This window comes from Mus musculus, chromosome 15, assembly GCF_000001635.26.
Source record: "Mus musculus strain C57BL/6J chromosome 15, GRCm38.p6 C57BL/6J".
NCBI classification, from domain to species: domain Eukaryota; kingdom Metazoa; phylum Chordata; class Mammalia; order Rodentia; family Muridae; genus Mus; species Mus musculus.
In genome coordinates this window covers 31,721,909-32,703,595 of record NC_000081.6, presented here as the reverse complement: position 1 = coordinate 32,703,595, position 981,687 = coordinate 31,721,909, and the positions used below count along the sequence as shown (strand labels likewise).

Genomic DNA, 981,687 nt, shown 5'->3' with positions numbered 1-981,687 from the left:
GCTTGCCTCCTGACATTTGATTATCTCAAGTGCTTGTTGCCCTCAATATATCTGATTGGAGCCTGTCCTTCCTATAATCCCAGTTGATTCAGGACTCCCCTGAGTCCAGCTTTCTCTGTGATCCTTTGATTGTGGGCTCCTGTGAACCTGAAATTCTGGGTGTGTCAGAGTTCTTGGCAGTCAAGCTCCTCTGAGACCCTGACATACTGGTGTGACCCAGCTCCTGTTATCCTGGGATCCTGTTGTCTTAAGATCCTGGGCATGTCACAGTGCCTGGAAGTGGTGTCTCCTTTGAGGACCGTGGAGCTCTCTGGTCTGTTTGAAACCAAGGTAAACCAGAACTGATCAAAAGGAACCTGAGCCTCTGGTAAGGAAGGGCTCAGGTGTCCTTGTTCCTGCTGTTACAGGCCTGTCACAATTGGGTTGGAACTGATGTTGTGTTCTGCTCACCAGTGATCCTAAGATCGAGTGGAGAGTCCTTTAGGGACTGTGAGGGTGTCTGCTGACTGCGCCCAAGGTGACCCGGTGCTGGAGCTGCCCGGTAGGGACTTGTGCCCCTGCTCAGGCCAGTTTTCTGCCTCCCTAATGCTGTCTCAGGTCCCGTGCGATTGGATTGGAACAAAAGTTGTGTTCCACTCACCAGTGATCCTAAGATCACGTGGAGAGTCTGCTGGGGACTGTGGAGGTGTCCACCAATTCTGCGCCCAAGGTGACCCCTACCTCCAACTCTTCTGTAGCTCCCTAAAAACTCTTATATTTCCCCTCTTTACCTACAAATCTTTTTAACCTTCATATCTATTCATTATGTTTGTGACTTAATGAGTTTAACCAGGGTCATCTCTGTCACTATGCATCTGGAAACTGTTATATATGGCATGGTGTCTCAGGAGTGGGTATACAACTGAAATCATGACTCTCCCTCTCCCAGAATCTACCAATAGCCAATAATTTAGCAATAAGTGGGAGGGCCGCATTAGTCTCTCTCCCTGTCTTAGTCAGGGTTTCTATTCCTGCACAAACATCATGACCAAGAAGCAAGTTGGGGAGGAACTTACAATTAGCTTACAATTCCATACTTCTGTTTATCAACAAGGAAGTCAGGACTGGAACTCAAACAGGTCAGGAAGCAGGAGCTGATGCAGAGGCTATAGAGGGATGTTCTTTACTGGCTTGCTTCTCCTGGCTTGCTCAGCTTGCTCTCCTATAGAACCAAGACTACCAGCCCAGAGATGGTTCCACCCACAAGGGGCCTTTCCCTTTTGATCACTAATTGATGAAATACCTTACAGTTGTATCTCATGGAGGCATTTCCTCAACTGAAGATCCTTTCTTTGTGATAACTCCAGCTGTGCCAAGTTGACACAAAACTAGCCAGTATACTCCCATTCGTGACTGATTGCCGAGAAGCCAGTATTGTGCGTGTCCAGTGTGGGAAGTCACAGGTATCCATGATTGCTGATTGTAGAGAGTCTAGGGGTTGACATATTATAGCTACCTACTCTATTTTCTAGTTTTTTCATACTTTCTGCCTATCTTCTGCAATATTGCTTGAGCCCTTGAGAGGATTGTGCAACCACCACTTATTCTCAGTATCTCAGGCAGCCATGAGCCTCTGCATTTATTAATGTTCACTGCAGAGAAAGACTTCTCTGACTAAGGCTAGGCATAGCTGTTATCTGTAGGTATCACCATAGATATCTACAAGGTAGTTTTAGGCTATGCCAGTTTAATTAAACAATAGTAGTAAGTTGCCATTTCAAGGTTATGGTATAATAGATTGCTAACTAGACTTACAGTACCTGGGATGAGGAGAGAGGTCAAAGGCTGGTTGATTATCTCCATATCACTATTTCAAAGGATAGGACTATTGATTCTTTTCCTCCCCAGTAGCAAGCATAGCATCTCCTGCAACTGTGAAAGCTAGCTTGGAGAAAAAGGTTTTCTCAGTTCCAGCTTACTATCTAGTAAATGATGTGTGTAGAGTCTTCAACAATCTCCAAACCATACTTCTGAAAACTCTGACTCATTTTTTCCCTGTCACAAACACATATATGTTTGACATTCACTTTAAAAATATATCTCCCTTCTTCATATACTGTGAGGTTTAAAATTGGAGTTGGCATAAGTGTTTAAATATAATACCACTTCCTTAAACACCACTTATATTTGCTTCTTTGTTGTGGAATATGCAGTCATAGGAATGCCCGTATTTGGGGAGCACTTCTGACTGAAACAACCATTTTTAGATCAGCTTTGTATGTGTTAGGTCATTGAAAGAACCTTGAGGTATAAGATCCTTTTTTAAAAATCTTTGTTCTGTAGATCAGAGACTGAGAAACATAAAGCCAGTTAACATCACCAAGGCCATCTGGAAGATTTGAGACTGTGACACAGCCCAGGACCAACTCAGTACCTCTTCCTTGCAGTGAGGACCTTGAAAAAGAGCTACATCCATAGTTACCACATTCCATTCACAGTGACACTAAAACCATGTGTTTCACTTTGCCCAAAAATAAATTCAAAATAGACCCAGTAATTTAATGAAAGACCTGAAATTCTAAAACCATTAGTGGAAAATACTTATATAACCATTAAGCAAATCCTTTCTGAAAAGAACTCTAAGCATGGGAAATAGTCCCAAGGACTGACAAATGTGATCACAGAGGATCAAAAAGCTTCTACACAGTGAAGGAAACATCACCAGACTGAAGAGAGAGGCTGTAGAATGGGAAAGAATCTTTGCCAACTTTATTTCAAATGTTGAATTAGTATCTGAATTTCACAGATGATTACAGAAAGTTAATTACAAATTAAAAATTTCACCCAATCAATAAATAACCTAATGGATTCAATAGACATCCCTCAAAAGAGAAAGATAAAGTAACCAATAAATATTTGAAAAATTGTTCTACGTTGTTGGCCACCAGGGAATCAAATACTAAAACTACACTGATACTCTACTTCAGGCCAATAGGGATGACTGTCACCAAGAAAACAAGCAAGGACAAAATGCTAGTTAAAACATAGAAAAATGGGTCTCTTATTAACTGTGGATGGGGAAGTGTCACCTACTCTGGTAATCAATATGCGGTTCCTCATCAAACTGAAAACACGTGTACCACTCCTGGGAATATACCTAAGGGGCACTACATCAGGACCCCACAGCAACCCTTGCATGTGAATGTTTATTGCTTCACTATTCAAAATAGATAAGAAAGGAGATGAGCCTAGACAGCCATCAACAGTTTAGTGAATAAATGTGTTACATTTGCACGCTAGGATTTTATATCTCCTTAGAGAGAGATGAAATCATGACAGTTTTAGGGAAATTGGTTGATGTGGAAATCATTATGTTAACAGTCAGCCAGAATCACTAAGACAAGTAACATATTTTTATCTTATACACGGAATCTAGATTTAAATGTTTATTGGCTAGATACAGGGGCCATGGAGAATCTTCCTTGCTTGAGTTCATGAGTATACCAAATGTTTACAAAAATTCTTTATGATTTGTCCAATATTCTCAATGTAAAATACATTATTTAATGATATTTCCCAAAGAATTATGATTTAATTGATTTCAAATACAAAAAGTTTGAAGCTTCTTTAGACAAACACTAAAATGGTGATAGCCAGTTGTATGCTCTGAGATGAAGCTTCGTATTTGTTAGTAACTGACAATACTCCATTACCGGGGCTGGTTCTCTGCATGCTAACTCCTGCTAAAAACTGTCTGTCTTTTCTTCAAACAAAATGTTTATGGAACTAACAGGCTCAAAATATTAGGCCTCAGTCTCAGGTACCATATTTAGACTAAGTAGTACATGTGTCAGTAAATTGAACATGACCCAGTAAGGACACTATCTTTGTCACTGAGAAAACTCTGAGAAGTATGGGTCCCAGAATACACTTTGGCCACAGTACAGTAACCTAAGTCAGGCCGTTCTCTTTGTTTCCCTCTGGGACGGTTGAAGATGAGTTAAAAAGGACCCAGGTAGTAAGGAGAGAGGTGGGAGCAAAGCATACACTTACATTTATTCTAATTTTATTTAATTAATACCTACTTATATAATTTTCTTCCCTCCCTGTCCAAGTCAGAGCCTCATCTCTTTTATTGTTGCTGCATAGACACATAAAAGAATAAAAGCATGAAAACAACCTGCTGAGTCTATCCAATGTTATCTGAATATATGTTTCTAGGGCTGACCACTTGATACTAGATAGCCAGTCCAGGGGCTGCTCTCTGAAGAAAACGAAATTTCTCTCTCTCAGCAGTTGATAATTATATGTAGCCCTTAATTTAGGGGTGGGGCCCTGTGAGATATCTCCCATCTCCATTCGTGTGTTAGTTGTTGTTGGAGTCTTGCTTAGGCAGCCATGTCATTGAGATTTCATACGCATAGCTTCCCTGTCATAGACAGAAGGCAGAATGTTATGGCAGAAGTCTTACAAACTTTCCACTCCAACTTGCTTAATGTTCCTTGGACTTTGGGTGCAGGAGTGTTGCTGTAGATGCATCCATGGCTGGGCACTCTATGATCACTTGCTTTCTGAACTTTGACTACTTGTGGCTTTTATAACAGTCTCTTGGTGCAACAAGAAGGTTCTTGGATGAGGAATGAGAGTTACACTTCTCTGTACCCCTGTTAGATGATATTCTTCCTTGTTACATGCCATTCCTCTTTTAACTTGGTTCTGAATTTGGAGGTACCAGGTGATCTAAAATGTAAGTGAGTGATCCTCTGGCTGTTATGCATGTGTTTACTATATGCTTCAAATCTCATGAGCTTGTTTCCTTAGAACTGTTTTCATAAAGATTCAAAAACCCAAAAACAAAACAAAACAAACACAAACAAAAAACAAATAAAACCAACCAACCGAACCAAAAAAAAAAAAAAAAGTCCATGAAAGGGCATGGACCACACCACCCATTGATTTATGACCTCACTTTGGATTACTGAAGGCTTTCTAATGTTGTGAACCGTGCAGTTCTAGAATAAGAATAGAACTCCCTCCTAAATGCAGGGGGAATGGGGCAAATATGCTAACATGAAACAGTTTCTAAATAAATTAGACACTACTGATGCTGTGGGCATTCTCAGAGAGGATGCGGAAGTTCATTTGCCTTTCCAGTTGAAGAGAAATCTATAGAGGCAAAGGTGAGAGAGCAGAGCATTCTTGGTAGGAGTCTCCAGGCTGGATTAGAACCATGATGGTACTTGGTCATGGTCCTCAAACCATCTTTCTCCCATTTGTAAAGGACTTCCATAGCCCCTATCAGTCCATTTCATGATAAAACTGTGCCCAAAGGAAAGCTCTTTTCTTTTTCTTTTCTTTCTTTTTTTTTTTTTTTTTTTTTTTGATTTTTAGTTAGAGAGGAAGCCAGATATAAAGGGGGCGACAAAGGAAAAGATGATATTTTGTGATATTGGGTGCAGAAAACTTGAGAGATGTGTCATCTGAAACCTTCTCCCAAAAGGAGCACATATATGGTCCTGATAGCTTCCTGGACACTATTGTGTTGCTTCCATTACCGCCCTTCTCTCAGAGTAAGAGAGAGATGGCCATTATGAAATGGGAAGATTCCATAGAGACCCAGAGAGATCATGAAACATGCATGTACTAACAGGAAACAGGAGGTGACTCAGCAATTCTAAGTGGAATAAAAGAATGTAAAGGGGGAAAAAAACATGTGTGTTTTTTTTCTTCATGTCACTGTGATAAGCAATCCAAGAACAGACCTTCACAAATACCTGACTCATATAAGCCTAAATAAAGTTGAAAAATCATAATTCAGGTGTCAGTGCTGAGTTTATGCTAAGACTGTTTTAAAACATAAATAGAATTCCTTGATACTAGAGATTTTCTGGGAGTTCTGATTTATTCTGTTGGGAGAAAACTTCACGTGAGTTATCATTGAGCTTCCTTTGTCCTGAGTTTAGTACTTACGTTCTTACATATTTGTTGTACTCAAGACTCTACTTCCCAAATGTCAACGTGGGGCTCTAACTCCTAGCTCTGGGATTGCTGAAATGGGGTAAAAGCTGCAGGCAACTGTATGAAAGCAAAATAACGAGAGAAGGTCCTTTCAGACACCGTTCCTCTGTGATTTAATAAAAGCACCACTTAAGAACAATAATGTGAGGAAATGATACTTTCAGAGATTATCTTAAGGTTAATTTCCTCTTCCATTAACTATTTAGAGCTGTGGAATCACGGCATTCAATCATTTCTGCCGTTCTTCTCACACTCAGCTGAAGAGACACTTTAAATAGAAAATTGCATTATAAATTTCTAAGAGGTGCAGAGTTATTCAATTCATATTTCAACTTTATTTTTTAAAGATCAAGTGAAGAACATTTTAAGAGGATTAAGATATAGGAGTAATAAGAAGACATCTAAATATCAATATATATATATATATATACATATATATGTATATATGGTGATCACAAATGTTAAAAAAGTAAAAAAGAAAATTAGTCAATAGTATGCATTTCCTAATTTTTAAACTAATAACTAAAATGAGATTCTTCATGGGATGCTTTAAATTTTAAATAGTTTATTTCTTGGGTTAAAATACTTTAATCTTTATAACTATTGATAGGTTAAGTTTATATAGCTTTATTTTATTATGTTAATATTTTACATCTATATTAATTGAGGTGTCTTGGACTTTTGATTCATTGAAATATATACATATATGTATATATAAAATAGGAGCTGTATCTGTTTATAGATACATATCATATGTGCACATATATATAAATATATGCATATCTTTTATATGTATCAAATAAATGTAAATATACTGAAATATTGAATGGATATTGAAATATGGCTCTTTCTGCAGAGCGTGGATTTCCCAGATCAAGATCTAGCTATGCTTGTGCTGACTCTTTGTTATCATTTCATTCAGGAAAAAAAAATGACTAACATCTAGAGTACTACAGAAGGACAAGCCTATACTCAGTACACCCATCATAGTCAGCATCTGATACTCACCCCTCAAACAGAAAATTGGCTTTCCTTACACACAGCTCCCATTTGCCACAGGAGTATTGATAAAAGTTGATAATGTAATCTGTGTGCATCTGTGTGGTTGTTCTGCCTATTCTTCAAGAGGCCCGAGAAGGCCAAACATGAATATCATGGAGGTTCATGCAACAGGTCACCCATACCTTTCTTCTGATGAAACTCGATCCTCAAGTGGATTAGTGCACTTTGGGAGACTGAAAAGAAAAATGCCACCAATTGTTTCTTAAATGGCAGGGTTTATTTCAATACTCACATACAACTGAACAAGGCAAACTATTTACACAAAACATTAAGTACAAAAAATATAATACAATTTTTATCTGTACATAATTAGGATTCTTTTAGTTTTCACAAAACGTTGGCAGAGAGACGATGAGCGGGATGGAGAAGGAGGTCTAGGTGGGGAGCAATGCTGTGCTCTTGGCAAAATGCAGGACCATTTTATGACTTCATTGTTAAAAGTAATGAGGAAGGTGGAGACATTGATCCTGGAATGTGTCTAGGGCAGATACAAAGAGACATTTCCACTGCTGTAATAATGGTTCATTCGTATTAATGTTTGGTTAGACAGGTGTGAGTTTGGTTTGGTTGATTGGTTGGGAAGTGCCCCTGCCCACCCCTTTTGGAACTTCCATAATTGGTTCCATGAAAGACAGAATTAGTTCCCTGCCTGGGTTGACATAATTAGGGTCTTAAACTCATTTCTGAAAACAAGATATCTGCCAGGTGTCATTAAGTAAAATTTGAGGTAAGGGCCTGGCCAGCTCTCAGGAAGAATATCAATCCAGTGGGTTAATGAGTGAAACAGAAAAATGATAGCTTCAGAAAATACCAATGCACATGGCTATTGAGACTTCAGGGCAAATACTGACAGCCAAACACAGGGGCTTAATAGTGTGGCTTGCCTATTGTAGCAGGGAGAGAATACTCACTAGCCAGCAGCAGTCCCACACAGAACCAAGTGGCTGTTCTTTCAGAAAACTGTCAGGGAAATACAGAGCTATCTCACTCTTGAAATGGCTCTGTGGTAACTAATATATATTGCCTTTGAAGTTTTAATCTTAAGATCGGTAACAGTCTGCAAGTTTACCAAGGGCTGAAGTTGGCCTAGAAGAAATTTCAATGAGTGAGCAATCCTAGACAATTTTATTTTCTATCACAAAACAGGCAAGGAAGCGTAGCAGGTGTCAAGTCAAAACCAAGTGGTCACAGGTTCTGCAGAATCTTACACTGGGAAAAGCTGGTGCATCTTATTGGCAGATGAGGTGAGCATCATGGTGATTCAGTGGTTGGAGAATCCCACTGTGCATGCTTTCGAAGCAGATCTATCAGCTGATTTGAGTCCACAGTAACAGTGTAAGAGATCAGTGGTCAACTTCAGCATAGAACACACTACTAATTTCTTAAACCCAGGCGAAAAGTAATAATTTTGTGAACTTTTGAGCAGTTCTGATACTGGATTTGCAAAATATGACAAAACAGCCCAAATGATGTTCTAGTTGGTTCTCACTTCACAATATGTGTCACTGTAAGTAGCCTGCATCTGTTTCCCTCATACCTATGTCCGTGCATGAAGAGCAACAGAAACACCCATTGACTTCTACAGAAACAGAGCTGACTCTCATACCACAGGACAGTCTCTAATAAAGTTCCATGAAGATGTAAAAAATTAAAGCAACATCAGTTTCTTACAGGCTGGAACAGGGCCACTTCATCTGGACACAACACACTCTTGATCTGTTTTGAGAGCAAAACCACACTTGAACATGAGACATTTCTCTCATTTCCTGTTCCTGAGTTCAAAGAGACGACACACAGAATAGATTTCCTCAAAGTGTAGACAACCAATGCATGGCTTCTAATTGGAACAATCAATAACCAGGAAGAGCAACAGCACATAGCTTATAAAAGGCACTAGCAACTTTGTACAGGAAGGTCAGTATCACCTTCTGCAGATAACAGGCCTCCTTTATTGTCTAGATGGAAGAACAGTTTTGTTTAACAGAGCCTAGGCTTTTTGTTTTACTTGTATTTGTCTAACATTGGAACCTGTCGGTATTAAATTCCCAAGAAGCAGATAAAGATGAGAATTATGGCTAATCTCCTGGTTTTAGGTCCTTGATGGATTATGAAGGGGTGGAGATTTTCCTGCCTTATTTGTATTTTAGTGATTCCCTATTGCTGCTTTTGTCTTTCTGATCAAAGAGTATCCTTGATCAGTTTAGTTACATGTACAGTATGTTCCCAGTAAAGCATTTCTGCTTGGGAACAGAGTTGATAAAGGCTCTGGTCATGGATAATAAGCATAAATGGCAGGACATCGTCTTTCAAAGAGATCATGTTTCAGGGCTGAGTTTTTTTTTAATGAAATATACTATTTGCACCAGGCTCTGAATTTGGTATCCAGGAGACTGCATACAGTCTTTGCAGTCTGAGCTATTTTAAGAGACAGGTTTCCATGTTGCTTCAGCAACGTGTATCAAATTTCTGTTAATACAACATTATGATATGAAGTCTACAAGGAAGAGAAACTTTTGCAACTTCTATCAATAGTTCAATGTGTACATTAATAATCCACAGGATTTTTGTTACCTAAAAGGAGAAGTAGCAAACTGGAAAGCAACACATTTCCTTCATTTTATAAGATTATCTAGAGAGACTACCTCAAGGCCATAGATTAGTATGTATAGATCTTGGAAAATCTCCTTACATCACTTTAATTAATGATAACAACTGGAAAGATAAGCTGCAGAGATTAAACAATCCCTAGGCCCTGGACTGTAATCTCTCATACATCATTCCCTGTGGTACATCTCTTAGGTTAACAAGAATATTAAGTTAAGTTTTCCCATTTCATATGCATTTCCCAAAGAAGCAGAGTACTCACAATGCTCTGCAGTAACTGCTAGAAGACAGTATGACATACCCATGGTACTAACAGGCTTTGGAATCTTGACAATAGTGTATTAACATAAGTCTCTAGATGCTTCATGAAGTAGTAAGAATGAATGGATGAACTGGGCATGCGAATCTTTAGACTCTAGAAAGACACCAGAGAACTTGAAAAGGAGTCTAAGTGCACTGTTTTGATATCTCCATGGAAACTGATATTTTTGATCCAGGAGACTTGGACATAACCTGCCACCAGATGATCTAATGCTGACACAGTCTACTGTACCACCCATTGGTACATAGTGTCTGCTACTTCCAGTTGGAGCTCCCCAACTGTGTTTTGACACAGTAGCACTGAAGTTAGTGTACTCCAAAGTGTGATTTAAAACTTGAACGGCCCACTAAAGAGTCTAGGAAAAGTTTAAAAAGTTGATGACTCTGGGGAAAAACTGATGAAGAATTTGGCTTGATTTGTTGGGGAAATATTTGTGGTTATTCAAAAAGGGAAAATAGTCAGAAAAGAAACATGTGGATATAGCCAAATTCAATTACCAGTAGGCTGTGCTTAGGCAAACTGACAGAGTACAAGTCTGATGCATATTTAGGATGACATCTCTTGAGCTATTCAGCTACGTAATAATATAGTCCATAGGTGGAATTCCCTTTGATGAGAAATTGCCTACAGTATTGAAGGCAAGACCTGATTCTATCAATGATTAAGGTGGAACATTTGCTGACATGGGGGTCAGTCAACACTGGCAGTTTTCATTCCTTTGTAGATAAATAAGGAGATAACGATGCCCTTGACTAAGACCCATGCACCCAGGACACTTGATTATGGATACGTCCAAATGCCAGAACCTCAGTACTTGGTTGTGGGCCAGATCCTTACCAGAGGGCACGCAGCAGCATAATTAGCAGAGAGTAACATGACTCTTGCTTTTTCATATCACATTCCACATCTTTTTTTTTTTCTTTTCAGTATTACCTGTTAGTCAACAGGGTCCAGATCAAACACATGGATTGGTCCTTCCTAGGGACAGAGACATTTCCATAGCAGATGCTATCACAGCCATTCAGTTTATGGCTTCTCTTCAATTCCTTTAGTGTCTCTGTCATTCCATCATGCACTCAAGAAACCCTCTTCTCTTCCATCAACATACATGTTAATGTCAGGTAGAATCTACTTTAATATGCATTTTGATGCATCCAACAGGACAAAGGTACTAAGGTGCTATGAGTAAGTCTTAAGGGGCAGAGGCATAAAGGTGCCTAGCTTGCACTGGATGGTTTTGAAGAAAAAGTCTAGGACTATGTTGACAGAGGTTTTTCTGTGAAGCAGAGCTTCACCCAATGTCCCAGAGTTTCTTAGGACTCACTGAGATAGCTTCAGTCAAAGGTGACAAACCCCCAGTTCCAAGAAAGTCCCCAGGGTATTTGGAAATACTTCTGGCTATACAATGTGCAAAAATTCTCTTCTTTTTTTTTTCTGCAGAATGTCAGCACATAGAATGATTGATGACAGTCTAATCAGAGAGAGGACGCCAAAATTGAACCCTAACTCTAGAAAATAAGTTGATTAATGTCATTTAGCAACAGGTTCAGCCAGATGTAGCTTAGAATATTAATTCCTCCGTGTGTTTCTTTCATCAAAAGGCAAAAGGAAAGAAGAAAGAGAGGGAATAAAGAAGGCAGAAAAGAAAAGAAGAAGGGTTATGGGGAGGAAGTAGGGAGGGAAATAAAAATGTTTGTGTGTGTGTGTGTGTGTGTGTGTGTGTGTGTGTGTGTGTGTATGCGTGTATGGTATGCATGTGTTTGTGTTGTGCCAGTGAAAGGTCTGGAGTGTGGCATACACTGCACCAGGGGCCGCAGCTGTACACCTACAGAAAATAAGCCACACAGCAGGTAGTGAAAAGCAGAATATAGCTCAAGGCATTCCTAAGGAATTGCTCCAATTGTTCAGCAAAATAAGAGAAAGGGACCCGTGGTGGTTGGAGGTGGGGATTTGAACAGAGAAGGAGGCAGTCAAAAATGAGACTTCAAAAAAGCAATACTAGTATCAGAAAACTGTCTTGTTTCAAACTCTGGGGTGGGGTTACTATATCAAATTGATGAAGGCCAGATTACAGGTCATTTAGAAAGCATTTCCTATCAAGTGTAGCCATACGTTCTTGAAATATTTGTACTCTTTTTCCGAGGGGAAAGAGAGTGACCTTTTAAACTAGAGAAATATTCAAGAAGGGGAGATTATTTTTAAAACAGTAAAATAGTGCTATGCCAGGAGGATTTATTCTTTTCTTAAAAGAAAGTAATGAGATGAGTTGAAGCAGCCACTAAAAATCCACCCTAGAGACAATGAATAAATCATCTGACACATTCTGTCTGGTGAGTGAGGATTTTAAAAATGTGTGTGCAATGGAGGCCTCATACACTGTAGAAAAAGTGTGTGAAATGCCACATAATGTCCCACTCCAATATTCCCATATGCCATTTCTTCACAATCTGACACATCTCCCAGAGCCCATCTGCTGTTTTAATTTCAATTTTAACACAGAGTTATGTCTGAAAAATGTGTTTATAGGAGAATAATTTGTGATTAATCATAAGATTTTTTGGAATGTGTTCTGAGATTGCTTCTTTATATTCCATGGGGGAAAACATATACTCATTAAAAAAAAAACTGTAATCTTCACTCCCTGTGCTCTATATCTGCATAGGCATGAAAGTTTATATATTCATAAGAACACATGAGTGCCTACCCAGGCCTTTATCATAGTGACCATTGGTGTAGACAAACCTTTTGTCCTCACCTTAGAAAGCATTAGATCAGATGCTAACCACTCTTTACTCCTCTGAGGACCTCAAGAGTAGCCTTAGAACATTCAACCATTAGGATGAGAGAGGAGGGTCACTGAAACCCTAATCTTCTCCATTACCTCTCATGATACATTCTGACAGCTACTGTCTTAGAGCAGAAGTGGGACTCAGTAAGCCGGAGGACAAGGAAGGCAGCAACTGAGGTAAAGCACACCAGAGCCTTTCCCTCCTCTGGTCTTGGGGCAGCAGGGGACAAATGAGGAGAGCATGGTACTGGAGTGCCACTCCAGTGTGACTGCAAGGAGGAACAGCTTTACACACCTTTAATGCTCTTGATAGGGGCCTTGCTGCACATTAGCCACATCAGAGATGCTGAGTACAAAAGAAAGCCATTAACAGCACTGCATAACACAAAAAAATAAAAAATGAAAAGTAGCTTTCAATTACATCAGTTAATTAAACACTGCATAACACACAATTTTTTTTAAAGTCGCTTTCAATTACAGTTTGGTACTTTCATTATTTTCCATCATAAATGTTGAAGAATTTTCTCCTCATGGAGGGAGGGAGGAAAGGGTGTGGAGTCTACCCAAATGCTCAGAGTGGCTCTTCAGCCAGGAAGCTCACTGTCTGGGAAGTTGGTCTTCAGGCTCACAGCGTGGCAAGGAGCTTCCTGGGATGACATGGAATCCAAAAGTCAGAGTAAGGTTAGTTTCACTGCAAGCTGTAGAACACTGTTGTGTGTCTCACTCGCTGCTCTCTGCTTCATGTGTTCACCAAACAGTGATGACAGTCACTGCCCCAGACCAAAGCAGCGGGTCTCAGTAGACCACGACTTGGTGCTCCAGGGCAGGTGGAATCCCTAGGCAGAATCACTCCAAGTGCAAACAAGCTGTTTCTAAGAACCTAGAGTCACCAGGTTGGGGGAGTTGGCATTAGCCACACCTTCATTCTGTGAATTACTCTGGACTCTGTGTGTGTGTGGGGGGGGGGCAGGGGGGGAGGCATCTCTCAGATTAAAGTGCCTGGTTATTTGTTTGTTTGTTTCCAAGTTAAAACATCCTGATCCTCTACACTCAAAAGCATGACGATGCTATGTTTCCAAAGACACTTTTCAATATGGTTGGCACATTTATGAAATAAAACTCCTGAAAAACAGTAGACCAGTTAGAGTTTAGGATGAGCACAATACAAAATGTCATACCATGGCTCACTTCGCAACAACCAAATGTTTTCTATAGACCAGATTTTCACAACACCACATTTAGGCATTTAAGGGTGTGCACTTTTTTGGTAGCGATGGGAAAGTCCTGGTTTGAAATGCACTTGAAATGGTTCCACACGTCATCTCTGAAGCCTCAGAAATATGGGCAGCCATGGAGCACGGTTTTGAGGAGCAGCGAGTTTACAACGAGCCCAAAGTATAAGAGCTGCTAGTATTCATCATAATTGTTGAGATCTGTAAAGTAGGCGTTGGAATAGGTCTTCCCAGTGAGATGTGGGTTGAAGTATTTGTTTCTCTCCTCTAGGATCAAGTTGTTTTTGTTAAATGCCTGTAAAATATGTTTGAAAAGATTTAGAATGCTCAGTAAATAGTGCTTCAAATGAATAAAATCAGGAGATGCAGTGTGGAATTCGAGCTCTATCCGAAGGCTCTATTTAGCTTCAAAAGTGCCTTCTCATTTACTGCCTTCTTAGCTCATTTGCCCCAAGGAAGACTTGGCTAATAACTGAATGAGGGTGGCTGTCTTCAACAGCATCTGGCCTACTTTAGCACTTTAATCAGGATGGAACTGAGGGAGCAAGAATCAGAAATCCAAAGTCTGACTTTCTGGAAAATCCCTAAGACTCATGCAAATTTACGTGCACGGTCCAACTTACCATCCATATCTGGGATACACCAATGTGCTTCTAGACTTCCAGAGAGAGCTGCATTTAATGTAATGATTTCACTAATCCTTTGAGAAATTTGTAAGTGTATTTTAATCATATTCATCTTCTATTTTTTCCTATTATTTTCTCAGATATTTTCCTACCTCCCAAACCATCACCTTAATATTCTATTTTTAAGTTTTTTAAAATAAATAATCTAGTGGCTTCAATTTATGTTACCTATAGATTTCTGAGAGCAAGGTCATTAACTGGAGTGTGGACAAGGAGCCATATGCTTAAAGAAATTAGTCTTCTGGCCCAGGTGCCATCATAATTTACCAAAGACTTTACAGAGATTATTTGAACAAGGGAATCTGACTTAGAGGCCTTAATCTCTTTTTAATCTGTGCTTGTTAAATGGTGTCGTGTCTGCTGTTGCTCTCTGTGACTCAGATTAAAGACAAAGAGCCAAATTCTTCCAGGGGGAAGGCAAACACTGAGAAGAACAAGATAAAGATGAAACAGAATAACAGAGGCTAACTTCAAACAATTAGTCAAACAGAGTCACTGAAGTATCCACTGCAGACTAGGCAGACACCCACACACATGGGGTCCTTCCTGTCATGGTAGTGACATATCTAATATCATCTCACAATGAAAGACTGCACCCAAGGTAAGAACCCATGCAAGTTCAGTTACCTACTACTGAGTAAAATAGCAAGACCACAGAGTCGATGATGTGTCCGCATCAAGCTACACTAGGTCTGCAGATTTGTTTCAAAGGCCAGTAGCTCAGGTTTTCCCTCAACTCTATAGCCCATTTCTGATAGACTGTGAGTGAACGCTCCATAGATCACTTTCTCCTTGATCCATCATCTTTTTAAAAAACTGTATTTAAAATTTTATACAATGTTAAAATTTTCCCACAATAAAATGATATCTGCTCCCCCTCTCCTCACTCCAACTCCTCCCTCATCACCCCAACACTTCTCCTTCTTCATGTTTCCATGTCTGCTTGTTTGTTTGTTTATTAACCTACTAGGTTTAGTTATTCCTGCCCATATGTTCATGAGTATAAGAAAGGAGCATGAGAAACCTACCATGGAGCATATACTCAGTAAAGAGTGATTCTTCCTCTCCCAGAAACAACACACTAGCATAGCTCCTCAGTATGTAGTAGACTATACCCTATTTATGCTCAGACTGCAGCTGTTTGATCTTGTATAGATAAGCAGAGATGCTGTGGGACCGTGATGGTGATAGCGGTAGCACAATCATCAGACAGTATTTCACAGCACTCCTCCCAACTCTTCCCTGATTCCTGGTGTTGAGTGTGCTATGTATTCTTACATAAGGGAATGCCATTTTAAAGTTAGCCATCACAGCAGAAACAGGCTATGCCAGCATTTTCTAAGAATGTTAAGGGAAACAACTAACTCAACAGGAATACAGAAGATGAGTCAGTCTTAGGTTAGGAGAATTACCTTCATAACCATGGAAAATAGCCAAAGATGAGTACAGTAGACAAAAGCCCCCATGTCTTTCCAGCTATACCTTGACCTCTTATCCTGGTCCTCGAGTGATGTCATTGAAACTTCATAGCATGGAGTTATGCATTACTATATCCATTTTACATAGGAGCATACTGAGACTGAAGGGAACTCTGCTCATTTCCTGAAATGCACATGGACATCTGAGTGCTATACTGTGGCCTTTAGATTGCTGCCCAGTCCTTGGCTGGAGGTCAGTTGTTGAAAGATCTCTTTTCAAAGGCAAGCTAGCTAGACACCCTCCAAGATTTACTATCTACTAGTATTTTACATCATTTTTTCCTCTTATTTCCAATAGGAATAGGCAAATAATGGGACAAAATTCCAAAGACCTTCCCTCCACCCCCAAGAGTATCCAGCCACTACTCATAGGCTTCCTACAACTACTACAGGGGACATACCAAAACCTACACTGTTTGTACTCACCAAAGAATATCCAGCCAATACCCAAAAGTCTAGAGTAGCTGGGCTCTCTCTATCCATCATCAGGACCACCACCACTGAGCCTGGCTGGCAGCCCCCAGTGTCACCTGCCTTTGTGGCCTCCCTAGCTGCAGCTGTTACTGTAGATTCCTTACCTTGATGGCCTCCACAGAATCATATTTGTCCAGTTTGTTGATGTGGTTAGTTATGCTGCTGTTGAGGGCGGCAGGAGAGACAGGGTGGATGACAGTTGCATCATGGGACTGCTGCTGGTACCTCTGGCAGTAGGTGTAGACAAGCAGTGTGAGGAGGCAGCCAAGAATGGAACTGCTAAGCCCCACGGCCATCATGTGGAACATGTTGAACTCTGTGGAATAGGGCCAATGTCATATCACTCTTGAGAAGAACATGCTACTTGACTCTCAAAGTGTCCAAGTGAAAGGAAAGCCAAGAGGAGGTACTGCGTATCCCAAGGTATAGATGTCATAGTAGTTTAGTTCTTGGGAATGTCAGGGTCTAGAAAAACTTGTCCACAGTGAGCAGTCTGGTTCTAATTAGTGCTCTTACAGATTTAGATAATTTCCTCAAACCCCTTGAACATTGTTGGTATTACAATGAAAACACATTTGCTTTTTTCTGAAGATCTCAGAGAGTCTTCAAGAGCATGGTAACGATTGGCCTGTGAGTTTTCTACAGGAAGTGTGTCTTTGGACTTTAACAGAATGAGAATCTATCTATCTAGCATGACTGTAGCCTATGAAGGAAGAATTCACTTGGGGCTCTGAAGTGCTGCAATCCTGTAAGCCAGGCTGTTTCCTCCTTTGTGTTTCATTTAATTTAAAATGTTTTCCATTTATATGAATTCTAATATTGTCAATTGTAGTTTTGTAAATACAACTGTTGTCAGTATTAGAAGGCTATGAAGGAAATAAATGTCTTCTCTGTCTCTTTGTCTCTGCTCTCTCTCTCTCTCTCTCTCTCTCTCTCTCTCTCTGTGTGTGTGTGTGTGTGTGTGTGTGTGTGTGTGTGTGTGTGCGCGTGTGTCTCCCCCTCTCTCCTCTCTCTCTGTTTTTCAACACAGGGGTTCCCTGTGCATATCTGGCTGTCCTAGTTGTTCCTGTAGACCAGACTGACCTCAAACTCAGTGATCCATCTGCCTCTGTCTCCTGAGTGCTAGAATTAAAGGTGTGTGCTATCACCACCCAGCTCTATCTTCTTTCTCAAACAGTTACTGTAGTTTTGGCTATATCTTTCTAGAGATGATGCACAGCCTTATTCCTCTCTGTCTCTCTTTCTCTGTCTCTCTCTCCTCCCTCATTGCATATTAACCTGTAGAGTACCTTTTCTAACTAGCATATAGGTGATCTTTTTAAAAAGTTTTATTCCAAGAAACAAAGGATTCATGCTAAAGGAATCAAAGATAATCTTTAATCTGGACTTGAATTATTCTCTTTTGATCCACTGTTTGTCTCTTTAATAGGCACCTATTTTCTTTGAGTTTCTTTTCCTTGAGTTTTTGGCAGTAGAAACTCAAAAAGTGCGTTGCAATGATGTGTATCTTGAGAACAAGAACAGTTTGATTGGCATGCTGGCAACACACCAAGAGTTATGGAGTGCCTAAGAAACAACCATCTGGAAACCTCCATGTTTGTTGGGAAAACACTGCTGCTGAAGTCCCCAACCTCCCTGCAGTGCTCAGAGCAGGGCTAAGTGAGAGTCACGTGAAGCAGACAGTGGCTTCCTTTCTCCTACTCTGCATGGCACAAGGGAACTAACTGTATTCCGGTTGTTAACCTTCTGTCCTCGCAGCTCAGGAAGCATGGGTAGGACCCCTACTGTCTCCTACAAATATCTTCATGGAATGCCACATCACCTGGTGGTTTTTCATAATCTGCCAACCCCAGAATCCAGTGGGACTGTGGATGAGCTACTTAGCATCAGTGTGGACATGGAGTGACACCCCTATTGTAGAGGAAGCCCCTGAGAGCATTAGAGAAGACAGAGTTCTCTACAACCCCAGGGCCTGTGGTGTTTACAACTGACTCCCTTCCTTCCTAGAAGTCTGCAGAGCTACCTTCCCTCCATGCCCATTCCTGACACTTGCCAAGTAGCAGAAGCTCCACCCTAGCATGAGGCCAACTATGACACTTGTGAAAAGATCACTTGCTAGAATTCATCAATGGACATTGGGTCCTTAGAGCTCTATCAGTATCCATGGTCCAGGTCAAGAAAACCAGGGCAGAAGTTGAGCCTCAAAATACAAAACATGTCATCAGAGCCTGACCTGTGATAGATGGTAGAAGTTAAAACTCTCTTACATGCCCTCTGACCCTGAGTTTCCTACTGTACAATGCTTCTGCCTGCTTCTGGACACCATATTCTAAGAATTCAGATCCCTGAAAAATTGACCTCCCTTATTTGGTCCACTACCAGCAATGATCAATACATATTCCTATATGCACTGAAATTCTAAACCAACAGTGAAGTTCCTACCATAGAAGTCTACAGCGCTATGGCTGGATAATGTATTGAGAACATCCTACATGAATGTCCAATGGTAAGACCAAAAAGGGAAGTTACAAACCTTGGGCATTTCTTGCTTTGTTATAGAGACTGTAGTGGGACAGGACTCTTAGCATGTGACTGTGGCATAAAGCATGCTGCCTCTTTCTACCAGCAACCACTAGAACTGTGCTGTTTTTACTGAAGATTGTGGCTATAGTGATGATAAGCAAGGCTGATCTCACATGAGTTCTCATTTCTGTCTATTTTAGCTGTTAGGACTCCCCTGAGTCAGTGCCACATACTGATAAAAATACTCTCTACTGCCCTGATAACTCATATTTCATTGCTGCATATGGGAGATGTACAATGGTCTCCTTATGCAGATGTGCGTCATTAGTCAGATGAGTTATTCCTGCAGGTGCCTGGGGAAGCTGTGGCCAGCTGACATCTTTATGACGAGACTATTCAGTCTTTGTGTCTCCTGCAACTAAAAATAGCTAAGTGGAAAGAACTCTCAATAGGAGCACATCTTCTGCAGAAAGAAAAATGGTGCCTACTAAATCTCTTAAGATCCTGCACAATGTGGCTATTCCCTAAAAATATTTGTCTTTTTAACATTTACTTATGGATTGTGTGTGTGAGTGTGTGCATGTGTGTATATGCAAGTATGTGAGTGTGTGCTTATGTGTAGGTTTGAGAGAGAGAGACAGAGGGAGACAGAGAGACAGAGGGAGATAGAGAGACACAGAGAGAGAGACAGAGAGAGAGAGACAGAGACAGAGAGCGAGCTCATACATATGTGGAAGGACCAAGGACAAAGAACAATTTTTAAGAGGAAGTTTTCTCCTTTCACTATGTAGGATCTTGGGATGGAACTCTGATTATTAGTCTTGGCAGACCCCTTTCTCTACTAATCCTGGTTATTCACCCCCTCCCTTTTTTTTCTTGGTTTTGGACAGTAAGAGTAGAATGGAGACTAATCAGCCAGTTGGTTCATTTGGATTGCTTTCTGCACAACATTTGAGTGATTTTTCACTAATAAAGATAAAGCATATATAAAATTTTTCTAAACCTACCCAAATACTCATGCTAGGAAATCAGTTAAACCCATCAGCTATAGCCTAAGATCCATTTACCTGCTTATGCTGGAACGTCAATGATAGTAGCTTAAAGGTTACAGTAGTCAGTTTCCTAACAATTCAGAGTAATCACACTTTCTGAGATCTAGCCAATAACATCACCAGGCTAGATTCTGGACTTGCTCAAGACTCACCTATTCTTCCAGAGCTAAAAGAAATTGAGAGACCCTGGCAGCAAACCAGAGGTGCCACCAATGAGACTCTTGGGTCTGTATTGACCTATCTAAAGACAGAAAACAAAATGTGTGCTTCTGCCTTCCTAACCTGCATTCCCTGAAGGTCAGCATGCCATCTGGTTGAAAGCTAGTGCTGACCAAGAGTGTGCCCAGACAGGTAGGTATACATGCCTGTCATACATACAGACTCATGCATATCTCTCAGGGATCTACTGGGATCCATTTTCTATGATCAATTTCCAACTTGAAATCCCCATGCATCCCGCTATGAGGATAATCAGCCCTTACTTATGACTCACTTGGACATGAGACAGTAGCCTCACATCATTGAATTCTATGGTCCCCACATACACAGTGCAGATTAAAACCAATGTGCATTACTCTTTTAGTACAATTCCCAATATAAAATCCCTGAAAACTGCTATTCTTCATTCATCTGGCTGCAGTGACATGCTGACTGATTGACTCCTTTAGCTTATACCCAATGTGTAACCAGAATTACAGTATGACCAGAGAAGCAGATTCTAAACAGCACCAGAGCCTGTGCTGGGCAACCATTAGCATATGCCCTATGCCTCCCTTCTGGGACTGGGAAAATGTTAATTTCCAAAGCCTGTCTCCAAGTCTCCCATTGAGAACTGTAGACTGTGGCAACTTTGGAAGATGCTGATAGGATATGTCTGACTCTAGAAGCATTTAGTGCAGGGTCTAAGATAGTATGATCAACTTTAGGGGATAATCAGGGGCGTCCCCAATGGTGGAACATGCTGGAAAGATAACAGTTGCCATATGTCAGAGTCCCCACAAGAGCTCTGTTAACAGAACTCACCTCCACACCTTTTTTCTTCTACGCTGCTGGATCTTGCCACAGATACTTCTGGAAAACAAAAATCCAATCACAATGCACAAAGGCTTTGGGAGGGAAATGTGCATCCATGCTTCATTTGCAAGCACCAATGATTTAATTCAATATGAGTCTAAGGTTCAAAAGCTTGGTTAATTTTCACGGAGTTGGTTAGTTATGCACAGAGTTGGTGTTCAGGGGTTTATATACATAGAACACCATACCCACAGGATCAGTGTGACAAGTGGTTGTCCCCTATGATAACTGAATGCTGAATTTCCATTAAAAAAAAGAAGCCTGTGGAAAAAGGAACAATCAACCTAGTTTTCAAGAAGTCTGCCACACTAGTGACTGACATCTGTGTTCCCTGCTATATTGAGAGTTACATGAAGAGAATGGCCCTTTTCTCTGTGCAGTCATATTTTCATAGTAAAGAATTTAAGGTGATTCTAAAACAAGCAATTAGTTTTCAAAATTTGTAGTGAAATCCTCAGACTATATTAGAATTAATAAATTATATAAGGCATAGTGTTAAATTCCAGTCTAGTTACCTGTAAATCTATATTCCAGTCACCTTGAAACCACAACAGTTGACAGGATCATTTTTAATTCATCAAAGACAGCCTCAAAGAGCAGATAAAAGACTGACCCAATGGGTCATTTCCTCTGTGGATATTACAATGACTCTGCTCACACTGATAAACATCTCTGCCCTTACCTGGGATGAAATTAGAGTCAAATACACAAGGCCGGCTCTCTGTAGTATTTCCAGAACATTGGCTGCCCACTGGAAACAGAAGGATGCACTGCCGAGCACGGACCTGGGTACCAGATGCATCGCACACAGACCAGTCTGACCACTCTGACCAGCTTTCTGCAGAGACCAGAAGAGGGGAGAGGCAGGGCTACCTGATGATATTGACCAATAGGAAATCACTGTGAAGTGCTCATTAGACTCTCACACTTTGTTACTAATGGCTCTGTGCATAAATAAGATATGGTCACAGTTTCTAACAACCTAGTAAATAAATCCACATGAGGATGAGGAAGAATGCTAATAAATTTAAACCAGATATAATGTATATAAACTAAGTGTTCTAAATCTAAGTCCCATATCATTTCTATTCTGTGAGTGATTTTGTTTAAATAGTCAATAAACTATCTCTTGATACAAATGTAACTTCTGGGAGTGAGAAATCACCAATACAGCCACCATTACCTACAGAGCAAGCCCCTTATAAAGACGTCCTCAGATTATTTCCTGGACATTTCCCACAGGACCCATGTTGGCCAGTGTCTCATGCTAATGGAAAGAAACCAGGGGGCTTCTAAACAAAAGTTTAAAGTATCTTTATTTTGCAATAAAAACGACTCTGAAAAGTCACTATGCCAAAGCCAGGCTGGCCTTGAGGCCGAGTTCATTTTATTTCCGTCCTGGTGACATGAATAAAGTCAATTCCCATGTCCTGAGTCAAGGCCAAATGATAAGTACTGACAGAACGTTTCTGCTCTAAGGTGGAGAGCTTGCTGGAATACTTTTCAATCCACCCAGATGGACAGCTACTCAAAAGTAGGAATAGGACTCACATATTAAATTAAGGAGTGAACTCTCCATATTACTTACTCACCAATATATTTACCAATATAAGAAAGACATTTTCCTATATAACGTTTTTGGGGGCAGACACCTAGAAATCCAAGCTGTGCACTGACTCACACAATTGGTTTACTTTTTCTTTCAAAGGCATAAAAGACTGGCTTTCGGAATGATTAGAAGAATTTGGTTTCAAGTCCCTTTAAATGTACCTGTGTATACATATTAATGAAGTATTTCACTATTAAAATTAAATCTAGGAAAGTATTCTGTTTTCACCCCAAGTGGTTCTGTATGTCAGAGTGCCAGGTCTTCGGTAAAGGGCTGTCTGATACATTCTATGACAACCACAGGGCCCAGAGTTCCCCCAGCCATGGTCTTAAAGAGGCTTACTCCCTCCTATCACCAATTTCCTGTTGTTTGCTTTGCTTTGATTCTCTGACAGGTGACTGGAAGTACTGGCTGGTTTTGTGTGTCAACGTGACACAAACTGGCGTTATTACAGAGAAAGGAGCCTCCCTTGAGGAAATGCCACCATGAGATCCAGCTGTAAGGCATTTTCTCAATTAGTAAATGAGGCGGGGAAGGACTCATTGTGAGTGGGCAGGTAGACCTTGGTTCTATAAGAAAGCAAGCTGAGCAAGCCAGGGGAAGCAATCCAGTAAGCAGCACCCCTCCATGGCCTCTGCATCAGCTCCTGCTTCCAAGTTCCTGCCCTCTGTGGGTTCCTGTCCTAACTTCCTTTGATGATAAACAGCAATATGGAAGTGTAAGCTGAATAAACTCCTTCCTCCCCAACTTGCTTCTTGTTCATGATGTTTTGTGCAGAAAGAGAAACTCTGACTAAGACACTGGACTTCATCCATTATATTTTATTCCATTGTATTACCTCTGAGTATAACCCTGACCCTTAGGGAGGTGTCCTCCCCCAGTGCCCAGGGCTCCCCTGGAACATTTCTGGACTTGTTCTAAGCATCTAACACATGCTTGGATAATTTCTGGACTTGTTCTAAGCATCTAACACATGCTTGGCAGGGATAGGCTGTATAATATGGACCCACAGGTGATTCTCCCACTGAGTCCAACATATCAGTGTGGGGACATGACAAATGTTGGCTTGCTTTCCATTTATTTTCTATAATCTTCTCTCTAATCCAGCAAAGCAAGTTGCTACGTAAGAGTCACCAGTGTAAGCTAACAAGGTCAAAGTTGAGCTATTTCCTAGGTAGGTAGCTTAGATGCTCCCCCCAAATGTATATGCTTTCCCATCTGTAAACTGAAGATAGTACAACGTGAAAACTATTTTTGCTGTAGAACAATGTGTTATTAAATCACATTAGGGGGCAGCAGTGTGAGATCGACTTGCCACTCGCTCTATTTCCTAAGTATTTATTGTGACTTGCCATCCTTCATTCCATCATTCAAAATTAAGAAAGGTGAGTTTGCAGTAAAGCAATGTAGTTTCCAATGCTTTATGTACCTGGGCAGGTCTGTGTGTTGCAGAGTGCCTCTTCTGTGTGCAGTCCCAGGCAGATGTCCCCTCCATATGCTGGGGCTGGATTCGAACAAGAACGGGTTCTCATGTAGTGGCCACCTCCACAGGTTGCTGAACATTTAGACCAGGATGACCAGCAAGACCACACACCATCCACTGGAAAAGGACACAAAACCATGGAGCTTCTTAAGTCCCCACCAGACCAATATGACACACATAAAGATAGGATATACCACATAGAAGACAGTGGTATACACAGAAAAAGCCACACATGGTGTGGGGGCATTTGATGCTTCCTACTTGGTGGTAGATACAGATTTGAAGAATCTTTCTAGCACCATCCTCTATTAGTTCTCCAGAAAATATTTCTCAACATATAATTTCTAAGCACCATCAAAGTAAGTGACTTGAAGCTTCTAGCCCCGGAACCATGAATCGCGTGTCATAATAATTAACTAGCTAGTTCTCACCTTGGTTGTTCTTATTGTCTAGCTGGCTTGAAAAGTCCTAAAGCTAAGGATCAATAATTTAGGCAACTGACCTCCTTACAAGTCACATAATTCCTGCCATCCATGTTGGATTCTGCCCATGGCTTGAATTACCACTTAATATATCCTAAGTAAGACCAGTTTATGAGGTGATTAGACAAACACCTTGAAGCTTAGATCTTTATTCTTTCAAAGAAGGAAAGCAATTAATTACAAAGAATTATTCTGGTTGAAATGAAGGTTATATATTAAATAATTCAATAAAAGTTAAAAAAAAAAAAGGTGTTGGAATTCTAGTTAAATACGCCACTGCTACAATAAGAGAAAACAGAGTACGGTCAGCATTGAGGAAAGAGAGCAAGATAAAGCTGCATGATTGACCCCCAAGTGCCAGGCACACTGTGGGTGTTCAGAGGGGTAAAGTGGTGCAGTTACAGCCTGTCAGCGCATGAAGAACACGTGGTGCCGATTCTTCGTCATTCTGAAGCCTGGGTCACACAGTTCTACACTGAGGAACAGTAGGGCCTTTTCTTCTCCAGAGAAGCACTGAGTAGAAGTTCTGTACTCTCCATCTCCCGGTGTGAAGGTCCAAGGACATAAAGATGCTACAGATAGGACGCATAGTGTCCCCAACATACCACAGGTTTCTGTATTGTTCTTCAGAGAGCACACGTCTGTCAGAGTCACTACTTTGAGTCACTGTGCCCTTGTTTATTTTCCCTGGGCCTTATTGTTTACAGAGGAATGACAAATGGAACCTTGTGAATTAAATCTTATCAAAAGAACTTACGCTTACTGTGCTGAGTTTTATGGGTGACTCTGAAGTTACTTTCTTCTCATTTGAATACACATAGCAACAAACAACCATCTGTTGTCTCTAGCTTTGCAGTCAAGGTCTACAGTTTAGAGTCGTTATAGCTGCATCAAATTCCAGCAGAAAAATAGCAGGATGAACAGAAACAGTCACGTGACTCTCAATGTTAGGACAAATTACTTGGGAGCGGGTTCTGAAGGTAAAGAATAATCATTTTACTATGTGTTTGACTTTATTATTTACTTCCTTCCTTATTTACTTATATTAGTGACACAGATAAAGCCACATCCTCCAGAATTCAAGATAAGAACTCCTGTGCTCAGCTATCTCCCCAGCCCAGCTATACCCTCATGGGCTTGCACACAAAGGCCAGAGTAGGAAATTAGTAGGAAATGCTTTCATGCTCTCTCTGTCTTATTGCTTTGACATGGGATCTCTCACTCAGATTACCATTTTGACTAGGCTTACTGGCCAGGGAGCTCTTGGGATCTGCCTCTCCCTTTTCTCAGTGCTAAGGTTGCAGGCACATGCAGATAAGCCTATTCACATGGATTTCGAGGGTTCAAACTTAAATCCCCATGCTACATAGCAACCGGTCTTACCCAGTCGTCTGTCTGCAATATCTGAGAAGATTAATAAATGATAGTGCATTTTATAATTGATCACTAGGAACCTAGTAGGGTTAAAATGCATGTTTATATGGAAGAAAATGCTCTAAATTAGGTAAAATTGCCCTAAATATGGTTTCCTTTGGCTGTAAAGCTCAGCCTACAGAATGCAGCACTTCCCTCCAGCTCTTAGCTGAGTTACACATTATAGCATTTTTAGGAATTTTTAGAATGTGGGAGAAAAAGGTTATCATCACACATTCAACCTTGAATTTGCCTAGTCCCTGGTTGAAAGATATGGACAATTCCACAAAGGAATCTTGGCTTTTGAAAGAAAATGAGGACAGAGTTATTTTAAGATATCCAGGTCATGTACACATAATCTTGGCTCAACAGCAAATCAACAAAAATAAAATTAAGACTATCCAGAGATGATGCTTGTCCTTGATATGGACAAGAAACATTTACCCTCGAGGACCATGACCACATCCAAGCATCTCTAGGAATCCAGATAGGCTACTAATGCACATAAGAAATTAAGTTTAGAGTCTAGAAAAGAGGGAATGACATTCCTATGACATTCTCTTTGGCTTAAGTTCATAGTCCTGATTCAAATCTAGTGATAACACCCACGCTGCCTCCAAGTACCCAGGGGAGGAATCTTTCCACATGGGCTGTGGGAAAGAGCAACTCTGTGACCTTTCCCAGCATCTCAGCATCAGTTTGGCTGGGAAAGTTGTGTGGTCTGAAGAAGAATATCCTGAGGCTGGAGAAATTCAATCATACAAACCTTGGGGGACTAGCACAGCTGCAGGACCAAAGACATCATTGAAAACCTTGGCTACTGATAAATGGGAGGAACTAGAAAAGATCATATTGAGTAGTGTAACTCAGACCTAGAAAGACAAATGTTCTTTCTAGTTTGAAGTCTGTACATCCAAATTGTCAGCTACGAGTATATTACCTGAAGTAACTACAGAAACCAAGAAAGTAGAAGGGGGGCATTGTGGAGTGGTGATGACCAGGAGAAATAGAAGGGAATAGAAGACTACATGTTATCGGAAAGTGGTGGGAAAATGGGGACTTTAATTACGGAGAGGAGAGGGGAGTAAATCAGAAGGCAGGTAAAATAACAATAAAATGTCTGAAAAACTCAGAGGAAATCATAACTACTAACTATATACTTACAAATAGCTATAATATGTATAATACATACATCTGTTTGTATATATTCACACACATACTTTATAGTATATACTATATAAACTATTTACTGCATATAATGTAAATAAAAATTTCTCATCTGGGCTGACAATACTCTCCACAAGAGCTATAAATTATCTATAGACTATTGAACCCAATAATAGTTCTAAAAAGACTTCTTTTGAGTTCTTAGTCAGGGTTGTCCCAGAGACTCTCAAAATATGGGCATTTATTGTTGTACCTGGTTGCTTTCCAGAGATGTAAGGTGCCCTACTTCTGAAGATACCCATCTACTTCAGACACAGGGCCCAGAGGTCCCTAGGAAGATCTAACCCCAAGCCCAGATTCCTGAGAACTAGTTTTCAGGTGCCACGAAAATTTCTAAAGAAGAAAAGCAACCAATAGTCCTACTCATCTATGAACTACAATAATTAACATCATGACTCCATAACTCTATAGGTACACTAGTAGTATACACATACTTGTCAACAACAAGAAGCTCTCTAACTGGACTTCAGGCTGATGCAATAAGAGGGGAAAATACCTAGCATTGGAAGCTACCCAACTATTCAGGGTTAGTGAAGTCTTGGATCTTGGAGAAGCAAAACATACAATTGTCCCTTTCTTAAACCAGCACAATTCCCAAATATATTCCAAATATTTATACTAATAGCCAAAGATAAGTGGCTATAGATTGTTTTGCTTTGCAATAGACAGAGAGTATCACAGAAAACCAAAAGGGATCAAAATAGAGATTTGTGGAGCTCCGTCATAATAGATAATATTTACAGCATAACTACTGCATTCAAGGCTGAGAGAATATTGTCAGCAGGTGGGGTTGAGGGCTATAAGAGCACAAAGATCAGGGAATTAAGTGTGAGGCTGTGCCTCTTAGTAACATAGGATGTAGTCAGAACCTATGTTCTTAAAATCTCACCAACCTGATGCCTAAATATGACCTGAACAAGGATGATATTGCTGGCAGTGTGGAAGGAGAAAAGCTCAGGAGTCCACTACTTTATACAAATAAGAAATGCTGCGAGCAGGAGAAATAGTTTTCCCCAAGGAAGAGTATACTAATTGACTATCAAAAACCAAGTGACAAGCCCTGAAAACATATAAACACAATATTATATAGATTGAACAGGTTGTATTTAAGTACTTAAGGACATATTCAATAAAGTTAAAGACATGATTTAAAAGAGAGCAAGGAGTGCAGGGGGCATTGAAGGGAGAAAAGAGAACAGGTGGAATGGTATAATTAATCATGATCTCAAAATAATTGTTATTTACAAAAGGAAAATCATGTGACACAAAGCTGGGAATGTTGATTTCAACTTTACTGACATGTTTATCAATCCATTACCATCCATCAACCTATTTGTTCACATATCTATCCATCCATCAACTATCCATCCATTCACCCACCCATCCAAAGAATAACCCTGACAACCATCTATCCATCTATCTAGTCATTCATCCACTTACCATCTCAGCCACAAAGGCTTATTCAATTCTTATAAGGCAGTTTATTACTCAAATGGTCCAGAAAGTTCTATTTATCTACAGGAATAGAAGCTAAGAATTCTATGCCCTTAAAACCAATCTACCCAATATTGGAATGAATCTCTCCTACACAGGAAGCTGTGACTCTATGGACTTGGCAGAGGCCATATCAGAAAGGCTAGATCTGTCTGTATCCTGGAAGCAATTAACACTTATTTTGGAGTCAACATGTATTTCTGCAAACTACTCCAAAGAACCATCATCACTATTAGTGACAGGGCTAAGATCACAAGATCTGAGTATATGTTGACTAGTTCTATGTCAACTCGACACAAGCTAAAGCCATCTGAGAAGAGGGAACCTCAATTTAAAAAGTATCTTCATAAGAGCAGGCTGCCATAGGCAATCCTGTAGGGTATTTTCTTAATTAATGATTAATGGGTGAGAGCCTAGCCCATTGTGGGTGGTGCCATCTCTGGACTGGTGGTGCTGTGTTCTATTAGAAAGCACGCTGAGCAAGCCCAAGAAAACAATCTAGTAGGCACCACACCTCCATGTCCTCTATATCAACTCCTGCTTTCTAGTTTACATCCTGCTTGACTTTCTGCCCTCACTGCTTTTGATGATATGGAAATGTGAGTGAAATAAACCCTTTCTTCCCCATGTTACTTTTGGTTGTAGTGTTTCATCTCAGCAACAGCATCTATAACTAAGACAAAGTGGACCCTGGGAATACTGTGCTTTCTTGTAAAATATAAGATGTAATTCATTTCATATTGTATTTGTCTCTGTTTGCATCAAACAGGATGGGAAGGGAACCCTGCTAGTCGCAGGCTAGCTGCCTGCATGCCTGAAGGAAGACTAAAGGGAGATTTTCAACCAGTGGTAATGATTTTGGTCTAGAACAGCGAGGATGAGTTAGGAATCCAGGGATCCTTTTCCTTTCATCTTGTCTAGTTCCCAACAGGTACTGCAATAACTGCACACACTTCTAAGAACATATCTCTCAAAAAGGGAGTGGTCTCCAGTGGCTTCAGTACTTAAAGGCTGCAAGCACACAGCTTTCCCAGTCTTTTCTGCATTGTGAACCACTTACCTGGACAAGGTAAAATGTTGCATTCCTGGAACTCCAGCGATGGGCCAAGGCATGGCATGCCCCCAAACTTGGGTTCTGGGTTGTTGCAAACACGCTTCCGGTTCCGAATGCCCCTGCTGCAGTCTCTGCTGCACTGTGACCAGGAAGTCCAGGCTGACCATGCCCCATTGACTGTATGAGCAGAGTATCTCCCAGCTCTTAGAAAGTCTCCAGAAAGTCCTGCCAAGGAAACCCAAAGTGTGATTCTGTAGGAATTTTAATTCCTGTATAGGCTGTGTTTTATGTCTAGAATTACCCTAATAGTCAACTGAACCCTTTCATACTTCAATAGCCAAAACCCACTGCAGCTGAATGGCAGCTTCCAATATGTTGGAAGACTCAAGACTCCTTCCTGCAGTCACTTTCCAATTAGGATGCACATGGCACTCCATCTGAATGTGCTAACGCATTTGAAGGTAGCAAGGCCACATTGGTAATTCTTGCCCTTTTTTGTAGATGCCTCTAAAGTATGATCTCACTTCCCTTCCCTTAAGAGTTCTACTGTAAACTGTCCTCTTGCACCATGGGACTGGTGTTACAGAAAAGATTTTCATCTGGACAAGGGGACATACTTAGGCCTGTTTCTTCACAGTTACCCTTTTCAGTGTGTATCCATGCTGTGAAAGGGTCAGAGTTAATCCCCCTTCAATCCAAAGGCCATGGAGATAGCCTTTTGCTCCAGGGAGTTTGCCCAGATCCCATTCCCAAATAAGCAGGCCTGCTAACAAAACAGAGCAGTGGGGAGCAGGGGTGTTGGTGGGGGTGGGGTGAGGGAAGGTGAGCATTACAAGAATATGGAATTGACTTTTGAACACTCCTTGGATGTCAGGCCTGCTCTGAGCATTTTAACTTATTTAACCAGACCTAGTCACCTTTTGTTTGAGGAAGATGCAGCCCAGTATGACCCTAAGCCCATTCACTCACTGTCTCTAGGACCCTGGTGCTTCCATGAACACCTCCCCAGAAACCAAGCCCCCAACTCCAGCAACCCAGCCTCAAACAGGCCAGCTCCAAACCCCATCAACCCAGCCCCCAATCCCAGAACCCAACCCCAACCACCTCATATAATCTTTAGCAACTTCCTTGTTTGCTTAGAAATGGTGAAGTACAGGCAGAAGGATCATCTGAGAGAAGGCATTAGGAGCAGCTTTCTGGAATGATCCAGAGCTTTGTGGGCTAGCAATAAACAAACAATGATGGATGGACAGTTAAGCCTCCTGTTGTGTGGTCAGAAGCACAGCAGTCCAATTTTCAGTTTTCAAGCTATCAGTAACATGACATAAGGATGATCATTAGAAGTCACGACCATCAAATCAGACTGTTTGTCTTTCTTTGTGCCATGGATAATGCTTACAGTTTTAAAAAAATTTAGGGTATCTTTTTAAAATGTGTTTTATAAAAATTCATAATTTTGCATAAAATTATTTTTAAAAATTATAGGTTTTTTTTCCTGAATATATACTATTAATCTTTAAAACATACTGGCTTTGGTTTTGGACAATGGAAGGAATTAAAAAAATATGTGTTTGGGAAGGAAAATAAAGTCAGTTACAAAGATATGTCACGATTCATTTTCTTTTCTTTTTTTAAATTTTAATCAAATAGAAGCATCTTTTTTTAATTAGATATTTTCTTCATTTACATTTCAAATGCTATCCTGAAAGTCCCCTATACCCTCCCCCCACCCTGCTCCCCAACCCACCCACTCCAGCTTCCTGGCTCTGGCATTCCCCTGTACTGGGGCATATGATCTTTGCAAGACCTCCTCCCATTGATGGCCAACTAGGCCATCCTCTGCTACATATGTAACCAGAGACACAATTCTGGGGGTACTGGTTAGTTCATATTGTTGATCCTCCTATAGGATTGCTGACCTCTTTAGCTCCTTGGGTATTTTCTCTAGCTCCTTCTTTAGGGGCCCTGTGTTCCATCCAATAGATGACTGTGAACATCTACTTCTGTATTTGCCAGGCATTGGCATAGCCTGATTAATTTTCAACTTTTCATTTTGATTCCTCAATAAATAAATGTTTATGGCCAGAACAGAAAAAGTTAGTCAGTGACTTGGTGAAAAGGTCAGCATATCTGACAAATGAAATGAAGGACGATCAGTTAAACATTAATTTAAGATGAAGAATTAATAATATTTTAGGATATGTGTTTTCCACGTAGACTTCAAAAAACTTCACAGGGTGTATGTAGGTCTACTTATGAATTACAGGGGATATAATTATACTGAAATCACAAGATTAAATAGGAAAAAGTGAAATAATATCTGAAATTCATCTTTGAATTCTAATTCCCATATTTTATTTAATAACCTTGATTGAAATGACAAGATCATCCATTATAGAATGCATGTTTTCAGTTAGTTCTCCTTTATCCTTCTCTTGGAATTTCCAAGTACATCTTTTGTTCAAGCAACAGTAGGTTTTTACAAAAGAAGCAAGACTGACTGTTCTTTGTTGCTCATCTTTCAGGTGATGTTATTAGTTCTAAGCGATATGCTTATTTTCATAAGACCCTTTATCAGAATAGACTTCCTTTTAAGAAAGTGTTCTGTTAAACTCTACGGCAATCTTCTGTTAAACTCTAGAGCAATCTGAGCTATGTCAATACTTGCAAACACAGTGGATGAAGAGGTGTGCTTTGAGAGTGAAGAGTGCATGATAATAAAGGCTATTCTTCAGATATCCAGGTAGGCTACCTTCTCCCAGCGAGGGCTTGGGGACATGAGAGCAGTGTGGCCCATCTCTTAAAGCTTGACTTGAATAGGAGAAACTCACAGTGCCCTCTCTAAATGTACTCTATCATAGCATTTCTTCTAGGTTTCACCAGTTACCTAGCAACAGTCAAGTATAAGCCTGGTAGAAGAAATGTTTAGCCTCTCTCCCCCTCCCCTCCCCTTCTCCCCTCCCTTCCCCTCCCCTCCTCTCCTCTCCTCTTCTCTCTTTCTCTGTCTCTACTCCCTTTTCAACCCCCCTTTCTCATGCCCCCAAATAAACTTCACTTTTTCATATAGCTCAGGGTGGGGGACACCTCAGCATGGGCCCACTGAGGCACCCCTCTCCCACCTCATCATGCTACCACACTTTACAAAACATATCCTATTTGCATGTTCCAATAAGTAATCCTTATTAGAGGAAGGACCCTCCCCATGTCTGAAGAGCAGTCTCTGAAAACAATTGTTCTAGGACATTCTTTGTTACACTTGTGCTGGGAGGATCGCTGAGAAATGCCTGTGAATATTCTGTCATGAGATTCAACTGTCTTTCTCAAAATGTCATCCTCTAAGGACTTCTCCATGAGTGTCTCTTTTAAGAACTAGAATATATTTTGTGCAATTAGATACAAGTATTGGGGAAAAGGAAGAAGAAAGAAAATAATGAAGCAATCAAGAGAAAGTCTCAACCATTCCTGTAGTGGAGACAGATGAACTCCAGGAGAGATCTGCCTGAGGTACCATCACAGGTAGCACCTAGGTCAGGCAGTGGGTGGGACTGGCTCTACCTTGGGCTTTCTACAATCACACTGAAGGGATTAACAAGACCACTAGGGCAAAGCACTATTAGTCAGATCAAATGTGCTATTTAACAGAAAATTCACTTTATGGTATAAAAAAGGAAATGTACTTCTACTGTCTTTGTTTACTTTGAGTTTTTTTAAAGAATGGGGAAATCTAATGTTCTGCTACTATTTTTATTCCAACTACTATTTTCATCATGTTCTTTTATGCTAATTAAGTCGCACACAACCTATTTTGGATCTACCATAAACAGAACATTATTTGAACAGGGGCTCCCCCTATTTTTATATTTCTTAGAGAGAAGGTCAAAGGCTTTTCATGGAATGGCCAGTCCCCTTACCGTCTGTGGAGCAGCCACTGGTTCCATCGCTGGAACAGTACCGCATTTCTATCCTCTGTCTTCCTACTTCCAGCAAATTTGGATCTGGCAGGCGAGCTTTACAGGTATAGCGGAAACGCTGCTCATAGTGACCTCCATTGTCAGAGATGTTGACAGGGGTCCAGGGTGTCCAGGGTGTGGTCTTCTTCAGCTCCGGGCATGCATTGGTGTTACAAGGCTGGTATTCCTGGAGGTGAGGAAGCATAGCATGTTTTACCCCTACAGCACATAAGTAGCTGGAGGAGTGGGGATAGCTCCTTTCTCACTATGTCAGGGGAGCCTCAGAACTTTGGAATCTTAGGTACTCAAAACTATATAACCTAAATCACATTTATGTTAAACGGTTCCCCAATAGAGTATTTAATTCTCAAGTCGTCTCTAAAAGTAACCTGTGTTTTCTCCTGTAACGACAATGGCATGAGATAGTAAACAGAACTGCATGGCAACTTCTTAAAAAGACATCTACCTTTCACATGATAAGTTATTCACAATGTTGTTTATCTTGGTGTTTGTTTGGCTATTTTATTAAAGTGCTAGAACTATAATACACTCTTTAGAGATTAAATGGCTTAATTTGAGATTAGTGGACATTAGAAGCCTTGAGAGCACATTCATAGCTTTGGGGTAATGGACTATCCAGACAGCCCCGGGCATGATGTCCAACCTGTAAGGTTTTCCCCTCTATTCCTCCTATTAATTTATAATATTTCTCTGTTTCTCTTCCATCATTTCATGCCTACATGTATCTACAAGTTGGAGGGGTCTGGAAACTCAGTAGAGAATAGTTTTGAAGATCTATCAAGTGAGGCATACTGACCGGATAGGATAGAAATAGGTGATAAAAAATATGCCTGTCACATTTATCTATGCACTTGGTAATAAATACTATCAATACAGAATGAGGAATAGACAGTGGACCTTTGAGACAGTTCTGTGTCACAATTCTTCCATTTAGCCATAAAGGCTATTTCATTAGGAGAAAACTGACAACACATGCACCTATTTATGAGCATACCGTAAAGATTTAAATTGATGTTAAACAAATACAAAGCAAGAGCTAAGGCATTTTCAGGACATGGCAGCACTGCTGCACTCATGAACGCATCCTGCCTATGGCTGTGTGCACAAGACCTGCACAAAATCGAGCCATCCAACCCCAGCATGGGTGATGCAGACACTAATAAAGTTCTACCCTTATCTGAGGAAGTACTGGCACTTTATAGCTGCTGGGGGTAAGAAGTCAGTTTTACTTATAGATGTGGCCTGTGAGAAGTTGCTTATGCTCCAATAGATGGTCCTATACCCACACATGTATTGCAAACAGTAAGTGGACACAGCCCCCTTTCTAAAATACAAGCACATGATGTTTGGAGGGAAACGAGGTCTGTATATAACGGAGGAAATGACAGGAGGGAATTTGGGGTAGGTTCGATAAAGAAGAACATATTCATGTATGGGACAAGGAAGTCTTAATAGAAAGGCAAGCATAGTTATACTGGACACTCTGCATTTCTGTGCTAGCAGAAGGGTTTCCTCTTTTCTGTTTCTTGTTGGGAAAGCCATCATTCTCCTTACTCCTCTCCCTTTCTGCTGGTGTAAGTTCTGTAATGGCATTCATAAGGAAGGATGGCTTCAAGACAAACACTTCATGCCTTGTTGTCATCACATAACATCTACATGCCACTGTATTGAAATACTAGTAGAAATTTTAAGTTGAAAAGAAATTTCCTTTAGAAAGGAACATTTTCTGTACTCTTATCATCTCTTGGCCCAAAGTTACTTCATCAGCTACCTGTATTTGGGTTATTTTGGAAACCTATTTCAATCTATAAATTGATGCTTATTTATTTATTTATTTATTTATTTATTTTTTGCTGTTGATTTAGAAATTTTCTTGGTGGCTTTGTTATGTGTTTGCTATCACTGTCCTTTGTTCCTACTGGAGTTTCTATCACCTGGATATGATCTCTTAGCTTTAACTTTTAATATCTCATCTTTTCTCTCTTACATTTTTACTTCTTTATTTCCCCTGACATTTTAGGGGAGTTCCTAATTTATTAATTTCTGTGCTGGTTCCATAAATAGTTTGGGTACAGAGAGTCAGCTCTTCTGATCCATCTGGAAATTCCTGAAACACAGTTTCTCAATGCCAAGCTTTAGGCACCTAGGAAGCAGGTCACTCTGAGCTCAATGTCTAGCTTGGTGGCAACGGTAACTCTTCTCTGCACAGGTCCATCTCTGTCAGTCTAGATTCATTTACTCTTTTCACTGAAAACAATAAAATCTGGTCCTTATTTTTTCTATTTTCTGGTTTAGGATGTGAAAAACCAATCTTCCTATTACAAAAATAAAGAGTATCTAGCAGCAGAAGAAACGGTCATCCCTGTGTGCCTATGACAGCAGCTTAAACTGGAAGACTAATGTGGCTCTTTATCTTGCTTGGTCTAATTATTTTAAGTAGACTTCGCATAGTTTTCTTCCTTTTTCACAATGAGAATTACTTGGGAGTCATGTTTGTAACAAGAGGAATTTAACACAGAACACATAAGACTACTACAGCTGTTTCTCTCACTTAATACTCCTAGCCATTCCTACCAATTCACACCATCCGCACTCCAACAAACAGAAAGATAAATGACTTCATTTTTCTCTAAGGACAGTAAAATTTGGGATACTGCCTGCTAAATGGAAAAACAGCCTCAGTAAATACTATAAACCCACTTGGGTGAGCAGGTGGATACAGCACGTCTCTCCTGTACAAAGCATAAAGGCTATCTAACAGAAGAGGAGTAAGCCTCCATCTGAACCCTTCTGTGCCGTTATGAGAAATGCTGGATTGAAAACCGTACAACACTATCATCTGATACCACATGAGCAAGTGTTCAGTTCAGGAATTCTTTGATAATGTAGACTTAAAGTGCAGTTGTGGGGGTTGATTTGTGATTGTGTGGTGTTTCAGCACCAGGGGCTTTAACTTTGCTGTAGAATAGTTAGGTCCTTATTTGTTATGCGGCTACCCCCAACAGTCCCTAGCTTCTTCACACCAGGATATCCAGCCTTTGAAATCTGTGGGTGGTACTCGCATTTGAAAGCAGGCTGCCATGTCTGGGTTGGCATCTACCAGAAGTACAGAATGTCACACATTCCTTGCAGTGACTGTGGCCCACTGTCCCCAAACATCAAGTTGGGCTCATTGTGTCTAAGTCTCCAAGGACTGCACCTATGTCCACGTTTGTTATCTCCTCAAAAGTTTAGCATGCAACTCAGGACTTGGTTTACCAGCCTCTGAGGCTGGATTCTGCCTGCATTTGTATCTAATTATGAAAGGTTAGGATATGGTGAGGCCAGTCTGCTTAATCTTAATTTTCCAAATTATGTATTGATTCAATTCAGTTGTGATCCCTTAGGCAGTTCAGCTGAATCTATATGCTCCAGCTTACTGCTGAAAAGACCCCAAATTTGAAGGACTAGCACACAATTAAACAATAAAGAAATATTGATTTAAAAAAAAACAAGTTTGAGGACTTAATTAGTATTATTTGCCACACATGAGTCTTACTATTCTGATAGAAATGAATAGATAAGAAGAGCTAGTAAGTTTTAAGAAATTTCTCATAACGTGCTCTCCATGGATTCTCTATCTCAGCCAGCAAAGATAAAACAATCCATTTAAATTTTTAATCCAGAAATCTGTGAGACCCTCAGCTGCCCCACCTCTGCTTTTCGTCACTTACAGAGTAATATAAGTGTAGCCTCTTGGGTTCATTTCCTACCCCATGTTAACCATGTCTCTTTTCCTTCAGGGGAAAGTGAACATTGCATCACTTCAGGCTCATGTTGGAGAAACAAGGCGAACACTTCACTAAAACTTAATTCTCGGTCTAAATTCTGCCTTCATTATACACTGCAACTTTGCAGGGATTAAAAAAAGAAGCTTTCACATTTTATCTTACATCACCAGTGTGAAGCAGTTACATGACTTGCCTGGTAAATGGGTAAAACCAGTTGATCATGGTTCAGATAAACCTATTCAAGAGGAATTCATATAAATTTGGTTAGCAAATTCAGATGGTTAAGTAGAGCCTCCTGTTTTGCCGTATATTTTTCCTTGGAGAAAACTAAAAGCATTTTGTAAATTAAAAATAAAGTAGAGAGATGGAGATGATCCAAGAAGAATTTCCATGCCGCATGCTCAGTACAAGGCAGGAGAAGAATCTTTAAAGTCTTTTCATCAATAGCTGAATACACAAACCAATTTATGCTTATACGGAATGTTTGTGGTTCTCATTCAGTAACCAAGCTTGGCGTGCAGAAACAGAAAGCTAGCTGCCATAAAAGAAACTAAAATGCAGTTCAACTGTGAGAGTGAAGTGCGCAACTGTGGGTGCTTCTGCAGTCAAATGGACCTGGAACCACCAAGGAAAGATCAAAAGGAAGTTTTGAGAATTAATTCCGTAATACCTAGGAAGGTAGACAGGCCAAGGTCATTGATTCAGACTAAGGTGGTCACAAAGTACCCTGATCACCACCAAGACAGAGCAACAGAAAGGAAGTCTTTTGTCAAAATAGCCCAAAGTAACATGGAACAACCATTTTTGAGATGCTAGCGACCAGGCAAGGAGAGAGTAATGACTGCATGGTGATGAAAATGGAGGGAACCTCAGGAGGATGGCAGCAGTACTAAAGAGGTTCCCTGAGAGAGGCAAAGGGAATGGAAAAGCACCTTAGGTTCAAACCTGGAAAGAAGTGGAGGAGATATAGATTGGATATAGTCAGAAAGGAGAGATACACACAGAAATAACAAACAAACAAATAAATGAAAACCTAGAGATATATACAGCTCCCTTTCCAAGCATTCATTTGAATGAAAATGAGCAAACATATTTTAAGAGAGTCCATAGAGGTGAGGATGACCTAAGAGAAACACAGGAGAAAGAAAATGGCCTATCTAAAAAGATGAACCAATACTGGCAGGAAATTGTGCTGGCTTTCACAAATGGCGAGGAGGGAGAGCAAGCTTTGAATCCTCAGGCCACTGTTTGGGTACCAGGAAGAATCTTTCCTCTTCAGGGAGGAAAACAACTTACCAGAGACCTAATGTTGCCCTGCTCCAATGAACAGCTGTAAAAGGAAGAACCTAAATCACCAAACATGATTCACACAGTTTAGTCAGATCCCAGCCCTCTGTTATATTTTCCTAATGACAAGCAGCATAGAACTAGGTCAAGCTTACACTATCAAGCATCCATCCTAAAATTATGGTTTACAATGAGTTAAAAACCCATAACCTACTATGAAAAGTCAGTCAGTTGAAACTGATGTAGAAACAACACAGGTGACAGAAACTCCAGTCAACAATATTGACAGACTTATTCTAACCTTGTTCCACATGTCTCATATGCCAGGAGAAATATCGAACATATTAAGTAGTGAGGTGAGGATATGAAGAACTATGACAGTGATATGCTGTTTACAATACTTGCAAAGTACTGCAAAGGAGAGAGTGAACCCTAGAATACTTTATGGGAACAACTGTAATATGACACCAAAACCAGATGAAAATTCAAGTGTGCCTCTTCAAAGATGTTGGCTTGAAAGTTCTTATCAGGACATTACTAAATCAAATATAAATGTGCATATGTATACATTCTGTGTCCATACATAGCAAGTGTGTGCACATGTTGATATCACAGTATTTCTCATGTCTTTAGTATTTGGAAGTTTGGAACTGAATAGACCTATTAAGCCATTGTGGGCAAATGCTTGTTTTCATTCACTTGGATACTTGGAGAGGGAGCTGTTTGTATCTCTGGTTTTTTATTTGTTTGTTTGTTTGTTTGCTATTCCTGTGATATCTCTCCTTTATGACTATATCCCATCTATTTCTCCTTCACAAGTACAAAGCCTGCACCATCCTTTCCACTGTCATTTGGACAAATGCTTTATATGTGTTTATGTTACAATGACAATATCTGTCCTAATACAAGTGGTGCTGTTTTCCACCACATAGCCACTCAAAGCACCAACTTCATATCACACAATTCCTTTATAGCCTATGTTGTTGTCTATTTTCCATTTTATGCTGGTTCAGGACCTGAACACGAAGGAGTCACAACCACCTTCCGTAGGAACCTGAGCAGTTCACAAACTGCTGTGTGGCAAGAGAAGAGCACGCCTCTGGGTCAGTTCTTACTTCCTATGTAACCATCCTGTTGTCATTAGACATTGGGAACTCATCACTTGCCAACTGAGTGCTCAGGCATGATGGTGAGGATGAGGTGCTTCTGCACACCAAGGAGCTTCTGCACCCTGACTCTTAGAGCTGTGGGTTTAGACAGCTGTTCCAAACCAAAGTGCGCGCCTTTGAATGAGGCTCAGAATGTGAAAGGGCACCCCAGCAATCAACACTATCTCTACACCCAGCTCCCACAAGTAACAGACAGTGATGTTGTAAGGAGCCTACAGGCTGTTCCTACATTCTTGCTACACGGCCATAGACCAGAGAAGTATAGTGGAAGACAAACTGAATGTGAAATGGTGAGTGATTATACATGGGAATCCACTCACGATTTCCCTGTCCCTCACAGAAGCGGATATTTCAGTACCGTCTCCTGGGTAACAGTATATGTTATGATATATTATAGGCTTTAAAATTTAAAATTAGCACATGGAGTGTTAAAAATCACAATGGAATTTTCAAATAATGTGTGACTTGTAATTTCTCCTCCAACCTCAGCACCTCCCAGGCATTCCCATTGGTATCTTCCCCCAGTCTCATGTCCACTTTATTCCCACATAAAAACTCATAGTCAACATTATATTAAACAGGGCAGTCTGAGATATTTGCCTTCGAACCAGGAAAGAGAAAAGAATGCCCACTCTCATCTCTCTTATGCGATATAGTGCTTGGAGTCTTAGACAGAGCCATAATGCAAGAAAAAGATGTAAAGGGGTAAAAATTTTAAAAAGAGGATACAGATGAAATAATTTTACAGTTAAAAGGCCTTAAGGATTCCACCAGAGAACCCTTAGGTATAATGCACATTTTCAGGAGAGTTGTAAAACTACATACAGCACTGCCCCCCCCACCCCACCCCCCGCCCCAACTAGCCCTCCTAGGTCTTTGATATGTCCCTTACCTACCTGCAAGGTAATTTTGTGAGCCTGTGAGCTTCCTTGGCAAGCTGTGGGGGCAGTGGGTATCATAGCTATTCCAGAGAAGCATGAACTGAGCCCCACACCTCAGGGGCTTCTGTGGTGTGGTGGTTTGAATAGGAATGGCCCCATGTGTTTGGATGATTGGCCTATAGGGAATGGCACTATTAGAAGGTGTGGCTTTATTGGAGTAGGTGTGACTTTGTTGGAGGAAGTGTGTCACTGAGGGATAGGCACCTCAGAATGTAAATACTCATTCACTTTCTACCAGTAGCAAGGCTGGTGCATAATAACAAAGAAGAACTCCTGTGCTTTCTTACATAGAAAAGCTGTGGAGCATGTATGTGTGGGTGCATGTATCTATGTGCAGTAGAATATATATGCATGTACATAACAAACAGTAAGCTGGTTTTCTTTCTCTCACACTGCTTTAGACACTCTTTTTAGAACACTGCTATCGACAGATCAAGAGAATAAGAAAATCCACGGTGCTGCTGGAGTCCTTCTTTGTGGCCAAGGCTGTGATTTGTAGGTACTTTTGCCTCTACGAAGTTGCCTCTCAAATGAGAAGATCCATCTATCCACTTTATTCTCTCACTAAAATGGCTGTAAATTCTTCATCTCCAGAAGTGAAAGGCAAAGATGCACACATCTTTTCTCTGGCAAATATCTTGCAATGAGATGAGAAATTCCCTTTGGGTAAAAGTGAACACATAGCCTTGAGGGAAGTAAACAGGAGACCTTAAGTCTGTTTACTTTCCCTGGACTCATATGCTCTCCCAGGAAAAATGTTTGGTATGCTATGCCCACTTGAGAGAATTCACAGACTTTAAACATTCTTATGAGGAGTTCAGTGGGGTTCTACATGATATGATAGAAGGTTAGTTAATGAGATAAGTTGACAGAACTATATCAGATCTTGTTTTTATAGGGATACTTGGGAACCACAACTGCAGATTACTTTAAGGAAATAAACAAAAATAGAAGACCAAAATATCACCTGTGTGGTTTCTTGCCAGAAAATTATGTTGGCTGTGAGTACTTCCACATACTTATAGACATTTTGTCTTCCTTAGTTTCGAAAGGTTGTATATATGCATGTAATGTGCTAGGCAATCCCTCATAAAACCATGGAAACAGTGGTCTATGTAGCATCTTATCTGGTACAGGCCCCTTGACAACTTGACTATGGAGCCAAGGCTCTGATCCTAAGAGCATTCACAAGGTAGCCACTCAGTGTGAGAGACAGGTTCTAAGATATCTTCAGAAGTCCTCTCCCATTGGCACAACAACTGTGGGGAGAATGTTGGTGAGACCTGTGATGATGATGGGTAGTGGATTATTGATTAGGTCACAAGATCTATGGTTTTCTACCAGAGGGAGATCTTTTTGTTCTTTGAAGAACCAAGCATCCCATTTCAAAGCTGTTGCTAGAGTGGGTCTCTATACAAAGCTAATCAATGCTACAGAGGCATTGAGAAACATTTATTTTATTTACTTTATTAGTGTTTATCAATTGTAAGAACCACCACGAATATTTTGTACTATAGTCTTATTATAGTAATCCCCTATTCTCCTATCCAGTCTCCTGACCCAACTGTTCCCCTTCCTCTGCTTCCAAGCCCCCCTTCTATACCCAAAGACATCCACTGTCAAGCAACATCAAGAAGCACTGACTTAAATTAAGATATGTGGGGATTCTTAAAATGAGAAATAATAGAGTTGGTATGGGAGCCATATATTCTCAGAGATGCCCATTGGGGTCAAATGACTACAGCAACTCATCTAAGAGCCATCAGACATGATGCTACTTCGCAATATACAGGTTCTTCAAAAGGACCACTGATTCTATTGTTAGGCTGATTCCACAGTTGGTTTCAATGGCTCAAACAAACAAAAAAAATCAAGATTATAATCCTATAGAACTGAGAGAGAGAAAAGTTAGCATTTTCTCCCAAATATATCTAGAATTTCAAAGATTGAAAATGAAACTATTTCTCTATCAAGTTCTTAGCCTTCTGACTCTACATTCTGATGAGGAAAGCTATCTAAAGAATCTTCCCTTCCTCTATGACTGCCCACTGAGTGATAGACATTCAGGGAAGCTGCACTTTATAGTCTTTACTCCCAATGGGGTTTCTCTTCTGAGTCAGATTATTCAACTCTGCCAAAGATGCAAGGTTGGTCATTCTTTAATACTTTGTCTTCACCCCTAAGCTTATCTTTGGCAAGCAGGAGAGCCTAGCAGCTCCATCCAGCTCTCTATGCCCCTATAACCCCATCCTTGTGCCTCAGCTATATCTTCTGTAAAAAGAAGTAATAACATCATCAAAGAATAATATAATTGTGATTAGTACTTGTCAAGCACAATAATGAAGTTATTCCAAATAGTACACTGCCCAGTACATATAACACCTTTGTTCTGTACAATGGGTCAGACAGAGGCAGACACATCACATAGAATATGGAACTATTGGGCATTCTTCAGATGTGGTGACTAGAGGAAGAGCTATCTAAAAAAGTAAGTTGTTACAATAACAGATAGTTGTTCTGTAAGGGCTACATGTACTAGAATGTATTTATCTAGCAGGAAAGCAAGTTCAAATTTAACTTGTACCCATGTTCCTATGAGAATCATCTCAGTCTTTCTGTGATGGGATTATGTGGTAGAAATTGATTGTCTTTTAAATTGATTTTCATCTGAGTTTACATAAAGCTGTCTTCTTACAGGCTCATAATTTAGATAAAGATTTCATGCCCTAAGAGACAGCAGTAAGAATATTTAATCTAAAAGCTTCGCATCACGAATGATGTATCTTGAGTGTGCACAGCTAAGGTCAAGTCCTTGATGCATTTCATTTCATTGTTGGGAAACACTGAAACTTTTCTTTTGTGCTCTATGCTAAGTTAAGTGTATTTGGGAAACTAAGAACATACTTTTATAATTGACATACATATTTCTCCATTAAAAATCCCATGGAGGTACATTTTTTTGTTCTATTGGAAATTTTACTATGGGAAATTATGTTCTTTTTAAATAAGAATACTCAAATGACCTTCTTTTTATAATGACATTGATTAATGAGAATCCTATTGCCTAGGCAATTGTTCCTGCCAGGACTAACATAATGATCTGAATATATAACCTTAAGCTTTGATATCTTCAAACTACAAGTCCAAGTAATATTGCCTAAATGATACTCTTTTTAACAACATTTAAGAAAATAAAAATTCATGCTTTTCCACCATCAACCCGTCAAACATGTCTCTTTCCACTCCGTTGGGGCATCTATACTATGTGACAAGCTCTGAGCTCCATACTCAAGGGCTCTTAAACATTAAAAATGAAAATAAATATATACTGTCCCAGGGACATGCTTGAGAGTGTGGTGAGCTGCACTGGTGTGCATTAGGGAATCCAGAGGAAAGGAACATTCGATATTGTATTAACAAAAACTCCAGCGAGTCTCATGCAGCACTTCTCCTGGCATTCTGTATCTAGCAGGCAAACCATGTTTTTGTGCTAAGGTGATACAGTCTTGGTCAATCCCAAAAGTAGAGACTGGATACAGTCAACATCGTATTTGTTCTGTGCAGTCAGTTCTGGTTAAGGAACCTTGCTTGCTGCGACTGATGCTAACACAAACAAATGGAAAAACCTCAAACAATCTTTGGCACCTTGAGAAACTTTTAAGTCTTCATATCAGAAAATAGGTTTCTCTAATTAAACTAATAAGCTGCCAAAATAGTTAAGGATATGTATTAATTTCATCCCACAAGGATAAAAGCACCTGGGATCTGATTTTTATAAACGTTGAGGTCTGAGGAATGTCCATGCAGGATCCAGATGGAAACACTGAAGGGTGAGGGTAGGCGGTCCTGGTCCTCACTCACCACAAAGAATCAGGGGTAATTCCGATACCACTGTCCTGGATGGGGTTACCTCTCCCTATCATGCTCAGGGCTTTTCTCTGTGAGATGAGTGTGGCTTGTGATCTGCATGCAAGGGATGCTTCTTCACGGCATCAGTAGTCTGTCTATAGGAAGTGACAACATCATAAGAGAACAATTTGTCTGAGCATTCTTGATGGATATATTTCTTCTCTCTCTCTCCCTACCTCCCTTAAGTCTTTGTGGTTACATTGGGGTTGGGCTTACTCATTCCAGCTAATCTTCCATAGACACGGGTTCCATATGGCAGATTGAATAAATTTTAAAAAACTGACACCTGTAATACAACATGTAGTTTTTGTTCTTGCCATTGACCATCAAACAACAAACTACAAGTGTTTACTGAGCATTTACATTGGATTAGGTATTAAAATCAACCTAGAGATTTTAAAGTATCCAGGATGATATGTACAGATTATATGTAAATGCTATGCCATTTCAATTCATACATGCAGGTATCCTTGGATTTTAGTATGCAAGGTGTGTGTGTGTGTGTGTGTGTGTGTGTGTGTGTGTGTGTGTGTGTGTTTGAACCAATCCCCTTCGATTACAGAAGGAACACTGTACTGACAATAATATTGATACATTGGATTTTTATTTACATTTGCTATAGCATGCTCTTTGTGTCCATTTAAATTTTACTTTAATTTATTTTAATTTGTTGGTCAGCATTTCTGCCAAGTTCTGTGATCTCATATTCATGGTCTCTGTATCACGCCCGTGTAGTACTGTCGTGTATTAGTTACTTTTCTGCTGCTGTGACAAAATACATGAACAAAAAACACTTAGAGGTGAGCCAGGTTTATGTAAGTTTAAGGTTCAAAAAATGTTCAGTGCAACACAGTAGGGAGGCATGGCCACAAGAATGTGAGTCTGGTGGGCCCATTGAGGGTACAGAAAGATCAACCATTCCACCAGGAAGCAGAGATACACGGAGAAGAGAAAGTGGGGAAGACTATAAAACCTTAAAGCTAGACCTCAGGAATGCTTCCCCCCTGCCCCCCACAAGGTTTTGTCTCTTACGGGTTCTATGACCTCCCCAAATAGCACCAACAATTGAGACAAAGGTTCAAATATGTGAGCCTGTGGGGCACACTTTCCACTCAAACCACCATGCTAGGAATTTGATGCTTATGTCTGTTGGAGCAAGATTCAAAAGAAAAGTCAGACAGCCAGATGTAAGGGCATCTTAGTTTTTTGCCCCACTCTGAGAGTCAGCAAAATCATCGCCAGTCACCTGCTTTCTTTACTGAGCCAGATGCTGGCTGCCATCTTCAGTGTGGGATGTGGCTACTCTTCTACAGAGGATGCATCTACTTGGGATGCTTAAGATGCTTCACTTGAATTTATATGCTAAGCATTTCCAGACTTTAAAATCCTTTGCATATGGCAATGATATAGACCAGCTATTATTGATCTAGACATTTCCTATAAGATAATTGTCCAAATTAATGTTTACAGGCTATTCTGCACAATGGATTTTTATCTCTTTAAATATGATTTGGGACTCTTTCTACTCTACACTCCTAGAACATAAAGTGGTGATTAAATAATTAAATAAACTTATTCCAAATCCACATTTTAGTCACAGATATCTATCATAATGTTTTCTGTAAGTAAATTCCAAATTTTGAGTTGTATAAGACTTCTCCCTTTTCTTACACACACATGCACACACGCACACAAACACACATGCAAGACACGTCGCCCACAATTACTTTCATATACTGAAGCATAAAGGCTAATGGAGATCATTCATTCATGATTTTCTATACTTGGAAAATGGGCAGAAATCTATCTTAGAACGTTCTTTTTAATAAGCATAAAGTGCATTTTCCTTCAAGATCATCTTTCAGATCTATGGAAAGTGCCCCAGTTGATATACTTAGAATTCTGACTTTGGATCGCTTTTAAATTTATTCTTTTTTCTAGGAAAATACTGTAAAAGTTAAGCAACTATGTTCAATGTTTTTGTTTCAATGCTGTTCAATAAGACAAAATTTCCATGGGGTGGTGGTATAAAAATATATGCTCTTCCAAAGTAGGAACACAGTGTCTCTAAATTGCTTCATATTCTTACAAATATCCATATATAAAAATTAAAAATAAAACTTTCTTGGTGAGTGTGACAATCTGTTTTTCATTCCTACTGCTGCTTCGAGACCATTGGAAAGAATGCCCACAGAGCTGTCTGCACAGGCATCTCTTCCATGGATTCTGAGATTCAGACTGTGACAATCTGTTTTTCATTTCTCTGTTTCTAGCCAAGCACTGCATACTTGCTATTTATCAGTACAAACTTGGCAAGCACTAGTACTCAGAGCCCCCCCTTCCCCAGTCAAACATGACACTAATGGCGTCCAGACTCCAGAAGACGAGCCAGAGTTCAATGGGTGACTTGTGGTAACTTCACAATGGTATCCAAGAGCTTGGGACGTACTAACTCATCAAACAGTCAAAGGAAACAAAGATGAAGCTACTATGGGCCAAATGGGAAGAGTCGAGAAGTCCATCTATTTAGAAGCCCCCTACCAACGGTGACCAGGTAAGGCTCAGCATGGTCCTATTCAGCAGGGACTGTAGTCTAGAAGAATGGCACGTGCCATCTAATGAACAACCGTTACCCAGTAATCTCCAGCCTTTGAGGCACAGGCAAGAGAGCTAGCAGGAATCTCTTGGACAGGTAATTGTCAACCTTCACAGGCTTACTCCTTTGCCCTTGTCTTGATAAACTGAGTTTTCTGTGGTCTCCGGCATTAGCAGTGAATACTGCCAATCCTGGCAGGGAACATCATCCCTTTCTTTGCTTTAACAGAAAGGCTTCTATTGCTGCAAACCTGCCTTAGGCATCCTTCATGACCTAGGAGAAGTGGCTCCCATTCTTTATTGAGCTTTTTCTTGGTTACCTGTAGTGCAACCAATTTAAGGTTATCCCCAACTAGCTTACAAATAAAAATGAGACTCAGGCTATGGTTATTTTATATGGGTTGACAATAGGTAACCTCTAAACTATTCTTCTAACTGCTGGTCTGACTATGTGCCCTGTGGTGTAGCCCAGATACTTGCTGTTTCTCCTGGTCATGTGCTCACTGTCTATCTCCCCTCACGGTGGGTGGTTTCCTCTCGCCTCCTCCTTCTTTCTTCTTCTCCCCCTCGTCTCTCCTCCTCCAACCAGGTCACTTCAAACCCACCTACCTCTAATCCTCCAGTATTTGGCTGTAGTCACTTTTAATTTAACCAATTGTTTTAAATCAAGGAACAAGGTTTACACAACAAACGCTTATAAACATGGGAAGTACCTTATGGGCCTAGACCTTCAGGTAGAGAATTTAGCATTACAATGCATAGCAATAGGCCAATCCTCAACAGTAACCTCTTATGAATGAATGTTGAATTTTATTAAATGTTTCTTCTAGATTTATTGAAATTACTATAGCATTTTTTCTCCCCAGGTTATTACTAGAAGATACAGTCTTTACAATAGCACTCACTTGGGATGCTATTGTATATATACTTGCATGTGTGTGTATGTGTGTTTGTGTGTGTAAAACCTGGTGAATTTGTTTTGTGCAAGATATCTACAGTTTGTGCACTTCATAAAAGAAGATCCTTCAGGTAGACGTGAATGAGGGCAGGAGCTAAGAGAGCCATGAGATTTGTGTAGGGAGATCTGTACTCAGAGAGATCACACTAACCTTTGTTGTAGAACATGCTAACTATTGCCAAGAACTAGGTCTGTGGTGTTGGGACATTTGGCACAAGAGATGTGTTTTTTAATATATTAACATATACTACCCTGAAGATTAGTTGTGTTCCTGGTCACATCTACTTCTAATCCCCAAGACAACATTATTTACTTAATCCCCATCAACACTCCATCCTTGGTCAAACCCTCACCTGTTACAGAAGGCTTTGCTTTCAGACAAGATTCTTTTTCTCTGCTTGGGCTGCTACAGCTAGTTTTGTTAACTAGCTTTTCAACATCGAATGCATTAATCAACTGTGGTCCAAAGGTGCCCAGGAAAAAGGTTCCCAACAGCATAAATGAGGCAACTTTACGTTAAAATGTTGCAACAACTGTCAGCATGCCTCCTTACAAAGACAGTGGATGTTTGGATAATGTGGAAAGACCATGGATTTGCATTGTTGGTCCCAAACAAGGGGCATTTCTACTTCAGTTGGAATAATGTTGACCTTCTCACATGACACTTAACAAATCACTCACTGTGCAATTACTTCATGCTGGGAACTGGGAAATTTTAAGGGTGTGAGTGAGCAGAAGAGACAGGGTGCCTGCACTTGGGAACCACTAAGGCTCTAATGGTAAAACACAGAGGTTAGTTCTGCCTTCTCCTGTCTTCTCCGTTTCAGTTAACTGATCTTGAAACAGTCAAAGGCATACGGTTATGATTTAGAGATGTGACAAGGACATGTCTGTCACACACAGAGCCCGACTGAATAGGAAAAGTCCCTGTTGTAATACTAGTCCTGTTCTAGATGTTCATATAGAAAGCCCCACTCCCAGCTCTCTCCCTGCCCAATGTACTTATGCCTGAGTTTAATGCAGATTCTCTCCAACCAAACACAAACAGAAGAAGAGCAGCAGTGAGTTCAGACATCCTTACAGACCTACTTACTTTATAACTTTACAGCTGTATGGAGTTGAAATAGGTTTTTTCTCACACAAGTAGCCCTGGCCATGCTGAGAACCAAGTGCTGAGGATTACAGACAAGGCCTCCTAGAGAGCGGGACAGCTGTGAGGACTGGAAAAGCCAGCTAAAGGCCTCCCAGTGAATTCCATCTGCTTAAAGGCATTAGATAGTGTGCACTACAGAACTCCAAAATGATGCCAATGGTGTTGTGTTTGTAGTTCCATGTTGAACAAGCATTTGTTAAATTACAGCTAGGAAATGTGGGTGTTTTTGTTTGTTTCTTTCAGTTTGTTTTGTTGTTGTTTTTATTTTTATTTATTTATTTTCAAATTCTGTTGCTGCTTTTCAGTGAGATGCAGAGCATGGGAAACCTGCAGGCAAGTTCCTTTTCAGTAAACCAGGGCCTGTTCCTCAGTAAATTTTGAATGGACCTGTAGACTCTTCAGTGCAGAGGCAGATTACTTTCAAGGACTCACTGAAAGTATGGATCTGTATCTGTATAGAAAGTACTTATCTGTACACTGCGGAAAAGTAGTATGACTACATGTATATGTATGTAGGTGTACATGCCACATACACATACACACATATACATACATGTACATATACACATTCATACACACACATACACACATACATATACACTCATACACACACACACACACACACACACACACACACACACACACCATTTGATAGGTTCTTTTAAATCCAACGTGATTTTGTTTGTATTACAGGAAAATAATTTGAAGTATGATGCAGCTTCATCTGTTAGTACATGGAAGGACTTCTACTATAGAAACATGAAGTAGAATATGTCAGATCTTCCATTAGTATAGAGCCTCCTCAGAGTGAGCAGGTGAAAGGCCTGCTCAGGACCCCCGTAAATGTTGTGACTTACTCTCAAAGGTTGAGTGCAGAATATTGTTTTTGCATATATCTTGGAATGGTATAGGTCATACTTATGGTCTAAATCTCAGTGTGGACAGATCCTGCACATGCTCACTAGCCTTGTTTCCCACCCACAAATGACACACCCCTCTCAGCTCTTACTATCTCTCCTAATGGTTCCACTGCATCTGTGACCTCACTATTTCCAAACTGTCTTGTATTCTTTTTCCCCAAGCTGGAAAGCAGGCTTCTTCACATTCGCAAACTTCCTTTATTCACCTGCTTCACTCACACAGCACTGATTGTTTACAGAGTGCGGGTGTAAGGCACTCCCTGGTGACTAAATACAAGGAGAGTGAATTGCCCATCACGGGACACCTCACAGATACGAATCCATCATTGAGAATTTCTTTTCTTCCACATGTAAAACTTTTAAAAAGTAATCAGTACCAGCTGAGGTCACTCCAAGGAGGAGATAATTTAATTTTCAAAGAAGGTACATGTAGGAGACGGAGTTCTTTTCCTCTTCTTCAGTTTCAGATGTCAAGGCCTTATCACCAAAAGCTATTAGCAGTTGCAAGCAGATAAGAGAAAGAAATACATTAAGTAAGCCTTCTACTGGAATTACCTTGCAAACGTGAGCGGGTTCTGCTTGATGCCTGGGTTTGCTGTTCCTGCCACTTTTGTCCCATACTCTGTTAACTTTGAATGCTTCGGCGCATGTGCTTCTGGTTTCAGTGGTATAATAAACATTTGGGAAGATTCCAGATTTTGCTCCTTGAGATACAACCATTTCTTTCTCTTGAAAGATGACAAGAGTTTCTTCCTTCATGGATTTTTCTCTAATAGTCTCGGATTGAGTAGGACCTGGGATCAGTATATCCCAGGACATACATAGATCTTGTCTTGCCTCACAACAGAAGCGAGATGCCAAAGGTATGGATGCTTCTGTCTCATACGATGTGGCTTATAAAACGATGTAAGAATGTGACATGGTGTGAGCCAACTCCTTCTCCAACCGTCTTCCTTGCAGTTTTGAAGCGGAAGACCATGAAATCTTGCCAGTAAGATTTAAAAATATGGTGTATAATGTGAAATAAGGAGATGCCTGAGCTCAAAATGTTGGGTATCATGATGTCAGCTATCACAAGATTGACACCAGATGGAACCACTGGGCCCCAGAGCAGCATGACTCATCATTTGGATTTTAACTGACAATGTTTAATTGCTTCTAAAAATTAATATGGTATTCCAACTAAAAAATATTAATGAAACAAGATGAAGAGAGCAGCTGTGGCTAGACACTTCTGTGTGTGTTCACATTACAAGGGTTTGGAATCAGGCTTGGGTTGTTAGAATGCCTTAGGATTATTAAAGTGAAGCATTGGGAAAGCAGAAATGACGGCATCTGTGGAAAATATTCAATGTATTAAAGCATTTTTTTCATGCTCCAACATCTGTTGCTTCCTTCTTTAGTTAATTATAAGTTGCTTTGAAAATTATTATGTATGTGAATTACTTTTAACAACTTAAATTATACACGTTAAATAATAGCACAAGAGGCATTGAAGTGAAATGAAAACAAAGATAAAACCTTAAGCAAAATACATATTAAATTGCATTGTAGATGTAATTAAACATTTAAGTTACATCTGCAACAGAAGAGTGGTCTGCCAAGGAGCCAAACCAAGATCCATCTACAGTGCTATCAAACTTATTTTAAGATCCTCTGGGTACATCTGCCTTTGCGGGAGCTATTTTCCAGCATGTCCTCATCTTTATCAATTGAAACAAGTGTTCAACCCCAGCACTGTTGCATGAATTCTGTCATGATGCCACTGTCTCCTAGGCCACTTTGGTTAAGAATTATGTGTGATATTTCCCTGTCTATCCCTCTGGTTTTAACACCACCCACTTCTGAGACGAGGGCTGAATATTTTCTGTGTAAATGATAGAACATGAGGAAGAGCCATGGTACTCAGAATGTAGGGAGAGGAGTGTAAAGTTCAGGCAAATATCTAAGATTGTGAGACACACAGGCTTTTCCCAGAGAGAGGAAGACTGCAGTGTAAACGGCATGGTAGCCCAGGGGATGGCAATTCTCTAATCAGAGGGACACCTGCTTTGCTTTGCTCATGCTTGGTTGTAGGAATGTGTCATTGAGGCAGTGTGGTGGTCCCTAAAGCTTGGGACCTACAGGAGTCATGGCTTTCCTTGTCTTCACAGATTCCTGTACATTGACGGAGCAGAGTTACTATCCATGCCTTGGCTAAGACCACCCAGTCCAAGCTGCCATAAGACTGGAAAATGCAGGGTAGCACCTTGGCCCCAGTGTGAGGAGCTGCAGGATAAACTGAAGTATTTAAAGACACAGCCTATTGAAAAGGATGAAAGAAGTATCCTCTATATTACAAATTGTGTAGTAGAACAGGAAGTCCTATTCTACTTGTGTGTCCACAAGAAGGGCGCAAAGGTCTACTTGGGTTATATGAATATCTTGTTAGAAATCCATTTTTTAAAAAAAGCACTGCAAATGTAATTTCTTCATTTAATTAACAATTGCCCTGTACGAACAGAAGCAGATAGGATGAGAAAATAAGCGCCCCCCCCCCCCAATTTGGACATGAGACTTTAAATGGACTAAAAATTGCAGTGGATGCTCTACCCAGATCACCGACAATTATCACAACATTGTCAGCAGAGAGTAAGTCAAAGATGAAGAACATGACTGGAAAAGAAGATGGTTTGAATGTACTTAAATTTTCTTCAGAGCACTTAAATAAAGAGCAAAACCACTTTACCTACTCATGTAAAATATTCATGAAACCCCACTCACTCCTCATTGAAGAGCTATTGACAGTTAATGGATGCGACAGAGAGGTACTCAGTTTTCAATTTTTCTTTAAAGGGTAATCATGTTCTAATGAATGGGCCCATACTCATACATATATGGGCAACACAAATTTTACTCAGTGATGTGTGTAGGTATGTATGTGTGACACATGGGAGGTGTTGTTAGTAGAAGGAATTATAGAAAGAATTGTAGGTGATTATGATCAAAATACATTCTATGCATTCATGAATTAATAAAGATTATATTAAAATGATAAGGATTCTCTTAAGCTGAGCATTGTATATGTTGCGGCTTTATAAGATTTACTCATTCTGTAGGCATTATGTATTCACAAAACCTAAAATATTGTGCAAACACGAGGAAGTACTACCGCCAGGCTTCTTCAACTGAACTTTATGTATTTTATCATTAAGCATTAAAGAATCTCTGTCACAAAATTGATTAGTGAACTCTAAAAGGGAAGTGTGTGTGTGTGTGTGTGTGTGTATGCACACACACATGAATTTATGCATGTGTGCAGTATGTATATGATTTATATCACTTATACATTAGAATACATTTCCTTCATGAAAATTCTTTTTAATTAGTTTTACCACCACAGTATTTGAATCACTGTAGACAGAAAAAAAAAAGTATTCTTTTATTTACAGAAAGAAATCTGTGCAGCAGAGCTTTCTAACTCTATAAATAAAACATTTTTGTGAAATATTCCAGATCTCAATACCAACAGCAATTTCCAAAGATTGTAGATGATTATTTATATGTCCTAGAGGCAGAGTTGTGATGGATTAATTCCTGTAATCCATCATTTTTCCTTTTCTCTCCATCTGTATTATGCATCATTCTTAAACTTGATTGCCAAACTTTCGGATGCTAGATTTGAGAAAATGTACACTTCTGTGGCCATCCACCCCACTACTCAATTTTGTGTACTGACATTAACTTTTACAAAATGCACCAGCCTCTTCTAACAACATGTGGAGGCTTTATTCTGACAATCTTTCATATTTTCAAGCTTTTCACAGAGCTATTTCATAACAAAGGAAAGCAAGCTTCACATTGCCGTGCTTATAAAGATGTAATTTTCAGTTCCTGCTAGGGTTATCGATCATTCCTCTTGAGAAGAATACTTGCAAATCTAAGTAAATGCCCCTTACAAACAGCACAGTGCTGTAGTTCGTCATCTGATCTTCATCTCGAAGGTCAAGATCATCTGTTTAGTCTTCCTAATAACACATCATGTGAAAATCCTTGTACTAGCTCATTCAGTTACAGTCATTGCTCAGGGAGCACACACCTTTTCTTATCAGTTATTAATGTCATTAGAAGGGCAGCTTCCTTAAAAAGAAGGCAGCTAAAATGAATTGGATTCAAACTAGCTGAAGCCATGAAACACTTTTGATCCCATGCCTCAAATCTCATCTTGTGGATAGCAAGGCTGGCTTCTAGGAAGTGAGGCCCATTACAGCCTGCTGTTCTGTCTTCTGTCTTTGTTTCTGATCCCTTCAGGATGATAGTGAGTGGGCAGCGGCTACAGTTCCACTTCCTGATACTAACTTCTGGAATAAAGGGCTCTCACCTTCCTGGGTCTCTTTTTAAGAATCAAAGTGACCTGGTCTGGAAATTCCAAGCAGCTTTTCCTTGTATATAGCCAAGGAAAGAAACAGTTTCAAAGGATGGAGAATCTCTATAATGCATAATAATGTCTGGTAGGAAATGAGATGATATAGCCTAATAGTAAGTACTCACAGGTATTTGATGGATGGAAATTTCCCAGGGGTCTCAGGGATTTTGCAAGGGAAAGGAGCCTCAGCAGCACTAAATCCCAACCAGTGGACTCTGTTCTCATTGATTTGTCCCAGCCTTCTCAGACTTTATTTTCATGAAGTCAGATGTGGAAAGTAACTCGAGGCAAATCATCTCTGCCCTTAAGGCTTTGGAAAGGCGGTGGGTATTTTACACCCACCCTTACTCACCAGGGTACAGATAGCTCTTTATGTTGGTTGGGTCTTCTCTACATTCTCCAGACACTGTGAAGTACAGTCTAGTAGCATCCTTCATCCAAGGGATCCATGAAAATCAGGAGCTTTTAAAAGGCACCTTCTGACTTTTCTGTTTTAAAAGGCAATCAGATCCCTGTTGTCCATCCCAATGACATTAATCTCAGTCATCAAAAGGAGTTTTTCCTTCCTTCTTCTCTCCCTTCTTTCTTCCTCATTGCTGTAAATTTATCCCTCAATCTTTCTTCTCTAAGGCCTTGTCTTAGTTCAGACTACTAGTCTCCAGTTCTACTTTACATAGAACTCAAACCAAGATGTGAGGTTTGCTTCTCTCAGTAAACTGATACATAGTAGGACTCAATATGAAGCTTGGGGCCAAGATGTTTCTGAGGTTTTGAAGAAGTCATTAAGATTTCAAGCATTCAGAACAGGACTGGAGTGGTACCAGTGGTACACTCTTCATCATCAGGATTCTGCCAATGTCCATTCTGCCAAAACAATACCTCCTTGGCATAATGCAGTGCATGACCTGGCTGATGTATGCAGTAGCTTTGTGGAAGAGGGCTGAATTCAGTATCACGTGGGTCCTGACAAGAACCCAAGTTATGTGGACACTGCACTCTGGACTCACTATGTGATTGATGTTTCTTCAGCTTTTAATATTGCTCACCTCATGAAATTTGGTATGGATCAGAATCAAGTGATTAAAGTTGATTTCTGCATGTAGAGATCTAATGGTAAACTTGAATTTTTTTACTCATTTTAATTACTTTCAAGATATCACATGATGCAGAGGAGAAACACATGGCCCTGTCAGAGTAAGTATCTGGCCTTGAGCCTGGATACACCACAACTCAAGCCATCTTTCTTTTTGGTGCCAAGTTTCCAGACCCTCAAGATAGGGATTCTAACAGAAATTGCACATCTGTGAGTCACTGAAATAAGTAATAAATTCACTTGTAATTTCTTTAAGCAAACCCCACCAGTAGCATTTATGATGACAAATAGTAATAGAATATTACTTTATCTATAAATTTTGTTTGAATATAATTAGAATTAACTAGCTCACTGTAGTTATCAAACTTTATTTAGGAAATTTGCTTTTTTAGGCTTATAAAATAGTATTGTTACAAATCATAGATAAAATTTGTTATAGCTAAACAGAAAGGTCACTGAGCTCATTAATGAAAGGTTTCCAGACACTGACAAAGGCAGCGACTGAGAACAACATAGGCAAAAGAATTCATGAGAGTGAATTTCTAGGGCAGCATTTAAAGATTCAGAGGTTGATCTAGTCTCAAAGCTTTGCCGTTATCAAGTAACTAGGCATATATAATGTAAACTGCTGGAGGCTAGTACTTACAGCCTACAGTTCCATCTTATAAAGGTAACCCAAAGAAACAAGAGTATAGAACGTTTCCCATGCTAATCGTTGTAGGATTTCTTCTCCCATCCAAGGTAGAACCAAGGTTCCCTGGGAACTGTTCTGGGTGAGGAAGCACCTAACATCATATAAAGGACACTAATTGTGCTCACTTCCTGTCACTTCCTGGGATAAACAGAAAGGGATTATGTTAACTCCTAATTTCAGAGATTTCAGATCTTGGTTAGCTTGTCACTCTGGACCTTGAGGTGTGGCAGGATGTCATAGTAGAAACAGATGAGCAAACTTTATGTCACAGAGAAGTGGAGGAGAAGATGAAAGAGGGGTCTCCCCAGTATCTCCTTCAAGGGTACAACTCCAATAGCATAACTTTCTCACACAAGCCTCACCTCTTAAAGGTTCTATCACATCCAATAGCACTGTGGGCTAATCTTCATCACGTAGACTGCAGGGCATTTAAGACCCACACTATATTATTGAACTCACTAAAAGTAAACCACCAAGCAATGTCCAAACCCTGCTCAAATGTATAAATGTCAGTCTCCCAGGTTCTTGGCTTCTCTATTTGTGACACAGGGAAGCAGTACTGTCCTATTCAATAAAAATGCTGCAGAGAAAACATTGTAAATTGATGACATTTTAGTCCTAAAATTTAAATGGATGCTGCCAACTGGTTTAACAACCTTGGAAGAAGGAAGAGAGATTTTCTTAATATGGGCATGACTTTTCTATAGAATAATATTATGTTGCCACCTGATCCAGAAAAGGTAGAGAATTCAACAACAAATGTCCTAGATGTCAAAATTCTGTCAGATTATAATAAGCTATAAATATCCAATGAAATATGCTATAAAAATACCCCATTTATACTATTCTATTAGACTATTTACACTCAGCAAAATGCTAGTAATATCAGAATTTGGGATGAAAATAGCTTTATTAATAAAATTATAAAAATGGTCTCCAGTGTCCTTCCGAATATTGCCAACTTACAGGCAGCACAAATATTGCAAATTTTCGAGTATACATTAGTGAGGTAATAAAAACATCAGGTGACTTGGTTATGAACTCTAATTGTGAGGATGAACAGGAAGACCTATGCGGTGAACAGAGGACACTGTATGCAACTCAGACTTTAAAGAAAATGAGTATCACGAACATCTCAAATAAGTTCTATTCTGATCACGAGGCCTTTTAAAACTAAACTGGTTTAAACATTTCTGTCTTGAGGAAACGCGTCTACAGACACTCAAGAAATACGTAAAAAGTACAACTCGTGGCCAAAAAGGAATGTGCCTATCTAGCTTCTTTCCCCTGGACTGCTGGAGTGGGCATGGGACAGGAGCTAAGAGCTAACCACACCACGCAGTCCTCAATGTTTTGTGTTCTCGAAGCATGCACACACACGAGCACACACACACACACAGACACAGACACACACACACAGACACACAGACACAGACACACACACACAGACACACAGACACACAACCACACGGGCACTGTTCAGGAGCAGAGTAGAAAGACGGAATGGGGTCTTTCTCTCCCATCTTCAGGGACTTGCCAGCTTCAGGGACTTAACTGTTTTTCCATGGGTTTTGATTATTTCATTTGTTGAACCGGGAATATATGAGGGAATTTTGAAGATTCCAACACGCTAACACAAAAATAAGGGCTATATAATCCTCTCATTATTTTGTCTATCAAAAGCCACCTAAGATCTACTTGCCAGTTTTACCAGCTTCAGAATTGATCTACAGTGCCATTCCTGAATACAAGCACATTTGAGTGTGTTCAACCAGCTCTGATTAACTTTCACAAAACCTCTTTTGATGGTATTGATTTCAAGGTCTTTATTGTCAAACTTACTGGGACATTTGTGACCCTTTCTTATATATAGGACATAAATATGTCCTCTGTTCCCTGTTGATATTTTAGATCATAGCTTCTGTTCCATTGCTTCATCCTTTTTATGATATTTCAGTAACAAATATAATACAGGTAACACAAGGTCTGTTGTAGTCTTTGAATTATTTTTGCTGTATGTGAGACAGCCTTTCTCTCTGCCTTATAAAGCATCTACTGCTTTTTCAGGGGGTTGGGGTTGTATTAACTTAAGTGATCATATTCATACAATACAGCTTTGGGAATTTTGTATTTTCTTTTTTTCCTCTGTTTTCACCATTAGTCAGACCATGAGATCGATGTTTTTCATATGTGCTCATTTCCTTTTAATTTTTATGCTCATCGCCTTATAATGTTGCCATGGTTGGAAGGGTGATATTATTACTAAAAATCAAGGGTGTTGAGCCAAGGAGCTACTAGAAATGGGCAGTTGCTGACAAGGAGAAATTATTCTTTATTGAGGGTATGGTCACTGGTAGTTTTCCCTCAAGTGGATTACCCCACACCTCAGAAATATGGGTAGCAGTGTCTGGATTTAGTGGGCTATAAAAATCAGGACAAAGTTTTGAGAAGTGAGGTATATTGGGAAATACAGGGAGAACTGGAGGTAATAATAAGGTATATACATATACACATATTTATTACATGTGTAATAAATTGCATTGTATGCATGCATGTAATTCTCAAAATAAAGAAAAATATCAGTCTTGCTTATGAATGATAGATCAAAACACATCCCCAAAGAAAAGCACAATATCTTATGTAAATTATGTCTTAGTGTTTCTCAAATGCTAGAGCCGTATGCTTTAATAGAAACTGCCATCATAAAGTTGTGCAGCAGCCCTCAGTCAGGTCTGCAGTGAATTCTGAAGCAAAATCTGGGGTAGGTGGGCTCTAGGCATATACCTAGCTCTCTCATTTGCCTTGTGAGGCATGCAGAGAAGAGCCAAGAAGCTCTAGTGATTCACTAGCTGGGAGTTGGGTTGTAACTGACACCTGTGTACGTATACCAGTGTCTAGGTACATCACATTCTAAGGTCTTCAAAGAGCTCAGTCACCAGGGAGGGACACTGTTAGATATGGTCATTCTTTCAGCTGGAGATGTGTACCCCAGCGTCCACAAAAGGAATTGAGAATTTCATGCATGCATACAATGCAATTTATTACACATGTAATAAATATGTGTATATGTATATGTATACACCTTATGCCTGAGTCATCAAAGCATTCATTCCGGACAATGACTTGATGCTTGAGGATACAGTGATCCAGAGGCCAGTGAGAATGACTTAGATGCACACATGAGGTGTAGGCCTCCCCTCTGTGTCAAAAATCTGCCCTTCAAATATGCTAGTGTTTCTATAACCACTGTGCTATATCATAACAATAAACAAACGCTAATGTTTTGGAATACCATCAGTATTTGCATTGGCAATCAAACCTATCACATAAATTGGAAATTTCACAAGGGCAAAATTTCACTTCCTTTCATATGCCTTTCTGTGGAATGATCTGTCTATGATTGTCATTATTGACATCAACTTACAATAAGGATGCTGTGTACTGCTTTCCAAATTCTGTGGCCTGTACAGTGTTTAGAATGTAGGTACAGGATCAATTCTCTCATGGATTTCTACAGAAAAATTTTATGTGCAAGAACAGAGCCCACACAGATAGCAGAATAGGAGAAAATGAATTAGTTCAGCAAAGACCGAAGGTTCTTCATTAGACACAAATGTCTTCAGGGGCTTATCATTTAGATATAATATGTAATTTTAAATTTTAGCACCAGGAATTCTATCTATCTATCTATCTATCTATCTATCTATCTATCTATCTATCTATCTATCTTCTTTATCATCATTATCTAATCATCCATCTATCCATCCATCCATTCATCCTTCTGTCTATCCAATCTTTCCATTATCTTTCTCCCCTACTTTTCTTTCTCTTTCCTTCTTTTCTTTTCTTTTCTTTTCTTTTCTTTCTCCCTCCCTCCCTTCCTTCCTTTTCATCCATCCATCCATCCATCCATCCATCCATCCTTCCATCTATCCAATCTTTCCATTATCTTTCTCCCCTACTTTTCTTTCTCTTTCCTTCTTTTCTTCTCCCTTCCCTTCCCCTTCCCTTCCCTTCCCTTCCCTTCCCTTCCCTTCCCTTCCCTTCCCTTCCCTTCCCTTCCCTTCCCTTCCCTTCCCTTCCCTTCCCTTCTCTTCTCTTCTCTCTCCCCCAACCTCCCTCCCTCCCTTCCTTCCTCCCTCCCTTCCTTTCTTTCCTTCTTTCTTTCTTTCTTTCCATCCATCCATCCATCCATCCATCCATCCATTCATCAATCCATCCATCCATCCATCCATCCATCCATCCATCCATCCATCTATATATCTATACAATTTACCTATACTACATGAAGATTTTTTTCATGGTCCAATGTGAGCTCAGGTTCACTAATATGTTTTATTAGCAACAGTAAAATAGCTTTAGCCCTATGAGGTAAAAGAAACCTACTTGCAAATCCTAGTAAGGAAATCCTCCTTCTTTGGCATAAGAACTGATACAGTACCTCATAACCCTTTTCCTGTCCCCAAAGTCCCATTGGTTCTCTGGAGTCATTCAGGTTATATATTTCATAAAACAAGCTTTACAGCAGCATAAAAGACATTGCTTAGTCTCAGGAAACAAGAGGTGGAAGTATCAAAAATTCAACAGCAAAGGCCATTGACAGAGAATGCCAAGTCAGCACTTGCCACGTTGAGTTTCACCCAGCATTTACCAACACAACTCATCCAGCTTGTGGTCGGCACTGGGAACGTGAGTGAGGTGAGCTCCCAGCCAGACTCAGTGCTCAGCCACCCCGACAGAAAAGGTAGGATACACAACAATGGGCCTTTTGAAAAGAATCTGCACACATGAATTTTTAGTTGGCAGTTTAAAGTGTTAAAAGAAATATGATCTGCTAAGGCAGAAGAAAAACAAAACCATAAGTGATCTTTTGTTCCTTTTGATGTGTTACCAACTCACTTTGACAATTTCTCTGTCACTTTGACAATTTCTCTGTCACCACACAGTATCATATGCACATTGTATTCTGTGGTCCTGGGAGTCCAGGACAAGAGAATCATTAATGAGACCAAATGGAGTGACCAAAGTTATCTAGGCACAAGATTTTGTCATAGTTCTCTATGTAGACCTAGACAATTCTTCAGCCAGTTTATTACATATGTGAATGATTAATTCGTGTACTTTAAATTTCCACCATGCCATCCACATTCTTGTTCATGTGAACCACTTGTATGATTGATGCCCCCTACAACTTCAGAGCTACAGGAACATGAACAAAACTTAACCAGTATTTAAAGAGCACTTAATGTTTATAAAACATATAGTGTCTACAGAGTTGATGTTTAAACAGAAGCTGGTGTTTAGAACATTTTATGCCTTCCCATTTTATGCCCATATAGCATGCAAGCTGTGCAAATCATAAAGATAGTGTACAACATATTGAGTGTAGGCAGTGGATCAAGTGTGAGCACAGTCCCTGGTGTGTGTAGATGGCCTAGTGTAGCATCTATCAGGAGTGGTGAGCATCTAGCGTGCTGGAAGCATCTTGCATGTGTAGGACATCTAGGAGGTTTCAAGTCTGTGTTCTCCATGATGGGCTGTGGGAGTAAGGTGGCTACTTACCACATTGCATCCTGCACAGTCAGGCCCATTTTCACAGGTCCTCCGGCGGGCTTGAATGCCACCCCCGCACTGGGCTGTGCACCGTTCCCAAGGTCCCCAGCCTGTCCAGAACACGTGTGGTGGGCAGAGCAAATGTTCATTGCAGTATCTGTAATAAGGAAACCCAGAGGAAAAGAGGCTGTTTAGTGCTCAAGAGGCCACCAACCCTTTCACTTCCCATCCCTGTGCCAGATGTTGAACAAATGGGCATGCTCTGCATGAGGGGCTTTCTGTGTCTGGAGTGCTTGCACCATACAAGGGGGCAGATGTGGTGCTGGCCATGCTGAATGTGCACAGACAATGGAATGCGTGGCAGACAGCGAAGAGGATGCCAAACTCACAATGCAGGATGGAACTTCCTGTGCAGCCAAGTAAAGGAGAAACAAGACAGAACAACACCCTTCAATAGACACCCCAAAATAGGAGTATACAGAAAATATCTAGGTAGGGAGTTTATCTGCTAGGCATAAACATCAAACGATAACGGAGGTTATGAGTTCAAAGTCAACACAGCTTCAATTGGAGTTTCTTATCTTTCAATCGAGTAAGCCGACAATCTTCTGAAGACAAAGAGTTTAAGCGTAAGCTTGGCCTGAAGGCCTGTGACCCTTTCTGCTTAGCTTATGTTTTTAAGTTTTTAGGCTCTGAGAACAACTTCAAGGGATTTACAGTTAAAAGACCACAACTTGCTAAATATCTGATTATTCTATTTTTACAAATGTTAGAATTATTTTTACAGTAGTTAATTTCTGCACTTTTATACATACATCCATTTTGTGAGTTTTGAAGCTAAATACGCCAGTTCTTTTTTAGGCCTATGATGACTTAAGTTCTAAAAATCTTTGTAACTATATATGAAATGGAATGAAATGGAATGAAATGAGAGAAACAAACATAAGAGGGAAATGGACTGGCATTCTACAAGTGATAGAACATATGGAAGAAGAATGTAATTATGAATGTAGCCAAATTTAATGATATCTTTGGTGATTTATGGGACCATTTTAAATCCATTTGTCCATTTACTAAATATAGACTTAGCCTCTGGGGAGTATTAGATTATAAGACTCCCCCCATACCACATCCTTCCATTTGCAAGGCCATCTTCCTTAAGAAACAGGCAGTAAAGATTTAGACCTACTGGGCTAAGCTAGTGACCTGCATGACACCATTGTTAATAACAACTGGATTTTGTAGAGTGCAAAGGGAGTTAAAAAAAGGGTTGCTGACTAGGTGCTCACAGCCTCAGAAGGTTGGAGAAAAATAGACACACTCTCAAAATGTGCACAGCATAAAATACTATCATGATTACTTCTGTTACTTTATTATTTACTGAACACCAAAACTGAACTTGGTTCTCCAAGTGGATGCATTCTGGGGTAGAAAAGAAGAGTAAATGGTAACCAAAAAGCGAAAAAGGAGTTATGTGATTCTCTGACAGATAATCTTATAAGGTCCAGTTGTTTTCCATCAAGTAGATGGAACCCTGGTGGAAAACAAGACATTAAGAGGGAACACAGGATGCAAAGAGGAAAGGCCAAGCTGAAATATAAAGATAGGGTGAGGGGCAGAGAATGGCTACCTGCTGGGGTTTTGGATGATAATCAATGCCCAGAAGGGAGACTGGAGCAAGAAAGGTAACAGTGTTGACAAAACATAAGGAGAGAACATGAGATGGAATGATCCACCTTTGTCAAACAGTAGAAAACCAAGAAACACCTCATAGAATTCTACAAGTAAAATAGCACCATCAGAGTGAGGCCAAAGACTCCTTCATGTCTGGTGCCTCATCACACTGGTGGCTGAAGCCCAAAGACACTAGAAGTTCTCTGAGCTCAGTCTGGAGTCTGAACCTTAGTAAGGGGCAGTCACGAGCAGGAAGAGCCCAGGGAGCAAACATTAGCCAGTGGTGTCTGACTGTGGCAGTGAAAGTGAGAAACAGTATGGGTTAGATAAACAGGATAGTGCTGGAGAGCTGGATGGCACTGGGCATGGTGGAAATATCCTAAAGCAACTGTGTGACTGTATAAAGGATGGGCAGTGGAGTCCAGATTGCCCCATCTCACTTGTAGGGAGAGGCAGTGGACAATGTCACGGACAAAGGAATCTCTTGATACTTTAGTACCATCCTAGAAAGCAGGTTAGCATCTAAAATCATGGACAAACTGGCCCTGTGCAGTTTGCATTCTTTGTCTTTTCAGTATTTGCCATGGGAAAAAAATGTGGCATTGCTGTAAAGATGGCAGCACATACTCCAAAATGTGTGGGCTCTGAGGATCAATGTCACTGAACACTCTTATGTACTCTACTGGAGGAGGGACCTTCTAAACAGAAGAGAGAGGCACAGAGAAAGACAGAGAGAAACAGAAAAGAGACAGAGATACAAACACAGAGATACAGAAACACAGAGAGACACACACACACAGAGACAGAAACAGAGACATCTCTAGGTATAAACGAGAGTTAAGAAAAAGGTAAGGACAGAATTTCCTTGTAGCAAGTCTGGAGTTACAATAGTAAATATTCATGTATAATTTGATGTCTGGAGAGTTCCAGGAAGAAGCTGCTGTTTATTTTTGAGAACAGGTTAAGGGAAGTCAAGAAAACTCAGAATTCAGAACAATTCATGTTTAATTAAAAATACCTGCATGTAGCTCACAAGAGGGAGAACAAGGGATAAAAGGGCGTCTTGCATTTAGAAGATGGCTCACTAATATCTTAAATGTGAGGGCTCTTTCTACTGCTCTTCCCTAGTTTCAATTTCCAATTAATATGGGTACTCACAGACACACAGACACACAGACACACAGACACACAGACACACACACACACAGCAAAGGCAAAGGAAATCCTACTAAAATTGCCTATAAAGCCCTTGACTTTTAATAAAGAGCACAGCAGCTGTGCTATAATATCCCCAGAGCAAAATAAATCAGCGTGCACAAATACTTTCTTGTATTCGCCTACAGCAGGCCACCTCGGAGAATGCTCAGCATGTTATTACAGTTAAAAATCTCCTGCAAGGTTACCTGTGCATGGAGCTCTGGACTTTGAACCAGTGTTAATCAATTACCCCTTGGGACTTAGGGCCACCAACAACCCACATCTCCCTTTCTTTCTTTCTTACTCTGTATTTCTGTGAAACAAGCTACATGAAGATTAGTAGAGCTGAGACCCTGTAGCAGGAATGGCCAGGGAAATAAAAATGTCTAGGCTATCTCTTTATGGAGAATTCCAGCTTAGAACTGTTAGCTAGCATCTGGACCCTGCCAAGGCCCTGAGTCTGGATTCTCTGCAAAGATGAGAAGAGCATTTTCTCTGGGTACCCTGGGCTGACCCAGGCTTCCACAGGCAGCCGCTTCCGTGAGCTGGACAAGCAAGAGTGAGATGGAAAGCAGTCACTACGATATCTCAGGCTGCTTAGATTGTTATTAATTATAGATAAACATTTGCCCAATGGGTCAGCATTTGATTCCCATCTCACCAGTCTGCTGGCTTATAAAAACAATGGGCTAATGTCTTTAACACATTACTGGCTCCATTAGGTCTTCAGTGTCTGAAATCATGGAGAGTCACAGACACATTTTATGATGCATTAAAAATTAAGATTTTAATTTTTCTCATGATTACTGTTATTTTCCATTTAAAAGCTAACTAATGACCTAGCATCGTCTTTGTATAAACTATCAATTTTTCCATAAGGCCACTTTCTCTAAAATTAACTGTATTCTGCAATTGTATTGAGGCTAGGTTTACAGCACCAATTCTGTCTCCTCACTATATTTCCTTCTAATCTGTTTCAGCCTATGCAGGTTCCTCATGACAATCTGCTAGCCCAACCTATCAGAAACCTATGGTGGAACAGTTTTGCTTGATTCGCCTTTACTGGTCATCCCTTTATAGGACATTCTGGAAGAACTAAGCCTTTCACGGCATCAGAGAACTGAGTATCCGTTAAACACACCCCAGGATGTTTAAGATAGTACACCAGAAGAGAGCAGTAACTCCCACATTGAGTATCACGTTACCTCATCACAGAACAAAAAACATTTCCATAAAGGTAAGATGTCATTTGATATATTCTCCTTAGACACTGAGATCCTTATCTTGATATCATATTGGGCAATCTCTGATATGAGCCTATACACTTCACATTTTAGAACTCACAATTTATGTACTCCACTGAATATGGGAAAGGCTTATAGCTATCAGGACAGGGCGATGTCACTTCTGTGACTATGTCAGATAATAGTAGCTTTATTTCAAAACCATCTCTTCCTTTCTAACTTTAACTGGCAGTGGCCTCTAATAAAGATGCACCAAGAAACTGCAGTCCTCAGCCTGACAGCCTACTAAACATGTAGGCTTCCCACAGCAGCACAAACTAGGAAGCAGATCTGGACCCAGGCATGCTTCTGAGGCCAAAGCCAGGGCTTCTTTACTGCAGCCTCCTGACAGCCTGCATTTACAGAAGCAGGGGAGTTACATCCAGTCTGGGAACTCACAGAAACACAAAGACTTTTATACAGACAAGGTACCATGGAGTACAGTGCTAAGAGGTACGAAAACAACAGCAAAAAATTCACTCAAAATGGCTCTGCGGCACAGAAGTAGGTGGAAGTGGGAATTTTGAGAAGCAGAGGTAAAGTCTAAATCATTATATATTGAATATTAGGAGCTTAGACTTTGTAGAACCTGACAGAGAAGGTTTAGAAGGAAATAGACTGCAGAACTACAGCAGAAAAAATAAGCACAGTTAGAAAACTGACTAACAAGGGGAATAGAGACGTCTTCCAACGAGATAGAAAGTAAGCACAGGAGAGGGTGCTCAGCATCATGTAGATGCTAGTAGAATCTAAATCTAAAGCACAGTGAGATACCAATTCTTCACATCCAGTAGGATGGCTCCAAACCCAACCCAGCAATAATAAGCACTGGCAGGAATGTGAGCAAACTGGAAGTCTATGGTTTCTGGTGAGAACAGACCATGGTGAAGCCACAGTGGGCATCCCTCTAAAGCAGGACACCCAAGCTGCACGTCCTTTCGTAGTGACTTATGCAAGATAATTGGAACAGGAAATTCAACAAGCCAGTGTTCATTCTAGCCCTGTTTAAATAGGCAAGGGGAAGAGATGACCTGTGTTCACTGATTGGAAACTGATTAAACAAAAGATGTAGTCAGACAAGAGGATACCACCATGCATCCAGAAAGAAATAGAGTTCTGATATAAGCTGCAATACTAATGGAGCTTAAAAACATTATGCTAAGTAAAGTAAGCATGGCACAAAGGGATGGACGTTACAGCTTTCCAGTTATATGAGATACACAGAATGCAAATTAACAGGCAGAATAGTCAACAGTATTTCCAGGGACCTGGAGAATGATGGTATGGGATAATATTGCTTAGTGGTAATGACAAAATTCTGGAAATGAGGAGTGGTAATTTTTGCACAAAAAAATGAGAGTTTAATTAATGTCAATGAATTCTGCACTGAAAATGGTTAAGTAACTAATATATGTTGTTTATTATTTTAACATAATAAAATTATAAAAATGGGACAGTATTTTTATAAAATAAAGAGTATAATGTAGTTCCAGAATGCTACAAACCTTCTAAAATCGCTCTTTATAGTGATATGAGAAGTAGAACAAAGACGTGTGAAAGAAGTTACATGTATATGGACATTTCAGAGCAAAGTGTTAAAGTGCTACTGTCTTCCTGCAAGTCATGGTATAGAAAGAGAAAAAACAAGGAGTTGACTATTAAAAGAACAAGGTTCAGGTGGCACATAGATCAGACTTTGCTGATGGCAAAAATTAAGAAGTAGCTCCCTAGTACTCAAGTACTGTATCTTAGTTAATGTTTTGTTGCTGTGAAGAGATACCACGACCAAGGCAGTTTACAGAAGAAAGCACTTAATTGTGGCTTGTTTACAGTTTCAGAGGTTTAGTCTATTATCGTCATGGTTGGGACACGGAGACATGCAGGCATTAGACAGTAGCTTAGAGCATCCTGATCCATAGGCAGAAAGACATGGAGGAAGTGGAGAGGAATATTGGGTCCAGCATGGGCTTTTAAACTATCAAAGCTCACTTCCCATAGCAGACTTCCTCCAACAAAGTCGTAACTCCCAATCCTTCTAATTCATTCAGACTTCTACTCCATAGTGCCTAAGCACTCAAATATAAGATTTCCCAGACATCAAGCTTATGCAAACCATCATACACTGCCAGGGAAAGCTGGGGCATGTCTGTTTAACTTCTTGAGGAAACCCCAACAAGATCGAAGAATGAGGACAGACTGTGGCAATGCACAGAGTCTACTAGAGTCCAAGAGCAAGAGTGTAACTCAGGGACCCCCTTGGTCACCCAGAAGGAGCATAACAAGCTGCCAGTTGCTGTTTTCTAGCCACCTCAGCAGGACTGTAAGCCAGAGGACTGCTCAGAAAGGTCTGGGATCGCCTTTTGTTTAGAACAAATCCCAAGGAGGGGACCATGGGAACTGCTAAGGTGATGCTATTGGGCATATTATACTAGCAGGAAGGATGGTGATTCATGTTTTACCAGCTCTGGTGAAACTTCCCAGCTGCAAACATCTGCTGACTTTATGAGAGAGGAAAGAGATTTCAGGGAGCTGAGCTAAGAGTGCAAAGGCTGATCTAAGGACCATGGAGCAGGATACCCACATCCTAAGTAACTCCCAACACTCACCTGGCTACACTCCAGGATTCCTTTGGAGAAAATATTGAGGTAACTCTCATTTCTACTTTTTTATTCTTTGGAGAAGGCATGGTCATAGCTATCGGTTGTTGCCCACTACCACTGCTGTATAGTGTGAATGTTGATGGCATTTAACTTTTTTTTTTTGTATTGAGATTTATAGACCTTTGAGCTTTTGGGGTATAATTTAATGACATTTGGCTTTGGGGACCCTGTAAATAGATGAAAGGCACATGGTAGGGCATGAGTGATTTGGGAACAGAGACTTTGTCTACAGTAGGCAGAATCCAAAGTGACACCAACGAGACGCGCTCTATCACACTACAATCCCCTTCTCTGGAGTGTGGGCAGGGTCCATGATATCCTTCATACTGAGCCACTATGGATAGATGAGTGAATATGGTAATTAGTTCATATGTTCAGTTTGCGCCGAGTTGGAGGCAACACTAGGAAGGCTCAGTTGTCAAGGGCTTGGTGCAGTATTTGGCTGACAAATACGGACGCCCTGGCATGAGGTTCTACTGAGAGAGCGGAGCAGTAATTGCATGTTGTTTTTGTTTTAGTTGATGGAGCCATAGTGACAGAGCAGGATAAAACTATCCCAATTGCATTTTGGTACTTGTAACAAGGTCTGCCTTATCCCACCTTATGGGTGACCTTTGGAGAGTTGATGTCTCTACTATGTTCTTGCCCCTCAAGATATTTGTTCCAAGAAATATTAGAAAAAGAAAGAGTATTCATACATCTTATAACACATGTAAAAAAATGATGTAAAAATTCCCAGGAGATTGTACTTGAGGCTAAGTTCCTACTAAATCAGGCCACACATTGAAAACCTTTTTGCAGAAATCATTAACTATACTGCTGGCACTAATCGAATTTGGGGAGAGAATCAATTTGTTCTCTTGTCACCATTTTAGGCTTCTTTGAGTTTAAAGCTATTTAAATATCACAAAATTCTATCAATTATTTCATATGCCTGGCCCTAAAATTGTGCACACCATCTCCCTTAATCCAATCATCAAGTATCGCCACTGCCAGATCAGGGCAGGTTTTCTTGGGTGTGGTGATCTCCCCATTTAACATTGCAGGAAATCTAAGATATTTTTGTTTACAGAGATCACTTGGTGTTCTTTGTTTGTTTGTTTTCTTTCAGGGACTCCTGTTAGTTCCTTAGAAGTGTATTCAATAGAGACGTATCAGTTTACAAAAACCATACAAAGTCCACATTCTTAACACCATCTCTTTATAATTTGAAGTAAAATTTTCCTCTATCAAGCAATCCTTCTCTAACCCCACCCAAAACATGTCTCCTGTAAACAAAAACATGTTAGGTGTAGGACACCCAAACACACTAACCAATGTTTATAAAATCCATTTGTGAAAGTATGGCTTTATGAATGGTTAAGTATAGAGACAGAACACAGTGCATTTGGTCACAGAGTTACACAGCTTTGTCCTTCCTGTGTCTGTGCAATACCTGGACTCAGAGAAGGGTTTGCACAGACAGAAGTGATTTCACTCAAGTGGGATGTTGGAAAATACATTAAGAAGAGTTCTCACTGGTCAGCTTTCTCACCTATCAAGTGGTGTTAGATGGAACACTACACACAGCCTGCACAGGACTGTCTCAGGGGACCTTTTCAGAAATGACAAACCCTATCTGTGTGTGACAGCAGCCTTCCTTTCTTTCTTAGTCAAAAGGAACAAAATCGTAACTGGTAAGTAAGAAACTAGATGGCTAAAGAAGAGAAATGGTCTTTTGAGTTGCTATCAAGGTTTACTCGATACCCACTGTACAACTATGTAAAAACCAGGAACCCTGCTCTTTGTTTATAAAAGTATATGGCCACAGACAGACATATGGTATTTTTGTTTTTAACTTTTTCAATTTTTTATTAGATATTTTCCTCATTTACATTTCAAATGATATTCGGAAAGTCCCCTATACCCACTCCCCACCCTGCTCCCCTACCCATTCACTCCCACTTCTTGGCCCTGACGATCCCTTATACTGAGGCATATAAAGTTTGCAAGACCAAGGGGCCTCTCTTCCCAATGATGGTCGACAAGGCCATCTTCTGCTACAGACATATAGTATTTTTATGAGACTCCCTGAACCTGTAATATTAAGTAGGATTCTCTATTTTTTTTTTTCATTAGAAGGCACTGGTAGCCTTTCAAATAAGTGTGTGTGTGTGTGTGTGTGTGTGCGCGCGCGCGCGCACATGTATGTGTCCTAAAAATGCTGTGAACTTCACCTATAGCTTTTCACTCACAATAGTGACAGAGTAGAATATGCATTCAGTAGGCAAGGGAAAGAAAAAGGAACAAAGAATAGATTTTGGAGTCAATGGAAAATGATTAATTCTATAACAAAACAATAAAAATACCATGTTAGATCCAAGTCTTAGATGGGACATTTAGATGGGAGCACTGAACCCTGAAACTCTTCATGAAAACCAGCTTGCACTGTGGTTGACTAGAGGGTACACAGATAAAGCCTCCCCTGGGTTTCTTCTCACTTGGCTGCCCCCCCACCCCCACCCCCCACCCCCGCCCCCAGCCTAATGGGAAATTCTTTATCACCAGGACCTGCTGGGATTTGCAGCTCCTGAGACAGGCTAACTAAAATAACTCAGCACACATTCTCCAGCAGGCAGCTTCACTTTCTGGGTATACAGAAGCCCAGCATACAGGTGCCCTCGGTTTCTGAGCAATCTTAAGTGACTTGAGATTGGATTCCCAGTTCAAACATGCAGGGGAACTGGATCATAATGAAGCTCTTCATGGGAACCTCAGGTCAAAATTGAAAGATGTCAGAAAAACAAGGTGCGGATTAGCTTAGCTGAGAAGAATGCTGTAGATAAACTAAGCTAGATCCCAAAGTGGAACCGGCCCCACCTGAATGACAGGAAGTGCATGGATGCTGGTACAGGAACACAGCTAGAACCTACCTTTCCTCCCTGTTCTGGCCCACGCACACGCGCCCGCCATGCCTGGGCGTGGGGTTGCTGCAGGATCGCTGCCGCACTTGGAAGCCAATGCCACAGGTCGTGCTGCACGGAGACCAGGAGGTCCAGGGAGTCCAGCCTCCATTCCTGCAGGAGAGGAAGTGATTCAAATACCTCAATCAAGCCAGCTCAGTCAAGCCCCATCTGCATCTGTTGTCAATGCCTTTGTACTAGGGGTGAACCATTTGGTTGTGTGGCCTCAGGGAGGAGGGAACAGTCTTTGAGCACACAGAGCATACTGGTAACCTCTGTGGCTTTGAGTTCCCTTACAGTTGGCCTTAAATGCAAAAACTCAAACCATCCCAAATGTACCTACTATGTTTGTAACTGTTAAGGAACTTTAGTTATTAAAATTTCAGCCTATTAGAATGGTATTTAACTGCACAGTATTAGAACTGAATCCTTAACCTATAAAATTTCCAATTTTACTTGACTCCTGACACATCTGCTATAACACACGAAAGTGTCCCTGAGAAAGAAGAAAGACCCGAAGTTACATACAGCACACTCTATTAAATCTAAAAGCAGTGTGCATGCACAGTCCTATAGAAAGCCTTCATGTTGAGAACAAGTGGAACTTTTGTCAATTATTTCAAGCCAATTTTGTTTTAAAAAATGAAATGGAGTATTTAATTCAGAATCACACAAAGCCATATGCAACCAAGCTATTGTACATGTAGAATAATAAAGTATATTTAGAAATAAAAGACAACCAAAATGAACCTATTTCACCAAAGTCATTCACAACATTGACTACTATTGATACACATTTTTCAGTAGTGTAATTTTTTTCAAAAAGTGAAAATATATTCAGAGTCTTTGTAATTTAATTCTCTCTTAGAAGTTTTCCTGGGCTATTAAAAATAAGCTGTGGGTATTTTATTATTTGGGGCATTAGAACATTCATTGTAGATCCTGGTCTGAGCTCCTATGAATATTGTGTGTGGAACTTCTTTTTGTTCTTTTCTTTTCTTAAAGATTCATTTGTTTGTTTTCACGTTTTGCCTGCATATACATCTCCACACCAGAAGAGGGCATCAGATCCTATGGGATTACAGGTACAGACAGCTGTGAACCATCTGTAATGCTGTGGGTGCTGGGAACTGAGTTCAGGACCTCTGGAAGAGCAGCCAGTGCTCTTAAACTCTGAGCCTTCTCTTCAGTCTCAGAACTTTAATTTGTTAATCACACTGACATCCCCATAGGCATTCTGTATCCTCAGCTACTCTATTTTCATGAGTTTGGGACAAGATCAGTTCATACCAGCCTTCATTTTCCTTTCATACATTCCCTTAAGAACACAAAAGTACGTAATGATAATACTAAAGATAACGGTTTAAATATATAAGTTGATACAATTAACAAACTATGTAGTTAAGATGAAGCTTTCCATGAAGTTTTAAATATATTTTGTAGTTTCCTAGTTTACCAGCTGAAATCTTCCACTAACAGAAACAAAACAGATATAGTTTAAGGCATGGTAAATTGTTGATTGTTGATAATTTTATCAAACCAAGACCACCTCCAACATCACTCATAAAAATAACAAACCATATTTTTATACCCTTCTACCCACAGCCGTACACGTGGCCAAAATAATTCACAGGGTTAATGAAACTTTACACCATATTTTAATATTCTTTTAAAACTCTTAATTTCCTAAGCTTTTGAAAATATTTGACTTTACGATGTATTCAATTGATAATATGCAGAACATGTTATCTGTGCAGTGATGGGTAAATAAAAGTGCTTAAAACCAGCAGGACTGTAGGAAATCAGACAACAAATGAAGCAAGTTTATCAGTAACTGTTTATTGTACGGACTTGGTTTTGCATACTTGTAGAAGCTGTTCAGAGGCAGAGTAAGGGATAACCAACCACAGAGCCTCATGGGATAATCACAGGGAGCGTGGGAGATGCTGATACTTGGTCATCAGCTTACACTTCTACAGCATCCCTGAAACAGGCTGGTTTGCTTATGACTTTAACCTGAAATAAGCTGCTTAAGCTTGTTTAGAGGGTAACTTTCCAACTGGAATAAGAGCTGAAGCCCAAGTGCGAACAACTGCAGCCCAGCACTCCAGTCTTTCCATAATAAATAGCTCATTGCCATCTTCAATGTAAGTCCGGTAACTATGTCGTGTTTTTTGTTTTATTACATAAACTTATCTTTGTGGCCCTCCTTGGCTTCTGTAAACTTTATGTGGTGATAGAACCCACCTTGAAACTGCTATAGATAGAAACCCACTATGAAAAGTACTGACAAGGACAAACTTGCCTTTTTTTCTCTGAGCACCTTGCTCTGCCCACCCTTCCTGTTCTGGGCTCTCACACAATTCAATTACCCACTCTGATCTTCAGCCAGTTGCTTCATAGACAGTTTCCCTCATTGCTTCTGCATCTTAGGCTCATGAAAACCAGCTACACTGTTAAGAAATGGCCTGTTTGTAATCAAGTGAAGAAAGAACTTGCAAATTGACCCAAGAAGCTCTCCAGGTGCTATGGTCTACAGAGGAAGCAGGCAGGACAAGTGAGTGTATAGTTAAGAGAAGAACATGAGGCAACTCAGATGACCCCGGCAGATCACAACATCTGGACTGTTCTGGTTTCTAACGGTCTGGGGTCAGAGAGCTGGGGTATGCCGAGTTCTGAACTAACACAGCATAGAGAAAAGATGCATCCCAGGTAATGCATCCATCATACTCTACAAGTAGGGATTAACGGTTACATGTTTCAGGAAGACCTTAAGTAATGGATATTTTCATCAAAGAAGCCAATAATATTGCGTAAAGTAGTAATATTTTCCTATTCAGTGATGAACTTATAAACAGTTTAAATTTATAACTTAACAGTTTGAATTTTTCCCTACAAATGATGTAATTGCTAAGTGATGGGTGACCCTTTCTTTTGCCACCTTCATCTACTAAAGGATAGCTTGTGTTAAGAAGGGCTGCCCAGATACCTCCACAATCTGAGATGAAACGAGGCTGTACATTAGCATGATCTGAGGCACACACCTGGAACAGTTGGTGATCTCCATTCTAGGGCCCTCACACTGCCAACCACCACACTGAGGAGCTGGGCTGTCACAGGAGCGGGACCGGCAGAGGCAGGAGCCCACAGCAGTGCCATCAGTGTGTGTACAGGGTGTCCACGGTGACCATGGGCCAAAGCTCCCATCTACAGTGAGATTTCTGGTCTGGAAGGCAAATACAAGCATCATTGTCAGAAAGGGTAAAACTGAAGAAGAAGAAAAAAAAAAAGACACAAAGCCAAAAGGTATCTCTCTCAAGTGGCAATCACAACTCTTTTAAAATTTTAAGAAAATTAAAGTTGGCATTATGTATGGGAAGATTTCAAAGTTATGCAGGATAGGCCACTGCTAGAGATGATGAGAAAGAGGGAGTGGGGAGGAAAAGAAGCAGAAAGAGGAAGGAGTGAGGAACAGAGGGAGAGGAAGAGCAAGGAGGCAGAAGAAAAGTGGGGTAGTAAAGGTTAATGACTCAGGAATGAGGTTTTGGTATAACTGCCCACCAATATGGGTAACCCAAGGAACAGAAGCCCATGGACATACATATCTGATGCAGAGCTTTATACACCTTAAAACAACGAAAGCCCATGAAAGATTAATCCAGGCTAGGCTCAAATGTTACCTCTCAGTGACAATGTTTGATACTAAGCACATCTCAGTGCTCCCATGAGCAATGAGATCGATACAGTTCTCAGGATTCTTCTTCTTCCTCTTCCTTCTCCCTTCTTTCTTCTCCTTCTTCGATATTTTCTTTATTTACATTTCAAATGTTATCCCTTTTCCTTGTTTCCCCTTTGAAGCCCCTTATCCCATTATCTCCCCACCTGTTCACCAACCCACCCACTCAGCTTTCTCTGTCCTGGCATTCCCCTACACTGGGGCATTGAGCCTTCACAGGACCAAGGGCCTATCCTTCCATTGATTACTGATTAGGCCATCCTCCGCTACATATGTATCTGGAGCCATGGGTCCCTCCATGTGTACTCTTTGGTTGATGGTTTAGTCCCTGGGAGCTCTGGGGGTACTGGTTAGTTCCTATTGTTGTTCCTCTTATGGGACTGCAAATTCTTTCAGCTCAGGCTTCTTCTTGCCAAAGCTATACTATGAACACCTCTCAGAGTTTGTATGCTGACCAGGAAGGTCTTGGCATCTGCTCAAGACTATATGTAACAGCTACTGAGGGCATAGCAGGGATGCTGCTGAGGATGGGCAACAAGCTTGTGCAATGCTTGTGTTGAGTTGTACAGAGTGGAAAGGAACCTATAAAGCAGCTGGATGGGATGCTTGCTGTCAAGGACAGCTTCGTGATGTCAGAGGAATAAATGTGTCAGAGGGTCACATGACTGGGTTGTTCCCTGTCACCGAGAGCCAGCGACAGACACCTTATTGCCATTGGGTTTTGAAAAAGAAATGCAAGGCAGAGACACTGAGAGAGAGCTGAGGGTACAGTCTCGGAGACTCCTGCAGGTCACTGCAGACAGAATGCTGAATGATGGGTCTGAGTGTGGTTGGGACATAAATAACACTTCTGGCCACAGTTCCTACTTGGACCTCAGGGTTCCCTGGAAACCACATGCTTCTACAGAGCAACATGCCTCGCATGACAAGATGATACAAGCTTCTGACTTTCCAGGTGCTCTTGTTAAATCAGTGAAGTTCTTACTTTGGACATTTTTCACATTGATGCCCAATATCTTTATTGCTTTAATCCATTACTTAACTGGGTCTATGATAATACTCGTACACGGACCCTTGCCTGAGACATAAACATGGTTATTCTTGTTTTTGATGTAAAAAGCCCATGTCTCTTGTTCAGAGACTAGGCATCAATTAAGCAGGGCGATTTGTATCATATCCATATATACACAACCCACGCTATCTTGACTATTCATATAGGCCACTGCTGTTCTTTGTAGAATGTGTTGACTCTCTGAGACAGGGAGGAGCTATCCTGGACTGTGCCCCAGGATCATGAATAGGGACAAGACTCTCATGGACTCTCCTGCTTGCCTGCCCGAGGTGGGGAATCCATCAGTGGAAATGAGAAGTGATAAGAAATGTCTACCTATGAGGTATGCTGGGAGCTACCTACAGGAAATGGCACACCTGTGCCTGCCAAGCAGATAGCCCAAGGCTGCCCTGAGTAACACACGTAATCAGGTAGGATGTTGCTTCCATTCTGATTTCACAGATGAATGAGAGCTATATGCTTCTGCACTGGTATTCCTGTGAGTGTCTCAAAGCAGACTAGATACAGATGAGAAGAAACTGCTCAAATGTCCACAGACCTGGCCAGAGGCATTTTTCTGGGAAGAGGAATTTGGGACAAAAACTCTTACTATAGATGAGAAGATGAAGGTGAGCTACTGCTATTGTGGGCATTTTCACATGGAAAATACTGTATACTTTTAAAAAGCACAGGCAGGTTTATACCATTGGCTGTCAATGTTCAGGAATGAAACAGACAGCTGAAAAGTTTGAGTTTTTGGTGAGCAGATAAACTAGGAACGAAAGGACTGTAGAGCTCAGAGCTGCACGATGCCCCGTGGTGGTGGGGTCTATGGCTTGCTTCTCTGTGCATGGCAGACAGATGCCAGGCCCCCTAGGCAGGCCAACTCCATATGAAAACAAATCTGATACAGATAACTAAACAGTGAATCTAAGCAAATGTATAAGTCAAGATAAGTTGAAGAGCTTCAAACAGTGATATGCAGAACAAAGACTTTCAGGGAGGTTAACACATTACCCCAGCTGTAACATTTTACATAAAATGACTTCCTCATGGACAGATGAACTTTTCTGTTTGAGACTCTGAACTAGTCCTAATGTTGGAGAAGGAAGCAGAAGCCTCTAGAACATTACTTCTAGCTTAGGAAAAAGCAAGCCTACACACACACACACACACGCACACACACACACACACACACACACACACACACACGCAAAGGTCACAGAAAGAAATGTAGCTATAATAGTTGGGGCATCACACTGAAGAATACATGTGTGAGTTTGTCATGATCCCACCAGGAGGCAAAATGGGAGTTTATAGGATTATACATGGAGGCAATGAGACAAGAGAGCATTAAGCAAAGTCCTGGAGATGCTGTGTAACCCAGGGACCATCTGTGCAAGGAGCTTCAGCCATCCTTAGTTGGCGGGTGGGAAAGTTGGTAGGAGTGCTGGAGTCAGGTGAGTCAGAGCTTGACAGACACTGCCAGCCATAGCCGAAGTCATCTCACCATGGAACCCTGGCAGAAACGTAGTCCTGAACTGAAAGGAGGGCAAAGGAAAGATACTCCAGGCTCCCTCCACACACCATGACAGTTATCAGCTGAATCCAGGACGGGTGGGAGTGACAGGCTGAACTGTCCTGACCAAGGACAGACAGCTTTGGTAAGGAGATTCAGTGAAGAAACTGAGTTCCTGAATACAGTTGGCCACTTATATTCCTCTCACTTCTCAGAGAAGGAGGAAAGGATAGCGTAGGGTAAAGACATTTTTTTCTTTTTTAATTTCTTGGTCCTCTAAATACTGGTTAGAACTTCTAGAAGAAGAGATGATTGGAGGAAAATTATAAGACTTGGGGCAACGAGTATTCCCTTCAGGTCCACCTGCATTGCATGTCACCGTGAGAATACAAAGGCGTGAGGCAGAGCAGTGACTTGGACATGTAGCTGTCTGCATGCTGTACAGCAAAATCCAGTGTTTATAACTGGCAAAGAAGAAGTAGTGTCACAATTATGAAGAAAAGAAAATGGAAAATAAACCACCCACAAGGCTAACCTATGTGTTTCCTTGAAATGAATTGCTTGCTCTGTGGGGAACATGAAATTCCCAGTTTTGTAATTCAAAGAGATTTGGATAAGAATACCCGAGTAAGCAAGATTTTATGAAAGAAACCTTCTGAATAGGAGGGGTTTGAGAGTCTTTATTCCAATGATCCCCCAGAATTATCCAGATGTTTGTACTCAAGCCCAGCGCTAATGGTGGGCCCTAGCCTGTTGAAGGCAGTCACAGTTTGAATATAAATATCCTGAACACTCACATGTTAAAAACCGGGTTCCCAGATGGAGCAGGATTCAGAAGTGAATAGACTGTGAGGACAATAGCATTACTAATGGGTCACTACATCAAGTTTATCACTCAATGAACTATAAGTAAGGCCTATCGAAGATGCTGCCTCTCCTGTATGCAGCTTCCTCACCACCAGACAGGCCACAGCTACCTTCTTTCTTGGGGAATTTGTTACTATGGCTACAATCAGTAGGTCACGGGATGTGGTTTAACCCCTGGACCCTGTCTTCTTTCTGCATTGACTTCCAGGAGGTTAGCATCTTTGACCATTGACATGTTCTCCCTGCCATCGTGGTTAGAAAGCCTTGCCTCAGGCCCAGAATCAACAGATGCTAGAGATGGTGGACTGAAACCGTGTGGCACAATAAATTTGTTTCCTTTAAAAGTTTGCTTTCACAGTTGTTCTGTCACAGCAGTGAAAAGGTAAATGACACACATGGGCTCCTGGTGACTTTGGTCAGGGCTTGATCCTAGGATAAACATAGGACCTAATTCTTGTGGATGATCTAACATGAGTGTGTAAGGAACGTCTATAAAAAATATTTTTCTCCAGCTGAGAGAGAAATGAGTTTCTGCTTTTTAAGTCCCTCCTGGCTTGAGCACTGGCATATGAAGGTAGAATGTAATGTAACATTCACCTTTTATGACATCTGAGCCATGTCCCTAGGTATTTCTAGTTGTCCCTGGCAACCATCCCACTTGTTTCCTATTGAGATCCACCACACTTGCCAGTCTCTGCTCTTTCTGTGGGTCTGGCTTGACATGAGGGTTTTAGGCAGAGAGATGCTTTTAGAATTCTCTTCCTAAATATACACGCAAAGAAATGGGTTAATAACAATGGCAACAGAAAAGGAGCGAAGGGGTTACTCAGCATGCGTGACAGCAAATAAAACGCACAGAAGTCGTTTTCATAAGCCAGTGGAAGAGGAAGGAACGCCATTGAGCAGCCACTGGTTGGAACACAAACAAGATAAGAATGTGGCGACGGTGACTAATTTACAAGGAAAGAAGGTAGTTTCATTTCTGTCCAGCAGGGAGGAAGCTGCAGGTAGGAGAGGCAACCTTTTCAAATCTCGTGGAGGTTTGTTAGTTATGTGACATTCTGGAAGAACTTGCAGGCCTCAGGTACCCTGAGCAGATACTTGGCTCGAATAGGTAAGGTCTGAGTCCTATCTCAGTACTGGGAAAGACGGAATGAAAGAAAGCACTTTAAACTGTCCAAAGTTCTCTCCAGGTTTCTCCTATGTGATTTTCTTCTTGAAGCATGTGCTTTATACTAATACATACAAAGTCAGACTGAAACATGCAACACAGATCAGCGGTGCATGACAACCATGGGAGGATTCGATGTGTCACCTCCCAAGTCCTATCCAATGATGAGCGCAAACAAGGTGGTTCAGGAGCCTGTGAAGTGCACTCAGCTGCCCTTCTGGTTCTGTTATAGCCTTCTCCTACAAGAGGCTCTCGAGAGTCAGGTGCACCCTACTTTACCTCCCCTGACACTGAGGAAATAGGGAATTTCAAAGGGCTGGCTACAAAGGATCCAAGTCTGTTACGAAGAATAATATTTTCATGTTGATCTATTCCGGTGCTAATTCTCAGCTGGCCTAGTGTGTACACACTTTAGTTGCATACAGGAGTCCCCAGCACATCTTTATATATTTCTTATGTCTTGCCATTTTTCTTTATACTTATGTTCTTGTGTGTGTGTGTGTGTGTCCCCATGTAAGGGAATGTTACATGTGTGTGTCCACAGAAGGCAGAAGAATTCATTGTATTATTTGGAAATAAAATCACAGGTAGTTGTGAGAGAAGTAGCAAGTTTTTAACCATGGATCCATCCCTTCAGCTCCTATAAGTACTGTTTTTTTTTTTTTTTATGACTAAATTGAAGTCTTAAATTTTTATCTGGACATCGTTTCTTCAGAATTACTAGATCTCCCTTTATTTTCAAGGTCTTTTATATCTCCATGCAGTGACTGCATGAAACAGGATATTGGATAAGCTCCCCAGGAAGTTTTGCCTTATGTTATGACATCAATTTAATATCCACCCTATGCTTATCTCTCCAGATGAATTATAAGGCAAGGCTGTACCTTTGCAGAAGACTAAGATATAGTCTTGTGTAGCCTCTAGCAGTCTAGTGAATAGGGACAATCTGTATTTAGTGCCTGTGACACGTAGGGGACATCCCTTCTTAGGTGCACGTTTCCACATGTGGGGCCCAGAAAGAAATTCTCATCACAACAAATTCTGGTGCCTTGATATTGTGCATTGTTGGCTTCCAGAACTGTGGGTAATACATTTCTGTGCTTTATAAAGGACTCAGTGTTGGGTATTCTCCTATAGCATCACAAGCAAGGAAAAGCAGGTGTCAAAGATACACAGTGTGAGAAGTTTGAGTGGAACGTCCCTGTAGGAACTCACTGGCACCACGTCACAGACCCCGAGTCCTTTAAAGACAAGAGTTTTAAGTTTTAGCTATTTGTATATGTGTATCAGTGTGAGCAGAGGTGCAGGTGCCCATATGGGCCAGGAGGTGTCATTAAGGAAGTTGTGAGCCTCCTAATATGGGTGGTAGAAACCAAACTTGGGTTCTCTGCAAGAGCACTGCATGTTCTCTAACTGCTGCCGCACCTCTCCAGTCCCTGACCTAGGTGTTTGGGGATTTAGGTTTTTTTGGTGGGTTCACACAAGTGTGTCTGGGGTGTCACTTCCTGTCAATATGTCTTTAACTAAATGAACTCAATCTAATAAGGCCATGTTCTTTCAACATATACTTTTACATAAAATATAAAATGCCTGTTTTTCTTTCAAAGGCCTTAGATTATACAAATTAGCAAGTTCCACTTGCTTGGGTAAAGATGTAGGTAAGCAACCTTCAGAAGGAATGAGAAGTATTTGCCGATTGCAAAAACCTCTTGGCATTTGCTATTTCTAAAATCAGTCGGCATCTTAGAACTTATTTAACACTGAACCTACAAGGTCACCATCCTCTGGCAATCCAGCTCTGGCCCAGCAAGTGAGAACTCCTGGGTTTGGGCCTCAGTACAGAAAATACAACCTAAGAGACCATCTTAAAGTGACAGCGACATTATAGCACATTTTAAAGCCAATATTATATCAATATCATGAAATTCTGGATACCACTTATCTAACAAATAAGATATATTATTTTAGTGAAAGAAAAGAACAAATAACATAGAAGTGACATTTTAAAGTAAAAGTCTTAAAACCTAACAAGATTATTACTGCTTTATTATTATTATTATTATTATTATTATTATTATTATTATTATTAGCTTGCCAAAAGTATACCTCAAGGTGAGCAAATCCATCAGGTAAAAGGACAAAGCTCTTCACAATAGACACATCTCATGTCTAGAGAGTCAGACCTTGCTATGTGTGACTGACATTGGGTCTGAAGTCATATCTCAGAGCTATGGTTAAGCCTCACCGCATGCCCATGTTGCCCTGCAAAGTTAACAGGACCTGTCATCCTGATATGAGACAATATGGGTGACAACTGTTTGGTCGATCCTTCCCTTTCATATTTTTACTGTAAAATATTCAATACGTGCATCTGTAATAAAGCAAATGCATGGGGGAAAATTTCCCTCCGCATAATCATCTTAGCTGTGATGAGCATATGTGTAACAACGGGTGGAGGGAGAAATGTTCTTCCCATTTAAGAGAAACCACAGTTATGCTGCCCGCTTCTTACACACATTATTTAACCATTAAAAATGCAAGGACAAAAGTATGCAGAAGGATGCATTGACTCTTCGTGAGGATGTGACTGCAGACAGACGTTTTGGATACTGTTCATTATGTTTTTTACCTTCTGCAAAAATGTTTAGGGTGACTGCCTTTGTGCTCTTAACAGGTTCAGCACTGAAAAGGGGATTTCTTCAGTTCTTGGTATTTTTCAAGCCATTTTTAAAGATATGGAAGAACATTTCCCCATTGAAATCAAAGACCTAGCACTACGCAGCCAAGTGGTTCTAAGATATGGTTCTCAACCTTCCTAATGCTGTGACCCTTTAATATAGTTCTGCATGTTGTGGTGACCCCCAGCAAAGATTATTTTTGTTCCTACTTCATAATTATACTTGCTACTTCCTTGCTACTGTTATGACTCATAATACGAATATCTGATATGTAGGCTACCTGATATATGTCTCCCGTGAATTAAAGGGTCATTTGATCCCCCCAAAAGATCACAACCCTCAGGTTGAGAACCTCTAATCTAAGCCCAGATGGGAGCTATGCATGCCTAGAAGCGATGATGTCCACACAGGGTCCTTTGTGTAATGGACTCACCACCCACAGCAACATCTGTCAAGGATGCTGACATTCCAACTTTCTCTCTGCTCCATTTCCTTCCAAGTTGAAGAACAAGCATCATTTGCATATTGTTTGGATCTGGAAGGAGCAGCTTCTGGAAGTTGCACTGAGAAATCAGAAGCCGGAGGTATGTCTAATACACTCAGGAACAGTAAATGTGTAGATTCTGTTTCTGTTTCTGCCTTGCAGAGGTGCTTACAACCAACAGGCAGAGATCCACAGCTGGCTCACACAGAGGGACAAACTGCTCCACTACCTACTTCAAGTATATAACTGCTAACATTTTAGCAGTTTTTGGTTCATATGCTAGAACACAAGGAAGAAATGTCTTGCTGCCTGAGACAGAAATAAAGGAAAACTGTTTTCTGCAAGCAAGGACCCAAGCAGACGAGCTGAGAAAACAGTGAGCTTTGCTTTTCTTGGATTCAGGGTCTGGTTGTAAATGCAGGCCCGTTTCTCTTTGTTCCTCAGGGTCCTGCATAGTAATGCACACAGGGCTGCTGCTGCCAGGCTTTCTCATGATCCTGACCAAGGTCTGTGAATCTGACCCACATGGTGCCACAGTAATATCCTTTAACTCATTCTTCAAATCTTCACTTAGGCCAGCTTCTGGAATTATAGCCCCCAAGGGAAATGAATGAGTGTGGAAGTTCACATTTTATTAGTGTAACAGGGACAAGAATTCACACCAAACTATAAAAAAGGCAAAAACTGTAAAAACCACAATCTTATGCTCAACAGGGCGTCAAATCTTAAGAATTTCAAATCAATGTAAAACAGGTAAGAGCATCCTACAAACTCTGTAGAGGCTTGTGTGGTCCTCCTACAAGCCAGGAATAGATCAAGTATAGATACACAAATTTGTTTTGGGTTTGCAACAATGGATCTACTTTGAAAGGTAAGCTATGCAGGTCTGCCTCCCGTGGACAATACTTTTGAATCTGGAGAGGGCGTGCACATACCGGACAGGTGGGGATGCTCTGATCCCACTGGGTCATGCTCAGACTCTCCTCCAGGCTGGTGCATTTCTTCATCACCGCATCCCAGCCACAGTAAGGGTCCTGAGCGCCAATGCAGGCACTGAAAGCACACATGAAAATACACTGACTGCGTAGTTCCTTCACTGTAAGAAAATATCCACAGGATGTTCTTGGGAATGGAGATCATTCAAGCATGACCTATGAAACAGACCTAGGTGAGGTGGGGACTCAGTGAAGGACTGAAAATCTCCTGCCTCCTGCCTTGACATTAACTTGCTGTGATAACACTGGAACTGGGAGGGACCCAATACTGAACTAGCTCAAGGTAACACATTTATGTTCGTAGCTTCTGAGAAAGGGCAAGGAGTCATTGTTCACTGACAGAATGACATGTTCAGCATGCACCTCACCTTGGGATTTGCTCTGCCTGTGACCCCATTTTCACAATTATGGGTGACTACAGCACAGCTACACTTAGAGAACCATTCAAAGGGCTCACGTTCCTTTTATGTTATATATATATATATAACTTGACCACTAGGCTAAATCCAGCTTTCCAAAGGGGAGACATTTAATGAACTCCTTCTTCTGCTCAGGGCCTTCCTCACCGGCAAAGCCACCTGGAGACCTAAAACAAGCCTTCTGGATTAGAGTGAAGGTTTAGGGCTCTGAAACTCTGCCTGTAATAACAGTTTCGTCTTTCTACAATGTTGAAGGTTCTGGTTGTTTTAGAATTCCATTACTCCTTAAATATTACAGCTGCTATCCTAACACAAATGCCTATTCAACAGAAAGACCCCATACTTATAATTTCCTCTTGGTCTACACCAAACCAATCATTAGGACTTATTATTTTTGGAAGTTGGGTCTCTTTAAGAGGCCATGTGGAAAAGAAGAGTTTCCAATGAATGTAGCCATGGTGAAAGTGGCATTTAGGTTTTTTCTTTCTTGGTTTTTATTTCTTCTTAAACTCAATAAGAATAAAGATGAAAAAAATCAATGAATTTAAGGTACTTCATTAGAAAAAGTCACACCAATACTGTAAAAAAACTTGGGTAAAACTTGTTATTAGTATTATTTAATCTTCTCTCCTGACAATAATTTTTTCACTTAGATTTAAATATTCTCTATAGTAAAATCAAATATTAATATTTGATATACTATAGCATAATTATCAACTTTAGAATTGTTACCAGGCCAGGAAAACTACAGCGGTAGGATTTAAAACTGATTCTTAGGAAAATAGCATCGTACTGTTGAACACAATCAAAAACAATGCTTCCCACAAATTTTTATTTTTCCTTGCTCCACATCAGAAAAGACAGACGATTTGGTCAAACAGTCAGGTGAAAGGAGCTCAGCTGGATGGGGCACTAGACTCTGAAGCAACAGAGGCTAGTCTCCAAAGTCTGAGGACTGAATCAAGAACCTTTGAGGTCCATTAAAGACCCAGGCTGCCCTGTAAATACCTCATACTTCAAAGGGAAAGCAGAACGCTGACAAGCAAGCATGTTTCTTTCACACACTTGAGTCTCTTATTTATTCAGACAGACAAATATCTCGTAAAGATCTTGCTCTACAGAGCAGGATCTAGTACAGTGGGTTCAGCTGTGTAAAAGCAATCTATGGACCTGTCGGTTTATCTTCCACTTGGCTCAGACTGCCATAACTTATTGTATTTTATGTGGCACATTGTCTGCTTCTAGACATGGCTGATCTTGAATTGGATATTCTACTACCTTGCTATTCCAGGGCCTGGGACAGTAAGCAAGCACTCCCATGTAGTGTGTTTGATTTTGGACTTGTATGTGAAGCACAGGGCTGCTTTCACCCAACTTTCAGTGGACTATGCATACCGAATAAGGATGGGAAATGGCATCTCAGAAAGACCTGCATTAACTGACAGTAACCCTTCATCAGGAAAGACAAGGAACCATGCTGTACTGAATTCTTATTCCTATTGCTAACCTATTGCATAACTTCCATCTCTTTTATCACTCTTATGATCACATACACAGAGAATCTGAGTTCTTGCTCATTGTCTCTATCCGGGGTTCAAATGAGTCCCAAGTTCATAATATTTTTATATGCAGAGTGTTTTTTCAGTATGTGGGAATGGTTATATTCTAAAATGGTGGGTTCAGTAAATTAAACAGCAATAAAATTCTTAGGGGGAGCTCAGGCACTGCTGCTATTGAGAGTTCGGGGGCAGGTTTAGAGACAAAGATGATACTGAGGCCCAGGTTTTCCATGGAACTGTGTGCCCAGCTGTGCCCCTGAAGCTCAAAGGTAGGAGGCTTGTGGCATAGGTATCAGATGGGGGCCTGTATTATTAGTAAGGCCTTTCAGCTGTGCTTCTCCAATGACAAATAAAACTATCTAGCTGACTGGTTAGAATACACCAATTACTTAGATTTTCATTTAGGCCAGACAGCAACATGCTGTCTTTAAATATGAATCAGAAAGAAGACTCCCCAAACTGTTGGTTAGCTACAGCACTACTAAGGGAAACTCAGAGCCTACAGGAGTCAGTTTTACCTATGGATTATTTTTAGCACACTTGGCTAAGCTTAGACACCTGTGTGCCACTTCTACCACTGTGGTGGTAACATGACTACACTGAAATAGCTCACAAATAACAGACCAGGGAGAAAAACACTTAAGATTCAGAGCTTGGCACTGTAGAATACAAGTAGACTACAGCGCATCTATAGGACGCTGGGCGTACAATATTTTGTTTTTTACTATGTAGCCAAGGTTGCTATATGTGTTATTATTGCCAGAAGTAGATCTATCATGAATTGTAGGTCTACTTCGTGTGATTCACTAAAATGATGAATATTAGCGATTTTGCACGTATCATACATACTATCTTTAGTGAGACACCTCTCAAATTGGGCATGCTTCATACCCTGCATAATGAAGCCTGTGTGCTTTCCTGATAATTGCGCAATGAGCAGTAATGTAATGTACAGTTATTAGCAGTAGTGGAGGTCACAGAGGTTTATGTTCTGCTTTCCATCACAGTTTGAGAGTTTCCACTTCACCTCGGGAGGGTTCAAGGGGTATTCTAATAATGCTAAAGGACATTGTGTTCCAGCCTGACTCCTCCTGGGATCCCTCTTACAGAGAGCTCTGTACTGTTGTACGTAGCATGTGGGTACATAGGATGCCTCTTCCCCTCTATATTTAAACAGTTACAATCATTGCATGCATACAGAAGTTGCCAGTCACCATTTAATAGCCCCAAATTCACCCACTGAGTGAAAAATTTATTGAATGTGTTGCCATGACCTGGTGCTTAGTTCTGGAAGCTGAGAATTAGAATACCAGTACTAATTCAGATAAGGCTTAAGAAATAATTGGACATTAGGTGAAGGGATTGGTTCCTAGCATGGTATAGAATCAGGTATAATGATAAATCCATTGTGGGATAAAATGTAATACAACCCCAGGAACCTTTGACTCAATTCTACATTAGATATTCAGATAATTTTATTTATGGCAGAATTTCTCATTAGTCTCTGAGCCCCACACAGGCAGGGTCAGGGATGCATCATTTGTCATCATACACTCAGGAACTGGCTTCGTGTTTAGAATGTATTAAGCATTATAAATACATTGCGAATGAACTGACGAAGGAAAGCCATAGACTTGCCAGCTAAGCCAATGAATGCCACTGTGGTTAAAGTTTCAGGACATTGAGTTTTGGAAATCAATAAACTAATTGTGGAAGGGGAATATTTACTTTGTAAAGTTAATGTTCACCAAAAGCTCCTCCTGGATGCTTGCATGAGAGCAACTAGTTGACTGAAGGTGTCTCACTGGGAACATGGAGGGTGATGCTATTTTCTCAGCATTTGGTAAACTTTGCAATTGGGCAGATGGTGTCTGTAGAACACTTAATTAATAATGGTGTCAACCTATTTATGTCTACCTTTGAAAACTTTGCCCTTTAAAGCAACTGATGTCCTACAGTACTTAATTTCCATACTAATTTTCTTAATGAGGTATTAGTTCCTTTACCTTAATGATACCATTACAGTGATTGAACTAAGAGTGGGTCAGACACTAGCTCTGCCCAGTGAAGTCCAAGATTTTTTTCTTAATGGTTCCATCTTTCCTTCCAGTTTTGTGAAACACAATTCTAGAGGCATTTCCTGATTCACCTATGGCTGTATCTGTTTCTGGGCTGGCTTTCCTTCTAATCTCAACTATATCACACAACAGAAGTACCAAAGAATCACAGACTTCTACTCTTTTTACTACTTATATCACCTTACCTTTCTAGTTCTCTATATGTTTGCCACCCTCCACTAGGCTATGAGAAGACAGCAGGGAATTCAGAACAGGGCCCACATGGCAATTCATCAAATATATACTGAGCCTCTTTGGAGGTGTACATGGTGCTGGAAACCAAAGGAACCTGAAAGCAGAGGTCAAGCCAGGCCTTGGTGCTAAAGATGATGCAGCAGGATAGAACCTGTGCTATTCTTAGTTTCTGCTCTAAGGCTATAATCATTGCTGTTTACACATGCTCTCTGAGATTCAAGTGGATCTCTCATATACACAATGCAAGCTCTATGACCTGGGGCGCTAATCTGATGTTACATAGGTAAAGAGTGTAAAAAAATAAAGAGAGAATACACAATAGTTTCCAAAGTAATGAAATTCTACAAAATTCAGAAAATATTAGGTTTTGTAATACATCTTTGCAATTTAATCATTTTACAAAGTTTAATAATTTGTTTCTGTATTAACATATGTGATAGAAGTACATCCAGGCAAAAGACATACTGCTTTAACTCAAGAATTAGTGGATGAAAGTCCATAGACTACATGTACCCTGCTGAGTTTTACCTAAACAGAACAAACACAGGGATGTTTTCACTCCAGCACCATGACAACTGTTCTTAAGTCCATGAAGCCAAGCCATATGATATGGCTCGGTAGCAACAGATGGACTACATAAGCTTCAGCAGAATGCTGCAAAATATTCGGATCCTGGAACAGCGGGAATGCGATAAAGTCATTCCCTTTCTACCTCCCTCCTCTGAGAATTCTAGGGCTGACCTCATGAAGTTGTACTCCATCGCTTAAGAGACCGTTGCAAGTTCTCTAATGGTCCAGCATCTAAGGGAAGACCTCTACCTGAGCAGGTGCCTTGGCTATTTCATGGCATCAGTCCCAGACTCTACTCTTTGGTGTCTTTCTGTGGAGTACTGTGTCTAAGAGATGATTTTTTTCTTGTCTCGATTGGTTGTCTAAACTCTCTGAATCCAAAAGCAGCTCATATATTTGACATGTCTATTTACTGTCAAGCTCTGCTCAGCCCATAGCCTTGGCTTGTCATGATGACCACACATCAGGGAAAAGCTCATTCTTTGTAACAGAAATTTTATACTTGGGGGTATTTTCCTTCCTTGTCCAAGGAACATTTCCTGAGCTGAGGATCTAGATGGTGAATATATACTTCTTAAAATGACTTTAAAAACGTGTGTCCACGGCCCTCCCACTAATCTTCCACACTTTCACTTGGTGAGAGTTGGAGAGATTTAACTATCTTAGGACTTGCAAGACTTCCAGAGGCGGGAAGGCAGAATAGCCTGACTTCTAGATATGGCTAGGAAAGCCTGAGTCCTGTGGTCACCTCTGCCTCCTGACTCAGTGAAATGGGAACTCTCCAAGTCCAGTGTCAGAGTCTATCAACACCCTAAGTACCAGGTTATGATTTCATATTGATGGATAAGCCAGAAAGAGATTAGTTAGTAGCTGTTGTGTCAGGTCCACCCTGTGCTCTGTCATCTAGAACTTTTCTTTCTTCCAAGGCTACAGATGAACACTGGGAGTGGACACCAAGAGCAAAGGGCCCAAGAGGTGGCACTCATGAGGTATTGTCAAACACTGACCTACAGCTGGGATGTTAGATCCTTGGTACCTCAGAACCTTGAAAATATCAGCTCATGTTAGGAAAGAGATAAATATGTGTGCTCAGTCATCACATAGAAATGATATTCCCAGAGATGACTGCCACTCCAAGAACCTCGGTTTGGCTTCATCATTTGAGTGATTATCTATAAGATTTATTAAATGGCAGCATCGAACCATGTTCACATTAAAATAAGTCAGGTTTGTGATAAAACCTGACTAAAGTATAACTTTAAGATATTTTTCTTCTAAAATAACTTCTAGATAAGTGCTCGTGCCAGCAGGCTGTTTTCTGAGCTACAGTGAAGATGAACAGTGGACTGGCAGCAGCCTCCCCCAAGGATGTATGGTCACCCTGAGAACAACTGGGATAGATACTCAGTTTGGGATGCTTTGGGAGCCTGTTCTATGCTGGTTTCATCTACCACAGGGCAAGGGCAAAGATGAGGAAGCTGATAGAAGACAGCATAGCTAAAACATCTGGTGTTCTTGGTCCTAGAGCAGCAGTTCTTCATCTCCCCAAGTGTTGCGATCTTTAATAGTTGTAGTGATCCACAGGTATAAAATTATTTCCTCACTACTTTATAACTACAATTTTCTACTGTTATGATTCATAACATAAATATCTTTGTTTTTCAATAGTCTCTTGGGGTGTTGCGACCCATAGGTTGAGAACCTCTGACCTAGACAGTATATCTTGAAAAACAATTGTAGTAGAAAGTGAACTCAGTGGCTCACAAGATCAGACCCTATCTGTGGCAACTTCTCTGCATAGAGGGAACCATCAATATAGCATGGATGTGGGGGCAGACAGGCTGGCCCTGGTCTGAGTGAGTCACTGAAGGAGGTATGTGACCTTGAGTAGGACACTAAACTGACATCTGGACTTCCTACCTTCATGTGAACAATGAGAGTTTCAGACTTGACTCAATAATAAAGGAAAATGTGGCAGAAATGTAAAAACTACTGTGAAATTACATAAATAGTCTTTGAAAAACAGATAACCAACAAAATGAAAAATATAAAGATTCTCATGAGACAATTTTCTCCTTCAAAAGTATCATATTTACATTTGAAGCACATTATTTGCATAAGATCACTTTCTCTTTTTAAATATTGCAAAGTTCCATTTATGAAATAGAGTTCCTAAGAGTACAACCAAATTATTGATAGTTTACTAAAGAATGTATTTGGCAAAAAAATTTTTTTTTACATAATCCTATTATTAGCTCATTCTTAATCAATGTGCTTCACTAAGCATATTTATGGAGAATTAAAATTGTTTCTCTAAAAAACAAAGTACTATATTTTCCATAAATAATTTAAAAAATCCAAGCATGCTGTGTTTACCAGATAGAGTCTTCTTGTGAGTTCTAACTGGGGATGCTTTCTCGTCCTTCCATAGGAAGAGGACACTTGGAAAAGCACATTGGAAGACACACAGAGAGATGCTTGGTTCATAGTGTTTAGAATTTCCTTCTCAGAGGGAATACTAAGAGCCAAACACAAGCATACCAACTGTGGCACACAGAAGCCCAGTGTATGGGCTCACAGTGGAGCTGTGCTCGCTTGTCGTTTAGCTGTGAGCAGGTGAAAAATAAACAGAGGGGAGATTCAGCCACATGAGCGTCTCTTCTACCATGGAGGCTGAGGATGCACTTAAACAAGAACCATTCTCTTATTGCATCTGCACCTGGTGGCTCCAGCCACTGTGGATTCCAGATAGTTGATGGACGATAGCGTGACAGACAGCGGGCACCATACCTCTGTTGGTACTCCTACCCATGATTTAGGTGGTTTAGTTTCCTGAGCTGAAGAAGCTGAGGTGACCTGAACTCACTGAATGAAAGCACAGTGAAAATAATGAGTTATCTCATGCTTTGCAACTACACTCCTAGTCAATGAATGCAAGCAATGCCACACATGGCACAGACCCATGTTGTCCCGCCTGTGACCCTGTCTTGACCCCAGCAAGTCCTAGGAGAATTTGGATCTAACAGAGTAACTTGGGAAACTGGTTTCCTTCCAGCTATGCTTGGCTAGCAGATGTCTCTTGGCTACACCCCAACCATCCCTGTTATACAGTGAATGATCAACACTCAGAAGGGAGTTACATCTGCCTCAAACTGGGCTTGCACAAACATGCGCAGAACAAGTTTCAAACAGTCTTTGGTTAAAGTTAGAAATCAAAGACATATAAAAGAGGATCACTAATAACTGTCACTGTGTACTAACAACATTCACACTACAACTCATAAAACTATCCCTGTACTGTTCTTCAGCTCTTTTTGATATCAGAGAAATGTTATACAGATTTCATTTCACAGTACCATCCTGCAGGAAACATTGTATAACCATGTTTACACATAATGTATAACAATGGTTACACATTTAAAAAAGAAAGAAAGGAAGAAAGAAAGAAAGAAAGAAAAGAAAAGAAAAGAAAAGAAAAAGAAAGAAAAGAAAAAAAACCATCTACATTAAGAACATGCAGAGACCTTTCGACTTTATAATGTATACATCATCCCATTTGATTCTAGAGCAAGTCACATGTGTGAGCTGAGACAGTGAGGATGAAGTACATTGGAGCCATGGTCAAAATGATCAGTGACAGGTGTGTACTATGAATTTCCTGCCTCGGGCTCCCTGTATAGAAACAGAATGGCCTGAGCACTGCAGGGGTTTGCAAATAGTATAGTAAAAATGTCACTTCTACATAAGCCTTCCGGTATGTCTTGCTTAGGGGAATTGCTCTAAGCAAAGCTACCAAGCTCCTCTAGAGCAGAACTCTGTCAGAGTCCAGAATTCATTTTCAGTTTCCAACACTATAAACATTACAGAGCTAGTCAACTAGTGTTCATAGTCCTCTTCCATTTCCTAAGCACCTGGGCCTAAGTGCTTCCAAACCAACCCAACTAAACTTAAAAATACATTGTAGACAACACTGGACATTCCCTAGGAAAAAAAGAGGGTAGGGCTGGAGAGATAGCTTGTAGCTGGGAATTGGAAAGCATTTATGACATTTGGCTTTCCCTGTACCTCCAAGATTTCCTTCCCCTCACTAATTGATTATATAACAATGGGACCTTTGGAATAAACTGCAAGGGTGTTAGGAACAAGACATATCCTATAGATGATCCGGAATGATGGAGTTTTGGGACAGCATTGATGTTTCTTCTTAGGGGCATGAGCCTACTTTATCTTATATTCTCTCTCTCTCTCTCTCTCTCTCTCTCTCTCTCTCTCTTTCTCTCTCTTTCTCTGTATTCAAATAAAATATTAGCTTATCCTGGGGCACTAGATCCTAGCACTACCACTGAGAGTTATCATATACTGAATAATTCATTTTCACACCTATTACTGCTCACAATTGTTAGCCACATGGTTCCTCCATAGATATCCAGAGGTTAGTGGCATCACAAAAACCCATTTCAATGAAGACCCTGTGTCCCAGAATATAATAAGCCCACAGATGTATGGTTTTACAGCCTTTTGACTGCCAGAGATTTGAAAGGCTGGCACAGGTGCCCTCACCCTTGGGATTCCTTACCTGCGTGTTTGATGGAAGTGGCACCTCTTCAGGGGGATCTTGGCCACATGCTCCTGTAGTCCCACAAATAGGACACTCTGGCTGTGGAGGATCTGCAGGCTCCTGATGGGCTCACTCCTCCTCTCTGGGAAAAGCTCAATCTCTTCCAGCAAACAGCTGCCTGAGCTCTGACTCAGGGGAGCTCGTACTTTCTTAATGGTGCCATAATCTGTGAAGACAAGACAGGAAGAAAATAGAGCACACAGGTAGCACAGCTGTCTTCAGTTAGGCAGAATGTGTACAGAGCACACAGCCATAATTCTTCAGCCCATGAAGTCATTTGAGCATCTTCCAGTAATGCAGAGGCCTCTCGCGTGGGCCACACTGGATGGAGAATTCAGGTCCCGATGTCCTTTAAAGCTCTGCAGTGATATTTCACTGTAGCCAGTGGTGAGAACTCCTGATCTGCCATTTGTCTCTGCAGTTGCAAGCCTGAGAACAAGAGGCACGCTAAACCTTACTGAAGATTAAAATAGCTGCAGAATACCAGGAGAAAAAAAAAAACCAAATCTCAGATCACTGATGACAGCGTGGTGATTGCTACCCATTCACAGAAGAAGCAAAGTGACTTGGAATGTAAATACAAGGTCATTTTTGGTATTTTGAACTTGACACATGTTGGAACTGATTCAAGTCTTCCTGGACTCAGGTTCATGCATTTAATATTGCCTGTGCTGAGGACCTCTGCACCATGCAACTCTACAGATAGGCTATGAGGGATGTGGAGCAAGCTCCTTTTAGGTCAGTGGTTTTCAACTTTCCTAATGTTTTTACCATTTAATACAGTGTTTTGGTGACTGGTGACCCTACCTCCCAAACATAAAATAATTTTTGTTGCTACTTCATTACTGTAATTTTGCTACTACTATCAATCATGATATACATATCTGATACATGGCTCCTGCAAAAATTCAACCTTCAGTGGAATCATGACTCACTACTGTTTTAGTTCACCCATCAAGGACTTAAGGGAGGACAGATAACACTTCTGTGAGGGAGAGGCACAGGAGCTTAAAGGACACTGTTGCTTGCCTGCAAAATCTTGAAGCACCACCAATAACTATCAGTTCTATCTGAAGCTATCTTGAAAGTACAAACTGAATAATCCCACCAGGATATCATGCTTTAAATCATAGTGATTCTTATTTGATAAACACGGAAGCAGCTTTAGAGGTTATCTTAAAAGCAGAAATGAAACTCAGAAGCTTTGGCTTGAAGGAGCTTCAACCAAATAAGTCGAAAAGTCTGAAGAGATAATACTTTACACCTGGCATCTTTATGGAAGTCTTAGATAATAGGACCATCTACATTTAAAGAGAAAAGACATGGACACAATATATTAGTCTGGCTTTACTTAAAATGTAAACTGGAAATAGCTCCATTTTCTCGAAATCTCTCTTTCATGTCATATACACAGTGTAACAACTGCTTAAGTTTCCTTCAAGATAGCTGGCTAAATATTAGTGTTGAAAAATATCCAGCAAACATAGAATTTCTGACAGGAGTGTCTACATGCACTAAAAAACAGGCAATGATGGCCATTCAGAAAGCTCATGGCTCATAAAGCATGAGCAAGACCATTTTGATAAAGCCTTTACTCTATAACAAAACTTCCTTCTGATTTGGTGACTAGAGATCATAAGCTTGTGAAAAACAAGCAAACAACAAACAAACAAACAAACAAGCCCCCCGCCCCAGCTTTGGTGATTACAGTTCAACCTGCACAAGACAATAGAAGGCATCAGTAACCAAAGCTCGGAGGACTACACATGGTACAATGGGAGCTTCAGGGACAAGAGGTGACTTCAGTTCTGATATCTCAGCTACAACAATCTGAGACAAACAAAACAAAACAAAACAAAACACCCACACACTGGCAGATGGAGCTGTCAGCTTCCCAAGGAGCAACAGAACATTCCACTCTGTAGGATATCACAGTAACATGAGTATTGTCAGTTCAAGTCAAAGATTGGGGAGAAGCCAGCGTGGCTAACCTTGGTAAGTGGGATGGCTCAAATAGTTTTAAAAATATCACTGTGATAAAGCTGGACCTCCTAACCAATGTCTGAGTCAGTGAGGGGCAGGACGGATGGGAGTCCAACAGGAGAGTGACTATGACTACTTTGTGAATGTGGCTGTTAACATGGTGTGCAAAAAAAATAGGTCTAAACTAGAACATATTCAACAGTTAACATTCTGAGAAACCTGCCAAAATTAATAATAACCCTGGAGTCAACTTAGTTGGTGCTTAAAATTCTTACAAAATTGCAGAAAGCACTAAATTTTAATAGAGCTTTAATAATTTGATTCCAGTAAGATGTCAGCGATGTAAAACATTCAACGTATGCTTTCTTTCACACCCTATACCCAGTACTCCAGCCTGCTGGTTCTTAGCATTTGAATGAAAGATGGTAAATGAAGATTCTGTGACCCAGGGCTCTGCTGTCTCTTCTTATCTGTGAACATCTGGTAACATGACAAGTTCCTTATAAATCCTCATTCCATCCCTGTTGAGATTACCATAGAGTGATCCCGAGCTCAAGTCTGTATCCTTGCTGCCTTTCCCTCCCTTGCCTGAGCCTCACCCTTACTCTGTGCTCACACTCCCTCTGTCATGACTCCCTCTCTTATAGTGATCTTGAGAATCAGGGCACGAGGTAAGAAGCCATGCCAGTTCCCTATACTCACCTTAATTTTAATTGTATTTTTGCCTCTTGTTATACACCAGCTCTTCTCAGTTTCCGATACACTATTATTTTGACCTTATTTAATATTTGAAAAACTAGTATTCTTTGTTCTCGCCCTTCTCATGTTTATGCAGTTTTGCTGTCACTTTTCTCTCTATCCATGCAGCCTTTCTTACCCCCATGTTCGTTGCTTAGCTACTTCATTCTTCCTCTCCAGGGCCTGTGCCTCCCAATCTTTTACTTATGCGTTGTTTTCCTTCACTAACCTTGTCCCTTATGTCACTCAATTACTAATGTTTTCAATGACTAATCTTATTTTCGCTTTAAATGATATTTTTATTAATTAGAGAATTAATAAAATGTTTATCATATCCAGTTCTCCTTCCCTAACCCCTCCCAGATCCAACCTCTTTATCCCCATGGGCTTACCTACACAAATATAAGTTCTCTTCTTATTCCTGTACATATTTTTTAAAAAGAATTATTTATTTATTTATTTTTGTATGTGAGTACTCTGTAGCTGTTTTCTGACACACCATAAGAGGGCATCAGATCCCATTACAGATGGTTGTGAGCCACCATGTAGTTGCTGGGAATTGAACTCAGGATCTCTGGAAGAACAGTCAGTGCTCTTAACCACGGAGCCATCTCTCCGGTCCCAAGTTCTCTTCTTTTATCTTTAAATGCATTGAATACAATTTATGTTGCCCAACTACTCTTGGCAGTGGTCTATGAAGTACGGTTGGTCTAAAAGGAGTCAAATTATAAAAGAAAATCCATTTTCCTTCTCCCAACAGATGACAAATGCCAAGAGCCCTGTAGCCAGTGGTGGCATTTTTGCACCCGTCTCTCCCCTGCACAACTTCTGTGCTACAATTTCATTTGACTTAAACTAACACAGGCCTTGGGTATACTGTTTCAACTGCTATGAGTTCCTAAGTGCATGCCTTGTGGTGTCTGGAAAACACTGTTTCCTCTGAGTTATTTCTGGCTCTCCTGATCTAACATACTGTACATTATTGATGCTGCTTTCTCTCCTCTGTTCATTCATGATATAGTAGCTGGCTTTAACCACGTAATTAAACCAACCAAACAATCAACAGACAAACATAACCACAACTTTATGGTTGATCACTGGGATATGATCAAGAGAACAAGTATAAAAATCTTCAGTGAGGACATAGCATACCTAGTTGCTGAAATTAACGCAGAAATATTTCAAGAGCATGGAAATAAGTGGAAATGTAAAAAATTTTAATATCTGGTATATTATATATAAATAAAACTTTGAATACAAAATAGATGTGGTTAGGTCTACATGATACATCATAGTTAAAATTGAACAACTATAGAATAAAGCAAGATTATTAAAATCTACCAAAAAATCCCACAGATGTATAAAGACTACCCAATCAGAATAACATCAGACCCCTCAGTAGTAACCCAAAGACAAGCACACTTTGAAAGAACAAAGTCCAGTTCCTCAAAATAAGCAGAGAACCACCAACCAGGGTCATTTCCTCCAAACATGTTCTAATTTGAAATTGATGGGGAGCAAAGATATTTCAAGAAAAGCACAAACTGGAGCAATTTACGGTTAACCTGATACCGCAAAGGAAACAAACAAACAAACAAATCAGAGGAGGAAGAAAGTCTTAATCTTGGGTCACAGAACATATACATTTTGTAGAAATAATAAAAAGAATCAATCATGACCGTATCAGCAAACTGGAAAACTGCTTATATAGATGGAGAAGAAGAAAAACTATGCATTTGAATCATTCAGAGAAGCAACCGATAAAATGTAAAGAATCAGTCAACAATCTTTCAGTAATAATCCAGAATGTAAATGGTCTTAACTATTTAGTTAAAACACACAGTCTAGCTGATTGGATAAGAAGACCAGCCAATTGTTTGTTGCCTACAGTTTGTGCTCTGCTCTATGTGCCACAGTACAGCTGAAGATAGGCACTGACAAAACAGTAAGACGCTTCTGTGCACACACACACACACACACACACACACACACACACACATCAAAATCACACATGCAGGCTGTGGGAGAGGATCCTTTCCCCAGCTCTCCACCCCACTACAATTATTCCATAGTAAGTGGTCTCTATTACTCTCTACTTCTGTTTCTAAGGAATCATGAAGCATGCAGTGAATCAGAGGCATCCCTGGCAGTACTTGCCATGCCACATTGTAGAATTTGACTGCAACTTTGATTCTCACCACACATCATGAGTATTTTACACTATCCATGCCTCCATGCCATTAATAAAAAAAAAAAAAAACAAAAAAAAACCAACAGATGCTACTTGAAACAACTTTGCTAGGATTTCAGACTACTGTATGTTATGAATTGTGTTTTTACTGGACTTAAAAAGCTTTCTGCCTTACAGAGACACAGTGGTCTATTTATAATAAATAGTTTTAATAACTTCCTACAGTTACTCCTCAACATGAAATTACCAAATCATTTTACCACTGTATTATATTGTATTGTATTGTACTGTACTGTATTGTATTGTATTGAATTGTAATGTTTGATTTTAAAAATTGCTACTTCAGTTTGCTGATGTGTTTTATTAAAAACTTTAAAATAAATTTTGACTTTGAATTTCAACAGAATTTCCAACCATTTCTGAAGTGGCAAGATGTAGACATATTTGTCATGTATACTATATATTTTTTAAAACAGCATTCTTAGCATTGATTATTATGAAAGCAAACTAGTAATTAAATATGGAAAAAATATTTTATATATGTGTATATATACATATATATGTATAAATAAATAAAGCATAAATAAATGTGTTGTAAAACAAAGTATATACACATATACATACATATATATATGTATATATACACATATATGTATATTATATGAAAATATATATGTATAATATATATGAAAATATATGTGTGTATATATACATATATATGTATGTATATGTGTATATACTTTGTTTTACAACACATTTATTTATGCTTTATTGCCAGTGAATGTTTAATTTGTATATCTATTTCTTATATATATATATATATATATACCTTGAGTCACTTGAAAATTTCTCAAGTGAAATGGGGGTAATTATTGGAATTAGGTTAGGAAGTACTACTCTATAAGAAACACATTTCACTGGCAAAGATACATAAAGACTCAACAGCAAACACTGAAAGTGAATGTACCAATAAGATTGGAGAAAACAATAGAAGTAAATATTGTTGCATATCTTAACATGTACAAGATAAAGTTAGAAGATATAAAAGGTCACATTATATCAATACAGGGGACATTCTACAACATTGCAGGCCCACTCAGACAGGCATGGTGGCTTTCCCATTTGTATGTTTAAAAATGATTATACATGAGATGAACATTTCTAAGAGTAAGGGAAGAGGGCAATGGTCTGAAGAAGTAAAGACAATACTGTGCTGTGTCTCTAGACCAGTCATCTAAAAACTGGATGGCTTCCTTGATATGCCTCATAATGGTAACAGTGGAATTTTTGACAGAGCTCAATACAGGACAGGAACAATATTCACCATTGGCTTTTGATAGTGATACATCTTGAAGACATGGAAGACCAGACCATAGAAAATGTCTTGCTAAAGGGAATTCCTGTAACAACAAAGCATAATTTTTCTTCTCAACAATCCCTACCCTTAGAGAATGAACAAAGGGGAAAACAAAGAGAAAATGCAATGGTGTAAATGTAAAGTTTTCATAGTGTCACAACAAATACAGTAAGTTTAATTTCAACCTGACTACTCTGAAAGAAATATTTCAAAATCCCTACAAAGAATTCTAGATGTGAGAAATGGTCCTTGAACCTCCAAGCCTTGTTTTCCATAACTTCCACGACAGGGAAATAGATTCACATCTTGGAACAAATAAGCTACTGAACAAGCTGTGCAAAGATTAACTGAAAACAAGGCTGAGATTTTCAGGAGGTTTAAATGAAATTATATTCTAGGAGCAGAGTTTGGCTATCTAACAGTGAACTCTACCTAGTCTTTGTGTGAAGATGTGGGAATGCACAGGTTATCTAGACCATCACCATGCAGTGGAGACAGCTACAATCCATAGAAATAATTTAAAATATTTGCCACCAGCTATAGGTTAAAATTGGCTCAAATATTGATTTTTGTTTTATATTTTATTCAATACTATATACATTATTTATTCAATATTTTGTATATAATCATAAAATCACTAGAATATTATAATTTTATATAATCTTTGAAATCCATATGTATATATATATGTGTGTGTGTGTGTGTGTGTGTGTGTGTGTGTGTGTATACATTTTAATTAATTCTAGCCACTTGTGATGCTGTAATAGACAACTTCAGGATATACATGATATCTTGATTTTGTCAACAGAAAGCCAAGTGCCAAGCATCCCCACCCATAAATAAAGGACAAGTCCAAACTCCCCAATACGAGAACTTCATTTTTTCTGCATCACATATTAAACCTTGCTGCATTATTTTATTCCAATAAAAGGTTCTTTTTCTACAAACGTTTGATCATCTGTGAATGTGATAGCTGCTCTTCATAGTTAACTTGACTGGATTCAGAATCACCAAGAAGACATATCTCCAGGTATGTCTGTGAAGATTTTAGAGATATTCACCTGGGAATGAAGACACCCCACTTTGAATGTGGGCAGCACCTTTCCAGGAGTTGAGATCTCAGACCAAATAAAAAGAACAGGGAGAAAGTGAGCCATTCCCTGCTCTCTACTTCCCAATCCATGACTCCCTCCTCCAGATCTTCCTTGCCGTGATGAATTGTATCTTTGGAATAATTCCTCCCCTAAGTTATTTCTTGTTAGTCATTTGTTACAACCTGACAACTAACACACTGAACGGTACCAAGTGCTCTGTGCTCCAAGTAAAGTAATGGAACATCATCAAGCTTAAAGAGCAGTGTATGAGCTATGTAGCTGGGGAATGCAGCCAGGAGCCCAGAAGCTAGACTGCAACCCTTGTGAGTGAAGTGATCACAGGCAGGTATCAGGTGCTCCATGAGAGTGGAAGCAATCATTGTGAGGTCATTTCAGAACCTGACAGATGTGCACCAAGCAACCATGACCTAAGAGACTGTTCTATCTGCTCCTCATTGTCCAGCGTTTTCCATTTTCCTAGACATGAAGCTCCCATCACTCTCCCTTGGAATGTGGCCCTCTACCACAGCTTTGGAAAGACATTGAAAGGATGGATGGCCACAGCCTGAATACAACACTCATTGTAGTTCAGATCGTAATGTACTGTAAAGGCTGACACAACAGGACAATACAGATGGAAATCAATAAAAACAAAACAAAACAAAACAAAACAAAACAAAAAACAACTTAGTGTTATGTCAACATGGTACAAACTAGAGTCATCTGAAAGAAGGGAGCCTCATTTGAAAAATGCCTCCATAAGATCCAGCTTTAGAGCGTTTTCTTGATTAGTGATTGATATGGGGGGTGGCCTCAGACCATTGTGGGTGGTTCCATCCTTGGACTGGTAGTCCTGAGTTCTATAAGAAATCAGATTAAGCAACCCATGATGAACAAGACAGTAAGCAACATGCCTCCATGACTTCAGTATCAGCCTCTGCCTCCAGGTTTCTGCACTGTTTGAGTTCCTGTCCTGACTTCTTTGATAATAAACTATGACTTAAATAAGCCCAATACTTCCCTCTCCAGTTGCTATTGGTCCTGGTTTTTCTTTGTGTCAATAGTAGCCCTAACTAGGACATATGATATGCTATTCCTACATTATGCTAAAGGGGGAATACAGATTTATAGCATAATGTACAAAGACAAAATTATGTAAAATGTTGGTAAAATTCCCTTCTAATGTAGGGAATGAGGTCATCTTTTTTCTTGGAGAATACAAATGCTGAGTTTCATCTTTAGTCTTCTCTAAAAGGAAACCACTGTCTAAATAAAATTTTCAAGTGACATGACAGGGCACTTGAATATACCAACAGTTTTGCAGTTAAGGAGATCAGGGTTCAACCAGGCTCTGTAAGTTCAAAGGTCAGGATACCAAACCAGTATGTAGAATCCTTTTACATGGACAAAGTGTTTGGTCTAGATTTATTTTAAATGTTGTTCTGAAAGTACTGGGAGAATTAACAGAGAATCTCTCTAGTTCAGCAGCAGCAGTGTGGCTGATGGGTCAGTCAATGCCAGATGAGGATACAGACCCTTTGGTAAGTAGTGAGGATCCAAGACAGAGATGAAGCTCTGATTGGTAGATCTGTGTTGGTCTTCTGGAATTCACTGTAGGACGAGCCGGTGCTCAGGTGATACCAACTCCAGGACATGTCTGACTGACCCATAAGACTCTTAGCTCCCATCACCATCATGAGAAAACGAAGGAAGCAGAACAACAAAACCACTTCAAAAAAGGAGCCAATGAACGACCACCACCACCACCACTACCATCAAAAACAAAAAAACAAAAAAAGGAAGTACTTCTGGTTCATTTTTTTAAAAAAAAAATAAAGGCTTAAAGATTCGAATAAATGCTAAAAAGGTAAAATATGGCTTTTCTGTAACTAATCTCTCTGATACATAAGGTGTTATGTGCAAAATTTAATTATTAGTGACTGGGATTTAATTGTATTTTTGACTTGAGGGGAAATAGTAGGTCTTTTCTAATATTTAATGTTGTGGTAGCTGAAGTGGATTTGATAGTTTCAACAATATTCTATTTTTTTCATTTAGAGAGCACTAATCAATTTCAATACAATCAATTGCAACTCTCTCTCCCTAGTGAGCAAGCATGACATCTAATGAAATGGGGACTGCTATGAACCCAGTTCTACCCATTCATGATTTGGACATTGAAATCTCCATTCTCATTACTTCAGGATGCAACTGTGTTTGGATACACCATGTCCTAAAAGATAGCAGGCATATAAAATGTGGTCAGTGTAGGTTCTCAGTTGTGTCCTTCCAGAAACAGGAGGCCAGCACACACACAGGCACAGGCATAGAGGATTATGAGAAGATCCACAGAGATGGAGGCATTTACAAAGCAAGGGTAGAACAGGTAGAAGAAAGAAATCTGGAGGCATTTCACCTTGGAATTACAGCCCCAACAGGTGTTGTTAACTCTTGAATCTCCAGTATTTACTCTGAAGTTCTCAGCAGATTGATAATTGCATCAAGAAACACAAAATGTAGAGTTGGTTTTCCAGAAAAATTTCAAACTATATTTTTTTCCTAAAATACTATAGTTCAAATTTTAATACATTAGGAAAGAGGAACACAATGCTAGACACCCACCATGCCCATGGTAACACCAGTGCAATAATCAATAAAACGGTAGATGAAATGGTTTTAACTGTGCACAATTGCAGGGTTCATACTTAGAAGCAGCTTATTATTTTAAAATTTTGTTCATATTATCACATATTTAAACGTCTAAATATACATAAGTATAATTCTGACACATTATCTGTTTGAATTAAAATATAAAAATTTACATAGAAGATGCTAGTTTTCAAACCTTTGTGTTAATGTCTATTTTGGCCTTTGAGGGAAAAATCAGTACTAAATGAGCGTTCACTAGTGAACCGTGAAATACTTGAGGAAAACATCTCTGTTCATAACATTTCATTTGGGGGTGGGCGGGGAGAAAGAGGAGAGAGAGGGAGAGAGAAGGAGAGAAAAAGAGAGCGTCCTGGTAGGTGTTTATGCCTGTGTGTGTGTGTGTGTGTGTGCGTTTGTGTGTGTGTGTGTGTGTGTGTGTATGTATGTGCGTCTCCGTGTGTGTGTGTAGATCTGCAACTACATGGACACACACACACACATGCTGAGGATGATCACGGTTATCTACTCTAGCAGTGTGCCTCATTTTCTAGAGTCAGGGACCAGGCTTCCTCCTGAATCAAGAGGTAGGCTGGCAGCCAGCAATCTCAAGCACTTCTCCTGTTTCTGGTCACCAAACTGGTGTCAACAGGTGAATGTTAAACTACCAGCTTTTTACATGGTTTCTGGGGATTTGAACACTATCTCGTGCAGTGAGCACTGTTACCTGGCTAAGCTAATTCCCCAGCCCTAGTGTAAACTTCTTAGGACAGAGTTTCTAGAAATTTAGTTTTGTAAGCATTTCACAAAAAAGCATCAAAACATATTTTGCAGGAAGAGAGCAGAGACATTAAGGATGGAGAGAGGAAAGGGAGGGAAAAGAAATACAGCCAATACTCAACATTTGCTGTCACTGTGTGGAAACTACACTTGCCTTGATGCTTGCCTATGACCAGATAGTTTTCAGCTCACTGCAGTGTAAACACGATGAGATGGAAGTGACAACCTTACAGTAAAGCCACTCGACTTCATGTGAAAATGGCTTCATCCTAATACACCTATGATCTCTGACCAATTAAAGATGTCTTGGAAAATTTAATATATTTTAAAAATGGTAGTGAAATATGCTTTCAAGACATAGGATAGTGGGAGGCTATGCCAGTGCCTGGCAAATACAGAAGTGGATGCTCCCAGTCATCTATAAGATGGAACACAGGGCCCCCAATGGAGGAGCTAGAGAAAGTACCCAAGGAGTTGAAGGGGTCTGCAACCCTACAGGTGGACCAACAATATGAACTAACCAGTGCCCCCAGAGCTCGTGTCTCTAGCTGCATATGTAGCAAAAGATGGACTAGTTGCCATCATTGGGAAGAGAGACCCCTTGGTCTTGCAAACTTTATATGCCCCAGTACAGGAGAACTCCAGGGCCAAGAAGAGGGAGTGGGTGGGTAAGGGAGCAGGGCAGGGGGAGGGTATAGGGAACTTTGAAATGTAAATAAAGAAAATATCTAATAAAAAAATAGGATAGACATGTTTTGTCTGAAATGTAGTAAACATTTTAGGAGATGGGCATGTTACTCATTTAAGACATGGATACATTCCTTTAGTTTGTAAGGAAAGAACAATAATCCGGCCAGCAAAGGCAGCTAGATTGCTTCAGGACTACAGATAAGGATGGAGGGATTGTCACAAGGTGATAGTTTATCATTTGTGCTCTATCTAGAGTCTGTCATATTTCTAAGGGAAGGTTTTCTATTCAAGATTCCAATCACCAAATACAGAACAGAAGTAAAACCCCTGAAAGGCATGCCACACCTTGGACAATGACCCTCTGTGATGGTCAGAGATTCACTGTGGATTCCAGGACCACTCAGCAGGGAGCTAAGTGATTTTATTTCACTGCACACTAGGCTCCGGTTGCTTCTGTGCCACTGTAATTCAGAGGCATTTTTTTGTGTTTGTCTCATCGACCCAGTTACAGCAAAGTTATAGAAAGCCTTTGTATTTGCATCTGCTACCAGCCAAGCATTACCAGTGCGGTAATGATGAAATACCATCTCCCACTCACTGGGCAGCCTGTTGCTATAGCAACAGATCATTATATAAAGTTCATCAATTTAGCTCAGTGCTATCCCAATGTGGCAGACAACTAATACATTACCAAAGTTCTTTTTCTTCACTTGAAATTTGAACAAATGGATTAAATTGTTCTTGGTACTCGGGAGTCAGCATTACATCTATATAGCAAAGGGGAATTCAGGGCAAAAAAATAAAAATAGGTCTTGCTGGCCAGTAGATGTCTGAAAAACAGATTTTAATGAACACTCTTATCAGATTTAAGTTATTATTTATTTTTTTTTTGCCTAAAAAAATATGATCACCAGCTGAGAAATTTTGGTCATGTATTTCACATAGCAGTCTTTAATTTCAAAGAATTATATTCAACTACAGTCTACAAATCTAGATGTTACAGTACACAGGCTATCTTGTTCATTACAGCCTTCGTGGCTTGCAAAACAGTACCTGGCACACAGTAGGGACTGACAAAGTGCACACAGTTCCGTGGGTAGAACATTCACCAACCAGGCCACTGGCGCTAACATTTACAAGTTGTGTAGACTCTGTCTCTCATCCTGCTTCCCAGTTCCCAGTGTAGGGGCGATTCGTAATGTGATGATGAACAGGAATCAGGCATCATTCCTACCTCACTGCTGCTTGGCCTGGAGCCGAACAGCAAGCACAGTTAGCTTCCTAACTCCATTTGTACTCAACACACACAAGCAGAGGGCAATGCCACTTCTTTTATAGCAAATTTGACTGCCTTGCAAAACAAAACTTCAACGGCCTTTTCGGTAGGCTGAATCTAAGCTGGTGCTTACAGGAAATTTACCACTGGAGTTTCCTGTGAATAAAAAGCATATTACATTAAAAACAAGAGTGCAATTAATAGAGCCCCATGGGTATCCCTTCTGAAGCTCTTGGCTAACCTCACAGCTTAAATCTAGCTCCAGCCATTCTGTTAAGGAAGCAATTCGGGGTTCTAAAAGGAAATTACTTTCCTTGGATTTATTGTGTCCGAATTACAAAACAACCACCCAGCTGGCAGCCCTTGTCTGACATGGACCAGGCAATACTGCAGTCTAAATTATCCCCTTGCCCCCAGTGGTGGGATTTACAATGTGTCAGCTCCTATTAGTTGTCGATTAAGATAGTTAAGAAAAATCTGTGCTAAGTGCGTTTGCACGCATGAAACATTAAATTAGAAGAATGATTACTCCTCCTTGGAAAAGGAAAATTATTTTGTCATTCTTCTGAGTTGCTTCCTTATGCCTGTCATAAAATGATGCGTGATGCACCAGGCTCTTTGGAACTCTGAGTCTGTGATTTCTCTTCAAGAATGGTTGTATACATTCTTATAGCCTTAAAGATAACCTTAGGTCTCTCTTGTTGGCCTTGAACTTTTCACACAGGTTCCTCAGTGTGTTGGAACCTCACACTGTGTCCTATAATACACAAGACCTCAAGGGATACAGAATAGCACCAGATATGAAGAGTGTTGGTGCTAGGATAGAACACTCAGTGGGAGCCATCCCACCTGCTAGCAGCTTTAGCTTCATCCTTCCCACCCACAATTCCAGGAGATCGATTGCCTTACCTTGACTTACCAAACACTCAGACCCCTTACCCAACTTTATGTATTGTTTATTCTGCATTTTATCCCAAGAAGGCTCCCCCTCCCCCTATCCTCCAGAAAGCATGTCTAGGGAGCTGTTACCTCTCCTCGGTTCCAAGAGGCTTCTTACCTGCAATCTGTACAGCCATGCAAAGCAGTTCTTGCACCAGTGCAGGCAGTTTGTGAAATCAAACTACAGAACACAAGCACCTGTACTTTTATATGGTGTCGGGTTCTCTGGACATTAAGTGACAAGCCTCATTCCCATCCCTGACACTTTGTCTACTGACCACACAATCAGGCACCAAGAGGGGTGCCTTCCTAAATGAAGGAATCTACTGTGGTTACTATTTCTGCCTTAAAAAACTTTCCTGTAAGTTCAGCTTTGATCTGCTCACTCCTTTGTTGTTGTTAATCATGAATAATAGTAAAGAACCACATAGTTAAAATGCTGCCACTTGTTTGAAGAAATCAGGCAGATACATTGTCCACTGACTTCTACCTACCTCTCATGTTGTGCTCTTCCTGAAACACATCAGAAAGGCAAAGAGCTGATGTGGTTAGTGATTTGAAAAGGAAGTTGTAGTGAGAGCAGCTCTCTCAGTGTAGCAGGCTAGTTCCCAATATTATCAGAATGTACACTCAGTTGTTCCTGAAGTGGATATTCCCCTTGCAGCCCTGGAGACAGGGATTCAGCAGGGATGCAGTACATCAGAGGTTGATGTAACTAATGACAGCTCCAGGTGTACCTACACAAGGAGTCTAAGATAGTTACATAATTACTGATTAAGGGCCATTGATTTCAGTCCACATCACCACATATGGCAACAGGCCGGAGAGGTGCAGCAGAGTATAGGCATCTAAAAAAGCAAATTTTTGAATATTGGTGTCTCCCAAATGATACATCATGTAAAGCAATTGGCTCATTTCTTCTTACAATGAACCTTCTGTACATTAGTCATAATCATGACATTGATGATGATGATGATGAGGAGGAGGGTGACATGACCAAGAGGACTCCCTCTATTCCAGAAATACTGCCTTATGTGTTAAACCTCCTACAGAATCAGGAAAGGCCTGTAGGCAAGGTGTGGAAATCTACTTTTGGGTGGTATGAAATGGACAGACATTTCTTTTCATTCCAGTGAAAAACTCTATGACAGTGAGACTTTTCAAACTGGATGTCTTCCAGAAGCTCGTGTGTTTGAACAGTTGGTCCCCAAATGGTGTCATGGTTTTGGAAAGTTGTGGTATCTTTGGTATATGGGACCTAGTGGGAAACACAAGGCTTTCGAGGGGTTACTGAAAGGTTAAAGCCAAGCTTCAGTTCCAGACCAAATTCTCTCTCTGTTTCTTGGCTTCCAAAAGGTTTCCAGGATTCATTGCAGTCTAGCTCCTTGGGTCTTAAGCAGGCATGAATCCTTCCTCTCTTTGTCATACAGTGATTAGTGATGATAATACTTCCCATCGTCTTGTAGCCCATACGTGATAAAGCTAACTCAATGTACTCAGTGTATGCTTAAAAAGTAGGCTAAAATATTTCTCTGAACCATATTGTCCATTTGTTTTTACAAAGACTTCATTTTATATGAATGTCCTCCTTGTGATGAGGTGCATTACCTAATGTTAGAGAAATTACATTTAGCACGAATTTGATTCAATCCTCAGAGATGTGTTGCAAATCTCTCAGCCACTCGGCTTGCGAAGTCCTTCAAGTTAAGGGTTCAGTCCTTCAGTTACACTTAGTTGAAGATTTACCACAATAGTTACCAATAAGCTACTGGCTACTTGCCATTTCTCAAGAAGAGTCATGTGTCCTTTACATTTAACCCAAAAAGAGAAAGCCATTACAAAAACAAGGCGATGGGCATATTTATTAGCCCGATAGTGTAATTTCACAGTGTACAGTGTACATACATGTCAGAATATCAAGTGGTGCACCTTACATACAATTTTTCTCTAAAGTGTAGCAGATGGAACCCAGTGTCTTACCATGAAACTAAGAAAATGCTCTATCACTCATCCAGATGTCTAACTCTCTCTCTCTCTCTCTCTCTCTCTCTATATATATATATATATATATATATATATATATATATATATATATATATATATATATATATGTATACACACACACACACACACACACACACACACACACACACACACACATACATCTTTGGGATGGGTGAAAGCTCACCCTGTAAAAGTGTTTGTCATACAAGCATACATGGCTAAGTTGGATCCCCAAACCCATTTTAAAAAGCCAGGAAGAAATATGTGTGCTTAGAATCCCAGCACTGGGGATGTAGAGACACATGGATCTCTGGGTCTTGCTGGCCAGCAAGCCTAGTCTAGCCAGCAAGTTCCAGGCTAATTGATGTCTCAAGCCAAAGTAGATACCACTTGAGGACAGATATAGAAGACTAAACTATGGCATGTACATGCACCAGCATGTATACATGTGCACAAACACACACTTAAATATGCACATACATATGAATATACACACAGAGATTATATATGAACTCTGATCAAGGCTGATAGCCTAGTTGCCATTCCCATTTCCCCAAGAAAGAACAGAGCTATTCTATAACAAAGGACCCATAGATCCTTCAGTTGCTTAAGCCAACCACTCAATAATGGTTTACTACCTGACACGGCCCAAGTTCACTTCTGGTGCAGAATGGTCAAGCATTTGCCCTTATACAAGAATGAACCCATTCGTTAGTTTATTTACTGGTATCTGGATCACACAGTTGCTACAATAACTTCGACTTTCAACTTCAATTTCAACGGTTGTTTGAACCCTCAGGTCCATGCTTCCTGATTTCTTGGACCCACGAAAGCTATACCCTGGCTGAATTACTTTCCACTTCCTAGCTCTGTATGTGGGAGGTGTGAACTGCAGTAAATGTACTACACAGTGGTGTTTGGGTCAATAATGGAGCTGAACAGTTTTTATTATCTAGTACTTCTGCAGAGGTTTTGAGGTTCAGATAAATATTTCCTAGTGTTACTGTTGCCTACAGCTCAGTACGATCTTGTGCCATTACCTTGGTGCAATGGGTCCCATGTGTAATGGGCTATGCCATCCAGGTTTAGGTGTCTACTGAAGGACAAGTACATGGTAGAGTATGTATATTCTATGCCAGTTGTTTTCCCTGGGTACTACTAGCTTTCTATAACACTGGCATAGAGTCCCCACATGCTCCTTTTCTCAACAGTAAAAATGGATAGAGTTTGGGGATAAAGAGATTGGAGTCAAGAAAAGGCTTCATATGGGCATGGATTGGGATTTCATTGCCTTCTCCCTAAGAGAAACAGGATTAACACATGGGAAAGGTGGGAGTAAAAATTAAGCGAGATAGCAGATCGCTAACTATAACTTAGTAAATCCAAAATGGTCCAGAGCTGTGTGTGGCAGTCAGAGAAACAACTTTACTGAATGTGTTCAGGGCTGATGAACATAAACCAAAGGATTCATTACCACAGTATCTGGGAAGCCTTGTGTATATCCTGCTCATGGAATCGGGAGCCTGAGATGGGTGAAACAAGTATCTGAGAGTCAGGACAACCCTTCTGCTCCCTAGAGGACAGGCATGACACATGAGGTTAAATGTTTCACACGTGCAGAAGAGCTCTAAAGTGTGACATCACTGTTCCTAAGAGGAAAAGCTGGAGTATTCACCCACTAAATCAAGGGTCCCACAAGTCATTGATTTCAGTGCTGATTTCCCTTTGTTTCTCCAAATCCTGTTGTGGCTGTAGGTTTATTAGCATTTCCAGTATGTGGGAACTCTAAACCAGCAGCATACAGAGGTAAAGTTACAAGTGATGTAGCGATTTCTAGTTTCTTTCGAGACTCAGTTGTGCCACATGATGTTTTTCTGGAAACTTGACCTATGAGAGGATCTTTTTGCTGCAGCAGACACATGAGAGTATGTTTTGGTGAAAACAGATATGTGATGTTTTTTTCTGGAAATAGGGTACATAATTTTGCTACAGCGGATGTTTGCAAGAACGCATTGTGTTTGGAAAGTGTATAAATATAACCAAAAAGATAGTGGGTGATGCTGTATGGTATTGGTTTGCCTTGCCACTCTTTGCTGATCTTCACTGGGCTTTGCTGACACTGGTCATCCTGGATCACCATGCCTTCTTTGGTTATGATATTTGTCGTAACTTTGTAAAGAAAAAAAGCACTAAAGAACTTCTAGTGGTATTCTTCTGATAGTTTCTTGATGTTTTTGCTAACTTTGACTTGGATTGATTGGCAGAGCCTTGAGGCTTCTTCTGGGCTGAACTGCCATTATTGATTTGTGAATGGTGTTTGCAATTGGATTGAGCTACTACTGCTGCTGATTTGTGTGAACCAAACTGCCGATTCCTTGACAACACAGTTTGGATTTGCCCCAAAGAACTATTTCTAGACAAGTCCATGTCCTTCTTTGCCCTATTAATCTCTCCTTTTCACTACATCTGGTGGTTGGTGGTCTACAAGGGAGGTTACAGCATTTAAGTACCCTTATTAAAGTAGCTTTTAAAAAAATATAAGCCTATATACAAGTCTTAACCAAATTTGCTATTTTTGTTAACTGAAATTTGGAATTCGGATAGCTGTGCAAGTACCTTTGATTCAAATCAGGCATGTACGGACACAAAGGACATCTTCAGGATCAGAAAGTAAGATGCAAGGTGGGACAGAAAGATGGCCAGTACCCACAGGATAGAGGAATGTTTCTCTGTTTCCTGACACAGCATGAACCAGAGTTCACAGAACATTTTGTACTCAGAGAATTTTCCACAGAACTATAGGACACAGGGTCAGAAGTCAAATCCCAGGTCACTGAAACTAGGTAAGAAGTCAGAGCTGAGAGCAGACAATGATGAGCCAGCGTTACATCTGGGACTGACTGCATACTGTACACTGATGGGGAGGGAGGTTCTAGAATCTGAGAGCCTCAGCTATAGAAATTACAGCATCCATGAAACAAGCTGTCAGAGCTTTGGCCTCATGTCAGGAATTTAATAAAGGCCAACCTAGGCAGTTCTTAATTCACAAAGAGGCGGGAAAGGCACCCAGAGATGCTGTAAAATGCTGACAATATTTAAGTAACATGATTCTGAACCAGAGGGAAAATTATACTTTATTCCAAGGAACAGCAGGTAGTTGTAAAGACTGGCCTTAAAAGATCCAATTTACCAAGGGCAAGTCCAGCCCTCTGAAGCTGAAACTATTTCTTTCCACTTTCAACCAGTGTTCTGATAAGCACAAGGTCAGAGCTTTAAAATTAATTAAATGATTATATCGCCGAGGGTCCAAGTGAAGCCCCTGCCCTAGTAATTAACTTGGAAGATCACTTTTAATACTGGGAGAATTCCATGAGGTTGTTCACATATTCAGATAGTGGCCAGATTTTCATTATTGTCCTAAAGAAATGAGGAAAATTGACACAAAAATCTCTACTCAGTTCTGCAATGTAAACACTGTTTTTTTATGGGACATAGTGGGAATTGCTTTTGTGGGCTCTTACTAACCACAGACAACACCCAGTCATTGGTACCCACATGTTAATAATGACATGCCCATGAGCTAGCGCTCTCTCTGTCTTTCTCTTTCTCTCTCTCACTCACTTATTTCAGAGTTCTAGATCCTTCAGAACAGACTTCTTTTCTTACTGGTAATTCTGACCCCAAATGAAGTATTCCTTTCTAAGTTTTACTCTAGCAATGCTATTTTATCACAGAAAACTCCAGGGCTTCTTACATTGTTTCCCCATTCATAGTCTCCTTTTTCCTGATAAAACTGTACCTGGCCCATAAGGTATCTAAAACATGTACTCAAATTAAACATTTGCTGACAATAAATCACGATGACTTTTGAAATGCAATCCCTTACTATACATATGATTTTTACTAGTTAGTAATTATGAAAGCAAAATTTGCACAAATGAAACAGATATGCTTATTTTTATATAAGGTATTAAATTACCCCTGAATTTTTGCTGCATTTTCATTTTCTCAGATATTTTGATTTTATAATTATCCATTTCTAGAACATTACTTCACATAAGTATGCCCACAAAATGGCAGAAGTATGTTCGGACTGTTTTAGAAATTACATTTTAATGGTTTCTTATGAAGCTCCCGTCAGCTAGTCGAATCACAATTTTTCAGATAGTCAATCATAATTCAAGCCAAAGATATACTGATAAGTGCTGAAGAAGGCTAGTGATAAAAAGCAATGAAAAGGATTTGTTCTCTATAAGTAAATTAGGTTCTGTATTGTCAGTAAATTTCACATACATAGGCAGACCACATCTATTTTCACAGCTATGTGGCAGTGTTTTGGGCAGCATTCCTGGGTGTACATGGCATGTTGAAAAGCATGCACAGTGCAAAGGTTTCATGATGTACATTCAGAACTGAGGCTGGAATCCAGCTGCACAACGAGACAGGGCAATTGCTCACAAAATGCCTCAGGTTCACAATGAACTTGATTTTGAATTCATTTTTGGTCGTGGGTTAGGAAAACTTTTACCACTTCCAAATTTTCTGTAACACCTACATTCAAATGCACAGTGGTATTTATAATTTAAGAAGCCCGACTAAATAGCAAATGAGGAAACAGAGAGGAAATGCACCTCAAAAATGTAGCTCATTACTTGCACTATCCAAGGGTCACCTATTCACCAAAGAACCCATTTTTAACTGGAATAGAAGTATCCAGTCAGGATGATAAAGGCTTGTTTCCCTGAGCCTGGGTCTAGCAGTGATTGACATTCTAGCAGCATCAATGACACAGTGCCAGAAGCTGAGAAGGGAGACAAGAAAAGAAATAATAGAGATTATCCATTGGAATAATAGTGTTGGAAATATATCTGGGCAGATAAGCAGTTATGTAAAAACTGAAAAAAAATTCAGAGCAGGTACAGATGGACCATACATGTATTTAGATACCATTCTTCTACAGAGGAGAGCTGAAGATATAGCTTACAGGACAAGAGGAAGAGGAAGAAAGGTGAGTGAGTATGATAGTTACTTTCTATGGCAACATGATTGGATGGGCAAATGTCTAGTGAGGTGGTGAAGCACCTCTCTAGTTGTTGAGGACATTTCTACACATAGATCCTGAGGGCAACGGCCTCATCTATGGAGTAAACTCCTGATGAATTGAAGATACCACAGGCATATGGGGAGACAGTGAAAAGTAGGGTATAGACAGAGCATATCACCAGGGAGGTGTCCTTAGGACTCCAACTTGCCCTAGTGTTATCTCCCTCCTCCTTTTCGGTCTCTTATATCCCAAGAAGTAATGGGCAGCCACTGCCTCAGCACGGTACCCTATATCTGCTTTGCTTTAAAGATGTTCTTATCATATTCTACCATTCATGCTCACATCTGATCAGAGTTACGTCAAAGGGAAAAAAAAATGTATTTTAAGACATGTTATTAGTTTGCATGGAAGAAACAGTTACCATATGCTGTTTATGACAGTAATATGGGATGGGCTTAACTATGGCAGATGGACTGATGGGGCACTTCATGGGGGGATCTTTGTTACCTTTGAACCTGAGGAATCCTATCATTATATTATTTTGTGGATTGTTCAGTAAACTAATAGTCTCCTTGGCCTGCTCTTTAACTGAGTTTCCCCAAGATAAAAAGACGTGTCCGAATGTCTCAATTGAGTCTTACCCTAGAGACTCTAGTAATTTGTATGCCACACGGGAGCTGCTCTCGAAGATTTCTACAAGGAAAGAAGTTAGAATGGCCTTTCACATTAGTAGAGGTCTAGATCAGGCACAACAGGAAACTGTGGGATACTGCTCATTAAAATGTCTCAAAGGTATGACATCATCTCACACAGAAGCACAGCATGATATCCAGGACTGTTGACATACCAGGGGACAACTCTTTGATAAACAATAGACTACCCTTCTCTCCTGCTTAATGGTCTATCAATTTGCAGTAAGCCTAAAGGGGTTGTTTAAAAATTATCTATTGTGAAAGAGCTATATAAAAAGAAGTAAGGAGTAACAATTTGTATTCTTAGATTTGGTTATTGTTCAAAGACCAGTCTTTACTACCTGAGGCAATAATCAATACTGATCAAGTGAAACAATAGCAAAGAAAATCAGAGAGTGAGAAAGCAGACCACACAGCAAACAGGAAAAGTACCCTCTCCATAAATAGACATCATCTCCATCACATTTAAAACACAGTGAGAAAATTACTAATTCATAGCTAATAACTTCATATTATTCCATTGTTAGGAAACAAACACTTAGGCTACCAAAATTATCCAGGAAATGTGCTTGAAAATCAAACATTAAAATAAAAGATGTAATGTCCATATATTTACTCAAACAATTAGCTGTTTGTATGGTATTTTAAGTAGTTTGTTATATATTACACTGTTTTCTGTAGTAGAGTTTTTGTTCTCAGTAGGCCTAATATAAACTAATTTTGTTCACTGAGTGCAGGACATTGAGCAATATTGTAGAACAAATAAAGCAAGGGTACACTCTACATTTGGCTATAGGACAGATCCAAAGTGGTGCTTTTTATGGACCTATCAGTGTGCTGGGGCTGCTGTAAGAGTTTACATTCTATTGCTGGTCTGATGGCCCATCATGTAAGTTAAGCACTTACATCGTAAGCTTTAAGATCATTTTTCAGACTCCAGTCTCTGTGTAACTCTCTTGTGTGTAACAGATGGGATTCCCGAGGAAGCTGTGCATCTTAGCCCAATCAGTAAACTCTGGGTTCTAGTGCTCGACCCTGCCTATGGAGGGTGGGGGAGGGTGGGGGAAGCAGGTATCACAGAAGGTGTCTTATGTCTCTGGTCCTCATTAGATCACCCACATCTACAAATGGCCTCACATATGCAAACATGAATACACACCCATTCCTTTCACACACATGCAAATATACCACATTCTGGGGGAGTTAGGGTGACAGGCACTTGATCTCACAGTTCTGGATGCCATGATATGGAAATGAAGTCTTGAAGAAACCATGTGCCCTGAAGTTCTCAAGAGAAATGTATCTCGCCTCAACTTAGTGATGCCCTTGGCCGTGCACTCCTAGTGTCTGTGCCTTGTAGCTGGGCCTCTACAGCTTGGCTTGTGTGGTCACTTGATTTAATCCTGATTATCTCACTTACTGTGTAAGCCATCCATTTATATTAGAGTAGAGGTAACCTACAACTTAAGTTTAACCTCATCTTAGTTTAACTAAGCACATCTTCCCATTAAGTTCACACTTGAGATTTTGGGAGCAGTCAGAAACTGTAGCATATTTATGAGTGTGGGAGGGGACACCCAGTTTGATTATTTAATAATATTTAATTATTAGATTTCTTTTCTGCACTTATATTAATTGATGCGAGTATTCTCAACAAATTCAATCTTCCTGTATTGAATAGGAACTCATATTAAACAGTGACCTCTTTTAATATACAAGAATCTCTTGCATAAAACCCCATTCATATTTTCATAAAAATATGAATTAGGCATGAATTTATAATTTCTACTGAAAAGGACAGAATCCCGTGACTCTCTTAAAAACTAATTTCAGTATGAGTGTTGAACAAACACCAATGCTTTTTCATGTTTTTTAACTAGTTGTCAACTGCTTGCAAATACTGAGAGTTTTCATCAAGTGTGGCCATAGTAAGTAGACTAGTTGATATCTGTTCCCCCAAAGGAAAGGGAAGGGTGGGGCTTACTCTTATCATGTATCCTCCCATAGCCTTCCTTAGGAAGGAAACAAAAGCTCCACAGTGAGTACCAGAAACAATACACAGATGTCAAGTCAGGACTGGGACTTTAGCATTTGCTGAACTTGTTGGAAAATTCATCCTGCGCAGAAGAAATTTTTGGAACGTTGTTTGTCTGCTACTAATGTACACGATCACATTGGAAGACACTGATTTCTTGACTTTAATAATGATTAGTAAAAAGTAGCAATAAAAATGTCATGTTTCATATTTAAAGTGCACTTGGAAAGGAACAGAAGGAGCATGGGTGGGAGTCATTCACTGTATTGCATCTGTGATAACCCACAGCAAAGCAAAGCAAAGAGGCAGAGTGAGTCTGGGATTCATCTGAACAAAGCCATCTCCTTTCTCTTCCCTGTGTGTATTTCATGCTCCTTGAAGCCTCTGCCTCACATTTTCCCACATTCTTCCCTCTCAGGTAGATGCTGTCCATTGTCAATCAGATTCATGGGTTCTATTTTCTGCAACAGATAGTCAAAGCCAACCTTTCCCTAAACCAAAGACCTCAAGGGGAATGCTTCTCTTCTTCCTTCTCTTCTCCCTCTTCTTCCTCTTCTTCCTCTTTCTCTTCTTCCTCTTCTTCAGCTTCATCTTCTTCCTCTTTCTCCTCTTCTTCCTCTTCTTCATCTTCATCTTCTTCCTCTTTCTCCTCTTCCTCTGTTTCTTCCTCTCCTCCTCCTCCTCCTCTTCTTCTTCTTCCTCTTCCTCCTCCTCTCCTCCCCTCCTCCTCTCCTCCTCCTCCTCTCCTCCTCCTCTCCTCCTCCTCCTCCTCTTCTTCTTCTCCTCCTCCTCCTCTTCTTCTCCTCCTCCTCCTCCTCCTCCTTCTTCTTTTATTTTCTCTCTAGTAGTTGGTCTTTCTCATTGTAAAATTCCTTACAATCCTTATCCTGTTGTTTATGCTGAACAAAGGCACCATCTTGCCTCTTCCCTGTTGTCACAGCTGCTGCATTCTATGGACTGCCCTGACAAGTCCTCCTCTTCTTTGGGCTCACTGCCCAGGGTGTAGATGGCCTGGGAGAGAAAGAGCCTCCTCTCCAGCCTCCAGGGAGGGATGCAAGATTCAGCAAGTATAGGTGACAGCAGAACCATAAGTGGATACCTTTATAAGTGTCCTTTCCTGTGTCAGGTTCACTTTAACTGATGCTGTCCCTTATGTGAACTGATTCTGCAAACATCACATCTTCCCCCATCATGCTTCTTGTGTGACATACAAAAATATCTTCTGAGGTGTCATCTTGCCAGGTCTTGACCCCCATCACTTCCTCAATTTACCCTGTCTATCTTCATCTTGGCTATCCCATGGGAAATATGTTCCTGCAAATACCACCAGAACTTGAATGCACTCTGTATTTTCTTTCCATCATCCTCTTGTATAAATTCCAACTACTGAGGCCCTCACCTCCCCATTCTGTCTTTCACTTTCCCTTCCCTCTTGACATTTAATTACTGACTTAATTGTTTGGCCTTTTCTGTAAAGGAACCTCTTGAAGGTAGGATACCTATCTGCACTCTTCAGGGCTGAACCCTCTCAGGTGAGTTTTGAAGTAAAAAAGCTCTATTTTTCACATTATTTATGAAAGCTTATCTGTTAGCCACATCAAGAACATTCACGTATCATTCTGGGTTGGACCCATTCCTGTACATCAAAGCACCTCTGAAACCTACCTGATTGGCTACTTTCTCTTCATTGACTTAACCCATACCTGCCCTTATCTAGTTGATAAGTGCCTCACCCACCCATAAGACTTCTATTTTCCTTAACCCCTTACAAATAAAACTTATACCTCAGATATACTATATGTTTGTGAATTGTTTGAATTTGTAACTTGCACTTGAATTTGTTTTTCTTCCCAATCACATTTTACCTTGGTATGGGTGGATGGGTGGATATTAATCTTGTTACAAGAATCTACACCCTGGCTGGGTATGGTGGTGCACATATTTAATCGCAGCATTCTAGAGATAGAGGTTGATTGAGATCTTCAACCTTCAGTGAGGCCAGCCTTGTCTAAACAGTGAGTTCCAGGACAGCCAAAAAAAAAAGTATACCACAGTCATATCACTATTGCCTAACTGCTAGCCATGCCTGCCAAACCCGCCTTCTCTTGGATTGTTTATGAGAGAAACAGCCTTGTTCACAGTCTAGACTTTATTATCTAATTTAGTACAGTGACATCTAAAGTGCCTATTTATTTTATATAATAGTCTAGTATTATGGCAAATAGACTGGAAGGCATAGATACTACTTAAGAACTCTTGGCCACATTTCACCTTGTGTCTATACTTGCTGTTCCTTAATTCTTCTCCAGGACTTACAACAAGCAATTGCTAGACTCATGAAATATTTCCCTTTACTTATTTGCTTTAAAATTTTGTCAGTTATTATTAAACTTAAATAAAATATCCAAGTTTTTTTAACATGATAAGTTAATATGTTATTAATATGTGCACATAAGAAGCCATGATACCTTACATGTCCTCATGGCTTCTAGCAATTTCTGGATCCCTTATTGTAAGTACATGGAAAACACTGATGATGTGTCAATATTAATACAAGCTCAGGGTTATATGAGTAAAAGAAAAAGGGATATCTGTCTGTCTCTCTTCTGTCGAGAGAGAGAAAGAAAGAGAGAGAGAGAGAGAGAGAGAGAGAGAGAGAGAGAGAGAGAGAGAGAGAGAGAAGCAGGAGAGTAATGCTATGTGTTTGGGTCCCACCAAGATACCCTTTATGGTGATCCACAATGAAGCATCTATTTGTTCATTCTACTAGGACCCTTGGTTCAGACAAATGGCCCAGACCATTGGGAGGACCTGAGAAAGGGTAATGTACTTGCTAGTCTCTGAATGGCACAAGACCACTCTACAATCAATACATCCATATCTTATAAGTTTCATGCTCAGTGTTGGGGTGTGTCTTAGAGTTTTGCTTCTATGAACAGACATCATGACCAATCCAAGTCTTATAAAGGGCAACATTTAATTGGGGCTGGGTGACAGGTTCAGAGGTTCAGTCCAGAATCATCAAGGAGGGAACATGGCAGCATCCAGGCAGGCATGGTACAGGAGGACCTGAGAGTGCTACGTCTTCATCAGAAGACTGCTAGCAAAATATTAGCTTCCAGGCAGCTAGGGTGAGGGTCTCAAGCCCACACCCACAGGGACACATCTACTCCAAAAAGGCCACACTTACTCCAACAGGGCCACACCTTCTAATAGTGTCACTCCCTGGGCCAAATATATGCAAACCATCACAGGGTGTTTCATCCAGGCCCAGGCATTACAGGAAGAATCAGAGACTTTTGGCCACCAGTTATCCAGCATCATCTGGAAAAATGTAGATATTCCCTGGCCACAGCTGAGGCAGAGAAAATAGCTGAGGATGAAGAAGAAATGGAGTGGAAAGAAGCCGAGGACATCCTTATGGTCTAATAAGCTACCCTTCCCTATGCTTCTGTGTGTACTGTATTTATCCCAGGCTAAAGTCCTCTTCCCATCATTGGTCTAACACAACACCTTCATCCTTTGCCAGCTGAGAAACAGATTCTCAGCCACCAACGATTTACTTGATGATTATGGTTTTTTATTCATTTCATTCTTTTTCTGTTATGTCTAGAAGTAGAAACATGCTGGTTTTAAAAGTAGTTAGGTGTTATGTCCATAATTTCTCAATGCATATTTACTTTTGAAAGAAAGATTAGCTTATAATAAATCTCTTGAGAAATGTTAATTTTTTGTGTGATTTTAAATGTTCTGTTCTGTTTAAAATCTGGTATTTAGTTCTCTTATTCTTTCCGTCTCAAATCTCCATCCCTGGCTGAATTGAGACGCTAATTAGTCTCGCTTCATGTTCCTGAAGATCCTTGATATTCCATTGCTCTAAAATTTCATTTTCCTTCTGGTTTTCCCTATTCTCAGAGAGATTATAATATTTTTGAATTACATTTTAGTTTTCTTAGAAAATTTTTTGATGGTTCATGGACTTAGCCAGCTGCAGAATATTTGGAGATTCCTCTGGACATTTTTTAAAAAATTGTAAGCATTTTAATCTCTAAATATCTGTATAATTCTTTTCCTTTATAATTTAAAATATCTTAAAATTATTTGAAATCATTATTACTGAGATATAGTATGTGTTGATATATGAGGACTCAATTCTTTTGTCTCAGGAAATTTTCTTTAATGACATCTTGAGAGAGATTTATTAGTTCTCTATGTGGATGTGATATATAGCTGAGAGAAATTATCTAAATAGCCATCTTTTTCATCCTAGTGGAGTGAGTTTCTTAATTATCAGCAGGCAAATGTAACAAAATAAATAGCAAGTAGCAGGCAGTCAGGTAGGTAAGTAGATAGGCAGAAAAGTGTCACCTTGGATAGAGGTTTGAATAAGAATGTTTCCCATAGTTTCATGTATTGCAACATTTTGTCCCCAGTAGAGAGTACTGTTTGGTGAGACTTAGAAGGCATGGCCTTGCTAGAGGAAGTGTGTCACCAGAGGCAGGCTTTGAGTTTAAAATAGTAGTTCTCAACCTTCCCAATGCTGTGACTTTTTAATACAGTCCCTCATCTTGCGGTGGCCAACCCCAACTATAAAACTATTTTCACTGCTACTTCATAAAGTATTAATTTTGCTACTATTATGAATCACAATGTAAATTCTTTTGGAGCTAGAGAATTGCCAAAGAGGTCACAACCCAGAGGTTGAAAACTATTGATGTAAATACTCATGTCATTCTAGTTTGGTTTCTCTGCCTTGTGCTTGTGAGTCAGGATATGAGCCATCAGATTCAACTCAGTCACCTTGACTGCCACCTCTGCCTCTACTCCACCATCATGGAATCGAATCCTTTGGAACCCAAATAAACATGTATAGAAGAATATACTGCCTTGATCATGGTGTTTCCTCACACCAACAAAAAAGTCACTAATACAATAACCAAATCAGGCACTTAAAATATTCATCAGAAATCAATGGAAAAGACTCTAAGGCATCCAAGCAGGATTTTCATAGAGTGAGTCTCAGGCATTGCAGCGCCCCTTCTAGTGTGCTTCTAAGTAAAGAGCAAATACCAGCAAGGGACAGATAATAATGGTCTCCATGGGAAATGGTTCACCTTCTTGTTGTTCTCAAGGGTATAGGGTTTCTCTCTGTGGCTGTTCTCTGCTCCATGTCTCTGACAAGGGCCCGTAGAGTACACTTAAAGACAAGCATGCTTCGGTCTGTAATGGAGGTGGAGATGATTCCATCCCCAGAACTAGCTTCTTGGGAAGCTTAAACAGCACATGACCTTTTACAGTTTCATAGACATTGTCTGTGGGCCCTGCCCATGTAGAATCCACACTATTTCTCATTGCACACACCCATTCTAGACACCTTCATCTTTGAGTCAGTTGCCATGGTGTTAGAATATAATCATTTCCCTTACAGTAGGATAGATCTCCCAGAATTCCCTTCTTTCTAGGAACTTTTAAAACAAATCTCCTTCTATGTGTTTCATCATTCCATCCCCCTCTCTCTTTCTCTCTCAATCTCTCTCTCTCCCTCTCCCCCCTCTCCTTCCTTCTCCCTCTCCCCTCCCCCTGTGCATATTTTGTCACTAATGGACTTTCAATCAATCCTTCAGTGGATGATTCTGTGCAGTCCATTTTTCTGTAGCCTGGTGAGCTCAGGGTCTCTCTGTTAAAGACTCTGAGCCAGGTCCGTTTTCTAAAACTTTTTAATAAATATTTTATTCTAAGATAAAAATACACAGCTGGAAAAAGAGGATTATCATGCTAGCAAACTTAGCACAAGTCGCTATTCAAACAGCTAGAAGCATTTAAACCTGTGGGAAGAGGGTACACTGTGTGTGTGTGTGGGGGGGGGGGGAGTGAGACTCCTTTTTGGCCCATTTATATCCTGCTCTGATTTTCTAAGGGAATTTTGCAAGTTCATAATAAAAAAAAAACTACAACATTGAAAATGTTTATGTGTTTTCTTCATTTGTTTAAAATCATGGGCCTTTTATATAAATGTTTGTGAATAATCCATTATTAGCGTATTATTTGCATGACAGAAAATTGACTTTGATTTTCACAATATTCTGAGTTGTACAATAATTACTACAATCTACATTTAACCCATGTTGAAGTGATATATAATTTAAACCCAGTATAATTTTGAATAGATCAGAATTGTGGCCAGAAAAACTAAAACTGTAATAACCAATCCTGGAAGGAAAGGAAAACTGTGAGACGGGGCCCATGAGAAGAAATGTGGAATGGAACACCAGATGCCGAAGGCAAAGCCCAGAGTCTGGTCCACATGAGACAAAGGACACAAGTGAGGTCCATGAAGTGCTTTTACATAGCCAGGACGGGGCTGCCAGAACATCTGGCGTGCTGTAGGCAAGGAAGCAGGGGAATCCCAGACTACAATGCTCAACTGGACTTGGGTGTAGTCTCTGTGACAAACTGGGAAGCAGATGCATTTAAGATTCAATCACTTTGAGAGTTCCTGTCCTAATTGTTCTGTCATTGGGAATGTACAGAGGCTCCAACTCAGATAACCTTCAAAGAAGTGACTGGCAAATTGTTGGCAGGGTCAGGCCTAGGTAACAGGCTTCCCTTTGCTGAGATTCAGAAGGGAGAGATGGATACATAAGAAACAGACCTTGAAGGATCTTGGGAAGGAGGTGGGCGGCAGGGAAATGACATTGAAATTAACTGGGCACACAATATTGCCACTAGGAGGAAACTCTGGATATCTGTGGGTAGTGCAATAGGGGCAAAATAAACCAGTTTCTCGGATGGCCACTGACAGCAGGTGGTCTATTTGCATTTATTTGAGCTGAGAGAATATACACTTTCACCAAAGGAGAAATCTGAAAGCTAATCAGAGTCTGTTTTCAAGCTCATCACCTCTACTCCTGTGAGTGGTACAGCCATGCTCTATCCCTTGAGAATTTATAGTCAAGTGGTAGCAAGGGAAACTGCACACTGACGATTCGGGCTCTACTGTCCAAGGAAATGAGTGTCCTTGTCTTTACACAAGGATAAGATACAGAGAAGACACCAGATAAGCAACAGCCTCGAGAATCAGGAAAGTCAAAACTGCTGCTTTTTACAGGTCAGGGTATCAAGAGCCAGCCAATATATGTGCAGTAAAAAGGAACTTGTAGCTTGTTTTTCAAAATACTGCTTCTCATAACACATTTATATATTTTATTACCTTAGAAATAAGATAGATACTGCACTTGGTTACTAAAAATAATATGTATAAAATTAAATTTTACTGAAAGTTAAAATTTTAAAACAAGGAAATTTCCTTGAAAATACACACGCATGCTGTAAGAGTAACTAGCCTGCTTAGAAGTTAATGGAACATGTGGGTAATTTATAGAAGGTCCAAAGCTAAACTTGTTAAATGAGTCTAACAGCCCTCTAGCTTTCAGGAGAATGTTCCGTGTTCCAACCTGAGTTATGCATAAGGTTTAAAGCAGGACACCATCTCTCCAGGCTGCATTCTTAGTAGCAAAACTCATTTTTAGGAAAACAAGCAATGGAAACTTACTAAGGACAGTTACACACACACACACACACACACACACACACACACACACACACACACACACATACATCACATACAACCTTCGTCTACAAAAAGAACTTGTCATTATAACTAGTACTACTTAGGTGCATTCAAAGATTCAGGATTTAAAAAGGCAATAGACTAAAGCAAAAGGTAAACATGAAACCAGTAGAACCAAAGAGGGCATTGCCTTGTGACTCAGTCGGTACAAAAGGGTGAGGACAGAGTCAGTAAGCCTGGGCTCCTTTGTAGCTCCCAAATCTAAGCGAACACTAACCCACAAAACCCAGAGATACTAATGGTTTGGGACCAGACATTACAATAAGGTAATACCACAATACAGCAAGTTATAGACTCAGGGTTTCCCAATGACTGTCAAAGTTATACTATAGTCTGCACTATACTATACTGCCACAGCAGTTGTCCTAAAAATGCACAAGTTTGATTAAAGTGCTTTATCCAATACTTTTAATCATATGAACTGCGAGAACAAAGTCACAGGTAGACTTGCTCAAGGCAGGACTGTCTGCTGTGGATCATCTATCTGTGGATTTAAGGTTAAAATGCAATTAAGTAAGGTACATTTATGATATGGGGGATGGGGGAGTAGTCAGTCCACAAGATCATTTAAATCAGACTCCCATATGAAACTTTCTAGATGTACCATTTAAAAGCTAATTGATGCTAGCTGTGGTTTTTGTCTCAGCCCTGTAATTTCACTGTGTTGGACTATTTTTACACATGTTATTTTTAATAAAGACCCTCAAATATTATACTCCTATGGGTATGAATTTCTTTGTATCATGCAAGGTCGTATGTTGATGGCCTCAACATTAATGTAAATGTATTAGGAAACAGTGCCTCCTAAAGCTGAGGCAGTAGGGTCAGGAGTTTGAGATCAGTTTAGGCTATGCAGTGGGTTTCAGACTAGCCTGGCTATTCAAGTTTATTTTCAAAAACCTAAACAAAGAGACATATCACAGAAATTCCTCTCTACTTATATGGATGGTGTGAATAGGTGGCCATCTCCAAGCCAGGAAGACAGCTTTCCTCAGACACCATTCAGCTCACACTTTACTGTTGAACCTAGCCCCCAGAACTAGGAGATAAATGATCCTGAGACCCTGAGCTCAGGCACAGTCTGGCTCAGCTCTGCCTCTCAGCATCTCTTACCACAGAGCCAGGTGAGACCTCAGTTGTCTCTAGAAATCCAAAGAGAAATTATGTCTATCTTGTACTAACATGAACATTTATGATGTAAAGGCCAAGAATACCTTTGGGAAGATCCAATCTACTTACTTTTAAAATCTGCCATGTGTCAGGAAGCCTTCTGGTTTTAAAGCACAAACAAAGCCAGAAAGAAACACAATCCCTCACTGACAAGCAATTTTTTAGTCTCTCAAAATAAACAAACAGGAAGGAGGAGGAGTAGGAAGGAGGATGAGGAAGAAGAAAAGGAAGAGGAGTAGGAACAAGAATTAAAATGAAGAGGAAGAAGGAGGAGGAGGAGGAGGAGGAGGAGGAGGAGGAGGAGGAGGAGAACTCTCTTCTTGACTTCCTATGACAACTAGATACCTTAGCACTCACTCCTTTTCTGAGTCAGTTCTGCAAACTGTTTTTCTGAGCAGTTGTTTCACATGACTTTGTCAGTATGATCCTTCTGCAACTCTCCAGTCTTCCCACTGACTGTCCTTCACCCATCATGCCCTCATCCAATGGTCTGTCTGTCTCCTTGCATTACTAACCACTCAGTAGCACTGGTCCAAGCTAACCAACCCTACATCTCCCAGTGTTCAGTTTCCCTCTATAGTGTGCAGCATCCAATGCTTCAGGCACTGGAAGATCCTACCCAGCCAAGAAACAGGACCCATCCCCAGGCACATCCATCAACACATTCCTCCTCTGGCTCCCATCTCATTGGTTCTTCATCCTTTGGGTGATGCACTTTACTTATTGGTTGGTTAATTATCTGCCTATCCCTTTAAGAATGTGAGCATAGGAGGGCAGGGCAGGATGGAACCAGCCTGCTCACCACAAATAACCAGTGTGCCCAATAAATTCAAGACAGTGGAAAGCCAGCAAATCATTGCAATCTCATGAGTGATTAAAAAAAAAACAAGTATAAATTGAGAAATTCTATGAAGGAATAATACAGTATTCACAGCCACACAAAAAGGTAGCCATGCATTGTAAGGAAGTGGCAAGTATACACCACACTACTCAAAGGGTGGGAGGAACCCACTGCACAGTGAAATCACTCTGTATGGGGATAGGAAGGCGGAGCTGAGATAGTTCCAGAGGCAGGGATATGCGCCCTACACTGTCAGAGTAGTAAAACACGATAGAGCCTGCTTTCTGCTCCACATTTACTTTGGAATCTAAAGAAGTCTAGTTGTTATCTACAGTTTGGTAAGCACAATAGCCTGTCCTACATATGAAACGCTGTGTGCATCTGCTTCATTCTTCAAATGTTTCCCTGAACCTTTGTCAGGAACAGCTTGAGATGAGCACTGTTGTGCTTCAATCAGAAATCAGCATGAAAATCTCCAGAAAACATTTTTCCCAGCAGTATCTCCTAATAAAACGTTTCATTGTCTTAAACTAGCCAGATGTAAATAGTCTTGCCAAGAACCACTGACAGACAGAAATAGTTAAGAAAGGAGCCATTGTCTCCCTAGTTAAAATTCTAACAGTATAGTAAGAGTGTTTCATGTAGCTTTCACTACCCCACCAGTAGGTTGCATGCTCTCACCTGCACAGGAGTTATCTCAGATCTGTTGTTTGAAGAAACACACACACACACACACACACACACACACACACACACACACACACACACACACCAGTTATTCTCAAAATGCCTTGGCTAGCAATGACTGGGCATACCTAATTCTTCCTGTTACTCCAGGCACAGTCCAAAGGTCACTTACCAGAGTTCTTACATCTCTGGTGGCTCTGTGTCCCTCCAAGGACGGTAATAAAACTCTTTCCTGCCTCTCCTACCTTCAGGAACCTAGAAACCCCGCCTTTTTCACCCAGCCATTGGCCAACATCTTTATTGATGGATCAAGAACCAATTGGGGAACAAGAACTTTAGAGTCAGTACTCCCAGATTACCAATTAAATCAAAGTATTAGAACCACCCCCTACATAAGGGTACAAATATGGTATCCAGGAAGAGTAGACAGGTTGACAAAGATAAGCGTGCATTGTGGGTTCCACTTGTCATGACAATACAGGTCCATGGCTGTGCTTAAAGATGAGTGTTTGGAATTTAAGACATGAATGAGAAGACAAGAAAACCATCTGAAAGAAGCACGAGTTCCTACCTGTGGCCAGATAAATGATGTGGACCAGAGTCTCCCTGCCTTGCACAACATCAACAGCTAAGTGGGAGAAGCGGCTGTTGTCCTCCATGAAAGAGGGCACTGTGGTCACTGGCTGCACCACTTCATGCATCAGAATGAACTTCTGAGCATCCTGTAGGTTTCTTTCCGTCAGGTTTACGTACAGGCCCTGGTCCATGGTGCCGCACTGCAAGAGAAGACAGGCCAGGTTGTAAAAGCTGGATGCCCACCGCTCACGTGGCTACCAGATGGAGGCGAAAATGGAACAAACTACAAACTGAATAAGCCATGATGTATTACTGAGTGTGCAACCGAATCAATCCTTCCATCTCCCTCGACTGGCATCCTCCTGTTCTCCCACTGTGGATGGAAAGTCAACATATTTGCGATCTCTCAATGTATGGTAAAGAGAATATGAGACATTTTAAATTGGAGCAGGCACTGTTGTTGACTCTAGTTTGAACAGCAGATGGGAAGAATTGCCTCCTGTTCTGTCGGGTCTCTAGGGAGTAGCTGTCTGTCAGCTTGCAATACGATTGCATCTGACTGATGAAGCTGAGCTGACATTGACCATGAAGCAGTTGGGCTCATACAGATGGATGCATTTCCTGGCTATCACAGCGGGTTGGTTCATAAGCAACCCTGAACTCCATGGTGACACCTTGGTGCTTAACTAAATCTGTAAACATTATCTCTCACGTGGGCTACACAAATAACTGTGAATAACTGTGGCTGGTCTAAATTTATTTGTATTTCTGATTTCAGGAGAATTTAAAGTAATAGGTGAGAACCTGGGAATTTGCAAAGTAAGATAGCAAGTTGGTAATGAGAGAAGAAAAAAGCAGTGAGGAAAAGAGGGCTGAGAAAGGTGGGGAGGAGGAGATGGAGAGAGGAAGGAAGGAGCAATTTGCAGGGAGTGTCAATTTCATGAGACTGATCTGGGATACACAGCAAACACAGAAATTGTTGTGGATTAATCTCAGAGTCGTGTGGAAGGCTGCTGGCAGGTGTTATAAACAACAGGAGGTGGCAAGGACAAGGTAAGAGGGCAGGTGAGAAAGAGAGAACCGATTTCTCAGAGCCCAGCTCAGGACCAGAAAATCTATCACCAACCTCTCTCATTTCCTTTATAAACTTTAAAGGCTGGTATAGGAAATGAGGTTCCTCTGCTCACTTCCTAAAGCAGGGGTGACGGGGTCCACACTGCCTGAAACTACTATTTATAACATGTCATTTCCAATACATGTTTTTTATAACAGGTTAGAGTTTCAGGAGTAGAAGATGGAAATTACTTTTTGAAAGTCAATTATGTTTTTGTAGCATTTGATAAAATATCCTATATTCCATAAAATGATAGGCCGATTGTGGAATTAGAGAAACCTGGAGTTAAGTGCACTGAGCATAACTAGTGAGCAATGAATTTAATTTCACATCCTAGTTTTGAGCACCTTTTACTTTGACATCATGTAAAGGATGTGTTCAGGGTAAAGCTGAGGCCTGCAGAAGATGGCCTGTGGCCTCCAGGGAGTTCCAGCCTCTCGGTTTGTCTCCTCAAATGTTAAATTGTTGGAACACACCGGCTGTGCTCCAGGCTCATCTCTCATGGCTGATGTAAAGTAATGAGAGGAAAGCATTTGTAAATTAAAGTCCTTGTAAATGCCGGGAATCAGACAACATTCCTGATAGCTCAGAAGCTAGGCAACCAATTGTAAATGCATCTGTCTTAAAGCAGGAAGGACATCCATGGTCCATGGAGCTGTGGTATCCAGAGAGAAGTAAGTGAATGAATAATGGGACAGAGAAATGGACAGATATTGCCACATGCAGTTGTTTTGGGGTCTGAAAAGACTGTACCGATAGATTTTATATGAATAGCACTTTAACATAATAACACTCTAAGCATGGGCACACTGACTATCAGGAATGTATATGTGTGTTTTAATATTTTAATTATTACCTTTAAGTGTCTATATGTGCATGTGTATGTATGAGTGTATGTGAGAATATGTGTGAGTGTGTGTATATGTGTTTGTTTTTGAGTGTGTGTGTGTGTGTGTGTGTTAAGGTTCTTCATATGGGTTCTGGGAATTGAATTTGGGTTCTCTGGAAAGGCAATGTGTGCTCTTAACAGCTAAGCCATATTTCCAAGCCCCCAGAAAACAGTTTTTTAAAGCAAAAGAAAAGATCACCACTTGGTCTGAAACCTTTCCAGTTGACAGCTAATTCTGAAGGTGATTGTGTGTTGTGATCAACTTGTATTGAAGTCAAAGACAATACTTGAGGTGTGGGTAGCAACAATGGCTTACCTGCTGGCTTCAATCGCATAAAAGTAGTGTTTGTATGTGCATGCTGTTTTAAGACAAATGGCATGCTGAAAACCAGCAGGTATAGTCTAAAAGCAAGGACCTCCACTCCCCTTGAAAACAGATATAGGAGCTTAAGGGGCAGAGTGCTAAAATGGATCATGTCTCCTGTAAGCTGTTTGCCTGTTTTGTCATGAGCTATATTTGAACTGTCTTCTACTGCTTCTTCCTGACACCATCTTATAATAAATATCTCACCCAAGGATTCTCTTTCCCATATTTGGAACCTATTCAACATTACTGCATGTATTTCTTGCTGCATAGCAACTCATCAAGCTCTCTAAGGGCTGCGAGTTTTAGAGTTGAACCTTACTCACTGGTCTGCCCTAGTTACTGTCAGGTACTCACTACCCTCGGGACCCCATACAAGAAGAAACTGCAAAAACTGGAAAGAAATACATTGCTTGTGTTCTCATGTGGCTTACAGCCCTCAATAACTGTCATGCCAATGCCTGTTCAAACAAGATCGGTAATTCTATAATTGCTAGGAAAATAATAAATGCTCAGATGGTATCTATTTCAAGGGTAGCATGTTAATCCCTATTCTAAATACCCATACTTGAAGATCAAGCTCAAAATAGGCCAACTTCATCCCAGACTACATGTTCCTTGGTGTCTATGCCCACTGGATCCCCTGTCCCTTCCCACTTTGCTGCCAAGACATGAGTGTATTCGTGGATTCTCAGGATGCAGCTGCATCTCAGCCCGAGTCGCAAGCAGTCTTCCCCAACTACTCCTACACGACGATATTTTCCTTTTGGCTGCATCATTTCTCATTGTTGGTGATAAAACCTGTGGAAGGTTTTGGAGCCTGTCACCTAGCTGTTCTCCATCTGAGTCCCACAGTATTTTCAATAGCTGATGATTTCATAGGGTTTAAGATCTACCTCTACTAGGGCAGACAAATGCCACTGGGGGTGGCTTTGAGACTGTGGCTGATCAGGGTGACTAGTAGCCTTTGTTGTGTTCTGAGGTTTACTGAGCTTTTAAAGTATGATGTATTTCTCTTCCTAAATCATTTTCCTGAATCGGCTCCTTCAGTTATTTCATTTTTCCTATTGTAAAAGTGTCACATAAAATTCTAATTGTCAAGGTGAAAACCAAAACAATAACAGTAATAACAACAATAACAAATATAAATATTATGTTTAGTTATTGTCAATGTTGGGACCCTTAGGTCTAAAAGACGGCTCATCGGTTGAAAATGAGTTTCTACTCTCTGCCAGTCTGGGTGAGAGCTCGACCATCAATCAGGAACCTATGACAATGTGGCTATTAGGCAATCTAGAAATGGAAACACCTATGTGTAGTTGGGAACACACATACACACATATCACCACCACCATAATCTGTAACTTTAGTTTCCTGGAAGTGTTAAATGTATGCTCAGAGGATGATGTAAGCTGAGCTAGCTTAGTGCTTGTCATGTGTGCCACTTCTGTGCATGTCTCCTTCATTGTTCAGCATGGACCTAATTCCACTAGTAAACAAAAGCAAGTCTTTCAATGTTATTCTGATATAATAACACACGAGGGTACTTAGATGTGCTATGGATATATACAGATGCATGACCTAAAAGATACACATTGTTTGGAATCCGTAAAGGATTATAAGTTTGCCTAATCACCCAGTTCATTGTGGAAAGCTGCAATCCAACAGACAATGCAAAGGAGGATGCTCTGAATCTAAATGTCTTTGTTCATTTTCTTAAGCTTCAGGTCTTAATAAAACAGATTTTTAAAGGTGGTAATATATTTTCTTCTTTATATTGAATAGAAAATCCAGTCGAAATATGTAATTACTCAACATGAAAGACACAGAAGACTTCAGACAGGTTGTTCTCATGAGTCTTTTCAATCAAATGTACTGTTTAGTAACCATGCACACTGGCTGACATTTGCAAAGTTTACTTGTATCCCTCCCTCTCCTGTGTATCTAGGAAGTAATGAGAAGATGCTAAACATTTTGTCCAAGAAAAGCAATGCAGTGCAAATATGATACTCAAACTACTTATCTTATTCTTAGCCTCATTCTCTGATAAAAGTCTTAAAATATTGAAAGGAAAAAATTCAATTGTAATTGATTGATGATTACCAAAATCTACCTGTAAAAATTTAAACTTTTTCTAAAGCTCAGTTTTCTTGGAAGTCATGAGTTTTATGATTTGGGATGTTAAACCACCCAAAATTGGAAGGAAGGACTGACTGTCTTATATCACTAGTCAATGATTGCTACTAACAGGAACTTAGTTGATTGAGATTGGGATTTTTCCTTTGCTGGCAGTGGTAAGATCCAAGCTTAACCACTAAGCAGCTGTGGCCCTGGCTATTTGACCTGCCTGGAGACGCTATGCCCCTCTCTATACATAGAACAGTGTCATTCATGTGACACTGATGCCACATGTATAGTCACAAAAATGACACATCAGACCAAGTATCTGGAACTTGATGATGTTAAATATTTTGCCTGTGTTGTTAGTAACAGACCCACAGAGAAGGCTGCTCTTGTGTGTGCTGCATTAAAATTCTTATGTCGAATCTATCTCTCGGCATGGCAGTAGTTGAAGACAGGACCTCTAGGAAGCATTCCATGCCATAGGAGTCTGACCCAGTAGGATGGAGGAAGAAACACCAGGGATGAGTCTTTCTTCTAAGGGATGATGTAAGGAAAATCTTGTCATCTTCAACACCTTTGGTGGTTTGAATATGCTTGGCCCAGGGAATGGCACTATTAGGAGGTATGGCTTTTTTGAAGCAGGTATGGCCTTGTTAGAGGAAGTGTGTCCTTGTAGGGGTAGATTTTGAGGCCCTTCTCCTAGCTGCCTTGAAACCAGTCTTCTGTTAGCCTTCAGAACAAGATGTAGAACTCTCAGCTTCTCCAGCCTTGTCTTCCTGGATGCTGCCATGGTTTCCACCATGATAATAAGGTACTGAACCTCTGAAACTATAAGCCAGTCCCCATTAAACGCTGTCCTTTATAACAATTACCTTGGTAATGGTATATCTTCACAGCAATAAAAACCCTAAGCAAGACAACACCTCACCAGAAAATGATCCTGCTGTTACATTGATCTTGAAGATATAGTCTCCAAACTGTGATGAAACAGGGGACTCTTTTTTTTTTTAATACTATCTAAACTGCAGTATTTTGTTACAGTAGCTTAAGCAGATGAATAGAGCTGTGGTCTGAACTAACAAAATAAACAGCACCATTGCCAGGTCTCTGCTTCTTCTGAGCACTGGAGGTGGGATGCTTCACAAAGACATCACAGCTTGAACATTCTAATTGGGTGACGGAAAGATGAATCCACACCAGTCAGATCTCTTTTCCCAGCAGCCACTGCCACAGTCCCCCTTCCCAACAGGAAGCCTCACCATACTTGCCAATTAGAGCTCGAATTCTGTTTGTCAAGACCCATTGCTCTGTGCCCTGGGCCCTATTCATTGGAACATCATTCATTAAGGATCAGAGATTTGGGGCACACAGTCCATCATCATTAGCACTAATTGAAGCCTGGATTCCTAGCCTACTGCAGAAGACTGCCCTTTTTCGGTTAAGGATCAGTCACCACAACTCACAAAAGCCCCCCTTTTTCTTTTCTAGGCGCCATAGTCCACAAAAGGCTGTGTTCTATTGATACTCGCTAAGCACAGGATGGTGCTGTGCTGTGGGGGGCAGGAGACCGCAGCTGCACTGTGCATGAAGCCAAGGTTTAATTGCTCAAGCTCACTATGTTGAGTTTCTTCATTCTTAAAAGAGGATTCTTGTAATGCCCTCTTCCCCTGAGATTACCTGAAAATTGGGGTTGGGGTTGGGATAAGGCAGCCAGGCTGAGCGAGAGTTTTCTTGGTACTTGAAGGGTCCATTGAAGGCCTGTGAGATGGCGCTCAGGTTGAAGACACAGACAGCAGAGGCAGCGATGCTGTTTCTGGAGAATGAGAAAGGAGAAGGAACAGGCTGGTCAGAGCCCACAGTGACTGTTGACCTCCACTGATCCCAGGGTAGCATCTACCTTTAGCTATTTCAAGCTCACTTGAGGCTCTTATATATAGCAAGAGGTGAAGGCAGGGCAACACCCAGGGCTTCCTTGGGATTTCCTCATGTGAAAACAAACATCCAGATAATGAAGTAGGGATCCATAGCAGATATGACCCTACCAGCTGGGACTAAATTCACACAGCTACAAGAGGAGCAACAAGGGATTTTGAAAAGCTTCCTGAATTTTTAATTCCAGAGATGACAGGCTTTGTCTTCCAGTAGGTGGAGCTACCCATCCATTTTGCCACCTCTCTTCCACCTGTATCTCTGGCTACTTTAGGTGGCCATTGGCCAACCTCTGATTTCTATTAATTCTCCAGGTGTTTGTGTTTGTCATTCTCTAAAAAAATAATAAACTGAATGTATCTTGCAGGGAGTGCCTGTCAGATTTGTCTCATTTATTATTTAAAGGGAATTATAAATCTAAAGGCAAGAAAAAAATTAAGAAAGTACTGACATGAAGTTGGGAAGCCTTCATTCAGAATTCAGGCTCCACTAGAAAGCTGCAGACAGAAGGCTCAGCAAGGTCAGTGCCCTTTGACTAAGCATGGGGATGGCAAATGCTTCTTTCTCAAATTTGCATTTCAAGCGGGCTATCGCTCTCAGAGGAAAATGAAGACCAAATGAGGGGCACGAATGTATTTTCCATATTAATGCACTGAGCCAATATTTGGTCAGAAATAAGTCAGTTTTTTTTTTTCTACATCTTAGAGAAAAATCACAAAACTTTTAGAACTTCACATCTAACTATCTGAAAAAGCAATGAGGAGGGGGAAGGGCAGAGCCCAAAAGACTTCTCTAATTTCAGTACAATCTCAGAATCTTCTTAAGGTAAAAGACATGACCCTGTAAGGGAAATGAAGCCTACTCATTGAGATCCTGACACAGGCCCATAGATGGGGAGCGGCACCCTGACTACTTTGTAACAAAGATCTGGATTTGAATTCTTTGTGATATTTCTGTGAGAAGTGTATAGTGTCAAAGAACATCTCATAGAAGATGGTGTTTGTTCTGGGAGTCTGGCCCTGAGAAAGGAGATTAAAAGGAACTGGATGCTTTATGTGCATGTATTCAGACTGCTGCTCTTATCTTCCTTTCCACTATCTTTGGAAAAGTAGAACATGAACATCTCCTAAATTCAAGGAGGAAACCGACTTGGGGCATATGGCTAGACTTTGGTAACACTCAGAGACGCAGCTACCCTGGGTCAGAAGCAGACACACAGCAAGGACTAGCCTCAACTAGTTACCTGACAGATAATGGGCAATCCATAGTAATCATAATATCACCTTGAGCCTCCTGCTAAGCTTTTGTGCATATACCATCTACTTCTTCACAAGGAGTCTACAGACCCTAAAAAGACCCTAAGGTTCTAGACAGAGAGTGAGTTGAATCAGCCCATGCCATAGACCATAGAGGGTGAAGCAGATATCTCCTACTTTCCACATGGTCCCCAAGTCCATTTGCTTGGCCAAGAAGCCAAGTGCAATAACAACTACATCCTCTTCTAGACAGAGACACTAATTTACTCTGAACTGAGATGACATGGGCATGGCTATCAGCTCAGGGACTCCCTAGGAAGTCCTGACAGCTGATCATCTGAGCTGGCAAAGGATAAATTTCTCTATGACCCTGTTGGGCATAGTGCCTTTGTTAAAGCATCTACCCTCTGTCTTTTCTCTGTTCTACTTACTCTGAAAGAGACAGGTGGGGAAGAAAGGGCTTATATGAGCTACATGAGGACCCTACCCCTATTATTTTTTTCCAATCTATCCTCTTGAGTCAGATCAACATACAGAAATTAAAGTGCATACCCAGTTTCTTTTGTAGCATCTCCCTCACAGGCATGCGACCCCATCCAGCTATGCACTACTATATCAGCCTCTGAATAAGTTACTGAAAACTGGAAGCAATAATGGTCAACATATCTTTGGAACACAGGTATTCCATCTGGCCTCCATGAGCAATCAAGCAGATTGTGTAGTGTAGTCAATACTGTATATTAACTATCTCAGAACTTTATTTAGAGACTCGGTAGATGAGAATGATGCAGGAATGGGGGCTTGCTGGAGAGGTGACTCAGCAGTTAAGAGTGGTTACTGCTCTTGGAGAGATTCTGAGTTTAATTCCCCGCACCCTCATTGGGTGGCTCACAACTGCCTGTGTCTCCAGTTCTAAAGGATCTGAAACCTTCTGGTCTTTATGGGCACCTGCATGGATTTGATGCACATAAGCACACACATATACATAAAAAATTTAAGAAGTAATAATAATTAAATTTTATAATGATGCCAGGGACACAATTGGTTAGTCCAGAATTATGAGGACTTAAATTTTTGTTCCAACTAATGTAGAAGAGGTTTCAAAAGGTTCTTAATCTTATCAACTCACTTAGAAGAAACAGTACAATAAAATTTTTTTTCTAAGGCCCCCAAAACAACTTTATTCTATATATACCTATACTGAGATATAATTAAACTATACTATGTAGGTCACATACTCTCTATACTATACACAGCTATAGTGGTGTGACACTAACTTTAAAAGAAGCATTACTCATTTTTACATTTATGAGTGTCTGTCTGTATGTATCTATGCATGCCTGATGCCCACAGAGACCAGAAAGGGCATTAGATTGTCTGTAACTAGGGTTAAAGACAGTTGTGAGCTGCCATGTGAGTGCTGGGAACAAAACTTTGTTCTTATGCAAAAGTTTCTAATGTTCTTATGTGCTGAGCTATCTCCTAGCTCTCTGTCATGATAGAAAATATAAAAACCTTCAAATCAAATAAACAGATAGACAAACAAACATTCCAGTGGTAATCCAACTCATGAAGTCTACCTTATGCCTAAGGTGAAGAAAACTCCAGAGTCCCCAGTGGAGGAAATGAGCCTGAACAGAGACATTCCACCCTTTAGTGCTAAGAGACAGCCACACAAAGTCATAGTTTCTAATTGAAGTCAGGAGGGGATCTCTATTTCCCTCCTCAGTCCTCCTCTCTCTCCTTCCTTTACTTCCTCTCCCTACCTCTCCCTTTCTCATCCCCTCTCTTGCTCTTCAAGAATGTTGCCTCATGCAAGAAGGTAAGATGGAAGCCAGGGAAGGGGAGAGCTGGAGCCCATCATGAAGTTGGTGAACAGCTGAAAGTAAGTGTGATGAGGAATCTTGTCTGTCTGGAGAGAGTTGATGTTGGGTGGCTTCTGAGATGGTGAACATTTGCAGTCCTGAACAGTACTTGAAACATTTTGACAACTCTAAATCAGTTGTTCTCAACCTGTGGCTCATGACCCTTTTGGGGGTTGCATATCATATATCTTGTATATCAGCTATCTACATTACAATTCACAACTAGCAAAATTATAGTTATGAAGTAGCAATGAAATAATTGTATGGCTGGGAGTCACCACAACATGAGGAACTGTTTTAAAGTACTGCAGCATTAGGTAGGTTGAGAAGCCACCTAGAAATGGCACAGGCAGGCATGGAACCTATAGAACTTTGCAAATGGGAGCTTTTGCTGCTGTTATTTTTGTCTCAGAGTCAGCAAAGGGAGAGCTATGTAAGGCAAACTCCCAGAGTGTATAAAATTGATGTCAGTTGAGCAACTGAGCATTCATCTTGTGAGGCTGACTCTATTTCTTAAACAAGGTTTTGAAAAGCAAATCAACTTTAGAAACCAGAAATTGGTTTTTTTGTTTTGTTTTGGTTTTGTATGAAAAAGAAAATCTTCAAGTAGTAAAACTGATTCTGGGTCTGAGAAGCAAATCTACAATAGAAATGGCCACTGAGAAGTGGGTGGCAGCAAACTATCCATACTACAGTTTTCTAACGTCAAGTTGAAGTAAGACAGTCAGTGTGGTGAATGTTTACATCCAGTGAACATAAACACTCATCAATAGTGGTGAGAATAGAGAAAAAGGAAGCAGGAGTCCATGGGCACGGGGCTCTTCAGCACACCATTTGTAGGCAGGCTTCTTCTGATAGCAAAGTGATGTAAAGCAAAGGAGAGGATGGAGGGATGATTCAGTAGATAAAGCACTTCCTGTTCTAGTGTGAGGCTTGAAGACTGGGACACAGAACTCCTGAAAAGCCAGGCAAAACACCTGGCTACCTATAATCCCAGCACTTAGACGGCAAAGACTGGGACCCCTGAGACAGGCTGACTAGATAGAAAGCCAGGATTGGCTAGTTCTAAGTTCAGTGAGAGTCTGTGCTTCAATAAATAATGGAAATTGGGGAAGATATCCAACATCAGGTTTGAGCTTCCAAACTCATGCAGATGCATACGCTGGAAAACATGTATACCCATACATACATGCATACACATATACACCCATATCATTCATTCATGTATATATATATATATATATATATATATGTATATATATATATATACACACACACACACACACACACACACACACACACACACACACACACAAATGTTAAAGGAAATTATATATAGAGAGGAGAAGACATCACAGGGTAATCCAATGACTACTTTGGGCAGAGATAAGATTTTCCAGGATGCAAGTCAGTCATCAACAATGAAACAGAACTAAAGCCATGGACGTGGGTGGGTCAGTATTCCACCTATGAGCACTTTTCTGGCATCTACTTCGAATTATGGAAGCAACTGTTTGACTTTTGTGTAGATTGTTAGATCTCCAGATTGGAGCTCCAAGTCAGAACCTGCACTATAGAACTATACCTGGCACCGCTCATTTAGAGAAGTACTTACCAGAGTTCCTCAATGGTCCTTAATACCCAGATGGGCAGTAGATACTCGAGATCTTCTCACAAAACCACAGCTAAAGAAAGGCAAGCCAAATGCAGGCTCACGAGACATCCCACCAAGGAAAGGCTGAGTGAGAGCTCAGAAACTTCCCAAGCTTTCCTAAGCCAGATACTATCTGTTGTGAGGTTAGAAACATCTTCCCAAGAGAAAAACACAAAGTGCCATGACAGGAAAATAGCCACTGCATTTCAGGTAACTGCAGAGATCCAGGCAAGAATAATGTGATCACAAAGCTCAGACTTTCCAGACAACACTCTTTTTATTATGCAAAAATATATGACTCTTCTACAAAAAACCCACCACCACCACCAACAACAACAACAAAAACCAAACATCTGGTGAAGGCTCAATGTCCCAGTGTAGGGGAATGCCAGAATGGGGATATCAGGGGCTGGGGGGGGGGGGGCACCCTCATAGAAGCAGTGGGAGGGAGGATATGAAAGGGGGTTTTCAGAGGGGAAACCAGGAAAGGGGATAACATTTGAAATGTAAATAAAGAAAATAACTAAAAAAAAATTAAAGCACACCTATACATTGCATTTTCAGGAGTATTTTCCATACTGTACTCCTACCCAACAACTGTGAGAACAGTTCAAAGAGAACTGCAGCGATGAGAATATGTAAAAGTGCCAAAGGGTTTGATGTGCATGTGGTAGACCTAGGACTTATTTGGTTAAAAAAATAGCTCTGATATGCATCAGCACTTCCTATAGTGTCTAGAGCACACTCACTCATCAGGAAGGTGCAATCCAAAATACAATAATTCAATACTCCTTTTTCCTAAGGACAAAAGAAAAATATTTGGAATGAGCTTTCCTTTCCTAAAGCGAGTCCTGCAAAGCATATATCTTTACCTAATACTGAATCCACACTGAAAAGACTCTTTTTGTGGTTCTTTGGCTGTTGGCCCAGGAAAATAAGAAAGACTTCCTCTAGAGCAACTTTAAACCCTCAGAGGTCAGAGAACAAAAGGCCCATTCAGGACAAGTGGCAGAGCGAGCAGAGGGGACATTTGCAGCTACTTACACATTGGTGGTGAAGATACCATAGATCAGATCCAGCTCCGGCAGGAAGAAAGTACCCTGCAGCTCATTGTAGTAGAAGGGCACCTCACCAGGCCGGGAGCAGTTGAGGCGAGCCTTCATGAAGGTAGTCCAGGTGTCCTCCAGAAGAAATCGCCCTCCAATGTCATTTTTACAGACCCGGGCAGCCCTGGAGAACACCGTCTTCCCACAGTCATGTTCCACGGCGTTTTCTCGGAAGAAGAAGTAGGTGAAATTTCCGATGTCGTAGGAAGACACAAAGTTTGGTTCTGAAAACAAGAGGAGAAAAATCTCAATATCATATGCCATTCCTGTTGTTTAACTCTTCTCTGATAATCTTTTTTTTTTTTTTCTCAAAGGAAATATTGTTATGGTTGACAACAAATAGTGCTTACAAGAAAGAAAAAAGAGAGGGGGAAAACTGTAAGATTCTGAAAGCACCTTACTGTTGCTTACTGTTGCTTACTGTTGCTTACTGTTGCATGCTATATTGCTTCCATGCATGTTTTTGCATGTCTTAATATGAGATCAACAGTGTGATTTTCCCTCAGTCATCTTGAGTTAAGTCTGCACTCAAGTTCACAAGGCAATAGGTGCCATTTAGGAATTTATTTAGGAATTTAGATATATACATTTGCACGTATGAATGGAACAACAATTAATGACAAAAGAGGCCATGGATTTGAAAGAGCAAGGAATGCTATATTGGAGAGTTTGCAGGGAGGAAAGGGAAGAGGGAAATGATCTAAGTATATTGCAATCCCCCAAAAGAAAAGAAAAGGAATTAAAAAATGAGACAAAACAAACCAAAGAGAAAGTAGCACATGTTCACAGATCAATATGTGTTCGACTGTTGGAAAATCCTTCCTTATACATGAGAAAGAGAGGAAGAAAATAAGGACTGAATACGTATGGGGAATTCTGGACTCTACAGTAACACTTGAGCATAACAATGAAACCTATGAACGTTACTGGACATAATTTATGAGCTTTCACTAGGGCCCTAAAAATGATTTTTTGAAGATGAAAACGGAGTCAAAAATACAAACCACAAGGTTGATAGCCTGAATTAGCTTTAGCATCCACTGTTACTATAGTGACCCGGTAACTGTGACAATCAAGCCTTGTTTTCTGATTTCTAGGTCACCAAGGGAATCCATGGAGAGAGAAAATGAGTGTTGAAATAGTCTGGAAGCATTATGGTCTCATAGTCAGTGGAAATATGAGAATATACAAATGCTAAAATCATGGTGAAGCCATGATTTAAGCATCAGGCTTATTAGGAATTTAGGAATCAGAATTTTACACATACCACCTAGAGTACTATCTTCTTAACTTGGTATTGATCCTAATGATAATAGAAGAGCTGTGTTCACACACACTCATGCCCTAATTATTTTCTCTAAAACCCCCAGGAACCACTTCCACCTCTCTTTTGTTTATTTTCAAGGCATCTCAATTCATTCAGTAAACACCAGAATTTTATGGTGTAATTAGGATAATCATGGCAGTAACCTTTGATGTTCAGAATTAATGGAGAGACACAGCAGCTATATCTACAAGGATCCACTTTTTAGGGACAATTGCTTTGTTATGGGGCAATTCACCTGGCCTTGTACTTGACAATATTTGATTGATTGCACCAGTTTGAATTCTATTGACAAGATGACTAAGAATAGTCTTGCAAGCAAGATAAGCCCTCAATGTTAATAGGACACACAGAAGCTCATCTAGGAGCTGGAATAGTCAGGACACAACACTAACACTGACCCAACTTTAAGCATGTCCAGGAGAACTGTCACCAATTTTCAATCATCTCTCTATCATCAAAAATGTCCTAACACAGCTTTACATTTTAAAAACATAAAAACACAACAATTAGCATATCTATTCTGCTTTTCCTTCATCTCTTTATATCATTCTTAGGCTAATTAAATAAATAAAAGCATACACACAAATCCTGACAAATGATTTAATTTCTATGCCACCAAGCATTTGTTTTTAGGTCACTGTTGCTTTAACCTGAAGCAGATACATTAGGAATCAACAAACTAAATTGCACTAAAGAATGACATGATAATAGATATATGCACAATTACTGAACACTTTAGGATCCTGGAGATACACCCACTAAGGCAGGTGTTTGTATGGTACACAAATAAAGTCCTGAAGGGTTTTTAAAAAGTAATGCTAATTAAGAATCTCCAAGAGAGAACTATTACAGAAACAGATGCCAAAATCAAAGACAAATGGCAAAACTATACTTAGTGTTTGAAGAAAAGAGTCATCTGTATGCATAGCTTCATTTCAGGATGTATCCTGTACCCAGGTTCACATGGCCAGATCACAATGTGAGAGTATAGCAAAAATAGGCAAATCTCCCACTGCCAGCATCAATAGCAATAGTAAACTTCGTGTGAACTGGAAACGATTAGGGCTGAAGAGATGGTCCAGCAGGTAAAAGCTCACACTGCTCTTCCAGAGAATTCAAGCTTGGCTTCCAGTGTCCACATTAGGAGGCTCACAAATACCTACAACTCAAGGTTCACGGTACCCATGTGTGTACATATACACACATGTGCACAGAACTAAAAACAAATGTTAAAAATAAACCTGACAAGATATAGGGAGCACTTGAATGTGTATGTGTCCTTCTGGGGCTAAGGTTAACAGTAATCAATTGGAAAGCTTGAGGCGGACTCACCAACATTTATCAAACATACTCACTTCTGCCATTACTGTGGGGTCAGATATATGACAAAATGTGGCATCTATCTCTAGTACATCACAGTGGTAGAGTAGGAGAATTCTCACGAAGGAAGTGATCTATCCTGTTTCTTCCACTTAAGTTTATAATAAAAATTAACTCTACTCTGAGGAACTTATTCTTGCACTAATCTGTGAGCTATGCTCTGGGCTGCTAAACTCACAAGAAACAGAGATAGGTGATGTGTTACAGATGTTGCTTTATAGTGAAGGATACTAAAGGGTTTAATGACTCAGCCAAGTTCACAAGCCAGCATTGTGAACGGTGAAGAAGCCCCAAATCAGACTGTCTAAGCTTAGGGCCTGCACATTCATTAATAGTTACAAAGGAGTGAAAAAGAAATGCCATAAAACAAAGCAGAACAAAACAAAACATAATATTCTATCAGTTCCTTAATATACGACCAGTGGACCAAGCAGATATCTCAGTAGGTAAGAACACTTGCTAAGAAAGTAAAAGGAACTGGGTTCAAACCCCAAGGACAGTAGGAAGTGCAGGGCACGCTATTCAAGGGACTAATTAGCAAGAATGTAGTTGGGAGGGTGTAAGCAGCAACAGAGCTGGAGGTTTAAGTGGAACATCTACAACTGACCACTCAGTGCTCTCCTAGGGCCCGGCCCATATGCCTCATGCAAGTTTCTCATAGGAAGGTCAGCATATTCGCCCATAGCTTCTTCCTTCTTCCATAGAAATCCTTCCTAAGCCTGAAAACCACTGACACACTTCAATAGAAATGCTCAGACTCACCCCCTTTCTGTCTTGTTTGAGAAAACAGAACTTGGGTTGAGCCTGTAGTAGTTATTGTTCTGCAGTTTACTACACTGTATGGTCATGCTGGTATCAGAACCAAGTCCATTTGGAAACAAGCCCTGCTGCCCCACAGTGAACCTTGGGATGATGACCAGTCCCTGCCTGTGTGACCAGCTGCTAGATCAGGAAACTTCATGTTTTGGAGAGCAGGACTTTTGAAACTCATCTAGCATCATGTTGCATTTCCAAATGCAATGAAAATACCAAAAATAACCGTTAAACGGGCAGTCAAATATCTTGTGTTTATAGATGTAAATCTGGAAGAAGAGGACACCAATCTCACCAGGAAGAATCATAAGATACATACTGTCTTCCTCCACTATTTGATTTTTGTCTCTTGTTAAAGTGTGATTCACTGCAAACTACTACGTGTCGTTGTTGAAGGAACCAAACAAGCTATAAATCGGGCATTGCTGTCTTATCTCTGATGGATATTAGAGAGAGCAATCTGAGAGATCATTTATACATCATTACTATCAGAGCTATCTATCAATGAATAGAAGATTTCATGTTGACTAATTCAGAATGGGAAGAAACATAGCTCTATGTGAGCATGTATAAAAGTATGGGAGTGGAGAAATTGTCATTTCTCATATTTGTGAATTACAGATTGTGAATTACAGATTACAGAATATTATGCAACATATGTCAGAAAGTAGATGAAGACTGCCCACTGTGATCTAAGAATAGTGTTACAATTTACAAAATGATGACTGTGCAGTTGGCAGCACCAAGAAGTGACTCTCAACATGAATACATGTGTGTGATGAGAGGATGCCAGTGACAAGCCACAGAGAGGAGTCTGGCCCCCAAATCAAACAGCATCCATCTGATTGAAGTCTTTCAATCTACTCTTTCTATTCTAGTGCCCAAAATATCAGCCCGGGAATGTAATATTCTTAAATGGGTTAATCTGGGGGCTGCTTCACTGGTAGTTACTGACATAGAATCAATGAGAATATCCATGAAAGATATGAAAGAATCCTAATGTGTCAAGCTTATACAATGTGTACTAGAATCAAAATCCATGAAAAATCACTTGAAAAGGCCACCTTGCAAAATGCTTGTGAAAAGCAAAGTTGACATGACTGGGCATGGAGCCCATGTGTGCTGCAGCTCTGCTCTGGACTGAACCATTGGCATGTGCCATGTACTGTCATCCTACATGAGTTCTGAGAGCACTGAAGATGTACTCTGAAGGACTGTCTGATGAAGGGCTGGCACTTAGTAAGATCACAATAGATGATGGCAAATGCTTTTGTCTCATTCTTTGTGCTTCCTGTTCCTTTCACATTAATTTGTTTTTGACAGAACTTCAAATAATACTAACAATGAATGATCAAACGTATCCTGCATATATTGTGCTTAAAGATGATCAGGATCTGAGAAGCATAAATGCATCTAGGCCGAGTTTTACCAACAGGAAGCTGCTTCACTATTAGGAAAATGCATTAATGAAAACATTCTTTCCATATGACAAACAGCAAATCACCCTAATTTATACGTGTCACGATGAAGCAGTTTCCTTATTTATACCTTTTAGTCCCACCACACTATGTTTCCTTTGTCATAACTATAACAAAATGTCCTGTAGAAACTTTCAAAACAAAGTTGAACTCCACTTAGGTATTTATTTAGACCACCCAGTTTCATGTAGGTACTTATGTCACTTAATTTAAAGTTAATTAAATGTCCCTTAACCCTTAATGAGTGACCATAGACATTTTCCTAAGATTTCAACTAGATCTGAGATAGATTTTTTTTCATAGATGACACACATCTCTGTGTGCACGTGCAATGTAGGTTCATGTGTATCACATACATGTAGTACTGAGGTATATGTATGCATGGCTCAATACTTCCATCTACTGTCTGTATGAACTTTTATTTAACTTATATGACCATTATATTCTCTGATTTAGAATGGCAATAATGATACACCACTTTAAGTATCGCTGTGAGATTCAAAGGGAATGCATGCCAAGTGCCAAGCGCTTGGTTGGCAATAATCAAAACGCAGAACAAAAGTTATAACTGTTTCGTTATGTAGATTGAAGAAACACATACTACGGTAAATGGATCATCTCTGTTTATGTGACAACCCTCCTCCATTCTGCATAAGAAATTAGGGCACTACTGCTTTCAGTTAGTCTGGGACGATATGGCTATAGAGACTGTGCAGTACACAAAGCCTTCAATGCCATCTGTAGAAAGCCTCCCTCACCAGCTCACTGAACAGCTCCTATACTGCCCTGGGTATTCATTGGATCCTTTTAAACAGATAGACACTGCCCATTTCCTGGACCAGTGCAAATGCACCGAGACAGAGCCAGTTAGTAACTGCAATGGTGACTAGGACCCTGGATATCTACAGCAGTAGCCAGAAAAAGGAGACGGAAGGGCAGGAGTGAGGTCAGAAAGGACCACAGACCAAGGATAGGATAAATGCTCAATCGAGGGACCAGCTTAAGAGACCATGAGGGTAGACAGGATTGGAATGGAACCAGGGTTGGGACATAAGATTTGGGGCAGAAAATCAGGACAGACTAATAATCCATAATGGAGAGTTGGGAGGCAGGGATATTCAACTTTCTGTGGAATTTGAAGTGGCCGCAAGAAAGCAGAGTGTGCATAACCCTGCTTATCCTGTACAGCCACGTGACCATCTACTCTCAGAAGGCAAGGCAGAAGGAAAACCGAAACACTGGTTCAAGAGACTATTCTCTACAGGACTGTGGGGAGTATGACCAGCTGCAGTGCATTGTGGGGAGTGTGACCAGCTGCAGTGCATTATGGGCAATATGAACAGTTTCAGTGCATTGTGGGAGAGTAAGCCCAGCTGCAAGGCATTGTGGGGACCACAATCAAGCGCAGTGCATTGTTTACAGGGGTTTAAGGATTCCCGAAGGAATAACTTACAATCCGTTCCACCTTCCTACTAACAGAGAACCACACACACTCGTGCCCAGTCATCTAAAGAAGAGCTAATCCCGTTTAGACTTCCCCAGCTTAGGGGAACTTGGCTGAGATATTCCTTCTCAAAGCAACATAGCCACTGGTGGTGTCCACTGCGCTGACTACCTTCAGCCTAGGTGCAGCCTCTGGTTGCTTTACCACCATGCTTATCACATCTTCCAAGCTGCAGGACTCCAGGTTCATTAACTAGAGCTCATTTTCTAAGTATGCCTAAGCACTTTTAAAGTGGGGCATTTCTAGATGCAATGCTCCTTTTTTTTTTTTTTTTCTTTCTGATGCTCTTTTGGCTTTTTTAGAATCCCTTTTTTTTTTTTCCAAAACAGGAGATAATTTAATCTCTACTATATCTAAGTATCTATATCTATATGATTTTTACATTCAATGCTTAGTTGAATTCAAAGATAATGAGAAATATTAGAATGTGATATATACATATATATGTATATATATATATATATATATATATGAAGTAAAACGCATGAAATTCATTTGAAAGACACTCTCTGCAGCAACACTGTATTTTATTTTATATCAATTTTTCTTCTTGACAAGCTACAACAGAATAAGTAATACCACATGATGGTTCTATCTGTTTCCTTGTTTGACTGGGTCCAAAGGAAAGCACAAACAAAACGAATAAAGATAAAACCACAGAGAGCGAGCTGCCTTTCATAGATTGTGATGAGTGCACTAAAGCTGGAAGCCATCCACTGGGGGGAAAAATGCTCAACAGAGGGAGAGAAACAGAACTGTGCATCTTACAAGAAGGATAACTAGGATTTGGATCAAGAAGATGGTCCACAAAACTACCCCGGGCAGACAGAAAGGAAGCAATATTAAGAGCCAGCAAGGGAGGAATGCAAGACTCTCATTAGGAGTGGCTAGCATTGTGAGACAACGAGCATGGAACATTACTCTAATTTACGTCAGCGCTAGTAAATGTCTGCATAGTTTCTCTGGAGGCAGATGTCTCTCCTCCTGTGTGGATCTTAATGTGAAGTTTCATGTAAACCGGTGCACAGTTTGTGCCTTTACTGCAATGTATCACCCATTCTCCTTTGAGATGTACAAATCAAAACTCACAGGTTCTAAGTGACTTGTTGGCAAGTACAGAAACTCCTTAGAGAACCACGGGCTCTGGGGCTCTGGAGCTTTCAGACACTCGGTGCTCCGTTAATGTCATGTAATTTCAAAAGGCAGTATCAAAATTGATTTCTTACATCTCATAAAGGGCTGTGTTAAATCATTCTGCCGACTTGTTGTCTTTTGCTGGGTAATTTCAGCTCATTTTATCCTTTTTGCAATGGTTCAACAACGAAGAAAATTATCAACCTTTTCTGAAAGTACACATGGCTCTCTCCCACAGCAGTTCTGCACATAGATATATGTATCAGTGAAAAGGAACAGCCTCGGTATGATGCTAGTATATCCTAATGTGAGTCTAAACGCAGAGAGGGTTGGTAGCATGTGGTAGGCAAGGGGTGCAAGCTATGAAGTGGAATCTGTTTTTAAATCCTAGGTCTTCACTAGGTGTGGTCAAGATGTCATCTGGGTATTAAGGGCCAGGATCTCCTTTGGAGGACTGCAGGGAAGACTGCTAATGGGTTGGATGTGGGTGTCCCTTCTACGTGAAGTGTTCTCCCTAGTCTTTGAGATTTTCCCATGTACCTTGTATGGTAACAAGACTACAGCAGCTGTGCCAACAGGCAGATTATACGTAAAAAGAACTTATTAAGTTCTTTACATATACCATAAGGATAATATATAATTTGTAAGAATTTCCAAACTACATTAAATCAAGTCTCCATAGCATATTCATCCAGATCCATCTTGCTGAGGAACAAAATTTGGGAGGAACATTAAAAATTTCACTGTACTTCTGTGTGCCACATATCACAGAACATGATACTTGTATTATGAATGATGTTTATGGATCTCATGAGTCCTCCATAGGCAACCATGGGTAGAATCTTATATTCAAGGGAACTCAGGAATTTGCATGTCAGCCAAGCAAATGGTTCCTCAAATGAGGAAACAAGCGAGTCCCTGGGTGTTAATAAGATGCCATCCACACCGAGCTCATGGTGTGTTTTTAAAGTTCACTCAGGCACTTGTTTGCCATGTCCTATGTAGACACACAGTCACTTCAGTTTCCAAATCTGATCACACAGTGCTGTCTTGTACATGCCCTCTCCTCTTTCTTTCATAGATTTACTGTTTTCCTCAATCTGACTTGTCACTTTCATGAAGACGAGTTTTACAGCTTCTATTTTAAGTTTTGGCTATTAAACATTTATTGCCCTGCCTTACAGTAATCATTTAATAAGGGTTAGTAATGATTAATATTTTAATGCATTAAAGCTGTTAAGAAATTTCTCTAAACACATAAATTTGTTTTAAGAGTGGTTTTGACACAAAGGAAAAAAAAATCTGGTTTTGAAAATTATGTTCGCCTTCAAACACACAAGTTAATGTTCCAGATGCCGGCATAATGTTAGTCCATCAATTACACTGGCTTTGATAAGTGATTATACAACGGCTGAAGTGGGGGCAGATGAGCTGGAGGTGAATGTTTGGATCCAGAGTCAGTGTGAAAGATACAATTCTTGGTTTTTGTTTTGTTTTGAGGGTTTTTTGTTGTTTTTTTTTTTTTTTGTTTTTTGTTTTTTTGTTTTTGTTTTTGTTTTTTTTTTTTTTTGCTTTGTTTTGTTTTTATGATTCTAGGTTACAGCCGAGATATTTGCCTTATATAACAACACTATTTATTCTATTTAAGAGATGCTCTATTCTCCTACTCTTTCAATAAGCACTGACTGAACCTAAGGCGATAAGACCACAAGGATGACCCTACCTCACCCTTGCCCTCAAGAGAGTCACAAACTAATGAGGGAAACAAAAATGTCAGGTATTCTTTTTTATTTTTTTCCAGTCCATTCAGATTGCGATTAAAAAAAAATACGAATTTGCTTATTATAAAGAGCAGAGATTTTTTTTCTCAAAGGGCTGGGGGATGAACACTGCCAACCCAGCATGCTTCATGTTGGGTGAAAATTTATTTCTAACCTCACAGATCTCAAATGATGAAAGAGGGGAGACAGCTCTCCTCACTGTGATTCTTTTAAGAGGACACTAATCCCTTCATGGGAGCTCCACCTTTGGGACAGAGTTGCCCTCTACATATTTCATATAGGGTGTGGGTAAGATTTTATTCTGTGACCTCTAGGACACAGACTATGGCATTTGCTAACTCATTTACTCAGTTATCATCAACCACACCCAAGTACATAACCCTGCAAGTGTAAAAGAAAGCAGTGCACAAGAGAGTTTCACTCCAATGATTGACAAATGCCCCTTTTGTTCAAAGGTAGAAGCAAGATGGTAAAAGGCTATAGTGACTAATGTTAAAAATTGAACATGGCGAAGGACTATGAGGACTAGAGAGCAAAAGATGTGAATTTTAATAACGTGGTCAGGATGATGGTCCATGGAGAAGGGAATATTTGAAGAAAAACTCAGATCAAAGCAGTTAGCCAATAGGAAAAAAAATAGTGGATTTTCAACTGCACACAATGCTCAGCCAGTGAAAATTGGCAATACATAGAAAAACAACATTAAGATACACAATACAGGCTTCAGGGACAGCAGTGGACTGTCTACAGGGCATAGGTGGGTTGAGTTGAAATGAGTTCAAAAGAAGGGGTGTTAATGAGAGAAGTCCAGGTGCTGCTTCAGTTCAGAAAACTTTCACATTGCTCTCTGGGAACAGTAAGTCAGCAAGGCTACTAGAGGCTCAGTGGTGATAGCATAGATTTTTCTATGTGTGCTCTAAGTCAAACTGGGATGCTTGGGTTGACTGTATTATTTAGCAATTGCTCGTGAAAGATAGATGACAGACAGATGACAGATGATGGAAAGATGAAAGATGGATAGATGACCTGTAGATGACAGATACAAAAATACACACAGACAGACGGATGGATGATGGTGTGCCTAAGTGAAAGCAGTAGGTCTCAAAAGGCGACAACTTCCCCTGGGCAATATTTGAGAATGTATGCATGTGTTTTTTATTTTATAAGTTAAGGATGTGGGAATACTGCTAGGATCTAGTAGGCAGGGATTATAGATGACACTAAACAATCTCCACATAGACAATAAATACCTTTGCCATAACAAAGAATTATCTGAACACATAAGTAGCCTTAATGAGGTGAGGATGTATACCTACACAAATAATTTGAGTTGGGCATAAGGCAACCCAATCTTTGAAGATCTTGAAGAAGCAAAACAATAAGTATTATACTGTGGCAGGATTTTCCCTGTCCAATTAATTTAAATATTGGTGCAGCAGGAGACCTGTGATTGGACAGGGAAAAGGGAGGTGGAGCTAAGAGTTGCAGAGAGAGCAAGACTGAGGAGACAGGGGTGGAAGGAAGATGGAACAGGAGGAAGATGATCCAAATTTCACGTGGCTTTAAATAACCACAAATAGCTATAAATACCATAAAGTATAGAATTTGTCTAATCTTGGTGGGCAGCTTGTATCATTATCAATTTTTTTCTGCAATTAATGTGTGGGCATATTGTATATTGAGAATTTATTGGTATATAAATCTGACTGGTTAATGGTAACTTCTAGATTTTAATTTACTGGATTAAGGGGATGTGTGACAACTAATAACTGGAGGTAAATGGCTGAGAAGGTACGGGTGGCACTGAGACAAGTGAATCAGAGCTGGGAGGACGTCGATCTGTCGCTGCTGGGGCTAAATAGAGACAGAGACAGTGAGACCACCGCCAGGGCAGAGAGTAGCTGGGTGTAGCTCAGGAACAGACAGTTCTTTTTAATATTTCCTGCCACATTATACTAGCAAAAGCATCATGATTCGCCTTCTGCAAACTATCACATGAGTTCGCAGGCGATGAATCCCACAGCATGAATAGACCCTGCCCTCATGAATGTGGCAATGTTCACATGAGCATACACTCAGACACACAGGGACGATGGCTGAGAGCACACAGGACATTCACACAGCCATACATTTCTGTACAGCTGCCTCTGTCCATTCTCTGGCTGTTTATTTAACAGGGAATTTGTTTCTTGCTTGTAATTGACTGGTACTTCCTCGTAATTTTCAGTTTCTTAAAAGAGGAATGGACATGAGTGTGGTACTTCTTCCAGGGGATGTTGACACAACTGCAAACAAGCCAGAAACTACAGCGTTGATTTTGCCTTCATGAGCTGAGCATGGAGGCTCTTAGGACCAACGTGGCAAGCTGTGGGTAGCAGAATCTAAACTGACAAGATCCCGATGAACTCTCCATGCATTGAATTAAATCTGAAGATGCTTGCCCCAAAGTGATAGACACATATACTGGAAACATTTTTTTTTTACATTGTCAAATTACTTTGAGTTAATTGTACGCAAATAGGTTCTTGATACTGCTGAAAATGTCATATATTAATTGTGTTTATTCAAAATATATTAAGTAGACATTAAGGAAGAGTACATATGAGCCTACATGTGTCTATGACCCAACATTCAACTTGCTAGATTTTAAACAGCAACACATAGAAGAAACAGCAGAACACAGATAGTACTGCTATTTATCAGTACTAAATGCATTATACCTTGAAGATGAAGATTTTGTTTTTCTTTATGAAGTGTGACTGAAGTTTTAAGCAATAACTAACCAAGCACAACAAACAAAACAACGTGAGGCTCAGGGGTGACTCAAAGACTTACCATTGAGCCATTTGGAGTTGTACTGTGCAGTTCGAAGAGGAGGCAAAGTGCCCAGACTTCGGTAAATGGCTGGATCTCGCCCTGGGAAATCCATGGCTGTTGCAGCATAGAGCTCACCACTGGCAGTGAGTAGGGCGGTAGAATTGTGCTGGGGACTGTAGGGACAGCGGGCCATGCCACTGATCTGATCATGGATCTCAGTCAGGTTACTTAACTGTGGGTGAAGATGAGAAGAAAACCAGTGAATCCAGAAAAATCCCCTTCAATGCGCTCATGTACCATTTTACCACTGTTAGACACATGTGTACTGTGCATGTTCTGGGGTATGTGAGAAGAAAACCTTTCATAACTCTGACTATATGAAAACAGTTCTCTATAATCTTGGCCAGAGAATCCTTCCTGTAGTTACAGAAAATCATGCTAGTGATACAACATAAAGCAAGATTATTATATAGATGGCCTTGCCATAGGATATGTGAATGTCAACTGATTTCTACTTTAATGAAGAATCCAAGTTTAATATTTATAGATATGTGAAACACAAAAAGGAACTATCTTCATAGTATTAATCTGACAAAAAGATGTCCTTAAATATTTAGTGATAAGCATGTGTCAATATTCTGTACCGTGTAGTACATATTTCTTATATTTTTCTTACTTCCTATTTAGTCCTGAGAAATCTGCATGCATGTTAAGTTTCAATTGTCTTACAAGATTCTTTTTGCCATCTAATAAAACATAAGTATAGCTTTTATTTTTCTTCTTTTGTATTGGAGAATTTTGACAAGATTAAATTTCAATTTGGTTTTTGACTTTTAAATGAGTTAGAAAAATAGTGAAGATGGTTTATGCAGGAATAGTAGGTTCACCTTCTTTGCTGCTGTTGGAAACATAGTCCGTGGGAAGTTACAGCAAGTCTTTACATCTCAGCATCTTCCTTTTAAAAAACAACTCCCTCCCTTCAAATACCAACCTCATGGCATAGATGAGAATGAATTTAAAATTTAAAATAATGAACACTAAGCCTAGATGATAAGTTAAGGTTTTAAGAGGAGTTATAATACCCATAAATTAACATAATGGTGTTTCCTAGTTATATTTCTCAAAGAAGATTAAGTTAATATCCTGAATTAAGAAGATAGCATGCATGTCTAATGGCCTTGCCATGCTTCTACAGGGAGATGAGTAGGATGAAAGTCCACATCTATAATAACAGTTGTAACATTACATTGCATACGAACATTTGTTCATTTTATTTTTGGCATACCTTGTATCCAGTTTATAGATATTTTCTTCCCATATGAGTTGTGATTTTATACCACTTTTAGTAATGGATAACATTTCTACCACTATGAAAATAAGAAAGATGTGTTTATGATCGATTCTTAGGGCCATTCATTGAGAAAATGCTGACTGAAATAATTTCAAAGCATCCTTCAATATGTAGTGTCCAATTAATTTTTGCTTTTTTATATAAATGACAGTCCTGGTTGATTAGCAGCAAACATATCAGATATTTGTTTAATGCAGCAATGCTGCAAAGGTACTTTCCCTTAGTAAACAGAAACATTTTCACAATTGGGCTTTGAAAAGCATCATGCTTGGCTGCTCCTGGAGTAAGTTTGTTAAAGCTCAACATGGACACATACCGAGCGGATGGTACAGACAGGTGTGAAGGCATTGGTCCCACAGGTGAATAGCCGGTCCCCACCAACTAAGAGCACTCGTATGTAGTTCTGACATTCCTCCTGAAAATCAAAAGTATGAGAAACACATTAACAAGTTCTAAAACCAAGAGGGATAGTGAGTGTGGACATACTATGTCTGCCATGCAAAGAAAAAATATAGACCTTCCCAAATGTTGACTAAAGCAGCAAGGAAGCTGTTAACCTTATATCTTTACCCATAGATATAAGGGTTCTGTAGATAGTTGGTACCCAGACACTTGTTCTGTAGATTGTATTTACAAAGGTAAATGTGTATATGATTATATCTTCCATACGTATGCTTTCTTTTGATGAACATGAATTCATTTTGAATTGTACTACAGATTTTAAGGTTTTTTTGGATACATATAAGAAAATAAGTAAAATCAACTCATCTGATGTTCTTTATGAAAGCATTGATTGCTTTAAAAAGCTCATGAGGCCTCATCCTTATGCAAAGAAATTCATTCAACTAAGGAATACTGAGAAAGGGAGAAATAATTTTCCCCAGGGAAGAGCACCCCGATTGGTTATCTGATACTAAATGATCAGTCCTGAAAACATAAACACAAGTAACATTATATGGACTGGGTAGGTTGTGTTTATATATTTAGGAATACACTCACATATACACACAGATACACATAGTTATGTACACACCAGTGAATGAAACACTGGCCATGAACTTGGAAGAGAACTAGAACAGGTATATGTTAGATCAAGGATAGGTATATGTGAGAGTTTGGAGGGGAAAAAGAAAGGGGGAAATGACGTAATTAGAATAATTAAGACAAATAATTTTAAAAAGAAAAGAGAATTCACAAGCCTTTTATAGACATGCTGTAGATGTAACATTTTCCCACTCAGAAGGTTGTATATGGAAACTACACATTGGAACAAGTTGATGGTTATGGGCTCAGACTAATCAAAGTGTAATATATGCATGCATAGAAGTGTTATAATGAAACCCATTTGGTGTAATTAATACATATTAAAACTACATTAAATACATAGCAAGTGTCTATAAACAATTTTAACTCCTTTACAAGTAATGGTATAACTAGCAGGGAGATATTGCTCAACAGAATATCTGAGGAGGAACCTTGGGCTGAGGAATATCCTACAGGTGCTTTCACAGCAAAGAGCCCATATCTTCATCGCAGTGATAGATATGCTAGCAAGAGGCTACTTAACAGTAGGAGAAGAACAAGGAAAGAGAATGGAACATTGTTTTAATGGGAGAACATAGGGAGAGCTGTCAATAGATAGGGTCATGTGACAGAAAGCTCCCCTCCATTCAGAACTCACTGATTTGACACTCTGTGTACTAGAAGTTACAGTTTAAACAGGATAACCAGAACTATAACATCTACTGCATAGCTGCCCACATGGTAAAGTTAGGAGACACGCTCTCTACTACTCTAAAAGGGAAGGGAAGGCAAGGGTATGGGATGATTCCCTGGAGAGGAAGTTTAAGGGGAGACCATGATTTGCTGGGGCTACCAGGTGGAGGTGCATGGAGGACCCATGCAGGACTGCACTGGACAAAGGACAGAGGCTATACTGGGTCAGGAAGATGGACTATGCCTGGGCACATCACCTATGCTGGAGATTCCACGGGATATGGAACATTCACTGTGTGCAGCAAAGGCCATACAGTCCAGGGTAATAAGGCCGTGCTATACTCTGAGCATGAGTTAGCCTCATGTTTGTTGTCAAAAAACTACTCAAGAACCCACGTGGCAGAGTGAGGTGAGGTGGGCAGAGATGCTCTCCTATAGCTGAGTTCTTTCCCCTCTGTGGCTGGACCGAGTTAAGCTGTGAAAGGACAAGGACAGAATGTGACACATCAAAAGGATCTCCCAATAGGACTAGCACAGAATGCCAGGATGCTGGAACGATTTAAATCTCATAGAAACCCTGACAAAATAGATTCACTAGTACAGCGATTCTGCTCTCTGGTCACATAAGCTTCGCTTTCAGTAGCAGTGTGAGTTTGCATTATCTGATCTGCTGTATAGCCTGGCTCATACAATGCAAATTGCTCACTGGCATGAACTTGTTCTATAAGGGAAGTGAGATATCAAATATATGATGCTTTTTGCTCCATTGCTAATAAAAACAGCACAGCATGATGGGCTGACAAAACTGTTTGAAAAAAAAAAACAATTAAAAAAGCCAAGTAAACAGACAATTTTGAAATATAAGTATAAATAATTGTAAATGTTTGGGAACTGCGACAGTTAGAAAAGTTTGGAGGAGCCAAGCTTGTTTTGTTCCCAAATCCTTTCCTGACTGGGGAAAGGAAAGGAACCTTCCACCCAGCAAAGAACAGCATTAAAGGCCTCAAAGAATCACACAGTCGCTCATGCCAGGGGTGAGGACACCAGAACTAAGAAACCTAGGAGTTTACCATGAAAGGATCAAAAGGAGGACAAACACAGGAAACCGAGGCCTGTCTGTTTGAACCATCTCCACCTAGACCTTCAAGAACACAGGGCTGAGTGTTCTTGGTGAAATGAGTGGACACACTGTCATGTTAATGAAGACTGGAATGGAAAATTACAAACGGTGTACAGGGCTCAGAGTGCATCCATTTCCATTTGCTGCTCTTTGAATTGTTTCAAGAACAATATGAGATGTAAAAGAAATTTTCTTCTTATAGCAAGAGGCCACCCCAAGGAGAGTCTCACTAGAGAGAACAACTCTGCTATAAACAACAAGGCCAAGGGGAAATTGTTCCAATTGAAAAGATGTGACCCACTGCTGATTTCTGCAGACCCAGCAAAGAGAAAACATGCAATCCAGTCAATTATGAAAGAGAAGGGAGCAACAGAGATAACCAACCAGGGTGTTTATGCAAATCCCCCAAATAGAAATCCAGTGTTAATGAGACAGAAGGCTGTCACCTTCCTGAAGGCATGTTCCAAGCCTGGTAGAGAAGTGGGAGGTCAGAAGGGATGTGGGATGCAGAAATATCCAGAGGCACAGAAAGCTCAACTGGTTCTTTAAACCAGGAGACAAGGGGGAGAAAAAACAGGAAACTGTTTCAACTGGAGCAGAGGGTAATGGGGCGTGCTCTGATAATTAGGACTTTGTGAAAGTTCATTAGGCCTTGACCAGTTTTCCCGACTGAGTTTCAGGAAGGAAGGAGGTCATGGAGCGGACTGAGGTGGCCAGAGGAGGAGGCCAGTGCACCATTCATCTTTCTGACTTGATGGGAGGCAGACACAACCTATAGACACCCCAGAGGGCTTGTGATGAATGCAACCTATTGAGGACCATAGAAAATATTCTAGAAGATCTCAGTCATATGGACGCCCATCCTCTTGGCATAGTAGAGGTCAGTGAAGAAGGCTGCTTAGTCACCAGGTGGATCAAATCAAGCTGAGCTTCCTTGCAGGCCCTTTAAGCATGACATGCAGAGGCGGGCCACATCTATATGTCTTCATCATAGCTCACCCATGGATTAGGTCAGCTCACAACCTTCCTCTGTGCTTCTCTTAATGATTCTCTCCTCTTTAATTGATGGACTACCACCTCTGATTTGAAAAGAATTGGGTGTGAAAAATGTATTCTTAAAGCACTTTTTTTTTTAAAGAAAGGCTGAGACAAGTTCAAGTTAAAAAATGCAAAAATGAAAAGGAACAAAGTAGACATACTTAGCATCGAGTCACAAGATGCATCTCAGGGTCAGAGAGTTGAATTTAAGAATGAACAAAATTGGCATAGAGTCCCAGCATATTAACAGTCAGTTAATGTCAGCAGCAAACTTAGCTCTTTATAGGTTACTTGGCCTTGCTCAAAGTAGTACTTGGGATCAGCACTTTGAAATATGGGCAGATGTGTGGTTAAGTGATACTTCAGGGGGCTCTTAACTGTTTTCTTTTACAGAGAAGCATATTGAAATGTCTATGGTTTCCACATTTTATCAACTTCTCCCCTTATTATTCCATTTCTTTACTGTGGAAACGGATGAAGATGACTTATTGAATTCTGATTCTCCAGCAGTCATAGGGCTGGAGGCCCTATCTCAGAGGCCATCCAAAGCCAGCTGCCACACGGCCTCTGTGATTGGTAATCAGAGTCATCCGTCTTTGTTTGGATAATTCTACTTCAATAGTAAAATGGCACATATGTGCCTGTGGTCCATGCATGGATCAGCTTGTTTTTCATTTTCAGAAGATCCTATTTCAATTGGGAGCTGAAAAACATAGTTTAGTTGCAGAAAAGACTTCCTAATGGGGAATAAACAATACCAACTTGGGATCATGGGCACAGCCTTCAGGCTTCAAGTGAGAAAACGTGTTTTAGGGTTCTTTTATTCTGAATTATCTGGTTTATCTTACAACATCTCATCATTTCCTCTTCCCCTATCAAATATGTTGTGCTTATCAAAGAATGTATAGCTATGTGCAGATATGACTGTCAAGCAACTCGAACCCTCTAGTGCCCCCTCACAGCACATGGACCACTAATGAATTCCAAAGAGGAGAGAGCACAGTCGGAAGCTGACAGCTTTATGTTACCCACAGTGCTCTCAGAGAAAACAAACTGTCTTCCTTTTAATGATATATTACCTTTATGTACATTTCAGGTGATGAAGAGGAATAATATATATCTGTGTATCTATATTTGTGTGTATGTACAAATACATGTTTATGATGCCATCCAGGATCAACTCTATAGGAATATAAGGATGCTCAAACCCCTCGTACCAAAAGATGTAGAATTTGCCTCTAAGCTTCACATATCTTGCTATAGGTTTTTTCATCTATTCATTAGTACCTATTTAGTATGAATGCTATGCAAACAGATCTTTTGTTATTTAGAGAACAGTGTAGAGAAAAATACTTTTAGTTAATAAAAATCACACACATAGAGTACCTGATAAGCATAATCTACATAAGGCGCCTCTGTCCAAGATGAAGGGTCTTAGTTCTTAAAGCACAGAGGTGGATCTAGAGTATCCTACACACATGGTGAAACTGACCGCCATTCCAACATCAGCATTTCAGGTAACAATGTCAAGCTCCAGCCCTTCAGCACTAGGCCTCCAGGCGGAAGGCAGCATGTCTTCCTCTCCTTAGCCACTCGGAGTTGGGCTCTTTAAAAGCATACTTTGACTTTGACAACCGAGAAAGCAGGACTACTGGACACAAAATGAGTAACAATAGACAGAGCTTTGGATTCTAATCCAAATTCTCCCGCTGATTAGCACAATAATTCTAAGAACTTAGTGTCAAAAATACTGAAATGAGATCATAAACAAGAGCATTTTGAAGATTATGAAATGCCATAAAGGCACAAAGTAACTCTTTCATTCCCTTAATAATTAGTTATGTTTCCTTTGTGTAGCCCTTAAACGCCACAGGGGGTGGCGGGTTGCTGGGGGAGGAGGCAGCTGAGTCCAGACACAAGAACCCACAACAGACAAGGCATTCTTGTTAGATGCTGAGACAATTGGCTATTTGTGTCTAAAATAATATTTATGTGAAATGTATTTAAAGAGCTCTACAGTTTGATTTCAGTAACACATATTTCATAGACAATGAAATGCAATGCATCTTGTTATACTGCTCTTTTGCATCAATAAGAATGGATTCTCTCCCCAGCTGTAATGCATGTGGAGCACTGGAGACAGAGTGAGTGGAAAAATCTAGAAGTAAATTAAAGGTTGGACCTTATTCAGAATCCACAGTCTCAGCATCTACTTCCCTTGCAAGCCTCCATCAAAGGTTTGGGTAACTTCTCATGACCTTGGCTCCCTAGATTATAAATTTCATGTCCCTACTCCATGGAAGGTGGCTTGCACTTGACCCAGAAATGTCAGGGGAGAAAAGTTGTCATATTTATTATCCTGAGCTCAGCAGTCAGTTGAGGAATGTTCTCGCTAGAGAAGAAGTGGGTGCAGGCAGTAGCTCCCTGCAGGTTCAGCCACCTCCTTCCAGACATCATATCTTAGTGGCTGCACAGTGAAATGCAGTGTGCCATATAGCACACACAAGTATAGCACACACAACTTTTCGGGAGAGTAGGAACAAACTGAGTTCAGTCAAAACGCCTGCATGTTTTATATTTTTTAAATGTCACATTTTCACATTGTTCTTTTTATTACAGGGAGAAGGGAGACTTTGTAATTCTGAGCACATTCCCAGAATACTACAGCACAAGCAAATTTATTAAAGTATTTGAATTTTCCTTATAAATTCATGACCACTACGAAAAGCCCTGAATTCCATTCCTCCAAAGAGATACTATATATTAGTCAAATGGAAACATTACTTGTCTTATATCCTAGAACCTGTCAGCCTGAAGATCTCTGGGATGCCTGAAATCTGAATTCAGGGATGGTGCATTGATAGCGATCTTGGTATGCTTTCTCCCTTTCTTAGACATTACTCTGCTTTTGTTCTTCTATGTGTCCTGGGAGCTGAGCTTGGTCTCCTCACTGGATAGTAATCATTCCAGTTCCCATTTGAGGGAAGATAAAGAGAATAAACTAAGGAAAGAGGACTTTTTTTGGGTAGGGAGATAAGGCATCCTTTGCTCTCCCCTCCTGGACCAGGCTACAGTGTTATCTACTCTAACATGTTAATGAAGCTAGCACCTCAGTTTGTAAACATGAGTTCCTACTGTACACCATTCCTGGTTTTTTGGTTTTGCTGTTTTGTTTTTGTTTGTGGCCTTACTTTTACTCCAGACTGTCCCCAATCTCCCAGGGACTCTAATGTTCCTAACTCAGCCTCTTCAGGAATAAGAATCATAGGCAGGGACCAACTCAACAAGCAGCCGCATAAACTAAATTCGATTTCACTGGAACACTGCCTTTTAAAACTCTAGATAAATTCATCATTATACTTAATGCAGCCTAAAATAAAACATAATTGATCTTGCACATAATATATAGTGTATGAAATTTATCTTCATTTATTTTAATATATGTCTTAAAGATCCAACACACACAGTTAGAATTACCATAATTACCAAAATTTGCCATTACCCTTAATCCATTAAAACCAAAATATACGAAATATAATAGGATGATTTGATGTAAGTACATTTGTTTTCATTTCCCTTATTGGTACTAGGAAAACTCGATTTTGTGTATTGAAAATTGGTCCCTTCATTGGATCAGGAGTGTATTCCTACTGGGCATGAATAATACTATTCTAAAAATTTATTTAAATTCTAAATACAAAATTAACCATAGGTCACAGCTGGAGGTGAAACATGGCCTGGTGGGTTCAGTTGAGCAATTTCCCTAAGTAGCAATAATACACGAGAAAATGAAAACTAGCTGAATGCTTTGATTAAGGGTTTGTAGACAATGCTGCAGAGACACCCCAGAAACCCCATGGCTCAACAAGTCTTGGTGTTGTTTTTCTAAATCACAAGGACCACATAGAGACTGAAGTCCAGGAAGAAGAATAGAATTAACTATTAGCACTTTTTGAAAGTCTGTTAACCAAATATGTAAGTAGATTCCTGGTGCAATAAAATATATATATATATATGCTTCAGGGGACAGGAAAAAAATGAACAATGCAAAAATTTCTAATTTGTGTATATTAAATAAATGAAAGCACAGATTCTCCAGATAATGTCGGATGTCGGGAGCAGATTTGGTTATTTTGGGTTGTCATGCCATGGTGGGCACAGGTAGATAAGGTGCTAAATCTACTGTATGGAAAGAAAGGATGAAATCTTGTCCCCATCATCAAAAGCGGTGAGGATGATCAGAGGAATACCTTAGTGTATTCATGTACTCATACCCTATTGCTAACTTCCACACTGTGTGCCAAAGGCCTTCAAAAAGGCACACGAGCCATAAGGAAGCCATTGCCACAGCTCGTGGTCCAGGGCTGGATGGTTAGCTTCACAGGGCAAAGACCGATGGCCACAGGGATTTCCACGACTGATAACTGATGGAATGAAGGTTGGAACACCAAACCTGTGCCCTAAGAGTTGAACCAGGCAGTCAAGGAACAGTAGTCATGGAAACAGGGGACTGACAGGAGAGAATTCTCAGAAGAGAACAGGGTTCTCCTGAATGCAAGGACCATATCGGGGTGGAGTCTTCATGTCTCAGGTTATCAAAATCTAAACCAAAATCCGCATTTACAGACACAGACTCAGTGACTTGTCAACAAAGTCCACCTCAGGCTTACTGCTTCCTGGTGCAAATCCATGACCCAGAAAATAAGAAAAGAAGTAAGAGAAAGTTGCTGAAAGCAAAGTGAAGATAAAAAGGAAAGACCACGGGGGCGGCGGGGGGAGGGGGGGTGATACCAAAGGAGGAGCAAGTTTATCCAGGTTACCAGCTAGCTCCCAGGCCTTCTGCATGGTGACAGTGTCACCAGGCTGAAACCCTGGAAAGAAAGTCCAGTGTGCCCACCAGTGACTTTCACTATCTCCTCCTGATGTAGCCTACCTGCCTCGGCTGATTGCTTAGGATACAGGGTTTCAGGGAAACCTATAGGAGGAACTTTAGGGAAAGGTGCCCATCCCCTCAAGACTGCGACCTTCCCTAGTAAGGGGAAGACCATGACGTGTAAGATTCAGGAAACGTCCAAGGTTCATGACCCCATTCCTTGAGGTTTGGGAGATGTCTGTTCATGACTCCTCAGGAAAAGTCACACACGAGAATGGTTCATGCTCTGAAAACCTGGCTAGTGGAGATAAATACCAGTTTTATGACATATCCACTATATGGAGCCTCAACTTCTACAGGGAGGCAGAGGCCTTGTTCACATAGAAATCCCCAAGCATAACTGGGTTTTATAAATCTCACTAAGCAGGTTACAGACTCCTCTGGTGTGCTTTTATTTATACCATAATACACCCATTTATTTGGGAGTATTTCATATTCTGGTCCTTTGCAACCTGGAGCTAGGATTATAGTTTGGTAAATTTTTTAATGATTTAGCTCTGAGGTATTTCTGATGATTAAATATCCTTTGATAAAGAATGTCTATTAATTTCTAGATTCTTTCCACTATTCCCTCCCCCCTTCTCCTCTGCCTTCTTTTTCTCATTATTTCATCCCTCACTCCCTCTCTGTATTCATGTATTTTATCCTGGCTAAGTTTATGATTTATTACTACTATGTTTTCTTCTATATCGCTGAGATCTGCATCATCACCCAACTCTCAGAACCACTCTCCTAAGGGGCAAGAAGCAAGTACCATAACCAGAGGTAGACAAAGCATTGCACTCATTATTGACACACCGTTGAGAACCCCTTGCTAACCACTGACTCTACTGGATTGGTTCTATGCTCTTGGCCCTGAAGCCAATGCTGCCCCTCTGCATGTACCCACATTTCCTCATGAACTAAAGTATAGTCAGCATTGGAGAGGCAGAACCACTGACAGAACCAGAGCTGCAAGGCAATTTCCTCAGGAAGTAGAAGATTCTTCTTCAAAAGACAGAGCGAGTTTCTGGAAAGATAAAGTCCTGTGCATGTTACCAAACCCTCATTGTGTGGGAGGTGTGGATGTGAGCGTGACAGTGCACTCCCCTCTTCAACTCTCAGTGCACTATGTATGAGAATTTGGGAATGTAGACTTCAGCACTGATGGAGATAGAGGAGATCATCAAGAATCTACCTCAGGTCATTTTGATGTAGTGATTCTATTGAGCACGTATCCTATACTTGTTTGGTACATACAAGGCCCTGCACTCCTGGTACTGCAAACATAAGATAATACAAGTATTCAACTACTGTCTGTAGTTAACTACAAAATATAGGAGAGGCAAATTAAATACTATTTTAAAATTATTTCCTACATTTTTCTAACGTTGTCATAGTTTATTTTGAATCTTATATAATGACTGAAAGTACAAATTAGGTCTTAGCTTGCTTTCTGACCCTCTGTGAAATGCCTGTTTATTGTGAACATTTACACTAAATTTTGAAACATGGAACATATCCTCTTTATATATGCCTCATTTTGCAGGAAACCAGATATGTTATACACAGTCCTCAGTGCACAGTGGGGTATCTGTATATTTCTCTGTCCTTACCTTCGATTTGCCCTTGCTGTAACAGGCCTTCTTGGTGGCTTCGTCACACTCCCACTCCACAGCCTACAAAGAGACCAAACAAAAGTTAGGGCCTTTTTTCCGGAAAGGTGGGAAATAATTGGGTCCTGGTGGCTAGATTAGATCATTTCAGCTCACTCTTGTGCCAGCACCTTCAGTCTGGCATAAAATTAATACCAAATACAGGGCATCCAGTCATGGGCTTACATTCAACTTTCAAATTAAGACATTTAAAGAGGACAAGTCCTCTTTAAAGTCTGCTTCACAGTCAAAACAGCAGTACCTTTAGTCACAGTTACTGGTAAACAAGATTGATTGCCTCTGGAAAACAAGGACAAGCTCCCAGCAAAGGAGACCATGAAGCAGAGTCACCTGAATCATTCAAAACTACAGAGCTTATTGCACAGTGTGTCATGCATCAACACTCGTGGATAATGCCAGGGATAACTGCATATTCTAGCTACCACAATCCTTGTATACATGCCAGTCAGGGCATGACTGGTCCATGCCCAGAATACTGGCTCGATTTAAAACCATGATGCTTCATACATTACAAACTTTTCAAAGCTAACTCATGCTGATCAAGTTGACAGGTAGATTAGCACGTCTAGTCCCACAGAGAACTTCGATACTTAAGATGATAATGCCAGTTTTGAAGACAGAGGTGATTTACAACTTAAGTTTGTGAGTCATTTAACACCAGTCCAAACACTGACTTTTGTTCTTTTCTACTATTTTTGTGGTATGTAGACTTTTTATGTGGGAAGTCTATATATTTTTTCATATCTTCTTCTTGTAATTTTTCCCCTAGCTGTTAAAATTAGATTTCTGAAGATTCAGTTATGGACCAGTGACGTTATTTTCAGGAAATCTTGTGAGGAACAATCTTTTTTGGGTCAGAAAATGTCAAAGAAGAAACTACACTCAACCCAATATAAACCAAAGTAAAATAACATGCAGGAAAATACCAGCCTCCACCACCTGCCAGGAAGAATTGTTTCTCAAGTTTCCAAACCTAGGAGAATATAAGGTCAGGCTGCTGTTGCCAAACACTGATACACAACCAAGGCAGTCATAACAACTGTGCAGGATGGCTCATCCCTCTCAACAAACACAAGACAATGAGAAAACAATCCACACAGAACCCACTTGGTGTTTCGCAAACAGGAACAGTGCCATGTCTGTTTATTATGATCGTGTGGAATCATCAAGAATGCAGTTGTTATTGATGACCTCTGATAAGAGAGTGTGTTAATTCTGAGGTCCTTTCCTGGGTCAGGGTGCCATGAGGGCAGCGTCTCACACAAGAACTGCCTTGGATTCCATCCAGGACGGCACATATTTCCAAAAACAGTGAAGATACCAGCACAGAGGTAAGAGCTGTACACACAGCACTGTGACGTGCAGACTCCAAAAATGAAAATAAACTCACTGCTACCCTTGTGTGAACTTTAATAGGCTTCTTTCTTACATCTGTTTATAGAAAACTCCCTGTTGCACCTTTGCTCTTATTTAAATATAGAAGAGAATCAATGAGCTGATACATTCCTTTAGCAACAAAGAACTCATTATGAATTTAAGCTTTTATTACCAAAGGGGTTGATGTCATTGAACAGAAAAAGGGGTTCTGGTTACATAGCTATGAGCACTTCTGTATGGTGAAACACTTCAGCAGAGGAGTTGCCCACAATGGCTCTTGTTGAGTTGGTATTGTTGTTAAAGTTAAATATTGGGGAATGGAGAGAGAGCTATGTTAGTAAAGTGCTTGGTATGAAAGCAATGCAGGAGGGCAGGAGCTTCAGCACTGTTTCAAAAGCCGGGTGTGAGTGCACTTGCTTACAGTCCCAGTTCTGAGGAGGTAGCATCAGGCAGGACTGCCTGACTGCCCCGGTGGTCTAGCTTCACCGGGGAGTTTTAGGCAAGTTAAGAAAGCATGGTAAAAAGAAAGTAAGATACTTTCTCTAGCTCTTTCATTAGGGGACCTGTGTTCCATCCAATAATTGACCGTGAGCATCCACTTCTGTATTTGCCAGGCACTGGCATAGCCTTACAAGAGATAGCTATATCAGGAAACACATGGCTTCTAATGAAGGAGCTAGAGAAAGTAACCAAGGAGCTAAAGGGGTCTGCAACCCTACAGGAGGAACAACAATATGAACTAACCAGTACCCCCCAAAGCTGTGTCTCTAGTTGCAAATGTAGCAGAGGATGGCCTAGTCGGCCATCAATGGGAGGAGAGGCCTTGGTCTTGTGAAGATCATATGCCCCAGTACAGGGGAATACCAGGGCCAGGAAGTTGGAGTGGGTGGGTTGGGGAGCAGGGGAGGAGAAGGGTATATGGTACTTTCAGGATAGCATTTGAAATGTAAATGAAGAAAATATCTAATTAAAAAAAATAAGACCCACCAGGGTAGGTGGTACCAGGGTACAAGAAAAATGATACTCAAGGTTGGCTCTACCACCCCTCTGTCTTCCTCTCTTTTTTTCACCCTCTCTAACCTTGTTTCTCTGTCTCTGACACACACACACACACACACACACACACACACACACACACAGAGAGAGAGAGAGAGAGAGAGAGAGAGACAGAGACAGAGACAGAGACAGAGACAGAGACAGAGACAGAGACAGAAACAGACCTGCATAAATCTCAATCAAGGACATATATGGAGACACACATGAAATATATGTTGATGTATGTGATGCACGTCTGAGAAGAAAGATGATGAGTGTCGAGCCTGCCTGGGCTATAGAGGAGTTATGCTTAGGATGAGTGACCTGGTGGGACCTTAAACAGAGAGCTGAGGATGGAGCTCTTGTCTACCAAGTAGGAAACCTGAAGGGAATGCAAAAAAGGGAAAATATTAATATTCTCCTGAATAAACACAAGAGGTCTGGGCAGCAGGGTGAGCCCCAGGATTAAGAGAGAATATGAATCAAATGCCATCAAAGTTCTTAGATCTCCATCCATGCTGCTGCTGCTGGTAAACAAACAGCTTCTCAATTCTAGCGGGTGCTCAAGTAGCCTTCACATTTTCAAGATAAATATTAGCCAAGGACAAGGAGAAGAAATTGCAAAAAGAAAAAGAGTATGAGTTTTCATAAATATTTCATTACTTTGTCCAGAATACTGAAAAACAGCAACTACTCATACATGTTTATTAGACAATAGTGAAACAGGACCCATTGATGTTTCTCTGCTTTGAAGTAGAGGGGAAGCTTCGGGAGATCCTGCTGCTCTATCAACCAGACTCAAATCCAGACTTAATTAGAAAGCACAGCTTTTCTAAGGCTTCACATTATTCATGAAGAGAGGGAAAAGGAAATCATATATTAATGGTGGGAATATATTCACCATGAGAAGATAGTGAGGAACATATGTTATTAGGTATCGCACAACTGTGTAAGACGTGAAGTTGGAAAGGAGACTCTTCTAGATTTACAAGAGGATTAAGAGTTCTGGATTAATTTCATAGCAGTTTTCTTTTCGTTCACCAAACTAGACGTTACTTTGCTGGTCTTCTGGCAGCTATGGAAAACATGTTTCCACAGGAGAAAACCAGAGAGGCGAATGGAATTATCTGGCATTAGAGTTTGTTCTCGAAGTTTCTTCTCTTTTGTTCAAGCTCAGCTTCCCGTGGAACTCATTGCTGTCTCTTATTATAAGGACCTGTCCTTGTGGATGAAAGACCTTTGGCTCTAACTTGATTCTAGTCTCACTGAAGCTGGTTATTTGTACATGTATCATTATTGTGCAGCAAAGCCTACAATTGACGTAGGAAGTGTTCTATATACTTGCCTTCACATTCACTCCAGCTACGTTTGGGCTCTCCGCCCCCTAACCTATTTTTCTGGCAGTCAAAACAAATGCTAAGGCACTGCACATTTCCAATGCCAGTACAACTCAGTCATACATTCTCAAAATTAAAAAAAAAATCTTGACTTTTAGTTACCTTTTTTCTTTTCTACTATAGGAGAGGAAAGAAACACAAATATTCTATTATTCAATGTTTAATGTTCATTAGACATGTCAGAAGCAAACATAAAATAATAGTAGTGGTAACTTGGATACTCATGGAATCAATGATCTTGAAGATCTACATTTTTAAAAACTTAGGTTTCCTAGAGGTAGCCCATTTTTCTATAAAGACACATAAATATCATCTATGATATGAAATAAATTTAAAAGTTTGGCTGTGGTTCTTACATGACATCTCTTTTTCAGTTAATATTCATTAAATATCTACTAAGTATACTACATCCTGCTAGGTGGACAAAGATAGATAATATGTGTGCAATAAATTTGTGAAATAAAATTATTTCAAAACCTTAAAGAAAAGAGTTTACTGCATACTTGAGCAGAGCACACAGCAGCACCTGCATCCTTCTCCTGGTAGCTTCATGTGGTGTTTCTCAAGTCCTGTGGTAATGCCTGGGCTGACAGCCTTCTCAATCAATATTTGGCAAATGGCAGTGCTACAACCACACCAATAGAGAAGAATTCAGGACAAACAGAACACTGATTTTTAGAACTACAGAAACCCAGGGATGTAAAAAACAATCTGTTGTTTCACAGTAGACTATAACATGTCTCCTCATTCTGCACAGAGACATGCTCCCGTCATGACAAATGGAGCTGTGATCTCAAGAGTAAGTCAGATGTTGGGGAGAAAAAGATTGGTTCCTTTTATGTACTTCTTCCATACATATAAATCTACAGTTCTCAGAAGTGTATAAACAAATCTGTGTATTATCACATTCCACAGCAAGAGAAGTTAATTAGACTGGGACGAGCAGTGGTGGATGCTTTTCATAACAATGAGGAGAACAACATTCTAAGCAGATGGGCCACTGCTCTTTCAGCAGATGGCTTTGCTAATTAGATACTGGCAAAAGATAACATTTAAAAAAACTAGTTTAATTACACAGCACCAAAAATTAACAACCACCTGAGGGCTTTGTGGGAGTGTGTGTGGTTTTCCTATGTTTGTATTCATATTCTTATGTCATGTATTTCTGTGACACACTGGAGAGTGTTACATTGTCACCACCATTATAAACAAATTGTCAGGGACTGTGGGGCCATACCTTTGTTCAAAACAAGCAAAACTCAAATGAAACTCAAAACTAGTGGGGATTTCACAGTGTCTGAATAGATCATCTTTCTAGCCAACCTTGAATTTGGTTGTCTTCACTACTTACTTTTATTTGGCTGTTATGTCTATTCCAGAGTGACATAAATCTAATTTTACAGAGGTAAAATATTTTAGTCACTTTGGTAGAGCTGCCCAATGCTCAACATTGTCTTTATGTCTAAGGTAAAAGGCGATTGTTCATTTTCAAATGAATCCATAGCATACTTGCCTCCCTGATTATGTTAGAGACTCCAGTTGTTTCCCATGGGCAGTTCCTCAAAATCATGAGGCAACAAAGGAACTAATTTAACTAATATCTTCTTACAAATATCTTTCTACAAAAAACCCCCTAATATCTTGTTTTTAATTCTTATTGCACCAACATCATTATGCAATTCAGTGATATATCTTATTCTTAGAGCTCTGGTAAGTATTAAAGTATTTTTAACTACTATACATTGAGTCCTTTATTGTTCTTCACCTAATACCAAGTCAAAGTCACTTTGGCTAAGTGCATAATGGCTCCAAACATGTTGAATGTTCCTCGTGTATTTGTTTTCTTAATTCGTAAAGATAACACTGTAGTTTTCCCCAGGCTGTATGAAAAACTGTGTAATTTTAACAAAATAAACATGGTCTTACAGATTTGGAGGCTGAGTGTCTTAAAGCAGGGCAGTAACGGGTTGCTCCTTTAGAAACTGAGAGGACTCTGCCTAGGCCACCGTCCTAGCCTTTAGCAGGGAAAAGGTCTTTGGTATTCCTTGGCTTGCACTTACAACAATTCTCAGATAACACAAGGTCTTCTGTATTTGAGACAAAATTCCCTCTTCTTGTAAGGTCACTAGCTACTGGATCAGAGCCCAACACAAATCAGTAATGACAAGCTCATACTAATTTTAGTACATGTGCAAGATGTATTTCCAAATAAGGTCACAATTTGAGATTCGTATGGGTTTTGACTGGGGTGGCTAATAGTAAACCCAGTACCATGTCACATTTGAACTGACAATGACATACCAATAAGGGTGATTGCTCTGGGTGAAATTAATTCCCAAGTCGAATGCAATAACTGACAATTCCTTGACCTTGGATGCACTAGTGACAATAGAAGGGGGGTTTTTACACATTTATCTTACTTTGCTGTCTATAATTCATGTGATAAGCAGAATCACTATATGATTTTGGATGAAGGTACTGTCTGGGTATTTGCCAAAGTCCCACTGATTTCAGGTGGTTCACTAACACTGAAATTTCATGGCTTGGATTTGTGCCTATCCTGTCCTGCTCCTGGGATAGTCAAGTTAAGTGCTTCTTGGTTATTTGGCTCGTGTGGTTTCTTTTGTTTCTCTTTGCTGTGATTCAGAAAAAATACATACCTGAAGTATACAGATTTGTGCATGTCTAAGGTCAGAGCTGTTGGCATTCAGTATATATTAATCACAAAATCCATTGATTCACATGTCATAGAAGGTATTCATTTTTAAAACTCTGGACCCACTCACAGAACAAGTATTGATTCTAAGCAGCTTGTGATTCATCTAATGCAACAATTGCCTGGCCAGGGTGTGACCTACAGAAGCTGGGCTGGTTTTAAGAACTCAAACACAGACTGATTTTGATATGATAGCAGAGTTCTGTTTTTTCGTAGATGTGAGAACCCATCATTGCCACCCCCATTCCACCAGCAATAGAAACCAAGGATATCTAGAACATCCTATCATCTTTCCTACTGCCTCTGTCCATTCTGCTCCAGATGGCTTGCATGGCCATTGAAAGCAGCCCTGATTTGGACAGCCTGGTATGTAGCCTGTGGACTACCTGATCTCCTTTCTGGAATTGCCTTACTCAAGGAGCCCATACAGCCATGGCCTATGCCTCCTGCAATCTTATGCTCACCTCTTTATAATCATAAACATGTGTAAACTTTGGTCTGCGATGGGGATTTACTTCTGTGGAAATCACTTGTGCAGCACGTTGGACCTTTTCTTCACTGGAGAAGATACCAAAAGCAAGCCCTAAATCCCAAAGACAAAAGCATCTACCTGTCTCTCCTTTCTTCTAAATGTCAAACTGTGCTTGGTCAGGAGGCTGAGTTGCCCAGTTCACTTACTTTATTACCTAGAACAATAACACACACACACACACACACACACACACACACACACACACACACACACACACACACACAAACACACACACACACACACACACACAATCAACAAGCACTGCATAGTTGCTATAAAAATGAATATAAATGTTCTACACCAGCAGGCTCCAGACCATCCCACCAGCTCCCAACCTCCACCACAGGGAAGAGCCACATGGGAGATCAAGCCTGGGAGATGGTTGAGTGACTTCATCACATATGGCCACCAACACAGTTCCTCCAGACTTTGGACAAGAAGTACACAGGAGCTGCCACATGAAGAGTGGGAAGGGATCATCTAGAACATTGATTCTCTCAATGAGAGAGCAGTAATTATATTATTAAACTGGTGTTGTAAACAGCTCATAAAAAAAGAAGATGAGTGTAAAGCTAGGCTATGGGTGGGCTGTAGGTACTGTGTTACAATAAATCTTTAGGAAAGTGTGAGGCTAAGATAGTCGTCACCTGTCAGAGTGCTTGCACTATCTACTTACCTGTTTGCTTTGTTCTGGTTTCTACTCCTGAAAACATACACATGCATACTACTTAGGGAGTTGGCAGTTAAGCTGTATTTGAATCTCAGTATGTGTGGGTGAGATCTGAGATGGTACTGGATCCCTTTCCCCCAGGCTGTACAGTAAACAAAGATACCCAGACACTGCAACAACAAAGCCTACATATCGAGGGAGCTATGCCCAAGTTTAAATTTTTGTACAAGTCATTCGCTGGTGTCAAAAACTCTTAAACTTCTTGAAATCAGGGATCTAAGGACGCACAAATGATGAACCAGGGCTTTGGGGAAATAGATGCTTCTAGTGACTGAGCCACTCCAAGTATGGGGACTAGACCAGGGGATAAAAGAATTGACTAAGATGGGGTGAGTTCCCACAGACTCATTCCTCAACAAGCATGAACCTGCTGCGGGGGTGCTGGGAATGAAAATAATTAGTAACCATCCCCATGTCAAAAAAAAATATTACTCTGTCTAGTACAGAACCTGAAGTCATGGTGGCCAGCATAGAGGCACGCAACAGGGGTGGCACTTCAGAAGTCTTTCCATTAATGAAAGCCATACGTGAAGGTAAGGGTGGTCACAGAGGCGGCTCGTAGCTACAGGTTCAGGGAAATACTCTTGCCTCCAGAGTTTCAAATAAATTATTCCTATGAGTTCAAGTAAGACTGTCTTGAAATATGGTCTTGTCCATTCTGTAAGCTTAAATTTAGTGAAATTCCAATTACTAGAGGCATGAGTAGTTTTATACAGGAGTTCTTAAAAGTGTCTGTATGTACATGACACAATGAGAGCTCCATCAAGCTTGAGAGTCCCGACATCACAGTAGTTGAGTACCAGGACTGCTCTGCTTATGTTCATAGTTGCCCAATGTATGTCTTTAAAAAACATTTAATTATAAGGGACTGAAGGATCTGAGGGGATTTGCTGCCCCATGGTGGGAACAAGAGTGACAATCAGCCAGACTCCCTAGAGCTCCCAGGGACTGAATCACCAACCAAAGACTAGACATAGAGTGACCCATGGCTCCGGCTACATATATGGCAGAGGATGCCCTTGAACATCAGTTGGAGGATGGGAGGAGTGGCCCTTGGGCCTGAGGGTGTTTGATGCCTCAGTGTAGGGGAATGCCAAGGCAGGAAGGTGGGAGTGGGTGAGCAGGTGGGTGGGTGGGTGGGGGAGCACCCTCATAGAGGCAGGGAGAGGGGATGGGGTAGGGGGTTTCCAGAGGAGAGACCTGGAAAAGGGATAACATTTGAAATGTAAATAAAGAATCTATCTAATACAAGATAGTGAAAATATGATATTTGCTAAATATCTAGCAGATGAAACTTATGGTTTTTCTTTTGAAATAATATTCGTTGGGCATGTAAAGAGAAGTATCCTGAAAGGATTAAGCTGTGAAAACTTTCAATCACACATGAGTCACCTAAGATTATTTGAATAATGGCATATGGGCTACTCTATGGAACAAGTAACTTGGTACAACAAAGCCTGCATTACAGTTGTCTTTACAATGGTGACGTTGTGTGGTCTCGGGTCTGTTCCTTTCACAGACATGAGGAGTTAAGGCAATCATAAGCTGACATCGTTAAGAAAATAAGTGGAAATGAACAGGCTTGACCTTAGTGCAGGGGTGAATTCTTGAGCCACGTGATGAGATTCATTTCACAATATGGTTAAAGAGCTTTAAAGGGACGGTAGCTAGCAAGAATCCTGAAGGCCCTCATCGGGAGGCAGCATGGAAACTGTAGGAAGGGTCGTGCAGAGCTTGAGGACGGTGGTGATGCAGGTGTCCCATGTGCTTTGCTTGTCCTCACCTTTTATTTTATTGATGGTATTAGAGTGTCTTAAGTTTTCACGAAGACTGTCTTATTTTTCATTTTTGTGTGATCATTTCTCAGTTGTAATGTAAAGTCGCCAAAGCTATAGTCACCAGTTTATTTTATTTTATTTTATTTTTTATTATCAAGTATCCTGGCTGAATCCTAGCAAAATGCTTCTGGTGGGAACTCTCAGATCAATAACCAATATAGATGCAAATATATGGGCTTTTGTTTCCAGCTTTTCTGTGAATCTTTTATATTTTTCTTTCTTTCTTTTTTTTCTTCTGACATTGGCTTCAGGAAAACAAACAATTCTCAAGATCTCATTAATTTTCCTCTGGGAATCTGGGACAGAGTGGGCACTCTATATTTGCCAGAGCACTTATAAAGACAAAATTATGCATCTTTACTGGGGAAATATTTTATGCTCAGTGAGCCACTCAGAATCCATTATTCAACTCTCACACACATACTTTTTGAGACACAGCTTCTACAAAGATTGTCTTTACTTCCAGCTTGAGAACATATCAATCTACTTGTTTTCAAGATATTTGGAAAGCACTTCTCATGAGCTCTACACACTCATATTCCTAATAGCCTCTACTTTCAACTAAGAGATCTGGACATGTATCTCCTGGTATATATTCAGCAGTCATATTTTACTCTTATATTTTGAAACAATATATATTTGGGTGATAACTTCTGGCCGAGGAAAGCATTACTTACAATTATGTAAAGATGTTGGGTGAGAACTTCATAACAATTATGGATATGCCTTTTGGCAAGCTAACATTTAATAAAATCATAACTTGATTGGTATCTCTTTGCCCACCCTGCATATTCCATTTGTTAAACAAGTGCATCACCTACAATGAAAAAAATTTTGTCATTTTCTTTATCAAATCTTTTTTCATTTATATTGTAATCTGACTACTTTTATGCCAGAATTCTTAAAATATTATCCCTACTAGGAAGAGTTTTGTTCACAAAGAGCTCTTAAAAACTAAAACTCCTTGAAGTAAAAGGAAACAAGGATTTGGTGATTTTTTTTTAAATATTCATGTCTATTATACTTCTATTGACAATGCATACTTTTTTTTTATTATTAAATTCATCCTCCTCTAATTCTACCTCTTGGTTATGTGATGGGCTATAATTTGACAATTAACTGTCAGATTTTTCATCCTAACCCAATCTCCCATGAAATGAGTTTAACTTGGAGTAAATTAATGGCATGCAGTAATGAATTTTGGTATATGGCTATGAGTAGACTGTAAAATATAGGACAAGATCTGAAAGTATAAAACTGTTGGGCTAGATAAAGGCTGCCCCTGGAAAACACCCACACCGACAGCCCAGATCTAGGAACAGCACAGTGAGGGCAGAGAGAAGATATTACAGATGTGATTGGAGTCTAGGTTTTCAGTTGGAGCCATGAGGCGATGTAACTTTCCCACAGGAGGAAGCCATGTGGAGGGAGACCGGCTAGGGGTTCATAGAGCCATAATCAGAGAAGTTTCTGTGTACCCCAAACTAAGAGAAACATAAGAGGGGCTGCACCAAAATCCTAGGGGATACCACTCAGCTGCCACTTTGGTTTTGTATCACAAAGATCTCCTTTAAATTTCTGGTAAACATGAGTTTATGTTGTGATAAGCCTCCAAGTGTGTGGTAATTTGCTGTAGAAACTCCTAGACACTCATATAGGAGCATGCCTTGAATTACATACAGTCTATGAAGGAGTTCCAGGGCCACTATAGAAACCAGTGGTGTGTTTGTGTGTTTGTGTGTGTGTGTCTACTCACACACACATGCAGGACATTTACTGTGAGATTAGTAACAAAGAAAGAGGTTTCAAAGAAGGCCTGAGAGGAGTAGAGATAAAGAGAAGACTGTATTGAAGCCACTGTAGGTATGCACAGTCAGACACAGGCGAAGGAAAAGAAGGGAAGAAAAATAACAGAGCACCAGGTATGTCAGGGACAGAAGAAAACTGTCTTTGGAAAACTTAGAAACAAGGACAATGAAATTTCAAGTCTGGCTGAAGTGAATTCCCATCTCTCCCATGCTCAGCTTTGCCAGTTGGATTTGAGTGACAGGTAAAATATGCCTTCTCTTCACCCCATAAGTAACTCTCCTCTGCTCATTGTTTCTAAGAAAAATATGATAGGAAGGCAGATCTATTTCCAAAATGGTTAATTGAAAAGGACCCAACTCACACAAATTCATCACACTTTTGAAACAAGCACACATTTAGTACTTGGTAATAAATTCTAGCATTCAGGGCAAAAGAGAGAGAGAGAAAAAAAGCACAACACAAACCGTATTAATCACATGACAGGTACCCCTAGCATCAGAGGAATTCAAAATAGTTCGGCACAAGACCTTTTCTTCAAAGTCACACCACAGTGATTTATTTGCTTGGAATTTCATGTCTTAAGTCAAGCAAATGAGATGATATAAAAAATGACACAAACAGAAATGAAAAATGAGGGGAAACTTGTAACTCGCCATCTAGGACATGCACTGAAGCTAAGGAGGTTGGAATTTATGAGCGGCAAAATGAGGAACGCAGAGCAAATTATGTTCTACGTCTGGGAGTCTTACATTTCTCTCAGAATTCTGAAAAGAAAATGTTACTAAATGCTAATATTTTTTTCTGCCTCCAATCTAGTCAGAAAAGGGCATTTGACCTTAGCCAGCCAGCATCACAGTTCTCAGGAGAATTTAGAATTTTCATAGAAAGCACGTCCCCATTACAACCCTGAATGTCAACAGCAAATACGCAAGGCTCGTTATAAGTGATACTGGGAATAACTCTGACTTCTCAAAGTTTGACTGTGAATGTTGAGTCCCCACTCTCTGCTTTCACAGCAGTATTATGGATGTAGCCCGACTCAGCATATGGATGTATGAAGCTAGGATTGGCGGAATGTCTCAAGGGAAATGGTGCAAGAATGAGCAAGGCAAACGGTGCGACACCGTACAAGGCTGGCAGGACAACAGGCAGGAGAAAGCATTCCAGCTTGTACACAGATCCAAATGACCTGAAATGGTGCTGGTGTCTCTCCACCCATCCGCATATTTTATCCTCCCAGCAACGGTTGGCCCCATCATGAGTTTTACATCCAAGTGATAGGTGCAGGTGGAAAGATGTACTTCAAGGCTGTTGGGTGACTGAATAACAGACTTCAGAGTCAGAGCTGCCTGGTTCTGAGGTCTGTTAACTCACCTGCAATGGTGTTTCCATCAATTAATTGTCTGAGTGTGCTTGGCCCCCATTCCCTCCCATTTTAACAAAGCTTTGTTGAAAGGCTGGGTGTGCCTGCTTTGAATGTGTTGTAACAAGAAACATGTGTTGTTTTCTCCTTGTAATAAAAGACAGACCCTGGCTGAGAAGGTTGATAGGGAGATATCAGCCTCTTTATGTTTTCATTTTATCACTGCTGATTCTTCCCCCATTTAAGCGCTCAAAGTTCATGTAAAACACAAAAACAAACTTAACTCAGGCAATGTTATCACAATTCTGTATGCTTACCCAAAACTCCTTGGCTCGATACATAGCCCCAAGACACAGAAATCTGTCACTGTGGTACTAGCAGCTTACATGATGCATTCCTGAGATAGTTTTTTTCTTTATCTTCTCTAATGTGATACAGAAACCCAGTTTGGGAATAGACTCCAGTTTGATTTTCTGTCTAAAGTTCCATAATACATATTTTGTATTCAGATGTGATAAGTCACCAGATGGAACTGTGTCTGCAACTGGAGCTGGGAGGATTATCAGACCAAGATAGCCTACTGATGTTCCAAGCTGTGAGCCTGAAACTCCATATTCTTCTTAAGTGACGAAAGTCAGGTTCTAGCATACACTAAAAAAGATGGTAGCCACGCCCACCCATCCTCCCATATCCCCAAGAGGAAAGACAGTAGCATGCCCATCCTCTCACTGCACAGAGCGGTGATTGGGGAGGAGGATGTCACTGTCTATGAGAAACATCCCCTTCCTCTGTCGTTTGTAATTCTCCTGCTGTCCTCCACAACAGGAGTTTCCCTCTGAGGTATGATGCTGATTAGTTAACACCCTGGGTAAGTGCTAAAGGTTAGGGGGATAGTTGTGGATTCCTTAGGGACCCTACAGAGTCTGTAATAGCTCTGAAGTCTTTAATACAAACAGCTGTATGCCTCATTCCCTAAGGGCTACCAGTATGATTAAAGTGGATCATTAAGGAAATCTGTATACAATTCTCAAATTATAAGAAGAATGTATATTTTAAAAGATAGTTTATATGTCAAATACACTAACTTTCTCCTATATATTTCCATACATGTTCTTACTTGGTGGCAATGACTTAATGAATTTTGATGACAGATGATTAGGTCTCTCAATTATACATGGAGAATATTATAGCTGTGAAAATCAGACTCCACGTACATATGCTCAAATAACAATGATAAAGTATGAGATGGATTTTTAATTTGTTTTCTTTAATTTTTTGAGAGTTCCATACATAGATTCAATGAAATATGATCCTGGCTGACACCATTCTTTTGTTCCAGGTCTCTCCATGCTCCACAACATAGTCCTTCCAATTTCAAGTCATTATATTACATTATTTTTATACTATTGTTGTTAATAATAATAATAATGATGATGAATAATATAATCTGCTACATCCAGTTAGTGCTGCCCTTAAGTGCAAGTCTGTGGGGTAACTAATGGAGCATGGGCTCTTAATCAGAATTATAGTACCAGGCATAAAACTGCTTCCTATGGTACAGGCCTTAAATCTAATCAGAAATCAGCTCCCTTATACAGTCATGCCAGTATTGTACTAGTGGAAACATACTACCCGGCAGACTGGTATTGTAGCATACAGGTGTTAAGCACTGGGTAAGACCTAAGGCTATTACCTTTGTTTTGTTGTTGTTGTTGTTGTTTGTTTGTTTGTTTGTTTTTTGTTTTTAATCAGTAGCCTACATATTATTTTCAGACACTAGGAAAACTATCCAGAAGAGAGAAAATTTCCAAGTTAGTTTAAAATGACTTCTCTATGTGTAATAGCCAAATATCTGGTATCATCATCAGGAGGGTTTTACCATGTAGTTACAGTAGGCAACTCGGGGCAACAGTAATAGCCCGTTGTGTTTTGGAGTCCTCTAGTCCTTCTGAAATGATTACTGGTTTTGCAAACTATCTCTGTCCTCAGTGTTTTCAATGATTTTCTTTTCACAAAGACTTTCCAAATCTATTTTGGTCAATCTACCTTCAATGGTGTTTAGACAAATACCATTATAACCTATTAGATTTATAGTCACACAAATATACAATCCACATGCTTAGCTGGCCCGTTTTAAGATGATCATATAAAATAAAGGTCTGGCAATTCTAAATGTGGTATTGGAAAAAATTAAAAAAAAAACCCTCCTCATCTCACAATTCTTATCATTTCTAGATTTCTGATATGGCCACTGCCAAAATAAGATGACCTTTGTAGGCATTTCAGCCAATCCCTGCATGTCCTTCAAATAACCACGATTCTCAGAAAAGTAAGTTCTTATCATGATAAAGTGGGTTTGGCACTGCCTTTATATCAGAGTTAAAAAATTACTATAGTGTCGCAGTCCTTAGATGAAAAAGTAAATCTATGCTTTTCCGTGACAAGTAGGAATAAAGACATCCCCATCTATGTTTAATACTAAAACACTCATACTATATAACACATAAATATAAGCCTCATCTCATCATTTCATCAACTTTATGCCAGGAAAATATTAAAAAGTCAGGCACTGTCAGCTATTAGTGAAAATGGAAGAGAGAGAGAGAGAGAGAGAGAGAGTGTGTGTGTGTGTGTGTGTGTGTGTGTGTGTGTGTGTGCTTGCACCGTTCTAACTGAAAAATGCATTCAACTAATGTTTACTGAGATCCTATTATGAGAAAGGATTCAGGATATTACAAAGGCCGTGGTGCCTGGTAGAAATTCTTAGCCAACTGTAGATAACAGATAAATAATTCTAAGTTGAAAAGTAAAGAGATAGAGTTGTCCTTTGGTATCTGAGACAGATGCATTCCAGATTCCCCATAAATGCCCAAGTACACAGATGCCCAGATCCCTAGATAAAATAGCGCCATAGCTCCATGCAACCACCACATACTTTTCCATATATTCTAAACAATCTGCTGGTGACCTGTAATATCTACAGTGCTGTAATAATTATTACAGTACATAGTTTAGGGATTAATGACAACAAGTCTATACATACTCAGTATAGAAGCATTTTCTAAAAGCATTTATGGCACTGGGTTGAATCCACTGATGCAGATCCCCTGAACATGTGGCCTGGCTGCATTTCATGAAAATAGATAACTCTGCAGGAGGACAGGGCTGCTAGCACAAACAAAGACAGGGTGGGGGTTGGGGTGTGAGCAGGGATGGAGGGATAGGGGGTGCTGGTAGAATATGATGATTGCTAGAAGTTAGGAACAGCATGGTTAAGGTATGAGAAGCAGACATGCATATCGAGTTCAAAGAATCCACAACATGTTTGTGACTGAAACTCGGGAAGGGTTGGATGGAGGGGAACGTCCAATCCTGAAGCTGGAAAGTCATAAAATGGGACACCAGGAAGTTTCTTATATGATGTGCTGTAAAATTAGATTTTTAAAAACTGCTTAAGGGTTTTAAGCAGTACAGTGTGAAAACAGTTTTCTTATATTAAGACAGTCAACGCTGTCTAAGGAAAGAAAAACCGAGGAACATTACAGACAACTGGTTGGGTCAAGAAAGAGCTAAGTTTCTAACAGAATCCCATAGAAAACTCAGAGGGAAAGCAAGGCAAACAAGAAAAAACAAGCCATAACCATTGCTGGTTTTACTAAGAGGCCACATTTAAGAAACAGCGGTGAGACACAATGAGACACAGGCTGGGCAGAGTGGTACAAGGATGCACACAGCTACTGTGAGCTGCGCAGGCACTGGCAGAGGCATCTGCTGCTCCAGACTGAACCAGTTAATGGGGGGATAATGATAAGTTATCAATTATCTTCCCATCTTATATGTATTTTTGCTTGAGAAACAGGGAGTGTCTATTGAGGTACATGTGGCTCTCATGCTTATTTGAGTTTATGTTTGGGGGAAGTGGAAACAGAGGAACCGAGTCACAGTTCCTTGCTAACGGATGGAATTGATTTCCATGTGACTGATCAGTAGACAGGGTCTACATCAAGGAGCTGCTCATGATACTCCTATATAAAGTTAAAACAAGGGTCTCATGTAAAACTCCTGGTCGGAACGAAAAATGATTTAACCCAACACATGACATTAAGATCAGGAAACCCATTACATTATCATCACCTTCCCTGGAGAACAATGTCCAATCTGATATTTGACTCTTCCATGAAGCTTTTTCCCAAGAATTTTCTCAGCTTTGAGAAAGCAGAAGGGTCTCCTTCTGAAACCACTCGTTCCTTGCTCTGCAGCCATCCTTCCTGGGTTTTCGTCCTCACCCTCAGGCGCTGCTTCCCCAGTTGTTAAACACTCCCTAAATTCTTGATTCCTCTTGCTTTCATGTTACCATTAATTCTGACTATAATAAAACAATAAACAAAGGCACCCAATTATGTCACTCCTACATCCAAATACAATGAGATAGATCCTTTCCAGTGTCCTTTCCCCAATCTCCAAGTGGGAATAACACTTCCCAACTTTAAGTACTTTTTGTAGATGGAAATCAGATGACGGCAAGTTGCCTTCTAGTAAATTACCACAGTCTTGCAGTTGAACTGTGGAGCCCACAGCCTCACTCACAGAGCCTGGTAAGGTTCTGCCTTCAGTGTCTGTTTAATGGCATTTCTCTGCCACTTTAGCACAAGGGAGCATTTCAAAACCCTTTAGGTGCTTTCAGACTGCCACACTCCTTCCCTGTTCTATACCTGTATATTTACTGGCTCCTTCACCTTTCCTTCACCTCTGCCTAAAGCCCTACCAGCTAGTCATAAGATCTAACCCCAGGTACTGGGTGTAGTCTTTCATTGTGAGCATCTTTAAAGTCCATCAGGGTCACTTCTGCCACTTTCAGCTTCTTTGTGGCTTGCTTGCAATCATCATTCATCAATGCTTTTCCTAATTACTGTTAATTGATTAAATGTTTGTGTGACTATACAACTTCTCACAGGAGACCTGTAATGCCATTCAATAATTTATTCTCAGGCATTTAAAATCTGGCTGCCCCAGAGTGCACTTTCAATAAATCCATGTTGAAAGAATGACTAATCTGGTAGCTTGAGAAGACACAGTGAATCTCTTTCAAGGTGGCAGAACCTGAAGACTTTAACGTGAGAGGTCCATTATATTCTTCAGTAGAAACACTGGGTATTGCATCTTATATTCAAGTGGATGTGAAGTCTGGGCCAATCCACTTGCATTTCTGAACTCATCTGAACTCATTGGACTTCTATGAGAGCAGGAATATCACCTCTCTTTTCCTAGGTTATAGTGAAATCATCAAGGTGCATTTGGCCGCCCTGATAAACTCTAGCCCAATGTTTCTCAGTACAGTCAACATGGAATCTTCTGTGGTCAGCAACTAAAGACATCAATAAAGGAACTGGCTGGTTGACTTGTTGTTGCCAATGGACACAATGTGGGAAAATGAACACACACACACTTACATAGCTCTTCTAATGGGAAAGCTCCGCCCATCTGACAAAAGAGTTCAGAAAACTTCATTTTATTAATCCCCATAGATCCTCACCTAAAGATTCAAATGCAGTATAAACAATTGTTATCCTCACTGAAAATACATACATGATTTGTGTATTTTCTATGCAAGGAGAGCTTTGGGGACCTAAGCAATTGACCACAGTCTCCTTGTGGCACAGGGAGCCAGTGAGAAACAGTGAAAATGGAAGAAATTCTCGTCACCTCCCTCCTCTTTAGTCAAAAGCATCACATGTGGTCCATAACCTAGTATTAGGGTTAGTCAGCACTGCATCTTGGTGCTGGGCATGGTTTCAGATGCTTTCTATTTGACAAGAGCAACAGGGCTATCCAAAGACATTTACACAAGCTTCAGAAACATCTTGGAAATGAGCAAGGATGTGGGATTCCCCTAGAGAGATTCACTCCAGTAACCACAGCAGGTCCTGGAGGTAGCAAGGAACTCATCCCAGTGTCAGCAGTTTCCTTCTCCATCATAGGCTGCAGATGAACAACAGAGAAATGCTGGGAGGCCATTGATGATGAGCTGAGGCAGGATGCTCACCTGAACTAAGTACAGAAAACTAACTAAAGGTCTGAGAAGGGGCACTGGGGAGATGAGACGCCATGCAAGGCGTTATGTCACTAATGGAAAACAGAAATATTCTTAATGATTTGGAAAGAATATGAAAAGGATAAGTTATAGACATTTCCCTCTTTACTTCATAGAGCTACTTTGATGGATAAGCACATTTTCATGGACAAAAAGGCTCATAGAATCAAAATTTTACTATGTCATAAAAATTTTGGCATATCAGATAAAAATGCATCGATCAGACTTACGGAGTCTTGGGATTGGTTTTATGTTAGCAAATGAAGATGGATAGCCAATTGGGCAAGCTGTTGATAAGGAAGGCTTGTGGTTCAATCCATCTTCTCTCTTTCAGGCTAATAGGCAGGTCATTAGCATCCTTGGGGAACTGACACTTATCAAGGACAATGGGAAAAGAAACAAGACCATACCCTGGGGTATGGATATGTAGGCTAGACACCGACTAGAAATATCAATCCAATCTCTTCAGTTCTCTTTCCCTCACTTTCTCTCATTGGTTGCTGGACACAATACATAGCAATGACATCAAAGAGTCTTGCTGAGGACTTTATACGTAGCCTCTAGTACTGTGTCTGCACATAATAAGCTTGCAATGTTGTTAACTGTGTAATTACTTTAATTGTTTAAAGAAAAGCCCCCTTTAATACCATTCTAATCCTTTATTTTATCTGTCTGTAATGTGGAAGAACAGCGACAGTGGGAGGGAGGAATGCAAACCGCTACTGGGAAAGATTTGGTTTTAATATTCACAGAAGGTCCGTAGTAACAATATTTCCACACGTGTTCACTAGAAATTATTCTTTGCTTTGAGGGAGCTTTAAAAATAAAATTCCAAATAAATGCCCGTGGGATTCCAAATGACTTAAAAAGCTAAATCCATTCAGTCAGGAGGGGGTGGGGATACAGATGTCTGCCAACCAAACAAAAAATCTGTTCAGAATATTAAGTTACTTATTGAAATATTTTGAGAAAGCTAGAGTAATGCCATGCATTGAAAATTTGCTACATGTGAAAAGAACAGAACTGAGTGTTAGCTTTCTACTCCACGAATAAAGTTCTTGATGTCATTACAATGTTGGGTCCTATATACTTCTATTCTCTCTTTCTCTCTCCCCCCCCCCTCTCTCCCTGTGTGTGTGTTTCTCTGTCTCCCCTTTATCTCTTTGTATGTCTGTGTCTGTATCCGTGCATGCACAAGTCCACATAATTGTGCAATTGGAAGCCCAATGTCAACCATGGGTTTCATTTCCTAGGAAATATCTTGTTTTTTTGTTGTTGGTTTTTGTTTGTTTGTTTGTTTGTTTGTTTGTTTTAGACAGTCTCTTACTAGCGTGGGCCTCTCCAGAAAAATGGGACTACATGACCTGCAAGGTTCAATGATGCCCTGCTTCCATCTCCCTAGTGTGGGGACTATAGGCATGCCATCAACAAAACCAGGTTTTAGTATGGATGCTGGGGATCAAACACTGTTCCTCCTGGTTGTGCAGAGAGCACTTAACAACTGAGCTACATCCACAGCCTCCAACTCAGTCCTTACCTATGACTTGAGTTGGCTCCATCAAGGTACTAAAACACTGTTCCTTACCAACAATGATCTGCATGAGTGCTCCCAGTGTTTGCACAAGCGTGATCAGATCATGTTACCCGCACAGGATCCCCTTTACTGTTAAGCATGCCAGCTACTCTTTAGTGGTGGCTTCACTCAGCCTAGCTTGCCCTTTCCCTGGTACTCATTTTTGTGTGTCCTTTTCAAAGAGTGATCATGAACTGTAATGATTTATCTTTTCTCAAATGCATTCTTGCCTTGTCTCATCCAATTGCCCCTGCAGAGCTTGATAAGAACTGAGCTTAGCCGGACAACCTATTTTTGCAGTTCCTGTCAAGCTAATTTTAAAGTTGGAAACTCTTAAAGGGTGGCTTTGTGCCTAGTTTCCCTTAAGGAACTATGGAATTAAAATGACAGGTATAAACAAGCTTAAACTGAAGACTATTCGGAGGAACTGTATTGCATGACATGAAAAAAAATCAAACGGCAGTGAGGTCCACTACTTTCAGCTTGGCTCCATTGTCTGCCACTCAAGAATGCAGTATATTGGTGGAGCACATTTCCACATCCAAGAGTAATCCAGCTTATAAAACCATTCAAAAGCAAGGAGGTGAGAGGAGAAAGAAAGACTCTGGGATGAACAGGAGAAATGGGCATAGTGGAAGGAAAGGGGTGCAAAGGACCTGAGAAAATTTCAAAGGCCCCCACTGCCATTGAGGTCCAGTGGTGTTCACTTCAATAATGCTTTAGGTAAACCCTAAAACTGTGCCTCTAGCTCTTGTGATTAAACAAGGCCATTCTTATTTTTTAAAAGTGAAATCAGTATTTGTTCAGGTGAAGATGCTCCAGAGTTCTCATGCTAGCAGCCCCAGATTATGGCTGGGAACATGGGTTCCTCCTAACAGTACTACCTTCCACTGTGGGTTTAGTTGCGGGTGTATTCAGTACAGATCAAGAGTGAAATTACGCAAGAAAGAAAGCACATGTCTGAGTTTATAACTTTATACAAACATTTGAAGGCAGTTAACTCTAATTACTGAGTATAGCTCTTATATAACACATCTAACCATTGGCCATTACAAAACATGTGACCTGCTACAGATACTTGCTACCTTGGACATGGGGAAAAATACACCTGGATTCATGGACTGTGGACAAGAATCATATAATAATCTTTATTCTGAGCCCTGGGAAGATAAATAGGAATTATCCTCATTTGAAATTAATTAATTAATTAATACTTAATTTCTTTCTAATTTAATTATTGGTATTCTTGGTATATATGCATGTGAATATCAGGAAGAAAAAGTGCAAATGTTCATATGTGAGCCAAGTATCAGAGGCTCTGTCTGTTATGAATGCAAATAAGCATATCCCCCTCCATCTGTGATATATGCTAAGTGTTGCCTCAGACCTTCCAGAAACCAGGAGGAGCTCAAAGCATGCCCCTGATGGCCTCATCCTAACACAGATCTTCTCTGCCTGGTAAGATCTGCTAGCCAAGGAGTTCTCCTTGTTAAATGACCAAGTCCAGTTGATTTTACCCATGAATAGAGAACCATGAGATTTATCCAAACAAATTAATTACATCTTCCAGTGGATATAAAGGCCAACTCATAGAGCCTCCTTACAATTGTTGGTTGATAGCTATGTTTTTAGCCATAACTGGCATGTGTCCATGCAGAGTGTGTAGCCTCTTCCGGGTCCAGGGATCCAGTCAATGTGACTCATAAAGTGTTGTCTACTTTTGGGTATTTTTTTTTGTATATTTAGGATATTTGGATACTTTTGGATATTTGGCTATATTGACACCTGTCTTTGGATTGTGTGTCAATATTCATGATCCCTATGATCTTAGGCAGGTGACCACTGCCAGAAGAATGAGTAGAGGGTCAAATCCAAGTGAGCTACAGGCTCAGGTTCTTTTCAGGTCATCCCAAGACTCTGCCTACCTCCTCTGTATTTCTAGGATCCACACAAGGCTCTACCAAGTGAGATTTGCCTGGTGAGAATGTGAAACCCTCATCTGGAGTGCTGTTTTCTGTTGAAGTCTGGCATCTGAGAAATGCTGGGAGGAGAAGGGCAGATTTTTGTGGAGGAAGACCAAAGAGGAATTACTAAGTTTTAGCATTCCCTGCCCCACAGTTCCTCTCCTTCCAAACCACTCCCACATCGTCTATTACCACCATAAAACATCCACTCAGTGCACATTTCCCAAACCATGAACGAAAGGCATCTGTGTTCAGTGCGATACTGGGTGAGCTTTACACACTGATTCTTTGTATCTGCCCCGATGGCATCTTAGGACAGCAAGGAATCTCTATGTGGGATGGAAATGCAGGCTGATGGTGCCACAGAAGAGAAGGTCTGAGTGGAATTCCACATTTGTTTTGATGCTAGATGAGGACTCATTTCATAGCACAATCTTTTCTCTCCTTCCTAGGCATCCTGGAAGGAGAATGCCTATCTTGGAGTCTTATTAATAAAGAGAACTCACAGAGACATGATTTTTTAGAGTATTGTGTGATTTTTAACTATCTCTAGAGGGCTGTGACTCCACAGATTTTTAAATGTCTCTATCATTATAATGATGTAATGCTTGGCTGAATAAACTATCATTGTCTAGTGTAGAGTTATATTAAAATAGAAATGTTTATCAGGTCACTTAGAATAGTATAATAAAATATTGTTTTCTTTTTTAAGCAACCACTTCCTTGAGAAAAAGAATATAAGATGCTTAAGAGATATGAAATAATTATGACTACTCTCTCAATGGAAAGGGGTTGGCACAGTATAATATTTTTACCAGTATAATGAGGAGAGATAGATCAGTATAGGGTGTTCTCAAAATTCTAGCCAAGTGCAGAAGAAAGCTTGGATATCTCACCATTGCACCTCTAGGACTGCAGAAGAAATCCATCAAAATTCATGTATACCACAGGAGTTTTAATGTGGGAAACTTGTGAGACTCAGGCTGTGATCACAAGTAGCCTGAGAGCAGATATGAAGCACTAACTGTAGCACAGAGGAAAGGAGAGAGAGTCTCATTATTGCTGTTAACTTAACCTCCAGACAGTTCCTTAAACATCCTGATTGCAGATTAGGAAGCTTAGATTCAGTGAATGTCTATGCTTCATGGAATGTGTGCTCTGCTGAGCTGGCACATGACTGATCCAGGGAAGCCTCGAGGTTACTGGCTCAAATTCCAGGACCTTGAGGCAGTACTCTTTTCCACACCAGAAAGATGAAGGCTTTTACAGGGCTTTAATATGCACAACATAGTAGATTCTTGGCTTTCAAAAAAACTAAGGAGTTGAAGCAGAGTCAGGGGGGTGCATGTTTAAGACTGACTCTGAAGGGGAGCAAAGTCCTCTGGGAGACTTAGATGAGCCTCGGTTCAGAATACACCAATTGGTTATATAATATAAAATGGTCAGCCTGAAAGTAAGATTATATAGACTCACTGTGTTGTACTTACATATGTAGGAGTACACACATACACAAATATATATATAATTATATACATATATAATTTATAGCAACAAAAAATTAAAAGGGGCTATAAATTTGAAAACAAGCAAGGATGGATATATGGGAGGATTTGAATGTAGGAAAGGATAATGATGTATTTACATTATAATATAAAAAATAAAAACAAGTGATGCGTGCTTAAGAGCTGAGGGTATAACTCTGTGGTAGAGAACTTATTAGCATCTGAGATGCCATGGGGTTCAAATAGTCAATGTACTTAAAAACAAAACAATAACCATTTGAAGCTAACCTGAGAACTGAGCTGTCTATATAACCTCAGACTTGGAGATAGGCACATCACATCAAATCTCACTTTAATCTCCCCCACCTTACTAACCAGCATGCTGACCCCTCATCCGCTAAAACAGTCCCAGTTGTCTGAAAATACCAGTTCATCATAACTGTCACATACATCCTTGGTCAACATGATAAAAGCAAGTCCTTCATTAGACAGAGCTGGCATTTATCACTCATACTTTTTACTCATGCTTTCTGCTTCTGTGCTTTGCAGACACAGATGAATTCTTTACCTCTGTCCATATTTATATTCTTTGTATATATATATACATATATATATATGTGTGTATATATATATATATATATACACACACACACACACACACATACATACACATATGTGTGTGTGTATCCTCAAGTCACCCTCCTTCTCTCTGGCCATGGAACTCAAACTCCTCTTTAGTTTCCCAGACCACAGCATCTGATTCATCCCCAAGTTTTGCTTCCTTCCTTCCTATTAGTTACACTTTCAAGTATAGACCTCAACCACCTATTAACATGAGAGATTACACATCCTTTAGGATGGGTTTCTAGGCAACCTGGGACCAAGAGTGAACATGGAAATAGATAAAGCAAGATTTGCAAAATATGACATTGATGGCCTTTTAATTGGCTGCTGAGTACAAAGAGTTTTAATATAGATCATACTCATTTTATTTCTTTGTACAGTTCTTACCTTAAGCATCTTGGTTTTTTAATGTTTCATTCAAAACCAGGAGTAATCCTTCAGATCTGACAAGGTCTATTATAGAATGGTAACATGCCATATTCAATATCTTAAAATTATATGCTGTTTAAGAAATAATGTAAGAAACTTTTCAACGTCTAATCTTTTTTTTTTCTTAGACATCTGTGCTATCAGCTACCCTTTCTTGATGAATGTAGTAGGGTTTAACCATGTTCCATATCCATATCCATCTGTTGGCAATGGATATCATACTGACTATATTATGATTTGCCCTTGCAAATCTATTGGCAGATTTTATCTGTTGAGACTTGATAAATACTAAAACTGCCAATCAATGAGTTCACTTGGGATTGCGCACAAATACTTTCAACACAATGAAAAAACTATATTGAGACAGGCTGAGAGAAAGAAATGATTTATTTTTCTGTGCATATAAGATGTAGAAAGTGAGCTGATTCTGTAAGGAGGATGCTTGCACAGACACTGTAAGACCATCTATTTATTGAGGAAAAAGTCAGAGAAAATGGTGTCCTGAAACTCCCAGACAATGAAATAAAAACTTGTGTTTTATCATTTTTATTTTGCAATGATGTCTGGACTTTGTCAGTAAATGGTAATATGACAGTGCCATCCTGGAATGTGAATGAAACCTAATTATGTTGGGAGTAAAAATGCCATCATAATAAATATCATTGTCCCTAGCACTTAGAGTCAACACAAAAGTAAGACATATTGAGTACCAAAGTGAGAGAAAGATAATTGGCTATTAATAAGGAATTTATTTTCCTTCAACTGCAGTGAATTTCATTTACATCACACTTCATAAATAATCTCCTCTAACACTTCAAGAGATTACAGCAATTTATCACAGATTCTTAAATGCTACTTAGTATAGATAATTAATCAGCAAAGACCGATTGATTTGTAACTGTCTAATAAGTTAAGGATAAATTTTGTTTGTGTTCTAAGCATCGTGACTTAGTTTTCAAGAAGGGATTATTTCAATTCGTTTAAGAAAGGACAGCAAGCCCATGGGAAGGCATGAGTGTTGTGTGTGTGTCTACATCGGGAGGTGTTTTGTGGATGTTACATCAAAACACTGTTTTTATTCACGCTGTGCAGAAAGAACTGTGTGATAAAGAGTGAGCCCCTCACCCGCAGCATGTGAGTTTCCCAGGACCCAGTGTCTGCTACCCAGGATGCACACAGATATGTTGGTGCTTAAGAACAGAGGGTGTACCCTGGTAGATAATATGGGTGGTGGGTGACATATGGCAGGTAGATAATATGGAGGGTGGGTGACATATAGTTCCAATAAAGCATTCATTCCAGGATCCCTTGGATCTTGAAATATGAGGATGCTCAGGGCCTTTATATAGACTCATATAGCATTTGCATACAACACTCTCTCTGTATTTTTACATCCTATCATTATCTATATTTCAGTAAAGCATTTCCTCTATAAGTGCTTGCCATAGTCTCTTCTTAGGTGCGGAAGAAAAAGATCCATAAACATTCAGCCCAGTGATATTTTGTTTGTTTGTTTGTTTTTATTCTTGAGCATTGTCAATCTGAGGTTGGCTGAATCAACATATGTAGAATCTGTAAATATAGAAAAGACCAATTGTGCTATGTTTTGTTGACATGGGAACAATGACAAAATCCACACGGTGATAGCAACCTACTTGTATTGGAGGTGTGACTACTGTGTGACTCAATAGGCAGACTCTGAGAAAGCTGTGAAATTCATAAACAGGAAAATGGTACATGCACTCCAGTTTTGCTTTTATCAGCCACACAAACGTGGGCATTTTTTCTAAAATGAATTTGTTTGCTCACCTGAAAATATGGTGAAAATATCAAAGAACACAATGTCCTTGGGATACCTGTAATGCTAAAACAGAGCATAAATATTCACAGTATAGTTTCCCACGAAATGGTAACAAAAGACAGATTTGTCCAATAGTAGTCTCAGGGTTTCAATGAGATCTACCTTTCTATATACCAGTCTTCTATATGTAAGATATTAGAACACGTTAGGTCTATACAAACACAATAGGTTAGGTCTGATGTGGGAATGCAATCCCATTGATAACACACTACACTGAGCTCTGAGCATATTCTAATAACTGCAGAGCTGCATCAGAAGAGAATGCTGGCTTTGCAGTCCAGAGGAGCTGAGCCTGAGCTGGTACCTAGTGCTGAAATTACAGCAGCCAGCATCATTTTACATCAGGTATAGTTCAGTCTGTCTAAAATGCAAAGCAGATCACTAAAGAATTACTTCTATTTGTTGACCTACTACAACCTGAAATTTTAATACCTTCCAGAAAAATAGACTTATGTGTCCAGTCCCCAGCAGAAGTCCTGGGCTTGGGTTATATCTGGCAGAAAGCATTCTCCACAAAGCCCAAATGGGTAGCCCTATAGGGGACTTGGAAGCTTGAGCCCCTTTGCCCTGCAGCCACTCAGCTTTTGTTTCCTATCTGTCACCTGTAAAACTCCATCATTAAATGGACCCCATGCTAAGATACTGGATTTCCTAGAGAATCACTAAACTTTGGCACAGACTCTCAATGTCCAACCCCCCCCCACACACACACACACGTGATCACTCTAGGTGAAAAGAAAAAGAAGGAAGAGAGAGAGAGAGAGAGAGAGAGAGAGAGAGAGAGAGAGAGAGAGAGAGAGAGACCTGTTTGGTGCTGAGAGTGTGGAAAATGGAGGCTGTACAGAAAGAGTTCAGAAACACAGTGCTTGCTGATTTGAGGGGCACATCCCCCAGTCCTTTTAAAATTGACTAGAGGCGGCTATGATTACGACATGAAGAAGAGCTCCAGATGCACTTGACCTAGATAGCGCTACAAATTGTTGTTTAACCTGCAACTTCTTGTTAGAAGAGGAAAGAACATGACAGACAAAATCTGAGAATGAAAATGAAATCCAGTGAGTAGACTTTGTACTATAGTTTAGGTAGCAAATGCATCACTCTTAGTCTGTCCGCCAACTAAGAATGATTTGAAGTTTCTAAATTATCACTAATGGTTTTGAATCAACTGTTTTCTTGAGACAAAGGGGTATCTTTGACGGTCAATAAGACAAAAAGGCCACCAATAGATTGGGAAATTTTTTTTACCAATCCTAAATCTGATAGGGGACGAATATTCAATATATACAAAGAGCTCAAGAAGCTAAACTCCAGAAATTCAAATAACCCCATTAAAAATTGGGGTACAGAACTAAACAAAGAATTCTCAACTGAGGAATACTGAAGGGCTGAGAAGCACTTGAAAAAATGTTCAACATCCTTAATCATCAGGGAAATGCAAATCAAAACAACCCTAAGATTCCACCTCACATCAGTCAGAATGACTAGGTTCAAAAATTCAGGTGACCACAGATGCTGGCGAGGATGTAGAGAAAGAGGAACACTCCTCCATTGATGGTAGGATTGTAAGCTTGTACAACCACTATGGAAATCAGTCTGGCGGTTCCTCAGAAAACTGGACATAGTACTACCAGAGGATCCGGCAATACATCTCTTGAGCATATACCCAGAAGATGTTCCAACTGGTAATAAGAACACATGCTCCACTATGTTCATAGCAGCCTTATTTATAATAGCCAGAAGCTGGAAAGAACCCAGATGTTCCTCAACAGAGGAATGGATACAGAAAATGTGGTACATATACACAGTGGAATACTACACAATTATTAAAAACAATGATTTTATGAAATTCTTAGGCAAATGGATGTATTTGAAGGATATCATCCTGAGTGAGGTAAGCCAATCACAAAAGAAGTCACTTGATATGCACTCACTGATGAGTGGATATTAGCCCAGAATCCAAGAATACCCAAGATACAATTTCTAAAACACAAGAAAATCAAGAAGGAAGACCAACACGTGGATACTTCATTCCTCCCTAGAATAGGGAATAAAATACCCATGGAAGGAGTAGCAGAGACAAAGTCTGGAGCTAAGACTAAAGGATGGACCATCTAGAGACTGCCCCACCCGGGGGTTCATTCCATAATCAGCCACCAAACGCAGACACTATTGCATATGCCAGCAAGATTTTGCTGAAAGGACCCTGATAACTGTCTCCTGTGAGGCTATGCCAGTGCCTGGCAAATACAGAAGTGGATGCTCACAGTCATCCATAGGATGGTACACAGGGCCCCCAGTGGAGAAGCTAGAGAAAGTACCCAAGGAGCTGAAGGGGTCTGCAACTCTATAGGTGGAACAACAATATGAACTAACCAGTACCTCCAGAGCTCATGTTTCTATCTGCATATGTAGCAGAGGATGGCCTAGTCGGCCATCATTGGGAAGAGAGGCCCCTTGGTCTTGAAAACTTTATATGTCCCAGTACAGGGGAACGCCAGGGCCAAGAAGTGGAAGTGGGTAGGAGAACAGAGCAGGGGGGAGGGTCTAGGGGACTTTTGGGATACCATTGGAAATGTAAATGAAGAAAATATCTAATAAAGAAAAGAAGAAAGGGGGGGGTATCTTTGGACTGACTTCTGGACTGACTTCTTGGTTTGCAATGTTTGAAATGTTAATTTCTCACCATAAAAATGGGCCATAGAATCCCTAAGCAGCCTGAGGCATGCCAGAGACATAGCGTCCTGAAACTGTTTCCTTGAATATGTGCCTTTCCCACAGGCTTTCCAGGCTTGGAACAGGGGGAGGGACACATACACTCAAAGCGAATCTTTTTTTTTTTGTTTCTTTGTTTCTTTGTTTGTTTTTGTTTTTTCAAGACAGGGTTTCTCTATGTATCCCTGGCTGTCCTGGAACTCACTCTGTAGACCAGGCTGGCCTCGAACTCAGAAATCTGCCTGCCTCTGCCTCCGAAGTGCTGGGATTAAAGACCTGTCTTAATTATGAGTTTTATACATTGATTAGTCTCAGGTCCTGGATTGTAGGGATGGGTCTTTATTTTATACCAGTTGTAACAAGTATTTTCCTACTTGATATTATCAGGTGCATTGCTAATAGAGAAGTCAAGCACCACTTACAGTAAACAACGATTTCTAGACTCTGGCCAGACATACATTCCTTGGGCTTGTCATTTGTGATCAGTGAATCACATAAAAGTCTAAGAGGAAGAGACCTTTAGGATCACCAGCCAGCACCAATCCTCATGGTGAGAAAACAGAATGTATTTTGCAGCCATGTTAGACATGTTCAAAACTGAGGCACACTAAGCCTGAGGCTCTGCTTCCTGGGTGGATCCCTGCTCTCATCAGCACCAGTGGCTGCATGAAAGATGCCAAGCCTTATCTATTGGACCAGACTCAAGCCATGCCAGAAATAGAGACATAAACACAACACCCAAAGTCCAGTCACTAATTGTAAAAATATACAGTGCCTAAGACTGTAGTGTCTTTGATGGGCTTGTAAACAAGATACCTCTGAAATAAATAGAAATTAGGATATGAAAAGCAAAGTAAGATTTTTTAGGTAGAGAATACACAGATAAATTCAGTTTGCTAAAATGTGATGTTGCATCCCTCCATCTTCCCCAGACCTGGATATGACTGATCTGATTGATAAAAAACATAATTTTAAAAAGACACAGTCCATCTGTGTGGTATCAACATTATAGAGTGTCATTTAATACTCTAACTCAGTTCTTCATGAACAGTATTAGTTATGAACTGGAAGCTTTTAGGCAGCATGAAAATAACCTTAAAAATCTCGTTCAAGTTGTGCAAGTACCCATGGGGTATGTATCATTATCAACTCTGTTTTTATAGAAGAGAAGCTAAATTTATTAATACAACTGAATTAAGAAGAGTTATCAAAATTTAATTTCTAATATTCAATGCTCCAAGTAGGATTTAAAATACATAAAACACAGAATAATTGTACTTTGATAAGGTATCTTTATTATCATTAGAATAAAATTTCCATTTTTCCCTCTAGCACAGCCTTTATCTGTACTAAAAATAAGTACCTTTACTTCATTCAGACACTTAATTCAACCCAGCTGACAGCTCCCATTCAAAATCTGTTTTCTCTGTACTAAAATTAGGTTTATAGTGGTGGTCCCATGAGTGGATGGTTGATTTGCCAGTGTCCTCATTGTTTGTTCTCACAGCTCACTGAGGGGTGGGTATCACAGACATCTAGTATATCGAGGCTGGAGATGCTGCTGACAGCCTGCAGTGCTCATGCAGAGCTCCACAGCCAAGAATCAACCAGCCTCCAGTGCAAAACTCTACCACTTTGATTCGGAATATTATGCTGGCTTATCGGCTGGGTTTAAAGCTTTACCCACGCTTCCTTGCAATATGGACTCTTGCCTCATCAATGTCAAAGACAGAATATCTGCCATTATACTCCTGAAGAATGGCATTGGTAAAAAACCCTGCCCAGGAGAACTAACCCTGATTATTATAGTATTGATATCAACTCTTATTCCTACTCAAAGGGAGAAACTCTAGAGAGCTTATTCACCAAAGACTGAATCCCAGACAAAGCATATCACACCCCTCGGCTGGACACCACAGTACCTTGTTAACTGGGACCTGCCTAATTATCTTTAATCAATTCTCTCAACACACGCAAGATAGTGAGTTATATGTGGTGACACAGAAATGCTGTGTTAGACATAACATGTCCAATAAAGTCATATCCTCTCAATCCAGTGACTATTCCTTAGTTGCTGTCTTTTAAGTTTCTATGAGTAATTAAAGATTATCTCACGGGTACAGCAAATAGCACAGAAGTCAGGGATCATGTGACTGATTAGTACAAAAAGTGTGTACATGAATCGTGGTGTAATATATACACACACTCTCTATCTATCTGTCTGTCTGTATATCTATGTATCTATATAATTACTTTGTTTTTCTGAAATTTATTCTCCCTATTGAATACTCCTACTCAAATAAAATGCATTGCAATGAATTTAGCAGTACTTTTCAGTTGACCATAAAACAGTAGCTTATACAGCATCTTGAAAGAAACTAATCTGGACAAGGAGAAAACAAAGGGTCTTAATTTTCATAATGAAAATTCAAACCCAGATTAGCTTGCTTGAAGGTTCAGTGTAGACACATCTTGAATGTATTGTGCTTTAAAAAAAAAAAAAAAACATCATGTGGGAGTGAAAAAAGAGACAGTGAAGACAGAACTGAAAGACTATAATTACTTCCATTCCCTCCTTAAAATAATGGACTGGTCTGATTTTAAACTGTCCAGTTTATCAATTACTTATAACAATCATCAGTGTTTGGGCTGTCCCCCTCTACTTTAAAACTCAAGAATTCTTCCTTGGGGTAGAACTTTGAGATGCTCACAAACTCAAAGGACCTAATCATGGACCAGGGCCCACACAAAGTTCTCTACAGACATCTAGGAAGAGCTTTCTCTTCTGTTTTACTGGACTTAACTCCTGGTACAAAAAGGATGAGCTTAAATAAATGACTGTCATCATGCCAGTCCCACTCACTGCTTCAATTGGTGTTCTATTCTAGGAATGGGGGAGGGAGGGTCACTGTCACAGCCAGGTCCTTGTATCAGGAAGCAGGACCCTGGCACAGGAAGGGGCATTCTCTCGCAGCCAGATAAAGTCCAACAGCGTAGGGTACAGTGTACATGAAGACAATCCTTCTCACATCCTTCTATTCCAATAATAACAGCAAGGCAAAGGGAGGAGGAAGATATGTCTGCAGCTGTGTGCTAAATTCCTAGTGCCTCCAACACAATACAAGGCTCCTCACTGTTATTAGAAGCATTTAGACATGATCCCACAGTCTCCTTCTCCATCCAACTATTGTCTAGGATGCCTTTTGATCCAGAAGGCATTTGTATTGTTTCTTGTTAGAAAATAACTCTGCCCACAAGGGGAAAAAAATAAAGAAAACCTGCTCCTTACAAGGCAAGTGATGCAACCCCATGGTATAGGATTGCATTCTGAAAACCACAAAGGCGTCATCATCAACACCTTTCTTCTCATTCTGGATGAACCTCAACTATCTTATCTGAATCGCCTTGAAAGGCCTGGAGAACCTGAAGCTTGTCCCCTCTCAAAGAGGCATGCCATTAACAAAAGAGTCTACTCTCTCAAAACACTAGCATGAAAAGTAACACAAAGTCAGAAGTCAGGAGAAGCTAAACCCCTAAACTGAGTGCTTCAACCCGCTACACTGAAGCAGCTCTCATCATGTTCCCATAGCAGCTGTTGCCAGGTGTTCAGTCTATGTGTCTGCCCTTCATTCTCTTAAGGAATGGATCATGGTACCTGTGGGGGATTCTACAAGGTCCATTTCTAGCATAAGGTGAAGACCATCAAGATGGGGAGTAAGTTTTAATCCAGCCTGAGTGGCAGGGACCTCATCAAGAATCTCAAACCAAGTGCTTTACAGACTACAGAAAAAGCAATGATTAAAATGTACCAGTGTGGCAGAAAACCTGAGGCCAGACATACAGTTTTGAGAGAAGCCTATCCCAGCATCATCAGCTGTTACTTATCTTTTGTATAATGCTTACAGGAATGCTGGTGGTCTGCCCCACCTCCTTGAGCAACATGATTGTAAGGGTAGGGTACTGCATAGCATCCCATAATCATGGGAGTGGCTATGGACCCTAATTAGACAGTGTACTTGCTACCTATACCCTATTCAGTGAGTTGTTTGGACAAGTAAAGATACACTTTCAGGTCAGTACATTGTAAAGGCTGATAGTTTAGTTAGATTTATATTACACCGAATGAATCTTTTTTTTCCTGTTACTTCTTGTTAATTTGTTTTCTCCAAGCTCTGGTGTGCGAGCTCATTCTTTCCACTGTCTATCTGGACATATTAACCAGGTTCAGCAATATTTACATGGTGTCTGGTTTTCATTTCCCATGTGCTTCATTAGAAACGTGAAGCAAGCATCTAAGGTTCTCTCTACAGTTTACAATGCTCATGGCTGGGAAATGCTCCTTCATAGGAGACCGTAAACCACATATATGTGCACACAATACACACATATCCATATCCATATACACAGATGTGTATATGTGTATACAAATTCACAGACACACACAGAAAAACATGTACACACAGTCAAACACAAACTCACAAAGCATACATACACATGCACAAATACACATAGATACACACTCTTACATACACACACAAATATACTAACACACACAGAAAAACACACTCAAATACACACTCATATATATACTGTGTGCTAAATTAATATAGATATCCATTTCTCTACTAGCCTAAGCATGAATATAATTTACAAAATACTATGTAACAACACTTGCTAATTAAGCTTAATTAAGACTTTCTTAAGTATTAACTCTACCCAATCTTATTTTTAGACATAGCATCCTCTTCAATTAAGCTTAATTCACAAAATATTACTAATTATATCACAATAGATATTTAAGTCCATATATATGCATATATTATGTAGCACATAATATAACATTTATCTGCTGGTGCATTTTTAGTAAAATACTAAGTTTGTACTATGACAAGTAATTTCAGTGTTAAAGGATTTAAAATTTTATCCATTGTTCAGATTTATAATTTACCCAACTTTAAAGAGAAATATTCATTTCCTGTGCTCCTCTACCTTCCTCAAGGAAGGCAGAGCAGAGCCAGGAGTACAAAACTGGCCAGCAGCGGACAAAGTGTTGTTAGCACTCCAACCCACTGACATATTGGCTGTGTGGGTGGCTTTGCACCATAACAGTTTAGTTCAATGGAGATCAAGTAACTTTCGAACCCTCAACACGCGCAATCTGCCCCTTTACAGCTTGAGTCGGCCCATTTCTATTCCAAAGAAATAAGTCAAAGCATTTTAAAAATTATTTTTTCTCAAACTCTAAATTAAAAAAAAAGACGCCCCCATGTTCAAAAAAGCTATGTTATTTCTAAATCCCTCTTTCTCCCTTCAAAAACTTCAATGGAAAGACAATAAATGCTATGAAATAAATTTAGAAACTTAGAGCATGTATACTATCTAAAAAAGACTTTAAAAAGCTAGGAAGAGTCTTAAAATATATTTATACAATGCTTCATTAATCCAGGGGCACTGTGCTCACAGGATAATTTGAAAATGAGGTCTAACAAGAAAAGTATACACAAAGATACAGGTAGGGAGAAGGAAAGAGAAGGGTCTCCAGGAGCCTCAAAGGACATTTGGAGGAGTCTGGTGCCTTAAGTAAGGGCCAGGCAGAGGACAGGGGAGGACTGAACCTGGAGACACTGATCATCTGTTAGGGCCCACAGCAAACTTAATGCTCTTCTGAAGGGGAAGGTGGGCAGAAACAAAATGTCCAAGGAGGCTACATAAGTGTTGAGCTTTTTTCTCTTGGTCCCGAAAAATGGGGTAGGAACCAGGCTGTGGCCATACAGGCTACCTGGTGGTGAAGGATAAAAACAGCCAGAAAAGAGGAGATAGAGTCTGAAGGTACAGAGAAGAAAAAAAAAAAAAAAAAGTGAAACTGTCAGAGAAGGTTATATATCTGCAAGCAAGTGCAGTTTCATGAATGGAGTTCATTTTCTATAATTAGGGTAAGGGTGGGTGTGATTCTTTCTAAATATTAAAATAGAAACAAACAGCAGAAAGCAGTTAGGAGATGAACGGGCTGGAGTGGAAAGTAAAGAATGAGAGGTCCCGATGAGAGGAACCCAGCAGAGGCTGATGCATCTGTTTCATCTCACTGAAGACAGACATTGCTGCTGAAACAGAGCTGAAGAGAAGAAACAAAGCAAAGGCCACTTCCATGTCTGCTTTCTACAAATGAGATACATTCCTGCTGGGACAAATTAGATACATTCTCGCTGGAAAGAGACTTTTAGCCAATTGACATTTTCATCCATTGTTAAAGCTTCCAGGAGACAGGTTGATGGTGGTCATAACATCTTTATTATGAGTCCTGTCTTACAGATATTTTCCAAATTCTGGCTTTACTTCCCATCACACCTGAAGTTCGTTTTCAATCAACTATTGAAATTTCCTTATTAACATAGTACAGGTGCCTATAATTATGCATTTAAGCACACAGCTGTTCGGGTAAACAGACAACTTGGCAAATATATGTACATAGTCTAGTAACAGTGTATCTGGTTTTAAAAGAAAGATATGAAGATACAATGGAAGATATTATAACATAAATGTTATTTTAGATTCTAATTAACTAAACTTTTTTTTAATCTCCACTTAACAGCATGACATGATGGCACAGTGACTTAAAATTCTGTTTAGTCATTTGTATTTTACAATCAATTTGTTTTGAGTTTAGTTTAAAATGCAATTACAAGTAGTTGCCACAACCCGACATGCAGATGTAATTTCACTGTTGGCAGTTTGTCTTAAATTCAATAAACTACTTTTTCCAGTGTTATCTACAAATACATAATTCTTCTTGCCTAAAAATGCCTAACATATCCCAATTCTCAGCAACATGAAAATCTTTCATTCAAAATTTGTCTGACTTTTATAAAAATGAGCTTAAGCTACAGAGAAACCTTCCATTTGCGCTTTAAAAGCACGGGCTAAAGCATATATGAAATATTTGATATGCTAATTTCATAAATTTCTAAATCTGTTTTACAAGATTGTTACTGTCACAACAGCTGTCACTTTCAACAAAGGATTCATTAAGTCCAAAACCTTGAAAATTGTGACTCCTCCTCTAACCAGGCTCACTACTCCCAGCTGCCCAGAGCAACAACAGTGGTTAGGTGATGTCAAACATTAAAATGATAATAAAGTGCATAAGCTTTGTGGTCATTTGAATAAACATGGCTCCCATATGTCCATAGGGAGTGACACTATTAGGAGGTGTGGCTTTGTTGCAAGAAGTGCATCGCTAGAGGGTAGGCCTTGAGGTCTCAGAAACTCAAGCCTGCCTAATGGCACACAGTTACCTTCTGCTGCTTGCAGATCAAGATGAAAAACTCTTAGCTCCTCCTCCACTATCATGTCTGTCTAAATGCCACCATGCTCCCCACCATGACCATAATGGCTAAACCTCTGAAACTGTAAGTAACGTCCAATTAAATGTTTTCCATTACAAGAGTTGCCATGGTCATGGTGTCTCTTCACAGCGCTAAAACTCCAACTAAAACAAACGTCATTTCTCCTTATCAAATGCCATCTCATGTTTACACATCCACTGTACAAACTTCAAGCCATATACTTTCACTCTTTTGTGAAAGTATATCAGGGGATTCCAAACTTAGCAGCTGCTAGTATGAACCTGATAATTTGAAATTCACAAATCTAGCAGGTATACTGAGAACAATGCCTCAAAGAAATCTTTTCAAGAATTAATACACTGTCCAAAGCCATGTGCCCAGTAAATTGAGGAAGAATGAACTTAGAGAACAAAACATGCTTCTTTGTGTATGAGTTTGTGTGTCTGCATGTATGTGTGTGTGTGTACATCTATGTCCATTCCTGTGTGTGTGTGTCTGAGTGTGTGAATGTATGTATCTGACTGTATATTTATATGTATGTAAGTGTGTGTGTGTGTGTGTGTGTGTGTGTGTGTGTGTGAAGTGCCAGGGGAGCATACACATTGCCTGTGGAGGTCAGAAAATGACCTTGTGTTGGTCTTTGTCTTCCATCTTATTGAAGACAGCATCTTTTTATATCCCAGACTAGCTTGCCTACAAGCTTGCAGGGATACTCTGATCTCTACCTCCCACCATAACTTGGAGTATAGGGATTAAAAACTCAGTGCTCCTGTGCCTATAACCATGTTACATGGTTGCTGGAGTTCTGAACACAGTCCTTCATGAATGTATGACAAGTGCCTTACCCATTGAACAACCTTCTAGGTCCTCCGTGCTTTCTATTTTCACATTATTAAGAAATTAGAGAGGGGCAGATGAATTAAAACTTGCTCCATCTCCATAAACCAAAGGGAATTTTTAGCAAAAGGAACCCCAGAAGAATTCTTGATGGGAAATTTGTTTTCCTGCTGATTTATTAATGAAAGTTGGTGTGGAAAAATCATATTTGTTTGAAAATTTCCACTCATTTCCTTAGCAGTACAAAGAGCAATCATCTGTGTCAGGTTTATGGATAACTGAAAACTGGTGTCGGTGTGAAGCAGTGACTCTCAAGGAGGGGAAATGTCATCCCAGGAACACATGGGCACATCTAGAGGCATCATTATCATGATAAGCATATTGAGGCGTTACAGGGACCTACTAAGTAAAAGCCAAAAGATGCTGATTAACATCCTACAATTCATAGGCATTTTCCCATAGCCAGAAACATTCAAGCCAAGAATACTTATGAGGGTCTAGGCTTTAGGGAGGAATTAAGCGACATATACACTGCCCCAAGGTGACAATCCTGCCTGTGGCCATTTGCTGTCCCTCAGCCCCTCTGGTACCATTTTATGCCATAATCTAGAAGTTAATCTTGGAGAACCCCTCATCAACATCTCCACAATCACGGTTAGTGCTTGAAGTTCCTGAACCCTGTCTATTAGAAAAGGGACACCTAGAGAGCCACGGTTGTGCCTTTCACTCTTGGCAGAACAGGAACACCTAGAGATCTCCCCGTGTGTCTTTCATTCTAGGCAGAATGCAGTCTATTTGCCAAAACAATTTACCTTATAATTTCTAAATTCTGAAAGACTTCAAATGAACAAATTGAAGAAATTCAGGAAAACAATTACTTTTGAGAAAACACCTTGACTAAGTTTCTTTCACCAAGTGGCCATTTATACTATCTCTTCCCATAAGGCCAGGGAAAAATCAAATGTTCTCACATTTCAAATCACCACAGGAGAAACACATATGTGGACTTCTGAGCATGGACTTGTCAACATTCTAGTTTCACGGTGACTGGGTTGGTAATCTGTAATTGCTACTTTTAGCAACAGTATGAATCTAATTTGTGTCTTGAAATTCTGCATGCCTCTTGATCTCAGTTGGCCTCAGCTTGCACACATAGATTTTTGCTTGCCTACATCTGGGTATTATTTAGTCACATAATATCTTTTGTTATTTTCCTTTCTTCCTTTCCAAAATTAAGACAAATTTAAATCAATTTTTGACCCACCACATGCATGTTAGCTTAAGCACATATCGCAGCTATGAGATTAAAAGATGATTTCCTAGTTTTAATATAAAATATCTCCAAAGAATCTCATTATACATATTCAGAAGATTTAAGTGGAAACCATTTTAAACCAACAAATACCACCATGCTATTTTAAAAAGGGGGTGTTGCTGGATCAAGAAAACAGAAAAGTACACACACAAGGAAATGGAGTCTACAAACATCAAATGTTTCTAAACATTATAAAAATCCCTGCACATGAAATACAGTCAATTTCTAATCTCTATGGCTATAGAGAAGCTATTAATATCTTCAGTACAATCTAATTGACCCTCAAACATATTAGCTATAACATATAGCCATCTGTATCAAATAGATGAGACAGCAACCTGTAAAATTCCAGTTACTTGAAACCAGTTAAATGTCACGTATTTATGGAATCCCCCCCGGCATCAGGCTGAATGTGTGTGTGACAAAGCTCAGAGTATTGTATTCAAAGTTCCTATGGAAATCGGAATTTTTTTATGTTCTATTTAAGAAAAAATATTCTTTCTAGAAATACATATTTCAAAAACTGTAAGTATTGAAATTCTCAAAAATTAAAAATTAAAAATTTTAATTAAAAATTTAAAAAATTAATTATTTTTTAAAAAGCCATCTATTAAGCACAAACTGCATTCACACATCACCTTAGCAAATTGTGAACAATTTCCTCTTGCTGCAGAGTCACAGCCACAGCATCTTATGACAGTAGAGCTAAATAAACCACCATGACCAGCTTCCTCTTGTAAAAAGTAAATAGGACCCTGAGGCAGACACACACAAGGGATGATGGTGAGAAGATGCTCTGCAAGGAGGTGGCCAAGTGACTGGAGTTCTGGGTCTATAAGCATGACATCAAGCCAAAGCTAATAGCCACTGGAAGATGGAGGTGCAAAAGGACCCTCTGAGTTGCCCCTTGGAGGATGGGCTCCCAGTAAGACCCAGACTTCTTTTTTTTTTTAATTAATATTTTTTTTACGTATTTTCCTCAATTACATTTCCAATGCTATCCCAAAAGTCCCCCATACCCTCCCCCCCCACTTCCTTACCCACCCATTCCCACTTTTTCTTTGGCCCTGGCGTTCCCCTGTACTGGGGCATATAAAGTTTGCGTGTCTAATGGGCCTCTCTTTCCAGTGATGGCCGACTAGGCCATCTTTTGATACATATGCAGCTAGAGCCAGACTTCTGATTATTACCTCTTTAGCGATGAGACAGTGAATCCCACCTAAGTGATCTAGTTTTGTTACTTTATTACAGCTTGGCTAGCAACAGGATAGAGATGGGTAGAATAGAGAAGTCCTAATCCAATTATCCTCCTGTTTTAATTTTTATCAGCTCTTTCCCAAATAAAAATATAAAATCTAGTATAGTACACATTGTTTTGGTAATGATGAATAATAAATGAGGTCTGTTATAGTTGGCACAGAATTTGAACAGGGTTTAAATAAAAATATCTGCAGATTCAACTTCACTTTCACTTTTAAGACCTCTGGGATGGGAACTGAAATGTGTACACAGTACTGGAGCTTTAAATAGAGGTGATAAAATTCAAACACTTTAAAGTGGCCCCAATATATGATCTTCAAATGTCATTATCATTACAACTTTAGTAATGAACTTCCGGCCTTCCTAGTATTGAAAACAACCTACCAGCCTAGGAAAATTCATCCCTCCTGGAGCTCCTAGTGTTGCAGAAATACATTTAGAGAGTCTTTTAGACAAATCAAGCCACAAACAACAGGACATTCAAAGCACACAGTGAGTTAGAATTGTTGGAACTTCAATATTAACTAAACACTCATGGTGACCTTAACTGGTAAAGGTGGGGGACACATTGATAGTAGCTGGACACTCACACATCAACATTTTAGAGTTAAATGGAGCCTTGAACACCAGCTGGTTAGCTTTCTGTGTTGGGGCACAGAAAGCTGATTAGAACAGGGAACAGGAAAACTGTTGGAAAGTTTGAATTTAGCTGGAAGAGATCAGGCAAAAACCAAAGTTAGAGAAAAACTGGGACTGAAAAACTAGAGGACACCCTGGGATCTTCAATGAAAACTCTCTCCCATCAGCTCCTGTATTCAAGTACTTGTCTCATTGATGACAATGTTTGTGGAAGTTTATGAAATCATTTGGAGGTTTCCTTGCAGGAGGAAGGACATCACTAGGAGGTGGGATTTAAGGGTTTATAGCTCTATTCCATTCTATCTCTGCTTCCTTTGCATGGATAGAAATGTGATCAGCCAGTTTCCTGCACCTGCTACTTCAACAAGCCTTCCCTGCCATTGTGAACTCTATCCAGTTAGGGACATAAGTTTAAACCAACCCTTTCTTCCTTAAGTGGCTTTCGCTCCTGGCAGTTTATCATAGCAACTAATATAGCAACCTTGCCCTGAGAAATGTTGTCAGAGACAACCTCTCTTTTTATCAGCCTCCTACCCATGTGGATGCTGAGCAGGAAGTGGGGAGGATCCTCACAGGAGGAGTTGGCAGGAGAGATATACCAGTGTTCCAACTTAACCTTGGCAAGGGCCAGGATCCAGTATCAACATTGGGCATCATTTTATGTAAAGACTCTGGCCGAATTTCATTATTTGCAAACACTTGTCACTGGAACAGATTTCGGGAGGGAAGCCATTGATGTGTGACTCCTCTCTCTGCCCTCTTGGCAGAAAGTATAACAAGCCAAAGCCGATTCACAAGGAAGATATGGCAACATTCACTGTGAAGGTGACAGACAGGGACAGCGCTGAATACCTGCTTCTTCCCTTATGGGGATTAGCTACGGTTGCCCAAAGGCAAGTGAAATGTCACTAGAGTGTTCTTAAGACTCATCAAGGGACCAGTTCGGGTGACAACCTGAGGTTCCCAATACTGCCACATTATGGAAGTGACATTTAGAGAGAAAAGAGAAATTTGCCACTGTCAAAGAGAGTTAATATTGCACTACCCCTATCTCAGAGACTCTGAAACCCTGCAGTGCCCTCTGTGCAGCGTAGTGAGCCCAAGCCTGTCTCCCTGGGAGGACCTTCAGAATCCTACTCCAGGATGTCTGAGACAAATAAGCTCTGAGGGATCATTAGTTGAAGGAGAATGCACTCAAAGAAAGGTTCTGGGTGGGCTGCAATTACACTCACATTCCACTGCTGTCTTGTTTATCCAGAGAATTCATCCCTCCTACTTTAAGTCTGAAGAAGGTAGAACTCGAATTGGTCCCAGTGCCCTCCAACTCCCTGCCTCTCTTATCTTTTTGACTTTCTCCCAGCAAACATTTGCTGCCTTGGTGATGAAATGCCCACACTTCATCTCCAGGTTTCTCTAAAGAAACATTGGCTATATCTGGAAAGATTGTTTTATGTAACAGTGTCATCAAGGATTTAGCCTTCTCTACCTTACATCTGATAGTGGAGCAAAGCAGCACCAAAACATAGAATTGGCATTCACGACCACGTCAGTGAGGAGACAGGCACACAAAGAGGAGAAACCTTTTTGTATATTCTTGTAATCCTGATCCAAAGAGAATCCTCCTGTCACCAGAAGTTAGTAGGATCTTTCCCAAACAACCAAGCATGGGGCAAGAGTGTCTTCCTGAGGATTCTCCCCAAATTATTAGAACCAGTTGGAATACCTACCAAAGACACACTCATTTTGAACCTATCAATGTGAGCCTATTTCTATGTAAGATCTGTTTCATGGTAGTCATATACAGGACATAACCTTAAGATCATCATGAGTTGGTCTGGTGAATCTACTTCCAGTGAACTGTGTACTAAAAGTAAAGGAAGTTTTGCGATACTGTGACATGGAGAAGTTCCTATGAAGACAATAGGGGAGCTGATACAATAAATGAAATCACAGGCCAAGGAATATCTGGAGCTGGAGTAGGTAAACAATTCAACCGTCTCCATCCTGATTTCAGACTTCTGGTGTCTGGAACTGTAAACGAACAAGTCTGTGTAGTTGCTAGACCCAGAATTTGTGATACACTTTGTTATGGCAACCTTAGGAAAATAGTATTTCCTAATGAACTATGAATTCAGATCTACTTTGCATTCTTTCTTAAGATCAAAACTGGTTTGAATATGACTTCCAAATAAGCCATATTTACAAGCTGAGTGTGTTGCTTATGAGCTAAAAGACTCCCTCAACCAATGATGAATTCCAGCAGAAGAAATTTACACATGGAACATAGATTAGACCCAGCACTAAAGACAAGAGTCTGATTTCAGAATTGACAAATTACAGGGAATAAACTTACGTTTCTAAGTTATGTGAACAGTGCCAGTAAAACCACCTTAGGAAGGTTTAATGTGAATGTCTTCCAGAAGAAAAAACATATTATCCAAACCCTTAAGCTTCCCTTTCTGGCAGGTGTTTCAAACTTCAAATGAAAAACAGCATGAGGGAAAAAAATTAATATTGTGTAACTGAAAAGCACAAGTTGCAAAAACAAGATTCAAGCTCAGACAGACCCATAGAATTCCAAGTATCCCACAAGGAGTCTAGGCTGCCAATTCCTAGAAACAATGACCTTGTTGAGTCTGATTGCTGAACAAACTCCACACGGTGACAGGAAGGCTGCAAAGTGTCTACAGCTGGTCTCATATTTCCAGCTCAGGTCTGCAAAATGAGGAGAGCCATCCTGTTTTTAAGGCCATATTGCAGTGTCATTAACAACAAGTAGTTAGCTAACTTACAGTTGTTTATAGCAACCCAGACTAAGAGAATTCTCTGACAAACATGAATGTGAGTTGATACTGGTTTCTGTGATAAATTACCATTATCATGGTGGTATAAGTGAATGTAATTATATTCTTTCGCAGCTCTAGGGAGGAGAAATCAGTATGACAGGGTCATAGTTAAGGCGCTGGCAGAGCTCTACTCTGTCAGGATTCTTGAATAGGGAGCCCCCTTCTTGCCTTGCCTTCTTAGGCTCTAGCTTCTGCTATAATGTTACTGTGGACCACCATTCCAATTTTCATGCAATGTCTCTTCAAGTCTCTGTTGCATCCCCCCCTTGTATTAGTGTGTGATTCACCCTTGCATGGTTATCAGAAAGACTACTGAAATGTGCTCAGGGGCATCATAAGTACCCCAAGATGCCCTTTGAAACTCAAGCTCTTTAACGGGGTCCCATGTGGACCACACACAGACACATTCCAGGTTCCAGGGATTCTGGCACAGGATCTGTTCGAGGGCCATTTTCCTGTCTGCTGTAATGTGTCCTTGGGAATCCTGCCAGCATCACGGGACCCTGCACAAACTGGGAAGATCAGAGATAGGCAAGAACAGATGCCTCACACCCATACTAGATGAAGCTTGTGAGTTTCTCAGTTATCCCTGATACTGTTTTGTCGATGCTAAGAGACCCCTATAGATGTGACCCAGCACGGGGCCAAACTGCATCCAGCATCTCCCTTTCCTTTTCAGTATGGCCAAAAGGCTAGTGACTGAAATAACACATCTCATTCACCTCTCATTTCCATGCAGATATCTCTTCTGTTAATGAACCTGGCTCATTCACGGTAGTGCCTAGGGCAGCTGTCATGAACCATGAAGAAAAACTACCATTGATACTGGAAACACTTAGACAAAGAAAAACCTTTATAAACCAATACAGAATCAGATGCTATAAAGATTAGAAGTCTCAGGTGGTGCACGCCTTTAATCCCAGCACTCTTTAATCCCAGGATGCAGAGGCAGGCAGATTTCTGAGTTTGAGGTCAGCCTGGTCTACAAAGTGAGTTCCAGGACATCCAAGACTATACAGAGAAACCCTGTCTCGAAAAAAAAAAAAAGAGAGAGAGAGATTAGAAGTCTCAAGTTCATGTGCCAGCATCTATGTGAGAAGACATGAGCTATTGACACACTATAAAGTTTTACATTTTTATTAACTTGTAAATTATGTATCCATGTGCATCTGTCACAACATAGATAACGTTTGTCATTTGGGACATTATAATGAAGTATAAGAAGACATTCCAAACCATGAAAGAAATAGACATGGCCACTTAACATTTACTTTAGGTTACAGTGGTTCTCAGTCTTCCTAACTCTGCAACCCTTTAATACAGTTCCTCATGTTGTGGGGACTCAACCATAACATTATCATTTTTGGCAATCTCATAACTATAATTTCACTACTATTATGAATTGTAATGTAAATATCTGATATGTGATTCCTGTGGAGGTCATGACCCACATATTGAGAAAGACTACAGTTCAGGAAACAGAAAGGAAGAGGGAGACCGGAAAGCAGAGAAGGAAGAAACGAGGAAGGGATGGAGGGACAGAAACAGAGAGGAAGAAAGACAATACAGAGTCAGCTTGACAAGATGGGTTGCATTTTGTACTTCTTAGTCATACATATCAGATCCTAAAATGTTTATAATACACAATAAACAAAAAGAATCTGAAAAATAGGATGTCATGTAATAGAGGATGTGGATTGCCTTTTAATCACGACCTTTTATAGAACACATTTATGGCTGCTATTTAGTCACAGTTGAAAGAAACCAAAATCAAACTTTGAAAACTACATTTAGCAAACACTGGAGACTTTCAAGAAGAGGTGTGGAAGCTTGCTTGCTTTTAGCATGTTTCTCAAAGAGACACAGAGGAAAGACTGAGCCCGGCTGAGGCAAAACATCCCATTCACTAGACAGAAATCACATGTTGGGGAAAAATAAAGCAGACATCATGGAAAATTGATAGTATCACAAACTATAATAAAGCCCGAGAAGCCACACAGAGATAAATACCGGAATCTTTATATTCTGCACAAATTTGCTCTTGTTGCTTATATCCAAACAAATGCTGAACATTATCACCTGTGAAATTTGCATTTGGGACACACGTTTCCGGTGTAGCTACTTTCTCTGATATAGTTTTTCATCTCCATTTCCCAAGGATAATGTGTAATTGCATTTCAGTGCATTTGCGTTGACAAAATATAATCTTTACAAAATTTGCCACTCTCCCATTCTGAGCCTGTGACATGGGTAAAAGCTTACACTTTCTTCATCAAGCCAATTTCAGAAACCACCTAATTTCCTTTAACTTCACTGCTAAACCGTCCGCACAGAGTATATTTTGTCTCTTGTATGTGTTTCTGTCATTTCAAAGAAGCCTCTGCACATATTACTGAGAGAATATCTTCTTCATATTATTGCTTTCACTAATGCAAACCCTATACTTAATTTAAATTAAATCTATATGATATGAAAAATACGTGTGCACCCTTAAAGTTGTAGCTCATCTATTATTGTTCACAGTAAGAATTCTCAATTTTTTACTGGTTATCTTTAACCTTTTACTTGAAATATACACAATAATGTTGGCATTATTAACAAAATCGTGTTGCTTTTTATTAAGTTGGAAATATTATTTACTCCTTTGAAATCGACTTCATTTTCTCATAAACACATCTCCATTTCCAAAATCCTCAATGTTGATCTAACTTTATGCTGTGTAGACATGCTGTGTTTACCCACCTGCAATAATGTATGTACATATTATCCACAGATGGTCTTGGATGGATGTTCTTCCTAGAGTTAATGCCAATGCTGTGTATGTAGTCACTTCTGATATATCTGACCAAGCCCACAAGCAAGTTGGTTTTTCTTCAAATGCATGCTAATACTTCCGGTACTGATTATTGTTGGTTTCCTAGAGAAGCTCTTGGTACGTTTGAAATCCATATTGTCCTAGGGCCTTAGTGCACCCCTCTGATTCCATCCTGTGTGTAACCCAACTATCTACTTTCATTTCCTTAGTGAGACAGTCATAGACAAAGCTAAAGTTTCACTTACAATGGGTTATCAATTGGAGATACCTTCTAGGTTAGAGATGGGGCTTTTATTGTCTGGCTGTGGATCTTTGTATTTGTTCCCTTCTGCTCCAAGATGAATCTTCTCTGATGATGGCTGAGCAAGGCATGGATATGCCTGCCTAGCTAGAGTGGGGTACCTTCATTTTCCATTGAACAATTTGTGTTCCTCTTTGGAGATTTTACTAAATTTATTTTCCAAACTTGCCATTGGAATTGGTGCCTGAAGGATTTCCAAATAAACTGAGTGCTTGCATGAATGCATGTGTGTGTGTGTGTGCTCTGGGGGTGGTGGTGGTTGTGGTGGTGGTGGTACATTTTTGTGACAGTTTTCCCGGTGAAATTCTCCATTTTAAAATCAGTTTTATCTAAAATTTCCTCTGTTTCCTTGCTTTTGTTGAACAATGTTCTTGGAAGTCATTCCTGCTAACTCAGCTGGTTGGGTTAACTACAAACATCACTGGATTGCTTGTTTACATCTGTCATACAGTTCTGCATCTTCTTGCATCCACTCTGCTTTCCTACCCTGACACAATACAAATGAAAAATCTCAAGAGTGGTTTGCCCTTTGGTTAGGTTGACTATGCTAGGTGCTAGTGAGGCGAAGACAGGGCACAGCAGAGTCCCCCTAGTCGAGCGTGGAATGAATGAATCCCAGACAGGTTTAATCAGGGGATTTGATATTCACTGGACTCTTTTCTGTTGTTTTGCTTCCCAAGATTTTGGTTACATGAAAGTGCCTGTGGTTTGAAAATATTAGATGGAAAGCTTCCAGAAATACAAAATGAATGAGTCTTTTTAAAAAATTTAAAAACATCTTTACTTTTTAAGTTAAAATATGACTACATCATTCCCTCCCTCCTCCAGGCAGCCCCTCCCATGTGTCTTCCTCCTGATCTTTTCAAACCTGTGGCCATTAATACTTATTGTTACATAATGCATATATAAACCTGCTGAGGCCATTTTGTGTTGCTTGTATGTTTATTTTTTAGGACCGATAAGTCTGCTGCAAGACTGTGTCTTCTGTATATGACAGCATAGCTCTGTCCACAAAATCTCAAGAATATGACTGGTCAAACAAGATCTGAACAATTCCAATGCTGACAGTCCAGCATGGACAGAGAGAATTGCATCAGGCGAGGTGATAGGTGGTCTTCATCTACAGGCAATTAACAAATGCTCATAGAAGAGGAATTAGACTTCCCCAGGGATAAGCACACTAAATTATCATAATGATGAAATCCATGCTTTCTCTATGGATGACATGTTCCTCCTACATGCATGGGGGTATTCTCTCAAACCGTAAGGTACTTACTATTCATCTCAGTTATGAGATAGAGAGAGGTGGTTTGGGGGTACCTATTACATTGGAAAGGTAGAGACAGTATTCACATGATTCATATGTATTTATGACAGCTTATACTTATAATTGTCCAATTCTCATCTGGGTATAAGTATAAAGGAGTGCTGTGTGTATGTGGAATGGGGGGTGGTATGAAACCATTATGGCCAGAAGTCAATATCCGATGCCTTGTTCTGTTACTTTCCAGCATATTGTGGTTTTTTATTCTGAACTTGGTTGACCGGGCATCCTTCTGACTCAACCCCAAGTGTTGGGGTCATGTACTTGTATACAAGCCCAACTTTAACATGGAGTCTGGGGATCAAAACCAGGTCTTAACATTTGTACAGAACTTGCTTTAGCAGTTGGGCCATCTCGTCAACCAACTGTATTACTTCCCTAATGCTTTTGCTAATCAGATGTCCACCCAAGTCAGATGTCCACTGGAGACTTGGGATGTATTTCCTGGGATAAAGGGCCTAGCAGTGCTCCTCACTCAGCCTAGTTTCTACAATCTGGCTTTTTAGTTTTCATTCAAGAATTTATATCTTAAGAATTCCAGTAACATAGCGAATTAGTTCTACCCTGTTTCAGGCTAGAAATTCTACTGTTGGACCCATATAATTTCAAAGTTTAGAATCTCTTCAAAGAAAGAGACACCATGTGTTCACAAGGCATTGAGACTTCAGCTCACACTGTCAGCACACTGCCTTTGTCAATATATGGTTCCTCTTCATCAGAAGCTGCTGTCTCATCAAGGCTTAGCTTCAAAAAAAAAAAAAAAAAAAAAAAGCCTAACAGACTTTTATCTTGCTTTAGTTTCTACTGCACGGTAATGACCTCTAAATCTTTTCTATTGCTTCAACATGACATAACTGGTGAGAGCCATGGTACTCATTGACGTTCCGTCTTCCATCTTGCACTGAATTGCTGGAGCACTTAGCTGGATGCTATGGAATGTGAGGCTCTTAATTTATGTCATTTCATATTATTTCCAGTGTTTCTCTTTCTTCTGAAGTAATTACTCTGGGTGTTATCAAGCCTGTTCAGTGTATTTTAGTTTACACTTTTCCCCATTTCATTTCCGATGAAACGATGCTTTCTCTTCTTGAAAATGTTCACATCTATCACCTGGCTGTCTATCATTTCTCTAGCTGACCTGCTCTCTCTCTCTCTCTCTCTCTCTCTCTCTCTCTCTCTCTCTCTCTCTCTCTCTCCACATATATTGTGTGTATGCACTCAAAATATGAAGACTTTTTAAAGTATATACATTCATATGTGTGTAAATATAAACATATACATGTGCTCCTTTTCTTATGTTCCTAGAAGTTTCCATTGTTATTCAAAAGTTTTAGAGTAAAATTATTTATTGACAAATGGTGATCAGACAGATTTTCCTCCACAATCTTCAATCATGGGTATGTTTTCTTGAAAATCAGATATATTTTAATTTTGCCCATTTGTTTAAATGGCGACTGAATTTTACTTTACCAAAGGGCTGTATAAGTACTCTATGAAAAATATTAACATAATCTTCTAATTTATGTGAATGTTTGGGCATAATACACTACTCTCAGTGAGGAATGCCTTCAAGCAAACTTCACTGTTTGTGCTCTAGAACATATCTACATAAAATTTGAATACTCCTAATATTTGAAAATATGAATAAACTAAAATAGTTAATTTGTTCAGCCAACCCATGTAATACAATGTGGTGCCACTTGGTGGTCATATTAGAATTACTATTATAATGGCATAACATAATCAAAAACAACTTAGTGAGGAGTGTATTTCATTCACAGTTCTATTCATTATCAAGAGCAGTGAGGGTGGGAACACTTAAGCAGGGCAGTAACCTACAAACAGGAGCTGATGCAGAGGACAAGGAAGGATGCTGCTTCCTGGTTTGCAAATCATGACTTCCTCAGTTTGCTTTCTTATAGAACCCAGGACCATCAGTCTAAGGATGACCACCCCCACAATGGGCTCGGCCCTCACATGCCAATCACTAATTAAGAAAATGCCCTATGGCTGTATCATATGGAGGCATTTTCTCTACTGAGGCTCTACCCTTCCAGTTGACTCTGGTTTGTGTCAAGTTGACATCAAATTTGTCAGAACACTTGGTCAAAGGCTGATAACACCAAGGCCAATGAGAGCTGATGTAAACAGATGGAGCATTTTTATCTAATAAAGAAGTAACATACACTCTTAAAGCTTCAACACAGGGCAAGGCAGAAATCATACTTGACAGACATGCTAAATAAGGATAGTGCACAAGACAGCTGTATCTACAGTTGCTCTGTCCAATTCTGTCATGGTTCTGAATAAATTCTGGAAGACAAATGACTCAGGGTTTCACAGTCCTCTCATGAGGAGTTTCAATCCATTCAGTCTAAAGAAGTTAGAGCAATGTGACCCATATTTTCTCATTTATTTTTCTCGGGAGCTTCCCTTTCACTTCTTACTCACCCTCTAGGTAACTGCATGCCTCCAGCTTCCACTGTATGTAATCTCTTACCCAAATAAGAAGTGTATTATTTAAGTTAGGAACAATGGGATTTCCTGGTGTGCCAGCTCATTCATCAGTGTCAACATTTGGGGAGGGATAGCAAAAGTAAAGGAAATGGAAGAAGGGCAGAGAATTTTAAGCCTGCCCCATCCTTCAGCAGTTATATCAAGTACCAGGCCATTTCCTTTAGATGAACATAGAAGCATTCAGATAGCTGAAAGAACCCTCCATTTATCTAGTGCCTGCTGATTGGTGAACATCAGACAGTGTCTATTGGCTTATAGACATTTCCTGGCCTCATTTAGTTAAACTAAATGGTGGAGACAACTGAGAAAAAATGTGCACCTATTTTCGATTTTATTTATTTATTTATTTACTTTGAGATTGCTCAAAAAGAAGAAATTCAAAATGTGGCCAGAAACAAAGACATAAAAATACTTCGTTTACTTCCTTTATTTTGATGTTTTTGTTTGTTGGTTGGTTGGTTAGTTGGCTGGTTGGTTGGTTGCTTTTGAGTAGAAGTGACTGTCTGTGAAGTCAGGCTCTAGAACATTTGAACAAACCTAAACAATATTCCTGAAACTCTTGAGCAGTGTCTATCATAGGGAAAAAACTGGCACCTTGCTCAGGTCTGTGCTAAGAGCAGGGTACCCTATCTTTGGCTGCCTCAGCATTGGCTGAGACCAGACCCCTCCTCTGGGAAATTAGTCTTGGCTGATCAAAGTCACTGCACTGAAACGCTATGCCGCTATATTGCCAAGCAAAGCAGGAATTAAAGTTAATTGAAGGGCATGAGGAATTGTGTGTAATTGCCTTAACCTCATGAGCCATGGACCTATTCATGATCTTCACTTGCCCAAGTGATCTGGCTGAGGGTACACTCCAGGTAAGAGGAGCCTGGCATGTTCCCTTTCTCAGTCATATTCTCCAGCTTCCATGTCCTGAAACCTTACCTCAGTAGAGCATGCATTATAAACGTATGTGTCAGAGAGGGCTCCATGGAATCTGACTTTAAACTCCAGTGTAAATTATAATTACTAGTTAACATCTGTAGTCATTATAACCCAAGGATCAAATCACAAACAGTACAAATGAGTGTAATACTAGGCACAGATGAAGCAGCCACCTTTCCTATGCAGTCCTCCATACACCAGCTGAAACTGACCTCAACTACATATGACATGAGTGCCTTGATGGAGTCACATGTGACCTGACTCTGAACTACTCTGTAAGATTAGGATGCCATCCAAATCTCAGTGACTCTCTACCAATGAGGTGATGCTTTCTAATAGCTGAACACATAGCAGGGACTCAATAAATGTGTGGTCAATCTTTTGTTGTGATTGGCAGCACTACTTCACCATGGATTACATTAAAACTTGACCAAGTAAACATCACAGCAAGTTAATAAGGACAGCTTTGCTTGAGGACGCAGAAATATGAATCTTTCAAACCGAAGGGAAAGTTAGCAGGGTAGTGATTAAAATTCCAATACAGACAAGGACTTCAGGGATAATCCCCATGTCTTCAATCTCCTCTTCAAAATATATTGTGGAGAAAATTGAGGTCTGGATAGGTTAAGTGGCTTGTTCAGGGTACCATGCTTATTATTCACAAAAATGTCAGTGCCATGAATAAATCTGTTTGTATACAGTGAAAATTAAAATACCTAGAGGAGGAGAACAGAGAAGCACATCCTTGGGGCCCATCTTGTCCTCCTTCCTAGCTGGTCATTGTTTCCTGCTCAAGCTCACTGTGGCACCATACTATGGTAGTGGAATTTGACTAAGAATGGATGCTCAAATAGATCTCTAATCACCCCCCTACACTACTCTGAGATATGCAAGGTGAAGATGGAGATGGTATTAGCTAAAACTCACTCTCAAATGACATGACACAGAGCCCTTCAAAGCCTGCTCTGGACTGTTGGACATGAGAAATGAGTATCTTATATGTATCCACCAAGCGAGGGGAAGAGATTATCTCTTCAGAGGAGTCCATCCAACTGGAACCAGTGAAAGCTCACCCAGGCTCATGGAGAGCACACCTAAGTTGCTCAATGGCAAATCCTCCAAGAAGTTCTGAAGGGGGAGGAGATGAAAGGGTTAGAACGAACTGTTAGATACGATACAGCACTGCTTGACAGTTATCCGGACTGGTGAGTAAGACACAAGAGACTAGAAGCAGATGATGGAGGAGGGGCTGTATGGGTTCCAGGCTATTAGTCTTCATCAGACTCTTTGAGTATCATACAAGAGTACACAAAGAAACTCATCAACTGAACACGGTGTGAGAAAGTGAGAAAACTGTAACAACAAAAACATATAACCCTGACCCACATTGCATTCATTCAACCCTTCATTCTGCCAGGAAACACTCACTGAATACTTCCTATCACTCAGGAGAATAAAACACATTTTCTTAGAAGATTTAAAACATAAATACTTCAGGCTCTGATTATCTGTGCTGGAACTGCTCAAGGCATCTGATTAGCAGCCACCGACAGCCATGATTGCATGCTGATGACATGCAAATGAGCAGGCATACTTATGTGTATTACAACTGTATGATCGACATGCCTTAGTTCTCTGACCCTTGAAGGGATCTAATCAAATCTTTCTGCTTCCAGCAAACTAACATTTTAAGAACACGTGATACAGAAAGACAAATGGGCAATGGTGCATTGGAGCCATGATTTCTTAGAGCCACAGGGGAGGCCAGGCTCTCCCAACTCAATAAATACAAAACATAATTTAAAAAATTAATCAATGTGACTATCTCATTGGAATAATTATTCTAAATTATTAATTAGTTAATCATTCTTTAGATTCTAGAGCTTTCCAGCCGAGGGTAGTTATATCAGAGTGTTATGACCCATTAGAGTGTATATTATAAATTGACTTAATTCATTTTTAAATTTAATCTCATATTAATAAATGGATGCGATTTAAACCCAAGAATCAGAGCAGATTCTTTAGACATGGTCATCAATGGTTTAAATATGTTTAGGACATAAGAAACTCTAAAAAGATAATTTTCCCAGACTAGCACAAAGCTTCTAGATGAAATCAAGCACTAATCCTCAGTTCCTGGATCATTGTCTGACTTATTGGAAATATGTGGTAACAGAGGGAGAAATCAACTGGCACCATTGCACCATCGGCAGTAAATCATGCAGAACGAGATGCTTTTCTGGGTGGGGAGGTGCTGTTGTGTGCAGTGCAGGATATATACAACCATGACCATGAAAAGTGTCCCTAGGTGCTGTCAAATATCTCAGGAGGAAAAATTGCCCTGCCTGGGCATAGCTTAATCACCAACACAAGTTAAAAGTCAATTCCCAATCACAGATACACAGAAAAAGAAAAAAAAGAAAAAAAAATCCTAACGCCTGTCTTAGCTTCTGACAATGTTTTCTACAATAAAGACCAAGAGGTGAGAGAGATCAAAACATTTCAAGTTTAGAAGTCATAAGGAAGCCGATGGTGAGTTAGAATATATATCTCTATTTTTCTCCTTGTCCTTGCTGTTGTGAAGAGCAGTCAGTGAATTCCTTTCTTTTGCAAAGGATGGGGCAAAAAGCAGAATGTGTGCAAATTCCCCAAAAGATGGTGAGGGGTGAGCCAAGTTTGCTCTTCCTCCTCTTCCATACCTGTCCAGTGGGATCAGATCAGTGGGTCCCTGACCAGAAGCAAGCTCCCAGGTTGGCAAATGTGGTGATCAGTGCTCTGTGCTCTCATGATTTTCTGAAACTGTTTTTCTTCTGGAACAAATGTCATCACTGAGGCAAGAACAGACGTGATGACAGAGTTTTGAAGCTGTTATTACAACACAAAGCAGAAGAAATGCAGACATATAATGGTAGACTCTCACTCTGCCTGGAAATGACTGGTCTTCAGTGGGCATGGCTGAATTACAGCATGTAATGGCAGGACGTCTGCCTCTAGCCCTAGGTAGAAAGATGGTCTGTAAGTGATCCAACACTAATGCTGGATACTCACCGCACTGATGAAAAACACATTTTATTTCTGTGATTAAAAGCAGCTCTTGGGTGTTGCCCCTTACATATTAAAGTATGCCAGCTGGAACTCATGGTGAACAACCAAACATAGCTGCTTCCTGGGATTTGTATATGTGACTATTCCTCTGGAGAGAGTGGAGGTTTATATCAAATACATCATTTACTCAGAGGAAGTAAAAGAGTGGCTGTATCCTAATCTCTGCTCAAGGCTTCTCAAGATGTTTCTGAAGACTCTATTGACCAGTGCAATGAGTGCTACATGGGCGGAAGTACCCTCAGATTGGAAGATTTTGTTTATTCTGTTGCAGCCGCTTGCACCAGGTCTCTCAGGAATGATGACCTCATAATGAGGTTTTATGTAACAATCTCACAGAATCCTTAAAATTTCACTAGAGATCCACAAAGCTATATCACCACTGATAATAATGTTTAACAGACAACAGTGCAGTACAGAACAACCAGCCACAGCTGGAGTTTCTCAAAGTCTATGAAAGTCAATAAAGATGAGAGGAGCGTCATTCCATATGTATTGGCTCAGCAGTGATGCTCATCCAAAGTTAAGACTTAGAGGCAGAGGAACTGTATAGGACAGTAGAGAGCATAGAGAACATAGGGGCTGATGTATAACAGAGAACTTACACTGAGAGAAGAGAGCATAGAGAACATAGAGGCCAATGTATAAGAGAGAACCAACTGAGTCAGGATTTGACTATTCACCCTAGTACTGAGATTTCCACAGAGCAAGAGTGGACATTTTCAAATGCCTCTTTCAGAGCCTTTCTGAGAAGCCTATCTCATATCCCAGTAATGTGAACTTTAAAAAGACAAAGGAGGAACTGGCAAAATGGCGCAGTTGTTACAGATGATTGCCACCAAGCCTGAGGGCATGGCTTCCATTCCTAGGACCCAAATGGCGCAGGAGAACAACTGACTTTCGGGGGTTGTCTTCTGACCTCCCCACATGTCATGGTATATGCACAAATACCCTCCCCTTGCACAGTAAATAAATGTAATTTAAGGGAAGATAAAGGAGGAATGGAGCATATTGCACGTTGAGGAATTAAAACATTTATGGCAATTGTTTGAAGGCTGCCATCTGCCTGGTATCCTAATGCAATGAATCAGCACACAGAAATAAAGCACAGAATGATTGCCTCGTGAGGAGTGAAGACTAGTGGGATACAAAAGCTATACTACAGAGAAACCCCTCAAAGCCACCTGCCAACCTTCCTCGAAGGAATCCAAAGCAAAATGCTTGAAAATGAGGGTGGAAGTGCCAATTATTTTTGTAGATGAAGTAGGCAAGGTCAAGGAAGAGGCTGCCAGAGAAGGTACTTGACTGTGGGAAACAGCCAGTGATTGTGGAACTAATAAACAGCTTGACACTGAAGGTAGAAGTATTCAAGGTGATGGAAGAGATGAGTTAGAACCAACCACATGAACGAGCCATGGCATCTAGCAGGAACAGAGGGAGCAAGACAACATTTAATGGTTACACAGGAACTAATTTCATTTGCATACACTTTTTTCCCCCTTCCTCCCTTCCTTTCAAAATTGAGGAAAGGTTCTTATGTTGGTTTTTGTCTGTTTGCTTTTGGTTTTTTGTTTGTTTCTGTGCTGGTTTTTGTCTTTGGAGAGAGGAGGAAAAAACTGTTAACCTGAGGTCTATAAGTCTCTAGGAGATAAGAATCTTTGCATAAAGTAACAGAAGTTATAACCATCCTACTTCTCACTACAAGTGCCCGGTCCAGTAGCAGCGCTAAGTACCTGAGCACAGCGATTGAGTCAAAGCAGGCTAGAGGTTCAAAATGCACAAGATTTGATACTTAAACAATGAATTCGGATTATTAATGATCCCATCTTAGATTGGCAGTATTAGGATATAGTAATATGAACCTCTTTCCCATAGATTCTTATGTTTTCCCATTGAGAATAGCAGATAATCTAAGACATAATATGTCATTTTATCCCTCCACTCTTTCTCTTCTCTGTGTGTGTGTGTGTGTGTGTGTGTGTGTGTGTGTGTGTGTGTGTGTGAGAGAGAGAGAGAGAGAGAGAGAGAGAGAGAGAGAGAGAGTTTGTGTATGACTGTGTATGTATGTGATTGTGTCTGTACATGTGTGACTGTCTGAATGTGTGAGACTCTGTCTATGTATGGGTGTGTGAGACTGTATCTGTCTGTGTGAGTATGTGTGTTAGTGTGCCCTGTCTATATGTGTGTATGTGTATATGTGACTGTGTTTGTGTGCATACATGAGTGGATTATGTGTTTGTGTCCAAGTGTATCTGTGTTTCCGGATATGTGTGTGACTGTGTGTATGACTGTGTACGTGAATAACTGTGTGTATTTTGTGTGTTTCCATGTGTGTGTGTCTCTCTCTCTTTGTGTGTGCATGTGTATAACCATGTGTGTGCATATCTCTTTCTCTGTGTGTGTATTAGTGTGTCTGTCTGTCTCTGTCTCTGTCTGTCTGTCTGTCTGTCTGTCTCTCTCTCTCTCTCTCTCTCTCTCTCTCTCTCTGTGTGTGTGTGTGTGTGCATGTGAGAGTTTGTATTTAACCTTGTGTGTGTTGTGTGTCCATGGGTGTGTCTACGGGTGTGTGTGTATGCTTACCATGCAATTCCCAAGATCACACACTGTGTATTGGGTTTGTCAGTAAGTGTTGTTAAGGCCTGCACCATCCCAGGGGCTCTCAGATAACCCATTTATAAGAACAATGCAGACCTTTGTGTGCCAGTGCCACTATTTTCTTTTTCACCCTTGGAAGAAGTAATTTAAATAAAAATAAAATATTCATAGAAATCAACAAGACTTGTTTCCTAGGGACACATGAGAAACAAATAGCATTGAAAAGAATTTAGCTTTATCTCTTTTAACACTGAGTAAGCAACAAGCTATAGTCCTGCAGACATAGACACAGACACAAAACAGGAGAGCCTCACTACTGGGCATGGCCAGGCAGGGTCAGGGGTGAGGAGGATAATTGGCTCCTGTTATCAGAGCTGTATTGAAAACCATCATTCAGATGTCACCATCTCCCTCAGTCTGTGTGAGCACACTGAGGGTGTTCTAGGTAACCAGACTGACACACTTGACTTTTTGAGTAACTGTTCACTGCTGTTGGCAACCTACATGTGACCTTGTCACAGGTAGTCCTGGCAAAATGAAGTGATGGCTGGAAAGGCAATTAGTGTCTCCTTGCCTAACAGCACTCACAGCTTAACAGCAGTCGCTAGCCTGGAGCTTTCTGCATTTATTATGATATAAAGTCAAGAAATGTTAAAGAGTATTTGTGATATTTATCCTGATTTCCTCATTAATGCATTATCAGGCTTGATTTTGTTTAATTTATTCACTTTGTGTTTGAAGCAACTATACACATACACACATACACACACTCACACTCACACACACACACCTTAAGCTGCTCATGAGTCACTAACAAACACTATGCTCTTTATCCCCTCCCATTAGCTACTTTCCATTTGGCTTTGATAAAATACCTGAATGAGGATGTCTGAGTGACAAAGGCTTCATTCTGGCTCCAAGAACCACATGCCATCATGGATCTTGGGAGGAAAGCCTTGCCAGCAAGACCAGGAGTACAGTAGTAGGTCATGCTGCATCCAGAATCAAGAAGCAGAAAGTGAACAGAAAGTGGAGCTGGCTTATAAAACCCTATCCCCAGTCTACACCCACACCCATAATCTGCTTCCTCCAGAAAGCTCCTATCTCTAAATATCCAGCAACTTTCCCAAATAGTACCAGAAGCTAAGGAAAAGTGTACAGACACACAAGCCTATTGGTGTGTGTTTGCAAGGTGGGGGTGGGAGGGGAGAGGACACTAGATGTTCATAGTAACCAAAGAAAAAGTTAATTCCCACACTCTCTTCCATAATACTTATCATAATTATACATATCAAGGATTTAATATTTGTATATTTATAAGAAACAAAGATTCTATCTCATCTACGGACCTTCAAATTTTTCAGTTGTCTCAAAAGTGTCACTTAGAAAACACAGAAGATGGCTTAGTCAGCCATCACTGGGAAGAGAGGCCCCTTGGTATTGCAAAATTTATATGCCCCAGTACAGGGAAATGCCAGGGCCAAGAAGGGGGAGTGGGTGGGTAGGGGAGCAGGGCGGAGGGAGGGTATAGGCATTGGGATAGCATTTGAAATGTATATAAAGAAAAAAATTCCACCAGAGAACTCCTAAGCCTGATAAACAGCTTCAATGAAGTAGCTGGATATAAAATTAACTCAAACAAGTCAATGGCCTTTCTCTACACAAAGGATAAACAGGCTGAGAAAGAAATTAGGAAAACAACACCCTTCTCAATAGTCACAAATAATATGAAATACCTTGGCATGACTCTAATTAAGGAAGTGAAAGATTTGTATGATAATAACTTCAAGGCTCTGAAGAAAGAAATTAAAGATCTCAGAAGATGGAAAGATCTCCCATGTTCATGGATTGGCAGGATCAATATAGTAAAAATGGCTATCTTGCCAAAAGCAATCTACAGATTCAATGCAATCCCCATCAAAATTCCAACTCAATTCTTCAATGAATTAGAAATGGCAATCTGCAAATTCACCTGGAATAACAAAAAACCTAGGATAGCAAAAAATCTTCTCAAGGATAAAAGAACCTCTGGTAGAATCACCATGCCTGACCTAAAGCTGTACTACAAAGCAATTGTGATAAAAAACTGCATGGTACTGGTATAGCAACAGACAAGTAGACCAATGGAATAAAATTGAAGAACCAGAAATGAACCCATACACCTATGGTCACTTGATCTTTGACAAGAGAAGAAAAACCATCCAAAGAAAAAAAGACAGCATTTTCAACAAATGGTGCTGGCACAACTAGCGGTTATCATGTAGAAGAATGCGAATTGATCCATTCCTCTCTCCTTGTCAAATCTAAGTGGATTAAGGAACTCCACATAAAACCAGAGACACTGAAACTTATAGAGGAGAAAGTAGGAAAAACCCTTGAAGATATGGGTACAGGAGAAAAATTCCTGAATAGAACAGCAATGGCTTGTGCTATAAGATCGAGAATCGACAAATGGGACCTCATAAAATTGCAAAGCTTCTGCAAGGCAAAAGACACTGTCGATAAGACAAAAAGGCCACCAAGATATTGGGAAAGGATCTTTACCTATCCCAAATCAGATAGGGGACTAATATCCAATATATATAAAGAACTCAAGAAGGTGAACTCCAGAAAATCAAATAACCCCATCAAAAAATGGGGCTCAGAGCTAAACAAAGAATTCTCACCTGAGGAATACTGAATGGCAGAGAAGCACCTGAAAAAATGTTCAACATCCTTAATCATCAGGGAAATGCGAATCAAAACAACCCTGAGATTCCACCACACACAAGTCAGAATGGCTAAGATCAAAAATTCAGGTGACAGCAGATGCTGGCGTGGATGTGGAGAAAGAGGAACACCCCTCCATTGTTGGTGGGATTGATTGTAAGCTTGTACAACCACTCTGGAAATCAGTCTGGCGGTTCCTCAGAAAATTGGACATAGTATTACTGGAAGATCCTGCAATACCTCTCCTGGGCATATATCCAGAAGATGTTGTAACAGATAAGAAGGACACATGCTCCACTATGTTCATAGCAGCCTTATTTATAATAGCCAGAAGCTGGAAAGAACCCAGATGTTCCTCAACAGAGGAATGGATACATAAAAATGGTACATTTACACAATGGAGTACTACTCAGCTATTAAAAAGAATGAATTTATGAAATGCCTAGGTAAATGGATGGACCTGGAGGGCATCATCCTGAGTGAGGTAACCCAATCACAAAGGAACTCACACAATATGTATTCACTGATAAGTGGATATTAGCCCAGAACTTAGAATACCCAAGATATAAGATACAATTTGCTAAACACATGAAACTCAAGACGAACGAAGACCAAAGTGTGGACACTTTGCCCCTTCTTAGAATTGGGAACAAAACACCCATGGAAGGAGTTAGAGACAAAATTTGGAGCTGATACGAAAGGATGGACCATCTAGAGACTGTCATATCCGGGGATCCATCCCATAATCAGTTTCCAAATGCTGACACCATTGCATACACTAGCAAAATTTTGATGAAAGGACCCAGATATGGTTGTCTCTTGTGAGACTATGACGGGGCCTGGCAAACACAGAAGTGGATGCTCACAGTCAGCTATTGGATGGATCACAGGGCCCCCAATGGAGGAGCTAGAGAAAGTACCTAAGGAGCTGAAGGTATTTGCAATCCCATAGGTTGAACAACAATATGAACTAACCAATAATCCCCCCTCCGCCCCCCCTCCCCGGAGCTCAAGTCTCTAGCTTCATATGAATCAGAAGATGGCCTAGTCGGCCATCAGTGGAAAGAGAGGTGCATTGGTCGTGCAAACTTTATATGCCTCAATACAGGGGAATGCCAGGGCCAAGAAATGGGAGTGGGTGGGTGGGGGAGTAGGTGGGGGAGCATGTGGGGGACTTTGGGATAGCATTGGAAATGTAAATGAAATAAATACCCAATTAAAAAAAAAAGATTGGCCTGTAAGCAATTCTGTAGGACATTAGATAAAAAGAAAAAAGAAAAAAAAAAAAGAAAATATCTAATAAAAAAAAAGTTTAAGAGTCAATTTGGAGTAAGTATCACACTTGATAGATATGTTAATGTGATCTCTTCCTGGATGAAGAATCTTTATTTGCACACAAACCAATATTTGAAAGGCTAAAACCAGATTTTTGTAAGATTTTTACCTGGGCTTAAGTGATGTTTCCTTATGATGAGATTGGTGATAAGTTTTCGTAGGTTGTCGTGGAAACCCTGCTGCATCCTCAGTACAACAAATCACAGGCATTTGGTCCATCACTACTGATATTTACACAGTTTGGTTATAGACACATAGTAGGGTTCTTCACTGACAAGGTACTAGTTTTCCAAGTGCAATTAGGAACTACTATCTAGCTAAGTACCAGGAGAATATCAGCATCCTGGTTGCCATCAAACCTGCAGGACAAATTGGCCACCTGAAGGATCTTGTTTCCATGGCTCTGTTTTCAGTGTGAGTGTTGCTAATTCCTAATATTCTATCAGATTTCTCCTTCAATGTTTTAGTTGGCTTTTTTCCCTCCGTTTTTTATTTTAATGTTAACATATGTTCATGAGTTCTTATCTGATTCAATGTTCAATAATCTGCCACTTTTACTGTTTCTTGGTAATCAATTTCTTCACTTAGTGCCATGAGCCCGCTCCCAGCTTACTCCTGGGTCCAGGCATCTCATTGCCAGCCTTTGAACCCTTCCTCCCTTTGTAAAACAAACTCCTTCAGTCTGATCTTATACTATTCTCTCTCTGCCCTACAGCCATCATTTCCCCAAGAAACACTGGCTTCCCACAGTGGAGATGTCTGCTTGTAAATTGTGCTCACTTTCCTGGAATTTAATGCTCCTAGAATCTTAAACCCAGACAGCTAGGACAGGAATAAATAAATAAATACATTTTTTTCCTGTGCATACTCCTCTGCACACACTTGTTTTAGTAGTAAAACTCTGTACCTATTTTAGGGTGTGTGTACGTACTTATATTTGTACGGATACACAATTCTGTGAGAGTCCTTGCGTTCATGCATGTGTACATATGGGGAAGCCAACAAACCACCAAAAGGACAGTGTCAGGCAAGATCTCTACAGCCCTGGAATTCATCAAGTAGCCTAGCAGTCAGACAAGGCCCAGGAATCCATCGGTCTGACTCCAATCTCCTACCATTGAGATTCCAAGTGCACAAGGCCACACTTACCATATTCCATAGGTTCTAGGATTGAACTCAGGCCTTATTGAGCTAACTCGTCAGCTCACAGCCCACATTTCACAGACATGATCCTAGATACTGCCTGATACCATGAGAATAGAAGTGAGCATATCCTATATTGAATGGCCCATATTCCATAAGGTTATTTTATAATAATTTTTACAATTGTGTTTAAACTTTTAAAGTGTTGCTTAGTTTTCAGTAAAAATTAAATGACTGATATTTTTGAACACAACATGGTTTCATTATGTGTGTATACACCGTGAAATAGCTTCAAGCACCATAACCTGTATATTACCAAATGTAGCACGATCCCGAGGAAAGAAAACTTAAAACCTGCTTTCAACAATTTTAAAGTACACAGTATACACAGTACAGGTATTGCAACTGTAATTATCAAGCTGTATCTCTTAGAATTATTCCTGATGTTAGCTGGAATGATGTATACTTTGGCCAAGGCCTTTCCAAGCCTTTATATATTTTCTAAGCCTTCGGTAGCCATTATTTTACTCTCTGCTTCTTTGCATTGTTTATTTTTAGATCTAAATATAAGTGACATCATTCGAGCTATGTTCATCATTGTTCTGTTTAACATAGGAGGGAGGATATCTGTAGCTTGACCACTCTGATGGCCTATTAATAAATTCACAATTTTAGCAAACAGCTCAGCCGAAGACTCCAGTTACAAACCAAACTGCAACATGCAGGTAATTTGTTGTCCAATATGATAAAAATTTCATAAGTATTTATTCATTACCACAACTTAAAAAGCAAAAGCAAACACAACTGTTGAACAATAGCTGTGCCTCATCTCGTTTGAATGACTTTGCTAATTCTTAGGCAGTTAGCATATGGTCTTGGTAGGTTGTAGCCACTTTGCCATTGAAGAGACCAATAAGTATTAATAAGCCTGGAGTCTGGTGACCAGTGCAGAGTTAAGAAGCACAATATTGGCTGATACAGAGTTGTCTTATTTTAAGACACTGGCAAGGAAAAGAACGGATCTGATATTAAATTCTAGTTCTCGTGTTTTGGAATGTTTAAAAGCAACAACATTCTAGACAGAAAGGATCAACTTCTCCTCAGTCACTTCTTAGAGCACAGGACGCTAGGGTATTATTGAAATTGTTCCAAGTCTATTTTCCAAACTATCCAAAGCTTAAGTATCCTAACAGTCTCCAGGAAAAGCCTTGGAATACTGGTAGGGGAGATATTTGTATCTCCCTCATTTTCCCTCTAGAAGACCCTGCCTGGCACACTCTCTAAAAAAACTAGAGGAAGCAAAGAAGCCATGCGGATTAGACTGGCCCCTACAGTAAACATTCAAGCATAAGGATATTAAAAGCTCAGTCTTCATGTGGCAACAAAAATAAATTCATTTTTAGAGGTTAACATTTTTCTCTTTGCTTTGTGGGGCTTTTAAGCCATGTCCTTCCCACTGTCACCACCAGAAATCCAGGGAGTAAAGTGACCATATGCAGGAGGAAATGGCTAATTGGGAATTAAAGGAGGCGGTGACTCAAATCAGATAAGGCTGCTAAGAGTCCCAGGGGCCTGGCCACTGAGGAAATGAACCTGCTCACCCTGATTAACAACTTTACAAGCACCTGTCTTCTGATCCTTGAGGTGGAAAATGAAAGCTTAAGCAAAATAGATCACACCTACCTGGATGAGAGACAGATCCTCAAGCTCTAATCTGAAGAGATAGTTTCTGCAAAATACAAACAGAGATCCAGTTACCTTCAGTAGGTTCACCCCCCAAACCAAAGCATCCATGGTAAAAAGAGGTAATGATGTGGTAGACAAAATATCCTGTTACTAGTAAGGGTAATGCAACACCCGGAACCAGAGACCAGGGCCATCCGACTTATCAAGAGATGTGTGGCTGAGACCTGTGAGAGAGCTGGGGACCATGCAATGTGTCAATGAGAGACAGACATAAGCTCCCATTGACTCTTAACGCCTTCATTTCTGTGACTGTGATCTGACCATGATGGGCTTCCCCATTAAGAGAGCAGGCTGGTCTCTCTGATATGATTACATGGACCCCCCCCACGCCCCCCACCCCCGCAATCACCCCCACTATACTGTTAATTGCTTCTCTAAACTACTTGCCCACATTGCATTTCAGCAAGGGACCAAGCTGTGAACTTGTGAAATGAGATTAAAATATAGTTAAACCGTCTCCCCCTTCCTTTCCTCCCTTCGGATCCTTCCAGGTACACACACCCCTGTTTTATTTTGAAATTAATTACCTTTTTCTTTAATTGTTGTTATTGCTATTAGTGTTGTGTGTGTGTGTTTGTGTGTGTGTGTGTTTGTGTGTGTGCATCTGTGTTTATTCCTAAGTCGCATTCCTTATTACTAAAAGGAACCACGGTGTATGGATGTAGGATGAGCCCATTGTGTGAGCATGAGAACCAGAGTCCAACCAGAGTCCTTATACCCAGTAACCCTGTAAATCACTGGGTATGGTGCTGCGCCACTACAGACCTACAGCTTCTATGGGGAGAAGGTTGGAGACAGGGGATGCCTAGAACTCATTTGCTAGTCTATCCAATTGGTTAGCTTTAAGCTCAGTGAGAAACATAATCTCACAAAGTGAATTAGAAAACAATGAAGGATGCCTTCCTGTGTCAGCCTCTGGCCTTACACACTCACACATACACCAATTATACATAAAAACTAATTAAGTAAATAATTAAACAACATTTTAAGCCACTGATTTAATAAGCAACAGAGATGCCTGAGCATCCGACCATTTCTATAATTTGGATAGACAGTTTATTCTCTTGGTCCATGTGCTGAAGCCTTGGTTCCCAGCTGTAGCACTATTGTGAGATAGAAGTGTTAGGGAACGAGGCCTTGTAGTAAAAAGTTAGGTCACTGCTGAAGAAGATACTGGATCCCTGGGCAGCTTCGTCTATCTCTTTGCCTAGTCTACATAAGGTGCTCAAGCCTTGTCTACTACAGTCTCCATCAACAAGAAAAAAAGAGTCAGATGGACACACATGAAAGTTCTGAAGTTGTGCCCAAAGGAAACTTGTCCTTACACTATTAATGATTCCAAGCAGTTTGTTACATTAATGGAAAGGTAAACAACAGCCATTTAAAAAATAGTATAAATAAAATTAAATTTAAAAAACAAAATTGTTAAGGTGAATTTTAGTAACTTCTGGAAACCAGTTTAAATGTTTATATTTCTCTCAACTAACATTGCAAAACAATCTTAGCAGATATGATTACAACTTCATCATATAAAACAAGAAATGATGTCCTTATTTAAGTCCAGTTAATAAGTACAATATTAATAAGACAATATTAATAAGCCATCGTCTGTTTTTCTTTTATTTTTGAAATTATAATTATAATTACATCATTCTTTCCCCCCTCTTTACTCTCTCAAATACTCCCACAACTCTTTCTCTATTTCAAATCTTTTGCATTAATTTACTAATTGTTACATACTTGTGTGTGCATATCCATAAATATAACCTGTTCGGTCTGTATAGTGTTGCTTATATGTATGCTTTCGGGGCAGAGCATTTGGTATTAGAAAACCAACTATATACCATAGTCTTGATAACAAAGGACTTGGACAATCTGAAGCTGAAGTTACCTGAACTGTATATAAGTCTTACATATTACCAGTGTCTATGTAAATGTCTGTTTTCAAGTTGGTTGATTGTATTTCCCTAGCAATTGGTCTTTTTGCTTTTTTTTTTGTGGGTTTTGTCTGGTTGTTTGTTTTTGTTTTGAAGGACACTGTGTAGTAGTTGCTTTTAAATGTTTGGTTAATAAATAATGCATTGCAGAAAACCCAAGTCGTCTCTCAAATGTTCTGATGGTTCTTTGTGTACTGCAAATGTGTAACACTGCACATTTTGGTATTACAACAGTGCCACCTATTTCAAGATTATTTCACCCCATAGAATACCAAGTGAAATGTTGATGGGATTCTTTTAATCCCTCCCCTCCACTGGACCAATGGATCTGAAGAGACACCTCTAACCTCTTTCACAAACCACTTTTCTCCAAACTTAGACCTAAGACTACTTTGGCTGCACAAAAATTCCAATCCTGCTAGGCAACAAGAACGTCCTTAAATCTCTCAAGACAAGTTGATCTATTGCAGTTTGGGTCAGTGACCTATGAAGTTAAAGGTTACAAAAAGAAAGAAAATCGTCTAAAAGGAATAAAAAATTGATACTCGCAGATGTTGGGCCGCTCACACCACAAAGTAAGATCTATGTCCCCAGCAAATGGCTGTTCTCCAGGGCACCTCGGAAGAAGCAAGCACTTTATCTTGCAATTGTGTGAGCACAGAGGTGGGAAAACAATATATGTGAGGTCCAGGAGAAAGGCCACCACCCTTTCCAACATGAAAGAGTAATGATTTGGGCTCACAGCCAACCAGTGATGCTAACCAAATGTTGCTCTTAGCATCTGTTTCTTTAATGGGGCAATTTGGGAGAAGCTCAAAGCGTTAAGTATTCCCATTAATCTTCATAACACCTCTAGATGTAAACAGGTAGTAATGAAGGCCATGGTCATTCTTCAAGAGCAAGAAGCATTGGTACAAAAGATTAAGATGTTAGACTGTTCTGTGTATGGTGACACAATTTAAAGGAGCTATTCTGCTCCCTCCCATATTTTCTTCTCCTTATGGAAATAGGAAGTAACAGTTTGCTGAGGGGTAAACTTGGTTTGGTTTTATTGCTATGCTGGATAAAAATATGGATTTGTTTCTCCTTAGTATTTCTGGAGTAAAATTAGACATTTGTTCCCAGGGTCTTGAAATAAAATTAGACATTACACATTCAAATGCAATAAGACAGATCACTTTTATGAGGAATGTGATTGGAGAGTCCACAGATGCAGATGACTAATTCAAATCACAAAGCCATTGCCTTTGGCAGAAGCCAAACGACAATGCTAAAGCCTGTTCATCCTTTCCCCCTCTAGATGGCCAAATGTGTTTTCTCTGTCTCGGAGTTTATGTCTTATTGACTCTAGGACTGAAGACCCATCACTGTGTCACATCTCATCCCCCAGTGGCATATTAGCAACAAATCACAAAACGCAACAATCCAGTCTCTGAGGGAACAGTGCAATCCTTACCAGATGAAGTTGAATGCCCTGTTGTCATCATGTAAAGTACTGCAATTCAGAGGGCGTTAAAGAAAAGGGTGAACCATCAAAAGCATATTAACTGAAAAGCTTATCTCATCTAAAGACACCATAAAATGTAACTGTGACCTCCATTAATTATGAAAGACATAGGGGTTTTAAGATGACATCCTTTTAGAATAACTCAATAGGCCTTTGATGAATATGACTATAAAAGCAAAGAAAAAAAGACTACGTTGTTATTTAACGTGTTAGTGCGGAGGTGTGCTTGTAACTGAGAAGGCATTGTTTAAGGGAAAAAGGCATGGGCATGTCCCTGAGAGAAGTGGGGACTGAGATGCAAGCGTATTCGTAGAAAACATGCTAACAATGGAGACAAGAAACTCTTGCAATTTAACAAAAGCTTGGTCTGACGTTAGTCCTTGAACAATTTGAAGATAAAATATGTTTCATATAAATTGTCACAACACAATTATATGTAAGTCTGAGAAGGTTCTACTAACTGAAAACTGAATGACCTGTATCCAAATCTAGATCATTCGCTCAGCTTTGGCAACAGCACATTTCCTTCAGGACGTCTGTCGGTATCCCACCAGCACACTGTTTGACACAAGGGTATTTGACAAGATAACCAGGTTTTCAGTTACATTAGTAGATTTGAGAGTTTAAATACGTGAATTGGCTGGAAAGATGGTAGATATACAATACAAAACATAAAAATGCTCCTTAAAAAAATTAAGATGAAATCCTTAACAGATCAACCATTTTAACAAACATAAATAATTTGTAGGGATCTTAATGACAGCTCTTCAACCTGTTTAAAATGGCTATTTCTTTTCTTTTTTTTTTTTTTAAAGATTTATTTTATTATTATATGTAACTACACTGTAGCTGTCTTCAGACACACCAGGAGAGGGAGTCAGATCTTGTTACAGATGGTTGTGAGCCACCATGTGGTTGCTGGGATTTGAACTCTGGACCTTCGGAAGAACAGTCGGGTGCTCTTACCCACTGAGCCATCTCACCAGCCCCAAAATGGCTATTTCTAACTCTGTGTTTACTGACTGTATGTTAATTCTAAAACACCTGTATCTTTTTGTGTGCATGTACTCAGAATTATTCTAGAAGACATTTCTTCCCTGTGCTTTTTCACATGTGTTTAACAAGCCAAACTAAATTACATGTATATTTTAAGTAATATGCTTTCATTCTTGGGTAGTTCCATGCATTTATACAATATATATTGATCATATCCATCCATCACTTCCTCCCTCCAGCCCTGCCTAGTGCTCCTCACCCTAGCTTTCTCCCTGCTCAAGGCCCTTTGTTTATGTGCTGTCAATAACAACCCTGAATAGAATTAGCCCTGCTGTCTATGTGCATGGGGATGTGGCTATGCACCCAAGCATGAGCCACCTACTAGAGACCAGCATAGATGACTCCATGCTGACTGACCAAGGGCAACACCGACATCTACTTTCATGAGTCTGGTACACGTGTGATTTGCAGTGGTGCTAAGTACACTAGCTCCTCTGATAGAAGTGGAAGCTCAGGGACATATGGTTCAAATACAATGAGAGCATTTTGTAACTGATAGTATTTATGTTGTAGATTTTTAATTCTGGGAGGTTTTGATAATATATGTTCTAGATATGATAACAAGTAAAGTCAGTCTTTATTATTTCTAAACATCTTTATAACCTCTAATCATTGGGGGATGAATAGATAGATGACTCAGTGTTAACCTCAGACTTTTCTGTCAGGAACCAATTACCTATGACAAGAGATTCACAACTTCCTGTATTGCTAGTTCTGTGGGATCGGACAGCCTCTTCTGTGCCTATGTGAACAAACCTATACTCCTCCATAATAGTAAAATATTTTTTTATTTTAAAGAAAATATTTAAAAATATATAGTAAATACATTATTGTTACTAGAAAAATTTTAAGTGGTTCTGATTTTATCTATTTATTTTCTGATCTCTATGTCTAGTACTCATGAAGCATATTGGATCATTTAATTTTCTATTTACAAAAGGGTATTTCAATTTAACTCTTAAAAGTATCACATACTAGAAATAAGTTTCAAAAATTAAATTTATACCAAACCATGCCCGTCACATATTAACACATTTAAATGATGCATTTATAAAGTATAAGCAGACAAGGCTCAGTGGTAAGGCACTTATTTGTCATGATAACAAGGCACGAGGCTCAATCCCTCCAACTGCAAATGGAATCAGAAGATGGAAAGACAACTCAGTGTTCGACCACTTCCCAACATGTGTAAGACCTCCAATCCCAATGGCATGACAAGGCAAAAGGAAATAATAAGATCTTGTCAGATATTGTGGTGCACACATGGAATCCTAGCACACAGAAGCACAAGACAGGATGGCCAAGTGAGTATGAGGCCAACCTGGGGCACAAAGCAATACAAAACAAAACAAAACAAAACAAAACAAAACAAAACAAAACAAAACAAAACAAAACAAAACAGTGAAAAGAATCAGAACAAAGTGAAGCAAACCCACAAGAATGTTTTTAAAATAACAATAAAAGGCTTCAGAAATAGAGGGGCACCTTCTCATTTAGCAAGAAAGAAGTGATGAAGGCAGATTTCAATGCTTCCAATAGCAAATTTCACAGGTTGAGAGAAAAAAATCAGAGAAAGCTTTTCTGGAGAAAATATATTGAACAAGAGTTACAAGTCAATGCAGCTAACGGCCACTTTAATCATTTAAACCTCCTTATGCATTAAATATGGCTTGTAGATCTCTCAGGGTTGGACGACCCCATGCTGATGGAATACACTAAAGTCACTGCTGACTTCTACTTTCATGCATCTGATACATATGTGACTTGCTATTTCCCATTTTCTAGTCAACATAGAAACTCAATGGCTCAAAACAATTTCACCTGAGTATTTCTGCCTCTTTTAGCCTATGATTTCCTAGGAGTTGTCACTTTAATTATTTACATGTAAAATAATTTCTCTGGGCTCTGTTCAGTTATTGAAACATAAGCTTTAGTCCTCATACAGTTTTAAATAACAGACGATTCATTGCTCATTCGCCTACATGTGCCTTCCCACTGAGTCCCACTGAAGTCTCCTTGGACTCTGACCCTCAGACACCCACATCCGTTTTGTCATGAATCTCATTGTCAAGCCCAATTCTGAAAAATGTTTCTACCTGTTCCTCTTCTGTCTATATTCTGAAGGCCTAACTTCAAGTTCTTTCTGACCTGATCACAGCCCCCACCAGGAACTCTCCTAACCCTGGCACAGTGTGCACACTGTATGGCAGCAGCATCTCCTTAGGCATGTATGAGCACGTGAACCCACGGGTGTGGGAATCCGGGCATCTCTCTGCTGTCAGAAAGGGCTCTTCATTGCCACACAGAAAATGATCTGAATAGACTAAACAGTGAGTCTGGAAGGACTTCCACTGTCTACAAGGACCAGGTAAGAGCTCTTGGCCTGAGTGAAAGGTTGCCAAACTCTATATTAAAAGGCTAATTCCCAGCTCTGCCTTTGATCCAGGGTCCCCACCCATAGTCACTTTCCATTGTGAGTCACCTATGGGTACTTGCATTCCAAGTTGTTCCTTCCCAGACTCAAAAGTCCTGTAGTTTTCCTGTGAGAACTCTCTACTGGTGTTCAAAGCATGTCCAAGTCCCACTTGGATGGGAGCCTTCTCAGTGAACCCTTCCTCAATCTCTTTATTGTTATTGTCCTTAAGGTTAGTGAAGCTGTTAACAAAGAAATTACTAGTTGACCTATCACTCTCGCTAATCCCAAAGTCAGGAAGTTTCTATAAACCAGAGGAAAATATATTAATATTTTATCTTTGCACTTATAGCTCCAAACTCTCTATAGTCAAGGTGTAAATGGACAGACATGGCTGTGTCTCAATAAAACTTTATTTGTAAAAGACAGAAAACGAACTCAAAGGCCACTGTCAACCAACTGTTGTACTTGGAGCTGAACATACTTCAGTTCCCTGACACCTAAGATACTGCACAGCATACTATAGCTACTAGTAATTCACCTGGTAAATACACTAGGTAAATTAAGGGTCCTAAGAAGAAAGTACCTAGTTAATACATTTTTATGAGCCCCACCCAGAACTGGCTCAGAAGAGAGTTCTCCTGGCACTCCAAGAATATCATATCCACAAAACTTAGTCACATCCACAACCTGCAATAAAGAGGCAGTGCCTGTGTAGTAATAGTTGACTAAAGAAGCCAGAGTTAGGTCCCTAGTTCAAAGAATTAATTATTCCAGTTATCTCAAGCTTATTACCCCTGAGTATTAAATCCTCAACTAGCCTATCCAGTACAAATATAAATTAATTTTGACTAAATATATAGTCTTTAAAAACCAGCAGAAAAGTGTAACCAAAGACTAAGAGAATTGGTCACATTCCAAGGGGATACACTCTCAAGACAAGTTTACATAAGCTATCATTTGGATGACAAGATCTCACTCATATGGCCCAGATATAAGACTTCAGACTTTAGCTCACTGAAGCAGCTGCAGGCAGCCGAGGGAGACAGAGCCACTGTTGTTTTAACCTAAAAATTAAATGATGGCTCACCTTAAACCATGCGAGTGAAGCAAAGACTGTTAAGCACCAGTACACGTAATACCAGCCCCAAGGAAGAAAAGATAGGAAAAGAAAATGTAATTAAGTCTCACAGTAAAGGTTCAGGGGAGGTCAGAGAACAGAAAGGAGAAGGAAGGAGCAGCAGCACCCCTCCTTCATCTCAACCTCGTAAGTCATAATTAATGAGAACACAGCATCCTTATGGCCATCCTCTCGGGGTGCTTTGCACGGCAAGGCCACTGTTCCTTGGATTCACCCCCAATCATTGGTTTCATCCCCCTGGCATGTATTACCTCTAATTTCATAAGCTCAACTAAAATACATCCTCCAAAATCAGGAAGAGACATGTCTGCTGGAAACTGAACTGTTGATCCTATAAGCATTTCTACGTTTGCTTTTAATGGTAAAATACTTCCAGCAAGTTAAATCTCCAGTAAAGTTTTAAAGCAAACACAAAGATTACAGCTATCTTGAAAAAAACAAAACAAACACACAAACAAAAAAAACCCAAACAAACAAAAAACCACAGAGAATGGTATTAGGCAATTTTAGAAAACTGAACGAATCTAAAATAGCCTCTCTCCCTGACACACCTTCATTAGAAGGAGTAGAATGTTTGTTTTGTGAGGAGAGGAAACAAATAAAAAAAAAAAACAACAACAAAACAAAACCAAAAAAAAAAACCCAACCCTAATTTTAATTAAACAGAAGCCTGCCTTGTTAGTTGGCATAGCCTTATGAGAACACATACTCACTTAAAATAATTCATTGGGAGGTTATTAGGGACACGAAACTCCAATGCCCTGGGATCTCATGGGAAAAGTTAGAATCAGCTTAAGACAAACCATCAAGAGAACCTGCTCTCCCTACTAGAAACTGTTAGGTAACCATGGTCTAGGAAGACTCAGTTTAACCAACTTTATAGATTGTTTTCTTGATTAAAAGAACAATTTATAAATATGTCATTTTTCATCTCCCAGACATGCACATTAAAAAGCTAAATTGTTGGTGGTCTGTGATACAGAACATGAATCAGTGAAAGTCCTCTGTAAACACAGAATTTTAAGGTGTTTAAGATTTTTAACAGTTCTGGATACATAAAGCAAATTCAGCCAAAGGGAGAGTGTGTGACTATTTCCTTCAGTTTTAATTCTCAGTTTTGAACATTAGGGAAACAAATGGTTAAAAATACACCGAAATTATTCAACCAATCCCCGTGATTTCTAAAGAAAATTAACCTCTTCCTTTGGAGCACTCAGGTTTTCAGCTGAATTAATGACTTTTACTTTTTTTTTCCTGTTAAAAAAAAAAACAGAACAAAGCAAAAGGCAATGCTGATTGGTAATCTATACTCTTTCCTATGCAGGAATAGAGATATCTAGAAGCATATGTACTGATTAAAAAGGTGATCCAGAGACGTCTCTGTGTTGCTGTCAAGTATGAGTTGTAATGATCAATTGTGCAGAATAAGTATCCATAAAGTGGCCCTGACACCTGGTCAGTGTACAAGGTACGCTGCTATGCTCTGATCTACACTGAAGGCAGGCGTGTAAGGTGTGGCACTATTGGTTGTTTTCCCATTAAATCATGTGTGTTAGGAGACTTATCCAGACCCAGAATCTGTCTACCTGGTGTGGTCATAGTATTACTGTTTCCTGACAGAATTCTGATAGAATAAAACCCAAATATTTCCAGAAAAATAAGTCACTAAATTTGTTATCAGTCGAAGTTATTATCTGATACACTGACTTCTGGATTTCAATTTCACCACTATACATAACAAGTGGTTGAGTCAGCTGGACTATGGATGAGGCTTGGTTTGTGAGCACTATCTGGGTCCATTCTGACTAAAACACAGCAGGTAAAAATGTACCCTTCACTAGGTATGTCTATATTACATTGAAGACTGTAGAAGAGGAATAAAAGTCTGGGATGTTAAATATGGAAAGTAAATAATCAATAGCATATGAAACAAATAGAATTTAAAGTAAAAATATCTTTAAAAAAGATACAGGTGAAAAGATGCTTACATTTTGAGAGCCATCTTGAAGAAGTGTCCAAATAGCCCCAAAGGAAACCTTGATGTCTTCCCTGTTCAATGGCGAAGGCCCTACAGAAGTTTTCATGATGGATTCTCTCATGACAAGTGCTCAGCATTTTGTAGTATTAAATGTAGCTAACTAGAAAATGACCAGTACTACACACCACATTGTGTACATCAAGTCAAGTATCATAGATAATCACCATTCAAATTCAACGTGTCACACAGATGCCTGTGTCTCGAGATCATTGCTTGCCACCCCTAAGACTGAATCCAAGGCACAAGAAGAACTCATTTGCAAAATATAAATGTTATCACCCTCTCCTACATCTGCTGCTACATTTGTATCTACAGCAAAACGGAGTCTTTTAGCTTGTGTAGTATTATTAGTGCCATTCCTTTTACAATTATCCACACAAACACCACAAGTGATTGCACATTCTTTTGATTGATTTTCCTTTCTTCTTTCATTCCATGAAATTGATTTTGGTAGGTTTTGTGACAAGAAATATACATACACAAGACACACATTATACTAAGAAAAGAAACACAAGGAAGTAAAATACCAGAAGCAAATACAGGAAAGGTGAATTGTGGCTGTCTTTGCAAGTGCTGCTGCCCTGACGTCTTGCAGCAGTTTCCACATTTCCTCCAAGGGAAGATGGCCAAGTATGAGAGATGCAAAGGTGAACAGTATTAAGTTGTAAAGGAGCAAGAGTAAAGCAGGATTTGAACATCAATGCACTTAAATTCATGTGAAAGTCAATGTACATCTTGGAAATCATTAGTGAATGAATCCTTCAGGAAATTGCATGGATTCCTATTCATATCCCTTCTGGTTATAGATAAGCACAGTGTGCCTGAGGACTTATTTTCCTTCTTCAGCACAATGAGCTCATTTTATCAAAGAGTGCTAAGGATCTCTGACTTCAATCTTGGTGACATAGAGCATCAACGGAATAGAGGAAAGCAACATCTTCCCTAGAAGGAAATGTAGAAAACCCTGGAAGCTCATATTTCTAAACCATTCCTGGTTTCTGAAAAACACATGTTATACAAACGTGTCTTGCTAGGTCATTCCTTCCCAAATAAGAACCTGAGGGCTAGGCTATTTTTAAAGTGTAATAAGTGGTCAGACTCCCTCTCAAACGTTTTGAGCCTAATTCCACTAAATTTCCTCGATGAAATTTCTCCCTTCTTCCTTTGGGGTTATCTGCCTGAAAGGCTGATGTGTATGAATGTGGACTCATCTGGAAAGTGCGTGGTTTCGTCACACTGCAGGCTTGCTGGGAGCTTGTTAATGAAGCTAGAGTCTGTAATGGACTATTTCATTAATCCTTACAATAGCTGGAAGGGGTGATAATAATCATACTAACTTTAAATTTAAGAAAACCAGGCTCAGAAGCAGGCTTTGGGTCACAGGGCTTGGGAAGTCCAGCTTAGCCCTCTCTTTCTCATTTATCAAGTAGCTACAATGTATTAAACATTGTTGTAAATTACAAACTGTAGCCCTTGCTCCTAGGGTCTCCAGGCTCCCGAAGCATACTTCCTATAAAATATCATGTTTTGATTACCTGAAATTCAGGTGTCACTGAGCATACTGTATTTCATTGTCTTTATTCTAGAAACCACACCACATTGCCCACCAGGGTGACTCGGCTACTGGTCCATTGGAAAGCAATGCTAGGGAGAACAGCAGAGCTGCTCAGGTGAAGATGACCAAGGATGGTTTTCCATTGAGAACCATCCCTAGTTGCTACTGCACCCAGAGCAGGCACAGAAGTGTGTAACAATCTATGGTTTACTCTGTGTCCTCTTACATCCCTTAAGAGAAGCTGGTATCTTGACCAAATGCCAAATTTTCCAGTACTCCAGAGATGGTGGAGACTCTTGAGTCAAACTAATAGAAAGCCTTTAAGAATGGTTTGAAAGATAACTAGGGGATATAAGATCAACACTGTTTGAGACATATTTGTACCTGCTTTTGAGGAAAGGGCCTCTTCTGCTTGGGTTACAGTTGAGACTTGGGTAAGCCTTGAGATATATAACCCATTACCTTTTCATGTTTGTTCCAAATGTAACTATGTGGAATAACCTGAGGTCATTCTAAATCTGTTTTCTTAAAATTTTCTCAGACATACACAGTGTTACAAATCAAATCTTAGTGTTAAGCTTGTCACTGAGTCTTTGGGTTTCTACAAGGAGGAAGGAAATGTGCTACACTGTAGGAAACCAAACAAACAAAGAAGGCTTGACACATCTGTTATCTAGGAAGAGGGTGAAACGTGTAAAGAAATAATACAATGCCCTTAACATTGCAGTGTTAACAATTGAGCCTTGGTACTAATGGAACTATGTAAAGTAGGCAATATGGAGGTTCAAAACCAGTAGAGGATATTGGGTCAGGACCTACTCTAAGAAAAAGATTTCTACAGAAAGAAAATTTGGCATGGGCTGACTGAGCAGTAGCCAGTATTCTGGAAAAATTCAAACCTAATCCCAGAGGCAAGAGAATACACTTAATAGCTTGGGGAAGTTTAAATAATTCCATAGGCCTAGACCATTTGGGAAATTATGAGGGGCATTGAGACATCAAGGCAGATGCTGGCAGTCAAACCAGACACTCAACTTTTATCCAATGGTGCTCCCAAGAGCAGTCATTATATAAAAGACAATTTTGTTAACTGTAGTTTCAAAAGGAAAAGAAAAATCTAGACGTCAGGAGGCCAACCTAAAACCCTTGCAAATATACAGCCCACACTCTCAGTTAAAGAGTGGGCTGAGATTAATATCAGGAACTCCATTGTCCTATTGATGGGAGAGTGAGGAAAAAGGCATGAGGAATCAATCTGGCTGGCTCACACCCACACTTTCATCCAAATTGCCACCTAGCCAGCACTATGACTGCAGGCCACCTTCTAGCCATTCACTGACAATTTGGTTACATAACTAAACATTGGAGCATATATTAGGGCTCCTCAGAACCTACAGGTGAGCAGTGGTGTATAGAGTCCATGACCCCTCATGTCTTCCCCAATGCTCTGGAATAGGATCTGAAAGAAGATGATTCTAGGAGACATACTATGTTTAACTAGAAGACCCAGAACACAATTTAAATTGAGCTTCACTCAGGTCTATATAGGAATTTTACAAACTCTCGATCTAAAATTGCTGTCTTACAATGTAGAAAAGCATTTCATATGACAGAGATGCGAACAACCGGTTGCTCCAGGTGCCTTCCTCTGGTTCCAGAGGAATTCATATTTACATATGGCAGGTTTCTGAGTGTAGGAATTACACACATGTTCAGAGGAGATATCAGAGAGGACGAGGGAGACAACTCTAAATGTGTGGGTTGGGCTCCTGTTTCCAGATGCACACAGATACTAACTCCACAAAGAAACCTGCTGTCTCTCCTCAGGGTGAGCAGAATCATGAAGAATTACCCTTGATTTCTCAGCTTCCTGGCAATGGGCAATTCAATGTCACCAAAATGACAATGGAGGGTATTCAGAAGCACATAGAGGGCTGGCTGTGGTCTCTAGAACTTTATGGATAAACATGCAGATAGGTCAAGAACATGTTTCACTGGATCAGACTGCCTGGGTTTGAAACTGAGGCCTATCACACAGGGTCCATGGCTCTGAATAAATTGTACTCCCTTTTCTCATGTCTGAAGTAACTTTACCTCCTTTAAAGAGCAGAACCCTGCTAGAAATCTCTGCTGAAATTCTGGACTGACCTCTTTCATGAATTCAGGTCTAAAGAGTTGCTAGAGCTGGGGGGAGGGGGTGCTGGCTCAGGCTTGCAGTGAGAGCACATGTGCTCCCTCTCTGAGGATGGACCCCGTGACGTGTATATAGCAGTACATTCTTAGATAAAATTACATTATTCAGTTCACATTGACTTCAGCCAAGAAACCCAGGTGTCACGCATAGATGTACAGTGAAATCAGAAAATGCCTGTGGAGGGAAAACAGCATCTCTCACCTCGCTCCTACGACAAGTTCTTTCTGTCCTGGGTCAAATGTTAACCTCGAGAAATCCACAGCATTCTCGGCTCTGAACTCCCGTAACCAGGGGCCAATTTCTAAACATGAAACAAAAAAGAAACAAATAAAAAAAGGTAAAAACAAAAAAATGAAACAAAACCTAAAGTATGACCTGCCTCCAGGATGGCAGAGAGGCCAGGTCCTGAAGCAGACAGTGCAATGAAGACTTGGAGGTTCCCTGGTGCCATCATGAGAGGCCCCTTGAGCCTTGTGTCAGGACATCACATAATTCATACATTAACCTGTAAAACACAGAGGGCGGCCACCCAATAAAGAACAACGCAGACGGCGAGGCTTGGCTGTGATTTACAAGCCAGATGTGTGATTTCCTTTGGCTGCAGATAAGCATTCACAGGACCCATCCAGAATGCGAACAACCATTTCTTGTGAGACCCCAGGGCTTGAGGCTTACATACTCCCTAAGCCCATAGGGCTTAGAATCAAGGACAAAGCATGGGTATCTTTGCCTTTCCAAATAAGTATTTCCATACTGGATCGTTTTGATTTCTATTTTGGCCATGCCATTAGAATTGTTAAACGCATTTAGTCCTTTATAGATGAGAAATGTGCAGTTACTCCTAGCACTCATTTGCAGTATTTCTAAGGGAAATCAGGAAACAACCACTCGAAAGATACATGTGCTTTTTTTAAAAAACAAGCACCGTTAACTCGTCTTAGAAGGCCTCCAGCCTAGCATCTTATGATTCTGAGTTTGGCTTCCTCTCGAGTTGCCCAGGCACTGTGGCACAGAGGGTGGAGAAAGGGAGATTCACGGTGATTTCACTAAATGTCACTAGGTGACATTCCTCAGGTAGAGGACATGGTGATTGGGCTCTCCAGAGAAGATCAGGTAGAGAAGAGAAACCCCTGAGGAAAAAGGGAGTTACCCATTTTTGTCTGGACACAGGGTCTCATTGTGATAAAATGAGAGCTCTAAGAGCAATGTACGACTCCTTTGAACCATGCCTCTTTCCTGGCACTGAGGAAGCATGCAGTGCATTGCTTGCCAATTTCAGGATACCTTCTCCTCTTCCTTGGCAACCAACCATATAATCAGATGCTCGTTTTCTTTGATTTAGTGTTTGAATAATATCATACTGACTAAATGGGCATATGCCAACTGTCAAACCAATGCATTATCAGTTGAAAGAAAGGCAATAACATATTTCAACAGACACTGAAGATAAAAACAGATCTACTATGGAAAATTTGTCACATAACACATGAAGCAGAGGTAGCCTTGTGGGTGGATAGTAAAATATCTTCATTATCAGTTACTGGGAAATTGATATTGATTGAAAGGTATTTTGGTCTAAGATTATAGAAATCTTGTTTTTGAAAATTTAATGTAAATGCTACCCTGGTTTCTTTTTGGTATTTTGCACACATTTTTCCATGTTTACCACAAATTGATTAAAACAACTATTCATTTAAAACTATGTAAATACAAGATAGCAGTACTATAAAACTTTATTAGCAAATGATCCTTCGAAGAACTTATAATACGCTTAGGGCAATAGTGCTAATATCTCTATAAACATAAATATAGTTTATAAGTGTTTATAGGGCTGTAGGAATTTTACAACTACAGAACGAAGAGGCTACTGGGCCCAATGGAAGGAATGAGTCATCCAAAATCATAGGGCAGATGTCATGGAGGAACAGGCATGGGAGAAATATGGAGACCACAGTATTCCACTGTCCTGATCTCATGTAGTGATGCTTTCTCCAATAAGGAGACCACATTTTTTAAAAAATACATTTGGTTTTGTTTTAATGATTTTTATTTACTTTTTATTTTATATGCATTGGTATTTTATTTACATGTAGGTTTGTATGAGGATGCTGGGTTGCCTGGAACTGGAGTTACTGGCAGTTGTGAGTCTCTGTGCAGGTGTTGGAAATTGAACCCAAGTCCTATGAAAGAGCATCCAGTGCTCTTAACTGCTGAGCCATCTTTCCAGACCATCATCTAACCATGTTTATTCTAACATGAAGACCATGTTTTCACTCTAGCCTTACTTCATCTACCCACACCTTCTCCAACATAATGACCATGGTTCCTCTCTCTCTCTCTCTCTCTCTCTCTCTCTCTCTCTCTCTCTCTCTCTCTCTCTCTCCTCCCCCCCCCCCTTTTTGCCTGTCTGTCATATGATGCCCATTGAGTAAGGTCTGAATTTAAAGACTAAGGATGAGTGAGTCCATTCAAGAGTCAGTGAATGAAGCAGGAAGAATCCAGAAAAAAAGAAAGTAATAGCAGCTTAAGAAACACTGGACTGGAAATCATACTTACACAAAAGCTATGGGGAAACTCACATTCAGTTTGGACTTGATAACAGATGTAACAAGAAAACTTTTACAAGTTTTCAAGTGAGCACATAACTTACTGAATCAAAGATCCTGAAAATAGACACAGGACACTGACAGAGAGGGTGCTGTGGAAAGTATAGAGAGGGAGAATAAGGCACTAGATATTAAAACACTAAATACCAAAGACTTTAGGTGGCAGGCATGAAAAGAGAAATGAAATGCAAGAGGTGTGTGAGGGTCTCTTTACCCAGACTGATCATTAGAGTGAGACCAAAGTGGAAAAATTAAAGAAACATTTTCAGGTTAAACCAAGGAGTCAATGTTCAGGGGGCATGACTTGACTTACTGACAGATCATAGATCAGCAACCATGAGAAAATCTCCCACTAAAGCTGACAGGTAGAAGGCAGATTGCAGAGATGTTTTCATAATCACCCAGACCAGAAGAGCTGACATGATACGTAAGTTCCAAAGCATCAGCACTCAGATAGAAACCCACAATGCCCTGATATAGTCTTGCAGGCTGAAGAGAGTGTATCACTTCATCCACAGTAAGTTCCAGGCTTGAGAGCTGAGGACTCAGTTCCTCTTCCAAATACAAGAGGGGATAAAAAAAAAAATCACAAAGTCAAGGCTGACCTTGCTGCTGCTGCTTGGTGATATACAAGCCAAGTAAATACATGAAAACTTATTACAAATATCAGAAAACCATCAGCTAGCTTCTTTGCCACGCATCCATCAATTAAAAGTGGATCAAAGACCGATAGTAATGAGATCAAGAGAGTCACTTCAGGTTGAGTTTCTAGTCTGAGGCAAACAAAGACAACAACAAAACAATGATGCTTCTGAAAACACCCTCAAGACACATCAAGAAGCTGAGGAAAGAAAGAAAATGAGTTAACAATCTATCAGTCAATGCTTTATTTCATTAATCGAAGCTCAAATATACTCTTCATGCCCACCCCGCCCCCCCAAAAAAACAAACTGTCTCCTTTTCAGGCAACACCCACTTAAAATGGACCAAACAGTACCATTTCTTCATTATGACTGTCCATTGCACTCTCATCCATCTTGGTCTGCCCCAACTTTGTACACCATATACCCTTATTTCTCTGCAACAAAGCCCTGCATGAGAAACCACAGCCTCTGTGTGTTCCCTGCAGGCCAGAGTCATAAGGCACTATCCCCCCCTGAAGACCAGGGCCCTGAATTCCCCCACAATCTCCTCTCTTTACATTTCCTTATTCCCTTCCTAAGTCAGTCCTTTTCCCTTTAATGTCTCTTGTATAACTAAGTAACTCCCAGCCAACATATACAACTCTATCTAGTGTTCTCAGTTTAAGAAATACTTTAGAGCTTATTTGGTTGTGCTAATTTGCTATTAACAGCACATCAACTAATTGGATAATGATCTCCAACATGTGGCATGCTTAAGAAATAACAAGATTGGGTTTATGTGCATTAAGACAAAATCTATAAGGAACATATAATGCAAACATTTGAGCAATTATTTCAGACAAAAAGGTAAAACTTCCCAACTCAGTTTGAGGTTGTAATTATCACAATAATCTACATAGTATGGCTGACTCAATAGCATTATATGAGATAGGATGGCTGACTCAATAGCATTATAAGAGGAATCTCAGAGATCAACTGAAAACACACCTTAAATTGAAGAAATGTATATGGTATCAGCAATCAGAAATATGTGTGTACATACAAACACATATAAAAACATACATATATACATGTACACAAAAATACCTATGGTCACATAAATATACAAATATATACATTTACATACATATGCATGTGCTATGAGACACAGGACATATCTAATTAGGCCTATCTAATAAACATAAGAATGACCCAGCAATCCAGGCATCATAAATTATACAATTTACTTTTGTGATAACAGATGTCAATAACAGCAACAAGTCATTATCAATATTGACATCAAAGATTCATAAAATGAAGAGAAACAGAGTATCTAGGCAAATTTAAGTCAATGTGGGTCAAGAGAGGAGACTCTAGAGCCTGGGCAGTGGGTAGAAAACAAGCTTTGCAGTTGGCCAAGAGAGACAAAGAAGAAAGTAGAGAGAGAAACAGCCCAGAGCACTCCTTCCTCCTCTGATACTGCTGGAAGATTTATATGACAAAAGGGAACTTGAATAAAATGGCTAAGGAGGCCATTGTAGGAAGGGAAGTGACACAAAATCTACAAATTCAAACTGAATACCTCCTGTATCATTTGTGACACTGGAGGAACACCCTGGAAAACCTAAGCTTAATACAAATATAAATACTGACACATGTCCTCTAATGATTATCTACCAAAGTCAGGCATGTTAATTTGTGTGCCTCATGGTGACATAAGCTCAAGGGTGATATTTTGTCAATATTTTACCAAAAGTGTACAATTTCTGCTTTTAAAAGAAATGTTGCTTGGACTTTCAAGAAAACTATTTTTAGCAACATGAATTAATAAATTTTGTCAAAAGTAATTGGGGGGCTTTAAACTGCATGCTGAATAGTCATGCAAGTCAGTACCCCTTCATTACACATGAGGGAAAAATAGGAAAAAAAATAAGTTATCTCAAACAAGCAAAAGGCATTCTAGGTAATGATGCCCTAAGCTGAGAAACTTTTGAAATCTGAAAATGTGGCCACAAAGGGGGATCTTTGTGCTGAGGAGCAGCTCTTGATCCAAACATGACAGTGAATCCAGGCTAGGTGGGCGACAGCCTGCAGCACGAACTCTAAGCAGCCCAACCTCGATTGATTTGTCAAAATGGATAAGGGTGGATAAGGACTGGCACGTGGCAGTTCCAATTTCCTCCCTCACTCTTTCACTCTTCAGTCTATTGTGGGGACAGAGAAAATGTTTCAAAAAAAATCTATACAAATTTGAAATTCAGGCTGGAATTAGAATCACAATGAATGCTCAGTGAGGACAGGGGATAATAGGAAAATCTTCCCTAAGCCACAGAAAGAAAGCGACACGCATCAGATGAAGATGTTGTAGCATAAAGCTCAACCTACTATGTGTATGTCTCCTGAAGTTACTTGCCTGACTCTCTGCCATTGAAGCTCTGCATAGAGAATATGTAATAGGACAACCAGCTCCAAACTAACTAATGCAAAACCTCTGCAGGACGGTTGGTTCTAGGTCCTATTAGCAAAGCTCATGACTCTGAATCTCCATATTTCTCTCACTGCTGCTTCATCATAGATGTGAAAATTGAGGCATGATGAGAGAAGTCATGCTTAGATCAAAAACCAATGACACATAAACTCAACTAGTCATGCAGCTCTATGATGAAATCTAACAGACATCAAAATGCAGCAGCACATTTCCAAAGCAGGGAAAGGAAAGACAGCAACCTCTTCATTTCAAGAGGACATTTGGTCCTATTGATGCATAGTTAAGCAAAATCAATCCCCGCTTGGTTTTCAACTGCAGACTAGGCAATAGTGAATCGCAACCTCAGGAAGCTGGGCTCACAAAGCTGGGCTTCTTCAGCTTGCACACAGCAGCCACTGCTTTTCCTATTGCTAATATTAATAATGATCTGAATGCTAATTAGGATCTGAAGGGGAGCACTTTCAGAGCTGGGAAGAAGGCTCATGCATGTCTGACACCCTGAGTTCTTCTGATGCCCAGAAGCCACATAGAAACTCCTACACATCAGGCACACATTTATAATGTTGGTACTCCTACAGAAAAGTAGGAGGTAGAGGCAAAGAATCTTCGGAAGATTTGAGGCCAGGTTTCCTTGCCTACTCAGTGATAAACAACAAGGGACATTTTTGTCACACAATGTGGAACACAAAGATTGGTACCCAATGTTGTTCTCTGACCTCTATGTTAATGCTATGATGTACTCTCTCTCTCTCTCTCTCTCTCTCTCTCTCTCTCTCTCTCTCTCTCTCTCTCTCTCTTTCTCTCTCTCTCTCTCTCTCTCTCTCTCTCTCTCTCTCTCTCTCTCTCTCTCTCTCTCTCTCCCTCTCACACACACACACACACACACACACACACAGCATTTACCATGCCCATTCTCCAGGTTTTACAATCCAAATGTTTTGTCAGTATTAAGGATGAAAATGCCTACCATGTACAGATCTGCTTTATTGAGATGTGGAAAGTTGTGCTAGAAGACAGGATTGAATAAGTTGAGCTCAGTAGCTACAGATCTATGCAGTTAACCCTGAGTTCCTGATGTGTAAGTCTAGCACATGGGCGATAAGTGAACCAGACACTTTGCTGAAAGTGTAAGAACTGGCTCTTGGCTATTGTTGGCACACCAGAAAACAGACTGCAGGGTTGGGAACACAGAACATTTTGGAAAGTCTTTTGCTCACTTTTCCTAAGGTATAAAATAGCAATCTTACCTCAAGGATAGTTAATACCCTTTAAAGTTGGCAAGGCTCTTTCTTTTGTGAAGTTCGTTTGCAGATTCAGTGCATTACATAACTTGCCCTATCGACATAATCTAGGCTAAGACTATGATTAAAAACCAAGGGAGTGAAATGTTTTAAGCCCATAACAAGAATAGGACAGCAGGTCTGTGCTGGTTTGCTTTATTATAACCTGCTGGCTAAATGTTACCCTTTCTCTTATAGTTCACATTTCTAGACAAAATCCCATGTCATATGCCAAAGTCAAGTTCCCTTTGAGCAGGAATCAGTGTTACACAACAAGAATCACCCCTAAAAATTGACTCACAAGGACTTCAACCCCCAAAGCTCATGGATGTGTCTATCTTGAAGAAAGTCAGAACAAAATATTTCATCGGGGACCAGCCATTCCTCACTTAATCAGCTGAGAAGGATCACTACCTTCTGAAACCACTATTAATCCGAGATTCTCTTCATTTTTTATAATTTCTCTTACCCTAATGACAAATACTTAAAATACCTTAGGAGCTAAACGTTAACAATGGACGAGTTTCAGGTAACTAGTGGCCCAGGTACTTCTAAGTTCTACGTGGTTCGCTCAGACACACCTGTCAAGAGTTAATACTACAAAGTTCTCAGGAAGATGCTTCATGGAACATCTTGTGAATAGCCTTGCCTTTTCTTCTTATAATTGTTTAGACGTTTGTAATTTTCAATTTTACTAAATCACTCGAAGCAATTTCCTTAAGATATGGATCAACTTGGCAGGCCGCTGGTTTTAATTGCTGGTAACTCTCACAAGAAGCAATGTATGGCCAACATGTTAGAAAACAGTAGTGGGAATACAAATACAAAGTGAGACCTTGAAATTCTAGGCTAGGATTAGCCTGAAACCACCAGCCATCCCTGATACAGCTAGTGCCCAGACTGTCTGTCTTAAATTTGTGAGTCTGTCCTGCAGAAGAGTCTTCATTTTGCATTGTGACCCATAACATATGACTGTAAGCTATAAAATCTAATTGCAAAATCTTAATGTTGTGCCAGGGGACATTAAAAAGTAATTTCCTTTAGATTTATGACTTTAGAATTACAAACGCTGCTAATATGACTAGAATCAGAAAAATGTGCACTTTCTATTGAATGTGTACTATCTTCCTCTGCCACCTCTCCCTTCCCACCCTCATGCTAGGAGTAGCCAGAAAGGCTGCCATGTGAGCCACAATAACTTCAAGTCTGACTAGGACTAAGAGTGTCAATCAGCTCTAAGTAATATCAGGGATTGCAGAGAAGTGTTTGAAGGCTCCTTAGTTCACATCATCAACTGAGATTCACATTGCCACACTCACAACCAACTTCAGCTTTAAAAACTCCCCTTGCTTAAGCCATGATGCTCCCCTTCTGCCCCATCCACAATCCTTCTGTTCAGGTTTTTTCTTTCGCTTGTTACCTGGAAATCACACTCCAATGTAATATACCGCTTCTGCAGAATTCAGAAGCAAGCTATGAGAACTCAAGAGACACACCACATTACTAAAAGAAGTCTCCCTGCTTGGAGAAATGTCTAATAAGTCCCAAGGTGGCCTCTTTGAGTAGTAGAGTTCCAGGTATATACTAGATCTAGAAGGGAACATGTTTTCTAAGACAGGCCCACATTTTTCCCAGAACTTATCATTATGACAATCTGCAAAAACAATTGTGGGAATTCCAGTTATTCATTTATGTGGTCATGAATATTTATTAAGTCCCTGCTATATAAAAGAGACTACTGTAGTTACTGACTAGGAAACAAAGTCACATTTATAATTTAGCTTCAAAAGAATAGATGCATACACAAGAAATGTAAGCTGAAGAAGATATTAATGGGTCCCATGAGGACAAGTGAAGGTAATAAGTGCTTTCCTGATGTCTGTCCAACAAAAATATTATACATGCCATTTGGAACTTTTTAGTGGCCACATAATAAGGCTAATAACTAGGTAAATTAATTCTAGACTTTAACTCAATTTACTTAGAATATTTTGATGTTACCCAAATAAATCTCGATGTGCTATTTTTATTGCTTATCTAGAATGTATTTGAAGTTCAATGAGTATATTCTTTGGGGGCAGAGAGAGCATGCTTGTACAGGGATGTTAAATGTGTAGGCATACACATGTGTGAGGGTGCTGTGAATACATGAGGCCAGCCTTGGTTTCTAAGGAGCTATACATGGTGGTTTTTGAGGCATGCTCTTACCAGGAACTGGAATATTCTGATTAGTCTAGGCTTGCTGGTAGGCAAGCACCAACAATCAGTTCTCTTTATCTCTACAGCACTGGAATTAAAGTGTATGCACCCATGCCCAGCTTTTCCTATGAGTTCGAGAATCAACCCTCATGTCTGCACACCAAGGACTGCATACACAGCATTCTTCCTACACACTCCCAGTGTGTTTCTCATACTTCACCTCTTCAGTTAGAGTGGCCACATCTCAAACTCCAACCCTGTATATATCTAGTGTCTTCCAGGTGGCACAATGACCATTAAAGATTGCAAAAGCAAACTTCCTGGATAACCCAGAGGAATCTTGATCTATGATTTCAAAATAGATGAACTAGACATTTTCTGAACCAACTACCATTGAGGCCAGTAAGATTGAATTAGTGGCTTATCACAATCAAAACTTCCCCCATTCATCACACACATTGTTGAAACAAGTGGTCCTTTGAATTATGCCAAGTTTGTCCAGAAGCTCATGAGCAGATCTTCATACCTTGGGGTGAATCAATCAAGTTAAAAGTTGGTTCTTAACATGCTAATTCACAGGTCAAAGGTATTTAGACAAAATGCACTAAAGAAGAAACTAAATTTTAACTGAGTCCTTGAAATGTCCCCCTGTCTGGTTTTACTGTTTTTCCCTTAATTGACCTGCGAACATTAATCTATGTTGTATAATTTACATTATCCAATGTAAACATGGTTGCCTTTGGCTATGTTGTCTCAGTATGATCTCTGGATGCGCTAGAGAGATATGAACATAGATATTCCAGACAGATGATCCAGGCCCAGCAGATAGTCCTTCAATGAAAACCAGATATGAAAGCAAAAGTAAGTAATTGACATTTTGCAAACACTTTATTAACTATGACTTTGGGGAGAGCAGAGTTCTATGTGTACCAAACAGTCTATAGCATCTCCTGGACTTTGTCAGATGCATTTGTGCTGCTTAGTGTTATCAACTTGACACAAACTACAGAACCTCTGAAAGATACTACCGTTAGTACAATTCCTCATTCAGGCTATCCTGTGTGTCTGTCTGTGGGACATTTTCTTGATTAGCAATGGATGTGAAAGAGCACAGCCCACAGGGACAATGCCACCTCTAGACAAATGGCTCTTAGTGGGTATGACAGGTAGCAGAATATGAAGCTAGAAGCAAGCTAGTAAGCACCATCCTCCATTTGTCCCCGGCTACTGCTTTAGTTCCTGAACTGACATCCCTCATTGGTAGACTGGGACTGAGATGTGTAAAAAAACAATAAGCCCTTTCTTCTACCTGTTGGTAGTGGTCATGGTGTTTATCTCATCCACAGAAAGCAAACAAGGATGGTACCTTTTATCACTGATAATTTTAATCAACATACTATCAATTTAGGAAAACATGTTTGAAAAAGTAACAGTTTTCATAGTACTGCTTTCTTGTTGATTATCAAATGTGGAAGTCTTGGAATTTCCTATAAGTCATCTATTCTTTTTATGATAATCACTGTATATAAGAAAACTGCATATGTTTTTCTGTACGGTATTCAAATACTATTAGTTGGTTTAAATGAGTCGGGAATATATACAAATTACTGACTTAGGTGATTATTTAAATTAAATATTTAATAATTTAATGTTTACAATTAATTATTTAATTAAATTATTTAAATTAAAAAGAGATTCAAGTTCTCTTTACTAGTATCACAATGCACATTATCATGCTAAGGGAAATAAGCCAGATGCAGACAATTATTACATGCTCAATTAGTTACTTTTATGTCCCTCTGATAAAATGCCATGATTGTGGAATCTTATAGAAGGAAGAGTTCATTTAGGCTTATGGTTAAAGAATGATAAGTGTCCATCATTATCACAGGGAAACATTAGGCATGGCAGGAGAAACAGAGGCTGGAGCAGCCAGCTAAGAACTCACATCATGAAGCCATGCGCACAAAGCAAGAACACCAATGAGAAATTCCAGCCTTTAAAATCTCAAAGGCAATATCCATTGACACAGATGACTGTTCAAATAGGTGAGCCCATGAGAGACATTTTCTCTCAAACCACCATATGTGTTTTCTTTCACACAAAGGAACTAAGTTTAAGTGTAGAAGGAAACTGTGTGATGTGGTAAGATGTTTAAAGGGGGGGAAAGAGGGGGAGTGACAAAAGCAACACATAGAGGTGCAAATGTTCAGTGTCACAGACTTTCTTTCATGTGGAGATGCTACACAGATTACAGATATATATGTTAGATGGATAGGTAGATAGGTAGATAGGTAGATAGGTAGATAGGTAGATAGATAGATAGATAGATAGATAGATAGATAGATAGATAGATAGATAGATAGGTAGATAGATAATAGATACATTGATAGATGGTATATACATGATAGATAGTGATATAGAATAGATGATATACATAGATAATAGACAAACAATAGATGATAGATTGATAAATTACAGATAGATAGTGAGATAGATAATAAATTCATTAATAGATAATACATTGATAGATATGTGATAGAATAGATGATAGATATAGATAATAGGCAAATAAGAGATAATAGATTGATAGATGACAGATAGATACATTGTAGATAGAAAGATGATAGATGTAAACATGTATCTATATCTGCATAGATATATGCATACTCATATACATGTATACATAAACAGACAGACATAGAAACAGTAAGAGACATAACTCAGAGATTAAGCACGCATACTACTCTAGCAGAGAATCTGAGCTTGGTATCACAAAACACATCAGGAGTTTCACAACCACATGCAACCCTATCTCCAAAAGATCCAACACCCTCTTCTGGTTTCTATAGGCACATACACTTGTGTGCAGATACTCTCCCCAAACACACGCATATACATATAATTTTTAAAATCTTTATAAGGTCTTAAAAAGAAGGAGTTGGAGTAAGGGATGAGTACAAGTGAAGACCAATGTTATGTGTGTATAAAGAGGTCACAGTGAAACCTTTTATGCCGAATATTTAAAAAAATAGAGAAAAATAAATAAAATTAAACATATAAACCTTTAGGGGCTAGTCCATAGATTTATGAGACCTCCTGTCTCTTGAGACCCAAGGCAACCACCTTCTTTCTAGGAGGTGACAGGTTTATGACTGCAAAACAGGGCAATGCCATCCATCACATACTTAGTAACATTCATTGTTATGTCCCTTCATACGAGTTATAGAACTCCCCCTTTTAGGAATGGAATAAGACAGATTCGATACTTATTTTTTCTTCAGACACTTGCATAAAAAAAGGTAAATCACCAACAGTATACAATAATTAACTCATACTTCATTCTAATACCCATTATTCTACTGAGTAAGCACCGCTAATATTCAGGAAAGAAAGCTAGACTGCAGTCTGGAACAGATAAATCTTTCAAGGGAGTTGAAAATGAGCACAGTTACATCCATTGCCATGTGTGCCCCAATTCATTATGAAAGCCACACAGAGAGAAGAAATCACATTCCTGGACTCGGTTGGCCCCATGAACCCCCCCCCCCAACATATGGACTTACTCAAATGCAGCCAATCCCCAGCTGTCAAGCTGTACTCTCTGCTTACGCTGGCTTTCTTTGTTCTCAGAATACAGGCAGCACCATGGTCTGCTGTTCAGTGGCTCTCACGGCTACTTTTCACTGTTCTCCCATCCTACCCCCAAAAGACCACCATAAAAGTGATGGGATGAAGCACTCTACTATTGTGACTGTCAATCACTGCCAGATGCTATGTGATAATGTTTAGGTATCTGGTGATCTGGACACTTTCTACATCTGTGGTGATACCTAGTTGTGTGAGTTTCAGCAAGCTCTTATTTGTATCCATTACTAAGACATTTGAATAGACATGTCCAGTGTTTGTTTGTTTGTTTATGTCTCTTGCTAAAAAGACATATCAATTATTCTTATCTGTAATATCTCTGTAATACACACACACACACACACACGCGTGTGTGTGTGTGTGTGTGTGTGTGTGTGTGTGTATGTGTGTTCAAAAAATTTTAAAGCATCTGGGATGTTTAGCTTGGGGATATTGCTATTAAGAAAGCTGGGAACAAGACATGGATATTATGGGACTATAAATAACAGTATAATATTTTGTACACATACACACAATGATCTTGCATGATATATAGGTCTGTATGTTTGGGATGTTTGGGCTTTTTTGAGACAAGATAAAATAGAAAATGTTTTAGGCTTTGCATGTTAAAGTCTTCTTCTAATGTATTATAAACATAGCCATGACAGTCTATGGACATAATTGTGTCCCAATGAAATTATAAGTAATCACTACAGATTAATTTAGAAAGAGCCTGGATCGCCAGCCCTATCTACGTTATCACATACCATATGGCAACCACTGGCAGTGGGGACTGCAGAATGCCTTATGCCAACAGATTTATAGAATTTTTCCTCTCTTCTATCAGAAACGAGAGCCATGGACAGAATCATTACCCTATCATTACCCAGAATCATTTCATAAAACCAACAAAAAAAAGTCACTGCTCATTCTCAGCAGTGACATACAAAATCATTTGAAACCTCAGCTAATTGCATTGTTCCATTTCGTCTGAGAGAAGAGACCAAGCTGTCTGGGGCTCCTAGCACAGCCTACTGGTTACTGTTATCTATAGTCCCAAAAGAGGCATGCCTTGTTCCCAGCTTGCTTGGTAGCAGCAGCCTCAAGCTAAACACCCCAGATGCTTTAAAAAGAAAATCTTTCTGAACATGAAACGTAAAGCTGATATTTACAGCTTCAGAAGACTTATTTCCAGTAGAGGTGGACTTCTGCCCTAGCTTAGCATCCCCAAGAGAGCTCTCTGCCTGCCCCACTCCCTCAAATCATTGAGTACCACAAAGAGGTCCACAAAGAGATGTGGAGAGGAAATGAAATTGTGCTTCTGCCCTACTCTTTAGGTTTATTTTGGCGAATCTGTGCTTGTTTTCATTTCCAGGTACCAACCTGACACGATCCATAAGCCTGGCTGTATAACAACCACTCCTCTGTCTCAGCAGAGCACACAGCCATCAGAAAGACAAACTAGAAGCCTTATTTATGGCATGGCCGAGCTCCTTAGGGTGCTGTGAATTCTATGTCACAGTCTCATTCCAAAGCTCCTGTTTAGTTCTTGACACGCTCACATACTTATGTCTTGACCCATCCCAGAGGACTTCAGGGGCTTCACAGCTCAGAGCTTCTTTGTAACTGTATTTATCATGGTCACTGCCCCATCCCACTAACGTTTGCTCAGTAGACCAGGCCCCACCAGACACCATGGCTAGACATCAGTTCAACCTTTTATACAGTCAATACTTGACATCACTCTAGAAACTAGAGACAGCACAGGAAAATAAACAGAGACTACTGCTGCCCTCACAGCCTGAGACACCCAAGGAGAGAGGCAGATCAATGAAAGACAGTAAATGCCATGATGGTTACAGAGAAGGAGGTGGGGTCATAGTGTGATGTGGATGAATGTAAATCAGAGTACACAGAGGGGACACCTTCCACAGGTGCATTTGAGACAAAATAAGGATAGAAACAAATAGTTGCATGGAGGTCTATGATAGAGGATCCCAGAAGGTGCTCCTTGGTGAGTGGATCCATGGGTAATTGAATGGGGGAGGGGCAGGGAGAGAAGCACTGAGAGGGAGGCAAGGCATGTGCTCTCTTGCAAGTCAAAGCAAAAGACCCAGTTTTCTGTCTCTGACAAAGACACAAACTCACTCCTAAAAAGTTAGTCATTATCTTGACTCACCAGTAATATGGTCATGACTGCTAATACTCAATTATACTGTTGTTGAGTGGGTTTATCTGGGTTCTAAATAATTAAGATCTGTAGTAATCAGCAGTGTGTATTTGTCTTCATTTCCTGTTGCAAGGCCCTGAGAAGGCAACGTGTATATATGAGGGGAAGGAAGACCTGAACTGCATGAACTGTTAAAAGTTATGATGGCTGACCTATAGGGTATAATCCCAGAAGGCAGAATGCAGGAGACAGGGCAGCAGGGAGTCTGGGAAAGATGTGAGGGAAGGGAGCAAGTTTCGGGGCATGCTGTATTAAATGATTAGGGATCTTTGGGTGGTACCCATGCTTTGCAATATAGCTGTTCCATCTACAGTTCGTCTTCTGAGATAGGGTGGTAAAAACAAAGAGCAGACTGGGGAACAATCCAAACACTCTTTCTCACAGGACTGAATGGAGCAGAACAGCCTTCTAGAAGTCCCAGTGGGTATATGACTTGTGGATGTTCATTGCTTCTGCAACTCTGGAGTAGATGAACAGAAAGAAAAGATTTGATAGATGCCAAGACACAGACAGTCTTTACTAAGGTGGCACATAGGGTACCCATAGGGGCAGGTCAGAAGGAGAACAGGGTTAGTGAGTTAGAAAAATTGACATATGTATCACTGAACAAAAAAAAACAAATGAATAAAAACAAAAACGAATAAACAAACACCGCATACTTCGTATACTTCATGACAAGGCTCAATTTATCCTCTGTAATTACCCACAACTTCTATAGTTCACAGAAGAACTTTAGAATGAGTAATCGCCATGATATTGATCTGAGAAGTAATCTAATTGTTTGATCCCACCCACAGACCAGTATGCCATTTTTCTCCATATGTACATTTGCATGCTTCCAAATTGAATTCTGTTTCTAGACATAAAGGTTCTTTTTCTTTTTAAAGATTTATTTATTATTATATGTAAGTACACTGTGGCTATCTTCAGACACACCAGAAGAGGGCATCTGATCTCATTACAGATGGTTGTGAGCCACCATGTGGTTGCTGGGATTTGAACTCAGGACATTTGGAAGAGCCGTCAATGCTCTTACCCACTGAGCCATCTCTCTCCAGCCCCTGTAAAGATTCTAAGATGCTCCCTCATCCTAACTTTCTCCAGAATCCCATTCCCAGACAAGTCCTCAACTACCTTGCCAACTCTATTTCTTGCCCCTGGGCTACCAGGGAAGGAAAGTTCTGGGCATGGTACTTAGACGCATCACTAACGTCAGTTATACACCCATTGCTAGCCATTTGTTCTCATTTGCTTCTGTCTTCTAGCCAACCAATTTTAGTACATAAACAAACAAACAAACAAAAAGAATGGGGATTGCAAACAGAGACATTGATTTCTGCCTCCCTGGCCCTTAGGGTATGAAATTTGATAGATTTTTTTTTTCAATTAAAAAAAAAAAAAAAGACAGCAGGTGAGGCAGGCTGACTTGTTGACACTTTAGCTTCCAAATCAAACCCAGAGAAGAAGGAAAAAAGAGTAAGAAGATAACTCCATAATGAGTTACAAGAAAGTATAAGTGGAAACGAACCCCCATGGAGTTCAAAGGGACTTGTGTTTAATCAGAGAAAAACAATTCTTCATAGCCTCCGGAGCCCATGTGTTGTGTAAAGAAGCTGAGCCATGGGATGGATTGGGCATGCGAGCCTGCTTGCATTGTATTATTATTTTTTTTTCTTCCTTTGTTTGCAACTAGTGTTCAAAGAAAATTGAAGTACAAGACAGACCCTTCAGGGTCTGAAGCAGGTCAGACCCACTAATTAAGATTGTCATGAAAGGCAGCTTCGTGTTCTGAGCACAATTCCAAGTGGCCCATCAAGCAGAGGTACTGAGTGACAACAGAACGCCTTTATTCCATGGGCTCCAGGATTTCACTGTTCTGCTGTTCCGATGACTCTCTAGTGCACTTGACAGGGCCTCAAAGCTGCCTCCTTTCCTGGAGGACGGGAAGGCCGAGTTAGCAAGGTGGAGAGAATCCCTTACTTTTGCAAAAGCACTCTCCTCCTGAACCCACTCACAGACGATTCTGTCTGCTTCTTTACCTGAAGGTCACATGCATGGCCAAATCCCCATCTCATTAATTATAACTCTTGGCAAGCCATTAAAAATCTCATTTCATTTTACCATTCACCCTCCCTTTTAACTGACTTTCCATAATTATAATTCTATTTTTGATATACTAGCCCTATTAAATTTAATGCCATACAGAGATTTGAGAACTCCTCAAGTAAAGATGAATTCTGCACTGTGTCTACTGAAGGCTAAAAGGGAACTTGCTTAGGACCGTGACATGGGCAAAACTGCTGTGCATTCTATTTTCATACAGAGAGGGAGGAAGGTCTGGTTAATTACATATGGTCAGTATAATAATACAGCCCTTGTGCGATGACTATAATTAGCCAAAACTGTCTTCACAAACAAACCAACCAAGCTGATGACTCCAGCCTGCGTTTGTTATTTCTTCTCTTAGCAGTTATAAACATTTCTATTTTTGTTCTTTTTAAAGCATAAACATGACTACAGTAAAGATGTTTGGGGTCACGGGGTCCTGACAATGTTGCGTTACCCTTGCTGGACAATGATTAGCTTTCTCTTCAAATGCTGCTCCCACCAAGGGGATCAGGTCATGAAAAGAAGTTGGGGAGAGCTGTTGGAGAGAAGTAGCCCTTAACCAAGCACACAGAGGTGAAAGGCTCCAGGAGAGAGACTTCCTGTGGTGATGTGAGCATGCAGATACCCAGGGGACAGTCAGAGAGGAATGCAACCTGAACTGCTTTGAAGAGAACACTGTCTTTCAAGCTCACATACACCGCTAATGTTATTTGACCAGGTGTTACATGGTATGGTACTGATGGATAACAGAAAAAAATTCTAGTCTCTCTTATTTTGGGGTGTGGGGGTAGGAAAGAGTTTATTTAGCTTACATGTCCTGAACAGTGCCCATCACTGAGGGAAGTCAGGGCAGGAACTCAAGCTAGAGACAGAGGTAAAAACTACAGAGGAAGGCTGCTTACTGGCTTGCTCTCTCTAGAGCTCTCAATTTACTTTGTACATACCCAGGACCACCTGCCTAGGTATAGCACTACGCACAGTAGGTTGGGCCTTCATCCATTAATCAATCAAAGAAATGTCTCACAGACCTGCCCACAGATAGTCCCAGCTGATGGAGGCAATTCCTCAACTAAGGGTCTTTTGTAGGCTTAGCTTTTTCAACCTACTTTATTAAGGGATCTCAAACACTTTGACTCCCCTCCCCAGTTCTAGCCCACCATCTAAAGGTAGGGATAAAAAGATGGTAAATACAACAAGAGGATGCGGACCTGTTTAGAAGTAGTTCCTTGGGGGTGACTCTAATCTCTGTTTGTCAGGATACCAGGAGTCCAGTACAGTAGTGTCAGGATACCAAACATGAATTAGCAGTGGCAGCACTATTCAGCAGAAACAGGCAGGCCTCCACTGAATCTGTGCCAGTCAGTGGGAGCAACCAGGACTAGTGTGAATGCCAGGAGAAGTTCTCTCAAAGTGGAAATCAGTGAAGATGAAGAGTTGAAGAGTTGCTAGCTATGCAAGCACCCGGTAACTGTCAGTCGTCTCCCTATTTCTAAAGTCAAATTTCTAATGCATTATTTGGTCAGGGAAGATGAGCACTGCTCTTTCCAGGACTTTCAGTGACACTGTCCTGAAGACATAGATGGTCCTGAACGTATTTCAGTGACACTCTACTAACATGCAAGCACAGTACTCTTGTTAGAAGCCTTTAACATACACCTCTCCTCTGTACTGCCATGATGTTGGCTTAGGCCATCCTTATTTCTCATCACACACTGGGCACCTGCATGAAACCAAAAATAACTTCCTTAGTGCCATGGCCCTCTCTCTGGCTCCCTACCCTTGTAATGCTACCACAGCATTCTTATGCTGAAACTTCCCCAAACTCTACTCACATGGCTTCTTAAACCCAATCCTTCTCATTAACACCCAGTGGATTCCTTTGTCCAATTACATCAAGTACTTCAAGGCCAGAGAACACGGAGAGATTCCTTCACCCTCTCTTCCCTTTATGCAGCGTTCCATAATCTTTTGTTCAGATACCTCCTAGAATGGCAGTTGCCATAGATAGACTGTACACATTTATCTGAACAAGAGATAGAAAGAGAGGCAGAGAGACAGATACTTCCCAATACACATAAAGAGTCTAAACCTTGTCTGGAACATAGGATTCCATTTAGCTGTTCAGACATTTTGTCATTTTTCATAAAGAAAAAAGGAACTGCCAAGTCAAGCTTACCCAATAAATAATATGACTAACAAGTGCCACAAACAGGCACCCAATTCAGCTGCATTTAAAGAGCAAGTTGTAGGGATGGCTTAGTGGTTAGAAAAGAGTATATAGTTCTCTGGCAGAGAACCTAAGTTTGCTATCCAGATCCCAAGCTGATTAGTTACAACTGCCTGCAGCTCTGGCTTCAGGGGAGCCAATGCCTCTAATTTCCCCAGCAAACATGGCACTCACATCCAAAATCTCTTTGCCACACACTCACAGGTAAATAAAATGAAATCTTTAAGGAATGAGGGAACACTGGCTGTCTCATTGTCTATCTGAGTGCATGCGGATGACTAGACAGACATTAGTCAGGAAGTGCCTGCTGTATGAGCAAAGAAACAAAACTGAAAAGTCAGGCAGCAAAGCTTAGCTGTTAGAGCAGAGTGCTTGCAACTAGACAATTGGAAACTCCTTTCTTGCATTTCACTCCTTCATCTGTAACCTCAAAAAGATGTCTCTTGCCTTAGGCATTGAAGCCTGCCAGACCTGTGCAAAGAGCAAATCTCTGATTTGAGCGTTGTTGCAATTCAGCCTATGAGCAAGTGGAGTGCCCTGGGAACCTAGAGAGTGAGCATGGTGAGAATGTGGAGGTTAACTAGGGCTTAGTACACTCACCTTCTGATGCATGGCCCAGATGCTCCACACCAGCAAACAACACCATTCACTACCCCCCAGAATACACGCATGTGGGCACATGCATGAATGTACGTACACACACATATACACACACACATTCTCTACAATGTCAGCTCCTGTACATCACAACTAAGTGACTGTTCATATTGAACAACAATATGAACTAACCAGTACCCCGGAGCTCTTGACTCTAGCTGCATATGTATCAAAAGATGGCCTAGTCGGCCATCACTGGGAAGAGAGACCCCTTGGTCTTGCAAACTTTATATGCCCCAGTACAGGGTAACACCAGGGCCAAGAAGTGGGAGTGGGTGGGTAGGGGAGTAGGGAGGGAGGGTATGGGGGACTTTTGGGATAGCATTTGAAATGTAAATGAGGAAAATACCTAATAAAAATATTTAAAAAAAAAAAGATGTGGCCATCAGATACACCAGCATTATTTTCGCTGTCCCATTGAGAGTATACCATTGGCTGGTAGGAAGATTATGTCTCCTGGTTATGTCACATCCTCAGCTATATAACTGGAGGAAAAGATAGTCTCTGGGGAAGAGAATATGTGGTCACTGGTGGGAGCTGGGGGGAGTTGTATGCATGTGGGTGTGAAACAATACCTTGTAAATTGTAAAAGAACAATTTTTTGGAAAGTATTTTTCACATAGTGACACCAGGATTTTATAACCTGACCCTACTTTGCTTTCCTCCTGTGTGACAAGGTGGCCAGAGAGGGGGTGTTCCTGCTGCAGAGCTTGTAACAGGGCTAGCATGGATGGAATCTGAAATGACCCAACCCTTCCTCTCTTGCAGGCTTCTGTGTAACCTTTAATCTATAAATATATCCCTCCACTTCTCATCTTGCCCATCCCATTAGAAAATTCAAATTAAGCTACTCACAGCTTCTTTTGTCGTCTATAATTCCTACCATACTCTGTTACCTTGTGAGGCATTAAAATATTCACATTAGCAGGACACTTCAAACAGTTGCCTCCTTGAAAATAAAGGGGGAAATGAACTAGAGAAGTTATATTCTGAGAGCAAAGGGCTAATGTAGTTCAAGATTAGCACCATGGAGGCAGAGGACAAAATTGTCCTGGAAATAAGAACTGTGTTGACCTGAAACATTTGTGTTAGATATTGCTTGGGAGATTATTTTCTTAAGATTACTATGGTAGGATTTATCATTTGCGTGAATCGCCTGCATTATGGATTATGTAGGCTTATGATAAAATTTTGTTTGCTTGCTGTTTCTGTTTGTTTGTTTGTTTGTTTTAATTCAAGATAAGGAGTAAACTCAACTATGACATGATCCCTCTCAGAATTGGTGTAAATGAACCTCAGGGTAGGGACATCTTGTCTCACCCAGGTGGTTGCTCATCCATCTAAGGGAAGCATCAAGCATGCAAATAGCCCAGGAGTTAACACAGGGAACATCATCCAGAGATATGCAGCTTGCTTGAATTAATGATACTGATATGGACAGAATGCATCGGGCAATATGAAGAAATTTGCCATGGTGTATACTGATATGTATTCAATATTTTAAGAAGAGGCAAAGGTATTTTTTTTCAAGTACACATGATTAAAGAAATGGAAGCACTCTAGTAAAGAGAAAGCAGGTTAAGGGATAACAAAAATAGTTAGTAGGATTCCCCCAAGAAAATGTATCTTTACTAAGTTCTGCAACATGCAGTAACAAGACGATAGCTCTCAAAGGAAGGCATCACCTTTGAATCTATGCTCATGAGGAGTGTCATTCAGATTGTGCCGATAATAAAAACAACAATGAACACAGCAGCAGAAATCACTGCACTGAGTCCGTATGGAATCTGGAGTTCGATAATCAAATGGGGGCATCTACATGCAAACATTTTTCACACCTTTATCTGTGGAATAAAAGGCCAAGTGGAAGGAGAAGCAGACACTGTAAATTCTTTCACTGTATTTGATAATCTTGTTTACTGGCTTGTGATTTGTCTTGTGAATGCCAAATGCCCTATGTCCCTTCCTCCGACAGAGAAAGTAATGTGTTTCTCAGCCGTGGATCATTTAACATGTGGCCATTCTTCCCATTTATGTCTGTGAAGAATGCTTTGAGGAGCCAAAGTGTCACAAGAATCTCAGTCATTAGGTCTAGTCTAATCTAATCTATCTCCATACTTTCCTCCTTAAAATAACAGAATGTATGGTTTTGTTTTCAGAGAAGGGGGCGGGTTAAAAATACAATATGGCCTCTCCCTTTCTCAGTATCCAGGCCTAAGTCATTTATTTTCGATTGCCTTGAGACTTAGGTAAAGGATTATATGGCACCCTACTTACTATGCATTCATCTACGACTTAATCCATGCTTCTTTACACGGTGCGTCGTGATCATAACCCTCAGAATTTCCTTCCGACTCAGAAACTCTGTCCCTGCGTCTGTTTTCATCCATCCACATCTGCCGCTACCCCGGCCCTGATCATTCTGACTTTACATGTGTATCTTTTGCATTTTCCACATTGTTCAGGGCTGATCTACCAACGGTCTGTCAATGAAGTCTGGGGACTTACTCACCAAGCCACGCACTGCTCCCTCCATCAGTATATATAGTCTTTGATTCTGAGCCCATCACCACCCAGTTGTGTCTCCACCAGCCCAGATCCAGGAACTATGGAAGCACTGTCACGGAGGCGAACACTAGAGGGCGCAGGCTAATCCTACAAATGTGGTGCTGCTGGTGTAGCCCTCCTCCCAGAAGAAAGGGATTTGTTCTGGTTCCCTGTGGAAATCCACAGAGAAACCTCAGTGTCCCAGTTTCTCTTCTCTTCGTTTGATAATTTCTACTTCAGTCAGGTCCCTCTCCTCTTCCTAGGAAGTCAATAGGTGTTTTTGTTTTGTTTTGATATTTTCTTTATATTCATTTCAAATTTCAAGTGTTATCCCGAAAGTTCCCTATACCCTCCCCTCGCCCTGCTCCCCTACCCACCCACTCCCACTTCTTGGTCCTAGCATTCCCCTGTATTGGGCATATAAAGTTTGCAAATACCAAGGGGCCTCTCTTCCTAGTGATGGCCAACTAGGCCATCTTCTGCTACATATGCAGCTAGAGACATGAGCTCTGGGGGTACTGGTTAGTTCATATTGTTGTTCCACCTATAGGGTTGCAGACCCCTTCAGCTCCTTGAGTACTTTCTCTAGCTTCTCCATTGGAGGCCCTGTGTTCCATCTTATAGATGACTGTGAGCATCCACTTCTGTATTTGCCAGGTACTGGCATAGCCTCATCAAGACAGCTATACCAGGGTCCCTTCATCAAAATCTTGCTGGCATATGCAATAGTGTCTGGGTTTGGTGGCTGTTTATGGGATGGATCCCCGGGTGGGGTAGTCTCTGGATAGTCTATCCTTTCGTCTTAGCTCCAAACTTTGTCTCTGTAACTCCTTTCATGGGCATTTTGTTCCCTATTCTAAGGAGGAATGAAGTATCCACCCATTGGTCTTCCCTCTTCTTGATTTTCTTGTGTTTTGCAAATTGTATCTTGGGTGTTCTATGTTTCTGGGCTAATATCCACTTATCAGTGAGTGCATATCTAATGCTTCTTTTGTGATTGGGTTACCTCACTAAGGATGATATCCTCCAGATACATCCATTTGTTCAAGAATTTCATAAATCCATTGTTTTTAATAGCTGAGTAGTACTCCATTGTGTAAATGTACCAGATATTCTGTATCCATTATTTTGTTGAGGGACAACTGGGTTCTTTCCAGCTTCTGGCTATTATAAATAAAGCTGCTATGAACATAGTGGAGCATGTGTTCTTATTACCAGTTGGAACATCTTCTGGGTATATGCCCAGAAAAGGTATTGCTGGATCTTCCAGTAGTACTATGTCCAATTTTCTGAGGAACTGCCGGACTGACTTACAGAGTGTACAAGCTTGCAATCCCACCAGCACTGGAGGAGTGTTCCTCTTTCTCCACATCCTCGCCAACATCTGCTGTCACCTGAATTTTTGATCTTAGCCATTCTGACTGGTGTGAGGTAGAATCACAGTTGTTTTGATTTGCATTTCCCTGATGATTAAGGATGTTGAACATTTTTTTCAGGTGCTTCTCAGCCATTCGGTATTCCTCAGTTGAAAATTCATTGTTTAGCTCTGTACCCCATTTTTAATAGGGTTGTTTGGTTTTCTGGAGTCCAACTTATTGAGTTCTTTATATATATTAGATATTTTATCGTATTTAGGATCGGTAAAGATTTTTTCCCAATCTGTTGGTTGCCTTTTGGTCTTATTGAAAGTGTCCTTTGCCTTACAGAAGCTTTGCAATTTTATGAGGTCCCATTTGTCAATTCTTGATCTTACAGCACAGGCCATTGCTGTTCTGTTTAGAAATTTTTCCCCATGCCCATATCTTTGAGGCTTTTCCCCACTTTCTCCTCTATAAGTTTCAGTGTCTCTGGTTTTATGTGCAGGTCTTTGATCCACTTAGACTTGAGGTTTGTCCAAGGAGATAAGAATGGATCAATTTGTATTTTTCTACATGATAACCTCCAGTTGAGCCAGCACCCTTTTTTGGAAACGCTATCTTTTTTCCACTGGATGGTTTTAGCTCCCTTGTCAAAGATCAAGTGACCATAGGTGTGTGGATTCATTTCTGGGTCTTCAATTCTATTCCATTGATCTACCTGTCTGTCGCTGTACCAGTACCATTCAGTTTTTATCACAATTGCTCTGTAGTACAGCTTGAGGTCAGGCATGGTGATTCCATAGGTCGTTCTTCTAAACTTCTAGTTTGCAGCTAGAACAGCAGCTTGTAGGTTGGAATTCCATAGACAGGGATGGTGAGCTTCTGCTCTCTGTGGAATCATACTCTGCAAACACACACACACCACACACACACACACACACACACACACACACACACACACACACCACACACACACACACACACACACACACACACACACACACACACACCACACACACACTATGCTGCTCTCATCTCTAAACACATTTTAAAGCTCCAGCCAGTAAAGTCTTGAAATTGTGCCTCTCCTAAGGATTCCAGGCTGCCTACTACTTGATTTCTGTCTCCTAGTACTTTTCTTCCCATGCATTTGGGTAACATTTTATATGTGTTTTAAGGCTCTGACTGAAGAGATTCCCTAGCTGTCTTGCTGAATATCCTATATGGGGACTGTCTGTTCTGCCTTCCAATCAATTTCAAAGTAACTTATACATTATGCCAAATGTGTAGAGAAGCTTAATCTCCATGCTATTCCAATGTTTTCTTGTTGATAAATAATATTTTGAACCTCATGGGAAGAATATATGTTTTTATAGCCTACTCCCTATGCATGATTCCTTAAAATAGAGCATGAGCTATTAATAACCTCTGCTAACAGTTCAGTCTATCTAAAAGGGAAACTGAGACACTTCAGAGAACGCATGCTCATCCACTCGCTCTGATTTTGAGATCTAGCCCACACATTGCCTAGTCACTTCAGTATGTTCCAGTGCTGGATAAATGTAAAATATTAGGTGATTTGTGTGGTGCATAGGTGAAGTTAAATCAGAAATGGTTATTTTTTTATCCAGCTACCTATAATGCTCAGTCAAGAAATGCCAGGTTAGAAATGATAAAATATCTTATGTGACCCCTAGGGATTTCCCTATTACTGTCTCATCAAGTGATCTTAGTTTTGAATACAATAAAATTTCCAGTCCATTGAAGGAAAGGTGATCCAGTAACTGGCCCAACTTGTGGTACATCTCATGGAGGGAGCAGGCACCAAGGTCTAACACTGATGCTATTACGTGTTTACCGATGTGTGCCTAGCATGACTGTTCTCTGAGAGGCCCTACCAGCATCTGATGGAGACAGACCCAGATACTTACATCCAACCATTGGACTGAAGTTGGGGACCAATATGCTTGAATTAGGGGAAGGATTGAATAAGTTGAAGGGGAGAGCAACCCCATAGGAAGACCAGCAGTCTCAACTAACCCAGATGTCTGGGAGCTCCCAGAGACTGAACCATCAACCAGGCAGCATACACTGATCCTAGGCCCAGGGCACATACATAGCAGAGGTCTGCCTGGTCTGGCCTCAGTGGGAGATGTGCCTAATCCTCAAGAGACTTGAGACTCCAGGGAACAGAGATGCCTAGTGGTGGGGAGCACCCTCTCAGAGGCAAGGGGTGGAAAACTGGAATAAAGAACTGTGGGAGGAGGGACCAGAGGGGAGGCAATGGCTGGAATGTAAATAAATAAAATAATTTAAAAAAAAAAAGAAAAAAGAAAAAAAAATCCAGTCTAGTATTTTTAATTAATTTAATTTATGTAGGTAGAAATTTTGGCAGCATATTTATCTGTACACCATATCCCTGTGTATCTTCCATCCCTGTGGAGTCAGGAAGACAGTTACAAGATAACATGTGGGTGCTGGAAATAAAATCTAGGTCCTCTGAAAGAGCAGCCAGTGCTCTTAACTGCTGAGCCATCTCTCCATCCCAGAGTCTCTATACATACACTGTTAGAAATCTCACCACCAAGACTGTAGTACTCCAAAGCTCATTACACATTCATGAGATTCCCTTGTCATATGCTCTGCACAGACAACCTGATGAGGCCATGTGGTCAGAGAAGCTTGGTCTCTGGCTATAAGGGGAGTAAACCTTTTAGTGTGTGAATGAAAACACACAGGACAAAGCCAACTCTCATGGCTTGCAGAGAGATGACTTGTGTTTTGCTTTATCTGATCAAAGCCCCCACCCTATTCACACACACCCAACGGTTAACGCACAGACTATGAAAAACAAACAGAGCAAGAAGCAGCTGCAGTTGTGAACTGATTTGCACATTACACAGTTAGGGACTGTTCCCCCAATTCCAGCAGCGGGAAGGCAGGGGTCATGATTCTCAGGCAGGGTAAGAATAAGTCTGAACCATATTACTTGGATGTGGACAGTTCTGGAAAGTCAGAGAGTAGGGTTATTTGAAAAAATAAAATATCTCCAGAACACGGAAATATTTTTAACTTTGCTCAAAGTCGAGTTGTGGCTGCACAACAGAATTACACATCCTTAGGGAGATATCTTCCCTTCACTTGGAGTGTGAAATGCTTGGCGATATCAACCAAAGCTTCACAAATGTATGAAGGCAGAGAAAACTGGAGACTCTGAGAATTACAAAGCAAACCACGGAATACCATCCAACCATATCGCTCCCACCCATGCCCCTCAAGCAACAGCTACATGGCCCTTGCCAAGAGCCACAGTGCTGCGAAGGGTCAGCGACTCTGTTGCAGCCAAAACTATTTTTAATTTGTGCACTGGGTGGCTGAATCAAAGAAAAACAAAAAAAGGCATCTCGGGAGGCTAGGAAAAAAGGGGCATATGGAAGTAGGCAGGATGTAGCAAGATAGAGCTAGAGAAAACACAGTATTTCATTGGCTGCCTTAAAATTGGTTGCTAAAAAAATCCCTAGGATGTCCATGTTTGGCTTTGGAGGAAGGGAAGTCTTAAATAAGGATGGTAATGACAAACACGTGCGACATTCACTACAGAGTTTCCACCCCAGTTCTCACTGCTGTGTAAGTTAAATTTTTTTCATAGCAGGCATCTTTAATAACCAACCGTATAAATTTATTATTTCCATATGTTCTCCTTTTTTCTTTTTGCTCTAAATTCCAAACATTGACTTCAAGAGCTTTCAAAAGCTGAATTAAATCAGAAGAGACAGTGAGCAATTTTGCACAAATACCTTGAGAATAAGAAACTTGCATCATATAAAAAACGGTGTGAATAACGCATCTGGCCTCTAATACAAACTTATTTTGTACCATTCAGTTCACCAATCAGGCTTCAAAATGTAGGTGAGTTTTTTTTTTTTTTCTTTACATAGATCTTTCTTGAGAGAGCATCACATACTCACAAGGATTATCCCAATTGCATTTTAAAGCTTTTCCACTGAGAAATATCTTGCTTTTAACATGTCCCTTGAGGGAAAACCAGCTTAAGAGGTTTCAAATAAATAGCTTATCAACATCAAACACTATTTAATCAGATCAAAGATGTAGTGTGATTTAAGCTGTAGAAAGGGTAAATTACTTTGTATTGGGTTTAACATTGTTTAATTATACTGTACACAGTTTTGTGCCTTGGGTTCTTTAAGAATATGCTTAGCTATTTTCCCATTATCCCTTCCATAAGGCACTGACAATTACCCACGGATCACTCTTTTCTCCCTAGTTGTTCATGTATAACCATTGGCACTTCCAGCCACTCTGGATTCATTTTAATATATAAAACACAAGAATGGGGAATTACCACTGTCCCTGTTGACATCTCACATTTAGTTGAGAATCATCTGCTTGGGCTACTCTCTGGGTCTGTTTAATAGAGTGTCTTCCCAGCCATTTAGCAAAAAGTGTACTAAGGAGTCTTCTCAGAAAATACCCTGTGTGAAATGTAAGGTACAGTGTCCTTTAGAGACTCACCAGGGTTCAGATACAAAAGCAAAGATGGCTGTGTTCCATGAGGACAAAAGACACTCTATGGATATTCAACAAGCAGGAACACCAGAAAATACACAGACCACTACAAGCTGGGGGGTCCTAGGAAGTTTCTTCTCTGATAAGAGAAATCAATTTGTTAAACAGGGCTGGTATAAGAGCAATGCTGAAGGCTTCACCCTGACAAGAATACATAAAGGGTACTCCCAAACGTAACGACCGAGACAAACAATGTTGCTACAATATTATAAAGATGAACATTGTGCAATGATGACCATGCTGTGTAGGGAATGATGAAGGTGTTATGAGGCCCTGGAGCCATAACAGGGCTCAGTGGAAGCCTGCACTGATCGTGTCCTTATTTGAATGCTTGTATCCTCATAAATTTTCTTATGTGTTTTTATTCTAAATAGTGCTTAGGCTAAGTTGCTGAGTGATTTGGCACACAAACGGGTGTACCCAAGGGACTGCCTCTCCTGTCTCACCCAAGCCCCAGGCTCATTGGAGTCAGAAGATGCAAAAATAATTTCTCTCGTTCCTTCCTAGCAGACACTTCCTTCCCACTAACACCTACGGGCAACCATGCATCATAGCCCTGGACACCTATAAGTAAATAATCCTGTTTCCAGGGGGAGATGTGGCATGTGTTCTCATTTCAGACTTGAAAGAGATGACTAAAGACATTGGCAATGCCTGACACCTGCTGATGGCTGGCTCCAAATGCTTCCAGCAGCCATCCAAAGTTGAAATGACAATAAGAAGCAGGGGTCAATTCCATGTGGGTTCCTGAACAAATTACAGAGCTTGAGACCTCAGTGGCACTGTTGAGATTAGGATCTAAGCACAGACAGCCTGCCTTTCATCCAGTTAGGGGGCCATCCCCATGATTGTGATTGAGATTGCTGTCAAATCAATTGCATGTGGACCACAGCCAATAATAGCTTAGCAGCCAAAGGACATTCAGGCCAAGGTTTTCTAAACCTTAGTGCATTGATGAATTAAAATGTTTTTTCGTATTTCACTACTGTATTGTTTGAGGCTAGGTAACAAAAAGATATACTAACTTTGGAGAAGAATGCAATTCTCTTGGTATTAATTAATTTGAAAATGCAACAAATGAAAGGTCAAACAATCTTTCATATATAAAACCTTAATTTCCTACTAAACGTTTGTGATAAAAATGCCAACATCAACAATGCTAAGAAAATACCAATTTATATCTCATTTTACAATACAGGATTTTACTGTTAGTAGTTGAATGGATGACCAAACAAGTTTTTCATCATTTCCAACAACGTATGGATCACAGTGGACAGAGTGGGTCCTGCCCCTTGAAGTCCTATTTATCCACTGTGCGGTCATCTCTAAGGCTGGGGAGTGTTATGGCTTCAGTGGGAAGCACTGCAACAGACTTTCTAAAGCTCACACAGTTTAGATGCTAGCGGTAATGATCTAAGTTGATTTTCTGTTCATGTTTGATATCACATTCAGAGCATTGGTTTCCTCCTGTTTACTCTGTACCTTGAAATTATGAGAAGCTCATTTGCTTCAAACAGTTTCTGAAAAACATCAATTAGGATATTCCATACAGGAAATCCTTCTATACAAATCTTAGCTTTAATGCTTCCTTCCAAATCTAATGTCACTTATTGAATTTCTATTTTTTACTGGGTTTGACAGTGACAGAAAGCACTAACACCAAAGAGGAGACTCCTCTGTGGGAAAAGCATTCACTCCACCTTGTGCATGATGCTAGATTCTGAGTCTTAGAAGTGCCTTTCCAGCTGTCAAAGCAACATCTCCACCCCCTGCTTTTACTACATATGCATTGAGAATTGTATGGTTTCTATCGACTGAGACGGATTTATTATCATTTTAGTTCAATAAGGATTTAATTGCATTGATTTGTTTCTCAAATATAAACCTTTGAAATGCCTCCCATCCTGCATTTACAGAATGAAGCCAACTTGGGCAGGTGTATCATCCTTTGTACAGATAACTAGGTTCAGTTGTGTAAGTGGGAGTAAGGCTTTCGGGCCTCTGCTGATGGGAAATTTGGGTCTGTGGTTTTACATCTTGGGCTAACTTCTCTGGCTTTAATATCAAGACAACACAATGCGCTTATGGTGGTTAGAAGGTATTCTGTCCCTTTCTGCTCTCCGGAAGACCTTATAGAATTGATGCTTTTTCATCACAAGTTTCTAGTAAAATCCACAATATAAGTGATGTGAGTTTGAAGTTACATTAGTGGTGTGTGTGTGTGTGTGTGTGTGTGTGTGTGTGTGTGTGTGTGTGATATTAAAGTTGAACCCAGGACTTTACACAAGCTAGGAAAGTGCTGTATATATGTACTTATAGCCTATGCCCTGTTTTAATTTTTCACTTTTGGAGAATTGGTGGTTTTTCTTACGTTTCTAATGGAATCCATAATGTAAGTCATGTGAGTTTGAAGGTACATCAGTGATTCTTTTATAGTATTAAAGTTGAACCCAGGGTTTGACTCGTGCTAGGAAAGTGCCCTATCATATAGTTTGTCCGTGCCCTGTTTTTCCTGTTCATGCTGAGACATAGTGTCCTGTAAAACAAAGTGCTCTTAGCAAAGGCCTTGAACTTGAGACCCTCCTGCTTCAACCTCTTAACATCTTGTCAGAGAATTCTGAGCTATCAATTTAATTTTTCTTTACTAACTCTAGACTTAGTATCACTATGTTGTATGGACGAACTCAAACCCTAATTTGGTGATTCCTTCTCCATTCCCAATTTTCAAAATCAGGTCTCTTCTATTTTCTCTCTTCGATTTGTCGAGACACAAGACAGTTGTTTATTTCTCTAGTTTTATCCAAAAAGAAAGGTTTAAAGTCCCTATTGCCTTTTTCCCTTTTATTTTTTATAGTTTACTCCCATGTTTGAGGAGTGTGTTTGTGTTTGGTGAATAGATAGATAATAGAGATAGAGTTAGAGATAGAGATAAAGATAAAGATAAACAGAGATAGAGAAAGACAGACAGACAGACAGACAGACAGAGATAGAGACAGAGAGAGATAGATGAAGATCAGAGGACAGCCTCAGGTGTCAGTCCTTTCCTGCCACCTTGTTGGCTCCAGGGTGTCTCTTTACTCAAAATAATATTGTCATTGTCTTGTGGTCCAGACTGGTTGGCCTGAGAGCTTCTAGCGATTCCCTTATTTCTGCCACCCCTCCCATCCTACGAGTGCTGGGAATACAGCTTTGAGTTGCCATGACCTGCCTCACGCAGGTTCTGGATTTGAACTCAGGTCTTCACATAAGTATGACAAGGTCTTTGCCCACTGGATCAGCTCTCCAGCCCCTCTTTAATTCGCTTTTTAAAAATGTCTTCAGTTTACATATGTTTAACTTGTCATTTAAAACATCTCCCTAGACATGCCTAAAACCACTGATAGAAGCAATAAGTGCAGACGGTGTACACCAAGGATTGGGATGAATAATGTTCCTAGCACTATTTGGAAGGGAATAATTCAGATTTCCCCTTGAGATTGTTCTGACCTGTTGGTGATTTAGAACCACATTGGTTAACTGCAAAAGTGATTTTCACATGCTACTCTGTAGTTGAGTTTTAGATTGACTCTAATAAGATTGGCCCAATCCACCTTTAGCATGGCAAACCAAGTGATCCTTTGAAATATCAAAAATTAATTACATTATTACATGACCCAAAATCATCCACACAGTGTCAATCTCTCCAAAATAAAAACCAAAGTAACTAATGATCCCAGTAGACCACAAACTTGGGAGCCTATCTCTGCTAACCTCTAGAAGCTGCTTCAGACGAGAACTGTGGAGTCTGGGGTCAGCCTGCAGCTGGAAACACACAGGCTGTGCCTCTCTCACCTCTTTTGCTTCTGTTGGTGTCCTGTGCTACTTAAAAATCTTAACAGGAATCCAGAAGGTAAGGACCCTGAGCTTTGTGGTCCTTGTGGTCAGGGTCCTGACCAGCATCCAGAACAGGACAAAAAAAAAAAAAAAGGTGGCAAAAAACAATGTGTCAAGTATTGTAGAAAGAAGAAATGAAAAGAGGTTTGCCCCAAGGTTTGTTAACTTAAACAAATGGTAAATGTTTAAGGAGCAGAAGCTGTCAATCATGCACTATATATTTTTGCATTTCACACAGTAAACAAATATGGGCAAAAATTTCCTGCTGGTTATAAAAAATGGATAAACAGAAGTAAAGATCAAATGGGGGCTGAGAGGCAAAGGGATGCCATCTGATACACCTAGTTACCATGGTGACAGCCTCAAGCCCCTCCCTTTATGACATCACTGTTTTGCATTCTCTCTCAGTTCCACAAGAGAGCCCACTTAATATCAGCCTATTATTGCCTGTCTCCCTAATAGAACAGAAAGTCGGTGCGGACCAGGATTTATCTCTACTTTGCTGACTGGGGTAACCCCAGTGGCTAAAACAATTTCCAACACATAACATAAACTCACTAAATATTGATTGAATTATTAATGAAATGGACCTCTCCTTTTATCTTCAAACAAGCAGAAGCTTAAATGCTCCCTGTGCATTGAGTGGAACAAAAATCAAAACTACCAACAAGAATGATAATCGTTAATCACTGTCTGATGGCCACCAGGAGCAGTCGGCCAGGCCACCCTGGGCATCGGGATCTTGCTTCATTGATTTTACTTAATAGGCTTTGTAGTCTATCTAGCATGATGTCCAGATGTACTTCCAAGGTGGGAACGGTCAAATATCACACAAATCGTTGTTGAGCCTCAGACAGGAGGAATCCATCCATTTGGCTCCTGAGCACACACTGCCATTGTGAATGTCATCATAAGGTAAGAATTGCTCTTGTTTATGAGATGAACAATTCCTGGCCTAGAAGAGGGATCTGTAGAAAATTCTGAAGTTGAATGTTTTCAAAGAGGAAGAGTCTCCCTCATGGTTCTCCCTCATTCCATATGGAAAGAGACTAAAGAAAATAAAAGTATCGGTGGCCTTAGAAAACCTGCCAGTAATATTTAGCAAGTAGCTAGCCCTTTACTTGTGCCTGTGGTACTGGACCTGTCAGCCCTCTCATATGTACAGTAGAGTCAAACTTTGCCTCTCAAGTCAATCACAGACACTGGCTTTTGCTCAGCTACTATGAGAAGAGAAACACGACAGGATCCAAGAAAGCACTACCTAATTAAAACTTACTCTGCATTCATCCCTGGTTCTTCCCTCACACAGAACGGGAAGGCTTTTTTTAATCCTTAGTATAAGAAACAGGCAAACTGTGCACATAATGCTTAGAAAGACCACAATATGCTTAAAGATAAACAAAATGCAATCATGTGTGCAAGTCAAAGGAAGTTGTTTTAAATCAGAAGCCTGATGATAGGATTATAAAATCTTCATCCTGGTACAAGTTTGACCAACTTCACTTATAAAACCTGGGGATCCATCCCATATACAGTTACCAAACCCAGACACTATTGTGGATGCCAACAACTGCTTGCTGACAAAAGCCTGATATAGCTGTCTCCTGAGAGGCTCTGCCAGTGCCTGACAAATACAGAGGTGAATGCACACAGCCATCCATTGGACTGAGCACAGGGTCCCCAGTGGAGGAGCTAGAGAAGGACCCAAGGAGCTGAAGGGGTTTGTGGCTCCATATGGTGAACAATAATATGAACTAACCAGTACCACACGCCCCAGAGCTCCCAGGGACTAAACCACCAACCAAAGAGTATATATGGAGGGACTCATGGCTCTAGGCACATATGTAGCATATGTAGCAGAGGATGGCCTTGTGGGACATCAACAAGAGGAGAGACCCTTGGTCTTGTGAAGGGCCCCAGTGTAGGGGAATGCCAGGACAAGGAAGTGGGAGTGGGTGGGTTAGTAAGCAGGGGGAGGGGGGAGGGTATTTTGGAGGGGAAATGAGGAAAGAAGATAAAATTTGAAATGTAAACAAAGAAAATATCTAATAAAAATAAAAATAAATAAATAAAGCAGACTATTGGAAGTCATAACATAATCTTATATTTTTCCTAGTGATAGAAAGCAACCAAATAGCCTTCAAAATGTATCTGAAGACTGAGTATAGATTCAGGGGCTATAAAATTCGAAGTAACATGAAAAATTATCAATATTTTCAAAATTCCAGGAAGAACAAGCAGACCTTTCACCCGAGGCTTCCGTGCCTTCGTGGTCTGACTCATACTGAGGCTGAAGAGATAATGTCTGACACTCCATTTTTGCAGACAGAACACTGGTAACATATTCTGAAATCAGAAGTGCTTTTCAAACACTGTGGCTTAACCAGTGGGCACTCCAGTTATACCTTAGTGACTTCCTTTGCAAATCGCTTTGCGCATCATGACCTTGTGAGCTTGGCATCTTATCACATGAGGGTTTGAGTACTACATACAACCACAAAGGACAATTTATTCCTGGAATGAGGGGCTTCCTGAAGAGCCTTGGTGACTGTGCCCTGCCCTAAGTAAGCATTTATGGCCTGCACTGACATCAAAAAGCAAACATGGTTTACGAAATCATAAATTTCTACAGAGGAAAACAAATTTCACTTAGGACCACTGTCAGCTCTAAGCAGATTCTTCTTATACATTGATTCACTTCATATGAAACTGCTATGTTATATATAGGGTGACCTGGAGTTTTGTAATGCAGTACAAGATGATATTAAACCTTCAATTCTCCTGCCTCAAACTCCTGAGCTTCGAGGAATACAAGCATACATAACTATTCCCAAATATATACAAATATTAAAAAGCATTAAAATTAATTACTGTGATTTTATTACATTTTAACTTAATAAAATTCCTAATTCCTCCCCCTAGAGAATAGCACACCACCATGCAACCAGCCATTCTGATAGGGAATGAGACAGGACAGAGATGGATACTGTAAGAAATATAACCACTGGCCTATCAATCTTAGGGGTATGAAAATTGTATAACATTGCATGGATTCTCAAAGTCATCTGTTTCAGCCCCTCTCCTGCACTCAAGATCATTTGATTCTATAAGGAAAGCTAAAACTAGCCATGACTTGACTCCATATGATAATGGTAAGACTCCAGTCATGTTTTGGTCTTTTTCATGTTATTTGTTGTTGTTGTTGCTGTTGTTTATTTGCTTTTATTCTTACTTTTGTGTTTGAAAGACACAAAGAACATGAAGTTCGGTGTATAGGGAAGTTCTTGGAAAAGTTGTAGGAGGGAAAATAAGATCAAAAAATATATTTTTACTATATCTATCTATCTATCTATATAGGTGATATAGATATAGATGTAGATATAGATAGAGTAAAGAATGCAGCCATCCAAATACCAGAAGGGAAAAAAGTGTTGTTGAAATTTGTATGACATGCACAGAACCATGGGATATTCAACAAGCCATAAACAATAGAGTCAAGAAAATGTAGAGATGAGAATCCAGGAGACAATTATGAAACCATGGAAGCTAGAAGACATGAATTCATGAAAATATGGAGCCAGGAGACACACATGGAATCTAGGGAGCAAGAAAATGTATATGTACCTGAGAGACAAATGTGATTACAGGACATGAGTATATCCAGGGACACACATAGAGCCAGAAATTCTGCACAGAACCAGGGTATGCACATGGAGTCAGGAGATAAGCATGGACGTGAGGGTACAGATGAAGCCAAGTGATGTGCATAGACCATGGAAGGACATACAGGAAGCCTGGACATGTGAATGGAACCAGAGAACACATATAGAGTTAGGGAATACACATGGAGTCACACATACACATAGAGTCAGGAGAGACAGAATAAAACCGGGCTCATACACAGAGCTAATAAACATACATAGATTTCTAAGACACACATGGAGCTGGGGCACATGCATGAATCCCAGCACAAGACAGTGTTCTTGTCACATCTGTCACTGACACTCCTGTTTGACATTGGAGATAGCTGATGCTGACTAGTTTATATTTTCTCTAGCCATAATGGTAAAAGATAGATGGAGCACAGCCAGTACCAGCAGGCACAGAGTCTGGGGATGTCAAGGGAATAGTGAGTGGGAGGAGGTGAGAAAGTGGGCAGATATGGCAGTTAATGGGGACAAGAACAGGACCTCAGCATCCTGGTGAGAAGTAGAAAGCAGCTCTCAGATGAGAAGGGTCTGCTCCTCCCCATCACCAAGCACAAAGGGCTAGCATATTAAAAACATGCTCAGTGCTCTTCTCGTCTGACAAAGCAATGCTTATAACACATGCGTAAATGTGATGAAATAATTACATGATTCAAAAGAAAAATACAGGATCCATGAAAAACCCTTGCCCATTCTGTAGTACAGGAATAAAAGTCCAAGTTTAAAATTATTTGACCACTTAGGGTCCCCTGTACAGATAAGGTACCACTTCCAGCCTAGTAATCACAATGGCTCAAAAAGACAATTCCCCTTATTGTCCTTCCCAGTCTCTTGGGGCAAGGCATCACTCATCCTCTATCGAGCATCCATAAGCTTTTCCATAAATTGTGAAATAATTCTTGGGTCAATCAATAAACTTGTAAGTAGTAGGACCTTCTACAAGATCACCAAAGAGTTAAAAATAAAGATCGCTGGGTCCTGAGAGTTGAAATCAATAGTGCCCTGCCTGGTTCTGTAGACAGAAGCAATCTTAGGCATTAATACTAAATTCTTCCAATCAAGACCCTGATGAAATGTCCCAAGTCGGTCATGATTTTACGGCCTGAGGCTTTGCAGAGCGTGGACTGATTCACTCATCAGGGCTCTTTCTGACTGCATAATGATAAAGCACTTGCTGTAAGTCCGTTTCAATCAGTGGAACACACTTTCTACATAGCCAGCACGCTGGGTAAACTTTAATCAATAAACAAACAGAAACAGAATAAGGTACAATTGCCTCAAGTAGACTTGAAACATTTAAGGCTAATTCCAGTGATGGTTATAGGACTCAGTGAGCAAGCTAGGAAATACGCTTTGTGAAGGGCCACTCTATTTTCCCATTTATTGGAACAAATGTTTAGGGAAAGGACAGGCACCTCGGTGGGAAGGGAATTCTGGCAATGGGTCAGGGTATTTTAGTCACCACTGCACATTCAAAGATAAATCTTCCAGAGCATACAGCCAAGGCGGCAGCCTTCAGACACAGCAAGCTGCCAGCGCTTGTGAGACAAAGCGCTCAGTGAGAATGGAGGAGCCCACAGAGGCAAGTACTTCACTGAGGCTGGGGAGCAAGACTGCCAGAATCTTCAGCCCAGCCAGGTAGGCCCAATCATGACACAGACAAACTGTGCTGCATGGCATTAAAGTGTTGGCTTTGGCATACGAGTCACTTCATTCACAACCTCTTATACAGAATGCTGCCACAGCGGAACAGTAAACCATGATGTTTAAAAGCAAGTGGAAATCAAGATTTTAAATAAGACTATCCAATCCCTTCACCTTCATCAGTGTTTTGGGACAGTTTCTCAAACATTCAAACACAGTTGGTTCTAAGTTACAAAAAAAAAGTGTTCTTGTGATACAGTGCTGACCAACTCCAGCACGAGCTACTCTGAGGCCTCCTTACACCCACAGGGAATCTTTTGTATGTTTTTTCTACAGTCTTATCTTTTTTCAGAGTGCAACGTCCTTCCTTCCGAGAGCCCCCTGGTCTCTTGGGCATCACCTGTCTACTCCCCAGGAACTCTAACCCCACCTCGACCCACTCTCTGTCCAGCATCCTGGGTGCCGCTTCAGTCTAGCTCAGTGGAAGTGGAATGTGCTTCCTACCAGCTAACCTGTCACCTGTTCTCGGGACCTCCCCCACTCCCATAGAGCAGTGGGCACACTGATTCCCCCCCACCCCCACTCCACTTTCTTTCTTTAGCCTCTTCCTTCACCTGGCTTCTTCCACCTTCACTAGGGCTTATTCAATAATGCCCCTTTCAAAGCTCTTTCCTGTCTTCCTGCCCCTGCACAACTAACATTTTTGTCTCCTTGGATCTACACAGTTATCTGTACATGAAATGTGTTTCACTTTCTCCCCCCCCCCCCCCCCCCTGCACAGCCCTGGTTAAGCAACATGATATGGTCTGTGCTGGGCCTACACAAAAACATCCCCTTGAGTCTTAAAGGCACCTGTGGCTGTGCCACAGTTGGAAAATTGCTTCTCCAGGTGAACTGTTTGAGCCCAGGTGATACAGGATTTGGGTTAGCCCTAATACAAAGTGGCATGGTACAACAGAAGACAGAAAGATACAGAGAGAAAGTGTAGAGTGTGTATAGCCTAAGCCTAGGAGACTGAACAATGCAACCAAGGCAGTCTGTTGCTGACCACAGAAACAAGTCTTCTCTGGAGTCATCAGAGAGCACACAACCTCATTCACACCATCAGAGGAGACTGCTGGGTAGCACATAGAGAGAGAGACGCCATCAAGAAATTACCCAGTTGGTGGTAGTTTTGCACCAACCCTGGGAAAGCAACGGCCTGATATACCCATACTGAGAGAACTGCTGGATTGAATATCAACTGTCCAGATTTTCAAATGAAAAATTTTCAATGCTAGAAGAAAAGGCCCAGGTAACCCAGGACAAGATGACTCCTCTGGGTTCTGGCCCATACTGAACCTGAACACCGCATTATCAGACTTTCATGGCCAACTCCATCTTTAAAGAATCCCTCACTGAGGCCTGGAGTTGCTCTCATCTAGATTCTTCTTTCTGGGGCTCAGAGGAATGCAGGATTTTCAGTCCACAAGTATTATATCCTTCACATCTGCCTCCCTTGTTGACCATATTTGGACTGAAGATCCAAGATCCTAGATATCAACAGAGCTTCCTCATCTCTTGGGTCCTCCATGCATTATATCATCCACCATAGCTCTCTTCAATTTCTAGGCCCACCCACCCCCACTTCTGCTTTCCTGTACTTGCTACCAGTCAGACCTCAGTTTCGCCTTCTCACTGTCTCTGATCACAGCAGCAGCCCCAGAATGGGCTTGCCTCCCTCCCAGTGGAGGCTGATCTTCAGATATCACCTTGCCATGCGTATCTAAGCTCTCCCTAGGTCAGCCTTTCCCTCTTCACCTCATTCCCTTTCACCTAGATACGGATGCTGTGATTCACTCTATGCTGGGCATTTTCCAGGACCTGTGATGCACATTTCCCCATTTGAGCACTTCTTAGTGCTATTCATTTCCTTTCTTTAGAATGTCTGTCCCTTCATGGGATTCATAAACTACTTCTGGGAGCTCTTTGGGACTCAGCTCTGCCTCGAGCATTTCTCGGAAACCTTCCATAAATGGTGCTGGTCCTATGGCTATCTTACTCCCATGGTCCTCTCCTGGGTTCCATGCACGTGACAAAGACACCTAACAGACTGTGCTGTGAGAAGCTGCTGGTTCTCAGAGACAGGAGCTTGGCCTCTATGGAATCAAGACAGCACAGGTGTAGATGTTGTTAGTAACAGGCAATCATTATATGTTTATTACATGATCTCCCAAAACTAAAAATAGGCAACTTAAGAGGTGGGGAAATAACTCAGCAGTGGAGGGCTTGCCTAGCACTGGGAGAAAAGATAATTTGCAATTCTCTGAGATATCATTTACAAACTGTGAGGTAGACTCAGATCCCAAACCCTGACAGAATACTCTGCTGGCAAGGCTGCTGGGAACAGATCCTCAGACAATGCTACCTTCGTCAGACATAGTCTGAAAAGTGCAGCCAAACCACCCAGGAATTTTTAACCTAGAATTCCCAGTCCTTGAAATCTTTTCCAGTGCATCTCTCGGTGATGAGTTGTTGACAGGAATGGATAACGTCACAGCAGAGAGCCGCACCACAAGAACAACACTGGTGTGAACGTGTTCATCCTAATACAGGCGTTTACCAAACTGTGCCAAGTTGTATGTACCTTTTACGAAAGATTACCCCCTTCGATTATGTTTGTGTGTGTAAGAATGTGTGCATCTTTGAGGTATGAAAAAATAAAACCCATGAAATGTAAGTAAAGGTTTATGTAAATGCAGAGGGAAACTCAATGCAGAAAACAGAAGAGAGATTTCTACGATCACTCATTCCACTGATTTCACTTTGAGTCTCTGAAGAGCAAAAGTAAAATCTAAGGATCAGAATAACCTGAGCTAGAGGTTGTCGCCATAACTATACAGAATGAGATGGCTTTCCAGGTCTTTAAAGTGGTAATTTGGATTTAATTCCTAAGTGAAGTACATACACAGAAAATCAAAGAAAGTGAGAATAAATGCCTTGAAGGGTTCCAATGACTACTAGGAAATAGTTTGCATAGAGCTACTCCTCTGGAAATGACTGAATGGGAGAGCAGATGCTGTAACATTTTACAGTGGTGGGCACACACTGTAATGATGGAGTGGTGGGCACACACTGTAATGATAGAGTGGTGGGCACACACTGTAATGATAGAGTGGTGGGCACACACTGTAATGATGGAGTGGTGGACACATGCTGTAATGATGGAGTGGTGGGCACACACTGTAATGATGGAGTGGTGGGCACACACTGTAATGATGGAGTGGTGAGCACTCACTGTAATGATGCAGTGGTGGGCACATACTGTAATGATGGAGGGGCAGACACTCACTATATAAAAAGAAAGGAATTGAGTGTTGCCCTCCAGAAGGATAAAGACTCTGTCCACAGGAAAAAGAAACAGAGGGTAAGGTGTCAGAGGTTTATACTCTCAAGCCTAAAGATGGCCTGGATTCGTTAGGAGTTCATAGGATTTATTTTTGTAAATGCTTTCTTTAATGCCTTTCTAAAGAGCCTTAAGTGCTAGCGCTCCAAGCAGAGGGAAGGACAATCCCCAGACCTATATGAGGAAGGAGGTCAGAGTACAGGCGTATCTTTGATCCAAGAGACTAAAAGTTATGGAGCTCAGATCCAACCTCTCGATGTGCCTCGGCTGAAAGGGCATCGTTCTAACATCCCCATGGCAAAAAAGTAGCAGTGAATTAAAACCTATTAAAAATATGAAAAGTCACATGTTAATATGATGCTGATTAATAGAGTAAGAAAAACAACAGGAAACATAACTTCTCAGATCTCCTGTAATGACAAATGGAGGAGCAGCTAGATGTCAGGAAAGCCAGCCTACCAGAGTAAAAAGAAAACACAACAGACGCTGCGGTGTCAGGAAGCCAGGGCCATGCCTGTCCTGTTCCAGATGTGCTGCAGGGGTGTTCAAAGAACAGGCAAAGGACAGCTGCTTTATATAGAAGTTTCTAACTGTTAGATGGAGAAAAGATGCTAAAACCAGAACAGCTCCGGCATGCTTCCATTAGCCAGTGACTGTGACTAACTGCCTGCTGCCTACAGGATGCTCGCTGCCTCACAGGAAGAGTTGACAGGCACTGGGACATCAAAAAGATGCCAGTGTGACTTCCATCAGGGCTCATGTCACTTCAGAATTACAGGGACTGGGGGGATACACAAAAACTCTAAAACACTCGGGACGTGCAGAAGCCAAACTGGGTAAGAAATTCTTTAAAAGAAAAAGTTTTTTTCATGGGAAATGAACAAAAATGTAGTAAAAATTTTAGACATCCAAGAACTAAGAAAACTCTACTTTTTGCACTTCAGGTAGATCCTTGTTTGACCCAACATAATTTATGACCTCATGAGGCCATGCACTACATAGTTTAGGAAATTTGTCATTTGGGAGCTTTTTGTTGACTGGCATAATAATAATAATAATATCAGAAAGTCCCTTAAACTAATAGCTAAAAAAGGAATTATATGATATTCTGAATTTGCATCAAAAAATTTGACAAGTGTGGGCAAATCATGGATAGAAATGAGAAAAAATAGAATGAAAATTTATAAGTGTGGGGCTTAGATTATTATTTCTACTTCACATCTATATAGGAAATCTGAGATACAAAGTTTTAAAACTAATGAAAAATTATTGGAAAGAGTTAATGCAATGTCTGATTTGGGCTGAGAGTAGCCACTTGCTGAGTGGAGAGGCATAGTTTATGTTTTCCCACTGTGAATGGTTCAAGTGTCCAGGCCATGAAGACCTTCCATAACTTCTGGGAGATACTAGAAGAGAGAATGTGCAATCAACTCTCTAACACTACCGCACTGAAAACACATTTCACACATAATGGACTCCACTGCATTAGGACACTGGTTAAGGACAAAGGGGTTCTTCAAGACAAGTCCCTGGCTTCCCTGAGAAATGCCAAAAAATTCTTTTCTTCCCTGTCTTATTAATGTTTAGTGCAGTGCTGATGTCAGGGTTTCAGCCGCTGACCTGAATGGCTGGGAGGCCTACAGCACCCAAATGAAGACAGGACAAAAACATCCACAGAAATCCAGTCTGGGATGCTCTATGAGGAACTACTACTCCTAGATATGAAACTCTTACATTTTATCTTCATTCAAACAATTACCCAGGGGAAGTCACAGAAATAAAGCAATATCCATGGGATATTACATTAAACATGGGATTTGAATTTAAGCTATAGTCTTGTAATCAATATAGCCAATTCCTTACCTTTGTAAGAGACGACAGGGTGCTCAGCTCTCTGGCACTTGGCAGGGTCCTGGGTCTCGGGCCTAGCAAGTCTCCACACTCCCAGGCTTGAGAACAGCCATGCAAGGATGCAGGCTCCCTTCATGGTGGGCAAGGGGTCTCTGACTCTGGGAACGTGTCTTCTGCGAAGCTCACCTTCTCCTCATGTGTGAAAAGTACCTACAACATACAAGAGAATGATCCTATAAATATGAGCTCAGGTTTTGTTTCCTGGTGGGTAGTGTTTTGGAAAAGTCCTACTATGAACCTTTAAGGTTGCAACATGTGATGACATGTGATGTTAGAAAACACAAACAGCTGATCTTGAAACTAGGTGATGTTTCAGCGTTTCTTCCCCCCCCCCCAACACCGTGTGTGTGTGTGTGTGTGTGTGTGTGTGTGTGCTTGTTAGTGTATGCTTGTGTGGGGGGGGTGTATGTATCTGTCTGTCTGTCTGTGGGAGGGATGGGGTTTGTGTGATGTGTATGTATATGTATGCATATAAGGCTGTGTGTGTATAAGGGTGTAGGGGTATATGAGTGAGTGTAGATGTACAGTATAGATGTATTTTGTGCATTTGTGCTGTTGTGTATGGATGTGTGCATATATGTATAGGTATAGATATGTGTGTTCATATGTGTGTTTATTGGTGTGTGTGTGTGTATGTATGGTGGGTATGTGTACATACATAGTATAGATTGTGTGTGTATGGTATAGATGTGTGTGTACCGGTATGTGTATGTGTGGGAGGGAATGGGTGTGGTCATATGTGTAGGAGTGGAAATTCTGTTAATTTAAGTTGAAGTCCTCTAGGACTGCATAGCCTCTGGGCTTGGTGCAATTTAGGAGACTCCCTTCATTGGCAGGGTTTCTCCTTCGCTGACCTTGTCTAGGGAATTCTAACCCCACATCTATGCCTCTACCTGAGGAATGTCAGGTAGCCTTAATTAGATTACAGGATCAATTTTCTTTCTCCTAAATACCAGTTCAGCTAGCACCTGAGATTCCTGAAATGCTTCTCCATTCTAATGAGGCATTCCAAGTAGCCTAAGCCCGGAGCCAATGACCTTTGTTCATCTTGGATGTCCCTGCCTTCAGTGCCACCAAACTTTATAAACCTTGAATCACTCTAAGTAAAGTTGATCCTACTGACTGCTCTTCCAGGTGTGGTCATTCACACAACTTACTCAGGGCTTTTGAGCCCCGCTCCCACCTCACTGGCTCTGCTCCCACTGCCCATGTGAATTGCATCAGCTGACAATCTATGAGAGTGCAGAGACCCACAGGTGTGTATGTATATAGTATAAATTTTGTGTGTACAGGTTTGTTGTGTGTTTAGTAGTAGTAGTAGTAGTAGTAGTAGTAGTAGTAGTAGTAGTGTGTGTGTGTGTGTGTGTGTATAGTATAAATTTTGTGTGTACAGGTTTATTGTGTGTTTAGTAGTAGTAGTAGTAGTAGTGTGTGTGTGTGTGTGTGTGTGTGTGTGTGTGTGTGTGTGTGTGTGTGTGTGTATAGGTGTGTGTGTGTGTATAGGTGTGTATGTGGAGGGGGGTGTACTGGCTTGTTTTATGTGTCAACTTGACACAAGCTGGAGTTATCACAGAGAAAGGAGCCTCTCTTGAGGAAATGCCTCCATGAGATTCAGCTGTAAGGCATGTTCTCAATTAATGATCAAGGGTGGAAGGACCCATTGTGGGTGGTTCCATCCCTGGGCTGTTAGTACTGGGTTCTATAAGAAAGCAAGCTGAGAAAAATCAGGAGAAGCAATCCAGAAAGCAGCATTCCTCCATGGCTTCTGTATTATCTCCTGCCTCCAAGTTCCTACCCTATGTGAGTTCTAGTCTTGACTTCCTTTGGTGATGAACCACAATGTGGAAGTGTAAGCTGAAGAAACCCCCAACTTGCTTCTTGGTCATGATGCTTTGTGCAGGAATAGAAACCCTGACTAAGACAGGGTGTGTATGGGTATGTGTGAGTAAATGAACTAAAACTGAGACGATCCAAGTTTAAGCCCTCTTAGGCCACACCCTTCTTAAGTAAGGGTGATTAATTGCTATGATAGTTATTGGGTCTTTCCTGGTAAGTCTGTCTTGGCCTGCTTATGCAAATAGAGTTGACATGTTAGTAACTCAGTCACTCATTATCATCCATAAGACCCTATTTAATAATTCTAGAGTCTTTGCCTTTCCCAATAATCTGATAAATGTTATAGCTCGCAATCCATATCAATCATTCCAATGACATTATAAATTTATAGGTTATATATCTGCAACCCCTGTGGCCAAGTGTGCTTCAAAGAGAACATACATAGAGCAACTACCAGGTAGAACAACAGGATGTGGCTAGACACTTTTAAGACTATGAACAAAGCATGCTCTAAAATAAGGCAGGCTTTTACAAATAACTGTAACCCAACCTCTTAGCTTTAAAAGAAGTGAGAGTGCTTTGGGAGTAAGGAGGGTGCCCCTGCCACTTAGAGGGACCAAGGATAGGCTCAAATAGGGGTCAGATTTTAGTTTAATATTGAATAATAAAGAGGATTTCAAGAGATAGGGATTGCTGGAAAGTTGTTCCATATCAAGGGGAGAGGATGAGAGGACATCTGTGAAGTGGGTAAACAGGTAAAAGGTGGCCATAAGCACACTCAGGAATGCTTTGTTGTACTTGGTAAAGAAAGCAGGCAATGCAAAGGGGTCAGAGGAAGAGCAGAGTATAGCTTATGGTATGGAAAGTAAATTTGGTAAGGTGTGAGGTCTGTTAACTGTTAGGCCATGAATCAGTCTGGACAGGAAGTTGTAGGCAGAGCAACAGAAGGGTGATTTAAATTTACAGCAGTTGTTCAAAAAATTACAAAAAAAAAAAAAAAGAAAGAAGAAGAAGAAGAAGAAGAAGAAGAAGAAGAAGAAGAAGAAGAAGAAGAAGAAGAAGAAGAAGAAGAAACAACAACTGTGGCTTTAGACTTTGTAAATAACGATCAAAAAGCAGAGGCAAACAGTAGCTAAGAGTATGGCTGGCCAAATGGCTACAGATGCCAACTTGCCCCCTGCCCCATCAGGACTGGGGCCTCTACCCTGTAAGTCTGAGCTGCTTTGTAGCACCCTGCTAAGCAAGCCACACAACAGAAGTCACAAATTCTAATTACCAATCTAGGTCCTACAGCATGGTGACCACTTCCTGCCATGTAGTACACATCCTTGGAGAATGGAGGAACCAGTTCAAAAGTCAGTTTTCCTGGGCTTGTCTCAAGAGAGAGCAGGTAGGTAGTTTGAGGGCTAGAACCCATAAAACCCAGCTTGTCAGCCACCATTGCTGAGATTAAACCTGGAACATACTGAGGGTCTTCAGCATGTATCACAAGCACAGAAAAATACCCCAACTGAGCCCTTTCCAAATCCCTGAACACCAATATATAAAATATATTTAAAATGTCTATTGTTCTAATGTACTAGATTATGGAAACAGATACATATAAATATCAGGATATGACTACTGCTATTCATTTAAATAGTATGCACAGATGGCCTCACATAATGAAAATATAATTATTTGTTGTTGTACATGCCAGGATAGAGAAACTGAATGGATACTTTAGAATATCCCATAAATTCCAGGTCAGGTGACAAGGTCAAAAATCAGAATTAGCACATAAAACCGAGAAAGGTTTAAATGATAAACGAGGTTGATCTTCATTAAAGGGAGACATGATAGACAAGGAGGAGGTGACAGTACATGATAAAGGTCTCTGTTTTCCGACCAAAGGTAATCAATCAACAGGTAGCATGTAGGGGTTCCACAGAACAAGAAAAACAAAAACAAAAACAAAACAAACAAAAGAACAAAACAAACAACAACAACAAAAACCTGAATTGAGAAAAGGGAAACAAAGTATAGCCCTCTTACATTAGAAGGCCAGAGAAAATGTAATCAGTTCACACTCAAAGGCTGGGAAATTCCAGGACTGAGAAAGCAACTCGACAATCAAACACATACTACTATGCAGTGGTCAAGGCAACAGTATGCTGTACAGGGCATTTAAGAGCAATCAGGCTGTTTTCACAAGAGGGATTGCTTACACTGAGAGTGGCCTGCTGGAGAGCCCCCGCTGCCTCCTGGGCTCTCTTCCCTCATGCTCTTGTTAACATCCCCTTGCCTTGGTGTGCATGCCACAGTGGATGATGCAGCAGAGAGAGCCTCATCCATCACCACCCTTTGACTTCAGACTTCTAGCCTCCAGCAAAAATAATTTATTTTCCTGGAGCAATTACCCAATTTCTGAGATTATTTTACAAGGGAGGAAAAAGGACGCACCCACTGGTAATTAAGTACAGTCTGTCTTCTGAGAAAGTTAAGTGTGGAGAAGAGATTGAAGATTTAAGAGGGGAGGGTGAAGGTGGTCCCTGCCTGGCAGGTGAGCACTTGGGAAGCTTGGCCAAAGGATTCTGAGGTCAATACCAGCATGGGCTGCATAATGAAACACTGTCAAATAAGTAAGTATATACAGAAATAAAAAAGGACTAGAGAAGTGGTATATGAGAGAAGAGACAGAAACATTTGAAATGAGAAGGTACTAGAATAAAGAAATTAGTTAATGAAGGGAGAAAAGGTTTCATCCTTAAAAAACAGGGATATTTTTATATTATGATATATATATATTACACATATTATAAGATTTATATACAATTACATATAATATATATGATATTATAATAGATAATAATATTTAGATGTAGAGGAATACATCAAGTCAGTAGTCTATCTAATGTAAATGTCTCAAAGTTTTTTAGTCAAATAAATAGGAATTTCTGCTGACTAAATAATTGATGATCAGAACTTTAAGCACTAGAAAATGTGAAGGAGCTAAACTTTGGAGTTGATAAAAGTAACCAGATCTGAGTGTTTCTCATTCACTATTCTTTACTGAATGTCAACCACACACATCGCTACACGCATGTATAAATATGTAAAGGAGCCAAGCAACTTAGTTAAGAAGAGGCAAGCCTTAGAGTATTGGTTAGCAGCAATGGGGGCACAGATATGAAGAAACATAGCAGTGAGACTAAGATGAAGAGTCCCAAAGCAGGTCAAAGGTTAAGGTCCACAATAATGTAAACGATTCTAGGAGTTCTCATTGGATGAAATGCTCAGGCAGAGCAAGAAGCAAATGAAGGGACTATAAACCAAAGAACGCAGTAAGGAAAGGGCTTCCAGGGGAGGAAGAGGTAAAGAGATTGGGGGAGTGGGGGTGAGAATGGATATCTGTCCCACCACTGAAGATTCCTCAGACACATAGCATTTTATATATATTATATATATTATATATATAGGTTCATAGCTGCTAAGTTTTCTTGAGTTAAAATATAAAATGTATTTTTTCCCATTAAACAACAATCTAGAACTCCACTCTGAAAGCATATCTTCCATTTTCCTCCTGCTGTGAGATTGAAGCCATAAAATGTCATCAATGGATGGATCTTAAAATACACGTGACTGAGGAAGCATTCCCTGGGAACTTGCTAACCACACAGTATAGGGAGTTAGGTAGCCTTAACTGAAGATTTTTCACCTATCAAAATCCAATCCCCAGTCACACACATTCAGCTCTGTAGCAGACCACTTGCAGCACCCCTTCCCTTTCTGCCCTAATCTCTAGCATATCACAGAGATTGATCTTTCCCCCCTCCAGCCTTCCCTTCTCCCACTCCTCTCCTTATCCCAGCCAACATCAGCAGCAGACACTCCCTGGGAACCCTCAGGCCACAGGGGTCAGGAAAGAGGGTGGCCTGATTGCACATGTTTGCCTCCCCTTCCCTGCCTCCAAATGCAATGCCCCAGTCACACCCATATTTTGTTTTGTTTGCTTGTTTTGTTTTTTAGCAGAACACCTGCTTTGGACTCTCCTTCCTGCCTGATCCCCTCTCCAAGGAGATCACACAGATCTTCTCCTTCAACCATTCTCCCCATTCATTCCTTTGTCTCAGCCCTCAATTCCAAAAGGAACTACCTGGGAGCTCTCCAGCCAAGCCTGCCAGAGAAGCAAGTAGGCCCATGAAACAGGTAAGTAACTTACAGATCTTTCACCCTTAGTGCCTCCATATTCCTATTCCATTCCCACCACCAGCTCTGTAGCCAGCAGACTGCATGCTGTGGCCTCTCCTTTCCTTCTGCCCACATTCTCAGAGAACTAAGCAGATGGGGTGGAATATCCCAGATTTCCTCCCTCCTGTGGACCCCCTGGTAGGCCCTTCCCATTCCTAAGTATCAGCTCCCAACTCACATGAAAACTTTGTTTACCTGGAATCCCCCATGGACATACCAAACAGAATCCCAGAAGCATTCCCTACCAGGTAACACAGAAGCTAAGGGCCACATTTTCCTAATAATCAGAGAGGGCAACAGAAACTAAAAAACAAAATGCCCACCAAGTAAAGAAAAGACCAGACACAAGCACCTACAAATACAATCATCCCAAACCCAGAAGCCCAGACACCAATGTAAAAACAAAGTCAATAACCAGGACAACATGCTCCCACTAGAGCCCAGCACTCCCTGGGAACCCTCAGGCCACACAGGTCAGGAAACTCAGTAGACTCTTAGAAAAGCAGCAGAGCTGAAGCACAAGAAAAGGACCCTAAAATGGCCTTTATGAATATAATAGAGGCCCTCAAAGGGTAAATGCATAAATCCATTAAAGAAATCTATGAAAACACAAAAAGTGGAAGGAAATTACTAAAACAGCTAAAAGGGGAGGTATAATCAATAAAGAAACCCCAAACTGAGGGGAATCAGGAAATAAAATAGGATCTCAAACAGGAGTCTAAGAGGCAACAGAATATAAGGGATGGAAGACAGAATCTCAAGTTGCATATGAGGGGTGGCTTATTAGAAAAATGCCTGACTTCTCAATGGAGCCTATATGGAGTTTTACAAACTCTAAGAGACCACAGATGCCAGGCCAAACTACTATAACCAGCAAAATTTCCAATCACAATAAATGTAGAAAGAAAGACATTCCAAGACAAAACCAAATCCATCTGCATAGAAGGCACTAGAGGAAAATATCCACATAAGAGATGATAAACCATGAGAGAGAGAAAGAGAGAGAGAGAGAACACAACCATAATGAATATTCCATTCATTCCATACCTACAATCAAAACAAAAAGTAGAAAAGGTTATGGTAACAAAAATAATAGGATCCAACAGACAATGGCTATTATTGATAACTCTCTAGGTAAATTGACCTAGCAACCAAACCTGTGTAGCCATTTTAATATCTGAACAAATAAACTTCAAAACAAAACTAATCCATAGAGCTTGGGGAGGACACTCCAAACTTACCAAAGGAAGAACACACCAAGAAGATACTGAAATTCTTAACCTCTGTGTCATGCATACGTGCACCAAGTTTATAAAAGAAACAGTAATACAGATGACATCACACACTGACCTGACCCTCACACACTCAGGAGACGTCAATGCCACCCTAATCATGCCAATAGGCAAGTCTCAGAAACAGATACAAGAAAATTGAAAGAACACCTTGCAATCTATCTGACTACTGTCGATTAAAGTTGGAGAGCCACAATAAATGAAACAACATAAAGCTTACAAACTCGTGGAACCACTCACAAATGAATGAAAAATAGGACAAGAGAGAAAGTAAAACATTTCTAGAATCAACCTGAAAACAGAACATACAAGTTTATAGGACTAAGTGCATCCGTGAAGGATTTGGAAAGATCTCATACTTGTAACATAACAGCACATCTGAAAGGTCTAGGAAAAGGAAAAATCATACCTTGAGGGAGGAAAAGGCAATAAATAATCAAACTTAGGCATTAAATCTAAATAATTGAAACAAACAAAAACAATACATGGGATCCACAAAACAAAGAGTTGGTTCTTCCAGAAAATCAGTAAGATTGACAAATCCTTAGCTAAATTAACTAAAGAGAGAAAAGAAACAAATTAACACCATTAGATATAAAAGAGGGTGTATACCAACAAATACCAGCAAATTGTAAGAACATATTTAAAAAACCTGTATGTCACCAAATTGGAAAAATATTAAAACAATGGATAATTTTCTTGAGACATGCCACCTGTCAAAGTTAAATCAAGATCAAATGATTAATATAAAAAAAAAAACATGATTACTAGTGAAATACAAGCAATGATTAACTTTCCTAACCAATAATAGCCCAGGGCCAAATGATTTCAGCACAGTTTTTTTAACAGACTTTCAAAGCATCAGAATAAATTTATTTGCAAATGATATGATAGTATACATAAGTGATCCTGAAAATTCTACCAGGAAACTATCACTGATAAATACTTTCCAAAAAGTAAAAGGATGCAAACTTTCCTCAGAAAAATCCATAGCCTTCTATATACAAATGACAAATAGATGGAGATAGGAATCATGGGTGAAACACCTTTCTCAATCACCTCAAAAAATAAAAAATATATTGGGGTAATTTTAACCAAGCAAGCATAAGACGTGCTATATCATAAAAATTTAAGATATTTAAGAAGATATCGGAATATGGAAAGATCTCCCTTGTTTATGGGTTGGCAGAATTAACTAACTGGTAGAATTAATATAAATTGATATCCTACAAAAAGCAATCTGCAGGTTGAATGCAATCCCCTTCAAAATTATAGCATAATTCTTTAGAGACTTTGGAAAGACAGTTTTCAGCTATAGTAATGAAACAACACGGTCCTAAATAAAAACAGACATGGTGATGAATGGAATCAAATCAAAGACCAAGACAGAAATCCACACACCTATGGCACCTGATTTTTGATACAGAAGTCAGAAATACACACTGGAACAAAAACAGCATCACGAAGACACGATGCTGGTCAAACTGAATGGTTGCATGTAAGAATCTGAAAAAACTTACCACCCTGAACAAAATTCAACTACCAATGGATCACAGACTTCAACATAAGACCAGATACACTGAACCTGATGCAGGTAAGCACAGGGAATATCCATGAACTCATTGGCACAGACTTACTGAAGAGAACATTGGCACAGGAACCAAGATCAACAGTTAATAAATGGGACCTCATGAAACTGAGAAGCCTTCTCACAGCAAAGGACATCATTGTTTGGAAAAAGAGAGAAGCTGCAGAATGGGAAAGCGTTTTTACCAACTATACAGAGATAGAGGGCTAATACCCAAAATATATAAAGAATTAAAAAAACAACTGAACATCAAGAAAACAGGACCCAATTTCGAATGGGGTACAGATCTAAACAGTGACTAAAAGATGAACCTAAAATAGCTGAGAAGTATTTAAAGTAATGTTCATCTTTACTTATCAGAGAAATGCAAATCAAAACATCTTGGAGATTTTGTCTTACACTGGTTAAAATGGCCAAGATCAATAAAGCAAGTGACGGCTCGTGAAGGCAGGAATGTGGCATAAGAGGACACTCATGCATTGCTGGAGGGAATGCAGACACACACAACCACTATTGAAATCAGTGCAGCAATTCCTCAGAAAGATAGGAATCAGTTTTCCTCACAATCCATCTATACCACTCTTGGGCATATAGCCAAAGGACACTTCATCCTACTTCAGAGACACTTGCTCAACCATGTTCATCATTGTTACATTCGTAATAACCAGAAACTGGAAGCAACCTAGATGTTCCTAAAAGAAGAAATGAATTTTTAAAAGTAGTACAATTACACAATGATATATTACTCCATCTTCAGAAAATGAAATCATAAAATTCAGGTAAATAGATGGAACTAGGATCGTCATTCTGAATGAGGTAACCCAGACACAGAAAGACAAACACAGTATGCATTTGCTTATATTGGATGTTAGCTATTAAGATAAGGATAGGCAAGTTACAATCTGTAAAATCTTAGAGGTCAGATACAAAGTAACTGGGAAGAAGAACACATCTCCCTAGGAAGAAGATAGAACAGATAGTGATGGATGGATGAGAAATATTAACTGGACCAAGAGGAACAAATGGGGAAGTGTAGAAAAGAGGGCGACAAAAGAGTGAATATAGGGAGGGTCAACTAAAATTAAGAGCCACTTCAGGGGTCATATGGAAACCTAATGTAGAAGAAGCCTCCTAAATTCTGAATTAAATTGCCCAATAATGAAGACATGGCCACAATTGGACCTATCTTTTCACCAAATGACACTTCAGTAACAAGAGTGAGTTACAAATAATTCTGTTGTTCCCCAAGATGGTCCCATAGAAACATACAAATGACCCAGGCTGCTGTCAAGTCTGTAAGTTGTTCTACACAAACTGAGAGCAAAGCCCTCTTTCTGAAAATAACACCTACGCAACTCACTGAACACAGAGAGATCAAGCCAGAGCCTGTCTAGAGCTTCACACCTACAGGCTAGTGTACTTGGGACCAGGAAATACTCTGCTCCCTGTAAAAGGAGCAGAAACACAAGTGCCAACCTAGCTACAAACCCTTCGATCTACAATGGTCTCCTACTCGTAAGACATGCTAGTGTGATGCTGGCACAAAGCTTGACATGCTGCTCTATCCATCGATCAGTACTTTGTTCAACTATCATCAGAGAAGCTTCCTCCTGCAGTAGTGGGGAACACATGCAGAGATAGATCCACAGCCAGACAACATGCAGAGTGTAAGAGACCTAGAAACTCTCTGCCCTCCAACAGGATGTCTCCATCAAATCCATGCCCCCTGACCTCAGGGAACCACAATGAAGAAGAAGCAGAAAGAATATAAGAAACAGAGAGGTTGGAGAATGCCGGGGGAGGGGGGAAGACCCTTTAAATCAGCAAGATCAATGTGCATGTGAGTCACAGGAACTAAGGCAGTCTTCACAGGGCCTTCACAGGTCTGCACGGGAGTCCTAAGGCTAAAAGGAGACTTGTACACATGCCCATGTCCCAACCCAGAGCTATTTCCAATTGATAACCACTTGCAAGTGAAAAATTAGTTTTCTTCAAGGTGTTCTGTAGTTGTTTGAATATATTTGGCCCAGGGAGTGGTACTATTAGGAGGTGTAGCCTTGTTGGAGTAGTTGTGGCCTTGTGGAGGCATTGTGTCACTGTGGGAGTGGGCATTGAGACCCTCCTCCTAGCTGCCTGGGGAATAGATAGTCCTCCTAGTTCTCTTTGGAACAAGACGTAGAACTCTCAGCTCCTTCTACAGGACCATGCCTGCCTGAATGTTGCCATGTTTCCAGCCTTGATAATAATGGACTTAGCCTATGAACCAGCCCCAATTAAATGTTGTCCTTTATAAGAGTTACCTTGGTCATTTTATCTCTTCACAGCAATGGAAACTCTAAGTCAGGGTCTCAATAGAAAACAAACTATTCTTAGGGGAGGGTCAATGGTAGACAGCCAAGAGTAAACAAACTCGGAGGTATCTTTGAAAGTTCCTTGTCTCACAATTTTGGGTCAGTGATTTTTTTTTAAATAATTTTTATTTTCACTTTCCTTTTTTATGCTATGGGTTTTGCATATATATGATGGGATTCCTGAATGTGCAAAGCAGTAGGTTTCTGCATCTATATCTATTTTTGTGCCTTTTCTTGGGCTCTCTTCCTTCAGTCTGTTTTGTCCTATTTTGATTTTATTTTCTACCTTGTATGTTATTTTCAGCCCTTAGAAACCTGCTTGGTTTTTAGCCAGATACAGAAAGAGGGTAGATATAGATCGGGGAGAGGGAGGTAGGGAGGAACTGGGAGGCATAGGGGGAAGGGGAAATGATTGTAAGAATATAATGTATGCAAAAAAATCTATTCTAAAGGAAAGAAAAGGAAAGGGAAGGAAAGGGGAGAGCACTGGAGGGGAGGGGAGGGAAAGGGAAAAGGGAAAAGGGAAAAGGGTAGGGAAAGGGGAAGGAAAGGGAAAGAGGGCAAAGAGGGCAAAGAAGGCAAAGAGGGGAAAAAGGAAAAAAGGGAAAAGGGAAGGGGAAGGGAAGGGAAAAGGGAAGGGAAGAAGGAAAGAAAAGAAAAGAAAAGGAAAGGAAAGGAAAGGAAAGGAAAGGAAAGGAAAGGAAAGGAAAGGAAAGGAAAGGAAAGGAAAGGAAAGGAAAGGAAAGGAAAAGAAGAGATTGCATAGATATGGCTTGGTTCTGTTAAGACCAATGATATTTGGAGTATTTATACTGGCTGCTCTAGAAGGGTTACATAGAGCTCTCTCAGCTCTATATGAAAACAAATCCAACCTAATGATAAGATAAACCAAGAAGAGATGCAAGTGGTCCCAACCCCAGTTCATCCTAACTACATGATAGGTGTGATGCCAGCATTTATAACCATGCCTGCCACCCAAAACAGTATCACCACTGAAGTCTCACAGAGGAAACTCTGCAGAGTGATGCCGTTTTTACCTCCAAAATGGAGCCAACAGAGAATACTGTTAACTATTAGATTAGTCAGGTGCCTGTTATTGGGACAAAAATATCTGCAATAATATTCACACAAAAGGAAAGACTATTTTTGGCTCAGTGGTTTCCAGTTTGATCACTCAGTTTGACTGCTTTCAGTCTATGACATCAGCATACCTCATAAGCTGCTGACAGAGGGGACCTCTGACTCCATGAAAGCCTGGACAAAGAACTTTCAAGGAGCCAGGTACTAATATCCTCATGAGGACATATACCAGCATTTAACTTCCTTCTCTTAGGTCCTACCTCCTAAAAATTCTTCTATTCTTCATTATTGCCATAGGCAGAGGGCCAAGCCTTTTATATACTGGCCATGGGAATAGTCACTATCCAACCAGCATCAAGTGAAGCAGGCCATATCTATCATATCTACCAGCATCCTTTGCTTATAATAAATCTTAAGTGTGCTAATCTGATCCTTAAAATCTCCTGGATGAAAGGAGGAGACTAAGAACAGTGCAAGTGGCTGCACTGTCTGGGACTTGGGGAGTGAGGGAAATGTCATAGAGACTGGAGCTAAATGGAACATGAATTCTGGGATGATCTGAGGAGATTACACGCTTGTCACAGGAAACCTCAGAAGCGCTGTCAATGAGGTTCTCCTAACAGTTTAATTTTCAGAATATAATGTTACTATTTTTTTCCCTGTGAATGTCTCTGGGGTAAAGTGACAAAGACATTCATGCAGACACTTGAGTTTTCTGAGCCTTCATCCTAGAGACGCTGCTCTTCAGGCGCAATAGTGAGTAGCAGGTAGGTCTTTCTTCTTAATGGCTGAAATCACATATCTTAAGGAGGCATGGACTCTCTTGCCTCAGCAATTGAAGTTCTATCTATTGCAGAGTACTCAGTGTTAGTGCTACTAACAATGCAACAAGGTGATTATTGGTCCAGGGCAGCTAGGCACATTAAACAACATCACACATCTCTATCTATCTTTGCCAACCAAAACAAATAAACAAACAAACAAAACCAACTTCCAGGCATTGCCAAAAGGGGTACTTTGCTGGAAGTCCTTCATTTACATTTGTCAAAGTCTTTCTTTCCTTAGAACTTGAGCTATCATCATTATATAAAATATACTTACATACATGTCCCATGTGAGTATGTATTACTGTATCATTTACTGAAATGATTTAGAAATTTTACTTTGTCAGTAAAACTGAAAACCATGTTAATTATAACTATTTGCTGCATTTTAAGAACTTTATTTTGAAAGCCTTTTTAAAGAATCAGTATCACCAATGTTTTTCCCCCTCTGATACATCCTACCAGCCCCACAATATTAAATATATTCTAAGCAACTTAATAAAAATGGCTTTGTTGTGATGATGATGTTTTATAGAAGGCAAACCTGGACTGTGACATCTACGCATTTTGGAGAATTTACTTCAAAATCCCTCAAGTTTTCCTTTGGTTTCCTTATGTGGGAGGATCGCTCTATAAGCTGGATCTAAATAAGCACGGCTCTGGATAGAAGTGTTTGTGCGATAAATAACATTTCCAAATCTCACCCACACTGCAGCTGAATAGACGTGGGGGGACAGGAAAATAACTGTTCCTTTTAGAAAATAAAAAATGCTGTCAGATCAAAAAGGAATCAAAAGAATGAAAGCTTACCCGGGGAGCTTTCCTCGGGGAGTGGTAGCTAACCAGTTATTAATAAAAACAGATCCAGCACAAGCTTAATGTACATCCTTCCAGGGGAGGCTGCGTGGCTTCCAAGCTGTACTGTAAAAATAGATATATTCAGATGTTCTGACAGGACTCAGAGACACAAAGCCTTCTTTGCCTTATGCCTTATGCCTTACACGGTGGCATCCACAGTTGCCCCGGCGGAAGGACAAGAAAGTCAAGGGAGTGAGCTGATCCAGAAAGGTGGCCTCAGCAAGGACTCAAAGCCATGCCCCAAACTTGCCTGGAATGCAGCAATCCTCTCACCAGAACGTGAAGCTGATGCAGGAAGTTCTGGCTGTACTCATACCACCTAACTGCAAGCTACAGATCCTGTCACCTCAGACACACAAAGAAGCAGATTTATAAAGGGGGGCAGAGAACACTGCTGAAGTGGCCATATCTCAATCAGTCGTTCCATTCCTTGGCACTGTTCAGGAGGATTGGGTGAGCCACCCGTCATGCACCGTCCAAATCCGTGCCCCAGACCATGCTCTGCATCCAATTTGCCCCGATGTCAGGGAAAGAGCCTGCCCTGTCCCAAACCCTCTGAATTCCTCTCCTGCTTCTTTGAGCCCTTTAAAAGCTTCTGCGCCTTTTACCAATCACCAAGTCCCTGCAAACTCCATCTCCACCATGCATCCAGAAAAGCCTCCTAGCTTTCACCCTCTCTGGAGCAACTCACAGGAAACATTGCAGTCTAGTTTGTATGTTGCTGATGCCATGGCTCTTACCTCAGATCAGGTTATCCACTGGTCAAGGAGAAAGCAGTTATCTATTTCCAGACACAGCAAGCACCTGCTTCAGCCAGCCTGGCAGCTCCTGCCTAGAACCTCATCTTAACAACTCCAGTGCCTGACACTTAAGTACTTTTCATCAAAGACTTATGTGAATAGTCTCATAACGGTTAGGTGTCTACCGTTCTATTTCTTTTTATCACAAGCTATGGTTTGAACTCATTGTCTGGGTGCCAAGTTCATGTGCTCCTGCATATGGAAAGTGCTGCTTTGACCAGTCAGAAGAAACAGAGCTAATCTTTAGTTATCAAAAATGACTCAGCATTGGCTTGCCACTGAGAGTCACACTGTGAGTCTGCTTAGCCCCCTGGTCCACATGAGACAATTAATGAATTAGTCACTCCCAGAAGTTGGGTAGTCAAAGGAGATTTCATAAAACACCTGCCTAGCCACTCCCTTTGTAGCTGACAAAGCCAGCCTTTAACCACATTCCATAACATATGTAAGGTCAGATGTGAGTAGTAAGTCATGTCCAAACGGGGCCTGCAGCCCCCTGGCTTTGTGCAGATTAAGTTGGCCTTTCTGTTTGAGTCTATAATGAACTGAGTCACTTCAGTCATGTCTGCAGAGTAAATACAATGAGGTGAACCACAGGCCCAGAGAGGAGATGTACTCTCAGGGCATTGTTAATCCAGGCAGCAAAATTCAAAGATGTTGTTCTGTGGTGCCGTGCACCAGGGCTCGGGTGAGGGTGGAAAGGACTCAGTACTCCCAGGCAGGGTTTATGGTTGTCAAACAGGTAAAAATTTATTTCTTATGCTTCATATTCACCTTTTTAGTTTAGAACTATTAGTGTGCACATTGGTAAATATAAAACAAAAGTTCAAACTAGATCCGCCAAGGAGGGATTCCTTTGAATGGAAACAAAGACAGAAGCTGTGCTTTTTAAGACAAGATTGAGGTGAAAGTTCAGAGCAACAGGTAAAAATGATCCAGGAAACTCAAAGCCTTGCATGCTCAGCACAGGCAGGAAGGTACCAAGTGGCTCCCTGCTTTCTCTTCGCTGCAATACCAGATATTCTAGATACTCAGCAAAAAAATGGAATTCAATGAAGAGTTGGTAAAGCCATAACACTAAGTTAACATAGTGTTCCAGCCAAATAGCTATCCTGACATGTATCCAAAATCATGACTGGACACTATTATTACAGAAATGCATGGAGATTAAATTAAAGCTTCCATGCGCTTTGTTGATCGTAAAGGGGGAATCAGGTTGGCCATGACACATTAAACCTTCAATTTTTATGTACATTGAACAAAAATATCAAACACTTTTGTATTGTTTTAATGCATGCACCCTAACTGTCAAGGTTCAGCCTAAAGCAATTTTCCATACATGATTAGTGAAATGACTTTAGGAATATGTTAACCTAAAAACACTTATCAGACTTATACAGAGAATGACAACAGGCTGCCACCCTCAGCTATTGAATAGGAACAGACTGTTATCCAGAGAGTTCCACCATATATGAACTCCGATGAGGAGGAATTTTATGGCTATATAAAATAACCTTATAGTATAAAATGGGGAAAAGAAAACATTAAACGATTTTATACATTTCAGTAATAGTTCAGCTCCAGTGACCTTATTTTATACCTCTCTTCAAATGGAATTGTTATTACGCTCTTGCTTCCTTCCCCCTGTTTAGCTCTAGATTGCCCCGAGGAATGATAAAAATAAATGGAGTCCATTAGATAAAATTATTATTTGCTCAAAGACAATATTAATTTTATCTGTCAGCAGGTTTTAAAACTAAGTGAAAGTTCATCCATTCTGCTTCTGTTAGCTAGACCAACAAGAGCATTTTCTGGGGAAAAAAATATACTTAAGTAATGGAGACTTCAGGCAACATAGCCATATGAACAATTTCTAAAGGACTTACGCAGCTTCCTTTTCTAAGGCAAGAAAATCATATGGCCCATTACAGTAATCATGCTGTAAGTGACTCTCAGTAGTGCAATAGTACAGGTCACAGGCCACACAGGGACAGCACCTTCTCCTGACAATCACTATGTGTATTCTTTATAAGAACATGCAAGAACAGATTGCCACGTCTGGGAGAAAAAACCGTTGTGGGTTCAACAGCACTAGTCTCTGTTTGACTGGCACATGCAGTGATCTTATGTAACTGGGCCCCGGTGATGCCCCCGATGCAGAGACCTTCCTAACACCCCCTTCCCTGGGATCCACAGTACCTTAATCTCCCTCTCTCTTTACTTTATCTGAAACTGTATGTAAGCCTTCCTATAAGTGAAGGTGCACTTCCTGGCCACAATGTTCCCTCCCTCCTCTTTATGGACTGTCTCTGTCACACCTGTTATTTATGATAGACAAGAACATATGTATTCAGGCATCCAACTCATAATGCAGGGACCCACTGACCACTCCTATTCTTTTGTCTTTCTAAACCCTAGCCTTGCTTCTCTGTTTCTTCTAGTTTTCTCGCTATTACATCCTCTAGATCCAATCTGTAAGCATCATATCTTGGTAGCCATTCTTAGATTTTTTTTTTGCCCCTCCCCACATCTACCTAAGCAAATTAGCACTTATTTCTGCTATAGACTTTATCATCCAAAGTTACAATTACTACTCTCAGCCTCATTTTCAAGCCAGGCAGTGAAGTTTCTGGACTCATTCAGTGTCTGAGGGCTGAGTGTGTGGATGCAATGCACACTACCACTGTCAGGATGCCTACTCTGCTATTAAAATGCTTTGCATGCGTCCCTTTCTTCCATGGCTCTGCCATTCATTGTCACAGATGTTTGATCCCCTATTAAAATTCTCTTAACATCTGGTCCAAATACATGAATTCCCATGGTTTTGAGAAATGTCCTTTCTAAATGTCATAATTTTCCAGTTAATGGTCAAAGGGATGAAGGGATTATTATAGGCAGACGAGCTGAAAAGGGGAGTTCTCGGGGACCTGGAACTGTGAGAACAGAAGGAGCTGTGGCCATGCACAAAAGCCCTGGGGGTCTAGATAAGTGATTCCAGTTCTCATCATTCCCCAGAACCACATGAAAAAACAAGGACAAAGAAGAGACATTACCATTCAAGGCAGAGTAACTTTATTAAGGTAATTATTCTAGGTTGAAATATAAATATCATGTAATGTTATGAGATAAAATCAGACCTCTAGTGCACTTAGAAAAACATGTAGACTAGTTAGTGGAAAAAGTTTTCTTACTTGATATTTTCAAATTCTACCTGGGATGGACTCTGTGCCTATCTGACACCAGACATAGAAAGTTGACACATGCGTACTTGAATTTATTACAGTTCTATCTGTCAAAACATAGTCAGAACTTAATGACATTAATATATGTGTGGCAAGTGTGCCCATAAAGTATGCATAAAACATGTGTTATAAAGTGAAAATTAGTAAGATTATAATAAAAACAAAGATCCTAGTAGCTAATGATTAATAATGTCTATTAAATTACAAAATAGGTTTGTCAATGGAATTTATATATGTATTTCCTGTAAATAACTTTATAGTATGTATACTTTCACCCTTTCTTACTTTCCACATGTGGAGACATAAGTCAATGAAGTTTTAGTTAGTATGCCTCCTGCCTTGCTGCTGTCATGAATGTGTCTGGTCCTCATTTCATACACTGGCAATGAAACTTGAACAAGTAGCTGAAGAATCATTAGCAGATCTTGGAGCCAGTGATCTCACTGACCAAGCTTTAGCCTACCTGTGTTAAGGCCTTTCAGAGTTCCAGCCCATCAGCACTGCAAAGGCCAACTCAAATGCTCTGTTGCCTTTTATCATCTGGCAACCTATGCCCGAAATCTGTCTATTCACTTCTTCACATACACTTACTTAAAACATTGGATATGTTTAACATGGAAAAGAATGTTCTCATATACATACACTATGTGGTTAAATTATGGGGATTATTACCTCTTTTTAAATAAATCTTTTTTGTTACAGGTTTTAAAACACCCCACAAATCATCAAGCACATGTAGTTTTACAAAATCTCCACTAATACCACCTTAGCTCAGATTTCTGCCCAAGTTTCTCACTTAAGAGTTGGAGTCCTATTTTGGATTATTCTAGCATGCCCACTAATAGGCAAACCCATGAATAAACGTTGCCATTCTTGTTCCAAATAAGCACCAAACAGTGCCCTTTGCTCGCCTTCGTGGCTACAGTCTCAAGCTTACAATGAATGCCCTCTTGCTTCAACCTCTTTTGGGTTAACCCTGCCCTCTCACGTTGACCTCCCCTGGGTTTGCAGAAAGCCTTGCCATCGATCATTGGGCTTTGTACTCCAGTCCTCGAAAATGCTTTTAGTTTTGGTTTTTGGTGCTACAATCAGAGAAAACTACAAAGTCATTATAGTTGCTTAAAAACCTTCAGTAGTTCCCCAGGGAGCCTCCCAAAAGCTATAACCACTGACTCCATCAAAAACCCTTTTTCTCTGGCCAGTGCAGCCTTCCTGAAACTTCCTTTTTGAGCTCTCACCTTCACTACAGGCCAGCTACACACAAGCACACAAATACACATGATCTTCTACATCCTCTGACCTGGCCAAAGCTCTGGCTGACTCTTAGGGCTTAAATCTTCTCTAGGTTCTTCACAGTGCTTTCTCCTGTGACTCAGCCTTTATTCACTATAACTTCCAAGCCAACTAAACCTTCTTTTTACTCCTACCAGAGGCTGTTAACATCTCTGTTTCATAGCATTTTAAACTATGTGAAACTGCTTGCTTGATGATTTGTGGAGTGTTGTAAAACCTGTAACAAAAGATTTATTTAAAAAGACGTCACAATCCTCATAATTTAACCACATAATATATGTATATAAAAACATTATTCTTCCATTTTAAACATATCCAATAAACAACAAATATATTAAAATATTTCACAAGGGCATAGACAAAAATATTCAGTACCTGCAAAGAAGGAAAATGAAGCCAGGAAGAATACAACTGAGAGAATGAATAAGAATAAGATAAAACATCATTTGCTGGTCATCGACAGCAAAATACTTCCCAATCGCTTTGTCGTCACTCGTCAAAAGGATACTGAAAGGACCTATAAAGTTTATGTTTGGCAATCAATTGATATCTTTGATTAAATACTATTTAACACATTGCAATATAAACAAGTGGAGACAAAGACTTTTTTATTCTAAACATAGATCCACAGGTCCCAAGACATAGCAGCATGCATTAAGTCTTATGAACTTTTTTGAAGGCACTGAAAGGTGTGGATGTTAAGATTTCTAGTTGAAGGCTTAGCTCGCTGTGAAGGTCTAGGCACTTCCTTCCAGATCAAGGCAAAGAAGCCTCTCAGTTTATTATAGTCAATGAATCATACTTGCAGTGAGTTTCACAATAGAATCGACAGAAAACTGCCAGATCTCTAATAGCCTACATGTAAGACTTCAAAAGCAGGTCAAAATAGACCTTAACCAAGTGGCCACAAAGTATCTAATTATTAGCCCATTACGCTCTGCTGTGACATGTATATGTGCTGGGAACAGAAGGTACTGTGTTCTTCAGTTCATTATCCTAGAATGTGGAAAGGTCACCGTGGATACTGCAGGATAGGTCATTATGGTTTAAAAGTAATTTCGACATATTTTTGCATCTACATTTCAAAATATTAAAAGCCAAATGATGGTGTAGAAGTTAATGACAATACAAAAAGAGTAGCTCAAAGATACAATTCCTAAGGAGGTAATGAAACAGTGCAGAGCTTGTCAAAGAGCTCCTAAACAATGAAGATCATAAACACTGTTGCAGGATAAATAAATGATGTTTGTGCCACCCAAATGTTAAGGAGCAGCCATGGAGAAACTCAGTCTCAAAGCCCCCTGCCATTGAGTTCTCTGCCCATGAATGAGTGCTGCTGCAGAGTAGGCTATACTACAGAAAGCAACCAGCTGGCCAGACCCACAGGGTGTGAGGTCACCATGGCTGCTTTTCTCTGGTCTCAGTTCCCATCGTCCATAACACATTTTAAAAAGAACACGTAGCTTAAAATCATATAAGCCAACTTGAAAAATAAGGCAGTGTATTCCTCAGGAATTACGAAGCTGTAAATAAGATTTAATGAATATAAACAAGTAAGACTACAGACAAAAGAAAATGTGTTTCATAGGAAACAAATTACTACCCTCCTAGACAGAGACAATAGGAGCAGTTCAGGGTCTCACAACAGCTGTGAGCTGCCTCCTTGGTGTTGGGAAAACTCCACATCTGCTCCAGAAACAAATAAAAATTCATAACTGTACTGTTCATAATAGGAAATTCTTAGAAGCAACATCAGAGTCTACTGTCTACTGAAAGCAGGGTCATCTTCATGGTATATCTTATCACTCAATGTATGGGCAACAACAGCTCTGTGGAACACACATAAATGCCCAAAGAGAAAACTAACATAAAATTAGAATAATATATAATATAATCAATTTTTTAAAATAAAAAGAATAAAAATTAAAAGTTTTGACTTCAATAAAACTATACAAAGCCAAGTATATAGAAATAAGAACCCGATGTTGCTAATGTGAAAATAGATTCGAGCAGCAGCGGTCGCCATCTTGGTCCGAGACCCACCGAACTTAGGAAATTAGTCTGAACAGGTGAGAGGGTGCGCCAGAGAACCTGACAGCTTCTGGAACAGGCAGAAGCACAGAGGCGCTGAGGCAGCACCCTGTGTGGGCCGGGGACAGCCGGCCACCTTCCGGACCGGAGGACAGGTGCCCACCCGGCTGGGGAGGCGGCCTAAGCCACAGCAGCAGCGGTCGCCATCTTGGTCCGAGACCCGCCGAACTTAGGAAATTAGTCTGAACAGGTGAGAGGGTGCGCCAGAGAACCTGACAGCCTCTGGAACAGGCAGAAGCACAGAGGCGCTGAGGCAGCACCCTGTGTGGGCCGGGGACAGCCGGCCACCTTCCGGACCGGAGGACAGGTGCCTACCCGGCTGGGGAGGCGGCCTAAGCCACAGCAGCAGCGGTCGCCATCTTGGTCCCGGGACTCCAAGGAACTTAGGAATTTAGTCTGCTTAGGTGAGAGTCTGTACCACCTGGGAACTGCCAAAGCAACACACTGTCTGAGAAAGGTCCTGTTTTGGGCCTTCTTCTTCGGCCAGGAGGAGGTCCAAATACAAGATATCTGCGCACCTTCCCTGTAAGAGAGCTTGCCAGCAGAGAGTGCTCTGAGCACTGAAACTCAGAGGAGAGAATCTGTCTCCCAGGTCTGCTGATAGACGGTAACAGAATCACCAGAAGAACAATCTCTAAACAGAGTCAACTATAACTACTAACTCCAGAGATTACCAGATGGCGAAAGGTAAACGGAGGAATCTTACTAACAGGAACCAAGACCACTCACCATCACCAGAACCCAGCACACCCACTTCGCCCAGTCCAGGGAACCCCAACACACCTGAGAACCTAGACCTAGATTTAAAAGCATATCTCATGATGATGGTAGAGGACATCAAGAAGGACTTTAATAAATCACTTAAAGAAATACAGGAGAACACTGCTAAAGAGTTACAAGTCCTTAAAGAAAAACAGGAAAACACAATCAAACAGGTAGAAGTCCTTACAGAAAAAGAGGAAAAAACATACAAACAGGTGATGGAAATGAACAAAACCATACTAGACCTAAAAAGGGAAGTAGACACAATAAAGAAAACTCAAAGCGAGGCAACACTAGAGATAGAAACCCTAGGAAAGAAATCTGGAACCATAGATTTGAGCATCAGCAACAGAATACAAGAGATGGAAGAGAGAATCTCAGGTGCAGAAGATTCCATAGAGAACATCGGCACAACAATCAAAGAAAATGGAAAATGCAAAAAGATCCTAACTCAAAATATCCAGGAAATCCAGGACACAATAAGAAGACCAAACGTACGGATAATAGGAGTGGATGAGAATGAAGATTTTCAACTCAAAGGTCCAGCAAACATCTTCAACAAAATTATTGAAGAAAACTTCCCAAATCTAAAGAATGAGATGCATATGAACATACAAGAAGCCTACAGAACTCCAAATAGACTGGACCAGAAAAGAAATTCCTCCCGACACATAATAATCAGAACATCAAATGCACTAAATAAAGATAGAATACTAAAAGCAGTAAGGGAAAAAGGTCAAGTAACATATAAAGGCAAGCCTATCAGAATTACACCAGATTTTTCACCAGAGACTATGAAAGCCAGAAGAGCCTGGGCAGATGTTATACAGACACTAAGAGAACACAAACTGCAGCCCAGGCTACTATACCCAGCCAAACTCTCAATTATCATAGAGGGAGAAACCAAAGTATTCCACGACAAAACCAAATTCACGCATTATCTCTCCACGAATCCAGCCCTTCAAAGGATAATAACAGAAAAAAACCAATACAAGAACGGGAACAACGCCCTAGAAAAAACAAGAAGGTAATCCCTCAACAAACCTAAAAGAAGACAGCCACAAGAACAGAATGCCACCTTTAACAACTAAAATAACAGGAAGCAACAATTACTTTTCCTTAATATCTCTTAACATCAATGGTCTCAACTCGCCAATAAAAAGACATAGACTAACAAACTGGCTACACAAACAAGACCCAACATTTTGCTGCTTACAGGAAACTCATCTCAGAGAAAAAGATAGACACTACCTCAGAATGAAAGGCTGGAAAACAATTTTCCAAGCAAATGGTATGAAGAAACAAGCAGGAGTAGCCATCCTAATATCTGATAAGATTGACTTCCAACCCAAAGTCATCAAAAAAGACAAGGAGGGACACTTCATTCTCATCAAAGGTAAAATCCTCCAAGAGGAACTCTCAATTCTGAATATCTATGCTCCAAATACAAGAGCAGCCACATTCACTAAAGAAACTTTAGTAAAGCTCAAAGCACACATTGCGCCTCACACAATAATAGTGGGAGACTTCAACACACCACTTTCACCAATGGACAGATCTTGGAAACAGAAACTAAACAGGGACACACTGAAACTAACAGAAGTGATGAAACAAATGGATCTGACAGATATCTACAGAACATTTTATCCTAAAACAAAAGGATATACCTTCTTCTCAGCACCTCATGGTACCTTCTCCAAAATTGACCACATAATAGGTCACAAATCAGGCCTCAACAGATTCAAAAATATTGAAATTGTCCCATGTATCCTATCAGATCACCATGCACTAAGGCTGATCTTCAATAACAAAATAAATAACAGAAAGCCAACATTCACATGGAAACTGAACAACACTCTTCTCAATGATACCTTGGTCAAGGAAGGAATAAAGAAAGAAATTAAAGACTTTTTAGAGTTTAATGAAAATGAAGCCACAACGTACCCAAACCTTTGGGACACAATGAAAGCATTTCTAAGAGGGAAACTCATAGCTATGAGTGCCTTCAAGAAAAAACGGGAGAGAGCACATACTAGCAGCTTGACAACACATCTAAAAGCTCTAGAAAAAAAGGAAGCAAATTCACCCAAGAGGAGTAGACGGCAGGAAATAATCAAACTCAGGGGTGAAATCAACCAAGTGGAAACAAGAAGAACTATTCAAAGAATTAACCAAACGAGGAGTTGGTTCTTTGAGAAAATCAACAAGATAGATAAACCCTTAGCTAGACTCACTAAAGGGCACAGGGACAAAATCCTAATTAACAAAATCAGAAATGAAAAGGGAGACATAACAACAGATCCTGAAGAAATCCAAAACACCATCAGATCCTTCTACAAAAGGCTATACTCAACAAAACTGGAAAACCTGGACGAAATGGACAAATTTCTGGACAGATACCAGGTACCAAAGTTGAATCAGGATCAAGTTGACCTTCTAAACAGTCCCATATCCCCTAAAGAAATAGAAGCAGTTATTAATAGTCTCCCAGCCAAAAAAAGCCCAGGACCAGACGGGTTTAGTGCAGAGTTCTATCAGACCTTCAAAGAAGATCTAACTCCAGTTCTGCACAAACTTTTTCACAAGATAGAAGTAGAAGGTATTCTACCCAACTCATTTTATGAAGCCACTATTACTCTGATACCTAAACCACAGAAAGATCCAACAAAGATAGAGAACTTCAGACCAATTTCTCTTATGAACATCGATGCAAAAATTCTTAATAAAATTCTCGCTAACCGAATCCAAGAACACATTAAAGCAATCATCCATCCTGACCAAGTAGGTTTTATTCCAGGGATGCAGGGATGGTTTAATATACGAAAATCCATCAATGTAATCCATTATATAAACAAACTCAAAGACAAAAACCACATGATCATCTCCTTAGATGCAGAAAAAGCATTTGACAAGATCCAACACCCATTCATGATAAAAGTTCTGGAAAGATCAGGAATTCAAGGCCAATACCTAAACATGATAAAAGCAATCTACAGCAAACCAGTAGCCAACATCAAAGTAAATGGAGAGAAGCTGGAAGCAATCCCACTAAAATCAGGGACTAGACAAGGCTGCCCACTTTCTCCCTACCTTTTCAACATAGTACTTGAAGTATTAGCCAGAGCAATTCGACAACAAAAGGAGATCAAGGGGATACAAATTGGAAAAGAGGAAGTCAAAATATCACTTTTTGCAGATGATATGATAGTATATATAAGTGACCCTAAAAATTCCAACAGAGAACTCCTAAACCTGATAAACAGCTTCGGTGAAGTAGCTGGATATAAAATTAACTCAAACAAGTCAATGGCCTTTCTCTACACAAAGAATAAACAGGCTGAGAAAGAAATTAGGGAAACAACACCCTTCTCAATAGCCACAAATAATATAAAATATCTCGGCGTGACTCTAACGAAGGAAGTGAAAGATCTGTATGATAAAAACTTCAAGTCCCTGAAGAAAGAAATTAAAGAAGATCTCAGAAGATGGAAAGATCTCCCATGCTCATGGATTGGCAGGACCAACATTGTAAAAATGGCTATCTTGCCAAAAGCAATCTACAGATTCAATGCAATCCCCATTAAAATTCCAACTCAATTCTTCAACGAATTAGAAGGAGCAATTTGCAAATTCATCTGGAATAACAAAAAACCGAGGATAGCAAAAACTCTTCTCAAGGATAAAAGAACCTCTGGTGGAATCACCATGCCTGACCTAAAGCTTTACTACAGAGCAATTGTGATAAAAACTGCATGGTACTGGTATAGAGACAGACAAGTGGACCAATGGAATAGAATTGAAGACCCAGAAATGAACCCACACACCTATGGTCACTTGATCTTCGACAAGGGAGCCAAAACCATCCAGTGGAAGAAAGACAGCATTTTCAACAATTGGTGCTGGCACAACTGGTTGTTATCATGTAGAAGAATGCGAATCGATCCATACTTATCTCCTTGTACTAAGGTCAAATCTAAGTGGATCAAGGAACTTCACATAAAACCAGAGACACTGAAACTTATAGAGGAGAAAGTGGGGAAAAGCCTTGAAGATATGGGCACAGGGGAAAAATTCCTGAACAGAACAGCAATGGCTTGTGCTGTAAGATCGAGAATTGACAAATGGGACCTAATGAAACTCCAAAGTTTCTGCAAGGCAAAAGACACTGTCTATAAGACAAAAAGACCACCAACAGACTGGGAAAGGATCTTTACCTATCCTAAATCAGATAGGGGACTAATATCCAACATATATAAAGAACTCAAGAAGGTGGACCTCAGAAAATCAAATAACCCCCTTAAAAAATGGGGCTCAGAACTGAACAAAGAATTCTCACCTGAGGAATACCGAATGGCAGAGAAGCACCTGAAAAAATGTTCAACATCCTTAATCATCAGGGAAATGCAAATCAAAACAACCCTGAGATTCCACCTCACACCAGTGAGAATGGCTAAGATCAAAAATTCAGGTGACAGCAGATGCTGGCGAGGATGTGGAGAAAGAGGAACACTCCTCCATTGTTGGTGGGATTGCAGGCTTGTACAACCACTCTGGAAATCAGTCTGGCGGTTCCTCAGAAAATTGGACATAGTACTACCGGAGGATCCAGCAATACCTCTCCTGGGCATATATCCAGAAGAAGCCCCAACTGGTAAGAAGGACACATGCTCCACTATGTTCATAGCAGCCTTATTTATAATAGCCAGAAACTGGAAAGAACCCAGATGCCCCTCAACAGAGGAATGGATACAGAAAATGTGGTACATCTACACAATGGAGTACTACTCAGCTATTAAAAAGAATGAATTTATGAAATTCCTAGCCAAATGGATGGACCTGGAGAGCATCATCCTGAGTGAGGTAACACAATCACAAAGGAACTCACACAATATGTACTCACTGATAAGTGGATACTAGCCCAAAACCTAGGATACCCACGATATAAGATACAATTTCCTAAACACATGAAACTCAAGAAAAATGAAGACTGAAGTGTGGACACTATGCCCCTCCTTAGAAGTGGGAACAAAACACCCATGGAAGGAGTTACAGAAACAAAGTATGGAGCTGAGATGAAAGGATGGACCATGTAGAGACTGCCATATCCAGGGATCCACCCCATAATCAGCTTCCAAATGCTGACACCATTGCATACACTAGCAAGATTTTACTGAAAGGACCCAGATGTAGCTGTCTCTTGTGAGACTATGCCGGGGCCTAGCAAACACAGAAGTGGATGCTCACAGTCAGCTAATGGATGGATCACAGGGCTCCCAATGGAGGAGCTAGAGAAAGTACCCAAGGAGCTAAAGGGATCTTCAACCCTATAGGTGGAACAACATTATGAACTAACCAGTACCCCTGAGCTCTTGACTCTAGCTGCATATGTATCAAAAGATGGCCTAGTCGGCCATCACTGGAAAGAGAGGCCCATTGGACACGCAGACTTTGTGTGCCCCGGTACAGGGGAACGCCAGGGCCAAAGGGGGGGAGTGGGTGGGTAGGGGAGTGGGGGTGGGTGGGTAAGGGGGACTTTTGGTATAGCATTGGAAATGTAAATGAGCTAAATACCTAATTAAAAAAAAAAAAAAAAAAAAGAGAAGTAAATAATGATAGGACAGGTTTTCCAAATCTGATTGTTCTTGCGAACGGATTGCTGTTGTCGGCTGTGGCTGAGGCTGTAAAGAAAGTAGATCATGCCGTGGCTGTTGTCAGGAGCAAACATGAATACAAAATTTGGGGGAACTATTTGGCATTATCTAATCAAATACATTTGCATATCCTTTGCTCAAAAAAAAAAAAAAATAGATTCATGTTGCATGAACAAGAAGCATTGGTCATGAATGGAGCACACCAACAGTGCTGTCATGCTAACTGTTCCCAGGCCTCTCTACCTTCTACCTAGAATGCATTCCACGAGGTCTATATCATAACTGAATTGACTTTCATGCTTGGAAGCCCAGATCAGGTACCAACTCTCCCATTTCCATCCTTGCTCTTCACTTCCCCCAGTGAGAGCTTTGATAGAACTAACAAACTACCCTTAGTGTCACTGTCAGCATGTTTTACATTCCCTTCTGTGGGGTGGGAAACACCCTTAGAAGGTGTCTCCATGTTGACTAGTTTCGTCTGACTTGTGACTTAATGTCCTCTCAGCATGGAAATGGTTGCTCATTATTGTGGGCCCCCACCTCTCAGCATTTGTCTCACAAAGAAAATCTCTAGTATTTGTTGAAAGAACCCATTATGCAAGCAACAACAACAGAAATAAGGTACAGGCTAATGGGGAAGGAGGCTGTAGAGCCAGTGAGCTTTGTAAGTAGAGGAACCATCTCAATGGGCTGGAAAAAAAAATAGCATCCTCCTGGCAAAGCAATGCAATAATGTCTCAGATTAGAAGTTGGCGGGATAAGGGGAAGCAAACACGTTTACTTGTTTGAAATGAATAGACCAAGGTTCTAAGTAATGAGATCAAATAAATTATGATATATCCATACCATTAGATATCGTGCAGCCTGTAAAACCAACGCAGTAAAACTTGATATTCTGGCATTTAAATCCAGCAACAATATAGAGTGTAAACAAAATATGAACATTTATCAAGTGAGGGAGGGAGGGAGGGAGGGAGAGAGAGACAGACAGACAGACAGAGATCCAATTTTTGACTGTAAGAAACCAAATAAATATTTTACACTTTATATTTGTGGGTAAAAAAATCCAGGAACTCCAAGGTAATAATGTGTTTTAAAATATTCTTACATGTTGACTGGATTTCAATGAGCATTCACTAATTTTGTAGTTTAAAGCAAGGAAATTATTTACCTGTACACTTAATGAGTGAGGAAAGGTCATTTTATCAGACAACTTAAGGCATAGGATATCCTGATGCAGTTCAAGCCTGCCAGGCTGATAGGAGGAACTGAGTCATAGATTGAGAGTTACTGTAAGGTGATGAAAAATCTCAGTAAGTCTGCATTAGAGTGGCCAGGATCTTCACGTTCTGATAGGCAGAGCCAAACCATGTGCTTGCCCAACAGAATAGGGAGTTCCCATCTGCAGGTGGGTAAAGAATAGCTCCAAGACTATTTGCCATTTAGGCAGGAGCTAGGTGCCATTTCATTTACATTGAAAAAGTGGTTAAAGGCTGAGTGTGGTGGCTAGTCTTTAATTCCAGCACTTGGGAGGCAGAGGCAGGTAGATCTCTGTGAGTTCAAGGCCAGGCTGGTATATATACATACTTACTCATGAGATTCCTCATATGAGTTCTAGGACACCCAGGTCTAAAATAAAAGACCATATCATAAAAAGGGGGGGGGGGGAATAAAACAAAACAACACACACAAACATGGGAATGGGGAGAGAGACCGAGAGACAGGGAGAGACAGAGAAAGAGGGAATAAGAGATATGTGCCCCCTGTAAAATCCTGGATAGACGGAAGATCATTGGTTCCCATGTTAGCATACAGAAAAACACCTAGTTTCCTCTGCTTATGGCCACAGCCATGTGAGCAATGACTTACTAACCACAAAGAAGAAAGTGGACCCAATTGGTTCTGCCTTCAGCAGCAAACACTTTACTCCCACAGGTGAGATGTGTCACAAGCACAAGTGTGACCCCCATGAGGTCACACCTTGCACAGGCAGATCAAATATCCAATGCCAAGGCATTGGCCTGACTTTCTCACCTCCATTCTTTAGTAACCCTGATAAAGTCGTAGGTGATGGTCTGCTCTGTGCTCTGTTCTACTTCTCAGTGTTCCCTTCCCTAAATGGCCCTGCCTGGATACAGTGGTATCTTCTATGTCTTTAATTTTTACAACACCCATTTCCCATCTTCTGTCTTACTGTCATTGATTAAAACTAAACCCTGGTGCAGTTTTAACACAGATGGCAACAAGCACTTAAATTGAAATATATCATCCTTGTCAAATTACGTGGTGCTAAGATGATCTGGAAGTGTCTACAGACGGGCACAGACTTCCAGTGGTATGACAATGAGTTTTCAGTGTTAAAATGATACAAGAGAGATGCTTGTTCAGTACAAAGAAGCAGCACTTTAGATTATGGATTTAGATCTTCTCCCTGTTTGGTCCAATACTTTCGTGAGATTCTGGCAAGCAGCAGTAGCTCTAAGCTCTATATCAGACCCACAATCACTAAGGGAAACAATCAAGATATTATAGTGTACATATTGCTAAGCTATGGTGCTTGGTAACTTAGGGGCACTGTATGCATGTTTGACTGACACTATCTTAAATACAAATACTGAGCCCTGACCTCCCCCATAAGCAGAGTAGAAACTGGATGAGTAGACACAGAAAGAAGACAGGGTATTATCTTAAGATGAAATTTCATTATATATACTCAAGTTATAATAGTACATGCTTAAGTTAGAAATAAAATACTGTATACAGCATGTTAAAAAATTATTCATGGAGCTGGAGGGATGGTTCAACAGGTATCAAGCCTTTCTTGGCATGAAAGAGGAATTTGATTCTTGGACATCCACAAAGGAAGCTGGATATAATTGTGTGCATCTGTAATTTCAAGCATTGGGGGATGGAGCATAAAAAGATGACTCCCAAGAGGGTGATGGTCAGGTCAGCCAGTCTACTCCTCCCACAAAGAACATGGTTATGAGTGACTCTATGGTAAGGCAAAAATGTGTCAAATAATAAAGGAAGACATCCAATATCTTTCTCTGTCCTTGACATGAGTGCACATAGGCACATACACCCACACCCTTAAATGAGTGCAAACAGAGAGAGAGAGAGAGAGAGAGAGAGAGAGAGAAAGAGAGAGAGAGCCATATATGTAGCCAGATGCCCACATGTATGTGCATGCACAAACATTTTTAAAATTCCTTTAAATCTATAAGCACCCAGCCTCAAGCTCGAAATACCAGTACTCAGGGGCTAAGGTCAGCAAACTGGTGTAAGTTCTGGACCAACAAGGATGACAGAATGAACTCCAGAACAACCCAACTAGAGAATGAGACCATGTCTAGAAATCCCTAAGAAATTCTTAAAATGCCTAGTGTCCTGGTCTTGGGCTGTGACTCCTAGGTTACAAGTTCCAGCTGAAGTACTAACTGATGGAGTGTCTTCTATTCCCATCTCCAAATAGAGACAATCCTTGAGCTTCTCCTATACTCATGAAAGGATCTACCTAACAAATCTGCATGAAGCACAGACGTGCAGGGCCCACCCACTGGAAGAGCATTAGACATGGCAGGGTGGACCTTAACTGCTTTGATTAATTTGTGGGGGAAAATATGTCTGGTCACCAGAGTGTTTTAAGATGTGCAAGTATGTATAAGCTGTGGTGTTTGGCGTGTTTTGGGACATTTAATCCAAGTAGGAAGGTGAAATACCAAATATAGTATTTATATATGATCAATATAAAGTGCATGATGTTGCTATGAAAGTGATGTAGAAAACAATCATGATATAATGGGATCCTAAGCCCTCTCTAATTACCATTACATAAGGGAAGCCTCTACAACTCCCCTCCTTAATAAAATGTGTGACCCGTGGTTATTTTTAATTGGCCAGAAGTTGGAAGATGGTTTCAAAGATATTTTTCTTTTTAAGAAAATATTCCATTATCTTGTCAAAGATGGATGGTGAACCAAAAGACATCATCCTAACTCAATGGTACCAAGACACCCAGTACCCTACGGGTTGATATCTGCCTGTTTCTATTGGCTGTGGGGGTGGATGAAGGCTGTTCCATTATTAACAAGGAGAGTTAAAATATAAGCACATGTTATATCTTCTCTCAAGAAATTCTACAGAAATACAGAGGGAAACTGGAATTTAAATTAGTGGGTTTTTTTTTTTTCACTCAACAAGTATATTGATCACAAACCCACTCAGGGAAGCAAAGTAGCAATACACAAATTAAAAAAAAAAAACATTATGAAGCCCAGAAGCCTAGAGAAAATATGGCACTAGTGTGGGACCAAATTCCAGACCAAATTAAGTGTATTGGTGGCATCCACCAGCAAGTCCCTAAGTAAAAGTCAGAACCAACCTGTTCCACACATCATGGTCAGCAGCTCCATTTGTTACATGAATTTTCCCTTCATATCATGCTGTAGATAAAATAAAATGTGCTCAAAACCCTCAAAAGTGCTTTATTGTCCACTTTCTCTCTCTAGTGTTTAATGGTGGGTTCTGACAGATTACAGGAGAGAAGCTTAGAGGCACAGTCAAGGCTGCACTGAGAAATCAAGCTCTTAGGAGTCTCACGGTGGGCACAAATGTGCAACGTGGCTGTGGCTGCAACTCAGTTCTGCCAGTTGCAAACACCTTCAGTCTGCCAGGTGAAAGTCTTCTAAACATGGCCATTAGCATTTTACACCCCCTCCCCACACACACACATACATACATACACACACACACACACACACACACACACACAAAACACACAGAAACACATACACGTACTCACACACACACACACAGACACACACAGAAACAGATACACACACACACACACACACACACTCACCAATAATTCTCTTCATGCAAAGGCATGGATATGGTAAGAAAAGTTATGCTAATTTGAGAAAGACAGACATGTTTTAATCTAGACAAGAAACCGACTCCGGGAAATCAGTCGCCTAGCCCCTGGTGTTAAGCTGTTTACAAAGTACACCATGAAGCCTTTACAAGGCTGTGTTTTACTGAGAACTACTGTGAAATCCTGTGTCTTCTATGCATAAAGATGTATTTACTTAGGTAGTCTGATAATCTTGTGAAAAGACTGCACCATCAACACTGGGGAAAAGGTTATACTTTTCAGCTTTATACAATACATAGTACATTTTAAATGTAAACTAATATTAAATAATATCAAATTATTTGTCCTGGGAAGTAGAGAGATAAGAACCCAAGTTTGATTTCCAGCACCTACATTGGGCAGCTCAAAATCAGCTGTAACTCTGGATCCACAAAATCTGATACCCTTTTCTGGTCTCCATGGTTACACATACACATGCTGTGTATGTGTGTGTGTGTGTGTGTGTGTATCTGTTTCTGTGTGTGTCTGTGTGTGTGTGTGTGTGTATCTGTTTCTGTGTGTGTCTGTGTATGCTACAAACACAGATAGATAGATAGATAGATAGATAGATAGATAGATAGATAGATAGATAGATATGACAGATATGTATAATCCCTGTATATATACAATCTGATGGCCTCATAATCCCACTCCTATACACATACCTACAATAAATAAAATATCCATACAAAACTTCCATGAATATTCATAACAGCTATTGATTTATAAAGCAGTCAGATGTCCATTTAAAAATCAGTGCAAACTTGACAACCTTATTCAATAATTTTAGCTCAAAGCATATTTTTAACTGCATTTTATCAACAAATTTGTTAACACATACATATTCATGAACTGATTTACCCAATTAGTTTAAACACCTTGCAGTACTTTAAATTGCCAATTATGTTAAAATTTGTATTAACTAAAGTTAAAAATTACCTGATAATTTATGTTACCTATTTTTGTTATTTTCTTAATAGTTGTGCTGGTAGAGTCTCAGCTTTATGCTCAAGCACTCATTTCCCAAACATGTGCCACGCAATCCCTCAGACAATCCCCAGTGCCTATATGCAGAGTTCTTGATCACATTCAACACAGTAGCAATTTCCTCCTTCCTTCTGGCCTCTTTCTTGAGTTAAAAGAAATGAAAGCAGATGACTTTTTTTTTCTATTCAGTACTTCATGGAGAACAAAATGGTTACCATGGATAGGCTATACCCTTGAAGCTGTACCCAAGTCTGTAGACATCCTACTTCCCCATGAGTCAATCACCATGACCAACGTTAATGATGCAGAGTACAGAGCACCATGGGTCGGGTAGACAGAATGTTTCCTGAGTTGTCTGTGCTTGACTCAGACAGAATTCTTCTGGAACTTGACACCATCACATGAACCACATCTTGCTTCTGGATGCAAAGCCCCAGCCACATGGCACCTATGTTCTGGTAAAGCCTCCCAGATGTCCCGTGCCTCTGGTCAGCTCTTACTCATGAAGCCAGCCAAGCCCAACTCCTCTGATTGCATGTGGTTGCAATGTTAGTGACACTGTCAAGAGTATTTCAGATCACAAAACACTTACGCATTCCCTAAATTGCCATTCATTGGAATCATTAACAAGTTAAAAACCTTGACCACTGAATAGATTTTCTGGTCATCTAGAAATATTTCTGAGAAATATCATGGAATGAGTTTTCTTGAGACATTTAAAAACTGAGAATTGGCCCAGAGTAGCAAGCTAAGCCAAACAGAGTCCCAGCAAACAGTTGCCCGCTCTCTTGACTCTCACCACCTCCTCCACACTAACATCTCTGAGCAGAATTAGCCTTTACAAACTCAAATACAAGCCTTTAGAATCAAGCCTTGCATATGAATTCTTAAAGACAGTTGTCTCTCCTGATCTATAGCATGGAAATCAAGTGCTTATTTGCACAGTCTTACAATAGTTAACTCTGCACACACCCACACGTGCACACTCATGCACATGCACACACAAATTCCCTAGTTACCTTCATGCTCATTTGGTCCTCTTTTTCCTTACTGTCAATCATGAAAAAGCATCCATGGACAAGCTATTTTTTTCCCACACTTAGCAAGGTGATATAGGTCATGGCACTAATTAGGTGTGTTGTACACATAAAATCTGAAATGTTGAAGGTATTGACTTGAAAAAACTGTGTGTGTGTGTGTGTGTGTGTGTGTGTGTGTGTGTGTGTGTGTGTGAATCCTATTCACCTAGTTTCCCTGAAATAACATGTCTTGAAATTAATTAGACATAGCTTAAAATATACCTTGTTTTCTTTCTGACTTTGAAATAGTTCATAATACTTTAGTAAGGAAAAAAATCAAGTATGCTCTTCATTCTCAACACAGAAAAAGGTGTTAGTAAGTAACATAAATATATGTTTTAATAAATATTATATTTAGAGAGTGACATAATTGATTGTTAACTCCCAACATAATACAAATTCATAGGCAAAATCTGTTGCTTATCGCTGTATCCCATCTATCACAAAAGAGCTCAGGTCTTAAATGTTTCATGAGTACAGTGCAGGTTTGCAAGACACAGAATAGAGACAAGGAGCCACTGAAAGGGTCAGCTCTTTGACCAGGTGGTTGGCCCCATGATGCGCAAGTGTTAATTCACTTCTCTAAGACTCAATTGCCTGATTATGAAACTAGGAAATTATTTCTGTCTCCCCGTGGGCTGCTGGACGATTATAATATTGAATTTGTTATGTGCCTCATCTCATTGTGACTGCTGTGCAGAGATCAATGCATACACAGTCACAATACAGTGAAGATTTGAACCTTTAATTTTAAGCTATTTCATACTCTGGAAAAAAAAAACAACAAAAAAAGAACATTTCTCTTTGAATTCTCCTTGTCAATGAGGAGAGAGTTAAGCCTTATAAACCACATAATGAAGCAAAAGAAAACATTAAGAAAGAGAGAATCAGGCACTGCAGACACAGCTTGCAGACATAGCTCTCCTGCTATTGGTGCTGGGGAAGTCACTGCAAAGGCCAAGGAATGAATCTGTGGTGCTCAGAGCCCACAGGAGACGTCCATGTGCTCACACTGCTTTCTTCTCTCTGTGAAATGTGTAACTCTCAAACCTTCCTGATACATGCTTTCCTTAGCTACCTGACGGGAGGCTAAACCAGAGCATGCCGATGATTACTTTCTGTGATCTAAGTCATAAAACTCAAATGGTTGAAAATAAATTTATAACATTTATTATATTACAGTATATTATATTAAATTCAAGAAAAATAGAGTACAAATTGTAGTCTAGAAGCCCATAATTTTCTTATACCGGCAATAAATGTTTCAATCAAGGCTAACCATTTACAGACTCAGCAACACAGATCAAATCTCTAAAGCTATTATCATCAGGATCCATATTTAATCAAATTACCTAAAAATGTATTTGCAGTGAGGAGTGACTACAAATTTCCCCTTATAAAAGACTATGTGAAGAACTATAGGCAACGAAGGACTGCTGAGAGGGGGAGAAATAGTCTTTCCCAGGGAGGAGCACACCAACAGGTTATTGAATACTACACAGTCAGCACTGAAAAATGCATAAAAGGTAACCTTATAAACACAGTAGGTTGTGACTAGGAATGTATATGTATATATGATGTAATTACAATGAATGAAAGGAGAGGCCATGAACGTCAAAACAGAATGGAAAGTGGGGTATATGAAGGAGGTCAGAGGGAGGAAATGGGAAGGGGAAATGATATAATTATACTGTGTTCTCAAAAACAAAAAGAAATAGTAAATTAAGCAATCAAAACTAATTCCCTGATATCAGGGGCATCTGACAAGGCTTGATGGCACTAGCTTCTCATAGCTAGGTCACAAGGTCATGGAAAGGAAATAGTGACATATAAATAAAGAGTCACAAGTTGGATGGTCTAATGGACACGAAGGGTTAACCCATGCAAGCAGAATATTCTTCTATGACCCCAAGCCAACAAGCAATGAGCCAGCACACTGCCTCTCTCTCAACAGGTACTAAGTTCCAGAACATATTATCTAGTCACCCAAGGATAGGGTGACTCAGGTGAGCAATTCCCCAGGGCATGCTTTCTCACCCATTTAATGAGGAACCCGGTGGTGTTGGAAGCAAATTCTAGAGTTACAGAGTGTTAAGCAAGATATTATTTTACCACTCCATGAAACAACAGGCCCCAACACTGAGCCCTGGAATGTTCTCAGAGACTGTGTTTATACATGCCAGAAAATAAATCGGCATGCAAAGGACACTCCCCATTACAGCAGTTCTGTCCTTTGCACATCAGTGTCCGCATGGAAACACAGATTCCCCAGGGTCTACAATGCTCACCATTCGGACTGCATAGGAATTCCTATAAATATTGTTCATGAATTCTAACTCAGGGCTTCTCATGCTTTTCATTCATTCACAACACCTGATTTTCCTGATTTTAAACAAGATTTTAAACATTTTAAAGTTCAGTTTTCTGAATGTCCTAGGGTAGCAGTTCTGTTCATCTGGGTTACCTCCATCCATCCTTGTTGAATTGAATAACAAAAAAATAATGGCCAGTATGTTAAGAGGTGTGATCAGCTCTTGGATACTATAGCTAAGGCTACACAGACATAAGTCAAATGCAAATGGCCAAGTAAGCCTATCCTGCAAGGTATTTGCAGGTAAAACAAGGATATCCTTATCACCCTTAATGGCCAGATGAGATTTTGTTCAAAGGCTCTCTGGACAGAGTATACAGCTCATGGTCAACTTGTTTCCATGTCTCTTTTAAAGAGGGGACTTCAAATAAACTTGTTTTGTGTACTCGTTACTTTCTGTTACTGTGATAAAATATGAACATCAAAACCAAAATGGTAGAGGAAATTATTTATTTTGCTTTTGGTTTCCAAGGGAAAATCCATCATGACTGGGAGGTATTGCAGCAGGTGGCTGGAGTACTAGAGAAGATGAGAGAGTGCATCTTCAATGGCAACAGAATGCAGAGAAAATGGACCAGAAGTGGGGTGAGACTAAAACCACTCAAAACCTGCCTTGAGTGATGTACCTTACCCAGCAGGCTCCTATGACCTAAAGGCTCCATAACTATGACAAACAGCATCATCAGCTGGAGGCCAAGTTTTCAAACTCAAGCCTGTGGGGGCATTTCTCATTCAAACCATCATGATACAACACTTGTAAGATGTGAGAGACACAGCTAGAGCGAACAAGCTGAGCAAGATGTGCATCACAGGCCGACAAGAGAGGCCAGTAGAAATGCAGAATATCCAGGTTCACTCTGTACCAATCAGGAAGCAACGGGGTTCTGTCTTCCCAGTCCTACACATACTGACACTCTTATGCTTCTACTGCATTATGTGATCAAAGAAACAGCAAAGAACTTGCTAGAAATACATAGAGCATGGCTAAAGTATCATCAGCGAATAGGCTCTGTCTCAAAGGACTAGGCAACATATCAGCAGATTTGTCAAAATGTGAATATTTGCCTAATGGCAATCTCTTGCTGTCAAGTTCAGAGAGAAATCGATATTAGTTTATAACGTGTTAAATAAGATAGCACTGGTTTCTGCAAGGTTGGCTATGGGGAATATTCTTAAAGATTGTTCTCTAGATTTATCTTAAACTAAATATAATAATTAAAGCCCAGGAAAGTCTAAAGCCAGAATTATTTTCTCAAACATGAAACAAATCACCCTCATGTCAGTAATCAAATCCAGTGAGATCTGAATTTATTTTTCTTTAGAAAAAAATTAAAAGAAAACCAATTTCTCTACTCAATGAAAAGAATTCTAGCTATACAGGCAACATTTTGAGTTGTATATATATTGAACTTAAAAATAAATATTTATTGACTACTTAAAGTATGTATAGCTCTAAGCTACATTTTTTAAAGAGTGTAAAGAGATGGAGAAAGGGCTTGGTGGGTAAGAATATCCACTGCCTTTGCAGAGTTCAGCTCCCAGAACTCTATCAGGCAGCTCACAACCACCCACAACTCCAGCTCCAGGGAATAGACTTCATCTCATGGACATAGGAGGCATCTTCAGTCACACTTACAAGACCATACATAAAGCATACATCAAAAAAATAGAAACAAACTTGTTTTTATATTTACCAACTATAAAAATTTTAGCAACAAATTTGGAAAATGAAGCAAAAGTAGACTTTTAACAACTGATAAAATGGCACATTTAAAATCATAAGAAATCATTCATGCTAAAAAATAAATTGAAAATGAGAATTAACAAAAAAGTAAAAGCTTTCTAAGACACTGAATATGTGTGTGTATGTGTGTGTGTAAACAAAGCAATGTGAGTAGGTTTCTTGTAGAAAATAGATTTCAAATAGTTTTAAAGTAAATTTTAGAAAGCTATTATTTATAGAATTTGAAGAACAGAGAGGAATTGCTTCAACCAGTAAAACACCGCATACCAGTTTCTTAGCCTCCATGTTAGTCACCTAGGGATGCTTGAAAATACTGCTTGCTTACAATCATAAGATAATCATAACATAAGAAAAGTTACTGACAATCAAAACAGTGTTTCTAGATTTGGGCAAGTGTCTACAGTGGTTGGGGGTGGGTAGATAGAGTCACCTTTGCTTCACATTCAGGATCACCGCTATCATGCTCACAAGATGGCTCTGCAGGTGGAAGTGCTTGCCACAAAGATTAACCACTGAGTTCAATCCCTGGGACCCATAGAGTGGAAGGAGAGAAATGACTCATAAGAAGAGAATACATTGTCCTCTTCACTGCCTGTGCAACATAGTACATTCATGCATGAACATAAAACTTCACACACACAGATACACACGTGTACACACATGCACACATACACGCTATTTTTTAACTTGTGTATTTCTCATCCAAGGAGTCCACAGATCTTCAGAGAAAGTCATGCTCAACACCTAATTACCTAGGCAAGCTGACATAAAAGACATTATGTAACAAAATCCCTGGTAATCTGCCAGGATGAGAAGCAGTGAAAACCCCAAGTCTCTGTGTGTGTTCAGGTGAATACCCCAGCCCCACCTTGTTCCTCTTCTTCCATACCTGTGAAGGGACAGCCACTGTCTGCATGCAAGCATGCAGGAGAGCACCCCACTGCAGGTCTGTAACTGAATGGCTGGCTGACCTTCAGAGACCTTACTACCTGCCAGTTTCTCCCTGTGGCAAAGCATTCTGCTCTGTTTGGGGACTGAGAACTCATTAGTGCACCTGGATACAGATTAAGACCTGCTCAGACACAGGGAGACGAAACATTAAAGAAAAGACTCTCCAGCCCCGCCATCTGAACAGTCACCCAACCACAGCCTCCAGGTGGAGAGAAGACTTCTAAACACTGTAGCCCCAGCAGGTGAGGTCCTCCAGAGTTCTGGTTCATACTAAGCATGCAAGGCACTCCCCTGCCCTGACAAGACAGCTTACCTATGTTTTCTAAGGAGATACCACTAAGAACAGTTTGTTGGAAAAGAACGCTTTGTTTTAACTTCAGTTTTCATCATGAGAATTTTAATATGTTTTGAAAGTACAAGTTAATGTCAACACTGGGAATTTTGTTCACCATCCCTTCACAGTTTTATTTCATTTTGGATTTTTAAACCTTTTTACTGTTTTCATACTTTCATACAAGTATGTATTTTACAGTGAAACCCCCCTCTCCCACATGCACACCTCCTATCTTCCCTGTAAACAAAACAAAACAAAACAAAACACATAAACATATCCCTACACTTAGGATAATCAGAAGCAAGAAGTTACGGGATGTTATGAGTAGGAAAATCGAATAAGGTGAATAGCAACAATATATACTCCTGCAAGCCACCAAGAAGGGATTAAAAATACAGAATATATAGCTAATCATTTTATTTGATGACACATAAAACTTAAAGAGCTGGGCCCGTTCTTTTATTCACTTTTGAAAGCATTTTGTTCCATTTTCCTGCCGCTGTTTTATTGCCTGATTTCTCTGAGTTTTCAGTACTCAATCTCCCAGATCCCTTTTTCCCATTTGTCTTTATCTTGTAAAGCATCCAAACTCCTCTTTTCACTGATTATAAATAAGTAAATAAAACAATCTGTAACTACGGCAGAGACATATGCACTGCCTCCATCTTCACTACGGAGCACTCCGCACCTCTCCACTATATTTATTCTTGAGTTATTGAGAATCACAACTTCCATCTGGACTCCTTTTTTTTTTTTTTTGTAAGGCGTTTCTCATTTCATTCAGTGATAATTTGAAAAAGTATGTACACTTCATGACCATAAATAAAATAACTTGCCACACTACTCCAAAAATTATTCTCAATTTTCATGCATACAAAGCTAGTTATTTCTGTCCAAAAGGAATGGAATCAGATGCTGCACAATGGGAATGTGGAGATAAAATAACATATCTAGCATATGCACTGTGCTACTGATTATCTTGAAAGGCCCCTGGGTTAAATAAAACTTCTTAATTGGTTACCACTTAGCTCAACCATGAGACTAAAACATGAAATGAGACAAACATGAAGTGAGATTTGCACATGAGCTCTATACACTGTCTCTACGGCAGTAGCCCCTGCTTGCAAACACTACAATAGCTTAGCTTCTCAGCCCAGTCTTGAACTGCCTTAACTAGACACAAAGGTTGGACCCTAGCTTCACATTCAAGTATCCTTTACAAAGTGCCCAACCAGCATATTGTTCAGCTCTCTCACATCACCCAGAGTGACAGTCTGCTACGCTCTCCGGTCGAGTCAACTGGACAAGCCGAAAGGCTTAAAAGTCACTCATGAGGCAAAAGAGTTTCAAGGAAGCTCTCCTCCTGGAGTCTAGTGTTCTCTACCTATACATTAAGTTTTCATTCCCGAGTTCCATTACCGCACTAGTCTAGAGTATGGATCCACGTGCTCTCTTTCAGTATTTTCCTATTATAAGTGCTCTGACATGGCTAAAGCCTTCCGCCAGTGTTCCAACAGTCCAAGGGCATCCTTGACCAAGATCAAGGGTTTAGAATTCAGCAAGATTGTAAAAGCTAAGTCACTCCCTTACACAGGAATTTACCATCACTTAGGAAGAAGGAAGTTTCAGACCAAAGGAGAAACCAAAATAGATACTATAGCAGAGTTACACCCATACACACGTACTTACTATGGCCTAAGGGGAAGGTGGACTATACAAGAGACTAAAATAGGAACTATGGCAAGGACGCGAAGCCCTTGACCCTGGCTTCTAAGATTAGTGAATTTTAGGTGGAGCCCTTGTTGATCCCAGATGTTATCAATGTATTCTATCCTGGGTGGTTCCCGTTAGACCTTTTGTGTTTGCATTCCTCTGTTTTATGTAAGATTCCGGTTACCTCAATTGTACCTTGTGAATATGTCACCCAACTTCCTTATTGTCCTCTGCATAAAAAGTCTGATGCTCGAGTTGTAAAATGACATTCAGATTCCACACAAACTCCCCTGCGTGTGTGTCTGTCTGTCATTCATCCACGCTTTGCCCACCCGCGTAGAGAGACCCCGTTCCACGCAGACACAGGGACCCAGAAGGTCTGCAGCAACAGTCAAGAGCCCTCTCCACCAAGTATAAACCCTGATGTGAACATGGTCCAATGCAAGGTCAATGAATCAAGCTGCACTTCTGATTTTTATCAAGGAAGATGTGGAAGAATAAGGAAACAAGAAACTTCCATCCACTGAAGAGAAAACTCATGCTATGTATGCCATCATTATCAAAAAAGGTAGCCATTTGTAACTTATAGGAGGGTGACCTGACTCTGGCTATAGCTAAATAGCAAGAGGTTGCTGATATGAACATGGTCTTTGCTAAGTGCAGGTAAGCTGGCCACTTCCTTGGAAGATCTTGTCTCAAAGAAGGTAATGTCATATTCATGTAAATCCCAGGCAGGAACAAAACAAACCATGGATTCCAGGTGCTCCTTCCCTGTCCTAACCCTTTTCCTGATTGCTTTACTTAAGCTTATAGAAAAATTCCAACCTAATAAGACGCTATTCACCATTGTCTAGATTATCCTGTTTAAGTATTCATAAAGACGCTTTTTCAATGGTTATTTTTTATTGACATAATATCATTTAGAATTTCTGATCAGGAAGCCTATAAAGAAAATTAAAGACAAATGCCTATAACTTTTGATTCATATTTCTTTAATTCATATCTTTTTCTGTATCAAACACACCCAGTATTTTTTTTTCTTCTAGAAATAAAGGAAGTTGTTATAACAGACCATCTATATATCCAGCCATCAGCAGTAGCTACTGTTAAATCTCTGTGTCATTACAGATAATCCTCCATATGAAATGCCTGCAAAATAAATGTGGGCACAAATTTAAACAAAATCTCCATTCTCAGATAAGGGATCTAAACCACACTTTCTGGTACAGGGTTCTTAGGAATCAAGAAGACTTTGGGGGAAATGGAGTTTTCTTCTTGAAGATTTCCAAGGATGTTCTGACAATACAGAACTGGAATTAACCAGATATATACCATCTATGGGGAAAATGCACACCTCTACACAAGATACTCATACAGGCAAACTAGAAATGAGAAATTGAGAATTGGAGAGAGAACAACAATGCAACTGTCTACTCAAAGCATGCTTGGGGTTGGTCTGGTACTGTTATATATTCAAATGTTATTCAAATGTATTCAAATACTTACCCCCAAGTTCTAGTCCCCCCTCTAAGGAGGAGATGCTCACATATACCAAGTGCTGCTAAGTAAACACTGCTACCCGATATTTGGTTAATAAAAGGCTATACCCTGTGGTTGGGCAAGAGAAAGGTGGGACTTGAGAATCAATTGACAGAGCTCATGAGAGACCAGAAGAAGAAGAAAGGAAAACAAGAGAGCAGGACGCCATCATGAGAGATGAGCCATGAGAAACAGCAGTTGCTGGGATGTAAGTTAGAATAGCTCAAAACCTGCCCAATCAAGACTCACAACTTGTAAATATAATACCAGGACTATGTGTCTTTTCTACAGCTTAACAAGAATAAATATTTTTACAAAGGAATAAGGAAGATTTTGTTCTGGGTATCACAGTGTACATCTGAAGTCCTATCACTCAGAATTGTAAGTTCAAGGACAGCCACAACTATACAGTAAGACTCTGTCACTAAAATTCAAATACAGGAAAGGTGGAACGTAAGAAAGGGAGAAGAAAAGGGAAAGATAGATTGAGGGAAGTGAGAGGTGTTGTTACATGTACAGAGATTCACATATTGACTGGGTGGAGTGAGGACTCACACTAAGAGACCGATATACCCAGACATACGGGAAAAGCTGGCCGTACAACACAGAGGATCTTCTTGGTGAAAGGTCTCTAAACTCTAAAGTACTATGAATTGGGAAGAGTGGTAAGATCTCCCAGGGTGTTGCTGAAAGATGAACATAGCCAGTTAGGAGGAAGCCCCAAATTGAATCTTTGAAATTACTGCATAAGTTAGATAAATCAAATTGCTCTCTGTGTTTCCTCTTAGCTATGTATCCGTGGGCACAAGATGATGGGGCACTTTTGACAGCATGAGATTGTTCATATTGCCATATATGGGTAGCAACAGCCCCAGTAAAAGCCCAACCCCATAATAATCTACATGTATCTAAAAGGTTCCTGTGGTCTTAGTGATCCCAACAGCCCAGAATTCACAAGGAAGTTACATTTCTGCTCAGTTCAATAAATCATGATACATTCAAGCAAGGTAGATCCTCACAGTCATGTCTGAAGTCTACGCAAAAGCAAGGAGAGACATCAGAAAAACAAGACAGAAAATTTATTTTCTTAATCTAAAGGAACTGACTCGTAGTTATCATCTAATGTATTTCTGATCTAAATCAGTGAAACCTAAAAGGACTCTCAAATCCTTTGTCACTGTGATATTAAAATTGATTACATAATTATTTTAAGAAAACACATATTACATGCATAAATGGATCCTATTATAATCATCGTATATCATGCTAACAACATTTGACTTCAAAGGATAGTGTTGAACAAAATTAATTTCCTTTATAGTAAATGAAGCATGATATGGAAAATTATTCAACTGCCTTCAAGATCTAGTGATTCAACTATATGTAAAATAATTGTTTTTATCTGTGATAATTTTTCTCTGGTTCTCTATACTGATCTCTGTGCAATTCAGTCATACTATGTGAGCATCAAATAAAATAATGTTCCTCTGATTACATGTGATGACTGAACTATATTCAGGGCTCTAACGACCAAGGATTTTGCGTAAATATTAGCAGAAGGAAACAGGTACATCTTCAAATGATTAGAGGTCATTGACTCCATCCATTCTTCTACTTTCAACCAATTACAGCACAAGAACATTCATTCTTTAGTGGGGACATCCCCACAAATGCAGCAAGAACCTCATCCAAAAATCTTAGCAAAACCTGCCACACCTACTAATCAGAAGAGAACATCAAACACAGTCAGTCACAACCAAGACAGTCAATGTGTTGGGCACTGCTTTTAGTTTTAGCAGACCAAGTGGGATGAATTCCTATTGTACTAACCTTCCTTAAGAATTGCCCAACTTCCTGTGCTTCTGTGTTATCCACAAAACATAGACATCCCTAAGCCTTACACAGTTTCCATGATGAGGGATGGAAGTAACAGACAGAAGTGTCTAGAATGGGATGCTGGCACTACAACAACCATTCTTTCACAGACACATACTCTCTGATAATATATACCATCTCTGTCTGACACTGTCTGACAGCCTGGGCCTCCCAAACCCATTATACTTAAATATTATATAATATATTCAATGTATATAACACCCATTATAATTGTTTTTAAAAAGTAAAGGCCTAGCAATCCTGACACAAGGTAGACGTTAAAGCAGAAAGGCTATTTGACTCGACTTAACCAGTTCTATATTTCAAATGGTGAGGTAACTACTACCAAGCAATTCCTGTAAGGAGTTACCACTAAAACACAGCAATCCAACGCCAGTTTTCTGTCATAGAGGATTAGAGGTCTCTGTGCAGAACAGAAGCAGCTTTACACGACTTCTGGGCTCTCAACTGGCCAGCTGTGGCTCGTTTGGTAGATAGAGCCGCCTGCTTAATAAAGCAGCTGTGCTTGCTGAGCATGGACATGTGTTAGATGGGCTGGACACTAGAGGTGTAAAGTGAATAGCCCATCAAGGTAAGAAAGCCAACTGCTCACTTGCATAGACAGAACAAAAAAACTACCTCAAAAGTCTTAGGGAAGCTTAATCTAACTCAAAGCACATTCTAGACTATAAAAAAAAATGCTTTTCATTTTACACTAATTGCATTAAATCAGTATTTTTAATAATTTTCTTAGCCCCTTTTATTTGTGCTTTGGCTGGCATCGTGTCAAAAGTCAAGAAAATGGAAAAGTATTTCCAGATGGTTGGGCTAAGCAAATTGGGTGGAATTTTCCTTTAAATAAAATGGAAAATACATGCAATAGAAGCCCCACTGAACACCTATCAAATCAAAATGACTACCGTCGGCATCTTATAATTCACTGGCTGGTTTATGGCCTCACTGTATTTCAAAGAGTTTCCCCTGCTCATATAAGGCTCATATAATGTTCTGTGGTGCTAGACCTGGCATTGGGTCTTAGACGTAGCTGGAAGATATAGACTGTGAAACCTATTGTCGCACAACTTTCTTCTTTGGAGCGTAATTGAGGAAGTTGAGCAAAAAATAATGTGCCACTTCAAAGGCAATATTAAGTTGCACTTGAGCTCAGTAGGAGACACTACCTCAGAAGCAGCAGAGGTTTTCCACTGACTCAGGTACACACTCACACACTTGGCAGTATATGATGTGCTGTTTGACAGGCTCCTGAGATCACAAGAGCAAATAAATGATAGTAAGTGGGGTCATCAGATTTTAAATTAACTCAAAACTTCCAGAGAAATTCTCTGGATGCCTCTTATTAAAGGGCAGACTCTGTTTGATTTGCTAGTCCACGTAATTCATACAGAGATATGTATAGATGCTGGGCATTGGTGATTTGGGGTCTAAGCAAACTTTTTTCTGATTACAGGTATCTTTAATAGAGACATCAACACAATCCACCAACATAAAGCAACCATTACTCATCCAAGCAGCGAGGTCCAGAGGCAGGGCACCTTCTGCAAATGTGAGAGGCAAAGTTACCAAGAGACACTCTCATTTCCACAGCAGAACTCCTGTTCTACAGTCAGCACTAATGTCAAATAGTAATCCATCGAGCCCAAGACCTGGCCTTCACAGATGTCCAACCATCCAAATGTACATGCCCTATATCTTCCTTTGTCTTAATTTCATACGAATGCTCAGACTAATGGTTCAAAACTGAGACTTACGTCTTCTCAATGAAGAGGTTTTGGTGCCTGGAAACAATTTTGTCTGTCACATGTATTGGTGCAATCAGAACTAGTAAGCACTGGTTGGGGTTGGTGAAAAATATAATATGGATGAAATTCCCATTAAAAAAGAAATTATCTGATCAAAAATGTCAACAGAGCGAGAGTAATAAACATTTCACCGCATACACACACACACACACACACACACATGCACACACATATGGACAAGCACTGTAGATAATCTAGCAATCTAGCAATATTTTTGCTTTGGAAGAATGAAGGAAACTGGGAAGGCCAGATGCTCTTAGCACTAAAGTTTTTCTGGCTACTAAGATAAGAAGGCTGGCACAATCGTTGAACAGCTTTATTATAGACACTGTCTCTCTTTATTCTTCTATGCATAAAATAAGAAAAGTGGTGCTTAGAGAGAATTAGAACTTAATGTGGATGATTGTAACAGGCCTCAGCTTTTACATTTTACCCAGAAGTTTCTGTAGAATACGTGAGTAAGTGGAATTCTTAGACAAATGATGTTAAAATAGCATTCTTAACATTATGTACTGTAAGTTCTAATTAAAAATGTGACCTCACTTGGTTTTATATGCAGAACATATTCACCATCTACTGATGCACATCTTCTGCACAGGTAAGTTTTCAATTTCTCATATAAATCTGTATCTTTAATTTTGTGCATTTTTAACTTCCACAGCTGCTAAGCCAATTGCTCCCTGGATCCACCCCTAATTTACCAAGTAGGTGTGAAGTATTAACTTCTGGTAGTTTGCAAACAAAATGGGTCACAGAGCTTCGGGTTATGGTTCTATATTTAGTCACTTCTCTTAAGATCCGCCCTCACTTCTGTGCTGTCTTCATCCTCACAGGTCTTAGGTCTCTGTCACCTTTGCCTCTCTACCATTCTGTGTGACAGCAGCTTGAGAACAACCTCTGTAGCAAATGGCAGTCGACTGAGTGGCCTGATCCCACAAATGTACTTCTCAAGTCTAGAGATTAAAAGGTTCAAGGCATAGGCAGATTCAAACTCATGCTGCCTAGTATGAAATTGGATATCTCTCCTTCCATCCTCACATGGTAAAGAGCAGATGGCCCACAGCAAGCTGTCTTCTTCTATATGTACTCTCATGGTCAACTCACAGATAAAAACATCCCACATTTCATCATCACACTGAGTCTCAGAATCCTAAGACCTGCACAGCCATCTGATCCACAGTACTTCCTGCATGCAGAATAAGGGCTCCATGTTTGTTTCCCAGGTGCCCAGTCTCAATAGCATAGTCATGAGGCTTGCCTTTCACATTGGTCAGTCAAATCCCTGACTTTTCCCAGCAATTCCTACTAGCCTGCCAAAGTATTCCTCATCCTGTATATCTGATAACTCCTCCACAGTTCACAAATACTGGGGGTGGGGGTGGAGGAGATGGATACTAATTGTAGGTTCCGTACATTGGAGCTAGACCAAGAGCTCTGACACACACACACACTTGCACGCATGCACACATGCACAAAACACCCCTCAAAAGGAAGAAAAATGTATTGAACCTGGCTTTGGTATGGGTAAGGACAAGTCACTCTATATTAAGTTCCCAGTCACATCTTGGCCAGGGTGGTAGCCCTCAGTTCTGGAGGAAGGACAGAGGTGAAGGAGACATACAATAACACTGAAGAACATAGTAAGGAAAACCTGCAGTACTGAGTCCAGGAATATACAGCACAAGGAAATAAAAACCAGTAGGTACTGACTGTCCAGTGGCTTCCCTTCACATACTGACTTAAAACATGCCCCACCACGTCAGACTCTTCTGATGGTTCAAACCTCCAGGACCTCAGATTGGCCCGAATGGTGCTCATGGCAAAGAGAAAAGAGACTTTACCTCTCCCTGAAAGCATGCAGGCACACACAAGTGTGGTAATATTATAAATGACACTCATGGTAATTTTGTTTATTTGTCTGTGAAGCACTTCTTCTTCTTCTTCTTTAAGAATCAAGGTCTGACAAGGGATTCAGCTTCGTGGAATCAGCATAAAACTGACAAAACCAAATGAGGTCAAACCAGAACAACGTTCATTCATCTGTGATGTCACAAAGAAAAAACTTATGTCTGATGAAGCACGTTCTGACTTATGTCACACTGTTTGATATCTACCCCCAACATCTTATTGGCACATCTGTAGCCAGACCGACAGCTGCAGAGTCTGCTCAGGGGGGCCCTTGATGGCCACGTTGGTTCCAGATGCTGCTAAATCATAAAGGGTCTTTGTAGCTGGGCCAAGGCATTTTGCTTCTCTGTGTTACTTGTTAAGACATGTGCACACAAGATGCCCCAGCAGGAGACACATGAGAACACAGGAGCCCAGCAGGAAGTCTACCAGGCCTGCTTCAGTCTACTGAGCCTCATGAGCCTACAAAACATTGGCCTACAAAAGAGCTATGGCCTGGGGTAGTATTAGAGTCTGTCTTCTTATTTACTCATTTCTTGAGTAAAACCTTGAGCCTTCTCCACTAGAGTCTACTTTAATGATACTGTTCATCATATTACCACCCATAATACACAAGAGAAGGGCACACTGTGACACAGAAAGCATAACTGATATGTGCAGGATTATTCCTGTGAAAGAAAAGGACATATCAGATAGCTAACATCAAGTGAGAGGACTTGCAGGGTCTCAATCCTCCAAGCTAGCATGATCTTCTAAGAAGGAAATGTTCAAAGGAGAATGCCTGCTGTTAGAAAATTCCTGACTCTCTGGAGGAGAGTCTATGCCTCTTGCATAAGTATCTCAACCAATTGGAAGAAATGGAGAAGTAGCCTGGCAAGATCATTTCTATCTAGGTATCACTTCTGAGCCAGAAAATGGCTAGAACCCACAGCTCCATGCCTCCTAAGCTCTTGTACACTTGCAACTTCACTGTCTGTTTCAGAGTCATCTCTTGGAAATCACCTCACACTTTATCACATAAGCCACACTCAAATTATGGAAGACACCTTTATAGTTTTTTCCTAGGTTCATGTGGTCACATACAAATGGGGCATACAGACTTAGGGGGAACTCTTTGTAATAAAATAGGGAAATGGAACCATTTCAGGAAGTCCATAGGACACTGCTTGTGTTTTCCTGGCACAGGGCTCTTCTCTGTGGTGTTCAGTCTGAATATAGGAGCTATCAAAGCCAGCACTGAGTCTCCGTCCTTAGAAGTGCTGTATCACAACAATGCTTTTCTACTAACAAGGAGGCATGATGGGATGCACTGCTTCAGGAAATCCATCCTGTGATGTAGCTCTGCTGGTCCCCTAGACTTTCCAAATGATAGATGTATGCTTTCAGTAAGGGGATAGGAATGGGACCTGCATTTCTCTTCTCTTTGATCTTCCCAGGCATCTTTCTGGGCTGCTTCCGATTTTCAGTTCGCTGAATTTTTATCGCACTGCTACTGACAATAAATAGGTATTCTGTGGTGTTTGTAAGGGCAAAGTAGAAAAAAAAATTAATCTCTAAAAGTATAATGATGGCCTAGTTGACCATCATTGGGAGGAGAGGTCCCTTGGTCTTGCAAACTTTATATGCCCCAGTACAGGGGAATGCCAGGGTCAGGAAGTGGGAGTGAGTGGGTAGGGGAGCAACGCGGGGGAGGGTATAGGGGACTTTTGGGATAGCATTTGAAATGTAAATGAAGAAAATATCTAATAAAAAACTTTTAAACAAGTATAATGAACCCCCCTTCCTTTCCCTGATTCCATCCCAAAGAATGAATTAATTCCAGAATTTTACCATGAAGAGAAACCAAAGGGGATTCATTTTCTGTGTCTCATTGACAATGGAGAAGTCATTACCCAAAACCTGGCCAGGGGATACAAGTTCCATTTCCTTCAACTTTTCTTATCCCTCCTGGGCTCACTTGCACCAGAGACCATATATCCCCTCATGTTTTCCTCCATGAGTTCACCATTACCAATGACCTCCCCATCTTCACCTTGACCGTATGCAGCTTGACCGATTTGTGCATGTCTGTTTCCATGTAGCTGAGACAGGGAGACACACACTTCTAGAATTCAGACTAACAGACACAGGGCCACTTCATATAAACTCATCCACATAGATTTCTTAAGAATTTACTCTTAATCCCTACAGTATTAGACATTAAAACATATCTAGAAGATTTTTTAAAGTGACTTTTCCTCATTGTATGCTTGCTATCTATGTAACTCAGGAAAAGGTGTTGGGTATTCTGAACTGCAGTTTGATGGTGGTGTTGAGAACTAACTCTTTAAAACAGCAACAAATACTTTAACCACTGTGCCATCTCTCCAGCCGCAAGTATCATGAATTTTTAAAGGAGATCTTCTAAAATTCTGAAATTGTCTTTACCAATGATGTTACCCTGTAAGAGTGAAATCCACTTCTTACTTCATTGTTTATTTGACTGCTTGGTCTGCTATCATTTGTTTCTTTGCTTATAATAACACAACACCATGATGTGGGGAATAGAGCCATGATACAATTCGTACATATATTCATAATGGTCAAATCATGTTAATGAACAATTTCAATTTTTTCTCAATGCTTTAATATTTGTGTGCTTAGAATCTAGTTCTTCCTAAAATACACAATGATGTCACTCTTAGTTTCCCCACAGTGTTGGGGAATCCTAGACTTTCCCAGACACAACAACCATCTTCTATGGCTCTGGTTGACTCTTCTTGTGCTTCTTTTTTTTTTTTTTTTTTCATTTTTTATTAGGTATTTAGCTCATTTACATTTCCAATGCTATACCAAAAGTCCCCCATACCCTCCCACCCCCACTCCCCTACCCACCCACTCCCCCTTTTTGGCCCTGGCGTTCCCCTGTACTGGGGCATATAAAGTTTGCGTGTCCAATGGGCCTCTCTTTCCAGTGGTGGCTGACTAGGCCATCTTTTGATACATATGCAGCTAGAGTCAAGAGCTCAGAGGTACTGGTTAGTTCATAATGTTGTTCCACCTATAGGGTTGCAGATCCCTTTAGCTCCTTGGCTACTTTCTCTAGCTCCTCCATTGGGAGCCCTGTGATCCATCCATTAGCTGACTGTGAGCATCCACTTCTGTGTTTGCTAGGCCCCGGCATAGTCTCACAAGAGACAGCTACATCTGGCTCCTTTCGATAAAATCTTGCTAGTGTATGCAATGGTGTCAGCGTTTGGATGCTGATTATGGGGTGGATCCCTGGATATGGCAGTCTCTACATGGTCCATCCTTTCATCTCAGCTCCAAACTTTGTCTCTGTAACTCCTTTCATGGGTGTTTTGTTCCCAATTCTAAGGAGGGGCATAGTGTCCACACTTCAGTCTTCATTTTTCTTGAGTTTCATGTGTTTAGCAAATTGTATCTTATATCTTGGGTATCCTAGGTTTTGGGCTAATATCCACTTATCAGTGAGTACATATTGTGTGAGTTCCTTTGTGAATGTTACCTCACTCAGGATGATGCCCTCCAGGTCCATCCATTTGGCTAGGAATTTCATAAATTCGTTCTTTTTAATAGCTGAGTAGTACTCCATTGTGTAGATGTACCACATTTTCTGTATCCATTCCCTTCTTGTACTTCTTATTCTATCTCCCCTCCCCCTAGTCATCACCACTGTTACTCTCTTTTTTGAGATCAAGTTTTATTTATTTTCAGATGACTAATATAGAGCATCTGTCTTTGAAGCCCTCACCTATTTCACTTAATAAGTGTCGTTTACATACATTTATATTAGCACAGAGGAAATGATTTCATTTGGTATTATAGCTAAATAATATTCCATTTTGCATTTTATTTATTTATTTTTTAATCCATACATCTGCCACAGGATATCTCGAGTGCTCTTGTGAACAGTGCAGCAGTAAATAGGCATGTAGCTACCTCTTGGGTAAGCTGACTGTCTTTGCTTGGGCTGTATACAATAGATAGAGATTGCTGAAAGAGATCAGAGTTCTCTTCCACCTTATTGAGAAACCTTCATACCATTCTTCACTCTAGAATTTACATTCCCATAAACAATATATAAATTGAGTAGTTTCTTGTTATGCTCATTGTCCATTTGTATGTTTCTCTTTTGACAGTGTCTACTCTATCATTTGTTCATGTGTAATCAGATAGTTCATTCTGTTGTTGAGGTTATCTTACATCCTAGTACTAGTACAGGCTATAGTACCCTTGTCAGACTCATACTTGCCATTTTATTTTACTAGTCCTCAAGTTGTTGTTTTATCCTTTCAGTTGCTTCATTCAGTTGGCTGTGTAAAAGCTTCATAATTCAATTCATCTCATTTGCCAATTTGCATATATGATGGTTGGAATAGGTATAGATCCGAAAGACATATGTGTTTGAATGCTTGGCCCACAGGGAGTGGCACTAATAAGAGGTGTGGCCTTGTTGGAAGAAATATGTCACTGTGTAGGCAAGCTTTTATATATGCTCATGCTGTACCCAGTGACACAGTCACCTCCTGCTGCCTGCAGATGAAGATGTAGACCTCTCAGCTCCTCCAGTACTGTCTGCCTGGATGCTGCCATACTTTCCACTATGATGATAATGGACTAAACCTCTGAAATGCTAAACCAGCCCCAATTAAATGCTGTCCTTTATTAGAACTGTTATAAGAGTTGTTATAAGACATAGTCATAGTGTCTCTTCACAGCAAAGAAACCTTAACTAGGACAGTACATTAGTTGACTTTACTGTTCAAGTCTTACAAGCAATATATATGTGTGTGTGTGTGTGTGTGTGTGTGTGTGTGTGTGTGTGTGTGTGTGTGTATACATATATATATATCCATAACTCAAAGTATTTACTCTGTATTTTCTTCTAATGGTTCCATTATTTTAGACTTTGCATGGAAATCTTTGAACCACTCTAAGTTGGTAGAACTGGGGAGAGATAGGAGGACCTAGTTTTATTTTTGTGCTTTTGGATATCCACTTTTCCCAGTAACACTAACTGAAAAGACTATTGATCACTGACTACACCATACAAATGAGGCATATCCTAATGCCAGAGTACTTCCCATGGATTCTGAAAGTTCACAGGCCATTACTTCTCATCAACCCACCCTACACCCTACTTTACAATAAAGTACATCTGCCTCAGGGAACAAGTACCAAGTCTCCTTTTCACTAACAATGAGAAATGTGGGTCATTAGCTTTACAGTGATAGAATGTATTGTTTCTTTTGTGATAGAAAATCAAAGTTCTATACGACTGATAAAACCCAGGCATCTGGACTTCCCTAGACAGATTTTACAAAGGTGCTGACAATGTAAGCACGTTGAACTAAAATCCCTGTAAGAAAAACTCTTGGTTTTGGCTTACATGACCATATCATAGTCCCATCGCTGATGGAAGTCTGGACTGTAACTCAAGCAGGGTAGGAACCTGGAAGCAGGAGTTGATACAGAGGCCATGGAAATGTATTACTACTGGTTCTTCTTCCATGGTTTCATTGGGCTATTGTCTTATAGAACCCAGGTCCAACTGCCTAAGGGTGGCCCTACCCACATTGGGCTGAGCCCTTCTCCATCCATCACTAATTAAGACAATGCCCTACAGGCTTGCCTACAATCTTATCTTATGGAGGCATCTTCTTAATTGAGGGCCCCTCCTCTTCAGTAATTCTAGCTTGTATCAAGTTGACATAAAGCTAGCCTGCACAAGCACAGACATACATGCAAGCAAAAAGAAAATTTACACACAATTTTTAAATTGAAAATAATGTAAAAGAGTAATATGCAGCGAACACTGATATGTTGTTTTAAAGTGCAATTTGATAATAGGTTAACTGGAGAAAAAAAAAAAAAAACAACAACAACAACAAAAAACCACTGAGTTCAGAGTATACCTGGGCCAGTGCCTTCCTAGATACAATGAGAGCTAATTAGTAAAAGGGAGAATTGATGCTAACAGGAACTCAAATTAGATACTCGCTGTAAGAGCTTGTTCTGACTCCCATAGCCACAATGGGATCCAACGGTAAAACATTAGAGGTTGCCACTACTAAGGCTTTGAGTGGCATCTCTCAAGAACAGAATTACTTCTGGGATTTTCTGTCACATTTGCCATCATTTCTGAAAAATCAAACTTCAAATAAAATGTTATCAAGAGCTCCCCTACCTGTGTCAGCACCCTAATTATGTCTTCTAATTCTGACCAAAGCACACTGCTCTTCTTCAGTGACTTCTGTTTGTGAGGTCAAAAAGGCAGGGACCACAAATATGTACTTCAACCTCCAATAATCTCACAACAAGCCACACTTGCTTGGACTAAGTGCTTACTCCATCTGAATAAGAAACGAACCCCTTCAAAAACAAAAGTTATCATGGCCCAGGAAGAATTTTTGTCTTTCTTTCCTAAATCTATACCTTCCCAGGGGTTTTCTGTCGCCGGACATGGTCTATCATATTTACTTGTTTAAATCCAAAGTTGGTATGATGAGAAGGACCCTGCCAGCACTTGTGGTGGACAGAGAAAGGAACTGCAGAGAGGTGAGGATGGAAACCCAGTGTAGGTTGACTTCATCAACCGAGATCAAGACCTCGGGGAGTCTGATGCCAGGCAGTTCACTGTCAGCAGACTTAGAACACAGTACAATTTGGGCAACGTTTCCTGGTATAACACAACCCCGGTGTACAATAAAGCATCAGTGCATCAAAACTCAACTCAGGATACAGAGCATTTCTTCTAAGAAGATGGGTTCTAGAGATAGGGTACCTGTACTAGCTTCAGAGCCTAGGGAAGGCTGTGGCCTGGTCTTGGCCATAAACATAACATACAGGTCATTTAGATTATTAGCCACCTCCAGTCCTGTTTGTATGAGCTTGAAATGGCCTGGCCCAACAGGTAACACAGATCACGAGGCTTTTAATTCCCAGCTTTCTTAATGCAAGAACAGCTTTTATTTTACTCTATCTTTTGTTTTTGTTTTGTTTTGTTTTGTTTTGTTTTGTTTTGTTTTCTGCAACTTTCCCATTGAAAAGACAATGCCTGCATGCTTAACATTCCTGGTTTCTCTGAAGATCTGTGGACACAAAGACCTCTGGGCTGCCATCCCAACCATATCCCATGATTTATTTTTCCATCTTTACTCAGGTAGAGTAACACAGATGCAGTGTCTAAAAATATCAAGATCCACTTTCTTCCCCTTCCACTAAGACATTCACTCATCCACCACCCATGCCATAGAGTGACCTATGGCAGACAGACTCCTCCAAGGTCTTCTTGCTTCACTCCTTTTACTTTGAGGCTCACTCTCCTAGTGGTAACCATGCCAATTTAAATAACAAATAGAAAATGCCAACCAATCCTGTCCAACCACCTTCCCCAAGCACTTCTCAAAGTTGTAGTAAACACATAAGTTTCATGTCATGGCTAACAAAGTCCCCTATACTATAATTGCTCTGTTGGTCTTATTTAGGTCATTGCCTCCTCATTCTCTACAATTTGAGATTGCCTCTTATTCATGCTCTACCAGATGAATCCAGGTATGACACATCTTTCGTTTATTGTAATTGCTGTGATGTCCTAAATGCATCCTAAGAGTCAGGAAGGAGTACATCAGTGTCGGTCACAGTCATCACTACATCCCCAGTGGCTGCAGCAGACTCCTGCTGAGTGTGCTCACAAGGCATCTGCTAAGGAAGGAGAGAGAATAAGGGTTCTCACTATCAGTTTGCCTATAATTTCCAAGAAAGTGGTAAGTGGTTTACATCAATCACAGAAACTTGATTTCCAACCAGACATTAATTGGGATGCCTGCAAGTCCTTGGTGACCCCCATGTCCAGGAAGAGATGGGTCAGAAGCACCATTTGTTTATACAGATGTCTGTTCATGTGGGATTTTTATGTGAAATCAACCACCAATCATATGTCTTCTACAAGATAATTATACAGTAAGAGCAAGGTCCTATCCTCAAAATCTATGCAAGCTCCAAGAAATAAAAGACTAAAGTTCTATTTGTAGAAATCTATAGGTAGCTTATTTATCAATAATATTTAAAATAGGTGATTTTAATAGCCTATTGTGCTTTTTTTTTCATAATATTCTCCCTAGGGCATTCCTTTGAGAACTTTTGGATAAAATAAGTGAAATACATGCTAGATTAAGAAATTTAATATTATGCACGAGGCTCAGCCACCTTGGTGATCTTGGCATAAACTTGGCACATTTCTTAACATCGCCACAGCTTTCCCCAGCCATCTCTGAACTGAGGACAGCATTGGTTAGGATTAGCAACAGATGACTGTTGAGAAGACAAAGCAATACATGTTGATCAGTGCTTGGAGTGCTGGCAACACTGAAATGGTTGTGGCCGTTATTACGGATAACCTCTCAGCACTGCACCATTTCAGAGTATAAAACTCTTACATTCCTTAAGTTTGGATTACTGCTATTATTAAGAAACCTTAATTTATTTATCCATGTGTATGCATGTAAATACATGCATGTGTGTGAACACACATGGTGCTCTCAAGACAACCTGCAAGAACTGGTTCTCTCCTTCCACCAGGTTCTGAGGAAGGAGCTGAAACCACTGAGCTTGGCAGCAAGTGTGCCCTTACTCACTAAGCTATCTCACTGTGCAGCCATTGCTACATCCCAAGGAATCCAATCCTTCCTTCTGTTCCCAAGTGTGTCACTGCAAGAAGATGTGGGTGACACCTTGTGTCTATACTTGATACTTTCAATACATGGGATGTCACGTCCAACTTGACCAGCAAGGAAAACACAACCACCGGTTCTTCTTAATGCAGTTTACTCAGGCAGCTTCTCTCTTCAAATCCCCCGCCTCTCTGATTACAAGTGTTTTTATCCACTCAAGCCACAACCACGCCTCAACCAATCACCACAGGTCACATCACCTCACCAGGCAGGCTTGCTCAGCCAATCAGGGATTAAGGGCGGGCCATCTACCAAACATGGGCTTGTTTACTGCCTGGCACAGATTTCTGTCCGGCTGGCCAGGGAGTCCGGAATGGCTTCCCACAATGGGAAATGTATATGAGCTTCAGAAAAGAAAATGCTGCCCCCAGATCAAAGATACCTTCACAAATTATGTGCATCTCATTAGAAACGTTATTTTTGAATATATCTGACCATTTGAGATTTGCTCCAGAGAACAATTTATTGTCAATAATCTACCACACAGAACAAACTCACGCAAGACTCCATATGAGGATGCAAACAGATGCTTACATATATCTGTAGCTAACTCAGCTGTCAAAGTTCCTTTTTTATCTTCAGTACTATTAAGATATTCCAGAAGGTAATTCTAGGACCTTATTGACATTTCCATATCTGAATTATAGAATAATAACAAGAATGCAACATAATACATAAAATATAAAGTTAGTAGATAAAAGAAATTGATTCAAAAACTATAGTGGCAGAGATATTTTATTGTATCAAATGGGTTTAAGAAGGAAGAAATTCTAAAAGAAATACAGAAAAGTAATAGCTAATTGGGATTTTAAAAAATAAAGAATAAGAATTTAAGAGCAGACATAGTATCACATGACTATAATCCCCACCCTGAGAAAGCTGAGGCAGAAAGTTTGCACCAAGCTCAAAGCTAGTCTTGGCAACATAATGAGTTCCAGGCCAACATGAACTAGGTATCAAACAACACCTTCTCCCTGGCCCTATCCACCCAAAATAGACATGTCCTTCTTCTGAATATGTGTAGTATCATGCTAACATCTCAGATGAGCACTAATAAAGGAAGTGTGTGCCTTTCTGCCTCACTTATGCTAGACTCACTGATGGATATGCTAGACTGGAAGACATATCACATTTGTATACCACTGCTATGGATACAATTAGCATCATGGCCCAGTAATATACTAATGAATGACTGATCAAAAAGGGGGTGGCTATATAAGTGATATATCATAGGCAAATGTATATATGTGCAAAAAGTCAAAGAATACCACTTATTTAATAGGTACTGTTCAGTGCTTATTGTTCTACAAAAATTTATTACATAATGTTCTAGAAGTTCATAACTGAACTACTTAGGTGAGTTTTACTATCCAGTTTTAGTCACTGATTTATAGTATATATAAATGTGTGTGTGTGTGTGTGTGTGTGTGTGTATGTGGTGTGTGTGTGTGGTGTGTGTGTATGTGGTGTGTGTGTGTGGTGTGTGTGTGGTGTGTGTATGTGTCTGTATGTGTGTGTAAGTGTGTGTGTGTGTATGTGTGTGTGTATGTGTGTATATGATATGTATATGTAATGTATATGTATACACACACATATATATATGTGTGTACATATATATATGTGTGTGTGTGTGTATGTGGTGTGTGTGTGTGTGTGGTGTGTGTGTGTGTGTATGTGGTGTGTGTATGGTGTGTGTATATGTGTGTGTGTATGTGTCCGTATGTGTGTGTAAGTGTGTGTGGGGTGTGTGTGTGTGTGTGTGTGTGTATGTGTGTGTATGTGTGCGTATATGATATGTATATGTAATGTATATGTATACACACACATATATATGTGTGTATATATATATATATATGTGTGTGTGTGTATGTGTGTGTATGTGGTGTGTGTGTGTGGTGTGTGTGTGTGTGTGTGTGTGTGGTGTGTGTATGTGTGTGTGTGTATGTGTCCGTATGTGTGTGTAAGTGTGTGTGGTGTGTGTGTGTGTGTATGTGTGTGTATGTGTGCGTATATGATATGTATATGTAATGTATATGTATACACACACACACATATATATGTGTGTGTACATATATATATATATATATATGTGTGTGTGTGTGTGTGTGTGTGTGTGTGTATGTGTGTGTATGTGGTGTGTGTGGTGTGTGTGTGGTGTGTGTGTGTGTGTGTGTGTGTGGTGTGTGTATATGTGTGTGTATGTTGTGTATGTGTCCGTATGTGTGTGTAAGTGTGTGTGGTGTGGGTGTGTGTGTGTGTGTATGTGTGTGTGCGTATATGATATGTATATGTAATGTATATGTATACACACACACATATATGTGTGTGTACATATATACACACACATATATGTGTGTGTGTGTGTGTGTGTGTGTGTGTGTATGCCTATAAATGTATTCTATCTATTGGCCTGTCTATTAATATCTACCTATCCATCCAGTTGACCTCAGACAGTGCTTGGTTCTGAACAGCGCGTTCTCTCCCTTCACATCAATATTGTTCTCTGAACATGTACATCCAGATAACTGTGTTACAGGAAAAACAACTTCAGAGTTCTGGGCTTGCCTCACCCCGTGACCTGGCAGCCGTGCAGTGCCGTGCTGTGCTGGGCTATTTTTGTGTTTAACAACATAGACTCCTTGAAGATGATACTGATAAAGCTCTGCTGTGACACTGATAGTAGCCCAAGCACTTGATTTATGAAATGTTAAACTCCAGGAAGGAACTGCCACCTGACCCTCCAGTACAGAGGAGAACCACACTGGGCTATGTATATCTTTCACCTCACCTCCATTTTATTCCCCTTCAGATTGAATAGCAAGCCTATTCAAGAGCTCTAGGGCCAATATCCCAGCACAGGGAAACTGAAGCAAGAAAGTGATGAGTTTGAGGACAGCCAGGAATAGAGAATCCTACCCAACAACAAAACAACATTCATTAAAGCAAGTAAGACAAAGATTTTGGAAGGATATGGCCAAGAAGGGTGGTCACTCATATTGGAAAACCTCAAAGATCAGTCAGAAAGACAGCAGAGTTCAATAATGTGTAGAAAAGTCTGAGATGCAAACCTGACTAATGTATTATTGTAAGATCACATAATAGGCATATCATATGAATGGGAGCACTCTCGAGAGTCTAAGGGAGCACATTTTATCACACTGTAAATCACTAGACAAGCTAAGCGTCATAAAATTTTCATCTGAGTAACTTCATTAAATAACACACTTGGCATGGCATAGCCCAGCATGCTCTGTACACCAAAGTGGTCAGTACTGAGGAGATGAACATAATAACCAAGTCTGGGACTGAGTAGTTTGAAAAGAACGAAACAGTTGTAGAGACAAACTGACAAGAGCTTCAACTGTATATAAAACTGTACAAGCAAGTGATGGGGATGGGATGTTACTGAATTCATCTTGGAGAAAAAAAAAAAGGGGAGAGCCCATGGAGGATGGGGAGTTGAGTTCTTAGGATTGGTGAACAAGCAATTATCCACCTGCTAGATAACAGTTGGGAAAGCACAGCAAATGTGCTAATTGGTTGAGATTCAGGAAGAGCCCTGCTCTTCCTCTTTCACACAAGCTAGCAGATGTCCAACTGTGCATGACCAAATTAGAAACAAGTCTTTATCCATTCAGCTTGGTAAACCTCCCAAATGCATCAGTCAGCCATTTATCAATGAATCAATCTACACTTGAAATAATTATTGGCAGCCAATTATGTTTTGAGAAGGTCATGCTCACCCACCAAAGGATAGAGCAATGTGTAATGAAAATATGCAAGCACCCTTCCTTAGTGGAGCGTACACTGAGGGAGACCAGAAAGTAGACTAACTTATAAAACGATATATTGAATAAGTCAGAGACTTCTAAATACTTTGGGGGAAAATAGTGAGATTGTTTTAGAGTTGGTAACTTACTCAGGAGTAACACCAAGGAATTATGATTAAGAAAACCTGAAGGAGGAGATGCCACTCAGCAGTATAATTGATTTTCAAATAGATTACCACAATCCACAGAAGGGAGCTTGTAAAGAGCCAGAGGCCATATCACACTAGAGAAGGGAGTTACAATGAAACTGACAATGGGAAGAAGGGTGACAGATAAAGAAAGGGAGGGGCTTTGCAGCAATGAAGACCATTTTCATCCAAATGAAATGGAGCCACTGGAGGGCCCTGAGCAGAGCTCTGCAGAGACAACTAGGGGGTAAAGAAGAGGAAGGGAGACTGACCAGAGGCTGGAAATGCAGCAGAAGTGGGGAGATCTTGAGGAATATACTTACATCACTAAGAAAAAGATCATCAGAGAAGCAAAGAAGAGACTAGCAATGAAAGTACTAGAAAGTAGTAGATTTTAGGTCTGGGGATCAATGATGAGATTTAGTGATAGCTTGTGTACAGGAGACAAAGAGCAGAACTGAGCATTATTTCAATCCCAGAATCTTTGCACCTAGGAGAATGGACTTGCCTTTAGTATAATGGAGAAGACAGAACAAGGGAAGTAGGAAAGGAACTCAGGTTTAGCATGCTACTCAAAACCATCATTTGATACCCAATCTGTGAGACCAGATAGGCAATTAAACGGACAGTTCTAGAGTGTGGGATTCCAGGTCCTGGCAGGGGTAGACACTAATGTTTAAATGGTATTAAACCAGCAGACTCAAAGAGACTCCAAGCAGTGAGAACCATGGAGGTATTCACTGAAGCACACAGGACTCACATGACTGGATGGCAGTGGCTCTAGTATGTGATCTCTCACCCATGATCAGACAAGAAACTCTAATAACCTAAGTAAGACACAGAGAAAAGTAAGGAAGAAGACTTGCTGATGAGGATTCTAGTCAGAGAGGGAGAAAAATGAGAAATGAGAATGAAGATAGAAGTGACTGATATCCACGCATTCATGTATAAAACTGGCAAACAATGAATGAGGCTTTTAAACTGATGGGAAATCTGTCAAGGAGAGAGGAGGGATCAGGGACACAAATATCGCTGACTACTCAGTATGAAGCCAACTGAACTTCACTGAGACACATTTAGCAGCATGCCAGTTTGGGCCTCTCAACAAGGAGGGGCTTGCAAAAGGGTAAAGGGCTGGCTCCCAGAGAGTGGGAGAGAAGGCAAGGCCTGGAAACACATGCAGCAAACGCTTTGAAGGACCTTTTCCTGCAGAAAACAGGATAAATGGGTCTTCAATACACCAGAAATTAGGGTTCGCAGATCAGTGCTTAAGGTTGTAGATGTTTAGTCTTATTAGAAAGATAATGGCGGATGGGTAATAAAAGCTGATGACCTCCAAAGAAAGGCAGGTGACCTGAAAATGAGGCGATGGGGCAAAGGAATAAACACAGCCCAGTCACACTTGGGTCATGGCCTTGACCAGAATAAACCAGAGTAGCTATCAAGTGGGCTGCTGGGATTACACATGTCAGTGGGTGCCTGCCTGCCTTTTCACTCTGCCTGTAGTAGAGAAACCTCCAGCATAGAAAGGGGGAACAATGGTACTTACATGTGGCCTCTGGGTTAAAAAACAGGGTCATCACCAAAATTATGTGTATTAAAAAAAAAGTCTATAATCTTTTCAGACTGCAAATGCTTTAGATCTGTGCCCCCTCCCCCTATTCCTTAGCAATGAAATACAAGAGCCAAATATTCCTGGACACTGTTTTATGAAATCACAGCAATGTTTACTTCCCAGAATCGCCTGACCATCTTTCCGACTGTCGCTTTTCCCGCTTTGGCTTCCTCGGCATGATCTTTGTCCAGGCTTTAAGCAAAAGCAAATGAGGTGAAATGATAGCCCTTTGTGGTGTGACTGACAGAGACACAAACACACAAAAGCCACATGAAAGTGCTGGATAGGCATGAGCTGTTTAAGACTGCACCCCTGCAGCAAAGAGGCTTCTGCAAGTCTCTGATGTGGAGACAGTGCAGGAAAATCCCAAGGGCCCTGAAATCCAAACACCCAAACACAGGCACTTTTCCCTGTGGGGATATTCTGTCAAAGGATCCTACATATATGCTCAACTGAGAAGACAGTGTCCTCTCAGGCACATGAAAACCTTCAAATCCCAGTAATTAACCCCTTATACATCTGCCCCACTAATGTGTCTCTGAGAATAAACAGCCCATACACACCCTACCCTGCTTGCCTTGAGCATCATAGACAGAAAATGGAGAGTGGGCTTCACCACAAATGTATGACGACTCACAAATGTTAGCACAGACATAACGCTGGGGAGCTCCAGGCTGAGAGCATGCTCGGTGGGCGCTCACATAAACAAAAGGGGAAGAAGGCTACAACCCCAAACAGAAGAGAGCAGAGTAGGAGGCCAGGCTCACGGGTAGGGATGGCAATCCTGGTGCATTCTAACGTGGATAATGAGAGCAGACAACTTTCCTACTAGTGAACTTTTATAGCACAGAGTGAAATGCATGTGATTAACCAACAGGTCGGCACAGGCCTCTCTGGATCACATCACAGAGATTTTTCCACCAGATGGACAGACAAAAGGACAAGCATAATAAGAAGTGACATTATTCGGAATGGCAGGCTAAATCTCTAGCCCTAAAATATGATCATTCAGCATGTGTAAGCAAGCAACGTACCCTCCCCAACAATGCACATATAAATATCATGAAATAAAACCCTGACTTGGGCAAGGGCATGAGAAGAAAGACTCCCTGCCGTTCTGCAAATTATTTTAGTATTTGCTTTCCTTATCCAGTGCTCCCTCTAGTATAAGCAAGTCATCACCTATTTCTCAGCTAGTAACCTGTATCCTGTATGCTTTTATATTCAAGAAACAGCAGAGGAGATAACAATGCTGAGCTGTGCTCCCCTTAAGAGATTCAGCCTCCTGGGAGCACAAGGATATGTGTCCAAACCATCACCTGAAGTCCACCATTGACTGACAACGTAGATGAGTAACGAGACCAGAGTGTGGACATTAGCATCACACCTGAGTTTTGCAACTCAGTTTTAGAGTTTTATACATGCCACATAAACATTGGGGAAAAGTTATACACAGGACAGAGACAAGAAGCAAAACTGCTACAATGGCTTTCTTAATCTTGATTGAAATAGATAGATAGATAGATAGATAGATAGATAGATAGATAGATAGATAGATAGATAGATAGTGTGTATGTGTGTGTGTATAAAAATGCCACATATAAAACATGTCATGTACCATTAAAGCGTGCTAACAAAACCCAAAACTGATGGCCAACATCAAGTATGTTTATAAATACTTACTTTATGCTTACATTTACAATTTCTCAATGATAGGTAAGGACTGTGGAACACCCCAATGTGCAGAAGTTACTCATTTTCTGAACAAAGAGGACTTACAAAATATTAAAGAAATTTCAGCAGCCTGACTGGTAATGTGAGACTCCACCATAAGATAAAGGAAAGTAAAACTCCAGCCTTCCCTACCTGCATTTGGGTGCCCGGATATTCTCTGATACTAAAACTGAAATTGATTTTTATTAATAAAGAAGAGAAGATCTAAAGAGAGGGATGAGCAGTTAAGAACTCGTGTGGAGGGCTCACAGTCAGTTACCAGCACCCATGCTGGGCAGCTCACAACTACCTGTAACTCCATCTCCAGGGGATCCAACATCTCTGGCCTCTGCAGACACCTACATTCATGCATACACACATATTCACACATAAACCCACACAGATATGCATCACTTAAAATAATACAATAAAATCTTCTTTTAAAAATAAGATGAACGAGATAAGAAGAGCGTCATCTACTTTAAATACCTGCCTCCTGGATCAAAACAGGAAAATCTTTAATTACATCAGAAAAAAAGTAAAACTAAATCTCAAATTTTCTAAGCAGTGACTAAAGAAACTATAAAGAAAAAAAAAATTGATACCATTAAAATAAACTTATATTTTAAATGATAAAACTAATGAGCAAAAAGAAATAGGAAAAGCCATCATTTTAAAAAGCCATATGATTTTTAAAAGTTAAACAATCAAAAAGAATGAAGCAATGACAATGAGTTAATATCCTTAAGATGTTAGTTATAAAGACTTCTCACAAAACGTTGGATCTTACTAACACATCCATGAGCACATCTTCTCTTCACGTGTGCTTGTTTCCAGCCTCCATTCTAGAGCAGCAGCTAATTACCACTTGAATAACATCAACAAAACGAGAAACAATAAAAAAAAATATAAAAAGGGGAATGAGTGTCATCATACCGAAACAATTATTAAGTGATGCTACACAGCGGGAGTGATATTTTTATCAAAACAAACTCTCTAGCACATTGTTCATGTAGGGTAATTATCTGTTCACACTTTTAAAAGCCAACTGACAGTCTAAGACCCTTATTTTGAAATACTAAATCAGCTACAGTTATTGTTCCTAATGAATCCACTCTCAGTTAGGTGAAGGCTCTATGCTGATGGTTAGGGCTCATACAACACTGCTTATGCACCAAATGTCTCTGCTTCCCAAATACCAAGACAATGTTGCCTATAAAGCTGGGACAAGACAAGCCAGGGACAAGAAGTCTGGGCCAACACCTCTGTCCATGGTCACTTCAGTACAAACATGTCCAACCAAAGATAGAGTCTTTACATGGTACAATATTATTTAGACATTAAAATTAGCTTTCTTAACAATTTGTCATACTTTGAAGCATGCATAGTATAACAAGTGAAGAGTCTCAATCAAACCCATATGCCTATGCTGCTATAATTCCACAAATCGCTCATAGAGGACATACTAACAGAAATCTCATTAAATACTAGCAGTAGTTCACTACATGGAGGCATTACTGGAATTTGTATCCTTTTTAAGCATCCTTTTTAAGCATGTAGTTCACAGTCACCATTCACTACATGCAAATAATCTATTCATTTTCATTGAAATTATCTGTAAGATACAAATCCCTTTGGTGTTCCCAAGATGGCTTGGAGGATAAAGTCACTTCCTACTATGCCTCACAGTCTGTTCTCAATTCCCAGGACCCACGTGGTAGAGAAAAGTGACTCCTGCGAGTTGTCCTCTGAACATCATGCAAGCACTATGTCACACACACACATACACACACACCCCATACACACACACACACACACACACACACACACACACACACACACATGCTCACACTCACACACAAGATAAATAAATATATACATACTATAAAATTATTCTTAAGAATACAAATTCCTCAACTCTAAAGATATATTCAAAGCACAATGCATAATCTAGTAGACTTTACTAGATACATAACCTGTACACAGAGATTACATGGATAGAAATACAACAGCAAATTGCAATGTATTTTTCTCAGCTAATAAAATGTCATAGACAGAACTTTTACTTCTACAAGCAGAATTTCAATGTTATCCTAGTGTTACTAAAGCAAAGAGCACATTTCCATGCAGGGGGAGTAAGAATCCGAGAAGGGGAGCTCCTTGGCAAAGGCAAGGACACAAAAGCTATCTTCTATCAGGGTCCCAGAGTGAGTGAACTTGACTTAATTCTTCAAGGAAGCCGAGTGAATGGGCTTCCAGTAATATAGCACAGTCAAAAACACATTAAGGCATCCTTTTAAAAGAAAAACTAGTGCTTTAAAATTATTCCTTTACTTTTTGAGATTCTAATATAATTGTATCCCTCTGCTCCCTGAAAGTCACCCTATGTACTTTCCCGTGCTTTCTTTCAAATTCATGGCTTCGTTTCTCACCTATTGTCACCATACACAAATATGTGTGTATTCCAAATACATCAATAGAACCTACTCAGTTTGTATCTCCTTACTTGCATATATGTGTAAATAGTCCAAAAAAATATATTAAAAAGGCCAAACAAAAAACAAAAATAAAAACAAACGAAACCACCTATTTGGATGCAAGTGTATAGTGTTGTCAAGTTATCTCTTGTTCTAAAATGAGTCCTGTAGACACCTACTTTTGCTCTTAGTAAAATAAGTACAGTTAATAGCTCAACATTTTGTTCAACATAGTTATTTGACAGCCAAAAATAACTGCACACTGCTCCTACGCGTATGTGAAGCAGCATGAAGAGTCCGGGACTGAAAAGGCACAAACACTGGGAATTAGGAAACGCCACTGAGCTTGCTTTGTAACTGAGCCATGAATGCCAGGTGTGGAACAAGTCATGCCAAGGGGAAAGTGTTCCTTGGGTTTTACTTTAAATAGCTATAGTTCCGATACCAAAATTTAGCCTAGCACATTTGGGGCATGTAGACTTTTTCAAGGGATGGAGCCCCCAATGGCTTTATTCCCAGGTTTTTGCAGGCACATTAAAATTTGTGATAGGATTCTATGCACCCATGCTAAATTTTGTCAGGAGACGTAATGGCTCCTGATATATTCTCATCCTCTCTGTGATGAGATCTTTAAGCACTCCAGAGAACATATAGATCAAAGCTCAGCAAAAGAGAGCCTTGGGGGACCACTTTCAGCCTCATTCCTACCTTTGTAAATAAAGATTTACTAGAACCTGGTCAGACTCATTCATTTACATATATATTCATTTACAAAGTGGCCACTGTCACATTGCAGTGGCAGAGATGAGGTGACACAGCAGAGAATCTAAGGCCTATAGCCATTAATGTGTTTATCCCCTATATCTTCAAAAGAGAACTTCCGATTGGCAAATCAAATGCTTGAAAAAGCAATTCCTTCATCTTCAAAAGGGAACTCTGTCAATTTTTGATTGACAAATCAAGTGCTTAAAAAAGCAATTCCTTAATAATTGTTGTATACTTTTCTTTAAGAGCCCTGGAATTTTCAGAATGGAAAAAAAAATAATAATAGTGCATCATTCCAGAATGGCATGCCCAGTGCTCTAAGTTGGCATCTGGGCTTAGGGTTGAGGGACATGAGTCCAACCCTATCTCAGCTCCCGCCTGGGTAGGTAAATTACTGACTCTTTCTGAGACTCAGTTTACTCATCTTAAAGGACCATGAAAGCATCTGCTTCAAAGACTGAGGGCAAAAAGCAGTCTTTCCTCAGCACAGGCCCTGGTAACCCCTGCAACCTACATGAGCTAACAATACCTCCTATAATGTACGGGCCAAGGCACAACCAAATTACATCTACCCAACTCTATAATATCCCTGGGGCTCTTTCCAGCTCTCTTGCTCGGTGGTTCTCCATGGAGGAGGGACTGAGATGCTTTGTTGCTGGAGTTAGTTGTTCTTAGATACCTTGTGAACCTGAATTTATGTGGGCTACAGACATACACAAAATGTAGCACCTAGACTTGTCCTGTGAAGTGTAGGAATCGGATAGGGGAGTCAGTGTCAGCCAAGCTTGTCTGCATACCAGGAAACTGAATTCTTGAAATCCATTTAGTAGAGATCAGGATGTAAAAACAACAGGGAACTGGCAACACTGTCAAACAACTGTGACAGTCAAAAATACCCAGAATGTATGTATATATGGCTGTTACTGGCAATTTTTTAAATTGGAAAATACAATAAAGTTGCCTACAATCAGACTTAGTTGTGTTGAGAAGTAATTTAATAAAGTGGGATGTTCCCATTGACTAGTTTATGAAAGAAAGATCCTTGTCCCTCCCTGTCCCTGTCCTTGTCCCTTTTCACCTCTCCCCCTCTCCCTCTTCCTCTCTCTCTCTCTCCCTCTCCTCCTCTCTCTTCTTCTCCCTCTCCCTCTCCCACAGCACCTCCATTCCCTTCCCTGCCTCTTCTAGTCCTAAAGGTGGTCACAGATTTCACATGAGAGGGTACCTCCCGAGTCTGAGACACCTAAGATGGGTTCCCACAAAGGTAGGTTGTTGGCGTTGGACTTTAGATGTCTCAACAATCAGGACTGCTGATAGGAGGCTGAGCTCTGAAAGCAGAGATGCTGGTCTCTACGCTCCCAGATGAAACATATCCCAGAGGACATCAATGGGCGTTTGAGGCTTCTCTCAGAAGGTACAGGACACCTTAGGAAGTCCCCCAAGAGGAAAGTGCAATGGCAGATAGACACACCACAAACTAAGGAAGGACCCAGCACAGGCACAAAAATGAAACCTATTAGGCAGTCACACTGTGACTGGGAGCCACCATGACTCACCAGTTCTTTTCCTGTCCCGGAGGTTCCCCAGTGATTTCCCAGTGCACTCAGACCCAAATAGCATTACCTTTTTTAAAAAAGTTCTTTTTTCTGAAAGCTGTCATTTACTGCCATTTTTAACAGAAGAGACATCTAGTCTAAATGTGTAGTACTCTTTCTGGGTCTCAGCACTTCCCACTCAGACGTCTCACTTACCGAGGAGAGAGAGGGCAAAGACGTGTAGCCTCGGTCATGAATCACACTGAACTGCACAGCCTCATGGGTACCCAGGCCCAGTTGTCACACACCAGCCCTTCAACAAAGAGAGAGAGAGAGATCCAGTTAGTATATATTGAAAATCACTGCAGCCTTTGCTTATAAATGCTAGGAAGGTCCATCAATGTCCTGTACAACCAGTACAAGCATCCTTAGCAAGGCTGGAGAGAGCAGCACAGGAGAGCTTGGAGATCGTGATTATGAGAAACCTAGCATTATAGACGCTGCTGGGTTTATTTCTTTTAAAAGGATAAACATAGAAACTAATGCTGATGGTTTTCTCCCGAGACTTAATTTAGTTTGCATTATTTGCTTAGGGGAGGGGGAAAGGTATGTGTGAAAGAGAGTGTGGGTGCCCACAGAGGCTAGAGGCTGCAGATTCCCTGGAGCTAGAGTTGTAGGCACTTGTGAGCTTCCTGCTATGTGAGCTGTGAACCAAATGCAGGTTGTCTGCAAGAGCAGTGCACTCCCTTAACTGCTGAGCTGTTTCTCCAGGCTGAGAAAATAAAAATTTTAGTGCTGTTCAACATGTGAAAAAAAAAAAAATCTCATGAAACATCCACAGGGGCCATTATTTCAAATTCACTGATATTTCCTTTAAAAGTTTGAAAATAAAATGGCACCCATTTCAATGGCTCCTCCACTGCCAAGCTTATGCAAAAGCACCCAGAATAAAGGGTTGCACAAAGGTCTTCAGAGTACGTACAGCATAAACTACTCCTGAATTTGAGTTCCCACTGTCTCATGTCCCTGTGTTTTCCTGCACAATTATAAGATTTCATAGGAAAAGTTATCCAGCAGCACAAAATAAATCTACTTTACCCAAAGCCAGAAAACTTCCTGTGTCTTCTCATAAAGCTATTCTATCAAAGCAGGAAAGCCAGGTTGAATGTGAGACGTGTACATCAGAGCTTGAAGTAGGTGACTCCCTACTTGTTATCTGTGCAATAATGTGAAGGACACCTGTCGTGCCCACCAGTGCCAAGCAACAGCTTTCTTTCCTTTCTCCTTATTTACTGTGCCTCTCTCTCTCTTTGTCCTCTTCTCTCAATGGTGTCTGGCTGTTGTACATGTGAAGCACACAGATGTCCTCACTCCTCACCCACACAATAGAGAGCAGCTGCGGCTATGGATGGTGATGAGAAAATGAGAAGACCTTCCAGAACATTCCGGCAATTCTTCCACTCAACGAGCCCCATGTGGCACATGTCAGTGATGATCAAAAGCCAACGAGCTTCAAGCCAACCTCCATAAAATAACCCAAAGTTTAATACAACTGCTGGAATCTGTAGACAACAAAAGTGCAATCTGCTGAAATGCCTTTAGGGGTGTCCTGGATTTCAGGGGCACTGGGACAGTGATTCTATAAAGCTTCCAGCTTCAAGGAAAGCTCGATGGAGAAGATGGAGGATTTGCAAGGAGCAAAGAAGCGACTGGGAGCAGCATGTGGGACTGCTGGCCACAAAGACTTCCAAGCAGGCCAGGTGCAGCTCTGCCCTGCAACATTGCCAACTCAAGGTCTCAGTAGGGTCCTCTTGGCCTGTGACATCATCCTTTGGAAGGGATAAGGTACAGATGCAACTCTTTGAGGATGAAATAAGGGTCAAGGAGCTTTCCCAAAGGTAAAGATGAATGAATGCTCAGGCCAGGAAAATAATGTAAAACACTCAAATTCCTCCTTCCTTTTCCTTTCTTTTTTTTTTCTCTCATTACCAATAATATCTCCTTTGGGTGCGGCAACAAAATGCTGAACAGCACAGGTGAATATATGAGTTGGTTCTCTTGAGCCCAACAATATGCTGTATAAGAAGCACTACCTCAGTTCTCTCATGTTTGCTTATTTAGATCATAGTCCAGGTATGAGTAATAGAATTGGACAGCTCCATTGGTATCCACTATGGCTCTCTGATTGTCTACTAGTGACAATGCATAAGATTTAAATTAAAAGAGGGCAATGGGCCTCCTGTCCAGAGGTCAGAGATGTAGAACTTCACTGGACACATGAAATATGTCCACAGAACAAAGTTCTTTCATAATTGACAAATAAGACGAGGCCAAAAAGAGTACTTTAAGAGTTGAAGAGTGCCCCCGGCAGTGGTGGCACACACCTTTAATCCAAGCACTTGGGAGGCAGAGGCAGGCAGATTTCTGAATTCAAGGCCAGCCTGGTCTACAAAGTGAGTTCCAGGACAGCAACGGATATACAGAGAAACCCTGTCTCGAAAAACCAAAATAAATAAATAAATAAGTAAATAGAATTGAAGACTGGTGGTAGAAACAAAGATATTGCAGGAGAGCATCTCTGCTAAGTTCAAACAAGGACAGCCACAGCCAGGGCAGCCAGTCAGCCCCAGAACAGCTTTTCACTGTAAAACCTGCCTCTTTCCCTTTTGAATACTCAACTGTGATGGACAGAGTTCCCGTGGTAGAAGAAAGCACAGCTCCCTTCAGAACCTGATGGATGAATAAAAAGACCCTGCCAGCAGCAGTGACCATCCCAACAGTGAAGTGGAGAGCCACTAGCCATACACCAGATAGCTAAGCTAACAACATCAACCTTCTTCTGAGGCTCCTCAATTATCCAACCAGGCCTTGAACCACTTGAGGAACAGTTCAGAGGCACACAACATAGGCTCAGGTGCACGGGCTCAGGTGCAGCACCTACGGTAGCATGCCATGCGCTTAGCAGGAGCCAAGTTACAGGAACATTCCTGGAGATGGAGCCACCTAGCTGGCTCACAGGATTTGGTTACAGTGAGGACATAAACCAGCAGATATATAAGTAACAGATCATTTAGAGATATTCTAGAAAACCGAAGGAAGTCAAAGGAATGAGGTTATATTAACCCAGAAGCACACCCACCTGATTTAGTAACCTCAGTTTCCCCATTTGTCTTACAGCTCACTGGCGCCACTCTTTTCTCTTTCTACTCAGTAGTGACCTTGATACGAGCAACCTTTGAAGTTTACAGAACTGCTATGGGGAAAAGATCTGTCTCTAGGAGTATAAGTGCAGAATCATCACTAGAACTCTTGTTGATACACAAATATTTTTTTCCCAGAAGTTTCATCCCATAACTACCTCCATGGGTTCTTAAAATGTCTCCATGTGGAAATGACAGTGTAAAATGTGAGCATCAGTTACAGCTAAGTGCACATCAGTGCCTGGCTTTGAACATACATATGCTTTAATCCTCTCTGACCACTCTACTCAGCAGGAGGTAGTGTGGACTTATTAATTCCTGTGGTCACACTGGAAATTAAATGAAAGTAGACAGACTTTCTACCAAGTGTTATAGTGTCTAAAAGAGACTTTACCTGATAAAAGTTTGAGAAAACTATTAATGGCCAGTGGCAATGTATGTCCTCAGTACATAGATGCCAAACACCAACGATATACAGCACATCCTGATGGCAGTGTACAGGAAGGAGGTAGAACACAAAGCAGGAAGGAGCTGTGCTCTCAGGAAGCCATACAAGACACTGTGTGATGCTTCTGTTACGTAATTCAATAAACACCATGAAACTATGAGTGGGGCAGGGAGATACGTTATCTGCAGATAAAATAGTTAAGAAAAGCTAGCTGCCCAGGGGGAAATGCCAGATAACATGTGCTCCGATAGATATGGGAAGAGAGTAGAGTATGAAAAGAGGTGATGAAGTATGTCCAACTGATAAATTACAAATGGAGCAAATAGCAAACCGTTCATCAGCAGTGCCCAAGGATCATCAGCAGTAAGAGAGATGAACCATTATTGGTCAGCACACATGAGTGCCTGGTACTATCATTTGTGCTTGGTGTAGTGATGGAACTCCTGCACAGGGCCTCCCCAGAAAGGACTCCATAAGAATACACAGGAAGTAGATGTGGTTAAAAGAAAGCAGTTCTGCTAAGAGGGAAATTGGGATCACAGTGAACTAGGGACCACAGGCAGAAAGATGGCCTTTTATCACGTATCATGGGAAATAAGAAAAGGCAAATACATACATACATACATACATACATACATACATACATACACACATACATACATACATACATAGAATCTCCTATAAGAGCCTAAGGAGGGCTGACCACCAAAATGTAGAGGCAGCAGAGAAGTATCACGCAGGTGAGTGTGTCCACCATCACATCAAAGCTACTACCACACATGGCCAATGGAATAAAGACAGAAAGGAGTCACACTAGCCTCTGCTAGATGGCCAAAAAAAGATGACAAAAAGACTATAGGGAATTCAACTGCAGAAAGAGAGGGGACTAGATCCAAAGGAAAGAAGAGGCACTGGTGGTCAGTGGAGTACCAGGAGCTTAATCATGGCAGTTCTGCTGAGGACAGGACAGGGAGGTATGAGGCAGGCCAGAGGCCAAACCAGACCTTTAATTATTAGGAGATATGAAGAAATTGTTAACTCTGTAAATTGCAAAGGTAAGTCTAGCCCAAATCAGCTCTTGACAGGTATCCTTTAATGTTCTACCTGATAATGGTCCCTTTGGATTTCATGATGCTGTAATCCATGGTGGCCTGTGCTGACAATGGGGTCTGTGGTGTGTGCTTTGTGCCACACTTGTGTGTCTGACTTCAACCTGAGAGGTAAACTAGGGTTGACCACAAGGGCTATCAGCCACACCCACCCTATCTGTTCCCAATAAAAAACAGGGTTTGCTTCCTTGAGTGACAATTTTGTACTAGAACTAAACACTGTCCACTTGACCCCTCTGTGGGGTAGGCAGAAGGTAAGCCTATCTTTCCCAGGTCCCATACTACTACACATTTTCCCCTGTTTCCCCTGTTTCCCCTGCTGGTCTTTCCCTCTGACTAAAATTAACTGCAGCTATGTGCCTAACTGTTTTTCTAGGTTCTGTGAGTCATTCTAGAAAAAAACTTCAGTCATCCTCAAGTGAAATTGAGAACTCCTGTCTATAAGAATGCTGTAAAAGGAGAGTTTAAATTCAAAGAACTTAAATGTTTAAAAAAAAAAAAGCAAGATTTTCATGGCTACATGGAAATGTAAAATACACAGAAGAAATCTCAGAGACGGTTCAAGTCTGGAATGAGAAGGTTTGAAGAAAGAGGCACCTATTAAAGAGACTGGCCACAGGCTTCACTGCAGACACGGTTAAGGGTTCCCTCATGGCTAGCTGTGAGCTTTGGAGCCACAAAAGCAACATTTAAAGCTCACAAGTTAGAACTAGCATTTCAGTTATTTTATGCATTCACAATCAAAATATATTTCACCTTCCTAGATAAACTTTAACTACCTACAATAAATTTTTAAGCATTTTTAAAATAGGAGTATCAACTGTGGTCCATTTATCTTATAAGACATGAGCTATATCTGGGGGAGGGGGGCTCAGGATACATTGTATCAGAAGTAAATGCCCTTGACTTTTACAGTAAGATGAACAATGAAGACCTGACTCTTCTGTCCAGGAATTGAAACATGATGTGAATGAAGGACAAGAGTCTCCCAGTATGTGGCTTGGTGATCATGAAACCAAGAGGTAGGACTATGAACAGACTCCTAGTGGGATGCTGAGAAGCAGAGCATGGGGGGGGGGTGCATGGAATGGCTTTGGGAGAGCAGTGCCAAGCAGGGAAGGATGTCCCCGTATTCACCATGAAGGCACTATGGCACATGTCCAAGTGCAAAAAGGTTCTGAGACACATGCCAACGGCTCACAGGGGATGGAAGGATAGATTGAATGGTAAGGCCCAGGCACACCACTCTGCCTTGTTCTCACTCTTTGACCTCACTGTGTGAGGTCTTCTCTAAAGAAAGACAGCTCCTGGGACAAACCAGTCACTGGTGCTTAAGGAAAGAGATGCTGTCATTATAATGGTCAGTCATCCAGGAGAAGGAAGTAAGGTGTGAAAGGGGAACAGAGTAAAAGCCATCAAGAGAAAAATGTCACAGTGGAGAGTAGATGTTGGGGAATGGAGAGAGATAAGGGGGGGAAGCACAGGTACAGAAGAAGACCCAGCACGATGCAGCCCTTTCCTCTAAAATACCAAATACTTTTCCATAGTAAGTAGATTCTCATTGCCTACTTTCTAAACATATATTTCACCATGAACATTTGAAGTTTACAAAATGCTGCTACTGATGACAAAGGGAGTGGAGTGGTAGCTACAGTGGAGCAAGCTGGATATAATCTCAGTTACCTGGTTTTCAGTGACAGGAGCAGCTAGAATTGACATGATTATCAATTACTCTACAGTTCCTAACTAAAGGCCTCATGGTAAATATTAGATCCCAATAGATCAGAATCCAGCAGCAGGAATTGGGAGACAAGGAGGAAAGGAGAGGCAAGGGGAATAGGGGAGGAGGGGAAGAGGGTTCGAGGACTACATCTCAGGAACTCTTGGTCTTTTGCTTTTACTGGCAGAACCTCTTCCCCACCCCCAACAAGCTTTCTCAAATATCTCAGTATTCAAAGGAAGTATTTGATCCACACAAAGCAGACTGTAAGAGGCCACAAGTCCTATATAACAAAGAAAAAAATGCAATATATATATACATTTGAAATAAAGGTGTGCGAATGGTAATAAGGAAACATGGCATCTAAAACAGAAAACCTGTGTTCTGCCTCTGCCCAGCAGCTCACGTGGGCCAGCCATATTTTTTCTGCATTCATTTTAAGATAAGATGAGATCAAGAACTGCACACAAAGTCCCATAAGGGAGGCCACTGTCCTCCAGGAATTGCTCATCTAGAAGTGGGCCTTGCCAAAATACAATACTCTCCTGTGTAGCCAGTTAACTGTGTTCTTAAGAAATAGCACTATAGCCGGGCGGTGGTGGCACATGCCTTTAATCCCAGCACTCGGGAGGCAGAGGCAGGCAGATTTCTGAGTTTGAGGCAAGCCTGATCTACAAAGTGAGTTCCAGGACAGCCAGGGCTATATAGAGAAACCCTGTCTCAAAAACAAAAACAAAAACATAAACATAAACATAAACAAAACAACAAAAAAAGAAATAGCACTATACATTAATCAAAACCATTTAATAAAGAAGCTTCTTGGCAATTATCTTGCATGGATTTGATGCTGAGGTCTTTAGATTTCACTATTCGATCTTTAGATATCTTGGGACAGGCTCAGCGAACCCAGAGGCCAGAGCCAAAAGTAACTGAGACCTCATAGGAGAGTGGCCCCTTTCCATGTGTCCATGTGAGACCCAGACCAAGGTCATGCAATAACGCAAAGATTGGGCTCTGAGACCCTCAGAGAATAATTCTAATTTGCTAAACAGAACAGTGGACACTTCCAAAAGTTCCATCTAGACAGTGAGGGGCACAGCAGCCAAATGTGTCCCCTCTTAAGAGTCTTCACTCCCAGGTCCAGCCTGAGCTGCCTCCCTCCATCACAGAAGAGTCAAGGCAGCACACAGAGGCTTATAAACAATAAACACAGGCTGAGAATCCACAGAAAAGGGAAGACAGAAACAATTTCCGTTCTGAGAGCGCTGGCCAGTCCTGAACACATTTGGGAAGAAAGAAATCCAATTGTTTTCCACTTAGTCTTCCTGAAGATTACCCTTCAGTGAGCACTTGGAGCTGGTAGTAATTGCTGACCCTGGAGCCAATGCATTGTCTCGATGGCTGGAATAAAGCTAGAGAAAAACACTTGCTCTGGAATGTCTCCCAGTGGGGCAGTGCAGTGAGCCATGTTCTCGGCTGCAAAGAGCCATGGGAATAGACGGGAAAAGAGAGGGCCACAAACCACTACTGAAGCAAATGTGTTCCCAGAGATCAAGAAACTGTCCAAAATAAGAAAACTTTCAAAACTGACTTTTCATGGACATGAGGTTTCATAAGAATGGAATACATACTTCTTGAGGATACCATGAGCCAAGTTCTCAAAGAGTGAGCTTGCTTTTCATGTAGGCAATTTTGAAGTGTTTGCACAAAGTAGTTAATTTGCATGGGCAATTGGACTTTCAGCTTTTATTTTGACAGCTAAATTGATTCATCCTTCTAGGCTAGCATGTCAACACTGGGAAAGGGAGGCAGAGGTCCTTTCACACTGTGGCCTCTTGAGTGTACAGACTCAGAACAACTCATTTACCAAGGCTCAACCTGCGAGCAGCAGCTTGAAACAACAAGCAATTTTACCATGAAGATCCAGCTCTACAGGGCTGAGGTTAGAGGTCATTGGCCCAGCATTAACCATATGCACAAGGCCACAAACTGTACCCCCTACACACAGACACACAGACACACAGACATACACACACACTGGGAAGCAAAACAGAACTTTGCTGAGCAAAAAAGAAAGAGCCCAGGCTGACCCCCGCAGCAGTCCTCTATAAAAGCATAATTTGCAAAGTCAGGCAGAAGGCAGACAGGCATCTGTTGCTGGGGGTTGGGGGATGAAGGGAAACAGAGGCTTATTTAGCCTTGGGGAGTTGGCTAGCTATGAGATTTCCAGTGAATTCTGAATGAAATGACAAGTGTTAAGTCATTCAGTAAAACGTTTTGCTACAAAAATAACAAGTAGGAGGTTTGTAACAAGTTTTTTGCTACAAACTCAACATAGATAATTAAAAGGATGCTTCTCTTTAACTCAATGGGAAGAAAAGACAGTCCAAACCCACAAGACTAGCCGGCCATGTGTGCAGTCAGCTCTGATTCATCAGTACCTTTGTTTGTCCCATAGGTGTGAGCCAAATGTCCCTGCCTTATGTAGATAAGGTAATCTGAGCTCCCAAGTTATTTTTCCTGGAAGACTCTATGAAATGATGTTTCTGCATATCCAGGCATATAATGAGAAGTCTTTCCAGAATACTCATCTCTCCAAAGACAGGAAAATAAAACCTTCCTCTCACTTCAGAACTGTTGCACGAAGTCAAGTTACTCAGGAATAAGAGCTACCCAAACATTTGCTCACATTTTATTGAGAATGTAACCCTTGGTGGGTGGGAGTCTTACCTCAAAGATGTGATCCTGTGCATTTGTCATTTCTCAATATAAATTAGTCACAAAAAAAAAAACAAACAAACAAACAAAAAAAAACAAGAAGCAGGCTACTTTGCAATAGGCCAGCTGGATCTTATCTTGCCATATTTTGAGTCTATATTGTGAGGGAACAAAAGAGAAAACTTTTTTTTTAATTGGCTCTCAGTCATGCCATCCATTTTTGGCACTAACTGTACTAAAGCTTCCTTCCAAGCAGAGACACCAGGCAGCTTCACTAGTCCCCTAAAGCGCCCATGTCACCTGCCTTTGGTTTTGAGTGCTACCATCTGCCCAGGCAAAAGACCCATCCTAGAGGTCCTGAGCAGAGCAGATGGATACACTACCTGCGAGCAAAAGATGCTGGTCCACATTCAAACATTCTGAGGGAGGGACACTCTCCAAGGAACCCAAGAGGATGTACTCATGTCTTTCTTAGTTTCAGTCCAGGTATGATCATTATAAGATACTGCGTGGAGGACACTCAGAACTAGAAGTACCAAATGGCCCAGAATTCTGCTTCCTGGCTGTACATTCAAAGGGAAGGAAATCAGTATGGAGAGGAGACCTCCAAAGCCTCACATCGAGTGAAGCCGTTTTCATAACCACAAGAAATACAATTAGCCCAAGCTTCCATTGACTAATGAATGAGACACTCATCTCCCACAACAATTACTATTCACCCTTTAAAAAGGATGAAATTCTACCATGTGTGTCAACAAAAGACAGAAGTTAAGGACATTACACAAACTCAATAAACTAGCCACAAGGAGGCAAATGTCATGAATTATTCTAAGCATAAGTTTAAAAGAAGGTTAACTGCATGGAAGTGTGGGGCAGTATGGTAGTTACCCAACACTAAAAGGGGGGAGACAGAAAAGTTGGTTCCTGGGGGAGGGGCAGCAACATACAATTGGGAGGATTAGGTTCTGGAAGTGTAGGTGATAACACCTAGCAGTCAATGACAAAACAGTTCAAATCGGCTGGAAGAAAAAAGAAAATAGATATTCCAATAAGCTAATGATCCTGTTTGAGCAAAACCCACTGACTACATAGTGAAAAGACCATGCCATGACCCATACACACAAACACTTATTATGCATCCATAACAAAGAGAACAATTGGAGTTTGGTTTAACAGTAACCTCACATCTTCATCCCTTTACCTGATGTTGCACTGCAAGTTCAAACAGAAATAGAATGATTAAAAAGTAGAAGCAGACTCACAACTTATCCTAGGAAACTTCTTACTTTAATAATTATTACAGGAGCCACAGTTAATCTTGAGAAGCACGGTCAACCTACGTCATTCCGGTAAATGAAATGGAAGCAAGGCAGTCCAGCTGGCTGCACAGAGGCCCATAAAAATACAGAGGGCTGCATTCAAGAGAATAAGGAGAAGATATCCCATCCTGAAATGTCCATCTTTGTGGGAGTGGGTAGCACAGGGGAGTAAGGTAAGCAGATATTGGCTTACTATATTTTTCTCTTTTTTATCGACTCTGCACTGTCCTGGGAAGCTTGAAGCCCTTTGTAGTACCCAGGTACCACATGTACCCATGTGGCTCATGCACTGACTGCATCCCAGAGCTCACCTTTCCTGCCCTTTCACTTAATATCACACTGTCGTGACTCCGTCATGCACATGGTTCTCCCTTCTTCCTGGCTCCCTCAAAGCCACATGCACCAGGGATCCCAGTGAAAGACAGTTTTCTCTCCACAGCCACGGGTGCCTCTAGCAGCTATTATGTTCGTCTTGCTCCTGGATGTCACTGACCCGCAGTGAACGGGGGATCTATTCCTAGCTACCTTGGATCCTGACACCAGGTTAAATAAACAGGAGTGTTCAGTGAAGACAGCATGATGACAAACTCTTCTTCACCTCTCAAGGTGGATGTAGATATTCACAGCACAGCTTGCCCTAAAGTATACCTCTAAAAGGTTCCTCCGGTTTGACGCCATTTTATCCAGCCTGCTCTCTGACCTTCTGATGTTAGTCAGAATCACACGGAAATACAAAGAGACCTGGTGATATCTAAAGATTGTCCTCTCCTCATGCAGGCCTTCTAGAACACACTGTCTAGGTGGGTGTCCAGGCAAACATTTCTAGACATGGGTTATGCATCAATTACTTTGTTACAGATGATAAGGGAAAAGTCACAACTCCCACCTTAGAGGCTCCTGGCTAAGCTTAGTCCTACCTTGGCTGGGAAGGCAAACTTTCCTACTGCTCCACTCAAGCAAGTGTTTCTAGTCTCCAAAGATGCTTCTCTGTGTAATTTATTAGAGGCCATTTGCTTTCATTAGAGCTGAGCTGTGTCCAGTCCACTCAAGAAGGAAATTTCAAATCTCTGGAGACGTTCTAGTGCAGAGAAAAGGCTGTCTCCCCTCTGTTCATGCACAAGTCTGATAGCTACAAGCATGGCCCCTTCCCCTCCTCCATACCCTCCATCGTCTGAGGGCGTCAGAGACCAGTGGCCTTCTCAGGGCTATCGCATGATGATGTAAAAAGGGAGAAGGAGAGCAAGTTCGTGGCCTAGTAGGAAAACATTGCTTCTACTGCAATACAAGCATTAGCTTTGAAAGGCTACCTCTCCTGACTTCTACAATTCCCTCAGCAAACCCTTCTGTACAGATAGCAGTGTACGGACAAATGAACATTATTCCAGTTAATGATAGTGTCACAAGAGTAAATCCATACTGGTCATGAGTGACAGCATAGTATCTAGGTTTGTCATCCTTCTTATTTAAAGTTGTAACTGCGAGGTTTGAATGCATGCCCTGTGCTCACTAAGCAAGCACCTCAACCCTTAACTTCAACTCCTGCACCGAGCCTCCAACTTTGCATCAGAAGCTCCTATTCTCTGAAATCACGGGCTTCAGGCTCCTTGTACGCCAATGTTCTGAAACCATCCAACCCTTGCTATCTGGGTAGCCCTCCAAAGCTATCCATCAACCTCCAGGCTTTCTTCCTAGCTAGCCACCCATAAAAGACTCAATTTTACTGCTTCTGGTCCTTTTGGGTAAGATCAAGTATAAAAGTCTGGAGTCACTGTCCCATTTCAATTTTATATGTGGCTTTAGAAGAAATGCATGTGCTCTTCCTAAAAATAAACAGACATCATAATATGAGCCATTAAATAAAAAGTTCTTGCAAATATTTTAAGTACTTTGAGCTTTATTCCAAATGCATTTCTTAACCTTGACTTTATTATGTGTTTGATTTGGTTCATTCACAGTTATGAATTCCCATCAACCACTTTTTAGATGTAAAGACACAAGAGTACTCCAAAAGTAATAAGCCTAAGCCTGGACCCCAGAGGTGTACAGAAAGGCTCGCATAACTCTCTGCAAGAGAAGGAGACAAGAGAAGGAAACCAAGCCAAGCTGCAGCAGTCCGCAGAATTGCCTTTGTTCTCGGATTGCTTTCTCAAACCGTATAAACTCAAGTGTTAAACTACAAGGCTCGTGCCACATTATGTTTCTCATCCATCTCTTCCCTTGGACCAGCAGACATCCAGCAACTCAGCAGACTGCTAATATAAAATCCGCCCATCTCTCTTCACACATCCCATGAGAAAAAACGATGGGATCACAGACCACTGTAGCAGTCACTGAAGACACTGGGGAAATTAAACAATAAACAAAACCCCATATTCAAACAGAAAGCTGAGAACACTGGGGAAGAGGAGAGGATGGGGGAGAAAAATGTTTGCCCCGTGGGCTGTTTAGTCCTTGATGTGCATCTGATTGCTCTGCAGAGAAGGGACATTGCTGTCATTACTGTCTAACAATTACCTAACCCACAACCTATTTTTAAGTGCTGCAGAAGAGAAACAGGTCTGAAAAATAGCATGGAATTTTGGTGACAACTGCATAGTTCAAGGACTTCTAAGGTAAGTGCTAGGCCATAGGCAATGATACGGTGTTTGGCCAGCTGCTGATAAGCCAGAGCCTGCTCCTCCAAATCTGCCCTCTACTATTTTCATATTCTAGAGTACATAGAGCCCTTCACCAGCCGCTGAGAGAAAACCTGAACATAGCAACTTTGAAATGAATGAGTAGTTTCCTGAGTCCCCTCTGATAGGAAGCTCAGACAATGCCAGCTGCCTTGGTGCCTTTCCTTGCTTGGTCAAGGGTGACAGACATGCCACATTCTGAGCAGATAGGTAGGAAGGTCTGAACAGCAAATATTAGCCATGGCTCTAACCAGTAGTGGAAGAACAAAATAGTCTTTGGGAAATATGATTAATGGGAGGTTAAACTATAAATCTGATCCACTTGGTATCACAAGACAGACTGTGACTATAAATGGGCGTATTCCTCACCACCTCCAGATGCCTGTCCGTCAGCTTTCTGTTGTTGCCTCTACCACAGCTCGTGAGGCTCTGCACATCTCCTAAAGCAAAAAATAACCTTTTAAAGTAAGCAAGGACGGAGGAGTCTCCACTACAAGAGTGTTGTCCCTCCAAGGGCGACACTCTGGAGACTGTCACTTTTCAGAAGATGTCTTCATTCTGGCTGAAATCATCAGAGGGAGTCTCTTTCTGTCCAATGCCAATAGTCTTTGACAGAGGCATGATTGTCAAGGAGAACTCACTGCCCTTGGCTGGAGGCTAGGCAGGAATTCCAAAGCTGTCCCTGCTGATCACCAAAGTCTGGGAGCTTTAGAGGGAGTGGCTACTGAGTCACAGTCATCTTTCTATAGCACTTGACAATGTACCCTCTCTCTAAGCAAAGCACCTTATCTCAGATCTCCACTCTGACTCAGCCTCAATTGCATTTCACAGGAGGATCGAGACTGGCATTTTAATTTGTAATTATAGCTCAGGACTACTTGAGATCAAAGTCATGCTGGGTTCTCTTTAAAAGAGAAATTGGGAGTACCATATTGGGATGGTTTGAAAATGGCCTCCATAGTTCCATAGGGAAGTGACACTATTAGGAGGTATGGCCTTATTAAGTAGGAGGGGCTTTGTTGGAGGAAGTGCATCACTAGAAAGGGTAAGCTTTGACATGCCAGAAGCTCAAGCTGGGTCACTGGCTCTCCTGCTACCTGTGGATCCAGATGTAGAATTCTCATATCCTTCTCCAGCATCATGTCTGCCTGCATGCAGCCATGCTTCCCACATGATGATAATGTACTAAACATTAGAATTGTAAGCCAGCCCCAATTAAATGATTTCCTTTATAAGAGGTGCCCTGGTCATGACGTCTTTCACAGCAATAAGACCCTAAGACAAGTATTAAACAGTAAAACAGGAGCTACCCAAGTTTCATCATGCAACCAGCTCCTGAAGGTGCTACTGTAGATGCTACAAAGTCCACCGAGGCCAGGACAGAAGCAATGAAGCTCTTTCACAGTGGAGCCTCAGAAGACAGACGTAGAGCTCAGAATCAGCTGCAGAGGGATGGTATTCATCACCCAGGGAGTGGGAACATGCTGAGAGCTGCCTCACAGGGAGATCTACCAAGAGTATCAAAATAGGTCCCATATGATTCTCCTCAGGTGATGTCCTAATCACCAAGGATGAGTTAGAAAGAGAAGATACTTCTTGGCTCTCTTACCTCTGAGCATAACTTCCTACCTTGGTGTCTCCAAATGTTGCTTCTTTCACAGAAAAACAACTTCTCACCAGGACAAGGCAATACAGTCGGCCCTCCTAACATACAGATTCTGTGTTCACAGATTCATCTGTTAACTTAAATTTGTGCCTTCCAAATCAGTCTTGTTTGAATCACTTCCAGTCATTCACTGAGAAAGAATATCAGGACAATAGCCCTGAGCCGCCCAAGTGTACATCTGAGCTGCAGTCTAAGTGCAGCTCTCTGCCTCTTTATCCCTGCTCTCCTACAGGGAGCCAGAGTCACAGGATCTTCAGTGACACATTTGTTGCACTGTGTGTGTCTCTCTGTGTGTGTGTGTGTGTGTGTGTGTGTGTGTGTGTGTGTGTGTGTGTATCCTTATTACACATGCAGAGGTTAACTCTTCGTATCATTCTACAAATGTTGTCACATTGTTTTTCAAGATTGGGTTGGTTTGTTTGTTTGTTTGTTCATTTTAAGATAGGGTCTCACTACATAGCTGTGGAGCCAGATGGCCTGGAACTCATCAAGATCTTCCTGCCTCTGCCTCCACAGTGCTACAATAAAAAGCATACACCACTAGGCTCTGCTCAAAACAGAGTTTCTCTATTGGCTAGAAACTCAACTAGACTAGGCTGGCTCCCTAGCAAGCTCCTGAGATTTTTCTACCTGCTCCTCCCCAGAGCTAGGATTACAGGCAAGCATCATCACCTGTGGCCCTTGGAATCATATTCGGTTCTTCATGTGTGCAATGCAAACTTCTTATCAATCCAGGAAGCTACTCACCCTCACTGTAGTAGACTGTGTCGGTAATTAACCTGATTAAAATTGTGCCAAAGCAGTGCTGACGTGTGTTCTACTTTTCCTGAGTACAAGGCTATAAGACCCCCCTCCCCAAAAAATGCTAAGCAAGTACCGTTCAAATAGTAATTATCATTCAATTATTCATAAGGTTAGAACAACAACAACAACAAAACACTACATAGGGCTGGAGACCTAAACCAGTGGGCAAGACAAGGTTCCAAGCACCCAAGAGCTGGGTGTGGACATGACATCTTTAGCCTCAGCACTAAGGGATGCAGAGATGGGATTACTGGGTCTTGATGGCCAAATGACCTACCCTGAACAAAGGACAAACTCTAAGTTTAGTGAAAGACTCTGTCTCAAAAGAATAAAGGGGACACTTGGAAAGGATATTTATGTATTCTTCTGGCTTCCACATCTATGAACATGGGGATATATGAACATGGGGATATATATATATATACTAATTAAAACCTACAAATGTGACTATTCTGTGGTCAACTGATGCAAATTTTGTGCCCAATCCAACCCCATAGTCTTCCTGAGAACAATGGTTCAGTATTTGTTAGTTCAGGATTTACAAAGACTTAGAGAAAATACCACGGATAACAGAATGGGTTATGCATGCTAAAGGGCACGGGCAACAGCTGAAAAGCAGCACCTGCTCCCCAGCTCTGCATAGAACAGAACAGCACAGGCAGATGAAGGAAGACTGAAAAAAAAAATAGTGAAGTACAGATGACACAGAGGACCAGCCAGCTCAGATGCACAGTGGGAGACAAGGAGGTCATAGAACAGAAACTCAGGAGACACAGCTGCCCACACATTCTCAAAGCAAGCTGTGGCTGTGTGTCTAAGAGGAGCCCATAACTCACCTTGCTACCAGCAAGGTAGGAGAGGCCCAGGAGCCTGTCTATCTGGCGCTAACCACCATAGGAAATGACCTTTGTGAAGCCAACCTGCAGTGAAAATGAGGTCCCAAAGAAACAGAAATCTGGGTGGTTAATAGGCATCAGGGAGGATGGGCTGGTGGCTAAGGTCACTGGTGGAATAAGAGTCCAGGTTTTGGCTCAGAGGGCTTCTTATGGCTTTAATGACGCCAGTGCCATGCGAACCACCTCATCTAGTTCTCATTAGAGAAGGGCAATCTTTGTTCCCTGGATTTAAGCAATGATTACAATCTAAAAGAATTGATTGTGTCTCATTATGCTGGAGATAATATATTCCTGATGATTCAGGCCATTAACTTGAACCTCCAAATACCAACACAGGTCATGCAGCGCCCCTTTAATGTATTCCCATCTGTTGTGCATCTGATAGGAAACGGTGTTCCTAACACACGGTACATGAAAGAGAAACTGAGTGAGAAAGCAGGGCAGAACAGCCGGCTCTGTTCCTTTGATTGTTTCCCACTCCAGGAACATCTTATCTTAATTTAATTGAGCCGCTCTGGTACAGCGAGATCTTTAATATTTAAAAAAGCAAAGCAAAACAAAGAGCAAATAAATCCAAAAGTGGAACAAACTAAAAAGACATGGGGCTGTGTCTCACAGCTTCCTGGTCTCATGCCCTCATCTCCGTCTCCGGCTGCATCTGCTCTGCATCATGTGAGGACGTGGAACCACCACTTCTAGGTAGAATTGGCTTCCTTTAAACCCATGGCTCCCATTATGGGGATCGAAACACACAAAACAACAACAAAAACTGAGTGTCCCTCTCTCCTTCCACTTGAAGACTGACAGTTTCTAAAAGGGGAGCCAAACTCAAGGAAGGAATTCACATGTGTCAACACAAATCAAACACGCTCGGGCGCGTGTGTATGCACTCCTCTTCCATTGAATAAATAATTCTGACTGTGATCACAAAAACATAAATGAGCGATAAATGCATTCATAAAGGAAATAAAAATTTATCAAAACCATAAATAACAATCTAACAATTCTAACATCTTCGGACAGGAATCAGTTACCAAGTTTTCATGCAGTCAGCACAAGCCCTGGCTTGCTCTGGTCCAGCCAGGCCCCAAGGGTCCAATCACTGCAAACTGAAGCCACTTCTTTCAGATTCCCTCTAATCACATCAACACAAAACTGAACTGCAGTGTGCAGTTAGAAAAGCCTCTGAAGTAGACGACAGTGTTTTCAAACTAACATCCAGCAGTACTGCATAACAATACTTTTAAAACAAGCATCCTACTAGGCTTTTCCATCCAAACTGGCTCTAAAATATTCTCTGCCTCTACTAACACTGGGATGTATGTGTCTGCCAGTTAAAAGACCATTAAAATTCTGTTCCAGAAAGCAGAGAAATAGCTGATGATCCAACTAAAACCTACAGACAGCGTTTCTTTCTAAAAACACAAGGCTGAGTTGGTAAGAGGCTCACTGTCTGAGAGCCTGGATGCAGAGTGCACAAAGGAAGAGAGCCATCAAAAGGATCTGAGGACAAGCACAGGAAGCCCTTATAAAGAATCAAGTTTCTGCCTCCTGTCTCTGCTGATGACAGCAGGAGCAGCTCTTTGTTCATAAGGCCTGCTGCAGTTTCAGTGCTTAGACAGGGCATCATTCCAATGAAGACGAGTCTTTCTGGGTACCCTGAAGAACTTCCACTCACTATCTCCATCTTCCACAGGAACTACATCTCTATATGTAGCTTGAACAAAAGACTATTGCATCCCTGACACAGAGAGGCGAGGTGGGAAGAGAACTGTGTATCTCTAGGATGCTCTGCCTCCTCAGGAAGCTAAGGCATTCTGATAGCAGCTGATGATAATCTCAACAGACAAGCATCTGGCTCCAGGTTACAGGTAGGAACTGGGGTTTGATGAGGGGGCAGGGTGATTAAAAACAAGGTATAACAAATGCATAACAACACAGGAAACTCAAAGGAAACAAGCAGACACGCAGGACAGAAGAGTGGACATTTCTGGTGAGTGCACCAAGCGCCATGAAGGGCACCTGTGACTTTGGAGCTAACCAGTAGCAGATGTGGCCACAGTTTTGGACTTCCGTCCCTTTAGCCCAGTCTTCATGCAGCCCAACTGGACCCCAAACCACAAAGTGGCTGGAGGAGGGAGAAAAAGGAGGAAGGCTGAGTCAGTCAGTCAGTCAGCTGCAATAACAAAGGGAGAAGGCTCAAACCACAAAAGCTTTTAAAAATAAACACTGTAATTCAAGGCAAGGGGCAGGGGAGGCCACATGCAGGTCTGGGGAGACTTTGAGAAGCACCGGATCCCATCAGACATCATTTCGCAAAGCCACTGGAAATTGCCATTCAAAGAGGTATTTAAAAGACAGTGGAGGGGCCTCCCTTCCCTAAGGAGGACTGCATTACAGTGCTTCTCAAAAAACCCTGCCTGCTCACACTGGCCCACAAACTCCCTTTCATCTTCTAGTGAGTACTTCCTTCCTCAAAGCCCAGGACACTGCAAGCTTCTAGAGTTGTATCTAAACATAAACCAATTTCAGAGATTTGGAAAGAAATGGTCTAAAAGCCTGTTGATTCTAAACTCTACACAAACTATGGACCCAGATTTCCCATGATACTAAGAAAAGGAACATGCCATCCCTCCACAATGTCTCTGGAGAAATCACACTCTCATTTAAACAGACTCTGGGAAAGCATTGCAAAAAAAAAAAAAAATATATATATATATATATATATATATATATATATATATATATATATATATAATAAACAAATAAATAAAAAAGCAGAACTGGTTCCATGACCTGAGTTCAAAGGTCATCTGTGGTCCATGTGCCATGTGCAGTAGAGATGTTTTGTCAATTTTCTGGGCTTCTACTTATTGGGGTTTCAAAACAAGCATGCCATGTTCCTGCTTCCATACAGTGGCTCAGGAAACCTTCAACAACGTTATGATCATAACAAATGAGATTGTTGGTGACACTAGGAGGGTAAGTTATCTACTCTATGGGGTAACCATGGCTAATGAGCTCCCTTTGATTAATGAGAGAGAGAGAGAGAGAGAGAGAGAGATCCTTACCTGAGATTCTTAGATTCTTCCCCACTGTCTTGTGACCACCAAGCCTGATTCTGTCTCCATCAGGAACGTAACTGCTTTTGCTAACAACTTTTCAAGATGAAAATTAAAAACATCAATTTGATGCTCTTTTGGCTCACCTGTTCTAAAAGGATCACAGGATAAGACTTTGAAACGAAACAAAAGGAAAGAAAATGTATTGTCTAAAAGTCAGCATTGCCATTATTTGAGGATGGATAAAATGGTGACAGGTCACAGCGAATGAGGGGCAGAGGTGGTGACTTGCCCTTCCTTACTGATGGTACTTTCCTTCTGAATCTCCAAGTTCATGACCTTCTAAAAGCCTGAAAGACTCTCAGGCGTTCAAGATATGGGAAGAAAATAACTAAGATCAAGACAAGCATTTGTTAACTACATCCTTCCCTCACATTTTAGCTGTCCAACTATGTGAACATGCAAATAATAATAAACTTGTTATTAACGATATCTGAGTAGCAGGCACTCAAACACACGGAGCCCAGGTTTACGCATAGACTCTTCAACAAGCCACAGAAGACAAATATAAACCTCACTGGAGCTGGAACAAGGATCTGGACCCTGAACCTCCAAGGAAGGTGAGAAAAGACTTCAGGAACTAGGACTCCTGGTTTGTTCCAAGTTTGCCATGAAATGTTTCAGAAGCCCCGAATTGGCTTCTCATCTTGGAGCTTTAGCATCTTGGAGATCCAATGAGCACTGGCAGTGAGATGCCAGGAGCTGAGGGGCTCCACAGCAGAAATCTTCATTTTTATGGCTGGGATTTGTATTCAGAGTGACATCCCATAAAGCCCAGCAGAAGACCCTCAATTCAGTCAGGAGAGGAAAACTGTATCCAATGAAAACTCACTCAAGGAATCTGAGAAGTTTCAGCTGTTTGAATTAATAAATAGATCAATTTTCTTAATAATACAGGGAAAGATAAATAATACCAAAGTCCTTTCCAAAATGTCATATGGATACTTGCTACTCTAGAAGAATGTGTGTGCACCCACACATGCGCACGTGCGCGCACACACTCACACACACAAACACGTTAAAACCATGGAGTTACATTATAATGGGGTAACAATGCCCCTACTAGACAACATAGACTCACAAATAAAAATCTATGTACCAGGAATGGGTAACTGTTTTGGAGTTGTTGGTCAATGAAATACCATACACACCCAAATATGGCTCTTTGGTTCCCTAACAAAACTTGACAGTAATACCCTGACACTAAAGATATCGCATACCTGAGTCATTGAACATGGCGAAATCATACTGGTACTGAACTGGAAACTTCATCCCTACAGACTATCATACATAGTGTTGGAAGGCACTACTCAGGCTACTAGAGGAGAAAAGTGATCATCTGTCTTACCAGCTGTGATCACAGTGAGCTACAGTAACAGCCTGCTCAGAAAGGCATGTTACTAGATTGCCTACTAGTGCAATCGTGGTACCGAATTTCTGATACTTGAGTTTTGTTAGTCTACGGTGTCTATTAGAGTCACCGTGTCCTCATTATAATGTAATTCCATTTGAACATGTGTGTGCCTGTGCATGCCTATGCACAAGCACTCATGTGTGTGTGTGTATATATGCACAGGAGTTTCTACAGTAGTAGATATCCATATGACTTTTTGTAATAATAATACGAGTAGCCAAACACTTTTTAATTGCCATTAAGTTCTACTCTACAATATAAAACCCATACGTGACACCATTACCTGCCCAAGATCCTGTGACTAGACAGGCTATAGGCCCTAGGAGAGAACATACTATTCTTATTCTGCTAATTGGACATAGTATAAAACTAAACGCTAATGACTGATTGTTATACCCATAGATTGAGGTATCACTGGACCCTTGACAAAGAAGCTTCTATTTGCAGTAGATGGGGATTACCTTCAACTGCTACTCCACTACTGGCCAAGACCCAGAATACAAAGAACACAAAATGTTTAGCACTAAATGGAACATATATACACCACCATCTCCTCTCAAGGCTCAGAGATCATTACAGAAGAAGGATCAGAAAGAATCTAAGATCTAGAGACAGTAGATGACCACCTGGGAAAAAAAGGTCTTCTGGACCAAGTGGGACAGCTTCACATCAGAACCTCCAGCAATGAAGGCACAAATAAGACCTGAGAAATCTTAAGTCAGAGCAAACCCCAAAATGCAGAGGTGAGTTAGGCACTAAATCCCACCCTTACCCATAGAGCTATTATTAATTGTCAGCTGCTCTGAGAGGGAAAGACTGTTTTCTCTAAGAGAGTAGCCCCTGTTGAGTTAGCCCTGGTCTACTGGAAAGCTGCACATCTAGAAATGTTTAGGCAGCACACATCACACATTGGTTATGATGGGCAGCAAGTCAGGGGAGGGATGGGTGGTTACAGACAAAGTAGTCTGGCACACACACACACACACACACACACACACACACATACACATACACACACACACACACACACACACACACACACATACACACACACACACACACACACACATGGGTGGTTACAGACAAAGTAGTCTGGCACACACACACACACACACACACACACACACAAACACACTCCCCAGACCTATAGAATTTGCCATTCTGTTTGCTCAGGTAGAAAATTCACCCTAAACTATAATGTCTTCATTAGTTTTCTTAACTTGAAAAATGGGAGCAAAATAATATGGGGAAATTTGTACCAAAGAAGGGAATAAATACTGATATTCTTTCTTTTACCATTACTTTTTGTTTACAATTCTTTCAGTGACTACAATCATGGGTTACTTAGCAAAGCTGGTTACACCTTGCTCCAAACCACAGACCTTCCCCTATTCTTCATCTGTGAACTCCTGTGTTTCCCAAGCCTGGAAGAAATATTCAGTGAGCTTTCTTCACAATAACTTAAATGGAAGGAAGCATAGTCCATCTGTGTGTTCAAGGACTCTTCACTTTGCACACGATAGTTTTGTTTTGAAGGACATAGTCAAACACAGAAATTCTCAAGAGTAAAGTAGTTTCTTATACAGCAGAGATAAATAAAGGTTCCCTAAAACAACCAGGTGAAGGGAAACTTTATTAACTGCATTGAAATAGTTGTTTAGATTTTGGAAAAGCAAAGTATGGTAACAGCTCCTGAGCTAAAAGGTGTCAAGAGGCCAAGAAGTTACTAAGAATCACAAATTATTTTCATAGCAACTTGTTTCTTTTTTAAGTAAACTTAGCTGCAATCTACCTGCCAAGAAAGGATCTTTTATTCTAGGCCTGCAGTAATGATTGTGGGGTTCCTACAAAAATAAAGCTGGCAGAATATAAACTGTATGAAGCAGAAAAACAAAACAAAAGGTCTCTATGGGGCTAAACATGGATACTCTCATTTTGCAGCAAAATTATGGGTTCAGCAGGTGTTTCAAGCCAAAAAGGCCACCACGGCCAAGGCAGATCTGCTCTGCTCCAGAACAGCACTCCCTGCTCCAAGAAAGCCACGGAGTGCACATTCGAGGTGCTCTGGCCTTGCTGGCGACAGATGCTGAGAGCACTAAAGCTCTTCCCAGACTACAGATGGAATGGCCCAGCCTAGATGCAATGTGTTCCCCATCTGGCCCCGAGGGAGGAGGAACACTCCAGAGCCTGATGGTGCTCCTGCTGTGTGCGATTTGTGGCAATAAGGGGACTGTTGTGCATACTGTAAACCAGTTTATCAGCTATACTCTAAGGCAAAACCCCAGCACTGTTTAAAATCAGCGACAAAGTAGCTAGGTTTCTCAGTCTCACACAACCCAAATTACTTGACACCAGATAATTTTACCATGAATCTCTTTTGTATATTTTATGTTAAGCAGCATCCATGGCTTCGACTGTTAACATACCAGCAAAATGCTTCCCAACCCTGAATCTTGACAACAAAAACTTCACTAGACATTGCTTAAAAGATCCAGAAGGAAACAAAATTGCCCCTGAATAAAGACACTGTGCTCAGTCTGTACAAAAGTAAACCTTCAAATGCAACACAGAAACAGTCTGTTGCTACCCTAGATGACCTGGAGACTAAGCACTTAGGTAGGAAGACAGAGCCAAAACTGACTCTGACTCTTGTCTTTTCAAGGGCTATGCATCCCACCTGCCTGGAAAAGTTGTAAGTGGGAGCTGTTACTACTCCTGTCTCCAGACAGGCTTGCCATGTACATTTCTGCTCTGAATTATTTACCCCCCATACCTCCTTTTCCATCACTTTTAAATCATTCTAACATCTTTTCACATTTTTAGCATCATGTTCAATGTATTTTTAAACACACCCATGTCTTGTTTTGAATTTGATTTTTAGTAAATTGAAATGCAAACAGAATTCTGCAGTCCATTTAAAGTTGCAGAGCCTCAGTGGAGGGAGTCTCCAGTGCCAATTGGGCAGCTGCAGCCTCAGCGCTGGCACTGAGGCCATGTTCACCATCACTGCCTACTCTGTGTGGAAGCCAGGAGAACTTGGGAGACATTGCCAGCCGTATCGCAGGTGAGCGCTTGCTGTTTGCTGATCTATTCTTAGCCTTGAGGGCTCAGAGTTACATTTAAGACAGGTGGTGTGTCCTACCTGTCCATCCTCAGCTATTGGGGATGGTTAGTGGCCATGTAAATGGATGGGCCACTTGGGGGAGGGGTGTCCACAGTGCTCAGTTTCACAGGCCTCCTCAAACACTTTTCAATAAACTTACGGTACAGTACAGTTCTGTACAGTTGCGAGTTTTCAAGGTCTTAGGTCCTTTTGTCCTTAATGAACTACAAAGCTGTATGACGGGTTCTGGTCCCAATCCAAATAACTAAGGAAATGTCAAAGTGTAGAGTCAGAGGCTCACCCTAGCCTCAGTGATTCAGGAGATGGACGAAAGAGGACTGAAACTCTTGGTGAGTTCAGATTAACAGAGATCCCTATGACTCTCTGCTTATCTGTGAGTCAACACTTGAGAATGTCTTGAATTTTCATGTGAGAATCATAACCTTATGTAAAATAGGATAGTACTACCAATGGCTGAGATTTAATAACTTTTCCAAAATGAATGTTATTGTTAACTTGAAACTGTTGGTAGAAATATACTCACCTTTTAAGAAAGTGCTTTATGAATCCATGATGTGTCAAAATATGGTAGATATTTTCAATTACAGTCATCAGGCTGACTGTCAAGGAGTCATGGTATTACTGCACAGCATGCTATTTGCTGAGACAAATGGATGAATCAACCCCTCGAGTGACAAGCTGACATCTGGAAGTCTCTAGAACTGGAAAAGCAGAGTGTCCAACCCTGATATCAGAGAAAATGTGCTCTTAAAACTGTGATGAGAAGTGAGGAATGATTGAACACAAAGGCAGTAGCAAGAGGGGAGAGAGAGAGAGAGAATCATGTCACCTATTGACCAAGATGGCTACACTGTTCCTCTGAGTTTCAATAAACTCAACAGACAATCTTCTTCTTGACCCCCTGCCCCTGGCTTTCCTTCTTCTTAAGCCCTTACTTGAGAAAGCTTACCATTTCAAATCCTTCCTCTTGCCTTTTTGGGATAAGAACCTTCCCTACCCTCTTGCCAAGTGTACAGCCTACATCTCTTTTCCTCATGAACCTAGGAGCCAGCCCTGCGGAATGTCACAATCAACAAAAGATATCACAGCCCATCCTTCAACCTTGATGGGATGGCAGGAGTCAACCTTTGGTTAAGCATCAGTAGCAAACACAGATGGTCTAATGACAAGAACAACACCTGTAGACATCTTTCCATACTTTCTGTCGGTAGGGTAAGTGCATGGAAGATTTGGTTCCTGAGTTTTGTTTCTGTACAGCTGATACTGATCTCACCCTTTGTTGCAATGGTTCCAAAGGCTCTTACCTCTGTAACTCACCTAGTACAATTTTTCTTGGTAGCAACAAAGGGCCATGCAAATAAGGAAAGTCCATTTCTCATTTTATCCCAAGAGGAAGAGTGAGAAGTTGAGGTTTACAGAGACCTGACTGTGACCCCAGGGACCATGGGAGCACAGTGGTGGGCCAACACTGGGAAGCAGGGATAAGCCAAAAGGTGTAAAAATGGCCAGGAGGTCTAAGGAGGATGGCATGGCCCCACTGTGACTATGGGTGAAGAGGATGACAAGAAACATGGGAGAACCTGTGAGGTAAAACTGGGCACCTGTCTGATGACCCATAGAGAAGAGCAGAGTACAAAAGTGGGTTCTGACATTCCCTTCTTGGGAAAGTGGGGAAAGACAAGGAAAATCAACTACCAGAGAGTGGTTAAATGAATCTGGCCTGCTCGTTAGTTATAGTAGAGATTAAATGTGATGTCAGTCATAATAGCTGGCAGCCAATGCTCTGCCTATACTTGATTTCACCTACATATTTAGCTAAAGTTCATCATTCACCCTATTAACCACTCATACTCAAAGAGAGGTTCTAATATACTCTTGGTGTCCTGGCTGAGGGAAACAGTGCCCTTGAGATCAGTGTGTTCCAGGTCATCACGGGTGTGGGCAGGTGGGAGGGAAGGAAGCTAAGGGAGCAATGCAAAGGTGACTGTCTTTCCTCTTGCTTGGTACCTAGACAAGAGGCGAAGACACTCTCAATGGCCAAAAGACTGTTTTTCCCAGAGACAAAATGGGAGCCACTCTTACATGAAAAACAAAAGGATCGAGATGACAAGAACAGGATCATACATTGCACAAAACTTTCTGGAGCCAGAAAAGCATCTGGTTATCCCTAGGTTACTGCCTGAGCAGCAGCCACCTCTAAGGCATTCACGGGAGGGTGCCAAGGTGACAGGGTGCCACACCTCAAGGAGATACACTATAGCAGGCCACACTAATTACCTGAAAAGGTTTCCTGGCGTACAGTTGATGACTGCAAGCCTGGGTGGCTTTCCCCCTTAGCAGAATCTAGTAAATACACCCCTGGGGCCACACAGAAAGAGTCAAGCTGGGGCAAGCAACAGCAGTACTGGGCCTACAGGCAGAAGCCCAGGTGGGTGTAAGGCCTAGACAGGCCTCAGCCTGCCCTGGCATTGGGCCTGCAAGAGGCTGGTTCCACCTAGGGAATTACTAAACATTATGAATAGGAAAACACTCCGGATGAAAGTTCTATGGCTCTATTAGTACTAACACCATCCAGGGCACTAAAACTTCAAAGCCCTTAGACAAGCTCACTCTAACTCATCATTACGACACCCCAGTGAGCCAGGTAAGCAAACATGGATGGTGGTCCCCAAGTAGAGTGCAAGGAATGGCAGGAAGCCTCTTCGGGCAATGGAAAGGGCAGCATGACTTCTAGCTCAGTCCACACTTCACACACAGCAAGCTCCCCCTAGCGTCACTGATGCGCTGCCCCTACACCAGTCAGGGGGCACAGACAAAGGGGCCATCAGCATCCACAGCCAATGGGAAGAGAAGTAACTTTGTTTTGTGTTGTGGCTTTACAGGAAACAGTAGTAACTTGCTAGTTGAGCAGAGTCTGACTTAAGATGCTGAGCACCCAGCACCAAGACTGCAGTGTACACTGTTTGACTGTGTCAAGTCTCCAGCAGCAGGTGGCCCTCCTGGGGGACCACCCTGAAGGCATTTATTACAATCTAGGTCTTTCTAGAACACCTATAACTTTAGGTGTAGGTTCTAAACAATCCTCAAAGTGTGGCTTTGTTTAATTCTCCCTTAAATAAATTACAGTATTTTCTGAGTACTTATTGTCAGAACTTACTGGGTCACAACCCCCCCCCAAAAAAAAGTAAAAGAAAAACAGTAGTGAGTCATCTCTGTGGTGGCATGTGACCCTAGGTTACATCGAGGCATAGGTCTACCTGGATACCTTTATGATGTAGGTCGCATAGGCCAACCTGGATATGTTTATGATGTCTGTCTCTAACATGTAAAATTCTAGCTACTCTAGTTTTGCCTAGATCCATGAATAATATTGAAATGTCTGGGTTTTGGTGGCTGCATGAAAATCTACCAAAGGGCAGCATTCACTCACTCACTCAGTCTCACACAGAACATCAAGCAACACCCAAACAGCCATCAATGGAAGCATCTGTGGTGTGAATGAACGGAGATTTCAAGGTCATTTATTCCACTCTGATCTAACCCAGGAGGACTGATTTGGGTATGAGTAATTTATCAACCCAGGTCAGCAGAGCTGAAAAAAAAATCAGGTTCCTAAAAATCAAAATATTAATAATAATAATTAGCATGAAAATACCACCAGTTAGAGTAGTTGGCTGAGGAGAAAGACAAAGGAGTGCTGAAGTGGAAAAGTGTTCAGTGAGAAACTGGTCCTGGTTTCTGCTCAGGCACAGGAGGAACGGGAGGACCGGCACCATCAAGGAGCAGAGAAGCAGTTCCCCAGGCTCCTCTGTCAGAGGAAAGGCTGAAATGAGAGGTTCAAAGAGAGCAAGGGATGAGGTCTCAAAGGATGTACTGATTTCTCCATCAATGTGATGGTGGCCAGTGGAGCACCATGAGACCCAGCTATGGGACTCTGGAGAGAATATGCGTGCCTCTACCTGGCAAACACACTCAGACTCTCCAGGTCTCCACATCAGGAACTGGACCAATCAGGGAAGTAATAGCATTGCTCTCTCATCTTCCAAGAACCACTAGAAGGTTCCAGTGGCAATGAAAGATAGCAGAAGTGTTTAACCTTTCTTGATATCCCTCTAGAAAACTCACATCATATCTGTCAAAGCCATAATTATTCTCTGGTTAAAAAAACAAAATACGCGTCCTTAGGCTTTATAAATCAGTGGTTGGGGCTGGTGAGATGGCTCAGTGGTTAAGAGCGCCGACTGCTCTTCTAAAGGTCCTGAGTTCAAATCCCAGCAACCACATGGTGGCTCACAACCATCCGTAATGAAATCTGATGCTCTCTTCTGGAGTGTCTGAAGGCAGCTACAGTGTACTTATATATAATAAATAAATAAATAAATCTAAAAAAATAAATAAATAAATCTAAATAAATAAATCAGTGGTTTTCTTTCTTTTTTTTTTTATTACGTATTTTCCTCAATTACATTTCCAATGCTATCCCAAAAGTCCCCCACACCCTCCCCCCGCCCACTCCCCTACCCACCCATTCCCACTTTTTGGCCCTGGCGTTCTCCTGTACTGGGGCATATAAAGTTTGCCTGTCCAATGGACCTCTCTTTCCAGTGATGGCCGACTAGGTGTGCGCATGTGCATAAGAGTTTTTTGCCGAGTCACTGCCTGGCCCGATGCATATTAATGAGGTACTGGTAGCATAACCAATCATGTATGGACATATCACTCCTAGGCCTATATAAGCAGCGCCATTTTCTGGGGCTCGGGGTCTTTCGCCTACGCAGTCCATGCTCTCCCAATAAACGTGTTGCAGAAGGATCCTGTTGTGGCGTCTACTTGCTGGCGAGTCGGGCATCCCACAGTGGAGTGACTGATAGCTGAGCAGTTGCTGGCTCTTTTTCTATTTTGCAAGCACACATTTACTAGTATTTATAAAGGTTGTATTAAATATGCAGATAAAGGTAGGTAGAGGAAAATAAAAGAAAAAGAAATTGAAATTTTTGGAGAAACAAGTACCCTTCCAAAATTAAACCAAGAACACAAAACATATAACCCATCTCAATTAAACCAAGAGAATATAAATCATTTAAACAAAGAAGTCTATAAACAAAAATGCCTGGGCCTAGGTCAATTCGCTGCTGAATTGTAAAAAGACCATTAGTAAATAATCAACATCAGTGTTTATCTAAATGCTCCACAAACTAGAGATGGAGGAACTGGTAGGACACATGTTTAAGAGGACTAACATTTCCTAAATAACTAAAATTGGATATATAGGGGTGGGTTGGAAGGAGACTGTAGTTTCCCCAGGAGACTGTCAGTTTCTCTGAAATGAATATATAAAAAATTCTCAATACTTACAAAATGAATTCAAGAAAAAAATAAATAAATAAATAAATCAGTGGTTTTACAGTAAATAACTGTTGGAACTAAGAGACTTCTCAGCAAATAGACAGTGTGGACCCTCCCCCCACCCCCCAACAAGACTCATTGCACACCATGTGGAAAAACACAGTTACAAGCAAACTCATTTGCTCAGAATTAAATGCTCTATGGCATGTTTTTTACTTTCAATTTTGCTTGAAGAAAGAAAGCAGAAAAAATAGAAAAACAACTTTAGCACCCTTCAGTGACTGGATGCTGCCTAGGGTAAAGGAGCTACAATGCAAATTATTACAAATATTTTTTTAACTTTACGAAAAAACAGGTAACTCCTCGTTTCTGCCTTTCAAAATGGAAACACCCTCTCTTTTCCAGAAGTGCCCATCCTGTGACCATTTCTGTAAAGTGTAGCAATGCCTGCTTTGGATTTTGTTCTGCCTCCTACATGCCTCTTGGCTCTTGGGGCTGTAGGAAGTATATCCCCTGGTGTTCTGCAATACTTTTGGTTTAGGGTTTGTGTTACTCTGTGGCGCCCATGGTTGGGTTGAGTGATTCTGAAAACTAGTTCTGTGCTAAGCATAAACGCAATGAAAGATGTCTGCTCTGGTTTCAAAGGACACGGTGAGCCGTGTGCAGTCTTTATCACCTCCCTGTGTTGTTCTGAGAGCACAGAGGGTTTCTCAACTCAACTGGGGCAACAGCCAAGGAAAATACAGAGCAGAGCAGAGCAGAGCAAGAGGGAGAGGGGTATTGGAAGAGACCAGAGCAGTCCTGCATTTTGATCTGACCAACAAAGGCTGGTCTTGTCACCATTCCATTTTTTTTTTTTCTTATCTGTTCCCTATTATAGTCGGTTTTGGAAATGCATGTGTGTATGCTACACATAAAGTACATTTATGTTAAGTTGGTATTTAGTGGATGATATTTACATTGAAACACTCCCATGCATACAATGTGAATCCTTCTAGAGGAGGATTTTAAATGTCGACTTAATGTTCATGTCACATGGCACCATTTAGCTTCTCATCTCCAGATGGTGGCTGTTTGTTACGTCTTTACATTTCTCTCCTGTCTTTTCTAGCTATACACCAGCAAGGATAAAACAAAATCCATAAGAAAAACAACCACTATATCATTCATTAACATAAATAATTTAAAATAAAATACAAAAGAAAACATTCACTGAAAATAAATAGTTTCATGGTAAACTATATGACTTTAATAGATGCAATCTCTTGAACAAGTCTGGAAATTAGTAAGAAAAATGGATCATACTAACAAACCAATAGGCCCAGTAAAGACCAGTAAAGCTTAGTGTCTCCTCATGGCATATAACAGGGACACCATGAGACAGCCATCTCATGTCTGGTGAGAAATCCAAAGCCAGCGTCTTACCACTGGAATAGATTAGGGAGAAAGGAAAAGAAGACACAAAAGAAAGGGAGCCTTAGGAGACCAAAGGGAGGTTTCACAGATGAAGGTTAGATACAGCAGAGGAAGGATAGATACAACATGTCCAGGACCACGGTCAGTGTGGCTAAGCAGACTGGCATGAAGACTGGTATAGGGCAAATGATCCTCAACACAGGGCATTGAAGGATCGGCAATTGTGCCAACTATTACACTCTCATAATTCAGAACGGAACCAGATCAGCCAGACAGGAATGAACATACAAGAAAAACAGAGATTCCCCAAGGTGAGAATACCTCAGCGACAAGTCCGACTTCAAAAGTGCTGGCAAAAAGGCAGGCCGTTCAGAAAGCAGGAAGGGAGTGTCAGAGCCAATGACAGACAGGCCATTGTTTCTTACAGAGCAAGTAAGGTCCACATCATAGACTTCTTTTCTCAAAAGAAAGAAATCCAGGAGTTTAATGTAAGAAACAGTAGTGATAGAGGAGGCACAAGTTCATCAAGCCTTGGAAAATGAAAAGCTGATTCCCTTGGACTGGGGTCCCAACAATCAGACCAGTCGATGACTCCTAATAACTCAATACATCTCCGGAAAGGCTTTGTTGGATACCTAGTGAGACCAACTCCTCATAGAGTCAGAATAGGTTGAGCCAGAAGTCAACACTAAAAAACAAAAACCTCTGCTGGGTTGGCAGGGTTTCACCAGAGCCACACAGTCGAGGATGCTAACTATGGTACATGAGCCAAGGAAAGGAGAGGACCTTCCTGCCAGGCAGTAGGAATGTCATTTGAAAAGGACTGAGAGGTAACAGAACATCCAAAAAGCACATTTATTTCCCAGGTTATTAAAAATCTGATATCTGACCAGAAATATTTGACTAGACTCTACAAAAGATTAAGTAATTTTATAAATATTCTAAGGACTCTGGAAAGAAATATCTACCTAACCATGGACAAGATACAATGGGACTCATCTTCATCATGTCAGAGGAGTCCATCATCTTCATCATGTCAGAGTCCATGGGATATTGATTGTCATCTTAGTACTTCCACTACCAAGAGATAAATGACTACTTCCACCCTGCAGAGGGTATCAATGAAGGGTCAATGAAGGACTCCCCAAATCCACATTTTCCTTTCATGTGGCCCCTGCTTACCTCTGCTGCCTTTACCTCCTCACCAAGACATATAAGAGCTTGTATTTGGTTGTTTCTGCTCTTGATTTTTATTTTATATTGCTATTGTTTTGAGATAAGATCTCATCATGTAACCTCTCACTGTGTAGACTTGGTTGGCCTACAACTCCCCCAAGTAGGCCACATTGGCCTTGAGCTTACAGAAATCTGCCTGCCTCTCCTTCCCAAGGGCTTAGAGTAAGGCTTTGCAATACCATGCCCAGAAGGCCACTAGTTTTACATACAGTGAGCCTTCTGATGCATGAAGGACTTTACCTGCTAGAATCCATGCCCATCCTTAGGCCTCTGTCCCTTCTCCCTCTTCTTGCCCTCAGAGAGGCCTTCAAAGGCCACACTGAGTTTTGCCACCACACATTCCCTTACTGTTTCCTCGAGTGCACTTTCAAAACACAAATTAATTTTTTGCACTGATGAGTTAATTTTAAAAGTAGATCCTATAGAAACTAAAATTAATCCCACATTTCTTCATCCTTCCAAATCCAGATCACTTTCCAGGTGCAGGAAATGAAAATAGATTGATGGTCATCTTCTCAGACACGCCCATGTATGTTCATGCAGCCAAAAGAATAAAAAGAGCTGGGAGGTTACAGGTGCTGATCACATGTGGTCAGTTTATCAACATGCCACCCATGCACTTTGATGCTTATAGAAATAACTCTCCTCTTCTCTCTAGGGGCCATTATTGCATCTTACTTAATTTAACCAGAAACCTACTTGTGGGCATTTAGGATGTTTTCTACTTGTAAAACTTAAAAACAAAAACAAACAAAAAAACCAAACAAACAAACAAAACAACAACAACAACAAAAAAAAAAACACAAGCATGTGCTCTTGTTTAATTAGGTGGTTATTTATGGGGAGTAAATTCCTACAAGCAAAACTGAGGCTCCGTTAATGTCCATCAGTGGCTGTCACGTGCACATTGATCCTGGTACACACTGCCCATTTCTCCTGGTAGTTAATTCTTTTTTGTAACTTTTTACCTTTGTCAGTGTTACAGTTGAAAGGTAGGATGGCAGTGTGTATTTCTATATTCATAAGGCTGGCCACTCTTTCCCATTGTTGTGTGTCTCTATCTGCACTAGGCTGGCCACTCTTTCTCATTGTTGTGGGTCTGTATATGCACAAAGATAGCTGTTCTTTCTCATTGCTGCGTGTCTCTATGTGTACAAAGATGGACGTTTTCTCCTGTTGTCACTTGCTTTTTGTATTCCCTTCTGAATTTTTTAAAACTATACTTCATGCAGAGAAACACATTTATTTCTTTATGCATAGTTTACACATCAAATAGCAGAGTAGTAAAGTGATCTGATATAGTTTTTAAAGGAAAAAATCTGCAAATTCAATAAAAAATTGAATACACATCAAAATTCCAATGTCATATTTCACAAGTATAAAAAAACCTCAAGACTTCATATGTAACAATGAAGCATCATGTACGCAAAGCTGTGGAAACACAGTGGTGGGGTATCACTATAGCTGACCTCAGATTATACTACAGAGCTAGACTGACAAGGACAAGCTGGTAACATGCATGGGAACATGGTAACAGATAATCTGACTGAGGAAACATAATATTAAAATCAGTAACTAACTCAACTAAGCTATGGCCACCTAATTTTTAACAGGAGTCAAGAAAGCACCCAATGGAGAAAAAAAGAAAGAAAGAAAGATAGCCCACTAAGCAAATGACTCTGGCAAAGTTGAATATCCTCCTTTAAAAGAATGAAATCAGATGAACAGTGTTACCTTGTACAAAAATCAAATCAAAGTGGAGCAAGGGCTTCACCGTAAGATGTGAAATACTGAAAATATAAACTGAGACATGGAGAATTTATTCAAGAGACTGAAGTAGGCCAGCTCTTTCTGAAGAGAATTCCAGTGGCACAGGATTCATCCCTATGGATCGGCAGAAAGAGCAGTCTGAACGTTGAAAGTTTCTTCACAGCAAAGAAAACATCAATAAAACAGGAAAACACCCACAGAATAGGAAAAAAAAATCCATTACCAGCTACCCTTCAGACACAGCCAAATCATCCAGGATTTATAAAGAACTTCAAAAACTCAACACCAGGGAAATAATACCAATCAATAGATGGGTTAATAACTCAAAATAAAAAAAAAACATAGGTGGCCAATAACTATAGTCAAGTGTCCAATATATAGAAATGGAGGAAATGAAAATCAAACTACTTTAGGATGACCTCATGCCAGTCAGAATGGCTATCATCAAAAGAACAAAAAGTATTTCTGGATAACAGCTGGTGAGGGAACCCTCCTTGCTGGGCTTTGAGGGGGATGTTAGACAGACGCCTCTAAACAGTAGGCTCTACAAGCTAGGTTCTTCCTCTCAGAGTGTGCTTGGTCAATACACACCCTCTGTCTGCCCAGTCAAGTTGACCTAACTCTTCCTGTGTGGAAGAGTTTCTTTGCTTTCTTCGCTTATTGCTTTTAAAATATGCTCATGACGTCAGTTGATATACTTCTCCTTCATTCTTCACCATAGCTTTTAATGAGCTCAATAAAAACATCCATTAGCAGCAGCAGAGGCCCTTAGTCAGAAATGGAGGACAGCAGAATCCTGGGCAGAGAGACAGACAGATGTCTTGAAATTTCTAAACCTCAGGCACTTCTTTGCAATGAACACTCTAGGAATGTTGTATAATTAGAAAACCACTCCTCCATGGGACTGTTAATATGACCCCAGAATAGAAGTGTTTATTGTTAACAATGGTACACCTTCTTGATAAAGTATAAAAGTCCTCTCTGGGTGTAAGAAGTGTATCTTTTATCCCAATTGCTACAGAACGATTTGGGCACACACAGGATACCACAGTGGAAAATTCCACACTTGATTTCATGTGACGGTTATATTCAAAGGACAGGTACACCAAAAAGACTATGACAAATTACCTTCAAGATCTGGGTTTGAGATGCACGTGGAACATATATGATTACTAAATTTAAACCTGGGCACCATTCCCAAGACATATCACTATTCTTATGTAATATCTCAAAGGCCAGCAGAAGCACTTCTGGCCCTGAGTATTTCAGATATTTGATACACAACGTGTCTCTGCCTCACTCCCTAGTATGAGAAATGAACAGAGTAAAGTTGGCTTGTATAGCACCTCTGGTTAGGGAGCGCCCTGGTGAAGGCTTCCCCCTAGACTGAGCTCCCTCCATCAGGAGATGCTGAGAACAGGCAAAACGGATGAAAACAACACAGCACAAAGCATAATGGGTACTCTTAAAATACTGTTTGAGTCAAACAGTAAACAAATGTTCATCTTCTGCTTTTAGAATCAACTTAGACCAAGGGTTCTCAGCCCTAGCATTGCGGATGTTTAGAAGGAGATAGTTCTCCTTTTAAATACTTCATGAGTTCTTTGAGAACCTTGTACAATGTATTTTCATCATACTCACCCCTCCCCCAACTCCTACTAAATCCACAGGTCCCTTTTACCCCCTACACACCTCAACCCCACAAAGTTCTCTTTTATTGAGGACTGTAAACTATCCACTAAGTTAGGAGAACCCTAATACCACACCTACTCACAAACTATAACAAAAAGAGCTGTCTCTAGACATTCATTTCAACACGACTCTTGGGAGAAAATGAGCCCTCAGTATGAAGTATTCATGTAGACTATTAGAAAGCCACTAGATATATTTTACACTCAGTACAAAAAAAAATTACAATGCTGAAAATAGCTTAATTTTTACGATGCTCTTGAATCCCAAGCCGTTTTGAAAGCTGAGCCAATGATGTAAGCTACACGTTAGCAAAGTAAGTCATCAGGACAATTTACAACTGATTGGAGAATATTAACCGCTGGAGGCAAACCAGTCATTAGCTTCGGCTGATCTAGAGGGGGGACACAGCATTAATAATTCAATAAAGGAAAGGCTGCAGGCAGAGAAACTTCGAGTTATTTATTTAACCAATTAGGTGCATTTTTTGGTGGCGACCCTGCTTTGGGGAATATGAATAAGCCATGCGTAGTCTTCAATTAATCAGGAAAACTGTACATCACAAATCAGCTCTTAGTGCCTTTCAGATGGAAAATGTACAGTGCAGTGGTCCTGGAGCCTGGAGAGGCAGAGGACATGGACTTCTGAGAGCAGCAGGCTCGTAATTCACACACTTTTCCTGGAACGGAATGACTATTGGAGAGGCCTGTAAATTAGACTTCAGGCTGGGGTCTTCTCTGCTTTCTCATTTCCCTTCTTCAACTGAGCCCCACATGGGGATGAATTATACCAGGTAAAACTGAGAGCCATCGTCAGGTAGAAATTCTGTCTATGACTCTTAGTGAGGAACAATCCCCTGGCAACTCAGACCTGGATGACGAGGCAGGGGACGTACACTGCTGCAGAGGCAGTGTGGCTCCTGTGTCGACTTTGCCCACAACTTAAGAAACTTCCTGTGACCCGACCTGGTGTCCAGTTTTGTCCTGGATCATGCAGTGTAAAAAGTCCGTATCACCCACTTACTGTCAGCAGTTAATAAACCTGACTGTGTTGTCCCCACTAAAAGGAAAAGACCATCTAGGACTTGGTTAGTCCTGTTCTGTGGCTCAGACCACTAGAAAGTAATGATTTTTTTTTTCTTGTCACTTGGAGTTTCCATTCCTCCATTTGTACTTTCTATGTCTATTTCTTTGCTATTTCTCCTCTCTCTCTCTCTCTCTCTCCCTCTCTCTCCCTCTCTCTCCTTTTATTTTTATTTAAATTTCTTTTGTTTTATTTTGGGGAAATCCTGCTTATCAGTCCAGAGGCCTGATTTTTATTATTGGAGTTGCCTATAAGACCTGAGCACAGACAGATACCTAGACCAGGAGCTCATTGAAATGCCTCTGGCAAGTATCTAATGACAAAGTCCCTTGACTGTGCCCTGTTCTTATCAACACACACACACACACACACACACACACACAGTGCAGAGCTACCCCAGGAAGAGCAGTTGCTAACGTTCATGCGTATCCATCGCAGCCTCTCTGGTGACACTGAATCCAGCTGGTGATGCTTGTGTTGAAGTGAAATGTAGAAATTGTTTCTCAAAAACATGTTTATTTCACTGAAATTAAATGCTTGATTCTATAAATGAAACACCGAAGCTTCGTCTCACTGACCCCCTAAATATCCATTTTTATTATTAACCCCAAAGCTCTCTCTCCTCTCTCTCCTTCCCTCCCTCCCTCCCTCTTGTTGTTCCTCTCCTAGAAATACAAATGGAAGAGTGGAAAGTCACTCTGTATCTCCCTCCTGTCTCTCACCTTCTCTCTCTATCCATCAACAAGATCAGTCACCCAGGGGGTGGGGAGACTGATTAAAACACAAGGAGCCGAGGGCCCCAAGTTCTATTCATTTAAGTTACAGATTTATTCTACTGGAAAAAGCACAGGAGAATCCTGTCTTCCAATGAGGCAAGGGGAAAACCATTCTGCTCTGTCAACACAATCATGGTAGGACAATTAGAGGTTTTCCAAAACAGGACAGAATTTTTATAGGAATGGTATCCAGAGCAAATAAATTCCAATTATAGAACGAGAGGAAAATAGAAATCAAGTCTACTAGAGTGGGAAATCCTTATAGGTTAATGGTCATCTAGGGTAAGATACTGGCCACTGGTAGGTTGTATGTCTTAATCATTCATAAATGGGTAAAACTTGTTCCTCTCATCTGTCATTGGTGTCCTACCTAGGATAAAGATGCTTTTTTAGTATTCCACAGGAAAATCACACATCCCCCTAGGAAAAGTCACATAACACACGTTAGCACATCTGGGCTTTTCTGATTATTTATTCTTAGAAATTACATGAAGTTGCTCCCCTTAATCTCTTCTGGTCAGCTTTACTAAAGTCATGAGGATTGAAACCTCTCCTAAAGAGCACACAATGGCTTCAGTAAATACCCTAAAACCCTGCTTATTCTGCTCCTTCTGTGCCCCTATTATGTTAAATACTGGGTAAAATGATCACGCCACTCATTTCAATGCATAAACATGAACTGTAAAGAGAGAACTTGTTGCTATCTTTAACTGACAAACAGTTAGTTTGTCCTTCTCGGGCTCTAAGGCCCCATCAAGTGCGGCTGTAGCCCCTCCTTTTCTCTATTGTGCTCTCCAGTATTACATATCGCTTCTCCTCTTCTTCACAGCCCCTCCTATATTTTTTTTTATTTTTCTCTCTCCCAACATCTCTCTCTATTTCTTGTCTACTATCTCAACAATGAAAATTGCTCTTTATCTTCATAAAACATCTAGGAACCCCAGGCTCGGCTTCTAATCATGCTCAGAGGAGTGGCACGCAAGATTGCTGCCAGGAAGAGTCAAACAATCCTCAACACAGAAACCACCCTACACAGCAAAGCCATGAACAGCTCTCCTTGCACAAAGAAGGTGGGGAATGCCCATAAAGAATTCATACTACATACCAAAGCCAAGTGAAGTATGGTGGAAGGAAAGTCCAGAAAGAGGTAACGACAAGGCACTTCAGCATGAGCTGAAAAGGAGGCCATCACGATTCCAGACAGTACTTTTCCTTCGCTTGCCTAAGCCTTTGAGACACACATTTCTATATGTCAAAAGGCACAGAAGTAAATCAAATCTGAGATCAAGTGTGTGTGTGTGTGTGTGTGTGTGTGTGTGTGTGTGTGTGTGTCTGTATGTGTGTGTGTATGTATGTGATATACAGTTTCCTGTTCAGCCATGAAAAATGGAATCATATAAGGTCAGAAATGTGGATAGATTTGGAAGAGCACATGTAAAGCGATAACCAGGTACTGAAAGAGAAATCTCACAGGATCTCACTCACACATGGAAGCTAAGTAAGCCGATGTCACAGAAGCAGAGAATTCTCAGAGTTCACAGTGAATGGTATCAAGGGAGGTGAGACCAGAGGTAAGAAAACTCTAGCAGGAGAAAGGCGTACAAGTGTTTTGCTGTTCAGAGCAGTGACGGTTGCTTACAATTAAGTCTCTGTTTTTTAAAGAACTAAGGAAGAAAGTGTGAAGGTTCCAATGCTAACAATGACAAATGTTTAAAAAGATAGATACACTACTTGTCCTAATGTGATCATGAGACATTATACACATGTATCAAATAACAGCGCACCCTATAGATTCTTCTAACACAACAAGGTTTGGAAACATCTACTGAATTCTGCCTGGCACAGGCTCTGTAGCCAATCTGTGCTTGAACAGATGAGAAGCATCGTGAGTACGAACCTGAGCTGAGTCCCCACTGACAGGATCAGCCTGGTAAGGCAAAACAATTCCTAGCACTCGATGCGGACAAAAGGAAAAATAATTGTTAATAGCCATGTAGGCATTCTTTTCAAAGATTAAGGCAAAGGATATCCTTCACTGAAACATGAAAGCTTTGTTTATAGCTTTTATAATCATTTGACAAGGGCATCAACAGCAATTAGCTGCAACCACTATTTCATTGGCCACCAACAGTCAGGACAGTATAAAACAAAACAAAACAAAACAAAACAAAACAAAACAAAACAAAGCAAAGCAAATCAAATCAAAGCAAAGCAAAGCAAAGCAAAACAAAACAAAACAAAACCTTATATAAAAAGCTCTCCATTTTCACACACTAGTTCTCACTCGAGAGGCACCAGGAGGCTGTAAGCAAATAGCTAGTTTGTGAGCTGTCATACTCAACATTCAACAGCTTTAATATTAATGACACCAAATGGGAAAGCTCTTCATGTAGTTTAAGAATGTCTTTTAATAATTATACAGAAGAAATATTTTATATTCCAAGCTAGGCAGCAACTTAGTAGGCCCTATGACAGTATACAGATTACTCATGGTCAAGTGTCAGCATGTTGATCATAAGAAATCAACTCATAGTTCAATGTTATTGAGCAATTTTGAAGTTAGCATTAAGAGATTCACCTATACCAAGCAAGTCGGTCTTGGTGGAATTAAGTTTCACATGATAGTGGTCCCAGGTGGATTATATCAAGAGGGCCACTGACTGGGATTCTTGGAAGACCCTGAAACATAGGTTGCTCTCTTCTCTGCCCTCTGCCCTCTGCCCTCTGCCCTCTGCCCTCTGCCCTCTGCCCTCAGCACTAGGACCTCTGGAGTCAGGACTACTGGTTCACAGCAAACAGATATACAGGATTTGCAATGGGATTCAAATTTCAGATAAACAACAGCTTTGGGGGGTTAAATGTGAATTTACAGAGATTTACAAAGCATAAACATAAATCAGTTTTATGTTAACACAATCATTCATTGTTTACTGGGACTGGAACTCTGAGGACCCTGCATTTCATGTGGTAGAGTTTATGAGGATCCTGTCTAGTCAGAAACATGGCCTGGGGGGAGGTGATCACAACTGTCTGAACACAGGACTTTCTCTTCTCCTATACACAGGATCCTGGAAGTGTTTAGAGGATAGATGCTTTGAGAATAAAACAAAAAGGGTAAAGAGAAAGTGTCACGTGGATAGAAATTATGAGTAATTTCCAAAAGATGGCAGAGAGCGGGTCACTCAACAGAGAAAACCACATCCTCACACTGGAACTGAAAGGCTGCTAGGAAAAGCTTCAATGCCTCCAAAATGCTCTAAATTTAGACCCAGAGGAAACAATGACCAAGATAAACAGTCACTGTAATCGGGGAAGCACATCCAGAACCTCTAAGCACAGCACGGATGCCTGCTGCACACATCTGGTGTCCAGCGCAGTCTAGATAGAGCAGGAGTGTAACCTGGACTGAACTTGCAGGTAGGCCTGAGGTGACTGACGGGTGATGAAAGGGGAACTTGCTACAAAATCAGCTGCTTCATGATGAGGCAATGGACACTAACTACAGGGGAAGAAAAGCTTCCCTAGAGACAGGTTAAAAAGGCTACCACAAGTTTTAGGAAATTTGCTATCAACATGAACAAAGGCCGAAGAGCTGAAATGGAAGTGACCAACTGAAGCAGCCTATTTGGTATGTTTAGATGTTTGAGGCAGCACATTGCATATGGGAAAGACAGAAGACTACAGTAGAGGCAAAGGCATTTTGAAAAATCACAGATTAAGAATCTTGACAATTAAATAAACCTAAAACTCCATGTGTTAAATTACAGGAACACGGTGAACTGTCAAGTTGACCAGCTGCAAGATAAAAGAGAGACTAGGAGACAGGGCATGTGTGAGCTACAGAATCCGTGGGATGGACGGATTGAGAGGAAGAACAGAAGGAATAGATGGAAAGAAATAACACACAAAAGAAATAGACATAGTAGAGTATGCAGGATAGAGGTTTCAGAGTACAATGGTAAACAAGAATATGTGAAGAAACCCTGTGTAAGGTGACTGACCTCTGCAGCAGAGGTGAGTTGGAGACAGGAAGAGCCTTCAGAAGAGAGAGAAAATGAAGAGCTAATGCTATCCCCACTTAGGCTGTTTTGGGTCTGATCAGCCACTTCAAGCATGCCAGGTACACATGCATCAGTACAGCCATGTCCACAGAAAATGAGAGGAAAACATAGGAACCACACCCCCAAGACCACATCACTGTACATTGTACATGTATGCATGATGTATGTTTGAGATGTATAGGGCCATTTATAAACCGTGATTTCACATCACCATACATTACCCAGGAGAGTACCCATGGAAGGATGCAGGCTTTAACACACCCTACAAGCTGCACAAGAGCTACCTAAAGATGTGATTCCACGTCACTAAACTGCCTTAGCCAGGGAAGCACCCCAGGAAGGATTACAGACTTAATGTTGACCTGGACTATTGCACTGTCACTCTGTAGGACTTTCTTTGTGTTGAATGTTCTGCACTCCCGCCCTCAGGGGAGGCAAATCAATGACTAATCTCAACCATGCATCTGTTGCCACAGGGCATGTGGTACACACACACACACCTAGGTAAGCGCTGTTGCTAGCTCAGGTCTGACTCTCTCATAGTGCCTGTTTGTGGCACATCACATATTCACTTGCTATTATTAGGAATGATATGTGCCTGAGCACAAACACACTCGTAACATCATCGGGTTAAAAGATCGTAGAAGGGGAAAGCGAGACATTGGTGAGGATACTTGAGGGTTGAATTTTAATATGAACTGTTTTCTAGTTGCTCGATTTGTTGAATCTATACATTCTGGTCCTCAAAATCCCATCTTTGAGATGTTCAGTGTTTTGCTGACTTGATTGGTGCCATTTCTGACCACTATTTACTATGTGGTTAGTTACAGAGGGGGGTTCAGTTAACATTTTCATAACTATGGCTAAATAGCCTAAGATCACGGGTCGATTTGCATGCCATTTCTTAGAAGGCTCTGGGGGCATTCTGCGAGTAGTATACAGAGAGGTGTGTACTCCTGCAGCTTTGACCCAGGTGGGAGACACTGGATGGGAAGAGAGAATGGAGCCACCAGTGGCTTCCTCGAGTTCAAGGGAAAATTGTTCAAAATAGAACAAAACGTTAGGTTTTTTTTTTCTTTGACAAAACCTGTTTTAAGAATAATCACTAAATAGCAGGTGTTATGCTAGGCCCTGGGCACAAAACTTTCTTTCATCCAGAGAAAAATGGGGCAAAGGGTAGAAAATGTCAGGATGCCAAAAAAAAAAAAAAAAGCATTTACCATTAGAATTCTTCCTAGGACACAGGCCCTATGCCAGGACACAAATATGAGGCAGGTAGAAGCCCAGGGAATTCACAAAGGTGGTAATAAATGCATTTTTACTAAGACAGAGTGTGCCAGAAATGGTCAATTATGCAGTAAACATGTCCAATCTTCAATACTCACCATGAGCACCAGGAATTGTGAGGAAAATTGCTCTTCAAATAGCATTGTCAGAAAAGAATCAGGCAGAATTGTCTGGAGTGAAGTAGGTGTTTAACACTTAAAAACAAAAGGATTCCTGAAGAGAGTGTCTGAGGAGACCAGAAAGAGCTCTGAGCGGGGAGGGCTGTTATAAACTGCATATTGATAGGCACATTATTCCTAACAGCCTCGTTCAAAGTGCAGATTTCTATCTAGCAGGATACCCGGGTGAATATTAGCTTGAAGTGGACCGCTTTCAAGGACCTCTCAAAACTTCTATTTTCTGGCTACGTGATACTGAAGTTTATTAGCAACACCCTTAGCCCATGGACCTGAGGGTCTAGCAGCCACTGCAGATGTCTCTCTTCTTGTTACAGTACACAAGTAAGGCATTTAACAAACTATCTGAAACAAACACACAAAGGACTTATAACTGGAAAGGAGACTATGTCTCTCTGTCTCCGGAACAAACTGAATTCCTATCTAATCAAAAGTATATAGTATATTTCAACATTTTTTTCATGATTAAAGATGTAATAAATAAAATTGTCCTTCCTTCTGCTTATTTACTTAAGAACATGGCCATGTTTACATACATTGTTTAAAGTGAAAAAAAAAATTATTCAATTTGGCTTCACAAAAGACCACATACAGCAAAGAGATGCAAAGACAAGGACAGTATGTCTACTTTAAATCGACCCAGGCTTTGATTTAGCCCAGTTCATCCTTACATTGCAACTTTTGAAGAACATAAATCCAATGTCTAGTAATAAGAAAGGTGAAAGTAGATGACAGCCCTTTCCTTCTTCTGTGTGACCTACCACTTCTGTTAGGCAGAGTCAGAAACAAAAAGAAAAGAAAGAATAAAGATAAAGAAAACCCTTTCAACCTTGCTGTCAACTTACTGTGCTATCAAATTGTTTGTCAAGCAAGTACAGAATATTCAAATAAACAAATGCCAGCATGTAGCTACTGCGCTATCACAGGCTGGGAGTGACAAGTCAAAGGCAACTTTCAAAACAGTTGTCTGCAAAATTCTGAGGCAGGTCACTAACGCCAGGATATTGCCTTCCCTCTTCCCTGGGCTCCTCCTGCCCCATCTTGGAGAGAACCTATGTACAGAGGACTCAGGGACGAGCCCAGGCAGCAGAATTCTTGACACTAACCATGCACTCCGTGTGTGTCTTCTCCCAAATTCCCTTAGAGTTGATAAGTGGCATCCAGGCTAAAGCCCACATTGCTGGTGTCTCCATGGCCACATGAACCTGCCTTTCCACTGTTTTCCTCTAGGTGAACAAGAGGTTACAACAGACATTCTGCCTGTCCTTTGTAGCACTGTAAGATAGCTCATAAACATAGGCAAATCAGGATAGAAACAAAGAACTACGGTACACAGCACAGCCACCCTGTGTAGACATCAATGCCTCGGCCAACGCTTTACTCTTTATGGTGTCCTCCATTCAGCTCTGCGCCTAGGAAATAATAGCGGAATCATACAAGTCCCTTTGACTCAGTTTCCCTCAGGAGATATGAATGAAACTGAGGCACACACGCATCTTAGTGCCAGTCCCTCTCCAAAACTGTGCTCTCGGCAGCCAGGAAAGGCACATCAGCATCAGTGAAGATGCTAACTTTAAGACCTCACCAAATATCCAATATACCCACTGCAACTCATAAACATAGGTAAACTATCTAGGAAAGTAGTGAGAATTTATAAACAAGCAATAATCATTATGATTAAAGTCCTGGTTGGGTTCCCATCATTACCTCTAATGTTCTGTTCCAATCTGATCACCTGTCCTCCGGCATTGTCAAAACAATGGAAAAATTAATAATAAATACAAAATAGTTACAAAGACTTAGAAGAAATCTTACTGCCACTGCCTTTCATCAGAAAAGGGAATGGCACACTAACGTCCTCCGGCACACTAGGTATTTATCTTTAATCGATATATTTACTGAGAGAAGGAACCACAAATGAAAATTAATTGGCTTGATTAATTAATTGGCATGATTATCAGTTACCAGACAAACCCATCGTTCAGGGTCTCTGTGGTCAGCCTTCCTGGAATTCAATGGAAGTCTGAGAGAAGGTCCCCTGAAATCCATAAGCTCACTTGGAAAGTTCAGCTACTCACCAGTTCCCTCGTAAGAGCATGTGTGATGACCCAATGCAACATTACCGAACTCTCTTGAGAAGAGAGTGCTGCAGTTCAGGCAGGGTCAGGAATTTTCTAAATCAAATATCTGGTAAGTGCCACCAGGGGCTCTTTGTTAGTAATTCCATAACTAGGATCATGATCGGGAGAGACCCCAGTGATTCTCTGAACAGGGGGAGCTCAGAATACTGCCCACTCAAGCCAAAGCTAGCTATAGCCAGGCACATAAGAAACAAATTTACATGGGCCAATCTCTGAATTCTCAAGCTCCCTGTGATGAAACACCTGATAAAGGCAACTTGGGGAAGTACAGAATGAAGGGTTAGACTCGGGCTCACAGCTGGATGGTGGGGTCCATCATGGAAGCAGGCCTGGCAGCAGGAGTGGGAGGTGGCTGGTCCCATTGCATCCACAGCCAGCAAACACAGAGACAAATGCTGCATCTCCATTCATTTTCTCCTTTGTATTTAGTCTCAGACCCCAGCCCAGAAATGGTGCTACCAACCTTCAGGGTGGGTTTCCTACCTTGGTTACACCTTCCTGGAAACGTCCTCACAGATATACCCTGAGCTTTGTTTCCTACATGATTCTAAATTTCATGTATACAACATCATTGTGGCTCTGAGACTGCAATATCATCCCTCCATTTGACTTTCAGTTTTACAAAAACCTTTATTTAGTAAAAACTTCCTTTGAAAGATTCTATCACATTCACAAGAACCAAAACAACCAAGGTGTCTTTTGGGAAAAATGCCAAAACTGTAGCCCACTCCAATTACGGGAGGTTACTTATCATAAAAATCAGAAAAGAAAGGGAAAGGACTGGGAAGGAAAGGGGAGGAGAAGGGAGGGGAGGAGAAGGGAGGGGAGGAGAGGGGAGGGGAGGGGAGGGGAGAGAGGGACCACAGAAAAGAAGACATGAGGTGACCTTCAGTGCATATCACTAAGCCAGAGAAGCCAGCCTGAGAAGGTTACATCCTGAAACTGTCCAATTAAGTGACATTCTAGAAAAGGCAAAGCCATAGAAACAGACACAAAAGTTTAAAAGGCCAGTGCTAGTGAACCACAGAGTGACAACGAGGGGCAAAAAGGTTGAACACAGCAGTTCTGTTTTACACAGCACCACAATGCCAGTGTAATTAATCCCATACCACAGCCATAGCAAGAGCAGGGACTAAGGCTAACCATGGTGCTAGGTGCTAACAGTGCCTCAATGAGGGTGTGCAACAGAAACAAATGCCCATTCATGGGGGTGGGGGGGGGTGCTCATAAACAGGGAGGTGCATTCGGCATGCAACAGATGTTGGGAAAACTATCTGGACTTCCTCGACAATTATATTGTGAAGACAAAAATGCTATTTTAAAAAGCCTATTAGTAAATACGAATATACATGTGACATCAAAAGCTTAACAGAAGCGTAATCATCTCCATGTATTCACGTGTATTCACAAAGTAACAGACTCAGCAACATATTTTTATGCAATGGTTTCCCTACGTGTTAAGGTCCCTCATGCCTAGTTTGATCACCACAAAACCTGTCAAGAATGGTGTCCTGGTAAGATTAATTATTAATTGTTAACTGGTTGTTTCTATGGGGAGAATGTCGGTAGAGTCTTCTATTTATAAAACAGAATTGAAAGCTCTGGGGCAAGGGAATAAGAAAAGAAAAAACTAATTAGGGGTCTGACAGCCTTTGATAATGGAATTAAAATTATATTTCTCCTCACTACACATATGTAAAGCTGATATTGTTTTTGTCTCTGCTCCTTAGAAATCTGTGTTATTTGCAAAACACATGAAACTCAAGAAGAAGGAAGACCAAAGTGTAGATACTTCGTTCCTTCTTAGAATGGGGAACAAAATACCCATGGAAGGAGTTACAAAGTTAAGAGCAGAGCCTGAAGGAATGACCATCCAGAGACTGCCCCACCTGGGGATCCACTCCATGAACAACTACCAAACCCAGACACTAGGCAGATGCCAACAGGAGCCTACTGACAGGAGCCTGATAGAGCTATCTCCTAAAAGACTCTGCCAGTGCATGACAAATGCTCACAATCATCCATTGGATGGAGTACAAGGTCCCCAAAGAAGGAGCCAGAGAGCTGAAGGGGACTGAAGCCCCATAGGAGGAACATCAATATGAACTAACAAGTACCCTCAGAGCTCCTTGGAACTATACCACCAATCAAAGAAAACACATGGTGGAACTTGTGGCTCTAGCTATATTTGTAGCAGAGGATGGCCTAGTTGATCATCAATGGGAGGAGAGGCCCTTGGTCCTGTAAAGGCTCTATGCCCCAGTATAAGGGAATGCCAGGACCAGAAATGAAAGTGGGTGAGTTGGAGAGCAGGGGAAGGGGGGCGGGGGTAGGGGATTTTCAGAGGGGAAACTAGGAAAAGGGATAACATTTGAAATGTAAATAAAGAAAATGTCTAATAAAAAAAATTTTTAAAGAAATCTGTGTTATATGCCTGCAAGTAACTTTTCCCATACCATATTTCCTATGACTCAAAAAAAAAACACAGGCAGTTGCCCTTCAGCAACTGAGGCTGGAGTGGACTAGATCCTTGACCAGTTAAGGTATTTAAATTTAAGGGGTACCTTCACACAAAATGACATCACATTTGCATAAAACCCACACACATCTTCCACTGTGCATGAAACATGGCTAGATGGCATACAGTGTCTAATGCAACATATCTTAAAATACATTTAATGCTGCCTAGAAAACTACATTGTACTATTGTGAAAACAATTGCAGAAAGGTAGGCCTGGACTTTTTCAGTACAGATGCATCTTTGCCTAGAATAATTTTAATCTTCATTTGGTTGAATTCCAGGACCAGAAACCTGTGCATACAGAAAGCAAAACATATGATGTCTTCTGCACACTGAGATGACAGCTTTACAGAAAGTGACATCCACCCGCAGCCCTGCAGAAATGACCTTTTAAGAAACTAAAAATATTTGTTAGCATAAAATATTTGTTTATCTCTTAAAATGTCCTCATTCATTGCAACCTATAGAAGGTTACAGTAACCTCTTTCATAAGAGCTCTATTTCCAGCAGGCACTAAATATTACACCTGTTTGTAGTTGAGATTTTAAAAAAAACATGAAATTTTTATATGAAAGGATCATGTGCTTTCCCAGATCTGCATTTACAAAGGTTCTCCATGAAAATTGAACTTAATTAATAACTTTTACACGGAGCCAAGTCCTGTCAGCAACTCTCTCTAATGCTCATTTGCATTAGCCAAGTATTAAGGGGAAAGCAGTGACTAACAGGAGTTCCAGAGGCAGGCCTTGAACTCAAAGTGTTTATGATGGGGACAGACAGACAGACTCAAAGACAGACAAAGCCTATCTGAAGTTCAAACTCAAGAAGACTGGCACAGAAGTGGGGTTTCAATGCAGTCCAACCTCTATTCCAAACCCAGTGAGAAGCAGACAGCTCCAACATCTAAGCATAATCTCTATTCTCCACGTGGGTTCCTGAAGATCAGACACTTGGTACACACAGAAGCTGTTCAGCATCCATGTGTATCAGCAATAGCTGAGCGGCCTCCCAACCAGCAGGCTGTTCACCCGAGCAGCTAAGAGTTCTGCAAGCCCAGCCAGCCATCAACCCTATCCCAGCTCCCGCCTCTCTGTGTTCCACACTGCACTGATGAGAAGACTTCCCCTTCAAAGGCTCCCCATCAAACTAACATTTACACAGCTCTGCAGACGGTGCAAGGTGCCCTTGATCTTTCTATCTTTTGATTTTGTGCAGGAGCTTCAGCGCACCTTTTAGATGAGAAAACACTGGTTGTCATCATAAATATGCAGATTAAATGGCTACTCTGCAAGAGGTGGCTCGCACACAAGTAAGTCATTCCGTACACTAGGACACTGACTCGGGTTTGAAAATTTACGCTTTCCAAAATATCTAGCTATAAGAAACGAGATATAAGAAATAATACAGGCACTTTCATCACTTGAGTGTAAAATTAAATCTTGAGACATGTCCTATGTATTATCCCACCCCACCCCCAGCTTTGAAGTTGCTATCATTGTAAATGATCTAAGTGCCTGGGGATTTTCTAAGCCAGGAAGGCTCTCCATTTGCAGTTACATTAAGAAGTTACTGGGGCATTGATATTTAGTTTCAGTCAGGAATCACTGTACCTCATCAATAAATGCATATTTACTAAAGCCATGCAACGAGCATCATAATACCTAGGAACAAGACGGAGGAACCATGAAGGAATGTTCACGGTTGAAGAGCCAGCCCAGCATGTGACATTGGAAAGACAGTGATATGTTCAGCAGAATGTATCTTTATCAAGGTAAAGGGGGGACGAGAGCACCAGGGCATCATTGAAGTCCAAGTGCTTTAATGGTGGTCATGAACTTACAAGGGAGTTCTTAAACCAAATCCTCTTTGTGACATTTAAAGTAACAAAGTAAATATTAATGGTTAATCAACGAGGAGCCTATTTCCATATTTCCAGTTTAAATATTTATCCTTACCTGAGTTTTACCCTTAAGAATGGGGAAACAAGCTTTGACTGCAATCACTTTAGCAAGTAATTCAGAATATTATCCATCTGTTCTTCAGTTAATGGGTGGGAAATGTGTGACTTGTTCTCTGATAACCCACGCATAATTGTCATTCCTTACTGAAAATTTCCATCTTACCTATTCAACAGCTACATTGTAGACTCACATTGCAAACATCTTCTGAGTATTCCCATAGGATGTGACCTGAAAACTTGTTATCAGAGTCAAAGTGGGAGAAATCAATTTGAAATGTAAAATGTGGAGGCTGTTGATGACTGAATTAGAAGTAAGGGTTTGGTCATGGTCCAGCTCGCCCACGGACCACAGATACTCAAGCCATATCGGAAGAGACATCAAAGGAGTTTGCCTTGGCTGCTACGAATACGCTGTGTAGTCATAAGTGCCTGGTAGAGACTCCTACACTGCCAACACCTCTTGCCTCACTCCCCAATCAACTGGTTGAAGTTTGGCAGCCAAAACATATGAAACATACTTGCAGTAAGGAGAAACAACTGATATCAAAAATTTAAAACTGAGTCATAAAAAAAATGGAAACCAGGCCATTTCTTAAACTTGCCAGGTCTATCTCAGGTTAACAATTGAAATAAAACTGCAAATATTTATAAGTAATTTTCCATTAAACTCTGTTATTTATACAGTGAATAATATAAGCAGTAAATGCTTCTGGTTTTTTTTTTTTTGCTACTAAATATCAGGAACTCAGGTACTCATCAGTTCATTCGACACACATTTACTCTCATGAGCCCGCTAAGCAGTAATCCGCAACTAGCTGTTAGGTAGGAATGGCCGGCCCTGAGATGGCTATGGGAAAGGCAGAGAAGTCAGCCGCTTGATATGAATGAAAAATAAATATGGACACAGGGTAAGGGGAGGATGAGAATGGCAATCTGTGCGAGGAATGAAAGAGGCATTTCATTCCAGGGGATGACCAGTCGTATGAAGACAAAAAGGGGCAAAGACACAGGTAGTTAAAGGGAGGCCTTGACACATTCAAAGGGGGATTTTTCAAGGCTGCCTTGCCCTGAGAGGAGGCATTCATGGCTTTTGTGCAGATTGTCTTTTCAAGGATGTTTGTTAAGCACACAGTCTTTGAAGATAGAAATGGAGGCTCCCTGCAATGCAAAGGGCAGGCTTGTTTACTGCTCAGTCAAAGGCAGAGGGGGAGTCTCACGCTTGAGCAAGGAGTGAATGAATATCTGCAGCCATCATGAAAGTCTTTGACTTTTGGAAATCGGGGTTTCTCAGGTCGCTGCGGTGCCACTGCTGGCAAGGACCCCAGTCACCTCTGGCCATCCTAGACACTTGAGGGATATTAACAATCCATGCGAAGTCATAGTGTGGACTTTGAGAAAGTTCTTTACCTGTGGCCCAATAGTCTTGACTATTCTGCTAGTGTGTATGAAATTGTGGCCGATGAACAGTACAGGGGGATAAGAACTCAACTGCTTGAGCTGGCAGTGAACAGTGATTGCACTTTCTTTTTATAATTCTCTCTCTTTCTCTTTCTCTCTCTCTCTCTCTCTCTCTCTCTCTCTCTGTGTGTGTGTGTGTGTGTGTGTGTGTGTGTGTGTGTGTGTGTGTGTGTCTGTGTCTGTGTGTGCGTGCGTGCGTGCGTGTGTGTGTGTGTGTGTGTGTGTGTGTGTGTGTGTGTGTGTGTGTGTGAAAGAGAGACAGTTCTACATGTGTAAGTGAAGGCAGCAGCAGGCAAAGGACATCTCTAAGGAATCGGTTTTCTCCTTCCACTGTGGGTTCTGAAAACTGAACTTGGGTCACGAGCCTTGCATGGAAAACACTTTTACTTGCTAAACCATATCACTGGCCCAGTTACTATACTCTTTAGCTACTCTTTTCTTGTAGTCATGAAGTAATGAGGCTGGCTGAGAGCATTTAGATTCTAATCCAGGTTAGCTCTGTCACAGTGGGGCTGTCTAATGTGTTTGAAGTTTAATTTCACCTTGGTATTAGTGAAGAGTTTTAACCTATCGCTTTTTATTCAGGTATTTTAAATTATCTAGAAGGGAAGAAATCGAAGACAATAAAGGATTCCTTTCTTCCTCCAAGTACAGCAATAACTTGTGTAGATGATTAAAATGAAATGGTCCTACACACATCTGTCAGACAAAAATGCTGGGCTTTATTCTATATGGTGTTTGTGTAGAACTTAACACATTTGTTTTGATACTTAAAAACAAAGAGAGACGGGTGCTTGAGAAGCGTCCTTGCTTTAGAAACAGGGATGCTTCTGCTCGGTAGCAGTGCCTTTAACCAATCCTTCCAAGTGCTGCAGTGTTTGTACAGAGGCAACATCATTTTTAAGTACCAGAGCAACATATCTAGGCAGGAGGAGGACAGCTTTGTATAAAAGTTAAAGAGGTCCATCATTTAATATAAGTTTATGGAAATACATAAACTTTTATTGATTATTTTTGTCACTTGGCAATCTCATACATTTATATAATATATTCTGGGTGCTGTCTTTTCCTTACCCCCTCTTACTCCCCTGTTATCCTTATCAACCCACCATTAACTCTTCCAGTCCTTTTCTAAGAACCATGGCTTTTGGTTTGGTTTTGTGATCTGTTTTACTTTAGTGATCATTGGATTAAAACTATCCATTGAGCATGAAAGGCCATCAAACAATACACAGCTGAAGACAGTGATCCCCCCTTGCCCAAATTGTAGCAAAAAGTCTAGCAGTAGGCAACAAGGCACCATGCCTCCACCTCCTTACCCACGACAGACTATTGATGGGCCAGTTCTTATGCAGACCCAGTGGGAATATTTTTAAAGTCCATCAAGCCATGTGGACAAGCTACTAATTATCAAGAGCGACAAAGGTCCAAGCAGGTCATTTGAGATAATCACTGTTCATTTGTGTCTTGATATGCATGGATAAAAGGGTCTTAAAATAGCCTTGCATGTGAATTCAATATTTGTCTTCTAAATTGGTTTATCCAGTATAGTCTTCCAAATGTGACGCCTTTTAAAGAGTGTATCAAGTGTTGCCTTTCTCTGGCTCCCTTTAGTTGATTGTCCTGGAGGGTTACAGGGACATGGTAACTTCTTTGGCAAGCACTTGGAAGCCAGTGACACCACAATGATGTAGAGACCATCAGTTACCACGGCTGACGGAGAATGATAACTGATCTGTGAATAGTGGACATCGGTGACTTCAAAAGTTATCACTACCACATTGCTTCAAAACTTACTTTCAAGCACCTTTTCATAGAAATTTCTGCATGCTTTATTACAATTGCTGTCTTCCTTTCCTGCTTTCAAACGCAGAGCCACCTGTTGGGACAAACTTGCTGGGAATGACTGCTGTGGTGGTGATGGTGACAGAGAACAAACCAGGTTCAAGTCCTCCTGTTCTCATGCACCTTAATAAGCAAGCACACCTTGAGAAATGTGAGACGTTTGCTGACAACAGCTCCTCAAAATCCATGATGGTGCAGCCAGCATGGTAAGAGAGGTAGGCATGTGAGAGAGTTAGGCAGGTCAGGTCAACTTCAAATGGCTCTACGAAGAAGGATCACCACAACTGAGAAGCATGGGCCACCCAGAAATCACACTCTGGCCCATCACACAGCAAGCTGGGGCATGAAATAAGGACTCCACCATGAAGGTCTTTACGTCCAAAAAGCTGCACTTTAAGTGTATGTCTTAACTCTGACCACCTAATGTGGGCCTTTTTACTCCTGTCTGGTGCTCATAGACAGAAGCCCTCTGCAGTACCTAGGGTGGTACATTCTACACAAGATCTTAGAGATGGAATACAGACAAAGTCGTCCATGGGGACACTGTTCCAGACCCCACAACATCCACCTGAACTTCCATATGAGGACACATGTGAACACTTTACCCTCTATATGCCTTACCTTGCACAATTTTCCAGCTCAACAGGGCATCTGAGGGAGACTGGGCTTCCCCAGGCTGCTCAGTTTTTGCTGTATGATTCCCATGTTTTTGAATTCAATAATCTAAAGCCACATATCCATCATTCCATACTCCAGAGGATGGTGCTTCTCAATATTAATCGTCCTAAGACATGGTAGCTAGTACCCATCCCTATAGTAGAGATTAAGTATTAAGATTCGCCAACCCAAAACTATGCCTTCAGTCCTGTTTTCCTTGCTGCTTCCATGGCAACATCAGTAGGGGTTTGGTCCTCTTCTTCTTGTCCTCATCACCCAGTGACCCTGCAAGGATAGCTATGCCTCTTGTCATCAGGGCATGTATGTATAAAAAGCTGTGTTCCCTGAGACCTGCTGGCATCTAATTAGGTATACTTCATAGAGTATTATAATTGTTAGTGTTTAACACCAAGGTAAAATTAGCCATTATAATGAGACTTTATTCTCTTCAACTGAAAGATGCAGCTGATTTTAAAATGTGGAACACTAAAAATTAATTTGGTACCCTTTAACTTTGTTGTTAGTTTCTCTTAATATTATTTTATCAAGTGAATGAGAAGCTGAGACAACTGGAAACAGCTGTATTTCTGCCACTACTCTTTGATGAGATTCACAATCCCTCCCTTGTGCCACAGGCTCCTTAGCATTTCTCTGTCCCAACTGTCACTCAGAAGAGGAGGGAGCTGTGCAGGCTTGAAGGACACAGGGGTGTTCAATTTCAAGGGTGTTTAAATGGCTGTGTTCTGCAGAACAGGGTCCTTAGCCATGATCTATGAGGGGAGGGCTTTTTTTAGAGGTCATATAGGTGGGGATAGTGTTGGGTGGAAGCTGGGCACTGTGGGGCCGCTGTCTCCAGGTGAGCATAGGCTTTTAGGCTCTTCTCCTTCTCGTTTGCACCACTGGAGAAGCTTGGTGTCTGCTATGAAGCAGGCAGGTTCAGTGGGCTGAATGGTCCCCATGCACAGTTCCAACTCTGCCATCCTCCCATCTTTCATTTAATCCAGAGTATCTTTTTTTTTTATGATTGGCAGGTTACAAGAGATCATCAGAAACGAAGTGGGTGAATGAGGAAGCTTGGCCTGCTCTGGGACTGAGCCTCTGATCAGCAAAATCATACTTTTCCAGCTACGGTTGCTTTGCATTGAATGATACCAAGGGTAGAGAGAAGGGACAGGAGAGGCATGGGCAGTGAGGGTGGCATTTCTGAGATCAGAAGTCAGAGTGAAAATCTTGTTAGGAATAAGGGGTTGCTTTGTCTGCTCGTGGCTTTGGCTAATCCTTCCAGAAAGAAGCCAATGGTAACTCCTTTAAAAGGGAGGTCAAATGTTCCCGAAGCCCTTTCCATCATCCAGTACACTAAGGGTTAACATGAAGTTAACCCTGGTGAAATAATTTGCACACATGTGTGGACTTGACCACTCCAGAAGCTACATGCAGCCACTGCTCTTACAGCACATGCCCTGGGCTCCTGCTTAAGCTGTGCCTGTTACCTCCAGCTCAAGACAGTCCCTAGAATAACAACACGTTTGTAACAAGCATCACTATCATGAATAAACAAAGAACCTGAAATACAGCCATGCCTCTGCCGGAGAAGACATTCACCATCCACTCCACTCTGGAGAAAACACCAAAGTTTATAATACATACATATTTCACTGCAGGAATGCATTTTTAAAACTTTCATGCAGAATTTCTAGAAGTTATAACAATTCTAAAAGACAGGGTGCTGGGTGATTCTTTTCTTTCTAGGAGGGTCTCACAAAGTAGCCCAGGCTGATGCCCAACTTACTGTGCTTCTGTCTCGGTATCCTGCGCACTGGGATTACATGTGTGTGCCAGCACTCCTGTTTGGAGGAACCTAGCATCAAAGTTCATCTCTACTATGTATTCACAATTCTTTCCCAGTCCACTACACGGCAGAAGGTAGCAAAACCTCATGGAAATACTCTCACATTGCTATACACCCTCTGGTTGCGTGTCTCCCAATGGGTTTATCATACAAGAACAAAAAACACCAAGTCTGACCCAACATCTCAACTTATTTGGGACCTTTACAAGTCAAGACTGCATATCTGAATTGCCTTGAACCATGGATATCCCATGGTGTTAAGCACAGATTGCTTTGGATTGAATATGGAATAGGTAATATTGTTTTGCGTCTGGATTTACTTCATTTGTCCTGTGTATACAACAATAGGATCTACTCTATCAAAATCATCTATTAGTTACTGCACATAATACAGAAGGTGATGGCAACTACATACTACAGTCACTATGGAATGTGACCTTGGTACATGAATGTGGCAATTACTCTAACCGGGCAACTAAATGAGTGCACACAAGGCAGAGACATAAATGAACGTATAGAAGGTTCTGCTGGATCCCCAGGGTGAAAAGGACCATCCTGTTACTTTCGAATGCAACTTAGTAGAACAATGGAGAGGGGAGCAGGGGTCAGTGATGGCTGGACCTAGGTAAACCTTTCAAAAGATTCAAAGGGTTATGTTTACATATTTCTAGGAAATACTTAGAAAACAATGATCTTAAGGGAAAGTATCAAATTATTCAATGTCATGTTTCCCTGTCTAACCTCACTGTATCCTTTTCTTCCACAAGAAGAAGTTATTGAATACCAAGTTTTAAAAGTGAGGTGTGGCTGACAACGCTGGGCATGCCGGGTGATGAATGCAATCCAGGACCACAGGAATTTGCACAGTTAACAATCACACAAAAGAGGTTTGCTTCCACGGGGCCATGCAAAGTATCCCACTGGCCTAAATGTATGCCTATCCATTCTCTCCACATTAAACCAAACATTTTGGGGTCTGGGAAATATATTCTCTGGACTCCAGGCCAGGCCTTACATACAGAGTGGGTTCCATGGACAATACCTTTAAAGGAATTCGAAACATGGCAGTGGTTATTTTCACACAACATAAAGAATCAGACAATTTAGTTCTTTTGTGAATTAGCTTTCTGTTATCAATAAAGACAGGGAAGCTATAATTATAGAAGAAAAGACGCAACCAGGATCATCAATAGACAATCATCAACACTTACCAAAGTGCCCCTGCTGGTGAGGAATTGTTAACTAGCCCTTAGTAAACAAAACCAACTGTATGAAGTCTGTGGAGTACAGAAAGTTTCCCATCATGCAGTGGCACAACAACAACAACAACAAAGTAACATAGCCACCATTAAAAGGTTTGACTTGACAGAAAACTTTATGAATAAGTAGAAAACAAGGAGATACACAGGTACACAGGATGGAGCAATTCACTGGCAAACATCTACTTGATACTTCTCTTTTAACACCCTCCCCATCATGACATATATGCCCTTGAGAAGAGTGGCTGCAGTTCTTGGGGATGGGCTGTTACCACCAGGCCCAGGCTGACCACAGCCAGATGTAAATCCCTGCATCCGTTTATCCCCAGTTTATGACATCTGGATTCTTTTTTAGTTCGGGTTCTGTTGTTTATGATACATGGTTAAATGTGGCTCTGACTCATTCACCTGTAAATTCAGCACATACAGAAGGCGAAGAGACTGTCAACCCCAGCGAGCCTGCAAAGGGACACCCTTGCCAAATGGTGAAGAAACTTCTGCGCCTAAGACACGGTGATGCACAGTCTGAAGAAATAACAGAATTTCCAAGATATCAACACAGCAGCTTCTGACTTGTGTCTTCAAAGCCTGCCTTGTAATAAAACCAAGATGCACAGTGTCCTCCAACTAATGCAGGGACTCTCTTACCCATCACTGGAGACAGACTGCACAGCACTGTCCCGTGTTGTTGGTATATGGCAAAGTGCCTCTAAGGTAGAACAGCAGCTAAAACCCAAGGCCCTGTTTCAGTCTGCACTGTTGATAATCAACAAGAGATGCATTGGCAAGATCGTAATGAAACGTGGAGAGCAGGCTGGCATTCAGAGGCATGCCCTGGCTACCTACAAGCAGAGCTGCAGGCTGGGATCACTATGTAGAGCTTATCTTTGCTCTATCTGCCTCAAGAGAAGATGCTCACAGCAGAGTCTCCAGAACAGCCCTGAGACTTTCTCGGACTTCCTGGAGTCTTCCTAAACATTCTTCTCATGGTGTTCACTCCATGAGAACCTTTCATCAATAGTTTTAGAAGCCAAACAGCTAATTAAAGATCAAATTAAATGAATAGTATACTAGAGAAACAAAACTTTTAGTGGCTTTGGGGAGAAATAAACCAGGTATTGAATTAGTGGTTATTGTATAGAACTCTAACTTTTTACAGATTTTCTTATTATTTACACTGATTTTTATAAAGAGTAAGTGTAAAAACAGTAATATTCTAAATAAGACCCTGTCACATGCTGCCTTCTGGAATGCACTCTGGTGGTATAGGATGGCTTTCCCCCTCTAACTGCCGAGCATGAAGACAAAAGCCACATACTCAAGATAACCCAACAATCAGCAAAGGAGCCCGAGGTCCAAAGACGACCCCCAAGGACTCTGTGCACACATCACCCCCAAGGACTCTGTATGTGCAGCTGAATGGGTAACAGTTTTTATTGGTCTACTCTCCCGCTAGAGAACTATCAAGTACACACAGCTAAACATTTACCCAACTGTTACAAAAAGCAAAACTTTTCCATATATAAAGTGTGGTTTGTTTAACTTCTAAACTGTCCCTATAATGACTAGCCATGAAGAATGGAAGCATCGTCGCGGTGCTCTTTCCTGGCTTAGAGATAGTCTTTTAAACTACCAGGGCTACGATAGAAACCAGAATAGCTAAGTCCTTACTTACAAGCACTGTGGGCCAGTTCTCTTATTTCATCACTAATTTCCTTCTCAGTAAAACAATATTTAGAAAAATGTGAAGTATCGAGATTTCTTCACTGAAGACATTTGATATGTCCTTTCCCCCCAAGGGCAGCAGCAGCTCATGGTTCTGTGGCAACTAAAGGACAGGAAAAAGTTCCATGAAGAGTTGGAACTTACATGAAAGCAGTCTGCAGCACCCTCCTCTTTGCAACATGAACCAAGTGTTCCTTACATTTAAGGGACTGTCTCACTGATATGTGTACACACCAGAGGCACCCCTTGCCAGAGTAGAAATGTGTGGCCATATCAACTCAATGTATGCATATGCGATTTTAAGTAACTGACACCCAGGACAAGATTGACAGTGTCCAGCTCTCAGAGACCGAGCGCTGGCCTGGGGCCAGGCAGGCAGGGAAAAACGCTGCATCTCAGGCTTACAGAGCTCGAATAGGCTTCTTCCTCCAGCCAGGCCACTCCTACCCAGAACGACTCTCCTCATCTTACCCTTGTCACTTGGCCCACTCCCAGAGAAACCAGAAAGCATGTTTCTGGTGAGGGGCCCTCATGCTACAGGCCTCAACTTCAACTCAATATAGCAAGCCTTTGAAATCTATCAGATGGGATGCCTATTGCAAAGGAAAACAACAAAACAAAACAGAGGCAACTAAGCCTTTAACTGTCCTTCCTGGAGGGAGAGAAACGGCAGAGCTTCTTCTGTTCTTTGCCGTCCTGGGCTCTTTCCCACACTGTAACACTGGGCACAATGTGACCAGAAACTCACACTTATTCTGGAGGGACCACTGCCCTGAACCTCCTCCATGGAATACGGTGTTCATGGCCCAAAGACTGTAGAGAGCATAGGAGCATCTGACACAGAGCTGTGGTGAAAGCACACGGCACCTAGGTGGACATACTTGGTTTGGGTTCAGATTTTTTTTTTTAAACTTAAATGTTTGAGAATTTCATACATGAGTATTCTATTTATATCATTTCTCCTTCCTCCTCCTCCTCCTCCTCCATGTCCTCTTCGAGCACTCTCAAATTATTGATCTCTTCTTTTATTATTCTTTCTCCTCTCTATCTCTCTCTATATACATATATATACATTATATATATAGTTTTATATATATAACTATGTATATACATGTGAATATATAAATATATAGAGGAAGATATATATATTTATTCACATAACTATACAGTTATAACTATATATATTATATATATAATATATAGTATGTATTATCCATAATATATGTGTATATAGCTGTAGAGTTATAACTATAATAGTATATATAGTTATATAATATATATAAATTATGTATACTATATAGTATATATAGTATAACATATTAATTTAGATATAATTATGTATAAAAATATATATATTATGTTTGATATATATTGAATGTCTTCAGTTAAGTGTATATAATATACATACTGTAAAAATACTCTCACCAAGGATTATTTTCTTCAAGGTTCCAGTTCATGTTTCTTTGGCAACTAAAGGAAGACAGGAATAAGTTCCATGCAGAGTTAGAACTTACATAAAAGCAGTATGGAGCACTCTCCTCTTTGCAATGTGAATTGAGTTTATTACATTTAAGGAACTGTCTCACTGATATGTATACAAGCCAGAGGCTCCCCTTGCCAAAGTAAAAATGCATGGCCACGTCAGCTCAACCTGTGAACATGCGATTTTAAGTAACTGATATCTACAACAAGATTGTCAGTGTCTAGCTCACTGGAGACAGTGCTGTCTATATACATTCTAATACTATATACATAGTATATATGGCATATATATGCATGCATATACATATGTATATGATATATATATGTATGTATATGGTGTGTATGTGTATATGTATGTATGTGTATGTATATATATATATATATATATATATATATATATATATGTATATATATATATATATATATGAGAGAATACTACGCAAGCCAGTCCTCAGGAGGCGGCTTCCAGATAGGTCCCAGCTTGATTCCTCCAAGTCCTGCATCTGAAGTACATGGTGTCTCCAAGTGTCTAATATCTTCCAGAACCTTAACAAACTAAAGGAAGCAAGAAAACAAATGTGTCCAAACTCCACTGTGAACCCTCTCACTCACTGCCTGAGGAGGTTTTCATGAGAGCAGCACATGAGTTCTTGACTCTGTGAGAAGACGCCTACTGCTCACGTTATTCCCTGCAGGCAGATGTGAGTGTTCCAGCTCAGGATGAGAACAGCTTGCAGGCTCCAGGCCACACTTCCAGGATATCCATACCAGGCTGAAGAGGAATGTGTATTTCTATGCCTAACATCATGTATATCTTTGCATAATACTAGCAGGAGCTAGTACTACTATCAAGTAGATTTCAGAACTAACTACTGGCATAGAGAAATAGAGACTGTGTCTCTATTGCATGACCATGTACTACTACTGGGCAATCCACACATAGACTAAGGCTAATTTTGAGCGGGTGAAGTCATGTTCCTATATTTAAATAATATCATAAAATTGTTATGATCAAATTTAGTTAATGGAACACAGGAAACTCGGTGATGAAGAAAGGCCAGCACTGCAGGGCCACCCTATGACATCACTGTCCCTGGGGATGAGGGGAACTCATCGCCTCAAATACCAGGAACACTATCAATGGCTTCCTGCAATGGTACAAAAATAAATGTCATAGATGTTTTTAAAATCCAGTATTTACTATCATTTAAGACCTCAAGTGTACAGAATTATGTCTAGCCCAGAAACTGAGCTCAGTAAATGACTACTAACATCAACTATTCCCTTCTGTGATTAAATATTTTTCAGTTTACAGATTTTAAATTATGATCTTTCCCCTTTGCTAATTTTGGGAAAGTCAAGAAAACATGAATATTTGTTTTTACAAAGATAACTGTCACAAAGTTCAACATAAACTTTTCCCATGTAAGTATTTAACTGATGCAGAGCATTGATTAATCACCAGGAACTTCTGGGAGCAAAAGACAGCAAGACAAAATCCACACTCTTCAGAAATGTGTTCCCATGAGGAGATGGGGAGTGATCTGGGGTCACCATGACGGCAGCATCCCTTTCCAGAGCTGTCTACTAGCAGGTGTCAATGGTACTGTGGAGCACAAAAAATGGAGGGGTCGGACTGCTCTTAAGCAATGGCCTTAAATCCAGCAGCCAATTAAATGTCCAGAAGATAATACTGAAGAGAAATACTTCCAGAAAGAGAAGCAGCTATGGCACTCAGCAGTTGAGAGGATAATGCCAGTGGGCTAGAGAATCAGGTCTACAGTGTGGTTGAAGTGAAGAAACGAGGGAAAAATCAGTGAATGGAGACAAGGAAGCAAGTGTGTGCTCCTGGCACTCTCCACAGAGCAGAGATGGTGTCCTAACACCGATGATGTGGCTGGATGACTGCATGGTGTCAATAGGAAGACGACGGACAAGCTGGTCCCTCACAGCCCACACTTACTGATCCATCTGTCATCTCTTCCAATCCTTTCACTTACCCTGTCTCCATAATTCCCCATTTCCATAATTCTCCCTGTCTGGTATCCAGACAGACAGCCAACCCTCCAACCATCCCAGTCTCACAAATGAATTTTTGACAGAACATAAATTGTTATTTGGACACCAAAAAAAGCCACAATGACTTGGAAGAAATTATTTGGAAGTATCTAGTGTGAGCACAATAATGATTAACAAATGTTGTATTGGGGGAACTAAGGATGTGATGACCAGCTTCTACTTCCTCTCCTGGATCAAGTTAGCTCACTGAAGACAAAAGGGAAAAGCATTTCATTGTTACAAGAAAGAAAGTTTAGGATTGCTTTTTCTAATGAGGAAATCCACTTAACATTTTAAAAAATTATACTTTTAATGTATCTGACTAAAACTTTCATATACCCAGATTTTATCACTTATGGTCATTAAGTACAAGTGGTGGGTGATCCATGTATCGCTATTTGGGAAACAGGACGCAGTCGGTTGGATTATAGCATTGCATCCCCCTTGAGAATGGGACCAGATCTACAGGCTGGGAAGAGGGATGTTTTGTGATTACATGGTGACACTTGTCAAGTCTCCTCTGTCCCTCTGACTTCTCTCCAGCACAAGGCAAGGAATTACTCCATCTCCCTCTCCAAATAGAAGGGCAGCTAGAGTCCCAGTGACCAGACCTATGTCATCCCAGTCCTTCAAGTATAAGGTCACTGATGAAGCAGCGTCTTGGAAGGGTGGCCAAAACTTCTCTGCCAGCAGATTTTTCCAAAATACGAGCTTGCTAAAGCTGAGACAGTGATTTATGTCTAGCTGCTGAAAGGAGGGCCAGGGCTAGCTTCTAGATGGGCAGTACATGGTATCACCCCTGTTGTTGGCTTTCTGGTTTATAATTGCAGCAATCAATATTAGGAACAGTCTCAAAGAGAGCACTCAGAAATGTGTCTTGTAAACCAACACTCACTGAAGCAGAGATTTGTCCCTAGTCACAAGACAGTGTAGGGTGAAAAATGCCCCCCCCCAACAAAAAAAAATGAAGCTAGAAAGAACAAGGGAAGATATTAAGAGGAATTGCACTTCAAGTTATGGTCTTCAACTTCACCTAAAACTTTCTATCATAATACAATCTTCCTGGCATGATACTAATACTGCAGAAAATCCATGATAACTTCAGAAAAATAAATAAATAAGTAAGTAAGTAAATAAATAAATAAATAAATAAATAAGACCAGATAATTCAGTTTCCCTTTTAGCATACCTTAAAAGTGGACTTAGCATTAGAGATGGGCCAATTAAGTTGGAGATGTTCAATTTCATACTAGCTATAATAGAGACACTCTGTTAAAACAATCATATACATTGGTTTAACTTCTAACCAGTGGCTAGGCATTCTGAAAATTATCCAATATCTTTATTCATATCTACATTTAACCACCATAAAGCAAATTAATATATACTCAAGGTTCCAATGGGCTATTAAGCAACTCGAATGCTCAGGAAGACTTCCAAATTATTTTTTAAAAAAGAGTAATATAAAGGGAATTGAATACCTATCCAGAGCGAGTGTGGCAGTTCAGCTTTTAAAGAGACTGCTATGGGGAGAAGCCATTTCAGGAGGAAGCTGTATTTAAGCTGTAAATTAGTGTTTTCCCCCTTGGGATTAAGGTGTTCTGCTCTAAGAGAACGGTAGGAGACTGAAAACAAGAGGTGGAAAAGCTCCCTGTGTAGTGTTATGCTGTTATTGATTGCAAACAATTGTGTCAAGTGAATATTCTGAGAACATGATGAAATCCACAAAAACAATCTCTTTAAAAGTCAAGATAATGAGAGGGCTTCAACCCAGTAGAACCCAGTTACTGAGTCCCAGAGGACAACCAGCATCGCTTCTGAGGTCAGTGTAACACTGAAGCTATGCTCCATGTATTTCAAGACCACCTAAGACCATCCACCATGGTCCTCTAAGGGAGCCCCTCTCCATTCCTAGCTTCAAACATAAACATCTACCAAAGAAACCTTCAAATGAAATCATTGCTGAACATGTGTTAATTGTTGACCTTAGGCTGGCTAAAATGAATAAGAAAATCAAATGGATAATTCTTCCTAATATGACTCTTATTCTTATTAGAAAAGAATAAAATTGGAGTGCAGTCTAGGTTATATTTAACTAAGAAAGAAATAATTTCAGTAAATTATAAAGGTGTGTTCCTTTACAATTTACCTTAATTATATTTTATTACTGAAATATAGGAGCACTTGAATCTATGGGAATGGGTCAACTGTGTCTTCAATATCTCTCAAAAGCTGCAGGATTAGTAACTCTGTTTCTGTGCACTTCTGTGTCAACAGGCTCCTGTAAGACAAAGTGTGTGCACAGTCTTACAGCGAATATGGTACTTGACGCAGAATGATTCCCCATTAACAGTTCATCCAAATGCCATCCTGCTTTTCCCACACAGGCCTTAATCACCTCAAGAATACATCAACTCTCACGTCAACCTCGCTCTTCTATGCCTTCTACACAACATGGGTGTTAAAGGACAAATTAATCTTTACAGGACACACTCAGAGTTCTTTTCCACACTTCCAAGCATCCACAGGCAACTCCCAATACAGCTTTTTCTCCAAGTCTTCCACGGAAGGCAAGATCAAGGAGCAAACCAGGTAGAACTTGGATTCCAACCCAGAAGTATCTGTCATGATGGCAAAAAGAGCAACATCAGAAACATGGACCAAAAGGGATTGCTCCATGCTCATGAGGCTCACAGCAACTGATGAGTCACTGAGCTGTGTCTAAAGATACAAAGATTTAAACTCATCGTCCTGTATCCTTTATCCATCACTACTACCATCCTCAGCTCTGTCTTTCCCCTGTCTCACTCACCATGGACTTGAAGGGATCTTTCTTTAATGGTCAAACAGGAAGAAACACACGTATACATGATCTTCATTCTTTGTCCTTTGTCATCCAAGCCTCCACCTAACTAGGATTTTGAGCCCAAGGTTATTTGTTAAAGCCTTAGAGAAGAAAAATTTTAAAATACAACTTTAGGGGCTGAGCTAAACAAGTTTGGAGCACGTAGCTGGTGACATGCGTTTAACGTATCTGTTCATGGTCTGCCACCTCGGGCATCAAGTCATACTTGTCTAGAGACAGAAGTCCCAGTAAAAGTCCTTGAGAGCATCCCATCCACAGAAGCACTCTCTAACAAGAAAGATTGAAGGGAAGGAAGGCTCTTACCTTGGCCCCAGGAAAATCTTCAAACAAAGCTCTCCACCCCAGTCATCCCCCTGCTAGGAACCAGGAAACAGCAGCAGGAGAAAATAGGCTAAATAATAGCACAAAATAGCATGTAAATAATAATACACCTAACAAGTACTATTTCTCTGCTTGGTTCTTTGTACAGACATCTTATTCTCAACCGAAGATTCAACCACCTTAGAAAGTTTTTGTTCTTCAGTTTAGGGGTGAATGAAGGCACTTGTTGGCCTTAGGCTCCTGGTATCTAAGCTAGGAATTCACAACTGTAGCTTCCAGAAAGGAGAAGAGCTGAAGAATGGTAGTCCCATCACCTGTGTTTTATAGAATTAAAGCAAACTCCAACTCTTTGTGACCCCCACCAAAGAAAAAAAGATGTGTACCAAAAGTCTCCCCAACCTATCAAACCAGCAAGACAAAAATGCCTTTGTAACTGAGCACTCCTGTTTGCACAGCGTATCTTACTGCTTCTAATTGTGAAGCCCTCCAGAAGCCCCTGAATGGGGAACAGTAAGCAGAGGTCCTTGCCAGAGGTAGACACTGAAGCTTGGTGAATCACAGGGACTTGCCTGAAGTTACATGGCTAGAAAATAACGACCCCAACATAGAAACCTGGTCATCTGATTCATAATGCAATCTTGCTTTTCTTGATTTTTAATTGGGTGCTTGTAGTAACTGAGCTATCTTACTACATGCAGAATGCTTTTCAGAGTCAACATTCAGGCTCAATCTGGCTGCACTCAGCAGAATATTATGGAAGAATCTCAAGAAGAGCTTGGATCTCTTCCAGCAGAAGCTCTGTTGTGCTCCTGCTTTCCCTTTTAAGGCATTTCGAATTAGAAGAGGCCTCAGATACCATGGCTCTCCATCCCACCAACAAACCAATCCTTCTTCCACGAAAACACCAATTTCATCGGGCAGCAGATTATTTATTTTTAGCTAAGTTTAGAAGTCATATAAATGTAACCTGAACGAATGTGCTCTTCTGCACACTATTCCTAAATTTCAAAGTAAATCAGAATTTTTTCTAGAATGCTGTGCATCGCGCAGTGGTTGTGCGCCAGGCTGTGGGTAGATCATTAAGGAAAAGGGAAAAAACAAAATGAAACCAAATTCAAGTAGGAAAAACACCCCGCCTGGTTTCACAGAAAGAAGATGGAAAAGTAAGGTGGGGGTTAAAGTAACTCCCACGTTGTCAGTGTGCGTTCTTCGCTGATGTATTTTGGAAGTAGATCTCCAAGGTCAAGAAAATAATTCACACAGCCATCAAGGTTACAGGTGTGTTCCAGAAGCTCCAAGAACTTTGCAGAGTCCCTCTTTCAGAATATTATTGTCTAGAGTAGGAGGGGGAGACTAGATTCCCTTAGAAAGTAGATGTAATCAGGCCTGCCTTTCATTTAAAATGACTACAGCTCCTCTAGGTCCCCATAAATGTATTAAAGAGCTAAAGATTCATATTTAATTTCTCCCCCATGATGCTCCAGAAGTTTTTGCTAAATCAAAAAATATTCTAAGCCTGTGGAGTGGTCTTTCAGAAAACTTGAGTCAGCTAAAAACGGGTGTTTGTGCTTGAAAGAAGGAGAAAAGGAAGACTGGGAAGAGAAGGTGGGTAGAAGAACAGGGGGTTGGGAAGAGACCGGAGGGTTAGGAAGGGAAGACCAGAAGGAACTCAGTCAAATTTAAGTCACTGACTGTCTAATGTTGTGGTACAAGACAGGGCTTCATGGTTCACTGCCAAAGAGCCACAGCGTACTGAAACCTCCTACTTTTGAAGCTTTTGAAAACAATCTATACCTCAGAGTTAATGTAGCAACTTTTTTTTTTTAATTTTCGTTCTCCCCTTCTTTGGTATTGAAGCTATTAATTTCACATAGGCTTTTTATGTGAATGTTACATATAATTTTAAAAGCTCAATTCCCTTAGGCCAAAAGTTTACTATTCAGATACTAGAAGAGCATATTAGTTTTCCCTGTAATAAATTAACACTCTAAGATCATCATAAAGTTGGTAGCTTACAGCAACTAAACTTCTTCCTCTGGCACTCAGAAATCCAAAATGGTTTCCATGCAAGTTCATGTTCTGTCCAGACGCTCACAGAAAATGCTCTGCTCCATGATTGCTTCAGCATCCAGAGCTGTATTCTAGGGCCCTTGGCTGGGGTTGCTCCTTCATCCTCACACTGTCCCTCTGTGCCAAATTCCCCTCTACCCTCTTCTTCTCACTGTGCCTGTGGTTACACTGAGGGCAGAGCTAGTACTGGGCCATCCATCGCTTACATCCAGACTTTCAATCACATCTGCAGAATTCCTCCTCCCATATAAGGTCATATTCAGCAGTTGTGAGAAGTGGATACCTTTGGGTCACTGTGTTGCTCCCAGAGCACAACTGGCTTATCTCTTCATCTCTGGCACTTTAAACTATTCCCCAATCACCGATGCAAAAGAAAATATAGTTTTGAAGATCCCTTCAAAAAGACCATATTTTTGTAATCTTTTGTGAATACAGACTCTATTCAAACTTAAATTTTATCCTTATGTACCATGTACCATGAACCATACAGAAAAAAAAAATTGTGAAATAGGATCTTCAGGGTTTTTTTTTTAAATTCTTCCAGCAGAGATATAAAAATTAAATTGATATTCCTGAAAATGTTTTGTTCTTCATTCAAGTCACATTTTTTTAAAACAGCAAAGACATTATGAAAGGAAGTTACACTCAGCACCTACACTTTGTAGGGCATGCCTAAGAGGAAAGGTTTGGTAATTTAGCATCAGCTATATTTACAAGTAATTGATTAAATACCGGATAAGCACCCACGGACAAGACAAGAATCTGATACAGTATAGTAAGTAATGGAAATCTGTCTTCAACGGGTTACTTGTCCATACTGTAAACCACAGAAAGCTCGAAGAGAACAAAAAGGGAGGAAGAAGAAATGCACTCTCTGTCTGAGCTGGGATATCCACCTTTGACCCTGGTACGGAGTCTTTTGGCCTTAAACTGAATTGGATCAGCATCTTAACTGGTTACCCAGCATACAAAGAGCAGAAGACAGTGCTCTTCAGTTATTTATCACACAAAGAACAAAAGACAGGACCCCCTCAGTCCCCATAACCATGTGAGCCAATGCTTTCTTTTACATGTACATGAGAGATGTTCCTACATCCTTTCAGTTCTGTTTCTCTGGCAAACCTTGCTGATGCAGCTATGTTTGCTCTGTCCCATGCATCCCATATCACAAAGCCCTTCTTGCCTGTATAACTCCTTCTTGCCCCATACATTTAAAGCACGGATGTTTAAAAATCACTCAAGCAAGGCCTGAAAAACCCCAATGTGTGATTCATGAGAGACTACTGTTTCCAAAAGCCATTAGTGTGTAAAGCAACTGAAAATTAGCAACTCCTTAACAACCCGACAGAGGGAAGCTTATGTAACATTGAGAGTGTGTGGAAAGTTTGACAGAGATCCATGAAATAAGTGTGAAAAATGCATGCCTAATAGGGTTACGGCAACAGAGGGCTCTGCAGAAAGGCTGGGAGAATGTGCAGTGTTCCCAATTACTCCTAGGTTATCTAAGAACTGCACAAACAGGAGCACTCTCAGCTGCTAACAGCAGGGCAGACACAGGTTATCACAGCCTGAACCATCCCCAGGGGTGCTGCTGGTGGCTATCCCAAGACTACAGCTGCCTTGAGGGTCCTCAGAATGTGGCAACTTTCACAGAAAGAAAAAGAAGAAATGGTTCAAAGTGAGTATGAAATCTAAGCTTCAGGGGACGATGTGCTTTTAACTCTTTACTGTCCCCCAAAGCAGTATGCTTGAAATCCAGAGACGTCCCTGAAGCTGCGGGAAGGTACTCAGAGGGTATCACCCCTGCATCAGCAGTAACCTGGGCTGTCTCACACATGGATGCTGATGAAACTCGTCTCTGAATGAACCATTTATGCATATCTGCATGCAGTTGTTTAACATTTATGAAGTCAGTATAACACAGTTTTTTTTTTCTTCCTACCAAACATACTACTCTCACACCCAAAGCAATTGCATTAAAAAAAAAAAATTTACCAAACAACTATGTGAATTATGCTGTATATCCATTTAGCAGGACACAGCACTGAATTTAAGTCAAACTCTGCCTTTACAGAAGTATATAAACACATCCACAGATGACATGGACACATATATCACTTCATATACCCACATACAAACGCATCCATGAACACACACATACAAGTTGCAGCAACAAAGATACTGTATAGCACATGAATATACATACATACTTTTCTCTTTAAAATGATTTTTCCGTATAATATATCCTGATTACAGTTTCCTCTGTTTTCTCCTCCCAGTTCCCACCTCCCCTCCCATCTAAAGTCACCCCTTTCTGTCTCTCACTAGAAAACAAATGGGCATCTTAGAAACAATAAAATAAAATATGATATTATAAAATAAACACACTGCAATAGGACAAAACAGACAAAATGAAAAGAGCCCGAGGAAAGGCATGAGAAGCAGGCATAGATTCTGTGATGGTTTGCATATGCTCGAACTAGGAAGTGGCACAATTAGAAGGTGTGGCCCTGTTGGAGTAGGTGTGGCCTTATCAGAGTAGGTATGTCATTGTAGGTGTGGGCTTTAAGACCCTCATCCTAAGTGTCTGGAAGTCAGTCTTCCACAAGCAGCCGTCAGATGAAGATGTAGAACTCTCAGCTCCTCTTATACCATGCCTGCCTGGATGCTGCCATGTTCCTGCCTTGATGATAATGGACCGAACCTCTAAACCTGTAAGCCAGCCCTAATTCAGTGTTGTCCTTTATAAGACTTACCTTGGCCATGGCAAGTATCTGTTCACTGCAGTAACACCCTATCTAAGACCGATACAGAGACACACTCAGGAATTCAGGAATCCCATAAAAACACCGAAACAGAAGCCATAGTATATACACACACAATCTGCAGGGTAAATTATACTACTACTAATAAAAAACAAGAAGCCTAGCTGTTCACTCTGAAGTCTGAACCATGTATAGCCCCACAAAGGCAGAAGAGGCACACTACACTCCAGCCTCTGCCCCACCTGGTGTGCTCACTTCAGCTGGTTCCTGTGGGCAAGGAAAATATCAATGAGAGCACAGCTCAGTTCATGCCTTCCTTATTGCCTGCTGGCTATTGACTTTCCCATCGATGGTGACAGTAATATAGGAAGTGCAGCCAGAGTAAGCTCTGCTCAGACCTGGAGTGGAAGGAAAAGCATGCCCTAGTGCCATCTGAGTTCAACTGGGCACGGGCCAAAGGAAAAGCAAGTTCTGGGAAGCCTATTGATAATGGCTGCTTTTTTTTTCCCCCTCAATAACGATGTATGGATTGAGTTTAAATATGTTGGAGCTTGCTCACTGAAGGTCTATACAGGAGCCAGGTCCAAAGAGGATGCTAGCTGTGCTCAAACTACTTGTAGCATCAGCCGTTGATGCTCAAACTGAGATGCAGCAGCAATAGTAATAGTACCGCCTGCAACCTCTAAGAATGTGGGGGAATCTCAGGTCCAGCCTAGGATCTTCATCTCCATAGCATCATGAGGCTCTGGACCTCAAGGTGGGAGAAACTGAGGTATAAGTATGGAGAGGACAAATAATTAGACTAACAGTGCTTCACTCTGTAGGATCCACTTTAAAACACTGACAATTAAGTCCCATAATTAATGAAGCTAAGGAAAAGCCAGCCAAAAGGTTTTTAATCTAATTACTATGTGAAAAGGTCACTATGCATAGGAAATCAACAGTGAGTGACTCTCTGTCCAGCTCATTGTAAAGAAAATGTCACTAAAGAATCTAGGGGTGAGGGTGGGGCTGGGGAGATGGCTCTGTGGATAAAATATTTGTTCTGTTATCTAAGCATGAGGACAAACTCAGTTTGGATGCCCAGCACCTACATAAAAGCTGGCCATAGCCACACATCACTAAACCTCCAGGGTTGGTGAGGGGGGTGAAAACAACTGATTGTCTCACTGCATAGCCAATCTAGCTGAGAGAACAGCTCAGAGAGAGCCTATCTCAAAAAATAAGTAGGAGAATCATTGAGAACATACCCAGCATTGGCTTCTGATTTCTACATACACGCACACACACATACACACATACATACACACACACACACACACACACACACACACACACACACACACACATACACCAGAGAGACAGACAGACAGACAGACAGGGACAGAGAGACAGAGACAAGATAGACTGAGATTATAGGCTGCAGCTTAGCCATGAGCTAATTCCCTCCAAGCTGGTTTCCTGTAACCAAAGCAACTCAGTTTCCAGATTTAGAACACAAAGACAGTAGCAAATTAACCTAAAGGGTCTTACTCTTTCTGCTCATGGCTTTGGTAGCAACAGGTGAGAAAGACTGGGAGAAAGCAAGATGTATATCATCACAAGGAAAGCATTTGTTGCCTCTTCCAAAAATAATAAGTAGTAACTATGGAAACCAGGCAAAACTCAGAAATGCCTTGCCATTTACAAAGGGCAAAGCAACTCTTTCAACTGCAAAACAATCAACCAGGAACAAATCCTCCCCAAAGAAGGGCCCAATATGCAGACGATAGTCACATAAACCTGTTACCCAGGCACCATCAGTGACAGCGCTTGCTGTGGGGTTGCTAAATGATATGTTTTTACACCTGTGTTATGAGTCAATCCTAAACTACATTTTCACATAACCAGAAGATAAAATCGAACCTTCTTTGAGTTGGCTAAATTATTCACTGAAAGCCATTTCCTTTTAGAGGTGAACTAACTATTAAGTGAATGGAGTAGAATGTCATCAGGCTAAAAGACAAGAAATTTCTAAGATACTTAAAATATCTAGGGAAGATAAATGGCCCCCAAGATCTCAGCTACTGTACTTAATAACCCTGTCCTTTAAATTTCCTAACTAAACATTAAAATAAGGAGGATGTTATTTACAGAGATAATGAAGTAGAGGCTTTATTTGAGGCCAAACTCTTGTCCAGGGATCTCCACTGAGCCCTGTCCTCCAACCATCCTCCTGTGTGCCGCTCCAGATGCCTTCCCTCCTGTCCCACGTAACTGTTCCCCAGCCTGTCCCCCAGCCTCTGCTTTGCACTCAGATTCCATACTGCTCTCCGTTCAGACAAACGCGTGCACTGCTCAGTGTGCACAGAGGGCATAGGGAGCAACCAGACACTTTATTTCAAAGCCAATATGATACTGAGTCAAAATAGAAAACAGTGAAGGGCTATTTAACCTGTCAGTCTCAATGGTAGTTTTATAGTCAAAATGACATGGGTATCTTTGACCTAGTGTTTATTTTCATTTCATACAAGAGCAGAAAATACTTCTAAGGCTTCATGGGTGAAGACTCATTTGAGGTCACCTGCAACTTGAATTTACCACTATCATGGCTAAATGAGTAATTCCAGTATGTTATAAAGTCATGAATAATAATTTTGAACTGTCTATTCTTCCTAGCATAGTAGGTTAGGTTTTGTCTCTTTGTGTGTGTGTGTGTGTGTGTGTGTGTGTGTGTGTGTGTGTGTGCCCGCGTGCGCACATGTGCATGCGTGTCTGGATTGGCATGCCTTCCACTCTTTGTAAAGAGTGTCCTCACTGGCCATCACTTCATTTTCACATACTGACCGGAAGATGGAAAGTCAATGTCATGTGAAGTCATATTCTGGCTATGACTTTCCTACAGCAAGGATAATACTTTCAACTATGATCTAAACACAATGCTAAAGCCTTTGCAAAATACTGTACATAGATGTTGTTGATGAAGAGGCCAAAATAAGTGAGCATCTATACGTATGTGAGCACATATGTGAGTGTGTGATTTTGATACTGCTTTCTCACATGGTGGTAAAGGAGGAGGAGGGATGGACATGCCTCACCATCCAACTCCAGGTCCAGAAAAGCAACGGCATTTCATCAACCCTAGAACCAGCCTGAGCCAGCTGCTTTGTCCATTTCTGCTATGTTTCCATCCAGTGCTAATTTACCCATTTATATTCCTCAAACCACATAATTAATGCTGAAGGAAGTCTTTTATAGGCTCGCCACTGGGCACTCTGTATTTTAAGTGGAAGGGAAAATTCCTCAGATATGTTTCCAATCAGCATTGTGTCTCAGAGCCAAGAGCTAACAACTCGGCACAGTAAACTATTACAAAATCCACAGAGTTAAGGGCTCGCCAGCACAGACCAAGACTGAGAACACCAAGTTCAGACCAGCACAGGCTGCTTTTCCAGGTCTGCCCATCATCCTCTGTTCCATCCACCCTATTCCACGGCCAGATTCCCCTTCCCTTGGTTCACGCTGATACGTTTCACTTATTGAAGCACTTGCTAATTCTTGCAGAGAACATCTTTCTGCAGATAGTATTAGAACACTTACCGTAACCACCACTCTGAACTTCATGAAGGAAAAGTGCTAAAGGGAGCACACTGTCTCCTAACCCCACAACGCCTGACACAGGAGCCTGTGAGGAAAGATGAGTGAAAGTGCCAAGTGACATCGGGTCACACTATGGCTCCTCAGGAAACCTATGGGAGCCCAGAATGAACACACCATACATGCACACAGGTGTATGCACACACACACACAGTACACACACACACATACACACACAGAGTACACACACACACATATACACACACAAATGCACACACATTAAGAACAATGCTGTGAAGTGGTGGCCTCCTCACACACAGCTCTCAGCTGTTGAATGTCTTTTGAGCACCTGCTCATTCCAGAAAAGAAATGTGTATCCTACTGAGCCAGATTCTAGAAAACACAAACCCCAAATAGGCAAATCATACAAGAGGCCAGGAAGTGGAAGAAAAGGGTTGGTAGGGAGAGAGCAGGGAAGGGGTGGCTGATTTGAAGAGGAGGACACTGACACTCATTGTGGAGGAGGTTAGAGTCAGAGGGACAGGGGAAAAGCCAGGTAGGAAGTGAGGGCTGAAAGTAGAGAGGGAGAGGTGAGGGCTGAGAGGAGAGACAGAGAAGAAGCTGCTCAACAATATCAGAGAGAAGTTGTACTGACAATTTCAAAGCCAATATGATACTGAGTCAAAATAGAAAACAGTGAAAGGCTATTTAACCTGGTAGTTTTATAGTCAAAATGACATGGGTATCTTTGACCTAGTGTTTATTTTCATTTCATACAAGAACAGAAAATACTTCTAAGGTATCATCATACTGGATGTGACCACTAGAATGATTGTGTGTGTGCTGTGTGTGAGTGAGTGTGGGTGTGAACCTACAGATGTGTGCACATGCACATGAAGGCTCAAGATCAGTCAATGTTGGGTATCCTTAGTTTCTGTCTAGCTGATTTTATGTAGATAGCATCTCTCACTAAACCCTGAATAATTAGCTGGCACTTCCCAGAATTCTCTTGTATCTTGTCCCTTCTCCCAGCTCTGAGATGATAGACACAAATCACCACGACAACCTTTGACACACAGGAGATCATCCATAGAGGATGGTCCTTTCATGGCAACCAATTTACCAACTGATCCACCTCCTTAGCCTAGATGACTAAGCTGAGTCCCTGGGACCCCAATGGTAGGAGAGAAGTGACTTTCACAAATTTTCTGGTTATTTCCACACATGCACATACTATGTATGGCAGGTGTACCCACACATGTACACTCATGTACATAAGAATAAAGATGACTGTAAGTTAGTTAATTAAAACCATAACTCCAGTCTACCCATAAGGAAAAAAAATCATACAAACCCAACTGTGAAACATCCTGCAAACACCCAAGTCAAAGTTCCCCCAAACTGTCAAAGTCACCAAAAATAACATCTGACAAGCAGTCACAGAGTAGCAGGGTCTGAAGACATGATGACCATATGCCCCATGGTGCCCTGGAGACAGAGGAAGGGTTGGAGGGAAACCTGAGGAAGCTGAGTGAAGTGTTGATTTCATTAATGGCACACCATCAGTGCTCAGACCATGCAACCAACTCTCATAATGATAAAACAGGGAGGTGATGTGAGTCGTGTGGACAGAAACTCCCAGTCTCACAGCAGCTTGTCTGCATATCTCAAAGCACTACAAACGGTTCTCAAAGTTGTACTTTGTTTTAAAGATCCAAATATCTTCTGCCCACAAATACTGATTCTACACTAAAAACAAATGTGTTCAACACACAGACAAGAAGGATGAATGCCAAGCAACTTCAGAGATTCATCATCCGGGATTTAATGTCGTTCAGTGTATTCCCGCTAAGTGGGTTATCAGATCAATTAGAGGATCCAAAGCCAGCCACTGCATTTCCTTAAGGCTCTGAATTATTAAGTGCCTACACACATCACCACCACCACCACTACCCATTGATTCTAGCTCTTTCCTCTAGGCCTACAAAGTACCAGGAAAGCTTCCTTTCCTATCAACAGTCCTTTCTACATCCACAGTCTTTTCCAGCAAGAGCCTTTACTTTCCTTCATCCCCTCAGCCCCTTTCACCACTGTGTGGTGTTTAGGGTGCAGGATACTGTCGAATCTCTATAGAGGTGACTTGTGCATTGTCCAGAAGCATGCATCAGAGAGGACAATAACCTTGGCTGGTGAACACACAAGTCACATATCAGATTTCATAAGGAAGTACTGCTGTCCATCAGCAGTGTCCCCAGGCTCCTCCTCACTGTCTCTGTGGGTTCAGGTATCAGTGAGATTCCACCTATTTCCTGCAGATCCAGACTAGCTAATCCCCAGAAGGGTCTTAGGCGGCCTCTCATGCAAGAGACCTCATCTATCCTGCAAAAGCTCCTTAAGAGAACTTGCTTCTTTCCTCTGTCATCTCTGCAGTCTCACAGAACATACATACCCACAGACTGCACCGTGAAAGATGCTGACAACCTCAATAAAATCAGGTTGATATCGTGAAGGACCACACACCTCAGGAGCACTCGGCTGTGTGGACCACAGAGAAAAAAAGCGAAGAGTTCACAAAGAGGCGGCTTGTAAAGACAGTCTCCTCTGAAGGTTTCTGCTCCCCACCTTCTGAGAAGAAAAGAAAAAGATTTTCCATTGGAATATTCATCCAAAGCCTTGAGTTGAGTGTAAGCACAAAAATGCTATTTATTGGACACTGGGATGTACTGAATGTGCTTCTGAACAAAAGGCTCTGCATGGCTCTAGTACAAGGTTCTATGTCATACCTTTGCACTCAGAGGGAGAATTCTTGTCCACGCTTGATAAAGTTGTTTTTCAATTGGAATTGAGTCTGCCCAGCCTTTTATATTCATGACAGATGCAGCTTACCTTTGCTTACTATTAAAATGGCATTATTGTTTTTCTTTTCCAAAGACAATGCAAGTATGCTCTTGGAGATTTTGTGTCTTGTCAAATTTGATAAAGCAATTAGTGAGTGATTAAAGTGATTTGATTTGCATAGCTAATAAGAGTGTTTAATATCACCTCAAGAAATCCATTCTTTATTTATATAATAGAAACTAATGACGTCAATCAAGATATTAATGGGGACAAGAATTGAAGCTCAGAGGATAGCTGTGGGGTGACCAGATGGCCCCAAAGGTCATTGCAAGTCAGCACCAGATGCCTGCAGGTCTCATTTGAAATGTCATCATGTCAGGTGTGTGCCTCCACCTCCAGCTTTGTCACAGTCCCAAGAGAGATATGAGCTTTTTAGAGGGGGTGACTTTGGTTTCTACAATGGCAAAATTAATAAAAACAAAGTTAAAAAAAAAAAACACTTTCATAGCATTTTCATGTTGTAGCTAAAATTACAACCATTCCATACTGTGGTGTAATATGACTTAGAAAAGCTCAGAAATCAAAATGAATGTAATCTAAGTCCTGACTCTTTATACGAATAAGCAAAAGGTCAGAAGGAGGAGTAAAGAGGAGAAAGCAGGGTTCAATATTTTATCAACAAATCACAAATTACCACTGAGTAACCCCCCTCCTCAGCCTGTGTCTGGAGATTGGCAGGAGAAGGAGCAGACACACAGCAGGAACAAATTGAGCAATGGCTTGTAAACACCAGGAACTTCATTCTTTGAACCATATGCAATGCAAGGAAGCCAGGAGGTGCCAAGGGGACAGGGAAGCTTCTAGGCCCTAGGGCAGCTTACATCAAAATGTGTGGATTTCCTGCTCCCTTCCCCAGGAACACGACCCCCCTGATTGTGGAGGTGAGTGGAGTCTAACAGTTCCCTGAGTACACACACCACAGTTAGGTCCACTTGGAACTACAAAGAACATGTTCTTTGTAAAAAGGATTTTTGCAGATGCAGTTAATTAAATTACAATGAGGTCATGCTGGATTAAAGTGGATCCAAAGACTGGTGTCTCTGTAGGAAGGCCATGTGAAGACACCAGCCACACACAGAGAACTGCCATGTGACCACGGATGCCGATCCTGAATCCTTGTTACTACAAGCCAAGGAATTCCAAGAACAGCCTCCAAACACCAAAAGCTAGGCATGAGGGGTGGGGTGGGCTGGGCTGGGGGCTGGGAGGTGAGGATTTCAGAGTGATCTCCTAAAGAAAGCAAAGAGCAACACCTTGATTTTGAACTTCTGACATCCAAAACTGAGAGAACTGATCACTGCTGCTTTCAAAGGATTCCAAATGTGGAGTGATTTGTTCAGTAGCCTAGGGAAAGAAACACAAATGTTACAGATAGCCATATAAAATAACCAAAAAGTTTTGGTCAGACTAAAAGAAATTTTCATGTTCTCAACTATTATCAATACAGTTACAAACAAATACACATGAACATTTTGTCAGCTACATGCTAAGCATGCGTGTGTGTGTGTGTGTGTGTGTGTGTGTGTGTGTGTGTGTTGGGTGTTTAAGTCACAGTGGTGTCTAAAAACAAGCTAACAAAACAGAGCGAGAAGGAAAAGAGGAGAAATGGCACACACAGTGCAGATGAGGATAAGATGTGTAGCAAAGTAGCAGATGTTAATGTGGATTGCACAAAGATGCCTTTAGTGTGCCACAGCCTAAGTACTGAACCAGATCTTTAGAAAGTCTTAGTAAGAAATTGAAAACTGTTGTCTGTCAGCAAAGTCACTGCTGTTTGTATAAATAAAGTTTGATTGAAACATAGTCACACACACACACACACAAACATACAAACACACACACACCTGCAAGCTGCCAATGGTTGCTTTCAACTCACAAGAGCAGCACTGACTACTAGTCATGACAGACACTGACTAGTCAAGACAGACACTGACTAGTCATGACAGAGATCACATGGCCCTTGCAGCCTTTAATTCAGCATTTGCATTGACTGATTAGCAACAACACTAAGAGAGCAGAAAGTTTAGAGAAGGTGACATTGACTTAAAGTAAATCTTCACAAGTGTGTTGACTGACTGTTCAGAGGTGACATAGAACCACAGAACCTGAGAAAGAGCCTGATATGATAGGTCCCGTGCTGGTTCATGTGCCAAATGTTCCCCTCGGACTCAAGTACAGATCACGCTGATATCACCATTTTGAAAACTGTCTGCCTGGCAAATACAGAAGTGGATGCTCATAGTCATCTATAGGATGGAACACAGGGCCCCAATGGAGGAGCTAGAGAAAATACCCAAGGAGCTGAAGGGGTTTGCAACCCTATAGGTGGAACAACAATATGAACTAACCAATACCCCAGAGCTCATGTCTCTAGCTGCATATGTAGCAGAAGATGGCCTAGTTGGCCATCATTGGGAAGAGAAGCCCCTTGGTCTTGCAAACTTTATATGCCCCAGTACAGGGCCAAGAAGTAGGAGTGGGTGGGGAGGGGAACAGGGTTGGGGGAGGGTATAGGGAACTTTTGGGATAGCATTTGAAATGTAAATGAAGAAAATATCTAACAAAATATTAAAAAAGAAAGAAAACTGTGGAAGTCTGGTATCAGAAATAGGTGATTGAGGGCGGGTCAAAGAACACAGCACCTGGCTCACCGTCCCTGTACTCTCTGCTACCTAGTCCACCAAAAGAAGAGACGCTTCCCCCACATGCTCCTGCAGCCTCATTCCCTAAGCTGTCTCTGTTAGGATTCAAGGACACAGGTTCCCAAACAGCAGTCCACACTCAGGTGCAAAGGGACAGACATCTTCAAAGGTGGCAGAAAATGATAAAGGCCATGCATGGTCCTGCCACAAATGTCAGGACAGCCAAGCAGTGGAACACACACACCAAAAAAAAAAAAAAAAAAAAAAAAAAGTCCCCACATGTTTCCAGGCTTATCCTCAACGAGAACCTTTGGAGTGTCAGGAGCATTTGAGGATGCCTAAAATCCCAATTTCCTTGGCCATGTACCTTAGAAATGCAGTGCAGACTAATATAGGGATGGACATAGGATCTCAGGAATTTAGGAAAATGTGTTCTGATATAGGTAAAATAATGGAGTCCAAAGCAAAAAGTACATTTTGGAATCTCTGATCTTATCTAAGGTTTGGATAGAAAGATCAATAACTATAATGACTGCAGCAATTCTATTTCTGATAACTATGAAGAGGCCTAGAAACCCGGGAATCCACTCACATCACTGTCAGAAAGAGAAGACGCAAAGGCCGCATTTTTCTTCATTAATAAGCCACTCTGTTGAAAAATATGACTGTCATATGCTGTAACTAATTGTACATCTCACAGCCCAGTTCTCTCTGTCGAAAGCCACTTCTAGGGAGCATGGTGATGCGAACCGGCAGAGATGACTAAAGCCAGACAGCACACCTCTTCCATTCCCTTCCACTATCTAAAGCAGAACAAAAAGGTGGGGGATAAACAGTTAAGATTAGGATTAGCTAGAAGCCAAGTGGGATATATGCACTTAAACCAATATCCAAGTAGATATCTGCATGTTTAGAGAAAGGAGATTAGCTGTACCTTAGATTGCATTTACGAGGCTTGTCTCCAGGTAATATAGTTCACTGATTTTATCAAAATTAATTCACCAGTGCCTTCAATTATGTAAATAGCTGTCCACTGTCTGATAAAGATGTCAGCCTGGAAATGAGGATAATCCAGCTCAGGGAGGCTAACTAACGGCATGGATGCTTCCCAATGTCTCATGAAAATTACCTTGGCCTCTGACACCTTACGCTGATTTGAAGTCGTCCCCACCCACCCAAGTGGGTCTCTGCCACAATACTCTTGAGAGCTACTGATGATCCCAAGACATTCTGGACCAGCACAACTTCATGGCGTGTGATCTGATCCCAGCTTCCCTTCCTGCTGATAGCCAGAGAAGATGCTGGGCAGGGAACAGTCAGAGGCCAGGAATCAGATCCTACTTAAAATACGGGTCAGCTAATTATTTTAACACTTTGAAAGTGGCTGAAAGGCAGACGCTGCCAACCTGTTCACACGTGTGGGTGAAGAAGAGTGGCGTTCTTAGCTTCTCCCTTCCTTCCCTATGCTTGCAGAACAGATGTTGACATTAGTCACCCCGCAGGGTCAGATGGCACACCACAGTCCACGTGAGTATTGTAAGACAATGCAATTCAAGTGCTGGCTGGACACAGGAAACAACGCAGAGTTTCGTGAGTAACCTGAGTTTAGCAGCAACTCAGGCCAGATGGAGCAGGAAGAGATTGACCAGACGTTGAATGTGTTGAGGCTCTGGGTAGAAGGATCCAGTCACCATGCTGTGGATATCATGCCTTCAAGCCTTCATCTCTTTTCCTCACCTCCTCTCTGTAGCTGCCAGGGCGGAACGTTCACCAGAAGCAAGACTTTGATATGCTCCAGGGCCTGGGGTCTGCAGAGGGATCTGGTAGGGTAGCAGTAGATAAGAAACCAGGTCTGCCCTTTTGATAACATTGAGCTGCCTGCTCTTATGCAAAGTGGAGCAGCAACTCCCAGTCCTGGTTATATTTTTAGCAAATGTTGCTGCTTTCTCCCCATCCCTTCACTTTCCCGGTGAAGGTGCTCCTGTGTGCAGTGGGCCTGGCCAGGAAAGCAACCCAGCTGCACGGTGATGTGTTTCTGAGAAGAGAAAGACATCAAACCACAGTGCAGCTGTAACAGTTTCTGTTCACTGGCTCATGCCAAGACTCAGACCCACCGGCATTAAAGACTGCTCACTGTAGAGCGTGCTAACACGCTTACATACGTGAACGGTTTCAAGTGTTCATGGAACTAGCACAAACCACGAGCCACTAACTTAACAGATGTCCGACGTTCTCCTTTAGGATACATCAGAACTGTGCTTCAAATACAATCTGTGTCCAAAATCCTCCCTCATGACCACTATAATTACCTCGTCCTGCCAGTATATTGAAGCTACCTAGAAGGCACTGATATTAGGAAACTGTGCAGCTAATATTCATGAAGCAAAAGCTACCAGAGTAGAAAGAATCCTCCTACTCTATAGGGTCTACGTTTGGCATTCGCTAGTTGTGTTTGCTTAAGTTACCCTGTGTTGGCTCCCAAGCCCTGTATGCACAGACACGAAGGCAAGCGTGACCGACTTAAGCATAGGATTACATGTGATCTTTTCAGTTCTCAGACATTGCACAGGAGGAATGGTGTGGCAGATGGCCTTTCCCACAGACAGCCTACGCACAGTCTCCACCCCCACACGTTCCTTTTCAGTGAGCTTTGCCTTTCACCCGTTAGGGCACACTGTTTCTCCAACCTTGAACATCTGGAAAGCCCTGGAACTGTGCAACCAAGTGTCTTCAGAGGAAATAGGCCTGTGCCAGTTTCTAGGCACAGCCTGGAGACTTCCATTTCCTGTTTCTTGAAGCCCACATCTTTGCATAGAGGAGAGCAGACGTAGGCTAGAACCCTTCCCCATCAGATATGTAAATGAAGCCGCTTCGTACACCCAGCTGTGAGAGACCAGCTGTGTTGACTCCAGGGCCAGCCAATGACTGCAACTGGATGAGACCCAAGAAACTATCCAGTAGAGTCCAAGCCCCCAAGAGGCCATGCAGCAAGATAATATATGGTGGTAGCTTGAACTACATAACTGTACTTACAAGCAATTATTGATTTATTTTGTTTTCCTTCAAAACGAATGAGAAAAATAAGCTCCTGCCGAAGAAAAGAACCCTCCCCTTAAGCTCTAGAAGCCAACACAGGGCGTTGAGACAGTGAAGATGCAAGAGGGCAAGACGTTAAGCTCAGGCAGTGTTTAGATGAGGTGTTTTTATTTGCAGAACTTGGTACTTAGGGAAAAGCCATCAAGTGCTGAGCATATTGCTGCACTGCCTAGATAGGTCTGGCTATTATCATCCTCGCTCTTCCAATTCTGAAAGCACAACCAGCTGTCAGGTATACTACAGCCTTTGGAACCGGAACCTCTGACTACAGTGACACAGTGCTACAGGGATGGCAGCCAGCCCTTGGGGATAAAGGCTTCCCATGTGAGGCAGCCAGCTCTGCCTCACCCCATTTTCTCTTTGCAGGACTGAAGCAAAAGTGTGCAACCTCCTTCCTGGCTACTGCACTTGTCGGCTCCTTCCTGAGAAGTCAGGGATTCACTTTACCACTCTGGTGGGCAGGCTACCCTACTGGAGAGCTGTGTGTATGACCTGCCCACGTCCTGTAGCCCACTGAGAGCTAGGCCGTTCCACCCTCTACAGAACTTCATGCTCATAGCTTCATGCTCATCCCCAACCACTAAACCCAAATGACTTCAAGTATTTCAATTTTAAAAATTTAACACATAAAACTCTGATACCAAGACTATTCCAGACACTGACCCTGGTATAAAGAAATGAACTGGGCCCAAACCTTCTGGTCACATTATAAACAAATCCCATGTTTTCAATACTGCCTCTCCTGGTACTCAAATCCCTGTGAAATCCCACGAGTATATTTGAAAGTGACCATGAGCTTAGGTTAGTATTATTCATTTATTCTGTCTAAAGCTTTTCAGGAACAAGCTTGATGGAGCAGAATGGATTATGGAAGGGGAGTCTTTTTGATAAGCCCAGTGGTTGCTAAGTCTTCTGTCTGCCTTTAAATGCTCAGATAATTCTTTTATACTTGCCGGTGTCGTTTGGAACTTTAAGATATCATTTGGCTTGGCTGTGCTTTGCTCCCATTGGAATGCAGGCTGAAGTCTCACTGGCAGTGTGATAGTACTGAGAGGTGGGGGGCTTGGTGGAGAAGTGATCAGGATATTTTAAAGAAAGATTTATTTACTTCTTCCACAGACAAGGCTGCCACCAAGCATCCTCTCCCTTCACTCCCTCTTCATCAGACTTTGGTGTCATAGTGGTGAGGCCTCCATAGATACATAGTAGATGTATATACTATAGGGCACTAAACACATGGATGTCAGAACCATGAGACAGAGTAAACTTCTTTCCTCTGTGAACTGCCCAGCTCCAATAGACAGTTCAGACTAGCACAGCCGTCTGAATGGATGCCTGAAACCCAAGGACCATTAAATCCAGAATGTGTCACACTCGGATACTCAGTAGCTATTATCTTAGGAGGCTCACTAGCCAGCCACACTTCTAAAGAGAGGGGAAATGCCAGGAATGCACTGAGAAGCCACAGAGGGAGGCATCCCATCAGGGACATTTGCCAGTACAGTCTCTTCCTCACTCTACAGCTCTGCCTTCGTAGCTTCCTTAGAGTTGAACATACCAAGAGGTGCACACATGCAAAGCCCCTAATCCTTGGCTATGTTTGGCTTATACTGCAAGGAACAGAACAAAATAAGATCAAGAGTGTTCCTCAGAGTTAAGGGGAAATCGCATGCACAGAGCTAACACTAATGGCATAATCGAGACGCCCCCATGAAAATGAGCATACATCATTTAATAGATGATGTGTATACTGACACGGAGTCTTCCTAGGATGTATAGGATTTGATGGGTAATAGGAACTTACATACATGCATACAAATTAAATACCGAACACTAAAACACATACATAATTGACAAACAACTTTTCAGCAATAACAATAGTCCTGCATATAGAAGAGTTAAGAACTCCTTTGCAATATTCTGTTTCTTTTTGTTTGTTTGTTTTTTGTTTTTTGTTTTTGTTTTTCGAGACAGGGTTTCTCTGTGTAGCTCTGGCTGTCCTGGAACTCACTCTGTAGACCAGGCTGGCTTCAAACTCAGAAATCTGCCTGCCTCTGCCTCCCAAGAGCTGGGATTAAAGGTGTGCGCCACCACCGCCCGGCTCTGCTCCTTATTTTCAAAGCACTGCCAAGATTTACCCTCTTCCAGGTTTCCGTAAGACAAAAGGAGGGAAAGGATGGATATTACCCCGCCTTGCCCCCACTGCTGCAAACACCTGGGAGATGAACTCACAACTTGGGAAATAACTGCTGTGTGCTATCCTCTTGTTGGTGACACCGTGAATACTAGACTTGGCCCAACATTCTCCTTGGCATGTGTACACACTAGGAGATCCTAGGGAAAACAGAAATGGTTCTTCGCTGGAGTCTGGAGACTAACTAGGGATCTTGACCAACACTGGACTTACTTTCAAGAGGGGCATTCCAGTTTACCCAAACGTCCTGCTAGAGAGCTGCATCGAGGACTGGGAGCAGGGGCCACAGTGTGTAGCAGTCAGCTGACGGAAGTTCTAACTCTTCTGTGAAGTCCACCTTCCTCTTCCTTATCATGGCTGCTGACCAACTTCACACTGGGAAGAACATCCTATCACAAAAGTGAATTCATGAACTTGTTCCCTTAGAGAGATCCTATGAAACCTGCTGTACACTTGGACCCTGTGAGACATACAAACCAATGTCACAGAGAGGTGACAAAACCTCTCTGTAATTGCCCCCCTCCAAAAGAAGACTGCAAGCAGCACAAGATTTACTCAGTAACCCTTAAGCCATGTTTTTACTTAAGGACATATCTATGTGCAGAAACTGCATGTTTAGATGGTATGTGTTCTCAGACAGACAGACAGTCAACAGAATGCCAGAGACTCAAGCTTTGGCTATATACACAGAGATATTTTCTGCAGGCAAAGCCACTAACCCTTTATTATATTGCCTTATCTTTGAAGGAGAGGCCATATGTTAAAAAGAGAAACAGGACTGGGGGTATACCTCAGTAGTACAGCACTTGACTAACACATACAAGGTCCTCAGCTCAATCTCCAAAACACACACACACACACACACACAAACATACAGAGAGAGAGAGAGAGAGAGAGAGAGAGAGAGAGAGAGAGAGAGAGAGAGAGAGAGAGAGGAGAGGTGGGGAGAACACTTCAGCAATGTTACTTCAGGAGGCTTCCTGAAACACTAGGAAAACAGCAATCTCTTGCCTCTGCCACATCTCTCAAATCCCTGCAAGTTCCTTTACCCCAGTGAGGAAGCCCCACCAAGGAAAGGGGACACTAAACGATCACTTCTATGTTCCTCTGTTCCCCACATCAATTTTCCTCTCTCCTCTTAGCACTATGACCCTGCCTTAGACTCCTGGCAACTCCACAATGTTGAATAGAACCTGGAACATCGGTTTATGTTGTTTGGGAACACGGCAGAGAAAATGGCATCTGTTCCAGGACAAAGAATATCCCCACTGGAAAATAGGTGTGGAGAGAATAAAACCATGCCCAGCTCCTGCACACTCTTCGTGGGTAGGATGCAGCACCAGCGTACACCAGTAACTAGGACATACTTCCTGGCAGTCAACATGGCTACCTCTTCTTTTTGGTGGGACTAGGCTATGGTAAAAGTAAATCACTGGTCCAGTTAGTACTAAGACCCCAATGTGAGCCCCTCTTTATAAACATAAGTGAACACCATCTCTCGGTGAATATTTAGAAGAGCCTTCCTGGACAGCCAGAACTGGAAATCCTCCAGACCCCAGATCTGTGGAATGTTAGTACCGACTAGGAGGCAGCGGGTATTCCACAAATCAGACACAGACATTTCTCTTCTACCCTTCTTACATGCCAATTTCTAGTAAGGCAATAGAAATCATCAGACTAATGCTATTAAAATCAGCCCAGATTTTTTGTAAACAATGGATTACTTTACAAACAAACAAACAAACAAAAATCTAGGGGAAAATAGAATCAATGGATAAGGCAGATGACACTGCGCTGTGTGTCTGTGTGATAATGGTGCCTGTTCCTAGCCATGGGAGATGTATACATGATGCTCTCAAGAGGATCATATGTATCTGGGATGACTGGGAGCCACACGTGAGTCACAGATGTTTTCACAAGGGTAACAGTATATCCCTTTCCCTCTCCTACAGATGAAAGGTTGCTATGACGACTAGATGCTTTCTGCCTGGGGGCCCAGCACCCTTCTCCTTTGACCTCTTTTTCATGTACATGGAATAGAAGAAGAAATGCAGATTTCAGCTGTTCTCCATGCTCCTTCAGAGTGTCACAGAATGTCCCTGCTGTGTATCTAACGATCTTCTAACGGCTGGGTACAGGCTCCACAGTCTTATACAGCATACAGATTTCAAAACTGCAGATTAACCTGTGGTTCTCTCCAGAGAGCCATATATTAGTTTGAACAAAGACACTCACGGTTGTGTTGGATTACAGGTGACAATCCAATGATGCTGAATGTGCTGAACTGTCTCCGAGTTCAACACTGCGATGTCTAAGCTGCCATTACTAATTTTGGATCATTGGAAACCATCCAGCTCAGAATACATTTGGACCTGATGAAAGTAGCCCAGCTACCCTCAAAACACTTCAACCTCCTGTGAGATCAACAGATGTGCTTCTAGTTACAAATTATGTGACCTATCTGGAATGCAGGGAAGAATTCCTTAAGGAGGTCTGAGGGACCTTCCACAGGTTATTTTTTAATAGATGCCTCATTTAGGAGTTATAATTATTAACATAGGATTTAATGTCTATAATTGTAAGCAGAGGACTTTATACAGCTGAGGTATTACTATGAAGTAATACAAATTCCCATATTCCTTGAGTCTCTAACTACTGAAAGGCAGTGCCTTTGGTTAAATAAATTTAATGAATTAATGAAGTTAGACAGCTAACAAACTTCCAATTGCTCAGAAGGACAAACATGTATTTCAAACATTGACATATTCCATCAGTTGTCTACCAGTTCCTAACTGTATCCCAGTCTCTTTTATTTAAGTGCATCTATGTTTTTAGTTTTGCATATGTCTGCAAAGAAAAGATCAATTTACATGACACTAGTGTTCCCTTTACCCCAGGATTTTAAAATACTTAACATCAACTGTAATGTGTTTGGGTCATGCTACAATTATCATGCCAAACAGCCAGCTGACTGAAGTCAATCCTAGTAGCTGGTTAAAGAAGAGGAACAAAGATAAATCTATGTAACCCTACAGGCTATGCAGAAAGCAGCCTTTCCTAATACGCATCAGACTGGTTTTTATAAGGCTAGCCCCTCAGGCTTAATTAAACCCAGTAGCCAACTTCTTGCTCATTCAAAAGCACAATTAAGGAAGAACCCAAGGACACTTGGCCCCGAGGGCCTCTCAGAAGTCCCTACCATGAACAATGTGCTAATTACCCCTCTGTCTGAGTCTCTTAATGACAATCTGCCATGCCTTCAATTCCAACCCTAATTCTTCCATTAAGGATTGTCTTTTGCAACCTCAAGGCCCAAAGATTGGCCCCAAAGGCTAACTCTTCAGGGAATGTATACTTTAATTAAAACACAAAATGCCCAAAGATCATTGAAAGATACTTAAAGCAAATCTTAATACTGTTAAATCGTGTGTATTGCCACCACTAATTAAAGGTGCTCTTGACTGGGGATTGAGGGTGAAATTGCAACCTTATTTTACGGGACACAATGGAACCACTCTAAGAAAGAGGCTGCCAATATTCCAGAACTAGGTGCCAAATTGGGTAGTGATGCATCCTGGCTCTTCTGCAAATAATGGGATCACAAATGGGTAGAAAGATTCAAGCTGCAATTATTTCTTTATCTGCTTGGGAAGCAAGGACGAAAAAAGGCAGTGTGTGCAGCACAGATTTATTTAACTTTCTAGGAAGAGAGATGAGATGGATATTGTCTTCATGGAGGAGCTTCCTAACATGGGAGGTTCTTTGCTTCTCAAGGTCTTCCCACATTGACCCCTACCCATGCTACCAAGTAAGCAAGCTCAATGAAGGTGGGAAAGGAAAGGAAGCCAATGGTACTGGGTGTCACCAGAGAGAACTGTGAAACCAGAGCACACCTCACTAGATTTCAGTATAATATGACCACTGGGAGAGCCTGATTCTTTTCCTAGTAGGAAAACAGAACAAGGAATTTAGATACAGTGAGGAAAATTTGTGAGTGAGTGTGTGTGTGTGTGTGTGTGTGTGTGTGTGTGTGTGTGTGTGTGTTTCTAGGATATTCTCAAGGCAGTCATTCACACAGATCAAATGAAGACCACCTGTCAGGTGTTCTGTGTTCCAGTCTCTCCTGCTCCTCTTCACCAACCAGAACTGGGACCCCAAGGTGTGCACCTGAAGTATATGTTTTCTATTTCAATCTACATGAAAACATCCTCTTTTTTCCATATGATATCAACACACAGAAATGCCTCCTCCCATCAGAATTTCAGGATATATTCTCTACAAACCAGGGAAGTCAATTTCCTCTCTACCCTTGGCCCAAATTCCAACCATTAATCTCCTTTCATATACATTTAAGAAATAGTGAAAAATGTGTATCTGTTCCTTTAAGAAATGTCTTCTAGGTGTTTTATTATTGGGGTACAGCACCATGATGTCTTAATGTCTCCTGTTTACAGTTGCAAAAACTAAACACCAGGCAAGAATGGGATGAAGTAGCCTGATCTTCCCTGTGGTGATGTAAAGGAAGTAGGATCTTTAAGCGATGGAGGTTTCTGTTGGCTCCTCCCAAGGCTGCAACTTCCTGTCTAATTTCTTCCACCATTATGATACTACCTATCATAAGGTTCTCATTAGTGCCAAACCTCCCTGGTGACACATCCTTATATCTCTAGAACCATAACTTCTTTTATTACTAAGTTACCCAGTCTTGTATATTACATTAAGGTAATGGAAAACGGACTGACATTGCTCCGACGCCGTGAGTGTGAAACCCTAAAAGCCTTGCTGCTAAGTCTTGCCTCTCGGATGTGTCCAGTATGTTCCCCACTGCAAGTCCTTCCCTGGCTTTCCCAAGTACCAAAATAAACCTCCAGGAGATGGAAACTCAGCAGGTGGCCCTGGAGGAACTGCTTGAGTTAAATACCATTTGCAGGCAGGCGTAGGCTTTCAAGTGAATGAATCTCCGAGACTCTTCCTTGCCAGCTCGCTCTCTCCTGAATGATTTCTCTTCACAAGCTGGTGATGGGACCGAGGAATTCCATCACTGCTGGCAGACAGAGAGTAAATTTGGCTCTGGGCCTGACTTCAGAGCAGACTTGGAAACTGCAACAACCAAAATATGCCGTCTGGACTTGTACGACTCTGTTCAGACTCCTCCCCATCCCAGACCTCTGAACTCCACTCCCAGCCCACCCTCAGGACCACTGCACAGCTCATATTCAAGGGAACATTCTCGGATATAAAAAGCAGTATGCAGTCGATGGTTTAGCTGTGCACTGGACGAAATTTGGGGCCTGTAGGTAGAAAGGAGAACATTTGACATCAACTACCAGTCTAGCTCTACGTGGTGTGACCAGAAGCGAAAGAAGGATGATTGACTGGAGGTGGGGGTGCACACAGCCCAGCCACACGGAGCTTTGTAAGGAAACGGGCTGAAGAATGGGGTTTCCATCACTCTGCAGCAAGCAAAGAGAATGTGACCCCGAGAACACATTTGTCCTTCCCAGCTAGGCAGCACAGCATGTGGGACACAAATGGGGCTCAACAGCCACTGCGTTCCTGTCGTGCCAGTAATGGACTCTAGATGCGTTGACAGAAAGCAGTCCAGGATCAAGACTGAGGAGAACTGGCTTGTTGTCACATCAGCTGTAGCAGCTCCCAGATCCACTGACTCTGACAAACATGGGTCAGATGATCCAGCAAACCCCCTTCTGCATAGTTGGGGAAAAGAAGATGACTTATACCGGCTTTTCCAGTGAAGATGGGGTCATGATGAGATAAAGGCTGACTGAGGGCCGGGAAGATGGCTCAGTCAGCTGAAGTGCTTGCTTCAAAAATCTGAGCTCAATGCCCAGAGTTCATACAAAAAAAAAAAAAAGCTGCATGTACTGGCTTGTGGTTTGACATTGTAATGCCAGCCCTGGGAAGGTAAAGATGGCTCTCGAATAATAAGCTCTGTCATGAGGAGCAATATGTGATTGAGTTTGATTTCTGACCTCCACAGACATACACATGTATTGGTGTGCACAAAACAAATACATATACACACAGACATGTATGTACATAGAAATGTATGGAGAAAACACACAGACACTCCACATGCCTACACATGCAGAAATATATGTATGTACATAGATATGTAAATAGAGAACACACAGACACTCCACATGCCCATATATACACAAAAGACTGAAGGGTGAAAAGAGGTCACCTTATCATACTGATAGGGGAGGTATGCTGTTAAAGAATATAAGGATTAACCTCTGAAAAACTAAGCTCATTGACTGGAAAATATAATTTTTATATTCTATGTAGGGCAGTGTTCCTCAACCTGTAACTCTTTTGGAGGTCGAATGATCCTTTCAGGGGATCACATATCAGATATCCTGCATATCATCAGGTAGTTACCTTATGATTCCTAACAGTTGCAAACTTACAGTTATGACGTAGCAACAAAATAATTTCATTGTTGGGAGTCACCACAACACGAGGAGCAGCATTAAAGGGTCACAGCATGAGGAAGGTTGAGAGCCACTGTTGGTGGCTTGGAAACATTAAACTTAAACAGATAAATGTCTGCCTTTAACCCCTAGATCTGAGTTAAGAGTTTTCCTTTGTTGGCATATGAAAAAGATCTCATGTGTCAGGATGTGACGGGATCTCTTGTAGCCCAAGCTGGCCTCCAACCTGCTATCCAGTCAAGAAACTTCTAACCTTCTGCTTTCACCTCTGAAATGCTGGAACTATAGGCATAGACCATCACTCTCTCAGTTTGAGCAGTGCCAGTGCCAGTGCCAGTGCCAGTGCCCGTGATGGAATCCTGGTGTATGACACACATTAGCGAAATAGTCTGCCAACTGAGCTACATCCCCAGTTCAAGATTACCCAACTATAGCCGGGCGTTGTGGAGCACGCCTTTAATCCCAGCAGTGGGGAGGCAGAGGCAGGTGGATTTCTGAGTTCAAGGCCAGCCTGGTCTACAAAGTGAGTTCCAGGATAGCCAGGGCTATACAGAGAAACCCTGTCTCGAAAAACAAACAAAAAAACAAACAAAATTACCCAACTATAAACTCTAGAAAAAAGTGGGAAGAAGGTGTCTACTGATAAAAGAAAATGAATTCATAATATCCAGGGTCTTTTCAAATGTTAATAAAGTTAGGATCCTACACATCTGCTAGTGTTCCAAAGTCAATATTTGATGTGAGATCTTAGATGCTTTCTAGGAAAGTAAATGGCTGGAAAAAGTAAATACTTTCAAAGGTAAGAATGCTATCCCTGGCCAGAACAGCGTCTCCATATCTCACTGTACATAATATATCGTTTGGTCAACTCAAGCTATCTGAACCACAGCAAGTCAATGACTACTCTAGAAATTTTGAAACAAGAAAAAACCTCATAATTTGTTGATTCTGTACCTAGAAGTCTGTCTTGACAACATGGAGACTTCTCTGACCATGTCACCCTTAGTCAAACCATTAACCAGTTCCCTTGAAAATCTAGAGAACACTGCCTCATCACAAATAAAAGAAAACAAAACCAAACAAGAAAAAACGGTGGCTACATTCTACTGATCCTTGAAACTATCAACCAGGCACAAATAAAGGAAAAAGTGTCACCAATAACTCCTTACCACTCACCATGGGCAACATTAGGTCAGGACTGGGAATAGAAAGTGTGGCCTGGTTATAAATGTTGCTCTTAAGTTGCCTTAGATTGCATAAACTTATTTGAGAGGGACAAATTCAGAATAAGCCAGTGAGAAATAAACTCCAGGAACTCTATATAAATGTTGCAATTGAATCTCAATTGCCCATTTCAACTTCCTGACAACTGCAGGTACTAACAAAATGGGGAAAGGGGGTGGGGGGAGTTGAAGAAATGTAGTGCTGTCCCCTGCACCATCACAGAGCTAAATAAAAAATTGATCCCTTACTAATGAAGAGGTGTCTACAAGCTAGAAGGTCAGCCATCCATTGCCAGATGCCAAAAGCCACACAAGGTGTTCTTGTTACCGACTGCCTAAGCCAAAGTAAACTTTCCCAGAAAGCCACCATGTGGAAGCCAACTGGTGTGGGGAAGGCAAGGTGCCCACGGGAGAACTGAGCAAGCCTGTGGCAGGAGGCATGGGGGGTTTAAGGCAGTAGACAGATGGAAGTCTCAATAAACAATAGGAGAGGGCCAAACTCACTCCCTGAGAGACAGTAGAAGAAAGAGGAAGCAAATTACAGACAGTTCACATGTATTCCAACCCAGACCCTATTTGCAGCATTACACTTTAACCAAAAAAAAAAAAAAAAGAAAAAAAAGTGTCAACAGAGTAGAAAGAGCTAGACATGTCTCTATGACACTTAGAAAAATAAAATATGAGCAGGTTTGGAGCATTTTTAAAACCTGTCTTCTAAACAGGCATGAGGCTCTTCACCTAAGAACATTCAAGTGGGAGCCCTGCTTCAGTTAGGACTTTGAGACAGCCTGGGCAACACAGCCAGGACCCTATGAAAAAAATAATAATAAGAATAAGAAGGGAGGAAGGGAAGGATAAGTGGAGAAAATGAAAGTGCAAAACAACATATGATCTTGTGCTTTGTCTTTTAGCTGTGGCTAGTGGAAGATACCTGCTACTGGGCCATATAACAAGACCCTGTCACAGGAAGAAAAAAGTTGTCTGCCTCACAAAGCAGTTGAAGTAAATGACAACCAGTGTCAGTGTAAACGTAGCTTTTATTTCCCAGATGCTGTTGTCATCTTGGAGGCTTACCGCTGAATAAGTTCACCCTTCCTAGTTTTTTCTGAACTCTGACTAGGTGGTTCAACTCAATTGCTCCAGCTCAAATTCCCTCTCCAAGCTGACTGATTCAATCTGGCTTCTCTCAGCTTCTCACTGAATTGCATTGCTCTTCTTGGCCCAAACTAACTCTGGCAATCTGTTCTAATCTTCTGGTTCCTTATTCTCCAGCTCATTCTGTCTTCACCTGCAGCCTGTATCTGTAAAACTATCCCAATAAATATCTCTCTCTCTCTCTCTCTCTCTCTCTCTCTTTCTCTCTCTCTCTCTCTGTGTGTTTGTGTGTGTGTGTGTGTGTGTGTGTGTCTGTCTCTGTCTCTGTCTCTCTCCTGTGTTCTCGTGAGAGTTGGGTATATTCTATCTCCAACTCATTCAGTCAAATCTTTCTCTGACTCATCATTTTGTCTGCCAGTCAATTAGATATCACTTTCAAACATGGCTGCTTCCTTCTACAAACTAACCTTACCTACATTGTTTGGGATTAAAGGTGTGTACTAAGGATGTGTCTTTATTCTAGCCACAGAGATCAAAGGTTTGTCTGTATTCCAGCCAAAGCATACTGACCTAGAAGGTCTTTGGATGCGATCCCTTGCCAGAGCAGCCATATTGCTAGTTTAAAATTCAGAACTGCAGAAGTAGGCTTACGCATCGTGACCTTGACCTGTCCGAGGAAAGCAGCTGCACCTAGTGAAGAAACTTTGCCATGTCAGTTACAGACCTGGATGGAGGCTCCAATGAAACATGTGATTCTGTATGGTCCACTGTGTTCTTTTAAGCCATGCCCACAAAACAGCTGGCCCAGCAGGATCACCAGTCTTTCCCAAAGTAGCTAGGTTCAATGATGAGTTTAGCTAATTGTTTGACATGGCTATATGGCCCCATGTGTTTACCTGTATTCCCGAGTTTACCTCCATTCCTAACAGAAACCACAATGCCAAAAAGAAGGAAGTTCTTTGCATCAAACAAACTTCGTACATCTTGGAGCCCAGTAGTAGCCTTGACACTAACTCTATAAAAATGCATGGAAACACCGAATAAAACCCCCAGTAAATGTAGCAGGAACTATGTTTAGACTGCCAGCAGTTTAATTCACTCTAACATTAGAAATTATGCCCCAGATTTCCATTTATAACTATATTACTGAGGTATGTTACATGCTATGAAACTGGTGCACTGTAAGTGTTCAAGTCAGCGAATTTGAGTAAATGCACATGTGGGTGACCAGCTCCACAACCTAGGATTAGACACCGTCATTCTCCAAAAGAGGCATGCCTGCCCAGTTCTCACTGTTAGCCTTAGGCAATCACTTATCCACTTTCCATCTTTATAGTTTTGCCTCTTCTAGAAGTTTCTATAAATGGAATCAAATAATATGTGATATTCTGTGGCTGGCTTCCTTTACCCAGCTCCATGTTTTGAGGTTCACACCTATTACAGCATACATCAAGAGCTCCATGGGGTCATTGCTGAGCAGAACCCACTACACAGAAATAAACGTGTTTAGCCACTTGCCTGCTGCAGCTTATTAAATATATACATCCAACTAAATGGCAAGACTTACTGGCCTGATCTCAGAAATGAAATGAAAAAGCCTGGCATATTTCTAAAATATTCTGAAGTCATAATGTGTGAAAATATGTAATGAGGATACAATTTGTTCCCTGGAACTTTGTGTGGGTGGGAAGTGTTTTTAAATAAGCAAATAACATCCTAGCGTTTCACTTTTTTAGGTCTTAATACACACAATGTGTTTTATACTAACTCAAATCCAAGCAAGGTCATCGATTCATTTACCAAGTACCTACTTAATCTATAATTAGCATATATTAGAATATATAGAGTGCACAGTCCTCCTGGTTCTTGGCTTTCAAACAACAATGTATTCCAAGTCTGTGATCATGAATCAATTTGAGCTTATGGGAACATTTTTTTTCTTCCCATGAAGAATGTAGACACTGCTCACCATTCATGTTACCTGAAAAAAAAAATAGTGTTGTCTAAGTAAGCCAAGGTCATATGTGGCCAATGTTCTTCAGTAGTCAATAGTGTATGTTTAGTGCATAAATGTATTTACTCATTCATTCGCTGACCCATGGCAGCTTGGGGGTCCCATGAATGCCAAATATCATTCTAGGGACTCTGCAGGACACAGATGTAAACAAATCTCAAGTATCTCTTAGGTTTTTCACTCTCCATTGGTACAATTGATAAAGTGTCATACACAACACATGGACAATGCAGCATACAGAAGATGGGAAAGTAAATTAAGAAGGCTGAGGGAAGGGAATGGGAGAGGATATGTTTTAGGCAGTGTATTTGGAGACTCCTTCTGAAGAAGGCATGTATGAGTAAGGACCTCAGGTCAGTCAGACGCAAAGGCAGAAAGCCTCACAAGGAAAACACAACAAAAGCATTCCAAGGAGGAGTGCCACAACCAGGCTGCTAGAAACAGGCAGCAGGCCACAGGGGCAGGGGTAACAATTAACAGGTTATAGAGCCATGTGGTCTTATAGCCAGCCAGGTCCACCTTCACTATTCCTCTGACAGAGCCCAGGCCTATGAACCCAGTCTGCATGTAAGGGACAGAGTGTGACAGATGGTGGACATGAAGTGGGCAAACAGGCAGGCAAGCTCACATGGCTCTATTGGTGTCTCTGAATCCTGGGACCTCTTTCCTGTGTCCTCATGCAGTTTCTCCAGAACATAAGCTCACCTAACATTGTGTTTTGCACTGTCCTTTGTGAGGCCCCACTTGGTAAGGAACCACCAGGCCACTCCTGCTGAGGAGCCTCGTTGGCTTCCCATCTCCCTCTCCATTTACTGTCTTTGGAGATGAGCTATCCAAAGGCTGTCCATAACCAATGTGGATGTGGGGGGTCTCACCCAGCATGGCGCTTGGGATGTTCAACCACCCTGCTGACCCCTCTTAAAGCTGCTGCTTTCATCTACGAGCCACATGGGGACAGTGATGCTACCTGCTCCCACCTATGACACTCATTGCCCATTGCCAGATTCTCTAGCCAGGCATTTCCTCACCACCACTCTCCATTAGAGGAGGTGAGCCAGTCTTTCAGGAGCACAGTGTTGCCAACGAACCCCAAATTAAAGTGGAAGCTTCTCCTACTCCATTTCCCAATCGGGTAAATTGCTTCCCTAAACCATGCCCTCTGGGATTCCCTCTAAAGTCAAGCATGTGGCTAGAAAGTGCAAGGATTTAAGTGACAAGACAGCTTAAGCAAATCCTGGTTGGCTGACACATAAGGGCCTGAATTATAGCCTTGGCTAGACCAAAGTCTATCATCCATAGCAACTTTCTCTTTTTTTTAAATGTAGTTATTCACTTTTGCTGTATGCTACTCATTACGACTTCCTTAACATTACGATCAGCACAGAAAATTTGAATATTAGCTCTCTAAAATAAAAACGGAAATCAGTTGTGTTCCTAAAATCCATTTGGCTTCAGGATGCTACACTACAAACTCCCTCTCTTAGTCATGGTTTCTATTCCTGCACAAACATCATGACCAAGAAGCAAGTTGGGGAGGAAAGGGTTGATTTGGCTTACACTTCCACACTGCTGTTCATCACCAAGGAAGTCAGGACTGGAACTCAAGCAGGTCAGAAAGCAGGAGCTGATGCAGAAGCCATGGAGGGATGTTTCTTACTGGCTTGCTTCCCCTGGCTTGCTCAGCCTGCTCTCTTATAGAAGACTATAAGAGACTATATCAAGACTACGAGCCCAGAGATGGTCCCACCCACAAGGGGCCTTTCCCCCTTGATCACTAATTGAGAAAATGCCTTACAGTTGGATCTCATGGAGGCATTTCCTCAACTGAAGCTCCTTTCTCTGTGATAACTCCAGCTGTGTCAAGTTGACACAAAACTAGCCAGTACACTCCCCCTAGGCATCCTTCATGAGGGGAACAGCTTTGGGGACCCTCTCCTGTACAATATAAAGCAGCTCTGGCTTTTGGTCTGTCTGCCCGTTTTTACAGAAGGGATTTTCCTCTGTGTGGAACTGTGCTTGGGTAGAGCTTGTGCAGCATACCTCTCCGGTGATTCAGGGAGAAGTCTTAGGGAAGCAGTGGCTGTCTGGCAAATTCGGGCAAAGCAGCAGAAAGTGCTTTGCAGAATCATCATCCTCATTGTCTTTGACTGCTTTTCTTTGCATGGGTGTATTGTGCATTATTGCCAGGCACTGAGTGAATGTGAACTAAATGAGTTTGGGACGCCACAGCCTGTGACCAAGTTGTCCTTGTACAACTCTAGCTGTCACCTGCGTACAACTTTTTTTTTTTTTTTTTAAATCTTACATCTCAGCAAATACAGTATTATTTCTCCAATAGTGCCGGCTGCTGATAGTATCACTTGACTGGCTATTTATCATATATATCTGTAATTGAATTACCCAGTGAAGTAATGGGATTTACTCTCAGATGTACATAAAAATGCAACGCAAAGTAAAATTGTTCCGCTGTGTGCTTCCTCGTCACTTGACTTGAACTCCGGGTCAGCCAATTCCACAGAAATGCAGAGACAAAACGAAAAGGAATGAAAGACTAGGAGATAAAAGCCAGGTGGGCTTATGGACAAATATAAAAGAAACTCATCCTTTAACAAAGGTATTTTCTTTTGAAATCGTTTCTTATTCATTGTTAATCAGAAATCCAGTCCCAAAACACACAAAGAAAGAGTAGTAATTGAGTCACTTTTCCACGTTCAATACTGAGCATGTTTGAAAACATTTGAGAACTCCAGCATGGGAATAAAGTACGCTCATCTTCGCTCTTGTCAAACAACCATAAATTTTGGACCAAAGAAGAAGGAAAGAGAAGACAGCCATACTTTGGGCAGAATATTCTGACTGTTTGAGTCCCATGCTGTACTGACCATGTTTTTAGTGACATGCCCCAGGTGACATACAACTTCATCTTTGAAGTCCTATGGCTTCAAACTACCTTGTGAAACAGAGGCTGGGTTTCCTAGTTCTAGGATCTTCCACAAAGCTAGAGGACACAGACTAATTGTGTCGCTATCAGTGCGGTGATAAAGTAAATGACTTAGGACTCAATATCTCTCTTCTTTTTGTCTGTTGTGTTCCAGCTTGCTTAAACTCTGAACCAAAGAGTGTTTTGGACAGACTTACTGAGAACAGAAACTTTGAAGGGATCCTAAGATTAGTTTTTGTTCCCCTCTCTTTTCTTACTATAAAAAAATAGATTTTGTATACTTGGATAACCAGTACCCTAAAATAGAATGGTACAGTTGGTGAAGTACTTGCTACCAAACCTAGTGACCCAAATTTGGCTCTCAAATACATATTGGAAGGACAGACACACAGCTGTCATGTGACCTTTATACTGTGTCATATTCAACACACACACACACACACACACAATGTAGTAAAAATGTAAATGCCAAAAAAAAAAAGCTATATCCCAAAGAGCTGGTGTTCATGCCTTATATTCATCTCTGGGATGCTCTTATGCTAATCTATGGGAACTACAAACAGCAGAGACACTATCAATGTCAGGTGATGTCTGCAGGATAGTAGAGGGTTTTTAAAAATATATAGTAATTTCAACTAGACTTTTACATCTTACTTTAGAAAGTACTTGAGGAGCATCTATGAAAATCTCCATATTGCAGACAATAGTACAGACGCTGTACACTACTTAGAATGACATACACTCACTCATCTGGGGATTCCAGAAAAGTTAACTTTGCAGAATATAAATAAAGATTTGCAAGCAGGTGCAGGTGGGCAGAAAGGTAGAGGCATCTTTGTTCGATACTTTGCTGTAATTCAATTTGTTAGACGCTGTAATTTATGTTTCAAACATTATTGAACATTAAACACAAAAACTTGTCACCTTGGTATTATAATTATATCCTAAGCAATTTGTCTGGGTAACTATAGCAACAATTTCAGATACACTTTTATAATACTAATTTGGCATAATTTTAGAATCAAGAATTATAGCAAATATATAGGAAGAAATGGTTTCCTCAAATGTTATTCAATTCTACATTTAAAAAAAAATGGGTTACTTGACTAGGAGTTGATGCGAACGAATGGATCTGTTCTGTACTGCACATGGCATGGGCTGGAACACAAGCCTCTTCTTTAGGGTCGGCGTCCATGCTCACTCATATATCCAACAGAATGCCTGATGCCCTTGGCTGGACTCTTAGCAAAGCCCTACCCATCCCTCCTCCACCTTCCTGCATTTTGTCGCCGAAAAGCCTCTGTTTCAGTGACTTAATGATAAAACGACATTCAGTTAAACAGATAAAAATCATTATCCAGTTAATTGGAACTATGCAACGGTTTGGCTAGGTAGCTCTTGATATAGCCTGGCATGAGTAGCAGTTGATATAGCAGCCCAAGAAACTGGCATCTATTTTGAGCACGAAGCATACAGCACAGAGAAATGCTTGTTGCTTTTAACAACTGTCCCTCAGCAAGAGGCTACAATGAGGATACAGAAGAATTTCCTCTGAGAAGCCAGTAGCTACAAGGACTTCCTGTGGTCCACAAAACCTAGGGTCATGGTAAACTTGTGGGAATATGTTTGCATTCATCTTGTATTGTTGTGAACTAGTTTTACTCTGTGCTCTTCCATTTCTCTCTTTCAATCTCTGCAGACATGACTAAGATGTCACTTGAGACAGACACAAGGAGGGATAAATACCAGCTTATTTTCAGCAGATTCTAAACACCTTAAAATACTTCCTCTGGTCCAAGACAGTCTTCCCTACCCAGAAGACCAAAGTCTTTGCTCTCAGCAGGGATCCTGCAGCTGTTTGCCATTAAGGCAACCAAATAAGTTAGCAGCGGCTTAAAAGGCATCAAATGATGAGCATCGCTTATTTCCCATGTGAGGAAAAGTATGTATTGACTACAGCCGCATAAAAGCTGATACCAGTACATGGACTTCACAGCTGAATGGGCACACACTGTGACAACAGTCGGCATCTTGGGTGAGCCACTGTCTCAAAAGTTTTTATAATAAACTCACGGCAGGAAGTCTATGTTTCAAACAACTACACTTGGAACTGCTTCTTCATGGAAAACAAACGTGCAGAAGAAATGTGAGTGGGCAGAAAGAAATGCACACTTCTTTTGGAGTAAACACAGGAAAGAAAAGTAGTTTCAATGATCTACAACAGAAGGTGTCTGCTTAAGCCTGAAGTGCAACAGTGAACTTTTTACTCCAAGAGAGGAACTCCTCCCTCTCTCAAAAGATGAAAAACAACATTAATTGGCAACCCTAGTTGGGTATTTAAAACGTTTCCTATTAAGGGCTAGTTTTATCTTTATAAAAGACGAATTCTGTATTTAATAACGCATCTGCACTTCAAAAACAGGGCTCTTCCTGACAAGCCTGGACACACAGCTATTTTTAAAAATATAAATAAATACACTGCATTAATTTTAACACCCGGTGTTTAACCAATGTGCTGCTTAGGAGCAGAACCTCCTCTCCGTATTACACATAACTCTTATACCTTCGCGCAGTTTCAATTGTTAAGTCCAATTGTCAAAGGAGAAAAATGTGTACCCTGAGGAGTTTGTAGGAATGTGTCTTAGGAAGAAACCTTTCCAGATAGACGGCTTCCGTCCAACTTTTCTGTCGCTTAACTACGCTAAAAAGCTCTCCTGGGTAAAGAGAACACTTCTCTCAACTCTTCCTTTTGAGAGGAAAAGAGGATCGCCAAGGGCGATCGCCAGAGATCACTCCCCTCCAACAGTTCCTCGGAACATCCTGAGCACCGATCTTCTCCTGGCCCCAGACCGTGAACCCGGGTATGAAATGCCTTAGTCTTCCTCAGCAAAACACCCTGGCGGAGTTGTGCCCTGGTCCCACTAACCCCAAATTTTCACGAACACCGCAGAGCCCCTGTGCAGAGAGCAGGAAAATGTCCCCTAGTCCACCGTGCAGGGAGGTAGGCGATTCCGACCACCAATCCCGGTTCCAGATCCCACCAAGCAAGCCTGGCCTAGCGCGGAAATCACAGCAAAAATCTGTGTTTTACTGCTGCCTAGGACCCCTGACCCATTTGCCCAGGACAAAAACACTAACAAGCTCTGTGACATCCTCTCCGAAAGCTCGCTCTTGGCGCCCCCTGCCGGGAATCTCCGGGACGCCGCAGGCGCAGGAAAGTTAAAACCCAACTCAAGGCAACCGCATCCAGGTACAAACAACAAAAAAGGACGTGAAAGCGCTTCCCGCCAAAGCCCGGGGCGGGAGGTGAGGGGTACCGGGACCGGGACCTACCCGCTCTGGGCCCAATTCCAAGGGCGATCGCCGGAGATCACTCCCCTCCAACAGTTCCTCGGAATATCCTGAGCACCGATCTTCTCCTGGCCCCAGACCGTGAACCCGGGTATGAAATGCGTGCGGCTGGGCTGCCCGCAGACGGGGGCTCTGCGATTGGAGCTCATCCTGCTGAAGCCCCAGGCTTCGCCATCCCTGCCTTAGTCTTCCTCAGCAAAACACCCTGGCGGAGTTGTGCCCTGGTCCCACTAACCCCAGATTTTCACGAACACCGCAGAGCCCCTGTGCAGAGAGCAGGAAAATAAATGTCCCCTAGTCCACCGTGCAGGGAGGTAGGCGATTCCGACCACCAATCCCGGTTCCAGATCCCACCAAGCAAGCCTGGCCTAGCGCGGATTACGCACACAGATCTCCACGGGTACCTGAAAGGTGCTGGCCGAGGTGCAGGCTTGCCCACTGACCGGTCGCACACCCGGACCTTCTCAATCCACGCTCGTATCCAGGGAAAGGCTAAGACACAAACTTCCAGCCCGTGCACTATCTCCACTGCGACCGCCCCCGCTTTGATGGTAGTCCTGCACGCGCCTCTGCCAGGTTGTCCCCACCCAGGTGTCTGCAGAGTGACCCTACCAGAGACTTACACCACCCGCAAATGGACCAGTGCCGAGTCCAGTTCACACGTGCAGGGTCTCAGCTATGACACTCAGGGACTCTGCGGGGAGAGAGCTCACCAGATGCCGGGCGCGTTCCTCCTGCTAGTCATCCAGCGCCCCGGGGCCCGGAGCTGCTCCAAGGGTCCTCTTCAGTGTACTACGAGGGAAGTCGAGGCAGCCGCCACCACTGCACCCCGCCACTTCTCCAGAGCTATCCTCCTCTCGCAGCGCGCCAGGCTGGGGACCAGCTAGTCTGCCGGAGTCTCCAGTTGTGCAGCTGAGTGGACAGGCTCGCGCCGAGAGAGGGCGACCGGTGAGGTGGCAAAGTTGGGTACCCTCTGCTTAGTAGCTGCGCGTGGGAACCAAGAACACCCCCAAAAAGGATTGCACGTGCCGGGACGCCCCCGCAGTGGGAAGGTGGGATACAGAGGTCGCCACAAGGCTGGGGCCACCGTCAGCCAAGGGCTGAGGAGCCCACCCGCGGCGGGAGCGCAGCGCGCGCGGGAGTGGGCACAGCGTGAGCAGCCGCTGCTGACGCCGCCTTCCTAGCGAGTAGACCAGCGCTGGGTGAGCGGGCCCAGAGCTCGGGGCGGGGAGCACAGGACCGCCTCGCCTCGCCCCGCCCCCGCCCCGCCCCCTCCGCCGCACCTCCCCTACTCCGCCCCTCCCGCGTGCAAACTGAGCGCCCCACCCACCCCTGACCTTCCCAGGCCCCTCCTCTAGCCCCGCCTCTTCCCGAGATGGGACCCCCAAACACTCCCCAGGGGGCTCTCTACACACCCCAGGAGTTCTATTTGTGCCACCAGAGTGCAAGCTCACCCAACTGGTGACTTTTTTCGAACTCCCTTCCTCGCCTGGAAGAGACCTTCTTTGGCTACCCGCCCCTTGCCCGGTGGCTCCTACGTGGCTACTTTGCAGGATGGGCTGTATAAAGGGCTGGAGGCAGTTCAACCCAAACCAGAGACGTGGCGTCTGCTAGGCCTGCCTAAGCTCCAGGTAAGTGCGTGCCCCCGGCGGATCGCGGGTGGGAAGAAAGTGGAAGTTTAAGATTCAGTTCTTCTGTGTCATCATAAGAAGACTGGGGTGTGCTTTGGGGGTGGTGAGGGGCCCGCCGCGGATTCTTACAGGCGAGCTGGGCCCAGCAAGGCTCTCAGTTCTTGAAAAGGATAGATCAGAGAAATGAATAAATCTGCCATCCAAGGAAATAGAGCAAGAGGTTCCCAAGTAGCCCTAATGGGAATTAGGAGAGGGTTACCTCATGGACAGAAACAGCTGGGCTAATTGGTACTCCGCAAGTATCTTGGGAGTTTACTGAGTGAGCATGGGGGCAAAAAGTTTATCTTGGAACGCAAAGTAAATGCCTTGGGAAGGCAGCTTTATTGACGCGTTGTTCAGTTCTCCTTCTAAGGAAGTGATCAACTCACCAAGTTCTAAACAACATACAAGGTTGTGAAGAGGGGAAATTACAGGATAAAGTCAGAAACCGTGGATCCCTGCCCCTACAGCCATGCTTGGCGATCCTTTTCCCTCAGGATAGGGTAAAGGAACGATGTCTTCAGGTTTTCCTCCCATATCGGGCCTTGTTGGTGGCCTCGGGTGCTTTTGCATAAGGAACCTCATCAATGAGTTTCTTAGCTGCAAGACCTAAGGATGTTCCCATTTGCCACAATCACATCCTGGTATTGGCAGGTTGCAAATGTGCCCTGGTAGGGGATAGGGGCGCCGGTGACAGTTCGGGGCCTCTGTGAGGGTTCCATGATGCTAAACAGGGACCGGGTAATAGCTGGAATGTGTCACCGCTCATCCAGGACCACAGAGATTCAAGAGGAGGTGAATAGAAGCACAAGTTGCCACCAATTTGTTGTGTCTGTCACCTTCAAATGAAAGAATTAGGCGAAACCATTTTTGAAAGAGTCCATTGGAGGCTATGTCAACCCCAGAGTGTGCTGTGTCTACAATTGTGGAGCCTGAAAAGTATGGCCCCAACGCAGATGTCTTCTAGGGCTTGTTTGGGAAACATCTACTACAGATGCTTGGCTGGCTTCCAGCTCTGGGGTGGCAGCTCCTGGCTTCTAGATCTTGCCCGGAAAAGTTAATAGGCTTCCTTTGCTTCTCCCTGCTGTTTCAGAAGTGGGTGGGAACTAGCGCCATTCTGAGCACTCCCCTTCTCTTGCCTACGTGGCACAACAGTCTGGGAGACTTTTGGGAGAAGGAGGCCTTCTAGGGGCCGACAGTGGAAGACCTCAGCCTCACACTTGAACCCTATAGCCTTCAGGAAGGCAGGGTGGAGCAGAACAGGGTGGAGAAAGACAAATTAAAACTCAAATGTACTTCACTCTTTCTTATGCTTATCCCTCAATGTCAACTGATAAAAACAATTAGCACATCTTTTTAAAAAAAAAAATATTTTTTTTTTTAAGGAAGAAAGGAATGAGGGAGATCAAACCTGTGCACTCAGGTGGCTGAGGCAGAAGGATTGAGAATTCAAGGCCAGCCTGGGACCACCTAGGGATAACTTATAAACTTACAAGCAGACAAAGAAACTCACTCTTAGCTTGGAGGCATAAGCGCTGTTTACCGTGAGGATTATCCCATAGAATTTCACCCTCTAAATGAAGTGAATTTGTGTTACTGGGGCAGGATGTAGGTTTGATTTTTGCCATTTACAGACTACACTATACCATTGTTAAATGTATCAGTGATAATGAATTACAAATCTCTAAGAAACAAGACCAGAAACCAAATCCTCATTTGGAGTGCTTTCTTGGTCTAAAACAGTGATTCTTGACCTGCGGGTCACAACCTCTTGGCTGGTGAACGACCCTTTCACAGGGGTCGCATAGCGGATATCCTGCATGTGAAATGTTTACATCATGATTCATAACGGCAAAATTACAGTTATGAAGTAGCAGTGATATAATTTTATGATTGTGGCCCCCACAGCATGAGGAACTGTATTAAAGGGTCGCAGCCTTAGGAAGGCTGAGAACCCCTGGAGGTGAAATGGTCCTAAGCTGACACTGATTTTGCTACTGACTTGCAGAAAGTTCGTGAACTTTTCTGAGCTCACTCACGTCTTCTCATGCAGCTTGACCCACAAGCACCAAAGGAGAAAGAAGCTGCTCAATAAAGCACAGCTGAGGCTTAGCACAGAGCAGGCACTCTGAAATGCAATTGTTTTTAAGTATTTAGAAATATTTCCTTTTCCTAGTAGAATCTGCTTTCCCCTTTTGGAAGGCAATCCTTGATAAAGGCACCTTGAATCCTCAGATTTTTAACTAAATGGGCTTGTTATTTTGCCAAGAATGTTTTGTTGATATCAAGATAAAGTGTTCTCCCCCTCCCTTCTTCTTTCCCTACCCCTCCGCTTCACCATCCCCCCAACACCATCAACTGCTTCAGGTGGGCCTGTGTACAGGGCCAAAAGTGAGAAAAGCTGTGAAAGAAACCCATTGGTGAAAATGATGAATTCTGGGGCGCTGATTCATGTGACTTGAAAAAACGCCATCCATTTCCTGACTCACCGCAGATTCGGTTCAGAAATATGAAGCAGTGCAGGACTTTCAACTAACACAACAATTTTGTCTTTTCTTTATATTCCCTCCCAGTACCTGACTAAAGTCCAGAGAATGGAGCAGGGAGGAGCTGAAGAGAGCGTGGCTGGGAGACATGAAGACAGAGCTGTGGACCACAGTTGGCTTTCCTGGGAACACTCCCTAACTGTGGTCTATAAGATGTAACAAGACTATTACTCAATTATTACAAAGAAGAAAAAAAAAACCAGTGCTGGCCTCTTTACATTGTGTTTTCCTGTAGATGAGCCTGGCATATGTTACAGTAACCATTCCATAGTTTATTTTCCCCTCTGGTTCCCACGATTGTCTGACCCTGCCCATTTTACCACGCCTTTACACTGGCACAGAGAAAGGAAGTTTGATGTCTCTGTAGCATTGCTCGGTGCTGCTTCGGTTTTATGTACTCTGTAGTACTCAGAAGACCCACAGTTTCAGTTACAGGTTACACCATGATGTCTATCATGGATGTTGTCACAGAGGACGGCTTTTAAACTAGAGGGGATGCAGATTGCACAGACTTTCAGTGCCTCCTGTGGTCTCTCAGGATTCACCAAAGCCCCTTTAAGGTTGTTCCTTTGCCCCCCCCCGCCCCCCAACAAAGCTCTCTGGTCTTAAATGCCCTCTTCCTGAGTGGTGTTAAGGAGACTAGATGTGTTTTAAAAGAACACTGTAGGAGCTTAGACTCTCACATCTCACACCCACAAGAAGGAGCACAATTGGATATGATACAAAGTGCAGGTTCTCCATCCTTAAGGTAAATTTCTAGGCTGCTAGGATGTGTGAAAGAGCCTCAAGCATGGCCCTCTCTACAGACTAATGTCTTATTTAGGGTCTGGCTTGGCTTCCCAGGGCTGATCAGAGAAATGTGACAATGGACTCTGTCCCTGGTTATTCCTGATGGTTGACATAGACTGATCTACCTTCACCCACCCCAAGTGAGTTCTGCTTTTCTGTGACCTTTGAAATTCAACCCACACTAAGAATGGCATTCTTTCACTTCAAGGCCACATCCAAAGAAGGAGCTCAGTTAAGTGTCCAGGCCTCAGCAGTAAATATCTGCAGGATGTACCCAGACACACACTCTAGAAGATGAGCCTGTGCTCTGTAACAGGGTGGGGTTCACTTTCTAAAGTTTTCTTCTTCCTTGACATGGTCAGTGACTCTTCAAGCTTCCATCGGGATGTCATATTTTACTTAACCTGCATTTCCAGAAATTAAAGCATTCTAGAAATCTACAAGCGGTTTGGCTCATTGTGTGTGTGTGTATGTGTGTGTGTGTGTGTGTGTGTGTGTGTGTGTGTGTGTGGTTAGATTTCTAGATATGGTTTTTTGGCAACCTAATTTCCTTAAGATAAAACGGGTACACTCAAAGCAGTTCAAGTTGTCTTTTAGAAATATGGAATGGGAAGAAGAAAAATGCTAAGTTTAAACGACTCTTGGAATATCTTCAGGAAAGGCAGATGGCTTCTGGCATGAAGATAGAGAGAGTATCCTTAGGGTTTCCTCGGAGTTATTTTCTGACATTGAGACTCATATATGTCTTGGGTGTTTATAAGCAAAGAGTAGCTGTACTTATTTTTAGAAAGATATTCTGTACTTATTAACTAATGTCTTCTACCTTCCTCTGTCTTTGAGAAATGGAGCCTTGAGGTGACACGAATACTTCCAGAAGTACATCTAAGAATTGTATTTAGATTTTGAAGCACCGTTTTCCTGCCTTTCGTTTATTTCAATATTTACCAACTAAATTTAGCATAATGACATTGAATTCAATAGAATGGGCGTTTGTAGACTTAAGTCAAAGGGAACTTGTGTTCTTGAACCAGTGTAAGGAATAAAACCTATTGTGGTCTTGCCGCCCCTCTGCCAATACTCCTTTCTGCCCTTCCTTCTCATCCCCTCTACTTCTGCCTGAACTCAGCTTCTCAGTGTCCCTCTTTGCAAATGCCACATTTGCTCCTCTCACATCGACAGCAGTGGTCACTCCTCAAACAGCTTCACTCCCACGACAAGACAAGCATCGTCTGTCTTTAATGACACAGACCTGATTTTATTTGAATTGCAAAACGCCTGGCTTTAAAACAAACAAACAGGCAGGCTTTCTTGTAGTCAGATGAAGCCCTGCTATTCAGTTAGGGGCTGCAAGGTGAACACTAGGTGAGGGTCTGTCAAACAGTGGCTTACAGATGGTTTTTGCTTTCCTCTCCTGCCTGATTCTGCTTGGAACTCCATGTGACAGCTGAATTGCATGCAATATCTTGCTCTGTAGCAGGATATAAGCCAGGAGCCAGGGATGATAGTGAAAAGGACTCTTCAACCTCAGGAGCTATGTGTTCTTAACCTTGCGGAGAGACTTGAGGGTTAGTAAAGTCAACCTGTGGGCGTGCCTGTGAGGGGACTTCCAGAGTTGGTGAACTAAACATGAAAGACTCACTATGCTGACAAGTCTTTATTGCCAGCTGACACAACCAGAGTTGCCAGGAACTGCCTTCCTCAGATGGGCCCATGGCATATCAGTGAGGCATTTTCTTGATTAATGATTAAGATAGAAGGTCCCAGCCCAGTGTGGGTGGTACCATTCCTACAGAGGTGGTCCTGGACTATGTACAAAAGGTAGTTGAGAAGATGCCAAAGAGCTAGCAAGCCAGTAAGCACTCATCCATGGTTTCTGTTTTAAGTTTCTACATCCAGGCCCATATCTTGAGTGACTGCTCTCAATTCACTCAGTGATGAACTAGAAATGTGAGATGAAATGAACCCTTTCTTCCCCGATTTCCTTTTGATCATGTTATTTATCATGGCATCAAAGAACTAACTAAACTACTCCCCAAACAAGTGCTGTATCTTGACCCATTTGGGATCATGATGAATAAGTAGACTAATATCACCAGGTGGTTTCTCATTGTCCTTACCTTCTGCTGTCCACAAAGCACTAAGGTAGAGACACAATTCAGCTGAGGCCTTTGCCTTCTTTTAACAAGAAGGTGCCCTCCCTCTTGCTTCCAACATCTTCCTCATTTCCATTCAGAATGTCATTAAAATGAGCTTACCATTCAGAGGTCTTCCAACATTTTGATCCAGTGAAAAGCCAACGTTCAAAGTTTCTATGGTCCAAGTAAAGGGACACAGGAAAATGTAGCTATAAACATGTAAAAGAATAGAATCAGGCTCGGTATATGTCTCTAAAAGTCAGGAAAAGAACAGAGCAAGATGGATGTACAGAACTTAGTGTCAAGTTAGCAGAGCAGACTGTAAGTGTTAGGAGACTGCAAAGACACATCACATAAAATGTGTTTGGTTTGGTTTTTAAGACACATTAACACAACAGGATTCCTCTGGAAACCTACATAGCTTCCGTGTAAATTTGGGTTCTAAATACTAAATAAGGAATGGCAACCCAAATCAATGTATAACCTTAACAAAACTATCCAGTCAGTAAGTTTCCAAGTGAAGGTCAGCGAGGGGCGGGTGGGGGCCACTTCTGGCTGGATCTCTCTGTGTAGTCTATGGAATAAAGAAAAAAAAGACAATTTCAATATTTTATTATTCATGCTTTAGAAAAGATTTTTTAAAAAATCAAAAGAAGGATCTTTCTTATGGATACTTTTCTTAAACACTGAAATAATGATTTTAAAAGGATGAACTTTTAACTGTGGAAGATACAATGGTCTTTATTACAAACCCTTAGGAAAATAGACAGAGTCTCAGAAAAAAGAGAACATTCTGGAAGACGTCCACCATGAGTAAACTTAGAAAGTCTCACCATGCCTGGGTGAGCATAAAGAACCATGTGGGATATTGCATCCTGAACACACCCCACATTCGTCCTTCATCATTTTATCTATTTGGCTTCTCTGTGTAACTTAAGGAGACCTATAATTATTAAACAAAGCAGGAGAAATAGTCCAGAAACAAAGGGAAATATTTGTTGACGATGACAAAGGCTGGTACGAGCCATTGAATAATGTTTATGCAGTCAAAGAAGGTAAAACATTGAAATATCAGTCCAGGAGTCAACAAAGGCAACAACATAGCACAAAGTCCATGAATGGCCAAGGTAGGCTTTAAACAAAGGTGGTGTGTGGCTTGCTATGAGAGGAGGGACTCAACAAAACAGTCTAAGGCAACTGACTCTCCAGATGTGGAAATATTGACTGAGTCACTCCCTTCAAGCCATTCATACAAATAGCTTTAAAGTGGATGAAAGCAAAAATTAAAAAAACAAAACATTAAAAATACTTAGGAAAACATATGAGCAGCCATCCACATGACCTCTGGCTAGGGAAGCAATTCTTAGAATAAGATACAAAGACCAATCATAAAGAAAAAAATCAATGCAGCAAACCACATTAAAATCTAGATCTTCCATGCAAGGATACACAACTTAAAAAGCAAACCCTTGCTCAAGGGAGCTTACAGTGCACACAAATAACAAAAGGTGGGGGTGAGGGAGTGCATATTCTCAATCTCCAACCAACCCACTGGGAAAGAATGAAGCACTGCAAAAACCTATATAAATGGTGTAGGCATTCAATGGCTAATAGGCAGAATACTATCATGCAACCTTGCTAAAATCACAAAAGCCAATTAAACTAAGGGGCCATTTAATAATTGTGGTCAGACTGACCATAATTGAGACATCTGGCAATAGAAACCAACACCAGATATTGCTAAAAATAAAAACGACTTTGGAAGTGTGATTTGTTAAAGTCACTCAGGAATGCATTTTGGGGATTCTTATAATGTTGAAAATGTACATTCTATTGCACCATATAGGCAAGGGGGACATACTGTCAGTTTATTAATAAAAACTAATCCCAAATAACTTACCTGAATAATTTATGGATATAGGCATCATAGCTAAATGGCCCATACATGATAAATGCTAAATTTATGACTTCCAGTTCTGAAGGGAGGCACACAAAGGCCACCCATTTTATATGTGATCTTGTTTTTCCATTAAAATAAAAATAATAGTACAGATATTGAAAATGTTAAGATCAAACAGGGTAGCTTTGGTGGATGCTCATTAGATTAGTACCCTTTTCTGAATCCTCAAAAGATTTCATAATTCAATAAAGAGGGTTAATGGGAAGAAAGGAAGCACAGAGAGTCGGTGCAGGAAGCTCACTAAAGTGGTTTTGTCCTGAAGAGAAATAAAGAGCCTGTAGCAGCTGGAAGGACATGCACACAGAGGGCTATCTTTTAAAGTGGGTCACTGGAAGAATGGTTTTACATTGCTTGAAATGCATCTATGGCTGGGGTCAGAGTATCTATGTAGTAGCAAAACAAGGTAATCCCAGGACAAAGGTCTTGCTGAGCTAAGAAGCCATAGGATTTGTATTTGGAGAGAGCAGGACCCTCCTAGAATTACCAAGAGATAGTGGACCTGAGGGAGACCAGGCAGAGGTGGGAATAGAATCTTTATGGATATACAAAGAGACCCAATCTTCTGAGGATTTCTGGTTTCCTAACTAACAGGGCATGCGCAAGATTTTCCTGTGGAGCAGAGGTATGAATGTTAGAAAAGAAGAAAGGGGATTACAGAATAAATGTGATCCACATGCGGAAAATGAACTTCCCAGGGAACCATCCTACACTTTTATAAGTCCTCTATGGCTCCCTATGATGCTTATGGTTGTTGTTTCAAGATGAACCCCATCTCAGGCTGGCAGGTTCTCTCCAGCATCACTGTGCATCTCCAGTATATGTGGAGATGTGGGAGTGACGAATCCAACCAGAAGATGATTGACCCAGCCAACAGGCAAGATGAGAAGGATCAGTGAGAGAGTTTGTGAGAAGTATCTTTATGAACACCATGCAATGCAAACTAGCTCTTAAACATCCAGACACAAAACTGATGCTGGTGTCAATAGGTTGGAAAACAGAGCACTATCTGAGATCTAGGAACCATTGTCATGGGAGCACGGTACTCCATGCTCTGTGCCAATGAGAGTTAGAAAAGAGAGATCTGTGTCTATTGAGACTGATAGATAACAAATTGGTTTTGTAACAGAAGACAGACATCTCAGATGCAGGATCGGTGTTCATGTTGAGATCTCTAAGAGAAATCTTTAATGAGTGACTGTGGCATTTGAAGCTCAACAAAGTCGTTTTATAATTTTGAGCATGTCATTCAGAGAAAAACAGAAAGGCCTCTATGAACTAAATCATAAACCTAAGGAATCCAGAAGTATATAGTTCTCACTCCAAACCATTTATCTTCGCTGATACACCAAGTTGCTTCTACAAGTCTCAACACACTAAATGTTAATAAGCATACAATGGAATTCTATGTTAATCTCCATTGCGGCCTTGGCAGAGACAGTGATAATCCTGAACCAATTGGACTGACCAGAAGTATCTGGAGACTTTTTCTAACCTTCAGAAGCCATCACTGTCCTTCTACAAACAGTAGCCGGGGGAAGGAGTGCAGACCTGTGATTTCGGAAAAGCTCCTCAGAGAATCTGATCAGCAGGCTGCATACTTATTAAAAGTCGTCACCTCCTACCGCTGAAAGGAGATGTGGGCACAGGCCCCCATGTGGAACCCTGAAGCTATCTCCAGTCAATAACCACTTGCAAATGAAAATATACTTTTCTCCAAGGGAGTCTGGCTGGTCAAACAATCCACTCTTAAGGGTAGGTGCCATGCCCAGTAGTCGTTGACCATCAGGAAATGAATTCAATGGCATTTTATAAAGGTTCCTTGTCTCATAATGTTTGCTGTCAGGGCTTTTTATTTCATTTTTACATTTATTTATTTATTATTTATTTATTTATTCGGTTGTTTTGTTTGCTTGCTTGCTTGTTTATTTGCTTTCTTAATTTTACCTTACAGGTTTTGCATACATATTATGACTTCCAGTTTTATTTTATCTTATTTGACTTTATTATTATCCCTAAATAGCCTGCTCATTTTCTAAGAGACAGAAACAGGATGGATCCAGATGGAAGAAGAGGAGAAGAGGAAATAGGAAGTGTAAGATGGAGGAGTGGAAACCGGAATCAGAATATGTTGTATTGGGAAATCCTAATTTAAATAAATGAGGGAAAAGACCTGAAGTTAGGAGGGGGATTAGAGATGGATACAGGGGGAAGTTGGAAGGGGAAATGGGGTATGTATGACCATGCTTCATTGCATGCATGAGTACAGCTCTCTAAAATTAAAAACTATTTTAAAAATTAAGGAAATATTAACTGCCATGTGTGGTCCTGATGGTCCTGAGGGGACAAAGATGTCAGTGCCTGGTGACTCTCCTGTCTGTCTCTAAGGTTCTTGTGCTTCCAGCAGTGCCTCACTCCACCCAGGCACCACGGACACAAGCTTCCCATTTAGAATCCTGTACAGGCCAGGAGACTTCTCACATCTGCTCCCTTATTCAGAATAGGAAAAACATTGACTTTATCAATTGACTTTTAAAGTGTTATGCTTATTACTAATAGGCTCTGAAAATGTTTAAATTTATTTCTTTAGGGGATATCTACATTTATATTCTCCCTCCCCCTTTCTTTCTTTTGCTTCCTTTTTCTCTTACACACACACACACACCTCTCATATACACATATACACACCTCTCACACACAGACTCACATACCCAAAACACAAAAACCTCTCTTATACACACATACATACGTGCATCTCTCATGCACATACTCACATACACAAATACCTACACTACACAGATACTTCTACACCACCACACACTCATATACATACCACACACATATTCCCATACACACCACACATACACACACATATACACTACACACCATATACATACTCACATAAACCTCACATACACACATTCACATACATACCACACATACACACATATACTACACACCATATACACACTCACACTGCACACGTGCGCGCGCGCACATACACACACACACACACACACACACACACACACACACACACACACACACATACACACACACATCCCTAAACAGCAGGCTAGCTTCAGACTGGATCTTCCTACCTCTGCCTCCTAAATTCCAGGGTTATAGACACCTCTACAATCTCACAGCTGTACTCAGAAACAAAAGGGAGCGGTGGAGGAGGCTGGCAGTATGACCAAGAAAGGATTCCCCACTGAGTGGCACCAACACATTCCAGCTTCCCAGCTCCATGAGAATGTGTGTGGTTGTCTGACCATGCCAGTGTAAACCTACAGTAATGTTTCTGTTGCCAGAACCTGCCCCCAGGGAACCCTGTCATCCTAACATACCCTGTAGTACTGTATGAGATCTTCCAGGGTCTGCCAATATGGAATATTGCTCCACTTACAGCTTGGGTAAATTGTGTTCTACTTCATGGAACTGCAAAAGATGCACAGACAAAATGTGATACTTGCTCAAAGGTGGGGAGGGATAAATTAAATTATGAATACCAAGAGACCATGGCTAAGCCCGTGAAGAATCCATGCATTGTGTCTTTCATTTATTGATAGTAACATGTACAAAGTATTCTCCAGTGACCAGGTGATGGTGTGAATGCCAATCAGTGTTGTGTCCGGCCAGCAGATCACAGCCTGGGTTCTAGCCTGGAAAGGCATTTTGGAAACCTGGAAGAGAAGAGGGGCTAGGCGGCGAGAGAAAGAAATGCAGCTAAGACAGGCATTCTGATCAAAGCTCAATTTTACTGTTCTGACACTCAGTTATGAAGGAAGGGGGAGGGGCCCAATTCCCGCCAAATAATCTCGGAGTCCAGGAGCAGGGTGACCACGTGTATGGCTCCAAACAGCAAAGCGGCAGGTTCCAGCAGTGGGCGTGGCAGAACGATTGAGCGGGAAGCTCCACCCCTGAGCAAGCAGGTTTCAGGCTGGGGAGGGGAGACTACAAATAAGATGAGCTGACCTCTCACATTGACTGACTGTGGTGAGATCTGCCCCTGTTACCACCCTACAGATGAGTGTACTGAAAAACAGCTGAACTATATACCCTGGGAGGTGTAGATAGAAGCAGTCAGCCTCACTGTTGGAACTAAGTATCAGGCCCTCACCACCTCCTCTGCATGAGATCAGGGTTGGCAAACGTTTTCTATCAAGGGCCAGGAAGTAAATATTTTAGGCTCTGTGAGTCAGACAGTCTCTGTTGCAACTCTAGATAATATGAAAACAAATTGTGTTCTAATAATAATTTATTTTTAAAAAACATACCAGATTTGGCCTCTGGTCACAGTGTGGCGATCCCAAGTCTAGATCAAAGGTTCTTAAACTTAAGTATGCTTTAAAGTCATAGAGAGGGCTTATTAAATTCAGATTAAAGTCTGAAACCAACCCCTTCCCCCATTTTAATGGATTAATTCATGGTTAACTTCCCAAATTATCTGTCTTTAGCCACTTTCTAGGACATACTGGCTTTTAGGACCAGGGTATCAGCTCTGGAATGTCAGAGTTGGAAACTGGTTCTCTTATTCACAGCACTCGATGATACAGTGTCTTCTGTGTACAAGGCATCCAGAAAAATTTACTTATGAAAAGGAAAGAATGGCCATATTGCGATGTTAGATTATTTCCAACTATTTCAAAATGTGCTAAAAGAACCAAGGCGGTACACAGACTGTTGTAACTCAGAGGATGGTATTATGTAGTCTAGGAAAGTGGTTTGAATTGTACGGCAGCTTTTTCCAGTTCATGCATTTAAAGAAAATCAGAATTTTTTCATGCAGTCCTCAGTCTTGTTCAAGTTGCATTTAACGTACTGAGATATGATTCTACAAAAGAAACCTTTGCCCGTCAGACATTGTTCCTTGGAGACTGGGGACAAAAGGAAGGAAAATTTACAGGGTTTCACAGAAAACATTGCTGGTACACAGAAAGAGGGATTTTTCAAGTTGTAAGATTGGAATCAGGCTGGCTAGACACATCTACAAATAGCTCGGTGTCAAAGATGACCATGACCTGTGGTTCACTTTATTTAGAAAAATGGGTAGAAAGTTAAAATATTCTTTAAACTACTGTGATTTAGACAGAAGAAAAATGTCATTTGCTTTCAAAACACAGTTTCCCCCTTCCCCCTCATTTTGAGAGAAAGTGAGCAGGGAGGCAGAGTGAATAGAAGATGTGCTGTCTTTCCTGAACAGGGACGGGGCTTTCCTGTGTCCAACGCGAATGTGAACAGAAAGAACCTTCTCCCCACTTTGATTTCATGTTTCATTTCAAAGGGGGAAATTTTAACGTCTAAGCTCTTTTATTCCAAATTTAATAGGTTACGTTCTTGAGGTCAGCAGGCAGATGGAACTGAAGATGAGAATACTAAATTATGAAATTGCAGAATTACTATTACTTTGTCAAGATCAGGAGAGACTTCCCAGGCTTTTGATCTTTAGTCTTATACCTATGAGGACACTATGGCTGGAGTGACATCATGCCCTTCCTGGTTTGGCAGATCTAACCATGGGCAGAGCCAAACCAGACATCAGATGCCTGGTTTCTGCCAGGTAAATTGTTCCTCCCTCAGCCCTCACTGGTGTCCCCATCAATGTCTCATGCAGACAGTTCCATTGCTGTGATTTGATAACCCAATCCAAGCAGGTTAAGGGAGAAACACATGTTTACATTGGCTCAGTGTTGGAGGTTACAACCCATCACATCAGGAAAATAATGTCCTCGGGAACTTGAGGCAGCTGGACGCATGGCAGCAACATTCAGGCAGCAGAGAAGGATGAGCGCCTTTCTCAGCAGCCCACCTTCTCCCTTTCATGAGGTCTGAGACCCAACCCAATAGAACAGCACTTCTCACTTCCAAGGAAGCTCTTCGTACCGCAACTAAGCTCTAGATAACCACTCCCAGGTAATCAAAGAGACATCTCTTTCAAGTGATTCTAGGTCGCGTCAAGTTGGCAGTCAATATTAATCATCACACGTGCTAATGTATGTCGTATGTGTGTGAGAAAGAGGGGAAAGAAAGGAGGAAGAAGAGGAGAAAAAAGAGGAGGAAGAGGAAAATGAACCACCATGGATGTTATGGTATAAAGAGCCATTCAAATAAGTGTGCCTATCCTTAGACTTATGTAGCGATCTCAGCCACCCCTGCCCAAGATAAGTGATCCCAACTTCAGAGCTAGATACTGCTCTCCCTCCACGTGTGTGACCTTCACACTGAATGCAGCATTCTTCTTGAGGTCTGTGGTTGCTCTTCTAGGTCAAGCAACTGCAACAAGGCTCCAGTCCACCATTTAAAGCTAATATACAATGAGGGAGTGGGGTGGTAACTGACTACCAAGCTTTCTGAACAGACCTAATTCTAGGGATTGGCATATTCACTAGGTTCTGCCACGTAGCTTTCCCTGATGGAGCTCTTGGGAAGAAGACACTTGTCCATAGACATCCATGGACTCCCACTTGCCTGATGGATGTATTCAGCTGGTTGGTTAGCCTTTCAGGTTGCCTGTGCATGTACACCCTCTCTCTGCTCACCCCACTGTGTGCCTTTGCTGCTCACTGTCCCAATGCTTCATCCGCTTGACCAAACAGGAATCAGAAACAACAGTTCACAGTGCCTTACAGTCAGAAACCTGACAGGAAGTAGGGCCGGGCTCTGAAGCATGAAGACTGGACCTCAGAGATTCACTTCCTCTACAAAGCTCTGCCTCCTAGGCATCACCAGCTGGTGCCCAAATGTCCAAGCACAGGAGCCCATGGGGACACTGACAGTTGTTTTGCTGCCTGGAAGTTTCCTCATCCCTCACATTGACTGCATTATGCACAATAGGCTAATCTAGATCAAATTGCTAATATTTCATCTGGCTTTACTTCTGTAGAAACTGCTTTCATCTGCTTTGACTCACTTCCTATTACTTAAGTTATTCCACTTGAAGGAAAGCTCTTTTGCCTGCTATATTATTAGAAATGAGAGTTGACTTTTACCTTTTGTGGGCAGTGGTGCTGTGTTGATCTAGATGGGCCCTAAGTGATATTTCTATGTGAGTACAAGTTGGTGGATTTTACAAGTTTAGCTGGGTATTTTTAGGATAATGCTTCGGCAGTAATCAATCTTAACTAGCAATTTACAGAGTCATATTAAAGTGCTCACCTCAAAATTGCATGTGATATGTCTGTATGAAATATATCTATATCACATGAAGAATTTTCTCTAGTTTCATTTACAAATATTAAGCATGAAAATGTAAAAACAGCTTTCACAACATGCAAATAAAATGATTTAATTTTTAGGTTTGTTTAAAATAAAATTGAATTCAAAATGTCAAGAGCTATAGATAACTAGACATCATGTGAAAACAGAATACCCAATTTTAAAATATGTGTTTCATATTGTAGTGGAAGAAATGTGCCACTCAAATGTTCCTACTGTTCTTAAAGTAAATGAAGAATAAAACCCAATAACAAAAAGGTGGAACTTTTGGTAGCTCTTGTTAAAACTTAGCAAGGGGGTAGGTGAGTGGTTGATTCCATTATCTTTCTTTGGGGGATATTTTGCTGCTTTGACCCATGGCTTGGTAAACAGCATTGTGTCGGCAGGGAAGGGGTGGTAGAAAGATGAGCAGCTGGGTGTACAATTTCGAGATCTGAATGAATATGTCTAGGCAGAGGCAGAGGCAGAGGCAGGGGCAGGGGCAGGGGCAGGGGCAGGGGCAGGGGCAGGGGCAGGGGCAGGGGCAGAGGCAGAGGCAAAGGAGAGGCAGAGGCAGAGGCAGGCGCAGGGGCAGGGGCAGAGGAGAGGCAGAGGCAGAGGCAGAGGCAGAGGCAGAGGCAGAGGCAGAGGCAGGCGCAGGCGCAGAGGCAGAGGAGAGGCAGAGGCAGAGGCAGAGGCAGAGGCAGAGGCAGAGGCAGAGGCAGAGGCAGAGGCAGAGGCAGAGGCAGAGGCAGAGGCAGAGGCAGGCGCAGGGGCAGGGGCAGGGGCAGAGGCAGAGGCAGAGGCAGAGGCAGGCGCAGGGGCAGAGGCAGAGGAGAGGCAGAGGCAGAGGCAGAGGCAGAGGCAGAGGCAGAGGCAGAGGCAGAGGCAGAGGCAGAGGCAGAGGCAGAGGCAGAGGCAGAGGCAGAAGTCAGTTCCACTGATGCTGTGAGAGACTAGTCAAACAGAGACTGGCCTCTTGCAGGCAGTCACACTAAGGTCACTGGTGACCTTCACAAAGACAGTTTAGTGCCTTTAAAAAGTAGCAGGCAGCCGGGCATGGTGGCGCACGCCTTTAATCCCAGCACTTGGGAGGCAGAGGCACGAAGATTTCTGAGTTCGAGGCCAACCTGGTCTATAGCGTGAGTTCCAGGACAGCCAGGGCTGCACATTGGGGCCAGCCAGTGCAAGGAGAGGTCCACTGATCTAAATACAGAAGAAGAAGAAGAAGGAGGAGGAGGAGAGGAGGAGGAGGAGGAGGAGGAGGAGGAGGAGGAGGAGGAGGAGGAATGAACACAGGGTAGCTGGGAATTTAGAAGATGTTCTCATAAGTACAGGCAAGTATAGTTGTCTCCATTTGTGTCTCAACTTCATCATCACAAGTAGGTCAAGAGTTACAGAGTAGCATTTGTGTGAATGACTGGGGAGGACAGGTTTGAACATGAATTTTGGAATTCCTTTGAGATCAGAGCTGCAATGTAGACTTGACAAGCAAAGTGTGAGTGTTGATTTTCTCCTCAGAAACGATAAAGAACTTCAATGCAAAAAAAAAAAAAAAAAAAAAAGGAAGAAAGAAAGAAAGGAAGAAAGAAAACACATTAGAGGAAGCACTGAGGTCCCTTGTAACAGCAGGGGGGCCATTTCAGTGTGGTCTCACTCCAGTAAAACTTGGGGCTTCAGCTTTTCCCTGGAACCATGAACCTGCCACCATGGTGTGAACAGTGAAAAGGGAGTGGAGCCTAGCAACCATTAGCAACTCAGTATCAAGAAGGGAGACAGAGACTGAAGGAAAGGCCATCCAGAGACTGCCCCACCTGGAGATCCATCCCACATACAGTTACCAAATGCTATTGAGGAAGCCAACAAATGCTTGCTAACAGGCACCTGATACGGCTGTCTCCTGAGAGGCTCTGCCAGTGCCTGACAAACACAGAGGTGGATGTTCTCAGCCAACCATTGGACTGAGCATCGGGTCCCCAATGGAGGAACTAGATAAAGGACCCAAGGAGTTGAAGGAGTTTGCAGCCCCATAGGAGGACAACAACAATATGAACCAACCAGTACCCCCAGAGCTTCCAGGGACTAAACCACCAACCAAAAAGTACACATGGAGGGACCCATGGCTCTAGCCACATATGTAGTCGAGGATGGCCTTGTGGGACATCAATGAGAGGGGAGGCCCTTGGTCCTGTGAAAGTTCTATGCCCCAGTGTAGGAGGATGAAAGACAGGGAAGCAGGAGTGGGTGGGTTAGTGAGCAGGGGGTGGGGGAACGGGATAGGGAGTTTTCGGACAACAAAATATCTAATAAAAATAATAATAATAATTAAAAAAAAAACAAGATGGGAGACAGACTATAGACAACAGACTAAGCCTCCTTCAGTTCTGTCTGCCGACTGCATCTCAGTGATGCAGACCGCTTAAAATGTTCATCCCTTCTCCCATACACCTAGTTTCCTTCCTGAACTATACAGCCAAAGTTCTCTTCCCAGGGCACAAATTCTTGGTCCTTGGGCAAAGTTCCCAAAGGCTGAGATATCGCCCCAGCAAAGATAACGTAGGGACAAGAAGAAAGGTTAAACAAGCTTTAGTGAAACAGAACTACTGAAAGAGGATAGGGCATAGTACAGAGGCCAAGAGTGATAAAGAGGGACTGGAACAAAGAAACAATCACTGGGCTTTATTCCTGTAGTTTTTTAATTGAGGACTAAAGTAGAGTCGGGACGACAGCCTCTGAACATGAAAACAGACCCATGTGTACAAAGTCCAGGCTTGATCTTTTGGGCGAATGGAACAGAAATGAATAATATTCCATTAACTGTTGATTTTTGATTCCATTAACTGTTGTTTATGTTTTGATTCCATTAACTTTCAGTTCCCTGAAGGCTCTTCTGTAGACCCTAAACTCAGATATATTTGGATAGGAGGCAGTATGTAGCCATCCCATTAATACCTGTCTACGTTTGAGTTTTGCGAGCAGTTAAAAACTTCTGCCATTAGTTCATCTTTAACTCACAGTTAAATGCCTCAAGCTGTTTCTCTAGTTCATGGTTAACTAAGTGGGGACAACTGGTTGGAAGGTGGCTTGCTAAAAGGCCTGTGTCGGGAAATATACCTCTTGAGGACCTTCCTCCTTTACCAAACTCCTTGCCTACCTTAATACACTCAGCCCAGGGAATGTCACTGCTTAGCCCCACAGCACACTGTAGGGTGTGGCCGATGAGAAAAACAGCTTATTGACACTGGCCAGCATCGTGGGAAGAGACTGCCCAGAATGCTGCCAGCTTGGGAAAGATCCAAATTCAAAATGCAAATTACATTTATTCGCTTACTTACTTACTTATTTTTTGAGATAGTCTTGCTATACAGTACAAGCTGGCCTTTAAATTTTAATCCTCCTGCCTCTGACTCTCCAGTTTTAGTATTACAATTATTTACCATACTCCTCAGTCTCAAAGTGTAAGTTTTATTGAATGCATATGTATGTATATATGCTCATGCGCACACGCGCGTGCACACACACACACATGCATGAGTGTTTTGTCTGCATGTATATCTGTGTACCACATTCAAGCCTAGTGCCTGTTGCGGGGCAGAAATGGGTATCAGATCCCCTAGACCTTGAGTAATAGATAACTAATGTGTCATGTGAATGCTGGGAACTCCCAGAAAAAGAACCCAGGTCCTCTGCAAGAGCACCAATAGCCCTTAACCATTGAGACATCTCCTTTTAAGCTTCATAAAATTGAAAAATTACAACTTGGGTTGTGGTAAGCCAGGGACCATCTGTATAAACTTTACTTTCACTGTGGCAATTGTCCTTCCCCTCTCACTGGTAAGTAGACTCTTCAAGGCCAGGAATTTTTGTCTTTTCTGTTCTGCAAGTGGTGTCAAATCTATATTTAGTGCTCAATAATATCTGCTGGATGGATAGTGGGTGATAACACGGAACCTGATAAATTAAACTTTATGTCAATAGTCCCCCAGAGAAGAGAGGATTCCTGACTATAGACACATCTCTTCTTGAAGTAAATCTTCCATTGCACAGTGGCATACCAGCAGTTTCCCTTTTAAAATGCATACAGGGCAAGGGGTTGAGATTGTGTAACACTGAATCTAAGCATATTAATTCTTTCAGTAGTGAGACCACACATGAAAACAAGAACGTCACCAAAAATAAACAAACATGCATACATACAAAAAATCACTTTGGCATAAAACTGCAAACAACAGAAGCTGGAGAGCTGGAGAGTGACCCTGTAGACAAAATGGTGACATTTTCAAAGCTGATTTCATAAAAGCAGTCATCAGTCTCCGGGGTTGCCATGTCATTTTAACTCGGGATTCTCAAGTGGCTCTCACACTGATTGTCAAGGGAGATGATGACTGGCTTTAAGATGTTGCTTCTCAGGGACTCTGAGATTCAAGAATTGTTTGGCAGGAAGGCCAGAGTGTTTGTGGAGTGGTAGGGGTGGAGTAAGAGATGCTGCTGAAAGGGCTCCAGAAAGGAACATGCCCAAAGATACTACTGGTTCGTCTCTTGTCAACAGGACACAACTGTGCATATCTAGGAACAGTGAGTTCCAATCAAGGAATTATCCTCAATCAGGTTGACCTGTAGGCAGTCAGAAAAGGAAATGATTGGTATGGCAAGGCCCAGATTGCTATGGGCAGTGCCACCCAAGGATAGGTTGTCCTGTGTTACCTAAGAACTAACTCTCGATTAGATAGATAGATAGATAGATAGATAGATAGATAGATAGATAGATAGATCAATCTCTCACTCAAACACACAGACACACACATATAGATACACATACACATACACATGTGCGCACGCCCATAGAGCAGGCTAAGCAAGCCTTGAAGAGCAGGAGGAGCAAGCCATTACACAGCCACATAGCACTAGTCAATGGATTTACTTCAGTTCCTGCCTCCAGGTTCCTGCCCTGCTTGAGTTCCTTGATTGCCTCAAAGTACTGTGACTAGCATAAATTGCTTTTAATTGTGGGTTTTATCAGAACAATCAAAACCAAACTAAGACAGACACAAAAGGCAGGAAGGAAAGGAAGCATTCAAGGATTAGATGCCATTGCTTTCCCAGAATCCCCCACTGACCGGATCTAACTGTCTGAGCTGAGTTACTAGCTCCAGACACTGGGGAGCTATTTTTAGCCTCATATTCTTTTTTCTCTTTACTGGTGCTTCAGAACTGGGGAAAGATCAGATGAAGGAAATTCTAGGGCAACCTACACTCTGTGACGTCTCTGTTCTTAACGGTCCACCTGAGAAAGTTATAGCCATCCCTCCAGAGAACTTAACCTTGTATCTTTTACTAGTTCTTTGAACCAACATTAGGTGTGACTTATGTACTTCCTTCTGGCTGCCTGCAAGAGCAAGATAAGAGAATAACAGAAACTGGAAAAAGAAAGTATATATATATATATATATATATATACATATATATATATATATATATATCACACACACACACACACATACACACACACACACACACACACATCCCTTGTCCTGATCTTTCACTTCTCAATACCCCATGCATCATCTCTTGCTTTAAAAGTCTTGTTTCTGGGAATCACGGTTGCCCCATTGCTGATATGGATAGACTAACCTCTCCCTCTATACTCTAGATCATTTCCTCAGTGTCTCAGCTCCCTGCTGGTGAGGGAGGCAGCTGTACCTAGGTGACTTCACACGTGAAAAAGGAATCACACCAGAGAATCCCCGTAAAGATGAAATATATTTCAAATTAAAACTTACCAATCACTGCTTGGAGAGGCTCTGAATGTCCAAATTGCTATCTGTGTTCACTCAGTCCGTTGACCTTGCTGTGTATCACCACACCACACGGGGAGCCTGGAGTCTCTGCTTTAGTCAAGAAGAAAGACTTCACACAGTATGTTCTGCTTCAGATTTGTACATCAGGCCGATGGCTTGGAAAGTGGTCTTCACGTGTGCTAAGGAATTCATCTTCACTGCAAAAACTTTGAAGGTGTAGTAGTAGAGCTGAAGAAAGAAACCCAGGAACCTCCCCTGGGATGGTGACTCTCGGTGCGGGGCTAGAGCGTGCCTCCTAACATCATTAGCTTTGTCACATGGGGACATTCACTGTGCCACTTTCCTCCAAAGTTAACTTGGGTTGTTGCTGCTGGTGTGGTGTTTGCAGGTCTATGTCAAGGTGACTGGGTATAGACTGCGTTCAGAAAACTACAGGATAGCATAGTCTGCAGGGATTTGAGGGTGTTTTAAATCAAGATAGTGACAGTTGTTGCCTACAGGGAAATTAATAGTTTGTCCAAGACAGAGTAGTGTCATATCTGTTATCACTGGGAATTCTGGTCTCTCGTCCTGTAAGACTGCTACACTCCTTTACCTCCTCCCTCGTTCAGACTTCACCTTGTGATTCGCTTGTGCCAGCAGGTGTGACGGGCTGCACCCAAGCAGAACCTTTATGCTCTGCGGGTTGTTGTTTTGACCCTCAGTTGTCCTGCTTGGCAATGACCACAGCATTCTCAAGGCATGGGCTTCTCTGGAAGGACACATGATGCTGAAGAATGCCATTTGTAAATAAGCCTGGGATTTGACTACTTTGGTATTGCAGCAAAACACAGTGAAGATGGACGGCTCGGGGTGAAGACTCACATAACAAGGAAGGCAAGGAATGCCTTGGAAGCATTCAGTCACTGTGGTCGGAGGGTTTGGTCAAAGCTGTGAAAATCTGAAAAAGGAAAGCCTGGCAACACATCCATAAGACATCCACACCACCGAGGAGCTCATGGGGAGAGGCTGCGTCCTGCCTGAGTTCTGTTTGACCATGCTGTTATGCTAGAACCTTCCTAATGCTGGGACCCTTTAATATACTTTCTCATGTTGTGGAGACCCCCAAACATAAACGTAGTTCATTGTTACTTCATAACTGTAGTGTTGCTACTGTTGATCATAAATGTAAATATCTGATAAGCGGAATATCTGACATGCAACCCCTTTGAACCAGTTGTTTGATCGCCCAAAGGACCACACCCCACTAGTTGATAACCACTGTGCTAGACTAACCCTTGCTTCCTTTGACTCTAGGAACATCCTGGTCATCAGGCCTTACTTCAAGTAGAACCAAATAAATCAAGCCCTGTGTGAGACCCTCCCAGGGAGCCATCAGAAATGACTTCTGCAACAATGAGGCAAAAACCTGGAAACCATTGGCTGACGTCTGTAGGTTAAGAAGGGGTGCTGAACCTAACTGATTTCAGTGTAATTCAACTTCTCTCCTGCTATGTTTAAGTTAGTTTTGGAGGATATTTGATGACTAATAGTCTCTGTTCTATTCATCTCTTTTTGCCCTAATGCTTTCCTAAAATTATCTACATTCATGCACACATACACAAAGAGAGAGGAAGGAGGGGAAAAGGAGAGGGAGAGAGATGGAGAAAGTGAAAGAGATTATTAAACCTCACTTTTTAAAAGTTACTGTATAAATTGAGTGGAAAATACATGAGCAGCTGTAATTATTTTAAAAACCTGCATATAGACATCAATCCACAAGCAGCAAGTTTTAAGTACAAGTTCCGTACAGACTGTCTCTGTTCTCATTAGAGGATCAATCAACCTGACTCTGGGGAAAGAAGATTGAATGGAGACAGATATGAGGAGGGCTCTGGACAGTCCTGGACTTCCACTGTTGATTATGGGCACATTTGCATGAACCAAACTCAATTAATAGATGCTTCAAACAAACCCATTTCTCTGTATCTCACCCAAACTATACCTTCTCTCTGATTTGCTGGTAACCATTAGCCATTTTGTTAATGTGACAGAATACTATTCTGTTTGTTTGATGCACAATGGAACTACCATATTTTTTTTTAAAAAAGCTATTCAAAATGTTTGTTAGATAGCTTCCACCATTTATTGGTGTTTTAGTGCTTTGGGTCACAGGTGTTTGCATGTTAGCTTACGTGTGTGAGTATTGCCTGATAGGAAAAGAAATGTGTTCAGATTCCCTAATGCAAGTTTGAAAAAAATGGTACACACACGCATTAGATTTCCATACATAGAAATACCCTATATTCTTTTAAATATAAAATAGTAACGGACATCAATTGATTTGCTTCAATAATATTTGGTCTGTAGAAATTTTCAGTGTGTTCCCATATTTATCAGGGCTGTGAGCTGCTGTAGCAAGCTGGACAGTCTGGTATGGAAAACAATGATTCTGTGATGGTTCTTGCTCAATCCCATGAGGAAACTGCTGGTGAATAGGGAGTTTTCCACCAACTTGTGACTCAAAGATCCAAAAGCCTTCCTTCTACAGTTCCTCCGTCCTCTGGATGCTGGGGTAGCTCCAGGAAGTCACCTGTGTTTAGCCTACTAAGTGAAAACTAGTGAGAAATGTAGATCTTCTTCTAGGTCTCCATTTTTGAAATACAGGCATCAACTCCTCCTGTAGCTTATTGCTAAAAAAAAACAAAAACAAAAACAAAAAAAAAAAACCAAAAAACTGGTTTTTGGCCAGATGTAGATGCAAAGTTCAGCTGGAAAATGTGGTCCCAAGTTGGAAAAGTATTTGTGTCAAACATCTCTATGCTACAGAAGAAAGAGCACTGTTGTAGTTAGCTTCAGTTGCATAAAGATCTTGTGGGTGATATTTTCTTGTTGTTGTTGTATTTGTCTTATAAGACGAGATATATGTAGCCCTGAGTAGCCTTGGTCTGGAATTTGCCATGTAGAGCAGCTAACCTCAAACCCACAGAGATCTCCCTTCCTCTGCCTCCCAAGTGCTATGATTGAAGGCTTGTGGTCACCACATCTGGCAATTTCCTAAGTACTGATCCACATACTTCTACACCTTGCCTTCTCTAAACGTCAAGATTATGGTAGAGCTACTTCAAAATTCAGGATATAACTTCCACAAACAGCTTTGCAACATTAACATTCTGACTCTGTCCCTCCACAAATCATTTGTATTCTAGTTCTCAATGTATTGTTGTGTAACACAGACTAATTAACATTCATTTCATTCTCCTGAGCCCACTTGCAGAGTTTCAGACTGTAGCCACAATTTGAGCTGAGGACACACAGTGTCACACAAAGCACAGGCTCCTCTCCTAAGGGACGATACAAATATTAAATAGGATGACCCCAGAAATGTAGTCCCAGAAAAGAAATTAGATAATTCCCAACTGTTCCTTTCATCCGTATATTTATTCCGAATTTTTCATGGGCAAGATGCTTTCCTTAGTGAGACAATTTCTTGGGTTGTATTTATGCCTTATTTAGTTTTTCTCTGAGCTCACATGTCCCCAGATGATATTCCTTATTGACATCCTCTTAGATGGCAGACATGAAGACTCTTTTACATTCCTCTGCCAGGTGTGCATTTTAAGTTAGCTACCTACCTGATTTGTTTTACTGCAAAGTGTTAAGGACTTTCTGAAAGAAAGATAAAAGTAGATTTAATGTAATCTCCTTGACATGTTCACTCAATTCTCCATCTCCCCAAAGCACCTGCTGATGGCTACTTGGACAGGGAGCCCCCCTGAAGTACAGTGACAGCAGCAAGCTAGCTGGTCACCCCTATAAAACCATCACTGGACCTCAGAGGTCAGACTAGGATCTATCATCCTCTGCAAGGGGAAGCTGGGGGCAGGGCATGCCTCTCTCTGTTCTTGATCACATCAGAGAGGTGGGAAGGGGAACTTAGAAGAAAGGGGAGACGCTCACGCTGTTGACTCCGTGCTACAGTCAGATCGCTTTCTAGTTTCGTGATTTGTTTTCAGCTGAATTGAGGGAGAACTTAATTGAATTGTCAACTGATAGATCATTAAAACTGAGTTCGGGAGATGGATTTGAGGTCTGACTCCTAGAGCAGTGTTTGAAAGCAGCTCAGGGAACTGAGTGACAGACCTATTACCATCTGATTCTATTTCCATCTTTTTATGTGGATGAATTTTCTAAGCGCTTGAATTCACAGAACTGAAAAAGTAGGAAGAGAGCTAATGCAGGAACCCCCCTTTTCACTTCAGCAATAAGCAATATCATCCAGAGACATGTGAGCCGAGGGAAAACATTGAATACGGCATAAAAAAATCATCTCGCTAAGGAAGCATCTAGTTCAGAAAAATATTCCATTCTTATAATTATCAGAATTCCGTGAGTGAGTTTCACGCTTGTTCTATTATTCGGTGGTAATTATTTTAATGATAACTAAATCCAGAAGTAATTATTCAAAATGTAGAACAGGACATTTTAAATATTATATGGTATTTTAGAAAATTACGCTTAAACACATACCAGTATTTATACTGTAGAGAAGTGTAATGGAAATGCAAATTTAATGAGAAAAAGAAGCAGCATAAAACTCCTGTACAAGAAACGTCACTAATGTAGCTTTAAAAATAGTCACTAGCAGATAACAAACTACTTTAGAATTTAAGATACATTGCATATATTTACTAAAAAAAAACCCAAAAAATTACTTAAAATTTCTATTGTACTAGAATTCAAAATTATATTGATGCAATGATTTTAATTTATTATCAAATATTTTGGGCATTAACCTAAACTCTAGTTCGTCACCACAAGTCATTTTTGACTCAAAGGATGTTATAGGCTAGATGGTACAGGCACCATGTTCCCTTTGGGAAGTCTGAAGTTGGAGGGAGGAAGGAGCCTGTATCATCTGTGAAGAGCAACATGGCTAGGCTATATGTGGTGACGCATTAATTTTTGCTTCTGCCATTGAGACAAAAGTTCTATCTCTCTTACCCTCAAGAGTGTAGTGTATTCTGACTACTCTAAGTCCATGAAAGTGACTCTTTGAGTTTAGGCTGTAGGAAAACTAACACTTTTACTCAGTCTTTTAAAATGACTTTTAAAAGAGTAGTATCCATCCCATCTCAAATAGAGAAAGTCGCCATACATATATCTTGCATGCCTCTGGACACCCAAACATGCACAGTCACTTCTAATGTCCACACACAACCTGAGTGGAGCATCTTCAGTGCTGACAAGCCTGCCAAGGCCCACCAGCATCACCTGAGTCCACAGTCTACATTGGGCTCCTCAGTAAGGGGTAGATGTTATTTGGGCTTTGACAAATGACATGTTTCTACCAGTATGGTACCACACAGAGTGCCTTTACTGACTGCATTTTAGATAACCACCGCAGGTCACCCTGACTTTATTGGATGAGAAGGAGCTGGCAAGGAAACTTGTTTTTACTTAAAATTCAAATACATCTCACAGATTTTCACAGGGCATCAGTGAGGTGCTTGATTTTCAAGGCGATAGATATTTAAAGGTAATGAGGTACTCAAGGCAATCGCCCGGAAGTCAAATGGACAGACACACGACCGACTGTTCGGTTCTGCAGAATCTGTGCATTTACTCATTTGCAGTCTTTTAAAAAGGAAACAAAATACATAATCATCAAAGTAGATGCTCTAATAATAAATACTGTAGTCAAATAAGGGTCAAGAATGAAAGGAATACCCATTTTACCAGCAGGAGGCTGAATGGCGCTCTCCAGATGCAAGCTGTACTTAACAAAGTTCCCTGCTCTGACTGAGCCAATCACCATTTCTTCCCTCTTAGCCTGCTCTCTCTCCTCCTCCTCCTCCTCCTCCTCCTCCTCCTCCTCCCCCTCCTCCTCCTTCTCCCCCCACCCCAGAGCAATATCCCCAGCATTCTTCCTGCTGTCCCTCTGTTTGTCCCACTCAAACTCCACAGCTGGCATTTGGCTCCTTGCCCCCTTCTATGTTAAATCACTTGACTTGAAAGCCATCACTCCAGATGAACAGGGTTTTTTGGTTTGGTTTGGTTTGGTTTGGTTTTTGTTTGGTTGGTTTTTGAGAGGCCACTGTCTTCCTTCTGAATGCTTGTTATTCAGCAATACCAACTGGACCCATTTCAAATGATGTTTGAACGGATGAATTCTGAAGACATGCGCTCAGTCAAGCTTACCCAATCTGCCGTGGCTTGGAATTAAGGCATGCACACATTTGGCAAAATTTCCAGCATCTATAAATTTGACCAACGATAAACCATTGACCTCTTTATTTTGAGAGCAAATGCTTTTGAAGAGAATACTCATTCCACTTGCTAAGTCATGTAAAACAGAGCAGATGAGGAAAATGGTATTCAATTAAACTTCAGTCGGCGTACAAGGAGGAGCGATAGTAATCTCTCTCCCTGCAGAACTCTTATGATCACTAAGAACCTCTGAGGTTTGAAAATCAGTTTGTTCTTTGACTTGAAACTATACTTCCTTACAACTGAAGTGGAAGTTGTGAGGAGCTGAGATCTTAAATTTATACTTCTATATTATTAAAACTGGCACTAATAGAGGCTGGGGAGAGTAAGATAAGGCTCTAAGTTCAATGGCTAGCACATATGTAGAAATCTGGGCATGGTAGCACAAGCCTGTGACCACAGCACTGTAGAAGCAGACATAGGAGGATCCCTGGGGCTGGCATGTGAGCTTGTCTTGATGCATTGGTGAGCTCCAGGTTTAGTGAGAGAGTCTGTCTCAAAAATAAGGTAGAGGGGAATTGAGGAAGACATTTGGTATCTAGCTTACACAGGCAACACATACACACACACTTGGATGAGCGCACATGTTCCTGTGCACACATACAAGAGTACATAGCATGCACACAAAGGTAATACAAATAAAGATAACATCTATGCGTGTAGCATAATTATCTCTACCTGTCTGCTTTCCACTCACACGGCTCTCATCTAGAGCCCTGTGTACAAGTGCTTTTGGATTCAGACAGAATTTCCATAGTTAAGTGGCACTGTTAAATTATATTTTCTCTGCAATCAGCTTTCACATTCCATTGTACAAATATTTGCTGTCTTGCTGCTAGTTTTCAAGGCGTCAGAGGCGCCTAGTAGGCTGCTCGCCTTCAGCCTCTTCCATCTCACTGGTGACCTGTGCAGGCAATCAACATTGCTGTGCTGGAGTCTTAAGGTTGATCAATTGTCCTCATTTCTTCAACAGGCTGCACTGTGTGATTTTCATCCACCTGTGCTTTGAGGGGGCTTGTACACTGTGAGTGGCTGCATCTACCTCACTGGGGCAAACACGACCTCCTAGGTAATTTTGTGATAGGAGCGCACATCTCCCTTCTTTGTGTTTTAGCAACACAGCACTTTCTAATTTCTAATTAACTGTATTCTCACGGCTATACTTTGCTATACTGTTCTGTTGAAACCCACTCCCTCCAACCCCCCCCCACACACATTTGTGTATCCTTTTACCCACATGTCCCTGTCCCCTTCACTTGTCCCGTTGTATCCTGATCACATTCATTCTGTGCTGTTCCTATGAAACACGGCTATGTTTTATCTGTTTTGCTTTGTTATTACCCCATTCACCATTCAGACTTCTCACGTGTGGCAGATACTGGCACACCTGTGCCCTGCCCCTTTAGTTGCACATGTGAGATTCAAGAGTGCCTGGGGAGACTGAGAATGGCTTCCAACACCTGGTCCAGTCACCTGCATATCTGCAACAGGTTAGGGAGACTTCAGGACCTTGGCTTTCCAGCCTCACTGGGAGATGAAGAGAGTCTGTTGGGCAAAGCTCCATGACAAAGTTACTCAGGTCAGGACACTCTGTGGCATTATCTATAACACAGAGGCAATAGTCTCCATTTCTCCAACCCAGCTGGCATCATTTCAAGGGCCAGGAGACATTGTTCACTGCATCACACCTCAGGGGATGCTCTGAAGACAGCACCCTGGACTGGTCAGACAAAGAGTACACCAGGCCTGTGCAGTTAGCAATCGTTATTGCTAATTCTATTTAGGAGGCCAGTCTGTGCTTGAACCAAACTCAAGAGCAGTAGTGATCATGAATTGTACTAAACTTCTGGAGTACAGGAGCCTGTGGTAGGCTCAGTGCTTGGGGATTGCCCCATGATAAAGCACACGCTGTCCCCACTTACCAGGCAAGCTAGATTAATGGGAATATATCTCTACCAACACATTGCAGAGAAGACTACAAATTCATCTTACCTGTTTCATGACTAATCACCTCCAAGAGAGAGGAGTGTGAGAGTGGGCGGAGCACTCTAGGCAGTGACCATTTGCCACTATGGATGGGAAAGACAGTGAAGAAAAGTTCAGATAACCAACATTCTTCCCCAAAGTCCTGGAAAGTTAGATTTTAACAGGATAATCCAATCAGTAATAATAACACCATTGAACATATTGAATCAGTTAGGATTAGATTCAGCTGCACGGGAAAGAAAGCCCAAACTAACAGGCTAACAAGAATCACAGAAAAGGAGAGAGAGAGAGAGAGAGAGAGAGAGAGAGAGAGAGAGAGAGAGAGAGAGAGAGAGAGAGAGATCTGCTCACTGATAATAATGGCTCAAAGGCTGGCACTCAGGACATACATGAGACTGCATTTGCCCAGCTGATAACTCCTGTTATCCCAAGAATGTGTCTCATAATTTCAGCATCCAGAGAGTGTGCCGGAGCTTCATCTGTCATGTACATGGTTCAGGGTAGAAGAAGGGGACCATGCTGTATTCAGAGCTACTTCTGGGAGTCACACAAAACACTCCTGCTTGCCGGGCAGTGATGGCACATGCCTTTAATCCCAGCACTTGGGAGGCAGAGGCAGGCAGATTTCTGAGTTTGAGGCCAGCCTGGTCTACAAAGTGAGTTCCAGGACAGCTAGGGCTACACAGAGAAACCCTGTCTCAAAAAACCAAAACCAAAAGAACAATAAAACCCAAAACACTCCTGCTTGTATGGCGGTGGCCCAAACACGTGGTCACATGTTGCTTTGAGGGGCATGACATAGCAGTCAATTAGGTTAGTGGCAAAGAAAATAGAGGAAGTTGGCTCCGGGACTCCGCGGAGGGCAGGCTGCACGGGTGACGGTGTGGAATACAGAGGCCAGCCGTTTCTGGGACAGGTGAGAGCCACAGAGGTTCTGAGGCGGCACCATCTTTGGCTCTAGACAACCGGCCACTTTCCTGGCCAAAGCAACACACCTTCTGGGAAAGAGCCTGTTTTGGGCCTTCATCTTCAGCCAGGAGGAGGTCCAAACACCAGATAACTGTGCACCTTCCCTGAAAGAGGAGAGCTTGCCTGCAGAGACTGCTCTGACCACTGAAACACAGAGGAGAAAGCTAGTCTCCCACGTTTGCTGATAGTGGGTAACAAAATCAACAGAGGAACAATCTCTAAACAAAGTCAATTATAACAACTAACTCCAGAGATTGCCAGATGGCGAAAGGTAAACGTAAGAATCCTACTAACAGAAACCAGGACCACTCACCATCATCAGAACCCAGAATGCCCACTTTGCCCAGTCCAGGGCATCCTAACACACCTGAAAAGGTAGACCTGGATTTAAAAGCATATCTCATGATGATGGTAGAGGACATCAAGAAGGAATTTACTCACTTAAAGAAATACAGGAGAACACTGCTAAAGAGTTACAAGTCCTTAAAGAAAAACAAGAAAACACAACCAAACAGGTAGAAGTCCTTATAGAAAAACAGGAAAACACATCCAAACAGGTGATAGAAATGAACAAAACCATACTAGACCTAAAAAGGGAAGTAGACACAATAAAGAAAACCCAAAGTGAGGCAACGCTGGAGATAGAAACCCTAGGAAAGAAATCTGGAACCATAGATGTCAGCATCAGCAACAGAATACAAGAGATGGAAGAGAGAATCTCAGGTGCAGAAGATTACATAGAGAACATCGGCACAACAATCAAAGAAAATGGAAAATGCAAAAAGATCCTAACTCAAAACATCCAGGAAATCCAGGACACAATGAGAAGACCAAACCTACGGATAATAGGAGTGGATGAGAATGAAGATTTTCAACTCAAAGGACCAGCAAACATCTTCAACAAAATTATTGAAGAAAACTTCCCAAATCTAAAGAAAGAGATGCCCATGAACATACAAGAAGCCTACAGAACTCCAAATAGACTGGACCAGAAAAGAAATTCCTCCCGACACATAATAATCAGAACATCAAATGCACTACATAAAGAGAGAATACTAAAAGCAGTAAGGGAAAAAGGTCAAGTAACATATAAAGGCAAGCCTATCAGAATTACACCAGATTTTTTACCAGAGACTATGAAAGCCAGAAGAGCCTGGACAGATGTTATACAGACACTAAGAGAACACAAATTCCAGCCCAGGCTACTATACCCAGCCAAACTCTCAATTACCATAGATGGAGAAACCAAAGTATTCCACGACAAAACTAAATTCACCCATTATCTCTCCATGAACCCAGCCCTTCAAAGGATAATAACAGAAAAAAACCAATACAAGGACGGGAACCACGCCCTAGAAAAAACAAGAAGATAATCCCTCAACAAAACTAAAAGAAGACAGCCACAAGAACAGAATGCCAACTTTAACAACAAAAATAGCAGGAAGCAACAATTACTTTTCCTTAATATCTCTTAATATCAATGGTCTCAACTCCCCAATAAAAAGACATAGACTAACAGACTGGCTACACAAACAGGACCCAACATTCTGCTGCTTACAGGAAACCCATCTCTGGGAAAAAGAAAGACACTACCTCACAATGAAAGGCTGGAAAACAATTTTCAAAGCAAATGGTCTGAAGAAACAAGCTGGAGTAGCCATTTTAATATCGGATAAAATCGACTTCCAACCCAAAGTTATCAAAAAAGACAAGGAGGGACACTTCATACTCATCAAAGGTAAAATCCTCCAAGAGGAACTCTCAATTCTGAATATATACGCTCCAAATGCAAGGGCAGCCACATTCATTAAAGACACTTTAGTAAAGCTCAAAGCACACGTTGCACCTCACACAATAATAGTGGGAGACTTCAACACACCACTTTCATCAATGGACAGATCATGGAAACAGAAACTAAACAGGGACACAGTGAAACTAACAGAAGTTATGAAACAAATGGACCTGACAGATATCTACAGAACATTTTATCCTAAAACAAAAGGATATACCTTCTTCTCAGCACCTCATGGGACCTTCTCCAAAATTGACCATATATTGGTCACAAAACAGGCCTCAACAGATACAAAAATATTGAAATTGTCCCATGTATCCTATCAGACCACCATGGCCTAAGACTGATCTTCAATAACAATATAAATAATGGAAAGCCAACATTCACGTGGAAACTGAACAACACTCTTCTCAATGATACCTTGGTCAAGGAAGGAATAAAGAAAGAAATTAAAGACTTTTTAGAGTTTAATGAAAATGAAGCCACAACGTACCCAAACCTATGGGACACAATGAAAGCATTTCTAAGAGGGAAACTCATAGCTCTGAGTGCCTCCAAGAAGAAACGGGAGAGAGCACATACTAGCAGCTTGACAACACATCTAAAAGCTCTAGAAAAAAGGAAGCAAATTTACCCAAGAGGAGTAGACGGCAGGAAATAAACTCAGGGGTGAAATCAACCAAGTGGAAACAAGAAGAACTATTCAAAGAATTAACCAAATGAGGAGTTGGTTCTTTGAGAAAATCAACAAGATAGATAAACCCTTAGCTAGACTCACTAAAGGACACAGGGACAAAATCCTAATTAACAAAATCAGAAATGAAAAGGGAGACATAACAACAGATCCTGAAGAAATCCAAAACACCATCAGATCCTTCTACAAAAGGCTATACTCAACAAAACTGGAAAACCTGGACGAAATGGACAAATTTCTGGACAGATACCAGGTACCAAAGTTGAATCAGGATCAAGTTGACCATCTAAACAGTCCCATATCACCTAAAGAAATAGAAGCAGTTATTAATAGTCTCCCAGCCAAAAAAGCCCAGGACCACATGGGTTTAGTGCAGAGTTCTATCAGACCTTCAAAGAAGATCTAATTCCAGTTCTGCACAAACTATTTCACAAAATAGAAGTAGAAGGTACTCTACCCAACTCATTTTATGAAGCCACTATTACTCTGATACCTAAACCACAGAAAGATCCAACAAAGATAGAGAACTTCAGACCAATTTCTCTTATGAATATCGATGCAAAAATCCTCAATAAAATTCTCGCTAACCGAATCCAAGAACACATTAAAGCAATCATCCATCCTGACCAAGTAGGTTTTATTCCAGGGATGCAGGGATGGTTTAATATACGAAAATCCATCAATGTAATCCATTATATAAACAAACTCAAAGACAAAAACCACATGATCATCTCGTTAGATGCAGAAAAAGCATTTGACAAGATCCAACACCCATTCATGATAAAAGTTTTGGAAAGATCGGGAATTCAAGGCCCATATCTAAACATGATAAAAGCAATCTACAGCAAACCAGTAGCCAACATCAAAGTAAATGGAGAGAAGCTGGAAGCAATCCCACTAAAATCAGGGACTAGACAAGGCTGCCCACTTTCTTCCTACCTTTTCAACATAGTACTTGAAGTATTAGCCAGAGCAATTCGACAACAAAAGGAGATCAAGGGGATACAAATTGGGAAAGAGGAACTCAAAATATCACTTTTTGCAGATGATATGATAGTATATATAAGTGACCCTAAAAATTCTACCAGAGAACTCCTAAACCTGATAAACAGCTTCGGTGAAGTAGCTGGATATAAAATAAACTCAAACAAGTCAATGGCCTTCCTCTATACAAAAAATAAACAGGCTGAGAAAGAAATTAGGGAAACAACACCCTTCTCAATAGTCACAAATAATATAAAATATCTTGGCATGACTCTAACTAAGGAAGTGAAAGATCTGTATGATAAAAACTTCAAGTCTCTGAAGAAAGAAATTAAAGAAGATCTCAGAAGATGGAAAGATCTCCCATGCTCATGGATTGGCAGGATCAACATTGTAAAAATGGCTATCTTGCCAAAAGCAATCTACAGATTCAATGCAATACCCATCAAAATTCCAACTCAATTCTTCAACGAATTAGAAGGAACAATTTGCAAATTCATCTGGAATAACAAAAACCTAGGATAGCAAAAAGTCTTCTCAAGGATAAAAGAACCTCTGGTGGAATCACCATGCCTGACCTAAAGCTTTACTACAGAGCAATTGTGATAAAAACTGCATGGTACTGGTATAGAGACAGACAAGTAGACCGATGGAATAGAATTGAAGACCTAGAAATGAACCCACACACCTATGGTCACTTGATCTTCGACAAGGGAGCTAAAACCATCCAGTGGAAGAAAGACAGCATTTTCAACAATTGGTGCTGGCACAACTGGTTGTTATCATGTAGAAGAATGCGAATTGATCCATACTTATCTTCTTGTACTAAGGTCAAATCTAAGTGGATCAAGGAACTTCACATAAAACCAGAGACACTGAAACTTATAGAGGAGAAAGTGGGGAAAAGCCTTGAAGATATGGGCACAGGGGAAAAATTCCTGAACAGAATAGCAATGGCTTGTGCTGTAAGATCGAGAATTGACAAATGGGACCTAATGAAACTCCAAAGTTTCTGCAAGGCAAAAGACACCGTCAATAAGACAAAAAGACCACCAACAGATTGGGAAAGGATCTTTACCTATCCTAAATCAGATAGGGGACTAATATCCAACATATATAAAGAACTCAAGAAGGTGGACTTCAGAAAATCAAATAACCCCATTAAAAAATGGGGCTCAGAACTGAACAAAGAATTCTCACCTGAGGAATACCAAATGGCAGAGAAGCACCTGAAAAAATGTTCAACATCCTTAATCATCAGGGAAATGCAAATCAAAACAACCCTGAGATTCCACCTTACACCCGTCAGAATGGCTAAGATCAAAAATTCAGGTGACAGCAGATGCTGGCGTGGATGTGGAGAAAGAGGAACACTCCTCCATTGTTGGTGGGATTGCAGGCTTGTACAACCACTCTGGAAATCAGTCTGGCAGTTCCTCAGAAAATTGGACATAGTACTACCAGAGGATCCAGCAATACCTCTCCTGGGCATATATCTAGAAGATGCCCCAACTGTTAAGAAGGACACATGATCCACTATGTTCATAGCAGCCTTATTTATAATAGCCAGAAGCTGGAAAGAACCCAGATGCCCCTCAACAGAGAAATGGATACAGAAAATGTGGTACATCTACACAATGGAGTACTACTCAGCTATTAAAAAGAATGAATTTATGAAATTCCTAGCCAAATGGATGGACCTGGAGGGCATCATCCTGAGTGAGGTAACCCAATCACAAAGGAACTCACACAACATGTACTCACTGATAAGTGGATATTAGCCCCAACCAAACTTAGGATACCCAAGATATAAGATACAATTTGCTAAACACATGAAACTCAAGAAGAATGAAGACTGAAGTGTGGACACTATGCCCCTCCTTAGAATTGGGAACAAAACACCCTTGGAAGGAGTTACAGAGACAAAGTTTGGAGCTGAGATGAAAGGATGGACCATGTAGAGACTGCCATATCCAGGTATCCACCCCATAATCCGCATCCAAACGCTGACCCCATTGCATACACTAGCAAGATTTTATCGAAAGGACCCAGATGTAGCTGTCTCTTGTGAGACTATGCCGGGGCCTAGCAAACACAGAAGTGGATGCTCATAGTCAGCTAATGGATGGATCACAGGGCTCCCAATGGAGGAGCTAGAGAAAGTACCCAAGGAGCTAAACAGATCTGCAACCCTATAGGTGGAACAACATTATGAACTAACCAGTACCCTGTAGCTCTTGACTCTAGCTGCATATGTATCAAAAGATGGCCTAGTCGGCCATCACTGGAAAGAGAGGCCCATTGGACACGCAAACTTTATATGCCCCAGTACAGGGGAACGCCAGGGCCAAAAAGGGGGAGTGGGTGGGTAGGGGAGTGGGGGTGGGTGGGTATGGGGGACTTTTGGTATAGCATTGGAAATGTAAATGAGCTAAATACCTAATAAAAAATGGAAAAAAAAACTGAAAAAAAAGTGAAAAAAAAAGAAAATAGAGGAAAAGTGGGTTATTGTTACTAAGGAAAAGAGGGAAAGGACAGATTGAAGAGAGGCAACTTGGAGTTTTACTGTGAGGGTCCAGTGAGAAGGCTCAGCAGCTAAAGGCTCTCACAGCCAAGCTCTGACCTGAGTGGAAACCCAGGATTACCAGAGGAAATAGAACTGGGTCTCTCAAGGTGTGTGTGACTTCCATGTACACAGTGTGGACAATGAGAACAAATAAATAAACAAATATAAAAGGAGAATAATGACATGTAAGTTTTTCTTACGCAGGAATTACTTTTAGAGGATAAATTTTCTTTTCAAAGCTACCATTTTATATAACATAGAAATAAAATGGATAAAGGATATCTGTTTGCTCGTTTGCTCATGATAATACGTGGAATTATCTCCCATCTAGAAATGATTAGAAATCCAACACATGTGTGCTTGGTTTCCCTCATGAGGGTCTCAAGCAGCCTGGACAACTGTAAAGCACAAGGCTGAAAGAGGATCCACATCCAGATGCATGGAGAAAGCAGTGGTTTTCACTGTTGAAAATTATTTTGTTTAAAAAAAGAAATGGCATAATAATAATTATGACAACAATAATAAATTGTGTTCAGCACTCTAAAAGTTCTAGAACTCAAATCCATAAAGTTCCCCATACAAGGGGAAATATACAAGTCCTACAAGAACTAAACATTGTTCTTCAGCAGGGACTATCACTATCTCTGATTTCTGATAGCATAACACACATACATATGTACATACACACATACATATATACACACATGTATATATACACACATATACAAACACACACATACACTCACACATACACATACATATGCATATACATATATACATACATACATACATACATACACACACATACACACAACTCACACACAATCACAATTTTTATTTTGGATTCTTAATCTGCTGTTATGACAGCCACAGGAGTGACCCTCCACCCCCATTTTCACTGGGTCAGTATGGTTTCATTTCTAAAGAAAAGGGTGCATTTCAGTTCCAAGGAGACAGGGATGGCAGAGTTCTGGCTAAGCAGCCAGGAGACAGGTTTCTATTCTTGGTTCCATGCATTGATTCGTGGCCATAAACTAGTTACTTACAGTCTTTGGTTTTGTAATGCTTTCTACAGTTTAGTAGTTGCTGTTTGCCATGTGCTCCTCATATATGATAGGCATAAGCTTGGAGCGTTACCATGAACCCCATGAGATGGCCTCCCTTTACTGGAACTGTCTGACCTCATTCTCCCAGGCACAATTCCTCTATACTGCACAATGTAGGCAATCCCTATGGCATTGTTCTTTTCTTGGAATGCCTTCCTATCCAGACATATGAAGCACTGCAGACTCAACAGCTTCTAAACTTCAAGGCATTGTTTGCATTGAGATGTACTTAAACTATGAGAAACCCATCAATAATCCATTTGCAGACAGGGCACGAGGAAGCTGGTTTCTCTGGACACTTTGTGTGGAGTTAGAAAAGACTGGTGGAATTCAAGCCAAGCTTTGGGTGGCTCAGTTCCAACTCTCAGATCTGGATGCAGATATGAGTGGCACATGGGATCATATGTTTGAGGAGCACCTGGGATCATGGGTTTCTGATAGAACAAAGATGGCCATCTGCAATATGAATGTGCCTAAGGGGATTTTTTCTTCTCACTGTGAGTTGATCTCATGACACATCTAAGCATAGGGTACTATTGTCAATTAGTTCATTGCCATGAAATTCTGAGGAAAGCCACTCCTCTCAAAATAAAGCAGCCTTGTTTCTAGATTCCAACCATCTAGAAACTCTAAAATTGCCTCCAATTATTCTCATGATATGAAAAACAACGCGGTTGAGTGGATTCAGATTTTCAATCTGACAGGAAGAGGTGTGTTCAGCGTCCACTGGGCAGGGACTGACCATAGCTTTTGTGTCTCAAAATCATAAAAAGGAGAGTTTGATGTTCTCACCACATGAAATTTAAAAAAATATAACTGTGTTAGTTCCTTTTTCTGTTCCTGTGATAAAATCCTCCCCGACTAAAGCATCTTAAAGGAGGAAGGGTTTGTTTGGGGTCAGAGTCCATCGTGAGCGAGAATCCAAGGCAGCAGGAGCAGATGCTCTGGTGACATGGAGACTTAGGGAACAGGGAGGATAGATGCTTCCCGTCTCCCCCAGTTCCCTTTCTCCTTTTGTACATCGAGGATCCCTGGCCACAATTAAGGCGGGTCTTCCCAAACCAAATATTGTAATTAAGGTAACCCCCGTAGGAATCCCTCCTTCAGGTGACTGCAGATTCTGTCACATTATTAATTAACATTAGCCATCACAGCAGTAAAGTGATGGATACGTTAATTAACTTGATCCACTCGCCTTTTCAATGCACACACATTTAAGAATATCACATAGTACCTATGTAATTGTTAGTTGTCAGCTAAAATAAAAATGTAAGAAAATAAAGGTAAATTTTATCAAACTGAGAAAATAAGAGATTCGTAGCAGAAAGGTCGACGTGTTAAGGGCCAGCATGGTGAGGCAATCGCACAGGCTCCTTAAAGCTACTTAAGAAGGAAACGATAGAGTGACTCACAGGGTTAATTAGCAGCCTAATTTCTGAGCCCATCATCACATTTCAGAAAGTCTGACTTCACTTTCAAGTCAGACAAAAGAATGCTTATCTTTCTGCCTTTTACCGCTTGTGAGTTTTTCTGCAAGTGATTTTACCTCTCAACCTGATTTCTCACTGTAAAATGGAAATAACATCTCTTTCCCAGATTATAGGGAATCTACAAGAACTGTTCCAGGAGCATCGTACACCCTGAAGAGGTTACTTCCATTCCTCCTCCTGCTGTCTCAGAGGAAGCAGGAGACACAGACCCAGCAGACAGGACATGTTAGGCTGTGCTGGGATGTTTCGACTCCTTCTTTCCAACCTGTATAAAGGACATAACTAACCAAGCTAAAGATGGAAGTCTGCAACCTGTGCAAACCCTGACAAACCTAGGACCACTCATCACTACCTCATGCTAGCTTTTCTCTCTCTGCTTGTTGGAGGAATTTCTTTGTTTCTTGAGTATTTAGAAGAAAGTATTAAGGCACCTGACATGAGGTGGAGACATAGGACAATGGGAAGTGTCTAGATGTGCCTTTGGTTTGCGTATTCCCTCCACTTCCTGTTGTCAAAACCAGCCTTTGTTATGCTAACAGTGGCTTACTTTCTTTCCTTGTATTTGAGCATTTTGGGATGATCATGGATTTAGCAGATACATTGCTAGGGTGGGTCTAAGAGCTATGTTTTCCTGAGTTTAATTAAAGTAGAATACTTCATTGAAGTCGGTTATGAGAACAAAGGTTTCCTTTCCATCAGCTTTCTTCCAAGACCTAGAAACCATGTTTACCATATTTTGATCAATGAATCATTCCAGTCTTCCACAGAATACATTAATTTTTCTGGTCATTATAAAGTCCATAGAAATTACACCACCACCAAGAATTTGGTAACAGAGGGCGCATCGACTCTGCTGATTTCTGCCCACTTCCTCCTTCCCCTGCTCACACTGCACAGCTCAGAACAGCGCATACTACGGAGGTGGCGGAAGGAACTAGCGCTGAGTCTTGCCAACATTCCTTTCAGGATATTGGCAAAGATCTCAAATGTCAGCATGTAGGGGCGTGACAGGGAAAGGTTTGTGGGTGGAAGTGTTCGAGAGAAAAAGATGCCTGCCAGATAGGGAATCTGGTCTGTATACTTGAAGACTATTTCTAGGACGGGCAACACCTGTCAACCTTACCACAGCCTTCGACACACTGGGAACTTGCCCATGGCCAACCAACACTGGGCTCATCCCTCCAAGAATCACCATATGCATCAAAGAGATGTTTCCTTGACATTCTCAAGTTTCCCAGAAAACAGGCCACCTGGACCCACTTTTCTCTTTAACTGTATTTGAGGAGTGGAACTTTAATTTCCAACAAAGTTTTCTTTCCAGAGACTATGTCTACTGGCTTCCTAAGATCCTTGGCCCTGTAGAATGCACATCTGTTGAAAGAACACCCTAATGGCCACTCTCGATTATCTGTAAGCCTTGCATGGGACAGGGACAGGGATTTAAATTAAAAGAGGGTTCCATGAGAGAAAGAGACAGAGAGATTGTAGAGAGACAGGGATTAGAAAGGAATGGAACTTTTAAACTCATAAAGAGAATGGAACTGTACCTACCTCACGAATTAAAAGGAATGCAGTAAATACTATGCTGGAAGATCAAAGCTCATCTCTGACATTTACAGCCTGGGTGTCCTGAGGAAAACAGTAGCTCTCCAGAAGCCCACTTTCCCAACATTGGTTTGTTAGTCAACAAAACACCCAAGGTAATTCCATGGATTTAACCTGAAATGCCCCCCATAGGTACATGTTCTGGGCAGTTGTTCTTCAGATGAGCAATTATGTAGGTGCTGTGAAGCCGTCAGGGCTTGAGAGCTGGCTGGTGGAAGAAGATTAGCAGGGATAATAAGCATCTGATGGTTGTACCATCCCTATTTCCATCTTCCTCCTGCTTCCTGCTCTACTGCGATGTGAAGGTCCTCTACCATGTGCTCCTGATGCCATAACCATCTGAAATGTCAACGTAAACATATCTCCTTTACTTCTCTGGCATTTTGGTCACAGAGATATGAACATAACTGATTCACATAATCAGCTTTTAGTGACAGGAAGTGTGTTCACTTTGGCTCATGGTTCTGAGGCTTGTGGTAAGATGACCCTTTGTCTCTGGACTTGCAGGGGGGCAGCACTGGATGTTGGGCTGGGAGGGAGAGCACAACAGAGAAGGACGAAATGCTGCCATCAATGTCACCCTCAGGGCTTTCCTCTGGGGACTAGAGGACTTCCTACAAGGCCTAACCAGTTGAAGGTTATACCTTCCAACAGCATCCCAAGCTGACAGGCTTTAATGCAGAAACTTTTCCTGGATGCTCTTCCAGTCACCCAGCACACAGATCTCTCCTGAGAACTCTTAGCTCCCTTCCTGGCACATAATAGAGCAAAGAGCTAAGTCTGATATCTTGGTGACAGGCGCCGTCCCGTTTGGTGCAATTGTTTAAATGATAGACCCAGATTTTGGAGAAATGGAAGACGAACCAGCAAATTGATAATAACAAGCACGGTGTAGCAAGAAAACCATTTTAAATGGGAAATGTGTCATACTATGATGCTGCCAGACAAGTGTGGGGGCAGAAGTGGTCTCTTTCCTCGTCTTCACAGGAGACATATTTATTCACTTAGAGCAAAAGCAGATTAGCAAGAGGAGAGAGAAGAGAGCAGCTCCATCTGGTTCATAAGGCACAGGAGCCTCCAGGAAGTGGGGCTGCGGTGTAGAAACATGATTGGACGGAAAGAGTATGAGTTTGTGACTACAGGAGTATCTGTGCAGAATCTTCTCAGTCTGTGTACAGAATTCCCTCTCCAAGGTAGTAAGTAACTGCTTTTGCACTTTCCCTTCAGTGCTAGGGATTGAACCCTGGGCTTGGGGCATGCTAAGCAAACAATCTGTCACTGAGCTACAACCCCAGCCCTGCAGAAACATTTTTGGAATAGGGTGCTATACCTATAATCAAATAAGGGAAGTCAGGGTTTCTTTATGTCTATTACACAGAAAGACAAGAAAGATTGGAGGAATATTTTAGTTTTATTAGCAGTTTTGAGGAGAAAATTGCTGAAGGAATTCTGGCCACCATGGCTATGGTAAGCCTTCCGCTTCTCCCAATTACCTCAACCTTGCAAAAAATCCATTAGATTACGTTCCTAAAGCTAGCCACCAAGCCTTTTCCATTATGTGACTACCTCTTCCTCCCGAGGCTGACCACCAAGGCCCAGCTATCAAAGTACTGAAGTCTAGCAATCAAAAGCCCCCTTTGGCTCACCTAATTAATATGCCCAATTAAAACTAAACACCTTATCCTAGCACAAGGTCTCCATTTTACCATTATAAATCACCATTTTCATATGGGCCACCATTTGTCTCCTCTCTATCCAGACAAATGCCTCTCCCCCCGCCTCCCTTACTCCCTTTTCCTTCTCACTCATCCTCTATCTCCTACCTTTGTCTCTTATTCATTGCCATTGGCCCATATGGGACAAATATGTCTCCTTTAGGCTGCGAACTTGGTCTTTTCCTTTCATTTTTTGTCTTTTCAAGCCCACCTGTAGAAAGAATTCTAACCTATGGGTTACTTCAAGAGAAAATGAAGGATGCGAAACTGGAGTATGGTTTTCTGGGATCAGTACAAGGTAGTGCCTATTTGGACTGCTGGATAAATACATCATAATAGAAAGTCTAGAGCCAAGGCCTGAATACACATAGCCATTACCACATATGTGACTGGATGGCCTGGTAGGCAGAGCAGGGACAGCAGTGTTGGCAATGTAGAAAGTAAAGCAGTAAGTCTTTTAGATAACAAATGGAAGGTGTTTATAACCATATTGTCAGCTCAGATTTGTTAAGTAGCACCCCACAAGATGCCAATCATAAAGCAAAAGGGGAAAGAAATTAAAGTCACATTAAAATGAAAAGGTTCTGGACCTAGTAACCTGGTATTAACCTGCAAGTCCCAATGCTAGAGAGGCTGAGGCAGACAGATGTATTCCAAGTTGGAGGTCAGTTTGGGTTCCAGGGGAAATCCCTTGTTTAAAACAAACAAAACCCAACCGAAAACAAAACATAGCCCTAAGCCCTGCAACAAGCACCTTAAAGCCAAGTTGCAATATACTCAAAAAGCTGAAAAATAGTCTTCCCATGGAAACCTGAGGGGGCCATCTTCCTTTGCGAAAACCCAGGCAATCGCAACAGCCTTTTCAGGCGGGCCAATAAATGAAAGGGAGAAAGCTCTCTCCCTCTCTCCTAGATAGGAAGTGAAAAGCACTTATCTCTAACATCAAAGCCAGCAGAGATTAGACTTCAGAAGGGGTTAGCCTGGCAGGTTACACTCCGAGGCTATTGCAAGGTATTTATAAAATATGAGGAAATGAAGTACCAATAAATGAACCTCAGAATTTTGTCTCTTACCACCTCAAATTGCAAACACTTGGAGGCTCTGCTCATTGTGCAATAAAGACAACCTCTTCAGTAGGCAGTGAGCAGGGTTTACTGAACATATAGAGGATATTTGCAGTTCTGTGAAGTTTAAAAGAAACCCTGTCTCGAAAAGCAAAAAAAAAAAAAAAAAAAAAAAAGAAAGAAAGAAAGAAAGAAAGAAAAACAAAATAAAATAAAATTGAAGTTTATGCTGCAGATGGTAGGGTCTGAATACCAATCGTTAACTTTACTGAGTAAATTATTTGATCAAAAAAGTAAGCTCGCCTCTTGCCAGAAACTCTCATTTTGCCTGGGGATCTGATAATGATACCCCAGATCTTACAAAGTTCAGCTTACAGAGGGAGGAAGATGTGGCAAATGGTGGTACATAGCCGTACATCTTACTGGGAGGCTGTTGAGCTGTGATGTGGGATCTGTTATGAGGAGACTGGTGGCCCCTCACACCAGGGCCCTTTTCCAATATGGCTGGAAGAATGTATTCCCTACCAGCTATCACTCCTGACATAGCAGTGTTTCCTACATGAAGTAAGTATCTGCGGCGTGGCATACCTGATATCAGGGGAGCTCAGTCACTCCTTGGTTTCTGTTACGAGTATGAGCTCTGGGTTTCTTTCTTTTCTTTTGATCAAACATGACTTTTATTTCATTTTTTAACTAAAAGCTTTGCTTCTGTGCAATATCATTTCTCTCTCTCTCTCTGTTCCTTTCTTCCTTCCTTTCTTTCTTTCTTTCTTTCTTTCTTTCTTTCTTTCTTTCTTTCTTTCTTTCTTTCTAACTGAAAAGATTTCTACTTTATTTTTTTAACACTATAGATTTTATTCCCCTCCTGGTCCACTCTCTGACTGTTCTGCATACCATACCTCCTCCCCATCCCCCTGTCTCCACAAGGATGATCCCACTACCCACCCCTCACCCCACCAGACCTCTAAACTCCCTGGGCCTCCAGTCTCTTGGGGGTTAGGTGTGTCATCTCTGAATGAACACAGACGCGGCAGTCCTCTCCTGTGTATGTGTTGGGGGCCTCATATCAGCTGGTGTATGCTGTCTGGTTGGTAGTCCACTGTCTGAGATATCTCGGGGTCCAGGTTAATTGAGACTGCTGGTCCTCCTACGGGGTCACTCTCCTCCTGGAGCTCTGGGTTTCTTTTAGCAATCTCTGTTCTTTACTCTTCCCCCAAGTTTGGTATTGCTGTGCCCAAAGATGAATTCAGAAGTTCAGCGAAGGAAAGGATTTCTATTGTCATTTCCCCTCCCTTAATACATCATACTAACTACATTGTTATCGGAAAAGCATTTCACCACATGGCTTCAAATTAGGCGAGATTGCATTTGAACCTTACCACTGATTCAAAGTAGGAGGTCACAGATGCACTCCACTGGAGGGGGGAAACATTTCATTTTTATGTGTGTGTATGAGTTTTGGGCTGTGCATGGGTAAGAATACTACTATGTGCATGCAGTTCCTGAGGAGGCCACAGAGAGTGTGGAATGCTCTGGACCTGGAATGACAGACACTTGTGAGCTGCTATGTGGGCACCAGGAACCCAACCCTGTGGTTCTGGAAGGGCGGCAAGTGGGGAGACATCATTTTGCTGCAATTTTGCTGTCACTTGCTTTGTAATAAAACTAACCAACTGTATTTCTTCATTGTGGCAAAGCACAGGAAGCAAACACTTAGCATTTCAGCCGTTTTAGGTGCCATGACTCCACTGTAGTGAGCACAGCCATGACTGTACAAACACAATGCCGCTGTTCCAGAACCTCACCAAACTTCACATGCTTAGTGGTTCAGAGTAATCCTGCTTCCCATAGAAAATGAATGTGTGCTGTCAAATGATGTATCACAAAGTACCTTCTCACAGAGTGACTGCCTGGGAATGAGGACCAGAAATCAGAAGAGTTTTCCTTTGTAAATTCCACCCCCTGCCTAAATTCAGAGAGAGGCATCACGGGTGGTCCAGAATGGATGCTAAGCTGTAACCTGCGAACCTGGTTTTCTACCCCCACTCTGTTTGATACAATTGTTGCTCCTTAATGCAACACAATTTCTTACCTAGATCTGGTGACTCAGTGGTCTGTGCATGGCTCAGTGATGGACTGCTTGTTTGCATGCAACAGGCCACCAAGTTTGATACCTCGAATTACAAGAAACAAAGGAACTCTCTTTGTTGGAACCAGCTGTGGTCAGTTTCTGAATCCTCCCAAGCTCATCAAACCATTGTTCCATTGTTACGTCGCTTTAGCAGGAGTTCCAAATCCCTGTCACCTGAAGGCAGTCCATCTGCGTCCTGCTCCCTAGTCCACTCCAGACATTCATCAACACTGATCCTAGTGGTGCTGGGCTGTCTTCAACAAGAGTCATGTTAGGTACATTTAAGCCAAGTTTCCTTTTCCCTGGTGGTGCCACTTAAGACTTTGCAGTCTGCTGTTCCCACTCCTTGGCTATAAAACCCTTTTCCCTGTGCACTGCTAGGAATTGACCCCGTTACAGCCTTTCCTCCCTTTCCCCCAGTCCTGTTTTCACTGCCCTAACCAGTGTCCTCTGGTTTGCTGTTTCAGAGATCATCCTACTCCTCCAGGGAGCCACCCCTGCAGCCCTAGGCCAGTCTCCAAGGGACAATGCCCAGCAACCTGACCACAAAGGACAGAATTAGATGCTAAAGAAGCTCTCTGTACTAATTGACTGGTTCTTCCTCTGCTGGGTCCCTTTGCCATCTAATCCATCCCAGAGACATGGCAGCCTGCCCTGCCTGAGCCTCTCAGAGTGGAGAGGCTTGACATCTCAGTAAGATCAATTGCAAAAATGAACAGCTAAGCATCGCTCATTATATAACCCAAAGGTCTTAATTCCCCGAGTAATAATGCCAATAACTGTTTTCTGGGACTCGCCAAGGGAAGATGACATCTGGGTTTGATTTTTACAGGGAGATGAAGGGTCAGGATGACGAAGTGAGTGTTTCCAAACATACCCGTTAGCATGAGGAATGGCTTGGCTGTGCTTCTCCCTGCTCTCCTGTGTGAACCTCAGATTAAATCACAATCCCACCCAGTTCTCTTCCAATGTGAAATAATACAACCATTTATTTAAAATGAAAAGAAAAAATAGAACCGTAAGTTGCTGTATCATAGGCAAAAGTCTTAAGAAATCTGTGATAAATCGTCTCCATTTTAAACATAATCCGTAGAACACTCTAATGAAACACATTATCCCTCACTGGCCTGCGAAGGTGATCGCGAAATGTCCTGCTTTTCCACCAGTCAAAACTGTATCTAAGTTATCAGAACATGACTCTGTACATGTGTCCCCATAACCCAGAATAGGGCCCGGCAAAGGGCAAGCACTCAGTCCGTATTGTTGAGAGAAGCTCTCACCATGGAAACCAGCGATATGTGGGTAATGACACAGAGCTCAGGCTGAGGACAGCTGAGAGGCCCACACCTCAGGAGGCCCCTGTGGCAGCACACATTTAGGTTGTCCCTCTCTTCTCTCTCTTTCCTGCTGGCTTGTCCACGCTTAGGGGTCCCTTTCTATTTTTCTCCCAACATTGTCTGTACGACTTCTCTTCTCTCTCGGCATAGCTTCCTCTGCCTCCTTTATTTATGCTTTCTCCCCATTCCCATCCCGAGGCATCTCCTCCCTTCCCAGCTTTCCCATTTATTACAAACACACGAAACTGAGCCATATGTCAAATCAGATTCTACCCTATTCTTATAAGTTCCCTATTTTCCTCATGGAACATTGAAATATCTCTATGTGGCAAGAAACAACAAATCATTTCTTATTAATATATGACAAAAAAAGAAAAAAAAATATTACCATAACGAGATGAGAAATATCCCTCTCACTTGGACATTCTAGTAGCAGAAAGTTGGCTGTTTCTGTGGTGAGGGTAGTAAGTTACCCTACTGCAGGAAGTGACTCTATCCCCATGACGATTCTGTGAACAGAGCTCAGTGAGGAACACAAAAGAAAGACAGGAATTTTCTGGAGATGAAAGATCACTTTGCACATTTAAACAGGATGTTTAAGTTGGTGTTGGACTGAAGTATTCATGTAAAACTAATCTGGACACAGTATGGAGCACTTGTCTGTAATCCCAAAAATGAGGAGACAGAGACAAGAGGGTGTGTGGGGCTCTCTGGCCAGCCAGTCTAACAGAATCCATGATCTCTAAGGTCAGTGGACCGCTGTGTCTTGAACAATAAAAAAGAGAATAACTAAGAGAGATTTGACATCAACTTCTGGCCATGTGCACATGTGTGCACACACATAGATCAAAATGAACCCTTCCCATTGAGTCAGAAGGATAGACAACAAAATCAATCAACTGTGTCCACGTGGTCCTATCATACTATCGTACTGTGATTTAATAACACTGGAAAATAATATTAGAAATTCCTACTATATACCCAATATTGTGTTTTATAAAAAGAAAGAAAGAAGGACTATGTTTGGTGGATGTGTAGTTAGATGTGGGGTAAGTGGGTCCCTCTGCAGGCCCATGCTGAGGCATCCCTTCCCCCGAGGGACCAGCCACAGGACGGTATAGTATAGAATAGAGTTTATACGTGGCATGGGGAGGGGAGTTGAGAGGGTAGTAAAGACAAAGAAAAGCAGAGAGAGGGTAGAGAAGTAGAGGCCAGCTATGAGAACATGGAGAAAGAGAGGGTAAGGGACAAGAGGACAGAGCAGTAGCAAGAAGGCAAGAGAGAGGAGGGGGCAAACAGTTCTTTTTATAGTGAGTCAGGCACCCCTGTGTGCAGTGGAGCCTAGACAAAAAAAAAAAAAAAAGCTAACACCTAAGTTTTCAAGACTTTTTAAAAATTAAGTGGATTTTTGTGGATAATTTACATTTTTCCCTCTAAATATGACACAACTCTTTGTTTTTTCTTTTAAAAACAGGTAAAAAAATCATGTTCGGAAGACAGTGGTCAGTTCCTTTTCCTGTGTACATCTCCGGGTTCCCTTCTTCTGCAGGCTCAAGATTGAGGATTTGGGGATGAGTCTCCCTGTGCCCCCAGAGGCCTTTGTTCTCCCCTGGAGCTTCGTAAGTGCTTATTAGAAGTAGGTAAGTGGACTGTCACTTGGTGGGATGGAGACTACTCTCTCTCTCTCTCTCTCTCTCTCTCTCTCTCTCTCTCTGTGTGTGTGTGTGTGTGTGTGTGTGTGTGTGTGTATGTGTGTATGGGGAAGCTGAATAGTCCGAGAACAAAGAGAAAAGAAAATAACACACTTTGCCATTTCTATAACTTTTACTGAGAATTTCCTTTTGAGGCCATAAATTCATTTCTTTCAAATAAAAGGCTTTGCTGAATAAAAATATTTTTTTTTAAAAAGCCTCTTCAATTGCTCCCCCTTTCTGTTGGAGATGAACCCATTAGTCGCTCTCTTCGTTATAATTAAGCTTGATACAGCGTAACTGGAAGCATTTATGTGAGTGCTAAAGACTTGTTATCACCTTAATATGAAGCAGCAAGCCAAAGAATAGACTATATTCCCTCAGATCCGAAGAGCATAGTCTCCCTTTGTTCTGATGCCAAGGGAAGGCAGATGACTCAGGCTGGGGACTGACCCTTTGTCCTGACCATACTGTTCTACTCAAGTCAGATTGCCTCACATGTACAGGTACAGTCATACCTGACTAGAGATCGTAGGGGATCCTTAAGCCAGACAGACAACCTGTCGAGGAGAGTGGAGGACCAGGGGAAGGCGGATGGTGTGCACAGGGAGAAACAAGTCTTGCCAATGGACTGTTAGGTAAAGAAATCTAGAGGTCTGGTCTCCAGCAAGATCTTGGCAGAAATTTGCAATTATGTTGCCTTCTATGTGGGTGTTTCCAGAAATTTGCAATTATGTTACCCTCCTTGTGGGTGTTTATCTGCAACACTACCTGTGGTTCTCTAACTGGAACTTTTTGATGCAATACAAAGACTGATAATGAACAAATATTTGTGTCCAATGAAAACTACCTATAGTTTACTATGCAATGAATCTGCATCTGTTTGTGTATTCAACTGACTCAGTGACAAACAGTGCAGGAAAATTCGATTTAGAAAAATTAATTATTTGCCTATGAAAAGCTTATTTTCTTATTTCTTCATTTGAGCAGAAAAGTGACTTTTGAAAGGCAGACGTTGGCTACTTGAAGAGATGCAAATGAGGGTGTGTGTGTGACAAGGTATGAAAAGCCAAGTGGGATTCACTGGGGAAAGTGAGAAAGGAACCCCAGATGAACTCCGGTTCACTGGGAGCTTTTCACAAACACAGCCTTAAAGAGTTATCATTCCTGGGCCTAATTCTGAAAACAGTAGTGTTACTTTTGTCTGTGGAGTTCCAGCCCAGGAGAATGGAGCTATTGAGAAGGGGGTAGGACCTTTAAGAGCCAGGGCATCATTGAGGGGGACGTCTCCAGTTCACTGAAAGGAGTTGTGGGTTCTTGGTTCCTTCTTCCTGTCTCTACCTTCTGAACACAGAGCAGGCAGTTCTGCTGTGTCTCTCACCAATGTAGTGATGTTCCACCACAGGGCCAGAGCAACAGACTCAGTTAGCCATGAGCTACCGCCTCTAAAACAGTCAAAATTAACCTTCTCTTAGGGGATGGTGAGATGGTTCAGCAGTTAAGAGCACAGGCTGATCTTAAGGATGGCTACAGGAGTGAAAGCTGTGTGTGTCCCAGCCCACTTGAGCAGTGTGTGTCCCAGCAGGCAAGCCCTCAGGCCCTGGAAGACCATACAGAGACTGAACAGAGTAGTAGACTGAGAAATCCCACTGCTCTGTACACACACTAAGGATGTTTCCAGAATAGTTGGCTTCTTATTTTAAATAAAAGAGGTGGATTTCTGCGGCGTCCTAGTCCTAGTCACACTGATGCCCCTGGTAGGGCTAACCCAGAGAATTATCCTTCTCTTTCTTCAAAAGTTCTGTCCTGGGCAAACTTTACCGTTCAGCATCCAGACATAAACCACATTATCATACTGTGCTCCTGATTTCCCGGACCACGGGTTCTCTGCGGCCGGCAGAGATTCTTATCTTCCTGTCTCCTGTGATGTTATGCTGTGTGTCAAGTGTGGGATGAGTAACGTTACACAGTTCCCTTTTGTTTTCCCTGCCTGATGGAATTGCAGCAACCCACAGCAGCGGGCCTCAAAAGGTGAAGCACAATAGGACATTCTATTTGATGATCAACACAGTGAACGGAACGCAGTGGAATGCCCTGTGTGGAACAAATATTCACTCAGAGGCACAACACAACATTGACTCTGATGTCGTTCCTTAAGGGGTCTGCATGGTTTAGACAGGGAATGTTAGGATCCGTCCGGGGGAGTGCATCTCTTGGAAGCCATTTCTCTAGGTGTCTTAAGAATGCCTCGGGTGACGCAGATTATTTAATTTCTTTTTGACAGGTACATAAAACCCAACAGGCTGGTGGAAATAGGACAAGAAACAGGGAAGCCAACCTTGTGGAGAGGTTTTCACTGACAAAACACAATAGAATCAAACAGCTTTCCCCTTTGCAGTTAATATGATTTTACTCTTAGATGACTCAGAAGGTGGAACTAAAAGAAAAGCTTTAAGGACTATTTTTTTTCCTTTTGGAAATCACAATACTATATTGCTATATAAATATTTGAAAAAACCAACAGTTTTTCCTACTCATAACCAGGCATTCCAACACGGAAACAGTGCCAGATTCCATTCACGACAGCTACTAAAGCTACACATAACTGAAAATATATCTGTTGAGAAATTCACAAGCCTGGGGTGCATATTTCAGGATTAATATTTTAGTGAAGTCATAAAACAAGATTTCTGCAAATGGAGATGTCATATCTTTGAGCGAGGAGATTCAACATCATAGAAGCACTTCCAACACGATGTGACTCAATCAGAATCCTAACGGGCTGTTTGCACACTCAGACCTCAGGGTTAACTGAGGAGATGAATTCTAACTTACACATGGAGGAATATACTCGACTTCTGAGGATGCTTTGGAAAAGACACAATGGGACTTATGTTCTAGGTGTGTAAGCGAATGTCAGAGTCATCCCAATCAAAACAGTGTGGCTGTGGCATACAGTCAGGTATACTGATAAACAAAGAGTGGAACTGAGAACCCAATTCAAAAATGCCTGGATTCCTAACATAAGATAAACATTATTTGGGCAGCAAGAAAGTGTAGATGCGTTTATACAAAATTATAAATGACTTTTAGGTTAAAGATCTAGGTGAAAGATAAAATAATTTTAATGTCATAGTAAAATTCAACAGTTATTCTTTTTTGTTTTAAGCCATTGAGGAGGGAAGTTGCTTTTAGGTCTGGTAACACAGATGAAATTAAAAAGATGAAAAATAAAAATGTAACCTCTTCTCATCTCTGATTACATGTTGACTCCATTAGATCATGGGGACAGATATAAAACTTGTATCTGAAGGCAAGTCACCCGAGGTCACAGAACTCAGCACAGACAGAGAACAAAGGGCTACTCAGAGTATGAGAATATTTAACCAATGTGAAATATGCACACTGCTTTAGTTCAGTAGTTCTTACCCTTGAATTAGCCAAGAGCTGCCTAGAATGTTTGTTTAAACAGTACCCAGGCCCTACCCTTGGCTTCTCATTAAATAGATCAGATTAGGGCCTGAGAACTAGAACTTCTGATAAGCCTACCATGCCCATGCTTCCAAGGGCATCCTCATTAGGCAATGCTGTGGTATACACTTCTGTATGCAGAACGCCATGGTGCTCATATGTGCACTATACTGAAAGTCACCAATAAGCACACACTTTGATCCTCCTTGTTTTAGGGGTGCATTCATGTAGCAGGATGCAGAAGCAGAGGCAGCAAGATAAACAGGGACTGAAGGCGAGACCAGTAGTAGAACTGCTGTTAGGCCAAGTCAAGGTTGCCTAAGGGCAGAGTAATGGCGATCTGGCACATCACAGAATAAAGTCAATGGCAGAGACACCCAAGGGTGGATTCTCTTCGAGAAAGTAAAGGAAGGAGGTGAGAAATGTCAGAATCAAAAATGTCAGAATTCTGGAAATCACCCAGGACTTGGAATAAACCAGGGAGTCATCCTCCAAGAGCAGGCTTGAACTTCCTTCGGTCCCATCCTCTGCTCCTCACAGGAATCAGCTGGGGACATCTTGTTTTTAAAAATCCTACAGCAACTCAGAAGGGCAGCTCCTGAAGACGGCAGCTGAGCCCTAGCAAAGTTCTGTCCCCACACCCACAATGCTGTCACTTGTCTCGGAGCTCACTAGAATCTCCTCTTCTCTGCTTTCTCTGTATTTAAGGAATGGCCTAATGCCCACAGACTTCCTCCCAAATGACATTTTTGAGCTTAAAAAAAAATCATTCATTTGTACTTTGACCATCCAACCCCATGTTATGATGTACTATTAAGTTTTACATATATACAATGCATTCAGTCATCCCCAACTAACTCTTCCCAGCGAGCTCAGACAGAGAAGTATGGAATGCTCACCCCACTGAGATCAAGACCCCTCCTTTATATAAGTTCTTTTTCCACATTCACACCTGTTTCTTTTGTTTTGTGATCCACTCTGTATGACCAAGAGCATCTACCATGGGCTTTGGAATTGTCCCTTGGAGATTAGTGGGCTCATCAGTGGGAACACAACTGACGACAGTGACTTCCCTTCTCAGAATCTTTCAGTAACCAATAATTAAGGTTCACCACCCCTCCCTAAACACACACACACACACACACACACACACACACATGCACATGCACACACACACACTGCCAGCGATAGGATTCTCCCAATCTGTGTGGATACGATGTCACTGGCTCTATTCTGTACCCCACTTGTAACCCACAAATCAGGGCTTAAAGGTCATTCCTGGGCCAGGCCAGTGCATGATGTGTTTAGTGCTTCCCTACTTGGAGGGATGGAGTTGCCATGTGCATGGAGTTGTCACATCCTCCCTGCATCCCTACAGGGAATCATAGCCAGAATAAGTTCGCTCTCTTCCTGAAAAACCTACCACTGAAGAGGAACCCATCTCACCTAAGGTAGGCAGCTAAAGCGCCTACAGAAGGGACACATGGACTCCCTTCTGAGGTGACCAGCACGTACCAGCATGTTCTGTTCCTGAGTGGGGGCATTTCTGTATCAATCACCTGAGATTTCTTCTTCCTCAGTACTTTAGTTGGTATAAATTGACAAAAAACTAACCAGCACAGTATCTATTTGCAGAGACACTAAGACATTGGCGACCTGAGGCCTCTGAGTCTGTTTCTACTCCGGACACTCAAGAAACACAAAGATTTGGAGGCTCTCCTGACCTGCACGCCCCTCCAATTTCCTAAAAAAAAAAAAAAAAGAGGAAAACCCCACTGAGCAGTAAGCTTCATCAAAAGTTACCAGGCAGCACTTCCAATTATGAAGAAAGACAAGAAAGACACTGAAAAATGCTTCCTAAATCACCAATAACAGAAAACAAATGTTCCATTCTTGCCATGGGAAAGATGGAATTAACTTTCTATCCTCTATCCAGAAAATGATATGACAAAAGTATTGTCTTAGGAAGAGGCAATAAAAGAGTGTATGGAGGGGGAAAAAAAACCAAAACAAAACCCTGGAGCCATGAGTATCACAGGGTTTAGACAGGAAACCATTAAGCACAGCAAGTTCACACAATTTTCCAAAATAGAAGAGGTTAATGATAGTAGGTCGCTTCTTATGATATATAGTTGCATGATTTTACCCATGTTATTATCTAATTATAACCTTTCACCTAAGTAGATGGCCGAGTTTTCTCCTGCTGCTCTGATAAAACACTGGTCAAAAGCTCCTTAGCGGGGAAAGGGTTTATGTGGGTTAGGCTTCCAGGTCACCCACTGTCACTGAAGGAAAACTCAGCAGAACTTGAAGCACAAACCATGGAGAAACATTGCTTGTTGGCTCACTCTGGGGGTTGTGCTAACTTAAATATACACTTAGTTATACATTTACTTATACAGCCCTGGACCAACTGCCCACAGGGGGTGGGCCCTTCCACATCAGTTAGCAATAAAGATAATACCTGGCAGAGACACTCACAGACCGACCCGCCAAAGACAGTTACTCAGGCTGACACTCCTTTCTAGGGTAACTGTCGTCAGTGTTGAGTTGATGGTGGTCAGTAATGACTAGAGCCTTTCAAATCACATCAGCCCATCCCCGAAGCTGTGCTGTACCAACCGTAGGCAGAACTACATAGAACTACATACTACATAGGTGGCGTTAGACTAGGCAGGACCCCTTCAATTCGTTGTGAAATATTCCAAATTATCATCACGAATTTGATCCTGGAAGCCACTTTGAACTTTCCCAACCTTTCTAGGTTGGGACTCCTACTCCTTTGCCATTACTGATGTGTTGTTTGCATTCTCCTTTGATTTAATTATCTTTGTTAGCAGTTCATTTTATGAGATTCTCCAGAAACCAGATATTGCTCATGTAGATATTGTCTGTTTGCCACTCAGTTTCAATTTTCACCACCTCTGACTTTCTGCCAATAAACGCAGGCTGGATAATGTTTAGAACTTTAGCTACAGCCAAGGTGGAGTCCGTCTCCACTTCCAACGAACTTTTAGTTCAGTTTGGGAGAAGTAACAAGTGGATACTTGAATACTTAGCCTATCCCAGGTCATGGTTAGAGCCTCAAAGGAAAACAAAGTCCAGTCTGAGAGCCAGAAGAATGGGGCAGGATTGTAGGAGCAGCAGCCAGAAAGGGGTGGCCCTGGATTGGAGCCCTGGTAAAAGTGAATGTGTGGGGGGAGGGAGGGGGAGAGAGAGAGGAAGAGAGGGGAGAGGAAGAGAGAGGGAGAGGGAGAAAGGGAAGGGGGGAGGAAGAGGGAGGGAGGAAGAGGGAGAGGAGACGCTCAGGATAAATGGTACAGATTAAGAGGTGAGTGGATAGTTATTTTTCACAGTCAAATTGAGATTCCTAGCAGACCATGAAAATTCTTGAGAAATTAGGTGGACTCGCTCTTTTTCCTGTTAGATAAGAAAAAAAGTTGTTTATTAGTAATTGTAAATATTTTAATATCTATAAAAATTAGACAACACAGGTAGGAAGAGATTTACTATACAGTCTAAGAGCTCTCCATCCATGACATGGCACAGAGACTATGTCCACGGATCAGAGCCATGACTTGGAACAGAGAATACATACATGGGAAGGTTTCTGGGAAATATAGAAGATGGCAGGGCTCCGTTCTACATCAAACGGCATCGCTCTGGGTCTTATCTGGAAGGTAACATTCACACGAGCTGACTCCTCTATTACGCAACTGTTTGACTAATGTGATGGACAGATTACCTTTAGGTAACAAAATATTCTAGTTTATATTTTATTACTGTATTTGTAAAGTAAAATAAATGACCTCCTCTATGACGCTTGCTTCAAATTAGGATCAGGAGAGAACTTCGCAGACCAAGGACAGAGAACATGGGGCTAGGAAGCATACTTGGTTGTCATAGCTAAGAGGATACTAATGAGACCTATCGAGTAGAACCACAGAAGTTACCCATCATGCGGCAATGTTCAGATCAGCTTAGTCCTGTTTCTGTTCCCTTTAAAACAAAGACACCACCCATGAACTTAAAAGCAACACAGGGAAAGAAGTCATGCAAAGGCAGGAATGTTTACTGTGTGGATGAGGATGTCCTGGGAAATAAAGCATACTTGCAGGTGCAGGAGACAGAGCACAGTCCCTTGTCTTGGAGCATTCTCTATTCACTCTGGGACCTAAGTTCCCTCCACTGTACATATTTTACCTGTGAGCTGTGTGGAACATTCTAGACTGTCTATGAACAAGAACACAAGTGCCTATTACCAGCATTAGGCTGTTTGACTATCGACAGAGCTCAGCATGTATCAGGCCATTGTTCCCATGAGTACATAAACCTGTATTCTCTTCTTTACCAGATTCCTTCTTCTCTCCTCCTGGCCAAGATTAACTCTAGCACAAGGCCTTGAGTTCTGTCCTTGCCCATTACAAGGAATCCACTGCAACTTCTCCCTCCCTTTCCCCTTCATGCCCTGCCTTCTCACAAGCTCCTTCTCCTCACAACCGTTGTTTTCCACACAGCCCACATTCCCTATTTCTGGGCATGTGTTCAGAGGCACTTGCACACCCAGATGAATTGAAGCCCATTGGCAATAGCCAAGATGCACGGAATCAACCATAGTGTCCAGCAACACACAAATGACTAAAGAAAATGTGGTACATACATAAAGTATGGTCCAGCCATAAGAATGACATCCTGCCACTTACTACACTATAGAAATAGATTAAAATGTGTACAAGGGTCAGATACAGAAAAGGAAGTCCCATATATCCAGAAATAGGCAACAACTCAAAAGCAAAGCCACAATTGTTAGAGGTTACCAGTTGTTGAATTTTTGGTAAAAGGGTGCATGGCATGATCAATACATGCTATGTATAGGTAAATGTCAACTGAATTCCATTAATATGTGTAATTAATATTTGTCAATAAAAGGTTGAAAATAAACATCTAGGATCAAGTCAATAATGTTGGCATCACTACCACCACCACCACCACCTACATCATCATCATTGTTGCTTTTGGTCCTTTGCTCTACTGGAGATTTGATACTAATTTCTAGAGACCAAGTAAAGAGACAACATGTCATCACTAAAATATTTATGACCTTCTTTCTGTATGGCGAAATCACACATTAATCCAGCACCTCCTCTATGCTCCCCAGCCTTGCAGGAGCAAGCACCCAGAGCAGGGGCTGCCAATCAGAGCTTCTTAGCTGAAGTCTGATGGCTAACGGACAGCCTGTCAGCTTACAACATCCTCTTGCACTGCATCCTTTCCTGGAGCTGAGGATGAAAATGAGTGGTCTCATGTTAAATGCAAGATGTCGCTAACCTTCTACAGCTACAAGGGGGCTTCCCACAAGGGCAGCATGTTCTTGCAAATATGGCTACACGGAGCCTTCCAGTTGAATGCACAGAATGTACCACATGCTCAGTTCGAAGGTCTCCAACGTGCTGGAATGAGGCTTATTGAGAAAACTTAAAAAGCTAATTAGGTTCTGCCAGGCCATAAGGAAAAGGCTTACTAAATGAAGATAAAAGGCAAAAGTTACTTGATAATTATTTGGAAAGAGATATTTGCTGATTAAAGCCACAATCTCTTCACCTACTAAATTAGCAAGTGTTGAGGAAAAAAAAATATTAACCAGCCGAATAGTGCTGGCCATGATCTAAAGATCTAGAATGCAATAGAAGATCTTCATTGCAATAGAAACACGAAGTCATTCCCTTGCGGGGAGGATGAATCTTCTTTCAGTAAATACCACAGTCACGGGCCTAGCCATTCTGATCCTAGGAGGTTTCATAACAGTACCATAAAGAATAAGAAGAAACACACAATGATGCCCCTCAAACACTGTTCAGAGCATGAACGTAGAATCTAACACAGTACCCTCAGGTAAGGAAACAGACCACAAAACGTAAGTCATCTTTCCAACGAACATCTACCAAACACTTCCATTTCTGAATACTGTGTTATATCACTGTAATAAAACATTTGTAATTCTTAAAATTATTAATAAAAATTCTTTACTTAAAATGTGAAAGGAAATTTATGAAGCTTCGTGTTGACCTTGATGGCCGTGATGCAAAATAAGTGATTTGATTTTCTTATTTCAATAGAAAACATCAACGAGTCAAAGCCACTGTTGGTTCTTCAGGGACATGAATTCAGAATGATGGTCTTTGGCATGACTTATTAATTTATACTCTGGATGGTAAAGAAAAATCTAATTCAACGTGCAGAACTTCTATTCTTGCTGCCCACGGTCAGCATGCACATACATGGCCTGCTCAGGTATTTGCAGTCTGGATCACAGAGGCAGAAGCTATCCAGTGCAGGGAGTGAGTGAAGTTCTGAGTGAATGTGTGTTGCTGACAGGGATATCACCGTGTCAAGGACCCCAGTGCCTCAGGCCTGTGGGAATGGTTGGGGTAAGGATGTTGATAGTGTGTGCAGAGATGCCTTCCAAGGCTTTCTCCCTCCCCATATGACTGTGGCTCAAACCCTGCTTGCCTATAGTGACTGCTTCTACTAAGATTAGCCATGCTGATCTCCTTGTGACTAATAACTCAGCCTATGCAACAACTCCCTGTTCAACTGTAAATAAACACACTGAGCTTCTAGGATGCTGCAGCCTCTCCATCCAAAACCACAAGCTTTGCTGTGTGCATCTTTTCCTCATTCCCTCATAGGCCCAGTCAAGTTCTAAAGCCATTCAGGACATGGTCACCCAGTTCCTGCCTGACCTTGGCCACTAGAAGGCTAGGTTCTGTGATCCAAGGCTGCCTTCCCAGGGAGCCTCTTCTTGTACCCGCTCTGCTTTGCTTTAGTTTGGCTTTTTCTGATAGGATTTAAAACACAAAGGAAACACACTGGAATTATTTCACAAGATGTCCATTTATTCTCTTCCTGTGGAAACAGGGAGACAGAGGGTCATTCGTGGTTGATCTCTTTGGAAATCCTTCTGAAGTGGCAGAACTTGGCCTGCATCTGACTTGCTCACCTCCCAGTGCACATGAGTGGGTCTGGGTGCAAGTTCTCATGGAGTAGTGTGAATTGTAGAGCTAGACACATGGACTCTAATAGAAGCAGAACACAGGGACAGAACCATGCCACAAGAGAAAACGAGGTGTCTTTTTAGAAGTTTTCCTCATGAGCTGAGTCAAACCCTGCCTCACCCAGGACTGGCAGCTTCCCTGGAGATAAGAAGACCCCAGACACAATTCCTTAGAGGGCTCACCTGGCTTAGGGAAGGGCTCTCACCCAGGGAAATGTGTCCTTCTCTAATGCGTGGAGACATGTCATCCCCAGTTAGAACGTGTTCACTTTACACCAAACAGATGATTAAATATTTAGCTGCAAGTAATGGCTGTTCCCTGGCCTCCTACAGCCCACAAAAAGAAGAAAAGAAGGAAAGAGAGAGGCAGGGGGAGGGAGAAGATAGAAGGAAGGGGGATGGGAAGGAGAAAGGAAAAGAAAAGAAGGAGAATTTTTCCCCTTAGTTTTCTCTGAGTTGGATCCTGGAGATAAGTTTTAAAATATCTTCCTTTGAAAGGCAACACCCTTTAAAGGCCTTGAGTTTTCCAATAACCAGGCATCATTCTTGTGTTCAATGTACCTGTGCATCTTGGAAGGAAATGCATCTGGGCATACTGGCACACACCACTAATCCCAGCACTCAGGAGGCAGAGGTGAGTGGATCCCTGAGTTTGAGGCCAGATTGGTCTACAAAGCAAGTTCCTGGTCAGCCAGAAATATACAAACTCTGTCCAGACAAACTCTGTCAGGAAAAGAAGAGTGGAAAAGCATAGCAATTGTCTGCTTAGCTACTAATTTTGTCTGTTAGCTGAGGCACCAGCTGGTTTCTATGGGGGAGGACTCATAAAGGTCTGTGTGTTGCCCACAAAGGAGGTGTCATTGACTGACTGTGATTGCTCATGAGCAGATGCTGTGGCCTAAGTTCATCCAACCCAGTCTCTTCTCTCTCATGGTAGAATTATTTTCATTATGATGTACATACATATCACACACACACACACACACTCACACATACACATGTTACATGTTCTATAACATTTGGCATTTCCACTATTTAACAAATTAGTATCATTAAGTATACTCATAATATTGTGTAACCATATGCCATCAGTTTCTGAGATCTTTCATCATCTCAAATTCTTTGTGTCACCAGGCACAGGCTCCCCATTTCCTCTCCCTCTTTAGCACCTGCTAAATTGCATGGATTTTCATTTTCTATGAACATGATACATGTGTGATTATACAGTGCCTGTCTTCCTTAACCTAGCATAATGTCTTTAATGTTCATCCTTGCTGTAGCATATATTTTATCTTTTAATAAAATATTTAATAATTTCACGGGTTGGACACATCCTTTTCGGCTCCTCTGACTTGCTGATGGGCATTCAGGTTGTTCCCACACTGATTTTTTTTTTTGAGAATTTCTTATATGAATATTGTATTTAAATCATTCTCCTCCCTCCATTTTCCCTCATATCCCTCCAACTCCATCTCAAATTCTTGGTCTCTTATTGTTTAATTATAGTTGTCACCCCTATCCATGGGCAATTGATTGCTGCAATGAGAGAAAGAGAGAAAGAGACAGACAGAGAGAGAGAGACAGAGAGAGACAGAGAGAGACAGGGACACAAAGACACAGAGAGACACCATTCTTCTATAGAGGTTATGCCTAAACACACATGAGTCATATTAAGTGATCTCATTATGCTGTGTTAATAGACATGGGCATCTGCATGTTAACAATTACAACTGAAGAATAAGAGGCCATGAGTTTGTTCCCATATGTTGACTGTCCTATATCACGCTGCTGCCAGGCATTCTGGCTGTCCCCACTCTTAGCAGTGATGTTCTTTGTGCTAGCATGGGGCTGAGGATTTGTTACACGTGTGCAATCTTCATCCTTCTCTCCATTTTACAGACAGGGAAACTGAGGATTACTTCTGGTTGCAGAATTCTCAGACACTGCCAGGGTGACCTGGATCAGCAGGTGCAGTCCCTTTTATGAGGAGAGCCAATGAGACAAGCCTATGTTTCTGTAAACTCAGTGGTTTGGCTCACCTGTGGACTAATGACACTATACAAATCATGTCATACATGGTTGCTTCATCCCGGAGAGCTGGTTATTTGAGTCGATTCCCCCAGGAAAGCATTACTGACCACCTCACACCTGTGATCCAAGTGTGAGGTTTCATTTTATTAAACCAATTTGCATTTTCAGAGAATTATTGATGAATGTTCTAGAGAATTTATGAAGAAGCTGAGCTTTTAGATCAGTAGTCAGATCTGGACAGTGTTTCCAAAGCCAGGATGTGCCATTTCAAGTGAAGGAAGAAGTAGAAGCATCTTTTGTCCAAGTGGAAGGGCTGGGTGTCATTTATCTACAGTCACACGAGGCCCTGGTTCATTTGTAGTTACTGCCTTGGGTCCGGTGCCACTTTCTGCCTGCCTGCCCTCTCAAGACATTCCCTGTAGCTCAAAAGCTTGGCTTGTTGAGTGAGCACTCACCAAGAGCTAAGTTCAATCTGGCTACCAGACTTTCTCCCTTCCTATTCCCAGATGCACACTCTACTCTACATATCAACCTCATATTTATATTCCTAAATTGATGGAAAGCGTAGCCCAGAGAAGCTAATGCGATCTGTTTCAGAGGTCCATAGCATCCTCAAACACAGAAACAGGTAAATAGATCTCTTTTTCCAAATAAATAAATAAATAAATAAATAAATAAATAAATAAATAAAGTTTGTAGGGGAAATTAAATGAACCTTCAGTCACTTAAAAAAAATAGGCATGCTGTCAGTGCTCTGTTGCTTGCTGGCTGATTCAATGTATTTAAGATAGAAACAAACACAGTACAGAATAAGAGGAAACCTATGTCTGCACCATTGATGTGAATATGATTTACAAGATGGGATGAAATCACCAACTTCTGATGCTCAGCCACGAAAGATTAAATAGCTCCAGACGCCACAGCCAGAAATCTAAATGTGAACACTATATCTTAAAAGTGGACATTATTTAATACTGAAAAGGTATGGAGGGGGGGACCTATAAGATGATTCAATATCTCAAGAAAGCGATGTTTATTTGTATGTCAAGAAGGCAGTGAATTAGATGGCTCTGTGTTGCTGTGAACCTGAATAAGCTCCTGAGAGCTCACCACTGTGATTCTTCCTGGGACATACATAACTATGGCATGAAGTTTTCTGATAAGTCTACAGTTATATGGAGGCAGATGATGACGATGATAGGGTATTCCTAATATGAAAAAATGCATAAAAACAGATTCTATACCCATTTCTTAGGAAGACCATTTAAAGCATGTGACTCTTCTTACTTTGCCCATTTGAATATTAGTGCCATCTGTCCAAAATAATCAGAGACAGAAACAGAGAAACAGAGGGACAGAGACACACAGAGAGAGAGAAACAGAGACAGAGACACACAGAGAGAGACACACAGACAGAGAAACAGAGAGAGAGAGAAACCATTCTTCTCCAGAGGTTATGCCTAAACACATATAAGTCATATTACGTGATCTCACTATGTTGTGTTAATAGAAATGTCATCTCACTGATTACCAAAGTCAGTTTACACTGTGGGGAGGGTCTTTGACTTTTATATATCTTCCCAAAAACCTGTCTTGTCTCATCCAAAAGATATGGTATAGTTACACATGGGCAAATTTTTGAAGGCCATATTACCCATGCTAAAATTAGAACATCTAAAATCTGAGAAATAGACTATAAATATTCAACTGGGCATAACCTTTGAACTGTCTGGAGGAGTGATGATGGCTGGCCATTGGCTTCAAGAAACCATTAGCCTCAAGTCCAAGGGTAATAATTAAATGCTAAAGTCTACATAGCACTTCCACATCAAGAGTGTTCTATTGCCAAGCAGTTGCTGCATTACCGTAAGTAAGAATTTATGAGCTATATATCACTTCTGAGGCATTCTAGATTGTTTATTATTTTAGCATTCAAATTATGACATTTGATTATTGCAGGATATTTGATCACACTGGACCCTGAGATAGTGTTATTTACTGGAAAAAAAAAACTGTTTCTAGTTCAGTGGCTCAGCCCTTAGCACTCACCTCCAATATCAAACATGAAGGTAAACTTAGTTTGTAAAAGGAAGCACCCATGTTTGAAAGTGATGTCTAATTGAGTGGCAGACAAAGTGATGGATCAGAGAAAGCTTTGACAGAATAGGATGTGCCCAACATTCACAGGAAGAAGGATGAGTGGGAAGCTACTTAATGGGCAGTGCAGAAACAGAAGAGGAGGCAGCTCTACTGGGATGCACAGGGACAGGTTGCAGGGGGGAACAAACTAGGCATGGGTGAAGACAGAACAAGCCAGAGAAGGAGGAGGAGCCAGAAGATTAGAATGTATTGCCAAAGTTAGTATGAGACTAAGCAAAGCAAAATGTCAGAGGGCAAGAGAGAAATAAACCACATTAAACCAGTTAGTATGGAGAGGAGTTTAGAGCCAAAACAGCTGAGTTGAATCAGCCAGCCAAAGATCAGAAAGAACCATGAAGGGGTGAGCTTATTCAGCAGTAAGTCTCAGAACCTGAAAACAGTCTAGGCCTAGATAAGATTGTACAGAGGCTAGAAGCTTCAAGGACAAGGCCTAGGATAGCATACAGTGTCAGCTCAAGACAACAGTTATAACTAGAGAATAAAAGATACATTTAAATTCAATGGTTTTAAAAGTCCAAGTACATAAGCCAATAGATTCTGAGTGTTCGACTGATCTCACATCTCTCATCACTGGAAGCTGTGAAGATCTCCTGGGATTTGAGGGTGTCATGGTCAATAATTGAGAGTACTCTACTAGGGATTCACATCTCTTCTTTATCCAAAACAGAGTAGAATATTCCTGTTGTTCCCTTTCCAAAAAAGAACACTTCCTCCTGGCCCACATTTGATTAGAAGGAACAATAATGGAACTCAGTTATGAGATTTCATGGTGGACCATGCAGGAGATCTCATGGCCATAGCTTTTAGGAGCTATAGTGTCTGCCTTGCTGTAGAACCTTTATCCATCACAAATAAGACTATACCATGGACTAGTTATGTTACCACCACCACCCCCAAAATAAAGAAGAGGTTCATCTGGGTTTTTGGGTTGGGTTCAATGTCAGGTGTGTCACCTTACAATGACTTGTTTTGATGGCAATGTCTGGGAGGGATGCACAGCATCTCATGCTGGGTGGAGGAAGTGTGCATAAGATTGCCCTCTGCTCCCTCTCTTCTTCAGATAAATCCACCAGGGGCCAATCATGGGGGCTATAGTCAGATAACCTTCTCTCATCATAATCACCTCCCAAAGGGACCACCTTTAAATACCTTGAATACCATACTTAGTGACACTTCTACCTACTAGGGATGGAATTTCAACACAGGAGCCAGGGGATCTGGTAATGAAACCATTTGCACACCACAGCAAGCAGAGCTCTTGAAGCAAGTGGGCAAGTAAAGAACAGACAGCTTAGCCAGCTGGCAAAATGAGTCACAGGCAATCTAGAAGGGATGAAGGCAGTGAGTGTTTCATTTCTAAAACTGAGCGGTGGTTTCCTATTCAACACCAAAGCTAAAATCATAAAAGGAGAGTTTGGGAGGAAAGTAGACTGTGAAATGATTTTGGAATGCATACTTATTATTTTGTTTATTCAAAAACTCTTGCTAATATTAGCATCACACTTAGTCACATCTTAAAACTCATCTCACTAGCTGGCATTATTAGAGCAGAAGTTGTTGAAATAGAATCAGAATCTGGGATTGAATAGTACTGTTCACAACAGCCAAGAACCAACCCACATGCCAATCAACTCTAAGCAAAGGGAATGTGGTATAAATACAATGTCCATGGCAGAGTGTTAATCAGGCCTTAAGAAGAGCAAATTATGTCATCTGCAGGCAAATGGCAGGAACTACAGATCACTATGGTATGCAACATTACCCAAACTCAGGAAGACAAAAATGTCATGTTTTTGTCTCACACATTGAAATTAGATTTTTAAAAAGATGCAAAAAGAGAAGGGAAAAATATTTGAGAAAAGGGAGGGATAAACAAATGAGGGTACTGAAGCAGATGTGATTAATTACATTATTTACATGTATGAAAATGTCACAGTAGGATCTATTGTTTTCTACAATTGATATATACTAAGAAAAAATGAATGAGAAAAATGGTATCTGAGAAGCCAAATCATAAGCAAATTGCATAATTTTACATTTCTTTCTGAATGTTTGGAGGTGTTCCCACTCTTCTCTTCCAACCTGCAAGTGCACACCTTAGAGAATAAAGAACAGTAATCACTAGAGTTAAGACATAAGAAAAGCAAGCTACTCTTCTTGGTCCCTTCTTCAAGAGGGAGTGATGCTCACCTGCAGCATGCCATTCCTTCTAGAACTAACTGGCTGCCTGAGTTCAGGGTTATCTAGACTTGGTGTGATGTGGGGTCAGCGAGAAGAGGAAGGTGGGGGCTGCTGCTCTGTTCCTTGGAGAACTGAGTTGGAGACTATGGGAAGATGAAAGGTACCATGGCTCTTGTTCCCAAGAGGATGCATCCATATTTGGATCTTCTGAAGCATGTCCTCTGTGTGTAGCATGTCTTGGGTTACAAAGTCTGTGCTCCTGGTGATGATCACCTCTAAACACAGATACATTTTACACCATCACACCTGAAATACAAACTAAAGACAATCGTGAGACAGCTTGTTTTACATCAGCCCCTAAAGCAAAGGGATTCTGAGTTGATTTTAGAAGTGTGTGTATGCAACTGAGGTTGACTGTGTACAACACACACACACACACACACACACACACACACACACACACACACACACACACACACATCTATTTTGCTTAGTTTCCAAAGTCATCTTCCAAAGAGAAAATATATCTGTGTTTCAAGCAGATGGAAACACCATGAGCCCCATCCATACCTACTAATGTTGCTTCACTAGGAAGACATGTGATGTGGGAATGTCAAATTGTTGCTATCAATCAAAAGGACCCCCAGGCTGAGTGTACAAATGCAAAGTGAAAATTCTTTACAAGTCATTATCTATTGAGGGTGTACAATTATAGGAAATGAAAAGCTCTGTTCTTTTCTTCTCTCTTTGTCTTCTTCCTTCAACTCTCCCACCTCTTAAAAGTCGGTCTATTCCTCCTCTTTCTCTGTCAATCATCCTTCTTATCAGTCATTGAGATGTATACCAAGTTTTCTGGTCTTGGAGTAGATGTGCATGCTCTCAAGGACTGAGAAGGTCTGGCTGCCCTCAGCTTCCTTTAGTACTTGAAGAAGAAGAGTAGCCTTACTGTATGTGACTTCAACAACAACAACAAAAACAAAAACCAGAAAAGATATTCTTGATTCGTGTAATCAAGATATACACAATCAACCCATTCATGTCTGGGACAGGGTCTGAATCTAGGCAATGAACACGGGATGTTTTAGTGTTCTGCCCTTCTGGTATTATAAGTTCATCTTGGGCTTTTACTCTTCTTTAAATGCTTTACTTGGAGAAAATTACAGATTCGCATGCACTGCAGCAAATCATACTGAAAGACCTAGACTCCATTTGCCCTGGTTTCTCAATGACATCATCTTGCAAGGTGATATTTCCACATGACTACTGGGATATGGACCTTGATGTCATATCATGTGTTGGGCTTTGATCATCAATTTACCCTTTGAAATGATTAAGCCTCAGGTTGGACAATTAAGATGGCATTGTACAGGCTTCTGAGCAGGATGTCTTGTTGGCTGAGTGATGAGTAGCAGGCACTGGCAAGTCACTGAGTCTTGGGTTCCTTGAGGTGACCCAAGCTCTTGCACAATGACAACACTTACAATGGACAATGAACATTTTTGCATTTCGTTTCAGCTTAGGGTTTCCTAAAATTAAGACAATCGAGTGTAAGGAGGGGTACATACCAATAACCAATAAGCAGAATGCAAAGGTTCTGCTTCCAAAGTGGAGGCCTTGGGTACAGATCAGAACAGCTACCATGTCATGGGAGAGATAGAGGATGAGGAATGACAGAATGGAGAGCATCGCACTGACGAGGGCATGTCTGCTAGGTTCCCTAGTTCCCACCATAGTCCTCATCTGCCGGCTGTGGTTCCACAGGGAGGACAACAAGAGCAGAACAGCAACAGTGAAGATGAGAAATGGTAGTGTGAGACCAAAGACAAAGACTGAGAGTAGTGTGGCATGCGCTGGTCTGACCCGAGTTGTATTTTTAGAAGAAAAGCTTATAAAGATTTGCTTAGGAAGTTCTGAAGTCTCTCTGCTATGGATGAAAGTAGTAACAGTTACATAGACCACAGATGCCAGGATCAGCCATGGCACCAACCTGGATATCCTCATCTTCAGCCACAGAAAGAGTGGGTGAGGGATGGTAGCAATCTTGGCACAGTAGAAAACACCAAGCCATGTGGCAAACCAGAGACTCAGTTCATTTATAATGTAGACAAAGGTAACATTGTCAGCAAATAACGTGTGTCTCACCAAACAGGATAGACCCAGCTGTGCAAACAATATACACAATTGAAGAATGATTCGAGAAGTTGCCAGGCAAAAAAGAAGCAGATCCAGTGGGGCCATTTTCTTCCACATGATCAAGTCGATGGCATTGACAACCACAATGAGGCCATTTGCCAAGACCCCAGTTAAAAACTGCACTACCACAACCAGGAGGAAGAAGAGCATATGACCTTCCATCGTTTTAAAATAGAAGAACCAATGACTTCTTTAAATGATACATAGAGTTATGCACAGTCTCAGCCATGTATGATTTCTGCTTCCTTTCAACTAGACCAAGGTTCCTTTGGAGATGATGCCAACCCAAAGACAATGGAAGAGGAAGGTGGGGCCCATTTGTTTATAGTGCTGCCTTCTCAACTCAATGTCAGTCAAATAAGGAAGAGATACCATAGAAACGAACTGTGCCTTATGACAGCTTTTGCATTTTTCAGGTCTTCTTAAGTGTCAGAGCCATCACAAGTAAATCGTGCAACCAGAAGCCTCCAGGTACCTAGTGAGGACCACCTTCATGCCTTGCCTTACTTAATTATGATTGTCCTCAATGCTAATGAGGCATCCTGGAGCATCATACAAAAACAAGTCACTTCTGTCAGAGTGACGTCACGGAGGTGGGAATATAAGTTTCCTCTGCATTAGTTCTCTAGGCTGCAGAGCCAGCAACCCGGGATCACCTCAAACACTGTTAAATAACAAGCCATACATGATAAAACACAAGGCTAAAACGTGTTTGGAAGATGGCTCAGTGGGTAAAATACTTGCTTCACAAGCACGGGGACCTGAGTTCAATCCCCCAGAAGTCACAGTTTTAAGAACAGTAGCTGTGGCAATAACATGTTTACCTGCCCTCCAGCGTCAAGGAAACAGAGACCACAGATCTCTGGGTTCACTGGTAAGTCAGATTAGCAGACTCTTCGGTCTAATGGTCTCAACAAAGCTGTTTGAGCTGAACCTAGCCAGATCTCATAATAACAAGGTGGACCACGTCCTTGAGGAGTAAGACCCATGGTTGGACCCTGGTTTCCACACAAATGAGCACCCTTAAGATGAACATGTAACATCGTATGCACAAAGCTTAGTAATACAGTTTATATATATATATATATATATGTATATATATATATATATATGTATATGTATGTATATATGTACAGACACTGGGCAAAGCCTAAGGAAGGTCACACATAAGGAAATGAAGGCCTTGCTCAGAATCCGCATGAATCATCACCCATGATGACCCAATGTTTGAAACCTTTGCTCGGTTTTCCTTCCAAAATAATGAAAACCTTACAACAGCCAGGAGGTAAAGGGGAAAGTGATGGGTTGCTGTAACCGTTCCACAGATTAGAGTAAAACAAGCAAGCATTGTAATGTTTAGAGAATGCCACTGCTGAGCTAACCCATATTGGTTTCATCCTCAATGAGTTTGAAATGAAAAATTGTTTTATTTGGTAGATGGAAGGAACTCCCATGTAATCAATTTCGAATGGCTCTCAGACTTGACTCTGCCAATTAGATGACACCATCACTTCACATCACATCCCCAGCCTTTGACAATCAAAGACATTTCCAGACAGTACCAAATGATTCTGGTGACAAAATAATCATGATTAAAAGCCATAATCCCAACAAAAGCAAGAACAATGCTGTTTCCAGGTGCTGCTCGAAGGTGTGGTAGTCTGAATAAAAATGACCTCCATAGGCTCATAGGGAGAGACATTAATTGAAAGGATTGGAACATATGACCTTGTTTGAGTAGGTGTGGCCTTATTGGAGGAAGTGTATCACTGGTGGTAGGCTTTGTGGTTTTAGGAGCTCAAGCCAGCCCTGGTGCCTCACTCTCTCTTCCTGCTGCCTGCAGCGAGAATGTCTGCCTGTGTGCCCCCGTGTCAATAATGGACTAAACCTCTGAAGTGTAAGTTAGACCCAATTAAATATTTTCCTTTATAAAAGCTGCCATGGTCATGGTGTCTCTTCACAGCAATACCAACCCTAACTAAGACATACTAAAGGCACAATAAGTGAATCCTGTGTTTAATATGAGTTCCTTAGAGAATTCATTGGCAGAGTGAAAAATGAGGACAGTTTATAAACGTTGGGTAAATTAAAACTTCCAGCTTAGTACTTAATAAAATGCTCACCAGATCTTGTAACAAAGTGTAACTCCTTCTGGAAACATGTTACTTTGTCCCAGGGGGTCAGACAGGATTCTCCCCAGAACCTTATTTATAGACAACTAGAAGAGGAAGGACGAAAAATTAAGTGGCAGTCACTCTCCTTAAGACACTATTGCTCTGTGAATTCTTAACAGTTTCATGTAGGGTTGCCTCATCTTTGGTGAGGTGGAGGGAAGCAACAGGAAAGCTCTCAGGCAGCAGTCAAGGGAGGCAGTTTGGGAGTGGACACTCCCACATAGATCCAAGTTGGAGGAGCATCCTGATGGGACAAGAGTCATTCTTCTTCCTCTATTGAAAGGAAGACCTTCAATGCAAAGCACTATCATTCTGCACATGGCTGGCTAAGAAAGCAAAGTGGAGGAGCACCCATCTATGGCAGAGAGAAGCTGTGAACTCCAAAGGAAAAAACCCCATGGACTTCCTCATTTTCTCATTCAAGCCTTCTGCTTCCATTGCAAACGTGACTGCTTGCCCTAAGCACCATGAGGCTCGCCACTCACTCATGCATTCACTCATCCATTCATTGCTTGGCTTGTGAAGTAGAACCAAACTCAACTACAACACAGCAGAGGGCAGGTTGAGACACAAGTCCTGACCAACAGGCACACAACCCTAACAGTTCACTTTGTCTCTTTTAGCATGGCCATATTATTTACAGCATGGATCAGTCCTTGATGTGCTTCCAGCATGGGCCAAAGACAGTTCGCCATTGCAAACTAGATCACTAGAGCATGCATAGCACAAAAGAGCAGAAGGAAGGCTTGAGCCCAGAGCAACAGTATGACCTCTCAATGCTGACAGAAAAACAGAAGAGGGAACACACAATCTGCCAGGAAGTTCAATCATGCCCAACCCTAAGTGCCTCTTGCATCCTAGCATCTGTAGAGGCTACTGGATTCTCAGATAGTTCATTGTAACTTGTTAGAACCAGCCTGAAGGATAGAGACACCATGGGCGGGGGGACCACAAGTTATAAGGATTAAGCTACAGCTTTTCTATTACAATTTTTGTCATTGCACTGGCTGGTTTTGTGTGTGAACTTGACACAAGCTGGAGTTATCTCAGAGAAAGGAGCCTCCTTTGAGGAAATGCCTCCATGAGATTCAGCTGTAAGGCATTTGCTCAATTAGTGATCAAGGTGAAAGTGCCCAGCCCACTGTGGTTGGTGTCATCCCTGGGTTCTATAAGAAAGCAAGCTGAGCAAGCCAGGGGAAGCAGGCCAGTAAGCAGCATCCCTCTATGGCTTCTGTATCAGCTCCTTATTCCAGGTTCCTATCCTGTTTGAGTTCCAGTCCCGACTTCCTTTGGTGATGAACAGCAATGTGGAAGTATAAGCCGAATAAACCCTTTCCTCCCCAGCTTCCTTCTTGGTCATGATGTTTGTGCAGGAATAGAAACCCTGACTAAGACAGTCATTTTCTCTTCAATGAGAACAACTCTCAAAAGCATGTCACCCCAGGAACAAGAGCTGCCACCAGCTTGTCTGAGACAGCCATGTCTTCTTGTGTTTTGTGGGTGTGCATGCATGTGGAGGTGCAGGTACGTAAAGGTGTGTACAAGTGTGCAAGTGCATGTGTGTGCCGGTTCATGTGCACATGTGTGCATGTATGAAGAGAAATCAGAAGTTAACCTTTGGTGTATTATTCCTCAGGATCCCAGCCATGCTGGTTTTCAAAACATGGTCTTTCAGAGGATGGCAATGCACAGATTCAGCTAGGCTGGCTCTTTAGTGAGCTCCACAGAAGGATTCCATCTCTTTGATAATGGGGTTACAAACATTTGCCACCACACCTAACTTGATTTACCTGGGTTTCTTAGGGGGATTGAGCTCAGGTTCTTATGCTTTCAAGGTAAACATTTTACCAGCTGACCTAGGACCCCAAAAGCACATCGTGTCATTTTGTTGGTTGAGAACCAGGGCCTTGCCTTTTCTAGGCAAGGGCTCTGTCACCAAACTACACCTCCATGCCTGGAACATCTTACACCAAGTGATGGTAAAATAAGAGTGTCTGTGAATGGCAGGTAGAAACGATGGGTTTGAATGACCCATTCATCACCAAAAAGCTGCCTATCAGTGTTCATAAAAGACCTCCAGGGTCAGATCCTCCAGTCTCTCTTAGGAGTCTATTGTGTCAATCAAAGTAGCTTTGGGCCTTGATTGTAGTGTTGTACTAGGTAAGAGTGAGCTAAATACATTAATGATCAATGAAACAAATTAAAGAAAAGCTGCTTCCCAAGCGAGAGCCCCTTTGGGTCTTTCAGGAGGTTTCTTTTTGTGAAAAAAAAAAAAAATCAGAGAATCCCCGGTGCCAAAATGAAAACCATACACGTCTGGCTTCACCTGTCAGTCAGCGGCTCAAAATGTTGACAGTTTTACACGGACAAATGGCTTGGAACAGATGGTTCAGGACCCAATGAGAAGACATTCACATGATCATTACCCCATATTACCCTGATTAAATGTGTTCACTCGCACTCATCTGTAATGAGCACTCATTAAAGGAGACAGCACTAAATATTCTTGAGGGAACTGACAGGCGGAAAAAGTTGCTTATTTATATTCAAATCGTTTAGCTGCTAGAAAGGAAGTGTGACCTTTTTCACATGCAGCTACAGTGATGCAGGCTTTTCAGCAGGTAGAGGCTCCATCATCGTCTGTGCTTCTGTTTTCCAGCTACAGGAGACGTTTACTTTGATATAGTCATCATGAAAGTGAGCAACAGTTTAATGCCCTTCCTAAGGGGGGCTTTGTACCTCAATATCAGGGGTACAATTCTCACTTTTAGAAACATGTGCCTGTGTTAGCATTCTTGTATATTTAATAAGATCTTTCAAATAAGAAAGAAATAGATCCTTGGCAGTGAAAAGCAGGCATCTTTTCTGAATCTTTCCTGGACCACAGTTCAGTCTGTGTAAAGCTGATATGTAATGTATTCCACTTAAAATTCACAACATGGTGGTTGAAAAAAACACCAGGCTCTTTCAGACTAATCACTCTTTAAATCCCATCATTTTCATCTCTCCACTTGTATGTGCAGTTGATCTTTGGGACTAAAATTGTCTTTAATATTCAAGCCACTTCCAAATACTTGTCCCTTCTCTTGCATTTATCGCCTTAATGTGTTTCTGGCTTCTCCTACTCCATTCAATACTCTGAAGTTTATTCACACTGAATCAAACAGAATAATGGAGAAACACGATACATTGAATGTAAGTCTTCCATGGACAGAACTCAAAGTCTGTGCAGACAAGAATCCCTTGTGAGTAACAATAGGAAACCGAAGCCAGCCGTGCTACCCCTGGGGGGATGAGAAGAGCCTCCAGTCCTCCCACTGCTGCCTTCAGCTTTATCCCAAGTTCCTCTGTGGAATTCTAAACGTCTGCTGCTTCTCCCACACTGTCCCTCCCTCTGTTCTTCCCTTCCCCCTTCCTCCCTGTCTTCTTCCTGGCTTCTTTCTTCCCGTAACTTAATGCAAGCTCATGATGTGTAGGAGCGGAAAGATACTATCCTAAGCATAGAACAAGGAATGAAGAGTCAAATTAGAGTCTCTGTCATCTCAGAAATTGCACTTCAGTGGGAAAGATGAGAATAAATATGTTAAAAGTGAATAGGGACTCCAGGTGATGTTGAATAAAACATTGTTTTTAGAGCATGTGGTCCAGGAGGGCTGACTCCTAGAGAAAGATAGATTCAAAAGGGAGCTCTAGAGATGGGAATTCCAAGCAGAGATAACAAGAGATGGAATACCCCCCACTCCCATCATAAAAGAGCTTAGAGCCATTAACAGATCCAAGTTCAAACCTCTGCCTTGCTAGGAACAGCAGAGACAAGAGGAAAGTCCCACGGAGGGGAAGCACCTATGGGTGGACATGGCTAGATAATCAAGAGCTTGGGCCACAGAAACAACTAGCGTTCAACTTTAATATGCAAAACTCATTGCCAAGTTTGGCTGAGGGGAGATGTGGCACATGAAGACCAATGTTCTAAAGCATTTACGGTAGTGTGGTGGCTCATGCCTTTATTCCTAGGACTGGGGAAGTAGAAGCTGTAGGATCTGAAGGTTAGCTTGGTTTACATAAACAGTTCCCAGCCAGTCAAGGCTAGGTAGTGTGACCATATCTAATACCTATACTAGTACTAATGCTAATGCTAATGCTAGGGCTAGGGCTAGGGCTAGGGCTAGGGCTAGGGCTAGGGCTAGGGCTAGGGCTAGGGCTAGGGCTAGGGCTAGGGCTAGGGCTAGGGCTAAAGACTAAGACTAAGAATGAGTAAGAGTAAGAAAAAAAGGAAGAAGAGGAAACTCCATTTATTTGGAAAAAAATACATGGAAGGCAGAAGAGGACAAATATTGAGCAGAAAGATCCCTCTGAAGACTGCAGCAGACTCTGCAAGGGGTATTACTAGTTTAAAGAGATTTTGACTAGAAGGAAGAAGTGGCTGGGTTGAGGATGCTGGGCTGAGGATGCTGGGTTGAGGATACTGGTATGAGGATGTATTTTGAAACTAGGTGCAACAGGAATTTCATTTGCCCTTGTCAGGAGGAAGGAGTGAAAAAGAAAAATTAAAAGTTACTTTTGGGTCACTGGCATGAATATTGGTCCTGTTTGTTAAAAAAGGGAAGATTAGAAGAAAGGTAAAATCAAGAATTCCACTGTGGATGTGATCCACCAGAAATGCCTAGAAAGGTTATTAAACACTAAACAGTAAGTTTGTGTTTGTGGCACCATAGGATTGGATGTATGCTTTCAGAATTTGGCTGGCATGAGGATGCTCATTAGAGCCATAGGCTGGATTAAGACTCGACAGGGAAGAGATAACTGAATGGAAGTCTGAGTAGCATAATACCTTTGTGATTTCATGCTACTGACTGTCCCCTCTACTGCCAGGTCTTCTGGAGACAGAGGAAGCCCTGATGAAACTGTCCTTGCATGCTTGACAGCAATCCAAGGAGCCAGGGACCCTAAGCTATTTATTCATGGCTGGTGTCATTTGCTCCTTCATCTAAAATATCCGTCCTTTCTTTATAACTTTTTTATTGGGGTTGTATTTGTTAAATTCAGTTGTCCAAATTTTGCTGAACTTATGAAAAACCATTCATGTTTGTAAATTTTATCTGTACCAGAACAATGCAAATTGCATCGGAGTAATCTGTTATGCAAGAGAGTAGAAAGAATGCACAGTGAAAACATCCGAGACCGCAGGCTTTGAGGACACAGTGTGATGTTTACAATTCTTCTAATGTTTAAAATGTTCAACAACAACAACAAAAAAACAGCATCCATTTTCCCTTCTGAAAATTATGAAATCAATATTCTGCTCTAGGTAGAATTAAATCGAGGGACAGAGAAAATTGGGGACTTCTCTCAGTCATGCGTCGTAGCAGGAACATTTCTAGGATGTAAATGCATTCTGACCACTTCATCACTAGGCTCAGGGAACATGCACGCACCAATAATAAAGGCTCTGTTCAGTAGTAGAGGCACGAAGATGAGAAAGTTGCAGCTTTTACCCGAGGAGCGCCTGTTCGTGTATTTCCAAGGCCTTTCTTTGGAAGAACCCCCTCTCCTTATACTCTGGTCTGTGGACCTTGTGGGGTACCAGCTCCATTTTTGAATTCAAGAAGGGTCATAGAACCCAGGTGTGGCATTTAATATGTCACTCACATGTTCGGGAACATCTATTCAGAGATCAACCAGAAGTCCAAAATTTGCTGTCTGAATTAATCCTCAAAATTGTGATTCAGTGTTCTGAGCAAGGCACCCCTCTCTGCCCTGGGGCTGCTTTCAGTCATCTTGCCACCACAAGACAGTGACCTGAACCTGTCCCAGAATGGGTCCACCTCACAGTCCGAGAAACAGGAGCTCAAGACTGGGTGCTGCTTAGGTTTCAGCTCTGGGCCAGCCCTCATTTAATACTGCCCTTGACATTTAAATGAACTCATAAATTAGCATTTGTTACTGAATAGAGCCTGAGGTGGTCTTTCGCTGAGTGAAGTATACTATAATGACTGTGGGCTATATGGAAAAGCAGTGATGTCCTTTCCATGTCTCACTTTTAAGAATTGGAGTCAGAAAAGTTATCTGCCTAAAGCCAGCCATTTAGTGAACCAAGGGCTCAAACCTGTGATCTCTAAATTACATTTGAGGACTCTAGTCACCGAACTTAATGTTGTCTTTAATATGTAACTAGAGTAATTATTTTAAAATGAAGGAATACAGAAATGTTGATTTTTTTTTCACTCACATTTTTTATTCTCCAACACATGCTCACTCTGGCATCTCACATGGTATCGTGCTACAAGAAATTAATAAAGCATAAGGTTACCATATGGGTATTCAAAGTTTTAGTAATTCCCCACTGAACACAATACCCTTGGCATTGACCGGCTATCTTTATCTAGAAGATGCATGGCCAAATAGATTCTAATACACATCTGTAAGTAAGTAGGTTGTGACTATTAAATTGAACACATGGCTCAAAACGATGATGCATCTGTTGCCTGAAGCCCATAGCATCATCTTTGCCCTGACTAAATCTCTCTTTTATTCTAAATTTTCCTGCTTTGCAGAAATGGAAATTCTGCCCAGAAGTGAGAGTGAAATGGAGAGACCAGACATGAGAGTTTTATGGACAGCAGTCTCCATGAAGCACTTCCTGGCTGCTCACAACAGCTTTCCACTATTTTTGTCAATCCCAGAAGAAGCAGATTGCAGGATTTTGCTCTGTTTCTCCAGAGTTGAGGAATGGGTTTTGTGACTTCTTACTTCATGTAGTTAGAGTGACTCTGAGTTTCCCTTTTCATGTAGAAACAGGCACACATGTGTGGTTAGTTTCCAAGATGTTCTAGAAGAGCCCCTGAACAAACGACTCATAATGAATAAAGTCAAGCTTTTGACCTTTCAAGAGACACTTATGTTGAGATTTTAGTACTGTATAAACTTTGTGGGGTTTTTAGGTTATAAAATATTATTTTATCTACTACCTGCATTGGTTTGAACATAGCTGTCTCTATAAAGTTCAGGTTGAAATTGCATTCTCCCTGCAATCGTCTGGAGTGAGGTGAGCGCTGGGAAATGTGTGGGCCATTGAAAAGCACTCAGGTCTTTCCATGGGAGAGAGGATGGTGCTGAAGCCAGCCCAGTCCCCCTCTCTGCCCCCATTTGCCCGTTTGCTTTTCTGCTAGGTCATAGCACTAGGCTTCTGTCATATGTAGTCGTACAATTTTTATTTCCAAGCTTCAGGATCACTGGCTTAATAAACTTCTTTCCTTTATAAATTATCTGGTATCTGAACTGATATTATTAAAACAGAAAGAACATTAGGATACCAGTTGCTGTATACATTTGAGGCAGCTGATAGTGTGAAATTCCATGACCAAGATGTAGAGTGAATCTCACAGATTCCGGACGCATGAAAAGCCATAGATTTTGGATGTTTGAATTCAATACAGTAGATTTAACAGAGGACCACAGCACATCAGATAGCTAAAGGATAATAGCAGTAACTTGTCCCAACTATTTACTTGATGTGAAAGAAATTGAATTCTAAAAATGATGAGAAATGCTCTGTGTCTTGTTTGGAGATGTTCCTATGCCATAATTCCAAAACATGGAATGCTGTGAGTTTCTTTGGCCTAAAGCCAACCATGGCAGGCTCCACAAGAGGACTGCAAGACTCATGGCCACACGACTGAGGGGATCCTTGTATACCCACACACATGCATCTGCCTCTCCCCTTTGTTGACTCAAAAACCAGAAAGGTGTCTAAAATTTAGGGCTGCTTCAGGATATGAGAAACGCAAAGCAGCACACAGCAGTAGTAGCCAAGGCTGTGATGGCAGTCTTGAGTGACAGTGGCCTAAGATATCTTAAGCTGTAGGAACATTAGAGAGAGGATAGCAGTGGTCTTCTGCAGTTGTTAATGCCCTTTGCTTGATGGACTGGACTCCATACATTTGTATTACACAAGGTGTCATGTCATGAAATTCCACCTCTCAATTATTATAACTTTGAATATTGTCATGTTTCAGTTAAATAGACAATACTAGGTGTGTTCTAAGCGTCTTTAAAAGTGATTACTGAATTTGTTCTTTGACAACTTGATACACATGTAAAATGAAGTCTGGTTACTGTAACATATTCTTTCTTACCTCCCTGTTTCTTCTCACCTTCTTGCTACCTTTCCCACATTCATGTCCTTTGTTTGAGTTCTTTTTTTATTGTATTGATTTTGCTTTTTGACAATTTCATACATTATATAAAGCAACCCCCCCTTGCTGGCTCCTGAGTCCCCACCCCCACCCTCTTACATTCAGGAATTTTGGTTTCATTTTGAAGCCACTTAGTTCCACCAGGTTCCTCTGTGTGAGATATGGATGAGAACTATTTCTTGGAGCCTGACAGGCACCTTAGTGTATAGATGACAAAAACAAACAAACAAACAAACAAACAAACAAACTAAAACAAACCAAACCAAACCAAAACAAAACACCTGTCCCACCCTATAGCCAATAGTTCAATGCAGAGTAGTATGACCCTATGAACTCCCCCCCCCCTTAATCCTTGATTAAGCGATAGGTTCTGTCTTGTATAGGCTCATTATAGACAGCAACAACACCTGTTGTAAGGTTATAGCAACCTCGTCTATGCCTTCTCTAAGAGATAATGGCATTTTATGTCTATTTTTCCGGTCTTCTGACTCTGACATTCTCTCTGCCCCTTCCTCTTCTAAGATGATTCCCAAACATTAGAGAAGGTGGTAATGATGCCTGGCTTAGGGATGAACACTACCAAGCTCCTGGAACAGTTCTGTGTCTCTGCATTCATTCACTGCAATAATTGCAAAATGAAGCATCTCTGATTAAAGCTGGGAGAAGTAGCGTTTGTCTGTGGATATACACATAAATATTTAGGAAAGCAGTTTGGTGCCTTGACAGCTTGGCTAAGCAAAATAAGTTCTCCCGTAGGGCCCAAGACTTCCTTAGCCATGGGTATTTGGTTTTGGCAGGTTTATAGTATCTGGTATGAATTCCTTCCTGTGGACCAGGTCTCAAATCCAATCGGAGAGCAGGACAATGCTACTTTTTAAGTGTAATTTCCTCCCTGTGTGAAATATAATTCTGATGACCAGAAATCCTGGAGGTGAAGGGGATTGTGAGAGCTGCACAACATCAACCAGCAAGTCCTCAGGGTGAGGCTTTGGCTGTGTTTAATCCACACTTTGTTTTCTGCCTGTGGTTTAACACAGTGACTCCTAAGAATTACTTCCTCCTACAACTGTGAAATAAATACTTTGGGCCATAAAAACAAGATGAGCTTCAATCTACTTCAAGAGTAATTGTTGTCAGATAGATTTAAAGCCCATTATTCTTTAGTCTAAAGCAGAAAGAAGCAAATATAACCAGAGATACTCAGCATTGAAGTGCAGTGGGAAGAAGCTAAGGCACAAGAGAGAAGAGGCATCGTAATTACACACACTTACATGGAAGCATCTACATAGGAGCACCTACATGGGAGAATCTACATGGGAGCAGCTCACACTCTCCTATTGATCTGGATTGATGGGAACTGACATTAAGGCCAATTTTTAGTTTCTATAATGCTTTTAAAACCACCTGAATGACCCAGTTTCTATGCACGTCCTACCTTTCCAATGCTCTAACAGAACTGGGCCATTTGTGTTCTGTGATGTCCCTGTTTCATCTCAGGTGGGCTGAAGTTTGGCAGGAAGATGATGAACACATACATGCTTTTCATAAAGTCACGTGATGATCAATACATGCTGAGCCAAGGCATCTGGATTCTGGGACCACGAGACAGTTGCTGCAGAAGTAACAGGGGCAACAACTCAGGTTAGGCTTTGAAGGGTTCCCTCGTTTAATGGCAAGGTCAACACCATGCTTTGCAAAGCAAGGTCCTTTTCAAAGTGACATCTTTGAAGCATTTGGACCACAAGCTAAATTCAGCTCTAGCAATCCATATGCTTGTATGGAGGTAGCAGAGTCAGCAACCAAGAAACCTCTAAGGGGCTCATCTCCAGTTTTGTCTGCAAAGCTTTCCCCTTCTGCTCATTGTTACATACTCTAACACCACAAATTCTCATTGCTGAAGGGAAGCTGGAAACACAAGCTTAACTCTGGGGAACAACATCAGGAACACACCTGGTCAAAGCTCTTTAGGAATTACCTTTTGGCTAAGAGTAGCCATCAGTTTTTTGGGCTTTGTTTTTGTCTGTCCATTGAACAAATATTTGGTTGACCCTATCAAATGCCAAGCATATAGTTGCTTCCTGTATCCCCAACAATGTGCAGAAGTTGCAGAATGATTCGAAGGACATCGTATCTATTCAAAGAGCAGAGTATAAGTTGTATCTTTAAAAGAGTATCTACCCGTTTTGGCAAATGCTATGTACAAAAGAATAAAATTTCACAGGAGCTGGTGGTATTTTCCAAAGACAAAGTGTTCTGATTGTAATTGTATTGCTTCCATGGATTTTCTCAGGAAGATCCTGGCTACATCTCTTCTCCCCATAAAACCTCCTGAATGATGACTTTCCTCCCACCTCTCAGAAATGTAATTTTATCACTTTCCTTTTTCTCATACTTTTGTAATGCAATCAAGAGTCAGCAGCAGCATGTCCCAGGGCAAGCTCTGTCTCAAATATGGAGTATTAATGAAACAAAAATATGGCTGCATGTCCAGGAAATGACTCTGCACCATGCAAACCAAGTTGAACTTACATTTGTTTTGCATTTGTTTTGTCAGAGACCAAAATATGCAAACTGCATCTACTTTTGTCAGTGTATTTGAGCAGAAGAAAATTTTATTAAAGTTACATCTACTATGCCTGATTTTCTAAAGATATTTTTATTGTGCTGCCCTAAAAAAATAATAAGCTATTCCTTACCCGAATTGAGAATTACAGCCATCTACTAAAGCCAAGTACTGAAGCCTTCATGTAAATATGAGGTTATAAATGTAGGCCTAATTATATGTAATTCACTACCTATAGAGACACAATTACAGAGTTTGTGATTGGTCCTAGACTTGTTATACAAGAAAATAAAAATTTTCAATAAGAAACAAAGGACATTTAGTGATTTCCAAAATGGTGTTTTGCTTGATACATACAAATACTAAAATGGTTGTAGAATTTGCATTTCCTGATATGATAAAAAAGAAACTATTCTATAATCCAAGATAGATGCTTGTTCACACTGCTTTTATCATAGGAAACTTTGTTTTCCTTGTTAAGGAGTCACTAAAAATAGCAACTGCCCTTTTTAAAAATAACCCACAAAGTCTAGTCAGTGCTGACCACAGCACAAGTGTGTGGGACCGTCCAGGAGAGCATGTGGAATCTACCAGTGGTCATATCCTTGGAAGAGAAGGATTCTCTCTTCCCCAGCCACTATCCATCCACTGCCAATAGCTCCTTAGTACGAGGTGGAGCCTGGAGATCATCTGTTTTGGGGTAAAACATAGAGAAAATTGGAGGGGAGAAAGAAATGTGGGGCTAGATTCAATCCTATCTTATTATCTAGCTGCATGAAATTCTCAACAATAAAGAGCTAAAATCTGCATTTGTACCTGAAAACAGAGAGAAAGCAATGGAACAGAGTAAAGATGATTTCTCACACACACAGACTGTGAACGGTGGCTGGCTCCATCGCTACAGTGTCTCCCAATCCTCTGTGGAGACCTACATCTAACACACCTAAGGACACCAGTTCTTCACTTCTGTCCTTGGGTCAGGTTTTGTTGGATGCAAGTGCACTGGAGAACACACTGGTGCTTTGCCATCCACATAGCTCCATCATCTGTGCCTTGAAGTCTGACAGACTCAGAGAACTCTTTTCTCCACACCAGTATGACACATGCCCTCTTCTAATTTGAATCACTTCTGGACTCAGTGCACTCAGAAGGCCTCCTAGACTGCCCCATACCATAGCATGGCCCTTCGTCCAGTCTTCTCAGTTTTAACTATATACCACTACTTACTGCTTCACCTTTCATTTGTCCTTCTTCCTAGAAAATAGAACTGGATTAGAAAGATTGTATTTACTCACTGCTGTATCTCTGAACTTCATGATACTTGGTCTACAGTAGCAACACACAGAGTTTTGGTAAATAAATAAATAAATAAATAAATAATAAAGCAAAAATACATCTGTCATCAGATAGTTCCGCTGGGGAAGGCACCATGTGTTTTGGTAGGAAATGATTCACACACTGGCTAATATTTTGAATCTTTAGCAATATCAAAATTTCTTCTATATACCTGAGAAGGGCTTAGAAAAAGAAAAGTATTAGAAGCATAGTCTCTGGTAAGGACCAATCCCATACAGATGCAGAGCATGTGTAGCCCTCAGATCTTATCTCTATACATCAGGCAGACTTGGGGAGGGGCCAGTAACCAACTCTGAAACTGTGTCATTGAATGGATTCTCACTGAGTTAAGTCTAACATAGCCTGTATAGAAAGTTATGTTTTAAATAATAGGCTCAATAATTATTCAAATGCATATCACTATAGAGAGCAATAAGGACTTGGGTTGCAAGGTAGCCAAGTTGGAAACAGGGGTGAGAGAGCTTATGACATCATTTCACAATGACTTAGGGGTATCGAATATTCCAGATCCTAAACTGATAAAAACCTCACTCAGTTATCCTGTGTCTTCTGCATCATAGGTGTTGGGGTTACAGGCTTGCACCACCACATCTGGCAAAGGCAAGCACACTCGATGAAATCTCTAACATCTTAGAAATGCTCTCTCCTAAAAGATTAAACCCAAACTGGAACTTAACAAATACACATATAAAGCCAATGGAAAAATCTGTGCTTGGCACACTTTAGGGGTGTGGTTTCCCTCATCAGATGAAGTGGTGGGCACCCTGCTTTTAGCTCCCATGTGAATTATAAGACTAAGAGAAGGCTGACAGTACCTAAACCTAACCATGATTCACTGACATCGATCTGTGACTCAGTTGCTGGTGACACTCTTACACCATTCCCGTTCCACTTGGAACTGAGCCCCCAGGATCGATGTCACCTTGAATGCAGCAGAGGATCCCTGACTGCCCTGCTGTACCTTCTACCTGTGCCCCATGCCTCTCAGCTTCATGTGCCACCCTATCAATACGTATTCATCGGAGAACTGCATATTACTATCTAAGAAATTAGCTTTAATATTGCTATGTTCCTATAAAGATGTCTTCTGCCTTCCAGAGGCACTTCCCAGCATGCCTTGCAGTGGCATGTCCCTGTAACAGAGGGCTTGTCAGGATTATCGCTATGTCAGATGACTAGACTCTAAAGTAGTGGTTCTCTACCTTCCCAATGCTGAGACCCTTTAACACAATTCCTCATGTTGTGGTGATCCTCAATCATAAAATTACTTTTGGTGCTACTTTATAACTGTAGTTTGCCACTGTCATGAATCACCATGTAAATATCTGTTTATTCTGATGGTCATAGATGACCCCTGGGAGTAGGTCATTTGACCTACACAGGGGTGGTGACCCACAGGTTGAGAACTTTGTCTACCAGCCTTATACTCTAAGGTCCTTAAATCTTAGACTCACAAAGGCTATCTGAACACTATTCTAACTCCTTCTCCCCTAACTCACTGGAGATGGTTTCGAGGATAAAGAGTGGGGAGCGGGCAAGGTTGAAGAGTACAGGTTCCAGGATGATGCTACAAAGTAGATTCAACAAGCTACCCACCCCAACTAACCCACAATGAGCTGAAGAGTGAGTGAGAGATGGCCCACTAGAGCCATTGCTGTACAGAAGCAATTTGAGGGCACTGGTTTCATAGTTAACCTTAACAAATAACAGGACCCTAAATAGTTTTTAGAATCTTGATTTACTTTTAAAATTCGCTTCTCATTTTTCTTTTCTTTTCTTTTTATTTCTCTCTCCTCTGCCTCCTTTTCTTATACTCTTTTGGTAGTTTTGGGGATGGAGCCAGGCTTAGTGAATGCTAGGAAAGTATTCTTCTCATAAGCTAGATCTGCCTCAAATTAGCTTTAATTATGGCACATTATAGATAATGGGAAGTCTGACATTATATATATAAAACTCTTTGTGAGTTTCATATCATGCACTCCAATCTCACTTGTTTCTTTGTTCCTCTGCCCTTGCAACTCATCCATCAGGGGGAAAAAAAAACCCAAGTCATAAAAAAACATCTTGTTGTGGAAGCTACACTTTCAGATCTTCAGGACCTGTCCTTCATGCACCCAGAAGTTCAGAGATGGGATAGATATTGGGATATATCAACTATCAGCTATCCGATCAAGACCTGGATCTCAGACTGGGAGCTAGCTGAGCTGGTCAGCCCACCAGCTCTCCCACAACTGCACCACCAGGGTGAGGTCTCAGCACTGCTTGGGCTAGGCCACCCAATGCTGCTGCTGGCAAGGGGCAGGATCAGCTCTCCAGCTCTTACATCCTTGGGGCTGGCTCACCCGAGCCTGCTTTCCTGACTGCTGAAGCTGGTGAGAGGTGGCACCAGCTCTCCAGAGTGCCACAGACAATGAGGAGCAGGGCCAGCTTTGCACAGCACTTGTATACAGACAAGGGATATCTGCATGGTCTTTAGTGTTAATATGAGCCACAGCCATGGAGTCAGACTCCTGCTGCTGCAGCTGCATGGCTGGCCACAGACCCAGACATGGCCCCCAGCAGCCCTACAGGCTAGGATTTCATCATGGCCCCAAGTGGCAGGGCAGGCTACTCACAACAAGCTATTCCTCTCCACCCCCATGTATCCAGCTCTATATCTCTTCATTATGCTCAGACTGTCCCACTTCTCCTTCTCTTCCATCTGTCCACCACATACTTACACACTGTAATGGCTCCTGCTGCAGGCAAGCCATGAAACTGGTGGGCCTCTGTGTGTCCACACCCTACCCACACTACATGGCATGCTTAAATATATTTTAAGTAATCAGTGTCATGTCATTAAGCAAACTCATGGTTTTCACCCCACTCCATCACCCTGAGAAGCCTATTAATCATCTTGGAAAACTTGGGCTGTGACTCCACAAAACAGTAACTTCTTATTCCCTGTTCCAGCCCCCTGGCCTCTGGCCACCTCCATGTTATCTCCTCTCTTTATGAATTTGACCATAAGTACCTCACATGAGTGAAGTCACACCATGCTGTATCCATCCTCTTGTGACTGGTTTATTTTGATAGCAAAAGACTCTCTAGAGCAGTGGTTCCCAACCTTCCTAATGCTTAAAACTTTTAATACCATTGCTCATGTTTTGGTGATTCCCCACCAATGCAATTATTTTTGTTACTATGTCATAACTGTAATTTTGCTACTGCTATGAATTGTAATGTGAACATGTGATATGCAACCCCATGAAAGGGTCATTAGACCCCCCAAAGTGTTTCAGCTCACAGGCTGAGAAGCACAGCTCTAGACCAACAGTACTGTAGTATGTATCATATTTCCTTTGCTTCCCAAGGCTCAGTGACACTTCCTTGTATGCATATACTACATCTGCTTTACCCGGTCATCTGTCCATGGATATTTGGGCTGCCTCATCTTCATAGATGTGAGCAATGTTGCCACAAGCTTAGGCTGTAGAGATCTCTCTCTGCTGCCAGTTCTTTGCCACTATATATCCAGTACTTGAATTACTTCTTTATGGTGACTCCATTTTTAGTTTTCTGGTAACCTAGCCTGATGTCCACAGTGGCTTTACCATCACCTATTTCTAGGAGAGGTGCAAAATATTTGTAAATTTGGGGTTTGGTTTCTCCCTCAAAAGCAACCAAACAAATAAACACCACCAACTCCGCCCCCCCCCCAAAATGACCAAAAAAAAAAAAATCAACTACATGCACAGCACCAATATCTATTTTAGATTTAAATTGGAATCTCTAAAACTGGGCCCCACAGTAAGAACTAGTCCCACATATCTAAAATGTACTCTTCTTTGCTGTGTTGAGTCACAGCCATGTCCTCCTAGAGCTGAGCACCATGGCCATAAGGTGGCTTGGAGGTTTGAAGGGATCATGGCAGCCAGCATGGTGTTTGGAAGTGGTCTGTTGGGAACAAACTTGTCCTCCCTGAAGGTGACTTCCTGTCTGAGGCCAGCAGCACACAAGCAGGTTTGGTGAAATGTCTTGAGAACAGCATGGCCATATCTGGAGTAGATTAACAAGAAATGTAAATTTGCCTCCCAAAATAGACTTTTAAATTACTTTCCATAGGAATTCCCATGATGCCCAAGGCTCTAATTAAAAAGGCTTCTGAACTCCAACTATATATGGAATTTTTTACACCTTTCCTGAATTTTCTCTGGAATAATAATGCTTCCTTTAAAAGAAATGAGAAATCTGCTTTTGCATACAGCTAAGAATAGGTGGTGTCTGCCTTTCTGAATCTGCCTTTTTACCTTAACACGCTGTCCTCAGGTCCATCCATCTCACAGAACAGGACTAGTGAGATAGCTCAGTGAAGATCCACAGCATGCACTTCAGGCAGCTCACAACCACCTCTGACTTCAGCTCCAGAGGGATCTCTTGCTTTTGCAGGAAAAATACACTCATGTGCACATGCCTGCCCTACCTCATGACTAAAAATAAATGTAGAAATCAAAATTCATAACTATATAGAGTCATAAGTGATCATTTGGAGAAAAAATCATTTAAAATGAAATTAGAAGATTTCTTTTTTTTCATGGCTAAGAAGCCCTCTACACACACACACACACACACACACACACACACACACACACACCACACCACATCACACACACCACACATACATCATCATTATCATCTACTCACAACCCAGTGAACACAGGGTTGATTGCATATCTCAATTTTTGCTACAGTAAACATGGATGCATGGGTATGACTTGATTTGCTGATTTATTTATTTTTATTAGACATTTTCTTCATTTACATTTCCAATGCTATCCCAAAGGTCCCCTATACCCTCCTCCCACCCTGCTCCCCTACCCATCCACTCCCATTTCTTGGCCCTGGTGGTCCTCTGTACTGGGGCATATAAAGTTTGCAATACCAAGGGGCCTCTCTTCCCAATGATGGCCGACTAGGCCATCCTCTGCTACAAAAGCAGCTAAAGACACGAGCTCTGGGAGTACTGGTTAGTTCATGTTGTTCCACCTATAGGGTTGCAGACCCCTTCAGCTTCTTGGGTACTTTCTCTAGCTCCTCCATTGCAGACCCTGTGTTCTATCCAATAGATAACTGTGAGCATCCACTTCTGTATTTGCCAGGTGCTGGCATAGCCTCACAAGAGGCAGCTATATCAGGGTCCTTTCAGCAAAATCTTGGGGGCATATGCAAAAGTGTCTGCGTTTGGTGGGTGATTATGGGATGGATCACCGGTTGGGGCAGTCTCTGGATGGTCCATCCTTTGGTCTCAGCTCCAAACTTTGAGTGAGGTAACCCAATCACAAAAGAACTCACTTGATATGCACTGACTGATAAGTGGATATTAGCCCAGAAACTTAGAATACCCAAGATATAATTTGCAAAACACAAGAAAATCAAGAAGGAAGACCAACTCGTGGATACTTCATTCCTCCTTTTAATAGGGAATAAAATACCCATGGAAGGAGTTGCTGATTTATTTTTTGTTGCATATGTTCCCAGAAGTGGGATAGATAAAGTGCCTGGTAGACACACTGCTAGGGTATTGAGGAACCCTCCAAACTGAGCTCCATCTCTAGTCTACATTCTCTCCACCAGAATCTATGTTCCTTTCTCTCTGCATCCTTACCAATAAGTGTTATATTTGACTTTTGGATAATAGCCATTCTGACTGGGATGTGAGCACCGGAAGTGAAGTATTAATCAGTAGAGTCAATGAGGGCTAGAAAGAAGGGTTTGGGCCATGGGTTCCACAATACAGCGAGTCAGAATCAGCAGGCTGTGACACTCGACCACACAATGACTATAACTCATGCCAACCGCTCAGATGTTTATGAATTCTTAGAAGAGTCTTAAGGCTTCAAACACAAGGAACAATGAGATATAAGTACCAATTATCCCAACTTGAAAAAGACGTAGTATGCATTTATGGAATTATCACATTGCACTCCATCGATACATATGGTTATTATGAGTCAGAAAGAAGACATTTCACAAAGTAAATTCAGGTTATTATCTCATAGGCAACAATTTTCAGAAGGCTGAGAGAGGATTCTGACTTCATTGTCTATTCCACCGTCACTTGACAAACAAAAATCAAATTTTTAGAAACTGTGAACATCTTGCAAAATTGAATGCTCGAGGATAGCTAGAAATGTTTTGAATAAAAAATAAAGTGCAGGAGGATGAATTTCACTATCAGCCGAAGGTCTAAAGGCACTGTCCACGGAAGGGAAACACACACAAACTCATTTTGGTATTTAAAGCAACAAGCCATTGTGGACTAGTTAATGAATTTTACTGAGACAAGTGGCAACCCCCCGGGAAGGATTAATTATAGACGGTTGCCTCTGAGTTCATAGAAAAGTTAATTAAAACATGAAAAGTGCATGCTGGAAGTGAGCAGAGGGAAGAACTCTTTCTTGCCGGGATAGAGGAAATGATGCAGTCACCTGAAAAAGAGTCAGTCGCCTTGTGTAAGGGAGAATGTTCATCCTGACACGCAGAAATTTCACTCTGGCTGCTTACCCATAAACAAATGAAAATATACTTACAGAAAGAAGGCAGATGTAAAAAGACTCATGGTGGCTTCACTCTCAACAGCCACACGCATACTACACTAGAGGTGACAGATGAAAACACCACATGCAGAAGATCCAGACGGGAAGACTGCTTACTTAGGACTCCATGCATGCGAGGTTTTCAAAGGGCAAAATTAATCGATTGTGATGGAAGTTAGGGCAGCAATGGACTGTGGACTAGCCAGGGAATGTGGAGAGAATAGACGGGAACAGGGCATGAGGCTTTTTCTCAGGGAAAGGAAGTATTCCACATCTGGTTTGCAGGCATGGTTACATGAGGTATGTGTGTGTCAAACCTCATCAAACCACAAGTCTTTCCATATGCATCGCATATCTTAATAAAAAGTAACCAAAGATGCATACTATATTTAAATGATTGATAAATATAATTATTTAAAATTTAAACTTCTGTCATCAATCAGACCATAAACAATATTAAAATTAAATTGAGAACTAGAAGAAATAATTGTGTACAAGTGGTTGAGTTCATACTCTTAATTTAGAGAGAAATTCCAAAGCTGGGTGGGGGGAGACAGAGATTTCTTCAAAAGAAAAACAAAGATTATAGACAGTTTGTAAAAGAAGTATGCAGGTCCCAAAGAGCTATTTCAAATTCATGAACCAGAGGTTGAAATATCTCTGTAATAATTCTGTTGCTGTGATAAAATACGGTGACCAAGGGTAACATACAATGTGAAGACTTTATTTTAGCTTCTGGTTCTAGAAGAGTCCATAATGATGGGTGAGGGAAGGCAGCAACAACAAACATAGATCAGACCTTTGTCTCACACACAGGAAACAGAGAGCACAAACTGGAAATGTGGTGGTTATAGACACTCAAAGCCCGACCCCCAGTGACGTACTTCCTCTTGCAAGGCTGCCCATTGTAGGGCCACATAACTTGTCCAATATATACCACTAACTGGAGAATACGTGTTCAAATACTTGAGTGTGTGGGAAATGCTTATAATTCCAATCACCACCTGTCTAATGGGAGAAGAGATCCATAGATAGAGGCGGAGTGTATGTGCGCGCATTTGAACCTTTAAAAGGCAAAAAGATAGGAACACCTAACAACAGTAAAAGGAAAAACAAGCAATGCCTTCTCAACTTCTCTGGGGTTTCCCATTCTCTTTCTAGGATCACATTTTCTCAGCTGGAGGCCCAGGCGGTTCCTGGAAGTTTAAACTTAGTTCAGACTCCGTCTTCTCTGGTGTGGTCTGCTTCCAGCTCTGAACTGACTGGCAACTGCTTGCAACACCTGCTGAGCAGCATGCCACCTTGCAAGGCCCCCATCAGAACAACACTCAATACACAGTGTTCCTGCAGTCTGTGTTGTAGAAAGTGCCTTCTCATCTAATCTAGGGGTCTAGCACAGTGCCTGGCACATGTACATGTTCAATAACAGGCTTTATTTACTGAAACAGCATGTCAAGAGTCTGGTATGTGTTGAGTATTTATCTAAAGACAGACTGTTCTCAAAGGTTACATCGAGTCATGTTATGTCCATACAAGGAATGCTACATCTTTTCAAACAAGAAGAAAACATGGACACACGGATGAACCTGTGAACATTGTGAGAGGTGAAAGAGGCCAGCAAAAGGAGGATAGGTACTGTCCCATTCCATGGATGTAAAGTAAGGGGCATAGACATATTCTCACACGCAGAAAGTAGACTGATGATAACCACAGCCTGGGGGAGGAAGGTGAGGAATGACAATCTGTAGGCGACCCACATGCAGCTTGCTCTTCAACTGGAACGGGGGCTATTCCAAAAGCTGTTGCCTGTACATGGGTTATATTCCACTAGCTGGGCTGTCTTGTCTAGCCTCAGTGAGAGATGAAGCACCTAGCCTCACAGAAACTTGAAGCTTCAGGGTAGGAGGATACCCAGGGGCACCCCACCTGCTCAAAGGAGAAAGGGAGGGGGAGAGGGGAAGGGGAAAAGGATTGTGGGAGGGGATGACTGGAAGGGGGCAGTGAGTGGGATGTAAAGTGAATAAGTAGAAAGAATTTTTAAAAAATGAACAACACCAAACCAACCAATAAAATTAATTAACTAATTAATAATATAATTCATAGGTGAGTAGTTTCAGACCTGCAGTATGGACTGCTGCCTGGAATCTGAAGCACAATAAGTATATGCATTTAAACTGTGTTAATATACTAGTTATGTTGTGAGTGATTTGGTTTGCAATGCAAAAAAGGGCTGGGGTAATGACTCAGCAGTTAAAAGGCTTTCCATATCCAGGATGGCAAGAATAATGACAGAAACATGGGCAGTGCCTACTGCTTGAGGACCCTCAGCGTGTACATAACAATATAATCCCCCAGAACCCTGTGAGGTGACAATCGCTATTGATCTCATTTCACGGATGAGGAACAAGCATCTCAGAGGTTAAGTGGCTTTGTGAAGGGTACCCGTCAGTGAAACAGGCAGGATACAAACCCATGAGTTCATGCCCATAAGCATAAGGCAGTTCTCACGGTCACTTCCTGGGCTCTGTCCCTAGAGACTCAGTAAGCGTTGCTCAGCCCATCACCCTGAGTCTCTGACGAGCCTTTAGGCAGCCCCGATGCTGTCAGCCTGGGAACCAGAGGCCGAGTACGTTTATGGTGTATTGTAAACGCTGTGATAAAGCACTCTAGTTACTTTCCAGAGTTAAATCTAGTAAATAATCAATAATGGATGAGTAACCCACAGACCAAATTAATTTACCCCAAATGACTTGATATTGATATGTGGGTAATTGGTAGCAGCATTGGTTGATAATCCAATTTAAAAGCTGTTACTTATTTAACTATACTGCAGCCAATATGAGGCAATATGTTCTCCTGACAGGACTGCTGGGAGTCTAGAAAAATGGAAAATCAAGGAACAGCATTTAGTGTAAAACCACCCTAACAGTACAATATGGTCTGCTAATCACTAGAGCATCATTTTGAAAGCTGCAGGAGATGCAATATGACTACAGCATCTCACCCTCTCCTTCCTTTTGCTCTGTCTGCACTCTGCTGTTGCAAGAGAGGTTGCCTTGGATACAAGTATCCTTGGGCAGGCGAAGCCTGTCCCCTGTGGCAAATTAGCAAATTGGCATCCAGATTTAATAAATGTACTTGTTATTAATTTTACAAGAAGTTCGATGCCCCCTAAAGTTTGCTAACCTTTTAAGACTCTGAGAAGTTTTGGACTCCCCAAGTTGGTAATTGAACCCTAGGCACATGTTACTGAGGGAATCTCTGAAACCATGAACTTAGTCCCAGGGGAATAAGGAACAGAGAAAGTGGGCCTACGTGGGTGAGCTGACTTCTGAAAAACCACATCCTTAAGTATGGCCCACTGTGTACTTGAGCAGCTGCCCGTGGAGAAGAATAGCAAGTGCTGCATTCAATGACAGCTCTCAGGCTTGAGTGTCTCCCATTCAAAGTCATCTGTCTAGTCTTAAGGCCACAAAGATACCTTCTATTGTCTGGGGTCTTCCAATTCTCTGAGTCTCCTAGGCACGAAGACTGCTGGTAGCCAGTGGGTATGGTCTCATCTCATTCCTTAGGTTCTGAATCATGCTGTCCTAAGTATGAGAAACTGGGGTGTTGTGGGGCATGGCTACTGCCACTCCAGGATCTATGTGAAGGAAGAAGATATGGTGTGGACACTTAGACCAGATCACTACTTTATTAACAAACTCTACCTTATTAACAGTTCATCCCACTCCCCTCTTTAAATATAAGATTCCATTCTATAGCTTAGGTTAGCCTGGAGTCTGCTGTTTATTCTTGAAATTGAAATGCAAGTAATTGGCTGATCTCAAAACTTGCAGAAAATCCCCTTTATCTCCCACCCAAGTGCTGACATTTCAAGCCTGCACTACAGATTCTCCCTTTTTTTATTGTCTCAGAATTGAAAATAATGTGTCCATCAAATACAACCCTCATTCCATCCCCTCCAACACTTCCCCTACCCTGCACAACCACTACCTATCCCGATTTTAGGTGTTCTTTAAACCTACTGAGTAAACCCAGTGCTGCCTGAGTGTGTGCCGCCATCCACTGAAGCACAGGTAGCCTCCCTGAAGCCATATCTCTGAAGAAAACTGGCTCTCCCTTCCCCAGGATCCATCAGTCGCTAATACCACCTTAGCTAAGGGTGGGGCTTCATGATACTTCCTCTATTCATGCTGGGATATTATCTAGATTGATTTTAGATAGGTCCAGTGCATGCAGTCACAGCTGCAGTGAGTTTTTGTGTGCAACTTCCCTGTTGTAACTGGAAAACACTTTCATTTTAGTATGGTCCATCACCTCTTGACCATACCAACTTTCTGCCTCCTCTTCCGTGATGTGGTATAGATACAATGTATACAATGTAATGCAATACAATACAATGCAATGCAATGCAATGCAATACAATACAATGTATACAGTACAATATATATAATACAATGAAGTATTATATAATCGTGAAGAAAATGGAAATTTAAATTTTGCAAATAAATGGATAGAGTTAGAAATAATCATTGGGAGTGGGATAGCACACAGATCCCAAAGACAAACAGCATCTGTTCTCGCTCATATATGGATACCAGCTTTGAGTCTTTAGGAAAACGTGAGTAACACACAGAAGTCAGGAAACTAGTAAGGGACCATGACCTTTAAAATAAGCGAGCTAGAATGCAGGTTTTGGAAAGGAAGAAAAGACAATAAAGGAGCAAGAAAGGTTAGGTGGGGTCAGGGGTGGGAAAGCTGTGTAGAAATGGGAAAGGAAAACAACTCTAAGAACCTTTGAAAAGGTCATATGAAAGCCTCTACTGTATAGACTTCTCAAATTATATTCACATACGTACTCTTATCAATGTAGCTTAAACAAAGATCTTTTATAATAGGGAGGGAACAATGTCTCCCTCAAACAACATAAGCTATCAAATAAAAAGCCCAATGACAGGAGTAGGTTACTTCTTTCCTTGTTGGTTAGTGGGACCCATGGACTCACAAACAAACAAACAAAAAGCTGCTATGCTCTTGATTGCCTTCTATAACTTGATAATAAAACCCTATTGCTAAAGACATCACATCCTTGAATCACTAAACAAGAAAAAATCATGCCGGTACCAACCTGGAAGCTTCATCCTCACTGGCTAGATTTTATAGTGTTAGAGGGTGCCTGGCAGACTACACAGGGAGAAACCCCATCTGATGTCTATTCATCTGTGAACTCTGAGGGATACACATTTCCTTTTGTGTCACCCTTACTCTGACAGCCCTTTAGGGCTGGCCTGTGAGCATCATCTGGCTGTTAGCTCCCTCATTACCTCACTGCGAAAAGAGAGAAGAATCAGAACTCCCTACCAAGAAGCTGTGGGAGGTCTTGGGTTCTGTGATCCTGTTGGTACAAGGAAGAAGCCGGAGTTTCAGAGACTCATTCACTCCCCAGTGAGTCTTATGCAGCTGGGACAGGGACAACCTGGTACACTCATCTAAGGCCCAGCTGGCAAACAGTAGGAGGGAGTTGAAGGATTAAAAAAGAAGAATTATGGAAGTCTGACAGCTAAACTTCATTATAGATCATGCTTGTGATGATTTCAAAGGGAAATGTTTCAATGTGGTCCCCAGTTAGTAACACTTTGGGGATGTAAGCTGCCACTGGTGGTTGGCTTTGATGGTATATAGCCTCACCCTACTTCTAGTTTGCTCTCTTGGATCCATATTTGTGATTCAGGTCCCTCTGCTCCTACATCTATGTCTACCTGTTCCCAACCTTTCCACTCATGTTGGATTCTTATCTCTCTAGAAACGTAACCCAAATAAACTTTCCCTACTACAGGTTGCCATAGCCACTGGTGTTTTATCACAGCAACAGAAACCTAAAAGCTAAAGTACCCTAGGCGGGGATCACCAAGACACTAAACTCTACTCAACAAAAGCAAGCCTGAGATTTAAAATCCAGTGGTCCTGACATCCTCACTTATATCACGTTGCTTACTATAGTCATAGAACTAAGTGATATCCACCCAAAGAGGTACATAGGCCAGTCTATAGAATTTGAGTGTCACTCTGTAAGGAAAGCAGGACTTTGACCATGTAAATCAGGCTAGTTTACCCTGGAAGTTAAGCTACCTTAATATGCAGTTAAGAAGTTAAAAGGACAATGTTAAGGAAATGACTCAACAATAGGAGTTATTTGTGGAGGGTGACTGATTCTCAGACATAGAAACAACATGCCAGGATTGAAGACAGGTCCGTCTGGCTAAGTCTGTCTTGCAAGTGACACCCAGGAAATGGGGACAATTGAATTAACCACAGAACAATTATGGCTGCCTTGGAGTGAACAAGGAAACCTCTCTTCCTTAGGATGTCCATAGTAAATCCTAGCTTTGCAAACAACCAGATCTGAGGCCCAGAGCTATCCTGAACTCCTGACCTACAGAAATAATCAGATAACAAATCTGAGTTGTTCTAAACCACCAATTTTGCGGTCATTTATTAAAGCAACAACATAAAATTAATGCATAGTTTCCATTTAAGTTTCTCCTTTAATTAAAACATTTCCACTTAAGGCATTCTTATTTTTCTTGGCCATGGGGCCTACTCGGTGTGAACTCTGGTTTCTTCTTGTTAAGAAATCACCCTGCTCAGAAGAAATGATGTCAAAGGTTCATTACAGATTTTTTTATTCCAATTTTTCTAGATGAAAATCATTCTTGAATTTCCATGCCCCTTGCAGCGTATGCAAAGTGGGCTTTAGTCCTCCTAGCAGAACCAGCCAAGAGAGGAGCAACCCTATTCTCCTGAAGGGAAATGGATGCGATTTTCTCTGACCCCAGTGGTGGCTTCAATCATGTTTAGCAAAGAGTGAGTCGGCATTCTGGAACACATCAGCACGATGAAAGAAAAATAAAGATAGTGATCTACTGACCTCACAATCTGGTTCTAATATCATTTGTCTACAGAAGAATCAGCTATTAAAGAGTAATTTCCTCAAATTCATTTAAAAAGACCCCTTTAATCTAGCCATCTGTTGAGTTTATCTCAATAGAAATGAGGGAAATGTCAGTTAAGATCTGAGTTTCTGTATAAATGTAACAAAGATTAGATCACACTCTAGTCTACTGATAAAATTGGCTTGACATATTATGAATATGTGTGTAAATAATATGTGCAGATTTATATTACACACAGGCACCCAGGGCCGCTGGTTGCTGTCATATTAACTCCATTACCATATGCAAGCCACTCAAACTCAATGGCTTACAACACATTGTTATCTGTCTATAATTCTATGAGCCAGTAGGTTGAACTGGGCTCAATAGAAGGTCCTTCTGTTGGTTTTGTTCAAAGGCCTTGATGCAGCTTCAGATGTCTGGTGGCAGCTAGGACTGAATAGCACAAGTCAGATCAACCCACATGCCTGGGTACTGAACGTGGATGGTTAGTGGGTCCTGTAGTTCATGGTTTCTCCCTAGACACTCTGACTTCGCAAAATGGCATCCACAAAGTTGCTGTGAGGCCTCAGAATGCCTTTGTCTAGAACTGCTTCCTGTCTATTTTCAGATCCCCTGATCAAAGCAAGCCACAAGCCCAGCCTTATTTCAGGGGGTGGAGAAAGGGAGTCTTCCCCTTGACAAGAAAAGCGCTGTCACATTTCAAAGTTCATGCACACAAGGATGGGAGGAATTCCTGGCTATTTTCATCACCCTAACTCTCCAAATTGCAAAGGTCTGTTTTCACTGATGTTGCATGCCCGTTGTGGTGCACTAGTGCTCTGGTCCACATTAGTCTTCATTCAGAAAGGCAAAATGGAACTTTCAAGTAAGTTTGTGGATTAGAAGCCACATCTTTAAGATCAAATGAAAAAAAAAAGTGGCTAAGAAACCAGAGATTCTATTCATATTAAGACAAACAGAAATAAGCCTAGGAGGGATTTTCCCTACAAAGCAACAGCCAAGCCAGTATCCAATGCTTCTTGTACTGGGTCAGGCCAGCTACACTCTCCTGGCTATACTTCATGTGTTCTCATGGGAGGCAAGACCTGGGAATTTGTGTCTAGAAATACATATAGAGCATAAAAACCATCCTCAAAGAGACAGCTGTGGGTATAAAACATAAGAGAGGTGCTGGAGCTCAAAGCTGAGAGATTTTCCAGAGGCATCTACATGATACGTGCCAGAGTGCACACACACACACGCACACGCACACGCACACACACACACACACATTATCTGGTTTTAGCTATGAGTCTCAGAACTTGCCTCAGTATCCTAATGTGTGTGGCCCAAATGACCTCCCATGAACAAAAGAAGGTGGATAAGCTCTCCGCTTCACCAAGATATCCAGTCACAGAAAACCCTAAATGTGTACAGAATAATTTCCAAAGTGTCAGGGTCACCAGAGAAAGGAGAAGAAAACAGAGCATCCACATAAATAGAGAGATAATTAACTGAGAAGAGAACAGAGATCAGCAGGAGGGGAGGAGAACAAGAGGATGATCACACAGATTAGATAGACATTAAAATATATACATGAAAATGTAAGAATGTAACTAATTACTACATATTATTAAGTCATATGAATAAAAATAGCAAAAAACTTCACAGAATATTTTGTATCATTGCATAAGTTTTTTTTCTGTTTTTTATTAGGTATTTTCTTTATTTACAGTTCAGTTGTTTTCCCTTTTCTAGGTTTCCCCTTTGGAAACCCCCATCCCCTCCCCTCACCCCTGCCTCTATGAGGGTGCTCACCCACCCACTCCTGTCTTCCTGCCCTGGCATTCCCCTACATTGGGGCATCAAACACCCTTGGGCACAAGGGCCACTCCTCCAGTGACGTCCAACAAGGCCATCTTCTGCTACATATGCAGCTGAAGCCATGGGTCTCTCCATGTGTACCCTCTGGTTGGTGGTCCATTTCCCCAGAGCTCCGGGGGATCTGTAAATGCATGTTTTTTTAAAAGAATGAGGATGACGAGGTTACTTAGAAGGTAAGGGCACTTATCCCTGAGTCAAAGACCTGATCCTCATCACTTTAATCCACATGGTGAAAGAAAAAAACCACAGAGTTGCCTCTGACATTCACACACTATGGCACGCGCGCACGCGCACACACACACACACACACAAACACACACACACTAAATAAGTGGAATAAAACAATTTTTAAAAGGGTGTAGAAACAAGTAAAGACTAGAGGACACATTCAGCTTAACAGTCACAAAAACACAAAAAGGAAACTCAGAACATCGAAGACACCCAATCGTTTTGACACTTCTACAGCTTACAACTCCTCAAAACCAGAAACAAACACTGAAAAGAAGACTGAAATGTCAGTCCGATTTCAGTGTGTGGTCTCTGAAAATGGTCAGTGACCACCAATAGGACTCAGAAAACAGATATGCAGAGGAAAATCGAAGTAGGTGGATCATCTGGTGATTTGGAGGAGAAATTTAAAATATCTAGAAATAAAAAGGAACAAAGAAATCTAGACCGGGGGAAGAACAAAATGGAAAATCTAGAACTAGAAGAATCAATCAGTTAATTGAAAATAAATGACTCACTAAAATGAAAAGCAACATTAACAGACAATACTGGGTGGGGAGATGTGAAGGGGAATCTCTGGATACAAGTCATCTGATAGGAAAAATGGGGAGAGGGGTCTCCTTATAGAAGGGAAGGAGATAAAGACAGATGAGGTAAAGGGGAACAGTAGGTAGAATACAAGTGACCTGATGGGAAACTGAGGAAAGAGAAGGTTCTGTAGGAGTGAGGGGGTGGAGGTAAATACAGAAGAAAGGGGGAGGAGAAATAACAATAGGATGCCTGGAAAAGCCACCAGGAATCACACTGTTAACTGTTTACCTAAGAAAACCCCTTAATACATATAATCATGTAAATATATATGTACATACATATCTATATACACATACATATATATGTGAGATATTTCTCATCTATGCCTACAGTGCTCCCTCCAAGAGCCAAAGACCACCTAATGAAATCCCCCAAACCAGCCCTGAGAAGCCCTCTTCTTAACTGTTGGTCAGGGCTGTCCAAGAGACCCCATATTATACATGCAGCCTATTACTGTTGCCATTGCTTACCCCCCCCCAGAGATAGAATGTAAGTCCCTATTGTTGAAGAAACTATGAACTTCAGAGAAGGCCTGACACCCTTAAGCTGGAACTGACTCCATACAAGGAGGACTAGCTCCATACAAGTTCCAAAGGACGAAGGCAACCAATAGCCCTGCTTAGCTATGATGCCTATGAACCACACCCACTACCAGCATGGCATCATAACCCTAAGGGTGAACTAACAGCATGCATTCCTTGACAGTAAACAACAGCTCTCTTATTGGACTTACGAACCAACCCACAAGAGGGAAACCATACATGGGACTGGAAACCTTGATAACTACTCGGTTCTAGTAATTCATGGTTATTGGAAGAGAATCTGCAATTGCTAATTTAGTAAGTTAGCATAATCCCTAACAACAGCCTATAACCATTTGTTATTATACCCACAGATAGGTATAGTCTTTACCCTTCATCTCTTTGCAATAGATGAAGACCACTACAGAAAAAATCAGAACCACAAATGCAGAGTTCTGCATTCCTAGTTGGCATATCTCCAAAGCTCTCCCAGGCTCGGGAACATTGTTGAAGAGGGGGAATGGTAGCAAGGGCTCGAGGATCAGGGAGTTTGCTCTGAGATTATTTCCTAGTAATATCAGAAGATACAACCAGGAAGTCTCATCAACATGACCGTTTAAATGTTGGCTGAACAAGGATGACACCAGTGTGCACACTAAAGTAGATGTGGAAAAGTCCATGAGGCCTCAGCTCTAGACAAAGAATTAAGGCAACTGAGTAAAACTGGTCTCCTGTGGAATAGCACATCAACTGATTGTCCAGTGCTGAAAGGTAAGCCTGAAAACACACATGCATATAGACTAAATATGTTATATTTAGGAATATGTCCCTCCCCCATCTCGATAGATAGATGGGTAGATAGATAGGTAGATAGATAGATAGATAGACAGACAGACAGACAGACAGACAGACAGATTAGATAGATAGATGAGATTATCTCCTAGTAATGTGTGTATACATATATGCATGCAGCAGTAGTATGCAATAACCATTAGTAGAAAATGAGAAAAGAGGTGATAAATTTGAAGGAGAACAGGAAGGGCATATGGGAGGTTTTGGAGGGAGGAAATGGAAGGGGTAAATGTTGTAATTATATTGAAATGTCAAAAGAAAAGAAAAAATAATTTTAGGGATAGAAGACAAAAATCAATTCAATGACACTTTCAGAGGTACATAGAGAACAACATTAATGCACGTGACAAAAGCATCCAAGAACTCAGATAAGTTGAAGAGATCAAAAGATCACAGTATCTGGGACACAAGAGATGGACAATGTATTTGTTTAAGTGGCAGAAAACTGCCTAAACCTAAGGAAGAAAAAGACATCTAAACACATAAAGCAGTTAGAACCTCAAAGAGACATGACTTGAAAAGAATCTATCCCAAACATATCATAGTCAAGATGTCAAAAACACAAAGTAATGAAAACTAAAGACTGAAGGGGAAGCCTAAATTCATCTACAAAGGCAGAAATATCAAAAGAACAATCAGTAACCCTGCAAGTCCAGAAAGCATAGGATAATAAGTTGATATATTGAAGTAACTATCAATGAGATTGCTATACCTATCAGAAATACCTCCTCAACGTGAGGAAGAAAGAACAATATTGTACCAAGGCAGTATTGCAGGAAATACAAACAGGAACACTTGTACAGGAAGGAAGCAAAAAAGACAATCTCATCTATCAGAAGACAAGGAAGAAAACATTTCACAAGAGGAACAGATGAACAAGGAGAAACCAGTGAGGAATTGACAACTCTGAAACAATAAACCAACAGCCCTGCATACTAACAGCAAGCAAAGAGTGACCAACAAACCTGACAAAGCAGCATAATCGACAAAACCACAGGAAATCAAAAGAATGACCTTAAATGCAAATAGCTCAGCTCTCAGAGTAGATGATTAAAGTACACGACCTCACTGCTATTGCCTCACTGGAACAAACCTCACTGGAACAAACACCCCAAACCAAGAGTCAACAATAGAAGTCAACCTACCAAGCAAATGGAGGCCGTGAATAAGCTGTGCTAGCTGATTTCACATCTGATAAAGCAGATATCAGAACAAAGCTAGCCAAAAGAGATGCAGAAGCTACACATGCCAATAAACAGAACCATTCACTGGTATACATAATAATCACAAAGATCTACACCCTGGAACTTGGGGTTACCAATCCCATAAGATAGACACCGAAAGATATCTTAGATAAGATAGACCTTGATATAATTATAGGAGTATATTTCAATAAGAAAGCCCTATATTTAGATAAAACTTAGCAAAGAAACTTTAGAAACTACAGAATACTCATTCAACAGAGAAGGGCCTACATCCATTTCAGGGATGCATGGACTGTCTCTAAAAATCATCAATTGCAATTCACAAAGCAGGCCTTAACATAGTAAAAAAAATAAATAAGTAATCCTTTGAGTCTTATCAGTCCACAATAAAAGAAAACTAGAAATCAGCAAGAGAAAGAAAAGAAAAACCTATACAAAACCTTGAAAACTGGAAAATCCATTTTGAATGAAAAACTTCATTGAAGAAATCAGGAATACAATTATTTTTTTAATTTTCTATAATTAAATGAAGATGACTCAGCAACCACACATTCTATGAATATACTAAGATGGTTCTGAGTAAAGTGTCCAGTTACAATGCTTACATTTAAAAATTAGAGGGTTTGTAAGTAATATAATACTGTACCTCTGTGCCCCCAGAAAACAAGAAGCCAAAGTCAGTAGACACAAGATCTGAGACGAAGGCAGAAATTATTAAAATGGAGAGTCAGAGAACAATAACCAAAATCAAACAAAGACCTGATTGTTTGCAAACTCTACTCAGACTAACTGAATGTAGAAAAGATGAAAATTAATTAAACTGTAAGTGGAAGAGACTGATGAAATCCAGATGCTCATTCGGGAATCCAGGGAACCTGGGTGAAGTCTGTAAATCTCAAACACATCTGCCTCTCCCAAGTGTCCACTACACTATAAACAGCTTAAGCAGGCCCATAACAAGCAGCGACACTGAAGACGCCATTGAGTCTCCACACAGAAGGCTGAAAGAAAGCTCCGTCAGAAAAGTGCCTGTCATACAAGCAGGGGATCTGAGTTCGAGTCCTAGCACTATGAAAAGATAGGTTTGGCGGCGTGGCCTTAGTCCTAAAGCAGAAGGTGGAAACAGGAGGACTCCTGGGGCTGCCTGGTCAGCACGGGGGAACAAAGTCAGAGGCCGAGGAGGAGGAGGAGTGCTATGCCCTGTAAATTGCTTCTGCAACCTCAATCCCCACATTAGATGTCCCACCCCTTTTAGGTAGAAACAAATAGTTATGAATCTGTTCTCACCTCATCTTTCTGCCTCTATAAACACATACTCATGGACCTCGGTTATGTAAGCTAAAAGTAAAGTTCTTTTTGCCCGTGTTCCTTAGTCCACCAATATCAGAAAATGTAAAAAAATGATTTCATGCTACCTACAAACATTGTGCAAAACAGGAAGGGAGGAAGGAAGGAAAAAAGGGAGGGGGAGGGGAGGGGAGGGGAGGGAAGGGAAGGGAAGGGAAGGGAAGGGAAGGGAAGGGAAGGGAAGGGAAGGGAAGGGAAGGGAAGGGAAGGGAAGGGAAGACTAAGATGAAGCCTCCTACTATCTGAGTACAGTTTAGTTTCTTGAAGGTCTAATTTCTGCAGCATATCTGGACTAACACTGTAATGTGAGTACTACAGAAGGGGAGGGGATCTGCAGGAGGTAGGGTAGGCAAGCAAGGCAGGAAAGTTGTGAGTGACAGTCAAAAATGAACAATTATGAAATGTCAGTATGAAGTTCATTCATTCTTATACTAAGTTTAAAATTAAAAAAAAAACTTTTTTTTTAAAGTAGGATCTGCCTTAGTGAGTAATCTTTCTCATGCAGAACTACTTGGTTACAGAGTCAAGGAAGGATGTTCGTCAAGTGTCTTGCAGGCAACTGAATCCTTCTATCAGACACAATAGTTTCTCCTGCACTGTTCCCTATGATGTATATGGTGACACCTAAGGTCAGAAGGTGAATTTCTACCTATTGCTGAGAAGAGGAGGGTAGTGCATACGTGAAAGAATGGTCTATCTAGGTTAAATTTACGGTGATTAAATATCCTGACAACTTAGTGGGGAGAAGGCTTTGTTTTGGCTCACATGCTCATCACTTACGGAATTCACGATGACAAGAAGAGGAGACTGGCCATACCCACCCATAGGGAAAAAACTGTGAGTCCTTAGCTAGCTTCACCCCTTCTACACAGGACTGACACCTGGGATATTAGTGTGGGTCTTTCCACACCAGTTACCCTAATCTACACTATCCGTTAGAACACTGCCAGAGGCTTCCTAAATCTAGATAATCCCTCAAAATTGTGCTCAGAGGCATGTCTCATGAGAGATTCTAGACCCAGTTGAGTTGACAGTCCATGTTAGTCATCACACAGTCTTAATAGGCAGCACAACACATTCACACACACTGTACATTCACACAGTGCACACTCACACATTGAACATTCACATACCTGCACACTCACATACCTGCATATTCACACAGTGCACACTCACACATTGAACACTAACACACCTGCACACTCACATACCTGCACATTCACACAGTGCACACTCATGCACTGAACACTAACACACCTGCACACTCACATATCTGTACATTCACACACTTGCACACTCACACACCTGCACACTCACACACCTGCAGTCACACACCTGTACACACCTGTACTACACAGGCACACACCTACATACTCACACATCTACACACACATATACCTGCACACTCACATACTTGCACATTCACACATACAGCACACTTACACACATGCAAACACACACCTGTATACTCATATACCTGCACATTCACACATACTATACACACACACACCTGCACACCCACACATCTATACATTCACTCATACTGTACACTCATATATACTGTACATTCACACCTACACATTCACTCATACTCTACACTCATATATACTGCACACTCACACACCTGCACACTCACAAGTATTGCACACACACCTGCACACTCACATACCTACAACTCATACTTACTGCATGCACACACACCTGCACACACCTGCACACTCACACCCATTCACACATTACCATTCACACAGCATTCTCCTGTTTAACACAGACATCTCAAATGTTAGGAACTGTTCAGAACAGTCTCAATGCACTAAAAATTATATTCTCAAATTATATCTCCTCTAAAGAAGGAGAAAAGATCTCTAATACTGTCATTTGTGTGGGAAATTTTATTAGTGAGACTTTTCTTATTTGTTCCAGAGATAATTATAGAATACAATTTACTTGTCAATACCTAATTAACTTTGGGAAGGCTTGCCAAAGTTTTTTATGCAAACAATTTTAAAATGCAGTGGTCATTTTGTATTTAAGACATTATCATTGTTTTGTATGCAGAGTTTGGGAACTAAAGGATGATAGTATGTGCTATCACTTTCTCCCTCTGAGCTCTGGATATACCTGTAGCCATTTCAATTAGATATGCCAGCATGACTTGCTCTATCCACTGAAAGCTGATTGCACATTTTCTATTGTATTCTACATTGCAAATACTACCGCATCACAACATAACAAAATTATAATGTTTACATAATTATATATTTACATGATTTATATATTATATAAGGTAATATATTAGCTTAACATCAATCAAATCTTGCTAAATAAAATTAGTTGTAAAAACATGGTTTGGTTTTGGGTTTGGTTTGTTTTTTCAATCAACACACTAATTAGAATTGTTGATTTCAACAACCAAGTTTGTTTAAATTGAATCAAAAATTTAATATGAGCTGGGCACGGTGGCGCGTGCCTTTAATCCCAGCACTCGGGAGGCAGAAGCAGGCGGATTTCTGAGTTTGAGGCCAGCCTGGTCTACAGAGTGAGTTCCAGGACAGCCAGGTCTACACAGAGAAACCCTGTCTGTTAAAGCAAAACAAAACAGAAAAGAATTAATATGTATATATTTAAGTGTATTACTTTTTTCTTAATTAAAAATATATTAGAATCTTCCCAAATCTGGAACAGGGGAAGGGTTACACACTCCAGCTGTCCATAATTGATCAAATTTGCCAAGGGCTTAATTTTTTCCATGAGCTTTTCTCTCTCTCTCTCTCTCTCTCTCTCTCTCTCTCTCTCTCTCTCTCTCTCTCTCTTTCTGTCTCTTTCTTTCTTCCTTCCTTCCTTCCTTTTTTCTTTCTTTCTTTCTTTCTTTCTTTCTTTCTTTCTTTCTTTCTTTCTTTCTTTCTCTCTCTCTCTCTCTCTCTCTCTTTCTTTCTTTCTTTTTTATTTTTTGAGACAGGGTTTCTCTGTATAGCCCTGGCTGTCCTGGAACTCACCTTGTAGACCAGGCTGGCCTCGAACTCAGGAATCCACCTGCCTCTGCCTCCCGAGTGCTGGGATTAAAGGCGTGTGCCACCACACCCAGCTGAGTTTTTCTATTCATGTGGAAGATGATACAGAAGTTGACCTGAAATCCAGATTAGTTAAGCTGCTGCTGCTGTAGAGACTTGCTATCCACAAGAAATAACAAGCTTGTATTCTGGTTTTCCCTTATGTCTCCACATTTGCAAAGGTATGGTGTTGATTCTCAGCAGGTTTTAGGTACCTGTCCCCATAATGAGCTATAGGAGGATGCTCCAGAAAACACACATCTGAATCCAAACCTCTGGAGTACACAATGGAGCACTTGGACAGGAGATGTTCCTGAGTCAGCTTGCCATGATCTGAAACCCATGGTCAAGGTCTTCTACTACTTCAGAGGAGGACATGATTGTCATGCCCAGATCCAAGAGGGGTCCAGCCTTGCCTACAGAAGCTCAAAGCTAAGAAGCACGTGGCAGCTTTCCCTTGGTGCTTCCAAAGCAGCCAACCCTATGAACACTTTGACTTTGGACTTCTGGTTTCCAGAACTATGAGAGAATGAATTTTTGTTATTTAAAGACACCCAATTTTTAGTGCTCACTATATATCTCTAGTGGGTGTAGAAGTCAGAAGATAGCTTGTAAAAGCTGGCTTCCCACTCCCACCCACAAGGATTCTCGGGTCAAAGTCAGGTTGTCAGATCTTGTGACAGGTGCTTTACCCACTGAGCCATCTTTGTTCACAAGCCCACAGAACTGAATTAACACCATTTGAAAGGTCACTGGCTTCCTTTTACTCTGTTCTCCTTTGACTTTGGTTGAAAAGCAATGGCGGTCACATTAATTAATAAATAAAATAATTAATAAAACATGTGGATTTGAGGCTCATGCCTTCCTGTGAGTACATCCGTAGACATACTTCACATAGAGTGCTTTACCTAGAAACATTCACTTCTTCTCATACAAAATATGCAGGCGCATGTGTACATGCAAAATCCACAGGACAGAGCTGAAAGGAGACCCACACCCAGCCAGCCCTGTGCACACATGTGCTAGAAGCCACAGTGGATATGCTGTATATGCATTTTCGTTGTATCTAGTCTGTTTTGCAGGATTCAAAGTAGCCTCTGGAAAGGACCCTAGTCTGGCATCTGTTGTTTTCCTCAGCCTATTAAAATGTAAATTCATACTTCTATGCAACTGTGACAGCGTTGGGTAAATGGCTAGATTTTCTCCTCTCAATTCTCCACTGGTTAAATATTAATATGCATTGTTTTTCAGAACTATTTATTTAAAATTTAGAGAAAATGTCATCCCCCTCGTTTAGTCTCTCTGCTAACCTCCCCTCCACTCTCGGTGTACTTTATTTATAATGCAGAAATCAAACCAGAGCCATTGTGCATATGAAGCGAGTTCTCTACCACTAAGCTGCACCCTCAGCCCCGGTGTGTTGTTTGTACTGATGAAATATGAGCACATTTGCCAAACCAAGCTAGGACTGTCCTGTTGATTCATTTCACCTGCAGCAAGTGTGCCAGCCATGGGAGACGCTTTACTGTCAGGCTTGGTGTTTGTGTAGGAACTGTGTAGAGCCGTTGCGTTACTATGTCATCGCTGCATGATAAAGCATACAAATTTGGCGGCTTAATGCTACACTTTTTCTTCTCCAGTTTCTATAGATCAGAAGGCCTGTATGCTCCGTCCAAAAATTGACTGGGTATTACCTGGGCTCTGTTCCTTCCTGGAAGGTGTGAGAGGAAAGCTCACTCTTCCTGCATACAGAACTCATCCCTTGATGCCAGCTGCCTGGCATCCATTTCTTGACACTGGACCTCCTGCTCTTGAGGCTACTAAAGGCACATCAAGTGTCTCTCACACTGTGGATCTTGCTAGCCTCCCCTATGCTTCTGAGAGCTCAGTGATAACATTAAGGCCACTTTGGTTAAGCCAGAATAGTCTTACTTGGACATGAGCTGATCAGCAAGTCTGCAAATTCCTTTGTGCCATGTAAGGTAACAGACATGTTCCTGGACCCAGCATTCCCTTTATTGTCAGAGTTCCAAGGTAGAGGGCTCACTACCACCCTCCATTCACAATTAGTACGAGACTGTGGCTTTGGACTCTGATGTACTCTTTGCATCACACCCTGCTTCATCCTTGAAGCCCATCTAAACCCAAAGCTGTTGATGCTGGTGAGACAATAATGTAATGGTCAGGACCACAGGCTGTGGGTAGCATTGCCTGGAGTCGAGTCTGTTAGCAGAATGGATGTAGCAGCAAAGCTTTGCTGTAGGGTTGATGGTGAAATTACTTCATATTTGCTACATACTTGTATACCATACAGCCTGGCATATGTAGAAGTCCCTTTACATAAACATTGAAAATTTGCTGTTAAATAAATATAAGGAGATTAACATAAAGCATAAAATATGGCAACAGCTGAGAAGAGAGATTTTTCTTATTTTCCATTGGGATAGTTTATAACTTTAAATACAGGAGTTCTTGGAACACTGTCCCACTTTTGAGAAACCAGTGTGAGATGGAGCTCCACCTTCTTTCAACCTACTTTAAGCAGGACTATTATTGTGAACGTGCGTTTTATGCTCACTAGTCAATTGAGTGTTTAATTGGATTCTCAAAAGTTATGTAACAGAGACATCGTGAATTTTTCATATTGTTTATTTCTAGGCAGGTCACAAGCTAGGGAGACTATTACAAAAGGACTTTTCTGGGTTTTTAGAGGGCCTTTTGTTTGTTTTAGAATCAGGTGTTCTCTCCTTTTGGAAGGTCTTATTTACTGAAGCAGGCTCTTTAAACTGGAAGTTAAGCAGCAGCACGACTAAGAAGCAGTTAACACACTCTCCACGGCTGACATCCCCAGCTGTGGCTGGCCTATCAACAGATGTCTGGCTGATGCTCATGCTGGAGGTAGCCATAAAGCTCATAGCTGCTCCGAAAATGCCATGTCCTCTTCCAAGAGGAGCTACCTCTAACATCTACAATGTGACTTCATGAATATTTATTATATTTAAGACCAATAAAGGGCTGCATTGGTGGAATGGGACTTTACGTTTATCAGATAATCGCAGAGAAGGCAAGGACTATTCACTCACACTTAAAAATGAAGATTCAAATACGTTGACAAAACCTTAACACTAAGCAGCTGTCTAAGAAAATGGACTCATCACAAACTCAGAGATTTGTCAGGTCATGGAGCAAATCCTCTAATGAAATAACATTGAGTTTAGAAAGACAATGCTTGGAAACTAGAGACAGCAAACCAAGTCAGAGGACACTGGGGACAGTTTCATACCTGAGACACCAAGTGCAGAGTAGAGATGTCAGGAAACGAATGAAGAGTATTTCATGCCGAACACAGATGTGCTCTCAGGAGGAGACACTTCAGGGGCAATCATACCTCAGCCTTATTCTGAGGTTAAGTGTAAACTTTAAAGCATGATTTTGTTATTGTTGTTGCTGTTGTTGTTGTTGTTTTCTTTGTTTCAGTCTTTTGTTTCCACAAATATTTGGTGTTTACTTACTACACACCTAGCACTGTGTTGTAAATTAACAGCACACATCATTCGCTGATCCAATCATTCACTCATTCCACTTATTTGTGTATATGAGGGGATGTACCTGCACTTGCTCGGGCACATGTGTGGAGGTCAGAGGTCAACCTCAGGGGTCATCACGCTCTACCTTACTTTTGAAACAAGGCTCTTCATCCAACACTGAGTCACCAATTTGTCTAGGTTGTCTGACCACTGAGCACCCGGGATCTGCCTGTCTTTTTCTTCTCAGCACTGGGCTTACAGATGCAAACTACCATGCTCAACATTTATGTGGGTATTGGGCACCTGAACCCAGGTCCTCATATTTATATGAGTTAACCCACTGAGTCATCTCCCTAACCCAAAAACATACATTAAAATAGACACACATTTAACCAGTGCTTCAAAAGTTTAAAGACTTATTAGGCATTGGTGGAGCATGCCTTTAATCCTAGTACTTGGGAGGCAGAGGCAGGTGGATCTCTTTGAATTCAAGGCCAACCTGGTCTACAAAGGGAGAGTCAGGACAGCCAGGGCTGTTACACATAGAAAGCCTGTCTCAAAAAACAAACAAACACACAAACAAAAACCGGAGACGTTATGAAGTATAATATGACTGTATGCATAGAAGGAAATGGAGACACAACAGATGTGTCAGGTGTTATAAGTCCTTTCCATCTGCTTTATTTATGCTGCTCACTGCCTATAACTATCACACAGTAAGTTCCATAAAACCTTCATAAGGAATTTGTGTGCTGTTTGTTTTCCTACAATCATACTCACTATATTATTATATTTACACAAGCTCACATCCAGAAAGATATAAAATGCAACTTATTACAAGAAAATTTTTACATTGTGTTCTCATTTCTTATGACTAGGAATTAAAAAGGATCCCTTCAAAAAACTTGATGAGTAGCTCTGGAGTTTTTAACAAGAAAAAAAGGGGGGGAGGGGGAGCTAGAGAACCTTAGTATTGTGAGATTTGCTTTCTTCAGTCCTTGTTCTGGAGAACACTGGCCAGGCAGGAGGGGAAGGGCAATTAATTTACAAGACTCCCCTCTAGGCCCTGTGGCTCTCTGTCAGTCCCTGTCAGTAAAGAGCTGGGAGCCTGCTCTGCACAAGCAACGTGCAGCAATGGTCCCTGAAGCCTCTGCCTCTAGTGTTAAATACATGTACTTGTGTGAGAACACGTGCACTCATGACAGTCACTGCCTTTCACATGGCCACTGTGTCAGTTTCTCCTGGAGAGCCATGACTAATGCTTCCATGACAGCTAATCCTAAATTAAGTAGATGTTATCAAAACATTTCAGGTATCCAGAAATGCATGACATGTCATGACAATGAAAAAGCTAATAGCTAACTCCTTAAATAAATAAATAAATAAATAACATAGTTTAAATAATAAAGCATTTGCACACTTTTTATAAAGGACCATATCCAAAATATTTAAAGAACTCTCAAAATTAAACAATAAGAAAATAAAAATCTTGCCTTAAACCTAAGCAAACTGGATCATATTTCACCAAAGATAGGCAGACATCAATCTCACCTACCAGATGACTAAGATCAAAAGATCTTACAATGCCAGTTCTTCAAGTGTAGAATGAAAGTGAGTTATAACCAGTGCTCCTGGGAATACAAAATGCTGTAAGCTGATAGGAGAATTTCTTCCTCAGCAAAGCTGATCCCATGTGATTCTGAGGCTCTGCTTAGAGACACTTACCCCATTTGTTAGAAAATGTGTCCATGCAAGCACAGGGGTGGAGATTTTAACAACCTATTCATAATCATCCAGATTAGAAATAATAGACTGCTTAATGAGGTGATAAACTGTGATATACCCTTACCATAGAATACTATTCAGAAGTAAAATTTAATGAGCTACAAACCACAAAAAAAAAAGTGTGAGGACCCCTAATCTATATGGACAACTGAAAGAAGCCAATCTTTCTATTGTGACAAATACATTGTAGGATTTTTTTTTAATGACAAACCCAGTAAAAATGGTTATCAGCGGTTACTCGTGGTCAAGGGAAGGAAGGGAAGGATGACAGTGTCGGGCACTTCAGACACTCAGAGCAGCTACATGAGGCTCTGTGGTTCACTACTAGCAAATAGAGAACATTACACCTTTGTCAAGATTCACACTTTAGAAGGAATCAACCTCGGTGTGTGAAAATTCCGAAAAAGAACTGTAGGACGTTGGGACATGCCAGGTAGGAACTTGGCCTCTGATTAAAGGAGACAACCGTGACACCAATGCACCAACACTGGAGGAGCTTGAGAAAGTTCTGGAAAGGAGAAAACTCTACAATAATAAAGATAAAGGTGGCTGTACACAAATGTGTAACTCCAGCTGATCAATAAATTAGCCCCGCTAACACACACACACACACACACACACACACACACACACACACACACACGATGCATTTTTAAAAAATACCCATAATTCATGTATGTAGAGATGTAGAGACTCTTTCCACAGGGAAAGGGCACAGGAATTGCACATGAGCACTGTCATTGCTCACAGTGACAACCTTCCCAAACCAGAACTATAGAAGGAGTGGGAGAGGGAAGAATAGCAACCTTACAGAGGTTGAAAGCAACACCAACCGCCATAATTCCTGCTGGGATTACATACCCTTGACCTGAGTGGATGACAATGGCCCAGTAGCTCTGTCATTGTCCTAATGCTGGACCAGGCTACTGGCAAATACAGGGAGGAGAAGGGGGAGAGGGAGAGAAAGATATCAGAGGGAGAAATGACAACTAAATGTCATGTGGCATCCTGTAATATTTGGGGCCAGAAAGGGACACTAGGTATTCATAATGGAAACACTGAGTGAAGTATGAGTTTTAATAAAGATACACACTGATATTAGTTCATTAGTTTCGACAAAGATGTCGCAACAGTGTAAGCTGTTGACAGCAAGGAGGAATGGATGCATGGAATACGAGATTCCTCTGAGGTACCTTCTGAGCTGGGCTCTAACTGGAAGATTGTTCTGAAAATTAAAATCCATTAAAGGTTTAAAGTGGGTAATAAAAACCGCCTTCAGGTCCTCCGTAGCTTCCTATTAATTAGAGAGTTATGTGGAAATCCGGCTTTAGTATTGACTGTGTTGCCTGGGATCAATCATCCTTTTTCCCTCTAACACCCTCCCTCTATGCAAGAGTATTTCCTAAAACTGAAACAGAACAATTGTCACCCCAAAACCCAAATGTGAGGCTCATTCCCAGCCCATCACCTAAGGACACGTTGCTTCTGCCTGACAGCCCCTTCCCTCAGGTCTTACTTGGTAAGTAGGTCATCTTGGCAAAGTCAAGCTCAATGTCTTCTGCTCAAGTAAGCCCCTCCCCCACCCTCCTTAAAGGAAGGAGGGAGTACCTGTTCTCTGCAATGTGGTTGCTAGGGAGTGTAAGTGTCTGCCCTCCTTTTACCCTGTGTGTTTTGCAAGGAGCATCCAGAAGCCCCCTTTGAATTGCTGAGTCTTACCTTACTTCAAAACTCAGGCAACAAAGAGCTATATTTTAAGACTTGCGGTCATAGTCAGCTTCAAGTGCTTTGTGTGTCTAAGTTTCTGTTCTTCTCAAGTCTCTGGCAATGGTTTTCTGACTTCCTTTTAATTATCTATGTCCTTGCCAAGTCATGAACTCACTGAAGATGAGGCTGTTTCTTTTCTTTTTCTTTTCTTCTTCTTCTTCTTCTTTTTTTTTTTTCTTTATCTGCAGTGGGATCGGAGTATCTGGGACATTCATGGGAACAGAACTGAATTAATGACCAGCTCAAACACACATTAAATGAGAGGCTGTGCTGCAAAGGTTTACGACTTTTGTAGGTTAACATCTAGCACTATTTTTCCTTGCCAAAATTTGGAAACAACGGAGAGAGAGCCGAGGGTCAGGCAGATTGTGTACAAACCATTACGTTTATTGCTGACACAGCTGAACTGGTAAAGCATGGCTTTGCTGCAGAGCTAAAGCATCTTTATATTTTCCCAAGCATTAGGCAAACAACACGCTTGCCAAAAGTTTCCCTTGGGGTGGTAGACTCAGCTTTCATAGAACTTAAGGTAATTTCACTTCGGCAATTGGTGTAGTCTGTGGGGACAGAAGTAGGACCTGCCACCACACTCAACTGCGTGTCCCAGAGCCAAGGTATTCTCATCCCCCTTTACCGTGTCATGTCACCTTGGATGGAAAACTCCTATGGGACAGTCTATGAAGCTGACATTAAATGGAGAACAGACAAATTCTTAGCTTGGCCAAAGCTTGTCTCCTTCAGATAGAATATGGACTGTACTCTCCTGGGAGACAAACTAGACCAGAGCTGCTTCCTTGGCAGTTCCAGGTGGTCTAAAATGCTTGTGTCACTGGGTAGTACCCACAGGAGTTGGCATTGAAGCCACCATTGTGGTTAATATCATCCAGGAAAGTCAGTGGTTCCAACTAGTCATTCCTTATGTGCTAGAAAAATGACATACTAGGACACATAAGGACATCTACAATCACCATGACTCCTAAGCAGAAGTCATCAATGAACTGAATTCTGAGCAAAGTAGAAACATGGTATCTTTTAAATTTTGTATTGTTGTTATTGTTGTTTGAGACAACATCTCTCTGTATAGCCTGAGGTGACTTTGAATTATTCTTCTTAAGTCTCCTAAGCAGTGAAATTACAAGCTCATGCCAGCCCACCAAGCTGAAGTCATCTCAGGATACAGTCATCACAGGAGTACCAAGGCCCACAGTCACGCTGTTAGGGGGGTCATTTACCCTTTGCTCATTCTGCTCTATTCAATACAAAAGATTCTTTCCCTCCTGAAAATCACTGGATAGCGTATCCTAATGTCCCATATATATTCTAACAATGTAACATTAAAAAGAACATTATAACCTTCGATGTAATTTCATCTCCTATGTAGTCTTCAATCAGGCAGAAAGTCATGTTCTGCAAATACCCTGCTTTGTGAAAAGTCAGGGAAGACATGATTTAAACCCCACATGTAGATTATCTTAAGAAGGCAATATGATTTTACCCTCTAGCTATAGATATGAATATGTAATATATTCATATTATGAGTTAGGATATTTCTTTCGGATATACTAGTAAGGGATTTTCAGTAATTCTTCAAATTATATAATATAAATATCATCTATTAATACATGTATGAATATGTACATATCAATAACATTTATCAATAGGCATGACTTTAGATGTTCTACTCGTTGATGAGATCATACAAGTGACGGGCATCCTGGGGTCGGTAACTACATACTAGAAACCCACCTAGATGCTCATGAAAACAGGCAGAGCATTTACCTGGTCCTCTGTAAAGGACCCATGGTAGCAATGTAGCATGTAAAATACTTAGCATGCAAACCCATATACCTCTAGCCACTGCCTGTGGCACGCATTACTAATTGATCATAGCAGGCTTCTGCCTTGACTTAGATGTAGCCTACTTCAGCCAGAAATCTTGGCTACCTCTACTAATTGGTTGGACTTTGCACTTGACACGAAATCTAGTTGCTATCCCACAGACCTATGTGAGCTAGAACTTTCCCATCTAACCCTTTTCCCCTACTTCACCCAATAATAGGTATATCATTCTATGTGCTAGATGTGACTCCTTCAGAACACTGGCTTTGCACTCTGTAAAGGCAAGTTCTCAGCATCTAGGCAAAGGAAGATTGTTATCACGGGAATGGAAAAAAAATGTGAAAGAATGTGCCAAACCCTAACCCACAGGCTAAGGGAGAAAAACAGCTGTGCTCTAAGAGGATAGTAAGTTCAGGTTTGGACCAGGCAAGCCTGGGCTGCCCTGCTGACATCTGCCTCCCATTCTAGGAAGGGGGCTCAGAAAGGGTCCAGAGGGGCTGCCAGAACCAATGAGTGGCTCTGGGATGCAGAGTGACTTCACAGTGGACATTCACAAACCTGTGACCAGTAAGGACATCTCAGAGTCTTGGGACATCTCAGAATCTTGAGACATCAGGGTAAAGTTTACAGGCCTAGGCTGAAAGCATGGAGCCTAAGCAGCCTGCACCCTTGCTGAGGAAGCCGGGCTGGAGAGCAACCGAGCCATTTTAAACAACTGCGGCTGAGGCCATGAGAAACGTAAGAACTTTTGTTCTTTGAAACAGATAAACTGGCCGCCAAACAAAACTTTACAGAGAAAGAAGACATCTTATCTAGACTGGAATTTATGTTAAAGAGACAAACTTGGACAGCTATATATCTGACGTGATTTATATTTATGGACTAATGTCCATACATATTTATAAGAGCATCAATATTTATAAAAGTACATGATATATTTTATATACACCATAGAATATTATATCTGAAACATTTCACTATATTTGCTGTATTATGAATATACTTGTAAAAACAAAACCAGATAAAATATGTTTGGGAGACCTAGCCTCTGTATCTAAAGTCACGTCCTGGTTTAGACAGCAGAGTGATCTCACATATTCATCAGACACCTAAGGACCTTGGATGGTTCCTGCACATCCTTAGCCAGATCTGGCCTGACCAGATGATGTATTCCAGGAGAGAGTATGCTCAGTGCACAGTGCCCAGAGTAGATTGCTTTACAAATGGCTTAAGTAGCACATCTACTTACACACAGAAGTAAAGTGTTTGGTCTCACAGGCAAGCCCTCTAGGCCTCATAACATCAGTTGGTTCAACTATTTAAGCTGCAATGGAATAAATTTGTCCAACTGGTTATTTGATTCCTCTTTGGTTCTTTTCCCCCTAGCACCTTAAGCCACTGAATGCCAGTGTGTCGCTAACAATACAAAACTAGTGCTATGAGGAAAATGTAGTTTTTGAAAATTTATTGTTTTTGAAGGAGAAATGTTACTCCATGGTAAGGACAGGATCGATGTGTAGCTCTGGGTCTGGTACCCAGATGGAGAGCCTGTGGGATCACTCCCTAGAGAACTAGAGGCCTGGAATGCCCTTGAACTACGCTTTCTTGTATAATTAATTACACTCAAGGCCTACAGCGTGATGCTCAGTACAGCTTTATTTACAAGAATAAGAGGAAAGACAAACGAGGCTTCTTCTTACAGATAGAAAGAGACTTTGGAGAGATTTTGGAGCAATCAGTCAGAAGCAGATGTCTTGGTCACTCCCCTCCCTTCGAGGCTCGGAGATGATGTGGAAAAGGATGTGGGTGGAGCTGGAGGCAGTGAATGAGTCCAAGGAAACCACGTCTTCCAGACACAGCAGGGCTGATGCACACATGAACTCATAGAGACTGTGACAGAACACATAAGACATGAACAGGTTCAAACCACCCAAAATCCCAGCACTGACAGGAGAAAGTGGACACAAAGCCCCACTCCTAGCCAGAAAGCTATTTGCAGTTGATACTTGCTGGGAAAGGGACCATCAATTGTAACCTGGTATATCAACCACACCTCAGAGCAAGCTCCATGCTCTGGAGGAGTTCAGTCAACATGAAATAGAATCCCTTGTTTGTTTGAGGATTGCGGAGTGTGGGGGGGGGGTGTTGCTTGGGGTTTGTTTGTTCGTTTAAAGATATTTTTCTTTTTATTTTTGCCGTTTCTCAATCTTTCTCTTCTCAGCCTGTGATATTTTTTTGTCTGTTTGTTTTAGGTTTATTTATTTTGTGTATGTCAGTATACTGTCGCTCTCTTCAGATGGAATCAGATCCCATTACAGATGTTTGTGAGTCACCATGTGGTTGCTGAGATTTGAATTCAGGACCTCTAGAATCGCAGCCAGTGCTCTCAACCTCTGAGCCATCTCTACAGTCCCTTTGTTTTTATTTTTATTGTTGTTCATATTTTAGAGAGGGAGAGCATAAAGCTGGGTAGGTAGGATCTGGGAGAGTTACGAGAGGAAAAAGCATGATCATAATGTACAGTATAAAAATTAAATAACAAAAGAGAACATGGAGAAATATGGGGGGGAGATAAGAAAACAGACAGGCAGGGGAAAAGAGGGAAAGAAAAGCTGACTTCTGAAGGACTCAGGAAAGAAGAAATGTGCAGATAAATTATATTTGATCCAGGAGGCAGAAGTTGTGTAGTGGTTAAAAATCTGCTTTCCAAACAGAGCAACACTACACAGGGAAATCCTCCTAACATGATGGTGAGTTTTTAAAAGTAGAATTTGAAACAGTGCATGTTTGACGACTGCATTCACGTTGCCCTGATTTAGTATGTAGGTAGTAACTACAGAAAGGAAGCTGAGGAGCAATGACCTTTCAGTTAACGGAATGTGTGAATTATGTTTATTTCCTTCTAAATGTATTATTCTATTTATTACTCTCCAAATAAACATATATTACTTTAATAGTAAAATAAATTATATATATATATATATATATATATATACACATATGTATATAATCTCATTAATTTTCTTTGTGTTTAAAACACATGTAAAATATCTCACCAATATATAAAATTGTAACAATTCTTTAATCAGTAGATGATGATTTAAGCTATCAATACATAATTCAAATATATGCCTTAATGCACACTATATAGTCTAACTAAGAACCATTTACCATATGATGTATTTTAAATAGAATTCACCAAATTTACTGGATTGATATGCTGAGCCTTTCTACAGACTCTAGTGTATCTGACCATGACTTAGAATCTAGCAGGTTAAGTTTGCAATGATAGCAACTGTACCGAAGTTCAAAATATGAATGTCTGGGGATTTGTTATTCCCATTAAAATATTATCAGCTGTATCATGAATGATGAGCAAGAGGGAAACACCATGCTTCTAACATGATTTAGGTGTAGTGTTGTTCTTTGCTTTCATGACTTCTGTCTCTCCTCTGTCTCTCCTTGTCCCTCTCTGTCTCTGTGTGTGTCTCCATCTATCTCTCTGTCTCTGTCTGTGTGTCAGTCTATCTCTCTCTGTCTCTCTCTGTCTGTCTCTCTGTCTCTCTGTCTCTCTGTCTCTCTGTCTCTCTGTCTCTGTCTCTGTCTCTGTCTCTGTCTCTCTCTCTCTCTGTCTCTCTCTCTCTCTGTCTCTCTCTCTCTCTCTCTCTCTCTCTCTCTCACACACACACACACACACACACACACACACACACACACACACACACACAGACTCACACTGGTTGAGACACCCCAGATCTTCCAAGCTCATGGATTGCTGTGGCTGAATGGGAAGAAGGGTCAAGAGGTGCTCAGAGGAAGGTTTCAGGCTCCCAGCATAGAAATATTTATCCTTCTTCTTTTAATTGTCCTGCTCCCTGTGGGTATGCCATCCTCACATCTCTTCAGAGATTAGGGGCTGTTTAGATGGTTTATCTGATCCTGATTTAACTTTGGTATTTGGTATCTGTCTAGAAAACTCTCCATTTCAGCCAGATTTTCCAGTTGTGTTGAGTATAGGCTTTTGTAGTAGGATCTGATGATTTTTTAATTTCCTCAGTTTCTGTTCTTATATCTCCCTTTTCATTTCTGATTTTGTTAATTAGGATACTGTCTCTATGCCCTCTGGTTAGGCTGGCTAAGTGTTTATCTATCTTGTTGATTTTCTCAAGAGCCAGCTCCTGTTTTGTTGATTCTTTGTATAGTTCTTTTTGTTTCTACTTGGTTGACTTCAGCCTTAAGTTTGATTATTTCCTTCTGTCTATGCCTCTTGGGTTAATTTGCCTCTTTTTGTTCTAGAGCTTTCAGATGTGCTGTTAAGCTGCTAGTGTATGCTCTCTTCAGTTTCCTTTTGGAGGCACTCAGAGCTATGCGTTTTCCTCTTAGCACTACTTTCATTGTGTCCCATAAGTTTGGATATTTTATGGCTTCATTTTCGTTAAATTCTAGAAAGTCTTTAACTTCTTTCTTTCTTTATTCCTTGACCAAGTTATCATTGAGTAGAACATTGTTCAGCTTCCATGTCTATGTGGGCTTTCTGTTGTTTTGGTTGCTATTGAGGACCAGCCTTAACCCATAGTGATCTGATAGGATGCGTGGTATTATTTCAATCTTCTTATATCTATTGAGGTCTGTTTTGTCAATCTTGGAGAAGGTGCAATGAGGTGCTGAGAAGAAGGTATATTCTTTTGCTTTAGGATGAAATGTTCTATACATATCTGTTAAATCCATTTGGTCCATAACTTCTGTTAGTTTCACTGTGTCTCTGTTTATTTTCTCTTTCCATGATCTGTCTATTGATGAGAGTGGAGTGTTGAAATTCCCCACTATTATTGTGTGAGGCGCAATGTGTGCTTTTAGCTTTAGTAAAGTTTCTCTTTATAAATATGATGCCTTTGCATTTGGAGCATAGATGTTCAGAATTTAGAGTTCTTCTTGGTAGATTTTTTTTCTTTGTCAAAGAAAAAATACTTATTATACTTATCAAGTATGAACTGTCCTTCCTTATCTTTTTTGATGACTTTTGGTTGAAAGTCAATTTTATCTGATATGAGAATGGCTACTCCAGCTTGTTTCTTGGGACCATTTGCTTGGACAATTGTTTCCAAAAATCCATCCCTTTACTCTGAGACAGTATATGTTTTTGACACTGAGGTTGGTTTCCTGTATGCAGCAACATGCTGGGTCCTGTCTATATTACCAGTCTGTTGGTCTATGTCTTTTTATTGGGGGATTGAGTCCATTGATGTTAAAGATATTAAAGAATTGTGATTGCTGCTTCCTGTTATTTTTTATGTTATTTTTATGTTTTTGTGGTTATCTTCTTTTGGGTTTGTTGAAAGATTACTTTCTTGCATTTTTGAGGGTGTATTTTCCCTCCTTGTGCTGCTGTTTTCCATCTATTATCCTTTGTAGGACTCAATTTGTGGAAAGATATTGTGTAAATTTGGTTTTGTCATTGAAAATCTTGGTTTCTCCATCTATGATAATTGAGAGTTTTGCTGAGTATAATAGCCTGGGCTGGCCTTTGTGTTCTCTTAGGGTCTGTATGACATCTGCCCAGTATCTTCTAGCTTTCATAGTCTCTGGTTGAGAAGTCTGGTGTAATTCTGATAGGTCTGCCTTTATATGTTACTTGACCTTTTCCCCTTACTGCTTCTAATATTCTTTGTTTTGTGCATTTTATGTTTTGACTAATATGTGATGGGAGGAATTTCTTTTCTGGTCTAAGCTATTTGGAGTTCTGTAGGCTTCTTGTATGTTCATGGGCTTCTCTTTCTTTAGGTTAGGGAAGTTTTCTTCTATAATTTTGATGAAGATATTTACTGGCCCTTTAATGGGAATCTTCACTCTCTTCTATACCTATTATCCTTAGGTTTGGTCTTTTCATTGTGTCCTGTTGTGGGAAGCCGCAAACGCCATTACAAGATGGCGCTGGCTACCACTGGCCACCGCCCGTGATTATGGGTAAACAACCAATGTGCACATGTGCATAAGAGTTTTTTTGCCGAGTCACTGCCTGGCCCGACTCATATTAATGAGGTACTGGTAGCATAACCAATCAGGTATGGACACGTCACTCCTAGGCCTATATAAGTAGCACCATTTCGGGCTCAGGGTCTATCGCCTATGCAGTCAATGCTCTCCAAATAAACGTGTGCAGAAGGATCCTATTGTGGCATCATTCTTGCTGGCGAGCCGGGCGCTCACATCGTGTAATTTCTGGCTATTTTGGGTTAGGAGCTTTTTGAATTTTGCATTTTCTTTGACTGTTGTGTCAATGTTTCCTAGGGTATCTTCTACACCTGAGATTCTCTCTTCTATCTCTTGTGTTCTGTTGGTGATGCTTGCATCTATGATTCCTGATCTCTTTCCTAGGGTTTCTATCTCCAGTGTTGTCTCCCTTTGTGATTTCTTTATTATTTCTATTTCCATTTTTATATCCTGGATGATTTTGTTCATTTGCTTCACCCGTTTGGTTGTGCTTTCCTATAATTCTTCAAGGAATTTTTGTGTTTCTTCTACCTATTTACCTGTGTTCTTTTGCATTTCTATAAGAGAGTTATTTATGTCCTTCTTAAAGTCCTCTATCATCATCATGAGATGTGATTTTAAATCAGAGTCTTGCTTTTCTGGTGTGTTGGGGTAACCAGGACATGCTGTGGTGGAAGAACTGATGATGCCAAGTAACCTTGGTTTCTGTTGCTTATGTTCTTGCCTTTTGCCGTCTGGTGTTAGCTGGCCTTGCTGTCTCTGACTTGGCTTGTCCCTCCTGCAAGCCTCTGTGTCAGTATTCCTGGGAGACCAGTCCTCTCTGGGAGGAATTTAGGTATGGAGAGCTGTGGTACAGGGGTGCAGACAGAAACCAAAAGGATCCTGTCCCCATCTGATCCTTGGTTCTTGTGTCCTGAGGGTTCCAGTTGGGTTCCTCTGAGCAGCAGTGGTGGTCTTACCTGCACTTACAAACCAGCTCTCTCCTGGCAGTATTTGTGTATGTAGCTCTGTGGCACAGGATCAGCTCCTAATTTGTCATTCTTATAACACAGTCCAATAGCCTCCTAAGACCACAATGTAGCCCTTCTTATACTCGTCTCCAGACCAGCAGTTTCAGAACTACGTGGCACATGTTGGAGATACAATGATACATGTTTCAAAGTTAAACTACTGAATTAGAAACCGTGGGGTTTACTGAGCCAATGGGTGATTGTGATTTAGCTCAAAGACAGAACTCCTGTTGCAGGGTATTAGCACCCCCACCCCCTGTCATCCATCCAACTATGCATGTCTTTAATATATTTCTTTTCTGACAATTGGAAATGCTGGGCAGAAAGCTTGCACACACTCAACACTGACATTTATCACAGTGTAATATACTTTGTAGGCTGGAGAGTCTTTTTTCCATTAATTTACTTACTTATTCGTTTTACATCTCGGTATCTGTTACCCCATCCTCCCAGTCTCCCCTCTCACAGCTCCTTCCCCATTTCCCCTTCTCCTTCTCTTCTGGGAAGGCGGAGTTACCCCTGGGTATCACCCTAGCCTGGCACATCAAGTCTGCAGGACTAGGTGCATCTTCTCCCACTGAGGCCAGAGTCTTATTGGTTATTCTGTTATACACATTGTGAATAAAGATGTGTGTGACTCAACAAAAACAAAGCCAGGAAACTCATCTCTTTGTATTTGTTAGATTTTAAAAATTAATGATTTATTTACTTTTTATTTACTTTATATTGCAATCACAGCTTCCCCTCCATCCTCTTCTCCCAGCCCTCTCCCCACCCACCCTTATCTTCAGATAAGGGAAGGCCTCCCATGTATATCAATCTGCCTTGTCATATCAAGTTGCAGTGATAATAGGCAAATCTTTTTCTATTGAGGCATTCAGCAGTTAGGGGAAAGGGATCAGAAGACAGGCAGCAGAGTCAGGTATAATCCCTGCTCCTCTTGTTAGGGATCTCACATGAAGACTCAGCTGCACAGCTGTTACATATGTGCTGATGGCCTAGGTATGTCCCATTCATGCCCTCTAGTTGACAGTTCAGTCTCGAGGAACACCTAAAGGCCCAGATTAAGTTGGATTTTGTAGTTTTTTTTTGTTTTTTTTTTTTTTGTTTGTTTGTTTTTGTTTTGGTGTCCTTGACTGCTCTGGCTTTTTCAGTCCTTCCCCTTCTTCCACAGGATTCCCCAAGCTCCACCTAACGTTTGGCTGTGAGTCTCTCTGCATCAGTTTCTCTCAACAAACTCACCTTTTAAGGAGATGAATGTTCACTTCTAAGTGGCTCACAGACCTTCAGATGGAGCAATCATCTTGCATACCACAGGGATTAGCTAGGAGACAGCATTGATTATATGAGCATTTATCATTAAATGTTGAAAAATCTATGGGTGCATAAATTAATACACCAGAAGAGAAGATTTGTTAAAATATCTTATGCTCAATCCAGCAACATTTTCCTAATCTGTATGATGCAATCAATTAGCAATCCAGCATCAAAATTATTGTGAATAAGATGAAAGTATGACTTTACATTTGTAGAAAATAAAAAGAAATTAGAATCAGCTCAACTAACAACAGGTTTGTTACTCTATTATTAAAATACAATTTTAGATACAATAATCTCATTCAAAATACTTATCTGACTTACCACATGACACTACATGAAGTGGCACCTTGCTTTTGTTTGGTTTACTCAGAAGCATTTGGGAGAATCAAGTGTTGTGAAATAAATTGCAGTGTAATAGCTTTTTAATGTTTTATTAGCATATCGATTAAACGCAATAATGTGTTCCATTATGATATTTCTGTGCGCACCTGTAATCTATTTCAATCATATCCACATACCTCCATTACCCCCTCCTGTGTCTCCCTACTCCTGATGAGCCCATCTTTTCCCAACTAGCCCCATTTCTACTTCCAGCTATTTATTCTGCATTTTTGTTTTGTTTTGTGTCCCAGTGAGATCCATTAGGGGTGTTTACAGGAGTGTGGCTGAGAGTTTGTTTATAGTAAAATGATCATCAAACCAGTGGTTACACTATTGAAGAAAGCAATCTGTCCTTCCTCCATCAACCATTTCCTGCATATCAATGCTCTGGAGGGGTGGGGCCCACGAACTCTGTCCCCATTCATGACAGTGGGTTGAAGAACATAATCTGAGGCAGATATAAACCGACAACCTCAGATGCTGTGAGTTCAAGAATACAAGGTCTGGAGAGACAGCTCAGTTACACTGTTCTTGCAGAGGACTCAGGTCAGGTTCCTAACACCCACAGAGGGGATTACTGCTGCTTTAATTCCAGTTTCAGAGATTCTGACACTTCCTTCTAGTTCCGGGCATTCTTGGCATGCATGTAGTGTTCACACAGACACACAGACACACACACACACACACACACACACACACACACACACACACACACACGCAACTATTCATACAAACACATAAAATAAAAATAAACAGATCTTTGAATGATTTAAAAAAAAAGAATATGAAAAGAATATGAAGAGTACAAAGGCTATGATTTTCCAGGAGTTTGGCTACATACATTGTATGTTATATAAGGTAAAGGGCTATGTTTGTATGCACTCTCAAACACATGTCAGTCCCTGAATATAGACAATACAGTGGTTCTAAACTGATTTTGTTTTAACAGGTACTTTCAATATAGTCTTATTAAAATTAAAGACCCAACTTAGCTCATGATTTCTAATTAGCCAAATGAGTCACCACTGTCAAATATACAACGACAGGCTTAATTTCTGTCAGGAAGAAAAGAAAAGAAAAAAAAAACTTGACTTCATTTTTAATTAAAAAGTATTGATATGCATCTCTTGACCAGCCTTCATGTTGCTGAATTCAAAGATGGAGACGCTCCTTGAGCTGTTCACTGTATTAAGGGGAGATTGCTGAGTCAATCACAACTTTGCCATTGTTGGCCTGATGCTCATTCCACCTAAGCAAAGCACCCGGTGCTGACAGTGCAGAATGGGCGGGAAGCCATTATCAACATCAGAACAAGACAAACCAGCATCCTCTCTAGACTCACTGCATCATAGACTTGAACTAAGATCAAAACAAATCAATGCTACATCTCCAATCCCATTCTTCCTCTCTGCAACCAAGGGGGAAAATCCTGCCCTGAAAAGTTGTGCATTATAGACACTAGGTAGTCACTCCTTGGGGTACCTATGTCTCTATATCCCAGTCTTTAGAGCTGTCTGTACATGGCACATGCTTTGCAGATGGAATCAAGTTGACCATCTCAGGTGATGAGAACATCAAGCATTTTCAGGTAACAACAGCATCCTCACAGAGACACACAGGACATTGCAAGAGAAGTTCAAGGAAATAGACACAGAGTTTAAATGAAAGAGCCAAGATGGATGCTTACTGGAGTCTCAGGAGAGAGTGAAGTCCCACAGGCACCTTTGTGCCAGGCCTATGACCTCCAAAATCCTGTTTCCTGATGTGCCCTGTTTGTGGTCCATTATTAAAGCCACCACAAGAAGTCAATACATACTTTTGAAGAAGGCTGGTTGCCTCTGAACCTCTTAAAAGATGGCAGAAGATTGAGAAGTCTGACTTTATTTTGTGCTCTAGGAAATGTATCTGGTGTGGGATGGGAACAAAGTGCCAAAGTTAAAGTCTGCTCTAAATCTAACTATGTAAAGCTGTTGGTCAGCTCAGGGCAGGTTGTTGAAGGATATTTGATCACACTGTAAACCCTGAGTAGATTGTGGTATTTACTGGAAAAACCTGTTTTTAGTTTTGGTGTGGCTCAGCTTTAGCACACACCTTTAATCCCTCTGGCTGGAATACAGACACAACATTAACACACACCTTTAGCCCCAAATAATAAAGGTAAAGTTAGTTTGCAGAAGGAAGCAGCTGTATTTGAAAGTGACTTCTAATTGAGGGGCAGACAAAGTGATGAATCAGGGAAAGATTTGACAGAATGAGTCAGAGATGGGATACACCAACTCTCATGAGAATAAAGAGGAAAGAGAGACAACATAAGAGGGAGCAGCCCAGAGAGAAAGGGTGAGAGAGGAAGGTTTACTGGGACAACTATGTAGAGACAGGTTGAAGAAAGAGAACAAGCTAGACACTGGTGAAGACAAATGGAGCAATAGAGTGAGGAGTAAGAAGATTAGAACATACTGCCAAAGTTAGTATAAGGCCAAGGAGAGCAATTTAGGAGAGGCTAAGAGAGTGAACCCAGACTGAATCAGTCAGCTTGGTGAGGAATTTGAACCAGAACAGCTGAGTTGAATCAGCCAGCTAGAGTTCAGGAAGGAAAAGAAAGGGTGAAGTTATTCAGCGATAAGTCTCAAAGGCTGAAAACATTCTGGGCCTAGATAGGAAGCTAGAAGCTTCCAAGACTAGGTGAGTACAGTGAGACAGGAAGCTTGGGAGGCAACAATCACCTCAGGCAAATCAAAGTTACATTTACAGCTGGTGAGACACTTCAAAGCTTTTACCTCAAAAGAGAGGAAGATATTTGGTGCTGAGTCTGAGGTGAATATACCAACGGGAGCTCAATTCAGATTTCAACCATCTTGAGAGTCCTTGGCCTTAGTAATGAAGCTGATGCTTAGGAATGAGCAGGGAATGAAACGGTTTCCAGCAAACAGATGCATAGATGAGATATCATTCTCCCAGGCACCTTTCACCTCAGGCCAGGACAACTCATGCTCCACCATGCTTCAGAGTCTCCACAGTTCTATTCTCAGGAAGGCCAGAATTCTGTTCTCCACTCCACAGAGAAGGTAGCAGCCTTGGTTGTGTTTCTGGATTAGATTCCTTCAACTTCTCAGACAGCGGCTCATTCAGAGCCCAAGGCTAGTGATTATTAAAAGACTGTTCTACCCTTGTTGAGTGACAAAGGATGCCTACATTTCAGGTGTCTGTAAGAGCTTATATGAAATGTACCAGCAGGCAAAGAGTACCACTCATCAACCCAGAGAAGAACTAGGTACAGTGGTCTCTCAGCATCCTCTATGGAATTTACATGGGTACCAAACTACAAGGATGCTACAGTCCTTTACATAATGTAACACATAGTGTATACAGTAAATTGTATAAGTTGCATATAATCTGCACATCTCCTTTTGTATGCTAGCTTGTCTCTAGACAACTCAGAATGCAATGATATGCAAATAGTTATTACAATTGTAATGTTTAGGAGACAGTAAGAATAAAGTCTACACTTACACAGCAGCACAGGCCACAGACATGAACATGGCTTCAGCCATCTGTACCTGCTATGTATATCAACATGGCCTCTCAGCAGTAGCTCTGGCCTTGTTTCCTTCTCAAGGAAGAGGATACTTCCTTGACATTTATAGTCAGCAGGAGCATGGAACTCTGCATGGTGTCTGGCGACAGCACAAACCACAGACATCCACCCGACCTCTAGCATCAGCACCACAGACTTCAGCATGGTCTCTGATAGCAGTATAGGCCACAGCAGCACAGACTATGGCCATCTGCATGGCCTTTCGTGGAACTCCTGGGCCACCATGGAAATCAATAAGCTCCCAGGTGTAGCAAAGTCATGTACCCAAACATGTCCCTGGTGGCAGCACAGACCACAGGCATCAATATGGACATGCACACAGGCATGGCCTCTCCACAGTGTAGGCCATGCACATGAACACGATCTCTCAGTGGTAGTTCAGGCTTCCCTTTGTTCCTAACCAGCAGTTCTTTAAAAGTAGAGTGACAAGCTCTTTCAAAGCCTGTCAAAGTTAGAGACTTCCAGTCATAGGTTGCAGGGTTACACTTGTGTGAAAACTTTAAAAAGGCTTATTGACAGAAAACCACGTGCTTCTGAATTCCTATGGTCTATTCTGTACTAAGTCATAATACCGAGGAGACGTGCGCTTGGGTACCTCATTTGATTATGAGTGAAAATGCTCACACCAAATGCATTAAAGGTTTTGCTATTCACCCCAGAATTAAACACCGAACACAAATGAGCTACAACTCTGCTGATTTTGTAGCCAAAGTCCTACAGGTTACATCACAGTGCTTCATCTTCATGGAACAACGAGCAGCTGCTCGGTCAGGTCCTCATACTAAAAGATGAAAAGCCCCTGTGCCCAGGTGTTTACATTGCAGGGACGGCATCAGTGGCAGCCTTGTGCATGGAGCTGCCTACAGCCCCTCCCCTCTGCCCTGGAATCTCATCTGGCCTTACCTTATTTTCTTTTCTATTCCGATTTTCTCGGTTAATCTTCGCAAGGCTTACTTACCAAGGAAGGTGGAAATAACTAAATGTATATGGGATTCATAACAGAAAGGATGTTTATGTATAAGGAGAGATCTAGTTGAATCAGCCTGTTTCGTGTTGCTAACAATATAGCTCCATAGGTTAGGTGATCTATGAAAGAGAAAGGTTTATTCTGGTTCATGCTACAGAAGTGCAATGTCAAGCCCTGTGTCTGGTGATGGTATCCCTACTAGTTCCATCCTGAGGCAGAGTGAGACATCATGAAGCAAGAGCCATGGTCTCTGGTCCTCTTTTTATAAAGCCCTAGGAATTAAGAAGAGGTTCCACCCTATGGCTTTGTCTGATCTCAATCTCTTGCTGAAGTTCCCACCTCTGAACGCTGTACAGATTTAGTTCATGTCTCTAAGAGTCTCTTAACGGAGGTTACAACTCATGTCATGGAGATGTGGAAGGCCTTCAGAAATGATCCCACAGCTATATAGGCAGTCCCTTCCTGTCTGCTTCCCTCACCTCTCCCCATGCCCCTCCCGCACTCAATGATTTTCATGAGAAAGGATTTCAGAGATTTCTCCATCAAAGGAAAAAAGTCCAGACCAGTACACCATTCTGTCAGCATAGTAATAAATGACTTCCCTCCATCTATGGGGTGAAAATGAGGACCTGTCAGTAAAGCCAGACAGAGGATTGTGGATTGATTAAAAATTTGGCTTTGTGTAGTGTTGAGAGCCTTTGGTGCAGCTTCTGGGAATTTGGCATTTGTCACTGGGCTCAGACAAGGAAGTAGGCTCAGATAAGAATATTGATTACTTTGCTGAATCACGACCTTATGTGATCTCACTGCTTACTGCTTTACTTACTACCTTGGGTGATCCTTTTCCCTGCTACTCTGCTTGATAACTTTCTTGTGTGATCTCTTTGTTTACTACTTTGCTTGATTACTTTGTCTTTGATCTAAGAACTGACCGCGTGTTTTGGATGTACCTAGAAGGATATAAAAGCAGACTGGGAAAGAATACAGCTGCTTCAGCCTCACTACTGCCTGGAATCATGTTGCAATGTTGTCTAACTGTTTTTCTTCTTTTTCAATCCTCACGCTCTCCCTTGAGACCCCTGTTGACTGACTGAGCTGGCTTCGTCAGTGTAGGCGTTTTTAAATTTGTATTTTGTACTTAACTAAAATAGGATTATAATATTTATCCCTCTCATCCCTCACATTCCTCCCACCCATGCCCCTCAAAGTCATGTTATTTTTTTTCTTTATCAATTGTTGTTATATATGCCTATTAATGAATAAACATAGAATCACAACCTATTGAGGTACTTTGGAAGTTAGTATGGAGAACACCCAAATGGCTAAAAATGAATCTATCATCTGACCCAGTGATACCCCTCTTTGTAATACATCTATCTGAAAGACTTGACATCCTACTCCACAGACACTGGCTCAGTCTTTCTCATTGCTCCTGAATTCACCATACCTAGGGAAAAGAAACAACCTAAATGTCCTCCAACTAATCAGTGAGTGATGCAAAGGTGGTGCATATGCACTATGGAATCCTATTCAGTCCTTTAAAAAAAAGTGATTCGTGATATGTGCAGACAAGTGGGAAGAACTGGAAATGGTTACCTGAGTGACTTAGGCCTGATCCAGAAAGACAAACACTGGATGTTCTCCCTTATCTGAGGCTCCGGGCTCCAAATCCTCAGGTGTGGATGCATATCCCAGAGGAATCATGGAATCAGAAATGTGAAAGGGGCCATGGTGTGGGAAGATTTAGAGAGGAGAGCAGTATGTAAGTGGTATAAGAGGGAAATGGGAAAGTGGAGAGATTATGGGGGGATGGGGGGAGAATAATACAGAGAGAAAGAGAGGCAAGGAAGAACAAAAACACTATAGATACTTTAGAAAGACATGTGCAATCGATATTTATAGCTAAAATTTATACCTAAAATTATGATACATAAAGTGAGATTATACCACTTGAAGTAATAATACTCCCTCTGTGAACTATATAGTTCATCTCAGGAAAAGCCCTGTAATGAGCATGGAATCCTTGTCATGGGACCACAAGAGACTCTTAAGACAGATCGGCCATTGCTCTTGCCCCCAGCTGCCTCCCAGAATCTGAAGGGAGGTCTCTATTGCTGAAGACACCACATACATTCTTTAGACAGGAGCCTCAGAGGATTTGAGCTGGAACTGACTTGAAAGTCCTCCCTGAGGATCAGTTCCCATGTAGGCATTTTTTAAACCTCCAAGTCTGATTTGGCTGTTTTTGTTGTTTGGTTGGTTTTGATCTTTTAGAAGGTATAATAAAGAATAAATATTTTTTTCTTAAATTTCTTTTATACTAGTTCTGTGCTTTGTGTGAATCCGAACAGTGGAAATGGGAGCTATCTGTGATTTTTTGCCTATGTGTAGGACCCTTTTCCTTCTACTGGGTTGCCTTGCCCAGCCTTGATGTGAGGGGGTATGTTAGTTCCTGGTCTTGTTGTAGCTTGTTATGCCATGTTTGTTTGATGTCCCTGGGAGGCCTGCTCTTTTTGGAGGGGAGTGGAAGGGTAGATCTGGGAGAGAGAGGGGAGATAAGAGAGAGACACTGGGGGAGGGAAGGAAGGGGAAATTACAGTCAGGATGTAATATATGAGAGGAATTTTTTAAAAAATAATTTTCTTATACATTTTTGTTACTCGATAGCACCATGATCTGTGTCCTGGTGCACCTTACCTCAAACTGATTTTTTCTAATAATTTTTTCCCATTAAACAATAAACATTATCAGACAGGTCTATCAGTTACATACTCCTTCAGTCCGTTTGGAGACTGGTTTGTTTGTAGTCTGGACTGTTATAAGGCTGTTTAAGTAACACCTGTTAGCATGCACTGCTACAACTTAGAAGGCAATACATTCCAATACAATGAACTGGCTATTATAACTCAATAACCCTCACCTCCAGATGTATCTTCAAATAAATAAATAGATAAATAAATAAACAGGTAAATTGAGAAGAACAAGCTTTTTATGTTTTTCCCCCTGAGAGGAATCTGATTTTAACAAAGCTGTTACTGCCCAAGAGCTGCTTTCTGGAAATTCACAAAGAAAGATTTGTAACTAATTAAGTCCCCTTTGCTAAAATTAAGACACAAATGAATCACAAAATTGACCCTTTTAAATGTAGCATCAAAGATGTTTGCAGATGCTGACAACAGAAAAACAGATGACAAATGGAAAAACTTGAAACAAATGAAACAAGACAATGTTTAGCACTGGAAAATGTGGATAAAATTAAGATGAGATCAAAGGAAATGGAATTTCAGTAGTTAGAAATCAAACAAGGGCTGAACTCAAGTGACTATTTGTCTTTAGCTTGGGAGTTGTAAAACTCCAGCCTAGAAAAAATAATTTCTCCCACTATGATGTAAAACAACTGAAGAATGGAGTTTTGCTCTCTTATGAACAAAGGAGAGTTTCTCTTTATTTTTATTTAAACATTTTAATAGAAATCATGGTGATTTGAATAATGATGGCTCATATACTTGAATATTTTGGTTCCCAGTTGGTGTCACTGTTTGTGAAGGATTAGGAGGTGTGGCCTTAGTGCCTGGCAAATACAAAAGTGGATGCTCACAGTCATCTATCAGTTGGAACACAAGGCCCCCAATGAAGGAGCTAGAGAAAGTACCCAAGGAGTTAAAGGGGTCTGCAACTCTATAGGTGGAACAACAATATGAACTAACCAGTACCCCCAGAGCTTGTGTCTCTAGTTGCATATGTAGCAGAGGATGGCCTAGTAGGCCATCAATGGGAGGAGAGGCCCTTGCTCTTTTGAAGATTATATGCCCCAGTACAGGGGAACTCCAGGACCAGGAAGCAGGAGTGGGTGGGTTGATGAACAGGATTGGGGGAGGGTATAGGGGACTTTTGGAGAGGAAACTAGGAAAGGGGATAGTATTTGAAATGTACATGAAGAAAATACCTAATAAAAAAAGGAGGTGTGACCTTGTTGGAGACACTGGGTGGGCTTTGAGGATTCTAAAGACTTTGTACTACCTCCAGTGTGCCCTCTTTTTTCTACCTCCTGTTTGTGCATTAAGATGTGAGCTCTCAGCTATACTTACTGCCATGCTTTTGTTCACCCATTGTGGACTCTGACCCCCTGAATCTGTAAATCCAAACTAAGCACTTACTTTTACAAATTGCCTTGGTCATGGTGTATTATCACAGCAATAACTATGTAAGCAGATAGATGTATGTCATTTGATTCTAAAAGTATTTAGAGGACCAGTTTTCATTGTTTGGCAGTGATTCTAGGTCTTTAATATTATCTCAACAGGTAAACCTACTGCAATTATCTTACTAAGTGGAGAGAGTGTCAATAGCTTTTAACTTTAGATCTCTGTAACCACAGTTTAGTGCCACTCTGAGATGTCACCAGAGAAGCTGCTTCCCTCAGTGGATGGTAGCTAACAGAACATCTCACAACAGTTCACAGTGCAGAGGGTGAGCACCTTTAAATCCAGTTTAATAAGTAACAATTTTTTTTTGAAGAAAAGTTTTGTCAATGACAACATAATCACTGAGGGGACTGATGAGTAAAAATTAACTTGAAAACTAGAGAAACTAAACTTGGATTCTTACTGCTTCACTATAGTTATAGGCATCCTTTATATCCCCTGTGAGTCATTACAGTGCTCCTCCCAGGGTTTGCTCACTTCTCCCCACTTCAGGCAGTTTTCTAAGGAGTCACCACATCTCCAGTTTTTTATCAGTTCTTCTCACTGGTGCACCACCAAAGGGCCTGTTATACATCTGAGACATTGCAAAGAGTTCATTCCTACCTTCACTGCCTAGGTCTCAATGGTCAGTTTTGACTCCAGAGTTAGCACCTGGTCATGTCTCAATGCTGCTACCAGCTTTGTGACCTCACCAGTACATAGCCTTCCTACCGACAAATAAGAATAATGCTATCTACCACAGGGGGTGAAATAAAACTATTTGTCCCTCCAAGCTAGGGCAGAGGGTGAGAAAAGCTTTGAACGATATCGGTGTTGAGGTTTCTGTAGTTAGTAGTAACATGAACATTGATTTTGTGGTTTTAGTTGTCTTTTGATAGTCCTCAGAAGGCCCATTATTTTTTCAATAAAACAACCTTGAAGATTCAGAAAGTGTGAAAATACATCAAAACAAACACTCATTCCAAACCACTACATTGGTCTAAGCCTGAGTAGGTTATGTGTCTATGTATAGCATTTGAAAGGGATTTGTCTCAATTCTGAGCTGATGGAGCTGACTAAGATCAATATAAACCTAAGGAAGTGTTGGATGAATATCACCTACAGGGTGCACTCTGCCTAGCACTGTCAAAGTGGGTGAAGGGTGAGGCACAGGAGGGTCTAGATTAGAGACTCACAGTGTCTCTATGACCTATAGGCAGGAGTGACCATGAGAAGGGAAAACTGGCACCCAAAAAGTTCTGCAGGGAAGGTCCTTACAAGGAGGGTGCTGCCCAGAAGACATCATAGAACAGAGAGCAGGTAGGAGCATTCCACAGCAATGGAGTCAAGGCTTAGTATGGGGTGTGAACAAGGGGAGCCAGAGGTTGAAAGGGACAAAGAAAAGGACATCTGTGAGGAAAAGGCTCAGTGACATGAATGGTGGTCACACAAGAACTCTGAAGGAAGTGACAGCACATGAGGATAGTGTGAGCCAGAGGAAAAGCCGTGGAAAGCTGAGACTAGAGGCCAAATGAATATCCTGTCTGGAGACATAGCAGTTACATGAGGAAGACCTGAATGGCTCCATTTTCAGCCTGGCTTCCAGAGTCAACGGGAAAGCAAGGCTTCAGGATTGCCTTTTCAATGTAAGACCAAGAGTTATAAACCGTTCTTCATAACACACTGGTTTTACCAAATCAAGATCATTAGTTACAAATATAATGGCAAAAAATGAGAAGGAACATAGGGAAAAGATTGCATACATATAAGCAGATATATTTTTTCTTTTTTAAAAAAAATAATTTTATTAGGTATTTTCCTCATTTACATTTCCAATGCTGTCCCAAAAGTCCCCCATATCCTCCCTCCCACTCCCCTACCCACCCACTCCCCCTTTTTGGCCCTGGCGTTCCCCTGTACTGGGGCAAATAAAGTTTGCAAGTCCAATGGGCCTCTCTTTCCAGTGATGGTGACTAGGCCATCTTTTGATACATATGCAGCTAGAGTCAAGAGCTCCGGGGTACTGGTTAGTTCATAATGTTGTTCTACCTATAGGGTTTATAAGCAGATATATTATCAGAGGAAAGTTCACAGCTTTGAGTGACGACAAAGAGATGAAGGAGATAAATGAAGTAACCCACCCACTGGGGCGAGGACCACACCTTAGAAACAAGAGGGCACCTGATTAAGAGTAGCAGGGAGGGAATGGAAGCAGGGATGGGCAGGGAGCAACTGCCATGGACTCTGAATGCAAATTCAATCAGAAGGATGTCCCTTGTAAAAAAAAAAAAAGCATGGACAACTCTCAAGACAAAAGACAGACAAAGCAATAATGGTCTTAAAAATCAGGAAAATTGTCTTTAAAATTACAGAGACAGCCTTGCAAGAATACCATTGAACAATATCTTATGATGAAGTTTTTCAAATAAAAAGAATTATTCCTGAGAATATGTGTGTTTGGACAAAAGGAGCCAAGGAAAAAAGAAAGAAAGAAAGAAAGAGGAAGAGTCTCTGGAGAAAATCTACACACCATAATGATTGAGGTGAGGCTATTTTTTAGATGGAATCTTTGTATATGCAAAGAAAAAGACATCCCGTGGATTTGCAAATTGTTTAGACATAAAAGAATTGTCAGCTCTCTGGATGGAGCTGACAAAAAAATCATCAGGCCCATGTTCACTAATATTGCAAGCCAAACCAGTGCCCACACTATCTTGGAGAAGCAGAGTTGAGCATGCTCAGTTACACATGGCAGATCTGAGCATGCTCTGTTACACATGGCAAGCATCGCAAGCCATAAAAGTCCACTGATTACATTAACATAGGATTACTGTAGTTAGGGAATCAATTAATAGAATCTTAAACATTAAGAAGTCCAACTGTGATGTTTTTATTTGTTGTAAGAGTTTTACATAATAAAATTTATAATTCTTAAAAAAAAATTCACTTAATGGAGAATACAAAATCCAGGAACTAAGCATAATGGACACATCTGAAGTCACACATGGTAGGGGGATGAAGAAAGAATAGCAGTTCAGGGTCAATCTTGATTAAATAGTAAGTTCAGAGCCTACTTAGCTACATGTGACTTTCTCGGAAAGAAAGAAAGAAAGAAAGAAAGAAAGAAAGAAAGAAAGAAAGAAAGAAAGAAAGAAAGAAAGAAAGAAAGAAAGGAAGGAAGGAAGGAAGGAAGGAAGGAAGGAAGGAAGAAAGGAAGGAAGGAAGGAAGGAAGAGAGAGAGAGAAAGGGAGGGAGGGAGGGAAGGAGGGAGAAAGACACAGAGAGAGAGAAGTAAAAAATTTTGTTTGTAATTAGAGACAGAGAGATAGAGGATGAGGAAGAGAAAGAGGAGAAGAGAGTGCTTGATGGATATCAAGTATACTTGGTTGACAAACATAACTATTGCAAATTTTTGAACAGAAAAGAACTCACCAAAGAAAAGGCAAATCCATAACCAGTATCCTAATAATACAGGAACATTTTATAGCATGTCTTGAAAACACAAACGAAAAAGTCAATGTTGTACTGTAGAGAGTATAGTAAATTTTTATGAAAAGAAGTCAGGCAAGAGAACTACATATACATAATGAAAATAGAATTTAAAGTTGTGAAAACATCCTCAGGAGAAAAATGTTGTTTCATATGCAAAAGTATTAGAATTGATAAATATACATACTCAATATATTATAAAGTAACTGACATACCTAAAATATTATTGTTGATACATATAATTATGTCAGAGGAAAAGAAAGAAAAAGTCAAGCTCTTGAGAAGTCAGGGTTCTGTCTCAAGAGAAACACCCTGTTCTGGATAATTAATTACACACTCACAGGGCACGAAGGCACTACAAATGCTAATTCTGAGGACGAGGAATTCTGTGAATACCAGAGATAAGTGGCTGGATAATACCTGACAAACCTCAGGAACCCACGACAGAGTACTGTTTTAAATTTTTTCAGAGAAAATAAGCAGGCATACATTGTGGGTGTGAGTTTTAATGTTTGATCACTACTCAAATCTTATATATGAGCACTTATTAGGTAGTATTTTTAAAACCATTAGTTATGGAGCACTCAATGATGGGAGCCATTTTGGACAGTGGCTTCCCATCAGTCCCTCACACGCTGAGCATCACAGCATGCACTTACATAAACCTTGCAGTTATAGGACAACATTTGATGTGGTCTCTGGAAGCAAAGGATGAGGTGGCTGCTAGGATAAGAAGACATAGTGTTTTTCAGCAGGTTGATAGATATGGTAGATGGATGAATGGATGGATGGATAGGTGATAGATATGATAGATAGATATAGATAGATAGATAGATAGATAGATAGATAGATAGATAGATAGATAGATAGAAAGATAGAGCATATTTTAAAACATTTAATACAGTAATTCCAGAGTTGCTTGTGACCTTCATTAAGTATGACGCCTCTATGTACTTATATTCTTGTACTTTCATACTATAGGCATCACAATTTTTAGACCAGTATCACAGTTGTATTCATGAGGCATCACCAATAAGTGATGGCTTTCACTATGACACTGAGACAGTTGTCATTTCACCAGGGGGAAAAATGCTTCATCTTTATTAAAAACCTTCCAGGACCACCATCATATGTGTTCTACAGTGCCTGACTGCATTTGGGAAATGATGTGCCACAATGATGTGCTCACAGTTGAGGAGATTTGGCATAAAAAGTGAGCCAAGGGTCAGAGAGACAGCTCAGTGGTTGAGAGCACTTGGTGTTCCTGCAGAAGGCATAGGTTTGGTTTCCAGCATGGCAATCATAGCTACCTGTAGCTCCAGCTCCAGGGCACCTGATGCCCTCATCTGGCCTTTCTAGGCACTATGGTGCATAGACACACATACAGGCAAAGACTTTTATACATAGAATAAAAAAGTATTTTTAAAAAGAAGGCAAATGCAAGTCCTCAGTTACCTCAGTGTATTCACACTAGACTGAAGTGGCCCCTACTCACCTCAGTATAGTCACACTGGACTGAACTGGAAGAATTCCAAGGAGACAAATGGCGGATAGCATAAAGCAACACAGGCAAACTTGTTAGTAAAGGAAGCAACGGGGCCAAAACACTTGAGCATAAATCCATTTGCAGTTACCCACACTCTGCAATGAGAGCAGGGACAGGAGCTACAACTCAATGTCAACAAACTAAATGGCTTAATGTGTACATCTCATCAAAGCTGCAGTCCACTCTGTGAACATCCATGGCCCCAGTCAGCTCCTCGGATTTCTTTCATGCTCCCATTAATATGTAGTTCGTGAGACTGGCTTACTTCTAAGGACAGCTTATGGCTCTAGGGAAGATTTTTAAAAGTTGAAAAGATACAATCCTGTTTCATTACTTATGTCTGATGCCCTTGAACCACTACCAAAAGACGTGTTCACATCAAAAGCCAAAGTCAGATTCACTCACCAGCACCCACCTAGTCTCGGGGACCCTGGGAAGTTCCTCTTCCTTTTCTGGCATCTAAATCTTTCCCTCTAAATACAGTTTGTGGACTTAGTGACTCAGAGAGGTCAAGGCACTCTTTCATGAAGTGTCTGATGCTTGCCCAGATCCTGGCATGCTGCAGAACTGCCTGGAGGCCCCTGGCCTTTCTTCTTTCTGTAAATCTACATGATTTAATTGCCCTATACTGTTCCTGATTCTTAACTACTTTTTCTTCTACAGAAACATTATTAGCTTAAGGCTAACAGCATCTCTGAACTCAGACTTTAGTTTCTTCTTAAATCAACACAGTTAGCAGAGTCCCTGGGACATCAGCCACCCATGAGTGTTATACCGTAGCTCTACATGCTGACACACAGTCATCGGACTGTCTTCAGAGCTGAGAGAGGGACAACATCAGTTCTCGGGGAACCAATTTAAGTTTCTTTGACAACTTCAGAGCAATTCTGGGGTTTGACCAAATCCCAATCCGGAAAGACAAGGCTTCATTCTGCTTCAGCAAACAACACCAATCCACCAAGTTCCATTACACTGCCATACCAAACAGTAATCTGTGTATTCCTGTCACTTTACTGGACCCAGTGACACCAGTCCATGGGGTCCCATTGCCAGACAGCACCAAGCAATACCAATGTGCGAGGTCGAGAGCATAAGGACATTTATTTCATCTTTCATCACTGTCTTCTTATCAAGTTCTAAGTGGGATGATTTTTTTTTTAAATAATGGCCTGAATCACTCTCCTGCCTATTTCCTAACATTGAAATAAAATAATTTATAAAATTCACAATTTGTAACAATGAGGTTTCTCTTCTAAAATCTATGTCTGCTCTAGTTCTATTATAAGTCAAATTTAGCAAATATGGCCACAAGTGCTCTCTCTTGGGAATGTCTTCACCTTCCTTATTCTTATTTCTAATCTCTAGAGTTGGTCAGGAGACAGTAGTGGAAACAACCTGAGAGGTATCTTTGTCAATGTTCTGTGCTAGGAATAGACACTATGACCAGAGTCGTTTATAAAAGAAAGCATTTAATTGGCTTGCTTACAGTTTCAGAGTCTGAACCCATCATCACCTAGCTGGGCAATGTGGCAGCTGGCAGGTAGGCATGGCACTATACCAGTAGCTGAGATCTAACATTCAGACCCATAGACAGGAGGCAGAAAGAGAGACTGGAGCCTGGCATGGGCTTTTCAAACCTCAAAGCCCATCCTCAGTGACACACATCCTCCAACAAGGCCACACTTCCTAGTCCTTCCAAGAGGTCACCAGCTGGGAACCAAAGATGCAAACACATGAAGCTATAGGGACCATTCTCATTCAAACCACCATGCAGGGTCATAGTAAGAGATTCAAGTCTCTTAGAACACAGTCCTTGTGAGATTTGCCATGTAGTACCTCTCTTTTCCAGGGCTTCTACAATACAAGATGTCATAGACCACACAGCTTAAACGGCAGTAAAAAATTGCCATATAGACCTGTAGACTGGAAATACAGGGCAAGGTCTGCAGGAGTGGCTCTTCCTGGGAGGTCTCTCTCCTTGGCTTACACATAGTATCTTCTTCACAAGTCCATACATAGTCTTCTCCATGTATCTCCTTGTTACAATACAGTCATATTGGGGTAGGGCTAATACTAACACTGTCATTTTAAAACCAACTCTTTAAAGACTCTACTTCAAAATTTAGTCAATTTCTGAATGGTTGGAGCCTAGAGCCTCATTCTGAAAATTTAATAACAAGTGACTAGATGAATCAGCCCAGATCATGTAGGGAAGTATCACTATTGCAATACATCCTCATGGAAAGTACAGGTTTCAGACAGGGATGAACACTACAGCTGACTAGCCTTTCAAAAGCAGAAACAGATAAAGAAGATACGGTCTTCACTTGACAATAAAGAGTGAAATTATGCCATTTTCTGTAAAATAAACAAAATTTTAAATGTCTCATATTAAGGAAACTTAACCACACTCAAAAAGACAAACGACTCGTCTTCTCTCAGATGTGGAGCTGGGATTATACACATATAAACACACTACTTGGGAAGAGGAAGTAGATTAGTAGAGGAGACAGAGATGGAGGAGGGTGAAGAGGAATGGGTGTGATCAGAAGACATAATGTAACTGAGTTAGGGTTTACTGCTGTGAACAGACACCATGACCAAGGCAACTCTTGCAAGGACAACATTTAATTGTGGCTGGCTTACAGGTTCAGATGTTCAATCCATTATCATCAAGGCAGGAACATGGCAACATCCAGGCAGGCATGGTACAGGAGTAGCTGAGAGTTCTACATCTTCATCTGAGGGCTGCTAGCAGAATACTGACTTCTAGGCAATTAGGACTAGGATATTAAAGCCCAGTGACAGGCCTACTTCAACAAGGCCACACCTCCTAATAGTGCCACTCCCTGATGCAAGCATATACAAACCATCACAGTAACTGGATAAAAATGTAATTAGGAAACCCATACCTTTGTCCAATGAACACACTAATAAGGTAGACATGGGAAACTCTTTTTTTCTTATCTATTAGGATCTCACTTGTCCAGAAAGGGGTTGCAGGTTCTTTGTCACCACGCAGATACAACACGGCAAATCATGTAATGGTATTCCCACATTTCTTCCCTAACCTCTTCTTTCACAGCAACTGCTTCACTTTACCGGCCTAGCAGCAAGATAAATAGCAGCTTCCAGGCTGGGATGGAGGTGAGTAACTTTGAGTTACAGCTTGACGTAAACTACTTTTCTGACAAGAAAAATGAAAGAGTGGCCACGGGCCACCTCAAGTTCTTCTCAGTATCTTATTAATAGTGCATATCGGTACCGAATCTGAACTGTGGCAGAGAGCATCAGGTGGGAGAGTGAGGGGGGTGGAGGGGGATGAAGTGAGGAGAGGAGGAAGGGAGGAAGGGAGGAAGGGAGAAACGGCGTAGGCTTCTTATTTTCTGAAGAGCAAGAAACTAGCAAGTAGCTGCATAGTGTGAATCAAACAAAAATCTAAAAAGCTATAAGTCACAAAATCAGTGGTGATTTACAAATACTAATTTTAAACTCAATATTATATAATGATAACAAATGCCTGTGTAATTCTTTTTCTTCGTACACTGGGACATTTTCTCCAGTTCTTGGTATAAAAGGGTTTTTCTTTTTTTTCTCCCACATGTTCCATATATTTGAACATATCACCAAACTACCTTAGTCCAATTCATTCACATCTAAGACACAGGCTTTTCTGCTTCCCTGCAGTGCAGATACTATAATTTACGATTTCAAAGGTTTTACAAATATTTCTTTCTTACATACAAAGCATAAGAATAAGAGTTTGACTTATGAGGGTAAAACAAGTTAAAGATTCAATTTCCACAAAGAGCAGAAGAAAAGGAAGTTTAGGTTCTGTCTCTCAAGAAAACTTCCATCCCATCGCCTGGTGAACAGCCAAGCCTACTGTTCAAGCTAATCAGCAGATCCCCTTGTTTCTCCAGGTCAGCAAAGGGCAACAGGATTTCTTTTCTTCTTGCACTGTCTTTTGAAATACTCTTCCTGGTAGAAGCCTATTAAGGACACATTCAGTATGTGCCAGATGCCTCTGGAAGATACTCATGAAAGGGTCAAGCTATATGCATTCATTAACCATATATCTACATGCATTTCTCCTCCCAGAATTGTGCTAAGTAAGAACTCATGTTTCAACAAGGAACAAACATTGTTTCTACTGCCCCTCCATCCTCTATGCCCGGATGTTCTTGTGACAAAGAGGAGTTTTGCAACTGACATGTAAAGTTAAAGCCTAGAGAACCTGCTCCAGTGGGAGAGCTCTTTCAACCAAGAATACCTGGTTTACCCCACCAATAGCACCAAGGGTTGAAAATAAATCCTCATAAATGGAAATAAATTCATAAATATACCCTCGGAAATAAGTAGAACCCTCCCAACCAGCCTAAATTGTCAGTTGGTGAAATTGTTGCTCTAGATATTAGTGTGAGGTTGATTTGTTTTATACACAACATCTACTTGATACAAATTGGCAACAAACTGAGAAAAGAGTAGCCATGATGCCCCACAACACAGGAAGAGATCTGGCATAGCATAGAATGTTAGCCAGAGGCAGGATTTGGAGGAATAGTGGACAGGCAGAGAGCAGCTAGTAAAAAGGAGGGAGGTACCAGGTAGGTATAGAAGAGAAGAGAAATAGGGTGAAGGAAGCCAATAGGACAGTGGGCTCACATGTGGGAAAGGAAGGAAGATAATCAGAGATCAGGGAAGGAAGAGTTACTTCACATAACCCCTTCTGCCATTATCACTATGGAGAAAAGCAATACTAGATACCAGGAATTTGTCTCCAGACACATGTACAGATTAGAGCTCACATTTCAGTGCCTTTTAAAGAAAACAAGCAAATGGGTGTTTTAAGCTGTATCCAGGGACAATAATAACAGAATTCAGGAAACTTCTCTACCCACAGTTATCAGGTGGCTCTTTCTCTAGACAGAAGACATTGCGTACTCAATCGCTATGATGACATCGGGGGTTAGGCATGGGCAAAAGCACCTCAGAGTGTTTTCCTGTTAGAGAGGACTACAAACTTTGAGAATGTTTAAAATCAGCATCCTCCAAAGAGAGGGGTGGTCTGCTGATGACTTCACATTTAATTCTAGCATGAGTATCATACAGTGGTAGCCCCCATGCTCCCAGGAGCTATCCCAGATCTGTGAGACGTGATCTATGTAGAGGAATTTTAATCCAGCAACATGACGAGATTAAATTGATCTGGCAAGAGATGACATCCAATGACCTTCTATGCCTATGAGATCCTGTTAAAATGCAGACATGACTTGAATTACAGTATGATCTGTTGGAATATATATAACCCTCAGTACACATCTTTAATCTCAAACAATGTAGGTAAGGTTGGTTTGTAGAAGGAAGCAGGGATGTTTGGAAGGGAGATCTGATTGGAGGGCAGTTGAGTTCAGTTCAGTCAGTGGAGGCAGTTGAGTTCATTCATGAGTTCACACAGTTCAGTGCAGGTTAGCCAAGGTAGGTGAAGCCAGAAAATAAGAAGGAGTCAGAAGATTTGAACAAATTGCTGGAGTTAGTTTGAAGCCAAACAAAGCAATTTGGAGAAAAGCTGAGAGAAGCCAGATTGAATCAGTCAGTTAGGAGAGGAGTTTGAGCCAGAGCGACTGAGTTGAACAATCCAGTAAGAGTTCAGAAAGAGCTAGAAAGGATGAGCTGATAAAGCAGTAAGCTTCCAAGATGACAATTATGTCAGGCAGATGAAAGTTACTTTTACAAATCCACTTCCAGAAGCAAGGTGTGAGGATGGTGCTGACACCCCATCATTTTCTGACCTCCCAGTCAGATTCCTTGCCTCCTAATTTCATTAAATTGTGACCATGCATCTGGCTAACTAGCCTTTGGAATCCACACAAGAACAGAGCCTTAGGCAAGGGAATGTGTCTTTGAGGAGCAGTAACAAGGGCACCATGTATAGAAAAATTAAGACCAGGCTGAAGGCTCCCACTTAGGAAGAACAGCTGTAAGGAATGAGGGAAACAGAGCCTTGTCACTGGTGACAGCCAGCCACTAAGGAGAGCTGTGGCCTCCATGACACATGAAAGAGTGAGTCTTGGAGAAATGGCACCCTCACCACTCTCGCTGTGTAGCCTCAGAGTTCTGCTGAAGCTGAGCATATATCTATACTTGCCCCAGGTTGACTTGAGTAGATACAGAGGCTGGAACTAGGAGATGTTGTTCATGTCCCCTAAGATGAAGCCCCTTATTGGCTGGAATGAATTCACCTTCTGAGAACAGACATTATGCACAAGATTAAGATTTTATCTAGGCCTGAGAGATTAAACTATGAAGTAATGGAACTAGTAATACCAAAGTGATCAAAGTTATAAACCTGATTTTGAGTTAAATCATCTAAAACCTTTAATTCAGTTTATAACCCCAATCTGGAATCCTTTTTGAATAAACTATGATTTTATGCACATTCCTACTCTTAAAGACCATTCTTTGTACAATGATACCAACTATTTCCACAGTTTTAAATATTACTTGACAAATTGATAGAAAATGAAAGGATTTAGCAACAGAACTGAACTGCAATGATTCTTCCACAGGTCAGAAAGGAGTAGAGTTCAGTTCAAGCCCAAGTCGTGAATATTGCACACATGAGCTTAATTCTTGCTTTGTTCTATGTTCATTCTGAGTTTCCACATTAGAATTTCTTCCTTCAAAACTCATAAGGCCCCAGGGTATGCTCTTTTTTTTTTTTATTGGCCCATGTTCTTTATCTCCTTTCCGCAGTGACAGCTCCATGGAGGAAGATACTCAAACATTACAAATCTCGTTCAGTAATGGGAAATAGATCCCAGGAGCAGCAGACTGGCTGCTCACAAGCTGCACTGAGGTAAGCATTTTAATGCACACTGCTAACACCCTCAATGCACAGTCAAAAGGCTTTGTGATGAAGCCAAATTAAATTGTCTTAGAACTATCAACTTTTTAAAAGAAACAGAGATATGCAGGACAAAGAACAAATGGATGGGGGCAGACAGCAGGAAAAATTAATCACATTCACAAAACCTGGGTGAGTGGCCCACTGATCTGCCGCTGAAGTTTACAATGTAGAACCCAAATCATGAAGGTCAAAGTCTAGTTTCTCACAAGACTGTCCATCAGTAAGTAGTTTGTTCATATTTGAGAAGAGAAATGAAAACACTTCTCATATGCTGCTGCCATGCAAATTGATAGACCGTTTTTAGTTTTCAAATTTTATTTATCATTATTGGGGGGGGATCATTTGTGCCAAATCACATGTCAGTATGTCAGAGGACAACCTGGTAGAATCTATTCTCCCCTTTCTCTTTCACATGGGTTCCAGGGACTGACCGATCATCAGGCTGACATTGGGGGGAGGGGGAAGGCAAACACCTGTCTCCTCTGAGCCAACTTGCTGGCCCACATGCAAACTTGGTGAGGGATGCTTTGGAAGTCACTTTGAGAACATGAAGTTGACATACCTGTGGTTTCACCACTTCACCTCTAGTAAATTATCCAGAAGGTATATATGTGGTAGTGTTGACTTTAAACAAACTAAACATTCACTATTGGCCTGTGAGATGATGTTCTATGATAGAAGAGAAACTACAGCGTAGCTATTCACATGCATTCCTAGAGTGGGAACTTTCCTGAGGTTACTGAAAGTGAAATGAGAAATTGTTTCTCATGTGCATGAGTATAAAGAGATATAAACATAAAGAGATGTCCAAGGGCAGGAGCGAAGGCTCGGCAGTTGGGAGCTTGTGCTGCTCTTGCAGATGGCTTGAGTTCTGTTCCTAGTGTACTCATCAGGCAGCATACAGCCTATCTCTAACACCAGCTGCAGGGATCCAAGGCCTTTCTACTGGCCTCTGAGGATGTTGAGTCAGGGAAATGTTAGTGATCCTCCCCAAAACAGACAGGAGCCAATCTGATGCAACTCACAGCAGGGTCTTTATTCTATTCGAGCTAGCTCAGGCCCCCTTAGTGCACCACAATCTTGTAGGACGTTTTTGGCATGTGTGTGTGTGGGGTGGGGGGCTGAATGTATATCAAGGCAAGGATTTATAGCAAGCAGCAAACAGAAAATACATGTCCAAGCATCTAATTGGAAAGCTCCTGTAGCCTGTAACAAAATTGGCTGGTGCTGGGAGTCATATCATAAACTTAATTTCCACTCCCCTCTGCATTGATGGTCATTAGGTAGGGGGTAGGCTTGTAATTTGGGGGTGCAGGTTTGTTGGGGGAATAACCTGGAGACACTGGTCTTGTTGAGGGTGTAACCTGGAAACGTTATTCTATTAGGGATTAACCTAGAAACTAGAGCTAGGCTCAGGTTTTGTTGGGTGACAACTTGAAAACTAATGCTAGGTATCTGCCTGTTAGTTTACCTGAGTTCAAACTTAGGTCAGGGTCTCTAAAATGGAGTCGGAATTTAAAAGATTTGGCATCTCATTAGCACCTGGTCTCACATTCACAAATTCATACAGAGATGTACACATAGTCCAGGGATCCATCCCATAATCAGTCCAAATGCTGACACCATTGCATACGCCAGCAAGATTTTGCTGAAAGGACCCTGATATAGCTGTCTCTTGTGAGACTATGCCAGTGCCTGGCAAACACAGAAGTGGATGCTCACAGTCATCTATTGGATGGAACACAGGACCCCCAATGGAGGAGCTAGAGAAAGTACCCAAGGAGCTAAAGGAGTCTGCAACCCTATAGGTGGAACAATAATATGAACTAACCAGTACCCCGAGAGCTCGTGTCTCTAGCTGCATATGTAGCAGAAGATGGCCTAGTCGGCTATCATTGGGAAGAAAGACCCCTTGGTCTTGCAAACTTTATATGCCTCAGTACAGGGGAACGCCAGGGCCAAGAAGTGGGAGTGGGTGGGTAGGGGAGTGGGGGTTGGGGTATGAGAGACTTTTGGGATAGCATTTGGAATGTAAATGAAGAAAATACCTAATAAAAAAAGAAAAAAATAAATCTTAAAAAAAAAAAAAGAAGTATGTATGAAACACAAGGAAGCCCTTAATAATCTCTGTACCTGACTAGAGTACATCAAGACAGGCCACACCCTGAGGATTTCCTTCGTGGTAAGTGAGGTGGTGAAAATTTAAATCCAGCCATGGAGCACTGGAAAAAGCAGGACTTGGCAGTAGAAGAAAGCTTTGACATATTAAACTATTTTATGCATGTATTTGTATGTACATGTCTGTTCTTCCCTTTATTTCCCATCATCTCCAGATGTAAACAGGTACTTATCAATTATTCAACCAACTGACCTCAAGATGTAATAAGGTGAAGGAAGCAGGCTCTGGGATCATCAAGGCTCCTTTTTTCCCTTTTGTGTGTGTGCGTGAGTATGCTTAGATGCTTGTGTGCATGTGTGTACTTATGGAAGCCAGAAGACAACGCCTGGCATTATTCCCCAGACATGATCCACTATTGTGGTGAAAGGGGGCGGGAGCTCTCACTGACCTGGAGCTCTCCCAGGAAACTAAGGTGATTGGCAGCAGCAGGCTCCAGGGACCCCTGTAAGGTCATATCTCCAACAGCACTTTAGAGATCCAGCCATGCAAGTTAGTCATATGTCCATGGCCAAGAGAAGCTTCAGGTTCAGACAGGAAGACTTCTTTGGGGCAGGCTCCGGATGGTGGAAAGGGGCTGAGAAAGATGGAAAGCAAGTCCAGGGTAGATGTGTCTCCCAGCACCTGAGCCTTGCTCACCTGAATCACAGGCCAAACCCCAGGGAAGGAAAATGACTAGAGTGTCTGTCTCTATCATCTACGACTCAAATAGCTCCCAAAACATCCATAGCCTAGCACTCATAACAGCCTAAAGAACCATTTAACTCAAAGAAGCTACCTAGACAGTCCTGAGAGAAATGTCAACAGCTACCGGCATGAGTCTTGTTCTGAGTCTATGCTTAAACTCCTGTGTTTGTAACATCTGGAACCACTGGAATATTCCAGTACAACTCATAGAAGGCAATGAAACCCACTAAGGTTAATGGCCATACAGGAGCCATGATGCTCTCAGAGAGAGGCACACCTGTCACCTTCTGCAGCCCAAACAATTCCATCTGCTCAAACTTCTCTTACAAAACCCTGACCATGGCAGCCAGCTGAGCTCACACCCAGAGGCTCAGTGTGAAACCTTCCCCTAGAACTTAATGAAAGAGGGGCCTGAAAGAACTTGGCCATAAATAGCCTGCCTTTAGCTGTGCAAGCTCCTAGCTGGGGTGTATCATCGTTTGAAGGAAGCCTAGAAATACGGAAATAAACTTCAAAGTCCAAAGAGGAATCAAAGACGAACCCATGGAATATTCTTCAAATGAAATTAACTGGCTGGAAAAGGCTGTCTGACTGTCAAGTTTTAGAGCTGGATTGGGAGTGAGCATATCACAGGGGCAGCAGACATGGGCTGGTTGCTGACTGTCATTTTTCCTCCATTCTCAAATAGGAATCCTTGAGATGCTGTGACACATGCAGATCCAATTTCGTTCACTTGGCTTGCATCTCGCCTACCAAATTTTCTTTTACAAAAAGTGGAGGCACCATTTTCTTTAAGGGGAGTTTTCCATGTAAGAAAAAAATCGCAGAAAAAAAAGAGTGAATGAAAATTAATTTGCTCAGAAGACAACAGGCTTTCCTTAAAGCTCACTGAACAGTGGGGAAAACATTCCAGAAACCTAGCCTGCTTCACAGGATCAGTACAGACATGGAGCCTAGAGAAGAAGCCACTACCACCACTTTGCTAGACCAGAATAGCTCTCTTCCTATATTCTAATCTTACTCTTATACCTACAGGATGGTGTAGCTACCACCCCTCCTCAAATAAACCTCTCTGTACAGAATCAAAGGAAGCCCCAGCTCAACACAATGCAGAGATCACAGGACTGCGAGGAGATCAGCCCTAATCAATGCGTCCACACCACCATCCCTGCATCTGTGACTCAGGGATCATTGTAGAAAATGGGTTAGGAAGTCTGCTGTCACACAGTGTATGGGGGTATGGAAGTCAACCTTGCAAAGAAGAACGTGGAATGGAAAGCAAGGTGTCAGAGGCTCCTGGGACTCCTCAGAGGGTCCTGATCTGCCACACAGGCATTAGATCTAAGATGGCTCCCAGTACACAGGTGAGACAGCAAAGGCAACTGAGGTCAGATGGCCTTTACCTATCTTCATGGAAGTCCTCACAGGTGACAAGATTCTTCCCCCCCACCCCCCACTCCTTCTGAGTTACCTCATTAGGCAGGGCTTTCATTTGGAGCACAGTAATGGTGTGGTGAGGTACGATTGGCCAAGGATTTGGGGACTTGGGATTGGCTCAAACGCTTTATATAAGCTTTGGGGCTGTGCAATAAACTCAGATCTGCACCCTGATGCTGGTCTTCTGAGTCAGATTTCCAGGAATTTGTCATGTGACTCTATCAACTCTCCCCCGAACTCCTCCCCATCCTCTGTCCTGCTCTTACAACACAGTCTCTACTGCAAATGGTTGCATAAATAAGACCTGAACATTGGCAATGTCCATGAATATGCTAACATAGAGAGGAAATTTTCATGGGGTCTCACTCCTTGACAAAAAACTATAGGCAACTAATGGCTGCTGGGAGATAGAGAATTAGCCTCTCCAGGGAATGAACCCCCTTATGGGTTATCCAGTGCAGACTGGTCAGCCCAGAAACAATATAGATACAAACAGACTCAGCAGGTTGCATTTATATAATTTGCATACATACATACCTTTACATATGTAATAATGGTAATGCTATAAACTTGAGAGTGGGGAAGACATGGTGGATGGAGGGAGGATACTTGAGAGGGGCTGGAGGAGTAAAGGACATAGAAAATGATATAATTATATTTCCATTAAAATATATGTTTTAAAAATACAGTGGTTTTCATTTAGTCTTTCAGGTGCCTCCTTGAAAGAAAGCATCACCGACTTCTGCCACATACTGCCCGTGTTGTTGCTTTTCTTCTTTCTGAAGCTGTGTGCAGGCTCCATGGAAGCCCTTATCATCCCTGCACCTCATCTGGTCACCTCATCTAGGCACTCACTCACTGAAGGCTGACATGTTTAAACATTGCACTGCACAAAGACATCACAGCGTTGTCTGTTCCTCTGTCTGCAGTCTGCTGGCTTAATGCTTTAGCCGGACGTCTCGCAAACAGCCCACATTCAACAGGAACGTGACAACGCAGACCCAAGCCATCTCTACCATTCATAGTTTTACTTCATCCTGCATTAAAGCATTCAGTCTTTGAACCAGGAACCATGCCTTTATCTCCCTGTACTCAGTAGCAGTGCTCTCAAGCAGCAAGTTAAAGAATGATCAACTCGTATGAGTTAATCCCTAAGATATTCATTGTTTATGAAACAGGTTGTGGAATTGACCTCTGGCTCAGTACTGTCACCAGACACCCAGGCTCTGGACCTCTTCCTGCCATAGCACAGCAGGCATGACGGGCATAACCTCAGCATCACAATATAGCTACCAAAGTCCTCAACGTCAAGGTCCCACAGTTATGTGATACACAAAATCTGGGAGATTCAGGAGATGCCAGAATGCTTGTACATCCCTGTGACCCACATGGCACTGGTAACCTGTCATGTGTTGTTGGAGCTCACTGAAAGTTGTCTCTGGGATTGGGTTATCCCTCCATTTCAGACACAAGAATGTATGTCTCAAACTGTTCACAGAGGGCCCTCATCTGGGTATTTGCTCTCCTCCTCCTCTCTTAACTCTGTGACAGGGAGAAGAATGTAGTCAACAGTCCCAGAACAGAAACGCTATGCTCTTGAGAAAAGCTATGAGGTAAGCCATGTCCAACAGAGGCAACCACACTTCTCCCATGATGGAAAAACACCTAGAGGGGGCTGGGAAGGTGACTCTGTGGTTAATAGAATCTGAGGCTCAAGTAGAGTTCCAGTCCCAGCACCCACTTCAGGCAGCTCACAACTGCCTGTGACTTCAGCTCCAAAGATTCCATTCCAGCACCCTGTTCTGGTCTGCATACATATCTGCACACACACACACACACACACACACACACACACACACACACACACAGAGAGAGAGAGAGAGAGAGAGAGAGAGAGAGAGAGAGAGAGAGAGAGAGAGAGAGAGAGAAATGATAGAAAGATAGACAGATGATAGATATAGATAGATAGATAGATAGATAGATAGATAGATAGATAGATAGATAGATAGATAGATAGATCTTAAATAAAATGCTTATAGTGCAAAAGAGAAGCTAGAATTTTGGAAATGGGAAGCTCGACCATGGAGAGAAACCTGCCCCAATGTTCCCAGCTGCTTTCTGCTGGTGACTTGAACTTATCCCTCTCTACTTGTGGCTATTTGCTCTTTTATTCGTAAATGATCTTCATGGGGTTCTACACACACACAAACACACACACACACAGAGGGGGGGGCAGACAGACAGATGATAGATAGATAGATGATAGATAGGTAGGTAGGTAGATAGATAGATAGATAGATAGATAGATAGATAGATAGATAGATAGATTGCCTTCAGGGCACTTACTCAGGTAAATACTGCTAGGGGTTTTAAGTGCCTGATTTGGGTGATCTCTTTCTCCTTCCCTCCCTCCCTCCCTCCCTCCCTCCCTCCCTCCCTCCCTCCCTCCCTCCTCTCCCCCCCCCATCTCTCTGCCTCTTTCTCCATCTCAATTGCTGATGAGCACATTGATGTCGTCCCCCCGCCCCCCACCCCGCTCCAACCCCATGTACCTCAGACTACCTGTCATCTCTGTCCTTGGTCCAGTCCTTGGCTCCTTCCTGCCCCTCCCCCCTTTCCACCCATTCTTCCTACAAATTCTAATTCTATACTTAAAAAGGTAACCCAGTTTCAACATGACCCCCTTCTTTCTGATACTCACAACCTTGGATCAATGGTTAGCAGGCCAGGCCCTGGGATCTATCTCCTATCCTGGTGATCTCTACTCGGTTCCTTCTCCATCCTATTAAGGAACATAACAACCCCCTTTAGGTGGCCCATAGATATGGAACTGCACCTTCTGTCTAATCAATAAATGTATGAGTCCTAGCATATCATTATGGAGGAGGACAAAGAGAAAAATCTCGGGTGAAAGTAGTTTTATAGTGTTATCCTGTGAATCGCCATAGATGAGAATAAATGCCTGCTAATTTAGGGAACACAGAAAGATTTTCTGGGCTCCTGGCTAAGCGTCCTTCCCAACCAGATCATTCCATGCCCAGATTTTGCAAACACATCTTCTGCCGGTCATAACGATGCCTCTCCCCCACCCCTGCTGCTTTGAATTACTTTGTGCTAACACCAAAATTGTTCCACAGAGAGTCAGATTTATTTGCCGGAATGTGACGAGGAGGGTGGGGGTGGGGGGATAAGAGACATACTTTACACGCGGCACCCGTTGCTGGCACAGCTGTATTTCTGAGAAATATATTTCAGTCCTGTTGCTCCATTTCTTTTGAAATTTAATAACTAAAATACAAAGCTCATGAAAGCCGGGAATGTGCTGGAAGGTCAGGGAGGAAAGTTGCATGGGGGGCGCAGTTAAGAGTGATGGGGGAGTTAAAATAACAGGGAAATGGGCCATTTATGATCCGCCAGGCGAGCGGTTCATGGCTAGAGACCAAGCGCTGGCTTATTGCCACAAAAAAAAAAAAAAAAAAAAAAAAAAAAAGGTGAAGCAATTAACAATCTCAATGAACAAAGTTTCCTGACACTGCTATTGTTAATATAATCATTTGCTGAAAACTTACTTCATTTAAGGCCAATAGAGTAATATCTTTATCTTAACATACAAAAGCAGCAGTGGCTTCCGCTGTTTCGATAAGGAGCACACATGGAAGTGCTTTCCCCACCCAGCACACAGCCTCCTCTGCAACACTCACACAATATCATGCCCACAATATCTTCTTCATGTGCATAAGCAGCTTCATGGCAAAATCAATATCCACAGAGACACTAGGAATTTGAACAGATCCCCACTGACAGATTGCCTGATTCCCCTCTCTGTGGGGCAGCGCTTTGCAGTCCTTCCTCTGCCTTGCATCTGGTAACTGGGAGGAAGATAATATCTCCATGCTTTCCAGGGGATACAGTGATACCCTCATTGGTGCGCTTGAGAACAAACACAGAGTCTCCCGGCTGAACTTTTTAATCGGCACTTCTGGGAGAGTGCAGTCTGTTTGCATTGAGCAGATGCCTCTCATGTGATCTAAGCATCTGAGGCTGTGATGGAGCCCAAAGCTCAGAGCTACACCAACATCCTGAACCAGCTAGCCTCACCAGCTTCATGCCCCTATCAGGATCTCCTTCCTCTTTAGCTCCTGATACTCGGTAAAGATAAGAAAAATATCATTGGAAAACCAACATGGGGATTACTCCTTGCTCAAACATTGATGCAAATGTGGGGACCAGAAATGGTAAAAAAAAGTGCTTAGAGCTGGACATGGTTGCTACCACTCCCCTTAGACTTTTCATCCTGTCCATCAGGATGAAAATGAAAGAAATGTCCTCAAGACTCCAAAGCAAAGGGCTAAATGTTTTCTTTCTGACCTGGTATAGCAAACAGAGTCTATGTCTATATGCAATATATATGTAAATTGCATGTACAACTTTATTTCTATATCTAAATATAAACCCATAGATAGGATATCTATGTATGCACATCCACATTTGTGAACAAAGTTCATTAAAAAGAGCTGCTCTTCCAGAGAACTAGAATTCAGCTCCCAGAACCCAAACTCCACCTCCAGGGGCTCTGATACCATCTTCTGGCCTCTTCGGGCCCTGTGCAGCTAGATTCATCGGCCAATGAAGTGCTTATAGTGGACTCACTTTCTAACTCCTTTTTCAGAAACCCTCTGTGGGTGCAGTTCTTAGCCACCTCCCTACAGGTCAAAGGCTGCAATATACCTCCTTTTCTATCACATGGTGATATTCTATTTTCCTCCCTCTTCGTATCTTGTGTAAGCACATCTCCCAGAACTAAGAGCCCAATACTGATGTGCTCCCTCTGACCCCTGTCCTGTCTCTACTCTGCCAATCTGCTTCAGAGGTAAGTTTCCACCTAGGAATTAAGAAGTCTTCAAGGTATTTGTGAGTGGTGATATAGGAAGGCCCAGGAAGAGGCACCAGATAAAATTAGATTCCTTTTTAAAAGAAAGATATTGGTACTTCCAGTGCTCCAAACAAAAAGTGAGCAAGGAAGATGGCTCCCTGACCATCTCCAAGTCTGCCTCTCTCCTGGAAAATTATGATTTGTGAGATCTCATTTTCTCCTTTGCCTATGGAAATAGTTAATAATGTCTCTTTTTCCTAATTTAACTGTCCAGTGTTAAAGAGGATCTATACTGCAGTCTAAAGTGAGACATTTGCTGGGGCAGAACAGTATAAATTCTGGGGAGAAAGGACCCATGATGGGGGCCAGAGAAAGACAGTATGTGTAGAATGCCCCTCAGGGGCAGCTGACAACAGCCAGAGATCCTGGCAAGGGATTTGTGAGAAGACACCAAAAACATGAAGAGAAAGAGAACAGCAAATGACCCTCTACAGTGACTTGCCGAGGCTTGTGCACAGCCTCAAAGACGCTGCCAGGTGAGTGCCAGCTCTGGGGACCAGCCACATGCAGAGGGAACCAGTGGGCACCAGGCATGGTGAATTATCTTTTCTCTACCAATGTCTGTTCTCACTTCCTGATCTAGAGATCTGGGGGAAGAAATGAGCTGTGAGGAAGTGGCTTTGAGATAGGAGACTAAAGTGCTGGGTCTAGCTTGCCTTTCAGACATTGGTTTTGATGGTAGATCTCCTCTACCAAAGTAAGCCAGCATCAGGAAGACGTTCAGACCTGTTTGAAATATGTTCAGTGAGCAAGAACAACAATGGCTGCCTGTGCCCTGAACTGCCCACTGCCCAACCCTATGTGCCCTTGAGGGCTGGAGATGAGGTGATATGGAAGGACAGCACAGACTCCAGGGGCAGGTAAGAACGCTGCAGCAAGCTTGTATGAACGCCGCTGCAAGCTCCTTTAATACCCTCCACCCACACCCCATTGGTCCCAAGAAAGTATCTCTTCTAAACAGCAGTTCCTGATTGGCTGGCATCGTCAGCATCAGCAATCCTTGGTCTCCCAAGCAGTCTTCAATTAGGTCCTCCTGCAGCAATTGCCTTTGCATCTGCATAGCTCCCCAGTGTTTATGCAAAAGCCGCAACCGTGTTCTTCTTACAAACAACAACAAAAACAAATCAAGACTGTACATATAAGCTGAAGAAGAGAAAACAGTAATTTCCAGTTCGTGTACCATGGTGGTCAGTGTTTATTAAAGTAATAGGACCTAGGAGAGCCTGGGAGATGGGCTGCCAGGCATGCGTGTATGTGTGTGTGTTTCTGTGTGTGTGTGTGTGTGTGTGTGTGTGTGTGTGTGTGTGTGTGTGTGTGTGTGTGTGTGTGTGTGATGTTTTTGTGTGTGTTAAATGAGGTGGGGAAACCTTCCCACAGTGGGCAGCACCATTCCCAGGATGAGATCCCAGACTGTGTGTGTAGAAAGCTGAGAAGGTGGAATGTGTTCATTGATTCTTGTTTCCAATTGTGGGTGCTAACTGACTCCCACACCATGACAGACTACATATACCTCTGTCTTAGGTAGGACTTTACTGCAGTGAACAGACACCATGACCAAAGCAACTATTATAAAGAATAACATTTAATTGGGACTAGCTCACAGGCTCAGAGGTTCAGTCCATTATCATCAAGGCAAGAGCATGGCAGCATCCAGGCAGACAGGGCTGGAGGAGGAACTGAGAGTTCCACCTCTTGTTCCGAAGGCACCTAGAAGACTGGCTTACAGGCAACTAGAATTCAGGTCTTAAGCCCATGCCCACAGTGACATACCTACTACAGCAAGGCCATACCTAGTAGTGCTAACTCCTCGGGCCAAGCATATACAAACCATCACAACCCCTGAATGGTGAACTAAAATGACCCATTTCCTCTTAAGTTGCTTTTAGTACTTTATCATGGCAACATAAAAAGTAGCTAAGATTTATGCTTTGAGTTCAGATGCCACAACAAACCAGCCATGGGCACACACTCTACTAACATAGGTATTTCACAAGTCAGGAATGTTTTTTATCACGAATGATCAAGGCATGGTGATCTCTCCAGCAACTCTCTATCCTCCATGAATTGTTGTCTCACTTGCCACAACACAAACTTACTTAGGTGTCCCAATTCTTATATTAATGGGACAAGGCCCCTAGGAACACAATCAAATTAAATCCATTCCAATTTCCACCGAGACCGTGCTTATGAGCATTGCCCAAGCTTCTTCATAAACATTCAAACAGGATGATTGGGATTCTTTTCCGGGGTGGTATAGAAATTCTCCATCAGCTGAAAGTGTGCAATCCCTCTCTCTGACTGTGGTCCATAATCATGCAGGAGGTTTTCTCTGAAGGAGAAAACATGACAGTTTTCATTTGAAATACAGACCCAACTGTTATTTCTTGAACATTTTTATTAATTTTTTTCATACAGTATCTTTTGATTATATTCTTTTCTCTCTTTTCTCCTTCCAGATTGTCCCCACATCCCCAGTCAACCAATTTTTCTTGAAAGTCAACCTTGTGAAAGTCTGGTCTTCTGTCTTCAGAATGTGATGAATGATATCTAGAGCTGATTTTGAACTTAGTCTTTCACCAACACCCTGCCCCCACCAGGGGAACAAATCCACAAGGTCAGAAAGGAAGATGGAGAAAGCCACACTGGACTCCTGCCTTTAGTGGGAGCAAATGATTGAGAACACCATGACCTTCATACCTCTTAAAAGTACAAAGAAATACGCAACAATTCCAGCAGAGCATGGGCTGCCCAGAACAGAGTGTGAAAGCAGAAGACAGCCACAAAAAGGATCAGAGAGATCAGACCAGGCAGGAACAGATGCTCAGAGAGAATCACCCGAAGCAGAAGGAAATGACAGTATATAAGCCAGCAGCAGAGAGTCAGTACCCTATTAAGCAAAGACACTGGAAGATATTACAGTGTTATCTGTAGAGGAGTCCAGGTACTCAAGTCTGTGAGTGCTCAAGTCTCTTACACAAAATAGGATGATATGTGCATAGAAGCTATACACATCCTTGTGCATACCTTAACTTATCTTCCCATTATCTACAATAGTTAATACAGTGTAAGTGTGATATACATGTAGTACCTGTCACTCTTTAGTGATTAACATGCTCAGATGTGACAAGTTTGATCCTTAAAGATTGCATGGACATAGACCTATAGATGCAGAGGCTGGTGACATAAACAGTCGCAGTGCTCTATGAAGCTGTGCAGTGATACAGCAGAGAACAAAGATGAGGTTTGTGCAGAAACACAAGAAGAGACTGGAAAGAAGGCTGCTATGCAAACCTTTAATTTCTGCACAGGAGGCAGGTCACCATGAGTTCAAGGCTAAACTGGTCTACATAGCCCCAGGCCAGCCAGAGAAACACAGTGAGACCTGAGACTGGAACCAGTGTTCTTGATTTGATTGTCTCCTGCGATTGAACTGTCAGTTCTTCCAAAGTTAGTTTACAAGTGTTGACATAACCTCAGTTAAAAAGACCAGGAAGCTTTTGGATGAAGATAGACAAATTAGAAATCGTCATATAAAAATAGCTAGAAATACATTCATGAGAGCTGAGAGGAAGTAGACTCTGACTCAGGAAACACTGAACCATGACACTGATCCTGCACAAGTAGGCCAGAGCTGTTCTGGCACACGAAGGATGGAGCATCAAAGGAATTGAAGAAAATGTCAAAGAAGAGGTGAAATAGAGGAAATTTCAGCCTGGCAAAACATAAAATGATGTAAAAGTCTACTCCTCAGCCATCTTCAAAGTAATCTCCAGATGGATCAGGGATGTAAGCTCAGAAGCCAACAGCAGCAAAACCCAGAAACACAGTAGAGAGGAATATGATCATTTGTACAACAATCAAAGTGGGACTCTATCTCTGACGCACCACATCACACTCTGAAATCAAAGGTGGACATGTTTAAGACAAGGAGCTCATTTTACTTTATTATCTATTAAAACTGGCAGGATCGATGAACATATTTGCAGTCTACATCACAAATAAAAGGCTTCATCACTCATGTGTAAGGAACTTTATCAAATGAAGGATCCATATATCAAAGGTCCTCCAGATAAACAGACAATGGCATGGAAGGAGGACTCATGGAAGGATAATGTAAACATCCTGGGTACATATGAAAGATGTTTATTTTCACACACAGAGAAGTGTTATTATTGACTGTACCTGGATATATCATTTCTCTGCAGCAGGCTGTCAGGAATGCAGAGGCCAGGCTCAAGACTGAGGAGTGGGCATCCCTCTATACTCTAAGGTGTGCAAGGTGGCACAAAGCCAAAGGGTAACTTGTCAACATCCCATAACTGTACACGGAATGCACAACATCTGACTGATCCCATATAAGAGGCATAACAGGGACACGGTGAGCTGAGATATTTCACCAAGCCCCCAAACTAGCTGACCATGCTGGAGTAACATGAATAATTAAAAGAATGAAATACTTGAGTATTTTAATGAATATTATCCTGCTAAAACCAGAGCACCATATAATCCATAAGTGAGTGAGTGGGGGGGGGTGAGAGGTATTCCTATTTGCTCTTATTGAGGGCTGTTATTGAGGGCTGACTAGCAAAAGAATCAGCTGAGCAGAAAGATGATCATTTTGCAGCTATCAAGGCAGAGGTGGAATCAGGCAGAATCCACAGGATGATTGATCATCCCTAGGCCTGACTCCGTGTTGAATACTGATGAAGCATAGACTATCTGTGCAAGCTCCAGGCATCTCCCGAAAATCCTCTACAGAGCAGTAGTGGGCAGACCACAGGGAACTGTGCAGTGTTTGACCAAGTGATCAAAATAACCATCACTCAGGCCAAACCCCTTGGTGTGTGTGCGTTTTGAGAGCGTGTGGGGTCTATGCTCCATGCTTCTCTGAACGGGAGACCCAGGGAGCTTTCTACAGCCTTCCTCTTACTTGGATGGGTGGCAGCACTTGGCCGTTTCAGTGTCTGGCTTTATATTTCTAGTCTGGCCATATGGTTCAATGAGTAAAGGTACTTATTATAAGGACTTGATGACCTGAGTTTGATCCCCAGATCCCACCATGTGGCATAGAGAACTGACACCCAGCCATTGTCCCTTCACCTCCACAGGAGTGTTGGGGCACATGCACAAGCCCCTCAAATGGAACATTTTTTTAAATTAGTTCTATAGCCTCTGTAACTTCTCTCTCCATACCTTCATAACTGCCCTGACTTTTCCCTTTCTTCCCCTTATTCACTCATCCATAGAATATAAGTCCTTAGTTTCTATTCGGGTCTGTCATTACTCAATGTCTATCCCCAGCAACCAATCTCCCATTATTAGGGCTCCAAGTGCCAGAGAGTGGAAAGTTAGATCATCAAATATTTATTAGTGTGATTTGGAATGTGCTCTTAATATTAGAGCATCTAGGTGCATGCACGAGACCATGGGACAGTCAGTTCCCCAAAACAGAAAAAAAAAAAAGTAACAGATTTATATGAAATATCGTCTTATCTCTTGCTGCATAAAACAACAACAAGCACTAGGTCTGTTCTACCTGCCCCAGCTGAATGTGACAGCTCAGTGTCAAACTCTGGTGGCTCAGCACTAAGCTAACAGGCCACCAACCAAATACTCTACCAATGACAGAGAAGATGCCTATAAAGTCATTGGGGGGATTTTCTGTGGAAATATTTCTAACCCAAAGGTATTTACACTTTAGCACACATTTATTTATGTTTTAATGCTGGGAGCTGGGAACAGGTGTACTAAGAATGTGCCCTAAAGGTGGAAACAAACCATGTGTGGTGGCATAAGTCTCTAAACCCAGGAGGAAGATGGAAGCAGGAGGATCAATGACCCTCCACAGAACAGTGGTCTAGTTGAGTGTGGTCCCATGGTGATGGTCTAGGAAACAGAGATGCATAGTGCCCATATGCCTGTAAAGGCCTCTGCTAGGACAGGCTGGCTGCCCTTATGCCTCAGATTCCTTTGTCCAAATCAAACCATATAGTCAATCTCACTGTCCAGGGACAGGGAAGGACACGTCTTCTCTAGGTCAAGGTCCTCAAAGCTTAGAAGAAAGGGCATGGCTGCAGGGTTCAAGTGAAAGAATCCTCATTTCAGAAACTTACTCTGATAAATATCAGAGTTCAGTCATCCATGTTTAATAACGAGCATCTTTATAAGAGAGAAGGAAGCTGGAAGAGACACACATATAAAGGCTCCTGCACAGAGGCCCTCACTACTTTGGGACCACCCCTAAAAGAAGGTGGACCCATCACCAGAGAGGTGCATGGACGGTGGGTTGCTAGAAGTGTGATTCAAAACACATTCCTCTTTGCAAAGTTCACCTGCTTAGGAACTGCCTTATCCTGATGCAAAACAGACCATAACAATGAACTTCAGCATCAAAGGTTGGCAGAGCACAGGTGTAAATCCCACACTCTCCTCACTTGGCCTATGGTTCTGCCTTCGTCCTTCCCATCATCAGAACCACTTTCTGTTGCTCTCATCTCTGTACAACCTCCTCAGCCAACTACAGAAAAACGCCTCATGTATTTAAAATCACCAAGCTCTTGGCTGAGCTTAATCACAGCTCACATGGGTGCAGATGCCAAGGCTGAATAATTGATGCTTGGAATACACCCATCATCATCATCCCAGATGAAACCCTAGCCACGTGCCATCTCCCTCTCTGCCTGGACTTTGTTAGAGAGGTGGTCCTTCAGGCTGTGAATGCCAGACCCAGCAGCATGCCTGCAGGAAGTTCCTGATGCACGAAAACCCCCTACACTGCCACACACAAATACCTTGAGGACTTACCAATTCCTAGGTGGGAAACTTGCCTCTGAAGCAGTTGGGCAGAGTAGAGACAAGATGGTGGACAGAGGGACTACATCGATCGGTATTTCTTTGGGCTCTTAGTCCTGGGAGAAGTGCTTGCACCGGATACAAAGAGGGAGGAAAACAGTATCATCACATGCAGGATAGGAGGTGTATCTCAGCCTTTGACCTGTAGGGAGGGGGCTAAGAACTGCACCCACCCCTATGCAGAGGGTTTCTGAGAAAGGAGTTAGGAAGAAACAGCTCCTGAAAACACACTCAGCCCACAGCTTATTAAAGTGAAACCTTGAGAAACTCATATGCATCTCCCTGTCTATCTCCATCTGTATACATGTCACATGGTGTGTCCTGTGGCCCTTTTCAGGTTCTGCCTTTATGTTAGCTGCCTCATTCTTACCTTGGCTTAAGCATTTTATTATATTGGAATGGTATAACTTTTAAACATTTGCCATTTTCTTCAGCAAAGAGATAGAATATAAATTACTTAATATGCTAAAAGAAACCTTCTCACCTGATTGTTTTCCACCAGAGGGATGTCGGGGTGGGGATGGGGGAAACTGTTTTAAACTTTATTCCATAATGGATGGGCTTGAAATGTAGACTTTACATTGTTCTTAAGCAAACTCATAAAGAAAAGTATTCTCTACCCAGAGTAAGACAAATTGTATCTTTGTACAGAGCCCAGGTGATACCTAAGAGTCTCTGATGCATGGACATCAATTTCACACACACACACACATACATACATACACACACACACACACACATACATACACACACACACACACACACACACACACACACACACACACACACACACACGCCAACAGTTTATCCACATGTATGGAAGTGTTCCCCATTAGGGTGACCAGCTTACCCTGACAACCAGGATCTTCTCGGAGCTTGCCAGGGGTAGGGGTGTGATAAGAGTCTTCTCCTACTCCCAAAACAAGAATGGAGCCATCAGAGGCCATGTGATATCATTTGAAGTAGATCTCTGACATTCTTTCCATTCTCTTCACAGCCCAAAGAAAGATCTGATAACTACATTCATTCACTCCATTTTGAGAGCAAACATGTAGCTACCTGGAACCTGGAGAAGCAAGTCTGCTAGGTACTGCCCAAGAGGGAAATAGACCAACAACAAACCAGCTAGTGTTTGCTCTCTTGTTTTAGACTGAGAAAATTGTTCTGATGTAGGTGGCCGCAGGCCAGCATCTGTGTTCTCTTCTTGATTAATGAGAGGAAAAACAAAAACAAAAACCAGAATCCAATGGCTCCAGAGGCCCTCTGTAAGTCCAACTTCTCCAGTCCTAAGATTTCAAATCCATTTATTAAAATTCATACTCATGGGTAAAGCATGGATGGACCAGGTCTTGCCAACCCATAGACCAGGCAGCCATGTTTATATGCATGTGCTCAGCAGTTGATAGCTATTGAAGAACATAAAACAAAGGTCTATAAAAATTGCACTCACCTTCCTCCACCCTATTTGAAGAGGGTTTGTGGTGCCTGTGGTGGTTTGAAGGAGATATCTCCCAATAGTCTTGATCATTTGATTCCCCGTTGATGGGTATTTAGGAAGGTTTAGGAGAAGTGGCCTACCTGGAGGATTTATGTCATTGTCCATGGGCATTGGAGTTTCAATATCCATGTACCATCTTCATTTTGTTCTGGCTTTTTCGTTTTTGTGTGTATGTGGGCTCTCAGCTACTTCACCCACCTGCCTTCCTCCATAATTTACTATAACTCTCTGGAACCACAACCCAACTAATTCATCCTTCTACAAGTTTTCTTATTCATGATGTTTGTGGCAGCAACAGAAAAGTAGCCAGCACAGTGTTTGACATCAAAGACTGTCACTTAAAGTGATGCTTTGTCCCAGGTGCGGAGCTGGCAAGTTGATCAGACTGACTTTGTCACAATGCCAGATCCCTCTTCTAGCTGCTGGTCAGAGAGCTATAACCCTTAGGTGGCACCTTGCACTTGCTTTGTCCCATGTCCAAGGCCTCTGCTTTAGATCCTTACCAGCTTGGTGATGGCTGTGTTCAGCACTATCCTTCATTTCTGCCCCTCTTACCACCTTCAGTGAACTTCTCCTCTGTACTAGACCCCTTTCGTTCCTAAAGGATCCCCTAGTGATTGATAGGCCAGCATTGCCCTTCATGCTAATGTGGAGAAGCTTTTGGAAATCTGAAAACAACACACAGTCCTTTATGAACTTGAATAGTGCATTAGTTAGAGACGGTCTTCATAACGATGGACCTGAAAACGATGCTTGGAAAGAGTGGGCACACGTGTTTCCATCCATCTTCTCCTGCCTGATGTGTGCCTTTGCCTAGGAATTGCATTAAAGGGTTATTGATTAATTTCTGGCTGTCTCTTAGTTCAAAGTCACACTAACACTTCCATCCTTGGGACACATTTGACAGAGAGGAGGAGAAATCTACCAATGAATGACCAAGCTGCTATTTGGGTTGCAGTTTATTGACTACTGAGATGTCTCCCTTCTTTTCACGGTGATACCCACAGAGACTTTTTATGGTTTTGTACAATACAGCTGCACCAAATGCTGGAATGATGGAGGATAGACACATTAAAGAGAAAAGATTTTTGGAAGCTCTTGAAAAGGAAAGTGAGAGTTTAAAAATGCGTGTGCACCAGTACTCTAAATAACACACCGGTACAGAATCAGAGGATACAGCAGTGATGCCTGCCATCCAACATGAACTGTCAGCTGTTGACATTGTAAAAGATCTGAGTGTGGTGTTATAACGCACATGGATTCCACATGTCTCTGTGAACATAAGGGGGAGGCTCAGCGGAAGATCACACCCCAGCTCCTTTATTCACAAGGTTTGGCTTTTCCACTCTTGACATCTCTTTGAACCTCATAGTGAATTTGGCAGGTAAACTTGAGAAAGACATTAAAACCTTGGCTTTGAGTACAAGAAAGGCAAAACAAAAATCTCTCCTCACCTGATGATCAGTGGGGAGTAACATGGAAAGCGGGGTTCCAGGCATGTTTTACACATGGTTACAGTGCGACAAGCCAAGGTATGTGAACCACAGCACCACACCTGTGTAGGTGAGCCACTCTGGCTGCAGGTGCCCCTCTTCTACAGGGATTTTGGTGGCCTAAGTGTGTTCCCTGAGGAGCAAGCACAGTGATGCTGCTCGGTGGCAGCAGAGTGTCTCCTGTCCCTCAGGGATGCACAGGGCTCTTTTTGTTTTTGACTCTTCAAGAGAATAGGTTACGGGTGCTAATGTAGTATGACAGGTGACACCTGGACATACTGGAGCTTATTCGCTCCAAATCTTCCTCAGTAGGGTACAGCATTTTCCCATGGAGAAAACTCACACCTTACAGCAAAGCCAACCCTTCCTATTTCCACTCTCTTCGTAGACATTTGGCTCCATGCCTATTTATTTTTTGCATCTTTACATATTAGTCAGACAGTTCCATTCCTTCCTCATGGACATTCCACTCAGACCTTTGTCAGTCCTCAGCAACTGTCACCAGTCTTTCTGCTTCTCTGATCTCCATCCCATCTTTTAAAAATAGTTTTTATATTTTGAAACCATAATGTAATTATATCATTTCCCCCTTCCTTTTTCCGTATCCAACTCCTCCCATGCACCTCCCTGTTCTCTTTCAAATCCATAGGCTTTTTGTCTACCCTTCTTGTTTTACACACACACACACACACACACACACACAATTTATATAAAACAAACCTGCTTAGTCCATACAATGTTATCTGTATTTGATCTCACAGATGACAAATTAGTATTGGAAAGCCAATTTGAGGGTGCTCGTCTCTGGGGAAGACAATTTCTCACATTCGCCATGTTACCCAGTTTAGATAAGGTTAAAAAAGGAACTTCTCTTTGCAGAAGATAGAGACCATTGCAGAAAACCATAGTCAATCAAAATTCAGAAAATTAGAGATCTTGTGGTACCCCATCCCAGCTGATAAATCTAAAACACCATCCCTGAATGTAAGGCTAAAGAATCATTCCATCTCCAAGGTTCTGGTTAACACTGTGACAGGCTGTGGACCACCTAAGCAAGACTCCCTGCTCTCAGTTAACTGTGTTTAGTGTAAGAAGCAGGAATAAAGACACACAATGATTAAAAACTATGATACTTAGAAATGAGGAATGGTGTAACAGGGACTGTGGGAAGATATCTAAAGTAGTTGACAAGCCTCTCTTATAAAAATCAAGATGGAACAGATGCAAAATGCAGACACTGAATGCAGTAAGAGGTGAAGCTTGGAGGCAAGATCAAGGGGGTCTTTTAGGGAGCTGTCCACATGGCCAGGGCCCCAAAGCAACAAAGGAACAAAGATTTATGAGACATTGAGGAAGACCACCAGGACCAGTGTGGGAAGGAAGAGTTTGTGTGCTAGTCTGAGTGAAATTGGAAGCCATTGAAGGTACTTAAAGGAATTATCACACTTGAGTTGTAGTTTGTAAGTCTCTGTGGGCAGTATGGTAAAGGGGTGAAAGTCCATGAGGCAAAAATGTCAGAAGAAGCTGTGAATAGGGTGAACCCTGGAAAGAGGACAAAGATGAAAGGACACTTTTCTGAGGCAAAGACAGAGGCCGGGATGCTATTAAAGATTATGGATCCAGTAGTAGAGTAGACCAGGACAGGTTAGATGGTTGGATGGATGGCTGCTTAGATGCATGAGAATTTGTTTTTTCTATCAAAGATAGCTAACCTGCCAAGGACCAATATTACACAACTCCCCCAGTCCTTGTAGAACTTTAATGCAAAGGAATTCAAAATTTTAGTCTCCCCCATCCTGTAAAAATTTTATGTGAATCTTTAAATCTACCCCACCAGGCAAAACTCTCGTTTATACAAAGGCCCCACTGTATCCTGGGAACTCGAAGGCCTAGAACAGCTGATCCCTTCCCCTTTAACTTTCATTTCCTTTGTGCTCAATCTCTTAAAACTAGCCAAGCATGAAACACTGTGAGTTTAGACTTCACCAATGAGGAAAAAGCATAGTCATCACCTGATTTAGAATAAAAACTAAGTGTGCTTCCTGTCCTAGTGTTCTTGCTAGTCTGGTTTGGGTTGTGCTGCAATCTTTTTTCTAAAAATAAATTGCCTTGCCAAGTTACTGTCATGTTGCTCTTGGGTTTCTTTGTGTGACACCATGAATATTTGTTTCCAGTGGATGGATGGATGGATGGATGGATGGATGGATGGATGGATGGATGGATGGATGAATAGGTAGATAGATTAGTGGATGGATGGATGGATGGATGGATGGATGGATGGATGGATGGATTGGTGGATAGATTGGTGGATAGATTGGTGGATAGATTGGTGGATAGATTGGTGGATAGATTCATGCATGGATGGATGAAGTCTCCCCCATCCTGTAAAAATTTTATGTGAATAGATGCATGAATATGTGGATACAGGGATATATAAATGCATGCATGGATCGATGAATGCATAGATGCATGGATACATGGGTGGACTGACGTGTAAAGGTAAATAACACAACAAAGAATGAGGTTTTAGGTTCAGAAATACGACTTGGACATATTGTTTCCCGGATCCTTCAAAGGTCCTCTGGAGAAATTTAACCAATGAGTATATATGTAGAGAGATCTATGTCAAAGAAAGCAGTTTTTGTTGTTGAAGAGTAAACCAGATGACAGCAAACTCAGATAAGAGTTGTGTTAAAACCAAATATTTTCTTCCCTGGGAGACTTTATTGTTGTTGTTTTCCTCTCTGAAAGCCTTCAAGAGATTGAATGGAGTTCACTCACATCCCTAAGAAACTCTTTCCTTATAGTCGACCGTTTTAAGACATTATGTCATCAAGTGCCTTCTTAGCAGCTCCTGGGTCATCATTTCACAACATAACCAGATACCATCACTGCCTAGCCAAGGCAACACATTAAATAGTACATTATAACCTCCAGCAACTGTGTGACACAGCCATCTCAGTCTCTTTCCTGTTGCAATAATAAAATATCCTGACAGAAGCGACTTGGTGGAAAAGTTTCATCTGTCTCAGAGTTCACAGCACAGTCACTCATGGGTAGGGAGGTCAAAGCAGTGGATGCCTGATGCAGCCGCACATCATGTCCAGAGTCAGAAGATGGAAGCAATGGATGCTTCTACTGCTTTGCTCCCTCTCACTACAGTCTTGCCCACAGTTATGAAGGGTCTCCCTGTATCAACGAACATAACCCAAAGCGTGCTCTCAAGCATGTCGCAGGCTTTTCCCCTGATGATCCAGATGTTATCAGGTTGGCATTTAATACTGACTCGAAGAGCAACCTCTGGACTTCACCATGTATCTCAGGAGTAGACAAAGTAGTCCCTGGGCCAAATCCTTCCTACTCCCTCCTGCTGAGAACAAACCCCAGCATGCCTGCACCTTGTGTTCTATCTGTGGCTGCTCTTGTGTGACAGCTGGAGGGATTGGTACTAAGAGAAAAGGAATAGGACATGGGTAGAGTCCTTCCTCTCTGGTCCCTTGTAGACAGTCTGTTGATCCCTGGTCTCACTTCCTTCCACGTGAGTTTTAAAGCACTGGAACTTCTGAGACCTTAAGGAGAAGACTTGGGATTCTGAAAGTCAGCAGGTCTGAACCCAGGAAGGAGTTAGGGAAATATTGAAAGAATTAAAGATGACAAGAGGTGCCACGGAGGAGAAGAAGCACAGGGCATCTGCATGGGTCTTGAAAGCAGCTTACGGTCTGGCATTAAACAACCATGACCTCATTGCTCAAAAATGGAAGCCTGGAAGTTTCAGAACACAAACCCAGCCTAATAAATCTCAACAGAGCACCCAGTGATTTATATGTATGAGAAAATGACTGCAGGAAGGCACACCAGGGCAGTTTGCTCCATGTTGTAAGTAGTAACTAGGCTTGGGGTGTCAATTTTTAAGCCGTTTATCACCACTTCCAAAATGGAGAATAACAATTTCTGAACATGTGTGATTCTTTTTCACTAGAGCAGATTATAAAAGTTTAAATTTTAATGACATAGTTTTCTATATAATTATGTCTGAGTTTTGTCTGTCACTTGTTATCTGGAAATAGTTTGTCTGCTCAGTAGAAAACTACCATCCCCTGTCTCTCTAGAATAAACTTTGCTGAAATAAACGGACTCTAACATCTCAGTTCCTTATCCTGCACCTGAGCACAAATAATATTTGAAAATCTGCTCCGAGAAGAACTGAAAGGAACATTCATAGAATTTAATCATATTTTGTGAGATTTATTTTTACTTTTTCATGTGTAGAAAAATTTATAATATTTGCAAAAATTAAAAAACTAAAAAAGACAGTAATTCTCTTTCTTGAGAAGACTATATCCACCCCTTCTAAGAGCATATAGCTATTATTTTCCTTAGTCCCTGTCAGTCTTATCTCTCAGTGAATTTCTCTGTTTTTGTGTATACACACACACAAACAGACAGACACACATGTATCACACATACATATACCACATAATAGCCCACATACCCCAACAGCACAAACACACACACACACACACACACACACACACACACACACACACACACCCCTACCTGTATCAAAACCTTTTCATAATAAACTACAACTTGACTCTACAAAACAAACAGATAAGACAAGTGCCTTTTCAGATAAAAGTAGTTAACCTCAGGACATAACAAGAACCATACTGAGCACTCAGATCCAAACGCCCTATAATCGCTGAAGAAATCTCAAAACACAGTCGTGCCTTAAGTTTCCAGGTAATAAATCGAGACAACTTGGCTCTTATGACATAATCTCCCAACTCCACAGCTCCTACCCTCACCCACTCTAGAGACCCAAAGCAGGAATCTTAAGAAAATAGAAACCGATACTCTGAAATAACAAAATATATAGCAATGTTCCACTTGCATTATCTGAATGGTAATGCTTGTATGTTTTATGCTTTGACAGTTTCATACGTGTGCATGATGAATTTTACTCATACTTGATACCCAGGTGCCCTCTCTTCCTCCCTCTCTTGCTCCCAATAAAACCCTTCCTCTTTCTAAGAAGTCCACTCCCACTTCTTTCTGTGTGTGCCCCAGTGAGTCTCACTAGCGTTGGGTGCATGAACGTGGCTGGGAGGCTACTTACTGGAACACGGCAAAATTATAAGTGGCCATATCATGGAATAAAGTGTCTCCTCCTCTGGCAGCCAGCAGCTGGCCTGAGTCCCACAGGAGGGCAGGGTTTCATAGCACCTTCTTCCTTCATGATGAAAGGTTATCTGGCCCAATCTCGTGTTGCTAACCACAGCTCAGGGAGTTCCTGAGTGCCAAGGTCACGCCTTGCCCTTTCCCTCCCCATACTCTGGTCCTTATATTCTTTCCACTACAATGTTCCTTGAGCCTTGGAATGTCATATTGGGATTTTATATATATATATATATATATATATATATATATATATATATATATATATACACACACGCATATATATATATATATATACACACATACACACACACACACACACACACACACACATATATATATATGTATATATATACATATATATATATACATATATATATATGGCATATATTGGGCATGCCACTTGTGACATGGTGGATGACAGCTATCTTTTTAAAGTAGCACAAGGCTGTCTTATGAACCAGAAGTCACCATCTTCTCTTTGTCTATAGAGAGATCCTGTAACAACCAAGTTTCCCTTCTCTTCCTTCCTCTTCCCCCAGCAAGTGACAGAGGAGACAAACAAATTAGCACCCGGCATCCTTTGCCAACCCTGACAAGGCTCCATTCATCCCAATTAGCAGGCATGCAGCTTCCCTGTTTTCTCTTCCTGCACATTTCTCTCAATTTCTGATGCTGTTGTTTGCATTTTTCAGAAAAATGCTTTCCGCTTGTTCCCGGATTCTATTAATGAACAGTTTTATAACACAGCAGTCAAACAGTCCATGCTCTTCCTGCCATCTTCCACGGACACTGTTGGAATCTGAGTGCCTGAAAAAAAAAAAAAAAACCTCTCTCTTCATCCCTGACCTTCCGGTGGCAAAGCTGGTCATGAACCTCCTCACTGGGAGCTGTGCTTTAGCTGGCACGGCTGTGGGACATAGAGAGTCAACGCTGTACCTGCTCTTGGTTCCTGCCAGGCCATGTCCCCTCAGTGTCAATCATTTCTGCACACTGGCTCAGCGTGCACCCTCAGAGCATCTTCTTTCCTGTGACACAGCTGACCTTAAGCTCGGGGCTGAGAGCAGGGAATCAACACTGCAGCTTCTCATGCCCCCCTGTCCCTGGTGGATGAGTCTGATGACTCCTGCCATGCACCAGCTCCCAGAGTTCCCCAGTGAGAGTGTGCTCTAGGTGGCCTCAGAGGTGATTCTCTTGGTAGCACCTGCCCTTCTCCTATATATGTACAACAACTCCAATTTGATGCTCCTGAGACAGCCTCCAAAATACAGCATTTTGTTCAAAACCTTGCTTCATAATCTGCTGGGGAAGCCAAAGCAAGCCATTGTGTGCTGCATTACCCATCTCACATCCCTTCTCTATGAAGACACTTATTATGCATGTTTCAGTGACAAGTTCAACCCTATCAAGTCCTGTGAACACTTCAGGGCAGACCTGTGTTGCCAGGCTTGGAAGAGCCACCTTAGGAAAACGTTCTGAAAATGTCATGCAAGCTCAGGCAAGAGACAGGAGAGCCTGCTCTCCTTGCCCCAGAGCTATCTTGAACTTTCCATACCCTCTTGTCATTTGGCACTTTAGTCCTCCATGAATTATGCTCGAAGAGTCAGGTTTGTTTTAGTAGCTGTTTTAGTCAGGGTTTCTATTCCTGGACAAAACATCATGACCAAGAAGCATGTTGGGGAGGAAAGGGTTTATTCAGCTTACACTTCCATACTGCTGTTCATCACCAAAGGAAGTCAGGACTGGAACTCAAGCAGGTCAGGAAGCAGGAGATGATGCAGAGCTGTGGAGGGATGTTACTTACTGTCTTGCTTCCTTTGGCTTGCTCAGCCTGCTCTCTTATAGAACCCAAGACTACCAGCCCAGAGATGGCACCACCCACAAGAGGAGCTCCCCCCTTGATCACTAATTGAGAAAATGCCTTGCAGCTGGGTCTCATGGAGGCATTTCCTCAACCGAAGCTCCTTTCTCTGTGATAACTCCAGCTTGTGTCAAGTTGACACAAAACTAACCAGTGCAGTAGCTCTGTAATTTTTATTTTCATTCCATGGAATCACCACTGGGGCAGTGCAAATGGGTAGATAAAGTCTGAGCACCTGGTGCTGCTGTCCCATAGCTTGTGTCCCATGGCTTGTGAGTGCTGTGAACATACGTGGCAGTCTTCATATTGTCCATTTGGTACTATGACTACACATAACTGAACGTCTGCCAAGACCCAGACTCTTTCCACGTTGACATTAGGGTTGTAAATTTAAAACTGCACCGGAAATCCATAGCATCCCAGTCAGAATGGTCATTAGAAACACCACCAAAAACCAAACAGACAAACAACTAAACAAACAAAGCCAAGTGAGAAGAAATGCTGGCAGAGAAATAGCTCTAGTGCAATGCTCATGGGAATGAAAACTACTGCAGTCACAACAGAAGTCAGTGAGGCTGTTATCAAAAATACTAGGAGGAAAATTACTATATGACAGAGATGTGCCATTCTGGGGTAACGACCTGGGAGATTCTAAGTCAGTAAACAGCAGAGACCATATCCATGCTGCTTGCGGTGTTATTCATAGCTGCCAAGACATGAAGCCAGCCTTGAGATCCATCAGTGGGTGAACAGACAGGAAGAAGTAATATATACAGGTAATAAGAATGGAAATGTGTTCAATTTGTAGAGAAAAATGAAGTTATAATATCTGCAAGGAAATACATGGAATTGGAGATGATTAGCTTATGTGAAATGAGCTAGGTCCAACGTGTTAGTTTGAATGAGAGTGAGCCCTGTAGGCGCACATGTTTGAATGCTTGATACCCAGGTAGAAGAACTGTTTGGGAAGAATTGGGAGGTGTGGTTTTGTTGATCCTGAAATACTACTACTACTACTACTACTACTACTACTACTACTACTACTAATACTAATACTACTAATAATACAATTAATTTTCTGTAACTGTAAGCAAACCCATAATTGAATGTTTTCTTTTATAAGAGTCAATTTGGTCATGGTGTCTTTTCACAACTATAGAACAGTAACTAAAACGCACAGGAAGACAAACTGTCACGTGATTTCTCTTATACACAATCTAGATAGAAAGGTGCATATGCATGAGTATAACTGTGGTGGGGGCTGGAAGAAGAGGGAAATGAGTAGAGATAAAGATCTAAAGAGGGCACGACTGCTAATCTCAAAGTGATGCGATTTAGACCCATCTGGAAAGTGGGCTCTGGGCATCCCTGTGTTAGATTATCTTGATAGGTTTAGTTGAGGTGAGAAGCATTGCCCACTATGGGTGGCACCTTTCCCTGGCTGAGATTCTCGACTGAATAAATGGAGAAAGGATGGAGCAAATGACTGAGCTCATGTTTTCTGTTTTGTATTAACGGATATGACATAACTGGGTGGGCACTTCAAGTTCCCCACTGCCCCGATTTTCCTGCCATGATGGTTTGTACACTTGAACAAGTACAAATGAAATAAACCCTTTATCCCTTATGCTAATTTTGTCAAGGCATTTTATCACAGTGTTTGGAAAAGAAATTATAATAGGTATGGTGGTTTGAATAAGTATGGCCCCTATAGAGTCATGTGTTTGGATGCTTCTCCTGTAGGGAGTGGCACAATTAGGAGTGTCCTTGTTAAAGTACATGTGGCTTTGTTGGAGAAGGTGTGTCACTATGCAGATGGGTTTTAAGGTCTCTTATGCTCAAGTTGCACCCAGTGTGGCCCACAGTCCCCTTCTGCTGCCTTCAGATCAAAATGTACAACTCTCAGGTCCTTCTCCAGCACCATGTCTGCCTGCATCCTGCCATGCTTCCCGCCATAACAATGTTAGTCATTATTGCTCAGAGGACTAAACCTTTGAAACTGTAAGCCAGCCACAATTAAGCAGTTTCTTTTATAAGAGTTGCAGTGGTCGTAGTGTCTCTTTACAGCAATAAAACCTAAATCAAGACAACAGGGAAGGAATATGGTGAAATAAGAGACAGTAATGGAATACATGTTGGGAGGGACTCTGTGGGCATTAAGATGATGTAATGGGGCAGAGCAGTGTCAGTGTTAATAAGAACTAAGTGCATGTATGTATGGAAATGAAAGCCATTATTTTATATGCTAAGTTTAAAAAAAGATTAACTAAAAAGTACCTCAATGGGAATGTTGACTCACTCAGTAAGTCAGTGCGGCGGAAGCTTCTGGAATCTGGAGGAGTTGCCTTTACCTGTGCCTTAGTGACCTTGCACAAGTATCCTGACTTCTCTCTCCTTCTGTGCCCTTACTCAGAAGCTGGCAACAATAGCAGTAATGATGCCATAAGGTCTCCATGCTATTAGATGAACTCATAACAGCACCGCATGTAACAAAGGCTCTTGACAGACGTCAATCACAGCTGACTGAGTAACTGAGATTTCCCCCACAGAAAATGGGCACAGCCTCTAGGTTTCATCTCAAGAATGGAACAATGATGTAAGCCATAGACCTGGCCACAAAGACAGCACAGGAGTGTGCAGTCATCATGCTGGCTTCTTCTAGATGGCAATGCAGACAAACCGACTGTGCTGAACATGGATGGAGTGTTGATCCAACCACCATCACTTAGCAGCATCCCTAGGCTCAGGCCCAAGGCCCAAGGAACCTTTTCATACAGAAGTCACATTCCTTCTCACAATACAAACCTGAAAATCCTCTGGGATGTGAGTCTAAGATGGGCTCACCTGTTAGCTGACACCATGATGGTCCTCATTACCCATCTGTCACCTAAGATATGTTGTCTGTATTAACATTCTCATGGTGTAATGAGGGAGGCCATACTCACAGGACTCACAGAGAGGGCATGCACAGTGTGGCTATCTATGAACTCACCCTCAGATGGTTACAAACCCACATGTTTCTGCTGCTCTCCTGTCAAGACAGACATTTTGTAATTCCACTCTCTGCCTGCGTCATCCTGTTCTTCCTTTCGTTTTCTGTATGGTCTCCTCTCTTCCTCTTCTTCCTTCCCACCATCCCTTTGTCCTCTTCTTCTAAGACATACCATTTTTCTCTTTTCAGAGTCTTGTTGAATAGTGCACTATTTAACTTCTCAGGGAAATACTAAATTTTTTAGAAAGATTTCTTTCCTTTTATCAGTATGCAGTGCCAAGGATGGGGAACTCATCCAAACAGAGCCCAGCTGAAGCTGCTGCACAGAAGATGAAATGACCCCAAATATCCCTGAGCTGTGAAAGCCAAAACTCTAAGCCTGGTATCTATCGTGGTTCATGACAAACAGACCAGAGAATTGGAAGCAGGTAAGGAGAAATGGGTCCAGCATTCTCCTAGGTTCCTATGCCTAAGGCCAAAGCATAGTCATTTATTAGGTCTTTAAAGACAGTTGGACATTTTCATAACAAAAGCATCTTGTTTAAATGGGGTTTCTGTCACTAATCAATCAACCACTCTTGGATTACATACACTTACCCTCATTTCTATTTCTTCCGGGCACTAGTCGATACCCCAGCATGCTGGTTGTTGAACTGATTGAAAACTAAGCCAGTAAAAGGAGTAACACATCATACCATAACATCATTATGGTACCAGTTCTGCCTTGATATCTAATATTTAACGCCTTGGCTCAAATAAATGACTAATAAAATAAATGTCAGCAGACAGGAGGGCCACAGAGAACCTGCTTCAGTACAAACAGGCTTTTAAGAAAGTGGCAACTATTTTACTAGGCAGCTCCCTTTCCGTGTAGTATTATACCGAGGCCTGGCTTTACTCTTTCTCCTCATGCCCCTCATTCTTCTCCTCCTCTCAGACTACAGAGATAAACCCTGCCAATAATTTCCATTTGAAGCTGCTGCCAGCACATCTTCATATCTTTTTTTCCTGGCTTTTACCATAGGAAAAAAATTAAAAACAAAATTTTTCCATTTCCTGACTATTTCTAGAAAAGTTAGCTGGAAATGGAGAACAAAGCAGCCTTAATCTGCATCCCTTGTGGGAACTTGGTCACATTCCCAAGCTCTCCTTTTCCCAAGAGACCCCTTTGTGTCCCTGCACTAACAGGATGCCTGGCATAGGTTACCCCTACAAGTTCAAATCCAATTGACTTGCCCCTGACTTGTTCTGTGGAAGTGGTAGCCTCTAAGTCCTTCACTACTTTATCCCGCTGTGTCTAACCTATGAACGTTAGCAGGTCCACGGTGCCAGGATCATCTTGCTTCACCTCCTTCACCTTTGCTGTCATGCTCAGCATTGGGAAATCCAAAGGACATCCTTCACAAACTCATTTGAAAACAACGTTAGTGAAATGAACGATGACTGAAAATGACATTCTAGAAGTAGTCACAATTGTTATATGTCATGCAAATCCATACTGGATCCAAAATTCTTGGAATTCATTGGGTAAGCCTTGGCCACACCCAACCTTGTTACAACTCAGTTCTTTAAGCTATGAAAGGCTGAGGAGATACAAATCAAGTTCCAGCGGTTAACATCAAAGTTATTTATGAAAAAAATTAGATGTATTTAGAAATGTGATCCTAATTGTGCCTTTTTGACATTTAAAATCTCTTTCAACTAACTCTCCCATGATCCCTTTTTTTGAGCCAATGGACAGTCACAATCCTAACTCAGAGCTTAGGGGCAAAACCAGAATAGGTTTTATAATATAAGCCATTCCAACATGTTTAAGTAGCAGCATTTTTAATAGTACATAGAATAATAGTGCATTTTATAAACAATGGCATTTTTAATTCAATGAAATGTAGGAACCAAATTAATTCTTCTAGAGTTCCAAGTATTCTGGGAAAAGATTAACTCTGTAATGGCCTCATTTTATCCCTCAGTAGCTTTTCCCAAAGTTGGCAGAAATCACTTTATGGCCACCATCCATAGAACTGGGAGGGTCACTAAGGTCACTGGACCTCATATTCCCTAAGGATGTAGGTCTCGCTCTCATTCAGTAAAATTCCAGCATGTGTGGAGACAGGGATCCAAGGCCACACCTCCAGATAAGAAGTTGTTGGCAAGTGATGATTGCAGGTTGGGGTGAGAGTCACTTTTCTTTGGGGCTGTGGGCCCTGGTAGGTTTCCATGCTCCAGAGAATGGCCCCACTCCTGTGAGTATAGAAGAAGCATCAATTATACCCATTGGATTACATATCATAGATAGATAGATACTATATATGTATAATATATGTGTATACATATACGTACAAATACATGTATTATATATGGCTTGAAATTTGGAAGTTGGTGTAGGTGAAGTAATTTGTAGACAGGCACTAAGGGGTGAGTATCATCAAGACTCCCTGTATACAAGCATGAATATTCATAAAGAACATTTGGGAAATACCTTCTCAAAGTTTCCCCAGTACTTTTCATGCTCTGAGAGAAACAAACAGTAGGTGATCAGGAAGGTGTTCCATTTTCAGGATTCCTGGTGTTGGTTTGTCATGTTTCCTCCCTAACTGATTTCGAATGGAAATGGTTCTAAGCAAGGCTCCAAGTGATGATTATACAACCAACCCAAAGACCCAGCCAGGAATCAGAAATGTCACAGGACCAAGCTAGGTCTTCTAATCCCGGCCCAGATTCCCTAGGAGGCAGCACTGTCAATTGCATCAATTTTCAGTGAACCATGTCAAGGCTCCATAGTACAGTTACCTGATGGTCCTCTCTACAAACTTCAAAACTAGCAAGTATTTGGAAGCCAAAGACAACTTTTCAGCAGGAAGCAGATGTAGTGTGAAAGCTTTTCAAGTCCTTTCCTGCAGTGTGATATTCAGAGGAACCACCCCTTTGTCTTTGAGACAGCAGAGATGCTATTAAAGGACCCAAGCATTTAGGGCCAGCAGGGATAGAGAGCAGAAACCAAGGAACACTCAGAGCCATGAATCCCTCAAAGTGCCAGGCCATACCAGCAGCATGGCTGCCTCGGGCTTCAATACTCCTCTCCCTTTGATTATGAAAATATCCTTATTATACTGCAACATGGTATAGTGATTTGCATCTTTATTGTTTTCACTCAAAAGCACCAAAGTTATTTAGATAAGCACCATTAAGCAAAATTCTAAGTAATTAGTTCTTTTGATGTCTCCTGGTGACAGCAGAGGAACTCAGAGACATTTATTAACAATACCATTAGTCCCGGGTGGGACATACCACACACAGAATTGAAGCCCCATACAAGCTGTCATTAAATGCTGAGACGAAATCAGCTATTTCTCCTTCCCGTGTCATTCTTCCTCAACCAGCCCCGGCCACTTAGGTAGGATCATTATAACATTTACTTTACAAATATACCACAAATCACTGCTAATGCAGAGTCCCACAGGGTGGCCACAGCATCACATCCACCTTTAGAGAACTCCAAACTTGCCCTTTTTCATCCTTCCTTGTGGTGGACCAGAGACAGATCTGAATACATGGATATCATTAGGTTAACATTAAGGAAAACAGGATCCACATTTCTCACCCCAAATGACTCCCAGAATCCAACTAAAACGAGTGCCCAACCCATGGGTGAGGGGTGCTTTTAGTAACTGAAAATCTCCAGCCAAACATCCGTTCTTTCCACACAGTGACAAACGTTTCTGACTTCTTAAGTTGATATGGAATGTATCAAAATGAGGAAAGACATTAGAACGTAGAAAATAACCAAGAGATCCTCTGTTTATCTACAGTCACTCCCATGCAAGTACAAATAGAAAAACTTAGAAACTAGGATCCACATCTGAGTGAAAGCACACAGTGTTCATTGTTTCTGAGCCTGGGTTAATTCACTTAATGTAATATTTTCCAGAATTTATGAGAGAAGATTAAGAAAGGGGCAGGGGGGCTTAAGGAGGAGGGGAGAGAAATAAAGCCCACGTGATTTAAAAGAAGGGGGGGTACGAAGCATGGAGGGTTGAAGCAGGATAGATAAGGAGCAGGAGAGAGGAAAGGAGGGGCTGGATGGGGTGAGTTCACCAAAAGGAAGTATATCAAAGTTCTACAACGAAACCTGCTACTTTGTAAGCTAATTAAAAAGAGAAACCGGGAGATACAGAGAACCATGAAGTTGGACGGGTGGGAAGAAGGGAGGATCTGGGAAAGGGATGGGGAAGTGGAAATTGTGATCAGAGTATATTGTGTGAATTTAATAATGAGGGAGGAAAGGGAGAGGAGAGCTGAGGGTGGAGGGGAAGTAACTTAAAGGAAGATTTATATTAAGAACGTGAGGGCTCTGTCTCATGTATTTTAGAAAACAGGTCTTTGAGGGAACCAGCCACTGAGGCAGATAGGAAACTTGGGTCTCATCTGGTCTTCCTGTTTCCCCTGTGAAGCATCCTATGACCCTCAGGTCTACAGCAGGCTGACCAGCTGATAGCAAAGGTTGAAAATCCAAGAACCCCAGTTATCCTAACTCAGGACCTCAGCTTCTGCTCACTCGCCTTGTGTCTTTAAGGCAGACTCTTTCCACGGACTAAATACCCTGTATCTCCCATACTATAGCAAAAGCTAGCTCAGCTGAGACTTTAAATGAGAGCTCCCTTTACCTACCAGTGCTTTGTCAACACTGTCTATTCAAAAATTTCCAAAGAATAGACAGGAGGAGCTGCTCTGTCCCACCTCTCCTGCTGAGGATCTGGCTCTGGAAGACTTTGGTTTTAGAATTAAATATGCTTCTCTGTTCTGGCTCCTGACAAAACACCTGCTGTGAAACCTCAACAAAGCAGCAACTCCCTGGAAGTATCCCCACAATCATCTCAGGCTCCCTAGCATCAGATTGCTGCCTCCCCAACCACACAGAAACTGGAAAAGCATCATGTTTTGGGGATCAGCATTTCAGAGGAACAGAATATCCTTGAATTTTCCCCAGCTTCCAACTCCTTCTCATTTCTATATCATGAAAGATCCATGAGAAGCAATGTAAGAGTTAGTGTTGGTTCTCTCAACAATATAAAACTCCTGAGGTACTTTGGTTTGGTTGGTTGGTGGACTTTCCTCACTAGATGGATGGACTTTGATCTGAAATTCTACCTGCTTTTTCCAAGGGCCACGTTACTCAGAGAAATTACCATGAAGATTCAGAAAGAAACATTTCATCAGGTCGGACTGACTTGGGTCCACCAAAGCAGCTGTGATCACCATCCCTTTCCTGGGGACTGAAAAGCATGGGGACCCAGAAGATAAGTAAAGATTGCATCGCTAGATCAGACAAAAACCCAAAACGGACGGAGATCAGTGGGGAAAAGGCAAGCTTTGATGTCCAGTGTGAGGACATGAAAACCCAGCAAAATTAGTATCCTGTCAGGAGTCAGAAACACCAACCTGAACTTGGTGACACATGGAAACCAGTAGGTAATGCAGAAGAATGCCAGGACTTCCATTGCTTTTCCACTTCTTCTGCCCAGTAACCCCACTGCCCTCAGAATAACCCCAGATTGGCTCTACCTACTCTTAATTTTTGCTGTTGTAAAGTGGCAGAGGTGATTCACCTCCTCTCTCCTAGGATTCCTCTCTGGATGCTGATAAAGGAAAGTTTTAAGTTCCACAGACTCACTTGAGCAGTATTACTGCTTTCCATTGGCAATACAGAAAAGATGATTAACTTGGAGGATTTCTACAAACGCCCCATTGTTGACAAAATCATCATAGCTGTCACTTGTCACCTCTGTGCCAGCTGTGTAATTAGTGTCATTTCCAGTAAGTCATGGAAATACAGATGAGCGTGGATGATACAATACAAAATTGCCTAAGTGTGGATATTTTATGGTACCTCGGGAGTGTTGTACTTGCACATGACACAGACTTGGCACACACTTCCAGCAGATCTTAAGCACTCTCACCAATACCAAATGCATTCACTGTCTTCTGACACACTTATGGAAAGATGTGTTTGCGTGGGTGATTCTAAGGTATGTGGTAGTGGCAGGGAGCAGTGAGCATGCTCTGTGTGGAACTCATTTGGAAATGCATTACATTATTAGCATATTTCTATGGTTAGGATATTCAATTTCACTTTTATACTTTCCTAAATAGAAATATAATTTTAAAAGACAAAAATTTAATTAATATAATTTGTACCCAAGTCATCACCTATGCTCCCAAACCATGCACATTTGGCTGCTTTCTCTCGCAAATCTTCCTCTTTCAGAGTCTGACACTGTGTAAAAAGCCCATCTACATTTGTTAAGTCTATAACAAAAACACAATTCTAAGTAGTAGCTGTGTGAGCTCTGGCAAAGAAGATAGAGATGGAAGAATATTGGCTAAAGCCTTGGTATTGGATATTCAGAATCTGTGATCAATTCCTAAGCCAGGATCATCTATACCCCGAGTCTAACAGTGTTCTCATAGAGATTTGACCATGAGGGTCAAAAATAACCCCCTAACCAACAAGATTATTCACCACAATGTTGACGTAAAGTAACAAGTTGCTGAATCTCTCATGGTGTCTCGGGTTATAAGCTCCACGAGGGAAGAGAGTTTTGTCTGGTTTCTTCATAGCTCTAATAGTTGGAATTCATGGCCACCAAAGACACCCACATCCTAATCCAAGGAGATGGTAACTATGGTGCATTTTACACCAAGCAACATTAAACACAAAGAGTTCTTCTCTCCGGGTCCCAAGATCCATAAAGTGTTCCCCACATTTAACTAATTCTCCATGGGAACCAATTATTAGGCTTATATAGCATCTGTACAATGGCACGGAGAAGTTTATAAAAACTGTCAAAAATAAAACAAGAAAAATAGCTAACTAATCAAAACTTTACAATCTAAAGCTATACTAGATTAAAGATAAATCTACGATTTCAAAATGTAGATTACTCCTTGAGAGATGAGGATGGGTGAGAAAAAAAATTAGATCATCATTCTGCAAATATGGAAGCGCCGCTGGGAAATTCTTATGATGGTAATTGTACGTGTGCAAAGTGAGTTCCAGTACAACGTAGGGAATGAAATGCTTGAAAGGGGCTATGGGTGGAGCAAGTAGGACGTCTTTTTATTAGCCCAACAAGATATACGATGGATTTTCTAGATAGTGCAAGTAGGAAAATGAATGAGGTCTAGGGACAGTCAGAAGGTTGCATGGACAGTAACTAGAGACTGGAGGAAGGAAAGAAAGAGAGTAATGGGGATGCCAAATTGTAACTATGGACAATAGGATAGATGACAATTATTCTGTAAAACATGAGATGCTTTGGCTGAGTCCGAAATCAATTATGGTTGTTGTAATACAATGGGGCCTGAGTTAGACTTGTGTTTGTAATGGAGAGTAACCTGGTTGGTTTTTATTTTATTCTTATCAACTCAGAACAAGCTAGAGTTGACTGAGAAGAGGGAACCTCGGTTGAGAAAATGTACCCATCAGATTGGCCTGTCGACAAACTTTTTTTTTAAAATAATATTTTTATTAGGTATTTTCTTCATTTACATTTCAAATGCTATCCCAAAAGTCCCCCATACCCTTGCTCCCCACTCCCCTACCCCCACACTCCCACTTCTTGGCCCTGGCTTTCCCCTGTACTGAGACATATAAAGTTTACACGACCAATGGGCCTCTTTCCACTGATGGCCGACTAGGCCATCTTCTGATACATATGCAGCTAGAGTCCAGAGCTCCGGGGTACTGGTTAGTTCATATTGTTGTTCCACCTATAGGGTTGCAGATCCCTTTAGCTCCTTAGGTACTTTCTCTAGCTCCTCCATTGGGGGCCCTGTGATCTATCCAATAGCTGACTGTGAGCATCCACTTCTGTGTTTGCCAGGCCCCGGCATAGTCTCACAAGAGACAGCTTGGAGCATTTTGTCACTGATGACTGATGTGGAAGGAAAGAGCCCACTGTGAGTGTGCCTTTTCTGTGCAAGTGGTCATGGGGTGTATGAGAAAAAAAAAAGCTGGATAGTGTACCTCCACGGTCTCTGCTTCAGTTTCTGCCTCCAGTACTTGCCTTGAATTCCTGCCCTCGATTCTCTTGGTAATGGATTGTGATCTAGAAGCTGCAAAAGGGAATAAACTCTTTGTTCCCCAAACTACTTTTGGTTATGGTATTTTATCATAGTAATAGAACCCTAATCAAGACAGAGAGGCTAAACAGAATTATGGTAGATAATAAACTGTTGTGATTGTCATAGGATTAAAGGAGACATTTACTTTTTAGAAACATATTTGGGATGTATCAAGGTATAGATGCAGGTGGAGGTCATTTGGTAAGTCAACATCCAAGATAAATGTGTAGAATTAGGATGAATTAAACATACTTAAAATAAAGGAAAAGGAGAAAAATACAAAGAAGACTGTTTATAGCCAGAAAAGAAGAAAACCAAGGCTCTCTTAATCCTTGAGAGCCAACAGGGATGATGTAAGACAGTGCCTTCATACTACGTGTCAAACGGTGCTTGACAATGGAGCAGGGTAGACCCCGAGCACTGGGTTTTGCCCTATGGAGCTCTTCAGGGACTCAAAGGAGAAGAGTGAAGAGGAAGGATCACATGGAAAGCTGTGGTGTGAGGAAATGTGAACAACCGGGCCACCTCTTTCAAGAAATGTGACATGGAGACATGACAGATGGAATGATAGGGAATTGTATTTTAGGAAGAAATGTTGACATCGTCTGTCATTATGGGAAGAAAATGTTGATATCATTTGTCAGTAGGGAGATTGAGGGTGAAACTGAATCATCAAGGGGATACTTAGTGTCATAAGAGCCCAAGCAGCTAAGATGGATCCAGAACCAAGGTGGAGGGACAGATATTAATGGTGTGATGGGATGCATGCTCACTGTCATGAGTAATGAGGAAACATGACCATGATGCTTGCAAGTGAAATTTTAAGCACAATGGAAGAAAACGGAAGGAGGTAATATCTTTAGGTTTTAATTCTTCTAGTAAGTAGATAAATTTATGATGAATTCTTAATTTTGAAAAGGGAAGAATAATTCTAGCATTTAAGCCAAATTGCTCCAAGAGTTTCAGATATTATTATCTCAGCATAGATTTTAATGTATAAAATTATAATCCAGCTGTTTGCATTAACTAAAAAAAGCATTAAACATTTATTTGATGCTTAACACTGGGGAAGATCATACTTGTAGTTCACAGGAAGCATTCTTCTTTTTAATTCTTTAACGTTATTTTATTTATTTACATTTTAAATTTTATCCCCCTTCCCAGTTTCCCCTCTGAAAACCCCCTCCTCCTTTCCCCCTCCCCCTGCTTCTATGAGGGTGCTTCCCCTACCCACCCATCTACCCACTCCCGCTTCACCTCCCTAGACTTCCCTTATACTGGGGCATCGAGTCTTCACAGGACCAAGGCCCCCCGCCCCCCATTGATGCCAGAGAAGGCCATCCTCTGCTACATATGTGGTTAGAGCCATGGATACCTTCACGTGTACTCTTCCATTGGTTTAGTCCTTAGGAGCTCTGTGGGGAGGGGGGCTCTGGTTGGTTGATATTGTTGTTCTTCCTATGGGGTTTCAAACCTCTTAAGCCCAAAGGAAGCATTCTTACCCTTCTGTCCATTCTTCAGCAAGTCCCTCTCTTCCATTGCCAGTCTCTCAGTTCTGGTGGTATGCCTGTTTAACCTGGAAGTCTTTATGTTCCTCCCTTCTTCCCATTTCCATCATGAGGAAATACAATAGCTGCAGTAAATCTAAACCTGGGACATTGTTGTTTTGTTTTGTTTTTTTCCTACATGCAAACCTTTGTATCACACAAGATCAAAAAGCATACCTGTGAGACACAGAACGTGACTTGGGGCATGAACAGCATTGTGAAGGATGAGCCAGCTGAAAGCATTCACAGATTATCGAGCTGTGGTCCGGCCTTCTTATCACTAAGACAGAAGCTGCCCTTATAGAACGTGACGTCAGAGTTGGACAATGGCCCTAAGTGGCCATCATTTTAGGAGGGAAGATATTAAATGCTGATGGCTGTTTCCAAAGAAGCACCGGGTTAAGTGGATAAAAGGGTGATCAATAACTCTGACAAACTAAGCATGGCACAGTGAAGTGACCAATACACAAAAATATTTGAATTATTGATTATGTATGTCACATGCGTACTGAAAGATTCTGAAAGGAAGGAAGAGACACAATAGCCACACTACTCACTGGAGATGGGAAGTTTGAGTATTGACCTCTTGTTACTTAGTCAGTGCACAAGTAAGAAAGATGCACTTCATCTCAACATCTAGCTGCTGAAGGGACTGTTGTGTTGCACATGGACAAGATCTTTACAGCTACTTCCTTAAAAGCTGCATACAGCTCAAAGAGCTTGTTTTAAAAGGCAATGACAAATGACAAGGAAAGAAAATCTCACAAAAATAATTTCTAGTTCCCGTGAAGCTGTTTGTGTATTCAGGAGCCCTTGGATGCTTCCACGCAGTACAGAGGTTCCAGGCTGTCTTGAGACTTCATCTTCTCCATATCAACACATGATCTCCACTGGGGAAAAGAGGAGGCTGGAAAACTTCCATAACTGAACATCTCCTTGTCCCCAATGCCCCGAGTTCCTTATCTTCAACTTCCTTCCTCCAGCCTGCTCTGGGACACAAGAGGATGATCTGAGTATAATATACAAATCTGCCCTGCTGTACTCTGACTTCTCACTATACCTGATCAGTAGAATGCAGCAGTGGAAGGCTTAATCACATGCAGGGTACCAATCCTCCACTCACGTTCTGTGGGTGCCATGGTAACACGGCTGCCTCTTGTATCCTGGGACCACTGAGGGAGGCAGGTAACATGGTTAACTGGAGGTATCAGACGGCTCTTTAGGAGCTGATGCTCATCCTCCTTTCTCTTCTCCACTTCTCTTCTCCCTGGATCTCTGTCCTTTCTCCTTTTCCTGTCTTCCATTTTCCTCCTTTTTCAGTTCCTCTCCTTTTCCTTGTCCTCTCCCTCCTCCCTGCCTCCTTCCTGTCAATACCCCCACTGTTGACAAACACAGAGGGTTCAGAGTATGTTACCATGCTATTCCCTCAAAACCCAGCTAGTTTAAGAGTAGAAAGAGAAAGTCTGCCCCTATTCTTTGTCACTACCTTGATTTTAGATGTTTTGCCTTGGAAGAGGCCCATATCACTTCCAGTGAGTGAAGTTATTGACTAGAACTAGTTACGTACCATCCTTAACTACCAGGAGAGTGAGCGCTTCACCCCTTTCAGTGGTCCAGGAGAATCAGACACTGGTGGAGCCTGACATTCTATCACAGAGGCCAGCAGTGATGTAACATGACTTACTCGGTGATTATAGAGTAAATCATGTACTTTCATCATTAAAAGCAGCACACAATTCACCCAACATCCTTTGAGTTATAATTGCCGATTACTGGAACTCTTCCAAAAGCAGTGATCAAACACAAAATTATCAAATTAACCCCCAAATGGGCAATCAGATTGAGATAGCTGTTTCCTCTGATGTTAAAGAAAATTAACCATTAGCTCTTTAGGAAAACAAGCAAAGCAAGTACAGACCTCCTGCTGTATTCTCTGGCTGTCCCCCCTGACTGTCTCCTCTGACTGTCCCTACAGACAAGCACTAGGGGACGCTCCCACAAACAACCCCCGTGTCCCCGAGAAGCAGAAATACAATGCTATCTCTAAATGCTTTGTCTGCCGGTTGATTACAAACTCCAGGCAGACAGACATAATAACTAGTCCTTCATGTTCAGGTATGCAGGAGGAGCATGGTGCTGCAGTCATGGCGTTGCATGCCCAGAGATCAGCAGGATCTCCCCAGTCACTGCTCTTTGCATGTTCCCTGGCATGGAAACAGAGGCTACTAGGTGAAGGGTTTTGACCTGTGACATGTAGACATCTCACAATAGCTAATAAAGTTGGGGGATAGAGTGGAAGGATTTTTATAGAAAGAATTCACAGTTCTCATAAGAAATGCACACATACTCATGTATACACATGTGTCCATGCATACACTTGTGTGCACACACATGTGCATACACTTGCATGAATATTCCTTATCTTGAAAAAATAAGACAAAGGCTTGTAGAATGTCACCTCATCCTTCCAGAATTAACATTTATGATGACCCCATAATCTTTCTGTCCCATTTCTCACCCTGCAAGAATATAGCTCACATCCCCAGAAAATGAGATTGTCTCAGCATAGAGAGACAGTACAATTGGGGTAAACAGATATTTACATATAACTCCACATCTGCCAACCCCTAATATTTGAATATATCACTTCTAGAAGGTCACAGAAACATCTGTTATAAATTATCTCTTCTGTTGGGTCCCTTATGGGTTTTATCTTTATTTTCTTCTTTATTCCCAGGGGTTACAAAATAAGAGATAGATTACAATTTTCTCTAAGCAAAGGTGGAAGAAATATTTTAAGCCATGCTAAAGCTCTGAACTGAGATTCCAAATGCTCACTGAAATAGGTAATTGCTCTTCATAAACTCTTGCCCAAAGAGAAAAGTTTAAACGGCTAGGATAGTCTTTTAATGGGTCACATTCTCAGCCTTGAATGTCCCAACGTACCTAAAGCAGCAACTCTCAGAGTTGTTGTCCAGTTGCTTTAATTAAGCACAGGTCCAGCTTTGCCAGCATTCTAATTAACTCCTGGACTAATTGTGCATCGAATGCCTGGGAGAACACTGCAGATAATCCTAACAAAGTCTTAACTTTTCCCACTTTCAGTTTCCACACAGAAACCAATCAAGAAAGGCTTGGGACATCCAATGTTATGGTTAGTATTTCCCCATGCAAGCAAAAGAAAGACAGAAATTTTAACTTAAACTTATGACCAGTTCCCATGAGTATACAGCAGAGGGTAGAAACAGTGGAAGATTTCTGTCACTAGGGATACTTTCTGTTCTTGCATATTGAGAGTGTTTGAGGTGAGGCTGACTGTATCTTTGGATTGGAGTTGATAGAGTCTCACAGAATAGATGTGTCCCTGGTGAAATAGAAGAGAATAGATGGTCACTTCAGCCAACATCAGCCTCAGCAAAGGGAGAGATAGGCATGAGACATCGGCTCTCTGAAGCACAGGTGACTCTAAAAAGTAAAAAGTAGATAACTCTACTTTTCCTAGCTTCTTTGCATTCCACCCCAGCTTCCCAACATCTGTAAGCCCAACTCCCCTGCTTTCTCTATTTCAGTCATCATCTGATTGCTGGTGTTCTTCCCTGACCCAGCTTTCACATAACTCATTGGTTTTGCATATAACACACGGGACTTTCCCCTATGAAATCACCTATACAGTCTTGTCTAGTGTGCTCCTCTTAAAATTTCCTATAACTTCCACTTTGGGTTTTAATCTTTTTATAAGTCCTGGGATTGGTCAGAAAAACTAACCCCACAGTTTTGTGTTTCGGCACCTCGGCTATTGCAAACGACAGTGAGGTGAGGGGAACCTAAGTGTGGATCCATCAGCAGGCAGGATCGACACGCTGCTCCCTGTCAGGTGAGGGGTGTGAAGCAGATGGGTCATGATCTCGAACATCATCAGACTTGGCTCTTTGCCCTTGCCTGGTTGTTATGTCATTTTTGTTTAATTTTTTCATTGTTGGTGATGGGTTATCTGTTTTTAAGTGTTGGGCCTTGAACCCAGAGCATTATTCTTGCTAGGCAAGCAATCTATCATTGAGCTACAACTGTTATCCCAGCCCCAAAATATTCTGGAATGATGTCTTATTTTCTGGTTAACTGGGTACTTTCCAATGGCCCTTGGTTCGCTTGTATACTGTGAGCAGAAGATTTTCAGAAATGACCATTTTCAATCTCACAGTGTCATCCACAACTGTTATATAAGCACTAAAGGAATGTGTTGTGTCTACCCAAAGGACAGGCAGATAAAGGCCATCTCAGTGCTGAAGCTGTTTGGATGACTATGCAGAATAATCTCCAAACAGACTCCCAGGGAGACATTTGTAATTCTAGTAATATATGGGAGAAATCAGTTGTATCTCTCCCAAACACAAACCTATTTGCATTTCTGTAAGCAAATGCTCTGTTTACCATTTTTCTAAAATCTACATGGTTGTGAGATGCTCCAGTCGAAGACAAGCTTAGCAGTAGAGCTCTTCTGGAAGAGAGGATCCCAGAGGGTCTATTAAGCACACACCGTATTCTATCAAAAAGACGCGTATAATTTTTTTCCCATTTCAAAGTTTTCAATTTTGTTTCCGATAAGCTTACCTTAGGGAATCATCAGTAGCATCCATGAAGGAGTGCTGCTAACGAGCTCTCATTCTCATTAGGTTTGCCCTGCTTCTATCTATGTGGCTACAGGAGTGTCAACCACCTATTTGCTTTGTAAATTGGGAACAAGGTAGTCCTGAGTCTATAAGGTCATAGAAATAACTTCTGTGTGGAAGTTTTCCTAAGGAAATTGAATTTCATTTGTAAAGCTTCTATTATCTGCTCTCCAGAGGACAGAAAAACAAACCTAAGAAACATTTTCCACCAAAAAGTTAGACTTCATGCTTCTCCCCCAAGTCTCTTACACTAGCCGTTTCTTGCCCTATAAGATCTGACCCTCACTGTCTGCCACATTGAGACCTGAAGGCAGGTTCTCCAAAGAGTGAATCCTTTTCTTTGCAGCAGCTTGTCATCCCTGATCAGATAAAAGCTTTTATCAAATGTAACACTCCCCATATGGTCTTGGTTGCACAGTTAAAATGTATTTTGATAAATAGATAGACATGTTCTAGGAAAGGTGGGTCAGTAGGTAAGAACATGCACTTCTCAGCTCCCAATTGGGCAACTCACAACCACAATGCTCCAGAGGACCACACACCCTATTTTGGTCTCCATAGGCAGCTGCATTCACATACACAAACAAATGCACACATACATCATTTTTTAAAATCCATCTTAAATTTTAAAAAGACAGACATACCTATATCAACTCAAGTAATTAAATATACTTCCATAAAAAAGTAAAGAGACATTACTGGTTGATAAGTTCTAGGAAATCAATGAAAATCAGTTATAATTTTAAATATTTAATGTCCCTTTACAAAAGCGGGGCCTAGTTAATAGAATATTAGAGATAACTCATAAATAAATAGGAAGGGTCAGTGTCTTCACTTGGGAGCACTGGAAGATCAAATCACCTATTATGGCTATTATGGCTATTATGGCTCCTTCCTGAGATTTAAGGCTGAAGGTTGAGCTTCTGGCCTGTGCAAGATAGCAAAGTCCTCTGAGAAGAATCAGAGTAAAACAAAAATTATCCACTGGCAACACAGACTTAATACTGTAGTCAATGTATCACCATCATTAGTAAGATTATAATCCAGGAGTATGTATCCCTGTCTGAATGCAGCTCATCTTCATTTCATAAGGGTTTGATCAATGCTTGCTTTGAGGGTAAGATAAGTCTCCAGGGTCTTCTTATGGGGGCATATCTATTTTGAAATATTTATATTCATAACATTGCACCTCAGCAAACTCAAGAGAAAGTGAAACATCTTTCCTAACCCCGAGCGCTTGCAATTTCATTGAGCTAATCCAAGAAATATACAGCTTATTAAACAATTACTCAGAGTGCTTGTCTTTTTATAAAGTTAAATTAACTCTTTTCATTGTTTTGGGACCTTTGGGAAATCTCAAAATAGATTTAGATTATCTGACATTTTGTTATTGAACACTCCATCAAACCTTAACATGAAAAAAATCAAGAACTGTCAGAGGAGATGTTGCACAGGTAAGCCTCGCCGGACTGTAGCCCCGGAGACAGAACCACAAGCTGATGTGTGCACTAGACTGAGAACAAAACATTTTGAAGAACGAGTGAAAGGCAACAGACTCACAAGAGTCCTGGCTTTTTCACAAGTAAGACAGCTTTGTGACCGGTTCTTTTTTCTAGCAACTAACAACAAAATAAAATCAACCAGGAAGCACAGAGATTCTTCTGGTGAACACAGATTCTCGCTTCCTTGGCAGATTTCATAAAAAGGAATGAGCCATCTCTCTTCTTCTAAACTAAGGCCTTAATCAGTAAACCAAGGGAAAATCCCATCAAAATGAGCAGAGAATTGAAGATTTAACTTCATCTCCTTTTATACATTATGTGCCTTCATTTCAGTTTTAACAAAACTCTGGCCTAAAGTCTAAAACATGAGGAAGTTTGAACTAACTATTCTCTCTGTAAATTTATTTGGGGATACTCTAAGAATATCAATTTATATGTGTATATTCATCCCTGTACATAACCAGATCTGAGCTCCCTTAATTTAAGAGAAATGTAAAAACCTAAATTATGGAAGTTCTCTGGAGTGGTGAAATCACGCTGACTTGGTGAGCACGCAAGGCTTTTCTCAGTTCTGTGCACCCAGGGGCATGGAGCCACCAAGGGGCGTCAGAACAGAATAATAGCAGACACACCAGAACTCTGGCCCATCCTTCAAGAAGCTTTCCTCCTCTCCATAAATTCCAAACTGACTACAGCTCAAAATAAGAAACGGTAAAGACTAAAAGAGTACACTGCTGCCTGTCACCCAGTGGAGAATGGATCACTATCTCCTCTCCAAAGACACCAACCATCCTCTGAGAACCAAGTCCCCAGTAATTGTTGCCTGCATGTGCATATAAAATAGCCTTTGCATGAGCAACAATGGTGAGAGAATTAAGTCAGGGTTGAAAGACAAATGGCATACATTTTCTCTCATTTGTGGTTCCTAGATTTTATGTAGATACCGAAAGTCAGGAAACGGGGTGAAATATCATCCAGACTGCCAACAATATTAAGATTTTATAGTCATCTGGAACTTAGAGCAGGAAAGTGCACACCCGTGCTGATCCAACCCATGAGACACGCTTGTCCAGTAACATGGTTTCTCACATAAATCTTGATGCCTTAATGGGATTTCTAGACTAGTAAAGAATGACTTTCAAATGGCCTCATGAATATCACATCTATTAAACAAACATGAAATATTTTAATATCTTCATTTACTCATGAGGTAATTAATATTTAAAGAACATATGCGGGAGCCACAAGGCTGACTGGACAGATCAGGTATGGGTATCAGAATGGAAGATGTCAAAGCAGACAGAGGTGACACACCCTTTGATCTATTGATGAGACATCCAATCTGTCACATGCTCTTTATAATAGCTAAATAATTACAAGTGCTTATCACTTAAAATTTGACTCTTTTAATTGTCAAAATATATTGCAGTTTTACTTGCATAACTACTGATAACTATCAGTCTATTGTAACAGTGCATTAGTGTTTTTATTGTAGGCTGTAGTTATGCACTGTTTCTGTACTGGCCACCTCCATCCTGAAGATCTTTCATGGCATTCATCGAAAGCAGGACAGGGCGAGGGTGGTTTTACAACTCCATGTTCAGTGGCTCATGGTTAGGGAAAGGCTAACTGACCCCTCCCTGACAATGAGTCATGGCATACAGTACCATCCCCTGAGACAGTTAATAAATGTCTGGCCCTCTGTAGGCAGGACCCAGAACCCTGCATTTATAGCAGTCTCAACACTGTTCTTGCACAAATTCAGATTTGAAAATCAGTATTCCATGGATTTGATCTTCCTTTGAAGGTTGGGGGAATCTACAACTTTATGTGATTGCTGCCTGTGCTATGTGTTGGTCATTTTGTTTTATTTTTGTTTTCTTCTGGTTAGTGGATCATTATTTTTTTTATTACCTATTTTCCTCAATTACATTTCCAATGCTATCCCAAAAGTCCCCCATACCCTTCCCCCCACTTCCCTACCCACCCATTCCCATTTTTTTGGCCCTGGCGTTCCCCTGTACTGGGGCATATAAAGTTTGTGTGTCCAATGGGCCTCTCTTTCCAGTGATGGCCGACTAGGCCATCTTTTGATACATATGCAGCTAGAGTCCAGAGCTCCGGGGTACTGGTTAGTTCATAATGTTGTTCCACCTATAGGGTTGCAGATCCCTTTAGCTCCTTGGGTACTTTCTCTAGCTCCTCCATTGGGAGCTCTGTGATCCATCCAATAGCTGACTGTGAGCATCCACTTCTGTGTTTGCTAGGCCCCGGCATAGTCTCACATGAGACAGCTATATCTGGGTTTATTAACTAACTGCCTTTCTAGTGATGGTCAGCATTTAAACTCATCTGAAGGGGTATCAGCAAATGAGAAAATGGTCCCTGTTTTGAGAATAGCACTTCAATGTGGTGCATGGATGGTTGTACTGTGTATAAGATTTAGAACATGTGTTGGCCTTACCAAGAAGCTGGCAATCACTGTGTGGTCCCCAGACTACCACCTTCCTACCTACCTACCTACCTACCTACCTTCTTTCCTTCCTTCCTTCCTTCCTTCCTTCCTTCCTTCCTTCCTTCCTTCCTCTCTCTCTCTCTCTCCCTCTCTCTCTCTCTTCCCTCTTTTCCTGTCCCTCCCCTCCTTCTCTCCCTCCCTCCTTCCCTGCCCCTCCCCCTTCTCTCCCTCCTTCCTTCCTCTCTTTCTTTACTTTCTTTCCTTCTTTCACTCTCCTTTTTGAAGTGTGTGAGTCCGAGGGGTATCTCCTTCCACTTTGGAGCACAGCATAACCTGAAGCTTTCTATCTTCCCGCTTTCTCTCTGCCTACAGTGTGTACCACTACATCTGTCCCATTTCCTTTCTCTTATCAATGATTTAGCAGGAGAAAAAGGGAAAGAAACTGAAATATGATTATTAAAAACAAAAGAAAGCAAAAGCGAAACAAAAAACAAAAACAAACAAACAAACAAAAAAACCCAGTAGGCTTCAAAACCGATTCTAACTATTGTAGAAGGATGCTGAAGAAAAGCTCACTGCTCTCATGGAACATGGAAGTTCAATTCCCAGCCCCCATGCCACACAGCTCCCAACCAGCTATAACTCCATCTCCAGGGGACCTGATGTCCTTCTGTGGCCCATTCAGACACCCACATGGATCTGTGCATAGCTGCACATATTCTCATAAATAAAATAAGTACATCTTTTAAAAGAAGAATGGAAAGTTAGAAGACACAAATGAAAGAGGTTATCGCTACTAATTGCATGGACACAATGGGGTTAATAAAACAACACAATGTTAAACCACAAATTTGACAACTCAGTTGTAATGGAACATTACAAACAAACAAACAAAAAACCCTCAAACTTACACAAATCACTCCAACTTGTTCCTTCTTCCTTTCTGGGTTCTAGAGAGGGGAGTAGTAGGTCACCAGAGCTATAAAAGGGAAAATGGGGATACCAGAGAAAGGGACTTTAACTTGGGATTAAGGTTAGCATAGACAGAAATAGAGTTAAAAGAATAAATAATGCTAAGGATGTTTGAAGAAACCATGGGGGAAAACATATGTTCAATAGGCACATATATTCAATGGTGACACATGTATTTAATCCCACTACTTGACAGACAGATCTTTACGAGTTCTAGGCCAAGTACAGTCTACACACCATTTCCAAGTCATCTAAAAATACATAGTGAGACCCTGTTATATGTGTGTGTGTGTGTTGTGGTGGGGGAGATGAAGTTATATCTCAGGTGACAAGGTGAGAATGCTTCTCACAAGAGCCATAGGCTTTCAAAAAGAAGTGCCAGGCCTGGGAAACCTCCCTTTAAGTGGTTAAAGGAATTTAAGAAACTCCAAGCATAATATAGGCTATTGCTGCTATCCTGGATTACCTTCCCAAACTTGAGAGCAAGACCTACAGTTGAACATTTCACATGCATAAGACACAAGGCTTGAAAAAAAAATCAGCTGGGATTGACCTGAAAGCTCACTTCCTGAGTACTAGTTCTTATAGTATATGAAGGCTCTATGCAAGTTACCCAGAAAGAAAAGCATCAATAGTCCCACTGAGCTGTAAGGCCTATGAACCACACCAATGGCTATCAACTCAAGCTATACCCAAGGTTACATCTTGGGGGTGGCCAACAACTGTCTAATTGAATTTGAGCATCCATTAACAAGACCAAAATCATACTTAGTACTGTAAACCTAGCCAACCACCCATGGCTAGCAAAGTCATGGACACCGGGGGCAAGTCCACTACTGACCCTTTTCAGTGTAATCTCTAACTGCAATCTCAATATTTATCCTTATACACATGGATAGGGTAGCTCTCACTTCTCATCAAAGTGGGTTCTTTGGAGAACATATGGAAACCATCATAGAAATCCATAGCTGGCTGAATGCAGATAGCAACTTTTAGTGGGTGCCCATACCAATTGATATATGTACAACACAACCCTTTACACTAAGTCTCAGAGTATATTGAGGAATGGTGGAGCAGGACTATAAGTGCCAGACATGCAAGGCATTTGTGACCAGATAGTGTCTTATATATATGACATGGAAGACAAGTAGGGAATCTCAACGATATTTGACATGCCAATATGGGCATAGAAATTGTACAAGGGCCCAGGCGACTGATGGCTGTTGAGAGAGAGACATTTCAGTCCTCTACAGGGAACAGACACAAATAAGTTACCTAATTCCAAGGGTTTGCCCCTAAACCCGTGTACATGAGAGCAACAGTAAGTGGATTTTTCAGGTCGTTCTTATATATACATATGTATAAATATATGTAACAATAATAATTAAAGAAGAGGTCATGAATTTGTGACAGAGTTGGGGAGAATGGAAGAAGGTGGAGAGAGAAATTATGTAAATATAGCACTTATTATGAATTTTCAAAACTAACAAATTAAATAACCTACCTAGGAGATAACATTTGAATGTTTCTAATTTACTATGCAAGTCATGCAAATAGCATTTATAACATTTATTCACAAACAAGAGGTACCTGGCTAACTTGGATTTACTGGACCCTATAACACAGTTAAGGAAGACATAACATAAATTATCTGCAGCCTCTTCTGGAGATGAAGAGCATACAGCACTGCACAACCAATCAAACCCAAGCCAGACCAAAAACTACATACTATTTTTAAAAAGAATGATATCCACAGGCCAATATACATCACGGGTCCAGATGTAAAAAGCCACTAGTAAAATACTGGCAAGTAAATCCAGGCAAGGTCGAAAACAATGATCCATCACAGTCAAATGGGAAGCATCCCGGGCACCCGAGGCTGTTCGAAAAGCCAAAGAAAAAAATATTTTTAATAAATTACCAGGTAGACCTAGGCAAATGACAAAAGCATGTAATATACTCATTGATGCAGTAAATGCAGTTAACAGGATAAAATATTCAGTTGTGAAAACAATAACCCAGAAAATTGCCAAGTACATTTAAAATAGAAATATATTTCACTCTTTACAATTCGACTTTAAAAAATACCATCGGTGGTATCATATTGAATGATTTAAAACCAATGTCTTCCATTAAGTCGAGGAGAAAGTCAGATTGTAATTCTCAGCATTCTTATTAAACTATCTTGTGAGAGTTCCTAAGAGAAATCAGAAAGGAAATAAAAATGTCTTCATTCATAAGCAATGTGTTTATATAGAGAAGTCTCAAATACAAAATCACAAGGTAGCCCCAAGTATCAACAAGGGGACTATGACGTCATGGGCACAGTTGGCATACCAGAGGCAGCTGTTACCAACAGCAACTAGTCTTTCAGAGCGGAAAGATGTTAGTCAGGACAGACAGACACGGCCACTTTAAGAAGATCATGACCATGTGAATAGACATCCATGTTCCCCAGAAGAATGGCGAGAAGCATGGTCTAAGAGTCAGTTATTAAAGGACAAAGGATCTGACAAGAAGATGGTCACAACAGTTACATTTAAATGACAGAATAAAACAGCTACAGTTTAATAAAGGAAAATGTAGGAGTGTATGCTTTATCAGATGGCTCATTGGGAGACTCCGACCTTTGTGATAGATACTATGAGAGACTGGAAAGACAAAGGAAACTGTATTAAAGGGTTTTTTCCCCCAGAGATGGTGTCAATATTCGCTTGCTGCTTATGCATCCATGGTGGATAATAGCTGCCTGTCATTTTGTGTCCACCCGAGTTGAAGTAGTTTTGTGCGAACTTGAACGCCTGTGCTCATTTATGCAGTGGACGGTGGTGCTGTGTCTGGTGTCTTCTCTCTGAGGATGTGTGTGCACGATCAAATGCCACGTTTGTAATAGTAATCGCTGCCCTGCTGCCGAGCCCTGTAATCACCCACTAAAGCAGATGCAACCACGCAGACTTTGTGTTAGCCACTCCAGGACGTTTCCTTGTGCGAAGCTCAGTTCATTCTGCCTTGAGTGAAGCTCCCACTGAACAGATTTCCACAACCCTGAAATCCTCACCGCCAATCGCAGAGCTCTTTAGAACTGTGGCTTGAGAAGCTATTTGTTTAAGTAGCAGCACTTTCAGGCTGGTTCTTGAGTGTCCCCAGAGCTTCCGTCCTCCACTCTTCCATCACCCACTCCCCAACCACCCTGTCCTCTAAAGCATCAGGGCTGTTGACAAGCTGACAAATAGCCACAAACACCCCACTCTTTCCTCCTCAATCTAAGATGAAGGAACTCCTTCCAGCCTGGTGCTGGCAATGATCAAGGAACATCCATGAAGCAGGCTGCAGTTTCAGGGTCTCTCTTTCTGGTTTCACCTCTATTTATACATCCCAAACAACAGAAGAAACCTAAGAAACGAAATACCTGTTCAAAGGAATTTCTGTCCATAAAGGAACAGAGCAGGATATTGTACCGTTTTCATCTTTCAGTAGATTCAAAGGATCCAGTCTTAGGTCATTAAAATCCCTAAAACCTGGCTTCTATTATCAGCCTTTCAAGGAAAGGGGAACAAAGTTAGACAACATTCCAACCTACAATATGTCAGCCAGACTTCTCTTCCCATCGATGAGGAGGCCTCGGTGAGCCACAGCACAGATCTGGCAACTTTTACTTTTCCAGAATGGGTTTCTCTGTAAAAATTTGTAAGGACCTAAATCTTTTCCTTTCCCTCTCCGTTTTTAAAGGATAAAGCAAAAGCTGCTAACAGATCTAGGCTCAATACCCCGCTATTCAGAATTCTAAAGGGAAATGGTGACAGAGTCTACCAGCCAAAGAAGACGTTCAAAGCCAGCCTCTCTCCCTTGAGAGTGATGAGCAGATGGTCCAAGTTCCTTGTGTCTACCTCACTCAGGAAACAATTCCTCTGGGATGGGCAGCTTTACCTAAATTGAAAACAAAGAATTCTCCAGAGAATTGCTACCAAAAAGAAAAGGGGAGAAACCTACTCCTATAGCCCTTTCTCAATGGAATCCTTGTCTACAAGCACACATCAAGATAACTGCAGATCATACTCAAGTGTCTTCATACATGACCCATTCCGACAAGAATACAAGACCAAAAAGCATATGAATTTGCAAAACTAGAATATAACCCTGAAGGGAGGGTAGAAAAAAATTCTGTCTTTCCTAAAATAGCAGCTATTTTGAAACTTTGCTTAAGTTTGCCCTCTGAAGAGTTAGAGATCAGAAAAGGGGAAATGCAACTTTTGAAATGGAAAAGAAAGGTGGTAGTAGAGACATTCTGTATGAGGGGAAATGTCTGTGGCAGCATTCACTCTGTGGCTCAATGAATCAGAACAAACGCCCAGGAAAGGAACAATGGGAAGTTATAGTCTATAAACGGGCCAGATGCACAGCATCAGGAAAGCTGCTCCGCTGGGGGCTCAGCGGGAAGGGAAGTGGGAGTAAGGAACAGAGGCAGGTGAAGCAGCTACACAACAAAGATCCCCCAGTGACCGGCATTCTTCTGTGCTAGAGAACAGAGTCCAGAGAAATAAATGCACAAAGATTGTTTTCAAATGAATCTCTGTGCTCCTTGCTAATCTCCAGGAACCCTCTTTAGATGGTAAAGCAATTCGGAAAATAAAAGTTAATGGGCACAGAAATTTGGAAAGGAAAATAATACAAGAACCTAATTGCGTCACAATTTGGAGATGATAAAATAGAAGACACAAAAGATTAAAGTAAAAACTGAAATGCTTTCTGAGCTCCGCACCACGGTGGCTCTTCAAAAAGACAAGAGCGACGTTTGTTTACAGTCAGGTGCCGGATGACAAGGAGTCTCAGAGCTGAGAGATGACTCCAATCTGTCAGAGATAAACGTGGATTTTAAAAAGATTAGATGTGAAAATCAGAATTATCGTTCGCTAATTCAGAAGCGTGGTAACACTTGTGTCTGAAACCTCCATAAACATTTATAAATACAGTTCTCTCTGTTCCCCACTCTGTGGCCAGAGAGTCACATACAAAACATCCATCACTCTTTGTTCTATAGAAACCTCAGACTCTTTGAAAGTCGGTGTCTTGGGGATGAAAGTAACCTGATATGACTGAGATCTTGAAGATTATAATAATCTCACCTAGCACATTGGAGCTGCTCCCAACATTTCGTTAAAAATACCTACAAAGACCATCAGTGAAGATTAAAAATCCATACTTCCAAAACATTGATGCTCATAGCAGCCTGGTGAAGTCATGGCTTCAATGCAGAAGAAGTTTCTGCTAAGACAAGGAGATATTTGAAAAGAATTAGAATGTGCGCAGATGTTCACAGGCATGTAGGCAAATGGTTCCCAACCTTCCTAACACTGTGACACCTTAATACAGTTCCTCATGTCGTGGTGACTCCCAACCATAAAATTATTTCATTGCTACTTTATAACTATGATTTGTTGCTGTTATGAATGATAATGTACATATTTGATACATAGGATATTTGATAGGTCACCCTTGTAAAAGGGATGTTCACCTCCCAAAGGGGTCTCAACCCACAGGTTGAGAAACACCCATCTATGCAAACATGTCAACCTCACAAATGGAAAAACATGTCAGGTTGTTCACGTTCTCTGTCCTGCCTCATTCAAAGGAGCATTTTGTGAGCTCTACACTCCTCCTGAATATACCAGGAGCTCATGCCACAGGACAGGGGGATGCTATTTCTAACATCCTTCCCTATAGAAGACACCTGAGGCTTCAGGCAAGATATATCCATCAAGATGTCTAGGGCATTCCTCAGAAATCAAATGAATGGCAGCTACATGAATAGCTTTCTCAGGGAGGGAATTAAATAAGTCATGACCTAGCCACAAGACCTGGCAAAAATAGTAAGCAACAGGGTAAGCTAACAAGGGTCATGTTGAAAATACAACATCACAATATAAAGTAAAACTAACATTTATTTAGAGTGTGACACAAGTATGCTAAAATCTTCTCTTCCTCTCTATCTTGTCTGTCTCTGTGTTTGTCTGTCTCTTTTTCACACACACACACACACACACACACACACGCACGCACACACACACACAAGAATAAGCATAACAGTCAACAAGCAAGTTACTAGTGGTTCCCTAGGAGACCAGAATCAATGACATGTTAAAATGTCTATAAAATGAACACTAGGCATTTGTCTTTTTTTAATAATAAAAATAACATAAACATTATTTAAGTAAAGGAAATAAACAAACTGTCATCATTAGGTTTGGAAGAATACTGAACTTGGACCAAGACTGATTCTTGTCTTAACAGAAACCAGTTCACCATTTCTGAATCTGAACGTGCCTCTGGATGCAACGGTATAGAATAATTTAATTAAAATAATATATCTCAAGTGTCACATGCAGCCATCGATGAAAGTAAGTATAAGTCAGTGATAGCCATGCAGTGGAAACAGCCTGCTAACTTTCAAAAGTGAACTCTGCAGTCATAAAAAAAGGGAGGGTTAGGGAATACTGTATCATTTGTCAGGTGACAAGGGTGATCCTGGAGGACATTCTGTTATGTGACATAAACCAAGCATAGAAACACAATTATAGTATGTCTCCTTTCTTCCATAGATTTTAAACAAGTTGATGTCAAAAGGAGAGCAAGTAACATTGTTTAGTTATCAGGGACTGAGGGGCAGGGAAGAGCTTAGGTTATGGCCTCCAAAATCCATGGGAAAAGAAGAATAAGCTCCCAGGGGTCTATAGCTGAGCAGGCCAACAATGCTTCCAAGTGGTGTGCATATCTCAATATGGTCACTGGAGAAAACTAGAAGTGTCCTAACAAAAATGAATGAAGCCTTGGGATGCAGGGATATCCAAATGCTCTGACTTGACTATGATGCATAAAGTGTATCTGGTGGTTTAAATGAGCTATCTCCTCTCCCTACTATCTTGGGCATTTGGATACTCAGTCCTAGTGGGTGGCTCTGTTTAGGGATGTGGAGGAAATGTGGCCTTCTTGGAAGAAGTGTGTCATTGCATGCAGGCCTTGAGAGTTAGCTCTAGCTCAACATGTGAAACCCCTTCCCCTCTGCCTTGCTTCCTGGTCCTGCTACCATGGCCACTGCTAATCACCGTGCCTCTACTACATCAGCATGGACTCTTATCTCTGGGGACCCATGAGTCCAACTGAACCCTTTGTTCAGTAAGTGGCCTAGTCATGGTGTTCCATCACAGTGGTAGAAAAGTAACTGAAACAGACATTGTCACCAACAAGCAAGCTATAGCTGTGACAGGTCTGACCAGGCTGGTTTTTGGAAGAATGTGGCCACGTTGCCTTGGTCATGGTATTTCACCACTGCAATGGGACAGTAACTCATACAGCATATTTGTAAGTTCCACAACTCATATCACAAATCGGTGCTATGATAAGTCAACTCAAAGTAAAATTTTAGAATGTACATTCTCATCAGGGTTTCCTTGGCCCCTTTTCCACAGGTTTGGGGATATCGCAAGCGTGGAGTCGGTTTTATCTTCAGCACCTCCATTATACAGAAGATCACTCCAAATGCAGGAAACAACCCCCCTTTGATGAGGACCAGATGGCATGGGTAGCATTGAAGAGGTCCTTCATCACAGTGGCAGGTTCACAAACAGCAAGACACACAGAGATGAAAATAATGGAAGACCTAATACAAGAATAAACGATCCAGTACCAACTCTGCAATGAGTTCCCACATCAGTGCCTCCTGGAATAAATTCAAAGCATATCATTAAAACTCTGTTTTCTCATCCCACAAGGACATAGGCTAGATCACCCAAAGAAGAAGCACCAATATGTCAAACGGACATGTAGGTGGCCTACAGCAATAAGAAATGGGCTTTCATCTCATTCCATTAATATTTTATCTGAATTGCATTTCCCCTTATCTGGTACTCTGTGATCATACTCAGATGAGTTATTCACAGTCAGGATGCTACTTGGCCTTTTTAGATGTATTCATCATTGTCTCCAAATAAAACAGTTAAATTTTATGCAGTAATACAGCACAGAGAGCCAAAGATCTTGTCGTGTATTTTAAAATCTAAATCATTCTTATCCATCCAGAAAAGCGACATAATGGAATATTTAAATTTTGTCACTGAAAACCTTTAACACATGGAGATGATGCTGACGACGTAGGTGTTTAGTATTTTTAATGCAGAAAGATGTTAAATAAATATTTACAAGTGTTTACTTTAAATTCGAAATCCGTTACTGCGTGAAGCCAGAATGAAGCCAGAACATGCCGGAAAGGGTATTTAGAATATTTTTCTTTTTAAATGCAAAGCTGGCTAAGGATAAGGACTACAGCCAACTGTAGGCTTTTTTTCGGGGAAAACAGTAGAAACACTGGGAAGGGGCGGGAAAAGCTAAGATTTAAGAAATATAAAATAAAATAAAATAAAATAAACCACTCAGTTTACAGGACAGGCCTTCCCATCTAGAGTAATTTTGAGATCCTCTCACCCCAGGGATCTTAGGAGTCACTTTGGCTAGATGCTCTCATAGCCCGTCGTGGCACTGTGACCATAGACAAATAACCACCCTCCAGCCTGTGTTGTCCCCAGCACACAGCTGTCAATGGGACTTAGTCAGGGCAATGCTCTGCATTTGAACTACACCTTGCTCCTCTCTGGTGGACTCTGTTGTTATTGATGCCTGGGTTTTGCGGCTTCTTCTGGGCAACATTATGCACTGCAGGACTGACTGAGAGCCGTGGCGATCCTGTCTGTTTACGAATGCAGTCAGTAGACACAGAAGTAGACCCATGAGCAGGAATGAAGTATGAGACATTACATTCCACAATGGTAGGTGTGTGGAGATGGTTGGGGGAGGGAGAGCTGCAGTATCCTCTGGCAATTTCCTCCCTTATCCCAGCTGCTCCTACTGGTTCTCCTTTACCAAACTCAACTGTTCATGGACCTGTGAGGTCAGCATACACAAAATTCACTCTTTCCTTTTTTTCCAAGTGCCTTTATTCTCTTGTCAAATGCCATCCACACCCAGATGGTGCCCAATGTCCCTGTGTAGCCCTGCACAGCCTTGGTGAGCGGGTCCAACAGCTTATGCAGCAGAGCCACTAGATTCTGGAAGTCAACTCAAATTCACACATGAAGCCTATTATTTCTGCCTTCAAATGTGCCTATTCTCAATTTTCCCACTGCACACATGTCATCATGACCCATCTCTCAGGCCCCAACTTAGGAATCATCCATCGCTTCTCTGTCTCATTCCTCCTAGGTGCACCATACCCTGCCTGCTCTCTTGAAAGCATATTCTGCCCATAAGTTCCCCCTGCTTGTCTCTTTCTCTGAGCTATCCAGATCCTGTCTGATGTGCAGCACTGCAGAGAGTACAGTCTCCTATTGGCCAGTGCTCCAGTCCCAGCTCTCCCTTTTACTAGCTGTACTGGCTGGTTTTGTGTCAACTTGACACAAGCTGGAGTTATCACAGAGAAAGGAAATGCCTCCATGAGATCCAGCTGTAAGGCATTTTCTCAATTAGTGATCAAGGGTGGGAGGGCCCATGGTGGGTGGTGCCAATCCCTGGGCCAGAAGTCTTGGGTTCTATAAGAAAGCAGGCTGAGCAAGGCAGAGGAAGCAAGAGAGTAAGGAACATCCCTCCATGGCCTCTGCATCAGCTCCTGCTTCCTGCCCTGCTTGAGTTCCAATCCTGACTTCCTTTGGTGATCAACAGCAATGTGGAAAGTGTAAGCTGAATAAACCCTTTCCTTCCCCAACTTGCTTCTTGGTCATGATGTTTGTGCAGCAATAGAAACCCTGACTAAGACACTAGCCAATGCAAATCTATTTCCCACTCCCTTACAGAAGTGGTGATAAGCTTAGGGTGTGCTGACAGAGAGCAAACACTGGCTGACCAGACCCTGGTCCCTTCATACTTTATCTTCTATGTAGCAGCCTGGGTGAAAGAACATAAACCAGGCCTAATCACTTCTGTGTTAAATACTACATTGTCTACCCTCTTGGTTAGTCCACATACCCTCCTGAGCTTCAAGCATGATGGTGTACTGGCATCTGTTTTCTAAGGTGTTGCTAAACCATCCAGGTCACCAGTCATTGAACCTTATGTTTCATATACACCCAATACTTCCCTCCATAAACTGATTCATTCATTTTTCTCTCTCCCTCCCTTCCACCTCTCTCTCTCTGATTAGTTCACAGTGCAGGTTAGACCAGAGAAAGAGTCTCCTGGTGTCTCTGAAGAGTTCTCAGAACACAGTGGCATACAGATGGACATGCTCTGGAAGCCATCTGGACCTCCCCACTCCCTCTCTCCCCTTCTCTCCCCCCCCTCTCTGCCATTAGATCATCAGATAATGAGGTTCTTGCCTGTGTCTCTGGCTAGCAAAGATCTCTTCCTACCCCTCCACTCACACAGACATCCTGCTGACCTTGCTAAGATGGATCTAGATGTTGGAGTAGTGCTGGAGCATGTGAGGAGGCCCCTTTGTACACCACACATGATTCCCAAACTTGGGTTCTACCCAGGCTCAGCCTCCAGCCACCTTGGAAGGGACACTGTGTCCTCACTACTGACACACATATAAAAGCTAGAGATAAAAAATCGTACCCAAAGAATCCAAGCCTCCCTTCCCTGTGACTTCAACATTTCTTAAAGGCAAAAGTTGTTTCTTTGTAATTTTGGAACTACCCATTCCATTTTGAAATGAAATATCCTTGCTTATAGAAAACATCCTTTGGGGATAGTGGGAGTGATGCTTATCTGGGAACTCACAGGGTAAAAGGCAAGCCTTTTATAAGCTGCAGTAAAATCCAGGAAACTTTTCCCAAAAGAAGACAAGCAGGGAGGACAGAAACTCTCAGTAAGAGGGAGGCGAGAGCCCTGGCTCTCAGATGGGAGTTGCCAGAGCTGACAAATGTTTGCAGCTGTCTCTGGCCTCCGTTCCTCCTCGAGGCATAGAGGGCCTGTTTCCTGTCTTCATCAAATCTCTGCAGCCCCATAGCCGCCTCCTGCCTTACTCCACTGGCTTGTGAATACTCCATTAACTTTTAAATCCAGCCATTTAAATGCTTACCTAGCCTAGTTCCCCTTTCCCTCAAAGAAGAATCATTACAACATGTGTCCACTCAAATCATCTCACTTACACATCTGGGAAGATCAGCTAAATGGTTCTACTTTAACTCCTTGGCTATTTAAGAAGGTAATAACACCAACAGAACAAAGTAGGCTGTGAAATGGGCACTTCATCTAACTGCATCTGCCTGACTTAGCCAGTGCAGCCGCTCCGCTGGCTCAGAGGACATATGCCTGGCCAGAATCCTCCGAGGGCCAGATGGCCTCCCGAGCATGCCCATCTGTACCCCACTGTGAGCCCAGCATCCTGCGGACTGTTCAGAAACAACGGGAGACTCTCTCTGGTCTAACCTGCACTGTGAACTTATCAACCTATATTCTTTCCCTTTCATGATGAAAGGGTCATCCTGATATCCTCCAGAATAAAGGAATCATGGGGTTGGTGGACAGAATAAGACTTGCAATTTTACCTTTTCTGTCTTGGTTATTTCTAGTGCTTTAAACTGTGAGCAGCAAGATGATAAAATAGCATATCAGGAAGAATAATGCATCACTAAAGGTCCGCACACTGTTAGCAATCCCGGTTCATGGGCTTACATGTTAGAAACCATCACTTGCAGACAGTAAATGAGTTAATGAATGCAAAAGCCTTTGTAGGACTCCACATTCAAGAGGACAGTGCTAAACCCAGTCTCTAGTGCCTTGCTGTCTGGGTTCCAATCCTTGCTACCTTGCTTCCAGGCTCTGTGATCTTATGCAAATGGATGAACTTCTCTGTGTTTCAGTTTCATTAACACAGATGATAACAGTATTTAGGGCATTAGATGCTTTGAGGCTCAGCTAAGTTAAGCATGTGAAGAATGGGGCTAGACACTCAGTATGCTATGCAGTACAAATACCTACTAGCTCTCAATTTCAGCTCTCAATTTTCTCCCTATTTTCTAGTTTATATTTTTGACGATTTCTAATCAGATATACACCTTGAGACTCTATTCCTATATACTACCTTCTTTCAACCACTCTTAGCATTTAGTATCCCTCTTCCCAAATGGAGCCCCTCGGAGTTGCAAGCCTTTTGTTATGTGTACGGGACTAGTACAGGTGGCCACAGCTGCTGTGTGCTCATGGTTTCCCAGGCCATGTCATATCAAGAAGACGGCATTTCATAGTGTTTCTCCTCTTCCACAGTGTTTCTTAGACCTTGAAGGAGATTATAGAGATAGCTCTTAACACACTATGGATCTACGAATAGCTGCAAATTGACTTCTGAAGGTCTTATCCACACCAACAAACAGGAAATATACTCTTGGTCTTTGGAATTCCCCTGGATGAGGAAAGCCCCCAACATTCCAAGCTGGCAACAGACCAAGGTCTGTCCTCATAGGACCCCACTGAGACTCCCTGACTAGCCAGAGCTCCTGCTCAGAGATCGATGTGCCATTATACACACCTTGGGCACCTTGAAATGCCAGGATATCTAGGACCAGTCATGAGATCCAGAAGTGTCCAGTACAGAAGCAGTGAACACTCAATACAGGCAAAGGGGAGACAAGACCCATCTCATTGTGAGGTCCCATCCTTCTATTTCAGTGTTGTGAAAATTCCAGACTTCCCAGAGAAGCCATTGAAATTATCAAGATTCAGAAGTAACTTTATAAGGTCAACATACACCACACAAAATATATTTATACTTTCTAAGTAGAGATAAGAGCTAAGTCTGGCAGAAAGTTAAGGATATGGAGATAGTCACGAGGTTTTGTGAAATAAAAAATCATCAGGATATAAAACAAAATCAAGAATTGTGTCTACCTTTATCTCCCATCTGCTAAGGGTCTACTGTGGCAAAGTCCCACAGAGCACAAGGCCTACAGCCATAGAAATATATTGACTGTCTCCCAGTTATGGGGCTGGAAATCTGAACTCCAATGTCAGTAGACCTGGGTGTCCTCTGACACTGGAGAGGAGAACCTTTCCTTGAACCACCCTAGCATTGGGGAATTACAAGTGATGCTCATAGCAGCCATAGCAGTACTGCTCCAAGCTTGGCCTCTGTGTTCATGTGGTCTCTCCTGTGAGCCTGTCTTTATGAAGCCATCTTTGTGTAAGGACATCAGTCACAATGCAATAGGGACAACCTACTTCTCTACCATCTCAACTAATTCCATCTGACCTTGTTTCTAAATAAAATTTCTGGGTTTCAACACTTATACTTGGTGAGATATTATTCAATCCAAAACAATGTGCCTGTGAAATTAAAGGGAATGCGTTTGTATAAATTTCTTCATGAAGATATGTGTTAATGCCACTGGAGGGTGGTCTGCACGATGCTTCAATTGCATCTCACCAGTTCCTCATCCTTCTACCTCCTCCCTCGCAGTTTACTGGGTTGCCACTGGCATGTCTCTGTCTGATCTTAGGTTCCCATACACACCTGTGCTGCCAGCTATGCACAGTGAAGAGAAGCATCCTCTGGGAAGTTTCAGTTATTGTCTGACAAAACCCAGAATCAATCATTCTGAGTGCCTTCCCTAAATCCTGCTTTCCTCACACAATAACATCTGGTGGAAGTCCTGCTGAGCTATCTGAGGAGGATATAAAGCAGTATTTTTAGTGTTTGTTTTACATATCCTGCCGTGTGGGCATCAAAGGACGATCAACAGTGATCATCTCAAAACACATGGCACAGATTCTCTATAAGTATTTTTTTCCAGTTAGTACAATGCCTTCAGTGGAGTCCAGGTACCAGAACTGTTTAGTTTAAAAGAAATCTGAAGCATTTTTAAAGTTCTATAGTCAACTCTAATAGCATCTGTAACTGTTTGTAACCTTATTCCTGCCAGAGACGGAGTGTGACATTTTTGGACAATAGGGATTACACTCAGCCTTCCATATAAACCATTACATCATACAGTTAGCTACCAGTCTATTGAGGTCCACCTACAGTCAAGGAAGGAGACTCTGAGAAATGAAGACTTGGGCAAACAGCTGAGTGGTCAGACGGAATTCTAGTTCTGTGTGGACTGATGGCCCCCATCCATCCCTTTCTGCAACCTTAGGTTTCAGAAGGTCAGTACCATTTCCTCTGTTAAACATGGCTCAGAAAATCTGTGTGTGGTTGAAACGGTCTTAGGATTACTATTTCTGTGAAGAAACAACATGACCTAAAACAACTAGGGAAGGAGACGGTTCCTTTCACTCACAGTTCCACAGTTCATCACCAGAAACAGTAAGAGCAGGAACCTGGTGGTAGGACCTGATGCAGAGCCCATAGAGGAGTGCTGCTTACTGGCTTGCTCCTCATGGCTTGCTCAGCTTATAGAACCCAGCTTCACCAGCCCAGGGATAGCACCATGCACAATGGGATGGGCCCTCCCCCATCAATCACTAATTAAGAAAATGCCCCTCCCCCATCGATCACTAATTAAGAAAATGCCCCTCCCCCATCAATCACTAATTAAGAAAATGCCTTACAGCTGGATCTTATGGGAACCTTTTCTCAGTTGAGGTTCCCTTTCTTCAGATAACTCTAGCTTGTGCCAAGCTGACATAAGACTAGCCAGCACAACTGACTCCCTGTCAACTTGACAAACAAATACATCACTAAGTAAGCCACAAGCCTCTCTTTCTTATTCTGTCCCCAAGATCTCACCTTAAAAATCATAAATAACTTTAAAAGTCCCATAGTCTACACAAATTCAAAGACATTAAAATTTTAGTTCTTTTAAAATAGCCAATCTCTTTTTTTTAAACCCAAAGTCTTTTAAAATTGAAAGTCAGAACTGCAGGCTCTAGTAAGATAAGGATAATAATAAATTAAATGCTTTCTTCAAGAGGGTAGAACCAGGGCATAGTTAATTAAAAAAAAAATCAAAGCAAAATCAATCTATAAAATTACAAATAATTCAGCATCCAATATCTAGAGTCATTCACAGTCTTCTGGGCTCCCCAAAGGCCTTGGCTCATCTCTCCAGTTCTGCCCTCTGTAAACACAGTGCCAGTCTTCTGAGTTTGGGCAGGCTTCACACCACTGCTGCTGCTGTTCCTGGTGGTCATCCCATGGTACTGAAGTGCTGGGGTCTTCTGCTGCAACTGGCCTGCACTTTCACCAATAGCCTCTCATCGGTTTTCTTCATGGTGCCAAGCCTCAACGTCTTTCTATGACTCCTTCAGTCCTAGGCCTTCAACTGGCACTGAGGCTCTGCAACTTACCAGTGGCTTCTCCTGGCCTCTCACAGTGCCAAGCCTCAGCTGCTCTCCATGAGCCCTTTGTGCCTTCAAAACTAATACCTACCAAGTTCAGTGGCCAGCATGAGCAAGATGCAACCTTGGCTGCTTCTGGAACACAGCTTTTGTGTGCTGACTCTCAGGAAACACTTTCCAGAAGATGTCACCTCAATGATGCTGATCTCTTCTTAATCACTGCTAATTTCGTAGCTCCAGCTGACCAGCATCAATTATCCCAGTAACATAAACGTTTTACTTCAGTGGTGCTGATCTCTTGTTAATCACAGCTGACCAGAATGCAGACTCTTAACTCAAAATTGCAAACAGCTCTGATAATCTTTAAAGACCTTCCACAATCCTCCCCAAACACAGTCTGGTCTGTCACAGCAATACCCCACAATCCTGGTACAGACTTCTGTCTTAGTTAGGTTTTTTATTTCTGAAAAGAAAACAAAAACAAAACAACAAAAAACAAAAACAAAACAAACAAACAAGCAAAAACCCACCATGACCAAAAAGCAAACTGTGGAGAAAATGGTTTATTTGGCTCATACTTCCATTGTCACTGTGCTCATTATCGAAGGAAGTCAGGACAGGAACTCACACAGGGCAGGAACCTGGAGGCAGGAGCAGATGCAGAGGCCACGAAGGGCTGCTGCTTACTGGCTTGCTCTCCATGGCTTCTCAGCCTGCCTTCTTAGAGAACCCAGAACCACCAACCCAGGGATGGCCCCACCCACAATGGGCTGGGTCCTCCTCCATCAATCACTAATTAAGAAAATATACCTTACAGCTGGATCTTATGAAGGCATTTTCTTTTTTCTTTTTTATTAATTAAATTTTTTAGATATTTTCTTTATTTACATTTCAAATATTATCCCCTTTCCTGGTTTCCCCTCTGAAAACCTCCTACCCCTTTCCTCCTCCCCCTGCTCACCAGCCCACCCACTCCCGCTTCCTGGCCCTGGCATTCCCCTACACGGGGGCGTAGAGCCATGAAGGCATTTTCTAAATTGAGGTTCCCTCCTTTCGGACAGCTCTAGAGTCTGTCAAGTTGGCATAAGATTCGCCAGCACAGCGGTTACTAAACCCACTCTTCCAAGCTTTCTAATGTTTGCAAATCCATGAATTAATGAAATAAAACAAACAACAAACAAAAGAATAAAGATAAACTTCCCAAGCAAAGCAAAGCAAAACCAACCAACCAAACAAACAAAAAACCCATCAAGTGTTAACAGTCCAAGACCTAAGCCCAGTCCGTTGACTTCAGTGTCTCACTCCTGTGTGTTGTCTGGGTTTTGCAGCAGGTGACTGGTGCGAAGACAAGTCACCTCATCCCTGGGTAGTCTGTGAAGGAAGTGGACTGGGAACCTGGGGTTTGGGAAGGGAACTGACAACTTCCATGTCCTGGGACGCTGTCCCATAGCTGGGGCTGTCTTGCGTGTTGACCACATCTAGAAGCAGCTTCCTGGGGGAGGTGTTCTTCATTCTCTGACAAGAATCATTCTCTGCACAAAATCACTCAGCAACATCACAAGGAAGGCGTGGGAATTCCAATGATGAGTAAGTCTGGCCCCTCCTTTGCTTTCAGCACAAACAACAGGGGGTCCTGACCTGGTTTGAGCACTACTGACCAACCAAGGTAGCTGGCCCCAGCTTTTCTAGAGGAACCTTATTGACACAGACTGCAATCAGACTTGCACAGATCCAAGGCTGCACACAGCTCCTGAGTGTCTCTATTGTTCAGCAGATGACGCCACTAGAAGAGTAAAATAAAAAGGATTAAAGAGATAGTAATTAGAAGAGCTTTTTCTGAAATGAGACAGTACTAAGAAGGAAAAGTAACCTCGTTGGCTTAGCAACACAGGCATGTCTGTTAGCTTCTTCTGCAGCTTCACTTCCTGCCCCTCCCTTCACTTGAGGGCACGGCATGCCCCACCACCACCACCACCACTACTACCACCACCTCCGCTGAAACCTCTTAACATTGGTCAATTTTCAAATGCCCTTTCCCGAAGCCCTTTCCTAACTGGCTTCTACTCCTTTTTCAATTCAGTCCAACTGGTTCGTTTCCCTGAGATTTCCTTCTTGACCCGGCATGGAAAGGACTCCCTACACTGCATCCAGGATTCAGTTTGGATGCAGACGGTTCCTTCTCAAGAACACAAGCCAAGCCCAGATGCCGCCCTGCTCACTTGGCCCTCATCTTGTAACCCCGTGTCTGGTGCAAGGCTGTGAGTGCTGAAGTCAGGACAAAGCATAGTTTAGGAAACGAGCATCAGTGGCCCACAGGTGGATGAGGAAACTCCTGCCTTGATAGGCAGTATGGTTAAAAGAAAATGTGGCTTATAAATGATGCACCAGAAAGCTTAAAAGAGAGTGCTGTGGTAAAAGGCATAAGTGAAATCTACCTGTATATACGGTTTTATAAAGTTCTCTCTTTGTTTTTACAATCGATCGATGTAAAGATATCTTAGTAGCCACATTTATTTGTTTGTTAGCTACTATTACTATTACTTTGATTTGTGGAAAGATACTTATTTTTAACAAGTTGCCCTACAGTTCCCCTTGGAACACTAAAATGCCCTGTAACTCGGGACTGCAAATGTTTGGCCGACCTCACTAATCAATCCCTTGCAAGCTTAGTAGCCAAACAGCAGTGACACTTCAGAGACATAGGAACTTGGTAATTTATTCCTTGACTGTCTTTCCAGACAATTAGAGCCCTAACAACTCTTGTGTGCTAAGCAAGCCCAGGGCTGCTCCTTCCCAACAACTTTGCAAGAGGTGCTGTCAGAATGTCTTAAAACCAATCACACCAGAGGAGGCCCCTGGAGAGTGTCTGCATCTGAGCTAGCAGTACAGTGCAGGAGCAGACTCCTGCCATGCACAGCATGGGCCTGTGGCAATGAAGTTCTTGTCCAGGGTCCTGGCGAGCCAGTAGCGCTCTGCATTGGGCTCTGTGGAATGGCAGTGATTTGACCAATGATGCCTGAGTGGCAGATGCTTTGTATACAGTCAAGTTTGCCATGGCACCATCCAAGTGATTTTAGGATTCTGGGCACACAGCAAGCCTGCTGAGGGCTGTTGACAGCCACACGCGGAGAGATTGCAGCACAATTACAGGGTGGTCAGCATTCAAAGAGAGCAATAGAAGGCGCCGTCTTGCAGATAAGCAGAGAGACCAGAGAGCTGAATGATCGCTTGCAGTAGAATCATACAGAGAGGTGTATGTGTGTCCAATCTAAATCTGCCACCTTACGCTGGAGTTCTCTGCTGGTATAATCTAAATTGGCTATTTGCACTGTCCAAATGCATGAGTTGATTTTCAGAACTTTGTTTGACTCTTTGCCTGTGGGCAGCTTAAGGTTGATTGACTGTGTCAGCTGGACCAGTGGTCCTGTCCAAAGCTTCCGCTGCTCATCACAAACAGGGCTCAGGGACACCAGGTAACCCCTGCTGTTATGGTGTCATTCTGATAGCCTGGAGACACCTTTCTTTAGCCTAAAGGTCCTTGAGAGCTAATTCTTGGATCTTAAAGAGTTTCCAACAGGGAAGGACTTCTATTAAGATCCTGTCTCAAAAAAAAAAAAAAAAAAAAAAAAAAAAAAAAAAAAAAAAAAAAAAAAAAAGAAAGAAAGAAAAGAAAAGAAAAAAAAGAAAGAAAGAATAAAGGAGACAGAAAGCAGACAGGAAATATAATTACACTCACTTTGCCTTGACTTTCATCTCATTTCCAAGAGAAATTTGGAACCCTGGATACGATGGGGGCTGATTCCCCTCACACACAGTAAGCTCCTTCCAAGCTATTAGACAGAGTGCATTAGGAAAGAATGAGGGGGAGGCTGTAGGAGAAAAATTAAAGTGTTTTTATTCCTCTTTGTAATTTTTCTTTATAATACATAGAGGGCAATCAAGGGGAAAAATGAAGGGTGGTTTCAAAGTAATTAGTGCCTCTCAATGCCCAAAACAAGGTCTGTACTCTTGGATATATGAGCATTTATACCTGACTTGCATCTACTTTTATCATTCCTATTATATTTACATAAGGATACTACTTGCAGTTTCATACTTGAGGTCCACAGCAAATATAGTAAAGATGAGCTGGCAGAGAGCAGTCAGGGATCCACTCCCACACTCTCCACCACCCTCTACCCCACAGCCCCCACCCCCTACCCACCCACCCCAGCTGGAGCAACTTATCCACCCTTCAAAAAGGACTGCCCTCTAGGCACTCAGTACCAATCTAAGGTGACCAGACAGCTTCAGCTCTGCCAGGAACAGCTGGATTTCTGACTTAAAAGGGCAAATTTTACCCTTTATTTGAAGGCTGTTTATACAGGATCCTTTGCTTTGCAGGCAACCTTGAAATGAGCAAGTTCTTTGATGGATTTTAAGTGAATTGTTTTGAAAAACAGCCACAAACGACTCATCACATGAGATGGAATGGGATTGCTCCCAAGCAAGCATGAGTTCCACGGTGGACCTGTGCATGGCGCTGAGGATTCTAACATAACATGATGTGAAGGTAAATTTTATATAGTCCTGAAAAAAGAATATGAATTAAGTTACAGCAAGACCCCTCAGAAGAGGACCTGGACTGAGGACATCTGTCATGTCTACCTTTAAACCTGAGAATTCTGTTCTTGAGGATCATGCAATTCCCCCTGCGTTAAGTCCTCTTCTTTCCCTGTACCGTGTAGTCCTTCTGCAGATGTCTCATAGTAATTCATTCTTACCTACTCGCCACCCCAGATTCTACTACTAACTGGCTTTTAGTGAGTGTTTTAGTTTCTTCTCCTGTTGCTGTGATAAACTACTCGCTGACAAAAGCAACTAAAGGAAAAAGGTTTATTTTAGCTCTCTATTCAAAGGTATACGTCACGATGACAGGAAGTCAAGGCAATAGGAACCTGAAGCAATTGGTCACACTGTATCTGAAATTAGAAGAAAAAAAGCAATGAATGCATGCAGGCTAGTGCTCAGCCTGCTCTTCCACTCATATACAGGCTGGATTCCTCTGGCTAGGGAATGGCATCACCCACAGTGGGAGGATCAGTGAACACCTCCCAGGTAATTCTATCTCCTGTCATGTTGAATTTAACCTCAACCATCACTGTAAATGCCAGTTATTATGTGGTAGCAAATGCCGCAAGCTGGGACATTGCTTGTGTGGCCTTTGCTTTGTAGGCGACCTGTTTGCTTCACTATGAGTCGTCATTCTAGGTCCCTGTCAGAGACACTCTGTCTTCACAACAGAGAAGGAAGAATGACAGAAGAACCTGGAAGGGGATGGGGAAGGATGGCTAAGTGGTTAAGAGTACCTGATGCTTTTTTCAGAGGATCTGAGTTTGATTCTCAGAACCCATACTGAGAGGCTCACAACTGCTTGTAACCCCAGCTTCACAGGGATCTGACTCCTCTGCCCTCCGCATGAATTTACACTCACATGTACCTACTCACACACAGAAGTCCATATGTTTAAAAATATAATAAATCTTTTTTTTTTTAAATGTGATAACCAAGATAGCCTAGGTCTGATAAGAGCCATGTTAACCTTCTGAATGCAACCCTCCCAGTGACCCCATTGTCTTCCACTAAGCTCAATCTCTTATGGGTTCTACCATATCTCAACATTGTCACACTAAGAACAGAAATCTTGCACATTGACAGTGTGTCTGGCATGGGGTAAGAGGAAAGAGCAATGGGTTCCTTCTGTTTCTATAGCTCTTGGCAAACGAGGTTTTATTTTAATATGGCAGACTTTGTCTCTTCAGATTACTATAGTTGAATACAACAATATTGCATCTCTGTACAATTGTTGTGTTAAGAAAAACAAGTCTGGTGTCATGGGCAGCTTAAACACCTCCCCATGGTTGCACACGTGGTTTCTGGATCCAAACTCAAGTTCCAAAATTACGGGACCAGAGCCATACCTGATGATGGCTCATCGCCTCATCACCTCCACTAAATACTTTCAAAATCCCTTGTATTTTTTTCCGTACTTTGGAGTTTGAGAGGATTGTTTCATTTTTAGATTCCAAATTGTTCCCATCTTATGATGTTATGTAGTGTTGTGTAAGGGAGCCTAATGTCACACCAGAATACAAGCAGTGAGGACATGTACCACCTATCAGAGTATTACAGGACCAAATGTGCTTTTATACTCAACAGACACAGCACAGTTGAAGAGCATTTTAAATTATGTGTACAGTGTATGCATATACATGCTAAATATGTCTATATGTCTATCTATAGAGATTCAATAGTGTTGTTATTCAACTATGGCAATCTGAAGAGACAAAAAAATGTCTGCCATATTAAAAAGCCTCTTCGTTTGCCAAGAGTCATAGGTACAGAAGAAATGCAGCTGTTCATCTGCTAATCTATAAATAACTCTTTATGTTGCTGACACGATCACTGGGGGGAAGCAGACTTTCTGTTTTAACTGTGAAATGTCTCACCTACCTTGAGATAGGTTACAAACACTGCAACCATCAAGCAGACGTTTGAAGCAGACAGATTACCTGCACAGCAGCACCTGACAAAGACCTCTCCTTGCAAACGAATATCAAATTCAAAAGTGTAAGTGGAACGTGGGCGAACCCATATTTCTCTTTCAGGTGTCAATGCTCCATCTCTAGGAAGTTCCCCAATGACTCCTCCTGCCTGACAGCACAAGAGGAAACACAGAGGCAGTCATCAATCTCACAGGGAAAGTGGTGTCTGCGATGGAAAAAGATCTCTACAGGAATTGTGACTGTGACTCCAGAAGATGAAAAATGGGGCACACTGGCTTGCACATTCTTACTCCTCCGAGTTCCTCTTGTCCTGAAATGGGACATTCTCATCAAATTGGCCACTTTCCCTCAAATCTACAAGTCCATTGGCAGAGGTGAAAATGAAGCCATAATTAACGTAGAACTCATCGTTTGCCATGCTGGTGGGAGCAGTTTCATAGTATGAATGACATGTGTTCTGAGCAGGACCTTCATGTACAGACTTCTGGGACCCTATCTACAAGCACAGCACCAAGCCAATTGGAGACAACTTGAGGGCATGCAGAGGCTCAAAGATAGGATCTGGAGGGTGGTGCCAGGGAGAAGCACAGCTCTGAAGGAATGAGCATCTTCCTCTTGTGAGTTCTGTTAGTAGAAGGAACCGGGGGCCTGGTAGGTACACCTGTGTTAGATGGTGGATTGACATATATCCTGGGCATTAAGGGTAGCATAAAGCAACTGAAGATAAAAGGAAATAAGACACTCATGTTAGGGAATTTTTCTTCTCAAAGCAGCTCATCCCCACCTATGGTGAAATGGGAAAATCAGAAGAGAGATGGTTCTTTTAACTCAAGTAACAAAAACAACACCATGCTTTGATCACTTCAAAGGAAACAAAATACAGTAAATGGGAAGACCCAGAGCTCCCCAAGGACTGACAGAAAAGGAGGGTATTAGCTTGCGGTGGGACATTACAAAACAACTTTTGGAAGCCTCAGCAAGCATCCCCCAGAGGCTATCCACACACCAGCCAGGTGGGTGTGCCACGGAAGTTCTTGATTTGATCCTTGGCAGCCATGCAGTTTTGAAGAGGGGACATCTGTCAATCAGAACTAAAATTTCTCAATGATTTGGTTGCTATTCATGAAAACTAGGTGAAGATATAGCACAAATTAGCAGACGGCATTAAAATTGACCAGGAGAAGACTTCTCACCCTAGGAATAGGCCACTCTGGGTTTTCAGATCCTGAGTCTGGGTTCAGACCCAAGCCTAGAACCTGAATTTCAAAACCATCACACAGCTGCAAACCTGTGCAACCTTTCAATCAACAAGGCCCAGAAAAAAATTACAGAAACCACAACATGTGCCTCACCTGGGGTATTAACAATACATACTCAACTATGCAACCATCCAAAACATCATTTAAGCCCTTTAAAACATCTGTGGGACTCCAGCACACATGAAGCCTGTGACATCATGGCCTTGGTGTTTGACTTAAGGTTCTAGCTGATTCTAGGCTTTTTGTTTTGCTTTGGAAGCAATTAGAGAATAACATTTATTTTTAAGTGTTTGAATTTCAAGAGAACTTAATTTATCTGTTTATTATAGGTATCAGATCTGAGTGAGTGTTTAGAAGGAATTGTCTGCTCCATATGTCTTCATTTGTCTGCTTCATAGGTGTTTCCTGTGAGGGATGTAAAGTGTTTCATGTGTATTTTGCTTTGAAAATGTATGTAATTGCCATTAAGAATTTTACTGATTAAGGGGGCTAGAGAGATGGCTCAGCTGTTGAGACTGTTGCTCTTCTTTTAGAAGGCTGGAGCTTAGTTTCCAGCACCCAGGGTGGGTGACTCACAGCTGCCTGTCACTTCAACTCCAGGGGAACCAACACCCTCTTCTGGCCTTGGTCCACACCTGTACACACACACACACAAACACAAACACTTACACACACATATACATACACACACTCACACACACATACACACACACACTCACACACACATATACACACACACTCACACACACATACACACACTCACGCACATATATGAATTAAAAAATCTTTTAAATTTGTAATTAAGTCCCTTTTAAAATATCTTCTAAAATTGAATTTAAATAAGTTTAGTTGACGATTCAAGTAAATATCATTTCTTCAACTTCTGAGTGAATTAAACAAATACTAAGAAATAAATCCAAGTGATCAGTCTTGTTTTTATAATAAAATTGCTAAACTTATTTGTTAAAACAAATATTATCATTGTAATACAACGTCCCATTGTATCATGGGAAATTTGCCTGGACCTCAACTTAAAAATCATGCTAAGATTATCACCTTTTCTGAGGGGAAGTTTTATTTTTAAAAACCTTAATTATTGTACGTGCTCCTCCAACAGACTCACAAATGTGTCATGTTTTGCTTTGACATTCAAATAAGGTTGTTTTGAGGGAGTTTTATTAGTTTACTGAAAGGAGAAGAATGACTCCAACATTTCACCTGACATTTGAGCCTTGCCTGCCTCATACACCTTCCCTAACACAGCAGCAAACTCACATCCACGCAGTGAACACCATCAATAACCACGTGCAGATGACAGCCTTCCAGTTCACTTTTCTGAAGGTCCCCGGATCTGTCCCCGGCCTAATCCGTGTGTTTACATAGCAACCGGAGCATTTACACTCTTGTCTTTCTTCCTGTTGGCTTGACGGCTTATACAATTATCTCTAAGATGCAGTCTCACTGTTTCTAGAAATGATGAAAACACCATTTCGGGTTGGAGGGAATGAGAGAATACTAATTAACACTGAGAAGTCCTGGTCAGTACAATGGTGTTGTCTTCTACTCTAGACGTCAAGGACAGTGAATAGCGTAGGGAGCTGTCATGAGACCAGTGGTTCAGTGACATCACCCAGGCAACTCAGCTGTCTAACTCTGTAGGGTGATGGTGTTGAGGTTTACAGAGAACTCTCTTGGGGCCACTTTGCAAATTCCTGCCTCCTTTTCGACAGGGAGAGGAGAAGGCCACATCTTAACTCATAAACCTGGTCACTCCTTTATATAATTATATCATGCTTGTTTCTATAGAGAATGGAGGGACTGTCACAATACAAATGAAGCCTAGGATGAGGTGGACAGCTAAAGAAATCTCTTTCCCAAGCTCCTCCTTTTCACAGTCTAGAGGTCTCTGCTCCACTCAGCACTACACAGTATCACTACCCTCACCTCGTATAGAGTCAGGGACACAGCAGATGCTCTCTCTCATCTCTGTTGCCAGCTCCTCATACATACCTATGCCTTTTAGGACTTATCCACACAATACTTTTAGGATACTGAAAATAATAACTATAAACATACACAATCAACTCTACCTCAAAATATGGTCATTTTTCATTCATGATTTCCAATTATGTATAGCATAACTAATTAACCAAATATAAACAGCAATCACATGTCCTCTTCTATCTCACAGGAAAGAATACCTTCAAAAAAGAACTTCCTTGGCAGGTAGGGGCAATTTCACCATGCTGTATATATGGAATATATATATATATATATATATATATATATATATATATATATAAAAAGCCCACAAGGAGGAAGCTATCAGAGAGGCCACCCCATCCTAGCTGGGGGCCAATATTTATTACAGGGGCTGATAGTTCCATAAACAACATGGAGCAGTCTGGAAATATCTAATTGTTTGTTACTGAAACAATGCATCTGTTTCTTTCTTAGCATAGTAGTTACACTCCTGCCCTGAAATAACGCCCATTGCCACTACACTACTGAATTAGGGTTATAATTCCCATTTACATTTAAGTCAGAAGAGAAGAAAGATCTACCAACATATTTTGATAAAATGTTAAGAAACTGAAGACTTGATCACACCAAATGTTAAGCGTTGGATCCTGAGGCCATTTCTTCTTCAGGGGAGTGGGCAAACATCTATCCTGAGACCACTACTTCTTCAGGGGAGTGGGCAAATGTCTATCCTCAAGTAGGCTGCTCTTCAGGAGCTCTTTGAAGGGTTATAAGCTTTCTGATAGTACTTATTTTACTGTTTTTTAAAAAATGCCAAAATGCATTTTTTTTTAGAATATGTGTTGGTGAATCTGAAACAAGGGATGGATTTTAGCAATATACAACAGGGAAGAAGCTACAAAGCAGAGCTTGGACATGACCTAGAGACCCACTTCTCTCCACTCTTGGACCACTTCCTCCTAGGTATTCCTAATATAGACTACAGGTTATAAACCAGGGGCGACTGTCCCCAAAAGGAAATTAGACACTGAACTAAGACTGTTTGATTGCATAAGAAGAATGTTGCTCATATCTAGTGGGTGTAAGTCAAGGATGCTGCTCAGAGACCAACAATGCTCAGAGAAGGTCTCCCATCCCAGATCCCTGCTCTAGCTCTCAATGCTCATAGCACAGATGTTGAGCATATCATGCAGACAGAATATGTGTTGGCCTAGGCTTAGATGACAGTGAATGGGAGTTGCTTTATGTCTCTACTGACCTTACAAATTAGTCAAACTATATGTAAAAAATATATATATTTTCAGAGTAAGGCATAATATTCCCCCAATGCATGGGTCTTTGTGTGGGAGATTCCATTTTGGTGCTATGGTTAGAGTATGATTTGAATGTATTCCCCAAAAGGACCGTGAAATGGGTGATGGTATTGGGAGGTAGGGACCCAGTTGTGAGTGGTTGTTATGCCATTGTGGGAAGCATTCTTGGAAAAGATTAATGTAATTATAGAGGAACCTTGATTCATTCCCATGAGAGCAAGTTGTTATAAAACCTAGCTCTTGAGTCTGTCTGCCTTACTCTTATACTACTGTATGTTTTCTACATGAACTCCTGTCATTGGAATGTCTTTCAAAGGGTTGAAACTCTTGTTAGAAGGCAAACATGGATCTGCCTTATCGTATACTTACATCATTCACAATTATCAGCCATGTGTAAGCCTCTTTCCTTTACAGAGGTATTTTGTTGTAGCCACAGAAAACAAGTTCTTATACTTGACAAGAATGGAAGTCTGACAGGAGCTAACAAAATGGGCCAGCCATGAATGGTGAGTACCAATGGCTTCATTGGGCAACACAAGAAAGTGATGGGTCCGTTGGTTTTATGTTACTAGAACAGAGTAGCTGAGACAACCAAGTCATAGGGAGAATCTGCTTGTTTAACTCAGTCTGGGAAGTTCACAGGCACGCTGAGCAGAGTAGACAGGAGGGAAGAATGATGGGAGTATGTGCAGGAACAGGGCATCGCATAGAGTATCAGAGGAGGAAGAAAGAAAGAAACCAGAATCTTCTCTGTGGGTTCTTCCTCAATAACATCCCATCAGGCCTATCTCTTTAGATCCCACAGTGCCTTCCAGTGTGGGACTATAAAAGGTAGCGTGGTCCCCCATTGACCTGAGGCTAGAAGCCCCAGAGACCCTGAAGGGACAGTAGGAGCTTCGCCTGCTCTCAGGCACCAGGGCCCCGTCAATAGCCACAGCCCTCCCATAGATTTGTGGCCATCAGTCATATAAGGGCGATGCCAAGCCCCTCCACATGTAGAGGACATGACCTGTGGTCACAGAGGCTCAAGACAAATCTCCATACTAATGAGGTACATAGAGGCCTGGAGGGCTTAGCCACTAAGCTTTCCTTCCCAGGCACTCCTCCCTGCAAAAGGTATTTAATCTCAGGCCCAGCTATAGTTTTACACATCCACTTTCCATCATGGCAGTAAATGCCTTAAAACCATGGACCGCTTCTTTTCATTTTGTGGGGAGCCGTGGAAAAGGCCTTCACCTATAGAGCCACCATCTAGTCTCCCTTACAAGGCCTCTCTGTGCTGCCAGCCATGACTGCTACCAAGCCAAGTCTGCTGCTGGCAAGCTAAGGACTCTCCCCATGGGACCAGCTAGAGCTTCCCTTCTCCCCCTGGCCCCTGGCTAGATCCAGCCTACAGTCCCCCACTCCATTCTCAGCTCATTCATGGTTTCCAGCAGTGCCTAGATGTCCAAGAGCCTGAGACTCAGACAGTCCCCACCTTGTCACAGGCCTGATGACCCCTGAGCCATCTCTGGCTGTCCCGCACCTCAGACTGTGCTTTCTTACCCCTAGAATGGTGTCCCAGGACTTCCCTATGGCTCAACACCTACCCAGTGACTGTGTGGGGTAAGTGCAGTCAACTCCTGCATCGTCCTGCCTCCCCAAAGAGGGCTTTGTATATGAACACTTGGTTAGTGCTCACATTTCACCGAAACCCAGAGCAGGTGGGATGAATTAGTGAAAATGTGGTCACCACCCAATGGTTATAGCTCTCAGGGAAGTGGGGAAGTAAGGGCCCTGAAGGCCAGCTCTGCTGCACCTCAGCATCCAGGCTGGGCTGCATGTAGTTCATAACCAGGAAAGCTCTGAAACTGGGGGTCATGAGCATGGTCCCTGGAGGATACACTTGTAAGACGGAAGGCTAGAAGGAAACAATCAAGTGGAAGACCACTCTGGGGAGATACAGGTCTGCATCATGGGTACTGAGTGTGTCCAGAGGCCATAGCTCTGAAACAGGAAAAAGGAAATCCTTAAGTAAACCCTCATGAGGATAAGAAATCTCTAGAATGGCTTTCACAACTTGAAGAGTAAGGACAGTGTTGTGGATAGCTCTGGGGCTAATTATACTTGATGTTAATTCTGTTCTCCGGTGAGTGGTTGCAAACAAGTAAAGAGCCAGCACTCAGGTGATTTCCTTTAAACCTGCTTCCCACCTTAATTTGTAAAATAAAGGAGAGTTGATGATTGGTCAGATAAAAGGGAAGGTGGAGCAGAAATTGAGAGGGAGAGATGAGGGAGAGGATGCTGAGGAGGAGGAAAAAGAAAAGCAGAGCAGAAGCACATGGCCTGGAGAAACTGCAAGTTCTAAGGGGTCTCATGAGCTGTGGAAGATGGTAGTGTAGTGGTAGATCTGCCCAATCTAGGCTTGCAGCATATAATCATATTAACTGTGTTGTGTTTTTATTGCCGGGGCATATTTGGGAGGAGATTTACCACAACAGGACAGAGCAGTTTCAGGGACCCTGGGTTATGGAGTGGATTTAGATGAGCATGTAAGAGACAGTTGAAGTAGGGACATGGTGGTGAAGGGGAGATTGCTACCAGATGGACTCCTGAAAGTGAGATACTGTCAAAGGACCAAAAACAAGAAAATCAGAACTCCCAGAGGTCACTGAAAGTCTTCTAGTATTTTTCTTTCCTTCCTTCCTTCCTTCCTTCCTTCCTTCCTTCCTTCCTTTTGTTTTGAATTTATACATTAATTTTTGTTATTTATTTTTCAGACTTTATATTAATTACACCATTTCTTCCTTCCCTTTCCTCTCCCCAACCGCTCCTATATACCCTTCCCTGTGTGCATGCAATACACAGCCTTTGTTCACAGTGAATGTTCCCCTGTTTACACGTGGACTTCCTCCCTCTGACTTTTCTTGCTCTACAAAGGGCTCCTTTGTCTATACTAACACTTTATTCACTGACTGAACAGCAAGGAAGTCCCAGGCATTGTTCATGCCTCTATTTAGGTCAAATATCTTGACTTTTTTTACATAAATTATCCCTATTAGTAGCCCTATAAAATTTACATGCTGAAATACTAATGTACAAGGTGATACAGCAAGAAGTGTGGCCTTTGAAGGACTGATTAGCATGTAAGGGCAGAGCCCTCATAAGTGAGATTAGTACCGTTATTAAAAAGTACGCCAAGAGCCACTTCTACCATGTGAAGACAACAGTAAGTATCATCTAACAATCTGAGAAGGACAGAGCCTCAGTAGACACTAAGTCTGACCATGCTATAATGTTGTACTGTTCATACTCTGGCACTGAGAAAGAACACACATTTAGGGTAGTTTAACACAGATATATGCATAATAGGAAGACACTGGGAAGACAGAAGATGGTATATTCGAACCAAGGATAGAGGCTTCTAGGTTGGATTCCTCCCTATAGCTTCCCAACAATGTGATGTTGAACTTCAGCCTCCAGAATTAAGACAACACATGATGTTGACTGGATCACCAGTCTGTGGGATGTGCAATAGTGTATTTGTACATGTGGGCAGGTGCACATGCCCGTGCACTCATGCTGTGGCCGGAGGAGGACATAAGGCATCCTGTTCTACCCCTCATCTACTGCTTTCCTTGAGATAAGTTCTCTCACCGAATCTGCAGCAAGGCTGGCCAGTAAACTACACTGAGCCTCTTTCTTATCTTCACCTGGCCTGCCACTGGCATTGCAAGTATTGATGCAGCCACACTCAACTCTTTCTGGGACTGCTGGGGGTTTGAACTCATGGCCTCATGCTTGTACTGAAGGCATGCTTAACCACTAAGCCAAAGCCCTAGCCCTGTGGTAGTTTTGATAGCAACCCTAGCATACAATGCAGGACACTCTTTTTTTTAGAATTTATTTTCTTGATAGAGTGGGTATGACTAGATCAGGAGAAGCCATCTTGGATCTAGAAGGTTCTGAATGTCAAGTTTGGCCAAGATGTAGCACTGGTGATGAAGTTATAAAAGGCCTGTGTTTTTTTAAGCCACTTTGTTGGGGGGGAGGGTCTTTAATACAATAGCTTAACCCTATACTAAAGATAAATCTTGCATTCAAAGCACAGCTAACTATAAATAGATTTGCATGTGATTGTCAAAGAAAGCTTCAAAATGAATCAGACATGATCTCTCCCCATGGTTCTATATCCTATATCATTAGGTATAGGATTTGAAGTCTCATCCATCATACCCATTTCTGCCGCTGAAACTAAGTTGTTTCATCAATACTAAGTTCTTACTCCCAGCCTTGCTGGTCTATGTACTGCATAATATTCATGGATATTATCTTTGAACCTTTACATATGTGTTTTCCATTTGGGATACCCACAGTGGGGGGGAAACTAGTGAACTCTCATGAGGACTGACAGCCATCAAGGCAGGGAAGATAAAATGCAGTGGGATAAGAGAGTTAAGATGGCTAATGGGACAGGAAGTGTTAAATGGGGTGGAGATGGGAAGACAGGGTAAAGGATGGGATACAAGGAGGAATAAAGAACAGTAGAGGCCTTACAAAATAGCTATGTAGAAATGTACCTCTGTAGAAACTTCCTAGTATATTGAATCCTATAGTCATAATATATAATCATAAATTAAATAATATATGAATATATATTATTTAAGTAGAGTTACCCTATAGCAAAGAAACATACCCCTACCATATAGTACAAGCTAATAAATAGCCCAGGAACGGCTAATAAATAGCTAGGGATGGTCACCTCTTTTGGAGGTATTGTCTGGCAAAGTTTTACAGATAGACACCCAAACACTGTAAGCTATTGCTTGATCTCTTCTCTTCTCTTCTCTTCTCTTCTCTTCTCTTCTCTTCTCTTCTCTTCTCTTCTCTTCTCTCCCTCTTTCTCTCTGCATAGTTAAGTAGATAGATGGATGGATAGATAGATAGATAGATAGATAGATAGATAGACAGATAGATAGATATGTGTGTGTATATATGTGTGTGTGTTTATCATCCCTTCCTCTCTTGCTGCCTCCCACCTCCCCCCTCTCCAATTTGCCCTACTTCTCTTGATTGAGAGACCAAAAAGAAAAAAAGTCCCTCAAACTACAATACACAGTAGTGACTAAGTTCTCTCATGTTAAGGGACTTTTATTTAAGCTGGGATATCTGCATGCAATTCTGAACAGCAAAGAAGAACTGCTTTGGAGTTTCTAGTGTGATCCGTCTTTATATTCTGAAGCCTATTTCTCATGCAGATGCCCCACAAAAGTGCAAATGGGGGAACAGTCTACATTGCAGATCAAAATTAAAACTCACTGAAGCATTGGTCTGCATCTGCAGACTAATCCGTTGGTCTTATGCCCGTTTTCTGTTTAGGATGAAGGGCAACACAGATGGATCTGAACCATTACCATTCTACAACTTATCTTTCCCACTGCCCGTGTGCACTTACAGAAGTGTAGTCTCTCACCAAGCTAAACAGAAGGTAAAATGTGGAAAAAACAATCGTAATTCTTTTCCTGGCTCTGTCAGAGAAAATGCATGTGACCTTGGTGGGGGCTGGGAGGGAGTATCTTTTCCCTGTCTTTCCTCATTTTTCAAAGCAGAGAAAGCAAAACTCCATTCATTTAGTAATAAATTATCCTATTACTAAGCATAAACACTGTTATTGTTTAGCCTTTATTTCTGCAATCTGTCAGGACATTCTGAAATTTCTCCATAAAACACACAACTTAATGCACTGTTTTTCCTTTCTTCTTTTGCATGGTGTGTCTGGAGGAGGCAAGGCAGAAGGGTGAACACATGGCCTGGGTAAATGAAATGCTATTTAATTTATTTTCAAATGGATAAAAGGAAATGTAATTAAGCTCCCTAAAAGCCTTCCAAATAAACTTCTCTTTAAAAAGTGGAAAGGAAGATCGTTAACTTATCAAAGTCGTAAATCAGAGTCCATGACACTTGGAGATGAGAACCAGACTGGGATAGCCAGCAGAGGAGCAACTGTCATGGAAGCCAGGCTTCTCAGGACACAGAAAAGGCCAGGCAGGAAGCACAGGAAGCAGACATATTCTGTGTCTGAAGACTCAAGCTCAGATTGGTGTAAGTGAGCACCCCTCCCCCACGTTTTCATCTCCCCTCCCCTCTGCCTCTGCTATTCCCTCCCCTCTGTCTTCATTCCCCTCCACTCCCTTTTCCTCTCCTCCGTTTTGACTTCCCTCCCCTTCTTCTCTCTTTATCTGGTCTTCATGCACGTACAATTAAATATGTTTGTACGTTTTCATTTAATGGCAAATGCCAAGGCGTGCTACAAAGCCACAGAAAGACAGCATTATGGATGGATCTGTAGCCCTCTAGAGAAACACTACTTCTGTTACATATGCCTGCTGCAAAGGACAGTGGAGGAACTCTGACAAACAATAGCCACTGGAGAGTCTGTACTGTTTTGTCAGTTAAATTTACTTTCACTTTCAGGAAGGGCCATATTAGAACCAAATGTAGCTGCCTAACACCTTGTGTGTGGTTCCAGCTTATTGTTGGCTTAGCTTCACAAAAGTTATTAAATGCCTCAAGATCAACATTTTTTTTTATTTTGCCAAAATTTGTTCTCTCCAGGAAAGTAAAGCTAAAATAAATAAATAAATAAAATAACCCAAGCCTCTAATTATATTCTAGGGCTCTGTGATTCTGTTTGAAATGGAACTGATCACTCTCTTAGGGTCATTATTTTTTTTGAAATTTATACACAAAGGAACTGATGTTATTAGGACCCTTTAATATATATACTTCCCTAATGTGGACAGGTATAGGGCCCAATTGTAAACTGATTGTGGCTTGTCATGTATTGGTATGACTCAGGTAATCAAAGTAAAATTTTCCCCACTCAAATGTTATTTTAAACATTTTTAAATGAAATAAGTTTAAGCAGTGACTATCTTATGATCTACACTTTATCAGCTGTCATATGCTTAGTGCTGTAAGCTTTCCTGCCTTTCAACATGACCAAGTATAAATGTGTTCCTTCAGTGTTTTAAAAGATCATGTTAATCTGACATAAAATATGATGGTATATGACAATGAATTGTAATTGATTTTATTGGATCATTGAACCAAAGGTAGCAAAGATCTAATCTAATATTATATCATCAAAATAAAGATGTTGAAACTAAAATAAACACAAAATAGTGACCAGGAATAAAGTAGAATTGAAGCACAGTATAAAATCCCTTTCATGAAAATAGTCTCAAAGCACAGATAAACATAAATTGAAAATCCCTTGCTTTTTTTTTTCTTTAAACATCCTCAAGACAGCACAGTTTCCTGCTCATGTGAGACGCTTATCAGAAAGAGTAAGAAGTCACACATCTAAGGAGAAATATTTCTCTGTGGTGTGTAATAAAAATCAGAATTACTGAGCTTTTCCAGCCATCAGCTCTCTTGACCTGTTTGGAAGTCTTCAGTAAAGTTTTCCTAGGTCTGCAGAAGAGCCAGGAAACCTTAAAACAGTTCATAGTTCCGATGATGATATAATTTACAATCTTTACATTTTAAGGATAATTTTCTAATAAAAGCAATTCCATTAGGCAATACAAAAAATACACATTCAAGTAAAATACACTGAGAACAACAGTGACTACTTTGCAATTGGTCTGATGATAAAGGGTGCTCATTATATTGTTCTTTCCACCCCTCAAATTGTCTGCAATATACGTGCTGCAAGCAATCGCGTGCGTGCCGCCAGTAATCTCTGAGGAGAGCCGTGTGTGTGTGCTGAGAGCAATCGCCATTATAAGATGGCGCGGGCCTCCGCTGTGCCTAACTAGTAAACAAGCCTTGTACGCAGGTGCAAGAGTGAATTCACTCCTAGTCACTCCCATTCTCGGGGTGTAATAGTGGGGTGATGGGCAAGCAACGAATCGGGAGCTGTCACGCCATATCAGGTGCTGAAACGTCATGCTGCGGGTTATAAAAGCAGCGCCATTTTCCCGGTTCGGGATCTTCCTGAGAAACAAGCAATAAAGCTTTTGCCGCGGAAGATTCTGGTTTGTTGCGTCTTTCTTGCCGGTCGAGCGGGACGCAATAGCAACACATGGTCAGTATTAGAAAACTCCTCCCTCAGATTAGCTTTCTTTATACCAGGAGGTCCTGTGCCAGCTCCTGGAGAAGAAAAATCAACACTATTCCCCATATGTAAACCCTGATAGACACAACAAAGACCAGACTGGCAAGATACACCCATGGGTGCATTAGTGGCCTGAAAGTTAAAGAGGTAAGCAACCACTCTGTGATTGGATTTAAGGCTTGCTCTGCAAGAGAAAACACAGGCCTAATGCTAGAAATTTAACTGAGAATTCATAGCTGGAGAACTCATAAGCTTGGGGGTAAATCTACTATTACTATTTTGCTAAAGTGAATTAGTTTCAAACTGTTTCCTAAATATGTATGCCCATAAACAAGTGCAGATATCTCAGCCCTCACGAGAGGTGCAACTTTGCCGGGTGGACAGAAATTAGCACAAAGACTGACACTGGTAGAAGTACACAGAACAAGTGACAGTGAAGTTCTCAGCCGTTAAGTAGGCCACATATATCACATCCCTACCCCCTAGACTCAGGGAGCATCACAAAAGAAGGTGTGGAAAGATTGTACGAGCCAGATTTCTAGGAGTACTGCTCTATAATACAGTCTTCTGGGGATGATAGCACTAATGTACTTATGAACTCACAGCAACTGTCTTTGCATACATGAGACCTGTACAAGATGGACCAAATCCAACCTGGATGGGAGAGGAGCACATGTGTCCTCCACACCTACCTGAGAAGCTATTGAGAGTTGGTGCTTTCTTGGAGTAGGAGAACAAATCTTCTTTAGAGATATGGTCCTCTCTAGAGGAAATTGGCTGTGTTCTGGTGAGTAGCCTCACACCCGTACATATATGAGCAGCAACTAACTGAACTGGGAAGACTACAAAACACACACACACACACACACACACACACACATACACACACAAAAGAAGACACGAAATTGGGAGGGAGGGTTGAAAAGTTTCCAAAGAATTTAGAGATGGGGAATGGGAGATCAAATATGATATAAATACATGTATGCATGTATGAAATTCTTGAAGAATAAAGAAAAATATTTTAAAATAATAATTTCCATATAATAGTTTCTCCCAAACTGGCTAGTATTTTTATTTGCTAAATATCACACTTCACTGGGTCTATGTGATTCAAAAATCTTATAAAAGAGTCTTGGGTTTGTCTGGTCAGCAGAATCTTAATGGAAACTAGAGGCAAGTACACACACTGTTTAAATTTTCTGTGGGTGAGCAGCAGTGTTAGTCACACAGAGAGATGCCCACAGCTGAGCATAGCAATGGTACCACACGCTGGGATGAGAATGGGCTTTCTTTTTATTTTGCACATACCTATGTCCTTTCTGTTATTGTTGGGGAAAGTTTGCCTTTTAATGAAAACTTGATTAATAAACATATACATTTTTGTTTGGAGACATGCTTGAGAATTAGACAGTGGTAGTAGCCATGTGTCCCTGCCAGTCAGTAAAGCCAGCCATTGGGCTGTAGTACTTTAGGGTAGAAATTTTATTCTATGTCAATTGTTTTAAAACAAAATCAGAAGACACTGCAGAAGCACCTCAGATTTAGGATTGAGCTTTCTGGAATGGTTCCCTCTGCTCCTTCATCACCACTGTGTCTCATTCTGGCCCAACAGCAGATCATGGTGCCAAATGCAGACAGGAACAATTAGTGGAGGCTATAATGTCCTCAGGGGTTTCTCTCCCACAGCTGAGCTTTTGAAAGTGAAGTAGGAGTGAGCAAACAAATGGACGCATCAGCTCACATTAAGGGAGACTCCTGGGAAAGAAATTTCTTTCCTTAATAGTACAGGAAATGTCCTTGCTTATGGAGGATTGGAAACTCAGTCACACTTGAGGGCATGTGTCCTCACTATGGCCACCCCCAGCTCTTTTTACCAACCCTTAGTTAGCCCCCATTGATGCCTGTACTATCTGCCCTTTGTTGCATAATTAACCATTTGGTAGTGTAAGACATCCAAGGTTTATGTAGTTTATAATTCTGCACTTCTCAGATGAGGCCTTCGTAGCTCACCCTCCAGGTGATCAGGTTAGTCAGCTGGCTGTAAACTGGGCTAACCTGTCTGCTTTCCCCCTCTTTGCCCATCAAGGGATCCTGGACTGTTTGCACAGTAGAACAAGCTTCCAAGAAGACAAGTGATGCTTGTAATGCCAAACCAACAGGGATGGCATGTCATGGTCACCCAAGGTCACAAGCCAATTTGGACCCAGAGAAACATGAACCACACCCTACTGATGGCTGAAATGACATATAGTCACATTATAAGACCTGGGATACAACTTGGGAAAGCTGTAAAAATGTGGGGATTAATGAGTTCTCAGTTTAAAGAGCTAGCCAAACTTCCCAGGGGGACATAAGGAACCTAATTATTTAATAACTTCAAAACTAGAGAGGATTGGAAGCATCCCCACTAGAGAAAGCATCCCCAAAGGAGCTGAAGTGTGTCTGTCCATCCCCACTGTGTCCTGTTGTCTTCCCTGTAGAGCTGAATGTGAAGAGCTAGCTAGATGAGCTGACTCGGGGATGCTGGGAGCGGCCAAAGGACAAGGCAAGGAGACTCAGCTCCCAATGACTCCAAGCCCAGGGACAGAGCGATGCTATGCTTGCTAAAGTAACAGACTACTTATGTGCCTCAGTTTCCCAGTACTCAAAGGCATAATAAGCTGGTCACAACATATGTTTCTTTATATCTATTTCATACGGGCTCAATTCCACAGGGTGTGTTCAAAAAGTTACTGGACAACAAAGCAATTATCTGAAAACTCAGCAGAATTGGGGCATAAGTCCCAAGCACGTCCTCACTTCAGGAACATTTAATAAACTGACTATAAGTACTCCTTAGTCGGCATCCCCAGGCACTGTGAGTCAGTAGGTCTGGGTTGTGCAGAAGCCTGTCATTTTAGCCAGCCTCTCTATTTGTCTGGAGAGTTTGGTTTCATTACCTGGGGCATGAGGTCACTGTATCTACCCTGTCTGGCTTCAGTGTGTGATCTAATAGACAGTGAAGAACGTTGAAGCAGATCCTATAATCTCAGCTAATCATAGAGGGAGAAGCTCTGAGGGAGCTAATTTTGTTAGGGTATGTCTACTTTGTTCGCTGGGATCTCAGTTCCAGTCTCTAGGCATTATTCCTGATCACCCTTGAACTCTAGGATTCTCTCATTATACTCCTGCAAGGTTGCATGAAGGTGAAAATTACAAAGACCCCACAGAAAGATTGTTAACAGGATAGAAGTTAATTTGCACCTTCCAAAGCAGCCTGGTGCTGGTATAATGAGTCAGTTCCTTACAAGCACACAGGAGCTCAGCTGTTCCCTTGTCCAGCTCCTGTCATATCTGTCTCACAGTATACGGTGAGAGCACACTCAAGCTCTCAAACTCACATCCTCAACACAACATTGGAAGGAGAGAAAAAGATTGCACAATAATCTCCCATTAAAGAAGTTTATGGCTACTACAGTTTACTTGTACCACTTCTGCCCACGTGACATTAGTCATAACTGGTCACACAGAAAGGCAGCCATTAGAGAGGAGCCAGGGATAAGTCACTCTCTATTGTAGAAGAATGGCATAGGGTCTGAGTCTCCACAAAAGGAAGAGAACTGGGAAGTGTAAGAGAAGTAACCCCTCCCGTGACTAAGCTATGTCAAAACGTGTGACTGTATATGTCACTTGTGAATAGTCTCACTTACATGCATTTCTTGTAGCGTTCTTCATTAGAGCAGTGAAAACATAAAATATTAAGTGTCCAATAAGAAAGACATCATTAAGTCAGTCATGAGGCATCAACTTAATAATCTAAAATCTCCAGAAAGACTGGTCGCCAAGATTGTATAATCATTTATAGCTAGAAATGGAGAACCCTAGGATCTTCTATCTTCTCTCTTAAATGCCTAAGAAATATCAATTCAGACCTGAGAGCTTGGCCTTAAAGGGAAACCAATTCCTCAGATGAGACAACCCAGGGAACACAGTGTTTAGGATGAATCCGCTCAGGCTTCATTCATTGTGAATTTAAATTCTATGAAACAATTTCCTCTGGGAAATAATGACAGAAGAGTAAAATCAGGAAAGCATTTTCTGTCCCTTAGACATCTGCTGCCAAGCTGCATCAGCCCACAATCCCAGCACTCTCTAGCACTGGGCTGTAAGTGACTCTTCTGTCCACATTTCTGGGCACTCCAGTGTCTAATCTACATAGAAACACAAAAACACAAGTGTCAGGAGAACATGACAAGATGTTGCTAAAAGAATTGCTTCCTGGATGATGCCCACTGAGGTGCAAAGATTCACAGGAGGAAGGTGACAATATGGATCCTGCTGATGATATAGGTAAAGAACTGTAGCTTAGAGCACACGTCTTGGTTCTAAGCACAGAAAGCAGCAAGTAGACAGGATGGACATTGCTTAAGCAGGAATTTCACAGCTGCTCTGCACTTAGAACTTATCCCCTTCTAGATGTCAATTCCAGATGAGATTTAGTCAACCCACCAGAGGGCAGGGAGATGCCACGGGATCACTACTCTGTGTTCCCTTTGCAGCAAGGCATGGTTGGAAGAGTCTCCGAGTTTAATGATGACTATTAATGACAACTCATCTACAAATATGGAAGGAGAGTGAAGGAATGGATTCTGTTGAGTCTTCTGCTTTGGAGAGATGGCCATCCTATGATCACCCGCTTCTTCATAGCATGAACATGTGTCTGGAGATGTTGAGACAGATGCAACAAGTCCCTAAGGCAAAAGCAAACACTCAGGAAACAAGAAAGGGTTTTTAGATGGAAGATGACTGAGTAGGACTATGAAGGGATATAAGACGCCATGGTCTGGGAAGATGGTTCGTTCAGTCAGTAAAGTGCTTTCTATGAAAGCATGACTTCGGGCTGGTGAGATGGCTCAGAGGGTGAGAGTACCCGACTGCTCTTCCAAAGGTCCAGTGTTCAAGTCCCAGCAACCACATGGTGGCTCACAACCATCCGTAACAAGATCTGACGCTCTCTTCTGGTGTGTCTGAAGACAGCTACAGTGTACTTACATATAATAAATAAATAAATCTTTTTTAAAAAAAAGAAAAGAAAAGAAAAGAAAGCATGACTTCAATGCCCAGTGCCCACAAAAAAAAAAAAAATCTAGGCATAGAACTTCATCCTTGCAATCTCAGTACCAAAGAGGTAGAGACAGGTGAATCCCTGGGGACTCTGGCCAACCCTATTAGCCTAGATGCATGCCCCAAGTCTCAGTGAGAGAGATTGTCTCTTAAAATAACGCATATAGCACCTGACCTCTGTCCTAAACACACACACACACACACACACACAATGTGCACTGGTATCTGAGCACAGGTTTTTATCTCCTTCTCTCTCTCTCTCTCTCTCTCTCTCTCTCATGCTATGGCAACTGGAATATCTCTGGAATGGCTTAGAAGAAATTGGTAACAGATGTTGCCTTTAGGGTAGAAAAGAGGGGAATCAGTCACTTTGAGTATTGTTTGAGAACATACTTTGTACTTAATTACATCATATGTGCTTATTTTAAAACTTGTATTAAAAAAAGAGACACAAGATGAAACATTTTTATTCTATTTACCAACCATAAATTCCCAGCCTATGACATAAAGAAAGACCTTGAAGTTTCTTCCTGTGTCAGGTTTTCATACACGAGGCTCGAGCCACCAACTGTCCTGAGAAAGAACTGAAAGTCCAGAGATCACACAGTACTTTCAAATGTTATCTCGGGTGTGACCTGAAGTTGGCCATCAAGAGGGCAAAGCACATTCCAGTCAACTGAGAAAGTACCACACACCTGTTCCTATCATTTGCTCCTAAAACTATGCTTTTCCTTCAAGTGTGTGCCAGCCACTTTCCCTCCTCGGGATCTTTGCACAGACCCACTCCACCTTACTGTGTCCTCCACTTACTTTATACCGAGTTATCCCTAACTCCACTTTCTGATGCAGAATCTGACCCTCTCATATAAGAATGGAAATCCCTTAGCCACTTATACTAGAACCCCTATTTCTATGTTCCTGGAGTGGGGAGCCTCATCTAGGTATTTCTTATCTGTATATTGCAATGTTCATTTCTAGAATATACATGCAGTGCCTATCATTTAGCTTACCTATTGGCACAAAAATCCATTTGGCTGTTTGTATCAATATAATGTATTCACAGTTACATAGTATTTCGTTGGAAGTACCCCCCTCCCCGTGAAATTAGGGAAATGTTTCTGTTCTTTTCTGTAAAATGTGTGCAACAGTAAATATGTAAACATATTATAGCTCAATAAAAATAAAACAAAATAGTCATAATCTTTTAAAAGACACCATAACAGATTTAGAGCTATATGAAGGAAATAATATTGTTGCATGGTGCTATAGAAAATGCCACAGCTGACTCCTCTCACAGAATAAAAGCCCCTACCACCCAAAACACAGGGCTTTAAAAATATAACAAGAGCTATATAGGAGTCATGTAAAAAGAAAAACCTTCAAAATTTCATCAACAAAAGGAAACATACTTGAATAAAGGCAGAGATTCCCCGCCCCATACACATATACACACACCCCTTTTAGAATTGAGCAGAAAAGTCACACAGCTCCCCCTGTTGGTTGGAGTAGAAAGTGTCACAAAATGTCTGGTGAGGAGGTAGTTGATTTCTAGTTTTTCCTTCCCACCGTTGGCATGTTAAAAGCCTTCCAAAATATTGTAGACATTTTCTCCTAATCTTTACCCACTATGAAATTTGAATCATGCCTTGAATTTGGACAGACTTTGGGCTAATGATTATCTGTTGAAATGCAGTGTGTATAGCTCTGCTCTAGGCAAAGAATCAGCACAATTTTCTTTACCCACCCCCACAAAGAACAAACAAATAAAACATTTACTCTTCTTTGGGTGGACCTTTGTCCTAACTGTGAAGTGCACGCTCCACTAGAAATTCAAATGGAAGATGTGCCCATCTCAGTCCAACAGGAAGGCAAGTCACACCAGATGGCTTGATGTGCCATCTCTGGAGTATGTACATGATCAAGAGGACAGAGAAGAATATTTAAATGCTCAGAGACTCATTTTGTGGGACTTTGTTACTACTGAGTATACCTTGAGTGGGAAGAGGAGGGGAAACTATCTGGAGCCTCAAGAGATGGAGGGGCCATGTGCCTAGAAGATTTTCAGTTGTCCAGACATGGCCACTTCCCAGAACAGAGAGCACACCTATAAAACTCACAATCACCCTCAAAGTAATATAATACTCAGTGAAAAGTAATGTTTCCAATAGTGTCCATGACCCTACACACACACACACACACACACACACACACACACACACACACACACATACACACACACACACACGGAAACAGACAGAGACAGAGAGGCAGAGACAGAGAGTGTAAGAAAGTGAGAACGAGAGAGAGAGAGAGAGAGAGAGAGAGAATATTAAGGATTGTGCATGTTCATGCCAGGCTCAGCCATTCAGGCTCTTAGCTTTCCTCCAGTCCAGAACATAATCCTCTCCAAAGCCCTGACTTAAAAGAAGAGCCACACTAGGAGCATATGAAACATCTTGCTTTCTGGACATACCCAAACACTTTCCCATGGCGCTATTTAGCTTGTGGTTCTTTCCTTTGCATTTCCAGTAACCTGGAGACTAGACCCAAAGTGCCATGTGAAGCCATGCAAAGAGGATTCCATGACAGGAGTGGGTGACACCCAGCCCTGTGTCCTGCATCACTAAAACCAAGAGCCCTATCCGCATCAGTGAAAGTACTGGCCATTTCCAGATGCATCCGTGCTCAAAAACAGCCTTGAGCTCAACAGGCGGTTTGGTTGGACAGTGCTGATTATCCCTGCGTCAGCCTGCCTACCTCACATCTAATGATTTTTAACGAATCTGAGACTTCCCAAATCAGTTCTGTCCTACCGTGAGGTGATGAACCAAGTTATGAGCAGCCAGCATGCTTTCCCTCCGAAATGAGATCATTTGGATTGTCATAATTACAATTCCTTCCTGGGAGACAAGGTTAGGCTCCATTTCCCTTTTTCCTAACTTCAGATAAGAACACTGAATTGCTGCTTCAGGAGGCATCAGTTCTGATTTTTTTTTTTCCTTTGTAACAGCATGACTGTTACAAACTTGGGGACTTTCCAGATGGTCAACTTGTAGAAACCAATTAAGACCGTTTTCCTGGATAACTTGTGATTTTGGACAAGAAGAACAACTACGAATGCAGCCCGATCCTATGCCGTTGTGTTGTTTCCTCTGTGATTCATCCTTGCTTTCTAGCACAAGCTCTGTCAGATTCATCTCAGCCTCTCCTTGCCTGAAAGACATCAGCAATCATCCCAATGGGTACTAATGGTACACACACACACACACACACACACACACACACACACACACACACACATACACACACACATACACAGGGCTAAAAGTATATGTGTTGTGTGTGTATATATTTACACACACATACACATTCCTTTAAAGGAGAAACATTAAAGACACTTTTAGACCTGACTGTGATTGCCTTCTAGGCAACATTTGGTACTTGTTAATATGTTTCCTTTCATGATACTCTTTATCTGGTGGCACCACACCATCTTTGCTTTCCTGCCTTGTAGTTCTTAGGTTCCCCTGGCACCTGCTTTTTTCTTGCTAGTCTCCTACCTACAGAAGTTCCAGTGCTCTGACTCTTCCCATCATCGCTGGATTCATTTCCACCCAAATATGAAACCCTACTCTATAACCGGCCTAACTTCTGAACACTGTCATGTCTGTGATGGTGACTTGCTTCCCTGTAGTCAGGCTCCCCCACTGGCCGCCCTCTTACACTGCATAAGGAAGTTGACTTGGAGCCCATTGTCTCACTCTGCACCCCATTTCAGGAGTTAGATATAATATCTCCTGGGCCTCCCCACAACATCTTTGCCTTTCCTCCATCATCTGGTCAAGGAACAATGGATGCAATACACTTGGATCCACCTTCTCCACACCATTTCAGCCCAGTTCCAGGGTAGGGCAAGCCTGTCTTGATTGGTCTATTCCAAAACCTCCTCTTTCATCCTCTCTCAGTCTCTGAGCTGTGGCCAGAATAGCCATTTAAACATAGAAAATAAACCTCAGCAGTCCTCTGATTAAAATTCAGCAACATCTTATCATTCTCACAGTCAAGTCCAGATTTGACCCACTGACCTTCAAGACAAATAACCTTTCATAAGCTCCCTCAGTCAAATTCAGTTTGAATAAAATTGTCTTTTTCTTTTCTTTCTTTCTTTTTTCTAGAGTTCTGAACAAACCCCAAGGCTTTTTCTTATGCAAAGCTGTTTTCTTTATCAGATGTCATGTTTGCCCTTTACCCCTAGTGCTTAGTTCATATGCATTCCTATGTCTTAATTACCACAACTGGGGTGTCTGGGAATTACTGCAGAGTCAGAAAAACCCTACACAACAAGAGTAGGGACTGATATGAGGCAGACTGCCAGTAAATGTCCAGTATCAATAGCTTATGAGTAACAAGATAGTCTGCAAACTGGGTTCATCCTTGAGATGAAGCACTCTATACTTGATAGAATCACATCTCGATTCTTCTGTGAGTAGAGCTTCTAGCATATAGCTTGTTTCCTTCCTTCCTTCCTTCCTTCCTTCCTTCCTTCCTTCCTTCCTTCCTTCCTTCCTTCCTCCTTGTACTTGACATTGAATCTGGGGCCTAACACAAGATAGGCTGGCACTCTATCCCACAAATGATATCTCTAGCCCAACACATGGTTTGTAGATGATAGAGTTATGTATAGATAAGTGACATGTAGTTCACTCTGAATGATGTAGTTGAACTCTAAGTCATTGCAAGCAGCTGCCTATTTTAATTAAGTGCTATAAATTATGCTTTTATCATATAGTCATACTAGTAACCTATTTAAAATATAGAGATGGTGTATCAATTTTGAATTGGTAAGCATTTAATTGTGACAAACTCCAAAATAAAGTGTAGGGTTTGTGTGTGTGTTTCAGTGTTGTTTCATTTTTTATTATTTCCTTTTATTTTTTTGATATTTTATTTCACATAAGATTGGCAGAGAATTGTTTTATTCTATCTGCTTGGTGAACAGGTACAGGAACTCTCCCTGGGATGCTGAGATTGCAGCCCACACAGTGGCATAGACAATGTGTTTCTGTACAGTGTGCATGATGGTCAGCAACTGACAGAAACCTCAGATGTGTCGACAATCTGAAACAAATGGATTTATGTTGGAAAGGAAGCCAGTGGATACTAGGGCACATACTGCTAAGTAGGAAAACTACCACAGTGTAATAATTGTTTAGCCAGAGGCCGAAATTGCTGCAAAAACTCTGGAGATAAAATGTTTGAATAATCAAAGGCATTAAAATTTTAACTCACTAGCTCTTGTTTTATTCATCCACAGATCTAATGATTCCTATAAAAACAAAAACCACCAGGCTTTTGCCATTTGGTGCCAAGTGGGTGACATAAAACAGAGATGAAAATCAGAGTAGGAAGATTTCCAGAGTCGATATCAAGCCATTTCTCTTAGAACATCTTAGTATCATGACACTTTGTACTGTCTGTAGTACTGTAGACAAGGACATCTCATGCCTAAATCATTTTTGTATGAGAATCTTTGATAGATGATCAAATCAGTGATGATTCTTGGAAAGAGAATCCAAACTTTTTTCTTCTGCTTTTGACCAAAGTTGGTAGCTGAGACCACCCTACTAGTCAGACAGGAACCCAGTCTGATAACTTCTACTAATGGTATCAAAGATGAGCACTGTCATGGCAACTGGAAGTCATGGTTGGTTCAGGTAATGTAAACAATATTTTTTTCAGAGATGAAGATAGACAGTTGAACTTAAAGTACCAGTTAAAACTACATTCAGTATCACCAAAAGCAGAAAGGGCTTATGGGAAAAACAAAGGCATAAATACAGACTATTATCTGGGAGTATGAGGCCACAGCATGTTGGGTTATGACATCTACATCTTTCTCTGTGGAAGGAAGTACCTATCAAGTATGTCAGGGCTGTCCCCAAAATGTCTGGATCAAAATGGTCAAGATACTGATAGATCACATAAAGGTATAAATTAAGTGATAGACGGCAACAGGTTGATAATGGTAGGTAGGTGATAGAGGATAGGTGATTGATAGATGATCTAGATATAAAATAAAGGATAGATGATAAATTATATATAATGATGGATAAATAGGCAACAAATAGAAAAAGATAGATGAAAATATATATATAAATTAGAGAGAAAAAGAGCAGGATAGATAGATAGATAGATAGATAGATAGATAGATAGATAGATAGAAAGATAGATAGGTGGAAGGACAGAACGACAGAGGCAGGCAGGCAGGCACAAACCTACTGGTTTAGCTCACTAGAAGGAGTCTTAGGGTACTCACAAAAATGAAGAATCATTTCTCTGAATCTGCCTCTTCTCCAAGAACATATTTTCATGTCAAAAAGATCATCTAACTTTTGACAGAGATTGACACAAACACAAAAAAGCCAATCGACCCAGTCCAACTGTGGCATTTTCCCTAAGCTTCCATGACCGGGGAGGCTTCTGTCTCTCTGGCAAGTGTTAACACGTGAGGACTTTTAAAAAGTCATCTCAACTTTGAAAGTCCCCGAGAAAAAAAAAATATAAGTTAATCTTGTCATTGGTAAAATCGCTAAAATGCCAACAAGTCACTGGGCAAAGTCGTGAAGAAACATTTACAAAAGGAAAACCAAACTTCATTATTAAGAGTGATGTGATTTAATGTAACTTGCCGTTGAGAAGCTCATGGCTTCTCTCCCATCATGTGGCTAGATGGGGCTCTTCTAGAAGGCAATTTGACAATATTGTCAACAGCCTCAAGCTTTTTTTATTTCACTGGCCATGAAATTCCAGGAATAATATTCTGTGTATGATAAAAAAAAGAGTTACCCATGTTTTCCATGGGATTATCAGAAGATGTAAACTGTCTATACTTATATTAACTACAGCATTATCTCCTCAAAGAATAAAAATTGATCACACTTTAAGTTTCCATGTAAGATAAATTTGAAAGAAATTCAGAATTATTTAGACTTTGGAACTCAAGAAAAATATCAAAATAGAATTCAGTGATGGTGAATTGGGAACATAATTATGATTTTGCTGCTTTGTCTGTGAACTTCTTGGTGATATTAATTTTCTCTAATGAGCACATTTCATTTTTTTCTGATTCATAACATATTTCTTTAGAGGAGAACTGGGTTTCTTATGCAACCCATTGTGTTAGCTTCCTGTGTTCGGCTGCATCATTAGCGCTTTGTCTTGTATCAGTTTCCTTTGCTAGTCTCTGGCATTGCCTCCAGTTCCTACTTTAAAGACTGACTATCCACAGAAAACTCTGACACATCACAGAACTCATACAATATGTCCATTGCTTTCTAGAAGGTCCTGAGAGATATTGTAGGTCAAGCCTGACATTTTGAAATTATTAAAATAGAGGCCAAATGAAACAGTGTGGCCCTCTGTTACAAACAGCCCATCAACACCATGGCTGACTCTCTAATTAGCTGTCTTATCTGCATGGCCTCTCCCAACACGTTCATCTCCCAGCTCCATGGGGTTCTCACTGGTCTGTGAGCTGCAGCCCCTGCTGGTTCTCATCTTACAGTGCACTCATTTGTTAAACAATGATTCACAGAAACCTGTCAACAACGGCATTTACACATTTATTCAGCCAGCTCTCAGCCAAACAAGTGATCACGTTCTAGTCTGTGTCTAAGATCAAGAAGTCACCCTGTCCTGGTCACATCGCAGAGAGGAGCAGAGATAAACTCGAACAGACTCCCACATGGAGACCATGTAAAAGATACTCATGCTTGTCCTGTGTTAGGATCACAGACTCAGAACTGAGAATGGACTGTTGTGGGATGAATCAGAAACTGAACAAGAGGCAAAACTCATGAGAGAGCTGCACACAGCCTACTCGACCTTCCAGCCACAGTTCCCCCTGGAAAGCTTCCCCTCCAGCAGCAGTAACTGATAGCAAGCCCCTCTACCCAGAGGAGTGTAGATGAAAGTCTGTTCTGAGGTCCAATGGATGGCTCTCAGGGAAACATTGCCTGCAGATAAATACAAAGAAAAGTGAACAGGGCTATAACATGTCAACACAGTGTCCCCTTCCACACAAGCTGGGTGGCTTTAGCGTGGAGATGATTTGACAAAAGGAAAAATGTAGGACTGTGGAGATGGCTCAGTTGCTGAAGTGCTTGCTGTGCAAACATCAGGACCCATGACACAAAGTCCTGTACAGTTGTACATTTATAATCTCAGGTCTGGAAGCAGAGGTAGGCAAACCTCTGGGCTTCACTGGCCAGCCAGGTTAACCAGAGTTTTTCAGACCAATGAGAGATCTTGTATTAAAAATCAAGGTAGCCTGAGGAGCAACACTGCAGATTTTCCTCTAGCTATCACATGCACACACACACAAACCTGTGCATTTATGAGCATGCATATACATGTGTGCATGCATGCATGTGCGCACGCACACCCACCCACCCACCCACCCACACACACACACACATACACACACCCAAAACCAGTAATACCCAATGAAAAAGTTTCTTAAACTACCTATCTGTAGTTTTTAGCTTTTTAAATAGTACCAGTAAGTGACCTTTATTAGATAAGATTCTCTTTGTGAGTTATGAAAAGTTTTGGTCAAGGGAGTGAGAGAGTTAAAAAATAAAAATATGGCCTGGTGTCTTGACTACATCCAAATAAAAGGAAAGCTGGGTGACATTTATATCATATGAAAATGAATGCCATGATGTTCCCACAAAGAGAAAGGAGAGTTAAGAATAAAATCTTCAAAAGAAGGAAAATGCCTGGTGGTACAAAGGAAAAATCATTCCACCAAGTGGGTTCATATGATAGAGAACCCACCCGTAACGATTAATACAGTCTAAATGTAAATGCTGTCCCAGTATGAAATTGCTGCTTTGGTAGGCTGAGTAGTTAAATATTAGCAGTTTGAATGGTTTGTCCAATCCATTGATATATTAAATGCTTATCCTTCCTCTCTGAGTGAGTAACAGTCGAAAGCCTCCAAGAAGGTTCTCTGTTATTGTTCCAGATACTCCAACCGAAAAGAAGTCTTCAGATGTTAATGTGGACTCCATTGATGATACTTCAAGCTACTAGAGCTGGACAGGACCCTCTCTTCAGTGAGCAACTTTTCTCCAGGAAGCCACTGCAGTGACCTGTTGTTCATCACAGGACATCATTCCATATCTTATACAACTCCCCCATTCTCTACCACATCCCTGCTCCAGCTCCCTGGCCCTGGTCTACCAATCCCACTGGGGCAAAAGGTCCCCTAAAGGGAAAGAAAGCAAAGCAAGCAGAAGACAAACACAGTGGACAAAGAGGGCAAGAAGAAAGCGTGGGTGGAAATAGGAGTCACAGTAAACCAGTCTCAGAGCATGCATTAGCACACAAGAGGCAACTAGAACAAACATTGTCCAGCACATCAGCTCAGTAAATATTACCAATTGTCTCGAGAGTCTAATCTTTTATGTGGATGTATGCAACTCCAGGAAAGAAAAGCTGTTCATGCTGAAAAGATGCCCAGAATACAGATAGTTATGCTAATGAGTTCATGCCTTCAGATAAGAATTCGTAGAATGGAGAAAATAAATAAAGATCAAATAGAGACCAGTAACCACAGCAAATCTCTGCATTTGTCTGCTTTCACCTGGAGACATTCCCCAGGGGTGCAGACAGCATCTCCTTCCCCATGAGTTACAAAGAACCCTGTCAAAATTAATCTGCAACATTAGAGCCCTGCTGACAGTTTCATCTCTGTAACTGTTATTGCTGCATTGTCATTCCTTTTAAATCCAAAGCCCCACCCCCATCTTTCTCAGTCCAGGCTCTTGGAAAGTTCTTAGGGAGAGAAGTACTTCTCATCAATAGAAATTCAATTTGCTGCACAAGTTAAGATGCAGTAAACTTCTCTCCCCTTTGCCCAACTGCTGTTTCCAGTCATAAAACGAGCTCAGCGTTTTAAATGGGGAGAGAGATCTTAAAGTTTAACCATTGGAGATTAAGTCTTTTTCATGAGGCCAGAGCTACAAGCAACAGGTTAGAAATTGATTGTCAGCCTGCTCCCCAGGGCAGGGCCGTAGCACAGAGAAACATCTGTCCCAGGCTCCTGAGGCTCATAAATGACAAAGGAAATTGAAAGTTCCCACTTCTAGTATTAAGTTCCGAGAAGGCACGGGGCGGGGGGGGGGGGGGGGGGGCTTTGGCTTTGCAAAGGACAGGAGGACAGGTGTGTCCATTCACGATGGGACACATTTGGAAGGCCAGAAGCCTGATGATGGTTGATGAGCTGAGGCAGGGGGGTTATGGAAACTTCCTTCCTCAGCATCCAGAAGGAGCTCCACAGTCCTCACACTCACACTATGAAGCAAGCAGACAGACTCACACATGAGAAATGCTAGAAATAGCCTGTTCTGCACACACTGGGCATCACGTGGCTCCAACCCATTCACAGCAATCCTCTGGCACTCCACACTGCAGAAATGTTTTCCTTTTGTGCCTGTGAATAAGACCAGAGAACACAGGCAAAAGAAGGAAAGGAATAATTGCTTGCTGTCACCCATTCAACTGCCAACAGAGCCAATTTGGAAGAAAAGAATTCAGCTCTCCTTCCCAGCAAGATGTCAATACCACAGATGACATCATACTGCCAGACATCCAGCTACAGATGAAGCCATGCCAAAGAAGGATACTGCCAACTGAGGGCCCTGGGCACCACCCTGACAGCCGCTTCCTACTGGATTCTACAATATGCCACTAGGAGGGGAGAGAGGCAGAGGTCATGGGATACAGTCCCTGCTTGGACCCAGGCAGAAGCTGTAACATTGGATGAAAAATCTATCTTCACCCATTTCCCTAAATACAGAGAGTGTCATAGTGTCTGAGATGATATGACAGGAAAATCTACTGGGGGAACTTGAGGACAAGTACGTTGCCAGAGCCAGATATAGTCACTATTTTGGTGTGATATTTGAAAATGTGTGTGTGTGTGTGTGTGTGAGAGAGAGAGAGAGAGAGGGAGAGAGAGAGAGAGAGAGAGAGAGAGAGATGGAGACAGAGAGACAGACAGAGACAGAGAGTGTGTGTGTGTTTATACGTGCATGAGTGCCTGTGGTATGGTTATGACAACTTGCTCTACAAATAGGAGGACTGAGTGTGTCTCCAGAACTCACAAAAAAAGCAGCATGACTGTGCATGCCTCATTCCTATAACACCAACATTAGGGAGTAGATAGTCAGAGCCCAAGAGCTTCCTAGTTGAAGAGATGAGTTTTTGGCTGAATTAGAGACCATACCTCTAGATAATCCTAACGCAGACAGTGATAGAGTAGTGGACATACTCTACTGGCTTCCACGTGTACATGCCTATATGAACACAACTGAACTTTTAGGTACATGTACCACACACACATATAATTCACAACACACATGCACACACTACCACCACAATTGCCACCACCACATATGCATAGAGAGCCCCCAAAGACTCTCATTAAGGCATTGGGAACTCGAATCTTGGAAGGTTATGGTGGGGTGTCCTCTATGAGTGAAGATCCTGCCTGCAATGGGCCCCCTGTTTTCAAAAGGTCAATGGAACCACAGACTAGCAGGGGCCATAAGTAGTGCTTAACTAGAATATAGTGCTGGCACCTTTTCCCTGTGGACAGTAAAGAATAAAGCAGGAATCAGAATGTTTTCAGTGTCGAGATCTTTGATGATGTCTAATTGATGAGTGTTTCCTTAGAAGGAAATGGACAGGTAGCTTCCTAAATTGTTCTTCGTTCTTTCAAGGGGGAATGAAGGGAGGACAGGCAGCCATAATGGTCAGGTGACTCGACACCCAGCTTCTGATCTCAGGGTCTCATTCTCTGCAAGATGGTTCCTTCTTCCCTGCACACCTTGCTCCTTCTCCCTCTCCACCATGCCCTCCTATCCATTCTTACTTCTATATCCCTCATAGTATGTGTCTCCTGAAATGCAGTCTTCATCATTTAACCAGTATTTTCCATGCAGTGCTAATCAGCATCCTGGCTTCTGGCATTTGTTTATTATACATTTGTTTATTATGCTTCTCTCCACATGACTGAAATGTCCCAAGAGATGCTATGTATTGTCATAGGTCTCAAATGTTGTCTGTCTTGTCCATTGCTCTGCCCCCGCCCCCAGCACTTAGAAAAGCACCCTGCACACACAGTAGAAACAAGAAAAACATTTGTGAAATGAACAAATGTTTGTTGGTTGTCTTAGTTTTCTATTGCTGCCACAAAACACCATGTATACCCAAGAAAAGCATTTCATTTGGGGCTCAGGGTTCCAGAGGGTGGTAGAGTCCATAATCATCATGGTGGGAATCATGGCAGCATGCAGATTAGCATGGTGCTAGGGATAGTTTAGATGTTGAGACAACAAACATGAGCGGAGAAATAAAGAAAGCTAACAGAGAATGGAAACCTCAGAGCCCACTCTCAGTGACACATCTCCTCCAACTAAGTCACACCTCCTAATCTTTCCCAAAGAGTTCCACTAACTGGGGCTAAGCATTCAAACACATGAGCCTATAGGAGCTGTTCTCATTCAAAGAATCACACTGATGAATACAACAAAAATATCTCTTTCATCGTCTATTTTCTCACACACCTGAATCCCAGCCTTTGCTTCTTCAGTCTGGGCACACAGACAAGCAAACTTGGGCTATGGTAAATGTCTCTATCAGGGTCATGGTGAAGGGCAAGCATGCCTGTCCCAGAGTCAGGTCAGGATCATGTTGGGAAGTTCAGCGAAGGCACCGGTCCTGGACAGAGAGCTCCTAACTTTGATTTTGTGGATTTGGAGTGAGGTCTAGAAGTCTATAAAAGCACCTGAGAAGATTCTGGGTTCTTCACTTTCTTCCCAGTGAACTCTACTTCCATGACTCATCTTCATCTCACTCCAGAGAGACATCAGTCGGATCCCAGTCTAGAAAACTTCTGAGAAATAAGAAGGGAGGGACTAGAATGGGCTGCATCTCTTGCATGAGGCTATCCAACCTAAAGAGGAGACCTGCACTCTGGACCATCTGCTGAGCCAATTTTTTTCACACCTAATATGCAGCAAAGAAAAAGCTAAAAGCTGGGCTGGGGGTAACTCATTTTGTAAAAGCCCTTACATGAACACCCAAGTACATGAAACCCAAACAAAAATTAAGCTGTAAGCTCATCCCTGGGTTTGGTGGGTACAGAGACAAGGGGATCCATGAGCTTACATGCTAGCTAAACCTAGGAAAAAGTAGAAGGCTATGGGTTCAGTGATGGACCATGTCGGAAAGGAATAAGGTAGAAAATGATAGACCAGGATATCCAGGATCCTCCTCTGGTATCCACAAGCATGTGCCCTGGTGAATGCACATGCACACACACACACACACACACACACACACACACACACACATGCATAGAGAACATACATTGCACACAGTAGTACCCAAAGACAGTTAAGGCTCCATGGTGCAGTGACTCCTAGGATACAGGTTCCTAATCTTCAGCAGTACAGAGTTAGCACTGACAGTTGCCTGGTTTTAATATCCACAGTTACAAAGACAGACTAGGTCAGAGGATCTAAAAGCGTTAAATGCTGCAGAATACATTTGCTCTCCTGGGCATCACGTCATAGACATCCAGCAAACAGGATGCTGCACTAATATAAATTTTTTAGGAGGAGGATAAGACGCAATGATCTCACTGTGGAGGCAGTTTGGTCTCCGAAGGTCATTTTCAGAGCTGGAAATGATTCATGTTTAGAACACTGACTGACAGTGTTTTCTCTGTGGTGTGTTTAAACATCAGCAGGGCATTTAACGAGAATGCTAAACACCCATTGCTAGGAGGTTGGAGGAGAGACTGTATAAGTCCAGGCTGCAGTGCTTATTGCTGAATCCTATAGAAAGACACTGCTCTCAAAATCAAATTCTTGACTCGTGATCATTATATAATCATCATAAAACAGGTCTGTGTTGGCATCTCCAGGAGGTGAAGCCTGAGCTGAGCAGCAGCTAGGAGGAAAGTCTCTGCTGCGGAGGTCCAGGAAGCCACAACGCGGAGCACAGGGCTGTGTTACAGCATTGGTGGTGCCAGAATGAGCACAGGGGAGGGAGGGAGGGAGAAGGAAAATTTAGCCTGGGCACCAGGTTTTGATACTTGGATTGGCATGTAAAAAAAGCAAACCATGAGAATTCATACAAATACTGAGCAATATAATACCATCCTGTTTTAGAAAATAAAACAATGAAATACAGACAGACAGGACTCCGCTTTTTATAAAGATGAGTGGATTCCTTAAGTGAATGAAAACCTAGTCCGTTACTCTCTCTTCTTTCTTCAGACAAAATATAGAATTTGAAGCTTTTGGCAACATGACGAAACTCCTCAAAATTGCTCTCATCACATCCCTGGCAATCTCAAAATGAGGCAGGTATTTCTACACATTGAAATATGAGAAACTGAGCTTGTGGAATCCACAAGTGCAAAACAATTTAAAAGTGCTATCCCAGCTGTCAATAAAGGATGGAACAAAATTCTCCACTGACTTAACATTGGCAGTACTGAGATTTGGAAGGCAGAAAGAAGGGATGGCTATTGGTGTCTATGCATGGTGCTATCGGAGCTGAAGGGATAAGCATGCCCTTGGGGGAAAAATAATGTCTATTACAGCCATTTCTTTCATAAAGCCGGTAATTTTCCCTGCCTTTTAATGTGTAGCAGCTCTCTACCTTTCAGATGCTTGCAAATTTCATGCAGAATATTGAATGTGATATGCAAGTTATTGGGACAAACTTAGGGGAAAGGGGACTTTAGTCTTCTCATGCCAAGCCTGCTTCTGCTCACCATGTCTAGACTTTGTTTGCCCAGAGTAGTTGCTTTGCATGGGCTATGATTACCAGCCAATGACAGTGTGGTTCCCACCATTGCTTGATATGGAAGCTGTTGCCTTGATGTGAGAAGCAGGGCGTGCATACAAACTGGGGACTGACATGCACAAATATTGAAAAGTTCTTCAATATTTATCTCTCCCATGAAAGAACATGGTTCATAGCAGTTCACCTCCAACTCAGGCATCCTTACATAGCCACAGCGGGCACTTTACATGACACCCTGCATTTATCTACTGTCCAACTATTGTTGACATATTTAGAATAAAGACTGACATGTTAAATATGTTTTTAGGGGCCAATGCCATTAAACTTCAGAGTCAATATCCATAGGCTTAGATTTTTCAAAACATACTTTTAATAAGGGTTCTTAAATGCTTTAACTAACCGCCCTTCTAGCCTACCACCCACCAGAGGTAGTGGAAAGGAAAGATTAATAGAGCAAAGGTGGATGTGGATCTGTTTAGAAATAGTTCTTAGGAGCAAATCCAACCTGCATTGTCAGGATATCGCAGTCCAAAGCTGATATCAAAAGAATCAGCAGGGACAGAGGGATCCACTTGAAAACATCATTCACTAATCAGCAATGGCAGGACAATCCAGAAGAAACCTTGAGGCTCTGCCAATTGGCCTGAGTTCAGAGAAGAGGCAAGAAGCCTCCAGAATACCAGTATAAGTTCTTTGATCCATTTCTGTCTAGGAAATCATGACAAATGAAGACTAGCAAAGAATGGCAAGGTGAACCAATACCATATAGCATCATCAGCAAAGCACATCGATGACCAGTAAAGAATACTAAGACATACCAATACCACACAGCATCATCCGCCGTCTGTTGGGTTCTATTTATACCCTTTTCCAAGCATCATGTGTTCTCTCAAGTGTCTCTTCTAGCAAAGCATCACATGTCTCTTCTCAGTAAAATATCTTCCCACCTGTGTCCTTCAGGACAGACATTCGCTCATAAGACAGTTTCCAGAAAAACATCACATGACAAAACTATTCTCCATAGAAACAGAAATTTCCACTTCATATATATGAATGCACTTTTTCTTTCTAGAGGAACAAGGACATCAACATCTATTTTTTTTTCTATCTCTCCACCCAGTCTGCCACCCAGGATGACAATAAACTTGACCCAAGAAGAAGATGTAGCCTTGCTATGTAGCTCTGTTTTTACACAGATAATGGAAATCGGTTTTGTTGTTGTTGTTATTGTTTGTTGTTGTTGTTTTTTTTACACAAGTAAATGTGAGGAAAGATTTAGAAAAGTTTAAGTTGCCTAGTTGGCTATGACTTCCACTGCACTTAGTAGCCTGATGGAGATGCTCACACTACGACAGTGGGACATCTGTGCACGTTTCTCCCTTGTCAGACATTCATTGAAGTCCAGCAGATAGCCAGAAAGCAGCCATGAATAAATATTGTATATTTATATCATGGCAATGGTCAAATGCAGTCAATATTGACATGCATCCCCACCCTCCATAAATTCAATTGTTAAAATATTTACTAGCACTCCAACTGTCTGCACTGAGCTACAGCTGTGGCCAGTGCTGCCAATGTGAATATGGTCAGCAAGGTAAACTCTCTTTTGTTTGCTAGGAAAAGCTCAGCACAAATGAATTCCAGCAATTTCTTCCTGTCAACTTTCCTTGTCACGGAATTTGTTAATATCATATACTCATGATGCCAGATATATCTCTTAGATTGGCCATGAGTGGTATAACTGTTTGACAGATTAATATGTATTAAATGTTTGAAAGTCTACAGTGATTTATCTCTTCCACACAACCTAGACCTGAACTGTGCATGTAGCAAACATTAAATGAATGGCAAGTAAAATTAGTTTCTAGGAAAGTTTCAAATCAGAGTGAAAAACGCTATCTCCAGAGACCAGGCAGCTGTTCTGTATGTCTTATTTGTTATGTTTTTAAAAGACGCATTGCACCAGTGTAGTGGAACTGGTCCCCAAAGCACTCCAGACATGTGACAAACAAGGGGAGAGATATCACATTTGGAAATCAGAAGAATAAAGAAGAGACGATAGAGACTGATTCCAAGACACAACGTGATTATTTGTAAGTGCAGTCTAAATTAAGAACCAGCCAAGGGATGGCATGAGAAAATATTTGGGAAGTGTCTATCAGACAGAATGGGTCATCGGTGCCACTCTTGTGAACCAGGAGTACTGATGGACAGCATGACTGTTGATGGTGCAGGCAAAAAAAAAAAAAAAAAAAAAAAAAATCCTCTCAAAGAAGGGAGCACACTCAAGGGAAATAATTCAAAACAGCAACAAAACCAAAACTAACTGAATATAAGACCAGCAGGGCAAATTCTAAAACAAAATGTAAAAGAAGTGAAAAATATCCCCACATTAGTTTGAACTTGAAGACATTGCTTCACTCTGGGACCAATTACTTCCAGAAAGGAGTGGGGAAATGAAAGCTATCAAATATTTTTTTAAATAGCAGGAAAAAGTATAACACAAAAATAATCAGATGAGATTTATATGGACTAGGAAAGTGATTTCCACTGATGCGCTAGAGAACAAAGGTCTTTGAATGTGGAAATGAAAACAAAGATAAATCATAAACCATCCAGAGAAGGAGGTAAATCCTGACACAGGGAGTACTGCTGGCTGGTTGTTGTAGAGCATTTCTGTGAACTACACCCCACCTCTGGGGACTCAGAAAGAAAATGCTTAGAAGACAGTAACTGTGTTATCAGCTTTCCTCCTCAGTCTGGGATGGTCCCTGTCTTAGTTAGGGTTTTACTGCTGTGAACATACATCATGACCAAGGCAACTCTTGTTACAAAGATCAGTATTTAACTGGGGATGGCTTACAGGTTCAGACATAGGACTAGAGGAGCTGAGAGTTCCACCTCTTGTTCCAAAGACAGCTAGGAGAAGACTGGCAGCAAGGATGAGGGTATTAAAGTCCACGTCCATGATGACATGCCTACTCCAACAAGGTCACACCTCATGATAGTGCCACTCCCTGGGCCAAGCATATACAAGCCATCATAGACCCTGACTATGTCCAGCCCTAAAACTGCAGTGTCTGTGTCCTTCTTATACATCTTTGCAGTTGCCTTTTGTCTTAGCCTGTTCTCTGTTGTGGTAAAACACTGACCAAAAACAATTTGTGGAGAAAAAGGCTTGTTTTATCATGTAGCTTATAGTCCATCATTGAGGGTAGCCAGATGGGAACTCCAGACAGGAACCCGGAAGCAGGAACTGAGTAAGAGACCATGGAGAGATGCTGTTTACTGGCTTGCTATCCATAGCTTGCTCAGTCTGCTTTCCTGTGCCATACAGAAATACCTGCTTGGGGTAACACAGCCCACCATGAGCTGAGCCCTCCTACACTAATTATTAGTTAAGTAAATGCCTCATAGATGTGCCTACAGGATTGTCTGATGGAGGCATTTCTCCGTTGAGATTGTTCTTTCCCAATGTCTCCAGCTTGTGTCAAGCTGACAAAGAATGACAAGTGGACCTTTGCAGACCTTACTCTTGGAAGAAGGAAGAAGGAAGACAACCTGAATGAATCCCTTCACTGACCCTGTATCACACACACCTCCCCTTTCAAATGTTCATGGCTCAGCATCTCCATAGATATTTATCTGTCTGAGAAATAGCATTTACTTGTGAGTGTTCAACTGTATCTACACCCTTCACTAAACATGGATGGACACACGTAGTCATGCTCACACAGGGATGACTATCACATAGGAAGTAAATTTGAGGGCAATGTTAGTAGCTTTTCTGTTGCTGATAAGACATCATAGACAAGGCAACTTTCAGAAGAAAGAGTTTGTATGGACTTATGGCTCCTGAGAGGTAAGAGTTCATCCTGGCAGGGATACATATCAGCCAGCCACAGGCATGGAGGCAGGTGCAAGAAGCAGACTTCATCGGGAAGCATAGCTGAGCACTCACATTTCCAACCACAAGCCAAACGCAGATGACTAATTGAAAAATCAGGGTGGGTCCATATATTCCTGCCTATCTGACACTTTTCAAGTGTCCAGATTACTCTTTTCTCTCCTTTTTATTTCTTTGTCAAATCTGCTTTTTCTCTCGGGTATAAATGAGGGAAGCCACCAAGGTTCAATCTTGGACCATGTGTAGTTTTTTTCATCTACATCTTCACAACCTTATCATCCTACATGATGTGATTCCCAGTGCTCTGCTCACCTGACCACATTCCCATCTGTCCACCTGCCCACCTGCCCACCTGCCCACATGTCCACATGTCCACATGCCCACATGTCCACCTGTCCACCTGCCCACCTGCCCACCTGCCCACATGTCCACCTGTCCACCTGCCCACCTGCCCACCTGCCCACATGTCCACATGTCCACATGCCCACATGTCCACCTGTCCACCTGCCCACCTGCCCACCTGCCCACATGTCCACCTGTCCACCTGCCCACCTGCCCACCTGCCCACCTGCCCACATGCCCACATGTCCACTGTCCACATACCCACATGTCCACCTGTTCACCTGCCCACCTGCCCACCTGCCCACCTGCCCACCTGCCCACATGTCCACCTGTCCACCTGCCCACCTGCCCACCTGCCCACATGCCCACATGTCCACTGTCCACATGCCCACATGCCCACCTGCCCACCTGCCCACCTGCCCACCTGCCCATTCTGAACACAGAAAACTGTGATTTATATATATCTTCACCAACAAACCCCAGGTTACTCTTTCTTTCCAAAAGAACCATGCCCTCAGTGTCCACATGATATCCTCTTGTTTATAATGCCCATGCCTTATCCATGTTCCAATCACTAGGAAACGTTTCTACCTCTTCCCCATGGTCCATACCTAATCTTATATGAAATGTTCTGTGTGACAAAGCAGTCGATTTTAGACCCTTTTTAAAAATCCAAAAATTATTTGGATCTTACCTCTGTAATTTCCATATAACCATGCCCAGTCCTTTAGACTACTAGGACCATGAAGAGGCAGGGTCTTTGTCCTGGGTCCTCTACATTTTAGCTCATCTGCCTTAAGCTTGCATCAGAAACAAAAGTTGAGATGAGTTCCTGCATTTGCTTGATATAAAGGGATTCTCTGCTGCAAGTGGAAGTGAGAGCAACAGCAACGATGGGTGAAATATGCGAGGGAAAGAAAACCATTTTATTGTCACAACGAAAGGATTGGCACACCAATGGCAAGGCTAAGTTAATTATATCTTGAGACAAAGGGACCAGCCACATGTTCAGTATATCTAATAAAGAAGGCAGCCACCTTCCAGAGTTTAATTAGCCAAGAGATTTCTCTAGAAATAATATAAGCATCTGTAGTATCCATATACCTGGATATAAAACATATAGGCAAGGCATCAACAATATCCCTAATTACAAACAGGTGGTCTCTAAACCAAAAGCAGCAGTGTCACTTGGGAAGATTCTAGAAATCAATATTGCCAGGCCTCACTCCTATCTAATGAGTCAGAATCTTTGGGGTTAGACTAAGTCTCAGCCATGCTTTTCAAGGATCCTCCCCCGTGATTCAGATGCATAGTAATGTTTGAGACCCCAACACAGCAACATCCAACACAGCTGATAAATATTTAGTAAGTCACAAATTAATATATCTCCACTGATGAAGAATCTAGACTGGTCTCTTGCTTACATTTGTCTATGCCAAGAACAACCTCTTCCCTATAATCATAGTAAATGATTTGCATTAAATTATATTCCTCTATATATTTCCATCTATTCCTTGGAAATTCATTCAATCATTCATTCATTCTCTCTCACACTCTTTCTCTCTCTTCTCCATCCTTCTCTCTCTCACTCTCTCTCTCTATTCTCCATCCTTCTCTCTCTTTCCCTCCTTCCTCCTCTCTCTGTAACTATGAGTTATCACAAAAGCACAGGAACTCAGAGACTAGTTCATCTAGCTCCCACCTTTTCACAAACAAAACAAAAGAGGCTCACAAGTTTCAAAATGCTAGAGTAAGATCACACCAGGAGAAATCAGTTTCATTTCAAGTGCAGTATTTGTTGTTATGGCTAGGAGAATGTTGAGCCAAATGGATGGTGTAAGATTAGGTTAATGGCATGCACACATTTTCAATACTTCCTGTATAATATGGTGACCGTAGTTGACATAATATATGGTCTACTTGAGAATTTGGATGAGGGTAGATCTAAAATGTTCTCACCACAAAAATAAGAAATGAAGTGATGGCCAGGCAGTTATGGTGCATTCCTTTAATCCCAGCACTTGGGAGACAAAGACAGGCAGATTTCTGAGTTCAAGGCCAACCTAGTCTACAGAGTGAGTTCCAGGACAACCAGGGCTAAACAGAGAAACCCTGTCTTGAGAAACCAAAATACCAAAATACCAAAAAAAGGATAGATATATTAATTATTTTCAATAATTTCACAATGTATATAAATATCAGAAATTATATACACTTTTCCAGTATATCTTTATAGGGAATAAATAAATGAGGAAAAGGAAAAAGGTCAGCCTTGAACTTGTCACAACCTGAGCAGTTCTGCATTTTTGTATTTGTTTGTTTGGGTTATTTGCTGTTGCCTCCAATAAAATATATCTAAACATTTTTTGTCTTATTCCCATCACCTCCTCCAAAAAAACCTCCCCATGACAGATCTGGTAGACTGTGTTTCCCTATCACATGTGTGATGTCCCCTCCCCAGCTCCGTGGAGGGCTGTCTGTCTGCTCTCCAGCTGTTAGTTCTTCCCATTAGACATAAGGAGCACCTGGCATTCTTGTGAAGATGTACTTCTGTGATGATTGCAAGTCCCAGATGAAGAAGACCCTGGGATCCAAACTGAAGAGACCCTTGAGTGGGTCAAAAACTAAGCTTAATGTCAATCAAGTAAAACCAGAAGAGCCTCTCCCAAGTCACAGATCCAGCTGAGGGAAGCCACCATTTGTTACATCACCACTCTGGCTTACTGGCAATGTGACACAGAGAAAGGAAGGTCACGTGTCCTAATCCAATACTGGAAGTCAAATGGGTTCTCTGGAGTGTGCATACACCAAGCCATTTAATACAGCCTGCATAGACTCATATGTTTGAATGCTTGGCCCATAGGGAGTGGCACTATTAGAAGGTGTAGCCTTATTGAGGAGGTGTGGCCTTGTTAGAGGAAGTACGTCACTTTGAGATCTTATAGATGAAGCTATATCCAATGTGGAACAGTCTCCTTCTGCTGCCTTTGAATCAAGATGTAGAACTCTCAGCTCCTTCTCTAGCACCATGGCTACCTGGATGCTGCTGTGTTTCCCAGCATAATAATGGACTTAACCCCTGAAACTGTAAACCAGCCCCAATTAAACGGTTTCCTTTAGAAGAGTTGCCTTGGACTTGATGTCTATTCCCAACAATGGAAACGCTAATCAAACACTTATCAAATGGACACTGTCAGTAAGAACATTTTTCCAATGAGGAAAAGGCACGCATGGTAAAATTCACCCCAAGCCACATGGCAAGGATATACTTAGCTCTGGATGATGCTGTGACCTCTGCTCTGTGGATGGCTTTTAGAGGCTTCTCATCGCCTGCCTCTGAATTCCCAGGATGCCACAGAAATCCTATAACTTCTCTTTTTATCTTACTGGGCTGCACTGCAAAGATTTCTTAAAAATCTCCCCTCCTGGGTACAGAGGCCAAATATTGCGCAGTCCACATAAAGGGGTTCAATAAGTGCTGCCTAGCTGATGGATTATGAAGGCCCAAATGCAGTTGCTGGCACCTGAGGCCAGCACAGTCACTGTGGTGCCCTAGTCATGCACTCATCTCTGCCCTTGATCAGATTTCCAAAGTCATGTCTCACTCTGATGTTCCAGTTCCTTATGTTCTGTCTTTGATGTAATGTTTGACCACCACCCCTCCTTTGCGTCTTCCTTGGCTATTGTAAGCCTCACTGTCTCTCACCTCAACATGCAATTTCCTCCAACTGTGTGTTCTTCCTACTCTCTTGGCCCATCCCAACACGTTTCACTTGGCCCCATTTCAGACTATCCCTTCCCTCCAAAAGAATGTCTTTCTGGCTTTGGGGTGTGTGTGTGAGTGTGTATGTGTGTGTGTAGTGTTAAAATACTCCTTATCTTCTAACTGTATGAGTATGTCTGCTTCTGTTCTAACCATAAACTCTTATTACCAAGGCCTATGTAACTGGTTATGATGAGAGTTTAATCAACATCCCTGGGACGCCTGCTCTTTTTTGAAAGGAATCAGAGCAAGAGTTGTTCTGGGGGGAGAAGAAGTGAACGTGGAAAGGGACTGGAAAGAGTGGAGGGATGGGAAACTGAGAGCTGAGGTTGGGATGAAATACATGAGAGAGAGAGACAGAGACAGAGAGACAGAGAGACAGAGACAGACAGAGACAGAGATGCAGAGTCCATGTCACAAGCAGAGGCAAATAGTAGCCACTCTATGAATGTTTCCACTGTGAATTAACCTATAATGGTTAAGCCTCATCGTCAACTTGACTAATTTAGAATCACAATGGGAATACATCTCTGGATGTGTCTACAAGCATGTTTTAAAAAATGTTTAACTGGCAGGAAGCCTATGCTGAATGTGGGTGGCACCATCTCATGGGCTGAGGGCCCTGACTTAATAAAAGGAGAAAGCCAAGTACCAGCGTTCACCTCTCCTGCTTTGTGCCTGTGGGTGCTAGGGACCAGCTGCCCCCCATCATGCCTTTCTCACTGCAGTGGACTAACGCTGAGCCCACACAACCCATTCTCTCTGCGGTTACTTTTGTCAGGTGCTTTGTTACAACAACGACAGTAGCTAATAAGATAGCCGTGTTGGGACTGAATTGCTTTTGTGAGGTATTTATTCACTGAACTTGTTCTAAAGACCACTGGGTCCTAGTGTGCAGCAGAGTTAATCAGAGAGCAACACTACCCACCAGCTTCCACCCACAGATGTTGCCCATTGCAGAGGAGCACACTGCCCTGTCCTGCTGCAATTGCCAAACAGAAGGTTCTCTTGGCAGGCATGTTGATGCATACTGTGCTCAGCGGGCTGTGCCCCTGAACCTGCTTTTCTATTGGCAAATGGGCCTCCTCAGAACTGGCTTGCCTCATTCTCCACAGGCCTCCTGCCACCCAAACAGATGGGCACAAGGGTAATTGTGCCAGGGGCTAAGAATGCACATCAGCTTGGAGCTCCTAATAAAAGACTTGTCTCTTATACAGGGTGTCACTCCTGTCCAAACAGCAAACACACATCATAGGAGTTGCATGAGAATTACTTTTGCATGCTAAATTCACAATCCATAATTAGAGAGTCCTGGTTTAAGAGATAGAGGGTGAGAATGAAAAAGAGTTGGGAAAACACAAAACCTTATCTTTTTTTTAAAGCTTTGGCTGTTGGGGTCCAAGGCGCTGGGGTGAGGTGCTTTCTATCACCTGGTAGAGCTTAGATTTATGGCATCTTTAAGCAGGAACTAAATCCATGCCTTGGGCCTTGCATAACTGCCAGGAAGCTGGATGCTGAAAGGCATTTCTCCCGGGGACCAGCACACCTCCACACACAGGGATGAATAAGCTTAAACTCTTCCAGCTGGAGCCAATTCTATAAGCCATGTTCCACAGAACAGTTTCAGAGAGAAGGATAATACACCCAACATCCACTTTATTGATAACCTACTTGCAGTAAGGTCAGAACCCAGGCTGGAAGCCTTTATTGACTGTTATCTCTGCTGTCTGATGATGCAGGGTGGCTGGACAACAAAGTTAGTCTCAGGAGCAGCCAGCATGGTCTTTGGTACACATTACAAATTTAAAAGCTTAAAATCGACAAAGGACTGATATCACGTACAACTCTAAAGCACTTCAGATCTGGTGTCTGTTGGGAGGCTGAAGACAAATCAGAGATTGATTGATCTATGTGATCCACATGTCTCACAGCCACCTGTCCTGCTGGGATTTAATTTCTACTTCCCAAACTCTAAAAATACCTGAGACTCATTTGGAATACAAGAAAAGAAAAAAAAAGAAAAAAGAGAAGAAATAATATCATCCTAGTTTGTCGTCTTTGGAATAATCCAGAAATCCCAGGACCACAGGAAAGTAGCATCAGGAAAAACAGATCACAGAGAAAAGCCAGTGCCCAATAGCCAGTAGGAGGCTCTGTGGCTGGACCAGTATGCTGCCTGATGTTGGATGATACTCAGTCTCTGAGATGGGCAATAAATGACCATCCCAGGCTATAACACACTTGGAAGCCAACAGCCTCAAGTTCTGATGCTTTTCTGGTCACACTAAGGGCGCCAGATGCTCCTCCGGAGATAAAATTTATCCAGTCTGCTAACTGCCAGCCTTTTAAAAGTCACTTCTTGTTGGCAGACAGTTCCAGACAGAGGCTGCACTGGAGATTAAATATCCGTGAAGAATGTGGTGTGAAGAGAGCAGAAAAGAGAATAGGTTGACTGGGTGCTATGGAGGGGCTGCATCACTGTCGCATCTCTGGGTGCCGTCTTTGCTAGCCATCAAAGTATCCTATGCAGGTCGATGTGAGTCTCAGTTATGCAAGGAAATGCAACTTTATCTTAAATATTGAGCCAAGCCCTGAGGGAGGTTTGGGATAAAAGGTTGTAAAGAAATCCTTGTGGGGGGGGGGGGCTGTTTTGTTTTGTTTTACTTACAACTGTGTTTTCTGTAACTTCTAAAGGTGTTCAGGACTTCATTTCCTGATGTGCAAAGTTAGCATAAGCTGGAGAGTTCAACATTAGCATCCCTCCTTAGGTGACTACAGATCACAGATGTGTCTAACTCAGTCTCACTGTCTGAGATTCTTTCTTCCAGTCTTTCCTCTTCCAAGCAGAAGTCTTGGCAGCATCCATTTGTCTCGTGGTAGGATGAATGGCCGACTCCTGGCATGTACAAGAGGAGGAAGCTGTAATCTGCTTCCGTCCCCCCTTGAAGGTCACTAAATTTAAAGCTGTGATTGAAGCTCAGAGTCTCCTATAAATCTCCAAAGACCTGTGATTCCTAAGACGGCAGATCATTGGGAGGTGGGATGTGTTGACCTGTGCACACATGTTAAACAATTATAAATGGGTTCCTTTCATCTATCCCAGAAGTAATCGACAGCAAGACACAGAAGCATAAATCCTGCCTAAAATGAGACACCCAGGCAATAGCCCACAAGGATTGGTGGGTTCATCATGGCACTGACACCCTTGTACACTGTCAAACGTGACAAATGACACTGATTTTCAACCTTGCCTTGACTTGAACTAGTGGCTTCTATCTCTGGCTTCCTTCTTGCAGGAAGAAAAAAATGTCTCATTTATCCTGTTGGCCTCATTCCCAGTCCGTGAACAAGTGTGACACTTCTCCCAGGTAACTATCACACAGGATCCAAGCTGAGCTTGTTAGCATAGCAAGTGTTTTGGCATTGGAAAATACGTAGGAAAAAAAATCATGCTTTGACTTTGTGCTTAGGATAAGAGGTCAGGGTCTGGGATAATGGGACAAGGTAATTTTGACTTTACCTCTTGCCATTTATGTACTGTCTGATATTCCAGAATAAATATGTGGCTTTGTATGTAGGCTTTGTCCCCAGATACACATGAAACCCTTGAATGTATCGTGGGTTCTTTCACTGGAGCAAGTTGGGTTCATGAACAGAAGGTTTTTGGGAACCTCACAATGAATCTTGTGAAAGCACATATAAAAGCATCAGAGGCTGAAGAATTGAGGCCAAGTGAGCAAGTGATGGAGGGTCCTAGTGCACACACACATATACACACTGAGTACACTTGTGGGCAAGTGACAAGTACTGAGCCTCCAAGTTGACTCCCGGTGATGTATTGGTCTAAATGGAGAAGGGTCTCAGAACTTTAATCACCCAACATTTCAATATAACTCACACAGTCTCTCTCTATTTGTTGGATAGAAAACCTGTATGTCCTAGTTTGCTTTCTGTTGCTATGATACAATGCCATGACCAAAAGCAACTTGGGGAGAAAAGGGTTTATTTTACCTACAGTTCCAAGTCACAATCTATTACTGGAGGAAGCCAAGGAAAGAACTGAAGCAGAAACTGTGTGTTGCTTATTCTCTATCTCCTCTCCTCTCCTCCTCCTCCTCCTCCTCCTCCTCCTCCTCCTCCTCCTCCTCCTCCTCCTCCTCCTCCTCCTCCTCCTCCTCCTCCTCCTCCTCTTCTTCTTCTTCTTCTTCTTCTTCTTCTTCTTCTTCTTCTTCTTCTTCTTCCTCTCTCTCTCTCTCTCTCCCCCCTCTCTTTCATGCTGTCTCTTGCACTCACTCTCACTATCTTGCTTTCTTGCTTCCTCGCACCCTAGTTCCCTTGCTCTCTTGCTCTTTCTGAGACTTATGCCCTCTGCTAGCTTTCTTATATAGCCAAGATTCATGGGCCTAGGAATGGTGCCATCCACAGTGAGATGGGCCCTCTCACATCAAACATCAATCAAGATAATTCCTTATACGACCATTTGATAAGATTCAATTCTTGACTTAAGGTTTCCTCTTTCTGTGTGGCAAGACTATGTCAAATCAACAATAAAAACATGTAGGACACCATGTTACATGGCTCAAACAACAGAACTTATTAGATTGAGTAACATGAGGGAGCACTTGCATGAGGGAGCACCTGCACCATGACTCTGTTCTCAGGTTCAGTGCTTAGCCTGTAGTATGTCAAGCTATCTCACTTTATGTCTCCATTTAATTCTCCTGATTGTTTCTTTATATAAATCCCCCTTTTAATAAGGATATTATAAGTATTGATTGGAGCCCATTTTTTTTATAATACAGTACCTGCAATAACCCAGTTCCCCAGTAAAGTCACTTTCTGAGTGACTGAGATGTAGAACTTGAATATACTTATGAGTTGTTGGGGCTCATCTCAACACATAATGCTCTCTAGCATGAGACTGTTGCAACAATCCACCGTCCATCCATCCCCCCAGCTAAGTTACTGCAAGGGATAAAGGTCAAGTATCAATAAAGGAAATTAAAACCAAGATTGCAGAGCTCAGAGTCATGGGGAAAAAATCAGAGACCAGACTTCTAAAAGGGAAAGTCTGAAGGGTTGCCAGACAAAGAGGAACCAGATGATCAAAGCAGGAACGTGACTGGAGGAAGTCACCTAGTTGGGTGTGGTCTAACTATCTAAAAATCAGGGAAGGATACAAATATTTTAGTGCCAGTATCAAAACTGAAGTTTTAGTATCTTCTCAGCCTGAAAAGACCAGGCCTACAATTCTATAAGGATACCTAGCCCACCCTGCCAGGCTGAGAGTTCTTCATAGAGGGATTAAAGTGTATCTTTCCTCAAGCAATACCTGTAAACAAGGACTCTGTGCCCAAATGAAACACTTTGGATGCCCTGGAGAGACGGTAATTTTGCTCAGTAGGCATCTTTCTACGTCAGGGCCTGACTTGTTCTCCAGAGCCTGACAGGGATTGGGAGATTTTGGTAGACCAATATTCTAAGTTTTATCGAGGACAACTTCCCTGCTTCGGAAAATACATTTTTTAGTTTCTATTTATTTCTCTGTACCTTGGACCTAAAAATAGGAAAAAGGATACATTTTTTAATAATACAAAATATTGAGTTATATTTTGATTCAAAAGAAAGCAGCCAGTCACTTCCATTTCTAATAATGGTTTTTAGAACAACACATCCAGATGAAAACAAATAGAAATACCGGGTGCAATTTTAAAAATATCTCCTTATGACAATTTAAAAACTGTCAAGATATAAAAAAAAATAAATAAAATCTCAGCATGGCTGAAATCCAGAGAACACAGAAAGTTCACCTACATGGAGTATAGAGTTTATGCCTGACCTGGGAAGCTGCTGCCTCACTTGAGAAATCTCTACTATAAAATGCCAGGGACAGGGACCTGCTGGGGTGAACTATATTTACTGTGTATGAAGGTGTCTCCCTGTATTTTCAACTGTTAATCCCAAACCACCAGAGAGTTAAATGCTGGCTGGATTTTGGTATTGTCATTTTTATGGTCCATCACCAGCTTTTCTATTTTGTAACTATTCATCCTACCTTGCCTGCCTAAAGGCAAACTAGAGCTGTCTCGGAGGTCATCTTGCTGCTGATTGATTGTAATAAAGATCTGATAGCCAATACCTTGGGCAGGAAAAGATTGGGTGGAACTTCCACACAGAGGAGAGAACACAGGGAGAAGAAAGAGGGGTGGGAGAATTAAGAGCAAACATGAAAAGGAACAGACATGGATCAGAGTAGAGAAAGGTATAGACCTAGCCACGTGGTGGAGTGTAGACTAGATAGATACGTTAAGTTTAAGTGGTAGCAGGAAGAGGACCTCAGCAAAAGCCCTAAGCTTTAAACTTATTTAGCTGCCTCTGTGTGGTATTTATACAGCTGGCTGGTTCAAGAAAGTCCCACAATAGAGATCAATACTGAGGATTTTTAACAGAGAAGCCAAATGTAGGTTTTCCGTGTAATAGGCTTGAAGAAAAGAATTATGAAGCCAGGAGAGAAGGGTACTATGAGTAAATGCTTTCCTCACAACATGAAAGACCACAGATAAAGTTGACTTTGTAAGTGTAAGGTAAAACAAACACATTCCGAATAAACGAAAGCACAAGTTAATCTTTAGATGCCAAGGTGGATGGTTGGTCTTGAGGGTCAGCTTAGTGGGATTCAGAAGCACCTAGGAGAAAGGCTTGTGGGCATGTCTACAAAAAGTGCTTCAGCAGGCTTACTGAGGAAACAGGATGTACCCTGAATGTAATGGCTTTCTGTCTGCTTCCTCATCTTTCCAGAACTGAGGAATCCCATTGCATGGTCCTGCCGTGCCTGCCATGATGGACTGCACACTCCCAAACAATGAGCTACAATAAATCCTTCACCCCCGACTCCTTATTTTGCTTTCTTCTGGGTACTTGAGTACAATGACAGGTACTTAACACAAAAACCTGGGTCCAAGAAGTGGGGCTGTTCCTACAAATATTTGACCATGTGGTTTGTATACCTTTGAAACTGGCTAATGGGGAATTTGAAAAAAATGTGCAGTTATAGACTAGATAAACCCCAGAGTACTGGAAGAATAGCTTGTGGCAGGCTCAAAGGCTATGCAAAGATCAGGATGTGAAGCAAATGTCTTAGGGTTTCTACTCCTTAATAAAACATCATGACCAAGAAGCAAGTAGGGGAGGAAAGGGTTTATTCAGCTTACACTTTCCACACTGCTCTTCATCACCAAAGGAAGTCAGGACAGGAACTCACATGGGCCAGGAACCTGGAGGCAGAAGTGGATGCAGAGGCCATGGAGGGGTGCTGCATACCTTGCTTCCCCTGGCTTGCTCAGCCTGCTTTCTTATATAACCCAGGACTACCAGCCCAGGGATGGCACCATCTATAATGGACCCTCACCCCCTTGATCACTAATTGAGAAAATGCCTTACAGCTGGATCTCATGGAAGCATTGCCTCAATGGTGACTCCTTTCTCTTTAATAACTCCAGCTTATGTCAAGTTGACATATAAAACCAGTAAGTCCAGTGAATAAATAAATAAAATTTGAAAAGGCTGTAAAGGTGAAGTCTACATTGCTGTAGAGAGCCTAGGATGCTGGGAAGGCTAAGATCATAGGACATCTACAAAGAGAAGTTGTAGGAGATGCTGAAGAGGAGGACCACATGTGCTTGCTGTAAATCAGGGTCTGAGGAGTTGGGAGATGCTAAGCCTCGTGGATCCCATGTGATTGCCCCGTGAGTCCTACATTGCAGCATGGAACTTCACGGCTTGGTGTTTGTCCTGTCGCATTCTGATCTTTCCTTGCTATGCCTCCACCTCCACTTCTGATACAGGAGTGTTTATTCTGTACCACTGGATACTGACGTACATAACTTATTTTATTTATCAGGAGCTCACATTCAAGACACTGCCTTGAGTCTAGGAAGAGACTTTTTCAACTTTTAGAAACAATGTTAACACTGTTAAGACTTTGGAGACTTTTTGAGATGAGTTGGATGCATTTTTTAAATTTATTTATTTCAAATAATATTCCTCTTCCCAGTCACCCTTCCACAAACCTCCCATCCCGTTCCCCCTCTCCCCAATCCCTTTGCCTCTATGAGGGTCCCCCCAACTCCCATCTCACTGCTCTAGCATCCCCCTATGCTGGGGCATCAAGCCTCCACAGGACCAAGGGCCTCCCCTCCCATTGATATCAGTTAAGGTCATCCTCTGCTACATATCCAGATGGAGCCATGGGTTCCACCATGTGTACTCTGGATGGTGGTTTACTTCCTGGGAGCTCTGGGTGGTCCAGTTAGTTGATACTGTTCTTCCTATGGGGTTGCAATCCCCCTTCAGCTCCTTTAGTCCTTACCCTACCTCTTCCATTCAGGTCCCCAGGCTCAGTCTGATGGTTGGCTGTGAGTATCTGCATTTGAATTGGTCAGGTGCTGGTAGAACCTCTCTGGGAACAGTTATATCAGGCTCCTGTCAGCAAGCGCTTCTTGGCATCAGCAATAGTGCATAGTTTGGTATCTGCAGATAGGATGGATCCCTAGGTGGGGAGGTCCCTGGATGGCCTTTCCTTCAGTCTCTGTTACACTTTTTTGTCCTTGTCTTTCCTTTGCACAGGAACAATAAGACATTAAAAGTAGATTACTGCACTGGGTCTACACAATAGTAGTTCATCAATGGCCAGGAATGAGTGTAGAGGCTCTCAAAGGACTGTAGCCCTTAGTGCTGACCTGTTTCTTACTGAGAGATTCAGGGAAAGGGATAGTCATTGTCTTCAATGACTATCATTCCTACATAGACCTGTCTAGATCCCAGGGCTGTGGGAATTGGTCTGGCATGGAGGGAATTCTCAAGACTAAGTCAACCATGTAATTTCCCATAAAAAAGTCCCAAATCAGTAAGCAGCCCCTGAATGTGACTTAATGGGTCACAAAACTTTTCAGAAGTCATGAATCTAGGAAAGGAACAATTAAGGAGGGGAGAGTATAGGGAGAGAAGGAAGATGGGAAAGGGTAAAAAGAGCAAGAACTAGAATGCAACATATAGAGATATGAAACTATCAAAGCAGCAGCTTCATTTCTAAAACCCTAGCTGGTTTCTTCATAGCAATAATAAAATCTAGAGTATGGAGTCTCATAGTCTCAGTTAAACTGGAGGGAAATAATCCCGAGTCATCAAAGTATAGCTCAAGAGTGAGAGTGAAACACACGCTCAGTAAACTGCAGCATTCTCTATCACCTGCAGAATCTCATTTCTAAAATTCTGAAATATGTGCTTCAGGAAAAAAAAGGAAAATAGCCGCGAATGAGATGAGAATGAAAAAAAAAATAAATGAGATTGTGTTATAAAACAGATAAACATTGGCTGTATGAATCAATGTAAATGAAGTCTTGGATGACTAAATAACACAGTAATACAAATGCAAGCAATTCAGGGGTGAAGAGAGAAGCCGATGCACTATATTGTCTGAGTTAAAAAGCAAGATATTGATCACACTGTGATAAACTAAGTGCACCGTTGCTTCCCAGATAATGTCAAAGAAGACAGAGACAGACCACTACATAAGGTCTAGTACTTGTATACACAGACCCCTGCCTGATCAGTACTGGTTACCAAGCTAACGTTGCCATAGGCCTTTTATCTAGGGCTGCAGGAGACAAACTAGATCTGGAATTTTGGGGTGCTGGGGTTGACCTAACCCTAGAACAGGCCTGCAGCCTGAGTCTGGGCTTATCTGGCACTGGGACCACCCTTTAAGCATGGACAGAATCTGGGCTGCTAGCATCATTCCTACACAGAGCCTGTCTAGAGCCTGGGGCTGCTGGAGTTGGCCTGGCATGAAGGGAATCCTGGAGACTAAGTCCACCATGTAAGCCTGGAGACAGGGAAGCTGGGCTAGTCCAGGAAGTTTAGTCTAGGGGTTCTAACCTGGAGTCATCGGTCATACTGCATGGGCTGGATTTTACTGGAGCAATCCTAGCATTTGGAGGCAAGGGAACATCCAATACACACATCCCTTTCTACTCTTCCCTTTCACAGCTGGATGGCATAGCTCTTCCTGCTGTGTACTGCTTGCCTAGGGTTGGCACATTGATACAGGCAATAAAATTGCTCTTTGGTAAAGCTTGCAGATACAGCATTGAGTGAAAGCTGACATAAAAGAGGCTAAATTCAGGATAAGAACTTCGACTATACACATAGTAAACCATTTAGTAACTTAGTAATCCAGTTTATGAGATGAAAATATGTATGAATAGCAAGAAAAAGATTATCAAAGTGCCAGAAAGGGCCCAAGGAGGTTGGTTCTTAGACCACATGGTTTTAACCAGGCTCCTGATTCATAGACTATCTTGAACAATAGTGTGTGTACATCATACCTACTTTTCTATGTGGGAATTTCAAAGTAAAACAAAGACAATTATATAAAAAAAAAAAAACCAAAATGTCTCTTCCAAGTCTCAGATGTGGAAAATGAAAGCCAGAATTGGTAGCTAGCAGACAAGCTGTAAGCAATCTTGCACAATTGGCTGCCGGAAGTGTGGCTGACTGCTGGTTTTCATGTCTCAGTCAGCGTGAGGTAGATGGTTTAATAGCTGTGTTTAAAGTGTCAGACGCAAGAACGATAATAGTCCTTCCTTAAATGATCGTTTACTAATTTCCTCCCAGTTCAAAACCTTTTTATTAAAACGGCCCTCTCTTTCCTGCCAGGGGCAATTAAATCCCTACGTAGAGGCCACCCTGGTCTTGTGTCAGCCACTCCCTTTGTCTCCAAATATGTCTACAATTCCATGTAAGCTAGACTGGAATTACCACAAGGTCAAGAAAGTCACAAAAGTAATCAACCAGAGGGAAGGCACAGATTGGCAGCTGAACTGTCACTTTGCAGATGAGCCAGTTCAAGGGAATGAAGGCCACTGCAAGAGCTTCTCTGAGCCTAAGGAGACACTTCCATTTACAAACCACACTTTTATTTTCATGGAGCTTGCAGGTCATCACTTGGGACCTCAAGTGTCTTTTGCTCAGAGTAATGTAAGTGTTCTAGGTGACTTTGTTTATAATATCCCATTGATTTTTGCATCCATTCCTGCAAGACATAGATCTATTGTCATCCAGCTGTCTGGGAGACAGTCCACTGTTCTGTCCCGAGTCACATACATTTGAGCCAAGTGGCACAGAGGAGCCAGATAAAAGCTGTCCATTATAAACCTTGGTCACTGGTTGTCCCTTCCGTATAACTGAATTACTTATTTCAGCAATTCTCAGAGCGTATGTACCAGCAAGTCTCTGTGCCGTCTAGCAGGCATCCTCTGGACCCTGAATTGAGTGGGACCAACTGTGTGTATCACATTAGCAGTGTTGCATGGACAATTAGTACCTCACTCACAGGATAGGACAAAACTCTAAACAAATACAAAGGATTAGAAACATCAACTTCAAGGAGCTGAACACACAACGTGTATTGTCATGAAGGACCAAGTCAACAGTGTCATCGTTTGTGGTCACCATGAAGCTGTAACCTACCTGCCACACTGTGAATTAAAGTGAAGAAAGCAACAGTAAGGGGGAGAGGGGAGAGAGGTGGGGGCAGAAAGCTGTCCAGAGGAGAAATGAAGAAAGAAGAGACCAGATTCCAGTAAGCAAGTAACTCAGTTGAATATTGGAAGAGGCAGGTATGAAAACTGGTCATCCACTATTGCATATACCCGAAAGATTTTGCTGAAGGGACCCTGTTATAGCTCTCTCGTATGAGGCTATGCCAATGCCTGGCAAATACAGAAGTGGATGCTCACAGTCATCTATAAGATGGAACACGGGGCCCCCAATGGAGAAGCTAGAGAAAGCACCCAAGGAGCTGAAGGGGTCTGCAACCCTATAGGTGGAACAACAATATGAACTAACCAGTAACCCCAGAACTCATATCTCTAGCTGCACATTTAGCAGAAGATGGTCTAGTTGGCCATCACTGGGAAGAGAGGCCCCTTGGTATTGCAAACTTTATATGCCCCAGTACAGGGAAATGCCAGGGCCAAGAAGCAGGAGTGGGTGGGTAGGGGAGCAGGGCGGAGGGAGGGTATAGGGAACTTTCAGGATAGCATTTGAAATGTATATAAAGAAAATATCTAATAAAAAAATAAATAAAATAAAAAAGAAAACTGGTCATCATGAAAGCTGTCAAATATTTTCCTAGATGTTTTCTCTACTGTAAGCACAACCTTCCCCTCTCCCCACCCCAGCTCTTAGCCTAAGCTATTCCTACCACAAGAGGCTTGTCACTGCCCTGTCCTCCCACCCCACCCCCATTCACACCCCTCAGATTCCAACTTAGTCTCCGTGATCCTCAGCCCACATCCCTAGGCTCTGTGTATCTTTTTAAAAACTGTCCAACACATCAAGTCACAAGTCAGAGGAAAAGTGCTAAGGAATTTCAGGCTGAGTTCCTGAGAAATCAGGCCTGGGAATGTGGTTCTCCTTCAGTTTGGGCCTTCAGATACCTTCTGGTGCTTCAGGTCTGTCAAGGTCTAGGTGCCCAAAGGATTTATGGAGAGGGTGAACAGAATGAGGGAAGACCGATCAAGCCAAAGAAGTTCTCACATTGTGAAAGGAGAGTGATAGGATATTGGGAAATGGAGTCTATAATTGGGATTGAGGGGTATCTCTGATCAAGAGTATAACTGTTGTGCACACAAAGGACCAGAATTCAATTCCCCAGCACTCAATAAAAAAGCCAGGCATGGACGCAGCACACAGAGCCTGTAACCACAATATTGTCGGGAGTAGAGGCAGAAGAGTCACTGTGTCTTACTGGTCATCAGACTAGCTCCAGGCTCAACTGAGATACCCTGCCAGGGAACTAAGACTGAGAGGGACAGGACAGTACTCCTTTGACGTGCTTATGTGTATGCATAGCCACAGATATGTCTATGCATAGACCTAGTCTCTTATTACAGGAAAAACTGGCTTGGAAGAGTTTGTGGGGAGTCCTTGAGCCAACTAGAGCTGTGTCATGCCTCAGCTCCCACTCACACTCAGCAATCTGCTGGTAGCAGCCTGTGCGAAGGGTGGTCTCCGCATGGAGAGAGAAGATGTGAGGGAGATGGGGAGGAGGTGTGCAGAGGATGAGGTCATGGGCTGAGTGTGCTTTCAGAACAAGCTCTAAGCAGTCCTGCCTAGAGAAATGTCATTCCCTCTATAGGTCACATGATAAGAACCCTAGTGTTAAACCAAGTTCAAAGGGAGTGGTGTAGTGGGAGGATCTGGGAAGGACTTGTTTCCATTTGGGTTCTTGCTTTGGCTTGGTTTTTCCTCTCAGGAGTTGAGTACTAACTATCTTTTTAAAATGTTCGGTCTAACTTCTACCATCAAAACACAGCAGAGTTAACACTTAAGAGCTCACGTTTTCAGCTTTTCCTAGATGATATGCAAGGGGTGTCAGCATTCTTTTACAATGGAGAAGCTGTGCCTCCCTCAGGTGGCATCTACCCTTCAGTTGTGGCTGGGACAGTCTCTGTCACTGGCTGCTTTACTGGTTTCCACCTCTGGTCATTTGAACTCAACTCATTTGTTCCCATCAATCTATGTCACAATGAGGATTCCGTATCCCCAAGGATAATAATCTCATCTCCTTGTGTCCCTGATATGAATTAAGTGTCTTTGAAGACCACAGGAATGAAATAGTTGTTCAATATATAAGCAATTGTACAATAAGGTACAAAGCTGTCATGATACAGTTTGGTTAGAAGCAGGAACACAGAGTCAGGTTGCTTTCAGAGTTCTGCTTGGGGCCAGCCTTGTACCACAACCAAGCCAGGAAAAGAGACACTGTAGACACCCAGATTCACCCTGCTTATTCTGAGGGCAGATGGCTGTGTAGACACAGAGAGAACCCCACCATTGCCTGCCCTGCACCCTCTCTGGGAATTTCCCCTCCTTTCCTAATCAGAATGAAGGTGTGGTTTGTGCTGGGCTTATCTGTGCTCATTCCCTTGCTTGCCCCAGCTCAGTCTGAGGTATGGCTACAAAATATTCCCTGGGCCATGTTCCAAGGAAGCCAGGCATAAGGGGTCCTCAGTCCAGAGCTTACATACACTTCGGCAAAATGGAGAGAATTGCACTTGGTGATGATGTGATACACAATCCTCAAATGGCATAAAAATGCACATGGACAAATGTTGCAAATAAACCCACGGACTGCTGCCAGAGGTTCATCCCCTGTGGTGCCTCACTAGTTCTGGAAATTACTACCAGATGATAAAGCCGAGAGCACCCACCCCCACCCCCCGTGCAATCTGATTAGAGAAGGGCCCAGCAAACCCATTAGGAGAAAATAGGCCTCCTTCAAGTCCATTTTACTTGCTAAAAACAGGGAACATAAGGTTTAAGAAGTGAGCCAATTTTTCATCTCATTTCTCACTGTCTTGTATCCACTACACCCATTCCAGCTAAAGGAACAGGAAAGGTCTGTGCTTTGGGACTAAATCTTGCTGCTATTAAAATCAAAGCTGCAAGGCTGGGGGTGTAGCTCAGTAATTAAGAGCACATAGTGCTCTTGTGCGGGACCTGAGTTCAGTTCTCAGGATGCATGCTGAAAGGGTCACAAGCACCTATAAGTTCAGGGAAATCTGATGTCTCTGGGTTCCGTGAGCACTTGCACTTGCGTATACATCTATCTCCACACGTGTATGCACACATGCACACATGCACACATGCAAATAAAAGTAAATCATTTTTTTTTAAAAATCAATGCTGGATGATGAATGTGATGGCTCACACCTGTCATCATAGCACTCCAGTGGCCAAGGCAAGAGGACTGTCATGGGTGTGAGCAGAGTCTGGGCTATGTAGTGAGCTTTAAGTCCAACTGGGCTCTAATGTGAAATTGTCAAAGTTGAGTTGGGACTGGGCACGGATCACAGCTTGGTGCCTTTAACTTCCAGGCGCTTGCTCTTCCGGCCTTGTCTTGAGAAGCAGCTGAGGAGAAAGGGAAGCTGGTGACAGTCCATATACAGCATCAGACTACACAGGGTCCTCCATGGGTCTCTCACACCATCCCTTGTTTCCTGTGATAAGAAAGTGTACAATGAAGTCGAACCAGGCAGGAGTCTCAGCAAGTGCACTCAGCTTTCTCCTTGACTTACTTTAAAATAGTTACATAAAAATGCGTCTTCCCTCCAAAGACCCCATCATGGCTCCCAACTCAGACACACTTGCACCTCAAAGGAGTCTTTGCCTGAACATCCTCAGCAGTTAAAGGGCTTAAGGGCTTCAAACTTTCTAAAACATATAACAGAAACACTTGGAGGTTGTCTCTGGAATATAAAATTAATCCAATACTAAATGTGCTTTTTGAACAAAGCACTATCTTCCCCACATCCCTGCTGACATCCTAAAGAAGACATCACTGGTCCAGGCCTCTCATCTTATACAGAACACGACCAAAACCTAGAGAGAATTACTGAACTGGATGCGTAGTGGTCCTTGTCTTCCTGAGTCTAGAACCCAACCTCATATTCCCTGACTCACTTTAGGTCACGTTCTCAGTAATTAGTACTCTACAATTCAAATATAAGACAGTTATCACACTATAGTCCAGCTTCATAGAGCAAGAGCCAACTGGAGTGTTTCTTTCTGGATATCATTTGTATGAGTGCCATTTTTGATGACAGTCATGAGCCAACATGAACATACAGTCCCTCAAGAGCCCTGGTCTATAACAAGTACATTTAATGGAGATTTAGAAAATGGAGTCTGCGATCTACTCTAAGTGACTATTTGAGCAAGTCTCGATTAGAAAATATGTTTCTGAGTGGAATCCTAAGGGGCTTTCTTTAATAACTTCATCTAGAAGTGGAAAGAGGGAATTTTGACCCTCTGTGGCTTCCTTGGGGAAACAGAAAGCATAGGTAAACACATCCCAGGAAGAGAGGTCAAAATGTTAGGCTGAACCTGAGAGAACAAAGCCACCCAGAGTGGGGGGTTGGGAGGGGTAGAGAAAGGGAGGGGTGTTCATGCCAACATTCTCACCTCCTAGGAAGAGGGTAGCCTTGGAAAAAATCCCACTCATTACTAGAAGGTGAAGGCCCATGTGATATAGCCTTGTGTTTCTATGTAAGGTAATCTCGTAAAATACATGCAGAAGGAGATCTAGTCTAGGATACATGGAACAGCCCTGTACAGAGTTAAAAAGGCATAACTTCCTCATCTCCAAGCAAGGCCCTCAGGTGACAAACTGGTGGTTCAGCAAGTTGAAGGGTGACCTCCTCATCCCTTCCTCTTTCAGCTGAGCAGGGAGTATTCTAGGAATAGCTACCTCCAGAGGAGGAGGAGGAGTGAGGAAGGCCTGGAAAGAAATCACTTTGGATGGTATCAGAGAGGGTCAAGAGCAGCTGCTGGGTACGGAGAAGCCTACATGGAGCACAGGGGAGTGAAGAGGCAAACTGTAGTCTTCCAAAAGCAAGAGGTGGCAGGCCCAGAAATAGACTGAAGATGGGGCAAGGGGAAGATATTCAGATTCAAGACAGGATGTAAAATCAACAGAGGAGAGTCAAGGCTTGAGTTCACACCTCGTGGGCTCACCGTGCAAGGACATGATGCTCTGTATTCGCTTCCCTCTAGGCGTGTGCTAGGCCTCTCGTACCTGAGGTTGTCATGAATACTGAGTATCTCCCTGCGCTGTACTTTACGCCTTTATAGTCAACCATCTCCTGCTCGGTCCTCTGCGTTCTGCTGCCATCTGGGATCACACTGCTCTTCCCAGCAGGAATCCCTCTGCCGCCTTCCTGAGTGCAGATGGGCTACTTGGTACTTTGCCTACTTATTGCTTCTCTGAACATGGTTCATTTTTGTTGGTTTGTTTGTTTCACCTTCAAATTTGATTATTTTGCTCAGAATCCTTCGTTTCCAGTCACTGTTTTTCTTTTCCACCACTGTAAGGAAAGTTCAGTTGAATGACGGTCCTCATTGCTATCGGAAGCCAGGAATTGGTCTTCTTGTTCCCTTATAGAACAATCTGCTTTTTTCTAACACCTGGATGCCTTGATGTTTCCTTTTGTCTTTGGATTCTGAAATGACAAGGATAGAACCAAACCTCAGTGTCCTTCATAATTGTTGTGGTAAAGGCTCAGAGGCCTTGGCTGGGAGATTGAATGTTTTCTTCAATGTTTTTTTTTTTTAAATGGCCATTATTTCCTCAAGCATTGTTTCATGCATTGTGCATATCTTCTTTCCCTAAGGCCCACAGATCTCAAGTTGCAATGCACATTTTGTGTCTTTCTCTCTATGCTTTATTTTTGACTCCCCGGTTCTCTCTACAGCCCACTGCCATCATGCTCTGCTCACTTATTTAGAGGTAAACCTCATTTGTTCTCAAGTCTTCATGTTAACAGTGCCATTGGAGGTTGTTCCCATGCTTTTCCGCTCTTTGTAGGAATTTTTTTATCTTACAATTTTATTTCTTTTTGGCATTTACATTAATTTTTGGTACTTATATATAACTGTTGGTATTTAATGTAAAGCAAAGAAGTACTTTTGTATTTCTGTATCTCTTTCTGGGGTCTGTTTCCCTTCTAGTCCTGTCTACACTTTGTCTTTCTATACCTTTTAAAAAATGAAGTGCCACACATTGCATATGAGGAACCTGTGATACAATTGGAGGCTTTGGATAAAGCTAATCACTCTCCAGAGAGAGTCGACGCTGTGCTGGAAGATGACTTTGCTCCTGTTCGGGACTGAGCCAGCTGGACGTTGGTTATGGTCCTTGGCAAGGAATTAGATGTTTCTTGTTCATCCTCGCTCACGTGATCTGAGTTTGATCTGGGTCTTCATCACTGCATTATAGGACTTCTGAAGCCTCCCCTCCCTTTAATTTTTTTCTGCTTCTGCCTTATGAAACTATGAACGACTCTGTTCATATGCATGTTCTCTGACTTTGCTTTTGCTTCAGAGGAAAAAATATCAGCCCTTAATGCTAGACATCTGGTACTATGTGCCCTTCTTTGAATCAGACTCAGAAAAGCCTGTTTCTGGTTAGCCCCTTGAAGCCTTCACCTATAGGTCTACATATGTGTCCACGTATATGTTCTATCTTTTTCATTACTCTCTCAGGATCCAAAACAATGTAGCTAACCAAAAGCAGAAAGGGGGAAAGATGACGCATGAGTTTTCAACATGCTTAATAAAACTGATGATAACGTCAGGGGAATTTTAGAAAAAGATCCCATGGAGAAAAGCTTTTGCACAGTGAGCTTGACAATAGCCTTTGAAGGGTCTGCTTATGACATCAGTCCTTTGCTGGCACCTGGAGGCTGAAGGTTTGTGAGGGATCCTGAACTAGTAAGCATCAGTTCTTGAGTCTAAAGTTTTTAAGCAATTGGTTCATGCTGAATGCTTGCTTTCCTTCTGGGAATCTGGAATGTATGTGCATAAGAAACAAGAGGAGGGTGCCTAAGGGATTGACCGCCAGCAAGCAGTCCAGTTGGCAGCATCACACACACACACACATCTATCCCTAATACAGGGAGTTAAAGGTGTCCTACGTGGCCATGTCAGGAGGGAATGCTGAGTCCTGCACCTGGTTTCCCACAGACTGGACTCCACATGCAAACTACGTTAATGTCCTTTTTCCTAACTGAACCATGCCATGAATGAGCATCACTGTAAGCTGAGTCACGAAAGCCCTTGCTTGCAAAGAAGCATCAAACTTGGAGAGGACTGTGGCCCTTGCCACCACAGGGCAAATGAGTTGGGGGAAATTAGGATTTGGAGTGTGGACACACAATGCTAACGTACTCACTGTTTGACTTGGCCTGTGGTACATCCACTGTTTGACTAGGTACCTCTGTTCCCCCTTGTCTCTCCCTCTTCCTGGGAACATGGCTGTGTCAGCCTTTGCCTCTGAATCATCACCTGCCTAACTTTTTCCTAGCTTCTTCTGCCTCCCTGAAAACTGCAGGACTTTATATTTCTGGACGTCTCACTGTCTCCCTCTGAGCTCTCCACACATACTCTGGACAATCATAGCTTTGAGCACCTCTTCAGTACAGGGTACTCACATACTAACATCTCATTTCCAGGCCTTATAACTGGATCCCAACATCCTTCCCATTTCTCAGACAGCTCAAAGCAACCCCAGATCCTGGACCATATGATTATTCTTGTAAAACACCAAACTGACTTCTTTGCTTCAGTACCTCCTCCTCTATGCTTTTCTCTGGCTTCACAGGGACTGGATTCCACTCTTGATCTCATTTTAACTGTCATAAGAACAAGGTGCATCTCTCCCACTCCACAACCCTTTCGCTTAATGGGTTGATATAGTAGGATTGTATATAGCCTCTTCCACATAATTTCTACTAGACACAAAGGTGATTAACACATAGACTTAGTCTTCTAGGCTTTTATTGGCTGAAGAGTGATAGCAGACACAGAAATAAAGTACCATGATGTATACACAACTCATGAGATGGGAGAGCACAGTCAGAACACAATATGAACTGAAACTTAGGGAGGAATTCCTGCTTCCCAGAAGATGAAGACAGGATGTTGGCAGTACATGCTAAAAGCTTGGTGCGTGCTCATCAGGATCTTAGGGGCAAGAGGATGAAATACAAGTGGCAGAGAGGGACGTGCCATATTATGCCCCAACACAGCGTGTCACAGAGAAAGTTAAGTTTACTTACAATACAGGGGAACTGTTTTTCTTAAAGCAGCATTCATTTTACAATGTAGGTACCAGCATAGTTTAGATCGCCCAGCTGGTTGCTGTAGAGTCTGGTGAGCACAGCTGGTGAGCACTCTCCCTCCAGTGAAAGCAGGAGCCAAGAGCCAAATGTAATTGCTAGGACATTAACAGAACAAACAAGTGAAATTATCAGAGAAGAAATGTAGCAAAGGAGGCATTCAGAGGCCCCTATTGAGGAAGCAGAGTCCCTTTCAAACAGTTCTTGCTATGCTATGGTATGAACTAGTGTTTGACCGTGTTCATATCAAGGCTAGCTAAGGAAATACTGACCCTTCCGAGCCTTGCTGCCTTCACCCCAGCATCATGTGTTCCTCAGTTGGTTCCCCCACCACTAAAGTAGAGAAGATTTAGACAAAAAAAACTACCACAGCATTCTCTCTTCCCAATCCAACTGCTCTCCTTGAGCCAGAGCTAAAGACACCATGCCTGGGTTACCGGACCAGGCTTCCTCCTTTTCCCCCCTGCTGCTCACAGTCACATAAAGGAGACTACTCCATGACAAGGGGGTCCAAGAATATCCACGGTGTGGCTTTTACTCCAGAATATTCCTCTTTACATCTAGATGTCATCTACCCAGAAACAGTGCTCAGATAAAGGGAGGACAGTTGATTGACAGCTGTCATTCAGGTCCATAGGAGTCAGGCAGTATCCATGAGCAAGAGGACATTATTGAGCCTTTTAATTTGCAGAAAACACAATTGCTACATGAACAATGCATGCTGGGAAGTAAATTACCTAACTAAGGTTTTAAAAATTTGTCTATTGCTACAAAAAACAATGAACAATGATTACATCTTCAATATGGACATATGTTCGTGGCAAAAAATGAAAATCAATAGCAATATAATGACAGCAAATAATCTTGACTCATTGCTGACATTGAAAGTGTAGATTTCACCATATAACAAACTAATACACCTGTATAAATATCCCACTGTAATGCATAGCTTTTTTCTAGATTAATAAAAGTACATTTATTTATGTATACATATTTTTGTTCCTAGACTTATAACCTCATTTTTTATAGTATTAAGAAGCCATCAAACACTTCCTGCCCTGCTTTTGGAAAAGCTTCGTGTAACTCAGAAGGTTGAGTCATGGTGCAGCTATAAACTTATAGGCGTGGCAGGGGAATCTGCAATCTGACATATTGAAGTCTTTGTTTTCTAAGCTTTGTTTTCTAAGTTTGTATTGACTGACTGGTCTGAAGGATGAATTCTTCACCCCATAATTGGCACTAACAGAAAAAAGGATCATATCTGTGTACCTAGGGGCACTAATTCTTATTTTTATACACATTTTCACTTTTAAAAATGAGTTTTAAAGATTTAATACAAAAAGTCATAGTTCAAACATCAAGCTGCCCACTACAGTGTTTGTCCAAATGTCACTCTGAATGGCATGGATGACCAGGTTAGACCCAAGATTTAGAGATTTCCAAGGGGGCTTTACACCTTTTCATCACCATTACCTTTGTTATTTGGGGATTTTCTATCTAAACTGAATATGATACACGAATGCAAATAAATACAGAAATCTTCAGAAATGCAATTGCACCTATAAACTTATCCTACCCTTGGGTTACTAGTAGGCAGACTAATGAGGTAGTTTAATTACAGCGCATGAGAAAGTGATTTGTTAGTTAAGTATGAAAATAATAGATGCGAAGGATACCAGGCATGATGTTGGGCACAACAATATTGACTTGAAGAAAGAGCCTGCCTACCTAACCTTGTGGACTCTAGCACCCTGGTAGCATCAATCCTCCATAAATGTCGTTGATCATTGTCTATTAGACAAAGTTCGTGATAACAATGGCCACCTTTCCTTTGGGGCTTTATCACTCTAGGAACAGACCTGAGAGTAGCATATCACCCTTCAGGCAACCCTCACTGCAGCCCGGAGAGGCGAATCTATTCTTATTTCATTTTACACGTGAGAAGAAGGATCAGAAAGCTAGGTCACACACCCCGAGTTGACAGCTGACAAGGTTGGTCTAATCACACACTCAGGAGCCAGCCCTCACTTGCTACATCTACTATGTGGTCCCACTGGTGTGCTTCCCCAGGCCCAGTGCCTCTCTGTCATCTAGTTGTCTCTACCACAGTCCCTCAGGGTCAATAGAAGGCCTCCCTTGGAGTTCACATAGCCAGAAGCACATAGCTGGCTTTCTGTCTCTCTCTATCTCTATCTCTGTCTCTCTCTGTGTCTCTGTCTCTCTTTCTGTGTCTCTGTCTCTCTGTGTGTGTGTGTGTGTCTCTCTCTCTCTGTCTCTCTCTTACACACACACACACACAGAAAAGAAGCCATTGTTAGACCAGGGCTATTGTCCACATACCTGTTCTCAAATGAGAGGCTATTACAATCATTAAAAACATTATCAAATCTCTCCTATGACCCCAATTAGGACTTGAGAAAGGTGCCTTACATGCTGAGTGGAAGTCAGAGGGTGAGAACAAGATATCATGTAGAAGGAATTGGGCAATAAGATTTTAACATCATTTAGAGCATCAAGTACATGTTCCCAAACTAACCAGATTGTTGTAAGAAGCAAAACCAATCACAGGAATTTTAACGATATATTTTCTTTGCATGTGATATTTTAAACTATGTGCTTTATTTTTTTTACCATATTGTTACTAAGAATTTGCCAACTTGTTTGTTGTTGCTTGTTTGTTTGTATTTCTTTGTTTGCTGTATGAACTGTTTTTGCTTGGGGATCATTTCTGTTTGACTTTGGTTTTTTAAAAGTCTGTTAGTTAACTCAAAAAGATTAAAGCTATATGTTCTTTCTAATATTCAGATTCTTGCCTTTAACATATGTATATATGTAATGTTTATAAATGGGAGCACATGTGTGTTAAAACCCACACAATTAGGAATGGTTTTACATACATATATACATACACACACACACTCATGCACACAGGCACGCACATGTACACATGAATAATAACAATCAAGTAAAAAACAAATTATTACCTTGAGAGTGAAAGAGAAAGGTTTGAGGGAAGGCACTTGGGGAAGGATGGAGAGAGGAAAGAGAAGGGGAAAGTGGTATAACTATTTCAATTAAAAACAGCATCTTGGTAGAAGGAAGAATGTATTTGGGCTTACAGTTCTAGAGGAATGAGAGCCCATCATAGTAAGGAGACATGACAGCAAACAGCTGGCACAGTGGCTGGAACAGAAAGCTGAGAGCTCACATTCTCTTTTCCTTTCTATTTTTTTTAATGTCTTAAAACATTTAGTTTATTTTAAAATTATTTAAACCAGGTTATACATATTTATGTCTTCAAATAATCATTATTTCTTTTTTCATTAATTTGCTTATTCACTTTACATCCTGATCGCAGCCCCCCTTCTCCTCCAATCCCACTTCACTCATCCCCTCCTCCCATCCCTGCCCTTTACCTCTGAGGAGGAGGTCACCGCTGGGTACCAACCCACCTGGCACCTCCAGTCACTGCAGTACTAGACACATCCTCTCCCACTGAGGCCTAACAAAATGTCCTCTAAGAGGCTCTACCCAGCAGATGACCAAAACAGATGAAGAGACCCACAGCCAAATATTAGACTGAACTTGTGGAGAGGCAGAAGGACTGAGGAACACAGAGGGAATAGGGACTCTATAAGAAGACCAACAGAATCAACTAACCTGTACCCTTGGGGGTTCCCACAGACTGAGCCACCAAGCAAAGAACATACATGGGCTGGACCTATTCCCCCACACCCTACATACATGTAGCACATTTGCAGTATGGTCTTCATGTGTGTCCCCCAACCACTGGAGTGGTGGTTGTCCCCGACTGTGTTGCCTGCCTGCGGATCCTGCTTCCCTAACTGGGAGGAGGATCTCAGGTCTTGATTGCAATCAGTGGAAGAGGATGTACCTAGTCCTGCAATGACTTGGGGTGCCAAGAGTCATTTTGCCAAAACAATTCTATGCACAAGGGGTTTCTACTGTTGTGTAGACACGGGCAATAATTTGGACAAAAACTGTGAAGATCTAAAAGACCTTTTGCATCTCTAGTTCCTGCCAAGAAACTGTTAGTTGTATGAATACCCCAGGAAAAAGGGGCTTCTTGTGCCAGTGTCCTCCTGGGTACAGAGTGCTGAAACTGCCACTAAGTCCTGTGGAGGGGACACTGTCAACATGGAGGCACCTGCCATAAAGACCCTAAAAATATTTTTTAAAACTATAAATGAGGATAAAAGGTATGCTAAGGGAAAGGAAGGAGCAGGGTAGTGCCCAGGAGATGAGAGCACAGAAGGGAGAGCAAGGCAGTGCACAGGCAATGGGAGCACGGAAGGAGGAACAGGGTGGTGCACAGACAATGGGAGCACGGAAGAAGGAACAGAGCAGTGCACAGATGATGGGAGCATAGAAGGAGGAGCAGGGCAATACACAGGTGATAGGAGCACAGAAGGAAGAATAGGATGGTGCACAGGCAATGGGGGCACAAAAGGAGGAGCAGGGCGGTGTACAGGCGATGGGAGGACAGAAGAGGAGAAATGAGAATCAATTAGAACAAATTTTGTTTTAAAATGCCATAATTGTGCCTGGTACTAGGTGCCAATAAAAATACATTATTTTTAAAGCCGTTTGACTTATGAGGCTTGCAGGCAGAGCTGGTTTTACTCAACTTTGTTTTCAACGTCCTACATGGCAATGCTGTGTTTATCAGGAAAAATATATATTGCTGCCATTTCCTTTAAATAAATTTTTTAAATCTGGAGATAATTACCTTGGCTCCTGTTTGCTGATTCCCCATGATTGATAGCCTCTGCCAAGCTCTGGTATCTGCTATCATGCTCCAGGTTAGACCACAAAGACCACATTAGAATATCAAAGTTCCATTAAGAACTCACCTCTGTTTCACATTCCAGGACACTTCTACCATAGCGTTTGCCTTTTCTCCTTTCAAAAGTTATTTTTATCCAAGTATACTGCTTTAGTGGGCTTTGTGTTACATCCGAGTACCTATACCAGAAGACTTTGATACAGAGGTGAAACCCCCAGACGTGAGCAAAAAGATTTGGCTACAAATGTCATCTCTTCTAGTTCTGACCAATAACCCCATCTCTCCTAACTCATTTTCCTACTTCCTGTGAAGCAAGATGAAGGATCTCTAAAGGCCATATATTGATCTTACCTCTCATTTGATCCCATCAACTTTTGTTCTTCAAGCCAACCCTATTAATTTCAACGCTTCCCAAAGGGCGGTACAAAAGAAGTTAGTCATCGGGGTCAAGTCTCCTCCAATGCTTCCAGTGATGGACCTTGCAAAATACTTCCCACGTGCTTAAAGTACCACCACAGAGGAAACTGTGGTTTGTCTTTCACTGAGTGACATATACATAAGAAAGAAAAAAAAACCCAAACAACTGTGTGTTCCAGTGCACACAGTGTGCAGGGGGGGGGGGGGGTCTTGAAAATTAGGAAACAGGCTCCATTTTTCTCCTCCATTTGGTTTCAAACTCAGATGACTAAGAACCAGGCAGATCATAGCAACAGGGGAGCACACAGGAGCCAAGAGGAAATTTTAAACTACACAGAAGATGCCTCACCTATGGGCATTTGGATTTAAGCATTTATACAGCTCAATGCCAGTCAAATCAAATAAAGCTGTCTGTGGGATCAGTTCCCGTCTTCTGCTTTTTTCCCCAATCAGGCCCCTCCCCCTGGATATCATCGGTTCTCAATAGTGCTATCAGACGATTAATTCCATCAGTGGTTAATCTACTGACAAAGTCAAAGCCCTCAGGATGCAATCCCTTCTCAATGATTGAATCAACTGGTTTGGCATCAATCAAGCCTTCCACACTTGAGCCTTTGGGGGCATATTTCATACAAAAACCTAGCAGCAGGCTGCAATGAGAGCGGCGGCATGCAGACTTCACACAGTGCGGCGTCATAAGAAGTTGTGCTCCTCTCTCACCCCACCCCAACCATCATGCATTGTGAAATCCCACAGCCTGCCCCAACTATACCAGTTTGGTGGAAAGTCGGAAGTGATACATTCGGGGCCAGCACTGAACAATATGCTGAAACTTGAAACAGCCAACCACTAGTCAATGGCTCAGGCTCAGAAGATAACAGGACAAAAGAAGATCAGTTATAAACTCCCCCAAAGGTGAATGCCAATTTCCCTGTGGGGAGTTGAAAGGAGAACCCTTTTAGTACTCAATGACCCTGTCAGGTAAGTCCTGAGTCAGGGTCTATGATGAAAAGGGCTTAACCCTGTAGGAGCTTTCACCAGAACTTCTGCTACACTCTAACACTATGTAGTATTCAAGACCACCTCCCATTCTATGATGACACTCCAATTTAAATGACCACAAGTTTTCAAAGAAGACATCAGCATAACCAGGTACAGTGATGAAGGGAGGCTTGCCCAGGCTTTCATCCATGTCCAGCTCTCTGCTGTGCCCTCTGGAATGACATCCTCTCTCAGCATCTGGTGCCACAGATGCAAAGCCAGAGCCCAATGGGCACCAAAGGGCAAACACGAGTAGATGAGGGTCCTTTCATGCTTAGAGAGCTTCAAAAGAACAAAGGACTGGAACTCAGGCCAGCTGATGGATGAAGAGGATGGTGAGCTACAAGATGGGTGAGAGGACCAAATGTGTAGCAGCATTCTGAGAGATGACTGATGTGTGGCTGCCTGCAGAGGGTGTGTGAGGTGAGCAGGCTATAGCAGTTAGATCATCCTGCGCTGGCTTCTTTGTTGCAACAAAGACTGCAATTCCAGCTCTGACTGTCTCCTGCCCTTTAATTACAGCTATTGAAGTCCATTGCCATTCTCTCAGAATTTGGGCTACCAATCCCTCCTTTACAGAAGCCTCGGGGAACATTTCATCTATCCAAACACGCTAAATCTGTAACACCCGGCAGCAAAGTCTTTCTCCCATTCTGTTGTAGTGAGTGCTGCTTTTGATGGTGGATGGGGTTTTTAATGTTATTATTAAATAAACCCTTGCCAAATACACTCTGTGGAAGGAATCTTTTATGGAAAGCAGATGGGAGGAACTAAACTGAAATGCAAATCATAACATTATAATAACTTCTTAATTTCAAAAATTATAGATTCAACATCCCAAGGGAGGACAAAGATAGACAGTGACAAAAGCTGCAGGAGGGACATCAGAAGAGGAGGTGACTTAAGCCAGGGGAGGCCAAGTAGCTCCAGAAGTCACAAAGGACTTTGCTCAGTGAGCTCTTGCACATGTCCAAGCCCAAAGTGTTCATTTATGTAAGTAAAGGAGAGAAGCAAGGAACCCAGAAGCTCTCCAGATGGTCTACATACGCCACAAGGAATACGAAGTCTAGTCTAGAAACTCCTGTTTGATTAGCTCCCTCCCCATGGTCTTCACTGCTCCACATACAGGAATGTGAGGCCACAGTTTGCATATGCCCCTGATTCAAACATGATTATGCAGATGTCAGAATCCTCAAAGGCATACTTAACACAGGCGTTTCCATATATTTTCATACCCAACCCTTTTTTTTGGAAAATTTTTATTAGATATTTTCTTTATTTACATTTCAGAAAACATCCTTTCCTGGTTATCCCCTTTCCTAGTTTCCTCTCTGAAAATCCCCTATCCCATCCCCTCTTCCCCTGCTCACCATCCCTCCCACTCCTGCTTCCCTGTCCTGGCATTTCGCTACACTGGGGCATCGAGCCTTCACAGGACCAAGGTCCTCTCCTCCCACTGATGTCCAACAAGGCCATCCTTGCGGCTGGGTAAGGACACTGTCAATAAGACAAAACGGAAACCAATGGATTGGGAAAAGATCTTTACCAGTCCTATATCTGATAGAAGGCTAATATCTAATATATATGAAGAACTCAAGAAGTTAGACTCCAGAGACCAAAGTACCCTATTAAAAAATAAGAACCAGAACTAAACAAAGAATTCTCAACTGAGGAATACTGAATGTCTGAGAAGCACCTAAAGTTATGTTCAACATCCTTAGTCATCAGGGAAATGCAAATCAAAACAACCCTGAGATTCCACCTCACACCAGTCAGAATGCCTAAGATCAAAAACTCAGGTGACAACAGATGCTGGAGAGGATGTGGAGAAAAAGGAACACTCCTCCATTGTTTGTGGTATTGCAAACTGGTACAATCACTCTGGAAATTAGTCTGGCAGTTCCTCAGAATATTGATATAGTACTACCTGAAGACCCACTAATACCACCCCTGGGCATATACCCAGAAGATGTTCCAACATGTAATAAGGACACATGCTCCACTATGTTTGTAGCAGCCTAATTTATAATAGCCAGAAGCTAGAAAGAACCCATATGTCCTTAAACAGAGGAATGGATACAGAAAATGTGATAGACTTACACAATGGAGTTCTACTCAGCCATTAAAAACAATGACTTCATGAAATTCTTAGGCAAATGGATGGAACTAGAAAATAACATCCTGATACCCCCATCACAAAAATAAATAAATAAATAGAAATACCAAGCTTTTCTTAAAGCACAGTGTTCTAGCAAACTGAACATTTAAGCACTTTTTTTTTTTTAAAGAAAATGATTGTTTTTCTCCCCAAATTGTGTTCCCTACTGTTAATTTGCCATTTTCTTTCCCATGTCTTTTTCCAAATACAGAAGATACTTTGGTATTATTGCTGTCTTACAAATAAATTTTAATATTGTCCTTGTGAATAAAATTCAATATGTATGCAAACTATACCTCTCTTGCTATATTGTTTGAACTTTTTTAGATACAAAACTTCCTTCTGCATTCCAATAATCATGTACGTCCAGGCTCCCAATTAATGCATTTAGAAATGAATCCAAGAAGTAATGCTGTCATCAGCACGAGTGTCTGTGCTGCTCCAGGGTCTCTGGCCTATGTCATCTCAGAGAATTAACAGCTGTCCTCCTGGCAGGCTGCACTTGCTTTGAGCAGTGCTCATCTTGGTAGGGCTGACTCAAAGGAAACAGTTGCAAGTATTTGCAAATTTCTGTCAAGGGACCACTTACTGTGTGGGAGCTCAGCAGGGATTGCCCACTGAGGTCCAACTGTGAAGTTGTTCTTCCTCTCTCCCTGCTCCTCAATTAAGGCACCTCCTTTCTCTCCCAAACAGGACACCAACAGAATACCCAATCCCATGGTAGCTTAGATAAAAAGGAGTCCTTCTCCTCAGATCTTGTTCACCTCTTCCTTGAGAAACTGAACAAACTCACCAGGGAGACCAGCAAAGAAAGCATATGTTAGCTTGTAGCAGCTATTTCTCTCTGCCAGATGAAGGCATATTTGGCTGAAATGGATGCCACTAAAAGCCAGTAAGTACAACTGTGTTGACTGCCATACATGGAGGACAGGAGTCACTCAGGAGCATTCAGTATGTTGCATTTTGAAAAGCAAACAATATGATCCCTTTAAAAGACATCTATGACTTTACCCTGTTGGTTTTTTAGTCCAGTTGTGTGGTTCCTTCCTCTCTAGGTCAGTTCTAATGGGTTGGGAAGATAGTAATAATGTGAGGGTAGGAATGGGGGAACCAACTGGGCAGCCTGAAGATACAGTTTAGAAGAGGTCTGACAATCTAGAGCGCCCCACCCCCCAACAAACATTCCCACTGAAAAAGATAAAATCATGTACAAATGTGGGAATATTGTAGTGCTTTTAAGTTGAGTCAGCTAAGCTGAAAGAATGCTCCCCCAAGCCTGTCCTGAGGAGCCCTAAGTCACTACTAGCCACAGGGGTCACTGTGCTTCAGAGCTGACTGCACATGAAAAAGCACTGTCTTCCACTCTGAAGGTCTGTGCAAGATACCAGGGCTGAAGGCACCTGCACACTATCAGCAGCCCGCCTACCCCTGGAAGCTACCCAACAGGATGTGGACCCTCATTTCTCTCCCTTCATTTCCACAAACAGAGCTGGGTGTGGGTCAGGTGAATGACATTTAAGGGAACACCAAAACAAATGGACAAAAAAAAAAAAAAAATCCGTAGTTGTCTTAGGGTTATACTGCTGTGAAATTCTTATAAGGACACCATTTAATTGGGGCTACCTTACAGGTTCAGAGGTTCAGTTCTTATCATCAAAGTGGAAACATGGCACCATTCAGGCAAGCATGGTGCAGGAGGAGCTGAGAGTTCTACATCCTCATGTAAAGGCTGCTAGCAGGATACTCACTTCCAGGCAGCTAGGATGAGGGTATTAAAGCCTACACCCACAGTGACACACCTATTCCAACAGGACCACACCCTCTAATAGTGCCACTCCCTGGGCCGTGCATATACAAACCATCATAGTAGTCAAAATAAATATTTTAATGAGCTCCCTCAAATTAAATATTAATATAAACACACACACTAAAAAAATGTTGAACAGAGAGGAACAGTGCTGGGATGGACCATATTGCAACCAGGAAGAATGAATCTTCTTCTCTGGCTGCCTGAGATAGCTCCCCCTCTGTCAGCTTCTCTGAAGCCTGGCAGTAGAGAAGGATCTGAAGCAAGGGCTCCTGCCTGTCACCCTCAGCTGCAGATGGAACAGGCAACAGCCAGCCAAGAGCTGCAGCTTCCTTTGTGGGTACCAGTTCGCCTGTGGGGCCGAGTGCATCTAGATGCTCATCCCACCCATCTGTCCATCAGGCCCAACCTCTCATGCAGTGAGAAGGCAGGGGCAGCATCCATATGTACTGCTAGCCTACATCTTGGGTCCGAAAGTCACCTTCAGACTCCATGTCATTCTCTGGCCTGTACCAAAACCTTGTAAGCTCTTTGCATTCGTGAGTCCTTCTCACTAGAAAAATTTTACACAAGCTTGGGACATAGTTATATGCAATAGGCACCCATGTCAAACACTTCCTGAGAATAAATAACAAAAGGATTTATTTTAAAATAATTCTTTAATATACATATAATTTTATAATCTTTGAAAGATGGAAGCAAATTTGCACACTAATGAGCAACATAAGCTAGCTTGATTTTTCATAGATAATTATGTTTCAGCTGAGTATTTGATACTGGGCATAGTGCATCTTTAATGTTTTTCAAGATTGGTTGATATTCTGATGTCATGATTATTTATGCTGAGAAAGTTGCCTCGTGTAAATATGTAACACAATATTCTAGAAGTATGTTTAAGGCCATTGCAGAAACTTGAAAAAATCTGTTCTTATTACAACCAAATTCATTTTGTTTCTTTTTATTTTAAATTAAAATGTTATTACATCATTTCCCTGTTTCTCTCCTACCCCTCCCTCCCAAATTCACAGCCTCCTTGTCTTTAACCACTATTGTTGCATGCACATGCACACACATACATGCACACACTTGAATATATATGAATAACATATAACTACATTGGGGATATATCAACAAAAGCTGGGTATGCCATGGTCAGTTGTTCTCTGAGTTTTCACTGATTGTTACTTTCACAATAGTTTTTGTCTACTGGAAAAAAAAAAGAGAAGGAGGAGGAGGAGAAGGAGGAGGAGAAGACAAAAAAAGAGAAGAAAAGATGTTTCTTTCATGATGGTGGAGAGCTACAGTTATCTGTGGGCACAAAGATAATTTTATATTTACGTGATGAAAATTGATGGAGAGAAAACACTTGAAGCCTTTGTTTCTGCAATGAAACTACTAAGTTCCTGCAAGTGTAGGCTGCTCGGTAAGTGCCCTGAAAGCACAATTCGTAATGAACAGCATTCCTGAATCTGAACCAAGGTGTTTCAGCCATTCGCTTGGGTCGTGTGGTGTGGCAGCACTTGAGGAGCAAAGAATGCATGTTGTGTGTTCCGAAACAAGGATGCAGTGAGTTCTCATGATGCACCATAGTCACGCCCTGCCAGAAACATGTAGACTTGTTACAAATCTGAAATTAAATTAAGGTTTGGTGGCTGTGCCTTCCCACTCTTGCTAAATCTTTCTGACTGTTATGTTCAGTTAAGTAGCTCCGTTTCTTTGATAGATTTGGTAAGCTGTGGCCTGTATAAATTTGTTGAGTGACTACAGAGTATTTCCAAGGCATAAAATACAAGCTTTGGGATATGTTTACGGCTTTTTTTTTACCTGCGAGAGCCATCGCATTCATGGGATCAAGATGTACGCTTGCAAATTCTTTTGCTGAGTACCAGAAGCTGTGCTTGCTGCAATCATGCAGATAATGTTTTGCAATTTATAGAGAATATATAATGAAGATACTCTAGTCTACTGATGCTGTTCCTCACCAGGTTTGATTTATACTTTATCATCAATAAAGTCAAGGCCAGCATCCTCTGAAGAAGCTGTAGCATCTGCTAAACACACTTGAGCTCCACAGGCTTCAACCCTGTTGGAGAAAGCTGCATTTGTGTTTAAGAGCACTGGCTGCATACCTAAATATAATTCAAGGAAAAAGAAACTGCCATCTTTCTGGATCCTTGTGAACACCTAAACTGTGGAACTATGGACAAGTTTCTGATGGCTGTTTGTCCCATTACAGGTGGCTGTAAACTAGCCAGTTTGGAAACTGGGGCAGACATCTACTTTTTCTTTTTTTTTTTTAGATATTTATTTACATTTCAAATATTATCCCCTTTCCTAGTTTCCCCTCCAAAAATCCCCTATCCCCTCCACCTGCTCCCCAACCCACCATTCCCATTCCTGGTCCTGGGATTCCCCTACACTGGGGCATAGAGCCTTCACAGGACCAAGGGCCTCTCCTCCCATTGATGGCCAACTAGGCCATCCTCTGCTACATATGCAGCTAGAGCCATGAGTTGCACCATGTGTTTTCTTTGATTGGTGGTATAGTTCCAAGGAGCTCTGAGGGTACTGGTTAGTTCATATTGATGTTCCTTCTATGGGGCTTCAGTCCCCTCCAGCTCCCTGGATACTCTCTCTGTTTCCTTCATTGGGGACTTTGTGCTCTGTCCAATGGATGACTGTGAGCATCCACTTTTGTATTTGCCAGGCACTGGCAGAGCCTCACAGGAGACAGCTATATCATGCTCCTGTCAACAGGCTAGACATCTACTTCTTGAGGAACTTGGACCGTGTGTGAATGACCCATAATTCTTCTGAAAGAAAAAGCCTTTGTTTCTGAGACTTGCAAAGAGTATCTGGTACCCTAAGATGAAAATGGAGATTAACATCTGGATTGCCTCTGTCAATTCTCTAGAGAGGAAGTTCTTAGGAACAACACTAGACATTTTGTGCATTAATACATTGTGGTTGGGGCTTTTTTATCCACTAGAGAAGGTGGACCAGCATTTCTAACTTCCACAGACCCCAGCTGTGACAACCACACCTCCATTCAGATATTACCACATGGTCATAAGAGCAAATCTACCCTTGCCAAGAGCAACTCAAGGACCTTGGCAGATGCTGAGATACAAAGTCAAAGTAAAAACAGATATACCATCAGATACCCAGAGCTCAGAAGCAAAGAACGATGGGCTGGGCAGTCAAGTCAGAACTACAAACAAACAAATGTTCTATACCAACCCTGTCTCCAGATATACTACATGCCAGAGAGAGTCCAAAAGAACACTGAGGACCAAGTCAGATTTAAATGAAGACAATCTAGAAGGCCAACTGGAAGCTCACTGGGGATATTAGAAATTTGGTAGCAGTGATTGAAGAGTTTGAAGATCTTAAAAACATCAGTAATAATTAAAGGTAGTAGAACCATTCCCAATTCTTGAAGTTAAAATCATCTGCATTAGTTAGCTATGGCTGTGTAACAATATGCACCAAAACTTCAATGGCATTAGACAATAGGCCTTGTGACGTCTCCTGGGTATATGGTTCTATGGTAACTCTGGTCCTGGGTGGAGTCACACATTCATCTGAAGCCACGGGTCCAGGGACCAGCTCTAACTGTGAGCCAAACTTCCCGTTGTGCTTAGGTAAATAGAGTCTGAGCGTCCGGTACCTAGAGATAAAAACTGTCCCATTATGAAGCACAGTTTACTTTGCTTTACCACCGCAGTATTATCCTATGGGAATTACAGTAGTAGATTGTCTGCTCCAAGCTCCCCTACTATTATACTGTCGAAAAGATGAGCACAGTGCTCTCACTCACCACCACAGATCTATTCCTTTCAGCTGAGAGCCCTTGCTTAAGCACTGCCTTCAGAATAGCTCTGGCCTTCTCTAGGAGTCAGTCACAGATTGAGAGTAATCATTTACTGTGTTCTCTATCACTCACACTGCCCTTTGTTGCTGTTACTGCATGGACCCCTGCTACTCAAAAGATATGGTGTCATTCCAAACTGCCATCCACATTGTCTCCTAAATAATTCCTCAGCCAACGTTAACAGTCACAACTAACACTTATTGAGTGCCTGCTGTATACCAGGTATTATATCAGGATCCACAAGCCGTTGACTTTTTAAATCTTCACAGTGAGTGTTTCTTAGAGATAAACAGAGGCACTCAGCTCACCTAGTGACTATGCTTGTATGTTCTGCAAATACAATATGAGGTTTCTTCCAACCCGTCAATGAATGGTGTTGACAAAGATTATAACTAAGAGCTGTCCATGATCATTTGTTTGTGGTGTGATGAATATAACCAGGGGTAAAACCAAGCAATAATCAGGTAAAGGTAGAAGTTTTCCCAAGTAATATGTGTGCTGAATTCAAACCCCAGTGATCTGACCCAGACCCCACACTAATAATCAGAACACTATTGCCTCTATAATGTTAATTTATGCTCGATGAAACTTTTATTTTTTTCACAATAATTAAGAAGCTAAGATTTCTTCTTTTTAAAAGAACATTAAATACAAGAACAGACACCTGGTTTAAAAAATACAATATTTGTGATCACTTAGAAATTCAGAAACTGCTGACTTTGCTAACACAAGAGAATATTAATTTCTTTTCCTTGTTTTATATAAGTCCTACTAGAGAAAAACTAGAAATTATTTAATATTTTGGTCTCTAGTCTTTGGCTATAATACACCATGACCTTGCTTCTGAGCACTGCTCTTACTCTGATCAAAGAGTTTTCAGTGACATGTGGCATCAGGTTTCTGTATTTAAGAAACTAAACTACAAATATCATAGTTGAGAGGCGACACACGCTAAAACATAAGATGCTGCTGTCTCGATTATAGGGTTATTCAAATATTCTACCAAAATGTGAATGCATTGCTTATAGCAGCAAGAAGGGGTTGATAATTTTTAATAGACAAGGAGAACAAGTTGCATTGAGAAAAGTTGGGAACAGAGAGAAAACTACATCCTTGAAAATCAACCTTAGGAATAAAGAGATAAAGGCTTGTGAAAATAAAAAAGTCATGGGTTCAATTTCTAAAAAAAAGTTAGAAAAATTAATAATATTTTTATTTATTTTTGAAGATTTCATACATTTATACAAAGTATTTTTCTCATGTCTATCTACCATTTTTCCTCCCAATCCCATCTAGGATGCCCTGTCCCATCTCCCTCCTGGCTTCTATGTATTTTAGAGAAGAAATGTCAATGAAACTACTAGGAGTGTCAAAGAACAGGTTTTTCATTGAGAAACGTGTTAAGAAAATTGAGAACAATGTAGACGTTGTGTCTTAGTCAGGGTTTCTATTCCTGCACAATCATCATGACCAAGAAGCAAGTTGGGGAGAAAAGGGTTTACTTGACTTACACTTCCATATTGCTGTTCATCACCAAAGGAAGTCAGGACTGGAACTCAAGCAGGTCAGAAAGCAGGAACTGATGCAGAGACCATGGAGGGATTTTTTTTTTTACTGGCTTGTTTCTCCTGGCTTGCTCAGCCTGCTCTCTTCTAGAACCAAGACTACCAGCCCAGAGATGGTCCCACCCACAAGGGGTCTTTCCCCCTTGATCACTAATTGAGAAAATGCCTTACAGTTGGATCTCATGGAGGCATTTCCTCAACTGAATCTCCCTTTTCTGTGATAACTCCAGCTGTGTCAAGTTGACACAACACTAGACAGTATAATTGACCCCTTGTCAACTTGACACACAAACACAAATCACTCGTAAGCCTCAACCCTTAATTTCTTATTCATCCCCAAGATCTAAACAACTTTAAAAGTCCCACAGTCTTTACATATTAAAAGTCAATCCCTTTAAAATGTCCAATATCTTTTAAAATTCAGAGTCTTTTTACAATTAAAAGTCTCTTAACTGTGGGCTCCACTAAAATAGTTTCTTCCTTCAAGAGGAAAAATATCAGGGTACAGTCATAATCAAAAGCAAAAATCAATCTCCAACCGTCCAATGACTGGGATCCAACTCATGATCTTCTGGGCTCCTCCAAGGGCTTGGGTCACTTCTCCAGCCACGCCCTTTGTAGCACACGTGTCATCCTCTAGGCTCCAGATGCCTGTACTACACTGCTGCTGCTCTTGGTGGTCATCTCATGGTACTGGCATCTCCAAAACACTGCATGACCCCTTCAGTCCTGGGCTGTCAATCACAACTGAGGCTGCACCTTCACCAATGGCCTTCCCTGGCCTCTCACAGTGCTAAGTTTCAGCTGCTCTGCATGACCCCTTCATGCCTTCAAAACCAGTACCACCTGGGTGACCCTTACACATTACCAAGTCCTGCTGCAGCAGGAGTACAACCTTGGCTATCTCTGGAACACAGCCTCTTTGTGCTTTCAGAAAACACTTCCCAGAAGATGCCATCTCAATGATGCTGGTCTCTTCTTAATCACCACTAATTTCTTAGCTCCAGCTAACCAGCATCAATAGTCCAAGAAATGCAAAAGTTTCACTTTAATAGTTCTGGTATCTTGTTAATCACAGCTGATTCTTCAGCCCCAGCTAATGAGAACCACAAAATCTTCCCAATCAAAATAGCAATGGCCCTGAAAAGAGTCTTTAATTTTCCCTCTGAAATTTCACAAGCCAGACCTCCATCTTCTGCACTGTTCTCAACATTATCTTCCAAGCTCCTACACAACATCTGACAGAGCTCTTAACAAGGAATGGATCTTCAAGCCCAAAGTTCCAAAGTCCTTCGACAGTCCTCCCCAAAACATGGTCAGGTTGTCACAGGAATGCCCCACTATGCTGGTACGAATTTGTCTTAGTCAGGGTTTCTATTCCTGCACAAACATCATGACCAAGAAGCAAGTTGGGGAGAAAAGGGCTTATTCAACTTAAACTTCCATATTGCTATTCATCACAAAAGGAAGTCAGGACTGGAACTCAGAAAGCAGGAGCTGATGAAGAGGCCATGGAGGGATGTTACTTACTGGCTTGCTTCCCCTGGCTTGCTCAGCCTGCTCTCTTATAGAACCAAGATTACCAGCCCAGAGATGGTCCCACCCACAAGGGGCCTTTCCCCCTTGATCACTAATTGAGAAAATGCCTTACAGTTGGATCTCGTGGAGGCATTTCCTCAACTGAAGCTCCTTTTTCTGTGATAACTCTAGCTGTGTCAAGTTGACACAAAACTAGCCAATACACCTTGCCACAAAACTTTAGTTACTAGGTTGTTGGGTTCTTTCCTTGCCATTTAACACCTGTTCGATAAAACTTCCAGTGCTGTGTACATGCCAATAAAAGTCAGTGTGTAAAACGGCTCTTCATCTGATACCAATATCAAGAAATACATCCCCAAACCCAAAGCCCACTCAAACTTTTCCCAAATATTAGCTCTAAAATTTTCCCCAAAGGTGACCTCACCGCCATCTCTTTCCAATACCTCTGAATGGTTTCCTGAGCTTTCTTAGTCTAAATAGGTGGCAAAACTCACAGTATAGTATTTTCGGGACTGGCTTCTTTCATTTACACTGAACTCTACCTCTCTTGTGTCCTATAGACATTCATTTGTTTTCATGACTCAGCTGAAGTCTATCACATGAGCTCTATGATAAAATTATCCTTTCTACAGCTGATGAGCATTTGGGAAGCTCTCATGTTAGGATCACATATGTTCATTCGAGCACCATGGGACCATCTTCATTGAAAACAGCATCACTAAAGCACAGAATGTGAATTTTGTTCTCTGGTGTGGAGAATGTCAAGTGTTCTAAAGTAACCCAACCAACTTCTGCTCCTCTGCAGAGTGTAAGAATTTCTGTTGCCTTTACTCAGCTAATGGTTTTATTTTAACCATGTGACAAGTTTATCACACCACTAACAAATGCCAACAGGTAGCTATTAGATCCATTCTTTGACATTCAATGACTGATAGGCATGTACTTCATACTGTAACAGCCACACAAGCATACAACTGCAGCCACTGAAGGTGCTTTCCACCAAACATTAAATCTTTCTTCCTGCTCTCCCTACAGCCTTCAAACCACAGCCCCTTGTCTATCTGAAGTAGATCGGATTCAGATATGTCCAACATGGTCACATGAGGCTTCTCCATGTGCCAGCTGCTGTATATCGAACATGAATCCCATCCCTCCCTTGACAGCACAGGCTTACCCACTACTCATATATTCACTGGTTATAACAGCATCCATTTGTTTGACGTGTACTCTGTGCTTATCACCAAGCTACCACTAAGAGTGAACACCTTGTCAAAGAAGATCATAGTCCATTCAGGAAAAATATGAAATCCAGTAAGGAGCAGAGAGAACTCAATAAATACAAGAAATACTGAAGAAATAGACATAAATATCACAGCCATAAAAACAGAGATCTGTTTGTTTGCAGAGAGAACACAAGGGATGAAACTTTGAGCTGAATTTTGAAAGATGACTGGTAGTATTCTAGGAAAGGGGTGGTGAGCTGGGAGTTTGGCAAGGCTATACTGGTAGGAGCTGAAAGATGGCCGTGCTGCCCTGGACCAACCACAAACATATGCAGTAAAATTGGATGATCCAAAGAGATCAGAGGCCCGACCCCAAACCATTGAGCCTTCTGCAACACACCTGCTCCACAACCTCCATAATCTATAAAACTTCCCTTGAAGGTAGAGAGTGCATCCACAATTTTACATTCTCCCTCCCACCTTTGCATGACATCACCCTTGTCCTGCTTGTCTCTACCACTCAACCTCAGGTGAACTTCCACATGACTGCCTGACTGCAGAAGTCCCTGAAGCCATCTTTTTCTCTGCTTCCTTGACTTAGACAGAATGCCTTTGCTATCACAAAGTGTGATCTCACAAAACATTATACAATCTAGCCCATATTTCCTCCGTTGGGTCACTTCCCCAAAGCCCAAAGGCTTGACATTCTCTGTTAATTCTAAAACTTCCATGAAATTGGAAAAGACTTCTATTATCCCAAAGTTTCCACAGTCTGCCAAACTATTTTAAAAATTAATCAACCCATAAAGCATGCATGGAAATGCTTATGCCTGAAGCATGCAGATTAAAGGTGGAGCATGTCACTAGCTAGAAATGGAGTTTAAGTAATGATGAGAATGTGACACCTGTGCACACTTTGAGGTCAACTTGGGAACTTAATGACTATGATGGCTAAGTAGCTCTTTGAGACCAACCTTCGCCCAAACTATATGTAAAATACATAAAAATTTACCTTTAAAATACAAAGACCTATAAACTTGGTACCATGGGCAACTCACTGAAAGTTTCAATAATGACAAAAACAGTCAGATAATAGAGAGCTTTAGGTTTTGATCAAGTGAACAGGCTGGGTGTATTTCCTAGTTGCTTTTGAGGACTGACCCCCAACCACACAGATAAAAACCTGAATTTACTAGCAAATTCATCTATAACCACCAACTTACTAAACCAGTATAATTCTAACATCAATCTATGAACACTTGTCCTTACATCCAGTGGTAAGTGTAGTCTTCACCCCTCAACACGAAACTATCTCTACAACAGATGGAGACTACAACAGAAAACCAATCAAATCACAGAGTTGTAAAGTCCAATAGATATATCTACAAAACACTCCTTCATCTAAGGCTTAGGGAATGTTACAGAAAAGGAGATGGAATAATTCTAAAAGCTAGAGTATCGCAGAATGTCCTGTGAGATTGAGTCTCCTGTTGATACCAGAAGTTTTATTCATCAAGTCTCACCAACATGATGTACGCTAAGGATGACACCACTGGACATGCCAAAGTAGACAGGGGAAGCCCATGAGACCTCACCCCCACACAAAGAACTGTAGGTAACTGAGGAAGGCTGGAAGCAGGAGAGAAGTTCTTCTAGGGAAGAGAACACCAATTGGTTGTTCAGTGCTAAATGGTCAACCCCAAAAACATGCATACAAATAATATTATAGGAACTAAATAGTGAGTGAGTGAGTGTGTGTGTGTGTGTGTGTATGTGTGTACGCATGAAATAATAACTACTGAAAAATATAAGCCATGAAAGAGAGCAGGGAGGGATATTGAAAGACTCTGAGAGGAGCCCCTCTCTCAAGCCTCAGGACAATAGCAGACACCCAAGAACTCACGATAGACCAAACTTGATATAAACCACATGAGGCTTTATTTGGGGAAAGCCTGAGCTCTGGGGACGACTCATATCCCACGCAGGGGTAGAAGAGTCGACCTAGAGGTGAAAGAGGTCCCAGTTTTTAATAGGCCCTCAAGGGAGAAAGGAGAAGGGGATTTCCAGATCTAAACAATGTCTATTCTCAAGAAATGGGTATGGGAGGGGTACAAGGAAAGAGTCTGGTGCAGGTGTAGCAACTCAGGATTGGCGGAGCTGTGGTTGCTGGGGAGATTTTCTGACTCTTTCTCAGTAAGCAATATCACAAACACATAGCAATGGGCTTCATCAGTGGGCACACACATGGGTTCAAGGAATGGTCAAAACATTGGCAGACACACAGGTTCAAGGAGTGGCCAGAGCATTGTGCACCTCTATTTTTCTAAATCAGTGAAGCTAGTTCTGCTAACAGTAACATCTGTCTTGCCAATTTCAGGGCTTCTGTGACCTTTTACATTCTGTCAGGATCTTTCAATATAAGGGAGAGTTTTGAGGGAGGAATTCAAAATGTAATTGAATTACAATCTCAACCAAAAAGAAAATCAAGAATCAAGTAAAGTTTACTGAATTATAATTGGCAGAGGGAATCCCCAAACCCAGTGTCCACATTTCCCTGATCTGTGTGCACATGTTCATGAGAGGGATTCCTGGAAGCTCAACTTCAGTGGAAAGAATCAAACAGGGAACTGAGCACCATATCCCAGCAGGAAGACAATGCTTCCATTTTGAGTTAAGCCACTGTTTACAGTTTGAGTCAGTGCTTCACACTGAGGGTTTCTACTCAGTGGTTTTCACAAGAATGTGGGGACTGTGTTAGTAAATGTACATTCTTTACATTACCAAATACAGATCCTGACTTTACAGTGTGCAGCCGACTTTCCTGAATAAACATTTACTGAATAAACATTTGCAAAGAGTTGTTAGACAGTAAGGAAACATGGAGAAAGATGAAGGCCCCTCTGATAGGACTGGAGGAAGAAGGAGTAGACTTGGGGACATCAAATTTTGGAAAGAGCTTAATTCGGGCTAATGGAGAAGGAACTGTTGTTATTCCTGTTTCTGCAATAAAGTACTCCAACCAAAGCAACTAGGGAAGAAAAGAGATCATGTGATTCTATTTCTAGATTACATTCCATCATTCAGAAAAGAACAAAATTATACAGCCTCTTGATAGCTAGGCCCTCCTGCACAAATTAACAATTGAGACAATCCCCCAGAGAATGCCCACAGGCCAATCTAATCTAAGAAATGCCTTTCTTCTCTGGTGATCCAAAAATCTTCTATTAGAAATACAAATGGTGGCTGGTTATAGTCATGCTAAAGTGCAGAGTAGGGGGAGAATCAGGCTTGTTGGGAGAGAAGGAGTAGCCTTTCAGGCAACTGGAAGGTATAGTTGAGAAAGCCAAGTGGCAATGTCAAGTAGCCCCTATGAGATTGGACGGGGTCAAATGTGAAGGTCTGAATTTGCCAGTTAAGTGGGTGTAAAACCTAATAAAGTGTGGGTATGAATAGGATAGAGATAGAGAAGGGAGCCCCAAATCAGAAACCCAATAGTTTCAGGACCATGCTGAGTTAGACACACCTTCAAAAGAACTAGAGAATGTAAAGACACCAGAATCTTTGTCTCCTACTCCCCGTGCCCCAGAAAAAGTGAAAGTTTCCTACATTCAGTTTAAGGAGATAAAGCTCTACTCATTTTATAATCTCCAATTCAAGTGTTTCATCATGGTACCTGCCTGGTTCAATGATTTAACTCCCAGGATTCCCCAAGACCAGAGCCTTAAAGGATCCCATGACCTATTTAACATCTGGGAGTCCAATCCCTCCAGAAGATTCCCCTCTTTGGTCTGAATCTTAAATCCATTATCATCTTTCCAGTCTTCAACACTACATCCTCCCCCCACCCCGATCCTCAAACTCCATTACACATCCTATTTGAGTGTTCATGTTATCATCCTACCATAACAAAGAATATGGCATAGCATCCTCAGAGGCATCATTTTGAAATCTGTTTTAGCGACAATGGAGGAGGAAGTACTTAAAGTCAGTAAGAGTACAACTCCACAAAGAGCGCTGTTTGAAGCATGAGAGAGCCCATTGGAAGGGATCATTTGCAGTCAGCCTTGACTTCCATACTTTGCTTCTTTGACAATTCAGTATCTAAGTGGCTAACTGGTGAGATTTACTGGTCAACATTTTATGAGTTGCTGTGCCCTATTTGATCATAAGTCAGGCTTAATAGAGACTTCAAAGCTCAGGTTCAGTATAGAAGTTGAACTGCAGCCAAAGGTCATTGGACATGTTTTTGGAATCATGTTCTTCCACATGGAGTCCTCTCTGAGTGGCAACAAGCTAAAGATTCCTTCTAGTACACTTCCTCAGAGCTGAATCTGGGGATGTCCAGTGGTCCCTGTGGCCCAGTGAAAATACATATATTTAGAAATATATGCATGTTTACACTTCTGTGCAATGAGGAAGCCAGAAGACACTGTCAGATATCATTCTTCATATACTCTCCACAATGAAATTTTGAAATGTGGTTTCTCACTGTACTGAAAATCACTGGCCTGGCTAGACTGGCTAGCTGGTAAACCCTAGAGCTGTTGCTGTCTATAATTCCCATGTTCTAACAAGTATATATTCATGCTCAGCTGAGCACATGCATAGAAGTGAAAACAGACTCATAAACATTCACATACAATATACCATATTTATACCTACAGACACATGTATACTCAAATCAAAGCAATGGCACATAATTGTATGAATATTTTGCCACAGCTGAAACTCATATTAAAACAGAATCTGGAATCCACCATCACTGGGAGGTAGGACTTAGTGGGAAATCTCAGTACCCCAGGGCTCTGTCCTAAGGAATGGATCAATGTCATCCTTAAAAGGGGCTCAGAGGAGCCCACTTTATTCTTTGCTCATGTGAGGCCAGTATTCACCCTGTTTGTCTATTTCCCTGAAATACTGAGACAACACCACAAGAAGCTAATTCCTTTACCTCAGACTTTCCAGCATCCACAGATATGAGAGAATAGAATTCTATTCTTTATAAATTACTCCATCTGTGACAATTTGCTATATAATGAGGACAATGGTATATTAAGTATATAGTTTTGAATATGTGTGTCTTCACTGAGCTATTTCAAGTTCCTTAGAGTATCATCATGCCTGAGTGTCTGAGATCTAGGCCAGATGTTTAATGCACTTCTTTCCAAGATTTTCTGCATTTGGTACCCCACCACTGCTCCACATGTAGAACTGCCTGTAGGAAACCATTTTCTCTGTTGATATGATTTAAACATCCCCCCCAACTGACCTGACTAGTGAAAGCAAGAAGGTATAAAACTTACCATGAAAAAAGTTCTACTCAAGAAGACCAGGGAACCTTGTTGATCCTTCAAGTCTTTGTTGATAATGAACAATATTATCACAGATTCGAGGAGCAAAAGTGATATACATGATTACTGGCCATGTTCCAGCAAAGATCATGTAACCTACAAAGAAAAACCACCTGTACACATTTCAGAAACCACTGATATCTACAACTTTATCTAGATCAATTCTATAGCCTTCTGGAATGAGTGCTCAGATACTCATTACACGCAACCAGAATTAAGAACCACTTACTCGGGGAGGCAGCCTCAGCCTCAGCAGCAGCGGTCGCCATCTGGGTTCCGGGACTCCGCGGGACCTAGGAAATTAGTCTGAACAGGTTAGAGGGTGCGCCAGAGAACCAGACAGCTTCTGGGACAGGCGGAAGCACAGAGCCGCTGAGGCAGCACCCTTGGCGGGCCGCAGACAGCCGGCCACTGTCCGGACCAGAGGACAGGTGTCCGCCTGGCTCGGGAGGCAGCCTCAGCCTCAGCAGCAGCGGTCGCCATCTTGGTTCCGGGACTCAGCAGAACTTAGGAAATTAGTCTGAACAGGTTAGAGGGTGCACCAGAGAACCGGACAGCTTCTGGGACAGGCGGAAGCACAGAGCCGCTGAGGCAGTACCCTTTGCAGGCTTCAGACAGCCGGCCACCGTCTGGACCAGAGGACAGGTGTCCACCTGGCTCGGGAGGCAGCCTCAGCCTCAGCAGCAGCGGTTGCCATCTTGGTTCCAGGACTCCCTGGAGCTTAGGAATTTAGTCTGCACAGGTGAGAGTCTGCACCACAGAAGCTGACAGCTTCTGGGAACTGCCAAAGCAACACAGCTTCTGAGAAAGGCCCTGTTTTGGGCCTTCTTCTTCAACCAGGAGGAAGTCCAAAAACAAGATATCTGCGCACCTTCCCTGTAAGAGAGCTTGCCAGCAGAGAGTGCTCTGAGCACTGAAACTCAGAGGAGAGAATCTGTCTCCCAGGTCTGCTGAGAGACGGTAACAGAATCACCAGAAGAACAATCTCTAAACAGAGTCAACTATAACTACTAACTCCAGAGATTACCAGATGGCAAAAGGTAAACGTAGGAATCCTACTAACAGGAACCAAGACCACACCATCGTCAGAACCCAGCACTCCCACTTCACCCAGTCCAGGGTACCCCAACACACCCGAAAACCTAGACCTAGATTTAAAAGCATATCTCATGATGATGGTAGAGGACATCAAGAAGGACTTTAATAAATCACTTAAAGAAATACAGGAGAACACTGCTAAAGAGTTACAAGTCCTTAAAGAAAAACAGGAAAACAAAATCAAACAGGTAGAAGTCCTTACAGAAAAAGAGGAAAAAACATACAAACAGGTGATGGAAATGAACAAAACCATACTAGACCTAAAAAGGGAAGTAGACACGATAAAGAAAACTCAAAGTGAGGCAACACTGGAGATAGAAACCCTAGGAAAGAAATCTGGAACCATAGATGCGAGCATCAGCAACAGAATACAAGAGATGGAAGAGAGAATCTCAGGTGCAGAAGATTCCATAGAGAACATCGGCACAACAATCAAAGAAAATGGAAAATACAAAAAGATCCTAACTCAAAATATCCAGGAAATCCAGGACACAATGAGAAGACCAAACCTACAGATAATAGGAGTGGATGAGAATGAAGATTTTCAACTCAAAGGACCAGCAAACATCTTCAACAAAATTATTGAAGAAAACTTCCCAAATCTAAAGAAAGAGATGCCTATGAACATAAAAGAAACCTACAGAACTCCAAATAGACTGGACCAGAAAAGAAATTCCTCCCGACACATAATAATCAGAACAACAAATGCACTAAATAAAGATAGAATACTAAAAGCAGTAAGGGAAAAAGGTCAAGTAACATACAAAGGCAAGCCTATCAGAATTACACCAGATTTTTCACCAGAGACTATGAAAGCCAGAAGAGCCTGGACAGATGTTATACAGACACTAAGAGAACACAAATTCCAGCCCAGGCTACTATACCCAGCCAAACTCTCAATTACCATAGATGGAGAAACCAAAGTATTCCATGACAAAACCAAATTCACACATTATCTCTCCACGAATCCAGCCCTTCAAAGGTTAATAACAGAAAAAAACCAATACAAGAACGGGAACAATGCCCTAGAAAAAACAAGAAGGTAATCCCTCAACAAACCTAAAAGAAGACAGCCACAAGAACAGAATGACAACTTTAACAACAAAAATAACAGGGAGCAACAATTACTTTTCCTTAATATCTCTTAACATCAATGGTCTCAACTCCCCATTAAAAAGACATAGACTAACAAACTGGCTACACAAACAAGACCCAACATTTTGCTGTTTACAGGAGACACAACTCAGAGAAAAAGATAGACACTACCTCAGAATAAAAGGCTGGAAAACAATTTTCCAAGCAAATGGTCTGAAGAAACAAGCTGGAGTAGCCATCCTAATATCTGATAAGATTGACTTCCAACCCAAAGTCATCAAAAAAGACAAGGAGGGGCACTTCGTTCTCATCAAAGGTAAAATCCTCCAAGAGGAACTCTCAATTCTGAATATCTATGCTCCAAATACAAGGGCAGCCACAATCATTAAAGAAACTTTAGTAAAGCTCAAAGCACACATTGCACCTCACACAATAATAGTGGGAGACTTCAACACACCACTTTCACCAATGGACAGATCATGGAAACAGAAACTAAACAGGGACACACTGAAACTAACAGAAGTGATGAAACAAATGGATCTGACAGATATCTACAGAACATTTTATCCTAAAACAACAGGATATACCTTCTTCTCAGCACCTCATGGTACCTTCTCCAAAATTGACCACATAATAGGTCACAAAACAGGCCTCAACAGATTCAAAAATATTGAAATTGTCCCATGTATCCTATCAGATCACCATGCACTAAGGCTGATCTTCAATAACAAAAAAAAATAACAGAAAGCCAACACTCACGTGGAAACTGAACAACACTCTTCTCAATGATACCTTGGTCAAGGAAGGAATAAAGAAAGAAATTAAAGACTTTTTAGAGTTTAATGAAAATGAAGCCACAACGTACCCAAACCTTTGGGACACAATGAAAGCATTTCTAAGAGGGAAACTCATAGCTCTGAGTGCCTCCAAGAAGAAACGGGAGAGAGCACATACTAGCAGCTTGACAACACATCTAAAAGCTCTAGAAAAAAAGGAAGCAAATTCACCCAAGAGAAGTAGACGGCAGGAAATAATCAAACTCAGGGGTGAAATCAACCAATTGGAAACAAGAAGAACTATACAAAGAATTAACCAAACGAGGAGTTGGTTCTTTGAGAAAATCAACAAGATAGATAAACCCTTAGCTAGACTCACTAAAGGGCACAGGGACAAAATCCTAATTAACAAAATCAGAAATGAAAAGGGAGACATAACAACAGATCCTGAAGAAATCCAAAACACCATCAGATCCTTCTACAAAAGGCTATACTCAACAAAACTGGAAAACCTGGATGAAATGGACTAATTTCTAGACAGATACCAGGTACCAAAGTTGAATCAGGATCAAGTTGACCTTCTAAACAGTCCCATATCCCCTAAAGAAATAGAAGCAGTTATAAATAGTCTCCCAGCCAAAAAAAGCCCAGGACCAGACGGGTTTAGTGCAGAGTTCTATCAGACCTTCAAAGAAGATCTAATTCCAGTTCTGCACAAACTATTTCACAAAATAGAAGTGGAAGGTACTCTACCCAACTCATTTTATGAAGCCACTATTACTCTGATACCTAAACCACAGAAAGATCCAACAAAGATAGAGAACTTCAGACCAATTTCTCTTATGAATATTGATGCAAAAATCCTCAATAAAATTCTTGCTAACGGAATCCAAGAACACATTAAAGCAATCATCCATCCTGACCAAGTAGGTTTTATTCCAGGGATGCAGGGATGGCTTAATATACGAAAATCCATCAATGTAATCCATTATATAAACAAACTCAAAGACAAAAACCACATGATCATCTCGTTAGATGCAGAAAAAGCATTTGACAAGATTCAACACACATTCATGATAAAAGTTTTGGAAAGATCAGGAATTCAAGGCCCATACCTAAACATGATAAAAGCAATCTACAGCAAACCAGTAGCCAACATCAAAGTAAATGGAGAGAAGCTGGAAGCAATCCCACTAAAATCAGGGACTAGACAAGGCTGCCCACTTTCTCCCTACCTTTTCAACATAGTACTTGAAGTATTAGCCAGAGCAATTCGACAACAAAAGGAGATCAAGGGGATACAAATTGGAAAAGAGGAAGTCAAAATATCACTTTTTGCAGATGATATGATAGTATATATAAGTGACCCTAAAAATTCTACCAGAGAACTCCTTAACCTGATAAACAGCTTCGGTGAAGTAGCTGGATATAAAATAAACTCAAACAAGTCAATGGCCTTTCTCTATACAAAGACTAAACAGGCTGAGAAAGAAATTAGGGAAACAACACCCTTCTCAATAGTCACAAATAATATAAAATATCTCGGCGTGACTCTAACTAAGGAAGTGAAAGATCTGTATGATAAAAACTTCAAGTCTCTGAAGAAAGAAATTAAAGAAGATCTCAGAAGATGGAAAGATCTCCCATGCTCATGGATTGGCAGGATCAACATTGTAAAAATGGCTATCTTGCCAAAAGCAATCTACAGATTCAATGCAATCCCCATCAAAATTCCAACTCAATTCTTCAACGAATATAGAAGGAGCAATTTGCAAATTCATCTGGAATAACAAAAAACCTAGGATAGCAAAAACTCTTCTCAGGGATAAAAGAACCTCTGGTGGAATCACCATGCCTGACCTAAAGCTTTACTATAGAGCAATTATGGTAAAAACTGCATGGTACTGGTATAGAGACAGACAAGTAGACCAATGGAATAGAATTGAAGACCCAGAAATGAACCCACACACCTAGGGTCACTTGATCTTCGACAAGGGAGCTAAAACCATCAAGTGGAAGAAAGACAGCATTTTCAACAATTGGTGCTGGCACAACTGGTTGTTATCATGTAGAAGAATGCGAATCGATCCATACTTATCTCCTTGTACTAAGGTCAAATCTAAATGGATCAAAGAACTTCACATAAAACCAGAGACACTGAAACTTATAGAGGAGAAAGTGGGGAAAAGCCTTGAAGATATGGGCACAGGGGAAAAATTCCTGAACAGAACAGCAATGGCTTGTGCTGTAAGATCGAGAATTGACAAATGGGACCTAATGAAACTCCAAAGTTTCTGCAAGGCAAAAGACACCGTCAATAAGACAAAAAGACCACCAACAGATTGGAAAAGGATCTTTACCTATCCTAAATCAGATAGGGGACTAATATCCAACATATATAAAGAACTCAAGAAGGTGGACTTCAGAAAATCAAATAACCCCATTAAAAATGGGGCTCAGAACTGAACAAAGAATTCTCACCTGAGGAATACCGAATGGCAGAGAAGCACCTGAAAAAATGTTCAACATCCTTAATCATCAGGGAAATGCAAATCAAAACAACCCTGAGATTCCACCTCACACCAGTCAGAATGGCTAAGATCAAAAATTCAGGTGACAGCAGATGCTGGCGTGGATGTGGAGAAAGAGGAACACTCCTCCATTGTTGGTGGGATTGCAGACTCGTACAACCACTCTAGAAATCCGTCTGGTGGTTCCTCAGAAAATTGGACATAGTACTACCGGAGGATCCAGCAATACCTCTCCTGGGCATATATCCAGAAGATGCCCCAACTGGTAAGAAGGACACATGCTCCACTATGTTCATAGCAGCCTTATTTATAATAGCCAGAAGCTGGAAAGAACCCAGATGCCCCTCAACAGAGGAATGGATACAGAAAATGTGGTACATCTACACAATGGAGTACTACTCAGCTATTAAAAAGAATGAATTAATGAAATTCCTAGCCAAATGGATGGACCTGGAGGGCATCATCCTGAGTGAGGTTACACATTCACAAAGGAACTCACACAATATGTACTCACCGATAAGTGGATATTAGCCCAAAACCTTGGATACCCAAGATATAAGATACAATTTCCTAAACACATGAACCTCAAGAAGAATGAAGACTGAAGTGTGGACACTATGCCCCTCCTTAGAAGTGGGAACAAAACACCCTTGGAAGGAGTTACAGAGACAAAGTTTGGAGCTGAGATGAAAGGATGGACCATGTAGAGACTGCCATATCCAGGGATCCACCCCATAATCAGCATCCAAACGCTGACACCATTGCATACACTAGCAAGATTTTATCGAAAGGACCCAGATGTAGCTGTCTCTTGTGAGACTATGCCGGGGCCTAGCAAACACAGAAGTGGATGCTCACAGTCATCTAATGGATGGATCACAGTGCTCCCAATGGAGGAGCTAGAGAAAGTACCCAAGGAGCTAAAGGGATCTGCAACCCTATAGGTGGATCAACATTATGAACTAACCAGTACCCCGGAGCTCTTGACTCTAGCTGCATATGTATCAAAAGATGGCCTAGTTGGCCATCACTGGAAAGAGAGGCCCATTGGACACGCAAACTTTATATGCCCCAGAACAGGGGAACGCCAGGGCCAAAAAGGGGGAGTGGGCGAGTAGGGGAGTGGGGGTGGGTGGGTATGGGGGACTTTTGGTATAGCATTGGAAATGTAAATGAGCTAAATACCTAATTAAAAAAAAAAAGGAACCACTTACTCCAGAACTGAAGGAGTCTTCATATGTATAGCCATCTTGATTTGTATCTGGGTGATGCTTTTCATTTTACATCTCCCTCTGTTTATCAATTCATGCATAGGTCCCCTGTGCTCTGTCTGAGTCTTTCAGTCTCTCCTGTTTATGCCAAAGCCCAACTCAGGCCCATATCATCAAGTTCCATGGCCTAAATGACTGTTGGCTATGATATATTAGCTTCTTAGAGGCTTGAGTTCAGGCTCTTAAAATGTCCCACAAACATAAGCAAGATGTTATGCAAGATGATTAGCATCTTGCTAATCAGGTCAAAAATTAGCGATTCCAATGGCACAAAACCTGAGACAGCATTAGGGAAGCACCTTGGGCGCTGAGTCAGTGGACAACCCCCTCCCCCCCAAGGTCCCTAAAGGACTCTTCAGGCGATCTTAGGACCACCGGTGAGTGGAATACAACTTCTGTTCCATTCCAATAGCGCAGGACCTGAGACAGCATTAAGGAAGCAGAAAACCCAGCCTGACCAGGGTCACAAGTCCCTTCCAGTCTGCGCCAGCACTGGGTAACCTTGGGCACAGAGTCAGCAGACAACCACTCCCCCCCCCCCAAGTATTCCACAACAAAACCAAATTCACACATTATCTTTCCACGAATCCAGCCCTTCAAAGGATAATAACAGAAAAAAAAAAAACAATACAAGGACAGAAACCATGCCCTAGAAAAAGAAAGAAAGTAATCCCTCAACAAACCTAAAAGAAGACAGTCACAAAAACAGAGCGCCAACTTTAACAACAAAAATAATAGGAAGCAACAATTACTTTTCCTTAACATCTCTTAATATCAATGGACTCAATTCCCCAATAAAAAGACATAGACTAACAGACTGGCTACACAAACAGGACCCAACATTTTGCTGCTTACAGGAAACCCATCTCAGGGAAAAAGACAGACACTACCTCAGAATGAAAGGCTGGAAAATAATTTTCCAAGCAAATGGTCTGAAGAAACAAGCTGGAGTAGCCATTCTAATATCGAATAAAATCGACTTCCAAACCAAAGTTATCCAAAAAGACAAGGAGGAACACTTCATACACATCAAAGGTAAAATCCTCCAAGAGGAACTCTCAGTTCTCAATATCTATGCTCCAAATGCAAGAGCAGCCACATTCATTAAAGAAACTTGCAGATGATAAGATAGTATATATAAGTGACCCTAAAAATTCCACCAGAGCACTCCTAAACCTGATAAACACCTTCAGTGAAGTAGCTGGATTATAAAATTAACTCAAACAAGTCAATGGTCTTTCTATACACAAAGAATAAACAGGCTGAGAAAGAAATTAGGGAAACAATACACTTCTCAATAGTCACAAATAATATAAAATACCTTGGTGTGACTCTAACTAAGGAAGTGAAAGATCTGTATGATAAGAACTTCAGGTCTCTGAAGAAAGAAATTAAAGATCTCAGAAGATGGAAAGATCTTCCATGCTCATAGATTGGCAGGATCAATATAGTAAAAATGGCTCTCTTGCCAAAAGAAGTCTACAGATTCAATACAATCCCCATCAAAATTCCAACTCAATTCTTCAATGAATTAGAAAGGGCAATCTGCAAATTCATCTGGAATAACAAAAAACCTAGGATAGCAAAAACTCTTCTCAAGGATAAAAGAACTTCTGGTGGAATCACCATGCCTGTCCTAAAGCTGTACTACAGAGCAATTGTGATAAAAACTGCATGGTACTGGTATAGCGACAGACAAGTAGACCAATAGAATAGAATTGAAGACCCAGAAATAAACCCACACACCTATGGTCACTTAATCTTTGACAAGGGAGCTAAAACTATCCATTGGAAAAAAGAAAGCATTTTCAACAAATGGTGCTGGCACAACTGGCGGTTAACATGTAGAAGAATATGAATTGATCCATTCCTATCTCCTTGTACTAAGGTCAAATCTAAGTGGATCACAGAACACCACATAAAACCAGAGACACTGAAACTTATAGAGGAGAAAGTAGGGAAAAGCCTCAAAGATGTTGGCAAAGGGGGAAAATTCCTGAATAGATCAGCAATGGCTTGTGCTGTAAGATCGAGAATCGACAAATGGGACCTCATGAAACTGCAAAGCTTCTGTAAGGCAAAAGACACCATCAATAAGACAAAAAGGCCACCAACAGATTGGGAAAGTATCTTTACCTATCCTAAATCAGATAGGGGACTAATATCCAATATATATATATATATAAAGAACTCAAGAAGGTGGACTCCAGAAAAACAAATAGCCCCATTAAAGAATGGATCTCAGAGCTAAACAAAGAATTCTCACCTGAGGAATACCGAATGGCTAAGAAACACCTGAAAAAAAAATGTTCAGCATCCTTAATCATCAGGGAAATGCAAATAAAAACAACCCTGAGATTCTATCTCACACCAGTCAGAATGGCTAAGATCAAAATTTCAGGTGACAGCAGATGCTGGCCAGGATGAGGAGAAAGAGGAACACTCTGAGTTCATGGTGATTCCACTAGAGTGGCTTGTACAACCACTCTGGAAATCAGTCTGGTGATTCCTCAGAAAATTGGACATAGTACTATCAGAGGATCCTGAAATACTGTGAGGAGCTGCCCTTGCAATCGGTATTACAAGATGGCACTGATATCCGATGTTTTAACTGGTAAACAAGTAGTCTGCGCATGTGCTGGGGTATTTTTCCATTCCTTGTGCCCTGCCTGTCCCGTAGCGTCATCTGGGCTGATAGTGAGTAGCCAGTCAGGGTGAAATACGTCTCCAACTCCTCTTGTGGTCTATTTAAGGACTGAGTTTTCTGTGTTCTGGGCCTCCTCCCCCAGAAGCTGATCATCTTTTTCTCGAGATGCATTAAAGCTATGCTGCAGAAGAACCCGCGTGTGTCCTGTGTATGTGTCCTTGCCAGCAAGACTCCTTATCACAGACACATCTGGTGCTGAAACCCAGGAATTCTACAACATCGCTGTCACTGAGGAGGCCCCCCAGAAACGGGGCAGGCCCAGAACTGCAGTGGAAAAGGTAAGTTCAGAGAGGCATATCTGACTGTGAGACAGCATGTCAGAAACCAAACAGAGCGAGAGATTAGGAGCTCATGAAAAGAAAAAGACATGTCTAAGGAAAAAGGACCTCCCCGGAAGTTAGAAAAGGGGGAGTGAAAAAGGAGAAAACAGAAAAACAAAAGATAATATAAAATATAAAGATACAAAAGATAATATAAATTATAAAAATAGAAAGGATAATATAAATTAAGTAAATTTACCCTCCTCTCAAGGACTTTGACTAAAGAGGCAGCTTTCATTAAAGGCTTAAAGATAGCTCTCAGGGTCACTGTGCCTCCTCTCTCTTCTCTGGCAGTATTCCCAGAAGAAGGAGATAAGGAATTAGAGTCTGAACATGAGAGAAATAAAATATTTTTTAGAAAAGCAGTTATCCCCTGTTTGGGATCTTTTAGCAAAAAAGAAAAAAATGAAAATAAGCTATTTAAGAGCTCTCCTGGGAACAGAAGAAAAATGGGAGACGGCCTACTTTCTCTCTGGCTCCTATAGAGATTTTCTTAGCTCTGGTTAAGATATCTGTGTCCCTTTGAGACACCAAGTTCTATTCCCTGTCTGTCTATTGTCTCTTTTTCGTGCACCAAAACAAATTGTCTATATATCTGTCAATTCATGTTTGTTTTTGTTATGTTGTTTGAATGATTATTGTTCTGTTTCATGTTGAAAAATATAAATGGTTAAAACTATCTGCTGGCTGTCCATCCTTTAACTTGCTGATAAGTTAGCTACACTGTGGCTGGGAGCCAAGTACAGCTGAAAAAGCCTTGCTGAGGGCCGATTACAAACGGAGCTCTTAAAGGGGCAGGCAGCCTTTTGCTTGTAACAGAAAGTTAGCTTAAATTTGAGAACTCAAGGTTAGAGTCTTTTTAAACAACATGAACAAACACAAGAAAACAAGTCTTTAAGGATATTTCAACATAGAGATAATCTTTGAGCCAAGACTCTGGCAGAGTGTTCAGATTGAGAAAAGTTTACATTTGGGTTGAGGCAGAGCTCAGAGGGGAGCAGCTTCAGCGCGGCTTGTGTGGCACTTCTTAGAGACCTATTACAGACCTAGCCAGATGTTGTTCTAAATAAAATTTAAATTCAAAGTTTATAAAAGGTCAATTAGGCTGTGAAATTTATCAATACATTGTGATCTGACTTGCCTACTCTATATAAAGTTATAGTGTACAGAGTTTGCTTACATGTATGTGTCTTTTCCTTGTTCCAAACAGCCATTAATTTGGTTATTACAGAATATTGATGTTTGATCTATTACATACTATCATATAAAGTAAAATTGATAATCATTATCCTAAGATAAGTTAAAAATTTATAAATTCATGCATGCATGCATCCCATTTACTGTGTTTAAAAATAGCCTTTATATGAGAAAAAAGTATATGTGAATTAAATCACATGATTATTCTTTTGAGTTTCCTCCTGTTGTAGTACAGATAATTAAATTGTGTGCTGAAGATGGTGTTTAAAAATGTTGAACAATCAAACTTTAAGTTGTATATTAATAGTTAATATTATATCTCAGAGCTTACAATTGCTTATGCAACTTATAAGAAAAAATACTGTTTCTTTAAGAAAATTGTCTTTGGGCAGTTAAGAAATTGTCCCAAGTTGCCTGGAAAAGACCCCCAGGATTTGCTTTTGTGTTATAGAGGTTTACATAAAGCTTTAACTAATAAAGATTATAGATAGCTCTTAAAAAGATACAAACTCAGGATTCTTATATTTATTTGGGTTTTAAAAGATAGTTATTTGCAGAGACAACTTAAAGACTTTCTCTAATTTCTGATTAATAAATTATACACAAGTGACTATAATGACTTTTCAAGCATTCTAGTTACAATCTCTCTTCAAGAGAAACAATTGAAAGGTAATTAGTCACTGTTCACGTTATATTAAAACTGACTAACTGTTCAGTATCTAAAATTTTGATGAAAATACAAGATTGTATTTTGATACGTGAGCATCCTTTTGATATTCAACATATTAGAGCACATACATCATTACCTGGCTCCTATTCAAGGGAGAAATTTCTAAGCTGAAGTTAGCCACTGGCAAGAAAGACTAAACAGATAAGTCCTAGCTGTTTATTTTGTAAATCTAAATAGTATATATGACTGGGCTGAAAAGACACCCTGGAAACAAATGTTCTGTTCTTGTTAGTCAGAAACATTCATGACCTACACCTGGCATCAAGGCAACCGACTCCCACAGTCTATGTCCTGGGAAGGACACAGAATGTATATGAAGGCCTCTATCTCAAACCGGTCATTAAGTAACTAAGAAAATTAAAACTTCTTTAAAAAAAAAAAACAACAAAAAACAAAAACAAAAAGGGGGGATAGAGGCTATGATGCCAAAGATGGCTCTATCCCTTATAATACTTACTCTTAATTTCTTAAAATTGGATAATGCTGGGAGATCACCAGCTGAAAGGCACAGACAATGGCCTCAATCGCTCAATGAAATGGTCTAGTGGAAGAATGTCCTTGATAATAAATGATATGGCCCGGATCCTATTTTAATAAGATCCAGGGGAGCTATATGTGTTTTTCCACAGGAAGAAGATAATCCCTTTTGGATTCCGGAGCGCCTCACTCAAAGGATCCAGCTCTTGGACAATGAGTCACAGGAACAAGATCCCAAGACATCGATGGATCATACTTCTCATGCTGGAGATTCTGTTTCCTAGTATATCTGGAGAGTTAAGATGGGAATTATGTCAACTTTCCCTCTTCCTATGCCAGTTATGCATAATGCACAAATATTTCCACGCTTTTTCACTACAGATAAAGAACTGGGACTTGCTTATTTACCCTTAGATGAACAGATTCAGGCTTTACTAGAAAATAAAACCTTCTTCCTACAGGGAAGCCTGTGCTTTATGTTAATTTCCTCATTACAAGATAAGAGTCAATATATATCCTTGTATTATCAATCAGCAGCCTGGTTATGAAAGAGCTCTTGGGGCATAGAGACTGATATAAAGGCTGATACCATAGTTATTAGAGGATGGTGGCCTAGCCGAAAACCTGGAAATAAGCCGCCTTCACAACCAAGAATGGCACTCTTTTGCAAGGAAGGGTCCATGGAAGATGTAATGTTACCTTGGACAGGTTGCCATGCTAAAAAATATACTTGGGCAGTAGAGAAATATTTTTCCTTTCCCCCATATATTAGTAGAGAGTGTAATGATACTTTTGCTGGATATAATTTTAGTACTATGGACCCCCTCTGAACTAATACTAACCCTTTTGATCAGTGGTTACTTTGTGGGGTTAATGGAAGCTGTACTGATCTCGCCCCCATGGCAATGATTGGAGGAGGTTCTAGTGAGAGAGGAGAATTGACCTTTGATTGGAAAGGTACCTTGAAGACCGGTCGGTCTGACAAGCAGAGTCCAAATTCTTTTAAATAGACCACCTACAATGTTAGATATAAAAAACAGAAAGAGGTAAATATTACCGCCACCCTGGTATGTGTATGGCCCCCGTTTTTGTGGGTGGTAAGTAACAAAAGCTTAAATCAGAATCAGATAGAGATAGATTGCTCACAAGAAAAATGTTTTTATGCCTTATGCTGGGATGCTAAGAAATAGCTTTAGCTTTGGTTACCCGCATGCCTAGATTTGTTCCTGTTCCTGTAGATGCCCCTAATAGCTTGACTTTGTTTTGAGGGAAAAGAGATTTTGGTATTTCTGCTATCATAGTTGGACTGGTGGCCACAGCGGCAGCTGCAGCCTCTGTCACAGCCTCGGCACTCGCTCTATCTACTACTGTTCAAACAACACAAACTATTAACGAGCTTTCTATGACAGTCACAACGGCCTTAGATAAACAGGCCACAGCCAACTCACAGATACAAGGAGGGTTGATGTTGATAAATCAACGCATCGACCTAGTCCAAGAGCAAGTGGATATTCTTTGGCTGTTGGCTCAATTGGGCTGTGAATATAAGATGCCTGGACTTTGTGTTACTTCTTTTCAGTTTGAAAATTCTACAAGAGCAGCAAATTTGTCAAAAAACTTTGTCTCGTATATGTTACAGAATTGGACCATGGGATTTGAGCAAATGCTTCGAGAGTTGAGAGTTGCTATTCTACAAGTGAATTCTATGTGTCTCGACCCTTCGCTGACTAAGGGCTTCTCCACCTGGATTTCCTCTGCATTTTCCTACTTTAAGGAGTGGGTGGGGATAGGCTTGTTTGTCGTGATCCTATGCGGTGGAGCGTTGCTTTTGCTCTGGATGGTCTGTAAATTTAAAGCCCAAACAAAAAGGGACAAGGTGGTGATAGCCCAAGCACTTGCAGCATTAGAACATGGTGCATCCCCTGATATATGGTTATCTATACTTAAACAATAGGTCTCTGGCCACTCAGCTCTTGCACCCCACGAGGCTAGTCTCATTGCACGGGATAGAGTGAGTGTGCTTCAGCAGCCCGAGAGAGTTGCACGGCTAAGCACTGCAGTAGAAAGGCTCTGCGGCATAAAATGAGCCTATTCTAGGGAGACATGTCATCTTGTATGAAGGTTGAGTGTCCAAGTGTCCTTCCCCCAGGAAAAACGACACGGGAGCAGACCAAGACCCCTCCAGGTGATGAGCCTGGGAGAAGGTTTTGTGTAATGCCCCTATTTTTGCACACTGGGGATTTGACCTCTATCTCCACTCTCAGTACTGGGTGGCCTGTTGCCTTTTAAATAAAAGAAAAGGGGGAGATGTGAGGAGCCGCCCTTGCAATCGCCATTACAAGATGGTACTGATATCTGGTGTTCTAACTGGTAAACATGTAGTCTGCACATGTGCTGGGGTATTTTTCCATTCCTTGTGCCCTGCCTGTCCCGTGGCGTCATCTGAGCTGATAGTGAGCAGCCAGTCAGAGTGAAATACGTCTCCAACCCCTCTTGTGGTCTATTTAAGGACCGAGTTTCCTGTGTTCTGGGCCTCCTCCCCCAGAAGCTGATTATCTTTCTCTCGAGATGCATTAAAGCTATGCTGCAGAAGAACCCGTGTGTGTCCTGTGTGTGTGTCCTTGCCGGCGAGACTCCTTATCACAGACACACAATACCTCTCCTGGGCATATATCCAGAAGATGTTCCAACCGGTAAGAAGGACACATGCTCCACTATGTTCATAGCAGCCTTATTTATAATAGCCAGAAGCTGGAAAGAACCCAGATGCCCCTCAACAGAGGAATGGATACAGAAAATGTGGTACATTTACATAATGGAGTACTACTCAGCTATTAAAAAGAATGAATTTATAAAATTCCTAGGCAAATGGATAGACCTGCAGGGCATCATCCTGAGTGAGGTAACACAATCACAAAACAACTCACATGATATGTACTCACTGATAAGTGGATATTAGTCCAGAAACTTAGAATACCCAAGATATAAGATACAATCTGCGAAACACATGAAACTCAAGAAGAACAAAGACCAAAGTGTGGACACTTTGCCCCTTCTTAGAATTGGGAACAAAACACCCATGGAAGGAGTTACAGAGACAAAGTTTGGAGCTGAGACAAAAGGATGGACCATCTAGAGACTGCCATATCTGGGGATCCATCCCATAATCAACCTCCAAATGCTGACACTGTTGCCTACACTAGCAAGATTTTGCTGGAAGGACCCTGATATAGCTGTCTCTTGTGAGACTATGCCTGGGCCTACCAAACACAGAAGTGGATGCTCATAGTCAGCTATTTGATGGATCACAGGGCCCCCAATGGAGGAGCTAGAAAAAGTACCCAAGGAGCTAAAGGGATCTGCAACCCTATAAGTGGAACAACAATGTGAGCTAACCAGTACCCCCTGGAGCTCGTTTCTAGCTGCACATGTATCAGAAGATGGCCTAGTAGCCCAAAAGTGGAAAGAGAGGCCCATTGGTCTTGCAAACTTTATATGCCTCAGTACAGGGGATAGCCAGTGCCAAGAAGTGAGAGTGGGGGGGAGAGTGGAGAGGGAGGGTATGGGGGACTTTTGGGATAACACTGGAAATGTAAATGAAGAAAATACCTAATTAAAAAATTAGCTTTACTCCACTAGGAAATATAATCTATCACTGGTTAGGCACCTTCACATACCTAAGCCCAGATTAATAGCTAGATAGCATCCTCAACACACTCTCACATGCACATGCACACACACACATACACACACACATACATACGTACACACACACACACACACACATACACACACGTCATGCCATGTCATTGCAGACATGTATAGCTGACACCTAAACCAATGACCTGAATGAAAATTCCACTGATGACCATAGCTGAAGAAAGTCAACAAATGTTACACTACTGAATTTATTCAGAATCGGAGTGAACAAATGACAGCCAACCCAGATCCTAGCTTTCCTCAACAAGAAAAAGGTGTTTCTCTTTGAAGAACTAAAATGGGAGAGCATATTAAGTAGACAGATTGCAGTGTAGAGATACTAGACAAACGACAAGGCAAGAAAACATGGCACAGCCATAGAAACGCAATAATTCTCTAATCACAGATGATGTCAAAGCAAAAGATGTTTGTGAAGTATCAAAAAATAACTTAAAATAATGGACAAAAAGTAATAAGCCAGGCATGGTGGTCCACGCCTTTAACCCCAGCACTCGGGAGGCAGAGGCAGGCGGATTTCTGAGTTCGAGGCCAGCTTGGTCTACAGAGTGAGTTCCAAGACAGCCAGGACTATACAGAGAAACCTTGTCTCAAAAAACTAAAAAAAAAAAAAAAAAAAAAAAAAAAAACCCAAAAACTCAGTAATGGACAGAATATAAAAAACATAATGAAAATAATTTATGCCGACAAAATTTATCAGAGATAAGTTTTTAAAAAACAGAAACATTTCTCCTTAGCAATTAGTGAAGAAAATTAAAAATAGGACCAGAAACTCATATTACATCAAGCAGAAGGAATAATTTTTGAACTTGAAAACAAAGCTCAGAGTGACAGAAAATGAAATAGAAAAAAAAAAGGAATGAAAAAATAAAACCCAACAACAAAATAGGCTGATGGGATTCATGAAAATAATTCTATGTATGTATGTATGTAATAATGTATTCACATTATCTGAGTTCTGGAGGAGAAGTGCTGTTTCCCTCATAAAGTGGGCGGCGGGAAGAGAGATGAATGGGGCTGTGCACCAGAAGCACTACTCTCAAAACAGTGCTCAGGACACCAAAGCAAGAGAAGAGAAGTGAAGGGAGATAGATAGAAGAAGTGACACATTATCTGTACTTCCAGATTATATGACTTTATAAATGGGGAACCAGACAACTAAAAACTAGCAACAACTTCAGCAAGCGGCAAAAACATAACCTTCTTACAAAATCCATGGCTTTTTTACACCAACAGCAAACACTCTGAGGAAGAGATCATGAACACACACCCATTCACAATATCCTCAAAGAAAATAAAATACTTGGCAGTCAACCTAACCAGTAGGGTAAAGGACGTTTAAAGTGAAAACTTTAAATCTCTGAAGAAAAAGCTAGAAAAGGACACTAGAAAATGGAGAAATACCCCATGCTCATGGATTGGTAGAATTAACATAGAAAAAAAGGACCATTTTACCAACAGGTACTTACAGATCCAGTGCAATCTCAAGCAAAAGTCCTATCTCATTCTTCATAAACATAGAAAAAATACCCCAAAATTCATAAGGAACCACAAAAGGTCCCAGACAGTCAAAACAACCCTGTACAGAAAGACCAATGCTAGAAAGATTTTCATTCCAGATCTTAAAATATGTAAATATGTAACAGAGGAATTGTAGTAAAAATAATATAGCATTGACTCACAAATAGGCATTTAGATGGATGGAACAAATCAAGGACTCATCCATGAGTACACATAACTTCAACTACTTAATATTTGATGAAGATGTCCAAAGCATATACTAAAGAAAAGACATAACAAACAACAAATGATGTGAGAAAAACTGCATATCCAAACATAGAATAATAAAATTAGATTCATCTCTATTTTTTGCACAAAATACTTTTGCACAAAAACTAACTATAAATGGATTGAAAACCTCAATATGAAACCTAAAAATTATTTCATTGCAAAACCTGAAAGTGCCAGAAGAAAACATATGCAATACATGATATCATATGATATATATATCACATGATAGAGGCTTAGCAAAGACTTCCTGAATAAGATTCCATTTGCCCAAGAATTGAGGGCAACAATTGATAAGTGAAACCTTGTAAAACTAAAAAGTGTCTGCACAGCCAAGGAAACAAACAACTGCATGAAAAGGAAGCCACAGAATGGAAGTGCTCAGGCAGAGGACCGATATCCAGAATAGAGAAAAAACTCAGAAAAAGAGAGAAAAACAAATTTTCTAAAGGTTGGCTGTAGACCTATAGAGTTCTCAAAGGAAAAAAATAAAGGTAGCTAAGAAATATCACAGAAGATGTTAACCTTAGCAATTATAGAAGTAATAATAAAAACACCTCTGGGATTTCATCTTTCCCCAGTCCTAATGGCCATGAGCAACAAAACCACCTACCACAAATGCTGGTAAGGATATGAGGAAAGGTGAACCCTCATTCCCTGTTGTGCTTGCAAACTGGTACTGTCACTGTGGAAATAAGTGTGAAAGATTCACACTGTATCAATAAATGTGAATATTACTATGATCTTTAAAAAAACATCAGGTACTCATTAAAAATAAGAAATTTCTAGAGGCCAATGTTCATACAACTATGAATTTTACAATTGTCAAGTCACTCACCTGAAAATTTCTCCTTAGTTTTAACTTAACAACTTTCTTTTTTTTTTCTTTTAAGAATGAAATAAACCACTTTCATTCTATCTTAGATGCCCTTATGGATTATGGCCTTGTATCAACCTCATTCTTTATTTTTTAATTGGATATTTTATTATTTACATTCAAATGTATCTACTCCCTTTCCCGGTTTTCCCTCTGGAATCCCCCCTCTCCCATCCTCCCTCCCTTTGCTTCTATGAGAATGCTCCCCCTCCTACACACCCACTCCCACACACCTCACCACTTTGGCATTCCCTTACACTGGGGAATTGAGCCTTCACAGGACCAAGGCATCCTATTGATGCCAGACAATGCCATCCTCTGCTACATATGGGGCTAGAGCCATGGGTCACTTCATATGTACACTTTGGTTGGTGGTTTGGTCCCTGAGAGTTCTAAGGGATCTGGTTGGTTGATAGTGGGCAGAATCAGGTAGGAGAGGAAATGGGGATGATATACAGAGGGTCAGGAATTTGAACAGAGATGTATAGCAATGGGGGATGAAGAAGTGGGGGTAGCCACCAGCAAGTCCCAGATGACAGGAAAGCAAAAGGCACCCAAAACTCAACAGGGATGACATTAGCTGAAATACCCAACAAAGGGGAGGGAGAACCTACAGAGACCACATCCAGAGGTTAGGCAAGGCCCCCAGTTAGGGGACAGGGCCACCCACTCATCTCTAAATTCTTAACCCAGAAGGGCTCCTGACAAAAGGAAATACGGGGACAAAGTATGGAACAGAGACTGAAGGAAAGGCCATCCAGAGACTGTCCCACCTGGGGATCCATCCCATATGCAGACACCAAAGTCAGACACCATTGCAGATACCAATAACTTTCACTTTTAAAGAAATGTATTTATGTAGAGCTGAGTAGAACCCTCAGTCAGTACAGCACTCAGCATGCAAGTATGAGAAACTGGTATGGGTTGCCAGTACTCATGTGAAAAATCCAGGTACAGGGTAGTGGATCCCAGCACCAGGGAGGCAGAGTCAAGAGGATCCCTGAGGGACAGGGTGGGCCATTACCTCCTAGCCAGTTAGGTTAGCTGAGATCCAGGTTCAGTGAAAAATCCTATCTCAAAAAATATAAAGACCCAAGAGAGATGCTCAGTGCTAATCTCTGACTCCACATGCACATGCACAGACATGAACAGACATCTACACACACACACACACACACACGTACACCTCCACATGAGCATCCATGTGCACACGCAAAAAGTATGTATATATAATAAAGGCTCCTTTAAATCCCCAGACATTGCCTTCTGAAACAAGAAAAAAAATATTTATAAGCAAATGAATATTTTTATTTGGCCATTGAGACTAAGGGCTGATGTATTTTATAAAATCAACATAGATTGCCAAAATGTACCCACTGAATAAAACTCTGGAAGGGCTCTGAAATCTTTTTTAAAACTTCTCACAAGGCTGGTGTCAGCTGGGTGTGAGAAAGACTGCTGACATCCAGCATTGAATATGGTCTTGAGATGCCTAAGAAGCTCTGGAGGATGGTGAGAGGTCTGTGTTGTCTGTGTGCATTCTTATGTTGAGATCTTGACTCCTGTGTCTCTGTAGTTACCCTTTTAAATACAAAATCTTCTTTAATTAATTAAAATGGGCTCTTTATTATGCATTGTATTCCAAGTGATTGTGTGCTTATCAGAAGAGATGTGAACAGAATACATAGGAAAGGGGCAAATGAGAAGACCATGTAAGGACACAGAGAGAAACTAAGGGGAGAGGCCTCAGAAGAAACAATCATCTCAATAAAGCAAAGGCTTTGCTTCAGTGGTCCTGGTCTCTTCTTAATCACAACCACTTCTTCAGTTCTGAAGCACATATTCTAATTCAAAGTATCAACAGCCCCAATAGAGTCATTAAGGTACTCCCAAATATCCCCCTAAAATTTCAAAACCTGGGCCTCTGTCATCTGCACTACTCTCAGGTTTAACTTCTTAGTTCCAACAAGAGATAAGTTCACCAAGCTGTGAATACTCAATGGCTTTTCCAGCCCAAATCCTGATGTCATTCCCTAATCATCTCCAAAACGACATACTTATACCCCACTCCTGGTACCAATTTTGTTATTGTTCCTCTTGCTGTGGTAAAACACCATGACAAAGCAACTTGTGGAGGGAAAGTTTAATATCAGCTTTCACTTCCATATCACACTTCATCACTGAAAGATGTCAAGATAGGAACTCAAATAGGGAAGGAACTTCAAGGCAAGGACTGAAGCAGAGGCCATGGAAGCTCGCTGCTTACTGGTTGACTCCTATGGTTTATTCAGCCAGATTTCTTATACCACCCACAATGGGCTTGGCTCTCCCACATCAATTAATAATTAAGAAAATGCACCCAACAGACTGGCCCATTGGCCCATGGGCCAATCTGTTGAGAGCATCTTCTCAATTGAGTTTCCCCTCTTCCCAAATGACTCTAGCTTGTATCAAGCTGATATAAAACTGCCCAGTACAATGTCTCAGGAAGAAAAACCAGGAATGCAAAACTAATACCTCTGATGCAAAGCCAACTCATGAGGAAGAGACACCTGGCTTCCTCCAGCTTTGAAAGTGGACCCGCCTTTGATCAATAAGCCATTATAAATACGATGCACAGTTGTTAGAGAAAATAACTTCTTTTCAGAGGAAATGCACAAATGAGGGCAGCAACATCAACTTTGAAAGTCAATACCCCCTGCCACAAAGCAGTGGCTGTGGCCCAAAGAAATTGGTGTGGCTTTGCTGGACAGCAGACAGTCTCTGCAGAAGCCAAGCAATGAGACTATTTCTTTTCCTACATGTTTGAGGATAGACAATAACTATTACAGATCTGTCGTTTTACAAATCCAATATATGCAGTCTGCCCTTCCAGGCTCTCCATCAACAGGTCCACCCCAACTCAACAACCCTGTATTATGCTGTCTGAAATGCTCTTTAAAGCATTTTATCATAAACAGTAGGATATTGTATGTGTGCTGGTTCATTTAAATTTCAATTTTAGATGTCTCAGTTGCCCTAATAAAATACACTGGAGGACTGGGAAGATGGCTCAGCTGTCAAAGCATTTGTTCACAAGCAAGAAGACCAGAGGTCAGATCCCCAAACACACTTAAATGCTTAGTAGACATAAGGCTCACCTATAATTCTAGCCTTAGAAGGCAGAAGCGGGGAGATTCCTGAAGAAATCTGGACAGTGAAACTAGCTATTAGGTGAACTCAGAGTCTGATTAAAAGACTTTTCTTCAAAGGAATCTTGCACAACAGCTACCAGGAAAGATTCATGTCATGAACCTCAGGCCTCTGCAAGTATATCCGTGTGTGCAGCCACATACATGTGAGCATGTACACACACACAATACAAATATACATCCATAGTACGCACACACAAATACATAAAAGATTTTTTAAATTGCAAAATGCAGAGCCCAGTGGTAATCTGGCAGAGACCCAGATAATAACCAGCAGGCCACAAGATAAGTGCATCTCTTTTCTGAATATGAACATCCAACCTGGTCCATTTTCGTCTCTGCACTCAGTATTGGAGATGCATGGCCACTAGTTAGAAAGGAGGGATATATCCACATTCCAGGGAGGATGTTAGAAATGATTTCTATTAAAATTAAAGGTATTTAGGAATCCCTGTGTACTGGCAAATGTGTCTTGGGACACCCCACACAAGTGCTTGGGTCCTCAGGGACCTGCTGCCTTCCTCTCCAGAATGAGGTGAGGCTATGCCCTTCTGTATCTCAGGTTTAAACAGTGGCACAAGAATTTTCTGCTTATACAGAGTGACTATAAAGTCAGAGCCTCTCTCTCTGGAAGGCACATAGAACTAAACTCCATCCACTCTACAGACCCAAGTGGACTCTCTGTCTTTTGTCTTACTTAACAGACATTTATATAGGAGCCATCCAAATAGGCATCAAATTTCCATCTGAGACTTGCTTTCATGAGAATGTAGTATTAAGAATACATGAGAACAGCTCAACTTCTGCCAATTTAAATTGTTTGGGTTATTTACAACTAACCTCCCCCTCCAAGTCTCCTATGATACTGAGTCTTGCTTCCTTAACCACCAATACCCTTCTACCACCTCCTTCCAGTTGACAGCTTCTCACCTGAAGTCTTTACTGAAAACAAGGCCTAGGAAATCATGCTAGATTCCTGTCATCTCCCCAGGCACATTCTCTGTGGCAGTGTTTTCTGGATCTAACCATTCATAACTGCACCCAAAGTTCATTGACACATAACCTCCTTTTTTCACACTTAATTATAATGTTTATTAACTTTAGGTCTCCAACTATGGAATTGAGGCTATTGTTAGAGAGTCGGTACAGCCTTACTCTCTGGGTGTTTCTAGCAGAGATGGGACTATGAACTGGTCAAAGATACGTGATGGGGGAAGACATCATCCAATCAGCTGGGAGCCCAGAGAAGGCAGAGAGACTGAAAAGACAAAGATTTCTTCTTTCTCCCACTCTTCTCCTGATCTGTACATCAGAACTCTAGCTCTCCAGTCTGCAGACTACAGAGTTTGACTGAGAATGACATCATCTGCTGAATCAGTAGTTCTTAACCTTCCTAATACTGCAACCTTTTAACACAGTTATTCATGTCGTGGTGACCCCCAACCATAAAATTATTTCATTGCTAATTCATAAATATAATTTGGCTACTTATAAATTTAAATATCTGATATATACAACCCACAGGCTGGGAGCCACTGGCTTATGTGTTTTGGAAGCTTTTAAACCTACACTGATCAACACTACCAGGCTCCCAGATCTTCTGCTTGTGAATGGCCTATTAGGGGCCATTTCAACTTCTGTGATCCCATGAAACCATCCTTTCAATAAATCCTATCTACCCATTGATCATCCTCTGCCTTAGCTCCTTACCTATCTCCTCTAGGTTCAGATATTTTGGAATTCTAATACACCCCAGCAGCCCTGAGTCACAAAACAAAACTGAAGAGTGCAAATGCAGGAAAGGGATTTATAGCAGACTAGAAGATGTGGTAGGATAAGGATAAGAGTAATTAAAACTCATTTTATGCATGTATGAAAATATCAAAATAGTACCCATTATCTTGTACCTTCATGAGGAATGAGCATATTTCTGAACACAGGAATCCCTGGTAACTGTACCTACCTCTGACACACCTGAAAGCATGAACATTATGAATAAAAAGGGCAATCCGTGGCATGGTTCTGATGAATAAGAAATGATTAAAGAGAAAAGTCTGCAGACTGCAGATTTCATGAACTTCTGCTTGTTCATATTTGTACAGTGGGAAATCATCACTATTGGACTTCTAGAACATCAGAAACTGTGGCTATTCTACTGCATCCTACCCCTCAAAGGTTCAGGATGGTCTTCATAACCCCTCTAGTTAGTTCCTTAATGGGATGGATTGTTAACGATCTAAAGAAAGCCTAACAAACAATTGGTTAGTTACAGTTAGCAATCAACTGTTGTGTACATACCTCTTGGCAAATTAATTTTCTTGAGTCCCCAGATGCTCATATCCAAATAAAACTACCATTAACCCAAGAGGGTCATTGTAAAGACTGAGTGCAGTACTCTTCTTAACCTAAATACTACTCAAGTGTAAGTCAGTGCTATTCTTAAGTGTTTACATTCAGATAATCTTGTTAGGTGAAAAGAAAAAGCCCATTAAATTTACCCAAATACCCTGAAAGAAATACCTATATAAGAAGAAAGGACTTTGTTTTTTTTCAATTGCTTCTAGAGTTAAAAATGCTGCACTTCAAAAGGGTGCATTTTGGGTTCCTAAAATTGGATGATGAATATGGGGTTTTCGCAGACCTGCTGGCTTGCACCTGGCACTTTCTCATCCTTTCGAAAGGTGAGATGGGGTTACTTCAGAAGCACGGTCTCTTCTATGGCAGTCTGAACGATGCCAATAGTGCTATGTGTGCTCTGCAGCCAGAGCTCAAGCAGACCTGCCTGTGCTCCCCGTGTCTGGGATGCAAACCGCCCATCATGCCGAGAACATGGAGAGGCCCTGACGGTTTTCAACTTCTATTATATCCTATGAATGACAAAGGAGGGAGGCATTCAATTTCTGCCTAAAGACAGGTTTTATGAGATCATAATTCCCATTCTTAGGCTGGTTCATTTTTTTCCCGAATTATCAGTAGGAAGAAGTCATTTGGCTTTATTAAGCAGGTTCTCTCTGCTTTAGTCAGCCAAGTGGGTAAAAATGTGCTAGGAAGATTGTGAAAGCCACTGAACAATTTATCTTAAGGGGACGAAAGATAAATTCAACAGAAGCCTGAGATTACAGAACCTGCTTTGTGCTTTCCACTGGTCTATAAACACAACACTTAATGACAAAACATGGGATGAGAATGTGGCTTCAATAAAGTCTCTCAAATTTTAACTTTAATTAAGTCTCCGAGTTTCATACAATGTGTTTTTAAATTACATAGGAGCTTGCTATAGAACCCTAAGTAGCATGGCTATGTTTCTACAGCCATCTTTCTGCTCCAAATGACTAAACTTTAAACCACAATACATACCTTTGGTTAATTAAATCAATACAATTGTGTTGCCCATCAGTTGTTTATAATGAACTGATACATTTTTATCTCTAAAATACCATCCATGATCAACATCCACTCTCAGCCGAATAGGTTGCCTATTATTAGTAATGGAGAAAACATGAGGGTAAACTACTTGGCAAAAAGAGCACATTTCTCAAACATGAGGGGTCCTCAATATTAAACTACCTCCACTTCATGGCACGCTGATGTAATCTTAGCTTGGCAAGGTACCCTTGGATCTTGGCTACAGGATAAGAGGAAATTCTTTAAGCCACAGGAATAAGGTGGAAGCTATGTGTGAATTCAGCTTCCTCCTAAGATAAACTCATCCTTTCTGAGAGATGCTGCAGGCCTCTGGTGACAAAAAGGAATGGCAAAGCCTCCCCCCATAGAGCTCTGTCACCTCCAGATGGCACATCATGCAAACAGGTTTCACACAAAAATCCTGTCACACATACCAACGTTCTTGGCAAGCAGGTATCAATCTGTTCCTGGAAACTGCAGACCCAGCTCTTGAACCCTCAGGAATTCCTTGAGTGCTTGGCAGAGTAGAGACAGAATCAGCAATCAAGGCGAAGAAAGAAAGAAAAAAAAAAAGGTATCCACTGCTAAACCAAGATGAGATATGCAGGAGAACAGAAGTGTGGAGCCCTCCGGGTGCCTGAGCTCCTGCCTGTAGACAACCAGAGGAGCCTGACCTCACTGAAGCTAACTTGAGCAACACACACTCCACTCAGTAAAGGTTTTCACCATCAATCTTTGTGCAAATGTACCATCCCAACACTAAGATCTTCTGATTAAAGTGGTTGAAGATTTGGAGAGTAAACCGTGAATTTTTGTTGAATGTCTTTAAAATGCTGACCATACCTGCTATTCGAAGGTGTATTCCTTTTAGGGACACTGTAAATACTAATGAACAACCCCTCAGATACAGAGCAAAACTAGCCCACACGTGCAAATATTTTGAGCATCTCTAATAAAATATTTCAAAGAAAAATTAGATAAGGCATGTGTGTGAGGATAACTCTGCACATACCTGACATACAAAAGTCATAGAAGAGTTTAGAGGGGCATTCCCTAATTTTCTGACTTTAGGTACCAAAGGATAAGATCCATTCGCCCAGCTTTAAAAAAAAAAAAAGCCAGCAAGATAGTTGAAGATGAAATGTTGAGTGAGCATGGACTAAGAACAGATGTATAAAGACTGTCTATTTTAAATGCTTTCTTAGTGGTGTCTAGAAATGACTCCCATGGTTGCTTTATAATTTGTGGAGCATCTGTTGGAACAACAGGCAAAAATGGAGATGTGCATAGGAAACACAAATGCCCAGGCATTGTTTAGTGGTGAGCTCTAGCCTTGGATTCTCTCCCCAAATAAATCTATTGACTTTATCCTATCCCATGATAAAATGTGGCACCACGTGCAAGAAAGCTGAAATGCACCACGTTATATAAGCAAAAGGTTTCATTGGAAGTAAGGAATTTCTCTGTATCTTATGATGCCCATGCTCAAATGGATATAATTTGTGCTGGAAAGAACCTTGTTGGCTGCATTTGGTCCTGATAACTGTTTACCAGGGACAATCTATTTCTGAGAAAGATCCATTTGAAACTTCATCTTCTCTCTTGGAGCCCATGCTACCAACACCATGACTGAGGTGCACAGTTGTTTTACTTTGTGCCTCTTATTCATTCATCGAGCATTTGCCATGCCCTTCCATGTAGAACACTAGGAAGCCTGCAGACCAGAGAAGTCTGCAAAGAAACAGCAGGACATAGCTCTAGCTCTTGAATAGTTTTAATTCTGATTTAATATTAAAACCAGAGTAGTTGGCTATAAGGGGTGATGAATGGGTCAATTCAAATGAATGTCTCAAGAGAAAAATGAGGCTGGAAAGGATGAATCACTGGGAACTAGGTTGATTGAATCTTAGAGTAAAGCGTGCTTCTTACAGACGGACAATCTGGTGGGGTACAAAGCTAGCTCAGACACTGTGTGGGCAAGACAACACTGCTAGTCTAGTGAGGAGAGGGTTCAGGCATGACTTATAAGTAGGGAAGGACATTTGCTTATCTGGAAAATCATGAGTCCAGACGTAAAGTACGGTGCCAAGAAACAATGAAAAACAAATGAGGGCATGACCTTGCGTAGAGCCTGAAGACATGGGTGGACTTTGTTTTCTTCTGTCTGTAAGGATGGCATTGAAAGCTTTTCAATGATGAGTGCTCATCATAAATGCAAAAATCTGAGGAGAGTACTCTTCATGCAGAGTGAGTACCTTGGAAGAGACAAAGGCCCAAAGCAGGACAACCCATGGGAAATTATTTCAGTTGTGTAAGCAAGAAGTGATGTGGGTCTGGAAAACTAAAGTGAGCTGGAAAGACTAGAAATAAAGTTGTTCTACTCATTTTGTGGAGAAGGGAGAAAAGTACAACTACTATAGAGAAATCGCTTTGGCAGGTGCCTTCTATAATAGATTGTCCTTCACTTATTTTCCCCATGGATTTTTGCTTTAACTGACCACCGAATAATTGCTTTGGCACTAAGCAATTTATCATCTTCCTAAGTCCAGACCAGAAGACATGAACTGGAAGGATTTTAGAAATATTGGGCTTAGTGGACTGCAAGATATCATTGCTGCTAACCTTCTGCTCCTATCTGATATTACCTCCACATTTCACCAGCAAAGAATGCTAACAAATCACAGTTGAAACTACAGATAAACTTTAAACTCTTAAACTCACTGCATAATTGAATAGTAGGCTGCATTACTTAAGCTTACTAAATTCTGATGGAGCCGTAAGGGATTATACATTTCTTATTTATAAATAAAGTTATCAAAATAACCATGTACTAATTATACATATATGAATTCAATTTAGCAATGTTCATAGTAGTAACATGTGTTAAAATATTCCTGTTTTGAGGTTTTCCCACAAGGTTGTCCTATCTCCAGATCTCAGAATCATAAGATCTATGCAAGAGTGGCAAGATATACCTGGGGTTGCATAGAGGCACAAATTTTATAGGAACAACCAATTGCTCTCCAATTGGATTGAAGGAAGAAACATATGCCTAATACTGTAAGTCTGACTAGAACTCACTGGGGAGATTGACTAGGCCCCCAAGGTTGGGCCTACTATTTTTTTTTACTTTGCTAACTGGACATAGTTTCAAACAACTACCCAAATACATATATCTCCACCCATATTTAAGTGCAGTTCTCAATGTCATCAGATCAGAAATTCACATGTCCAAATATGGAAAATAACTTACTATGGAGTGCAGTGCTCAGATACAAATGGGACACACCCCTCTCCACAGTAGCTCAGGAACCATATCAGAAAAGAGGCAGAAAAATACGAATCAAATCAGAGGTTAAGAAGAACCAGAGCAAAACAGCACCTGACAGAAACATTGCATTAATAAACTACCAGCAGCTGTGGTTTCCTGCACACGATCAAGACAGTGAACATTTTACCATGTAGTGAAAAGGGGATCATCAGCCCTACACCTAGCTAAATTACTAAGGACAACTGATGGCATCTTGAGAGGAAGAGGCAGTTTTCCTTAGAAATGTGGCTCCTGGTTGGCCAACCATATTCTAGTGGATGGCGCCACACCCAGATATATGTAGACAACATAAACTGAACTTGATCATTTATTATTTTTTTAAGAAGACATGAAGTTGGGTGAGTAGGAAGGTGGAGTGGATCTGGAAATAGCTACGGGGAGGAAATGGGGTGAGTATAATCAAAATACATTGTTTGAAATTCCCAATGAATTCATAAAAATACTTATTTTAAATCCTAACAAAAAGTGGTCAGTAGTTCTCCTAATATTCATGTCACTACTGCACCAATGGATATGTCTTGCAGGTAGCTCCCAGCTCCCAGGGTTCATAGCTGGATGAGACTGGTGATTGCTTTTCTCCCCCAGTAGCATGTTCTAGCACGATAAACACTAGCCAGCAGAGAAGAGGCTTCCAGACGAGCACCGACTAGATTTGTCCATGTTCTATGTCATAAGTTATGTGGTGTCATCAGCAATAAGAACTTAAGCATCGGTTTGTGAAGGAAAATCAACAACATGGCCACGTTGCAGCGTTTGAGGGTCTTTGTGACCAATAACTCAAAGGATGTAAACCATTCCTGGTACTAGGGATTTTATACGGTAGCATAAATTTATTTGGTAGCATAATGTCTAGTTGAGGCACTGTCTCCCCAGTGATATGTTAATCTACTAAATTGCTTTTATATGTATATATTTTCAAAAGCTTATAACTAGTAGATTTCCATAGGGCTTTTGAAAAGACCTTTAGTGTTAGTTATATATAGTCCCAACATTCCTTCTTCTAGCCTGACCTCCTATCCCTTACTCAGTTAATATTCCTGTCCTAGTTTCCCCTTTATCTCTTTTCTGTTTTGGTTTTGGGGTTTTTTATTTTGGTTTGGTTTGGTGTACTGGCTGGTTTTATGTGTCAACTTGACACAGCTGGAGTTATCACAGAGAAAGGAGCTTCAGTTGGGGAAATGCCTCCTTGAGATCTAGCTGTGGGGCATTTTCTCAATTAGTGATCAAGCAGGGAGGGCCCATTGTGGGTGGTGCCATCCCTGGGCTGGTAGTCTTGGGTTCTATAAGAAAGCAAGCTGAGCAAGCCAGGGGAAGCAAGCCAGTAAGTAACATCCCTCGATGGCCTGTGCATCAGCTCCTGCTTTCTGACCTGCTTGAGTTTCAGTCCTGACTTCCTTTGGTGATGAACAGCAACGTGGAAGTGTAAGCTGAATAAACCCTTTCCTCACCAACTTACTTCTTGGTCATGATTTTTTGTGCAGGAATAGAAACCCTGACTAAGACATTTGCTTTGGGGGATTGTTCGTTTAAAGATATGGTATCTCTTTGTATCTCTCTGGCTTTCCTAGAATTTTTTCTATAGACCAAGCTGACCTTGAACACAGAGATTTGCCTGCCTCTGCTTCCCAGTGTTGGGATTAAGGGTGTGTGCCACCGTGTCCTGCTACCCTTCTATCTCTTTATAACATTGTAGTCTATGTCCCCTTTCTTGGAAGATCCTCTCCTCATCCCTTGTCCATGGTTAGCTACTTGAACCTTTTGATTATCCATATGGAAATATATACAGCTAAAGCAGAAAATCTGGCATTCACATATAGGAGAGAATGTTCAATGGTTGGACTTCCAGGTCTGGGTTACTCATCCAGAATGATTGTTTCTAGGTCCATCCTCTTACTGTAAATTTAATAATTTCATAACAGCTGGGTAATATTCTGTTATATGAATGTACCACATTTTTACTATCCACTTATCAGATAACAGACATTGTGCTGCTCAACTTGACACAACCTAGACATAGAAGGGAAGAAGGAATTTTACCTGAGAAAAGACCTTGTTAAGATTGCCTGTAGGCACGAACTGTATAGTATTTATTTAATAAGTGATAGTTATGGAAGGGTCTAACCCATTATGGGTAGTGTCATGTACTACAATGGATGGGTAGTCTTGAAATATATAAGAAAGCATGCTAATGAAGCCATAAAGGTCAAGCAAGTAAGCAGTAGTCCGCCATGACCTCTGCATCAGTTGCTGCCTCCAGGTTCCTCTCTGACTTCCCTGGATGATAGACTACAAGATATAAGGTGAATAAATCCTTTCTCCCCAAGCTACTTTTGGTCTTGGTGTTTTTTTTTTTTCAGAGCAATAGAAACTCTAATGAAGATAGACATCTCAATTGTTTTCAACTTCTGGCTATTATGAATAGAACAACAGTAAAAATGACTAAGAATCTTTGTAGTGAGACAGAGACTTTGGGGATGCCCAAACCAAAAGTGGTACAGCTGGGTCTTATAGTAGATTAATTTTCATTTCTGAAGGGACCAATCATGACTATGGTGAGAAAGAAATCAAGGGAAAATTCCATTTACAATAACCTAAAAAATATTGTTAGAAATAACTAGGAAGATAAAAGACACCTGCAATAACAATTTTTAAAAACTGAAAATTAAAGAAGAAATTAGAAGATGAAAATATACCCATGATCATAAGTCAGAGAAGTTGATATTATGAAAATGGCCACATTACTGAAGGAAATTAATAAATTTGGTCTATTTCTCATTAAAATTTCAATGACATTCTTCACAAAAAAACATTTCAAAATCCTATAATAAATATGAAACAAAATCTCTAAATATCTAAATGAGTCCTAAGCAAAATAAGCAAACTAGAGTTACTACCATATTTGATTTCAAATTATAATGCAGATCTATTGTCACCAGAATAGCATTGGCAGAAAAATGTACACCAACTGAATAAACAGAGGACACAGAAATAAAGCTATGCAGATGTCACTAGATTTTTTTTTAACCAAAACACATTAGAAAAAAAAAAGGCAGCTTCATCAACAAACAAATTTCCACACACTGAAAAATAAAACTAGACTCTATCTCTCACCCTGTTCAAGTAACAGTACTCCAAATGGACCAAAGGCCTAAATGTAAGACCCGAGACTCTGGTAACTCTGAAATTCCTAGGAGAAATTCTTTAATAGGCATAGATGTTTAAAGCAGGGTTCTCAAGAGCTCAAAATAAATAAATAAAAAATAAAAGTAGGAAATGACAAATAGGATTCTGTGAAATTAAAATTTAAAAATTCATAGCAAATAACTAGCTTATTTGCTATGAATTAACAAGGGATGGGAAAAATCTTTGCCAGCCATTCATCTGACAGGGGATGTCCAAAATATAAAAAGAACCCAAAAAATTAACATCATGAAAATACAACCAATAAAAGGAGAAGTAATTGAATGAATAGTTCTCAAACAGAATATCCAGTCAGTAGTACATGAAGGCAATGTGAGTATTCTTAGCTATTAGTTATATACAAACTGTGCTTCCATCAAAGGCCTTAAAGAATGAAAACTCCAACAGGGATAGAAGAAAATATAAGGAACTCAGGTAAAGATAAATAGGCAAGGGGGGAAGAAGAAGAAGAAGAAGAAGAAGAAGAAGAAGAAGAAGAAGAAGAAGAAGAAGAAGAAGAAGAAGAAGACGAGGAGGAGGAGGAGGAGGAGGAGGAGGAAGAGGAGGAGGAGGAGGAGGAGGAGGAGGAGCATCCAAGCAGCTAAAAGAAATAATTAGAACTGACAAATGGCATTACAGGAATCTTAGAAATATTGACATAGACAAGGAAGCAACCAGTACAGAGACAGCAACGTGACAGAAGAAAATCTATGCTTGCTGTGTATCTGACTTAAGATCCATATTCAGAATACATGAGAACTTTTTTTAAAAGGAAGAACAAAAGAAAGAAACACTGCCAAACCCCTCCTAACCAATTAGGAAAGGGCTATTCAATCAGTAAATGGGCTAATGAGCAGAAAGCTTTTAAAAGAGTACAAATGGCCTATAAACATATAGAAAATATTCAACATCTTTTTAAATTAATTTATTTATTTACATCCCAACCACTGTTCTCCTCTTGGTCCCCCTCCTGGATGCTACCCCTCTTCCTCCTCTCACTTACCTCTGAGAGGGTGGGCTCCCTCTGGGTATCCCCCCCTACCCTGGCTCATCAAATCTCTGTAGGATTAGGCACATCCTATCCCATTGATGCCAGACAAGGCATCGTCTGCTACATATGTGCCAGGGGCCTCAGTTCAGCCCATGTCTGCTCTTTGGTTGGTGGATCAGATCCTGAGACCCTAATAGTGAAGACATGACCCTGTAAAGGCTACCTGCTATAGCCAGGCATGACTTCCTGTAGGGAGATAAGGATACCAACCCACCAACAAAACTTTTGACTCCAAATTTGCCTTATCTAAAAGAAATGCAGGGACAAATAACTGGCCCAATTAGAGACTCATCCCATGGGCAAGCACCAACCCCTGACACAATTAATAGTATTCTGTTATGCTTCCAGAAAGGAGCCTAGCACAACTGTCCTCTGAGAGGCTCTACCCAGCAGCTGACTGAAACAGATGCAGAGACCCACAGCCAAACATTAGATGGAAGTCAGGGACCCTTATGGAAGAATTGGGGGAAGGGGATAGGAACCCCACAGGAAGACCAATAGTGCCAATATTCAATGTGTTTAGTCATCAGGGAAATAAATTAAAACTACACTGAGAGCCCATCTCACCTTAGTCAAAATGGCTATCATAAAGAAAACAACAAATGCTAATGAGGAGTAAGAAAACATGGAATTCTGTACACTGCTGGTAGAAGCATAAATTAGTCAAGCCAATAAAAAATCAGTAGGATGACTCTTCACAAACTACCTATGTCCCAGATCCCTACTTCTTAGTATGTATCCAAATGACTCTAAGTCAGCATACGCTCCAAATACATGAATATATACAGTCAGGACAGCACCATTCATGATAGCCATGATAGGAAATGAAAGCACAATGGTAAAAGAAAGTGTGGTTTGTATACACAATAGAATTTTGTTCAGACATATAGAAGAATGTAATTCTGTCATTTGATGAAAAATGAACACAACCAGAGATTATGCTATGCCAAATAAGCCAGACTCAGACACTGTATTTTCTCTATTTTGTGCATCATTTTTTATAAATCACATATGCAATACACATACAATGATATGATATATGATATGATATAATATGGTATGATATGATAGCAGAAGGTAATCCGGGAAGAATGAGGGGGTTAGTGGGAGAGGGAACAATGTAGATAAAAAGGGAGGGTGTGGGGGTGGTAAATAAGTTGAGAATACATGATACTTTAAAGAAATAATTTTCTTTAACTCTGGCAACATAAACAAGAAATGTGCACCAAATTTTAAAAAGAAAATGTAACTCAAAATGTATAGGACACAATGAGAGCATTGCATAAATGCAAGTTTATAGCAGTGAACTTGTCTGTGAGAAAAGGAGAGAGATCTAAAGTCAACCATCTAAATGCCTGTCTTGGGAAACTAGAAAAAGAGCCGAGAAAATCCAAAGTAATCAGAGGAAAAGCAAGAGCAAGATGCAGGGCAGAAGTCAGTGACCCGGTAGCAGGAGACCAAGAGACAAACTCAACAGGCTGAGAAGTAAGAGAAGATACAAATGCCTAATATCACAACTTAAAGAAAAACACTGACAGATCTTATAAACCTAGAAATAATAATAAAACAATATACTAAACTCACTGACCTCAAATATAACTCAGAATGTTCTTACTTGAAATTTACAGTCTGTCAAGACACAGAAGAAATATACAAGCTAAGTAAACATGTACACTTTTAAAGAATAGAATTAATAATTAATAACCATCAAAACTGAAATCACTAGATCTAGATAAGTTCACTAGTAAATTCTACCAAACATTAAAGAATAAAATCAATTTTATACAATTGTTTTTCGATTATAGTCACACATCAGATACTTCCTAACTCATAAGACCAACATTTTCTTAATACTGAGCTCCACATAGCCATAAGAAAGAACCAGCTCCCTCGAGGTGTCTTCTGACCTCTACATGCATACAATAGCATATGTATACCCTAATACATATACACTAATCATAACAAATGCAATAAAAATTTAAAAATAATTATACAGCATGACCAAACAGGTTAGTTCATTCAAAAAAATCTCTGTATGCAGCACTTCATACCAACATACAAAAGAAAAAGAATCCCATTAACTTTTCAAGGAAGGGAGAATTATCACAGGAATTACAAAATCGAATCAGACACAGCTGGATCACTATCCAAACATCGAGAACTAGAAATCCTGACTTTGCTGAGAGTGTGGAGTAACTGGATCTCTAAGCATAGAAGGTAGACTACAAATAGCAAGCCCTGGCAGTGACTTGGCAGTTTCCTATTAAAAAAAAAGAAAACATATCACATTCTATGTTATCCACCAATTGTACTCTTTGGCATTTATCTAAAGGCGTTGAAAATGTTTCCATGAGGATATTTATAACAGCTTTATCTATAACTGCCCAATTTTGGAGCCAACTATGATATCTTCACTAACTGAATAGATAAATAAACTGCTACATACAGACAATGGAATAAATTTGGCACTAAAGACAGCAAACTATCAAGCCATAAAATAAATGGGAGAACCTTACATGTTTATTGCGAAATGAAAGAAAACAATCCAAAATGGCTAGCCACTGCACAGCGGCATTGACATTGCATTTAGAAAAGGAAAATCTGAAAGTGGAAAGGACGATTGATAGGTAGAAATAATAGATTTTTCAGGGCAATGAACCTACACTGTGTGCTACTCTAGTGGAGCATGCACACCTTTGTACATTTCTCAAGGTTGGTAGAATATACACCATTAAAGGCAGTAACTAATGTGATTGTTGGACTACTGGTAGCAGTGAGGTGACAATGTTAGCTTGGGAGTGAAGTGAGACATTTGGGGCTATGTGTTTGTAGGTGTGTTAGGGTTAGGATAACTTTTTGTTCTTTCTGTTTAACATTGCCTTAGGGAAAAAAAATCTCTGAAAAATCATGGGCCCTAGGAATGAACCTACTACTACTACTACGATTTTGCTAAACTGATTTAATGTCGAACCTTTCCAACATGGCTGCTCACCAATGCATGCTTGGAAAGAAATAGACTAGAAGCAGTATGGAAGATGCAGTCATCTTAGAAGTGATCTCGCAGCACCTTTGCTGTATCACATGGGTTATAATCAAACCATGAGTGCCATCCGCACTGGAAGAGAGGCGAAGAACACAAGGATATAAGCACCACAGTTCCATGGTGAAATGCAGCCACAGAGAGGCCATGGGAGATAGAGCCAGACACAGAAAAATCACAACCAAGATGGCTGACACTTAGCGCTGGCTAACCAACTGGGCACTCTTCCTTTAGGAATACTGTCTGCCCTGCCTGCAGCAGTCCTTCAAAGGAGGCCATGAATTTCAGAGAGAATGGAGGCTGGGGTATATGAGTTGGAGGGAGGGAGGAGACAGATGAGGGGAAATGACACAATTGCATTTAATCTAAAAAGAAGCAACAATGACATACTCTTAAATACAACTTTCCTGGCCTCTTTTCAAGTTACCTAGAACATATGCATTTCATCCTTGGATGTGGCGAATCATTTAGCAGACTGAGTTTCAGACCTTTGATCCCCAACTTGATGCCATCCCCCATAGTTCATGAACAGACAATGCTTCAGACTTTTCTTCTGCAACATTTAATTTGAATATCTGCATCCTGGAAATGTTTTCAAATGATGTGAGCCATGGACCTAAAATTTATAGTAAATGTTTATTTTCCCATTCTAATTTTTTTCTTGCTTATTTTCTTTCTGACCTCGTTCCACTATTATTATTATCATTATATTATTATTATTTATTATGCTTACTAGAACTACCACATAAAAAAGCAACACTTATCATTAACAGCATACTGTATTACAGTCCCAGAGGTTAGAAGTCAAAGTCCAAGATGTAGGGTGGGGGGGGTTGCATCTGAGTCCATGGGTGCTACTTACAGTCTCACCATGCTTGTGCCCCTTGGAGTATCACTATGCTCACACAGCTACACCAATGGTTGTTTATGCTTATCTCACACTGGCTTTTTTTTCTGTCCAAATTTCCCTTCTTCATAAGGATGTCACACATTGGCTTAGAGCAACCCTTACACTTCTAACTAGTTGCATCTGTGATGGCTTTATTTCAAGTGAAGTAATGTACTGAGGTCAGGAGATTTAGAACTTCAACAAATGATTTCTATTTTAATAATTGACAATCATGACACAATGCAATCCATAATAGATATATAAGGAATAAAAACCATGCTTCTTGTTCATTTATTCAGTTCTTTAAAACGCACTATCTTACTCTTCTAAATGCAAACACGGCTAATCATAAAAATGACATCAGAGCTAATTGCATCTATCAGCTAGCAGTCATTGGCGATTCTGTACCCAGTGGTATTAAGTGAATTTACATGTTTAGCCCTCAAAACAACTGTTATGTGACAGAGGAGACCCCTCAGTAGGTAAAGCACGCAAATATAAATATGTAGACTAGAATTTAGGGTTGCATATCCCATGTAAGTGCACAACAGGCATGGCAGTCAGCCTCTAATTCCATCACTCAGGAAGAAGAGACAGGCATTCCCAAACAAGATGGCTAAATAGACTATCTGAACTGGTGAGCTTTGGGTTCAAATGAGAGATCCTGCCTTGATATAAGGCTTAGAAAGAAACGGAGGAAAACACCCCATGCCAAGCGTGGGCCTCCACACATATACAACCCTGCATGCATATACACACCCACACACATTCATACACTTATACACATAAACAAAAGCCTGTTGAGTATACTCTTTGCTTCCCCAATTTCCATAGGAAAACCTAAGAACAGAGAGTTTATAGAGAGAGTTGCACAAGGAAAGCAGGCAAACAGATGTTTCTTGAGAGCTCTGGAAATTTGCTTCAGTGTCTGTGGCTTCCTTTAAACCTTGTGACTTTTGCAGAAGATGTGAACAGACTTTGAGATTCTCTGAAAGAACGTCTTAAGACTCTCAGTTGCACATGGGGAGTGTTTAAAAAGCATATTCTTTCAAGCTATTGTACCCCCTAGAAAATGGGACTTGGGGAAGATGAATAGAAAAATGAGGGAGAAAATTTGACTGTCACAGCTACAGAATGAGCAGTTGCTTTAGGTAGCGATATTGTAGCTGAATTTTGCTACTCTATAGCAAAATTTCCCTGGATTCTGCTTCAGGTCAAGGGACATGTCAGGGGCTTTCCAAAAGTGCTGCACTTGCAAATCTATCTACTGCAGAAAGATCAGGAAGACACAGGTAAACAGCCAAGCACATCCAGAGACTGAGAAGACCTGAAAGAAGATGATAATAATCATTATATGAATGGGTAGGGGTGGGGTCCCTGGTAATAAACCACAGGAGCACCTCCCAGGCAGGAGAGAGGCGCAGCCCCTAAGCATGCTGCTTCTTCCCGGGTTTTGATTTTCAGAAATCTACCCTGTAGTTTTGATGGCTTTTCAGCTGAGACTGCCTTGTGATTTCCATTCTCCAACATAATTCTGTTTCCTTATCTCAGCTGGAGAATCAAATAGCATATTAATATAATACATTGCATGAGATTTCACCTAGAGCATGCAATAAAAGCTACTTTCCAACCTTTCCAGCGGGGCTGAAATAAAGTTAATCTAATTCAATATGTCATTAGTAAAAGTTGTTCTATGGACCGATTGCTATTAAGGGATGGAGGATGGGAGAGAATTTGAAGGGTGATTTAAAGGTCAGTTTGATTGAAAGCAAATTCAAGTGTAGCAACCAATTTCACTGCATTTACTATACATCTCCATGATGAATGCAAGACAGGAAACCCAACCTTTACATTTTCTATGTATAATTGATGAGCGGCTTCTAGTGGGGTTGGGAAAGGAGATAAGAGTCATGATCACAGAAGACCAGCTCGCTCGAGCAGCGTCAAACCTAGAAGACAGTTTTAATGATCCCAGGTGTTGACAACCACACTTGTGCATTCTGGAGATCTGCGGTTTTCAAGACATGAGATAAAGCTCAATTAGAGAAGAGGCAAAGAGACAAACGATACCGTGGTGCTTTAAACTATTAAAGCCAATTGTGCACATGCATAGCACCTGCAGTAGCGCTGTCGGGTTGCTAAGGAGGAAGTAGGGATGCCCTCCCATGCTCTTCAGATCAGGATCTGCCCACAAAATCCACTCCAGTGGGGCAGCCACAGTGAAGAATTCTAATAATAGAAGTAGCCTTGCCCAACACTGGGCATAGCTACTTCTGAAAGTGAATCCTGGGCTTGGAGTGCTGGTGTCTTAGTCCCCTGGCTCCCTGCCCCTTGGTTCTTAAAGTGAAAACGGCGGCCTCAAGAGAACTGAAATGTCTTATCACGATGAAGACACCCCTTTCTGGATCCAACCCTCTGGGGAAATGCCACACTCAGTCTCCGGAGAAAATTCCTACTTCTACAAATCTCCCACCCCCACCCCAGGCCCCACTGACAAGTGTGTTACTTGGAATGAGCAAGTTACCTGGAAGCTTTCTACAGCCTCTGACTCCAAGACAGCTCTGTGCCACAGGACTTTAGTAGCACCCTTTCCAGTCTGAGAGGATGGCTTCCTCCTAAAAGGTGGGGGTCCTGTAAAAATGGTTTATCTATCTGCCCTTAAAGGTAGAGCAATGTGGCCATAAAGATGAAAACATACCAAAAGAAAAGGGGGGGGGGGAGTCATCTCTATTAAATATCCTTGGAGGTAACTGAAGCAACTGCATTGCCAATTTGAATGTAGCAGATCTCGGCTTAAGCCAGGAAAAGTGCAGTAAGAAATTCATTGAGCTTGACAGCAGTCTTGTGAGGCCATTTTGGCCAAAGTTATTCTGCCTAACTCTGCCAACTTCCAGAAGAGATGCCTCAAAAATCTATCCATTCAATGTCTCCAGAACATAAACAGAGTTGCTACCTGGAAATTTGCCAACTTATGTCCCTTTGGCAGAGGGTGCAAATGTCCTGGTGAGAGACAGAATATAGTTCTAAATTCCTGGAACCTTCTATCAACTAATGCAATCCTGGTCCTTTTGTAGCAAGGCAGGACTTCCAGTAGAGGGAGGAAAACATAAGTCCACTCACAGAACCTTCATCCCTACAAGATGTGCAGGGATAAACAGAGCAGAGACTGAGGGAATAGCCAGCCAATGACTGCCATAACTTGAGACCTATCCCTTGTGAACGTGCCAACCACTGACACTATTAATGATACTCTAATATACTTACAGAGAGGAATCTACCATAACTGTATCCTGAGAGGTTTCATCCAGCAGTGGATTGAGGCAGATGCAGAGATCCACTACCAAACATCAGGTGGAGCCTGGGGAATCTTGGGGAAGATATAATTGTGGGGATATAATTCAGCAAGCCAAAGGGGTCAAGGACACCATGGGAAGACCTACTAAGTCAACTAACCTGGGATCACAGAGACTGGGTCACCAAACAGGAAGCATGCAGAAGCTGGACCTAGGCTCCCTACACATTTGTTGCAAATGTGCAGCTTGGTCTTCATGTGGGTCTCCTAACAAGTGGAGCTGTGAATGTCTTGGTCTCTATTCCCTGACATTGGACCCCCTTCTCCTACCTGGACTGCCTGACTGGGCCTCAATGGAAGAGAATCTTCCTAGTCCTGCTGGGACTAGGTGTTCCAGGATAAGGTGGTACCCAAGGGGGTCTCCCCTTTCTCTGAGGAAAAGGGGAAGGGGCAATGGGTAGAGGGATTTGTAATGGTGGGACTGGGAAGAGAGGAGGGAGGGGACTGTGATTGGAATATAAAGTAAATGGAAAAATAAATTATTAGAGAAAAAAATGACATCATGCTTCAATATCTTTGTTAATAAAATGCTGTCATATCAAGATTTTTTTTACCCTGATACAATGAATTTTCAAGGCTTCTTGTCATAAAATAACATAAGCTTACTTATTACCTGCGGCTGAAAAGAACACCTGGAAAAAACTGGAGGGAAAAAAAAAATCCAAGAAATGATGGGCCAGCCCGAAGGCCCCAATCTACCACATGCTGATGTCTTAGCATTTCACCAAAGATTTATTTACGAAGGCTGGGGATACAGCTCAGTTGGCATGGCTTTGTGTGGCAAGTGTGAGGATCTGGGTTCAACCATGGGCAGGGTTTACTCACAACATGAGGGAAGAAAAATGGTGATGAGATAGATGGCTCGTGATCGACATAACAGCAAATACCCAGAGCCCCTCCTAGCAGCAAATACCAACTGAGACTGAAAGCCTGTGTTACCTGCTTCTTACTCAGAGAAGGCATGGACACAGAAGAGGGAGAGACATGGACTTAAAGATTGATTCGGCCTTGATTAAGATGAAAAGAAATGTCAACACCCATTTGCTGCCTTTGATGTTATACTAGAAACACACATGGAATAGGCCTGAGAGGGGAACTGGCCAAAAGGTTCACAGAGACTTCTGTGCATGTATTTTTAATTATATATATATATATATATATATATATATATATATATATATATACATATATACATACATATATATATATATATCTACAGTCATTCTAAAATGAAAAGTTTAAAATAACATAATTAAGGGGAAAAGAAACTCTACTTACAGAGCCCTGCAAGGCCAGACTCCTGGAAACCAGGAAGGACAGTGCCACCCCTCTATGTCAGCATAGGTGGCTGTTGTGGTGACAGACAGCAGGATAGCAGGCAGTGGAAAGTCACCTTGCTCACTTACTGGAGCACAGTGAAGACTAGGGTGTGTTACAATAGAAGGAAACGTCTTGTATTCAAGCCTGTGTAAGACCTGTCTCTTGCTATATTTGCTAAAGATAATAAAGATATTTTCATGAGTAATTTGGTCTTCAACCATATAATTCATACTTAAAAGCTCAATGCACTAAAAAATGCATTGTTCATTAAATACACAGGTATTTATTATGAGACAGCTAATTCGCTTATTTGACTTAAGTCATGTCTACCACTTTGCCTTAACTATCCCGTAATGTAGGAGTCATGTGGTTCTCATATTGTGTCTCTACTGAGGAATAGTCTCTTGGCATCTGCTTTCTCCCCACTGGCTGGTGGAAGATAAATGATTCATCCAGCTGATACAAACATGATACTCCTTGAAGTGTGCTGCTTTGTGAAATATCTCCAGCTGTCAGTCAAAAGAGAAGAGATGGTGGAGCTGAAGATGAGAATCTCACAAGCACTGTAGCTCTTCTCAGGCTGCAAAGCAATGGCCTCCGGCAGACGTTGCTGTTGCTTGGGGGACTCAGCAATGAACCCAGATGTCCTCACTTTGCCAATTCTCAGGAGAGACAACAAAAAGCACAAAGGCAACAGTTGAAACCATTTAGAGTAGGCTCAAAACTACAAGGAAATAAAACAAGAGAAAGCAGCAGAGCACGGTGGTCTGCAGGGGCCAGGGTGGGAAAGTCTCACTAGAGTTGAGACCCAAAAAGCAACCAGGGGCCAGCTAGGATAAAGAACTCCCCACAGAGGGGACAGCAGTGGCTCTAAAACAAAAACCAGTTTGATTTTGGTAAGAGATGAACTCAGAGAAAAAGGCAAGAACGAGACTATTACAGCTGCCTATGTGGTGAGTCGGACACATGGGAGGGGTGAAGCCCCAGGCACACACAGAGGGAGTATCACTACCCAGCCAGGGAGAAGACCTGCATCTGTCTCAGATTTATTCAATTGTAGGTACCCATGAGAAACAATTCTGTCCCTGCATCTCAGGCTTTGGGGCCAAGGTGCAGGTTCCCCCACTCTTTGACCACAGCATCTTCTCTAGCTCTGACCTTTCCTTCTCTCATGAATGTGGGAAATTTTCTTCCCTGAGAATGTATCTTCCATCCCCTACATCTTCCTATATAATTCCCACAGCAGCTGTAACAAATTGTCACCATGACAGAGGTTTAAGACAACACTAATTTGTTTTCTTATAATTCTGGGTGTCAGAAGTAAAAACACAATGCCCCCCATTGGGCTGAAATCAATCTGACAGCAGAGCCAGTCTCCATCCTCCCAGGAGCTCTAGGAAGGATATGTTTCTTGCCCTTTCCAGCTTCTAAAGGCAACCCACATTCCTTGGCCCTCTGTCCCCTCAAAACCAGCAATCACATCACATCTCACATCCGCTGAGTCTGTCATCACAAGACCTCCTCCAGCTCCAAATGTCCTTTTCCTCTCTTAAAAGAATGCCTGCGATTGCACCATATTTCCCTTCATAATTCAGGACAGTATCTACCCATGGCTGTTTGGTTTTTAATGTTTTGCACATGTATATGCACATTTCAAGCTATGCACGCATATGTGTATGTATGTTGATATGTACGGGTGCAACATACATGTACAAGCCAGAGCCTGACAGTAGGTGTTTTCCTCAATCACTCTCCACCTTATCTGTCAAGGCAAGGTCTCTCACTGGAACGGAGAACTTACAGATCCAGCAGTCTGGACAGCCAGCTTGCTTGGGAGAACATAATCTCTGCTTCCCAAGTGCCAGGGTTACAGGCACCACCATCTTGCCCAGTGGAACTCCAGGTCTCATGCCTACCCACGGAGCCATTTCCTTTGCCCATGTTGCCCAAATACTTAATTACAATGGCAAAGTCCCTATTGCCCATGGAGGGTAGCATAGCCACAAGCCCCAAAGACTGGGATATTAGCATCTTTGAAGGAGCCATTATTCAGCCCATGACAGACCCTCTAACCCTCTTTCTCAATAGCAGGTTACTTCAGCTTCCTTATCCAGCTGAAGAGAAGGTCTGTTATGGGCATAAACTAGAGATAAGAAAAGAAGAAAAGCAAGAACAAATGACATGCTTAAATAAAACACTCACATTATGCAAGCACTAAATTAAGAAAGTAGAAGGGCACACATCTATAGTCCAGCCTAGGGTTTTACAAATGTGGGTAGAGAGGCCCAGAGTACACAGCAATGAGGCAAGATACAGGATGCCAAGTTCATGGTTTAATTTATGCATGGTTAGATGGCAGTTCCCTTAAGACAGAAAAGTGACAGCTGGACTCCAATGTAGCACCACTGTACACTACTTCCTGGGGCCCAAGCAGACCTCCTGCACAGACATCAGGCAGGGATGAGAGTTGGAGTTTAAGAGGAAAAGTCACACCCAGCATGCCCAGCCTCACCTCAGCAGACAGAACCAAGGTGTGGTGGTTTGCAAACTCTCCCAGGAATCCTCACATGCTGTTACTGCTAGCTTCTACCTGGGGAAACTATGAATTTACTGCCCTATACCTTGTGAGTGTTCTGATCCAGGAGTGAGGGCAGGGTCTCTGGAGAATGATGGATGGATAATTAATAATGCCGAGGTCCTGGGCTCATATATGTAGATACGAGTTAATTAGCTCCACTTCGCTCACTGTTTGCACAAGGACTGTTCTGCTCCTCTATGTTCTCCTCCACCCTGCTGGCTGACCACAACATCCACCTTCCAACTCCCTCTGGCAACAGGAGTGCTCCTCCTAAAAGGCTATGGGCAACATTTTCAATCATAAAACATTTCTGTCACGGCTGTAGGGAATCCCTAGGGAGTGTGAGTAGGGGAGGTGAAAACAGACTCCCACAGCTTAGATTAGCTACCTCTTAAAAACAAAGTTTTTAAAAAACAAATAGAGAGGGAGAGGAAGGGGGAGGGGAGAGAGAGAGAGAAAGAGAGAGAGCGCACAAGCGAGCACGCGTGCTCAGGGAGCGCTTTCCTTTGAGCCATCAAAATGTTAGTATGTGCACATCTCTGAAAGGAGACAGATTTCTAATCATTTTTTATAACTACATCAGATGGTTCATGTTTAAAGGTTGCATTTGAAGACTGGAGCCCCAGCAAACAGATGAAGGAATGCTTATTTGGTCCTACTGACAGTAACTGACTTGGAAACTCTAGGTGCCTAAAGCAATGAGTGATAGCAGTATTCTATCAAGGAAGAACTGGTACATACGTGTCACTAAGTCTCATATGAAAAGAACATGGAAACCATCTGGGAGATAAATTTGAGGCTTTAGTAAGTAGAGTATGTTCTTACAAATTGGTCTGGCCTACTTTCTGTAAGTCACAAATATGACTTAAAACATGTCTACAATTAGTAGCAATTTTGGGTTCATAGCTGGCACTTCAACTACCTTAGATAACTGACCATTGTCCAGTGAAGAAGCCAGGCTAGTGGATTCAGCAAGCTCAGTTCTTATAGTTCTTAGCAGAAGTATTTAGTGAATGCTACATGCTGGCCATGGTAGGTATCAAGATGACAACTGGAGGCTCATGCTTCCCAGTGGGCTCTCTTACCTGTCATTCAGTACTTGTGCTTGTCAGAGGAAACACACAGTTGCCCACGTTCCAAAAAAGTCAATATAAGAACTATATGGATGCCATATACCATGGAGTTTCCATGGAATGTCCCCTAGTAAAGTTGCTAGCCAATCCCTGACCTCCAGACTCTAGGATATTTTATCTAGATGGAATCCCGGAAGAAAAATCACTTCAAAGGCAAGCATCCCCCTTCAGTGCCCTGGAAACCCTGGCCTTCCAATAGTGTATTATTACGGTCCTCTAAGGCAAGCTGCAGAGTGCATTAGCACTCCAAAGAGAATACCCAAGCTCCTAAGAAGAAAGCGTTTATGCTCTGGAGACTACGCATGAGTCTGCAGAGAACCCATGGGATTGCTCAGAACCACTGACAGGTTCACAGAGATCTCTACGGACTCACACAGGGAGAAGCACACAGGATCAGAGATAGGAGGGCACACATGGGCCCAAATGGAAAGACATCCATAGGGTTCACATGGAAGGATGTCCAATGTTTCAGATGGAGCTGTGTGTTATGTGCTCACATAGATGCATACAGGGGCACATAAAAAGGTACATAGGGACTCACATGGAAAGATGCATGTGAGTGAACATCAATATACTAGCATGGATTCACACAGAAAAATGTACAAGGATTTTCACACTCATACAGAGACACACATGGGTTCACCCGAGAAGATCATCATGGGCTCACATGGAAAAGTATGTGCTGCTGTTGAAGCCATGCCATGCAAATTCCCAGTTTATAGAGGAAAATAAGCCAGTAAGGCTTCTATCTTCCAAGTCTGCAGCCTCTTCACTACACAATGAAACCTGGAGACAGGCACCTGTCTGAAAGGGTATAGTAGTTCTTCATATCCTTTTATCTATTTAAAAAAATACACATTTCAAAGTTTCATTCAGGGACACTACCAGCTTTTATACATACAGGGCAAAGTACACAGGACTCAAATGGGAAACTGAGTCCAGTTCTCCACAGTTGCTTATTATCTGGCCAAGATGTAGCAGATATAACTTCAGAAGCCTGCCACCCAAGAGCCATGTTCATGCCTCCCCCACCCCCAACTTCTTCTGTATCGCCTCTCCCTGCTCACTGCTGGCCTTGGTGAGATCCTGCCCCAGACTCCATGCACAGCTTATGTGTTCTCTGTTGAATAGTTGGCTGATTCTCTAAAGCTTGCTTAGAGTGCATCTGTTGATAGGCCAAGGCTTTCAGGGCATTCAAAGGCCTTCAGGCCCAGCTCAGGGGCCTCCGTGAGCTTCCTTAAAACTGTCTGCATCATGTGTCCTAACTGCAACGCTCTGAGTACTTTCACATTCTCCCTGAGTCTTCTCAAGATACTCAGCTGGAAGAAAAAGTTGGAACGTGACATTTTCTGTTTGATGTTCTACTCTTAGTGCCTAGAACAGAGCCTGGCACATAGCAGCTGCTTAATCCACAGTGTTTGGATAAAATATCGAGCTAGCAAACCACACACCTACCCCTGCATATTCTTCTGCTTTGCTTACAATGACTGCAGTAAAGGATATGTAGCGTCACACCAAATTTCATGTGGGTTCTTGGCCAACAGTGACCTTGACTCATGATGGACCTAATGGCTGAATGGATGGCTGAACAAAGGGTCTCTGAGCTCTGAAGAAAAACAACAGCTTGCCCTTGTCTGTGCCCTTGTCACTGTGAGGACTCACCCGAGGGCTGGAATTTCATGTCCATCTGCCCTGTCACGAGGCCACAGAGAGAGATGCTCTCCATAATCACTACCACAGGCACAGCTGCAGCAGGGCAGCAGGTGGTGAGAGAGAAGGTGCACGTGTTGTTCTTCATGTGGTTCCCAAGACTCCTTCCAAGGGCGTATTTGTAAATGATGCAAAGGTAACAGAAAATGACACTACACCAGAGTTTTCCATTTTCCTGACAAACTGTCATAAAAATAAGTGCAATCAGTGGCAGAGCTCTCTGAAATCACTCCATGCATGGATGGCTGTATCCATGCCAATATAATCTGGGATACATAAATGATGGCGATAATTCCAAGGCCCCTGTTTTTATTTTAGAGGACAGTAATTTCTAATAGTAGATGTTTACTAGACAATGGATTTTGTCCCCATAGTACCTACATAGGCAATAAACACCTGAAGCAAGAATTCACCCCTGTGAGGCCTCACTAAGCATTTGACAAGGACCCAAGAAGAGCAGTTTTCTCATGTCACCACTGAGTAAAGAGGAAAAAAACTAGTTGTCTCGGGAAAATGTATCTTCGGCGTGATCCATGCTGCTGACCGCACAACTGCAAGGCAACGGCTAGCTTTGAGCAGTCACGAAATAATGTGGTCATTTCCATGAGTTCTAAGTAATGTTGAAGGCCAAGTAGGAAGGTAAGCATGAAAATTCTAATTATTATTATTATAACTAAATATCTGCCCTAAATCTTATGCCTACCCACTAACAACTTCATGCAGTGGCCAATCTTTGTTTTCAAGCTTGCTGTACCCTTTATGTCTCCTCTCTTCAGGCCCTTTCATAATCATTCTCTCTCTGTCTCTCCCTCTGTCTCTCGCTCTGTCTCTCCCTCTGTCTCTCTCTCTGTCTCTCTCCGTCTCCCTCCCTCTCCCTTTATCACACACACACACACACACACACACACACACACACACATGCATCCTTGCTGTCCACTCTCTAAGAAGCCTCTCCTAATGACAGCCTCTTTAATAATGCAGGTGGAGGAGAGAACTGTTATCTCGTTATTCTGCCGGAACCCAAGTGACAGGAGAAAATATTTTCCAGCATTCACATCCTTGAGGCGCTCAGACTTGATTTGCAATTAGCGCGGTGCTGAATACTAGTGTACAATTGAATACCGTTGCAGCAGGACCAGAGGTGCCCTGTGCAGAACATAAATGGCACACTTCTTTGCGGGGGTTGGGTGTTGAGGGGGGAGGCTTAAATGCAGAACAAAAGGCACCTTGGAAATAGCTGTCCAGATAACGAACACACATTTCTGAGTGGCTGGGCTTCAATTTAATGAGATGAAGTATGGGCTGGTCCAACCTAAAGAACTGGAATGTAGTGTGATTTTCTTTAGAATACTATTGAGGATTTTTACAGCTTATTCACATAAGTTCCCAGCCAAAAGGGGTAAGGGGACGGGGTGAATTTGCATGTGTAAGGAAATACCATCTCCAAGACAGCATTCTCTGGGAAGCAATACCACTCAGGTCTAGCATGCAGCATTTGGGGACTTGAACATAAATGTGTATTAAGGTGGATCACTTGGGGTTGGCGGTCAGATTTCTGCAACGTTCACTTCCCTCCGAGCAGCGTCAGCCTGTACAAATAGTTACCTTGTGGAGTTCCAATGAGAATAATGTGAAAACTAGGTGTCCACAGAGACCTCCACTTCACAGATACTAGGACAGAAAAACAAGCCTGGTGAATGTAGAAAAAGAAAACTTAAATTGTCTTAAGAGTGTTCTGAGAGCACTTGGGGCTTCTAAGGAAATCCATACAAACCTAGGCTTAAAGACTCCTAGTTCTGAGTAAGGCTGTTGGGTACTCTCTCCCAATCCTTGTGCTCACACAAGTGTGAGCACTCAGGAAAAAACTGATGCGCATGTTCCATGGGAGGTGGAAGAAGACTTCAGGGAAGACAAGGGTTAACATAACCAAGGCCTGCGTTTGAGTTTGCAAAATACCTTGTGAATTGTTTGCACAGATGTGACATTATTTACATGATAATTTTATGCTCTTCAGCACACAGAGGAAATAAAACACGTTAGATGTCATAACAGGATGGTTAGTTCTATTCATGGATCAAGGGCTATGTCTAGAACATCCCTGTTGCTTCCTCCAGGTGACAGATCGGAAGATACCCTGGAGCTGCAGAGAAAGGCCAGTGGGAAAGAAGGAGTTTCTCAATTTTCCTGGAGAAAGAAAATTTACTACTGTCAGGAATGTCTGAGGCTCCTGGGTTTTGATGAGGAGTGACACCTCAGCCAAAGTAGTCCAAAAAAAGGTGTCATGTTTCCACTCCCTTGAAAAAACATACTCAAGAGCTTTGCCCGTAAGACACATTTCAGAGAACTAAGCATGTGTGTGTGCGTGGGACACACAGAGGTCCTGCCTCTGGATCCTCCACCTTTACTGAATCAGCTCCATGCAACTAGAGATGCTTGAACCAGAACAGGAAAGATTATAGTGTGGTGTGTGCCGCTCCAGAGTGGCTGAGGGCTTCTCTTCCCCCTCGCCACTCACAATTGAGTGAGTATCACTCACAATTTCTGTAGAGTACTCTCCAGACTGGGAAAGATGGGGAAGCTGTGGGAAAGGCTGCCATTCAAGAGACTAAAGACTCACACTTTATCCTGAAAAATGTTCCGTGTTGTCAGTGTATAAATAGAATTATTGCTCCAACACCAAGCAGCCCTCATACAAAAGTGCCTGGGCGAGGTAAAATTAAATGCCTATGAAGAATGCCTCTGTGTGCACCAGGTCTGTCCGCTCAGCCCTTCCGTGGCATTCCCATTCGTCTTTATTTTCATTTAGAGCCCTGCGGTGAGCCGCCTTTTACTCCTTCACAGTCGGGAGTGGGCATGTGCCATCCTCACCCATGAAGGAACACGCAAGAAAGAAATTACTTATTGATTTTCCTTTCTGTGAGATGGCGTCTTGGGGTGGTTTCTCAAAACAGACCTGTAAATGCATACAAGGCCAGCAGGGAGGAGCCGAATTCGATGCCATGCGGGGCTATCCTGGCACCACCAGTGCCTGCTGACGGTTCCCACTGGGGGCGGGGCGGGGCGGGGGTAGGGGGAAAGCCTTTTTTGATGATCAGAGCACATACACTTTAGAACTGAGGGAGAGTGAGCCAGAAGTCACGTTTTCAGTGTGAGCCAGTGAAGCAGTGTGGTGTGAAGTTGCCCTTTACTCTCTCCTTCCAGAACAGGGTTGGGGTGAGGAGATGGCTCAGTGGGTGAGTTTAGTTCTGTACACGCCTAAGGGTCTGAGTGTGAATCCCAGGATCCTTGTAGAACTCTCAGAATGACAGGGCATGTCTGTAGCATCGTGCTGGGGTCAGAGGTCATAGAACGTAAAAACAGGTGGATCCTAGGGAACTGTTCTAGCCAAAATGAAGAGCTCTAGGTTCAGTGTAAACTCTGTCTCAGGAAATAAGGCAAAGAGAGAGAGGAAGACACCGGATGTCAACCTCTGGTCTCCACATGTACATGCGTAGGCACATACAACAGCACAGATGCCCACATACATACACCACGGACGTGTACAAACCTTGGGAGGCATGGTGTCTTAGTTTGTATGACATTGCTATAACAGGTTACATGAAACTGGATAAATTACAATGCATACAATTTGGATCCTAGAAGATGGTCTGTCCCATGCTGAGGGGACAACCTGCTAAGGGCCTTCTTGCCCTGTCATTCTATTTAAGAAGAGTTGGAGTTAGAGAATCCAGTTTTGAACCAACCCCTTCCACAGTAAGGTAAAATGAGTCCATTTATAGGGACAGATTGTAGGACCTAACCATCCTTTGAGCTTGCACTTGTAGACCATTATGAAGGGCAGGGGAAACACTTATGGCAGGAATCTAAAGGCAAGAAATGAAGAAGTCAGAAAAAAAAATGTTGCTCATTAGCTGTTCCTCTTGGTTTACTTGGCCTGCTTGCCCCACAGACTTGCCGAGGGGCCAATCTAATGGAGTTGTTTTCTCAACCGAAGCTCCTTTTTCCTAACTGACCCTTGCTTGTATAAACTTGACCATCTAACCAGGGAAGTGAGAGATTAGCTAACTAGAAGCAAGGTGTCCTCTATAGTGCATCGGAGGAGAGAGCACTCATGAGCTGTTACTAGAAATGGTATTCTAGCTTGCTATAGGTCTGGCCTGTAACACACAGGCCAGTTGCCCAGTCTGGCTGATACGGGGTGGGAACTTGCTGTGTTCACGCATAGTCTGTCTGTCACCAGTGTGTCTCTCCACTTCATCTCTCTCTCTCTCCTACTCAACCAGTTTGATGACAGTTTCTACAGCTGAAAGCTGATCAACACAGTATATCCTCCCAGCACCACCACAGACTAGTATACCAACTCTAGCATCCAGCAATTCTGGGACTCACAGTTTGGAGAGCCACTCACAAGCAAAAGGATGATGGTGATTTCCTCAGTTTCTGCAGATATTCAACTTACAGTAGGTCCATGATAAATGGATTGTCCTCCCCCTTAACCACAGGGTAATGCTGTATTCAGAGACTCCAGGCCTGGTCCACAAACCCTGCATGTCTCTATTTTCTCCATGGCTTATATGCAAAGTCCCACCTGATCGTCATAGTCCCCTCCTTCCACCATGATTAGCAAGGTCCGATAGCAAAAACCAGAGTTAGATGTGATCCCTCTCACATACTAATGGTCCAACAAGACCATCACGACTATCCTTTTGAGAGCCAAAAAGTGTTCTCTGGCACCCAGCTTTGTTTCAATAGCTCCTATGAACTCCATTCACTGGCTGCACAACTGGGCCCCTGTCCTGACTGACCATGGCTGTCCTCTGGTTCCTATCTAAAGTTCTTCCAGGGGAACAAATTCACACTTTCCCCCAAATTACCACCAGCTGAGAGGTAAATGCCAAAACACATGTGACTGTCAGGTCTATTTCATCTTCAAACCATTAAAGTCACCAAAGAACTCAGTTGTATTTTCTAATGCCTAGAATCTGGGTCATAGTATATGACTTTTCCATCCATCCCAGACTAGGGGCATCTCAGGAAATTTTCCAAGGGTCAGTGAGAGTCCTAAGAGAATGATCCTATGGTCCTAGGACCCCATCAAACTTCCATGCACTCTACTAGAGAGCACAGTGATCCAGGCAGACTTATACTGGTAGGGTTAACGCTATATACCTAGGAGATATACAGAATCAAACAAAAGCTTTTATCCAACTACTGCAGAGGTAGCTTGAGCATTCTACCATTGTGCCCTTTAACCTCTGTTGTAGGTCCTATGGGGATCCTGTTGACACTTGCAGTTGAATCTCATTATTCTCCTCATATAACAAGCCTCCTTACTGTTTCAGTGTACCCCTGAGTCCTACCTCTGTTGTCAGGATTAGATCACAGTAGATGGGAGGGAGGGGCAGCCAACAGTATTGACTTTACAAAATGACTGTGATAAATAGATATAGATATATAAACAAACAGCTCAGACCTCATTTTTAAAAAACATACCTTGACTATGCTCAAACACACTGCTCAGTGCAAAGAATAGAATAAACCCTGAACACAACTGTTTTTCAAGATAAGCTTCCTCATAATCCTATGGTTCCATATGAAGCTCACTGGAGGAATGTAAGGGGCTCTGACTAATCAGGCCCTGTACAGTGGTAAAAACTAGTGAGAGAGACAACTAAGGAACACTGGGCCTCACACTCTTCTAAAAGCAACTGGGGTAAGCACAGAAAAGATAGAGTTAAGAAAGTCTCTAAAAACATTTACACACATGCTGGGGAATTGTCCTACAGAAGTCTCTTGTGTTTCCTTTGGGTATGACAACAAGGAGAAATTCAACCTGCTGAAAAGGGTGACCACTTTGAACAGCCATGCAAACTCCAGCCCTGACTCTCCTGAGGCCCCTGTGCACAGACGAGCAGGTCTCACGTTCTTATCAACAGGCTTCTGTGATAGGAAACTGTGAGCGTGTACTTTCATCAGAATGTCGAGAAAGACACTGACTGAAAGGAAGTCTATGAATTACATCCCAGAAAGTCATTCTCTAATGATCTATATGTTATGGAAATTAAGTCAGACTCAATTTTTAAAGAATGAATCTATATGACAAAAATGATCTGCGGAAACTATAGAGGTAGCAAAGTCATAGAGCACTTGCCTAGCATGTACGAGGTCCTGAGTTCAATTTCCAACACCAGCATTACACACTTTTAAAACAAAGAGATAAAGTAACTTGTCCATTTCTTATCCTGCTCATAATAAGATGCCACAAAGGTCAGTAAATTTCTGTACTGTCCCCTGGTCATAATTAATCTTAATTGTATGAATAGTTTTGACTTAAAAAAATGATTCTGCTTCCAAAGGGGAAACATGGGGTGGTAAATATGTTGACATTAAGAAACACAGACTCGATCTTTGGCTCCAGACAACCGGCCACCTTCCTGGTGAGGGTACAGGGGTCCACCCAGCCCAAGAGGCTTCTGCCTCAGGCTTCTCAGGAGCCACCTTGGTTCCGGGACTCTGCAGAGGGCAGGCTGCACGGGTGAGGGTGTGGAATACAGAGGCCAGCAGTTTCTGGGACAGGCGAGAGCCACAGAGCTTCTGAGGCGGCGCCATCTTCGGCTCCAGACAACCGGCCACGTTCCTGGCCAAAGCAACACAGCTTCTGGGAAAGACCCTGTTTTGGGCCTTCATCTTCAGCTAGGAGGAGGTCCAAACACCAGATAACTGTGCACCTTCCCTGAAAGAGGAGAGCTTGCTTGCAGAGACTGCTCTGACCACTGAAACTCAGAGGAGAGAGCTAGTCTGCCACATCTGCTGATAGAGGGTAACAAAATCACCAGAGGAACAATCTCTAAACAAAGACAACTATAACAACTAACTCCAAGGATTGCCAGATGGCGAATGGTAAACATAAGAATCCTACTAACAGAAACCAGGACCACTCACCATCATCAGAACCCAGAACGCCCACTTCGCCCAGTCCAGGGCACCCTAACACACCTGAAAAGGTAGACCTGGATTTAAAAGCATATCTCATGATGATGGTAGAGGACATAAGGAAGGAATTTAATAACTCACTTAAAGAAATACAGGAGAAGACTGCTAAAGAGTTACAAGTCCTTAAAGAAAAACAGGAAAACACATCCAAACAGGTGATGGAAATGAACAAAACCATAATAGAACTAAAAAGGGAAGTAGACACAATAAAGAAAACCCAAAGTGAGGCAACGCTGGAGATAGAAACCCTAGGAAAGAAATCTGGAACCATAGATGCGAGCATCAGCAACAGAATACAAGAGATGGAAGAGAGAATCTCAGGTGCAGATGATTCCATAGAGAACATCGGCACAACAATCAAAGAAAATGGAAAATGCAAAAAGATCCTAACTCAAAACATCCAGGAAATCCAGGACACAATGAGAAGACCAAACCTACAGATAATAGGAGTGGATGAGAATGAAGATTTTCAACTCAAAGGACCAGCAAACATCTTCAACAAAATTATTGAAGAAAACTTCCCAAATCTAAAGAAAGAGATGCCCATGAACATACAAGAAGCCTACAGAACTCCAAATAGACTGGACCAGAAAAGAAATTCCTCCCGACACATAATAATCAGAACATCAAATGCACTAAATAAAGATAGAATACTAAAAGCAGTAAGGGAAAAAGGTCAAGTAACATACAAAGGCATGCCTATCAGAATTACACCAGATTTTTCACCAGAGACTATGAAAGCCAGAAGAGCCTGGACAGATGTTATACAGACACTAAGAGAACACAAATTCCAGCCCAGGCTACTATACCCAGCCAAACTCTCAATTACCATAGATGGAGAAACCAAAGGATTCCACAACAAAACTAAATTCACCCATTATCTCTCCACGAATCCAGCCCTTCAAAGGATAATAACAGAAAAAAACCAATACAAGGACAGGAACCACGCCCTAGAAAAAAACAAGAAGGTAATCCCTCAACAAAACTAAAAGAAGACAGCCACAAGAACAGAATGCCAACTTTAACAACAAAAATAACAGGAAGCAACAATTACTTTTCCTTAATATCTCTTAATATCAATGGACTCAACTCCCCAATAAAAAGATATAGACTAACGGACTGGCTACACAAACAAGAGCCAACATTTTGCTGCTTACAGGAAACTAATCTCAGAGAAAAAGATAGACACTACCTCAGAATGAAAGGCTGGAAAACAATTTTCCAAGCAAATGGTCTGAAGAAACAAGCTGGAGTAGCCATTCTAATATCTAACAAAATCGACTTCCAACCCAAAATAATCAAAAAAGACAAGGAGGGGCACTTCATACTCATCAAAGGTAAAATCCTCCAAGAGGAACTCTCAATTCTGAATATCTGTGCTCCAAATACAAGGGCAGCCACATTCATTAAAGAAACTTTAGTAAAGCTCAAAGCACACACTGCACCTCACACAATAATAGTGGGAGACTCCAACACACCACTTTCACCAATGGACAGATCATGGAAACAGAAACTAAACAGGGACACACTGAAACTAACAGAAGTGATGAAACAAATGGACTTAACAGATATCTACAGAACATTTTATCCTAAAACAAAAGGATATACCTTCTTCTCAGCACCTCATGGTACCTTCTCTAAAATTGACCACATAATTGGTCACAAAACAAGCCTCAACATATACAAAAATATTGAAATTGTCCCATGCATCCTATCAGATCACCATGGACTAAGGCTGATCTTCAATAACAAAATAAATAATAGAAAGCCAACATTCACGTGGAAACTGAACAACACTCTTCTCAATGATACCTTGGTCAAGGAAGGAATAAAGAAAGAAATTAAGGACTTTTTGGAGTTTATGAAAATGAAGCCACAACATACCCAAACTTAAGGGACACAATGAAAGCATTCCCAAGAGGAAAACTCATAGCTCTGAGTGCCTCCAAAAAGAAACTAGAGAGAGCACACATTAGCAGCTTGACAACACACCTAAAAGGTCTAGAAGAAAAGGAAGCAAATTCACCCAAGAGGAGTAGAAAGCAGGAAATAATCAAACTCAGGGGTGAAATCAACCAAGTGGAAACAAGAAGAACTATTCAAAGAATCAACCAATCAAGGAGCTGGTTCTTTGAGAAAATCAACAAGATAGATAAACCCTTAGCCAGACTCACTAGAGGGCACAGGTAAAGCATCCTAATTAACAAAATCAGAAATGAAAAGGGAGACATAACAACAGATCCTGAAGAAATCCAAAACTCCATCAGATCCTTCTACAAAAGGCTATACTCAACAAAACTGGAAAACCTGGATGAAATTGACAAGTTTCTAGACAGATATCAGGTACCAAAGCTAAATCAAGATCAGGTTAATGATCTCAACAGTCCTATATCCCCTAAAGAAATAGAAGCAGTCATTAATAGTCTCCCAGCCAAAAAAAGCCCAGGACCAGATGGGTTTAGTGCAGAGTTCTATCAGACCTTCAAAGAAAACCTAATTCCAGTTCTTCACAAACTATTCCACAAAATAGAAACGGAAGGTACTCTACCCAACTCATTCTGTGAAGCCACAATTGCTCTGATACCTAAACCACAAAAAGATCCAACAAAGATAGAGAACTTCAGACCAATTTCCCTTATGAATATCGATGCAAAAATCCTCAATAAAGTTCTTGCTAACCGAATCCAAGAACACATCAAAACAATCATCCATCCTGACCAAGTAGGTTTCATCCCAGGGATGCAGGGATGGTTCAATATACGGAAATCCATCAATTTAATCCAGTATATAAACAAACTCAAAGACAAAAAACCACATGATCATCTCGTTAGATGCTGAGAAAGCATTTGACAAAATCCAACACCCATTCATGATAAAAGTCTTGGAAAGATCAGGAATTCAAGGCCCATACCTAAACATGATAAAAGCAATCTACAGCAAACCAATAGCCAACATCAAAGTAAATGGTGAGAAGCTGGAAGCAATCCCACTAAAATCAGGGACTAGACAAGGCTGTCCACTCTCGCCCTACCTATTCAACATTGTACTTGAAGTCCTAGCCAGAACAATTAGACAACAAAAGGAGATCAAGGGGATAAAAATTGGAAAGGAAGAAGTCAAAATATCACTTTTTGCAGATGATATGATAGTATATATAAGTGACCCTAAAAATTCCACCAGAGAACTCCTAAGCCTGATAAACAGCTTCAGTGAAGTAGCTGGATATAAAATTAACTCAAACAAGTTAATGGCCTTTCTGTAAACAAGGGATAAACAGGCTGAAAAAGAAATTAGGGAAACAACACCCTTCTCAATAGTCACAAATAATATAAAATTCCTTGGCGTGATTCTAACTAATGAAGTAAAAGATCTGTATGATAAGAACTTCAAGTCTCTAAAGAAAGAAATTAAAGAAGATCTCAGAAGATGGAAAGATCTCCCATGCTCATGGATTGGCAGGATCAACATTGTAAAAATGGCTATCTTGCCAAAAGCAATCTACAGATTCAATGCAATCCCCATCAAAAGTCCAACTCAATTCTTCAACGAATTAGAAAGGACAATCGGCAGATTCATCTGGAATAACAAAAAACCAAGGATAGCAAAAACTCTTCTCAAGGATAAAAGAACCTCTGATGGAATCACCATGCCGGACCTAAAACTGTACTACAAAGCAATTGTGATCAAAACTGCATGGTACTGGTATAGTGACAGACAAGTAGACCAATGGAACAGAATTGAAGACCCAGAAATGAATCCACACACCTATGGTCACTTGATCTTTGACAAGGGAGCTAAAACCATCCAGTGGAAGAAAAACAGCATTTTCAACAAATGGTGCTGGCACAACTGGCGGTTATCATGTAGAAGAATGCAAATTGATCCATTTCTATCTCCTTGTACTAAGGTCAAATCTAAGTGGATTAAGGAACTCCACATAAAACCAGAGACACTGAAACTTATAGAGGAGAAAGTAGGGAAAAGCCTCGAAGATATGGGTACAGGGGAAAAATTCTTGAATAGAACAGCAATGGCTTGTGCTGTAAGATCAAGAATTGATAAATGGGACCTCATAAAATTGCAAAGCTTCTGCAAGGCAAAAGACACCGTCAATAAGACAAAAAGGCCACCAACATTTTGGGAAAGGATCTTTACCTATCCCAAATCAGATAGGGGACTAATATCCAATATATATAAAGAACTCAAGAAGGTGGACTCCAGAAAATCAAATAACCCCATTAAAAAATGGGGCTCAGAGCTGAACAAAGAATTCTCACCTGAGGAATACCGAATGGCAGAGAAGCACCTGAAAAAATGTTCAACATCCTTAATCATCAGGGAAATGCAAATCAAAACAACACTGAGATTCCACTTCACTCCAGTCAGAATGGCTAAGATCAAAAACTCAGGTGACAGGAGATGCTGGCGAGGATGTGGAGAAAGGGGAACACTCCTCCATTGTTGGTGGGATTGCAAGCTTGTACAACCACTCTGGAAATCAGTCTGGCGGTTCCTCAGAAAATTGGACATAGTACTACCGGAGGATCCCACAATACCTCTCCTGGGCATATATCCAGAAGATGTCCCAACAGGTAAGAAGAACACGTGCTCCACTATGTTCATAGCAGCCTTGTTTATAATAGCCAGAAGCTGGAAAGAACCCAGATGCCCCTCAACAGAGGAATGGATACAGAAAATGTGGTACATTTACACAATAGAATACTACTCAGCTATTAAAAAAATGAATTTATGAAATTCCTAGGCAAATGGATGGACCTGGAGGGTATCATCCTGAGTGAGGTAACCCAATCACAAAGGAACTCGCACAATATGTACTCACTGATAAGTGGATATTAGCCCAGAAACTTAGGATACCCAAGATATAAGATACAACTTGCCAAACGCATGAAATTCAAGAAGAACAAAGACCAAAGTGTGGACACTTTACCCTTTCTTAGAAATGGGAACAAAACACCCATAGAAGGAGTTACAGAGACAAAATTTGGAGCTGTGACGAAAGGATGGACCATCTAGTGATTGCCATATGCAGGGATCCATCCCATAATCAGCTTCCAAATGCTGACACCATTGCATACACTAGCAAGATTTTGCTGAAAGGACCCAGATATAGCTGTCTCTTGTGAGACTATGCTGGGGTCTAGCAAACACAGAAGTGGATGCTCACAGTCAGCTATTGGATGGACCACAGGGCTCCCAATGGAGGAGCTAGAGAAATTACCCAAGGAGCTAAAGGGAACTGCAACCCTATAGGTGGAACAACAATATGAACTAACCAGTACCTGAGAGCTCTTGTCTTTAGCTGCATATGTATCAAAAGATGGCCTAGTCGACCATCACTGCAAAGAGAGGCCCATTGGACTTGCAAACTTTATATGCCCCAGTACAGGGGAACGCCAGGGCCAAAAAGGGGGAGTGGGTGGGTAGTGGATTAGGGGGGTGGGTATGGGGGACTTTTGGGATAGCATTCAAAATGTAAATGAGGAAAATACCTAATTTTAAAAAAAAGTGGGAATGGGTGGGTAGAGGAGTGGGGGGGGGAGGGTATGGGGGACTTTTGGGATAGCATTGGAAATGTAATTGAGGAAAATATGTAATAAAAATATTAAAAAAAAGAAACACAGACTCAACAGTTACTGTGGAATACATATCACTATTTTTGAAAGATGACCAACTCGGTGATGAATGAGGAAATAAAATCACATCTAGAAAATCTGTTGATTACAATGTGAATTATGACTGTTTTCAGTTGGAGCTGCTTTTACCTGGGAATGCACAAATGTACATCTTGGATGTGTTTGAACTCAGACTGGACTGGAAAACACTCCTGCTTAAATGCTCTTGTTTGAGTAATGAGCTGACCAACCCTTGTTAGTCCATGCTCACCACTGGGTCATTAAAATCTCCCAAAGGCATCCTGCTAAGTATCTGACCCAATTCTATTCAGTTTACTTCAAAATCTAAATTAAAATTTAACCTTAACACTATCTTCCTCTACCATACAGAACATAGGTGATTTCTCCCTTGGCTAGATTTCAAAGAGGAGTTTGTTTACAGCAGCCAGATCTTACATCAGTGTTTACAGTACCCCTTATGCACATGTATAGAACTGCATGTATCAATAGCTTCCACTGTCGCCTGTCACACGCTGGGGCTAGCCAGTGGAACTGTGTGTTTGCACAGTTGCTGGATATCTCCACCGTAGATTGGAACCATCATTAGGAATGGATCTCACATGTTCTGTTTATTAGCACATGCCTAGACACACATGACAGATAGTATTATTTTGAATGAATGAACATTCAACACTAGTAAACGTATTAGAATCAGACTCTTAAACTTTGCAGTGATAATGCACAAATTGTTAGGACAATTTAGAATTATGAATCCAGCTTCATCTCACAGACGAGGCAGCAAAATATAAGAGGCAGGCTATGCATTTGCAAAAAGAATAAAAACAACATGTACATTATGTAATCCTATGCAGCCATGAAAAAATGATTATATATTTATTGACACAAAATCCTATGACATTAAAAATCAGGAGAATAGATCGATAGCAGCAAGCATGAATGTTTACAGAACAGGTCAGCGTAAAAAAAACATGAGATACTTAGATATTTGGCCAGATATTATTTCAAGAGTTTCCTGAAGGCTGTTTTCTAGATTTGTTGGTCATTTAAACTTGCATGCTAAGGGAAGTCGATCAATTTCCTTCTCTAATGAGCAAATGCTGAATAATTTCTTTCTGTGGATACAAACACATCCTACTGGTTCTGCTTCCCTGGAAGTCTGTGACCAACATTGTGGACGGTAGACCTCACACTGTTCAAGTCTGAAAACTTTCTGGATTTTGTTTGCCGGCTGTTGGTCCATAGTAAGGTTTGATCTTTTCATTCTTTAATCTATCCACATCCTCAGACAGTCCTCTTCACCTTAGCTGTAGGCTGGGCTCTGTGCATCTTCATTTTAAGGTGGAAAGGGATATAAAGGCACTGTACAAGCAATCATTGAGAAAAGCTTGCAGACCAACTTTATCTTCCTCCTTCACTTGAATTCTGAGGCTACCTGTGCCAAGGCAGCAGTCTACTAAAGGAAAAGAGGCCACTGAAGAAAAGCCAAGATTCCCCTCATCTGCCAGTCAAGGCCAGTCTTCCCAACAACTCCCCACATAGGAGCTAGCCCAGTTAGATTCACCTAACAACCACCCAGATGAACCCAATGCTTACAGGTCAACCTGAAGAATCACAAATGAAAAAGAAAAAGGTTATAATTTCATGCTACTCATTTTTAGAGAGTTTTCTGTGAAGCAAGAGCCAAATAACAGATGCTATAAAACAAAATGATAGAAGGCTAGCAATCGCCTGGGTATTGGAGCTGTCCAAAACTCATTTGGAAGTTTCATCCTGAGTGTAATGTTAATAGTGTTTGTAGGAAAGCCCTTTGGAAGGTAGTTAGAATGAGATGCACTCATGATTTCATGGGCCCCAGAGTGCAATAGTGATTTATAAGAAGAGGGTCCCCTGAGTTAACTCAAGCCTGCACTCCTTGTCATGGGAGACCCCATAACAAGTTATCATGCAGCAGAAAAATCCCCATCAGAGGCCAGCACCATGCTTCCTGGCCTCTAGAGTCATAAAAAGAACAAACTCCTTTTCCGTATAAATTATGAAGTCTGTGCTATTCAGTCCTAGGCACATGTGATGGATATAAGACTGTTGAGAGCGGTTATTGCCAAATAGAGACTAGAGATGACTTTGCCTTCTCTCTCCTTATCATTTTAAACTACTGTTTTCATGGGCATGTGCTATTTCTAGAAGAATAAAATGTTATTGAAAATCTAGTTTAATTTGGAAAAGGGAATTTTTTTAAAAAGTCTTCTTACCTTTGTCAGGTCTTCTGCAGAAATTACCATATGGGCAACTAACAGACAAATTAGTCATGAAATGCTTGCTGTTCAGAAATGATATTTTAGGCTCATGTTCTTTGACCACAGGTAGTATTTCTGTGTCATCCCATCATTAAGCTTCTTGACTGTTTCTAGAGTTGAGCTATGAGTAACTCTATGACGACAAGGTTGAGATTAACAGGTAGGCTACTCCTGTTATTTTACAAGGTTGTTTACTCTTGGTGTGAGAGTAAAGAAAGTCTCACACCAAGAGAACAGCCTTGTAGCCATAGCAGGACTAACCCAGATGTGAACTCACAGGACTCTTGATAGCATGTCCATGGCTGGGACTGCTCTAGGTCAGATGGGGTCCCAGCATTGAGAGGGAGAGTGGACACAAGCCCCCACCCCTAACTCAGAACTGGCTCCAACTGAAAAGCACTCACAAATGAAAAATTAGTTTTTTCCAAGGCTGTCTCAGTGGATACACGAACCACTCTTAAGGGTAAGCCCCATGGCCATCAACACTTGACCAACACAAAACAAACTCAATGGTATTTTTGGAGGGTTTTGTGTGTGTGTGTGTGTCTCAATGTTTTGTCTGGATTTTTTTTAATTGTTTTTGCTCAGTTCATTGGATTCTTTTTTTTTTTAATTCTTTGTTATATCCTCACCCCCAGATCATTTGCTTATTTATAGAAAATAGATAAACAAAGTATCTGCATGAAGAGGACAGACCCAGGCTGTGATGAGATCTAAATCCAGAGCCACCTGGACACCTAAGTAGTAAAGCACTCTGTGTGTGCTGGCGTCTATCTGAGTGCTGCAGCAGCCCAGGAGCCCTCTGGGCCCAGGCTATTCTCTGCCTGGACGTCCAATTTCAAGCTTAACTGAGACCAGTGGGTGAAACACACACACATACACACACACACACACACACACCAGAAAATTGAACAAATCGCAAAAATTCAGAATGCAAACTAAACTTCTGTTAGCCAACTAATCTGGAAAGCAAACTGTTTAGAAACCAATAAAGCAAATAAGATGGGAAAATCGCTGGAGTAAAAAGAGTTCTGATGTGAAAAGATCATTCTCAGCTAACCTCCTTAAGTTTAATTTCTTTAGAGCGAATTCCCAAAAATGAGCAAAAATTATTCACCTGGAATTGAATGAAGAAACAGAAGAAGGGCTGAGGAGAAGGCTGGGCAACTGAAGTGTTTACTGTATAACTATGAGGTCCTGAGTTCAAATCTCCAGACCCCAGACAACTGGACACAGTAATGAACATTTGTAATCCCTGGGCCCTTACAGCAAGATGGGGGGCAGAGGTAGGAGAATTCCCTCAAGTGCAAAGACCAGCCAGTTAGCCATAAGGCAGCAGTGGCGGTGTGCTTGTGTGTGCTCGTGTGTGCTTCACATGTATACACACACACAGAGACAGACAGACACAAGATGGAATAGCGTAAATGAAACAGGCAGCATGCAGCTTTATTTGATTATTTAAAAGAGACTCCATGTAAAGTTTTTAAGAGGCAGGTGTTGCAGAACAAAACAGCACCTAGCAAACACGAGCCCAGTATTGGATGACAAACCAAGGCAAGCTTGCCTCTGCCCTCGAGTTCAGACTCACCAAGGGGCCTTGCCTCTGTGAAGGAGTGAGGCTGTGTATCACAGATCTGAGTGGCTCTGTAAAGGACTGTGGTCGAGGCTCTGGAACCTACCGCATGTTACAACAAGAGTTGGAAAGAGGAAAGGGGAGTTGTGTGGCCAGGTTGAAGGGAATTTGAACCATTTAAGTGCAACTGAGCCACCAGATGGCAAGTGCAGTTCGCTCCGGAAAATGAAATAATTAGTCTGGGAGGGAGGTGCTGAACTACCAACACCGATGCATGGTTTTGTACAAAGTGCCTGTGATGGTGAGCATGCGCAGTACCCTGAGGTATTAGCTGCCATACAGCAGCTCCCTCGGGGGAGCCATGCAATCTGTAGCCAGGTGAGGAGACAAGTCCCTGTGGAGCTCTAAACCCCCGGGGCATTCTCCAAATAAAAACGACTGTGTTACCTATAGTGCACGGTAAAAACAATTCTTAGATTAAAATATAATTACATCATTTCTCTCTTCATTTTCCCCCCTCCAAACCTTCCTATATATCCTTCCTTGCTCTCTTTCAAAATTACGACCTCTTTTTCTGTTATGGTTACATGCATAGACGTCTATGCACAGATATACAAACATATATCACAAACACATACAACATATGTACATATATGCAATATATACATACATACATACATACATACATACATATATTTGTACATATATTGTTCGGTCTGTATAATGTTATTGTATGTACGCCTCCAGGGCTGACCCCTTCATACTGGATAACCAATTGGTCTGCTATTCCCCACTCTCGTCATTCTTTCGTTGTCTGTAGTTCTTTAAGGATGCAGACTTGTGGTCTTTTAGGGTGGTACCAGGTTAAAGAACTGCAGTGGTGTCCTATGTATTAGAATTTAACTGATAACTCAGGAAGGCTTGCAATGTTATTTGCTATTATGAAACTAATGATGTTTATCCGGTGCCCACCAAAGCATGGGTTACACCCATCACGTGCTGGATGCACAAAGTGGACTCAGTGGATCCCTAAAAGCCAAAGGAGTGACAAATACGAAGTTAGGAGTGGGAGCTGTGGATCAAGGGGTAGTGGTGTGAGGAAGAACTAGAAGGGAGAAGCCAGGAATGGATTTTACCAAGACACATCATAAACATCCTAAAGTTCAAACAATGAATAAAATGTATTTAAGATAAATGTGGATGTGAGACAAATTTAGAAGTTTACCCCTAAATAAAGGCCTAAAGAATCAGTTTTATCATGCTAAAACGCTGAGAGAGAAAAACAAAAACAAACAAACAAAAAAACTGTTTTAAAAAATGAACTTCAGATTGTCTAAAAAAACTTTCTGAAGCTTTGTAAATAATTATCAAGGTTGAATAACACAGCAGGCAGTGAGTCATGGGACAGTGGGAAAGGACACCTCCCCAGTGATGTGCTGCAGCTGTCTGTTCTCTCAGAGGCCGGCACTCCATTCTCCCAGCCTGTGTCTCAGAGAAAGCTGAGCACACTGGGTGCAGTTGTCCCAGGATACCAGCTCTCCAGTCCCACTCTTACCCCACCCCTCCGCCTCCCTGTGGAAACAAGCAGCCAGCCTGGAAACCTTGGCAAACTTGAATTTTTCATCTTCCCCAGTACACCGACATCTCCTACAGAACCTGTTTTGCCGAGTCAGCTTCTGGGACGGCTGAGCAATCAGAAGCCCAGAGAGCAGAATAGATGGAAATCACCTTACACAGCTTGAGGGCACTTGAAAGCCAAATCCCCAAAGTTTAACTCTTCCAAATGCGAGAGCAGGTGTAAGAGAATCCAATCATATCTACGAGTCAGGATGGTGTCCAAATGAAGAAACGGCTAGGATGCCAGATGAATATAGGAAGGTGTGGGGAAGAGGGTATGAGAGAGGGGAGCCATGATTGCCGCTTCTAGCCTCTCGGGGCTTCTTACTGCTAGAACGCACTGACCCAGGTATCAACCTGCTCATAAATGAAGGTGGCTTGAAAAGATTTGGAACCATTCATGGTAGACAGGAAATAATCCTAGAGATGCTGTTGTTGTTGTTGGGGGAGGGGGCGTGCCATTGTTTTAACAAGCACAGCTTACATAAAGTAACATGAAAGCTACAGCCTCCAAGACTCTCTCATCTCTGTCCAACTCTAGGCGCTTAAAGAGTTTTCTTAATGAAAACAAGCAGCTTACAGTGTGCTCCCCATACAGTCAGTGTCCCATCAAGAGAAACCAGAGTTAGTGAGATAGTCCCCAGGATGTCTGGCCAAACTTAATTTCCCCTAGTGCAGCATGTGTCTTCAAGGCAGTTGTGTATATCTGGCTTATACCCCCACCCCCAACCATAGATCCTCTCACAAGTAGTAGTTTTATCAAGCATTGTTATATAAGAAACTGATGGGGGGGGGGGGGGGAGGTGCGGGAGACGTTCTCAACCTCTTCCTTCCTGCCCACCCAGTAGACCAGTAGCACACACCAGGCGGATTCTCCTGCTGATCTTGGTGCCAGGTGATCACGGCAGCAAGCAAATGGTGCTGAGCGTTGCTTTTAGAAGAAAATAAGATATGCACCATAGGTCACAGCATGACTTAATCAAGCGCCTGAGTTCAGTATTTTTTAAACAGTCTTACAAACAGGAATGAGTGGAGGTATGTGTGAGAATTATCTGAAAGCCAAGTGCGTCCTAAAGGGGATGCTGCCTGGAGTTCCCATCTGCTGGTTTGCCTAAACCGCTGCGCGCCAAGACGAAATGCGCATGCGCATTGGTGTGTTCTCCATTAGCAGTCTCTGTGGGCACTTGGACAACGTGGGCCTGCTGAGTGCTGATTCTTTTTAAGGCGTTATTTAAGGTTATCCTCAACTGTCCTCACCACACATTGATTTCCTGTCACAGCTCAATGTCTGGAGGGCTGGTGCTCTCCATTGATCCAGAGAGAACATTTTAGTGCGTCAAACAAGGGAGAATATGAGACTCTGAGGGAAAGACAGGAGCCGTGCTTTCAGGGCTACATGGGATGCGGCGATGTAAAAGTCATATAAAACATTAAGCCAAAGTTGAGCTATTTTTTCATATTCTAAAGTCTGTTGACATATGAGACTCAACAGGACACACGAAAAAAAGGAAAGAATTAATTTCTCTTCTACTAGAGTGAATTTCCCCGGGGCAGAATGGTAGTCGCAAGCCCTAAGACCTGGCCAATGGGTCTGAAATTTGTCTTTCCTTGGAGAGTAAAGATTGTAAATCACAAGAGGCTAGTCTGAAAAGTCCAATCAGGCAAGATGTAATGGGGACGGGTCAAGGTCATGAGTCAATGCAAGAACACACTAATTCACTTTACTCCACAGTCAAAGGCCATGTCACCAACCCCGGCAATAAAACACAAGCTGTCTCAGGAACTGGATTAGTGTTGCAGAGGAGGACAAGACTGCTCACCCGCCCTGGCTCCAGCACCAACGGGCCCAAGAAACCGGTTCCACCTGAGCCAAAAGTTAGATTCGACCTCACTCCCTAACCAGCGATGGCTCCCATGGCAAAATGCCACAGGTTGAGTGGCATAAGCTGCCTGTTTTCTCACAGTTCTGGGACTCAGAATCCCAGATGAGAATATGACCATACCAGGCTAAGGTAAGGACCATTAGTCTATCAGCGTAGGTCCTATCCACAGGTCTTATTTTCTCTTCATCGCCTCCTAAAAAATCGCATTTCCGACAGCAATTTGGACATCCCAGCTCCTAATGTCTCCCAAACACGGCGCTCTACCTCCACAACCAAATAACCATCACTGTGAACACAAAGGGGATGAAAACGGTATCTCTTCGTTAAGTGGGGAAGTCTACATTGTATACGCTTGTTTTACCCAAACATTTCTCTAGATAACAGCAGAGTTGCACATGTAAACAACAAAAAGAAACCCAGGCACCACACTGAACAGCTCTCATACCCAATTCCCAAGGCTACAGATTTGAGCTTCTAATAGGGACACTTTCACAGGACTCAGTGTAGACTGGAGAACGAAAGACGACCCAATAAATGAGTGATCAATACTTTCCAAAACGGAAGGATAATATGATTTGAAATCAAAGCTAGAAATGTCCTCCATGCTTATTTGAGGCTAAAGTTAACCTAAAATGGCTTCTCTTTTAAAAATGGGAATTTGAAAATATTATATAAAACTATAGCATCTCAAACACAGATAATTGCATTTCTTATCAAATACATGGACTCTTATTATAATAATTCAGCTTAATATATATGCAATTTAATTAAAATTTATAAGCGGTTGTAGACCAAACCAAGTGTATCTTAATTAAATCAGAACATGGATCACAGCTGTTAAGGTTGACCCCAAAATTAATAAAGGAGATACAGACACAGTCATTAGGAACTTAGTGGAGTCGTTTTGGTCAGGACGAAAGCAAGATGAATGGAAAGACTGGCAAGCTCCTTTCTACTTAAGCTGGAAAGAATGACACTCTGAGCAGGAAATGTCGGAAGACAGAGTGGGCTGCCCAGCAAGTCACTAACCTCGAAAGAGCTTTATCTTACTTGGGGTTACTGTTGCTGTGACCCCATGCATGAGCTACCATGACCAAAAGTGACATGGGGAGAAATGGGTTTATCTCATCCCCAGTCCCATATCAATGATCATCATCAAAAGCAGTCAGAGCAGAAACTCAACCAAGGGCAGGAACCTGGAGACAGGAGATGATGCAGAGTCCGTGGAGGGGTAGGTAATGCTTTCTGACTTACTCCACATGGCTTGCTCAGCCTGCTTTCTTATAGGATCCCAAATCACCAGCCCTGGGATGGTACTACCCACAATAGGCTAGGCCCTCCCCCATCAATATAAATTACAGCTGGGCCTTATAGAGGCATTTTCTCAGGTGAGACTCTCTAGTTTCACATAACCCTAGCTTGTGTTAAGTTGACATAAAGTCAGCCAGCACAAGTGAACCCTTGTCAAGCTTGGCACACAAGCACATCACTCTCAAGCCATAACCTTTCTTTCCTTGCTCTTCCCCCAAACCACACACTAATAACGACATAAACATTCCAATTTTTAAAAGTCCCAGGGTCTTTAAACTTTCAAACACTTAAAAATTCAGTCTTTAAAGTAGCCAGTCTCTTTTAAAATCTAAATTATTTTAAAATCCAAAGTCTCAAATGTGGGCTCCTGTAAAATCAAAGGTAAGTTCAATGCTTTCTTACTTCAGGAGGGAAAAACAGTCCCAAACTGAACCAAGCAAAACCAAACTCCAACAGTATAAATAACTCAATCTCTCAAGTCTTTGACTTACTCACGAGCTTCAAAGTGCTTGGGTCACTTCTCTGGCTCTGCTTCCTGCAGCGTACAGTTTGTCTTCCAGAGTCAAGCTGGTTCCAGTCCACTTCTGCTGCTTTCCTCCTTTCTGTCATCCCAATGGCATCTCCCATGTTGCAGGGATCACTTGCTGCAACAGGACTGCTCTTTCACAATAGCCTCTCCTGGTTTCTCTTCAGGCACCCCAGTCCTGCCACAGAGTGCCAAGTCCCTGCATGCCTTCAAAACCTGCACCACCTAGGTGACTCTTGCACTACCAATTCAGCTGCCTTCACTGCCTCTGGAGCACAGCTTCTGTGTACAACCTGGGGAAACTCTTCCTAGATTATTTTACCTCAGTACTGCTGGTCTCTTCTTAATCATAGCAGATTCATCAGCCCCAGCTGACCAGCATCTGTTGTTCCAGCAAAGCGAAGGTTTTACTTTAGTGGTTCTAGTTGCTTATTAATCACAGATAATTCTTCAGCTTCACTGACCAGATACCACAGATTTTTCACACGAAAGGTCCAATAGAATCTTTGCTTCCCTGTAAAACATCACAAGGCAGGCCTCCATCATCTGCACTGCCCTCAACATTCTTATCTTCCAAGCTCTTACAGAACAGCGCACTGAGTTCTCAATGCTCAATGACTTTCCAAGCCCAAGGTTCCAAAGTCCGTCTATGTTCTTCCTCAGAGTAACACGGTCAGTTCTGTCAAAGCAATACCATACCAATACACCACCTTGTCTTAGTCGCGGTTATTACTGCTGTGATAAAACACCAGGACCAAAAGTAAATTGGGGAGGAAAGGGTGTAGTTCACCCTCAGGTCCATTCAACAGTTCAGGGTTAAGAGTAATGAGGGCCAGGGGATGGGATTTGGTCAGAGTGTGGAAGGGGAAGGACTCGGTTCTATCTAAGGAGCAGGTCACTGAGAGCTTGACCATGCTCCAGCAAGTATATAACACAAACAGGACTTGTTTTATTTTTAATTTTTTCTGTTTATTTTTATTTTCTGGGTGGGGCGGGGAGTCACAATGGGTCAGACATAGAAGGGCTGGGAAGTGAATGGGACTGGGGTGCATGATGTGAAATTCCCAAAGAATCAATAAAATATTGTGTTGACAATATGTACTCACTGATAAGTGGATATTAGCCCCAAACCTAGGATACCCAAGATATAAGATACAATTTGCTAAACACATGAAACTCAAGAAGAATGAAGACTGAAGTGTGGACACTATGCCCCTCCTTAGAATTGGGAACAAAACACCCATGGAAGGAGTTACAAAGACAAAGTTTGGAGCTGAGATGAAAGGATGGACCATGTAGAGACTGCCATATTCAGGGATCCACCCCATAATCAGCATCCAAACGCTGACACCATTGCATACACTAGCAAGATTTTATCGAAAGGACCCAGATGTAGCTGTCTCTTGTGAGACTATGCCGGGGCCTAGCAAACACAGAAGTGGATGCTCACAGTCAGCTAATGGATGGATCACAGGGCTCCCAATGGAGGAGCTAGAGAAAGTACCCAAGGAGCTAAAGGGATCTGCAACCCTATAGGTGGAACAACATTATGAACTAACCAGTACCCTGGAGCTCTTGACTCTAGCTGCATATGTATCAAAAGATGGCCTAGTCGGCCATCACTGGAAAGAGAGGCTCATTGAACAGGCAAACTTTATATGCCCCAGTACAGGGGAACGCCAGGGCCAAAAAGGGGGAGTAGGTGGGTAGGGGAGTGGAGATGGGTGGGTATGGGGGACTTTTGGTATAGCATTGGAAATGTAAATGAGCTAAATACCTAATAAAAAATGGGAAAAAAAAAGAATAAAAGCAGTGACAGAAATGTGGGTGTGTCCTGCATAGAGAAAAAAAAATATTGTGTTGAAACCAAACCAAAGAAAACAAAAATGCTATGAGGGCAGGAACTTGGAGGCAGGAGCTGATGCAGAGGCCATGGAGGGGTGCTGATCACTGGCTTGCTCCTCTTGGCTTGTTTTCTTACAAAACCCAGAACCACATTTCCAGGCATGGCACTACCCACAATGGCCTGAGTCCTCCACCACCAATCATTAGTTAAGAAAGTTTTCTCAGTTAATGCTCCCTCCTTTCAGATATAACTATCTTGTGTCAAGTTGACATAAAATAGCAAACACAAGCTTCATGCCTGAGCATCCAAGGCATTCATCAAGTGGTAAACATACACAGAGAAGGACGAGCATCCTATGACCGTTCTCATGTCGTGAGACATCTTGATAACTTTGGAGAAGAGTTGTGTCAGTAAGTCTACTGCTGGATGTGAGAATCACTTCAGTAAGGTTGACAGGTGAGAGGCAGGTGTCCAATGAGATTAGGATTTCTGATACACAATAGAATATATTTTTATGCTGCTTTGTTCCACATGTCTTGGTTATATGTCCGATTGCTTGAAAAAAATACACTGACAAAAGCAACATGAGGAAGAAACTATTTTGCCTCATAATTTAAGGGTGTGGTCTATCATGAAAGGAAAAAATGTAGTGGGAATTTATGTAGCCACTCATGTTGCGTCTGCTCTAAGATAGAGAAAAACAACCAAAATTCATACTTAGCTCCATTTCTCATTTTCTCTCCTCTCCAGGTCTTCCTGATCCAATCAACTTAATCCAGATAATCCCTCATAGTCATGCCCAAGGCTAACCTAATCTAGATAGTTCCTCATGGTGTCCAGTACTTATCTCCTGGAGAGAAGGTAGATGCTAACACGTTGACAAGCAATATTAGCCATGACACATTGACTACACATTCTATTCATTTATTTTAATATGTATCACCTATGCTGAGCTTAAAGCCATAATAAAAGCTGTGCCAAGGAACTCCCTGTTATTCTAATATAAACCTCAACATTTGCTGAAGATTCCTGAATGGTAGAGGCACAGCTGGGCCACCCTGAAGGTTGGAGGCCGGTCTGGAGACTAAGGGGAATCAGAGTCTTCATTTCCAAAGGTCATTCATTCCCACCCACCGGCCTTCAAGTCCTTATTCATGCAAGCATCATCTCAGAACACTTTGAGGAATGTGTCAACCACAAAGAACTATGCTGGCCAAAGGGGGGAAAATCCATCTAGAAACATCTATTTCAGGTCAAGTTTGTAAGCAGTCTCATGTGGCTAATCTCACAGGAATAAAAACCTAGCAGCCTCTCCACTCTCCAAGAAAGTCTGTGGGCAGATGAGGAGAGTGGGGGCCTGAGGGATGAGGGGATGCTTCTAAGCCTCTGATTGGCTCTCAGGAAGAACTAAGTCTACCACTCTGTTACCATAAACGACTTTCCCATGAGATTCCCCAGGTTTGGAGTCTGCATTTTACATCCTTCAGAAGGAATCTCATGCCCTGGATGACCAGAGCATCATGCGTTGGGGACTACATAGAACTAAAGGAAACTATTTCACTGATGCTCATGAAGACACAAGACACAATAACATTTCAACCATAACTGCCAGTAAAGAAATTAGCACTATCTCAGAGAAAGCAGAGTTAGTCAGTGGATGTTTATTTACTATCTTTGTGTTTTAAAGCTGTTGTTGTAGACTTGCAGAATAAGTAAGTAGTCAGAAAATGCAGAAATTTACTCTATAACCATGCCCCTGCCAATATCCCAATATCAACATGAAATATCAGAAGGAATTCTGTTACAACCACCAGCACCAACACACCAGTAGTATACAGAGTACATAGTTCACACCGTGGCTCACTCTTGACCCTGCATAAGGGTGGAGACTTGGCTGGGTGTGTGAAGGTAAATATCCACCATGATAGGATCCCACCGTAGGTTCACTGTCTAAAGCTCAGCTCTGACATCCACCAGTTTGAACGGATTGCTGCATTCATGTTCTACGACCACTACAACAAAGATGATGACTTAAGAGAGATAATCAGGGATGGAGAGATTGCTCATGGGCCAAGATTGCTCATGCACTGTTCTTGCAGAGGACCCCAGGTAAGTTCTCACATTGATTGAGCAACCACCTGTAACTCTAGATCCAGGGGAGCTGACATTGTTTTCTGGCCTCTGTGGGTTCCTTCACTCACATGATTATAGGTGCCTACCCCCACACATTAAAAATAAATAAATAATGCTTGTTTTTAACTAGAAGTTTATTCTCTTACAACCCTGAAAACTACAAGTCTAAAGTTAAAGACTTGGTAACTCCATTCTCTTTCCCAAGGCTTTCAGAGATAAGCAGATGCCTGACCCTTCCAGGGTCTGGTCATCACTGGAGTTCTACAAACTGAAGATACCTTCAGTGACTTATCCTTTCACCTCTGTCCACTCTGTGTTTTCCCTTCCTCTACATGCCTTTTATAGGGATATAGGACCCACTTAGGTATCTACGATAAATCATCTAAAGATCTGTAGCTCTGTGACATCTGCAGATATTTACCCAAATCGAGTCCAATAAAGTGGGTTCTGGGGATTGGGCTGTGCACGCAACTGTGCATAGATTGCCCTTCAGCTCGCCATGGACTTTGAGGATAAAGCATCACAGAAAGAGTCTGTCTTCTCTGCCAACTTGATGAGAACAAGGATGTGGGATGCTGGGCACTGACGAGAACAGAGGCTACACTGGGTTCCATCAGAGGTAAAAGACTGAGTGGGAAGGCCAGAGACAGCACAAACAACTGAGATTCATGGTCATGCCTGGAGGCATTATCAATCACCGGTGCTCTGTCAGAACACCAGTCCAAGAATGGAGTCTCGTGAGGAGAATTCCGAGTGCATATGAGAACACTCCAAATAAACAAGAGAGTCTTGTGACCTCAGTTTCTTCAAAACAGAATTGTTCTTGGAATGAGTTTTTGTGCTCCTCCCAGGTATAGTGGATAGGAGTGAGTTGACTTAGAATCACTCATTATTGCTTGCTGGTGTATTCAATTAAATGTTTATATGCCTCTATAGAAAACATGTTTTTACCACATGAGGCTTGTCCATGTGACTGTATATAGCTTGGACTTGTGAGAACTTTATTCACATGATCTTTCTTAACCTTCAAAGTATAAACTGTCTGATAATCTAAATAAAATTGGCTATTGCGTGAGACTTTAGCCCACCTCATTTATTGTCTCCTTTCTCCCAGGTCTGACTGCCTCTAGGGAAGTATCAGCGCTCAATCCAATGGATCTAAACTCCTGAACAACAGTGACACTTTGGGTTGACCCAGCAGTGTCAGGAACTGTCCCCAGTAGTAGTTGCCTCCTGCACAGGAGCTGAGATAATCTCAAGAAGACTTCTGATTGTCATGGTGGCATATAAACTCTCATCAAGGTCCCCAGTGGAGGAGCTAGAGAAAGGACCCAAGAAGCTTAAGGAGCTTGCAGTCCCATAGGAGGAACAACAATATGAACCAACCAGTACTCCCAGAGCTCCCAGGGACTAAATTACCAACCAAAGAGTACACATGGTGGGACCCATGGCTCCAGACACATATGTAACAGAGGATGGACTTGTCAGACATCAATGGGAGAAGAGGCCCTTGGTCCTGTGAGGGTTCAATGCCCCAGTATAGGGGAATGCCAGGACAGGGAAGCAGGAGTGGGTGGATGACTGACCAGGGGGAGGAGGGATGGGATAGAGAGTTTTCTGAGGGGAAACCAGGAAAGGGGACAACATTTGAAATGTAAATAAAGAAAATATGTATTAAGGGGGGGGGGAGAAGTTTTTCTGCCCCAGCACAGAATGTCTGTATAATTTCAAAGTGTGTGCTGAAAGCAACTCCCACTCATGGTTATAATTTTTAAAATATAGTTAAGCAGTGGCACGATATTCCCATGGAAATTGTACTTTAAAGCTGGTATTGCTTGAATCTGGAATTTTCTCCCAAAACTTCACACACTGAAGGCTAAGCCACAGCTAGGGCATCACTGGAAGGCGGGGAAATTGTTAGGACACGAGAGGGGGACTTGGAAGAAGCAGGTCTCTAGGTCATGGTTTTGAAGTACAGATTGGTACTTCTTCCCATCCTCTGCCCCCTCTGCCCCCTCTGCCCCCTCTGCCCCCTCTGCCCCCTCTGCCCCCTCTGCCCCTCTGCTCCCTGGCCACCACACTACTTGTATCTACCAAGGAACACTCTGCTGCCTTGGGCCTTCAGCAACAAATCCAAGCAAGAGTGATCTGAATCTCTCAAAGCCATTTGCCAACATACATCTACCATCATTTAAAGTTGTTTACCTCAGGGATTTTGTCACAGTGACCTAAAGCTGACTAACATGAAAGACCATTGCTTCTAAAAGCCTGAAATTACTGGTGGCCACTACCGTGCACTCGGCTCCTCTCAATCAGCAGCTCTCAGAGTCTGCTGTTTGGACACAGAGTGCCATCTCCCAAATGGCAATATTGTAAAAAGTCATCACCTTAGAACCTCCTGGAAATGTTCCGAGGAAAGGGAACTTTGCAGTGAACACAAAGAAATATAATGAGTATAATTCCAGCAATCATGACTAGAAGCCCCCAAACAGCCTAGAAAAAAAGAACACATTATTAGATTTCCTGAATCTCAACTGAAGAAAGACTAATTGGAGGAGCCTGGAGGAGGGAGATGTTCACAGAGATTCTGCAGGATAAGGCATTGCCAAGATCCCAGAAGTCCATGGTGCTGTTCAAATTATCTCTAGTGGGCTTCCAGGAAGGCCTGGCTCAGTCCTAATTCTGGACTGCAGTGAACATTGCCCAGCACCCTGCTCAGCCAGATACAAATGAGTTTGCTTGTTTTGTCCTTGTTGGGTTTATGGCTTGCCTTACCTCATCTAGATAATTAGAAAAGAGAGAGACAGCTGGGTGTGGTGGCGCACACCTTTAATCCCAGCACTCGGGAGGCAAAGGCAGGTGGATTTCTGAGTTTGAGGCCAGCCTGGTCTACAAAATGAGTTCTAGGACAGCCAGGGCTACACAGAGAAACCCTGTCTCGAAGAACCAAAATATATATATATATAAAGAAAAGAAAAGAAAGAGACAAAGAAAATAATCCCGATGTGTCTGAGCACAGGAGGGGGTGGGGGGAGGCGGCAAAATCAATTGGAGTAGAGAGAGGTTCTCCGGCAGGAGCAACTGGTGAGTTATGAGCAGAGGGGAAGGGGAAGCAGGGATTGGAGGTGCTCTGCAGATCACTGAGCCGCCTGTCAAACTCACGTTTCCACACCCAACCTTCCAATCCAGTGGTATTACACTAGTGCTCACACCTAAGAGCCACTGAGAAGGGGGATCTGGAAAGAGCTTCACGCGCCTCTGGAAGTGGCTGTACTTGTTGGGAAAGGTCGTGTCATAGGCTTGGTGGAGAGTTTTTGGATAAGTGACTGGCAGTAGGCTGATTCTGCATGACACTCTCCATCCATGGAGGTGCCATCTTCTGGAATCCACTTTCTTTTTGGAGATTGGGGTCCCTTAGGTCATCCATTGACAAGGAAGGCTGAGAGTTTGGTTCAGATGGAATGTGGATCTCAGGGCTTGGTCTGGCCTTGCCCTGTAGCAAAATTAGGTGACATCAGGTAGTCAAGAGATGGATGGTCATCATGGTTCTTGCTGCCAACAGTTAGAGTCTACATAGGCTGGTTTGGCCCACATAGATGTACTATCGGTGCTCTGCACAGAAGTAGCTAGAACAGGCTGACTCCTATCCTCCCCACATACAGAGCCTCTATAAGGAGAGTGCAGAGTTGATTCTTTGATGTAAGCTTGGTCAGGGGGTCTGGATTTCTACAATCCCTGGAGCAAAGACTGATTTAAATATTTTAAACTATTGTCAGTGGCAACTTACCACAGCATCAAGAAGGGTCCTTTCCTTTGGTGCCCTTATCCAATGGAATAATGGCCTTGTCTTTAGTGGGCTCTGGCCAGTTAAAAGTACAGCCACAGTGGCCCTTGACGAGGCCTGGTCATTGAAGCTGTACAGTCCATTTTTGCACCCACAGTAACAGGATTCAGAGGGTGAGCAAAGAACAGGTGCCCTGTCTGTATTTGACTTCAGTAGTCCCTGGGGTAGACTTTCAGTAGTAAAATCCTGGCATCATTAGAAGTGAGTCCAGTGTGTATGAACTGCTGGCAACAAGAATCAGCAATTACAGCCCTCCTGCCTTCTCAGTGAGAGGCAGCAGACTACAGTTCAAAAGCCAGCTGCTCAAAAGCCATCATGTTAGACTGGGGACTTCCAGTCTTGATTGTTCTAATGATCCACTCTTGGCCATGCTGCGCCTCCTTTAAATACTTTGCATGCCCAGCTTTCTGTCAAGAGCAGAGTTATTTGTACCTTTTTTTTTCCCCACGGCTGCTGCAAAACCAGTAGTCTGGAGTCTCAGCTAATTTTCACATCGTTTATCAGCATCCAGTATCTCGAGCAGAGCCCATACGAGGATCCAAACACCCATGACATGGGCAATGGAACAATAACCCTGTTACGTATTTCCTGCAGCATAGGTTCAACACAGAGCAACAGAGCTGGAGGCAGGAAAGTGTGTTCTAGAAAAGACAGAAGAATGTTACGGCAGCAGCATGCTGTACCTCACACGGTGTATTCCTTCACTGTTCACAAACATTCAGTTATATAAAAATGTCTTCAGAGGGAGGTGTCGACAGAAGCCCTTTATGCAGCACTAATAAAAAATGAAGTCATTCGGACTGACACAGGGCTAGATCTCAGCATCTGGCTGGACGTCCTGCTGCTGCCCCGGGTGACTCTGGGAAGCCTGTGCACAGCCGAACAGCCCTGGGAGCTCTGTTAATAATTTACAGCTCATACCATCCTCAGAGCTATTAGATCCCATTGGCCATCACTCCAGAATGTTTATAATGAAACTTGAGCATTACGCATGACTCAACAGACACCAAACGTGATTGTCTCCTTGGGCAAATGTCAGACTAGGATGAGAACATGAATTATGGGACAGAAGGGGACTGCAAAGACACTATAAATTGGCCCTAATTTGACATCACCAAACTCCTGGTTCCAAGGCACATGCCATGAGTCTCAAGCATACAGCCTCTGCCACTTCTTCACTCAGTTTCTTGCTTTCTTCTCTCACACCCATGACCTGTACCTTTCGAGCTTCATCCTTACCCCAGCTTCCCCTCAATTCTTCCAAAACCAGCTTCAGACAGTCATGCACTCAAAAAGATTCATCAGTCAATCATATTTCTGAGGTGCTAATGTGCTTCTCATGGATACTCTGTGGCCATAGGGTAAGAGAAAATCCATCTTGGTGTATTCCAAAGAAAATATCTTTCTGCAACTTACAAAAGGCCAGGAAAAGGGAAAAAGAAAGTTCTGTAAAATAATACCACTTATAATAGGTCTAGTTTGCACACATGAGCTGCTTTTATTGTGCATAGATTTGAGCATGGGGCTTAATGGCTTCTGTAGTGTGTTCTGACATCTGTCACAGATCCTGTTACTAGCTTCTGGGCCATTTGTTCATTGTGTCCCTAGACTTGCTCAGCATTGCCATCCAATTCCATCACGTGACATGTCCCCTGCTTGGCAGACACTGTAAAGGCTAGAAGGGGACATTAAGGGGAAACATTTCCCCAGTCAGGAGTGTCCGTGTTATGAGACACTAGGACAGGCACGCTGGGAAGGAGAATACACGGCAACATCGGAGCAGCACACTCAGAGCTGGCTGTGGAGTCGGCCATGACTACTGCCTTCAACAAGAACCCAAAGGCAGGTAGAGGAGGGAAGAACTTCAGAATGGCAAGGAGACAGATCCCAGAATGCCCTGACTTGAGGCTGCTGCCAATATGGAAGCTGGTCATGGAGAAATAGAAGCAGGGAACCTTGTGTGGTTGGATGGGTGGCTTTTTATGGTCAGTTCAAATCATTGGGAAGTTCAGATACTTGGTTTATTTCACAGTAACTTTATAGTTCACATAATGACAATAAATGTGATATTTATTGCTTTCTCCTTCTACATGTTTGAACTCTTCCAGACATACACTTCTTTCGTATATGGTCAACAGATCCCTAATAGTATATGTGTATAGTATATGTGTGTGTATGTATACATATATATATGTATATATGTATATGTGTGTGTTGTGTGTGTATATATATATGTGTGTGTATATATATGTATATATATATGTGTGTGTATATATATATGTATATATGTGTGTGTGTGTATATATATTAGCATACATGCCTAGCATCATTTGTATATCAGTGCTAGTGATGAATATGGTAGAACTTTATAGTACCACGGTAATGTACATGACAGAAGTTCAGGTAGACTCACTACCTGAGGACCAATTACATGGCAGAACTTTTCATCAATGTATTTTAATAAATTGGCATTTATCAAATTATCATCTCCACACATACTACCATGATCAGGATTTCTATTTTTGCTTTTTTCTTGTCTCTTTCCTTCTTTTATTTGTGCACTCTGGATAATTTTTTAATCTGTGTGTGTGAGTATGTGTGTGTGTGTGTGTGTGTGTGTGTGTGTGTGTGTGTGTGTGTGTGTGTGTGTATAGGCACACAGGTGACTCCATGCCCCTGTGAAGGTCAGAAGACAACCTCAGGCACTGGTTCTCAACCTTGATTGAGGCAAAATCTCCTTGTTGGTCTCTGGAGAGGACACCAGACTAGCCAGGCTGTACCTTCCTGGAGATTCTCCTGTCTCTGCCCCTGTCTCTTGTAGGATCAACACAATTACAGTTGCATGCTACTGTTCCTGAAATTTCATGGTTACAAGGATTCAACCTCAAACCTCACACTTGCAAAACAAGCTCTCCACCTACTGTGTCATCTTCATAGCCTCACCCTTAGCATTTTAGAAAGAAATAAAGGTTACTGTCATGAAGCTAATATGGAAGAGCTTCCCAAAGTAACACCCCAAATTGTTACATCTCTGGATTTATGAGAAATGTCACCAATGAAGCATCCTTGTCACATTAATACTTGGCCCCAAATTGACCCTGAGATCTTTATATTTACATCATAAAGTTTGAAGTTATGATTAATATGCCTTAAGTGCTTCCCCCAAAAGCCACAACAGAACAGTGTCAACTGTAGCATTTAGATATCTCTGCTCACAGGTGGGCAGATACACATCCACACAGGACAGGCAAGCTAGAAGAAGCTGGTGGGTTTGTTCAGAGTGCATTTAACTTATAGATTCGAGTCTTTTCACCCCAGCTGTGTTCTGTGTTCTGACAGTCCATTTCTATTGTCCAGGAGAAATTCCCATGAATGACTGGTTGCCTCCAAGTAGGCCATCTCTCTGGACCTCTTAGTCCCTTCTATTGCAGAGAGAGAATAGCAGTAAGAAATGACTATGTTCAGCCACCAAGTGTTGCTTTCTTTAAGTAGACCTAATGGTCCCCATTTCTTATTTTGTTTGTTTTTTTTTTTTGTTTTTTTTTTCTTTTTTCCATTTTTATTAGGTATTTAGCTCATTTACATTTCCAATGCTATACCAAAAGTCCCCCATACCCACCCACCCCCACTCCCCTACCCACCCACTCCCACTTCTTGGCCCTGGCATTCCCCTGTACTGGGGCATATAAAGTTTGCAAGTCCAATGGGCCTCTCTTTGCAGTGATGGCCGACTAGGCCATCTTTTGATACATATGCAGCTAGAGACAAGAGCTCCGGGGTACTGCTTAGTTCATATTGTTGTTCCACCTATAGGGTTGCAGTTCCCTTTAGCTCCTTGGGTACTTTCTCTAGTTCCTCCATTGGGGGCCCTGTGATCCATCCAATAGCTGACTGTGAGCATCCACTTCTGTGTTTGTTAGGCCCTGGCATAGTCTCACAAGAGACAGCTATATCTGGGTCCTTTCAGCAAAATCTTGCTAGTGTATGCAATGGTGTCAGCGTTTGGAAGCTGATCATGGGATGGATCTCTGGATATGGCAATCACTAGATGGTCCATCCTTTCGTCACACTTCCAAATTTTGTCTCTGTAACTCCTTCCATGGGTGTTTTGTTTCCTATTCTAAGAAGGGGCAAAGTGTCCACCCTTTGGTCTTTGTTCTCTTGAGTTTAGACTAGATCAACAGGACAGTGATCCTCTACAATCTGCCTGTCTCCATATTCCCCATGCTTGAATTATAGGCCCACAGCAGCACACCTAGCTTTTACATGGGTAGTGGAGATCCATACTCAAGTCCTTATGTTAACAGAGGAAGCTCGATATACACCAAGCTCTACCCAGACTTCATTTGATTCCATAACTTAATTGTTGAGAAAATTTCTGTGACCAACATTCATATGTGGGTATCTCTATAATGCATTGATATAGAATAGGCTGGATGGTAGATTATTTTCAGTTTTTCAAGAAAGTTCCATACTAATTTCCACAGTAAGTGGACTAGCTTACCTTCCCACCCACCAACACGTGCAAAGCTTCCCTCTGAGCCACACCCCAACAGCTTTTCTTATAAGTTTTCTTAACAACTGCCATTCTCATTAGGATAAGAGGAAACTCTGTGTACTTTTAATATGCATTGCCCTGGTGGCTGGTGATAGTGAATATTTATTTTAGATCCTTATTGGTCATTCATATTTTATCTTTTAAGAACACTCTGCTCATTTCACTAGCCCATTTATTAATTGGATTATTTGACATCTTGGTGTTTGGATATTTTGGGGGGTTCTTTATGTATTCTGGATATGAATCCTCTGTCCTAGGCATAGCAAGGCAAGAGTGTCTCCATTCTGCAGACTGCATCTTCACTTGCTTGGTTCACTTGCTGTGCAGAAGCTTTTTAATTTCATGAGACTATGTTTGTCAACTGCTGCTTTGTTTCCTGAGTGATGGGAGGCCTTTGATAGTAGCCCTGCATTAAGTTCTGAAACATCCTCCTTGCTCATTTCTCAATCAGCTTCAGAGGCTTGGCTCTGCGTCTTTGATTCATTTGGAGTTAATTTTGTACAGAGTTAAAGTTATGGCCCTCATGTAGACTTTTGACAGGTGGATATCTAGTTTTTCCGACACTATATGTTGACAAAGCTGTCTTTTCTCCAATATATGTTTATGGTATTTTTATCAAGAGTCAAATGAATATAGCCATGTGGGTTTTTATAGGGTCCTTTATTCTACTACACTGATCTATGTGCCTGGTTTTGTTCTAGTAGTACCAGGATGTTTTGTTAATATCAATCTGCAGTATGACTTGAGCTCAGGCATGGAGAGTCCCCCCAGAACTCGTCTTTTTGCTCAGTACTGCTTCCATAAAATAAACTCCCAAATGACTAGTGGGTCATTGAGGAGATTTAGAAATTCCTGTGGATGCAAATGAAAATGAAGACAAAATTACTGAACCTTGACGGATACATCTAAGGCATCTCTAAGAGAAAGTTTACAGATATGAGATCTGACATTAATGACTCAGAAAGATCGCAAATAAATAACCTAATGAAGAAACTCTGGAAAAAGCAAAACACAACAAAACAAAAACAAAACAAAACAAAAAAAACAAAAACAAAAAAAAACAAGAACAAGCCAAATCTAAAAGCAATGATAAATATGTCCCAGCATCATAAATAATGAAGATGGGACAGAGAGAAATGGCCACACTAAAAGAACAATAGGTAGAATCAACTTTGGAAGCCTCTTTTATTTAAAGATAAACAAGTTTTCCAGACATTTAGCCAGACTAACCAAAGGAAAAAAGATTCATATCAATAAAATTAGAAATTAAAAGGGGTAGGAAATATTAGATCTCAATGAAATCCAGAGACCCATTAAGGAGACTTCTGAAAATTTATGTTTAAAAAATATTTGAAAAAGCAAACATTGGAGCTAAGATGAAAGGATGGATCATCCAGAGACTATCCCACCCCAGGATCCATCCCATAATCAGCCACCAAACCCAGACACTATTGCATATGCCAGAAAGATTTTGCTGAAAGGACCCTGATATAGCTGTCTCATGTGAGGCTATGCCAGTGCCTGGCAAATACAGAAGTGGACGCTCACAGTCTTCTATTGGATGGAACACAGGGCCCCCAATGGAGGAGCTAGAGAAAGCACCCAAGGAGCTGAAGGGGTCTGCAACCCTGACAATATGAACTAACCAGTACCCCCAGAGCGCGTGTCTCTAGCTGCATATGTAGCAGAAGATGGCCTAGTCAGCCATCATTGGGAAGAGAGGCCCTTTGGTCTTGCAAACTTTATATGCCCCAGTACAGGGGAACGCCAGGGCCAAGAAGTGGGAGTGGGTGGGTAGGGGAGCAGGGTAGTGGGAGGGTATAGGGAACTTGCGGGATAGCATTTGAAATGTAAATAAAGAAAATAGCTAATAAAAAAAGTTTACTAACAAAAGAAAACATTTTATAACATATGGCCTATAAAAAAATCAAGAAGTTATCAACAATTAAACAGACTCATAACAACCATAAGAACAAACTTTCCACAAAGAAAACCCCAAACCAGACATATTTAATTCCAAATTCTGTGAAGCATTACCCTGGCTTTGAGGCCAGCATTACCCTGGTTGCAGAATTAGACAAGGACACAACAAAAGAAAACAACAGACTAATTTTGCTGATGGGCACAGATATGATTCTCAATAAAATTCTTATAAATCATATTAAATCACATACTAAGATCAAAAACCAGAACCACATTGGTTATATCCCAGATATTCAATGTTGGTTCTTCATCTGCTAATACAGAAGTATAATTTAAGATAGAAATAGACTTGAGGGCAGAAAGCATATGGTCACATCTCAACAAAGTCAGCAAAAGACTATGACAGATACCTTCCAAATAAAAGCAGTGACGAACCAGAATCCTAATAAATCCTATATACAGTAACCTGTGTCCAATATTATCTTCCATGTGGAAAAGCTAGAAACATCTAAAAAGCAGAAGGGAAACAATAGTTATCACTCCTGCCACTCTATTCAAATATTCAACCATATCAATAAGACAAGAGAAAGAAATTTTTCAAAATATACAAACAACAAAGGAAGACGTAAACACATTCTTATTTGCAGAGACATAGTCTCACGCTTAAAACACCAGATGGACCCCAGGAGCACAAGCCCTGATCTACCAAACTTTTTCAACTTTCAAAAGTTGTATCAAGAATGAACATACAACAATTACTAGCTTTCCTGTACACTGAAAACAAACTAGTTGAGGAAGAAAATAGGGAGGAGGAATCCCACTTCATAGTAGATTCAAAACTCTATGGGGGTGTGGGGGAAGCATAACCAAGAAAGTGAAAACCCTACAATGAAAATTTTGTGTCAATTAGGAAACAAATTGAAGAAGACACTAGGAGATGGAAAACCTCCTCCCTTATCTGTAGACTTGTAGAAATAATATTACAAAACAAGGCTGTTACCCAAAGGGACCTGCAGATCCAAAGCTACCCTCATCAAGATTCTAATGACATCCTTCACAGAACTAGAAAAACAGTCTTGAAACTCATTTAGAAGCACAAAATACCTAAATAGTCACAACCACCCTTAGCAGAAAGAGCAATGCTAAAGATATCTCATACCAGATCTTAAATTATTGCTGGAGCAATAGTGACTAAGAGCCAGCATCATACAGGTGCAAACAGACACATGGACCACTGGAAAAGCACAGAGGACCCAGAAACCTACCCATACACTAAATAAAATACATCCCCTTCTATGGTGCTGGAGAACTGGATGTCCACCCATAGAAGAATAATGAAAGCTGGAGGCACAAGCCTGTGTTTCCAGCTGCTCAAAAGACTGAAGCATGAGATTTGCAAGTTCAAGTCCTGTCTGGGCTATACAACCTGATCAAGTTGGTAAGATCTTATCTTTTTTTAAAAAAATGTTTTTTTTAAGTTAAAGAAAACTAAGGAAGTAGCTCCATGGTCCTGGGTTAAATTCCCAGAAACACACAAAACAAAAAGAAAAGAAAGATGGGACAAAACAAAACTAGACTCCTACCACTCTGCATTTAAAAAGGCAATTCAAAACTGAGTCATGGCCTTTATACATGATCTGAACCTTTAGAGAAACCTATACAGAAAACAGTTCCTTCAAGGCATAGGCAGAGGTGAGGTCTTAAAGAGCATCAAGAAGCGGGGAAGCTTACAGGACTAAGCCTTACACAAAGAGTTACAAACAACTAAGGAGCGCTCAGGTGAGAAAATGGTCTTCCCCAAGGAAGCGCACACTGTGATGGTTATCCCTGGTTGTCAACTTGACTACTACAATCCAGAAATGGAGGGCTCACCTGTGATCCAGATCTTGAGACATAGTGGCCATGAAAAGCTTAGGCACAGGCAAGGAGGTGCACACCTATAATTCCAGGTGACTGATGCAAGCAGATCTCTGATTTCAAGGCCAACATGGGACAGAGCAGGTTCCAAATCTAGATGTGGTGGTACACATTTTAATCTGGGCCACACCTTCTGCTGGAGGCCTACATAAGGACAATGGAAGAAGGAAGGGTTCTTCTTTTTTGCCTGCTTGCACTTACTTGACAGCACATCTGTTGGAACCTACTTTTTCAGGATTCCAACTTATACAAAAGAGCAGGGGAAACAATTAGCCTCATGGAACTGAGCAACTACCAGATTCTTAGAGTTCCCATTCACAGCTACCCATTATTGGGTTAGTTAGACTGAAGACTGTAAGCCATTACAATTAATTCCCTTAATATAGAGAGACATTCCATAAGTTCTATGACTCTAGAGAACCCTAATACAGATACTAATTGGTTGTCCAGTACCAAATGGTCACCCCTGAAAACATACATACATACAAGTAACATTACAGATTTAGCAGATTGCATATATATTTAGGAATATTTACATAGAGAAACAGCGTGTGATACATGTATATATGTATGTATATATGTATGTATATATGTATGTATATGAGTATATGTGTGTCTGCATCTGATATACCATATCACCATATATATGTATATATATAATATTCTTATCAAGATTATATAAATACATCAATTACAACGATGTATTAATATAATGTGTTTTTTTCATTTTTATTAGGTATTTTCTTCATTTACATTTCCAATGCTATCCCAAAAGGCCCCCAATTCCCTCCCCCCCCACTCCCCTCCCCCTGACTCCCACTTCTTGGCCCTGGCATTCCCCTGTACTGGGGCATATAAAGTTTGCAAGACCGATGGGCCTCTCTTTCCAATGATGGCCAACTAGGCCATCTTTTGCTACATATGCAGCTAGAGACACAAGCTCTGGGGGTACTGGTTAGTTCATATTGTTGTTCCACCTATAGGGTTGCAGATCCCTTTAGCTCCTTGGGTACTTTCTCTAGCTCCTCCATTGGGGGCCCTGTGATCCATCCAATAGCTGACTGTGAGCATCCACTTCTGTGTTTGCTAGGCCCCGACATAGTCTCACAAGAGACAGCTATATCTGGGTCCTTTCAGCAAAATCTTGCTAGTGTATGCAATGGTGTCAGTGGATGTGTTTTATGTGATCATATTTATATATGACCAATTTAAAATAAAGAGGCCAGAGGCCATGAATTTGAGACAGAGAGAGAGCAACATGGGAAAGGATACATGGCAGGGTTTGGAGGGAAGAATAAGAAAGAGGAAAATGCTGTAATTGTATCTTAATTTCAAGAAATGTTTTAGAAAAATATCAGTAGCATAGACAATAATCTCCAGAATTGACAAATGGGACTGCATGGGATAGAAGAGCTCTATACAGCAAATGAGGCAACAAAGCTAAGAGACTGTCTACAGAGTGAGAGAAAAATCTTTGAAAAATGCACATCTGACAGGGCATTAGTATTCAGAATCCATGTCTTTTAAAGCTTCAAAAATAAAATACAAAACAGTTTATTCAATCAGCCAATGGGATACTACATAGAATTGACACGTGCATAACAAGTATTTTAAAAGGTGTTCAGCTTCCTTCGCTGCAAGGAAATATAAATCTTCTTTGAAATCCTAATCAGAATGGCTATCATTTAGGAAATTGGCAACAGGTTTGGCAAGGAAGAGATTAAGAACCCATACACAGTTTTATCTTTATTTAAAATGTTTTTTTTATTTTCATACAATATATTTTATATTGTTGCTCTTCCCCCCAACTCCTCCCAGATCCCATCTGCCTCCTCTTCTACATAGATCTGTATGCTTGAGGGGAGAGCTTTGGTGAAGAATCCTGGTTAGGACTGAGTCTTTTGTTCGCTGTATATTGTCCTGTAGTGGGCTTCTGCATTGATCCCCATCAACTTCGAGCAGCTTGTGTGATGAGGGTTCAGGGATAAGCTGGTCTATGGGTGGTGTTGGGAATCCATTCATTGCTGTTTTCATCTGACGGGATAATTGTGTAGGTTTTCCCTTGGCATCCATGACTCTTTAACCATTTCAGATTGCATCTCATGGAGTGAACCTTAAATCCAACCAAGAAGTACTTGGTTACTCCCATAATATTTATTACTCTGAACAAAACTCAACTCCAAATGGATCTAAGACCTTAACCTAAGACCTGATACTCTGTTTCTGACAGAATAGAATAGAATAGAATAGAATAGAATAGAATAGAATAGAATAGAATAGAATAGAAGCAGGGGATACGCTTGAACTGATTGGCATTGACACAAAGATTTTCTGAATAGGACAGCACTAGCATGAGCATTAAGACAAATAATAAATGGGACCTCCTGAAACTAAAAAGCTTCTTATGACAATTCAAACCATCATTCAAGAAAAAGGCAGCTTACAGAATGAGGAAAATTACTAATTATACATCTGGCAGACTGTTACTAGCTAGACTATACAAAGAACTAAAAAGAACTGGCTATCAAAGAAACAAAGAACCTAGTCAAAAAGTGGAGTGTAAAACTACACGGAGAGTTCCCATTAGATGAAACACAAATGTCTGATAAACACTTAATAAATTGTAATAGCCTTAGCTATTAAAGAAGTAATTCTTACTACTTTGAAACTTCGCCTTACCCAGTCAGAATGGCCAAGATAAATAAAATAAATGACAGAACATACTGGAAGGACATGGAGAAAAGGGAACACTTATCCATTGCTGGTGTGAGTGTAATTCAGTACAGACACTATAGAAATCTATTTAAAGTGTCCTCAAATATCTGAATAGATCTACCATAGATATATCACTCTTGAGCATGTGCCTAAAGGACTCTACATCTTACTATATAAATACATGCTCATCCATATTTACTGCTGCTGTGTTCATAATAGTTATTGCTGCTCTATTCATAATAGTTGGAAATTAGAAATTGCCTTGATACTCCCATCACTTGATGAATAGACAATGAAAATGTGGTACACTTACACTATAAAATATTATCCAGCTTTAAAGAAAAATGAAATTTGCAGATAAATGGAAAGAGCTAGAAAAAAAAACATCCCCCACTTTTAGTGGAAACATAAAATGTGCAGCTACTAAAGAAATCAATCATTATGTATGGAGACTCTTCATATAAATAGAAACAGAACTAATACAGGACCCAAATATATCACTCGAGAATTTACTGAGGACTCAATACTTGCACAACTATGACTCTTGCTGGACTATTCACAATAGTCACTATATGGAACTGACATAGATGTCCATGAACAGATTGATGGGTCAAGAAAACACAGTATATACACAATGGAATTTTATTTAGCTCTAAAGAAAAATGAAAACTTATGACATTTTGAGTAAAAAAATGAATGGAACTGGAGTCGATGATGCTAAATGAAATAAGCTTGACCCAGAAAGAAAAATACCACATTTTAACTTCCTTGCATATGTGGGATATAAATGTAAATGTCTGCGTGTATGTGGGTGCATGCATGTGTGAGTGTGTGCATGTGCATGTGTGTGTATTTGTTATGGAAGAAGAAGAAAATACACTGGGGAGAGGAGAGAGAGATCTAAAACAGAAAGGGAATGCGATAGTAATGGGAGATGTGTGTCATGAAAGCAAAAGAGGGAACAATTTGGGGAAGAAAGAGATGAGCAATAAGGGTACAGAAAGAATACTTTTTAAAAATAGTAAAGCCAAATGTCTCTGACATCATGCTTTTCTTTTCTGAGTCTAAACACCACCACCCCCCACCCCCCACCCCCCACCCCCCGCAGAGGAATGCATTTTTTCTTTTCTTTGAGAAACAACCACACTGCTTCTTATAATCATACCCTTTTGCTCCTGGGGTCTGTGTTAGGTTTCCACCATTGGCTCACACTGCAGCAGGTACTTTTGCTGAGTTATTCTTACTGCTTTGGGATAGATAACTAAGATCTATCTCAGCATCTCCATCAACTCCTATAGACTAAGTTCCTGAGATAGGTACTGTGTACAATTTGCTTCCTATTCTTAAGTCATGCCTGTTACCCACCATTTTTAGAGACTCACAACCTATTTGTTGGCCATAAATATAAATAAAAATCTGATAGATGAGTTCACTGTGCCATAGAATGCTCTCATGAACCTGGAAAGTTTAGAAATCAATAACAAGTGTATCTAACTCTCGGGAGGGAGAAGACTAAGGAAATATGAGCCAAATATATTTTTCTCTTCTGTTATCTTCTTCTCCTTTTATGTACTCAAGATATAGAATCAACCTTGATGCCCATCAGTGGATGAATGGATAAAATGTGACGCTCATTTATATGGATGCCAGAGGCTAGAAAGGGAAATGACAGCAGAAGGTACAGAAGGGTTAGTTAAGAGATCCAAAAAAGTAGCAAGGGGTTGAAGAGATGGCTTGGGGGGTGGGGAAGGGGGTGCTTGTATATTGGTTGTAGACCCAAGGACCTGAGTTTTACTCCTGGATCCAACAAAGTGGAAGAAGAGAACGATCAAGAGTTTTCGGCCAGGGCTGGTGGAAAGATGGAGCAGAATTTGAAGGAAAGGCCAGCCAATGACTGACCCAACTTGAGACCCATCCCTCGAGAGACAGCCTACCCCTGACACAATGGTATTCTTGCAGAATGATGAACTTGTAGACAGAAACCTAGCATAACTGCCATCAGAGAGGCTTCACTCAGCAACTGATGGAAACTGATGAAGAGACACACAGGCAAGCATTAAGTGAAGTTTGGAGAATCCAGTGGAAGAGGAAGAAAAAGGTTTGAAGGAGTGAGAAGTGTCAATGTGACACCACAAGAAAACTTACAGAATCAACTAACCTGGGCCTGTAGGGGCTCTCAGAGACTGAACTGCAACTAGAGAGCTCGCATGAGATGGAACTAGGTCCTCTGCACATATGTAACAGTTGTGCAGCTGGGCTTTCTTGTATAATTCCTAAAAAGGGAGCAGGGGCTATCTCTGATGCTGTTGTCTTTGGATCCCTTTCTCCTAACTGGGCTCCCTCATCTAGCCTCAATAAAAGAAGATGCATAGTCTTAGGGCAATTTGATCTACCAAAGTGAATTGATGTCCATGGGAAACCTCATCTTTTCTGAGGAGAAAGGAAGGAGGGATGCATGTGGAGGAGAGGGACTGGGAAGAAAAGAGGGAGGGGAGGCTGCAATAGGGATGTAGAGTAAATAAATAACCAGAAAATCAGAAGAAAAAAATCAGAAGAAACGAATTGTTGTTGTTGTTGTTGTTGTTGTTGTTGTTGTTGTTGTTGTTGTTTGAGACAGGGTTTCTCTGTATAGCCCTGGCTGTCCTGGAATTCACTTTGTAGACCAGGCTGGCCTCAAACTCAGAAATCCACCTGCCTCTGTCTCCCAAGCGCTAGGATTAAAGGTGTGCGCCACCACTGCCCAGCAAGAAATGAAATTTAAAAAGAAAAAAAAAAAAAGAGTTGTTCTCCGGCTTTCATAAATGCATTGTGGCAGACACTTGGGTCTATGTACATGCACACACACACACACACACACACATACACACACAAACACACACTTTTAATAAATAAGTAATTATAAGTAATAAATAAGTATTTTCAGTGTTTTTATATTATAATATTTCAAAGTGATTAATATAATTAATTATACTATAATTAATATAATTATAATTAATTTTTGGATGCTCAGAAAAGCACATTAAGGTGCTGAATATGCCAACTGCCTGGATTGCAACATATATGTTGCATACACACACACACACACACATATACATATATATATATACATATATATATATATATGATTGCCATCTCTATTAATGTTAGATTTGACTGTGGTTGTGACCCAGGTGATGTATTCTCTGAAGGGTGGGTGTATATATATATCCAAACATCATTCTTGGTCCACAAATGTGTACATGTTTCAGATATTCATTTGAAAATAAGGAGTAAGTCAAGCCTAGGTAGTACATCCCATGTCTATAAGAACTGAAGCATATGTGAGTGTTGGTCACTAAAGTGTGAGGGAGGGCTCTGGAAATATGCACATCAGACAATGTACTGGGACCCTCTTTTTTGGGAATAATAGTATCATGTGCTCTAAGATGAGATGGGTGACCAGGTGATGAAACTATAATAATACTCTGGGACCCAGAACAGGAATGCTGTCAATCATAGCAAAGAGGGGCTCTTATTTCAGGAATGATGGAGAACCAGCAACGATGGGGTCTCAATCTGGGATAAATACAACAGACTTCATATGGCTGAAGAGAGCTGAGGGCTGAGTCGTGAGAGCAGATTAGATTGGCATCTCTATTCATGTTAAATCTGACTGTGGCTATGTCCCAGGTGATGTAATAGTGGAGCTCTGAACTCTGAAGAGTGGGGGTGTCAGAATGATGCTCCATTCTCCAGACTGAACAACCTGGTGGTGCTTTGAACAAATGCAGGATAGTGACAGATCCGGTTAGCTGACAGGGGTCAGGAAACACAGGGAACAGGGTAAACATAGTGTCACTAATGCAATCCCAATCTCAATTTTCTACTCTGCCATTTTTATAAACTCTCAAAAGTCTCCAAACAGATCCATTGTTTTGATCACCAAACCCTGTTCCCAGATTTTCTTCATTTCAAGAATAGCACCAAGTTTTATCTTAATCAGGCCAAGGATTTTAAGTCTCAAAGTAAGACCACCAAGTCTGCAAGGCACCCTCTTCAGCTTGAAAGTTGATGTAAATTAATTTTCTGAATCTTGGATCAGAATAAACACAAACAGACTTCTTCTTCTTTTATTTAAAAAACAAAAACAAAAAAAAAAAAAAAACCAAAGAAACCCTTTGGAAATCTTACCCTAGAAACTGAACTCCAACCTGGCCAAGACCACATTCCTCTGAGACAAACATGGCCAACACCACTCCGTTCAGCATTCTCAATTCAACCTTGATTAAATAATGGGAAACACTTGGATATAATGACTGCATACAGATGTCAACAACCAGAGAACTTTTGCCCTTGGTCCCTCCTGCCACATGGCAAGCTTCCCTCCTACACAGCGATTAGCTCAGTGCAGCTCTAACCTATAGCCACGTTCCAACAGAAACATTTCAGTTCTCCTCATTGTAGCCAGAAAAGGACAGAGCATGCTAAAATGGTTACTAACCAATTTTCATAATCAGAAGGAATTGTACTATATTGGCCAAAATATTAGTCATGGGATTAGAATCTATCCTCCCCTGAACAGGCTAATCCTCTTACAGATAGCTCAAAGTAATCAGGTTAGCTTCACAGTAAATTTTAGTAAACCCATCACTCTTGCAAAGGAATTTCAGAAAAGGAAAAGATCAAACAGTTCTTCAAACCCTTCATGCAGATGAAACACTGGGCAGAATAAATGTCTTACAAAGCACTTATATAATTGATTTAAGCTAAAATACCCTAATAGAGATACATTTGCCATCACAAATGGATTTGTACTAGAAAGCCTTCCACCATGGAAACAAATCTCGGTGCTCGTTTTTGAAGAACATGACAGCAGCAAGAAAGGGCAGAGGAAAACATCTCTCCGAGCAGCGTGCCTTCCAGCAGGTTTTATGTGAAAGCTTCAGCAGGGCTTTTGAAGCTCATGATGACCAGACATCGTGGCTGCTTGTTCTGTACTCCTCTGAGCGGAGCTCCCTCTGAGCAGCCACGGTGACTCTACAAGCAGACTCGGGTGGCACATTTCTGGACATCTGTCACATTTTGGGGTACACTCATTCAGTGCACCTTGACATACCCAACTTTTTCTTACACATTATTTTACAAAGCTACTGCCATGTAGTACCTTCCTTTAGCTTGCAAAGCTGCTTGAGCACCCAGGAATGATCCATTGGTTTCCACACAGATTCAAGCTTTCACTGGATCCCTCCATGCACTACTGACTCTTTCTCATATATTGACCTCATTGGTTCACTGTCCAATCCAGACACACAGCATAAAAAAGATGTTAGTAATCAGGTCTTTCTAACTATCCACATGACTGATTTTTTTTTAAAAAATCCTGACCGGTAAACACCTCAAATAGAACACGTGGCAGCATCACCCCCAACCGTCCCCAGTAAGTGGCCTTGCATCTATCCCAGAGACTCTGAAAGGCCTATTTGAGGACAAGCACACACACCCAAACTAAAGCACTGCATACTCTTGCAGTGACTGACAAGAAGAGAAAAAGATCCCCACCTCAATATATGTTCCCAAGATGCCACCTTTCTGCCACTAACCCAGCACAGGTCAACCCCTCTGCCTACAGTAGAGTGCTAATGGCAGTAACCAACATAACGGCAATAAAATGTTTTGTGTTTTTGAAGAATAGTAGTGTGATGGTTCATTGTCCATGTCAAATTATATTCCTGTAAGTGGTCAGACTGGGAAGGTACCATTCTGGCTGAGGTGTATATCTCAATTAGTGGACTCCAAGGAAAATGGAGTGTCTTCCATAAGGTACATGAATCTCATTCAATCAGCTGAAGACCTGAATAGAAGAAACAGCAGACACCACAACCAAGCAAGAGGTAAGCCTGGCAGCAGAAGGCCTCGTACGTGACCGCAAACTATGGACCGTCAAGCTCTGTCATCACGAGAGCAAATTCCATAACATCTCTCTTTCTCCTTCTCCTCTCTCTCCTCATTATATATGCAGTTACATGCCACTTAAAAATAGCAATAACAAACAATAAATCAAGCCAGGTGTGGCAGAATCAGCATTAAATCTTGGCATCTGAGAGGCAGAGGGATTCCTGTAAGTTTGAGGTCAGTCAAGGCCTCCTAGTGAGACTCCTTTTTTAAAAAACAAAGCAAAATGGTGGGTGGCTCATAACAAAATAAATAAAAATAACAACAGAAACAAGAGCAATGGTCTCAGAAATGTGTCAATAGGTGGTCTCATCATTTGCAAGTATCAAAGTGTAGTTACCCAACTCAAGACAGGGCATCACCACCTAGTGGTATCATCTTAGGGGACCATCGCTGTCTATGCAGGTTACTGTTGACCCAGATGTTATGAAATGATGCATGACCTCTGTCTGCCATTTGGTTCTATTTCTCTAGTTAATCCCAATACAAGCTTGTTTAATAATTCACACAATATCCACAGTTCTTTATACTGGCCATTAATGATGTCATGATGACCTCTCATATCCTTTGAGGGAATTGTTCACACCTCTCTTTAGGTTCCTCCTTTCTACTTTAGTGCTTGTCCTTGGAATCTTGGGTAGATGAAATAGATATATATATATATATTTGACCTCTGTAATTCCAACACTCAGAACTCAACTTTGGGGTCACATGTGATATGGGCAGATACTCCTTCTTGCAAATGTCCTGAGAACATGAATGCCACCTAGGGAAACTGTGAGTCAGGCTCAAGGGTCTCTCAGGACAAATAGGGAAGGGATGGAGCACTGCAGTGAGCATGGAGGCCCTGTGGTCAAAGCACTCATGTGGGAGAGACAACACGTTATATGTAGGCAACGCCCAGGAACAGCTGCTCTTGAAGCCAGAACAATGTTTTTATTCTTTCCTTCCTTCTTTCCCTTCTTCCTTCCTTCCTTTCTTTTACTCTTCCTTTCTTCCTTCTCACCTCACTTTAATGACAAATGACTTCTTAGGAGAAGTCTTGGTCTAATAAGATACCATCATAAAGTTAAAAAGTAACACAGATAATGTTAGAATTATAGAATGATGAGTGATGCTTTGGAACTCTGCCAAGTTAGCTTCACATTTCAATTACTGTGTCATTAGGAGACAGACAAATATGGGCAATAAAAAAACCAACAATAATCTAAAAGATGATTTTTAGCTGATGGTTCAAAGTCTTCCCACAAGATCCTTTACTAACAACAGCTGTGACATTTGCAGAAGGTTAGAACCATAGAGCCTGCCTGAGGGATGGGGTGGTCTGAAGAGAACCAGGTGAAATAAATACCTAGAGAGGTCAAAAAGATGGGACCCATTTATCCTCAACGGATAGAAAAACAAATGAGAATTCTAGATTCTAACATCATAACAAAAAAATTCTTTATTCACCATGATGGTACTTCCCTTTTCTGGCCAATATTGTCTCCTTTTTGAAAACTCCATGGCTAACCCATTAAGTTGGTGACAAATTGTTGTTTGTCACAGGTGCAGCAAGAACATAGCCTATCAAACAAGTTGGCTGATAGTAATACTGAGGTATCGATAACTCTTTCAGGAGAACAAGCCTGTGTTGGCTCCTCAGTATCTCCTAGGCAGCTCTCTCCCTCAGAACTCCTGTTTGATCACTGACCATGTAGCCCCACTTCACAGCAGAGGGTTTGGAATAAACATGATAATGTAGCTGCTATTTCCTGACAGTAAACATGATACACCAAACCCAGACACTATTGTGGATGCCAACAAGAGCTTGCTGACAGTAGCCTGATATAGCTGTCTCCTGAGAGGCTCTGCCTGTGCCTGACAAATACAGAAGTGGATGCTCACGGCCATCCATTGGACAGAGCACAGAGTCCCCAATGAAGGAGCTAGAGAAAGTACCCAAGGAGCTAAAGGGGTTTGCAGCCCCATAAGAGGAACATCAATATGAAAAAACAAAAACAAAAACAAAAAAACCAAACAGTATCTCCAGAGCTCCCTGGGACTAAACCACGAACCAAAGAAAACGCATGGTGGGTCTCATGGTTCTAGCTGCATATGTAGCAGAGGATGGCCTAGTTAGTCATCAATGGGAAGAGAGGCCCTTGGTCCTGTGAAGGCTCTATGCCCCAGTATATGGGAATGCCAGGGCCAGGAAGCGGGAATGGGTGGGTTAGGGAGCAGAGGGAAAAGGGAGAGGATAGGGGCTTTTAGGAGGGGAAACTAGGAAAAGGGATAACATTGGAAGTGTAAATAAAGAAAATATCTAATAAAAAGAAAAAGAAAGAAAATTTTAAAAAACAACAACAAAGTTCCCCAAATACTCTCCACACTGGATGATTGGATATTATGAAACTAATTGTACTCCCTAACCCATATACTGAAGTCCTAATCCCCAGTATATAATAAGTATTTGACAGTACTTAAAAACAGGGTTGTTAAAATGTAACTAAATTAAAGGAAGTCACTTTATAATGAGGACCCCATCCAATCTGATTGTTATATCTAAAGATACTTGACTTCAGATAAACATTCCCATGGCCACAGTGAGTGATATCAGAGTTCACATATGTATTTTTCTCTCTCATGTGTGGTTTTTCAGGCTTGTTCTTCCACCCTACATGTCACCACCAGGAGACAATAAAAGCAACATCTAACACCCCATCTAATGGACAGAGAGCTCATTGTCAAACACTGAGGGAAAACAAGTTTAAGAGGGAACTGGGACCAAGGAGGGTAGTGTATGCCTTTAGTCCCAGTACTAAAGAGGCAGAAGCAGGCAGATCTCTGTAAGTTCAAGGTCAACCTGGTCTACATAGTTTCAGGATAGCCAGGACGATATAGTAAGACATTTTCCTCAAAAAAGCAGTAATAATAAATGAGGAGGAGGATTTTGATGATGAGTAGAACTGGGATGTGTGGATACTCCAGACCATAATTAGCTAATAGTAATGATAATTATAGACAGAAAAATATACGCATTCATATTTATTCACATTACTGAATATTCATAAAGCAACTGTCTCACATTGAGCCTCAACAGTCAACTGATCCTTACTCTTAACTCCCTGGCATCTCCCCCTTCACAGCTATTTTGCCTGAAGAAAACGTCAATGACTCCTGAATCACTAAAACCAGACCAGGATTTTTCATATATATATATGAAAATATATATATATATATATTACAATATATATATATATTGTACCTCTACTTTTGATATCTCCCTTCTGGCCAAAATCTTCTATCTTTTGAGCCAATTCTCATCTTGGTCTCCATCTTGAATATTTTTTCTCATAATTTTCCTATCTATTCTCGCTCATTGTACCCATGACATCTTTCTATCAAAGTAATACTTTCTCCATCATTTGTGTATTTGCAATCCCCAACGCTACCAGGACTGTGACCTCATCCCACTGTGACTGCACATCCAGCTTTTTAATAAAGAAAACTACATTGACCCCCCCATAGCCCAAGAGAGAAAACCCTTTCTTTTGTCCTTCTCCAGCTCCTCCTTAGCATCCACACCCAGAGTGAGAAGGTATAAGATGTTGGCCTCTGTGACATAAGACTGAGAATGTGTGTGCATTGCCTGGGGATGAAGCCTGTACACATGCAAGAGCTGTGTACACACTGGTCCAGGCTCTTTGTCCTGGCCTCTCAACTGCTGTCTTTCCCAGACAAGCTGGTATAGGTCATTTCTTCCTTCTTCATTTTCTTATTTAGTCACAGTTTACTCATTTAATTCCCTTTGGGGAAATCTTTCTTTACTACTCCGCCTTAGAAAGAACTGACATTCCTGGGGTCAAAGCCTGAAATGTAAGATAAGTTCCACTGCAACTTTGAATTTTTTTCAAACCTTATTTTTAATGATGGTTCTTAAATACTTTAACCTCCATTGTAGCCCACCACCCACCAGAGGTAGTGGAAAAGAAAGGATACAGGGGAAGTGGAGCTGTCTAGAAAGGTTTTTTTGGAGCAACTCCGGTCTGTGTTGTCTCAGTTCACAGGTTAGCAGCTCAATCCACTCACAAACACCTCATGCATACTCCAACAAACAGTCCAGTTCAGTAGAGTCAAGTCAGCAAAAACAGTGGTAACAGAGCCTAGCAGAGATAGCCAGGCCTCAGTCTCAGTCAGATGAAAGAACCTGAAAGGACACCAGGAGAAGTTCTTGGCTGTGCTTCTCTCAGAGAAGTGAAGGTCATTGAAGACACAAGACACACAAGTGGTGCATAGCTAGCTGTACCTGCAAGCCAAGCTCTGTCTCCATCACTCCATGGAGTCCTATTTATAGTCTCCAAACGTGTCCTCCATGTGCCTTGCCTCAGCACAGTTCTTGCCACAGCGTGTGCATACAATCAGCCCGAGTCAGTGGAGTCCCAACAAATGTATCTCAACTACTCAATATAAGGCAGACCAATGCATGGGTGTCATTAGCAAAGAATCCTTCATCACATGTCCTTTCACGTGCTTGCTTTAGCAGAACATCCTCTCTCCTGTGTCTGCTTCAGTGAAATGTTCCTTTATGAGTCTGTCTTATTCTTTCAGCTGTGTCTGCTTCAGGAAAACACTCCTTCAGGTGCTTGCCCCAGCAAAACACCATCGAACACAACTGACTTTCCAAAGAACCCTTAAGTCTCCACTTCATTCCACTACGTACAAGTTCCTACTATATTGAACAAATTCCACTGTTGCAGTATTTGTACTGTGTTGTGAGATATACTTTATCCGACTCCCCATCATTCCATGAGCCATTGCAGAGAGCATCCTTCCTCACTCACTGCTGGACTCACATGATCCTATCCCACCTCTGTGGGACACTTGAAGCTCCCTAGAGGAATTAAACCTTTCAAAAGACAGTACTGACAACCCACATTGCACAGAGGACCAGGAGAGCAAAATGGCTTTGCTAAGAACACAAACTGATATTCAAAGATGTCACCAGCACACTATGCCCTCTTCCAGGTCAATGACAGAGGTAGGATAAAGAGTGCCACCACCCTAGGCCACTTGGCCTTCCTGACACACAGCTCAGCCAGCTGTAACTTCAGATGATCCTTTCTTCCACTTAGATCGGTGGAAGTCACAATTGACCTTTCACTTCCCTGGAATAGTTTCTGTCGAGATCAATAGTTTGTAAAATTTGACCATTGACATATGACAAATGGAAGGGCCCTGTTTGAAACTGAGCCCTAAGATTTCTGGACTACTGGCACTTGAAAGGGAGGAGAGTCCAGACAGCTTGTTTGTTTGAGAGCAAGTCTCTGAGTGTATCCACTTGGTTCTGCAGATGCAAGCCTCGTGTCTGTCTATCATTGACATGGAAAATCAAGGTGAAGCAATACAAGTGTGATGATGATCAAGTCAGAGCACAAGACATTTTAGTCAACAATGAACCATGTGTGTGACAAGACTATAAAGGACTTGGTATGTTTTAGACATATAAACACCATTGTGTATAATACTACGTATAGTAGTAAGTAATGAACTGCTTTATAGCCTGGGTGTGGAGCAAGGACCCAGGTTTGTATGCGTGCACTCTATATTGTTAGTGCAGTGATAAATTTACCTAATGGTGTATAACTCACAAACTATCCATATCGTTTAAACCATGTATACCTATGTATCATTGAGTTTTTGTTGGCTTTTTGTTGGATGGGGACAGGAGGGAGAGAGCAGTGAAATGGTTTTTGATTCGGTGTCAATTTTATAAAGAGTATTACTGAGGCTATATGAAGACAGAAGCTCTCCTGCACTGTTAATCTTCATAAACAGGCCCTAGACTTTAAAGAATGCCCAGATCTGGAAAACTATTCCCTTCTGACTTGATTGCCCTTGAAGCCCCTGGGATGAAGAGTGAGCAGTGTACCTAGAAATGAATATACACTTCAGAATCCATCCCTCCCAGAAGAACCAGCTCTGGAAACAGAGAAAGCAGATCCTGGAGGTGGACCTTCAACTGATAAGCAGATAGTGCTTATCTTGCGGTTCTTTAACCTTGTAGCAGTGAGACTCTGAGAGTTTTTCACATAATAGGCAGGAGCAGTCATCCTCTCCTGAGATCCACTATCGTAATCGCAGATGCTACTCTTAGGTGAATTATACTTCCGTTTTATGATCCACAGGCATTCCCTAGAACCTTGATGATACTGAAGCCTGATGTCAGCCTACAAGGGACACCATAGAACAGTTTCTTTTACCTGGGAGTGGAGCGTAGTAACTCTTTGATTTTCATAAGAGAGGAATATCATGTCCACCCAGAAGACCTCATAATGCCAACAAGAGCCATGAGGCAGTGATGAGAAAATGAAATAAGAGACAAATGACTCAAAGAGCTAAAACCCCAGGAAATCCTCAGAACACCTCAGGGTCCATCTGAAGGTCAAGCCCCCACAGGGAAAAACTGGAAGTCCTGTTGGTTTTCAGATAAAGAAAATAGCGTTTCAATTACACCTACACAACTGATGGGAGCCGGACACTCCAGTGCCCACTTTGAAGCAATTTTTTTTTCTATGAAGATGCTTGACTGCAGTTTTCATTCAAGGTGACAACCAAATTGCAAAAAAATGTAACTGTCACTGTCCACTTTCAAGTTCTTAGGGTGTAGAATACATAGTTCTCTCTCAGGACGAGATCCTGGGAGAGAGTGGCACACGGTGACTAGGTACCACCAGCAGGGACAACTTTCCTGTTAGCTGGAACTAATCATGCCCACTTATAAATGCAGAGTAAGGAAGTTGTGTGTGTGTGTGTGTTCATGCATGGCATATAGTTTATATTGACAAGCCTATGATAAAATGTACTGTTAGAAACCTGTAACCTTTTGGCAGTTATATACAAAACTAATGAAAAAGTACTTCTTTTAAGATGTTTAAAGCCTTAGTTTAATTTACGAAAAATTAATGAACAAGCAGAAGAACAGCATAAATGCTTGGAATCATTACCAAGGACACACTGTACTTATCAATTTGTGCAGAAAAACCAGGTCCCTTGAAACAACTCATTAATGTTGAGAACTGGACTTTCAACCTATCGTTATTTCTGGGAGACCAATCCTGGGTGTCACTGACTAATTGGGCTAATTGGAAGAGAAAAATGTGCATCAACTCTTCCCCCTACATATACATTAATTTCCTTTTATTTTCATCCAAGACTGAATTTTTTTTTAGAAACTAATTGTATTGATTTGTAGTTCTAGACAAATGATAACTCCAGAGGGGGGAAGCATTTATAAAGGGCAATTCACAAAGAAAACAAAAATACAGAAGGTCAAAGGTGCTATAAAGCCTAAAATATTATTCTTCTGACAACCTATTTGATGATGCTAAAGTCACTTTAAACTCATTAGAAATGCCACCTTGCATACTCTGACGAAGCAAGAACTGCACAACTCAAATAACTGTCAAATGACATAGAGCTTTTGGTAAAATATAAGGCCATTCCCTAATTGACAAAGGAGCTATGCTTAGAACTTCTTTTGAAATTAAGTGATTAGAACTTGGACCAGTTCACAAAAATTAACCATAAATGTTTCAAATGTGCATTGCCAAGATGCACAAAACAGGAGCCTCAAACATCAGAGGTATAGTGTATCCCATGGTACCGGAGATGGTGGTCCATAATGGAGGTGTCTCCGTGTCTATGTGGTCAGCTCCTGTCCAGGGCTGTGAGACAGTCCCTCCGTGTCCCCTGGGATGGTTTTGATTGTTAACCATAAGAGCAAACTTCTGGGCATGTCTGTGAGGGAACACATGCTCTTGATGTTGGTAGCCATTCCATGGGCTAGGATCCCACACTGGATAAAAAGGGGAAAGTGAGCTGAGCACCAGGCGTCATTCCTCTCTTCTTCCTGATGGACACAACATGCCCAACTGCCTTGTGCTTCTGTATCTTTGACTGTCCCACCTCAAACCATGAGACAAATGTTCCCCTTCCTTCCCAAATTCTCATCACATATTTTATCACAGCCACAAAACAAGTAATTAACAGATTCTTCTATTAGTCTGTGGAGTTTGTCAGCAAACTGGGGGCAGCTGATATCTGCTTTCATAGCTTCCTAGGTTCTCAAACATAGGACAAATCAGGGTCTCCTGGAAGGTGGAATGTATTAGAGATGGCTGGGCCACAGCCTTGAGTTTTGGGGTGGGCGTCACTTCTCTTTTGGGAGGGGTAAAGGATAGGGGAAATATTACCTTTATTCCCTGAGTTCCTAGCTTTCATTAAGTATTTCAAGGATTGTAAATGAAAGTATAATTACTTCAGTCTCCCTGCTCCAGCTCTTTCCAGGTCCTCTCCCTCTAACTTCTTCCATATTTCACCTTACTCTAGAACTGATAGCCTCCCCTTCTCTGATTATTAGTTATGTATAACTAATGCATTATAAATATGCATGAATATATAAGTATAACCTGCTTAGTCCATTTTTATTGCTTGTATGTGGTTTCAGGTCTGGCCATTTTGTATTAGATAATTAAGTAGTGGGCTCCTCCCTAAAAAAAACTAATTCTCCCTCTCAGAAGTCATTAGTTGCCTGTAGTTCTCTGTTGAGGAATGGAACCCATGAAATTTTCTCCTCTTTTCATTGGCATATCTATTGATTTTTGTCATCATTCTGGTCTTGTTTATGCAGCCATTCCATCCCCGGTTCCTCCATATGCTGAGACATAGATGTAGGAGCTGTGATGTAGATGTATCCATTGAGGCTGGGCTCCCCACAACTGATCCACTGAGCACTGCATTGTATCTGTGGTTCATGTCTCTAATGAATTCCCAGGCAACATTGATGTCACCAGTCTGGATCAAGCTTTGAGAACTATTGTTCTAAAGGATGAAGGGCTGGAGAGAGTGGGCTTTGATAGAAAGAAAATACTTACAAAGGTGATAAAATACCCTTTCCTCCTTGTAATGTGAGGGACCATAGTAAGTTTAACGAATGGTGGTCTCTCCTAAAGGGCAAGTCTACCAGAAACTTGTGAATGTGGTCTTACCTGGAGGCAAACACAGCAGGAGAGGTTGCAGGTAGAATTAAAAGTCTCAATGTAGAAATCATTCTGGTTTAATGGCATGAACTAAATCCAACCATAAAATGGAAAGAAAACTCAGGCACAGAGGCAAAGTAACAAGACTGGAGTCCTAAACCAAAAAATGTTGGAAGCCATAAGAAGCTAAAGCAAGAAAGCATGGATGCTCTCTCAGAGTGTCAGAAGAGAGCATGGTCTTGCCAGTACCTTGACTGCAGCCTCTCAGACTAAGGGAGAATCTTTCTCTGCTATTTAAGAGCATCCAATTTGGAATAAATTTTATAGCAGCTATAAGAAACTAATGCAAGGGCATTTCTTGACTAATTGTTTTTAGGGTTTATTATTCAATATGCATGAATATTTTCCAGCATGTATGTATATGTATGGCTTGCATGCCTGGTGCTCCAGAAGTAAGAAGGAAATATCAGATCCCCTGGACCCAGAGTTATAGATGACTGTGAGCTGCTGTGTGGATGCTGGGAATTGAATCCAGGTCTTCTCCTCCACAAGAGCAACAAGTAACTACAAGTAACTACAGAGCCAGCTCCCCAGTTTCCTTAACTAGAAATTAAATTAGCCTAAAAGAACCCAAAGGCAAGAGATGGATGAAGCTCAAACTGATATTAGTCAGGCTTCTCCATTTCTAGTCAAAGAATATAGACTCCAAATGAAATATTGCACCATCTAGAAAATTTGTGAATTTTTTTTTCAGAGAATAAAAATGTGCTTCACAGAGACTGATTTTACCTACTGAATAAATTATGTTCTTAAAATTATGTATGTGAGCAAGACATTAAGGCAATGAGCCAATGCAAGCAAGTGCTGCTAAAGTTAGCCAGTGACTCCACTGCTCCCATTGCACACATGGCTAGCATGTGCCTTCCTCTCTCCAAAGGTAAGCAAGGAAGAGAAAGCTGTGAAAGAGATGTGTATATTCAGCCTGCAACTGAACTTGACTGCCAAGATCAAAATTCTGGTAGCAGCTGCACTAAATAAGATGGGGCCTTCAGAGGCCTCAGCTCCAGCCCAAGGGAGTTGATTCTCCTGTTTTCCTCACAGCAGTGGGTATGGCCAGGATCCACAGACAAGAGAATCAGGTAGGGACCAAGATTTCCATTCTTGATCAAAGCTGTACTTGTAGTAAATTGAGTCATTATGCAGCAATCCTTGCCCAAAGCCTTCAGGGCCGCCTACTCCTTTAAAAGTCAGGGATATGTGGATCACAAAAATGAGACACACAGAGCCGCACAGGTCCTGCGTTACTTTTGTTACTTATGCTAGCATAATGTGAACTTGTACCTAGAGGACATTTGAGGGTAGTCCTGAATCTGATACAATAAAGTAATTCAGGCATGAGTTTCAATCAACACAGGCAAATGCAGTGCTCAGTGGCTCTTGTTACAGGTCCCAGGGTCCTTAAGAACTGCTCCTGTCTCTCAGAGACACTCTCTGGCAGAGAAAAGGCAGATAGGGACACCCACTATGAAAGATGGTTCGATTCATAAGTCTGAGTCTCATCAGCAGATACTGCAATGCTCTACAGTCAGTCACACAGACTTAGAAGCACGGGGACCAGATCTCAGCCCAAAGACAGTGGATCAAAGACGATCAGGAACAGAACCTGGGGAAGCAGAATCCAGGTCAATCAGGATAGGAGTTTGCCCAGCTCCATAGTGCCAGGATCCCTCTGCAGAACTGAAGACGAAAGGAGGTAGACTGTACAACACACTGGATCATTTGTATGTTTCAGTAAGCGGATGTGTTGTTCAATCCTATGTGTCATATCTAACGTGGGACATAAGAATGTGCTATCTCATCCCTTATGAGGATTTTCTATCTAGATTACTGAATACCTCTCTAGACTGCAGGCCTAGTTGTCTTCAGCATATCTTTTTGTATTCTCTTCTAAAATGATGGAAGACTGTCCAGTTACTAGAGAGTGTGAGACCAAGAGGAGGCCCTGTGCCAAACGTTTGTGGGGCCTTCTTTAGCCTGAGTGTGGGAATGAACTCTGCTTTGTGGCTGTAAACAGGGATAAGGCCCTCAGCACTTCAGTGGCCACTCGAGTTTTAGATCCTGAACACTTCCGTGGGTGTGCTTGTCTGGATTTACAGAGCCCTGCCTCTTGTTGGCTCTGCTGGTGTATGTCTCCATCCCTCCATCACACTTGACTCTTCACACAAGCTCCACTCTAGCCAAACCCAGGGACTTTGGTGAGATTGCAATGCCTCCCACTGTCCTGACAGGACCTCTCCCTCTAGGTACAGTGGACTGATAGAAAAAAGAAAATATATAGCCAAGAAACTACAGCCTTCTCCATACCCCACCATAGGAGCACCCAACTTCCCTATGCCAGAACTAGGTCATCTTTGCAACCCTACCCCCACCCTCTGACTGCTATCTGGAACTGCTCTAAAGTCCTCTGGGTAGGAGCAGGAAGGGAATCAGATGTGCTCTGTCAATGCAGACTGCGTCATGGCCAGATCAAAACTCTAAATGACGAGTTATAAATACTGAAATCTTGTGAGAGGTTTTTGTTTTGTTTTTTTTCCTAAGATCCCCATTAACCGAGTCAGGTTGGGTTTTTTTTTTCTTCTGCATAGTTTCTCCAAGTAACTAAAAATGATGGCAGAGTGCACAGTTTAAAATCTCCGTAATGGAGAGCATGTTGTATGTTTCTTGTTTGGGAAGTGCTATCAGATTTCCCTGGCACCGAAGAAACTCAATTTACAAAACCCAGAAGAAAGTGCTTATATGATAAACCTGTTAAAACATTTTCCCTTGGAAGCATTTGTAATCTCCTGTACCAGGGATGAAGAGTCCCTATTAAAAATATATCAACACCCTCATAAACACCATTTTCTCCTTGCAATTTATTCTGAAGAATAACATCCAAGCCACAAGTTTGTTGACAATCAATTTTCCTTCTTTATGTAATGCATTGGAAGAATATCTATTTCTCAATAAAAGGAAAGCTCAAAATAACATTCAGTTATGAGGTATGTGATACTGCAAAGCCTCCAGCTGTTCCCCGATTTGTGGGAATATATATACATATTAGCCATTAGACCTGAACCCTGACCCTCAACCAGGCACACTCTTCTGCATACATTTGCATTCCTGAATAGGATTCTTCCACTTCAAACCTAAACACAAAGCACTAACCTTTGGCTACATCATAAAATATGTCTCTTGTATATACACATGCAAAGGAGTCACTTAAATGCCCTCATCCTCACGTCTCTCTCATTAGAGAAAATCTAGAAAGGCATAAAGCAGAGGCACGTAGCAGTTCCCATTAACAAAGAATGCTTCAGACACCCTTCCCCATGCCCATTGCATAGCGATTGCCTCCAGCACAACCACACGAAAGAGGAACTTCTCTCCACCTATAGGGACTTGCTTCAAATCACTAGAAAGCAGACACAGGCCCAAGGATTTAGAGCCTGCTGAGCAGCTCATCACCAGGGAGCGGAACACACAGCCCTGCTGGGGGCCATCTCTGCCACCACCTGTAGGTTCTGCCTGAAGAGCGGGCGGCTCAGAGAATTCAAAGGGTGGACTGGCAGGAGGACGTATGCTGGTTTCCTAGCATGCACCCCTCAAACCTGTGCTCTTCTCGGACAACCCCTCGGCTTCTGTGACACAAGAAACACACAGCAAATAAACTTGAGTTGAATTTCTGTGGGTGAACCATAGCTAAAATTATTCTAATAAAGAAACTGAGGGAGACGAGTGGATGTATCTTGTTTGTTTTTAAGGAGGAGAGCTTTTGCTCGTCAGCAAGTAGTGCCAAGGACACTGAATATCCACATGTGGAAGAAACCAAATCCCTCATTCTCTCTGTAAAACTCAACGCCAACTAGATGGAAGGCCATTAATAGGAAGTCTGAAGTGTTAGAGGAGGAAAAACTAGGGAGGCACATCCAGGCATGTAGATAAGGTCTCTCCTCTCAATAGGACTATAGTGTCCAGGGAAATAAGGCCAATAATTGTCAACTCTAACCTCATGAAGTTAAAGGGGTTCTACAAAGCAAAAGAGAGGGTTAAACAAATAAACAACAGTCAGAACAATAGGAGAGGATGTTTGCTATCTGTCTATCTAATAAAGGACTCATATCTAGAAAACAACATATACAGAAAATAAAACTAAGAAATCAATGCAATTAATCAATAGGCTAAGGATGCAAACTGACAGTTCTCAAAAGATAAAATACAAATGGCCAAATATATATATATATATATATATATATGTATAGAGAGAGAGGGGGGAGGGAGAGATGATAGAGATAGATAGATAGATAGATAGATAGATAGATAGATAGATAGATAGATAGATAGATAGATAGATAGATAGATAGATATGAGGTTCAACCTTACTAGTCATCAGAAAAATGCAAATCAAAACTATACTGAGGTTTCATCTTGCCCAAGTCAGAATAGGAGTTATCAAAACAGAATCCTTATATGCAACCTAGTTCAACCTCTATGGGAAAGAATATGTAGGTTCCGCTAAAAAACCAACAAATCCTCTGTGTTTCTCAGCTTGCCCCTCTGGCATACTGAGCTCTAATCTGGGGTCTGGCTCTAATCCATCACATCACATGTTCATCACAGCACTGGCCACAGAAGCAAAGTTATGGGACCAACATGGGTGTCCCTCAACAGAGGCTGGATAGGAAAAATGTGCTTTATATGTGCACATCAGAATTTCTGTCAGTCATAAGAACTTTTGCTTGCGACCCCGACCAAGACCCTTGGGGATGGGGGTAAGAAGGCACAGAGTCAATGACACAGACCCCAGGAGTCAGGCATGTGGCAAAAGCAGACTCGTTTTTTGCAGGAACTGGGCAAACCTTTATAGCACTCCCTCCCAGCATCTCATTGGCCCTCAAGTAGCCAGATGTGGTGTAGACTCTTTCTCGTTGGCTTGCTCCATCACCCGACGCAGTGTCAGCTGTCTCTATCCATGCTGGCAGATTCTATGTTGTCCCAAGGAAGAAGTCACATAATATGACCATGTGCAGTATTACAGCTTGGCCTGCTTGGCTAAGTTCTTCCTACAAAAAACAAAGTGATACTGCTTGCAGAGAGTTGGCTACAACTGCACATAAGCATATTATGTGAATTAGGCTGGTCGCAAAAAGATAAATATCCTTTATTTATGATTCCTAAATTTTATATAGACACATAAAAATGAATATGTATATATGACATAAAATAGAAGTAAAACTGCCTTAGGGATTCAGGGATCAAAGTGAACAAGTGGGAGGGTAAGAAAAGGGGTGGAGGGAACGAGGGGGAAACTCATGAAACATGCAGTATACATGTCTAACGGTTTAAATTTGTTAAAAAGATAATGGCTTTTGAACAAATTGAGACTATTACATAAAATCACTACCAACCAAAACACAGAGTTATGGGTCCCTGTCCCAAAAGATCTTTCTACAACATAATTCCTATGCCTAAAGCTCAGGAATATTGTGGTAGAGAGAGTGAAAAGACTATAAGAGCCAGAGGATCCAGGAGTTGACTGTGAGATTGTGTCTCCCAGTAATGTCAGAAGTTACACCCATAAAGTTTCATCAGTATAACAGCCTAAACTCAGGGGAGCTGCCCCTGCCCCTCACAGGGGTTGTGCTGGAGAGCTGACCCTGATGGCATGGGTACAGGAGAGCTGGCCCCAATGGTATGAGCTTGAAAGATTAGGGTCCTGTCCCTTGCCAGCTGCCACAGGCAGGAGAGCTGGTCCCACCCCTCAACTGGGTAAAGCAAAAGAGCTGGCCCTGGAGACATGGCCACTGGAAAGCTGACAGACCGACCAACTCAGCTGCCACCCAGACCCAGATCCAGAGCTTTGAGTTGGCCCACCCCAATAGCTACCTCATCTGTAAACTGCTAGAGACATGGAGGGACCTATCCTCCAGAAGCAAAGCTTATGGATCTCCAGGACACAGGGCAAAAACAGGACACAGTGAGGAAAGCCAGAGACCTTGAACAAGGCCAATGACTCATCGCAATGAACATTTGAAAGTAAAGCTGTTTGGGCAAAAGGATATACTGTGTGGTACATCACAGCTTTAGCGGTGAGATGTCTGTTGGAGCTTTGTTTGTCTTTTGGGTTTTGATTTGTTCTGTTTGTGGAGTTTGCAAGGATGGGGGGCAGACATGGAGGGGCGGGGAGATGATTGAGGTTGGGATGCATGATGAGAAATACACAAAGAATCAATAAAGAGCTTTAAAGATATATGACTGCAAGCGCTAAAAAGGACAATAGAGATGCGAACATGGATTGGGGAAGGGAGTCCAAGAGGCCTCAACTTACACAAAGAAGGACAGGTGACTGTGGAATGCTGAGAGTGGAAGAAACAAGGTGCCCCAGGGAAGAGCACACCAGCTGGGTATGTGATATCAAATGGTCAGCCCTGAAAAAATAACTACAAGTAACATTATACAGACCGAGCAGGTTGTATGTATTAGGAATGTAAATTTATATAAGCATACAACAAATAGTGGAGATAGAGGTCATGAGTTGGAAAGAAAGAGATGTACATGCAGAAGGATTTGGAGAGAGGAAAGGAAGGAGAAATGATGTAGTTGTAATCTCAAAAAAATGTTGTTTATGTTAATGGTTTCTAGTGCTTAGGTTGTTAGACTGTTCACTCACTTTGAATTCCTGGTGTATAACAATGATTTTTACTTTAGGTACTTGTTTTATATTTCTGTTTTAGGTTGATTCTTGGAATGTTAAGATACACTTAGGATGGGGATAACTGAGAAGGAACTAGAAGATATAGCTAATGGTTAAGAGACAGAAACTGCCAGCAGTGGTGTTAGTTAGCAGTGGCCTGTTACATACCTGCATGCTTCTGGTCACCTCTGCAGTTACCTCCTGTAGGTCTGAAGTGGGTAGACTCAAGCACGGGTTGACTCATCATCAGAATCTAAGCTGTTCAAGATGCCCATCCTGACTCAGGAACCATGGCTCCTAGGTTAGGGGGCCGTTGCTTTCTGCCAATATCACTGCTAACAAGATAGCTGCTGCATTTCCTTATGTGAATAATTTGTTTTGTCACCTCCATGTGGAGTCATAAGAAGGTAGAACACCTGTTTTTCTTTTTGTTTAAAAAAAAAGTTTAATTTGTCTTTAGGACCAGCATAAAGTAAAGTATGGTAAATCAAATATGACTGTCAATTCAATAAGTGTTGTTTCAGTGGCTTTTCAGGACAAACATTATGGTAGAAAAGGGTGGAGGGGAAGAAGAATCAAACTCCTGAGCCACAACCCTGACTTCAACGAGGCAAGGTTGAGAGAGAGAGTCAGAGGAAGAAGAAGAAGGGGAGAGAAGAGGGCAGAGGAGGAAGAGGAAGAAGTAGAGGGACAGAATTAGGGAGGAGAAGAGGGAGGAAAAGAGAGAGAGAAAACTAAAAAAAAGTATATTATGTAAGGATAAAAGTATCATGAACCTTCAGAAGAAGATTCTTCAGAAAAACTTAGGAATTGGATAGATTTGGATGGAAGGACAGATGGATGGATGAGTGAATGTTTGTATATATGGATGGATGGATGGATGGATGGATGGATGGATGGATGGATGGATGGGTGGATGATGGATGGATGGGTGGATGGATGGGTGGATGGATGGATGGATGGATGAATGAGCAGATGGAAGGATGGATGGATGGATGGATGGATGGATGGATGGATGGATGGATGGATAACTTACTACAGGAATTGATTCAGAAAAATATGTGGGAGAAAAGTCCCACAGCCCTTCCTTTTTGTTCTACCCAGGCCTTTGTATCTGCATGAGCCACACCCATATATATAGGGCCACATTTTCTTTACTTGATTGCTGGTTTAAATGCTAAATCCTACCAAAAACAACTTCACAGATATATTTCGAAAGAATGTTTTGCCATCTTTTTGAGCATCCCTTAGCTCAATGACAGTATAGAGCCAGAGAATGTTTCAGATATTCTGAACTGAAATGTTGAAATTTGGCCACACCCACAGGCACAAGCAGGACAGAGGCTGTCCAGCTTAGGCCGAAGATGATAGCCCTCCCTAGGTGAGGACCCCATCAGCTCATGGGGAGTGGAACAGAGAGCCCTCTAGATACTCAAGCAAGGGAAAAGGCTTCCCCTTCCACACACCACAGCTGTACTGAGCCTATGGTCTTCCGAATCTTAGTTGGAAAGCCCTGGTTCATAAGGGCTGCAGGAAGACCTTACTAAGGATGATTGACCTGAAGTCGTCATTATCCTCACATAGAATTGGGTTTTCGTGGGCTGTAGAGATGACTCTACTGGCAATGTGCTTGATGTATAAGCCTGAATTCAGACCCTTCACAGCCCACATATAAGCCAAGCACAGTACATACATGTCTAAGCCCTGCACTGAGAGGGCAGAGGCAGCCAGGTTCTTTGAACTCACTGGCAGCAGTGTCAAATTGGCAATACCTGGGTTTGATCCTGTCCTCAAAAAAAAAAATTAAAATAATAAAAAAGGAGGAGGGGGGTTGACGGAGAGATTGAGGAGAACACCCACATTTATTGACCTTTGGCCTCTATGTACAGATGTATACATGTATATGCACATGTACACACACACACACACACACACACATACACTAGGTTTTCCTGATCCAAGTGCTAAATTTGAGCTAAAGAAACTAGTAAAAAGATGAAATTTTATTGTGGGCACCCACATAATTAGTTTTCTACCTAGATTGGTACAACACTTAATACATACTACACAAAACAGGCTATTGTGAAATGGAGAACTTCCAACAAATGAAGGATAGAGTATTTGATCTGATGCTCCTCCCTGTTTGAAGCAGAAGGTACTTTTTCTCCTGATGTTTCTTCCGGCTATCCCCAGGTCAAATATCCTCTCTTTATGTGGGCAATTTTAGAGTACATGTTTCAAGCTTATCCTCTATTTAAATAGTTGTTAAACCTCACCAGGACCTAGTGGCATGGGCCCGTGATCCAACTCCATAGGAGGCTAAATCTTGATGATCAGATCACGTGGCTATACCCTACCTGGACTGCAGAGTAAGCTCTAGACCAACACAGGTTTCCTAGTGAGAACCTGTCTCAAGAGCTAGATATGTTACTCTGTGTCTTTAATCCCAGCACTCGAGAAGCAGAAACAGGGGACTCCCTATGGCTCTAAGGCTGTCCTGATCTACAGAATGAGTTCTAGGACAGAGCTACACAGGAAGACAGTTTGAGGAGGAAATCCTGATTCAAAAATTCAAAAGTTCATGGCCAGAAAGATGACCCAGAGCATAAATGTGCCAGCTGCCAAGACTGGCAACTCTAGTTTGATCTCTAGGACACATAAGATGGGAGAGAACTGAGTTTTACAAGTTACCTCTGATCTGCACACACACACACACACACACACACACACACACACACACACACACACACGTTTTTATTTATCTTTAATCTTTTTTAATTAGATATTTTCTTTATTTACATTTCAAATGTTATTCCCTTTCCTAGTTTCCCCTCCCCCTGCTCACCAACCAACCCACTCCTGCTTCCTAGCCCTGGAATTCCCCTGTACTGGGGCATAGAACCTTCACAGAACCAAGGGCCTCCCCTCCCATTGATGACCAACTAGACCATTCTCTGCTACATATGGAGCTAGAGCCATGAGTCCCACCATGTGTTTTCCTTGGTTGGTGGTTTAGTCCCAGGTAACTCTGGAGGTACTGGTTAGTTCATATTGTTGTTCCTCCTATGGGACTGCAAACCCCTTCAGCTCCTTGGGTTTCTCTAGCTCCTCCATTGGGGAACCCTGTGCTCTGTCCAATGGATGGCTGTGAGCATCCACTTCTATACTTGTCAGGCACAGGCAGAGCCTCTCAGGAGACAGCTATATCAGGCTCCTGTCAGCAAGCTCTTGTTGGCATCCACAATAGTGTCTGGGTTTGGTGGTTGTTTATGGGATGGATCCCCAGGTGAGCCAGTGTCTGGATGGTCATTCCTTCAGTCTCTACTTCATCTTTTGTCTATATAACTCCTTCCATGGGTATTTTGGTCGCCCTTCTAAAGAGAACCGAAGTATTCACACTTTGGTCTTCCTTCTTGAGTTTCATGTGTTTTGCAAATTGTATCTTGGGTATGCCAAGCTTATGGGCTAATATCCACTTATCAGTGAGTGCATATCATGTGAGTTCTTTTGTGATTGGGTTGCCTCACTCAGGATGATGCCCTCCAGGTCCATTCATTTGCCTAGGAATTTCATAAATTCATTATTTTTTTCTGAAAGTAAATGGATTTATTTGTGAATTTCTTTTTTTAATTTTTAATATTTTTATTACATATTTTCCTCAATTACATTTCCAATGCTATCCCAAAAGTTCCCCATACCCTCCCCTCCACTTCCCTACCCACCCATTCCCATTTTTTTTTGGCCCTGGTGTTCCCCTGTACTGGGGCATATAAAGTTTGTGTGTCCAATGGGCCTCTCTTTCCAGTGATGGCCGACTAGGCCATCTTTTGATACATATGCAGCTAGAGTCAAGAGCTCCGGGGTACTGGTTAGTTCATAATGTTGTTCCACCTATAGGGTTGCAGATCCCTTTAGCTCCTTGGGTACTTTCTCTAGCTCCTCCATTGGGGGCCCTGTGATCCATCCAATAGCTGACCGTGAGCATCCACTTCTGTGTTTGCTAAGCCCCGGCATAGTCTCACAAGAGACAGCTATATCTGGGTCCTTTCAGCAAAATCTTGCTAGTGTATGCAATGGTGTCAGCGATTGGAAGTTGATTATGGGGTGGATCCCTGGATATGGCAGTCTCTAGATGGCCCATCCTTTCATCACAGCTTCTAACTTTGTCACTGTAACTCCTTCCATGGGTGTTTTGTTCCCAATTCTAAGAAGGGGCACAGTGTCCACACTTTGGTCTTCATTCTTCTTGAGTTTCATGCGTTTAGCAAATCGTATCTTATATCTTGGGTATCCTAAGTTTTGGGCTAATATCCACTTATCAGTGAGTACATATTGTGTGAGTTCCTTTGTGATTGTGTTACCTCACTCAGGATGATGCCCTTCAGGTCCATCCATTTGGCTAGGAATTTCATAAATTCATTCTTTTTAATAGCTGAGTAGTACTCCATTGTGTATATGTATTACACTTTCTTTATCCATTCTTCTGTTGGGGGACATCTGAGTTCTTTCCAGCTTCTGGCTTTTATAAATAAGGCTGCTATGAACATAGTGGAACATGTGTCCATATTACATGTTGGAATATCTTCTGGGTGTAATTTAAAATAAATTTAACCTTTAAAAAAAGAGGAGGCTAGCTTAGTGGTACAGTGATTGCCTAGCATGGGAAAGGTCCTGGATTCAATCCTCATATCATAAATACATACATACATACATACATACATACATACATACATACATACATACAAAATTCACCCCTAGATCTCTGTGAATACAGAGGGTGGCTAAGACCCTTACAGAACTTGGCTTCTCTGCACAGTTATAAAGAAGTAAAATATCACACCAAGGGAGTGATAGGAAGAACTTAAGCCTAGTACATCAACTATACTGATAACCAGGACTGCAGCCAAAGCTCAGACCCAAAGGCCACCAGAAAGCTTGAGCATATCAAAGTGTGAGGTTAAACATTTTAATCAACACCAGTTCGGGCACAGGAATAAGAGATTCAGCCACGTGCTTTGTTCACTGCACTTCAGTTTGTACTTCTGTGAGACACCACGAGAACTATCTGCTGGGGAATGGGGGTGAGCTAAATTTAAAAATCATCTTTTTATGCCATTTGTGCTGAAATTACTTCTAGAATAATGAAGTTTCATGGCTATAATTCAAACTAGGTTTTAGTCTATTGGTTTAACTGCAGCATAGCTAAAATTCAGAAACTTTTATAGTGTTCAATTCCACATAATGATGGTTTAAAATGTTGGAGAAATTCAATTATAGTAGAGAAGAGTTTGATTTTTTTCCTTTCATTCTTATTCTTTTAAAAGAGCTTCATTGGGAGATCTGCTAAATAAAGATCCCCTTCCAAAAAAACCAACAGCCTATAAAGATGGAGTATTTCATAAATCCAGACACATTAGAAGGATGTAGATTATTACAAATAGCATAGAAAGATTAAAAATAAGTTAATTGTCTATGAGAATAATTCTTGCTCAGTAGAATATATCTAAAAGTATTACACAATGAAGTAAGTGTGAAAATTCCCATAAACACATGGAGCAGCAGAAAGAATGCAAACAGTGTAAAGACAAATGTTTAGAGCATGGTTAGAAACAACAATGATTTGTAAAGCCAGCAGTAGCAGCTTCTCCTCTGGGCTTGAGGACCTCTTCAGCCATGGGTAGCTGCCTAGGTTTGCAGTGGATTACACCTATTAGGCATTAAGTCCACTTAGATGACTGTTAGTTACTGGCCCCCCATGTCCACTTAGATGACTGTTGATTACGTCCCTAACCCCGGCATAAGTGCCACCAGTGCACTATTGGTATATCTTGGTGGGTCAGATGTGGAAAGACTTGAGAAAACTTGGAAGGAGAAAATGGAGGGGTAGAAATGATGTCCAAGACATGATACTTGTGTATAAAGCTTTTTAAAAGTTAAAAACAGGGTGTAGAAGGGTTAAATAATGTTAAGGTTACAGGTCTGATCTTGGTGTTGAAGAACGAAGAAATGAACTGAAAGGGGGCACTTCTGGGAAGCTGGGCCATCCTAGATACCAAGGATAGCCTTCCCCTACACCACACTACTTCACCCTACCCCACTCATAACCCAGCAACCATCTTGTGCTGCTCTTCTAACCAAAGGGGTAAGATGACCATCAGCAGGCACTGTATACCCTCTTGTCATACACGTTCTCCATTTAATGAAGGCCACTCTTTAGGCTGCTTGGACAAGGACAGTGGCAATGGGGGGATAATGGTAAAGGTCATTTAGCTCTCTTTAGTCTGATACAATGAAACATGAAGAAAGGAAGTAATTTATTTCAAACCCAATATCTAATCATGCACAGCCACTTAGGGCTCAGTTTCTGGACTCCTGTCTCCAGCATCCCCCATTACACCTGGGCCATAAAGGCCAAGGGAATGGTATTCTCTCCCAGGTTCGATATCCCTGACCAGTGCCTTCTATGCTGGGGCAGCCCTCAGCTAACTCAGCTGACAAGCATCACAAAGGGATTCAAACACCTCATCAGAGGGGTGAGCAAGGGCTCTCAGGCTGGTAGTCCGCCAATTAAGGTAGTCTTTGCTTATAGCTTTTATTTGAGAAGCAAGTTCAAGTAAGTCACATTTATTAATGTCTGTCCTGGAGGCTCTGTGTGGCTTCCTTTGTCTATATATACATTATGCATCACAACTTGCTTGCAAGCTGGATGTGGAGAAGAATCAAGCCCACAGCAGCTGGGCAGGTCATTTCAATCCCCACTACCCGCCCCACACACACACACACACAAATCCTTGCAGCAAATACCTACAACCTTCCACTGTGGTCTTATCACTTCTACAGTGAGGCAGAATCGGATGGATCATCTCAAAATCAGACACTAAAGAAAGGATACCAAGGCATGACATACAAAATAGATTTGTTTAGTCAGTTAACAAAGGGTACTTTCATTCTCGGAGTTAGGATTTGGGTGGGGAAACTGTCATGGTGCCAAGGACCCTAATTTATCCCAAAAGGAGGAAGGCCTTGTCACTCTTGACACATTTCAGGAGTCTTCTCTAAAGACATTATTGATGGATATTCCATTACGCAGTGTCCTGTAACTCTGTTTGCATGCTTTAGTTTAGTCTTACAGCTTCTCACTCCTTTTGTTTCAAGTGATTGGTCTCCTATATATTTAATTAGATTTGCAAAGTCAAATTCACTTTTCTTCTTTTTATTCATGTGTATGCATAAAGTGTTATGTATGTGTACACAAGTGCATGGGTAGGTCTGAGATTGATGTTGGAAATCTTGCTCAATCTCTCTTCTACCTTATTCTTTGAAGCAGAGTCTCTCAGTCAAACTCAGAGCTCATATATAGGACTAGTCACAATAACCAGGTCTGGGAATCCCCTTTTTCTACCTTTCAGAGATGGAATTGCAGGTAAGCCACCATGCCTACTGGATATTTTCATAGGTTCTGGAAATGTAAACAACAGTTGGTCCTCTTGCTTGTACAGTAAGCTGTTTAACCACTGAGCTGTCTTCCTAAGCTTCAAAGTTTCTACAGCTTTGATTATTTTTTCATGATTAGATAATGATCTTAATCAATTTTTAAAACATACTCATATGTCTAAGTGGATACTGTGTTAACAATTTAGAGGTAAGAGAAACTAGAAGAGAAATATGTATGCATTCAATTAAACTGTTTGTGCGCAAAGCATGCTATATCCCACCAGCTGTCCCCAGCAGAATGCTGTGGGACCCAGCAGTACAGACAAGCCACCTGGAATCCAGCAAGATCACCATTGGCTTTTGTATCATTTCTGAACAATTTTCTTCTCTCTACAAAGCCTGAGAGTTTTCAGGTATACTAGGCATGCTCACAGCCACACCTGAGTAGATTCTGGCCCCAGCCAGTTGCCACCAATTACAGACACAGAATGTGGGTCACTGTTCCTTTAACTCCAGACAGCATTCTTTCTCCTTGACCAGTAACTTTTGCCTGCATTGGGACAATTTCTCAACTGATGAATCTGATAAGAGTAAACATATTTTTGAGTTTCTTTGTTCTATGTGTCCTTTTATGTCCTTCCATCAACTTCTAGTCACTAGGACACAACATTTAACTTCACTGAGTTCCCTGCAAAAATGAATCTGAGTGTCTGCTGATGGTAGGAAGCCAATGAGAGCCATCTGGTTAGTCATCCCAGCTAAACAAAACTCCAGTGAGATGTGTTAGCTCCGACTCTGAAGCAGAGGAAGCTATAACTTTGTTGCTGACACAGTACACAGTAAACTGGGTTAATAACTCAAACTGGGCCTCATTATTAAAATCTGCTGAGTATCTTACCTTTTCTGAAAAACTGACCTAAATGGGTAATGAATACTACTTGCTGCTGTGGAAATATCACTGATGACCACTAAAGACCTGTTTAGATTATTCAAAACTATCCTGGATAAAATCCATACCTTTGATAATGAAACTTCACCTGTGCCCTTGAAGCAATTTGAAAAAGGAAATCGACTTCTCGCCCTAACGTAGCTGCAGCGCCAACACCCTCTTCTCTAACCCAGTCTCTCCAGGCTGAGGTTTTAGGAAGAGAGCACTTCTATATCCTTGACAAAAGCAGTTCTGAGAATTAGTTGACTGGGGCAGACCATGATTCTTTTTGCTAAGCAAATATCACCGAGCAAACAGAAAGGACAGAAGCATCCATCTCACTTCCAACACAGAAAAACGAGAAGCTCCTTGTGTATGAGAAACAGAAGAAGGAAAATCATCCTGACCATGTTTGTTTTTGAAATAGCATCGTAATCTTACCTGGATTTATTATTATTAACATATCACGCCGTATGATTTTGTTTAGATTTTGGGTTAGGTTGGGCAATGTGGCTCTGACGTCATGTTGAGTTAAATAACACCCAAGGGCAAAAAAATAAATAATAAAATGTTGCAAGATCTCACATATATTTGAAATTTTTTACGTTAAATATAGTGTATAGAAGAGGAAAATGGGCTACCAGCTTCTCAGAGGTCTGGGTGGGAAGGAGGAATGCTGAGCTACATGTCAAAGATGTAATGCACCAAACACATACAGTGAACACATCAAACCCCCAACACGTAGCACTGAGCTCAAGAACTCACATATGCTAACGGGCACTCTACCATGGCTCCTGAATTTTGTTGCCGAATGTGAGCAGAATGGTGTTTCTCAACCTTTTCTTCATCGCCTTGTCTTCCCAACCTTTTAAACATCTAGGAATCCCCTATTTCCCTGAAATGCCTACACAGCAGGGGCAGGCTGTGTATGTTAATGTGATCTAGACCTTTGGAGGGTTGTAAGTCACTGTAGCTAAGGTTTTGCTTGTGGGTTTGTTGTTGTTTTTCTACCTTCCTCTGAATAATAATTTACCTCCACAGTGAAAATATCTTCTCTGTTAATAATACATGTAGCACATGCCATCTGCATTTCTCGTGTATTAACCGTTTTTCTGGTGCCTTGTACTACTGATGACAGACAAATTTCCCCTTGAGTGATGGTTGTCCCAACTACTTAAAAGAATGTTTGGATTGTCTTAGGAAAAAGAAGCGGAACCCCTGACCTGTCTTCCATGGGTGCTGTGCTGAGGTCAGTGACAAGAAGGTCATCACAGTATCCCAGAGCTGTACTTATGGCAGTGGAGGACAACAGTAAAGTCAGGGGACATCCAGAGACCTGAGGACTGCCATGCCACATGGGACAGAGTGCTCAGAGATGGCTGCACAGAGACTTGCCTGCTGTTGCACACCTAGGGACAGTCTTGCACATACAGAGGCTGCCTCTTCCACACCACCCAGTGCAGGAGAGGGAAGATGCCCATAGACCCACCCACCACGATGCCACAATGGCAGGCTGTAGAAACCTAGAGAGCCGCTTGCTGCCACACCATGTGGCTCAGACAGTGGAGGTCTCCGAGGCCACCAGCTGCTACTACATTGTGCAAGTGTGCGGTAGACTCGTGGGAGAGGAAGAGAAGCAAGAAGTAGAACCGTTTGAGCATTATGGAGAGATGGAACCCAAAACTCAAGGGTGGAGAGGAACGGCCTGTTGTGAGTAGCAAGTCCCATCACCACTTGAAGCCATGATGAAGTCCCAGCCCGTGCTGCTGCTGAGGGTCATATCTGGGACCATGGCCATGCAGTGGCAGGGGTCAATGTTGATGTCCACAGTTCATATTACCACTAGAGACCATGGGGACATCCCTGGTCTGAGCAGCCACCTGAGACCATATACATGTCTAGGGCCTGCGCAGAACTAACCCCGCCCCTCGCTAGAAGTACTCTGGAGAGACAGACCCACTAGCAGCAGCACTAAGGAGAGTTGAGACCTTCGCCTGGGTAGCACAGTGGAGCTGGCCCTGATGGTGAAGGCATGGGTGAGCCAGCTCCAAGGTGTGCAAACAAGAAAGCAGCCCAGCCCCTTACAGACTGTAGCACTTGCGAGAGTGGGCCCCGTGGCTTAACTACACAGTACAGTGGCTCTGGAGACATGGGTGCAGGTGAACTGGCCGGAAGGGCATGAGAACCAGAGAACTGACCCTGCCTCCTGCTGATGGCAGCAATGCATGACTTAGCCAAAGCAGTGCTGGAGAGCTCTCCTTGGTGGTGCAAAGAAGGAAGTGCAGGCAGGATTTCCAATTCAGCTACCATCAAGGCCCCAGGGTTCTGAGTTGGCCCACTCCCAAACCAACATTATCTGTGAACTGTTGGGTCACATGAAAGGGCTGGCTGTTGATCCAATGCTGCAGGATCTCCATGACACGGGGCAACAACAGGATAATCAGAAAGAGTCCCCGTGAGGATCCGATAATGATGGTGTCAGAGAAGCCAGAGACCTTGAGCCAGACCAATGACTCTTTGCAATGAACATTTGCAAGTGAAGATCTGTGAATAGAGGGGTATACTGTGAGACACACTGTGACATACTGCAGCTTCCAGACTGAGATGTTTTCTATGCTTTGTTTTGTTTGTGTTTGTGTGGTTTTTATTTAGGGGGAGGTTGCAAGGGTGGAGGGCAGATGCAAGAAGACTGGAGATGAGTGAGCCTGGGGTACATGATGTGAAACTCACAAAGAATCAACAAAAAGAAAAAGAGAAAAAAGAAACTAAACCTCTTCAAACTGAGACTCCAGTTGGTAAAGGAGAAGGTGCTTCACCTCTCCCGGGGCTTTTCACGGGTTTCAGACTTTAGGAGGACATCCATATGATTGTGAGTTGTTTGAAGATCCATGGCCTTGAAAAAGCTGACTTTACAAAAACAGAACTAAAGACTTTAATGCCCTGTGTGCTAAGCTAGAGCCTGTGTCATGTCATCCTGTGTTTGTTTTTGAGTCCACGGAAGTAGAAAATACAGAGGGAGGGAGGAAAGTAGGTGGGGGTGGGAAATGTGGTGACGCTTCTGGAGTGATTATTAAGGACAACTGCCTCTTTCCCAGGAGATGAGAGCAGCATCAGAAGGGATGAAAATCTAATGTGGCCTGTGCTCCAATTTTGCATGGACCTAACAAGTGCTCACGATCTTGACCTCAGCCTATGATGACCTTGACCTCAACGTAACCATGCTTATCATGGTCCTTCCCTTCACATATTCATACTTTCAACAAATGCTTGAAGGTCAAGTATTTCTGTCAAGAATTCAAGGTCAACACGGTGGACTCTGTGCCTTCCAAGCCCACAGTCAGAAGGGAAAGAGTTATGAGCTTGGTTAGCAAACCCAGTGATTAGAATGATTGGAATTCCCACCTGGAACACGTGTGTTACTCATCCCTGCCATTTCTCAACAAGAGGCCGCCATTGCTTGTCCTTCTCTAAGAATGAAGTCACCTTTGGAGGTCTGACTTGTACTTGCACTTCCAATCTCTTGCCTCTGAGATGCATAACGGAGTGGCATAATGTCAAGCTGCCACCTAAATTAAGGTCTCTCCTCTCATTCTACTCTTGCCACAAGATCAGTAATTATAATCAAAGGAACAATTACCTTTGTTGAGCAAGATTCTGCTTTTAATTAACCTGTTTCTATGTTTGTTCCTCAATGAAAAGGCCTCCGTGAAGAATGCTAATGAGTCCTTGTTCTCTGGATCCTTGAAGAACAGATGGGCAATAAGGAAATGGCCTAAAGGCCCTCATATTCTGCTTTCCCAAGACTCCATTGTATCTCAGGAAAATCGAGGCTACACATTAAGTGCTGGGATCTGACCCTTTCTCTACACAAAAGAAGCTGTGTGGAGAACGAGAGAAAGCCTCTGTGAAGAGCAGGTCATTCAAGGCACCGTGTCAATTCATATGGCGCTTTCTGAAACCTTTCCTGACCCTAATCATGTTCTCTTCTTTAGTACAGCCTGTGTCAACAGACCATGTCCCCTTCCTCCTGGCAATTGGTACGTTTTCCCCAGGGAACAAGATACTTCAAATGTGCAACAGCAGAAGCGTTCGTCACATCAATCAAAACAGCAAAAGCAAAACAATTTTAAAAATAGACAAAAGACATGAATAAACATCCCACCAACATGCGCGTGACAAACAAGGACCTGAAAAGTGTCCACTGTCACTAATACTCTGGGAAGCATACGTCAACGCAATTGTGAGAAGTCACCTCACCATACCTTAGCATGGCTACATCCAAAATCTACAGAAGATAAAATGAGCCAGAAACAATATACAGAGACTGGAACCCTGGTGCAGAGACCGGTGCACTGGGTTTACTAACCAAAAGTGCTGTACCACTACGGAGGAGTATAATTACAGTCCGAAGTTAAAGAGATAACTTCCACATGATGGCATGGATCCATCACTAGACACATACCCAGAAGCCCTGGAGTCAAGGTCTCAAGAAAGATGTTAAATACTCATGTCCATAGAAAACATTGTCCACAGTAATCAAAAGATGGAGCAACCAGAGTCAACTGATAAATCCAGGGACAAATAAAAGATTCAAACAATGTAAACTCTCCCCTTCGCCACTCCCAGGAGAGAATTTCAAAAGTGGCAAAGAACTTTTGTTCTATTTTTTTTAACCTCCTGTGAGACCAGGTTCTGCCAAGTGCAGGAATAATCTTTGGGATTTGGGCTAAAGGTTGAAAACTGTGCTGTACTTGACCATACTTGATAGCAGCTTGTGTATGCCAAAGTTGGTAAATATCAGATGTTTCCCATCCCTAGGAGGTTTATTATTATTGTTGTTGTTGTTGTTGTTGTTGTTGTTGTAAGTTAGTCTATATGACTGGCATTTAGTGCATGGAAGCTAGGGTGCTATCAAATGTCCCTGCATACATAGGACAGCCTCTCATAGCAAGGAAAGGACCTTGCAGGATTGCCTAGCAGGGGTGTAGAAGCCCTGCTTTAAAGAGCCATGGTAAATGGAGACAAATAGTTTCCCACCGTACGTATCTTATGACCTAGCTAGACCACTCCTATGTACGTTTACCACAAAGAATCCAAGACAGCACAGCACGGACATACTGTACGTACATATTTACTGCAGCACTGTTCACAATACTCAAGGGAGGGAACCAGCCTAGATACCTGTCAACAGATGAATGGATAAAGAAAATGTAGTACATCCACGCAATAGAGCATGACTCTACCGTAAAAAGGAATGAAGTCACTTGCGAGGAAATGGACAGAATGAGAGATCAGCATGTAAGCAACGTAAGCCAGACTCAGAGGGACAGGCACCACGTGGCTTTTCTCATATGCAGATGTATGTGTGCACATGTGCATGTGTGCACATGCATGCACTCCATGAAAGTAAGTGTGGGACTACTGAGAACAGAAAGCAGTCTAAAGAGGGGGAAGAATGGCTAAGAGACAGCAGGGAGATAAAATGAAGCACAAACATAGCACACTCCTCTTATTAATGGGATCTGTATTTAAAATAAAAAAATGATATAAAAGCAGAGGAAAACTCTTTTAGAGGGAGAAAAGAGACCAGTGTGGGAGGGGGTAGTGGGGGAAACTATGAACAAAATACACTGTATAAAAATGTCATCATGCAGCCCATTAGATGCAATACTGACAAAAAAATTACTTTTTAAAGACAAAGAGATTCCATTTAAATGGACAAAGAAAGAAAGAAAAGGTTCTTTGTGACTATTCTGATTTCTTACTTGTAGCTCCCAGAAGAACTGCTGTGGTTAGAACTTGGAGCTTTGGTCCAAGGCCCTGTGCCACTGGTCCCAGCCTCTGACACTTGGTGCTTTTCCCAGCACAGTCACAAGCAAGATACTCTCACCACAGAAAATAGTTGAAAGGATATCACACCTGATTCTGTCAAACTGCTACATGTAACTGATCCAAAGAGCCAGTGTGTGTGCACACGTGCTGTATGAGTGTACATTTATACATGCATGTGTATGTGTGTGTGTAAAACATCATACAAATCTGCTCCAGAATATCTATTCCTCCTCAACAAATTGCTTCGTCATCTTGTATTTTCAAAAGATGAGTTAAACACCTTTGTGATGTTTCTTCTCTTTTATTTTATTGAATTTGAACTCAAATTTAAACACAGCAGTTCTCCCTAGAAACTATTGCAGCCTAAAGCCTTTATAGCCAGTTACCATCTACAAATTCAAGCTTATCTATGAGCATAAGCTCACAAATAATACTAGAGTGGAGCTTAAATAGTGAGAGTGTAGTGTCTTTATAACAAGGACTTACTGGGAAAGAAATGGGAAAGAGGAGAAAATAAAGTCACACTCTAAGGTTGAGTACATGGTATCATAAAAGCCATACTTCTGGGATGTGCTATATCAGTGACTGAACAGGTTAATGCGTCTTGAAATTTGCTGAGAATAAATTTGAAATAGCATTTCTATCGAAGCAATTGCATATGCTACTCTAAGAGTAATGTCCCTAACATTTTCAAGGACCCTTTCAGAATATATTGAGAATACAATAGATCTGTGTGTTATTGAGAAGATATGCAGAGACTCACAGCCTTTGCATGAATTCTCCTCATGAGTGTGGGTCCCACTGATACTGCAATGTACTATCTATACAATTCTTCCAGCGACCGCAGCCATATGCACACATGCTGGAACATGGTCATGCTCCCACTAAGCCTTGGCGACCATCATATATACCCATTTTGGAGAACAAATGCCCTCCTTCCTTTTCTGTTAGCTTGAATACATGACCTACTGTTGATGTTCTGCACCTTATAAATTTACCTCTCTAGTACTCGCTAATTAAATCCAGAAACTTTTCACCTTCTTCTCAAGCATCAGGCTGAATTGTGAGAAGCCATAGAATCTGCAGAGGACCTTTCTATATGCAAATAATAAACGTGATAACTTATCATTTGCACCACTGAGGTGATTATCCACATAAATCTTAGCCGTGCTGCCAAGAGCCACATTAAATCATCCCAATGGCCCATTGCATTGTGGGTGACAAGTCAGTGCTATCCCTGGAAATTCACACCCTTGCCTGCAAGCATCTCAGAGAAATCCAGACCCTAAAATAAGCCCTACCAACCTCACTTATCTAGTGGGCACAAGAGTGTCATGTCAAGTGGTTTTCCAACACCCCCATTCCAAAGAAGATGCCTTTTTCAGGACCACTTTTCCCTTTTGAAAGAAATATTATAATTTATACACTCTATGAATCCTTCCCTCTAACAAATAAAAAAATACTGGGCTCTGGTTTGGCAATTTTTAGTCTCTGATTCTAGCAAACTCACAACCTCTCACTGTGCATCTGCCTTGAGCTCATAGACCATAGACAGGATTTGCGGGTATGAATTCATGGCACCCACAAACTGAAATGGGAGGAAACATTCTATCTTCATTTTCACTAACCTTTAACTGAAATCTACTGCTTTCATCAAGTATAAACGGGCAACAAGCCCTGCTAGTTCCAAAGACTTTGTCACCAAGAGATGTCGCAGGTAATTTTCATACCATATTGAGGTTGTTGAGCTGTCTCCAGATATGACTGTCCTCACTACCCTGCTAGGAGAGCTTCCTGTTTAGTACTGTAATAAAGAAGTATACAGTGAACTCACAAACTTAGATTATATTTAGTCATATTTTAACAGAATTTTTCCTGAACAACCCTATATATTTTATGTTAATTTTAAAAAATATATATATGTAGAAAGAGTTTATGGACCTGGACCTTATCATTTATCCAAGTGGGTCTGAAACACAAGGAAAATTGTGAATTCCGGTTTGTGTGGATTTGGCTTGGCATGACAGTAGCCATCATGGGTAGTGACCACATGATTACCTGTGAATAACACTGGAAAGTTTCTCTCACAGAGCTTCCCACATACATAATAAATAGATAAAAAAAAATTACAGGGCGTGTAGAGCTATTCACTGGGACTCTAGAACCAAGATATGAAATAATGTAAGATAAACCCGGCACATTCCTGTGTGGATGAAGTTATTCTTGTCCTAACCTGTATATGTGACCCAATCCTGATCTAAACTTCTGGTCAACCACATGCCTGTAAATCATCCCCAGTAAACTGGGCTTGAAACCCTCTTTCTGTCCACATCTAATTCATTGGCCTTACAGTATGGTGTAGTCTTTTCCCATGCAATTTGCACTGGGATATTACAGAATGTTGCCTGGAAGGTGAGCACCTTGAAGTGCCACTGCTATCTGTTTAAATACCCTGAGCTTCTCTCAGTGACTTACTTCTGGACATTCTGATCCTCCACCTGTGTTTCCTTCATTTGCTTATAGAAGGCCAGTCCTGTCTGGCTTGTAGACACAGAGGAATTCTGGGTGATGAGTCTGTCTAGGTAGGATTGCCTTGATAGCAACCCCTATGGCTCATACCTATTCCTTTCTGAAAGGTGAAATGGTAGACTCAGATGGTAGACAGAATTATGCTTGTGAGTTCTTGTTCATCCTGACTGACAGCTCTAACAGAACATCGCCCTTGCCTCCTGACTCCACACTTGTCAACAGATGCCCCGAGAGCAAGATGTCCTGCTTCAAAACTCCCACTGAAAATCCACTACCTCAAATCTCTGGAAAGTTCTTGCTGTATATCATACATAGACACATAATAATAATGAGCAACCCTTCAATCATGGCCATCGGATACCATGGACCATTTTAAGAGCTTTCTATGTGTTAATTACTTAATTGTCACATAAATCCTGTTAGGTATGGTTAATGCCTACAATCATTTAAAAGATGAAAAAACAAAGGCAGAGAATGAATATAGGATCTAAGTAAATGATATGGCTGAGATAACAACCTGGCAGCCAGATTACCTTCACCACCCTTTACCAGCCAGCCTCTCCAGCCAGGTATCTAACTAGTTAAGGACACTCAGCATCAAATGGGGCAAAGGTAACCTCTAAATGTCCCTTTATCCTGTAGAAATAAATTTCATCATCTCATAAAGATGGAAGAAAAGTTACATGCCAGTGCCTGGCAAATACAAAAGTGGATGCTCATAGTCATCTATTGGATGGAACACGGGGCCCCCAATGGAGGAGCTAGAGAAAGTACCCAAGGAGGAGTCTGCAACCCTATAGGTGAAACAACAATATGAACTAATCAGTACCCCCAGAGCTCATGTCTCTAGCTGCATATGTAGCAGAAGATGGCCTAGTCGGCCATCATTGGGAAGAGAGGCCCCTTGGTCTTGCAAACTTTATATGCCCCAATACAGAGGAATGCCAGGGCCAAGAAGTAGGGGTGGGTGGGTAGGGGAGCAAGGCAGAGGGAGGGTATAGGGGACTTTTGGGATAGCATTTGAAATGTAAATGACGAAAATATCTAATAAAAAATTGAAAAGAAAAGAAAAGTTACAGGATTATTTCAAAAATTCAATAAAACATGTGTATCTAAAGCTAAGCCTGCCACATGAGTTTCCCCCAAAATGACAGGATTTTAAAATGTTGCTACATGCTATCAAGGTTATACAAAAGACAGAAAACAAAAAATTAGATAGGGGTGAAAACTAAAACCTTCCAGGGTATATCTGAAGCAGAGAAGCTTGGTCCACGTTAGACAGGAGTCACCGTGGGCTCTGGACATCTCAAGCCTGGTGGCCTGAAATCTCTCTTTTGTATCTTACCCCCAGATTTGTTCTAACTCGTATTTCTTTTTCCAGGCAAATGTTGATATCTAGGCATTCTCTGAACCAAGGCAACTGATAAAAGAAAGCATTAAACTGTGGGCTTGATTACATCTTTAGAGGGTTTGTCCATCATCATCATGTTGGGAGGCGTGGTGGCAGTTAGGCAAGGTGTCATGGTACAGGAGCAGAGAGCTCACATTGGATCTGCAAGATGGAGGCAGAGAAAGATTGGGCCGGGGATGGGCTTTTGAAACCTTAAAGCCCATCCCAGGTGACACACCTCCTCTCACAGGGGCACTCTACCTAATCTTTCCTAAACAGTTCACCATCTGGGGATAAACACTCAAATACTTGAGCTTCAGGGGACCATTCTTATTCAAACCGTTACGCTGGCTTTTTTCTTTTATATCTTCTTTCTCTCGCCCTGTCCTGCATATAAACATTTCTCAGCAGCTCCAGATAAATCACACACAGTTCAAAATAGAATCTAATCCTTTCACAAAATCAACACCAGATGGACAGGACTGTGGCACCAGGGATGTGGGCCAGGACTCTTAGAAATGACGTATCAAGTGCAACAAAGAGTCTTTGAAGAGGTGTCAGTGACAATTCAATGATGCTCCCCTTCAAAGAAAATCTGTTTCTAAGCCAGGAAATTGGAAAGGTTGAAAATAACATTCAACCAGTGTTCAAAGATTTTCCACATGAAAATCGAGCCCAGAGAATGGCTCACACCTTCCGAATGTAAAGGCACAAGCAGGGAATGGGTGGCAACATGTGGGACAGAGCCTGGAAAAGCCACATCAGCACCTCCTTGATTATCATGCTTGATGGATATCTGTTGTGTCTACTTCACACCATTCTTTAGGGAAACTATACCCCTGCTAGGGATCCCAACCCAACATCCTGACCACACAGCATTGCCAGGCCAATCTGACTTTCCCTCCTAGGAATTCAAACTTGATAGGGGTACACAGGGGAGAAGGCTATATATAAATCATCATGTTGACAGGATCCTATCTCTGACCTAATCAATCGATTAACGTATTTCTAGCATTTGATGGCATTATTGGAAGAGAATGAGAACCAGAAGAAAAAGGTCATATAGACTACAGTCTGCCCAGAGCTTCTGAAGCCTCTTAGACCTCCTATTGCTCTACCACATGCCCCAAAGCCAGAAGAGGGTCTACAGGACTTAATATCTATCCTTCTAACTCATGGTCTAGGTTTGGTCTGAGCCTTCCTTTTGATATGAAGTTCTTTTCTTTGAAATGTCAATGCTTTATGCTATTATGTATGAGAACACTTTTTTGATTTTGCAGGGGCTCACAGCTGTAGTCTGCCTTGTGTCTCATAGGAGACTATGAAATTTGGTTTTGAAGAGTGCTGGAACTGTTTAAACCTTGGGGATTCTTGGATCTGAAGTAAATGCTTTTTTTTTTAATTGTAGGATAGACATGAGTATTTGGGGACTGAGAAAGGATGTTTTGGTTGGATATAAAATGTTTCCAAAATACTCATGATTTGAAGGTCTGGTCCCTAGTGCAGTGGGTTTTTGAGGTGGGGCTTTTGAGACATGATGGAGTCTTGAGGTTTTTGACCAAGTCAGTGGATTATTCCACTGATGAGTTTAGCCATGGCCTTGTCGAGAGGCAGAAAAAGTAAGGGGCAGAACCTCATTAAAGGAAGGTCACTGGGAGCGCAGCCCTCTATATACCTTGGCTCCGGCCCCTTCTTCTGCTCAGCTCCCAGGGTGATAGGGGTTGAGTAGCTCTCCTTCCCCATGTCCTTCTGCCATGATATCATCACAGGCTAAACAACACAAACACAAACCTAGAGCCAGCTAACTGTGCACCGAACCATGAGGCAAATAAACCTTTCCACCTTCAAATCGTTCTTCTCAGCAATGAAAAACTGACTAATATACCATTCTCACCCAATGACTCCATTCATCTGCCTTTGGGTCTATTTTTCTATCTGGATATCTCTGCTGTTCATCGCATTTTTATATTTCATAACAGGTATGGTCTAAAAAACTGAACACTGACTTAGATTAATATTGTATAATTGAAATAAAATGTAAACGGGCAAAAGGGAGAGAAAACTAGCCCACTACAGGCTTGATACAATCATTCTATGATCGATCAACTAAGGCAAAATGACTTGTAAGAACTAAAGAAAGAAAACACCTAAGCAAGAAACACAGTAATGTGGTAGGATTGCAGGTGGCTTGAGTGCACAGTCAGCTCAATTCCTATTTAATGTTATCACTGAGCAGTAATTTAAGAGGTAATGAGTAGGTCCAAGACTATTATATACTGGAGTATAGCCTAGAAGTCCAGAGTATCCTCAAAGATAACCATTAAAAACCCAGAACACACTTATCAAATGCAAAAAGACCTGGGCGAATATGATGGTTTGGATATGCTTGGCCCATGAGAAGTGGCATTATTAGAAAGTATGGCCTTGTTGGAATAGGTGTGGCTTTGTTGGATAAAGTGTGCCACTGTGTAGGCAGGTTTTGAGGTCTTCTCCTATACTCAGGCTCTGTGCAGCAAGGATGAGAATCTTTTACTGGCTGCCTACAGAGGAGAGTCTCCTTCTGGCTGAGTTTGGACCAAGATCTAGACCTCTCAGCTCCTTCACCAGTGCCATGTCTGCCTGGATGTTGCCATGCTTCCTGCCATGATGATAATGGATTGATCATCTGAAACCGTAAGCCAGCCCCAATTAAATGTTTTCCTTTATAAGAGTTGCCTTGGTCATTGTGTCTCTTCACAGCAATGAAAACCCTAAGAGAGTGACCATGCCTGGATCCCATACAAAATTCTCTTCAAGAGAAATAACATCTTCCCGACTAAGGGTAGAGTCTTATGAACCTGGAACAGCAAAGGTACTTTTTCAATGAGTAGCATTTAACTCTCTGAAGAGGTAAAGATGTATATAAGCAATTTTAAAATACTTCAGCAAACACCGAGCAGTATTGAGCTAGTTGGGGTTCCATGTTTGCCATATCCAGATTCCTGATCCAGAATGCCCATTCAGATTCAGAGGCTAGCAAGCCACACGTCACAAATGACTACGGTAAGAAGTCTAGCCTTTAAATCACCATCAGCATCAAAAATTACTGTAATCTAGTAAGGGTCAGATGAGGATGTCTATACAGGGCAGTTGAATGACAGGTATTAAAACACAGATGAGAGGGGGGAAGTCTGGTGGCCCAAGGCAGAGGGAGCAATGGCATTGTGCAGTAATGTATCTTATATATACAATTATGTATATACTCATGTATCTTATGACTGTCTAGCTCAAACGCCCCAAATATAAAGAAATGGCAAAGAAATGGGCATGCTAGTAATCTTTTCTTATCAGTGTGCATCAGATACATGAATTAAATATCATACCATACCTGAGATATAGGTATAATTATTACATGCCAACTTTAAAATAATAATGATAAAGCATTGAGAAATTTGCCTTAATAGCACCTAAGTTACATAACTTAGTAAATGTACAATCCCTTTGCTTCATGACAAAATAAACAAAGACCCAGGAAAAACACTTGATGTCTCAAGAGCCCTATGAACAGCTATCAAATTGAGAGAAAATTATCCTGTCGACTCAACCATGTCTGCATCCTGTGACCTTCTGTACAGGGTGGTTGGTTCTTTACCTGACAGAGAACACTTGACGAATAATAAACATCTGAGGCAGTGGAAATGCTAATGATCTCTACTTGTTTATTCTGAAAGGCATACATATCTCCAAGCACCGTGTGGCACTCAATAAATTGTATAACTTTTGTTTGTCTATTTTACCCAATTAGTTTCTTTAAAAACAGAGACCGGGCACCAACCAGGCAGCATACACTAGCTGACCTGAGGCTGCAACATATATACAGCAGAGTACTGCCTGGTCTGGCCTCAGTTAGAGAAGACACACCTAACCTTGGAGAGACTTGAGGCCCCAGGAATGGGGGAGATCTGGTGAGGAAGGAAGCGGGGACATCCTCTTGGAGACAGGAAAGGAGGAACGGGATGAGAAACTATCAGAGGGTGGACTGGGAGGGGGATAACAACTATACTGTAAAAAAAGATTAAATAATAATAGTAATAACAATAACAATGGAGTCTGGAACTACACTGAGCTCAGATATTTGATTGGATGAGTTTGCTAGTAAGCGTCCAGATGGAGGGTGCAGTCTGTTTGCATACAACCTGGAGAGTGGTTGTCATCCACCCAAAAGAAACAGAGTTTGCAGAAACTCAACAGGGAGCACACAGCCGTGAGTGGGATGCCCGAATGTTACCAGTGGAGAACAAGCTGTGCGTGCTGGGGTTTAAATGCTTGGTTATAATTTGACCTACCAAGACCAGCAGATTAGCTTTGTGATTTCATTAAAAGCCGTGATTTATTTTTGACTTGAGATTTTTTTTAAGCTGGGAAGTTTACGAAACATTGGCTTGGCTTCACATCGCATTGAGAGGTTTAGGAGCACTCTCGATTTACGGTATTCATAAGTTTAATTTATTACGTTAACTACAAAGGAGAAATCAAATATATTATATTTATAAATGCAGTAAAAATGTTTGAAAGAATTTAATTAAACAAGTTGTAAAAGGAGCTGATTATTCAAGGTAGAGTTTCCTGTTCAACTGCGACAGCAAGGAAAGCACCGTGAGCTGAATGGGAAAGGTTCGGCTGATTGATAAGAGCAATAAGATTTATACGCAGGGTACGGGGAGTTTTAAGGAAAGCAAGATTCCTTAATGTTTTATTTGAAGAAATTGAATATTAGCTTGAAGCCCCAAATAAATATGCCACATATACGGGGGTGGGAGTGAGAGTCAACTTGAAGATGAAAACAAACTCACAAATACAGCAGAGCCATGAGTCGCTGCTAAGAAGATGGCAGGGTTCTCACACAGGAGGAACCGTAGACTTCTGGGACAACTGTTGCCAACTCTCCTAGGGAGTTCCCTGAAGAGTGAAGCAAGTCTGAAAGTGGGTCTTCAAGCCATATCTAATTATGAGCCACCTTGGGTTAGGGGAGGGGAGTAACGGGAGGAGATGTAGAACTCCACCAGGCACCCAAAACCCCTTTAATGACAGACCTGTTTGGCTTCTTGGAGACCTTGGTGGTCAGTTTCCCAGGGGTGTCATGGCCACAGAGAGTCTCCTTGGTGGATTGACACTCCTCCATGCGGGTGAATAAAGGACTGGTTATCTAGGGCCAGTCTGCATGATCATTCTGGCTCCTGGGTTCTCTGTGGTTTTGGTACAGACTGGTCCTACACCACAAATTTAGACTATTTGTATCCATTCTCCCTTACACACACACACACACACACACACACACACACACACACACACACACACACTCACACGCACACGCACACGCACACGCACACGCACACGCACACATACTCTCTCTCTCTCACTTTCTCTCTCTCCCCTCCCTCCTTCTTTCCCTCCCTCCTCTCTACCCCCTCTTTCTCTCTGATTGTGTACACAAACCTCCCTTTTAACAGTGTCCAATGTCTTTATGATTTTAATGTCTTCTGACTTAACAAATGAAAATTGCAAGTCTAGAAAGCCAATAAGTCACAAATCATGAATAACTGAGAAATTGCCTTGATCTTAATCCATTCCAGCTGCTACCGAAACTTATGTTGCCCGGTATGGTGGTGTGCACCTTCAATCCCAGCACTTGGAAGACAGAATCAGGTGGATCTCTGTGATTAGATGCAAGCCTGACCACTACCAGTTCAGACCAGCCGGGCTCCACAGTGAGTTCTCTGTCAGAAAAAAAAAAAGAAACTAGTACCTAGTTGCACCATCATGTAAGTAACTAGTAACAGAAATGTCCTACAGGCTGAAAAGCTTCCCAGTTGAGATGCCAACAAACTCGGTTCCTGCTAAGGTGTCACTTGATTTCAAAGATTGTGGCAGCTTCATGGCCCCACATGGCAGAAGACCCTGATTTCTGATTCTTCCCACTAAACACAGATGCACACACACACAGGAAATAGGGGAAAGAAGTACAGGGAGACTCTGAAAGGATGGTCCCATGAGATAGTGGATATTACAGATGTTGCCAGCTTGTTACCTCTTACAACCACATAGGGAACTAAAGTGATCTCAAAAATTTAAAAGGTGTTTGAAATGCCGTCAAGGTAGATGGTAAACATATATATATATACATATGTATATGTATATATATATATATATATACATATGTATATGTATGTATATGTATATATACAAACATATATATATATATATATATATATATATATATATATATATATATATATATCCTACTAAGTGGAATCATCCGTAAGCCTTAGATGGTGTGTTTTCAAAAAGTGAGTGAGTTGGAAATGGTGACTTAGGTGTATCCTGAGACATTCCCACAATTGCCAACACAATTAGTTCTCAGGGATAAATTTCCCATGAAAGAAATAACCTTTAGCTTTGATGCCAAGTAAAGTTTGCCCAGGGCCTTGCTGAGGTCCCGCGTGCTGCCTAAACTACACTGTCCTAAGTAAAATCTCAAAAACAAAACTTAAGGAATATTACCAAATAGGGTTTTTATTTAAAATTGGTCCCATATTCCTTCCTCTTGTGTTGTGTTGCAGTGGCAAACACAAGAACTTAAGGATCCTGAGGAGGAGAAGCCGGCAGTTTGGGTTGGCAGATGCAGTTAGATGAGTTTTGTACACCTCAGCTGTGGCTGAGCAGTTGTTAACACCATTAGAGGATTCCCCTACCACCCACTGTGTCACTTCTCCTAGAACCATGTCATGAGTGTCACAGAGGTCAATTTTACTCAACAGTACATACAGTCCTGTTATAGACTGTGCCCCTAAAATACAAAGGTGGCAGTCCCATTGTAACTTTACTTGTGTGTGTGTGTGTGTGTGTGTGTGTGTGTGTGTGTGTGTGTGTGTGGAGGGTGGGGGGATTCATTTACTTCCAATCACCACAAACTAATTACCTGAGACTGTGTACTTTATAAAGAAAAGAGGTTTATTTCTATCACTGTTCTAGAGCATTCAGGCATGCTGTTGGTATTTCTTCAGCTCTGGAAAGAGCTTCTAGGATACAGCATGGCAGATGCCATCATAGAAGTAATGTGTGCCAAAGCAAGAGCTCACATGACAAGCCAAGAAGCCAGGAGGATTCAGGGGCTGTGCTTGCTCATTTACTAAGTCATGCTCAGGAGAGCTAACTAAAGTCCCTCACGAACTATATCAATGCCTTCCAAGGAAGATTTCTCCAGTGACCTGATTACCTAACCTTCACCCTTTGACATTCCACCACTATCACCCACCACTGCCACACAAAGTCCTAGCTCCCAGCATACAAACCTTGGAAGGATGTGTGCACACCATATCTAAACCACACAAGAGGCCACTGAGGGTAACATTGTAGGGTGGAACCCTAGTTCAGCACCACCAGTGTCTTTCTGAGAGGAAGAAATACCAGAGTGCACATGCACACAGGATAGAAGACATCTGAGGATACAGACATAAGATGACCATCTACAAGCCAAGGAGAGAGCTATAGAGGAAACAGACAGTTTCACCTCAAATTTTAAGCCCCTATCACTGTAAGAAAACAGCTTCCTATGTTTGAGCTCCAAGTCTACAGTACTTGGAGCTGGTGTCTGGAACAGAACAGAACAGAACAGTTCATTTTATTCTGGCACCTCAAACATGGGATTATGAAGGTAAAGGAAGACTGGACACAGGCATAACAGCTAGTCTGTGCAAACTTCTCCCCATCTTCAAAGGTGTACAATTATATGTAAAATGTTTAACATGAATCCATGTGGAAACATAAGAGTTTATCATTGCAGGGGAAAAGTGACATGTTCACAATTCATGTTTTTATGAAAATAACTCAAAACAGAATGTATTAGAATTTCCTTTTAAGAAGTCAAACAGTGAAGACTACAAACATCTCAGTATGTGATGCCTGCATATTCCAATTCATGAGATTTCTCCATGTAATGGCAGCATCATCGTATCCTGATGGAGTCTGGAAGCCTCAGATGAAACAGCTAAATGTAGAACTAGTACAGGAAGGCAGTAGGGACACTCAGGTATCCAGTGTCAGAATGGCTCTTCATATTGAACCATAAGTCAATATATGCAGTGTAAGAGCAACTTAATGATAATTACATAGTTCAATAAACCAGGGCAGTCGCAGCATGCACAGCCTAAAATGAGAGGGAAATACCACAGTCAGGAGAAGCAAGGAAAGTAGTTGTGGTATTTTTCAGCATTTAAACATATGGGTAGCATTTTATTGCAAAATTAACTTCTAATGTTTCTGGTGCTTTGAATATTTGTACCTGCCATTCGACATAGAAAAGCACTAGCACACTTAATGTTTTTGTGGTTTTTATTACTTTTTCTGAAACCACCTCTGACCCCCAAATACTATCAGTGTCACCACTGATGGGCTCTCACTCGGCAGATAAACAAAGTGTGTTTAGTTTTTAAGAAATGATAATGCCATCAGTGTCCTCATGGTCCAAGGACCACTCATAAGGAAAACAGATATTTTTACTCAAGAAATGGATTGAGATGGCTGAGCAGTTAAGAACATATGCTCTTCCAAAAGACCTGAGTCTTTTGGAAGAGCACACACACACACACGTAAATACTTTAAAAAAAAAAGAAAGTGACTGAAAAAAGTAGTTTTGTTAGACTTGTTTTCAGGAAAACAGATACTTTTTCACTTGTATTTTTCCCTCTGTATCTATAAATGTGCTCAACCTCTGGTTTAAAAGGAAAAAAAAACAAACAGTTCTTTCTATGAGTACTTTTACACCACGGTTCTGAAACAACTAGGTCTGTTTATTGGCAGATTTTTCTCTCATCCTTTATGAAGTATAAAACAGTGGTGTCCATGAGCAAGACCCTGACTTCAGTGCCTTAGTGTTGCAGAAATCATATTATCATATTAAAGAGATGGATAGATGATAGATAGATAGATAGATAGATAGATAGATAGATAGATGATACATAGATAGATGATACATAGATAGAGAGAAGAGATGGATAGATGATAGAGAGAGAGAGAGAAGAGAGATGGATAGATGATAGATAGATAGATAGATAGATAGATAGATAGATAGATAGATAGATCGATAGATAGAGAATAGAGAGAGAGAGAGAGAGAGAGAGAGAGATGGATAGATGATAGATAGATAGATAGATAGACCGAGAGAGATAGAGAGATAGATAGAAGAGATGGATAGATGATAGATAGATAGGTAGATAGATAGATAGATAGATAGATAGATAGATAGAGCGAGATACAGAGAGATAGAGAGATAGATAGGAGAGATGGATAGATGATAGATAGATAGATAGATAGATAGATAGATAGATAGATAGATAGATAGAGCAAGAGAGATACAGAGAGATAGAGAGATAGAAGAGATGGATAGATGATAGATAGATGATAGATAGATAGATAGATAGATAGATAGATAGATAGATAGATAGATGCAAAGGTACATATTGTTGTATATGTAGTGGCATCTCAGAATTAGTAAGTGGCTCATTGTGTCTTCAACACCCCACTCACAGATCTTGCTCCAGAAGCTAGTTAGTCTCTCAAGGCCCTTGCAGAAGTCTACCAACCAGAGCCCTTAGCTCTGAATTGAAAGGTTTGACAATGACTACAGAATTTCGTAGAAATCATTCTTGGTAAAGTGAAGTGTTATGTGAGTTGGTTAACCATCTTTCAGATCCCTGTTCTGGATATGAACGGGAAACCAGCATCTGCTAACAGTCTCACATGTGGCATTCAGTCGAAGATTCCACAAAATGCCTAAAGTGTCTCTGTTGTCTGGACTGTCCAAGGGCCTTGGTACAAAGAGCTGGGATTTCTCCCAAGCTCTGTGCCCCTTGCTAAACAGAGCTCATTTGGGAACAACAGTCTGGGGACATCTTTTACTGTCAACTCCTGCAAGTGAAGAGACCCACCACCTCTGCACATGAAAGGTAATCTAAATCACTGAAAATGACCACAGAAAGGCCACAGTGATCTTCCTTAATGGCACAGCTGATGTCCAGTCATGTGATCAGTCTACCCACCAGACTGACTCCTAGCCACCTGAGGAGCAAACAACGGCGACCCCAGTCATGAGCTATCTCAATCATAAAAATGTCTCTCCTTGAAAAATACACGAATAGATGATGTTGGCCCAGATTTAGCATTTTCGAGACTCATTTAATTTTGTCTCCAGTAATTAGTTTATTTATCCTCAGAAAGTGACCCTAATCTTATCCATTTTGGAGTCTGTACTACTAACAGTTATATAACGGTTGCTAAGCAACTTTCATGCATTGTTATTTCTTCATCTAATTTAAAATTCTCAATTCACAGTAGAGGTCTTCAGAGAGAAGTTATTGTTCAGGGTGGGCCAAGGACCATTTTTCACTGTAGCCCATTCAATTTAGAAAAGAAATTACAGCATACTGCTTAATCATCATAAAATGATTTGTACAGAACATTTCCCATCTTCTTGAAGTATAGCTGTCTTCCTTTAGTAATCAGATATACTTAATTTATTTTAAACTTTCCCAAAAGAATTTCCTTTCCCCTTCAGTCCTTGCCCCTTCCTTCATTCCCCCAGCAGTCAAGACAATTTATAGACATTCCTTTGCATAGGAGCCATGAGACCTGGGAAGGAAGATCTGGGAATGTAAGATGAACTCCTGTCATCATACAATTTGGTCCTATGAAAGGGGCTTTGGTGGTAGGATGATCATTCCAGTGAACCACTTACCCACAATCCCTACATCTTCAGAAAGAAGAAGCATTTTCCACTGGAGTTCCTAAGACAAATTCTATGGAATCAATCAACTGTTTGTTCTAATAATAGTCTGGTTTGGTTTCAAGTGTCATGGAGGAGCATTGCTGAGGTACATTCCCAGAGGAGAGCGCGCCATGTTTTCTCATTCACCCAGTAATATTTCTTGACATACGATTAATTTCTTGGCAAAAATTTGTTGGCAGGAAGTATGTTCCCATAAAACAGGGAAATCATTTCTGTGCCGAGACCCCCTCAATGCATATTGAAACATCAAGTGTATCAAAATAGATTGCAATAAGCTCTTCATTTATCACAATTGCTTGGGATCTGGGGCAGTCTATGGTACAAGGCTTAGACTAATGAAAGAAAAGAACTATAAATGTGGAATATTTTAAGGAAATGTAATTTAGTTACCATAACAATATGGAGAAAATCTGATTTTCTTAGCACTAAAATCTCTCCCAGAACAAGTTTAATTTTTTTGGTTCTGGCTTAAAATCTTATTAGGTATCTTGGTCTGTATGAGGGTGAGGGGACACTTCCAAGAGAAGATGTTTAAATTATGAGTGAATTACAAGTTACTGGGGTGGGATCAGTTAGTTCCTGGTTCCTGTGATTTATTTTCAGCATTAAGGTTGTCATTTGGGGTCCAAGAATTAGAAACAGCTAGTAAAAACTTGAAAAGAAATGGAGAAAAAGTCCAGAGTCAACAGAGCGGCTCACTAGGGTGTGTGACAGGCACGTGACCCACCCTCTGCTCACTAAGCAGACAACCAAGCACACTATGCAAAGAAACGAAAATATCTAAGATTTCACTCCACATCTGTGGACTGCCCATCCCTACCCTTCTGTATCTCAGCACTCATATTTCTCATTAACAGCCTTAGAAAAAAAGCCAAAATGGTGCCATGATAATTACAGAGTTTAAAGCAAACAGGGAAAACTCCTGAGTCCCACAACTTATTACTAGGTCTCTAAATCCACACAGCATTTAGAATAAAGCCTGAGCTATCTTTACTCCTTCCCTCCTGACCACAAAAGTTGGGAAAACTTTTGGGATGTGGAGCTGGTAGTGAAACTGAGTTGAGTGGGGACTATGGAGAGTTTGATACCGGATTGTGCCTACTACATAGGTTCTGACTCCAGAACATCTTCCTACTGCAGCAGGAGGAGAGCAAGCACTGCCTGAGGAGGCCCAGACAAATCTTTCATCTTCCAAGTTCAGATAGAAATATACAGGCCAGCTAAACACACTTACAATTCTTTCAGAATCTGTGAGTTGCTGGTAGTATGTGAGGGACCCATACAATTATTTACACATGAATATGTGCTGTAAAGCACATGGGATAATGTGAGGATAGTTTATCTTTTCAAGTATTTGAAATATCATGCCCACTCCCATAATTCTTAGGGCAAGAGCATGCAGGCCCGTGTGTTTTCATGTCTCAAGCCAACAGACATATAAGTTAATCCGCTTCTATTCAATTGCTTTGTCAAATATGGCTTTAAATGACCGGGAGGGTCAAAATCAAGATGAACGATACTTTCTGAGAGACACTTATGCATACATGTGTGGACACTCTTGCCCTCCTCCAATTCCTTTTGTACACAGTCTAACATCAGCACTAGGGACGGAACACTCCAGGGATGAGTGCCCTGCAGAGGATGACCTGAGGAAGATACACTGATCAAGGATGCAGAGGATGACCTAGGAAAGATGCCTCACACTGAGTGGGGATGCAGAGGCTCTTTGGACAGGAAGTTCCAAAGCCTCCAACTCTCAGAACCAGGAACAGAAAGTGAGGCTGAGGTCAAAGGTAAGTATACACTTCTCCCTCTGTCTTTGCCTGGGGAGAAGAGGTGGCTGAATGGGCTCCATTGATGCTCCAACTTCAGCTGTCCCCTAAGATCTTGATTCTGAGTCTGTTTGCTCATGTTAGCTGAAGGAAAATTGAGCTTTATCAGAAACTATTACACACTTACACACTTAAAAAGTTCCAAATTACTCTATCGTTGTGCACAAAACCACACAAAGTTTCTAGAGTCAAATTTATGTCTCCAGTTCTGCTTCATTTACACCTTCCAGGTCCTGCATAGCCTGCCGAGCTCCCCCATCACCTCTAGCCATCCCTCTCTATTTCTACCCTACATACATGCACACATATACATATATATGCATATAGGTATATATACATGTATGTTATATGCATATGTCTGTGTATATATATATATATATACAGAAAAGATTGGAGACTCCCTTATAAGTGATGTGAGCCTATTCACCTATGAGCAACTTAGGTCTGAAAGCCTCTGCTTCTTAATGTGAAAATGTTTCAGTAACCTAGACTCTCCATCAGAGCAAGCAGCTCACTCATAAATCTACTGAAGAACAATGAAGAAAAAACATATAGATAGATAGATAGATAGATAGATAGATAGATAGATAGATAGATAGGTGTGTATGTATATATACATATATATGTGTGTGTGTATATGTATGTATATATCTACACCTACACCTACACCTACACCTACATCTACATCTACATCTATATCTGCCAGCTCTTTCTCCATCAAGTATCCACTGAACATTCCAGATACACTGTGCTCCCAGTCACTTCCCAGTGATGGATTCAGGGTACTTCTCCAGAAACAAGTGGTTTAATGTATGCCATATCTAAGACAAAAATATAAAAGTGTACCTACTATAAATATGAAGGTCACCACACAATAGAGGGAGATGTCATCATGGTAAATGGAGCCCACAAGTATTCTAAATATAGCCTAAGTCAGGCTGGCACTAATAGTCTGGGGGCCTTTTAGAAAATCACTTTTCACATGCTGCCCTTTGTTTCTGACAAATATTGATTTGAATTGTGTTTTGAATAAGCAATGAAAACGGTGTCTCATCAAGAAATCGAATTCCACTATTCAGCAACAGAGAAAGTTTGAAAGAGCCTGGGCTTACCATTCCGAGGTTGTTGGTGGCTTTGGGTGGCTGTGAGAGCCTCAGACAAGTCCCTGGAGCCTTCTTCACTGCAAAAGGAACATGGATGCTGAGAACCTCTGTGATGATTGTCAAGCTTAATGTTCCAGTTTCATACTTGGGGACACAGATATGGGACTATCACAGGATGCTCCCATGTCACAGGATCATGGCAGAAAGGCTTAGGGATGCCCTCGTATGTGGTGTGAGCCTATTCACCTATGAGCATCTTAGGTCTGAAAGTCCCTGCTTCTTAATGTGAAAATGTTTCAGTAACCCAGCCTCCCCTATCAAAGCAAGCAGCTCACTCGTAAATCTGCTGAAGAACAATGGGCATGGAAGAAAAGCTATTATTTGCCATTAATCAGGAAATTAAGAGGATAATGATAAGAAAGAACTTAATGACGGCCAAGGAAACAGCCTGGAGAACTGGGTTCTGGGCTCTGTTCCAGAGCATTCCATAGTAGGCCTTGGACAGAAACTGCCAAGTGACCTCAACAATCTGCTGTTTATCTGTCAACAAACTTGAATGCCGCCAGTTATGACAAAAGTCTTTGAGAGGCTGAGATGAAGACAGTAAAATCTTTTTTAAAATGTTCTCCTACTATATATGTGGGGCTAGCAAGAAAGCTCAGCAGCAAAGAGCATGCACTGTTCTTGTAGAGTACAGGGTTGAGTTCAATTATCAGCACCCACATCAGGAAGCCCAGAAGCCCCTGTAACTCCAGCTCCAGGGGACTTTTTTGACACCCTCTTCTGACCTCCACCGGCGTCTGTACTCACATGCATAAACCCTTACACATAAACGTATAATTAAAATAGTAACATGCAATTTAAAATCATAAAAAATTAAGCATTAAAAATACAGTGTATGTATATTTATATGGAGGATAGAATGTGGTATATGGTGCATGTATACTTTGTGAAAATGTTCAAAAATTTTCACTTACCTTTTTGTAAATCAGTGCCCAGCTGTTCCCACCCTCCTGACTTGGTTCCTCTCCCCATCACTCTTTGCACTTACTCTCGACTTCCAGTGTGTTGCCATGAGGAATCAGATAAAACGTGGGGGTCTATGTTTCAATGTAAAGAAAGCTAGTAAACAATGAAGAAACACAAGTGCACAGCAATATCTCACACGCATTTCTGATAAAGACCACAGAAAGATGCCATGAGCAGTAAACCAACATTTCAACACAAGGAAGCATCTTTACCCCATGTTCTCTTGCCCTTCCTGAAGAAGTGCTTAGTGATTCACTGCTAATAGGGTTTTTTTTTAAATCTTTTTAATTAGTATATCTATCATGTGCTAGTTGGAGAATCTAATTAAAAATTCTTAGTAATATTAAATCTGTGTCTGAGATGTCCATAATGCCAGACAACAGGGCAAAGCTGGCCCTGTGTTGTTAGCGTGGATCATGGGTTATAGAGTGAAGTCGTTGCTTTCAGTTCTGTTAGCCACAAACTCCTGAATGCCTGCAAATTACTAGCCTTGTTTTATCTGTAGCACTCATGTCCTGCCTTGAACAGGGCCTGGGCTGATAGACTCCTACTCACCCCCTAGGAACATCAGCTAGGAAGCCTTCTAAACCTCTGCTCTCCCACTGGCTCCTTGTCACAAAGGAGGGACAACAGCAGCCTCCTGGCTTGTGAGATTCTCTGGCTGGGGTAGGGTTCCATGGCAAAAGCTGAACCTAAGTCAACCCTGGATCCCAAGGATCTGGCCAAGGACCTTGGGTGGTGGAACTCAAGGAACAATTAACACCTGAGAATTTAGAGGAGTAGCAATTCCAGGGGCAAGAATGAAGGTGACTCCATTTCCTGTCATCTCTAGAAAACTAGAAGCTGCTCAAGCTAACTCATTCAAGACAGTTTATAAAAGAACAGTTCACATAGTTTTGGGGTTTTTTTCCCAGAATCACAGCTTGGACCTTGCAAATAGTCAAGGTCTGTGAAAGAAGGTAGAATGAGCTAGTTTGATGAGTCAGACATTTGAGTTGTGCATTTACTTACACATCCAAAACTGTCTCGTTTCCTGGAAAAACTTCTCTGGGAAACTATTGACTGTGTTGGGGGTAGATTTAAGGGACAGTTGCTCAAAACAGAAGTATCCAGGAAAAATTAAACATGACCTGAGGCAGAAGGATTCAGGTTTACTATGCTAGTCCTTGATAGACACAAGTACCCTTGACACCACTGTTGGCTGCTTCTGCAGCCGCCTCCTCCTCCTCCTCCTCCTCCTCCTTCTTCTTCTTCTTCACCATTGTGAGGCTGGTTTGTGGCCAATGAGAAGTAGGAATGAGCCCCAGTCTCTCTCCCTTTGCTGTGGCCACCTAGAAGCCCATGTGTTCTGGATAAAACACTCAAGATGGTCAAAACCAGGCATGGTAGTGCAGACTTACAGTCTTCCATACTCAGGATCAGGACCACTTGAACAGGAGTTCAAGACAACTCAGCCTTGGCAACACAGTAAGACAGATCTCATCTTTAAAAACAAAACACAGTTCACATCATCCTAGTTCACAAGTGAAAGTATCCACTCAACCTGTATTATGTTGGGGTTATTTCCAGCCCCAGTAAGACCTATCCATCCTAATGAAAACATTCAGTATCATCAATTAGATTCCAGACTAACCTCACCCAGGTGTCAAGTCGAAACAGGCTTATGACATGAGGAACCACCTCTCACAATGAGCACAATTTTTTGGAGGGTTCTTCTAGAATTGGGCAAGCAAGTGCAATGACCAATCATATTATGAAAGCATAATTCTCAGGAGTTGGACTTAAAAAGCACTTGAGACTGAGCCAGTGTCTCATTGGAAGACCAAACCATGACTAATCAGCTCAGAACATGCCAGGCCATTGCCTTGAACACTTGTAAGAAGTAACCATCACTCCCAGATAAATGGTCCGTGGTGCTAAATCATTTTTCTGAGACAATACACACATACACACACACACACACACACACACACACACACACACACACACTTGTATGCATGCACACCTACTCTCTCATATGCATAATGTGTAAAAGCCAGAGGTTAATATCAAGGATATCTTCCTCAATCACTTCTGTACCTAATTTTTTTTAGAAGAAATTTCTCACTGAATGGAAAGCCCCAGCAAGCTTAGGAATCCGCCTGCCTCTGCCCCTCAACATGGGCGTTAAAGACATGCACCTCAGGACCCAGCTTTTACTTGGAAGCTTCAGATCCAAACTCAGGTCTTTATGCTTATACAGCAAGCATTTTGCCCATATGCCATCTCCGTAGCCCCCAGACAATGACAGAAAAGTATGTCCCCATTTTTCTGCTTGTTTTTTTAACTGCTTGTTGTTCCAAGTTAATTTACTATGATTTTATTTCTAGCTACTTTTCACCCTCAAACAGCCTTATAATTGGGATAATTGGGAGCATTAGAGCAGACAGAAGTCTGTAAGGGGAAATTAGAACCATTTGGGTATTGCCCTATCCAATTAGAGAAATTATCATGAAATTCAAGTGCTACACCCAGAATTCAGAACATCTCACATATAGCCAAATCACTCCTCGTTATAAACACTATCTTGTCCATTATTATGAATTGTCACTGAAAACAAGAGCACACACTCAGCCTGGTAAGAGGCGATGACACAGTGTTTTGCTTGTAATTCATGTCCACATAGACACAGCTGCTAAGGCTCTTTGGAACCCAGCAATTGTCTTCGCTTCCCTAGTGCACTTGACCCCTGTTCTCCTTGAAGCATCTGTCTTTGTATCAGTAAGAGGATCAGCCCATGGTTTTCCACCCATCTTCGGGTGCTCATTCTTTAGCATCAATGGATGTTGCATCTTCTCTGTCACCTTACTAACATTTCTTGAGAGTCTGCCATGGTCCCTCTAACATCCTTATTGTATACGGTCTCCTTGAATGGTAAAATCTATCCATAACTACCAAATATATGGCAGTAATGCTGAGACTCTCTCCTCAGCTCCCAGTTCATGTACCATCAGCCATCCCTGTATATGTTTCCCACAGACACTCCAGAGTCCACACACCTAAAACTACACTCAGGACTCCTTGACAGCCTCCTTCAGATGATATATGAACACGATTTTGACCAATGGTACTCTTCTCTCTAATGACATGACCAGCTGGAACATCAGACTGTGACGTGCCTTGAAAATACATCTTTGAAATATATTTAAATGAAGGATGTAAAAATGTGATCTTCCTGAATTTTAGGATAGGTTCTAAATCTGGAGAGGTCCGTTTAGAGACAGCTAGAGGGAGATCTGAAAGTCAGACATACCCAGGGGTGGAGGCTATGTGGAAACAGAAGAAGAGAAGACTGGAAAGATTCATCTCTAAGTCAAAGGATACCAACAACCAAAGCTACCGGATACAAAACAGGAAAGAGCACAGAATGAATTCTGCTGCAGGCTACCCAACAAAACAAAAACAAACAGACAAACAAATGAATTCTGCTGACATTGACATTCACACTTCTGGCCCCCAGAACCATGGGATGATAAGCTGATGTCAAGTTGACCCATCCTGTTCATGACAATTCCCATAGCCCTGGGCACCAGCAGTCATGCCATCCTGCAGGCATCTAACCCCCTGTAGATGCCTTCCTCTCTCACCTCCCATTTCTAGACCATCTTGACCTCAATGACCAGCTCTGTACAATGACCCCACAGATCTGACCTCTACCACCTTCCTTTCACCTGCTCGTTCCTCAAAGCCTCCAGAGTGACCTCTTGACCTCCCTCCCTCTCACATCTGGACTTCAAAGAGTACTACAAATGCCTTTCTAAACACGGAAGAGATATGTACCCAGTTGCTGAGGCACCAAGAGTCCTCACTGTGTACTCATAGTCCTTTCACTCAGCCCCATGTATCCCTCCTGCTAATGGCACTCCGTCACTGGCTTTGGATCGCCTGATTAGCTCCATTCTTGCAGGTGTCACTTTCCCTGGTGAGCACATTCCTCACCAGAGCTTTAACATATCCGTAGGCTCAGTTAAAATAACATGAAGGCATGGTGGTTCATATCCATAATTCTAGCACTTCAAGAAGCCAAAGCAGGAGAACTGCCTCAAATTCAAGGGCAGCCTGGGCTATATAGCAAAGTGCTATCTCAACCCTGTTCCCTAGTCATTGCGAAGTAGTTAGCCATTGATCAAGCAGTGCTCATACTAGCCATAGCAACTGGACCATATTCCTAAAGCAATCTCCACCCCCTCTATCCCCACTACTGTAATGGATTTGAGCCTATAATCTCTATTCCTTAAGACTGAAGCAACAGTATCAATGAGCAGTGTCCCACTAGCTGCACCTAATTCCATCTTCAAAGCCAGGAATAAATGACATGTTGGGTCCACATGGCAGTACTCTGACTTCCATCCGACTGTGATAACACAGTCACTGATAGTGGTAACACTTGGGTAAGACTAAGCCCATCTGGTTAATGTCTCCATCTGCTCATTGGCAACTTGAATTCCATCTGTGACTTTAAGTCCTGTTTTCCATGTAACCTATTTACAGGTTCTTGGGACCCAGATGAGACCTCTCTTTGTGTGAGCCATATTGTTCTACTTCCACACATGGTCTATCTGCAGAAGGCAAAATTAGTAGATCTGAAGGAGAAATCAGTAAGAATCAAGAGTGGGAAAAACTATCAGCAAAACTACAAGTACTAGAGAGAAATGTAAGAATCTAGAATTGCCATCCAAGAGCAAAGCAAAGTGCTAACCAATCTCAGGAAACCTACTGTTTTAGTCACGTTCTTCCAAGGGGCAAAAAGAATCAAAGGGATGAGTGTGTGTGTGTGTGTGTGTGTGTGTGTGTGTGTGTGTGTCAAATTTATTAAGTGAACTTTAAAATAAAATTATAGCCAAATCACCCCTGAGATTTGAGAACTCAGTACTTGGTTCTTGAGGCTAGGTACCTTAACAGAGTAGTCCCACATTAGCTGTCTCTCACCGAGGATTGACAACTAGCAGTTACTCAGTCAACAAGGTTGGCGCCTTAGTAGTCCCAACCTGGTACTGGGTTCCCAGAAAGTCCCTAGAGAGCTATTGGCCCCTACCTACAATGAAAGCTTAGAAATGCTGCTATAGGGAATCATTAGGAATTATCAGAGGCAGCAACAACAGGGTAAACTAGCTTAGGTGACAAGAGGGAGGCCAAGCCAGCAAAAGATGAGATCAACTCCCTTCTACTGATTTGCCTTAGAATCTGAGCTGCTACCTGAAGATGCTCCCCACAGTTGTGGTGTGTCTTCCCGAATCAATCAAGGCTCTTCAGGTAAAGCTCCCTCCTCACGTGATTCTAATTTGTCGTGAGTTGACATTGAAACCAACCATAATACCTGCATTAAACGGTGCCTTGTCATAGCAAAACTGGGTCCAAGTCAAAACTGGGTCCACAGAACATGTAAAAAGGACTTTTGTCTGGGGTGAGATGAGAGCAGCAGTTCTGGAAAGGCTGAAGAAATGTGTTGCTCCCTGAGAACTTAAGCAATTCTCATGGCACCCTTCAGGTTCCTCTTACTTTGAAGCATCTTAGTGAAAAATCAGGAGCTGTCTTCATTTTCATTGCTGTGAAGACACACCATGACCAAGGTAACTCATAAAAGAAAGCATTACATTGGGGGTTTGATGATAGTTTCAGAGGGTAAGTCCATGACCAACACAATGGGGACTATGGCAGCAGGCAGACAAGCATGACACTTGAGCAGTAGCTGAGAGCTTAAGCCTGAGACAGAGAAAAGGAGAGAATGGGCGGGGCATAGGCTTTTGAATCCTCAAAGCCCACCTCCAGTGATAAACCTCTCCAATAAGGCCATGCCTCCTAATCTTTCCCAAACAGCTCCACCAACCTGAGAACAAAGATTCAAATATATGCACCTATGAGGGTCATTCCCATTCAAACCACCAGAGGGGTTTTCAGTCATGGCTGCTGGCGGTTGGGCATACAACACAGCCAGTGGGGTGGTGAGAGGGGGAGGGGGACTCAGAATGCACACAAAGCCAAATGAGGAGATGAAGCAGTCCACGGGGCCTACCAAGGGACTGAACAGATAGCAGATTCTCAGCTCCCCAGCTCCTACTCTGCTGAGTGGGCACACAGGCAGTCAGCCAAGGATGAGCCAAAAGACAAGACAACTGTAGAGGGTGTGGTGGGAGTGGGTGGCAAAGAAGGATGTTGACAAAGTCCAAGGGACTTTGCTTCTGATTCTACTGTGCAGCCAGAAATGTGAATTTTCTCTGTCACCTCCTCAGAAAAATCAGAAGCCAAATAGCCCTTTTATCAATGCATTGTCAGAACACAGAGACCTAGGGGTTCTTAAAGATACCAAGTCCCACTTCACAGTGGACACAGGGAAGAACATAGCCACCGTGCATGTTCCACATCTAAAGGAACACAGCCATGACACTGCATTGGCATTTGTAAGAGAAGTCTCAACTGCAAGTGTCCAATGGCAGAGGCCATAAAGCAGAGCATGTCCCTCCCTCACCCCCTCCCATTTTATTCTCCCTTTGCTCTTAGACTCCATTTATTTGCTGAGAGACCTGAGGGCATTGTTTTAAGATGCTGAAAGCCCAGCTGTCCTGGGTTGTAATTAGTTTTAGCCATCAGCAGAAAGCACCTTTGTCTTATTTCTGGAAAGTCAAAGCCAATCGATAACCCCTACGTTTATGCCTCCCCCGGTTAATCAGAAGGTCAGCTGGCACAAAACTCTCCACCCTGGGGATGGTGGAAGTCCTCAGGACGATGAAAAGAACAAAGTCCAAATTGTCTCCCTGTCGGAAGTCAACAGAGGTGAACTGAAGGGCATCAACCAAGTGTGCTGATGATGTCCTGGGTTGACCTCAGAAAGCAGGAGACAGGACCCAGATGAGAGACACAAATACACAGTCTTGAGCCATTGCTTTCCCATAACCTTGGGTCCCACTATTAAAAATGAATATGTTAATTGGATAACAGCCAGTTTTAACCCAACGTGTCCAATTTGCAGGTTAATAAACTCCTGCAGCAGTGACTGGCAGATGGAAACTAAGACACTAATGCCCACTTATGCTCCCCTCAGAGCCCTTTATCTCTGGATATAGACCAGTCTCCACCTCAAACTTGGACATCTCTATTTCAGAGAACCTCCAGATCATACATGGTTTGAGGGACAAAAACAATATGCTTGCAAAGTGCCTCTAAGTCTGCTCAGAAAGAATGTCCCTGATCACACCTAAAATTGAGTGCTATTTTCACTCTCCTGCTTACCAGGCAAACACACAGACTCCCAGGACTCCCATCAAATAAAATGGCAGCCAAAGGCCAGGTGGCTAGACAGCCTACATGGCATGTGGTCTACTGTAGGAGCTCATGAGGAAACATCTCCTTCTCCCACCTGTGTGCAAGTAGGGAGATGATAACAGGAGAGAGATTGGGGGGGGGGTGCCTGCTTGCATTAATTTCCAGCTCCAGTCTTGAGTTGGTTGCCTTGTGCTCTTAAGGTGTGAGAGAAAACCCTAATCACACAGCCCTTCCAAGGCAAGTCCTGTAGCTTGGAGCTGTTTGGTGGAGGTATGTCTCTAGGGCCCTAAAGGGTCTACGTAGCATCACATCCAACACTGACCTTCATCTTTTACACAGAGCCAGAGAGGCAGGGCAGATGTATGTGCTCAGCACCCAAGTTAATTTCAGCTAGATTCATCCTCAAGAGAATTTGTGCTAACACTTTTCAGGTGACTGGCTCAGGTAAGAGCTGATAGGACTTAATGGTGCTGATGAATTATAGCCTTCCATCTTGTCAAAAAATCCTCCATCTGACTTTCAAGACTCTTTGGCCTGGCATATGCTTCCCAAGCCTGCATAACTTCTAATCTATCCTCACTCAAATTCCCAACTTCTTTCCTGATCTCCTTTTCCAAGGCTCCTTGAAATCCACAAAGAATTTCTAAGTACAGGGTTCCCAGACTCCAAGCTCCCTGGGTACCCTAGAACTCCCTGGACTGAGCCTGAATGTCCTTTTTTATCACTGCACACACAGTCTGTGACATCTGACACACTCTCGCGCACACACACATGGAATATGACCCTGTAGTACAGGGTGATGTCTTTTGTCTCCACACACACACACACACACACACACACACACACACACACACACACACATTTAGGATGTGACCCTATCATGAAGGGGTAGTGGTTAATGGTCTTAGAAAGGAGGTGGTGGCCTCAGCATCTGCGGGAGAAATCTTTGATCCTGGACTCCACCAAGACTACTCTGCACAGGTGAGAGTGTGGACTACAGAAGCTAACAGCTTCTGGTACAGGCAGGAGCCACAGAGCTTCTGAGGCACCCCCTTTTTGGGCTCCAGACATCCAGGAACCTTCCCTGCCAGAGGATAGCTGTCCACACGGCCAAGGAGGGCTTTGTCTGAGCATCTGCAGGAGACAACTTGGTTCCCGGACTCCACCTAGACTAGTCTGTACAGGTGAGAGTCTGGACTACAGAAGCTAACAGCTTCTGGGACAGGTCCTGTTTCAGGCCTTCATCTTCTGCCAGGAGGCAAGTCTGAATGCCAGATATCTGTGCACCTTCCCTAAAAGAGGAGAGCCTGCCTGCAGAGAGTGCTCTGACCACTGAAACTCAGGAGAGAGTGAGTCTCCCATGTCTGCTGGTAGAAAATAACAGAATCACAAGAGGAACAAGCTCTAATCAGAGACAACTATAACAACTGACTCCAGAGTTTATCAGATAGTGAAAGGCAGACGTAAGAATCTTACTAACAAAAACAAAGACCACTCACCATCATCAGAACCCAGGACTCCCACCTCAGCCAATCCAGGGCACCCCAACACACCCGAAAACCTACACCTGGATTTAAAGGCATATCTCATGATGATAGTAGAAGACATCACGAAGGTATTTAATAACTCACTTAAAGAAATACAGGAGAACACTGCTAAAGAGTTGCAAGTCCTTATAGGAAAACAGGAAAACACATCCAAACAGATGATGGAAATGAACAAAATCATACTAGAGCTAAAAAGGGAAGTAGACACAAGAAAGAAAACCCAAAGTGAGGCACGCTGGAGATAGAAACCCTAGGAAAGAAATCTGGAACCATAGATGCGAGCATCAGCAACAGAATACAAGAGATGGAAGAGAGAATCTCAGGTGCAGAAGATTCCATAGAGAACATCGGCACAACAATCAAAGAAAATGGAAAATGCAAAAAAATCCTAACTCAAAACATCCAAGAAATCCAGGACACAATGAGAAGACCAAACCTACGGATAATAGGAGTAGATGAGAATGAAGATTTTCAACTCTAACGGCCAGCAAATATCTTCAACAAAATTATAGAAAAAAACTTCCCAAACCTAAGGAAAGAAAAGGCCATGAACATACAAGAAGCCTACAGAACTCCAAATAGACTGGAACAGAAAAGAAATTCCTCCCGACACATAATAATCAGAACAACAAATGCACTAAATAAAGATAGAATATTAAAAGAGTAAAGGGAAAAGGCCAAGTAACATATAAAGGCAAGCATATCAGAATTACACCAGATTTTTCACCAGAGACTATGAAAGCCAGAAGATCCTGGACATATGTTATACAGACACTAAGAGAACACAAATGCCAGTCCAGGCTACTATACCCAGCCAAACTTTCAATTACCATAGATGGAGAAACCAAAGTATTCCACGACAAAACCAAATTCACACAATATCTTTCCACGAATCCAGCCCTTCAAAGGATAATAACAAAAAAAAAAAAAAAAAAAACAAGGTTGGAAACCACATCCTAGATAAAGCAAGAAAATAATCCTTCAACTAACCTAAAAGAAGACAGCCACAAGAACAGAATACCAACGGTAACAACAAAAATAATAAAAAGCAACAATTATGTTTCGTTAATATCTCTTAATATCAATGGACTCAACTCCCCAATAAAAAGACATAGACTAACAGACTGGCTACACAAACAGGACCCAACATTTTGCTGCTTACAGGAAACCCATCTCAGGGAAAAAGACAGACACTACCGCAGAGTGAAAGGCTGGAAAGCAATTTTCCAAGCAAATGGTCTGAAGAAACAAGCTGGAGTAGCCATTCTAATATCTAATAAAATCGACTTCCAACCCAAAATAACCAAAAAAGACAAGGAGGGGCACTTCATATTCATCAAAGGTAAAATCTTCCAAGAGAAACTCTCAATTCTGAATATCTATGCTCCAAATGCAAGGGCAGCCACATTCATTAAAGAGACTTTAGTAAAGCTCAAAGCACACATTGCACCTCACACAATAATAGTGGGAGACTTCAACATACCACTTTCACCATTGGACAGATCATGGAAACAGAAACTGAACAGGGACACAGTGAAACTAACAGAAGTTATGAAACAAATGAATCTAACAGATATCTACAGAACATTTTATCCTAAAACAAAAGGATATACTTTCTTCTCAGCACCTCATGGTACTTTCTCCAAAAGTGACCACATAATTGGTCACAAAACAAGCCTCAACAGATACAAGAATATTGAAATTGTCCCATGCATTCTATCAGATCACCATGGATTAAGGCTGACCTTCAGTAACAAAATAAGTAATAGAAAGCCAACATTCACGTAGAAACTGAACAACACTCTTCTCAATGATACCTTGGTCAAGAGAGGAATAAAGAAATAAATTAAGGACTTTTTGGAGTTTAATGAAAATGAAACCACAACATACCCAAACTTATGGGACACAATGAAAGCATTTCTAAGAGGAAAACTCATAGCTCTGAGTGCCTCCAAAAAGAAACTAGAGAGAGCACACACTACCAGCTTGACAACACACTTAAAAGCTGTAGAACAAAGGGAAGCAAATTCACCCAAGAAGAGTAGACAGCAGGAAATAATCAAACTCAGGGGCAAAATAAACCAAGTGGAAACAAGAAGAACTATTTAAAGAATCAACCAATCGAGGAGCTGGTTCTTTGAGAAAATCAACAAGATAGATAAACCCTTAGTCAGACTCACTAGAGGGCACTGGGAAACCATCCTAAATAAGAAAATCAGAAATGAAAAGAAAGACATAACAACAGATCCTGAAGAAATCCAAAACACCATCAGATCCTTCTACAAAAGGCTATACTCAACAAAACTGGAAAACCTGGATGAAATGGACTAATTTCTAGACAGATACCAGGTAACAAAGTTAAATCAAGATCAGGTTAATGATCTAAACAGTCCTATATCCCCTAAAGAAATAGAAGCAGTCATTAATAGTCTCCCAACCAAAGAAAGCCCAGGACCAGATGGGTTTAGTGCAGAATTCTATCAGACCTTCAAAGAAGATCTAATCCCAATTCTTAACAAACTATTCCACAAAATAGAAGCAGAAGGTACTCTACCCAACTCATACTATGAAGGCAAAGTTACTCTGATACATAAACCACAAAAATACCCAACAAATATAGAGAACTTCAGACCAATTTCCCTTATGAATATCAATGCAAAAATCCTCAATAAAGTTCTTGCTAACCGAATCCAAGAACACATCAAAACAATCATCCATCCTGACCAAGTAGGTTTCATCCCAGTGATGCAGGGATGGTTCACTATACAGAAATCCATCAACGTAATCCAGTATATAAACAAACTCAAAGACAAAAACCACATGATCATCTCGTTAGATGCGGAGAAAGCATTTGACAAAATCCAACACCCATTCATGATAAAAGTCTTGGAAATATCAGGAATTCAAGACCCATACCTAAACATGATAAAAAAGCAATCTACAGCAAACCAGTAGCCAACATCAAAGTAAATGGTGAGAAGCTGGGAGCAATCCCACTAAAATCAGGGACTACACAGGGCTGCCCACTTTCTTCCTACCTATTCAACATTGTACTTGAAGTCCTAGCCAGACTAATTCAACAATAAAAGGAGATCAAGGGGATTAAAATTGGAAAGGAAGAAGTCAAAATATCATTTTGCAGATGATATGATAGTATATATAAGTGACCCTAAAAATTCCACCAGAGAACTCCTAAACCTGATAAATAGGTTCAATGAAGTAGCTGGATATAAAATTAACTCAAACAAGTCAATGGCCTTTCTGTACACAAAGGATAAACAGGCCAAGAAGAAATTAGGGAAACAGCACCCTTCACAATATTCACAAATAATATAAAATACCTTGGCATGACTCTAACTAATGAAGTGAAAGATCTGTATGATAAGAACTTCAAGTTTCTGAAGAAAGAAATTAAAGAAGATCTCAGAAGATGGAAAGATTTCCCATGCTCATGGATTGGCAGAATCAATATAGTAAAAATGGCTATCTTGCCAAAAGCAAACTACAGATTCAATGTAATCCCCATCAAAATTCCAACTCAATTCTTCAACGAATTAGAAAGGGCAATCTGCAAATTCATCTGGAATAACCAAAAACCTAGGATAGCAAAAACTCTTCTTAAGGATAAAAGCACCTCTGGTGGAATCACCATGCTTAACCTAAAGCTGTACTACAGAGCAATTGCGATAAAAATCTGCATGGTACTGGTATAGCAACAGACAAGTACACCAATGGAATAGAATGGAAGACCCAGAAATGAGCCCACACACCTATGGTCACTTAATCTTTGACAAGGGAGCAAAAACCATCCAGTGGGAAAAAGACAGCATTTTCAACAAATGGTGCTGGCACAACTGGCAGTTATCATGTAGAAGAATGCGAATTTATCCATTCCTATCTCCTTGTACTAAGGTCAAATCTAGGTGGATTAAGGAACTCCACATAAAACCAGAGACACTGAAACTTATAGAGGAGAAGTAGGAAAAAGCCTCGAAGATATTGGTACAGGGGAAAAATTCCTGAATAGAACAGCAATGGCTTGTGCTGTAAGATCAAGAATTGACAAATAGGACCTCATAAAATTGCAAAGCTTCTGTAAGGCAAAAGACACCGTCAATAAGACAAAAAGGCCACCAACAGATTGGGAAAGGATCTTTACCTATCCTAAATCAGATAGGGGACTAAAATCCAATATATATAAAGAACTCAAGAAGGTGGACTCCAGAAAATCAAATAACCCCATTAAAAAATGGGGCTCAGAGCTAAACAAAGAATTCTCACCTGAGGAATACTGAATGGCTGAGAAGCACCTGAAAAAATGTTCAGCATTCTTAATCATCGGGGAAATGCAAATCAAAACAACCGTGAGATTCCACCTCACACCAGTCAGAATGGCTAAGATCAAAAGTTCAGGTGACAGCAGATGCTGGCGAGGATGTGGAGAAAGAGAAACACTCCTCCATGGTTGGTGGGATTGCAAGCTTGTACAACCACTCTGGAAATCAGTCTGGCAGTTCCTCAGAAAACTGGACAGAGTACTATTGGAGGACCACGCAATACAACTCCTTGGCATATATCCAGAAGATGTTCCAACCAGTAAGAAGGACACATTCTCCACTATGTTCATAGCAGCCTTATTTATAATAGCCAGAAGCTGGGAAGAACCCAGATGCCCTCAACAGAGGAATGGATACAGAAAATGTGGTACATTTACACAATGGAGTACTACTCAGCTATTAAAAAGAACGAATTTATGAAATTCCTAGGCAAATGGATGGACCTGGAGGGCATCATCCTGAGTGAAGTAACCCAATCACAAAAGAACTCACACAATATGTACTCACTGATAAGTGGATATTAGCCCAGAACTTAGAATACCCAAGATATAAGATACAATTTACTAAACACATGAAACTCAAGAAGAACAAAGACCAAAGTATGGACACTTTGCCCCTTCTTAGAATTAGGAACAAAACACCCATGAAAATAGTTACAGAGACACAGTTTGGAGCTGAGACGAAAGGATGGACCATCTAGAGACTGCCATATCCGGGGATCCATCCCATAATCAGCTTCCAAACGCTGACACCATTGCATACACTAGCAAGATTTTGCTGAAAGGACCCAGATATAGCTGTCTCTTGTGAGACTATGCCAGGGCCTGGCAAACACAGAAGTGGATGCTCACAGTCAGCTATTAAATGGATCACAGGGCCCTCAATGGAGGAGCTAGAGAAAGTAACCAAAGAGCTAAAGGGATCTGCAACCCTATACGCGGAACAACAATATGAACTACCCAGTACCCCCTAGAGCTCGTGTCTCTAGCTACATATGAATCAGAAGATGGCCTAGTCGTCCATCAGTGGAAAGAGAGGCCCAATGGTCATGCAAACTTTATCTGCCTCAGTACAGGGGAATGCCAGGGCCAAGAAGTTGGAGTGTGTGGGTGGGGGAGTGGGTGGGGGAGCATATGGGGGACTTTTGGAATAGCATTGGAAATGTAAATAAAATAAATACCTAATATAAAAATAAATTAAAACAAAAAAAAAAGAAAGGAGGTGGCATACATTGCTAATGGAGCAGAGTTGGAAGTATTAGCAATGAGTACAGACCCTTAATAAATACCAAGTCTTCATGTATTTCTCCCAAGTGACGTACACCTATCCCCACAATAACAGGAGCCCAAGGTCAATATATCAACATATTTGATTCCTAGTGAGGACCCTCTAAAGAAGAAAGTAAGATTTCACCAAAATGGTGATGTATGAGCTGAGTCCTGAAGGCTTGTCAAGAGTATATCATGCTGTAAGAAGGAGCCTGAATGTTCCTGCCCTTCTGTATCTCCTGGGAACTTGATTAAAGTGCTGTGAACTCCTTCTAGAATCTGCCTCAGCAGGTATGGGCATGGAGAGCCCAGCGTCTGGGCAAGGCTCCCAAATTCCCTTTGCTCACTCTTGTGATGAGGACAGGAAGCTAGGCAGCATACCTAGCAGCTCTACAGGACTCTCTGAATCTAAACCTTCAAGATACTCAGGCTGTGGGGGCAGCAATGCAGAGGGCATGCTTGTCCCATCTTTTCCTGTCTGATATGTCTCGGCATTGTAGTGGATAATAGTAACACTCAAGACGTCTGTTGGGGGTTGGATGAGTGAGAATGGCCCCAGAGACTTATATTTGAATGCTTAGTCACCAGTTAGTGGAACTATTTGGGAAGGATTAGAAGGTGTGGCCTTGTCAAAGGCAGTACACCACTGGATGTGGGCTTTAAGGTTTTAGAAACTCATACCAGGCCAGTTGCCCCCTGGCTACAGTTTGTGAATCAGATGTCATATCTGTTCCAGAACCATGCCTGCCTGCTTCCTGACATGATAATCATCAGCTAACCCTCTGAAACTGTAAGCAAGCCCTCAGTTAAATGCTTTCCCGTGTAAGTTATACGGTCATGATATCTCAGCATCACAGCAATAGAGCCATGACTAAGACATTGCTATGACAAAATGTCATAGACTACAGACTGAAGCAACAAACACATGTTTCTCACAGCTCTGGGTATAAGAAATCCAGAACAGAATCAGTGCCAGCACATCTGATCCTTAGCGAGGACTCTCTTCCTGGCTTGATGTACCTTAATGTGACACAGAAACAACACATGGGGTCACTCAGCCTATAACTTTCTGAAGGCCCATCCTATTAGGAGTTAGAACTTCAGCATGTAAATTGGGACATGGAAGAGACACATTCCGTTCATAGCACGCCACTTATACTGATGTGGCAAAACATTCGCTCAAAATGCTGCTCGGGTGAATTCCTTTCTAAAAGCATATGTTGAATATCTCTGCCAGCCAGGCCTGCTTCACCTTTCCGCCTTTTAAGAACCTCGTCTGGCACTTTCTGAACCTTGGCTCTTTGGTATATAATGTGACCCACATCTATGAAAATCATCAACATAAAGTGATTCCTGAATTACCATGATTTCTTTCAGAGGTAGAAATTCATATGGAATATCCAAATGAAGGGGGAACAGGAAAATTTGGGCTAAGCACACCTTTTTTTTAACAACAAAATATCTGACAGGTTGAATTTAAGGCTAGCCTGATCTATATAGTGAGACCTATATAGATCAGATCCAGAGACTCTGGCTCAAAGCACACATACACACACACACACAAACACACACGCACACACACACATACACGCACAGGCACACACACAATAAACTAACTTAAAGGATCCAATAGAAACAAATCTGAACCCATGGTCTCAGAGGCTTCAGGCCATTGTCACTTGACCCAGTTGCTTTTAGACATGTGAAGAGGCTCTACATCATGGCAGAGGTGTACAGAAAGGTAAGGCAGTTAAGAAGCAGAGAAGAAAAGGGATGGTCTAGTATTTCAGTGCCCTTTCAAAAGGATGTCCTCAATTACCTACATCCTCCAACTAATCCCACACACTGAAGCTTCCATCATCTCCATACTATAGCAAGCTGGAGACCAAGCCCTTGGATAGCTCTGGGGACACTACAATAGACTGCTAATGGAGAGACAGCTGTCCCTTCCAATCTGCAGTTGAGCACAGGGTGGTGATCTACTCCAGTTACTGCAGCCTTCTCTCCATGGTGGGATGGTTACAGATCTTTCCAAGGACAAATTCACACAGCAGAAGCAACCAGACGTGGCAACCAGAATAGGTAACAGTCCTGGAGCCCTCAGCCTAGGACAATGTTCCCATTATGTAAATGAAGGATTAGGGATCTTTGGTTCGAGCAGTAGACGCCATTTCATTTTGAGTGGTTTTCATGTTTGTGTTCCTGCTTGTTCTCATCACTAGGGGTGGGGGCTGGAATCCCTGGCTTCACACATACTATGCATACACACTGAGCCTCACTCCCACCACACCTGCAAGTTCCCAAGGATACATTTTCCATGTCCTAAACAAGGTAATAGGAGTGAAGGTTTCTAACTCCGGACACAGCTTAGGCACTTGCTAAGTTTTTATTGACTAAATAATCATTTTTTCTAAAGCAGCAAAATAAAAGCTATAAGAAAAACTGATATTCCTAAAGAACAATTTATATGTGATTACTGTGTAACCAAACACATTATCATGTTGAAACAAAGCCACTTTCTTAAGCTCTAAGAGTAGAAATGTCACATAAATGGCTAATACATGTTTTATCTATAACACAATATGAACTTATTAGCTGTGCTTATTTGTGGCTCTGATCTCTTATATTTTTAATTTATATAACCTTCTGAGATTCATTTCCAACACCCACATGTAAATTTCATGTTATAAGGGGCCGACTAGCTAGCTGAGCAGTTAAGGGCAGTCTTTGCTCTTGGGGATAACTCATGCTGAGTTCCCAGTACCCACATGGTGGCTCACCATCATGCACACCTCTAGTTTCAGGGAATCCAATGCCCTCTGCTGACTTCCTTGGGTAGCAGGAATGAATGTGGTGTAAATGCATGCAGGCAAAGCAATAATATACATAAAATTCAAATCTATTAAAATATTAATAAAAATGTAAGTGGCCATTATGTGTCCTGCCCAATTGTCAAGCCTGTGAACTTCAATGCTGGCCGGCATGACAAGATAGCCACAATAGTGCAATCAGGGCACATCTTGGAGGCAACCAAAAGTTGTTTAATTGATCACTCAACAGGAAGGAATTCATGTCTTATACTGTACACCTAGCCAACGACCCAGGGCTGGTGAAGTCATGGATCCTAGAGGGAAGCCTACTACTCTCAGTTTCTTCATCCATTATAATCTCTACCTGCATTCTAAATATTTATCCCTACACTCACAGAGAAGTGTGGCTCTCATCCCTCATCAAGAAGCTTACTGTTTGCTGTATGAGAGGAAAAATATCACAGAAAATCTACTGATCAAAATGCAGACAACTGACCATGAGGTGTCCAATCCTAATTGATACATCCACAACACAATCTATCTGCCCAAAGTGTGGGGAACATCCCAGCAGAGAGGGTTGAGAGATTATAACTACCAGAAAACCAGTTCTGCTGTGAGGTAGTATCTTCTATATATGCCTCTCTTGACAAAGACCCCTGAAATATATCTACTGTAAGTCGGGCATCAGTCCCGATTTGTTTCTGTCATACATAGCTAAGGATTTGATAATTCCAATCAAACAAACTATTATAGAATTTTGATTTCTGATACCAAACCTTGTTCCACAGTTGTTTCTCCAGAGTGTTGAAACAATCAAAGCACACTTCAATATCCAAGAATTCTGACTCGTTTCTCAGAAACAATCCCACTAAGTACATTAATCACTCTCCATGTCTTCAAAGTTACTACGCTTGGTCAAAACATATCCTAGAGTCTGATGTTAAACAGCCTGAAGCATTCTGAATGATGTAACGGATGCACACTGGCAGAATGGCTATTTCACCTTCTATTTTCTCTTCTGGAGAACATAGTTTCTCATCCATGTGCTTCGGAATTGCTTGGATTCTTCAGCTCATTATTGCAGGAAATGGAATTAATATTTAAAGTCAGTAACAGGGTAATTTCAAGCGCATCACAGAAATAACCAGAGTTCCCATAACAAATTATTCCATCCTTCTAGTCATTGTATTTCGAAGTCACATAATCGAGAAAAGATGGAGAAAAATACTCTGAATTCTATTACATATCCCAGAAAGACTTAGATTTGTTGAACCAATATAAAAAGCCAACAAAGACAATCCCAGCTACCCAACTGGTTGACAGTGCTCTCAAGAAAGCAGATTTCATACCGCATGAGAGAAATACTATAATGTAAAGAAGTCCTGTGGGTTACAAAATCATGACTGCCCACAGATGTAAGTTCATGATCACTGCCTTGCTCCACTTGAGTTTTCCAGATAAAAGAAACTCCCTGTGGGAACCACTTATCATCTCTACGAATACGCTGGCCTTTCCAGCATGAAAGGACATTTTTTTCTCAATGGGTTCAAGTTTGCTATTTCTTCAAAAGACATTCAATACAAAAACAAGGGCACACAGACATAGAATACATAAAAAGATATGCTTGCATAATGCCATGGTCCACTTCCTGTTGCTTTCACAGAATACTTGCACCTATCTAATATATATAAAAAGAAGTCTATTTAACTCGGCTTTAGAGGCTGACAGTTGAATGTCAGATACCCCAACTCTCTAGCTTCTGTTGAGGGCCTTTTGGTAGAGACACTGCCAGGTAGGCTCATGAGCAAGAGTCACTTGATACTATGGAAAGCCAACCAGATGGAGGGGCTAGCCTTGCTCTCTTATAACTAACTCACTTTTACAGAGAACAATCCAGAGTCTTCCAAGAGCTGTATTACTCTCTCTAAGAACCACATCGTTAATTAGCCATGGACACCTGACCTTCACCTCTTAAAGGTTCTTCTACCTGTTTACCTCATCATCCACTAACTGAAACTGTGAAGAACAAACCAAATCCAGGATAAAACACAGATCAGAGGTTCTTGTTTCTGCAGTTGCTAAAACCAATCAAAACTGCCCTTCTTCACCGCAAAAGCAGAAGCACCCATTAGCCAGAGGAATGAGCAAACAACCCACCGCCCTGGTATGAGACCCAGTCTCAGAGAGTCTGTCATTTTGAGACCTAATACCTGCAAGAAGTGGCCCCGATCTTGGTAAGCAGAGGCTAAAGGAAAGAATGGGGAACTTTCATCCTTGAGTATGGACAGAGAGGCTTTGAAGGAAGTAGAAAATTCTGGAAAGAAAGAAAGAAAGAAAGAAAGAGAGAGAGAGAGAGAGAGAGAGAGAGAGAGAGAGAGAGAGAGAGAGAGAGAAAGAAAGAAAGAAAGAAAGAAAGAAAGAAAGAAAGAAAGAAAGAAAGAAAGAAAGAAAGAAAGAAAGAAGAGGGAAAGGGACATATATAGTCTTCTGGAGTGACCCACAATACCCTGATGAGTGTAGTGAACCTGGAGATAAATGGAGACACAGCCAGGCCAGGCAGAGGGTGGTTGAGCTGAGCAGAAGAGGAGGTGAACCAAAAGGAAGGCACACACCAAAAAGCTTGCTGCAAAGAGCAAAACATGTATTCTCTCTGAGAGCCACTAGGGGGTGCTGTGCAACACAACCGACCCACTCGTGTGCGCCAGTAATGCTGACTCAGACCTCTAACCTAAACACTTGTGAGAGAGATTAAATGTCTGTGAGTTGAGGTATCATTAGTTAAATTTAAACTTTAAATAATGTTATTTGTAAAATTATAGAATTTTCACAGGAAATTCACATGAAGATGCTGGAATTGTCAATTTGAAAGAATACAGAGGATATTGTAGAGGCAAATACACATGAACAGGGCCCAGGAACATACTCCATATTCTTCATTCAATGAAGTAACAGTTGTATCGAGTATTTAGTGACAGAACAAAGGAAGTCATCCATCAGGGCACTTTCAAGTTGTTGGAAATGTCACTTAAGTGGGTTACAGTAAAGTGGAGGAAATGCTACTGTTGGCCACGGTAGCAGTAAGTTTATGCTACACCGCTCTGTGCTCCCAGTGGATCGGTGGATCGTAGGCACACAGCCATCCATGAGCTGTTACACACACACACACACACACACACACACACACACACACACACACACTAATCTGGGCACTCCTAATCCTTACCCCATTACCCCCAGCCCAATCCTGGAAATGGCCAGTAGGCACTTGCCTGAAATCTCACGAAGCTGGTTGGCTTTACCTCCTGCCTCTACTGTGTCCTATCCTCCCCCCTCCCCCAAGTCATGGTGAGTCTCCTCTTCTCTGCGTCCTCACCCACACAACTCTAAGGGTCTTGCCCTATGCTCAACCATTGAGTGTTGGCATCAATCAAAACCAATTGGGGACAAGGACCTTTAGCGTTTGGACACACAGATTCCCGATTGAATCAATGCATTAGAAACAATCTCCAAAAGGCCTCGGATACTATCTGATAATTCTTAGCTGTGAGGTCAGTAGAAGCTAGAAATCTCTTGATACATCTCAAAAGCATTTTCCTGGGAGTCACAAGAACTTTAGGTCATATGCACAGGTCGGCAAAGTGGTGATTTGGGGATTGAGATAACTCAAAAGAATGTTGCTCCTGACTAGCATTACAAACTCTCCACAATCATTAAAGTTCTAATCAATTAATCAAGCTTTTAGGAGGTTTGTTGCAGTGGTGGCTCTGTTTGTTTGTTTGTTTGTTTGTTTGTTTTTGTTTTGTTTTTCTGAGCACTTCAATCAATGGAATCAATATTTTCAAAGCAATGTGAAAGATATATGATAATTAAAATGAAAGAAAGAATACAATCATACTACTAACAAACTAAGTTGAAAGCATTAATATGAATTCCTGAGTTTGTAATATATTATGGCACTAAATCCAACATTAGCCCTTTTGAAACACTAAGATTTCTAAAATTCAGATTTATCTAGTGATCAAAAATAATTTGCGATCTTCCGTCTGAACCCAGCCGAGGCTGCTAAGGGCTCCAGAGTACTCTCCATGCCGCAGGACCTCAGGCTGGAATACGTTCCAGTCGGGGCCACCCCTGCCATCTTCCTTCTGAACCCAGCTGAGGCCGCTAAGGACTCCAGAGTACTTTCTGCCTCAGGATCAACTCAGGATCACAGGTGGGTGGAACTCAAAATCGGCTCCAAAGAATCAAGGAGGGTCTTGCGCCAGCAGGAACAGAGATGGAGGAATCCCGGTTGACCAGAGTCTGGGATCCATTCAGATCAGGGTCAGCCCCCGCCATCATCTGCATGAACACTGCCGAGGGTGTCTAGGGCCCCAGAGGACTCTCCAAGCTGCAGTACCCCTAGCACACCCAGGAACTCCGGATCACCTGAGAACACATAGGCGACAGAAGCAACAGAGCTTCTTGGACAGGGTCCCTTTGGGCCTTCATCCTCAGCCAGCAGGCAGAGCTGAGACCCAGACCACTGGGCCCCTTCCTTGCCAGAGGAGAGTCGGCCTACAGAGAGGACTCTGACCCCAGGATTCAGGAGGTGGATCAGAACTCCAGACTTCTGGACACCTGCCCAGCAAGAGGAGAGCTTGCCTGCAGAGAGTGCTCTGACCACTGGAACCCAGGTAAGAGCTGGACTCCCAGGAGTGCTGACAGAGGTTAACAGAATCACAGGAGGATCAAGCTACAGCCAGAGACAGCTTAAACATTAACACCAGAGATTTCCAGATGGTGAAAGGCAAACATTAGAATCTTACTAACAGAAACCAAGAATACTGGGCATCGTCAGAACCCAGTACACGCACCACAGTGAGTCCTGGATACCCCAACATACCCAAACAGCAAGACACAGATTTAAAATCATATCTCATGACGGTGGTAGAAGATTTTAAGAAGGGCATTAATAATTCACTTAAAGAAATACAGGAGAACAATGCTAAACAGGTAGACGCCCTTAAAGAGGAAACACAAAAATTGCTCAAGGAATTACAAGAGAACACTGCTGAACAGGTAGAAGTCCTTAAAGAGAAAACACAAAAATCCCTTAAAGAATTACAGAAAACACAATCAAACAGGGGATGAAATTGAACAAAACCATCCAAGATCTAAAAATGGAAGTAGAAACAATAAAGAAAACCGAAAGTGAGACAACTCTAGAAATGGCAACCCTAGAAAAGAAATCAGGAACCATAGATGTGAGCATCAGCAACAGAATACAAGAGATGGAAGAGAGAATCTCAGATACAGAAGATTACATAGGGAACATGGACACAACAATCAAAGAAAATGCAAAATGCAAAAAGATCCTAACTCAAAACATCCAGGAAATCCAAGACAAAATGAGAAGACCAAACCTACGAACAATAGTAGATGAGAATGAAGATTTTCAACTTAAAGGGCCAGCAAATATCTTCAACAAAATTATAGAAGAAGACTTCCCAAATTTAAAGAAAGAGATGCCCATGAACATACAAAAAGCCTAGAGAACTCCAAATAGACTGGACCAGAAAAGAAATTCCTCCCAACGCATAATAATCAGAACAACAGATGCACTAAAGAAAGATAGACTATTAAAAGCAGTAAGGGAAAAAGGTCAAGTAACATATAAAGGCAGGCCTATTAGAATTACTCCAGACTTCTCACCAGAGACTATGAAAGCCAGAAGATCCTGGACAGATGTTATACAGACACTAAGAGAACACAAATGCCAGCCCGGGCTACTATACCCAGCCAAACTCTCAATTACCATAGATGGAGAATCCAAAGTATTCCATGACAAAACCAAATTCACACAATATCTTTCCACAAATCCAGCCCTTCAAAGAAAGGGAAAACACCAACACAAACATGGAAAGTACACCCTAGAAAAAGCAAGGAAAGTAATCCTTCAACAAAACTAAAAGAAGACAGCCACAGGAACAGAATCCCAACTTTAACAACAAAAATGACAGGAAGCAACAATAACTTTTATTAGATTTCTCTTAACATCAATGGACTCAATTCCCCAGTAAAAAGACAGAGACTAACAGACTGGCTACACAAACAGGACACAACATTTTGCTGCTCACAGGAAACCCACCTCAGGGAAAAAGACAGACACTACCTCAGAGTAAAAGATTGGAAAACAATTTTCCAAGCAAATGGTCCAAAGAATCAAGCTGGAGTACCGATTCTATATCGAATAAAATTGACATCCAACCCAAAGTTATCAAAAAAGACAAGGAGGGGCACTTCATACTCATCAAAGGTAAAATCTACCAAGAAGAACTCTCAATTCTAAATATCTATGCTCCAAATGCAAGGGCATCTACATTCATTAAAGACATTTAATAAAGCTCAAAGCACACATTACACCTCACACAATATTAGTGGGAGACATCAACACACCACTTTCACCAATGGACAGATCCTGGAAACAGAAACTAAACAGACACACATGGACACTAACAGAACTTATGAAACAAATGGATTTAACAGATATCTACAGAACATTTTATCCTAAAACAAAAGGATATACTTTCTTCTCAGCAATTCATGGTAACTCCTCCAAAATTGACCAAATAATTGGTCACACAACAGGCATTAAGAGATACAAAAATATTGAAATTATCCCATGCATCCTATCAGATCATCACAGATTAAGGCTGATCTCCAATAACAGCATAAATAATAGAAAGCCAACATTCACGTGGAAACTGAACAACACTCTTCTCAATGATACCTTGGTCAAGGAAGAAATAAAGAAATTAAAGACTTTTTAAAGTTTAATGAAAATGAAGCCACAAAATACCCAAACTTATGGGACACAATGAAAGCAATCCTAAGCAGAAAACTCATAGCCCTGAGTGCCTCCAAAAAGAAACTAGAGAGAGCATACACTAGCAGACTGACAGCACACCTAGAAACTCTAGAACAAAAGGAGCAAATTCACCCAAGAGGAGTAGATGGCAGGAAATATTCAAAATTAGGGCTGAAATCAACCAGGTGCAAACAAAAGAACTATTCAAAGAATCAACCAAATGAGGAGCTGGTTCTTTGAGAAAATCAACAAGACAGATTAAACCCTTAGACAGACTAACTAGAGGGTACAGGGACAGTATCCTAATTAACAAAATCAGAAATGAAAAAGGAGACATAACAACAGATCCTGAGAAAATTCAAACCATCATAAGATCTTACTACAAAAGGGCTATACTCAACAAAACTGGAAAACCTGAATGAAATGAACAACTTCATACACAGATACCAGGGACCAAAGTTAAATCAGGATCAGATTAATGATCTTAACAGTCCCATTTCCCCTAAGGAAATAGAAGCAATCATTAATAGTCTCCCAACCAAAAAAAGCCCAGGACCAGATAGGTTTAGTGCAGAGTTCTATCAGACCTTCAAAGAAGATCTAATTCCACCTCTCCTCAAACTATTCCACAAAATAGAAACAGAAGGTACTCTTCCAAATTCATTCTATGAAGCCACAATTACTCTGATACCTAAACCACACAAAGTTCCAACCAAGAAAGAGAATTTCAGACCAATTTCCCTTATGAATATCAATGCAAAAATACTCAAAAAAATCCTCACAAACCGAATCCAAGAACACATCAAAATGATCATCCATCATGACCAAGTAGGTTTCATCCCAGGGATGCAGGGATAGTTTAATATATGGAAATCCATCAATGTAATCCACTATATAAACAAACTCAAAGACAAAAACCACATGATCATCTCGTTAGATGCTGAGAAAGCATTTGACAAAATCCAACACGCCTTCATGATAAAAGTCATGGAAAGATCAGGAATTCAAGGTCTATACATAAACTTAATAAAAGCAATATACAGAAAACCAGTAGCCAACATCAAATTAATGGAGAGAAATGCAAAGCAATCGCACTAAAATCAGGGACTAGACAAGGCTTCCCACTTTCTCCCTACCTATTCAATATAGCACTTGAAGTCCTAGCCAGAACAATTCGACAAAAAAAAAGGACATCAAGGGGATACAAATTGGAAAAGAAGAAATCAAACTATCACTATTTGCAGATGATATGGTAGTATATATAAGTGACCCTAAAAATTCCACCAGAGAACTCCTAAACCTGATAAACAGCTTCAGTACAGTAGCTGGATATAAAATTAACTCAAAAAAAAAAAATCAGTGGACTTTCTCTACACAAAGGATATACAGGATGAGAAAGAAATTAGGGAAACAACACCCTTCACAATAGTCACAAGTAATATAAAATATATTGGTGTGACTCTAACTAAGGAAGCGAAAGATCTGTATGACAAGAACTTCAAGTCTCTGAAGAAAATAATTGAAGAAAATCTCAGAAGATGGAGAGATCTCCCATGTTCATGGATTGGCAAGATTAATATAATAAAAATTGCTATCCTACCAAAAGCAATCTACAGATTCAATGTAATCCCCATCAAAACTTCAACTCACTTCTTCACTGAGCTAGAAAGGGCAATTTGCAAATTCATCTAGAATAACAAAAAACCTAGTGTTAGTAAAAACTATTCTCAACAATAAAAGAACCTCTGGGGAAATCACCATGCCTGACCTCAAGCTGAGCAATTGCGATAAAAAAAAACTGCATGGTACTGGTGCAGCGACAGACAAGTAGACCAATGGAATAGAATTGAAGACCCAGAAATGAACCCATATACCTATGGTCACTTGATCTTTGACAAGGGAGCTAAAACCATCCAGTGGAAAAAAGACAGCATTTTCAACAAATGGTGCTGGCACAACTGGTGGTTAGCATGTAGATTAATGTGAATTTATCCATTCTTATCTCCTTGTACAAAGCTCAAGTCTAAGTGGATCAAAGAACTCCACATAAACCCAGAGACACTGAAATTTATAAGGGGAAAAGCCTCGAAGATATGGGCATGGGGGAAAATTCCTAAACAGAACAGCAATGGCCTGTGCTGTAAGATCAAGAATCAACAAATGGGACCTCATAAAATTGCAAAGCTTCTGTAAGGCAAAAGATACTGTCAATAAGACAAAAAGGCCACGAATACATTGGGAAAGAATTTTTACCAATCCTAAATCTGATAGGGGGCTATTATCCAATATATACAAAGAAATCAAGAAGCTGAACTCCAGAAATTCAAATAACCCCATTAAAAAATGGGGTACAGATCTAAAAAAAGAATTCTCAACTGAGGAATACTGGAGGGCTGAGAAGCACTTGAAAAAATATTCAACATCCTTAATCATCAGGGAAATGCAAATCAAAACAACCCTGAGATTCCACCTCACAACAGTCTGAATGACTAAGATCAAAAATTCAGGTGACAGCAGATGCTGGCGAGGATGTGGAGAAAGAGGAACACTCCTCCATTGCTAGTGGGATTGCAAGCTTGTACAACCACGCTGGAAGTCAGTCTGGAGGTTCCTCTGAAAACTGGATATAGAACTACCGGCAGATCCAGCAATACCTCTCCTGGGCATATACCCAGAAGAAGTTCCAACTGGTAATGAGGACACATGCTCCACTATGTTCATAGCATCCCTATTTATAATAGCCAGAAGCTGGAAAGAACCCAGTTGTCCCCCAACAGAGAAATGGATACAGAAAATATGGTACATTTACACAATGGAGTACTACTCAGCTATTAAAAACAATGAATTTATGAAATTCTTAGGCAAATGGATGGATCTGGAGGATATCATCCTGAGTGAGGTAACCCAATCACAAAAGAAGTCACTTGATATGCACTCACTGATAAGTGGATATTAGCCCAGAAGCCTAGAATACCCAAGATACAATTTGCAAAACACAAGAAAATTAAGAAGAAGGAACACCAACGCATGAATATGTCATTCCTCCTTAGGATAGGGAATAAAATACCTATGGAAGGAGTTACAGGGACAAAGTTTGGAGCTAATACAAAAGGATGGACCATCTAGAGACTGCCAAACCAGGGGATCCATTCCATAGTCAGCCACTAAACATAGACACTATTGCATACGCCAACAAGATTTTGCTGAATGGACCCTGATATAGCTGTCTCTTGTGAGGCTTTGCCAGCACCTGGCAAACACAGAAGTGAATGCTCACAGCCAGCTATTGGATGGAACACAGGGCCCCCAATGGAGGAGCTAGAGAAAGTACCCAAGGAGCTGAAGGAGTCTGCAACCCTATAGGTGGAACAACAATATGAACTAACCAGTACCCTGGGAGCTCATGTCTCTAGCCGCATATGTAGCAGAAGATGGCCTAGTCGGCCATCATTGGGAAGAGAGGCCCCTGGTCTTGCAAACTTTATATGCCCCAGTACAGGGGAATGCCAGGGCCAAGAAGTGGGAGTGAGTGCGTAGGGGAGCAGGGTGGGGGGAGGGTATAGGGGACTTTTGGGATAGCATTTGAAATGTAAATGAAGAAGATATCTAATAAAAAAATTTTTTAAAAGATGAAATTTTTAAAAAGAAAATATCTAATAAAAAATTTTAAAAATAATAATTTGCACATAGTTATGATTTCTTTTCAGTGAAACATAAAAATATAGTATGCCATACAATTAACAAAAATACCTTAGAGTTTCTTGGATGCAGATCTTCTGATTTTGAGCACTGGACAGTCCAGCCTTCGCTATTTAAGCTTTTGAACAACTAAAAATTTATCATAGTGGACCAAATACTTTAGAATGAGGAGTTGAGAGAAACTTCCTGTCAACTTTTTGCCTTGGATTGCTTGGATATTAGAAACTATTTGAAAGCATTTAGCGTCAGCCAAGTCTTGCCAGTAACATGTTCCAGAAAAATCAGTCATCTGGCTGATGAGGAAAGATCAGATTTACAGAAGAATGCCAGAAGATAATAGTGAGAGGAGATCACAGAATTAGAAAGTTAGCCTTCTCTGCATCCTTGAGAAACCATTACATAGGCAAAGATGGCCAGAGCATGCAAAAACAAGCTCTGAGGTACAGGGCTGATGAGAACTGGCTATTCATCTAATGCCAGAGTTTGCACCATGAAGATTATCTAATAATATCAAGAATAAATCAATAAGTGTGTCATAGAGGAATCAATAATGTTATGATCATTCCAACCTACTGATCAAATCCACTAACTATGTCATCAAGATATTTGTATCCCAATTCAATATACATCATGTCCCCAGGCCTTCTAATGAGAACTATGTGATTTGCAACTATTCATCTTATAGAAGCAACTTCTGACTTAGAAGATACAGGTGGGAGAAGGGATGAAGATGAATGGCATCACAAGAAATAAATCCGACAGCTTCAGCGAGGGAAGCACCTTGCAGACAACGTGGCCTGAGTTTCTCTACAACTCAGTGGAGACAGCCTTGCCTAGGAAGTATGCTGAGGACTCCACGGCCACAGCTCTGTGTGGTGAGGCCTGGGGTGCAGCTTAAACAAGCCAAGTAAACTGGGCCTTCAGAAAATCTAGAACTAGGATTGTGTGTTAGAAAAATCAAACAGGAAAAAAAAATGGCATTGATGCCAGGACAGCTCCTGAATAGCTGGCATAGATAATAGCACCTTCTTGCAGCTTTTAAAATCTAAGATCTCTCTCTCCTCCATCTCCTTTCTCTTCTCTTCTCTTCTCTCCCCTTCCCTCCCCCTGTCCATCCTCCCTATCTATATACCTATTTACCTCTCTTTTTCTCTTATAGGAATAATGTGCCTTAAGTTTTAAAAGTGATGTAAGGATGAGAAAGTATTTTTATTTTCTTATTTTATTTGTCTGCAGTCTCTAACTTTCTTTCAAACTGCATTTATAATAATGAAATTTATATTTTAAATAGAAAACAAGATTCACTCAGAATTTCCATTTTAGAGCAGTACCAGAGAATTTGATATATTGGCTATTATTTCTACTGGAATAATTAAAGCATCAGACAAAGCATGAAGTACCCTTAAGCATATTATTGAAAGCCTACAAAGTAACGACTTTTCCTAAGGAAAACCGAGAGGACTAGATAATCAGTGTCCTGGTTTGTTTTCTGTTGTAGTTACAAAACATTAACTAAGCACAACTAGGGAGGAAAAGGGATTTTTTGACTTACACTTTCTCATCACAGGACATCATTGAGGGAAGTCAGGGGGGTGGGCAGCAACTCAAGCAAGAACCTCAAGGAAGGGACTCAAGGCAGGAACTGGAAACAGAAACCTTGGAGGAATAGTGCTGGCAGATTACTTCCTGGTTTGCATTCATTTATCTTTCTGATATGGCTCAGACCCACCTGCTTAACAATGGTACCATGGTGAGCTGGGCCCTCCTGAATCAATTAGCAAGCAAGAAAGTGCCCCCACAAGGATGCACATAGACCAGTCTTCTAAAGCTTCAGTTGGGTCCCTCTCTCCAGGTGAGTCAACCAAACTTAGCTATCATAACTAGATTTAGTATTTTGTAAGTAAAATTTTCAAGAGCAGATACTAAAAGAAAAAAGACAAACAATACAGGACTTCTAAACTAGTCATTATGAAGATAATTGGAATGAGAAAAGAGAAAATAACAAGAGGCAGGCATATGTGGTGGGTATTAGTCCACATGGATGTTACAATACTGTAAATGAAACTTCCAATTTAAAACAAAAGTGGTCAGACTCAGTTAAGGCAGCCAATTGCACATAGTTTACAAAGAAGAATATTCAAAAAGAATAAGGCGATACCAGAACAATCAAATACAATATATAGATGAAAAAAAATAAAATTACAACTTGAAAAAAGATACTGGCATTTTTCTAGGCCAAAAGATAGAAGATAAGTAGATGGATGGGTGGAGAGAAAGGAGAGAGAGAGAGAGAGAGAGAGAGAGAGAGAGAGAGAGAGAGAGAGAGAGAGAGAGAAGAGAGAGAGAGAGAGAGAGAGAGAGAGAGAGAGAGAGGAGAGAGGGAGGGAGGGAGGGAGGGAGGGAGGGAGGGAGGGAGGGAGGAAGGGAGGGAGGGAGGGAGGGAGGGAGGGAGGGAGGGAGAGAGGGAGGGAGGGAAGAGAGGGGGGAGACTAAATAGGTGGGCAGATAATAGGTAGTAAGATGATGTACAAATGATACGTGTTGTGGGTTGCTCTGGTGCTGTTTGTATTTTGATGTTCATTCTGCTTCCTCAAGATGAACTGCCCCCAACAGGAGTAGATCATGTACTCAGGTAATCTCACCAAACCTTCTCTCCATTCTAACAGGTCAAATAAAGGCTAGAGCCAATGATTGGGCAAGGGAAGGGAAGGGTGGGATTGGGGGTCTTGGAGAGGGAAGAGAAGAAAAGAAGAAAGAGGAGAATGAAGAAAGAGGAGGTGGAAGGAAGATGGAGCAGAACCACATGGCTTGGAGAAGCCGCAAGTAGCAAGGGATCTCATAGCTGGGGAATAAATTAGTATAGTGATAGATCTGCCCAATCTAGGCACATAACTTATAAATATAATAACTGATAGCATTGGAAATGTAAATGAGCTAAATACCTAATAAAAAAAAATATAATAACTGAGTTGTATGATTTTTATATCTGCTTATTGGGGTAAGAAATAATGCAACAAATATGTAAATAAAAAATAGTAGCTGAGCAGTGGTGGCACATGTCTTTAATCCCAACACATGGGAGGCAGAGGCAGGAAGATTTCTGAGCTCAAGGCCAGCCTGGTCTATAGAGCGAGTTCCAGGACAGCCAGGGCTACACAGAGAAACCCTGCCTCAGGAAAAAAAAATAGCAGAAGACAAATAGACAACAAAGAAAAAGATAATATATGATAGACACATATATACATAAATGATAGGACATAGATAAATAGTAGATAAATGTATAATATATGGATAGATGCATATAGATACAAATGCAATAAATATATTTATAGATTAGGTCTACAAAACATAGGCCATAAAGCATTTCTAAACATAGAGTTCAAATGAAATAATGGTTTTAATTTACCAAGAAAAGAAGGGATGATTTGAAACTTGTATGTAACTCAGAAAATCAGTCTAAAAGAGACAAAGCAAAAATTGTAGAACGCATAGAGAAAACTCCAAACCAATCATACTATCGAAAATGTTCACATACAGACATGTTATCAACTGAGTGATCAAATAGGTAATTACATATTTGCTGTATCTTACTAAAGCTGTAACAATATAGACAATATAATTAATAATGTTGGTTGAAATTTTGTATTATACCCAAAGTACAAACTGTTCTTTAGCATTTACAATACTTGATGATACATTGAGGGGGAAAAGCAGCTTAACTCATTTTAAAGCTCTCGATTCTATGGATCAGAGCACAGTTAGTTGTTAAAAGTCATTTTATAAAGATATCAGGAAAACAACTTGCTGTTTGTAACTATTGGGTTCAGGATGAATTGAATGGTGACCTGGATAGGTAACCTACCATAGATAATCTCCTGAGGACCTTCACAGGTGAGTACCAGCGAATGGCCACCAAGTCAGTCCCATGATAAACTTAGCACTTCAGTCTATGCAACGAGGTTAGTTCTGATTTAACACACTATTTTCTTCTTTTGAATAAGAGAAAGCACTTGTCCCTATCCAAGTTACAAGGTTCTCTGGTTCAACCTTTACCTGCCCAAGCCAAAGTGTTCCTTTCTATGCCCTAGCAAGATAAAATACCTCAAGAAGCTGTCTTTTAAAACACCCTTTTGAGTTTTTACTAGGATATTCCATGGAAATTACTATATTTAGATCTTCTCTCATACTTTATCTATTTGATCTATAACTGTTAATTCTTAGGTCCACAAAAGGACAAGATGGGTGTATAGAAATTAAATATTAAACCAAGTTAAATTTGCAGACAACCCACACTGAACTAAGACAGTGTGGAAAGCTTTTATGAGGTGATTTTGTAGTTCATAGGATGTATGCTTCCCTCTGCTTTCATAGAATTTAAAAACGATAGCATGGGACTGGAGGGGTGGCTCTTCCATTAAAGCATTTGCCACACACACTCAAGAAGACAGAAGCTCAGATTCCTAGAATGTATATAAAAATGCCAGGTAAGTGTGGCATTAATCTGTCATTCCAGCCTAGGAAGACAGAAACAGAGGATTACCAGAACTATTTCAGCAAGGTCTAGATGTGACTGAGACCCTATCTCAATAAGATGGAAAATGGTCCTTTGACTCCTCACATCAACCTCAAGCCTCCACATGCATGTACACCCATGTGCACATAGACACACACACACACACACACACACACACACACACACACACACACGGAAAAAATAAAAGATGTGTAGACTTAACTAATAATAATTTTTAATCCCAAGCTGTTCTGGGAAGGCAGAAGAGTTGTTGGCATTGCTGTGGCCCACAGAACTAGAACTAGAAATTATTACTTGATATGACGGAAATCGTTAGGTCTCCTTCTTATACAGCCCCCTCAAGGAGAAATCATGAACTCAGACAAAATCACCTCTGGACAAAAACAGAGATCTGAATTCCTGACACTTGTTAAAAGATGTCATGGGAGATTGTCAGAGAAGGTGATGTGTATCAAGAGAGAGGAGGAAACAGGATTTTACTATCTACTTATGGAAAACAAAGAACTATATAAGTATCATGTGTTGTTTGAGGCCTTTGGGGTTTCACTGAATAATATCCATTGGTTACAGGTCATAGAGAAGTCAATCTCAAAGGGACTGGAAACCCTCCTTGCTGGGCAGCCTTCACAGTGTCAGAAGGTGCTGTGTATATTCCTGGGGAAGGAAGATATCAGTGGTCTTCCCCAGAACTAGACATTGCATGCTACAATACCAACTTATGAGGCAAGATGTGCCCACTGGTGCATAGTGGCATCACTATTATGAGGGTAACCAATCACTTTCTGATTAGATATAAAGCCTTCTCTAGAGAATTCCTAACTGGTAATGTATACTCAGTCAAAAGTTCCCTAGGAGGGAACCTGCTATTACTTGGCTAAATGGTCACGCTGTCAAAATCGACTTCTAAAGGTTTAGATTTAAACCCACAGATTTGTGCTGCTTTCAACCTTGATCAGAAAGGTTTCTTTTTGGAGTGGGCAGTCGTTAATGAAAATAATGAAATAACTGGTCAAAGTGCTAAGAATCAGTAAAGGTGAGTGCTTACTCAAAAATGGGGCATCTTTATCATGCCTCCACCACTCAGTGACAGCTGCTCTAACTAATGGAGATACACAACACATAAGACCAACAGCAGATACTCTGAGCACAACCAGAGTTCAACCATCCACCCCACTCCAACCCCCGTTCTCCTTAACAACATTCAGCCTTCTAAGGCTATACTAGGACTCATGCGGTAGACTCCTAATTGTTCTCTCTGTTTCTACCTGGGCTTCGCTCTTTCTCAACAATCTACCCTCAGCATAGAAGGCACTCTTTCCAGCAAGATTTTGCTGAAAGGACCCTGATATAGCTGTCTCTTGTGAGGCTATGCCAGGGGCTGGCAAACACAGAAGTGGATGCTCACAGTCAGCTATTGGATGGAACACAGGGCCCCCAATGGAGAAGCTAGAGAAAGTACTCAAGGAGCTAAAGGGGTCTGCAACCCTATAGGTGGAACAACAATATGAACTAGCCAGTACCCCCAGAGCTCCTGTCTCTAGCTGCATATGTAGCAGAAGATGGCCTAGTTGGCCATCTTTGGGAAGAGAGGCCCCTTGTTATTGCAAACTTTATATGCCCCAGTACAGGGGAACGCCAGGGCCAAGAAGTGGGAGTGAGTGGGTAGGGGAGGGCATGGGGGAGGGCATGGGGGGCTTTTGGGATAGCTTTTGAAATGTAAATGAAGAAAATACCTAATAAGATATAGATAGATAGATAGATAGATAGATAGATAGATAGATAGATAGATAGATAGACAAAAGTAGGATCCTGTTCCTGTTTCCTAATATCCATGGACTCTTGTTCCACCCAGATTGAAGACCAGACCACCAGTGGTTAACAGGACTCTTGATCAGTTTCCTGGAACAGCTTTTGTTGAATTGCTCTATTCTATTTCTCCTTCCTTGCCCTTCTGTCTGTTTCAGTATCTCCCTTCTCAGAGCCTTGATCCCCTGCTCTTCTTGGATCTGAGAGGTTCACAGGACTGCCTCCCTCATCAGCATCTGGTCTAGTCATCCCAGAGTGCCCTTCCCCTACTACTCCACATAAAGCCACAGTGCTCTCACCTGACCCTTGCTCTCTACCACATGTTTCTGCTATACTCCCCTGTTCAGAGCACATCTTTCCACCCTAAGTGTGGCATCTGTGAAGCTGGGCATTCCTCAGGAACATAACCCTAGCACTTCATACAAGGCTTGTGACATGGGGCTCCCTGGTTAACACTTACAAGATAGTTGTAGGGACTGTTGTGTCTCTATATGCATGGTCTCCTACATCAGCCCCCATGATGCCAATGTAGAACCATACAATGAAGGGTTTGGTATCTGAAGGATGGCTGCCTAGGGTTTATCAAAAGACAAAAAAACATGCCCAGGCCTACCCAGAAAGTAGGAGGCTGAGAAAGCCTCCCAAGACAAAGAAAGAGGAATGTGGCACTGCAAACAAAACCCCACATGTCTAATGGTAAAACATGAACCGTGAAGTCCCAGCTTCACACCAGAGTCAGACAAGTATCTTGGACTCCATGTGAGAAAGAAAAGAACTATGTTGATATCATCAAACTGTCAAAGGCAAGCATGATTTTTTTTTAAAAACAGCAATATTATTTCACTGCATTGAGGAAGAAAAAGAAAGCAAGGAAAAGGGCAAGAAGTAGTTCCAGACAGAAACAGTGCAAGGCTGATGAACCTATGCAGGAAATGGGCTGATCCTCACCAACAACTCAAGCTCACACATTGGAACAATAACAGAACAGTTGTCCTATACTCTTTGTAGGATTGTTTATATAATGCCTGGTGACTCTCAGGGTAAGCATAGAGTTCCAAGCTTGCTTGTTCTTTCTAAAAGAAAAGTCAGTGAGATGTATCAAAAGGCTTCCAAAAGAGATACTCCACTGTTCAGTGAACACTACTATAATTTATTCCAATTTGCACACCAAATTTCAAAGACAATTGCACTTACCAAGTGTACAGGTCTATCAATTCCAACAGTAATGGATCTACCAAGGTATAGACCTATTTTCGACATATTGGCAAATGGATGTGTACCATTTCCACTGTCCCTGGTAAAGCCGTAATTTATCTGCTGAATTCCCAAGCTAGAGAACTGAGCCAGGTGTGAGTCAACCCACTGAGCGCTCAGAAACATGCATTACGATTCACATCACAGGGATGTGCTTTGCAAAGTTAGCTCAACAACAAATTTCCTAACACTCACATGAATAAATGAATGTACACATTGGAACAGATTCAGGATGCTTGCTGTAGAAGTCTGCTAAAAGAGGCTTTAACTTGAGACACAAAAACGCCAATTACCTTGCAACTTGGGCTTAAGAAATTGGGCATTATTGTGAAAGCCTGTGTCATAAGAGCAAACAAAAGACAAGCAGAGCACTTCAGGGTCTCAGCCCCAGCCTTCAATCAGCCCACTGCCAGGAGATTTTACAAGGTTAGTTGGCAACATGAACAAGATGGCTCTAATGCAAGCTGCTCTCTCGGAATTAATACATTTGGAAGTCGAGAGCCAGGCAAGTGGCAATGCTAATCAAGCAAGTGACAGCATTAATCTTCTTTGGCTCAGCTCAAAATAGGATATGCCACAAGTGACCCCAAGTCCTTCCCTCCCCTTCTCAAGCCATTAGCTGAACATCATATTTCTTCCTCCTGCCAACATCGGCGCCACCAGCCGCACAATCTGAACAGCAGGAAGAACACAGATGATGAGGGAAGCTTATTAACTCGCTCTGTGAGCCTCTGCGCTCACCTAAGGCTGCATCTGAGGTATTCTCTTAATTTGCCAAAAGTAATGAGGAGATAGTCCTTAGCCAATCGCCCTCCACATTTCACAGGAGAACAAGGAACTAAATAAAAATTTAAGTTGTGCATTGCAAGGACCAGAAGACACAGGAAATATCGGGAAGTGATTTGAATAGGAGTAAAGTCTCAGGAGTACACAGGTGTCACTCTTCTGTGGTAGCATAACCATAACAACCATAACAGACTGCCAAAAGAGAAGTCGGGGGAGCCTGACAGGCACTGGATCTGCTTATGCCTGGCAAAGCTCTACCTTGAAGTGAAGAGCAGTCTGATGTTGAGTGACTGAGCCAATGCCTATGAACAAGGGTTCAGTGCAGAGCACGGCAGACAACAAGTGGACTGGAATCTTCAATAGAAACAAGGATGTGCCCCTTAACTCTCATTCCATCCCTGCAATTGCAAATACCTCTCCATTTAAGCTGAAAGGAGACAATTTCTCTTTGAAAAAGTCTTTGCTGCTGCACACAAGTGCAGAATTCATTCCCAGCATTGCTCCTTTTCATTGCCTTGCAGCCCAGGGATAGCTTTAAAAGTACATCCATCCATTAGACTGACAGCACTCACTTCTGTCAAGCCTGAGTCACTTCTCACATGGTTGATCCTACCTGTAATCTCTGCATTCAAAAGGAGGATACGGGGGTACTGCTGTAAATTTTAGGCCATCCTGGTCTATGACATGACATCTTATCAAAAGCTTAGGAGATCTCATAATGGACAGGCAAGCACTCCTGTTCATCAAGCTAAAGAGTTGACTATGAACCCCCAAGAAAACCAGCATGGCCATGTGTAGCCATGGCCCAGAATTGTGGGAAACAAGTAAATCAGAAAGCTCTCTGGTAGCTAACATAGCTGGAAACCAGGAAAGAATGGACCTCAAAGGTATGTCCTTACATTTCTCCATTGGGGAATCCTCAGAGCAGACTCCAGAAGCAAATTCAAATAGGTTATCAAGTCTATAAAAGAGACATCAAGAAGGAAGCACACTAGGTAGGCGACCCTAAATCTACAGTGTCAGAGTTCTTAAGGTCAAGGATGCACACGTAACTCAAGGACCAATAAGCAAGCCAGCAAGTGGCCTAATACCAGGTTTATATGGTGCACTGGCTGGTTTTGTGTCAACTTGGAACAAGCTGGAGTTATCACAGAGAAAGGAGCTTCAGTTGAGGAAATGCCTCTATGAGATCCAGCTGTAAGGCATCTTCTCAATTAGTGATCAAGGGACGAGGGCCCTTGTGGGTGGTAACATCTCTGGGCTGGTACTCTTTGGTTCTATGAGGAAGCAAGCCAGTAAGATCTTTCCATGGACAACTGCATCAACTCCTGCTTCCTGACCTGCTTGAGTTCCAGTCCTGACTTCATTCCAGCACCAGCCTAGGAATCAGGAGGCTCCACAAATCGTCTCTCAGAATTCACCCTTTGTCCCTCACACCATCTCTTTGTCTCAGCAACCAACACCTAGAGGTATTCTCTGCCTGGAATCCACTGGTCAACCTAGGAATCAAACAAACAAACAAAAATCTAGAGGCAAGCCTCATCAAGTGAATACAAGAGACAGAATAAAAAAATCTCAGGCACTAAAAACAGGATAGAAGAAATGGAAACCTTAGTCAAAGAAAATATTAAATCTAAAAAAAAAAATCCAGTAAATCTGAGACACTTGTGAAAACACTGAATCTAAGAATAATATAGATAGAGGAAGGAAAAGAAATCCAGGTCAGAGGCACAGAAAACTTTTTCAACAAAATCGTAAAATTTCCCAAACCTAAAGAAGAAGATGCCTACCAAGGTACAGGAAACACAGACAGACTGGACCAGAACACAGACAGAAACACAGACAGACTGGACCAGAAAAGAAATTTCCCACCACACATAATAATCAAAATTTTAAAATGTACAGAACAAAAAAGAATATTAAAAAGCTACAAAGAAAAATGACCAAATAACATATGCATGTAAACTTATTAGAATTAAATCTGACTTTTCAATAGAGACTCAATAGAGTCAGAAGGGCCGGGACAGATGTTCTACAAATTACTAGATCCCAGACTACTATCCCCAACAAAACTTTCAATCACAATAAATGGAGAAAGAAAAACAGTACCTGATAAAACCAAAATGAATGAGTATCACTCTATACATCTAGCTCTACAGAGAGTGTTAGGGGGAAAACTTAAACAAGAAGTGGATAATCAAACCCAAGAAAACAGAAGGAACAAATAATCTCAGACCAACAAGTCAAAAGAAGGAGAAACACCCACATTAAATAATAAAATGACAGGAATCATCAAACTGCTAAGTTATATTTCTCAATATCAGTGGTCTTAATTCCCCAATAAAAACACACAGACCAGATTAGAAAATAGGACCCATCATTCTGCATCCAAGAAACACAACTTAACATCAATGATAGACATTACCTCTGTTAGCAGCAATTTTAGAAGTGTTGAAATTTTTTGTTAACCCAGCTAGCTCCCAAATAACTGAGACTGGACTATTGTATTTACTTAGCAGCTTTAAGGCACAACAGCTGAGTGGTATTCATTTATTTTAGTAGTCTAAGCTAATCTGGCTAACTGCCAGACAAAATCCTTGAGACATTTGTGTTTCATGGCTTTCTCTGTTTGAGGTGTTATCTCATGGTGTCTCCTGGACTCTTTCTCCCCCATGGCTGAATCCACACCTCCTCTCCCTCTACCTCTTCCCTGGCTGGAAGGAAGTCCAGCCCTATTCTGCTCAGTCATTAGCTGAGCAGCTTCTTTATTGGCCAACCAGGGAATAATTTGGGTGTAGGTTTAGATTTTTTTAAACCTACTTTTAATAAGGGTTCTTAAATGCTTTAACCTTCCTTCTAGCCTACCACCCACTAGAGGTAGTGGAAAGGAAAGTAGAGCAAAAAGAATGTAGACCTGTTTAAAATAGTATTTTCTTCATATATCAGTTCAGTAATTTGCTTCAGGTTCCCTTTTGATTACCCCATGAATCAGCATTTTATCTCCCCAGCCCCCTGATTCTTAGAAAAAGACAGCAAACACATTTTTTAATTTATTTATTTACTTATCTATTTATTTACACTCCATATCTTATTCTCTCCACCCTGTCCACCCTCCGACTGTTCCACATCCCATACCTCTTCCCCACTCCCGCCTCCATGTGGTTGTCCCCACATCCCCACCCCACCTGATCTCTAAACTCCCTGGAGCCTCCAGTCTCTTGAGGGTTAGGTGCATCATTTCTGATTGAATACAGACTTGGCAGTCCTCAGTGTGTTGGGGACCTCATATCAGCTGGTGTATGCTGCCAGTTTGGTAGTCCAATGTTTGAGAGATCTTGGGGGTCTCTGGTGCATTCCAGAAGGTCTCCCCAAGCTCCTACCTCCTGAGGTTGCCTATTTCCATTCTTTCTGCTGGCCCTCAGGGCTTCAGTCCTTCTCCCTCACCCAATACCAGATCAGGTTTCCTTCTCCCCAACACCCACCCTTCCCCATACACTTTTCCTCCCAGGTCCCTCCCTCCCTCCCCACTTTGTGATTGTTTTCTTCTCCCTCCCACGTAAGATTGAGTCTTCCTCTCATGGGCACTTCAGTTTGTTGAACTTTCTGAGATCTCTAAGATCAAGAATTGATAAATGGGACCTCATGAAACTGGAACGTTTCTGTAAAACAAAGGACATAGTCAATAAGACAAATTGGCAACCTACAGATTGGGGGAAAAAATCTTCACTAATCCCACATCCAATAGAGGGATAATATCCAAAATATATGAAGAACTCAAGGAGCTAATCACCAAAAAACCAAACAACCCAATTAAAAAATGGGATATAGAACAAAACTGAGACTTCACAACAGAGGAATCTTGAGTAGTGGAAAAGCACCTAAAGAAATGTTCAAAGTCCTTCATGATAAGAGAAATGCAAGTAAAAAATAACCCTGAGATTCCACCTTACACCAGTCAGATCAGCTAAGATCAAACCCTCAGGTGACAACACATGTTGGAGAGGATGTGGAGAAAGAGGAACACTCCTTCATTGATGGTGGGATTGCAAACTAGTACAACCACTCTGGAAACCAATCTGGAGGTTTCTCAAGAAATTGGAAATAGATCTACCTGAAGACCCAGCTATACCACTCTTGAGAATATACCCAAAAGATGCCCCAATATGCTACAGGTCCACATACTCCACTGTGTTTATAGCAGCCTTATTTGTGATAGCCTGAAGCTGGAAACAACCCAGATTTCCCACAAAAGAAGAATGGATACAGAAAATGTGGTTCATTTACATAATGGGATACTACTCAACTATTAAGAACAGGGACATTCTGAGTTTTGCATGCAAATGGATGGAACTAGAAAATATCATCCTGAGTAAGGTAACTCAGACCCCAAAGGACATGCATGGTATGTACTCATTAATAAGTGAATACTAGCAAAAAAAAAAAGTACAGAATACACAAGATACAGTCCACAAAACATACAGTCCACAAAACTCAAAAAGGGCAAGCACATTTTTTACCATTGCAAATTAATTCAGAGATCTACCTATCTTTGTTTTTTTTTCTAGTATACATAGCATTTCACTCTTTTTTTTAATTAGGTATTTTCCTCATTTACATTTCCAATGCTATCTCAAAAGTCCCCAATACCCTCCCACCCACCCACCCACCCCCACTTTTTGGCCCTTGCGTTAGCTGTACTGGGGCATATAAAGTCCAATGGGCCTCTCTTTGCAGTGATGGCCGGCTAGGCCATCTTTTGATACATATGCAGCTAGGGTCAACAGCTCCGGGGTACTGTTTAGTTCATAATATTGTTCCACCTATAGGGTTGCAGACCCCTTTAGCTACTTGAGTACTTTCTCTAGCTCCTCCATTGGGGGCCCTGTGATCCATCCAATAGCTGACTGTGAGCATCCACTTCTGTGTTTGCTAGGCCCCGGCATAGTCTCACAAGAGACAGCTATATATGGGTCCTTTCAGCAAATTCTTGCTGGTGTATACAATGGTGTCAGCGTTTGGAGGCTGATTATGGAATAGATCCCTGGATATGGCAGTCTCTAGATGGTCCATCCTTTCGTCACAGCTCCAAACTTTGTCTCTGTAACTCGTTCCATGGGTGTTTTGTTCCCAATTCTAAGAAGGGGCACAGTGTCCACACTTTGGTCTTCATTCTTCTTGAGTTTCATGCATTTAGCAAATTGTATCTTATATCTTGGATATCCTAAGTTTTGGGGCTAATATCCATTTATCAGTGAGTACATGTTGTGTGAGTTCCTTTGTGATTGTGTTACCACACTCAGGATGATGCCCTCCAGGTCCATCCATTTGCCTAGGAATTTCATAAATTCATTCTTTTTAATCGCTGAGTAATACTCCATTATGTAAATGTACCACATTTTCTGTATCCATTCCTCTGTTGAGGGGCATCTGGGTTCTTTTCAGCTTCTGGCTATTATAAATAAGGCTGCTATGAACATTGTGGAGCATGTGTCCTTCATACCGGTTGGGACATCTTCTGGATATATGCCCAGAAGAGGTATTGCTGGATCTTCCGGTAGTACTATGTCCAATTTTCTGAGGAACCGCCAGACTGATTTCCAGAGTGATTGTACAAGCTTGCAATCCCACTAAAAATGGAGGAATGTTCCTCTTTCTCCACATCCTCGCCATCATCTGCTGTCACCTAAATTTTTGATCTTAGCCATTCTGACTGGTGTGAGGTGGAATCTCATGGTTGTTTTGATTTGCATTTCTCTGATGATTACGGATGTTGAACATTTTTTCAGGTGCTTCTCAGCCATTTGGTATTCCTCAGGTGAGAATTCTTTGTTCAGTTCTGAGCCCCATTTTTAATGGGGTTATTTGATTCTCTGGAGTCCACCCTCTTCAGTTCTTTATATATATTGGATATTAGTCCCCTATCTGATTTAAGATAGGTAAAGATCCTTTCCCAATCTGTTGGTGGTCTTTTTGTCTTATTGACAGTATCTTTTGCCTTACAGAAGCTTTGCAATTTTATGAGGTCCCAATTGTCGATTCTTGATCTTACAGCACAAGCCATTGCTGTTCTACTCAGGAACTTTTCCCCTATACCCATATCTTCGAGGCTTTTCCCTACTATCTCCTCTATAAGTTTCAGTGTCTCTGGTTTTATGTGAAGTTCCTTCATCCACTTAGATTTGACCTTAGTACAAGGAGATAGGAATGGATCAATCCGCATTCTTCTACATGATAACAAACAGTTGTGCCAGCACCATTTGTTGAAAATGCTGTCTTTTTTTACACTGGATGGTTTTAGCTCCCTTGTCAAAGATCAAGTGACCATAGGTGTGTGGATTCATCTAAGGGTCTTCAATTCTGTTCCATTGGTCTACTTGTCTCTCACTATACCAGTAACATGCAGTTTTTATCACAATTGCTCTGTAGTACAGCTTTGGGTCAGGAATGGTGATTCCACCAAAGGTTCTTTTATCCTTGAGAAGAGTTTCTGCTATCCTAGGTTTTTTGTTATTCCATATGAATTTGCAGATTCCCCTTTCTAATTCCTTGAAGAATTGTTTTGGAATTTTGATGGGGATTGCATTGAATCTGTAGATTGCTTTTGGCCAGATAGCCATTTTTACTATATTGATCCTGCCAATCCATGAGCATGGGAGATCTTTCCATCTTCTGAGATTTTCTTTAATTTCTTTCTCAGAGACTTGAAGTTCTTATCATACAAATCTTTCACTTCCTTAGTTAGAGTCACGCCAAGGTATTTTATATTATTTGTGACTATTGAGAAGGGTGTTGTTTCCATAATTTCTTTCTCAGCCTGTTTATCCTTTGTGTACAGAAAGGCCATTGCCTTGTTTGAGTTAATTTTACATCCAGCTACTTCACTGAAGCTGTTTATCAGGCTTAGGAGTTCTCTGGTGGAATTTTTAGGGTCACTTATATATACTATCATATCATCTGCAAAAAGTGATATTTTGACTTCTTCCTTTCCAATATGTATCCCCTTGATGTCCTTTTGTTGTCGAATTCCTCTGGCTAGGACTTCAAGTACAATGTTGACTAGGTAGGGCGAGAGTGGACAGCCTTGTCTAGTCCCTGATTTTAGTGGGATTGCTTCAAGCTTCTCACCATTTACTTTGATGTTGGCTACTGGTTTGCTGTAGATTGCTTTTATCATGTTTAGGTATGGGCCTTGAATTCCTGATCTTTCCAAGACTTTTATCATGAATGGGTGTTGGATTTTGTCAAATGCTTTCTCCGCATCTAACGAGATGATCATGTGGTTTTTGTCTTTGAGTTTGTTTATATACTGGATTACGTTGACGGATTTCCATATATTGAACCATCCTTGCATCCCTGGGATGAAACCTACTTGGTCAGGATGGATGATTGTTTTGATGTGTTCTTGGATTCGGTTAGCAAGAACTTTATTGAGGATTTTTGCATCGATATTCATAAGGGAAATTGGTCTGAAGTTCTCTATCTTTGTTGGGTCTTTTTGTGGTTTAGGTATCAAAGTAATTGTGGCTTCATAGAATTAGTTGGGTAGAGTACCTACTGTTTCTATTTTGTGGAATAGTTTGTGAACAACCAGGATTAGATCTTCTTTGAAGGTCTGATAGAACTCTGCACTAAACCCATCTGGTCCTGGGCTTTTTTTGGTTGGGGGACTACTAATGACTGCTTCTATTTCTTTAGGGGATATAGGACTGTTTAGATCATTAATCTCGTCTTGATTTAACTTTGGTACCTGGTATCTGTCTAGAAACATATCCATTTTATCCAGGTTCTCCAGTTTGGTTGAGTATAGCCTTTTGTAGAAGGATCTGATGGTGTTTTGGATTTCTTCAGGATCTGTTGTTATGTCTCCCTTTTCATTTCTGATTTTGTTAATTAGGATGCTTTCCCTGTGCCCTCTAGTGAGTCTGGCTAAGGGTTTAACTATCTTGTTGATTTACTCAAAGAACCAGCTCCTCGTTTGGTTGATTCTTTGAATAGTTCTTCTTGTTTCCACTTGATTGATTTCACCCCTGAGTTTGATTATTTCCTGCCATCTACTCCTCTTGGGTGAGTTTGCTTCCTTTTGTACTAGAGCTTTTAGGTGTGTTGTCAAGCTGCTAATGTGTTCTTTCTCTAGTTTCTTTTTGGAGGCACTCAGAGCTATGAGTTTTCCTCTTAGAAATGCTTTCACTGTGTCCTATAAGTTTGGGTATGTTGTGGCTTCATTTTCATTAAACTCCAAAAAGTCCTTAATTTATTTCTTTATTCCTTCCTTGACCAAGTTATCATTGAGAAGAGTGTTGTTCTGTTTCCACGTGAATGTTGACTTTCTATTATTTATTTTGTTATTGAAGATCAGCCTTAGTCCATGGTGATCTGATAGGATGCATGGGACAATTTCAATATTTTTGTATATGTTGAGGCCTGTTTTGTGACCAATTAAGTGGTCAGTTTTGGAGAAGGTTGCATGAGGTGCTGAGAAGAAGGTATATCCTTTTGTTTTAGGATAAAATGTTCTGTAGATATATGTCAGATCCATTTGTTTCATAACTTCTATTAGTTTCACTGTGTCCCTGTTTAGTTTCTGTTTCCATGATTTGTCCATTGGTGAAAGTGGTGTGTTGAAGTCTTCCACTATTACTGTGTGACGTGCAATGTGTGCTTTGAGCTTTACTAAAGTCTCTTTAATGAATGTGGCTGCCCTTGTATTTGGAGCATAGATATTCAGAATTGAGAGTTCCTCTTGGAAGATTTTACCTTTGATGAGTATGAAGTGCTTTTCCTTGTCTTTTTTGATGACTTTGGGTTGGAAGTCGATTTTATTAGATATTAGAATGGCTACTCCAGCTTGTTTCTTCCTACCATTTGCTTAGAAAATTGTTTTCCAGCCTTTCATTCTGAGGTAGTGTCTATCTTTTTCTCTGAATATTAGTTTCCTGTAAGCAGCAAAATGTTGGGTCCTGTTTGTGTAGCTAGTCTCTTATCTATGTCTTTTTATTGGGGAGTTGAGTCCATTGATATTAAGAGATATTAAGGAAACGTAATTGTTGCTTCCTATTATTTTTGTTGTTAAAGTTGGCATTCTGTTCTTGTGGCTGTCTTCTTTTAGGTTTGTTGAGGGATTACCTTCTTGCTTTTGCTAGGACGTGGTTTCTGTCCTTGTATTGGTTTTTTTCCTTTATTATCCTTTGAAGGGCTGGATTCGTGGAAAGATAACGTGTGAATTTGGTTTTGTCTTGGAATACTTGGTTTCTCCATCTATGGTAATTGAAAGTTTGGCTGGGTATAGTAGCCCGGGCTGGAATTTGTGTTCTCTTAGTGTCTGTATAACATCTGTCCAGGCCCTTCTGGCTTTCATAGTCTCTGGTGAAAAATCTGGTGTAATTCTGATAGACCTGCCTTTATATGTTACTTGACCTTTTTCCCTTACTGCTTTTAATATTCTCTTTATTTATTGCATTTGTTGTTCTGATTATTAAGTGTCAGGAGGAATTTCTTTTCTGGTCCAGTCTATTTGGAGTTCTCTAGGCTTCTTGTATGTTCATGGGCATCTCTTTCTTTAGGTTTGGGAAGTTTTCTTCTATAATTTTGTTGAAGATATTTGCTGGCCCTTTTAGTTGAAAATCTTCATTCTCATCTACTCCTATTATCCGTAGGTTTGGTCTTCTCATTGTGTCCTCTATTTCCTGGATGTTTTGAATTAGGATCTTTCTGCATTTTGCATTTTCTTTGATTGTTGTGCCGATGTTCTCTATGGAATCTTCTGCACCTGAGATTCTCTCTTCCATCTCTTGTATTCTGTTGCTGATTCTCGTGTTTATGGTTCCAGATTTCTTTCCTAGGGTTTCTGTCTCCAGCGTTGCCTCACTTTGGGTTTTCTTTATTGTGTCTACTTCCCTTTTTAGGTCTAGTATGGTTTTGTTCATTTCCATCACCTGTTTGGATGCGTTTTCCTGTTTTTCTTTAAGGACTTCTACCTGTTTGGTTTTGTTTTCCCGTTTTTAAGGACTTGTAACTCTTTAGCAGTGTTCTCCTGTATTTCTTTAAGTGATTTATTAAAGTCCTTCTTGATGTCCTCTACCATCATCATGAGATATGCTTTTTAATCCGGGTCTAGCTTTTCAGGTGTGTTGGGGTGCCCAGAACTGGCTGAGGTGGGAGTGCTGAATTCTGATGATGGTGAGTCGTCTTGGTTGTTGTTAGTAGGATTCTTACGTTTGCTTTTTGCCATCTGGTAATCTCTTCAGTTAGTTGTTGTAGTTGTCTGTTACGCGCACTCAACTGGCCAGGAAGAACGATGCTGCAACAGGATCCTTCTGCACACGTTTATTCAGTCCTGTTTCTTCTTGTTTATATCTCCCTTGTTCATATCTCCCCTGTTTATATCTCCCCTGTTTATATCTCCCTTGTTTTTATATCTCCCCCGAACCCTGGGCCTCTCACTCTTTTATACTCTCAGTTCCCATCCACGCACAGCAGGCCACGCCACCTCACCAGGCACGCAGCTTCAGCTAATCAGGGCAGCAGGGGCAAATCTCCACCAAATTGGATTCACCTGTATCCTGGTACACCTGCGCAGCACTCAAGATGTTTGTGTCTTATATGAGGAAGTCAGGTGCAAGTCATATGACTTAGCTGCAGTCCCTGGCGCCTTTGGGACTGCCGCCACACCCGCTCCCCACAATTCCCCCTTTTTTCTTTTTTGGCAGAGAGAATGTCTGTAGATAGCCCCCAGCAGCCATGCCCCTTACCCGTCCTTGGGTGACAAACAGCATTGGTTTGATCCCTGTCTTAGGTTGGTGACATGCCCAGGGAGTCTTATCACTGACTACCTCTCTATTATGCCAAGCCACACCTGGGAAGATTGTGTTTTGCTTGCGGCAGGTGCATCAAAAGGCTAGGATGTTACTTAACCTATGGCCAGATCTTAATTGCTGCAAGCAAGCCTCATGGGTGAAGGTAGAGGTCTGATCCCCAGTGTGCAAGCGTAGGGGCCCTACACAAAACCATCCCTTAGGCTCATCACCCAGAGAGGTCTTGGCCAGCTCCCGTGTCGTTTTTCCTGGGGGAAGGGAACTAGGACACTGAACCTTCATGCAATCAGACGTGCCTTCCACAGGATGCCAACAGCAAGCTATCCTCTGTGCAGTGCTTAGCCTCGCACCCCACGGCATAACGCAGCATAATTTCTTTTAGAGCGGCAAACCGAATCTGAGGAGATTGTCCCGCCTCCACTGCAGCAAAAGCCTATGCTACCATGGCGAAAGTGCGGGCCGCACACTCTGCACCTAACACATGTGCCAAACACAAAACATACACACACTATAACAAGCATACATCCCAGGGCTCTCATCCCCGCTCATCTTCCCTGAAGCAAGGGATAGATGGCCAGAGGGGCTATTTCTTTAAGGGGAATTCAGGGATCAAAAAGCGTGGAAAAATTTGAATGTCATGTCGAGCTGGTATCGGCTTCTGGAATACCGAAAGGATCTCTCATCTCGGCTCCATCCTTTGTGCTTGTGGGACCATCCACCACATCCACAGGGGCAACTGGATCAGGAGCCTCATTCTTGCAGCGTCTCACCAATCTCTCCGGCACCCAAAGAGGTTCCGTCTGGTCCTGTGGAAACACACAAACAGACCCTCTCGCCCACGTCAACACCTGATCCTGTCGATCCTCTCCAAATCTCCAGACAGAAGGTCCACCTACAGGTGGCTGCTGAGGAGGCATAGGGAGAGGACGCAGAAGCTAATTCGCCTTCCTCCTCCGCCTCAGCTCTTTTATTTTGTCCTTTCTGTCCACCTGATAACACTGTGTCTCCTTTCTTTTTCCTTTTTCTTTTTAAGCCCTTCTCCTCTTCCGACATACTTTCTTGTTGCTCTGTAAGGATTTTCTGACCTGTCTTGACTGCCTCTACACACAGTTTCAAACAGTAACAGAGTCCATATATCAGAACAAACAAGACCAAAACTATCAGACCTACCCACAAAGGGTCAATGGGAGAAAAAAGCATAACTACACAGCGAGGATCTATTGATCACTACACTGAGCTTACCATAGTTCCTTAACTTGTCCCAAAACCAGGAACCTTAACTTGTCCCAAAACCGGGAACCTATCGTTACTTTGTGCCTGCTTCCTGGCAACTTTATATTCCCCTCTATTTTATCCGAGGTCCTTCCCAAACTCCTGGGTTACTTTGTGCCTACTTCCTGGCAACTTTATGCTCACCTCTATTTTATCCGAGGTCCTTCCTAAACTCCTGGGGTCGCAAGTTTCACTCACCGTGAACTTACCCTGCCAGCAACCACTGACTGCTGAAAGTTCTGAACTCGGTGGGGGAATCGGTTCCCCGTACGGGCCACCAATTGTCGCGCCTGCTCTCGACCAGCAAGAACGATGCGACCACCAGTCCTTCTAACAGCAGTTTATTCAGTCTTCATCTTTCTTCTTTCTCTTCATCAGTACCGTTCCCCAGCTGAAGAGTTCTGAATCCACGCCAGATCCTTCTCAACAGTCTGTTTCACAGGAACCTTTATTAACCCCTTCTTCCCCGTTATGCAGTTCTGAATCCTCCCTGTAGCAGGGGGTCTTCGCTCTTGCCTGAAGATGTTTCTTGTCCCGGGTTTTCTTGTATTTTCTCGTCCCGGGTTTTCTCGTCCCGTCCCGAGTTTTTCTTCCCGGGTTTCTGGCACCAACTGTTACGCGCACTCAACTGGCCAGGAAGAACGATGCTGCAACAGGATCCTTCTGCACACGTTTATTCAGTCCTGTTTCTTCTTGTTTATATCTCCCTTGTTCATATCTCCCCTGTTTATATCTCCCCTGTTTATATCTCCCTTGTTTTTATATCTCCCCCGAACCCTGGGCCTCTCACTCTTTTATACTCTCAGTTCCCATCCACGCACAGCAGGCCACGCCACCTCACCAGGCACGCAGCTTCAGCTAATCAGGGCAGCAGGGGCAAATCTCCACCAAATTGGATTCACCTGTATCCTGGTACACCTGCGCAGCACTCAAGATGTTTGTGTCTTATATGAGGAAGTCAGGTGCAAGTCATATGACTTAGCTGCAGTCCCTGGCGCCTTTGGGACTGCCGCCACACCCGCTCCCCACAGTTGTCTCTGGTTAGAGCTTGTTCCTCTCTTGATTCTGTTAGCCTCTATCATAAAACCTGGGAGACTAGCTCTCTCCTGAGTTTCAGTGGTTAGAGCACTCTCTGCAGTCAAGCTCTCCTCTTGCAGGGAAGGTGGACAGATATCTGGCATTCGGACCTGCCTCCTGGCAGAAGATGAAGGCCAGAAACAATGGCTTCTCCCAGAATCTGTGTAGCTTCTGTAGTCCACACTCTCACCTGCTCAGACTAGTCTTGGCAGAATCTGGGAACCAAGATGGCTCCCCTAGATGCTGTGGCAAGCCCTCCTGGGCGGGGCAGACACCTCTCCTCTGGCAGGGAAGGGATGCCCGGATGTCTGGAGCCCAAAACGAGGTCTGCCTCAGAAGCTCTGTGACTCCCGGCTGTCCCAGAAGCTGTTATCTTCTGTGGTCCACACTCTCACCTGCACAGACTAGTCTCGGTGGAATCCAGGAACCCTGCAGCCTAATCTTATTGAGGTATTTTCTCAATTGGGGTCCCCTCCTCTCAGATGACATAGTTGACCTAAAACTGATGAGCACAATTTTCATGTCTCAGTATGAGGGACATTACCTCCAAGAGGTGAACAAAAAAGAGACCACACAAAGGAGATGATATCTTTTTTTTTCTTTTTTTTTATTACGTATTTTCTTCAATTACATTTCCAATGCTATCCCAAAAGCCCCCCCCCCCCACTCCCCTACCCACCCATTCCCATTTTTTGGCCCTGGCATTCCCCTGTACTGGGGCATATAACATTTGCCTGACCAATGGGCCTCTCTTTCCAGTGATGGACGACTAGGTCATCTTTTGATACATATGCAGCTAGAGTCAAGAGCTCTGGGGTACTGGTTAGTTCATAATGTTGTTCCTCCGATAGGGTTGCAGATCTCTTTAGCTCCTTGGATACTTTCTCTAGCTCCTCCATTGGCGGCCCTGCGATCCATCCAATAGTTGACTGTGAGCATCCACTTCTGTGTTTGCTAGGCCCCAGCCTAGTCTCACAAGGGACAGCTATATCACCGTCCTTGCAACAAAGGCTTGCTAGTGTATGCAATGGTGTCATCGCTTGGAGGCTAATTATGGGATGGATCCCTGGATATGGCAGTCTCTAGATGGACCATCCTTTTGTCTCAGCTCCAAACTTTGTATCTGTAACTCCTTCCATGGGTGATTGTTTCCAATAGGAGATGATATCTTAAAGTAACCAAAGTGATGGGGATTCTTTTTTCCTCTATGGTGCTACATATCCAACCCAGTCCACTTTCTTCCTGCATGCTAGGAACATGCTCTACTACTAAGCTACACACACACACACACACACACACACACACACATTCTCAAAAGGAAAAGTCACCAGAGAGAGAGAGAGAGAGAGAGAGAGAGAGAGAGAGAGAGAGAGCTCCTCTCAGGACTCATAGGAAGTAGTACCTGATACACAGAGACCCACAGCCAGAAATCAGTGAAACGAACTGCAGTCTCTGAAAAAAGGGAGGGGAGCCAAAAGCCAGGCTGACTGCAGACGTTTGTGCAGCCATAACTCAGTTACCCAGGCGCCCAGCTAGTTAAACGTAAAAAACGTGTCTCTCCTTGGTGTACCTCTCAGATCTTCCTCTGCTGAGAATCTCACTGTTCACAATGTTCCCCAACCTGTCTGCAATAATTACCAGAGGAACAGTACGGGGCATTTTTAAACTTCAGTGACACATTAATGAACAAGCTAATCCTCTTGGCAGAGACAGACAAAGATTCACCGCAGGAAACCGAGCAAGAGCTCAGATCAAAACACAAAGCAGATAACCAGCCTTGGCAGGCCCTGTCGTGCATCAAGGCAAAGTTGCAGACCGTCAGAGCCCCTTTAGACTCCTGGAAGCCACCCCCAGATTCCACCTTTATGTTCCCTGACAACTGTTTGGCAGACATCTCATCTAGGAAGACTCCAACCTGTCTTGGAGTCAAGGGTTAATAGTAGCTTTAATTGCAGCGGCTGTTCCAATGAGGTCCTACCTTTTGTAAAAGGAACGCCTCCTGCGGGCTCAGCGCTCAGCACTCAGCACAGTGGTTGATCCTCCAGCTGCAGATGGAGTAACCCCAGGACAACGCCAGAGAAGTTGGCGGATGGGAATGAGTGCAGTTCTGGGTGCATGGGAAGGTGGCTGCTGCAGCTAACGCACCCAGGTGACTCTCCTTGGAGTCCTGCAGGCTCCTCACCATGGCCAGGTCTCCTCAAGGACTGTGCTAGAGGATAAACTATAGTCCTCAAAAAATTTGTTTGCTGGAGCTGGGACAGGGTACTGGATGCTGATAACCCCAGATCTTTAGAGCTGGAGGCAGGATGAGGGGGAATTTAACACTAATCTTATTTACAGAGTGAGTTGTAGACCTGTCTGTCTGGGTTCCATAGCAGATCTCTGATTCAAAAATCAAAGGTATGAAGACATAGTTCATTGAAATGCCCCTTGCCCAGCATGAACAAGTAAGTCCCTGGGTTTGGTCCCCAGTATCGTCCTCAAAAGAAAATAATAAGTTGATATATTTGTCTTAGTCAAGACTTCTACTGTTGTGATGAAACACCATGATCAAAAGCAGCTTGGCGATGAAAGGGTTCATTGGGCTTACACTTCCACATTGTGGTCCATTGAAGAAGGAAATTAAGACAGAAATTCAAGTATGGCAGGACCCTGGAGGCAGGAGCTGATGCAGAGGCCATGGGGAGATGCTGTTTACTGTCTTGCTCCTCATGGCTTGCTCAGCCTGCTTTCTTTCTTTCTTTTTTTTTTAATTATTTTTTTAATTTATTTACATTTCAAGTGTTATCTCCTTACCCAGTCCCCCCTTCCCAGAAATCCCCTATCCCATGCCCCATCCCCCTGCTTCTATGAGGGTGGTCCTCCACCCACCCACTCCTGTCTCCCCATCCTCCATTCTCCTACACTGGGGCATCTATCGAGCCTTCATAGGACCAAGAACCTCTCCTCCCAGTGGTGCCTGACAAGGCCATCCTCTGCTACATGTGCAGCTGGAGCCATGTGTATACCTCGGTTGGTGTCAGCCTGCTTTCTTATAGAACCCAGGACAAGCAGTCCAGGATTAGCATCACACACAAAGGGCTGGACCCTCCCCCATCAATCAGTAATGAAGAAAATGCCTTACAGGCTTGCCAACTTATGAAAGCATTTCCCCACTGAAACACCCTCCTCTCCAGTGAGCTAGCTTGTGTCAAGTTGACATAAATCTCAGCAGCATAACTGACCCCTTGTCAACTTGACACACAAACATGTCACTTTTCAATTAGAGCCTTTCCTTTTCCGTTTATCCTCAAGACAGCATGTTAATATTATCACAATATCAAAAATAATTAACTAAAGTCCCACAGTCTATAAATTCAACATTTAAAGTTCTTTTAAAAGATGAGAAGGGAGGCCCTTGGTCCTGTGAAGGCTTGATGCCCCAGTGTAGGGGAATGACAGGGTAGTAAGGCAGAAATGGGTAGGTGGGTGAGCACTCTCTCTCATAGAAGCGGGGTTCGGGGGGGATGGGATAGGGGGTTTGCAGAGGGGAAAGCAGGAAAAGGGATAACAGTTGAAATGTAAATAAAATATCCAAGAAAAAAAAGAAAAAAAAAGAATTCAGTCTTTTTAAAAATTGAAAATCTCTTTTAAAAATCCAAAGCCTCTATGCTATGGGCTCCTGTAAAATCAAGATTAAGTTAAATACCGCCTTATTTAACCAGGACAGGCACAGTCACAACCTGAACAAAGCAAAACCAACCTCCAGCCTTGTGAATAACTCAATGAGCAGTATCTGAGATTCAGTCGAGATCTTCTCGGCTTCTCCAAGGGGCTCCGGTTACGTCTTCCGCTCTGCCCTGAATGTACAGGTGAATGCATACACCTGTGTTCTAGGCTCCAGCTGGTTCCAGCTCTCTGCTGCTGCTGTTCTTGGTAGTCAGCCCATGGTCCCGGCATCACCAAAATCCTAGGGTTTCCTGCTGCAACTGGGCTGCACTTCACCAATGGCTTCTCCTGGCCCCCACAATGCCAAGCCTCAGTGGCTCTCCATGACCCATTTGTGATGGCTACGCTTGACTACATCTGGAACTAAGACCCAAAAATAGTAGTGCAAACCCATGAGGGATGTTTGCTTAATCTGGATCTTTGAGGTAGAAAGACAGACTTTTAATCCAGATATTTTGAGGTGTAAAGACTTACCTCTAATTTGGGCCATGCCTTCAGCTGGAAGACCATATAAGGACAAGGAAGAAGGAAATTTCCCTCTTTCCCTCTTTCCGCTCACCTCACTAGCAAGTATATTCTTTCACTGGCATTAGAGCTTACTTCTTTGGGATCCAGAGTATAATGAAGACAAGCTGAGACATCCAGCCTCAGGAACTGAACAATTACTGGATTCTTCGACCTTCATTGGCATCCACTGTTTGATTAGCTGGGCTATAGGGAACTTTATTAAATCCCCTTTCTATCTATAACGACTCCTTCTGGAAGTTCTGTTACTTTAGAGAACCCTAATACACCCTTCATGCCTTCAAAGCCAGAATCCCTTGGAGACTCTTACACTACCAAGTTTGACTGCCTCTGGGTCGCAGCTTCTGTGTGATGATCCTGAGAAAACACTGCCCAGAAGAGTTCACCTCAGTGATGCTGGTCTCCTCTTAGTCACTACTAATTTCTGAGCCCCAGCTGACCAGCTTCAGCTGTCCCTAAAGCAAAGGGTTTACTTAAGTGGTTCTGTGGTCTCCTGTTGATCCCAGACGGTTCTTCCGCTCCTTAAAAAGCCTCCCATGCTCCTAGAATGGCTGCAAACCTGGGTCTGCCACTACAAAATTGAAAAGAAGAAGGAAGAAGGTAGCTTTCAGTTCTAATACAAAACTCAAAAGTATACAGCAGCTTTGCTCTCATCTCTATCTAATGTCTGTTTCTCCCTCTCTCCCCACACCTCACCTGTACTGCAGGATGGAGCTGTCTCAGCGGAGGGTAAAGGAGGGTGAGCTGAGCTCTGCCTCATTCAGGAAAATAAGAGGCACCCAAAAAAGTAAGATAAATTAATTTAAAAGTTACACTGCATTTATCTGATGGATTCTCCCCCCTTTGAAAGGATTTATAAGCCTTCTTTAAAAGTCTGTGTTCCCCTGAGGCGTTTTCTATCTGATTTGATTTATTTCAAAAAACCACCTCCTACCTTCTGTTGCCTTAAAGGCTGAAATCTCTGGAATCAGAGGCTGAAGCTCAGCCACGCCTCTCGCCAGGCTTCCTCCTGCCATGTCTCCTTGCTCCGAGTCCCAGGGCTATGCATCCATCAGCTTGCCCCAGCCCATCCCTCCTTCATTCTCCTCTCTGTAATAATGGGCTTCCCCCCAATTTTTCTGGTATTATTGCAATATAATCAACAAATAAGATTATATACATGGTAAAAGTGTAACAATGGTGTGTGTGTTTGTGTGTGTCTGTGTCTGAGTATGTGTGTTTGTGTGTGTGTGTGTATGTGTGATACTCTTAAACCATACAGTATGGTAATGATAACCACAGTAACATTTTTATCTTAGATCTCCAGAAGAAAACCTCTATACCACTTGACCTCTGTGTGTGTCTGTGTGTGTATGTGTATGTGTGATACTCTTAAACCATACAGTATGGTAATGATAACCACAGTAACATTTTTATCTTAGATCTCCTTAAGAAAACCTCTATACCACTTGACCTCTGTGTGTGTCTGTGTGTGTGTGTGTGTGTGTGTGTGTGTGTGTGTGTGTGTGTGTGTGTGATACTCTTAAACCATACGGTATGGTAATGATAACCACAGTAACATTTTTTTTATCTTAGCTCTCCAGAAGAAAACCTCTGTATCACTTGACCAATCTCCACCCACTCACCCACTCATTCCCTAGTAACCTCTGCTGTATTCTCTGTTCCTCTGTATGGTTGATGATCACAGACTCCACACAGTGAAACTGCACAGTATTTACCTCCCTGTATGAACTTACCTTTACCTCCTTGGGGTAGTGTCCTGCTCACTGTGACCTATCACGTGGGAGAACTTGTGTCTTCAGGCTGAATGTTACTCCATTGTGTATATATACCACATTATTTGAAGGCAGCTCTCCATCAAGGGGAAATTATTTTCTTATCATAAAAATGTTTCCCCATGTCTTATCCCTTCCTCTCCTGTTGCCATGGACACCCTCTTTCTCCACTGAGTGACATCAACCTTCTAACTCTCTGTCCTCCTCTGTTTCATCCATTTGCCTCCCTGGAGCCTTACCTATTCAATCCAACCTTTGAGGCCATTTGTCTGAGCTTTCTCCATATTCCTGAGGTCTGCCCTTTCTAGCCTAAAGTCATGTACACAGGTATATGGTTGATTATCTTTCCTTTCAGATCCCTTCCTTCCCCAGCCACACCCCGAGGGAAGCCATTTCTACTCTCACATCCCTGAGCAGCAACGGAGTGGTTCTGTAGACTCAGGGCCTGAGTGGAATCATTGCTGAGAAACAGCAGGGAGAATGTTCCTTTCCTATTTCTCCTGAGAGCTTCACGTACATATCTCAGCCTTCAGTTGGAACGGCTGGACTTCTTACAACTCACAGGTCATTCTTGGCCTCGGGGAAGCACACAGAATGATCCCGATATCAGATAATCCACATGCCCAGTTGGAGAGGTTGTGTGACCTGCATGGACTCAAAAGTTTTAAAAATCCAATTCTGTGTCTCGGCTGCCCCTAATGAATTGTGTAGCCTGGAGCACTGTTATCTCCTCTCTAGCCAGTGTTTTGGCCACAGGATGGCTCCGGTATGTTCTTAACAGAAATTCTTGTGAGGATCAGCTAAAAGGTTTAACACCTCAACCAACCTCAGTATAATCTGAAGACTGTGATTAATCCTCTGTCCTGGCCTCCAAGGATATTCCTCTGATCCTTATATTTTCTGGGACAAACTGACAGGAGCCATCTCTATCTTATTTATCGCTCTAAATAAATTGGTATGAGCACCAACCAAATATATTTATTTTATTCTCCAAGAAATATACCCCCAGAAAATGTCAAGGAAATGATCTTTGAAAAATGCATATCTGAACACGGCATAAAATATTGAAAGGGATGACTGTACTTACCTTCCATTTTCTGTTAGATTATTCTACAGTCTCTAGTAAAAAGCCAGGCCTGGGCTTTTAAAGGCAGAAAATGGTCATGAGTTAAGGAAAGCCCTCAGAGGCCCCAGGTTCTCCTCAATTTTGCTTTTACTTTCAACATTTTGCCTTGAATGGCCTGCCTTAAATAACTTAGATACTCAAAAATTGATGAATGGGACTTTGCAAAGTAAGGCTCAGGTAAAGATGAGAACTCAGCCAGCCACAAGCAGCTTGAAAATCCAGCAGAAAGATTTGCTTTGCAGATCGTTCTGCTCAATGGCTGTTGGATCACCCAAGAGACCTGCAGCTGGGACATCAGGCTGGTGAGCATGGTGGGGCTTGTGGCAAATGAGTACTTCTTAAATAAATGTCTCTTGTATGGCCAAAGCTGCCCTGGGTGCTGCTGTTACACACACCCTGAACCTGAGATTCAAGGGACTAGGCTCAGTTTTACTTGACTCAAATGTGTTTAGGTGCTTCTCAAATCTTACACACAAACGCACACACGGACAAAGGGGGCAGAGGGAGAGAGAAAGAGGGAAGGAGGGAAGGAAAGAAGGAAGGAAGGAAGGAAGGAAGGAAGGAAGGAAGGAAGGAAGGAAGGAGAGAAAATGTGTGTGACCAAGCCGTTATAGATCATCTTACAACCAGGACATTTTCACCATGCCCATCACACACTAAGGGGAACATACAGGGCAAGTCCCCTCCTTTGGTAGTTAGCACTTAGCTGAAAGGCAGCAATAGTGACCCCAATTGAGTCATCAGCATAAATGCATCCAGTAGGCGATGGGTGGAACAAGAAAGGTTTCAAAAAGAAGCTGCATCTCCCTGCTTATCCCTAAGTATTGACTGGCCAACTCCAAAGTCTCTTTCTGCTCCCCAAACTAAGTATCATCCCCATTAGAAGCAGATTGAAGTCTCTGAGTTCAGATTTTTAAGTCCCAAGTTTGAAAGAAGAGCAACTTAGGAAGAGAAGACAAGGAATCCTAATCTTTGGGGATGCTTGATTAAATCAGGTCTCCTGAGGGATCCCCCAATGGTGAAGAGCCTGCCCGTGACCACACATGACCTGTTATCATCACAGTGAGAAAAATGGGTTAGGGTGCGCTGTGTGAAGTTGTCTCTGAATGTTCAGTGGTTAGTTGTTATGCCAATAGAGAACTGAGTACTGGCTTGATTTTGGAATTGTTGTTCTTATGGATCATCTCCTGCTTCAGTATTTTGTAAATACTCTTTCTCCCCCATCTGTTGATTGCCTTAATAAAGAGCTGACCACCAATAGCAAGTCGGAAAATGGAAGGTGGGATATCCGGCTGACAGCGGGTCTCTGGGAGAAGAATCAGAGGTGGGAGGATTCACCAGTGGGTCATGGAGGTGGGTGGGCTTACCTGTACTGAGAGAGAAATAAAGAACTAGCCACTTGGCAGGTTGTGGGCTAGGATGATATGATTAAGTTAGATGAGCTAGCTGGGAGATTGCCCAAGCTAAAATTAATGTCTTTTGTCATTATTTAACCATTATCAGATCCAGAAAGTTGCACTGTATGTGTGTTGGAACAGTGTTTCAGAAAATCTCATGCAAGTCCAAATGTCAGAGATTGTGTGTCACTAAAGAATGTTGACAGGAGAAACTCTAGTCACTGTCTCCCATAACCTTATGACTAAGAGCTCATGGGAAATAGGAAGTGCTCTTCTGCTCAGCCTCTGTCCAGTGCCCAGCTGTTCTGGAGAGAAGAAGTAGGCAGACCAGAACATATGTTCCTCTGAGCTAAGGGCCTGTAGCATGGTTACCAAAGACACAAGTGAACAACAGACCTGAATTACATGTGAGTTCTGTTCTATCCCTGACCCCAAGGCTGATCTCTGCCTCTCAGGACCCAGTCCTATAACTGTCCACACTGCCCTGCCCTTGGTTGTCTTCATATTGTCTCCAATGTTGACTTTTGTGATTTATTTTACTGCTACCATTTTTTGGTTTTGGCTCAACACAGGAAAAAATAATCTGCCAGGATCTTCTTCTTCAGGTAGTTTTTACAATCTGCCATGTGACTTGTACATATATATGTATGTAAACATATATGTGTATGTATAGTGTGTGTGGACATGTGGAAGTATGTGTATGAATGAGTATATAAGTGTGTCAGTGTGTCAGTGTACATGAGTATTGTGTGTTTATGTATCTGTGTATGAGTGTGTGTGTGTGTGTGTGTGTGTGAGTGTGTCTGTGTGTGAGTGTGTCTATGTCTGTGTGTGAGTGTGTCTGTGTGTGTGAGTATATGTGTCTGTGTGTGAATATGTCTCTGTGTGTGTATCTGTCTTTGTGTGTGTCTGTGTGTGTGTGTGTGTGTGTGTGTGTGAGAGAGAAAGAGAGAGAGAGAGAGAGAGAGAGAGAGAGAGAGAGAGAGAGAGAGAGAGAGAAAGAGAGAGAGAGAATAGGTGGGGGAGACTGTTGCAACACTAGGAATTGAATGTTGAGGTTCACACTGCCAGGCAAGCACTCTATCATGAGCTATCCTCATCACTCCCCACCACTCCCCACCATTCCTTTCCTTTTCTTTTGTTTCAAAGTCCCACTAGGCAACCCAGATAAGTCTTGAACTCATTCCATAGCACAAACTGGCTTAAAATATATAACCCTTCTGCCTCAGCATGCTAAGATTACAGGCCTGAGACAGCCCTGGGTAGGAAATATATATATTATAATATATCATCTATTGTATATGACAGTATATATATAACATATATATACTATCATATATATGTATGTTCATTTATATATGTGTGTGTATTCATATATATGTGTGTGTGTGTTCATATATATGTGTGTGTGTGTGTGTGTTCATATATATGTGTGTGTGTGTGTGTATGTGTGTGTGAGTGTGTGTGTGTGTGTGTGTGTGTATGTGTGTGTGTGTTTTTTATCCCAACATCCAGGGATGGGATGATAGCTAATAAACATGTGCCCTCAAATATCTATCCTTTTTCCTCCAGATTGTATGTTCTGTGTGTGTGTGTGTGGTGTGTGTGATAGACTGTGTGTGATGTAAAACCTACCCCCCCATGCTCCTTTCCTCATTCCAAGAAGTTGACTTTTTCCTAAACTACTTCAAAACCCTATGTGCTTCCTGTCCTGGCTCCATCACTTTGGGCACTGCAGAGAGCCTTGATGCCCAGCATGAGAACATTTATCCCTACAGGTCACTTTTCTTAAAAGGTTAAAGCAATTGGAAGAAGTCTTTCCCTTGATATCAAAGCCATAGACCTAGACGATTTTCTAAGCCTTAAGAAACCCACTGTAAAAAAAATAAAAAATAGGCATTTCCTTAAAAGAAAAACACCCGCTGCTTTTTCTTTGCCCAGAAAATTATCAGTTCACAAGGTGAATCTCCCCCTGAATAAACTCAGACGCGGATGGGGAAATAAATCATTTGACTGTCGACATTTTTCCTTTGTGACAGTCATCTTGGAGGAAAAGGCCATTATTTTTTGTACTAATGGAAGTGTCTTGCTAGGTAAGACTTATACATTATCGAAAATGTTTAGAAAGCTTCATCTTTTCAGAGAATTTTTCTCCCTTTAGCTAATAATTTTCTGCAGGAGTCTTACAAATTATGCTACAGGTATAAATACCTGCATTTCAAAGGGATGGTTTAAAAAAATTACTGAGGCCACCTTTAAATGATCTTGACATTATGACCTTGAGCTCTGCCTTCTCCATACACTGAACTATATGGCCCCCAACCTCCAGAGATGGGATGATTGATAGCTGATAAACAAATATCCATCTTTTTCCCCCAGACTGTATGTTCTAAGTACATTTTCATTTGGAAAATATGTCCATCAGAGCAGTAGTCAGCTCTGGTATCTTCCAGAATGTTCTGCCAATCTGTAGCAGCAAGTCTGATGAGCTGGGCCCATCTGCTCTACTCATGGTGCCCAGATTCACCATACCACAGTCGGGTGTTGCTGTAGTTCCCACTTCTCTAAGCATCCTCTGCCTTCTTCTCTGGGACCTCGACAGCCTGATTTCCATCTACCAAGCTCATTTTGGACTATTCCTTCAACATCTCCAGACACCTATCTCCACATCCACTCAAGCATGGAAGGTTGTTTGCTTGTTTGCTTGCTTGTTTGGGTTATTTTTTTTCCTTGAAACAGATATGACTCTGTAGCCAGAGATGTTATGGAACTCACTATGTAGTCCAAACTGGTCTTGAACTCATAGCCTCGTGAGTCCTGGGAAAACAGGTATGAGCCTTCACTCCACACAATAAAAGATGTTGAGTTACTCTCTTGAGCAGCCAGCAGCAGCAGGGAGTGCACTACACTACTTTTTTTTTTAAGATTTTGTTTATGTATATGTGAAGGAAAGACAAGGAGACATACACAAAGAGAGAGACATAGACCAGGAATGCACATATGCATATGGATATCTGCAGAGGACAAAAGAGGGCATCGGATTCCCTAGAACTGGAGTCACAGGCATCTGTGAGCAACTTGACATAAGTACTATGTTGTGTGTAGCTTTTGCTATCCCACTTTAAGCTGGGAACAGGCCTCACCACCAGCCCCTGCCCAGAGAATTTGGGATCTGCAGATGAAAAACACAGACACACACATTGTTCAATTTCAACTTGTCTTATTGACTCAATTGCTAGGCACTACTAATCTCCTGCAGCTAACATGCCCTTCCCAATACTCTTAGCTCAGTACCTCTCAACCTGCCCTCAGCTCCAGTTGCTCAATGACCTTTAGCCCCAGCTCTACACCCTAACCTCCTGCCTGGAGAAGTGGCCTATGGCTTCTCTGCCGGATATCTCACATAGCTGGTCACCTTTTGTCCCTCCAAAGCATAGTGAAAACTGCTCTCCTTTCTCCTGCATCTGTTAGCTTACATGTAGGACCCCCCCAGATGTCCCTCCTATTTCCTTCCACCCAGCAATTGGCCCCTCACATCTTTATTGATAGATCAAGGACCAATTGGGGAACAGGACCTTAGCATCAGAACCACCTTCTACAATACAAGGATTCAAACTCTAGTCTTCTGCAACTTCAGCCAGGGCTCTTAAACCTGAGCCATCTCTCCAGCCCTTCCACCCCTTCCTTTTGCAAATAACTTTTTCTTCTGTTCTAAGAAAACACTTTTCAGGTTGTGTTTTCAACACTCCTGCCCCTTCCTTGGGAGCTCCTCGCCTCTCTCCCACCCTTCGCTGTTGCCATTCCCTGAGGTACCTTTGTTCTAGCTTTACTCTATAGTGTCTTCCACCCTGCGGTTACCACATTATCATCCCCAACCCCTGTTCCTCTGTGCCAGTTGACATACAATGGAAAGTCTCTCAGGAAGCTCAAACTCTACATATCCAAAACTGAGCTTGGTGTATTCTGCATTCCATATTATTCACACAAAAGAGCACTCTATTACACCTGGGACATAGCACACGACAATCCCCAATTTTTGAAAGCATGACTGTGAATATTCTCTGATGCCCCTTTTCACTTTGTAAGACCCCTGAGCACCTCTCGACTCTGTCTTTTTTTGCCATCACCATTATCTCCACCCTGTGGTCCAACATCGCATCAACATTGATGGCATACCTGTGCCATCTAATTCTCCTCCTGCTTCATCTCCACACTGAAGCTTGAGCACACTTTGTAAACTTAAATCAGATCCTGTCAATTCAGCCCTGTAAGATTTGAAAAGTCTTATGTATCCTTCCATTGTCTTTGGGATGAACTCACCCCTAGGCATTCCCAGATACAAGCTGTTGTCTACTTTGGTAGATTCATCTCATCATCTTTGACATGCAGAACTGCCTAAATCATCATCCCTTGTCACTCACAAGCAGGCTTGAGTATAAGCTCTTGCCTCAAACAACACCCTTCACATTCCAACTCCTGGCACACAGTGGTTTAGATGTACTCATGTGAACAGCTCCCAATGGCTTCTTGAGTTGCATTTTAAATAAATTTCCATCGAGGAAGATGTTCCTGGCCTTTTGGCTGGGCTGGGCCTCTCTGCAGTGTATTGTAGTCTTTCTTGATCATCATAATGATGCTTCATCTTTCTCCTAAAAATTTAGTTTTTATTCTAGCCCATAAACTCCATAGCCCTGGGACTAGTTTCACTCATTTTGTATCTCAGGATAAAACAGATTCTGGTAAAGCATGGACACTAAGAATCATGAATAAAAAAGAAGGCAATATCTCACCTCTTCAATGAAGCCTTTCTCACCCTTCAACATAAATGATTTCTCAAGCTTCACAAAATTGTCATATTAAGGAAAATTGTTCATCTAAGGTAGGACTGTTCTGTGTGTTATAGAATGTCTAATACCGTTGATAAGTACCATTAACATAGGCTTCTCACAAACTGGGAATCACAGCTGTCTCCATCTTAGAGACGACAGGGCCAAGCTGGCTTCTTTCCTCTCTCATAACATCTGCACAGCTGCTTTTTATCATTAACATCTATTATCACTTGGGATTTCTTTCCTGGGACATGTGCATTAATTTTGTTGAACCAAAGTACTAAAACCTTCTTGAAATCAGGTCCCCTCTGCTAGTGTCCCCATAATGCTGTATCCAGACCCAAGAATGACAACACTGGGTGTGTGTGTTTGTCAGTGGAAGAAAAGGCAGCCAAGCTTCCACATTGAAGATGGATTCTGAATCTGTAGCTGACATTTATCTACCTGCCTAGAGTCACTTCACATTTCAACATCGGTGAGCTCAACATAACCAGAAAGCCCCGCTGACCTCAGGATTGTGAGCCTTCCTGAAAAGATAGGAAAGCAGTGCAGAACTATCGTCTCCCCATCTGGAATTCATTAAACTCTCATTTCTGAAAATTCAACAAAATCAACTGAAGTGCATGCAGCTTGCTGTGCGTGCTGCCATGGCTCCCTGGAAATGATCCCTTCCAAGACACAGAGCTCAGTTCTGCATGCTTTCTGGTACACTCCAAAAAGCATCAAAGGGTAGGGTGCCAACTTGCCTTTGGACCCTCTGTAACAAAACATGACTTTTCTTAAACTATCTTTGCATGCTTAATTATCTTTTTACAAAGTAGTAGTAGTAATAATAATAATAATGATGATGATGAATTACAGAAAAATATCAAACATTAAAGTTAATCCTTTTTAACTACTTTTTATTTCAGAATTTCATATATGTTTACCATATGTTTTGATCAAGCTACCTCTGAACCCCTCTCCTCCAATTCCTTATTTTTCCCTCCCAACTTCCTGTGCTTTGTTCAAATAATTGTTCAAGATCAAGGGCCTCCACATAAAACCAGATACACTGAAACTAATAGAAGAGAAAGTGGGGAAGATCCTTGAACACTTGGGCACAGGAGAAATTTTCCTGAGCAGAGCACCAGTGGCTTATACTCTAAATCGACAATAAACAAATGGGGCCTGATAAAATTGCAAAGCTTCTGTAAGGCAAAGGACACTGTCAATAGGACAAAACAGCAACTAACAGATTAGGAAAAATTCTTTACCAATCCTACATCAAATAAAGGGCTAATATCCAATATATACAGAGAACTCAAGAAGTTAGACTCCAGAGAACTAAATAACCCTATTAAAAAATGAGGTACAGAGATAAAAAATTTTCAACTGAGGAATATCGAATGGCTGAGAAGCACCTAACCAAATGTTCAACATCCTTAGTCATCAGGGGAATGCAAATCAAAACAACCCTGAGATTCCACCTCACGCCAGTCAAAATATCTAAAATCAAAAACTCAGGTGACAACAGATGCTGGCAAGGATGTGGAGAAAGAGGAACACTCCTCCATTGCTGGTGGAATTTCAAGCTCGTATAACTACTCTGGAAATCAGTTTGATGGTTCCTCAGAAAATTGGACACAGTACTACCTGGGGACCCAGCTATACCATTGCTGGGCATATACCCAAAAGATGTTCCAACATGTAATAAGGACACATGTTCCACTATGCTCATAGCAGCCCTATTTATAATACCCAGAATCCAGATGTCCTTAAACAGAGGAATGGATACAGAAAATATGGTACATTTACACAATGGAGCTATTACAAGCAATGAATTCATGAAATTCTTAGGCAAATAAATGGAACTAGAAAATATCATCCTGGATGAGGTAACCCAATCTCAAAAGAATACACATGGTATGCTCTCACTGATAAGTGATATTAGCCCAAAATCTCCAAATAACCAATATACAATTCACAGACTACATGAAGCTCAAGAAGAAGAAAGACCAAAGTGTGGGTGCTTCGGTCCTTCTTAGAAGGAGAACAAAATACTCACAGGAGCAAATATGGAAATAAAGTGTAGAGCAGAGACTGAAGGATAGGCTATCCATAGACTGCCCCACCTGGGGATTCATCCCATATACAGTTACCAAACCCAGACACTATTGTGGATGCCAAGAAGTGCATGCTGAAAGGAGCCTGATATGGCTGTCTATTGAGAGGCCCTGCCAGAGCCTTACAAATACAGAGGCAGATGCTTGCAGCTAACCATTAGATTGAGCATGGGGTCCCCAATTGAGTAGTTAGAAAGAGAACTGAAAGAGTTGAAGGGGTTTACAACCCCATAGGAAGACCAACCATATCAATCAACCAGACCCCCCAGAGCTCCCAGGGACTAAGCCATCAACAAAGGAGTACACATGGCTCCAGCTGCATATGTAGCAGAGGATGGCCTTGTCATGATCAATGGAAGGAGAGGTCCTTGGTCCTATGAAGGCTCAATAGACACCCCAGTGTAGGGGAATCGAGGGTGGGGAGATGGGAGTGGGTGGATAGGTGGATGAACACACTCATAGAAGCAGGCAGAGGGGGGATGGGATAGGAGGTTTCCAGGAAGGGGGTGGGGACTTGATGATGGGATAACACTTGAAATGTAAATAAAGAAAATATCCAATAAATTAAAAAAATTTAAAAACAAAAACAAAAAATAAGATATCCAATTAAAAAAAAAATACTTGGCAAAGGTTTATATACGAACAGTGAACTTAGCATTGAAAGGGTCTTGCTTATAAGGAACACCAGTGTCTCATTTTTATAATTAGAAAAATACTTCGGCTAAATGATAAACCTGTAGTAAAAAGCCAATAGTGAATCCCTTCAACTTTCCTTTATCCCTGTTTGTGCTCAAACACACTGGAAAATGATGGATAACAATGAACTATTAGCTATTTCATCCATGTAGAAAGAACACACAAAAAGGAACCATAACCCTGTGTTCTGGGCCTGGCTCCACTACCAGTCACCCTGTGACACTAAGGACATTCCAGCATGGATGGTATGTTAAATGCATTATGAATTTATGACAAGTATATCAAAATGTCATCCCACTGTAAGTTAAGGAGCACCCATATGTCTCTCTGGCCCTTGGCTTGTTCATTCTGAGAATAAGAAGACAGATTCTACTTGATACCCAAAGTCCCTACTAGAGCTAAAATCTCACGGGTCGTGGTGGTTTGTTGCGGGAAATATTAAAAAGAACAGCAATATCCCACACTATGCTAGGCAACGGCGGGCCACATGGCTTAAGTGGGGTGTTCTCATCTTGGCAGACTCTCTGGCCTGGAGCTCCCAAGACATCTTCACCCAAATCGCCAAATTCCCTTGGTGGGTCACTGCCACACCAGCCTCATGCAATGACCTCCCACATCGTAGCTAGCTGTCACAAATTCCCAGTAACCCCATAAAATCAAAGCTCTAGACGTTTATAATCAGTCAGATTTATATTCAATAAATTCTCAATTCACAAGATGCCCACACAATAATTTCAGAGCCAATTAATAATAGTACAAGCTGCCCACCTAAATTAGACAAATTACCCCATTATTCTAACCCTATATGATATTATAGCTACCTGTGGCTATTTAAAGCCATGCAAAATCTGAATCGTCCTGGTCATCCTCCTCCTCCTCCTGTGTCACTCCCTGTCTCTGCCACTCTTAGCTCCACCTCCCTTTTCCCTGTCCAATCACAGGCTTCTTCTTGTATTAATATTTAAATTAATTGGACAGAGAAATTCCTGCTACAATGGTTGATATTGACTACCGACCTGTCAGGACATGGTTGATGTTAACAACTAACCTGACAGGATTTAGCATCAAGGCATGCTTGTGAGAGGTTATATACCTTAGGTTAATTGAGGTGGGAAGGCTCACCCTATAGGAAGAATTCATTATTCTTTGGCTTGCATCCTAGACTACACACACAAAGGAGGAAAGCACCTAGGCACCAACAGTTATCATTCCTTGCTCCTGACCCCATGTCTTCACTATCATGCTGGACCCTTGAACTCTAAATGAGGATAACCCCTTTCTCCCTTAAGTGGTTTGGGGTGGTATTTTTAATTACAGACAGAAACATAACTAACACAGAGATTTGAGAACAACTTATAGCACTGTAATTTTTTTAACCAAAATATTTTCCTGCAGATTTTTATTTGATGAGTAGCAAGCATAAATGTAGTTTTAAAATATCATCTATACTGCCCTGGAATTAAATGACACAAAAGAGAAATACATGATTTGGAGAAGGGCCATTTTTCCTAGACTCAGAAGTCAGCAATGAGACGGTTATATAGAAATCTTCGCAAGACAGGAAGCTCCACATTCGAAAACTTCAAAGAAAATCTGCACAGTCAGAGTTTACAGTGTGAAGAGATGACCTCGAGATAGAAATGAATAGTAATAATGACAGAAAGAGCCAGCGTGACCTGTACCTCCCTGATTAGCTTGCTCCAGCTTCAACCATTCACTTCAAGGCTTCTTCCTGCCACTGATTCTCTTCAAGGAAAGAGGCAAAGAATGGAAGATCAACTTTAGCTCTATGTGGAGGCAAAAAATACACCAAAGACCAACAAATGGATCAGCTGCACATTGCCACCGTTACCATGGAGGCACAACATCAAGGTTTGTTATGGGAAGAGAAGGACCTATAGCTAAGTTTGCACAGACTCTGAAGCCATACATGTAAAACCTTTTTTTAAAAATTTATTTATTTTATGTATCATATGAGTACACTGTAGCTTTAATAATGGTTGTGAGCCATCGTGTGGTTACTGGGAATTTGAATTCAGGACCACGGCTCGCTCCAGTCAGCCTGCTCACTCTGGTTGGCCCTCAGACCTACTCTAAAGATTTGTTATTATAATCTAAGTATACTGTAGCTGTCTTCAGACATACCAGAAAAGGGCATTGGATCTCATTATGGATGGTTGTGAGCCACCATGTGGTTTGCTGAGATTTGAACTCAGGACCTTCAGAAGAGCAGTCAGTGCTCTTAACCTCTGAGCCATCTCTCCAGCCTAGGTGTAAAACCTTTAAGTTAATTTTTATAGGCAGAAGAGGCAACAAAATAAAAATCATCTGTGACTTCATTTATTCAATGAACTGTCTCCTAGCCTCCTACTACTTCCAGGTGTTGGGTGAGCCAAGAAGATTCTAAGACAGGCAAGGGGCCATCGTGTCAAGATCTCTGATTCTAGCAGAAAGCAAGCTGCAGTTTGAGTCCCATCTCTGCCTCTTTTAACTCCACAACCTTAGGCAAGTCCTCTGTCTCTTAGCATTCCTTTCAGAAGGCTGTCATAAGGGTCAGGTGAGATAATGTGTTGCTCTTACACGTATTCATCAGTTCTCTGGAGTAGCAAAACTAGCAGGCTGAGCATCTAGAAAAAGAATTGCTTTAAAGCTTTAAACTTCATAACTGTGGGGGATAGATACTCCAGATGCTGCAGAGTTGGCTGGCAAGCGAGAGACAAAAAACATTCAATGCTATAACTTGACACAGGAAAGGCAGACTGGATGTTGACCTGTTCCCTGGGGAACATCAATGTTTTTCATGTGGGGGTCTTCAACAGCTTGAGAGAGGTGTACCACATTTGAGGGATCATTTTCTTTTCTCTATTTATTTAAAGATTAATCTCATATAAACACTATACATGAATTTGACCAAGCCAAGTTAACAGATAAAATAGCTATCACAGTCCATTAAGAGTGTTCAGTTAATAAGCCAGGCATGGTGACATGACACATACCTTTAATCCCAGCACTCAGGAGGCAGAAACAGGGAGATCTCTGAGTTTAAGTCCAGCCTTGTCTACAAAGTGAATTCCAGGACAACCAGGATGACACAGAGAAACTGTCTCAGATTTAAATTTTTAAATTAAAAAAAATAAAATAAGAGTGTTCAGTAAACAGCTATGGGTTTAGGTTATAGTTGGTGAGTTAAAGGACTCATAGAGCCATGCAGAGTGACCAGGCCTATGAAACAGATGCTCAGGGTTCGGAAGGTGTGTACAAGAGGATGTGTGTGGAAAACGAAAGTGAAAAGAAGAGATCCGAGAAGTGATACCAGCTACTGGAAGGCTGAGTCAGGAGGATAACAAGCTTAAGCTTGGGCAAATTAATGAGACCCTCTCAAGTTTGTTTTTCTTTTTAAGTAAAAAAGAAGGCTGGAAATGTGACTTCATGATAGAAGATTTGCCCCACATATATATGTCTAGGTTCTATCACCAGTACCACGACGAGGCAAGCCTGAGAAGTAGAGAGGCACACCAAGTGGCATAAAGGACACATACGAAGAGCAGACCTGTCCAATCCCCATTCGCCCAAACTGACTGCAGGAGTATCTAATGAGAACCCTGCCAGGGACATCCTCTTGCTGGCTGAGATGCGGGTGTACATCCAAGGCAGCCAAAAGCAGCAGTCCCTATCAGCAGAGGAACATGATCGTGTTCAGAGCAACAGACCAAGCTTTAAATGCAGGGGAAAAGATAGAAACCAGAAAATGATCTCTCTGCCAGTCCATGGAAGGGTCCTGTGCAGAGGAGAATATGGAGCAGGTATGCAAGAAGAAAAATTCAGATGCAGATGGTAGGATGTGTCCACAGCCCCATCGGCTCCACGTTGAATCGGTCTGTTCATGGCAAGTGTTTGTAGAATAGCAGTGGCAATGGAAAGAACCTTTGAAACACACAAGGAGCATCAGGTGGCCCCAGGACCAAATGGTTGGCCGTGGCTAAAACTTCAGAACTTTGACCAGTAGAGTAATACACAATCCCCATGCAACACAGAACCATAAACACTATTACTGCCCTTCACAAAACAACCATCACCTGCCAGAGACCTCAGCCCAGTTTCCAGGGGTAGGGGTGGAGTCACAGGGGGTGGAGGTGAAGTCACAGGGGGTGGAGGTGAAGTCACAGAGGGGTGGGGGTGGAATCACAGAGGGGTGGGAGTGGAGTCACAGAGGGGTGGGGGTGGAGTCACAGGTATCCTTATAGTCACTCCAGCCAGCCTGCTCCATGCCCCACAAGGTTAATCTACACTTGTAAGTCAAATTTTCCCAATGCTTTTCTTACATTCTTTAGTTATAAATGCAGTGTTTGGCCCTGGTCACATCCTGTGGGCTCCAGGTGTTCTAGCGCCAAAGAGTTGCAGCAAATCCCCTAAGATGTTCTTCTGTCGTGAAGATCCTGATAGATTTTGAATGAGTGAGAAACGTTGCCATCACACTGAAACTTGAGACTATCCATATCTCCATCAGTGACAGACAGAGACACCGAGAGAAACAAACAGGATTCGTCTGGCATGTGACAGAAAGGAGGCATTGCCTCAGATTTCTCCCCCAGTCTCAGCACTATCAATTGTAGTGGGGACAAGGATGACAAGCAACCGTAGCCCTTTCTTTGAGTTTGTTTCTCAAAAGCAAACAGATGAAAAGCCCAATAGGCATTGATGTTTTTAAAAGACCGAAGACATAAAAGCTAAGAAAACCCAAAGTCTCCTAGTCTGAAAATTTGGGGGGAGGAGAGTCATTTAAAGTTATTTTGATCTCTTCTCGCTAAACTTCCAATTATACAACTCACGACACAAGGTGGGAAGGGAATTGTAATCAATTTCTTGAGTAAATTCATGTAAAATAAATTTACACCCAAAGGATTTGAATAACAAGGCCATTTCATTCAACCAGGAAATCAGATTCTGACAGCTGAGGCTTCTTGAAAAATGGAATCTATTTTCTAAAGGATTTATGAAAGTACTCACTGCCATCAACCACCAGGACAAAGCTGAATGCAAACTGCTATTCTCTTGTGGGTTGTATTCATAATTTTAAAACATCTGAGACAAATGGGTTACATGGTGGGGTTTTTTTTTTCACACAGTGTCCACCAAGGAATTCACTTCTCTAAGCCACCTTAAGTGGAAGGCTGTGCTTTAGACATGAGTGACTCAATGAGTCATTCTTACTATAGGCTTCACCTATAGTACTATAGTATAGATTGATAATACTCTCCAACTCTGATCCCAGCCTAGGTACATGAATTTAATTGGTAGAGTACAAGAGAAATGATGCACTAGTGTGAAGCCCAGGCCAAGTGCCTTCATACTCTTCCACGTATCCTCACTTACTTTTGCTGTGTCTACAGGAAGGATATCTCAGGGACAGCTCACTGACTCTATGAAGTATGAGGTGTGTGAAGCAGAGTCAGATCGCTGAGCTCAGTCTGTCCAGCTGCGAGTGTTAACTTTCACTATCAACTTGATTATATTTTTTAAATGTCCATTGTCAAGATACACCCACATGTACAATAGTGGCACAACTGTTATGGAGACAACCCCTAAGATCAACTCATCCACAAAACTGTCAAGAAATGTAATTTCGGAAAATAGTACACACTGACTTGGACTCTTGGGACACTGTGTTCCTCCGGTAGAGGTACAGGATAGAGTAACTGTTTTATAAAGTAGTACAGGACAAACATGAGAAATGAATGGGAAAGACAGTGAAATGATGGCTTTGTCCTGGGTTTGGAAGATCTTGCCTGCTGGGATGATGACTATCTCATCTGTCCATCTCCACCCCATCCTTACCAGTCAACACTTGATTCTGAACAGTCTCCTTCCACTGCACTGTAAGACCCATGAGGTCTCGTGCCTGGATGCCTCCACCCTGTATCCCTTGCTCCTAACCAGAGCTGGTACAGATGAATATTCAGCACAGGCTTGGTGGGCACATGCATTAAAAACACATCCCATGAGTCTGTGTGAAGATAGTAAAAGAGAGTGTCCGTGTGGTTTCCTGCAGGGGTAGCCAGCTGAACTTCAAGAGAGCCTTTTTCTCTGTGGATTTCAAATGACTCTATCTTCCATATCCTCAAAGGCTTGACAACACATATGCTTGAATATATACTTCTAAAACTCTTTTGAAAGGTATATCTTCTGTGTCCCGGGAGACTTTGTTAAGGTCTCTAGCACAGCCACACAAGACACAGCACATTCTTCATGGGCACAAAAACCTGGTGTCTACAATCCTCATCGACCCCAACAACCATCTTTAGCTCTACTCATGTTCCTTTGGTGACACAGTTAAGCTGTGGACTATCATGATGGCATTTTTTTCCCATTTTTTATTAGGTATTTAGCTCATTTACATTTCCAATGCTATACCAAAAGTCCCCCATACCCACCCACCCCCACTCCCCTACCCACCCACTCCCCCTTTTTGGCCCTGGCGTTCCCCTGTACTGGGGCATATACAGTTTGCGTGTCCAATGGGCCTCTCTTTCCAGTGATGGCCGACTAGGCCATCTTTTGATACATATGCAGCTAGAGTAAAGAGCTCCGGGGTACTGGTTAGTTCATAATGTTGTTCCATCATGATGGCATTTTGATAAAGACTTTCATTGTTGGACCTAAACTCCATGCCCTCTTTATTCACCTCCCCCACACACACCCAACCAAGCCGAAAATTCTGTCTTCCAAACAGTAGGTAAAGAAGAACCAGATGTATTTCCGCTGGTTTCAGTGAAACTGCCCAAGTCTCCAAGCCAGAATGTAGAAGCTAAGGAGCTCACCTTTGTTTTGGATTACATAAACGGGTCCCCCAAAGGCACTGCCTTTGGAAATGAGGGAGAATATGTTGCTGCAGTCTGGGACTTTTGCCTATCTGTTTTGTTTTGTTTTTCAAAAAGAAAAAAACAGGCAAATTTACCTTATCATCAACAAAAAACAAGAATTCAAAAAACAAGCTCACATGTGTAGCCTGCCACCCAAAGGAAGATTGCATCACATCTGGTCACATGGACAGCAAAATCGGCCTTTGGAGGAATTTTCCTGATGATAAGAAGTACACCTCTACATATTCGCATTGGCACCAAGACAAGGTTATGGATGTGGCTTTTACAGTAATGGGCATCACTCTGCTGAGTGGTGGGCATGACTGTGTCTTGCAGAATATCAAGATAGATCAAAGAAATATGAAGAGTTTCTCTCTCAGTTAGGACCTACCATCGAGCACTCTCCATCTCACCTTCAGGAGATTTTTCTGTACTTCTCACTCTGATAAACAAGATCACAGTTATGCACTGCACTCTTGATGCATCAGCAGTAATGCAAGGTCTAGTGAAAGATGGGAGTCTTGTCTACTGGCATGATGGTTGACCCAAGAACCAAAGCTTTAGTTTTGAATGGGAAGCCTGGTCACCTGCAGTTTTAGTCTCTCCAGGGTGAGAAGCAGTTATATAATCTAGATATCACACAGCAAGGGTACATCAGTGATCAGAGTCTAGTCCAAACTGAACTAACAAAGGCTGCCTATAGCTGCTCTGGTATTTGGTTGGCAACAGCTGAACAAAGGCAAGGAAATGAAAATGAGCTGGAGCTGTAAATGAAACTGTGGTGCTATAGCAAGAAAACCCAGGGGTCTGTTCTTAACACAAAGGTCACCATGCCACATGGTGAGCAACTTCCAGCTGTTTCAATAATTCAGAAAACTATGAAAGACCCATACTGCTCACAGCTAGCAGAGAAAATGTGGGTATTAACAGATGGCTCTGATATATACAAAAAAAAAAAAAAATGGCTGGACTTGTAACTTTGTAAGTAGTTACCACAAGTATCAAGCAACCAATTGTTGTTTCTCTGAAGATGGCTCCTTACTAGCAGTCAGCTTTGAGTTACAATATGGATTACATAGTTACAATATGGGCTTCAGAAACACAGAGCCTGAAATGTACATTTTGCAAAGGAGCTGGGAAAATAAGGCACCTTTGCTTTGGAAGACTGACATGCTCAAAATATCTTCCCGACAGTACTGAGAATGGCACTCTCTGCTGTTGGAATCTGCTCAGTTGTTCAACGCAGCAGAGTGCAAAATTAAATGTTAGAGTTATGGAATCCAACCCTTACTCAAACCATGCTGCTGCAGTGGCTCAGATCTGTTTGTGTTTAAACCTAGTGAGCCAAGGTTTGTATAATCAAAAGAATGTCTCCAGAGGAGAAGTCCAGTGGGGAGTGTTTGGTCCACGAGACGTCCCAGAATTGTTCACCTCAGAAGTTCACCAGTGGCTGAACAGATCCAAATTTTACTTCCTAAGTAAATCACCGACAGGCAGACAGCTGCTAGCAGAAGAAAGTTCACCAACGACCCCATTTTCTTCTAAATTGGGAAAACACAGGCAAGAGCAGGATGCAAAGTTACCTGAAACTTCACAGAATGGACTGGTAAAACCCCTTTTAATGGAGAACATACCTGCAATTAGCGAGCTTCTTCCTACCTAAACCCGTGGGCTGCCATCAACTGCTTTCCTCTGCTCTCTATTTGTAAACTCATTGCTAAAAGAGACTGAAAGTGCTGAAGAAATTCCTGATGATGTAGATGGGGGGGGGGAGGAAAGTGAAGATTCAGATGAAGAAAAGGATCTTACAGGAAAAAAAAAAAAACAAAGAAAACTCTGAAGAGAAAGAGCTGAGAAAGTTCAGAAAAGTAGACTACAGCTGGCTAGCTGCTCTGTAAGCCATGGCTGTGCATGACACAGAGACGTGTTATACTTAATTTTTACTGTCTGTTAAGATTCCAAATAAAAATTTTAATATTATTTTATTCTCAAGACAAAAAAAAAAAAACACACACACACATCCCCCAAAAAAGACCTGGAGTTGAAAAGGGAATATATTAGGGGGTATGAGGAGAGTTGGTACACAGAAATGGAGTAAATGGGTTCATATTTTAATTTATGCATATATGAAATTATCAAGAATAAATAAAAATTATCCTTCAAATAAAGTAGACCTCTCCTCAAGGGCAAGCAAGTGTGGATTTTTCCATGTACAATAATATTTTCTGGGTATTTCTTTAGGATCCAATCTGTCATAGGATAAGCATCTGAATCACTTAATTTAATCTATACCTTCTACTTAGTCACTCAGACAAGGACAAAAGGATACCACACTGTGTACATCCTGCCTACTGATTGTACTATACCGAAATAGAAGCCTATCTGGAGAAGCTTTCCATTTAAGGTAGATGGGAACCTGGGTAGCACAAAGTTCACTAACGAGCCTTAAACAGTAGTGTGAAGCAGTTGAATACGTGCAGGGAATGTGGCTCATGCTGAGGTGGTAGGCAGCTTTCAGGACACCCAGTCCTGCTGGCTTCAGTTATGAATAAATTCAGCAAAATACCTATCAAGAAAAGGCCAGTCTTGAGACTGTGAGTTAAAGGTTGCAAATGGCGTATTTAAAAACAACTCTACAAGTGTCGGGCCACTAGGCAGCACTTGTATGGCCCAGGTTTGCCCCAGAGGAAAGAGTGTGAATGTCTGATCTGTTCATCTCTCAAGGAGTCTGTGATGCTTTTGTAAGTCACATGTCATGCCTGCTCAGACTTTACTGATTAAAGTAGTCCATGTGCCAGATAGATGAAAGAGGTGGTCTCCAGCCCTGCCCTTGCCCCTGCCCCCACCCCACCCCCTTTCTGAGGAGCTAGCTGCTGGCAGAGGAGTCATTCTTTTTTGAGACTGTGGCCACTGGTAAGTTTTGTGCTCTGGTAGATGGCTCCACACCCATGCACATAAGGACACCAGTAACTGGATTTAGTGGGTTATCATAAATAAGTAAGTAAATAAATATAAGATTGGGAGAAGGCAATGTTGGAGAAGGATATGGGGAGAGTTAGAGAAAAACAGGAGGTGAAGTGATCAGATTTCATTGAATGTACATATGAAATTCTCAAGAATAGATTTTTGAAATTTTAAATAAAATTAGAATGAAAAAAGTCATGTGCCCCACCTCCTGCTCAATGAATCAGGCATATAGATGAGTGCCTTTCAACATAGAAAAGTAAATTGTCACATCTCACAGCTTATATACCTCACTCTCCGAAGCCTTCTCTGACACTGGGGCAGGCTGTGGTCTACGGGATAGAACAATGTACTTCAGGGAGGCGCTGCTCACCCTGCCTGCCACAGTCTTCTCCACGAAATAAGCCTTTGTCACTATGTAAGCCACAGACAGACTGGTGGCTGTCCAGGGAAGCTGAGCAATGCAGACTGACATAGCAGCTGAGGTGCTACCACAATGGCATACAAACATGTCCCTGGGCTTGAGGGCTGAGCGGCAGGTGGCCAGAAAGTTCTTAGTCTGCAGTGGTAAGGCATTTGCCAACCCTATCGCTTTTAATAACGTAGAAAATGTAACAAATGAACTCCGGGATCCCGGAGGAAATGGGAAAGCTGGATGTAAGTAGCACTGGATATTTGCTAATGGCTGTGTTTGACAGGTGCAGAAAAAGAAGAAATAGCCATTTTGCTCGCAGGACTGGACAGTCAGAGAAACCGGAAGTTCCACAATCTGCAGGTTTACAAAGAAACTTTCTCCTCCAGTTGGTGAAAGATAAAAGAAATAGCGTGTTGAGCCACAAAAGCCTACAGCTTTGGGTCCAGAAACTCCGTGGCCTATGTGGCCTCTCCGCCCTTTGTTAAAACCCTGATTGGGCAGACGTGTCGAGGAGCCCATACTTTGCAAGAGCAGCTCCACCCATATCCGAAGAGGCAAAAATAATGGCAGCTGAAGTTAATAATTCTGTACACAGAACTCAAGTACATTATTTAGAATCTCAAAAGCATACCTACGTGCCAGTACGGTGAGACAAATACCAAAGCTTAGCTGCCTAGCTTTACCCTTTTACCCTCCTGCAGGCGCCCTGCTAAGGAGACCGGCAGTGTACCTGCCAGGATTCCATCCTAAACCACACCGGCCCAAACCAAGATGACACGAGGGTCTAAGTACACCAGACGAGGTTCTTCCAAACTCCCTGAATGATAGCAGAATTCACACACCTGCACTTTTAGGGCCGAGGTCCTCAGCTCCAGAACCCAGATACCAGTTCCTGACATGTGACCTCTCTAGAGGAGAACCAATCAGAGAGAAGCTCTACCGCTTTGTCTGTCGGATCCAGTCAACCTTGATCTCTAGACTCTTTGAAAGGGCTCACCCGATAAGGTGATGCTTCAAGACTCAAGGACAACTCCTCTTTAACTTCAAGTCAACTGCTTAGACACAATTTCCTCTGAGAGAATCCTTTTCCATATAAGCTAGACGTGGATGTTCATTGCAGGACTGATTCCACAAAAAGAAGGTCTTAGACTGGCATGTCCAAGTCAGAAGGGGAGCCTGGGAGATTTAAGAACGTATAAGGAGCTTGAGGGTCTTGCTCCAATGAGTGAAATGAGGAGAGGTGGGGGTAAAGGCCCTTTCTGTGAATTTGGTTTCGAAACCACAAACAAATGTTATCTTGATATCATGTCAATCAACAAGAAAAAGCAGTAAGTAAAAAGATGGAGATATATTCAATGGAAAGAATCCAGAACTGATCTGCTCCTGTAAACAAATCCTTCCTAAGTAAAAAGTCTTTTAATTTCTGATGCATATTTTCATAAACAGTAAAATATTCAAAGTGAAAGAGCTTATATCATAAAATATTAGTTTTATATTCAAAATAATTAAAAAGAAATTTAAAATAAAACAGACTGTTTGAACTACATTTGACAGTGTCACAAACATAGTGATTTGGATTTTTTGTGAGAAATTATAAAAGCAGACAATAAAATCAAGCAATGATTTTTTTTTTGCCACTACCAGAAATTGAACTCAAGACCCCATGTGCTAGTTAAGTGTTACTAGTGGACTCCATCCATCACTTAAATTTAATTATAAGGATTTACTGAAAGAAGAGCAAACAGAAAGCAAGAGGTACAGTTCCTTAAATAGTAGAAGAATGTAGGAGACATGGCTTCGTGGTTGATGGCACCGGCTGCTCTTCACAGGACAGTGGTGCGACTCTCCAAATCCACATGTGACAAGGATTCACCACCCATTTCCAGCTCACGTAGGCTCCTGGCATAAACATAATGCACAAACAGTATGCAAAATGCCATACACACGACTTTTTTTATTTATTTGTTTTATTAGATATTTTCTTCATTTATATTTCCAGTGCTATCCCAAAAGTCCCCCATACCCTCCCCCACACTCCCTACCCACCCACTCCCACTTCTTGGCCCTGGCATTCCCCTGTACTGAGGCAGATAAAGTTTGCAAGACCAATGGGCCTCTCTTTCCACTGATGGCTGACTAGGCCATCTTCTGATACATATGCAGCTAGAAACAGGAGCTCCAGGGTACTGGTTAGTTCATAATGTTGTTGCACCTACAGGGTTGCAGATCCCTTTAGCTCCTTGAGTACTTTCTTTAGCTCCTCCATTGGGGGGCCTGTGATCCATCCAATAGATGACTGTGAGCATCCACTTCTGAGTTTGTCAGGCATTGGCATAGCCTCACAAAAGACAGCTATATCAGGGCCCTTTCAGCAAAATCTTGCTAGTGTATGCAATGGTGTCAGCGTTTGGAGGCTGATTATGGGATGGATCCCTGGATATGGCAGTCTCTAGATGGTCCATCCTTTTGTCTCAGCTCCAAACTTTGTTTCTGTAACTCCTTCCACGGGTTTTTTGTTCCCAATTCTAAGAAGGGGCAAAGTGTCCACACTTTGGTCTTTGTTCTTCTTGAGTTTCATGTGTTTCACAAATTGTATCTTATATCTTGGGTATTCTAAGTTTCTGGGCTAATATCCACTTATCAATGAGTACATATCATGTGAGTTCTTTTGTGATTGAGTTAACTCACTCAGGATGATGCCCTCCAGGTCCATCCATTTGCCTAGGAATTTCATAAATTCATTCTTTTTAATAGCTGAGTAGTACTCCATTGTGTAAATGTACCACATTTTCTGTATCCATTCCTCTGTTGAGGGGCATCTGGATTCTTTCCAGCTTCTGGCTATTATAAATAAGGCTGCTATGAAATGGTGGAGCATGTGTCCTTCTTACCGGTTGGGACATCTTCTGGATATATGCCCAGGAGAGGTATTGTGGGATCCTCCTGTAGTACTATGTCCAATTTTCTGAGGAACTGCCAGACTGATTTCCAGAGTGGTTGTACAAGCTTGCAATCCCACCAACCATGGAGGAGTGTTCCTCTTTCTCCACATCCTTGCCAGCATCTGCTGTCACCTGAATTGATCTTAGCCATTCTGACTAGTGTGAGGTGGAATCTCAGGGTTGTTTTGATTTGCATTTCCCTGATGATTAAGGATGTTGAACATTTTTTCAGGTGCTTCTCAGCCATTCGGTATTCCTCAGGTGAGAATTCTTTGTTTAGCTCTGTACCCCATTTTTAATGGGGTTATTTGATTTTCTGGAGTCCACCTTCTTGAGTTCTTTATATATTTGGATATTAGTCCCCTATCTGATACAATTTTTTAACTAAATAATAAAATGACATTCTTCTCATTTGGAAAAATAATCCGATTACAAAAATCATTGTTAGAGAAAGTAGGTAAAAGCAAACTCAAGTATTCAGTGTGAAGAAAGCATGCCTCTCCCAGGGACCTGTGAATATGTTCCATCACAGGGCAAAGGTAAGCTAGGGTTACGGAGAAAATAAATTTGCTTGTTAGTCTAAAAATAACAGGTTAATAAACGTGAATTCTTTTAATGTGCCAAGGTCATCTTAAGGAGGGAAAGGAGGCTGAAGAGGGAAATTAGAGGCAGATGTGCCTGCCAAAGAGAGGGCTCAGCACAGTGAGGACTTACCTACACAGCTGGCTTTAAGCTGGCTTTTAAGGTGGAGGAAGGGACCCAGAGCCAAGGCAGCTGAGTGATCTCTAGATGCAGAGAACACAGAGACACATTCTCCTTGGGGAGACTGTGGGAAGGTACATGGTATAATAGACTCCTCCTCCTCTTTCTCTTCTTCCTCTTCCTCCATCACCTCCTCTTCCTCTACCATCTCTTCTTCCTCCCCATTTTCTTCCTCCTCCTCCTCTTCCTCCTCCCCCTTTTCCTTCTCCTCCTCTCTCACCTTCTAAGCCTTCTCTTCCTCTCCTTCTTTGTTTTGGTTGTTGCTTCTGTTTTATACCAAAGATTAAACCAAGCAAGTAAATTTCACATGTTGAGCAAGTCCTCCACTACTAAGATGTGTAGCCAGCCCTCTTTTTTATTTTGAGGCAACTACATAGGCCAAAATGACTTTGACTCGTTATCTTCTTGCCTCAGCCTCCCCAGATAGTTAGGATTATAGGCTAGCCCCGCCATGCCCAAGTCATGCTGGACTTAAGCTGACAGAGCTGCAGGGCTGTAAGTCTGTGTTCTACAACTGAGAATGTGAGGTTCAAGTGAAACATGTTTATATGCAAGGGCAAAGATTCTACATCCATCCATTTGGGGCAACTGTTCCTGCACATGAAAATGGAAATAAGGTTGCATTTGGTTTATCTTCCATAGTATAAATGACAGAAAAAAATATGATGCTAACTATAGGGGGTAAACTATGACCCCCAAAATTGCAATGAGAGGCAATGCCAGGCCCACTGGGGAACTATAGAGATCCCTAGGTCTTCTTGAGTGTTAATAGAAAATATTGGGAAGAATCTGATCATGCAAGACATAGATAACTTGTGTCCTTACTTAACAAATGCTGTGTGACAACCTCCTCTACAAACACAAGGATACTGCCCCCAAAGGACCACCTCTCACTGTGACAATCACATTGCTAAAATCTCAGCTGTCAGAGAGCCTGTATTGCAGTCAGGAATCAAGTTGGCACACAAGTAAATGGATGTGGCAACAGCTCAAAGGGAAAGGAAAACAGAACACAAGGAAGTAGGGCAGTGACCCCGGAGAAAAACCTTTTCCATGGTTTTTAGAATCATGTCTTAGAACAGCTTGTGAGGTAATGAGCAGAATAAAACTGTAAACTGCAGAATAAAACAACCTTCCAGGGGAGCAGCAAAATGTGTGAGTCTGAAAGCAGTGTGGTACGAGGACGTGCCTACGTGCATGTGATTGCATCGGTGTGGCTGTCCTACTATATGGGCGTGGTTATGCAGATATGGATGCATAGGCGTGGCTGTCCTGCTGTGTGAATGTGGCTATGTAGATGTGACTGCATCGGCATGGCTGTCTGGCTGTGAGGACATGGACATAGCAACACGGGCCCTATGGTACCTGGGCTTCAGAGCAAGCAGCCAAGAGAACCAACCTCTTGTATCCGTCAAGTTATGTTGTATGACTGCTGCTGTAGTTCCCCAGCGTTCGAGGGGGAAAAAGCCTAGCCCCCCACTTCTCTATGAGACGAATGCCCAGTTCCTCTTACAAAAAGGAGCCTGTGAGATAAAGAGCCGAAGAAAAGAAAGCCTACAGGCAGTGTCACCGAAATAAACTGCATAGGTAAATTTATTATTGGACAGGATGTTACACTGGCAAACGGGCAACTTCCCAATAAGATTTTACTCATGTCATGTAGTAAGCCTCATGACGTAAACAAACACCATGCGTTTGCTTAGCACAGTGTTTGATGAACAGGCAATTTGGGTTGTGTGCAAATGGGCTGTACTAATGGTCTCAGGGGTCATTTTCCATTTGTGATCAGCTACCCCATACCCAGTGTGGGTTAACCACCGGAAAGGCCAACACCACAAACAGTGGCAGCCTCTCAGCATCTCGCTCAGCTGCATGAGGACAGGGAACTGAGCCCAAGAACAACGAGAGAGCAAGTTCCAGGAGCAGGGACCTTTCAAATCAGTGCTGCTCAGATTTGCATGAAAGCCTATAGGTCAAGTGGCTTAGTATCAAAATAATCCAAACTAAAGCTGAAAGAAATATAAAAAGACGCCAATAAAAATCACATACACAATTTCATAGCAAATCTCCAATCTTTATATAAACAATAATCAAATAAGGAGACAGAGTTCCAATGTGTAACAAATAAGGCCAACAAATATTAACTTTACGATAAAGGTTGTGTATCTTTTTCAATGTCCTTGGGGCAGCTATAAAAAGTGTTCATATTTTACACCAGCACAGATTTCTTCCTACAACCAAGTGAAAACAGAAACTGCATAGGTCACAGCTTCTGCCCAAATATAATAAAAGGGAGAAATCAATAAAGTTATGTATAAGAAAAAGCAAATAGGAAATTAAAAACAATTTCCTGGATAACTTGAAGGGGGGACATTGATAATCGCAGATTATTTAGAAAATAAAAACAACAATGCTGCATATCACCAGTTGTGCAATGCTTTATACCATAGGCATGAAGCCGTTCCTGTAAATTGCCGTGGTACATATTAGGCTTACCAGCCATGATGACTAGCCTTGTTCTTGCCTGGTGTGTTATGCTAGCATGGAAGCATCTGTATGCAGTATGTGGGTAGGTGGGTAGAATGTGCTCTGACAAGGCTTCGTTTACAGCCACAGAATGGATGTTCAAGTATCCTTGGTTTCCCAGCCTCGATACTAATCAGATGTTAAGTACTTGGAGAGAAATTTCTAACTTTGAATGTTTTTAGTACTAAACAAAAATGAGATGTCGATGAAATAAGCCGTGGACTCTGCAAACTAGAAAAACATCCATAATAGCAAAATAGAAAAAGGAAATAAACACAATGAAGCTAAATACACAGCAAAGGAGGAAAGCAGCTACATTGATAATGATAAGTAAGCCAACCCCAAAATAATCAAGAAAAATGACGGGAAATACAAATACACATTATCAAGTACCAAAGATGAATCGTTACAATTACAGATGCAGGGAAAACATTTTGAAAACCATTAGGTATCAAAAATAGCATGCAGAAGTCTATGTGATGAGTGACACACAGCCTTGGGTGTTCCTTGTCGAGAAATATCAGAAACTGTCCGTTGACTAGGAGGGACATTTGGAAAGGGGAAGTCTGATGGGTGGGGAGCAGTGGAGTATCAAATTCTCTGTGGCATCTTCATTAAACTGCCCAGCTGTCTCAGCCATAGGTCCTCTTGCTGTGTCTGTTTGTCTACGTGAAGCCACACAGGTTGGAAAGGTTTAAGAGAGTCCCACAGTCTACTAACTGGGGTTAGACACACTCATCCAGGCAGCCCACAGATACCAAGGTCATTCTGTCTTGGATCTGCATAAGACACTGAAGAGTTTGTCAACCATGTCAGGGTGTAGATGCAAAAACACCATTGCACCAAAACTAGAACTATATTATGTAGGGGCATGCCCTAAGCACACAGATCCAGTGGGTATGTGCAGGTGACTGTCGGAGGATTAAATTCCAAGGATGACTAACCATCCTAACAGGTCAAGGGGAGAAAAAGCAGTCCTCCAAAAGGACTCTTTAGATCTCCTTTCTGACTTTTAAGAGAATTTAGACAAACAAAAACTAATACTTATTTAACAACATAGATGTGTTCTTTTCAAACACTCAGCATGTTTTCTGCTATAATTCTACAGAGGGATTTCCCAAATTGTGTTTTATTGAGTATGAGCCTCAAATGACAGACATGCTTGTTCAATCTTTTTAAAGAATTCTGAATCTCAATAAATAGAGAATTACTTCACATTATATGTCATTTTTAAGGTTCAACCTGGACCTTACTTGACTTAATCCAAATCACAGC

The 981,687-nt window shown here is 41.5% G+C and overlaps 2 protein-coding genes, 2 long non-coding RNA genes, 1 other non-coding gene and 1 pseudogene across 12 annotated transcripts; 3 read left to right on the top strand and 3 right to left on the bottom strand.

Moving 5' to 3' along the window:
• Window positions 1–7,254: 7,254 nt before the first annotated feature.
• Window positions 7,255–458,783, bottom strand: Sema5a (sema domain, seven thrombospondin repeats (type 1 and type 1-like), transmembrane domain (TM) and short cytoplasmic domain, (semaphorin) 5A). Of its 5 annotated transcripts, XM_011245340.2 has the most exons (24): window positions 458,297–458,368; window positions 433,823–433,913; window positions 356,280–356,376; window positions 286,087–286,284; window positions 243,278–243,377; window positions 229,173–229,218; window positions 164,869–164,931; window positions 154,783–154,881; window positions 153,134–153,347; window positions 140,820–141,105; window positions 134,749–134,884; window positions 128,576–128,780; window positions 94,166–94,373; window positions 84,670–84,787; window positions 75,273–75,454; window positions 72,199–72,342; window positions 62,482–62,629; window positions 33,966–34,191; window positions 30,061–30,279; window positions 24,331–24,501; window positions 21,975–22,130; window positions 21,242–21,289; window positions 16,748–16,959; window positions 7,255–14,300 (listed from the first exon to the last, which is right to left on the bottom strand). In XM_011245340.2, exons 4-24 carry the CDS (start codon window positions 286,208–286,210, stop codon window positions 14,181–14,183), a joined length of 3,225 nt encoding a protein of 1,074 aa, XP_011243642.1. In that variant the 5' UTR covers window positions 286,211–286,284; window positions 356,280–356,376; window positions 433,823–433,913; window positions 458,297–458,368; the 3' UTR covers window positions 7,255–14,180. The 5 variants fall into 5 exon arrangements, with proteins under 5 accessions (XP_011243642.1, NP_033180.2, XP_030104291.1 ...); NM_009154.2 differs by lacking the exon at window positions 433,823–433,913 and having other exon boundaries at window positions 458,297–458,783; XM_030248431.1 differs by lacking the exons at window positions 433,823–433,913; window positions 458,297–458,368 and adding an exon at window positions 458,196–458,256.
• A 150-nt stretch (window positions 458,784–458,933) lies between these two features.
• On the top strand, window positions 458,934–463,028 carry Snhg18 (small nucleolar RNA host gene 18). Its single transcript, NR_038186.1, has 2 exons — window positions 458,934–459,214; window positions 461,827–463,028. It is a non-coding gene; the product is annotated as a small nucleolar RNA host gene 18 (long non-coding RNA).
• On the top strand, window positions 461,664–461,751 carry Snord123 (small nucleolar RNA, C/D box 123). The gene has a single exon (NR_028575.2). It is a non-coding gene; the product is annotated as a small nucleolar RNA, C/D box 123 (small nucleolar RNA).
• A 46-nt stretch (window positions 463,029–463,074) lies between the features above and the next one.
• Gm32499 lies at window positions 463,075–547,240 on the bottom strand. Of its 4 annotated transcripts, XR_001781610.2 has the most exons (4): window positions 547,002–547,240; window positions 537,949–538,125; window positions 534,548–534,598; window positions 463,075–465,297 (listed from the first exon to the last, which is right to left on the bottom strand). It is a non-coding gene; the product is annotated as a predicted gene, 32499 (long non-coding RNA). The 4 variants fall into 4 exon arrangements; XR_875104.2 differs by lacking the exons at window positions 534,548–534,598; window positions 537,949–538,125; window positions 547,002–547,240 and adding exons at window positions 479,658–479,765; window positions 503,988–504,122; XR_001781611.2 differs by lacking the exons at window positions 534,548–534,598; window positions 537,949–538,125; window positions 547,002–547,240 and adding exons at window positions 479,658–479,762; window positions 503,988–504,122.
• Window positions 525,302–526,307, bottom strand: Tas2r119 (taste receptor, type 2, member 119). The gene has a single exon (NM_020503.3). It carries the CDS (start codon window positions 526,304–526,306, stop codon window positions 525,302–525,304), a length of 1,005 nt encoding a protein of 334 aa, NP_065249.3. The 5' UTR covers window position 526,307.
• Gm18003 (predicted gene, 18003) lies at window positions 970,552–972,293 on the top strand (annotated as a pseudogene).

What these genes read in the sequence shown, in the direction of transcription:
- Sema5a (NM_009154.2), bottom strand. Translation starts at nt 286,210, where the DNA reads ATGAAGGGAGCCTGCATCCTTGCATGGCTGTTCTCAAGCCTGGGAGTG. An exon ending in ACCCCAACCCCAATTTTCAG is followed by an intron (nt 128,781 to 134,748) that starts GTAATCTCAGGG and finishes CTTCTCTTGCAG; the next exon opens with TGCGGCACCATGGACCAGGG. An exon ending in ACTGTGCAGGATGCAATGTG is followed by an intron (nt 34,192 to 62,481) that starts GTAAGTAGCCAC and finishes CCTCACCTCCAG; the next exon opens with GAATACCAGCCTTGTAACAC.
- Tas2r119 (NM_020503.3), bottom strand. Translation starts at nt 526,306, where the DNA reads ATGGAAGGTCATATGCTCTTCTTCCTCCTGGTTGTGGTAGTGCAGTTT.